Below are 1,153,433 nucleotides of genomic sequence, written 5' to 3' on the forward strand. Positions count from 1 at the left end.
AGGAGCAGATAACCCAGTGTGTTCACTTGACATTACAGAGATGGACTGAATATAGACATGTTCCTCTTATACCTGCTGAGGAACAAAATGCCCACTAGAACTGTTCTGTCTGCCAGAAAGAGAGACAGAGACTACAAATAGATGGTTCTGGGGTATAGTCTCCAGGTAGAAGACCCTATCCCTAACTGATAAGTAGGACTGATGCCACTAGACCTGGGAGAAGCTACATATGAATACTGGCAGAAAGAGATACTCTGTGGAGTGGTTTTGCTTATTTGGGGATAGATGCTAATGTTAGAGTATTATCAAAGAACCAGAAGAGAAAATATTGCACCAATTCAAACAAAGGAAGACCAATATCTAACAATGGCAAAGAGATGTCATATTCTTTAAGGCTGAATAATATTCCATTGTGTATATATACCACAGTTTCTTTATCCATTCATCAATTGAAGGGCATCTAGGTTGGTTCCACAATCTAGCTATTGTGAATTGAGCTGCTATAAACATTGATGTGGCTGCATCACTGTAGTATGCTAATTTTAAGTCCTTTGGGTATAAACTGAGGAGTGGGATAATTGGGTCAAAAGGTGTGTTGTGCCCAGCGGCTCGAGACCCCACAAAGACCACCAGAGACCACGATCAATGCAAGCAACAAAGAATCATTTATTAGCAAGCTCGAGCCTGGTCCTCCACGCACTCGGTAACCAGTGATACTAAGAGGCACCGAGGCCTTATATAGCAGGGTTTTTATAATGAAAGGCAAGCAGTTTTACAGTGTTCTTTTAATTGGTTAACATATAAAATCGTATACAAAGCATGTTAGTTTAAGTTCTGGGTCTCCCTGACCTCCGAGAGGAGGGTTGTCATTATCCTTAAGTTTGCTTTTTGGGTCAGCCACCTGGCCTTTACAGATAAGAGACGAGATGAAAATTCTTTGCGGTTTTTATGAGGGGTTGAGGGCAGTTTGGGAAGAGTCTCGTATTTACACAGGTGCAAGCTTTTTCTATCTTTTCAGGTGGGTCCACTCCAAGTTTTCTGAGGATTCTCCACAGTGCTTTCCAGAGTGTTTGCACCAATTTGCAATCCACCAGCAATGTGAAAAGTGTGCCTTTTTTGAATGGTATGAACCTACATCCTCTACAACCATATAAACAAAATGATGTCCCCCATTTGTGTACATGAATCAAAATGCAGTCTGTAAAAAAAAAAAAGAATAATTTAAAAAAAGAACAAAAAGCAAAAAAATTTTTTTAACCAAATTAATCTTCACATATCTCAATTTCTCAGCTGTAAAATGGACATAATGTTTGCTTTATTGCATTGAAGACAAAGCTTTTTTTTTTTAATGCTATAATCCCAGTGAATAAAACCGTGCTTGGCAAATAGCAGGAACTCAAAAATATTTGTTAACTTTAACAAGTGAATGATTGAATATTTTATCTATTCAATAAAATGAGCTTGTGAAAAAAAAAAAAAAACCCTCTATGTCAGAATTCTTAAGTGCCTGATGGAGATGGGTTGTGCCTTCACCCATATCTTGGTCCATTTTCTGCTGCTGTAATGGAATGCTGAAGATGGACAATTTAAAAAGAAAAGAAATTTATGTTTCATAGTCCTGGAAGTAGGGAAGCATGAAGGTGCCAGGATCTGGGGAGGGCCTTCTTACTGTGTATGAATGATGGAGGATATTATAGGGCAAGAAAGACATGTGAGAGGGTGAGAAACAACAGAACAGACACTTAAGAGAGCTTGCTTTATAACTAAGCCACTCCTTTGATAAAAAAAAATATATATTCATTCATAAGGGCAGAGTCCTCATGACCTAAACACTTCTTAAAGGCCCCACCTCCTATACTTTCACAGTCACAATTAAATTTCAATGTAAGTTTTGGAGGGGACATTCAAACCATAGCATACTGTTTGGCAAAAGTTAACCATGAATGTAGTTACACTGATAATTGGTAGAAATAGCATATTAATTTTGTACTTATGTAATTCCACTCTATATGGAATAGATTGAGGGGGAAGTACTTGCTAGATCACTGTTATTACCTAGAATCTAGAGTGGCACAATGGTCAAATGTACTGTCCCTTTCAAAGATGGAAAAGTTTGGGTATACATGTAAGGAAGGAATAGTAGCCAAAGGTGAAGGAATGAGTAAATTAATTGATGAGAGAATTCCAGGATTACATTACTGCTTCAAAAGAGGCTCAGAGGAACAGATGACATTAACCCTTAGCTCATTTCTATCAGATATCTGAAATGGTTGAAGTCATGTGTTACTGAGACCATTTTTGCTTTTAGAATTTGACACAATCAAATGGAAGCCTACAAATCTAAGTGACTTCATCCTGGGAGATATGTTGAACATTCAAAATGATGGACTGAACTAATTGTTAGAGTCTAGATGGAACTCCTGTAATGTACCAGTATTTTAAAACTTATTTCTTAGGTCACACCTACCATAATGTAATAGCCTATTACCACTGGCCTTGTTGTTAAGATTATAATGCTGATACTGTTAAGTATGTTGGAAAATTACAAATGTTGCTGTTATCTGTTAGGCTCTGATCCTTTTGCTATAAAACATCCTATAGTCAAAGACTAGAGTATTTCTGATCTTCCAGGGAGTGAGATAAGAGGGTTCCTAGCACAGATAATCCAAAATAATTCATGGAATTCCTTGAGTGGTAAAAGTATTTGCTATGCTAATGAAATGACTTTTGAGGAGGGAATCTAGATAATGGTCATATGGAAGCTGGTTGCCAGAGGAAAAAAAAATCAAAAGGTTGGAATTTCAGTTACTAGATCTCTAGGCAGAGGAAGGACCCTGGATACTGAGCTTAGTTGCATGGCCAATGTTTTAATCAATTATGCATATGTAATGAAGAAATCCTAATAAAAAAAAACAAAAAACCCTCAGGACAGGAAGGCTGGGAAAGGGGGCTTCCTGGTTGGTAAACACATTCATGTGCTGGAAAATATGCTGCACCTTGATTCAACAGGGAAGGTATGGAAGTTCCTCTTCCCCTCCATCCAACTTCAAAAGCCCCCTCCTTTTTCTTCAAGTTTGTGTCCTTTTAATAAGACTGTTAAGTAACGTCTTTCAGTAAGTTCTATGAGTCATTCAAATTATCAAATTTGAAGCAAATTATCATTATGGGAACCCCCAAATGTGCAGTCAACTCAGACACAAATCCAGATAACCTAGAAACTTCAGGGTAGGCTGGGGACTTTACTTACAACCGGTGTCTGAAGAAAGGGCAATCTTGTTGAGGAACTTGATGTTTAACTTGTAGGATCTGATGCCAGCCCCAGGTAGTCAGTGTCAGAATTGAATTATAGGATATCAGAGAATTTTTGTTAGAACACAAACCTGTCATTAGTATTTTTTACTTTTTTTATTGTGGTAAAATATACATAACAGAAAATTTATCCTTTAAACTATTTTCTTTTTAAGTTTTTCATTGAAATATAACAACATAGAAAGCATATATAAACTTTTCAGGACAACTTATAAATAAACTGCATAGTCAGATTTCACAAACTTATATCCAGCATCTGGATCAAGAATAGCACATTCCAACATTTCAGAAATGTGTTAAAAAGTAAAGAACATTTTTATAAAAGAAACCTACAGAGTAATTAAAATGGAGGTGAAAGAGGTAATCCCTTTCCCACGTGTATGCACATACACTCTATAATGTATTGTTTCCAAAATATGAGTTTGTGGAAGGTTTTCTAAGGGATATTTGTGTTACTATTAAAAAGCTTTTGAGGTTATAATAATTTGGGGACAGAGTGAGTTAAGGCTAGTCAAATAGGTTTATCATCTAAGGAGAGTTTCACAAATCTTTCAGATTCCTAGGGCCTATAGCCAGAACATTCTCAAGTCAGGAGAGGAATAAGGAAAATATCTCCTGCTCATTCTAGGTATGTTTTTTAAATTATGTTAAACTTACATGATAAAATTTACCATTTTAAGACTAAAATTCAGAGGCATTAATATTAATGAGGTTGTAAGGTCATAACCACTATCCATGTTTTCAGAATTTGTTCATCTCAAACAAAAACTCTATATCCACTAAAACAATAAACTCCACCCCCTCCCTCTGGTCCCTGCTAATCACTATTCCCCTTTCTGTCTCTATGAACTTGCTTATTCTCATCTAAGTAGGATCATAGAATATTTGATCTTTTGTGTCCAGTTTATTTAATTTTGCATAATTTTTCATGTTGTAGCATGTAACAGAATTTAATTCCATGTTTATAGTGAATAATATTTTATTTTACGAGCATACCACACTGGTTTATCAATTATCTGTTGATGGATATTTGAGTTGTTTTCACCTTTTACTATTCAAATAATGCTGCTATGAACTTCGATGTACAAGTATCTACAGTTACACATTTTCAAAAATCCATTCTTATTGATTTTTTTTATAAACTTTTGGAGGTGTTTTATAATATGGAGGTCAAATAGAAATTAATGATAGCATACATTTTAGAGTCCAATGTTCTATTATCAATATTAATATTTGTTGATGCTGAAGATTCAGGGATAAAGTAACGAACAAAAAACTGGAATGTAATCAACAGGTATAGATAAGTATAAAGAAATGGTTAGTTAGAAAAATATAAAAGATGGCATTACATCAATTATCTTGTGCTTAATCTTTCTGAATGTTCTTTTACTAATATGCAGAAAGAGCTTATTATTATTTAAAGTTGATTCATTTTTCTTCAGCAACTAAAACATGCTTATCTTTGTCTAGTCAAAATTAATTTCAAAAGATAACATTTTTAAAAATTAGCATAGCACTTAGTGCTTTAGCCCCATATTCTTGCTGGACAGGCTGCTTGATGATCGCTCTCGTTCCTTAGTAATTTCCATCTCAATTTTGGCTTTGATTTTCTCCCAATCTATTTGAAGCTACAATAGAAGAAAAGAAAACACATGCTCATACAGTATAAGACATTTTTTTAAATCCAAAAGAACCAAGAATAAATATGCTCAAAAAAATGAAGTATATTTAAAAATAAGACCAAATAGAACAATTATATAACAAAAAAGCAGACTCTCATTGTGATCTAAAAGGACAAAATCTAATTGTAGCTATTTATACTGAAAAAGTCACTTGGAGCTTTAGGGTTTCTACACAAGTACTCAGGGACAAGCCAAGGGAGAAGGTGGACTGTTTTCCTCCAAACCAGAGGAAAAAATGGACAGCACTCTGTCCACTAAACCATATTTCCAATAAGCCAGTTCTTCACATCTTCTACATTAAATTTTCCATGAGAAACCTAGTTATGAAGAAAGACAGGGGGACATCAGCTTCCCTTGAACATATTCTACACAAGTAGCTCCTTTGCAACAACTCAGTGATACAAAGATAATGGTAATCATTAAGACAGTAATAAAAATATATTAGAATAAGCAAAGGGAAGGAAAGGCTGGGAGAGACATAAAAAGTATAATTGAAAAGTGATAACACTTTTATTTAACTTCTATCCATGCTGCAGTCTCCCTTCTCCTAGCCCAGACCTACCCCTCTTCTAAGTTCATTAGCTTTGATGTTAGGAAAGGACTCTGTCCCTGAGTTCTATAAGCAATTTCTTTAGGAAAACACATTCTACTGTTTAATAAAATTTGGAATTTATGTCCTCTCTGAAGCAAGACTTGAAAAAAATTGGGTCCCAGATTAAACTAAACAATTTATTATGAAATAAACCCAAGCCCCTGAAACTGAGTCAGAGGTGAATAGGTTTTCACTTCCATGTTAGGGAAGCTGAATTAGTGTTAAAGCAGACTGAGGTACTACTTGCTGCCTGAACAGATCTATTTTAAGTAATTGAAAGATTAATTTAACCATAACAAAACTTCACATCTCTTTTCTGTGTGTGCTGGAAGTTGATGCAATTAAGTATTTCATTCTTTTTTATTTAAATATCCTATATCTAAATTTCCATGAAGAACCTTGTGGATATTTTTTGGTCACCTTCTTAAAAAATAATTCCACATAATTATCTACCATATGGGAAACAGGTAGATTAACAGATTTCCTGTTCCACTAGAAGATAAATATCTGTGAACAAAAACAAAAACAGAAGGCTGTGCTAAGATGCAAGTGACAGCAATAGGTCACAAATACAAAAAAAAAAAAAAAAAAAGATATAATTTATAATTCATTACATCTTATCAGATGGTAATGGAATGAAATTAGAAATCAACACAATAAAACCATACAGAAACTATATAAACACATGAAGATTGAACAACACACCTTTGAATGATGAATGGGTGATAGAAAAAATCAGGGTAGAAATTAAAAAATTCTTAGACTCGAATGAGAACAGTAATACAAAATACCGTTAAGGCAGAACCTCTGGGACACTGTGAAGGCAGTTCTAAGAGGAAACTTTAGAGTTATGAGTGCCTATATAAGCAAATCAGAAAGATCCCAAATAAAACAACCCAAAGATGTATCTCAAGGTCCTTGAAAAAGAGTAAGAAACCAACCCCAATACCAGTAGAAGGAAGAAAATAATTAAGATAAGAATGGGAATCAATGAACTTGAGAATTAAAAAAAAAAAAAATACAAAGAATTGATGAAACAAAGAGTTGGTTCTTTAAAAAGATAAACAAGATTGATAAGCCTTCAGCCAAACCAACCAAAACAAAAGGAGACCTAAATTAATAAAATTAGAGATGAAAAAGGAGAAATCACCACAGACATCACAGAATTCTGGTGGATCACTAGGGACTAGTCTGAAAACTTATACTCTAATAAATTAGAAAACCCAGAAGAAAGGGATACATTCTTAGACACATACAATATGCCAAAATTAAATCAAGAGGACAAGAACACCAAAAGAGACTAATAACTTGTAATGAGATAAAACCCCAGTAATAAAAAAAAGTCTTCAACAAAGAAAAGCCCAGGACCAGATGGATTCTTAGCTCAATTTGACCAGACCTTTTTAATGAAGAACTAATGCCAAAATTCCTCAAATTATTCTATGAAACAGAAAGGGATGGAATATTTCTAATTCATTCTATGAAACAAGTATCACACTCATACCAAAACCAGATAGGCATCAAGGAAAGAGAATTACAGACTACAATCCCTGATGAACTTAGACGTAAAAATACTTACTATCACCAAATTGTGTTCAATGTCATCAAATTGTGTTCAACAACATATCAAGAAGATTGTACCTGATGACCAAGTTATTATTTATTGCAGAGATGCAAGGATGGTTTAACATATGCAAATCAATAAATGTAATGTATCACATAAATAGAATTAAGGACAGAAATCACTTAGTTATCTCAATAGACACAAAGAAGGCCTTCAATAAAATTCAGCACTCAGTCATGATTAAAACACTGAAAAACCTAGGGACAGAAGGAACCTATCTCAACACCATAAAGGATATATATGAAAAAATCCAAAACCAACTTCATAGTAAATGGGGAAAAACTGAAAGCATTTACCTTAAAATCTGGAACAAGGATGTTCACTCTCACCACTAGTATTTAATATAGGATTAGAACTTCTAACGAGAGCAATTAGGCAAAAGAAGGAAATAAAAGGGATAAAAATAGGAAAGGAAGAAGTCAAATTGGCACTGTTTGCAGATGATATGATCCTATTCCTAGAAGATCCAAAAAACTCCTTGAAAAGACTATTGAGCTAATAAATAAATTCAGCAAATATCAGGCTTCAAAATCAACACAAAAATGAATGGCCTTCCTATATACCAATAATGAATGAATCTGCTGAGGAAGAAATCAGAAAAACAATTCCATTCACAATAGCCTCAAAAAAAAAAAAAAAAAAAAAAAAAAAAAAAAAAAAAAAAAAACACCTTAGAAATAAATCTAACTAAGAAGGTGAAAGACCTCTACAATTAAAACTATAGAACACTGAAGAAACAAATTGAAGAAGATCTCAGAATATGGAAAGATCTCCTACATTCATGGATAGGCAAACTAATATTGTTAAAATAGCCATACTACCAAAAGTAATATACAGATGCAATGCAATCTCATTAAAATACCAATGACATTCTTCACAGAACTAAAAAAACCAGTTCTAAAATTCATTTTGGCCTTGAATAGCCAAAACAATTCTAAGCCAAAAAAAAAAGCAATGCTGGAGGCAACACATTACCTAACTTAAAATTATATTATGGAACTATGTTAACAAAAACTGCATGGTACTGGCATAAAAGTAGATACATAGCTCAATGGTACAGAAAAGAACCCAGAGAGAAACCTACACAGACACTGTCATTTGATCCTTGACAAAGGTGCCAATAATATATGCTGGAGAAAAGACCATCTTTTAAACCAATGGTACTGGGAAAACTGATTGACCATATGTAGAAGAATGAAACTAGACCCTTATCTCTCACCCTGCACAAAAGTCAACTCAAAATGGATCAAAGACCTAGGAATTAGACCAGAAACTATATAACTCCTAGAAGAAAATGTGGGGTCAACACTCCAGCACATAGACACAGGCAACAACTTTCTCAACAGAACCCCTAAAGCTCAGGAAATAATGCCAACAGTTATTAAATGGGATGGCATCAAATTAAAAAAGCTTCTGAATGGTAAAGGAAACAACTAGGAATGTGAAGAGAGAACCCACAAAGTGGGAAAAAAATCTCTGCTAGCTACTCTTCTGACAGAGGATTAACATCTAGAATATATAAAGAACTCAAAAACGAAAATAACCCCAAAACGAAATAACCCTATTAATAAATGAGCAAATGAATTAAACATACACTTCTCAAAAGAACAAATACAAATGGACAATCAATACATGCAAAAATGTTCAACATCATTAATAATTAGGGAAATACAAGTCAAAACTACACTGCAATTCATCTTATATCAGTCAGAATGGTAGTCATCAAGAATACAAATAATAGGGCTGGGGAGATAGCTCAGTTGGCAGAGTGCTTGCCTCATAAGCATAAGGCTCTGGGCTCAATCCCTAGCACCACAAAAAAAAAAAAAAAAAAAAAAAGAATACAAATAATAATAAAGCTGAAGAGGACGTGAAGAAAAAGGAATACATTCACATTGTTGGTGGGATTGTAAATTAGTACAACCACTATGGTACCACCCTCTTCCTCAAAAAACTAGCATGGAACCCCCATAAGACCCAGCTATACCACTCCCCGAATTAAAGTTCATCACACTATAGCAATACTTGGCATACCCATGTTTATAGCAACCCAATTCACAATAGCCAAACTATGGGGGGCAGCCTAGATGTTCATCGATGGATGAATGGGTAAAGAAAATGTGGTATATATACACAATGGAGTCTTATTTGGCCATAAAGAAAAATAAAATTATGGCCTTTTCAGGAAAATGGATGGAACTAGACATCATATGTTAAGTTAGATAAGCCAAACTCAGAAGGTCAGGGTTAACTGTTTTCTCTCATATGTGGAAACTATAGAGGAAAAAGGAAAAGGTGGGAGGTTGGGGTTCTCATAAAAAATCAAAAGGAAATCAGTAGAGGAAAGGAGCAGGGGAGGATTCATCAGGTGGAAGGTGTTGGAAGGGGGTAGTGCTAGGAACAATATTGGCCAAATTGTTGTTGAATTGTGTGAATGTACAAAAACGTAACAACAAATCCCATCATTGTGTATAACTACAATACACCAATAAAAAAGGTGGAAAGAGAAAATAAATAAATGAATGGTACAAATAAAAGGGAGAAATTTTTTTTAAAAAAAAGAAAAGCAGAGCAAATGTTAGATTAGTTAAAAGACTTGTTTCACAGTCAGGCCAAAACTTGATATTTTAAAATGGCAAAACACGTTGAACAAAACATTTATAAAGAGGAAGACAAAACTTGAATCTTTTGACCGCATTCCAGCCTTAAACTGACTTACGTGTATTTCTCATATCAATCATGATAAAATGATATATTGCTGATACACTGAACAATTGTTGCTCTGTTGTACCGGAAGTACATCTATAAATCAGCTAGCTGTTATAATGTATATGAGGGTGCAAAATGATAGGATCTTACTGAAAATAAATGTTTCGCTTCCACTTGCCATTCATCCAGTTTTTAAAAAATATTCTACAGATAATTTATTCCTTAGGAAAGAATATTTTTAATAGTAGGCTTCAGAAAAGGATGTTCTTTGGCAGTTGTCAAGTAACTTCTACATTAAAATCCATCCTATTTATTATAGGGAGTACCAATATTATTTGGTATTTTATTTTGCTCCCTAGTCAATTCTTATTCACAGAGAAGCAATTTCAAAATTATATCTAATGGCTCTCCATCCAGTACCCTATCCCTCTTAACTCTCAGCTAAAAATCAGGTTCTTTCTTTATAGAGAATATAGTGGGAATCAGGCATGAATTCACTTAATTTTCTCTTTTATAGTCACAAACTTACTTATACCTATACTCATCCTTATCTCTTTTCCTTCTGTCTAGGGCTATCTCTCCACATATTTCCATGATTCCATGTTCTTTGACTTCCTCTAGAATTCAATGCCTTCAATTATTACTATGCATTCATTTTTCTTCTCTTCACTGGCTCCTTCTCATCTTCCTGTCTCTAATTCTGTACCCCTGCAAGCTACCACCTTCATTCTTCTTATTCCTGACTCTCATTCTCTCCCAAGACTAATGAAATATGACTATGTTCCTGCTTTTCCTCAGAAACATTGTGTGTGTGTGTGTTGCTGGGAATGGAACCCAGGCCTCGTAAAAGCTAGACAAGCACTCTACCACTAAGCTACATCTCCAGCCCCAAAAACTTTTCACTAAAGCCCCATCAACTGTTTTCAGTCCTTATCCTATACATCTTTCTGTATGATTCAGTTACTTATTCAGCAAATATTTAGCACTTAGTGTATACCAAGGATTGTCCTAGGTATAAGACCTCAGCAGTGAACAAAAAGATAAAAAACACTATCTTCATAAAGAGATAATAAAGACAGATACTATGGAATACAGAAAACAAAACAAAATGTCAACAGTGGGTCAGAAGTGTTAAGGGTTTTGAAAATAGGGCAGGCAGACAGTGAGTGCCAGGGGTAGGGTAGGTTGCATTGTTATCAATTTACTTGGTGGATTTCTGGTTTTATATCAAAAACAGTGATCTGAGAAGTTGGTGTTTCTTAAAAGTTAACATTACGAACTGAAAAAGCTGTGTACAGTGGCACCCATCAGTAATCCCAGTCATTCACAAGGCTGAGGCAGGAGGATGAAAAGCTTGAGTCCAGCCTCAGCAACTTCACAAGGACCTACGAGATTTAGCAAGACGCTGTCTTAAAATAAAAATAAAAAGAGCTGGTGATTTACCTCAGTGGCAAAGTGCCCTGGGTTCAATCTCTAGTATCAAGATAGATAGATAGATAGATAGATAGATAGATAGATAGATAGATAGAAAGAAAGAAAGACCTGAAGGAGATGAGTGAACCCACGTGCACATCTGGGGAAGGGCTATCATAGGAAAGAACGAGGCCCTGACATAGGAGCATTCTCTGGACCTTTTTGACAACTAACTACTCTTTGAAAAAGCTCTTTTATCAGACTGCATAGATGCTTCTGGTTTCTGTTCTTTATGAATGCTCTTTCTTTCTCTCTCCTTTGCTGTATATTCCTCCCCTAGACAGTGTCAAGAAGGAAATAACATTTCTGCTCAATTCTCTTAAGTTTTTAGTTAGTATAGAATCTTGTAATAAAAGACAGATAAACAAGAGAAAAACAAGCAATTTATTAACATGGGCAATGTACATCATTCAAGAGAAACCTCAATGAAAGGCAACTCAAAACAGTGACTTAGAACTGTGGTTTATACAGAATCTCTAACAAAGAACAATAGATTTCAGAGAAGTGACAAGACAAAGGAAAGCTGTTTTAGGTTTTCAGAGGCAGAAAACTATGAAGGTAAACAAAAATAAGAATAAACTAAAAGAGCAAGATCTTTAGTGCCATCTCTGAGCTGAAAAAGAGTTGTCTCCAGCAAAGGAGAGAGAATTCATATCCTATTTTTAGATGAAAACAAAGGAGAATAAGAGCTCTTCCTCAATTTGCTACTTCTTAATTGCCTTTCTTTTTAGGTCAAAGAGGTCTATTTTAGGTTACCATATTCTGAATTCCTTCAACAACCTCTTCACTGTCAATAGTCATCAGGGTTCTAACAGAGCTTTCTCATACTTTCCCTAGGAGATCCCAGCTGTTCATATAGTTTCAAGTATACCTAGATGGTCATGAGAAATTTGGTTGTCTGGCTCTGAATTCTCCTTTGACAATAGCTTTTGGTGTTCATGCTTATATTTCCAGTTGGCTACCAGAGATCCTTACCTGGATACCCCAGATATTTCAAACAAACAAACTACACACACACACAAATATATGTATACATATATATCTGTATACATATATGTATATATTTTTGTGTTATTTATACTCAAAGGTTCACAACTTTTATATTCTCAAATATTCTTTATCTAGATTAATGCTGAAGTCATTCTCAAATGCCTTGTCTTACTTTATCATCTCTCTTCCTATCCCCAAATACAACTGTTCTTTTAATTTTATTGCTGAATTCTTTCTTACATTAATTTTGCCCCTTCCATCTTCTGGTGGTACTATTATAGCCAACTTTTCAAATTGGTCTCCTAGTTACTATCCTCACCTCTAACCTACCTTTCATGGCAGGCTCTCAATTTCAAAACCTCCAAGTTTTCTCATTGCCCTTTTTAAGAAGTCTATTTTCTTGTTAGGTTGGTTTTTTGGTGCTAGCAATAGAACTCAGGTTCTTGCACTTCCTAGGCAAAAGCTCTACCATTAAGCCACATTTCCAGCCTATAAAGTCCATTTTCTTAACACAGTATGAAGACCTTTCAATGTCTAGTCATAATCAGTATTCCAATTAGAATTCCTCCCTGTTCTTTCAAGATCCCATATATTTGCTTTCTTATTATCATATTTCTTTAGCTGACTGACAAATCTTAAGAAATCTAGGCTGGGGAGATAGCTCAGTTGGTAGAGTGCTTGCCTCTCAAGCATAAGGCCCTGGGTTCAATCCCCGGCACCACAAAAAAAAAAAAAAAAAGAAAAGAAATCTTAAGACAATTTTGTAGAAAATTTTAATTTTTTTATGTTTCCATTTATTTTTGGGAATCAGGATTTTTTTTTTTTTCTTTTTAGTACTGGGGATTAAACCCAAGGGATCTTTACCACTCATTGCACTACTCTCCAGCCCTTTTTTTTTTTTTTTTTAATTTCGAGACAGGCCCAAGTTGGACCTGATCTTGCAATCTGTCTAGTCAATTTTTTGATAATAGACATTCTAATTAGGGTGAGATGAAATCTTAGGGTAGTTTTGATTTGCATATCTCTTACTACTAGAGATGTTGAATATTTTTTCATGTATCTGTTGACTGCTTGTAGATCTTTTGTGAAGTGTCTGTTCATTTCCTTAGCCCATTTATTGATTGGGTTATTTGTATTCTTGATGTAAAGTTTTCTGAGTTCTTTATAGATTCTGGAGATTAGTGTTCTATCTGAAGTGTGTGTGGCAAAGATTTTCTCCCATTCTATAGGCTCTCTCTTCACATTGCTGATCATTTCCTTTGCTGAGAAAAAACTTTTTAGTTTGAATCAATCCCCCTTATTGATTCCTGCTTTTATTTCTTGTGCTTTGGGAGTCATGTTAAGGAAGTCTGGTCCTAAGTGACATGATGGAGATTTGGACCTACTTTTCTTCTATTAGGTGTAGGATTTCTGGTCTAATTCCTAGGTCCTTGATCCATTTTGAGTTGAGTTTTATGCAGGATGAGAGATAGAGGTTTTGTTTCATTTTGCTGCATATGGATTTCCAGTTATCCCAGCACCATTTGTTGAAGAGACTATCTTTTCTCCATTGTATGTTTTTAGCACCTTTGTCTAGTATGAGTTAACTGTATTTATGCGGGTTTGTCTCTGTGTCCTCTATTCTGTATCATTGATCTACCTGTCTATTTTGGTGCCAATGCCATGCCATTTTTGTTACCATCTCACCCCAATTAGAATGTCTATTACCAAGAACACAAGCAATAATAGGTGTTGGTGAGGATGTGGAGGAAAAGGTACACTCATACACTGCTGGTAGGGTTGCAAATTGGTGCAGCCACTCTGAAAAGCAGTATGGAGATTCCTTAGAAAACTTGGAATGGAACCATCATTTGACCTAGCTATTCCACTTCTCAGTTTATACCCAAAGGACTTAAAATCAGCATACTACAGTGACGTAGCCACATCAATGCTTATAGCAGCTCAGTTCACAATAGCTAGATTGTGGAACCAACCTAGATGTCCTTCAATAAAGAAACTACGGTATATATATACAAATGGAATATTATCAAGCCATAAAGAAGAATAAATTATGGCATTTGCAGGTAAATGGATGCAGCTGGAGAATATCATGCTAAGTGACATAAGCCAATTCCAAAAAACCAAAGGCCGAATGATTTCTCTGATAAGTGGATGATGATACATAACAGAGGGGTGGGGAAAGGGAAGAATGAAAGAAGGATTGTGTAGACGGAAATGAGGGGTGGGGTAGGGGCGGGGGGAGGAAGGAAAGGAAAGATAATAAAATGAAAGACAAACATCATTACCTTATGTACATGTGTGGTGTAACTCTACTTTGTGTACAACCAGAGAAATGATAGTTGTACCCCATTTGTGTACAATGAATCAAAAATAAATAAATAAATACAGTCTATTGTTTTTAATCTCTCTCACTTCAGATCTTTCCCTCTTCCATGTTCGCCTCCCTCAAGACAATTATCAGAATTAAAATTAACAACTATATAACTTGTCACCTACATTTGCATATAAACTTCATGAAACCAGGGCCAGTTTTTGTCATGTTTACTATTTTTATCCCAGGCACCAAAAAGAGAACAAAAACTATCTGTAGCTGGCACTTGATAAATATTAACTGAATAAAAGATAATAATCAGGCAGAAAATGCATAATCACCTAACAACTCCTGTTGTAAAGCTTTAAAACCTGAAAGGCAGCATTGGTAGTATTTAAACCTAAAGTGATTTTTCCTAGTGTTGACTCTTTTAGATTGTCCTCAAAATTCTACACTTTCTCAATTTCTGCTCATGAGTTTGATATTTTTCACTTTCTTTTTCCTAATATAATGTTTTAAGCATTTCCTGGATCTTCTGCTTTTCTTCTTGCAAGGAGTATGTATTAAATATATTGAATGTATTACTTGAGTGGGTTTTATCTGCCAGACCTATTTTGTAAATATTTACACTGAACATCATCAAGGAGCAAGTACAATGAATCTAAATAATAGATTTCTTGGAAAACGGTACACCTTGGATAATCACAGACTTCCATATTTTAAATAGAAATGCCCAAATAACATTTCATGGCTCATAAACATAAATGTATATCAAATTTCTTTTTCTCTAATACTTAGTCATGAATATTCATGTGGCATGCATTGTCAGCCCAAAAGAATTCACCAGATATTTAGAATAAATTTCCCAATAACAATAATGTTAACAATAATTATTATGCTATAAGTAATATTGATATTATAATAAAATATATTATATAAATTAATATATAATTATGTAAAATATATAAATTAATATATAAGTATAAAACATCAGACAATAGATATATTATGAAACAAATATATGTAACATATAATTATTCCTGTAATGAATAGTTAATTGTGATACTTGGGATTGAACCCAGGGGCAATCACTGAGCTACATCCCAGATTCCTTTTTTGCTGAGGCTAGTCTCTAACTTATGATCCTTCTGTGTTAGCCTCCTGAGTTGCTGGGATTACAGATGTGCACCATGCCTGGCTTCTCAATGTCATGATTTTGTTTGTTTTTTTTTTTTTTGAACTAGGGATTAAACCCAAGGCTTTGTGAATGTGAGGCAAACACTATGCCACTGAGCTACATCTGAGCCTTCTCAATATTATTTTTAAATGAACTTGTCTATTCAACTCTTAGTTTAGAAATAAAGAGTTTACATAATTACAAATTTGGCAAAGAATACATAGATGATAGAATATGACTAGATTACAGACCAAAAGGAAACAAAAAGATCAGAAAGTAGTACAAATATCCCCAAAAGCTATTTTCCTACAGTTAAAATTTTATCTTAGTAGTGGATTTTTTTTTTTAAAACTGGGAATTGAGTCCAGGGACATCGAGCCACATCCCCAGTTTGTCTTTGATGTTTATTTGAGACAGTATTGCTAAGTTGCTGAGGTTGACTTTTGACTTTGAGCCTTCTAGGTAGCTGGGATTACAGGCAGGTGCCACCATGCCCCACTCAGCAGTGGGAAATAATTTTCATTTGGAAATACTATTTTATGATTTTTAGTCAACTTCCAAATGATGTTTTATGAAGAAGCAAAGTAGAAAACTGGAACATAATGCCATAGGGATTCAAAGTAGCCTATATAGTTTCAGGAAGAAAAGAAAATAAAATGCTAAGAAAACCATGTTGTTCTGGTTATCCCACATGGGGAATTTGTTACAATTGATTGAAATATTACATTTTGGTAACAGTTGAAGACATACAAAAAAGATAAGGATGTTAAGTTTTTGCTATCTAAAATATTTCAGTGAGGGTAAGGACTATATTTCCTATGCTCTTAAAGTACCTAATGTGAAAAATTACAAAATACTAATGATGATGATGAGAAAAGCAGAGTAGGCATTAATCTGCTTAAAAATTACACAATAAAATAAACTTAAGGTGGGTACTCAGTTTTGTTTTTATTTTTTGGTGTGTGTATGGGGTGGGGAGTTGGGGACAGAACCCTCATGCATGTTAGGTAAGCACTCTACCACTTGAGCTACATCCCAAGCCCAGGTACTCAGTTTTAACATGGACATATTTTTAAAACTGACAAAATGATCAGGTGATTTGGTGATTTTCTGGGCTGCTGAGCAATGTATTAATGGTAGCTGCTGTCATAGTTTATAATTACAGTGTAGCCTTTGAGATCTCAAGGACTCTGAATTTGTCCTAGTAGTAGAGAAGACCCTTACAGCCCAAATGACCAGGATTCACTTCAGTATTAAGCAGATTCCAAGTTAAAAACAAAATGAAACGAAAAAAATTGAGCTATAAAATATGTCCCCTTTCTATCACAAAATCTACAATTTGTAGCTATCCTGGATCCAGATGTTGAAATTTTTCATTTCTAAACAGTAAGAATAGCCCCAAAGGCCTTAACCACCCTGAAAACTGCTCTGAAGTACATAAATGTAGATCACATTTAGTATTCTAAATATGATCAATGAATAATGTTAGCTTTAGTAGAAATCATAGGTGTTGTCTATTTTCTCTCCAAATCCTAAGGCTCCTATTGTACCCAAGGTATTCCCACATATTCTACAAGCTACAGCAAGATAGAGACTGTATCTTATTTAACCCCTAACACAGTGCCTAGCCCAAAGTGAGATCTCTTAAATATTTTTTTTGAACAGTGAATGAATAAAAGGCTAAGGAAACTGATTTAAAGAACTGGAAACAAGGTCAAGACTGCCTGAGAATCATAGTTCCTGGGAATCAAACCTCTTGAATCTACATGCTTAGTGAGAAGAGATCTGTTGTCTGAGCCTTGTAGCATCAGTGGCTGTGGCCAGTAAGGCAAACTCTCTTGTTTTGACTCTTCTTGTGGGTTGATAAATATTGGAATTACTTTTTTTTGTAACTGGAGTAGTAAAATCTGAGATTCTGGTAGGAGCCTGAGGGGCAAAGATTGAACCTTCCTTGGTCCTAGGCAAATGAAGTCTACTTCTATGAGGTCAACCTAACCCATAGGATTCTACAAAGAGAAAGTATGTATTTATTTTCTGGTCAGTGCCCTCTGCTGTGTGGAAAATAAAAGTTCAAAGTTAGCTTTTGTCCTATTTCTATTATCTAAAAATACCAAATAGCTCCTAACCTTAAGACAAATTAACTTGAGTTAATCAAAACATGGCTATAAAAATCCAGAAAAAAATTGAGTGCTATAAGCTATGGTCACAAAATAAGACTGCAATATCATGAGGCAGAAAGTAATTCTTTCAAAAATTACAGTGGAAATCATTCAATTTTTGTCCTGTTAAAAGAATATTTTATAATTTATAAGACATACACATTATCATAAAATACTGTACAATACTTACACCTTCTGCATATTGCAAGTATCGTTTATTAGTTTCCTGTTTACCAAAGGTCTCTAAAAACTTTTGACGGTAAGCAAGAACTGTATCAACATGTGTTTTGTATTTTACAGCCAATTCCAGGGCCCTATAATGAGAAATAAAGCATATATAGAACTGCTTATATCAAACAAAAGTCTTTTGTTGTTTGTCTTAGAAAAAATTAAATATATATTTAATTCTGTAACTCAATCAAGCTTATGCGATTAACTTATTTTTAAAGTAATATGTTATTCAAATAGCAGACGAGAGTAAAGTGGACCACTGAAAACAATGGTATAATACCAAAGACAAAATCTATACATTGATGATAATTTGCAAATATATAAACAGATTAATCCTCGTTTCCAGGCTTTTTTCACATGTAGGTTTTGGCCTACGTCTCTAACCACAGCAACCTGTGCATAATACACATTAATTGAGTCAGGAACAACCCAGCAGAGTAAAGCTCTCCTACATTATTCATTTTCATCTTGTTTTAAAGTATGAACTGTGACAGTTTGACATATTTGACTCCATGGAAATGTTATAGGCCAGGCTATATGGGCAATGACTAAACAGACTCCATTTGTCCTTGAGACTCCATGTTATGTAAGAAATACTTCTCCCATGGGAACACTATGCCTCTATACCCATCAACAGTTGCTTAGCATAACATGTTTGGCAACACAAAATGGCGATTCTTGTACAATGAAAAATTGTTCTCTTTTTGATTCCTATTTTCCTAAACAATGTACCATGTCAACCATGAAGTCAACAGTGAGTGTCTAGATGTTAGTAATTTTTACCTAAAGTAAGGTCATTTTGACCCACTTCCTCCTTCTGCTAATGATTTTAGATCTCATGATGTTAGTTTGTAATTTTAAATCATGGCAACAGACACTTATGATAGATGTACTGACTTATAAAAACCCCTAACCCTATGGTCAGGACTGTTCTCCCAATAGCCATTTTTGGGGCATTATGTGAGACAGTCAGCCAGTCAGCTAATACTCTCAAATTTGGACTTCTCAGTGGTGATCATTCTGTTCTTAAGTTGCACCCCATAACAGAACAACAGTCAGTCAAAAATACACTAATTTTCAAGTTCTCATGCCTTCTCATATGGCCTATGATTCCTAAATAGTACAGTAATGATTAAGCAGAGCCAACTAATATAAATCTCTTATTTAGATGAAAATATTTTTGTGCCCAAGATATTTTATAGAAGATGAAATTTAGAAGTTAGCTTTTATCCTAACCATCTCTATTATTTATCTAAAAATATCAAATAGCATCTAACCTTAAAACAAACTGAATATTATGAAAACAGATAAGTTAATCAAAACGCGGCTGTAAGAATCCAGAAAAAAATTAAGTGCTATAAGAATGTAGTCACAAAATAAGACTGTAGCATCATGAGGTAACGAGAAATTCTTTTAGAAATTATGGTGTGAAATTTTCTGCAACTTGTGCTTCTTTGGTACGAAAATCTAGTTCATTCTTAGTATGCTTTGGTTTGTCCTACTAATAACCAAGCTAGTCATTTTAAGAAGCATTTCAGAAATGCTGAATGTATTGACTGACAATTAATAATTGACAGACATTAAATACTTAATATGAAAAATATAAGACATGTAAAATACAAATGATAATGCCAAATAGCATTTCTTATAGAAACATATTGACATATTGCTACATCTAAAGGTCAGTGTTTGCTATCAATAAAGTTCCCTAATCTCTGTGATTGTCTTTCATGGAAAAAGAGGTTAGGCAGAAAAGAATGTAAATGAACGAGAACAGAGGAATGACAACGAAAGATAAGAGAAAGCAAAAAGCAATTCACAATAGAAGAGAAATGGAAGATGCCTCAATTCTTCTCTCTCATACATCATTCCCGTATTTATTTAGTCATAAGGCTCTGATTTTGTGGTACAGTATAAGTGGAGACTCTGGTGAATCACCCTTTTGGCACATTACTGTCCATGATGGCGAAGGAGATCTTGATGGTGCAAAACTGAAACTATTCTAAGTAAAGATACATAAGAAACCATTCTGTGCTAGGGCTTTTCAAAAATTCCTAGGAGTTAATTTAGTAAGGGAATATCAATATACATCATTATGCAAAAAGAGCAAGATATGATGTCTAATTCTGTGTTTGATCCTAAGTATTATCTATCATTACTATCATTACTATAATGATAAAAAGTATTAATTATCTGATTAAGAAATAGCTAAAGGTAAACATTTAAATAATAAGTGCTATTTAAAATGTCCTCTAAAAGCACACACTGGGTAAAAATGTTTCTTTACCACTTTTAGGAGAGAACTTACTCCAAATTATATAAGGTTTTGGGAACAGTATGTCTCTAGTTTTAAAAATGGTTATTTGGCAACCAAACAACTATGACATTAGATTCTAGGGTTGGAATAAATCCATGTATTTTAAATAGAAGGAAGTTATATAAAAAGATGTTATAACTTTAAAATTTGATCTTTATGCTGGGTGTGGTGGCACTTCTAGTTCCAGCTACTTGGGAAGCTGAGGGGGAGGTTTACTTGCCCAAGTTTAAGACCAGCCTATGAAGCATAAAAAGACATCATCACAAAGCAACAACAACAAAAAAATATGATCTTTTCCATAACTTGATTGAATTACTTTACATAACTGATAGAAGATTAGAAATTATTTTTATTAAAGTATCAATACGGTTACCTGGAGCTTCTAGTTTCTACCTCTCTTAACCTCAATTTTTGGAAGGAGACTACCATCAAATATCTAAAATGGATCTCAAACAGGCGAACTGCTTACCTACAACTCTTTAAGAACTGCTTCTTCACTAAAGAAACTGAAGAAGACTTTAGAAGATGGAAAGATCTCCCATGCTCTTGGATAGGCAGAATTAACATTCTTAAAATGGCCATGCTACCAAAAGCACTACACAGATTTAATGCAATTCCTATTAAAAGTCCAATGACATTCTTCATAGAAATAGAAAAAGCAATTATGAAATTCATTTGGAAAAATAAGAGACCCAGAATAGATCAAGCAATCCTTAGCAAGCAAAGTGAAACAGGAGGCATCACAATACCAGACATTAAATTATACTACATAGCTAATAGTAACAAAAATGGCATAGTATTGGCGCCAAAACAGACACATAGACCAATAGTACAGAATAGAAGACACAAAGACAAACCCACATACAGTTATCTTATGCCAGACAAAGGTGCCATAAACATACATTGGAGAAAAGATAGTCTCTTCAACAAATGGTGCTGGGAAAACTGGAAATCCATATGTAACAAAATGAAATTCAACCCCTGTCTCTCACCCTGCATAAAAGTCAACTCAAAATAGATCAAGGATTTAGACATTAGACCAGAGACCCACAGTCTACTAGAAGAAAATGTAGGCCCAACTCTCTACCATGTTGGCTTAGGAACTGACTTCCTCAACAAGACTCCCAAAGCACAAGAAGTAAAATCAAGAATCAATTAATGGGATGGAATTAAAATAAAAAGCTTCTTCACAGCAAAGGCAACAATCAAGAATGTGAACAGAGAGCCTATAGAATAGAAGAAAATCTTTACCACCAGCACCTCAGATAGTGTTAATCTCCAGGATATACAAAGAACTCAAAAACTTAACACCAAAAAATCAAATAACCCAATCAATAAATGGGATAAGAAACTGAACAAGAACTTCACAGAAGAAGTAAAACGAATGGTCAAAAAAATATGAAAAAAAAATGTTCAACCTCTCTAGCAATTAGAGAAATGCAAATCAAAACTACACTGAGATTTCAACTCACCCCAGTCAGAATGGCAATTATCAAGAACACAAGTAACAATAAATGTTGGCAAGAATGTGGGGAAAGAGGTTCGCTTATACATTGCTGGTGGGACTGCAAATGGGTACAACCACTCTGAAAAGGAGTATGGAGATTCTTTAGAAAATCTGGAATGGGGCTGCCCACCGCCACTGCCCCATCTCTGAACACAGCTGCCCCCATCTCAGGATACCACTGCTGCCACCATCTCAAGATGCAGCAACCTCCAACTTGGAACAACAGCCAAGGCCTGGAAGCCCAATACTGGGGTGCCTGCAGGTTTGGTTGCTCCTGGGGTCCTTCCTGTTGGGTGTTCACCATCTTGCTGAAGAGGTGGGAGAGAGCCAGACTCTTCCCAGCTCTACAAGTCCTGAAGCACATGGGGATGAATGTGGCTGGCTATGGTGGGTCAGATGGTTGGAAGAGGGTGTGAGGGCATCTTGGTCTCTGTTCACCCAGCCAGCTAATTCAGCACCCACTGGGTTCCCAGGGCCCACTTGGGTGGGCACTCGCTGGGCCCAGCATCAGCCCAGTCCCAATTCCTTCCCCAGTCTGGCAACCACTGATCCCCTGGTCCTGACAGATCCAGCATCAGCCTGACAACCAGCAGGGCCCTCCAGCTCCAGCAGTCCCCAGTCTCCCAAATCCTCCCTTCCCACCAACCTGGCCCAGCACTCACAGCTATGTGTCTGGCCTGCAGTTCTCAAAGCCTGGTCCTGATCCTCCTAATACAGAGCAGCTCTTCAACAGGCACACAGGTCCAGTGATCAGCCCTCAGGACTGCCTGGGAAAGAAATGCCTGATGTCTTAATAGGAGCTACTTTGTTTAAGGCTGTATATTGTTTGCATTGGGTGCTCTTAATTTTGATCTCCCTCTTAAAGGTGAGGTACTGAAAACCTTCAGGGATACTATAAATCTACAGGGTAGAAACTGCTAGATGGGAAGACACTCAAACAACATAAAAAAAACAAGGGAACAAAGCTCCCCAAACAAACCAAGATGTTTCATTAATGAATTTATTGACCACACAGTAGAAGAAATGTCAGAGGAGTTCAAACTGTACGTAGTTAAACTGACCCATGTCATAAAAGATGATATAAGGAGTGCAACCAGAAATAAATATCAGGAGGTAAAAGATCACTTCAATAAAGAGATAGAGATTATGAAAACAAATTAAGCAGAAATCCTCAAAATGAAGGAATCAATAAACCAAATTAAAAATTCAATGGAAGGTATCACCAACAGACTAGACCACTTGGAAGACAGAATTTCAGACAACAAAGACAAAATACATAATTTTGAAAATAAAGTTGACCACACAGAGAAGATGGTAATAAACCATAAATAGAGCTTCCAAGAATTATAGGATAACATGAAAAGACCAAATTTAAGATTTATTGGGATAGAGGAAGGCATGGAAATACAAAGGAATGCACAATCTTTTCAATGAAATAAATCAAAAAATTTCCCAAACTTGAAGAATGAAATGAAAAATCAAATACAAGAGGCTAACAGGACCCCAAATATACAAAATGACAACAGACCCACACCAAGGCATATTATAATAAAAATGCCTAGCATACAAAATAAAGGTAGAATTTTAAAGGTTGCAAGACAAAAGTATCAGATTACATTCAAGGGGAAACCAATTTGGATATCAGTTGGTTTCTCAATACAGACCCTCAAAGCTAGGAGGATTCTCAGTTGAGTTCTACAAGATCTTCAAAGAAGAATTAACACCAATACTCCTCAAATAGAAAAAGGAGGGAACCCTTCCAAACTCATTCTATAAGGCTAATATCACCCTTACACAAACCAAAGACACATCAAGGAAAGAAAACTTCAAAGCAACATCCCTGATGAACATAGATGCAAAAATTCTCAATAAAATTTTGGCAAATCGCATACAAAAACATTTAAAAGACAGTGCACCACAATCAAGTGGGGTTTATCTGTGGAATGCAAGGTTGGTTCAACATATGGAAATCAATAAACATAATTTATGACATCAATAGACTTAAAGACAAGAATCATATAATCATCTCAATAAATGCAGAAAAAGCATTTGACAAAATACAGCACCCCTTCATGTTCAAAACACTAAATAAACTAGGGATGGTAGGAACATACCTCAACATTGTAAAAGCTATCTATGCTAAGTCAATGGCCAATATCATTCTAAATGGAAAAAAATAAAATTGGAACAAGACAGGGATGCCTTTTTCACCATTTCTATTCAACATTGTCCTACATTAATATAATTAATGGTAACTTTTTAAGATATGATCATGGTATTGGGATTATATTAAAAAACTTTTAGAGATATATATTAAAATATTTATAGGTAAAATTATATGATGATTGGGTCTATAATAAACAGGGAAGAAAGGATATTATCTATAAATTGGTAATTTTCAAGATGACTCATGGGTACATGGTATTCATTATACTACTCTCTCTTCTTACTATTATACTATTATATATTTTACTATAATAGTATTATGCTAATATACTATGATACTATACTGTACATTATACTAATCTATTTTTGTGTAATTTTTCCATAAAAAAGTTTTTAGAAATTCCATTTTTTGTTTCTTCTTGATCTCTTTTGCTGAAACTTTTTCTTAAGCCAGACAGTTAAATGTTGGTATTCAACAGGTAGGTACCTGCTGATCTCTCTCTTTTTTCATTCTTTAAGTTCTTTTTGTTAATCTTAGTTGTATTCAGGATCCTTTGTACAGCCAAACAATGACAACAAATTTATGTAAATAAAGAACAGAGCCAGGTGTGGTGGCATATGCCTGTAATCCCAGTGGCTTGGGAGGCTGAGGCAGAACAGTGAATTCAAAGTCAGTCTCAGCAAAATTGAGGTGCTAAGCAACTCAGTGAGACCCTGTCTCTAAATAAAATACAAAACAGGGATGGATGTGGCTCAGTAGTCAGTTGCCCCTGAGTTCAATCCCTGGTACCCTCCTCCCCCAAAAAGGAACAGAAATTGGGTGGCTAAATTAAATGAATAGTATAGATAAATAAAGCAATTATAGTGTATCAGTCACAAAATTAACCATCTGCCATTTTATTACTTCTACTTAAGGGAAATATGGAGATAGGCTGTCTATAAAAATTCTAATCTAAGAGTTATAAGGCCTAATGGTTGGGATATATATAGTTTATTTTGTTCACTGGGATATACATCCTAAGAGAATGAGTGGAAGGAATTTAATATATCAAGGCATGATGGGCAAGCCACTTTGTCTCAGAAAGCAATCTGTCCCAAAGCCTAATGGAATGTTGCTTCTGACCACTCCTTTCTTCTTGCTTTAACTACTGTTCATCTGCTGGTGACTTATAATCTAAATATTCAGTTCAAAATTTTCTCATAAGTTTCAGTTCCATTCAATAAAGTACTATCACATATTTCTTCATAAGTATTTCAAATTCTACTTGGCTAAAACTGTACTATCTTCCCTACCAAATCTGCTATCAGTACCACCAACTTTTTAGTATTAATATCAGAAATTTGGGAGATATCCTAGACTCTCTTTTCAACTTCATACCCCAACTTTTAACTAATCACAAATTCAGACACTGTATAAATCTTTAATTGCAAACTACTCACAAAAATAAATATGAATACATTCTTGTGTGGTGTTAGGAAACTATTAATACAATAGAAAAATATAATTTACTAAGTGGTAAACAGAAGAATATATTAAGGTCTGTCAGGTTTTTTAGAATTAATGAAAAGCATTTTTATTACCTTTCCCAGTTATAGAGATTAATATTGATCTGAATTGCTTGATAAACAAGGCCAGCTTGAAGAAGTATTATTTCAGCCTCCTGTATGTTTCCACTAAACATTAGTATGTGAGCCATTTTTGATTCTTTAGATGGAAGATCTTTTATTGAATTGATGTATTGAACTTTATCAATCTGAAACAAAAGAAAAATATTTGAAGTGAAAAATAACAGAAATAGAACAATTTATGGTGAGAAAAAGTACACATTATATATATGTAAACATTATTTACTTACTTCACCAATTGCTGCATAGGCTATTTCTGCAGTAGTCATATCTCGATTAGCAACTGCCATAGCAGCTAGGCAAGCCCACATGGTTTGCTCCTAAAGTAAAATATGAGAATTACCTCAACTACATGGCTAAATTGCCTTAGAACAAACTCCTAGTGAAATAATTAAAACAATTAACTTAAAAATAAAAATTACAGAACATGGCAATGAAAAAACTAATTTAAAAAATTAAATGATGTGAAAATTATATTGTGGTTATTTTGTTTAAAATATGTTAATAACAGAGAACTTTCAAATAAGATTTTATAAATTTTTTGCTAGTGAACAAGGAATTATTTATTCATTTATTTGATTATTTATTTTTGTGATACTGGGGACTAGACCCAGGGCCTTGCGCTGGCAAATGTTCTACCACTGATTTACCCACAGTCCAAGTTGTTTGTTTGTTTGTTTTTTAAATCTAAAATAACTTAAGGTTATAAGCCCTCCTGTCTCTTTAATGAGGGAACAGAAAGTATAAATTACATGGAAGAAGATGAACAGTGATGTACTCAAACAATGTTATCATGGCAGATTGCTACTACTAATTCATTGTAAGGAAGAGCATCTAATGTCATTTTAAAAAGTGTATTCTAAGGGATGTAACTGATATTCAATAAAACAAGTCTACGGTCAAACATCTGGAAAATACTGGATTCAAATTTGAGAAATGCTGATCTAAAGCAGAAATTCTTAACCTTAAGTTATACAAAAGAACCATGTAAGAAAATTAAAAACTATGCCTAGTCCTCAACTGAGACCTAATGAATTAGAATCTCTGTGGGGGTATAATTTAGAAACTTGACTTTTATAAAAAGTTCCACAGAAGATTTTTATATATGCTAGTATGTACAAACTACTGATCTAATTATAGCTTCTTCAAAGAAACGGCTTTTTTTAAAACATGGCAACATCTATTCCTCTGAATTGCTCATATTCATTTATAAAGCAAAAGACATGATCCTATTCACAAATTTTCTACCGCTTAGCTATTATCATTACTCATCATGCTTTTGATGATTGTGTAAACCCATACACAATATATACACAGTTACGGATCTGAAATGTGAAGTACCTTAACAAAGCGACAAAGTCTTACAGCATCCTCCCATTTCGAACTGCTTACATATTCATGGAGAATAGCAGGATATGGTGATATGCTGATGTGTACCAGAGAGCCATCAGCTCTTCTTATAGTTACCTGATTTCCAACAAAACTCACAATATGGGGATTCTTACTAAACTCACTGTTGAAAAAGAATTTAAGGTTACATTCTGAGCAAAATTTTCATATGTAGTAAATCTGGGAAGTAGATTCCTGACAAGCATATGGAGTCTCCAATCTCCAAAATGTACCCCAAAAAATTAACTCCAGGGAGAATATACTCAAATAAACATTTGAATTTAACTTGCTATATGCACATACTTGAAGCAAAATCTACCATCAATCTAAAGTGACAAAAGTTCTTGTGCATTTGAAGCTATTCCTAAAAGCATCTGAAATGAACTTTTGCTAGTTTGGATCTTGTGTTCCCTCAAGGTCCATGTGGTTAAAAGTTTGCTTCCAAGGGTGGTGCTCTTAGAAGGTGATGGAGCCTAGTAGGAGGTCTTTAGGTCATTTGGGAGAATGCTCCTTGAAGGGACACAGTGGGACCCCAGCCCCTTTCTCTTTCTCTATTTCACTTCTGCGACAAGTGAGTAGTTCCGCTTAGCGATATGCTCCCACCAGGGTCTAAAAGCAACAGGGTCAACCAATCATGGACTGAAACCTCTGAAACTAAACCAAAATAAGCCTTTTCTCTTTATAAGTTGATTATATCAGATATACATTCCTGAAGTTCTTAAAGTCAATGATAATCTGTGTTTTGGGTAGTTGTCACAAATTGTGCTTCACTGAAAAATCATAAGAGTACCTATATTAAAATCACTGTATCACATTGAAGGAAACTACCTAAGCTACCATTAAATAATACCATTAAACAATTTCAAGTAAGCTTGAAAATTACATTACTATAAGAGGCAAATAAATAGTTCATATTATATAGTCAATTTGGTTCCATCACTTAAATCTCACTAAGCTAATTTTAGCTGAACAATTTATTTGATTAAAATAAGATACCTTGTAGAATTTAAATCAGAAGCAAACATATGACACTGTATTAGCATTTTATTTACCACAATATAGATTCCTATGTAGTAAAATGTTACCTTGCATCTCTTTCATACAAAGTTTTAGGCAAAATGTCTCTGTCCACATAAACCGTATTGGGATAATACCACACTGTAAATCGAGTATCTTGAAGTCCACAAAGGATATTGCATGTATCACACCATGCCAAAGTATGTACCATTGTTCCTTAATTTAAAAAGAATATTAATGTTCTATTAGTTTTGATATATAAGTATCAAAAATACATCTTTAAAATCAGATGACAAACTAGATCCCATCTAACTTTTGGTAACAACATCTCTACTTTCTGAATGCATAATGGCAAAACATGCAAAAATTCACATAAAAATTAATGAACATATTTGAATGTTCTACTTCAAGCCATTACATTTTTAATTTTTAGGTCTTTTTTTTCAATGTCAATTAGTTGTAGCAGCTAAAGACTTGATATGAAAATGGAATGAATTATCTAAGAAATGTGAGACCAAAACATTTTCAGATTCATTCAAGCAAGGAAATTTGATACATAATAGATAAGAGTAGATTTAGGAAATTGACAATAATTTAAATATAAAATGTATTAAAATTTTACCAAGTTTGATAATTTGTTCTTCCTTCCCAAATCGTTTCACTGAAGTGATGTAGAGATCTCTATTCTTATCAATGAAAGCAATTTTTCGATCATTGGTAAGTCCCTTTTGATCCAGAGCAATTTCTAAGATTTCATTCTAAAATTAAAAAAAAAAATACAAAAGTTAGATTAGTTTCAGTTGCGAGACTTTTGATTATTTAATTATAATATTTATTATTTAAAGATCAATTAAATGTAATTTACCTACTTACAGTGATAAAATATCCCTTTTAAATAATTTTAAATTGCCAATATACTAATAGTTCAAAAGCTACACTAAAGGTTAGTTACTCTGCCCACAATCTAAGGGAAAGATGGCTTTTAAAATATAACAAAATAATGTATATATAGATATGCTGTACGCTGAGAAACACTCTCATCTACCCTGCTGAATTATCTTTAGAGGATAGGGTGAAAAGGGTGAGGCAAGTCTAAGTGTCACATGAGAGGTCTACTTTGATTAACAAGGTCCTCTTACCAAAATGTATTCTAAGTAGACTGCCTTATAATGCCTGTATCTTAAGAATTAGTTAAAAATAAATCTAGGACAAATGTAAAAATATCTTATACTTTCAGAGCCTTAAATTTTATAGATTTTTCATATACTTTGCCTGTGAAATAGGAAACTTGATGTAGGTATTATTATAATACTTTGCAAATCAGACCCATAGTCATTAAGCAATTTTGCTCAGAAAAAGTTGGTAACAAACATATCTAGAACTTACAACTTAGCCTCCTGATTCCAAGACCATTGCTTTTCCTACAATAGGAGTATTTCTGGCATCCAACATTAAGCTACCATATTAGCTAGTAAGATAAATTTTCTTATAGCTTAGAAATGGTTTAGTATGGATTCATTTCAATTCAATTCAATCCAAATGGGATTTCTGGGGGATCAGGGTACGGGGTCTGGCTATGTTACTCAGGCTGGTCTTAAACCCCTGGCCTCAAACAATCCTACTGCCTTAGCCTCCCAAGTAGCTGGAACTATAGGTAAATGCCACAGTGTCCTCAACTCAAACAGGATTTGAAGATTTTGCTAGGAACTGAATTCAACAAGAATCATGATCAAGTCATTGTATCTAAATAACATCATGATCATATCATCAAGTCACTGTATCTAAATAACACCTCTTAAAACAAAATATACAAATTGATAGAGCAGTCATATTCAAATACACTTTTTTTAATTCAAATCTTTTCTGGAATACCACAGTTTATATTTTTAGGAAGTATTTTTTCCATGTATATTAAGACATGCATGAATATACATCTAGGTATTTTCAAACCTTTTAAACCTTTTAAAGAAACTGATCTTTGCCAGGAGTAGTGGCCTCTAATCCTAGCAACTGTGCAGACTAACATAAGAGAATCGCAGCCTCAGCAACTTAGCAAGACCCTCAGCAATTTAGTGAGATCCTATTCTCAAAATAAAAAATAAAATGAACTGGGGCTGTAGCTCAGTAATAAAATACCTAACACTTAGCATATGCAAGGCCCTAGGTTTGATCCCCATCACCAATACACATCAAAATCAAAGATGAACAATGATAATAATACCTGTGTAAAAAGGGGAGAGGATCTACCTTTTCATTCAGCAGGACTTTCCCATTTTCCATTTCTATTTTCTCTATTTCTGTTCTATTCACCCTGGGTCACTCTTCATAGTGGGAGATGACAGTAATTTTGTCTTCATTAGAACCTTCTCCTTTGCCCTATACTAATTAATATTCATTTAATAATACAAAGACTTGAGTTCTAGAATGGGCTCTATTATTATTTGGGAAATTTATTCTTTTTACATACTTATTTCTATTAAAAAGGAAAAATTCTCGTCTTGATTTAAAGTGACTATAAAACAAGCAGTGTACATATTCCTACTGAAAGGTAAATTGATTCACTCTCTTTGGAAGATAACTTGACAACTCTCATTAAAATTACAAACGCTCATATCTTTTGGGCCAGCAACATTTCATGAATTAATGCCAGATATACTAGAACTGTAGCAAGAACTAGAACTGTATGAAGAAGATGTATATGGAAAGTAATTCACCTTGGCAATACTATAAAAGCAAAAAACTAGATGACTTAAATGTTCACCCTCTGGGCACAGATTATATAAATTCAAATACATCCATAAAATGGTACATTATTTGGTAGAAGGAAAAAGGATTGAGAAAGCACATTATGTATAGATATGGAAAAATGTCCAGAAATAGTGTTGTATGAAAACAGCAAGGTGCCAAGTTATATGCTCTTTTTGTGTAAGAGGAGGAAAAAGAACAAATATCAGTTTTGTTTGTACATACACAAAATTTCTCGAAGTATATGTAAGATATTAATAACAGTGGTTACTTATTTGGTGGAAAGGAACTGTTTCACATGAGTAATAAGTATAGTAGGAAAACTTTCTCATGTTTTTTGATATCAGAAATCATACGAATGCATTCGTTATTCAAATTTAAAACCAGCACTTAGAAAAAGAAGAAAGTACAATTTAGAATAACATTTCATTAGAAGTATAAAACAATTGAGATAAAGCATCTTAAGACCCTAAAACATCACTTATTTGGAACAGTAATATAATGTGCTCTTTTAAGATTAAAAAATGAGAAGTCAATAAAATATTTTTGTATTTCTTTATTAAGTAATTTTTTCTTATAACTATAGTCTTAAAGAAAATGATGGTTAAGAACAAGTCAATGAAAAAACTGCAAGAGGTTTAAAATGAAAATAAATAGTGTTGTTGAAAAGCACTAAAAAGCCTGGAATCTAAACATATAAGTCAGATTCTTTTATTCAAATAATTTTAATAATAGCTTCCTATTGCAGATTCTTAGGCAAAATATGTAGAATGCACACTGATTTTAAATATAAGACTAGTTTCTATTTTCCTGCTTAAAATGAAACTATTTTGAAAAGTAAACAAATAGTAGTTATTTACATTAGAAATAGCTAATGTTCATTACCTTATGAGAAAGTAGCTTCCCATCACCTAGTGGTTTTCCAGCTGATGCCTCAAAAAGGAAGATTACTTGAAAAAAGAAATTGACATTACATAGTGTTTTCTATTAGCATTTTTATTGGTAAATTTCAGGAGAATTATCATAATCCTCATGAGAAATTCTTTAACTCTCTGAACCTCTGAGTATCTGTTGGCACAGAAGAATAGCATCAAATTCCTATTTATTAATAGGAGTACATTCTTATGAAAACAGTGAAACTGAATACTTATTCCTAAAACAAACATTTATTTAAAACTGTTATTAAGGGCTGGGGTTGTAGCTCAGTGGTAAAGCACCTGCTAGCATGTGTGAGGCATTGGGTTCAATTCTCAGCACCACATATAAATAAATAAAACAAAGGTCTATCGACAACTAAAAAATAAATTTAAAAAACTGTTATTAATAATCTAAGGCATCAATGCTCCTCTGAAGGCTCAACAACGGAAATTCAAATGTGGATGTAATTCACAATTCTGATAACTCCAATTTAGACCCACACATTATAGAAAATCACATTCTACAAAGAAAAAATGTGTTGAGTGCTTACTATGATGCCAGACAACATGTGCTGCTGTTTATTGTCATCCTGGGTTCCCAGTTGGGAGCTTCAGAAACGGTTAAAATTTCCTGAATGATATAACTTTCTTTGTTATACTAATTAGTGTCTTGGTGGATACCTGGAAAACCTCAGGATAGAGGCTGATAATCAAAAGGATGGAGCATGTGATTTGAAGATTGGGAATTTTTAGGTCTCTGACCTCTGTAGATAGGAAGAGGACTAGAGATTGAGTTATAGCATATTAAGATAGGGGTGAAGGACAGGTAGTCAGTATAGATAATAAATGATCTAGTCGAAAAGATGAGGGCTGGTTATCAAAGAAAAGGAAATGAGTTGCTAACAGCTCCACAGATGCACTTCTGGGACACAAGTAATTATTCCTGTGTTCTTGCTCCTTAAGCTGGGGTTAAAACAGGGATTTTGGAGTCTATAAAAGAGACAAGACCAACCCCTCCCGTGAACACCCAGCTATGGGCCCCCTTCTCTGCTATCTCTGTCCCTGTCTCTTTTTTAAATAAAAGTTGCTTTCTGTGTTTGCCTGTGCACTTTTCTCATGTTTAATCTTCAACACCCAGGGAACGAGCACCTATCCCTGATCTCCAAGACCTATATCAATATGGCCAATGATTTAATTAATTATGCCAAGTAATAAAACCCCATAAAATTCTGGACTGAAAAGTTCAGTGAAGCTTCCTGGTTGGTGAAAACACTGATGTGCTATGAGGTGAGAACACACAAACTCTACGTTCCTTGCCAGGCCTCCTGCTTTGTATATCCTTTATAATAAACTATAACCATAGGTAAAGCTTGAGTTCTTTGAGTTGTTTTAGTGCATTATCAGATTTGGGAAGGTCATGCAAAACCCTGAATTTATACAAAGTTAGGAAAATAGGTGTGAGGACACTCTGAGACTGGTGACTAACATCTAAAGTGAAGGCAGTCTTGTGTTAAAAGCTTTATCCTTAAGCTTTTGGGTTTGTGCTAACTCCAGGTAGCATCAGAAATGAATTATTATACAACCAGTTGAGATAAAAATGGAATAGTTTGGGTCAGGAAATAAAAGCGTTCACTAGAATGACCCAAAAACATTGAAACATTTGATTTGGGAACAGGATAAAGGGGCAGGAGATGAGGAACCTCTGATTCTTCAATGACCACAGGATCATTTAAGGTATGAAACAGTAGCTATGTTGCAATCAGTTATTGGAGGTAAAAATTATTTATGGAATTTAGAGATGATGCATAGAATTTCCAGAGAACTGGCTCACTAAATGCATAAGAAAATGCAATATAATAAGGAAAAAGATATATACAATTCCTTAGTTATTGTTATCTGCAAAAGCTAAAGTCAAAGTATGAAGTGGATCGAACATAAATTCTGACCAGTTTAAATCAAAGCCTCTTGTTTTAGGAACTTTACTAAGGAATGTATTAGGGAAGATTCTGATTCTGGTCAGTTCTAGGTACAGCCATTATAGCTATTTTCAAAGGAAAAAGTTATGCTGAAACAAATGATTAAAAAAGACTAGAATGGTTCCTCAGAGAATGGGGATAGATAAAGGACTCACCAAAGAATGGGGTGGAAAGGATATCTCTAAACAGTTATTAAGAAATGAACTGAATAAAGCAAATGTTGGTAGGATCAAAACACTGAGGTTGGGTAAACTGATGGATCCCTGAAGGTGTTCCAACATTTAAACCAAACTTTGGGCTACATGTAACACTATTTTCTCCTGATCTGCTTTTATGTTGGACCATCCCTCATTCTCTTTGACTAGTTCCTCCTTAATTGGTGACCTTTGTTCCTAAAGTTTTGTTCTTGGTTGCCTTTATTTCATTTATTTATTTTGATTCATTGTACACAAATGGGGTACAACTATTGTTTCTCTGGTTGTACACCAAGTAGAGTCATACCATTTGCATAATCATACATGTACATAGGGTAATGATCTTTTTCTCATTCTGTTATTTTTCCTCTCCCCCTACTTTTTTCCTCTATACGATACATCCTTCCTCCAATCTTGCCTCCTTCTACCCACCCCCCATTATGTATCATCACCCGCTTATCAGAGAGATTATTTGGCCTTTGGCTTTTTAGGATTGGCTTATGTCACTTAGCATAATATTCTCCAACTGCATCCATCTGGCTGCAAATGCCATAATTTTATTCTTCTTTATGGCTAAGTAATATTCCATTGTGTATATATACCACAGTTTCTTTATCCACTCATCAAGTGAAGTGCATTTAGGTTGGTTCTACAATCTAGCTATTGTGAATTGAAAACCTATGAGCACCCTGTGGCTGTGTCACTGTAGTATGCTGATTTTTTTGTAAACAAATGGGATACATGTTATTTCTCCTTGTACATGAAGTAAAGGCATACCATTTGTGTAATCATATATTTACATAGGGTAATGGTGCTTGATTCATTCTGTTATTTTTTCCTCACCCCCAACTCCTCCCACCCCTCTTTTCCCACTATACAGTCCCTCCTTCCTCCATTCTTGCTTCCCTCCCGCCCCCCATTATGTGTCATCATTCACTTATCAGCGAGATCATTTGTCCTTTGGTTTTTTGAGATTGGCTTATCTCACTTAGCATGATATTCTCCAAATTCATCCATTTGCCTGCAAATGCCAGAATTTTATTATTCTTTATGGCTGAGTAATATTCCATTGTATATATATGCCACAGTTTCTTTATCCATTCATCAACTGAAGGACATTTAGGTTGGTTCCATAGTCTGGCTATTGTGAATTGAGCAGCTATGAACATTGATGTGGCTGCATCTCTGTAGTATACTGATTTTAAGTCCTTTGGGTATAGGCCAAGGAGTGGGATAGCTGGGTCCAATGGTGGTTCAATTCCAAGTTTTCTAAGGAATCTCCATACTGCTTTCCAGAGTGGTTGCACCAATTTGAAATTGTACCAACAATGTATGAGTGCACCTTTTTCCCCACATCCTCGCCAACACCTATTGTTGCTTGTATTCTTGATAATCGCCATTCTAATTGGGGTGAGATGGAATCTTCGGGTAGTTGTGATTTGCATTTCTCTTATTACTAGAGATGTTGAACATTTTTTCATATATCTGTTGATTGTTTGTAGATCTTCTGTGAAGTGTCTGTTCATTTCCTTAGCCCATTTATTGACTGGGTTATTTGTATTCTTGGTGTAGAGTTTTTTGAGTTCTTTATAGATTCTGGAGATTAGTGCTCTATCTGTAGTATGTGTGACAAAGATTTTCTCCCACTCTGTAGGTTCTCTTTTCATAAAGGATAGTATCCTTTGTTGAGAAAAAAACTTTTTAGTTTGAATCTATTCCAATTATCGATTCCTGCTTTTATTTCTTATGCTTTGGGAGTCATGTTAAGGAAGTCTGGTCCTAAGCTGACATTATGGTGATTTGAACCTACTTTTTCTTCTATTAGGTACAGGGTCTCTGGTCTAATTCCTAGGCCCTGATCCATTTTGAGTTGAGTTTTGTGCAGGATGAAAGATAGGGGTTTTGTTTCATTGTGCTGCATATGGATTTCCAGTTTTCCCAGCACCATTTGTTGAAGAGGCTATCTTTTCTCCAATGTATGTTTATGGTGCCTTTGTCTGAGAAAACTTATTTATGTGGGTTTGTCTCTGTGTCTTCTATTCTCTACCACTGGTCTATGTGTCTGTTTTTCTCCAAATATCATGCCGTTTTTGTTACATCACTCTGTAGTATAAGATATGGTATCATGATGCCTCCTGTTTCACTTTTCTTAGTAAGGATTGCTTAGGCTAATTTGGGTCTCTTATTTTTCCAAATGAATTTCATGATTGTTTTTTCTATTTCGATAAAGGACATTGGAATGTTAATAGGAATTGCATTTAATGTGTATACTGTTTTTGGTAGTGTGGCCATTTTGACAATATTAATTCTGCCTATCTAAGAACATGGGAGATCTTTTCATTTTCTAAGGTCTTCTTCAATTTATTTCTTTAGTGTTCTGTAGTTTTTATTGCAGAGGTCTTTAACCTCTTTTGTCAGATTGATTCCCATGTATTTTTATATTTTTTTGATGCTATTGTGAATGGGGTAATTTTTCTAATTTCTCTTTCAGTGGATTCATCACTGATGTATAGGAATGCATTTGATTTATGGGAGTTGATTTTATATCCTGCAACTTTGCTGAATTAATTTATTAGTTCTAGAAGTTTTCTGGTGCACTTTTTTGGATCTTCTAAATATAGAATCATGTCATCTGCAAATAGTGATAGTTTAAGTTCTTCTTTTCCTATTTGTATCTCTTTAAGTTCTTTGTTCTGGCTAGTTTCCAGGATGATGTTGAACAGAAGTGATGAAAGAGGGCATCCCTGTCTTGTTCCAGTTTTTAGAGGGAATGCTTTCAATTTTTTTCCATTACAATGACGTCAGCCTTGGGTGTAGCACAGATAGCTTTTACAATGTTGAGGTATGTTCCTACTATCCCTAGTGTTTCTAGTGTTTTGAACATGAAGGGATGCTATATTTTGTCAAATGTTTTTTCTGCATCTACTGGTTTACTCTCCATCTCTGCTTGGATGTCTATGAAGCATTTAAACATACCATGACAAAAACAGAACTCTTGATTTACTGACCCCTTCCAAACATCCTCCTTTTTTTTTTTGTCTTCCATCTCACTTACCTAGGATAAAAACTTGTAAGATAAAAAGGCTTGCCTCTCCTGTTTCCCATATGCTTATATCCTTACCATGTCCAGTGTCTATATATGGTTCTTGCCTCTCTTGTGTCTTCCTCTCTTGCTACTAGTTCATGTTGATCCAATTACATGGTCTTCTGGCAATTCCTTTTAACATGCCAACCACTCCCATCTCAGAATCCTCACTATAGTCATTCCCCTTCCTCATTTCCAGGATGCTCCATTCCCTCATTTAGTTTGCTTCAGAGCATGTATCATTAGTAGACAGTTTATTATATGTTTGTTTATTTTCTAGATTGTTTCTCTTGTTTCCTTTTGTATCTTCAAATTCTAGAAAAGTATTTGGCATATAGTAAGTACTTTATAATATCTGCCAATCTGTAATACAGTGATACCTTAATAAAATGGTTTCATTGTACTATCAAATTCGAAATCACTCGACAAATTATTTATAAATACTAATCTGGTCTAGATTTTTAAATAGGAAATTTATTCATACCTTTCCTCTACTTCATTAACTTATATTTTTTATTTTTGGTGCCACAGAATGAACCCAGAGGTGCTTAACGACTGAGCAACATGGTAAAGACTTTCTTATTTGGAGACAGGGTATTGCTAAATGGTGAGACAGCCCTTGAACTTGGCAATCCTCCTGTCTCAGCCTCCTATGTCACTGTGATCACAGGTGTGGGCCATCATTCCTGGCTTCATTAACTTAATTTTAAAAACATGTAAACAAAATAAATGGTACAATTAAGTACAATATTTACTGTTACCAAATGAAGAAAACAGGAATATTTAAAAAGATGAAAATTAATACACATTTTAGGATCACAATCTTGAATTAAAACTCTACCAATAGCTATTGAATAAAGATTTATTTCTTATCATCAATCTTGGAAGTTGTAACAATATATGTGTTCTATCAATTGGGTATAGTACAACAACTTTAGTTCTTATGTAATTCAAATTTAGAACAAATCAAGGAGCTTATAACTCTCATATAAAGTTAACATTATTAGATAAGAAAATGGAAGTTAATTTATGTAAATTTTATAGCATTAAAAAATTTCATGGAAACTAGTTGTGGAAAATTAAAAGATGTACTTACTTTTTTCATCAGCTTTATCTTTTATTGCTATAGTATCATTACTCAGAGAGACAGTCTGTGCATTCAGAATATCTGTTCTCATTCCAGGAAATTTTGGAGAAGAAATGAAGCGTCCTTCATAGGAATATACATAGATACCACCACCATCTACAAGAAGAAAATGTCTAAAAAATAAAGAATAAAAATATGTTCTCAGATAGAAAGGTACTATATTTTCATTTTATATTAAAGAATAATTTAACCTATCCCAGACACAGTGGCCTACACCTGTAATCCCAGCACCTCACGAGGCTGAGGCAGGAGGATCACAAGTTTAAAGGCCAGGCTCAGCAACTCAGCAAGGCCCTAAGCAACTTAGTGAAACCCTGTCTCAAAAATAAAAATGTAAAGAGGGCTGGGGATGCAGTTCAGTGGTTAAGCACCTCTGAGTTCAATTCCCAGTATCAAAAAAAAAAAAAAAAATTTATTCTTTGCAAAAATCTAAATCCTACAATTAAAATAAGTACATAGATATATAAATAAAGTATTTTAAAAAACAAAAGTCAGTATTTATTGTTTTATGTCAGTTTTTTTTGTTTTGTTTTTTGATGGAGGTGGGGGAGGAAAAATAAAAAAGTCCATAATCACTACCATATGCACTAAAATTGTGACTTCTTTTACATTATACTCTCAATTCTTTTCTTTTCCTAAAGAAAAATGTCACCAATTAGAACAAAGTTTTAAAAGAAAAGAAAAAAGAAAAATCTCTATGCAAAGGCAATTAGAAAATCTGATAATTTATAAATCAGTGATTTAAACGATGGGTGTTTCATGAAACTTTTAACATATTTCATAAATATTAAGTTAAAGATAATGAAATACTGGGGGCCAAGATGGCGGACTAGAGGGCGGCTGCATTTCACGCTGCTCCAGGACGCAAGATTCAAAAGAGGAGATAGTGAGAGACTTGGGACCAACTCAAAGCCGCTGGGTGAGTCTCTCCTGTTGGGGAGGCATCCCGGATGGGGCGGTAGCCCCCGAAAGCAGGGAATTTGTGAAGTGGAGTTGCTCGGCGAGACGCCCCTCCCCCCGCTGGAGCGGTAAACACGGACAACTGGGATCATCGTAGAGGAGGCGGCTCAGCATAGCGCTTGGACTCGAGCAGCCGCTGGGGCTCCGGGCGGCTGCCTGGGGAGGGGCTGCGTGGCGAGCTGTTTGGACCCAGAGTGACCGCTTCCGAACACCAGGGGGTTGCCCGGAGGAGGAGGAGAGGCCCGGCGGGTCGCTTGGGTCTAGGAGTGACTGCATCAGAGCCACGGGCGGTTGCCAGAGGAGGAGCTGCGTGGTGAGCTGTTTGAACTCAGAGTGGGCGCTCCTGAGCGCCAGGGGACTGCCCGGAGGAAGAGGAGGAGCGCGGCGGGACGCTTGGTCTGGGAGTGACTGCATCAGAACCACAGGCGGTTGCCAGAGGAGGAGCTGCGTGGTGAACTGTTTGAACTCAGAGCGAGCGCTCCTGAGTGCCGGGAGGTTGCCCGGAGGAGGAGGAGGAGCGCGGCGTGTTGCTTGACCTGGGAGTGACTGCATCAGAGCTGCGGGGGGTTGCCAAAGGAGGAGCCGCGTGACGAGCTGTTTGAACTCGGAGCAGCTGCTCCAGAACACTGGTGGCCTGCCTGGAGGAGGAGAGCGGTGGGACGCTTAGCCTGGGAGTGACTGCATCAGAACCACAGGCGGTTGCCAGAGGAGGAGGCGAGTGGTGAGCTGATTGGACTAAAAGCAACCGCTCCTGAACACCGGTGGCCTGCCTGGAGGAGGAGCGTGGTGAGTCACCTGGTCTCGGAGCCACCGTTCCTGAACACCTGGGGGGCTACCCCAAGGAGGAGGAGGAGGAACAGGGCGGGTCACTTGGACTTGGAGTGACTGCCTAGGGCTACGGGTGGTTGGCGGGAGGAGGAGACCCGAAGTGAGTTGTTTGGATTCCTAGTGACTGCGTCGGAAACCGGGCGGCTGTCCGGAGGAGGAGGTGTGTGGCGGGTCTCTGTGTCTCGGAGCTATTGTACGGGGCTCCAGGTGGTGGCTCAGGGGAGGGGCTGCATAGCCAGGCGATTGGTGCAGAGCAGGGTCCCAGGAGCTCGGTGGCTTCTTGCTGGAAGAGCCGCACAGAGACACGCCTAGGGGCGGAGCGAAGTTTCCAGGGCGGTAGGCAGATTCTCTGGGAGAGGCAGCCTAAGGAGACTCGCCTGCGAAGGGTGAGGCTCCCAGCCCAGGACGTAGGTCCGGGCCCCTGGGATCGTTGCAGAAGAAGACAGCCCAGCCCAGGTGGTAGTTGTAGATTGAGGGGAACCTCTAGGAGGGCAACTGACCAGCGAGACGTCCCCACCGAGTGACTCTTCCCGGCCGGGGGAGGTCTTCCCACAGGGACGGTAAAGCCAGAGACATAGGCACAAACAGGCCTTGCCTCAGCCCACAGTCTACTTCCCCATTGGATGACCATTGGTCAACAAGTGGAGGCACCTCCGCCCACTAGCAGGGAATATACGCCACCTGAGGGTTACCACACCTAGAGAGGCAGCTTCTTCGTGGAGCTCTGCATTATCAACCTCCTCCAAGACTTCAGGCTACTGAAGGATAAGAGGGGATATACTAGCAATCTTCAGGGACATTATAAGTTGATAGAGGAAATCTGCAATATCTTAATGACCCACTGATCCCTGAACAATATGAGAAAACAAGGGAAGAAAATGCCCCAAACAAATCTAGATGTTATATCAATAAAATCCAACGACAGCATGGCAGAGGAAATGACAGAAAGGGAGTTCAGAATGTACATAATTAAAATGATTAGGGAAGCAAACGATGAGATGAAAGAGCAAATGCAGGCATTGAATGATCGCACCAATCGACAGTTAATAGAGCAAATTCAGGAAGCAAAAGATCATTTCAATAAAGAGTTAGAGATATTGAGAAAAAACCAAACAGAAATCCTTGAAATGAAGGAAACAATAAACCAAATTAAGAACTCCATAGAAAGCATAACCAATAGGACAGAACACCTGGAAGACAGAACTTCAGATATTGAAGACAAAATATTTAACATCGAAAGCAAAGTTGAACAAATAGAGAAGATGGTGAGAAATCATGAACAGAATCTCCAAGAACTATGGGATATCATGAAAAGGCCAAATTTGAGAATTATTGGGATTGAGGAAGGCTTAGAGAAACAAACCAAAGGAATGAACAATCTATTTGAAGAAATAATATCAGAAAATTTCCCGAAATCTGAAGAATGAAATGGAAAATCAAGTCCAAGAGGCTTATAGGACTCCAAATACACAAAATTACAACAGACCCACACCAAGGCACATTATAATGAAAATACCTAACATACAAAATAAAGACAGAATTTTAAAGGGCTGTGAGAGAAAAGAACCAAATTACATTCAGGGGGAAGCCAATACGGATATCAGCAGATTTTTCAATCCAGACCCTAAAAGCTAGAAGGGCCTGGAACAACATTTTTCAAGCTCTGAAAGAAAATGGATGCCAACCAAGAATCTTATACCCAGCAAAACTTACCTTCAAATTGGACGATGAAATAAGATCATTCCATGATAAACAAAAGCTAAAAGAATTTACAAAAAGAAAGCCAGCATTACAGAACATTCTCAGCAAAATATTTCATGAGGAAGAGCTAAAAAACAAAGAAGCAAATCAGCAAAGGGAGGAATTATCCTAAAGGAACTGTCAAATAAAGGAGGAATCAAGATGTGTCAAAAATTTTAAATATGAACCAAATGACTGGGAATACAAATCATATCTCAATAATAACCCTGAATGTTAATGGCCTGAATTCATCAATCAAAAGACATAGACTGGCAGATTGAATTTAAAAGAAAGATCCAACAATATGTTGCCTGCAAGAGACTCACCTCATAGAAAGAGATACCCATAGACTAAAGGTGAAAGGATGGGGAAAAACATACCATGCACATGGGCTCAGCAAAAAAGCTGGAGTATCCATCCTCATTTCAGATAATGTGGACTTCAAGCCAATGTTAGTTAGAAGGGATAAAGAAGGACATTTCATACTGCTTAAGGGAAGCATAAATCAGCAAGATATAACAATCATAAACATCTATGCCCCAAACAGTGGCTCATCCATGTATGTTAAACAAATCCTTCTCAATTTTAGAAACCAAATAGACCATAACACAATAATACTAGGTGATTTTAACACGCCTCTTTCACCACTGGACAGATCTTCCAAACAAAAATTGAACAAAGAAACCATAGATCTCAATAACACAATCAATAATTTAGACTTAACAGACATTTATAGAATATACCATCCAACCAAGAGCGAATACACTTTCTTCTCAGCAGCACATGGATCCTTCTCTAAAATAGACCATATATTATGCCACAAAGCTAATGTCAGCAAATACAAGAAGATAGAGACACTACGTTGTATTCTATCAGATCATAATGGATTGAAGTTACAAATTAATGAAAGAGTAAAAAACAGAAACTACTCCAACACCTGAAGATTAAACAATATGCTACTATATGATGAATGGATAACAGAAGATATTAGGAAGGAAATTAAAAAATTCTTAGAGGTAAACGAGAACAAAGAAACAACATATCAAAATCTCTGGGACACTATGAAAGCGGTACTTAGAGGAAGATTTATTTCATGGAGCACATTTAATAAAAGAAGTAAAACTCAAAAAATAAATGACCTAACACTACAGCTCAAAGCCCTAGAAAAAGAAGAACAGACCAACACCAAAAGTAGTAGAAGACAGGAAATAGTTAAACTGAGAGCTGAAATCAACGAAATTGAAACGAAAGAAACAATACAAAAAATTGACAAAATAAATAGTTGGTTCTTCGAAAAAATAAACAAAATTGATAAACCTTTAGCCACACTAACAAGAGAAGACGAGAGAAAACCCAAATCACTAAAATTCGGAATGAACAAGGAAATATCACAACAGACACGACCGAAATACAAAACATAATTAGAAGCTATTTTGAAAATCTATACTCCAACAAAATAGAAAATTTCGAAGACATCAACAGGTTTCTAGAGACATATGAATTGCCTAAACTGAACGAGGAGGACATACACAATTTAAATAGACCAATTTCAAGTAATGAAATAGAAGAAGTCATCAAAAGCCTTCCAACAAAGAAAAGTCCAGGACCAGATGGGTTCTCAGCCGAGTTCTACAAAACTTTTAAAGAAGAACTCATTCCAATACTTCTCAAAGTATTCCATAAAATAGAAGAGGAGGGAACTCTCCCAAACTCATTCTATGAAGCCAATATTACCCTGATTCCTAAACCAGACAGAGACACATCGAGGAAAGAAAATTTCAGACCAATATCCTTAATGAACATCGATGCAAAAATTCTAAACAAAATTTTAGCAAATCGCATACAAAAACATATTAAAAAGATAGTGCACCATGATCAAGTGGGTTTCATCCCAGGGATGCAAGGTTGGTTCAACATCAGAAAATCAATAAATGTCATTCACCATATCAATAGACTTAAAGTCAAGAATCACATGATTATTTCGATAGATGCAGAAAAAGCATTTGATAAAATACAGCATCCCTTCATGCTCCAAACACTAGAAAAAATAGGGATAGTGGGAACATTCCTTAACATTGTAAAGGCCATCTACGCTAAACCCATGGCTAATATCATTCTAAATGGTGAAAAACTGAAAGCATTCCCTCTAAAAACTGGAACAAGGCAGGGATGCCCTCTTTCACCACTTCTATTCAATATCGTCCTTGAAACTCTAGCCAGAGCAATTAGACAGACCAAAGAAATTAAAGGGATACGAATAGAAAAGAAGAACTCAAACTATCCCTATTTGCTGATGATATGATGGTATACTTAGAGGAACCAGGAAATTCCACCAGAAAACTTTTAGATCTCATAAGTGAATTCAGTAAAGTAGCGGGATATAAGATCAATGCACATAAATCTAAGGCCTTTGTATACATAAGCGATGAATCTTCAGAAAGAGAAATTAGGAAAACTACCCCATTCACAATAGCTTCGAATAAAATAAAGTATTTGGGAATCAATCTCACAAAAGAGGTGAAAGACCTCTACAATGAGAACTACAGAACACTAAAGAAAGAAATTCAAGAAAACCTTAGAAGATGGAAAGATCTCCCATGTTCTTGGATAGGAAGAATTAATATTGTCAAAATGGCCATACTACCAAAAGTGCTATACAGATTCAATGCAATTCCAATTAAAATCCCAATCATGTACCTTACAGAAATAGAGCAAGCAATTATGAAATTCATTTGGAAGAATAAAAAACCCAGAATAGCTAAAGCAATCCTTGGCAGAAAGAGTGAAGCAGGGGGTATCGCAATACCAGATCTTCAACTCTACTACAAAGCAATAGTAACAAAAACGGCATGGTATTGGTACCAAAATAGAAAGGTGGATCAATGGTACAGAATAGAGGACACGGACACAAACCCAAATAAATACAATTTTCTCATACTAGACAAAGGTTCCAACAATATGCAATGGAGAAAAGATAGCCTCTTCAACAAATGGTGCTGGGAGAATTGGAAATCCATATGCAACAGAATGAAACTAAACCCATATCTCTCACCATGCACGAAACTAAACTCAAAATGGATTAAGGATCTCGGAATCAGACCAGAGACCTTGCATCTTATAGAAGAAAAAGTAGGTCCAGAGCTTCAACATGTCGGCTTAGGACCAGACTTCCTCAGCAGGACTCCCATAGCACAAGAAATAAAAGCAAGAATTAATAACTGGGATAGATTCAAACTAAAAAGCTTTCTCTCAGCAAAGGAAACTATCAGCAATGCAAAGAAAGAGCCTACAGAGAGGGAGAAAATCTTTGCCAATCATACTTCAGATAGAGCGCTAATCTCCAGAATCTATAAAGAACTCAAAAAACTCTACACCAAGAATGTAAATAATCCAATCGACAAATGGGCTAAGGAAATGAATAGATACTTCACAGAAGAAGATATACAAGCAATCAACAAACATATGGAAAAATGTTCAACATCTCTAGTAATAAGAGAAATGCAAATCAAAACCACCCTAAGATTCCATCTCACCCCAATTAGAATGGCAATTATCAAGAATACAAGCAACAACAGGTGTTGGCGAGGATGTGGGGAGAAAGGTACACTCTTACATTGCTGGTGGGGCTGCAAATTAGTGCAGCCACTCTGGAAAGCAGTGTGGAGATTCCTTAAAAAACTTGGAATGGAAACACCATTTGACCCAGCTATCCCACTCCTTGGCCTATACCCAAAGGACTTAAAATCAGCATATTACAGAGATACAGCCACATCAATGTTCATAGCTGCTCAGTTCACAATAGCCAGATTGTGGAACCAACCTAGATGTCCTTCAATTGATGAATGGATAAAGAAAATGTGGTATATATATACAATGGAATATTACTCAGCCATAAAGAACGATAAAATTATGGCATTTGCAGGCAAATGGATGAAACTGGAGAATATCATGCTAAGTGAGATAAGCCAATCTCAAAAAACCAAAGGAAGAATGATATCGCTAATAAGTGGATGATGACACAAATGGGGGGTGGGAAGGGTTAGTGTTGGGGTTGGAGTTGGGTTTAGGGAGGGGGGCAGGAATGGAGGAAGGAAGGACTGTATAGATGGAGGGGAAGGGTGGGAGGGGAGGGGGGGAAGGGAAAAAATGGCAGAATGAATCAAACAACATTACCCTATGTAGATTTATGATTACACAAATGGTATGCCTTTACGCCATGTACAGACAGAGAAACAACATGTATCCCATTTGTTTACAATTTTATAATAAAAAAAAAATAGGAAAAAAAAAAGATAATGAAATACTGATAAAGTCTATGACATTTAAAATTATTCAAAAACTAGTATCAGTGCCAACATTTATTAAAGTAAGATGCTTTGGGGCTGGGGATGTAGCTCAACAGTACAGTGCTTGCCTAGCATGTACAAGGCCTTATGTTTGATCCTAGGACTGCAAATAATAATAATAATAAATAAATAAAAATGCTTCTGACTTTAAAATTATATGCTGATCATCAGTATGTACTCACATCTAAAACCTTATACATTTTTTGCATCAGGGTTTCAGATTCGTTTGCTATGTTGCCAGTTAATATTCAAGGCATAGGGCTCTGTGTGGTATTTTATTGGCTCACATAACTACTTTATGGCTACTACCTTTTTCCTTTGAAAAAAGATAAATATTGTAAGAAATAATTCAAACAATACAGACAAAATAAAAGACATCTTATGATCTGACCTCTACAGAGGTAATCATGGCAAAAAAAAGTATGATACATTTCCATAATTACTTCCTTACTAACCCACTTGTGATGGATATTAATTTCAAGTTGTCCACTGTTTTAAAGAGTGTCTATAGTATACATACATCTCTGTATATCTATTCTACTTAATTCCTTAGTACAGCTTCTAGAAGCATAATTACTGGATCAAAGGATATATACTTTTAAAATCTTAATATGTAATTGTTAAACTGCCTTTTGAAAGGTAATATTGATTTATACACATACAACTAAATTGGTGAGGTGGTTTCCTTTGTGCTGATGACATTATTTCTAAAATCTTATGTTCAGGGTCTCAATATCCTTGATTCAGAACTATTTGTTGATTCAGAAATTACTATTCTTTCTTGTTAAGGCAACAAAAAGAAAATAAATTAACAAACACCAAAACTAGTGAAAGTTAAGTACTTTGTGAATACCAAATGTACACACTTCAATTAAATTAATACTTAAGGACTGACAGGTAACTTATTTAATTGAAGTATTTGGTCCTTGCACATCAGTGTATGGTCATACCCATTAGTGTATGAAAACACAGTGTTGATCTTGATAAAGTGACACAATATATTAATATATATTCTTTGTGTTATCACTAAAAATTTTTCTCTTTTAAATAAACAGTAGCTTTTAACTTCTAAGAAAATACCCTGTTTCTATGGGCTAACATATCTAATGGTATAAATAAGACCAGTGGTTGGCAGTAACTGAAATATTCTTTACTTAATTATTTATGCCATTAATATAAGCTTTTATAAAGAGTACATCCAATAAATACACTTATATATAATGTGAAAGTAAATAAATTTATTTGAAACTCTTGAAGTAAAAAAATCATTTCAGAAATAGTGTTTTTAGACAGATGATATCTTAACTTTTAAATGACAAAAATGACTTGTTTTAAAAATTTATGATATAACTAAATGAATCATACATTTCAATTTCATTAGTGGATGTAAAGTTTAAAGTTTTCTTGATCATTCAATATCATCAGTGTACTGATTATATTCTTCAGTAACAAAATGACATCTTGATACTCATGAGAATCTGTTGGTGCTCAGAATAATTATACTCTCAGCTGCACTGATCTGTAATTTTAGTTTTCTCTACATTCCCTTGCCAGGCAGTCACTTTTCTTGCTGGCATTGTGCCAGCCTTTTAACAACTCATCAGCATCATTCTTCTAGTTTTCTATTTATAAAAAGCTGTGGGCTAGAAAATCCGATTTAAAAAAACATTATTAAGAGCTGCGTAGGTGATGAATAAAGGGATAAGGAATATAGTACATGGTATCAATGCAAAGGTATTTTAGGTAAATGTCAATTATGTTTCCATACTTTATTCCAGGTTTTATTGAGTAGCTTTCCTAAGTCTGATATCTGTTTCAGTAGGTTATCACTATACTTGATAGACTGATAGTTTTCACAGAAAAGTGCAGGTTCTGGAATAATATCTATTCCTGGTTTACTCTAGTTAATTGGTTTGAGTTTCTTAGTCATTTACACACTTCAGAGTCTTGGTAGAGAATACTGTTTTTCAAATTTCAGGTCACAGTCCAGCAGTGGATCATGAAATCAATGAATTTCAATCAATACTTCAAAATAAAATTAGGCCTGGGTGTACTTCAGAGGCACAGCATGTGCTTAGCATGAGTAAGGTCCTGGGTTCAATCTTCATCAAGAGGGGAAGGGAGGGAAAGATGGAAAGAGAAAAAAGGGAAGGGAAGCGAAGGAATGAAGGAAGGGAAAGAGAGAATAATAGAGAAAATAAGAGGAAGAAGGAGAGAAGAAACAGAAGAAATAAAGAGAAAACAGGAAAAAAAAGAGAAGAGACTAGGAAATAGAGGAACCATGAGATTCAAACTATTTCATAATTATCTGCCTGATTTTCTCCCATTCTCTCATGTCATTATGTTAATGTTCACGTATAATGAACTTAACATTTAAAATAAATTGATACTTTAAAAATTTGTCAGTTTTAATTATTTTTCATTTTTTCATTAAAGCGTTATAGTTATACACAGAAGTCAGGTTCATTTTGACAATATCATATATCCAAGGAATTTGATTTTAATCCCCATTCCTCCTACTTTTCCTCCCCTTCTCCCTCCCTCTATTCTCCTTCCTCTATTCTACTAAACTTTCTTTTGTTTGTTTCTTTCTTTCTTTATTTTATTTTATTTTTTTGTGGTGCTGGGGATCGAACCCAGGGTCTTGTGCTTACAAGGCAAGCACTCTACCGACTGAGCTATCTCCCCAGCCCTTCTTTCTTTATTTTTGATTGGTATGTTCTACATATACACAAAGTGGAAATTCCCTCTAGTTCATTTATATGTGCATATAACATGATTTGTTAAATCCATTCTATATTTTCCCCTTTCCCATCCTTCCTCCCTCCTTCTTGTTCAGTTTTAATTTTTAATATACTAAATGCTGAAATATAACCTACATATAACCTTCAATTATTTTTTAAGAATGTAAAAAAATGCTGAGACTAAAAAGTTTCAGGACTTCTTATCTAAAAGCTTATTTACTGTTTCTAATTTTGAAACCTATAATATAAACAAACAGATTCCAAATAAGTAGTATACTGTTAAGTAAATGGGATGCTTTAAAGACTACTTTGCCCCTACATGAAATATTTGAACTCTAAATCCAATAGTTAAACATAATAAACAAATTACCTTTCTGCCTGCAGAATTAAACTAACAGTTCCTTCTTTAAGATCAAATATAAGTGGTGTATTCCAGTTCTTCGTACTAAAAGACAAATAAAATGGACATTATTAACATTTAAAATATTCAATTAACATTTAAAACACTCTTTTAAGTAAATAAGTATCCATTTTAAATAGTTATTTTAGTTTCACAGTAACTTTATTTACACTTCTATTAAGTTTTTTGAAATTATTCACTTTCACATCTGTACCCACAACTAGAAAGAAGACTGTCCCCAGCAACTAACCCTAATGCAAAGCAGGCACTCAACAAATACTTACTGCAGGTATTACAGTACATGAAATAAGGAATCCTAAGAATAAGTTACTTAATCACTGTGTCCTTTAGCTCTCATAAATAGGTATATTCAACATTATGTATAAAAACTAACATTAAATATAAAAAATGAGAATTGTTCAATAAATGATATCTATTATTACCTAAAATACGAGTAGGTTTTTTTAATTTAATGAAATGTTTTGGGGATGATAGGTCCAGACACCTCCTCATTTCTACCACTGCTCCCTGGTATTTCATTTTAATAAATATTTTATAACAATAAGTATTTTGACAACAGAGAGGAGACCAGGTTAGTCAGGAAAGAAGAAAAGCAATCTTGTATTTTGAAACATATTAGGTAATATAGGAAAATTATAGTTACAAAGAATAAATAAATAGCAGCTACTAAATTTTTTGGTATTTTACTTTGTTTTGGTGGGGATAAGAAGATAATGCTAGGGATCCAACCTAGGACCTTGCACAGACCAGGCAAGCGCTCTACCACTGAACCATATCTCCATCCAAATTTTGGTATTTTAAAAAGCAGAAAAAAAAAAGCTGGGCATGGTGATACATGTCTATAATCCCAGCAGCTCGGGAGGCTGACACTAGAGGATCTCAAGTTCAAAGCCAGCCTCAGCAAAAGCGAGATGCTAAGCAACTCAGTGAGACCCTGTCTTTAAAATACAAAAAAGAGCTGGAGATGGTGGCTCAGTGGTCGAGTGCCCCTGAGTTCAATCCCTAATACACAACCCTCCAACAAAAAAAGCAAACTCTCCAATGTAAATAAGAAGTAAAAATACCAATCCTACAGATTTGAATTTTATTCTCTTTCCATTATAACAAGTAGAATAAATCCCTTATTTAGGGAAATGGAGATACCTAGTTTTTTTCAAACAGCAAAGAAACTCAAACTAAAAATATCTCTTTTTCTCAACCCAATAAAAAATTATTCAAATAACTGTATTAAGTGAGTATAAGATGTTCCCATGTCCTATAATACTTTCCCTATATTTCAAGTTTTAACATTGTATCTTTTTTACTTTTTCCAAATTATTATTGTTCTTCCCTATCATTTAAGAAAAAAAATTCACATAAAACTAAACTGCCTATTTCTTTATTCACTTTCCTCTGCTTCTCCTATTTCATTATTCGAGACTTGGCTGTTTTTCCTGAGTTGCAGATTCTGATTTGCAGCAGATATACACATAGTAAGTGGGAATTTCTAGAAATATAGCAGTTGTCAATTAAATTAATACCTTTGTTTTGTGTATTACTGAGCTTTAGGATACCAATAAAATATAATACTTTACCTATTTCAATTCATATATTCAGCAAAATATTTTTAAGTATGTACCACATGCTGGGCTCTGATGAGTATGACTCGAAGTCTCTATCCTTGATTTTATATTCAATGATTAAACTATAATCACATAATATTATAAATACAAGCACAATGTTTTTTTAAAATCCTTGAGTATTCACAACCCTTGAAAGTATCATAATGGTAACATGAGTTTTCTGGATAGCTGAGGAGTCAACTGGTACTAAACTACAAATTGTATGAGTTGTTAAATTTTCAAGAATTTTTAAAATCAGCTATTAAATAAAACTGGAATGTAAAATGAAATTTTATACTTACTATTAAGCAAATTATGTTAAAAACAAGGGTAATAAATACTCAAAACATTACTTCTGGGTTATTTTATTATCTTTTACTATTACCTATACACTTGAAATTATTTTTCATCTATATGGTAGTAATACTACATATATAATGGTTTGCTATTCTCCATCTCTTCTCAACTTTGCTAAAATGAAATCACATCGACAGCTTGAAATTGGTCCTCATGGAAGTATTTACATCATGAAAATCATCAAAACCGCAAATCAGGTTGGTTTGTTTGTATATTAATCAGTATGTTCTTTTAAGTTTTAGGTGCAAGTTTCTTGGATGTATTTATTAAATCATTCCCTGCCTTCCAATACAGAATATACTAAATATATTGTCTTTCATTCATCATTTTTGTACAAGTCTGAATCATCAATACAAACATCCATAATTTGTATTACCCTAGCCTATGATAGTAAGCCTTTACCTCGTATCCTTACTAAATAACGTGCAGTCTGTTATCAGGATGCTAGCTGTCCCCTCTTACAGTAAATGGATGGTTCCTTTTTCCATCATTTATTAGCTGCTTCTAAGCTCTAGATTTGAAAAACATATAATAAATTCCTTGGAACTAGGAGTAAACACTATCTCAGAGAAGATATTTCCTATTATAAAAGTGATTATTAACCTTTGATGCATATACTTTAGTAGACATATTTTCATTGTTCATTCATTTCTCACTTTTTCTGACTTCCTGGTTTGAGCTAAGTTCAGAACAGGTGAGGTTTTGAGGAAAAATTAAGCTTTAGCCAAACCATGATGATTTGAAAACTTAAAAATAGATTCCTCATCACAGACATAACTTTGGATTTTTAAGAAATGCAAGATGCTTACGAGAACACATAACATTGAAGAGACGTTGAAACAACTAAGTGTGCATAGTTCAAAGATGCTTTAATGACTCTATCACGGAATTCCAGCAAGTCCACTGCATCATTAAGAACATTACGAACCTAAACAAGGAAAAATAAAACACCAACAAATTAGAAACATCAATTTTGATTAGATGTTAGCAAGGTTTTGAAAACATGGCTTTGAAACACAAAAAATTCAGAGCACTCTTGATTACCTAATCTCATAAAAAGATTTCAACTAGGAATAAGCTGATAAACACTTGGGTATAAAAATCAACCTACAAAGTATAAATACAGAAAATCTCTTAAAAATAAATAGAAAAGACTTACAAAAAATTTTAACCTGCAAGCCTCATTGAATGCTATAGCAATGAAATGATAAAAGTGAAAAATGTTCCAACCAACCCTGAGATACAGTTAAATGAAGATGGCACAGATAAGTTGGAAAGAGACTACATCATTTCTGCCAAAAACAATAAGAATACCTCTTTTTAGATTAGATTTTACTTTAAAATTAGGTTCTAAAAGAGGAGATAAAATTGCTTTAAAAATCAAAAGTCGAGTAGGAGACATTAGTAAAGAAACCAACTGCATAGTGAAGAAATCAAGCTGCACAGAGTGGGGGAAGTATTTCCATATGCAAAACATATAAGAAGGCTAAGCACCAACAAACAAGATTGCTTAAGCTAGTTAAAACTATTATAGAAATTTATAACAGACTAGTTTGTAAGGATTTTGACGTTTGGCAATATCGTCTAAAAATCTTGAGGTTGATAGCCCAACTGCAACAAATCAAGAAGAATGTTGGGTGAGTTAAACTACCAATTATCTGGTCAAACAGAATGGGTAAGACAGTATAAAAAGAAGTTAAAGAAAGAGAGAAAGAAAAAAATAAAAAGGTAATTATACCTACAAGTCAGTATTTCTTTAAATTCTCCTCAAAATGATATTTTTTCTAAAAATAATGTATCAGGTATTACTAAGCAATAAAAAGATATAAAAAGAAAGATAGGAGGATAAGGTCAAACTTCCTATAAGTATTTCTTCAAAGTAATTCATGTCCTTACAAAAGAGGTCGAGAGAGCTGCCTTGCCACTTCCAAGTGAGGATAAGAAGGCACAATCTATAAAAAAAGACAGTGGGCCCTCTTTTAGACATCAAATTTTCTAGCACCTTGATTTTAGACTTCCCAGCCTCCAGAAATGTGAAAAAAAAATTTCTGCTGCTTATAAGCTACCCACAGTTTTTGTTATAGCAGTCTGAGGAGACTAAGACAAGTATATTACTTTTTTTATGATCTATTCCCCAACTCCCAGCCCCATTAATATGCCATCATCATGACAAGAGATTGCAGAATAAAGCATATACTCTAGAATCCTATCCCAAAGATACACAAGCAAAACTATGAAATAACATTGTATAGGTTATTTACTATAGCACTATTTGCAATAGCAAATGACTGCAAATGTCCAAATGTTTATCAATAGATTGAAAAAACTACAGCGTATTCACAAATAATATATAGTAGTAAGATGCAATGAGGAAGTTATATGGAATGATTTACAGGACATAAAGTAAAAATGCAAGATGCAGAACAATATGTATAGTATGATAGTTTTTATCTAAGACAGAAGGATATGAAGATACATAAATTTGCCTCTATTTAAAAAACAACAAGAAATACTAAATAGTATTCAATGGTAGATTGTTAGAATAATTTATATTTTTATTTCAAAACTATATTTTAGTTTAGAACATATATAGCACTATTAATGTGCTTAGGAAAAAAATTTTCTTATAAAACAATAGTCAAGTACAAAGAGTAAAACTCCTTAACTTTAAACACAAGTACATATTCATGATATATTTTTATCTATCAGGAACAAAAACATTTTGTCTAAACGTATTGATCAAATCAATACAAATGAGCCCATACAGCACCCAAATATGGTCTATTAATAACATTTCCCTGGGGAAAAAACCTGCTATTGGATTCCCTCTTCTATTCTTCAATAAATCCTACTTTAAAAAAATATAATAACATTTCCCTCTAATAATTTTCCTGGAAAAAAGGCTGATTCCAAGTCTGATAGGAAATGCACAAAATAAGCCTAGAATATCTTGTTATACCAGAAAGGAAACTAATGAAATAATGTCAAAAGAACATAGGAGCCAATTGGCCAAAGATAAAACAATTTGATCATTAAAAAGAATTGTAACTGCAATGGCTGAAATATACCAAAAATGTTAACATCTACAAGTTATAATGATAAAAACACAAAAGAAATTCACTAGGCCAGGCAGTGTGGTACAAGGCTGCAATCTTAGAAACTCAGGTGGCTGAGGCAAGAGAATCATAAATTCAAGGTCTGTTTGGGCAACTTAGTGAGACCCTGTCTCAAAATAAAAAATAAAAAAGCATGGGGTGCAACTCAGTGGTAGAGTGCCCCTGGGTTTGGGTTCCAATGCTGACAAAAAAAGAAAAAACAAAAAAAAGAAAAAGAAACTAATTGGACATGCTAGGAAATCAACCCATGATTGGAAAACTGGTAAATAAAGGAAAACAATTCAGCTGTTCTCACTTTATAGTAATCAAATGATTGATATATAAGAATTCTAGATGATAAATACAAAAGAAATGATTGATTATAAATTAATTAATTATAATATTACCATACTGCACCCTCCCCAATGAAAGACAAATCTAGACAACTATCAATGGCTGCTAAAAACATTAAGATAAAATGCCTAATAGGAAACTGTATGATAGATGAATCAGGCTTATAATACCTGAACACACTGATCAAAACATTACTGGAATAAAGACAAGCAGACATACGTGCCTCCTGATGTGATGTAATAGGAAACGCACAGCATCACTTACAAATTATTCTTTATATTTCTTAAAATTCTAAAATCATATCAAGGCTCTAAATCTAAAAACCAGTTTATAGGAAATACAGAAGGCTAAATGAAAATGTTAAATATAAATATACCATAAGGATGCAATCAGGTAAATGCAGAATATACAACATTCGACAGAATAAATGACCTGATTTCTTTAATAAATAAATTTTAAATTTCATATAATATATTTATATATTTATACATATGAAGAAGGAAATGTTTCAGACTTGAAAAGACAGGGACAAATTAAATGCAATGTGGTACTGTTTCTGATGTAAACAGAACAATTATAAAAAATATATTTTAACTGAAAAAAATGTGATCTGCTATTGCAGAAAGATACTAGGAGACCACAGGAAAAATGTGCAGGGTCAGTATGGTTATATTTAAAGGAGAATAGTTCCTATCTTTCAGAAATTTTTAAATGCTTTTTAAAAAGATGTCAGTTATGGGCTGGGGATATAGCACCATTGGTAGAGTGCCTGCCTCACATGCACAAGGCCCTGCACCACCAAAAAACACCAAAAACACAAAACAAAAAAAAGATGTCAGCATGCCAATAATGAAGAAAAGGAGTAATATGTTTGTTTACTTCTTCAATGAGTGGGGAGAAATGACTGTAAAGAGAAGAGTACTCTGATGAAAAATGTTTCAAAGGAGATGAAGTTTTTTAGGGAAGAGGAGATTATAGTGGTTTAGAATCAGTGCTGCGGTATAAGAAAGACACGTATCCTACCTAACTCAAGACCCCGTTATGTGGCATATGGAAGAAAGCATACTTGAGAAGGCTGTAGGAGAAACACTAGTCACAATACTAAGGTGATTTTTAATTAGAACAATAAAGTGAGAGTGATTTCAGTGAATTTATGATACCATCTTCACCAGAAGTCTGACTGAGGTCCCAAAGACATTTTTAAATTTCCAAAATAGCATCTTCTCCTAGAAACATGTTAATGATGTAAACGTTTTGAAGCAAAATTGTATGCTTGTTTCTTTAAGGCAACATGTTGTCTCCTAATGTCTTTCTATAGTAGGAGATCACATTTTTCCAGTTATTTTCTACATATATAGTTGGTCTGTTTGCATAGAAAACAAAGTGCTATACTGCATTTGGTTAATATGTTTCTTAAATCTGTTTAATTCTGATACAATTCCTCCTTCAAAAATATACACCTTGTTTAAATTTACAATTTATTTATTAAGGTTCAAAACCAGCCTCAGCAACTTAGCCAGACCCTGTCTAAAAAAAAAAAAAAAAAAAAGACTGGGAATGTTAACCAGTGGTTAAAAATACTAGGGATGTAGCCTTCTCAGTTCAATCCATAGAACCAATGATAAATAGGTAAAATAATTTATTCCTATTATTAACTAGCAAGTTAGGCCTGCCTTAGATTCAGTTCTATTGGTTAAATTTAACTTACTCCTATTTGTCAGAGTTTCTTCCAACCTCCTTCCTTAATTGAATCTATATACTCCATAATGCTTCAAATTTCACTAACCTGTCCTAAATCCATAACCACAATAACTACAGCCATTTCAGTTCTTTTTCAGTGCACGGTTCTTATTGTTATGAAAAATCGACCAACTGATGACACAGTAAAAATGTTTTAAATGTGCCTGAATTTTTATAAACTTTGAGTAAATATAATTAACAAAGATAATTCTACATTATGTATAGTGAACTAATGTGAAAAGAAGCAGGCTTAATCATCCTAAGATCATAATCATACCTGCATGGTCCTTCTTTTAGTTAAAGTTATTTGAAAATTTTTCCACTCCCAACGTTGCTCCACTACATGTGCAAAAACAACATGCCCATTTCCACAGGCTCCAGCAATCTGAGTGCCATCAATTGACCAAGCAATATTAAATATACTGCCAGTGTTGGGTTTTTCTAAAGCATATGACCACTGAAGGAAAAAAAAAAAAAAAGAGTAAAATTGATTGATCAAAAAAAATGTTTTAAGAATTTAAAACTGATCACGTTAACATATTAAGATAATTTTTAAAAGAATGTAACTTTATCTGGAATTTTACAAATGTTTTCTTAATAAAATTCTAGTATGTTGAACAGAAGATACAAATATTTTAAAAGTATACAGTAGAAAAACATAAAACATGACATGAAATCTCTCAAGGACTCAAAAAATTCCTATCATTTCCATTCACATGATTACATTCAAGTAATAATACTGAAAAGGTAAACACAAAGCTTCTGTAGGAAAAAACAAAGTAAGATATCTTAACATTCTCTATAGTCTTACATCTAGAAATTTCTGATCATAATATTTCAGGAATGTCACTAAAAACTGAAACTAAACACAAAATGTTACTCAAACATCTCTGATACATCTCTCTTAGAACATACCTGTTTGATAAAGTTACCTAGAGAAAAGCATCAACTAGGACAAAAGAGATTCTTGTGCATATGTATTAAGACAGCAAGTGAAAAAAAAAACATTTGATAGATGGTACTAGAGGCATTTTCTTACATTTTTCAGATGCAACATACATATTTGCAAGAAGGATGATTAATTTGTTTGACTAAACTTATATGGCATTTTCTCTTTCCTTATAGCCTAGAGTCAAATTAAGTCTTGAATTCTCTGCTTTTGGGTTGTTTGTTTTGTTTTGTTTCACATTATTATTTTTTTAGAAATATATATTATTAGGGGTTGGGGATGTAGCTCAGTGGTAGTGTGTGCTTCTATCCCCAGTACCAAAGGGAAGCAGGGAGGAAACAATCATTATTTAGTTACAGGCTCACTCCAACAATAAAAATGGAGGAAACAAAAAACAGAAAAAGATTCACTAATTTATACTACTATAATATAAAACTTTAAATTCCTAATAAAAGTTCATAGATAAAATACTGAATTACTTTTACCACCCACTAAATTTTTCATCTTCTCCACTCTTTGAACCCCTAAATGCTGCTTAATGGTTTAAGTAAAAGGTCTAATAGTAAAATTATCAAGGAGGAGGTAATGAACAAACCATAAGCTTTGCTTTATCAGCAGTTGAAAATATTAGAAATTTCCTTTTCTGGAATTACAAATATACTTTTTAAAGAAGAACATAAATACTTGAAGCCATCTTTTTATAAAATAAGCAAAGACTGAGAACTTCAAAGATAAAAATAATCTGCTTCTGGAAATAAAAAGAAATAAACCGGGGATGTGGCTCAGTAATAGAGCCCTTGCCTGGCACACATGAGGCCCTGGGTTTGAGTCTCAGCACAACATGTAAAAAAATATATAAATAAAGGCCCATGGACAACTAAAAAAAATTTTTTAAAAAAAGCAATGAACCCATTTATGCCTGACAAACAAGAATTATGAAATACTACAGGACTACTATGTTATATGAAAATTAAAAGTGGTTGATACAGATAAATGAGACTTGATATATTGATATATAGCACTTAATAGTTTGGAGCAGGCTTACACATCTCTTTTTTATTCTCAATTTAGTCAATGCTCATGGTGTAGATGGAACAGAGATCTAAACTTGTATTTTAAAACCATACATTCATATTTTTAAAATATTTATGTTTTTTCGGTTTGCTTAAATCAAAATGCAAATAAGGTACAATCTGCAATTGGTTTGAAAAATCTTTTAGATATATCATCTAAATCCTGTTTTCCACATTATTTTTGCCTTGCAGGTTTTTTTTTTTTTTTTTTTTTTTTTTTTTTTGGTGGTACTGGGGATTGAACTCAGGGTCTTGTGCCTGCAAGGCAAACATTCTACCAATCAAGCTATATCCCCAGCTGCCTTGCAGTTTTTTGCTATTGCAGAAACTGGATCATTTGTTCTATAGTTTCCCATATCTGGATTTTGCCATTTACATTCTCATGGTGTTATTTAACATGTTATTCTATTAGTTTTATTTCATATAAATTGGTAGTTAAATTTAAGAGTTTTGATTAAATTCAGGTTCAATTTTTTGGCAAGAAAACTTCATAGGTGGTGTTGTGTACTGTTGAAATTTAAGTAAGGGTATAAATTAGGGTTGGCATAGTCAGGTATAACATTGGGAAGGACAATCAGAGGAAAGGTGGGGAGATAAGGTTAATTATTCATAGATCCATGAGAAAAGAAAGAAACTCACCTCCCAGTGACAAGCAGAAAGTGTAGGGTACCATTTAGGACTTAGGGCTCAACCGAGCCGGTGAGAAGCAAGAGAAAGGGGAAGAAGTTTTTAATGGGGTCCAGGGCATTACCTAGGTGAGTTTTCTGAGATATAGTGGGATTGGTTAATTTGAAGAAAGTTAAGAGTGGGAATTTAGGAGTTATATTATCAGGTTCACAAGACTTGCAGCAAAAGTAAGGTGGTCAAGGGCTGGGAACATAGCTTAGTTCGTAGAGTGCTTGCCTGTCAAGCACAAGGCTCTGGTTTTAATCCCTAGCACCACATTAAAAAAAAAAAAAAAAGGTAAGGTGGTCAAGAGGCAAGAGGTTGATTCAGGAGGATTCGAAGTTCAAAGCCAGCCTCAGCAAAAGCAAGGTACTAAGTAACACATGATTGGTAAAGCTGGCAATAACTTATCAGAATGTGAATGCTGGAGTTGGGTTTATGAGTTATTTATGAGTAGAAGAAAATATGAGCAAAATATTAAAAGAAGAAGCTGTACCATTTCTCTCTCAAATGGTGGGCAGAGGAAAAACAACACATTACATATAAGGAATCACAGATTGGCACATGTGTACATGTTGCAGGAGCTTTTGCATGATTTCAGCATGTGCACATATAGAAAACACAGACAGAATCACAAGTTCAAGACCAGCCTGGGCAACTTAATGAGTCTCAAAATAAAAAAATTTAAAAAACAAGAGCTGGGGAAATATGAAAGAGAAAGAAAAGAGATATAAAAGAAAAGAAAAGAAGAAAAAAGAGAAAAAACAATTGAAAAGAGTAAAATTCTGTGCTTCTAAACAGACTCAGATTTTTAGGTACTAATACCATAAAAAAGCAAATTCAAATTTGTGTACACTGGTTAAAAAAAAAAAAACAAAAGAAAGAAAAAGAAACAATCTTTAGTCATTAAAAAAAAAAAAGATTAAGTTAACTAATCACAGGAGAAGTTTACTTAAACCAACTTATTCCATAAAAATTAAGCACAGACACTATCTTAATATTTACCATTATTCTACTTCTTCTCTGTTCTCTCATAACAATTATAACCCTTACTATGTTGTTTAATCATCTGTTTACATTTTAGAACTCTAGAGGGTGAGGTGTTACTGAGGACAGATATAGAAGTCATTCTCTAAATAGCCAATGAAGCACAAATGAATATAAGCTGAATGAACAAGTAAGCCTGTGTTCCTAAAGCAAGCCCTCTTTCCAAAAGTTCAACAACCATTTTGTCAAAACCTGACTTTTAAAATTAAAAAATACATAAAAACAAGTAAAAGTCAAGAAATTTAGAAATATAAAAACTAGACTTCTGAAAAATAATCACAAAACTTACTGAATGGATCAATCCCATTAATAAATAGTCAAAATGTTGGACTAATGTAACTCTTTAAAAACTAAAACAACATATTTTCTCTGTATAAAAATTCGCTAAAATGCAACATTTCCAGAATACCCATTACATGTTAGGTGTTGATTTTAAACAAAATAAAAGTAAATTATGTAACAGAAATCTAACTTTGTATTATTAACTAAGTTTCTCAATTCTGGACAACAGAGACTCATAAAGGAAGCAGTTCCCTTACTTTATGGTTTATACTTTATCCTTTAGCAAAGTTGGTTTTATACCAAAAAAGAAAATTTTAACTTTCTCATTATCTTCATTATAAAGTCAGAAATTTACCCATGTACAAAGAAAGTTTCTGAAGATTAAACTGAAAATTTTTGGTAAATTAGACTAAAATGACTGAAACAATAGCAACCTATTGAGTTGGCTGCCTCCCACCTCTTCCTTCATTTAATAAGACCTGGCCGCACCAATGGGTCCTACTGAAGTTTTGACAGCCATTTTCATAGAGCCTATTCCAGCAGGCCTAAACATATCTGATTAGACCAGGTATGTGTTCCTAATCTAGGTTGGGCCAATAATTCCTTCCCTGGAGGTATTTACACCCCATGGGACCAAGGTTTTTGACTCAGTCTTCTCTCTCCAATAGAGATGTACTCATGAGGTCACTTTTCAGCATGTAAGTTGAGAGGAGAAAAAAGGTCAGCCTACAGGGGAAAAAAAAAAAAAAAAAAAGGACCTGGATATGTAGACAGGAGCAAAGGCAAAAGACAAGCACTCTACCTTTTGGTTCCTAAGGTCTACTAGTTATATTATTTTCCCGGTATCTAGAAGTTTTCCTATAACCTTATAACCAATGCCCCTTTTTGCTTCTACTTGTATCAAACTACAATAAAATGTAGAATAAATCTAAAGTCATAAGATCAGTCACATTTCTCCAACGCTGCTTGAGTTTTTCCCATTTCTGTCATGCTATTTTTACATTAAAACACAAAGATACAAACAAAACACCAATACTTATAAAAGAGGAAGTATGCAGTATGCTCAGTGCCTGTGAAAAAGGCATCAGAATTGCAGAGTTAAAAGAAGAGATCATTTAGCCCTAAAATTTATTTTGTAGGTAAATGTTATATTTTGGATCTGGAATATCCCCCAAAAGCTCACATGTTGAAAACTTGGTCCCTAAGGCAGCAATGTCCAGGAGTGGTGCTTCTGGGAAGTCACTGGATCATAAGGGCTCTATATCTCATTGATGGATTAAACCATTTGATGGATTAATAATTTGAATGTACAACTGGGAGGAAGTGAGAATTGTAGGCAGGTGAGGCACAGTACGTCACTAGGGGCATGCGCCTAAGGACGATATCATGTGCCTGGCCCCTTCCTCTCTGTCTGTCTCTCCCTTCCTCCCTCAGCTTTACAACTGCCATGAGCTGAGCAGCTTTCCTCTGCCATGCCCTTTCAACATAATGTTGTCTCAACTCAGGCCCAAAGTAATAGAGCCAGGAAACAATGAACTGAAACCTCTGAAGCCACGAGACAAAATTAAACCTATCCTTCTCCTCCAAGTTGTTTGCATCAGATATTTTGGCCACAGCAATGAAGAGCTGACTAACACAAGGAAGAACCTAAAGGTCCAGAAGAAGCCTTCAACTTTGTAAATTTACCACTGGAGTCAACTCCATAGTTCTATAAACATGGCAATGCTATTCCTACATTAAAATAAAATTAAAAATTAAAACAAAATAATAAAATTTAATTTAAAAATAAAAAAGCAACCATACTGGATATGCACAATGTAAAGAACAAAAATTGAGACCATTTCTATAAAGTATGGACCTATGAACAGATGACATCCCTTTGAGAAAAGAGATCAGGTTTCTTTTCTTCTCTATTTCCTCAAAATTATTTATGCATGCAGATTATTTCCCAAAAAGAAAATAAATATTTAAATTAAAAACAATCACTATAATGATTGCTATATAATGACTCCTTCATGCCATCCTCATTCTTCTTTTTATTACCTTATATAAATAGATTAGTTACATTGAAAGGATTCTCAAAGGCACAATCTTTGGCCAAGTTCGATAAATTTAATTCATAAAATTACATGTTCAGAAATTAAGTTTAAGTCAAAGAGAAAATAGATACATTTCTTTGAGGGTTTCTAATTGATTTTTTCAAGAATATTTTCTCTCATGTAATTAGCAAATTACAGACTGCCTTAAATTATGTTACTGACAATGAAAAGTTATATATGGCAGTTAGACCACTTAACTGCAGACAATGAATTATTGCAATTATTTTAAGTAAATGAATAAATGAATGAACAGAGGTAAGTCATTTTATTATAATGAATGAATATTCAAAGAGAAAATGAGAATAAAGAAGTTATCCCTTACACAAGCAATAGCACCACCTGCTGATAAACAAAAGCAACATTGTCAATTAATTAAAAAGATGTGGGGGTAGGAATGATAGTAGAGTGAAACAGACATTATTACCTCATGTACATATATGACTGCATAACTGATGTGATCCTACAATATGTATAATCAGGAAAATGAGAGATTACACTCCATTTATGTATGAGCTATTAAAATGTATAAACGCATTCTACTTTCAGGTACAAATATTAGAACAAATAAAAAAATTTTTAAAAAGTGACCAAAGGTAATTGTATATTCAGATATTCTTTAATTCTATTAACATAATGTTACTTGTTAATATATTATGGACATTAATTTACATATAACTTAATTTGAACATTTATGTCTTACACATTTGAATAATGCATTTCTTAAAAATCAAAGATAAAAACAAAATTTATTATGGAATTTAAGAAAAAGTATGGTACTATGACTCTAATTTTTATTCTATAGTAATTCATTGTACCATAATTTATTATGCTAACCACCCAGAAATGTACAGTTTGTACATTTGTTTTTATAATCCTTGATTACATCTAAAATTATGTTGTCTCACTTTTCCAGTTTAATTTTTATAGCACTCATGATTTACCAAATTACATGTTCCTTTTATTTTTGTTTATAGTCTTTTATCTATTAAAATAAAATAAGACATTTGTACTTCTTTGCTTGAGAAATATCTGTTTATTTCATTTGCTAATTTATTTGTTTCTTCAGTGCTGAGTTTTTTTCTTTACATACTCTGGATATCCTCTGTCAGAATAGTGTTATGGTTTAGATATGAAGTATTCCCCAAAAGCTCATGTATGAGACAAAGCAAGAAAGTTCTGAGGTGAAATGACTGGGTTATAAGACTTAACCTGATCAATGCATTAATCCCCAAATAGGGAATAATTAGGTGGTAACTGTAGGCAGATAGGGTGTAGCTGAAGGAAGTGGGTCAAGGACATGCCTATGGGGTTGATATTTTGTCCATGGTGAGAAGAGCTCTCTTTCTCTGCTTCCTAGTGCCATGTACTGAACTGTTTTTCTAGACCACATCCTTCTGCCCTGATGGTCTGCCTCACCCTGGGCCCAGAGCAATGGAGTCAGTCATCTATGGACTGAGATCTCTGAAACCATGAGCACCAAAATAAACTTTTCCTCTTCTAATTGTTCTTATCAGGTCTTCTTGTCATAGAAGTCAAAAAGCTGACTAAAAAAAAGAGTTTGCAAAGATTTTCTCCCATTCTGTAGGTTCTCTCTTCACACTATTGTTTCTCTTACTGTGCAGAAGCTTTCTTATTTGATGCCACCCCACTTATTAATTCTTGGTATTGTTTCCTGAGGTTCAGGAGTCCTGTTGAGGAAGCTGTTTCAGCATGTATATGCTGCAGTGTTGATCCTACATTTTCTTTTAACAGTTGCAAAATTTCTATTGTAACTCATAGGGCTTTAATCCAATTTGGGTTGACTTTTGTGCAGGGTGAGAAATGGGGATCTAGTTTCATTCTTCTACATATGGATGTCCAGTTTTCCCAGCACTACTATTAAAAAGGCTATCTTTTCTCCAATATATGTTTTTGGCACCTTTGTCAAGGATCAGATGAATGTATCTGTTTGGGTTTGTTTCTGTGGCTTCTATTTGTTTCATTGGTCTATGTCTGTTTTCACGCCAGTATCATGCAGCTTTTGTTACTATCGACCAGTAGTATAATTTCTCGGAGGGTAATGTGATGCCTCTAGCATTGCTCTTTTTGATCAGAATAACTTTGGCTATTCTGGGGACAAAATCTGGGTATATTCTTTTATTTTTTCCAAATGAATTTTAGGACTGTTTTTTCCTTGAAGTCTATACTCTTTTATATAGCAAACACAGATTTAGTGTAAGAATATCTTTCATGTATCACTTCCCAGTACCATCTCATGCAAAAATCTTAGCCATTTTACAAAAAGCACCATATTCTTATACCATGAAACACAAAAATTTCCTTTTGCCTGCAACTTTCTTCCTCTCAACTTGTCTATTTTGAGCACTACTAAGTCAACAAGCCTCAGTTCTCCAATGTCCTACTGGCAGAGTTAGGCTTTCCCACATCTTCACAGTGCTTAACAAACCTCCTGTATAAACTTACCACACACCAATCATATCATCTGATTCTCTGCCACACTGTAAACAACTTGAGGGCAAATCATTATATTTTATTTTTTTAATATTTCAAGTCCAATTGTCTAGAACACTGGTTGACATGTAGTATGTATTTAATGCCTACTGCATAAAAGAACATTTTTCCAGAATTATTATCATTTAAGAAAAGGTATTGTGCTTAATAAGGTTAATCTTCAATTGTATTGAAATCAATTCGATCCCTCAAGTTTTTAAAATTTAAAAAAAATTAATCAAAAGGCAAATTAAAATTATATTTAAATTCACTTATTAATAAATTATTGAATATTGACTATATTATATAAACAATAAGGAATCTTGAACTTGTGGAATCTTATAAACTACGGAGTCAAAAATAATATATGTAAAACTAAATTGGACAACATAAATACAAAACACATTGTGAAAATGAGACTACATATTCTATAAACAGCATCACTGATTTAAAAAAAAAAAAAACCTGAGGTACACATCTTTAGGTCTAAAAACAAAACAAAAAAAGTTCTTAAGTAATAAGATAATTTAACATCCTGATATAATTGAGGGAAAAACAAAGAGATTTAGGTGAGAGAAGTTAGAAAAATAAACTTCAGATTAACTATAGAAGGCATGAGAAAGTCAAACATGAGATGGGTCTTAAAGAATAAGTGGACAGAACTACACTTAGTACAAAACAAAGGAGAGAGTATACCATAAAAAGAGTAAGGATGTTAGTGAGGGGCAGGTAAGATTCATGAGCCAGTATTCACCCCGATTTGAGCACACATACAAATTAGAGAGTTGAAGGGGGAAAGACTGAATGGATTTAATGGCACCAGATTTCAGAGAGCTTCTAAAGCCAGGTAGAAGGCTATAATTTTACGTGATTAAAAAAAAGTAAACAGAAAACTGATATATCATTTAAAAATCTCTAAAGGTTCTAACTACCTTATTTTGCATGTGAAGAAAATGAGCCATGGAACAATAATGTGATTTCCTCATGTTTAGAAATAATATGAAACAGTCCTACTGCTGTAGTTTGGATCTTAGCTGTTCCTTTAATGGCCCAGGACAGCACTACAGGGAGATCCTGGAAACTTTAAAAGGTAGGGCCTTGTGGTAGGTCCTTAGGTCACTGGGGTCATGTCCCCAGGGGGACTGTGAGACTCCAGCCAGTCCCTTCTCTTTGGCTTCTCTTTGGATGATGAGGTAAGTGATTTTACTCTACCACACATTCCTGCTGCCTCACCACAGGCCCAAAGATATGGAGCCAATTGATCCTGGACTGAAACCTTCCCAACTGAGTCAAGATAAATCTTTTCTCTTCATGATTATCTCAGATATTTTCTTACAGTGATGAAAAGTTGATTAGCAAGCCCAAACTATTTTTGCCACTAATGCTACTGTTTGGGGGGATTCTTCAAGAACAAGAGCTAAATGTTGCTGAGCCTGATTGTTTGCGTAGATTCCAAAGTGTATTTGTATGAGGAAAAGTTCTTCCATGTATTCAGAAGTCAACTTTTTTTTTTTTTTTTGAAGTATTAGGGATTGAACCCAGGGTTTTCTACCACTGAGTTACACCCACGGTCCTTTTTAATTTTTATTTTGAGACAGCATCTCACTGCCCAGGTTAACCTCAAAGTTGTGGTCCTCCTGCCTCAGCCTCCCAAGTCACTAGGATTATAGGCTTGTGCTAATATACCCAGTTCAAATATAAATTCTTAACAAAGAGAACTATGTCCTTTGGTTTTAAAATGATCAGTTTTTAAGTTTACTATTAATTCCATGCAAAAAAATATGACTAAAATTTTAATATGAAACATACCAATAGCAAAAACATTTAAAACTCTATTCTCAGGGCTGGAGTTGTGGCTCAGTGGTAGAGCACTTGCCTGGCATGTGTGAGGTCCTGGGTTCAATACTTAACCCCATATATAAATAAATAAAATAAAAGATCCATTGACAACTAAAAAAAAAAATATATATATATATGTGTGTGTGTGTGTGTGTGTGTGTGTGTATAAACACCTTTCTTAAAAAAACTATTCTTCATATTGAGTGGGCACAAATTTTAATTCTGCACCATCTTTTATAATCATGCTGAAAACAAGTATTTCCAGAAAGACAAATAATAGAGAACATATCCATTCTTTAAAATTACAGTATGGTTTCATAAACCTGGAATTGATTCAATCAGTATACTAAGAAGACAAATCAGAAATTTTCATTTAAATGCATTCACTGAGGGATAGGGGTATAGTTCAGTGTTTAAAAGTATTTGCCTGATGTGAGAGAGATTCTAGGTTCAATCTCTAGCACTGCAGAAAGAAGGAAGGTGTGAAGGGCACTCACTGAAAATGTTTTCTTAAAGACTGAGAACCAGGTGTGCATGACCATATTTATAATAGCACATGTATAACTGCTCACCACTATAACTTACCCCAGTTTTATCACACAAGCGTAAAGTATGAAATGACCCAACAGCGAATAATTCTCCATCTGGGGCCCAGGCAACTGAGGTAATAGGATGCTCATGAGGTTGTGAACTGTACAGGAGGCGGCCATAACTATCCCACACCTACGAAAGCAAAAATTTTTGAAGTCCTTTATAACAATCACCACATTATTACAAACAAGTTTGTCTTTTAATAAGGTACCAAATAAAGTTTAAGAAATTACTACCTTATAATATTAGTAATTGAATGTCTTTACTACTATACAAGAAAGGGGGGGAAGTTGTATTCCTTGAAACCAAAATATCTTGAAAATATTTTAAAAAATTATCATAATTTTCAGATTTCACTAAACCTTGGATTAAACGATAAACCTACCCATTCTAATCCACATGTACTAGAATGAAATTGAAGCCCTATCTCTCATCCCGCACAAAACTCAACTCAAAATGGATCAAGGACTTAGGCATTATATCAGAGATCCTGTGCCCACTAGAAGAAAAAACAGGCCCAACTCTCCATCATGTGGCTTAGGGACCAACTTCCTCAACAAGACTCCTAAAGCGCAAGAAGTAAAATCAAGAATTAATAAATGGGATGGAATCGAACTAAAAAGCTGCTTCTCAGCAAAGGAAACAATCAATAGCATGAAGAGAGAGCCTACAGAGTGGAAGAAATCTTTGCCACTTGCACCTCAGATAAAGCATTAATCTCCAGGATATATAAAGAACTCAAAAGACTTAACAACAACAACAACACCACCAAATAACTCAATCAATAAATGGGCTAAGGAACTGAATATGCACTTCACAGAAGAAATATGATCAGTCAACAAATGTGAAAACATGTTCAACATCTCTAGCAATTAGAGAAATGCAAATTAAAACGACACTGAGATTCCATTTCACTCCAGTCAGAATGGAAACAATCAAAAATATAAGTAAATGTTGGTGAGGATGTGGGGAAAAAGTTTACTCATACATTGCTGGTGGAGCTGCAAATTGGTGCAACCACTCTGGAAAGCAGTATGGAGATTCCTTAGAAAACTTGGAAAGGAACCACCATTTGATCCAGCTATTCCACTTCTCAGTTTATACCAAAGGACTTAAAATCAGCATACTACAGTGACACAGCCACATCAATGTTTATAGCAGTTCAATTCACAATAGCTAAGCTATGGAACCAACCAAGGTGCCCTTCAACAGATGAATGGATTAAGAAAATGTGGTAAATATACACAATGAATGTTACTCAGCCATAAAGAATGAAATGATGGCATTTGCTGGTAAATGGATGGAACTGAAGACTAACATGCTAAGAGAAATAAGCCAATTCCTACAAATCAAAGACTGAATGTTCTCTCTGATATGTGGATGCTAACACATAATAAGGAAGGGGGAGGGGAAAATAGAAGTTCATTGGATTAGACAAAAGGGAATGAGGGGAAGGGAGGGGGGATGAGAATAGTAAAGATTATAGAATGAAACGGACATAGCTTTCTTATATTCACATATGAATACATGACCAATGAAACTCCACAACATTTACAACCTCAAGAATGTAATTAGGGGTTGGGGTTGTAGCTCAGTGGTAGAGCGCTTGCCTAGCATGTGTGAGGCCCTGGGTTTGATTCTCAGCACCGCATATAAATAAATTAATTAAATAAAGGTCTATCGACAACAAGAAAAAAATATTTAAAAAAAAGAATGTAATTAGAATAAGTTATACTCCATGTATGTATAATATATCAAAATACACTCTACTGTTATGTATATCTAAAAAGAAAAATTAAAAATGTTTTCAACATGGAAAAAAAAAAATCCCTTCCCATTTAAAGTTCTTTAAATTTAACAGTAACATTCTGAGATAACTAGTACTTTGTTTGAGCCCAGTAAGGGCTCTATCAAATTTCTCTAAAAGAATTTATTTCAATTAAAGTTCCTCTAAGTTGCTTTAATCTTATTTTAGGGGTTCACCTCAGAGGTAGAATGTTTGTTGTACAAGGCCCTTGGTTCAATCCTCAGCACCACAAAAAAGGAGAAAAAAAGCTTATTCTTCTCCACAAACAATTTTGTTCTAAACTGATTAATGTTTATTAAACCAACAGGGTTGGTTAAATGAGCTGATTTAAAAACTGAACTAAAACTAGGGGTTATATTGATGCTGCTACTTATTAAATCAAATTCCATAGACCATGAGATAGTTTTTATGGTAGAACTTTAAAACACCATTTAAAATTAGAAAATAACTTGATAAATTTTTACAGTTAAAAGTAATAGCTAATATAAAAGAATGAAATAATATTCTTAAACGTGAAAATCATTTCACCTAAATTTGATTCTCTCAAGCAGGTGATAAGTTTAAATATTACATACCTTATATTTACAATCTTCACCAGCAGATAAAATAAGATCATTGACTGAGTTCCAATCAACTTTTAAAATAATGCCATCATGAGCTTTCCACTATGGGGGAGAAAAACAAGATATTATAAGTTTGAAAGTGAAGTCTAGGGACTGGGGTTGTGGCTCAAAGACAGAGTGCTTGTCTAGCATGTGTGAAGCACTGGGTTTGATTCTCAGCGCCACATATAAATAAATAAAATAAAGGTTCATCAACAACTAAAAAATATTTAAAGAATAAAAAGTAAAGTCTATTTCTATAAGAAAAGAATCTTAACTTCTTTTTTTCTTTTTCTTTAAGAGACAGGTCTTGCTATGTCACCTAGGCTGTCTTTGAAGTCCTGGGCTCAAGTGATTCTCCTGCCTCAGTCTCCTATGTAGCTGGAACTATAGGGATACACTATTGTACACAGCTCTTTGCCTCTTTCTAATGATTCTTTTGCCATCTCCTCAGGGATTCTTATCTTACTGTTTCATTTCTAACTTGTATCAATGAAAGCACTTAGCACCATGACATCCACTTTATGGCTTTCATCCCTATAAATCTGCTCAGTTGCCTAGATTCCAGATGGAAAATCACTTGCTGCTGAACTATTTCAAGTTTGATATTTGTGTGATAACACTGGAATAAAAATAGTATCTGCTCCAAAATATCAGTTGTATCCAAATCTTGCTGTCTTCTTTGTGTAGTTGATCTCACTACTGATACTGCCTTTATGTTTGTTTACTAATTCTCTTTTTCTTTTCCTTCTATTTTTTTTTCCTGTTTTGGGAACACAGGGTTTCTCACACATGCTAAGCATCCTCTACCACTAAGTTATAACACCAGGCTAGTTTCTTTCTCTCTCTCTCTCTTTTTTTCTTTTGTTCTTTTGCATGAACATCTTCTTTAGTACCCTCTTCATTCTCTTTCTGTGTATTCCCCTAAGTTGTATTCTCTTCACCTTTGAGTATGGTTCACAATTAGACTACTTATAATCTTTAATTTACTATATAATTTAAAAATGTCTTCCATACATAAATATATTATACATATATAAAATGTGTGTGTGTGTGTGTGTGTGTGTCTGTGTGTGTGTGCACGTGCGTATAGGGAATATACATAGAATACATATATATGGATATGTATAAGTCACCCAGAAATTGGCACTCTAGAAAGTAAACAAGGAAATCTTGGTCTTAAATGTAATTCATGTCCCCATTTAGCTATTATTACATGTCATTAAGTGCTAATGTAGGCCAAATAATATAAGTAAAAAGAATTAACTTTCCTTGAAGACTTCAGGATATATTTTAAATGTCTGAGTCATTTATCTTCATATTAGATTTTAAGGAGTTTCTCTTTGGATCCTTTTCCATTTTTTGTCATTTATACAAACAGAAGAAAATATTAAATTAGGATCAAATAAACTTGAAGAGTAAGCAATAATTTATAGCTTGCTTTATTCAGAATTATAAAAATATACATTTTTAAACACAAATGTTGGAACTGGGGCTGTAGCTCAGTGGCAGAGCACTTGCCTAGCACGTGTGAGGCACTGGGTTCGATCTTTAGCACCACATAACATAAACAAATAAAGGCATTCTGCCCATCTTAAAAAAAAAGGTTTTTCATAATACATGTTTTAATGCAATAGTTCTCACAATTAACTGTGAGAATTAATCTAATATCCTGAAATAAACAGAAAAGATGACATACACACAGATGACCTCGAGATTTTTTTCAAAGTTACAAAATAAATTTTTGCATATTCAGAATTCATGAACGACTACCAAACTGAATACTTGAATGTGTAAATTTGAAGGTAAGTGAATTATATCTCTTTAAAAAGATAAAAAAAAATTATGAACAAAATATGAATTAAATTTTTCTTGTAATTTTCTTATAATTACTAGCTTCTATGTTACATAAACATTTATATATTACATATAATTCATAGATAATTTTCAATTATTTCTCAACTTAGGTATTTTATTAAATCCCTTTGAACAAGAAACTCCTTAAAGGTGGGAACTATGTTCCCTTTCTTTCTTACTTCCTTTCTTTCTAAATAAGTTTAGGACTACCATTTTTCATCTGTCTGCATGTGTGATATTGGGGATTGACCCAGGGTGTCTCATGCATGCTAAGGATACACTCTACTACTGAACTACATTCCAAACCCCTGATATACACTCCACTTTTAATATCTCATATCTAGCACAGTGTCTAATGTATAGCAGGTATACAGTATATTTTTACTGAATAAATAAATAAACACCAATTTTATCACTATAAAACCAAGTTCTAGGTGTCTAGAAGGTCTTCTAAACTACATTCCACAAACAAGAATTAATAAAACATTTCTTTTTGTGCACAATCTAAATTCAAATGTGTTTATGCTCAGGGAAATTGTTTTGGATTTAGTTTCCCAAAAGAAATGGGTAATTTGCTATTTATATTAAATTTCTTTTTCACTATAGCTGAATTTTGATAATGGGTACTATTCTTTCTCTCCACTATCTTCTAGTTCAAAGGTTCCCAAATCCCTAAACTACATTCAAACTGATCAATGATAGAAGAGATTCCTGACAAAAAGTTTGATTTATATAGCCTAACGGCAAATATCTAAATTCATACAACTAGAAACTAAAAGTTTAAGTTATAAACTAAGACATTCAACTTGCCTGTTTTTACTGTATAATTTCATGGCAAATTTTCAGAGTGTAAGTAACTGGTATGAAAGGACTTTGACTAGTCTTTGACTCTTCTTTCAGATTCTTTCTTTGTTCAAATTCTTTACATTAGTTGCATAAGGACAAGGACTTATATCTTCTATTTCATGTTTTTTTAGAAAAAGAGCACTTTCTTAGATTGCTCTACATGCAGTAAAAATGTAAATATATGCTGACTAAATGAAATTTATACAGCAAAATCTATACTGAAGTTATCATATGGAAACTCAAAGTTTTATCTCCTTCCTTACTGATATGTATATCTACTTAACTACTGAACCTAATGCTTCTTAAAACACTTTTATACCCACCATGGTCTGTCAATCTCCATCATTAAATTCCTTGCCCAGGACCTAGTCACTCTACATCATTTTTTTCTGACCTCCCTAGTTGATTAAAGGGTATGAGAGGCATATTAACTCATAAATAACAAAATAACTACTTTTTTTGGGGGGGAGTACTGGAGATTGAACACAGGCCCTTGCATATTCTGGGCATGCCTTTTACCACTTAGCTATATCCTGAGCCCTTTTTTTGAACTTTGAGAATCTTGTTACATTGCCTTGGCTGGCCTTGAACTTGCAATTCTCCTGCCTCAGATTCCCGAGTAGCTGGAATGACAAGGCATATACCACTTTGTCTAGCTACAAATACTCTATATTGAATACTTACTACATGTCAGGCACTGTCCTATGCACTTTGTAATTTCACTCATTTAATCCTCACAATAATCCTAAGTAGATACTGGCATCACCAACTAAGAGAACAAAAAGTTGATGCCAGAGGATATTTCATAACTTGCCTAGGGTCACACACAGGTAAGTAAGTGAAGATTTGAACTCAGGTGACTAACTGGAAAGCTATTCTTATTACCCAAATTATGATATGTCATCATCATCATATGAAAAAAATCATTCTTTTTTTGTTTTCTTTTTTGGTACCACGGATTGAACCCAGAGGCATTTAACCACTGAGTCAGAGTCATATCCCTAGCCCTTTTTATTTTATTTTATTTTTTATTTTGAAACAGTCTCACTAAGTTGCTTTGGACCTTGCAAAGAGATTGGCTTTGAACTTGCGATACTCCTCCCTCAACCTCCCCAGGCACTGGGATTATAGGTGTATGCCATCATGCCCAGCTTCATTCTGCCTTTTAAACACTGGAATCAAATAACATTTTTTTTTTTTTTTCTTTTTTGGTGGTGCTGGGGATTGAACCCAGGGCCCTGTGCATGCAAGGCAAGTACTCTACCAACTGAGCTATATTCTCCAGCCCTCAAATAACAAATCTTGATAAAGGTTTAAAAGCTTTCCATTCATTTGTCTGACTTTGACCTGTCTTAGTTGCTTTTTTTTGTTTTTGTTTTTGTTTTTGTTTTTTTGCTTTTGTATGGTTCTCCACTTGCCCCTTTATCTCTTATTTCTGAACCTTTTTCCTGCTTCCTGGGCTTAGAACAACCTTTCCTCCTCTCCTTTTAAGATTCAGCTACTAACTTAACTCTTCTTTCTGAACACTACAAAAGAAAATGTGAGCTCAACACTTATCCTTAAAATAAATGTTCCCATGTTATTTGAAAAGTTACATACATGTAATTTGCTCTAAGAATTATATTGATGACTCTTCCTCCTCTCTGAAAATACTAAGAACACTAGGCTCTAGGAGAAAATTCAAGTATTTGAACAGATGATAATGATGATAATGATAAAAAACAAAGTCTAGGCAAGCTCTTTTGTATCAAATCTATACATTTGAGGCTGACTGCTAATCTTAAAGATAACCGAGTAGTGCCAAATCATGCAACAATTAAATAACTCAAAACATTTTTATGATATACTGGTATAATGTGAGTTGGAATAACCTTAAATAAACTTTGCTAGAAACATAAACAGATATTCCCTGTTCTATAATAAAGACTGATATGATCACACATTTAAAGTCTTTCGACTAAGAAGACCACCCAGAAGAAAGGGACTACAAGCACCCTCTCCCTTAGCAGACAGGCCAATCCTGATACCAATATTAAAATGTCTAAGTACCTGTAAAATTTTAGCATTTGGTTGAAGAGGTTTAATGATCAGTTGCTTGCCTGCTGTATAAAGAACCTTTTCTGAATCGGGGCCCCATGCTACTGAATACACTGGTGTTCCTGTAAAAAAGAAGAGAAAAAAATGACTTTCACTATTATGCCTTATAAAAAGGGAGACTGTTAAGAGGATCAATAAGGCGATCTGGTATGTTATTTCATCTTTTCCTACTCAATGGCCCTTTCAAATTAGAGAATAGCCTGAGTTAATACTAACCATTAAAAATCTACTGTGAGCTATTGACATATTGCTTTTGTTTTTTAAATTCATTTTTATTGATGCATTACAATTTTAAATAATATTGAGTTTCATTATGCAACATTCATTCATGCACATAATTGGATCAATTTCATTCCCCAGCTCCTTTCCTTTCTCCCTCTTCCTCATTCACTTGCTATATCCTACTGAAAGTCCATTCCATTATTTTTATTACTACTTTAATTAATACATTATATTTATTTAAGCAGTATTTGTTGCAGAATATTCATATAAGGATATAGCATAATTTGGTAGATTTCGTCCTCCAGTATTTCCCATGTCCTCCCCTCTTCCCTCCCTCTGGATTCCTTCCTCTACTCTTCTGATCTTCTAATTTTGTAAAATCCACTTCATTTTATTTTTTTCTTTCCATTTTCTGTATAGGAGAAAACATTCGACACTTGACTTTCTGAGTTTGGCCTATTTCACTTAGCATGATGTTCTCCATTTCCATCCATTCACCAGAAAATGAAAAACTTTCATTCTTCTTTATGGTTGAATAAAACTCCATTGTTTATATATGATATATTATCCTTTTTTTCTTTTCCCACATTTTTATGGATACATTATAGTTGTATGAACTGATGGGATTTTGTTATTATACATTTGTACATGCACACAACACACAATATAACAATATAATTTGCCAATATCATTCCTTAGTACTGTCCCCCTCCCTTCTCACTTCCCACTTCTCTTTTCTCTACCGATCGTCTTTTGATTTTCATGAAATCCACCCTGACCTTTCTTTTCCTTTTTCCTTTCTAGCTTCCACATGAGAGAGCAAACATACAACCTAACGCTAAACTTCTGAGTTTGACTTATTTAGTTTAACATGATGGTCTCTAGTTCCATCCATTTTCCTGTAAATGACATAATTTCATTTTCTTTATGACTGAATAAAACTCCACTGCGTATACATAAACCATTCCAATCCATGGATACACCATATCCATCCATCCAACATACTATATTTTTAACCAATTTGGAGCTTGCTGAGAAAATATGGAGTGCTCAGAAATTTCAGATAGTATGTTAACAAAATATATAAAATACACTTCATTTTTTAAAGATGTCAAAACATATCAGAAAAGTCATGGCTTATCACTGCCCATTAACAGCCATCAGCAGTATTATAATGGATAGAAATCATCTCACCCCAGTACAACCTACCCTTCCAAACTATACGATCTTAAATGGCAAATTAAATATATCAGACTAGGAAAAGTTTTGTTATCTATAGTGTATGGCTTTAGCCTGAAAGCAAAGCTAAGAAAGGCTCACATATGGTATAACCAGGATAAAGTTGACTCACTTCCAGAGGAAAAGCACAAGTTTGATTTACCTACCACATATTAAATTTGATATTGTTTTTAATTTTTGGTAGCAATTTAGAAATTGTATTTTTTAACTCAATTACATTTAAGAATAGTATTTCTTAATTATATTCTTAATTACCTAATTAATATCTTCCAGAAGAGAGCCTAGTTTTTCTTTAAACAGATATGAATACACATCAATTGAAAGCATTGGTTATATGGTAATAAATAATCTGTATTTCACTTTTCACCCAGAGACCTATTCATTAGAAAAGCAAATCAAGGTTATATAATTAATCTATGAAATATCAACCCAGTTATATTTACAAAAGCAAGCTTTTAAAAACCATACATGACTCCTAAGTTAGAATATTACTTTCCTAGGGGTGTATACTAAACTATGACAAACATCTACCCGCAAGGAAGTAATTCAGTAAATACAATTCCTATTGAGTTATACATGATGTAACTTTAGGCCTGCAGCTAAGGTAAAAGGCACAGTTGGGGTATAGGATGAGGAGCTAGGGATGCTTTCATTCTCCTAACATTAACATTTAATTTGTGGCCCCATTCAGTCAGTTGTGTCACCATATCCTCCTTTCTTCAGAATAGTTATCTATCCTGATGGAACAAAGAGAAAATTTATTTCCTGCTAAAATAATAATTTTTAAACAACAATGTTAAACCAACATTTATAATTTAGGATATAAAACCAAAATAAGCTTACAGAGGAAAAGTGAAATAATTCCTTTGTCATACATGTGATTTCTAATCACATTCCTTCCATTGAAATACAAGCAATGGAAACAAATATGAAGTTCTTTATAAGTAAACAGCAATAAATAATATCGACACCTAAGTCGACAGGTGGTTAGTTCAACTCTAACCACTAAAATTTCAAAATTGATATAATATCAAGAACTAAGAGAAGCCTTCACTATACTAATTTCTTACATTTAAATAAAATATTAAGTGTGAAATTACTAAATATGTAAACATTTTCAAAAGGAGATGAACACAGTTAAATAACTTCAATTTGGGTAGTTCTAATGAAAATCATTATTCAAAGTGATTAATTAGCTTCACAAAGAAAATTACAATTTCTATTTGAAATTCCACTAATATTTGAAACAAATCTATAACATTTTAAATGTCGGTACAATCATACCTATTAAAAGCATGAATTATTCCTAGTGCTATATTTCACTTTGCAAAATCAGTATGGATATAATAAATTAAGGCTCCAGATTGAAGTACTTAAAACAAAGAGTTTAGCAAATTATTTAACAAGATGTTATTGCTTTCATTATTAACAAAAATAGGCAAAAACCAAGAAAATAATTTTACAATAGTTAAATAATTTCTTACTTTTTATATTGGGAATTTTTATTTATGCTCCATTTCAGTTGAGACACTCAAAAAGATCTTGTTTTTCTGACTTTGTACACTAAAATCATGTGACCTTTTTGACATTTTTTAAGAAACCACATGCACCTGGGGTTGTGTTAAATGTCAGGTCCTTATCTCTCTGTAAAACAAATTATCTAAATTCTTTCAACCTGTTGAAGGCATTTTAAACCACACAAGAGGAGACAAAAATGTATTTCAATTGTTTTAAGGAAGTACCTGGTCAAATATGTTTTTCACATTCACACTATAAAAGTAACCCCTGACAGTTGTTTTTGTATGTTTTTAAGAAAGCATTTGAAATAAAGGTTCACTATTATAATGAAGCATTGGCTATCTTTGCCTTGAATGTAATATAGGTCTTTAATGAGTGAATTTTTAAGTATAGTACTTAGAATAAAGTCTGGCACTAAATAAGCACTATCTGTTAACCACCACTACTAGAAATGATTTTAAAATGCAATAAGCAACCAGTGGAGTTTATTGTGCTATTCAGGTTAGTAGGTACACAATTTTTTTAAAATATCATTAAGAATTCAAAAGTCAAGAATTATTTTGCTTTCATCCTACATCAGGGAACATGTACTAACTATAATCAAATGAGAGTTAATTAAAAAACAGCAACTGTTTAGTTATGTATGTCACCTGGTCAGTGCAAGAAAAAGCTTAAATATAGGCATTTATTTCTTTAGTTTCTATCCTCAGTCACCCTCTCTTAGGGGTCTCGATTTCCTCTACGGCATCATTTTTCTTCCTTCACCTTTGCATAACTGACTCCCAAGTTAATATTTTAGCCTTTACTTCTGAACTATTAATATTTCCACTTGCCCCAAAGACATCTCCATGTAGAATTTCAAATTCTACAATATTCGAAAACTATCATCTCTCCACACATATTCCCTAATTCTTTCCTCTTTCTGAACTCTTTACTGCTTACAAGATATTAATCCCTTTCAGCCCTCAGAACTGTTCACTTTTTTCAATTACCATTGTCATTACCTTCAAACTTTAAATAGCACTAGCACAGGACCTTTCAGAAACATCCTCACTAGCCACCTCCATTTAACATCTACCTCTTCTAATTTACCCCACACATCACTGCTGAGGTAATCTTCCTAAGTAAATATCTCTTACCCTCCTACTTATTAACATTTTTGTAAGGTTTTGTATGCTTATAGAATACATTCCAAAACCCTTTATTTAGTATCTAAGGCTGTTGGAATCCTGGCCCCTCTGACTGTACTATATTCCTCAGATAACCTACACCCTAGCCCAGATCTACTCCCCCATAGAAATTGCAAATTTTGAGTTATTGTGAATCTGAACTACTAAGAGTTAGAGCTAGATGCTAATTGCTCAAGTAGGAAGGTAAGGCAGGTGGAGTGAGGGACTCTTTCCTAGTGAAGAGAGAAATAAACATGTTTTTTTCTTTTTTACATTTTGTACAGCTTTTTTCCCCCCAGAACAGTCTTTGCTGCTATTATTTTTTAAAAAATTGATCTATTGGTGCATATTAATATACAGAATAGTGTGTTTCACTGAAACATATTTGTACATGCATATAACATAATTTGGTCAACATTGATTCCTAATTTCTCCTCCTACTCTCCCCTTCTTTTTTCCCTTCTTCTGCCCTATTGTTTCTTCTACTTTCATGATATCCCTTTTTTTTCTTTCTTTCCTGCTAGTTTCCACATGAGAAAAAACTTTTGCTACAGAAATACAAAATAACATACACCCAAATTATTGTGAAACTTTGAATTCCATAAACAGTGTTGAAAGATCCTTATGATTTTGTCTTCACATCTATGTTAATTATGCTTCTTTCTTGATGACTAGAAATTAATTCTTGCATTCATTTTTTGACTACTGGGGTTGGATGTTCACCTAGAAAACAGTCACAGTAATAACCTTGTTCTCTAAAATAGAAAGCTTATTAATCCCATTTTTTGGGAGGAAAAATTTAACTTATAAAAATGATTCTTACTGGTATGTATGAAAAGTTATTACTTCTTAATAGGAAAAAAATAATACATAGGTTGGGAATAATTACAATTAGGCCAGTGTGTTACACTGTGTATTTTAATTATGAATTCAAATTGGGATAAAGTAATACTACAAACCATTAAAACATTTCCTTCTATTTTCAAATGAAGGAATGGAATAGTAAAACAAGGAACCTATCTATAATAAATCTAATAAAGATGATGAAATATTAATAACTATAACATAAGGTAGAACATGTTCATTGCTATGTAGTGCCACTGGAGGACAGAGAGGCAGATATAATGCTTTGTATGGAGAGAAGATCCTTGAAATCAGGAAAATGTGTTTGTTGGCATTGGAGTAGAATTAGAAGGAAGTTAGCATGATCAGAAGCACAGAAAAGGAAGAGCAGGAGGCACGGAAGTCAGGTAAGTGGTAGAGTACATACTTAGTATGTATGAGGCCCTTTGTTCAATCACACACATACAAAGAAACACAGTGACAGGCATTGACGAGGATATGGTAAAATTGGAACCTTCAAATATTGTGGTTGGGTACATAAAATGGTCATCTATCTGCCTTAGAAAATAATTTGAGGGAGATTTTTATGAATGATGAAATGGAATTATCTCCAAAATAGGTCATGATTCAAGTGAAAAAAGACAGCAAGTATACTGTAATAGTATGCAACTATTTGTTTATAAAAAATATATATAAATGCATATTTGCTACACAAGAAACTGGTGGCCAGGAACGTAGCTCAGTGGTAGAGTGCTTGCCTAGCATGTATGAGGCCCTGAAGTACTAAAAACAAACTGGCAACACTAGTTGCCTATAGAAAGATGAGTTGGGTAGTCAGAAGACAGGAGCAATATGAGAGACATGGGTAATACTTAAAAAGAAAAAAAGCACATAAAATAAAACTACAAGAGGTAGGCACATAATCTGAGCTACTCAGGAGACTAAAGTGAGAAGATGGAGAGCTTCAGCCCAGCCTAACCAACACAAGACCCTGACTCAAAAAATCAAAATAAAACAAAATAACATTATGTTTTATCTATTAAACAAATTAAGACAAAAATACAATGCTATGCACTAAAAATAAAATTTAAAATCACTTATGTTGTGTTCTATCATGTAACACAAATGAATGAAGCAGGTAGGAGCATAGAGAAATGAGTAGGAAAGATTAAAAATCTAAAACTGAAGCAACTACTACTAAACTCTGATTGTGTCAGATAGCAAGCCCAATACTGCTGTTATCTTACCATTTTTTCAAAAGAAACAGGAAATCTGGACCTGGGTTCAATCCTGGTACCAAAAAAAAAAAAAAAAAAAAAAAAAAAAAAAACCAAAACAGGAAATCTAAATATGTATGTAAAATGAGCTGACTTTATTATAATATTGGGTCTCCACCATGCCCAGGAAAATACATTCATCCCACAGGCCCATTTTTGTAACCTCCAGTATTACATAAAGTCCCTAATTTGTGAACATGTGTTTCTAACTTGTAAGTTTGGGAACTCTGAATGCATTTTCCCAATAAGAGTCAAATAAGTAGCTGGTTTCCAGACCCATTATATGTACAGTTAAACTACAATACTGAACAAATAGTATATTATCACTAACTTCTATGATCAACAATGTTTACATTAACAAAATTATTCTAAGTTTCTATTGTTGACTTTGGAAAGTCTAAAGTGATAGATCCAAGGGTAAATGAGAAAGAGGCAAAGAAAAAAAAGGAAAGAAAGGAGCATTAGGTGGGCTCCTTTTTATTCATCAGAAAATAAGCATAATTACCATAAACATGAAAACAAAACCACAAGGATGCTTTCAGCACTATTTATAGATTTCCAAGTCTTACAATAATTTTAGTTTTCATTTTTATATCAAAATTTACAGTTTCTCTCTTCAAAGGAGGGAGGAGCTCTTCATACCCACCTACTTTGCCTTCTTCTGACTTGAGCTTTTTAGCATCTTGCTCTTAGTAGTTCAGATTTATAATCACCCTCAAAACTCACCAAAGGAAGTTTATGTATATATAAAAAAAAAAAATAAGACTGATGTTGGGGAGGAGCTCATGATAAGAGTGTCTGCCTACCATGCATATAAGGCCCTGAGTTCAGTCCCACACACTACAAAAAAAGAGTAATAATAATAAAAATAATCAGAGACTTTTTCTGATTATGAAGGTAAAGGATCTTGAGAAAGAATTCAAATCTTTGATGGTAGAAACAGGGATAATCTTTCAAAATTTCTCCAGAGATCTGTGCCATTTGTAGGCAAGGAAACTGATTAGGAAAAGAAAGGAAGAAAGAAAGGAAACTGGGTATAGTGGTACATGCCTATAATCCCAGCAACTCAAGAGGCCGAAGCAGGAGAAGAACAAGGTCAAGGCCAGTGACCATGTCTCAAAATAAAAAATAAAGTGGGCTGCAGGTATAATTCAGTGTTAAAGTATCCATGAGTTCAAACACCAGTATGGGAGGGAAGAAAGAGAGGTGGGTGAGAAGGAGGGAAAAAAGGATGCCTCAGCAACAGAAAGAGCTGACACTACTGAAATTTCCTGCAATCCTTTCAAGGGGGCTGGTGATCTGTAGGAGAATTCTGTCAATTACTCATAAATCACTCATCAGAAAGTAGGAATGCCACATAATCTACACAATTAGTCTTACCAGAAAAATCTATAGGGGCTGAGGCTGCAGCTTAGGGGTAAAGCATGTGCCTAGCAATGCACAAAGCCCTGGGTTCAATTCCCAGCACTGAAAAAAAAAAAAAAATGGATAAAGTAGAAAGCAAATTCTCAAGCCCACTAGAAGAATGAAGTAAGATTTATTTTCTAAAGGTACATTTTAACACTTTTTTATTACTAAAGTAATAATAAATTGACTTTTGTAAACTGAAATTCACCCATGACTACTTCTATGAACCCTACATTTTCTACCCATGGATTCTATCAGAAGATTATTTGTAGCAAAGACTCAAACTCAGAAGAGAAATACTACTTAGTACTTCTAGTTATTTTTGTTAACATTTAGTTAATGGACAGCTAACGTTATCCTAAGAGTAAATATGATTTTTTAAAATAAAATGTGAAAATTTTTAGTCATTCACTGATGCTTCAACCTATAATTCTGAAGAATAATCTACAAGTGTTCTGGCAATCTGTCTTCGATGATCAGCTAATATCTGCTCTCAGGTTACCAATAAAACAGCATTACTGTCCTACATAAAACCTAATTAGGAAAATAATTTGCTACATCGAAAAAAAAAGTCACATGTGCTCTAAATTCCAACTCAATTTCAACTTACTGCCTCTATTTTCCATTAATAAGGAACACTGAGAAGTTCCTTTAAATAGTGAGGCTACCAAGTTTCAGTCATCAGTGTGTCTGTTCCCCTCTATTAGGATAGAAATCAAATGTACAACATAATTTTAAAAGGGTGCTAATAATATGAATTTACTGGGACTTTTTAAGTAAGGTGATACTTTTACTGTCTTCTATAACTACGAGTTACTCAACTAGACACCCATCCCTAATCAGTACAGGAAATGCTCCAAAAGCTTCAGAATTACTTCACAAAAATATTTAGCCTATAATTGCTTTTATACAGATTCACTAACATAAAGAAAAGTCCCATTAGTATTTCATGTATTTCTTGGCTTGAATATAATATGGTTACCAAGGTCCACCAGATATCATGGAAAATAAGGAAAAAAAGTGTAAATAGAAAGAAGAGATTCTAGGTTTTAAATTTGACCAAGGTCGGCCTCAACCACTATACTGAATTGATTCTAAAGGAAAACATTAAGGTATTTTTGTATACTACAATTTTCAAAAATAAAATTATCAATTATAAAGCATACCTTGCTGAGCTAAAGTTGATCTAAGCATCCCAGTCTTTGACCAAATTTTAATTTGTCCATCTTCTCCAACTGAAAATAAATTAAACCATTAAATTTGCATATAAAAACAGTATCAATATAATGCATATTTAAAATTTGCATAAAATTTACTCTAAAAGATAGAATGCTTTAGAACTGTAAAAATTAATAGAAATTACTTTAAAACAATTTTGTCAAAACACCCTTCCAAGACAAAAATTGTATTTTTTCCTTCAATCTTAGAAGACTTACTATTATTCATATACTGCTTCCATTGTCACCATAATCACCATTTTAGAATTCTAAGAGAAAGTCAGGTGCAGGCCTATAATCCTAGCAATTTGGGTTGGCTGAGACAGGAGGATTATAAATTTAAAGCCAGCTTGGGAAACCCTGTCTCAAAATAAAATAAGAAGGGCTCAGTGCTGAAGTACCCCAAGGTTCAATCCCCAGTACCACACACACGCGCGCGCACGCGCACACACACACACACACACACACACACACACAAACAACTAAGAAATATTTTCAATGTAGTAAAAATTAATGAAGCCAAATTCTAGTGAGTTAGGGACTGAATGAAATGAAATAATGGACTATTCTATTGAATAGTTTAGCTAAAAAGGAAAAAGAGGAAGTTTTAGCAAGATGGTTATTAAAAAAGGGGATTTTTAATTTATTCTTAATTTTATTTTAGGCAGTGCTAGGGATCAAACTCAGGGCCTTGTGCATACTAGATAAGTGGTCTACCACTGAGCTATGGCCCCAGACTGGAACTTATTTTCCTTCTTAATTTTTAAAATAAGTGACATCAATCATATTTATATGACAAAAAAGAGGCCACTGGAAAAGAAGTTTAAGATACATATGAGATCACTACTTGAAATTTTAGAGTAATTAGGCAAGAGAAGGAAATAAAAGGAAAACAAATAGGAAAGGAAGAAATCAAATTATCAACTTTTTCCAGATGATAAGATCCTATCCTTCAGAAGATTTTAGAAGTTCCACCAGAAGACTTCTAGAGCTGACAAACAAATTTGGCAAAGTAGAAAGACATAAAATCAGCATACAAAACCACCGAGAAAGAAATCAAGAAAACAAGTCTATTTACAACAGCCTAAAACAAAACAAAACAAACAAAAAAACCTGGAAATAAATTTAACCAAAGGCATGAAAGACCTCTACAATGAAAATTTAAAAATACTGAAAAAATAAACTGAAAAGACTCTAGAGGATGGCAAGACCTCCCATGCTCATAAATAGACAGAATTAATATCATTAAAATGGCTATATTACCAAAGTAATCAAAATATTAATGACATTCTTCAAAGATCTAAAAAAGGGCTGGGGTTGTGGCTCAGTAGTAGAGCATTTGCCGAGCACATGTGAGGCACTGGGTTTGATTCACAGCACCACATAAAAATAAAATTTTTACAACTAAAAATTTTAAAAAATATAGAAAAAAATTATAAACTTCATATGGAAGAACAAAAGACCCAAAATAGCAAAAAAAAAAAAAAAAAGAAAAGAACAATCATAATACCCTATTTCAAATTACATTAGAGAGTTATAGTAACTAAAACATCATGGCACTGGCATAAAAATAGGTAGAACAGAAGAATAGAAGACAGACACAAACCCACACTGATCCAGGAAAAACACCAAAAAAATATGTTGGAGGATATATAGCCTTTTAACAAAGGACTGTGGGAAAACTGGATATTCACACATAGAAAAATGAAACTAGATCCCTATCAACCTACACAAAAGTCAACTCAAAATGGATTAGAGAACTATGAATTAGACCAGAAATTGTACAACTGCTAAAAGAAAATGCAAGGTAAACACTCTAACATATAGGCACAGGCCCTGACTTCCTCAATAGGTCTACTAAAGCTCCAGGAAATACCAAGAATTAATTAATAGGATGGCATCAAATTAAAGAGTTTCTACACAACAAAGGAAACAACAGTATATACAGATAGTCTACATAATGGGAGAAGATCTTTGTCAGCTACTCCTCTGACAAATGGATTAATATCCAGAATATATAAAGAACTCAAAAAACTTACCACCAAAAACAACACAATCAAAAAATGGTCAAATGAAACTAAACAGATATTTTTCAAAGGTACAGATGACCAATAAATGAAAAAATGTTCAACGTAGGAAAAAATGTTGCCATCAGGTAAATACAAATCAAAACTACACAGAGATTTCATCTCCACTTAAGAATGGCAATCCAATCCAATCATCAAGAATACAAACAAGCCAAGGCAAAGTGGCGCATGCCTGTAATCCCATCAGCTCAGGAGGCTAAGGCAGGAGGACTGTGAGTTCAAAGCCAGCCTCAGCAAAAACTGAGGCACCAAGCAACTCAGTGAGACCCTGTCTCTAAATAAAATACAAAATAGGGCGGGGATGTGGCTTAGTGGTCGAGAGCCCCTGAGTTCAATCCCCAGAATAAAAAAAAAAAAAAAAAAAAAGGGGCTGGGGAGATAGCTCAGTCAGTAGAGTGCTTGCCTTGTAAGCACAAGGCCCTGGGTTCAATCCCCAGCACCCAAAAAAAAAAAAAAAAAAACAAGGACAAACAATAATAAATGCTGGAGAGATGGGGAGAAAGGCATTATTTTAACTGCTGGTGGAATTATAAATTAGTCTAACTGTAACAGTGGTTCACTTTATGCTTTGAATATAGCCCTTGCTGCTCTGTCACTGCAATTTATTTTTAAAATGCATGTTTCTTTCTCTTCTTCTCTCCCAGCTCCTACCTAATCTCTGTCCATTCCTAATCTCAGGGAAGAGTTATATGTCCTTGAGTACACACCCACTATAGGAACAAAGTAATCCAGACTTTGGAGATGGTACCAAAAGATCCCGAAATGACTATATCCCAAATTAACAAGTGAATCACAACTCCAACAGAGAAATGTGGAATGTCACCTTTGAATCATCTCTTTAAAAGCACCTTGTTCCTGCTGATGGGCAGAATCATAGCCTTTGGGACAGGAGTCCCCTGTATTTCTCCTTTGCTAGCAAAGCAATAATAAACCTTTTTCCTTTTTCTCAAAACCGTGTCCTCAATGAAAAGTTGTACCCCGTTTGTGTACAATGAATCAAAATGCAATCTGTAAAAATTTAAAAAAAATTTAAAAAAAGTGTCCTCGTTATTGGATTGGCATCAGAAACAGGGACTGAGCTTTCCGCAAGGTAACCACTATGCAAATCAGCATGGAGGTTCTTCAAAGGTCTAGGTAGGAATGAAACTTTCATATGACCTAGCTATACCACTCCTCAGTATTTATCCAAAAGAATTTAAGTCAGCATATTGATACATATATATCCATGTTTATCACTCTGCAATTCACAATAGCCCAGTGTGAACCAGCCTAAGTGTCCATCAACAGATGAATGGATGAAAAAAATGTGGTATACATATGTATATAACGAAGATTTATTCAGTAATTAAAAAAAAATGAAATCATTTGCAGGAAGATAAATAGAGCCGGACTCAGAAAGTCAAAGGTCGTATATTTTCTCTCATATATAGAAGCTAGAGAGAAAAAAAGAGGAAAAGGGATCTCACAGAAATGCAACAGGGTAGAGAAAAGCAGGAGGGCAAGGTAAGGAAGAGGGAAATGAAATTGACCAAATTATATGCATGTATGAATATGTCACAATAGATCTGGTAATGTTTTTTATTATGCATCAATAAAATTACAAAAAAAAAATACAGGTTACAAAAGGGACAATTCACTGAAAAAAGCCCTCTGATCAAAAGTCAGGTGACAGCTATGGTAGTTTTAAAACACATCCATAAATTCTCTGTTATTCTACCCTTCAAAAGGTACAGTTTAATTTTCTCTCCTTCAGTGTAGGCTGTACTTAGCGACTTGCTTCTAATGAACTCAGAATACGATGGCTATGATAGCATATGATTTCTAAGAGTAAGTCACAAAAAATATTGTGGATTCCATCTTGTTCTTTTTTTAGATCACCAGTACAAGCAGCTGCCATGTTATAAAAATACTCAAGCAGCCCTGTGAAGATGCTTATATGGCCAGGAAATTAGTCTCCTGCCAAAGCCAGAGAGGAACTAAGGTCTCTCCCCTTACCTATTGAGCCAGGTAAGTAAGTCACCTTGGAAATGGATCCTTCAGCCCTAGTCAAGTCTTATTATGACTGGTCTCATTCAACAACTTGAATGAAACCCATGAGAGACAATGAGTCATAGTCACTCACCTAAACTGCTCCCTGACCCACAGAAACTGTCAAATGCTACACATTTATTATTAAAAGTCATGAACTGTAATCCCAGTGACTGAGGACATATCACCCTGTCAAGTTTCCTAAGAGGAGACACAACAAAACAACATTCTAATATGGTAACTATGCCTCGGGAAGATACGTGGAGAAAAGGTACAAAGATGTTTAATATCCAAGTGTCAGGTGATCATTCTCCACTTTACTGTCAAATATATAAAAATGCATATATTTTTCATTTATATATTTTTCATTTTTTAAGATTAATTTAAGATGCAGAAGGTCTCACTTGATGCTGAGACTGGTTTCAAATTCGTGATCCTCCTGCCTCAGTCTCTTGAGTACTTGGGGTTACAGGCATGTGCCACCACACCTAGCTTATCACTCACCTTTTATAAAGGATACTATAGGTGGAAGTGGTAGCAAAAGTTCAGGGTCAGCTTCAGCAATTTAGCAAGATGCTATCTTAAAATCAGAACATAAAATGATGGGAATACATCTCAATGGTAAAGTAACTCTAGGTTCAAACCCCAGTAACAAAAGAAAGAATATGCTGCCATTTAAAACAACATGGATGAAGCTGGAGGACTTCATGGTAAGTGAAATGATCCAGACACAGAAAGAACTATATTTCATTTCTATTTGTGGAATCTGGAAAAATAAGGTTGAATGTATAGAGAACAGTGGTTACTAGAAGACAACAGTTAATAATACTGCATCGTATACTAGAAATTTCAAAGAGAGTAGAATTTTAGGTGCTCTTACTGCAGAATAAGTATGCAACATGATGGATTTTATTAACACATATCCACTATACATATTAATGAGATTCGGTGTGATATTTTCATACATGCATACACATATACTGGTAATGTCCAACCGCCCTTCTACTCTTAATGCACCAGAACCCTTCCCAGCCAGAGTCAATACTCTATTTTCACACTGATTTTATTTTAGCTGCTATATATAATAGATAGTACATGATACTTTCTTTCTGTGTCTGTTTTATCGCTTAGCATCCAGTTTCATCTATTTTGCTGAAAATTATAGGATCTCATTTGTTTATGGCTAGATAATAATATACCATTGTGAATAAATAACATATTTTCTGATGTGTGTTAAATTGCTTACCCATGCCACTAATTTTTCTCTTTGTATGTATTGCTAAACATACTGTTAACACAACTCCAACTCATATAACAAAAGAAACAAAGAATAAGTAAATTAGGAAAAAAAAGAAAACTAACAATATGAAATTTTGAATTATAACATTATAGCAGTCTAGATTCTGTGCCAATTATTTGCTATCACATGTGAAAGATTTTATTGCTAAATGAAAATACTCTCTGTTTCTTGGGAAATTTTCTTTAAACATACATTTAAAATGTTATTTCGGGGTTGTTATCTCTTAGTGGTAGAACACTTACTTAGCATACACAAAGCAGCTCTAGATTCAATCCCCAGCACCAATTTTTAAAAAGTTATTTTTGTAAATAACTTACCTGTAACTAATGCTGTACCTTCATAATTCCATCTTCCTGCAAGTACTGCTCCACAGTGAGCTTCTACACTTTTCTCAACTCTTCCTAACTTAGAAATCAAATGAAATTTACCTAAAAAAAATTGTATTTGAGAAACATGTTTTATTTACTTATTCAATACACAAATATCTATTGAACATCTACTACTAGCTTCATACTAGGCCTTCTAGGCGTAAGAAGAAACAATATAATTATTCTTAATCTCAAGGAACACATAAATCTATTGAAAACCAGGCATAAAACAGAGTTACAAAACCTAGAAACAAGTGGTATAACTGACGTTTATTAATGCTATAATGGTTCAGAGGGACAGTGAAATTCTGCTATAATATGAGTAAGGTGCACAAAGAAAAATGTCAAGAAACCCCTATATTTAAGCAGAATTTTACATTCTTGATTTTTTTTCAGCTATGGAACAGCTGAAAAAAGTACAAAGAAAAAAAAAAAAAAGCAAAATAGTTATATAAATAATCCCAGGCTTTAAAATATTTGCCTTATATCAGGTCCTAGGACAAAAAGTAGGCCAAGTACTTAGATCTTGTTCTCCAAAAGTTTCTGCATAAACAGGCAAAAAGTTAAAGAGAACTTTAAAAGACATAAGTGAAACTATATCAGATATCAAGGGGGAAAATCAAATATGCGAAAATAAGTGGTACAGGAAGACAAGAAAATATCAATGGGATATTTGAATAATCATTAAACCTAGTAATATGTAGAAAGTAATAAAACAAAAAAATACAGTGAATCTACAAACTTTTCCCAAATATAGTACATATACATATGTATGTGCATACATGTATATGTATGTGTGTACATATAAACATATATATTTGCAATAGAAGAATAATGTAGCTGCTTAATCAAATTTCAACTAAGGATTTATTCTGTTTAAAATAACTTTTAATGTACACCTTTTCGAGATTCTGATTTAATATTAACAATTCATTAAAATATACTTAAGAGCTGGGAATGTATTGTAGAGTGCTTGCCTAGAACACACAATCCAAATATGTATATATATGTGTGTGTGTACCCACATACACACACACACACACACACACACACACACACACACACATGCACATGAACACACATGGCAGATGCTTAAGATAGCTTCAGACATTCAATACCGAGCACCACCTACTCATTTTCACCAAAAAAGTTATTCTCCCTTTTCTACACAAAGGATACTTTACTTATAGCAAATAACAATGAAAAAATTTTGAAAGTCCTACTTTTAATTACAAAAGGCAGGGGACAGAAAGGAAGAGAGATGGAAGGAGGTTAATCAGCAATGAGCTACAGTCCAAAAAGAACAAAAGACCATTTTGTAGTCTTGAATTTATTTTAAAAGCTTTAAAAAAATATTCTATCCTCACCTACTATATGCTACCACATCCCTGGCAGTCTACCTACCTACCTCAAAATCTTCAGTGCTTTGGGTAATCCTGCTCCTCTACTAAATAGCAAATGTAGAGTCAGTGTAAGTAACTTGAAACTTCCCTCACCAAAGTTTCATTATAAAGCACTCTGGTCTTTAGATACAACACACATTTTTCCACCTGCCACCTATGTGCTGCTGGTAGGTAGCTAAAAGAACTTGTCCCAGGACTAGTTCTTTCTTTCTGGTGAGCATCTGAAATGGCTCAATAAATCCTTTTATTCCAGAGATCTCTTGGTCTCAAGAATTTTGACTTAACACCCTGTTAAAGTATTTTTTATTAAGTTTTGATTCCTTTCAGGACCATGGCCATATCTTACATTTTTATTTGCAACAGAACTTTTACATAATCAGTTGGTTAAAGTTAACCCAACTCAGCATCACAAAACATAGTCTACTATGACATTCTTTCTTTCCCATTAATTTAAATGTCTTCTCTCATCATTCATTTTCTAGGACCTCAACAATCTTTCACCTAACAATCCACTAGCAACATGTACTCCCCCAACTTCCTTTTAACTTCATATTTACTGCTGTGTCATTTTTCTAACATAACAATATTACTTTGAATTCAACTGTATGAATTCTTTATAAAAACAACTTAAAATTAATTTGTATATATGTTTTTCATATATTTGTTTACAAACAAAATACAAGAGGAAAAAGTCTCAAGAGGCAACTAAAGATAACATATAGTAAGTAGAAAGCTACTCCTTTATTCATTCAGATGTCTCATTAAATGTTAGCATAATGTCTAGCACATAATAAATAACTACTGCAGATAATATACAAATTCATCAAAGAGATTAACCAAATAACTTAGCCAGAAATGTAGAGTTCAAAACTTATCTTTCAACCTATTCTAATTTTTAAAATTTTATGTATTTACATCACTGATATATCTTACCCTAAAACATCTAATACTGATTTTCTGACAAGTGTTTACATTACCCTTGCTATCCATAACCTCAAAGAAAATATATCCTGAGACAACTGAGGTTTTTAGTTTTTGGATTTTTTTGCAAAGATTTGGCACACAATAAATCTTTGTTCTTTGTATTTCATCTGATTGTTACAAACTGCTTAAAACAGCATACCCAGAATATAAAGCTTAAAGTAGAATTACATAAATCAAATATGTAAAAATCCTTATTTATCCATTTAACTATTTGGGCTCTTCTCTACAACTTTCACAGCTCTCCTGTGACCTTCCTAAAAAAATGGAAAACAGAACTCACTGGTAGAGCATCTGTGTGAAGACTGAGGTTTGGCCCCCAGCACCACAAAAAAAAAAAGGCAGAATTAAAACTAGACATTAATTAATTTCTAACTACTTGTTAGGGGTTGAGTTTGGTTAGAGAATATAACAAGGAAGATTCATTGATTCATTTATTATGTGAACAATGAATGTTTTCAATTTAAAAGATAGATGTTTAAACTTTTGAATAAAATTAATCTCATTCAATAAATTAATCCTAACTTTTTATAGTAACCCAAATAAATTGGCAATGATAAAAAGAAGAGAGGAAGTAGATTTAAAATATATGAAACACATTTTTAAAGATTACAAATGCTTAAGAAATGTCCATGAGAACAACACTTGGAACAGGAAGGCTAAAAAAAGTAACAGATGAATGCTTTCGCATTTAATAGCAGAAATGTTTTGGCAGATGGCAGTAAAAAGCCACAAGGCTTTATTTATTTATTTAATTTATTTATTTATTTATTTATTTTTTGTTTAGTGTTTGTTTTGAATTATTTCTGTGGTACTTGGGGATTGAATCCAGGGATGCTCTACCCCTGACCTACATCGCTGCCCTTTTTACTCTTTAAGAGAGGGTCTCACTAAGTTGTCCTGGCTAGCCTGGAACTTGAAAACATCTTATCTAAGCCTCCCCCGTAGCTGAAATTACAGGTGTGTTCCAACACACCCAGCCACAGAAATTCTAATAGCTAAGTTCTGATACAAAAAAATAAATAAATAAAAATAATTTTTAAAGTGGAATTTTAAAATGGGTATATTAACTAATAAGAGACTATGGGAATTATTTTAATATCTAATACAATGTAAAAAAATATCAATAATCATGAAATACAATTTAAGGAATGTTTAATAGCTTTACAAAAGTTTGTGTTGTTGGGTTTTTTTTTTTTTTGGGGGGGGGGAAGGGGGCTGTTACTAGAGATTGAACTCTGGCACTTGACCCCTGAGCCCTGAGCCACATCCCCCACCCTATTTTTTTGTATTTTATTTAGAGACAGGGTCTCACTGAGTTGCTTAGTGCCTCACTTTTGCTGAAGCTGGCTCTAAACTAGCAATCCTCCTGCCTCAACCTCCCAAACCACTGGGATTACAGGCATGCGCCACCGCTCCCCCCTCTACAAAAGATTTTAATCACCCCAATAAAAGATTTTATACTAGAATTCCTTTACACAGCAGCTCCCTTACTACATTTAAATAATTTGATTCTTTTCAAAACATAACTTTTTAAAATAAATACATACATTTATGGTCAACTGCTTTTTTTTTTGGCAAATAAACACAATAGCTTTAATACCTGCATTTTATTTATTTATTTTTATGTCATGCAGAGAATCAAATCTAGTGCCTCACACGTTCCAGGCAAGCATGCTACCACTGAGCCACCACCCCAGCAAAACAAAATTTTAACACACTATTAAAGAAACATCTCTTCTAAAAAGTAGGAGCCAGCTACATGAAATATTTAAAAATAGGAAAATGTTAAGGAGAAAAATTACTGAGGAGACAAAATACTTGGCAAAAGTTTGCTCTATGTATTTTAAGACCTGCCCCAAATCTCAGGACTTTTTATTTCTTACCCTAAAATACCTAATACAATTTTCTGACAAGTGCTAATACTAGGAATTATTTAAATATATCAGGGGAGCCGCTATTAATAATTAATGTTATCATAAAGAAGAAGAAAAGGATCAGAAAACGGGAACACTGGAAAGAGTGATCAACGAATTTAAAAACTGAAACTTCCTTTTCTGCCAGTCTTAGGGGAGAAAAAAACAAGAGGAGAAAGCTGGAGGAAATTAGAACAAAGAACTTTTTGAGCAATGAAGTAAATCTCGAAGGAATTCTTTTTTCAGGTATTGTGGTTAACATCACACAAGATGAAGAAGTTTCAGAGCTGGGAGTACAACTATGTGCTTCTAATCAATAATATTGTACTGTAAATCTCATGTTTGTGGTTTTTATCAAAATATATTAAAAGTCCTAGATTAAAAAAGACAATGACCTCAGATGTTTATTTGGCAGGAGACCCCTTTATCACCTCCCAATGGCATATGCCTTCCTCCTTGAACACTTCCTTTTTTTTTTTTTTTGATGTTGTTTTCTATCTTATTCTTCTACTTCTTTTTTTTGATCTATTACCTTTTTTCAAAAGGTCCCAGCAATTCTTGGGAGAAAATACCCTACTCTAAGTTATGGTATGCTTTCTTGAATTATATAGGAAGCCTAAAAATAAAATTAAATACTAGGACTTCTCAAGAGTCATAATATATTTTCTTTATTACTCTTATAAATTTATATTTTAAATTACATTTTTTTTACATTGGACTTTTTTCCCTATCAGAAAAAATCCAATAGGAAATAGAGATCCAAGGAATTATTAGTTTATGGTGATTAAGTAATCTGAATAATTCAGTGAAACAGACAACAGAAATTATCAAGACTTTTTTACTGTCTAAATTCACCAGATAAAAGTCAGTCCTCATATACTACTGTTTAAAAAGAAAAATGTAAAGAAAATATATGATAATATATGAGTAATTTTTAAAAGTTGATATGAGAACATATTTTTGCCAAAAGAAACATGAGGACAAACCAGAACCAAAGAGACTGGTTACTTACAGGAAATAAATAGAAACAAGATGTATGGAATTGGGTGGGTAAAAGTAGTAACATTATTCTGACTCTACTTTTTATATAGCTTTGAGTTTGTGAAACCACTCATAATTGTTTACATATATAAAAAATACTCAATACTCAATAAGGATGGGGAGGAGGAGATCTTAGATGAAAAACAAAATTATATATAACTAACTGTATTTCAAATGAATAACATTACACACTTAAGCAGGGGCAAGGCAAGTAACTCCAAAACCTTACAGAACTTTGACTCTATAGCCTCAATCAAAAATAAAGATAAAAACAATGGTAAAAAGATATTGAACTTTAATTTTTACAGTAGTATGGGTTATCAATTCTATAAAATAACAGGTCTGTATTCTTCAAAATTATCAAGATCATACAAGAAAGACTGAGGAGTTATTCCAGATTAAAGGAAGCTAAAGAGACATAACAAAAGTAGTGTGCTACCCTATATTAGAAAAAACAAAATTCTAAAAAAGGTATTGTTAGGACAATTAAAATATGAATGTGAGCTATAGATTATAGTATTGTATCAATGTTAAATTTCCTGATTTTGATCAATGTATTATGGTGAAATAATAGAAAGTCCTTATTCTTAGGAAATTCATTAATGTATTTATGGCTAAAGGGGCAAGTCTGCAAATTACTCTTGAATTTTTCAGAGAAAAAAATGTGTGTATAGACGTGTACAGAGAGAAGAAGTAAAGAATTCTTTATAAATGTAAAGAATATGAGACAAAAAGATAAACTAGTGAATTTGGAATAAAGAAGATGCAGAAATTATTTGTGTAATGTTCACAACTTTTCTGTAAATATGAAATTGTATCAAAATAGAAAATTTTGTTTCAAGTGAACCTTTTACTTTATCATCGGAGGTAAAATTAAAGTCTAGCTATGGTTACCAACTGCTTTCACATATGTATCTCTTTAGTCAAGTTTCAGAAAAATAAGTTAAAAAAGAAAAGACTTTCTGCTAATGAAGTGTAATCTGACACTAGTTCAAGGCATAACATCCCTTCTCTTTCTGAATTACAAAAGCCCTCTTCTCCTTTCCATGTAGTAGTCTGAGGCTTGATGCTCAATTAGCGTCCTATTCCCTTGATTAAAGTGATTGACTCTGACGGGCACATGGTTCAAGCTCATAGGACCCTCTGAAAATTGCCTACGAGAGGTGTTATAGAAGAAGCACTCCTTCTGCTGACATTTCTTTTCCAGAATAAAGAACCTTAGGCTACCAGTCACCATTATGCTCACCACATGAGGGAAGAACGCATGCAAGAGATGGTGAGAACAGAAGCCTGATACAGCTATACTTGAATATCTACCCCTAGATTTAGGTAAACCAGAAAACTCCATTTGTGCATGTTAGTCAAATAAGTTCTGTTACTTACGATGAAGATACCCTAACTAGAGTACCCCTAACTGACATAGTAGGTAAATGTAATACAGATAAGAACAGTTCAAGTATTTCTGAAAAAAAAAAAAAATTAAATTAAATTAAAAGTAGAAAAATCACGCTTTCTATTCACCAGTAACAAAACTATGGTCAAGTTATGGTCAACTCTGTAAGTGGAAATTAACATATGCTAGAAAATGAAGGATATATTTAATAAATTGATTATGTATATCCATACCTTTTTTAGTGTGGTTATCATTTTAAACTTGAAGAAATTACAAACCAAAACGGTGATAACAGTTAAATTCAGCTCATCAGAGCACAGTGAAAATAAAGCCAAAGGCCCATATTCAATTCAATATATGCCACTTTAATTCACTGTCTTCCACAATAATTCTATGACCCAAACTAAATGACTATACAGAAGATAAATATGTGAAGGCATGTAAATTCACAAATGTCAGTTTTGCAAAACAACTGAAAACATGTGTTATACATAACATACAATACTAATTTAAAACTTACCATCAGAACTTGTGAGAACAAAACTTTCTGCTTGTGTCTGTTTCTTTACACCTAAACTTTTTGGAAACCAGTGAAGATCTATAGGGTAAATATCATCAGGAAGCTTTACTATTTGACTTGTTTCACTGGTTAACAAGTTCCACTTCACTATCTGGTGATCATCACTACATGAATATAGTTCTTCAGCAGTAGTCCAGCCCACACAGCTTACTAATTCTTGATGTGATACCATATTAAGGAGGCATAAAAAAACACAAAAGCACGTAAGTCTTAAGTCTTAATAATTCACAGATGCAGATTATGAGAAGGAAGTAAAATATAAAATGGTTAGTTTTCAAGCTTCTAAGTGTTGTTTGTTTGGTGCTGTGGGTTTTTTTTTTTTTTTTTTTGGTTTTTTGTTTGTTTGTTTGTTTGCAGGGGGATTGGTTGTTTGTTTTTGTTTTGGGGTTTTTTTTTTGGTACCAGGGATTGAACCCAGGGGTGCTTAGCCACTGAACCACATCCCAGCCCTTTTTATTTTTTATTTTGAGACAGGGCTTCACCAAGTTGCTGAGGCTGGCTTTGAATTTGTGATCCTCCTGCCTCAGCCTCTAGTGTCACTGGGATCACAGGCATGTGCCACAATTCCCTGCCTATTTTTAATTTTATGACTCTGATTTTTTCCACAAAGAGGAAATTAAAAATCAGTCAAAACAATCATAGGAATGGAAAGCAAGGAAGACAGCCAGATGCCAAAAAGAGGATAAACTGATTTGACAACGTGAGCATTTAAAACTTATATTACATAATAATTCTTTAAACAAGGCCAAAAGAAACTTAATACATCAAAAGGTAGGAAATGATCTACACTAAAGTGTTGAGACCTAGGTAAGAAGAAGGGGAACTACTACTATATACAAGTATAGTGTTCATATACTATACACATATACATGTGGTAGACATATATGTGTATCAATTATTAGAAAGCACATATCACTTTGGTTAAATAAAACAAAAAATCAGAGCTGGGGATATAGCTCAGTTGATAGAGTGCTTTCCTTGCAAGCACATGGCCCTGGGTTCAATCCCCAGAAAAAAAAAGTGGGAAAAAAAAAAGAAAAAAAAAAAAAAAAACAGCAAGTACTTAAAGAAGACTAAAACATAAGCAAAATATTTCCTTAAATTGCAAAGTGTAATTCACCTCAGGAAAAACCCATAGCTTAACGGCCGAAACTAAAACTATTCCAAATGTTTTTTTTTTTTTCCATTTACATTTTGGTCATTTATTTTTGACAATAACAATTTTTTTTTTCTTTTTGCACTGTTAGGGATCAAATTCAGAGCCTCACACTTGGTAGGTAAGTGCTCTACCACTGAGGTACATTCCCATCCCCCAAAAGTTTTGATGAGAACTAATTCAACTGCAATTTACTATATCTATACAAGATGAATAAAATATATCCCCTAAAATTTTTTTTTTTTTTTTTTTTTGGTACTGGGGATTCAATCCAGGTACATTTTTAAACTAAGCTACATCCCCAATTCTTTTTACTTGCGATGGAGGGTCTTGCTAAGTTGCTGAGGTTAGCCTTACTCAAACTTGCAAACTTCCTGCCTCAGACTCCCAAGTCGCTGGGATTACAGAGACCCCCCCTAAAATTCTTCAACCCATTTTTTTAGTCTCTGATTTATTATAAGATTTCTATATACATTGAAATGCTAAAGTCGCTCTTACATCCTCCATCAAGACAAGCTGCTTACCCTAGCAGAATTGTGTACCTAGAAAAGAGTATTTTAGGATGTCATTTACATGCAATGTTTTTTCTTCTATACATTTGAACTGGGGACTTGCTGAGAAAATACAGGTCGTCATGCATTTGAGAAAACATTAATAACTGCTACCTTCCCTTATGAAAAAGTAAGTCTCACTGGTCAGATTTCTCCAGATTTGTCCTTTACTTTATCCAGAGTGCAGAGAAATTAAGCAAAATTCAATGAACACATTAGGAATTATTTGGTTTAAAAAAAAAAAAAGCTTCACTGGAAATGGTGGTGCATATCTGTAATGCCTGCAACTCAGGCAGCTGAGGCAGGAAGACCACAAGTTCAAGGTCAGCCTCAGCAATTCAGCAAGGCCCTAAGCAACTCAATTAAAAAAAAAAAAAAAAATTAGAAGAACTGGAGATGTGGTTCAGTGGTTAAACAGCCATGGGTTGAATCACCAGTACCAAAAAAGTATAAAATTTTAAAAAGCTTCTCTTCAATATCCTACTAAATAAAAACTACTTTTGAAGTACTTAAATACAATGCTTGAATAAGAAAAATGTCATTAAGAATTTGAAAGTAAGATTTAGGGCAAATAATTTGCTTTGGAGAAATACCTATAACACACGATCTCAAATATTTTGAAAACTATTTAGCTAAACTACCATTAAAGGAATAAAAAAAGGTCCATTCTCTATCTAGAATACAAAATAGAAGAAAACCTAATAATTCTATAAGATGATTACAATAAAGTTTTTAAGTATTAAAAGGATATGCTTTGGTTCTTTTAAAAGAGATATCTTCAGTCTCATGTTTCCACTTCCAGCAAATTTTTAAAATACCACTTGGATTGTATTCACTGTAAAAATAAAAGGAGAAAAAATATAATTCAGCATTAAAAACAAACAAGTGCGTACACACACACACAAAACACATCTTTGCATCCCAAGGAACACCACAGTACCTATAATTCTTCTGGCCTCAAATACATGGAAATGAGGAAGAAAACTAGTGGGTATGCCAATCCTGCCAAGAGGTGATATAAAGCCTTGGGCTGAACCACAGGATTTCTCTGTAACTTGCCTGAGAGACTCCTACTAATCCAGAATACCACTAAGTAAATTTGTTGGGTAAAAAAAATTCCAAAGGCTGTCCTGAGGCCAAATCAAAAGATTGTTCAAACTGGGAACTTCTCAACCATAGATGAATTTGATCCCTCTAATGGGTATCAATTAAATTCTTTAGGTCTGATGGAAGGCTAACCTAAACTTCATTTTTAAAGGCCTTAATTCTATACATGGAAATAAGACATTATCAACCTAGTGCCTCAAGTTGAAGTTTAATCTGTTATGAGAAGATACACTGCCCAACAGTTATGGCTACCATAGTGGTAATGTGGAAAACAAGGGAATTACTTAAGAAAAAAGTAATAAATTGTTTATAAGTTATGTAAGGCTGGATGCAGTGGTGCACACCTGTATTGGGAAGCTGAGGCAAGAGGATCACAAGATTGAGGCCAGCCTGGGCAACTTAGCGAAGACCTGCCTCAAAATAAAAAATAAAAAGGGGGGCTGGGGAGATAGCTCAGTCAGTAGAGTGCTTGCCTTGTAAGCACAAGGCCCTGGGTTCAATCCCCAGCACCAAAAAAAAAAAAAAAATGAAAAAAATGAAAAAAAAAAATAAATAAAAAGGGCTTCAGATGTAACTCACTAATAGAGCACTCTGGATTCAATGCCCAGTGCCACCATCAAAATAGAAAAAAAAAAAAAAAAAAGTTGTATAAGCTGAGTGTGGTGGAACACACCTGTAGTCTCAGCTACTTAGGAGGCTGATGCAGGATTATCGCTTTGGCCCAGGAGCCTGAAGTTACACTGGGCAACATAGTGAGAACCCATTCCTCCCCCCAAAAAAAGTTATATAAAAAAAGGTCATAGGGCTGGGGATATAGCTCAGCTGGGTTCAAATCCCCAACACCGTAAAAAAATAAAAAAAATAAAAAAATAGTGTAATTGCCAAAGAAAAACTTGGGAAAAATAAAATTAACACTCTCCAAACAACCACATTATCAAAAGAAACAAGTGAAAAAAAAAAAAAAAAAAAAAAAAGATAAATTACCTGATTACAATCTACATTTACAGAATTCTTAACATTCTTAACATCACTAACCTAAACAGAAAAAAAAAATCAAATTAAAGTTCAATTAAAGAGGGGAAAATCTCTTTAACAAGTCCAAAATTAACTGATAATTCCATCAAAGGAGATGATTACTATAGATGAATAATTCAATAGACCTTCCTTATATAATTTCTCATTCTCCTTAATCCAAGAAAACCTTTTTATATCAGCAAGGTATAAATACAGCCATATTCCAAAGCACTCTTTCACCTCTCTTTCTTGTAGTTTTCTTTGGGGGATTCTCTTGGGCTTAAAAAGTATGAAAGTACTGTAGCACAACCAAAGCTAGAATATAATCAATCCCAGGCATGGTTTCCAGGTTCATTTTTTGGTCCTTGGGAGTTATCCACCTTACTCAAAACTTCTTTTCCACTTCCATCAGACCTCCAAAGAATGATAACATTTTATACAGAGCTGCTCCTTCACAATAATTCAAATTTACTCAGATTACAAGAATTTTAAAAGAATAAAGAGAAAAAAATCATTGCTTCTGGAAATAACAAGCACAACAAACAAAGTAGTACATGTAAAACCTGAATGTAATGTTACTACCAGAAACTTAGATTTGGCAAAGGCATGATGATTTTACATCAGAAAACCTCAAACTTCTGATATCTATAATAATTTCTCTCCAGAAGAAATCATAATACCTTTTACATAGTAAAGGCAGTATGGGGGTTGGGGTTATGGCTCAGTGGTAGCATGCTCACCTAGCATACATGAGGCCCTGGGTTTGAACCTCAGCGCCACATAAACATAAAGGTATTATGTCCACCTACAACTAAAAAAAAAAAAAAAAAAAAAAACCACAGTATGGTTTTTATAAGAAAGGACTAACCAATCAATCAGAAACATGGACGGGGCGATCCAAGATGGCGGCCTAGAGGGAGACTGCACCCCCAGTCGCTCCAGAACCCTGGAGTAAGAAGGGGAGGCATTGAGAGACTCGGACTGAAATAGAGCCACGGGTGAGTCTGCCCACTGGGTAAAGCTCGGTCCGGGTGGCAGGCCCAGATAGAGGTGGCTTATCGGAGCCGGGCAGGGCAGCTAGAGTCATCCACAGGCAGCCCTGTGCGCTGCGGCGGTGGGCCCCGCCCACACAGCCAGCTTCTCCAGGTTCTCGGAACGGAACTGGCCCGCTAGTGAGAGCCTTTCTGACCAGAACAAGCTCCGAGTCCCGGAGCCCCTGCAGCCCAGCGTACTCTGGCAACGAACCAGCGGAGAGCCGCAATCCGCAAACAGCCTCTGGGATTAGGGCAGGGCAGCCAGAGACCTCTTCAGGCGGCTCTGCCCACTCCGGCTGCAGGCTCTCTTCACGGGGCGATCCAAGATGGCGGCCTAGAGGGAGACTGCACCCCCAGTCGCTCCAGAACCCTGGAGTTAAGAAGGGGAGGCATTGGGAGAGACTCGGACTGAAATAGAGCCACGGGTGAGTCTGCCCACTGGGTAAAGCTCGCCCGGGTGGCAGGCCCAGATAGAGGTGGCCTATTGGAGCCGGGCAGGGCAGCTAGAGTCTTCCCAAGGTAGCCTTCCACACTCCGGCAGTGGGCTCCTCCCACACGGCCAGCTGCACGGCGCAGGCCCACAGTGAGAGCATTTCCGCACAGAGCCAGTTCCAAACCGTGGAACCAGTAGGGGGCTAGGGGCAGTTTTCTTCGGATGAGCTGCTTTATCAGATTCCTCCAAGACATCAGGCTACTGAAGGCTGGGAGGTGATACACTGGAAATCTACCGGAACACTATAAGCCAGTAGCGGAAAACTGCAATATCTCAGGGTCCCACTGACAACTGACCAATATGAGAAAACAAGGGAAGAAAATGTCCCAAACAAACCTAGATACTACATCAATAAAACCCAATGACAGCACAGCAGAAGAAATGTCAGAAAGGGAGTTCAGAATGTACATAATTAAAACGATCAGGGAAGCTAATGAGGAGATGAAAGAGCAAATGCAGGCATTAAATGATCGCACCAATCAACAGTTAAAAGACCAAATACGGGAAGCAAGAGGTCATTTCAATAAAGAGTTAGAGATACTGAAAAAAAACCAAACTGAAATACTTGAAATGAAGGAAACAATAAACCAAGTTAAAAACTCCATAGAAAGCATAACCAATAGGATAGAACACCTGGAAGACAGAACCTCAGACATTGAAGACAAATTATTTAATCTTCAAAGCAAAGTTGGCCAAACAGAAAAGATGGTAAGAAATCATGAACAGAATCTACAAGAATTATGGGATATCATGAAAAGGCCAAATTTAAGAATTATTGGGATTGAGGAAGGCTTAGAGAAACAAACCAAAGGAATGAACAATCTATTCAATGAATAATAACAGAAAATTTCCCAAATCTGAAGAATGAAATGGAAAACCAAGTACAAGAGGCTTATAGAACTCCAAACATACAAAATTACAACAGACCCACACCAAGGCACATTATTATGAAAATACCTAACATACAAAATAAAGACAGAATTTTAAAGGCCGCGAGAGAAAAGAATCAAATTACATTCAGAGGAAAACCAATAAGAATATCAGCAGATTTTTCAATCCAGACCCTAAAAGCCAGAAGGGCCTGGAACAACATATACCAAGCCCTGAAAGAAACGGATGCCAACCAAGAATCTTATACCCAGCAAAACTTACCTTCAAATTTGACGATGAAATAAGATCCTTCCATGATAAACAAAAGCTAAAGGAATTTACAAAAAGAAAGCCAGCATTACAGAACATTCTCAGCAAAATATTCCATGAGGAAGAGGTGAAAAACAATGATGCAAATCAGCAACGGGAGGAACTAGCCTAAAGGAATAGCCAAATAAAGGAGAAACCAAATCATGTCAAAAAACAAAAATGAGTCAATTGACTGGGAATACAAATCATATCACAATAATAATCCTGAATGTTAATGGCCTGAAATCATCAATCAAAAGACACAGACTGGCAGATTGGATTAAAAAGAAAAATCCAACAATATGCTGCCTGCAAGAGACTCACCTCATAGAAAGAGACACCCATAGACTAAAGGTGAAAGGATGGGGAAAAACATACCATGCACACGGACACAGCAAAAAAGCTGGAATATCCATCCTCATCTCAGATAATGTGGACTTCAAACCAAAACTAATCAGAAGGGATAAAGAAGGACATTACATGCTGCTTAAGGGAAGCATAAATCAGCAAGACATAACAATCATAAATATCTATGCCCCGAACATTGGCTCATCCACGTACGTCAAACAATCCTTCTCAATTACAGAATTCAAATAGACCACAACACAATAATACCAGGCGATTTTAACACACCTCTCTCACCACTGGATAGATCGTCCAAACAAAAATTGAATAAAGAAACTATAGATCTCAACAACACAATCAGCAATTTAGACTTAACGGACATATAGAGAATATACCATCCAACAAAGAACGAATACACTTTCTTCTCAGCAGCACATGGATCCTTCTCTAAAATAGACCATATTTTATGCCACAAAGCTACTGTTAGCAAATACAAGAAGATAGAGATACTACCTTGTACTCTATCAGATCATAATGGATTGAAATTAGAAATAAATGACAGAATAAAAAACAGAAACTTCTCCAATACCTGGAGACTAAATAATACACTATTATATGATGAATGGATAACAGAAGACATCAGGAGGGAAATAAAAAAATTCTTAGAAGTAAACGAGAACAAAGACACATCATATCAAAATCTCTGGGACACTATGAAAGCAGTACTTAGAGGAAGATTTATTTCATGGGGTGCATTCAAAAAAAGAAGTAGAAATCAACAAATAAACGACTTAACACTACAGCTCAAAGCACTAGAAAAAGAAGAGCAGACCAACAACAAAAGTAGTAGAAGACAGGAAATAGTTAAAATCAGAGCCGAAATCAACGAAATCGAAACAAAAGAAACAATTGGAAAAATTAACAAAATAAATAGTTGGTTCTTTGAAAAAATAAACAAAATTGATAAACCCTTAGCCACACTAACAAAGAGAAAGAGGGAGAAAACTCAAATTACTAAAATTCGGAATGAACAAGGAAACATCACAACAGACACGAGTGAAATACAAAACATAATTAGAAGCTATTTCGAAAATCTATACTCCAACAAAACAGAAAACCTCGAAGACATCAACAAATTTCTAGAGACATATGAACTACCTAAACTGAACGAGGAGGACATACACACCTTAAATAAACCAATTTCAAGCAATGAAATAGAAGAGGTCATCAAAAGCCTACCAACAAAGAAAAGTCCAGGACCAGATGGGTTCTCAGCCGAGTTCTACAAAACCTTTAAAGAAGAGCTCATTCCAATAGTTCTCAAACTATTCCATGAAATAGAAGAGGAGGGAACCCTACCAAACTCATTCTATGAAGCCAATATCACCCTGATACCTAAACCAGACAGAGACACATCGAGGAAAGAAAATTTCAGACCAATATCCTTAATGAATATCGATGCAAAAATTCTCAACAAAATTTTAGCAAATCGCATACAAATATATATTAAAAAGATAGTGCACCACGATCAAGTGGGTTTTATCCCAGGGATGCAAGGTTGGTTCAACATTCGGAAATCGATAAATGTCATTCACCATATCAACAGACTTAAAGTTAAGAATCACATGATTATTTCAATAGATGCAGAAAAAGCATTTGATAAAATACAGCATCCCTTCATGCTCAAAACACTAGAAAAAATTGGGGTAGTGGGAACATTCCTAAACATTATAAAGGCAATCTACGCTAAGCCCATGGCCAATATCATTCTAAATGGTGAAAAACTGAAAGCGTTCCCCCTAAAAACTGGAACAAGGCAGGGATGCCCTCTTTCACCACTTCTATTCAACATCGTCCTTGAGACTCTAGCCAGAGCAATCAGACAAAACAAAGAAATTAAAGGGATACGAATAGGAAAAGAAGAACTCAAACTATCCCTGTTCGCTGATGACATGATTATATATTTAGAGGAACCTGGAAATTCCACCAGAAAACTTTTAGAACTCATAAGTGAATTCAGTAAAGTAGCAGGTTACAAGATCAATGCTCATAAATCCAATGCATTTTTATACATAAGTGATGAATCTTCAGAAAGAGAAATTAGGAAAACTACCCCATTCACAATAGCATCGAAAAAAATAAAATACTTGGGAATCAATCTCACAAAAGAGGTGAAAGACCTCTACAATGAGAACTACAGAACACTAAAGAAAGAAATTCAAGAAAACCTTAGAAGATGAAAGATCTCCCATGTTCCTGGATAGGCAGAATTAATATCGTCAAAATGGCTATACTACCTAAAGTGCTATACAGATTCAATGCAATTCCAATTAAAATCCCAATGATGTACCTTGCAGAAATAGAGCAAGCAATTATGAAATTCATCTGGAAGAATAAAAAACCTAGAATAGCTAAAGCAATCCTCAGTAGCAAGAGCGAAGCAGGGGGTATTGCAATACCAGATCTTCAACTCTACTACAAAGCAACAGTAACAAAAACGGCATGGTATTGGTACCAAAATAGACAGGTAGATCAATGGTACAGAATAGAGGACATGGACACAAACCCAAATAAATACAATTTTCTCATACTAGACAAAGGTTCCAACAATGTGCAATGGAGAAAAGATAGCCTCTTCAACAAATGGTTCTGGGAAAACTGGAAAACCATATGCAATAGAATGAAATTAAACCCCTATCTCTCACCCTACACAAAACTCAACTCAAATGGATCAAGGACCTCGGAATCAGACCAGAGACCCTGCATCTTATAGAAGAAAAAGTAGGTCCAAATCTTCAACTTGTTGGCTCAGGATCAGATTTCCTTAACAGGACTCCCATAGCACAAGAAATAAAAGCAAGAATCAACAACTGGGATAGATTCAAACTTAAAAGCTTTCTCTCAGCAAAGGAAACTATCAGAAATGTGAAGAGAGAGCCTACAGAGTGGGAGAATATCTTTGCCAACCATACCTCAGATAGAGCGCTAATTTCCAGAATCTATAAAGAACTCAAAAAACTCTACACGAAGAATACAAATAATCCAATCAACAAATGGGCTAAGGAAATGAACAGACACTTCACAGAAGAAGATGTACAAGTAATCAACAGATATATGAAAAAATGTTCAACATCCCTAGTAATAAGGGAAATGCAAATCAAAACTACCCTAAGATTTCATCTCACCCCAATTAGAATGGCGATTATCAAGAATACAAGCAACAATAGGTGTTGGAGAGGATGTGGTGAAAAAGGAACACTCATACATTGCTGGTGGGGTTGCAAATTAGTGCAGCCACTCTGGAAAGCAGTGTGGAGATTCCTCAGAAAGCTTGGAATGGAAACACCATTTGACCCAGCTATCCCACTCCTTGGCCTATACCCAAAGGACTTAAAATCAGCATACTACAGAGATACAGCCACATCAATGTTCACTGCTGCTCAATTCACCATAGCCAGATTGTGGAACCAACCTAGATGCCCTTCAGTTGATGAATGGATAAAGAAACTGTGGCATATTTATACAATGGAATATTACTCCGCAATGAAGAATGATAAAATTATGGCATTTGTAGGCAAATGGTCGAAATTGGAGAATATCATGCTAAGTGAGATAAGCCAATCTCAAAAAACTAAAGGACAAATGATCTCGCTGATAAGCGGATGAGGACATATAATGGGGGGTGGAGGGGCTAGCATTAGGTTTAGGGTTAGGTTTAGAGTTAGGCCAAGGACAGCGGCAAGAATGAAGGAAAGAAGGACTGTGTAGAGGGAAAAGAGGGGTGGGAGGGGTGGGGGGAGGAGAAAAATAAAATAAACATCATTACCCTATGTAAAAAAAAAAAAAAAAAAAAAACACTAATTTGCTCTTAAATTGTTTTATTAAGTTTTATTCTTTAGAAAAAAATAGTCCTAAAAATTAGGGTTTTTACAATTATGGTTAAACAAAAACGTTTAGGGTATTGTACCATATTGCAGAGTCTCAATTTTCCTTTAAAAACTAAACTTGGTTAATATTAATATATCAAGATAATTGTTGGATGGCCACTCTTCTTTGTATATTAAATATATTCATATCTTCCAGGAATACAAATCTTTAAAGTAGAAAATTTACCAAGCTACAGTTGTCAAACTAAATTGTCTGTAATGGTAACTTTAAACTTATAAAGAATAAAAAAAAAAAAAAAAAAAAAAAAAAATCAGAAACATGATGCCAAGGAATGAAAGAAAAAGGAAGTTGATACCCTAACACTGGGAAGATTCTCCCTTGTTAGAAATATCTTCCCCACACATTTCATTTAGCTCAGATCATTAGCATGAATAACATGTGCATTCTGATACTGGATTGAATAGAGGAATAAGGGAAAAGCAGTAGTATAGCACAGTCAATTCAAGGAATAACCTAAGCTGTATTGAGGTATTTACACATGCCCAAACGCATTAGACACCTAGGGTCCAACTAAGGAGTGCTACTGGAGCAGTGGAATGGGGCAGATAATAGAAAAATTCCAGGGCATATATAATTTTACAACTTCACATCAGGAGGAACAACTATGCCTATGATACTGAAAATCATTTAGCCAAGTTGTCTTCAGCTCTGTGTAGGTCAACATTTTTTGAGGCTTGACAAGAAAAATATGCCTAGCAAAATCTGACAGTCTATCCAACCACCAAAACTCTCAACACCTCACCACAGTTCAAAGCCACACCCATTCCCTGCCTTAATTATTGCACTAGGTCCAGAAGTGATCTTTCTGTTCCTACACTTAACCACTTCAAATTCTTCTAAATACATCCCAGCAATGCTGTTAAAGCTAAATCAGAACACAAAGCCCAGAAGGGCTAAAACATAGTAAGTTAAGATACTAGCAGGAAATTAGAAAGGAAAAGGGGACACAGATCATGTAGGGTTTTGGAAAGTCACAATAAAATCTTCAGTTTTCCTTCTGCATAAACTTAAGAATCCAGCAGAGAGGTTATGAACAAAGGAGTTATGTGATCATATAAATGTCATTACAGAACAACACACAAGTCAGGCACAGTGGTACACGTTGTAAACCCCAGCTACTGCGGAGGCTAAAACAAGAGGATTGCAAATCCAAGGCCAATCTGGACAACCTAGTGAGATTCTGTCTCAAAATAAAAAATAAAAAGGGTTGGGGATGTAGCTCAGTAGTGGATAGCCCCTGGATTAAATCCTCAATACCACCAAAAAGAAAAATCCAGACTAGTATGCAAAAAACAGACCATCAGAAGAGAAGATAAACAGGACTAGAATAGGGAGAACAACTGGATTTCAATAATCTGGAAGAAAGCTTAAAGTGGCTTGGACCAGAACAAGGAAAGCAGTATTACAAGTGAAATGAAGTGGGCATATTCTGAATATATTTTAAAGGAAAATTCCACAGGATTTGCTGAAAAATTAGGTTAAAAGGAAAGTTAAAAATGACTAATGTTTTAACAGGTAAATGGAGTTGTTATTTCCCGGAAAAAAAGATAACACAAACAGGTTAGGAGTTAACAGAATTAAACATTTTGTTTTGGATATGTTAAGTGCAATCTACTATTAGACATCCTAATAGAGAGGTCAAAGAGAAACTGGATATAAAAGTCTAGAATCTATTAGCTATGAAAGACTTTTAAATTACGTTAGACCTCAGTATATTTAGAGGCAAAGGACAAAGAACCAGTAAACAGGGATAGATTGGCAATACTATAGAAATAGAGAATAACTAGAAAGCATGGTCTCCTTCAAAGTCATTTGATCAGGGCACTGACAATGGGGTACTTCTATTTTTAAAAACTTTCAGTGACAGTTCACAGAAACATAAATACAGATGGTAAAAGGACAATCAAAACATGAAACAATGCCCAGCCTCAATTAAAATTAAAGAAATAAAAATTAAAACAATCAGATAATATTTTTCTATTATCAGAGTGGGGAAATGAAAAATACCCAGAACCTAATACTAGCATATAGAGAAACAAATATTTTTAATACATTATCGAAGGACAGGTAAATTGGTGCTGCCTTTTCTATATTTGGGGAATTCCTTATCTTGTGAGTCCTTCCCATTATAAAAAGCAATTTCCTGCTGAGCTTGGTGGTGCATGCCTATAATCCCAGCGACTCCAGAGACTGAGGCAGGAGGATTGCAAGTTCAAGGCCAACCTCAGCAACCTAGCAAGGCCCTAAAGAACTTGGCGAGACCCTGTTCTCAAAATTAAATATAGAAAGGGCTGGGGATATGGCTCAGTGCTTAAAAGCCCTGGGTTTAATTCCTGGCACTAAGAAAAAAAAAAAAAGCAATTTCCTCTCTAGTCCCTTTATAGTTCAGACAAAGGAAAATAACTTGGGCTCTCATCTCAATAGAACTTTGTCATAGGAATTTACCATAAACATATAAATGAACATCCAGAATATACACAAATTTATTCATTTCAAAATTCTGTAAAGTACAAGCATCTGTAATCTGAAAATCTGATATCCCAAATGCTCCAAAATCCAAAATTTTTTGAGCATCAACATATCACCTCAAGTAAAATATTTACATGATAAGACACAGAATGCAGATGAATAGACAACAGAAATATTGCCTAAAATTATCTTCAGACTATGTGTATAAGATGCCGAAACATCATTTCATGCTTAGACTTCGTCCTGCACACAATTCATTATGTGTATGCACATATTCCAAAATTCGAAAATAATCCAAAATCTGAAGTATTTTTGGTCCCAAGCATTTTGGATAAGGGATACTCAACCTGTACTATCAAAAACTAGAAATGTAAATGTTCATCACAGATTGTATACCTATGTGGATATATGTGTATTTAATGTGGAAGAGAGAACCAATAAAATAGAATTAAGAATTAATGTTAAGAATTAGGCCAAAGTATTATGTGAATTGAAATAGCCAAAAGGACGAATACTATATGGTTCCACTTCATACATGAAATACCTAGTCAAATTCATAGAAATAAAGAGTAGAATGGTCACTGCCAATAGGATGGGGGGAATGGGGAGTCATTGTTTAACGGGTAGAGTTTGAGTTCTGCAGATAGAGTTTTGTGCATGAAGGTGATGGTAGCAAAACGAAGTACTTAATGCCAATGAACTACACAGTTTAAAATGATTATGATGGTGTTAAAGAAGAAAAGAATTCAATTTAAAAAAAAAAACAAAGAGATAAAAACATTAAGGAGAAAGTTTTAGGCGGGAAACAGGGAAGGAATGACTTGTCAACAAGAACACAGCTGGCACAGTGGCCCACGCCTGTAATCCCAGTTGCTCAAGAGGCTGAGGCAGGAGAATCCCAAGTTCAAAGCCAGCCTCGGCAAAAGCAAGGCACTAAACAACTCAGTGAGACCCTCTCTCTAAATAAAATACAAAATAGAGCTGAGGATGTAGCTCAGTGGCTGAGTGCCCTGAGTTCAATCCTCAGGACCCATAAAAAGAAAAAAAAAGGGAAGAGAGAGAGAGAGAGAGAGAGAACCTATAGATAATAAGTGGCTGAAAAAATTCAACTAGTGAACAGGAATGTGAAGAACAGATGATAAGATATACAAGAGCTTGATTATAAACATATTTATACCAAATTCTAACTTAGCTAACCCTACAGTAGTGATATTATTAGAAACAGCTGGCTTAAAAAGTGCATTTTTTTTTTTTTAAATCAAAGCTTCCCTAATTTGATAGCTCTGAAAGGACTGTCATGTCTCTTTTCCAAGAGAGAAATGAGAAAAGCAGATTTTTTCACTCAGATTGGTCCCATTACAGAACCACTTGCAGACTAAGATCTCTTGTGTGGCAGAGGAGAGGGGTAGGTTCCCTACAGCCAGGCACATACTTAGAGACCTAAAAACCAAAGAAAAAAGGCTTATGAATGGCAGAACGGTTCAACTACTAAACACTTTCAACCTTCACCCTACCCCAATTCCTGTATGCATTTGCTAAAGTGTATGTGTAGGATGTAGTATATAAGCTTCCTTGCAATTCTAACTATGAATAGTACCTATACTACAATGTTATTCTTATTGGCTATATTTACAATTCTTTTGTAGATGCCTAAATTCCAACCAATAAAATACGATTCACAAATTTAAAAATATGTTGTCACTTTTAATTTACTTTTAATTCAATTAGCATAAAAGAATTGTGTTGAACCAATATACTAGAAAGTACCACAATTATTGTAAAAAGAGTTATATTTGTTGATATAGAAACATGTCTATGATAAATGACAAAAGTAAGGTATATACCAGTATTTCAATTCCTTTTGTGTAAATAATCAGTGATATATACTTAAGCTGGTGGATACTACAACACTTTTCTAGAAAAATATGTAAGGCACTTAATAATGGACACCTAAACTGGGCACTGTGGGGCATGCCTGTAATCCCAGCTACTCCAGAGGCTGAGCACATGCTGAACAACTCAGCAAGATCCTACTTAAAAAAAAAAAAAAAAAAAAAAAAAAAGACCTTTGTGGTAGAACACCGGAATGAGAAAGGAAGCTTTTAGCTATTCCCCTATTCCCAAGAAGGGAAGCTTTTTAATACTTTTATGTTTCCATGTGTTTGAAGTTTTTAACCACATTAATACTATTTTATTTACCTATCCATTTATTTATTCAATATAGGTTTATGAGTGGTAAGACTATGACCCAATTGTGTTTTATGCATTTCTGCATTTAAAAAAACTTATTATTATTATAAACTTATTTCCAAAAGAGCACCATTCTTTTGAAATCATCTAGCTTATCTTCTGGATATTGCATTTTGTTTTCTTTCTTATGTAAAATGGGCTTAATACCTATATCACAAGTAATTTTGATGATTAAAAAGATAAAGTATGCAGAAGATCCAATAGAGTGCCTGACACACAGTAAGCAGTTACTAATTATGTATTTGCAAAATTACTTTTGTCACCCAGCATGTATTTGCTCTTTTCCAATATAAGAATATTTTATCTGTGGAACAACCACTCCCTTATTCTTATTCTGTGTGGTTTGAGTCAAGCCAGCATGAGGCTCAGAGTTAAGCCAATTAGAGCCTTCCATTCCTTCTGTAACAGGCTATCCAACAGTTAGCCCAAGACTTTTATTCAAATAAATTATGGGAAGAGAAGTCCTCCTTACATTTCATTTTAGCCCCACCCCTTTTCATTTTAGAGGATTTGAGGCTGGAGTTACTGTGGCTATCTTACCACAGCAAGGGGAGATCCTGGAGGTACCAAAGGCCACACATGGAACCTGAAAATAATATCATGGCAATGCAATATAAAGCAAGTTAAAAAAAAATTCTGGTGTTTTGTTTGAACCCTGAATCCAGTAGTTAGAATTATAGTCACCTGATGTTTTCCCCCCATGCTGGAGACTAAGTTCAGAATAAGTTAGGCAAGCACTCTACCACTAAAGTAAACCTTCAGTAGTAGTCGTCACTAAACTTGCTAATTATAGGAGACAATTTTTTTCTCAAAACAATTTGGATTGGGTTTTCTCTCACTTATATTCTAAAAATAGATACTTCCTCAACATCATTGCTAGCTTATAACCTTAAAAAATGTGATTTATTTTTAGTATTCTAACTATTCTTAAAACACTATCCCATCCTATTTGCTCTCCTGAGCTATACTTTCTACTGCTGCTACCAACTGAATATATCTTTCCATAATTCCAAATTCTACCCTCTAGGAATAAAACATACCCATCCTTTGCCAGACACAGGCACAACTGTAATCCAAGCAGCTCAGGAGGCTGAGGCAGGAGGAATCCAAGATCAAGGCCAACCTCAGAAATTTAGTGAGGTCCTAAGCAACTTAGTGAGACCCTGACTCAAAATAAAAAATAAAAGGTTGGGGATGTAGCTCAGCAATAAAGCACCCCTGGGTTCAACCCCCAGTACCAACAAAACAAAAAAATCCCATCCTTCAAAATGCTATTTCCAAAAAGAACAAACTTGTTTTTTTTAAAAATGCTGTTTCCAGAAAACAACTAGCTTCCTAGCTTCCAGAGCTTTTAAATTTTGCTTCATTTGAGGATTTTTGGTGATAAATTAGGTGAGAGTTTCAGTAAGATTAACATACTAGGAGGCTTCTTTTTTTTAAGTGCTGCTTATTGAACCCAGAGCCTCAACCATCCAAGGCAAGCACTCCACCAAGCTACACGCCCTGTCCTAGGGGCTTATATTATCAAGATGGATATTCATTTCTATCTTCACTGTCTCTATCCAACTTATTAATTTTGAACAGTATTCTCTTTATACATTATTTACACAAATTCACATTTATTTATCTAATTTAATTTATCTAATTTATCTAAATATTTAGTTATAATCTATTTAAACATTACTCATAAATCTAATTTCAGAATTTCTGCAACTTTTCAGAAGGCAGAGAAATATATATTATTATAATGATAATAAAACTGTGCACTTAAAAGAAATGCAAATAAGGATTTTAATTTTCATTCTAGTTTTTTTCTTTGAATTTATTATTTCTCCCTGTTGGGTATAATTTTACTTTTCTAAGGTGAAAAATGAGGCTTCCTTTCTCACACTTCCTGAATTTGCAGATAAGGATTGTTGGTAGATTTTAGATTAGAAAGTGAGACATGATCATAATGTCCAAAGTCTGGGTTATGATTGTAACCTAGTCCTTCCCAGGTAGACTAGCTTCTCTTTCTAATTAGACTCAGTTAATTTTTATGAGAAGTATCCAAAGTAATGGCAACAATCAACAAAAGTATTTCTTATAATCTTAATACCTTCTCAAAAATTACACTTACAATCTTCAAAAACATTACACTTATTCTGAATGCCTTATTTTCATCAAATATATTGATCTCCAAATTTAAGGCTACTCTGTAGCTGTTTTTTATTATTTTCTTCATTCTGCAACCTGGTTTAGGCTTGTTTTGACAATGTTTGTTCTGAGTGGGGGGCATGGTTAGATTCAACTAAAACTACATTTCTTTCGCATCAGTCATTGAGAACTTTCATACTCACAGCAATCATCTAAGGCAGTAAAACTAGTGTTTATTTATGACTTATCGTTCTTCCTATTCCCTCTTCACTAATTCAAGGATTCACAAAGAACAGTACTTGACTGACCTTCAGGGTCTGTACTCTTAACCATCAAAATCCATAAAAGCTATAGATTTTTTTCCAAAAATGTCTTCAAATTTTTTTCCTTTCTACTGTGTAGGCACTTTTTTTTTATTATTATGTTGGCTTATTTATTAAGTTATTCTTTATTAAATGGCAATTTATGTTTTTGAGAAAACTCATTTTGTTAAGATGTTCAAAAATAGGATAGCTCACAGTTGTATATGGTATTTTATTTTTTCCATTATTTTGTTGGTACATTATAGTTTTACATAATAGTTGAATTTGTGTTACATATTCATACAAGCACACAATATAATTTGGTGGGCGATTTTCACCTCCCATATAGAGGGCTGTACAGTAACAATCTAACTTAAAGGCATGACGGATCCCCTTTAATACATCCCATAATTACTGTAGTTATTATTCCTATTTTTACCAAGTCATTCCTTGATTCAAAATTTTTCTAATAGCTGTTTCTTCCATCTCATATTTAATATTCTTGATTCAGCTTTCAGGATCCTTCCTAAGCTACCCTTCTTCTAACTTGGAATCCCATTATTCATCTTTAGCACTTACATTAATAAGGTCAATGTCATAAACAATAACATTAAAGGTTTATATGTGCTAGATGAACAATTATAATCAATACTATAAGGTAGCTATTATATGCTAGTTTTATAAATGCCCCCCAAAGAGACTGATAAATTGAGTAAACTGTCCAAGTATATAGCTTTAAAATGATGGCACGGGGGAGTATAACTATTTTCTATTTATGTCTTTCAAATATATTGTGCTTTCTGCTCCTCATAGGACCACCCAATTTGGTCTAGTCTGCTTTTTTCATAGTTGGTATCTCTTTCATTCAAGTTCTGTAGTATTTTACAATCTTTGAAAATGTAAGATTCCAGAGCCTTCAAAGAGAATCTCTATATCCTCTTGGTATGCCTACAAGTCAAAACTTTTTTTCATTCAGCTTTCTTTTCTGTATTTTATTTTGCTTTATAAAAATGTTATTTTTTCACTGCAAATATAAAAATATAATACTGAGTAAATGCTTATTCAAATCACACCAGTCTCCCAACTCACCAAATTCTTACTTGAGTAAAGTATCCTCTCCACCCCTTTCTGAGAATTAACTGAACCTAACTTTATGCTTCTCAGTGCAAGAACCATAATATATTAAGATCAACAAAGTAAATTCATTCATAAAGAAGATTTTTGCTGCCTTAATATGCGAGGCCCAAAGTATGCAAAAGTTAAAAAAAAAAAAAAGGAAAGGATCAACTCAACCTAAGAGTTGTTGAATAAAAAGCTTACTGAAGGGAATCAAATCAACTAATGGTTCTTTAACACTGTAGGGAATTTAGGATCAAATCTGATGAAAACTGTGGAAAAAATAAACTCTCCAGAAAAATTCACAGAGAGAATTTTGTACACGATTTGATGGGGAATTATGAACTCTAAAAACCAATAATCCACCAGCACATCACAGAGTCGGAGTTAAAAAGACACTAACTGCCAGATGCAGTGGCCTATGCAGTGGCCTAGGCCTGTAATCCCAGCAAACTCAGGAGGCTGAGTGAGGCAGGAGGATCACAAGTTGAAGACCAGACTCCCCAAATTAAAGAACCCCCAAGCAATTTTCTGAGACCTGACTCAAAATAAAAAACAAATGGGGCTGAGGGTTGGTTTTTTAGCTCCGTGGTAAACGCCCCTGGATTGCGGGGGCGGGAGGGTGAAATCACCAACAAAACCAAGTTCTCTGGGACCAGGAATTGTCATACAGTGCAACATATACAAAAGTTACTTAAGAAATATTTGATGATTGGTAACTCTCTCATAAATATATGGAGATGACCACGGCAAAACGTTTCTTCCATTAGGAGTCCTTCAGACAAATGATTTTTAGTAGTCCGAAACCCCCTTCACTAAATAACTCGAAAACCAGTATTTTGCTATTCACATGTGGCCTACCTGATTATTCACTAATCCAGGTCTTCTCTTCTAGTTGTCTTCTCTCTACCGTCTTCAAACTTAGGGATTCCTCCTTGGTTTCCAAAAAGTCCTGACAAGAGCGACACAGTCCTCGCCCCTCAGGGAGACAAAATAACTGATGCACCACGAACCACACACCCTCAAGGCGAGGGAAGGCAGGGTCCAGGGACGACTGCGACTTCCAAACCCTTTCTTCAAAACGTCAGGAGGTGAGGAGATTTACCTCAAGATCCAGGAAAGCAGCGGCTACTGCTGCTAGAGCTGGGACCAGTTACAGAGAAGACGCCCGACCTTTCCGTCACCATAGCGACTTCTAAGCGCTAGCTTTTTCTCCTTCTTCCCGCGATACTTCCCAGAGGTGCGTCATCCGAGCGGGCCCGAGACCCCACCCCTAAGCGAGCCCGCCCTCTCGTTAAGGGTCGTTATTGGACAACTGAGCCCCGTCTCTTAACTGTGGGCGGGGCCCTATTTTTTTTCCTCTTTTTTTAAAATTCGCCAGGTTGTGTTTTCAAATGCTGTAGTTTCCGTAACAGTGCTTCTACTATAGACCACAGGGAACACATTTCCTCGCTTTTCCTTTCCACCGAGAAACCGCCCTTACCACTTGGGTCCCATCAAGAGTTCACGCATGCGCATAAAGGAGCAAAAGATGGCGGTGATAATCGCCGCACTGTTTTTTCAAATTAGTAGATCCCAGAAATCATTGCGCGCATTTGTAACGAATTTCCGTTCGAGTTTGTATTTTAGGCGCCATTTTCGAGTGAAGGACCCGGAGCCGAAGCACCGGTAGGCGCAGGGGGGAGGGGGCCTTTACAACTGTTTCCAGCCCTGGTCTGAGTGGACTGTCCCGCAGGTAAAGTACTTCTTTTCCTGATAAGGTTGTCACACTCTTACTTTCTGTCCTGTCCACGGGCGCCTGGAAATTAGAGGCCTTGAACTAAAGCAGCGAAGTCCGGGGTGAGGAGGCTGCTACTGGGAGATTCTCTCGCTGTCACCCCTCCCCCCTCGGCCGCTCCCTGCGGCTGGGGCTCCAGCGCGCTTCTCCCGAGCGCCACTTCTCTGAGCTGCTTACAGCCTCTCTTAGGGAGGCTCAAGCCTCTCGGATCTCTTCTCAGAAATTCTGTTCTCTCTCAGGAAAACGGCGTCTCCTCCAATACCCCCCCTTCGTCTCCCAGGGGACTAGTCACCGGGTCTGACCCTTTACTGTTGGCTTTACTTACTACCACCCAACGGGACCGCCCCGGACCCCAGAGAGACAAATTCCTGTTACACGAGCAAGCCCTGCTGTCGTCCTGTTTGGAAGTGGCTAGTCGTCGGTACCAGCTTCGGCCATACTTGCCGATGGGACGGGGGAAGAGACCTCGAATCCCCAGGGCGCTCTAGATGCCAAGAGCTAGATGGCGGGGAGAGGAAGGCGGGCGGCAAGTCGCCCGTGGGTCTTTACTGTAGAAAGGGTTGATGGCCATTCAAACCTGAAGCTAACACGAACTCCACTGAAAAGTCGGTGCGCTTGCATCCCTAGTCCGAAAAGCGAGGAAAGGTCAACAAATGACCTCTTATAGGAGATGTTTCGTTTATAAATAGGTTAGAGTGCTTTCTTACGCTGGAAGTGGACGGGTGGAAGGCCTTAAAAATTTTTTAAAAACCTTAGCTGTTGCTAGATCCTTGATTTCCAGGCACGTCCAGACTTTCCCACCTACATGGGTCTTAAGAAAACCCATCCGCCTTGTTGCCATTTGGGGCTTTTTTGTGGTCCTCTTCTTGAGGATTCTTCGCCTCTGAGCGGGATTTTAAAGTGCGACTCTCGGAAACAGGTGGGGTGGAAAGTAATCGGGATGGGTTTTGCTGGCTGACTTGCTCCGGCTCTTCCCCGACCCCAGCGACCATGCCGCGTAAAGGCACCCAGCCCTCCACAGCCCGCCGTAAAGAGGAAGGGCCGCCGCTGTCCCCGGACGGCACCAGCAGCGACGCGGAACCCGATCCGCCGACCGGCCGCACCGAGAGCCAAACTGCAGCCCCAGGTGAGGTAGTGACCCGCCGCGACTCTGTAGGAGCGCAAACCGAGGCGCCCGACCGTGTCGGTGCCCAACTCGAGACTTGCTGTGGTTGTGGCACGCGTGCAAAAGACTGGGGTTGACGTCTGAAGATCCAGTCACTCCCTTAGAGCAGTTCTGGAAAGCCTTTCCGCGATTCAGAAATAGGGCTCCCGTGCAATTTCGGTGTAACGGTGCTGGAGGTGATGGGGGTGAGCAGATGGCTTCAGTTGTGAATTTCCGTTTGTGGCATTTTGGAATGGTACTGACATCTTTATATTTCCATTGAAATTGGCATAGTGAGCCAAGAGCTAGTGAGGTTTATTTTCTTTCGCAGACACAGTCATCATGACTGAACATGATTAAAAGTTGCTTGACCCTAACCTCACCTCCGAGGTCTTAGATTGCCTTTAAAGGGAAGATGATGACTTAGAACCTATTGTCACTTTTGGAGTCCAAGATTTGGGTGATATTATGAAACCCCTGTGACTGTGGCGCTGAAGCTAGTGAATTTTTCAGATATTCAAATATACGGAAAGTCTAGAGCCTTAGAGTGTCAACTCCTGTTTAGGGATACAGGGAATCAGTTTTTTGTGGTTTTCCCAGATTTGTTTTATGATGTGGTGTTTTGACTCCTAAGAAGTATATTGTAGTTCTATAGAATTTTAGAACTGGTGGCATTTCTTTCAAGAGTTTTTTTGTGTTTTGTTTTTTAATTAACCCAAGCTAAAGGATTTGATTGATATCCCCAGGAGTTTAGGCTAATACTGTATTTGTGTGGAAAATTTGAGGTCCTAGGTTTCATAAGTAACATTTCTCATTCCGTTTTTTTAAATATCAGCAGGCAGCAGTCCTCCGAACTAATAGTATTAATATAGGCTTTTTTCCTCCCTCTTGCCTTTGGTTCATCAAGAGACTCCAGGTGAGGAACTTGATAACAGAAGTTTAGAAGAGATTTTGAACAGTATTCCTCCACCCCCACCTCCAGCAATGACCAATGAAGCTGGAGCTCCTCGGCTTATGATAACTCATATTGTAAACCAGAACTTCAAGTCTTATGCTGGGGAAAAAATTCTGGGACCTTTCCATAAGGTATTTGCCCATTTCAAATAACTATTGTAAAGGAATATAGGATGTTTCAGTTTTCTAACTATTCTCTGTAATAAACTTGGTTTGTTTCCTTTGATTTTAACAAATGATTGATTTATTTATTATCTTTGGTACCTTTTTAGCTATAAAGATCTCGTGTAAGGAATCCGTGTTGATTGAAGGGGAGTATTTTCCCTTTCTTAGAATGAGTTTTGTAAAAAGTGAAATACAGTTGTAACGTTTTTATTTAAGGTGTTGAAACTTATAGAAAACTCAAGTTGTATATCTTCTAACAATGGAAACTTAAATCCTTTTTTTTAGTGTGAGTTAAAAAAAAGCAAGCAGTTTAAATTAAAATCAGTAGTACTGGTGTGACCTTTTAAACTTTGAAATCTTTTTTTGTTTTGTTTTTTTATGCAGCGTTTTTCCTGTATTATTGGGCCAAATGGCAGTGGTAAATCCAATGTTATTGATTCTATGCTTTTTGTATTTGGCTATCGAGCACAAAAAATAAGATCGAAAAAACTATCAGTACTAATACATAATTCTGATGAACACAAGGATATTCTGAGTTGTACTGTAGAAGTTCATTTTCAAAAGATAATTGATAAGGTAAGGGGTTTTCTCCATAATCATATTTTCTTTTTGGAAAGTGGAGGAGTCTATGAAATATAAATAGAATTTTTAGCCACAGAAGTGAATTATAGATAGCTCATTGTGATCTTACCTTTTTGAAGTAAAACATTGAGCAGTTTTAGGATCCTAGGGTGCGAAATAGGCATTCTGTTACTACAAGTTTTGTTTGTTTTCTAAAGTTGTATTTTTATTGCTTTAAAATAAATTACCTAAACTTGAAAATATAATAGTCGACTGATTCTATCATTGCCATTATTTCAGTGCACGTTAAATTTGTTAGTAGTGGTCCTAAAAGAAATTTTTCTCAATTTTTACTACAGTGATTAAGCCATTTTGAAATCGAAGAAGGGCAAGCTAACATGTTTGTTTTTTAGAAATAGAGATGATTATAGGTAAAGTGGCTATTTAGATTATTTACATAGTTGTGTTGGTATTGTGGGGTCTCCCCTCCTGTCTATTTAATGATTAACCATGGAAAATCATGGTTCAAGAATTACTGAATGGAACATAAAAATAAAGGATTCGAATTACGTAATGAAACAGAAAGCTGACTTAGCTGTTGTTGTTTTAATATAAAGGGATTTAATTACAAACAAGCATCTATTTTAATTTTGCTTGTTAATACATTTTACTGTACAATTTGAATTAGAAAGTAGATTGTCAGGTTTTAGTCATTGCTTATTAATTACATTTGATTCACCTAAATTTGAAAAACCATAGCTTCAATATGACAACTTTTAAGGAAAGTGAGTTTTAATACTAAGGGAGATTTAGTTGTAAATTTTTTACAGTTCTTTTTACCTTCAATTAATGTTACATTCTTTAGCCCCACCTCCAATAAAGTATCACCCCATTACTACCTTTTTTCTTGATTTCTTATAGCTTTTTTAAAATGGATTAGAATTGCAGTCAGTCAGCAGTATGGTTTGGTTTGAATATGGTGGGAATCTACTCTTACCAATTAAATATGTTTTTTCACTTGTTTGGAGCTGGAGTTTTTGTTTGTTTGATTTGGCTTTGGGGTTTTAGAATCTTTGAGAGAGGAATCAAACAATTTGGAAAAGTATCTATCCTTTCCCAAGTGAGGTTATTTTTGAGAACTGTTGCTAATTTCTGTGCAAGTAATCCGTAGAAGTGATTTCAGTATAGAGTGAGTAAAATTTGAAGCAGACCTGTGACTTAATACCAACAGTTGTGTTCTTGTTTTGTTTTTCCTCAAAACAGGAAGGGGATGATTATGAAGTCGTTCCTAACAGTAATTTCTATGTATCCAGAACAGCCTACAGAGATAATACTTCTGTCTATCACATAAGTGGGAAGAAAAAGACATTTAAAGATGTTGGAAACCTCCTTCGAAGTCATGGAATTGACTTGGACCATAATAGGTTTTTAATCTTACAGGTAAATTTATTAAAGACTTAAGAGGTTCTCTTGTTTTGTTTTCCAATAAAGCTGGGAGTCGGGGGTTCCACTCTTGGATGAATCCTGTATATTTGAGGCCTTAAAGTACTGTAGCAGCACATCATGGTTTACATACTACAGTCAAGATGCGAATCATTATTTGCTGCTCTGGAAATTTAAGGAAATTCATTCAAAATATATTTTCATTGTCATGTTTGTTTTATATTTGTATGAACTGACATACTTGTTCCACTCTAGCAGCACGTAAATATTGGCGTAGTAAAATATGTATTAAACACCAATATTATTGTGCTGCTTTAGTGTGGCAAGGACATAGCAACTATTTGTTTATATTTCCTTTTAAGAACATTTTCAGTGAAATTCGTTATCTTTTAATAGTCTGTCCTTTTGTTCTTTTCTAATATAGTGAATAAAGAAAATCTGTACTTGGTGTTTGGCAAAAATCTCCAAGCATCTAATTTAATTTAATCTCCTTAATAGTTATCTGTAAGTTTGCTCAATTTGTTTTCTTTTTTTGAAGAAGTGTCAGAATTAAGTACTTGATATTAAGTTGATATTATTGGAAAGTTTGTAGTTTTTAAGTAAAGGTGTATTCTACCAACATTGCCTGGCAAGAAAAATTCTCTTTTTCTTTCCCATGTCTTATCTTTCAAAAAATAGTTATTTATTTATTTACTTATTTATTTATTTTAGTGTAAGTGTACTGCTTTGGCAGATGTTTTTGAATTCTTATTTGATTTGACAGCATCCTTTTATTCCTGTGTCCTATCCAGAATTACTTAGAGCATAATAAGAAAGGCAAAAAACTGTCCCTTTATGCATAAATAACTACTGATATACTTCAGTGTCTTAAATCGGGAATTTTGATTGAATACCAAGTTTTTCTGGTGACAAACATGAAACGTTAGCACCTATTTCCATTCTAGTCTGTATTTTTCAGTTACTTTCTAAAATACTGCTTTTAGGTATACACAGTATGCAAGGCCAATCAATAACATTTTGGCTTTTAAATCAAAACTTCTGTGGATGTTCATATTTAGGTATCTTGATTTGATTAAGGATAAAACATCCCTTTATAATAATAAATTTAATGATAGCATTTTGCAGGAAATTACACTTGTGTTTATTTTTTGTTCATTTTTCTTCACTGTTGTCACTCTGGGATAATCAAAGTTTTATATTTCTGCAAAGACTGATAAAAATAAAATGGACTGCATTTTAGTTTTCCTAAGACTATCTTTTTTCTCTGTGCAGTTTTTTCCTACATAAAACAGTAATCAGTAATGATATAATAATCTCCCATAGAAGTAAATAAGAATAATTATAAATTCTCTAGTTTATATTAAATGTATTCTTCTAAAGTACCTGGGATAGGTACTTAATCCATATGTTTTAATAATAGTCTCAACCTTTTTTTCCTCTGCTTTTATCAAATTGTTTAGACTGCTTACTAAATATTACCAAAGCAAACCTTCCAAGTTAATACAATTTATAGATAGGAACTTCAGAAAAATGTTTGAAGGAAAGAGCCAGTAGTTTATCTGGTTTATTGTGTGTTTTGCTTTAAGATTAAAAAGCACTAAATTTTAAAAGTCCATGGAGGTTTTTGTATAACAATGTATAGTGTTTATGTAATGGTTTAGTGGATTTTGCAGGGGGTAAGAGAAGGTACTAGGAATTAAACCCAGGGGCACTTAACCATTGAACCACATCCCCAACCCTTTTTATTTTTTTATTTTTGAGACAGGGTCTCACCAAGTTGGTTAGTCCCTGCTAAGTTGCTAAGGCTGACTTTGAACTTGGAATCCTCCTACCTCGGCTTCCCGAGCCTCTGGGATTATAGGCATGCACCACCACACCCAACTGGGTTTAGTGGATTTTTTTCAAGGAAGCATTTTTAATACTCAGATCCATTTAAAATCTCATTAATCATTTAAATGTTCCTCATGAGGCACTATGCTAATATACTATGAGTAATATAAAGATGGTTAAATTCTGTTTCTTGTCCTTAAAGACAGTTATACATGCCCTCAAAAAGAATTAGATTATGATTGATCATTGTATTTTCCATAGAGTAAAGGTACATTTTTCCCTTTTTTTATATTAGAGTGCCTTTGTGGGAGGGGTGGGGGGGGAAGGGAAAAAATAACAAAATGAATCAAACAGCATTACCCTATGTAAATTTATGATTACACAAATGGTATGCCTTTACGCCATGTACAAACAGAGAACATGTATCCCATTTGTTTACAATAAAATAATTTAAAAAAAAAAAAAGATTGCCTTTGTCACATTGTAGTAACTATTGGTCCAAACAAATAGGTTTTATTAGCTCTGTATAATATTTCATAGGTAACTATGACTTATTAACTGGACTTAATTGATTCTGCTCCATTAGTGCATTTGCTTCATTCAAGGTTAAAAGAATGGAAACCTGAATGCTTTTATTATACTCTAAAGTTACATTATGATTGCTCTCTCTGGAATGTTTTCCGTAAACTCCTTTAAAACTACAACTATTAGCATAACTTTAATTTTGTCAGTTTGAAACTTCATGTCTTTTTGTCTTTGTATTACAAATAAAATCTAAGTTATGCCAGTTTAAAACAATAATCAATTTTTTTTGTTTTGGTGATTTTTTTGTTTTTGTTTTGTGTGTATGTGTTTTGTTTTGGTTTTGGGGGGGGTTTGTTTGTATTTTGTTTTGTTGGGTTTTTTGTTTGTTTGCTTTTCTACTTTAGAGATTGGATTAACCTCGAACTGAATTGTTACTTTTCTTTTATTCAGTATACTTTTCCTAAAGTTGGCAGGCATATAAACTTTGGTTCTAGTTTTTAGTCTATAGAAATAATAAAGTTTATGGCTGTAATATCAAAAGAAGCTTTTTTGCCTTATCAAATATGCCATACCTCAGATTTCTAAGGTGATTGAGCAGCACCTCAACTATTAAACATAAGCTACTCCTAAGCAACCAAAACTAATATAAACTTCAAACACTAAAGCATTATCCTATATATAAAACATGGCAATTCGGTTTCTTGGTCTCTGGTAGCTTACAAAGAGCAAATTAGAGTACATTGTACTAGAGTAAAGAACACAATAATTTATAGTGCAGTGAACAATGGAAAAAAAATAAGATTTTTAAGACAATAAAATTTCAAACCAAGGGTAGAAAGGTATATAGAGCTCAGTGGTAAATTGCTTGTGTAGCAGCACATATGAGGCCCTGGGTTCAATCTCTACCCCAAAAAGGTGCAGTATTCCGGGACCATTAATTTTGATAAAAACACCCATATTTATTGTAATCATTTTGGGAACTTATTAAGAAAATGTTTTATACTATTTTATGTAGTTAATGCTTTCTAAAATTTGAATTACATGTTAATCAAAATAAAGGGTATTTTCCCTAATTATTCCTCTTATACTATTATATTTACTCTTTTTTGTGGTGGTTCTGGAATTAAACCCAGGGCCTCATACTTAGTAGGCAAGTACTCTATCTGAGCTATTTGCCCTTTCCCAGACTAAACAACTTAAAATGGGTTTATTTTATTTTTGGGGTGGTGGTAGTGTGTAATTTTGTTGTTTTGTTTTGTTTTTATGTGTCATTGTTGCACCATTATTCAATATGGAGCCTTGATATAAAAGTAACTTAAATTCACGTTGATTTCAAATTACTTCTGAAATTCATTGAGCTTACTGCATTAAATAAAAACTCTATGATTTCACATGGGATAGATAATTTTCTAAAATATAAGTGGTCCTCTAGGCACAGACTGTCAACCCACAGATTTTGCTATAGATTGCACAAATGGGAAAAAGAATTAAAAAGTAAAAGGTAACAAAGTAAAGAAAATCAAGAAACAAGGCCACAAGAAAAATCCTAGATTGTTATGGGAAACCACAGAAGTCCTAATAATCAAAAGATAAGTAAAGGCCTAATTGCTCATACCTTTTTGGTTTAGTAGTGCTAAGCTGGTAATACAATAACTTTTTTTAATGCTGTATAGTATAATGATCTAAAACTAAATGTTACATGAGATTTGCAGTGGAATTGTCTTGATTTAGAAAATGATTTTTTTTAAAACTGGTCAAATTTATTAGATGGGGGGGGAATCAACTGTATATCCTTCATGTTATTTGTGGAGGAAGGAACACATGACCAAAACAAGCAACTACTGAGCTTTACTTACAACTAGCCTTTTTCCTAATAGCTGTACTATATTTCTTCAAGAAGTAATTTGGTCAGGAAATACGTGAGCTAGTAGGAATATTTTTATCTGTAAGATGTTACAATGGATTACAGCTTTTGGTTATTTGAAAAAATTAAATGAATTAAGTAGTTAATTAGAAATCAGGTGTGACATATTATTTATCATTTGAATTTTAAGCACTTAACCCAAAAGATTTAAACTATGATCTTTAGGTCAGTGGTATTCACCTTGGAGTAGTTCTTCACTATCCACCTTTCCCAGGACAACTGGAAACACTTTGGGTTGTTAGAGCTAATAGAAGGCAGACATTACTAACATCTAGTAAATATAGAGCAGAGGTGCTATTGAACATTTTACAATGCCCAGCAAAATTCCTCGTAACAATATCCAACATAGAATATCAGTATTGCCACTTGATAAACCCTACCTAAATAAAAACTGAATAAGACCTGGTGGTAACTAAAATTCATCCTGTTATAATCCAAAACTTTGAGCAGTCTTTCATGCTTAAGTCATGTTCAAAGTTTACACTATACGTTAAACATTTGGGAAGAACCCTAATGGAAAGTACAAAAAAAAAAAAATGGTGCACATAAATAGCTACATGTTTTAGTTTGTACACTGATTCATATGTAATATACTGAAAACTGTGAAGAATAAATAATAAGCATTTTGGGGAAGAATTTCACTTTATACTTGATCATGTAATGCTACTGGATTGTCAAAGTACCGAAAAGTGATTATGATATATAAAGCTATACCTAAAAATGAGATTTTTTTATGTTGTCCTGTATTAACTTTTTTAAAATCTCATATGCTGAAGATTTTGTTTAAATACACTGATTAACAAGTTTTATACCAGATTTTTAAGGTTGAGTCATACACTGAGAAATGGAAATTGCAAAGATATTTAAATGTGATTTTTAAATACAAATGTGTTGCTAATCTAAAATTTTAATTATAGTTCAAAGTTAGATTAATGATTGCAAACAAAAGTTTTCCTATTATGTGTACCAATGTATGTGGTATACATTTTTAATTTTTAAAGAATTTGTGTAAGCAAGTATGAGTACACATTTCTTGTCCCTGATGTAAAGTCTCCTTAAACCACTTGATGAGCTTCATGTAGTTATTTATTACTGTTAATGGTTAATTGACTACCCCAAATTCTTATTTAAGACTGATTTAGCTAAACATATACAATGATTTGAAATATGACTTTTTTTAAAGGGTGAAGTTGAACAAATTGCTATGATGAAACCAAAAGGACAGACTGAACATGATGAGGGTATGCTTGAATATTTAGAAGATATAATTGGTTGTGGACGGCTAAATGAACCTATTAAAATTTTGTGTCGGAGAGTTGAAATATTAAATGAACATAGAGGAGAGAAGGTAAATGCTTACTGTTTTAGATTGGAATTTTTATTTTATATTAGCATTTAAGGTGAACATTTTTTTATGTAATGTTAGAATATTTTTAATTCAGTTGTACATATGAAATATGTATTCAGCCTTTAAATTTTGTAATTTTTGTAGTTAAACAGAGTTAAAATGGTGGAAAAGGAAAAGGATGCCTTAGAAGGAGAGAAAAACATAGCCATTGAATTTCTTACCTTGGAAAACGAAATATTTAGAAAAAAGAATCATGTTTGTCAATATTATATGTAAGTACCTTGACTCATCAATTTGTAAGTTCTAACCATTAAGTCAAACCCCTTTTTTCCTATAGTAGAAAAATGTGAAGACTAAAATGAAAAACTTGTAAAAATTGTTTTAAGTAATGATTTAATTAAAATGCAAGATCATCAACACTGACTTTTTAGTGACCTACCTGGGGATTCACAAGTATTTATTATTCATAGTACTTTTTACATACACGGTAAACCCCTCATATATAAGGGGTGGTAATATTCCAAGATCCCCAGTAGATACCAGAAACCATGGATAGTACCAAACTCTAGTATACTATGTGGTTTCATTTTGTGCCCTGGTGCCTCTTTGTATTATTACTCTTGTACTTTGGGGACATTATAAAGTAATAAGAGTTACTTGCACGCAAGCACTATAATGCTGTGTCAACAGTTGATTCTAATAACCAAGATAGCAAAGTGACTTATGGGGGAGAAGGTAGTGCATACAGTGAGTACACTGAACAAAGGGGAAGATTCACAGGCAGAACATCATGTAATTTAAAACTAGTGAATTGCTTATTTCTGCAATTTGCCATTTAACACTTTCAGATGATAGTTGTCTGCAAGTAACTAAAATCATGGAACACTAAACGGGTAAAGCCACATTTGTTTAAATTCATGTAACGGCAGATCTAATTTTATTTGTTTACAGTGAACCTATCTTGTTCCCGAATTCTAGCCTTGACCTTGGGGGTTTTTTCCTCATCAAGTTGTAAAGTGTAGTTAAGAATACTTCTCGGGGCTGGGGTTGTAGCTCAGTGGTAGAGCACTTGCCTAGCACATGTGAGGCACCGGGTTCGATTCTTAGCACCACATGTAAATAAATGAATGAAATAAAGGTCTATCAACATCTAAAAAAAATATTTAAAAACAAAGAATACTTCCGAACAGTACATGATCAAGAATTAGAATTGTGTAGTTTTAGAAGTAGCATTTTAAGATCTCCAATTTTTTTCCTTTCTCACTAGTTATGATCTGCAGAAACGAATTGCTGAAATGGAAACTCAAAAAGAAAAAATTAATGAAGATATCAAAGAAATTAATGAGAAGAGCAATATACTGTCGAATGAAATGAAAGCTAAGAATAAAGCAGTAAAAGATGTAGAGAAGTAATAATCTTTTGAAAAGTACTAAGAGTATTGAGTGAATTTTATTATGTGTCTACATGAAAACTTATTTTTGGCACATTTTAATAATATATTTGTTAGTATATAAGATGGTCTTTTGGGAAAAAAAGACAGAAAGAAACTTTATAGTTGGATGCAGGGATATGTTTGCACACTTCCTCCAACTCAATGTTACAGGTTGGGTACCCAACTCTGAAGTATTAAAATAGTGGGGGTGCTACCCCTAGTGGCAGAACACAATAATAACGAAACTAAAATTGAATGTTAGACCTGACAGGTTAATCTTTTACTTAAATCCACAAATCTAAATCACAGGTAGAATTTGGGTTGTCTTAGTTGCCAATAATCAGTTAACACCATTATTTCTTATCTGTGCAAGTTTCATTTTGTTTAACTTTTATGGTAAGATTTTATATACATAGACATAATAGTCATGGGAAAACATAGGGTTTCCTTTACAGCTTACAAGAGCAAAGAAATCCTCATAATCTAGAATTCCTAAGAACTTATTTCAACTAAGAGGGAAAATCAGCTTGAAGATGGGAGAACTTTAGGATTCTATCTAATAAAAATTTGGACATATTTATAGAGGAAGTGTCCCAGGAAGGCAAGGTAACATAGCTTTAGAGTAAATTAATATCCAAAATAATGACTGATTTATTTGCTTTGCTAGGAAACTGAATAAAATCACAAAATTTATTGAAGAGAATAAAGAAAAATTTACACAACTGGATTTGGAAGATGTTCAATTTAGGGAAAAACTAAAACATGCCACAAGTAAAGCCAAAAAACTGGAGAAACAACTTCAAAAAGATAAAGAAAAGGTAGGTGTTAAGGAAAAAAAAAAAACTGAAAATTTCATGTCTGAATATTAGATTTAGTTTTTAACTTTTCGCAAATTCTTACCCCTTGTTGCCTAAGAGAATGAATTAGAAATACAGATGTTCAGTGTTTTATTTCCGAATATGTTTTGTCCCTACCAAGGGAAACTTTTCATATATTGACTTGGAGCTTACATTACAGTAATATGTTGTTGGGAGAACATCTACCAAATCACCTGTTCCATTTTGGTGCTAATGATGATTTTCCCTAAAGTAGTGATTACAAAGAAATTTTTTATTTAGGTGTTACAGACCTTTAAAATTTTTACCTCCCTAGGGGCCTCCCCATCACCACCACCACCACCAAAATCAAGCTAACAGGATCAGGACAGGATCCTTGATGAGAAAGCTCATAACTTATCAGGGATTAATCATCTATTTTTAGGTCAAACCAAAAGAAAATGAAGTTTGGACCAGAATATGTAGAAACCTAACTACTCTGGGTAGAACCAGGTTCTAATCAACTAAAGTTTAGGGTTTCTCAAACCATATTCATAGCTGTCTCTATCAGATATTAATAGATATAACACCTAAACTCCAACACCCTAAAAAACCTTTCTTCCATATAGTGATAAGAGTGGTTACAGTGGAGGCTCTGCTTTACTTCATAAAATCATTTACCAAATGTATTCATTGACAAAATACTTGGTGCTCAATAAAGCTAAAAAGGGTTATATAACTCTATTTGATGAACATCATTTTGGGAAATATTGAATTTCTCTGCTATTAGACAAGAGTAAACAAAAATAACAGGGATTTGAGAGTAATCCCAAAATTGAGTAGAATAAGCAAAGTGCATTATAGAAGCATTAGCTTTTAGGCATAAAATGTGGGTATGTGATTATTGCCAGAGGATATTAGTAGGATAAAATATTAGTCCTGCGTACTGTCTCTGGAAAGGTATAGTTATGAAAAAACCTTAGGATTGAAGTGAGAAAATAGAGTAAAAATATTTCTGATATGTTATACCATGAAGGATAGTTAAGAAAACTCTTGTGTGGTCAGGGCATTTTTGTGGCTAAAGAATAATTTTAGCCTAAAATCAGAGATGGGAGATAGACTTAAAGCCCTGCCAGTAGAAGTTTTCTTTCATAAATTAATTGGGAGTTTTTAGAATTGGTTTTACCATTAGACTAAGAGAATACTGAAATGACAATGAATAAATGTCAAAATACCTGGTAAAGCCAGTTAATACAAATCTGATTACAAAAAAGTAGTGACGTCCTAGAGATCTTAGGAAGTGCTTTCCTTTGCTTTGGATTTTTTGGGGGATTGGGTGTTATTTTTTGGATTTTTTTTGGGGGGGGGCAGGGATTACGCACATGTATGTGTGCTCATGTGTAAACAGGGCCTCTGCATGCTAATAAGCCCATCCATGCTCTACCACCACGTTTTACCCCCAGCCCACAAACTGCTTTTTGAATCAAATATTGGTGATATTGGATAGCCCAAAGGAATATGTTCTATAACTTTGTTTTCTAATCTCAGGTTGAAGAATTTAAAAGTATACCTGCCAAGAGTAAAAATGTCATAACTGAGACAACAACTAGAAGTAATTCCCTTGAGAAGGAAAAAGAAAAAGAAGAAAAAAAGTTAAAGGAAGTTATGGATAGCCTTAAACAGGAAACACAAGGACTTCAGAAAGAAAAAGAAGTAAGATTTTTATCAACATTGATTTTGGTGGGGTTTTTTTAACTTGAAGATTGTTTTTGTGATAATACAAAAGCTGAACTTAGAATAAGTTTAACCTTTTAATATCTCACATTCCTGAAACTATTCTGTCTTACTCTCTCCCCTTTTATTTTCCCCATTTTTTATTTTCTCCCATTTTCAAATTTAAGAATTGAGAATTTGTAATGATAAAAAAAATGTAATGTCCAATACTTTGGCATATAGCCACTCTTCAGTCTGTTGAATCATTACAGTTTTTCTTTGATCTCCTGACTTATTTCCTTGGTAACTATAAAGTGTTGGCCACCTTTAAAATTTGTATCCTTACAAAATGCAGATTAACAATATCATCACTCCCCCCCACCCCCCCGCCTTTTTGTAGCTCTGAGGATTGAACCCAGGTGTGCTGTACCACTGAGCTAAACCTGTTACCCTTTTATTTCATATTGAGACAGGTCTTGCTAAATTGCCAAGGATGCCCTTGAACTTGGGATCCATCTGCCTGATCCTCCTGCCTTATCCTCTCACATAGATGTACCACAATGTCCAGCTTCATTTTTGCTTTTATAGCTCTTGAGTAATAGTTAAAAACTGTAGCACTTTTGTTCTTTTTTTTTTTTATTGTAAACAAATGGGATACATGTTGTTTTTCTGTTTGTACATGGCATAAAGGCATACCATTTGTGTAATCATAAATTTATATAGGATAATGTTGTTTGATTCATTCTGTTATTTTTTCCCTTCCCCCCACCCCTCCCACACCTCTTTTCCCTCTATACAGTCCTTCCTTCCTCCATTCTTGCCCCCCTCCCTAACCCTAACTCTAACCCTAACACTAACCCCTCCCACCCCCCATTATGTGTCTTCATCTACTTATTAGTGATATCATTCGTCCTTTGGTTTTTTGAGATTGGCTTATCTCACTTAGCATGATATTCTCCAATTTCATCCATTTGCCTGCAAATCCCATAATTTTATCATTCTTTATGGCTGAGTAATATTCCATTGTATATTACAGTTTCTTTATCCATTCATCAATTGAAGGACATCTAGGTTGGTTCCACAATCTGGCTATTGTGAATTGAGCAGCTATGAACATTGATGTGGCTGTATCTCTGTAGTATGCTGATTTTAAGTCCTTTGGGTATAGGCCAAGGAGTGGGATAGCTGGGTCAAATGGTGGTTCCATTCCAAGTTTTCTGAGGAATCTCCACACTGCTTTCCAGAGTGGCTGCACTAATTTGCAGCCCCACCAGCAATGTATGAGCGTACCTTTCTCCCCACAAGCACTTTTGTTCTTCATTCAGATCTTTACTCTGTCACTTACTATTTCAAATCCTTGCTCCATCACTTACTATCTTTACAGTTTGTCAGTTCTCTAAGTCATCTTCCTCAAAATAAGAAAGAAAAAAATCTGCTTAGGATAAATAAAAAATAAGTATATTTATATAGATACCTAGAAAGTAAGGAATTATTAAATGTCAGCTGTTTATAACTTCATTAATAAAATAAGCATGAGGTTGTCACATTGATGTGTTATCTACTCAACAAAAGGTGAACTTAGCTTTGTTTTTATTTAAAACAGCCTTTTGAAAATTCCAAGCATGTAAAATACATACTTTACTAAATAATGGTAATTGAGTTTACTAAAAAAAAAAAGTCAGGTTTAATAGATTCTGCTTTGAAATATGAACATATTCTAATGTCACACCACAAAACATTTATAAGTAGAATACCTATACCTATGTGATTAAGTGGCAAAATGATAATATAGTAAATTTTAGTAATTTAGTAAATGGAATATTTAATGAATGGTATGTTCGTATGTTTGCTTATTTCTGTGTGTTCAGTACTTCGGTGTACCCTACGTACCTTATACCCTGTATTAATGACAGATCCAGGACTCCAATTTGAATATCTTTATTCTTTGGCATAACGTAAAACATAAATACACTTGAGAAAACTTTCCAAGTAGTTCTTACACTTGGTAATGTGGAAAGATTATGGAAATCTGAACTCTTGGAATTATTCTTTTTTGTTTTAATCCTAAAATGAGTATACTAAGATCTACCTCATGAAGCTCTTATGTCATCACTTGGGAAAAGACTTCATGTACAGTGAACACTGGCAGCTAGGAATGAACTAGTAGTTTGTTCTACTCATAAGAAGTGTTTATTTCTATATACTGTGCTTGTTGAATCGCCTTTCTTAAATTAACTTCAAAATTATGGTTTTCATTTCAGTTTAGGTTTTAAAAAAAACACATTTCAGATTTAATGGACTCATCTTTTAACAGAGTCGAGAGAAAGAACTTATGGGTTTCAACAAATCAGTAAATGAAGCACGTTCAAAGATGGATGTAGCCCAGTCAGAACTCGATATCTATCTCAGTCGTCATAATACTGCAGTGTCTCAGTTAAGTAAAGCAAAAGAAGCTCTAACTGCAGCTTCTGAGACTCTCAAAGAAAGGAAAGCTGCAATTGGAGATATAGAGGCAAAACTTCCTCAAACTGAACAAGAATTAAAGGAGGTAATAAATCTTTGCTTCTATATTTTACCTAAAAATTATGTGTCAACTAGTTTTGTTGATACATATTTTTAATCTCATCAACTAAGTGATCATGGTTACCTTTTTTCATTTAGTCTAATCTCAAAAGAATGGGGTCAGCATTTCATTATCCCATATGAGAAACTAGGACTGGGGAAGGGGAGGAGGAAGGTATTGGGGAATGAGATTGATGAAATTATGTGCATATACAAATATGACAATCCCATTATTATGTGTAATTAAAATGCACCAATTAAGAAAAATTTCTAAAGAAAGGAAACTAAGACTGGGGGTGTAGCTCAGTGGTAGAGGCCTTGCCTAATACGTGTAAGGGCCTGGGATTGATCCCCAGCACCACAAAATAAAAAGAAACTTGTCCCCAGAAGCATGGAACAGCAAGTATCCAGCACCACAATCCCATGCAAATATTTTAAACAAAAGAAAATTTGTGTTTCTCTAAATCTTAAGTATAGACAACCTAAGTATAAATGAAAAACATAATGAATGTGTAAACCTTTTTTTTGTTTGGTACCATGGCACTTAACCACTGAGCCATGTCCTAGCTTAGCTCATTAGTGTACCACAGCCCCAATCCTTCAGTGAATAAGATGGCTGACAAATTTCATAAACTTTCATCTCCAAAACCTTAGTAGGCAAGGTGACAATAAGAAATTCTGTTTGGGCAAGGTGCTGTGTTCCTGTATTCCCAGCTACTTTGGAGACTGAGGCATGAAAATTGATTGAGCCCATGAGTTTGAGGCCAGCCTGAACAACATAGCAAAATGTATTCCCCCCCCCCCCCCGCCCAAAAAAAAAGAAAGAAAAGAAAATGACTGTCTAAGTCTTTTTCATTTCAGTGTATCTGCAGTAATCTGATCATCAGGGGCTTTTGTGACCATGTAAAATTTCAATATATGTTAAATTATATCCAATGATTATTCCACTTTCCCTGGTAATTCACTTTATTTTTTGAAAAATTCTATCTATAACTTGAGCATTTACTTTTTACCTGTATAACAGTTAGTAGAGCTAGTTTAAAGCTAGGAAATGGAGAATACCAGGTAGAAAAGAGGCCTAACTTGGAGATTAAGAAATTGAGAATTTAGTTTGTCTATACTTCCTCTCTTATTGGCAGCTTATCTTTTTCCCCTTTTGCCTTTTTTGTTTGTTTTGTTTCACTCTGTTATTTAACCAGAAAATAAAGCACATCATAACTGTAGTCTTGCCCAGTCAGTCATACCTGGGATCCTGTTCCAAGATCTGCTTTTGATTAGGGGAAAACTTACATAGGACATCCTTAAATATAATATGGTGCCAAACTGGGATTTTCACATTTTCATAGCTATAGCTCTGCTTCATCATGGTGAACTCTTCCTGGAACCATATTATACCTATTTTCTCTTTTATTGACCCAAGTAGTTTACACCTCTTAAAATGAGAGACCCATCCACATTTTTCATAGCCAGACCATTGATTGCTTTATGAAAGCTTAGTTTGGCTTGTGTGTCTATTTTTGGTCTTGTCCTTCATTGTTATTGAAGCATTTCAGTTAAGTCTGTGCTATGATTGGGCACATTTAGACTCAAATGCATCTGAGTTTAATTTTCTTAACTTTTCACTTATAGAAAGAAAAAGAACTTCAAAAACTTGCACAAGAAGAAATAAACCTCAAAAGTTTGGTTCATGGTCTTTTTCAAAAAGTTGAAGAAGCAAAGAGTTCCGTAGCAGTGAATCGAAGTAGGGGGAAGGTCCTTGATGCAATAATTCAAGAAAAAAAATCTGGCAGGATTCCAGGAATATATGGACGATTGGTAAAGTAGATTTGTTCAAGAATGGCTATATTTTCTTAAGAAAACGTTGTAAATTATATTCTTATTGTGACAACTATATAGAGGGTTGCTATACACAAAATAACATTTTTGAAGTAATAACTCATTTTTTAAACACTTTACTATTATAGTCTTTTTTTCATAAAGTTTTAATTATAATTTTTAATATGCCAAGAAGAAAAACTATTGGTGATAAGCAAACTTAACAAAACTACTTTATCCTATTTTTTAAAATGAGAATTTGATATATGCTGGGTTTAATAACATTATACTTAAGGTTTTGGTTATGGTAATTGTGTACTAATTTTTTTATCCCTCTTAATTATCAGGGGGACTTAGGAGCCATTGATGAAAAGTACGACGTTGCTGTTTCATCCTGTTGTCATGCATTAGATTACATTGTTGTTGATTCTATTGACACAGCCCAAGAATGTGTAAACTTCCTTAAAAGACAAAATATTGGAGTTGCAACTTTTATAGGTTTAGACAAGGTAGGTATTCATAATAGGCTACCTATAATTTAACTTTGTGTGTGTATCACCTGTTTTTTGTTGTTTCTTTTTTTTTTTTCCTTCCCTTTCTAGCTTTTCTTTTACCATTATTTAGTGAATGCTGGTAAGTTTTGAGAATTATTTTACATGGTGATGAAAAAAAAAAATCTTGGTATACCTCCTAAAGGAATACGCATTTCAGTGTTGGAATGTCTGGCAGTTTGTATTTCTAACTTTCATCAGTAACTACTTTTTTCTCAACAAAACTAACATAATTCGCACAGTAAAATTCACTACAATAAAATACACAGTTCAGTGGGTTTTAGTATATTTGCAAGGTTGTTCATCCATGAACAGAAAATTTTCATTGCCCCATAGGCGTTAGCAGTTACACCCAATACCACACACACACACAACCAGCGCTAATCTACATTTTTGTCTCTGTGGATTTATTTATTCTGGACATTTTATATAAATGGAATCATGTGGTCTTTTGTGCATAGCTACATTAAGTACAGGTTGTCAGATTTACCTATTTTGTAATATTTTCTCATACTTTATTCCTTTTTGTTGCTGAGTGATAGTCCATTGTATGGATAGTCCATTGTTTCTCCATTTGACAGTGGATGGACACTGGGATTGTTTCCAGGTTTTGGTTCTGAGTTTACACGGTTTTGAAAAAATCTTATATTGGCAATAATGCTGCTAGGTATACAAGATTTTATGTGAATGTGTTTTCAGGGTTTTTTTTAGGTAAATACCTAGGAATGGAATTACTGTGTCACTGTAAATTCTGTGTTTAGCTATTTTAAGGAACCTGTCCGTCTCTTTTCCACAGTGAGTGTACTGTTTCCTACCAGTCTATATAAAGGTTCAAATTTCTTCACATTCTTTACCAGCATTTGTTATTATATGCCTTTTTGATTAAAGTTCATCTTAATGGATGTGAAGTGGTGTGTCATTTTGCTTTTTTTTTTTTTCCCTTAACTTTCAGATGGCAATATGGGCAAAAAAAATGACTAAAATTCAAACTCCTGAAAATACTCCTCGATTATTTGATTTAGTTAAAGTGAAAAACGAGGAAATCCGCCAAGCTTTTTACTTTGCTTTAAGAGATACATTGGTAGCTGACAACTTGGACCAAGCCACAAGAGTAGCATATCAAAAAGATAGAAGATGGAGAGTGGTAACATTACAGGGGCAAATCATAGAACAGTCAGGTAAGAGCAGTTTTTCCCCTGCCATTGAATTTTACTGTTGAGACAACGTTATTGGGTAAGACTTCTAAGAATGACTTCTCTCCCATGTTCCCAGGTACAATGACAGGTGGTGGAAGCAAAGTAATGAAAGGAAGAATGGGTTCATCAGTGGTCATGGAAATCTCTGAAGAAGAGGTCAGCATATGTAAAAGTCTAGTCAGGCTTTGTTTTTTTTTGAACAGGTTTACTGAGGTAAAACCTATATACTATAAAATCTGGCCATTTTTGAATACAGGTTGAATTTTCTATTTAATAATGATGTTTGGGAGTGGGAGTTTTTAATATAAAGCCCTTTAAAGTTCAAAGAATAAAACATGTTAATTAGAAAGTTTATATTAAAGGTCTGGGAATATACCTCAGTGGTAGATCTTTTGCCTAATATGTACAAGGTGCTGGGTTCAATCCTCAGCACCCCACACCCCCAAAAAAAGACACCTAAGTCAAAGTGCAAGCTAAATGTGTGTGTGTATGTGTGTGTGTGTGTGTGTGTGTATACATACATGTTTTCAATTGTTAAATTTTTAGATTATATAGATATTTCATAGTTCAATTAAATGTTCAGTTACTAGTTGATATTTCATGGAATTATTGCTGCATTGCATAATTAGCATTTTCTGTTTCTGAGTAATTCTTTAAGGTGTAACAAAGATGTATGATGCATGTTTCCACATTTTATTTCAGAAGATTTCAAGGCACTGGAGGTAGAGCACTTGCCTACCATGCTCAATGCCCTGGCTTTAATCCCTAGTGCTAAAACGGGGAGCAATTTTTTTTCCTGTACTTATTGTCCCAAAAAAGGTATATGAGAATGTAAAAATAGCCAGTAAAAACTACCGTGTTCAATTATTACCCTCAGGACACTATATAAACTTCTTTCTTAAAAACATGTTTTTCCCCTGACTTTACCCAATATTACTGGCCTCCTTCATGTCTGTGTAATAAAATTTAAAAGTTGATGACCGGTTCTTAGCTGGGAAGGGTATGGTTCAATGGTAGAGTTCATACCCTGGATACCCAACTTTTCCAAAATATTATGCCTTGATTCCCCCCACCCCCCATATTTTGAATTAGTTTATATCCTTCCACTTAAGCATTTGAGTGCTCATCGTTCACTGAAATGATAGGTTGCAACACGATATGGCCATCTCCAAAGCTTCCATTGTTGGGTAATCAGTGTTCCATTGTTTGATGTTCTAGTCATTAAGATCAGCAGTTTGGGGGGTTTTGGGTTCATAAGTTAACTTTGCTGTCAATTTGAAATGACCTACAGAGAAAACTGGACTTTACTCATACTTTTCTTTTTAGATAAATAAAATGGAGTCACAATTGCAAAGGGATTCTAGAAAAGCACTGCAAATCCAAGAACAGAAAGTACAACTGGAAGAAGCAGTGGTTAGATTAAGACATAATGAACGAGAAATGAGGAATACCTTAGAAAAGTTTACTGCAAGCATCCAGGTATTGTGTGTATGACGAGAGAGAAACTTGGAATTCTGTAGCAATTTGGCAGAACCATTTTGATGTTTTCTTCCATTTTAAAATATAAGGGATAATTTTGTTTCCCTTAGTACTAGTGGGTAATACCTGTCAGAGTATTGGCTTCCACCACAGCCATTCCTATTTTCCATTTGTACTCAATAGAAAAAAGAATTCCTATTACCATTTATTTCATTCTCTTTTCAAAGTGGAATGTTGTGTCAATTTTTAAAGCAGTGCATGTATACTGCCTAAAAAAAATTTTCTTTCTTAAAAAATTGTCAAGGGATCTTCAAATTTAAAATGTGTAGTGTATGTGTAATGTGTATATGTATGTGGTGGATGTCTGTCTCTTTTTATATTGTCTGCATATGGTATTTTAATATCACACTAATTTTTCTTTCCTTAATTGTGATTTTTTTTTCCCAACCCAATGCAAACTTCCTTTGTTTTCAAGAGCATCTACTTTGTCATATTTTTGATAAGTGTTTATCTACACATTTAATTATTTAAGATAGATTCCTAAAGTTAAAAGTATTACACAATATATGTACAGTGTTAAAGCATTTGTTGTGTAATCCCAAATTGTCCTCAAAGTGTTCTAATTCATGCACTACTGGTAGCATATGCAAGTAATTATTTTTCCAAGTCTTTGAATACTAGTTTGCTACCTTCTGTACTAAACAATGGCATTTTAACTTGTCTTTATAATGAGTGTACACGTCATCTTGTGTTTGTTGGCAGTTTTCATTTTCTTTTCTATGTTTTGTTTTCTACCCTTTTTCTGTTAGTATTTGTCTTTAAGAAAAGATTGTGCATTTATTAAAAATTCAAAGTGTTGAAAGTAGTGTTACTGAACTAAAATGTTGACCTTAAATGTTAAACATTATATAGCGTTTATCAGAGCAAGAAGAGTATTTGAGTGTCCAAGTTAAGGAACTTGAAGCTAATGTACTTGCTACAGCCCCTGACAAAAAAAAGCAGAAATTGCTAGAAGAAAACATCAGTGCTTTCAAAACAGGTACGTTTAAAGATGGACTATTTGAAATGGCCCAAAACAGATTTTTACAGTTTGTAGTGTTAAGATTTGTAGGATAATAAATTGCAGCTAATTAATTATGTATAAGGCACTATACTGCCTGCTTTATGGTTTTTACTATTTAATTCTTACAAGCCTTTGAAGTAAGTAGCCTCATTTGACAAATAAGGAAACAAAGGCACTGAGGGGTTCATATAATATACATAGGTCTGCAGCATATGGTGGTATGTGTGGTGTGATCTGATTCCAGAGCCCATGTTTTTAGTTTCATATTTGTATACTTAGGTCCTAATACAAGAAAGGTTCAAGATAATAAATTTATTTTGTAGATTTAGAAATCTGAGATTTGGAGGAATCAAATCAATCAAAGTAAAGCACACAGGAAATAAATAATATGCACACAAAGCAAACAATACTTATTTGCAAACTTAGAAAAAAAAATTCTTCTATGACTTTTTTTTTTTTCTCAAGATAGGGTCTTGCTAAGTTGTTTAGGACCTCCCAAAACTCCCTAAATTGCTGCAACTGACCCTGTACTGGCAATCCTTTGCCTCGGCCTCCCAAACCACTGGGGAACAATGTTTTCTTGTACAATATGCATATGTAAATATCCTGCCAAAATAGAATCTTGAAGCAAGAAAGAAAATTCACAGGCAGAATTGGCTCTGTAGCCTTAATTGAAGTACCCTATTTGTGTACTTGAGCACAACCCTGCTTCTGTTTTCATGTTAACTCCAAACAAATAGATGTATACCTTATTGCAAGAGAAGGAAATGGTAGGTTATGCCACAGACCCCTTCTAGGCTTATAGCATCTTAGCTACTGGCCCCAGAAAAACATTATATCCTTAATAGGGATCCATTATGTCCTTATATCCTTTATATCCTTAATAGGATATAAAGTGAGCCTCCATTATATCCTTAATAGGGATCACTGTTACATTTTGGTTCATGAGCCAAGACAAATATTGATTATCCAAAAAAGTTGATGAGGGAGCCAGACATGATGGTGTCCACCCCCAGTGCCTCATTTGGTAGAATCATTTGAGCTCAGGAGTTTAAGACCAGCCTGGGCACCATAGCAAGACCTCATCTCAAAAGAAGAAATTGAGGAAATTGGGAGAAGTATCCATTCTGCTCCAAAAATAAGAAGGGAGTTTTGTCCACAAAGATTCTAAACAGACAGATGTCTAGTGTGCACATCAAGTATTCACCTATAACCATACTTCGTGTTCTTTTTTATGTTAGGGGTTCTTTTAATTTTTGTTTCAATTTGTTGTTGGGTTGTTTTTGTGGCGCTTGGGGATTAAAGCCAGAGCCTTGCAACAAGTTTAGTAGAGCAAGTGCTCTACTACTGAACTGCATCTCCAGCCCTATCTGCATTTTTTAGTATTCAAGCATTTGCTCAGTTAGTATCTGCTACTGGCAACCTTTCCTTTAGGTGCTACAGATAGGGTAGTATACAAAATATCCCTCATTCTAAGGAGCTCACAGTTAAGATGGTGCAGAGATATTTGAGCAGAAGACCCAAACGAAGTGTAAGCATAACCTTGTGGATATTTGGGAGAAAAGCATTCTAAGAACAATGTAAAGAAGTAAAATGCAAAGGCCCCTGAGAAGTATACTGGAGTGTTCAAGGAACACAAGGAAGCTATTATTGCTAAAGGATGGGGAAATCTAGATCTATTGGGACTTTATAGGCCATGATAAAGATTCTAAATGAAATAGCAAGCCATTAAAGAGTGATATATAGATAAGTGGCATTATCTGACAAGTTTGGGGGTTTTTTCCTATTGAATTTATTTTATATCTTCATTCTTACTGACACAATGACTTTACACAGATTCCTTGCCCCATACATAACTATTTGTTGTGGCTGTTTTGATGATACCTAAGGATCAGTTGAAAGGCCAATTTGTTGGTTTTTTGTTTTTTTAAATTTATGTTACTAATAACAGCCCTTTCTTAGGAAAGCTGAAGGAATCTGTTTTATTATAAATTTAAAAAGAATCCTTAACTTTATTAGGTGCTCTATATATCTCCTTTCATAAAAATGCTGGGTATTATCAGTAGATTCCAATATGGAAGACCCATTTCTGCAAGCTTATCATTAAGGTTCAGTAGTTGATTTTGTAGTAACTTGGGTTGTTTAAAAAAAAAAAAAAAAAAGTGGCTAGATAAACCTTTAATATATTCTGTGAGCATCTTATTTTTTAGGTAAGTTGTTAAATACAGAATGGCATCTTCAAAATTACAGACTATGCATGCAGAGTTTTCTACTTGTAATGGACATACTACTATAGATATTTTAAAAAAACAAATGCATGGTGGGTACTTAGAAACAAGATTCCTTCTAAAGAATCTCTTAGAGGCAGATTAGGGATGGAAACCTGGACTGCATACCTGACCCAACCCTCAGTCAATGTAATGGTGGTACTGGCCCCCAAAGCAGCTATGCTCTACCCACAAGTGAGCTGAGCACACAGGTAAGCCTAATGGTATTTTTTTTTTTGGCAGTGGGGAGGGTAACCAGGGATTGAACTCGGGAGCACTTGACCACTGAGCCACATCTATAGCCCTATTTTCTACTTTATTTAGAGAGAGGGTTCTCACTGAGTTACTCAGCACCTTGCTATTGCAGAGGCTGGCTTTGAACTCGTGATCTTTCTGCCTCAGCCTCCACGGTCACTGGGATTACTGCCATATGCCACCCCACCTGGCTCAGCCTAATGGTATTTTAATCACAAAGGTCATCACTGTGAGCAAGGTAATTCCATCAACACAAATGCAATAATTCAAATCTGAAAAAAGCAATTACCAGTATAAGTAATATATAGGATGTATATATAACATCCTTAGGAAAAAAAAAAACCCAAAAGCAGTAGTTTTTTAAGTGCCAAGAATGATCTCAGAAATATAAAAACTAGAGATGTTGAAATTAACTTAGGAGATGGGCTGAAAGGTACAATTTTAAGCATTGTCTAGTAATGTAATGCAAAAAGGTAATGAAATGAGAGCTGTGGATTCTAGCTAGTGGTAGAATGCATGTCTGGTTTGCTCAAAGACCTTGATTTAACTCCTGGCACCACAGAAAAGAAATGGAAAATTAAGAAGTTTTGAAATTCTACCATCTATGTAACAGGAGAAACAAGAAAGGAAGTCTCTCCAATTCTTCTCTCAGCAGATCTACATTCTTTCTATACCCATAGGTGCTTTGTAAGGATCTCTGTCCAACCAGTTAGCTCAGTGTTTCTGATTACCTTCCTAAATGCCAATATTCTTGATATTTTCCAATTCCCAACCTTTTTGCCACTTTTAACCTTCCACACTGTATTCAAAAAGTTTATTGACTTACCACCATAATCTGTTAACTCCCTCACAAAAAAGTCCCCAGACTTCTCTGTGACTGCTTGCCAACAGAAACATTTCCAGTTCATAATTTATGCCTTCCCAGTTACAATCATTGTCGCACGCCTGTAATCCCAGTGGCTCGGGAGGTTAAGGCAGGAAGATTGTTCAAAGCCAGCCTCAGCAATGAGGAGGTGCTAAGCAACCCTGTCTCTAAATAAAATACAAAATACAGCTGGGGATGTGGCTCACTGGCCGAGTACCTCTGAGTTCAATCCTTGTTACCAACTCCCCCCCCCCCCCAGTCAATGGTTGTGTTAACAGCTGAGCAGAGACTTTAAGCTTGTAGTGACATAGTGTTCTGGTACTTTTTCCTAAATGTCTAAAATTGATTATTGTGCATCAGGGTTAGGTCATTAAACAATGTTATATCTAACACGTACTTGTTAGCATAGAAACATGAATTAAGCTCTTTTATTTTTTAATTTCAGAATATGATGATGTGGCTGAGAAAGCTGGCAAAGTAGAAGCTGAGGTTAAACGGTTACACAATATCATTGTAGAAATCAATAACCATAAACTCCAGGCCCAACAAGATAAACTTGACAAAATAAATAAGCAATTAGATGAATGTGCTTCTGTTATTACTAAAGCCCAAGTAGCAATCAAGACTGCTGACAGGTAGAGTATGCATACAACCCCAATCTGTCTTCTTCCCTACCTCCACCTTGGAAAGGGTATTACATTTAAATTTAACATTCTACTAAGTATTTCTCATGCTCTTACCTATTAAACCTATCTGACTTGTTAGTACCTAAAAGGACTTCAGTAATGAGAAATTTAAAATAAATATTTATCATATAGGAAATTTTTAAAAAAGAATAGTAAACAGGTATGCTTTGAGAGGCTAGAGTTATATAACTCTAGTAGTTGTGAAGGGCATTGGACATGAGAGTTTTGTTTCTCTGGACCAGACAATTAGATGTAATTTAAATAGATTTGGGCCTTAAGTAAGTAAGAAGTAAGAATGAGGTCTTCTGGCTACATTGTCTTGGTAAGTGTGTGTGTGTGTGTGTGTGTGTGTGTGCGCGCGCGCGCATGTGTTTGCTGGGGATGGAACCCAGGACTTCACACCGGCTCTGAATGTGTTCTCTTGCTGAGAAACCCCCCAAGTCTAAATTTTTAATTAGAGAATTCCATCATCCTAACTCACAAAAAATAGATCTTTGTCCATTCATGGATTTTGGTTTGAAGTATTGAAATACTTATAAAATAACATTAACTATGTACATAAAATTTTAAAATTAAAACAGCTATTTCATTTATCAGTATTAAAAATTAATTGTATATTGGTTATCTGGTGGTTAATCCAGTGCCATTTGCTCAAAGATTTAAAAAAAAAAAAAAAATTGTTTATCATTAGGAGCAAAAGAATCCTTAAGACAGATACAGTGGTGTATACCTTTAATCCCAGTGACTTGGGAGACTGAGACTGGATGATTGCAAAATTGAAGGCCAGACTCAGCAACTTTGTTAGACCAAGATTCAAAGTCATAAAAATGCCTGGCAGTGTAGCTAAGTGAAAATGCATCCCTGGGTTCAATCCCCAGTACCAAAAAAAAAAAAAAAAGAATGCTTAAGAGATTGAAGAATCTCTAATCTGATTTTTAAAAAATGACAAAAATACTTGATGATCTAATAAATATTTGGAATGGAAATCAAGGTTGGATGATAATAGAAGCTTATATAAAGTAGTTTCATTAATATATAGTGAGAGTGTGGTAAAATAATTCATTCCATGGTACTTGTATGTATAAATGTATAAAAACCAGGAATGATTTAGTAAATCATAAATTTAAAAATCTGATAGAAAATATGTCACTAAAAGTTCTTTGGTAGGGCTGAGGATGTGGCTCAGGGTAGGGTGCTTGCCTGTCACCCACAAGGCCCTGGGTTTGATCCCCAGCACTGCCAAAAAAAAAAAAAAAACTCTGCTATATTTGCAGAAGCAACAGGTTGACCACATTTTTGTTGTGTCATTTTTGCTTCTTTAGAAATCTTAAAAAGGCACAAGACTCTGTTTTTCGCACAGAGAAAGAGATAAAAGATACTGAGAAAGAAGTCAGTGACTTAACAGCAGAGCTAAAAAGTCTGGACGACAAAGCAACAGAGGTCATAAATAATACAAAGGCTGCAGAGGTAAGAAATGGATATAGATGACCTCAGTACCTTATAGTAAGTGCATAGGTTAAAAGTTTTATAACTGTAAACTTATTTATAAAACACAAAAGTATTATAGCTTTTCTATAAATTAAGATGTTTTGTTTAAAATAGAGGAGACATAGTGAGAGAATGCTAACTCCCATCTTTGTAACGTGAAAATATACACCTGTTCTATTTGGAAAGATTATACCTTATACCAGTAATTCTTGGTTTTTAGAATTCCTTACCAGAGATCCAGAAAGAACATCGTAATCTACTTCAAGAACTAAAAGTTATTCAAGAAAATGAACATGCTCTTCAAAAAGATGCACTTAGTATTAAGTTGAAACTCGAACAGATAGATGGTCACATTGCTGAACACAATTCTAAAATAAAATATTGGCAAAAAGAGGTGAGATTGCTACCATTTAAATTTAACTTTTTGCCTATTTTTTAATGAAGAAAGTTTTGGGGGGCTTTGCTTTTTGAGATATTTTGATTCTTCATTCTGTGATTTCACTTATAAGGTTTATAAGGGGTATAATGACCAGTATATAGTAATTATATACAGAGGAATCTATAATGGTTAGTGTATGGCAATTAATTTTTCACCCCAGAGCAATCTGGAGATTTAACAAAAGGTTAAATGAACACTGGTATTATACAACTGTTTTAGTTGTCCTTTGAAAATTACTTGATAAACAAATCACACACCTGTTTTCATGACTATGTATTTTTTTCATGTTCATATCCTTAAAAAAAAAGGCATAGTGGCCTGTGCCCATAATCCCAGCAACTTGGGCTAATGCAGAAGGATTGCAAGTTCAAGGCCAGCTGTGGCAATTTGACAAGACTCTGACTCAAACAAAAATTATTGTGGGGATGTAACTTAGTGGTAGAGCTCCCTTGGGTTCAGTTCCCAGTACCACAAAAAGAAAATAATAAATCATAGAACTGTGCCTTCTTATCTAAATTGAAATTCTAGATTTCAAAAATATCATTACATCCTGTAGAAGATAATCCTGTTGAAGAGGTTTCATTTCTGAGCCGAGAGGATCTTGAAGCAATCAAGAATCCAGATTCTATAACAAATCAGATTGCACTTTTGGAAGCCCAGTGTCATGAAATGAAACCAAACCTCGGTGCCATTGCAGAGTATAAAAAGAAGGTATGAATGAATTGTTTATATGTAATAAGTCAAATTCTTTTAGTCCTTTAAATTAGGACCTTTAATGCTCATTCACATCTCAAATTTGTATCTGAATATATTTTTCTCACAATCTTTTCACAGGAAGAATTATATTTGCAACGGGTAGCAGAATTGGACAGAATTACTTCTGAAAGAGATAGCTTTAGACAGGCATATGAAGATCTTCGAAAACAAAGGCTTAATGAGTTTATGGCAGGTTTTTATATAATAACAAATAAACTAAAAGAAAATTACCAAATGCTTACTTTAGGAGGGGATGCTGAACTGGAGCTTGTAGACAGCTTGGATCCTTTCTCTGAAGGAATCATGTTCAGGTCTGTAAAGTTTAAAATCCTGTAACCTATTTTACATATTCTCCCAATTGATATTTCTTGGGGGTGAGATGGGAAGGTTGGAGCTACACAACTTGTTTAGATATACTAATCTGTTTATATATAATGGCAATTTACAGTATAAATTACATCCAAATAGCAAATATTTCATCTTAATCTTTCTCTGGTTTATACATTTTTAATTCTTAAGCCCTTTCAACATACATGAAAACTGAAAAATTATACTGAATAAGGGGAAAGAACAGCTGGTGTTTAAATGTTTGATAGATGTGTTATCCTTAATATATTTATAAAATAACTGGTGGAGTTCATAGTTGGGAAAAAATTTGTATTAGAAAGGTGGTAGAAATCAGTTATAGAAAACAAATCATGAAGTCTTAATTTCAGCTTTATGAGTAATTTGACTAAAAGATTTTCATAATTATTGCAGTGTTCGACCACCTAAGAAAAGTTGGAAGAAGATCTTCAACCTCTCAGGAGGAGAGAAAACACTTAGCTCATTGGCCTTAGTATTTGCTCTTCACCACTACAAACCCACTCCCCTTTATTTCATGGATGAGATTGATGCAGCCCTTGATTTTAAAAATGTGTCCATTGTTGCATTTTATATATACGTAAGTAATTGTGTAGGATGTGTTTTTTGGTTATTTCTAATTCTGAAAGATTATGGTTTCCATACACATTACATATAGAATTCCTTCAAATTGTTTACCTTTGAGCTTTAAACCCTATCCTCCTAACTCCATGTCCTCTGGTATCAAAGGGAATCAAATAACTTCTTCATTTGAAACAAGTTATTTCCATTTTAAAGAATAAATTGATGGTGCAAATTAGTAGAATTACAGCTAGAATCCCAGGTCTCCTTCTAGATCTTTTCTAGACTTCTAAGCACTTATGCTCCCAGACACACCCAGATTTTCCTCTTAAGCTCAGATACTGGAATATCAATTTTTCCAGCATTCATTACTATAAATGTTAATTGTCTATGTAATGTTGAACTCATTGCCAAAAAATATTTGATAAAGCTTACCTGTTACTATTTAATATTCCTTATTCTTTTTTTCTCTTTAGGAACAAACAAAAAATGCTCAGTTCATAATAATTTCTCTTCGAAATAATATGTTTGAGATTTCAGATCGTCTTATTGGAATTTACAAGACATACAATATTACAAAAAGTGTTGCAGTAAACCCAAAAGAAATTGCATCAAAAGGACTTTGTTGAACTTATGTATACTGAAGAATTCTTCAAAATGAATTGGCAGAGATTCAATGTAATATTGGTTTTTCTATTTTAAAATAATAGAGTTGTATAAATACATATTCCTAAGCTGTATGATAAAACTGGCTTCTATTTTATGCTGTTAGTCACTATATTTTCTCTATATTAGGAGATTATAAGAATGAGTTGTTAAGTGACAGACTGGAGAAAAATATGACTTGCCCCTTAAAGTTCTAAATTCAAGGCTCAGCATACCTTCATGGACTCTTGGCCTACATTGGAAAGGCTAAATTCTTAAGGCATTTCACTTAATTTACTAATTCTGACAATCATTGTTCATATTACCTAAATAGGAACATTTTCTTGCAAATCAGTCAGTCTGAATTTTTTACAGGAAAGTTTTAAAATATACATTCTGCTATACTTGTTCATGAAAACAAAATACATAGGGGTTAAGTTAATTAGTAATAAATGAAAATTAAGCTATCAGATTGTCAGGATTTAACTGTATTGGCTCAAGGATGTTGTACTACTAGAAATAAGATTGGCAAAATACCTAGAAGGAATTTTGGTATTGAATCAAGTCTTTGCCTTAACTCTTCAAAATTTCTATTTATCCTCTGTGGTTAATTGCCTCATTATTCAATGAACCACCATTGGTTAGGTATTAAATACAACATAGTTCACATCATTCAAAAACCAGTGAAAATGTAAACACTAGCAGCATGGACCTAAATAAAGCAAAATCTGAAAATTCAAGCATGGTCATTGTTTTATATCAAGGTTACAAGGGAAAAGTAAGTTAAATCTTGTAATTATGGCAGGATGTGGCTCAGTGTTAAAAGTGCTTACCTAGCATGCATGAGATCCTAGGTTCAATCCCAGCACTGCCCAAAAAAGGTCCTGTAATCCAGTGATGATTTTTTTTTATTGGAGTAGAAGCAAATGAAATTATTAAACAGTTAAAACCAAAAACACCTAGAACCCATATGAAATTTCAAATCTACTACCCTGATTTTGACCATCTTATTAAGCCAATCAACATAAATAAAATACCAAAAGGAGTTTATTAAAGTTGTTTTATACATAAGAAAATTTCAAGATTATGTACTTGAAGTATAGTCTCATCCTGGTAAAATAAAAAGAACAGCATAAGCATATAAGAAGCAGTTACTTAAGTAGTCTTGGCCACTAAAAACTGATGTTCTTTGACCACACAGTGATTATGCTGAGTATAGCCCAATTGTGATCATAATGTAATCAATGATCAATATAATGCCATCATCTGTTTTTACTTAATCTCAGCAGGTAAGACCTTAGGAGTACTTTAGAACTAGTTCCCTGAGCAAAGTTATATAATCTGTAGGGCTTAGAACATTACCTAATCTGACCTGGAAAGTGTCTGAACCAAGTAAGGCTCCCAGAAAGGTGATCCAAGAGCAGCCCTTCTGGGATTTCTGGAAAGCAAATCCCAGAATTTCAGATAATGGGCCAAAAGTCCTCCTGCAAGCATCACAACTACAGCTCAATTAGAGAGTTCTGACTTAGTAGGCTCCCTTAAAAAAAAGTTCAAGAATATAAAATTGCATTGGCATGGGTACATTTAACAAAATTTTATTTTTTAAGATGAATATAGTTTTACATAACAGTATCAAAATCTGTTGGAAATGAAGTATATCATCAACATGACTGTCTAGTAACATGTTTTTACAGTTTTTATCCAAGAACTGGTTTGACTGATAAAACTAAACATTAGAAGTTGTTTTTTGGTAATGCTGGAGATCACATGCTAGGCAAGGGCTCTACTACTGAGCTACAGCCCCGGTTCTTAAACATTTGGTGGGGGGGGGGGGGGGGGGAGTCTTGCTATATTGCCCAGGCTGACCTTGAACTTGAGATTCTCCTGTCTCAGCCACCCAAATAACTAGGACTATAGTTCTATACCACCACACCCAGCTCCCAAATGACAATCTTAAAATCACATAACTATAAAACAAGTATTAGAAGTTGTCATTGTTCTCTAATATTGGTTATCCAAAAGCAGTAGCTTTATTTGGAATGAATAGTGTTAAAACATTTGAGTAGTCTTATCTAGTAGCAGTCCTTTATCACTGACTTTGCTGCTTGTTAATCTTCTACCATCCTTACTCATCCATTCAAAAGCTTCAAGCTTTTGAGAATTTTGCCGTCTATATTAATCTAAAAACTTTATATAGAGAAAAATGCAAAGCCAACCACTGAAGTAAAAGACAACATTGGTATAAGAATGTGTAAATGGTCCTAGCAGCTCTTTCAAGCCAATACAAATTTCCAAATCAATTACTAGATTTTTATTGTTAATTTTCTAATTATGACTAGAATTTTATCTCTGACATCTCTAACAAAAGTATAAGTTTTAACATTTCTATATATTTGTAGCAACTCAAGTTTGGTTTGCTATTAACACTACCTCTATTTCTCCAATTAGCAATGGTTAGCTTCTGCTATATACAATAAGCCCATTTACAATTCTGATTCAAGTTTTCAATAAGAAACTATTTTCCACATGAATTCCTTTAACAAATATAAGGTATGACACAGTATGTTTTTTAAGTCATTAAGATTGTTAGATAAACTTTGGTAAACAGACAGAGAGACTTCAGAAAAACATATTGAAGTGATTTCATTTAAGAAGGTTATAATGTGCTGGTTGAAAAAGAGTATCAACATTAATATCACTGAAATTAATGTAACTATAACAATGTTTAAAATTTTAAAAAATTCAACTTCTTTTTCATCCTTATCTGGCCAGGAACATGGCATTCTTTTTGAAGAAATTTTCATTTCAGGAATGAGAGCTTTCTTAATTTGCCCAATTTCTGTTCTGCTCCATTCTTCTTTTAATACTTTGCTTACTCGAGGATAAATTTCAACAGGCTGGACCTCAGGAAGTGGTCTTTGTTTCAAGATCTGCACACGTTGGCGGACATCATCAATTTTTTCAAGGAATTTAAGAGGAGACTCATCTTGTAAAGACGTTGTCACTGTCATTAATTCAAGTTGTTGCTCTCTCATTTCTTTCATTCTTTCAATTTGTGGAGTATATTCTTGATTAATCAGATTGCCAACATCACAGAGAGCTGTTAGGAAAACTTTTTTTTTCTGTTCCAATGTATCAATAAGCTCCTTAAAATACTGGAGAACAACTTCCTTATCACCTTGGACCATTTTCTCAGAATGAGATTTTTGTTCTTCTAGCTTTTCAATAAGACGAGTAAGATCTGTCCAGTGTGTATCAGTTAACTGTTTAAGCAGTTTTTGAGGTGTGTCCTTTTCTTTCAGATAAGCACTTTGAAGGTCATCTATAGGATGACCATGATGTTGACCTATAGTGAGGCAATGACCACAAACTAATTTTTTATCTAGTAGACAATAAACATTTAATGGCTGCCGATAATGTTCAGGGCAGGTGACAATATCTGGATGGTCTTCTTGCTGGTACTTTTCAATAATAGCCCTTAATGCAAAATTAACAGGTAATGATTCAATACCTGTTGGAGCAATTTCAATAATACTTCTACAATTAGGGCACTTGAGTGGAATTCGTAAAGGTCTCCATATATAAAAGTTACCAGATGCCTGAAGAACATTTTCCAAACAATTTCTACAAAATGTATGAGAGCATGGTAGTACACGAGGATCTTCAAATATACTGTAACAAATGGGACATGTTAACTCGTCCTCAAAATTGTGCATTTCCTGTCAAAAGAAAGAAATTTTTTAAAGTTTTACATATACAACAAATACATTGTACTTACGTAGTTTTGGTCATTAACCTCCACAAATTAATAGACTGCTTTATCACTGAAAAGGACAACTATTAAAATTATGACATTTGTAGTTAATTCAATTCCTAGTAATATTGAATTGATAATCTTCAAGAGCTTATTCCTTTAGTAAAGTCAACCCAAGCAAAATGATTCCAATTAATTTGAAATTTCAAATTAGTCATTTAAACTTGTCTCCATGTAATGAAGACTTACCTTAAATTCAAAGTATTCTGCTGAAATAGCTATAACTACTATATGCAACTTTTTTCCCTGTAAGATGGTAAAATCAAAACTAATGAAATAAACAAGACTATAAACATTTCTATTATATATTACACAAACTTAGCAATATTATATTTTTTTAATTCAAAAGAAAAAACATTCTTCTAGTTGGCTCAATTCATTAATTCAAAAGAGGAAACATTCCCTGTTGGCCCAATCATGTTTTGTTCTTTGCTTTACTGGGGGTTGAATGTGGGGGTGCTCTACCCCTGGCCACATTCCCAGTCTTTTTTTTTTTGAGATAGGATCTCCTCCAACTTGAAATCATGTCTCAGCCTTCCAAATTGCTGGGGATTATAGGTGTGTGCTGCTGCACGCAGCTCAATTATAATTTCTTAAAGCAAGTTATGTATTTCATTTCTCTCAAAGCTTTTACTATAAATTTCTCAAATGCTTAAATTGGAATAGATAAGTTTTAAGCCCAGGATTGCTTTTTTTTTTTGCAGTGCTGAAAACAACACAGCCTTGTACATGCTAAGAAAGCCCTCTATCAATGAGTTACATCCCCAGCCCGGAGTGTAATTTTCTAAAGCAATAATTTTAACTAATATTTAGAAAAGTTTTAATTAATCCTTGAAATAAAAATCAGCTCAAAAGATGAAAAGTTGATTATGATTCTGAAGCACTGACTTTTTAAGTGAAAAACTAAAGTACTAATGGTAAAGAAGATAAAGGACACCATTAGTCATCTTTCCTTCACTAAAAATGGGTACAAGTATTCCCAAGATAGAAAAAGAAATCCATTAATAGTTCAGAAATTGCTCTGACACAAGTAACTTGACTTCTTCAAAAGCTATTAATGTTTTCAACAACAGAAGCCTGACAATTTTGCATCCCACCATCTCTCATGGTTTTTCTGTTCTGTTCTCAATGCAGGCTGCAATTCATAGAACTAACTCTATGATGGGGGGGGGGGTATAACAAAGTTATACCATTGTTAAAAAAAAATCTAAGTGCTACTCATGTAAGATACTACAGAATATCAATATTTAAGACTAGACTTTAAGATTAAAAGTATGTGAAAACAGCCTCTAAAAAGAACTAATTACACTTTTAATAAACACAAAAACTTCTGTAGACTTTAGCTGTTAGCTCTTTTACTATACTAAACTCCTATCCTTCAAGTATCAACAAGAACCTGGCTCTTCACCAGTTTAGGTCTTTTTTTTTTTATTTTTAACTGTATTTTTATCTCATAGCACATAAGAGATTTTATTATAAGAATTTTGTAACATTGTACCAGGCACAGTGGCCCACGCCTATAATCCCAGCAACTTGGGAGGCTAAATAATGCAGGAGGATCACAAGAAGGCTGGTTTTGGCAACTTGCTGAGACCCTTGTCTGGAGAAATAAAGGGCTAGGGATGTAGCTCAGTGGTTAAGCATTCCTACATTTAATTCCCAGTATTAAAAAATAAAGTATATGTTAGAAAGTTCCTATAAGGGCAGGAATTATGTCTCAATTATGGTACGTTTCTACAATCTACACACAGAACTTAATATCATTAAGCATTCATTCCCCATTGGTTGAATGAACAACTACAGATGTTAGTTATTTTAACAGCTAAATTTCTACTTAGGAAAAGTTTAACAGGAAAGTCCAACAGAAAATACTCCATTCAGACTGACAATATTCAGATCCCTAATGAGCCAAGCTGTGTCATATAGAGACTAGAACTGTGAAGCATTCCAGGAAACTAAAGTAATTGGGCAACAGCACAGAAGATAATAGTCACTGCAGATATATTCAAGTGAATGCATGTTGGAAAGCCTTTACAATTTTACCTCGCACCTACAGAGAGCTCTGAAGTCATTCAAAAACCACCAAAGAAAAACAAACATGTTTCTCAAGAATATTTCAGTGATGTCATAATGCACAATGAAGGAATACACAGAACAGCAGGAATAAAATTTAAAGACATTCAACCTGGATTTAATATTAGAGTTATTTAATGTATAAGTAGCAAAACTAGCCCAAAAGAATCTAACTTTTCAGTCCAAATCCCTTTTCTATACTTGTCAAAAGCTAGGGTACAACTTCTCTTGAGAATGCATTCAGAAACCCAAAAGCTTGAAATTCTTTAGAATGAGAATATTCACATTAACAAAAAAAAAAAAATGTCATCTCTAGAGCTTATATAAGATGGAACATAGTGGAATAAAAAATCATACTGCTGCAGTATGTAAAATTTTTATTTGAAATTTAACCAGAAACTTATAGATTAAAGATCAGAGAAATCAAATTTTATTCTGACTACCCTCTTGCAGATTTATTAAAAACCATGGGTATCAAATTATACAGAAATCATAACTGGTTAAAAGAGACAAACCTAACTGAAAAAAATAACACTTTTATAAGGCCAGGAAATTTCTGACTGGTAACTGCCTAAGAACTACAGTATTACAGGTGGCTATCACACTTGGGGGCTAGTTCTTTCAGAAACCAGTATGAAACTTTATGCATCAAAAATCTTCCACAACCTGCCTGGGGGAGGTTGGAGGGGCCGCACGACAATCCTGTATATTTTCAAGAATGAACCTCTTCAATTTAGCAAGCTGCCTGTGAGTTTTCAATGAAAACATCAATAACAACACTGGAAACTAGAAGACAATGAAGCAATGCCTTCGATATTCTCAGAGGGATGGGAGGAGGAGGCTTCCTTAATGGAACCTAAAATCCACTTTGATATTAAATATAACTAGACATGAAAGCTCTCACAAATGAGACCCTGCCAATTGTTCTTAGAAGTTACTGCAAGGAGAAAAGAAAATAATTCTCATGAGGATAATAAGGAAACAAAGTTCCAGGACAACTGTGTAGTCCTAAAGAACAGGTAGATCCAGGTATGTCTTTAGGTAAATAAAAGGAACTTACAAAATTTTTCATGTATTTGAACATATTGAGAGGTCATGAGAAAACTAAATTTAGAAAAAAGGACACAGACATATAAAGAGAAGAAATATATGTCCTAACCGTTTTATTAAGTCATATTACATGTACATACACAACTGATTTTACCAAGTAACAAAAATAATTTAAATTTGTTTTTGTTTTTGTTTTTTGGAGGGGGCAGGGACAGGTTTCTGGGTATTGAAACCCAGGGGCTTTCTACCACTGAGCTACATCCCCAGCCCTTTTGATTTTTTATTTTGAGACAAGGTCCACTAAGTTGTCCAGGCTGGCCTCAAACTCTTGCTGCCTCAGCCTCCAAAGTCACTGGGATTACAAGCATGGGCTACTATGCCCAACAAAAACTAAATCTTCCCTCATAAGAAAGTCATTATACACTTAAAATGGGGGGAATATAAAAAACAGTAAAAGCATATTATTTGAAAATACAGAAGTGAATTCCAAAAGAAAAAGTTAAAAGAGATGATTTTGTTTCTGGACAGTAGGAATCATGATTTTGCTTCTGACAGTAGGAATCATGAACAAGGAAAATGTTGGCAAGGGTCTGCTGCTTTTATTATTACATATGGGTTTCACTTCTAATCATTAATATGCAAATAAAAATATGATGTTAGCCAGTTGTGGTGACTCTAGCCTGAATTCCAGCTACTAGAGAGGCTAAAGTGGGACTGCAATTTTGCTAAACCCCTAATTTTAAAAAAAAATTTATTAAATGTTAAAGATCCATGGAATACCCTACAAGCATACAGGCCAAAAGACAGGATGAAAAAAGCAAAACAAAAATACAATGGTCTCAAATTCTGCTCTGGATGATTCTAATTTTCAAAGAAAACTGGAATGGCCACAATTATCTCACATATGCTTTCTATGATGCGGCTTTTTTTGCTACTCTTCAGTCAGGAGATGAACTCTATTCTCCATGCCAGGAAAATATACAGGCCAAGGGACTGCTCTGACCAAAAGAGTACAGTAGAAGCAATATTTTGAGTTCTAGATATAGCCCTTAAGATGTCTGGCTGGGCTGGGTGTGTTGCCAGTGGTACCGTGCTTGTTTAGCATTCTTGAGGACTGGGTTCAATCCCCAGAACTGTCAATTAAAAAAAAAAAAAAAAGGAAGAAGTCTGGCAACCAGTTGCTATGTAAGAAATCTAGACTACTCTGCTGAAGAGAAGCTAGGTGAAAAAACAATGAAATGTCAGATGTCTTAGTGAGAAAACCTTGGACATACAGCTAGCCAAACCTTCGGATTTTTGTTACACAGTAGATACCAGAATATACATAATGAGGGGAGAAAAATTCTACAGGCAGAACTGAAGCCATACACTTTCATTATCAAAGAAAAAAGAAGGAATATAAAATGATTCCGCTTAAAAAAAATTTGAGCCTAGCATGGAGGTGAATGCCTGAACTCCCAGCTACCTTATAAGCTGAGGGAGGAGAATAACTTGAGCCCACAAGTTCAGTACTAGCCTGGGCAGCACAGCCAGACCCCATTTCTCAAAAAAAAACCTGGGAAAAGCAGAATGAAATTAAAAAAATATTAGAAAAAATAAAATTGGGGTGGCAGAGTGCTAGCATGAATGAGATCCTGGGTTCATCCCCATAACCAACAAGAAAAGAAAGGGGGAAGGGGAAAGAAGGAGAAAAAAAGAGAAAAGAAAAGAAAAGAAAAAGAGAGCGAAACAAAGAAAGAAAAACAAAATTGCAAGAGGGAGGCCAGGAACAGTGACGCATGCCTATTATCACAAGACAAGGATTTCAAGTTCAAAACCAGCCTCAGCAACCTAAGGAGATCCCAAGCAACTTAGTAAAAATTAAGAACTGGGGATTCGGTTCAGTGGTTAAGCACGCTGGGTTCAATCCTCGGTACCAAAAATAAATTGCAAGAGTGATAAACCTTACAAACAAACCCTCTTAAGCTGGGTTTGTTTATTTTAATAAGTAAGCAAGCCTTAACTATCTGTGATAGGCAACCGGTCTCTAAAATGGCCCCCAATGACCTCCACTTCCTGGGTTCTTTTCTAATTCACTCCTCTTGAGTGTGGACTGAACCAAGTGACTCCCTTCTAACACAGAAAATACACAGAGTGAGAGTACCACTTCCAACACTGTAACAGAAGACCACAGCTTCTGCCTCTCTCCCTCTCTTGAAGCACTCTCACTGAGGGAAACAAGCTACCATGTTATAAGCAGACCAAGGCACACTTGGTATGGTGAGGAACTAAGCCCTTAAGTAGAACACCCCACAAGGAACTAAGACTGCACTCTTCCACATAAGTGAGCTTGAAAGCACATACTTCAAGCCCAGTGAAGTCTATGACTCCAATAGCTTCACTGCAAACTTAAGTGACAGTGGACCTCAGGCACCAGCTAAGCCACTCCTAGATTCCTGATCCATAGAAACTGTGTTTTAATATTTGTTGTTTTATAAAAGTTAGGTAGTGATACAATGCTATTACATCATCCACTCAAGAGACTGAAGTAGGAGGTCCCAAGTTCAAGGCCAACCTGAGCTGGACGAAGGTTTTCTCGAATTTTTATTTAAAAAAAGGAAAATGAATGTAGCTCAATGGAAAGTTCTTGCCTAATATGTGCAAGAAATACCTGGGTTCCAAAATACCCTGGGACCAGGACTAGGACCTATAGGGTACCTACTGAGGTGTCAGGTGAGGCAAGCTTCTCTGATTGAGTTCTGTCAGATGTTAAAGAAACAATTCTTGCTCAACTGTACCAGAATATAAATATAAATTGCTTGCAAATTGCAGTATAACACGATTCCAAGATCTAACCGAATACAAACTAATAACAGGTCAATTTCAAAAATGGAAATTGAGCCGGCAGGATAGCCCACACCTGTAACCCCAGAGGTTTGGGAGGCTAAGACAGAGAGGATCACAAGTTCAAAGCCAGCCTCAGCAACTTTGCAAGACCTTGTCTCAAAAAAATTTTAAAAAGGGGTAGAGATGTGGCTCAGTGGCTAAGCACTCCTGGGTTCAATCCCTGGTACCAAAAACAAACAAACAAAAAACCAGATATAAAATCGTAAGCACAATATTAGCAAAAACAACCCAGGAGTACAAAAAGAATACTGTACCATGACTGGGTTTAAGAGTAGTTCAGTGGTAGAGCACATGCTTAGCATGAGTGAGGCCCTGGATTCAATGCCCAGCATGTGCATGCACTCACATGTGCACACACACAAAATACTCTACCACTCTACCAGTACTAAATAACATTCTTTTCAGAAATAGTTAATTCAGTTACAGAAAATCTACTAGTACAATTTATTCAATTATGTCAATGGAAGAAAAAAATGTATTATTCATATTAGATGTGAAAACACAGTATGAAAACCAGCAATTTATTCAATTATATCAATGGAAGAAAAAAAAATGTATTATTCATATTAGATGTGAAAACACAGTATGAAAACCAGCAAGTAATCCACAGAGAAAGGGAAACAGAATGGCAGTTGTAAGGGTCTGAGAGAAGGGAGGCTGTAGTTATTGTTTAATGAATGCAGAACTTCAGTCTAGGAAGATGAAAACATTCTGGAGATAGATGGTGGTGATGGTTACAAAAAAATGAGAATGTATATAATGCCACTGAACTGTACATTTATATACAGTTGAAATGTTAAATTTGTTATGTATTTTAATACAATAAAAAAACCTAAGAAAAGTTTTTAACTGTCATGACTATTATCAAGTCTTTCCTCTGCCAAAATAATCTTAGAATCAGTTTATACTATTTCATGCATTTAAAAAGAAAAAAAGTTGCTGGGTGCAGTGGTGCATGCCTATAATCCCAGCAGCTTGGGAGACTGAGGCAGAAGGATCATAAGTTCCCAGCCAACATCAGCAACTTAATTGAGGCCCTAATGAATTCGGCAAAACCCTCTCTAAATAAAATACAAAAAAGGGCTGGGGATGTGGCTCCACGGTTAAGCACTCCCTGGGTTCAAGCCCTGGTACCAAAAAAAAAAAAAAAGAAAAAAGTAAAATGAAAGAAACCCATGTATTTTCCTCCAGTGAGTACTAAAAGCCTAAGTAAAAAGTAGTACTTAGTTCAAGATTTCCCACTTCTCTTTGAAAGCACCAAGAAATGTAATTTTTTTTTTTTTTTTTTTTTTTTTTTTTGTGGTGCTAGGGATTGAACTTAGGGCCTTGTGCTTGCAAGGCAAGCACTCTACCAACTGAGCTACATCCCCAGCCCTGAATATTTTTTAGATCTCAAAAAGAAAACAAGAAAACTGAGATTAAATTACCTACTTATAAATTATTTCACAAATTTGTGTTTAAATGTCAAAAACATTTCAGAACTTCCAAACTTTTTATGAAGTTTTTCACCAAAAAGGGTTGACTGTGACTCCACAGTATCTAACCAGCATATTAGATAACAGATATGATAATAGATGAAGGAGAATTAAGCAATAGCAAAAATACTATTATCCATTCTCCTCTGTAAACAACTTTTTAGGTTTTAAATTCACTAACGCTTTACTATCTTTCATCTCTAAACAAGAGAATGACTATAAAACATTCATTACATTTTAAAAATCTTGGAAAAGAAATTATATTTACTGTATTACAGAGTTAGATGACTTACCATAGGCCTTCTGGTGAGTCACCTAAGTCTGGGAAAATTCAAGTGGTGCCTAAACCTAATTAAAATTACATTTCATGCAATTCAAGACTTCCTTAAGAAATGTTACCACTGTACCCCCTACATACATACAAGATTTTTGTATGTGGGTGACTGGGGATTGAACCAGAGCCTCAGCATGCTAGAAAAGTGCTATACACCACTTAGCTACATCCTCAGCCCTTTTTAATTTTATTTTGAGTCAGGATCTCACGTAAATTTCCCAAGATAAATTTGAACTTTCAGCCTCCTGCCTCAGCCTCCAGAGTAGCTAGTATAGGTATACATGACCAGCATAAAACAAGATTTTTAGAAATGATTTTGCCATGTATAAAAATATATACAAAAATAATTAAGCATCACCATAACTCACAAACAAAAAAATTCTATGATCAGATATGATTTTAATTCTTTACCCACTCTGTACTATTTTCTTTCATTTTGATATCAACCTGTTTTTCCCCAAAATAAGAAAGTATTAATGTAACTTAACCAAGAAGTGACATGAGAACTTAAGGTTTTGATTGCTTTTTTAATATTTTTCAAAGTGAAAATATAGTGAAAAATACTCAGCAAAATCTTTACTCAGAGGCAATATCAATATTAACATTATCTAAAGTCAAATTTTCTCCTTGCCTGATTAAATTACGGTCGGTACCTTCCTTCAAAAGACAACTAGCTATTGATGCGCTTAAAAAGACTGAGATCAATATGTAAATGCATAATAAAAATTTATCCAAGTAGCAATAAATTCAATTTGCATATCTGAATGTACAAAATAATACAATTTGTGTTTGTGTGTTGAGATGTACACATCTTTGTAAAATTTCTGGAATGGTATGGAAGAGATAACAAGGACTACCTTTAAGGTCAGATGAGGCATTATTTACTTTTCACTTTATGCTCCTTCTATAATAAGGTTAGAATTTTATACTCCAACTACATATATCATTTTTCAAAAGACTTTTAAATTTCACCGTATAGCTTAAATCATACACTGAAATCATACACTAAATGTGAAAATCTCTTTCATATTCCCTTAATCTCCCCAAATTTACCTACCTTGTTGATCTCCTGATTTGGATACTGGATATACTTTATCTTCTCCAACTTTTCCAGATTCTTTGTTATTCTAAAATTAAAATAATTTTATCTTTAATATTCATATTTATTTTCCAAGAAATATATTAAATACAATGTCATGATTGTTAGTTCACTGTCTTCTTGTGTTCCTTTCACAACTAGGCCTCGCTGTGTTTTTAGAAAAGCAGTGACAAATGCCAACAGTTGTTGCAACTGCAAGTAGAAGTATGCTTGCATCTTGAAAACACAATTTTGACACAAAGGAACTTTTTTTGTTTTGTTTTGTTTTGTTTTGATACTGAGGATTGAGCCCAGGGGCACTTAACCACTGAGCCGCATCCCCAGCCCTTTTTATTGTGAGACAGGGTCTCGCTAAATTGCTTTGGGCTGGCTTGGAACCTGTGATCCTCCTACCTCAGCCTACAGAGCCTCTGGGATTACAAGGGTGGGTCACCGCGCGCGGCATACAAAGGAACTCTTTTAAGGGCATCAAGTATCTTTCGACACTATTAACTAACACGGTGATGACGAACCAAATATTTACGGACATTTTGGGTTGCTTAAAATTAACAGGAAGAAAAGAAGCATCCATGGGAGTAAAAGACCTGACCAGCTCAAATCTCTATTGATTTAGGTTGTTCCAATCTCACAGTTCTGGTACAGAAAAGTTGTGGGGCTCTGAATCTGTTCCAATACCTCTCAAAAGTGAAGTTTCAAATCTGTAAAATGGGCATACTAACAACTTCCCCAGTTACGTCTGTGAAAACTTCACACAAAGAAGCGGCTCAAAATGGCAGTACTCTTCCTCCTTCTCGAAGGTTTCTTAGAAACCTCCCAAGGCTCCCTAACACGCCTCCTCCACATCTGCGATCTCCCGCCCCTGCCCCGCAAGGTTGACCCATTCGGCATGGTCCTGCTCACCTCACCTTCACCCTACAGAGCGCCTTCTCCTTCTGAGCCATGCAGTTCCAGACTGGAGGAAAGGAAAAGTGGTTCCCCAAACTGCCCTTGTGGGAAACAAGGGAATGGACGCAACACCCAAGCCCAGCCTCTCCATCACCAAGCCCCCACATTCTCCGCCAAATACACCAGTACAGCAGCCTGTATTCCTGCAAGAGAAAGGGACTCCGAGCCGCCTTCACAGATCGGAAAAGAAAGTCCTCAGACTCACCGCGAGGAGATGGGCGACGAGGCAAGTCCACCAGGAGGACACAGAACTCCGCAGCAGGCGCCAGACAGATGCTGAGAGGTGTCAGGCGTCCCAATCCTCCTACGCCCCAAAGGACTTCAGGTGCCCCAAAGAGGCGGGGCTTCGCGGAGCCTGACGGCGCAGACGCAGTCTCTAAGCAACGTTCAACTGCGCAACATCTGCCAATGGGAAAAAGCGCGGGGCAGCCGTTCGAAAGTAAACGGCCGCTGGCGCCAGCAAAAGCGGGGGCGTGACCAAGAGGGCGCGGCCTGACGCGGGCGCCCAGTTTTCTGCGCCTGCGCGAAAGGTGCAGGCGGCCACTCAAACTCTCCGAGAAGGAAGAGGGGCACTTCTGTTGTGGAGCGCTTGGATGGGTGTGGTGCGCCTCGCGGGCAGGGGTCCAGGCTGAAGAAGCGTCTTGGCCCCTAGGGCTGCGGGAGAGGCGGGGCCGGGAGGGCCTGAGCTTCGCGCGGTCGGCCGACTGACGGTTTCTTGAGGCATCTTGTGGGACTGTTTATTACATGAAGCCACGCTGACACGGTCTGATGCTAGACTTTTAAAGCTCAGGAACTGCCATTGTTACCTCAAGAGTTTCGTGCTCCCCGAAGGCACACGCGCACCGTCCTGTGGGCTGTTACCCTTTGTTTCCACGTTTTGGAGACCAAGACCCACCGGGGTAACAGCATAGAAGGCGCTTTAGAGCTCTCGTCCCCGAGAGAAGTGAGAGAGTTAATAGGAACTTTAGAACTCATTAGGAACCTCTCACCCGCCCTTCTATCCCCTTTTTATCACTTTATGAAATTATTTCCTAGAGATGACAGTTGCACAAGAATTACCAGCTTTGAGACATTGCACAACTTCACCCAACTCCTGCTTCACCTTCTTAGCCTCAAGAGATTAGAAAGCATAGTCCAATAGTCCTTCCCCTTTTTTTCTTGAAAAACTATTCAACCGTTAACTCAATACACTCCTAACACAGCTTCCCTCTCCTAAGATACTTTTAAGTCCTTTTAGTTACTGCTGTGATAAAACTATGGACTTGGTATTGTCAATACATTCAGGTGTTAGACTTTAATCAGTAGATTACAGAAAAATATCAAATGAGAATATAAAGCAGAAATCAAAGCAATTTTAGTGAAACCTTAGTCAATCTCAGATTCTTTACCAATTCACCTGTGACACTACTCTTCCTAAAAGGTTATTTGTGAAATGTGATCGCAGGGATACCCATGTTTCATGCTGTGATATATGTATATCTCCATTTCAACTTTATTGTACTTTTTTATTTAAACATTGTAGTTGAAAGCTTTTTAGCTTCTGGTTAAAAAAAAAAAATGTGTTTTGACTATCTCCCCATGCTTTATCCTCTTATGAAATTATTCTCTCCAAAAACTGTTTTGCCTCTAGGATTAAATTAATATAGCTGAGTCTTAATGTTTTTAGCCATAATTTTCTCAACTTGTTTTCTCCTCACTGCAAAAGTTTTATGCATGTGGCAAGAAAACAGAAGTAGTTCCCCTTACTTACTGGCTTTTGTTTTCCAAAAAGCCTGAACCCATTAGAAAAATAACTTTTGAGGGAAGAAGCAGTTAATGCTGGAAGAAGCAGAAAGAAAAAGTATGATAGCCCCAAAACAGAGATACTGGTAGGGGTAAGTTAAGGATATCACAAAGGAAGGGCTAATTATTCCTCCAGGGAGTCTTTTTTAGAGGCCCATGAGGTTCCCCTCTGTGCCAAAGATTTCTGTAACCCCACATGGGGGATGAGGAAAGATGGTAGAGAACTAACTACAGAAGCCTACAGAAGCAACAGCGGCTTCATTAATGGCAGTCACCATACACTCTACAGAAGGTACTACAGGCTTGGAAAGGTGGAACAGGAAAATTAACGCTCAACTACAGGAGTAAATGCTTATAATCCATAAACCTAAAAACCATATGCTGAGGTACTCAGCCTTCCCCTCCCCTCCAAAAAAAAAAAAAAAGGAAGAGGGAGAAAATTTAGCTGCTTTGGGTCACTGCCTCTATACAAATCTCCTTTTGATAGAATACTGGAAGAAGATAAAACATTTGCAATTATTACCAGGTACAGCAAGGGAGCAAGAAAAAGTGAATTTTATGATGACATTTTGGTTCTCAGGTCTGTCTCCCTCCTTAGATATTTTCTGTCTTAATGACTGAAACAGGAGATCTCAGTAACAGAGAAGTGCCCTGCAAGTGATACACTTTATGATTAGTGGTTTTAATAGCTACAGACTGAATACCCCTCTGTAATTTCCCATCATATTGATCTCAGCAAAATTATAATAAGGAGAACATGTGATTTTTCAAAGTTAGACGGCTCCTGTGGTTTGTTTCTAGGACTTCAAAGAAAACACAGCAGCAACTGGCACCATGATTATAGTGACAATGAACCATGAACACTTGAGTAAGGAGAATCTAACAGTTCATAAAAGGTCATTTTTCCTTTGAAAAAAACACTCAGCTGTGTGATCCAGTGGACCTCATAAATTGAGAGATCTGGACTTGGGAGGGATCTTGAAGTCAATCTAGAAAAACATTTTTCAGAGGAGGAAAACCTTTCAACAATGTTGGTGTTGCCTTAAACTGAGTTTGAACCCAAATTCGCATATTAGTACTTAAAAATATATAAGCTACATAATTTCAAACTCTAAAACATATTACATACAATTTGTTTCCACGTTGAATACAAATTGGAAGATTATAAGGATGTTTCTGTCCAGTTGCAGTTTACCTTCTAACTAATTTCTCTTTCATTTTCTGTCTACCACTAAGAATAATTTTGGGGGCTGGGGATGTAGCTCAGTGATACAGCATTTGCCAAGCATGTTCGAACCCTGGGTTAAATCCCCAGCCTTTCAAAATAATGATGATGATGAAGGAGGAGAAGGAAATGATATAGGCACTTACTCAATTTTCCAGGACATTGTAATTGTTATGCAAGCATCATTTAATTATGAACACATTTTGATTTTTAAGAACTTTTTCTTATAAATCATAGAATTTTCATTTTGATAACACTATTATGTGCTTCTCTAATCCATTTCATCAAAACAATATTTGTTAGTTGCCTGGTAAATATACAGCATTAAAGAGATAAAGAACACTAGAGGTCTTGTACTCAACTTGCTTATCTAAATGGACTAAAATACAAATAAGTAAATACAAATAGATGCCCTTTTAATAAAACTTTAGGGAAATTTGGAGACAGAAGCATATGGTGTGGTTTGACTTGTACCCAGTTTCATTCTTTAGATGATTCTAGCAATATATGAGTAAACACATAAATTTTAGAAATAGCATTGAAAGAAGGAAAGAATTGTTTTCTCATATATGTAATGGTGTCAATTACAATGACTAATATTATTGAGTCCTTACTATGAACTGTTCTAAATTATTATCTTCCTTATTCCTCACAAACACCCTATAATGCAGTCACTATTTTTAAAAATTTTAAATAAAATACAAAAAAAAATGGTCTTATTTTATTCTTATTTTACAAAGGAAAAAACTAAATGTTATCAAAGTCTCAAGGCTACTCAATGTGTTTCTCTCATTCCAAAGCAGATGCTTTTCACTACTTTTATTTTCTTCCTCATATTCTAAGTGAGTTTCATAGGGTTACTATAACAAGTTCCCAAAAACATGGTGTTCTAAAATAGCAGAAATGGTTTTCTCTCATGGTTATGGAGACAAGAGTCCAAACTCAAAGTATGGGGAAGATGGTGTTAACACCCTCTGAAGACAGGAGAATCTGTCCTGGCCTTTTCCAATTTCTAGTGACTCCAGGCATTCCTTGACTTGTGATTACATAATGCCACTCTCTGTCTCTTCCTTTTCATGGACTTCTCCCTCTATCATCTTTTCTGTCTCCCATAAGAACACTTATCGAGAATGGCAACAATAGGTGTTGGCGAGGATGTGGGGGGAAAGGTATACTCATACATGGCTGGTGGGTTTGCAAATTAGTGCAGTCACTCTAGAAAGCAGTGTGGAGATTCCTTAGAAAACTTGGAATGGACCCACCATTTGACCCAGCTATCCCACTCCTTGGCCTATACCCAAAGGACTTAAAATCAACATACTACAGTGATGCAGCCACATCAATGTTCATAGCTGCTCAATTCACAATAGCCAGATTGTGGAACCAACCTAGATGCCCTTCAATTGATGAATGGATAAAGAAACTGTGGTATATATACACAGTGGAATATTACTAAGCCATAAAGAAGAATAAAATTATGACATTTCAGGTAAATAGATGCAGTTGGAGAATATCATGCTAAGTGAGATAAGCCAATCCCAAGAAAACCAAAGGCTGAATGATCTCACTGATAAGCAGATGATGATACATAATGGGGGGGTGGGTGGAAGGCAAGAATGGAAGAAGGATGGATTGTATAGAGGAAAAAGAGGGGTGGGGAGGGGGGAAGGAAAAATAACAGAATGAGACAAACATCATTACTCTATATACATGTATATTTACACATAGTATGACTACTCCGTGTACAACCAGAGAAACAATAGTTGTACCCCATTTGTGTACAATGACTCAAAATAAATAAATAAATAAAAAGAATACTTGTCATTGAAATTAGGAACTACCTGTGCAATTCAGAATGATCTCAACTCAAGATCCTTAATTATATCTGCTAAGGACTATTTTTCCAAATAAGGTCACAGTCACAGGTTCTGGGGGTTAAGAGGTGGACATATCTTTTGGAGAACTGTATTAACATACTATATTGTCCTAATAAGATTCCTGAGGGTTGGAATTGTCACCTATACAGTGTTGAAACTTAGTCTTAGAATAAATGGAGAATGAATCCCAGAGATGATCATCTCATTTTTAGCAAAATGAACTTAATCCCAAAGGAAAGGTACCTTGTTTAAGGTAACAGCAATTTTACAGCAGATGCAAGCCACACTAAAACTTCCTATTCTTGCCAAGAGCCATTTCATACTGTAGGGGAGAGAGAGTTTCCCTGTACTCCCTTCTCAGTTCTGTGAGGCTCTTTGGATATAGGAACACAATTAATGCAAGAGCTGATTAACAAAAGACAAACATATATGTTTTATTAATTTTAGATGTACATGGGAATCTTCATAGGCAAGTAAAGTGAAGAACTTTTGAAAGCATGAAGTTTAATATTTTTTTGGACAAAGAACAATACATTTGTGAAGGAATGACAGGACAAATGGATATCGGAACTAGGTGATAATTTCTAGGGATGTTACTAAGGGTTAATATGGGTGGATATAGAAGCTAGTGGAAGACAAGTTTGTTTATTCAGATTCACTGCAATCCCAGTTACCAGACTTTGGTGATTAAAGCTATTTTCTGGTCTTGCTATGTGAAGAACATCCCTCCCAAAAGAATATATCTTGCTGCATGTAGGAAAATACAAGTTAAATTAACCTTTCTCACTTTACGATTCCTCAAGCAATTTCAAATTGAAACAATCCCTAGGTTACCAAACCCAGGTTCAAAAATTCATCTTATGGAAAAACCAATGTAAAGGAAATGACTACTGGGGAGAAGGGCTCTTTTGGTGGCTAAAAACTGAGAAGTGGAGACCCATGCTAAACAAATCAGCTTCTCAATTCCAAAGGAATTGAGGAATTACAGATATGGGATTGGGATAATGAGGGAGAGAAAGACTAATAAAGAGGAGAATATTCATATGTTTTCTTTGAATTGGTGGAGATCTTCCAGAAATTCAAGGGCCACCTCTTTTCGTTCCTTTCATGGCCTAGTATTTCTGACCATGATGGCTGATAGGTATGTCTTTATTCTTGAAGGAATAGAAGAGAGGTTAGGTCAAGGTAACTCAATTTTAGAACTCCAGACAAAAAAATTTCCCAAATGATCACTGTCTGTATGCAGAGTTGAACTGACCAAAATGATAAGGCAGCAAAGGAGACAGAACCACCAGGATGAAGGCAGAGTAGCCAAGCCTTTTCACCCCATTTACAGTCACCCATCAGATATCTGCAGGCCCAAGAAAAGTCAGTGTTTTTAGTAAAAGTAGGTTTCAAGTCTCTGAGAAGTAACCTAGGCAACTATTATCATCATAACCCACCTGTCAGAATTGTTATCTACAGGAAAGCTAGAGGGAGACTAATACTGCATTTCCCAGTTGTGTGATCTCCAAACTTAGAGATTTACAAGTCAATTAAGAGTAAGAGAAGCTAGAGGGTTTATTCAGTTTTTCCTCAGTAAAAATATGGTGATTTGGTGTATCTTGGAATGGTTCATATTTAACTCCTTCAATACTATCAGAGTATGATTAATATATAGCACATAGTTAATATTTTTCATCTCATACTGTTTTCATCTGTTAAAGAATCGTGGTAAAAATAATTACCAGTATGTCTTAGTGACAAATTTCTCTCAGATCTCTGGCCCACTTTCACTGATGGGTTATTTCATGTGTTAGTCAGCTTTTCTTTGCTGTAACCAAAATACCTGACATAAACAATCTAAAGGACAAAAAGTTTATTTTGGCTCAAGTTTTCAGAGCGCACGGTTAGCTGGCACCATTGCTTTGAACCTAAGGAGAGACAGAACATCATGGCAGAAGGGCATGGTGGAGGAAAGTTCAACTCATGGCAGCTAGAAAGCAAAGCTAATGAGAGAGAAAAAAATCAGGGACAAAATATATTCCCCAAGGGCATGTCCACAACCGATCTACTCCCTCACCCAGGTCTTACCTCCCACAAACTCCATCACCTTCAGTTCAACCATCAATAGATAAATCCACTGATGAGGTAAGAGCCCTTACGATTCAATCACTTCCCCAACGTCCCATCTCTGAACATTGCTGCACTGGGAACCAAGCTCTCAACACATGACTCTTTAGGAAACACCTCACACTGTGACCATAATATTTCACATAGTGATGAAAGTCACAAAATCATAACTCTTTGAAGCCAGCTGTAAGAGATTGGGTCTACATCTTACCAATTCTCTTCTTTCCAGGCCAAATAAATTATTTTTGCTCAAATGGCTTTGTATTAGTTGCAGCTTCAAGATATAAGATATCAAAAGTCAAAGTGAACTGTGAAAAAACCACTCTGGGAATCAGAATATAGGGGTTTGAGAATTGGTGGGGGGAATCTTAAATTCTTGACCTTAAAGAGAATGTGCAAGAGTTGGGAAGAGGATTTATGAGGACTCTCTTGGAAAGGGTTCTACAACTTTCAGTCCTACCTCTTTCAATCCTCTCCCCCAGTGTCTGCCCCTCACCTCAAGCCTAGTGAGAAGGGCTCAGTAAAGTTTACCCTGCATTGGAGAGATTGAATAGACTGGCATTTACCAAATCCTAGGGAAATATAAGAGGTAAGAGATAGCTAACTACCCTGATGGCCACTATGAAGGAGAGTTGTTGCTGAATTCCCAGAGTTGGTAGATGCTGAAGAAGCCTGAGTGTTCCCAAGGATCATATGATCAGGTGTGAGATTGCCTAAGGTCCTGTCCAAATATGCCAACTAGAGGGGCATACAGGCCACAGCAGATAAACACAAAAAGTATCATAGCACTCCTAGGTGCTGCAGAAAGATGCACAATGAGCCTGAGGGGAGCATATTCTCTAGGTCAAGCCAACTGCAGACAAGGAGTCCCCAGTGGTACGCTCCAAAGCACCCAGGAAAGAATTCCGGAGTCTCAAATAACCACAGAAGTGCTCGGTAAGAAAAGAGTCAGCTTTAAACATCACCCAGGTCTAGAGAATATGAACTGGGCTTCCAAAGTAAGAACTCTCCCACTTTACTTCCTTCTTCTCCCTCTGCTCCAATGCAGGAAGGATGAGAAAGAGCAGTAAAGAAACTACAGTTAGTTGCAGGTAAAGGAAGATAGAGGAGATAATTTGGAAAGAAGAATTCAACTCCATACCTTCCCCAGAAGTCAGCAACCCCTTTGGAGATGGCCTTATATGAGGAAGCAGGAGTAACTATAGTTTCAAATGAAGAGTCAAGCTTTGACAGTGGCACTAATTTCTGAAATGAGACTGCATTTTGCAATTTAAAGGGGCCCTCAGAACTTTGAATTACCAAGCAGCATGGGTCTCCTGGTGCTTCTATCCAGAGTCAGGGGAAGGACTTTCCCCATTGAGTAAATTTTAAAGGGGCTGTTGAAGAACAGTATTAAACTTGCTGTGTAATTAATATGTTCTTGTTCAAATTACCAGTTACACTGTGTTGAAACAAATCACAGTTTCAACCATCTGTTGATGAACAATTGGAGATCTATTACTCTTAAACAAAAAGATGTTTGTTATAGTGAGGACAATGTTGGCAGAGATGGGCCCCATCTTGTGATGGCGTCAGCAGACTGCCACTATTCACCACCGGCTGCCATTGCCTCCCTCCATTTCACAGGATCTCTCTTCTAATTGCCCTCTCTCTGGAGCAAAACACAGTATATTTACTTTTCCATAGAGAACAGTTTATTCATTTCTTATTATGTTAACTCCTGACTTCCATTCTCACAGGATCAAACTGTTTTTCCTAAAATAAATGATAATTCCTTCTCTAATAACAATTCTGATGTCAGCTGAAGAGACACTGTTTTTTCCCCCACCATACTTAATGGTAACCAAAAACAAGCTTCCCATTCTGTATACTTTTACAGGTAATCTTTCCTTTTCAGTAAAAATCACATAGCTGTCAAAATCATGAAAGTCCCATGTATAGAGAGACTTTGCCTGGTTATAATTCAGTGTTTCTGGCCCCCAATCATTATTATTAGGGAATTTAAAACTTCACATTCACTCACAGCTTCTGAATTCTTGTTCATAAAGTGTACTTAATTGAATTGTAGGGCTGATGAAAGTATTTGGTGCCAAATTAGTGGCAAGGCTATTGGCAATGATTTGATGACATTTCTAATAGGACAAAAGTCTGAATGTCATAAAACCAGGAGGCTTTCTAGCATTTAAAACTATTCAGCTAAAAAATGTTCTGCTACTAATCAAAGACAAGAAGCAATTGAAAAACTGGTAGAAAATATTTACAACATAAATCAGAAACAAAGAGTTAATATTCCTAAAGTATTAAGAACTCTTAAAAATTGAGGGACAAAATCTGGCACAGTGGCACACACCTGTAAATTCCAGTATTCGGGAGACTGAAACAGTAAGATTGCAAATTCGAGACCAACCTAGCCAATTTAACAAGACCTATTCTTAAAACAAAATAAAATAGGGCTGGGAATGTAGCTTAGTAATGAAACTTCTTGGGTTAAATATCTGATACAACAACAACAAAAATTCAGGGACAAAAAAACAAAACTTGGATATAAAAATGGGGGAAACAAAAATTCACCAAAAATTATACAAAAATGGACCTTAAACATAAAAAGACACTCAAACTCCTACTTAGAGAAATGCAAATTAAAATATAATTTCTCAACTCTAATGTTGATGAAAATTATAAATTAACACTTATGACATCTCCCCAAGCTACTAGGGAGGATAAAGCAGAAGGATCACTTGAGTCAAGGAGTTGGTCAGCTGGTGCAATAAAATCCTGTTTCAAAGTCAACCTCAGTAACTTAGACCTTAAGCAACTTAGCAGAACCCTGTCTCAAAATAAAACATAAAAAGGACTGGGGATGTAGCTCAGTGATTGAGTGCCCTGGTTTCAATCCCTGGTAATAATAAATAAATAAAAATAAATAATAATAATAAATAAATTTGTCTCAAATAAATGCATATGTGTGTATATATATGTTAATATATATTAACACATTTTTGTGGTGATGCACTAGGGTAATAACCAGTCTCATACATTGCTGTTGGGAATGTAAACCTTTTGGAGAAGAATATGGCAATATTTAACAAAACTATGTATATACTTACCTTTTGATCCAGTAATCCTTCTGCGAATTTACCCCAAAGTTATGCCATAAACAATATAAAAATACATAAAATTATTTGCTGCAACATTGTTTGTATTTGCAAAATATTAGAAACAATCTAAATGCATATACATAGAAAAGTAGTTTAATAAATTATGCTATATCCATACAATGGAGTACTATTCTGCTGTAAAAAGGAAGGAGGAAGATCTTTGTGAACTGATCTAGAGTAATTTCCAGGATATAATATGCTATAGTTTGGGTAACTGTCCCAAAGTCCCATGTGTTAATACCAGTCTGAGGTGCTATTGTGAGATGGTGGAATCTTTATGAGGTGGGACCTAGTGGGAGGAAATAAGGCCACTGGGGACATGCCCTTAAGTGGGATATTGTGATCCTAGCCTCTTCCTCCCATCTCTCTGTATTTCCCAGCTTCCATAAGATGAGCATGCCTCCTCCACCATGTTCTCCTGCCATGATATACTGTGCCACCACAGTCCCAAAGCAACAGGGCCAAGCAATCATGGACTGAAGCCTCTGAAACTGTGAACCCAAATAAACTTTTCCTCCTTTTAAGCTCATCTCTCATGTATTTGTTATAGTAATAGAAAGCAGACAAAAATACTATTAAATTAAAAGGAAAAACAAAGTACCAAAGAATATCTATAACACTATCTTTTTTTTTTTTTTTTGCAGTACTGGGCATCAAACCCAGGGCCCTGTGCTTGCAAGGCAAGCACTCTACCAACTGAGCTATATCCCCAGCCCTCACATACTATCTTTTGCATAAGAAAGAAGGGGGTATAAGTGTATATGTATCTTCTCATCAGTCCAAAATGAAACATAGGAAGTATAATCTGAAAACTAATAATTGATTGGCTACTTATTGGAAATAAAGGGGAAAGTGGGAAAAGTATGGGAGGATGGGAGATATATCTTTCAATGTAGTTTTGACTTTTAGAACTAGGTTATATTTCCCCATACTCAAAAAACAAATAAGTGAATTAATTAATAAAAATAAGATGTGAGTAAAACCCAAAATGAAATGCAAAAGTAAAAAGGAATAACATATACATACTAAATGGGGTAAGGAAGAAAACAACTAACCAAAGTAACTTTAGTAAATAATATTTTTACTTACTAATTATAAATCAAGAACTATAAACAAATATCATACAGTCGTTAGTCAAAAAAAGTTTTATCACATATCATAATGATTTTCCTTACTCTTTTTTGTAGCTATAGGTTAACAATCCTGAAACTATTTTAAGTGTATTCTAGGATGGAGCTAATTGTAAATATATTATGAATAATGAAAACCATGTTTCTCATTGTCAGAAAAAGAAGTTATAAATAAGGAGAAGGGAGCCACGGACATGATTATAGTCCCATCATCTGGGAGGCTGAGGCAAGAGAATTGCTTGAGCCTGAGAATTTGAAGCAGCCTAGGTAACAAAAAATGACCCTGTCTCAAAATTAATTTATTAATAAAAAGAGGGAGAGGAACCCTATGGGTGATGGCTTAGAATTAGAATAATCATTGTGAACTCATTATTTTTACAGATAGGCGTGATATTAGTTTTTCATTGCAGTGACCAAAATACCTAAAAAGAACAACTTAGAGTAAGAAAAGTTTATTTTGGCACAAGGTTTCAGAGGTCTCAGTCCATGATTGGTCAACTCCAATCATCATGGCAGTGAAGCAGAACATCATGGCGGAAGGGTGTGATGGAGGAAAACTTCTCAGTTTATGGCAGCCAGGAAGCAGAGATGCAGGATGGGGGTCACAGAAAAGATAAACTCTTCTAGGGTAAATTCTTCTGGAACATTCTAATAGCAGGAAGTAAAGAAGTGATCAAAAATTCTGAGAGCATTCCAAAAGGATTCAACTTGAAGGGCTATCACATTTGGAATAATTTGGCCAATTAAGTTTGAACAACAAAATAAATTGTGATAATAGTAGATTATAACTCAGTAAAATTCATATCCATGAGTCCATACTGATATAAACAATTGAGTACTTAAGTAAATATCAGAGAGGGGACAACTCTTCAGTACAGTAGAATTTTAATCAGCAAATGGAATAGAAATGATGGAAATAGAAAATTATTTGTTAAAGACCACAGTAATAAGTTTTGCAAAAAAAATTCATCAATGTGTGCTAAAAATCATATCAGCACATATGATGAGAAACAGGTTATTTGCACAATCTTAGAATTTTTCCTACAACTAAGTACACCATGGAGGCAGCCTAACAGATACCATTAATCAAGTGACCAAAGTTAACACTACCAGTAGAGAGAGCAGCGTGACGGGTCTCCTGATATGATACACTGAGAAGAATATAACATTACTGTGTTTATCTTGTCAACAAGAAAATACTGGACAAAGTCAAATTGAGGGACAGTTTATACAAGAATTATCTGGGGCTGGGGATATAGCTCAGTTAATAGAGTGCCTGCCTCGCAAGCACAAGGTCCTGGGTTCAATCCCCAGCACTGCAAAAAAAAAAAAAAAAAAAAGAATTATCTATACCCTTCAAAAATAAAGGTCATAAGGGAAAGACTGAGGAACTAACTGTTAGAGAATACAGTTTGAGCACAATGTGTGGTCCTGGATAGAATCCTAGAATAGAAAGAAGATGGCAAGTGGAAAACTGGTAAAATTTTAATTTTAATAAGGTCTTTAGTTAATAGTATTAATATTAATTTCCTCATTCTGACAACTGTTCAGTGGTCACACAAAACGTGTGAATTAGGGGAATAAGTTGGGTGATACTTATATGGAAACTTTTTTGTGGTGCTGGGGATATAACCCCAGGCCTTATACATGCCAGGTAAATGCTCTACCACTGAGCTACATTTACAGTCCTTCTATGAAAACTTTTATAATTATATTTGAAACTTACTAGTAAGTCTAAAATTCATTCAAAAATAAAGAGCTAAAAAAAAGTCAACATCATGAAGAACAAAGACCAAAGAACTGACACTGAGTAAGAAGACAGACTAGTTAAATGTGGTGGTGTTTTCACAGATGTATATGTGTTAAGCTTATCAAACTATATCCTTGATTGTTCATCCTTTATTTTTAGTTTTATATTTTATAATCTTATGAAAGAAATGAGTAAGTATAAAATAACAAGTAAATTCATGAATTGTATATATGTTTTTCCTTCTAATTCAATATAATTGACTAAATTCACATGTACTTGAGGAATAGATAAGTTCACTGGGCTTGCTCAATCCATGTATTCCATCATCTGTCCCTTGGATCATACTAATTAACTCAAGTATAGACCCAACTCAGTGAACAACACCCCAGCCTTTGTCAGTCATAAATTTTACATTGGTTTGATATGAGTCTTGAGGTTCAAGTGGCCCTCTTTGTGCCTCTACTGGAAAGAGTCCTTGAGAATGAAATCATTACAGAGGAAGGAAGGGTAGGGAAATGGGGAAAGAGAATAAATGACATCATTTGGATCTTTGGATGCAGTTGTACCGAAATTGCATCTACGTATGGAAGGTTCAGTGACAAGAAGCTTTTCTATTTTTTATTTTTTACTGAGTGGGCCTGGGTAGAATTTTAGTCACTGCAAGCAAATGAGAACTGATCACAAAACAATTTAAATATCAGTGGAGTAATGAAATCATAAATGGTCTTCATTACCCTTAAATACCATCTTATGCTTAACATAATATCAAAAACCAGAACTGTTCAAAGAAAATGGTTAAGCTATGACTATTATAATGTAATTAATAATTCCACAAGCATTTACTGAGTAGTATTAATTGTTGGTCCTTGAACTATGTACCAATTAATGAATGGAACCCTCAATGCCTGCATTCTTCCAGTCACCCAGAGATGAAGATATATTAGCAACCCTCCTCTAAATCTTGGACAATTTAAAGAGAATTGGAAGTCAAGATCTTATTAGGAAGTGTTTTCCCTTTGTTCGCACTCTAGCACGTTATCCTGGTGATTGGGCCCAAGTCTTATCTTCCTGTCTCTTTCACCCTCCCTGAGGTGCTCGTTTCATAACACACCAGTGTGTAATTCTACAGAGAAGCAGGTGTTTCCTACTCTGCTCATTCCCCTTGATCTTTCACACTGTGGCTGATACCCTGTTACTGAACTCTTCTGGTATCAACTCCTTTCCTGCTCGGATCTGCGTTTATTGTCTATTCTAGTCTCACTTTGCTTACCTTACTGTTGTGATGTCCATATGAGACTCTAAATAAAATAGGAATTGTTATGTTTCAAAGTTAACAGAAAATCCAGTTCACAAGCAAAAATAACAGGAGTTCAACAAATCAGTTTCTTTTTCTCACATAATAAGAGTTCTGTAGGTAAGGGGTTGCCTATGTTGGTTCAGCAGTTCAGTATTGCCAGTACCAGGACCTCTACAATTATCTCAGCACCTCACTGATGGAGGCAAAAAGGTGCCCAGTTCCAGATACAATGTCTGCCTTCTGTTTAGGAAAGGAAGAAAGGATAGTGCCAGTGGTGGCTGTCCCTTTTAACAGAATGAGCTTTTCCAGAAAATCCTTAGCTTTCTTCTATGCATGTCTTAGTCTTAATTGGGTCAAAGGACTGGCATGGGCCCTGGTAGCCCTAACAAAGTTGATTTTTTAAAAATAACTACATGTAAACTATACCTTACAAATGCAAAGGAAGTAAGAGTGATTCTTGAAAAAAAAATGTCATTTACCCTATGAAAAAGACATTGTATGGATTTAGGACAAAGAAACAACATTTAAAAAACAATATGGATACTTAAATCTCACTTTGAGAAGTTAGATTTGAAGGATTCAGAAATGCAAACAGCGAATTCAGCATTAGTTCGATTAACTTTGAACTGGATTTGAGAATTCTAACTGTTCGAAGTTAGAACTATGCAGTATTAATAGTTTTGAATGTTATTCAGATGTTCTCATCTTTGTTAGCAGTCAGTTCTGCCCTGTGTACCAATGAGCCAAAGTCCATATGTGGGCTGTGGAGTGAAACCACCATCATGAAGTGCAGCCTATACACCCACAGACACATTCATCACAAGTTTCTGTTGGGAGTTTGTTAAACCCATTACAAGACAGGTTAGTTCAGTTCAATTTCAAATAAATACTTGCAGGTTACCATCTCTATTTGTTGAGTAGTAACACAGTAAGGTTAAATTTTATTTCTATTTCAACTATTTCAGCTTCTATTTATTTCTATTTTCAGTTTTTATTTCTATTTTATCTCTATTTTCAGCTCTATTTTTGGTTATCATCTCTGTTGAATATTAACAGAGTAAGATTAAATTGTATTTGTATTTTCAGCTTCACTGTAAAGTTGAGATTTTTTTTTCCTTTTCAAGTACAAAAGCAACCTCTAATTTTCAACTGTTTCATAAATCTAAAGGATGCAGTAAAATCTGCCTTAAAATGTTTTCTGATTAAAAAAAATCATGAAATTCCATGTTTAAAAAAATCATCAGTACAAATTTCTAGAGACATATAACCTACCCAAACTAAATCAGAAGGACATACACAATTTAAACAGATCAATTATGAGTAATAAAATAGAAACCACCATCAAAAGCCTACCAACAAAGACCAGATGGATTCTCAACTGAGTTCTACAAGACCTTCAAAGAAGAATTAACACCAATACTCCTCAAAGTATTCCATGAAATAGAAAAGAAGGGAACCCTTCCAAACTCATACTATGAGGCTTATATTACCCTGATACTCAAACCAGACAAAGACACATCAGAGAAAGAAAACTTCAGACCAATATCCCTGATGAACATAGATGCAAAACTTCTCAATAAAAGTCTGGCAAGTCATATATAAAAACATATTAAAAAGATAGTGCACCACAATCAAATGGGGTTTATCTAAGGAATACAAGACTGGTTCAACATACAGAAATCAATAAACGTAATTCATCACATCAACAATCTTAAAACAAGAATCATATGATCATCTCAATAGATGCAGAAAAAGCATTTGACAAAATATAGCACCCCTTCATGTTCAAAAAACTAGAAAAACTAGGGATAGTAGGAACATACTTCAACATCATAAAAGCAATACATGCTAAACCCAAGGCCAACATCATTCTAAATGGAGAAAAACTGAAAAAATTCCCTCTAAAAACTGGAACAAGACAAGGATGCCCTCTTTCACCACTTCTATTCAACATTGTCCTTGAAATTCTAGCCAAAGCAATTAGAAAGAGAAAAATAGTAAAGGGATACGAATAGGAAAAGACCTCAAACTATCACTATTTGCCAGTGACATGATTCTATATTTAGAAGGTTCAAAAAATTCTACCAGAAAACTTCTAAAACTCAGCAATGTAGCAGGTTATAAAATCAACACCCATAAATCAAACACTTTCCTATACGTCAGTGATGAATCTACTGAAAGGGAAATTAGGAAAACTACCCCATTCACAATAGCTTCAAAAAAAATAAGTGAGAATCATTCTAACAAAAGAGGTAAAAGACCTCTACAATGAAAATTACAGAACATTAAAGAAAGAAACTGAAGAAAACCTTAGAAGATGGAAAGACCTCCCAAGCTCCTGGATAAGCAGAATTAATATTGTCAAAATGGTCAAGCTACCAAAGGTGTTATACAAATTTAATGCAATTCCAATTAAAATCCCAACAACATTCTTCATAGAACTAGAAAATGCAATCATGAAATTCATTTGGAAAAATACAAAGCCCAGAATAGCCAAAGAAATCCTTAGCAAGAAGAGTGAAGCAGGAGACATCACAATACCAGACCTGAAACTGTACTACAGAGCCATAGTAACAAAAATGGCATGGTATTAACACCAATACAGATACATAGACCAATGGTACAAAATAGAAGACACAGAGACATACCCACATAAGTACAGTTATTTCATACTAGACAAAGGTGCCAAAAACATTCACTGGAGAAAAGATAGTCTATTCAATAAATGGTGCTGGGAAAATTGGAAGTCCACAAGTAACAAAATGAATTTAAACCCCTATCTCTCACCCTGCACAAAACTCACCTCAAAATGGATCAAAGACTTAGGCACTAGCACAGAGACCCTGTGCCAAATAGAAAAAAGTAGGCCCAAATCTTCACCATGTTGGCTTAGGATCTGACTTCCTTAACAAGACTCCTAAAGTGCAAGAAGTAAAATCAAGAATCAATAAATGGAATGGATTCAAACTAAAAAGCTTCTTCTCAGCAAAGAAAACAATCAGTAATGTGAAGAGAGAGCCTACAGAATGGGAGAAAAATCTTTACCACATGCACTTCAGATAGAACATTAATCTCCAGGATATATAAAGAACTCAAAAAACTTAACAAAAAACCAAATAACACAATCAATAAATGGGCAAAGGAACTGAACAGACACTTCACAGAAGAAATACAATCAACAAATGTAGGATAAAATGTTCAACATCTTTAGCAGTTAGATAAACGCAAATCAAAACTAAGGTTTCATCTTAACCCAGTCAGAATGGCAATTATCAAGAATAAAAACAACAATAAATGTTGGTGAGGATGTGAGGAAAAAGGTACATTCATACGTTGCTGGTGGGAATGCAAATTAGTGCAACCATTATGGAAAGTGGTATGGAGATTCCTCAGAAAACTTGGAATGGAACCACCATTTTGACCCAGCTATCCCACTTCTCAGTTTATCCCCAAAGGACTTAAAATCAGCATATTACAATGATACAGCCACATCAATGTTTATAGCAGCTCAATTCACAATAGCTAAACGGAACCAACCTAGATGCCCTTCAACAGATGAATGGATAAAAAAGATGTGGTACATATACAATGGAATATTACTCAGCCTTGAATAAGAATGAAATCATGGCATTTGCAGGTAAATGGATAGAGTTGGAGAATGTCATGGTAAGCAAAATAAGTCGATCCCAAGAAACCAAAAGCGGAATGTTCTAATATGCGAATGCTAATTCACTGACGATGTCTAGTGGAGTCAATTTGGCTTGGGAGACAAATGAGTAGTGAGGCTCTTGAATTTGGAATGGTTTATTGTTGATTCAGTAAACCTGGGAATTCTGGTGCTTGAGGAGAGCCGGCTTATATCCCCTCCAGGAGGTGAAGGGTAGGGTTGATGACAATTATGCGAAGATTAGGCGAGGAGCTACCTGTCCAATCACGGTAAAGGTCAAAATGAGCAGGCACGATCAGGAGCACTCAGGAACACCTGTGCACGCATTGTGTGCGTGGACTTAATTGAATACGGCCAATGATAAATCACCTGGGTGTGCTTATGTTAATCAACCTCCTCACTGCCAATGTGACCAAAACAACCTCTGGCTGGCTGCCAGGCGCCATCTTGGCATAGTCCACATGGCATAGCCCCCAACAATTCACAACAGGGGAGGGCCTAGGGAAGAAGAGCGTTACTTTAGATTAGGTAGAGGTGAGTGAAGGGAGGGGAGGGGGTGTGGGGATGGGAAGGATAGTATAATGAATCAGACATTATTACACTGTGTACATATATAACTATATGACTGGTGAGATTCTACATCATGTATAGCCAGAAAAATGAGAAATTATACTCCATTATATATGATGTATCAAAGTGCATTCTACTGTCATATATAATTAATTAAAACAAATTAAATTTTTTTTTCAAAAAATCAATACAGAAATCAAGAAAGTGACAAATGTAAACAATTCCACCTTTTAATAGTTTTATGTATGGGAGACTGACTGGGGAGGATCTCTTGAGCCCAGAGTCAAAGGCCAGCCTAGGAAATATAGTAAAGACAAACAGCAACAACAATAAATGTGATGTATATAGAAATTGCCTCTACTTATGAACTTTCCCACCTATGGGGGGAAAACTTCTTTGTCTCTTCCAATCACCAATGAATGAAGTTAGTGGATACTTGACTTAGTGAATACATGGACTTTGTGAATACATGGACTTACTTAAAGCCTTTGAATTCTTTGCTATTCTTAAGTTGAAGAGCTTCTGTCTTCCCTGTTTCCTATGTATTGCTGATAACATTAGACTTTATCACATCTTCCTCAGGAATACATCATGTACAATTGTTCTCTTCCCCTAGAAACTTTCTTTCTCCCCAAAAAGTACTTTTCCCTAGATAATAAGCAATATAGAGGTCAGCTAAGATGCACAAACCTCATCCCTGTCCCTTAATTAAATTTTATTCCTTGAGTTTTAGAGTACAATTCCTTTAAACCACTCCCCACCCTCAATTTCCAACACCTGCAGAAATTTTCAAGTGCTTTTCCAAGATTTATGAAACTTGCTGGGCATGATGTATCATCTCTGTGACTGAGGAAGGAGGATCACAAATTTGAGGTCAGCCTCAGCAATTTAGCAAGGTCCTAAGCAACTTAGTGAGACCCTGTCTCAAAATAAAAAAATAAAAAGGACTGGGGATATGATTTGGTAGTTAAGCACCCCCAGGTTCAATCCCTTGTACCCCCTCCAAAAAGAAAAAAAGATTTCTGAAAATGTCATGGATTTAGTTTTAAGTTCTGCTGGCCCCATGCATATCTATTTCACCCCATGTCATCTCAGAAGGTAGAGCTTAATCCTATTTTCAACTTCCACAAAAAAATCTCTTCACTGCAAGCATGTTATGTTTCAAGTCTTAACCAAAGTTGGAGGTTTGCATCACACTGTACCCAGCGTTCCACAAACCCATTGCCTCCTTCTTTCCTCCTTTCTTCCTGGATCCCCCTTTCCCCAACCTCCAGTTCCCTCCCTCAGTTATTCAGGCAATATTCTCCTTCTTATAAGCCAGTGGTTCTCAAAATGTGGTCTCTAAACTTGTACCATGAGCATACCCGATTGTGTCAGAAATGCAAAGTTTCACCCCTACCTCAGATATACTGAATCAGAAACTCTGGAGGCTTGTGGCCAGCAATCTGTTTTAGCAAGGCCTCCAGAGGTTTGAATGCTTGCTAAAGTTGAAAATTTTCTACACCAACTCCCCTTGTCTACTTCTGAATTAATTTTACAAACAAAGGAGCCCCTTCCCAAAAGAGGAATCTTGGCAGCTGCTTCTAAAAGAATATGTCTCTGTCTCACTCTTTTTCAAATAGCACATTATAATACATTTGCTTCTTGCTTTTCTTGCTATTTCCCTCTGACCAGACACATTCCCTTCCTTGTTTTGAAATACAGAGGTGGAACCAGGGCCTGATCATCCCCTTAACCACAATCTGATCCTCTGGGTTGCCAAGCCACCCTCAGTAACCTGGGTGGGTCCAGTCTGTGGGTACCTGATAGGCAGGGGAATCACCATAGGACAGTTAGGCCTGTGCCTGTAAGAGCATGTGAGCATAAGGTGTGCATGAAATTAACCAGTAAATACCAGACACTAAGATGAGAGTTTGAAAGGTTAATATAAATTAAAGGTGTTCCCATTACACCACAGGTATTATCAACTTGAAGACTTTGAATTTCCTCAGGGGAGCAGAGGAGACACTGGAAGGCAGTGTCCCAAAACCCAACTTCCACCCTGCCCTGGAAGCTCACAGCCCGGGTCTCAGGAAGCAGTCCTACAGAGCCTGATATTTTCCAAGAGTTGGGCGACGAGGCCTGGTTTGCAGGGCTGATGTTCCGTGGAAGCACAGCAGGTTTTTTTTTTTTTTTTTTTTTTTTTTTGCGGTGCTGGGGATTGAACTCAGGGCCTTAGTGTTTGTGAGGCGAGCACTCTACCAACTGAGCTATCTCCCCAGCCCCACAGCAGGTTCTTGATGAATCTTCCCTCCCACTTGTACTTCCCAACCTCTCTCCCCCTGAACTCCTGATTATCTTTGGTCACTGCCATCTCCGATCATTTCACTCTTATTTCTCTGTTCTTTTTTTTCCCCCTGACTTAGTCTTTTACCAAACCTACTCCCTCCTAAATTTCAACTGTTAACTTTGAAACTTCTGTTGCCAGGAAAACAATCTCCCTCAGACACTATACTTTTTCATTAAAAGTTTCCTCTATTTCCAGAAAGTTGGCATTACCCTAAGGAACCTTGTCTCCATCTCTGTTTTCAAAAAATGTTGCTCTTTTTCTCACACCCTGAAGAATCCAGTCTCACCAGGCATTCACACAGATGAGACCACACTTTGTACTTGCTTCCTTTGTTCCTACCAACAGCAAACCCTCAGCCCTAAGTTTCCCCAGTGATGTGCTGTGGCCCCAGAGGGTGACTTACATGTACTCTTGATATTTTCGTTTAATATCTTCAAGATATTAAACGAGAGCACTGCCTCTGCAGGCCATTAGACACTGCCCCAGCTCTGTGGACTCAGCCAGACAGTGGTCCTGGATAGTGACTTGAAGTGAGGCCTCATGAGGCCCTGGTTTCAATTCCCAGAACTACTAGGAAAAAAACCAAAACAAAGCAAAAACAATAAACAGTGAGACTTCTCTCTCCAAACCTCTATCCCCAAGAACCCCAAGTCTCACAAGGTCCCTCATCATCCAGTCCCTATAACATCTACCTAAACTTCCTGGGGTCTCCACTTTCCTTCAACTTTCTTTTTCTCTCCCATATACCAAGGCAACAAGGTCTCATTCCTCTTTAGACAAAAATAGTTAACCCCATCCATGCATATTTTTAATATTGTTAATATGCAAGGATGCTGGGGATTAGGGGTTATTTACAGCCCCACCCCTAACAGGCCTCACAGAATTTTACTCCCTTAACCACTCAATCTTCTAGAAAGTCTCTCATATTGGTTTCCGGAACACCACCTCCTTTGATCTTCCTCCTTCCTTTCTGGTTACATCTTCTCTTTTGGAACTCCATTTTTTTTAATAAGTGGGGAGTGAGTAACTCAGTAGTAGAGCATGTTCTATGTATTCAGCATGTAAGAGGCCCTGGGTTCAATTGCCAGCACCCATGCACATACACATACACAAAGAGAAATGGGATATTGCTATGTTGCCCAGGCCAGCTCAAGAAAGTCTCCCACCTGAGCTTCCCAAGAAGCTGAGATTACATATGCACAACACCATGACCAGTCTGGAACTCCTTTTCTATGCCCAAACCTACATGTTAGTGCTCCTCTGCCAGGCCCCATTTTCCCTTCACTACATACATTTCTGTATGTTGTATCCCAGATCTCCTTCTCTGCTCCAAAGCCACATGCTGATCTGCACACTGAATAACTGAGTCATAGATGTCTTCCAGGTAACTTATCAGTAGCATCCTAACTCATAGTTCTCCCCACAAACAAGCTCTTCCTTTATGTTCCTCATCTTAGTAAATGGCACATCAACTTTCCAGTTGCCCAAGACTAAGATTTTCCTTTTACTGTCCCTTCACCACCTACAGCCAGTAAATTACAATGTCCAGAATCAGGTCCTGATCTCTTGATTCAGGTCAATATGATTCCCACCTGAATTTCCTATCTAACCAGTCTCAGTGGACAGTTTTGCTCTCCTCCAAGGCAGTGCTTTCTAGTCTGTTTCTTGTTATAGTGAAACAGACTGAATTTGGGCCTTCCTCCATCTGAAATTGGGAATGGCTTTCTCCTACTGAGAATGGAAGCTGAGGGACCATGACTACCTACTCTGACAAAAGAAGATGGGAACAGAAATTGTCCATTTAGGCCTTTCAAACACAGGCTGGCTATCACCTGGCTTTTGTTTCTACAAATCGTAAATGTTGTTTAGACAGATAGAGAGAAGCAATCTAGCTACTTCTGGGTTTGGTCAAACTGCATGAAGTTCATTTTTCCTTTTCCCACCTTTTGTTTATTTTTTTCTTTTCTTTTCTTTTTTCCTTTTGTCTATTTCTTATGTGGGTAGGCAGCCAAATCTAACCAGTTGGGATCCAGGAATCCTGGGCAAGACTGACTATTCTGTTTTTTTTTTTTTTTTTTTTTTGGTGGTGCTGGGAATCAAACCCACGGCCTTGTGCTTGCAAGGCAAGCACTTTACTGACTGAGCTATCTCCCCAGCCCACAAGACTGACTATTCTTAAATAGCACACACAATGAAATGACAGTTTTTTTTGTTTTGTTTTGTTTTGCGGTGCGGGGGATCGAACCCAGGGCCTTATGCTTGCAAGGCAAGCACTCTACCAACTGAGTTATCTCCCTAGCCTGAAATGACAGTTTTGAATCGCACACTTGGGTTAACCATTCAAGACTGCTGGAGGAAGCTACCACTAGGTTCTACCTACTGCCCCAGAGGCAATCCTGGACAAAGTCAAACTGGCTTCTTCACCGTTCCACAGACAGATTGGTCTTTTTTTTTCTTCCAGTGCTGGGGACTGAACCCAGTGCCTTGAATGTGATATTCAACCACAACTCCCAATCCACAACCCCCAAACTGGTTTGTCTAAAGTGCAGAACTTACCAGGTTTCTGTTCTGCTTAGAACCCTTCTGTGGCTCTCTACCAACTTGTATGCCTCTTCCAGATCTGACCCCACATCACTCTCTAGCCTTCTCACTCCCTCTTGCCCTCTCCTCACATTCCTTTCTCCATGCTCCAATCACACCAAAATGACTTGCGACTATTATGTACAGAGGCCTGTGAACTCTCACATGTAGACATCCTCACCTGTCCCACAACACCCTGTACCTACCCTGAGGTTGTATTCACTACTATCTTAACATGTGAATTATAATTTACTTGGGGCAGGGATTGTGCCCAAAACTATGCCTGGCTCATAGTGAGGATCCAAATGTTTTTTGAAGAATGAGTGATTGAATAAGTCAGCTTTTGCAATAGAGCATATTAAACCAAGGAAAATAAACTTGCATCCTTTCTCTGCCATTCACATGCTAAAACACTCTGGATACCCCTCTCTGGGTCTCTGCTTCTTCTCACCCACCCAAAGAGAACATCCATCTCTGAATTCCCTTCCAGGCTCTGTGGTTCTCAGAAGTTCTGCAAAGTTATACAATTCTTCGCCTTTGCAAATATATATTTAAATCAGCAGAAATAGAAAAGTAACTAAATGTAAATACTATCTTTTTAAAAATACTTTTAAAAAATTCTGCATTTGGGGAAGACAGCAAATTCTGAATTCCTCCCCTCCCCTACACTTGGCATGAGGGGGTAAAGCATGTGACTGTGGAGGAGAGAGGGTTCCCATCCTGTGCCTCTCCTCTTCCTCCTTCTTTCCCTCGATTCCTTCCTCCACCCCATTCATTTGAATCCAAAAAAGAATAGATAACACTGTTTCAAGGCCGACTATGAAATAAGATCCAAGGGAAGGAAGTGGTGAGGTGGGTAACACAAGGACTGAGAGGCAGGCTCTTCAATCAGTTCTTTCAAGACTGTACTGATCTGCCCAGACCATAGTCACCAAACAAAAAGCTTTAGTCATCATGAGGAAAATGGGGTACGTTAATGCTACACTTTATATTGCATAGTGACTCTAAATGAAAATGATGCCAATAAATGATCCAACCTAAGAAGAAAGAGAAATGTCAATCTTCCCATGGAAAAGAACTTAAGAAACTGAGTCACTGTTAAACACCTTTTATCCTGAAGTTCTATTGGTGTGTTTAAAATTGAAACCAAGCCTCAAACCGAAGTGATTGCTCCTATTAGGGTTCTTGCCAGGTAGAAATTTTACAGTTCAAAGGTCTTGCTAATAGCTGATGATCATAATAATGTTAGTTATCAAATACTGAACCATTAGTTGTTGTATCCTTTATGAACAAAGCAGACTTTAGTATTCTTTTTCCATGTATGTATCCCCACCCTCCACCCCTGCTGAAGATTAAATCCAGGAGTACTCTACCACTGGACTCTAATTACCCTTTTTATTTTTAGTTTTGACACAGGATCTTGCTCAATTGCCCAGACTGACCCTGAACTTGTGGTTCTACTGCCTCAGCCTCTTGAGTAGCTAGAATCACAGGTGTGGGCCTCTAGGCCTCTATGTATTTGGTCTTTAGTTTGAGGGAAAATATCACTTTAGTAAACTTATATACATATTAATACACACCTGCACATATATCTAGTTCCTTTTGTATATAATCTAAATCTATAGAGTCATGATTATTTTTTTTTCTTTTTTCTCCTCCTCCTCCTTCTTCTGTATTAGGGATTGAACCATGGGCCTTATGCATGGTAAGCGAAGTGCTCTACCACTGAGCTATGTCCCCAGTCCTTTCTATTTTATTTTTAAGACAGGATTTCCCAAGTTGCCTAGGCTGGCTTAAACTTGTGATCCTCTTGCCTCAGCCTCCAGAGTAGCTAGAATTATAGGTGTGTGCCATCATACTCTATTCATGATGATTTTTGTTTCTATAGATCTTTTACCTTTGTAGGTATATTTCTTATTGTTATATTTTACCTGCATTCACATTTGCTTCCTTCTGATTTACCCTATACAGTAGCAGACAGGTGTTGAAATTTGGTGGCCTGAGAAATTTAGAAACATGTCAATTATCAGGGAGATAATATGGGAGGTGAGAATGAAGAATGATAGGAAAAAAATAAATGAGAGAGGAAAGTTTCTGTTTCAGCAGCTTATCATTTTTCTGCATATGTCCCCAAACACAAAAGGACTTTTCTTCTGGCTTGACAGCAAGAGATGCCAGGTTTGTCTTGGTAGATGAATCACTGCAAGTACTGCCTCCTTGAGGGTAGCTGGATGGGACCAGATATCTATTTTTCAGGAAGAGAGATCATCAGTCCTCTGGATTTTAATGGTTGAAAAGAAAAAGCTGAGCAACCCAAGAGGGAACAGGGATAGTGGTTTTAGTCTATAAGGTGTGAATCCTGGAACTGACCAGGATACTGACCTCCCAAGCTAGGAAATGACCTGTCAAGGACTCACTAGGATGGCATGGTAGGAGCTAACCCCAAGTGATGACCTTCCTTGGCTAAACCTAGCACTGAGGGAGGGAGTGTCCTGTCTCAAAGGATTACTTCAATTTTGCACCTTTCTGGGTCTGTGATACATCATCACTCAGCGGACAATAGCTGTCCATAATAATGGAGGACCAGCTTTGAAAGATGACATCAAACCCCAGTCAGACACAAAGGCAGCAATGGCTGTCTGGTGATTAGACATGGGTGCTTTCCTACCTTGGGGTACCAGTAAAACATTGCCCCGAATTTCTTTTTGTTTCCCCTCCCCCTTTTTAAGAGGGGAGTATGCCTCGATTATTATAATTTTGTTTGAGGGTAAGTAATTGAAATAGTAATTGTATAGTGATACTTTGAACATCCTTTTAAATGGGTTAGGCTCTGAGACTTTTGGAAAGCTAGGAAAGGAAAGACTGCACTTTAAAAATTCTTTGGTTTCTGTGCAAGCCAATCATAAGGTAGAGATAGGCTATTTAGGGAATCTTTTAGATTTCAGGTGCTTCTTATTATCACATAGCAAACTATCTATTTGAACAGTCAAAACTCTGTAACAAACTTGATGTTGGGTTGAAGGTACAGGTGACACTGTAAAGACCAAGCAGTCTGAAGTCACTCTTTGTACTCAAAGTGAGCTTCAGGTTTTGCATGTTATCACTGGTAAATACCATTTTCTGTTTAAAAGGGGGAAAAAAGGGAGGGGACAAGAATTCCAAAGAGGTCTGAGTCCTCTGTGACCACCTGAACCTGTGTTGGGATGTTGGAGTTGCCAAGAAGACTTTACCTCTCCTTTACCTTCTGTCCCACTGGTGAAATCTCCCTGGAGCCTATGATTAAGTCCCAATGAAACTATTCATTGTAACAAAGACAGACCCAATAAAACAGTATTGTAACTCTTATTGTAACCAGTAAAACATTGCCCTGAATTTCTTTTTGCTTCCTCCTCCTCCCCTTTTTGAATGAGAACCCAATTATTATAATTTCATTTGAGAATAAGTGAAACAATAATTGTTTAGTGACACTTTAAACAATTTTTTAAAAAAAATTTCAAATGCATAGTTGATATTGAAGCTGTTATGTGATTACCCCATGGTAAATTATGTGTATTTATTAGGAAGCACATTAATTCTTTTTATTATTTAATGTATTCAACACCTACTAAGTGCAAGTATTAAAAAAAAAAGACTAAAGGTAGATTAGATAAATAAGAATATGAGTTCCTTGAGTCTAAGGGAAAAAATTATCACTTTCTAAATTGGATATATTTAGAAATATATAATATATATAATATATTTAGAATTGGATATATTTCAGATGTTTGCTTTTAAATTGTTTGGAAATCAAAATGTGTTTTCCCATGGGTGTAGCAAGAACTACAGAAATTAGAAAGGCAAGTACTATTTTTAAAAAGTAGTCTCTAGGTATAAGAACCAATTAGGAGCCAGGTGTGGTGATGCATGCCTGTAACTCCAGCTACTTGGGAGGTTGAGGCAGGAGGATTGTGAGTTTGAGGCCAGCCTGGGCAATTTACGCAGCCCTGCCTCAGATTTAAAAATCTAAAAAGGGGCTGGGAATGTAGCTCAGTGGTAGAGAACTCTAGGGTTCAATATCCAGTATAACACACACACACACACACACAAATTAGGATTAACAACTTCTTGCTACAGAATTTGAGAAAAAGAAACAATGAAAAGGTGGGAGAGCACAGAACAGCCTGATTACTTTCCTGAGTAGTTGCTTTTCATGGGGACTGCATAGCGGCCTACTCCCTGAGATAGTGTATATTTATCTCAGATTTGTGTCCCTTGGTTGTCACTGCATGTACGATCTAAAATCGTCACTCTAATCCAGTGGGGTTAAACTTGATACAGAATCCCTTCTCTTCTCCCATGGGGTGCACATAATCTTTACTTATAAACAGCCTCCCTCATTTATCCATTCTTTTTTTCCTTCAGACAACAGAAGACTCACTCTTATGGAAAGAACCTTTCCAACTCAGGTTACTGGAACATCTCTATCATCATATTTTGACACTATCGAGAGGGAGATAACTTCTATTTCTGTAGATAGAGTTCAGGCAACACTTAAATTTCTTCTAATCTATTTGGCCTCAGAGTGTCCTTGGGAAAACTTGTGGTTTAGTTCTTTTTTTTTTTTTTTTTGCCTTGATGGTGGTGCTGGAAACTTTGCACATGTTAGGCAAATACTCTAACACCAAATTACATCTCCAGCTCTTAGATGATCCATTTGAAATGAGACTGACTTTCAATAAAAAAGAAATTTTTGTGAGTGCATGTGGTACTGGGGATTGAACCCAGGGCCTCATGTTTGCCAAGTAAGTGCTCTACCACTAAGCCATATCTTCATCCCTTTTTAAATTTTTATTTTGAGACAGGGTTTTGCTCAGTGACTAAGAACTTGCCATCCTCCTGCACTGACTTCCTGAGTAGCTGGGATTACAGGTATGTGTCACTGCATGCCTAACTATAGAAGGAATTTTTTAAAACTGAGAACGTTTTTGTTTTATTTTAAATTAATTTTTTTCTAAAATTACTTTTATTTCAAAGACAAGTATTACAAATTGTTTAATGTTTCATGGACTATCATTCATTAGTTACGACTAACATCTAATACTTTAACCAAATACATAGTAGAAGAAATAGATCTAACTTTCATGATCCTTTACAGTTCTCTCTCAATATTACATCTCAACCATGAATGTAGAACAGTTATGACACATTGTAAGAATAACATTAAGAAAAACTAGATAAGCATGGTAGTCTTCACATTAGTTATTTTATGGCAACAAATTTACTTATTTAATAGGTTATGGGTTATTCATATTCCATTACATGAAAGTACATCTTATGTAGAAGCAATGATCTGCTTCCTTATGAAATCAAATCCATGGTTGATTAGGGTGTCATTATATTTAGAATTATTTTTTGGGAAAATCAAACAAATAACCCTATCATTCCTGTCTACACGCTATTCGAGAATATTGAAGAAAGTGTAAGTTAGATAAATGTTTACACTTAGATTTTAATTTTCCTAATGAACAGTTACTGGCTTAATTTTGGAAAAACCATCCCAATCTTTGTTGCTGTTAAAAGACCACAAGACCAGGGGTTTGATATCTACTTGCTGCCTCCTACTCAGAGATGATTTTGTGTTTTCATAGCCACAGTACCCCAAAATTTTTCTCAGAAATATGCCTGTAGTCAAGGGAAGTGAGTGGTAAAAAGCATGAAGATGACTGAGAAAAAACTCCCAGTACACATTATCTTGAATGCATGGTCTTAAGTGTCTCAGCACATGAAGAGCAAATTATTTTGTTCTTTCTATTTATATTGACATCCCATCTCATTTCACAAAAGATTTAAGGCAAACCACTATTTTTAATCCACAATTAAAAACTGATTATTGAGAAATCCACAAGGAATGAAGGAAATTACCAGTGAAAACAATTTAAAAAGTTGAACCATCTAGTGACCCTTATATTCTCCACCTTCCAATGTTCAGGCACTTGTATAAATTCCTCCTCTGATTGTGAGACCTATATCTGACTTGTAGATACAGGTAAGAGTGCATAACTAAGGTGATGGGATGCCACTTCTGTAAGTATGCTATGTTTATGAGATTCCATCTTGCTAGAAATCTTGTTCTTGCCGTACTGGCTTTGAAGAAGCAAACACCCATATTGTGAACTGCCTGTGGAGGGACACACGTGGCAAGGAACTGCAGATAGCTTGTGGGAGCAGTGGCCCTATACCTTCAAGGGACTGAAGTAGGTCAATAATCTGAGTGAAACTTGAAATACTTTGGCAGGGTTGAAAAAATTAATGCATTGGATGTTGAGAAAAAATGTACAGTATTTTAATCTCTAGCTGATTACTTTCTAAATAAAATTACTTTTATTTCAAAGACAAATAATACAAATTGTTATTGTGGTTCCCTGTCTGCTTCTGTGATTGCCCAATAAGCTCCCACTCAGTAGTTCATACATAAACAAAAAGTGAAGATTGGGTGCTTTCCCCCTGGGCAATGCTCTCCAGGGTGCTCCCTGACTGTCCTCTGACTGCTGCCTGCAGACCCCCGAATTTCTGGCATCACTTCTAGTCTTCCTGCCTTTGCTTCCACTGCAAACTTGGGTGAAGGTAAGTTACCTTGCTCTGCTTCACTGGGACTCAGGGCAGACATGATGCTATAATGTAGTCTGAACTGCTTGGGAGATTAGGGTGGATCAAGCAAGCTGAAGATGAGGTCCTCTCTTTCAATTAATATGGCAGTTTCCATGTTGGTATATGGCAGCTTGAGAGGTGGTACTTTCCAAGAGTCTGAACAGAGTTGTATGTCCATCCTCTTCCCCCTTCCCATTTCCTTTCTGTTCCCATTTGAAGGACTTAGGAAAAAAACAGAATAAGATAATTTAGAGTAACTGGGAGATGTTTTGTCCTTGTAGTCCCTACACAGCCTTCAGGCAAACTGCTAGGGAGTAAAGTTAAGGAACCCTAATTAGAGTTTTCAAAATCAAACTCAAGACACCAAAGGACTTGATAGAATAATCTAAATAGTTATTAGAACAATAAGAGCTGCGGGTGTGATGAAAGGCATACAATAAGAAGTTGGAACCTGAAGAGAAGGGAGCAGGTGACTCTGAGGAGATGCTATTCTTCTTAATTATCCCCTTCATATTTATGGAAAATTCATTACAGTAAAAAGGACTATGCTGACTCTGTCCAGTTCTTTCTCAGACTTGTGTGGACTGGTAATTGGCCTGTACTTGAAGTTATAAATATAATGGCCAATGATGTGTCTGTAGTCCTCTGTTATAATTAGCTCTACTATAAACTCCATGAGAGGAGTAACTTTGTCTTAACTTTATTTACTACTGAACACAGCACTCTGTAAATAGAAGGTGCTTAGGAAGCATTTATGACTTGATTAATGATTATTTTATAAATTATGTGCTTGTTGAAATGTTTTTATTCTATCCTGGATATATCTTTCCTATGTTGAAGGCAAAATTCTATAGTGTATTTATTGACTGAAAATTTTCCATACAATAAATTTTGAAACTATACTTTATATATATAACATTTATCACAATGCTAGTTCCACCCATTAAAATATGATTTTACAGGATATTTTGTTTGTTTTTTTGAGGTTATTGGGTATGTATGTGTGGTTTTGTTTTTATTGTTTTAGGGTACTGTAATTGAAACCAGGACCTTGCACATGTTAGGAACGTTCTCTACCACTGAGCTACACCCCCAGGCCTGTTGATTATTTTGCATAGTCAAAAGATGTAATTCTGTAATTATGGCAAAAATATATATGGTAATTTAAAAAATATCAAATGAGGCATTTTTTGAAAAAAAGAAAGTTACTAATATCAGTTTAATATGCTATTAGAGTATTTCAAGGACATTCAATTTATCCAGTATTTATGAAATATCAATTGTGATAACCCAAATATTTGACATTTATAAGACATAAGCCCAGTCTTCTGTTCCTTGGGAGTCATTAAATAGCTAAGTAACAATACAGTGAATATAAGATTAGGATGTTCAAATGTGTCTGGAGATCTAGCCTAATGGTAGAGTGCATAGTTTACATATTTGAGGTCCTGGGTTCAACATACAAAAAGATACTCAAATGAGTGATATCAATGATGAATGCTCAAGAACGAGAAAGGCAAAAGTGAGGTCAAGGTGAACTTTAAGAAACAAAAGAGACTTCAGGAAGAAATCATGTCAGATCTGGATCAGAAATAGCCCCTCACCTAGGAACCAGGCTTACATGCTCAACTCTGGCCTTTCTCCATTCACCCAGCTCAAGAATAATAAGTCTCTGAGGAAATGCACTCCCTCTCTTCTGGACCATGTTTTGTGTACTGGTGTGGGAAGCCATCCTTATCTAGCAGAATCAGACTAGGTTGAGCCTCATGATGCAGAGGTCTCACTTCTTGGAACTGGCAGATAGGAAAGTATGTCCCAGATTGTGGGGGAAGTGTATGTGGCGCTGTGGGAGTAGTTCCCTGTCTGCTTCTGCAATAGTCCCTCTAAGAAAATGGGTCCCCTAACTCCACCTCATCCTGTTCACCACAGAAGCCTCTCCCATTCTGGGCCCCTTTACCTGTGTGACTGTAAAATAAAGGGAGAGTCAGGCTACTCCATGTTGTTAGAGGCCAGAGCTGGTATGGCCAAACTCATCACACCCCCTCTCATTTAAAAGGAATATTGGCTCTTGTATGTTTATTGATTAGATAAGCTTATGGGTAACTGATTGATTGATAGCCAACATCATTCTCTGGCAGTTAACCCTTTTCTCATTCAAGTGGGACGTGGCTAAGAGACCCCCACATACTGGAACTCCCAAATTCTGGCCAAATACCTGAGTCTACTTCTAGGACCAGTACAGGACCTTTTCTGAGGCATCCACAGCCAGGAAAAAGATTGAGTAGAAGTTAGACAAGCAGTAGAGTGAAGGTTGGGTATGGAGATGCATGTCTGGAGTCTCAGCTACTTGGGAGGCCAACGTGGAAGGATCACTTGATCCCAGGAGTTTGAGACCAGCCTGGGCAGCAAAATAGCAAAACCCCAGTTAAAGAAAAACAAAACAGCAGAAGGGTGAAGACTAAGGGTTACCTCTTCCTGTACTACTACATGCTAGCTTGGAGTAATAATTCTAAGTTAGAACTCAGCCATCCAGGTTATTACAAAGATATATTGGTCAAGGTAAGAAAATAGAGCACATCTTCTTTCTAAAAAATTTAGATTAATTGGTAACATTAAAATATTTAGAAATAAGTAATACTGATTCAAATTTGTTCTTTAATTCCATGCCTCACAAATTTTATGGGCAGTCCTGATGAGAAAAAATGGAGGAGGAATAACTGGTATGGAAGGAGAACAGAATATGAAGGAGAAATGATATAAAGTGAGTCCATGCAGGAGGTAAAAGAGGATCTCTTATACTGCTTGGGAAGATGGATGGTAGATGGATTTACCTTTTTAATTAATAAGAAAAGTTCTTACCTGTACTTGTGTGTTTACAATTTACGTTTTTTTTGTGCGTGTGTGAACTTCCTGCTCTCCTTTCAACAAATTCTTTTGTTACTTAAACAAAGTACGGGCATCTTTTTTCTTTTTCTTTTTTTTTTTTTTTTTCTGTTGGTGCTGGACATTGAACCCAGGGCTTCATACATGCAAGGCGACCACTCTACCACGAAGCTACATCCCCAGCACATTATGGGCATATCTTGAAGACATTGTGGGTTGTGTTCCAGACCACTGAAATAAAACGAATATTGCAATAAAGCAAGCCACACAAAGATTTTGGCTTCCCAGTGCATATAAAAATTATGTTTAGACTCACAGTAGTCTATTAAGTGTTCAACATCATATCTAAAAAAGTACAGATCTGAATTTTTAAAACTTTATTGTTAAAAATGCTAATGATCATCTGAACCTTCAATGAGTCATAATCTTTTTGTTGACTGAGTGTCTTGCCTTAATGTTGATAACTGCAAACTGCTCACAGTGATGCTTGCTGAAGGTTGGGGTGGTTGTGATAATTAAAATAAGACAACAGTCTGCCACATTGATAACCTTTTCCTTTCATGAAAGATTTCTTTGTAGCATGTGATATTATTCGACAACATGTAGTCCACAATAGGATTTCTTTGAGAACTGGAATCGATCCTCTCGAGTTGCCAGGCACAGTGGTGTATACCTATAATCCCAGAGACTCAGAAGTCTGAGGCAGGAGGATGGTTAAGGTTGAGGTCACTCTTAGCATCTTAGTAAGACCCTCAGTAACTTAGTGAGCCTGTCCTCAAATAAAAAATAAAAAGGACTGGGATGTAGCTCAGTGGTAAAGTGTGCTTGTGTTTATGTAATATTTCAAATTCTCTGTTGTCATTTCAACAATATCTATATACTCTTTATCAGGAGAGGTTGAGTCTTAAGAAACCACTTTCTCTGTTCATCTCTAAGTAACTCTTCATCCATTCAAGTTTTATCATGACATTACAGCAATTCAATCACATCCACAGGCTTCTCTTCTAATTGTAATACTATTGCTGTTTTTGCCACACCTTTGCAGTTACTTCTGCCAAAGTCTTGAACACCTCACAGTTATCCAATGAGGAGTAAAATCAAGTTCATTCAAACTACTGTTAGCGTTCATATTTTGATCTTCTCCCATGAATCATAAATATTTTTAGTGACATACACTCTAGGCTTTGTTCTTTCATGTATAGAGCACAGGCAGACTAGATTTGATCAATGACTTTGACTTAAAGTCACCATCTACATTATTTCCTAATAAGACAGTAAACCTGCTTTTGAAACTTTGAAGTTAAGCATTGACCTCTGTAGTTATCTGAGATGGCATCTTCTTCCACTAGAGGGTTGCTCCGTCCATGTTGAAAATTTGTTGTTTAATATAGACACTTTCATCAATTATCTTAGCACAATCTTCTGAATGATTTGCTGCTACTTCTATATCAACATTTGCTGCTTCACTTAAAGTGAGCTTTGTTGTTGTTTTGGTACTGGGGATTGAATCTACAACTTCAATAACATGCTAGGCAAACACTGAGCTACATGCCCAATTAGTGAGACACTAATTTTCCCAGGCTTTCCTGGAACTTGCCATCCTCCTGCCTCAGTCTCCCGAGTATCTGGGATTATAAGCACACACTCTTATACTTGGCTTGTGCTTGGATATTAGGAAATGACTTTTTTCTTTAAACCTCATCAACCAAACTTTGCTAGCTTCAGATTTTTCTTCTGCAACTGCCTCACCTCTCACAGCCTTGAATGAATTGAAGAGTCAGGGCATTGCTCTGGATTAATTTTTGGTTTAAGGGAGTGTTGTGGTTGGTTTGAGCATCTATTCAGATAACTAAAACTTCCTCCATATCAGCAGTAAGAATTTTTCACTTTCTTATTATTCATATATTAACTAGATTAGTACTTTTCGTTTCCCCTCAAGAACTTTCCCTTTGCATTCACAACTTGGTTAACTATTTGACACAAGAGTCCTATCTTGGCTTGCTTCTTTCTTTCTTTCTTTCTTTCTTTCTTTCTTTCTTTCTTTCTTTCTTTCTTTCTTTCTTTCTTTCTTTCTTTCTTTCTTAACTTATTTGAGGTACTGGATTGAACAAAAGGGCACTCTACCACTGAGCTACATTCCCAACCCTTTAATTTTATTTTTACTTTTTATTTGGAGACAGGGCCTCATTAAATTGTAGGGACTGACCACAAACCTGCCTCCTGCCTAGCCTTCTGAGTTCCTGGGATTACAGTCATGCACCCCTGCATCTGGCTCTATATTGGCTTTTTAAAAAATTTCTGCTCATTTTTATTTATTTTATTTTTTAGATATTGATAGACCTTTATTTTATTCACTTAAATAAGTGAATAAATAAATATATTTGGTGCTGAGAATTGAACCCAGTGCCTCACACATGCTAGGAAGTGCTCTACCACTGAGCCACAACCCCAGTTCCATCTACATTGGCTTTTGACATGCCTTCCCCACTTAGCTTACTCATTTCTGTGTTTTAGCTTAAAGTGAAAGACATGCAATTCTTTTTCACTTGAGCATTGAGAGACCACTGTAGGATTATTAGTTGGCGTAATTTAATATTGTTGCATCTCGGAATAGGGAAACCCAAGTAGAGATTGAGACAGGAGAATAGCCAGCTGGTGGAGCAGTCAGAACACACACATTTATTAATTAATTCACCGTCTTATATAGGTGTGGTTCATGGTGTACCAAAACAATTACAATAGTAACATCAAACATGACTGATTACAGTTCATTTGTTAGATATAATAATAAAAGAAAACTTTAAAATATTTTGAGAATTCCCAAAATGTGACCCAGAGACATAAGATAGAAATATGTTGGAAAAATGGTACCAATAAACTTGCTTGACACAAGGTTGTCACAAATCTTCAATGTATCTATGTGTGAGTGTGTGTGTGTGTGTGTGTGTGTGTGTGTGTATAAATAATATGTGTGAAGCATAATAAGGCACAATAAAAGTATTCCTGTACATTTCTAAACTGCAATTAGTATAGTTACCACAAATGCACAAGGCGCCAAGGATGATAGATGTGTATAATAACAAATTGAGAGACAAATGAAACTGGGACCAAGCAAAATATCCAACAACAGGACATTTTTAGTAATTAAATTGTGGTAGCAGTAATTATTTCTGTTTAATGGATTATAGACATTTTTATTTTCCTGTACTTCCAAATTTTATACAATGAATATGTTATTACTTTTGTAATCAGAAAATTTAAAAACTGGATTTTGGGGCAAGTCCTGAAAGTGATAGAACAGAGTGAGGTGGTGATTCCCCATCTCCCCACAACACAGAAAGGAAGCAATAAAAGAAAAAACCTATCTGAGAGGTGAATGGAGAAGGCTCTAAGATCAATATTACTAAGTCTGAGACCTGGAGAGACTTGAAGATCAGTTACCAGAGTAGAAAATAAGTGTAGAGTTCCTCAGCCCTTGAATGTGCACCAAAGTGGGGGAAGGAGAAAGGGGCAATAGAGAAAGAGACAAAGGGAATGGAAAAGCAAATAAGGTCATCCCCTTAACAATATTTGGAAAGGCAGAAATTAAAGCCTAATGGAACGGTGATTCCTTGAAGCATATCAAACAGTGTAAAACAAATCCTGAATAGAAAGCCTTGCCAGGCTCTGCAGCCATTTTGCGGAGCCCACAACTGACCGGTCACCGCTCTAAATCAAGACAGCATCTCCTCACCTCCAGACAGCAGCAAAATAAATCAGAGGAAGTAAGACTGTAGTGGGTTCTCAAGAATTCATCCAGAAAGAATTTGTAGAGGGATTGCTAGTAGCCAAAAGTCACTGAAATCCCCTCACCCTCACCGAGAATGAGGGGAACAGGGTGGAGCAACCCACTCAGGAAGTGCTCGCCAAACTCAGAGTTCCACACAGCCACTGCAGAAGCCCGGGCAGAGACAGAGCAGACACACATAATTCAGCGTGATCCAAGTGAGAGCTCAAATGTGAACAGCAAAGCAGTTTTGCACACCCGCTCTTCCCCAAAAGAGGAAAGGGGGCAAAGGAGCCATGGGGAGGCATGGTCAAAAGTTGCATGAGTACTAAGAAGCCTAGAGGAAAAGTCCACTTGATCATGACCACAGTCTACGTGGGCTGAGGAACTCTACACTTCCTTCCCAGACGGAAGCTGCCTGGATATCTAATGGAATAGAGAAATAGTGCCCCAGACTGTGGCAGCAGCTGGCAGAAGGCTATGATGAGAAGTGCCTTGAGTCCCTGGAAGCTTAAAGAAGTACCTGGATCATTACCATAGCCAGCAGGAGGTCAGACTAAAGCAGAAAATTGCCTGAGTCCAAGGCAGTAGAGAGCAATGGCCCCCCAGCCTGACCCAGCTTCCAGTCTGATCTTTGGCCACAACTGTCAAGTGATAGGGCACTGTTTGGATACTGGCAGGACCATGCTTTAGTCCCAGTCAGCAGAGGGAATCGGCCCCACTGTTCACAGCCTGAAGCAATGGAAACTAGAACCCAGGTGAACCAACTGAATCCCTTTAGTCAAGAATAAGGTCCATACTTCATTGAGTTTCATAGGCCAGGGGAAACGATTCCACATCACATATTACCCAAGGAGAATCCACGACCACAGGACCTGTGTTTATAGATGTCCACTTCTACACTACCATGAAAAGGATCCTGTAGAGGGGAGCAGGTACATGTGACCTACAGAAATTACAACCCAAAACCCTGCATCCTGAACTCCTGCACACAAAAGGAACAACCAACAGACACAACAGTACATCCTCCAAGCAGTCAAACACTGACTGAGCTGACACACCAGAACTGGTTGGTGAGGTTCATAGCAACTAAAAAGGGGTGGCTCCTGTGCCACTTTGGATCCATCCTGGAGGGATCCAAAGTCAAATAATGATGAATATCTTCTAAATGTCCCAAATTCTAATGAAATCCAAGCCAGGATTCAACAAGAAATTTCTTCACCTTAGCATGGTTTACAATAAATAACAATTTTGATCATATATGTTACTCTTTATCCTGATTGTTGTTACCCAATAGCAAACATTGTACCCTCAATCTACTTGAATGTATTTCTTCTAATGGTTTTACATACTAATTGGAATAATTCTCCCTATCTTAGTTTTCCTAGTCCTCTTGCTCCTCTTATCCCCTATTACATTATCTTATCCTCTTATCCTCTCTTATATTATCTGCTACTACCTCAAATACTCGCCATATATTTTTCTCCTTTTTACCTTGGTGTGTAATATTCTTTTCTATCTTCTCTTTATTTCTCTCATTTGCCCAATATTTCTTCATCCTACTTGCAGCTCTCATATAATGTTGTAGCAATTTTACTATATTTAATAACTAATTTTTCAACCTGTTCCAGAACTTCACTACAAGTTTATACCTGGATTAAAGGAATAGTGGAAAACAATATCAACAGATTTTCTTTTCTTTCTCTTTTTTTTATATAAGGTTGACTAGCATGCGATTTGGTTCTGAAGTGATTGTAGTAAGTAGGGTTTAGTGACGTCTCTCAAAGTGGTGCTGATACTGGGGTCAGCAGAGTCCACACTTTGATTTAAAGTATTAATACCTGGATATCTGCTCAACCCAGAACTCTTTTGAGAAAGAAGCTCATGAAGTAATCTCTTGCTTAAAAGAAGTAATAACCATCACATAGATGGGAAGACATACAGGCAATATGAAAAAGCAGGGGAACAAACTACCTTGAACAGACCATAACACTTCAATAACTGATTCTATCTACTGACACCACAGTAGAGGAAATGTCAGAGAAAGAATTTATAAAGTCCATAGTTAAAATGTTCAATGAGCTAAAAGAAATAACATGGAATGAAATTAGATGGAAAACACAGAAAGTGAAAGATCACTTCAATAAAGACACATTCAGAAAAAAAAAATCCTGGAAATGAAAGACTCAATAAACCAAATTAAAAATTCAATGGAAAGCATCACCAATAAATAGACTACTTTGAAGACAGATTTTTAGGACTTAAAGACAAACTATATAATCTTGAAAATAAAATGGACCATAAAGAAAAGATGTTGAGAGACTAAGGCCAGAATATTCAAGAAATCTGGGATAACACCAAGAGATCAACTTTAAGAATCACTAGGGTTTATGAAGGCTCCAAAATACAAACTAAAAGGATGCACAATCTTTTCAATGAAACAATATTAGAATTTTTTCTAAATCTTAGGGATGAAATGGAAATTCAAATACAAGAGGCGTATAATTCCAAATAGAATCATAATAGATCCACTTCAAGACACAGTATAATGAAAATGCCTAACATACAAAATAAGGATAGAATTTTTGTTGTTGTTTTCGGTTGTTTTGGTACTGGGGATTGAACTCAGGGATGCTGGACCTCTGAGCCATATCTCCAGCCCTACTTTGTATTTAGAGACAGGGTCTCACTGAGTTGCTTTAGCATCTTGCCGTTGCTGAGGTTGGCTTTGAACTCTTGATCCTCCTGTCTCAGCCTTGGGAATTGCTGGGATTACAGGTGTGTGCCACTGCGCCCCCTGATAAGGGTAGAATTTTCAAAGTGACAAGAAAAATATGACTGGTCACATTTAGAGGTAAATCAATTTGGATTTCAACTGATTTCTCAACCCAAATCCTAAAAGCCAGGAGATCTTGGAATAATACATACCAATTTTTCAAAGAAAATGGTTGCCAACCAAGATTACTATATTCAGCAAAATTATCCTTTGAAGATGAAATAAAAACCTTCCATGAAAAATAGAAACTAAAAGAATTCATAACCACAAAGCCTGCACTAGAAAATGTACTCAATGAAATATTTCATAAAGAAATGAAAAATAAAGATGAAAGCCAGCATAGGGAGGAATTATGTTAGAAGAACAGTCAATTTAAAGGAGAGCCAAGTCTGAATTAAACATCAGAAATAAAGCAAGGGGCTGGGGAGATAGCTCAGTTGGTAGAGTGCTTGCCTCGCAAGTAAAAAGTCCTGGGTTCAATCCCCAGTACCGCAAAAAAAAAAAAAAAAAAAAAAAAAAAAGAAATAAAGCAAAATGAAGGTGGTCGTGGTAGTGCACATCTCTATTCCCCATGACTTGGGAGGCTTAGGCAGAAGGATCATGAATTCAAAGCCAGTCTTAGCAACTTAGCAAGGCCCTAAGTAACTTAGTGAGACCCTATCTCTAAATGAAATATAAAAAGGGCAGGGGATGTGGTTCAGTGGTAAAGCGGCCATTAGATCAATCTGTATTACCGGGAAAAAAAAAAAAAAAAAAAAGGTAGTTGCCTTTGGAAATGGAAGTGGCATGGAGAAAGACTGTGTTGTTTCATTAGGTATATTTTGTACTATTTTATTTCTTACCATGGGCCTATGGTACTTTGATGAAAGCAAAATAAAAACAAAATAGACTATGATTATAAAATTAGGGAAATAAAGGAATGTTTATGTAGATCCCCAAATATGCTTCCACCATGTAACAAATTGTCAAAATATGTTCTTCTCTCAGTGTATAAATGCATTCCACTCTCATGTAAACAAATTAGAACAAATAAAAATACAAATAAATAATGTTCTTCTATAAAGCCTCTAAACACTGCCACCTTGTGGCAGCAAAAAGCAAACCACATGTAAAAATTACATAATTTCTATTATTCATATGATTCAAAATTCTGAAAGTATTTTCTTAATGTCATATGATAAAAGTCTCCCTCAGCAAAGTGGGGTGTAGCTCTTTGGTAGAGTGCTTACATAGCACATACAAGGTTCTTGCTTTGATTCTCAGCATCGCAAAAAATAAAAAAAATACTCTCCTAATCTTTCAGAAATGCAATTTGTTTCTATAGAAAATTTAATGTTATTACTTGAGTATATCCCAACATAGTCAACCAAATGTATTTATATGTATTTATGTAAACTTTTTAATACAAATATTAAAGTATCATGCAAAGTTATATATTTTTGCTTTATTAGTCTTGTAATATTTTGGTAATTTTTTTCTATAACAATACACAAAAAGTCTTCCTTATTTATTTTTTGTGGTGCTGGGGATTGAACCCAGGGCCTCATGCTTGCAAGGCAAGCATTCTACCAGCTGAGCTATATCCCCAACCCCTTCCTTATTTTTAATAAATCTAAAGTAGTTCATTACATGGATGTTGATTATTAACCAGCCCACTATTGATGATTGATTTCACTCTTTTGATTTTCCAAATGATGCTGCAATGATTAAACATGTATGTATGTATGACATTTTGCACATTTTGGGAAGGGTACATGTGTTTATAATATTGATAGCATAATTCACCTCCAGAGTTTGTATCAATGTATACTCCAAACACCAAGGTATGAGAGCACTGTTTTCCCATACAAATGATGTTTTCTTATTCAGACTCTTTTTAAAGGTTTCTTGTAGTTTTAACTTAAATTTCACTCATCCTTGGGGAGACCATATACTTTTGGATGTAGAACCTATATTAGTTTGCTAGGGTTACTATGATAAAATCATGCAAACTTGATGGCTTAAACAACAGAAATTTTTTGTCACAGCTCTGGAGGTTAGAAGTCTGAGATCAATGTATCATAGGGTCAGTTCCTTCTGAGAGTTGTGAGAAAGGACCTTTTCCACACTTCTCCCCTAGCTTCTGATAGGTTGCTGGCAAACATGGCATTCCTTGCCTTGTAGAAGAAATCACTTAGATTTCTGTTTTCATTTTTGTATGGCATTCTCCCTTGTGTATATGTCCCTCAACCCTTTCAAGGACACTAGTCATACTGGATTTGGTCCCACCCTACTGACCTCATTTTCACTTGATTACCTCTCTAAACACCCTAACTCCAAATGAGAACACATCCTGAGGTAATAGGGATTAAGATGTCAACATCTGAATTTTAAAGGAACACATTTCAACCCATAACAAAGTCATTCATATTTTCACAAATGCTGTTCATATAGTTTATATTTTTTCTATTCAACGGCAGGTATAGATCAGTAGTAGAGCACCTGCCTAGTATGTGGGAGGCCCTGGGTTTAAGCCCCAGTACCACACACACAGCTGTTTTTCTTTTTGCTTTGAGAATAAAGATGTTCCTGTACAGATAATTTTATTTTTACAGATAACTTAATTTTTATGTATGTAAATTTATCAATTTGTTTCTAGCACTTGAGATTTTGTATATACCCAGAAAGATTTTCCCCACTTTGTAGTCATATAAAAATTATCCTACGGCTTTCCACTAGTGCATTTATATAGTTTATTTTACTCTTATTTATTTGGATGTTTTTCCTGTTATGAGGTGTGAGGTATGAAGCCAACTTTCTTTCTGGATGTCTACTCCATTTTCCATTATAATTTACTGAATTATTCATCTTTCCTCACTTAGTTGAGATGCTACATTTAAAATGAACTCTGTTCTGCATTGGCGGTGTTGCTAGGTGGTAAATGCTTGCCTAGCATGCCCAAGGCCCTGAGTTCAATCCCCAGGAACACACACTTACACACACACACACACACACACACACACACACACACATTTCCTAAAAGGGTCTGGGTCTCCTTATGAATTTAAAAAAAAAAATTTGGCTCAAAGACTAGGAGTGTAGTTCAATGGTAGAGTGATTCCTACCATGCATAAAGCTCTGGGTTTGATCTCCAGCACTGGAAAAAGGAAAAAAAGGAAAAAGAAAGAAAAAGAAGGCTCCAGTGAACGTTCTCAATGAGCCAGTTCTACACTGTTTGATTTGCAGTGCTGGGGATCAAATCCAGGGCCTCAAATGTGTGCAGAAAGTACTTTACCACTAAGTTATATTCTCCTCCCCTAACAGTAACATTTTTTAAAACTGAGGTATAAATCACATATAGTAATCATCTTCCTTTGTAGTATACAGTTCTATGATTTTTTTTTTTTTTTTTTTTTTGATACAGGGGTTTGAACACAGGGGCACTTAACCACTGAGTCATATCCTCAGCCCTTTTTATATTTTATTTAGAGACAGGATCTCACTAAGTTGTTTAGAGACTTGCTAACTTGCTGACACTGGCTCTGAACTCTAGATCCTCCTGCCTCAGCCTCCCCAGCTGCTGGGATTAGAGGTGTGTACCAACATGCCCGGCAGTTCTATGAATTTTGACGAATGACTATATATAGTTCAGTAACCACCCAATTATCAAAATATAGCATTTCTCCATCACCCCTAAAATTTCCTGCGGGCCCCTCCCTAATATATGTAGCTACTGATCAATGCTATCTTTATAGTTTTTTCTATTCCATAGTAATATAAATGCAATTATACAGCATGAAATGTTTGAATCTCGTTTCTTACAAATATTTGAAATGCATCCATGTTGTTTCTTTTTATTGATAAATAATAATCCATTATATGAATGTAACAGTTTTGTTACCCATCAGTTGGAAGAAATTTGAGTTATTTATAATTTGGGTTGATTACCAGGGCAGCTATAAGCATTCACATACAGGTTTTTGTGTGGATGAAGTTTTCATTTCACTTGAGTAAATGCCTATGAGTGGGATTGCTGGTCCTAGGGCAAAGTGCATGCTTAGTTGTAGGCCAAGTGCTATAGGGTAAACTGCAAAACTGTTTTCTAAAGAGGCTGGACTAGTTTGCATTCCCACCAAGAATGTATGTGAATTCCAGTTGCTCTGCATCATGATCAGCAGTTGGAATTGTTGATCTTTACAATTTTAGTAGTTTGTCAAAATCGGTTTAGTGGCATCTGTTTTTATTCACATTTCTTTTGTGGTTAATAACGCTGAGCATCATATGAAAAATATATTTGCCACCCACATATCTGTTGTAAAATGTGTAAATTTTTGCTTATTTTAAATTGGGTTTCTAATTGAGAGTTTGTGTATTGAGATTACATTGATTTCCTACAGTAGCGTTTAAAAATTTCTCCATACAAATCTGATATCTCTCTTATATTCTTTGGATAAAATTTCTACTATAAATATATTTTCAAATCTTCTGTATGAGCAATATATACAAGCTATGGAAGTAGCTTGTTGAAACTGCTCTGAAGCAGCTGCCATGTTAAAGCATGACATGAAAGTAAAGTAGGAGATGGTCCCTGAGGGTCACTGAGCTCCAGTGGTGAATAAAAACAACTGGAACTCAGAAGTGTTTTCCTATTACAACAGTCCTGTTATGTCATTCCAGAGCTAATGAAAAACTTAAAATTGTGCCAGCTAGAAAGGAAAAATGTTTACATGGTTCAGCTCCAGAGTCACAAAGTAGGACAAAGAAGAGTTGGATTTGGAGTTTTGAGACAAAAACCCGATAATGGACATACCCCTGAATGTTTTTAGGTCATTCCCTCTTCCCTATTGCAACCATGTACTGCTGTATTCACATTCTCTTGTCTTATGCCCAGTTGCTCTAAGAGCTTCCTAACTGGTCTGCCTCTATTCTTATCTCCCTGAAATTAATCAACAAAATTGATGATTTAAATCGAGTCCAAGTTTGACAGTGGTATTTCCCAATTAAAATGTCCTCCTAAATAAAGTATATTATGTCTCGTTTGGACCCTTTCCCACTGTTACCTGCTGAAAACTCTAGACTAAAAATGATTGTTTTTCCCTTCCTGACATGAGGCTCTTGTCCCCATTTCACTTGTCTAACTCCTGAGTCTATCAGAAGGTCTCTATGTCCTTTAAGAAGCTCTTCCTGGACAACTCCTATTCCTCAAGTCTGGGCTAAGAAGTCGACTTCTTTCCTCCCATAAATCGGTATATTCATTGCTTAAATATTTGTAAGGCTGGAGTTATAGCTCCAGGGTAGAGCACTTCTTAGCATGCACAAGGCCTGGGTTACATCCCTAGCACTGAATAAATGAAGTAAAAATAAATCAAAGAATATTTGTGCTCTATGTTCTAGGCAATATTTTACGTTTTGGTGCTAGAGTCCAGTGATGTACGAATTTTAGTTGTAGACTTCAATGTACTCTAAAGCAATGGAATTCTGAGTTATTTGTGGTAATGGGGATGGAACACAAGGCCTTACACATACTAGGTCTGAGTTATACCCCCAGTCCAACATATTCTTGCAGTGTTGGGGTATGAGAACTTTTAAAAGTTTTATAAAAACAGGAGTGGCTGAAATGCACAGCAGTTGAAATAGAAGAGTGGTATGTATGAGAACTGTCTTAAGAAAAGTAGAGGTCAGAAAATGAAAGGTCATGGCCATGTGAGCAATTTTGTCTTAAAGATATTTGAATACTAATTAAATACTTGCATTGAGGAATTTTTTTTGAAGAGGGGATAATAGTACTGTGGTTATGCTAAACCAAGATTAATTTTTATAGAGATATATAAGAAAATGTCTGGAATTTGCTCCAAGATAATCCAAGGGAGACAGGAAATGTGTGCATACAGGATTATTTTATCCTAATTTTTCACATGCACAAAACTTACAATAACTTAATGCCAAGGAAAAACAGACATTGGTTTTTATTCTAAGAGCAATGAGAAGATATGAAGAGTATGACTTTTGCACACTCACATTTGATTTTAGAAAGATTATTCTACCTTCAATGTAGAGATCAGATTGGAAGGTCAGAATGGCTTTGGGAGAACATTTTTTGGCCCTTTACAATGAACCAAGAAGAGATGATGGTCACACTAAGAGGGCAGAAATGGAAATAAGTGAACAGATATGAGTTATTCTGGAGAATATTAAGAGTGAGGGGAGGTGATATTCACTGAGATAAAGTACAATGCAAGAAGACCATGATTGGGGATAGAAGAGGAAGAACAGGGGCTTGGTCTTGGACAAGTTGAGTTGTCTTTCAGACATCTAAGTAAGGATTTAAGGAGGTAGTATGGAATTTTAGAGAAAGCTAATACTTAACTGTGGATCAGTGGCACGTCATAGATAATCATTGAAAATGTGATCATTTATTTTTTAATAAAGGGAGTTTGGTGTGAGTATAGAACTTTGGGATGAGAAAAAACATTTAGTGACCAGGGGAAAAGATGTGCTAGAAAAAAGAAAAAATATTGGGTAAGGATCTGGGAGAAAGAACAGGGGGCAATGATCACAGAAAAGGAAAAACAATGTGGTGTTGTGGAAATCCAGAAGACAATGGTCAAGTGTCTAATGTTCCTAAGGATCAAGATAAAGACAATCATTACCCATTTAGTTTAGTGACATACAGTAAGCACTGGTGATTTTTTTCAAAGAGTTTTATGGATGGGGGCAACAGACAGATTGAAATGAGAAATAAATGGGATATGAGCAATTGAAGACAGCAAGCAAATTTATAAGAACTTTGCATGTCATGGTAATGGGAGGATAGGGGAGGAGCAAGAATGGGAGGATTAAGCTTTCTTAAGAGGAAAAAACACCTGAGCATGTTTAAATATTATAGAAAGGATCCTACTTAAGGGAAATAACTAAATATAAAGGGGTAATGAGCCATCATTCATAGTATGAGATTCCTGAGAAGCAGCAGGAGATAGGATTTAAGACAATGAGCTTGCCTTAGTTATGAGGAAAGATACTTCCTCCCCTTAAGGAATGGATGAGTGCTCTCAGTGGATTTCTAAGATGGAAGTGTGCTAAGAAAGTTTCTCTCTGTCACCTCTTCACAGTGAAATAAGAAAGGTTGCTTACTAAAGGTAAAAGAGAAGGGGAGAGTTGGAAGTTGGGGGAAAAACACTGAAGTCTCAATAGCCAAATAAATGTCTGATTGGAGATAATGAATTGAGAAGTATAAAGTTTAAATTTTTCTGATACAGTCCTAAAGTAGTAAAGTCTAACTTCAGGTATCATGTACATTTATCTTTGCTTTTTATTCACTAGGACTGTTTTTCTCCCAGCAAATATATTTTAGTTGATTTTGCTTCCCTAAACTCCTAGCTTAATGCCTATCCCTATGTGGGTTCTGAAACCTTGTCAAATGTAGAATGAATGAAGCTTCTGCCTTTATTTGCAGCAAGGTATTTTTATTTTGAGACAGGATCTCACAGCCTCAGCCTCCCAATTAACTGGGATTACAGGTGTGTGCCACCTCACCTGGCTATACTTGTAGCAAACTTTAAACAGATTTTACCCTAGAAGTTATATTTATCATCTACCTAGGATTTTCCTATGTACCCTACATGAATTAATCATTGAAGCCATAGAATAACTGACAAAGGTAGGTATTATTACCATTTCCCATTTTTCAGATCAAGAAACTGAAAAACATAGAGATGAAATAAGTTTGCAAGGTATCACAGGACTTAAGCAGCAGAGCCAAGATTAGAAGCCAGATAACCTATCAAAGAGGTTGCTGAACAACCAGTAGTAAAATAATGGATAAACACCATAGTGATTGTCAAAATTACTTAAAATAGGACTAAATAAAATTGAGCATTCCTTGTATTTACTTATAATTATTTCTAGCAAGTAAGTCTGCAATTGCTATGAAACAGAAAAAAGCTTATACAATTTTGTGGTTATCGTAATCAAAGAACACTGTGACATAACATTTTAATACAAACAAACCAAACCAAACCATTCCATTCTAATAACTGCATACTATAAGCTGACTGACCGAAGCAGCAATCATTTATCTTTATGGTTTGAATTCTTTAAAAAAAAAATTATTACTATGTAAAGTTATTTCAATAAACTGATATATTTCAAAAAATGAATTGTGTCAATAGTATAGAGGACATTAGGTTACCTTTGTTTCATAGTTATGTAAAATTGGTATTTGAGAAACACGAGAGCTGGAAATTCCAGCTACTCAGGAGGCTGAAGCAGGTGAATCTTAAGCAAGGCCCAGGCAACCTGGCAAGACCTTGTCTCAAAAAGTAAAAAAAGACCTGGGGATGTAGTTCAGTGCTTCACAGAAGGAAGCATTCATCTGGCAAGGAATACAGCATCTTTCCTTCCTTTGGAAAGTCTTCTAAACCTCAGATGCAACGAGGCAAATGTTTCAACTCCCAATTGAAAAAAGACTTTGAGAGGTAGTCACTTCAATCAGTTCATATGAGAAGTTGCATCTTTATCACAAATGTTTATTGAGTGCCCACAGAACTCAAGGTTCCTTCATGGTGTTTACAGAGTTTTGCTTTTATGCTGACCTTGCCCTTAAGGAGCTTACAATCTATTGAAAAGACAGACGGAGGAACACAGATGTAATGAGTGAACAGATTTCAGAACGAAAAATTACCATAAATCTAAAACATATACTGCAAAATGAGGGCTCATGGGGATGGAAAGGATGGCAAATAGTCCTTGATGTATTCCTGATTTCTTGAAGGAGAGAAATAGCTACAATAATGAAGGGACACAGATTGGAAAAAATCCAGGATGCAAACAAAACTCTCCTGCCCTCTTTCCTTACTCCTTGCAGCTGGGGAGGATACAAAATGAGTATGGGGATGGAGATAATGGGCAAACTTTTTGTACTCTTTCAGCACCTTTATTACAAGCTCAGAGAGAACAGAGCTACTATTTAGGTAATTTAACAGTTGCCTTAGACAATACTAAACCGGTTTAAAAGAGAGGAGAGAAGGTAGAAAATGAGTTTATCTGCACCAGTTCTATGTATGCACATAACAGTTAACCTTAACTAAAAAAATGTTAAGATGACCAAAAGTATTACTAAAGACCACTGAACTGGATATAATACAGATGTACAAGAATTGCTAGTTATATAGTGGGAGTGCACCTTGAACATTAGTAGTGGGAACCATTAGATTTGCAGCAGAATATACTTGTTTATGGAGGCAGCGCATTGCAAGTTCAAACTGAAATGACTGGAGGTAGAAAATACCCACAATAGTTAAGTTTTATGCTGTTGAACCCTTAAGAAACAAGAAGTATGGTGATACTGTAGGAGCGAGAATAAGGTCATGTTGATGCTGCCACAATTGAGTCAAAATATGGTTTCTACTTTTTTGAAAGACAAATACTACTTAGTAGAGCCCTAGAGTTGGATAGTATCACTTACCTAAAGAGTAAAAAGATAGGCTGAGGATGTAGCTCAGAGGCAGAGTGTGTGCTTGGCATGCACAAGATCCTGAGTTTAGCCCCCAGCACCAAAAGAAAAAGATATAACTATGTACACAAGATGAGGGAAGGGTGGCTCACAGGGTTCAAAACTCAGAGAAATAGAAGACTCTGAGGGAATTATCTGGTAGGCAAGCAACTAGAGATTGTATCACAAAAGCCATGTAGATTAATTTTTAAGTTGTTGCAAAGTTAAGAATAAAAACAGGTTGGAGAAAATCTTGGGTAAAATTAGGATAGCCACAGCCCAGTTCATTAGTTATTACTAGGTTTGAGAGTCTTCCAAGGCTCCATGCGTTGATATTTAATACTCATTATGAGGTATTAGGAGGGTGAAGACTTCTCAACTATGGAACCTTTGGGAAATTTTTAGGATTAGACAAGGTGATTACAGTAGAATTGTCATTGAATCCTTGGGGTGTCAGAAGAGGGAAGAGAAGCCAGATAGACACACACATACACACTATGCAATAGTCTTGGTTTGTGCCACTCTAGACCACTCACTACAGAATTCTTCCAGCAAGACCACCATCATCAGATGAGGTCCCCTGAGCTTGGACCAGAACTGTGAGTCAAAATAAAACTATTTTCTTTAAAACTTATTCTGTTTAAGACATTCAACTGTCAACAGAAAAACAGACTATTACAGTTTACATAGAGCAGAAGTAAAATATGATTGGGCAAAGGAGGATTCATGCTTAAAGAATAACAAATGAAAATAAAAGTAGTAAAGATTATAAAAATTTTTTTTCCAAAGAACACTGGAAGAATTGATAGTCTGTAAAGTGAATAAATCTGGAATAGGCAGCACATTTAGATAAAAAAGATGAAAAATGTGAGATTAGGGCACAGAATATAAGTGATAGGGAATGCAGCAGTCCTCTGGTGGGAGGTAGATCTAAAAGAATATGTAGGAACTTTTTTCTTCACACTTAGCTACTCTTATACACAAGGTAATATAGCTGTCAATCAATTTTAGAAACAATACATTTTGATATGGACATTCCAAATCAAACTTCCATCACGTAATGGTCTAGATTTAGGCCCATTAGAAATAAAGGTTATTGCTAGGTTAAATTTTTAGGGAAAGTGTTAATTTTGCCTTACCTGTGACTATTTAATAACACGAGTTGCTTTTAATCACATTGATATACTTCCACAAATCATTTTTTTTTCAACTTCACTAAAAAACTAAGTTATACTAGGGCCTTGCACATGCTTGGTAAGCACTCTACTCCTGAATGACATCCCTAGTCCTTAAAAAAAAAAAAAAAAAAAAGCAAAGAAAACTTTATTAGTGTGCTTATTTAAAAAGTACCCCTCACTGCCCCCCCAAAATGTTCAAAACAATAAATTTGGGAATACTGGATCAGATGTCTGGGCAAACTTTTTTCCCTTCCATCATATTAAATTAGATGACGCATAATGGATTTTTCCAATGAGTAAAATAATCAAAAAACTGAAAATGATGTAAGATACTCAGATAGCTAGGCCTTTAAAATGCCAATAATTCTAATGGAAGTTTTATACATAAAAAGGTAAACTCCAGGTAACTGTCTTTGACTAAAGCTTAGACTGGTTTATGTACAAAACAGGTTAGGAAAACATGCAAAAATATTTTTTTCTTTTTGCTATTGGTTCACAAACTTATGTGAATTGAGATTAGTTGTATATCAATTGGAAGAATCACTGCATACTACGGTAACAGAGATCTGAGCCTCACAGACCTGTATGGTCTGGGCAAATCACAGACTCCTACAGTTCCCTTCCCTAGTAAAACTATATGGAAACTATATCCAGTTTTCCTTAGATTCTCATAGGTGACCTTGATCCAGAAGGCTGCTAAGAAGTGATCACTTCTAAATATCTCCAATTCCAAATACTTATATTCCTTCATGATAGGTAGCACTCTACAAAGGCTGAGGATTCCTTGATATGCACACCTTGTGTAACTCCTTGATCGTGGCAGGATACGTAAATATAATGGATACAACTAACCCCTGTGATAGGACTGGAGTGTAGACAAAGGTGAAGGGTTTTGCAAGTGTAATCAAGGATCTAAGTTAATCAAAAGGGAAATTATCCTGGGGCAGGAGAGGGGCTTGATCTAATCAAGTGAGGCCTTTGAAAGAAGGTTTGGGTCTTCGTCAAGATCAGATATCCTCTTGCTGGACTTGAAGAAGCACGTTGCCATGAACTCTAGAGCTAAAAGGAAATTAATTCTGTCATAAAAGCAAGGAGGAAGATGCCCAGTTTCAGAGGCTGACAGATTGACTGCAGCCTTGTGAGGCCCTAAACAGAGAACCTAGCTAAGCTGTAGCTGGACTAACAAATACATGTCATGTTTTAAGTCCACCAAGTTTGAGGTAATTTGTTACACATCAATTAGTCTTAAGAGTCAACTTAGCCTAATTTCTGTAACTGTTCTTGAGGGAACTAAGGCAACAAAGACCTGGAAAAGGCTGTCCCAAGTTAAATTGAAGTCACAATAAACCCAGGCATTTTATAATGCAGTTTGTTATACCTTTAAACAAACAAGCAGCCTCATCCTATGAATTGCAGCCAAGGAAAGCTCAAACTAATGTTCTACTCAACCAAATTCTTCCACATGCATTTTTAATGATTAGATAGCTTCACTAATAGAAATGTTCTAGGTTTGGCCCAGAGAAATGGGGAAAGTACTAACTCCGCCATACCACACAATTATAAAATCTTTGAACCTTACCATGGCTTCTCATAACCTTAATATAACATCCTTATTTTTGTAGTGCTTGAGAAGGGTTCAGTGCTTAGATAAGGCAGTTTAAGAAGTGAAAAGTCAAAAACATTTAGGTTGTTAGGCTTATTATTCCATTTCCCCCCCTTATCAGATGTTATAGTTTAAAAAAAAAAAAAAAAGAATTCATTTCCTAGAATGCTGGATTATTTAAAAAAGAGGGGGGGGGGTTGTGTTTAAATCTGGTTAACTCTGGTACTCTGTACTGAAAAATTTCAGTACTGAAAAAGCCCACCTTAGAATTTTATTAGAAAATGAATGTCTTATAGTCAGAAATATTTAGAACATCAGGAAGCCCTTGTAATAATTAATTGTAATCATTGTAACATTTTATATTATAAGGGTGAGTATTCCACATAATAATTTAGCCTAATACAAGTTCATTGGCTTTGAACCAGACTACTTCCTAAAAAAACAAGAATTATGCAAAGTATTCTTACGTTTACCTTTCAGTAATAAGTCTTCTGAAAAAAAAAAAAAACAAAAAATGCTTTGTATGCAATTTGTAGCCTTATGTTGAAGTTATGTTAATACTTAAAGTTCAAGTTGTCTATTTGTCTGGGAGAGTGAAGGAAGGCTAAAACCTTAAAAAAAAAAAAAAAAAAAAAAAAAAAAAAAAAAAAAAAAGCATAATTATAGATTTGTCCAGATTGAAATTACATAGCTTATGAAACTTCTTGTTATGTTGGTTCTAGTTAAAAAGCTGAAGAAAGACAAGAAACTAATAGGAGTCATTGAGTTACGCACTTTAACATTAATTTTTTTTAAAAAAATCCACACACCACGCACACACCCCATGTAAAACATTGCTTTAAGTTTTAATGTTTATTTCCCCAAGACAGCCTAGCCTGCACTCTACTTGGATAAATTTTACAAGCTAGTTTTCTGCTGCTTCTAGTTTTAAACTTTTAACCATGTTTCTGATGACAAGGAATGCTGCAAAAATACTCTAGTTCAACAAAGAGTTATGATCACAAAATAATTTTTATCCATTCTACAGTGTTTCAGAATTACCTGTTGATTTTTAAACACAAAGTAGATATAGATGCTAATGGTGGCTAATCTGGTATGTTTCTTATAGCAAACTGTTGTTCATGCAACACTTGTGCTCAAAGGGGAAGGCACAGGATTTCCTACAATGAGCCACCTTATAAAGAGTTCTGTTTGTACAAATTAATTTATGTCACATTTAATTTAGTGTGCATAACCTCAAAACTGAGGCATTATTCCAATTTATAAAAACCACTTGCATAACTTTTATGCAAGTTTTAAAAATACAAAGTTTTCTCCCTAAAGTGGCTCAAAATAGATTGTTCATGGCTGCCTACATCTAAGATAAAAAGATTCTAAAACAATTGAACAGATTAGGCATATTATTAAAGGTGTTCAAACCATTACTTGATTTGTACATCTACTCAAACCTCTTCATCAGTCTTTATTCAGCAGTACATATGCACCAAATTCCATTTTAGAAGTTTCCATATCATTTTCATAGAAAACAAAGTTTGAAAACAAGTAACATTTAAACACAGCACGGTATTCTATCACAACTGAAACTTTTTTCTTCTTCTTCTTTACAGGACTCAACAAAATCTAAAAATGAACTATGCTGTAGATTTACCTCATGCAAAGGTCTTTATGTTATCTCTGAAAATGAAAAGAATGGCCTTTTAAGCACATTACTGTTTTATACTATTATGGCAACTTGTGTACTGCAACACAGTCTATTTTGAGGGAAATTTATGATTTTTTTTTACATGCAAAAATCTACACAAATTAGTTTTGATGATATGGAAAGCTTTTCATAGCATCAAACATTCATCTGGTGCAAATGCACAGGGAAACCCTCCTGAAAAGTTTTCTGACTTGAGAAGCAACTAAAAAAGGCATACTAGGTAAAGTAAATAAAAACTGGAAAAACAAAACAAAACGAAACAAAACAAAACAAAACAAAAAAACCAGGGGTGGGGATATTGGGGCAGAGGGTAGAGGGGAAATAGAAAACACAGGCTGCAGAGTAAACCAATGTCTGCTGCTAAACCGGTCTTTGTTTTCATGTCCAGTGTACATTAACACTTGTGATCTCACTTTGATGATTTACTAGGTTTGTTATCAGCCCCCTGAAGGCAAATCAAGCTTGCATGCGTTCACATACAGCACCACAACCACACTCTCGTACACAGTCACTCTAGGACTAGGAGTCTGCTTCATGAGTGAAGAGCCCTAGATTTGAAAGATGAACTGGCTCTCTACCTCTGAGCCAGATATTCATTCAACACTGTCCATTCACACATTGCTTTATAGCAAGGCCTGGGCTCATTTTCCTTAACTTATATGGGCACTCTATTCTCTTATATGCTTACAAGGCTTGAAGATGACAGTACTGCACTTTCCCCTCAATTGATATAGAGTAATTCAATGTTCCTTCTCAGGCATTGAAGATCTGTGACCTGTAGCCCTTTATACTTTGAACAACCTAAATAAGCATCCACGTAAAGTTTTCATTACATTTTGCCACTCATTCTCACTCGCACCCACTCGCCATCTTGACCTCATTTGGGCATTTCCTGTGATTCCAAATGAAATCTTCACATTTTCTTTCCCGATTTAATGCAGCAGCAGATCCCATGAGCCAAGCTTGATGGATCAAACCTTTTTATATATATGTATATATATATATATATCTGAGTGCTGCATTGTACCTAACTTCCACAACATCATTCTAAAACTGGAACCCTTCTGTTGGTACATTGGCTGATGAATTGAAACCAAATGTTCCACCTTGAATTGCCTCTGGAACAAGGCTAGGATCTTCATCAATCTAGGGGAAAAAAGAAAGTGATTTTTAGTTTTAAAGTATACACAAGTAGCATTATAGAATTTGTTTCACTACCCTTAAAAAAGGTGTAAGAGAGCTAGGTGATGAATGCCAACAATGTACTACTATTCTTTGGAAGTTGAAACACTTTATTAAAAGTCTTTTTCTTCAGGGACACCAAAATGAGAAGAAACTAAAAGAATATGCAAGAAATAAATCTTATAAAAAAATGAAGTAATAGCAATAAACTGGAGATAGTCCCAGGTCTCAAACTAAGAGGGTACACTGGTGCTCACTAGTTAATGACACCACTTTGGAAAGTAAGTGTAATAATTGGTCAATACCCAACCCTTTTGGGTGCTAGAAATTAAACTCAGGGACTTGTACATGTAGCATGTACAACCACTGAGTTACAGTCCTATAGTCCTAGCCCCTAGTTAATCTTTTAATAGAAACTGGAAATATATGGCCTTAGAACAGTAAACAAGAGCTTGCTAATAATAGTAATTATTTTATATGCTTTATACCAAAATGTTCTTATTTGAAATTCCACAAAATTACAAACCTATGGTGTACCTTCTAATTATGTACATCATTTGAATTATTTTCCTCACAACGTAAAAGAATAAGAACTGTATGTTGAGGTGTTAGAAACCACAGGCCTTAACACCTTAATGAAATTAGTCGCCTAACTACAAATTAGGACTTCCTAAAATTCCAACTATAAGATATATAATAAAGTTACCTGTAAGAGTATGCTTTTCCTGGATTTTATTTCTGATATAACTGGGCATCGTTAATCTAAATAGGATTTAGTGTGGACATCTCTAAGTAAATAGTATGTAATTTTTGTTTTTACAAATTTTCTACAACATTGTCAGATTAATGTTCAAACATTAATAGCCTTTTTTTCGGGGAGACGGTGGTACTGGGGATTGAACTCATGGCCTCCCCCATGCTAGGCAAATGCTGTACCACTGAGCTACATCCCCAACTCCCATTATCCTCTTTTAAAGACTTATTCTTTGAAAAGTTGAAAAATCATGCAAGAAATCCACTGTTAGGGGCTGGGGTTATGGTTCAGTGGTAGAACGTTTGCTTAGCATGTGAGAGGCACTGGGTTCGATTCTCAGCCTTGCAAACAAATAAGTAAGTAAGTAAATAAATAAATAAATCCACTGTTGTCTATATTTAACCATTCTAATTTTTTAAAGAGCAACTGCTTTAATTTTAGATTTATTCTTTCATAGAGGCAATACTAAAAATAATTTCTTAATTCCAACTACTATATGGTTACAGTCTGAAGACATTTTTGTATACCATACCTTACACTGTATAGTGCCTATTATTCTCATTTTTTGTGATTTATTATTTTCATTTTATCTATTATCTTCATATTTGGTTTTAATCACCAAATAAAAATATCAATGACAACATATGCAAATGTGGATTAACTAATTGTTATCATAGAGGATATACTAATGACTCACCAGTGTTATTAGACCTGGTAAGTCCTGAAGAAATTTAAAAATACTGAAATATTTGTTAACAAAACAAGTGATATCATAAATATCTATTTTAAATCACTTGCAAAAAGTACATACATGCATTTGCCTCTAGCTTACTATAAACTATTTCATTCAGACTTATGTTTTTACATAAAACTAAGAAAACTACAAAATTATTAAATACATCATCTGAAGAGAAGAACTGATCAATGATCTCATAGGCCAATTTGTAGATGTCTTCATTTTCATGATTTTGAAGTTGTTCAATTTTCTCCAGTCCTGCAATCAAGAAATTTTATGAAGTGAAACAATGGTAATATTAAAAAAAAATAGTGACAGGTTACAATAATCTTGGAATGCATAATCCAATTTTTGTATCACGTAATTTTTGGACTATAAATTTTGGTAATCTATAAGTGCATCTTAAATGTAAAAAGATTTAATACATCAAGATAAGCACATATATTTTAAAAAGATTAACGATCTATGTGTAAACGCATAAGCAAACAACAGGATATCTATTTATAAAGCAGAACAATATGTAACCAATGTTTATAAAGAACAATAACATGTAAAATTGCTTTTGTTTGTTAAAAAGTAAGTGGAATTCCAACTTTCTAACATCTGCCAAGTTTTTCTAGTGGACTAAGAAGAAACTGAAGACACTGGCAATTAAATTTGAGCTATAAGATAGCTGTTAAGCATTATGCAAAAAGAACAAGATCAATCACAGTATTTCAGAGGAAAAGGGATTTTCCCTGTGAATATTAAAAAATTTATTACATCATAGGCAGAAACATTAAAGAGAACAAATATTCTCAACTTATTGATAGGCAAATTGAATCTTATTTTATTTTTATAGAAGCAATAATATCAAGACCTAGGAAATAAAAGTAAAATTGCTCCTTCACATGTGTACTTTCTCTATCTATTTCTTAAGAGGACAAAGTTACCTTGGGCCCATTTCTCACTCTACACACACTACTTCTGGTGATCCTTCCACTAAAAAATTTAGTAATACATATGGATGGAGGACTTGTAATAATCTGTAGCTCCACTTATTTTCAGAGCATAAAATTCAAATGCCTACAAAATTCTACAAGAACATTTCACAGGCTCCTAAATCTCAAACTATCCAGAACAGTTTGTTAACTTTCCTTCCTCATTGAAACTATTCATCCTACAATTCTTAATTGTTGATAATAATAGCTTGAAATTGGAGAATTCCTAAGATTTCCTTTTCCTCAAATTTCAAAAACCTGTTTACCCATTTCTTAAATTCTGTTATCTCCCCTTTGTCTCTGTTATTATTGCCTTCATTTACTGTGGCCTGAACATTATAGGCTTTCCTAATTTGTCTCTCTGCCTCCTGTATCCAAAGGCTCCATTCCTCAACTATGTTTCATCTGAGAGTACCAATCCCCTAGGAAAACTCCTCCAATGGTCTGTCATACCCTATGGCAAAATCCTTTGGGAAGCTTATAAAATACAGATTTCTGTTTCATATCTCCAGTGGAGGCAATATTTGAGAATCTGTATTTTTATTTTTATATATATTATATTATACCTACTGTTCATTCATTTAACTGATTCTTACTCCTAATTAGTTCCTAACATCATTCCCCATTTCCTGTTCCAAACTGGATGGTTATACATTATTTTTGGTTGTTCCATTTGTCATTTTAGTAACTTCAAATATGCTTATTTCTCATTACATTAATTTTCAAGTCTCCTTAGTTGATTCCTCCACTTAGTTGATACGTGTCCTCCCATTCTTCTTGTTACCTCTCCTTTTATTCACTTTTCAGCTTCTATCAGAAATACCTTTGCTTTTATTACTATTCAGGTTGGAAACATTTATTTTTGGCTCCATGACCACATTTGGGACACCCATATTCTGTCTATAAATGAACTCTGAGAGTTGAAACCTAATGTGTTTGTTTACACAGTTTTGGTACACAACCAGATTTGGTAACTACTGCCTTACTGAATAAAGTATCCACTGTGCTACCAAGCTTGTAAGACTTCAAAGGAGTATGGTTACTGGCTACTTCTCCAGCTTCATCTCTTGGCAGTTTCTACCCCATACTTTGTGATTCAGCAACACTGAACTACTTATAATGTGCTGAATGCTATTTCTCACCTCAGACTTTGCTCATGGTGTTATCTCTGCCTGGAACACCTTTCATCCCTTTTTACTTTATTAATCCTTATTCATCTCTCAAACTCCAGCTCAGATGTCACTTCCTGCTTCTTCCAGGATGGATTAGGTATCCCATTTTGTTGTACATTTCTATTAGGGTAATTAGCACATTAAATCAGTTCATATTTATCTTCAAAACTAGACTACATGCCTGAGGGTGAGGACTGTGTTTTGTTTACCACTGTCTTTCCAGTACTTTAGCACAGGACCCGTTCAATATAAGGCAACAATCCAGTTACCTAAGCACATGCAAGAGGCTGAGCAGGATTGTATATATATAATATAGTATTTTATTACTTTATTCTGTTATTTGATTAATCTAAGGCAGAAAACTACAGAAGTGGTGTATTAGTCAGAAAATAAAGGTAGTCACAAAAAGAACATTAGAATGTGGAATAACAGCTTATAAAGAACTTACCTCCACATTCTTCTATAAGATTGGCTATGGTTTCTGCCTCATCTTCAGCCATTTTTAATATATTACTTAATCCATCAAGTACTACTTGCACAACCTGTGCATCTTTTACAGTAAGTAAGTTGCAAAAAGGTGGGATAACATTTTGTTGGATAAGGTAGGCCACCTGAAGAATAAAAAAGGCCATGAAATAATAAAATGTAGGACAAATTTGTATATCAAGATGTTTTGACAGAATGCTTCTCACTTTGCAATTCTGAGAATGGACACACTTCACCTCTAACACATTAACAAAACTTCATTATTAACCTGACATTCCTTTCTTTTTAATGTAGCAAGTTTTTGTTTTTGTTTTTGTTTTTTAGGGGGAAAAATGAAGTGAAAATGAGGGAATCACTTAGCTTGTTATTAAACATTTCTTTGTTATAAGGAGTACTTCCTTTGAAAATCATTTCTTTAAAAGTAAGAAAGTAAGCTGGGCATGGTGTTGCACACCTATAATCCCAGCAATTTGGGAGGCTGAGACAGGAGGATCACAAGTTCAAGTTCAAGACCAGCCTCAGCAACTTAGTAAAACCCTCCCAAAGGGGAAAAAAAAAAAAAGAAAAAAAAAAAAAAAAAAAAAAAAAAAAAAACGGGCTGGGAATGTGACTCAGTAGTAAAATGCCCCTGGGTTAAATCCCCAGTACAAAAAGGGGAATAAAAAAAAAAAAAAGGAAGAAAATATAAAATCAGTTAAGAGGTTGAATATGATTTTTTAAAAAACTATAATGGATGTAATGTTCGACAAGCACCCACTGGCTCTTTGCTGTAACATTTACCCCTCTCAGTTCACTGTTCTACTGGCTTAACAGTATTGTTCAATCATTTAAATTTTAGTTGTGTTATTATTACAAGGAATTATTTTCATTCTGCTCTGTATGTATTTATAAAGTTTACTGCTTACCACCAGTTCACAGCTTTGTGTGACAGTTGTCAATCTATTGTCACTAACCTCCAAATTCACCCTTTTTATCTTCTAGGTGATAGATCTGAGCCCTTTAATACTATTGTTCATTGTTCTTCTCCAATATGAAACAATATTAAGCTTTGCAGAATCCCAAAAGTAAGTGCTTCTTTAAATTGTTAACCTTATGCACCTCATGCTCCTCTTCCTAGTTCCTAGTCCCAGCCATCTAGCAAAGATTAATTACTTGTTCCTAGTTCTAGCCATCTAGTAAAGTTTCTTAGCTCCTGGGGAATTTGTTGTTGCTGATGATTTTTAAAATTTCTGTTCCTATTGGTCATTTGTTAGGAGAATCTGTGAGACAATTTCTTTCTGCCATATTCACCCCAAAAATCTGTTCTTAGTACTGTTAAAAAAAACAATAATAATAATAAAACAACACAACCCTAATTTTAGGTTCCTTTATTTTATTTCAGATTAGAAATTCTTTCAAGGTTCCTGGGAATTGGGAGCAGTGGTAGAGCATTTACCTGGCCTATATAAGACTCTGGGTTCAATTCCTAGCTCCTGGTCAGGTAGGAAGAAAAAAAAAAAAAAATCACCTCTTCCATGAAATATGACTAAAAAAGGTCAAAGGGTGATATTTTATATGACCAAAAAAAAATCACAGAAAAGGGACTGGAAGTATACAGCTCAGCAGTAGAGCAAATTCTTTATGCATATATCTATATAAGGTCCTGGGTTTTATATCCAGCAACATCCCCACACACCCTTCCCCCCAAAATCACAGAACATTAGAAAATTTACCCTGCCATTATTTTAAATTATGGTTTACTTATATCTAAATCATATAATCTATTGTACTGCTTTTTTTTTTTTTAACACCACGTTTAAGAAATAAGTAAAAGTTCAACTTACTTGATCTTTTCTTCCACTAATTGTTAAGTTACTTATGGCCCAAGCAGCTTCTTTCTGAGTGCCAAAATCCCCCTGAAAAAACAAAAGCAAAGCAAAAGGCTACTGTTTGCAATATAAACATAACTAGAGAAAATGTTTTTGGGAATGATCTTTCAAGTGCTTATTTCCCCAGGTTTCCTTCTAGCTTTTTTACACACATATATAATTTTTACTTACTAAGATTAGAGTTGTAACACCCAATCTACCCTGAACAAAGGAATTTTCTTTTTGGGGATTCTCAGATTAAATAAAGATCATAATAAAATGAAATAAAATCAGTAAATACAAATTGAAAAAATATTTTAAAATAACTTAAAAACACGTATATATGAAATCTTAGGGTGGTTTTAATTTGCATTTCTCTAATTACTAGGGATGATGAGCACTTTTCCATATATTTGTTGATCACCTGTATATCTTCTGTGAAGTGTCTGCCCAGTTCCTTAGCCCATTTATTGATTGGGTTCTTTGTATTTGGGGTGTAAAGTTTTTCAAGTTCTTTATAAACTTTGGACATGAGTGCTCTGAGGTGTGTGTGGAAAAGATTTTCTCCCACTATGTAGGCTCTCTTTCCACATTATTGATTCTTGCTTTTAAGGAAGTCTGGTCCTAAGCCAATGTGATGGAGATTTGGGCCTACTTTTTTTTCTTTTATTTGGTGAAGTATCTCGGGCCTAGTTTCTAGATCCTTGATCCATTTTGAGTTGAGTTTTGTACAGTGTGAGAGATAGGAGTTTAATTTCATTTTATTGCATATGGATTTCCAGTTTTGCCAGCACCATTTGTTGAAGAGGCTATCTTAATAACTTAAAAAGGTACACACATATATATATATTTCTGAATGTATATACATATATGTATCTTTTAAAGTTATTTATATAAAGATATGTACATCTTTATAATCTCACCTTTTAGAATTTACCAAGAAAATATGGGCATTGCATAGCCAAAAAATAAAAGCAACTGAAATCTTTACAATAGGGACATAAATGACTAATTACAATCTACTAAATGAGCAATACTAATTGAAGTTGAGAAAATCCAAGTATTTGTCAGTGAAGTTGGTAGGAGAACAAAAGGGCATCATTCTAGTAGAGGGGAAATTGGCACTCTAGCAAAATTTACATATATGTTTATCTATACTTCCAGTAATCCTAAATACAACCTGGGAAAAAGGTAAAAACAAAACAAAACAGAACAAAAAACCTTTACAAGCTAGTTTTGAAAGCACCACTGTTTTCAACTGCAAAACACTAGAAATATCTCAAAGGACATCAATAACTGATTATATATAATGTACTTTCTATGTATCGTACTATATAGGTATAAGGAGAATAAGGAAAAAAACAGGGAACAAAGAAGTTCTCTTTATAATGTCATGGAAGTGATCTCAAGTGTGTGTGTGTACATATTTGTCCACATATGTATCTACGTGCCTACACACAAACACACAAGTAACCTGAGAATATATAGTATGTTATTTTCTGTGTAAGGGTGGAAATAAGCATATACATATCCATTTGCTTATGTTTTAAAAAGAAAGAATGGAAGGATAAACCAAAATGAATACAATGATTATTTAAAGGAAGGAGGGAGGGAGGGCAGAAATGGAAATCAGACCTCTGAATATGTGCCTTGAAAACAAGGCACATATTTTAAGGAGAAATAAAAAACCAAGGTAACACCCCTACTAAAAATAAAAAACAATCTGTGTATCAAGTTGGTGACTTAACCACACAGAAACGTACACATTAAGTATTTCGTTGATGATATACATCTTTTAAAAGTATATTCAATAGTCAACCCTCAGTAGTCATGCTGTTTGTTATACTATAAATAAATTTTATATATTTATATTTGTATCTCTTCTTTAGGCTGAAAATCATTTTTTAATCCCTAAGATATGTGCCATTAATGATGTACCTCAAAATAATGTATGAAATTATTGTACTATATATAGAAGATAAAATTGTAACTATCTTATAGATAGCTTCCTTTCGTGATTCATTTCTTCAGAATTCTCATGTTTAGATGGGCATAGTGGCACATGACTAAATTCCAGTGAGTTGGTGGGCTGACATAGAAGGATTCTAAGTTCAAAGTCAGCCTCAGCCATTTAAAAGACTAAACAACTTAGTAAGATTATCTCAAATTTAAAAAATTAAACAGGCTGGGGATGTGGATCAATGGTGAAGCACCCCTGTGTTCATTCCTCAGCCCTCACTCCCCAAAATGAATTCTCAAGTTCATAATGGAACAGAGACCAACTGAGTAAGTACAGGAAGAGTACTAGAGAGAAGGAGAAGGTAAGGGAAAGAAGAAGTACTAGGAATGATACTAACCAAATTATATCATACGCATGTAGGAATATGTCACAATGAATCCTACTAATATGTATAATTATAATACACTCATCAATCACTGAATAACTAATTTGCTAAAAAAAATTCTCATGTTCATGAACTCATCTGTCACATTCTACAAAAATACCTATCACTTATTTTGTTTACTGAGTCTGACAAAGAATGACAACCTTGTAACAATGCTCATCTTTATATCTGCAGAATCGAGGCATCCCGGAGGAGTAGTTTATTCTAGATGCAGGTCAGAAAATACTAAGATAAGCCTAGGAATCATGTTATATTTAAAAGACAGAAAATACTTAAGACACAGGTCATTAAGAAATTCCAAATGGCGAGGGACAACTTGGGTGTCAAAAGAAGTAACATCTAGGCTGGGGTTGTGGCTCAGTGGTAGAGCGCTCGCCTAGAACACATAGGGCACTGGGTTCGATCCTGAGCAGCACATAAAAATAAAAAAATAAATAAATAAAAATAAAAGGCATTGTGTCCACCTACAACTAAAAATATTTAAAAAAAAAAAAAGGAGTAACATCTTAAAAGGACTAAAACTTACAAAATAACACAATAAGAACTCAATTTCCTAATGATAGTAAAATTTTCACTCTGGTCTCTTTTGAGGTTTTAGGGAACCATGTCGTAGAGTGTAAAAAACAACTGATAGGAGAAATAATCAAGCATTGATTTTGACTTTCCTATATGGAATATATTTTGGAGTAAGCAATATGTAATAAAAGCTCTTTACTACTGAGTAATTATTATTCTTTGACAAGATTAGAAAGCCACCATTTTGGAACTCCTAGTAAAATAGGGGATCCAGGCAATAACTACCTGAAAAACATTAGGAAAAAGACTAATTACACCAGAACACTCATTTTAATTTCATTAGATGTAGGATAAAACAGATAGTATATATCTCCTGATGTGAATCATCAGGAACTATGGAGTAATACATGAAGTATTCTTGCCTGTTAACACTGAACTTCATCAATCTACCAATTTACAGGAAATATGGAGGAACAGAAGACACATACAGATGCATATTTATTTTAATTATAGAATTAACACTGTTTGTTTAGTGTTCAGAAAAAACTCTCATGCTGTTTCTATAATTGTAAATTCTGTTTTCCCCAAAATTAATATGAGCATGAGATGATATAACACACAATATCATACTTACTTGCTATTTGATTCTGGGCAATTTATTTTATACCCTTTTTGGTAAAAATAATATAAAAGGGCCAGGAGTTTCCAAGAAGGAATGAATCTTATGTAGAAAAACTGCTGGATTCAAAAGTTTTAATATTAACATTATTTTTTTTAATTTTTAATTTTTTTTTTTTTGGTACCAGGAATTGAACTCAGAGGCACTCAATCACTGAACCACATCCCTAGTTGTATTTTTAAATTTAGAGACAGGGTCTCACTGAGTTGCTTAGCACCTTGCTTTTGCTGAGGCTGGCTCTGAAATCTCGATCTTCCTGTCTCAACCTCCCAAGCTGCTGGGATTATAGGTGTGCACCACCATGCCCAGTCAAACACTATTTTACTGTAATATTTTTGTCACTTATAGGATCTAATTAAATAAACAAACAAACAAAAGAGTAAATATTCAGGTGTTGGGGACATGTCTTAGTGGTAGAGCACCTGCCTGGTATATTTGAGGTTCCAGTTTGATACCTAGCACCACAAAATAAACAAGTAAAAAATATACATATTTACATTTAAATACCTTTCCCCTTTTATTTAAATACAGACAATATGATCTTCTTACCTTATCCAAAAGGTGTATTATCATTGGTACAAGATTGGCATCAATTACTGCCTGCACCTGCTGTTGATTTCCTGCAGTGATGTTAGAGAGGAACCACACTGCTTCCTGCAGAAGAAGATCCTTTCAATATTTCTCATTAAAACATAAAATCTGTATCTGAACTAAGAAAAAAAGCATTTGCACAGTGTCCAAATGATTTTATTATGAATACGTTCCATAATAAAAATCTTAGGAATTTAAAAACTTCCCCCCTTTCCATATGTTCTTTGACCAAATTGGTAATGGCCCCTAATCCAAATAACAATGAACTAACCCTTTTAAAGAATTCTCAATAATAATGTTCCCAAAGAGTATGACTCCAAAGAAGCCTGGTTGGATAAATACTGAAAACCCAGTAAGCTGTAATACAAATTCAAATATTAAAACTGTTGTAAATGACATTCAATAGCCTTCTCTCATGTAATAAGCTTTATTGTCTATTCTACCCTTAGAGTCCTAACCAAAGAAGGAAAATATCAATTATTCATGACAATGGAGATATCAGAAATAAAATAGTGGGCTGTTTTAGTATATTTATTTATAATACTCATTCATTTGCACCATTTCTCTCAAAAGCTAAAGTGGACCCAGATGCTTGACTACTTTATTGGTGTACCTTAATGATCTTATAATGTTACCTTTTATATTACAATGGTGCTATACTTTTGTCAACATGATGATCATCCCTAGTGTTTTAAAATTTCAAAGATAACAAATGCATTACTAAAGTCATATTAGCATGAAATAAGAAATTATCTACCTATATGCTATGTAGGATAATATCAGAATTTACCTAACTTAAATTTATTAAATTTACCTATTTTTTAAGGGAAACATTTTCTTTTTTCCTACAAATTGTTAAAAACAGTTTTACTCTAAAAAATATTAGCACTGACAAGTGTACAATAGGCTCTTTTGGATCAGATCACAGGACCATGTTTAATGAACCTGTTAGAGATTTTAGGGTGATGGGCTAGTTAGGTGAGCTGCTTTGGGGTTATAATCATTGGCAATGTTGTAAATCAATACCCATGTTATTTGTACAACAGCCTCAGATGCACTCCAATATCAGCATCACCATTCAGTGCCCCCTTTCTATAGCCACTTGCACACGCGCACGTGCGCACACACACACACACACACACACACACACACACACACAAAATTACTCATAAAATACTAATCTAGAATTACTTAATGAATTAAAAAATTTCAGTCATGCAACATTCAACACCCAAATATCTCCATTTCATCATTTCCAAAAGAGCCAAAACACAAAACAAAACAAACAAACAAAAACCAACAAAAAACATGGGTGTAGCTCAGGGGTGAAGCACATGCTTATTAGCATAGGTGAGGGCCTGGGTTCAACACTCAGTATTGAAGAAAAGGAGAACAAAAAAAAGAAAACAAAAATACTTTGCAACTAGTTTGTTTTATATGTGTAAAAATACTAATTTGTGTTTCTAAGTGAAATACTTTCTTGTCAATTAATAATCAACATTACAGATACTTCTGGGACCCTAATAGTATAAATGAAAACTACCAGTTTGTGTGCTATTAATTTAATACTACTTAAAAATACTTACTTTATTAATTTTCTCTTTGGGATGTGTCAGGAGTGCTGGGAAGTGTGAAAGGGCATCACAGTTCAAAACTACTTGTGTTTGTTCATCAGTTCCAGTAACAATGTTGCCCACTGCTCTAAGTGCAGCAGTCTGAAATGTAAAAAGATATGAGATGTTGATCTATGTGAAGTACACCTGATTAAAAGGTATGTTAGGCAGCTTATGAAAGAAATGCACTCATTCATGCATTCTTTCATACCAATTAACCTATTATTTTTTGAGCACTTATAGTTAATAAAAAGGATACAAGTTCCAACTTCTATGTAGTTTAAATTATCATGAAAGAAGAAAGTCAATGTAATCTTAAGATAGTAATTACTGTCATAAGGAAAACAAGATAGTACTTGAAGTTTGTTTTATATTAAAAGCAGGAACCTGATTGACATGAGGTTTAATTATGAATCTGAATTAATTACTCTTCTATATTTACATTGTTATTTTCTATTAAAGTTCTTTGTTCCCTCTAATTTTTCCTTCAAAAAGACAAATGACAAGTTTTTTTTTGTAAAAACTGAGATATATTTAACATAAAATCTACCCTTTCAGAGTGTATAATTCAGTATTCATTAGCATATTCAAAGCTGCACAACAATTATCAGTATCCAACTCGATAACACTTCCATCATTCCAAAAAGAACATGTATATCCATACCCTGAATCCCAGGTTCCTGGCAACCACTGCCTCACGCTCTATGAATGTGGACATTTGATATAAACATAATGAAGTTCATGTTATGGCATGCATCAGTACTTCATTCTTTTTTATGGCAATGATATTCCACAATACGATGAAATTACATTTTATTTAACCATTCATTAGGCAATGGACATTGGATTGTTTCTACTTTTTGGCCATTATGAATAATGCTGTTATAACATCTGTAAATAGTTTTTCTATGGATATGTGTTTCTACTTCTTTTGGATATATATAGAGGAACAGAATTATTGGCTCATTGTTTAACTTTTTGAGATATTATATTCCAAAGCAAGTCCATCATTTTACATTTTGACCACCAGTGTATAAAGATTCTAATTTCTCCTCATCCTTGCCAATATTTGTAATTGTCTTTAATTATAGCCATTCTGGGCAGGATCTCACTGTGACTTTAATTTACACTTCTTTAATGATTAATTATTTTGAGAATTTTTTTATGAGCTTATTAACATTTACATATCTTCTCTGGAGAAGTATCTATTCAAATCATTTGCCCATTTTAAAAGTGGATGGTCTAATTTTAAATTTTAAAAGTTCTTTATGTGTTTTGGATATAAGTTCCTTTTTAGAAAGTCACAAATATTCTCTCCTATTCTGAAGGCTGTCTTTTCATTTCTTGATGATATCCCTAAAAGCACAATTAATTTTGGTGAAGTTCAATTACCAATTTTTCCACCTTTGGTTCTTTTGTGCTTATGATGTCATATTTTAGAAGCTACCACCCAATACAAGATTATGAAGGCTCATGTCTATGCTTTTTGCTAAGAGGTTTATACTACTTTTAGTTCTTATATTTAGGTGTTTGCTCCATTGAGAATTAATTTTTATATATGATATGAGGTTCAACTTTTATATACGGATAGCCAGTAGATAGTTAATTTTATTTCACTGATTTGTATGTGTCTATCCTTCTGGCATAAAGCCTTGTTTACTGTAGTTTTATAGTAAATTTTGAAAATGGGAAGTTCTCAGACTTTCCCCCTCCCCATTTTCCAAGATTGTTTTGGCTATTTCTGGGTCCCTGGTGTTTCTAGAAGGATTTTAAGGTCAGCATGTAAATTTCTATGAAAAAAGACACCAGCAATCTTAATAAAAATTCATTTAATCTGTACTTGGGAAGCACTGTCATCCTAAAAATATTGTCTCCAATCCATAAATATGAGATGTCTTTTCATTTGTTTAGGTTTTCTTTAATATTTTCAACAATGTTTTATAGTAACCCAGCTTCTCTAATAATTTAAATAGGAAAAGAAAAAAGAAAGTTGTGAAGTAAGAGAAACTTTTAAAAGACATTATAATGTGTGTACTTTAAATACTGATTAGCTCAAAAACTGGGAAAAAAATGAAGTATCAAGTAAAATTTAGACACTGGATATTTACCATTAAGATTTATAAAATGCATTAATAATACTGTGGCTATGTTAAAAACAGTCAATTTTTAGTGTTGTAGACTGGATGAAATGATATCTGGAATTAATATTTATCCAAATAATTTTGGGGGAGTAGGGATATAGACTAAACCTACATGGAGATTCAGACTATTTTATTTTACCAAATTATGGCATGAAAGTTGAAAGTTGAAGAAAATCTGTTATCAGGTAAAAATATAGAATATCAAATTTCTTTGAGCACTGGCTAAAGGGAAATTCCAAGTCATAAAATATTTAAGCACTGATGACACATAATGGGGGGGGTGGGAGGGGGGCAAGAATGGAGGAAGGAGGGACTATATAGAGGGAAAAGGGGTGGGGGGGGAGGAAAAATAACAGAATGAATCAAAAACTATTACCCTATGTAAATATATGATTACACAAACAGTAAGCCTCTACTTCATGTACAGAGAAACAAGATGTATCCCATTTGTTTACAATAAAAATAAATTTTAAAAAATATTTAAGCACTACTTCTCAATTCTGACTACACATCAGTATCACCTGAAGAGTTTCTTAAAGCTCATTTATAGGAAACATTATGGTGTAACAATCTGTAGGGATTGAGGAAGGAAAATTAAGATGTTTTTCTTTAAGCTCCACAGTTACTTTTCATGATCAGCCTAGACTGAGAAACAGGGACTTTGGCTACAGTTTTAGAAGAGCTTGCTGCTTCTCCTTTTACCACTGTTATTTGACAATTAGTATTTCAATCACCACACAATATCTGTGTGAAATTTTCATGTTCTTTTGGATTGTTTTAGATGCAAGTTTTTTGTGGTAAATATTATGTGGAAGGATTTAAAGATAATAGAAGAATTTTAAAAATTATAGAAATTTAAATCATTGAGAAGAAATAATTTAGGAAGCACCTAAGCAACACTTTTTAGTACAAAGTCTTTATCTCAGTACCAGTAAAGCTAAGTGTTAATTAACTAGACTTATCAGTTGAGTATAAAGGAGATAGTTGGGGATGGGGAGAAGAGTGGAAGAATAGTAGAAAAATTAAAAGGGTGAATATTTGTTTCAGATGGCACCCAAGATGTAAAATGAATTATGCTGGTCTACATTAGAAATCAGTAATCCCTGTATTTATTTATTTATTTATCTATCTATCTAGGCAGAAAAGGAAGATTCTTATTGAACTGCATTACTCTTACCTCATTTTCTCCATCTGTAAAACAGGGATAAAATAACACTAATTCCATCACAGACATGTTGTTCTAAGAACATACATTGTCTATCTTTGAATGCCATGATTAAAACAACTAGTGGTAAGAAAACATGATTTTATCAAGAACAAACTTACCTGAACTTTAACTTCCTGGTGGCTGAGTAGAGGAACCAAATGAGGAACTATTCCAGAGTCTATTACCATCTGTATCTGTTCATTGCCAGCATCAGTAAGGTAAGAGAGGGCCCAGACCGTATCTACCAATATCTAATAAGTAAAATAAAAATTCCACCAGTCTTTAAGTATTTTCTGAATGGAGTAATTTTTAACCAGACTACTAAGATTGTTCTACTATTTTTTTTTCCTTCTCTTACCTAAATTCATTGGAATCTTTATTGTGTATTATTTAGCCATATTCAGATGTGTAGGTTAATTACGGTTCCAAGTCCACACCGATATCTATTCTTAATTCACCAAGCTATATATGTACTACATAGCACATGAAATAGGAGAAAAAGTCACTTCCTCAAATGCTCAGACTAACGGATAATAGGCCTACAAATATTGAGGCTTATGTGTATATTCAGAAATACTATAGGTATCCAACATGCACATACTATATGGATACACCATGCAGTTATGCCTAAAGACAATATTAGTATTAGTTTATAGTGCTATTAGTTTATAGTAGTTTAATCTTCTCCAATTAGTTTACATTGCCTTATAAAACTGAATAGAAGACTCCAAAGCTGTAGATCAAAACATTAAAGGAAAAAAAATCTTTACAGCAGTTGCTATAAAAAAAAAAAAATGGCGTACAATTTTTTAGCAAATATATTCTTAAGTGCAGCAGGTCAAGGTCACGTTTGATCTTTCTTTGGACATTAAGTCCCAATTAGAAGTTGTGGTCAAAGGGCAATATCACAACTATTTACTGCATACAAACAGAATTATTGATCAAAACAAAACAAAACAAAACAGGAATAATAACTGTGCCTGGAACTTTACTTCCAAAACCTTTCTTGAATATGAACATTGAATCAAAGGATAAGCCACAAGTTTAAAACCTTTAAAATTACAAACAAATGTTATACTTTGAGACAATCAAGGAACCCCTAAAAGAAGACAATAGCACTTTGTCATTACTCCTTCAGAAACTCAAGAAAACTCTTAAGGGTGTGTTTTAATGTAAAAAAAGAAGACATTCATAAAAATAATTCACACAAATATACTGATAGCAATATATGTGAAACAACTACAGTTCAGTTTGCAAATGTAACTATTTCTTTTCCTAGAGTGTCAACAGATTAATAATCTGCAGTTAGGCCTAAAGACATAATAGATTAGAAAATTTGTTGACACAGGAAGAAAATTTCAAGTTACTTGCTCATGACTGCCCATAAAAACTTGGCACCCTTCCCTATTTAAAGGTCCGATGCTAAATAAACATGTCAATGATGTGCTCAGATCCAACTTACAACCCAAATCAAACTAGATCTCTAACACACTTTTTGTATTAAAGTTTATATTCTACAGTAAGTTCTCTAATTTTAATTACAGTGTAATTTCACTGTTTGTGAAAGCAGTTTTCATTTTTATGTTTTTAACTTCTTTGATGGCATAAATTAAGAATTTACTGTTAGAATTTATCTAAGATTTTTAGTAAACAATATTTAGTACACCACGTTATAAGAAGAACAACGCAAACAAATTCCTCAAGATACATCAAAAACAAGAAAAACGTAATTATAACCTCATCTAGCCTGGAGTGAAAAGGCAGAAAGAACACAATTTACTGCTAAATAGTCAAGCAAAACGTCTGGTTTTCCAGTAAAGAAATAAATTTGGAGACTAATCTTCCTTGTAAATCTTTCAAAAACAAAATACTGAAATTTGTAATTTAACCGAAAATCTTTGCTATAAGGAGTCAAAACCAAAAATTGCTTGTATATATTTTTTAAAATCACAGACTATCTGGCGCTTAAAAAACAACCAAACTTTAGAGCAGACATCATACTTACCTAATGAATTTTGTAAATTGTGTCATTGCTTGACATAGTATAACTGTATCTTTAATTTGCTTTTTATGTGCTTTAGAGAAGTATAGCCCTAGAAACTGAGCAGCAGCTTAAACACTGGTCACCATACCAAATGTTTATCTTTTTCTTTTTGTGAGAGAGGGTCTTACTATGTTGCCCAGGCAGGCCTCAAGCTCCAGGATTCTAGTGATCCTCCTACCCTAGTTTGCCTAGTGACTAAAACTACAGACTTACATCACTGAACCCAGCTGCTGAACTTTTTTTTGTGATGGCATTTGAGATTGAACCCAGGGGCACTTACTTTACCACTGAACTACACCCTTAGTTCTTTTTATTTTGAGACAGGGTTTTGATAAGTTCTCAAACTTACGATCCTCCTGTCTCAGCCTCCCATTTCACTGGGATTATAAGCATGCATCACTGTGCCAGGCTCCCAAACTATTTTTAAAGAATTCCTGATTATGGCATTGGGGTTGTAGATCAGTGGCTGAGCGCTTGCCTAGCATGCATGAGGCACTGAGTTCACCTCAGCACCACATAAAAATGAATAAATAAATTGGAGGTTATGTCCATCTACAACTAAAAAAAAATTTTTTTTTTAAATTCTTGATTGTTGCTATATATTTACCTCATGTGCTTTCCTTACCCATTACAGTGTGTGTGTGTGTGTGTGTGTGTGTGTGTGTGTGTGTGTGTGTGTTTTGCTGGGGATTGAAGCTACCACAGAATTACATCCCTAGCACATATTCTTAGTTTAACACCAAAGGCTAGGCTGGCTCTTAAGGCATTTTTCCACTACATTTGTATTCCCTGCATTGCTTTTTCCTTTGTTACTTGTGTTAATAAGGATAAGCAAGATATCTTTGTAATGTTAAAATCTTACTTGTACTATCTTTTTTCCCCTTGTTGTTTGGACAATCAACAGTTGTCTCTACACTAACTAAAGCCAACTGAAGAAACAAAGTAAACACGGAATTAAAGAGCAAATGATTTTCATAGTTTCGTGTGTATATATGAATACAAATTCATGCTTATAAGCCAAGTGCAGTGGTGCACTCCTGTAATTTCAGTGACTCAGGAGACTGAGGCAGGAGAACCTCAAGTTCAAAGCCAGCTTCAACAACTTAGTGAGGCTAAGCAATTTAGCAAGACCCAATCTCAAAATAAAAAAAATTTTAAAAAGTGGGGGTACAGGGAGAGAGGTGCTAGGGATGTGGTTCAGTGGTTAAGTACCCCTGGGTTCAATCCCTGGTACCAAAAAAAAAAAAAAATTCATGTGTATAAGCACCAATGTTTATCTCTCAAAAAACAAAAATACCACCATATGCTCTCTCAATGGCCAGGCTGCCAAAATGAGCTTCCATAAAAAGTGCATACCAATCATAAATATAAAACATGATCTTAGAGTGATTACTAAGTGGCAACTTTATAATAGGCTTTATTTCTTCACTAAAATTGTATTTTGTAACACAGGAAACAGAGTAAATGTAAATATATCAAATATTTATTATAGTTCTTGAAATAGTAAAATCTGATAGAGAATACACTGTCATGATATCTTGGTGTATTTTCTACCCTATGTCACAGGGGGAGCCCTATATATACAACATGCATATGCACACACACACATATATGTGCAAAAATGTACAATGAGAAACATTTACTTACATTTACGTCTGTGTGATGAATCAAAACACAAAGGGCTGGAAGAATCTGAGGAGAGAAATACACAAATTAAAAAAAAATACACATAATGGTATCTATTTTATTTATTTAATTTTAAAATTTATTTACCTCCTGAATGGTTTCCATTGGTGGTGGTGGGTCTTTGTGACGACATAAGTTGACCATAACCCAAGTAACATTTCTTAAGAATGTTATAGGAATAGACGGACTTATGAATGAAAGCAAAGGTTTCACAACTCCAAGACTTATGACATAATCTCTACATTGAGGCCCATCACCTGTAGAAATGATTAATTTAATAATATATATTAATAAGCATCTTCAGAAAACAAAGCACCAGGTACTATATGCTGCTTTGAGTATTTTAGCCAGCATACAATTTGGTTTTATGCCAAAGGTTTAGAAATACAACAACTAATTTCACATTCTAGGTCTCTGAGGCAAGAGAAAGAACTAGGTTGCTAAGGTGTTCTTTTGCACATTATTTGTAACTTCAGCCTTATAAGCTGCTCAGTTATAATATATATTTATGCCACCTGAACTCTGGAAGTCTAAGTCTTTAAAAATAACTCTATGAGTCAAGAACTATTTATTTTTCCAAAAATCAATGGAATGTTTAACACATTTTCACATAATGAAAAAGATATGTAAATAGTTGGGCATGGTGGCACATGCCTATAACCCCTGCTACTCAGGAAACTGAGGCAGGATCACATATTCAAGGACAGGATGGGCCACCTAGCAACATCTTGTCTCAAAATAAAAATAAAAAGGACTGGGGATGTACTTCAGTGGCAGAGTGCTTGCCCAGCATGTGCATGGCCTAGGTTCAATCCCCAGTCCCCTTCCTCCCCAACACACGCACCCACACATCAAAATGCAAATTAAAGAGAAAATATATGTAGAATTCATATTTATCCACTATCAGCATCAAGGGTAGGGACTGTAACTTATACCCTTAGAAATCTATGTCAGAACTGGAGAATATCATGCTAAGTGAGATAAGCCAATCTCAAAAAACCAAAGGACAAATGATATCGCTAATAAGTGGATGATGACACATAATGGGGGGTGGGAGGGGTTAGTGTTAGGGTTAGAGTTAGGGTTAGGGAGGGGGGCAAGAATGGAGGAAGGAAGGACTGTATAGAGGGAAAAGAGGGGTGGGAGGGGTAGGGGGAAGGGAAAAAAATAACAGAATGAATCAAACAACATTACCCTATATAAATTTATGATTACACAAATGGTATGCCTTTACGCCATGTACAAGCAGAGAAACAACACGTATCCCATTTGTTTACAATAAAAAAAAAAAAAAAAAGAAATCTATGTCAGAAAAAAAGGGAAAACTAAATAGTAGTATAGTAGCAATTTCTGAGCTAAAGTCCAGAAATAATAATAATTATAATAATTAAGCAGAAACTCTGTGGGTATAGGATTCTGTCTTTTAACAAGCTCTTCATGTGATTCTGATACCACACTAAAGCTTAGCAACTTTTACTATAGACAACAGTCAAATTTAATTTCTATATCTAGAGTGTCACTATAATTTCTAATATGAAGCCATGATGAAGTATTCCCATAAGTAAAAAGACTTTTCCTTACACTACTATATCTGGAGATAAAAAGCTTGCACTCTTTGCATCCAAGTAATTGAATTAATTCCAAAATGTCACTGGAATCAAAAACCAAAGATCAAGATGCCAGTTTAGTAGTTCCAAATTAAAACCTGGTATGAAAGCAAAGGAGTAAGAAGCCCTGGGATATACAATGTAATTCCTAATGGCAGTATTCCCTATGCTGGGAACATTTTATAGAGAAATCCTCCCATAAAAAAATCACAACCATCCCATTTTCCATGCTGTTCCTGTCAAGGGACAATAAAAAGGTACATCATAACATGAAGACTATTCTACAACCCAAAGACAACATCATACTGAATGAGAAAAACTCAAAGTATTTCCTCTAAAAACAGGAACAAGACCAGGATGCCTACTCTCTACACTACTCTTCAACACAGTTCTTGAAACTCTAGCCAGAGCAATCAGGCAAGAAAAGGAAATAACAAATACAAATAGGGAAAGAAGTCAAATTATCTGTTTGCTGATGACATCATCCTATACTTGGAAGACCCAAAAAACTCCAGAAGACTTTCGGAGCTGATAAGCAAATTCAAGAAAGTAGCATAAAACAACATCAACACACAAAATCAATAACTTTTCTATACTGCAATAATGAATCTGCTGAGAAAGAAATCAGGGAAACAATTCCATTCACAAAAGCCTCATAAAAACAAAAACAAAGAAGAAAACTCCAGAACTCTCCAAACTTGGAAACTCCAAAAACTTGGAAATAAATAAAACCAAGGAGGTACACGAACTCTACAATGAAAATTACAGAACACTGAAGAGAAAAACTGAAGATGATCTCGGAAGATGGAAAGACGTCCACATTCTGGCTAGATAGAATCAATATTGAGAAATTAGTCACACTACCCAAAGTGATGTACAAATTAAATGCAATCCCCATCAAAAACCAATGGCTTTCTTCACAGATCTAGAAAATACAGTACTAAAAAATCACATGGTAGAAAAAAAGACCCAGAACAGTTAAATTATACTGAACAATAACTGATGCTGGTGGCATAACAATGCCTGATCTCAAATTATACTACACAGCTCTAGCATCAAAAACAGCATGGTATTGGCATAAAAACAGACATGAAGACCAATGGAATAAAAGACTTAGAAACAAGCCAACATAAATACAGTCATCTGATCCTCAACAAAGGGGCCAAAAACCCATGTTGAGAAAAAATAGTCCTCCACACTTTTTGGTACAAGGGATTGAACCCAGGGGCACTTAACCATTGAGACATCCCCAGCCCTTTTTAAAAAAAATTTAAAATTTTCAGACAGGGTCTCAATAAGTTGCTGGGGCTTATTTTGAACTTGTGATCCTCATACTTCAACCTCCTGAGTAGCTGGGATTACAGGCATGTGCCACCACACCCAGTTGAAAAGATAGCCTTTAAAAAAAATAAATCGTCTTTAAAAAAAAAATGATGCTGGCAAAACTAGATAACCACATATAGAAGAAATAAAATCATATCCTTATCTCTTACCCTGCACAAAAATCAACTCCCACTGGATCAAAGAACTAAGAATTAGACCAGAATCTCTGCAACTGTTAGACAAAAACAGGATCAATTCTCCAATATATAAGCATGGGCACCATTTTCCTTAATAAGACTTCTCAAGTTCAAGAAATAAAGAATCAATAAATGGGATGGCTTCAAATTAAAGAACTTTTGTACAGCAAAGGAAACAAGAGCATGAAAAGAGGCTACAGAATGGGAGAAAACCTTTGCCAGCTATTCTTCCAACAGAGGATTAATATACATAATATATAAAAACTCAACCTTCCCCAATAACCCAGTTGATAAATGTACAAATGATCTAAACAGGCATTTCTCAAAAGAGAAAATGTCCAATAAATATATGCAAAAACGTCCAACATTTTCAGGAATCAAGGAAGTGTAAACCAAAATCATACTGAGATTTCATCTCACTCCAGTCAAAGGCAATCATCAAGAATACCAACAACAATAACTGCTAACTGCTGGCAAGGATTTGGACAGGGGTTGGGGGAGTACACTAATATACTCTTGGTGAGATGGCAATTTAATACAACCACTTTGTATATGTTCTGCCAAAGCGAGCACAGTACAATCACTTTGGAAAGCAGTATAGACATTTCTTGAAAAGTCTAAGGAGGGAACCATCATATTATTCAGGTATCTCACTCCTTGGTAATACGTAAACAAACTAAAATCAGCATACTATAGTGATACGTATATATACCTGTTTATAACAGCACAATTCACAATTGCCAAATTATGAAACCAGCCTAGGATCCCTGTCAACAGGCAAAAGTATAAAGAAAATGTGGTTTATATATACATAATGGCGTTTTTAGTAAGCCAAAAAGAAGAATGAAATTATGCCATGTGCTAGTAAATGGATGGAAGTGGAGAACACCATGGTAAGTTTAATAAACCAAACTCAGAGAGTCAAGAGTGGATTATTTTTTCTCATTTGTGGAAGAGAAAGTGGGGAGAAGAGAGGACAAAAACTGGGAAAAAAAAGTGTGTACTCTCATGAAAACAGAAGAAGACCAATAAAGTAGAGGAAAGCTGGGGGCGGGCTGTAGGGAAGTACTGGGAAACAAATCTACCAAATTATGCTATGTCGAAGTATGAATATATCACAATAAATCCTGCTTTTATATATAATTATAATATACTAATTAAAATAATAATAGTAAAAGGGAAATCAGTAGAGTAGAACAAATGGATCAGGAGGAGGGAAAGGAAAGGGAAGGTACTAGGGAATGAGATGGAAAAAGTTATGTGTATGTACAAATATGGTATAATGAATCCCACTATTAAGTATAGTTATATCAATAAAAAATTTAAACAAAAAAAGGAACATCAAAGCAATATTAGTTACTTTCACGTAAGAACAGTATAAAATCTGCGGCAAGAATAACTCTCAGAAAACTCCCTTACCAAATTAAACACACCTGTAAGAAAGGTGCTCTCCCTTAATAGCTAGGTCTCTCATCTATATCAGGGACAGTATAATTCAGACCCTAGATTTTTTTCCACTCTCTACTGAAGAGAATTCCTTCAATTTGAGTTTGGATGACCTTAGTTTCTAGTTTTTTTTTTTTTTGGTGGTGCTGGGGATTGAACCAGGGTCTTAGTACATGCAAGGCAAGCACTCTACCAGTTGAGCTATATCCCCAGCCCAGTTTCAAGTTTTTGAAATATTAAAATTATCTTTAATTATCCTTTCTATAATTATCAGAGATCGCCTAAAAGGTATGGTAATTGGGTTGTGCAACATTTAATTAGACTATCAACAAGCTAACAGATACTTCCTATTGATTTATGATAGGGAATAGCATGAATAGACCTTACTAAATTTTAATGACCTAAAGTCTGCAAATGATTAAAAAAAAATTCATTTTAAACTCAGAACTGCCATTTAAGAGGAAAATTACTGCTTTAAGTTTTACCTCCTCCTTTTTTCTTATATTTTCCTTGATGGAGAAAGGTGAGAAATAAAATGGATCCCAAGAAAAAAAAGGACAAGATCTACATCATATTCTTCATGAAATTAAAAGCTGACTATACATAAAAAGTATTTTAAGCAACAAAAATGTTCCTTCTATTTTTTAATGCTTTATACTTACTTAAATTTCTGGAAGCTATCTCACAAAAACTAGTACTGAAAACAAATTGTTTTTCCTTTTCATCTACTAGTAGTAATTTTTATTACTCAGTATATGGCAATAATTGTTGGATTAGCATTAGAAGTTACATACAAACCTATGATATTTCCCAATGCCCACACTGCTTGCTCGCAGACATTCTGATGAGGTGAATGGAGAAGCCTCAGGAAAAGTGGCACAGCATCTGAAGCAAGAAAACATGTTTATACTTAAGACTGAAGACTATAATGTAAACTAAAAATCAATCTTGATTTTTTGCGGAGATCTCAAAAAAAAAAAAAAAAAAAGTATGTACATGTTTGTGTTTGTGTGTGTGTGTGTGTGTGTGTGTATAAAATGAAAACTATTTAAAATATATCCTGATTTTTTTTTTAATTAGAATTGTATTACTGGAAGAATTTTCACTAGCAGTCTCCTTATTCATCATCGAAATGAATTTTAACATATAGACAAATGTCAAATTTAACCCGGAATTAAATTTTATATGTATATATTTATTTGGTATTAGTGAATCAAACTCAGCCTTAACCATGCTCTTAATTCCAAAATAAAGATTAATTCCTTATAAAATAAATATTACCTACAAATAAAACAAAGAGTAATTGTTTAAGGAACTCTGAATAAGTAAATTTAACGAATTAGCTGGTTAACAAAGATGGGAACAACAGACATGTCTGTACCTGAACAGAGTAACAAAATACTGAACAAATGACACTTTTCTTTCCTTCTGATATCACTATGAAGAAAACTATGTAAGTGTATGTAAGTCAATCATGTTTACTCACAACAGAAATTCCTTTATCTATTTTTGGTATATTAAGACAGACTAGCAGTGATAAAACAAATTCTAAGCCTCTCTTTGTACATAAAACAGGAAAAAGCAGAGGTATGAATAAGACATTATCATGAAACCATAAATTCGCCTGATAGCTGACTATACAAAACAAAGCCAAAACACAAAACAAAATATACCTGAACCCAAAATTAAACCAGTTTTAGTAGAATTTAAGGTAATTTTTTTCCTAAATAATATCATAACACACATTAAAATATAAAATGTTTGCATGATTAACAACTCCCCCCACACCTTCAAAATCATTAAGAACTTAGTGTTTATTATTTGTACAAGTTTGTACATGGCTTACATTTAAGGATTCATAAAAGTATCTTCTTTAAAAATGATTATCTCTTTCGTAGAATGCAATAGTCATGAAAAAATATACATAAGTCACTATATCTCATAATTTTCCACTTACATCTCTTGAAACATTAAAAATAATCTTACTACAGCAATCAAAAATTTTTTCAACCATTATGACAGAAATCACATAAAGAGAGGCTAAGACAGTATGGCAATGGGAAAAACTCCTTTAATTCTACTGATGTCCTATAAATGAAGAGAACCATAATAATGCGATCTGCTATTATAATTAAGAAATGTTCTCAGTTTTAGAAGGAATCAAATGAATTTTTTCTAACAAAAAATGTCAGTCACCAGGACAAGATGATTAAAGTAACATACTAAAGTTGGCTATTTCAACAGCCCTACATGCTAATGGGTAGCTATTATTTTATAATGTAAATAGTCATATACTTTACTGACTTTAAAAAAAAATCACAATTTTCTTTGTTAATAAACAACTTACTGGACTGAACCACTGCTTGAGTTTGTTCAGAGGTTCCAGATGCAATATTTGTCAATGCCCATGCAGCTTCAAACTGTAAAGAAGGACTACAAAGCAACAATGATTTTAAACAGATTTTTACACTGACTCAAATATCTACCAATTCTTTTCTACCTCTAGCATTTTAAACATATCAAATATTCTGTTTAAAAAGTACCTATCCATCCAGCATTAAAAAAAAATAAAAATAAAAAAAACCAAAAAAAAAACTACTGTGTATTTTATTTTATTTTTTTTGTGGTGGGGGGGATTTGAACCCAGGGCCTTGTGCTTGCAAGGCAAGCACTCAACCAGCTGAGCTATATCCCCAGCCCCCAACTACTGTTTAAAACATTTTACTTCTATATAAAGGCATATAACCTCTTCCTATGTCCTTATTTTTTGTATCATCTCTTTCAGATACTTGTGCATTACTCCCCTAGTTTTGTCAAGCACCTACTTGACCAAACTTGTTCTTGCTCATTTTCAAACCTTACAAGTTAAATTTATCATTATCAAGTAATCAAGTTATGAATTTACCAAATTAAATTCCTATTTGGCCTTTGCCTGCATCTCCTGACATTAACTCATCTTGCACTGCTTTTCACTTTGACTTTTCAATTCCATCCCATAGCTCTCTTTTCTTTAAAGATCAAACTTAATTGCTAGAAAATCTTGCCTTCTCCAAAGGATATATTCTAAATTTATTAAATAATGTACTTACTTGTCATCTCTTTCAAGACAATGTACTAAAATAGGCAATATTCCGGATTTTATTAAGTCATCAATTGGTGGATTTCGATCACTGGACAAAAGTTTCCTGTAAGATATATACCTCTTTTGTAACTTAATGACACACACAATTACAATATGCTTGATAAACATATTATCAGATCTGAAATACATGGCACAAGTACCCTCTTTGAAAGTTAATTTTAACTAAATGTATATGCTTTACTTTTGGATTTAATTAAATTTTGGACTCAGAGAAAAAAAGTGGACAAACTTTGACCTAGCATTTACTTTGCTAAAGAAGAAATTTAAAGGTTACTGAAATATCCAAATGGATTCATATTAAATCCCGAGAGACAGCTGATACTAGTATTCTTTTATTTTAAACCTTTATTTTGTTTTATTTATTTATTTTTTATGTGTTGCTAAGGATCAAACCCACTATCTCACACGCTAGGCAAGTGCTCTACCACTGATCTACAGTCCTAGCCCCTAGTACTCAATTCTTTATCCTACTCTATACTCTAAATTAAGTCATAAAAGACCAAAAACACTCTCATGTCAGCAACTAAAGACAAATGGAATGAGCACAGCAATACATGTGAAATATCCAAAGAGATGCTGGAGACTGAGATAGACAAGACAGATACATTCCTATTCTCATGGAGTTTACAGGATAAAAACAAAACAAAACTGAGTTAGTACTTATTTTCACATGTGGGAGACTGCAGGTTTAGCTGATTAAACCCTCAATATGACCTAACACAAATCTTTATGTTGGAATCCCATGCATTATTAGTATACAAAGGAAAGACTTAAGAACCAGCAGGGTTGAGGCAGGAGGATTACAAGTTCAAAGCTTCAGCAACTTAGTGAGACCCTGTCTCAAAATGCAAAAACAAAAAATAAAATAAAAAAATAAAAAGGGTTGGGATGTGACTCAGTGGTAAGCTTCCCTGGGTTCAATTCCAGGTACCAAAGAAGGGGGCGGGAAAGGAACCAGCCTGGTGGCACTAATCTCAGGAGGCTAAGGCAGGAGGATTCCAAATTTAAGATCAGCCTCACCTATTTAGCCAGGCCCTAAGCAACTTAGTAAGATCCTGTCTCAAAATAAAAAATTAATAAGGGTGGAGATGTAGCTTGGTGGCAGGGTGCCCCTAGATTTAATTAATTCCCAGTACCAAAAACAAAAAATAAAAACCCTTAAGTAGATCATCCCCCTGTGTGAACTGACAGTTGCTTATTTACTACCTTATGGATATAAAACTCCTTGACCTATCTTTAAACTGCTCTACAAATTGACTCTACTTTACCTAAGTAATCTTATTTTCTGTAACTCAAAATCTCAACAATGGCTCAGTTGTCACACCATCACAATCTCCGTTTTTTTCTTTTGGTACTGTGGATTGAACCCAGAAGTGCTACATCATCCTGCCTCAGCCAACTGAGGTGCTGGGATTCCAGGTGCACATCAGACTTCTATCTCATTTCTAAGCTCTTTCTTCATGTTCTACTCTCCTCTCTGGAATGCCTTAACATCTATCTATTCAAATTTTATCTCTTCCAAGTTCATTTCAAGTTCTATGTTTTACACAACACCATCTATTTATTCTGAGTATTTACACAGTACAGTCCTACATTTGCTATTGAATATCACTATTTTCTATGTAGTTCTGCATTCCCAATTAAATTTTAAACGAGAAAATTACATCACATGGTATTTTTTCACAGTATTTTCTAAAACACAAGGCACAGTAATTAGCACAAGTGGAAATAAAAAAAGGTAATTATTAAAATTGTAACACCCAGTCTTTCTCAGTCAAGGTCACAGAAAATCAAAGGTAAAGATTTAATAAAAATATTTTATGGCTTCACTGAGGACAGAAATGGCTTTTATTCTTTTGATAATAAATACTACAATATCTAGAACATATAAAATTAGTTTGGTGCCCCTGTCCTGATTTGTATTAAGGTTCCAATAGTTTTACCCACAACTTCTTTGTAAAGGTTATTAACATGATGGAAAAAAAAAAAAAGAAAAAAGTCCCTAAAATTCGTTTGCTTTTTCATTCCTGAAATTGTCTCCTATTTCCAGGAATGCACAGACCACACTTTCAGACCTCTTAAGGTACATGGGGTTTTTTCTTGCACAGCTCACTAAAACTAACAATCAACACTAACAGTAGAAAGCACAATTTCTTAATTATTAGCCTTCTGAGATGTGAATAGTTTTGTGATTTTTCTTCCTATATACCTTAGTATTCTCTGAGAAGTTCTTTACCTATAATGTATAGCAATGATGTAATTCTATAATTTCCCTATTTGTTCTAAGTTATTTAAGGTGAATACACAAAAGTAGAAAAGTATAACAAAATATAAAAAGGATTCGTGTATTGGTTAAGATAATGGATGGCCCTGTGAAATTTTTTTCCAGTTTGAAGTTCCATTAACCAAGATCAACTTATCGCATGTCTCTTTCCCACTAATAAACATATTATACAGTGGTATTATTATTATGTTCATAAGTATACAAAGCAACTACCATATTGCATAATGATGCAACCATGTCTTCCCCCAATCTATTTGTTTAAAACAAATGTCTCAGCAATACATTTTTTTCCCCTTAAAATATGGGAGCACAGGATTCACAACAGAAATAGAAGACAACTTGTTATTTCTGGCCTGGAAAGACAATGGGAGTATATGCAGCTGAAGTGTGTTATACACTGATGTAGTATGCTTATAACTTGATTTACTGTTTAATAAAAACAAGGATTATCAGAAAAACTAGCTAGCTGTTAAGGGTCTGAAGAATCTGACTTTTGCAAACGAAAGCCTAAAAATTAGTACCAGATAAAGCGTTATTAAAAATGCTTTTGTACTACTCTGTGGCAGTAATCTGTTAAATCAACTTTTCCCTAGAATTTCTATGTATTATGTCCATGAAAGATTCACTGTATTTAAACTCTTGAGAATTTTAAAATTGTAACCAATGTTAATATTGTAAATCAGAGAACAATTTTGTGGAATAAATCAAATTTTCCTATTAGTGTTCAGTACTGTTTGTCAAAGTGAAATTTGTCTGTAACTCAAAACAGCACCCCTATGTAACTTATAAAATTTAAATCTGTCCTCAAAACTTAACTTACCTAGCAGCTTGTACTGCACTTAATTGAATCCCTTGGTTATCACTTGAAGCATTCTATAAAAAAATAAGACAATTTATGATGGAGAGACACAATAATTGTTGAGTCCAGGAAATACAAAGGGGTAAGGGGAAGCTACTTACTTGAACAATAGCTTCTAGAGAGGTATTTTGCTGGAGAAAAAGAAGAAAAAATAAGTTAGAAAGTCACATTAAAATGCTATATTTACATGAAATCTTTCATAAGTTAAGTTACCAGAAAATCAGTAACTTACCACTCTATAATCACCATCTATATCAGAGTCTTCACAGATATCATCATGTGGTACATTTCTTCTCTTTAAGAGATGTTCATCTCTTTTATTCTTTAAAAAAAGAAGGTCAAAGAATTTCTGTTACACTTTCAAAGGTTAGATTTGCAGGATTCATCCTACAGAAACATGAAGTGACTTTTAAAACTCAAATGCAAAAAAATTAAATAAAATTGTGAACCACACAATTGATACTACTTTGAGTCCCAAACCACAAATATTACATTTTCAATGAAGTGTGAAATACATAAAAACAAACAAAAAGTTGGACTAAAAAGTATAGTGTATAGTTTAAGCCAGAACCGAAACATATATATATTTACTTAAAAGTACTAAACCATTTTACACATCATCTGGGAGCTTCTTTTTATCACCTAAAAGCAAAATCAAAGCAAAAATTGGACAATTCAAAATTAGACAAAAATCAACAATGCCTTACGAAAAAATCAAGGGCCACTCGAATTTCACTAAAAATGTTTGAGGCAAATTTACAGATATATCCTCAACTATAATCTATAATACTTCAAAACTTGATGAAATTTCTAAGTATCAAGTTCTTCTCAAGGCCTACCACCTATTAGAACTATTTAGTATAACTATCTCTATGACTTAATATAAATAAAAATTACAAAAAATTTCGTGTTTATATCTATTTCCGCACAGTGGACAAATCCTATCTTGCCAATTTCAATTGCTTTTCAAACCTAGTCAAAACTTTGTTTAGTCAAAGACAAAGAAATGCTGAGCATCTAAGATTGAAAAAAAGCTTAACTCTACTCAGTTAAAAAAAATAGTTATATAACAGGAAATATATTTTACATAAAAATATATACTTAACATCTTCTATAAACTCTATGATGTTGTTAGAATTATGCCTGGAGGGCTGGGGTTGTGGCTCAGTGGTAGAGCACTTGCCTGGTATGTGTGAGGCACTGGGTTCAATTCTCAGTACCACATGTAAATCAATTAAATAAAGATCCATCAACAACTAAAAATGAAAGTTAAAAAAATATTATGCCTGAAGTCCCAATATAACCAGACTCACCTTCCTTAATTCAACTACAACTTCATTTCGCTGTCTTCTCATAGTCTACAAAAAAATAAAAAAATTTTAAATCACCTCAAATTCCATTACCCAGAGAAAACCACTATTAACAGTTTAATGTACACCCTAATCTTTTCTTCTAGTTAAACATGTATATAGTCATATTTTAATCATATTATCATACTATATAGGTGATTTTCCATCTTTAGTTCACATTTATATCCCAAGATACTAAAATTCCCATATGAAATTACTATGATAATACTTACATAGATTTATTAAAAACACAGATACAAAGAATAAAAGAGCTCATAATTTCACCCCTGTGTTAATTGATAACATTTTAAAAAGTTAATATATGTACGAGGCTAGTAAACTGAACTACTTAAGGAAGGGTGGAAGAGCCTTCCTGCACACTCAGTTTCTTTCTGTAAAAGTAAACATTATTAGATTATTGATTTTAACACATATCTATTTGATTCTTCACCTTATTTTGGTTTACTTTATTTATAGGTCTTAGAGATTTTCTTTGGTGACATATACTGATCTATGTCATTCTTTCCAATAATCATTTAACCATTCTATCACATACTGTGACCACTCTCTTATTTTGCAACATTTTTTCAATTTTAAGTTACCTAATACATGGATACATGTATATTTCCTTCTTTCTAATAACACAAATACCAAGATATATTAAATGAAAATACCAAGTCACAAAGTAATATTTACATGTCTAATAAGTATCTCAAACTTATATCCAAAACTGAATTTTTTTGCAACATACTCTACCATCTCAACAAATACCAAGTCCATCCTTTCTTGCACAGATCCCAATCCTTACAGCCATCCTAGATTGTTTTTCTTCTCATAGTATACACATACTCACACAAAGTCTCACAACATATCACTACCTCCTCCACCACTACTCTGGTTCAACTCACAATTATCCCTCATCAATATTACTACAAAAGTCTTCTAACATGTATCTCTCCTTTTCTTGCCTTCCATTTTCCCAGTCTACTCTTATCATGGCATCCAGAGTAATCTTCACATCGAGTCTTAATTTTTATTTGCTATGAACTCCTTTGGCAGCCTGGTGAAATCAACTGGACATCTTTCAGTGTTTTTAAATACTCATAAAAATTACATGGGATGACCAAGGAAACCAGTTACATCGATATATGGTCATCAAAAACACATGAATATTAAAAACAATTTTAATTGTATGTACTTCTTCATAAGTGCATCAAGTGGAATCTAGATGTGGGTCTAATAACTTACAATTTCAAAGTAATGATGACCTTAAATGCTATGTCAGTATATCTGCAAAAATAATGTGATATTTATTGGCTATGACAAAGTCACAGATAACTTTAGTACTACTCGGGTTTGTTGACTACATTATGTGAAGAAAACACTGTTTCAACTAGAAAGTTAGTGAAAATCCTCTTAAGTGCCCAGGTTCTCCCATAAATTCCATGGGGAAAAGGATACAAGGACTCTTAGTCAAGAACTAATTTCTAAAATGACAAATCCTGTTACTCCCCTTTTCAAAACCATCCAATGGCTCTCCACTTTAGAGTAAAAGCCCAATCTTTACAATGGCTGAAGTTCAGTTGAATCTTCCTATCTTGAGCACTTTCTAATTACCACCACTTAGACTTTAGCTTCTACCATTCTCCATTCATTTTGCTGTACCAGCACCAATCTTGCTATTCCTCCAACACACTGGAAACTCTTGCCTCATGACTAATATACTTTGTAGCATTTCCTAAGAAAATGGACTCCAGAGTCAAACTGCATGGGTCCATTATCTTAACCAAGTACTAGCTCTCTATACTTCCATTTCCTCATTTATAAAATAGGAGCAGTAAAAATATCTACTTCATAGGCTTACTGTAAGGCTTAAATAAATAAATATTTGTTGAGTATACAGTTCCTGGCACACAGCAGTATATGTGTTAATTATACTAATATTTCCTCAGGCTGGAATGGTATTCCCTACTATCTACAATACTGAGACCCTCACTGTTTTGAGGTCTTCCCCCCTTTGATCATCCACTATCTGGGTACTCTCCCTTCCCTGCCCCATTTTTTTCCATATCACTTACCACATTCTAATATAAAATTCTACCGTACACTTTCATTTATACTGGTACCTCTCCCACTCTACATTTTAAGTTCTATATATAAGGAATAACAAAAAATAGTAATTATCTTAAAATGTCTTGATTAATCTAACACGTGCATAAATCTTTCCCTCAATTTTTGACCAGACCATTTTATTAACTTTGCTTAAGCTCTGGTGATCTTCTAAGCTTTGGTACATATATGAATTTTTTTAAAAATTCAATTATAAAAACACAAATGAAAAATAAAACACGATTAAAAACAATTAGTTAAGCACTACTTAACAGAATTCAAGATGGTGGATTATAGAAAGGCTGCCTTTCCAGTTGCTCCATGGTTTAGGGTTCAAGCAGCAGAAGTATTACTTCCCAGCATGGTAGGTGAAAAAAAGAATTCACTGAAATTCAATATCAGAGACTCTTAGAGACCCAGAAACTTAGATACATTAAACAAAGGACAAGAAGGAGCACAATGAAGCCAAGCTGGTGGCGGCAGTGCCAGTATCACCAGTTTGCTGCAAAGGGGAAGGATAAACACAAACAGAGAAATACAATGAAGAAATGTGGCATGGGAAAACCTGTGTAACAGAAAAGCAGTCTCAACTTAGCTGAATGAGATGTTGCTCTGCGAGCTGGTGTCTGAAAAGTGCTTGGTGTTTCTCAATTGGTAAGTAGAGAACTGAGATAGAGAGGATTTCTAGAGGACACAGTTGCAGTTTGCTAATGTGGCAGCCCAGAAGATAATAGCAAACACTGCCATACTGTCCTGGCAAGTGCTTGCTGTATGGTCTAGTGTGTGACTAGCAGAATGTGATTGAAACAAGCACAGAGAAGATTGTATGCAGAGGGATTCAAGTCAGAGATATGGAGGGGCATGGAACTCATCCTTCTTTTGAGTCTGGCAGCTTACATGACCAGCTGAAGAGGGCAGGGAAACTAAACAGGTGGATATGATTACACTCAGGGATTACACTCTGGGACTGAGTCAGGGAAGGCAATATTTATGGGTGGTGAATTATGAGACACTGGTGGAGGGTTGACTTCCCTACCCTATAGACAGAATTCTTGGGAGGCACCTGAGATCCAGACACTCTGTAGAGATATGTATCTGCCTGGCCTAGGAGAGTGCTGATCTAATCTCTCCAGAGCCAAATCCATCTGACCAAGTCCCAAAGACCTGATTAGAGTTAAAATCCATCCAGAGAATGTCCCATTTAGAACTGTGCAGCAGCTCCACATCAATTTGGTCTGTCCAGACAAAATTCCACAGCATCAATTTGGTCTGTCCAGACAAAACTCCAAATGACAGCACTTCTCATTCACCCTACCACATACTGGTGAGAAGGGAAGCTGAAAGCTATTGCAACCAACATCAGTTCCAGACTTCTTCAGCTGGCAGCCTGGTGAGCAACACAAAAAGAGGAAGGGTTTAACAACCCCAACTCCTTGCTCTAAGAAGAAACAAAGCAGGGCTCTCTAGCACAGGAAGTGAGCATACATCCCTGTTTAAAGTTTTGACTATGTCTGTGGAGACAACTTTCATTTTTCAGTAAGAGTTTTTTTATTTTTTAAGTTGTAGATGGACACAATACCTTTATTTTATTTATTTATGTGGTGCTGAAGATCCAACCCAGTGCCCCAACGCATGTGAGGCAAGCGCTCTACTACTGAGCCACAACCCCAGGCCCATCTAGTTTTTTCCTCCCTCAAACCTTTGGTGTTCCTACTGTACTAATTTTGACATATATATACATATACCTGTGTGCATTTTTTCATACCTTTAGCATTGTTTTATGTTCTTTATTTTTTTCTTTGTTTTGTCTTTTTAGGATTAGGGTTTTTTGTTTATGTTGGGTTTGTTTCTCGTTTATTTTTCTTTACCACCTAAGAGCCAAATTTTCATTTTCTCTAAATTTAATTTTTCTCCTACTTCTTTATAGCCATCACTTGCTACATTTCTTCTGCTTTCTGTTTACATTTTGAACATTCCAAACTCTCTTCTACCTTCCTATCACATCTTTTCTCTTAATGAAGTATATTTTTACCATCTTGAAGAACCATTTGGTTTATATAATTCTTGCCTTCACCATTTACCTAGATGAGATTATTAGTACTGTGGATGACATAGTTGATAACTGTTGTTTAATGCCAGATCTAGTACACGGCTATTTATTATTGTTGCTGTTGGCAACTAATGACCAAACCATTCCTGTTTTTGTGGTAATTAGTATTGTAGATGTTGCAGAAGGCATTAGGTATTTATTTTTATGCTGTATATTGTTCACTGCTGTTTATTTACCGTCCCCTGCCCTTTCTGTGAAATGCTGATAATCTACTGGAACACTTCAAGTTCACAGGTAGAAACTGCTACTGAGCTACACCCAAAACCTTGCAGAGACAGCATACCTTGCTCCACACAAACCAATCATGCTCAAACTTCAACAACACTTTAATACAAAGAATAAGGGAGATGAAAACCCCAAATCAATTAACTGGCCCCCAAGGAGGAATAGTTCGGGGAGCAGGGAGAAGTCCTAGGGTCTGATTTGTGGATCCAGGTCTGATCCACTCCTATAGCAAAAACAGAATTAACACTAAGACTGTGGACACAACACCCGTGAGGGGTGTCAATCTAGATTGCTCCCATACTCCTCTAGAATACAGAATGTTTAAGTGATGAAGAGCAATCAGAGGATAAACCTCACATCCCTGCAGCATAAACACACTCACCACATCTTCAAGAACACCACCCTTGTAAGAACTCCAGGGAAAGTGGAATTCTCAAATTTTAACCCAATATACACTGTATCAAAATACATTATATCAAAGAAACTGAACTAAAAAATTCACTGGGAAATATATTGAAAATTTCACAACAACCTGACATCCCAGAACACTTTGCCAAGGGAAGGCTGTGCCACACATTAAGAGTGGAAGAGAAATCCATTCTGACATGTGCACAAACCCAATACAATAAATATGAAAAAGAAAAAGGTAATAATACCTCCTAAGGTTCATAATTCACCAGCAACTGACTCCAAAGATAATAAACTGAATGAAATATCAAATAAAAATTCCACAAAATGATTATAAAAATATCAATTTCAAGAGAACACAAGGAAACAACTGAATTAAGATGTGAATCAGGAATTTAATAAGGAGACAAAGATACTGAAAAAGAACCAAACAGAAATCTTGGAAATTAAAGGTACAATAAATGTTCAGCTGGAAGTCTCTCCAACAGAGTAGGCCATGTAGAAGACAAAATCTCACAGCTGGAAAACAAAGTGGTCATCCTTGAACATTCAGATGTATTAAAGAAAGTAAGTAACCCTGACCAGAATATAAAAGAACCCTAGGACAATATTAAAAGACCAAATTTAAGAATCAAGAGATTCAAGAGAATTGTTAAGATGCGGGCCAACAGCATAGATAACATCGTTAGGTAAAAAACAGAAAACTTTCCAAACCCTGGATATCCAGATACAGAAGTCATTCAGAACCCCAAATAGTCAAGATCAAAAAAGAACTTGTCTATAACACATTATAATTAAAGCGCATAACAGACCGTGATAGGTTTTTTGTTTTTGTTTTGCAGTGCTGGGGGTTAAACCCAGGGCTTTGTGCATGTTAGGCAAGTGTTCTATCACTAAGCCACATCCCCAGCCCCAAAGACAGAATTTTAAAAGCCTTAAGGGCCAGACTTTTCAAAAGGTCACATTAGGAGGCAAGCCAATTAGAACTACTCTTCTGTCATGCATAACTAATTAGGTAAGATGTAAAAAAGAACTACTCTTGATTTCTAAGTACAAACCCAAAAATCCAGGAGGGACTGTAATGATGTGTTCCAAGTCCTGAAAGACAATAACTGTCTAACAAAATTGCTATATTTAGCAAAGCTATCCTTTAGAATTGAGGAATAAAAACTTCCAAGAGACGCAGAAATTAAAAGAATTCATGACTACTATAGAAGTACTACAGAAAATGCTTTTAAATATTATATAAAAAGAAATCCTTGGAATGAACCCACCTTTTGACCCAGTTATCCCACTCCTCGGTTTATACCCAAAGGACTTAAAATTAGCATACTACAGTGATTCAGTCACATCAATGTTTATAGCAGCTCAATTCACAACAGCTAGATTATGGAACCAATCTAGATGCCCTTCAAGAGATGAATGGATAAAGAAACTGTGGTACATATACACAATGGAATATTATTCAGCCATAAAGAATAATAATATTATGGCATTTGCAGATAAAAGTATGGAATTGGAGAATATCATGCTAAGTGAAATAAGTCAATCCCAAAAAACCAAAGGCCAAATGTTTTCCCTGGTAAGTGGATGATGATATATAATGGGGGTGGTGGGTGGGGGGTGAGGGTGAGAGAATAATGGAGGAACTTTAGATTGTAGAGGGAAATGAGAGGGAGGAGGGGCGGGGGTATGAAAAATGGTGGAATGACAGACACCATTACACTATGTTCATGTGTGATTACACGAATGGTATGAATCTACATCATGCACAACCATAGAAAAAAAAGTTGTATACCATTTGTGTACAATGAATCCAAATGTAGTCTGTAAAAATAAAAAAAATAATAATAAAAAGAAATCAACAGGTGTTCACGGCCACCACCACGTGGCCCTCACCTCACCATGGCTAACGCCTGCTCTGCCTCTAGTTTACGGACCTCCAGCCAAAATGAATAAATGAAGTCTTTCTACCATGGTTCTTATAAAGCAGACTGCTCACAAATCGACAGGTGATAAAGTACCCAGGAAACCACTGGCTACAAAAGCTGCTCTCAAGAGTGCGCCCTCTACTGGAGGGGTGAAGAAACCCCATTATTATAGGCCTGGTACTGTGGCACACTGAAATCAGACATTATCATAAGTCCACTGAATTTCTGATTTGCAAGCTCCCCTTTGAGCTTCTGCTGTGAGAAATTGATCAGGAGTTCAAAATAGATCTGTGCTTCCAAAGTGCAGCTATTGGTGCTTTGCAGTTTGAACACACCAAACTGTGCACTATCCATGCAAAATGTAAAAATTATGCCAAAAGACATCCAACTAGCACACCCCATACATGGAGAATGTGCTTAAGAATTCACTGAGATGGGAAACGTTTCATTCTCAAAAAAATTTTTTTTCTCTTCTTCCTATTATTGGTAGTTCTGAATGTTAGATATTTTTTTTCCACAGGGTCAAAAGGTACCTAAGTATATGACTCTGAGTGGAAAAACGGAACAGAAATCAGGTATTGGCTGATTGATTGGTTTTTCCATTTTCATTTGTATGTGATTTTTTAATATAAATGTGGGGATGTAAAGCATTAAAGCAAGTTAAAATGTTTCAGTGAACAAGTTTCAGCTGTTCAACTTTGTAACAATTATAAATAAAACTGTTAAAATTTTCTGAACAACACTGGCATTTGGATATTTTTAAACAGGTAAATTTCTTATTGACAGCAACTAAATGGTGTTTGTAGGATTTTTAATCATACAGTAGATTCCAACCATTCACTATACTTTTCTGAGTTGTCCTACATGCAAGTACATGTTTTTAATGTCTGTCTTCTGTGCTATTCCTGTAAGTTTGCTATTAAAATAAACTAAAACATACAAACAAAAAATCAACAAAATCCCAGAGCTTGCAAATGGACAAATCTCATTTGAAGAATGCCTAAGCAAATAAGTAACAGGACCAAATATACATTAGAAATAAATCAAAAGCAGGAATAAAAATCTATGTGTAAATACTGAGTCAATGGTCTCAGCTCTCTAATTAAAAGACAGGCTGACCAACTGGATTAAAAACAAGACCCAACTATATGTTGTTTGCAAGAGACTCATCTTACAGAAAAGATATCCACTGGACGAAAGTGAAAAGACAGAAACAAGCAAATGAAGCCCCCAAACAAGCAAATGAGTAGCTACTCTCGTATCTGACAAAATATACTTCGAGCCAAAATTAATCAGAAGAGACCATAAAAGGTCACTTTCATACAGGTAAAGGGTCATCCAGACATAATTTCAATAAACACTTCAGACCTAAAACATTCCAAGTCAAATGGACTTAAAGGATATAAAATATTTCATCTAACGACAGTCAAATTCACTTTCTTCTCAGCTGCTCATGGAAACTTCTCCAAAAACTTCTCCAAAAAGACCATATTTTAGGCCACAAGGCAACTCTTAGCAAATACAAAAAAGTCAATATATATTCCTTGTATCTTATCTGATAATAATAGATAAAAATTGGAAATCAACAACCAAAGTTAAAAAACCCACAAAAACTATGTGAATACACTGAGATCAAAACTACACATTTTTAAATAATGAATGGATGATGGAAGAAATCAGAAGAGAAAGTAAAAATATTCTTAAAATCAAACAAAAATAGCAATATAACATACCAGAATCTCTGGAACACTATGAAGGTGGTTCTAAGAGGAAAGCATATAGCTATGAGTGCCCACATAAGAAAAATCAGAAAGATCCCAAATACATAACCTAATGATACATTTTGAGGCCCTTGGAAAACAAGAACCAATTCCAAAACCAGTAGAGGGGAATGAAGATCAGAGCTAAAATTCATGAAACAGAAAACGAAAAAAAAAAGAAACAATCGTTTCTTTGAAAAGGTAAATAAGAATGAGAAACCTTCAACCAAAATAACCAAAAGAAAGAGATTAACTAAAATACAAAGGGGTGGAACACTTTCAAGGATGAAAAAGGAGAAATCACCACAGACATCACAGAAATTCAGAAGATAATTATGGACTATTTTAAAAACTTCTACTCCAAGAAACTAGAAACCTAGAAAAAAGGAAACATTTCTAGGCACATATGACCTGCCAACATTGAATCAAGAGGACATAGAAAACTTAAACCAATAACAAGCAATGAAATAGAAGCAGTAATAAAAAGCCTTCCAATCAATTAAAGTCCAGGACCAGATATATCCTCAAGCTGAATACTATCAGACTCTTATAAAGAACTAATGCCAAAGCTTCTCAAATTATTCCATGAAATTATTCCCTTATTGCAAGGGGTGGAACACTTTCAAATTCATTTATGAAGCCAGTATCACACAAATACCAAAACCAGAGAACACATCAAGGAAAAAAACTACAAAACAATATCCCAGATGAACTTGGATACAAGAATACTTTATATCAGCAAGTCACATTCAATAAGAAGATTTTATAACATGACCAACTTGGTTTCATTCCAGGGCTGCAAGAATGGCTAAATGAATGGCTAAATGTATCCAAATCAATAAATGTAATTCACCACATAAATTGAATTAAGAACAAAAATCACATGACCATCTTGACAGATGCAGAGAAGGCCTTCAACAAAATTCACCCATTTTAGTCAGTCAGCTTTTTCACTAATGTGACCAAATAACCCACAAGAACAACTAGAGGAGGAAAGAGTTTATTTTGGGGCTTATGGTTTCAGAGGTCGCAGTCCATATATGGCCAATTTCATTCCTCAGGGTCTGAGACAAGGAAGAACATCATGGCAGAAGAGTGTAGCAGAGGAAAGCAGCTGGGAACATGGCACTAGGAAGCAGAGTGTTCCTCACAAGGGACAAAATACAAACCCCAAAGGCATACTCCCAATGATCCACCTCCTCCAGCTACAGTCACTATACACAGTTAATCCCTATCAGAAGATTAATGTACTGATTAGGTTAAGGATATCACAACACACTCACTTTACCTCTCAACTTTCTTGCATTATCTCACACATGAGCTTTTGGGGGACACCTAATACTGAAATCATAACATCCTGTCCCTGGTCCCCAAAAGCTCATGCCCATCTTCAAAATGAAAAATACATTTAGTCCATTTCCAAAATTCCCCATAGTATTAATAGTTCAAGCACTGCCCCAAAGTCCAAGTCCAAAGTCTCCTTTGAGACTCAAGGCAAGCTCTATGTGAATTCCCCTAAAAAATCAAAGCAAGTTACATGTATCCAAAATATAAAGACACAGAGTAAACATTTCTACACCATAAGGGAAATATAAGGGCATAGAAAGAAGCGATGGGACCAAAGCAAGACCAGACCACATCGGCACTGTGATATTCTCTCCAAAGGACTTGTGTAGCTTGGCCTTTATGACTTTGCTGGTTTCAGCCCACATGGCCTCTTTATTGATTAGTCTCTTCTTAATTCCTGCAATGTTCCTCAGCAGATGTTCCATGGTACTGGCATTTCTTAATTTCGGGGATCTCCACACATCACACTATTAAGAGCAGCTTGCAGGGACTCCAACTCTGCTGCATTTTGCCTGGTCTCCCAGGTCTTCCTTTGAAATCTCAGTGGAAGACTCCATGACCCCCAAACTCTAGCATCAGTCATTCCTGCAGAACCAGCACCAACATGGTTTACACTAAGGCCTGTCACCATCTCAAGTAGTAGCCAGGAATTCAGGAAACAAGGCTACAGCAGGCTGACTGTCTGTGCAGCCAAGTACAGTGAAACAACTTCCTAGGCCCTCTTGTGCAAGCAGAGTGCCCATGCCCTACTGGTCTCTTTTCAAAAAAATTTTTACTTTTACACCCTTGAGTTTGAGATGGGTGTGGTCTTGCCAGTTTCTGAGATGCCCCCAAGTCATCTTTCATACAGTCTCAGAACAGTCTTTAGCATTTCTTTAGTGGCTCATTCCTTAACCTCAGTTTTACTCACATTTTCGGGTCAAACAGCAAGTTTTTCAAATCTTTTTGCTTTGCTTTCTGCTCCTGATTTTCACAATAAACTTGACTAAAAGCCACCAGCAGCAATATCTATGTGATTGCCAGAATGATATGCTGCCTAGATATTTCTTGCACTGGGTTTTCATCTCATTCCAATTAGAATGACAGCCATCAAGAATACAAACAATAATAAATGCTAGAGAGGATGTGGAGAAAAAGGGGAATACTTGCACTGTTTGTGAGATTAGTATAACCACTATGGAAATCAGTACAAAGGTTTCTGAAAAATTGAGGAATGTCACTACCATATGACCCAGCTACACCATTCCTCAATATATATCCTCCAGTATTAAAGTCAGCATACTCTAGTGAAACAGTCATATCCATGTTTATAGCCACAAAATTCATAATAGCCAAATTATGGAACCAGTATAGCTGTTAATGAACCAATGGGTAAAGAAGTCATAAGAATGGAATTATGTCAATTGTAGAAAACTGGATTGAACTTGAAAGCATTATGTTAAGTGAAACAAAGCTAAACTCAGAAAGTCAAGGGTATATTTTCTCATGTGGAAGTTAAAAGAGAAGGAAAAGAGAGGTAGTAGGGGAATCTCATGAAAATCCAAGTTAAGATGAGGAAAGGGATGGGGGAGGAAGAGAACAAAAGGGGAAATACGGGGGAATGATACTGACCAAATTATATTGTTATGTCACATACATGTATGAGTATGTAACAATGAACCCTATTATCTATAAATGTAATGCACCAATAAAAAAATGGAAAAGGAATTTTAACATCCACTATCTTAATCATTATAGCCTCAAGAAGTAAGAAGATCTTTATTTCTTTTTACAAATAAGCAAACTGAGGTTTAGAGAAATTAAAGGACTTTGCCCAACGCCTGCCAGAATTAGAACCCAAAGTCAACAAAGTCAACTATCAAGCCACAGTCTCCCATGCATATGAAAGACACAATAAGTCAATTTGAGAATACAAGTTGAGCATCATTAATCTGAAAATTCAAAATGCTGCAAATATCGGAAACTTTTTTTGGTGCCCAGGATGGAACCCAAGGGTGCTTAACCATTGAGCTACACCCCCCACTTTTTATTTTGAGACAATCTCACTAAGTTGCAGAGGGTGGCTTTGAACTTGTGATCCTCCTGCCTCAGCCTCATGAGTTGCTGGGATTATTGCTCTACTGCCCTGCAAAAATCCTGAAAGTTTTTGAGTGTTGACATATGCCACAAGTGAAAACCTTCATACCATGAAACTGTTTCATGCACAAAATCATTAAAAATATTATATAAAATTACCTTCAGAATGTGTATAAGAGGTACATGAAATACACATGAATTTTGTGTTCAGACTTGAGTCCCATCCTCAAGATATCTCACTATATATATGCCAATTTGAAAATATGAAAACACTTTGGTCCCAAGCACTTCAGATAAGGGATACTCAACTAATATTACCAAGACAAAAGGGCTTTGTATATAACAGAAAAGCAATAAATTCTAACATTAATTAAAAAAATCTATGTCCTAGGTCTCACACAAGAAGATGTATTACTTAAAAGACTGCTCAATAAAGTTAAAGCAGACTTATGAGGGACAGAGAAATTTCAAGTTTATAAAAAGTTTTTATTAGTAACCCCTCCATCTAAAAAGTAGCAGGATTGAGGTATAATGAGCTCTAACTTCTTTTCATTAAAGCAAAATATTAAATGTTCTTCCCTTATAGTACATTTTATTAAATTTAGAGACTTTGATAATTTAGAATTATTAATGAATTTATAAATCAATTTAAAACTAGTAAGAACATAATATCAAGACTATTACTACTCATATAAACTCTTTGCAATCTTTATTACAGGGCAAGAAAAGCATTCTCTTCTCCAAAGTAAAGGTTATAAATGAATTGATAGAAAACACCTTATGCATTTGACCTGACAACAATTACCCATGTTTTTCACTCCAAAAAACAAATCCCTTAGAAGTGGTATTAGAAATTATACTTGACAAGTCACAACTCCATCTAAAACAAAGGACTTTCATTTCTGAGGTCCTATGAAAGGAATACGTAAGTTTTTTTCCCCTAAGTTTCCCCTTATGTTAGACAGCATGTTTTCCACATTCCCTGTAAATATAACAGTATGTATTCACATGATTTACACTGATCCAGTAAGCAGTACTGCCAATTAGAATCCCCTAAAGCTACCAAACTGGCCAAAAGCTTATTTACAGCTAAAGAGCATTCTCTTTAGCAAAGGACAAAGGCAATAAAGGGGGAAGAAGAAAGGGATTGGAGGCAGAGGATGGGAGGTTGGGAGGTTAAGGTCTAGAAATTAGGTAGTGTAGTTTCTGTAAGAATCATGAAAAAAAGTCAGTTCAAACTCGCAAACAATGAAAAGATATTTTGTGACTCTGGTATAGCTGCTCAGTGTTTTCCTATTTTACACTTTTCTCACCTTAAATTATAACGTAATACCAAAGGATATAGAAATTACTGAGCTTTCAATAGCTAGTGTGAGAAGTACAGAACTATTAAATAAGAAGTGTGCGTGTGTGAGAAAAATCAACAAATGGAGCTGGGCAGGTGGTGCACACTTGAATTCCAACAGCTCAGGAAGCTGAGACAAGAGGATCATGAGTTCAGAGCAAGCCTCAGCAACTTCACTAGACCCTATCTCCAAATAAAATATAAAAAAGGGCTGGGGATGTGGCTCAGTGGTTAAGCGCCCCTGGATTCAATCCCTGGTTCCCAAAACAAACCTCAACAAATGGGAAAAGATACTGGGAAACATTACTGAGGAAGGGCTGGGGATGTGCCTCAGTGATAGAGTGCTTCCCTAGCATGTGAGAGGTCCTGGGTTTGCTGGATTCCCAGAAAAGACAGACAGACTAGACTGACTGATGAACAATAGGATACGAAATGAAATACAACCAAATAAAGTCAGTCGATACAAATCAAACTTTTACACGATTGCTGAAGGAATCTAATTTCTCTGCTGATGTGGTACATTTTCAGATGAGAAAAGTAATTTTTCCTGTTCTGTAAAACAATGTTAAAAATGAAGTATGAACATCAAGAGAGACTAAGGAACACTTACTTCCCTTCCATGTTATAAGAACATAATAAATTTAAATTCCTATTTTTGTTATGGAAATATTTATACAAAGAGCATCACAGGATTCTGTAGCTGGGAAGAAGAGAAATCTATTTAGTCTATTTCATGTTATTTATAGAGAAAGGAACTAAGTCCCAGTGACTACCACAATACCAAGGTTCAGATATTCTGGACCCAGTCTAAATGTTCTTTCTACCACACCACATTAGTTTTTCACTGTAGGTGTGCATCTGTTACATGCCTCTTCAAATAAGATATTTTTCTGTTGCTGTTTTTCTCTCAGTGTTTAAAAATACTAGTTTTTTGCCAGGCACAGTGGCATACACCTGTAATCCCAGCAATGTGGGAGGCCGAGACAGGAGGATCCCAAATTCAAGCCAGTCTCAACAGATTATTGAGGCATTTAGCAACTCAGGGAGACCCTGTACCTAAATAAAATATAAAAAAGGTTGGGGATGTGGCTCAGTGGTTAAGCACACCTGGGTTCAATCCACAGCATCCCCCCCCCCCAAAAAAAAACATAAAAAATTTAAAAATTTTTTTTAAAAACAACAGAAAAATCTTTATTAAAAGGGAAATTAATGAATTATTTTGTTAATGCACTATAGTGGAAGTGCCATTTACTGAGACAGGGCAGACTGATTAGCACATTTGGTGTTTGGTGGGTAATACCATTTTCCAACATGCTAAGTTCAAGATGCTTATAATACATCAAAATGAAATGGTAGGGAGTCAAATGAACCTGAAGTTCAAGAAAGGTTGGGACTAAAAATATCAACTTAGAAAGCTATCAGTTTAGAAAAAATATTTAAAATTGGGTTACCTATGGAGTGAGCATAAACGTAGGCACTGCAAAATAAGAAGTAGAAGATTAAACAATGAACAGTCAGTGAGTAACAATGAAAACCATTAGGAATCTGTGGGAATCCAGAACCAAGTGAAAAAATTATTTTCCATGGGAGCATAATTAATCATGTCAAGTGCTAATGATGGACCAAATGTCAACTGAGGACCACTGAATTACTAAATATATATAAATTTTATGCAGTTAATTATCATCATAGAATCAGATTCTAATACTCCCTTCCCCCATCCACTATGAATCCTGATGTTTCTATTACTATTTATTCCCATATCTGGGCACTCAACAAGCTTAACTGTATTACTCAAGATCTAGTGCTTCTAACCTACATCTTATTTACTTGCTATAGTATTTCACCAGAGCAAGTTACAGAACTAAAACTAAATGCTCGTATTAAGAAAACATTAAAATTTCTCTAAAACAAAACCAAACCAACTACCAAGGCCTTCCTTGTTCTCTCTGAGCCACATTCAAGCAGTTCTACTTCTGAAGAAGTCATGGTATTACTAGGGCAAGCCTTTAACTAAATTTGTGTTAAGGGGCCATAAGGGTTCCATTTATCAATGCAGCCAATGCAGTAGACTACATTTTAACATAAACATTCCCAAGGTAACTGCTTCTCTAAAATTGACCTAAATTTTTAAAAACTTCAATGATGAAATATGTCAAATATACAAAAAGAAAAAATTCACAACACTGATATTTTGTTTTTTTATGTGTTTATCACCAGGGATCAAACCCAGGGCTTTATCCATGCTTGCAAGCACTTACCCACTGAGTTTCAACCGCAGCCCAACACTCATGCTTTAATACAAATCATTATTATTTGTTATTTTTGAAAGAAATGAAAATGTTAAAAGTGTTATAAAGGCTGCTAAAATCTCACTTCACTGGCAACCCTATTCACGCCTTTTTTCCTACCCAGAAGCAACTGAATTTGATTAATTCTCATGGGTGTTTTTGCTGCGTATCACCTATGATAGTTTTATAATTTCAATTTTTTACAAATATGGTATCATGCCATACATATGGCAAAGAGTGGAAAGTACAGATTATTTCTATATACTCTCCACACTCTCCCCTAAAACCTCTTATTAACTTTGTTACCAGAATGGTATATTTGTTACAACTGATGAACCTACATTTACACGTCATTATCCCCCAAAGTGATAGCTTATGTTAAGAATTCACTTTTGGTATACATTCTATGTATTTTTACAAATGTGTAATGATACAACCACCATTATAGTATCAGTATTTTCACTGCCCTAAGAACCCCATGTGTTCTGCCCTAAAGCAAACCCTTCACAATCACTGACTGCAAATTTTAATGGTCTCCATAGTTTTGCCTTTTCCAGATCATCATATAACTGGAATTGTGTCGCATGTAGCCTTTTTGGATTGGCTTCTTTTATTTAGTAATATGAAGTGAAGTTTCCTCCGTGGTTAACATGGCTCAGTAGCTCATTTCTTCTTAGTGCTGGATAATATTCCATTGTCTGGATGTACCACAGTTTATTTATCCATTTACCTACTGAAGAACATCTTGGGAACTTCCAAGTTTTGGCAAATTTAAATAAAATTACCATGTGAGAACATAAAATTTCAAATTGTCTGGGTCTGAGTTACTACCAAGGTATACAACTACTAGATTATATGGTAAGAGTACACTCAGTTTTATAAGAAAACTGCCACAGTGTCTTCTCAAGTGGCCTTTCATTTGGTCTAAGAAACCAGGGAACCAGCAATGAATGAGAATTCCTGATCTTCACCAGCATTTGGAGTTATCAGGGTTTTGTTAAATGTAAAATAAACATAACATAAAATGTATTATCTTTCCCATTTAAAAAATTTTTTTAATTGTAGTAAAAAACACAAAACATAAAACTTTACTATCTTAACAATTTTCAAGTGTATAGTTCAGTAGTATTAAGAACAATCATACTATTGCACATCCAGTCTCCAAAACACTTTTTCATCTGACAAAACTAAAACCATATACCTAAGCAACTACTCCCTACTTCTCCATTTCCCCAGCTCCTGGCAACCATAATTCTACTCTTTGTTTCCATGCATTTGACTATTCTAGATACTTAAGTGAAATCATACTATGTCTTTTTTTAAATTACATAATTATGCAAACACGCATGCATACACACACACACACACAGTTATTTTGTTTATTCATTTATCCATCAAAGGACACTGGGATTGCTTTCATCTTTTGAATGTTGTGAATAATGCTGCTATAAACATAGGGTACACATATCTCTTTGAGTTCCTGCTTTCTATTCATTTGGTTATATACCTGGAAGTGAAATTGCTAGAACATATTATTCTATATTTAGTTTCGGTATAAACATAGGGCCTTGTGCATGTGAGGTAAGTGTTCTACCACTGAATTACATTTCCAACCCTTTTAAAAAATTCTATTTTGAGACAGGGTCTTGCTAAATGACCCAGGCTGGCTTCACACTTGCAATTCTCCTGCCTCAGCATCCCAAATATCTGGGATTACAGACAAGTGCAACCACACCCAGTTCTGTTTATAATTTTCTGAGTAACACCAAATTGTTTTCTATAGTAGATAAACCATTTTACTTTCTCACCAACAGTGCACAAGGATTCTGATTTCTCAGCATCTTCACCAACTATTTTCTGTTTTTACAGTGGTTTTCTAATGGGCCAGAGGTGGTATCTCACTGAGATTTTCATTGGCATCTCCCAAATAATGTCAAGCACCTTTTTCATGTGCTTGTTGGTTATTTGTATATCTTCTTTGGAGAAATGTCTAAAGTTCTTTGCCTAGTTTAAAATAAGGCTGTTTGGGTTTTGCTGTTGTTAAGTTCTTTACATATTCTGGATAATAACCCCTGATCAGATATACCATTTGCCTATATTTTCCCCCATACCACAGGATGTCTCTCCATTCTCTTTTTTTTTTTTTTTTTTTTTGTGGTGCTGGGGATTGAACCCAGGGCCTGCAAGCACTCTACCAACTGAGCTATCTCCCCAGCTCTCTCCATTCTCTTGATGGTTTCCTTTTTATTTTGATGAAGTACCACTTGACTATTTCTATTTTAATAGCCTTTTGTTTTTGAGATGGGGTCTCACTATATTGCCCAGGCTGTCTTATTCCTAGGTGCCAAATGATCCTCCCATCATAGCCTTCCAAGTAACAGACTAGGCACATACCATTGTACACAGCTAATAGTTTTGTTTTTGCTTTTCTATAGAATATTTGTTTTTTCAGAGCCCCCATGAATGGGACGAGAGCATTCTAAAAGAGACGCCAGAAAACTCCCTGGCCTTCTAACCTGTGAGGTTACGATGAGAATACAACCATCCATGATTCAGGAAGTGGGCCTTTACCAGAAACTCAATCTGTGCCTTGATTTTGGACTTCCCAGCCTCCAGATCTATGAGAAATAAATTTATTTATAAGCCCCCCCCAAATAAACAAAAACCACAAAAAATGCTTGCTTTTTATGGCACATCCAAGAAAGCATTACCAAGACCAATGAAAACTCCCCCCATGTTTTCTAGTTTCAGATTTTATGTCTAAGGGTGAATTTTTGTGTATGATATAAGTTCATTCTTTTGCACATGGATATCAAGTTTTCTTCCTACCATTTGTTGAAAAGACAAATGTATAGTCCAAAATATACTTTTCCCCAACAAGTAGTTTTACATCTTGGTCAAAGATCATTTTACTGTCTACGTGGAATGTTTATTTCTAGGTTCTCTATTCTGTTTCACAGGTCTTTATGTATGTCTTTATGAAAATACCATACTGTTTTGATCACTGTAGCTTTGTAATATTTTGTAGTCAAGATGTATGAGACCTCTAGCGTTATTCTTCTTTCTCAAGACTGTTTTGCCTTTTTGGAGTCCTTTTTGGTACCTTATGAATTTCAGGATCACTTTTCTATTTCTGTTAAAAAAAAGTAAATGTTAGTGTGCTTTGAATAGGGATTGTACTGAATCTGTAGGTTGCTTTGGGAAATATGAGTGTTTTAATAATATTAAAGTCTTCCATTCCATCAATATTGGATATTTTTCCATTTATTTGTGTCATCTTTTATTTCTTTCAGCAATGTTTTATACTTTTCGGTGTGTAAATCTTACCTTTTTGGCTGTTTGTTCTGAAGTATTTTATTCTTTTTTGATGCAATTATAAAGGGGATTATTTTAAACTTTCTTTTTAGATGGTTTCTTGTTAGCATACAGAAATACAACTTACATTTTTACTGATGCATTATAATTATACATAATTGAATTTATTATGCCATATTTGCACATGTACATAATCTGATCAATCTCATTCTCCTTTACCTTCCCTTTCTATTTCCTCCTCTCTCCCCTACAACTAGTTTTTGTATGTTGTTTTATATACAGGAACTCTGATTTTTTTTTTTATTAATACTAATAGGTTTTCTTGTGTGTATGAACTGAAGGATTTTCTAAAATCATGTTGCCTGTGAACAGAGATAAATTTTATTTCTATTTCTTTCTCTTGCCTGGTTCTCTAGCTAACACCTCCAATGCTATGTTGAATAGAAGTGGTGAAAGTGGGCATTCTTGCCTTGTTTCTGATGTTACAAGAAAAGCTGTCAGCTAGGCATGGTAGTGCAACCCTGATCAAAAGTAGCAACTTAGTGAGGCCCTAAGTAACTGAGTGAGACCCTGTCTCAAAGAAAAAAAATAAGAAGGGCTAGAGATGTGGCTCTGTTGTTAGGCACTTCTGGGTTCAATCCCCAGTTACCACCCCACCGCCAAAAAAGCTGTCAGTTTTTCACCACTAAATTATGATGGCCTATTTTTCACATGTGACCTTTATTATGTTGAGAAAATTCTATTAGTAATTTGTTGAGTGCTTTTATCACGAAAGGGTCCTGAATTTTGTCAAAGACTATTTTTGCATCAAGTAATATGATCATGTGGATTTTGTCTCTCATTCTGTTAATGTTCTGTATGTATTACATTGGCTGATTTTCATCTGTTAAACAATCTTTGAAACCCAGAGATAAATTCTACTAGGTCACAGTGAGTGATCCTTCTAAAGGGCTATGGAAGTCAGTGAGGAGTTCTATATCTATATTCATCATGTATAGTGGTCTGTGATTTTCTTACATTGTCTTTTTCTGGTTTTGGCAATCTCATAATATGATTTTAGACTAGTTTCTCCTCTTCAAATTTTTGGAAGTCTCAGTAAGACTGGTGTCAGTTCTTATCAAGAATTCTCAAATGTTTGATAGAATTTACCACTGACACTATCAGGTCCTAAGCTTTATTCCATTGGGAAATTTTTAAACTACTGATACAATCTTCCTACTAGTCTGATCAGAGTTTTTTATTTCTTAATGATTTAACCTCGACAGGATGTGTGTTTTAGGAATTAATCCATTTCATTGCCACTTTGTTAGCAAACAAACCATACATCTCCTATTACCACTCTTTTCTCTCTTAAACAAAAACTGACAAATGAAATGACTACCTTACATGGAAAAAATACCAAAATGTGAATACATAAAATAATTAATAATTCAATAAAGAAGTTATCAATATGAATTGTTATGATCAGCAAAAATTTAACCAAGGCCCAGAGGCTTAAGTTCAACCAGAAGGCATAAATAACTAATGAAAAGGTAAATGCTAGACTAGAAGGTATTTCTAGTAGAGACCAAACAAAATTTAAGATAAAACTAAAGCAAAATCAAATGTTAAAGTGTGAAATGGGTTCCCTTGCCTGAAGTGGAAGGAGAATCAGAGATGAAGTTACATGGCTAGAGAGCTATAAACTAAAAAGATTTATTTTAGTGTTCATAGTTTCACTGGCATTTACGTATCATACACTTAAATATCTCCTAAACTGAACTGAGAATTTGAAATTCCTAGTCTACAAAGAAAATTTGACAGCCACTTAAAGAGACAATTGGAAACCACTGAAGGTACCTCAGTTGAAAAATGACAGTGGTATTCTGGGAAGTTTACCTAAGTAACTACATTTTAATAGTCCTCATTTAAGGTGATTTTGCCACTTAGAGGACATTTGGCAAATTTTGGAGACCATTTTATTTGTTGTAACTGAGAGAGGGGGAAGTATGTGCTAGTAGATAAAAGGCCATGAACACTGTCAAACATCCTACAAAGTACTACACACAGCCCCCTCCACCAACAAATTATCTGGCACCAAAAGTTAATAGTACTAAGGTAGAGAAACACTGCTGTGTTCTAATGGTAATTAGTTACTCTCATGAGAACCCAAATTAGTTCAAATATCTTGGGGAAAATATATACAAGAAATGGAAGCATTCCAAAAGATTAATAAGTGAGAATATTTTCATTTTTCTAAAAAAATTTAAATTACCATACATCACTAAAAATCAAGAGAAAAATGAACTTGACTTAAAAATTCTCATTTAATTACTAATTTTAAGCAAAATACTCATGTTCTTCATCCTCTCTTTTAAAAACAAATTTATTTAAGTCCCTCAAATATTTACATAAATGCCAACTATATGCCAGGTATGGTGATGTGCACCTATAGTCCCAGTTACTCAGGAAGCTGAAGCAGGATGGCTTGAGCCCAAGAAAATTTGAGGCCAGCCTGGACAACATAACATAGTAAGACCCCATCTCAAAAAATAAATAAATAAATAAATAAATAAATAAATAAATAAGAAAGAAAAAGAAGAAAAGAGTAGTGTACAAAACAGAAAAGGTTCACAATCTTCAGCAAGCTTGTAGTCTGAAGGGAGAAACATTATGTCATTTTTTTCCCTGCTATAGTACTGGGAATTGAGGAATTGAACCCAAGGCGCTTTACAACAGAGCTACACCTCCAACCCTTTTCATTATTTCTTTTGAGACAGTATCTCATAAGTTGCCAAGATTTTCCTTTGAACTCAGTCTCCTGAGTTGCTGGGATAACAGGTATGCACCACAGCACCCTGTACATAAATTATCCTTAAGGGAAAAGTCAGGTGGGTTTATCTTTCAGTTAGCTTGTTCATAGACCCTATGAGTAAATGACACTGTAGCTGTGATTCAGGGGATGAGAAATAATCTTGGAAGCAGACAAAAGAGGGTGAGGATGAGAGGAATTCTGACAGCATGTATAAAAGGCCAGAAGGAGTGGGCCATTGATGTGTAAGAGTTAGAGGAATTGGAAGATAAATAGTATAGTAATTAAGGAAGACAAGTAAAGCCGAAGAGGTAGGAGTAGTAGACAAGGACCAAATTTGGCAAGACTTTGGAGGTCTCGGTAAGGAGTTCCGAAGTTAAATGTGTTGGGAAGCTACTGAAGCAGAGGAGGGGCATGATTTTACTTTTGTTTTGTTTTTGATGGTGCTGTGGATTGAAATCAGGGCCCTGCTCATGATAAGTAAGTGCTCTACCACTGAGTTACATCCCTAGCCCTAACTTACTTTATTTTTAGAAGAACCACACTGGTTATTTATGAATTGGAAAACAGCAATAGCAGAAACAAGGCAACCGTTTTGGCTACGAGACAAGGAGGTATTAATGACTTACTCCAGATTGTAACAATGAGTAGAAAGTTAACAGAAAAAAATGAATGAAAATGACATTCACTAAATAATGTTACACTTACAAGCTTGTCTAAAACAAAACTCTTTCTAGGGGATGCTCTGAGGAAGCTATGTGACACCGTTCTCCACACCACAGATGACTGGTGCTGGAACGCAGGAAAGTACCTGACCCAGGAAAAGTCAATCCATAAGCAGACCAGCAGCTTAAAGAAAAAAAAAAAAAAAAAAAAAAAAAAAATCAACCAAAAAGCAAACTTGCTTTACCTTAGGCAGAACTTATTTGCTCAGTCAGATTTTCTCTTTTGGTAACAACACAGAATTACATAAAGTCTAAGATAGAAGTAGCTAGGAAAAATAAGCCTTAGTAGCTGACAATACAAAGCCGATCCTATCAGAAATATTTTGTATAATTTCAGAACTGGCCCTTTAACTTTCCTAACATCCTATCTTTGACCTAGTCCGAATAAAGCTATGTTTCTTGTATTACCAAAAGACTAATTCAAAACAAATACCCACTAAGATAGAATTTTAATTTTATAGATGCAGAAATAGAAGTTGAAAAGAATATTAAACTTTCCTAAAGGCATATAGCTAATGAGATACAAGTCTAAGTCTAAAAATCAAGCTTTTCCACAAATCTCAAAGAGTTATCAGACACAAAATATTTAGGATTTCTTTTCTCTTCAATCTTAAAGTATATAATTTAAATTAGAAATAAAAAATAAGTGATCTACTACAACCTATGGTCCCTACAGGGTCTTCAGGCCAGGGATCTGAGAGATCTTGACCTGCTAGAATAGGAACTTAGCCTGTGTATTCAATGCTCTGTCCTTACTGCTTACAACAGAACCTTGGACACAATGCTGAATTATTTGCTGAACAAACGGTTTCAAAACAGGGAAGAGAATAAGGGAAAGTCAGTGAAAAAGACTACCCGGATAAGTCCAAATGTGACCCTCAGGTACCAGAAAGCTGTCACAGCCCCAACTTATTTCTCTTAATTAAACTACTATCACAACAGCATTATGAAATGTAACTTACCATACAGTTAAAGAGTACAACACTAGTTTTTAGTATATTCACAAAGTTGTGCATTGATCACCACTAACTCCAGATAACTCTGATCATCAAAAACAGTCCCATGCTCATTAGCAGTCATTCTTCAATTTCCCTTTGTTCTAACCCTTGGCAACCACTAATTTATTATCTGTCTTTATGGACTTATCTATCCCAGGCATTTAATATTATAATTTGATGAAATATATATTTGACCCTCTGACACATGGCTCCTAGAATCCCTTAGAATATCTTTTTTTTTTTTGGTACCAGGGATTGTACCCAGGGGTGCTTAACCACTGAAACACATCCCCAGTCCTTTTTATATTTTACTTTGCAACAGGGTCTAAGTTGCGTAGGGCCTAAATAATTTGCTGAGATTGGCTTTGAACTTGCAAATCTCCTGCTTCAGCCTCCCGAGCAATGATGTGTACCACCACATCTGGCAACTCTTGGAATTTCTGAAGGGACAAAAAGCATCTTTAAGTATAAGGCCTTGAGTTCAATCCCCAGCACCATAAAAAAATAAATATATACAAGTGTCTTTAGTATGCTTACTTAGATGACTAGTGGTTGAAGGATCCCAGAATGGATCAGTCAACTGAAATACCAAAGTATGATGAGACAGCAGGAACTTTTTCAGCCTTAATTCTCAATCTCTGGGGCAGAAGCAGAAAGGTTAACTGGTAACCAATGGCCAGTGATTAATCAATCATGTCTATGTACTGAAGCTTTATTCGCCCCACCAAAAAAGAAAATACAAAACAAAACAACAACAAAAAAACTTGTTTGTTGTGCTTCCAGCTAGTTGAACATGTGGTGGTACCTAAAGGGTGGCACACTGGGAAAGGGTGTGGAATTTCTGGGTCACTTTCCATATACCTTGCTTATCAGGCGGTTGATCTACATCCTTTTTAATATCTTTAAGTAAACTGTGTCCCTGAGCCCTTACAGCTGCTCTTGCAAATTAACTGAATCAGGAGGGGGTCATGGAAATACTAATTTATAGCAAGTTGGTGAGAAGAAAAGGCCACAACAACCCATGCTTCCAATTAGCGTCTGAAAGTGAAGAACAGTCTTATGGAAATGAGCCCACAACCTGTGATCTGATGCTACCTTTGGGTAAACAGTGTCACAATGTTAGAATTGAATTGGAGGACACCCAGCCAGCACCTTACTAAGGAACTAAACCTTGCTTCATGTGTGAAAAACCTCCCCTAAATATGTGGTGTACAAAGTACTATGTTGAGTGACTGATGAGTGCAGAGTAGGAAAAACAGCTTGGAGATAGGAGGAGCTTTCTCCTCTTTTCACATATGCACAGAATTATAGAATTATAGATCTTTTGTGACTGGCTTCTTACAAGTAGCTTAATGTTTTCAAGGTACATCCATACTGCTGCATGTATCACTACTTCATTTCTTTTTATACCAGGATAATACTCCATTGTATGGCTATTCCACATTTTATTTATCCATTCATCAGTTGATGGATATTTGGGTTGCTTCTTTATCTTGGCTATTATAGATAGAACTGCTATGAACATTCACATATGAGTTTTTCTCACAGAAAAATGTTTTCAATTCTCCTTGATATCTAGGAGTGAAACTATTGGGTTACAAGTTAACAGTTTACTTTCTAAAGAACTGCCAAACTACATTTCAAAGAAGCTGTAGCTTCATTTAATTTTATTTATGGTGCTAGAGATCAAATTCAGCATCCTGGGCATGCCAGGCAAGCACTCTACTACTGATCCAACTCTAGACTGCAGTTACATAATTTTATATTTCCATAACCAAGTGTGAGGATACCATTTTCTCCAGATTCTCAAGGCTTACTGTTTTCCTTTTGTGAATTGTCATCCTAGCGGGCATTAAGTGGTATTTCATGGTTTTGATCTGTATTTCCCTAATTACTAATGATGTCAATTATGTTTCAAAAGTTTCAAATTCATTTATTAGTCTTAAGCTTTTCATCATTTTTAAGATAACACTGTTACTGTTACAAAAGCTAGCAATCAAAAGGGAATTAGGAAAAAGTATTTAAGACATTAAGAGGAAAAATGTAAATAACTATTTTAGGATGTCTGATAAAATAACTGATCAATAATGAACCCAATTCCAGATAGTCTTGTAATATAATGAGCGTTTCCATTAGAGAGATTAGAGACATTAATCTTCATAACTTTTAAATGGAGGAACCAGAGTTCAAATCCAGGTCTAAGTGACTCCATAGTCCATACTCTTTTAATCCCTATCCTATAAAGTCTTTTAAGAGCCTGCATTAATTAAAAGTGATAGTCATCTGTAACAGAAGCAATGTCGATAAAACTAAAACAGTGGTTCTCAAAGTATGGTCCAGGGTCCTTATATAGGGGGGCCCTAGCACATTTTCACAGAGTCAAACTATTTTCCCAAAAATACTAATAATAATTATTCTGTATGTGTGTGAATACACACGTGTTAACACCTGTATTAATGCAAAGAAGGAAAAACTGTTAGTACTTTAGCATGAATTAAGGTAATGCAATAGCACCAAGTTGTAATAGTGTCTATTATTTCAGTTAGAAAAGTTTTAAAAAAATCAGCTCACTTAAGAATGTCCTTAATGAACCAATAAAAATTAACAACTTTTACTAAATACTTGTCTTTTCCTTCCAATTGTAAGATAAACCAGGGATTATACATAAATCTCTTCCGCAACATAACTTCTACAGTTGGATGATTGTCTCAAGGAAAAAGTACTTGTGTGTTTGAGTTGTGAAGTGAACTAGTCACTTTTTTCAGAGACCACTTTTACTTGAAAGAAAGAGAAACTATGGTCATTCAGACTTGGTATCTGGCAGATGTTTCCACAAAAATGAGCAAAGTGATTTAAAGGAAAATCATCTCTAGTATCAGTATTTTCTGCTAATGATAAAATTTGAGCTTTCAAGTGAAAATTTGAATTTTAAAAAACTTGTGTCTACCACTGCAGGTTTGACAGATCTGCAATACTCAATACTTTTCTGAACTGTGAGGTGAATAATTGTGAATTATTTCACTGTATAATGTGTCAGCATTTGGAAGATCTACATAACCAGCTTTTTCTCTTTTGTCAGCGACATAATGTATTCCAAATAACCTAAAAGATATCAAAAAAATCAGGCAGTTAAAAGATTCATTGGAAGTGGATTTTGATGTAACAGTAAGAAAAGTTTATTGATCCACACTGCAACGAATCTTTAGGAAGTTACCATTTGTATACACTAGCATTTGTGTACAATCAAAAATATAATATTGGGGTTGGGGCTGTGGCTCACTGGTAGAGCCCTTGCCTGGCATATGTGAGGCACTGGGTTCAATCCTCAGCACCACATAAAAATGAATAAATAAAATAAAGGTATTGTGTCCACCTACAACTAAAAAATATTTTTAAAAAGTCAATCTCCATAAATATCCTGGAAAGGTGACTTTGTTTTCAAATGCCTATCTGTATGTAGGTGGATATTCTTTATACTTCAACCAAATGGTGTAGCAAAAAAGACTGAATTCAGAACCAGATATGAGAGCCAGGCACATTCGTGCACACCTGTAATCTCAGCAGCTCAGAAGGCTGAGGTATGAGGATCACAAGTTCCAAATGAGCCTCAGCAACTTAGCAAGACCCTAAGCAACTTAGTGAGAACCTGCTTCCAAATAAAAATTTTTAAAAAGCAATAATAGGCTTAAAAATTTTTGATTTTTAAAATGTAAAATATCAATAAAAATCCATGTTTAATAAGTCTTGAGCCCCAAAACCTTTGAAAACTTCTGAACAAAGGCCATTACAATAACATATATTGTCCTTATTTTGTTCGTGTCAATCAAAGATTGTTCTCCTCCTCCAAGCCTGTCTTTTAGCAAATCTAAATAGAAAGCATAGAAAATAGATTGTGTTCTCTAGTATTTAAAGTTCACAAATGATACACAATTTTACAAAAATCTCTAGGGAAAAAAAATACTTAGTGAATATCTCTTATACTCCCACAAACTGTGCTAGGTGCTTTCACATAAAATCTTTTAATAAAATTTGAGATTTGCATTAAGGCTGAGAAAAGTTAAAGGGAAGTAGTACAATATAGCATAAAAAGTATAGACTTTGGCATACCTGAGTTAAAATTATTTCTTTAAATGTTGTGCTATTAAGACAAATGCACGAGAGTTTCTTCTTTAACATGCACTCAATAAAGGCAGTAGCTACTCAGGAAGCTAAGGCAGGAGGCCAGCAAGTTTGAGGCCAGCTTCAGCAACTTAGTGAAACCCTGTCTCTAAATAAAAAAACAAAAAAAAAAAAAAAAAAAAAAAAAAAAAGGAGGGGGGCTGATGAAGTGGCTCAGTGGTTAAGTGCCTCAGGATGCAATCCAGGTACAAAAAAAGGAAAAAAAAAAAAAAGGTAAAAATTAAAAATAAATAAATAAAAAAGGACTGGGGATGTCACTCAGTGGTGAAAGCAGCCCTGGGTTCAATCCCCAGTATCAAACAAACAAAAAACTCAATAATTGCTACTTTTATGACTGAAAGAAATGAGAATACAATTAAAAGCATATGCAGAAGGTGCTCAAAAAATTCCTTTCAACCTCCCTCTGTTCTAAAACTAAACCAGAAAATACCAAAATCAGCAAACAAGGTTAAAATTTGATGACACACTCTCATTTCATCTTTATAGGCCTCAAGTAGTTGAAGGCTGCTCCAGATAACATCTAAAAATATTTTAAGGAGCCACAACCTATAACAGTGATTAGGGATCAGTGTTTAAAAACTACCAATGCTAGGAAGCACAAAGATCTGGGTTCAATCCTCAGCACCACAAAAAAAAAAAAAAAAGCATTTTTTTCCTTCTTTTAAACCTAATTCACTCCTACACTTCTACTTGACATACTAGTAATAGTAACTATGAAAAACAATGACATCTTGATATTACTAAGAAAATTATCAATGAAACAATTCTGAAATTGATCATCTTAGAAATCAGGAAACTAGCAGGAAGCACAAAAATAATTGTTTAATTTTTAACTATATTTCCATCAGATTTCATATCATCACATGCTTGGACTATTATATTAAAAATTAGACAGTAGTTATTTTAAGTACAGTAAATATGTTCCAAGATTTGTGATGAGAAAGGTCAGTCTCTAAAAGTTAACAAGACTTAATAGCTTAACAATGCTTTTCACTCTGTACACTTCAACAAACATCAAGGCTATTTACAAAAAACAAAACAGCTGATTAATTTTATTAAACTCTTGTCAACCAAGCATTTTTTAAAAAAATATTCAAGCTGACTTCATTGTTTATGTTGTGTGGACAATCACAATATGTAGCATTTTAATAATCTTTTATTTCAGAGTACATTCTTTACAAAAGAACTAATTATTTTTCGAACATATGTTTACGCTCAGAACTTTTATAGAAACTTTGCAAGTTTTCTCTACAAAAGAAGTCCCCTCTACTTTAAAAGCATAAGCTGGATGAACTTAGTTTTATCCTGATTAATTTCTTATTGCAAGTTTCATTACTAACCATTTCCTGTGTTGTACTGTTTACCCTATCTAGGGCTGGGGATGCGTACAGATCAGTGGTAAAACACTTATCTAGCAAATACAAGGCCCTGGGTTCAATTCCAAGCACAACAATTGTTCACCCTCTCTATAGTAACTATTCCAAAGCGGTGATCCTCTACCACACTGCAGGGAAGAAAACAAGCACTGGTGGATATTATCTGACAATTCCTGAAAATTATTTCAAATGGATACTCACATATATTTCCTTTGATGCTTTTGTGTTCCAAGAAAGTTAGCATGATCATATTTTGGAGGAGCCAGAATGGTATACTGAAAGGGAGTAACGAATATCAGATTGAAAGCTATGAATCAGTTTCAACTTCTAACACTCAAAAATTATGACTGTAGAAAGGTCACTAATTCCCTGTTGCCCACAGTATTCTTCAATGAGCAATCGCATGCCCCTCTGTTAAAAAGCATTCCCCAGTAACTGTTTAATGTAGCAAAGTTTAGTGCAACTTAAGTTATACATACACACACAGAGAAAAAACAGAGCCAACTGCAAATAAGGTAGAGAATCAATTACATTTAATCCTATTAAGTCCTTTCTCTATCCCAAAAAGAAAAGCTGAAGATGATAAAATGCTCAGAAAATTGCCAGGCCATTTCCCTAACATTAACCTATCAATTTTCAAAACACTCATGAAGCAGATGTCAAGTACCTCTAGTTTTACAGATGAAAAAACCCTAAGGCTATTAAGTCATTTCCTCCATTATCACATAAAAAGTTAAAGATCAGAATAACAAACTCTAGCACTCTGTACTATTCATTAATCAAGAAAATTGTTAGATCAAACCCCAAAATGCTATAATTACCTCATTATATGCTATACCCTCCCTTCTCTATATAAACCTATCTATGTTGTCCAATAAGGTAGCCACTAGCCACATGAAATGCAGCTACTCCAAAAGAGATTTTCCAATACAAATGGAATTCTGAAAACTTAGGATAATATAAAATACTGATTTTTTTTTTTACATAGATCACATGTTATAATGGTATTTTTGGATATACCAAGTTAAAATTCATTGTGCAGCACTGGTTCATGCTTCTTTCCAAAGACTTCCCAATGAAACATGTCATTTTAATACTTAAACCAAAATGCAATTATTTTCAAATTTGTTGCATCCTACATACATTATGTATGTAACCATATTTGGAGGGGGAGAAAATGGGCATAACATGTTTTGAGAGATACAAGAACATATACAATTAACAAATACACAAAATAGATGATCCCAATGTTCACAGAAAGAATTTTAAAAAATGTTTCTATCTCATTACAAGTATATGGGATTTTATAGGTTGTTCTTTGTGTGGTTGAGTATCAATCCTAAGGACTCACGAATGCTAGGCAAGTGCTCTACAATCCCAACTCAGTAGAATTGATTTTGAACAAGACACAGAGAGGAGAAAGTATGACTCTCCATTTCAGTAATACATCATTTTCTCAGGTGAAAAATAAAATATAGTCCTATGCCTAATGTACACGTAGAGATATCAGTCATCAGAGGTTACTCACGAAGAACTTCTCAAAATATCTGCCCAACATGTACCAACAGTGGGACTTTTTTGGTTTGTTTAGTTTTCTTGTGTTTTGAGGTGGGCCTGGTGTGTTGCCCAGCTGGTCTCTAAAGCATGGGTTAAAGCAATCCCTCTACCTTAGCCTCCCAAGTAGCTGGACTATAGGCCTGTACCACATCTGGGTTACAGTTATTTAGAATATAATATTCTAATACATACTCAGCACTTGATCTCATTTGACTAGAGGCAAGAAATATATAGTTAAGAGAAAAGATCAATTTTAAAACCAAGGATAACTTTAGAATATAGTATGACAATCTCATAAAAGGTTAAATATCAAGTTTCCATATAACCAGGAAAATCCACTCCCAGGTTTTATAACCAAGAGAAATTAAAACAGGTCCAAAAACCAAACACTGTGTACATGATTGTTCACAGCAGTATTACATATAATAGCTAAAAAGTGTGAACAATGCAAATGTCCACTGACTGATGAAAAACAATGTGGTATATTCATATGCTAGACTTTTTCCCTTAAAAGAGGGAATGAAGCACTGATACATTGTTATAACATTAATGAACCTTGAAAACATACTACTTTGAAAGATGCCTGTCAGAAAAGATCCCATATTGTATAATTCCACTTATATGAAAAGTCCAGAATAGGCAAATCTATAAAGACAGAAAGTAGTTACTTGGGGTTGGGGTTATTAGAAAACTGCTAATCACTGCTCATGAAGAAGGGTTTCTTTCTAGGGTGGTGAAATGTTCTAAGATTAATTCTGATGATTGTTGTACAACTATGTGAATGCACCAAAAGCCACTTTAAATTGGTGAATTGGATGGTATGTGAATTACATCTCAGTGAACCTGTTAGAAATATGAAGCAGGGGGAAAAAGGATTACAGGGATTCACAAGCTCTTAACTGCTATTTTTCTGGATTTTGTAACTGTGATATTTATCAGTTTTTATTGTTTGGGATTTTTTTCTCATTCTAAATATTCATATTAGTAAAAAATTTTTTCCATCACATTCTTGCACAACCAAGTAAATTTATTTAAAGTTATAAATTGTACTGATTTATGTGGCATGTTAATTATTTCAATAAAGGTTTTTCAATAGAAGGATAACAGCAATCATTCTCATGTTAACCTTAAAACAATTAGAGAATAGCCACACCTCCAGACATACAGTCCCTCAAACTATGAAACCCACTAAAGGAACACAAACTACTTTAAAAACTAAATAGTTTTGTGAAAGCCAAAAAAAGTTACTATCTCAATTAAGCAAATAATCAAGCTTAGACACATACCATGGAGATCTGAAGATCACAGTATAAAAATGTAGAGGGACAACACAAAAATACTATTTTACCACTTTCTCTTAAAATCTAAACTCCTGACTCAGAATGGATTAAGAAATTAGGAACATAAATTCTTAAAGCTGAGGGGAAATGTTTTATCAAAAATCTCAGCTGTGTGTGTGTGCATTTAACACATAACATCTTATGTAGACTGACAATTTCGGAAGCAGCTGTATCTAAGACAATGAAGCTTTTTTTTTTCCTTTTTAAATAATAAAATGTGATGGTGCCATTCCACAGCCCACCCCATCCCCCACTACCACCACCAGCAGGTGGAGGGAAAGGATACTGTAGACTAGAGGATGACAGCTTTGTATAACCCTTTGGACTTTAAATGTAAGAATGCAGCTGGTAGTCTCTCAGGAGGGGCTAAAAGAGATTTGTGGACAAGCTGAAATAAGGGGGATCCTTTGCCTGGAAGAGGGCACACCGTAAGCCACATCTTGAATCAGCTATATCCAGAGTAAAACAGGCCGCTGGAAGGCACTGTTAGCATCACCAGGATGGCCTCTCACGCCGGGGGTGTTTTTTTCAACGGAGAAGTTGACTCCTGTAGTTTGGACATTGAGGGGAGGCAGGGGTAAAGCGGGAGTCGGGAAGACCAGAAAAAATGCCTTTAAGTGGAGACGTCTTGGGCCTCGCTGAGGAAGTTCTGAGCCCCACTAGGTCGCCACACGCTTGCCTCCCCCCAACTCCCTTCTACCCGCGGCGCCAGACGGCGGTGCCCGTGCGAGAGCCGGAATCTCCGCCGCTGCCGGGGAGGGGGACGCGGCCGGGCCCCGGCTGCGCGGGCCACACACACACACACACACACACACACACACACACACACACACACACAAGCCTCCTCCGCACTCGCCGCGCCCGGCCTCCCGCCGCGCGGCCCAGCCCCTCGCACCCGCAGCTGGCCGGCTCCACAGGGCAGGCCTAGGCCGCGCCAGCCGTGCCCCAGCACCTCGTTCCCCGGCGGAGGCGGAGCAGGCCCTACACAAACTTCCCGGCGCGTTAACAGAGGCGTCACCGACGGGCCGGCCCCCAGCGCCATTCCCCCGCGGCCCGGCGGCGGCGCCCGCCCCTACTCCCTCGGAGTCCCGGCGGAGACCGGCCCAAGGCCCAGGGCCCCCACCCTCCGGCGCCCCGGAATTTACCTCCAAGTCACGGCCTTTGTTCTTGAAATTCTTGAGCCGCTGGTTATCTAATTTCTCGTTGTCCGCCATGGCCGGGCCGGTGACTCCTTCCCCCGCCCGGGCCCCGCGGGATCCGCCCCAACCACCGCGCCGCACCGACACTCCCTGGAACCGGGCCGCCGCTTGAGCTGCTGTGCCCTCCGGGCGGCCGCTTCCTTCCTCCTCTCACTTGCCTCCGCCGCGGCCTTCTCCTCCTCTCCCCGCCCGCCCCCCCTCCCCGCCCTAACCCTAGAACGACAGCAGCTCGGGCGAAGACAACTGCGGGGCCGGGCGGCGGCAACGGTGGCGGAATGTGCTGCCGGCTGAGAGGGGGAGGCAGCCTCGATATGAGAGCCCCGGCGCCGCGGCCACGCCCACCGCCACCAACTCAGCTCGCCGATTGGTCAACCAGGCTCCGGTGCGCTTGGCCAATCCGAAGGGGCGATGGAAAGCGAACAGAAAGGGGAAGAGAGCGACTCTGGGAGGAAAGGGCTCGGTGCTGGGAGGGTCTGTATAGGAGGGGAAAAGAGGGGTGCGGTGGGGGCAGAGCTGGGAGGGACCAAGTGCCTCCGGAGAAAGGGTGAGGAAGCGAAAGAAAAGCAGACTTATGAGGAGCGCGAGTAAAGGAAGGAGAGACCGAGAGACTGGGTGGGGACAAGCTGGTTTACTGCGGTTGTCAGGGCAGCCGCAAACGTCTGGGGTCCTGGGTCAAAGCCGAGATAAAGTAACGTTATTTTCTCCTCTTGTGCGCCCTCTCTTCCATGGCATTTCTGGAGCGTTCCCCTTGCTTTTCGAGGAGTACAGAGAGCTTCGCCTTGGCTTCACGCCGGATGGGGCTGTACCTTCTAAGGGCCAAGTTTGGGGCTAAGTACTGGCAGGGGCTACAGGCGTCCCGGAAGTGCAGAGGAAAGAGAGAGGGATGGTGTTGGAAAACGAACGGGATTCATTAGAGGAATTGGATTTTTCTTAAGAGTACCTGCAACGGGTAGGAAATTGAGTAGAGTTGATGGGCCTGTGATAATACCGCTTCCTAGGTGTTTACTTTTTGAAAGTTGAAGAAGTTACTTGGTCACAAAATACAAACTTCTAAGGGGCGGGGTTCGTGGCGCATAGTCATGTAACATTGTAACTTTTGAGAAAAAATGAATTCCAAGGATAGCAGGGGCAAAAATAACGCAAGATACAAAAGAACGTACTCAAATTTTTCAAAAAGAAGATGTATCCAAAAGGTACAGTGTTGCGTGAAATAGAAGTTCGGGTGCGAGCAGGGAACAGAGACACTGAATGTGTTTCCATATGGCAAGGTAGGAGGAAGAGAACCTAATACAAACTCCTTCGGGAACTTTTGACTTTGGGTCCTTTCTGGTGTATTTTGTTTTGGTAGAGCAAGATGCAGAAATAAATGTTTAAAGTGTAAATGTTTCTTAAATACTTTTGAAGTCAAAGGAGGGATTTTTTTTTTTTTTTTAAAGAAAGGCAGTGGGTTTGAACTGTAACGACTGAGTTCTCTGAGGGAGAGGGAATGAAGAGCGCTGGAATACTATTGAAGTCACTTGAAGATGTTATAGAAGGAAAGGTAAAAATTAAATTAGAATAATACCTTAAAAGTCTTTAGTACTTTGTATATTTTGCACTGGGCTATGGCAAACAAGCTGTGCCTGGAAATAATTCACACCAAAGGTTAACTTGACTAAATTAAATGCAGACCTTAAAATACAACTGATGAAATTGTAAATTTTTTTTCCCAAAGACTCATTTAATTGAAATAGCATTGTACTTAAATGCTAGAGCACTGATGTATTTAAAAATTAGTTTAGGAGAAGAAAATTAGGTTGTAAAGCATGTGTGCTTTTTGCCATCATGGATTTGGTCAGAAACGGGATTCAAGAAAAAAATGAACTGATGAATTCTACTCCGTGATTAGAAGTTATCCTGTCAACATGCATGTATAGATGATTACTTTGTACTTCTAGAAATAAACTTTATGATAGTTTTTATGATAAAGTTCATAGGATTATCTACTGTTGTATAGGTCTTCATGTCTCCCAGCTACAACTGGTTATATCTGATAATTAAACAACCCAAAATTCTCTCTGCAGAGTACTCCTTAAATGGGTTTGACCACTGTTACCAACTGGGAGAGATGCAATACAAATAATAATTAAACACATCTTATAATTTTATTTGTCTAATGTCTGGTGAAGTCTGTCTTCCTCCCTAGACAGTAAGCTCTCTGAAATCAAGGACCATATTTATTTTGTACGCTGGGTATATAGCACACAGTAGTATTTGGCACGTAGTATGCACTCAATGACTATTTGTCAGGTGCAAGACCTGAATCTGAACTTCTTTGAATGCATGTCCCTTAAGTTGAAAAACCAGTTAACACTTCTTGATATAAGTGTAGATTGAATTTTTATTGCTTTTAATTTACAGTTTCATCCAAAATTTTTAATTTGATATCCATACTCATTCCAGGATTAAAATTTATGGAATAAGTCAGACACTTTTCAGGGCAAGACACTACACACAAACACACACACACACACACACACACACACATTTAAAAGCAGTTGTGACACACTTTGTTAAGACAATCATCTTTAATTATAATTCATTATAATTCATAAGTAATCTGTTTGCTGGCCTGTTTTTCACTTGAAATTGTTACTACTTGTTTGCCAACAAGATTACATGTTTAGTGTCTGTACTTGCAGTTCTTCTGATATAGAAGATAAATAATTTATCAAAGAAGTTTTTCAGGGAGTTGGTAATAGTTCTAAATGCGATTGGCTACCTAATTGTCAAGACATGGTAGAGCCAACTCTGGTTAGGAGGTTTGGGAAATTTAATTTGTTGAATTAAGGAAGTAGTAAAATGCAGAATTATTAATACCATTTTGGACATTATTTTAGTTTGGGCTGCTATAACAAGTTAAATGTATATTTGGTGGCTTAAAAAACATATTTATTTTCCACAGTTCTGAAGGACATGAAGTCCAATATTGAGGCAGATCTAGTAACTAGTGAGGGCTTTCTTCCTGGCTTGTATTCTCATATGATAAGAGAGCAGCCAAAGAGAGTAAACTCTCTTGTCTCAACTCACATGATTTTATTGCCTTTAGCCTCACTTCTTAATACTGTCACATAGGGGGTCAAAATCTCATCATGAATTTTGGGAGGAATGCAAACATTCAAGTCCATAAAAAATGTGGACTAATTGGGGCTGGGGTTGTGGCTCAGTGGTAGAGCACCTCGCTGGCATGTGAGAGGCCCTGGGTTCAATTTTCAGCACCATGTATAAATAAATAAATAAAATAAAGGTAAAAAAAGTATGCAAAATATTTTTTAAATTATGGACTAATTTAACAAAGAGGCTTTTGGAGTATCTGAAGTATAGTTATTATGACCAAGCACTGTGAAACCTGTATATGAGACCTGTTTCAAATAGTCTATTCAATGTTAGGTAACTTATCACCCTGACATTATTTTTGGTATAGGGAAAGTCTAAAATATTGTGGAGATACTTGCTTTCAGTGTGTCATGAAGTTTTCTTAAATTCCTTGAATAAAGAAGTTTTGTGTTCGGCAACAGATTTGTGAGGGGATTGTGAAACCACACAAGATTTTAGTTGGTAAATAGTCATCTCAAAAGAAATTATAATTTTTAATTATTTCAGCAATTTGAACTATTCATATGTACATTAAGTTGAGGATTGCAGAATCTCTTTAATATAGATCTTATGGTCTCTATATTTGGGGAATACCTTTGATTATGTATGATTTCTTGAACAAAATGTTGAAAAAAGAAGGAAATATATATTTTGCTAGAACAGCTGGGCTAGTTCTTTTTTAGAGAAAAATACTGAACCCTTGGTAATTTCTGTCTTTTGAATGTAGTTTGTTCATATATTGGCAACTTGGTCAGTAGTGTGGTAATGTTGAGAGATTGTGGGACCTTTAAGAAGTGGGCCTTAGGGGCTGTGGTTGAGTGCTCATCTGGCATGTGTGAGGCACTGGGTTCAATTCTCAGCATGATAGGTAGGTAGGTAGGTCGGTAGGTAGGTAGGTAGATAGATAGAAAGAAAGAATAAAAGTCCATTGACACCTAAAAAAAATTTTTTTAAAAAAGAAGTAGGAGTTGATTAGGTGTTAGGGGTCCTTGCCCTGGGAAGGGATTAAGGTAGTTCTCATGTGACCCTGAGTTAGTTCTCAAGACAAGGTTGTTTTGAAAAAAAAAGCAAACCTGGCCTCTCCCCTCCCTTTGGCTACCTGTCACACTGTGTGATCTTTTCCCTCTCTCTCACTTTGTCCATAACACCATCTCCCTTGATGTGATAAAGCCTGGGAAGTCCTTACCAGAGCCATTACTATGCTGTTTGAACTTGCAACTTCCCAAACTGTGAGCTACATAAACCTCTTTTCTTTAGAAAGTACGCAGCTTCAGGTATTTCTTTATAGTAATATAAAATGGACTAATGTAGTAATGTCCTTTTATTTTCTCTGGAAACTAAAATCGACCAGGTATTAGAGGACTTTGCTCATTTCTTTTCACTGCCAGATTTTTCTGACTGGAGAAAATTACATCTTCATTTTGATTGAAGTCCTGAATGAAAAGATGATGATGAGCTAAAATTAACATTAATTTGAGAGAGGTGAATCACATAGTATTTATTTAGCATATTTCTTTAAATACTTAGTTTTGAGTCAGGCATGGTGGCACACACCTATAATCCCAGCGACTTGAGGCAGGAGGATGGCAAGCTCAAGGCCAGCCTCAGCAACCTAGCAAGGCCCTAAGCAACTCAGTTGAATACTTACTTACTGAATACTTCTTATTTCAGACAGCTTTGTAACCCTATTTTTTAAAATGTTTGTTTTTAAGTAATCACAGGAATTGAAAAAAATGTACAAGGTTCCATCTATCCTCTACTGTCTCCCCCAATGGTTCCTATTACCTAACTATAGTATACTATCTAGAAAAGGCAATTAATATTGGTATTGTTAATATTATTGAAGTTATTCAGAGGAGAGGGAAGACATTAGAATATAAACTATATATGAAGGTATCAGGGGTTCCCATATACTGGAAAATCTGCAACCCTGTACTTTATGGGGAAGAATTCTTTAATGACAATAAATAATTATTGTTACCAAATATTGAATATCTACTATATTCTAGGTCAAGTTATTTTATTTACATGAGGTATGTTATTATTATCATTGTATTATTATCATTGTATCATTTATATTTCTATTATAAAAAAGATAACAGTCACTGAGTATTTATGAGGCAGGCAGTCTTCTAAGCAATTCTATAAATTGAAATTCTATAAATTATATATAAACTATATAAATCACACATATATACAAATAAAGTCATTGAATCCTCACAACCCTCTGAAAAGGGTAATTACATTACAAATAAGAAAACTGAAACACAGAGGGATGTAGTCATTTGCCCAAGATCCCATAGTAAGAGGTGGAGCTGACATTTTGAGCAAGGCCTGACACTAGAGCCAACACTCTGACTAACCATGGAGGTACATAAACTTCAGTATTCATAGTAACCTTTCAAAGTAGGTATTATTGTTTCTCTTTTCTTTATGAGGAAGTTAAGTAACTTGCTTAAGATCTTATACAACTAGAGGGTGCTGGAGCTTTAGTTCGATTCTAGCTAAAAAACCTCACTGTTTCTAGTTGACCCTTCTGCCTCCCTTGCCTCTCATACAGATCTCAGCTGAACCTCTATAAAGATCTAGCTCTGAAGACTGACAGTGGTTCTCAAGCCTGAGTTTATCAGAATCACCTGGAGGCTTAAAACCAAATTGGTAGATTCTGTCCCTAGGACTTCTGTTTTAGTAGGTCTGCATAGCCTATGAAGATCTGAGGTTCTAGCAAAAGCTCATGTGATGCTAATGATGTTTTAATTCCTTGACCATCCTTTGAGAATTATTAGTTCTGCTGTTATAGAGCTCATTGTAAGGTGGCAGCCTTAAGGTGAAGACAAAGTTAAAATAAGGGTAATTAGGAATCACAGTAATAGATCTTATGTCATGCAACTGTAATGCAAATGTAAGTCATGGTTATATATCTCTTACTCAAAAATGTACAGAACAGAATTTTCCAGGCCAGTAACATCCAATTGCATATTTTAATAGACTTATGCAGTGTTTTCCTAGATTCCTCTCTGTGTCTAATTTTTCTCTCGAGTGTTCTCAAATACCATTTTATGACATTTTTCACAATAACTGGCTCCATTGGGCCTGTTAAGTCTATTTTGAGTTTCTTGGTGTTAGCTTAAATCTCATATACTCTGCCACTGCCTTTCTAGCTCCTTGAAGACTCATGCTTGTCCCAATTCTTGAGTCAATTCCCAAAGAGGCTAAGTGTGTCTCTATTAACTCTGTTCTTCCTCTACTCTTGAATTTCAGCCCATTTGCCAGGTATGCTGGTTTACTTCTACTAGTGTCCTTCCCAGGCCCTGCCCCTGCAGGCACAGAGGAATGGGGTGTCCTGCCCACATCTGACTGACCTCTTAGAATCATCTCTGATACCAACAAACAAAACAGAAATGCAGATTCAGCATCTCTATTTTTAGTTGTCCTGTTCAGAGATTCCTTCACAATCAAAACAATGGGAAAAAAATCCATTAATACCCATTCACTTCTACTAATGGTGCTACTCAGTTTCTTGACTTGAAACATTAGGTACCTTTGATTCTTCATTCTTTTTTCCTGCATCCCATGTTCAGTAAGTGCCAAATTGTAATGAATACATAGAATATTTTCTTCAAGTGTCTTGAATTTGCCTCCTTTCCATTCCCAGTGCTACCATCCTCCGTCATCCCTGTTTAATATCTATAATTGTTTCATGTTCATGATATATTGGAATTATAAGAAAGCATTAATATTATCTAGTCCAACTCCTATTTTGTGTTTGAGCTCTCACTTCAACATCCCCATCAAGTGAGTTTTTTTTCCTCAGTGTGTATTGTCATAACCCATTCAGTCTCCATAGGATACTGTTAGAAAGTGCTTCTTAATGAACATTTACGTATGTAACATAATCATTTAAAAGAAAAAAATCATTGTAAGACAAAGATAAGTCTACCTTTAGTAGAAATCTAAATCTAAATCTATATTATACCTGGAAATTTGAGAATAGTAGTACTAATCAGATTGGTGAAAATTCTCATGAGTATGACTGGGTTTAATAACTTAAGTGAAGATGGACTGATGCTCTGAAACAGATGACTGCTTTGGATAATCCCATATAAGCACAAGTCTCTGGTGCATTTATTAGTTTTTTTCTCTATTACTGAGCATAGATTATATGTGACATATGGTACCATGTATACACATATAATTCTGGAACAAGAATTTTAAAATAGCACAAAATGAACACTTTCAAGGCACATAAATTAGTCTTGAAATACACACCTCATAGGATTTATCAACTTTCTATTTATAGTTTGTCACCATGTTATACAAAACCCTGAAGTCTCTTGGAGAACTTCTCAAATAGAGTTTCGACAGATTCTCTAGATACTTAAAAAGTCAAAGGTTTATAGCTTTTGATGAACCATGTAGATTTAGTTGTCACTGGTTACCTTATGATGAACTTCAGAAAAATCTTTAACAACAAATCTTTTAATGTTTTCCTCACTCCAGCACACTATTAAATCCTAGAAACCTTTGTCATTTCACCTGTATGCTTATTCTCACATTCTCATGAGGACCCGTTGAAGGTTGCCGATCAAATGACTAATGAGAATGAGAACTTGGTGTTAGGCCATCTTATTTAGAACTCATTAGATATTAGAATGTCTTGTACTCTTGCCTTTTGGCTACAACCCTAAGATCTGCCTAATCAAACCTTGATGTTCTACATGGCAGAACATAAGCTACCATACTGATCCCAAATTAGACTTCCCAGGTTTTTAGTTCTACTTATAAATAGAAGCATCAAAGGAAACATTTAACTTGTGGGAAGATCAGGTCAACTAATGACTAATAATACTACTGTTTGGTTAATTTGTGGATATCATGGAACCATTTAGAGCAGTAGAAAGATATCAATAACCTAGTGACCTAGAAGAGCTATTTAATTTCTTCTAAGGACTGAAAATTCTTAAATTTTATATTTTTATTCTTATTTTTTTATATTTCTACTTTGCACATGAAAAGAGGAAAAAAATCACCCTGCATTTATCTTAATAGTCATTAGTGAATGAAACTCTTTTTTGAAAAATAGTAATTCAGATTAGCCATAGAAATCTTTTAAGAGCCACACATCTCTGTCTATGGTTGGATTGTCAGACCTCTTGGAGACACTCTGGTGGCACATGAGTTGATTCATAGGATACACTGGCAAATTGGCTAATTTTATGCCCTTAATGTACTAGCTCCTTTTATAATAATTTACACCCACTTTGTGTTGCTTACATCACAGTGTATTGCTCTTAAAAAAAATAGGAAAGGGAGGAAAAAGTATATTATCTTATATATTTCTACCTACCTCTCCATATACAACAACTTAATGTATAATACAGTGTAGCATATATCCAAGTGTATAGTCAGGGAAGACTTTATGGACATGTGACCCATATGGTCACAGGGCCCCATGCTTGGCTTAATACTCTGTTGTCACCATGTTGAAATTCTTAGGTTTTAAATATGGAGTTCCACATTTTTATTCTATACTAATCCCTCCCTGCAAGTTTTGTTGTCTGCATAGAGTACATTCTTCTAACTCATTACTTATAATTTTTTGGCATGTATTCTCTTAATGTATTATTAAAAAGGCTTATATAGTATTTTAAACGTAAATAAGCACTAAGTGTAAATAGGATCATACTATATACCATTCTGAAACGTGCTTTTTCATTTAATATATTGAGACATTAATTTATCTCATACTTTTCAGTAGCTGAAGAATATTACTTTATATGGATAAATATTTAATCAATCACATGCTGAGAGACAGATATTGCCTTCTATTATATGTTATGACAGAGTAAACATATTTGAATATACATATTTATGTACCTGCCCCACTATTTCCCTAGGATAAATTTCTAGAAGTGGAGTTGCTGAGTCAAAGGGTAAGAACATTTTAAAATGTGATACATACCACCTGATTGCTCTTCAGAAAGATCATACTAGATTATACCAATCTAAATCCCATCAAGAGTGTACAAACATGGTCATTGCCCCACAAGCTAACTGAGCATAGTAACTCAATTTCATTGTTGCCAATCTGATAGCACCTGCTGTATCTAATGGTCTTAGCTTGCGATATTATCTCACTAGGATACCATTGATTCCACTAATATAAAATGGCAATTTATCAAATTAAGCATTGGCTTACCTATCAAAGTGAGTACCTTTAAGTGGTGATTCTGTATTGGCCTCCTAGCCAAATATGTGAGGTATATAAAAGTCCTCAACTTTTCTTTAAAAATAATAAGATTCTTGCTTTTCATACATAACATTCACAGATACTGTACATGCTCAGAGATTCTAAGGACACTAATCTTACTGTCCTTATGCTCTTAACTCCTCAACTATTGAAACACATAATTTTGATATAATTTCAGTGTTGTAAGAATATAAGGCTATAAGGAAATAATAGTACAAAGAATTCCCATATACCCTTCACAAAGATTCCCTAAATGTTAGTATTTTACCACATTGGCTTTCACATCCTCTCTGTCTGAACTCTGATAGTAAAGTAAATTGCAGGCATGACTTCTTTATGTTCCAAATGCTTTAATTTCATTCTTTTATAATTGTAGAATAATTACCTAAATGAGAAAATTTGATAGAAAATTATTATGTATATACATTATTTACATTTATATTTTCCCAGTAATGCCCTAATTTATAGAAAAGGAAGGGAAAAAATTCTTTTCCAGAATTCAAACCAGGAACATATATTATTTTCAGTTGTCACGAGTCTCTCCTCCACTTTTTTTGTGTCACATTTCCAAGACAAATCCTATACTGGTATAAGGAATAATTTTTTTGGAAACCTGAATTCCAAAAATCTGCTTAGTTAGCTTTTTTTGTTTTTGTATTTGTATGTTCAAAACAGAGAAACATTGCTTAAAAAGGAAAAAATCAGATCTGGCAAGTTAAAGAAATAGTATATTTGACTACAGATAATAGAAATTTGCTACTTCTGATTTACATAAGCTGCAAAAAATGAAAATTTCACAGGGCATGGTGGTTCATGCCTGTAATCCCAGCAAGTAGGGAAGTTGAAGCAAGAAGATTGCAAGTTTGAGGCTGCCTGGACAACTTAGTGAGACCCTGTCTCAAATAAAAAGGACCGGGATGTAGTTCAGTAGTAAAGTGCTCCTGGGTTCAATTCCCAGTACCAGGAAAACAAAATTTCATTTTTTAAAAATGCTCTGGACTTTAAGTTTTCTAAGAACCTTTCTAAAAAGATTGTTTACCACCTTGGCTAAAGGTACCTGGTGTTGAAAAGACACCTATTTGATTATATGCAAATACAGTTACCTCTACATCCCTAAAGAGTCTAGGGAAAGGAAAAATGAAACACACAACAAAAAATACCATTTCCTAATTCAACAGTAGAACCAAAAGGCATTCATGTTCATTTTAGGATGACAGCAGCTTTCCATTCTTGGAATCTTATTAAAAACGAAACAAGCATGAAGTATGTTGATAGGATAAATTGAATCTTTTAACTGTGGTTAGCATAGGAATGGCCCCCTGAAGCACTGGGGTGGGAGCTGAGATCAGCTAACCTGAAAGTATGTACAACTTCAAGGTGAGTTCATAAATAAGGAACAGATGGATATTTTACTTAACAAACATTCAAAAAGTACTCAGTGTTAAGCAATGTTTTAAGCACTTTGAATGAAAACTCATTATCCTTTTTTTCCCCTCTGTTCACTATCATATTTTACAGATGAGTAAGGGGAAACAGAAAGATGGAGCAATTTGTCCAAAGTCATACAGCTAATATGGCAGAAGTAGAAGACTATAAGAATCTCCAGGGAATGCCTATAGGGACCTGAATGGTTTAATTTTATGGACTTTTAAATTGACCCACAACTTTATTTCCAGGTTGGGACCTCACATTGAGGAGAAATGACTGGGAATGCTGGCAAAATTCAGTCAGACAGGGACAGTGGAGAAGGAAAAAGAAATCCAAACTAAAGTGGGATAAGGGAACAGAGCTGGGAACTACTGAAATCAAGCTCCCATGTTTTTAAAAACCAAATTGTTAAGGTTATCTAAATTATGCTTTCTTTTTAAAGTACAGGAAAACTAAGTTCATGTAAAAATGAGCAACAAAAATATCCAGGTTAGATGCCATACAAAGTTGTAATAAGAATAAAGAATAAAACGACATCCATACAGACTAGAGTATGCCAGGAAAATGTACTCAGAAAGCAGTTCACATACTGCATTATTTTAGAATGAGGTAAAAAGTTTTCAGAAAATTATATAAGAAATAAAAGACCAAAATAGAATTCAAAAATGAAGTGACAGAAGTCAGAAAAGAACTAAAAATCTTAGTAGCAGGATTTGGAAACCCACTTTATGACTTGACTACAGGATTCATGTGCTGAGGGCCACAATGGCAGCTGTCTCCAAGGTTGTTAAGGAATGAGCAGAATTTTTTTACTTTATTTGTTTATTTTTTTTTGAATCAGGGATTGAACCCAGGGTCATTTAACCATTGAGTCACATCCCCAGCCCATGCGCCACCGCACCCAACTTAATTTCTTTACTTTTGGAAATGGGGGTCAAGCACACACCTGTAATCCCAGCAGCTCAAGAGGCTAAGGCAGGAGGATCTCGAGTTCAAAGCCAGCCTCAGCAAAAGCAAGGTGCTAAGCAATTTAGTGAGACCCTGTCTATAAAAAAATTAAAAATAGGGCTGGGGATGTGGCTCAGTGGTTGAGTGCCCCTGAGTTCAACCCCTGGGACGCCCCACCCCAACAAAAAAGAAATAAAGAAAATGGGTTTTAAATATTTTTAAACAAGGACCTGGGGTTGTAGCTCAGTGGTAGAGTCCTTGCCTAGCACATGTGAGGCACTGGGTTCGATCCTCAGCACCACATAAAAATAAATAAATAAAATAAAGGTATGTGTCCATCTACAACTAAAAATATTTTTAAACAATAAATGTTGAACAATTTTAGTAAAGGCAATTGCTTTAAATATGAGAAATGTATTTTAGATGTATATTTTAGAATGTTCAGTAGATAATTAAAATTTAAATCTCGAGACCTTTCAATCCAAAGATTGTGACAGCTTACTACATTAACTACAGTTTTGTGAAAAGTGAATAAATTTTTTGGAAGCCAAAGCTATAAAAATGAATTTAGTAAGTAGTAGCAAATGTCACAATATATTATGGAGACATTATACTTACATAGAAACTCACTCCAAATTTATTACAACAGTCTTTTTAATGTCACATATGCATTATTATGAGGTAGAATTTTGCCATTATAAAGGTATGAGAAATATGTCTAAGAAAAGTGTGTTGTTAGAGGAAGAATTGAATGGTAAACTTAGAGCAATCATTCTTTAAGGTAGGAGACCATTTGCAGTTTTAAAAAGCTTATTCAATATGACTTTTGTTTTCCTAACACAAACCAAGAAAATTAAGCTTGATAAAATCTGTTCAATTGATGGTTATGTTTTGTGAGATGGCACTGTAATGGGATAAGATAAAATCTAAAATATAGTGACATAGACTGAGTATGTGTACATGTGTGTGAGTATGTACACTGAAGGTGAAAAGGTATACACTCAGTGAATTCACATCACTGTGGTAGATTTTCCAAACTATAGTACACAGGTCAAGCCCATATGAGCTGAAAACCACATATATGTTCTATTAAGGGCAACTGGAGAGATATTTGAACTGTGTACAGAGATGGTTACATTCTGGTATGATTATCCTGGAAAACTTTCCTTCCCCTAAAATGTTTTATATGAAAGCATTATGTTCAAAAGTTGAAAAGTCTTAAAGAACAAAGGATGGCAGGCTAGGGTTGTGGCTCAGTGGTAGAGCACTTGCTAGCATGTATGAGGCCCTGGGTTTAATTCTCAGCACTACATATAAATAAATACACTAAAGATCCATTGACAACTAAAAAAAATTTTAAAAAAAGAAAAAAGGATGACTTTGTCAGCAAGTTGTTTTAAAACTATAACTTATTCCATTTCTTGAACCAACATAGAGTTCAAGATGAGAAAAAAAATTCAAACCAGATTTTTATGGCTGTATAAGTCCTATATTCTGATTTGGACTTCAAAGCAATTTTTTATCTGGATTTTGGAGCCCTTAAGTAGACAGACATGCCTCATCAAGAAAGGAAATGTAGGTAACGTAGGTCTCTTTGCCCACTCTTATTAATAAGTTAATTTACTAATACAGCTCATCCATGGGTGAACCAAAATAGCATTAGCCAGTTTATCTGAGGTTCTTTTCCAGGTGAATTGGGGCCTTGGATCTGAGGTAGTAAGTTCTGCCTGCTTTGTTTCCTAGCACCTTAACTGTCTGCTGCACACAGATAGTTCTTTCTTAGTGATTTAATCCCTTCAAAACTTACCCAGATTCTCTGATGATTGATTTTAGTGCATTTTTGCTGCTCATGATGCTGTCATTAGAGCTTGGAAGTTATGAAAAAGTAGACAATTTAATTCAATTTAGCCTCTTATTCTTTGTAGCTTTAACAAAAAGTCATGGGGTAGAATCAAAACTTTTGAATAAAAAGATTTGCATTTTGAAGAGTTTAGTTCATTTTTGTTATAATGACCCTGGAACAATGAGAATTAACATGTTCCTATTGCATAAACAGAGTTTCTCCTTTGTTTGTTATATAATAGAGAATTTAATAGTAAGACTATCACTAAGTTCTGTGGAACTTTGGAAAAAGTACTATCTCCAAGGCAGATGCAAAAAACTACTTCAGTAGTTTCATTTCATCATATGACACTTTGTTGTTTTTAAATTGTGATTTGTGATTATTATAGGGTAATACATACATGTGGTAAGAATGAATATATTAAGAAAGTAAAACAATAGAAGGTTAACCAGTGAAAATTTTATCCTGAGATCTGCTCCCAAGTCTTCCAGTTTCCCTCTAAAGAGACTACCAAATTCTATCACGGAGGTTAAATGAGCAGGCAGTGAAGTAATCCTTCTTGCAGCATAGTCTTTAAAGTCTTAAAAAAAACATGTTAGGCTATATGCTGTGGCACTATTGGAAAGGGCCACATGTGTTGCTTACACATAAAGTAGAAATGATCCAAGGTTTATGAATGATTGCACAATAAAAATTAGAATGCCCTGTTATGGATCATTGAATAGGCACTGAGGTTATGGTCTAACCATGCTTTAAAAAAAACAAAAAAACATGGAAGCAAATGATAATAAGCCAAACATGTTGAGAGATTTTAAACAATTGCATTTTAATTTATAGTTTATGGAATATTTCTTTTCCCTTAATGTCATAGAATTTGAATGAATGCTTAATTATTATCTTTAACTGAATAGGATTCTTAAACAAGGTGTATGTATTGCCAGAAAAATCCATTTTGTACTTTAATAACCCTAATTGTAAAAATGTTTATCTTTGTATTTACTGCTGTCTGATTTGTTCATTTGTAGCATAAGAAATTATTTGTGTACATATATGAAAACTTGGAGCAAACTCCACTCTCTAATGGAATGGCTCCATGTACCTTATCAGATCCCCCATATTAGTTACTGGTTACTGCACTCTTGTCAGCCACTTCTCCAAATGCCCAGAGCTCCAGCTGTGTCAGGCATTGGAGCTCTGGAACTTCCCCACCAATATGCAGCCCTGCCCTCTGGCATCAGGTGGACCTCTGATATCACCGTCAAGCCAGTTTCTCCTGAGAACCACTTGTGTAAATGCACACCTCAAACTTTATTTGGACATTAGTTTTCACAGAGGCTGACTTCCATCTTAATTGAGCAATTGAACTTCAACAATTTTGGAACTCGCTCAACTATGTTTTCAATGTCCCTTGTCTGTTGGATATATTCCCTGTGACCTTTGTTCATTTTATTCACCCTTGGCCATTAAGCATAGTGAACCTAAGGAGTTCTTTTTATGTGGCAACAAAATTTATGATTTGTGAACTTCTTTAAAAAAAAGAAATTACTTGCATTTTTGTAGTCAATAGCAGCTTGTATTTGAACATTATTTACGTATATTTCTAAATTCTATCTAAATATAGTCTAAATCTAAATATAGTCTCCCTTTGTAGATCATTGCTACTATCTTAGAACACAAAGTAGACATTTTCTATAAACAAGTTATTTTGTTACATTGTGATAGTTCAGAACCTATTTGATAATGATCTGAATTATCTTCCAATTTCTTTATCTCAATACTTACCTATATTGAAGTCACTTATTGTATTTCTGCATCCTTTTTAACCCTATTGACTTCAACTGTTTTTTTATAATCCACAAAACCGTCATTTCTTTATCCAGTAAACATTCAATGACTACACACTACAGTTGAAAGGTATATAAGACATGGTGCCATTTCTAGCAGCCTCACAGTGACCTGAGATGCCAATCAACATGAAAAAGCAAAACACACTTGTACAAATTAATTTATGGAATCTTAATACAGAAGATACATTTATTATCTGAACACCTCCTGATGGTGAAATAGTACTGTAATGATGTTGGTAGAATAAGCTTTATTCTTGCTTAGAAAAACAATTGCCTGCTCTCCTCAGGTAATTGGACAAGAGTTTAGAAATTCTCTTAATTTCTAAAAGAAATGTTTGGTCATTCATGACTTTAACTTAGTTTAGTTTGGTCCTGGTAAAAGATTACCCTTTTTGATAGCTATTACATTGATAGGGGTAAGATTGATCAACCTTGGTTTGCTTAGTACTAACTTGCTAGAGTCGAGGATGGAGGAACATTGCCAAAATAAGATAGCATCACTGAGAAGTAAATTGTAGGAAAAGTTCAAAGATTGTTCCATAACATCTTGGTCTGCTTCTCTAGAAGATACTCTATTTCCTAATGCACAGTGCTTAAGTGTACTAAAAAGCAAAAGTTGTATGGTTCAATCATTACCTCATTACTACATTCTTTTATCATTGTTATTATTACCATAGGCAAAAGAAGGGAGTATCTCTCATCTTTAACTAAAAAGCCTCTTGAACCCCCCAAATCTAATTACACTTAGTTTGTCCTTTTATTAGTAAATGGTAACTCTCCTCCCAAATTGCTCTCCCAGAAATCTGGTTGTCATCCTTCAAAATTCCATCTCCCTACTAGGGGTTGATATCTCTGGATGACTGAAAACCTTACTCGCTATTCTCTGTCTATACTTGCCCCTTCAGTCTAATTTCCAATAGTTATAAGAGTGTCAATTTATAAGGGAGATGATATTATGTCATTTCTCTGCTTAAAATCTTCCAGTGGCTTCTCATTATTCTTAAAATAAAATTTAAAAATCCTTTACTTGGCTTACCATGTCCTACATGACTGTAATTTTAAGCTGTTGCTTACCATCCTGGAGCCATATTAGCCTCCTAGCTACTACAGTGCACCTTAAATTCCTTTTCCCCTCAGGACCTTCTTATGTGTTTTTTCCTCTGCTGGAAAGTACTCTCTCTAACTCTTGGTGGAACCCCTACCTTCACTACCTCTGCAATCCCGATCCTGCAGGCTGGATTGAATTCTGTTGTTTTTTTTCTCAAAACTCTCTATTCTTATCTTTTATAGCATGCACCATTAATAATTATATGGTTATTTGCCTAATTATTAATTCCTGCATTTTCTCTACAAGTTCTTTGAGAGTTGAGACCTCACCTGTTTTTTGCTCTTACTCTATTCCAAGCACATGGAGCATTCCCTAAAACAATAACTGCAAAAGAAATATTTATCAAGCAAAGGAGAGAAGGTACTCACTAAATTATTATATGATTTAACTTAGTTATGGAAATTTTTTGTGTGTGTTCAGTGTTTCTTTTATTAAAATCTTATTTTTACAAACTGCATTTCGATTCATTGTACACAAATGGGGTACAACTTTTCATTTCTGTGGTTGTATACATTGTAGATTCACACCATTCATGTAATCATAAATATACATAGGGTAATACTGTCTGTTTCATTCTACTATCTTTCCATCCCCCACCTCCTCCCACCCCATTTTCCTCTACACCATCCAAAGTTCCTTCATTCTTCTCTTGCCCCACCACCCACCATCATTATATATTGTCATGCACTTATCAGTGAAAACATTCGACCTTTGGATTTTTGGGCTTGGCCTATTTCACTTAGCGTGATATTTTCCAACTTCATCCATTTACCAGCAAATGCCATAATTTTATTATTATTTATGACTGAGTAATATTCCATTGCGTATATATACCGCAGTTCCTTTATCCATTCATCATTTGAAGGGCATCTCTGTTGGTTCCACAATCTAGCTATTGTGAATTGAGCTGCTATGAATATTGATGTGGCTGCATCACTGTAGTATGCTGATTTTAAGTCCTTTGGGTATAAACCAAGGAGTGGGATAGCTGGGTCAAATGGTGGATCCATTCCAAGTTTTCTAAGGAAAACTTTTCTCCACACTGCTTTCCAGAGTGACTGCACCAATTTGCAACTCCACCAGCAATGTAAGAGTGTGCCTTTTCCCCCACATCCACCCTAGCAGTTATTATTGCTTGTGTTCTTGAGAATAGTCATTCTAATTGGAGTTATATGAAATTTTAGGGTGGTTTTAATTTGCATTTCTCTAATAACTAGGGATGATGAGTGCTTTTTCATATATTTGTTGATCACCTGTATATCATCATCTGTGAAGTGTCTGCCCAGTTCCTTAGCCCATTTATTGATTGGGTTCTTTGTATTTGGGGTGTAAAAGTTTTTAAGTTCTTTATAAACTTTAGAGATGAGTGCTCTGTCTGAAGTGTGTGTGGAAAAGATTTTCTCCCACTCTGTAGGTTCTCTTTTCACATTATTGATTGTTTCCTGTGCTGAGAAAAAGCTTTTTAGTTTGAATCTATCCCATGTATGGATTCTTGCTTTTAATTATTGCGCTATGGAGGTCTTATTAAGGAAGTCTGGTCCTAAACCAACATGATGGAGATTCAGGCCTACTTTTTCTTCTATTTGTTGAAGGGTCTCAGGCCTAATTCCTAGATCCTTGATCCATTTTGAGTTGAGTTTTGTACAGAGTGAGAGATAGCGGTTTAATTTCATTTTACTGCATTTGGATTTCCAGTTTTGCCAGCACCATTTGTTGAACAGGCTATCTTTTCTCCATTGTATGTTTTTGGCACCTTTGTCTAGTATGAGATAACTGTACTTATGTGGATATGTCTCCATGTCTTCTATACTGTACCATTGGTCTACCTGTCTATTTTGGTACCAATACCATGCCATTTTTGTTGCTATTGCTTTATAGTAGAATTTAAATTCTGGTATTACGATACCTCCTGTATCACTCTTCCTGTCTTGGATTGCTTTGGCTATTCTGGGTCTTTTGTTCTTCCAGATGAATTTCATGATTGCTTTTTCTATTTCTATGAGAAATGACATTGGGATTTCAATTGGAATTGCATTAAATCTGTATAGCACCTTTGGAAGTATGGCCATTTTGATAATATTAATTCTGCCTATCCAAGAACATGGAAGATCTTTCCATCTTCTAAGAACTTCTTCAACTTTTTTCTTTAATGTTCTGTAGTTTTCATTGTGGAGATCTTTCACCTCTTTGGTTAGATTGATTCCCAAGTTTTTTTTTTTTTTTTTTTTTTTGAGGCTATTGTGAACGGAGTTGTTTTCCTTATTTCCCTTTCAGATGTTTCATCACTTATGTATAAAAATGCTTTAGATTTATGCATGTTGATTTTATAACCTGCTATTTTGCTGAATTCATTTATGAGGTCTAGAAGTTTTCTGGTGGAGATTTTTGGATCCTCTAAATATAGAATCATGTCTTCAGCAAATAGTGACAACTTGAGTTCCTATTTTCCTATATGTATCCCTTTAATTTCTTTGGTCTGTCTAATTGTTCTGGCTAATATTTCAAGGACGATGTTGAATAGAAGTGGTAAAAGAGGACCCCTGTCTTGTTCCAGTTTTTAAAGGGAATGCTTTCAGTTTTTCTCCATTAAGAATGATGTTGGCCGTGGGCTTAGCATAAATAGCCTTTACAACATAGAGTTATGTTCCTACTATCCCTATTTTTTCTAGTGTTTTGAGCATGAGGGGGTGTTGTATTTTGTTGAACACTTTCTCTGCATCAATTGAAATAATCATATGATTCTTAACCTTAAGTCTATTGACATGATGGATTACATTTATCAATTTCCAGATGTTGAACCAACCTTGCATTCCTGGGATGAACCCCACTTGATCGTGGTGCACTATCTTCTTAATATGTTTTTGGATGTGATTTGCCAGGATTTTGTTAAGGATTTTTGCATCTATATTCATCAGAGATATTGGTCTAAAATTTTCTTTCCTTGATGTGTCTTTGTCTGGCTTGGGTATGAGTGTGATACTAGCTTCATAGAATGAGTTTGGAAGGGTTCCCTCTTTTTCTATTTCTTGGAATACTTTGAGAAGTATTAGAGTGAGTTCTTTGAAGATCTTGTAGAACTCAGCTGAAAATCCGTCTGGTCCTGGACTTTTCTTGGTTGATAGGCTTTTAATAGCTTCTTCTATTTCATTGCTTGAAATTGATCTGTTTAAATTGTGTATGTCCTCCTGGTTCAATTTGGGAGGATCATATATCTCTAGAAATTTGTTGATGTCTTTGATATTTTCTATTTTGTTGGAGTATAGATATTCAAAGTTGCTTCTAATTATGTTATGTATTTCAGTGGTGTCTGTCATGATATTTCCTTTTTCATCATGAATTTTAGTAATTTGAGTTTTCTTTCTCCTTCTCTTTGTTAGTGTAGCTAAGGGTTTGTCTATTTTGTTTACTTTTTCAAAGAACCAACTTTTTGTTTTGTCAATTTTTAAATTGTTTCTTTTGTTTCAATTTCATTGATTTTCACTCTGATTTTAATTATTTCCTGTTTTCTATTACTTTTGGTGTTGTTCTGTTCTTTTTCTAGGGCTTTAAGATGTCATATTAGGTCATTTAGTTTTTGACTTTTTATTCTTTTCTTGAATGTGCTCCACGCAATGAATTTTCCTCTTAGTACCGCTTTCATAGTGTCCCAGAGATTTTGATATATTGTATCACCATTCTCATTTACCTCTAAGAATTTTTTTTATCTCCACCCTGATGTTTTCTGTTATCCATGCTTCATTTGATAGCATATTATTTAGTCTCCAGGTGTTGGAGTAATTTCTGTTTTTTTTATTTTGTCATTGATTTTTAATTTCATTCCACTATGATCTGATAGAACACAAGGTAGTATCTCTATTTTTATTTTTTTTGCATTTACTAAGGGCTGCTTTGTGGCATAAAATAAGGTCTATTTTCCATGTGCTGCTGAGAAGAAAGTGTATTGGCTCATTGATGGATGGTATATTCTATATATGTCTGTTAAGTCTAAGTTAGTGATTGATTGTGTTCTATGGTTTCTTTGTTTAATTTTTGTTTGGAAGATCTATCCAGTGGTGACAGCAGTGTGTTAAAGTCACCCGGAATTATTGTGTTGTGGTGTATTTGATTCCTGGAATTGAGAAGGATTTGTTTGTTGTACATGGATATGCCATTGTTTGGGGCATAAATATTTACAATCATTATGTAACTCAGGAGGCTGATATAGGAAGATCAAAATTTGAGACCAGCCTTAGCAAGACTCAGTCTCATAAATAAATAAATAAATAAATAAATAAATAAATACATCTGGGAATGTGACTTAGTGGTTAAGTGTCCCTAGATTAAATCTCTAGTGTCCCCCCCAAAAAAGGCAATACATTTTTCTCATAATAACAAGCTTATTCCAAGCAGATGCATATGTGCAATTTTTTTAGTGAGAGGTTTATAGTTATACATAGTGGTTGGGTTCATCCTGACAAACTCATACATGCATGGAATTCAATTTCAGTTCATATCCCCACCCTTTTCCCCCTGGCCCTCCTTTTCGTCCCTCTTTCTCCTTCTACTCTACTAAACTTACTTTCGCTGGTCTATTTGTATTTGATTGATTCTTTTTACTTATACATAAAGATAAAATTCCCAGTGACGTATTTAAGTATGCATATAACAAGATTTTTTTAGGATTTCTTTATGCATTGCCTTCCCTTTTCCATTCTGCCACTCTGCCTCTCAGTCTTCTATATTACTGATCTTTATGATATTCTATCCTTCCCTTCCCCTTTTCTTTATTTTATTTTAGCTTCCACATATGAGAGAAAACATTCAACCTTTCATTTTCTGAGTTTGGCTAATTTCACTTAGCATGCTATTCTCCGTTTCCATCTATCTACTTTCTAATACCTTAATATCATTCTTCTTTATGACTAAGTAGAACTTCCTTCTGTTCATATACCACAATTTCTTGATCCATTCATCAATTTACAGGCACCTGAATTGATTCCATAATTTAGTTTTTGTGAACTGTGTTGCTATAAACCTTGAGGTGTTTGTGTCACTATAGTATGCTAATTTTAAAAATACCAAGGAGTAGAGCAGCTAGGTCATATGGTGGTTCCATCCCTAGGTTTTTGAGGAATCTCCTCCATACAGCTTTCCATAGTGGTTATACTGATCTGCTGTTCCACTAACAATGTATAAGTGTACCTGTTTCCCCACAACCTTGCCAGCATTTATTATCGTTTGTGTTCTTAATCATTGTCATTCTATTTGGAGTAAGATGAAATCTTAGTGTGGTTTCGATTTGCATTTCCCTGATTGCTAGCGATATTGAATAGTTTTTCATATATTCGTTGGTCCTTTGTGTTTCTTCTTTTGAGAAGTTTCTGTTTAGTGCTTTTGCCCATTTATTGATTGGGTTATTTGACTTTCTTGGTTTTAAGTTTTTTGAGTTCTTTATATATTCTAGATATTAAACCCCTATTGGAGAAGTAACTGACCAACATTTTCTCCCATGTAGTTTTTTGCTTCGCAATATTTCCCTTCATTGTGCAGAAGCTTTTTAGTTCAGTGGCATCCCACTTATTGATTCTTGGTTTTATTTCTTGCACTTCAGGGATCTTATTAAGAAAGTTGATGCCAGCACTTACATGATGGAGTGTTGACCCTATATTTTACAACAGTTGCAAGATTTCTGATCTAATTCTTAAGTCTTTGATTCATTTTGATTTGAGTTTTGTGATAGGGGTCTAGTTTCATTCTTCTACATGTAGCTATCCAGTTTTCCAAACATAATTCGTTTAAAAGGCTATCTTTTCTCCAAAATATATTGTTGGCACCTTTGACAAGTATAAGATAGCTGTAGATATGTGGATTTCTCTCTGTGTCTTCTGTTCTGTTCCTTTGGTCTTCATGTCTATTTTGATGCCAATACCATGGTGTTTTTGTTACTACAGTTCTGTAAAATTGCAGATCAGGTATTATGATGCCCTCTGCTTTGTTTTTCCTTGCTTAGGAAAAATGTTTTTCCTTCTTTCCTTATTCTGGGTCTCTTATTCTTCCAAATGATTTTAAAATTTGTTTTTTCTAATTATGTGAAGAATGTCATTGGTATTTTGATGGGAATTGCATTGAATCTGAACATTGATTTTGGTAGTTTGATGATTTTGACAATATTAATTCTGCCTATCCTAGAACCTGGAATGTCTTTCCCTCTTCTCTGGTCTTCTTCAATTTCTTTCTTCAGCATTCTATAATTTTCATTGTAGAGCTCATTTACCTCTTTGGCTAGATTAATTCTCAAGGTGGGGTTTTTTTATGTTATTAAGAATAGGCAGGTTTCCCTGAATTCTTTCTCAGCTGAATCACTGTTGGAGTATAAGAAAGCTATTGATTTATGGGTGTTGATCTTATATCCTGCTACGTTGCTGAACTCATAAGTCTTCTGGTGGAATTTTTTGGGGTCTTCTAGATTTAGAATCATGTCATTGGCAAACAGAGAAAATTTGACTTCTTTCCATTTGTATCCCTTTGATTTCCTTTTCTTGCCTGATCACTCTGGCTGATGTTTCAAGGATTATATTCAATAGGAAAGGTGAGAGTGGACATCCTTGTCTTGTTTCTGGTTTTAGAGGAAATGCTTTTAGTTTTTCTCCATTCAATATGATGTTGACTTTGCCTTTATCATAAATGGTCTTTATGATGTTTAAGTAAGTTCCTTCAATCCCTGTCTTCTCTAACATTTTTAACATGAGTGCTATTGGATTTCATCAAAGGCCTTTTCTGCAGCTATTGAGATGATCATGTGATTCTTGTCCTTAATTCTGTTTAAGTGATATTTTAGTTAGCTTTTTGCTACTGTGACTAAAAGACAAGACATGAACAATTTTAGAGGAAGAAAGTTTATTTGGGGGCTCATGATTTCAGAAGCCTCAGTCCACAGAGAGCCATCTCCATTCCTTGGGACTTGAGGGGAGGCAGAACATCAGGGCAGAAGAATGTGACAGAGGGAAGCAGCTCATATGATGATCAGAAAGCACAGAGGGAGACTCCATTTGCCAGATACATAATGTATACCCCAAAGACAGAACCCCAATGACCACCTCCTCCAGTCACACCCTACCGACCTTCAGTTACCACTCAGTAATCCTATCAAGGCATTAATTCAATGATTGGGTTAAGGCTCTCATAACCCAATCATTTGTTCTTTAAACCTTCTTGCACTGTCTCACACAGAGCATTTGGGGGACAAATCACATCCAAACCATAGCAAGTGGTGAATTACATTCATTGATATGTATATGTTGAACCAACCTTGCATACCTGGGATGAAACCCACTTGATCATGGTGTTTATCTTTTTGACAGGTTTTTTAAATATGGTTTGCTAATATTAAGGATTTTTACATCCATGTTCATCAAGGATATGGGTCTGTAGTTTTCGTTTCTTGATGCATCTTTATCTGGTTTTGGTGTTAGACTTCACAGAATGTATTTGAGAATGTTCCCTTCTCTCAATTTTATGGAATAATTTGAGAAAGACTGGTGTTAGCTGTTCTGTAAAGTTCTGGTAGAATTCAGCTAAGAATCCATTCAGTCCTGAGCTTTTCTTTTTTGAAAGACTTTTTATTGCTATTTCAATTTCATTACTTGATATTGGTCTGTTTGGATTTTCTGTATCTTTCTGATTCAATTTGGGCAAGTCATATGTGTTTAGAAATTTGTCACTATCTTCCAGGTTTTCCAGTTTATTGAAGTATAAAATTTTCAAATAGGTTCTGATAATCCTCTGGATTTCAGAAGGATCTGTGGTGATGTCTCCTTTTTCATCTCTGATCATGTTGATTTGGGTCTTCCCACTCTTTCTTTTGGTTACTTTGGCTAAGGGTTTGTCAATTTTATTTATCTTTCAAAAAACCAACTCTTCGTTGCATTGATTCTGTGTTTTGTTTTCTTATTCACAATTTTATTGATTTCAGCACTGATTTTAATTATTTCCTATCTTCTACTGATTTTGAAATTGGTTTGTTCTTTTTTTCTAAGGCCTTGAGGTAAAGCCTATTTATTTGGGAACTCTCTATTTTTTAATGTAGGCACTCATTACTATAAATTTTCTCTTAGAACTCTTTTCACAACTCAAACTGCATCAAAGACTTAGGCATTAGAACAGAGACCCTGCACCTAATAGAAGAAAAATTAGGCCCACAATTTCACCATGTCAGCCTAAGTTCTGACTTCCTTAACAAGTCTGCTAAAGTGCAAGAAGTAAAATCAAGAGTCAATAAATGTGACAAATTCAAACTAAAAAGCTTCTTGTAGGCAAAGGAGACAAGCAATAACATGAAGAGAGAGCCTACAGAATGGGAGAAAACCTTTACCACATGCACTTCAGATAGAGCACTAATCTGCAGAATATATAAATAACTCAAAAAACTTAACACACACACACACACACAAAAAAAAAACTGCAACCCCAATCAATAAATGAGCAAAGTAACTGAATAGACACTACACAGACAAAGAAATACAATCGATCAGCAAATATAGGAAAAAACGTTATACATCTCTAGCAATTAGAGAAATGCAAATTAAAACTACTCTAAGATTTCATCTTCCTCCAGTCAGAATGGCAATTATCAAGAATTCAAGCAACAATAAATGTTGGTGAGGATATGGGGAAAAGGTATACTCATGCATTACTGGTGGGATTGCACATTGGTGCAACCATTATGGAAAGCAGTATGGAGATTCCTAAGAAAACTTGGAATGGAACTACCATTTGACCCAGCTATCCCACTCCTTGGCTTATAACCAAAGGACGTAACATCAACATACTCAGTGAAGCAGCCACATCAATGTTTATAGCGGCTCAACTCACAATAGTTAAACTATGGAGCCCATCAACAGATGAATGGATAAAGAAAATGTGGTATATATATATATACAATGGATTATTACTCAGCCTTAAAGAAGAATGAAATTCTGGCATTTGCAGGTAAATGGATGGAGCTAGAAAATATCATGCTAGGTGAAATAAGCCAATTCCCCAAAACCAAGGCCAAATGCTTTCTCTGATATGTGGATGCTAATTCACAGTGGGGTGGGGGACTAGGGAAGAAGAGAGTTACTTTAGATTAGGTAGAGATGAATGAAGGAAGGGGAGGGGGATGAGGATGGGAAGGATGGTAGAATGAATCAGACATTATTACCCTATGTACATATATACTTCTTGATTTCAATTCTCATTTCTTCTTTGATCCATTCTTCATTTAAGAGAGTACTGTTCAATCTCCATATGTTTATGTGGTTTCTGTTATTTTTCTTGCTGTTGATATATAAGTTATGGTCTGATAGGATACATGGGATCATATCAATTCTTTCATATTTGTTAATATTTGCTTTGTTGCCTAGAATATGGTCTATTTTGGAAAAGTTCTATTTTGGGAAAGTTGCTGAAAAGATGGAGTGATATTCTATAGACGTCTGTTAGGTTCATTTCATTTCTAGTGTTATTTAGGTTGGAGATATTATTGATTTTAGGTTGTGATGACCTATCACTGATAAGAATGTGTTAAAAATCACCCAGTATTATTATGTGGGGGTTTATCTGGGATTTAATGTCCTGGAGTATTTTTTTAATGTAATTGGGTACACTGTTGCCATTTGGGGCATAAATATTTATTATCATTATATCTTCCTGTTAGATTGTTCCCTTTACCAGGTTATAGTGCATTCTTTGTCACTTCTGATTTTTTTTTTTCCTGGAAATCTGCTTTGGTAGATATGAGAATAGCTTTTCCTGCTTGTTTTCAGGGTCCATACGCTTGGAATGTTTTTCCCATCTTTCTACCTTCATCCTGCCTTAGGCTATGAGTCTCTATGTGAAAGTTTTCAAAGGAACATCTCATGGTCTATTTTGTATAGATGAAGATGGTCTGGTGTGGATCTGTATTGATTCTGGGCAGAGCTAAATTAGGTCATGGAAATCACAAGATTTGAAAAGTTGTAACAAGGAGATATGGGTAAGAAGATGGACATATTTTGATTGTACCCAGAGTAGGTGAATAACTGTACCATATAGATAATTGTCAAATTATTCCTTCTACAGAGAAGTTTCTCAATAATCAGGTGAACAAAATGGTCTTACTTCAGAAATATGTTTATGAGTTCATTTTAGAAGTCTCCATAGAGGCAAAGAAGTAGATTATACATAGGTTCAAAATTGACTTCCCACACTGGTGCTGACAGTTACTTCATCTCCTGTGTATTATACTTCAGCAGTGACCGATACTTGAGCCCTGATCCAGCTGCCAGCCCTTCAGTATCAACTAGCCATCAAGTGGCACGTTGATTACATAAGCCCGTTTCCATCGGAAAAAGGACAGCAATTTTTCCTCATTATAACATATATATATTGTAGATACAAGTTTATTTTTCTTGCATGCCAAATTCTTATCTACATGGTTATCTATAGATCTACTAAATACCTGTGTTCTTGGTATCTCCTTAACCATGCTTATGACCTGAGAATTTGTTTATTGGTAAATGAAGTAAAGTATTAAACTGATACCTTTTTTTTGGCACCAGGGATTGAAACCAACAGTTTTTAAACCCTGAGCCACATCCCCAGCACCCCTGCCTTTTTTTTTTTTTTTTTTTTTTTTTTTTTTTGAGACAGGGTATCACTGAGTTGCTTAGAACCTTTCTTTTAGAGCCTCACCAAGTTGCTGAGGCTGACTTTGAACTTGCAATCCTCCTGTGTCAGCTTCCTGAGCCACAGGGATTACAAGCATGTACAACCATGCCCAGCTAAACTGATATCACTGAAATTTACTCATCTTACCCAGAAGTGGATGAGCTTTTAGAAAGTTAGAAGGTCATTTGGGAGACTCAGTTAATATACCAGTTGGGAAACTCTACCTTCTGAGATTGTAATGTATTAGTTAGTATGTTAATATGTATCTTCCATGACCACAATACATGGGTTCAGGAACCAATAGATAAAAAGTATATATGACATTTCTCATTAATAAATCTAATGACCCTGTTATATTTTGAATATGAACTATTCCCCCCAAAACTCCTATGTTAATGCAGGAGGTAAAATTATTAGATTATGAGGGGTATGACCTAATCAATTATTAATTCATTTGATGGATTTATATATATAAATATTTTTATATAAATTTTTATATAAATATTCATATATATATTTTTTGATACTGGGAATTGAACCCAATTATGCTTTACCACTGAGCTGTACACCCAGTCCTTATGTTTTATTTTGAGACAAGTTCTCATTAAGTTGCTAAGGTTCTCACTAAATTACTGAGGCAGTTCTCAAACTTGCAATCCTCTGCTTAAGCCTCCTGAGTAACTGGATTAGTGGCCTGTGCCATCATTCCTGGCATGATTAATAATTTGCATGGACTAACTTGGTGGTTAACTAAATGGGGTGAGGCCAAAAGAAGTAGGTCGCTGGGGGCATGCCTTTCAGGTTTATATTTTGTTCCTATGCCTCATTTGCTCTCTCTGCTTCCTGGCTACCATTAGCAGAGCAGTTTCCTTCTGCTTTGCCCTTCCGTTGTGATGTTCTGCCTTGTCTCCAGCCCAGAATTGATGGAGTTGGAAAACCATGAATTGAACCTCTGAGACTGGGATTAAAACAAACTTTTCCTCTTCTAAGTTGTTCTAGTCAGGTATGTTGGTCACAGCAACAAAAATCTGACTAGCAGACCCACTCCTAAAATTTTTACTTTCTGTCCCTGCAACTTTTAATGCTTTTGTTCTTACAGTCTTATTATCAAGAGAGGAATGAGTTAATCAGGACTCAATTTCCATTGAACTGAGAATTGAGACTTAACACATAATTCTTTTGGATTCTTCATGCTTCATGAACAAAGAAGGAAAAAGATTACATATTTTGACTGGGGTGCTTGATTCTGATTTTAAAGGGGGAAGTAAGGTTTCTATCACACACTGAAGTCAAGCTGGCAAATATTTGGACCCTAAAGTATACTATGCCTTCTACTAATATTGTGCCCAAAGGTAAAAGCAGATGTAAAACCCCAGGGATCTATATATCAGAGTCATAAGCCTCAGACCTTTTGGAAAGAAAGGTTAGGCCCTCTCTTCAAGTAAATTATTCTAACCATTTAAGCTTTTGGCTGAAGGCAAAGGGATTATAGAATAAGTAGTAGAGGAAGGAAGTTATAAATACTATCTATAGATGCATGACCTATAGTAGCTGAACTTATTTTCTTCCTAAGTTTTTCCCCCCTTGTCCTTTTCACTTATGATTAACTTCACAATTTAGTTTATAGATATCAGGATATCAATGCTAAGTTGTGAATTAGAGGAAGAAAAAAACGTTATCTAAAGATAAATGAAGTTACTGGTGAGATTCTGTGTCTTAAAGGGAGAGGATAAATGTGCAAGGAACAGTTGCATTATTTACAAGGAATAGTTGCATAATGAGAGGCAGGAAGATGTTGTAGCAATTTGTAGTTTGAAGTTTTAGTGTGGGAAGAAGGCTGAATGGATGCTGAGCAGCCAAAGGAATGGACAGTGGCAAATATTACTGATTGGCTCATTCTACACCTTTCTGGGTCATTGTAGCTTCCTGGGCTTTAGAAACAGAAAACTAATGACTACCATATTACCAAGACTCCCTTGAAGTGTAGTCATGGTTGTTCATGCTTTCCACCAGAAGATGCACCCCTATTAGAATTGGTAGGCAGAAGTGAGCATCACAAGGCAGAGGCCATGCAGTTCTGGCTGGCACAATTGTAGAGGATTTTGCTTTTTTCTACTGCAGCTATTGGAGAGATACTGACTCAATCTTGGATTCATGGGTATCAAGCATTAGGTGGTCACAGCAGGGACATATCTGCTAGAAATGATATCCTATGGTATGGTTCCTCATTTCTCCTGGCTGTCTTGTCAATAGTTATACAACATCAAAACTTGATTCCTTGGCCCTCCCAAACATGCTATAAGCAATACCCTGTGATAAATTCCTTTCTGCATAGGCAAGTGAGAGTATTCTCTGTTATCTAAAACTAACTCTAATTTATGTTTCTAAATTAGTCAACAACAAGGGGAATAGAAGTTCCCAATTTTGAGGTAGGGGTAGGGTGGGATGAGGTGGATGTTTGAGACTCAGACAGATAACCAGCTGACCTCCTTTCCAGTCCTCAGCCACTAAAATTTGACAAATACATCCTCTGCCTCTGTTCTTGTGAAGGTCACCATGACTTTTCTGATGTAACTTGTTGGCAGCATTTGATCCTGTTGCCCACCTACCACTTAGCTGAAAAATCTCCCCTCTTTTAACTTCTCTCTGTGTTCCTCTTCAGTATTCTTCAAGGATCCCTCTATCTCTGCTGCTAATCCTTTAATGAGTATTCATCATTGTTCTATAGTGAATCTGCTTCTTACGCTATGATTCAGGGGTGATTTTAGATTTTCTGTACTTTCACAGTTTTAATTAATTCCTACAATGCTGAATTCCACATTAATTTCTTATAATCTACATTATTAATCCACATTAATTTCTATAATCATCAACTATAGTCTGAGTATTTCTACCTCAGTGTTCACAGTCAGTTTAAGCACGACATAGATGAAAAAACTCAATAGTTTCCTCCTCTCACTTGCTCAAAATCCCTTAAATTGGCAAACTATTCCTTCATTGTATTCCCTATCATGGTGAATGGCACCACAATTCACAAGTGTTGCTCAAACCAATAAAGATACCACCTTCATTTGCCTGTCTGCGTTGCTTAACCAATCAGCCTTCAAGTCTTTCCATTTTAGCTTCTGAAATATTGCTCACTGTTTTTAATCTCTACTGCCTTAGTTTTATTATTATCATTATTATTATTTGTAGTACTGGAGATTGAACCCAGGGGAACCTGACCCTTGAGCTAGTCACAATCCTTTTTATTTTTTATTTTTTATTTTGAGACAGGGTCTCACTAAGTTGCTGAGACTGACCTTGAATTTGTGTACCTCCTGCCTCAGCTTTTAAAGCCACTGAGATTATAGGCATGCACCATCATGCCATATTCTACTGCCTTAGTCTTATTTTATTATTATTTTTTTCTTTTTTAGATGCTGGATATTAAACCCAAGGTCACTTTATCACTGAGCTGCATCCCCAGCCCCTTTTAAAATTTTTTTCATTTTGACACAGGGTCTCAAGTTGCTGAGGCTGGCCTCAAACTTGTGATCTTCCTACCTCAGCCTCCCAAATTACTGGGATTACAGGTGCGTGCCTCCACTACTACCTTAGTTTTAGATATGATTATTTCCAGTCTACTTTACTGCAGCAGCCTCCCAGCTAGTCTTTCTTCCCTCAGTCTTATCTTCCTTTACGTCATTCTTCTTACTGAAGACAGACTAATATATTTGGAACACATGTGGAGTCAAGTCTTGTCTATGGAAGAACATCCTTCACAGGGCTTACTGGTCTTACTGGATTGATTTCTCTAGCATTGTATATTGCACTCCTTGCGCCCTCTAGCATACTTTATATCCAGCTTTACTGAACTCGTCTCAGGTCCTAGAATATGCCGTGTTCTCTTTGGCTCATGGGACAGTGGGCTATTCCTGCTCTAAAGGTAATGATTTTAACTCAGATATTACTTTCTTCAGCAAGTCTTTCACTTCTGTATTTTTTCTTTTTTTTCACTTTTATTACTGATTTTTTAAAATTTATTTTTATTGTAAACAAATGGGACAAATGTTTCTGTTTGTACATGGAGTAACAGCATACCATTTGCATAATCTACATTTACATAGGGTAATGATGTTTGATTCATTCTGTTATTTTTTCCTTCCCCCCACCCCTTCCACCCCTCTTTTCCCTCTACACAGTCCCTCCTTCCTCCATTCTTGCCCCCCTCCCACCCCCCATTATGTGTCATCTGCTTATCAGTGAGATCATTCATCTTTTGGATTTTTGAGATTGGCTTATCTCACTTAGCATGATATTCTCCAATTTCATCCATTTGCCTGCAAATCCCATAATTTTATTATTCTTTATAGCTGAGTAATATTCCATTGTATATATATATACCACAGTTTCTTTATCCATTCATCAATTGAAGGATATCTAGGTTGGTTCCACAATCTGGCTATTGTGAATTGAGCAGCTATGAACATTGATGTGGCTGTATCTCTGTAGTATGCTGATTTTAAATCCTTTGGGTATAGTCCAAGGAGTGGGATACCTGGGTCAAATGGTGGTTCCATTCCAAGTTTTCTGAGGAATCTCCACACTGCTTTCCAGAGTGGCTGCACTAATTTGCAGCCCCACCAGCAATGTATGACTGTACCTTTTTCCCCACATCCTCGCCAACACCTATTGTTGCTTGTATTCTTGATAATCGCCATTCTAATTGGGGTGAGATGGAATCTTAGTGTAGTTTTGATTTGCATTTCTCTTATTACTAAAGATGGTGAACATTTTTTCATATGTTTATTGATTGCTTGTAGATCTTCTGTGAAGTGTCTGTTCATATCATTAGCCCATTTGTTGATTGGGTTATTTGTATTCTTGGTGTAGAGTTTTTTGAGTTCTTCATATATTCTGGAAATTAGTGCTCTATCTGAAGTATGAGTGGCAAAGATATTCTCCCACTCTGTAGGCTCTCTCTTCGCATTGCTGATAGTTTCCTCTCCTGAGAGAAAGCTATTTAGTTTGAATCTATCCCAGTTATTGATTCTTGCTTTTATTTCTTGTGCTATGGGAGTCCTGTTAAGGAAGTCTGATCCTAAGCCAACAAGTTGAAGATTTGGACCTACTTTTTCTTCTATAAGATGCAGGGTCTCTGGTCTGATTTCGAGGTCCTGATCCATTGTGAGTTGATTTTTGTGCAGGCTGAAAGATAGGGGTTTAGTTTCATTCTCTTGCATATGGATTTCCAATTCTCCCAGCACCATTTGTTGAAGAGGCTATCTTTTCTCCATGCATATATTTGGCACCTTTGTCTAGTATGAGAAAATTGTATTTATTTGGGTTTGTGTCCATGTCCTCTGTTCTGTACCATTGATCTACCTGTCTATTTTGGTGCCAGTACCTTGCCGTTCTTTTACTATTGCTTTATAGTAGAATTGAAGATCTTGTATTGCGAAACCCCCTGTTTCATTCTTCCTGCTAAGGATTGCTTTAGCTATTCTGGGTTTCTTATTCTTCCAGATGAATTTCATGATTGCTTGCTCTATTTCTGTAAGGTACGTGATTGGGATTTTAATTGGAATTGCATTGAATCTGTATAGCACTTTTGGTAGTATGGCCATTTTGACAATATTAATTCTGCCTATCCAAGAACATAGGAGATCTTTCCATCTTCTAAGGTCTTCCTCAATTTCTTTCTTCAATGTTTTGTAGTTTTCATTATAGAGATCTTTTACCTCTTTGGTTAGATTGATTCCCAAGTATTTTTTTTTTTTTGAGGCTATTGAAAATGGAGTTGTTTTCCTCATTTCCCTTTCAGCTGTTTTGTCGCTTGCATATAAAAATGCTTTAGATTTATGCATGTTGATTTTATAGCCTGCTAGTTTGCTGAATTCATTGATGAGGTCTAGAAGTTTTCTGGAGGAGGTTTTTGGATCCTCTAAATATAGAATCATGTCATCAGCAAATAGTGACAGCTTAAGTTCCTCTTTTCCTATTCATATCCCTTTAATTTCTTTGGTCTGCCTAATTGCTCTGGCTAGAGTTTCGAGGACAATGTTGAATAGAAGTGGTGAAAGAGGACATCCTGTCTTATTCCCGTTTTTAAAGGGAATGGTTTCAGTTTTTCTCCATTAAGAATGATGTTGGCCATGGGCTTAGCATAAATAGCCTTTACAATGTTCAGGTATGTTCCTACTATCCCTATTTTTTCTAGTGTTTTGAGCATGAAGGGGTGTTGTATTTTGTCGAACACTTTTTCTGCATCAATTGAAATAGGCATATGATTCTTAACCTTAGGTCTATTGACATGATGGATTACGTTTATTGATTTACGGATGTTAAACCATCCTTGCATTCCAGGGATGAACCCCACTTGATCGTGGTGCACAATTTTCTTAATATGCTTTTGGATACGGTTTGCCAATATTTTGTTAAGGATCTTTTTATCTATATTCATCAAGGATATTGGTCTAAAATTTTCTTTCCTTGATGTGTCTTTTCCTGGTTTGGGTATGAGGGTGATATTAGCTTCATAGAATGAGTTTGGTAGGGTACCCTCCTTTTCTATTTCCTGGAATACTTTGAGAAGTATTGGAATGAGTTCTTCTTTGAAGGTCTTGTAAAACTCGGCTGAGAATCTTTCTGGTCCTGGGCTTTTCTTGGATGGTAGATTTTTAATGGCTTCTTCTATTTCATTGCTTGTTATTGATCTGTTTAAATTGTGTATGTCCTCCTGGTTCAGTTTGGGAGGAGCATATGTCTCTAGAAATTTGTCAATGTCTTTGGTAGTTTCTATTTTGTTGGATACAGATTTTCAAAGTAGCTTCTCACTATGTTCTGTATCTCAGTGGTGTCTGTCATGATATTTCCGTTTTCATCACGAATTTTAGTAATTTGAGTCTTCTCTCTTCTTCTCTTAGTGTGGCTAAAGGTTTGTCTATTTTGTTTACTTTCTCAAAGAACCAACTTTTTGTTTTGTCAATTTTTTGAATTGTTTCTTTTGTTTCAATTTCATTGATTTCAGCTCGGATTTTAATTATTTCCATCTTCTACTACTTTTGCTGTTATTCTGTTCTTCTTTTTCTAGGGCTTTGAGCTGTAATGTTAGGTCATTTAGTTGTTGACTTTTCATTCTTTTCTCGAATACGCTCTATGCAATGAATTTTCCTCTTAGTACCGCTTTCATAGTGTCCCAGAGATTTTGATATGTTGTATCGTCATTCTCATTGACCTCTAAGAATTTTTTTTATCTCCTCCCTGATGTTTTTTGTTATCCATGTTTCATTCAATAGCATATTATTTAGTCTCCAGGTGTTCGAGTAATTTCTGTTTTTTATTTTGTCATTGATTTCTATTCTCAGTCCATTATGATCTGATAGAACACAAGGAAGTATCTCTATTTTTTTGCATTTCCTAAGGGCTGCTTTGTGGCATAACATATGGTCTATTTTCAAGAAGGTTCCATGTGCTGCTGAGAAGAAAGTGAATCCACTCTTTGATGGATGGAATATTCTATATATGTCTACTAAGTCTAGGTTATTGATTGTGTTATTGAGTTCTATGGTTTCTTTGGTTGGTTTTTGTTTGGAAGATCTATTCAGTGGTGACAGCAGTGCATTAAAGTCACCCAGAATTATTGTGTTGTGGTCTATGTGATTCCTGAAATTGAGAAGGATTTGTTTGATGTACAGGGATGCACCATTGTTTGGGGCATAAATATTTATTATCGTTATGTCTTCCTGATTTATGGTTCCCTTAAGCAGTGTGAAATGTCCTTCTTTATCCCTTCTGACTAACTTTGGCTTGCAGTTCACTTTATCTGATATAAGGATGGAAACCCCCGTTTTTTTACTGAGTCCATGTGCGTGGTAGGTTTTTTCCCATCCTTTCACCTTTAGTCTGTGGATGTCTTTTTCTATGAGATGAGTCTCTTGCAGGCAGCATATTGTTGGGTCTTTCTTATTAATCCATTCTGCCAATCTATGTGTTTTGATTGATGAGTTTAGGCCATTAACTTTCAGGGTTAGTATTGAGATATGATTTGTATTCCCAGTCATTTGGCATATTTTTGGTTTTTAAGTTGACTTGGGGGGCTGGGGAGATAGCTCAGCTGGTAGAGTGCTTGCCTCGCAAGCACAAGGCCCTGAGTTCGATCCCCAGTACCGCAAAAAAAAAAAAAAAAAAAAAAAAATTAAGTTGGCTTGGTTTCTCCTTTGAGTGTTTTTTCTCTAAGGTAGTTCCTCCCTTTGCTGACCGCCATTGTTTTTCATTTCCTCCTCATGGAATATTTTGTTGAGAACATTCTGTAGTGCAGGCTTTCTATTTGTAAATTCTTTTAACTTTTGTTTATCATGGAAGGATTTTATTTCATCTTCAAATCTGAAGGTTAGTTTTGCTGGGTATAGGATTCTTGGTTGGCAACCATGTTCTTTCAGAGCTTAAAATACGTTGTTCCAGGCCCTTCTAGCTTTTAGAGTCTGGGTTGAGAAGTCAGCTGCTATCCATATTGGTCTCCCCCTGTATGTAATCTGATGCTTTTCTCTCGTGGCCTTCAAAATCCGATCTTTATTTTGAATGTTAAGCATTTTCATTATAATGTGCCTTGGTGTGGATCTGTTGTGGTTTTGTGCATTTGGTGTTCTGTAAGCCTCTTGTATTTGATTTTCCATTTCATTCTTCGGGTTTGGGAAATTTTCTGATATTATTTCGTTGAATAGGTTGTTCCTTCCTTTGGTTTGTATCTCTGTGCCTTCCTCAATCCCAATAATTCTTAAATTTGGTCTTTTCCTGATGTCCCATAGTTCTTGGAGATTTTGTTCATGATTTCTTACCATCTTCTCTGGGCAACTTTATTTTCAAGATTAAATATTTTGTCTTCATTGTCTGAGGTTCTGTCTTCCAAGTGGTCTAGTCTTTTGGTGATGCTTTCCATTGAGTTTTTTATTTGGTTTATTGTTTCCTTCATTTCAAGGATTTCTGTTTGATTTTTTTTTTTGAGAATCTCTATCTCTTTGTTGAAATGATCTTTTGCTTCCTGCAGGTGCTCTTTCAGCTTATTGGTATTATCATTCATTGCCTGCATTTGCTCTCTTATCTCATCCTTTGCTTCGCAAATCATCTTAATCATGTATAATCTGAAGTCCTTTTCTGACATTTCTTCTAACACACTGTCATTGGATTCTATCAATATAGAATCTAGATTTGTTTGGATCATTTTCTTCCCTTGTTTTTTCATGTTGTTCATGTATCTTCCCCTCTAGAAGTGCAGATCTGGGGTATTACAGATTTCCCCCTATAGGCTTATAGTGGCCCTATAGGTTTCCAAAACCCTTTCTTTAAGGGGAGATCAATATTAGCAGTGCCCAATTCAGATACTATGCAACCCTAGACCAAATAGCCCCTATGAGGACAATAACAAAATTGTCATAATAAACAGAATGAGTTCAAATATTATCTTCAGTAAAACAAACAAATTTGCAATAAGGTCTGCAGTTTCAAATGGAGGACAAAGCGGATACAGAGGGATGTAGAATGTGGCTGTTAATGGGATAAGAAAAGAATATACAGAAGTTCTAGATAATAGAAAGGGTGAGAGTGTAATCAAAAGAAATTGGATGTTAGCATGCAAAAAAGGGAGAAAGAGACTCTGAGGGAACAGGTGAACAAAAGGAAAAGAGAGCAAGAAAAGTAAAGAAATAAAAACTTAAATTTTTTCAATAAGGAGAAAAAAGAAAATCTACAGTATAATAGCCATATAGTAATGAAAACTCTCAGAGTTCAGTAGCCTGATGCATGAGAGGTACCTGACAATGAGCTTCAAGCCTCCAGCAGGTGTCTCAGGATGGGATTTGCCCCACCTAAAGATCAGAGCTCCGGCTTCCAGGATTTTCCAAGATGGCTTCTCTGGCTTCGAAATGTGTTGGCAAATGGGGACTGCAGCTCAGGGTGTGGCCGTGGTCAGCAGGAGGTCCTGGAGGCGGGATGCGGTTGGTCAGGCAGGGGTCCTGGAGGTCGGGTGTGTTTGGTGTGGTTGTGGGATCTTGGAGGCCGGTTGCAATCAGTTGGTCTGGGGTCCCGGTGATAGGGCGCAGTTGGTCCGGGGGTCCTGGTGGCAAGGAGCAGTCAGTCGATGTGAGGGTCCCAGAGGCAGGGAGTGATCAGTCAGGCTGAGGGATCCTAGAGACGGGGCTCAGTCAGTCTGGCCAGGGGTCCCATGGGGCCTGGCTGTTGTCTCAAAATGGTGGCAGCCACGTGTAATCAAAACTGCAGATACTGTAACAGTGAACTTCCAGGCAACAGCAGGCAGCTGGTGCTCTACTGGCCGTCGGCGATCAGTTTGCTGACTGTTGTTGGATGATCGGGAGGTGAACCTTGTGCATTGGGTGATGGATAGGTGTAAGGCAGGCGATGGACAGGCGAGAGGCAGGCAAATGGCGAAAGATAGGTGCCTGACAGTGAGCAATCTGCACTCAAAAATTGCGTCAATATGCTGGCAGATTGCAGGTGATTACAGCAGACAAATGGGGTAAACAGCAGGGGATCAATAAGCAGCAAAACTGCCTTACCAAGAAACAGATATCCTCTGCTTGAAACCAGAGTTATGGAGCGACAAGGAACGCAGCCTCCCTCTGGTCCGCCATCTTGGATCTCTCACTTCTGTATTTTTGCTCCTGCTTTGTTCTTCAACAGCAGGGAAGAACACTGTACTCCCCATATAATATGCTTGTCATATGCAATTGTAAGTATTGATTTACTTTTCTGTATTGCCCAAATAGAACTAGCTCTATGGAGAAAAGAGTTGTGTCTATTTTGTACATTGTTGATAAAGGTCCCATCATCTAACAGAGAACCCAGCACTTAAAATTTGGTGAAATGAGCAAACAGTTAACACAACTAGTAGTAGGGAGGCATATGATAGGGGGTAATAAGGAAATAGTTGTTAGCAGGACTCGGTGGCGCACACCTATAATCCCAGCAACTCAGAAGGAGGATGGTGAGTTCAAAGACAGCCTCAGCAAAAAAGCAAGGCACTAAACAACTCAGTGAGACCCTGTCTCTAAATAAAATACAAAATAGGACTGGGGATGTAGCTCAGTGGTTCAGTTCCCCTGAGTTCAATCCCTGGTATCCAGAAAAAAAGAAAAAAAAAACTGTTTATTAATTACTGCCTAGTAATTATAATTGTAAAGATTTAGGATTAACTAATATTGAACACTTGAATAAATTCCAATCCCTGTCAAGCCTCTTACCTTATGTCAATGTTATCAGCCCTGTGTTTCTTTTTACATTACAAACTTTTTAAAAAAAACTTTATGGGGATTGGAGTTGTGGCTCAGTGGTAGAGCACTTGTCTAGCATGTGTGAGGCACTGGGTTCAATTCTCAGTACCACATACAAATAAATAAATAAAGGTTCATCAACAACTAATAAATTTTTTAAAAAATTGTACAATTTACCATAAAATGTATAAATCTTAAATTTAAACTTGAGTGATTTTTACTTATGTATGTACCTGGGTAGTATCAATATATAGAAAATTTTCAGCACCTCAGAAAGCTCTTTGATCCATTTTCCAATCATTATCCTCCCCAAATAATCACTATTTTGATTTCTCTGTCTTTTTGTCCCAGGGATTGAGCCAAGGGTGCTTAACCACTTAGCCAATTCCCCTGCTCTTTTTTATATTTTGTTTAGAGACTGTCTCACTCAGTTGCTTAGGACCTTGCTGAGTTGCTGAGGCTGGATTTGAAATCACAATCCTCCTGCCTCAGCCTCCCAAGTCACTGGAATTACATGCATGTGTCTCCATGCCTGGCATATTTCGACTTCTATCACCATGAATGTGTTTACTTGATTTCAAACTCCAAATAATGGAACCATAAAGTATGTACTTTTTTGTCCCTGGCTTCTTTTATTCGACATCATGTTGGTAAGATTGATTCTTTTTCATTGCTGTATGTATGTATGTATTCATTCTACTCTTAAAGGACATTTAGATTGTTTCATGTTTGGGATATTATGAATAAAAATATTATGAATGTTCTTAATAATGTCTTTTGGTAGGCATAAGCACTAATGTCTGTTGGGTTTATAGCCAGGAAAGGATTTGGGTCATCATAAGAGATGCACATAATAGCTTGAGGATATATTACCAAACATTTACCAAAGTCATTATCCCAATTTATACTCCCATCAGTAAATATATAAAGGTTCCAACTGTCTGCATCCTTGATGTTATTTCATGTTGTCTTTTGCCAACTTATCAAAATGTACACAATCATCTGAGATGAAATTGAAATTACAAATTGCTGGCACTATAAAAGCATCCAACATTAGCTTCCTGACGTTGGTGAATTTTCAGGGATAAAACAATAAGAATGAATAACATTTATTGGATATGTGCTGCTTGCCAGGCATATTCTAGGCACTTCAGATAGGCTATCTTATTTAATCATCACTACAGTTATGTGAAGTAAGTACTGTTGTCCTCATTTTATGGATGAGGAATTTGAGGCATAGACAGACATAACATTAACTTCAAAGACTTGAAGAGCTGGCTGAAAGTGCTTGTATAGATCAGTTTTTGCAATCTCTCTTTGACCTGACAAAAAAGAGCTACCTCAGAGAGCAGACTGTGTATTAAGAAAGGAAGACTACTCAGTTTGTTGAAGAGAGGTTCTGGATTCAAATCCATATCTCACCTATCCTTAAACCCATCATTGATAATAAATCAATAGTGCACAAATGAGGGCTTGTGGTTCAATGGTAGAGTGCTCACCTGACATGCATGAAGCCCTGGGTTTGATCCTCAGCACCACATAAAAAAAAATAAAGGTATTGTGTCCACCTACAAATAAAAAAATGGTGCTACACAAATGAGAAATATTAAAGTTATCAAAATAAACACATTTTTAAAATGATTCATTTCATTCAGAATTTGGGAATTAGGAGTGATTTGTGGAATAGTTTAATCTGGTTCTAAAATTTTTATTTTATTTTATTTTATTTTATTTTATTTTATTTTATTTGATACTGAGAATTGAGCCCAGAGGCTCTTTACCATTGAGCTATATACCCAAACCTTTTTTTTTTTAGTACTGGGAATTGAACCCACTGAACCACATCCCAGCCTTCTTCATATTTTATATCGAGACAGGTTCTGGCTAATTTGCATAGGGCCTCACTGAGTTTCTGAGGCTGGCTTTGAACTTGAGATCTTCCTGGCACAGCCTCCTGAGTCACTGAGATTATAGGCATGGACCCAGCTCCCCAACCCTTTTATTTCTATTTTTTTTTATTTTGAGAAAGGGTCTTACTAAGCTTCTGAAACTGCCTCAGCCTCCCTAGTTGCTAGGATTATGGGCCTGTGCCACCACACCCTGTTCGAAAAACCATGTGAAAAGTATCAAATCAAGATTAGCTAAGGGGCTGGGGATGTGGTTCAGTGGTAGAGTGCTTACTTCGCAAGTGTGAGGCACTGGGTTCAATTCTCAGCACCACATAAAAAATGAAAATATAAAATAAAGGTATTGTGTCCATCTACAACTAAAAGCATTTAAAAGATAGGTTACATAAGAAAAGGATTTACATTTTGTGGAGTCAAAAGCTAATACAATTTGGGGAAGAAGGTTATTAAGAAAAACATATTAAAATCTTACTTTGTAAATATTACAAAAATATGCCATGTGAACACATTGCTAGAACCTGACAACAGCCAGGTTCCAATTATGAAGATAGTCCCTAACTCATAGTATTTATGTCCTTGTTTAGTTCTTCCTCCTTATTTGTTTTGTATTGGAATTGGTCTATGAGACCAATAGAGTACCGTTGAGTCATAGTATATTGTTTCTGAAGCTAGGTTATAAAAAACGTTATGAATTCCTCCTCTCTCTCTTTTAGACAATTCACTCTGGAGTAACCGAGCTACCATGTTGTAGAAATCCTCAGTCAACCCTGTGGAAAAGCTGACATGGTAAGAAACTGAGACCTTTAGTATATAGTCATGTGAATGAGCCATTTTGGAAGTGGATCTTCCAGACCTGGTCAATCCGTAAGATAACAGCACCTGTGACTGACAGTATGATTACAATCTCATGAGATTCCTCTGTCAGAACCTCTCAAATAAGCCATTCGTAGATTCTTTACTCTCAGAAACAGTATGAGATAAAAAAATCTATTGTTTTAAGCTTGTATATTTAGTTTATTATACAGAAATTGATAATTAATACAGACTCCTCTTAGTGCCTTAGAAGGACTCATGCAAGTAAGAGACTCCAACTTCAAATTTCAGAAGCATTGTGATTAATTGATCTCTGCCTGTGTTAATGACTAAATCTAGAGGTTCCTGTAGCAGAGAACTAATTTTCCAACAAAATTTTTCCTTTCTTCCACTGCAGTTTTAAGTAGGTTATACCTGTTGTGTTAGTTTTCTGTTACTATAACAAATACCTGAGGTAATCAATTTATAAAGAGAAAAGATTTATTTTGGCTCACAGTTTTGACAGTTTTAGTCCATGATTGATTGGCTCCATTGCTTTGGGTGAGTGATAAGGCAAGTACATCAAGGTTGAAGCATCTAATAGCTGGGAAGCAAAAGAGAGATGGAGAGTGGGGTCCCACAATTTCCTGAAAGGATATGCAGCCAATGACGTGAAGACCTCTTAAAGTTTCTACCACCTCCCAAAAGCACCAAGGTGGGGACCAAGCCTTTAACATGTGGGCCTTTGGGGAGCATTCCAGACCCAAACTTTAGCACCTGTCAAAACACAGGCCACACATTGCCCAGCTTCCTTTGCAGCTAAGTGATTCCTGGGACAAAGCTCTTGTTAGTGGAATGTTAACAAAAGTAATTATGTGTCCTCTGAACTGTACTTTCAAGAGCTGAGCATTGTACTACTTTTCTCCTTCTCATGGCCGGGTTGGTGACAACCAAAATGACCTTGGAAGCCACACTGAAGATGGCAGAACATCCATTTAACTGAGTCTCTGAGTGATTTCTTAGAGCATAGCTTCTCTCTCTCTCCAGTCTGGAACACTACCCTGAATCATTCTGTTAGAGAAAAATAAGCTTTTATTGTATTTGAATGTTTTTCTTTTAAGGTCTATGTATTAAGATGGATTAGCCAACTCTAAGAGATTATTGTTATGTTCTCCAAATTTTAAATACTTTTCTTCCCAGAGTCTAGTATTGATTTTACTGTATTTATTTCATCATTCGTTTGTTAATTTATTAACTTTTTAGTCTATAAATTTTCAAATACACAAAAATAAAGGATATTATATCATGAAGCCTCATGTACCCATAATTCAGTCTCACTGTTTATAAGGCCATTCCTAAGCCCTGTGTATTTATGCCATTTCCTACATGTATGTGGTCATTCCTATGTACTGATAGCCATTTCCCCTTCTGGATTACTTTAAAGCAAATGTCAGAATTTTGAACGTCATGGGATTTTGTTGAAGAAGTTTTAAATGTCATAAGAAACCTCCTTCACCTTCCCTGGAATTCGGTGCTCTTTGTAAGACCATGAAAAAGGTCACTTCCCCTTTGCTTGACAACACGAGATGAAGACAGGGAAAGTTGTAATGTTATGCTCACCTGCTGGTGTGAGAGGCACAACCCAGTCCTGCAGTATTTCAGAATCTGCCTTCACTCCATTCAAGCTGGAAGTTTTGAGCCTTTAAAGGAACCAGGAGTATGCAGTGACCACCATGGAAAGCCATGTGGAGCAGTGGGGTAGGGTCAAGAACTGAACGAGATGACCTGAACCATTTGCTTCATTACTCAGGTCTTCACATTTTCTCATTTGTAAAATGGAAATAAAACCTATTGTATCTACCTCATTGGGTTGATATGATAATAGAATCAGTTAATGTTTTTAAAAACTTAAACTTTATATAATTATCAGTTTTTAACATGAAGTAAATGTAAGCTAAGTTTTTAATTCTTGGTTAATATTTGCCTCTACACCAGTGTTTCAAGTCACTGAAGCTATAGGAATCTATTAAAATCAGTGCTAGCAGTGGGAGTAATTAGTTTTTTCCAGTTAGTTTTTGAATATGAATCAGCACCACCATCCATGGAAGGGAAAATGACACTATGTGTAAGTATTTCTAAACATCTTTCATCTGAGAAAACTGGACAGCGCTGTGGTGAGCTCCTGAAGGGGAAAGGTCAAGTAGAAACTTACCTGAATTTTCCCTTGAGTAGCTTAGCTTCTCCTGGCTCACCAATATCCAGATTTGACCCAGACAACTGTAGATAATCTAGGATATGGAGAGGAAGTAGACACCACATTTTTTGACTTTAATGGCTTTCCTCAAACATTAAATGTCTCTTTCTGGATTACTTAGCTCAGTGCCAAGTGCTTCATAGTATTGGGGAAGGTTGGAAATTACAGGGGAAGAGGCTGAGTGAGTTGTTTTCTCCTTGCACTGTGGGTTTCTGAGCTTGCTCTGCCTGTTGAGCAGCTCTGAACTCTCACACTGGCTTTTTTATCCTTCATCCTAATCTTTGACTTTGCTCTTACTCTCTTTTACCTCTTTGTTTTCTTTGTTAATTTACAATATTCCAGTAACATCATTGTAGAATTATTTTAGAAGAAGAAATGTATAATAATTAATGGGAAAAGTAAACCATATGTTTTCTCTTATCTCCTGAATCAGTATGAAATGTTTCTCCTTTTTAGTTTCTAGGATTTAAAAAAATTACATTATAAGCATCCAACAAAATAGAGCCTTTTTGTTTTTTTAAACTTATTATTTTAGAAATAATAATTTATTTAAAAATAAATTATTTTATTTAAACTATTTTAGAATAGTTTTAGACTTACCAGAAAGTTGCAAAGATAATACCAAGAGTTTCTCTATGCCCCCTCAACCAATTTCTGCTATTGTTAACATCAGTATTATCAAGGCACATTTGTTACAACTGAGAAATAAACATTGATACATCCTATTAACTAGCTCTAGACTTTATTTGGCTTTTGCTAGTTTTTCCATTAATGACCTTTTACTGTTTTGGACCCCAACCAGGAGACCACATTACATTTAGAGGTCATGTCTTTTTAACGTGCTCTAGTCTTTAGACAATTTTTCAGGCTTTCCTATCCAAATTAAGAACTGTTTTTTATTTTCTTATTGAAATTTAATTTCATATGAGAAATTAATCATATTCTGTTCATGGCATGTTATCATCCTTGGTCCATGTAATGTACTGCTCACATTTTATTAATTTCTATTACCATTCTCTACTCCCATTACCACTGTCCTTATAGACCATAATCCCAATGCACTTAATGAGCATCATTTCTTTATATATGTTCTCATATAAAATGTATGTTATTGTTTTCTGTGCATGACTTTCTCTCAGTTATAAAAACAGCATTTTAGCTAGGCACCATGTCATGTGCCTGCAGTCCCAAAATCTTGGGAGGCTGAAGCAGGAGGATCCCTTAAGTCCAGGAGTTTTCAGCAAGCCTGGGGTAACATAGAACTATTTTCTTTCTCTTTCTTTCTTTCTTTCTTTCTTTTTTTTTTTTTTTTTTTTTTTTTTTATACCAGGGATTGAACCCAGGGGTACTTAATCCCTGAGCTGCATCCCGTTTCTTTTTCTTTTTTATTTTTTTATTTTGAGACAGGGGTCTCATTAAGTTGCTGAGGTTGGTCTTGAACTTGTGGTCCTCCTGCCTATCCTCCTGAGTCACTGGAATTACAGACATGTGCCACCACATCCAGCGAAATAACTTTCTTAGAATGCAACACACACACACACACACACTCACACACAAGGGAAAGTAATAAAAAAAACAGCGTTTTGTTATGTAACTCATTCTTGGTTTTACTTTGTAAAATTTTTTGATTAACTTTACATTTAGAGCACTTTGGGTTTATAAAAAATTTTTTTAAATCTGTGGGTTTTAACAGATGTATAACAGTTATCATCATAATATCATACAGAATAAGTTCACTGCTCTAAAAATACCCTGTGCTCCACTTATCCATCTCTTTCCCCACCCTCCCTAATCCTTGGCAACCGTATTTTTATTGTCTCCATAGTTTTGCCTTTTCCAGAACATCATATCGTTGGAATTATGGTACATAATTCTTTAGGTAGACTTTTTCCACTTTGTAATATTCATTTTAGGTTCCTGCCTATCTTTACATAGCTTAATACCTCATTTCTTTTTATCACTGAATACATATTGTTAACTGAATATATCATAGTTTGTTTCTTTTATCACAATATCATGTCATTGTATGAATACCACAGTTTGTTTATCCATTTGCTTATTGAAGGACATTTTAGTTTTTTCCAAGTTCTAGCAATTATGAATACAAAACTACTATAAACATTCATGTGCATGATTTTGTTTAAATGTAAGTTTTCAACTCATTTGGCCAAATACCAATAATTCAATTGCAGGATAATGTGGTAAGAGTTATGTTTAGCTTTGGAAGAAATTACCAAACTGTGTTCCAAAGTAGCTGTACCATTTCGCATTACCACCAGCAATGAATGAAAGTTGCTGCTTTTCATCCTCACTAGCATTCAATGTTATTGGTGTTTTGGATTTTTAGCCATCCTAATAGGCATGTAGTGGTATTTCATTATTGTTTTAATTTTTAACTTCCTTAATAATATGGGAGCATGTTTTCATATGCTTATTTGCTGTGTTAGTTTTTCATCACTATGACGAAAGTATCTGATAAGAAAAACTTTGACAAGGAGAAGCTAATTTTGGCTCATGGTTTCAGAGTTTCAGTCCATGGACTCCATTGCTCTGGGTCCAGGATGAGGCAGAATGTCATGGTAGAAGGTCGTGGTGGAAGAAAATGGCAGCAGCTCATGGTAGCAGGGAAGTAGAGAGAAAGGAAGGAGCCAAGGGGACAAGATATAATCCCAAGGGCACACCCCCCCGAGACCTACTTCCTCCAGCCATGCCCTGCCTACAGTTACCATCCAGTGTAGTAGTCCCTTCAAATTATTAAACTATCAAATGGGTTAATCCACTGATTACATTACAGCTCTCATCTAATCATTTCACCTTTAAACATTCCTGCATTGTCTTGCACATGAACTTCTTGAGGAACACTTCATATTCAAACCATAACTTTCGACTTCTGTGTACCTACTTTGTAGAGATGTCAATTCAAATCTTTTGTCTATTTTTCAGTTGCATTTCTTGTTTTCTTATTGTTGAGTTTGAATCCTTTGTGTATTTTGGATACAAGTCTTTTGTCAGATATGTGTTTTGCATATTTTTCCTCCTGCTCTGTGGCTTGTTTCTTCTTTCTTTTAACAGTGTCTTTCACAGAGCAGAAATTTATACACACACACACACACACACACACACACACACACTTGTGTGTACACCTTTTTTTTTTTTTTTGTACTGGGTGTTGGACCTCGGGTATTTTGCCTCTGAGTTATATCCCCAGACTTTTTTTCCTTTTCTTCTCTTTCTTTCTTTTCTTTTCTTTTTTTTTGAAACAGGGCCTCACTAATTTGCTAAGGCTAATTTTCTCAAACTTGGCAATCCTCCTGCCTCAGCACCCTGAGTTCCTGGGATACCAAGTGTGTACCACCACATCTGATGGAAATTCTTATATTTTAATGAAGTCTTACCTATCAATGTTTTCTCTTGTAGATTGTACTTTGGGTGTTACGTTTAAAAGTCATTGCAGCCAGGCATGTGCCTCATACCTGTAATTCCAAGGCCCAGGAGACTGAGGCAGTAGGATCATAAGTTTAAAGTCAGGCTCAGCATCTTAGCAAGGTCCTAAGCAACTCAGTAAGATTCTGTCTCTAAATAAAATATGAAAAAGGGCCGGGGATGTTGCTCAGTGGTTAGGCACCCTTGTGTTCAATCCACACACACAAAAAAAATTTTTTTTCTTTAGATTCGTGATCCCAATTGGGGGAATGGAGTATATTGAATTGACCTTAGTACTAATGAGCTGCTCTTCATCATGGCTACTCTATTCTACACTCCTTCTTACAGCTTCACCTTGCTGCCACATTAGAAAGGATTATCTACTTTTCTAGTTTTTCCCATAGTAATATTTGTAAAATGTCCCACTGTTATTTAAATTTCTATTTCCCTCATAATCATCCATGTAAGACATTTTAAATTCTAAAATATGGCAATGTTAACACTGTAAAATTTATCAATCAGATAATTCCTGGTTATCTCATATTTACTTATTAGAAGTATGAAAATCACTCTATTATTGCAGTGACCTTCAGCTATACCACAAAATTAAAATGACTTGAATTGTCTCTTCGTCACTAAGAAGTACAATGATGAAGGACAAATATCCCAGATTTACTTTATGAATAAACATAAAAGAATTTTCAATTAACATCCTACTTTGAGAAATTTTGGAGCCCAACTTGACCTGATAATTAAAGGAGGCCCATTGATGTGGACTTTCAAAATAATATTTGAATGAGAGGTAACCTTTTAAAACAAATAAATTTGCAGATTCGTATAAAGGTTAGTTGGTTACCTTTTGAACATCACCTGTCTTAGAAATGAAGAATTACACAGTGCTGCATGGTAAGGGAACCTCTCAACTACCAATAAATAGCAGAGCTTTTTAACTGTAAGACTCCAAATTGTATCATACAAGAAGGGGTGGATCACTTATATTTTTCTTTTCCTTCTGATTTGAAAACATTGAAAAGAGAACCAGAAAGAAACCATCAACATCTAGAGACATGTTTGAAATTCTTCTCATGGTGACTTTCATGAGAGAATGGCATAAGGCCCAAAGATATCCATGGTAAAAAGAAGTTTCTATTTCTGTCAGTGAAGTGTGGGAAAACAGGCATCATCTACATTTCTTGGGAGCATGGTTACTACCCCTCTAAGAGGCATTTTGGCAATATTTGTCAAATGATCACATGTACCTACTCTAGATCCACAGAAATTCAGTTTGGACTCAATCTGGACATTATTTCTTCCCCAATAGAACTGAATACAAATCACATTGAAAGCCTCGGTATGGGAGAACACAGAAAGAGTCTGAAATATACAAAGAGCTGTGAGTGTGCCAACTGGTACTGATCCTCAGGAGTTAACAGGTTCAACTCAGGTATTCAAAGAAGGTTAAACCTATGGGCCAGAGTGATGTCTTATTAAAAATCTGAACTTGAACAATTGCCCATCATGCTGCCTTGGTTTGAAATGTATTACTCTCTCCTGTCTAACTAACCAAATGACATCCACTGTCAAGATCCAGTTTATATTTCAATTCCATCATGGTCTTTCTTGATTGCCCTTCTTTGAATTCCTAAAACACAATTGCTAAATTGTATTTTGAGAATTCCTTTAAATTACTCCTAAGGAAACAGTTATTCCAGGGCAAACTGGTGTGACAAAAACAAAGTGTGTTACTAGAAGGAGGACCAGAATAGCCTGAATAAAATAGGAGGCAAAATCTAGTTAAAAACAAATATTTCCTGAGAATTGCCTAAGAATTTCTACCATTTCTTTAGTCAAGAGACATTGGAATATGACACCAGAATACCTCTGCTCCATATCTGTAATGAGTATAATTAGCAGCCTGCTTGGATTTTTTTAAATGCTGTGATTGGGTTCAGTTGCTTATTGGATTGTTTTAAGAAAGCCCTAAGCTAAAGAACCCTCCAGAATTGTTACAGATGGCGATCAGGGTTGTAAGAAACCACATTGACAATTGCAGTCGGTTGCGTGAATGAAGTGACCAGGTGGACTGTGCCTCTGACAGCATAGTGCTTCATTTTTCTGTCTGTTGTGATGCTTGATACAATAGTATTGGACAAGAAGTGATGTTCATCATGATAACTGGCCCCACAAAAAAAGAGGACTTTCTGTTTAGTACATTCTGTTCAGAAAGCAAAAAAGTATGTAATTTATTACAGAAATAATTTTATGTAATGAAGTTTCACTGTGTAGTTGAGTCATTTAGAGTGCTGTTTGAAACACAGATTGCTAGATCCCATTCTAGACTTTCTGATTCAATAGGTCTGGAGTAGGCCCAAGAATTTTCACAGTGAACTTCTCTTATCTAGAACATCCACATGGTAAATTTCTTATTCCTTATGATGCCAGGCACTTAAGATGCATTGCTAAGTGATGTGGAAAGCAGGGTACTCATTACAACCAACCCCACTTCCTTCCCTGCACCAAAGTCTCACTGGACCACTCTACTACATTTTCTCCATTCTTCCAGCAGCACCCACTTCCAAATCAGAATCTACAATGGTTGTGGGGGGCCCTTCTTGACTTTCACTTCTCTCTTTATTAATTTCTTCCTTCTCTTTTATTTCCTGGCATTAATACATGTTAAACAATTGCGAATAATACATGACAGAATATAATTTAGCAATTGTGTTTTAGGAATTCAACGAAGGGCAATCAAGAAAGACCATGATGGAATTGAAATGTAAACTGGACCTTGACAGAGGATGTCATTTGGTTAGTTAGACAGGAAAGAGTAATACATTTCAGACCAAGGCAGAATAATGGGCAAAGGCTGAGAAGCAGGACCGTGGAGAGAAAGGCCTGAAAGAAGGAAGTCAAAGAAAGAAGGTTGAATAGGCAGAGTTCAGAGGTGATTAGTAAGACATGGAAGAGTGTTGAGCGTTTATTGTGATTGAAGTCCTGTTTCCTATTTTAGGCAGATTAGTTAGGCAATGGAGTGTGCAGGATGGCTTGACAGTGGAAGCTACCTAGCAGGCTGTTCTGGAAATTCAAACTTGTACAAACCATCACTATGCTCCTCCTTACCAACATGAGATGTATCTAATCCCACAATTTAAGACATCCCTAGACATTGTTACCTAATGTGTCTGGGCAAGCTTGGCTACCTAATGTTCTGCTCAATTTCTTAAACGTTCTAAAAATCACTTTCACTTATGTGGGAAAGTGTGTGTGTGTGTGTTACTCAAAGCCTTATTATTATTATTATTATTTATTTTGGTACTGGGTATTCAACCCAGGGGTACTTTATCACTGAGCTATATCCCCAGCTCTTTTCACTTTTTTTATTTTGAGACAGGGTCTCACTCAATAGCTTAGGACCCCTAACTTGCTGTGGCTGGTCTGGAACTTGCAATCCTCCTGTCTAAGCCTTCCAGAGTCACTGGGATTATAGGCCGTGCACCACTGCACCTGTCTCTGAAAGTATCATCTTCCTAGCTTGAAACTTTACTCTTTCCATCTCACAATGTTATTGTTTCCAAACTAACCTTTGGTTTCCTTATATCATCTCACTTTTTCATTCCTTCAAGTTCTTTCTTTCCTGCCTCAATAACTTTTCTCCCTATTTGATGATCTAAAGCTAAACTATCTTTATGTTCTCTTCCACCACTTAGTTTAGAGATAATCATTTTCTTTTGCCTGATGATCAGACTCACTGAAATATACAGTGACAGATGGCTTTTTTCCCCAATGTGGCTTCCATTTAATTTATGTCATATATGATTCATAGTTCATCTCAGAATTAAAAACATTTCATCCTCATTTGAAGAAGGCAATATAAAAACTGCCCCCTATTTTATCTGTGTAACCCACATTTCCCTAGGCCATACTGACAAAGCAGCAACATCAACTCAGTCTGCATCAGCAAAATATAGACAGTCAGGCTAGACCCTTCAAAGAACCCTCAGGTGTCTGCTTCAGAGAGTGCCTTCCTCACTCCCTGGAGTACTCCTTTGTCTTCATGATGCCAGCCATATGGTTCCCATTGGCTGACATCTCAACACTGGTGTGTTCAGGGTTTCTCCTTATCTCTATTCTCAATGGCCACCTTGCCAACCTTCTTTCCCAGCTTGCTCTCTTCCTGGGCACAGTTGTACTTTGTGCTCTGTGGTTTACAGGGGCTCTGTTCTTTATTGTTGCCCCTTTCCAAGAACAAAGCTCAAGCCCTGGGGCTGGGCTGAGCAGCAATCACAGGGACACCTCACTGTGCTGCCTCATAGCCATTCTTTCTTTGATCTCTTCCAATGCACTCAGATCAAGCTTGTGCACCCTGACTCTCCTCACAGGGAACAAACAGAATCATGAATTACATTGTGTGATTTATGTAGCTGCTTTCATAAACTCTGGGGCAGTTTTATCAGTTTTTACAACTATAAATCTTTGTGTTTTGGAAATGATGGTGAGGTAGCTTTCCTCAACTCTCTTTTTGTGGTGCTGGAGAGTGAACCCAGGCCTTGTGGGTGTGAAGCACACACTCTACCAACTGAGCCATATTCCCAGCCCAACTCTCCTGTTTTTTATCTTTCTCTTGATGGCTTTAGTGCATCCAAGAATGTTGTTCCTGATGTCCCTCCCAGCCCTTTTTTAAGTACTAAGGATTGAACCCAGGACTGCTTTACCACTGACCTGCATCCCCAGCCTTTATTTTTTTTTATTTTGAGACAGGGTCTCACTAAGTTGCTTAGGGCCTTGCTAAGTTGTTGAGGTTAGCTTTGAACTAGTGATCCTCCTGCCTCAGTCTCCCAAGTCTCTGGGATTACAAGCATGTACCACTACATTGAGTTTCTAATACCCTCATTCAAAACCACCAGCCCTATCAGCACTCAAATACCATCAAAAATCTAGATTTTCAATGTACACAATTGAAGTCCCATTCATTCATTCAGAATACATTTTTTGAGCATATATTGCATGCCAAGCATTGTTCTTAACACTTTGGATTATTACAGTGAACAAGAAGGATTAAATCTCTGCTCTCAGAGAATGTATGTTTTCTTAGAAGAGAGAGTAAATAAACAAGTTCTGAGAGTGATAAATGCTGTGAAGAGAAAAACAGAAAGTAAGATGATAGACAGTGATGGGCACAGTAAGGGTGGACTCTGAAGAAGTGATTAATATAAGACTTCAATGATAAGAGAGAGGAAGCCATAAGAGCCCTAGGTAGAGAGAATTCCTCAAGCAGGAGGACAATTAAGTATAAAAACATGAGTTGAAAGTAACCCTGAATATCACAGAAATGTGATGAGGAATTTGGGAATTGATGTGATATGATATAAGAGAGGCAGCTAGGGGTTATATGTAGGAGCCTGAAGGTAAGGAGATTGGGTTTTATTTGAGTACTACCGGAAACCATTGAAAAGCTTAACCATTTGATGTAAGTCTTTTTCTTATTAACTTTTACAAATCAAGATATAATTCACATAACTTAAACTTCACCATTTTAAAGTATATAGCTCATTGGTTTTTAGCACTTTACATTGTATGCTACCAGCAACACAAATTCCAGTACATTTCCATCACCCTAAAAAGAACCCCTGTTAGCAGTTATTCCCCATTCCCTATTCTCCACAGCCCCTGGCAGCCACTAATTTACTTTTGGTTTCCATGGATTCACCTATCCTGTACATTTCGTATAAACAGATTCATATAGTCTTATTGTGTCTGGTTTATTCATTTGGTATAATCTTTTCAAGATTCATTCATATTGTAGATATAAGAGTACATTCCTTTTGAGGGCAAAATAGTATTCCATTGTATGTATATACTACATTTTATTTATCCATTCTTCTGTTAATGAGCATCTGAGCTTTGACCTTTCAACTATTCTGAAATGAATGTTCTGCCATGAACATTCATATATAAATATTTATATGAATATATGCTTGTCATTTCATTTCTATATAACTAGGAGTGGAATTGCTAGGTTACATAACTCTATGTTTAACTTTTTGAGGGACTGCCAAACTCTTTTCCAAAGTCGCTATGCCATTTTACATCCCCACTAGCAGTGTATAAAGATTCTAGTTTCTTCACATCCTGGATAATACTTGTTATTTTCTGTTTGTGATTATAGCCATCTCTGTGGGTGTAAAGTGGTATCTCATTGTAGATTTTGTGTGTGTGTATGTATCTTTGTGTGTGCACGTATGTGCACACATGCTGGGATGAGCTACATCCCCAGACTTTTTTTTTTTTTTTTTTTGAGATGAGATCTCACTAAGTTGTGAAACTGTCCTCAAACTTGTGATTCTCCTGCCCCAGCATCCTTAGTACTTCTTAGTAGCTGGGATTACAGGCATGAGCCACCATACCTGGCTCAATGTAGTTTTGATTTGCACTTCAGTAATGACTAATGATGTTGAATATCATTTCATGTACTTATAGGCTATTTGTATGTCTTTTCTGAGAAATGTCTACTCAAGTCCTTTTCTCTTCTTTAAATAGCATTGTATATTGGTCAAATTATACTGTTATATTGTGTGCATATATGAATATGTAACAATAAAACCCATCATTATGTACAACTATAATGCACCAATAAAAAAATCTGAAATAAAAAGCAAAATAAAATCCAAAAGGCAAAAGAAAACTAGAGTTGTTTGTCTTTTTACTGTTGAGTTAGAAGAGGTCTTTGTATATTCTGTGTATTTGGTCCTTATCAGACATATAATTTGTGAAAATTTTCTCCTATTCTATGAGTTGTCTTACTTTCTTACTATTGTCCTTTGACCTTATGTAAGTTTTCAAAAATATCAGTCTGGCAGCTATGTAGAAGTTCTGTTGGGGAAGGAATGATGGCTGAAAGAAAAGTTAGAAACTATTGCAGTGACACAAGCAAGAGGTAGAGATGGCTTAGATGGTCAACAGTTTCTGACTTTAAATTCTTATTGCCAGCTATAGGTAAGCAGTGCTATAACTGCTATCTGAAGTTTTATTCCACTTTACATTGCTTTGAGCCCAAGAGAGAAAATTATTTACGCAACTTACCTGTAGACTTAATAATCAGCCCTTCTGCCAGGTGCAGTGGCACACATCTGTAATCTCAAAGGCTTGGGAGGTCGAGGCAGGAAGATTGCAAGTTCATGGCCAGCCTGAGCAACTTAGTGAGACCAGGTTTATTCAAAGCTGGCTTTGAGTAAGCCAGAGGAAAACTTTCTCCATCTTTAGGGATGTGGTTGTGCAGAAAGTTATTGTTGTTGTTGTTGTTGTTTCTCTTTAGATGTTTTAAAAATTTTTTTCTTTTTAGTTATAAATGACAGAATGTATTTTGACATATCTTACATACATGGAGTATAACTTCCCATTCTTCTGGTTGTACATGATGTGGAGTTACAGTGGTTGTGTATTCATATATGAACATAGGAAAGTTATGTCTGATTCATTCTACTGTCTTTCCCATTCCCGTCCCTGCCTCCCGTTCCCCCAATACCCTGACTCCAATTCAGTGAACCTACACCACACTCTTTCCGATGCCTATTTTCAGGCAGCATCTGCATGTCAGAGAGAACATTCATTTGACCTTTGATTCTGGGGGACAGGCTTATTTCACTTAGCATGATAGTCTCCAGTTCCCTTTATTTACCAGCAAATGCCATAATTTCATTTTTCTTTATAGCCAAGTAATATTTCATTGTTTATATGTACCACATTTTCTTTATCCATTCATCTGTTGAAGGGCACCTAGGCTGGTTCCATAGCTTAGCTATGATGACTAGGTGAAAATCTCTACCCTAGATAGATTTTTACAGCTGTAGGCAATTTCATAACAGGAGGCAATGGCAGCACTCTTCATGATTCTAGTCCTGGGAAGTCTGCTCTTGATTATTAATGAGCCTCACACTCGATTCTGCACTAGGGTGTCAGAAATGTGGAGTTCAAAAAAGAAAGAAAGAAAAGAAAAGGAAAGGAAAAAAAGATCACAGAAAATTAAGTTAATAGTTGCAGATGGGCACACATTAAAAAATTCCCTGTGATTTGGGCTGTTACCTGTTCCAAGTTTTAATTTTGCAAGAAGATTGTAATGTCTCAAGTTCTACTTTATTCTCCTTTTTTTTCTTTTTTGCCATCTCCTTTCTTCTTATTTGATACTGGGGATTGAACCCAAGGGTGCTTTTACCTCTGAGCTACATCCCTAGTTCTCTTTTTATTTTATTTTATTTTTTTATTTGAGAGAGAGTCTCGCTCAGCTGCTGAGGCTAGTCTGCAACTTGTGATTCTCCTGCCTTAGCCTCCCAAGCTGCTGGAATTACAGGCATGCATGGCTGCTCCTGGCTCAAATTCTACTATCTTAGAAAGAAGTCTAAGCCCTAGCTCTCCCCACCATCAGATATATTGATACATGATGTCAAAATAACTACTAGATGGGAGATTGATCTAGATTCCGTATAAATTCAGGTTGCAGTTTCCAGAGAACTATTCCAGACTTACTGGCATTATGAAGAGGTTAAACCAAATCATTTTCTTGGTCTGACCTCCATCCATACAGTACCATTATATCACTTCTAGGGTCTTTGGCAAAACTAATTCTGGGTTTTGAAATCATAGAGTCCAGATAACAATATTAATAATAATATTGGCTTGTTTTCTAGAGTTGGTGTTTTACTGGCTAGTGCTGTGATAGTCCTCTGTGTTCTGTTACATCTTGAAGCCTTTAAATATGGGGTATACTGGAGATTAATTCAAATGTCTGTAGTCCTAAAGACCTCCATCCATTCAATTGAAGATAGCCCAGGTTGCATCTGCTCAGCAATACCTAGCCACTAAAACCCTCCTGAGACTAGGTCGAATAAGAGATTGTGGTGAATGAACCAGGTGTGGTAGTGCACACTTGTAACCCCTGATACTCAGGAGGCTGAGGTAGGAGGATCACAGACCAGCCAGGGAAACTCAGTGAGACCCCATCTCAAAATAAAACTTAAAAAAGGTTGGGGACCTGGGGATGTAGCTCAGTTATAGAGCCCTTCCCTAGCATGTGTAAGGTCCAAATTTGAACCCCAGTGCTGCAAAAATTTATTTATTTATTATTATTATTATTTTGGTACCAGCTATTGAACCCGGGGGCACTTAATCACTGAGCAACATCCCTAGCCCTTTTTTTATATTTTATTAGAGACAGTGTCTCACTAAGTTGCTTAGGACCTTGCTAAGTTGCTAAGCCTGGCTTTAAACTTGCAATCCTCCTGCCTCGGCCTCCCAAGCTGCTGGGATTACAGGTGTGTACCACCATGCCCATCCCAGTACTGCAAAAATTTAAAAATTAAAATAAAAAAAATGAAATTGGGAGAGAATAAAGTTTTGACTTCAATTTCTTTGGCTTTTTAACCCCCAAGTACATGAGAATATGATTTTGGACTTTAATTATTTTGACCTCTAAAATGTTTGGATTAATTTGCATGGAGATTTAATTTTTAACTTTAGTTTCCTCCTAGGAATATTCATTTAAAAAGTCAGCTAATATTCAAATCTGGGACTTTGTATGTTGCTGGCATTTTTAATCCTGGAGTAGTTTTATGTTGTTATTTTAATCTCATTGCCAAACCTTTGATGAACTATACTGGATAATGTGACAGAACATAGTTTGGGATGGGAAACAGTACAGAAAGAATTTACAGCTTGGGATGTAGATTTCAGAATTATTTTAATTAACATGCTATTCAGATCTATTTTAGTCTCTTGGAGTTAAAAATAAAACACTGCCCACCAGCATCCCAGGAAAGTAATGGTTGGTGTTGAGGGAATAATCTTTTGAAGGTGGGATCAGGATCGTCTGGGTAGATTTTTAATCTTATCCCCAAAGGAGGGCAGTCATACCACCAGTTAATGATTAAGCCTAGAGGGGTACAAAACAAAAATCTGGAGGATGTTGGAGAAGGGGAATATTCTTTCCTATGACTTGCTGATAACCTTCCTTCCTCTTTACTTATCATTTACTCCTTTCAGAACCTGTCAGACTTAGAGCACAGCAGGCAGTGCTGGATAGGACCAGAATGCTCCCCACCCCTTCCAGCCTCAAGACCTGCCTACCTGCACACAAAAGATACTGAAAATGTGTGTGCTGCCCAATTCCTCCATTCTGTAAGTATTACAGGAGCAGGCACTCTGCCTTGCTCAGGAAGGTCTGTAGAGGTCCATGCTGCAGATGGGAAACCTGTCTACCTGTGGGTTTGCTATTATGATGCTTTCTTACCAGCAGGTAGAAGAATGAACTATCAACATTAACTCTATTAGTGAGTAATATTTTGTAAAGTTAACACTTTGATCTCCATTTATCTGATCTGTGTCTGTCCCAAACCTAGGGTCTTGCTAGGAAGGTGCTTTATAACTGAGCTACATCCCCAGTCCCTGGTTCTTAACTTGGGGTGGGAACATAAGCATCAATTACTGGGTGAACTCTGACTATAAGAATTACCATAAAGCCGGGCATGGTGGCACATGCCTGTAATCCCTGCAATTCAGGAGGCTAAGGCAGGAGGATTACGAGTTCAAAGTCAGGCTCAGAACTTAGTGAGGTCCTAAGGAACTCAGTGAGACCCTGTCTCTGAATGAGATATAAAAAAGGGCTGGGGATGTGACTCGGTGGTTAAGCACCCCTGGGTTCAAACCCTGGCTTAAAAAGAAACAGAATTACTATAAATTTTTGGAGATAAAGCTGATAGGGCTTGCTAATTAATTAGGTATGGAATATCAAAGAAAATGACAAATCAATGATAATCCTAGGTTTAGGACTTGAGTGACTAGGTAAAGAGTGATTTTATTTAATGACAGAGGAACCTTAATTCTGAAATTAGGAGTGTATATGTAGTAAAAATTACCAGCTTGTGTTGGAGGCTATACTTGTGGATGATTTAGTGGGGAGGGTTGTGCATGAAATGAGAATGACTTAGTGGGGGTGGGATGGTCTGGAGCTAGGAAGAGTAAGGAGGAGGCCATTGATACAATTCAGATAGCAGATGAGAGCTGCAAGTAAGGTACTGGGAACAGAGAAGAGGGGGTTAATGTTGGAGATATTGAGGAGGTAGAATTTTTATTAGAACCTGGTGACTAGTTGGTTATAGTTAGAGGGATGAGGAGAGGAAGTCAAGAGAGACTGCAGCGTTTCAAGTTTATGAACTTGTCCACTTAAATCAAACAGAGAGTTACATAAAGATGTTATTTTATAGATTCTGCCATCTCAAATATGATAACTCTAGCCACAATAAAGGCATGCAGGGTACAGGGAAAGAAAAACAGAAAGATAAACGTCTCTAGAGTCTAAGTCTTCTGTTCAAGAGAAAAAACAAAAAGGCATCAATTCAAAACCCTTAAAATCAGCAGCTAAGATAAATTCTTTGGGTTGGTGTAGTCTTGATTTCAGACATAATACACTGTACTGAAGTGGGCAAGGTTTTTCTATAAGGAAACAGTAAATATTGGGCTTTGAGAACCATAAGGTCACTGTCGCAACTACTCAATTTTGCTGTTTTAGAGTAAAAGTAGTTATAGACAATAGGTAAATAAATGGGCATAACCTCGTTCCAATAAAACTATACTTATAAAACAGGTTATGGGCTAGATTTGTCTTACAGGCCATAGTCATGATTTGCTTACCTTTGCACTTTACATGTGTAATGAGGTCGCCTTTTCCTTAAAGCTCAGCAGAGTGCAATGGCTATTCTCGACTATTTAATAAAGAGGAGCCTTGTAATGTTACACAAGGTTGGGAAGAAAGTGATGCTCCTTTGATTGATTAATCATAACAGAAAGGGGAATATGATTTACATGTGAGGACCTGTTTGGAGTTATTGGCAGAGATTCACTCTTGGGGGTGCAAGATGTCTGAATTTTTTAATGGGCTGGCCAAAGCAGATCAGGCAAAAGAAGACAAAGCTCTCCAGCTGCTGTCCTTCAGACTACCTTTCACCTTCAGGATACAAAACTTCCCTCTCACCTAGTTTGTACAAACAGGAGAAATTATGATTTTTAGTCTGTGCCAGGTACTGAGATTTCCAGGTCGTAGGAGGAGGCCCAAGGCTTGCTAATATTGGAGAAGGGCCATTCCTGGAGAGAGAAGGTAGAGATGACAGGTGGGGGAGGGCAGTGAAAGCACAATGATAGGGGGAAAGGGGAAGGTGTGAAGAGAGATGAGGGATCTATAACACTTTTCACTGGCAAGGGCACATCCATAGGGTAATAATACCCTCAAGATCTGGTCAGTTCAAATAAATATTTTTCTTAATTAAAAAAAAAAAGATGCCTGTTCTCCTGGACCATGTTTAGTAGATGAAGCAGTTTGATGAGGAAGGCAGTGGTGAAAATGGTGAACTTCTTTCCACTACCAGGCTCATACAATTTGGATCTGTCTCTGAGAATGCCTGTGAGTTGTTTGACTTCTAAGTGAGTGTGTGTGTGTGTGTGTGTGTGTGTGTGTGTGTTTTCACTTGGCCAGGAGGTCCACAGACCTTCCCCAAAGCCCTACCAGTTAATTACAGACTCCAGAGACACTGAATTATATACATAAAAACAAGAGAAGTGGTATCAAACTAAAAAGCATCTTCACAAGCAAAGGAAACAGTCAAGAACATGAATAGAGAACCTACAGAGTGGGGGAAAATGTTTGCCATCTGCACCTCAGATAGAGCATTAATCTCCATGATATATGTAGAACTCAGAAAACTTAACACCAAAAAAAAAAAAAAAAAAACAAATAACCCAATCAATAAATGGGCAAAGGAACTGAACAAGCACCTCACAGAAGAAGAAATACAAATGGTCAACAAACATATGAAAAAATATTCAACATCATTAGCGATTAGAAAAATGCAAATTAAAACTACATTGAAGCCAGGCACAGTGGCACATGCCTGTAATCCCAGAAGCTGAGGCAGGAGGATCATGAGATCAAAGCCAGTCTTAGCAACTTAGTGAGGCCCTAATAACTCATTGAGACCCGTTCTCTAATAAAATATAAAAAAAAAGGGCTGAGGATATGGCTCAGTGGTTAAATGCCTCTGGGTTCAATCCCTGGCACTAAAATAAATAAATAAATAAACTACACTAGATTCCATCTTACTCCATTCAGAATGGCAATTATCAAGAATACAAGTAACAATAAGTATTGTTGAGGATGTGGGGAAAAAAGGTACACTCATAAATATATGGGACTACAAATTGGTCCAACCACTCTGGAAAGCAGTATGGATATCCTCAGAAAACTTGGAATGGAGCCACCATTGACTCAGTTATCCCACACCTCAGTATATACCAAAAGGACTTAAAATCAGCATTCTAGAGTGACATGACCACATCAATGTTTATAGCAGCTCAATTTACAATAGTTAAACTATGGAACCAATGTAGGTGCCCTTCAACAGATGAATGGAAAAAGAATGTGGTATATTTTTACAATGGGATACTACTGTCATGTATATCTAAAAAGAACAAATTAAAAGAGAGAGAGAGAAGCCAAGATAATTCTGATGTGTATTAGTCTTACAACAAACCACAGAACTAGAAAGGACTATGAAAGACTATTTGACCTATTCTTATGCCTTCAGAAAAGTTAGTCTTTCTAAATGATTTGCCTGGCAAAAGATGAGCATTCATATTCATTCTCTCTCTCTCTCTCTCTCTCTCTCTCTCTCTCTCTCTCTCTCTCTCTCTCTCTCTCTCCCTCTCTCTCTCTCTTTCTTTCTCTCTCTCTCTTGATATTGGGGATTGAATCCAGGGGAGCTCTACCATGGAGTTACATCTCTAGACCTTTTTATTTTTTATTTTGAGACAGGGTCTAAGTTGCTTAGGGCCTCACTAAATTGCTGAGACTGACCTCAAATTTGCAATCCTCCTGCTTCAGCCTCCTGAGTCACTGGGATTACAGATGTGTGCCACCACACCCAGCAGCATTCCCTCTTAATCATCTGTTCCAATATTTTCTCTATTCTGGGAGTCTAGAAATTCTTTATGTCCAATAGAAATTTCTCTTACTTTACTCTCATTTTCTCTTATTTGATCTTCTGTGAAATAGGCAAAACAAAACCAACTCTTTCAAGAGACCCTTTAAGACATAATAGAGTATGATCCATTAAGGCATTTGAACCCTGGGGATATTTATTTGTTTTTGTATTACGGGGGATCAAAGTCAGGGCCTCAGGCATGCTAAGCTGGCACTCTACCACTGAGCTATATGCCCAGCCCACAAGCAACAGAATTGTGATGATTGTTCCCTCTGCCAATCTTGGCTAAAACCCTGGATCACCCTGTGTGAATGGGGTAGTTCCAATTATAACAACACATAGAAGATAATCTTGTCAGTGGCTATTTTAGGAGAAAGAATCTGATACATTTCATACAAAATAAAGTCCATTTACTATTTTTTTGTTTTTGTTTTTGTTTTGTTTTTTAATTTTTGTTTATTTTTATAGACTGCATTTTGATTCATTGTACACAAATGGGGTACGACTTTTCATTTCTATGGTTGTAGACAATGTAGATTCACACCATTCATGTAATCATAAATATACATAGGGTAATACTGTCTGTTTCATTCTACTATCTTTCCATTCCCCACCTTCTCCCACCCCATTTTCCTCTACACCATCCAAAGTTTCTTCATTCTTCTCTTGCCCCGCCACCTGCCATCATTATATATTGTCATGCACTTATCAGTGAAAACATTTGACCTTTGGATTTTTGGGCTTGGCCTATTTCACTTAGCATGATATTTTCCAACTTCATTTACCAGCAAATGCCATAATTTTATTATTCTTTATGGCTGAGTAATATTCCATTGTGTATATAACCACAGTTTCTTTATCCATTCATCATGTGAAGGGTTCCACAATCTAGCTACTGTGAATTGAGCTGCTATGAATATTGATGTGACTGCGTCACTGTAGTATGCTGATTTTTAAGTCCTTTGGGTATAAACCAAGGAGTGGGATAGCTGGGTCAAATGGTGGATCCATTCCAAGTTTTCTTTTTTTTTTTTTTTTTTTATCGTAGTACTGGGGATTGAACCCAGGGCCTTGTTCTTGTAAGGCAAGCACTCTACCAACTGAGCTATATCCCCAGCCCCCATTCCAAGTTTTCTGAGGAAAACTTTTCTCCACACTGCTTTCCAAAGTGACTGCACCAATTTGCAACTCCACCAGCAATGTAAGAGTGTGCCTTTTTCCCCACATTCATGCCAACACTTATTTCTTGTGTTCTTGATAACAGTCATTCTAATAGGAGTTAGATGAAATCTTAGGGTGGTTTTAATTTGCTTTTCTCTAATTACTGGAGATGATGAGCAGTTTTCCATATATTTGTTGATCACCTGTATATATTCTTCTGTGAAGTGTCTGTCCAGTTCCTTAGATCATTTATCCATATACTATTGAGCAGAAAAAAACTACTGTTGTATGGCCAAAATAGACATTTGAAAGGAAAAGTACTGCCAAAGCAAGCAGACATTGATGAACTGTTCTGAGTGCTGCATTCACATCTCCTTTAGTTTTGCCAGAAGTAATTTCAATAAATTCTGTAACCAATTTTCTCAAAATTTTCTCTGTAAGCAAACAACAATTTCACAATGATCAAAAATGATTTACTTTTTTATTATCACATTTTGCTTTTTGAGGAGTTATTTTAAGGAAACTAATAGCATGAATTCTTTTTTTTTAAGTGTGAAAATTGAAAAGCATAATCTGTTTGCATTTTTAACATCATTAATATTTAGGATTTTTCATAATGTACTATTTTTTTGATGTTGCTTTTCAGGTAAATTCAGATTTTTTGCTTAATGTAAAATGAAAACAAAAACTTAATCTATTTTTGATTTGATTATTATTGAATAAAATGTTCTCAAGATATGCAAAGCTTTAAGCTTATACATTTATCTTTGCTTATTAAACATTTTCCACTTTAGGTACTATTGTGTATTAACCAGACTATGATAGATCATGCCATATGGCGAATTAACCTCTAAATCTCAGTGACCTCACATTATATGTTTATTGGATCAGTGGGGATTCTTTTCCACATAATCTCTCAGGGATCTGGGCTGCTGAAGATTTTAACACCTTATAAGTAGCATCAACGGGAACATCAGGCCAGCATGGTTGCTACAGTAGAAAGAGCTACAGAGTCACACATCATCTTTGAAATCCTTTGGTCCAAACTGACAGAATTTACCAAAAGGGCTTTCATTCCACCACAATGTCCTTTTGAAGTTAAGATAAAGTCTCTATCACTTAATCTAAAACTTTATGATTGCCTGATCTTCTCTTATGTCACCCCTCATCCACCTTATCTTAGACAAAATCTACTTTTGTTAGTCTTTTCTATCGACATTTTTATTTGCAGGCAGAAGCTCAACTCTTGCTCGTTTAAAGGGGAAGTAACTTCTTGAAGGAGGTTAGAAAGCTCAGGTACTCACTGGAAAGGTTGGAGGAAGAGCTTCTAGACTGAGCCACTGCCAATCCTAGAACCAAACCATCTTTGTTGCAGTGGTAAAGCTACTATTCCCACTGATGACTCCAGAACCATGATGACATCAAAGTCATCTGGGCCAGCAGAATGACTGTCTGGACCCTACCTGGTTTTTGTGTGTTTTTTTTTTGTTTTTTGTTTTTTGTTTTTTTTTTTGTACTAGGGATTGAAGCCAGGGGCACATAAACACTGAATTATATTCTCAACCTTTTTAAAAATTTTTTATTCGGAGATATGGTCTTGTTAAGTTGCTGAGGGCCTTGCTAAATTGTTGAGACTGGCTTCAAACTTACAATCCTCCTGCCTCAGCCCCCTCCTGAGTGGCTGGGATTACAGGCGTGCACCACTGTACTCAGCTCTTAGCCCTACCTGTTCTTCAGATAATTTCTGACCAGGAGCAACAGAGAGCCAGAAACAGGTATAGGACCTAACCCTTAACTCTAAAAGCTAGAAAGACTAAGAAAGGTTAAGTTTCAGAATTTATTTTGGGAAGATCATATATAGTGTGGAGAACTATAAAAATATGGGTGGTTTTGCAAAAAATTTGGGACTGCCATGAATAACACAGACTCACTATACTTTCTATTATAGAATTCATTTTGCTTGGACTTATAAATATTTTATGAGAGATAAGAAAGAAGTGCTCATATTGCCACTGCCCTAACACAGTTACTGTTATTATTTCGGTATATCCTCTTTTTGCCCTTTTTCTGTGTAGAATTCTTTTATATAAAAGTATATGAAAATAAATACAGATTTCCTAGTGAAGTATTAGAATACCATCTTTCTCTTCGTGTTCTCATATTATCTTCAAAATCATGAATTTTAGTGACTGTGCAATATTGTGACAGTTGGAATGATCCTCCATAAATATAATATTGTGATGCAAGTTGATGGGTATGACTTCTCTGATAAAGGTGTGTTTACTCTTTCATTTATGCTGTAATTAAATCAATATCTTATGGTTTCTTTATTTTCCAGTTTTCCCAGTATGTGTGACCATCCAGAGACACAGTCCAACACCAAATGTATAGAAAAAGGAATAAGAAAATTTCAGGCAATTACTTTTTAAGTACAAAACCAAAATCTTCAAATTCCATTCGTATGAGGTACCCCAAGTAGTCAAATTCATGGAGGCAAAAAGGAGATTGGGCAAGGGAAGAGCAATGAGCAGTTATAATTTAATGGATTCAGTTTCAGTTTGGGAAGACAAAAAAAGTTGGGATACGGATAGTGATTTTTGTAGCACAACAGTATACTTAGTGCTGCTGAACTTAAAATTGTTAAAATGGTAAATTCTATGTTTTGTACAGTTTACCATAATTTTTTAAAATTTAAATTAAAAATGTCATTGGCAAAACATAAACCAATGAAAGACTGAAAAAACACTATGTGAGCCAAGTGTGGTGGCTCATACCTGTAAGCTCAGTGACTCGGAGACTGAGGCAGGAGGATTTCGAGTTCAGAGTCAGCCTCTGCCACTCAGTGGAGAGCTTGTCTCAAAATAAAAAATAAAGAGGGCTTAGGATGTGACTCAGTGGATAAGTGGCCATGGGTTCAATCCTTAATACCAAAAAAAAAAAAAAAAAAAGGCGGGAGGACTTTTAGTATGTACCATCCATGGTACCATTAGTCTTCCTTTATATGATATCAGATAATTTTTTAAAATACCAGATAACTGCCCCATCATTTATTTGTCTATGTAATTATAAACTTACTGCAGTTTCTAAGTATTGTATACAGCAAAAAGCAAAATCTAATTTTACTAAACAACACCAAGAAAAATAAAATTAAATTAAAAAGGAAGAAGAGTCACACACACTATAAATCTGTTTGTTTGAAATATATATTTGGAGTATTCACTGTGTCAAATAACTCTGCTAAGTCCTGTGTCAGAAAAAAGATGTATAACACATGATTCTGCTGTTATTTAAATTCTCTTATCAGAAAAAAGTTTTAAAGCAGCAGTGTGTTAAACTGCAATTTTTTTTTTTAAAGTATCAGGGATTAAATCCAGGGAATATCCCACTTGCTAGGCAAGTACTCTACCACTGCCCTACATCTCTTTTTATTTTTTATTTTGAAACAGAGTCTTGCTAAGTTGCCCTGCTTGTAGGTGTACACCACTGTACTCTACTTTCAATTGCCTTTTTTTTTTATTGTAAACAAATGGGATACATGTTGTTTCTCTGTTTGTACATGGAGTAAAGGCATACCATTTGTGTAATCATAAATTTACATAGGGTAATGTTGGTTGGTTCATTCTGTTATTTTTCCCTTCCCCCCACCCCTCCCACCCCTCTTTACCCTCTATACAGTCCTTCCTTCCCCCATTCTTGCCCCGCTCCCTAACCCTAACTCTAACCCTAAAACTAACCCCTCCCACGCCCCATTATGTGTCATCATCCACTTATCAGCGAGATCATTCTTCCTTTGGTTTTTTGAGATTGGCTTATCTCACTTAGCATGATATTCTCCAATTTCATCCATTTGCCTGCAAATGCCAGAATTTTATCATTCTTTATGGCTGAGTAATATTCCATCGTATATATATGCCACAGTTTCTTTATCCATTCATCAACTGAAGGGCATCTAGGTTAGTTCCACAATTTGGCTATGGTGAATTGAGCAACAATGAACATTGATGTGGCTGTATCTCTGTAGTATGCTGATTTTAATCAATTGCCTTTTAAGTTTTATTTAAAACCACTGAAAGGACGTTGGGTTAGTAACCAGAGATTTAAGTGTTTTTTGTTTTGTTTTTTGTGGTGGTTTTTGTTTTAGTTTTTGTTTTGTTTTGGTTTGGTTTTTTGGTTTTGGTACTGGAGGTGAACACTGAGCCACATCCCCAGCCCTTTTTATTTTTTATTTTGATACAGGATCTCACTAAGTTTCTCTGGGCCTCACTAAGCAGCTAAGGCTGGCTTTAAACTTGCATTCCTCCTGCCTCATCCTCCTGAGTTGCTGGGATTATCAGTCTGCTAGCACAGCCAGTGAGACTTGAATTCTATTCATAATTCTAGTACTGTATGATCTTGGACAAGTTACCCAAATTCTCTGGGCCTGTTTCCTCATCTGTAAGAAGAGCTTATTAGACTAGGTGAGAATTCAGATTTATCATCTTTTATCACTGAACAACACACAGGTTGTTCAGTGGTTCTTTGTCAAAAAAAATGGTAAATAAATGCATATATACAGACATACACACAGACACATAAAAATGATATTTGCTTTGAGGAAGTTAATAAGTATACTGTATAAAATTCATGAAGTATTAATATAACCTTAAAACTATAATGAAAAGAACAATTGTTCCTTAAACTTTAACAATAGTCCTGATCTGCTGAGATTCTTTCAAAGTATATTCATTGGAACCACAGGACAAAATTTTCTTAAATGAGATCATTTAGTCTCATGAAGAAGTACTAGATTCCATTCAATTAGAATAGGTACTTTTTTTAAATGACTAATGAACAACCAGGTTCTGAACAAGGCACTCTTCAAATGTAATTTCATTTACTCCTCACAGCAGCCCAATAAGGGAGGTATTATCTTGATTTACAGGCAAGCAAACTGAGACTCAAGAGTCAAGTCATCTTTCAAAAGCCAGTCAATAGCAGAGCCAGTGTTTCAGCCTAGGTTTCTCAACTCCAGAGTCTAGTGCTTTCCATCACAACCTGTTTTGTAGACCTCTCCATGAATTTAGTTAATATTGATTTTCCTCTTATTATAATAACCATATTTACCTGAGTTAATTTTTCAAATCATGATCTTTACTTTTTTTTCTGTTACTGGGGATTGAACCCAGGGTTGCTTAACCACTGAGCCACATCTCCCAGCCCTTTTTTATATTTTATTTAGAGACAGGGTCTCACTGGGTTGCTTAGGGACTCACTAAATTGCTGAGGCTGCCTTTGAACTCGTGGTCCTTCTTCCTCAGTTTCCCAAGTGACTGGGATTACAGGCATGTGCCACCATGCCCTGACCTGCTCATTTCTTTTAGGTGTGGTAGAACCTAGTAAAATCATATAAAGGAACTGAGGTAATTTTGTACATAATTCAGTTTAAAATATATTTAATTAAATTATTTGGATATTTTAGGCAAAACTACTTTTTTTGGTCTAAACTGCTAGGAAAAATCTAACATTTTTCACAAAAATAATATATATATATATGCATATGGACTGGCATTAGTAAAGAGAATCATTATTTCAGGCATAAATAATTTCCTTTTCTGTTCTTTCACATTTATCTTTCTAGAATGAGATAAAGAAGAGCTCTCTCCACTGAACCCCTAGCTGACCAAAAATATTTGAGTCAAATTTCTTTTTGAGTGTCATTCTGGCATAAATCCCAAGCAGTTTCTTTTGAATGATATCTCATTTTTTATCAGTATTATTTAGCATGCAACTAGTAAGTACATCAGGCTTGCAAAGTCTTTTACTGTTATTATCTAATAAATTTTCCAATATCTTATGGGAGGATCAACATTTTTAAAAAAAGGAAATTGAGATACAGATTAATTTAGTTGGCCAGAGTGACACAATGAATTTCCACACATATAGTCAAGGAAGTGTTGAAGCAGTCTTGACAGAAACTCTGCTCCTTGAATGATAACACTTAACAACTACACCGATCCTCTAATTGCAGAACAGCCTGCTTCACTCTGGAAGTGAACCAGTGATAGGAGTATCTTTCCAGAAATCTAGATTTCCCAATGTGCTACCCAGAATTGATGCATCTGATTTTCCAGTTACCTTTCAACTGTTTGCCCTTAAGTTAATTGATAAAAACTTTGTTTTTATCTTAAATTTTTGAATTCAATTTCAAAGTGTTTTGTTTGCAATAGACTTACTTCTCAGCATTTGGCTTGCACTTTTAAATTATTCTATTAACATGAGGCTTAATGCTAAAAAAGAAGTATGAGAGAGAAGTGCATCTCTTCCCATAAAAGGATGCTCTGTATCTGACTTCCAGCCAGATCCACCTCAACATAGGTCCCTATCATTAAATCAATATTTTCTGATTTGTTTTACTGTTCATTTTGGCAAGAGGAGTTTCCATCTTTTAACCTTTCTGATGATTAAGCTGAATATGTCTTTGGTTGGGGTGAATAATTGTACAGCTAAGAGGAGATAGTAAATCTTCTCTATATGGCTAATAAATAAGACTGTGCTATTTTATATTTGATTTCTTAATACTTTGGATTTAGAGTTAATAAGCAGACTCTCCAGCATCATATTATAAATGAAATGCCAACTTTATTTAAAATTTTATGTTAGGTCATATGATAATTTGACAATAATTTTGAAGAGCTACAAAGGAAATGAAGCACCAGCAGAATCTGTTTAAAAAGCTGTGTCATCCTGTACATTTATAATCAGAAAAATAAAACTTCAGTAACTGAAGCACTAGAATGTCTTATCAGGTAAAATCTGAACAACAGTCTTCAGATTTATTTCTTGGTAATTTTATTGCTGGAATATTTATTAATTTCTCTGAAATATAACATAGATATTTCAGAAGGCAGATAATTTCCTTGCTTGACAAAGATTGGCAGCGCCCCCTTGCAACTGATTTCTCTGAACTGTCCTTTAAAGATATTTTCTTAAAATCATGATGATATTTTGTTTAATTTAATCTTTTGAATTAAATTGCCTCTTTAAAAATATTTTTGTAAGATAAGTTTTCCTGGGAAATACATATTAAGTGGAAACAAACTTCTGTGTGTATATATATATATCTATATCTATCTATATATATATATATATAAATACATGTGTGTGTGCTAAGTTTGTTTGATATCTTTAATATTATATATATTATATATTTTAGTCTTTATAGAATTAATTATGAAAGGAATTGAATTAGTCAAATAATGTTTCTGCCATCAGATTATTCAGTTGACTCATTTCTTGGCAGAGGAAGTGAGGCTGTCCATATGAAGTAGTCACTGGATTGTGGACCTGGAATGACTGGGTCCAAACCCCAGTTCTGTTGATGATGAGTCATTTCATGTCTGTGCATTGAGTCCCCACACCATAAAATGTCATAATGTTATTTTTAAATTTAGGTGGATGGTGAAGAATATTTCATCAAATGCTTATAAAATGTTTCTAAGGTTACAAGCAATTAATGTCATTAGATTACAATATTCATAGAGCATTAAAAGGCTGCTTTCCTTTACGATCATGTTTATATGGATTCCTTAGGATGGGAAACTTACTTAGTGAAATACAGAGACCAGTTGCTGATATTCAAAGAAAAAGCTGCTATATAGAACTCATGGAGCAAAACAATATGTCAATCTATAATGTAGCTTGGATATGGACTTATGTATCCTGTTGATTTACTTGTTTTGGTCCTTTTGTAACAGTGGTCTACCTTATGCTTTGAATCTAGCCCTTGCTCCTCTGCCACTTGTGACTTATTTTTAAAATGCACATGTTTCTTTCTCTTCCTCTCTCCCTCCTCCTCCTCTGTAACAGAGAACACATGGAATGTAGCCTTTGAATCACCTCTTTAAAAGCCCCCTGTTCTGCTGAGCAAGATGGCACATGCCTGTAATACCAGCTCCTCAGGAGACTGAGGCGGGAGTATCATGAGTTCAAAACCAGCCTCAGCAACTTAATTGAGGCCCTAAGCAATTCATGGAGACCCTGTCTCTAAATAAAATATAAAAAGGGCTGGGGATGAGGCTAAGAGGTTAAGTGCCCCCCATGGGTTAAATGGTTAAATCCCTGGTGTGTGTGTATGTGTGTGTGTGTGTGTGTGTATGTGTGTGTGTGTGTATATTACTAATAAAAGCCCCCTGTTCCTGTTAATGGGCAGAATCACAGCCTTCGGAACAGGAGTCCACTGTGTTTCTCCTTTACTAGTAAAGCAATAAACCTTTTTCCTTTCTCTCAAAACTGTGTCCTCATTATTGGATTGGCATCAGGGACAAGGACTGAGCTTTTGGCAACACTTTGGACATTTCACAATTTTATTGACTTTATTTTGGTCCTCTTGTCACAGGAAAGCAGGGAACTGAAATTCCAAACCTCAGTTCTTGTGTTCCAATGAAAGAAAATTTAAAGTCAGATACCAAAAGTCATGTAAGAGAACTTTATTCTAAGTGAAAGTAAAGTGAAAGTGAGATGAAAGCAAAGTGAGGCTTAAGCAGAGAGCACTCTCAAGAGACAGAGTGGGCCATTTCTGAGCAGAGAATGACAAAAGAGACAATGTTGTCTCCAAACTTATTACTGTTTGATGTTTACCAGGAGAGCCAGGGACCACCTTCTCTGTCCTTTGTCAATCAGGTATTCAACTCCTCTTTCAGGTCTCTAGTGGAGGTTTTTTGTTTGTTTGTTTGTTTGGTTTTTTTTATTGTAAACAAATGGGATACATCTTGTTTCTCTGTACATGAAGTAGAGGCATACCATTTGTGTAATCATACATTTACAAAGGGTAATAGTTTTTGATTCATTCTGTTATTTTTTTCTTTCCCCCCACCCCTCCCACAATCAGCATACTACAGAGATACAGCCACATCAGTGTTCATAGTTGCTCAATTCACAATAGCCAGATTGTGGAACCAACCTAGATGCCCTTCAATGATGAATGGATATAGTGGAGTTTTTGACTGTAGTTGGTCCTCTGAGGAACTGTCATGGTGGCCATCCGATTTAGGGGGGGGGCTTCATCTACAAGTCAATCCCAAGTTAACGTGGGCTCTGGGGTCAATAGCTGGTCATAAGTTACCTTAATGTGCCTCTGATATTAAAGGACTCTTCCTTCCTAAATACCTGGAGACATTTATAGCCATAATTCCTAGGTTCACATCAACATGAATGGACCCTGTCAAGAGTTAGTCCCATTAATTCTTTTCTTTTGACATATTTTCCCATTAACTCCTTTGCTTCTGTTTATTTTCTACAAATTAACTACTACCCTTTGCTTTTTTTTCTACTTTTAAAGTAGTTTAAAGAAGAACCTAAAGTAATTTAAACACTTGTGACCTTGCCATGCATTTAACCACTTATTGCTAGCAAGTACCTTACTCTAGAGGTTTCATAATTTTAATTTCAAATTATCCATTTTAACAGTATTTTTGTAACAGTTGTTTACTTTATGCTTTGACTATAGCCCATGTTGTTCTAAAACTCATGTTTTTTTCTTTTCTCAATCTTCTCCTCCCTGGTCTTCTCTTTTATGATCTTCTCCTCCCTAATCTCAGGAAATGGGATTTCTCTGAATCACCTCTTTAACATCCCCTACTCCTCTTGATGGGGAGAATTACAGACTCTGGGACAGGAGTCCCCTGTGTTTCTCCTTTGCTAGCAAAGCCATAAAACTTCTTTTTCCCTTTTCTCAAAACCTTGCCTTCGTTATTGGATTGGTATCAGGAATAAGGACCAAGCTTTTGGTAACATTTTGGTTCCATCCAAGTACATAAGGGCAGAGAGATACTTGCTTGAAGTCAGTCACAGAAACTTAACTGATTCCATTACATATTGGTTTGGCTATGGTTTTTTGTTTTTGTTTTAATTTCCAGTGCTTTGATTATTATGTCATTGAGCTCCAGTTTTTTAACTGACCTGGTTACACTTATTTTGCCATTTTCCCTAACAAATGACAGTTCTGGGAGCAACTTTTCTTCTGTAAATTCCATTACAGGTTACTACACCTTCATTAATGGCCTCTGAGAATCTCTGAAGTAAAACAAACAGAAAAAACACAAAACCTCAAAATCTTTAATATGAACAGGCACATAAAATTATATGATCATTAAGTCTCTTTTAGGTCCCAAATGCTATAATTCTATAATTTTAAAAGAAAAAAAAAAATCCTTCCAGTCAGTTTCTACTTGTCCCTAGCTGATGGATATAGTAAGGAGGATTGGTCTGCTGCGCTGTGTTCCATGAGGATGTGCACTTTGAGGATAGCCCTGGGATAATGATGCACCAAACAAGGTTGTCATAGTAACAGACTATGGGAGGGCCCAGGGACAGGAAGAATGTTTATTTCCAGGTAGAAGAATGCCTCAAGTCCTAGGCTAGGGTGAGGTGACTAAGGCACCTAGGACTTCTACTTTAAGGAGGCTGTCACTCCCCTGGGGAAGCTTGAGAATGAGTGCCCTTTAAATTTTGTACCTTAGAAGTCCCAGCCTCAGGAAAAGGTCACAATAAGGTTTGTGCCAGAGAGAAGACAATCAGCTACAAACTAGGAATTTTGGATCTGTGAGTGTGAGCTGGAAAAATCAATTAAATCACATAAAGAAGGAGAGAAGTTGTTTTTTGTGTGTACTGCCTCTGACCTCAGGACATTAAATTCCAGCAGTTTCCCAACCCAAATGGCTTCCAGCCATCTCTCACTCCCAGAGCATTCACAGAGAGGCAGTGTAAGTGGTCTACTTTATGCTTTGAATCTAGCCCTTGCTCCTCTGCCACTCGTGACTTATTTTTCAAATGGACATGTTTCTCTTCCTCATTCTCTCCTCTTCCCTAGTCTCTCACCTTCTCTGATCTCAGGGGAAACAGGATTATGTGTCTTCCCCATCCTAGGCAAATTTATTTGTCCCTGAGTACACAACCACCTTAGGAACAAAGTAATCCAGACTCTGGGGATGGTACCAGAAGATCTCAGAAATGACTATATCCCAAATTAACGAGTGAATTACAACTGCAACAGAGAACACGTGGAATGTAGCCTTTGAATCACCTCTTTAAAAGCCCCCACCTGCCTGTGTTCCCCTTCATGGGGAGAATCACAGTCTCTGGGACTAGAGTTCCCTGTGCTTCTCTTTTACTAGCAAAGCAATAAAACTTCTTTATCCATTTTCTCAAAACCGTGTCCTTGTGATTGGATTGACACTGAGGACAAGGAGCAAGCTTTTGGTAACAGGAGGAACAATTCTGTACTGTTAACATAGAAACAGAGGAAATAAGGTGAGGGGAGAGTGATGCAAGGTCAGAATGAATTAACTACACAGAGTGGTCAGGGGGCTCCTGCTAGGTCAGCACTCCTTTCCTGTGGTGAGTGTGGCTCCTAGGAGGGATCCTCCCTGCCAGATGGCTTTAAAGCCCAGGTAGCTCTATGTGGGACTCTTTCAAACTCCTGATAGTTGCTGATCCCCTTCTTGTAGATCCAGGGTAGATAGGCCTTATGCCTTCAATTCACAAAACTAAACTTAAAAAATTAGAACTGGACATAAACTTTTCTTTCAAGGTTCCAGTCTGTCTGATAACAGAAATATAGTTCAGTACATTCCTGGTAAACTTTTTCCCCCATCATGTCTGATAAACTTCATGAATTCAGAATTCCGTCTGTCTCCTCAGATGACATCTGAGTTCTGGGGATGTGGAGTGAAGTGTTGGCTTTTTGACCTTCAGGTTGGCATTTGCTGCTGTTGTCCTCATTGCTTTTCTCTCGGGTCATCAGTCCTAGTGCTTGCAGCTCCTTATCCCGACCTGGCTGGTTCTTCCTGAGTCATGCCCTCATCCCTCTTAGGGACATGGGATTTGTTGGAATTCTCCTGTGCCACCCTGGAGCCATGAAGATTTGGAGGTCTATCTTACACATATCTGGCTACCTTTTCTGTTATCCTGGCACCGCCTGAGTAGTGATGCAGGTTCCTTTGCTCTCCCATTCTCAGACTTACCTGAGAATTCTACCATGCCGTGTCTCCTCCCTCAACAGTCCCCAGGGCTTCAGCCATATCTTGCTGCTACCTGCTCTTTCTCTTTTTTGACACTTTCTTTCAGCTTGGAGAAGTATTTAACACTTTCCACTAGTCACAATGTGGCTACTGAGCTCCTGAAATGTGATTAGTCCAACGTGAGATGTACTGAATGTGAAAATGCCCACCAATTTCAAAGATAATATGAAGAATAGACTATAATATATTAATAATTTAATATAACTTACATGTTGAAGTGATAATATTTAGGTAATATTGAATTAAATAAAATATAGTTTTATAATTAATGTACTTATGCCTCTTTCAGGCTTTTTTCTTTCTCTTTCTTTCTTTCCTTTTTTTTTCAGCACCAGGGATTATACTCAAGGGTACTTAGCCACCTAACCCCATCCCAAGCTCTTTTTGAGACAAGGTTTTGCTGAGTTACCTAGAACCTCACTAAGTTGCCACCATACCTGAATGTCTTTTCACTTTTTTGAAAATATGTCTTCTAGAAAAATTTTAATTGCACTGTACTCCTTTTATTTATTTATTAGGAAATAATTTTAATTAATTATACATGACAGTAGAATGCACGTTGATACATCATATATAATGGAGTATAATTTCTCATTCTTCTGGTTATACATGATATAGAATCCCACTGGTTATATAGTTATGTGTACAAGGGAAATAATCTGATTCATTCTACTATCCTTCCTATTCCTATACCCCCTCCCCTCCCTTAAATCCCCTCTACCTAATCTGAAGTAACTCTATATTCTTCCCTACTCCCCCACCCCCACCATTGTGAATTAGCATCCCCATATCAAAGAGAACATTCAGCTTTTGATTATTTGGGATTGATTTATTTTACTGAGCATGATATTCTCCAATCCATTTACCTGCAAGTGCCATAATTTCATTCTTCTTTAAGGCTGAGTAATATTCCATTTTGTATACGTACCACATTTTCTTTATCCATTCATCTATTGAAGGGCATCTAGGTTGATTCCATAGTTTAGCTATTGTGAGTTGAGCTGCTATAGACACTGATGCGACTGCATCACTGTAATATGCTGATTTTAAGACCTTTGGGTATAAACTGAGAAGTGGGATAGCTGGGTCAAATGGTGATTCCATTTCAGGTTTTCTGAGGAGTCTCCATACCACTTTCCATGTACTCCTCTTAGAACTGATTTAACAAAGTTAAAGAAGTCTTATGGACTGAATTGTGTCCCCTTGAATTCATATTTTAAAGTTCTAACTCCCAATGTGACTGTACTTGGATATAGGACCTTTAAGAAGATAATTAAGTTACCTACTGTTGTAAGGGTGGGACCCTAATCCAATAAGACTGATTTTTTTTTTTTAATTAAGAGAGGAAGAGATACCAGGAGCTTGTATACAGAGGAAAGTTCTCTGAGGACACAGTGAGAAAGCATCTCTACCAGGAGGAGAGGCCTCATTAGAAACCAACCCTTTGGATGCCTTGATCTTGAACTCCTAAGGCCTCAGAACTGTGAAAAAATAAATTTCTATGGTTTAAGTCACACAGTCTGGTATTCTGTCATGGCAGCCCTAGTGACTAATACAAAATGGAAAATTCATTCTGATCTTATACATTCTCCTCAGGTAAAGTATTTATGATATTAATTTTAGTTTTTGATCCTCAAAAACTCATTATCTTGGTCCATTTGTAACAGTTCACTTTATGCTTTGAATCTAGTCCTTGCTCCTCTGCCACTTGTGACTTATTTTTAAAATTCACATGTTTCTTTCTCTTCTTCTCTCCCTTCTCCTCCTTAATCTCTCCTTCCCTAATTCCTGGGGCAACAGGCTTATCTTTCTTCCCCATCCTAGGCAGATTTATTTGTCCCTGAGTACACACCCACCAGAGGAACAAAGTAACCCAGACTTTGGGGATGGTACCAGAAGATCAGAAATGACCACCTCCCATATTAACAAGTGAGTCACAACTCCAACAGAGAACACGTGGAATGTAGCCTTTGAATCACCTCCTTAAAAGTCCCCAGTTCCTGCTGATGGGCAGAATCACAGCCTTTGGTACAGGAGTTCCCTGTTTCTCCTTTGCTAGCAAAGCACGTCTTTTTCCTTTTTCTCAAAACTGCATTCTCATTACTGGGTTAGAATTGGGGACCAGGACTGAGCTTTTGGCAACTTTTATTGACTATGCCCAGATTTATTTTTTCAATTTTTTTTAATTGTAAACAAATGGGATACATTTTGATTCTCTGTACATGGAGTAAAGGCATACCATTCGTGTAATCATAAATTTTCACAGGGCAATGTTGTTTGATTCATTCTACCATTTTTCCCCCTTCTGCCCCACCCCACCCACCCCTCTTTTCCCTTCCTCCATTCTTGCCCCCCCAACCCTAAATCTAACCCTAACCCTAACGCTAACCCCTCCCAACCCCCATTATATGTCATCATCCGCTTATCAGCGAGATCATTCATCCTTTGGTTTTTTTGAGATTGGCTTATCTCACTAGCATGATATTCTCTAATTTCATCCATTTGCCTGCAAATGCCATCATTTTATCATTCTTTATGGCAGAGTAATATTCCATTGTATATATATGCCACAGTTTCTTTATCCATTCATCAACTGAAGGACATCTAGGTTGGTTCCACAATCTGGCTGTTGTGAATTGAGCAGTTATGAACATTGATGTGACTGTATCACTGTAGTATGCTGATTTTAAGTCCTTTGGGTATAGGCCAAGGAGTGGGATAGCTGGATCAAATGGTAGTTCCATTCCAAGCTTTCTGAGGAATCTCCATACTGCTTTCCAGAGTGGTTGCACTAATTTGCAACCCCACCAGCAATGTGTGAGTGTACCTTTTTCCCCCACATCCTCGCCAACACCTATTGTTGCTTTGTTCTTGATAATTGCCATTCTAATTGGGGTGAGATGGAATCTTAGGGTAGTTTTGATTTGCATTTCTCTTATTACTAGAGATGTTGAACATTTTTTCATATATCTGTTGATTGCTTGTACAACTTCTGTGAAGTGTCTGTTCATATCCTTAGCCCATTTGTTGATTGGATTATTTGCATTCTTGGTGTAGAGTTTTTTGAGTTCTTTATATATTCTGGAAATTAGCGCTCTATCTGTAGTATGAGTGGCAAAGATTTTCTCCCACTCTGTAGGCTCTCTCTTCACATTACTGATAGTTTCATTTGCTGAGAGAAAGCTTTTTAGTTTGAATCTATCCCAGTTGTTGATTCTTGCTTTTATTTCTTGTGCTATGGGAGTCCTGTTAAGGAAGTCTGATCCTAAGCCGACATGTTGAAGATTTGGATCTTTTTCTTCTATAAGATGCAGGGTCTCTGGTCTGATTTCAAGGTCCTTGATCCATTGTGAGTTGATTTTTGTGCAGGGTAAGAGATAGAGGTTTAATTTCATTCTGTTGCATATGGATTTCCAATTTTCCCAGCACCATTTGTTGAAGAGGCTGTCTTTCCTCCATTGCATATTTTTGGCCCCTTTGTCTAGTATGAGAAAATTGTATTTATTTGGGTTTATGTCCATGTCCTCTATTCTGTACCATTGATCTACCTGTCTATTTTGGTACCAATACCATGCCGTTTTTGTTACTATTGCTTTGTAGTATAGTTGAAGATCTGGTATTGCAATACCCCCTGCTTCGCTCTTTCTGCTAAGGATTGCTTTAGCTATTCTGGGTTTCTTATTCTTCCAAATGAATTTCATAATTGCTTGTTCTATTTCTGTAAGGTGAGTCATTGGGATTTTAATTGGAATTGCATTGAATCTGTATAGCACTTTTGGTAGTATGGCCATTTTGACAATATTAATTCTTCCTATCCAAGAACATGGGAGATCTTTCCATTTTCTAAGGTTTTCTTTAATTTCTTTCTTTAGTGTTCTGTAGTTCTCATTGTAGAGGTCTTTCACCTCTTTTGTGAGGCTATTGTAAATGGGGTAGTTTTCCTAACTTCTCTTTCTGAAGATTCATTACTTAGGTATAAAAATGCATTGGATTTATGAGCATTGATCTTGTAACCTGCTACTTTACTGAATTCACTTATGAGTTCTAAAAGTTTCCTGGTGGAATTTCCAATTTCCTCTAAATATATAATCATGTCATCTGCGAACAGGGATAGTTTGAGTTCTTCTTTTCCTATTTGTATCCCTTTAATTTCTTTGGTTTGTCTAATTGCTCTGGCTAGAGTTTCAAGGATGATGTTGAATAGAAGTGTTGATATGCCCAGACTTTTTAAAAGACTATTTTGAAATTTAAGTTGAGTGAGAATTGACTCTGTTCTCTGCTGTCTATTATGAATTTCTTTCTGCAAGGCCACTGAGTCAGCTACTCTCTGCTGCCCCCAAGTTGAGGAGTCACAGAGCAAAAGGAAATATGCAGAATGAAAAATATACTGCTTAATATCAAAATAGCAAACTGAAATAGCAGTTACATTTTGCTTTTCTTCATTATATCAAAACTCAGGAGGATCTGATTTCATTTATTTTGTCATACATTAGTTTGATTCATGTTTATGGCTTACAGATTGATTTTTTTTTTCTGATGGTGCTGGGGATTGAACCCAGGTCCTTGTGCCTGTGAGGCAAGCACTCTACCAAGTGAGTTGTATCCCCAGCCCCATGAATTGACTTTTGTATGCTTTAGCATCAATACTTTTTAGACAGCATTTGCATTAAAAATTGCAGGTTTTTATTTCATAACTGAAGATATTATTCTCTGTTACAGGAATTTAAAGTATTATAGAAACTGTGAAAGTGGTAGATAGGTGGTTGAATGTATTAACATCCTGCTGTCCATTTCATTATAACTCAGAAAATTTTTTAGCTTTGGGAAGACTTTGTAGCCCATCCTCATCACAGACCCAACTTTGCCAAAAGTCCTATAAATCCTGAGGGAACACATATGGCACACACAGGGTTATTCTTGGCTTCCCACAAAGACAGTGTACATGATGATCACTGAGGAATGGCAGAAGTCCTGATAGTTAAATCTTGTACTTGGAGGGGTGTGGATGGCCCCTTTCATCCTGTATACTTCTCTGATTCAGCAGCTATAACTGGGTCTTATTGCTGATCTAACTGCATTATGAATTTCTGTTTACCTCTCTGTGAACACCCAGAAGGCAGGGCATAATAGCTTTCATCACACAATGCCTAGCATACAGTAGATGCTTGATGAAAGTTTTTCAAATTTTACAAAATGAACATGTGAATCCAACATAATCTGCTCTTTAGATCCTCAAACTTTGTCTTATCTCTGCTCACCTAGAGCAAGCACCCCTTTCTAGCTTCTTTAATCTTCGTTGTTTGTATGTTCTGGTACTAAAGATTGAATCCAAGGGTACTTAACCACTAAGCCACATCCCTCAGCCCTTTTTATTTTTTATTTTGAGGTAGGGTCTTGCTAAGTTGCTTAGGCCCTCACTAAATTGCTGAGGCTGACATCAAACTTGGGATCCTCCTGCCTCAGCCTCCTGAGTTGCTAGGATTATAGGTGTGCATTACTGTGCCTGGCTAACTTCTTTAATTTTAACTAATCTCTTCTTAACCAATCTTTAATTTTAACCAATAATTGAAATTGTTTGGTTATCTAAGTACTACATAAAACTACCCTCATTGTAACTATTGCAGTTTGTGTATGACTTTAGGTGTCCCCCAAAGGTTCATATGCTAGAATCTTGGTCCTCAGTGTGTCAGTGTTAAGGTGGTAGAAGGTGGGGTCTAGTGGAAGGTAATTAGGCATCAGGCACATCACCTTTGGAAGGAATGAAAGAGTGAGTTGACCTCTCCCCTCCCTCTATCCCCTAGCATAATCAAAATTCCTTCATTCGTTCCCTACCCACCCCTGACTATGGATCAGCATCCACTTATCAGAGAAAACATTTGGTCTTTGGTTTATCTCACTTAGCATGGTATTCTCCAGTTCTATCCATTTATCGGCAAAGGACATTTCTTTCTTCTTTAAGGCTAAGTAATATTCCATTGTGTATATGTACATTTTCTTTATCCATTCATCTGTTGAAGGGCATGTAGGTTGGTTCCACAGTTTAGCTATTGTGAATTGAGCTGCTATAAACATTGATGTAACTACCTCACTGTACTATGCTGATTTTAAGTCCTTTGGGTATAGGCCAAGGAGTGGGGATAGCTGGGTCAAATGATGGTTCCATTCTAAGTTTTCTAAGGAATCTCTATACAGCTTTCCATAGTGGTTGCATCAATGTGCAGTCCCACCAGCAATAAATGACCATACCTTTTCCCCACATCCTTGTCAACACTTATTATTGATTGTATTCTTGATAATTGCCATTCTGACTGGAGTGAGATGAAATCTTAGTTTTGATTTGCATTTCTCTAATTGCTAGAGACGATGAACATTTTTTTCATGTTTTTTGATCAATTTTATTTCTTCTTCTGTGAAGTGTCTGTTCAGTTCCTTAGCCCATTTATTGATTGGGTTATTTGCTTTTTTGGTGTTAAGTTTTTTGAGTACTTTCTATATCCTGGAGATTGGTGCTTTATCTGAGGTACATGCAGTAAAGATTTTTTCCCATTCTGTAGGCTCTCTCTTCAAGTTATTGATTGTTTCCTTTGCTGAGAAAAAGCTTTTTAGTTTGAATCCATCCCATTTATTGATTCTTAATTTTACTTCCTGCACTTTAGGAGTCTTGTTAAGGAAGTCAGGTCCTAAGCTGACATGATGAAGATTTGGGCCTACTTATTCTTCTATTAGGCACAGGGTCTCTGTGTTCTAGTGCCTAAGTCTTTGATCCACTTTGAGTTGATTTTTGTGCAGGGTAAGAGATAGAGGTTTAATTTCATTTTGTTACATATGAATTTCCAGTTTTATTTCTCTAATTTCTAATACTTGACTTAGAAGTCCTCTATTTAGGACTTGTTTGGTTTCAAGCAATAGAGACTAAAAATGTGCCTCATTCACATGAGGAATCTAAAGGAAAGCAGTCTGGGATGGTCCTATGGTGTCATCAAACATCCAGCCTTCTCTTGTCTTGTTGCTTAGTCATCTTGTTATGTACCTATTTCTACCTACGGAGGAGAGTTGGAAACCAGATATGGTGTCACATGTCTGAAATCCCAGTAACTCAGGAGGCTGAGGAAGGAGAATCACAAGTTCCAGACCAACCTGGGCAAAAACAAAAGGATGTATAGGCCCACTGCCTACCATGTGGGAGGCACCCAGTACCACAAGAATGAAGAAACAAACAGACAAAGGGAATTAAAGATATGGAGATACAGGGATTTTCTTTTAAAGACATATTGCCTACAACGGCAAACACATTTGTGTGTGCATAACTGTGTGTATGTGTGCACTTGTTTCTCTGAGATTCCTGTAAATATTTTCTTGCAAAAGTTATATGTATGTTTTGACTTGGCAAATATTTATTAAATGGCTGGTGCACATCCCACTTGACTCTGTTTGTTTTTTAGTCCTGGGGATTGAACCTAGGGGTACTGTACCACTAAGTTATATCATCAGTTCTTTTAACTTTTTATTTTGAGATAGGATCTTACAAGTAGCCTAGGCTGTCCTGAAACTTGTGATCCTCCCGCTTCAGCCTCTTGAGTCACTGGGATTACGAGCCTGTGCCACCATACCAAGTGCTCTATTTTTTTTTAATAATTTTTCCATAGCTTTATTGAGGTAAAATTGAAGTATAATAAAATGCACATATTTGAGGCATGCAATTTGATCAGTTTTGACATGTATATAACCAATACAACCAATATAAAAAATATTTCCATTACTTTTTTAAAATTTGAAATCATGTAGACTATGTTTCCTGCATGATTTATTACATTAAAAATCAATCACTTTAAGATATGTAGAACCCCAACCCCACCTGTAAACTATTTCAAAGTTAAATGTTGTACTTATAGATATCAAGAAAGAAAGCACAAGAAAAGTAAATAAAAAATGCTTTGAACTAAGTGACAATAAAGGTTTAAAATATTAGGATCTCTGAAATGAAACAGTACTCAGATGAACATAACAACAAATTATTTTCAATTTATGGAGTAGGAAGAAAAATAAGAGTAGGGCAGAAATATATGAAAGAGAAGAAATAATACAGCTGAAATTTGATAAAAATCAAACAAGTCTAAGGAAGAAAAAAACAAGAACACAAAAGTTAATATCAATGGAAAGGGAGCTATCAAAATAACCCTACAGATGCTACAAATATGTTAAGATAATATTACAATTATATGCCAATATATGTGATAACTGACATAATAGGATCTATATTAGAGAAGGATCTGTGGACTGCTGAGAAGAAAGTGTGTTCTGTCATTGATGGATGAAATATTCTATATATGTCTGTTAACTCTAAATTATCAATTGTATTTTTTACTTCTATAGAATCTTTATTTAGTATTTATTTGGAGGATCTATCCAGTGGTGACAGAGCATGTTAAACTTACCCAGTATTAGTGTGTTGTAGGCTATTTGATTCTTGAAATTGAGAAGGGTTTATTTGATGTATGTAGATGCTTCATTGTTTGTGGTATAAATATTTATGATTGTTATGTCTGTTGATGTATAATTCCCTTAAGCAGTATGAAATGTCCTTCTTTGTCCCTTCTGATTAACGTTGGCTTGAAATCCACTTTATCTGATACGGGGATAGAAACCCATGCTTGTTTTGTGGTCCATGTGAGCAATTTGGTTTTTCCCATCCTTTCACCTTAAGTCTCTGGATATCTTCACCTATGAGGTGAGTCTCTCAGAGATAGCATATTATTGGATCTTATTTTTTAATCTAATCTGCCAGCCTATGTCTTTTGATTGATGAGAGTTTAGGCCATTAATGTTCAAGGTTATTATTGAGATATGATTTGTGTTCCTGGTCATTTTGGTTTATTTCTGGTTTTTAATTTGACTTAGTTTCTCCTTTGACTGACTATTCTTTTAGCATAGTTCCTCTCTTTGCTGGTTTTCACTTATTTTCATTTCATCTTCATGGAATATTTTGTCGAGAATATTCTGAAGTACAGGCTTTCTGGTTGCAAATTCTTCTAATTTTTGTTTATCGTGGAAAGTTTTTATTTCATCTTCAAATCTGAAGCTTAATTTTGCTGGATATAGGATTCTTGGTTAACATCCATTTTCTTTCAAAGCAATATCCCCAGTTCTTTATTTTTTATTTAGAGACAGGGTCTCACTAAGTTGCTTAGGGCCTAGCTAACATACCTCCAAAGCTTAGCAACTGACTTATAATTAAATGTTATACAAATATTTGTTATTAACTGTTTTTAATTAGGCCTCAATTTAACTTAAAGATTTATGAGTGAACTGGCATTTTGACAGTGCTCTCTCTCTTCCTGGAATCAGTTATTTTTAAGATGTAAAGTAAAGATTTATTTTTTTCTTCATGTAGGTCCTGTGCATATATTATTGAGTTTGTTCTCAAATATTTCATATTCTTTGTCACCATTGAGAATGGGATCTTTCTCAATTATTATTGGCTAAGAGTAATGCTACTTATCTTTATATGTTGATCTTATGACAGGCCACAATGTAAGTTCTTAGTTTGTCATCCTATTCCCTAGGTTTTCTAGATAGTTAATCACATCATTTATAAGTTTTCTTGATTTTCCCTCTGACTTGGGACTCTTGGATGACTGTCATATTTTGAGGTCCCCTAGGTGTTTTTTTAAATTAATATTTAATGACATTTTTACACTTAAATTCTACATGTTGTTCTGAATTACAACCAAGAGAATACATTCCTCTTCTTTCCTAAGTGAAAATTATGTCTGTTACTTTAGTAGGCTACGACAGATATTGGGTTATTTAGGAACCTGTAATGATAGAATTCTGGAGGCCATTTGCAAGTGAATGTGAAAGAAAAAAAAATATTTATTTTTTCATTTTTGTACCAGGGATTGAACCCAGGGGCACTTCATCGCTGAGCCACATCCCTGGCCCTTTTTATTTTGAGATAGGTTCTCATTTAGTTGCTTAGAGCCTTACTAAATTGCTGGGGCTGGCCTCAAATTGCAATTCTCCTCCTTCAGCCAACTGAGCCTCTGGGATTACAAGCATGCGCCAATGTGTCCTGTACATGACCCAAGAAATGGAAGATCTTCTAACCAGAGATGAGAACTCTGTAGCTGACACAGAGCAGATATCAAGATTCTCTTTCAGGGTCTTTTCTGCCCAAATTCTTAGAGAAGCAACACTTCACAGGAGGTGGTAATATTCATATTCTCATGGTAAAGCAAGCTGCAGCCTCCATGAAGGGACTCCACAATCTGCTCCAAATAATCCTGGGGAATAATAAATTACCCTTTACCCCTCATCAGCATGACTTAATGGACCTCAGACTCAGCACAAATACAACCTCCCTGGGAAGCTGTAGACCAAGGCTTTCTTAGTAGCTTGCACTCACTTCCCTCCCAGTACCTAGCATTATGCTCGACATGTAGCAATGAACAAATGTTTGTCTAATTGCTGGCATAAAGATATTTTTGGAATGAATGCATTTAATTTCTATCAACCCATGAAATAAAAGAGATTAAAATTTTTTTGAGTACTGGATTTGAGAGAAAATTCCATGATATAATCTTCCTGTGAATTTTAGAACTTCCTTACTTCTAAATATTTATACTTTATACTGAGTTTTTGTAACAATGATCCACTTTGTGCTTTGATTATAGCCCTTGCTACTCTGCCACGGCAACTTATTTTTAAAATGGACATTTATTTTTCTTCCTCTTTCTCTGCTTTTCCCTAATCTCTCCCCCTCCCTAATCTCAGAGGAAACAGGATTACCTTTCTTTCACATCCTAGACAGATTCACCTGTCCTTCAGTACACACCCACCATAGGAATGAAGTAATTCAGACTTTGGGGATGGTACCAGAAGATCTCAGAAATGACTATCTTCCAAACGAACAAGTGAATTACAACTCCTACTGAGAACAGGTGAAATGTACTCTTGGAATAACCTTTTTAAAAGCCCTCTCTTCCTGCTGATGGGCAGAATTCCAGCCTTTGGGACAAGAGTCCACTGTGTTTCTCCTTTGCTAGCAAAGCAATAAACCTTTTTCCTTTTTCTCAAAACTGTGTCCTCGTTATTGAATTGGCATCAGGGACAAGGTTTCAACAACAGTTGGAGTGTCGGGAAAGGAATTCAGCACGACATAATCATCACATTGTTTCTCACCTGGAAAAGGTTAAAATCATCACAGATATTTTTAAATATTAGCTAACACAAAAATTAGGAGGGCAGAAAACATGAGTCAACCAGGAACCACATTCTGTGCTGTCTTTTAGGGTTTATTTTGTCTAATGTAATTGTTGTGGGATTCAGGCAAGAAGTGTCAAATAGCACTCAAAGAATGGAAGAAACCAACTATTTTAGGCTGGTGACCCCAGAGGAGATCAGCACTTCAGATTCTGAGCGCCCCTTACCAGTTTTTCACTTTTATAGGCTATCTAGTGTCATAAGTTTTCTAGTCTAAAATGATACATAGTTGTGCACAAGGTTTCAAAAAACGATACATGATTGTACCGAGTTTTCAAACAGGAGGCGTGTTTACAGAAGCAGAGTTTGATTAGGGGACTGGCTCCTATTACAAAGCCTTGGGTAAATCTCTAGCCTTGGGCCCTTCGAAGGGGTGTCTACACTTCACAGGAAAGTAGTTAGATCCTAGGGAAAGTCCTTTACAATCCAAAAGGAAGGAGTGAATGGTGCTAATTAGGGTCCCTGAAAACAGCTGGCTGGCAAAGGGAGGAGCACTCTCTCCCTTTCCCAGGCACTAATTTTTACAGACAGTGTCCTTACTTTATTTTGTATCCAGGCCTAGGTCAGTTACCCACTACATAAGTATCAGAACTTCCTTGTTTTTATTACTATTCAATACAGCGGGTGCAAGAAGCTAGATTCGAATTCAGATTCAGAGGTCTGCTCATGCAAAAGAAAGAAAAGTTCTACTCATTTGGGGATGTGGGTGAAAGCATGGGTTCTTTCCTTATGAAATGGCACTTAAAGAAAAGCTTCATAAGGTCAGGCACGGTGTCCCAAACCTGTAATCCCAGCAACTCTGGAGGCTGAGGCAGGAGGATTGCAAGTTCAAAGAAAGCCTCAGCTAAAGAGGCTTTATATATATATAAAACTATAATATAATATTATAGTTTTGGTCTTTGTAAGAGTTTACTTAATTACTGATCTCTGTAAGGATAATATTTAAATACTCATTAAATTGTAACATTTCTATGAATTATAGCTCTCTGGAGTGTAATCTTGCAGTTATCTTGAGAAACTGCTGCCTGTGATGAAGGCCATTTCGCGACATCACTTGCAGATGTTTCTCTGCCTTTGATCTGCTTGGGTAAACTCCTTATCTCAAGAATACCCACCACAAACTTCCCGCCCTGTCCTAACTGCTGCTCCAGCTTGAGAAGCACACTACCTGTAATCCCTGGGGTTTGGGAGGCTAAGGCAGGTGGATCACTTTCAAAGCCAGCCTCAGCAATTTAGCAAGGCCCTAACTTCACGTAGACCGTCTCTAAATAAAATACAAAAAAGGACTGGGGATGTGGCTCAGTGGTTAAGTGTCCTTGGATTCACTCTCCAGTACAAAAAAAGAAAAACAAACAAAAAACCCCAATTTCAAACCCACCTGTGAGCAACCAGTACCACCCATGCAACCTGATCTCTTGCACTGCCCTATAAAACCTGTGTAATCCCACTGCTGGGTGCCTAGAATTTCAGAGAGTTCTCCAACCCTTGAAGTGGTGCTTGGTCTCTTGCTGAATGTGAGTTCCACAACACACAGCAACTTAGAGAGTGAGATCTTGTCTCCAAATTTAAAAACACAAAAGGGTTGGGGAATGTGTCTCAGTGGTTAAGTCCCCCTGGTTTTAGTCCCCAGTACCATAAAGAGAGCGGTGGGAAGAGAACAAGACTTAACCTAACCCCAGACAATACTCCAACATCATGCAAAGAAATGCAAACAATACTCACTCTGTCATCATAAGAAAGGAAATTTTTATCAAAGACTGAAATCCTGAAAAAACACCTGGTTCCTTATGGAGGTGACATCACAAGGTTCTTCATCATAAGAAATGAAATTTTTATCACAAGACCGAAATCCTGAAAAACACCTGATTCCTTATGGAGGTGACATCACAAGGACCCTTCCCTGACAACCCCCTAACAACCAGTGCAAAAATCCCCCCTTCCCTCACTCCATTATATTTACCCCAGCCTATAAACTAAAGACAGCTCCATGTCCACTGGGGACCCCTCTGCTGGTCTGTCTCAAATAAACCTGTATTACTGTTGAGTGCCTCTCCTTTCTCTTTACTTCCTTCATTTGGTTCTTCCTTACAGGGAACAGAGTGTATTTCTGAAAACTGGGTATAGAAACACTTGAGTTATAGAATTTTTGCTTGTGACAGATTGGAAAATTAAAGTCTGACCCTAGTGGTAGTTATATGGGTATTTTCAATTCACATTAATATATTGAACTGTACATTTACGAATTTTGCATCTTCCTATATGTAGGTTATAAACCAATTTTCCAAAAGTTTATTTCAAAAAAAGAATTAAAAAGAAAAAAAAAAACAAACAGAATGTTCTAAGTCTGCATAAGTTAAGCAAGTTACATAACCACATCCTGATTCTTTCTTATTTATCTATGAAAAATAATGAACTAAGATACCACTTTCTTTCAAGAGATGTTTTATATTTTCAGTTTGTACAGTACATGGTTGAGCTTCTAATTTAGGACATTTTGCCTCCCCTTTCCAGGGTAAGACGTTTTTTAAAATGTTTCTTTCTTTCCTGTACTTTAAAACAAATTTCCTTTGACACTGTAGAGCCTGCCAGTAACTTTCTCACAAGCCTACCTTTACTTGCGTAATCTTAGAATGATTTACAGAAAGCAAACATCTTTCCTTCTCTCAGGTTTGGCTGGGACAGGTGAATCCCTAAATGTTTTGGGACAATAGGAAAGGATGTTGAAACACTTGTAGAATTCCTTATAGAATTAACATTGAGAAAGAAATGATTTTACTCCCTTTTACAGAAGAAAAAATCATATTTTCATTCAGATAGAATATTCATCTGGAATTTAACCTTTTATTTGTTTGACTATCTAGAAACAAAAGTCTAATTTGTCAGGAGGGAGACAGAGAGTAAAGTCATAATGCATGATTGTGCTCAGTGGAGTTAAAGGATATCCACTACCAACAGTGGACCTCATAAAGAATATGTATTGAGTTTAATTCCAGTAACTTCAGAGGCTGAGTTAGTATCACAGGTATGAGATCAGCTTCAGCAAATTATTCAAACTCTTAGCAATTTAGCAAGACTCTGTCTTAAAAAAAATTACACAAACAAATGTTAAGCATCTTTTTTAAAAGTGGACTATTGAAAATATGGGAGTGGGGAAAAGTTCAGGTGGTAGTGTACTCAGCATCCCTAATTTCACTTTTTTTTTTTTTTTTTTTTGTACCAGGAATTGAACCAAGGGTGCTTTTTCCACTGAGCAACATCCCTAGTCCTTTTTATTTAATTTATTTTTATTTTTAATTTTTGGTGCTGGGGATTGAACCCAGGGCCTTGTGTATGTGAGGCAAGCACTCTACCAACTGAGTTATATCTCCAGTCCTTAATTTTTTATTTTCAGAGAAGGTCCCCCTAAGTTGTTTAGGGCCTTGCTAAGACTGTCCTCGAACCTGTGATCCTCCTGCCTCAGGCACCCATGCTGCTGGGATTACAGGCATGTGGTAATGTGGCATCATATCATGTCCAGTCCTAATTTAATCTTTGGAAGTACAGTCTTATTATATATGAAGGTTATGGAGTTGATACCCCCAAGACAGTGCGTGACATGGGAGGATGGAGGGAAAGAGAAGTCAAAATTTTGGTTCTTCCAATCAGTCATCTCCCAATGACAAAACAAACCCTGGAAAGGAGACAATCATCAATTTGAAGATAACAGCCCCTGGGATGAGGGATCCTTTCCCAAATAAATTTTCTCCCAGTGACAGTGAAACAACACATCAATCTTGTCATTACAATGACCCCAGATGAGCTCAGGACTCTGAACCCTGAACTCTCCATTCCTGCCCTGTAAAAACACTGCTTAATTAAAAACTGTGCCCAGTTTAAAAAAAAAAAAAAAAAAAAAAAAAAAGAAGTTCCAGATACTTGCAACCTTTGGCCCACATCTTTAAGGACTAAGACACACCCCAATGTAACCTACATAAACCCATACCTCCCCTGTAACCAAGACCATTTTCTAACCAGAAAGTGTGCCCATCTGATGCCTGACTCCACTGCTGAATACAAGTTTTGCTGAGGGGCTGGGGTTGTGGCTCAGTGGTAGGGCACTTGCTTAGTACGTATGAGGCACAGAGTTCAATAAATAAATAAAGGTTCATCAACAACTAATACAAATATTTTGAAAAAATTATTTTGCTGAATTTGTGAGGTCTGCATTCATCTCAGTCATTTTTGTACTTATAATATATGTAACCTGAATTATTTCTCTATTACTATGAACTGCAGCCTAAATTGATTACCTTATTTCAATTATATTCTTTTTGACATGGTATTCCAAAAAATTTCAAAACTAGAAAAAAGTTTAAAAGTAAAAAAAAAATAATAGAATAATGAACCTAATAGTACTCACCTAGATCCACCAGTAGTTAAGTATTGCCATGTTTACACACACTCCTCCTCCCATATATAGATAACAATCTGGGTGTGTGGTGTGTTTATTGAATCAATTGAAATTAACTTGCTGCTATTGCCCTTTAAGCATGTATGAAGGACATTCCCTACACAACCACAATACAATCATTGTCCTCATGAAATTCATTGCCTTTTCCCCCCACTCCCGCCTCAGACCTTATCATTGCCTGTGTGTGTGTGTGTGTGTGTGTGTGTGTGTGTGTGTGTTCATGCACGCCAGGGATTGAATCTAGAGGCACTTAAACACTCAGAGGCACTTCCAGACCCCCCTTTTTGGGGGGGGTACCAGGAATTGAATGCAGGGATGTTTACCCACTGAGCCATATACCCAGCCCTTTTATTTTATTTTTAAAAATATTTCTAGTTGTAGATGAACACAATATTTTTATTTATTTATTTTTATGTGGTGCTGAGGATCAAACCCAGTGCCTAACATGTGGTAGGGAAGCCCTTGACCACTGAGCTACAACCCCAACCCCATCCCCAGCCCTTTTTAAATTTTATTTTGAGACAAGTTCTTACTAAATTGCTTAGGGCCTCACTAATTTGCTGAGGCTGGCTTTGAACTCCTGATCCTCCTGCCTCAGCATCCCGAGTCACTGGGATTATAGGCATTATAGGCATGCATCACCACACCTGGCTGCCTTTTAATATATAGCTCATAACCAAAATTCCCCAATAGTCCTAATAATTTCTTTAATTGGTATTTTTAAAAAATAGAACCCAAAAATAGCCCATTGCAATGAGGAATCATGTATCTTAATTTGTAGCATTTCAAAATATAAAGAACTCAAAAAACTTTACACCAAGAATATAAATAATCCAATTAACAAATGGGCTAAGGAAATGGACACTTCACAGAAGATCCACAAGCAATCAACAGATATATGAAAAAATGTTCAACATCCCTAGTAATAAGAGAAATGCAAATCAAAACTACCCTAAGATTCCATCTCACCCCAATTAGAATGGCAATTATCAAGAATACAAGCAACAATATACAAGCAACAGGTGTTAGCGAGGATGTGGGGAAAAAGGTACACTCATACATTGCTGGTGGGGTTGCAAATTAGTGCAGCCACTCTGGAAAGCAGTGTGGAGATTCCTTAGAAAACTTGGAATGGAATCACCATTTGATCCAGCTATCCCACTCCTTGGTCTATACCCAAAGGACTTAAAATCAGCATACTACCGTGATGCAGCCACATCAATGTTCATAGCTGCTCAATTCACAATAGCCAGATTGTGGAACCAACCTAGATGCCCTTCAATTGATGAATGGATAAAGAAACTGTGGTATATATACACAATAGAATATTACTCAGCCATTTGCAGGCAAATGGATGAAATTGAAGAATATCATGCTAAGTGTGATAAGCCAATCTCAAAAAACCAAAGGATGAATGATCTCGCTGATAAGCGGATGATGATACATAATGGGGGTGGGAGGGAGGCAAGAATGGAGGAAGGAGGGACTGTATAGAGGGAAAAGAGGGATGGGAGGGGTGGGGGGAAGGAAAAAGTAACAGAGTGAATCAAACACCATTACCCTATGTAAATGTATGATTACACAAATGGTATGCCTCTACTTCATATACAACCAGAGAAACAAGTTGTACCCCCATTTGTTTACAATAAAATATATTGTGGGATTAAAAAATAAATAAATAAATAAATAAAAATAATTTGTAGCATTTCTTCTCCCTGCTTCCTCACCACCACCACCCCCTCTTTTTCCTTCAGTCTTTTATGACATAGGCATATTTAGAAGAGTTCAGTTCTGTTGTCTTTATTCATGTTTTATAGCCTAGATTTATCTGATGTTTTTTATAATTACACATTTATAGGGAAAAACCACTACATGTGCACAAATTGTTGTTTTTACATATCCATTCCACGTTTCTGATTCTACTCGCATAGACCATCTCTTTAATGAATGCCCTTTCCCCGTAACATCTCCACAAGCTTGGGTCAATGTCTAACCTTCTCCAGGGATATTTCTCTGATGCCCTTCATGCTAAAATAATCTGTGAATTTCCAGAATACCATGAGTTGTTTTTTTGTTTTGGTACCAAGGGTTGAATGCAGTGGCCCTTAACCACTGACCTTCACCCCAGCCCTTTTGTTGTTGTTGTTGTCTTGTTTTGTTTGTTTTTTTGAGATAGGCTCTAGCTAAGTTTCTTAGGGCCTCACTAAATTGCTGAGGCTGGCCTTGAGTTTGCAGTCATCTTGTCTTATCCTGCTGAAATCACTGGGATCACAAACATGTGCCACTGAACACAGTCCAGTATGCATTTTTTTAAACTTTATATTATTGTTTGTTCATGTAACTTTTATCTTGTCCCCAATGAAAGCCACCTAAAGTCAGGTGTAATTGTGTAATTTATTTTTTGTGACCTGGCATCTAGCACATGGTGGTTTTGACAGCAGGGGGGGAAATACATACACACACACACACACACACACACACACACACACACACATATTTTTTTTTCCACCGAATGTATGAATGAATTTAAATGGTACCTTCTGTTGGGCATGGTGGTTCATGCTTGTAATCCCAGCAGTTTAGGAGGCTGAGCCAGAAGGATCTCAAGTTCAAGGCCAGCCTCAGAAATTTAGTGAGACCCTGTCTCAAAATCAAAACAAAAAAAGTTGGGAATGTGCCTCAGTGGTTAAGTAAGTTCAATCCCAAGTACCAAAATAAATAAATAAATAAATCTTCTAAGATACAATGAGTTGTGAATTGGTTAAGAATTTAATTTTGAAAAAGAGTTCATATAATTTCTTCTTAAGTATTTTCTTTTTCTCCTTCTCCTTTCTTCTTCTTCTTCTACTGGGAATTTAATCCAGAGGTACTCATCCTCAGTCGTTTTTATTTTTAAATTTTAGGTAGGGTCTGCTAACTTGCCAGTCTAGCCTCCAACTTGAAATCCTCCTGCCTCAGCCTCCTGAATTGCTGGGATTACAGGTGTGTATAGCTATGTCCAGCCCAAGATAGCTTTTTTTTTTTTTTTTTTTTTTTAAGTAAACAAAGCCTTTATTTTCAGAAGAGACTCCAGAGGACTTCTTTAGGTTTTAGGATGTCAAGTAACAGTGAACTCTGAAAAAAACTAATAGACGAAATTTTTTTGTTGTTGAAAATTACTGCTTTTAAGATTAATAGTTTTCATTGTCATTGCATGAATGTCTTTTGCATTCATAGAAAGTGACCTGAAGTAATGAGATAAAAGAGTAAAAGGTATTGCAATAGCTATCAATATGATAAAAGGGACCTACAAAAAGGACAAATGATTAATAATGCAGAGATGTAATGTGCTGTCTGCTCTTTCAGAATGATGTTATGTAAACAACCGTAGCAGCAATGATAATCAAATGTAATACTACTTAACACTTATGAATAATTATGTGCCAGAACTTCCAAGATAGCTCTTTTAAAAAATGATATTGTTAAGTACTTAGAGTAACCTTTTGGAGAGTTCATCTTTAGCTCTGGAAAATAGTCCTGCATTGTTTCTTTGATAATTTTCTCTCTTGCATATTTTCTGTTCTCTGTAGAATAAGGTCCTATAATTCAGGTGTTGAGATTTCCGAGTTGATCCTTTACATCTCTTATCTTTTCTTACATATTTTCTATATTCTACTTTCTGAAAGAATTCTTCAATATTGCTTTCTAACCTATCATAAAACTTTTAAATTTTTTTAAATTTATGTTTTTAATGTTTAAGAATAAGGTGTTTGTTTTGTCATGGTGGGGATTGAAGCCAGGGGGTTTCTACCACTGAGCTTTATCCCCAGCTTTTTGTACTTTTTGAGTCAGCATCTCACAAATTTGCCCAGGCTGTCCTGAAACTTGGGATCTTCCTTGGGATCTTCTTTAGCCTCCTGAGTCACTGGGATTACAAGCATGGTCCATCAAACCCAGTAGTAAGGTTTTTGTTTTTGATTGTTTTGTTTTGTTTTGTTTTGTTATTAATATCCAATTCTTGTTTTATGGATATATCTTCTCAAATCTCTGCAAAAATATTAACCAAACTTAATGAAAATGTTGTTCCATTCCCCATGCTTAATCTTTCTTAAATGTTCTTATTTTTGTTTTGTTTTCTCTCTCATTCATATTGAAGTCATGCTATGAACTAAATGTAGAAACCTCTGTGCACTGTGAAGATGACTGGGAACTCTATCTTTATACAGAGTTTTGTCAACTGGTAAGGTTTGCCAACTGCCAGAATGACTATAGGTTAATTGAATACTAAGTTATGTATTATGCTGTGGAAACTCCATTTTTTTTAGACTAATATCTTTAGAAAAGAACACTTAGTTCTTTGCTTACAACTAAACACCTTGTTGCTGAATGGTCATTCAGCAGAGGGGTATGTGTGTGTGTGCAAGTGTGTGCTTTCTGTTCCTTATTTAGACCATTAGTTATTTCCCTCTATTTTTAGTTCCTTATTTCACCCCTTCTCTCTTCCATTCCTGGTGCCTCTTGTCTATCCACAGTGCCCTAGCACTCCAAGCCTCAGCTTTATCTTACTATATAAGTTATGGCTCATCTTCCATCTAATTTCCATCTTCCATAGTTTTGTTGAAATACTTCACCCTCAAAAAAAAAAAAAAAAAAAAAAAGAAATACTTCACCCTCTGATGGATTCTCTTGCCCCTCTTGCTACTGGTTTATATATTCTTTTTATTTCTTTGCCATCATTTAGGTGTAGTCTTGGGAAAGAAAGGAGATAAATACATATATTCATTCTTCCATCTTTAACCAGACTACTTAATTCAAAAGTATTTGTGTTAAAAACTTTCCCTTTTAAGTCTACTTTTGTGAGTAGTGTTAATTCTCTGCCTGGAAGACTCAAGAAATGATGCTCTATCTGATTATGGGAAAAAGATTCAGATAACTCTGGGTGGTTTAAAATTTCCTACTGAGTAATCTGGATAAGGAGAAAGTACTTAAGATACTAGGGAGGCAGTAGGAGATAACTCTCTTCATGATTTAAGAAGCCTAGTTACTTATTGGAATAAGAAAAATAGTCAAATATCTATGGTTTTACAAAAAGTTAAACAAAAAAACAACGTTAACTTGAAAGTTAAAAAAGTTGTTTTCTTTTTTTTTTCACTTCTTTTTTTTTTTTTTACTTATTTTTTTTTATTATGGTACACAAATGGGATACATGTTGTTTCTCTATTTGTACATGGCGTAAAGGCATACCATTTGTGTAATCATAAATTTACATAGGGTAATGTTTGATTCATTCTGTTATTTTTTTTCCTTCCCCCCACCCCTCCCACCCCTCTTTTCCCTAAAAAAGTTGTTTTCATTCTGCTTCCAAACCATGTTCCTATGCATGTCTGATCCTTTGAATTTCTCCAAGTTTCTAGCACTTGAAAAAGACAAAAGCTGTAGCATCAGCCTGGCAGGCCACTCCTTATCTTACTCATTCACAAAGAATGTCCCCTTTGAGCTACTATGACATTGGCTGGTTACTCATTCCACAGATACCTCAGGATTGGCTAGGACTGCAACTAAAATACTGTTTACCTATAATCGAGTTGATAAGCTACAATGTAAATGTACGCAAGCTCCTGTTCTTGGCTTATGGTATGAAGAATTTGCTCTCTTATTTCCTCCTAAACAATTTCATGCATGATCCAGAACTCACTGTCTCTGGTCAGAAGAAAAGGTCTTTAAAGAAGAAAAAACCTCAGATGGGTCTGCTGAGTTCTAAGAACCCCAAAATGAAGCAAGCCCATGTTCTTCTTCTGGGACTTGACTCAGCAGGGAAGTCTACTCTCCTTTACAAACTAAAGCTTGCTAAGGACATTACAACCATGCCAACAATAGGTTTCAACGTGGAGATGATCGAGTTGGAAAGCAGCCTTTTGCTCACAGTCTGGGATGTTGGGGGACAGGAAAAAATGAGAACTGTTTGGAGCTATTACTGTGAGAACGCTGATGGGCTGGTGTACGTTGTGGACAGTACAGATCAACAGCGACTCGAAGACTCCCGGAAAGAGTTTGAGCGAATTTTGAAGAATGAACACATTAAAAATGTGCCTGTTGTCCTATTAGCCAACAAACAAGACGTGCCTGGAGCCCTGACTGCGGAGGACATTACCAGAATGTTCAAAGTGAAGAAGCTCTGCAGTGACCGGAACTGGTATGTGCAACCCTGCTGTGCCCTCACAGGCGACGGGCTGACAGAAGGATTCAGGAAATTAACTGGATTCGTGAAAAGTCACATAAAATCACGAGGAGACACTTTAGCATTCTTCAAACAGAAATGAGACAGTGGAAAGGTTGAAGACTGAAAAGAAACATTGTTAAAGTTGAAACGGTAATTCTTTATTTTTCATGTCAAGTGAGAAAAGCGCGTTACTAAGTTGGCCAATGTTTCCTGAGATGTTTTTTTCACGTAAATTCAGTTAAATAACTCTAGAAAATAGTTATTTTTAGCAAGAAACTTTAGCAAACTATATGGTAATGATCACTGAAAATGAATTTGTATTTTGCAAATTTTTAACATGTTGGATGATTCAGAATAATCATTCTTGAATTCAGATGAATTATGATTTTATTAATTTTATATGACTTCTAGAACAAAGCTTAAATAACTTGACTGCTAATCAAGTCAATTTTTTCAGGCATTGAATTTCCACCCTGAGATAGCTGAATGGTATGAACAATGAACTTTGTTGTGGAGAGGAAAAAGTTGGATATTAATATTTTGTATATCCTATTCCCTAAATAAAGCTTCTTTCCTGGATTCCTGCCAAATTTTTGAAACCCATTGCTGGGAACTTCCTCCACTGTGTCTTAAACAATGAACCTCAGGCTAATTACCCAGAAGCTATGTGCTACAGGGAGTAGAAGTGTACAACCTAAAGTTCTGGGCATTATAATAGTACCATAGAGTTTAGGGCAAGATCTATGCTTAGGGCTCAGCTCTAGGCTGCAGCCTTAAGACCTGCTTCAGTGGAATTCAGTGTTAACAGTTACTCATTACCTGCAACATATGTACAGCCTATTGTGCTGATAAGCAGGTAGCAGACCTTTGTTCCCTGGGACCTTCATGGGGGAAACAATATAAAGCTAGTAGCTAGAGTAGGGCGGTAAATAGTGTGTGTTATTGTAGGAGGAATTTTTTTTTTTTTCCCAAGAAATGTTTCATGTAGGAGATGTTGTCTAAGAGGTCCCTAACTTCCAGAAAGGTGCAGGTTAGTCACTGGAAGTTTCATCACTAGGATACTTTCCAGAGGTATTGTGACAAGGGAAGGGAGGAGAAACCAAGATTGAATTGGAATTTCTGTGCCAGGCTCAGAATTCCCAGGGTAGCCCTAGTCCTAACAGACTCTCTCCTCCTACCCTACATCCAATAAGGCTTATTTGGGTTGGAAGCAGGCCTCCAGCCTTCACAGCCTTGGACTCCAAATTCCAAGACCACAGAGGAAAATAAAGCTATGGTAAGTCAAGGGTATGGCCCCTTAAATTTATTTTATGGTTTTCTTCTTTCCTCTTAACCATGACTTATTTCTTGGTGTGCTTCCTTCTGTGTTACATGGTATGGTTCAAATAATGAAGGAGATAAACCCTTAATTCCTGCTGGTTGAACACATGTGTGTGCTAGGCAATAGGCTAAGTGCTTTCATACATCTTCTCATTTAATGTTCATGATAGCCCTGAAACAAAAATGGCATTATCGCAATTTTAACAAAAGTGAGTATTGAGACTAAATAAGGTTAAACTATAAAAGCCACAAAAAACAACTTGGTATTTAACTGAGGAATAGCAGAACCAGGATTCAAATTTAGGTGTGTATGACTCCAAGGCCTGTGTTGTTAATTGCCAAAATATTGTTTTACAGAAAAGGTATGATCTCTGTTTTCAATGAGCTTCTAATACCCAAGAATAAACCAGGGCTGGGGTGTAGCCCAGTGGCAGAGCACTTCTGGCATGTGTGAGGCCCTGATTCAATCCCTCACAACTGGGGGGAGAGGATTCCAGGCCAACATATATTTCTTTTATAATAAGAATGTTCTTAGAAAAATAAGTCAGAGAGAATAAATTGTGATAACAGAGAGGTAAGAAACATGCCAAAAAATTGTTGTAAAAAGATATTCTGATTTTAGGAAAATCTCAGGAGGGTGGCAATGTTAAACATTGCTAGTAGGGTTTTTCCCTGAGTTTCCCAGAATGGTTAAAACCTCAAATACATAACTCCCTTTACAATTTTCTTCAATATTTTTAAAATTGAATCTTTCTAGTAATCTTAAAATTAGGAACCACTAGTTTACTTCTATAGAAAATGTCTGAAGAAAATGTGGATGGGTATAGCGGTGTACACTTGTAATGCCAGAGTTTGGGAGGCTGAGGCAGGAGGATATCAAGTCTGATACCTTGCCTCAAAAAAATAAGGAAGAAGAAGAAGAAGACTTTGATGTAGCTCAGTGGTAAAGCACCCCTGGGTTCAATCCCCAGGATTGCAAAAATAAAAAATAAAATAAGATTAAAAAGTCTCTGGGTGTTCTAAGTATTTTGGTAATCTGAGTTAAGTCAAGCCCCTTATGACCCAGTCATCATGTAAAATTCAAAGAAAACAGTCTGAAAAAATATCAAAAATATTGGAAGTCCCTTGTGTGTGTGTTCTGTGTGGTGGACAGATGAAATGTTTTTCTTTTTTGAACCCAGGGGTGCATAATCTGAACCACATTCCCAGTCCTTTTTATATCTTATGTAGAGACAGGGACTCACTAAGTTGCTGAGGTTGGCTTCAAACTTGTGATCCTCATACCTCAGCCTCCCAAGGTGCTAGGATTACAGGCCTGTGCCATGCACCTGTTTTTTTTTTGTTTGTTTGTTTGTTTTTTCTTTTTCTTTTATGACTTGGGATTGAATGGGGTAGGGGCTCTACCACTGAGTTACAGCACCAGATATTTTTATTTTGAGACAGGGTCTCACTAAATTGCCCAGGATGGCTCTGAACTCAGAATCCTTCTGCCTCAGCCTTCTGAATCACTGAGATTACAGGAATGTGCCACCGTGCCTGCAGATATATTCTTAATGTAGAGGAAAATTTATAAAGTAAGTTTTTCCTGTCATTTCAAACTCTCTCCCAATATAGTAGCTATTCCTCAAGATCTCTGGTAATACCCTCCCAGAAACTTGTATGCTACTTTACTTTTCCATAAGTCACTTGCTTTCTTTTTGATGTTAATTCCACCATTCATTTCTTTCTCTGGCGTTTCCCTCCTGTTCTCCCTAGCACAATCCCTTCTGTTCTGTAACATACATACATATACCTGTAAACCCATTACCCAGATATACAAATAGTGATGATAGGAGACAGACATGAGTGGTGGGAACATGAGGTTAAGGGAATATTTCTATAAAATGGCTCCACTGTGCTGACCCCTATGTGCTTAGTTTTCCAAGAAGCAATTTACCTGCAGCCCTGCCTGGTTTAAGTCAACAGGATAAGTTACATTCCTCAGCAAACTACCTGTTATCTGCAGGAGAATGCGGGCCTGAAATAATGAGGATAAGAACACAAAGTACCCTCAGGCGGGGAGACTTTGGGTGACCCTTACACAGACCAGATCCCAGAATTCAGGGAGATACAGATAATTCCCCCTAACCTTAAAATCTGTAAGAACAGATTCCAATTAGAACCAGCCAGCATGGGCCAGAGTGACCTACAGTTACCGAGGCAGTGGGGACTTAAAGTCTGATGTCATCCTGCTGTCAGTCAAAAGTCAAGAGGTGGACCTGAGTAGGACTCTCTGGAAACTTCTCTGAGATTTCCCAGTAAAACTGGAGTGTAAGAGAGGCATGTTATCTCTCTTTTCTCTGAGAGAATCCACTATCTCCCCTGAGAGTGTCCCCCCTTTTCCCTTTCCCACCCCTTCTAATAACTTGTTGTCTGTTACTGTGAGCCACATGCCTGAAATCTTTCTAACTTGATCAAAAGAATCTGGATTTGAAGGGGGTGGGCTTAGTGCTATCTCAATTTCTTGGATGGCCCCAGCCCTGTAACAGTGACGGAAACTGAAGGAAGGGAAAAAGACAAGCAAGATGGTAGCAAAATATTCTTTAGAAGATGGGAAGAAAGAAACTGTGAATATTTATACTTTGATATTTGTTATTATATATTTTATTTTATTGTGGTACTAGAGATTGAACCCAGGGCCTCACATGTGCTAAACAAGTGCTCGACCACTGAGCTAGACCCCAAGCCCTTTTTTTTACTTTATTTTTGTGCATTCTTTCCAAGCATTTCATCAGCATATTTTTATTTTATTTTAAAATAAATTTTATTGCATATATTTGAGGTTTACAATGGGATGTTATGGGATACATATAGATAATAAAAAGGTTACTATAGTGTAGCGAATTATCATCTTACGTAGTTAAATTTTTCAGTGGGAAGAGAAGCTAAAAATCTACTTATTTAATAAAAATCCCAAATTTCTTAGAATTTTATTCTGTTCCCTATCTGTAACATAGCAAAACTTTTATCAAAAACAGCATACTACTATGGATCTGATAGCAACCAAAAGTACTCCACTTCAGATATGTTTCTGGGTTAAAATTTAAAGAGTAAATCTTAATCTTTGATATAAAGCTAAGTATCACTTAAATATTCTGAAAGTTAAATATCAGTTAAATATTTCTATCTGATTTTCTAAATATTTTATGTGAATAAAATTCCTATAGAACATAAGAAGAATGTTAAATAAAATAGCAGCAGTGGCTGACATATATTAAAGTTAATTTGTCTGTTTCAAAAACTGAACATTACGTGTTCTGACAATGTACAAAGGGAGTTTCATTAAACGAGAGAAGGCCAGTAATTTTAGATGAAGAGCTTGTGTTCCTAGTTCCCTATAAGTGACCCTCAGTCTCAGAGGCTTACTAATCACTGCAGTGTACTGGGTAAGTTGAGAACAGAACTCACTGGGATCTGTTCTGTAGATCTCCAAGTTGGCCAGCTCTTGTTCATAAGAGCTCTTTCTCCAAAGAGAAGCAAAGAGAATGTGAGAGAGAAAGAGAGAGAGAAAGGAAGAGAGAGAAAGGAAGACTTTCTTGGCAGTGCTAATGAGTATTTTAACATAAATACAAGCTAATGTCATAGGTGTTCCAATTTCAGTTCACCAGATTTTTACCATAGTGTTCACTATTAGCAATTAAATTACTTCAAGCATAAGAAAGCATATTTTACCTTGAAAGTGCCACACTCATATAAAAGATGGTTATTAGATGACAATTAAGAGTAGTGTTTTTACAAATACTATCTCATTTTGTTTTCACAAAAATCTTATGAGGGAGCTGGTCCCAGTGGCTCATGCCTATAATCCCAGAAGCTCTGGAGGCTAAGGCAGGAGGTTTAGGGAGACCCTCAACAACTTAGTGAGATCTTGTTTCAAAATAAAAAATAAGGAATGGGTATGTGGCTTAGTGGTTAAGTGCCCTTGGGTTCAATCCCTGGTACCATAAAAAACAACACAAAACAACCACAACAACAACAAAAAACTGTTTCTCCAACCAAATGTGACTATGGGCAAGTGTGCCCAAAATTTACAAAACATCTTCCTTTTTCCTTGATATCTCATATACACCAGCATTGTTGTCAGCTCTCCCTTCAAAGTTCGTTTTCCATCTGACCACTGCTGAATCCTCACCACTGTCAAAAGACTACCAATTCCTGCCTAGGTAACTGCACTTATCATATAAGTCTGCTGAGCTGGTCTTTTAAATATGAAAAACTGATCATATCATCCCCCTGCTTTACCACACCCCCTTGATTTCTTAGTGGATCTGGTGCCCACCTCCTGTTTCTCTTGCCTTCCCCTGCCTCTAGTCCAACTGAGATAGGGATTTAGGATAAAGAGAGAGGAATATTAAATCTTAAAAGAAACACCCACAAGTCATTGAGATGTAGAAAGTATAGTTGTAAATCTTGAGCAACCTGTCCTTGGTCCATGCCCTTGTTAAATGAGAGAGATGTGCAAGGGCAGGGAAAACTGGTGCAGAATTGTGCAGCTCCATCCTGAATCCACTTCCAGTGGGCCCTGATATAGTCCTTCTATAAATAGTGGACCCTGAGCCAAAGTCAGGGCTGCTTCTCACTCTCCAGACAGCCTACATTCTCCCTTAAATGTGTATCTATCTTCCTAAAGAAACCTGTCAGTGCCTTTGTCTGGTTCATGCTGAAATTCTTTTCCATCATGTATGCCAAGAACCCCATTGGTTCTGAGTTGAATTCCTCCTCTCCTCTGGGAACTCTGCAGACCTTTCTCCAGAGACATCTCTTCTCCCATGACAATTCCAGCTCCTCAGGAACCTGAGGCAAGAGGATCCCAACTTCGAGCCCAGCCTAAGCAACTTAGCAAGATGCTGTCTCAAAATCAGAAATTAAAACAAGGGCTGGGGATATGGTTCAGTAACACAGAACTCCTCTACCCCCAGTACCAAAAAAACAAAACAACAATAACAATAACAAAAAGATACTTGTAGAACAAATAAAGGAACTGTTGGAACCCTAAAGTTCAGGGCCCCAGGCTGCCTCTCAATGATGGAATATGGGTCCACTAATGGATAATAAAAAAGTGTAAATTGGGACCTACAATGGTGTCATTCAAATCTCAGGATACCATAAGAAGTCCCTCCATTCCAGGGCAGTAGTGAAATGCACACTAGCTTTGGAATCAGAACTGGAATTCTGATTGTACGTGCTTTGGTTTTTAGGCAGGTTGCTTTACCTCTGAATCAGTGTTCCCAATTAGAACTATGACTTACCTTGTGTTAAGCCATAGAAGATCTGGAAGGCCTTAGAGCCACTGCTGTTAAATTGCCCTAATAAACTAGGATTGTGAAACCCTCCTTTCCCAGTCACCTTGTCCTCACAAACCCCCCCTTTCCTGTCTCCCCATATCCATCCTACCTCCCTCATTTGCCTCACCTTAGAACTGGCAGGGAAAAGGGATTTAATTTTTCCTCAGCTTTTTATTTTGAAAAATTTCAAACCTTCAGAAAAGTTGACAGAGTAAAGTTGACACAGATGTACTTATTTTTGTAGTTATGGTACCGGGGATTGAACTCAGGGGCACTTAACCACTGAGCCACATACCCATTACATTTTTATTTAAAAAAATTTTTTTTTTTAATTTTGAGACAGAGTCTCACCAAGTTGCTTAGAGCCCCGGTAAGTTGCTGAAGCTGACTTTGACTCAAGATCCTCCTGCCTCAGCCTCTGGTGCCACTGGAATTACAGGTGTGCACCTGGCATCCTAGAGTTGATTTTGATGTAATATTGAAATAAATTTCTAACTCTTTTCCTCCAAATATTTAACCACTCATCACATCATTTATCAAATTGTTTATTGAATTGCTAATTTTTGCCACTGTTGCTTTTAAAATAGTATTCAAATCTTATTTTCTATATTTCCAATTTTACTACCCTAGTTTAGATTACTGTCATACTGCCAACTTTCATCTAGATTGCTAGGCAAGTACTCTTTATTGGTCTTCTATCCCTTCCTCTTTTCCTATTTCTACACACACACACACATACACATATAGATGCAGTCATCCTAAATTCTTCATAATTCTTCATGCCTACTTCATCACATATCTCCTTAGAATCAACCTTCTCTTATATAACCATAGTACCATTCTAAACATAAATTTTTCAGCATTATTAAATGTTATTTAATATTTCATAATCAAATTACCTTCATATTATCATTTGTAGAATTTATAGAATTTGTCTGATCCAGAATCTCTTGTACTTGGTTATGTCTCTTTCAATTTTGAACAGTTTCCTTGCCTTTTCTTGATTTTTCTGCTCTCTAGATTTGTTTGTGTGTTTGTTTTGCTCTGGGGATTAAATTTAGGGCCTTGCTTGTGCTAAGCCAAACATTCTAAGGCTGAACTACCTCACCAGCCACCCACTACACCCTACTTTTAAACAGGGTCTGACCAAGTTTAAGGCAGGCTGACTTTGGACTTGCACTCCTCCTTCTTCAGCTCCCTGAGTCACTGGGATTATAAGTGTGCACTACCACACCAAGTTTATGATTATTATACTAAATTTTCTTTTTGAAGTATTGGGGATTGAACCCTGGTACCTTGTACGTGCTAGGCAAGTACTCTCTCACTGAGTTATATCCCCAGTCCTGTTTCTTTTTTCTTTTTTTTGAGATGGAGTCTTGTTTTATTGTTCAGACTAGTCTCCAACTCTTGGGTTTAAGCCATTCTCCATCAGCCTATTGAGTATCTGGGACTACAGGCATATGCCACTATGCCCAGCTCATTGATCCTATTTATTTTTTCTTTGTGGTATTGAGGAGTGAACCCAGGAGCATTCTATCCCTGAATTACATCCCAAGTACTTTTTTATTTTTCATTTTGAGACAGAGTCTTGCTAAATTGCTGAGGCTTGGCCTTGAATTTGTGATCCTTCTGCCTCAGCCTCCCTTTGTTTCTTCATAATTAGATTGTGGTTAAATATTTTGGGCAAGACTATTCTTTTTTTTTATTGTAAACAAATGGGATACATGTTGTTTCTCTGTTTGTACATGGCGTAAAGGCATACCATTTGTGTAATCATAAATTTACATAGGGTAATGTTGTTTGATTCATTCTGTTATTTTTTCCCTTCCCCCCACCCCTCCCACCCCTCTTTTCCCTCTATACAGTCCTTCCTTCCTCCATTCTTGCCCCCCTCCCTAACCCTAACTCTAACACTAACCTCTCCCACACCCCATTATGTGTCTTCATCCACTTATTAGTGATATCATTCGTCCTTTGGCTTTTTGAGATTGGCTTATCTCGCTTAGCATGATATTCTCCAAATTCATCCATTTGCCTGCAAATGCCATCATTTTATCATTCTTTATGGCTGAGTAATATTCCATTGTATATATATATATATATATATATATACCACAGTTTCTTTATCCATTCATCAATTGAAGGACATCTAGGTTGGTTCCACAATCTGGCTATTGTGAATTGAGCAGCTATGAACATTGATGTGGCTGTATCTCTGTAGTATGCTGATTTTAAGTCCTTTGGGTATAGGCCAAGGAGTGGGATAGCTAGGTCAAATGGTGGTTCCATTCCAAGTTTTCTAAGGAGTCTCCACACTGCTTTCCAGAGTGGCTGCACTAATTTGCAGCCCCACCAGCAATGTATGACTGTACCTTTCTCCCCACATCCTCGCCAACACCTGTTGTTGCTTGTATTCTTGATAATCGCCATTCTAATTGGGGTGAGATGGAATCTTAGGGTGGTTTTGATTTGCATTTCTCTTATTACTAGAGATGTTGAACATTTTTCCATATGTTTGTTGACTGCTTATAGATCTTCTTCTGTGAAGTGTCTATTCATTTCCTTAGCCCATTTGTTGATTGGGTTATTTGCATTCTTGGTGTAGAGTTTTTTGAGTTCTTTATAGATTCTGGAGATTAGTGTTCTATCTGAAGTATGACTGGCAAAGATTTTCTCCCATTCTGTAGGCTCTTTCTTCGCATTGCTGATAGTTTCCTTTGCTGAGAGAAAGCTTTTTAGTTTGAATCTATCCCAGTTATTGATTCTTAGGCAAGACTATTCTACAAACAATATTTTACTTCCTGCTGCATCCACCAGGAAGTCACAGTGTCAGTTTGTCCTATTATTGGTAATAACACAAAATTGAATCACTTCTTTTATGATAACGTCCACTAGATTTCCCCAAGGTAAAAAAATATACAATTTCTTCTGTTTTTAATAAATGATAATATGAAACATATTTGATAAGATATATATATTCTGAGACCTTTTGAATATTGTTTCCCCCAAAGTGTTTCTCTTAATAGTTTAGCATCCACCAATGATCCTTACCTGAATCTGTTATTATTCTGGAAACTGTAAAATAGTGATTTTTCTATTATTCCTTGTACATTTTCTAGGTGGCATCCTTCTATAAACTTTCTCTTTTATATCCCATCTCCTTAATCTCTACTCAAACACAGGTCCATGGATCAGCATCAGAAGCACTATCTGGAAGCTTCTTAGAAAGTAAACCCTCCATCCCCACCCAGATTGATTAATCAGGATCTTCAGTGGGAAAGAGGTGTACAGACTTTTGAGTTGTGATCCAACACCTTTATAATCCATTTATGGTATGGGTTTTCTCAAGAGAGGTCCATGCAAGATTCTATTGACAAGTTTCTATGAGTGAGTACTTCCTTGTTTGAGGGGGAACACTGAAGTTGTTTCCCAGGTTTACCTTGTACTAATTTCCCTGTCTGGATATCTTAGGCCTGAAATTATTTCTCCAAGGAGACTTGCTTTTTTTTTTTTTTTTTAAATTGTGGAACCAGATTGTGGAACCAACCTAGATGCCCTTCAATTGATGAATGGATAAAGAAACTGTGGTATATATATATAATGGAATATTACTCAGTCATAAAGAATGATAAAATTATGGCATTTGCAGGCAAATGGATGAATTTGGAGAATATCATGCTAAGCGAGATAAGCCAATCTCAAAAAGCCAAAGGACAAATTATCTCGCTGATAAGTGGATGAAGACACATAATGGGGGGTGGGAGGGGTTAGTGTTAGAGTTAGAGTTAGGGAGGGGGGCAAGAATGGAGGAGGAAGGACTGTATAGAGGGAAAAGAGGGGTGGGAGGGTTGGGGGGAAGGGAAAAAATAACAATGAATCAAACAACATTACCCTGTGTAAATTTATGATTACACAAATGGTATGCCTTTACTCCATGTACAAACAGAGAAACAACATGTATCCCATTTGTTTACAATAAAAGAAAAAAACCCCAAAAAATAAAATAAAATTGGGGAATAGTATTAGAAATCAAATAATAAAGCCAGTGTTGGTGGTGCATGCCTCTCAGTGACTCGAGAGGCTGAGCAGGATTTTAAATTAGAGGCTCTGGGTTCAATCCCCAGTACCACCACCATACAAAAGAGAAAAAGAAAAAGAAATCAAATAATGAATGCTAACTCCATTCAGTATGGCTTACAGGAAATGAGAGGGGGGAGTAGAAAAAGAAAGGAAAAAATATATATATTTAAGACCACGTAAACTGGGAATGCTGACACATGCCTTTAATCCCAGCAACCAGAGAGGCTGAGGCAAAAGAATCTCAAGTTCCAGGCCAGCCTCAGCAACTTAGCAAAATCCTGTCTCAAAATATTAATAATTAATAGGACTCAAATATAGCTCAATGGTAAAGTTACCCTGGGTTAGAAAGAAAAAAGAATATATAGCATTAAATACACACACACACTTTTATTTTAATGAATAACACTGACACCTGCTCAGCCTCTCGAGTCACTGAGAGGCATGCACCACCAACATTGGCTTTATTATTTGATTTCTAATACTATTCCCCAATTTTATTTTATTTTGGGGGGGGGGTTTCTTTTTTTTTTATTGTAAACAATCCACACTATAGGATTTTTCCTTCTCCTTCCCATTCCTTATTTGTAGCCCTTTTCTTCTACAAAGAAACTTGGTTCCAAAAAAGCATCAATATATTTACTCATAAAAAATATTAGTATTTTCAGAATCACTATGCCAACAACACCATCTCTAATAAACCCACTTAGAAAAGTTTAAGATTTTCTTTTCTTTCTGTCCTTATTCAAAGTGTTATGTTCAAAAATGAATTTTTTTGTGCTTTTATGTGTACAAATCGTTCTGTTGATTTTTTGTTATCTATATTTTAAGCTTTGCCACTTCATCTTTTATGCATTAATTTTAAATTTTGAGTTTGTAAAATATTTATATGCCTCAAAGTTAAAATTATATAAAAAGGAATTTTTTTCTTTATTTTATTTTTATTGTAAAAAATGGGATACATGTTGTTTCTGTTTGTACATGGAGTAACAGCATATCATTTGCATAATCATACATCTACATAGGGTAATGATGTTTGATTCATTCTGTTATTTTTTCCTTTCCCTCCACCCATCCCACCCCTCTTTTCCCTCTATACAGTCCCTCCTTCCTCCATTCTTGCCCCCCTTCCACCCCCAATTATGTATCACCATCGGCTTATCAGCGAGATCATTCGTCCTTTGGTTTTTTGAGATTGGCCTATCTCACTTAGCATGATATTCTCCAATTTCATCCATTTGCCTGCAAATGCCATAATTTTATTATTATAAAAAGGAATATTTAGAGAAGTCTTCCTTGCTTCCCTAGCCATTTCACCTATCTCCAACCTTAACCATTTTCACTAGTTTCTTGTTTATCCTTCATTTTCTTGCAAAAATAAGTAAATACATATGATTACATGTTTATTTTCCTTTCTTTTTTTACATAAAAGGCCACTTTTTCTTTTTTCTTTTTTGTACCAGGGATCGAACCCAGGTGTGCTTAACCATTGAGTCACATCCTCAACCCTTTTTAATTTTTGAGACATAATCTCTAAGTTGCTTAAGACACTGCTAAATTGCTGAGGTAGGCCTTGAACTTTTCAGCCTCCTGCCTCAGCCTCCTGAGCTGCTAGGATTAAAAGCATGGCCACCACACCCAGTTTGTAGCCATTTTTATTTTGAGACAGGGTCTGGCTAAACTGCCCATACTAGCCTCAAGTTTGGGATCCTCCTGCCTTAGCCTTTTGAGTAACTAGGAATACAGGTATGGGCCACTATGCCCAGCCCAAGTGACATTATATTTCTAAATCAAGTTGAATTTTCTTTCACTTTAAGGCATTTTTTTCCATTCGAGTCCCACTTATGGACCTTAGTTGCCTACTACAAAGGAACATGAGAGATTCTGGTACATCATCATCTGTTCACCATGAGATAACCCCTATTATCTACAGTTTCATTTCTGCTTTTTTCTTTTTAAAGTAAAAGATACATTTTATATTTATTCTAAAACTTAATCATCTGTTAAAACACCACACTGATCTCAATTTGTAAAAATAAATCCCATATATCTAGACACACATATATGTAAGCTTACACAGAAAATATATGAAATATATAAAATGGGTGGTTGCATTATAGATGAATAGATTTTCTATAATTGTATTTTCTAAATTTTGTATAGTGAGCACATGTTGCTTTTATATTCAGGGATAGAATATGTTATTTTTAAAAGGGCTGTTTAATCCTTCAAGCCTATATAAAACATGAGTGAAAAATATGGCTCTAAAAATATCATTTCAAATGTTGCATTAATTTAAACTAATAAATCCTTTGAAATATCTCAAAATATAGACACATGAGGGCACTGTAACCAAGTTATAATATATAAGAAAAAATAAAACCAAACTCCCAAACAACTTACATTGAGAATTCACTGTTGGTCAGGTTTTGTTCTAAGCATTTATAAAATTATCTCATTTAATTCTCACTTAACTTTATAGGGTAGAACAATTATTATCATCCTTATTTACAGGGAAAAGATATGAGATTCAAACCTATGCAGCGACCTAAAATTGTGAAAAGCATTTCTGTGGTCTTTTGTATAGAATCAAGCTTTTACTATCCATTGTTTGATAAGAATTCTACGCTATAGCACTGTGCAAAGTTTTGATTCTCTCTTAAATCCTGGCATACTTCACAGGAGCAAACACTAGCGATGTACTACTAAGAGTCTAAGAACAGCTAGAAACAAAATGGACATTTAACAAAATCTATTTTACATTAAAAATATAAAAGTATAGAAAGTTTGGAAAATACAACTCTTAGCATTTTGCTGCATTTTCTTGCAGTTTTTATTTTTATGTGTGTATACAGTTAATATATCATTTAAAAACTTTTTTGTAATAAATGACAAATATTTGTTTCAAAATATGCACACATTGTAGAATAACTAAATTGAGTAATAAAACATGCATTTTTTGTGGTGACCAGTTAAAATCTGCACTTATTTATACTTTTTGGTACTGAGGATTGAACAAAGAGGAACTTTATCACTGAGCCACATCCCCAATCCTTGTTCTATTTTTTTTAAGTTTTGAGACAGGGTCTCACTGAGTTGCTTAGGGCCTTGCTAACTTGCGATCCTCCTGCCTCAGCCTCCCTAGCCACTGGTATTATAGGCTTACACCACAGCACTTGGCATACTCTTTAGTTATTTTTAAGTTAGGCTGTTTAAACGATGGTGCAACCAGTGTACAATAGATCTCTTAAACATATTCTTCCCATCATTCCTATGGAGGGAAATTTGACCAAATCTATCAGAGCTATTTTTGCATTTACCTTTTAATCTACCTTTTAATGTGTGGGAATTTTCCCTGAACTGAATGATAGAACTGAAGCAACATATGTGTAAGGTTAGTCAATATGGTATCATTTATAATAGCAAAATTTTGGAAATAACCTAAATGTTCCTCCATAGGAGACTTTTTTTTTTAAAGGTATATTCACCTAATGTGGTGGCACATGCCTGTAATCCCAGTGGCTTGGTTGAGGCAGGAGTATCACAAGTTCAAAGCCAGCCTCAGTAATTTAGTGAGGACCTAAGTAAATTAGCCAGATTATGTCTCAAAATAAAAAAATAAAATGATCTGGGGATCTGGCTCAATGGTTAAGTACCATTGGAACTGGTACCAAAATAAATAAATAATAAATAAAATAAAACATACATACAAAAAGTACATAAGGAACTGGTACCAAAATAAATAAATAATAAATAAAATAAAAAAGGTATATTCCCAGAGTGAAATAATATCCAGTCAAACAAATGATAGAGAGGACATGTCAAAGGGAAACTACAAGGGCTAACGGATAACGGTACCCAACAACAAGTATACCTAAGGCCCAGAACTTTGGTTCTCCACTGAAAGTTTTACATAGTAGCTAGCAAAGAGTAGTGAAATGCATGGCAAGATCACAAGTGTTCTTTAAATTACTTTAGGATTGTCTTTAAACTACTTTCAAAGTGAGAAAGCAGAGGGTGGTAGTTCATTTGTAGAAAAAAAAAAAAAAACAGAAGCAAAGAAGCTAATGGGAAAATATATTAAAAGAAAAGGATTAATGGGACTAATTCTTGACAGGGTCCACTGAGGTTGGTGTGAATTATGGCTATAGGTGTCTCCATTTGTCTGGAAAGGAAGATTCCTTTAGTAGTACAGGCACATTAAGATAACTTCTGATTGGCTACTGACCCCAATGCCCACATTAACATGGGATTGACTTGTAGATGAAGCCCCAATAGGATGGTCACCATGACAGTTCCAGAGAGGAACAACTAAGGTCAAAATCTCCACTACAGACATGAAAGAGGAGTTGAACACCTGACTGGCAAAGAGTACAGGTGGTCCCCAGTTCTTCTGGTAAATTTCAAACTAATAAATTTGGAGACAGCATTGTCTCCTTTGTCATTCTCTGCTTGAGCCTCACTTTGCTTTTTCTTTACTTTCACTTCACTTTTCATTTTACTTTCACTTATAATAAAGTTCTCTTCAGTGGTTTTTGGTGTCTGAATTTAAAATTTTTTCACTGGAACACAAGAACCAAAGTTTGGAGTTTCAGCTTCCTGCTCTCCCATGACAAAAAGAACCAGAGCACCTTGAAGAAATGGCAATTCAGATCTGGGACAGGTAAAGTATAAGATGTGCCTGAGATATTTTTTTGTGTGCTAGAGAACAAAGACTAATGGAGATAGGTTAAAAGGTTTCACGGCAGCTAAAAGGGCTCCCACTAACCAAATGGTAGACAATTAAGCATCCAAAAATAAATATTTTTAATATTCATTAAGAATATAAGAAGCAAAATATACATATATAAAAGAAGCAGTGAAGGAAAGAAAAATTTGGGGGTGGGAGGAAAGGAAAGCTCTTTTCTACAGAAAAAAATGTAGAGGGTCACTATTTTTAAAATTTTTTTATTTGTTCTTTTTAGTTATACATCACAATAGAATGCATTTTCACATATTATACATACATGGAGTATAACTTTCCATTCTTGTGGTTGCACATGATGAGTTACACTAGTCATGTATTCATATATGAACATAAGAAAGTTATGTCTGATTCATTCTACTGTCTTTTACTATTCCTATCCTCCCTCCCTTCCCTTCATTCCCCTTTGTCTAATCCAATGAATTTATATTCTCCCCCTCACTCTCCTAATTGTGTTAGCATCCGCATATCAGAGAGAACATTTGGCCTTTGGTTTTGGGGAATTGACTTATTTCACTTAGTATGGTAGTCTCCAGTTGTATCCATTTACCAGCAAATGACATAGTATCATTTTTGTTTATGGCTGAGTAATATTCCATTGTATAAATATGCCACATTTTCTTTATCCATTCATCTGTTGAAGGGCACCTAGGTTGGTTCCATGTCAGGGTTTCCAGGACCCCCAGCCTTGGGCATGGTCAAGATGGCGCCTGACGCTGAGCCAAAAGCGGCCAACTATACAGTAAACAACCAGCGAATTCCAATGATTGGCTAGTTAACGATGTGACTAGAGCATGCCCCCCTCGTGTACCTATCCTATGCTTGCAGCTGTCCGCGTTTACCTCGTGTACTCTCCCCTGATTGGTTGAAGTGTATATAAGCCTGGTGGGTGGGAGAGTAGAGAGGCAGAAGCGGAAGAAGCGGTGGAGGCGGAGGCTGAAGCTGAGCTGGAAGCTGGGAGTGCGCGGAAGCTGGGAGAAGCTGAGAGAAGAGAAGCTGGGAGTGCGCGGAAGCTAGGAGTAAGGGAAGTGTAGGAGAGGGACTGTACATAATAAACTTCCAAAGCTTCAGACATTTGTCGTGTCTCTCTCTGCGGGCAGAGGGAGCGCGATAACTGGTGCCGAAACCCGGGACATGAAGGGAAGATGAAGGCCTTATAAAAGAAAACAAGGTAAGATATTTGAAAAAAATTTTTTTGTATACAAGTTAAACCGGTTGTAAAAAAGTTAAAGGGTATCAGGATACGCTATCGGCGGTCCTGGGGACACGCGGAGTGCGGTCCGGTTGAAAGGTATTGGGACGCGCCATCAGCGGTCCTGACGCGTAGAACGCGGGTTAAAAGGTATCGGGATCCTGACGCGTAGAATGCGGGTCAAAAGGTATCGGGATACGCCATTAGCGGTCCTGACGCGGGGAACACGGGTTAAAAGGTATCGGGATGCGCCGTCGGCGGTCCTGACACGTGGAACGCGGTCTAATTAAAGTGAAAGTAGAAACACGTTTGAAGCGGTCCAATTAGGGTGTAGGTAGTACGTGAAAAGCTGCTATAAAAATTCTAATGCACACTTGATAGTTTTCCTTTCAGTAATCTCGTTGCTCCTGGCAGCTAGGCCACTGTTTGATTTTGTAACTGCCATAACTAAAGCTATTTAAATTAGTAACAATGGGGTCTGAAACGTCTAAATTCAGAATGCAGCAGCCCCTCAGGGAGTTATTAAAAAACCATGGGACGCCATTAAAGGAAAAAACAGCTAAAGTATTTCTTGATACTGTGGAAAGGATTTCCCCTTGGTTTTTGGATGAGGGCCTTTTGAATACCCTACAGTGGGAACAGCTGGGGAAAGACCTTCGTATAGCGGATAGGCAAAATCCTTTGCCAGTAGGCACTATGGCTATTTGGTCTCTTATTAAATCCTGTCTGCAAGATAAAAACAAAAAACCTTCACTCACCGAGCCTTTAGCTGAGGGAAGACAGGTTTTGGAAGAAATAAAAGAGGAACGCTCATATCTTTCTCAAAATTCAGAAAAAGGAACTAACTCAGATGAGGAACTATCGGAAGGGGAATTATCAGGGGAGGAACTGGAAAAAAGAGTACAAAGATTAAGACTAGATAAAAAGCCCCCTCTAGTGCCCGTGTTGCCTAGTGCACCTCCCATAAATAGGGAACCCCCTCATGAAGCGTCCGGTTTCGGGTTACGCTCAGAATGGAGTTATCTTGGATCTGTAGCGTATCCTGTTTTTGAGGATGCTCAAAATCAAAGATTCCACCAACCCTTAGACTTTAAAATAGTGAAACAGTTAAAAGAAGCAGTTAGCATATATGGTCCTCAGTCAGCTTTTACTATAGCCTTAGTAGATACCTTGACATCATTAAACTTAGTGCCCCAGGACTGGACTAATCTTGCTAGGGCCGCTCTGTCTGGGGGACAGTACCTTATGTGGAAAACATCATGGCAAGAAATATCTACGGATACCGCCCGCCGAAATGCAGCAGCGGGGAATCCCCAAGTCGATAGGGACATGCTTATGGGCGTAGGACCTTATGAAACCCTTCAGGCACAGCTTAATTATCATCCAGCAGTCTATGCGCAAATTGCCGTGGCTGCAACCAAGGCCTGGAAAACATTACAAGGAGCAGATTTGCAGGGCCAGTTGTCAAAGGTAACTCAAGGGAATAGTGAGCCCTATGCGGATTTTGTCGATAGGCTAATTCAAACAGCATCACGCATCTTCGGAGATGCAGAGCAAGCCATGCCCCTAGTAAAACAGTTGGCTTACGAACAAGCTAACAGGTGGTGTAGGGAGGCCATAAGACCATGGAGAAACAAAGACTTGTCCGCCTACTTAAAAGTGTGTAGAGATGTAAATGATACTTCGGCGCAGAGCAGTGCCTTTGTAGCAGCCATAGACAGACAAACCACCTTGTTGTCTGCTGCACTTGCACAAGCCCAGGGGAGGTTCCCTTCAAGAACTAATAAAGAGCCTTTAGGATCATGTTTTGTGTGCGGACAGAAGGGACATCTAAAAGCCACTTGTCCAAACAAAAGGCCACCCTTTGCCCGGGGTGGGAACATCTATACAAAGAATAACCTGGGAACCGGACCTAGGCTATGTCCAAGATGCAGAAGAGGAAGTCATTGGAATAGTGCCTGTCAGCCTATTAGAGATAGGGAGGATAATTTCCTAGGGTTGAATCCTAAACTTCAAAAAAACGGGAGACAGGGCCCTCCCTGGGGCCCGCAACAAATATACGGGGTAATTCAACAAGTTCCCCGACGGTGGTATCCTCCCACAGAGAAGGGGAGCGCAGAGCCACCTCAGGAAGTGCCGGATTGGACATCTGTGCCACCTCCAGACTCGCACTAACCCCAGATATGGGGGTGCAGATGATTGATACTGATTGGCATGAAAAAATCCCACAGAACAGTGTAGGACTATTACTAGGTAGAGGTTCCTCAACACTAAAAGGACTTATAGTACACCCAGGGGTTATTGATCCTGATTTCACTGGACAAATAAAAGCCTTGGTCTCTTCACCAAAAGGAATTACGGTCATCTCTCCAGGGGATCGCATTGCACAAATGCTTATATTGCCCAGTCGACATTCTTTGTGGCCCAGTGAAAATACAAATAAAAGACAAGGAGGTTTTGGATCAACAGGAACCACTTTAATAAACCTTACTATGGATATGGGACAGAGGCCCCTTCTAAAATTAAAAGTGGGAAATATGGAATTTACAGGTTTATTAGATACGGGAGCAGACAAAAGTATTATTAGCGCAATGGTGTGGCCAAAGCACTGGCCATTGATCACAGCAGCTCAGAGCTTGAGAGGCTTAGGAGTAGCAGAAAGCCCCAATCAAAGTGCTTCCTCATTATCGTGGAAAGATACAGAGGGACACACAGGAATATTTCAGCCATATGTCTGTAATGTTCCTATTAGCCTATGGGGACGAGACGTCCTGCAGCAAATGGATATGAAACTCACCACTGATCAGACTTACCAAGGGACTCCTGTAAGAAATATGTTACAAAATATGAACTATGATGATAAAAAAGGATTAGGAAAACATAGTCAAGGATCTACCCAACCACTGCCTTTACTTCCACCAAAAAATGATTCTCATGGATTGGGTTTTTCCTAGGGGCCACTGATAAACCATCAATCCCTATAATATGGAAAGATGATAAGCCTCGCTGGATTCCACAGTGGCCCCTAACAAAAGAGAAGCTAGAGGCAGCTCATAAGTTAGTACAAGAGCAGGTACAAGCAGGTCATTTACAACATTCTACCTCTCCTTGGAATACTCCAATATTCTTAACAAAGAAAAAATCAGGAAAATGGAGGTTATTACATGATTTAAGAGCCATAAACAAACAAATGTACCCCATGGGACCCATCCAATGTGGACTCCCTCTTGTCACTGCACTACCAAAAAATTGGCCTACTATTATTCTGGATTTAAAAGATTGCTTTTTCTCTATACCCTTACACAAAAATGATTGTTGGAGATTTGCTTTTACTGTGCCCTCTCTTAATCACACTCAGCCTGACCAGAGATTCGAATGGACTGTGTTGCTTCAAGGTATGGCTAACAGTCCTACTATATGTCAAATATACGTAGATAAAGCGTTAACAACTACTAGACAAAAGTTTAAGAGATTGTTGATTTATCATTATATGGATGACATACTTATTTGCCATCCAGAAAAAGAAGTTTTGTTAGAAGCATTACAATTTATAACTCAAGCATTAGAAAAGAGAGGACTAACGATAGCTCCTGAAAAATTACAATTAGAGGAGATCCAAGAATATCTGGGTACAAGGCTCACTGCTACTACAGTCAGACCAACAAGGTTGACCATCAGGACAGATCAATTGAATACCTTGAACGATTTTCAGAAACTCTTAGGTGACATTAACTGGATCAGATCCTATTTAAAATTATCCACAGGGGGATTAAAACCTTTATTCGATATATTAAAAGGTAATCCTGACTTGAATTCCCCTAGGAAACTTACTCCGGAAGCACAGATATCCTTACAGCTAGTAGAATAGACTTCAGCAGTGTTACGTTGATCGTTGTGATCCTACTCAACCATTAAGTTTAATCATAATCTCAGAGAAGCATACCCCTTTTGGCATAGTTTGGCAAGGAGGACCTCTGCAAAGTATAAATCTCCCTAGCTCTCCGGCTAAAACATTGCAATCATATCCCCAAGCTATTGCTCAGGTAATATTCAAGGCAATAGAATCTTGCATTACTGTTTTTGGAATCCATCCGTCTATTATTATAACTCCTTATTCCACTCAGCAAATTAAATGGCTAATTAATAATGATGATGATTGGTCAGTATTATATTGTTCCACTTCAGCTCAGTTCGATAACCATTATCCCCAACATCCCTGGATTCAATTCTGTAAAAATACTCCCATAGTTTTTCCAAAAGTGACTAGTGTCCAGCCTCTTAAAGACTGTGTAACCATTTTTACTGATGGCTCCAAAAATGGAGTAGGTGCAGTACTTATCAGTAAACAACTTCACACCATAATAGTTCCACCCAACTCCGCACAGGTTACTGAACTTGCAGCTGTAATATTAGCCCTTAAATTAGCAGATAATCAGCCATTCAATCTTCTATCTGATAGCCTATATATCGTTAACGCTTTACAGGTTCTTGAAACGGTACTTCATATTTCTTCCATGTCCACGGTAGCTTCTTATTTTACTACGCTACAAAACCTTATCCTACAGCGTAAACATCTACTCTATGTAGGACATATTAGAGCTCATTCTAATTTACCAGGACCTTTGGCCAATGCTAATGACTTGGTAGATATGGCCACCAAATCGATCTTTGTTTTTTCCATAGAGGAACAAGCAAAACTCTTTCATGAAAAATTCCATGTAAATTCCACTACTTTGAGCAGAAAATTTCCTATATCTAAATGTATGGCTCGACAAATAGTAAAAAATTGTCAACATTGTGCTCCTTTAATCCCAGTACAATCCTTTGGAGTTAACCCCAGGGGACTGCTGCCTGGTCATATTTGGCAGATGGATGTAACCCATATTTCTGAATTTGGTACTGTTAAGTATGTACATGTGTCAGTAGACACTGCTTCAGGGGTCATTATGGCTTCCGCTCATTCTGGAGAAAAGGTAAAAGATGTCATTCAACACTGCCTACAAGCATTTGCTGGCTGGGGCATACCTAAAGTTATTAAAACAGATAATGGTCCTGCTTATACTTCCAAAAGCTTCCAGTTGTTTTTACAAACATTTAACATCCAATCAGTCACTGGCATCCCCTATAATCCTCAGGGACAGGGCATTGTGGAAAGAGAACATCTTACTTTAAAAAATTGTCTAAATAAATAAAAAGGGGGAATAGGAGCCTCCTACAAGTCTCCTAAAGATAAACTTAATTTAGTTCTTTTCATTCTAAATTTCTTAACTCTGGATAGGGACGGCCATTCTGCAGCTGATCGACATTATAATCCCCATAATACTCCTCAAGTATGGGCAAAATGGAAAGATATCCTGACAGGTTGTTGGAAAGGACCGGATCCAGTCCTTCGTTGGGTCCGAGGGTCTGTTTGTATTTTCCCACAAGATCAACAGACTCCAGTCTGGATTCCAGAAAGGCTAATCAGAGTTTTACAGCATGCAAGTGATGCTGCTCCTCCTCGCAATGGCGAGTCTGAGCCTTCCTCCAATAACAAAAACTCAGACGGAAAGGCAAACCCGGAACCTATGGGCCACTGTTAGCCTGGCCATATTTTTCACTTCTAACTAACACATTTTTTATCCTTCCTTTTCACTAATTCCTCTACAAGCCTGTCAATTCTACTGATGATTTTTCAGGTCGTGCTGTTTTTGGTGACAAGGATATCTCTAGCCTTTCTTTGCTTTAACAGAAGGAATTTCTGCACTTTGCCATTGGAATCATACTACAAATCAGACCCAGAGTAGAGCAACTCGTTCTGCTGACTCTAGCTGTAATATTGCTTTTCCTCCCACGTCAGCTTGTGTATTTCCTCCCTTTTATGTTTCTACCAACTAACATTTCTAATAACACCTCTTAACTGTTCACTAACCGTGTGCTATCTCTCACAATACTGGAATGGTTCTTTTGCCACCCGTGCAATTTGCACATTTCTATCTTCCTACCAGTCCTAGTTTCTGTTGCAGATGTAGAATTGCCAGTGCTATTGTCGAGAAGCAGGAGAGGCTTTGACATTGCAACAGCCGTGATCACTGCCATCACAGTCCTTGCAGTAGCAGCATTGACACAACCATAACAACAATCATTTGGCCAAGAATGCAGCTGCAGCCTTGCAGACCATAGAGACTCTATCAGAGAGTGGACTCATTATAAGAACAAGTGGATACCTTGCAAGAACTTTTGGGACTGGGATGCGTTTATTCCCTGAGAGCTGTTTGTGTTGCCCGTATTGTAACACTTCTGGGATGTATATTGTTTCTGTATTTAATATGGCTATATGGTTTTTCTTCTGTTTATAGATTTGTCAAACAGCGGGCAGGCTTAGGAGCTATGGTGGTACTCCTCTGCCTTGGCCCTCCTTCTCTTCATTCGTTTTGGCATGCATCTACGAGCTAGCCAATAGAGAGATCAAATTATCTTTCATCAGGCCATGACCGCCCTAAAGGCCGACAGCCCCCCATTAGTATGGCTCTTGATGCTGGACCGGTAGTCAAAGACGGGTAATGAAGGAGGTGGCTGTGTACCAACCTAAGACAGGAGCTGCAGCATGCTCTGCAGGCTCTGATGATGGGTAAGGACATATGCTGACCACTCAGCCTAAGACAGACACGGTCCTGAGCCTTAGTTTAATAGTAAAGAAGGGGGATCTGTCGGGGTTTCCAGGACCCCCAGCCTTGGGCATGGTCAAGATGGCGCCTGACGCTGAGCCAAAAGCGGCCAACTATACAGTAAACAACCAGCGAATTCCAATGATTGGCTAGTTAACGATGTGACTAGAGCATGCCCCCCTCGTGTACCTATCCTATGCTTGCAGCTGTCCGCGTTTACCTCGTGTACTCTCCCCTGATTGGTTGAAGTGTATATAAGCCTGGTGGGTGGGAGAGTAGAGAGGCAGAAGCGGAAGAAGCGGCGGAGGGGAAGGCTGAAGCTGAGCTGGAAGCTGGGAGTGCGCGGAAGCTGGGAGTAAGAAGAAGCTGAGAGAAGAGAAGCTGGGAGTGCGCGGAAGCTAGGAGTAAGGGAAGTGTAGGAGAGGGACTGTACATAATAAACTTCCAAAGCTTCAGACGTTTGTCGTGTCTCTCTCTGCGGGCAGAGGGAGCGCGATAGTTCCATAGTTTAGTTATTGTGAATTGAGCTACTATAAATATTGATGAGGCCTCAACACTATAGTATGCTGCTTTTAAGTCCTTTGGATATATATTAAGGAGTGGGATAACTGGGTCTAATGGTGGCTCCATTCCAAGTTTTCTGAGGAATCTCCATACTGCTTTCCATAGTAATAGCACCAATTTGTAGTCCCACCAGTAATGTATGAGTGTACCTTTTTCCCCACATCCTCACCAACATTTATTTTTACTTGTATTCTTGATAATTGCCATCAGGAAAAGTTACCATTTTGCAACTTTAAAGTAATAACTGATTCTGTGGACATTTAATTTGTTAGTATATTGAATCAAAAGGTGATTTCAAGAAATGTCTTTCAGCTTTATCTATGATCTAAGATTAACAGACCTGGAAATGAAACGACCTGATCAGATAAAGGAGAAGCTATGAAATCCTTACTTTGGCATGTTTTCCCTTTCTTCCTAAAGCTGAAAATTTACCATTTACAAGTCCAATATGAGGCAGATCCCTAGATTCCTTTCTGTGAATTCTTTTCATCCTTTGTTACATGACCACAAGGTATATTGGAACTACTTGATAAAGGGAACCTCACCATAAACAAAGTCAAAACTGGGAATTAATATTACATTGTGTAGCACAGATAAAAGTTTAATTTTCCTAATAAATATTTTATTGTTAAAACTAGAGAGAAAAAGATCCTGTTTAATCTATTAAACCAGATAAAATATGGAATCAGTCTAATGCATGGATTTTCTGAGGAAAAAGTAAAGCCTTTCAGCATCTTCTTGATCTCTAAGAGATCAGACTCAAGGGTAGATGTCCTTAATAACATTGGTCCAACTCAATCCTGCCTTGCAGGGGAAGAAAAGGGGATGATTCCTTCGTTGTCATCATAAAGGGTCAGAGCTGACACCTCTATACCAAAAGATAGATTACAAGGGAAGAGCATAACAAATGTATTTGATCACAGTTTGACATGACATGGGAGCCTCCAGATTGAAGACCCAAAGATCCAGGGCGAATCATCCATTTTTATTGGATTTCTACATGGACAGTCATGCAGAAATCTGACTGAATACTACAGACTGAGTGGGGAAACCCAGAAAGGTCTGTCCAGATTTTTAGCCTTTCTGTGCAGCAATCCTTCCTCCTGGGTATGGGGCAAGATGCCTGAGAATGAGGGTAAGTCTTATGATTTACAGTCAGACAATGTAGGTCAGAGAGTTTCTTTATGGCCAGCTCCAAGACAGAAAGGTAAGAGTAATATTTTTAGGCTTTATGTCTTGCTTCAGGGAGAAGGAGTTCTGGTTTCTATGACTCACCTTGGAGAAGAGAAATTTCAGGCTATGGCTTGCATTGAGGGAGAGGGGGAAGAGGGAAACAGGACAGAAGGTGAGAGAGACACTGCTTCTGAGGTTGCTTTTGGAGCTCCAACTTGGGGTATCTCTCCCCTTTCTGCCTTCCTTTCTTCCTTCTTTTCTTTGCAGTACTGGGGACTAAACCCAGAGGCATTCTACCACTAAGCTATATCCTCAGTCCTATTTATGTTTGTATGTATGTATGTTACAGGGTACTGAACCCAGGGGCATTTAACCATTCAGTCACATCCCCAACCCTTTTTATTTTTTATTTTGAGACAGGGTCTTGTTTAGTTGTTTAGGACCTCGAGAAGTTGTTGAGGCCCACTTTGAATTTATGATCCTCCTTCCTCAGCCTCTCTAGTTGCTGGGATTATAGGTATGTACCACCACACACAACTTGGGGTATCATTTTCTGTGCCTCCACAGCTTCCACATGTCATACACCCATTTCATCCTCTGGTATTAGTCCAGTGTACCCACGTTGTCCTGGTGTAAACATTAATAGTATTCCCTTTTACTCTTAAACGTGTCTCAGTTTGGACAAATTACATGGTGGCCTTACTTCTGATGCTTTTTAGGGAAGTCTTCATTTGCTTAATTTTAAGAGGGAGATATCAAGGTAGAGAGAGAAGCAAGGAATGTGGTAGGCAGAATAGCCCCAGTCAAGATATTCATATCCTAACCCCTAGAATGGTAAATACTTCTTACATAGTTTAAAAAAAGGGGGAGATTAAAGATGCTAAAATGGGGAGATTATCCCAGATTTCCAGGTGAGCCCAATCTTATTACACAGATTTTTAAAATCAGAAAAACTTACCTGAGTTCAGAGTTAGAAGATCTGACTATGAAAGAATGCTCAGAAAGGCATTATTGCTGGCTTTGAAATGAAATTTGGGACCCACAAACCAAGAAATGTGAGCAGCCTTCAGCAGCTGGAAACAAATTCTCCCTTAGAACCTCCAGGAAGGGATGCAACCCTGCAAACATCTACAGAATTGCACAATAATACTTTTGTTTTTTTATGTCACCAATTTTGTGGGAAGTTCTCACAGAAGTAATAGGAAATTGATAGATGGAATTGACTGCATTTTTAATGGTCTTCGAAGGTTCAATAAGCCATCATTCATTTAGTAAATACTTAAGTCTTTATATGCCTGACCTAATGGAGAAGATGAACTTAGGAAGTGTATAGCCCTGGAGGAAGAACATACTGAAGCTGTAAGGATCTTTTAGACTGTAAAGATCTAAAAGAGTTAATAGAAAGTGGCATGAGGGATTTAACAAGCACAGGGAAGTAAACCAGGAAATGCAAACCTGGGCAGAAGGCATCCCAGGTCAAATGTTTGGCATGTATGAAGATTAGGAAGGGACTTGAAAACACATGGGCTAAGGCAGTGAACAGTCAATAGGAAGTGTGGCTGGACCAAAAAATGGATTGGGGTTGGAAATAAGAGTCTGAAATATATTTGGAGCTAGGAGGTAAGGGGCTTAGAAATAACAGTTTGAGTTTCAACTTTAAGCTTGGTGTGGTGGTGTATGCCTATAATACTAGGGACTCAGGAGGCAAAGTTTTGATTTTATCCTTCAAATAGTGGGAAGATATTGAAAGTTTTAAAGCAGGGAAGGGGCCATGGTTCGATTCATATTTTATAGCAATTCCTATAATATAATCTCCACTAGGATAGAGATAAAATTTACTTTTGCTCACAACTGTAAGCATGTGTATTGGGCAGAAGCAGCCAGATAATGCCATGGTAACCAACACCTCCAAAGACTTGGTGCTTTAAAACAAAGTTAATCTCCCTCCACCACACATATCCTTCCTGGGTTAATACAGTAACTATTTTCCTAACTATTGAGGTATGCAGGCTGATAAAGCTAACGCCATTTCAAATGTTACCTGTTTCTGGACAGGAGAGAGGGAAAAAGACAGCCTGGGACTCGCTCCTCAAAGTAGCAGCTAAATGTTATCTCTGAAAGTAAGGAGGTAAGTGTGGGGTAAGAGTGGGTCACATCCACTCACCTCATCAGTCAGGGGCCAGGCAGTATATTCCCACCAAGTGCTGGGAAGGGGTAAAATTGGAAAGGTTTGATGAATCAAATAACTAGTAACCACTGACAAATAATTATCATGTATTAGGTGAACAAAAAAATAATTTGAGGGAGTAAGATTCATTTGATGAGGTCTTACCTAGGGAAAATAGAAAATGAGGAAGGAATAGCAGATGAGTCAGTAACCGCTCAGATGAGCAAGGTGTGAGAAAGCAATTTGAGAGCAGATTTTCAGTTGGGATGAGTGTAGGAAGGGTACTGAAACAAAAAAACTTGGTGCAAGTTTGGGTGTAGCCCTGTAACAGTGGCTCAGTGTTTTGAATACAGCCCTTGCTGCTCTGACACTGCAACCTTTTTTTTTTTTTAATACTTTTTTAGTTGTCAATGGCCTATTTATTTATTTATTTATATGCGGTGCTGAGAATTGAACCCAGGGCCTCACACATACCAGGCAAGTGCTCTATCACTGCGCCACAACCCCTTCTGCTACTTACTTTAAAAACGAACATGTTTCTTTCTCTTCCTCTCTTCCTTCCCCTCCCTAGTCTCAGGGGAAACATGATTACCTTCCCCATCCAAGAGAGAGTTATCTGTCCTTAAGCATACACCTACCACAGGAAAGAAGTAATTCAGATTTGGGGGATGGCTCCAGAAGATCATTTCTTAATGACCATCTCCCAAATTAACAAGTGAATTACAACTCTACACAGGGAACACCTAGTGTAGCCTTTGCATCGCCTCTTTAAATGCCCCCTGTTCCCTCTGTTGGGGAGATTCACAGCCTCTGGGACAGGCTACATCCCACGTGTTCTGAGAGTTGTAATTCACTAATTTGGGAGATAATCATTTCTGAGATCTTCTGGTGCCATCCCCAAGTCTGAATTACTACTTTACTGTGGCGCATGTGTACTCAAGGACAGATAACTCTGCCCAGGATGGGAAAAAATGATAATCCTGTTTTCTCTGAGAAGGAAAGAGATTAGGGAAGAAAGAGGAGGAGAAAGAAACATGCCCTTAAAAAAAAAAAAAGTGGCAGAGGCAGAGCAGCAAGGACTACACTGGAAGTATAAAGTGGACCACTGTTACAAAGCCAGCCTCAGCAATTTAGTGAGGCCCTGAGCACCTTAGCGAGACCGTCTCAAAATAATCAATAAATATTGCTCAGCGATTAAGCGCCCCTGGGTTCAACCCTAGTAAAGCAAAAAAAAAAAAAAAAAAAAAAAAAAACAACAACAAAACAAAAACCACTCTCTCCCCCATCCCCCAAAAACAAACAAAAAAAGAATTATTAGATTACCTAGAATCCAGCCCCACTGCATAATTTTGCACGAGTCACCCCGCCTCTCCGAGCTCGTTTTTTCATTTTTTCAGGGGTGGAGCATGCCAGGCATGTACTCTTCCACAGAGCTACCACCTCAGCCCGGTCCTTCCGTTTTAAATGGTGACTACTACCTTCACCGAGAACGGTGAGGACCCAGGGATAGCAGAGGGGCCCGCACTCCCCTCACACCTGCCCCGGACCACGACCAAACAAGGGAGAGGGGGAACCTGGTCCCCGCCGGTCGGGGCAGGGGGGTGACATCGCATCCTCGCCTCCACACCTAAGGCGGCAGGTCACTGCGAGACAGCAATGCCTAGACCCCGCTGGCCTCCGCGCGGCGTACTGCCATCACGTTTTTCCGGCCTGCGCTGCGTGCTGACGTCAAAGGATGCCGGAAATCCGTTTGCTAGAAGGATAGGTCGTTAGGGACAACGATGGGACTTTCAGGAGTCAGGGTGGCCTCAATCTTAGTGACCGATGGCTTTGGCCATCTTAGAGGGGTGCATCTGAATCTCGGGGGGCGCCGTGTCTGGTGGTGGTACTGGGATTATGTGCAGTAGGGGCTGGATGGTTCTCCAGGGCGTTCTAGGTGCGCCCCCCACCCCGGCCGGTTGCCATGGAGTTCGTGACCTTTAATCTAAATTCTTCAAAGAATTGTATGCGACGTGCTACCTCACTTCCCATTCATTCTAGAACTGTTACAGGTTCCTTCTGTAAAAGGCTATATTAGAAAGGTAAAATTACAAATTTTATGTAAATATATAAATATATAAAATGAACGTTTGTCTAAAAGTTTAACTCATTAATGGAGGAACCAGTAAAATGTTAGGGACAATTTTTGTTGTTGTTTTTTGTTTGTGGTGCCAGGGATTGAACTCAAGGGCATTTAACCACTGAGCTATATCCCCAGCACTTTTTATTTTTTTAAATTTTGAGACAGGGTCTAACTAGGTTGCTTACAGCCTCACTAAGTTGCTGAGGCTGGCTTCGAACCTGTGATCTTCCTGCCTCAGCCTCCTGAGCTGGGAGTGCAGGCATAAGCCACGATGCCCAGGCAAGTTCGTTTTAAACATATATATATATATTTGGGTTTTTTTTTTTTTTTGGCAGTACTGGGGATCGAACTCAGGGCCTTGTGCTTGCTAGGCAAGCACTCTACCAGCTGAGCTATCTCCCCAGCCCCTTAAACAATCTTAAGAACCACAAAAATAGGTAGTGTTTTTACTTCTCCTGGGTCAGCAACATCTTTTGACTCACCCTGCATATTGGATTCATCTTTTCTCCATTTTCATAGACACCATCGTAGTCTTACCCTGAAATCATCTGTAGATTCCACTACCGCCTTCCAGTTGACCTTCCTGCCCTACAATTCATTCTCTACAGTTTCCATGGAGATATTTGAAAAAATAAAGAGTACAATATTGAGGTAAAATAACTGCTTTAAAAATACAAGAAAATAGTTTATTCTGAGCCATGGCCCACGTTGAATTCAAGTTACCCTGAATGACATGTTCTTCTGTAGAAGAGGTTGTGAGATTTTATAGTCACGGAACAAAAGAAGTCATGAATCAATGTATTCATCAAACAGGCAGGTGGGGTCATCTGGTAGCTACAGAAGAGCATTGATAGGATTCAAATGTTATAGCAATTTTAGCTTTAGGGTTGATGGAGGCTAGAGGTCTGTCAAGGTTAGTGATACATTCTAAGGGTTTTACTTAAGACGACATTAGATCAGATACAGAGGTTTATAGTAAATGACTACAGAAAGAGACTAAAGAATGTGCAAGATAATTTTGGCTCTTGATTTACAATATTCCATCTTTCCACAATTACAGTGTTCTAGTCATGTAAGTTCAAACACTGCATGTGGCTTTTTCAGAGAACTTTAGCTTGCAAGAATGACAGTAAACTGAATCATGTTGTTCTTAAAATCTAATCTAATGGCTATCCTAATGGCTTCTTTGCTTGGAGATTTAAATTCACATTCTTTATGCTTACTTACAAGGAACAATATACTGTGTTCTGCCTGTGCCTGTATTCCAACCTCATCCACTACTCTACTTCTCCACTGTGCTCCAGAACTTTTGTTTAGTGTCCTTTCCCCTGAATTCTGCACTATTACCTCCTTTTCCATCTTCAGATCTCAGCTCGAATACAGTCATGTACCCCATGACATTTCAAAGAGTAGTCACTATCTAAACTATAATATCATAGCCCTCTTAGTTCGTGTAAGTATATTCTATGATGTTCACACAAGAATGAAATTGCCTACCAATGCATTTGTCATAGTGTGTCCCTCATTAAGTGGACGTGACTGTATTGCCTTTTCAGACATTTTCATGCCATTCTAAATTGGCTTCTTGTTGTGATGTGTGATTTGCTATTAGGATTTTTGTATATCTAAGTAAATTGGTATTTTTTAATTTTAATTTTTTAATTTAATTTTTATTTTTACAGACTGCATTTTGATTCATTGTACACAAATGGGGTACAACTTTTTGTTTCTGTGGTTGTACATGATGTAGATTCACACCATTTGTGTAATCATACATGTACATAGGGTAATGATGTCTGTCTCATTCCACTATCTTTCCTACCCCCACCCATCCCCCTCTCATTTCCCTCTACACAACCCCAAGTCCCTCCATTCTTCTTTTACCCCCCTCCCATTATGTATCATCATTCACTTATCAAAGAAAACATTCTGTCTTTGTTTTTGGCATTGGCTTATTTCACTTAGCATAATATTCTCCAGTTCCATCCATTTACCTGCAAATGCCATAATTTTATTCTTCTTTATGACTGAATAATATTCCATTGTATATATATACCACAGTTTCTTTATCCATTTATCTATTGAAGGGCATCTAGGTTGGTTCCACAATCTAGCTATTGTGAATTGAGCTGCTATAACATTGGTGTGCTGTGTTACTGTAGTATGCTAATTTTAAGTCCTTTGGGTATAAACCAAGGAGTGGGGTAACTGGGTCAAATAGTGGGTCCATGCCAAGTTTGTAAATTGGTATTTTAATTATGATTTATGTGATTATGCTTTGACAACACTAACTCCATTTTGAGTTATCTCTTTAACAAACTAAGTGAGCCAAATGACTGGTTGATAGCCACCTTAACAATTGAGAGTCAATATTCAAACAAGCTGGTTGGCATCCAGGACAAATTGACATCCCTTCAAAATTGACACCTGGAAGTTGAGATAACACACCTTTTTGTAACTATGAATATCAGTGCCTTCAGACTGATGTTGGAGATACATCTGGCTGTGACTCCACCTTTTCTAAGTATTTACTCTGAAATGACACTGACCACCAGAGGCTCTGTCTGAGTGGGCACTTGTCTGCCTCATTACTGACAACATTCCAGGCTGGTTTGAGTATCACCTTGGAAGATCAATCTCCCAGACCTTTTGGAAACTTCTTCTATGGATATACAGTGTGTTGTTCATTACTAGCATTCTGCTCCAATGATTTACTTATTTTTGTCTATATGTATTCGTATTGCTTATTTTTGTTCTGCTTTTGTGTACCTTTCAATAAAATGCTTAATTCAGGAATTATCTTTGTTTCACTTGACTTTTTATTTGATTAGAGAACAGAGAGCCTGACCCTTTTGGAGAAATTAGAATCTTTTAGGTTAAAATTGCTGCTGTTGCTGGGGCACAGTGGCGCACACCTATAATTCCAGCAGTTCAGGGGGCTAAGGCAAGAGGATCAAGAGTTCAAAGCCAGCCTCAGCAAAGTGAGCCACTAAGCAACTCAGTGAGACCCTGTCTCTAAATAAAATACAAAATAGGGCTGGGGTGTGGCTCAGTGGTCGAGTGTCCCTGAGTTCAATCCCCAGTACCTGCCCCCCACCAAATAAACCTAAACTTGCTGCTGTTACTGCAGTCCTAGGCCAGAGGACTGGCTTTGGGCATCTCAATGAGATAGGTTTACAAGGAGAGCACTGAATCTCAAAAGATAAATGCACATAAACCATTAGAATACTGAACAAACAACTCCTGAGCAGCCTAACCTGTGTCAGCCTGTGTCCTTGCATCTGTATCCTTGCCTGCAGCTTGCTGATTGGCTGAAAAAGCAAAAACTGCAAGATAACCACGAGTCATGGTGGTTATCCTTTAGGGAGTATGTACATTAAAGACTTTGGTGGCTGAAAATGACCCTAGCCTCATTATAAGAGAGGGACACCTCCCTTGGAGATGGAGATTTAAGATGCTAACGAGACAAGCGACTGACGCAGGAAATAGCAAGATTAGAACATGTGAGGGGAAGTGCATGGAAAACAGACATGAAATTGCATAATCTCTCCATGACTACCTCTAGCTCAGCCCCATAGCTTCTGTCCCTTTATAAATGCTAAAACCCTGGACCAAATTAAAAAACAAAAACAAAAACCCCAGACCAAGACAATGCAACTCTCTCTCCATGCTCCCATTCTGGAGTATGTACTGTCCCTTCATAATAAATCCCTTGTTCTGTTACTCATACCTAAAATGTCCTTGAGTTATTTTCTGCAATGTGGTCATGAACCTGGAAGGTTCCAGACTCTTGGAGAGCTCCTTGGACTCTTGTGCTATGACACCAAGGAATCGGGTCTGACATTTACCCCTAAAACCAAATGGAAAAAACTAATACTGAAAAGCAGAAAAGGAGCTTTAATCAGTGTAGTTACTCTAGGAAAACACAGGGACCCAAGTTTTTTGCTCTCCTTCAGATGTACTGGCAGGAGCTTCCAGATTATATGGACAAGGGGCCTAGAAACATGGATAGTCAAACAGTTTGGGTCAAACTGTGGTTTGGTTGATCACAATGATAAGAAAGTTGTTGCCTGGGGGGTAATTTCAACACAACACAAGATGTTTCTCAATCAAACCTGTTGTGCTGTACCCAAGGTGACTCAGAGCAAAACAGACAGCCACAAAATGGTGGTAGAGATGCCAATCTCCCCACTCCCCCCAGTATTGGGGACTGAACCAAGGGGTACTCTACCACTGCTAAAACCGAGCTACATAAATTTTTATTTTAAGACAAGGTATCACTAGGTTGCCCAGGCTAATCTGGAATTTCCCAAACTTTTGCCTCAGTCTCTCGAGTCATTGGAATTACAGGTGTGAATCACCATGCACTATCCCAAGACTTACTAATTTTTTATTTTGAGACAGGTTTTCACAAAGTTGCTGAGGTTTTATTTTTTATTTTTTTAATTTTTTGGTACCAGGATTGAACTCAGGAGTGCTTAACCACTGAGCCATATCCTCCTGCCTCAGCCTCCCAAGCCCTGGAATTACAGGGGTGTGCCACCATGTCCAACCATGATCACTTTTATACAAGACTTGCTCATTTGTTTATTTTCATCTCTGTACCCAATTAAAATGAAAGTGTGTAAATTTGGGGAGAAAAGTCCTAACCTATGCTGCTCATCACTGTATCCTCCACTAACAGAACACTTAACAAGTTCCCCATGTTTCCCCCACTATGTTTCAGCCTTCATCTTTTAAATCAAGTGATTAATTGTCATAGCAAAATGTCTAGCTATTTAAAACGAGTGCTTCATGAGATATGTTTCCAAACTATATTGTGTTATTTTATGTGAAAAGTATTTTGGATTAAAGCAAATTGTTGTTGGCCTGGGAGTGTAGCTCAGAGGTAGAGAGCACTTGCCTAGCATGAAAAAGTCCCCAGGTTCAATCCCCAACACAGCAAGCAAAACAAAACAAAACAAAAAAGTGTGGGGGGGGGTGCATATAAAAAATACTTTCTGGCTGAGCATGATGGCACATGACTGTGATCCCAACGACTTGGGAGGCTGAGGTAGGATTGCAAATTAAAGGACAGCCTGAGCAATTTAGCAAGACCAGATCTCAAAATAAGAAATAAAAAGGACTGGAGATATAGTTCACTGGTAAAGTACCTCTGGATTCAGTGCCCAGTACCAAAAAAAACCAAAACAAACAAAAACCCTTTATGTGCTTGATTTCCAAAGATTTTCTTTTCAAGGAAGCTTGCAGGTTTTTTAAAAAATTGTTTTGATCATAGTCTACAAAGATAATTTTAGGCTGATAATCTAATCTAAATTCCTTATAAGGAAACTTTTTAAGACTCATTTATTTAGTAGACAGTTTTTCAATTATCTCTGAGCAGGCTCCATGCTGGGTGCTAGAGGATTCCAAGTAAGACCTGGTGGAAGCAAATTCAAGTTCACTCTTTTGATGTGAGCAAAATGATAATATAAGTAGATGAAAAGAGAGAAACTGGTACTTTAGGCAGATTTGTAAACTCAGGTTGTGTTCAGGAGACAGAATAAAATAAATTAGATTAACTGGAAGAGTGGACTGGAGTCAAATCATAAGGGCCATAAAGTTGAGGAGTTCTTATATGGAAGCTTTTGTTGTTGTTGTTGTTTGTTTCTTTTTTCTTTAGGTACCAGGGAATGAACCCAGGAGCACTTAACCCCTGAACCACATCCCCAGTCCTTTCATTTTTTATTTTGAGACAGGGTCTCTACAAATTGTTTAGTGCCTTACTACTAAGTTGCTGAGACTGGCTGAATTTGCAATCCTCCTTCCTCAGCCTCCTTCTGAGCCCTGGGATTATAGGGGAGCACCACCTTGCACCATGTCCTTGGTTAATCTCTACCCTGACCTAACCTTGCTTTTCTTTGAGGAGAGAAGCCTGAGAGTCAGAATTTATTCTTTATATGGGCTTGCTGAAACCAGTTGGGTATAAGAAGGCTGCCAGAGCAACCACCTAACAACCTCCAACTTCACTATGATTCCCTTTGCCCGCTGAATGACACTTCCCCAGCACCATGACAGTCAACAATTGCCATGATGATCACGAGAAAGAAGAATAAAAGGTGTGAAAAGAGATAGTGCACGGATTCCTGGAAGAATCTCTGGTCATTCCCAGAAAAGACATGAATAGCCTTCCCTTTTGTTAGCCTATCCCTTCCTCTCATTTCTCTTACCTTTTAACTATAACCTCCCAACCCCCAGAGGGACAAAAGCTGATTTGTGAGCTTTTGTCTCTGCATCTCCTATTCTTGGCCAAGAATAAAAACACTGCTCAGTTGGCACTTGGTCTTATTATTGGTTCCACAATTTGGAGGAGAAAAAGACCCTGTTTGGGGGTCAAAATTGGTAACAGTAGTTGGGCAAGGTGGCACATGGCTGTCATCCAATGACTTGGGGACTAAGGAAGTTTAAGGCCAGTCTCCACCACTTAGTGAGATCCTGTCTCAAAATAAGAAATTGAAAAAAGGGACTGGGATGTAGTTCAGTGATACAGCAACCCTGTGTCAATTCCCAGTAACACACAAAAAAAAAAAAAAAAAAAAAAAAAAAATTGATAAAGGTAAACCAAGGGGTACATGCCTGTAATCCCAGCTACTCAGAAAGCTGAAACAAACTGGGTAACTTAGTGATATAGTACCTGAAAGTAAAAATAAAAAGGACTGTAAATGTAGTTCAGTGGCAGAGCACTTGCTTAGCATATGCAAGGCTCTGGGTTCAATGCCCAGTACCAGAGGGAAAAATAACTGGTAACAGTAATGGATAAGATTGTGACTAATTGTGCACAAGCTAAATGATGGATTAAAAATAAACCTCATGCTTAAGATCAGTTGGTGCCAGGAACTTGTAGGTGATTATGAATAAATGGAGTTTCTAGCAGATCTTTGAATTAATTGGGTGTGGTGGCACACACCTATAATCCCAGTGACTCAGGAGGCTGAGGCAGGAGGATTACAAGATCAAGGTCAGCCTCAGCAATTTAGCCAGACCCACAGCAATTTAGTGAAATCCTGTCTCAAATAATAATAAAAAAGGATGAGAATGTAGCACAGTCTTAAAACACCAATACCAGAAAAAGAAAAAGAACTCTACATTAGGTGTAAGTGGAATATTAAGAAAAAATTTCTTCTTTTATTTTCCTGAATTATTTATAGGGCACCAACTAATGAGTAAAGCAACTGGAGGCACCTCCAAACTGTTTTCAGCATGTTCAAAGACCTAACAGGAAATTGTACATTTCCCCTCAATAACGCTGAGTAGGATAATTAAATTTCATCTTATTTACTTTGAGTTGGAATTTATAGGAACTCATTATGAGAACACTATAATCTCAGGCTGATCAGAAGCTCTGATGATATAATATAGGTATCCATTTTCTGAGAAGAGACAATGAGCTGAAATGTAATGTAGTTTGCTAGGTAAAATTATTCAGAATGTGGAAAAGCTGATGAAGTAAAGGGGAAAAGTAATGACATTTGTATCCCACTTTACATACTTTCTTTTACATAAAAGCCAAAACTGCTCCTCTATTTTCTGCATCAGTGGTGGCCCCACAATTCATTCAGCTATGAAGCCCAGAAGCCGGGCATCATTCTTGATTCCCGCTCTCATGCATTTCTCCTCTCTAATCACAAATTAAACTATTGACTCTATCTCTGAAACTTTGTAAGGATTTTACCCTCTTCCTTTTATCACACTGCTTTGACCTTACTGGGGTTATGGGAAACACTCATCTTTCAGTACACCATGTATGACTTTTTCCTTTGTTTTACATAGTGAGAGGAATTAAACTGGTAAGCAAACCAAGATCTGTGTGACCCTGTTTAAAAAGATAAATCTTGCCTACTGCAACAGGGAAGAAAACATGTCATCATTGTCAAATTCTTGTGAGATGTCCTTCTACATTCAGAAGTTATGCCTAGTAGTTTTTACTAGAAAAGAGGAAGGGATGTGTCTTTTAGTGCCCTGAATGAACTACAAAGTTGTGATTGGGTATCATAATTGAAACTGCCTCAAATAACGTAAGCAATGTGTAATTGTATGTCACCCATAGTCTCACCATTCCTGCCTGAGGAAAAGTTATAACTGTTATCAGTACCTTGGTTGTGTGTGTGGGTGGGTGGGGGTACTGGGAATTGAATCCAGGGGCACTCTACCACTGAGACACATTCCCAGTTCCTTTTACCTTTTATTTTGGAATAGGTTCTTGCTAAATTGCCCAGACTGGTCTCTAATTTGCAATCCTCTGTCTTAGCCTCCCTAGTGGCTGGGATTACAGGCATGCACCACTGTGGCTTTTGTTGAGCTCATAAAGGTATAACTACTGCTTAACATTGTCTTGCATAAAATAATAAAAGTAAAACAAACAACTTTGAGCATATTCTGTATCCTTGAAAGTATCACATCTTTCCAAAGAGAAAAAACATGTAAGCTTAGTGAGGTAAAAGTGCAGTCATTTTTCCCTATTTTTGTAGCATTTAACACATACTTATATTAATTTTTTCATTAATCTAAAATTGAGATATAACTGAAAATCCTGTGTTATAACCAACACTCATGTTCTTCAATAGCATATATTGAGATCAAAAAAATTATATTACAGTGATCATTTTTCCTCTGCCAGTTATGAATTTTATAAGCAATGAATTATATACACCTACATACACCTTAAATTAATTCTCTGTTTAATTTGAATAAGTAATAAAAAGTTACACTCACTGGCAGTATCAAATTATCTTTTTAATAAATACAAACTATATATTTTGAAAAAGGAATTAGGTTTCCTGACTTAAAGGACCAAAAAAAATATTGTAGAGGACTTTGGAATCAGAAAAAGAAAAAGAAAATACTGATATGCTGTCTTATACATTCTTCTGGGTTAGGTGCTTTGATTTTTTTTTTTTTTTTTTTTGCCAGTGCTAGGGATCAAACTCAGGACCTCATGCATGCTAGCCAAGTGCTCTACCACTGAGCTATATTTCCACCCTACCACCCCCACCCCAAACTTCTACCTTGATTTTTGGAGCTGTTCACAACTTTGCAAATAGTAGAAAACAGCTGGGTGCCTCAGCAACTTAGCAAGGTCCTAAGCAAATTAACAAGACCCTGTCTCAAAATATAAAAAGGGGTGGGGATGTGGCTAAGTGGTTAAGTACCCTTGGGTTCAATCCCAAGTACCAAAATTAATTAACTAATTAATTATATGGTAGAAAACAGCAATGCAAATGACTCTGATCCGTAAGTGTGCAAATGAATTCTGTCTAGGGAAGAGACAATTGACTTCTTTCCCTACCCTCATGGTAAAAACTAGTTTTACATCTATTTGTAAATTAATCCCAGCATTTCTTATCTATCTACTAATTTATCTTTTTTTGTGTGTGTGCATGTAGCAGTACTGGGGATGGAAACCAGGGTTACTCTACCACTGAGCAACATTCCTAACCCTTCCCTAACTTTAAAGTTTTGAGCCAGGGTCTCACTAAGTTGCCCAGGTTGACCTCGAAGTTTCCATTCTCCTGTTTTGGCCTCACAAACCACTGGGACTGCAGGGGCATGCTACTGTCCCAGCTTTGTCATCTACCAATATCTATTTTTGTATCTACCTATCACTTTGAATTTTCCTTTGAACCAGTTATAATATCCTTCACTGGTTTACTCACTAATGAATTAAATAAAAACTTTCAGACATGTTCTGACAGATGTTTATTTTACATTTGTATGAGAATCATTGATTTTTACCTTTAAAAATACATACATTCTTAGTCAGGTGCAGTGGTGCATGCCTGTAATCCCAGTGACTCAGAAGGCTAAGGCAGGAAGATTGCAAGTTTGAGGCCTACCCTGGGCAACTTTGTGAGGCCCTGAGCAACTTAGTGAGACCCTGTCTCAAAATTTTAAAAAATTTAAAAGGCTGGGGATATGGTTCAGTGGTTAAGTGCCCCTGGGTTCAATCTCTGGTACCAAGATAAATGAATAAATGAATAAATTGAATTAAGTTAAGTCAAAAGAGTTGGTGATGTAGCTCAGTGGTAGAGCACTCCTGGGTCAAACCTCCAGTAGCATAAATAAATACAGTGTTCTGTAGTCATCCTTCTTTATCAACACAAATAGCTGAGAATTTTGATTATATAGGGGCAGCATGACATGATTTTATAAGCCTAGACACTGGACTAGATTGCCTCAGTTCAAAAGCTATTTCCACTAATTTCTAGCTTTGTGAAAGTAAGTTGAATTCCCTGGGCCTTCCTTCATTTTCTCACCTCTGAAGTTAATTTTTTTTTTTTTTTTTTAGGTACCAGGGATTGAACCCAGGGGCACTGAACCACTGAGCCATAGCCCTAGCCCTTTTTTATGTTTTATTTAGAGACTGGGTCTCATTGAGTTGCTTAGTGCCTCGCTTTTACTGAGGCTGTTTTTGAACTCCCAATCCTTCTGCCTTCTGAGTTTCTGAATGGATTTAATGACAGTACTTAAGATTCTTGCAAAACAAAAAATAAATAAATAAATAAATAAAAAGAGAAAGAAAACAAAAAAGAAAAAAAGATTATTGCACAGTTTAAAGGAGTTAATACACAGCTCAATAATACCTGACAAGTATTAGTGATTGCTTTATAGTTCCCTAATAATGCCTAATAATGTCCTAATAATGGACATTTGTGTTGTTTTCTTTCTCTCTAAATTATTATTATTATTATTATTAGTAGTAGTAGTAGTAGTGAAGTAGGACAGAAGAGGTAGGACACTGATGAATTTTCAGGAATCAGGTTTATTGGTTGCAGGGTCCAGAGGGTGGCTATGGCCTAAAACCTTCTCTGGACCAAGAATCTGGAAATTCTTAGAACATTATACCAGTGGGAGGAGGGGCTTGAAGATTTACATTTTTGTTCCATTTTTTCTTTAGATTAGACAGAGGTTTTTACAAGGTTTTTTTTTTTTTTTTTCCCCTGCAAACCTGGTGTTTAGTCAGCTTTTTTGTGCTGCTGTGACTAAAGGACCCAACCAGAACAGTTGTAGAGGAGGAAAAGTTTATATGAGGGCTCATAGTTTCAGAGGTCTCAATCCATAGACAGCAGCCTCCATTCCTCAGGACATGGTGAGGCTGAACATGATTGGTGGAAGTGTGTGGCAAGGGAACCACTTCACATGCCAATCAGACGGGAGGGAGGAATGGAGTGTGTGGGGGAGAGAGAAGAGAGAGACAGAGAGAGAGAGAGAGAGAGAGAGAGAGAGAGAGAGAGAGAGAGAGAGAGAGAGAGAGAGACTCCACTCACCATACAAAATACATATGCCAAAGTCACAAGTCACTCCCCCAATGAACCACTTCCTCCAGCCACATCCCACCTGTCTCCGGTTACCACTCAGTTAATCCCATCAGGAGTCAATCCACTGATTAGGTTAGGACTACAACCTAATCATTTCTTCTCCGAACTTTCTTGCATTGTCTCACAAGTGAGCTTTTGGGGGACACCTAACATCCAAACCATAACACCTGGCATTCACAAAAGAGGAAACTAGCAACCACAATGCCCTTGTGCAGAAGTTTTTGCTGACATCCTATGTAAAAAGCTTTCTGACAAGGCCAAGGGGAATTTATGTTACAAATATGGTGGGGGTTTCTGCTTAATTATGATAAAGGTCTTCTGGGTAGGGGTCACTGACCTGCTTCAGTAATACTGGAGATTGAACCCAGGGGTACTATACCACGGAATTACATTCCAGCCCTTTATTTTAAACTTATTTGTATATTTTTAAGTTTTAGGACTGAGTCCAAGTTGCTGAAGGTTCCTCAAGCTTGCAATCCTCCTGTCCCAGCCTTCTGAGTAGCTGGGATTACAGGCATGTTTCACCACGCATGGCTTCTTTCTTTTTTAATTTACACAGGTTGAGTATCCCTAACCCAAAAATCTGAAATCCAAAATGCTCCAAAATCTGAAGCTTTTTGAGCACTGACATGAAATCACAAGTGTAAAATTTCACATATGACCTCATGTATCAAAGCATATGTACGCTAAAAGTACTGCATAAACTCATCTTCAGGCTATATATAAGGTACATGTAAAACATGAATTTTATGCTTAGACTTGGGTCCCATCCCCAAGATATATCATTATATACAAATATTTCAAAATATGAAAAACATCCCAAAACTGAAACACTTCTCATGCCAAGCATTTTGAGTAAGGGATTCTTAACCAGCATAAACTACTGCAATGAACAGTCTTGGTTCTGCATTCTTATTTTACTGTGACTATTTTCTTAGGAAAATTCCCAGAAGTCATATTTCCAGAGCAAAAGTCTGATTTTTTTTTCCTGAATACCTTTTGTATTTTTCAGAATTTACTTAAATTTCTAGTATGAAAATTGTGTCCTGTTGAACTATGCTTGTAATACAGATGTTTCTTTCCTACCTCTTTATTATTATATAAGAAGTTGAACTTGCAGTAGAGGTAAATTAGAAAACAAGGACTCAGGTTACCATTTGGTGCTTTGTAACTTTTAAATTTCTTCTTATTTTATCCTCTGCATGTTTTGACATGAATACTAAATCTTGACTAGAGTATCATGTTTAGAACAAATAAATGACCACAGTCTTTAGGAAAGTGTTTTTTTTTTTTTTTTTTTTTTGGTACCAGGTGTGATGGGCTGACAGGTCTGGCTCCATGAGAATGTTATAGGTCAAACTATAAGGGAAATGACTAAACAGACTCCATTTTGCTCTGAGACTCCATGTTATGTAGGAAATAAGCTTCTCCCATGGGAACACCCTGCCTCTGTACCCATCATCAGTTACTTAGTGTGACATGTTTAACAATACAAAGTGACAATTCTTATGTAAAAAAAAATTGCTCTCTTTTGATCCCTATTGCTCATAACCAATGTACCATGTAAACGGTAATTGTGTGGTTGTTAGTAACCATTCTTCAGTTTGTACCTAGGTGACCCAATTCCCACTCTGTTGATGATCTCATGATGTTAGTTTATAATTTTGAATCATAGCAACAGACACTTATGCTTGATGTGATTTTTGGTATAAGAACCCCTACAACCCTATGGTCGGGACTGTTCTCCCAACAGCCATTTTTTGGGGGCATTGTGTGAGACAGTCAGTCGGCTGACTCTCAAATTTGGACTTCTCAGTGGTGATTGGTTTGTTCTTTAAGTTGTGCCCCATAACACAGGGATTGAACTCAGGGGCACTTAACCACTGAGGCACATCCCCAGTCTTTTTTGGTATTTTATTTAGAGACAGAGTCTCACTGAGTTGCTTAGCACCTCTCGATAAATTGCTGAGGCTGGCTTTGAACTTGGGATCCTCCTGCCTCAGCTTCCCAAGCCATTGGAATTATAGGTATGCACCACCTCACCCAGCTCTGGAAATTGGTTTATGCATCATGGTGCAGTAACTTAATGGCTAACATCTTAGTCTTGAGGAAAACATTTCATCAGTCCTCTAACTTTGGCATCCAGATGTGGCATGTAGATGCTTCCTCATTCTCCCATCCATGGCTTAATTAATTATCCTCATGGTGATGTTTGCTGACTGGTTTCCTATTCCATGGCTCCTGTCTCTGAGTCTGTGAATTATTGTAGAGTTTCCTACAGGGAAAAGGAGCTTAATTCCTTCCACTCTCTATATTCCATCTGTTTTTTTGCTCCTCTAAAGAGGTCATTTCTACCTCATCTCTGTTCTTTTGTTTTAAAGGTAAATTTTATTCTTTTCCTAACCTAGCTTCTCAGTTCCTCCCTCTAGACTTTATTTTCTCATAACAGTCATAATTTAAGGAGACGCTCATTCGTTCCTTTTCTTTGCATATGTTCTAGTAGATGGCAGTCTGGGGAGGTGGTAAAATCGGGTATTCGACTTGATTCAAAGTGGTCTTATATTTCAAAAGCTGGAAGAAAGAGTTTTGAATGTACTGTAAAGAAATAATAAATATTTAAAGAGATAGATATATGTTATGGTTTGGGAATGAGGTATCCCTGGAAAGCTCAGGTGAGAGATAATGCAGGAATGTTCAAAGTGAAATGATCCAATTATGAAAGCTGTGACCTAATCAGTGGATTAATCCATTTTGATAGATTAATAATTTGAATGGATTAATGGGTAGTGACTGTAGGTGGATAGGACTGAAGGAAGTTGGTCACTGGGGGAATGTCCCTGGGAATTTTATTATTCCTGGCTCCTTGCACTTAAGTTCTTTCTGTTTCCTGGCTATGGTGAACTAAGCAGCTTTCTGTCACCACACCCTTCTGCTATGATGCTCTGCCTCATGGTGGGCGCAAAGCATTGGAGTTGGCCATCATGGATTGAACCACTAAAACCATGAGTCAAAGTAAGATTTTCCTCTTCTAAATTGTTCTTGTCAAAGGGTATTGGTCACAGGAATGGAAAACTGCCTAAAACAGATATGTTTTTGTGTTTTTCAAAATTGTTTTTTAGTTGTAGATGAACACAATACCTTTATTTTATTTATTTATGCGATGCTGAGGATCGAACCCAGTGCCTCACAGGTTCCAGGCAAGCACTCTATTACTGAGTCACAACTCCAGCCCCAGATGTTTAAATTGACTTAAACATTACAAAAATTTCAGCAGCTCAGAAGGCTGAGGAAGGAGTCTCACAGGTTCAAAGCCAGTCTCAGCAATTTAGTGAGGTCCTAAGAACCTTAGCCAGACCCTACCTCAAAACAAATAAAAAAGGGCTGGGGATGTTGCTCAGTGGTTAAGCATCCCTGGATTCAATTACAAAATCTTTACATGTATGGCAACATCGCATGGTACCTTAAATATATATACAATTTTTATGTTATGTATCAGTTTAAAAAATTCTGTTTAAATTTCTTGAATGTGTTCTCTGTTCATGTTTTTATGAATCCATTCTTTTTTTTTTAAGACTGTAAATCAATCTTTTTTTTTTATTGTAAACAAATGGGATACATGTTGTTTCTCTGCCTGTACATGGTGTAAAGACATACCATTTGTGTAATCATAAATTTACATAGGGTAATGTTGTTTGATTCATTCTGCCATTTTTTTCCCTTCTCCCCCACCCCTCCCACCCCTCCCCTCCCTCTATACAGTCCTTCCTTCCTCCATTCTTGCCCCCCTCCCTAAACCCAACTCCAACCCCAACACTAACCCCTCCCACCCCCCATTATGTGTTATCATCCACTTATTAGCGGTATCATTCTTCCTTTGGTTTTTTGAGATTGGCTTATCTCACTTAGCATGATATTCTCCAGTTTCATCCATTTGCCTGCAAATGCCATCATTTTATCATTCTTTATGGCTGAGTAATATTCCATTGTATATATATACCACATTTTCTTTATCCATTCATCAATTAAAGGACATCTATGTTGGTTCCACCATCTGGCTATTGTGAATTGAGCAGCTATGAACATTGATGTGGCTGTATCTCTGTAATATGCTGATTTTAAGTCCTTTGGGTATAGGCCAAGGAGTGGGATAGCTGGGTCAAATGGTGGTTCCATTCCAAGTTTTCTAAGGAGTCTCCATACTGCTTTCCAGAGTGGCTGCACTAATTTGCAGCCCCACCAGCAATGTAAGAGTGTACCTTTCTCCCCACATCCTCGCCAACACCTGTTGTTGCTTGTATTCTTGATAATCGCCATTCTAATTGGGGTGAGATGGAATCTTAGGGTGGTTTTGATTTGCATTTCTCTTATTACTAGAGATGTTGAACATTTTTCCATATGTTTGTTGATTGCTTGTAGATCTTCTTCTGTGAAGTGTCTATTCATTTCCTTAGCCCATTTGTTGATTGGATTATTTGCATTCTTGGTGTAGAGTTTTTTGAGTTCTTTATAGATTCTGGAGATTAGTGCTCTATCTGAAGTATGATTGGCAAAGATTTTCTCCTACTCTGTAGGCTCTTTCTTCGCATTGCTGGTAGTTTCCTTTGCTGAGAGAAAACTTTTTAGTTTGAATCTATCCCAGTTATTAATTCTTGCTTTTATTTCTTGTGCTATGGGAGTCCTGTTGAGGAAGTCTGGTCCTAAGCTGACATGTTGAAGCTCTGGACCTACTTTTTCTTCTATAAGATGCAAGGTCTCTGGTCTGATTCCAAGATCCTTAATCCATTTTGAGTTTAGTTTTGTGCATGGTGAGAGATATGGGTTTAGTTTCATTCTGTTGCATATGGATTTCCAATTCTCCCAGCACCATTTGTTGAAGAGGCTATCTTTTCTCCATTGCATATTTTTGGCCCCTTTGTCTAGTATGAGAAAATTGTGTTTATTTGGGTTTGTGTCCGTGTCCTCTATTCTGTACCATTGATCCACCTTTCTATTTTGGTACCAATACCATGCCGTTTTTGTTACTATTGCTTTGTAGTAGAGTTGAAGATCTGGTATTGCGATACCCCCTGCTTCACTCTTTCTGCCAAGGATTGATTTAGCTATTCTGGGTTTTTTATTCTTCCAGATGAATTTCATAATTGCTTGCTCTATTTCTGTAAGGTACATGATTGGGATTTTAATTGGAATTGCATTGAATCTGTATAGCACTTTTGGTAGTATGGCCATTTTGACAATATTAATTCTTCCTATCCAAGAACATGGGAGATCTTTCCATCTTCTAAGGTTTGAATCCATTCTTTATTCATGTTTCCATTCAAGTTTTCACATGGATATAATTCATTTGCTTGGTAATTATGCAATTATTCTTGCATGAAATAGTAATATATTCTACATACTTGAAATTGGTTTACATACATTTATGTGAACACCAATTCATTAATTCACTCATTCATTCATGTTTTGATTTGTTCAGGTATTGAATTAAGTCTTTTATTTTTATACAATTAATATATCCAATTATTTATTTATTTATTTTATATGAGTGAGGAAAGAGGAAACCAGTGGCACATTCCAATTAAGAAGATTTGAAGGGAAGCTGGATATTGTGACTCACATCAGTAATCCCAGAAACTTTGGAGGCTGAGGCACCCTGGGCAACTTAATGAGACGCTGTCTCAAAAGAAAAAATAGAAAGGGCTAGGCATGTAGCTCAGTGCTTGCCTAGCACACGTGAGGCCCTGGGTTCAACCCTAGGTATCACAAAAAGCAAAAACAACAAATGAACAAAACAAAAACATGATTTAGAGGAATTATCTGCAAGGGGTGAGCCTAATGTAAGAAACCTCAAGGGGAGGGATAAATTGAGTCCTGTTATTGAGGGATGCAGTAAGTCCCAGATGGCCTGGATGAGAAGGAGTTCTACACATGAATACTACAATGAAATTTTTCTTCCTTTTGCAAATATCCTGCCCATGCCTCTTTATCCCCACTATGATCCGAATGGAACTGGAAGTAGTTGTGCAAGGGGTTAGATAGGAGCAGTCCACACTGATCAACCTTCTCAAAAGCAAAGCAGGATAAATGTGGGTAAAGGGTAGATCTAGAGAGGTAAATGAAAGATACTTCACATTCCCTCAGGTCCTGAGGTTTATCAGCTCCATGTGTTCCCTTGTCTTTTCTGATAGTGAGAAAAAAATGAGCAGGAAAATCTTAGGGAACTTTTACAACAGAAAGTCATGGATTCTGCTTGGCTATCTGTGACTCTGGGAAGTCTTGGGTTCCTCCATTACCCCACCCAAGAAGGTGCTCTCTTCTGGATGATATTTTAACGACATATTTTGTCTGGAAGCCTGACTATATACATTGAGAACACAGACTGTGTCTTTCTTGTCTAATGTGCTCAAAACCTAACCAGAGCCTGGTACAGAGTAAATGTTGAAAGAATGAATGAATGCCAAGTTTAGGAATGTTTAGGATCTTGCATTCTTTCACTATTCCACAAGGTGGCAGCATTTACCATGGTTCAATTTTTTTGTGGTTGGCAGGAACTTCTCATTGAAGGTCATATGACTAGAATACGTCTATTTTTAAAATTATTATATCAAAAAAAGAATAAGGCACTGGTGAAAACAGAAAAAATTAAACTGAATGTTTACTATCACCAATACCTAGGTAGATAAAATATAAAGATAGCTATAGTAGATATGATGCTACATATTTTATTTTAAAATTTTATTTATTTATTCATTTATTTATTTTGGTACTGGGGGTTGGACCCAGAAGTGCTTAACTGTTTAGCAACATTCCCAGCCATTGTTATTTTTAAATTTGAGACAGGGTATTTCTAAGTTGTTTAGGTCCTCTTAAAGTCGCTGAAGCTGACCTGGAACTTAAAATCCTCCTGACCCAGCTTCAGTCTCCTGAGACCCTGGAATTATAGGCCTGCACCACCCTCCCTGCCCTATACATTTATTTTTAAAAGCATCTAAGAAATAAATGAAATTTGCCCTCTAGGAAAGTGTTGGACAAATTAATTATATCTGCGTCATGTGGTGCCAATGTTACCTGTTTACCCCAAATCACTTTATTGAGTTCTTCCTCATATATCTGGCTCTATTTCTTTCTTTCTTCCTTGTTTTTTTATTTTTTATTTCTTCCTTTTTTTAAATTTTATTTATTTATTTATTTATTTTTTGTTATCGGGGATTTAACCAGAGTGTTTAGATACAGAGGCAAACCCCTGTATTATTTTCTTTTTTATTTTGAGACAGTGTTTTGTTAAATTCAGTTGCTTAGGGCCTTGCTAAATTGCTGAGACTGACTTTGAACTTGTGATCCTCCTGTCTCAGCCTCCTGAGCTCCTGAGATTAAAGGCATGCACCACCATGCCCACCTTGGCCCTATTTCGACCTTAAAATTAAAAAATTCTACAGGTTCTAGTTTCTCAAGAGACTCGTTTCTTTCCCCCTCTTCCCTCTACCCACTTCCATCCATGCAGTGACCATACATTGTACATGTATTTTTGTTTTTATTTTGTTTGTTTTGAAGATTGAACCCAGGGGCATTTTGGCACTGAACTCTATCCCCAGTCCTTTTTATTTTTTAATTTTTAATTTATTTTTATTTTTTGGACAGATTTTTAATTTTATTTACTTATTTAGTTATTTTAATTAAAACAATTTTTTACAGTCTTCATTTTGATTCATTGTACACAAACGGGGTACAACTTTTCATTTCTATGGTTATACACAATGTTGATTCACACCATTTATGTAATCATACATGTTCATAGTGTAATACTGTCTGTCTCATTCTACTATTTTTCCTTCCCCCAACCCCTCCCACCCCATTTTCCTCTACACCATCCAAATTTCCTTCATTCTTCTGTCTGCTGCCCGCCCCCCATTATGTATCATCATTCACTTATCAGAGAAAACATTCAGCCTTTGGTTTTTTGGACTTGGCCTATTTCACTTAGCATGATATTCTCCAACTTCATCCATTTACCAGCAAATGACATAATTTTATTCTTCTTTAGGGCTGAGTAATAGTCCATTATGTATATATACCACAGTTTCTTTATCCATTCATTTGTTGAAGGTCATCTAGGTTGGTTTCACAATCTAGCTATTGTGAACTGAGCAGCTATAAACATTGATGTGGCTGCATCACTGTAGAAAGCTGATTTTAAGTCCTCTGGTTATAAACTGAGGAGTGGGATATCTGGGTCAAATAGTGGGTCCATTCCAAGTTTCATGAGGAATCTCCATATAGTTTTCCAGAGTGCGCACCAATTTGCAACTCCACCAGCAATCTATGAGTGTGCCTTTTCCCCCACATCCACACCAAAACTTATTATTGTTTGTGTTCTTGATAATAGCCATTCTAATTGGAGTTATATGAAATCTTGGGGTGGTTTTAGTTTGCATTTCTGTAATTACTAGAGATGTTGAACACTTTTTCATATATTTGTTGATCACCTGTATATCTTCTTCTGTGAAGCATCTGCCCATTTCCTTAGCCCACTTATTGATTAGGTTCTTTGTATTTTGGGTGTAAAGTTATTTAAGTTTTTTATAAACTTTGGAGATGAGCGCTCTCTCTGAAGTGTGTGTGGAAAAGATTTTCTCCCACTCTGTAGGTTCTCTTTTCACATTATTGATTATTTCCTGTGCTAAGAAAAAGCTTCTTAGTTTGAATATATCCTATTTATTGATTCTGCTCTTATTTCTCACACTATGGGGGTCTTGTTAAGGAAGTCTGGTCCTAAGCCAACGAGATGGAGATTCGGGCCTACTTTTTCTTCTATTTGGTGAAGGGTCTCAGGTCTAATTCCTAGATCTTGATCCATTTTGAGTTGAGTTTTGTACAGAGTGAGAGGTAGGGGTTTAATTTCATTTTACTGCATTTGGATTTCCAGTTTTGCCAGCACCATTTGTTAAACAGGCTATCTTTTCTCCATTGTAAGTTTTTGGCTCCTTTGTCTAGTATGAGATAACTGTACTTATGTGGTTTTGTCCCTGTGTCTTCTATCCTGTACATTGGTCTACCTATCTATTTTGGTGCCAATACCATGCTGTTTTTGTTACTATTGCTCTATAGTAGAATTTAAGTTCTGGTATTGTAATACCTCCTGCGTCACTCTTCCTGCCCAGGATTGCTTTGGCTATTCTGGGTCTTTTGTTCTTCCAGATGAATTTCATGATTGTTTTCTCTCTTTCTATGAGAAATATCATTGGGATATCAATTGGAATTGCATTATATATGTATGGTGCCTTTGGAAGTATGGACATTTTGATAATATTAATTCTGCCTATCCAAAAACATGGGAGATCTTTCCATTTTCTAAGTTTTCTTCAACTTCTTTCTTTAATGTTTTGTAGTTTTCATTGTAGAGGTCTTTCACCTCTTTTAGATTAATTCCCAAGTTTTTTTTTTTTTTTTTTTTTTTTTTTTTTTTGAGGCTACTGTGAATGGAGTGATTTTCCTAATTTCTCTTTCAGAGGATTCATCACTTATGAATAGAAATGCATTAGATTTACACATATTGATTTTATATCCTGCAATTTTGTTGAATTCATTTATTAGGTCTAGAAGTTTTCTGGTGGAGTTTTTTGGATCCTATAAATATAGAATCCTGTCATTGGCAAATAGTGATAGCTTGAGTTCTTTTTCTGTCATTTCTACTGCCATGATGTCATTGGATTCTATCACCATAGCATCTTGGTTTGTTAGGAACACTTTCTTCCCCTGTTTTTTCATATTGTTTCTATATATTCCCCTCTAGCAGTGAAGATCAGAGATACTGAAGTTCCACCCCCCCCACCCCCGCTTGCAGGCTTATTATGACCCTGCAGTTTTCCACTACCTCTCCTTTGAAGGGGAGATCAATACCAGTAGCACCCAATACAGAGAAAATGTAGCCCTGAACCAGTTAGCCCCTGTAAAGATTTTAACATTATTAAAATAAAATAAAGGATCAGTTCGATTACTATTTACAGTATTTCTAGTCGTGAACAAGAGGATGGGGAAGGGTGTAGGATGTAAGTGAGTAAATAGAGGTACCTGTCAAAGGGCCTCCAGTCTCCTGTAGGTGTCTCAGGAAGGGAGCCACCCTTCCAATGATGATGGCCATGCCCTAGGGAATAATTCAAAATGCCTGCACCAGCCTCCAAAGAAGTTGGGGAGCCCCACAGGGTGCTCTAAGTCAGCACGGAGGCAGGCACAGTGTCCCTCAGCAGTAGAGGGAGAGGCGGGCAGGCTCAGCTACTGGCCTGTCTCCGGTGTGGTGGCGGGCTGGGGGGCTCAGTGCAGGTGTTCAACCTCCTTTATTTCTTTTTTTGAGACAGTCTTACTAAATTGCCCAGGTTGACCTCAAACTCACAGTCCTACTGCCTCAGCCTTCCTCAGCTGATTTACAGGATTGAGCCACTACACCTGGCAGAAAATTGTCACTAAGTGTTCTTTATAAGCTTAAGGATGATGGTGTCCCAGTGAGGTTGACAGTAAGTTGGTTTTCTTGAAAGTACTTATAATTTTTAAGTATCTTAGAAATCAAGAGCATCATTTCTGCATTACATTTTTTTTAACTTGCGGAAATCTTGGTTGAATCTTTTTTTTACTACTTTTGTACTGTTGTAAAGATAGACAAGACTTGTTTTCAAATTTACTAATAATTCTGTATTTAGTATAAATTTTTCCTGTAACTTTAAAAACAAAGCTATATCTAAGGAATTTTTTTTTTTAAAAAAGAAGAAGAATGCTAAGTAAAAAGTGGGTTTTCATAGTCAAGGGGTCACTACAGAAGACAAATAAGAAGCCATGGGGGTGGATGGTTGGACCTTGAATAGATTCCTAATTTAAGAGTGATCTGCCTCACTGGAGGATGTGGTGGTGCATGCCTATAATCACAGTGTTTTGGGAGGCTGAGGCAAGTTGAGGGCCAGCTTCAGCAACTTAGGGAGGCCCTAAGAAATTAGTGAGACCCTGTCTCAAAATAAAAATTAAAAAGGGCTGGGGATGTGACTCAGTGCCTCCGGGTTAAATCCCCACTATTCACTTTATATATATGTACATATATATTTTATATATAAAATATGTACATAAATATTTTATATTTTTGTACATATATATTTAGTACATATATATTTTGTACATATATATTTTATATATAAAATATGTACATAAATATAAAATAAATAAAATGTAAAATAAAATAAATATATAAAATACATAAATGTAATATATAAAATAATAAGTACAAATTAAATAAAATATATAATATATTTATAAAATAATAAATAAAAAGAAATAATATATAAAATTTTATTTATATATATAAATATATATATAAATATATATATTTATATATATATATATATATAAATAGAATGAACATTTCAAAAATGTTCTCAACTCAGCAAATGAAGGAAGAAGCAAGATGGCAAAGTTGGTACCCAAGAGCATTTGAGGGACAGGGGCTTAGGTAGTCCATCAGAAAATAATTTTTTTTTTTAAAAAGGATGTTAATGCCTACAGATAATAAAATTAGAATATTTGACATTTTTTCCTATTGAACAAAAATCTGCAATTACGTAACTTCATAATGGACTCTAACATAATATCAAATAGCAAAGTCAAACTAAAGTACATTCTTCAAAGGAATCAAATAATCCTTGAGGAGGCCCATTAAATAATGACCTTGCATGACTTGTAAGGCCAGGAACTCAACATTCTTATTTTTTTATAATTTCTTATTTAACCTCTAGTCTTTTCCTCTCTGGTTAGAATTTGATGAATCCAGCAGTTGTTTGTGTCTGTTTTTTTCACAACTGTGAAAAACATGGAAACAGTGTGAAAACACTAAGGATATAGTGAATAAATGTCTGTTTAACTGAATTGAACTGAGTTTTGGAAAGACTAATAAATTGCATAAAATCAAATAGTAGGTTAGTAAGATTCCCTGAGGCTTTTTAATAACCTTTCAATAGGGAGGTACATTAGTTTCCTAGGGCTGATATAATAAATTATTGTAAACTAAGTACCTTAAAACAATGGAAATGTTCTCAGAGGATACCATAAGTGCAAAATTAAGGTATTGGTAAGGCTATGCTCCCCTTAAAGGTCTATGAAAGAACCTTTCCTTGCCTCTTCTAGCTTTTGGTGGTTGCCTGCAATGCTTGGCATTCCTTGCCTCACCCCACTTTCTGCCTGTGTATTCACGTGGCCATCTTCCTTTTGTGTCTGTGTCTGTGTATTTCTTCTTATGAGGACACCAGTGATTGGATTTAGGACCCACCTCATTCTAACTTGTATCTTAATTAAATCTGCAAAACCCCTGTTTCCAAGTAAGGTCACATTCACAGATCTGGGGTTAGGACTTGGATTGATCTTTATGGGAGACACAATTCAACCTATCACAGGAGGCTTTGGAGTCAGGAGGTCTTGATTTGAATTCCTTCAAACCATTTAGTCAGATGAGTATCTCTTAGACTTGTCTGCATGCTTTCTGCTTCACCAGGTACTGGGAAAAACTGTTCTTGGCAAAGAGGATAGCCAGGCACTTATCATGGCTATTTTACATCTAGTCACTCTGTTTTGATTTATATCTTCAGTTCAAATTAAAATCCTTTTCATGTTCTCTCAAAGTCCCTTCCTTTTGCCCCATAAGTATGTTCATATCTTTCCCCTACCATGTCTGAGGTTCAAGTGTGTTCTATCCTTCCCCTGCCATGTTTGAGGTTTTGTACCTGCTCAGGGGACCAGTTTTTCTGAGACCTGGTCCATTCCATGCCTTTGCCAGGGTCTAAGTGCCAGGTGAGGAATGTGAGTTGCTGGAGAACAGGGAGGGAGCAGACACCCAACTCTGGTAGGTAAAGAGAAACCTGGCTTGGTGTGACCTGGTTTTGGTGGTTGACCAGGCGTTCATGAGGTATGGACAACAGATTTTTAATCGAGATAGGTGTCAATGATGCAGATATTTCATTAAATTACTAGAGAGACCTTTTGGGGTTTGAGGGAAGCAGCAGTTCTCAGCAGTTAGTGGCTATATATTACAGTTGTCTTCATGTTTTTAGCTTAATTTTCCAAATTAATTTTGAAAAACTATGAATCCCTTCACAAATTTTTTTCATGTAGTTAGTTATTTATTCAATAAAACAGCTTCATTTTTTTCGGAGTGGTAATCAATAACAGAAAAATTATTTTATACAAACTGCATCAGAGACAACTGAAGAGAAAAAAACTACCATCCCCATACATAACTAATTTGTACTGTGCACCAGCAAGAACCTGTCTTAAATTTCCATGCCAATTAACAACCCCTGCCCTGTACCAGGAAATGTTAGTGGCTTATTGAAAAGACCACTAGGACAGGGCTATCTAAAGATACATTCACCTTCACACATTTTTTTAAAACTTTTTTTGTATTAATTTTTTAATTTGTTCTAATTAGTTGTACATGATGTAGAATGCATTTATACATCTTGATAGATCACACATAAATGGAGTGTAATTTCTCATTTTTCTGATTGTATATATTGTAGAATCACATCAATCATGCAGTCATATATGTACATGAGGTACACATATAACTTTTTTTTTAATGATTCTTTTTAGTTATATATAACAGTAGAATCCATTTTGACATTATTATACAAATATGGACTATATCTTATTCTAATTCTGACCCCAGGATCTCTCTTTCTCTTTCCCCTTTCTTTCCCTGACTTCCTCCCCTATATTGATATTTCTGCCATTTACCCTTAGACATTATTATTTTTTAAATTAATTTATTGTGGATGTATATGATGGTGAGATTCACTGTGGTGCATAATTTTTTGACACTTTGTAATCTATTAGCATTTAAAAATAAAACTCTGTCACTTCATGCTTTGAATAGAGCCCTTGTTGTTCTGCAATAAGTAAAAAATAAAACCCTTATCATTCTTTTAAAAAGTGTCCAGTGGAAGCCAGGCATGGTGGCACACACCTTAATTGCAGTAACTTGGGAGGCTGCAACAGGAAGATCTCAACTTTGACACGAGTCTCAGCAAATTAGCAAGACCTTGTCTCAAACTAAACAAAACAAAACAAACAACAACAAAGGAAAAGGGCTGGGGATGTAGCTCAGTGATAGAGGACCCTTGGGTTCCATCTCCAGTATTTTCTTTTTCATCATGGTTAAGTAAGATTCATCTCAGGGAGGCAAGGATGTTCCCACATGCAAATAAGTAAATGTGATACACTATATCAACAGAATTAAGAAAGAAAATCATATGGTCATGTCAATTAGGTGCAGAAAAAGTATTTGATAAAGTTAAATGATCCTACATTTTAAAAATGCTGAACAAGTTAGACATAGAAGGAATGTAACTCAGCATATAAAGATTGTAAATAATAAACCTACATATAACATCATACTGAATGGGGAAAAGCTGAAAGCTTTCTAAGACCTGGAAGAAAACTTTTACCACTTTTATTAAATATGGTACTGGGAGCATTAGCTAGAACAATCAGGCAAAAGGAAGAAATAAAAAGCATCCAAATTGGAAAAAGGAGGTCAAATTATCACTGTTTGCATCATGCAATCTTACGTATAGAAAATCCTAAATAGTTCATCAAAAATTATTAAATTATGGGCTGGGATTGTAGCTCAGTGGTAGAGTGTTTGCCTAGCATGTGTGAGGCACTGGGTTCGATTCTCAGCACCACATATAAATAAATGAAATAAAGGTCTATTAACATTAAAACAAATTTAAAAAAATATTAAATTAATAAATTCAGCAAAGTTGCAGAATACCAAATCAACATACAAAAATCAGTAATGCTCAGTACAGTGGTACATGCCTATAATCCCAGTGACTTGGGAGGCTATGGCAAGAGTATTGCAAGTTCAAGACCAGCTCTGGCAATTTAGTGAGACCCTGTCTCAAAATAAAAAATAAAAAGGTGAATAGCATTGCTATTCACTAATACTGAATTACCTGGAACAGAAATTGAGAAAGCATTCCCATTTAACTACCAAAAAAGTACCTAGGCATAAATTTAACAAAAAGATGTGAAATACCTCTACAATGAAAACTCAAAAACCTTAATGAAAGAAATTGAAGAGGACACACATACAGAAAATGAGAAGACATTCCATCTCTATGGATTGGAAAAATCAGTATTATTTTTTGAGGTGAGTTTTTTGCACAGTATATTAAAAATAACAAGAATCAGAGCACGATTTCTTGTCCAAAGGCTGGACATTAAGATGGGGAAGAACAAGTGCCCATGCTGCATGGTTTGAGTCACCTGACCTCGATCACCTGGCCAATTAGGCTGTCCTTGTTCAGAGTGGCAGACTCTCCCTGGGGAGAAAAAGTCTGGACAAGGACATGCCCTTGCCAATCTTTGGGGAAAACAGGAAGGAGAGAGGGAGGTGCTTCAGAGGAATGAGTTATAGGTACTGTCTATTTGGTTGTGGTACCAATAACAGCAGGGCAGAGGGGGCACAGAAGAATCAATATTATTAAAATGTCCATGCTTCCCAAAGAAAGCTGCAAACTCAATGCAATTCCTATCAAATACCTTTGACTTTCTTCACTGAACTAAAAAAAAAATTCTAAAATTCATGTAAACACACATACACATGCACACACACCCTCACAAACCTCAAATAGACAAAAAAATCTTGATCAAAAAGAACAAAGCTGAAGGCATTACACTACCTAACTTCAAAATATACCACAAAGTTGTAGTAATCAAAACAGCATGGCATTGACATCAACAGACACAGACTACTAGAACAGAATAAAGAGCCGAGAAGTAAACCTATGTTTCTATAGCCAAATGATCTTTGACAGAGTTGCCAAAAACACACATTGGAGAAAGGACAGTCTTTTCAATAAAAGATGCTGGGAAAATTGGATATCTACATACAGAAGCATGAAATTGGATCCTTATCTCTCACCATATATAAAAATCAACTCAAAATGGATTAAAGATTTAAACACAAGACATGAAACTACTAGAAGAAAACACAGGGGAAATGCTTCATGATATTGACCTGACTAGGATTTTTTGAATAAGACATCAAAAGCAAAAATAGACAATTGGGACTGCATCAAACTAAAAAGCTTCTGCAGCCAGGCGTGGTGGCACCTGACTAATCCCAGAAACTCAGGAGGCTGAGGCAGGAGGATTGAAAAGTTTGAGACCAGTCTCAGCAATTTAGTCAGACCCAAGCAATTTAGTGAGGCACTATTTCAAAATAAAAATCAAAAAAGGTTGGGGATGTTGCTCAGTGGTTAAGTACCCCTGGGTTCAATTCCTGGTGCCCCCCCAAACCCCCTAAAAAAGCAAGCTTCTGCATAACAAAGGAAGCAATCAGCAGAGTGAAGAGATAACACAAAATGGAAGAAAATATTTGCAAACTATTCTTCTGATAAGGAGTTTATATCCAGAACGTATAAAGAATTCAAACAACTCAAGAGCAAAAAAGCACATAATCTGACATAAATAGACATTTTTCAGAAGACTATATAAAATAGCCAGGTGGGTTGCTGCATGCTGGCAATCTCAGCTACTCAGGAGGCTGAGGCAGGAGGATTTTAAGTTCAGGGCAAGTCTGGTTAACTTAGTGAAGCCTTGTCTTAAAATAAAAAATAATGCTTGGTGTAGTGGTGCATGCCTGTAATCCTAGTGGCTTGGGAGGCTGAGATAGGAGGATCACAAGTTCAAAGTCAGCCTCGGCAACTTAGTGAGGCCCTAAGCAACTTAGCAAAACCCTGTCTCAAAATAAAAATAAATTAATAAATAAAAAGTCTGGGAATGTTGCTCAGAGGATGAGGACCCTTGGGTTAAATCCTCAGTACTATTACTACTACTACTACTAATAATAATAATAAATAAAAAGGGTTGGACATGTAGTTCATTGGTAGAACATCCCTCAGTTCAATCCTAAATACTGCAACAAATAAACAAAACTATAAAAATAGCCAATAAGTATATGAGAATATGTTCAACATCACTAATCATCGGAGAAATACAAATCGAAAACCACGATAACACCTCACCCTAGTTAGAATAGCTATTATCAATAGTTAGAATGGCTATTATCAAAAAGACAAAAGACAAATAATGGCAAGGATATGGGTAAGCAGGAGCCCTTATAAATTGTGAGAATGTAAATTAGTATAGCCATTATGGAAAATAGCATGAAGTTTCCTCAAAAAACAAAAATCATACCTTTATTGGGCACATAACCAAAGGAAATAAAATCAGTATGTCAAAGAGACATCTGCACAACAGTCTATTGGAGTATTCATAATAGCCAAGAAATGGGATCAATGTAAGTATACATCAATAATCAGGTAAAGAAAATATTAATTAGGCAAACACATGAACACACAGAGTGGAATACTCTTTAGCCAAAGGACAAAATTCTGTCAGGCAACAAAATGTTAAATGAAATAAATGAGGAACACAAAGACAAATACCACAGGATCTCACACATATGTAGAATTTAAACAGTTGGTCTCTTAGAGGTTGAGAGTAGACTAGTGATTGTCAGAAACTGGGGAAAGTATTTGGGAGGGAGAGATTGAGAAAAGTGTTTAAACATGTACTAAGTTACAGTTAAATAGGAGTAAGAAGTTCTGCTGTTCTATTGCACATTAGGGTATCTAGATAACAAGAATGCACTCCTAGAAGAAAGGATATTGTAGTTTTCACCATAAATAAATGATAAGTGTTGGAGAAGATTGGTATGCATACATTGAATTGAACATCAGACAAAAGTATACATGAACTGAGATACCATGTGGTACCCCACAAATATGTACAATTTTTATGCATCAATTAAAAAATAAAAATTAAAAAACTTTCTTTTAGGCTGAATTATTATAACCATTATTAGTATACAATCCAAATAACACAAGTATAAACATTTTGGTAATTAGTATATATGAAATATTGATAATTAGCATATATAAAATATAAAATTTTATTGGAAATCAATTCCTAATGAAATGACTATCACCCCCAATTCATTTTTCTTTAAATAATTATTACTTATTGCTGGAATGAGACATAGTTTTGTGTTAAATCTATTACTCTTTTTTATTTCATAGATAAAGGTGCTAAAAATATTTATATAAATAAGTAGTAAAACTAGAAGGAATTATGCAATAGTTCTTTCTGAATTATGTGCTACAATAATGATAGTTATCTAAACTTTGATGTATTACTTGGCAATGTAACTAGGTTCTCCTTCTAATTAGTGAAAAAAAAAATGAATTTGAAACAATTTGACTTGCAAAATGATTTGCTACCCAGTCAGAAAAAAAAGCATTCAGTTTTTTACATTTCTGGGAAATTCATCAAAGAGGATTTATCAAGACTTAATGCATGATTATTAATTATGCTTACAACTCTTTCACTTTGAGATAATTTGATTGGCTCAATATACTCATAGATAACTAAACAAAGTAAAATACTTTATTTTATTTCTTATGATTTTGCCAATACAATATATCTTTGTCTCATCACATAATTTAAATATATTTTCATCTAAATCTTATAGATAAAAATTTTCTTCATTCAAGAAGTAGATGGAAATTGGTTGGTGGTCGTTGTTAGTCCCATCAGCCCTATCGGACTATCAGAAAAGTCTTAGTTTATTTTTCAAATTAAATATATGTTGTTTATTTCAAAGAATAGTACAAAGACTACTTGAGAAAGATTATACAACACATTTGATAAGACAGATTACTAAAAGCAGTCAAGATTTAAATGATATATTCCAGCATAATTAATTCATTAATATTACAGGTTATAAAAGGATAATAAATCAAAATGCTATTTCTTATTGCCTAATTTGTAAAGATGCAGTGTAATTTGTAGCTTAAAATACTATTTATGAGAAAGAAAGCAACATAAAAGAATGCTCAGATGCTGGTGTTCAGATTTGGGATTAACTAAATAAAAGTCCCATAAAAAATAAGAATTAACTCCATTAATCCTTTTAGACATCATAAAATTTTAAGAATATTCTATGTGCTTCAAGAAAAAATGTAAATAGTACTGCTAAAAATAATCAGTCCATCAGCAAGTATATGTTTATAGAAAAGAAACAAAATACTAAGCTTTTCATAAGGTAAAATTATATCAGGATTGTTATACTGCCAATAAATATTTCACTGTATGATTTGAAAGAATGAATTATAACTCCACATCAATTACAATTGTCTGTAATTGTTATCTCTTATATCTTGAAAAACTTAGTAGTTTGAGAAAACATTTCAGTGACATTAAGGGTCTGGACATTACTAACTGGTAGACAGATCTACAGTGACCCATCCTTGCCACCTGGAGTTTATTTTATGCCTATGTGAATCCCTTTGGCCATAGTTTGGAACTGGAATGTCCTCCAAAAGCCTGCATGTTAAACCTTAGTCCTCAGCTTGGCAGTACTGGCAAGTGGTGGAAACTTTAATGGAGTGTGTGCCAGTGGAAGGAAGTTAGGTCAATAGGGCATGGCCTTGCAAGGAATACTGGGACCCTGGCCTCTCCTCTCTGTCTTTATTTCCTGGCCACTGAGCCAACAGCCTTCTGCCATGCACTCCTGCCACACTGTACCTGTGCTGCCATAGGTTCAAAGTAACAGAGACAAGTAATCATGGACTTAACTCTCTGAAACCATGAGCCAAAATAAACCTCTTTCTCTTTAGGGTTCTCTCAGGTATTTTTTCACAGTGATGGAAAGTTGACTAGCATACCTCCTCTTTTGTTCTAACCAAGATTAGAGCAAAGGTGATGGGAAGTAATTTTGTGATTATGTTATAGGAAATTCTTTCTTGCTTGGGATACTCACTCTAGAGACTCTTCTTTTTGTTTTGATGAAGTATTTGGCCATGTTGAAGAAGTTCATGTGGCACAGAATTGCTGGTAACCTCTAGGAGCTGCCAGTTTCCTCCAGTTACTGGTTGTGATCTAATAGAGTTAAATGATACAGCCAGCAGTCAGTCAGCAAGCAGTCAAGGCCTTTTCTTCAATACCTGCTGGAAAGGAATTCTGCCAATAACCTGAGTGAGACTGGGAGTGATTTCTTCTACAAATATACAGATGAGAATGTAGCCCAATTAACACTTTGATTGCAACTTTGTTAGACCCCAAGCAAAGACTCAGCTAAACCATGCCAGACCCTGACACACAAAAACAGAAATAATAAATGTGTGATGTCTTAAGCTGCTAAGTTCAAGTTCATAGTAATTTTTTGTGCAGCAAGAGATAATTAATATACTAATCTATTTAGTTTTGGCATTTTGAACTGTTTTATTTGTAAATAATTACAAATTCTAGAAATAATATTAAAATATGAACAGCAATATATTAATATTAAAAATAGCGGAAAGTAATTGCTTATGTTTAAATAAATTTCTAAATGTTTATAGCACCGCATTTCTCCCTTCTCTCTTTTTGGTACCAAATTTTTTCCTTTTTTTGTAACCAGAGGTGCTTAACCACTGAGCCACATCCCCAGCCCATTTTTATTTTTTATTTTGAGACAGGGTCTCACTAAGTTTCTTGGGGCCTTGTTAAATTGTTGAGGCTGGCTTTGAACTTGGGATCCTCCTGCCTCTCAGCCTTCCTTCCAAGCTGTTGGGATTACTACAGTCGTGGGTCACACAGCACTTCAGCATTTCGCCCTTAACTGAAGCATGTACCTGAGTAGGGAAGAAAGAAGTTGTAAAGGTTTATTATGTCCTGATTAACTACTAAAAAGGTCAACACCTTTTTTTTTTTTCTTCTTCTTTTTGTCCCCTGGAGGCTTTTGCATTCCAAGAAAAGCTCCATTAAAAGACTGGGGGGGGGGGGGGGCGGCGTTATTTTGAAAAATATAGTGTTGCTGTGAACACAGGCACATTCTCTGGCACATCACATTTGGAAAGAGTTTCTTGGGAAGGTAAGAATCTAGAAATTGATTTCTTTTACATTTTTCTGATGACCTAAGCCTTGGAAAGTTTTAGGACTATATGATTAATCAGACTCAAGTCCAACAATTCAGGGATTACTGAAGCTTAGGGGCCAAGAACCAGGCTTTAGTTTCCAATGAAAGCACATGAAAGCAAATTCAAGAAGAAAAAGAAATTGGAGGGAGCCCTCATGGACCAACGATGCTTTATCAGTACTGGAGGGGCACATATTCGGAGGAAAAATGGCGGGTCTGGGTTTTATGGGGCTTTAGCAGAGCCAGGTCTTGGGAGGAGTTAGTTACTTTTGGCTGGCCTTTGGTGGGCAGAGCCTGGTCATGGGAAGAGTTTTGGTGACGAGATTAATTTAGGGTGGGGCAGAAGAGCAGCTAGGAAAACAGTAAGGGAAGTTTCCTCTTTGGGGCCTATTTTCCAAATCCTTCACCGATGATAAAATTAAATGAAAGAAAGACCCTACCACCTTCTTGACTCTTACATCCTGGTGGAGGGATACATAAAATAGAATCAGTAAGCTATGTACAGTCATGCATTACACACTGCTCTTTCGGTCAATGAGGAACTGCACATATGATGGTAGTCTCATAAGACTGTATTGAAGCTGAAAAATTCTCCTCACCTAATGACATCATAGCATTGTAAAGTGATAGTGCAATACATGATTCATATTTTTGTGTTGATGCTCATGTAAAAAACCTTATGTGCTGTGAAGCATGCTGGCACACACCTGTATTCCCAGTGGCTGGAGAAGCTAAGGCAGGAGGATCACAATTTTAAGATCAGTCTTAGCAATTTAGTGAGGCCCTAGCTTAAAAAAAAAATAAAAAGGACTGAGGATGTGGCTCAGTGGTTAAGCGTTCCTGGCTTCAATACCTGGTACTGATACCGCCGTTTACCGGTGTCGAGTTCTGCTCCTTCTAATGTTGAAGATTGAACACTAGAGAAGCACGCCAAGGCAAGCATATTAAGCAGGTTTTATTTAAAGGTAATAATACAGACTTCTCCCGGGAGGAAGAAGGGGGCCATGGCTGATGTTCTAAAGTCCCAAGAAGTGAGTGCACCCTACATCTTTTATAGGTTAAAGTCTCTTTTGTTCTCCAGTTCTCTCCCCCCTTATCTCTCTCCTTCCTGCCTACGTGACTAGGCCTGGTTTTGCATTACTGAGAAACCATGGGCAGGGGGAGGGCCAAGGTGATTCAGGCAGGTAAGGGCCCAGGGGGTATTAATTAGCAGCTCCTTGCTTGCAGTCCTTGATAAAGGCAGGTAAATTTGGTAATCAATGGGCTCCGGAGATCCTTGACATTCCATTCTTCCAGGGGCAGTCTCCAACTTCCAAAGGCAGATGGCTTCATGGCTTCGTTTCCTCGAATTGACCCGATTTCCTATTTCTACACTAACTACCTGTCCTTAATTCTGGCTTCAGTACCAAAAGAAAACAAACAAAAAACTATATATACTGATAGTAGAATGAATCGGATATTATAATACTATGTGCATATATGAGTACACGACCTGTGTAACTCTACATCATGTACAACCAGAAGAATGAGAAGTTATAGTCCATTTATGTACGATGTGTCAAAATGCATTTTTCTGTCATATATAATTAGAACAAATTTTTAAAAAAAATTTTAAATATGTGCTACCAGTCATTTAAGTATAGAATCTACAATTAAACACAATACTTAATACTTCATAATGGTTATAAATGACTATGTTTCTAGTTTGTGTATTTACTAGACTATACTTTTTATCGTTTCAGAATGTACTTTTTTAAGGTGCTAATAAAAAATATAAAGGACTGGGGATGTGGCTCAGCAGTTAAGTGCTCCTGGGTTCAATCCCCAGTATCAAAAGAAGGAGGAGGATGAGAGTTGGAAAGAAAGGTCCTCATTGAGCAGATTAAATGTAAGCAAAGATTTGAAGAAGGTGAGGACAGGACCCATGTTAATATCTGGGGAAAGTTTTCCTTACAAAGTTTTCGATTCTAGTTGGTATCAAACTTCTCATGGATAGTAACAGGTTCTGGAAAACAATGGAACAATATTTTATAAGATTATAGTTGGGATGGTTGTATCCTTAGAATTATATACCCAGGCAAATAATCTTTCATATATTGAGAGAAGAAAAGGCAATTTTAAATATGTAAGAACTTATGTTCCCTTTAATGTATTTGAATAAGGTATCTCAATCAAATAAATGTGAATTTGAAAAAAAATAATTCGAGGAAAGAAAGAAGAACAGGATCATGATTTACAAGAAAGTGGTAAGCAACCAAACTAGTAAGAATTATAGTGAAATCTAAATAATTGAACTGTGGTTTTAGAGTTTAAGGCAGTCATTAAAAAGAACTTTTTAAAAAATTTAAAACAAAATTTTAAATTTTGAAAGAAAATATTTTTAAGCCAGGAGTGGTAGTGAAACAGGTAGCTGATTATCAAAGAAAAGCAAATGGGTAGGTAGCACTTCCCCATCAAATCAGTTGCTAACAGCCTCCAGGGGAGGGGAAGGATCACACTTTCCAACATAACTGATCACCCCTGGACAGCTCTCTTCCTGTTGCCGTCTGCAGCAACAATCTCGCGGTAATTTATCAGAGGTGGACTGGAACTGAACTACTTCTATTATCTTTATCAGGGCTACTTCCTTTCTTACTTGCTTGTTCTCTAGTTTATAGAGGAAAAGAGGCTTTGAGAGGAAGAAAGGCTTTGCTTATCAGGAAAAGAGACTTTTCTTGGAGGAAGAGAGACTATGCTTAAAGGAAGAGAGACTGCTTAATTTTGGAGGAAAAGAGACTTTGCTTCATTTTAGAAGTGCTACTCTTTCAGAGAGGCTACGCTTATCAAAGAAGCTATTTCTTAGAGTTCTGCTGTTGCTTCTTAGAGGTGCGTCCTGCATCCTGCGTCCTAAAGGTACATGCTAGAGGTGCGTGCTATCAGAGGTGCTTCCTAGTGGTGCATCCTGCGTACTGCGTCCTTCATTCTGCGATCTGCGACCTAGAGTTGTCTGCTTAGTCCTGCGTTCTGCGATCTGCGATTTGCAACCTGCAACCTGCGACCCCCACATTCTGTGATCTGTAACCTGCGTTCTGCCATCTATCAGAGGTGCTGCTTATCCCAGGTGCTTCCTATAGGTGCGTGTCTTATATACCTAAGACAGCCAATCAGCTTAGGATTAAGTAGCACGGTTGGAGCATGCGCCACGGTACCAATTAAGAATGAGGAACATCTGTTGACCACTAGCACAAAGGAGACATCAACTAATCAGGCAAAAGTAGATCACGCCGTGTTAACACTAATTATGTGCCACCTCTTGACCCAGCGCCAGCCGCCATCCTAAGGCTACCCAAACATGTCTCTGCATCTTCCTGCTTTTTGGTCTCCACCTAGGCAAGATAAGAGGAGGAGGGGGCATGAGAAGAAAGGAAATCTAAAATCTGTAAAGGGGCAGTACACCCCCACTGCCAGGGCCACCAACTCTGGGCTTTCTTCTCTCCAGAGGAGTCAGTTGCCCCCTTTGCTTACCCCAGCCCCACAACCTGTTCTGTGTTTTAAATAAAATTTACTTTTTGCTCTTGCCTCAGCATTTCTGTGGTGTTTAATCTTCAACACTGGGGGAATGAGGATCTGATCCTGATTTTCAAGACTGGTATCAGAGGCACAAGCTTGTAATTTCAGCATCTCAGAAGACTGAGGCAGGAGGATCACAAGTTTTAGGCCAGTCTCAGCAACTTGATGAGACCTGCAGCAATTTAGAGAAATCTGTATTAAAATTAAAAAACCAAAGAGCTGAGGATACAACCCACAGATAAAACACCCCTGGGTTCAATCCCAGTGCAAAAAAAAAAAAAAATTAAGTGCTTGTTCACCATGCAGAAAGCTGTGGCTTCAATCCCATGAATTGGGGGTGGGGTGGGTGGGGGGAATAATATAAAAACTTAAAAATAAGAGTTTGTAATTTTAGATTCAGATTTTTAAAAAGAAAACCCAGGAAATGACACATAGATAAGTGGGGAGAGGGATAGTAGAAAATGGGTAAGCAAAAGTATTCCAGAATTTTTATCCTCTTGGAGGAAGACAAAAAACTGTCTCTCTTGACTTTTTGGGGGGGATTGAACACAGGGATGATTAACCACTGAGCTATATCCCCAGTCTTTTTGTGTTTTTGAGACAGGGTCTCACTAAGTTCTTGAGTCTAGCCTCAGATTTGTGATCTTCCTGCCTCACCTCCCGACTTGACATTTTTTTTTTTTAATGTTTAAAACAATATAATCAGAGTAGAAATGGAATATAAAACTTCATCCTTCTAGTGAAGGTCAAAGATAAGTGGCACCAAAGAGTACTGCCTTTTCTTGAAGTTTCATTTTGCAGTATCAGTAACCAGTAGAAGAACAAATAATAACTAAAAGGAAGAATGAAAAAGGGGAGGATGGGAGTGGCTAAATATACATAGAGAATATTGAAATACCACAAGTCCCCGGGTCTTGGATTACAGATTCCTGTGTGAAGTGGTCTGTGAGTCTCCTTGCCTGCAGGGCCATACCTTGCTGTGTGTGTATGAAATGAGTGTGCACATTGCTGAGGGAGGTCCAAGGACCCAGGCAGCAGACTACCACTTTTGCATTAATCTTGGGTGGAAGCAACAGAAGAAATCAGCCAAAAAAGTAGTCAGCTACTCACTGATGACAATGTCCTGGTATTTGGAAGCAGCAGGTCTTATATGTCTGCCTGAGTAAGCCCAGGGTTCCTTGGCCAAAGCAGGAGAGAAAAAGGAAACTCAGGAGGGAGATACTGAGCTTTCTGCTAGGAGGAGCATGTGGGGCTCAAGTGATTAAAGGGAACATATGAGTTGTTACTGTGGTTGTTCCTCAACCTGGTGAAGTGGGTCAGATCTATTGTAGTCATTACTGGTTATTTGACTTAAAAAAAATTTACACTGATCATGTACAATGTTTCTGACATTTTCTGTCACAAAATGAAGAGAATATAGGATTTTCCTTCCATTTTATTAATGAGGTCTCATTAATGTTGCCTGGATTCAAGCATTTTAGGCCTTTTGGCAAATGTTGTAGAATCTGAGAAAGTATCACCAGACCCTGGATTACCTAGACCTAGGGGATATTTCCATCACAAGACAAGGACAGTGGAACTCCATAAATTCTTATCCTTTAGACATATTCCCATGACTCCAATAGAGTTAAACTGGTAATAAATGCTTGGAGTATGCAGTGCTCGGGAGACTTTATTGTTATTGACTCCTGAATTGAGGGATCAGCAGGAATAACATATGCCTGAAGACAGATGTCTCCAAGTTGTGTGATCTCAGATGAGTTCAGAGCTTGTGAAGCTCCCTTGGGAATTTAAGCCAGCCGAGGGGTGAGTGTGGAGCAGAAATGGAACATAGCTACTTTATTTAGTTTTACACATTGGACTTCTGCTCATTCTTTGAAAAAAGGGATTGGAGTTTAAATAAGTTTGAAAACAGTGGCCTCAAAACCTATTATTTGTGGGATAACTAGTTTAGAATTGAAAGAATTAAAGTGTTAGGTGACTGGAACAGATGTTACTGAGTCTGGCAAAAGTACATGTCAAATTTGTGGCTACTCAAAGTTTGATCAAGTAGCAAGGAGCTACCCAGGTGCCAGAGAATTCTCAGCATCACTAGATTCTATATATACATCACTAAAAGTGTAACAAGGTGGGGAAAGTCTATTATGAACACTTCTCGGGGAGATGACTAGGTAGTTTCATTCATTTATTCATTAAAGAGTTTTCTGTATGTCTACTGTTGTTTTAGATGTTGGGATGAGATGTGAGAGCCCTTGTGGAGAATATATACTAGTAGGGGATATAGTTAGTAAACAGTAAATATATAAAATTTCAGGCAGTGGCAAGGGCTAGGAAGAATGAATAAGCAGTTTAAGGGGACAAAGTGATGGGAGAAGGATATTTTAGTCAGTATGGAGAAGGAAGACTTTTGTCTTTAGGTCACTTTGAACAGTAATCTGAAAAGAGTGAGGTACCAATCAAGAAAAGATACTGGGGAATGTGAAGATTAGCAAGAAGGCCAGTGGGCTAGAGTGGAGGAGGTGAGATACGGATGCTTTTATAAAGTGATACGTGGATAATGAGACCTTCAAGGAGGTTTCCTCTAGGAGCAGCAGCAAAACATTGCGGAAATTGTTCTAAGGTGTGTAGCTCTGCATAGTTTGTTTTCTGAGTAGGGGAGGATGCAAATTCTGAACCAGAGCTGAACCTCGCAGTACAGGCAAGCCAGGTTGAGCACTGCTACCTGGTACTGTCCTTCTGGACACTTCTTGTGCACAACTCTCTGTCCCTCCAATAAATGATGAGTCGATACCACAAGAAAAAGAATTGAAGTAATTTGAAATTATTAGCCTGCTTAGGTGCCCACTGCTCTAAAATTGTTTTATCTGCTGATCACATAAAATGAGAAGGGTCTAAAAACTTAGAAAAGGGGAATTTCTGGACTGGGGCACCCTTCCATTCAAAGCCATCAGTGGCTGGACAATCCTTTTTCTCTCTGTGTCTCTTTTGTCTTCCTCTTCCCCATTTAAGGACTCTTGTGATTACACTGGACTCGCCCAGATAATCCAGGGTAATCTCCTTATTCTACGGTTGACAGATTAGCAAATTCAATTCCATTTGTAATCTTAATTCTCTGTTACCACGTAACATAACACATTCATAGGACTACTATGTGGATATAGTTGGGGGTTGAGATATAGTCTTCTTATAGCCTTTGTTTTCTATTTCAGTATATTTATGTTCTTTAGTATAAACTGTCTCAAATCCATATTGAACAAAAGGCAACAAAAAAATGAACCTCTAGAATCATAAAAAGACATTTGGCCTTTGTTCTAATTTCCTGGCAGAGAACTCCTAAAACCCTTAGAATCTATTGAGTGAGAGGAATGACTTTACTTTGCTAATGAGATACTGCAGGATAAAGTTGGGAATCTTTAGCTTTTGGATGGGGACTTGCCTTCAGAAAGACCAAGCCATGATTTGAGGGTTGAAAATTCTAGTCTCACCCCTGAATCTCCAGGAAGGTGAGAAGGACTAGAGATGAACCTAATCACCAAGAGCCAATGATTTAATCATTCATGCTGGTATAAAACATCAAACTATAGGGCTTGGTAAGCTTGCAGGCTGGTAAAAACATCAAAGTGCTGGGAGGGTGGCATGCCCCTACAGCGCTTGGAGGCTCCATACCATCTCCCATTCACTCACTCACCTTATCCTTCATACTTCATACATTTGGGTGCTCTGAAGTTATATCCGTTATAGTAAAATGGTGATAGTATCTAAAGTGACTTTCTGATTTTTGTGAGGTGTTTTAGCAAATTATGGAACCTGAGGAAAAGTTCTGTATCAATCTGTCAATAGTAGAGGCAATCCAAGACTTAAAATTGGTGATTAGCATCTGAAGTTTCCAGTCTGGTGTGACTGAGACATTAACTTAGGGAATCTGACACTAGCTCCAAGTAGTATCAGAATTGAATTGAGTTGTAGGACACCCTGTTGTATCTAGAGTGTTAAAGTATTGTATCATGTGAGGAAAAACCCCATGTGTTTATTTAACAAATACTAATCCTGGATAAGACTATGGTGGTAGAGAAGTCAGACTGTTAGTTGTCACAGTTTCCTGCTCACTTTAACCCACATCCCCACTAAAACAAAGGGAGTATGAGTACTTTAAAATATAAATTGATAATCTTGAATCACTCTCCTTTGTTTCCGAGCTGATGGTCCATTTTCCAAGATTCTTAGCTTCTATGGGGAAAAAAGTAATAAATTGCCACCATACTAGTTATCTCTTTCTGCTTAACAAGTTGCTTCAAAACTTAAAGGCTAAAAACAAAACACCTATTATCTCTATTTTTCTGGGTCAGAAATCTAGATGCAACTCCACTGGACATCTCTGACTCAAGTTACAGTCAGATTGTCATCTAAAGTTCACACTGCAGGAGGATTTAGTTCCAAGTTCATTCATGTGGTTGTTAGAAAGATTCAGTTCTTCATGGGTTGTTGGACTGAGGTGGCTCATTTGGTGGCTAGGGCTGGAGGCTTCCCTCAGCTCCATGTGGGTCTATCCATAGGTTACTCATAACATGAGCTGGCTGCTTTTCCCAAAGTGATAGGGTAAGAGGGAGAGCCTAAAATGGAAACCATAGTGTTTTTGTAACCTAAACTCAGAAGTGACATTTCACCACTTTTGCCATGCTCTATTGTTTAGAAGTGAGTCAGTCAATTCTCAGAGATAAGGTCTTACTCAAACACTTGAATATGAGGAGAATAGAATAACTGGGGGGTTATTTTAATTGTTGCCTATCATGGCTACCTTCTGAAAATTTTTCTAGTTGAAGCATCAACTTATTTTTATTTTGAAGCATCAACTTAAAATGCCATTGAAATAATTTACCTGCAGTCTTGTTGTCTATCCAGCACATATGAACATACAGAAATATGTGTCACTTTATGACCCATGGAAGAGACATAAATGAGGATATGACACTAGAAAATAATGCACTCCAAAACAAAAAAGTTGCAATATATTGCTATTAAACTTTTTATTAACAAATATGAACTGTTATGTCCACTAGCCATAATATAATTGTTATTACTATCTATATAATAATAACAGATGGAATATTTCTATAGTAAACCTATTTTTACCCCTTACAGAGTTTGTAATTGACATTACAACAAAACAATGGAAAAGCAGATGTGTGCTGAAATAACTGAAGTCTAAGAGAATGTTATTAGAAAAGTTAAAATATTAAACCAAAGCCAACTTCTCCTTTACTAGAATTCATTTGGGGGTAGCAGGAAAATGACCATACTAATCAAAACAGAACTGAAGAAAAACCATACATGAGAACATTCTTAGAAACCCACTGAACGTCTTTGATTATTGCTAGAACAATTTAATGTAGAATAAATAATGTATGACAAGTATAATTTCTGTAAGTTCCAGAATGATCTTATGATGTTATTGAAAAGCTCAAAAGAAATGAGTATTATCTTTTGTATTTGGGTGATTTTGGGGGGGGGGGGTGCTGGGGATTGAACTCAGGGCCCTGTGCATGCAAGGCAAGCACTCTGCCAACTGAGTTATATCCCCAGATCTAGGTGACTTTTTAATAGTGACTAGGCACATATAATGTTTAAAAAATTACTTTTACTGCTTTTCTTTCTCCCAGTTCCCTTTTTCTTTAATGTCTTTTCTCTTCGCTAACTTTTTTTCCCTATCATTTCTTAAGTTATTGTTGATTAAACTTTGCTTTTGGTCTTAAAAGAATCAGTAAGTTTTGCATTTATGTATCTAGAATCACAAGTACATGAACCAAATATTTAGTTTCTAACATCTTTTCCTGAACTAAAGGTTTGAGAAGATATTAACTTACACAGCTGATATACCTTGCTTGTACAACAGGTTAATATGAACATTCTCTTCTGTTTAATATATTTGATGTTGAATTCACCCAGGTCCAGGATTTTGTGTTTTAATATTAAAACACTGATCAGGAATGACAGTTATGATACCACCACAAATAATAATGTGACTACTTCAACAGCACTATTGACATATAGTACTTGAACATAAAAGCTTTGATTTTAGTTATACTTTTTTCTTCTCACTATAAGATTGCACATTGAGGTTTTTGTCTGTTTCATTTTGTTTTTGTGATACTGGGGTTTGAACCCAGTTTCTCACATGTTAGGCAAGTGCTCTACCACTGAGCTATACCCCCAGCCATTTTAATTCCTTTTATTTTGAAACAGGGTCTTGCTAAGTTGCCCAGATTGACCATGAACTTGCAATCCTCTTTGCCTCAGCCTCCTAAATTGCTGGGATTACAGATATGTGCCACTTCGCCCAGCCGTCACAGATACTTTGATGATAACCTTGGTGGATATGGTGAACACTGTTATTGCCAATGCAAACTTCTTAAGAATCTTGATTTTGTTCAGATTACAAAGTGGCAATGCATGCAGTGAAGATGGGATCTCTCTTGAATCTCAAACACGAAGTTTGACTTATTCAACCCCATTCATTTTTGCTTTTATGTAGTCAAGTGACCCAGTTCCCGCCAATGAGATAGGAAGCAATGTCTCAAGACACCTTGCCAGCCATCTAGACTAAGCCAACCCACTAAAGATGCAGAATGAAAAAAATGGAAGAATATAGATTTTCAGGGATCCTGTTGAGCTCCTAAATTAACCAAGCAAGTCAGGACTACCTCTGAACCTCCTGGAATATAATATTATAAATAGTCTTAGCAGCAGGAGCCCGTAGCACGCACCTGTAATTCCAGTGGTTTTTGAGGCTCGGCCAGAAGGATCACAAGTTCAAAGCCAGTCTCAAAAACTCAGTGAGGTCCTAGGCAACTTAGTGAGACCCTGTGTCAAAATAAAAAAAAGAAAAAAAGAAAAAAAGCGAAACCACTGGGAAAATTAATTCCAGAGCGAACCAGTCACATCATGGTGGTCCTGTATCTTGTTGTTTAATTCACTTTTAGATAGATAGTCTATTGCTCTATTGCTTGCACCCAGATGCATCAACCTCATAAAATGGGGCAGACAGGGCTTCAATATTAAGAAAACTGCCTCTATGTTTGCACTTTGCAAATGACTATCATTGGAAAATTTTAAATTACAAGTAATAGAAGTCACAACTAGACCTAAAAATAAAAGAAACCAATTGACACACAAAAATGAGAAGTACAGATAATAGGCCGGGATTCAGGTGGTTTGAGCTAGAAGTTTTTTTTATGTCATCAGCAATCACTTCATTATCTCCATGATTTTCTCAATTCCTTCTTACTCCCTATCTTCCTAGGGGTTATAGTTTTCTTTCATAGTAGCAAAATCATTTGCAGTATTTTCAGCCTCATATTTCCACATCTCACCCCTCAAACTGCCAGAAGTTGAAATGCTCTGGTTGGCTTGCCTAAGGCACTTGTGCAATCCCCTACTCCCACCCCAGGAGCACATAGAATCAGGTTTCCTAGAAGCTCATACATACTTAAGTGGGAAGGAGAAATGAAGTGCTGGGATCCACCTGAAGTGTCCTCTCCACAGGGGGATAAGGATTATAATGAAAGTGACTGTAAAACAATGTATTTTGAATTTATTTGTATCTACTTACACTTGAAAGAATGTGAGAGATGTAATAAACAATAATGTAGAACTGAGTGAGGTGACAAATGCCTCTAATCCTAGTGACTTGGGAGGTTGAGACAGGATGATATCAATTTAGAGGTTAGTCTGGGCAATTTATCGAGACTCTATCTCAAAAAACAAAAAGAACTGAGGATGTAGCTTGGTAGTAGAGCACCCCCCGGGATCAAGTCCCAGTACTCACCCCCACCATCATGTTAAGTCCGGAGATTAGTAATAAAGTACAAAATTTACTTAACTATTGGGAATTAAGGCTGGACCTAGTTATCTGAGAACTTTTGTTAAATTATGGTTTGAACATTTGTGAGATAGGACTTCTGTTTATTTTCATAACTAGATGTTAAGGTAATTGATAGTGATTTAAAGCAGCTGCTTTAGGAGAAATGTCAAACTCTTTGCTCTTTAAAAATGTTAATGGGAAATTTCAAAGTCTGTGAACACTTTCAACACCTTTGCTTTTCTAAAATCCAAAATTACTAGTACAAAAAAAGAATGCAATGCAATTCAGTCAAATCCACAGACACTTACTGGCACAGCTGCCATTTGTACCAGAAAATGAAGCAAAATTGGCAGGATACACAACCAGCTATTTGCAGAGGTACTTGAAATCTTCAGCCTATGTTTGCACAGATGCCTGGCACATGGTGTTGGGTGGCAAACAATGGTCATCTGAGAGTCTGGCTGAGGTACTCATCACCCTATAAACCTTAAATTTATTTCACACCTGCTTTTGAAACTTGAAGTAGTGCCAAGTTGTTTTCTCAGATGAATTTGGCAAAAATTTCAGTGCACTGCATAACATTATAATCAGACTAAATGCATTTCTTAAATTCATTAACTATCAGGAGTCAGTTCTTTTTTTTTTTTTTTTTAAAGTGATGTCTACTTAAGAAAGTAATCTGATGCCTTCAGAGGTCCTCATCCCTTTGACCAGAGCAGCACAAAGTAGGAATGGAAAAGTTGCGATCCAGAGTGTATTTGACCTGGATTCTCTCCTCTGAAACATTCTTAGTCAGGTGAGGCTATCCATGCCCAAAGCTATAAAGATTTTGTTAGTTTCTCCCAGAAACCATTCTACAAGCTAATTGCTTTTATTATGGAAATGTATTCCTGAACTGAACTGCAAGGGTGATTTTGAAAATTCAGTGCAGCACAATGTATATATAAAAAGCTGCTTAGGAGGGGAAGAAAGAAGGGAGCCAATGATAATTTCTTACTAATGCTTTAAGACTGTCTCTAGTTTAAGCAATTAACCTTTTATTTTTTCGTTGAATTTTTAGAAAAGACAATTTGGGCACTTTAACCACAGCAGTGCTATGTTCGCACTGTAAGCAGAAAGAGCAAGTAATGGAAAATAACGATATTTCCCCAACTATAAACTCCAGTTTTCTTCTTCCATGTATGAAAAGACTATAGAGGGTAGTTGTTCAGAGCTTGAATCTAGGCCAGACTGCTCAAATCCTGGGGCTGAAATCCTGGCTCTGCCACTTATTAATGGGGTGATCTTTATTAATTCTATGACTTGGATTCTTTTTTTTATTTTTTTATTTATCTTTTAAATTTTTACAGACTGCATTTTGATTCATTGTACACAAATGGGGTACATCATTTTATTTCTATGGTTGTACATGATGTAGATTCATACCATTTGTGTAATCGTACATGTACATAGGGTAATGTCTGTCTCATTCCACCATTTTTCATATCCCCCTCCCTCTCATTTCCTTCTACATAATCTAAAGTTCCCCCATTCTTCTCTCACTCCTTCACCCTCCACCCCCATTATACATCATTCTCCACTTATCAGGGAAAACATTCAGCCTTTGGTTTTTTGGTATTGGCTTATTTCACTTAGCATGATATTCTCCAATTCCATCATTTTATTTGCAAATGCCATAATATTATTCTTCTTTATGGTTGAATAATATTCTATTGTGTATATATACCACAGTTTCTTTATCCATTCATCTGTTGAAGGGCATCCAGGTTGTTTCCACAATCTAGCTATTGTGAACTGAGCTGCTATAAACATTGATGTGGCTGTGTTACTGTAGGATGCTGATTTTAAGTCCTTTGGGTATAAACCGAGGAGTGGGATAACTGGGTCAAAAGGTGGGTCCATTCCAAGTTTTCTGAGGATTCTCCACATTGCTTTCCAGAGTGGCTGCACCAATTTGCAACTCCACCAGCAATGTAAAAGTGTACCTTTTTCCCCACATCCACACCAACATCTATTATTGTTTGTGTTCTTGATAATAGCCATTCTAATTGGAGTAAGATGAAATCTTAGATGAATCTTGTTTTAGTTTACACTTCTCTAATTACTAGAGATGTTGAAAACTTTTTCATATATTTATTAATTGCCTGTATGTCTTCTTCTGTAAAGTGTCTGTCCAGTTCCTTGACCCATTTATTGATTGGGTTCTTTGTATTTTGGGTGTAAAGTTTTGTAATTTCTTTATAAATTTTGGAGATAAGTGCTCTATCTGAAGTGCATGTGGAAAAGATTTTCTCCCACTCTGCAGGCTCTCTCTTCACATTCTTGATTGGATCCTTTGCTGAGAAAAGGCTTTTTAGTTTGAGTCCATCCCATTTATTGATTCTTGCTTTGATTTCTTGTGCTTTGGGAGTCTTGTTGAGGAAGTCTGATCCTAAGCCAACATAATGAAGATTCAGGCCTACTTTGTCTTCTATTAGGTGCAGGGTCTCTGGTCTAATTCCTATGTCCTTGATCCATTTTGAGTTGAGTTTTGTGCAGGGTTATCGCGTTCCCTCTGCCCGCAGAGAGAGACACGACAAATGTCTGAAGCTTTGGAAGTTTATTGTGCACAGTCCCTCTCCTACACTTCTCTTACTCCTAGCTTCCGCGCACTCCCAGCTTCCCTTCTCCCAGCTTCTTCCAGCTTCCACGCTCTCCCAGCTTCCAGCCTCCACCTCCGCCGCTTCTTCCGCTTCTGCCTCTTCTTCCGCCCCCTACTCTCTCACCCACCAGGCTTATATACACTTCAACCAATCAGGGGAGAGTACACGAGGTAAACGCGGACAGCTGCAAGCCTAGGATAGGTACACGAGGGGGGCATGCTCTAATCACATCGTTAACTAGCCAATCATTGGAATTCGCTGGTTGTTTACTGTATAGCTGGCCGCTTTTGGCTCAGCGTCAGGTGCCATCTTGACCATGTCCAAAGGCTGGGGGTCCCGGAAACCCCGACATATCCCCCTTCTTTACTATTAAACTAAGGCTCGGGACCGTGCCTGTCTTAGGCTGAGTGGTCAGCATATGTCCTTACCCGTCATCAGAGCCTGCAGAGCATGCTGCAGCTCCTGTCTTAGGTTGGTACACAGCCACCTCCTTCATTACCCGTCTTTGACTACTGGTCCAGCATCAAGAGCCATACTAATGGGGGGCTGTCGGCCTTTAGGGCGGTCATGGCCTGATGAAAGATAATTTGATCTCTCTATTGGCTAGCTCGTAGATGCATGCCAAAACGAATGAAGAGAAGGAGGCCAAGGCAGAGGAATACCACCATAGTTCCTAAGCTTGCCCGCTGTTTGACAAATCTATAGACAGAAGAAAAACCATATAGCCATATTAAGTACAGAAACAATATACATCCCAATGCAGTTACAATACGGGCAACACAAAACAGCTCTCAGGGAATAAACGCATCCCAGTCCCAAAAGTTCTTGCAAGGTATCCACTTGTTCTTATAATGAGTCCATTCTCTGATAGAGTCTCTATGGTCTGTAAGGCTGCAGCTGTATCTTCGACCAAGTGATCGTTGTTATGGTTGTGTCAATGCTGCTACTGCAAGGACTGTGGTGGCAATGATCACGGCTGTTGCAATGTCAAGGCCTCTTCTGTTTCTTGATAATAGCACTGGCAATTCTATATCTGCAACAGAAACTAGGACTGGTAGGAAGATAGAAATGTGCAAATTGCACGGGTGGCAAAAGAACCATTCCAGTATTGTGAGAGATAGCACACAATTAGTGAACAGTTAAGAGGTGTTATTAGAAATGTTAGTTGGTAGAAACATAAAAGGGAGGAAATACACAAGCTGACGTGGGAGGAAAAGCAATATCACAGCTAGGGTCAGCAGAACGAGTTGCCCTACTCTGGGTCTGATTTGTAGTATGATTCCAATGGCAAAGTGCAGAAATTCCTCCTGTTAAAGCAAAGAGAGACTAGAGATATCCTTGTCACCAAAAACAGCACGACCTGAGAAATCATCAGTAGAATTGACAGGCTTGTAGAGGAATTGGTGAAAAGCAAGAAAAAGAAGGATAAAAAATGTGTTAGTTAGAAGTGAAAAATATGGCCAGGCTAACAATGGCCCATAGGTTCCGGGTTTGCCTTTCCGTCTGAGTTTTTGTTATTGGAGGAAGGCTCAGACTCGCCATTGCAAGGAGGAGCAGCATCACTTGCATGCTGTAAAACTCTGATTAGCCTTTCTGGAATCCAGACTGGAGTCTGTTGATCCTGTGGGAAAATACAAACAGACCCTCGGACCCAACGAAGGACTGGATCCGGTCCTTTCCAACAACCTGTCAGGATATCTTTCCATTTTGCCCATACTTGAGGAGTATTATGGGGATTATAATGTCGATCAGCTGCAGAATGGCCGTCCCTATCCAGAGTTAAGAAATTTAGAATGAAAAGAACTAAATTAAGTTTATCTTTAGGAGACTTGTAGGAGGCTCCTATTCCCTCTTTTTGTTTATTTAGACAATTTTTTAAAGTTAGATGTTCTCTTTCCACAATGCCCTGTCCCTGAGGATTATAGGGGATGCCAGTGACTGATTGGATGTTAAATGTTTGTAAAAACAACTGGAAGCTTTTAGAAGTATAAGCAGGACCATTATCTGTTTTAATAACTTTAGGTATGCCCCAGCCAGCAAATGCTTGTAGGCAGTGTTGAATGACATCTTTTACCTTTTCTCCAGAATGAGCGGAAGCCATAATGACCCCTGAAGCAGTGTCTACTGACACATGTACATACTTAACAGTACCAAATTCAGAAATATGGGTTACATCCATCTGCCAAATATGACCAGGCAGCAGTCCCCTGGGGTTAACTCCAAAGGATTGTACTGGGATTAAAGGAGCACAATGTTGACAATTTTTTACTATTTGTCGAGCCATACATTTAGATATAGGAAATTTTCTGCTCAAAGTAGTGGAATTTACATGGAATTTTTCATGAAAGAGTTTTGCTTGTTCCTCTATGGAAAAAACAAAAATTGATTTGGTGGCCATATCTACCAAGTCATTAGCATTGGCCAAAGGTCCTGGAAAATTAGAATGAGCTCTAATATGTCCTACATAGAGTAGATGTTTATGCTGTAGGATAAGGTTTTGTAGCGTAGTAAAATAAGAGGCTACCATGGACATGGAAGAAATATGAGGTACCATTTCAAGAACCTGTAAAGCATTAACGATATATAAGCTATCGGATAGAAGATTGAATGGCTGATTATCTGCTAATTTAAAGGCTAATATTACAGCTGCAAGTTCAGTAACCTGTGCGGAGTTGGGTGGAACTATTATGGTGTGAAGTTGTTTACTGATAAGTACTGCACCTACTCCATTTTTGGAGCCATCAGTAAAAATGGTTACACAGTCTTTAAGAGGCTGGACACTAGTCACTTTTGGAAAAACTATGGGAGTATTTTTACAGAATTGAATCCAGGGATGTTGGGGATAATGGTTATCGAACTGAGCTGAAGTGGAACAATATAATACTGACCATTCATCATCATTATTAATTAGCCATTTAATTTGCTGAGTGGAATAAGGAGTTATAATAATAGACGGATGGATTCCAAAAACAGTAATGCAAGATTCTATTCCCTTGAATATTACCTGAGCAACAGCTTGGGGATATGATTGCAATGTTTTAGCCGGAGAGCTAGGGAGAATTACACTTTGCAGAGGTCCTCCTTGCCAAACTATACCAAAAGGGGTATGCTTCTCTGAGATTATGATTAAACTTAATGGTTGAGTAGGATCACAACGATCAACGTAACACTGCTGAAGTCTATTCTCTACTAGCTGTAAGGATATCCGTGCTTCAGGAGTAAGTTTCCTAGGGGAATTCAAGTCAGGATTACCTTTTAATATATCGAATAAAGGTTTTAATTCCCCTGTGGATAATTTTAAATAGGATCTGATCCAGTTAATGTCACCTAAGAGTTTCTGAAAATCGTTCAAGGTATTCAAGTGATCTGTCCTGATGGTCAACCTTGTTGGTCTGACTGTAGTAGCAGTGAGCCTTGTACCCAGATATTCTTGGATCTCCTCTAATTGTAATTTTTCAGGAGCTATCATTAGTCCTCTCTTTTCTAATGCTTGAGTTATAAATTGTAATGCTTCTAACAAAACTTCTTTTTCTGGATGGCAAATAAGTATGTCATCCATATAATGATAAATCAACAATCTCTTAAACTTTTGTCTAGTAGTTGTTAACGCTTTATCTACGTATATTTGACATATAGTAGGACTGTTAGCCATACCTTGAGGCAACACGGTCCATTCGAATCTCTGATCAGGCTGAGTGTGATTAAGAGAGGGCAAAGTAAAAGCAAATCTCCAACAATCATTTTTGTGTAAGGGTATAGAGAAAAAGCAATCTTTTAAATCCAGAATAATAGTAGGCCAATTTTTTGGTAGTGCAGTAACAAGAGGGAGTCCACATTGGATGGGTCCCATAGGGTACATTTGTTCGTTTATGGCTCTTAAATCATGTAATAACCTCCATTTTCCTGATTTTTTCTTTGTTAAGAATATTGGAGTATTCCAAGGAGAGGTAGAATGTTGTAAATGACCTGCTTGTACCTGCTCTTGTACCAACTTATGAGCTGCCTCTAGCTTTTCTTTTGTTAGGGGCCACTGTGGAATCCAGCGAGGTTTATCATCTTTCCATATTATAGGGATTGATGGTTTATCAGTGGCCCCTAGGAAAAACCCAATCCATGAGAATCATTTTTTGGTGGAAGTAAAGGCAGTGGTTGGGTAGATCCTTGACTATGTCTTCCTAATCCTTTTTTATCATCATATTTCATATTTTGTAACATATTTCTTACAGGAGTCCCTTGGTAAATCTGATCAGTGGTGAGTTTCATATCCATTTGCTGCAGGACGTCTCGTCCCCATAGGCTAATAGGAACATTACAGACATATGGCTGAAATATTCCTGTGTGTCCCTCTGTATCTTTCCACGATAATGAGGAAGCACTTTGATTGGGGCTTTCTGCTACTCCTAAGCCTCTCAAGCTCTGAGCTGCTGTGATCAATGGCCAGTGCTTTGGCCACACCATTGCGCTAATAATACTTTTGTCTGCTCCCGTATCTAATAAACCTGTAAATTCCATATTTCCCACTTTTAATTTTAGGAGGGGCCTCTGTCCCATATCCATAGTAAGGTTTATTAAAGTGGTTCCTGTTGATCCAAAACCTCCTTGTCTTTTATTTGTATTTTCACTGGGCCACAAAGAATGTCGACTGGGCAATATAAGCATTTGTGCAATGCGATCCCCTGGAGAGATGACCGTAATTCCTTTTGGTGAAGAGACCAAGGCTTTTATTTGTCCAGTGAAATCAGGATCAATAACCCCTGGATGTACTATAAGTCCTTTTAGTGTTGAGGAACCTCTACCTAGTAATAGTCCTACACTGTTCTGTGGGATTTTTTCATGCCAATCAGTATCAATCATCTGCACCCCCATATCTGGGGTTAGTATGAGTCTGGAGGTGGCACAGATGTCCAATCCGGCACTTCCTGAGGTGGCTCTGCGCTCTCCTTCTCTGTGGGAGGATACCACCGTCGGGGAACTTGTTGAATTACCCCGTATATTTGTTGCGGGCCCCGGGGAGGGCCCTGTCTCCCGTTTTTTTGAAGTTCAGGATTCAACCCTAGGAAATTATCCTCCCTATCTCTAATAGGCTGACAGGTACTATTCCAATGACTTCCTCTTCTGCATCTTGGACATAGCCCAGGTCTAGTTCCCAGGTTATTCTTTGTATAGATGTTCCCACCCCGGGCAAAAGGTGGCCTTTTGTTTGGACAAGTGGCTTTTAGATGTCCCTTCTGTCCGCACACAAAACATGATCCTAAAGGCTCTTTATTAGTTCTTGAAGGGAACCTCCCCTGGGCTTACTATAGTTATCTCTTATCTTTTGTTAGGGCATTATCTCCTTGCTGCTGATTTTGTGCATCTATTGAAGCATATTGGCCTTCTCCTATTAACATCTCAACATTTCTATCGGGAAACCTTGCCACTATGTTTCTGCAAGCAGTTTCAACAGCTATTTCTTGCTACTGAGCTTCTCCAATTAGTCATTGTCCTCCAGATAACACTGCTCTGCATAGCTGTCTCCAATATTCTTAACTGCCTCTTTAAAGTTTTTCTAATGGTTGATGGTATCTCCATTTGCTCCTCAAATACGGGCAGGTTCTACAAATTTTGAAGCTCTTTCTATTAGGCTTAGGTTTCTCCTACCTTTTCCCCTTGTTCTTAAGTTTTCACTACCACTTGGTTATTCCTTTCTGGGGTTCTTTGTGTTAGACTTAGTTCCCTTTTTTCCCTTGTTCTTAGATTTCCCGAGCAATTATTTTCTAGGTCACCACCACTCAATTTTTCCTCACTTTATTCTCTTTAAGAGTTCTTTTCTGTTGCTATTAGATCCTGTTCATGAAGATCCCCCTTGTGGCACACTGAGCAGCTTTTCTTCTATAAACCCTGGGCTTATTTCTACTAGGGTTTGAACATATGATCATACAGTGGTTTCCTTATTTTCTAGTCCTTCCCCAGTGTTTCTCCCTGAGGGGTTGCTGCATTCTGAATTTAGACGTTTCAGACCCCATTGTTACTAATTTGAATAGCTTTAGTTATGGTAATTACAATAACAAACAGTGGCCTAGCTGCCAGGAGCAACGAGATTACTGAAAGGAAAACTATCAAGTGCGCATTAGAATTTTTATAGCGGCTTTTCACGTACTACCTAATTGGACCGCTTCAAATGTGTTTCTACTTTCATTTTAATTCGACCGCGTTCCACGCGTCAGGACCGCTGATGGCGTATCCCGATACCCGCGTTCTACGCGTCAGGATCCCGTTACCTTTTAACCCGCGTTCTACGCGTCAGGACCGCTGATGGCGCGTCCCGATACCTTTCAACCCACGTTCTACGCGTCAGGACCGCTGATGGCGCGTCCTGATACCCGTGTTCTACGCGTCAGGATCCCGATACCTTTCAACCGGACCGCATTCCGCTGTCCCCAGGACCGTCAATGGCGCATCCTGACACCCTTTAACTTTTTTATAACCGGTTTAACTTGTATACAAAAAAAAAAATTTTTCAAATATCTTACCTTGTTTTCTTTTATAAGGCCTTCATCTTCCCTTCATGTCCCTGGTTTCGGCACCAGTTATCGCGTTCCCTCTGCCCGCAGAGAGAGACACGACAAATGTCTGAAGCTTTGGAAGTTTATTGTGCACAGTCCCTCTCCTACACTTCTCTTACTCCTAGCTTCCGCGCACTCCCAGCTTCCCTTCTCCCAGCTTCTTCCAGCTTCCGCGCTCTCCCAGCTTCCAGCCTCCACCTCCAACGCTTCTTCCGCTTCTGCCTCTTCTTCTGCCCCTACTCTCTCACCCACCAGGCTTATATACACTTCAACCAATCAGGGGAGAGTACACGAGGTAAACGCGGACAGCTGCAAGCCTAGGATAGGTACACGAGGGGGGCATGCTCTAATCACATCGTTAACTAGCCAATCATTGGAATTCGCTGGTTGTTTACTGTATAGCTGGCCGCTTTTGGCTCAGCGTCAGGCGCCATCTTGACCATGTCCAAAGGCTGGGGGTCCCGGAAACCCCGACACAGGGTGAGAGATAGAGGTTTAATTTCATTTTACTGTATATGGATTTCCAGTTTTGCCAGCACCATTTGTTGAACAGGCTATCTTTTCTCCATTGTAAGTTTTTGGTTCCTTTGTCTAGTATGCGGTAACTGTATTTATGTGGTTTTGCCTCTGTGTCTTCTATTCTGTACCATTGGTTGCCTGTCTATTTTGGTGCCAATACTATGCTGCTTTTGTTACTATTGCTCTGTAGTATAGTTTAATGTCTGGTATTGTGATACCTCCTGTTTCACTTTTTCTACTCAGGATTGTTTTGGCTATTGGAGGTCTCTTATCCTTCCAGATGAATTTCATGATTGCTTTCTCTATTTCTATGAGGAATGTCATTGGGATTTTTATTGTAATTGCATTGAATCTGTATAATGCCTTTGGTAGATTGGCCATTTTGATCATTGTTATTTTAAATTCCACACTGCTATTCCTTAAACACATCAGGCATTGTCACAATTCAGGGTCTTAGTATTTTGTTTGCTTTTCCTGGACACCCTTTCCCTAAAGTATCTGCATGGTAATTAATGATCATTTTGATCATTAATTCTGCCTATCCAAAAGCATGGGAGATCTTTCCATCTTTAAAGGTTTTCTTCAATTTCTTTCTTTAATGTTTTGTAGTTTTCATTGTAGAGGTCTTTCACCTCTTTTGTTAGATTAATTCCCAAGTTTTTTTTTTTTTTTTTTTTTGAGGCTACTGTGAATGGAGTGGTTTTCCTAATTTCTCTTTCAGAGGATTCATCACTTATGAATAGAAATGCATTAGATTTATGCATATTTGGATTCTTTATCTGTAAAATGGGAATAATAATTACTTGTGTCATAGGGTTACTAGAGATTAAATTTAATTAACATACAGCATTTATAGAAGTAAGCACAATTTAGTTGTAATTATGAATTTGCAGACACATTTACTGAAGGACTTTATATTGGAATCCCAAAACAACTAAATCAATATGTGCTTTCAAATATTATTTTTGCAGACAAAAGTATCAGCTTTGAATATTCATTTATCTCTTATAAATTGACAAATAACATACTATTAGTTAAAAGTAATTTAGGATATTGTGGAAGTAGTCTTCATTCTGTACAAACATTCCAAGATGTCTATTATTTGAAGGTTCTACAATTTATTTAACAAATATTTATTGGGCATCTACCATGTATGTGTAGGGCAGCATTCTAGCATGGAGGTTAGTAGTGTGTGTGTATATGTATGCATGTATGTGCAAATTCCTTTCTTACATGTAGTTTATATCCTTTCAGGAGTACACAGAAAATAAATTCACTACCAAATGATGTTAGGGGTGACAAATTCTATGAAAAAATATAAAGCAGAATCAAGGTAGGGAGAGATGGAGAGTAGGTGTATAGGGAAGGTTTCTCTGACAAGGTGGCATGAAAATGGCCTAGACTAAGCAAGGGGAATGAACCATGCAGATACTTTAGGGAAAGGGTGTCCAGGAAAAGCAAACAAAATACTAAGACCCTGAATTGTGACAATGCCTGATGTGTTTAAGGTATAGCAGTGTGGAATTTAAAATAAGGAAATTGACCCCAGAATTTGCAATCCATATTCCTGCATTATCTTCTGTATTTTCCTTTGTAAACTCCCTGTTCCAGACAGGAATATTATATGAAAACATGATAGTCACTGTTAAATATAAATTATACAGTCTTACATTTGTGTGTTATTCTGACTTAGACATGACTTTCAAAGAATCACCATAAACAACAAAGCTGACTCTACACTTCTAAAAGCAGTCCAGGGTAGGAAGCAAAATAAATTAAGAGTAGTAACTAAGATATCCTCAAACAAAATGGAAAAACCCTTAGCTTAGGGTTTTAGTATAAAATTATGTGTAAAATTTTGCAGCCTAAGTCTTTTTCTGGGGCAGATGTTGGGTCCTTGCTTGAAAAGTCTCTGACCCCAGTAAGGGTTACGAATCACCTCATCAGTGAATAGCACTTACACCAGGCATCCACCACTGGGCCTGTCTGAGTTTTTGTTTTTTATTTTGTCAAAATCAAAAATATTTCTAGGTTCTAAAGTGCTATTCACTGATGAGGTGATTCTTAATCCTTACTGGGGTCAGAGACTTTTCAAGCAAGGACCCAGCACCTGCCCCAGAAAACAAGGCTGCAGCTGTTTCTCCCGATTCTGCCCCTTCCCCACACACCATTTTGTAATCTATATTGTTAACTTTGTTTGTCAGTCATTGGTCCAATTAGCCTGTGGGCTTTCACTATTTAAGGGTAATTCCCCTGCTATTTGCTCTTTTCTTTCTCACTTTCACTCTCTCACGCTCTCTTGATCTTTTGCCCTTATGAGCAGACACTCTGCTAATAAAGTTTCTTGTGTGAGTTCTCCCGCCCAGACTGGTTTCTGGGTGCTTTCACCTGAAACCCCAGTCACTTGAGTCTGAGAGGATGATCACAAGTGTAAGGCCAACCAGGACAATCTAGAGAGACCCAGGTGTCAAAATGAAATAAAAAAGGTTTGTATTGAAGTTTGGTGGTAAAGTGCTTGCTTAACATGTATGGAGGCCCCGAATTCAATCCCCAGCACCTCCTCCCCCCAAAAACTCAAATGAGCAAAAATGTAACATAAAAATAAATATGCTATCCTCTTCTTAATTAAAAAAAAAAAAAAGCAGAAACCAAAATTTTTTTTTGGAGGGGGGGGTATTATGGGTATGGCAGAGAATAATTGCTAACTAGCTGGGGACCTAAGTCTGGAAGAGCTTATTTTGAGGGCACATTGTAAAGAGAAAAGATAACTTCATAGAAAAGCAACTGCTTGGCTAAAGGAATATTCTGAGATTATAAGCTTTCTATTTCTGAGGCAGTGCCTAACATTCTAAGTAAAGAGAATCTAAATCAGTGGTTCTTAACTTAGAAAGTGTGTTATTCTGGGTCCTCTGAGAGTCAGCTACCAAAATGGAATTTAATGTGAGAGGATTTTATTAGGGAAAACACCTGTGTGATAGAAAATGGGGAGGAAGGCAGACAGGCTGGGAGAGCCCTCAGATGGTGACACTGTCTGAATGAAGAAGACAGGGAAGGAAGGTGAGGTAGAAATGGCTTAAGCCTCTGTGCAGTCTAAGGAAGGCTTAGCAAGTCCTAGAGTTGAAGTCATGCATCAGAGAAGTCCCATGTCTCCTGGGAGGGGGCCTGTTTTGATACTTAGTGTCTCTGCAGCACTCAGTTAATGGATGGGAGCAACTTGTGGGATGCCTGACCTCAGCACAAACTCAGATGTATTGCAGTGTGGGCCCTCAGCCAATTAAGCTGCAGGTGAAGCTGGAGAGGCACAGTCTTTTGACCTCAGTGGTATCAGAATTACTCAGGAATCTGTTTCTTTGCCTCTTCCACTCACTAGCCCAGCCCCTACACCCCACCTCAAGATGTCATCAGTCTGCTTCCTCAAGGAAAACATGCCCAGGCAGCTAGGAACTGGTAGGGATGTGTCATGTCCTTCATATGTGGTAAAAGGGGGTTACTTTATGAATGCTCAATAAAGGCTATACTATGACTATAGCACAGGGTATTCTACCACATCCATCTCAATCATAGCCCCCTCAGATTTCTGCCCTACCTCCTTATCAAAACCCTCTCCTCTCAGGTTCTTTCAGTGAAAGCACTTTCTACCCACACAGTGCACAAGATGTCTCTTCCTTCAATGTGTGAGCGGACCTAGAGTATAGCACTTGATTAGGTAAAGTTTTCTCCCTCTGAACATGAGCAATCCAGTCCTGAAAATCACATACATGCAACAAAAACTAATGGGCTCCTATTTGCTGTTATTTTATTTTTTGCAGTCAGTACTGGGGGTTGAACCCAAGGGCTCCCTACCACTGAGCTATAGCTCCAATCCTTTTCGAGGCAGGGTCTTACTAAGTTGCTCAGGTTGACCTCAAACTTGCAATCCTCCTATTTAGCTCCTGAGTCACCAGAATTAAACCATGCCCCACCATGCCTGGTTGCTGTTATTTTAAATGGAAAATATGTTATGGTTATTGTTCAGTGCTTAAGCATTTCCTAAAATGCAGTGTAACACAGTTAAAAATGTAAATATAATTAACAAAATGTACATATTATAGTGTAAATTACTCACACTATCACTTTCTGATTACTAAAAGCATTAATATAATTACTACTGCTACTTTGTATGCAGTAATATGCGAAGTTTGCATATCCTTTGTAGCAGACACCAAATTTAGTATAAAATACTCTATCACATTTGAAAACAATCAGAAATTGAAAAATTTTAAAATATGCACAATATTTTCCTCAGGATTAGAGTCGAACAAATGAATTAGCCATGGAAAAGTAATTGCAAAAGCAAAATTATAAAAACTAAATAATTATCATTGGCTAAAGAAATTTTATTTAATATGAAATGGTGCATTTCAATATATTTTATGTGGTCCAAAGTAGGATCTCCTGAAGTTAAGTCCTTGGGAATTATAAAAATTTTAAGGCAGGTATCAGGGAATTCTTTCTGGAGACCATCCAGGAGCCTTGTCTATCCCAAACCAAGATTTGCTTACCCGACTTTGTGCCCAGGCCTACTCACTCTTGGCTGCACAGAGGCAACAGGAATCCTCTGATGGTGGCATTCACTCTCTTGGTTCCAAGTTTGGGCACTAGAAACTGGCCTCGGCTCCCAAGGTAATGAATGTAGTTGTCAGTCTTCAAAAATTCACATAGCTCCCCAGGTATTCCTTAGTGTTCCTCCCCTCTGAAAACTCTCCAACCCACCCCAATTCCAAGCTCTTCCCTTTCCACAGGTGCAGACCTTCCAAATCAAAGTGAGCTGCTGTTCTGGGCAGCCTTGATATTACTGAATAAACTACTAGTGCTCTTTTGGGGCAAAGGGACCCAGATATCTAGACCCCAGAGTATGGAACATCTTTCACAGGGAAAAAGAAGAAAATTATTTTCCATTCTTTTTTCCTGCCAAAGTAAAACATTAAAAAAAAAAATCTCTAAATGGATGGATTTCTTTTTAACTCAAACCGTTACATTTGTATTTCTTTTTAAAAAGAGGTTTAAAATATCCTTTGTGAAATTACATTTCCCTTCTGCCATCCAATTCTCATACACATGCTTTTTTTTTTCTTTTTCTTTTTCTTTCCCCTTCCATGAGAAGATCTGTGTGACTGATGAGGTTTTATTGTTCAATAACTCTTAATCTTTGGGATGAATGCCAAATAAAATGTACACCCCTCTTAAATTCCCAAACCACAGCATATAATTCTGTTGTAAAGTTAAAGATATTTTAAAATTAGATTCAGACATAAAATCATAGCAATCAGGCCTTCTCTTCCACTTTTGGCTGGGTCCCATGCAGCAAGCATATATTCTTAGCCAAAGACATTTTCACTGAGTGGTGTTTACAATTACAACAGAGCGATATTTTATACTTATTTTATGTTCTGTTACAACTTTCTCTTCCTAAAAGTCTAACTATGATTTCAACATCTGTCCTAAATGCAGTCTGGTCATGTTTGGATGCTACAATCTTTGAGACCTATTGTTTCTTAATGTTTTTATAGACATTCTGGTGCTAATTTCCCACTGGTTTGAGCTTGACTTCCACAAAATGTGCTGGCACTATTTTCAGATGTGATCAGCCATTTCCAAGGAAATACTACATAAAAGATGTATCTGACACTATCAATACACGAATGAATGTTGATAAAGTTAACTCTTCTTTCAAAAAGAACCTGAAAGCATTTAATAGTGGGAAATAACTAAAATTGCCAGGAGCAAGATATCATTTTTTTTTAATTGTGGTAAACACATGAAACTTACTGTCTTGACATTTTTAAGTGTATGCTTCCGTTATGTAACATACACTCAAGTTGTGAAACAGTTTCTAGAACTTTTTCATGTTGGAGAACTGAAACTCTATGCTCATTAAAGAACGTCTCATTTCCTTCTCCCACTAGACCCATCATTCTACTTTTTTTTTCCTATAAATTTGGTTAATTTAGATACCTCATATAAGTGAAATCATGCAGCACCTGCATCTTTTATTTTTTACCTTTTTCTGGTACTGGTTATTGAGCCTAGAGCCTCTCAGAGCAAGGTAAGTGCTTTACCATTGAGCTACACTTCCAGTCAGTGTTCTCAAGGTTCATCCATGTTGTACACATGACAGGATTTCCCTTCCTTAAAGACTTAAAGACACATACACTGTATGTGTATGGCACATTTTATTTATCTATTAGTACATTGATAAACATTTGGTTTACTCCCACATCTTGGTTATTATGAATAGAGCTTCTAGAACCTGGGTGTGCAAATCTAAGGTAATGAGCTTTGAGATGTCTTCTTCTATAATAATGATGGACTTGAGTGGGTTTAATCATATTCTCTTAACCATACTTCTGATATGTTTTACCTCTTAAAGATGTCATTCTCCCTATATATCCAGTTATTATGGTTGGGGTATGAGGTATACCTCCAAAGCTCCTGTGTTAATGCAGGAATATTCAGAGCTGTAACTTAATCAGTCCATCCTAATTTGGGTGGTAACTGTAGGCAGGTGGGGTGTGGTTGGAGGAGATGGGTCACTGGGGGGTGTGCCCTGGAAGGTTTCATCTGTCCTAAAGTCCCTTGTCCTTCCTCTCTGTGCTTCCTGGTTACCATGAGGTGAGCAGCTTTCCTCCACCGTGCCCTTCCACCATGATGTTCTGCCTTACCTCAGGCCAAGAGCAATGCAGATGACTATGGATTGAACCTCTGAAACCATGAGCCAAACTAAACTTTTCCTCCTCTAAATTGTTCTTGTGAAGTATTTTGATCACAGTGATGAAAAGTGGACTAACTCCTCTAAGTTTTACCCTTTTAGAGGCACTATGAATCAACAGAATGTCATTTCATCTTTCTGGAAGTCCACCACCCCACCAGCCAAATCTCTTTTCTTCATGTCAAAATCCTCCCATCCCCAAAACCTCCCATCCCTTTCTTCAAGAAGCTTTCTTGATTCCTCCTACCAGATAGGATATCTTTCTCTTAAAAATCCCCAAAGGGTCCTAGCAATACCATGGTCAAAGTGTAAAAGAGTTGCCTGTACTTGTGTTCTATTTATCCCCTCCATCTAATAATACTTCACTTCTATAAGTTGCACAGTATTTGCCAGGCACTATTCTAAGCACTTCATGTATGTTAACTTGTAATTCTTACAATAACCTGTAAAATAGGCATTATAGTAATTATACCATTTTGCAGAAGAGAACTTGAGGTATGGAGACATTACATAATTTGCCTAGGCACCGTGTGTGTGTGTGTGTGTGTGTGTGTGTAAAAAAATTTTTTTTGTTTTTAAATATATATATTTTTTATTTGTAGGTGGATACAATACCTTTATTTTATTTTTATGTGGTGCTGAAGATTGAACCCAGGGCCTCATGCATGCTAAGTGGGTGCTCTTACTACTGAGCCACAACCCCAGCACCAATGAACTGTATTTTTTAGGTTTGCAGCAATGAACTGTAAATTTTAGGTTTGCAGCTTAAATTGAGTGGAAAGAACAGAGATGTCCCATATATCCCCTGCCCTATATACTCACAGCCTCATTCACTATTACAATCCCATATCAGAGTGCTACGTTGGTTACAATCAATGAACCTGCATTGACACATCATTATCACTCAAAGTGACAGATTTACTCTTGGTGTTGTATATTCTATGGGTTTAGAAAATTTTATAATGGCATGTTTCATTTTATAATGGCATTATAGTATCATACAGAATAGTTTCATGCCCTAAAAATTCTCTGTGCTCCACCTATTTATCCTTTCCTTCACACCAACCCCTAATGGCTATTTTCAAAATTTTACTTTTTCCGGAATTTCATATAATTGGAATCATAAGTATATAACCTATTCAGATTGACTTCTTTCACTTACTAACATGTTTTTAGTTTCCTCCGTGTTTTTTCATGGATTGATAGTTTTTTTTTTTTTTTTGATAGTTTTTTTTTTTTTTAAACTGGGAATTGAACCCAGGAACCCTTAACCACTGAGCTACTTCCCCAGCCCTTCTTAAAACTTTAAAAAATATTTACCTAGAGACAGGGTCTCACTGAGATGCTTAGAGCCTTGCTAAGTTTCTATGGTTTTGACTTTGAATTCTCGATCCTCCTTCCTCAGCCTCCCAAGCCAGTGGGATTACTGGCATGTGACACCACACCAGATCTTGTTAGTTTCCAGTTGGGAAATTATGAATAAAACTCCCATAAAGATTCATGTGCTAGTTTTCATGTGGATATGTTTTCAACTAATTTGGGTAAGTACCAAGGAGTGCAGCTGCTGGATTATACAGTAAGACAATGTTTAGTTTTCTAAGAAACTGTCAAACTCCTTCAAAGTGATTGCTTCATTTTGCAGTTTCTCTAGAAATGGGTTCAAATTCCTGTTGCTGCACATCTTCTCCAGCATTTGGGGTTATTTGTGTTTGAATTTTGCCTATTCTAACAGGTATGTTATATGTTTTGAGTGAAGACAGTTTATGAAGACAGTTTAATTTATGCTAAGGTAGACTTACAGGAGAATGACAGGATGGAGGTAATAAACACTGGCACAGGGAGAGCCAACCCAAAAGGCAATTTCTTCCATTACAGAAGAGCTGTCAGCCCTTTTTTTCTGACTTTACAATTCAGCAAGTTGGAACAGTTAATATAGGAATTATGTTCTGCATGCTCATGTTTTTGTTTGTAGTTATATATGCATGAGCAATTATATATTAAAAGTCTACCTTTCTCACTGGGCATGGTGGTACATGCCTGTAATACCAGCAGTTTGGGAGGCTGAGGCGGGAGGATTCCAGTTCAAAGCAAGCCTCAGCAACTTAGCAAGACCCTGTCTCAAAATGAGAAAAAAAAAAAAAAAAAAAAGGTCTGGGGATGTGACTCAGTTGTTCAGTGCCCCTGGGTTCAATCCCTGGAACTGAAAACAAAAATCTATCTTTCTCACTGCAAGCTCCATGATGATAAGGATTTATTTCTTAACATAGTGTCTGACACATATTAGGTACTGAATAAATGATAGATTTGTAAATAGCTGAATTAATGAATGAATGATTTATATTCTGCAGGGTCTCAAGAGTGGTGGGAAAATAGATTAATAGACCCTTGATGCATAAAAGATGCTTAAGTGTATAGAGAAATAAAAAGTCTACTTACATCTTCCAAACATTATAAGAAGCAAATTATAAAGGAAAAGGTAGAATTGACTTATAAAATAAAATATAAACAACAAAAACCAAAATCAAATAAAGCTTCTTATATTTCAAAACATTATAAATAATGGAAAGGTAAACAATAATATGGGAAAAATATTTACGATTTGGCTTATAGACTTAATTCATAAAAAAGGTTTTTGCAATCAGAAAAAAAGACAAATATCTTAATAGAAAAGTACCCATTTTGTAAAGATGTTTGCTCTTGTGAAAAATTACTCTATGTGATGATGTCTTAAGGTAAAGTGAGCAACAATGTAAAAATTAAAAATAAAAAGGTATATATCGTTAAGTTTTCTATCTGCTAGTAAAATCAATTTTCAACTATCTGTAGGTATGTTATTCTTTAACTTTATTGCAATCCATAATTCAAAGTCACGTTGATTATTTTCACTTATTACCAACAATAGTAGAGAAACTTTGAGTGGGGCTAAAATAATGACCATTTTCATTCATTTATTAGCATATATTTATAGTATGCCTATTATGTGTCAGACATTATACTGGTGCTTGGATTATAATGGAGACGAAAATGGGCATACTTCAACCCTCATGGAACGTATATAGTAAGAGTGGGAGAAAATAGTCATTAATTTAAAAGATCACACAAATGTATATTTTTAATTCTAATGAGCATTCTGAAATAAAAGTACATGAGAGGAAGGGGGAGGGGCAAGAGAAGTCATGTAAGGGTTTTAAGCAAGTTTTTTTTTGTTTGTTTGTTTGTTTTGGTATTTGGAATTGACCCAGGGCATTTAACCACTCAGCAACATCTCCAGCCCCCCTTTAAAATTTTTTTTGAGGCAGGGTCTCACTAAGATTTTTTTTCAGGATTGGATTTGTGATTTTAAAAAGAGTCACAAATTGCTAACTTTCTCTTATTTTTATAATATCATATCTATTCCCTCCCGCTGCTAGTATCTTCTGACTGCTATATGTACAGTGAATTGAAAGAGGGTTAGACTGACAATGATACATACATTGGAATGCTATAGTAGTGGTCTAGGTGAGAGGTATGTCTTGGATGAGAGGTATGATTGTAGAGATGGAGAATAGTGTACATGATAGTATTACAGAACAGGATTTGGCAATTTGGATAAGGGGCATGGAGAAGATGGAGGAAAAAGAATAACTCCTAAGTTTCTAGTGCAAATGAACAGGTGATGACATCCAGAGAGAGAGAGAGAGAGAGAGAGAGAGAGAGAGAGAGAGAGAGAGAGAGAAAACCCAGCAGGAGCTGGGATTTAAATGCACTGATTTGAGGTGACTTTAGCACAAATGTTGAGTGAGAAGTGGGAAGCAAAAGCTCATGCAAAGAGGTCTGACTACAAAACTACACTGAGTAGTACATAATGTAAAGATGGTGACTAATGTCTTGGGCTTAGATAGGAACTTCTGGGGTAACAGTACAGGGTGAGAGAAAAGATGAACCAAGTCTTGAGAAAATTCAACACTTAGTAGGGTATATTTTCCCATTCCCTACTTCTTATGTCCTTTTCATTTCTTACTCTAAAATCAAAATTGTTCATTTTTATCCTCATTGTTGAGCTAATTTTCTTCTCTGATTTTCTCTTATTTCTATAATTTAACATTCTCCCTTACTTCCAAGGAGAGAAGTATTTAATATCTAAGGTGAGCTATACTTTAAAAAATTAGGTCATTCAATTTTGGATTATGATAGTTCCATAAATTGCCTTTGGCTCTAACTCATCTGTAGGTTTGATTCCATTGGTTAAAATAAAACAAATCAGTAAATTGAACTGCAAGGTGAGCAAAGATGCAGAATATTTCATTGCCCATCCATAGGCTCCTTTTTTTTTTTGGGTGCTGGGGATCGAACCCAGGGCCTTGTGCTTATAAGGCAAGCACTCTACCGACTGAGCTATCTCCCCAGCCCCTCCATAGGCTTCTTTACATATTGCATTGCTTCAGGGATTTTGCTACTCTCCAAGTAGACATTGGGAGAGATATTGAAGCATGATGAGCCTTCAAAGTGTCTATCATCAGAAAATATAGAGGATAATAACTCAGTGTAACAAATGCATTAATGGGTGTAGAGCACAGAAAGAAAAGAAATGGGAAGACCAGGGGAATAGCTGAAAAAAATGTATAAAGATTTTCATCCATAAGATTATGATATTTTTTAAAACCAGAAGACTTTCTTCAGTAGCAAAAACTATTTTGTGGTTAAGAAAAAAAATGGCAAGGAGATATGCTAAAGTCTTGCTGGATAGAACTGGCAAAACCAAACAACACATAATAAAATACTATATATGACTGGAAGAGAGATCTGAAGGAAAGGATAAAGTCCATGAGGATAAAAAAGATGTTAGTTGAAACAAGTTAAAACTAGATCTATCTCAGAATAATATGTTTCCATTACTTAGTATTCCTCTCCTTTCTGCCTCCCAGACAAACTAAAAACAAAGAGTTCAGAGAGAGAGATTCGGATTAGGTGTAAGGAATATTTTCTGTTAGCAAAAAAGTTTTTAAACAATGTATGTAATAGGTTCATGAAGGAAAATCACCATTCCTTTCTCAAGGTGTCCTTTAAAGAAAAAAGCACTTTTGCTTGTCTTTCTCTGAATATATGGATGTGTTCCAATAGACCAAAAAGACTATGTAAGTTAAAAAGCAAACAAGTGGAAAATGACCTGTTATTCTTTACTGTCAGGTCTCTGATCTTACACAAAAAAGTAATAATAATAAATAATAAAGTCCTTCCTTACTTTTACTTTTCCTTCTTCTTTACTTAACTGAGCATTCATTTCTTTGACTTTTTCTAGTAGATCTATTGAAAAATATAGAGTAGTAATTGATTAATGCCACAGCAAAATCTCAGGATGTAAATGAAAATATAAAGTACTACAAGAGAAAATTTAGAATCAGGAACTATGTAGGCAAACTAACTGGAACTGTACTTGTGGTGCTGGTGATTATTTTGATGATTTCTCCCCCAACTCTCTACCCACCCTTTTTTTTTTTTTTTTTTTTTTTTTTGCTATTTGGGGGTTGATTTCCTTTTGTTATCACATTTAAGAAAAAGCAGATGCCAAGGGTTCAGGGTTCAGTGCAGGAACCAAAACCCCAAAACCAAACAAACAAACAAAAAACCCAAACCCTCCAAAACAAACAAAACCAAAATCGCTTTAGGTACTTCAACCAGAAAGGTATTAAGCACTGTAAAGACCTACAGAGGTCAAATCAGGGACTTTCAGTATGTTGCCATCCAACTTGCACAAAACTGAAAACTAGCAAGAAGAATCTGAGTCAGTCACTCAACTCTCAGTAACCAGGGCCTGACCATCAGTCAGCAGAGTTGTAGGAAAATAATTTCTGCCTCTCTTTTTAATTTCCTTATTTTTCTTCTTATTATACAGCTCTTCTAATACTTTTTTGTGTGAGAGGGTAGGTTACCAGGGATTGAACTCAGGGGCACTAGACCACTGAGTCACATCCCCAGCCCTATTTTGTATTTTATTTAGAGGCAGGGTTTCACTAAGTTGCTTAGTGCCTCACTTTTGCTGCGGTTGACTTTGAATTCATGATCTTCCTGCCTCAGCCTTGGGAACCGCTTGGTCTTCTAATACTTTTAACTGGTGACGTGCTAGTAAATGTTTAACCTTGTGCTCTTCAGGGAGAGAAAGTAAGGACTCAGATATGTGTGTTTGCTAATTTCCATGTTATAAATACTTCCACTATGATTGATTTCAAGAGATACTACTGAACATGATGTTGGAAATAGTTGTTCAGTAGCACAACCTTAGTATTTTCATCGAACAGATGTATTAGATGTAGATAATTTCAAGAACATAGATAATATTGAGATGAAATAATTAGGAAGTGATGAGTTTTGAGTATTACCTTTGTTTATAATTTTAATTGTAAGTTTCTTTAGTTCTTAATAGTGTCCATGTTTAACAACAGACTGGAAGAACTCTTTTCTGCTAGAAGAAAATATGTGTTCTAGATGTTGTCTATTTAACATCAACCTCCATTTCTACCCATTTCTAAATTCCCTTCCTTCCAATCACAGAAATAGATAACTAAAAACTACATTTCCCAGAATTCCTTACTGCTAGAAATTGTAGTTCAAGTTCTACCCATGAGTTGAATTTGTGAGAAACCAGCGTATCTAGGATAGTTCCAGTGATGTTTGTGATAATTGGAAGTCTTTAAAATTATGATATTTAGGAAATACTTGTGAAAGTATAACAGTTTGAGAGGGACGGATGTGTATTTTGAGTAGGTGAAGAGGAATGGGGAGCCTTTTAAGGAGTTCCTCTTGGCACAAGTATGCTAGTGACCAGGGATTGACAAGTTACTTTGCAAGTAATGCAGTGATAAATTAAGAATTATGGATACAAGAGGAATAAAACTAGGCTCTTATCTCTCACTGTGCACAAAAATCAACTCAAAATAGATCAAAACCCTTGGAAATAGACCACAAATTATGCAACTCCTAGAAGAAAATGTAGGGTCAACACTCCAGTTTTTAGGCACAGGCAAAGACTTTCTCAATAGGATCCCTAGGGTTGGTAGAGTACTTGCCTCACAAGCATAAGGCCTTGGGTTCAAATCCCCAGCACCGCAAAAAAAAAGAATCCCTAAAGTTCAGAAAACAATGCCAAGAACTAATAAATGGGATAGCATCAAATTAAAAAGCTTCTGCACAGCAAAAGAAACAATTAGGAATATGATGAGAAAACCCACAAAAAAGGAGAAAATCTTTGCCAGATAGCTAGTGTTTTGACAGAGGATTAATATTAGAATATATAAAGAGCTCAAAACACTTTACACCCAAATATCAAATAATCCAATCAATAAACGGCAAATGAATTACAGTTCTCGAAAAAAAAAAATACAAATGGTCAATAAATACATGAAAAAATGTTCAAAATCATTAGCAATTAGGGATATGCAAATCAAAACTACACTGAAATTTCATCTCATACCAGTCAGAATGGCAATCATCAAGAATACAAGTAATACTAAATGCTAGAGAGGATGAGGACAAAAAGAACACTTTTCAGCTGTTAGTGGAATTGTAAATTAGTACAACTATTATGGAAATCAGTATGGAAGCTTTTCAAAAGACTAGGCATGGAACCACTATATGACCCACCTATACCACTTCTCAGTATTTACCCTGAAGAATTAGTCATCTTATTATAGTGACACATGCATACCCTTGTTTATAGCAACACAATTCACAGTAGCTGAACTATGTATGGAACCAGCCTAGGTGTCCACCAGTGAATGAATGGATACAGAAATTGTGGCATACATACCCAATGAAATTTTACTCAGCCATAAAGAAAAATGAAATTACATCATTTTACAGGAAAAAAGGAGGAAACCAGAGACCAACATGTTAAGCAAAATGTTAGACTCAGAAGGTTAAGGGTTGTATATTTTCTTTCATATGTGGAAGGTAGAGAGGAAAAAGGAAAACAAAGGTTGGCAGGGAAGGAGAGGAGGAGTGATGTAGTTCAAATTATATTGTTATGTTTTGTGCATGAATGAATATGTAACAACAAATCCCAACAATGTGTACAACTAAAATGCACCAATAGAAATGTGGGGGAGAAAGTTACAGCTATTGTGAAAGAAGTTATTAAGGGTAATTTGGGCTTAATAGCAATGAATGAATGTTGGAGGTTACTGAGGCAGCATAAATGGCAGAAATGAGAAACTCATTTGAAAGTGCCATGGAAATAGGACATATGTCCTACCTTTACCTCTGCATCATCTTAAATCACTTGATTTTTTTCTTTAATTTTTTTATCTTTGCATTTGTTCTAATTAGTTATACATGATAGTAGAATGTCTTTTGACACACTGTACACAAATGGTTGTACATAGTTGATTTTTTTTGTCACAAAGATTTTTTTTATTTTTTATTTTATTCTTAGTACAAATCAATTTCATTTGGGAACAGGAAAAATGTGAACATTTCAGAGTAATCTTAGTAATATGTGGTATTGAAAACTTTTTCATTGTCTTTTTTGGCAATTTTTAGAAAATTTTTTTTTCATACATGTATATAGGGTAATAATGTGTGTCTCATTCTACCATCCTTCGCATCCCCACCACCCCACCCCTCCCCTCACTCCTCTCTGCATAATCCAAAATTCCTTTATTCTTCTCTACCCACCCTACTCCCCCCCCACCCCCACCCCCCCACCGCACTGTGTATCAGCATTGCTACTTTTCAGAGAAAACATTTGGCCTTTGGTTTTGGGAGTTTGGCTTATTTCACTTAGCATGATATTCTCTAGTTCCAATCATTTACTTGCAAATGCCATAATTTCATTCTTCTTTAAGGCTGAGTAATATACCATTGTGTATATGTTCCACATTTTCTTTATCCATTCATTTGTCAAAGGACATCTAGGTTGGCTCCATAGTTTAGCTATTGTAAAACTGAGCTGCTATAAACATTGACGTGGTTGCGTCACTGTAGTATGCTGATTTTAAGTTTGGGTATAAACTGAGGACTGGGATAGCTGGGTCAAATGGTACTTCCATTCAAGTGTTCTTAGGAATTTCCATACTGCTTTTCAAAGTGGTTGCACCAATCTTCAGTCCCAACAATGTGTGAGAGCACCTTTTTCCCCACATCCTTGCCAACACTTATTATTGCTTGTATTCTTGATAACTGCCATTCTGACTGGAGTATCACAACATTTACTTGAAATATCATATATAGGAATCGACCCTCAAGTTACACTGTGTGTGACTAAAGATTTTTTAGTAGGCCTATCAAGCATCCTAACAAAAGGAAAAAAATATAAACAGAAACTTTTTGTGAATAATCTTAGTCAGACTCCTAAATTTAGTCTACCAGTGCTCTCAACATAAAATAAATGTTTCATAATGGAAACCATTTGGGGAACATAGGAAAATTAAAGGGAATCCAATTGTTCTTAGTGTAGATAGAGAAGTCTTCAGAAGAATTTGGGTATAATATTGGGATATTAACATTGTAGTCCACTTAGGTACAATACAAATGTACATTAAGCTTGAATTATCTCCAACAGTTCTTAAGGACCCTGTTCTTACTTTTCTGCTGGACTATACCAAACAGAGTTGGTTGTGCTCTTGAGGCTGTTAATTTTTTCCTTTTGAATTACTTTAAAGAAAAAAATATTCTTACCTCTTATAGGGAAAGATACAAAATTTTGTCTTCCACCCACACTGGTTGTCATCATTGGATCCAGTACAAAAACCATTATTCAATTATTTATAATTTTTCTCATTTTAAATTTGTTAGAACATTAGTGTGTTAATGAGGATATGAAAATATAGGAAATACTTAGGTTAACATTAGTATTTAGAAAACTTGAGAATTATCAGAAAGAAATCTAGGGCAATGAAGGATTCTTAGAATAAATATGGTTTATGTAAACAGATTTGTTACAAAGTACGGTTATGTAAATAGATTTTGTAAACAATTTTATTCAGAAGACAAGTATTCTTGATCTATCTCTGTGACTGATATTAAAACTTGTAGAAAACAACAATGCTTTTGGAGTCCAGTGAAATAGAATTGTACCATACCCTAACAATAACTCGTGTCTGTCATATTAGTTCTTCATTTGACAGAACACCTGTGATATTAAAATAAATCCAAATGACATTATTATACTTCATTTCATAGCTGTACTACTAAAGCTTTCTTTGTTTCACTTAAAGCACACTTAAAACTGAAGATTTATTCTAAATTTTATATCTGGAAATGTCATATGAGAAACTATGGTTTAATAGTTGTGGTCATATTCTAAAAGAATCCATATTGAAAATTAACTTTAAGAATTTGTATGGTGGGCTGGGGAGATAGCTCAGTCGGTAGAGTGCTTGCCTTGCAAGCCCAAAGCCCTGGGTTCGATCCCCAGCACCGCAAGAAAAAAATTTTTTTTTGTATGGTCCCTTACTTTAAGGAGCTTTGATTGCATTGTTGGTGGGAGTGTAAATGGGATTAACATAATTTCAAAACTGATTTGACTCTAAATTGTAAAGTTGAATACTTTCATTTTCTACTACTCAGCCATTTCACTCCTAACTTTTGCATACGGACACCAAAAGATAGTGCACAAAGAATTCATGAAATCATTGATCATAATAACAAAAAATTGGATATCTAAGTACTCACAGAAAGAAGATGAATACCTTAATTATGGAAGTCACATAATGGAATATTATACAGCAGTAAAAATGATCAACTACACTACATGTAACAATATGGGAGAATCTAGAAATATAGCAAGTAAACAAAAATAAGTACTAGAGGACTATGTATAGTAAGATACAGTTTAATAAAGTTCAAAAACCAAGCAAAACTAAACATATATTACTTAGGGAGGCAGACACATGTGATGAAGTTGTTTTTTAAAAAGACAAGGGGATGATACACAAGTGGACCAAGGAGGACAGGTGGGGAAATGGTATAGGGAAAGAACTCCTAGGCAGGTACAAAGATGTTGACCATAGTCCAGATTTTTGGTGGGGTGGTAGGTTCATGGGTGTAGTAATCATGGTTGTTGTACTTCCTAACAATAACTGTGTGCACTGTTTTATATGTATAATTTGAAAAGATAGCTGTGTGTTGTGGTGCATGCCTTAATTCAAGAGACTCAGGAGGCTGAGAAAGGAGGATTGCAAGTTCAAGACTAGCCTCAGTGACTCAGCAAGGCTCTAAGCTACTAAGTGAGACCTTGTTTAAAAAAAAAAGGGAGGAGGAGGTAGGGGGTGCTGTGATGTGGCTTGGTGGTAAAGCCCCTGGGTTCAATCCAAAGTACCAAAAAGCAAAACAAAGTTAAAAAGGAAGGTTACACATATTAAGGTGTATATTGATAGAATATTAGTTTTACTCAATGCCCAGTACATATTTCTGTGCAATGAAACGAACTATTTAAGAATACAACTCAAATTGGTGATTGGGAAATTTAAAAGTGTGCAGAGAATTTAAATATGTATAAAAGTTCCATTTGAGATTATTTCAGGGGGTTTAAGTCACATTCATCATCCAGAGGTTCAGCTGATAATCAGATTATATTTGACTATTATAACTTTGTACAAGGTGGCAAAAACAAAAGTAGATGAGGACCTCTTGGAACAACATCATGTTTGAAATAGATTTATTGGTCTTAAAATGATTTTAACATATTTTAGACTTTAAGAGATACAATGCTGAAACTTTTTTCTGAGAATAAATTATTCTTAAAAGATTTTTATGTTCTTCTTATAAGGCTGAGCTGAGTCATTTGACACTAGAAAATGGTTATTACCTAGAAACTATTTTGTCACTATTGTGTCTTATGAAAATCTAGGTTTGCCGTTAGCTCTGTGTTTATTCCCATTACTTATAATAATAAAGCATTTGTATAATATATATTTTATGGTACCTCTTTTTTCTCTGTGAAATTCAAACACTATTTCACCTTAGCAACATATCTTTTGGGAGGGAGATACAGACAAAGGACAGTTTATTTACATCTGACCCACAGGTATCCTCAATGTGTGAACTAAATACTCAAAGGGCAGTGTTTGTCTCAAAGGCTAAAATCAGAATTGCAGAATAAAAATCCATGCATTTTTTTTTGAGATTTCTATAACAGGGATCCAGTGAAATGTATTAGAGAAGTATAAATATTAGACTAATCATTTTGGTGAGCAATCAATGGATGTTAGAGTAGTGAATGAGTTATCAGAAGAATGGAACTTCAGTTTTCAACTTCTCTTTGCTGAATTGTGATATTAATTTAGCATCTTTGTTCCTCACTTTCCCTCATATTTATAAACAGATAAGAACTCTATCTTCCTCAGAGGATTGAGGATACAAGAGTGGAAATAAGTTGCTATATATGAAAACCTCTGTAATCTCAAGAAATATGCAAATGTGGGTTTGTCATAAGTATTTTTTTTTAAATCTCTAATATATTAAAACTTAAAATAAAGTTTAACAAAAAGCTTATTTAAGCATTTAAAAAATTGCCAAGTAAACTACACGAGTTTCTTAATAGGAAAATGCCTAGAGGATCTGCTTGGAAAACTATTTTATTGATTTCCACAAAAATGAACTACTTAGATGTAAATGTCAAAGCATTATCTCCACAGAATCTGCAGGATGTCTAGGTTTACTAATTAATTCATCAAATCAAGCCTTGCTACTTAACCTCCAGAGAGATCAGTATAGGAACCTGTCTTCTCTACATAGTTACAGGGGAAACAGTGTGTCCTACAGCCATCCCTATAGGAATGTTGCTGAAAGGGCCTTGGTGTTTTTGGTTTTACTGATACTTCAGGGCCTCATCTGACTTGTAGTGGTGGAGTCTTTAACAGCTTATCTACAAATTGCTCTTGCCATTGAGAAAGTTTCATATAATAATGCGCTGAAAAGTAAATGGATAATTTACAGTAGGAAATAATGTAAACTTGTCTTCATAATAACCCTAATGTATAATCTTTTTGTTCTTAAAGATTTAGAGTTTATTATCTGATTTGGGAACCTCTAGACTATTAAACAAAATGACCTCATTTATTTTAAACTGTTTTCTCTATCTGGTGGAAAATATTGAAAAGCATAAAGCAGAACAGGAAATCATATCCTAGTTTTCAAAAATAACACTGTTAACAGTTCTTCATATTTCCTTTGTTTCTCTATGCATGTTTGTATTAGTGGGATCATATCCTATGCATCATTTAAATGATTAAGTTTTCTTATTTTTTGTGATGGAAATCTATGCCTTTTGTACAAACTTTGGCAGAGTTGTGGAAAATAGACAAAAATATAAAGCAGAAAATGAAAATCACATATTAATCTACTACTAGAGTTATCATTGTGAATATTTTGGTGTATTTCCTTCAAGTGCTTTAAAAATTTAATTTAAAAAAAGTAATCGGGTACCGCTTCTTGGGATCAGGCAGCTTACTCTCCAGTCCAGGGGACTGGATGAACCAGATCAGCACTCTTCTTCTTGGACAGGGGTAGCCAGAGTGGATATTTTCCTTTAAAGCTCACTTGTTACCATATTCTAAGTTGATATGTACACAGTGCTTTTCTTGTGCAGATTTTCATCTTCAAGGCCCAAATTTCAGGTTATACTTGATGGTTCCTGGAACCTGTACTTTTCTCTGCAGTCCACGTCGCCTTCTCTTGCAATGGTTGAGAGGGGGCAGGAGGCTGCTACTTTAGAGTTTCAAATCCACTTTTAAACCTGAATGGCCGTCAGAGCGCTCGCTCCGTGGTATGATCAGGAGCGCTTCAGGGTCCTATTCCGAAGTTCCGAGTCTCTCTGTAGAAGGTCTGTGACCAGGGAAGGCTTTGGTGGCCTCCCTGCTCCGGGGACAAAGGCCATCTGAGAGAGGCCAGCCTTTTCTCGCCCTCCCGAGGTTATCATCAGTACGTGCTTGCATGTGACTCCAAGTCCCCCATTCTACAGATCTTAAGCGGGAGAAGGTTGCCAGGTCCCACGGCGTGCCCTGCCTCTCGGGAGATCCTGGCAGGTCTTTGTTGCGGATTGTTTAGGCATCTGCAAACGGCCGGTTCCTCTCGGTCTCGCTTCGTGAGCCGGGAGAAATGCGTCCCTTCTCGCTTGCCTTATGCCAGGCGAGGCGAGGAGCGTACTATCTTGCAATCTGCCGGAGGGGGAAACGCTCACGTGCGACTCTCTGATTCCCAAAGAATAGTACTGGCTTCCACGAAACCCAACGCTTAATCTACTAGGGATAGTATTATATTGTTCCGGGAGCCTGCACAAAGATAGGAACGACCATCTGCAAGATCTTAGGCAATGAACGCGCTCCTTCACTTCCCCTTGTTTTGCTTGGATTGGCCGGGACTGCCCGCATTAGTCCGCCGCCCCAAAGCTTCCTCAGCCTCAGACAGCTCGTTGGGGAGAACCTCAGGGTCTCAAATCCTGGGACGGGGCGGGGCGAGCGCGCAAGGGGCGGGGCAAGTGCGAGACTGAGTGCTAGCAGGGAGCGCGCGAGCGAAGCCGAGAAGAGCCGAGCCGAGCCGAGCCGTGAGGTGCCGGGGAGAGGCAGGCAGAGCCTGGCCGGCCGCCTGCGGCTTAGTGCGGATTGTGCGGTGTAGCCGGGCACTCTGTCTACCAGCCTCTGCCCAGGCTCCTGCAAAACTTTTATTCCTTTGGGCCCCCGGGGGTATGTGAAGGCATCGGAACGTTCTGCTGTCTCCGCACCCCCCTGCAGCGGCGACCGAAGGGACCTGCATCCCTCGCCCGCCGGGCTCTCGCGCCCTGAGCCTCCTCACCTACCGATCGCTCCCCGGAGCCGCGAGGGGGCACCCCCGGAGAGACCGCGCGGGCCCGGTCGCCCAGAACTCCCGCCTGCCGCGGCGGATCCGCCCGGCGCAACTTTAACTTGATTCCTCTCGTCCAGCCCGGGCACCGGAGGCTGCCGCCGCCGCTGCCGCCGCCCCCGCCCCCGCCCCCGCCCCCGCCGCCGCTGCTGCTGCTGCTGCCGCGGTTTCACAAAGGGCGCAGGGAGGGGAGGTGGCGCAGGCGGCAGGCACTGGCCTCCGGGCCGCCGAGGCAGCGAGACAAAAGGGAAACTGCCTCTGCTCGCGGTACGGGTTCGGAGCAACCAGCTCCTCCGCCTCCTGCTCCGCTCCGCGCGCCTCCCCCCGCCCTCGGCTGCTGCTCCGCCTCCCTCCGGGCGGGCTGTACCCGCAGTGCTTCGGACCCAGCGAGCCTTCGGGGCGCGCGTCGCTGCTGGTGGTTGGGGCTCTAGTGATAATAAATGATAGAGGATACAATGACTTTGCTGTCTCTGCTGGGTCGCATCATGCGCTACTTCTTGCTTAGACCCGAGACGCTTTTCCTGCTGTGCATCAGCTTAGCGCTGTGGAGTTACTTCTTCCACACCGACGAAGTAAAGACCATCGTCAAGTCCAGCCGGGACGCGGTGAAGATGGTGAAGGGCAAGGTGGCTGAGATTATGCAGAACGATCGACTTGGAGGGCTTGACGTGCTGGAGGCCGAGTTTTCTAAGACCTGGGAGTTCAAGAGCCATAACGTGGCGGTGTATTCCATACAGGGCCGGAGAGACCACATGGAGGACCGCTTCGAAGTTCTTACAGACCTGGTCAACAAAACGCACCCGTCCATCTTTGGGATCTTCGATGGGCACGGCGGCGAGGTAGGAGTTCCCCTGGGTGTTTGTGTTTCTCTCTCTCTCTCTCTCTCTCTCTCTCTCTCTCTCTCTCTCTCTCTCTCTCTCTCCCCCTCTGTGTGTGTGTGTGTGTGTAAACAACAGGATATCGCGTGTGCGACGGGGTAAGGACTTGGGTGAGAGGGGCGTGGTGTTTGGACAGATGTGGCTCAGGTTGCCCATACAATGGGAACCTTGGAGCTGAGCGACCTGTTTAGCAGAGAGTCATTCACCACATACTTCCTGCCGTTTTATTTATTTATTTATTTATTTATTATTATTATTTTTATTTATTAAAATTTATTTTTATTTTTACACACAGCATTTTGATTGATTGTACACAAATGGGGTACAACTTTTCATTTCTGGGGTTGTACTCGTGCCGTTTTAATATGAGGTTTCCAAGACCGTGCTAGGTTTTCGGGAAGAATTTGCGGTATTTCCAGTGAACTTTGGTCCCGGGTCTCAGTACCCCTGTTCTAGGGTTTGAGGCTTCATTACCGCAAAGTAGGAAGACAGTATCTTTGATGCACCCTTAGAGAAAGAGACAAAATCTGCAGGGTAGAGTGAGAGTCGTTGAGGATGAAGGAAGCCGTGACTCTTTCCCTTCGCCTTCGCTCTAGGCAAAAACCCAAGTGTGGCCCTGCACTTCTTCCTAACTCCTTCAACTTTGCAAGTGCAACCGGGCCAGTTTACCAGAGCACCTGGCTGACCCAAGGTTTTTTAGCTGGATTGCCTCGTGGGACCGATATGTCCCTGGCCTATGCAGAGGTAGCCGTGCCCGCAGAACTGGCTGTGTCCCGACCTAACCCCTGCTCCCTAGCCAGTGTGGGGGCGCAGATGTCTTCTTGCTTCTAGACTCCTTTGTTTGGAGGTTCATTTGGGAGCAGGAGATGGGGGCTAAAGGCCGGTTTAGGTCTCTCTAACTTTTCTGCAGTACCTGGGTTGTGTGCTGGGACTTAGTTTCCTGGTAGTGGGGCTAAGGTTGGCTCCTGTCCTTGACCTGGACCTGGGCTAAGACTGGCAAATGTGGGTCCAGTGCCCTGCTCCAAAAAACATCAGGCCAGTCACCCCATCTTTCTTTGGGCAGTTCATAACAAAGTTTCATTGCTGAATGCCCCTCTTTCCTTTGGCATCATACTTTCTTACTCTTCTCTTCCCTTCCTATTTTTCATTACTGTCTCCCCTCCCACCTGATTCCCTTTCTCTGCCCTCTGATGGTTGTGTGGGCTGTTGGGAGCTGTAGGGAATGTCATTCTCTTTCAGGCATTCGCTTGTTCTTTGGCCTTGATTTTGGGTAAACATTGAGAAAGCTTTTAATTGGTTATCTTATCTACATTTTCCACTCACCATCTGCAGATTTGTCAGTTGTTCTGTGTCTACCTGCCCTGTAGAACCCACTTTACCAAGAATGAAAGACAGTTGGAAAACTTATTTGATAGAACTGAAATCAGTTTTTGCAATTTTCCATACACCTTAGTCTTTTTTATTGTCTGTCTTTCCAATGAAAGTTTCTCCCTAGTAGTAATTTTGTAGCCTTTTGTCTGATGTGGGGTTCCCCTTCCCTTGAAAATAGCCTAGATGAAAGATGTGAAGTTAATTGGGAAGACACACTGCATACTTGGGCAAAAACATAGCTGAATGACAAGGTTGTCAGGATAATGACTGATTTGTTTTCTTGAGTCAGAATGTCTGTATTTTCATTTTATGTGCCTAGACTCAGGAGGGGAGAAGGAAACTGTGAGTCTATCATTTGTAAATCACTTAATAAACATAATTTATTACATATATTATATTAAAATTATTGGCTAATGATAATCTGATTCTGATCTTATAAAGCACAATTTTACTTTTAATTAAAAGGTTTTGATGTAATAGTAATGTCATAAAACTTTGGGTTATGGTAGTCTGGATGTGATATATTGGGATGTTTTCAGCCTGCATGTGTAAGTAGATTGGGTGATTATAATTTTTTTCTTCTAAATTGATTTTCTAAAACCTGAAAGTTGAAGACCCAAACTGGTTTCAGGTTGAAATTTTCCAGTACTCTCTTGTAAATATACTATCCAGGAAAAGGGCATGTAAATGCTTTTATTTAGCTAAAAGTATTTTATATTTACTTGGCTTTTTCATTAACATTTTAATATTAAATGAAAAGATGATCATTTTTAGCCAAACCGTGATTTTCATTGTGCCTTACATTGAAATGCATGCTATTTTCAAAATAATTAATGTTATCAGTACCCTTAGAAATAATTGTTCTCTCTATAACCTCTTATCATGTGCAGCCTGTTCGTTTGGCTGTGATTTAGGGTAAAATTGGGAAAGTGCTAAAAAAGGAGTTATTTAGTTGCTCTTGGGAATGTAATAATAACAGACACTATTGGATTATTTCTGTCTTGGTTTTTCTTTTTATATCATTTGAAGATAATCCCACAATAAAATTCTTGTCTTTGTATTGTTTAACTCTTAACATTCACCAGAGGAGGGTGCCACTGTTTGATTTTGGCATAAATGACAGTTATCTCCTTTCAGAAAAGAAGGAGCTTTTATGAATACTGTCACACACACACACACACACACACACACACACACATACACAGTCTCTAGAGTGGTAGAAAGGATAAATGAGGAGCTTAATTTTATTTCTAATAATTCACAAAAATAAAGAAGGTAGGGCCCAACTACAGTGATGATCTAGAAGGGACCTTTGTATATCCTTTTTACTGTAAATCCATTTCATTCCATTTTTTTTTAGATGAGATGTAGGATTGCTGGAGAAATTGTGACCTTCCAAAGACCATGTTGCTAGTTTGAGGCCTTTGGTTTATAGATCTTTATATTAAGCAACTGGACAAATTGGTTTGCACATTTGCCCAGATAGATAGCACTCTGGGAATATAAGGATGATAGAGATGTAGCCCCTGTCCTTAAAAAGTTTCAGTCTAATGAGAGAGACAGACCTTTATACAAAAGATTATAGCTATGGTGTGCTTAAGGTGTTATGGGAACGTAGGGGAGGGACATTTAACTCAGACTGGGAAGTGGGAGGCCTAGGGAAAAACAGTGAAGGCATTATTTATTGCTTTGACTTGAGATCTGGCTTTGAATTTATACTGTACCTTAGACTAGTAGTGTCCTTGGGCAAATTGCTTAAGCCACTTTATCTGGGAGTTTCTTATCTTAAAAATAAGGATAATAATGCATGTAAGGTATACCCTCATCAGTTTTATTATGTCCTTCTAGAGAAGTTCTTAATGGATAGAATGGTATGGAAGAAAGATTAGGGACTGAGAAGTCAGCTGTGTTGTGGCGGTAATATCCAAGGGAAAGAGATGCTACAAATTTGGGAACCACAAATTTGGTCACTAGAAAGATGTATATAAGGCAGGGATAATTCTCTAGGTATCCCTCAAACTCTCTTTATCTCTCTGTTTTAAATTATGGTGAACTTCTGATAACTAATTCAGGATTCTATTTTTATGTATATTAATAAAGCAGCATCCTGGCATCAAGTGTGAATTTTCTGATTAGTGACAAGGAGTATTCTCTATGATTAGTAAATTGGTATTCTAATTGTAACTGAACTCTTTTGAGTTGGGTTAGCATGTATTAATTTCTATTCATCTATGGATTTTTTGACAGAAATATGTCTCTGGACTTGATATTCTGAAAACTAGACTCTGGGTAGCTGTAATTTCATTTAGATGGATGAGATCTTAATGAGTCTTGTCTCCATGGTCCTACAGGCCAACTTTTTTACTTGATCCTCTTGGACACTTGAAGCATCTTAACCTCCATAGTCTAGGTGGATGGATGACTGTGTGTATATGTATCTAAAGCTATGCATTGATTATTTTGTTGTATAATGTAAGATTAAGACAATTAAAAGTAAAAAAATCTCAAATTGTATCAGTTGGTATAGAAGGGTTATTATTTTTAAACTTTGAAGTTCAAAATAATGTTTATCTAAGAAAATGACTATTTTTGTGCTTATCTGTAGTTTTATCCATAGGCAATAGATTTTAAAAAAATACTGTGTAGAAAAAATATCACCAATCTTTTGAGGTTGCTTTGACAATGTTCATAACTGAAACTTATGTAGGGATTGAATTGTTATGTGTTCCATATGTTTAGGGAACCAAAAGATTTTGGACACTTGAAACATCTTAACTACCATAGTCTGGTGGAAGGTCATATATATCTTTTTTTTATTTTAAGTCATATGTATCTAGACAGTTGTCACATGACTTAAAAAAGTTTCACATTTCATATCAGTTTGACATTTAGGTGGAATACTTCCCAAAAGCTCAGAAGAGAAACTACTTATGGATGGTTGCCTGAAGGATACCCATATCTAGCCTAGTTCTTTAGATCAGTGATTCTTAACTCTTCTTGAGTCATGCTTCCTTTTGAGAATGTTATGCAACTATAGGCATAGTTCCCAGAAAAAATGGATATGCACAATTATAAAAAATTTCAAAGGCAAGTGATGCAGGAGGCCTCTCTATATCAGGTTAGTCTGGATAAAATAAAGTCTGTTTCTGGTGAATCTAGACCTGTAAGGAGCCTTCCTCTCCAGCATTTGCATTTATTGCTGTAATGTTGTCTGTGAGGGTTGTTGTAAGAGTGGTCTTCCAAAGCTGTCCGAAAAATCAACTGCAAATCCCTACAGTTGATTAAGACCTATATGCATTAAGGTCTTTGTTACATTATAGCATCCTTTTTATGAAGACCAACGGAGTAAAAGTATTCCAATTCTTTTGTTTTTACCTTAAGGATATTGAATCATGTGACAGATTGAGTCATCCTGTTTTTTGGCTGCTAGACGTGTTAAGAGCCAACCCCTGACCCCTAGCATGTGCAGAATTTTATAGAATACATTTATTTGATACATAAACCTTAGTTCCAGGACAGCTTATCTTTCCTACATTCAACTTTCCTTTGTTAGTTTTCTTAGATGTCATTTTATCTTGTTGTGTCATATGTATTTTCATTGGATCCTTCTGAAATAAGATATAGTTCTGAATAAATAATGAATGGCACAGTGAGTGATCTGCTTTTCACACATTATAACTGAGGTTTGTAAATGTTTGATTTCACATAATGATATAGAAGAGGCCTAGAGATTTAGTGTGGGCAAATGCCTGATGGCTTAAGAGAAAATTCAGATTATTTTGGTTTAAAACGGTATATTAAAATTTCTTTTCATTTTTTTCCCTCCTAATTAAATCACCTCTTGTGTTCCTGACTACTGATTTTCATGCATCTTTCAATAGGGTTGTTAAGAAATTTAGTTCAATGAAGCCAACGTTTTCTGTATAGTCTGCCATAAGTGGAAAACAGTTATCTGTGTGATGTCCAAGGATGAATCAGTGCATTCTCTGCTCTCAGGGAGCTTTCTATCTGTTTGCTTTGATGAGGTTTTTAAAAATAGCAGAGCTGCAAGATGCAACTGTATCTAGAAGAGCTACCAGGTGCATACCACCTGACGTGCAAGCCTGTCTGAGGGAGCTTGGGAGAATCTTGGATAATTTTGAGGAGGAATTGACATTTGATTGTATCGGAACATTTCAGTAGAAAGATTGGGTGAAGGGAGGAGGGCAAGATGACATAACATGTGGAAGAAAAAGTGTGGAAATGGTTTGGAGGAAGTAAATGGGGATGCAGTTGGAACATAGGCAGGTAGCCCATTTGTTTAGAGCAGGCTTTCTCCAAGAGTAGTCATCTAGAAACCCATTTATTATTTTTTCCATATTTGAGTACTATTCGTGTTTTTATATACTTAGTTATTTTTTTATAGATGGGCTGTTTTTGTTAACTACATTTATTTGAAAGTAAATTTCATATCAGCACTGGAGTAGATGACCTATGCAATAAAATTCTTGGTCTTCAACCTGCCATTCATCTTGATGGAGTGGAATGATCTAAAGTAGTTCCTCTCCTAGTCTCTGGTTTCCTCTAGAGTCATTCTGCCCCCCCTCCTTGGTTTTTTTTTTTAGCATCGGAAAAGTGGCTTTTAAAATTTAATTGCCATAATTTGAAGCAAGGCAGGAACTTGCTCCCTTCACAGTGGAGAGTACCCTCAGTGAAGCTACTCTTTTAGGAACCCTAGTTTGGAGTGTTTCTTTCTACTGTGACCTGTGATAGAGATGATTTCATTTATAACACAGCTTCAAAGGGAACCCAGAGTTGTAAGTATTTCCCGATGTTCTGGCATAAATTCCACCCTGCTCTCTTTTTTATGGTGGTGGGAGTTGAACATAGGTGTGAGCCACACTCCCAGTTCCCCACACTAGTTTTTACTTATTTTTCTTTCTTTTCTTTCCTTTTTTTGGCTGGTACTGGTGGTAATTGAAGCCAGGGCCTTGCATATGTTATTAAAGTGCTGTACCACTGAGCCACATCCCCAGCCCTTTTATTTTATTTTGAGACAGTCTCACTAAGTTGCCCAGGCTTACTTTAAATATGGATCCTCCTGCCTCAGCCTCCTGAGTATCTTGGATTATAGGCATATGATACCATGCCCAGTTCACCACCATTTCTAATGCAGGGAAACAAGTAGAATCATAGGACTAAACTGGAATCCTTCCTAGATTTGTTTGCTCTGTTTTTTGAAACAAGATTTTGCTAGTTGCCCAGACTGGCCTCAGCTCATAGCTCAAGTCATCTTCCTGCTTCATCCTTCTGCGTAGCTGTGACTATAGGCACATGCCATTGCATCTAGCTAGTTTAGTTTTAAAAAGTAGGTAATTCACATTTTTTTGGTAATTGAACCATTATTGGTCACAATTGTTTATGACATACTAGCAGTGACAAAATATACCAGTATGTTGGGACTCACAGTTTAGTAGCTTTGTCTGATGGGTTAGCTATATAGGTGAAGAGAATAGGAGATGCTTCTGGAACTATTGTTAGGACTGATATTGAAAACCATCTGAGGAGCTTGTGTTGTGTTCTATAAATATTGGAGAACTGGATATTTTTGAGCAAAGGATGGCATATAATCCATGATTTAGTAATCTGTTCCTGTAATCTACATAAAGGATTTGATTTAAATGAAGAAGATAGAAGTGTGAGGTGGGGGGGTCAGTTGGGAAGTCTGGGCTAAAACATTGGAAATGAAGTCCAGGGGTGTGGGCCACAGCTAAAAGGGAGCCAGAGTGTGAATGGCAGAACTCGTACATGGCAAAGCCACTGTCAGGGTTCCCAGTGTGGAACTATCAACATTAAAAAGAGTGGTTGGATGGACAGAAGAGCATACTTCAGACTATAGTGAGTTTGGCTGTAAATTTGTTTCCTTTCTCCCTTGTCTCCCTTAGACATTTCTGGGTTTCATAAAATGTTCATTGACCATTTAATTTGCTAATTTGTAATACATTATTTCTGTTATACTTTTCTAGATGGACACATTTTAAAATAATGAGAATGTATATTTTATATGGTATCTGACTTATTCAAATGGAAAGATTTTTATTATTTTACTTTGTTACTAGGAATAATGTAGGTTTTGTTATAAAGTGTAGCTTTTATTACAAAGTGTAGCACAGTGTCTTTAGTGCTCTTAAATGATTTCATTATCTTGTTGGTGATTTAAAATATGGATATCATTCAATCTCAGAATTAAGTGATCCCTTCATTAGGGTCTTGGTTTTGAAAAAAGTAATACTTTGAGTTTAATATTGAAAGAATTCGTTTTATTCTTAATTTCTATTTTGATTTTTAACCACTTTAGGGATATATTTTTGTGTATATATTTTAATAAAAGTTACTTTTATTAATGTAGCAAGTAAAACATTTAAAATAAGTTAATTTTAAAATAATAAAAGTAATATAACTATATGACAGATAGTATAAAAAAGAAAGAATAGTCACTCCAAGTCTCATTACCCTTACACATTCATGACTATTATTTTGGCACATTACTTGCTGATCTTTTTTAATGCACATTTTAAATAAATTATACATAGTTGTAAACAATTTTACATCTTGTTTTTTTATTTTGCATAACCCTGTAATTCTTTATATTTAATTTTAATTCTTTATATTTTTATTTCTTACTTTTTTTAGGAATGGAGTAATGTTTATTGAATAGATGGATATTTGATAAATTACTAAACTGCTTCTTGATAGATATTCATTTAGTTTCCTCTGACTTTTTACCATTGTAATTAACACTGATAAATATTTTTGTGCTTCTAGTATGGTATGGATTATTTCTTCAGGGAAGATTGTCAGAATTGGAATTTCTGGGTCAAAGGAGAAATTAATTATTATTAATAGTAATAATAGTAATAATAATAGTGACTGACATTATTTGTAATCCACTAGGCAGAATTTAAGTACATTTATATGTTATCTAATTTTAATTTTCATAAGACTTTGTAAAAATCATTATTATTACATTACTTCTATTTTGTAGATGGAAAAATTGAGGCCCAGAGATATTAAGTAATTGTCCAAGTTCTCTTCAGCTCATAGATGGTAAAACTAAAATATAAAACTAGTATTAAACTTAGAACTATTTGTCTTAGAAGTATTTGTCTCCAGAACTGGTGGTCTGAGTTTCTGATTGAAGTTCTATAAATCTCATAATTTGGGCAGTAAAATGCTGATTGTGTTGTTACATGGACATGCCTGTCTTCTAGTTTTGCTCAGTAGGACTTTGCATATCTTATATGACTGATATTCCTATGAGGTGTGATGGTGTTCTTAAAAGTTCTATGCTGCAAATGTTGGCAGGTGTATCTTATAATTACCTAGCAAAGTCCTGTAATTATGAAAAGATAGGGTCAGAAGGCAGAGCAGGTAATACCTTACATTCAAACACAGTTCTGATCTATCCCACTTTTTTCCTAGCAGAATCTCTTCCACTACAAAGAATCCCTAATGTTCTTGCCTGTTGGCTTATGAAAGGCTTGTCTAGAAATTAGAGTGGCATTAGCATAGCCAGTCACAATGATTAAAATGATTTATGTTTTATTTTACTCTGAAGTACTAAAGCTTGACTTTAGAATAAATACATACTTATGCCTATTTGTGCAGTTTCTCTTGGTACTGAAGCACTAATGGTTTGTTTTTCTTTTTGAGAACTAAAATAATTTCCTAATACATTATACGTTTGTTAGTTTATTATTATTATTTTTTGAGACAGGGTCTTACTAAGTTGTTTAGGGTCTCACTAAGTTGCTCAGGGTCTTGTTACATTGCTGAGGTTGACCTTGAACTTCTGATCCTCTTGCATCAGCATTCCTAGTTGCTGGATTAATGATTGTTAATTTTAAACAGAAACATATCTTTTTCTCATTTGTTTGTAATTCTGAGTTGGATTGTTTAGTTTGAATAGGTGCTGGTTCTGTGTTTCCATTCCAGAAGTTTATTTAATATATTATTCTCTTAGCCAACCTTAACTTAACCTTAACTTTGGTGATAACTAGTTAAAATCTGTTTTTCATATAAATCTTCAAAGGCCAAGTTTAAACAAAGGAAGCCATAATTTTCTACATAGTTAATAGAACTTAATAACTTTTATAGCTTTGTTTTATAATTATAGGCTCTCCTTTGAAAAGTACAAAGCATTTTCAGTAAATATTCATGTACATAAAAATTAGATATACTGATAAACTGATGTACTTTCAATAAAGTTGATGAAATCTATTCTGTGAGAAAGTATGACTTAAGAAGTCAAGATATAATCTTTTTTTTTTTTTTTCTTTCCCAGTACTTGGAATTGAACTTAGGGCCTCATGAATCCTAGGCAAGTGCTCCACCACTGAGCTACATCCCCAGCCCAAGGTACAATACTTCTAAAAAACAAATCTTAAAGACTTGATCACTTCATCTCTATGGAGATATTTCATCTTTTTTTCTTTCTATTTCTTGATAATAGGGCCCAATGGAATGAAAATTTAGCTGCCTCCAAATTTTCTATAATGAAAGAGGGCTATAGCAATTGAGTCTGTTATGAATAAAACTTATTTTTCCTCCAATCCTAGAAGACAAGGGAGTTCTGATTGGTCCTGGGTATGGGACTCCTAAAGGTAAGTTTGGGGCCATTGCATACACGAGTGAAAGATGTACACTGGGTAGGAACACCAAGTAGAGAGATACCATTTTCTTGTGTATACAGAACTGTCTGCTTCCCAAGTTAAGTATCTGTGGGTCTACAATAACTTAAAAATGTTTTTAGTTTGTAGGAATACCGACAGTCTTTTTACCATACCATCCAAGAACCCTTTTTGTTCTGCTCTTGTTTGAGCAGCTGACAGATGATCTTTGTGTCTCAGTTGCTAAATCAAAGACTAGTTTTCAGTTGTATAAGTTAACAGACCTTGTGACTTCCCTGGAGAAATGAACACTTATTTGCATTTGATTTTCAATATTAATATTCCAGATTTTTGTTATTATAAATGTGAGTGGGGGTTTAATGCCCTCAATCAATAGATCTTAATATTTAAAATTGTATTTTTAAAAGGAGAATCTATATTTAGCACTACTCTTAGACAGCAAAATGTTTTTTTTTTAAAAAATTCCCTTAGTTATGAACTTGCCATTGCCCAGAAATTTTATTTTGATAACTATATACTATTTCTAGAGCTTTCTTATATATATATATGTGTATATATACATATATTTCATATATAATTATAACTGAACTATATATATATAAATTGTATGTATATATTTACGGACTGGGGATTGAACCTAGGTCCTTATACTTGCTGAGCTACATCTCCAGACCTTTTTATTTTTAACTTTAAGGCAGGAACTTGGTAAGTTGCCCTGGTTGGTCTTAACTTGTGATCCTCCTGAGTAGCTGGGATTGTAGGTACCTGGCTTTTTAATTAAATAAATTAATTTTCAGTTAAATTAGTCACTGGAATTTTCTAGCCAAATAAATCAGGGATTTATGAAAATTGAGATTTTTTATTATACTGTTCAGCTTTTTTGCCCCCTAAAATAATGAAGTGAACATTCTATACCAACTGGGTTGCATAGATGTATGCTAAATATGACTTTTATAGAGTTTGGGATTAAGAAATTTTTACTTCTCTTATATTTTCACACTTAGATGTTTTTCTAAATTTTTGTTTAAAAAAATGACACTTTTTTTCTATTTAGATAGTTGTGGCAGAGATTTTTGAATTGTCATATAATCTAAATATAGTGTCTAAGCTTTCACAGTTACATGAAATATCTATTTTTAAAAACTTTCATCAAAGAGATTCCACGTTGTCCCTGTAGAATTTTTTTCTATATAATTCTTTAAGGAAATTCATTTTTATATGTGAAGGGCTAGCTAGTTTAAGAGCATTTCTCTTAGACTAGCCTCAACAGAGAGACAGAAATTAAGATTAGGCTGGTTAAGTCGGTAATACTACTCTAATTAAAAATATCCTTCCATCATATTAAATAAAATTACATCAAATTTATGGAAGAGCTCATCTTAAAAACAGAGATACAAAGTACTTTGTATCAAAGAGAGAATAGTTTTCCAGTGATCAATAATAGCTCTTCTTTGTAAAGAACTACTATGGCAATAAAGGAAATGTCATCTTCCAGTTTCAGAGATTGGTTGGTTTTGTCTTTTATGTCCACTTACACCACAATTAGAATAAGTTCTTGCTGTAAATCTAGATGGCGCATTATTTGGAAATTTTTGTTTGCAAGTGTCATTTCATTCAAGTAGAAGTAGCTTAAACAGTTATTATTTCACATAACCAAAGGCCCAAAATGGGAAGTTCTTGGAAATTCCCTTTACTTTTCCCTCATAGTTGCAAGATGTGATGCTTAGAATTGCTGTAACCATCTTTGTGTAACTATAGTCTAGAGACATGAAAGAAATCATCTGTCCTGTGTTCTTTAACCCTGAAAAAACTTTCCTAGAAATTACTCCTCTTATCTCATAGGCAAAAGTTATATTGCCTAAACATGACTTAGTTATGGGAATATGATCGTTGTGATTAACTCTGACCCATCCTAATTCACTTTGGGTCTGGGGAGGAGCCCAAGCCACCTCTGGAGACCATGACAGCCTAGAAAGGTGAGACTAGAGTTTTGTTAGCTAGAAAGAGGGAAAGTGGAAATGGTTATTTGTGTGTGGGGGGGTATCACACAGGTGAGAGGGGTTTCAGAGAAGATGGCCTGGAATATTCCTTGTTTTGCACATTAGCAACCTCATTGGTGAATGTTACTATTAAGTATACTGATGTGGGGAAAAATCAACTTTAGAGCCCTCTAGAAAAGGAGAAACTATCTTATTTTTTATTTGGCTTAGAATGGTTTTACCTGGATACTGAGAGCTAAATTTGCTATTTTTGGATCCCAACAAGTCTTAAAAAACTACTAAGAGGTGGTTTTCTAACACAGGTTTTTTTTTTTCCTCTGTTCTATTTAAAACAACAATAAGAAAAGATCTGAGTGTTTGTAGAACAGTAAGGTAGATTTTTCTCTCTTTAATATATGATTGTCGATTTAGTAGTTTCAGTTAAAGCTACTGATGAATGTGGAAATGTCATCATAGTTCTGCTGTAGGCTGTCCTTTTCTACTTTACTGTCTCCTGTTTTAGACAATGAATTTGTGGGTCAAATACAGTAGGATTTTGGTTCCTTAATTATTAGATATAAAAAAAATTGTTGTTTAAAAAAATTCTAATCTATTCCTGGCCAAATAGGGAATTCCTGGGAGATTCAGATCATTTATACTCATTTTGGAGGGGCATTACTGGCAGTGGTATACACAATGGTGAGAGGGGACTGCTACAGAGGAATGAGGCTTTTGGAAGCGAGGTCTGGAGCCATCTTGCCCTGGCCCATCTGCCAGTTTTGATGAAGAAGGTTGACCTCATTCTATTACATTTTTTTTTTTTTTCTTTTTTCAGTGCTAGGGATCAAACCCAGGGCATTACAGATGCTAGGCAAAGTCTGTATAATTGAGCTATACCCTGACCCTACTGTCCTTATTTTATTTAGGATTTCCTGTGCATAAAATCTTTGCCCTAATTTCTACTACCTGTCCTATAAGGAAACTGTGACTGCTTACAGAAGAGTTATATATTGAGTGAAGTTCAGTCCCAACTTGGTGTAAAAGACAAAATTGTATTTAATCAAAATTTCCCTTGAAAGATCCCTCAAATTGCATGTAAAGAATAGTTTGAGAGTAATATGTAGTTATAAATGAATAATATCTAAAGTAATATATAATGAAGAATAAAGTATATGCACATAAAATATGTAAGTGACATGAGTATCTTGAATTTGTATAGATTTGCAAATGTTACTATTATATAACTTCTGAATGATAATAGAATAAGTAGTTGAAAATTTTGAGATTTTTCATGTAGTGATTGAAATATTTTCTTATAGAGCATAATACATATTTCTGTGTGATCACTTTGAGAAATGTAGTCTCAGAGGTTTATAGATACAAAAGAGAATAAATATGTGACTTTTAGGAGTTAGAAGTAAGATTACTTTATCCTGATTATTTTTAAAGTCAGTTTTAGGAAGATAATACCATATTGAATGTGTTATTTTTAATTGAAGTGCCAGCCTAGCTTTGCAACCAGATGGGAATATAGAGTTGGGCACTCAGCCTGGTAATTTATAATCATAAATACGTAGAAAAAGTTTCTGTTTGCTGTTTCTTTGTTGCTTCTGGCTTGAGACTCTGGAGAATTTTATTCTCTAGTGATTTCAGAAGACAGGCCAGTTGGGCATTCAGTCCTTTCCTCTTCCTGGCAATTCTGAGCCTCTGATATTGTAGGTGCAGGCCTAACCTGTTTTGGTAAACATCTGGTCCTGGGTTTGTCTAAGAGCTGCAGTAAATGATTGTTGGAAATGAAGCTTGTATTTTTAACATCTAATGGATCCAAGTGATGCTGCTAAATACTCCTAGGGCTAAAGACCTGGAGTCCTAACAGTGGCCAAAGTTCTGTACACCTTCATATTAGAGCCACAAGCCACAGCCTCTGGTCTGTGGATCTATATAATCCCCAAAGGATTATGTAACAATGCAAACAAATTTAGATGTGAAAGAGTACAGGCAGGCATATATTTTAGACATACTGCTTAAGAAGGACCTCTCTGATGAAAAACCAGCCAGGTGTTGTTTGTTTTCTTTCTTTCTTTCTTTCTTTCTTTCTTTCTTTCTTTCTTTCTTTCTTTCTTTCTTTCTTTCTTTCTTTCTTTCTTTCTCTCTCTCTCTCTCTCTCTCTCTCTCTCTCTCTCTCTTTCCTCCCTTCCTCCCTCCCTCCCTCCCTTCCTTCCTTCCTTCCTTCCTTCCTTCCTTCTTTCCTTCCTTCCTTCCTTCCTTCCTTCCTTCCTTATTAGGAGAGCAGTGGGAGTGCCTGAATGTTGTTTCCACTTGCCCAGAGAGTAGTCCTCTCCCCTATCCTCCAAGGTAGATTTATGCTTTGGGGATAAGGACTTCCACTTTCTTCATTTAAAAAAAATTAAAATAATATCTTAACACAAGTCCATATTCAGATTTTGCCAATTATCTGAGTTACTCTTTTTAAAAACAGCTTTACTAAGATATGATAAATATACCATAAACTGTACATATTTAGTATATAATTTGATCAGTTTTATATAGACATACAAAACCATCATTGTAATCAAGATAATGAACATAACTGTCACTCAAGTGTTTCTTCATGCTTCTTGGTAATTCCTCTTTTTTTCCTCCTTTTTTTATTCTTCCTCTGATCTCTCAGGTTTTTTTTTTGTTGTTGTTATAGGTTAGGTTTACTTTTGTAAAATTTTATATAAAGGCAATATTTAGTATGCACATTTTTCTGGCTTTTTCCCTCACTCATCACAATCATTTTGAGATCCATATAATTTCATCTATTAATAATTCATTTTAAAAATAATGGTCTATATTATGGTTCATTTGTTTTTATTGCTGAATTGTATTCCACTGTATGGATATGTCAATTTGTTAATCCATTCACTTGTTTGACATTTGTGTTGTTTGAGGTTTGTCTGTGAGCGTTCATCTATAAGTCTCAATATGGGCATGTGCTTCCATTTCTCTTGGGTAAATATCTGGTTGGCTCATCCCAGTAGGTGTGTGCTGACTTTTTGAGAAATGACTAAACTGTTTTCTGAAGTGGTTGTACTATTTTACATTTCCAGCAGAGTGTGAGAATTCCAGTTGTTTTATATTCTTGCTGATCTTTCAAATTCTAACCATTCTAGTAGATGTGAAGTGGTATGTCGATGTAGTTTTAGTTTGTATTTTCCCAATGGCTAAAATGTTGAAGATATTTTCATGTACTTTTTGGAAAATGGCTTCTTTTGAAGACAGAGAGGAACAGTGCATCTTGGTTATCTTGTAAAATCTGACTCTTGTCCATGTCTCTGTGGTATGAGTAAAGAGGAGAGGTGAAAAGGAAAGGAATGATTGGATATAACCCTTTCTAACTGAAAGAAGAGAGACCCAGAAGTGCATCCTAGAGATAAGTTCAGAGAGGTTATGCAGGAAATCAGATGAAACAGGGAGGACAGAGAGAAAGATTAGCATCTGTGATCACCAGAGACAGTTTTTATTATCAGATTCTTTTAATTTCTTAACACTTAGTTTTCCTGTATTCCATGTTAACAATCTGAATAATTCTTCTAGGAAATGCCTTGGGAAGCACAGACTTTAAATTGCTTTTACTTTCTTCCTGCTCAACTTATTTCTTTTTGGCCTCATAATTGCCTGTATGATGGCCTGTTTTCAGCCCCTTTCATTTTTTTGACTGTCTTTTTTTTTCTGACTTTCTTGACCAGAGACTAACAACTAACTTCCTTGGCCTCATTGATACCATTTAGGTTTGCTTGTTTGTTTTCTTTTCCTTCTTTTTTTTTGCTCCTTCTCTGACTTCTTTGGCACTTTGTTTCCTTTGCCAAATATGGGTTTTGTGGAGGGCTCTGCTCTGGATACTGGACTTATTTTGTTTCTTTGCTTCAGAATCTTTGCAGCTCCCATGGATTCAGTCGTCCTTTCTGATCACAGGGCCTCTCTTCTCACCTAGAGCCTATATCTCCATGCAGGACCTGATATTTCTTTCTGGGTATTACATTGTTAACAGTCTATCTGAATCCCAATTTTCCACCTTTGTAGATTAGTTTCTTCTCCAGAACTGTTTCTTCCTTTCATAGTGCTGTCATTCTTTCAGTCTCTCACTCTAAAAACTTCCATGTCATCTTTTACTTTTTCCCTATTCAATGCAAGTCTGTGAGACTTTCTGTATTTCCTTTCATCCCTGTGTCCAATTTTGTAGTCACACTGCTACCATCCTGATTCAGATGTATATCACTTCATGCTGGAATTGTGACATGGTTTCCTGATTACTTTTTTCTGATCTCTCTCTTTCAGGTCACTCAGTAATGTCTGATAGATCAGTCTTCTAAATCCACTGGGTTATACATTGTTTCTGTAAAAAATAATCTCTGATTTCCATGATTTATTTCTCTGAAAAAAATTATTTTGGTTCACATAACAGCATTGCTGGCTACTTTCTCTTACTCTTATCTTCTGTTGATCCCCTACAAAAAACTCTGCTGTAGCAAATTTAGTTTGTGATTGACTGAATCCCTAATGGATACACATGCCCACTGCTGTGATTTATTACCTTTATTACGTCCTTGAGTATGTTCTCAGTCCTCTTTGCCATACTATGTCTTAATCTTATTTCAAGGCTCCTTTCAATTTCCAGCTCTTCCATGGAATCTTGCTTGATCATATTAACTTTTCCTCCTTTAACTGTATGGTTCAACTTACTTGAGTTTCATGTTTCTAAGTCCCTATAGTATATGCTGCACTGTGCCAGGTTCTTGTGCTCTAATGATAATGACATCTGATAATAATTATAAAAATAACAATGCCTAATAAATGAAAAGGAAATGACAAGTTGTGTGACTGCATCTGCTATCACCTCTATCTATTGGCAATCAAAGGACTCTGCTCATTCTGACTGTTAGTGCCCACTCTGTGCCAAGTGCTGTCACTGAATCTTCATGGTTTTTGGAGGCAGCTGTTCTAATCCCCATGTTAAGGTTAGGGAAACTAGAGCTCAGACTACTGTGTGTGTTATGGTTTAGATATGAGGTGTTACCAAAAAACTAATGTGAGATAATACAAGAATGGTCAGAGATGTAATGATTAGATTGAGAACTGCAACCTAATCAGTGGATTAATCCATTGATATGGAATGACTGACTGGTAACTGTAGGCAGGTAGGGTGTCTCTGGAGGAAGTAGTTCACTGGGGTGTGCCTTTGGGGTTTATATTTTGTCCTTGGTGAGCAAGCTTTCTGTTCTTCCTGGTTGCCATGTCCTGAGCTGCTTTACTCTGCCACACCCTTCTGCCTTGATGTTCTGCTTCACCTCTAGCCCAGAGTTATGGAGTCAGCCAATGGAGTCAACAAACTATGGACTGAACCTCTGAAACCATAAACTTCCTCTTCTAAGTTGTTCTTGTCCAGTATTTTAGTCAGAGCAGTGCAAAAGCTGACTAAAACAATGTTTTTAGGATTATACAACTGCAAAGTGGCAGAGCTTGGATGAAAATATTTCTCATGTCTGCCTGATTCTAGAAGACATCCTCTTCCTTACTATGCTGTCTTTTTCTGTGTGCTAACGTGTTTGACAAGGTGCTCATTTGGGGATATTGTCAGCTTATTTTCAAGTATTGTAGATTATCTGTGGAAAATATTTCAAGTTTATGGGAATGGGATTAAGTTGAGGAAATAAGGTAATTCACTTGTACCATTTGTTCATGTTTACTCTTTTGTTTTTCTCATTATTTCTTGCAGTTTTTACAATGCATGTTTCATCCAGAAGTTCTTTAAATAAGGACCCAAGGAAAATACAGATTAATTATGTAAATATCTAAAGGTTGTCCTAGGCAAGTCGTTTTCATCATTTTGCCAGGTAACTCTTTTTGGTGTAAGGCAAAAGTTTTGTGAATTGGGGTTGGCTCCTCTGAAGAAGCTAGGTAACATTCTCAGATTTAACTTGGTCTGCCATTCAAAAGGTGGTTCTATTATTTGGTTAGAAGTGGTATGGTTTACAGTATGTTAGACAAGTATCAATTTCATTTCCTTTCCTCTCCTTCTCCCTCCTTCTCTCCCTACTTCTTTCTCTTTTTTCTTCCTTCCTTCCTTCCTTCCTTCCTTCCTTCCTACCTTCCTTCCTTCCTTCCTTTTGCTGAGTATTGGACTCAGTGGTCTACATCTGCAGCCTATTTTTATTTTTAATTTTGAGACAGGGTCTAAGTTGCTCAGATTGGTCTAAAACTTACAAACCTCTTCCCTTGGCCTCTTTAGTAGCTGGGAACGTGTATCCACGTTCATATGTAAAGTAGAGAACACATCCTAGAATTCAATTGAAAAGAAAGTTCAATATATAGTTTCCCTCTTTAAAGGATCATGCAAAAATAAAGTTATATATAGTATTTAGTGAGTATCAGAGTGGAGAAATGTAAATGAATAATTTCAACTACCTGTGGGCAGAAACAATGATTCAGAGACTTGAGATTTGAAATTCTTGGTTTGTACTCAGAGAATCATCAGATAAATTACACAACAAAGAGAAAATAGTTTATTGATAGTGTGGGAATACGTTTATCATTCATCTCTCTATGTGTGTGTGTGTATGTTTTATATATATGTAATGTATAAAGTGGTATTCCTTTAATTTATATATGTATACATTAATCATTTAGAGTTATAGGAACAGCATTATAGAGTCTGTTCAACACAGGAAATTTGTAGATTTCTCATGTACAAAATGGGCATTATCTACTTTTGGGAGCTTTATGAATCATATCGAAAGCCAGAATAACTCAATTCTTAACAGCTAACACCAGTAACTACCTCTTTATCATCTCCTCCAGTGTGGGAAACAAGTTGCATTGTGTTTTTTTTTTTTCACCCATACAATTATCCAGAGAATGATGGTCTCATAGTTTGAAAATATGATGTTTCTTCAAGGATTAGATTAAACTTCCCTTGTCAGTGTAGAATCTAAGTTGAAAAACAGTTTTGCTTTCCTTAAATTGAAAAGGAGTTGTGGCTATGAATGTTTAGGCTTGCATTATGCTTATGATTTATGGTTTAGTTTGTCTACTTTCAGATACGCAGTACTATCTTGGTACATTGCACAGAGTGGGTGCCATGTAAATGTTTGTTAAATTAGTCTTATGGAATCAGAGATTATTGAAGTGAAAGTCTTTAGTAACCCTTCCATTTCTTCTATGAGGATTTAATCTAAATAATTTTTGATATACTTTCATTAGCAATTTTTAACTGTGGTAAAAATCACATACCAAAATTGACCATTTTAAGTGTACAGTTCAGTAATGTTAAGTATGTTCACATTATTATACAACAGATATTTAGAACTTTTTCTTCTATTAATCAGTTTCTCATTTTTCACCCTCCCCAGCCCCTGATAATCAATCACCATTCTACTTTGTTTCTATGAATTTGACTCCTTTAGATAGTGCATGTAAGTAGACTCATTGAGTATTTGCATTTTTGTGACTGGCTTATTTCAGTTAGCACAATTACTTCCAATTCACGTATGTTGTAGTTTGTGGAAAGATTTCCTTCTAAGACTGAATAATATTCCATTGTACATATTTATCACATTTATTTATCTTTTCATCCTTTGATGGATGTTTGAGTTGCTTCCATTTCTTGGCTGTTGTGAACAGGGCTTCTGTGAATACTAGTGTGGAAAATACCTCTTCAAGATCCTTCTTTCAATTCTTTTGAATATATACCTAGAAATGGGTTTGCTGGATCATATGGTAGTTATATTTAAAAAATTTGAGGAACTGTCTTACTGTTTTCATTAGCAGGTACACCATTTTATAGTGTACAAGAGTTCCAGTTTCTCTGCATGCTTGTTATTTTCTATTTTCATAATAGTAACTATCCTAATGGGTATAAGGTGATGGGTTCTTCTTGGTTTCACTTGCATTTTCCCTAGTGATTAGTACAGTTGAGCATATTTTTCCTCATACTTGTCATTTGCCTATCATCTTTGAAGAAATGTTATTCAAGTTTTTTGCCCATTTTCTTTTTTTCTTTTTCTTTTCTTTTCTTTTTTTTTTTTTTTGGTGCTGGGGATTGAACCCAGGGTCTTGTGCTTGCGAGGCAGGCACTCTACCAACTGAGCCATATCCCCAACCCTGCCCATTTTCTAATTGGGTTATTTGTTTGTTGTTGAGTTATAGGAGGTCTTAATATATTCTAGATGTTAACTTTTAAAAAAAAATTAGTTATATGTGACAGTAGAACTTATTTTGGCAGAACATATACACATAAAGTATAACTTATTCTATTGGGTTCCCACTCTTGTGGTCATACATGATATGGAGTTAACCTGGTCTTGTATACAAATACAAGGCTAGGAAAGTTATGACCAATTAATTCAACTGTCTTTTCTGTTCTCCTCCCCACTCCCTTCACTTTGTTACCCTTTGTCTAGTCCAATCTATTTCTATTATTCCTTTCCTCAATCTCCCTTGTTTTGGGGAAACATCAATAAATCAGAGAACATTCAGTCTGTTTTTTTTTTGGGATTGGCTCATTTCACTTAGCACAATATTCTCTAGTTCTCTCCATTTACTAGTAAATGCCATAATTTTATTCTTCTTTATGTCTGAGTAGCATTCCATTCTATATATATACCACATTTTTTTTATCCATTTATTCGTTGAAGGACATGTAGGTTGGTTCCATAGCTTGGCTATTGTGAGTTGAGTTGCTATAAACATGGGTGTGGCTGTGTCACTATAGTATGCTGATTTTAAGCTCTTTGGGTATAAACTGAGGAGTGGGATAGCTGGGTCAAAGGTGGTTCCATTCCAAGTTTTCTAAAGAATTTTCATACTGTTTTCCAGAGTCGTTGCACCAATATGCAGTCCCACTAACAATGTATAAGAGTTCTTTTCTCCCCACATCCTCACCAATACTTATTGTTACTTGTATTCTTTATAACTGCCATCTGACTGGAGTGAGATGGAATCTCAGTGTAGTTTTGATTTGTGTTTCTCTAATTGCTAGAGATGTTAAACATTTTTTTCATATATGTTTTGACCATTCATGTTTCTTTTGTGAAGTACCTGTTCAGTTCCTTTTCCTATTTATTGATTGGGTTATTTATTTATTTTTGATTGGTGTTAATTTTTTTATGTTCTTTATATATCCTTGAAATTAATGCCTTACCCTGAGGTTCTGGTGGTGAAGATTTTCTCCCAATCTATAGGATCTCTGTACATGTTCTTGATTGTTTCCTTTACTGTGAAGAAGTTTTCCAGTTTGATACCATCCCATTTATTGCTTCTTGATTTTACTTCTTGCACTTCAGGAGTCTTGTTGAGGAATTCAGTTCCCAAGCCGACAAGTTGGAGAGTTGGGTCTACTTTTTCTCCTAGTAAGTGTGGGGTCTCTAGTCTAATGCCTAGGTCTTTGATCTACTTAGAGTTGAGTTTTATACAGGGTGAGATATAGGAGTTCAATTTCATTCTATTACATATGGATTTCTAGTTTTCCCAGCACCATTTTTTGAAGATGCTATCTTTTTCCAATGTAAGTTTGTGACCCCTTTGTCTAGAGTGAGAATGTACTTATGTGTGGGTGTGTCTCTGTGTCTCCTACTTCCTTTCATTAGTCTTCATGTCTGTATTTGGTGCCAATACCATGCTGTTTTTGTTACTGTAGTTCTGTACTATAATTTAAGGTCCAATATTGTGATGACTCCTGCATCACTTTTCGAGATAAGGATTGGTTTGGCTATTCTGGGCCTCCTATTTTTCCAAATGAATTTCATGATTGCCTTTTCTGTTTCTATGAAGAACATCATTAGGCTCTTTATAGGAATCATTAAATCTGTGTAGCATTTTTGGTAGTTTGGCGAATATTAACTCATCAGATATGTGATTGGTAAGTATTCGGTCTTGTATTTCTAATATATGTTTATAACTTTTAGTATCGATAATTTCAAATTTCCAGAAAAGTTTTAAAGACTAATACAGATTGAGAATCCTTTATCCAAGATACTGGGGAAATAAGTGTTTCAGAGTTTTTTTGATTTTTGGAATATTTGCATAGATTTACCAATTGAACATCTCTAAATCTGGAAATCTGAAAATCTGAAACTTTTAAGTATCATATTGGTATTTTTAGGATTTTGGATTTTCAGCTTACGAAAACTTTATCAGAGTTACCCACTTTTTTTCAAAGGGACATCTGAGTTACTCGACATTGTGTTGAGCCAATTCAGTGAATTAATTACTTGTAGCTAGGGGAGAGATAAAAATATAAACACAGTGCTTGTCTGAATATGCAAAATAAATAAGAATGTTTATAAAGTAACTAGTACGGATGAGAATAATTCAGGTAAGAACAAAAGTAAGAGGTTAAAAAGTAAGAATGACATGTGTAATTAGAACTGAAGACCTGTCTCGGTTCTGAATGTGGTGCTATTCCTCTCCCCCATCACCAGGAGATTTTTGGCAGTGTTTGGAGACATTGCCCAACTGTGAGGAGTGTGAGGGTAAGTTGTCCTACTGGTGTCCAGTGGGAAGAGGCTAGGGATGCTGCTAAATATCCTACAGTGCGCAGTATAACCCCATTTGACAAAGAATTATCCAGCCCAAACTTTGACTAGTGCCAAGATTGAGGAACCTTGTTTTATCCCAGGAACCAGACTGCAGAAAACCTGTCTTGAGAACTTTAAAGGCTTTTGGACCCATGTAAAGAGCTTGGGTGAGATAGTGAAGACCATCCTTGGTAAAGAATAAGGTATGAAAAAGTATGTTCTGTCTTGTGCATGAAAGGGCTTAGTTGATCTGCTTCCTGTAAATTTTCACAACAAACCGTCTAAAAATGGTTTTCCTGGTTTTCTTTCATATTAGTCACTTATAGCTAATGTGTTTGACCTGCTCCATTATCCTCTTTGCAACTTTTTGCTTTAATAAAACTTTCTATAAACTCTGTAAAAAGCAGATGCATAATACAAAAGATCTTAACACATAGAGGAAGAAAGAGGTGGTATTGGGAAAATACGACTTAATTGGTTTCCTTTCAATTCTCAGTTTACTGCAGAGAAGCTAGATGTCTGATCTGCTTTGTCACTGATTCCAGTGGGCTGAGAAGAGAAGAGAAACAGCGTGGGCTTTGAAATCCTTGAGACCTAGTTTTGCATCTAGATCATTGGTTACTAAGTTTTGTAACCTTGGGAAAATAACTTACACACTCTGAATTCAGTATCTTCTCTTTCTTGGGGATAAATCTGCTTCACTGAGTGGTGAGGGGCAGTGGAATACAGTAGTTGATGTTGTGGACTTTCACAATTACTTGCGTGGCTTAAATCTTGACTCTACTATCTTCTTGTTGGGTGCCCTTTGGTAAGTTCCTCAACCTTTGTAGTTCTTAGTTTCTTTATCTTAAAAAAGAGAATGCTTATTCTACTAATATTCTAATATTCTACTAATATTCTTAGTATTTACTTCTTAGTCCTATTATAACATTAAATGAGTTAATATATATAAAGTACTTAAAGCAGTACCTTGCACATAGTAGACACTCAGTAAATGGTACCTGTTTTTTAAAATGGTAGCTATTTTAGAAATTTAATTTTAGTTGCAGATAGTTTGTTGTATTATGGTGACTTTATAACAAAATTTCTTTAGCCCTGGAAGTTAAATTGGTGGGGACTGATCTTAAGTTTTCAGGATGCTAAAAGGAAAGTGGTCATTCTTTTGCTTCCTATTTGTACCTGGCAAAGACTCTGTTAGATCCTTGTTCAAAAATGTATTTAAAGAATTACAGGCCTCACCAGAGTTCTGCGGCATAATTAAAAGGTTACTAGAACAGCTACTTGGAGTGGTGGGGGAGGTTTGGAATTGGAATTAGTTGTTCTAGCCCAGTTTTCATGAATGTACCCTTCGGGGAGAGGGAGTGGAGATTAGCAGGAGTTAACACAAAATTTCTTTGGTGTGTGTGTATATATATTATATAATATATATATATATAATATACATATAATATGTATATAATATATATTATATAATATGATATGATATATATATATATATATATATTTATTTTTATTTTTGGTACTGGGGATTGAATCCAGGGGCACTTAACTACTGAGCCACATCCCCAGCCCTTTTATGTTTTGAGACAAGATCTCATTAAGTTACTTAGGGACTCACTAAGTTGCTGAGACTGGCATTGAACTCATGACCCTCTTGCCTCAGCCTCCCTAGCTTCTGGGATTACAGGTGTGCACCACCACGCCTGGCAGTTTGATTCTTTTTAAACTCCATGTTTAATTGTTAGGATATGTAGGTGAAGGGGCTTTTCTTTCCTGCTTGGCAGCATAGGGGGATTTAGACTCAGCCAAAGGCAATACAGTAGAACCAACTATCAGGTTGTGCCAACTCTTGCCAGGGATTGGGTTGTAGACATACATATTTATAGCATACACATAGTTCATTCATTTCTTGAAATATAAGAACATATTATCTTGCTTTAAGATACAGTGTATATAAAGGGCTTGGCACAGTGCCTAGCATCATAGTGCTTTATTGAGTTAGCTAGCATCATCATCATCATCATCATTGCTTTTCAATGTTATGTTTTGTTTTAGTTTAGAAAATAATGAAGGGCTGGGGATATGGCTCAGTTGGTAGAGTGCCTGTCTTGCAAGCACAAGGCCCTGGGTTTAATCCCCAGCACTGCAAAAAAAAAAAAAAAAAAAAAAAAAAAAAAAGAAAGAAAGAAAATAATGAAAAATTTCCTCTTCATTTAGCAACCATTTCCTGTTTATCTACCTTTTTGTTGATGCATATTAATCATACATAATAGTGAGTTTCATTGTGGGCATATTTAGACATGCACACAACATAACTTGATCAATTTCACTCTCCTGTATCTCACCTTACCTGCCTTCCTATTTCCTACCTCAACCCTACTAGTCTCCCTTTTATTTTTATGAGATTTTTTTTTTCTCTCTAGCTTCCACATATGACAGAAAACATACAATTGTCAGAGATTTCTGAGTATGGTTTACTTCACTTAACATGATGCTTAACAATGTTTCCTCAATATTCCTACAAATGACATCTTTATAACTGAATAAATCTGTTGTGTATGTATACCCCATTTAAAAAATTTATTCATCTATTGATGAACCCAGGCTGGTTCCATAACTTGGCTATTGTGCATTGTGCTGCTATAAACATGGGAAAGCATGGTTCTGTAGAGCATGCTGTCTTTAATTCTTTAGGATAAATACTGAGGCATGGTAAAGCTGGATCATGTGGTAGTTCTATTAATTTTTTGAGGAACTTCCATACTGATTTTTATAGTGTCTATACTAATTTATTTTCTCACTAACAGTGTAGAAGCATTCCTTGTTTCTCTGCATCCTCACTGACATTTCCTGTTATTTGTATTATTTTTTCCCATATTTTTATTGGTACATTATAATAATAGCAGAACTTGTTACATATTTGTACATGCACACAATATAACAACATAATCCCAGTATTTCCCCTTTCCTTCCTCTCCTTCCTCCCCCTTGTCCCTTTCCTCTTCTCTAATATTATTTATATTCTTGATGATTGCCATTCTGACTGGAATGAGATGGAATCTCAGTGTAGTTTTGATTTGCATTTCCCTGATGGCTAAAGATGTTGAACATTTTTTCATATAATTGTTTGCCATTTGTATTTCTTATTTTGAGAAGTGTCTGTTAATTCATTTGCCCATTTGTTGAATGGGTTTTTGTTTTTCGGTGTTGAATATTTTTGACTTCTTTACATATTCTGGATATTAATCCCTTGTTGGAAGAGTACCAGACAAAGATTTTCTCTCATTTTGTAGGCTCTCTTTACTCACTCTTAACTTTCTTTTGCTGTGCAGAAGCTTTTAAATTTGATGCCATCCCATTTATTTATTCTTAGTATTATTTCCTGAGCTATTGGACTCCTGTTAAGGATATTGTCTGTGCTTATATGTTGGAGTGTTTCCCTTCTGTTTCTTCTATCAGTTACAGAGTTTCTGGTCTTATTCCTAGGTCTTTGATCCATTTTGAGTGAACTGAGTGTGGGCGAGAGAGAGGGATCTAGTTTTATTCTTCCACATATGGATATCTAGTTTTCTCAGCACCATTTGTTAAAGGCTGTCTTTTCTCCAGTGTATGTTTTTAGCACCTTTATGAAGAATGAGATGGCTGTATAATTGTGGGTTTGTCTCTGTGTCTCCTATCCCATTCCATTAGTCTGTGTGTCTGTTTTTATGTCAGAACCATTGCTGTTTTTGTTATTATACCTCTGAAGAAACTAGGATAGAAGGACGTTACCTCAATATAGTAAAGGCTATATACTTTAAACCCAAAGTCAATTTCATACTCAATGGGGAAAAACTGAAAGCATTTCCTCTAAAATCATGAGCCAGACAAGCACGTCTTCTTTTACCATCCCTATTCAGTATAGTGCTTTAAATATATTACAAGAGCAGTTAGGCAAGAGAAGGAAATGAAAGGGGTAAAAATAAAAAGGAAGAAGTCAAAGCATCCCTATTTGCAGATAGTATGATCCTACACACAGAAAATTCTAATGTCTCCACCAGAAGACTTCTAGATCTGCTAAGCAAATTCAGCCAAGTAGTGGGATACAAAATCAACATACAGAAATCAAAAGCTTTTCTATCCACAAATAATGAACCCGCTCAGAAAGAAATAAAGAAAAAAATTCCATTCACAATAGCTTCAAAATAGAGAAATCCCTAGGAATTATTCTAATGAAAGAGATGAAAAACTTAATTAGACATAGAAGAAGACACAAGAAGATGGAAAGACCTTCCAGGTTCATGGATAGGCAGAACAAATATTGTTAAAATGACCATATTACCAAGAGTGATCCACAGGTTCCACAGGTTCAGTGTGATCCCCTTGAAAATACCAATGTCATTCTTTACAGAACTAGAAAAAAATCCTAAAATTCATATGGAAGAATAAAAGAACCAGAATAGCCAAAAAGAACAATGCTGGAGGTATTATGATACCCAACTTCAAATTATTTTGCTTTTTATGGAAGTACACACATTTAAAGAGTATTCATCACAAGCTGGGCATGGTGGTATTCACCTGTAATGCTAGCTACTAAAGAGGCAGAGACTGGAGGATTGTTTGAGGCCAGCTTGGGTAACTATTTAGACCCTGTATCAAATTAAAAAAACAAAAAAAAGAGTCTGGGGATGTAACTTAGAGGTAAAGAGCTTACTTACCATGTGTTGCGGAGGATGGGGGGGAGTATACATCAGTAAATCAGAATTCTATAGCTTAATGAATTTTTAACAAACTGAATCCACTCATGAAATCAATGCCAATTCAAGAATCAACATTTCCATACTTCAGAATCCCAAATCATGTTCCCTTCTGCTTACTTATTATCCTTTATTTTATAGGAAAAACATCGGTTTTTTCTTTAAGAGACATTCAGAGCTTCTCATGTCTTTTTGTAAGCTCTTAATAGCTATGGCTGAGAAATACAGCCTTAGGGTTGGCCTTATTGTTCACTTTTATTTTCTTTTGCTTTAAAAAGCATATTTCTTAGAAAGAGATTTTAGTCCTGCAGTTGTTAAATTTGAACATGGACAGGCTGAGTGATCTTGTGTATGTTCGTCTCCAAATAGGTAATATCTTCTTCTTTGCTTTTATTTATCAATACTATAGAAGTCAATTGAAACCAAAAAGTTATTCATTGTGGTAAAAGAAAAGGAAAATGGCTCAGCTGTGCCAGCTCTTAGATGTCCTCTCAAAAAAGCATTTCACATTCAAAAGAACTCAGAGCACATGAAAAAAGCTTGTGGTGGAGGAAGGCTGCACAATGCTGAATGCACTCATCTCAGGTAGAACGGATAGAACAAGATGACTAGGCTGAAGGGCTGGCAACTTCTAGAAGTAATGGACTACAGCGTGTTTACCCTGTGGTTGTAGGACAGCTTTAGAAACCAGTGGTAATTTTTTAAATGTGACCTCTCGGAGAAAGAATAAAGATTTGGGGATTGAATTTGAGGCCCTTTATGTATTTTCTTTTTGAATTAAAAGCAAGGACAACAGTAATTCTGAACCATCCCCCTACTCCCCAAACTAGTCTCATCATGTGTGTTTTGTTTAACTAACTGCCTAGTTGTGTCTGTGCATGCATTTCAGAATGTCGTTACTCAGTTTTGGCTAGTAATTTGGCTTGAAATTTATTTAGTTTACAAAAATCTAGATACAATTCATGTACCCTAAAATTCTCCCTTTTATAATTCACTGGTTTTTAGTCTATTCATAAAGTTGCATAACCACCAATATTAGAGCATTTTCTTCACCCTATGAAGAAACTTTGTACCTACCAACACTTTCCTCATTCAGTTTGTTTGGTTTTGACAAATAAATGCTGTCTTATTAGTTCTATTTCACATATGTCTTTCTTCTACAGGGTGTTATGACAGTTGTTTGATCTTTTGCATAGAAGTTTGTCCTATACAACTTATGTCCTAAAGTTAATTTGGGGGTGTGTTTTTCACTGAAACTTACAGGACATAAAAAGATGGTATATTGTTCACAATAACTTATGAAAGTTTCAGTGCACATGGACAAAAGTGTGGCTTGTATAAAACCAGGCATAGTGAAGATGCCTGACTATGTACTTTTATTCGCCTGTACTTTAAAAATTTAATGGATTGAGAAGTCAGTTCTTCTGGTCTACATGGAAAGGTATATATTTGTGTATTCCTTTATCAAACTGGTTTTTGAAAAAATGCACAAAATGTATTTATGTTAACACTTGGCTGATTATGAAGGACTAGAATTGATTGTTTCTACACTAACATTGATTTTCTTAAGAAACATCATTTATATTTTAAAAAGTTTTTGAATCGGTGCTTTTATATTTCAAAGTTATATATACTGGTTGAAAAAATTTCAAACATATAGAGCTTATGAAGGCTGTCAAGTAAAAAAAATTCTTTGTCATCTGAACTCTCTATTTATTTATTTTTAAAAACCTTTATTTTTATTTATTTCTATGTGGTGTTGAGAATTGAACCTGGTACCTCATACATGCTAGGCAAGTGCTCTACTACTGAGCCACTGTCGCAGCCCAGAACTCTCACTTTATAGCTTATGCTTCAGGTGTTTTTACAAAACTTTTTTTTTTGGTGGTGGTACTGGGGATTGAACCTAGGGCCTTTTTCATGCTAGGCAACCACTCTACCAACTGAGCTATATCCCCAGCCAATCCTACAAGCTGCTTAATTTTTACTTGTTTTTAAATATACTCATTTATTCTAGAATTTAAGTGTTTAAAGTTGGTGGACAGCTTTAATTTTTTTTTTTGCTTTTCAAAATGGTGATTATTAATAAAAATTAACAATCTTTCTCAAATATTTTTGAGAAATATTTGGATTCTTCATGGGTCCATGGAACTTTTTTTTGTACTAGGGACTGAACCCAGGGGCACTGAACTACTGAGCCACAATCATAGCCCTGTTTTATTCTTTATTTTGAGATAGGGTCTCCCTAAGTTGCTTAGAGTCTTGATAAGTTGCTGAGGCTGACTTTGAACTTGTGATCTTCCTGTCCCAGCCTCCCAAGCTGCTGGGATTAGAGGGGTGCACCACTCTGCTTGGCTTCAGTGGAACTTTGGAGTAACTAAGGAAATATGCATATTTCAAGATCTGGGTCTGTTTGTCATCAAAGAAGGCCATGTGAGTCTAGAACCCTTAAAAAGACCTCCTCCTCCAGAGCAGTTTCATAGGAATGCTGGGTCCAAATGACTTTCAAATTCATATCTACATCTTTTCAGGCATAAATATTTCATCATGGTAATGCTGTCTGCAGTTCAATTGTATTTGTACTTTAAAAGCAATTCCCAGAAGAGAATGGCATTTATAATATATTATGTATAGAAATCAAATAGTAGAGATATCAAAACTTTATGGATGGAAAAAAAATTTTTGTAGTTGATTAGATTCACTTTAACACCTCCCCCTCTCTAGGTATAAAATGCCTCTCCCTTTTCTCTCTTGAATCCTAGTTTTCTGCATTGACTCATGGAGTTTCCAAAAAGCTTTTTGTAATTTTGTAGGGATTCTTGAGTTTGAACTATGAACTATGTTCTAAGGAATCAGGTACTGAATTGAAGAAATATTTTACAAATAGAAGGTTTTTGACAATATCAAAAAAAAAAAAAAAGAAAGAAAGAAAGAAAGAAAATAGATTTGGAGGAAATCCTAAATTTTAGGTCAGAAGTATTCAGGAAGAATATGAGTTATGTGAACTGCTGCTTAAACAAGGTAGATTCAGGTATCACTTGAATCTAATAATGACTTTAATATCTTTGGAAACATAATAATATTTTCATTCTGCTAGGTTAACTTGCAGTTAACTAGCAAATTAGTAATTTTAGAGCACTTAATGCTATAGTTGCTTCAATTTATATGTATATATGTATGTGTGTGCATATACACAGAAAATTTTTTTGATGTGTGTGTGAGGTTGGAAATTAAACCCAGGGCCTTATGCATGCTAAGTACACACTCTACCTCTGAGTCACATCCCCAGCCTTCCTCTTATTTCTTTAAAGACTTAATACTGTTCTCATCTACATCCAGTATCATTTACTGGGGTTATGTGGTTATTGGAATGTGACTCGATATTGATAATGGATTAAACAAAGTTGTAAAGAGCCAAGAGAACCATCTTCTGCTACATGAATAGTTAATCTGGAATAAGAGTGTCTTGCAGAGAACACAGGAACTTTAATGGATATCACTACTGAAAGAGAAAATGAAAAAAAAGTGCCACACAGTGTAAAATGAGGTCAAGTTATCATAGTCTTTTCTCAGAAAAACAGAAGAATTTGAAGACTCTGAAGCTTACCTTTAAGCAGTCCATAAAAGGTTGAACTTAATAATTATTAAGTGGTTTTTAAAAAAAATATTTTTGTTTTTTTCTTTCCATGCTTTTTTACCCAAAAGCAAATTCCTTTCCTTGTATTATCACCCTGTCAAGCATTAATTCAGAAGTCCTTATTTGTGCTCCTACTATATATGTAGTAAGCACTGAATTTTGTATAGATCAGTAGTCAGTTGGTTAGTTGAAAGTAAATACTTCTTTTATTTGTCCCAGATAAATTTTACTGAAGGGAAGTGGCGTTGAAGAGAGGGTATGCCGGCCTGGGGATATAGATCAGTTTGTAGAGTGCTGCACACCTTGCAAGCACAAGGCCCTGGGTTCAATCCCCAGCACCTCAAAAAAGGAAAAAAAAAAAAAAAAAAAAAAAAAAAAGGAGAGAAGGGTATGCTGATCAAGAAGCTAGGATTGGAGAGACAAAAGTAATGATCCTTTGGGAAGGATCTATCATCCAATAGTCATAGAACAGGGACTTAGAGAGGCTGCCTGCTTTAGTCAGCTTTGTGGCTACTGTGACTAAATGCCCCAACCAGCACAACTGTAGAGGAGGAAAGGTTTATTTGAGGGCTCACAGTTTCAGAGTTCTTAGTCCATAGAAGACTGGCTCCATTCCTCAAGGTGGTGGGAAGCAGCTCACATCATGGTGATCAAGAAGCAGAGAAATAACGGAATGAATCAAACACTATTATCCTATGTAAAAGTATGACTACACAAATGGTATGCCTTTACTTCATGTACAAACAGAGAAACAGTATGTATCCCCTTTGTGTACAATAAAAATAAATTAAAAAAAAAAAGCAGAGAAAGAGACTCTGCTCCCCAGATATAAAATATGTATCTCATAGACACACCTCAATTCCCACCTCCTCCAGCCACACCCTACCACTTCAGTTAAGCCCACCAGGGATTAATTCACTGATTGGGTTAAGACTCTTACAAGCCAATCATTTCTCCTCTGAACCTTCCTGCATTGTCTCACATGTGAGTTTTGGGGGACACCTCACATTCAAACCACAACACTGCCTTTACTAAAAGCAGTGATTCTTTACCTAACCCTGCTGATGTCCCTGGGGTAACTAAAAGAAGAATAAAACTTGGCATCCCTGACTTCATTTTGTGTCTATATCCTTTATTAATTTAAACTTTGTGACTGCTCAGTTCTGTGTATACATGTTAGTCATTTAAGGAGTGTTCATCTAAAACCTAGTAATAAAAGGTTTATTAGCCCTAAATTTACTTAGCCTTATGTATCTCATTCCCACTGAAGACTGAGGCAAAATTTGCAGCACCCTGTTTCAGACCCCTGGAGTGGTGCTTAGAAACTTCTAGTCATTGCTCCCTTCCAGGATCACAGCTCCAGCAGACAAACATCCTGAATGGTAAGTGGAAATTTCCCCCTCAAGTGATAAAGACTTCTCCCGAGCCACCTCACAGAACCAAAACTGAGGGAATGATCAACAATCATACTTTGACCAAGATGCTTTATTCTGCATACCTGTCACTCTTAGCCTCGATTCTTCCTCTGTTTAAATCTAAAGCTCTTGTCAGCACCCTGAAGATAGGGGTAAAATGTTAGATCTGACTTTGTCTTTCCATCATGTCCATATTGATTAAAGTTTCCTTTCTTCCTTTTTACTCTTTTCTGTTTGGTGTTTGGGGTGAATGCCTGGACCTGGTTAGTTGGGGCCCTGGAGTAAGGCTAGGATGCTGGTAATAGCCACTGGAAACTTGGCAAGCATTTGATACAACCAGCAAATTGTTTACCATATTTGAAGACAACATCAAAGAGTATGTTTTGTTTTTTTTAAAACAACCACAGGTTTTCAATACCTAGCATGGTGGTTTAGAGTGCTAGAGTCAATAAACTTATTGAAATGAGATAAAGAAAAAAGGAACTGTGTGAAACAAATGTCCTTATATGAATACACGACCATGAAACTCCACATCATGTGCAACTGCAAGAATAGGATCCTAATTAGAATAATTATATCTATTCCACGTAGGTATAATATGTCAAAATATACTCTACCGTCATGAATATCTAAAAAGAACAAAAAAAATTTACAATTGTGTTTGTAGTCTAAGTATTCACATTTTTTATAGGGAATAATTTTAAAATTTACCTCCTGGAACATTTCTGAATGTTCTATATCATTTTAGGCTTTGTATAAGAAGCAATATAGCATTAATTTATATATTTAAAAAGAAAACTATCATTTTAAAAGAAAGATTTTTAGTGTCATAGGTCTGAAAGAAAAATGAAAAATAAATTACTTTATATAACTTAAATTGGTCAAACTAAATTGGTCAAACTTAATTGGTCAAACTAAAAAATTCAAACAGTGTGAAAATATGCTTAATAAAAAATTAAACTTCTTGGGGCTGGGTTGTGGCTCAGTGGTAGAGTGCTCACCTAGCACTTGTAAGGCCCTGGGTTTGATCCTCAGCACCACATAAAAATAAGATAAAGGTACTGTGTGTGTGTATATATATATATATATATATATATACACACTCTAAACTTCTTTTTATTACAGATCTCTAAACTTCTTCCCAGAAGTAACTATCATTTTGGTTTCTGCATGCATTTTTGAATAATATTTTAAGGATACACAATTTTATCTATGTGATTCTAGCTCCTTATAAAATAGGAGCATACTTATGTAAATCCATCTGCATCTTGCATTTTTTCTCTCAATGTGTTTCAGTGATTATTCAGACAGATCTACTGCATTTTTTTTTTTTTTGGTACTGGGGATCGAACCCAGGGCTTTGTGCTTGCAAGGAAAGCACTCTACCAACTGAGCTATCTCCCCAGCCCGCATTTTTTTTTAAAAACTAGCTAGTCAGTATTCCTTTGTATGAGTGAACTAGTCATTATTTAATCATTCCTCGCTGAACATTTACATTTTCTCTAGGATTTTGCTTTTACAAACTGTGCTATATACATAATATTTTTTACAACTTTTTCCCCCCATATGTATATCTTTAGGATAAGTTCCAAGAAGTGGAAATACTGTGTCAAAGAGTATGTAGTTCTAATTTTGCTAGACATTGCCAAATTATCTTCATGGAAGTTGACCAATTTATACTTCTATTCGTCATATGTAAGAGTCCTAAATTCCCACTTTCTTTCCAGAGCACTGTATTTTTTTTTTTTTTTTTAGAATACAACATAATTTTATTACCATATGTTACTGTGATGGATTTAAGGTGAAATATACTCAATATAGATTCATACAGTAAATAAAATTATGCAAATAAATCTGAATGAATAAACTCATGACAATAAGGAAATGCATTATTTCCAGGAGTGTTTGAAAGAATGAGTTATTCACAGAGCACTGTATTTTAAAACTTTTTGACCTTGCTGCTTGGATAGATGAAGATGTTATCTTTTTTTTGTTTGTTTCTTTCATTATGAATAAAGTTGAACATCTTATGGAGTAAATGTCATTTGTTAGTATATTTATTCTGCAAACATGTTCATGTTTTTTGGCCATTTTTCTATTGCACTGTTCTTTTTCTGATCAAGTTGTAAGAATTCTTTCCATAAAAAAAAATTACCCTTTGTCATATATGCTGCTAATATATATATATTGTGTGTGTGTGTGTGTGTGTGTGTGTGTGTGTGTGTGTGTGTTTTAACTGGTACTGGGCATCAACCACAGGGGCGTCTTGCCACTGAGCTACATCGCTGCCCACCTGCCTTTCCTGTCTTGTCTCCCCCTTTATTGATTGATTGATACAGGGTCTCACAAAGCTGTCCAGGCTGGCCCCAGACTTGCAATCCTCCTGCCTTAGGTCTTAGCCTCCTGAGTTGCTGGGATTGCAGATGAGTAGTTTGTTATTTGTATTTTGACTTTTGACATTTTTTTTCTTTACAGATTAAGAAAAATCTGTGCATCAAATTTAGCAGTTTTATTGTTTTGGGATTTTGTGTCTTATTTAGAAAGCACTTTTACATTTAGAGATGATAAGGAAAATCTATTTTCTGTCACCGCCCGCGGCAACAATTGCGCAGGTATTTATCGGAGGGGCCTGGAAATAAACTATTTTTCCTGTATTCACTAATTCATAGAGGAAGAGAGACCCTGAGAGAAAGATAGGCTTTACTTAGAGGAAGAGAAACTTTGCTTATCAGGAAGAGAGACTTTGCTTAGAGGAAGAGAAACTTTGCTTAGAGAGAAAGTTTTAGAGAAAGAGAGGCTTCTACGCTTATCAGAGATCAATTTCTTCTTAGTTCTGCTTCTTCTTCTTAAAGGTGCATCCTGCATCCTGTGAACTAAGGGTGCGTCTATCTGAGGTACTTTCTATCTGCTTGCCGCTTCTTCTTCCTTTCTGTTAGTGGCTTCTACTCCGTTTCTTTCTGCTAGCTGCTGCTCTAACTCTCGCTGGTGCTTACTGTGGCGCCCCCGCCCACCACACGCTTATATTCCCTCCAGGAGGCGGAGGGCGGGGCCACGCCATTTGCGATCAGGCCCGGAGCCAGCTACCCCATCATGGCAAGGGTTAAAACTAGCAGGCCCAAGCAGGCGTGCTCGGGAACACCTGTGCACGTGTTGTGCCCGTGGACTTAACTGAATAAGGCCAGTGATGAATCACCTGAGTGTACTTATGTCAGTTAACCTCCTCACTGCCGATGTGATCAGGCGCTGTTCTGGCTGGCACAGCCCCCAACAATTTTCTTCTAGTATTTTAATGGATTCATGATTTTTGCTTCTGATCAATCACAAATATGAGAAATTAGATAGAAATTAAGTCTCATATTTTCTAATTTACCAGGATAATCTATCTGTGCCTCCTCTGAAGTGTGTTGTGTTATAAATTCTTTAATATAGGGCCTATTTTTGAACTTCTTTCTATTTCATTGTTTTTCATGAACCTGGTATATGCAAACTGGGTTTTTTTTTCTTTTTTAAGTCAGTTGAAAGAAACAAGATCTTTATTGGTTGTCTCTTTGGTATTACAAATCTTGTTTTCCTCAAAATTTTTGTTAAATATTAACAAAAAATTTTTTTTACCTTGCCACTTCCTCTTTTTTTTTTTTATTGTAAACAAATGGGATACATGTTGTTTCTCTGTTTGTACATGGCGTAAAGGCATTTGTGTAATCATAAATTTACATAGGGTAATGTTGTTTGATTCATTCTGTTATTTTTTCCCTTCCCTCCCACCCCTCCCACCCCTCTTTTCCCTCTATACAGTCCTTCCTTCCTCCATTCTTGCCCCCCTCCCTAACCCTAACTCTAACCCTAACACTAACCCCTCCCACCCCCCATTATGTGTCATCATCCACTTATTAGCTGGGTTTTTTTTGTTGTTGTTTTTTATTTTTTATTTTATTTTTATTTTTTTATTAGGAATTGAACCCAGGGGTGCTTTACCATTGAGCCACATTCCCAGCCCCCCTGCCTTTTTTAATAAATACAAATTTATTATCTTACAGGTTCAAGGTCTTACTGGGCTTAAAAAAATCAAGTTGTTGGTAGAGCTGCGTCCTTTTGGAAAGAGGAAAATCTGTTTCCTTGCCTTTTCCAACTTTTGGAGGTTGACAGCATTCTTGGCTCGTTGCCTTCTTCCTGCATCTTTAAGTTGAGGGTCAGTAGGGTGCAGTAGGGCATGCATCCCCAACCCTTTTTATTTCTTATTTTGAGACAGGGCTTTGAACTTGTAATTTTCCTGCCTCAGCCTCCTGAGTTGCTGGGATTACAGGTGTGTACCAATGTGCCTGGCTATATATTACTATAACTTTATAATATTTTAAAATCTAGAATTTTTCCTGGAATTTTAATTTCATTGCTTTATTTTTATTTAGTATATTTATTTATTCTTTTCTTTAAAAACATACTTTATTTTTTATCTGACATTAAGAATCTGGTTGCAGCTAACCTAGGTGTCCTTCAACAGATAAATGGATAAAGAAACTGTGGTATATAAACACAATGGAATATTACTCAGCCTTAAAGAAGAATGAAATAATGGCATTTGCAGGTAAATGGATAGAACTGGAGAATATTACGTAAGCAAAATAAGCCAATCCCAAAGAACCAAAGCCTGAGTGGTTTCTCTGATATATGGATGCTAATTTACAATAAGGGTGGTGTGAGAATAGTGTTATTTTGGACTAAACAGAGGGGAGTGAAGGGAGGGAAAGGGGAATGGGGGTAGGAATGATAGTACAATGAATTGCATATTATTACCATATGTGCATATATGATTACATGACCTGTATAACTCTACATCATGTACAACCAGAAGAATGAGAACCTATATTCCATGCATTCTACTGTCATGTATAACTAATTAGAACAAATAAAAAAAAGAATATGGTTACAGAGAACAATAATAATATTCTGTTGGTATGCTTATTGATATTACATTACATTTATAATTTAATTTAGATAAATTGATAATTTTATAACACCTAGAAATAGAATGTTTCTTTAATTTTTTTTTTTCCTCTCATTTTCCCGGCAGGGGATTGAAAGGCGAGCGCTCTCCAGATGGAGCCATTTCTTCAGCTCCTCTTTAATTTTTTTTAAAGGTTTTTATTATGACTCTGTTAAAGTCCTAAGGTTTTTCATGTGGCACTTTACATTTATTAATTAAACATAGTCACAGGAATTCTTTTATTTCTTCAATTATTGCTCTTACAAATGAGATCTTTTATCCATCATGTATTTCAACTGTTTTTTAAAAAAATATATATAAGGAAAACTGCTGTACTGAATTTTTTTTACTGTTTATAAGTTTTTCCAATTATTCTCATAGGTTTTTTTGTTATCCAGTCATATTAGTTGTAAATTCTCATGAGTTTGGCTCTTTCTTTTGTGTTTGTATTTCTTATTTTTCTCCCTTCTAATTTCATTGTCTTATACGTCTTATAAAAAATGTAAAGTAGTAGTGGTGGTAATGTATATCCTTGTTTTGTTCCCAAGTTTAATAGCCCTGTTTCTGAAATCCATTGCTAATCATCATATAGGCTTTGCATTTCAAATATATAATGTTTATCATGTTAATGAACTATATATACACTATTTTGTTTAATTAAGAATTTTTAGAATTAAGAATTTATGTTGACTTTTATAAAAAATGTTTTCAAATATGTCAATTTTTTTTTCTCTTATGACTTGCTAACTATATTGATAGATCTAATATTGAACCATCTTTGTCCTACTGGTATAAACTTAACATGATCATGAGTGTAATATTTTTTAAACAATTGATGGATTCTGTTTTGTTATATTTTCATCAGGATTTCTGCATTATTTAGGTGAATATCAACATGAATTACATGATATTCATAAGTGAAATGACTTTTTGTAGGTATTTGTATTGGTGCAATTCTGGCATTACAAAAAGAATTTTAAATCTTTAAACATTTAAAAATCATTATAATTACACATTTCTACAAGGATATGGGAGAATTTACCTGTATAACTTCTGAGTCTGGTGCTTTGTGAGATAGGGCTTTGACCTGTTTTTAGTTACTTAAGCTGTTAGTAACTAGTACCTAAGCTGTTAATCTATTTTGATCAAATTTACACTGATAACTGATGTGGCATTTATATGTTTGATATTTATTTTGTGCATGTGAATTTAGATTATGATTTCTAGCATTTTAAGTTTTGCTAATATTCTCAGTTCCTCTAAGTAGCAACTTAGAACTTAGGCAGGCTTTTTAAACTATTATTTGTAAAAGTATTTTACCAGGGTAAGATTGAGCACAGTTTTCTGCAAATGTGTTATATGTAAATAAATTGGGGAAGGCAAACTGGCATGGCAGAGAAGTAGCTAGTCTAGCAGGCCAAGCAACTTCTTGTGAGCTCTCTGCTAGTGCGGAATGTCACATTTGGGAGCACAGACTTCATAAAGTAGAGGGACATGAGGGAGAGCTTATGGTATAGTGCACATCTTCTGAGGGAAGATGTTTTACTGTCATGAAAACTTGCTGAGAGTTACATTACTCATTAATGCTCCGTGCATTTGGGATTTTATTTTGGAGCTGGGACAGAGTGATAAAAGTCAAGCTGCAGTTAGGATACAAGGATCAAGATACCAGCCCTAACTGGGTTACTTAAGGGTCAGCATTTAGTTTTGTATAGAACAGTTTTCATATTTTCCCATCCATGGTAGTCTCAAAGCATGTATGTTTGGCTTAGGAAATCGTTAAGCATTATGTTAGTTAGGTTTAAGCTAACTAACATCTTTTAGAGTTATTTTCAGGTTGTATATATTATACCATTTATTAGAGTATTCTAGAGGGTTTAAGTCATCTTTCAGTTTCATTAAAACTAAATGCTTTGGGTGGGTAAGGGGCTTCTTAATGGATGTACGAATGAATGCAATGGAACCAGACTTAAAAACTGATATTACAAGACTAAAATGCAAGCTAGTGAGAGAAAGAGGATTGAATTCATTAAGAAACATTTAGGGGGATACTGAAAATTGAACCTTGTAAACATTCTCACTAACTCAGTGTTTTTGTTCATTGTGCCCAGCTCAACTTGGACAACTGTTATCTTCTGGTCTCTTCACTAGTTTTGTCAGTTTAAGATCACAACCACAGTCTTTGTATTTGGCATTGTACTAGACTAATAGTTGTTACGAGACCATATAAAGAGAGTTGTAAAATGAACAATTGAGTTTATATATCAAAGGAGGAATTGAAAGGACACAGTCTTAAGTCTGTCAGATGTTAAGTCATATATATGTGTATTTGTGTGTGTATGGTGGTAATGGTTATAGAACCCAGGGCTTTGCACTTGTTAGGTTGGTGCTCTACCACTGAGTGACATCCCCATCCTTTTTAAAGTTTTTATTTTGAGATAACATTTCATTAAGTTGACTAGGCTAGCCTTGAATTTGCTTGTAATCCTCCTGCCTCACCCTCTCCAGTAGCTAGAATTTCAGGCCTATGTCATCATGCCTAGTAAGTCATGTCACTTTTGCCATTGAACTACCTATTAAATCCCTCCAAACCTCTGTTTCCTCATCTATAAATCATAAATAGGGATTATAATAAATACCTTGCAGAGGTTTTTGAGAATTTAATGAGGTAATATATCCAAATAACTTGGAGTGTAATTATGATAAATTTTTAAATGTCTATTCAATTTTCAGTATCCCCCTACATTTTTCTTAATGAATTCAATCCTCTTTTTCTCAATAAGCTTGCATTTTAGTCTTAGTGTTAGCATGCACTTGAATTATAGTCACTAATATTACTAATAATATATACTACTCTTTAGGGGAGAATGAGCTTGAAAGTCTTATCATTTTTTTTTTTTCCTTTGGTGCTGGGGATTAAACCCAGGGTCTCCTGCATGCTAGGCAAGCACTCTATCACTATTAAGCCCTGAAAGCTTAATATAGTGAAAAATACATAATTACAACCTTTTTTTTTATTGTAAACAAATGGGATACATGTTGTTTCTCTGTCTGTACATGGCGTAAAGGATACCATTTGTGTAATCATAAATTTACATAGGGTAATGTTGTTTGATTCATTCTGCCATTTTTCCCTTCCCCCCCACCCCTCCCACCCCTCCCCTCCCTCTATACAGTCCTTCCTTCCTCCATTCCTGCCCCACTCCCTAAACCCAACTCCAACCCCAACACTAACCCCTCCCACCCCCCATTATGTGTCATCATCCAATTATTAGCGATATCATTCTTCCTTTGGTTTTTTGAGATTGGCTTATCTCACTTAGCATGATATTCTCCAGTTTCATCCATTTGCCTGCAAATGCCATAATTTTATCGTTCTTTATGGCTGAGTAATATTCCATTGTATATATATACCACATTTTCTTTATCCATTCATCAATTGAAGGACATCTATGTTGGTTCCACCATCTGGCTATTGTGAACTGAGCAGCTATGAACGTTGATGTGGCTGTATCTCTGTAATATGCTGATTTTAAGTCCTTGGGTATAGGCCAAGGAGTGGGATAGCGGGTCAAATGGTGGTTCCATTCCAAGTTTTCTAAGGAGTCTCCACACTGCTTTCCAGAGTGGCTGCACTAATTTGCAGCCCCACCAGCAATGTAAGAGTGTACCTTTCTCCCCACATCCTCGCCAACACCTGTTGTTGCTTGTATTCTTGATAATCGCCATTCTAATTGGGGTGAGATGGAATCTTAGGGTGGTTTTGATTTGCATTTCTCTTATTACTAGAGATGTTGAACATTTTTCCATATGTTTGTTGATTGCTTGTAGATCTTCTTCTGTGAAGTGTCTATTCATTTCCTTAGCCCATTTGTTGATTGGATTATTTGCATTCTTGGTGTAGAGTTTTTTGAGTTCTTTATAGATTCTGGAGATTCGTGCTCTATCTGAAGTATGATTGGCAAAGATTTTCTCCCACTCTGTAGGTTCTCTCTTCCCATTGCTGATAGTTTCCTTTGCTGAGAGAAAACTTTTTAGTTTGAATGTATCCCAGTTATTGATTCTTGCTTTTATTTCTTGCGCTATGGGAGTCCTGTTGAGGAAGTCTGGTCTTAAGCCGACATGTTGAAGCTCTGGACCTACTTTTTCTTCTATAAGATGCAAGGTCTCTGGTCTGATTCCAAGATCCTTAATCCATTTTGAGTTTAGTTTTGTGCATGGTGAGAGATATGGGTTTAGTTTCATTCTGTTGCATATGGATTTCCAATTCTCCCAGCACCATTTGTTGAAGAGGCTATCTTTTCTCCATTGCATATTTTTGGCCCCTTTGTCTAGTATGAGAAAATTGTATTTATTTGGGTTTGTGTCCGTGTCCTCTATTCTGTACCATTGATCCACCTTTCTATTTTGGTACCAATACCATGCCGTTTTTGTTACTATTGCTTTGTAGTAGAGTTGAAGATCTGGTATTGCGATACCCCCTGCTTCACTCTTTCTGCCAAGGATTGCTTTAGCTATTCTGGGTTTTTTATTCTTCCAGATGAATTTCATAATTTCTTTCTCTATTTCTGTAAGGTACATGATTGGGATTTTAATTGGAATTGCATTGAATCTGTATAGCACTTTTGGTAGTATGGCCATTTTGACAATATTAATTCTTCCTATCCAAGAACATGGGAGATCTTTCCATCTTCTAAGGTTTTCTTTAATTTCTTTCTTTAGTGTTCTGTGGTTCTCATTGTAGAGGTCTTTCACCTCTTTTGTGAGATTGATTCCCAAATATTTTATTTTTTTCAAAGCTATTGTGAATGGGGTAGTTTTCCTAATTTCTCTTTCTGAAGATTCATCGCTTATGTATAAAAATGCCTTAGATTTATGTGCATTGATCTTATATCCCGCTACTTTACTGAATTCACTTATGAGATCTAAAAGTTTTCTGGTGGAATTTCCTGGTTCCTCTAAGTATACAATCATATCATCAGCAAATAGGGATAGTTTGAGTTCTTCTTTACCTATTTGTATCCCTTTAATTTCTTTGGTCTGTCTAATTGCTCTGGCTAGAGTTTCAAGGACGATATTGAATAGAAGTGGTGAAAGAGGGCATCCCTGCCTTGTTCCAGTTTCTAGAGGGAATGCTTTCAGTTTTTCACCATTTAGAATGATATTAGCCATGGACTTAGCGTAGATGGCCTTTACAATGTTAAGGAATGTTCCCACTATCCCTATTTTTTCTAGTGTTTTGAGCATGAAGGGGTGCTGTATTTTATCAAATGCTTTTTCTGCATCTATCGAAATAATCATGTGATTCTTGACTTTAAGTCTATTGATATGGTGAATACATTTATTGATTTCCTGATGTTGAACCAACCTTGCATCCCTGGGATGAAACCCACTTGATCATGGTGCACTATCTTTTTAATATGTTTTTGTATGCGATTTGCTAAAATTTTGTTTAGAATTTTTGCATCGATGTTCATTAAGGATATTGGTCTGAAATTTTCTTTCCTCGATGTGTCTCTGTCTGGTTTAGGAATCAGGGTAATATTGGCTTCATAGAATGAGTTTGGGAGAGTTCCCTCCTCTTCTATTTTCTGGAATACTTTGAGAAGTATTGGAATGAGCTTTTCTTTAAAGGTTTTGTAGAACTCGGCTGAGAACCCATCTGGTCCTGGACTTTTCTTTGTTGGTAGGCTTTTGATGACTTCTTCTATTTCATTACTTGAAATTGGTCTATTTAAATTGTATATGTCCTCCTCGTTCAGTTTAGGCAGTTCATATGTCTCTAGAAACTGTTGATGTCTTCGAAATTTTCTATTTTGTTGGAGTATAGGTTTTCAAAATAGCTTCTAATTATGTTTTGTATTTCAGTCGTGTCTGTTGTGATATTTCCTTGTTCATTCCGAATTTTAGTAATTTGGGTTTTCTCTTGTCTTCTTCTCTTTGTTAGTGTGGCTAAAGGTTTATCAATTTTGTTTATTTTTTCGAAGAACCAACTATTTATTTTGTCAATTTTTGTATTGTTTCTTTTGTTTCAATTTCGTTGATTTCAGCTCTGAGTTTAACAATATCCTGTCTTCTACTACTTTTGGTGTTGGTGTGTTCTTCTTTTTCTAGGGCTTTGAGCTGTAGTGTTGGGTCATTTATTTTTTGAGTTTTACTTCTTTTATTAAATGCGCTCCATGAAATAAATCTTCCTGTAAGTACTGCTTTCATAGTGTCCCAGAGATTTTGAGATGATGTTTCTTTGTTCTCGTTTACCTCCAAGAATTTTTTAATTTCCTTCCTAATATCTTCTGCTATCCATTCATCATATAGTAGCATATTGTTTAATCTCCAGGTGTTGGAGTAGTTTCTGTTTTTTACTCTTTCATTTATTTCTAACTTCAATTCATTATGATCTGATAGAATACAAGGTAGTGTCTCTATCTTCTTGTATTTGCTGACATTAGCTTTGTGGCATAATATATGGTCTATTTTAGAGAAGGATCCATGTGCTGCTGAGAAGAAAGTGTATTCGCTCTTGGTTGGATGGTATATTCTATAAATGTCTGTTAAGTCTAAATTATTGATTGTGTTATTGAGATCTATGGTTTCTTTGTTCCATTTTTGTTTGGAAGATCTGTCCAGTGGTGAGAGAGGCGTGTTAAAATCACCTAGTATTATTGTGTTATGGTCTATTTGGTTTCTAAAATTGAGAAGGATTTGTTTAACATACATGGATGAGCCACTGTTGGGGCATAGATGTTTATGATTGTTATATCTTGCTGATTTATGCTTCCCTTAAGCAGAATGAAATGTCCTTCTTTATCCCTTCTGACTAACATTGGCTTGAAGTCCACATTATCTGAAATGAGGATGGATACTCCAACTTTTTTGCTGAGTCCATGTGCATGGTATGTTTTTCCCCATCCTTTCACCTTTAGTCTATGGGTATCTCTTTCTATGAGGTGAGTCTCTTGCAGGCAACATATTGTTGGATCTTTCTTTTTAATCCAATCTGCCAGTCTGTGTCTTTTGATTGATGAATTCGGGCCATTAACATTCAGGGTTATATTGAGATATGATTTGTATTCCTGGTCATTGGTTCATATTTAAAATTTTTGACACATCTTGGTTCCTCCTTTATTTGACAGTTCCTTTAGGATAATTCCTCCCTTTGCTGATTTGCTTCTTTGTTTTTTATCTCTTTCTCATGAAATATTTTGCTGAGAATGTTCTGTAATGCTGGCTTTCTTTTGTGAATTCTTTTAGCTTTGTTTATCAGGAATGATCTATTTCATCGTCAAATTTGAGGTAAGTTTTGCTGGGTATAAGATTCTTGGTTGGCATCCATTTTCTTTCAGAGCTTGAAAAATGTTGTTCCAGGCCCTTCTAGCTTTTAGGGTCTGGATTGAAAAATCTGCTGATATCCGTATTGGCTTCCCCCTGAATGTAATTTGGTTCTTTTCTCTCACAGCCTTTAAAATTCTGTCTTTATTTTGTATGTTAGGTATTTTCATTATAATGTGCCTTGGTGTGGGTCTGTTGTAATTTTGTGTATTTGGACTCCTATAAGCCTCTTGGACTTGAGTTTCCATTTCATTCTTCAGATTTGGGAAATTTTCTGATATTATTTTATTGAATAGATTGTTCATTCCTTTGGTTTGTTTCTCTAAGCCTTCCTCAATCCAATAATTCTCAAATTTGGTCTTTTCATGATATCTCATAGTTCTTGGAGATTCGTTCATGATTTCTTACCATCTTCTCTGTTTGTTCAACTTTGTTTCGAGGTTAAATATTTTGTGTTCATATCTGAAGTTCTGTCTTCCAGGTGTTCTATCCTATTGGTTATGCTTTCTATGGAGTTCTTAATTTGGTTTATTGTTTCCTTCATTTCAAGGATTTCTGTTTGGTTTTTTTTTCAATATCTCTAACTCTTTATTGAAATGATCTTTTGCTTCTTGAATTTGCTCTATTAACTGTCGATTGGTGCGATCATTCAATGCCTGCATTTGCTCTTTCATATCATCGTTTGCTTCCCTAATCATTTTAATATGTACATTCTGAACTCCCTTTCTGTCATTTCTTCTGCCATGCTGTCGTTGGATTTTATTGATGTAACATCTAGATTTGTTTGGGGCATTTTCTTCCCTTGTTTTCTCATATTGTTCAGGAATACAGTGGATCATTAAGATATTGCAGATTTCCTCTATCGAATTATAATGTCTCTGAAGATTGCTGGTATATCCCCTCTTATCCTTCAGTAGCCTGAAGTCTGGAGGAAGTTGTAATGCGGAGCTCCACGAAGAAGCTGCCTCTCTAGCGGTGGTGACCCTCAGCTGGCGTATATTCCCTGCTAGTGGGCAGAGGTGCCTCCACTTGTTAACCAATGGTCATCCAGTGGGGAAACTAGACTGCGGGCTGAGGCAAGGCCTGTTTGTGCCTGTGTCTCTGGTTTTACCCGTCCCTGTGGGAAAACCTCCCCTGTCAGGGAAGACTCACTCGGTGGGGACGTCACACTGGTCAGTTGCCCTCCTAGAGGTTTCCCCTCAATCTACAACTACCGCCTGGGCTGGGCTGTCTTCCTCTGCAACGATCCCAGGGGCCCGGACCTACGTCCTGGGCCTGGGAGCCTCACCCTTCGCAGCGAGTCTCCTTAGTCTGCCTCTCCCAGAGAATCTGCCCGCAGCCCTGGAAACTTCGCTCCGCTCCTAGGCGTGTCTCTGTGCGACTCTTCCAGCAAGGAAGCCACCTAGCTCCTGGGACCCTGCTCTGCACCAATCGCCTGGCTATGCAGCCCTCCTCTGAGCCACCACCTGGAACCCCGTACAATAGCTCCGAGACCCAGAGACCAGCCACACACCTCCTCCTCCGGACAGCCGCCCGATTTCCGACACAGTCACTAGGAATTCAAGCAACTCACTTTGCGTCTCCTCCTCCCGCCAACCACCCGCAGCCCTAGGCAGTCACTCCAAGTCCAAGTGACCCGCCCTGTTCCTCCTCCTCTTCCTTGGGGTAGCCCCCCGGGTGTTCAGGAGCGATGGCTCCGAGACCAAGTGACCCACCGCGCTCCTCCTCCAGGCAGGCCACCGGTGTTCTGGAGCAGTCGTTGTGAGTTCAAATAGCTCGCCATGCAGCTCCTTCTCTGGCAACCGCCTGTGGCTCTGATGCAGTCACTCCTAGACCAAGCGACCCGCCGCGCTTCTCCTCTTCCTCAGGGCAACCCCCTGGTGTTCAGAAGCGATCACTCTGAATCTAAACAGCTCACCACGCAGCTCCTCCTCAGGCAGCCGCCCGGAGCCCCAGTGGTTGCTCCAAGTCCAAGCGCTGTGCTGAGCCGCCTCCTCTTCGATGATCCCAGTTGTCCGTGTTTACCACTTCAGCGGGGGGAGGGGCGTCTCGCCGAATCACTCTACTTCACAAAGTTCCCTGTGTTCCGGGGCTACCGCCCCATCCGGGACACCTCCCCAATGGGAGAGACTCACCCGGCGGCTTTGAGTTGGTCCCAAGTCTCTGACTATCTCCTCTTTTGAATCTTGCGTCCTGGAGCAACGTGAAATGCAGCCGCCTTGTAGTCCGCCATCTTCCTTCCCTAATTACGACTTTTAAGTGCATGAATAGTCAAGGTGAGGTCAAATACACATAACTCATCTTTTACATTAGCTAACGAGAGGTATTTAAAGTAATACGCACATATAATTAACTTTAATTATTTTCCTTAGTGCTTTTTAGTTTGTGGTAATTCTCCTTTGGATACTGTGAAATAATATGAAAAGTTATGATCAAATAACAAATTTGTCCTGAACAATACACATATTTAATGGTAGCTTAGAATTAAGATACTTTTTTTTTTTTTTAAATTGTATTGGGGATTGAACTCAGGGGCACTGAGCCACATCCCCAGCCCTGTTTTGTATTTTATTTAGGGACAGGGTCTGAGGTTCTTAGTGCCTTGTTGTTGCTGAGGCTGCTTTGAACTCTTGATCTTCCTGTCTCAGCTCTGTTTTTGGACACAATACCTTTGTATATTTTTTTAATGTGGTGCTGAGAATTGAACCTAGTGCCTCTCACACATGCTAGTCAAGTGCTCTACCACTGAGCCACAGCCCAGACCCTCAGCTCTATTTTTAAAAATAGACTTTTATAGTTACTCAGAAAGCTAAGGCAGGAGGGTCACAAATTTGAGGCCAACCTTGGCAATGTAGTGACATCCTGTCTCAAAATTAAAAAATGAAAAGAACTGGGGAAGGAGCTTAGTGGTAGTGCTCCTGGGTTTAATCTCTGGTATCAACTAACAAAACCAACCAACTAACCAACCAAACCAAAACACCCACAAACTTTAAATTTTAGAATAGTTACACATTTGCAGAGAAGTTGTAAGAATGGTATAAAGAGTTCCCAAAAATCTCACTTGCTGTCGTCACGACCCATGTGATGTTTACTCAGTTTTCCCGAACTAGTGTTGTCAGTCAGATAAGAAATATTAAAGGTATGAGAAATTTAAGAAATAGACAAGACATGGAAGTAAGTAAAGCAGTGGGGTCCGAAGGGGACCAACTCTGATGGAGACTGGATCTAACACAAAATGGAGCTCAGGTGCTTTATTTAAATGGGTGGGAACACCAATGGAATTCAGTGTGAAGACCTTCCTGAGGAAAACAGGAAAAAGATGGCAGCTACTTGGTTGGGGCTTAGCCGGTTATGCCCACCTCTTCTTACTTCAGGGAAGCTGGGATTTGAAGACAGAACTTTTTGAAGACAACTTTTTGTTGTCACGGTGAGTTCCATGACAACAGAACTTGCCATATCAATGGGAATCACTATGCAAATGGGCGTTCCCTGGACACCCTCACACCATAGTCTTCCCAAAAGCAGAGTTTCACTGTCCAAGGTTTCACATTGTTCAAAGTAATGATTTATTAATTGACTACCACACCCAGTTTTCCCTATTTTACTAATATCTTACATTACTATATTTGTCAAAATTAATGAACCATTGTTGTTACATTATTGTTAACTAAAGTCCATATTTGTAATTCTGCCATAAGGTACCTGGTATTAGTGCAGTCTTCACAGGTTGAGGATACAGTCCTTCAAAAGATTCTTATTTCAGACACCAGCTGCAAATTCTGGGGTTCTCAGATGATCTATGTTTCTGATAGGGGTTTCTACTCATCTTTGGTTCATTAATTTGCTATAATAACTCATAGAAAGTAGAAAATGCTGTAGTTATGATTGCAGTTTTATATAAAGGGTACAAATCAGGACTAGTCAATTAAGAACACCATAGAATGAGTCTGGGAAAACCTCATGCAGAGCTTCTGTGTCCTCAGTATGCATTATCCTCCTGACACACTGATAGATGACACTAACTAGGAAAGCTCATTGTAGAATATGTCTCAATTTAGGCTTATTTGATGTTTTTCTCAGGATTAGAATGAAGGTGAGTTATTGTTGAGGATGATCACAGAGTTAAAATGCCATTCTTATCACATCATATCAAGGGTACATAGACAACATGACTGTTGATGTTAATCATCATCTAACTGAGGTGGGTTTGTCAGGTTTCTCTAGTGTAGAGTTATCTCTACTCTCTACTCACTTTCATACTGCATTGTTTAAAATGAAGTGACTATTTGTAATCCATACTTAAGGAGTGGGGGAATTATGTTCTTCCTCCTTGAAGATTTAGTAAGATAGTTATTTTTAATAGGAAGAAAAAGAAATGATTAAAAATTTGTAAGTAAAAATAAAATTTGTAAGTCATTTAGAATCTGTTAGAAAAATGAAATAAAATATTTGAAAGTTTCAAATATGAGAAAAATGGAATCCTAGAGCTAGATGGGACCTTTCTTCATATGAGCAAATTGGAAGGGGTCATACAATTAGAGGTAGGTAGTGTTCACTCTTAGGGAAAAGGACTTTGATAATTAAAGATCTGCATCTGTACTTAGAGAGGTCAGTTGTTATGATCTGTAGCACATGAAGTAAATTATGGTAACCCTCTTGAATAAAAAAACACACTGCCCTCAGGCTTTCTGATATTTTGTGATAGGAAATACAGTGAGACCGGTTCCTTTCTTTGTAAAGTGGTATACATATTTTTAAATTTTAGCTCAGTAAAGTGATATGCATCTTGATTTCCATGAGATTTAATTCTTCCATGGATTGACATTTAGAAGTTGAATTTTAGAGGTTTTGTTATTATCAGGACAGATTCAACTTTTTGGCATATGGGAGGATTGTTTTAGTGTGTGTATATATATATATATATATATATATATACACACACACATATATATTGTATATTTATTGTATATATGTATATATGTATGTATGTATATATTCAGTGTATTCAGGTTCTATGGTCTATATAAGTAATTGTCAAATTGTAGAACTATTTAGAGAAATGATGATCATTATGTTATATCTGACGGTGAGTGGGAAAAAGTGCTTTGTGAGTTGGATTCCCCATTTCCAATAGATCTTCTCATGATTAAAGTCTAACTTCCAGTTATATGCAAATAACATAAAATTTTAGGTCAGAATATTCGCTGAAAAGCAGTTGGTCTGAGGGGAAAAGACATTGTTCACCTTGTAGTTTGATTTGCATCTTTTTATTATTATTCCTTTAAGAGCTCCGAGCAGTAAGCAAGTATCATTTGTAACATCTAAAAACACTTAGCCCCTTTTATCCTGATTATGAGGCATGAAGTTCTTAATGGATTTGCTAATCCAAACAACATCTTCCGAGGGCAAGATTATCTTCACTTTATGGGAGGAAGAAACCCAGGGAGTAATGGTGAAATGATCTGATTCGAGGCAGTGGCTGAACCTGGGAGATTAGTCTGGGTTTGCTTGACTGGGTTCATATCTGCTTGAAGAAAGTGAAAACTTCTTCAGTATTAGCTGGACCTCACCCTCATGTAGGGAATGAAACTTCTAGGGAGGAAGAAATGTTATTTATGAACTGAAAACATCACATGAAAAGGGGAAAGTACCACCTGTAGAGCAGTCTGTATGGGCTTACCTTTTCTTTAAAATTCTGATCCATCAGCAAGTGTTTTTTTTTTTTTCTCAGTAATTTTTTTAACTCTATTATTTTGAAAGGAATGCTTTCCCTTATTTTAAGTAACTCTAGATGATGGTTTCTCAACCTTAACACTACTGGCATTTTGGGTTGGATAATTTTTTTTTTTAATTTTTATTATTATTGTATACAAATGGGATACATGTTGTTTCTCTATTTGTACATGGAGTCAAGGCATACCATTTGTGTAATCATACGTTTACATAGGGCAATGATGTTTGATTCATTATTTTTTTTTCCCTTCCCCCCCACCCCTCCCACCCACCCCTCTTTTCCCTCTATACAGTCCTTCTTTCCTTCATTCTTACCACACTCCTTATCCCTAACCCTAAACCTAACCCTAAACTTAATGCTAACCCCTCCCACCCCCCATTATATGTCCTCATCCGCTTATCAGCGAGATCATTCTTCCTTTGGTTTTTTGAGATTGGCTTATCTCACTTAGCATGATATTCTCCAGTTTCATCCATTTGCCTGCAAATGCCATAATTTTATCATTCTTCATTGCGGAGTAATATTCCATTGTATATATATGCCACAGTTTCTTTATCCATTCATCAACTGAAGGGCATCTAGGTTGGTTCCACAATCTGGCTATGGTGAATTGAGCAGCAATGAACATTGATGTGGCTGTATCTCTGTAGTATGCTGATTTTAAGTCCTTTGGGTATAGGCCAAGGAGTGGGATAGCTGGGTCAAATGGTGTTTCCATTCCAAGCTTTCTGAGGAATCTCCATACTGCTTTCCAGAGTGGCTGCACTAATTTGCAACCCCACCAGCAATGTATGAGTGTTCCTTTTTCACCACATCCTCGCCAACACCTATTATTGTTTGTATTCTTGATAATCGCCATTCTAATTGGGGTGAGATGAAATCTTAGGGTAGTTTTGATTTGCATTTCTCTTATTACTAGGGATGTTGAACATTTTTTCATATATCTGTTGATTGCTTGTAGATCTTCTTCTGTGAAGTGTCTGTTCATTTCCTTAGCCCATTTGTTGATTGGATTATTTGTATTCTTGGTGTAGTGTTTTTTGAGTTCTTCATAGATTCTAGAAATTAGTGCTCTATCTGAATGGATAATTCTTTATTGTTGTGTAGTTGTTCTGTGCATTGTAGGACATTTAACAGCAACCCTGACCTCTACCACTGGATGGTAGTAGCAACTTTACCCCTGTAGGCTGTGGCAAACAAAACTTTCTCCAGACATGGTCAGTTGTCCTATAGAAGGCAAAATTGCCCCTTAGTGAGAACCACTGCTCTAGGTTAGCAAAGCAACCTTCAGACCCCAGTTTTAATTATGCAAGCTGTAACTTGGTATTGCCATTTGTGACCACCAGCCTTATTTTGTCCGTTGGTGAGACAGAGGATGTTATTTGTGCCTTTTAAAAAAATCATGTTTCTAGATCTGGTTTACAATACAAAACGTTAATGAGTAACTTTTACACAGCAAATTTATATTGACTCATTATTAAACAGTCCAAATTGCATTTACAGAATAAATATATTTCCATAGGTGAACTTATCTTCAGTAATGGCTTAGTTTTATTTTTGATTATCTTTTTACTTTTAGGAAACCTGGGAACTTTCCCTCACTTACTATGCGGAGCCTCACAGGACTTCCATAGCAGTCCTATGAGGACTGCAGTTTTGCCTGTAGTTCTTTGATCTTGGAGTGGCTTTGCTAACACAGTGCTGAGTGCTAGTGATTTTAATTAGTAATTTCTCCAGAGAAAGATCGGATATGGCTGATCTCAGGGAAATACAGATTCCCTAAATCTGATTTTAATTCCTTAAGTTTTCAAAGCAGAGAACCAACCAGCAACAAGGGACTTCCTTCACTGAACCTCCTTTCCTTAATTCAAAGCTGGTTTAGGAACACCTTAAGGAATGAATTTATACTACCTTCTCTAAACATTTTACATACACTGTAGACAAAAAAATATGGTGTTTGCTTAAATGCCCTTTTGTGAAAATGAAGGAAAGTGAGAGAACCTGCAAACATCTCCTTTTGGATTTATGAAGGGCAATAGTCTCTTACAGCTGGTATCTTTGGCCATCTCAGAGAAGCAGAGGAGCATGACTAGGTCATGAACTTCAGAGTTGGAAGGACTTGCATTTAAATTTGGTTCTGCCCCTTTTATTATCTCTATGCCTCATCTGTAAAAGAGGTACAATGATACCCAGTTTATACAAGTGTGGATGAAATGAGATAATGTCCTTTATCATGCGTTTAGTAGGAACTCAATAAAATTATAGTTCTTTTCACTCTTCCAGATTTTCTTACCCTTTACCTACTATAGCAAGTTAATTCCAAATACCATGGATGATACAGAATAACAAAGAGACCTCATCTCCTAACACTTCCACATGCTCATTCTGCCTCCTTTCTAATTGTTTCAGGTCTTGCATTTGCTGTTCCTTTTGCTTGGAATGCCCACATGAGGTGCACCCACTCCTTTACTTCCTTTAGGTCTCTGCTTGTATGTCACCTATTAGAGGCTTTCTCTGACCACTGTATTTAAAACAGGACTTGCTCTCTATTTTGGTACTTCCAAATCACCCTCCTGTACTGTATTTTCCTCCATGCCACTCAGCATCTATTGGCCTATTATTTATTTGTGTGTTTTCTGTCTCCGTCCAGTAGTATATGAACCTTATAAAGATAGGGACTCTGTTAATTACCATATCCTCCATTTCTAGGACAGTATTTGGCCTGCATTTGGTACTCAATAAACATTTGCTGAATCATGAGTAAATGAGTATTATATCCTAGTCATGCCACATTTTCCTTAAGTGTTTCAGGAAAAAAATTCATGTGTACTGATTTGAAAAATAAATTGTCTCTTATTTTTATTTTCTCAGGTCATTATTCAATTTAGAAAGGACTACTTTTAGTCTTTAGTATTTTATATTAAAATATGATTTCTTCTGAGGCTTTTTTCCTTTATATAGTTTTAATTTTAGAGAACTTTTAATTGCATCATTAACATTCCTGTCTGCAGGTCACTGTTGTGTGGTGAATTGGGAAAACAGAGAGACCTATGTTCTATTTATATCACTTCTTAGTGACCTTCAGCTAATTGTCAAAATCTTTAGTAATTTTTTTAAAAATGGAGAAGTTGAAAATACATGATAGATTGAGACAAAATTTCTATTTTTTTAAATTTATTCATTAGATATATTATCTTAATTCAAAAATGGTATCAAGAAAGTTTTGTAAGGGGCTGGGGTTGTGGTTCAGTGGTAGAGAGCTTGCCTGGCATGTGTGAGGCACCACATAAATCCTCAGCACCACATAAAAATAAATAAATAAAATAAAGGTATTCTGTCCATCTACAACTAAAAAATATTTAAAAAAAAAAAAAGAATGTTTTCCAGCCAGATGCCAGTTGGTGTGGGGAAAATCTTGTTTTTGTTTTTAATCTCTTTGGTTTCTCTGAAGGAATAGCATGTAGTATTTAAATAACCAGACTTGTGGTCATTTTAGTGATTCTAATCATAATCCTACTTGTCAGCCAGATGATTTGTCATTTGTCTTTAAAACTCTCATCTGAGATGCTGTTTTATTTCTGCCCTATTTGTTTCTTTTTCTTTTTCTTTCTTTCTTTCTTCTTTTTTGGTACTGGGGATTGAACTCAGGGGCAGTAGACCACTGAGCCTCATCCCAGCCCTATTGTGTATTTTGAGACAGGGCTCACTGAGTTGCTTAGCACCTCGCTTTTTCTGAGTCTTGCTTTGAACTCTCGATCCTCCTGCCCCAGCCTCCGGAGATGCTGGGATTACAGGCATGTGCCACTGGGCCAGGTCCCCCTATTTGGTTCTATTTTTTATTCTGCAGCTATATTCCCTTGGAGTTAAAAGTATAAGTCAGGCAAGGTGGCTCCCACCTGAAATCCCAGCAGCTGGAGTGGCTGATACAGGAGGATTGTGAGTTAAAAGCCCGCGTCAGCAACTTAGCAATATCCTGTCTCAGAATTAAAAACAAAACAAAACAAAACAAAAACAAAAATATGGACTGTGGATGTAGCACAGTGGGTAAACCCTTGATACCAAAAAAAAAAAAAAAAAAAAAAGGTACTGGCAAGTCTGGTATCCATGTAATTTTACACCTTTTTTTTTTTTTTTTTTTTTTTTGGTGCTGGGGATTGAACCCAGGGCCTTGTGCTTACAAGGCAAGCACTTTACCGACTGAGCTATCTCCCCAGCCCCAATTTTACACCTTTGACAATTTTTGTATTTTCCTTATGTGAGAAACGATGGTTTGCAGTTTAAACATTTTAAACAAATTTGATAAGATAGGTTTTTTAAAAAAATGAGTCAGTTTACATTATGTGCTTTATTATAGAAGACTGCATAAAGTATTCATTTTATATTTATTACAGTATATAAAATCTGTTCAGATTTTATGTTTTGCTATAGGTAAATTTTCACAATATATTTAAGAAAGCATAGAAATATAAATAGGTCTATTTTCAATTTGAGAATGATGGGATTTACTGATATGTTTACCAGTGAGCATAAGGCAGTTTTTGGGTCCTTTCAGTAATAATGAAAGAAAAAGTGAAAATATTTCCCAGCTTATTTACTAGGTTATCTACTGTCCCTGCTTAAACTATTCCAAACATTGGTGACTTTTAGAGTCAAACTCAACTTTTTTATTAGTTTATTTTAGTTATACATTATCTTAGGGTTCATTTTGACATAATTATATAAGCATGGAATATAATTTGCTGTAATTCAGTCCCTAGTACTTTTCCTTTTCCTTTATCTTTAATGATCTTTCTTCTATTTATTTATAGATTTTGTTAAAAATCAGTACCTTATGGATATTCATGAAGGGGAGATTCACTGTGGTATATTAATATATACACACAGGAAAGTTAGGTCGGATTCATTCCACCCTTCTTCCCTTTTCCTGTCCCTTCTTCTTCCCGCTCAGTCTCTTTCCTTTTCTGCATTGATCTCTCTTTTATTTTCATGAAAGTCCTTCCCCCCTTTTCTTTTTCGTATTTTGGTCTAGCTTCTACACATCAGAGAAAACATTGGATCTTTGACTTTCTGGGTCTAACTTAATTTCACTTAGCATTATCATCTCCTCTTCCATCTAGTTACCAGCATATGCTGTAATTTCATTCTTCTTTATGACTGAGTAATACTCCATAGTGTATGTACAACCACATTTTCTTTATCCAATCATCTGCTGATGGGCACCTAGGTTGGTTCCATAGCTTGGCTATTGTGAATTGTGCTACTATAAACATTGGTGTGCTAGTCTTTTTTTTGTTTTTATTGTTAAGATTTAATCTGTATTTATGTTCTTTTCTCCTTGCCATTATGTCATTATAGCTTCATTTATCTTTGTGACTTATTTTTTCCTTAAGTTAAATTCATTTTTAAATTCATACATAAAAATATAAAATTGTGCATATTATTGGAGTATCATGTAATGTTTCAATACATGTATATATTGTATAATATTTAAATCAGGTTAAACATGTTTAACTCCTCAAACTTTTGTCATTTCTTTATGATGAAAACACTTAACATCTTTTCTTCTAGCTATTTGAAATGTAGAGTTCATTATTATCATCTATGGTCACTCTACTGGCAATAGCACAACTGAAATGATATTTTTATTCCTATCTAATTGTAACTTAGTACCCAGTGATCAACCTTTATCCATCCCTGCCTCCCCTAACCACCATTCTACTCTTGACTTCTTTGAGATCAAATGTTTTACATTTCATGAGTGAGATCTTGCAATACTTACTTTTCTGTGTGTAGCTTATTTCATTTAACATAATGATCTTCAGATCTATTTACACTGTTCCAAATGACAGAATTTAATTTGTATTTATGGTTGTGTATTATTCCTTTGTATATATGTATCATATTTTCTTTATTTATTCCTTGGTTGATGAATGCTTAGGTTGTTTTCAAATGAATTGTACTGCAATGACCATGTTGAGTGCAGTTGTTGCTTCTCATGCTGATTTAATTTCCTTTGTAACGTACCCACCAGTAGGTTAGATGGATCATGTGGTAGTTCTATTTTTAGTTTTTTCAGGGACCTCCATGCCATTTTCCATAATGGCTGTACTAATTTACATTCCCCCAGCTGTACAGGGGTTCCCTTTTTTCCATATCCTCACCTGTACTTGCTGTCTTCAGTCATTTTGATATTAGCCATTCTGACTGGGGTGAGTGAGATAATACCAATTTGTGATTTTGATTTGCATTTCACCAATACTTAGTGATGTTGAACTTTTTTTTTTCCATATGTCTGCTGCCATGTCTATGTCCATTTAGGTCTATGACTGATTTTTAGATTTTGTTGTCTTTTTACTATTGAGTTTTTGCAGTTCCCTGGATATTAACCCTTTGTCAGGTGTATAGCTTGTAAATATTTTCCTTTCACTGTGTAGTTTTATCTTCCTGATCATTTTCTTTCCTGTGCAGAAGGGTTTTAGTTTGATATAATCCCAATTGCCTATTTTTTCTTTTTATTTTGGGCAAAATTCCTTGATTAAAAAAATCCTCATCCAGACCATTGTCCTGAAGTATTTCCCCTGTTTTCTTCTTGTGGTTTCATAGCTTCAGGTCTTACGTTTAAGTGTTTAATATATTTTGTGTTAATTTTTATAACTGGTCTGGTTTCATCCTACTTAACCCAGAACTTTTTATTGAAAAGACTCCAGTGCATATTCTTAGCACCTTTGTCAAAAATCTGTTGCTTGCAGATGCACAGGTTTACTTCTAGGCTCTCTATTCCATTCATTGGATTATGTGTTTATATTTGTCAATACTATTCTGTTTTTTTCCCTCTTTCTTTCTCTTTTTGCACTGGGGATTGAATCTGGGGTGCTTTACCAGTAAGCTGTATCCCCAGACCTCTTTATTTTTTATTTTTATTTTTGAGACAGGGTCTCATTGAGTTGCTAAGGGTCTCACTAAGTTACTGAGGCAGGCCCTGAACTTGGCCATCCTCCTTCATCAGCCTCCCAAGTCACTGGGATTCCAGACATGTACCACCATGCCCAGCATCCTATTTTGATTAGTACGGCTTTGTATTTTGAAGTCAGGCCATGGAATGCCTCCTGCTTTGTTCTTTTTACTCAAGATAGCCTTGGTTGTTTGGCTATTTGGGGCTTTTGGTGGTTCCATACAAATTTTAGAATTGTTTTTCTAGTTCTGTAAAGAATGTCGTTGGTATTTTGATAGAGATTGAATTGAATACATTGCTTTGGATAGTATGGATATTTTAATAATAGTGATCCTTCCAATCCATGAACATGGGATGTCATTCTTTGTGTGTGTGTGTGTGTGTGTGTGTGTGTGTGTGTGAGACCACTTCAATTTCTTTTCTCAATGTTGTTTTGTTTTCATTGTAGATATCTTCCTCATTGGTTAAACTTATTACTGGGTTATTTATTTATTTATTGTAGTTATTATAAATGAGTTTGCTTTCTTGATTTCTAAGTCAGATAATTCACTTTTGATATTTTAAAAAACTACCATTTTATATGTTGATTTTTGTATCCTGCAACTTTGCCAAGTTCATTTATTAATTCTAATAGTTTTGGCGAAGTCTTAGGGGTTTCTATGGATAAGATCATGTCATCTGCAACAGTAATAATTTCACTTCCTCTTTTCCAGTTTGGTGCCCTTATTTTTCTCTTGCTTGATTGTTTTGGTCAGGATATGTAGTACAAAGATGAATAGAAGTCCAAATGGGCATCCTTAGTTTTTTTAGATCTCAGAGAAAAAGGTTTTCAGTTTTCCTCATTCAGTATTATTTAGCTGTTGGCTTAGTATATGTGGCATTTATTACCTTGAGGCATGTTTCTTTGTACTTTGTTCAGTTTTTTATCATGAAGTATGTTGAATTTTAAAAAAGTTTTTTTAGTTGTAGATGGACACAATACCTTATTTATTTATTTAGTTTTATGTGGTGCTGAGGATACAACCCAGTGCCTCATATGTGCGAATCAAGTGGTCTACCACTGAGGCCACAACCCTAATCCCCGAGTATGTTGAACCTTATTAAATGCCTTTTTCTGCATCTGTTTAGATGATCACATGATTTTGCCCATTATTTTATTGTTGTGTTGTTTCCTGATTTGCTTATGTTGAATCATCCCTGCATCCTTTGCATGAATTTCTGAACCATGGTGAATAATATTTCAGTGTGCTATGGATGTGGTTTGTTAGTAGTTTTTTGAGGATTTTTGCGTTTATGTTTATTCTTTTTTTTTTTTTTTTTTGTTATGTCCTTATCTGTTTTGGTATCAGGTTAATACTGGACTTATAGAATATGTTTGGAAGAATTTCTTTCTCTTCTTTTTTTTTTTTAAATAACTAAGGTAATAACTTAAGGAGACTTGATATTAGTTCTTCTCTAAATGCTGGTAGAATTATACACGATGCTTTCTTGACCTGGGCTTTTCTTTGATGGGAGACTTTTCATACTGTTTTAATCTCATTTGTTATTGGTCTTTCAGGGTTTCTGTTTCTTCAGTGATTCAATCTTCATAAGGTATATGTGTCCTGGGAATTTGTCCTTTTCTTATAGGTTATCAAATTTTTGGCATATAGTTATTCATAATAGTCTCTAATGATATTTTCTATTTCTGTGGTATCAGCTGAAATGTCTCCTTTTTCATCTCTGATTTATATGTCTTCTCTTTTTCTTAGTTTGAGAGTTAGTTATGTTTATACTTTAAAGAATTAGGTCTTGTTTTTAAGTCTCTATTTCATTATTTCTGCTCTTATTTTGTTATTTTTTCCTTAGAATAATTTTGAGTATGTTTTGTTTTTGTTTTCGTAGTTCTTTGAGATATAGTGGTAGGTTGTTTGAGATCTGCTTTTTTGATGTAGGTGTTGATTGCTATAAATTCCCTCTTAAGGGAAAAGACACTCTTACATGTTGTTGATGTTAATGAAAATTATACAATTTCTATGGAGGGAATCTTTACTGTTGCTTTATACACAAGATTATATGTGTAATTATATTGTATAACTTATATATATAATTCATACATAATGGGATTCATTGTTAAATATTTGTACATGCACACATTATAACAATGTAATTTTTTCCATTTCTTTATTTAATAAATGAAAAAAATCTAAAAAAAAAATTCCCTCTTAGTACTGCTTTGCTGTATCCCATAGGTTTTGGTATGTTCCATTTCCATTTTTATTCAAGAAAAATTTTAATTTGCTTTTAGATTTATTCCTTGAGTCATTGATTGTTTAAAGTCAGTTGTTTAATTTTTATGTATTTGTCAAACTCAACCTTTTTTGTTTTTGTTGTTGTTTGGTACTGGGGATTGAAACTCAAGGCTGCTTAGCCTCACTGCTGAGGCTGGCTTTGAATTAATGATTCTCCTGCTTCAGCCTCAGAAGCCACTGGGATTACAGCCATGTGCCACCGCATCCGGCAAACTCAAACTTTTTGAATATGAACATAAAACCTTTGCTTTAAGGACATTTTGCACTTGAACCAAGAAGAAAAATTTGTTAAGTAAATGGATCTTTATATGTTTCAGGACTGGAGAAATTGTAATACTTTATTTCTGGCAACCTGGGAGACAGAACTGTCCATTCACAGGATGAATATCTCAAGCCAAATTGTCTTTATTTTCTAAGTTTTTTATGTATATGCAGACGATTGGGTCTGTGTTTGTTCCCTAGTGTCATGGAGTTCTTGTGCAGTGTGATGAACCTTGCCATGGCATCATCATCCAGCAGAGTGGTAGCTGGATGTTTGTGCTGAGGTAACTTGTACTCTCTCAGCTTCACTCAGTGGACTTTTGCAGTTTTGCTTTTTTTTCTCTTCTGCAAACTGTATCTCTTCCTCTATTGCATTTCTCTTTAAATTTTTCTCCTGCTCCAGTGTCTCTGGCTGAGGTAGTTTGTGTAGAGTGCAGGGAGTTTGAGGTTTATGTTATCTACAGATCAGATGTGTTGTATAGGTTGCTCAATCCTGGTAGTCTCAATGTCACACATACTTTGAACTTATATAGTCATTTATAGCTTTCCTCCCAGTTTCTCCTTACTTTCAGCTACAGTCTAATTTGGGCTTAGAGCTATTTGTATCCATTGCCTTGGTCACTGGGAAAGCCAACTCCCACCTCCCCAACCCCCACAGTTCTTAGTTCAGAAATTTCCTGGCATCCTCTGTGAAAAGTCTTGTCCTAGGAATTAACTCTATATAACTTCTCCCTGAACTGCTTCCTTACATTGGAAAGGCTCATCTTAGTCTTTTGGTTGCAGTGTTCAGAAAACTATAGTTTTCTCTCAACTCGACCCTCATGGTTTTATCATACCCTCTCTCACCCCAAGTTCATGCCCTTAACCCCCAAAAAATCAGGTGTCCTGTGGGATCTGTAGCAGTGTCTAGTCATATGATTAGGAGATAGGGATCTGGTCATTATGTGCCTAGGTTGTGGTATGTCATCTGAGCAAGTGGTAGAGATCTATAATCCAGAGTTCTAAACTAAGTTTTCAAGATGTCAGTGTGACTCTACGCAGGTGTTAGAATTTCTTCATTTTTAAAAGGTGAAACAGGATTTCATATGATTGTTAGGAAGGATGTTTATTGAGACCTGTGTCAGGTACTTCATTCTCATTAAGCCCTCAGAGCATTGCTCTTGTAGAGAATGGAGTGGTAGTAGATGCATCTAGAAAAGCATGCATATGGACATGCACTCATTTTTTATACTATAAATTCTAAACATGCCTAGTAAAGTTACTGTAGAAGACACTTGTTTTTGCTTCTTCTCTGTGTGGTGTCATTAATCTAGATTCTCTCCTTGGCAGGCCCATCTCTACTCCAGCATCTGATGATTGCTTAATCAAAATCACATTCTCTTGAATAAGAACTTCAGAAATTAAGAATTTGTCCCATATTTTAGAGAAATTACAGATAATTTTTGTACAAATATTAATGTCTGTATCAAGAAAAAATTACAATCACATGTCAGACAAGATTAGATAAACCTAAGGAAAAATGTTCATAGTTTTGATACATTTTAATATACCTACATGTTTACATGTCACTAACCTGTTTTCTTGCTGAAAAACAACCTCTTCTAATGATATTACTGTTGTTTTTTTCTTTCTTTCTTTTTTTTTTTTTTTTTTTTTGTGGTTTTTTTTTTTGTTTGTTTTTTTGGTTCCAGGGTTTGAACCAGGGGCATTTAACCACTGAGCTATAGCCCCAGCTTTTTTTTTTTTTTTTTTTTTTTTTTTTTTTTGACAGGGTCTTGCTAAAGTGCTTTACTAAGTTGCTAAGTCTGGCCTCAAATTTACGATTCTCCTGCCTTAGCCTCCCAAGTCATAGGGATTATAGGCATGAGCCACCAAATCTGGCTATTGTTATTTCTTGTTCTAGCTATTAATTAATTTAATTATGCTTGAAATAGATAGATGGAGAACAGTTTTTCAAATTAAGCTTTTTAATATTTAAATGTTTTCCTTTCTATGACACTGAGTTTTTTTAGTTTATATAATATTTGATCTTTAAAAAATATTTGAAAGATCCTTAGCATAGAGATTAAATGTAGTTTGACTTTTAAAAAGTCACTTCCCTATCAAAGAACCATTGTTTTTGTTGAATTATGAATGTTTTTGTGTAATTTTCAAGGTTTCAGAGATCCTAGAATCTCAAAGTTCAACAATCCATCTTTGAAAGTCAGAATGCCTGAGAGAATCCCATTTCCATATCTAAAATTAGAAATGACATTCAGAGACTATAGGCATTTTACCAGACATGGTAATTATATGTTTTCTCTTTTTGAGGAAACGTGAAGAAAAAAAATTCTAGCAGCTCTTTATTGAAATAAATGTTCTCTTTTCTTTGAGTATTTCTGTCCATTTATCTGATTTGAAAATCAGTTGTAGCTGTGTATCTATGATGTATTTCTTACCGTTGCTCATTTTTGACGGGATTAATAAATAAGTGGGATTTATTTTTTCCATTTAGGTTTTATTTGTTTTTAATCAGTGTATGAATTTATTCACATATTCTCATTTTCCGATTTTGTTTGTAGATAACTATGTGTAATACACTTTTGCCAAATTTAAGTGAAGTGCCTTTTCTTTTGAGGGGGTGGGGTGGTACCGTGGATTGAACTCACGGGCTCTCAACTACTGAGCCACATCCCCAGCTCTATTTTGTATTTTTTTAGAAACGGTCTCACTGAGTTGCTTAGTGCCTCGCCATTGCTGAAGTTGACTTGGAACTTTTGATTCTTGTGTCTCAGCCTCCATATCTGCTGGGATTATCAAGTGCCTTTTTATAGATATTTTGATGACCCTATACCTTTACCTTGTGACTTTAAACAGATAATACTTTTTAGAGTGTATGAGGTGAATTCACATTTGTAGTTGCTCCCTGCAGTATTTGATAATTAATCATCATGTAAGGGATCACCCTCCTCCCTTACATTTGGAATTTGACGTTGGGGAGGAGATTGAGGCAGGACCCAACTGGAGAAATCCAAGTCCTATTTGGGAACAGGGTGACCTTCTCCTGACACCTGGTTCTCTACCTCCTGCTGTTAGGCTGCCCTGCTTGGGCTGCTGGCTGTGTTCCCAGCAACAGAGGATTCCTGCCCAGGGCCTCGAGCTCTAGCCTTGCTTGGCAGATCATGTGTGAGTTTTGATTACCACTTCTGTATTTCACCAGCATATGTAATTCAGAACCAACTATAATTTATATCACCTTGAAGCCTAATAAGTGTGATCTTTACCTGCATCTTAATATTTGCCAAGCTGTGTTTTTATTTTCTTCCTATAGTTAAAGCATGAAGGTTTTGTATTGAATCTGAAAAATGAAGAAATAGGGGATAAATTTCACAATAGTGGTACCTCTACTAGCATTAAGGAAAGCTTTGTGCTATTGAATCTGTCTAGCAACACTGCAGTTTAATTTCATATTTTAAAATGTGCCTAAATTAGACATTAACTCTTCCCCCTTTAAAATCCTTCAGTAGTTTTCTATAATGTAGTGAAAGGTATAGCCTTTACCTTCAGTTCATAAGGCAGAATCTGGCCTGCAGACTCTGTAATTTGTCGCTCAGTAATTAAACCCCTGCAAATTTCACATACGGACCAGATTCTAAACTTTCCTTGAAAATCTGGAGAATGTGTCAATATTGAGCCCTTATTCTTGCGTTGGCTGGAACTAGAAAAGCAACAGCATTTCCCTCTCCTCCTCCTTTCCCCCTTGGTTTGGGCAGTCTGCCATACCAACTGGTGCCTTACACTCAGCCTACTTGACCCATTTATATTATCAGTCTTGGCCCTCTACACATCCTGGAAAACCTCCCTAGCCCTTTTCCCTCTTACGTTCTTACCCACCTTCTGCCTCACCTGTAAAGAACAACTTGCAGAGCTCCAAGGAAGGGGCCATGCTCTCTAGCCTTTGGACCTTTGCCCATTCCAATCCCTTTTCTTGAAATTCATTTCCCCACTTCCCTCTTAGGCAACTGTCACTTCCACCTCTAAAACCTAACTTGACAGTGGTATTGGGGAAGCCATACATGACACCCCTCCCTCACAGATGAGCCTTAGCAGGGTGCCTTTCACTGCTCTGTGCTCCACAGTTACAGCCCTAGCCCACTGTGTTAATTGTTGAGTCACATGGCTTTCTCCTTCTTAGATCCAGAGCTTTGAGGACAGGGCTGTCCCATGCTTTTGTTTATTCAGGTACTCACAATTCTTGGCATATAGTAAGTTTACTTTATTCATATGTATTAATATTGTGTAAGGCAGTGATTCATTCTCTGCCTTAGTTGCATATAATTACCTGAACAACTTTTAAAAATCTCAATACTTGGGTCCTACTCTAGGCCAGGTACATCAGAATCTCTGAGGGGTAGGGGCAAGAGCCAGTCATTTTTTTTTTTTTTTTAATTTTTTTTTTTATGTTGACAGACCTTTATTTTATTCATTTATTTATATGTGGTGCTGAGAATTGAACCCATTGCCTTACACATGCTAGGCAAGCACTCTACCACTGAGCCACAATCCCAGCCCCCAAGAGTCAGTCATTTTTAAAACTCCTCTGGGGATTCCAATGTGCAGCTACGGTTGAGAGCCACAGACCAAAGGCATTTTAACTAGGGTAATCTAAAGAAAAGCAGTTTACCATGATTTAGTTTGGGATTCAAACATTTGGTGATGATTGTAGGAAAATATACATGAGATGAACAATTTTTACTTATCTTTGGTAGCACATGGGCATTTAGACAAAAAATTTCTCCAAAAAATCAGTTTTCTCCATCAAGTCAGACAATGCTGCATGCTATATTGATGACAGATAATTAATCAGCAATGCTATGTGCAGTACATTAACAGCATTTTATATTATTGGTAGTTTATGTTGTGTATTGCTACATTTTCTGTATTGCTACATTTTAATTTAAATTCCAAGTAGATTTTTTTTTCAGGTACTCTACAAATTAGCTCAGGCATTTATTGAATTCTAACACTAATCACTTCTCTTGTTTGAATTTTCTTCCTTGTTTTATATTGGTAGTGCTAGTTGAAATAAAGACAAACAAAAAACAACATTAACTGTTATCTGGTGTGGAACATACTCTTGGAATAAAAACCATTTTAACTTGGTGAAACCTAAAACCAGCTGCATTGTCTAAAATGATCAGTCCTGAGCTCATGATTTGTTTGGAGAAGATTCAAGAAAAAATATATAGTGAGTGTTGAAGATTCATTTATGAATTGGGATTGTCTTTATTTTGGAGAATAATAGACTGAGTTGAAAAATATTTCTGTATAGTCCCCTCCCCTTTATTGTGGATGGTAATTTAATTTTGTTTCCACTGAGAATGAGGTAGTAAGCATTTCGTTTAAAATTAAGAGTTTAGAGATTTATGTCTTAAGAATCATTTTTTGTTTATAGACTGTCGGATATGGGCTGGGGTTGTGGCTCAATGGTAGAGCGCTTGCCTGGCATGTGTGAGGCACTGGGTTTGATTGTCGGTGCCACACATAAATAGGTGGATAAAATAAAGGTCTGTCAACATCTTTAAAAAAAAAAAAAGACTGTCAGACAGTGGTATTAACTCTGATCTCTTTTCTGGAAGAACTCTATGAAGAGGATTGGTTACTGTCTGGCTCTACAGAACACTTCTTGAGATTTCTTCAGCTCTGTGATTGGAAAATCTCTTCCAATTAATCTTTTGTATTTGAATCAAATGATCTTTCTCACACTGATTATTATGCTTAGAAAGTTGATTTATCTAAATTGAATTCAGCAGTAGTATCTTGGTGTAGCAATTTAGATTTTCTAAGAATTCCCTGTTTATTTAATGTATTTCCCTCTCTAAGCTAACTGAGGCTAGGAGGGAGATATCTGGTAGTTCCAATCCCCCTTGTCAGGATTCTCCTTCTGGTAGGAATCCAGGTTGCTGAGCTTCTGGAGAGCTGGAGGAATCTCATTAACATAGTAGAGCCCTATGAGTGGTTCTTGACCCCAGCTAGCTCATTCCCAGGCTAGCAACAGTGGTGTCACCTGACCATGGAGGAGAAGCAGTCAGCTCCAGACCTTGAGTTCTGCCAGGCCTGGCCTTCATCTTCAGGCACCTGAGGACACGGGGGTATAATTATGTGCCTTGAGACAGTGGTGTTGGTCAGAGCAGAGAAGGGAACTGATTCATCAGTCACCCCAGTGCTCTCAGCTGGATCTCTCTTAACAGCCTAGTGAATCAGGGGTTGAATTTTGAATTCCTGTTCCTCATTTCTCTTATTTGTAGAGTGGTCCTTTCTGGAGGGGAGAGGAAGTCACCAGTGGGGCATTCTACCTTCCTGGATACCTGCTTTTCTGCTCACTGCTCCTGCTGCCAGCTTCCTTCCCTCCCCACTCACATGACCAGGGAACTGGCTTCATACAGTTGATTAGATGACTTGGATAAAGAAGTGGTGGCATGAGCCCATGGAAGGGTGAGAATGCTGGCAGGAAGGAAGGGAGGCATGCCAGCTGCTAATGTCAGTGTGCCTGGCACCAGTGCTCTTCCCAGAATCTGCTTCGGAGGCTGGCCTCTGCCAATATGAAACTGCTGTTTGGAAATATAAAGATTTGGTCAAAATGGCAAAATACTTTTTTTTCTTGAGTTACCTGGATTATTCTTCTGATTTGCTCTGTTCTTTTGATTGTGGAGATCTGGCCTTTTGTGAAGGTCATTAACATTGCCTGATTGTGATTTGGCAGGTTAAGAAATGGAAATGAAAAGTCGATAGTATTTGCCATGGTCCTGAAGTGAAGTTTCCAGTTCCTAGTTTATAACCCACATTGAGTTTCTCACCTGAGGCTGGGTCAACCTTAGTTCCCAGGCCAATCTGGAGTCAAGCCAATTAGCATTTAAATAGCTTCAACCCTTAGCAATGGGTGGTGGTGATGGTATTCCAGATTATCTTTCCAGACAGGTGACCTCCTGGATTCTTGTGTTGCCAACTGAATCTTCCCAGCTCCCGCTTTTTGTGCTTTGTATCCCAGGCATCACACTGATAGTACTGGGCCTTGGGAACTGGATTTAGAAAGAGTCTTGGTGCCAAGTATGACTTTTAAATTTTTATTTTTTAATTTTTAATTTTATTTTTTGGTACCAGGGATTGAACCTGGGGGCACTTAATCACAGAGCCATATCCCAAGACTTGATTTGAAAATATTTTATTTTGAGACAGGGTCTCCCTGAGTTGCTTGGGGCCTCACTAAGTTGCATAGGCTGGCTTTGAACTTGCAATCCTCCTCAGATTCCCCAACTGCTGAAATTGTGGTCATGTGCCACTATGCCCGGCCCAAGTATGACATCATTGGCAGCTGTGTTTCCTGTGTCCTATCTTGCTCTTGCCATCTTCCTCATGAGACAGTAGAGTCTGACCTGAACCTTGAGCCCTTCTGCTTACCAGTACCACTTGCCTTCTGAAGCAAATGATCTTTCTCACACTTCTGAGTGATGTCTGTTCCATGTTGTATTTAGGTACTTTTTTCTTTGGTGGATGAAACCTGATGGAAGGGCAGGTTTGATCTAAAACAGACCAAGTTCAAATGCTAGCCTTGGCATTTATTACTTATGTGAATTTGGGTAAGTTTTAGTCTGGGCCTTAGTTCTTCATCTGTAAAATGGGTTTGCTATTACCTCTTATTCATTTGTAATGATTTGTAGCATACTTCCAAGCCCTGAGGAGGAATTCACGCCTTCCTTCCTTTTCTTTTTATGCTTGGTATCTTGCATCATGAGGGAGGTTGCCATGCCCTTTGTACACAGAAGAGCACTTTCCTTGCTTGACTGCCCCTCTGTAATTAGCTTTTGCAGTTGGTCACTTTTCCCAATATTTCTTGAATGTGTGTTAGTAAGTCTTAGACCCAGGTCTTCTTGGCTGTCCGGGGTTTTCTCAAGAGGGGAGTATAAAATTGGACATGAGGGGCAAACCCAAGCTGCTGTTATTGTTCTTACTCCTGTCCCAGTTTTTAGCTGTTTCTGATTAAAATAAGCCTGTATGTATTTATCTTCATGGCCCATGTGGTTCCACGTGTAGCCTTGTGAAATAAGTTATTGGCCTTTGAAATGGAGAGTTTTCTGGTTTCCAATTTGTTTAGCTCAACAATGAAAATAACATTTGTTGCTGTTAAATTGGCCCCTCGTGGCCATCCTCTTTTTCCATTCTGTAGCTACCAAGCAGCTGGCCATGAATCAGCAGAGTTGAAAATATTTTAACCAGAGACACTTGAACCTGACACTAAAGTTGTACTGCCAAGACCAAGGCAGAGGTCAGCCAGCCAGCTGACAGGGCACATGGCAGCATTTTGCTTATGGATTGCCCATGAGTAAATCCTGGATATAAGTTCTGTATCTAAAGCAGAAATATATAGGAGATCATAAATTGTAGATTACTTTTATCTTGCAGAGCAAAATTGAATGTCACTTAAAATGCAGCTCATTATGCACTTTAAGGTTGATGAACTATATCCAGTTTGCAACATGTGTTAGGTTGACTTCATGGTTATTGCAAGTTACAGGGAGTGTTCAAAATCCTGTTTTACAAGTGTTATGAAGTGAATGGAAAACATTTTCTGTAATTTCAAATAGAACCCCAGAGGCCTTTGATCATATTGAAAGAGCCTGTGGTCCGTTAAATCTCCCCAGGTTTTGTTCATTATGTTATAACCCTTTGAAATACTTTTAATTAGATCACAGAAAGCATTGATTTTCAGTGACAGATTAATGCCTAAATTGGAATATGCAAAGGATAGAAACAGAGAAAGTAAATGAAATAAATGCCTAATAGCTTCTAAAACTACTCTTGGAATATGCAAAGGATGGAAACAGAGAAAGTAAATGAAATAAATGCCTAATAGCTTCTAAAACTACTCTAATGAAGGAGTCAAAATAAGGCCACTCTTCCTTATGCTTTCCTTCATACTCTAGTGACTAGCTGGAATTCTGATCCTCCTCTACTCTTCTCTTTTCTCTCGATCCTAAAGTGAAAAGTACTGTAGTAAATATAGACATTGAATCAGTGCTATAGTCATTGTCAAATCTAAATCAGAGTCTTTCTTGGATCATGTTTTCTGACACAGAAGTCAGCAAATGGTAGCCTGCTGCCAATTTTTGTACAGCATCACAAACGAAGAATGGCTTTTATGTTTTCAAAGAATAAGAGAAATGAGTATTCAACCAAAAACTTACATGGCTTAAAAAAGCCCCAAATATTCATTATCTGGTTCTTTACAGAAAAAGTTTGCCTACTCCTATTTTATTTTTTCAATAATTTATTTATTTTGATTCATTGTAAAAAAAATGGGGTACAATGTCGCTGGCTCTTTGCGGTACCAATCCGCGGATATTTGTCACTGCCTGCAGCAACAATTTGCCCGGATCTTTATTGGAGGTGGACTGGAAACGGAGCTACTTCCATTTCTGGGCTGCTTCCTTGCTTTCTTGTTTATGGAGGATAGAGGAAATGAGGCTTACTTGCTTTGAGAGCAGAGAGAGAAAGAGGCTTTGCTTAAGAGAGAGAGACTACACTTTCAGAGATCTGTATCTCCTTAGTTCTGTTGCTTCTTAAAGGCGTCCTGCATCCTGTGAACTAAGGGTGCGTCTATCTGAGGTGCTTCTTAGTGATGCATTCAGCTTACTGCGATCTGTGATCTGCAACCTAAAGGTGTGTTCTCAATTCTCCGCTCTGTGATCTACCTTCCCCCGCTGCCTGCTGCTTCTTTCTGCTAGCTGCTGCCTTTTGCCTTCTACCTACTGCCCGCTTATATTCCCTCCAGGAGGCGGAGGGCGGAGATCAGGCTAGGAGCCAGCTGCCCAATCACGAGCAGGCGTGAGCAGGAGCACTCGGGAACACCTGTGCACACGTACCTCCAATGTGATCAAAACAGCTTCTGGCTGGCTGCCAGGCGCCATCTTGGCGAGTCCGCATGGCATAGCCCCCAACAGTACAACTTGTTTCTCTGGTTGTACATGAAGTAGAGTCATACCACTTGTGTATACATGTACACAGGGAAATGATGTTTGTCTCATTCTGTTATTTTTTCTTCCCCCACCCCTCCAAACCTTCTTTTTCCTCTGTACAATCCATCCTTCCTCCATTCTTGCCTTCCTCCCACCCCCCATTATGTATCATCATTCGCTTATCAGAGAGATCATTCAGCCTTTGTTTTTTGGGATTGGCTTATCTCATTTAGATGATATTCTCCAAATTAATCCATTTGCCTGCAAATGCCATAATTTTATTCTTCTTTATGGTTGAGTAATCTTCCATTGTGTATCTTATCCATTCCTCAATTGAAGGGCATCTAGGTTGGTTCCACAATCCAGCTATAGTGAATTGAGCAACTACGAACATTGATGTGACTGCATCACTGTAGTATGCTGATTTTAAGTCTATTGGGTATAGGCCAAGGAGTGGGATAGCTGGGTCAAATGGTGGTTCCATTTCAAGTTTTCTAAGGAATCTCCGCACTGCTTTCCAGAGTGGCTGCACTAATTTGCAACCCCACCAGCAATGTATGAGTGTACCTTTTTTCCCCACATCCTCGCCAACACCTATTGTTGCTTGTATTCTTGATAATCATCATTCTAATTGGATGAGATGAAATCTTAGGGTAATTTTGATTTGCATTTCTCTTATTACTAGAGATGGTGAACATTTTTTCATATATCTGTTGATTGCTTGTAGATCTTCTGTGAAGTGTCTGCTCATTTCCTTAGCCCATTTGTTGATTGGGTTATTTGTATTCTTGGTGTAAAGTTTTTTGAGTTCTTTATAGATTCTGGAGATTAGTGCTCTATCTGAAGTATGATTGGCAAAGATTTTCTCCTACTCTGTAGGCTCTTTCTTCGCATTGCTGATAGTTTTCTTTGCTGAGAGAAAGCTTTTTAGTTTGAATCTATCCCAATTATTGATTCCTGCTTTTGTTTCTTGTGCTTTGGGAATCATGTTAAAGAACTCTGATCCTAAGCTGACATGATGAAGATTTGGACCTACTTTTTCTTCTATAAGGTACATGGTCTCTGGTCCTTGATCCATTTTGAGTTGAGTTTTGTGCAGGGTGAGAGATAGGCGTTTAGTTTCATTCTGCTGCGTATGGATTTCCTGTGTTCTCAGCATCATTTGTTGAACAGGCTATCTTTTCTCCATTGTATGTTTTTGGCTCCTTTGTCCACTATGAGAAAACTGTTTATTTGGGTTTGTGTCTGTGCCCTCTATTCTATACCATTGATCTACCTGTCTGTTTTGGTGCCAATACCATGCCATTTTTGTTACAGTTGCTTTGTAGTATAGTTGGAGTTCTGGTATTGTGATACCCCTACTTCATTCTTCCTGCTAAGGATTGCTTTAGCTATTCTGGGTCTCTTATTTTTCCAAATGAGTTTCGTAATTGCTTGCTCTATTTCTATGAGGTACATCATTAGGATTTTAATTGGAATTGCATTGCATTTGTATAGCACTTTTGGTAGTATGGCCATTTTTTTTTTTGAGGTGCTGGGGATTTGAACCCAGGTCCTTGTGCTTGCGAGGCAAGTACGCTACCAACTGAGCTATATTCCCAACCCAGAATGACCATTTTGACAATATTATTTCTGCCTATCCAAGAACATGGGAGAGCTTTCCATCTTCTAAGGTTTTCTTTAATTTCTTTCCTTAGTATTCTGTAGTTCTCAATGTAGAGGTCTTTCACCTCTTTTGTTAGATTGATTCCCAAGTATTTTATTTTTATTTTTTGAGGCTATTGTGAATGAGGTAGTTTTCCTAAATTCTCCTTCAGAGAATTCATCACTTATGAATAAAAATGCATTAGATTTATGAGCATTGATTTTACATCCTTTTACTTTACTGAATTCATTTATGAGTTCTAGAAGTTTTTGGTGGACATGTTCGGCTCCTCTAAATATAGACTCATGTCATCAGCAAACAGGAGTAGTTTGGGTTCTTCTTTTCCTATTCATATCCCTTTAATTTCTTTGGTCTGTCTAATTGCTCTGGCTAGAGTTTCAAGGAAGATGTTGAATAGAAGTGGTAAAACAGGGCATCCCTGCCTTGTTCCAGTTTTTAGTGGGAATGCTTTCAGTTTTTCTCCATTAAGAATGATATTGGCCATGGGCTTAGCATAGATAACCTTTACAATGTTGTTACTCTTCCTTTTTTTTTCTAGTGTTTTGAGCATGAAAGGGGTGCTGTATTTTGTTAAATGCTTTTTCTGCATCTGTTGAAATAATCACGTGATTCTTAACTTTAATTCTGTTGATATGGCAAATTACATTTATTGATTTCTGGACATTGAATCGACCTTGCATCCCTGGGATAAAACCCACTTGATCATGGTGCACTATCATTTTAATATGTTTTGGTATGTGATTTGCTAAAATTTTGTTAAGAATTTTTGCATCTATGTTCATTAGGGATATTGGTCTGAAATTTTCTTTCCTTGATGTGTCCTTGTCTGGTTTTGTTATCGGGGTGATATTAGCTTCATAGAATGAGTTTGGAAGGGTTCCCTCCTCTTCTATTTCATGGAATACTTTGAGGAGTATTGGAATGAGCTCTTCTTTGAAGGTCTTGTAGAACTCGGCTGAGATTCCATCTGGTCCCGGACTTTACTTTGTTGGTAGACTTTTGATGATTTCTTATATTTCATTACTTGAAATTGATCTATTTAAATTGTACATGTCTTCCTGATTCAGTTTGGGTGAATCATATGTCTCTAGCAACCTGTTGATGTCTTTGAGATTTTCTGTTTTGTTGGAGTATAGATTTTCAAAATAGCTTCTAATTATGTTTTGTATTTCAGTTGTGTCTGTCGTGATATTTCCTTTTTCATCCTGAATTTTAGTAATTTGATTTTTCTCTCTCCTTCTCTTTGTTAGTGTGGCTAAGGGTTTATCAATTTTTCTTTTCAAAGAATGAACTTTTTGTCAGTTTTTTCAGTTGTTTCTTTTGTTTCAATTTCTTTGATTTTAGTTTTGGTTTTAACTATTTGCTGTCTTCTACTACTTTTGGTGTTGCTCTGTTCTTTTTCTAGGGCTTTGAACTGTAGTGTTAGGTCATTTATTTGTTGACTTTTTCTTCTTTTAATGAATGCGCTCCATGAAATGAATTTTCCTCTTAGTACTGCTTTCATAGTGTTCCAGAGATTTTGATATGTTGTTTCTTTGTTCTCATTTACCTCTAAGAATTTTTTATTTCCCCCCCTGATGTCTTGTTATCCATGCATCATTCAATAAGCGTTATTATTTAACTCCAGGTGTTGGAGAAGTTTCTGTTTATTTTGTCATTGATTGCTAATTTCATTCCATTATGATTTCATAGAATACAAGGTAGTATCTCTATCTTTTTGTATTTGCTTAGAGTAGCTCTGTGGCATAACAATGGTCTGTTTTAGAGAAGGATCCATGTGCTGCTGCAAAGAAAGTGTATTCGCTCATTGATGGCTGGAACATTCTATATATGTCTGTTAAATGTAAATTATCGATTGTGTTATTGAGATCTGTGGTTTCTTTGTTCTATTTTTGTTTGGAAGTTCTGTCCAGTGGTGAGAGAGGTGTGTTAAAGTCACCTAGTATTATTGTGTTGTAGTCTATTTGGTTCCTGGAATTGAGAAGGATTTGTTTGACGTACATGGATGAGCCATTGTGTGGGGCATAAATATTTATGATTGTTATGTCTTGCTGATTTATGCTCTCCTTAAGCAGTATGAAATGTCCTTCATCCCTTCTGACTAACTTTGACTTGAAGTCCACTTGATCTGTTATGAGGATGGATATTCCGGCTTTTTTTGCTGAGTCTATGTGCATGGTATGTTTTTTCCCATCCTTACACCTTTACTCTGTGGGTATCTTTTTCTATAAGATGAGTCTCTTGAAGGCAGCATTTCGTTGGGTCTTTCTTTTTAATCCAATCTTCCAGTCTGTCTTTTGATTGATGAGTTCAGGCCATTAGTATTCAGGGTTATTATTGAGATATGATTTTTATTCCCGGTCATTTTGGCTTCTTTTTGGTTTTTAACTTGATTTCGTTTCTCCTTTATTTGGTTATTCCTTTAGGTAGTTCCTCCCTTTGCTGAGGTAAGTTTTGCTGGGTATGATTCTTGGTTGGCATCCATTTTCTTTCAGAGCTTGAAAAATGCTGTTCCAGGCCCTTCTAGCTTTTAGGGTCTGGATTGAAAAATCTGCTGATATCCATCATATTGGTTTCCCCCTGAATGTAATTTGATTTTTATCTCTCGCAGCCTTTAAAATTCTGTCTTTATTTTGTATGTTAGGTATTTTCATTATAATATGCCTTGGGTGTGAGTCTATTGTAATTTTGTACATTTGGTGTCCTGTAAGCCTCTTGTATTTGATTTTCCATTTCATTCTTCAGATTTGGGAAATTTTCTGATATTATTTCATTGCATAGATTGTTCATTCCTTTGGTTTGTATCTCTGTGCCTTCCTCAATCCCAATAATTCTTAAATTTGGCCTTTTCATGATATCCCATAATTCTTGGAGATTCTGTTTCTGTTCATGATTTCTTACTATCTTCTCTGTTTTCCCATCTTGTCTTCAAGATTAAATATTTCAACTTCAGTGTCTGAGGTTCTGTATTCCAGGTGTTCTATCCTATTGGTTATGCTTTCTATGGAGATTTTAATCTGGTTTATTGTTTCCTTCATTTCAAGAATTTCTGTTTTTTTTTTTTTTTTTCAGAATCTTCATCTCTTTATTGAAATGATCCTTTGCTTCCTGCATTTGGTCTTTTAACAGTTGATTGGTGTGATCATTCAAAGCCTACATTTGCTCTCTTATCTCATAGTTTGCTTCTCTGATCATTTTAATTATGTACATTCTGAACTCCCTTTCAGACATTTCTTCTGCCATGTTGTCATTGTAATTTATTGATGTAGCATCTAGGTTTGTTTGGGACACTTTCTTCCCTTGTTTTCTCATATTGCTCATGTATCTTTCCCTCTAGGAGTACAAATCTGCGGTATTGCAGTTACCCCCCTGTAGACTTATAGTGTCCCTGCAGGTTTCTAATAACTCACCTCCTAGTCTTCAGTAGCCTGAAGTCTTGGGGGAACTTGTTAATGCAGTGACCCAAAAAGAATGCTGCACCTCTAGGTATGGTGGCCTCCAGGTAGGGTATTTTCCCTGCTAGTGGGCACAGGGGCCTCCATGTGTTGATGGATGGTCATCTGAAGGGACACTAGACTGCGGGCTGGGGCCCGGCTGGTCTGGGCCTGGGTCTCTGAGCCTACCTCCCTGGTGTGGAAGTCTTGCCCGGCAGCTCTACACTGGGCTCATCTCTCTGAGCGTACTTCCCCGGCAGGGTTATCTCACCTGGTGGCACTGCACTGGTCCTGGCTCCACGTACTCCTATTTTAATATATTATGAACAAAATCTCTCTCTATGAGCTTAAATAAAGCAGTCTCATTTGTTTGGTCAGCATAGTGAAAGAGGAGAAAAGGTGTGAGTTTCAGCGCTGGTCAGCACAGCATAGCACAGCACAGCACAGTGGAAGACTGAGTCATGCTATTTTGCCTAGGCTGTCCTTCAACTTGTGGGCTCAAGCAATTCTCCCATCTCAGCCTTCCAAATAACTGGAATTATAGGTATACGCCACCATGCCTGGCCGAATTGATCTTTTTAAAACTGTTCCTTTCTTATGTTTCACTGTGATTTCCAAGTAACTTTAGGTAAGGAATTTAAATTGTTCTTCCTTTTTCTTTCTTCATAAAATGAAATTGATATATTTCTACTTCATAGCAGGAGGACCCAGAAGAACTATATTCTGGGATGAAAATACATGAATACTTTGCAGTGGAGGTTGAAGTCATGGGCATGATTTGAGGAAAAGTCTGCTTTATGCTCGATATTTAAAAATGACTGTAGCTGGGAAGTTCTTTGTGTATTTCATCATGCTGGTGCTTGATTTTTCAAGGAAAAGTTTGATAGAATTATTCTTCTGGAACTCTTGATTCAATCTACAAGATTCTGAGAGGCTTTAACCCAAAAGTCTTTAACCAAGATAGGGTATGCAAAGATCATGCTGTTTTCCCTTTCTCTGGAAGGGTGAGAATGCTTGACAAGTCTAGCATTAGAGGAAGTGTTTAGTCTGTGATCTCAGGAACTGGAACCACTGGTCAGGATTTCTAACACAATGATTATAGGTAGCAAATGTACCCCTAGCACATGGCTGCATTTAGCAGGAAGTGAAGAAATATGAATGTGAGAAAATCCCTGTCAACCATATAGGAAAGTAGATATTTGCACATGTCTTTTACTTATGTACCATTTTTTCTGCTAGGACATAATGTCTGTTAATATGTTACTTAAAAATATGTAAGGATATTCAGTTTGTTCAATTAGGTAGAATGGTTTTTAAAACTTGTTTAAGGGTCAAATGACATTTTCTTTTTTTCTGAACTGTCTTGATAAACTGAAGTTTTCTGTGTGTCATATATCTACTTCATGTAGTTAGTGCCATTTAACATGTAAATGTTAAAAGAATTATATTCCAGCTCCCCCAAATTTTGCAGAGGCAACAGTCAGTTTTACTCAGTAGTAGTTATCTCTTGGTGGTTTCAATTTTCTTCTTTGGACTGTTTGTTTTTTTGGGGGGTGGTACTGGGGATTGAACCCGTTCAAATGATAGTCAAGTTTTCTACTACTGAGCTACATACCCAGCTATATTTTCCAAGTTTTAAAAAATAAATTCTGGCCCCAGTCACTGAGCCACCACCAAGGACACAGCAGCCTCCCCCAAGATCCCCCTCTCTTCCTGATGCTTGGTCCACACACCCGCCCCCGAGGAAAAGGAATCATATGGTATGTCTGCTATCTAGAACCTCCAGTTTTTCGATCCCTTTGCTGATGCATTAAGGATAATGACCTGGTTCCTGCTGGCGCTGAGGATTATATCCATATAAGAGTTCAACAGAGAAACAGCAGGAAGACCCTTACCACTGTCCAAGGGGATCGCTGATGATTACGATAAAAAGAAACTAGTGAAGGCATTTAAGAAGAAATTTGCCTGCAATGGTACTGTAATTGAGCATCCAGAATATGGAGAAGTAATGAAGCTACAGGGTGACCAGCACAAGAATATGTGCTAGTTCCTGGTAGAGATTGGACTGGCAAAAGACGATCAACTCAAAGTTCATGGATTTTAGGTGCTCGTGGCTCACCAAAGCTTAAGTGAGGATTTCCTTGCAGTGAGTAGGATTTCCCTTCTGTCCCTTGTCACAAATTTAAAAGCCTCACCTTTTGTATAATGTAACTTTTGGGGGTTCGCTTTTAACTTGGACTAGTGTAACTCCTTCATGTAATAAACTGAAAAGAGTAAAATAAATAAATAAATAAATATCCATTATTTTTGTAGTTAGATAACATAAAAAAAACTTAGCACTGTTCTGTGAACACAGCAAATAATATTCCCCATCCTTATGCACTTCGACAGCAAATTTAGCTTGTTAATTTAGCATCACATATGCATTTAAGCTACAAATTTTAATTTTCAAATCTTAAACTATTATTCTGTAATAACCCTGGACTCAGAGATTCAGAAGTAAGGGAAGTGAGCTTGATGCAATGGGACAACATTATTTTGAAAAATGAGTTTTTGACAACTCAATTGTGCAGATCAAGTAAAATGAGGCAATAGTATAGCTTACTCATGTAAGAAACTTTGTTTATAAATCTATGGAAAAGTAAATATCATTTATTCTCAAGGGTTTTATCTTTTAAAAACCACATCTGCCAAGATATGCTAACTTGCTTAACTCAAAAGAGAGGTAAAAGAACGAACTATTGGGAGGAGCTCACAGAGCTAGGTCAGTGGCAGAGCAATTATTTAACTGGTATGAAGCAATGGTAAAGAAGAAATAGAGAGAAAATCAATTTTTTGCTAAAAACAGACCAAACATTTTACATTTTGTTTAGGGTAGGGCTCTGAATAAGGGTGCACACATATTTAATCCTGTGGATAGACACTGGGGCAGTGAAGGGTTGTATATGCTTTGGGTTCTTTTTACATAGGAAAGGTAGTGTGTTTTAAGTTAAACACCAGAAACTGAAAGGCAGAGAACTCCTACATGGAAATACTATTCAGATACTGCAGTCATCTTCCTCATACTCCTCTACTTTCTTGCATTCTTATAAATAGAGGCTTTCAGAATGCATATAACCTTCCCTTTTGTTTCAGTGAAGAAAGAGGCAGAGGAAGAGAGTTGTTTTAAAATATCTAGATTTCAATTAAATGAATCTTCTTAAGACTAAAATATGTTGGTGGGCAGGGAGAGAAATGTAGATTTTGTGTATATATGCATATGTCAACAATCAACAATTTCATTTTTTTGGTGGAACCTATTGACCTCCAGTTGAGGTATTATATATTTATGAGAACAGTGAGCATTTTTTGTTATGTTTGAAAAAACAGAACATTTTATGAAATTAAAATTCATTTTCTTCTGAAGATGTAAATATGGACTAAGAAGATGTAATTAAAAATGTGAGATTGAAAGGAAGACAGAGAAACTATCTTTTTTAAGCCTAACTAAGTAAAGGTTCTATAAAGACAGAATATTTTTAGTTTGATGTTAAAAATGTCCTCAAATTCATTAATTTCACATTGAAAACAATGGTCAGTGGAGTTCTTTTCTGTCTGATATTTATCTATGATAGAGGAAAAACAGGGCATTATCTAGTTTCTGTTGAGCTTATAGGGGAAAATATGGAAGACTATAAAGAGAGAAGTTGTGTTCATGCTACTTCTGTATTCCTGAACAAATGGATAGCCAGACATCTTCATCTTTTAATGAGGCCTCCATCATCATATCTGGGAGCTTGTTTGGCTTCCCTTCTGACCCTATTTTGGACTTAAAGTGAGAACTTCGAATTCTAGTTATTCCTCAGTGAAGCTCTCCTTCCTTCTAATTGTTATGTCTGAGTCTTTTTTTTATTGGTAATTATTGATTAGAATAATAACGAATAATCTCTTTGCTTATGAGTTACTAGTGATTATAGATTCTTATTGGTGACATTGCCATAGAGAAGAATATGAAAAAGACCTTAAGTATAGGAAGTGGTAGAAAAGTAATGAAGAGAAAAATAGGAGCAAATGAAGCTTGGATTGATTAGATAACTTTTTAATCTGTGACCTGTGAGGATGTATGTGAAGTGGAAGGACTCCCCAACATCAACTCCAGGAGAAGAATATAAGATTATATGCCACACTGCAGAGTTTGAGGACTCACTGAAGTAAAGGTAAGTGAATGTCATAGTAACGTTTGTTTTAGCAGTAATTGATATGAGAGTTGCTGGGTGAAATGGTTAGAAGAAAGGCAAGTTCTGTTGAGATGCGGGGGAACAAAAGCTTCTATGAGAGGATCAGTGTTGGTGAGTAGAGAGGAAGAGATGTCTGTGAAGACAAAAATAGTTAAGATGTGGTGACAATAATTGCATCTGTGTGATAACCAACATCTGGATTTTTGCATAGCCCCGTTCTTCCTCAATAGTAATATGTGGAAGAACACAATATTTTAATATTCAAATTATTTTTAATTGCTTTAGCGATGGCACTTTTTTCTTGCTTTTGTAGGTCACGTTCTAATTTTGGCTCCATAAGTAAAGATTTGAGTTCTTTAATGGATGGAAGGAGACATAATAAGCAAAGCTAACTGAAGATCTGCCTTAGTAACTGAGAGAGCTGTGGTGCCATTGATAGAATGTAGAGGTGTTGAGACAGAGAGTTGTTGTGATTGGGGCAGGGGTGGTTTGTTGTAGATGAGTTCAGTTTTGGATATATTTAGATGGAGGAGATGGTTGACCAGATAAGTATTTCTTCTTGCCTGTAACCTGGAATGGATAGTAGACATAGGGACTGAAGTGGAGATTTGAGAATCAGTTATGTGGAGCTCTTGGTTAAAGCCATGGAATATAGGCTGTTCATTGAGGACTATAGAATGACCACATTTAGCAGTTAGAAAGAAAAGGAGTATTTAAAGAAAGATGGTATAATAGCATGGGAAATTTATTCTCCAGATTGACTGAATCAAATTACACTCCTGTTGGTGGTAGTGCATTATAGAGTGTTCCTTAATTTTACTGCTGGGAAGAAAGCCTGTATTTTGTGTACTAACTTCTCAACAGGGGCAAGGCCGTAGTGATGTATTGCAATCACCTCCCCATCCAAGCGTAGACCTTTTCTTCTCTGTTCCTTTCCAAGTTTTGCTCCCTTGGTATATATAAGTGTTGTTAGTACTGGAACCTGGGAAATGTAATCATAGAAAGTCTTACTTGGTTAGCCTGACGCGCTCTTTGAGAACTGCCAATTGAGTTGCTAATTGGTTTAATGGCTTATTACTATTCCTAAAGCCCTTCTAACATCTCATTTGCTTTGTTTTGTTGGTTGTTCTGCCTAATCCTAATAATTTGTTTTTAATTTCTGCAGTTTAAAAAAAAAATCAGAATCCTTGACTCCAATGTCATTGTCATGTACTGTCTGAAGCAATGGATTGCATTTTTGTGTATAATCTTAAAATAGCTTCATTGGCATTTTATACAGGGATTCTTTTAACATAACAAAACAACGAAAATAAGTAGGTTTCTCTGAGAAATATTAGTTTCAAACAGTGCAGCTAAGCATCCTAAAATGGATGTGGGATTCAACTTTCTCAGTTTTGCTAGATTAATTATGAGTCATGCATCTGTTTTCTACCTTTCAAAATGTTATTGTTTTCATTATATTTTGTGGATTTCTCTATGTTTAATCCCATTTTATTCTATTAGAATTTTGAAAAAGGACCAAACTGAATGCAGTCAATACACCTTCTTTTAGTAGTTATGGTATTATTATTTATTGAATTCTTACTAGTCAGTTATTGCACTACATGTATTTCCTGTGTAATTTCACTTTATTCTGTGGACAACCTTAGGGGTAAAGAGGTAAAGGTAGGGTCAGAACTGAGGTCTTCTGGTGGCACAGCCCGTATTCCTCCTACTGTACCACGCTGTACTGTTGTGTATTTTTTTTTTTTTTTACCTTTTTATAACACTATTAATTATAAGCTATTTTTAATAAAAAATAAATTACCCAACACAGTAATTGTTCTTTGCAATATTTACCTTTTAGCTTTTTCTAAAAGCTGACTTCTTAGAAAATCATGAACTTAGATATTCTTTGTATGAAGACATTAGTACTCTTTTAATGAAAACATGAGGTAGTTTCAGTATTCTGATTCTAAAGGACTCTAGAACTTCATCATTTGAATAAACCAAATATTTTCTGTTATCCTTGCTCCTTTGGTTATTGCTGTTCCTTACAAGACACTTGCCATAATTAGGGTCCTCAAAGAAAAAAGTTCCCGGGGATATATTATGATATTTTATGTATATTACAATAAAAGCATATATAACAAGAGTGTTTTGGGGTCTTAAGATTTCGATTTGGGCATTGGTGTTTAATGTTATTTTATTATCTATAGGTTATTTAAAAGTTAGCCTTTTAAAAATAGCCTATTTATTCTCTATAAGTAAACTTCCTTCCTAAATTTATTGTGTGCATTTCAAAATGTTGTCTAATAGAAATTACTGTACTTCAAATGGAGTTTTATGTAGTTCCATGAGGGTGAAAATGTGTTAGTAATAATGAAAACGAGCATGTATCCAGATCTAAGAATGTTGCAAATGACTGAGCTGAGCACAGATGCTTTGGTACATTTGTTTAGCAAACAACTGACTGTATGGTCAAGGCACTATCCTAGTCTTTTCTGCTTAAAGTTGAATGCAAAATTCAGAAAAGTTGAATAAAATCTCTAAAAGGACTACATTTAAGGAAAACAAATTGAGATCAAAAAAGGAAAAACATACAAATAAAAACCATGAAACGAAAAGGAATATGAAAAGTAAGTTTTAGAAGACAAAGAAAATTAAAAAAAGTTGCTACTCATGAAAATGAGATCAAATTATCTTCTGTTATCTTAAGTCAAAAAGAAAGCCTGCTTTATATAAATTAGTATGCATAATTTGTGGAGCACTGGATTCCTGGAAGGTTGCCAGAATAGCTTTTGGTGAGATGAATTCTAGGGGAGTTCTTATTTACAGGAAACCAGTTAATGTTGTTTTCTGTTCTTTACTTGTTTGCTTCCGTTGATTTTTCTTAACGTTCTTCTTGATTCCAGATGGCTAGAGTAGTGAGAAAGTTCTCAAAAATAGTTGGTTTGTGAGATATTGATAAGAAGTGTTCAGGTTCTTAATCTGTTGTGCAATGTGTAAATGATTATACTTTAATTGCCAGTGTGATTGTTCTGTGGGAGGTAATTAGGTCATGAGGGTGACACTCACGTGAATGAGATTAGTACCTTTACACAAAGGGGTCAGAGAACTAGTTAGCTTTCTTTCTGCCATGTAAGGATACAATGAGGAACCAGCCATCTGCAGTCTGGAAGAGGACCCAAACAAGAATCTGACCATGCTGGCATCCTCATCTTGGTCTTCTAGTCTCCAGAACTGTGAGGAATAAATTTCTATTATTTATAATCCAGCCAGTCTGTGATATTTTGTTATAGCAGTCCAAACTATGACAGAATGCTTTTTAAAGTAGTGACATGATTGATGATATTTTAAATGCATGTTTTAGCACTGTTAGTGTGTGATGAGGGCAGGGAATTCTTTGATGAGGTAAAGGTCAGGGGCTGGAATCCTATGGGTGTCAGCTTGCTCATTTTATGACAAAAATCTTCTCTTTTAACACTAACTCATCACCTGACACAAGTAGGCCCTTGGGTGTAAGGAGTACCAGATGAGACAATGTGGATGGAATAGTGCACCTCCATCATTAGAATCATGGCCACAAATCAAGCTCTGTCACTGAAAGCCGCATTGGCACTGTTTAGTAATCTATATGGACAGACACAAAACTACTAAACAGAGATGATTCAAGTCTATAATAGTATTATAATACTATTTTTTGTAACAAGATTTAAATGTATTCCTATGTGTGTATTACATATCATTTATATTTATTTTCTTAAATTTTTAGTTTTAACTGATACACACAAATATAAAAGTTGTACATAATAACATGGTACTATGTAATTTTTGCTACATGTATGCATTGTGTAATGTTTAAATCAGGTGAAACTTATCTCCTCAAACTTACATCATTTCTTTATGGTGAAAACTTTCAAAATCCATTCTTTCAGCTGTTTGAAATGTATAGTATATCATTGTTATCTAAAGTTACCATACCATGCAGTAGTACTCCAGAGCTTCTAGCTCCTAGCTGGTATACACCAAGAGTTTATAGGGTTTCTCTTGCTAGCAAATTGATATTTAAATTTAGTCTCTTTGATATTAGCCATTCTTAGTGGGGTGAGGTGATATCTCATTTTAGTTTTAGTTTACATTTACCTGATTATTAGTGGTGTTGAACATTTTTTCATGTACCTGTTTGTATGTCTTCTTTTGAGAAATGCCTATTTACTTCTATTGTCTTTTTTTTTTAGTACCTGGGATGAACCCAGGGGTGCTTAAACACTGAGTCACATCCCCAGCCCCTTTTTTTCATATTTTATTTAGAGACAGGGTCATGCTAAGTTGCTTAGGACCTCCCTAAGTTGCCGAGGCTGACTTTGAACTCGTGGTCCTCCTGCCTCAACCTCCCGAGCTGCTGGGATTGCAGGCATGTGCCAACAGGCCTGGCTGTATTGCCCATTTTAAAATCAGATTATTTATTGTATTGCTATTGAGATCTTATAGTTCCTTATATATTTTGGACATTAGCCCTTTGTCAGGTGTGTACTGTGCAAGTACTTTCTCCCATTTTGTAGGTTGTCTCTGTGTTGTTGATTGTTTTCTTTGCTGTTCAAAAGATTTTTAGTTTAATATAATTCCATTTGTCTATTTTTGCTTTTGTTTCCTGTGCTTTGGGGATTCATGCCTTATGTTTATATTCTCCTTCCTTTTTTGGGCCTTATTTTATTTTCTTTGAGTATAGCTTTTCCTTTTTAAAGTTATTTTTGGGATCCCTAAATATCCACATTTTAATTTAACTTTTCTTAATTTTGAATTCCATTTTATGCTCCAGGGCTAGGACAGTGCTGTAAATATGGAAATAACTCAGTTGGTTAAACAATATATCAAAAAAAATTTCTTTTGCAGTCATTTCATTCATGTGTAATATTCTTGTATCCTGATGTAGAGTAGCTTTCCTTATTCCTGATATATCTTTATAGGAAGATAGATAAATAGACAGCCTCTCATAATGGAGTAATTTCTATTTGTTAGCATTTTCTACTTGAAATCAGCATTTGAAAGCCTATAGTAGGACCTTAAGAGGTCAAAAATCTGTCAATAATAATGCTACTGATAATAGTATTAATAAATTGATGATGATGATGATGATTGGCATAAATTTTAGGTTGAACTACATGAAAATGCCAATATTTGACCATGACCTGTGAAAATGGCATTTTTCTTATAGGTTAGCCTAAAATGATAGTAATGATAGCAGCTCATTTGCGTTGATTGCTTACTATGCCAAATGATTTCCTGCATTATTGGATCCTCCCACCTCTTGAGCAGATATTGTCACTTCCCCCATATTGTAGACAAAGAGGAGAAAGTAACTTCTCTGAAGTCACTTAGAGCAGCATTCTTAATGTTTTACTCTGTTATTTGCCTGGCAGAGTTGATTGAGCCTATAGAATGTGACAAGACAAGAAGGAAGTTAGGAATATTTGGCTGTTAAAAACAGTGTCAGATCTAACACTTTTTTGATCTAATGGTATTGTGAGGTCATTTTATCATCACAAGAGAAATGCACAAAAGCTCCTAGTTTGTTTGTTTGATTTTGGTCTTTGGCTGATATTTGTGAACACTCAATAACAACGCCCAGCAGGTGCTGTAAAATGGAGCAGGTTGTGGCCAGCTTCTACGGTATGAATACGGATTATGATCCTTTTTCCTTTTGGTTGCTTTTGATAACCTTCAACTTTTCTAGGCAAGAGTTTGCCTTTTGGTGTAGACTTTTAACACATAGCTGTGTGTAACTGCCTAGCTGATTTGCATGACTCAGATTGCTTTCTGCCTAGGTGTGTGGCACCTTCCAGACTCTGCTGTAAAGAGCTAGTTTTGCTCCTCTTGGTTAGTCTGACCACCCCTGCTTTGAGATGACTGTCAAGATTCCATTGTTTTGAGACATACCCCCATCATCAGTAAATCAAGTCTGACTTCTGAGATGAGTCAAACTGGAAGCTTCTTGTGGACATTTGAGTTCACTGGCATATGGGTGTTCAAGCTTTAATTGTTAATTGCAGCTTGGACTTTAACATGCAGTTTGGTCCATGGCTCAGAATATGGTTTGGGGTCTTTGTTAGATGCTGGCTCAGTGATGCTATTTGTTTTAATTTTTTTATTATGCTTTTTAACATCTTTAGAGGCCATTGAAACAATTGGTAAATTGAATGTAGTAAATAAAATAAGATGTTTTGTGAAATTATTGAATATGGAATACTAATAGCAACAGAAAGTTGTACTTGAATATTGAGTTATAGATGAATTTCTGTGGTAATTTTGCATATTACTTGCTGAAAATACATCAATACATTTTACATGAATGTACTTACCAGGTACAGATGAATTCCCTCCCTGATAGAATCACTATTCAGTCTACTAGATTTATTCTGTTATTTTGTCCCTTCAAGTTCATTTTTTAATGGTAACATAATCTTAGAATAAGGTGTGAGACAAATTGTGGAAATGTTATTTCCCATACTACTCAGTCTTTTTTTTTTTTTTAATGTAAAAGTACTATCTTTAAAATAAAATATGTACTTGCAACACTCATTGAAACAAGTATATTGGATAATGGCAACAATCCTTGGATGGGAAGGAGTATTACAAAATTTGATTCAGTTTTATCATTCCAAAGAATTACCATTAGAGCTCCAATACAGAATTATTAGCTATAAATAGAGATCAGCTGATTTGATGAAGGAACTGTATGTCTGCAGATAATTGAACAAATATATCATGGTTTAAAAAAAAACACATGTGAGATGATAGTAACTGTGAATAGGGCAGAGGAAAGAAAAGAAGAGGGAAAGAAAAGAAAAAGAAAATATAAAGGAACAATGATTGATTTGTATGCAACAAAATGCAGTTTTAATGCCAGCCTACTTAACTCATTTTCTCACTAGGAGACCATTGTTCTTTCTGAAACTCTTTTTGCTTGGTTGCTTTCCTTCTCTGTTTAGGAGGAGGACAGCCCCCCCCACCCCCTTTCTGGTTCTTTGACCACAGACTAATAGTGTTGCTGAGGTTGTTGGGGAAGTAGTGGAATTTTGCATCTGCAAATGTGGTCAGCCTCTGCAAGGAGGCTTCCATCACAAATGCTGCTGTTATCCCTCTGAGATTCTTTATCTCTGGTTGATTTTTTTAAAAGAGAATTTTAATGTTTAAAGAGACTTCTATAGATTATTATTCTTCCTTTTTCCCTTCTTTTAGGAATGTGCATGCCTTGATTATGCAAAATTTACACTGCAAATTTATTTCAGTATAAGTGGTTACGTTTTGGGGGTGTGTGTTAAATTCTAAAAGTAGTTGCAGAACTGGGAAAATGTGTGCATACTTTAGTATCCAGAAAGACTTCTACTTTTAAAGAAAATAATTGGAAAGATAGGATAGAAAGTATAAAAGTATGTGGCTAAACACAGTGCCTGACAAGGAGATGGCTCTTAGAGTGTGTTTTCACACAGACTTTTGCACACATTGTCCTGCTGACTAATGACTGAAACAGATTAATGTATATAGAAGTCACATGGATCAGTGGGTTTGTACTTCTTGAAACTATGCAAGTATAGGGCTTACATATCTCCCAAAGTAGCAGGTAATAGGTTACTTTACCTACATGTGTGTATTTCATACCTTGCTTGCCCATGTTTGCCAAGTGACAAGTCATGATACATGATGTAAGTAAGGATATGTTTACCAGAATTGTGTGACAGAGTATTTGAAATTGGGACTATGCCCTGAAATTCTTGTATTCAGCATGCATTAAACAAGTTCTTATGGAATGTTTACTAAATGCTGGGCATTATTTTGGGTGTTGGGAATGCAGTGGTGACAAAACAGTAAAAATTACTTATTCTCTAGAGGGAGTAGATAGATAATAAGTAAATATGTATATAAATAAATATATAAGGTATATTAGATAGTGGTGCAGTACTAGGGAAAACCAAAGCATAGAAAGGGACTAGCAAAAGTGAAATAAGTCAAACCTAAAAATCCAAAGGCTGAATTTTTTCTTTAATAAGCCAATGCTGATCCATCATGACCAGGTGTGGGGGGCAGGGGTAGGGAAGAATGAAGGAACTTTGGGCTGGGAAGAGGGGAGTTAGGGGAGGGGAGAGGGTGTGGAGTTGGGAAAGATGGTAGAATGAGATGGACATTATTATCCTTTATACATCCTGTTTATTATCCTATATACATGACCCATGTGACTCTGCACCATGTACAGCTAGAGGAATGAGAAGTTGTGCTCCATCTGTGTACAAAGTGTCAAAATGTATTCTACTGTCATGTATAACTAATTAGAACAAATTAAAAAAAAACAACAACAACAAAAAGAAAGGAACTAGTTTTTCTGGGTATAAGATTCTTGATTGGCATCCATGTTCTTTCAGAGCTTGAAATATATTGTTCCAGGCCCTTCTAGCTTTTAGGGTCTGGACTAAGAAATCTCATTCGCAGGTAAATGAATGGAATTGGAGAATATCATGCTAAGTGAAATAAGACAATCCCCAAAAATGAGAGACCAAATGTTTTCTCTGATAAGTGGGTGATGATACATAATGGGGGTGGGGGTGTGGGGAGTAAGAGAAGAATAGAGGAACTTTGGATTATGTAGAGGGAAATGAGAGGGGAGAGGGGGTGGGGACGTAAAGACGGTGGAATGCAACAGACATCATTACCCTATGTACATGTATGATTACACAGAAGGTGTGAATCTACATCGTGTACAACCATAGAAACAAAAAGTTGTGCCCTATTTGTGTATAATGAATCAAAATGCAGTCTATAAAAATGAATAAGTAATAAATAAAATTTAAAAACAACAAAAAAAGAAAGGGACTAGTAAACATTACTAGGGCAGTAGAAAATGAGATTTTTGTGAGAGAGTGAATGATACTCATTTCTGGGACACATGGTTCTTGTACCACAGCTCTAAGTCTCCTGCATTATTTTCTGAGATGCTATAACTTGCATAGACCTTAAGAGAACTGACATATCAGCATGTAGACCTTAAGAGGACTGACATATCAGCATGTAGAGATACGTTCTACCACTACAAACAAAACAAAACATTCTAAGTGCTTTTTAGTTATTGTAGGTTGCCAAAAATCAACTGAGACAACTAAGTAGCAAATAACCAGAGATCCTGAGAAAAATGCATAATTAAAAAAAAAAAAAACCTGCTTCTAATTCAAATATTTGTGTGTGTACCTCTGTACCTCCAACAGGATTGTCATTCTTCACTTAGTTAAGAACAGTGATTAGAAAGGAGCAGTAATTCCAGGGCAAGGAAGTTTACTTAGTGATCTATCATTTATTGGCCCGAAGAAGTTCAAGCCATGGGAGACTCTAGTCTGTCTCTTCCATCTTCCAAAGCATGTCCTGCACTTGCTGCCTGTTTTTTGCATTTTGGGTTCTCCTACCTGTTGTATGGGTTTCTGCTCTTCTTCCTTGTTTTTGTTTATCAAAACTCTACTCATCTCCTGATGACAGGGACCCATCCTTTTATTTCTGTTTTTGTGGTATCTGGCACAAGTAAATGCCCAACAAATGTGTAATAAATAAGAGTGAATGGAATGAAATAGGGAAGCATGATTGGCATATACCTACTTCATTTTACTGTCCACTAATTTCTGTTACAAGTGGTGTTTCCAGGCTTTGTTCCATCTCTGACTTAGACTCTCCTTCCTTTTATATTCCTCTGATTAAACAAAACACAACACAACAAAACAAAACAAATTGGTTAAGAAGGATGTCAGACGACTTACTCAACCACCAGAGAGGAAGGCTTTCCCTCTCATGTTTCTAAGTGACCATCAGATACAGTTTACTCTTTTCCCACCTCCCTTTTTAAAAAATGGCTGATTTTTCCTTACTGGGGCCTTCTGTTGCCTTCTTGCCTCACTAACTCCCTTCTTATCCTTCACGTAGACAGACTGGAACAGGATTTCATTTGTAGCCTGTCAACTCTTCTGGCAGAGATATAGTTGAGCATTAAGAGAGGCTTGGGAGGTAGAGTTATTAAGGGAACAGTAGCTTTGGTTTATCAGTGGGTGGGAAGTGGGGAATGAGTACACACATATTTTCCAGTTCATTAAAGAGAGCAAAACTCCCAAGGTTTGGTCCCATTTGCGTACCTTTCCTGCCCCATTCTTTAGTGTATTAGCGTGTCTTTCACACATGTTGCACCTCAGCCCGTAAAGGTACAGCTGCTTCTCAGCCCTGAGAAACACAGTGGGTTGGTCTGTCACAAAAACAGGGCTGGAAATCCTTTGAGCAGTTGAAAAAAAAAAGGAGAAATCCCCAAAGCTTGGCATGATGAGCTTTGTGAGCTTGCTTAGTTCACTGATTAGGTAGTTATTTTGCTACAGTGTTTTTGTTTGTTTGTTTGTTCTTAAGCTTAGTTTAAAACAAAGCCTAACAATTTTCTATTATCATCATTCTCATTATCCTTATGGTTATTGTCACAGCTGCTATTAGTGAATGCCAACTGTGATTCATGATCTTTATGCTTTACACAGATTAGTTCATTTAATCCACAAATACTTTTACCAAGGAAGAGTTGATCCTAAACTTTTAACTATAATTTCATACCACATTATAAAGAAAAACTATAAATTTTCTACTGGAGGTATAAGCTTTGAGGTAGGATAAAACCATGAAGGGAAGTCATTTGTAAATAGGAGTATTTTATGTTATTCCCACTTTACCCTAAAAGTTTTTAGTATATAGATTTCTAAATGGATTAGAGAAGTTTGGATTCACACAAAAGAGAAATAAATCAAATCATAATTATGTGCTGTTGGTCTGAAAATTAGAATCTGAGGACTTCTCACTTATTGGTAAATTTTTATCCACATGAGATGATAGGATTGGTTCTGTCTTCAGTTTACAGGTGTGCATGCTGCAGTAGGAAAAATTAAAAGACTTAAAATTGAATTCAAGGCTTATTTTGTTTTATTTTACTTATGAATCTTGATGTTTTTTCACACAATTTAAAGGCTCCTTTAAAAGTTTAAAAATAGCTTTTAAGTCTGCTACTTGTAAAGTAAGCATGCATAAGATTATAGCAGTAGTAGACTTGAGAGTATTTAAGAACTATTTAGAGCAGCTTTCTAATTGCCCACTTTAACACAGATTATAAATCAACAAACATTTTCTAAATTCCTGTTCCATGCCAGGAGTGGGGTTAGCTATTGGGTATGGAATTCAGCTAAACACTACCAATTGCAGCCTGCACCTACCTTGGACAGCACCCAATAGGGTTTAATACGGGATGCATTGAAATGCTCTTGTTTAAACATGTTTCATATGTTGCCAGGGAGAGCCCAGGCTTTTCATTAGTGGCCAAATAATTAAAAATCAATTTATGTTTTGTCTGAATTAACTTTTTAATTAAAGTCAGTTATGGGTTGGGAGAAGGGAATATTAGGTATGGTTTGAATAAGAGTTGATGGCAGCAGAGACTTTGTTCATATGTTTTCCTTTTGTCAGTAATTCTTTGTAATGCTCCAATATCACGGTCTAATTTGAGTGGAATTAAACCTAAACAGCTCAAAATTATATAGTTAATATACCCTTTTTCAAATACTATTTCAAGTTAATGTAAGTCAGCTACCATGATTCTGATCCACAAAGGCTGATAAAAATGGATAGGGGCAGGTGGCAAGGGCCCCTGAATTGATAGGTCATGGGAACTGATGAGATATTTTGATTTTTTTCTTGTAACAATCTTATTAGGCCACCTTCTAGGATTGGACAGGCTGTTTGTTAGAAGACCAGAATCTGTGTGAGGCAATGAGCAGAGATGTAGGAAATCAAGGTTGAATCCCACGTCCCTCCTATTTGTCACCAGTGTTATTTCAGGTTTGTTTTATCATCAGTAAAATAGATATGGTAGACTTTATAGTCTGCTGTGAAGATTTAAATTCAAAGCACCCAGCCCAGTGTCTGACTTGTTCCAGACATTGACTTTATCTCTTCAACTTCTAGTGATCCCCAGCATGGAAATGGTGTTAGAGCATGTACCCTTTATTGTTCTACAGGTAGTATTTATGTAGGTAATGATAGTCACTACTTTTTATATTGATTGCAGTTTGCAATGTAGTATTTTCATTATAAGAAAGGTATAAATTCAGTCGCTCTTACTGAATACCTTTTATGTAGCAGGCTTTATAGAATATATTAGAGATATAAAAATGAATAAAATTCATTTTATTCAAGGAGTTCACAGTTTATTAAGGAAAAGAGATGCAGAGTTAACTGACCAGAGTGGAATGTAGTGAAATGTTTTTTCTGAATTTTCTGAATGGATACACTGCTGTGTATTATTACAAGGTTGGTCAGGACTTTGCCTGCTGGGGTGGTGGAGTCCAGCTGGGCAAGGCTTGTCAAAGATGTCAGTTAATTGGGCTTTAGGATATGATGGACCAAGGGACTGGAGGAGAAATGGTTGTATAAACAGACATTACAGTTAGAAGAGATCCTATGGGTGAGGCATGGAGCTAAAAGGTACCCGTTGTAGTCTTGGAGTCTGGGGAATCCAGTGTGACTAGATTCTAAAATAGTTGAGATTGAACAAGTGAAACTAGAAATATAGTTCAAGGCATACTTTGTTCATGTGCTTATGAGCTCTAAAAAGAATGCATTTCCTAACTTATATTTTAGATTAACAGGAAGTTGCCAGAATAGTGGATAGAAGTCTTCACTCCTTTCTTCTGCCAGTGGTAGCATCCTGAATAACTGTAGTAAAATATTAAACTGAAGAAATAAGCATTGGTACAGTACTATTAACTGTTCTACAGAATTTACGTTTTTTACCTGCTTTCATATGCACTTGTGTGTGTGGGGGTGTGTGTGTGTGTTTTAATCCGCCACAAGGAATATATTCAATCAGCTTCCCATGCCTATCCTGTCCCCTGACAATCACTAATCTTTTATCCATCTTTATAGTTTTTGTCATTTTGAGCATGTTAATGAATAGAATCTTATATAACATTTGTTTTTGTTTTTTTTTTTTTAAACAAAACACAATGCTCTTGAGATCCATCCAGATTTTCTCTTGTATCAGTAATTTGTTTCTTTTTATTTTGAAGTAGTATTCCTTTGTATTGCTTGACCATTCACCCACTGAGGGGCATTTGGGATATTTCCATTGTTGGATTATTTGGAATAATGCTATCATGGACATTCCTGTACAGATTTTTGTGTGAATATAAATTTTCATTTTTCTTGAATGGGGTTTTGAGTGCTTTGGAGGAATCTTGAATTCGGATGTGGATTTGAACCTAGTTCTGAGAGCCTCGAATATGATGGTAAATCCCTTAGCCCATGAGCAAGTTCAGCATCCACATCTCATTGAGCTTTTAGTGTTCTCTGTTGTGACTTTTTTTTTTTTTTTTTTTGGTACTGGGGATTGAACTCAGAGACCACTGAGTCACATCCCCAGCCCTATTTTGTGTTTTATTTAGAGACAGGATTTCATTGAGTTGCTCAGCACCTGACTTTTGCTGAGGTTGCCTTTGAACTCAAGATCCTCCTGCCTCAGCCTCCTAAGCCGCTGGGATTACAGGTGTGCCTCACAGCACCTGACTGTTGTGACTTTTTGTTTATCTACAAGGACTAGTCAGGGTAGTGGTATGGTCAAAGAAATACAGTCCAGAAACCACAAAATACTTTCAGTATAACTCAAAATTTCTACTTGTATTTTAAAAATAGCATCAAGGAGATATATAGCTCACATCAAAATTTCATATAAGTTCCACTTTCTTTTCAATTTTTTCAGCCATCCGCATACTCATAGCTCTTTTATTCTCTTTCTCCAAAATATTCCTTCATCATCCATTCATCTTATCCTTTCTCACCTTTTACCTATTAAACTCTCCAATATTCCTACCTCTCTTTACCGTAGACTCCACCCAAGGATTTTCCCTTCTCATTTTTGCCCTTTTTTAAAAAAAAATCTACTAACCATCTTCCCCATTCCTAACCCCACCACTTGGATGATTAATAAGCATTCCCATTTGCAGACATCACAGAAACTGGTTTAGCAGCACATTATTGTGGATATGAATGTATTTTTATTTTTTTAGGGAATATGATCAGCAGTTATTTTAGTTTCTTTCCAAAAGTATTTTTTAGAGGCAAGTTCTTTCTCTCAGATATTCATCTTGTTCAATCAAAGGCATCTCTGCCTTTACTCTCCTCCCCAGTGTCATTATCTAGAGTCTATGGCAAAAATTTTTAATTTGCTTTTTTTTTTAATTTTTCCTAATCTTTTTTATTGAGTATTTTTAGTTACATGTGACAATACAATTCATTTTGACATGATTATAAAAGCATGGAATGTAGTCTGTTCTAATTCAGTCCCCAGTATTTCAGTATTTTCCCTTCCTTTCCCCTACTCCCTCCTCTGTTCTCTTCCCTCTACTCTGCTGATCTTTCTGCTTTTTACATGTGTATAATATTTATATATATTTATATTAGTGTCTTGTGGATGTACATGATGATGAGAGTCACTGTGGTATATTCATACATGTACATAAGAATGTTAGGTCAGATTCATTTTCTGTCTTACCCTATTTCATCTCTCCTCTCTTCCCTCATTCCTCTTTGTCTACTCTACTGATCTTTCTTTTATTTATTTTTTTTAAGCCTTCCCTCCACCCCTTATAAATTTGTTTTTAAAATATATACTTTGGGTTCTTGTCTTTGTTCTGGCCAAAAATGCATGTGTTCATCTTTTCTAGACCAATCATTATTCTGGGACTTGAATTTCTTTCCAGGTATCTTATTAGTTAGAAATACAGGATTAGCTCTAACTCTGACAGGTGGGAAATATGTTGCTCACGAGCAATCATCCCAAGGAAACAAAATTCTGAAGATTTCTGGATGTATTTTTAAGAACCAGGATGGTTTTGAATTTATTGCTTCTCTCTGGAAAGAAATGGAGACACAGCTCAGCTACATGAATGCTGGGCAGCGGACTCTCGAGCTTTCTGTTCTAGTACTGATCTTGTAACTCTCTAGCAAGAGATGTATACCTCTGAGCAAGTTCTTTTTATCTGATTTTCATCATCTGTAAAATGCAGATTGAGTTTTTTCAAACTCTAAAATTTTGGTACCTGGGGTCCACAGATGTAGAGAATCTAAATGAGTTGCTTAAAATCACATTGTTTACCCATGACAGAACTCACATTCAAACTCATGTGCCTTCCACCCTCCTCCTCCATTTGAGTTCCCATAGCACCAGCTGTGTACGTGGGTAATAGAATGGCCTGAGTGGAGGTTGGATACCTTCTGTACTTTCTGAATCATTTCCTCATTAATCCACCTGCAGGTAACCAAGTGCTCTTTGTTATTACCATTTACATTCTGAGCATTTTTAGGTTCCTTAAACTGGTTTCCTTTTTGACCTTTTGGTAGATTCCCTCTCCCCACCAACCAGTTTCATGTGATAAGGATTATGGAAGCCCTAAACAATATTCTCCAAAACCCCAAAGCAAATTGGTATTTTACTTCTCACAGAGACATTATTCCACAGGAGCACAAAGACATACATGCTTTATTTCACTTAAAAATCAGAAACAGTATTTTCTACATTAAATTACTTGAATTCTGTCTTGACAGTTTTTTCCTCCCTGAGTGCCACTCATTATTTTCTTAATGTTTTTCTTTAAATTGACTTACTTTATTATACTTACATGCATTTAAAAATGTAATAACTGGAGCTGGGGCTGTGGCTCAGTTGCAGAGTGCTTGCCTAGCATGTGTGAGACACTGGGTTCAATCCTTAGCACCGTATAAAAATAAATGACATAAAGGTATTCTGTCCAGCTGTAACAATGACAACCAAATTTTAAAAAAAAATGTAATAACTGAATTGATAAGTTGATTTATTTTATTATATTGTTTCCAATTGACTTTAAATAGAAAAAAGCATCATTGTGCCATCTAAAACCTTCTCATGTGTATGTATTATGCTTTGGAAAATCCTGCTTAAGAGCAACCGTGTCAGTTAATTGGATGCCAGAGAAGAGAAGCATAAAAAAAGATAAGAAACAAAAATGATACTGCTATGAGCCTATAAGTTAAATGAGTAATAAATGAGAATGGAAACATGAGTTGGTAAAGACAGACAAATGAGTTTCCTTGACATCAAGCCCCTGATATTGTGAAGGTGAAGTTATGCATGTAAAGAAGGAAATTGAACAGAATGACATTCTATTCTGGTGCTTAAATACTTGCCCTCCCTTCTTTTTTATGGCTCTTGCTTCATTGAATAGGACTGAGGTCATAAGACCAGTAAATGCTGTGCTATACATCTTGTCAAGAAGGCCTGTCCTGTCAGGGTAAGGAATGCTTGTCCTTGTTGCAGGAAGGTGAAACAGAGTCAGAAGCAAATGAGATCAGATTCAGATTGCCAAGCTAAGGGCAGCACCATTGGAGGCCAGAAAACAGATAACAGGAAAGCTTAATTAAAAGGAAGAGAGTAGGTTGGGCCTGGCTTAATGGGCATGTGACCTGTGTGATTGCACAGATTCTCATCTTAGAAGTGCCATATACTTGGTTTCATGTTTTGCTGTGAATGTGCTGTGAAATTCTTAATTTCTGAATAAGGTGCCCTGCATTTTCATTGTGCTCTGGGCCCTTAAATTATGTAGTCAGCCCTTGGTTTGGGGTAGGGAGATGCTTTTAGAAAATTTTGTGGTTTAAATTCATAGGGTAGAACTGCAAGAGTGGTAATTAGATAAAGAGTTGCAAAAAGGAGGTTTCAGCTACCAGCTGATTGGTGTTGTCTCCTCTGATTGACTTTATTTATTTTTCTTATTCGGGCTTTATAGTTATATATAGTATTGGGTTCATCCTGACAAACTCATACATGCATGGAATTTGATTTCAGATCATGATTGCCTCCTTTTCACTTCCCACTTCTGTCCTTCTGTCCCTCTCCCATTCTCCTTCCTTTTGCTAGTCTATTTATTTATAATTGATTGCTTCTTGCTACCTATGCATAGAGGTGACATTCCCTGTAATATATTTATATATGCACATAATATGATTTTTAAAGAATTCCTTTTGTATCACCTCCCCTTATCCATACCTCCTCCTTCTGTATTACTGATAGTCTCTTTATCTTTACATCATCCTATCCTTCCCTCCCCCTTCCCTTTAATTTACTCTGGCTTCTACCTTTGAGTTTCTGAGTTTGGCTTATTTCACTTAGCATGATTTTCTCCATTTTCATCCATTTACTGGCAAATGCCACAATTTTGTTCTTTTTTATGACTGACTAGAACTCCATTATATATATATATATATATAATGTATATATAAAACACACATACACATCACTTTCTTAATTTATTCATTTATTGACAGCACCTGGGTTGATTCCATAATTTAACTATTGTGAATTGGGCTGCTATAAACATTGAGGTGGATGTATTACAGTAGTATGCCAACTTTAGATCTTTTGGGAAAATACCAAGGAGTAAGATAGCTAGATCATATGATGGTTCCATCCCTGTTTTTTTGAGGAATCTCTATACTGCTTTCCAGAGTGGTTGTACTGGTCTGCAGTCCTATGAACACTGTACTTCTGACTGATTAAGGGATCCCTTCATAGATTAAGGGATTCAACACTGGACTCCAGGATTCAGCTCTTAGGCTGGCTGACTGCCTTCCTGCCTTCCTTCTGTGGTTATAATAAATGGCAGAATACAAGGAGAATTTAGACTATGCAGTGACCTCTAAGAACTTGAAAAAAATCATGTAGTAAGATTGTTTATAGGAGTTAAATTATGAAATCAACCTTAGTGCAGCAAGTAGGGTGTATTGACAGTAGGGAATTGTAGGAGCAGTGATAGTGGTGGTCACTAGAAGAATCATGACCTGTTTAAAAGGAAAACTGCATTCAGAGTCAGCCTTGTTATTGCCAAATTTTATTTTCAGCGGTGCTATTGTCCAGTGTGGCTAAAAACTTTCCAGGTATTTCAGGGGTAACTGAAAACCTGAATTTTTGGGTGACATTTTTCAAATAAGAAGCAGTTCTATAGACTAACTAAAATATGTCTAAGTCAAATATATTTCAATCCTTAAGCAGACTTTTTAAAATAAAAAAGAACTTATTTTCTAGAGATAAACAAGGAAAGTAACCATCCAAATTATTGTTTTAGGGGAGATGGGCATAGCAATGTGAGGCTATCCCTAGTAAGGAGATGGAATTAGGGCAAGGGTTGCCTCTGATGTTGAGAGTTATGATACAGAAAGAACTCTAGCTTTTTTTATGAGAGGAGCTTAGGAGCTAAAAGGGAGACTGGTTTTTGAGACCTTATTTTAGAGCTGTACATAGTGAACCTCACTGCTTTTACTTAGATTATATGACCTAGATCACAAGAAATAAATAAGCTTTCTTATACATTTTCCCCACACCTTAGGTAAGATTGAAAAAAAGTTGCAATTGCTCTTCTTCAGGAATTGGAGTCTTTGGCCTACTAGAGATTAAGACGGAGCAGAAGCTTCTCTCACCCCAGACAAGTCCCTTGCCCACTATTGTCATGGTTTATTGTTAAAACAAGGACATTGATATTATGTAGTGGACATGTCAGTCTTTCTCAGTCTGATGCCATTTAACATGCAGTTCACATGTTTTTTCCTCCTTGATTTACCTTCCAAATATGATTTGGTTTCCTAAGTGGATCTGCCAGAGGGAGGGATTGGGTAGCCCTGCAGTTTAGAATATAGGTGTTTCTGTGACTGTTTATTGTTAATTGTAATTTAATAGATTGATGTTCTGGTATTTTACAGTAGTCTTGATTGTGGTTATTGTGAATCTATTAATGAAATCTGGCATGTCTTTTTTTTTTTTTTTTTTGCGGTGCTGGGGATCGAACCCAGGGCCTTGTGCAGGCAGGGCAAGCACTCTACCAACTGAGCTATCTCCCCAGCCCCTGGCATGTCTTTGGTGTGCGTACACTCAGTTTCAAACTTTCACAGCTCAGGACCAAACCCCTAGACTGGCATATTGGTCAAAGTAATGATGTCACTTTGGGAGGTTCCTTGGGATGCCTTTGTTTAGGTGACATAAAAAAACAAACAAACAAACAAAAATTTTGAGTTTCCTTAGTAATAGAGATGAGATATACGGTTCATAAAATAATGGGGTAGAGAGTTTTGATCACATGGAAATGTTAATAGAATTTTAGATAAGCTTGGAAAAAGTTGGCTTCAGTGAAGATAAACTGATTTCTTTATAAGAGAACTTCCAGACCTGTAGATTCAAATGAATGACCCAGTAGGAACACATGGTAAGTGGTGTTTCTCAACCTCATTTGCTGATGGTACCTTTAAAATGTTTCCTTGGCAATGCCTTTGGAAAATACTGTGAAATACTTGCAAAGCCTGGTCTTAAGAATGCAATGAAATTGAGGTTTTTCTAGAATTGTCTTGTGATAGTAGGAGTGTATCTGATCAATATGGGGAAGTTTTTGTTGAATCCCAGTTTGTACTGAGTTTCACAAGATCTACCCTGAGTGTTCTGGAATCCTTAGGAAAACAAACGGTATGATCATTTTCTTACTGGGCATCTGAATTAATGAGTTCTCTAGAGAGATGGAACCAATAGGAAATATATAACTGTGTATATATATGTATGTATGTGTATATATATATATATATGTATGTATGTATACAGATGAATGGATGGAAGGATGGATGAGAGGAGATTTATTAGAGGAGTTGGCTTATGTGGTTTTGGAGACTAAGAATTACCATACTACATCATCTGCTAAATTGGAGAAACAGGGTATCTGGTAGCTTGGCTCATTCCAAGTCCAAAGTCAACAGAACCAGGGAAGCTAATGGTATAACTCAGTCTGTGTCTGAGGCCTTGGAACAAGGGGAACCAAAGGTTTAACTATGTCCGAGGCTGAAGGCCTGGGAACTGGAAGAGTGCTAACACCCAGTCCTGGAGTCCAGTCCAAAGACAGGAGAGGATGTCCCAGCTTCAGGAGAGAGAGAGAGAGAGAGAGAGAGAGAGAGAGAGAGAGAGAGAGAGAGAGAAAGCAAGCAAGCAAGCATGTATGTGCATGAGAGCGAGAGAGAGACAATGAATATGAGATTGTCCCTTTCTTTGCATTTTTGTTTGATATAGTCTCTTAGCCAGTTGTATGGTTTAAGGAGGATCTTCCTTACTCAGTCTATTGATCCAAATGTCCATTTCTTCCCTAAACATCCTCATAGACATTCCCAGAAATAATACTTTATCAGCTATTTGGGTATCCCTTAATCCAATGAAGTTGGTATCTAAGTTAATCATCATAGTCTAAATCTGGAATTGTTCAAGTATGGGCCTCAGAGAATAAATGAGACTTGGAAAATCTCTTTCTAAGTCTTTAGAGCTACATATTGTGAGCCATCCTGGAATTCCCAAGGACCCAAGAATTCTTTTATCTGTTTATTTCTTCTTCAAATAACTTACTTCTTAAGAGGAAACTAGAGAAGTTGCTTATGAAAACCCATTCCAGAACCTGGCCCTATTCTCACTGATAGAAGGACTCAGTGAACATGGTGATTAAATATCTATATAGCTTTTTTTTCAGAGGATCAAAGATCAGATTATAGAGTAATATGATTTTATGGACACATATTTCCTTTGATTCTAGAATGAGAAAAATGCATGCAGAACTGCATTTTCAAATACGAAATGGTGTTTGCCTGTACAATTCAATTGTGTATTCTCAGTGTGTAATGACAACATTGAGAGGAAAATTGATTAGTATTTTTCCAACAGCAGGAAAATTACTTCTTCCCAAACATTGATTAGTCTTTGAATGGGCTTTCTTAAATCCTTTTCTTTCATAGACTGCAGGGAACAGCACAGTCATATTTTATGTAGAGTCAAGCAGAGAAAACTTGCTGAGATTAAACTTATTGTTGCTTTTTTCAGCAGGTGCAAATAACTTTGTCTTTAGTAGTTACATTTTCCTGGTTTGATAACACATCAGGACTTCTTTTGTTTTATTTTGATTAAAGAAACAGAAGAGACTACCTTCTTATATGAAATGCAGAAAAAATAGACATACTGGAATTTTCCAATGATATATACTCTTTCTTTTGGCTTATGAAAAGCAGTTTGTTTAGTAACCTTGCATGAGTGATTTAAAATCCTATTAGCTGAAGCTCAAGTAACATTAATTTGTCCCTGGTTAGATGTTTTGTAAAATATAGGGATAAAGAAGACTGAACTTCTTGCCCCCAGGGAACTCAACTATTTGAGTGGTGGAAAAGGAAATAAGGTAAATATTAATGTAGAAGAGTTTATGATGTACCCCAAATAGGTAATTGAAAAATTATGTAATCCATGCATGATTTCAGAGGGAGAGAGACCTTTTTATGCATCCTGAGGTAGTTGGGGAGGACTCATGAAAAAGCTGAGTTTGAGCTGGTCCCTGGAGATGGGAAGGACTTAGTGGAGTCCTTTTTATTCTTTGAGACAGACTTACTAAGTCTTGCTAAATTGCTGAGGCAGGCTTCAAACTTGAAATCCTCCTGCCTCAGCCTTCACGAATGCACCATTACACCTTGCTGGACTTGATTCTGTAGACAATGAATTAGCAAGTGGAGGGTCTTTCACAGAGAATAGGTCAAAAATTTAATGATTTTTGAGTTAAGTTAGAATAGAAGTAGCATACAGGTCTTCACCCATGTGCCTTATGATGGAAGACACGAGTGAAAAGCAAACTCTTATCTTCACTTTTGATATGGGGGCTGTAGGTAGGGTGAGCTGCTTAATTTTTACTCTTCCCTTTATTTTTCCTTTCCTCTTCTAATATTGTGTAACACTTTTTAAAAAAGTCTTAAAATGCATTAATTCAAATTTGACCTTTCTTACTCTGTGATAGTTCTAATACCCAAAGCTATTTTCAGTTGTTCCAGATTGTCACAAAATTTTGATTGTCCAAGTGCCAACTGGAGGAGCCAAACCTGGTCTATGGAGGATTGTTTTAAAAATCTGATTCTAAATAAAGCACTTTGGGACAGAAAAATAAGATGTGGCCTAGTTCTAACTCACCATTCAGCTAAAAGTATATATATTTTTTCTTCTTTGCCTAAATATTTGTCTGGCTCTTTTAGAGCCAAGAGATGTACAACCCAGAGCCAAGAATATTTAGATTTCCTCTTCATTTCTTCATTTTTTCCAGAGTAGTTTTTGGCTTCTACTATACTTAAAAAATCATACTTACAAAGAAATTTCTCCAAAAAAGTTTTTTGGTTTTGGTTTGTTTTAAATTCCTGTCCTCCTTGCAAATTTGAAATGGAATTTTATTTGTATTTTGAATTGTGAGCTATTGATAGGATTTACTTCTCAGTATCTAAAATTAAGTTCTAGCCAACAGTGTCAGCAGCAGGAATTGTGGTTATAGGGAAATAGTACATAGTGCAAGCCTTAGAGTCAGAAAAATCTTGGTGACCCGAGTTTCTTACTGTGACACTTGTCATTTTCTTGAGTTTCATGGGTAGAAGAACTTAAAGCAAGTTCTTTTCTCTCTATGTAAGTGGACTTTATCCTAGACTTATAATCACAGAGTGTACATAAGAATACAAATAGACCTTTAAGAATATCCCTTTATCTATAGATTCTGAGCCTGGCTGAGATAGAGAAGAGAAATTAGAGCAAGTCCCTGGAGAAAGGGTGAACTGAGGGTTATGGCTCCTCAGGTTCCAGGCTCCTATCTTCTCTGAGCCTTGCTTCTTCATCTTTAAAATGGAAAATAGTATTTACCTTACAGCGTAGTTATGTAGATAAAAATAGATAATTCAGCACAATGCCAGGCCTATACTATCACTCAGTGAAATGGTAGCTATTACTGGTGAGTGGTAGGATTTGGATGGATTTGTATTTTTCAGCTGTGTTACTTTCTTCCTTGGATTTTATGTCATTTTCTACCACCACAGAGGTTGTAGATATGTTGAGAGCCCAGGATTCTCGAGTTAGTAGAGGAAAAATAATAACAAAAATAAGCCTTGGGATGAAAGCAGTCTTAAAAGTTTCCAGAAAAAATCCAGTGTAACACTCCTAAACACTCCTAACCTGTCGGCTTAACTTAGTCATAATACTGCAGTGGAGGCTGGGATATATGGCTTCCTCTCTGGTGGCTAATATTATGGAAGAGGGGAAGGTCAGATTTTGATGAATAACTGACATTCTCTCTCAAGACATTGAATATACATCTGTGACTTGGACTAGTATCCCCATGGAAACAAAACCTATTATGATGTTTTCTCAAAGATTATATAATCATCTTAGATATTCTCTGTTTCCATTTCATGGATATTCTTAATGTATAATATTTTACCTCAGTTTCTAATCCAATCATAGAGCATTTTGACTTTCCGATTAAAAAGCTTAAGATATTATTTATAGTCATCCAGTCTAGTATTACCGTTATTACTTTTTATATTAGTGTGGTCTTAAAATTCAAGATACAGTCTCACTGAAACCTCAGTTGACATACACTTTTGTGCATCTCTGCTTTGTAGTCACAGATGCCTGCATTGGTCATTACCTCTAAAATTCTTAGGGTTAATAAAACAATTATAGAAAATATATAAATAATTGATCATGAATCTGAAAATACCCTATGTACCTAAACCTGTTGTTGTAAAAACTCTTGACTATATATATTTTTCTATTTGTTTTTAATCATCTATTTGTGTCCTTAAACTGAATTAATTTTTTTTATATTGAGATAATTATAGTTTCACTTGCAGTTGTAAGAAATAATACAGAGATATTCCATGTACTGTTTACATAGTTTTCCCCAATGGTAACATCTTATAGAACTATAATATAACATTATAGCTGGGAAATTGACTTTGATGTAATCCACAGTCCTTATTCAGATTCCACCAGTTTCACATGCACTTGTGGTATGCGTGTGTGTGTGTGTGTGTGTAGTGCAGTTTTATCACATGTACAAATTCATATGACCACCTCCATAGTCAAGATTCAAAATAGTTTCATCAACACAGGCTCCTTTGTGTGCCCCTTTTAGCCACAGTCACCTTTCTCCTTCTTCCTACCCAAGCCCTTGGCAACCAGGGTCCTTACTAAGTTGCTGAGTGTCTCACTAAATTGCTGACACTGGCCTTGAAGCTGTGATCCTCTTGCCTTAGCCTCCCAAGTTGCTGGGATTACAGGCATGCATCCTTTTTCCTTTTTCCTTCTCCTCCCTTTTCTCTTCCCCCTCTCCTGCCTCCTTTTTGTTAAATAACACTGCTGTGAATAGTTGTGTACAATTTTAACATAATGTTTTCTATGTATCCAGTGACCATATGAAAAAAATACAGTATTTGTTCTTTGGAGAAATTTCTGTTTAGATTCTTTGCCCATTTTAAAATTGAGTTTTAATATTTTTATTATTGAGTTGTAAGTTTTTCTAGTATATTCTGGATATATTTTTTTTATCAGATATATTTTTTGCATGTAGTTTTTCCTATTTGAATTGTCTTTTCACATTTTTGATGGTTACTTTTTTTTTGAAGGTAACATTTGTAGCATAAAATTTTTAAATTTCAATGAAGCCAAATTTACCTGTTATTTTTTTGTCTATCATGTGTTTTTGTTGGTGTATCTAAGAATCCATTGCTTATTAGACCACAAATTTACTCCATTGTTTTAAGAATTTTGCTGGCTGAGTGTGTAGCTCAGTGGTAGAGCCATTTCTGAAAACGTATGAGGCCTTCAGTTTGATTCCCAGCACGAGGGGAATGAACAAACAAATAAACAAGTTTTGTACTTTTTACTTTGACATTTGGATGAATAATCCATTTTGCTGTGATTTTTGCATATGATATAAAGATTTCTTATGTTTTCCCTCAAATTTTATATCTTTACATTTTACATCTAGTTCTGTGATCCATTTATTTTTTTGTAAAAGCTGAGTCAATTGTACCAGTACTCTTGAACTTAGATTGAATTTTTAGGTTAGAATTGAAGGACAGTCAGACTTCAAGATAATTTCCTTTGGAGAAAAAAATACATTTGAGAAGGAATCTCCCACCTCTTATTAGCCTTAAAAAGAGAAAAATAAATAGACAATAGGAGTATCAAAAAGAGCAGTGTATAGAGGCACTCAGAATGGTCCAGCATTTGACATACCTTTGTAGACTTTTCTACAATACAACCTCTAAGAAAACTAGGCTATCATGAACCCATGGTAATAGAGTCCCTTTACCTTTACATAAAGAAGTTTGGGAAAGCACCAAAATCTGCTTGTGTGTGCCCAGGCAGACTTCGAGGGATTTGTGCTTTGAGACCCAAAGTCCTTATGAGATTGTCTAAAACTAAAAAGAATGTTAGCAGGACCCCTGTGGTGGTTCCATGTGTGCTAAATATGTCTGTGACAGGATCAAGTGTACTTTCTTATTGAGGAACAGAAAATCGCTGTGAAAATGTTGAAGGCACAAGCATAGAGTCAGAAAGCTAAATAAAAAATGAAGCTTCTTTGAGAAATAAGGAATTAAGAGGAAAAAAAAAAGTATCAAAAAGGTAAGAAATTTGTCTACCACCTTAATTTTTCCAACTACAAAAAGCAGATAATACTTCTAATACTTCTTGCCAACATAAAAATATAAATATTAAAATCAGAAATACTAGGTTCTTGTTGGGGTGTAGCTCAGTGGTGTAGCGTTTACTTAGAATGCTTGAGGCCCTGGGCTTAGTCCCTAGCACCAAAAGAAAAAAGGAGGAGAGAAAGAAATATCAATTTGTTTTTATTTTTTTCAATCTCTTGTTTAAAGGTACTCTATAACACCACTTAAAAGACTTGCAAATGAGATAGTATTTAATAGGAGTACCTTTCAATAAAGAAAATAGAAAGGAAATTAATCCTTGAAGGTAAAAACACATTTTAAAAGTTTTGTAGTCTTCAACCTAAACTAATGAACTATAATTAAAAAAAAACAAAAAGACTAGGTTTTTCTTATTTTAAGTGTTTTTTTTTGTCTGGCTATTTCATTCATGGCTTTTATTAGGTTGTTTATGAACAGTTGTTGGACATGTGGTGAAGTCACACCCTATTAATAGAATGATAATTTTCCATGTGGTTTGGTGTTTTTCGCAGTTATTTTGCTTTACAACAAACTTCTGTTTGATGTTTGGCCTGTCTTGAGAAAGCTCTTCAAATATACCTACATTTGTTTTATATCACACATTGTTCCTTAAATTTTGCGGTTAAACTTTGTACTTCATTGTGTTACTTTAAAAATTTGTACCGTTAGGTTGCTCAGTTTGAAAGATATATTTCAAAAAATAATTATCTCACATGTATCAAAATGCTACATTGTATTGCATTAATAAGTACAATTATTATGTGTCAATTGAAAAAAAGGTAAAAGAAGTATAACAATTCCTGTTATTTTTGAATTTTTTTTTGGGGGGTACTGAGGATTGAATTCAGGGGCACTCAGCCACTGAGTGACATCCCTAGCCCTATTTTATGTATTTTATTTAGAGACAGGGTCTCAGTGAGTCGCTTAGCACCTTGCTTTTTGTAAGACTGGCTTTGAGCTTGCCATCCTCCTGCCTCAGCCTCCCAAACCACTGTAATTACAGGAGTGCATTGCTGCACCCGGCACAATTCTTGTTATTTAGAGTAACTGAATAACTAAGAATTATCACATATATAGATGGGTCTCCAGTTAAATTAGTTGATTAGTTATAAAGTATATTTTGACAATGTGCATATACTTTGTGATGCCCTTTAAGGTATTTTAAGTTGGCATACAATTTTATATTCATGCAATATAAAGTTCACCTTTTAAAGTATACAGCTTAGTAAATTTTTAGTGTGTTCACAGTTGTACAACTATCACCACTAGTTCCATAATATTATAATGTTGATTATTTTTCAATCCCCTTTATGATTTCTGTTTACTAATTTTATGTGTCTAACTTACATCAAAATAGAATTGAGGTGGCTTATAATAAGAGACTTGTTATAACAAGTTAGTATGATATAAGAGATCAAAAACTTAAGTAGAAAGAAAGGAATATATATATATAACAAAAACTCAAACTGAAACTAATGTAGTATTGCTATTAGGTGAAATGCATCAATGTAAAACTCTGAATCTGGCAGATTTTATCTTCTATCACAATGCCAAAACTACTTTTCCTAAAAACTTGTTTTTTCCTAAAAATTAGCCAAACATTGAGCTTCCTTCTTTAAAGCTCCCTCTTCATTCTCATGACCAAAAGTCGTGTTTACAATAGTGTTTGAGACTCATTCAAGGTCATGTATGTTGAAGGGGTGTGTTGGGAGGAAATATGTTCTTGTAGTATCAAATTTACCTAAACATTTTAGAGAAAAACCAACGTTGTATGTTAACTTGAAAACATTGCTTAATATAAGAAATAGACATATGGTAGAATACAGAATTTGTATGAAATACAACATTAGACTTCAAACAAATGTGTTAGATCCCAATTGCTAAGTAGTATGACTTCAGGAATTCTATCTAGTACACATTGTCTTTCTGCCTTAGAAACAACTACGAAGTTTTGGCATAACAAACCAAAGACTTTCAAGACAAAAGAACCCAGCAAACCTCCAAAACGTACTTCCAAATTTTTATATTGATATAAAATCACTTCACAATATGCTAAACTTCTCATGGATCTGGGCCAATATTGGGCCTTTTAGAGATTCTTTCTGCCTGGAATGCACCTCCTATACCTGGCCCAGCTTCTCAGATTTCCCTCCTTCAGGCTCAGCTCTTGTGAAATATTTCTGTACAGGTGTCTCCTACTGCTATGTTCCCCAGATACTTTTTCTTGCTGACATTTTTGTAATTATCATAGTGCATTATTATGTAACAGGACAGTCAGATTAAGTAGAGAGGGAGGTGGTAATGGATGTGTATTTCTCCACTCACTATAGATTCTTCTAAAACAGGACTCATCTTTTACTCTTCTTTATATCCCTTATATTCCTAGTGCTTTATTTTCTTTGTGACACATAGTAGATATTAAAGAAATGTTTTCTTTTCCTTTTTTTGTGTAAATGTTTTTGAGTACTTCTGCAGGGTGCAAAGTGCATCTGGGGAGTAGTGAAATTGACACTGTCCAGGCCAGTGACCTCATTTTGAGTTTCAGGATAGTAATTCAGGGTTTACCAATTATATAGGTATATATCAAACATTAAATATCTGTGTGTATTGATCCTGAAATTTCTAGGACCACTGTTTTTCTCAACCCCATACACACTATTTCTAGATTCATGATTCATCATTTCCCTGCTGGTATGCACTGCCCAAGAATTCTTTGGACTGCCATATACCTAGAAAGACTTGGGTGTTTTCCAGAGCCACATTAGGGAATGCTCCTCAAAATTCCTCTCACACATTCAATCTACCCTGCATCTGAGTAGCAGGCAGAGGACTATGATATGTCTAGGGAGACTGAAATTCTCTTCCCTGTCCCAGAACTAAACATGGGTTGGAATCAACTGTTTCTTTACTTCAGTATTCAGCCTGAACATCCCAACCACTACTTCTCTTCTCTTCTGGCCACAAAAATATGTAGATATTTTTCTCATACCAGTCAATTCTCCAACACCAGCTTAGTGTGTTACAATTTAACTCAATTCTAACACTATGTTCCTGGAGAGAGCATTAGATCCCACAGATTAAGTGCTTAGTCTCACAAGACTACCTCCATTTTAAACAGCAATAGCAAATCCAGGTCATCAGCTGTGCTTCTGATTAACTGGTTATAAATCACAGGTTCAAATGATCCCCTTCTCAGGTTTGATAATTTGTTACAGAATGGTTCACAGAACTCAGGGAAACATTTTACTTATGTTTATTGTTTATTAGAAAGGATGCAACTCAAGAACAGCCTAATGAAAGAGATTCACAGGGCAAGGTATGGGGGGAAGCTTCCAAACCTTTCCAGACACACCACCATATCAGCATCCCAATGTGTCCACTGTGGGTACCCTCCAATCCGGGTTCTTTTAGATTTTTAAGGAGTCCTCATTACATAGGCATGATTGGTTAAATTGTTGACCGTTTGGTGTTCAAGTCAACCTCCAGCCTCCTTTTCCCTCCCTTGTTTTGAAGGCTAGGTTGAAAGTCTCAATTCTCTCATCACATGGTGGGTTCCCCTGACAACCAGCCTCTAGCCACCAGTCATTTCATAATGATGCAAAAAGAAACTTATCACTTTGGTGATTCCAAGAGTTTTAGAAGCTGTATTCTAGGAAACTGGGGCAGAAACCAAATATACATTTCTTTTTATGTCACAGGGACAGTTATCATTTTCTTTTCTGGGTTGGACAGGAAACAGGTCTGCTCATCTGGCTCAAGATTTGTGCTCCAGGTCATGACTGTGCTGCTGATTCCTTGAAAGGAGGGAGCCTGCTTCATTTGAAGGAAGTTGCTTTTTGTCATTATTGTTCTCCCTTGTCCTTTCCCATACTGATTGAGGAATAATTTTCCCTCAATCATTCTTGCAAGGGTTTCTGTGACCGTTTAGTACCTATCTCACTTTAAAAGATATCTTTATGAGTATTCTCATTTTTCACATTTATTTTTACTTTCTTCCTCCTGTCACAAAGAATTTGAGATATTATATAGCTATAAGTCTTAATAGAAGTTAAATTTCACTTATGCTTTAGGCAGGATTTTTTTTTTAAACTGGAGACCAGGGTGATGGAATTGCATTGTTTAGAAAACCAGAAGGGGAGCTTCTACCATCAAAGATGATTAAAAATGGAAGATAGTGCTTGCTTCTGATTAATCTATATTTACTTAAGTGGATGTAATTTTGATCATCTATCATTTAGGATTAAAAAGAAGGTCATGAAAGCAATGATTGCATTCTTTTCTTTGAAAAATTGAAGGCTGTGTCCAAACTTTAGGCCAAATATGGTGAAAATAGGTGATTTAAATGCAATTTTGTTGTTGTTACTTTTAAAAAGCACATCATCTCTGTCGGTACATTCCATGTCTGTTTGGCAGAGGTAATTTGCCGTAGTACAATGCTTTCCAAATTGCGGAGAATTATTCCTTTTAAGAAATTGGATCTTTCTGGAAGAAATAAACATATCATCTTTGAGAAGAATAGCTATTTAAAATAGTATAAGCATTTCATTTGTTGAACATCCAATATGAAACTTTGGTGGGGGAACAAGAGAAATAAATTTTAGATAATAGGACTTTAAACAAAGATACTGTCTTGGGTAAAGTGTCTGTTAGGAACATTAGTTAGCTATGAGTTAGCTGGAGAGAAAGATCCCATACTTGGGCAAAGAGGAAAGGAAAACCAGGAAATAGTAAGAAAGGAGGAAGGTGGCAAGCTACACAAGATAACATTCTGCCTTTAGTCCTTAGAATGAGCCTTGCTGGAGCCTGTGTTATCTGAGCCAAGGCCTTCTATTCACTTTCCTGGTTTTACTCTTCATAGAAAATGAGTTCATTGTTGTATTTGACATCATGTCGATATTTTCCCCTCAAGGGATAGATAATTAGAACTTTCTGATGAAGAAAAGGTCTATGTTCTTTCTTATAGATAATCATTTTATGAACCATCAAATGTAATTCAGCTTCAATCTTCAGGGAAAATGAAGATTAGAATGTATTAAACTTTGTGAATTTGTCGTTTCATAAAGGAGGTTGCCAGCTATTATCCCTCTTCAGAAGGAAATTGTTGATAAGAAACCATTGTGAGAAGTGAGATTTTTGGCACCATCAGGAGCTAGAGAAGCTGGGGCAGCTTTGTGCACATCCAGGAAAATCAAGGGCACTGGGACATCTGAATTTTTCTTGGGTAGTCTTTCGTCTTATAAGAAAATAGCAACAACCCTTCTCCCCCTCCCCCTCATATAGTCCTACTCTAAAAAACAATTAAGGAAGATATTTAATCATTAAAAGCAATACTCTTATTTCAGTGAAGCATGTTAATCCTTGACAGAGATTGTTCAATGAAAAGTGATAACTGTGACAGTTTTCCTCCATTATTATCTGTTTTTCCCCTCAAATAAAATCCTTATATTTGAATGAATCTATTGATTCATGAAAGAGTGTTTTGGTCATTTTATCTTGACCTCATTCATCCAAAGAAGCATATAACCCAAAGGCAAAAAGTCAGATCCATATGCTGAAACAATCAATGCTATCTAAGTCAGTAAAGTTCATGCAGCTCATTCCCTTTAAACAATCTACCTGGAAAGGTCCCAACCTATTCAGTGAATATACAGTGAGTAATTGTGCTTTTAATATTGTACCGAGCAACTGTGCTTTTAATTTTGTACTTTTTGATTTGTATTCTTTGGACAACTACTTATCTATCTGTAAAGGTACTTCGGGTGACTTACTGTAGAATTTATAATATAAAACTATCCAAATTTTATTTCTTTTGGAGTTCACCAAAAGATGTCATTTCTCCAGTGAACTAAAAACAGATACATTTTAGTGTCAACTTTTTTGCTGCTGTGATTAAAGGACATGACTAGTACATTACTACTACAACTAGTAAAGGAGAAAATATTTTTTTGGAGGCTCACTTTCAAAGATCTCAATCCATAGATAGTAGGCCCCATTCCTTGAGGCTTGAGGTGTAAGGCAAGACATCATGGTGGAAGAGTGTGGCAGAGGGAAGTAGCTCACATGATGATACATCCCAAAGCCACGTTCCAGTTCCCACCTCCTCTAGCCACACCCAAGCACTTTAGTCACCACTCAGTTAATCCCTATCAGGGGATTAATTCATGGATTAAGTTAAGTCTATAACCTAAACATTTCTCCTCCAAACCTTCTTGCATTGTCCTACATGTGAGCTTTTGGGGGACAGCATATCTAACCATAGCATTTAGGGTACTATATTAGTTTCCTATGAATGTTACAAATTACCATAAACTTGTGCCTTAAAACAATAGAAATATATTTTTCTCACGGTTCTGGAGGCTAAATGTCTGAATCAAGGTGTTGGCAAGGCCACATTCTTCATGAAAGTGCTAGAGAAGCATGTGTTCCTTGCTTTCTGCAACTTCTGTTTGCTCTGGTGTTCCTTCAGTTATCACTGCTTATCCTAATCTTTGCCTTTGTGGCCACCTTGCTGCTCTGGACCCAGAGTAGATCCCGGTTCTCAACAATCCTTACTTGAATCATACTTTTTCTTTCCTCCTTTATTTTTCTTTTCCTTTCTTTCTTTTTTTTTTTGACTGTATAAGGTAATATTCACAGGTTCTGGAGTATAGGACAGGGACAAATCTTTTTGAAGATCACCATTCACTTTACTGCAAGTACTTTATTTTTATCAGCCCACAAGATTCAGCATGTACAGTCTACGTATTTTGCCTGCATTAAGAATATATCCTTCTAGAAATATGAATGGTCAACAAATATATGAAAAAATGTTCAATATCTCTAGCAATTAGGAAAATGCAAATTAAAACTACACTGCGATTCCATCTCACTCCAGTCAGAATGGCAGTTTTCAAGAATACAGGTAACAATAAATGTTGTCGAAAATGTGGGGGAAAAGATTCACTTATACATTACTGGTGGGACTGCAAATTGCAATGAGAGTTCAACCATTCTGGAAAGCAGAATGGAGATTCCTCTGGAAACTTAGAATGGAACCACCATTTGACCCAGTTATTCCACTCCTCATTATATACCCAAAGAACTTAAAATCGGCATACTATAGCATCTCCATTCATAGTAGCCAAGCTATGGAACCAACCTAGATGCCCTTCAACAGATGAATGGATTAAGAAAATGTGGTATCTATACACAATGGAATATTTTTCAGCCATAGAGAAGAATGAAATTATGGTATTTGCCATTAAATGGATGGAACTTGGGACTATCATGCTAAGTGAAATAAGCCAATCTCAAAAAACCAAAGGCTGAATGTTCTCTCTGATATGTGGATGCTGACACATAATTGGGGGCAGAGAAGGGGGAGAAGAATAGAAGTTCATTGGATTAGACAAAGGGGAAGGAAGGGAGGGGGCATGGGAATAGGAAAGACAGAATGAATTGGACAGAATTTTCTATGTGCATATATGAATACACAACAGTGAAACTCATCACGTATAACCACAAGAATGGGATCCTAATTAGAATAAGTTATACTCCATGTATGTATAATCTGTCAGAATAACTCTTCTGTCATGTATGTCTAAAAAGAACAAATAAAAAAAGAATATATCATTCTAAAATTCTGAATAGAATGAAGTGAAAATATAAGCTTTTGCCTTTATCAATAATCAACCTAAATTTCATTATGTCCAGTTCCCTCAAACAAATGCACAAAATCTGATAATTCCAGTGTCAAATATATTAATATCATTAAAATGTTAAAAATCATTTTTACCATCATTTATATGCTTGGAAAGTATTGAGTGATGGGGCAGACATTAGTGATTATGTTGTATGGATGTTGCAAGTAACTAAAAATCTTTGAAATAGCTGAAAATCATTTATTTGGGATTGAATTATTGTCAATGGAATAATCTATAAGCAGCAGATATTATGAACAAATTAGAAGGAGTATTTTAATACAGTGTGCTTGTGAAACTAAAAATAGTTTGCACTGTATTTGTTTCCAATGTAATTCATTTTTACAGAGGCCAACAAAATGTTTCTCCTTTTCATAGTATTTAGAAAGAAGGGAGCTTATAATGTCAAATTCTAATTAGCCTTTCTCTGTCTATAACTGAACTTCTCTACACAATTGAATATTTATATTATAATCACAAATCTCCTCTACCAGTTGCTGATAGCAGTGTCCAGTGACTGTACTTACCTCTTAAGTTGTCCTGCATTTTTAGGTGGTCTTGATGTGTTAGGCAAGTAGTACTGAGCTATTTAGAGAGATCTCCCTTTCAGATCTTAGATGTTTTTAATCCATGAACCAATGTCTTTGATGTCATGACCTCATTATATGATTTAGTTAGTTTAAAACTGAAGAATGGAACCTGGAGTTACCCTTGTTACCCATTTTTGCCTGAAATTCAGGGAACTCATACTGAGGGAGCCAGAAACAGGGAATATATTCCTGGGAACTGTTCTTAGATTCATGGCAGGGTAGTGTTTTCCCAGTTCTTCTGGAAAGGGGTAAAAGTGGTGAAATGTACGAAGTACGGATATACCTCTTTGGGTGCCACAAAGAGTATAAGTAAGGAAGCATGAAATCTAAGGGGATTCACTGAACTAAATTCATGAAAGGCCTTACCAAGTTTGGATTTTCTTATTTCACTGATCTTCTCCCTCTTATTCAATCTCTTTCTCCCTATTTATTTCATCTTAGATAGCAGTGGATTTACTTAGATTATTTTTGTACTTGATTGTTCAATAGTATTTTCCTTTATAGTTTTTAAAATTTATTTTTATTGGTGCATTATAATTATACATTATAGTGGGATTCATTACTCTATTTGTACATGCACATAAATTGATCAATGTTATTCCCCAGAAAGGTGGCAGATTATATATGTGTACGTGTATGTGTGTGTGTGTCCCAGTACTGGGGATCAAAGCCAGGCCCTCACACATACTAGGCAAATGCTCTGCCACCAAGCTGCATCTCCAGCTTTCTTTATAGTTTCAAAAAAATAACTTTTTTTCCCAAGAGTGTATTTTGTTGTTTGATTCTTAACGAGCCCAAAACAACAAACAAACAACCCAGGTTTTATATTTTAAGTTTCTACCCCTTGAAAAGAAAGAGGTTAATATTCTTGATGTTACACTTCTTTTTAAAAATGCCTTTTGTTTCCAGGCAAAATATGGAAATTTTGTTTCCAAAAAGGTCATAGTTTCTTTCTTCTTTCTAATTACTTACTTTGAAATTCTGACAGTATTGTCCCTGAAAAGTAAACTACCCAAACTCTTAAGTATACTTTTCATAAAATTCAACACATTTCCTCTTTAGCCTGAACAGAATTTTGGACTGAAAGCATTATTTACAAATACTACAGAATTAGAATAAAAAAACAATTCCTGCTTTAGTATACAACTAAAATTGTTTTGGTTGTTTCTAGTTGAATCATTCAGGTCAGACTCTGTGACTAAGAGGTGTAATTAACATAGCTGCTTTAAAATATGATGTAAAGACTAGTCTTCTCTTGTCTTTTTGTCTTGCAACTGGTACCATATTGGTTTCTGAACTTTATGTGTATGATAAAGTTTCTGCATGGACTCCATTTTTATTCTTTTTATTCATTCTTTCATATGGAATATCTTTTCTGTACCAGTCTTGTGAATAAAGAAATGTGAGCAATGGTCCTTGCCCTTAAAAGGTTAAAGGCTTGTGGGAGAGGCAGGCATATAACAAATAATTACAGCCTAAAATAATGAATGCTATTATAGTGGTAAGACAAAGTTCTTCTTGTGGCTTAAACTCTCTAGCCCACATCTGTTATTTTCTGATGTAGATTTTTCTCCTTGTCTGTCAATCTTTTTTTCCCCCCCAGATACTTGCATGCATATATATATATATATATATATATATATATATGTGAAACATTTAGCATGTTTCAGTTGATATATATATAATGCTTGTTTACTTTATTCTGTTTCCAGGTTTCCCCATTTCGGGAGTGACAACATTTTGAAATGACTGTTTTCCTTTCCTGACTCTTTTGGTGACTCTATCAAGTATTCCAGCTTTGCCTTAAATGTTAACAGAGAGAAAAGTAATGTGTCTCATTATATGAGTATGTTAGTCAGCTTTAGGTTGCAGTGATGAGTATGCCTGACAAGAACAACTGAGAAGAGGAAAAGTTTATTTTGACTCACAGTTTCAGAGGTTCAGTTCATAGTTGATGAACTCCATAGCTCTGGACCTGAGGAGAGGCAGAACATCATGGTGGAAGAGCATGGAAGAGTAAAGCTGCTTAGTTTATGATAGCCAGGAGGTAGAGACAGTAAGCTCCACTCTTCAGGGACAAAATATAAACCCCAAAGGCATGCCCACAGTGACCTGCTTCCTCAAGCTACACCCTACCTGCCTATAGTCACCACCCAGTACAGTAGTCCTTTCAAATGAATTAATCCACTGATTAGGTTTTAGGTCTTGTAATGTAATCACATCGCCTCTGAACATTAGTGCATTGCCTCACATATGAGCTTTTGGGGGATACCTCAATATCCAGACTGTAACAATGTCAAACATTTAGCATGTTTCAGTTGATATTTAAAATGGCAGAGCTCACTGTCCTAAAATAAAAAGTATCCATATTATATAAGGTAGCAATTTAGGATATGGAATCAGATGTATGGGTATTTATATATATATATGTAAGAAGGAGAACAATACCTCCATTTTTAGGACAAATAACTTTCAAAGCAGCTTCAAGTATAATCCATCACAGTAGAGTCTTGTCTCCTTATTTGCTTGTTTTTTAGAATGAAAGGAAATATAAGACCCTTGAAAAACGGAGTATTTCTTCTCCTTTTATTCATTATATTTTGAGTAAAAAACACAAGACGTGAGTGTTTACTACAATGAAGCACAAGTAAATAAAATCCAAGATTATCTATGTACATTGCTTTTCTCCTTTTTTAAAAACATTTTTGTACCATACTGGGGATTGAACCCAGGGCCTTGCACATGCTAAGCAAGTATTCTACCACTGAACTATATCCCCAGCCCTCCAAGATTATCTGTGTAGATGACATTTATCTATTTAAACTTTGAGTCATTTATTGACAACTTGAGATATAGTCCTAATTCCTTAACTTTGGGCATTTCAATCCCCACCCTACCCACTGCTTACAAATATTTTTTAGTACTGGGAATTAAACCCAGAGATGTTTTACCACTGAGCAAATGATACAGTCTAGTCTAAATTCATTTGGGTTAGTTAACTTCCACGTTCTTTATAATTAACACATCACATGATTCTGTGCCTTTAGAATGTATGTTAGATTATTTTGACTGAATGAGGTTAGACAAATAATAACTGGACATTCTCAAAAGGAGCAAATTCATCTGGAAATATCAATTGAAGAGTAGTTGTTTTACATTTTGACCTTATTATTGTTTAATAGCATACTGCTATCCTTTCTGTGACTTTCATCTACCTTTGGTCTAGCTGCATTCACTCTTACTCTAGGGACTGTGTTAAAAATAAAAAAAGAAAGAAAGAAACAAGAAATTGTTTGGTACTAGAAATGATAAGCAGAAGTTATTCCTTTCTAAATCACTTCAAAAATGATTCTTTTCTGAGCCGCCCCTAGGTAAATATGTACATTTTGTGAGCAAGAAAATACCTGGGGGGTGTTTGATAAAATCATAAGATATTTTTGAGAGAGTTCACGAGGTAGTGAAGTAGAATGGGAAGAACTTGGATGCAGAATTTCCAGGTGAGAGACTTAGCTCTATTTTTCTTATTTAGCTATAACCTTGATCAAGTCATATGAACTTCCTTCCTCTTTCAAATGGTTGATTTGTTGCTTGGATAATGAGATACAATATGTGTGAAAGCAGTGTATGTATAAATTCTGATGAAGGGCTGAAATAATTTAAGAATGAAATCATTTAGGAATTAATGAGTCTAACTTGTTCAATGAGTTTCATTGATGGGTTTGTAGCAGAAGCAACAAATTAAGATATATCAGGAGGTAAGATTACACATAGTAGATAGTTTCATATTTCAAAGTCTGAACCAAGGAGTTTAAACTTATTTAACAATAAGGAAGTGAGTGTGAGTTGCTTCCAGATGCTTTCCTCCAACTTATTTTTGAAACTTTGCTGCTTTCTATGCATTCCCACAGGCAGTATGAACTCCTTACTTACCTTGTGGATGCCAGTATATTCCTCATCAACATCCTGTTGCCACATATATCATTCTAAAAATAATATACCTTAATTACATGAAAAAGACAAGGTGACTGATAGAACATAGAGAATGAAAGATAGGGAGAGGTCAAAGTATGACCTGGGAACTGGGACAATGGTGGTAGTAGTCACAGAAAGCGGCATATTGGTAAGGGGCCCATAATGATGTGATAAAACACTGAGGCATCTTTGTATAGGAAGTTGCACATTTAGAAATAGCACATGTATAGATTTGACAATTATGATGTCATTGAACTTTATCTTTCAAAGGATCTGGGTCCTAGTGAGTCTGGCTGCTAGGACAAAAGACCACAGACTGGGTGCTTAAACAACTGACATTTATTTATTTCTCAAGTTTTGGAGGTTGGGAAGTCCAAGTTCAAGGTGTTGGCAGACACAGTGTCTAGTGAGGAATATCTTCCTGCTTTGCAGGTAGCTGTCTTTTTGTAGTGTTTATATATGGTGTGTGAGTGTGCCACAACACACACACAAACACACACAAAGAGACTGAAAGAGAGGGATTGAATATAAATTGTAATCATGTTTTTTTTTTTTTTATAAGAGTAGTATTACATTCATGAGGGCTTGAACTTCATAATCTATCTCCCAAAGGCCTCATTTCCAAATACCATGTTATTTGGGATTAGGAATTCAACACATTAATTTTTGGGGAGACAATATTTAGTCTATAACAGATCCTGAAAATACCATTTGACTTTGATATTTGTTTTTTTTTTTTTTTTTTAAGATAAGAGGTTAGAAGGAGAAAAAGCCTTTTCAAATAAGAGGTTGAAAGGTTCAAAGTGGTAGGTAACAGTATATCAGTAATGACACAACTAGGACTGGAATCTTAATTTGCTGACTCCCAGGCCAGTGTTCTTTCTTTTCTGTCATGTAGACCCTCTGTGGCATCAACTCAAAGAATGCAATGGAAATTGTAATGTTAGAGTGGATTATAATGAGGACAAACTATATCCTAGGCAGAACATAGTATAATTTCCTGCTGTTGCCTGCATATTCTAAAGATAATGTTAGCATAGACATGAAAAAGCCAAGATGTTTCAGGTCACATAGGGTAGATGACAATATGGAAAAGCTGACTTATGAAGTACTTGGGCAGATAAAAAGAAATAGTAAATCATTTTTATTCACATGCTGGTTGCTCTTAAAGGCTTGATAGTGTGTTTTTTTTTGAACTTTAAAATTTTCATTTTTCTCTTTAATTAGTATGTAATTATTATATATATTTATGGGGACACAGTGTGATATTTCAATACATGTACACAATGTATAATGACCAGATGAGGGAAATTAGCAGTTTCATCTCCTCATCCTTTCTTTAAGTTTAGAACCTTTAAGTTCCTTTGTTCTAGTAATTGAAAGAATATGTAATAGGTATTGTGAATAATAGTTATCCTACTATAGTGTAGAACACTAGAACTTATTCCTCCATGTTTTGGTACTTGATTTCAACCACCCTCTGTCCCCCCTCCTTCCTGCCTCTCTTAAGTCTCTAGTAATCACTATTTTACTCTCTTTCACTTTGAGATCAAATTTTTTAGCTTCTACAGTGAGAGAGAACATGCAATATTCATTTTTCTGTGTCTGACTTATTTCATTTTCTATAATGTCCTCCATAGAACATGGGTTTTGATGACCAACGACCCTCTGTTTGATTCCTCGTCTCTGTTTCTTTCTCTGTCTGAGACACTTTTGAGCTTTGGTTTCCTAATCTTTGAAGTGGGAACAGTAGCAACTGCCTTTTAGCATTGTTTTATGTGTTCTTGTATCAGTTCCCTACTGCTACTATAATAAATTACAAAAAATTTCTATGACTTAAGGTGACATAGTTTTTATTTTGGTTATGGAGGCCAGATATCTGAAAATGGGGCTTATGGGGCTTAGTATGCTTTCAGCAGGGATGTGTTCCTTTTGGAGACTCCAGGGGAGAAGTCACTCCTTGCCTTTACCAGCTTCTAGAGACCAACTCATTCCTTGGCTCAAATCCCACTTCCAGCAATGGCATCACTCCAACTTCTGCTTCCACTGCCACATCTCCTCTGATTTTGATATGCTTGCCTTTCTCATATAAGGACTCTTGTGCTCACCTACACACATTGGGCCCATTGAGATAGTTCAGGTGAGAACTCTTATCTCAGGATGACTTCATCACATCTGCAAAGTCCTGTCTGCCATGTAAGGAAACATATTCACAAGTGGTAGGGATTAGGAACTAGACATCTTTGGGTGCCATTATTCTGCCTAAACCATGATAATGATGATACTGATAATGAGGAAGAGTAACTACTATTAATATTTTACTTGCTCCCAAAAGTACCTTTAGTATTTGTTTTAGTCAGCTTTTTCGCTGCTGTAACCAAAAGAACTGACAAGAACAAATTTAAGGAGGAAAAGTTTATTTAGGAGGCTCATGGTTTTAGAGGTCTCAGTCCACAGATGACCAACTCCTTTCCTTGGGACCTGAGGTGTGGCAGAACACCAGGGTAAAATTGTGTTGTGGAGGAAAACAGTGGGAATATGGAACCAGTGGCACCACAAAGCAGAAAGACAGAGAAAAAGAGAAAGAGAGAGAGAGAGAGAGAGAGAGAGAGAGAGAGAGAGAGAGAGAGAGAAAGAGATTGCCTTTACCATGGACAAAATGTATGCTCCAAAGGCAGGCTCCAATAACTCACACCCTTTGACCACAGCCTACCTGCCTCTATTTACCACTCAATTCATCCCTGTCAGAGGATTAATGAACTGATTAGGTTAAGGCTCTCATAACTCAATCAATTCACCTCTAAGCTTTCTTGCATCATCTCACACATTAGCTTTTGGGGGACACCTCACATCTAAACCATAACAGTACTTTATCAAAGAAAATAAGTTCTTCTATTCCAAAACATGTAAGTATAGCAAGGCTGACCCAATAAAGGGATTGAACTTCTGATTTGATAAAAACTTCCTCATTCTTTAGTTGACAATGACTTTTTCACAGAACTGTCTGGAAACCCCTGGAATATTTACACTAGTCCCTTTTGATTCAGACATTATGTTTTCTGGAAAGAAATCAACTATCATTGTAGCACAAGTGACTAAAAGGAATATCAGTATGGTACTGAGGGGATGTGAAACATAATAGATTGGTTTTAATTTATAGTGAAATAAAGGAATTATTTGTAATAGAGGGTCAGCATTCATATTAGAAATAGTGAACTATGTGTTTGTCTTGGGTCCTGGTGAGGGCACAGTCTCACATAGAATAACGTACAGAAAATTTTAATATCTGTTCTTGATCCTGTGATACACAGGGAGAATCTAGAAATCTAAAACTGCCAAATCCCCAAATGAATCTTAATTTTTAGGGAAAACAATGGATTAACATGGTCATATTATTGGAAGTAGTAAAAAAATAAGTGAGTGACGTAGCAAAAGAAATAAAATGACAGCTTTTTAAAAACATTAGTGGAAAGAATACCTCTTGCTTTCTTTAATTCTCCTTCAAATTTACTACAAATCATAGGTTCGTTTGGGAAAAAAATAAAGAATAGGCTGTCATTTCCTTTAACTACACAAATCAGACAAATTGTTACACAGCAGGAGATACTCTGCTAATTTTGACGCTGCTCAAGTGTATTCATTTACTAGCTTTCCTGCAGACACAAAACCTGTGTGGCTTTTGTATTTCTAGACTTTCCACTGGCATATTTTCACATATTGTGTGTTTTGTCAATTTATGACAAGTATAAGTTAGTATTCCTTTACCTTAAGTATGATACCACATAGTAAAAATGGTTTTAAACTGAAGTATGTAAAATTTTAAAATTACAAACTTGGAGACCCCATTCAAAACACTTGATAGCAAATAAGAGCTTCTGTTTCTGCCTTAGCTTTCTAATCTTCTTTTTTAGCCCCTGGTATATCATTGCTGTCTAGCAGCTGTCTAAGTTTACTGTCTTCTGTTTAGCACCTACAGATATCTCTTCCCTGATTTTTGTTACTAATTATTGTTTCCTAAAGAAATTTTAACTTCATCCATGACTTTTGCTATCTGGAGAAGTTTTGCTCTTATCACTCAGTGGTGGAACAGGTTGACATTTCTGATTAAAACTCCAGCTTCAGATCTCAGGCTTGATGTATGTCATGTGTGGTTTAAGAAGTGTCCAGGACAAGTATGAAGTGTGACTCTGAAATTATTGCCTATGATGGGGGTCACTTAAGGACTAGATAGCTGTTGAGTGTATTGCTGCAGTGTGCTTTTTAATAATTTGTAATGTATAGTTGGCTCAACAGTCACACAAGTTTCTACATAGAACCAGCCACAAGCCCCCGAACCAACGGAGAGCCTCGATCCGCAAACAGCCTCTGGGATCAGGGCAGGGCAGCCAGACACCTCTTCAGGCGGCTCTGCCCACTCCGGCTGCAGGCTCTCTTCTCGGGGCGATCCAAGATGGCGGCCTAGAGGGAGACTGCACCCCCTGTCGCTCCAGAACCCAGGAGTTAAGAAGGGGAGGCATTGAGAGACTCGGACTGAAATAGAGCCACGGGTGAGTCTGCCCACTGGGTAAAGCTCGGCCCGGGGGGCAGGCCCAGACAGAGGTGGCTTATTGGAGCCGGGCAGGGCAGCTAGAGTCTTCCCAAGGTAGCCTTCCACACTCCGGCAGTGAGCTCCTCCCACACGGCCAGCTGCACGGTGCAGGCCCACAGTGAGAGCATTTCAGCACAGAGCCAGTTCCAAATCGTGGAACCAGTAGGGGGCTAGGGGCAGTTTTCTTCGAATACGCTGCTTTATCAGATTCCTCCAAGACATCAGGCTACTGAAGGCTGGGAGGTGATACACTGGAAATCTACTGGGACACTATAAGCCAATAGCGGAAAACTGCAATTTCTCAGGGTCCCACTGACAACTGACCAATATGAGAAAACAAGGGAAGAAAATGTCCCAAACAAACCTAGATACTACATCAATAAAACCCAATGACAGCACAGCAGAAGAAATGTCAGAAAGGGAGTTCAGAATGTACGTAATTAAAACGATCAGGGAAGCAAATGAGGAGATGAAAGAGCAAATGCAGGCATTGAAGGAGGAGATGAAAGAGCAAATGCAGGCATTAAATGATCGCACCAATCAACAGTTAAAAGACCAAATACAGGAAGCAAGAGATCATTTCAATAAAGAGTTAGAGATACTGAAAAAAAACCAAACTGAAATACTTGAAATGAAGGAAACAATAAACCAAGTTAAAAACTCCATAGAAAGCATAACCAATAGAATGGAGCACCTGGAAGACAGAACCTCAGACATTGAAGACAAATTATTTAATCTCGAAAGCAAAGTTGGCCAAACAGAAAAGATGGTAAGAAATCATGAACAGAATCTACAAGAATTATGGGATATCATGAAAAGGCCAAATTTAAGAATTATTGGGATTGAGGAAGGCTTAGAGAAACAAACCAAAGGAATGAACAATCTATTCAATGAAATAATATCAGAAAATTTCCCAAATCTGAAGAATGAAATGGAAAACCAAATACAAGAGGCTTATAGAACTCCAAACATACAAAATTACAACAGACCCACACCAAGGCACATTATTATGAAAATACCTAACATACAAAATAAAGACAGAATTTTAAAGGCCGCGAGAGAAAAGAATCAAATTACATTCAGAGGGAAACCAATAAGAATATCAGCAGATTTTTCAATCCAGACCCTAAAAGCCAGAAGGGCCTGGAACAACATTTACCAAGCCCTGAAAGAAAACGGATGCCAACCAAGAATCTTATACCCAGCAAAACTTACCTTCAAATTTGACGATGAAATAAGATTCTTCCATGATAAACAAAAGCTAAAGGAATTTACAAAAAGAAAGCCAGCATTACAGAACATTCTCAGCAAAATATTCCATGAGGAAGAGATGACAAACAACGATGCAAATCAGCAACAGGAGGCGCTAGCCTAAAGGAATAGCCAAATAAAGGAGAAACCAAATCATGTCAAAAACAAATATGAGTCAATTGACTGGGAATACAAATCATATCACAATAATAACCCTGAATGTTAATGGCCTGAATTCATCAATCAAAAGACACAGACTGGCAGATTGGATTAAAAAGAAAAATCCAACAATATGCTGCCTGCAAGAGACTCACCTCATAGAAAGAGACACCCATAGACTAAAGGTGAAAGGATGGGGAAAAACATACCATGCACACGGACACAGCAAAAAAGCTGGAGTATCCATCCTCATCTCAGATAATGTGGACTTCCAACCAAAACTAGTCAGAAGGGATAAAGGACATTACATGCTGCTTAAGGGAAGCATAAATCAGCAAGACATAACAATCATAAATATCTATGCCCCGAACATTGGCTCATCCACGTACATCAAACAAATCCTTCTCAATTACAGAATTCAAATAGACCACAACACAATCATACTAGGCGATTTTAACACACCTCTGTCACCACTGGATAGATCGTCCAAACAAAAATTGAATAAAGAAACTATAGATCTCAACAACACAATCAGCAATTTAGACTTAACAGACATATATAGAATATACCATCCAACAAAGAACGAATACACTTTCTTCTCAACAGCACATGGATCCTTCTCTAAAATAGACCATATTTTATGCCACAAAACTACTGTTAGCAAATACAAGAAGATAGAGATACTACCTTGTACTCTATCAGATCATAATGGATTGAAATTAGAAATAAATGACAGAATAAAAAACAGAAACTTCTCCAATACTTGGAGACTAAATAATACACTATTATACGATGAATGGATAACAGAAGACATCAGGAGGGAAATAAAAAAATTCTTAGAAGTAAACGAGAACAAAGACACATCATATCAAAATCTCTGGGACACTATGAAAGCAGTACTTAGAGGAAGATTTATTTCATGGGGTGCATTCAAAAAAAGAAGTAGAAATCAACAAATAAACGACTTAACACTACAGCTCAAAGCGCTAGAAAAAGAAGAGCAGACCAATACCAAAGTAGTAGAAGACAGGAAATAGTTAAAATCAGAGCCGAAATCAACGAAATCGAAACAAAAGAAACAATTGGAAAAATTAACAAAATAAATAGTTGGTTCTTTGAAAAAATAAATAAAATTGATAAACCCTTAGCCACACTAACAAAGAGAAAGAGGGAGAAAACTCAAATTACTAAAATTCGGAATGAACAAGGAAACATCACAACAGATACGAGTGAAATACAAAACATAATTAGAAGCTATTTCGAAAATCTATACTCCAACAAAACAGAAAACCTCGAAGACATCAACAAATTTCTAGAGACATATGAATTACCTAAACTGAACGAGGAGGACATACACAACCTAAATAAACCAATTTCAAGCAATGAAATAGAAGAGGTCATCAAAAGCCTACCAACAAAGAAAAGTCCAGGACCAGATGGGTTCTCAGCCGAGTTCTACAAAACCTTTAAAGAAGAGCTCATTCCAATACTCCTCAAACTATTCCATGAAATAGAAGAGGAGGGAACCCTCCCAAACTCGTTCTATGAAGCCAATATCACCCTGATACCTAAACCAGACAGAGACACATCGAGGAAGGAAAATTTCAGACCAATATCCTTAATGAACATCGATGCAAAAATTCTCAACAAAATTTTAGCAAATCGCATACAAATATATATTAAAAAGATAGTGCACCACGATCAAGTGGGTTTTATCCCAGGGATGCAAGGTTGGTTCAACATTCGGAAATCAATAAATGTCATTCACCATATCAACAGACTTAAAGTTAAGAATCACATGATTATTTCAATAGATGCAGAAAAAGCATTCGATAAAATACAGCATCCCTTCATGCTCAAAACACTAGAAAAAATTGGGGTAGTGGGAACATTCCTAAACATTATAAAGGCAATCTACACTAAGCCCATGGCTAATATCATTCTAAATGGTGAAAAACTGAAAGCGTTCCCCCTAAAAACTGGAACAAGGCAGGGATGCCCTCTTTCACCACTTCTATTCAACATCGTCCTTGAGACTCTAGCCAGAGCAATCAGACAAACCAAAGAAATTAAAGGGATACGAATAGGAAAAGAAGAACTCAAACTATCCCTGTTCGCTGATGACATGATTATACATTTAGAGGAACCTGGAAATTCCACCAGAAAACTTTTAGAACTCATAAGTGAATTCAGTAAAGTAGCAGGTTACAAGATCAATGCTCATAAATCCAATGCATTTTTATACATAAGTGATGAATCTTCAGAAAGAGAAATTAGGAAAACTACCCCATTCACAATAGCATCGAAAAAAATAAAATACTTGGGAATCAATCTCACAAAAGAGGTGAAAGACCTCTACAATGAGAACTACAGAACACTAAAGAAAGAAATTCAAGAAAACCTTAGAAGATGGAAAGATCTCCCATGTTCCTGGATAGGCAGAATTAATATCGTCAAAATGGCTATACTACCTAAAGTGCTATACAGATTCAATGCAATTCCAATTATAATCCCAATGATGTACCTTGCAGAAATAGAGCAAGCAATTATGAAATTCATCTGGAAGAATAAAAAACCTAGAATAGCTAAAGCAATCCTCAGTAGCAAGAGCGAAGCAGGGGGTATTGCAATACCAGATCTTCAACTCTACTACAAAGCAACAGTAACAAAAACGGCATGGTATTGGTACCAAAATAGACAGGTAGATCAATGGTACAGAATAGAGGACATGGACACAAACCCAAATAAATACAATTTTCTCATACTAGAGAAAGGTTCCAACAATATGCAATGGAGAAAAGATAGCCTCTTCAACAAATGGTGCTGGGAAAACTGGAAAACCATATGCAATAGAATGAAATTAAACCCCTATCTCTCACCCTACACAAAACTCAACTCAAAATGGATCAAGGACCTTGGAATCAGACCAGAGACCCTGCATCTTATAGAAGAAAAAGTAGGTACAAATCTTCAACTTGTCGGTTTAGGATCAGACTTCCTTAACAGGACTCCCATAGCACAAGAAATAAAAGCAAGAATCAACAACTGGGATAGATTCAAACTAAAAAGCTTTCTCTCAGCAAAGGAAACTATCAGAAATGTGAAGAGAGAGCCTACAGAGTGGGAGAATATTTTTGCCAACCATACCTCAGATAGAGCGCTAATTTCCAGAATCTATAAAGAACTCAAAAAACTCTACACCAAGAATGCAAATAATCCAATCAACAAATGGGCTAAGGAAATGAACAGACACTTCACAGAAGAAGATGTACAAGTAATCAACAGACATATGAAAAAATGTTCAACATCCCTAGTAATAAGGGAAATGCAAATCAAAACTACCCTAAGATTTCATCTCACCCCAATTAGAATGGCGATTATCAAGAACACAAGCAACAATAGGTGTTGGCGAGGATGTGGTGAAAAAGGAACACTCATACATTGCTGGTGGGGTTGCAAATTAGTGCAGCCACTCTGGAAAGCAGTGTGGAGATTCCTCAGAAAGCTTGGAATGGAAACACCATTTGACCCAGCTATCCCACTCCTTGGTCTATACCCAAAGGACTTAAAATCAGCATACTACAGAGATACAGCCACATCAATGTTCATTGCTGCTCAATTCACCATAGCCAGATTGTGGAACCAACCTAGATGCCCTTCAGTTGATGAATGGATAAAGAAACTGTGGCATATTTATACAATGGAATATTACTCCGCAATGAAGAATGATAAAATTATGGCATTTGTAGGCAAATGGTCGAAATTGGAGAATATCATGCTAAGTGAGATAAGCCAATCTCAAAAAACTAAAGGACGAATGATCTCGCTGATAAGCAGATGAGGACATATAATGGGGGTGGGAGGGGTTAGCATTAGGTTTAGGGTTAGTTTAGAGTTAGGCTAAGGAGAGCGGTAAGAATGAAGGAAAGAAGGACTGTATAAAGGGAAAAGGGTGGGAGGGGTGGGGGGGAAGGGGAAAAAAAAAGAAACATCATTACCCTATGTAAACGTAAAACAATAAATAAAAAAAAAAAAAGAAAAGAAAAAGCTTATATTTTGCAAAAAAAAAAAAACAGTCACACAAATAAGCCTAAATAAACTGTTACTTCTTACTGTTGTCCCAGTCCCACTGTTCTCTTTGAATATTCTTTCGGGTGTGAGGAGTATATTCAAAGTCCCCCATATGCCCTTTATGGACCCAAGAACTTGGGTGAAAATGATCATTCCAAGAGTAAGTTAACTAATACAACTGAAAGTTTGACATGGAAAAACCAGATGGTTGAATGTAGGAACATGAAGGATCTTTGGGTTAGATAAAGAAACTGATTTCAACAGTGTCTGAAAGTCTCCTGAAGGACACCTCAGATCTCTACTTCCCTTTTTTAGAATATTTTATTAGATTTCCTACTACCTATATTGGGCTGTAGGTGTCCAACTGCCTGTTCAAAAAAATCATGTCCCAAAGTGATCTTGTAACCTTTTCCCTGTCTTTTGTTACCACCATCTGCTTTGATCTGAGAACATGTAAAAGAAAATAGAAATGAAAATTAGAATTCCATTATAATCCATTTATCTTCATTTATTCATAGTTCGTTTTACATCTTTATTAATTCTTTCAGCAAAATTTTTTTTGAGCATCTAATATTTGCCCGGTGCCAGATATAAATGGTAAGAGAACCTTTTCATTATGAATAACCACCACCACTGACATGGTGCCTTTTCTCCAACAATCTTCCTGTCCCTAAAGAAGGGACTAAGAGTGCTGCCCGGGAGGTAGGCCATACCAGCCCACAGTTGCTGGGCGAGACTTCTGTGCCAGGGAAGTAGGCCCAGAGAGCTGGGACCAGACCAGCTGGGCCCCAGCCCACAGTCTAGTGCCCCTGCGGCTGACCATCTGTCAACACATGGAGGTGCCTCTGCCCACTAGCCAGGAATATACCCCACCTGGATCCACCATCCCTAGAGGGGCAGCATCCTTTTGGGGTCACTGCATTATCAAGTTTCTCCAAGACTAAAGGCTACTGAAGAATATAAGAGGGGAAGATACATGAGCAATATGCGAAAACAAGGGAAGAAAGTGTCCCAAACAAACCCAGATGCTCCATCAGTAAATTCCAATGACAGCATGGCAGAAGAAATGTCTGAAAGGGAGTTCAGAATGTACGTAATTAAAATGATCAGAGAAGCAAACGATGAGATAAGAGAGCAAATGTAGGCTTTGAATGATCACACCAATCAACAGTTAAAAGACCAAATGCAGGAAGTGAAGGATCATTTCAATAAAGAGATAGAGACTCTGAAAAAAAATTCTTGAAATGAAGGTAACAATAAACCAGATTAAAAACTCCATAGAAAGCATAACCAATAGGATAGAACACAGAAGACAGAACCTCAGACATCGAAGATAAAATATTTAGTTTTGAGGACAAAGTTGACCAAACAGAGAAGATAGTAAGGAATCATGAACAGAATCTCCAAGAATTATGGGATATCATGAAAAGGCCAAATTTAAGAATTATTGGGATTGAGGAAGGCACAGAGATACAAACCAAAGGAATGAACAATCAAATCTGAAGAGTGAAATGGAAAATCAAATACAAGAGGCTTATAGGATACCAAATGTACAAAATTACAATAGACCCACACCAAGGCACGTTATAAAAAAATACCTAACATACAAAATAAGGACAGAATTTTAAAGACTGCAAGAGAAAAAAATCAAATTACATTCAGGGGGAAACCAATATGATGGATATCAGCAGATTTCTCAACCCAGACCATAAAACTAGAAGGACCTGGAATAGCATTTTTCAAGCTCTGAAAGAAAATGGATGCCAACCAAGAATCTTATACCCAGCAAAACTAACCTTAGATTTGACGATGAAATAAAATCCTTCCATGATAAAAAAAAAAATAGCCAGAAGAATTTACAAATAGAAAGCCAGCCCTACAGAACATTCTCAGCAAAATATTCCACGAACAAGAAATGAAAAATAACGATGTAAGTCAGCAAAGGGAGGAACTGCCTAAAGGAATAACCAAATAAAGGAGAAACCAAGTCAAGTTAAAATCCAAAAAGAAGCCAAAATGACCGGGAATACAAATCATATCTCAGTAATAACCCTGAATGTTAATGGCCTGAACTCATCAATCCAAAGACATAGACTGGCAGATTGGATTAAAAAGAAAGATCCAACATATGCTGCCTTCAAGAGACTCATCTCATAGAAGAAGATACGCACAGACTAAAGGTGAAAGGATGGGAAAAAACATACCATGCACATGGACTCAGCCAAAAAGTGGGGGTATCCATCCTCTTCTCAGATAAAGTGGACTTCAAGCCAAAGTTAGTCAGAAGGGATAAAGAAGGATTCTTCATTCATACTGCTTAAGGGAAGCATAAATCAGCAAGACATAACAATCATAAATATTTATGCCCCACACAGTGGCTCATCCATGTATGTCAAACAAATCCTTCTCAATTCCAGGAACCAAATAGACCACAACACAATAATATGAGGTGACTTTAACACACCTCTCTCACCACTGGACAGATCTTCCAAACAAAAATTGAACAAAGAAACCATAGATCTCAGTAACACAATTGATAATGTAGAGTTAACAGACATATATAGAATATACCATCCATCAATGAGCGAATACACTTTCTTTTCAACAGCACATGGATCCTTCTCTAAAATAGACCATATATTATGCCACAAAGCTACTGTTAGCAAATACAAGAAGATAGAGATACAACCTTGTACTCTATCAGATCACAATGGATTGAAATTAGAAATAAATGACAGAATAAAAAACAGAAACTACTCTACCACCTGGAGATTAAATAAAACGCTATTGAATGATGAATCGATAAAAGAAGACATCAGGAGGGAAATTTAAAAATTCTTTGAGGTAAATGAGAACAAAGACACATCATATCAAAATCTCTGGGACACTATGAAAGCAGTACTTAGAGGAAAATTCATTTCCTTGAGTGCTTTCAATAAAAGAAAAAAAATTAACAAATAAACGACCTAACACTACAGCTCAAAGCCCTAGAAAAAGAAGAACAGAATAACACCAAAAGTAGTAGAAGACAAGAAATAATTAAAATCAGAGCAGAAATCAATGAAATTGAAACAAAAGAAACAACTTAAAAAATTGACAAAATAAAAAGTTGGTTCCTTGAAAAACTAAACAAAATTGATAAACCCTTAGCCACACTAACAAAGAGAAGGAGGGAGAAAAATCAAATTAAAAAAATTCGGGATGAAAAAGGAAATATCACGACAGACACAAGTGAAATACAAAACATAATTAGAAGCTATTTGGGAAATCTATACTCCAAAAAAATAGAAAATCTCAAAGACATCAATAGGTTTCTAGAGACATGAATTACCTAAACTGAACCAGGAGGACATACACAATTTAAATAGACCAATTTCAAGTAATGAAATAGAAGAAGTCATCAAAAGCCTACCTGGTCCAGGACCAGATGGGTTCTCAGCCGAGTTCTACAAAACCTTTAAAGAAGAGCTCATTCCAATACTCCTCAAACTATTCCATGAAATAAAAGAGGAGGGAACCCTTCCAAACTCATTCTGTGAAGCCAATATCACCCTGATACCTAAACCAGACAGAGACACATCGAGGAAAGAAAATTTCAGACCAATATCCCTAATGAACATAGATGCAAAAATTCTTAACAAAATTTTAGCAAATCACATACCAAAACATATTAAAATGATAGTGCACCATGATCAAGTGGGTTTTATCCCAGGGATGCAAGGTCGATTCAATGTCCAGAAATCAATAAATGTAATTTGCCATATCAACAGAATTAAAGTTAAGAATCACGTGATTATTTCAACAGATGCAGAAAAAGCATTTAACAAAATACAGCACCCCTTCATGCTCAAAACACTAGAACAAATAGGAATAGTAGGAACATTCCTCAGCATTGTAAAGGCCATCTATGCTAAGCCCATGGCTAATATCATTCTTAATGCAGAAAAACTGAAGCCTTCCTTCTAAAAACTGGAACAAGGCAGGGATGCCCTGTTTTACCATTTCTATTCAACATCTTCCTTGAAACTCTAGCCAGAGCAATTAGACAGACCAAAGAAATTAAAGGGATACGAATAGGAAAAGAAGAACTCAAACTATCCCTGTTTGCTGATGACATGAGTCTATATTTAGAGGAGCCGAACATTTCCACCAAAAACTTCTAGAACTCATAAATGAATTCAGTAAAGTAAAAGGATGTAAAATCAATGCTCATAAATCTAATGCATTTTTATTCATAAGTGATGAATTCTCTGAAGGAGAATTTAGGAAAACTACCTCATTCACAATAGCCTCAAAAAAAAAAATAAAATACTTGGGAATCAATCTAACAAAAGAGGTGAAAGACCTCTACGATGAGAACTACAGAATACTAAGGAAAGAAATTAAAGAAAACCTTAGAAGATGGAAAGCTCTCCCATGTTCTTGGATAGGCAGAATTAATATTGTCAAAATGGCCATTCTGGGTTGGGGATATAGCTCATTTGGTAGAGTGCTTGCCTCATAAGCACAAGGCCCTGGGTTCAAATCCCCAGTACCACACACACACACACACACACACACACACACAGACACACACACAATAAATAAATAAATAAATAAAAGGCTATACTACCAAAAGTGCTATAAAAATTCAATTCAATTCCAATTAAAATCCTAATGACGTACCTCATAGAAATAGAGCAAGCAATCATGAAACTCATTTGGAAAAATAAGAGACCCAGAATAGCTAAAGGAATCCTTAGCAGGAAGAATGAAGCAGGGGTATCACAATACCAGAACTCCAAGTATACTACAAAGCAACCGTAACAAAAATGGCATGGTATTGGCACCAAAACAGACAGGTGGATCAGTGGTATAGAATAGAGGGCACAGACACAAACCCAAATAAACAGAGTTTTCTCATAGTGGACAAAGGTGCCAAAAACATACAATGAAGAAAAGATAGCCTGTTCAACAAATGGTGCTGAGAACACAGGAAATCCATATGCAGCAGAATGAAACTAAACCCTATCCTTTCACCCTGCACAAAACTCAACTCAAAATGGATCAAGGACCTTGGAATCAGACCAGAGACCATGTACCTTATAGAAGAAAAAGTAGGTCCAAATCTTCATCACGTTGGCTTAGGATCAGAGTTCTTTAACATGATTCTCAAAGCACAAGAAATAAATGCAGGAATCAATAATTGGGATAGATTCAAACTAAAAAGCTTTTTCTCAGCAAAGGAAACTGTCAGCTATGTGAAGAGAGAGCCTACAGAGTGGGAGAAAATCTTTGCCACCCATACTTCAGATAGAGCACTAATCTCCAGAATGTATAAGGAACTCAACTTTACACCAAGAATACAAATAACCCAGTCAACAAATGGGCTAAGGAAATGAGCAGACACTTCACAGAAGAAAATCTACAAGCAATCAAAAGATATATGAAAAAATGTTCAACATCTCTAGTAATAAGAGAAATGCAAATCAAAACTACCCTAAGATTTCATCTCACTTCAATGAGAATGGCGATTATCAAGAATACAAGCAACAATAGGTGTTGGCGAGGATGTGGGGGAAAAGGTACACTCATGCATAGCTGGTAGGGTTGCAAATTAGTGCAGCCACTCTGGAAAGCAGTGTGGAGATTCCTTAGAAAACTTGGAATGGAACCACCATTTGACCCAGCTATCCCACTCCTTGGCCTATACCCAAAAGACTTAAAATCAGCATACTACAGAGATACAGCCACATCAATGTTCATAGCTGCTCAGTTCACTCTAACTGGATTGTGGAAGCAACCTAGATGTCCTTCAATTGATGAATGGATAAAGAAAATGTGGTATATATACACCATGGAATATTAGTCAGTTATAAAGAAGAATAAAATTATGGCATTTGCAGGCAAATGGATGAAGTTGGAGAATATGCTAAATGAGATAAGCCAATTCCCAATTCCAAAGATCAAATGATCTCTCTGATAAGTGGATGATGATACATAATGTGGGATGGGAGGGAGAGAATAATGGAGGAAGGGTAGATTCCATAGAGGAAAAAGGGGTGGAAGGTTTGGGTGGAGGGAAATATAGCAGAATGAGACAGACATCATTTCCCTGCGTACTTGTATGATTCCACAAATAGTATGACTCTTCTTCATGTACAACCAGAGAAACAAATTGTACCCCATTTGTTTACAGTGAACCAAAAAAAAAAAAAAAAAAAAAAAAAAGAAAGATAGTATAGGGGCAAGGAGCCTTTGATGCTTAAAAGTAGTTCAGAAGCCTTCCCTCCATTTTACTTCCTGGTTGATATGGTTACATAAATTTCACCATACACACTCAGACAGTTCTGAACAGGATGCTGGTGAAGTGAGTTTTGATTGGCATTTGGAATCACCTTGTTGAAGTGAATTTCCTAGAAAGTATCAATATTAAGTGTTAGCTCAGAGTGTTTGGAACATATGTTCAGTTTATATAAATGAATGCATGTATAGATGGTACATACCCAAGGCTTTCCCATTGGAATGTTACACCTGTTATGCAGCTAGAGATGAGGGATATTTAGAGGACAGATGAAGAGCACAGTATAAGTCCCATGTCACTAGATTCACTGCAATATGAGATTTTGTTTAAGACTTGAGACTGTGATACCAGGGAGAAAGAAAGAAGGAGACAGGAGAATAGGAAACTACAGAAGTCAACCACAGAGTATTTCAATCAAGAGATGCAAGGTCTGGACAAGGGTCTGGACAAGCACAGTGAATGGTGTTGAGGGTACAGATATATTTGGGTAGGTTGGAAAGCAAAGAATGAGTGAACAGACTTATGAATTAATAGCAATATTATTTTTGAGGGCTTACAATCTGGGTAGTGAGACAGAACATATTAAAAAAAATAAGAATGGAGTAAGACTCATTCCTCAGTTATATTAGACTTATTTTTAAAAGGAAAGGAGCCATAGAAGTTTGTAGAAAAAAATTAGCGTATTAACCATGATTTTGCATGAAGTTTATATTGTATGAGTGAACAGGAGAGTTGGTAACAAATTCAGAGTTGCAATTGTAAAGAAATGCATATACTAGAAATTCAATTATATTTATAAAATGATGGGTTTTAAGGTATCCCAACTTGAAGCAAAAGTCCAACTCTTTTATTTCTCAAGTGGTATCTAAAAATGAAGACAACCCATCAGTGAAATATTTATGGATTAATAGAAAATTGGTCAAATGAAGGTTTTTTTTAAACAGTTTTTTAAAATTTATTTTTATTGTAAACAAATGGGATACATGTTGTTTCCGTTTGTACATAAAGTAATGGCATACCATTTGCATAATCATACATTTACATAGGGTAATGGGTGTTTGATTCATTCTGTTATTTTTTCCTTCCCCCCACCCCTCCCACCCCTCTTTTCCCTCTATATGGTTCCTCCTTCCTCCATTCTTACCCCCCTCCCATCCCCCATTATGTGTCATCATCCGCTTATCAGCCAGATCATTCGTCCTTTGGTTTTTTGAGATTGGCTTATCTCACTTAGCATGATATTCTCCAATTTCATCCATTTGCCTGCAAATACCATAATTTTATTATTTTTTATAGCTGAGTAATATTCCATTGTATATATATATACCACAGTTTCTTTATCCATTCATCAATTGAAGGACATCTAGTTTGGTTCCACAATCTGGCTATTGTGAATTGAGCAGCTATGAACATTGATGTGGCTGTATCAAATGAAGGGTTTTTGAAAAACTAATTTTATTTTTTTTTTGTTTATTTATTCATTCATTCATTTATTCATACATACATACATACACATACCAGGGATTGAACCCAGCTGCACTTAACCACTGAACCACATCCCCAGCCCTTTTTATTTTTTATTTTGAGACAGGGTCTTGCTAAGTTGCTTAGGGTCTTGCTAAGTTGCTGAGGTGACTTTGAACTTGTGATCCTCCTGCTTCAGCCTCCTGAACTGCTGGTATTACAGGTATATACCACCATACTCAGTGAAAAACAAATTTTTATAAATTCTCATATCTTTGTCACAACCATAATTTGTTTCTAATGAATGAAGTGTTGATACCAACCATGAGAAAGTAGAGAGCCAGGGTATTCTGTAAGAGTCAATAATTAAGGTTCTAAACTGGTTTCAGTGTAAGGACTAACCAAGAAACCTGACTTTCTAGAAAAAAAAAAAAAGCCTCAAAGTAGACATGACCCATGTTTATGAAATCATCAAGTGTGTGAATAAGGACACTAGAAACTTGTTCATCAAATTCTAGAAAATGTTTTAAAGTTTTGAAAAAGTAGCATTAGTAGATGAAAGGTTACAGGAATTTTGTTTATTGTTGACCTTAAGGGCTGTAGGATTGCCTAATATGAAAACACTTTAAAACAAATATCTTCTACTATTATAGTAATTAGCCTCTTTGGATTAGTTTCAAAATTGTTCTTCCCTTTTTTGAATTTAGTTGTAAGTTCAGTGGATCTTTGTATCAGATTTTCAGATGTAAGGTGGAAGTAGTTTATTTCAGTGATGGGTGTAGACTTGCCAAATTAATGTCTATTAATTCTTTATTTCAGTGAGTGATATAGACTTATTAAGTGAACACTCATTATTACTAGCCACTTAGTAGTGGACAGTAGATTTATGGTGATTGTTAAAGAAGTAGGTAATATTAAATGTATATTTCTTAGCATCATAAGGTAGTAGAGGGCAATTTTTTTTTTCTTGAAATGTGTTTTGGTATTTCTGTTCGAGACCAAATATGAAGTTGATCTTAGAAAGGCATCCCTTGGCTTACTCTGAACTAGAACTGCTGTGCCTGCCCACCCCTCCCCACCCCACCCCTACCTTCCCACTCCAGGAGGTTTTCTCTCTAGAGTCCCCCCACCCTGCCCCCGCCCCACTTTAATGCCCAGAAAGGTACCTGGCTAAAACTCTTATGAATTTCAAGAGAGTAAAGCCTCTTACTTAAAAAATATTTGCTTTGTATTTAGAACTCTGTTTTTAATATTAATGGAGTGGTTTCACTTTATTAGTTTTATAAATTATAAAGGCCATTGGAGTTGTTTGCTAGTTTTTACCATAGGCTCCAGTATTGAGGCCTAGGTCCATGATAAACCTTTATAATCTTATTCTGTTTTGTTGGGAAGATCCTCATGCCATGCATACTTTATAACTTATTTCCTTTGGAGATATTCAACATTTAGTACCTAATTCTTATCACTTTACATGATGAGAATAATAATACTGAGATAATGATATGTATCATCACATAATGTAAGCATGGAATGTCTTTGAATTTTAAGATTTTCTGCTTAGAACCACTTTACTAGATCTATTAAATTGAATGTGATTTCCAAGATACTGTACTGTACTGTAAACCATCTTTATCTAAACAAATAAATCACCCCTTATATTTTAAGCACTTTATCTTTATTCATGTGGTATGTTGAGCAATTAATATGACATCTGATTATCTCTATTTTTCTGATTCATAATCTCTCAGACTAATTTTCAAACTCAAACAAAAGCTTTCTTTCATTGCCTTCTCATACTCTTAGAATCAATTTATCTTGAAAATTTTAAAAGAACTGAGAGGAAAGACAATCAGCAAATAATATGCAGTTACTGGAGATTGCTTTTGAATTTTTAATGAATTCTTAAAAGTACCTGTAACTTTAATTGTTTCAGCAAGAATCTTAAAATCAGATTTCCATTTATTATTTTGGCCTAAAATCAGTTCTATATTCCATTTTTTGCTTTAGGGAATACAGACTTGTTAAATTGTTTTAATTTCTATCATTTTCTTTCAGATTTTAAGGGCCTATGCCTGTGTTCTTTTGGGTTTTCTGTCCCTGCATCCCATACTGTTATGATCTTACTAAAATTTTATTAGTTTCCAAGTAACTTGAATTTCTTTCCTTCACTCTTTTTTCCTTCTATGTTTAAATCCAGAAGAAAGTTTTGTCCTGCATAAAAAAAAATTTTTTTAGTCAGTATTGCAAACAGACCACTGTAAACCTCAAGTCTTTGTTGATGAAGTACTCAAAAATAGGATTCATTTTCTCCTTTGCTATTGTGGTTAGAAAATAGCAGTAATGTTTTGATGAATGGTCGATGAAATGCAGCTGACACAGTGCAGTTGGTAGCATGCTGTTATTCCAAACATTCAGCTGTGTTGGAAAGTGTCATTTTGGTTTAGTTCTTTTAATTTGGAATATTTTAGAGGCTGTTTCATGACAGACTGTAGATGACACTCTACATATTTAACATATTCTCAAAAATTATGGGTATTTAGTCTAAATAACCTGAACCAGTTGACTTTATACTAGATTACATTTTGGTTGTTGTTGAGGGAAAAAAATGCTTTTTAAAAGAGCAGGCTGGTCTGTGAAAAGGACTACAAAGAAATAACAGTCTTTGATGGAAGTTGAGAAGTATGACATGAACCTTAGGCTGATACTGGAGAATGGCTTCTAAGACTGAGGAATTAGAGGCATCCTGTTTTAATCCTCTATAACCCAGCCACATGCGTCAAACTGAGCACTTTGAACACCTGATACTTTTCCAAAGGGTAAGGGACCTGTTTTTTCTGTACAAATATACAAGTGACACCTATTGTCTGCCTTCTCTATTCTCCTTGCCCTGGACTCAGTGAAGGAGGGTTCTGGCATTTTTCACCTAGACATGTAGAGGAATGGCAGCAGATACAACCTTGGTAACCTTTTGGACTATGACTTGTCTTTAAGGCATGCTGCCAAGACTTCAGTGCCAGGGGAGCCAGAGGATTAGGGTCAGATTTCAGGGTATCACCCTGAATTCACTTTATACTGGCCTTTCTTTGCATGTGTTTCAGTCAAAGTGTGGGGGTTTTCACTGGCTTATTTCCATCTAAAATTCCTATTCCTGAGTAATAGGAATATACATATTTTTGATGCAAAGTCATCCGTACTTTAAACCGAGCACAATCTTTGAGTGAAAATATATTTAATATGACAATTAACGTCTCTTTTTTAAAAAGAGAATATTGGAAACCAAGTTATAAGAAATCTCCTGTGCCATTGGTGATTCTGGAAATGTGGTACAAATAATAGTTACAAATAATAGTTTGGTCTTACAAATAATAGTTACTACTTTGAATTTAAAATCCAAAGTCTGGCTCCTTATTCTAAGGGGAGCATCCCTTTTTTTAAAAATATTTTTTAGATGTTGATAGACCTTTATTTTATTCATTTCTTTATATGTGGTGCTGAGAATCGAACCTGGTGCCTCACACATGCTAGGCAAGCGCCCTACCACTGAGCCACAACCCCAGCCCTAAGGGGAGCATCTCTTATGTGAATAGTTTCTAGAATTGTGTTTTGATTAGAAGCTGTAGAAAAGATTTGAACTTGGAATCTGGGCTTTACTATACTTGCTCTGAGATTTTGATGAAATAACTTAGTTTCTCTAGTCTTACTCTCCTCACCTGCACAATGATATCATGCTTACAGTGTTGTTTTAAGCCTTTAACAATCCCATATTTTGTAAAATTTAGGAGTATCATGGTTGGGACAAAGAAAACTCTTTCCTTTATCTCTTTTCTTAAGCCTAAATTAATAACCAGATTTTTAGGAGCAATAAGGTAGAGGTGGAGCTATGAGATTATAATTATGATAATAATAACAACATAACTATATTTAAAAATTTCTGCCTCTGACTTAAGCAAATTCTAAATTGAGCTTTCACAGCAAATGGTCTGAAGAAGCCATTGTCTCCCTAAAGTACCCCAAGATTATAAGAACATGATATGAGTGTTTTTTGGGAGTGAAGAAACCAGAACTATCCAAAGGACTTAAAACAGATTTAAATTTATTATACATTGAAAAAAAAATCCAACCCCTGTATTAAGAGGGCATAGTAATCATTAGTAAGTTATTAGTTAATGATGTCACAGTAATCTAAGACCCACAATACAGACAAGGTGATGGGGAATATAATGGACACTCACAGCAACATTGCTGTGTCTCCAAGATGAATAATGACTGGAGCAGTCCATGGTCATTGCTTTGCTTTAGCAGGTAATAGGGGCTTTAAAACCATTGAATCTAAAGACTTAAAGTTGTAATTAGTTATTCTGAAGATGGTAATTTAACTTACTGAGGCCCTTCCACATAAGACAGGTCTTCACATACAATTTATAAAAACATAGTCATTAACAGGGAATTATTTAGATTTCTCTTTTACAATATTTCACTTAAACAAATGTAGTAGCATAGGTTTAGCTCTTAGCAAATCCTGAAAAAATAATAATAATAAAAAAGTGAGGGTGACTGTGGGAAAGAATAGTTATTTTTAAATCTTGGTAGACAAGTGGGACCTGCCCACTTGTCTATTGAGCACACCTCTGTAATTTCTCAGAAATTAAAGAGCATGACCCTTTGATTGAATCCAAAGCTGGAAATTTAAATAGGTAACTTCAAAGTAATTGGCTTGAAATCCGAGGTTCTATTCTGGGATGCTTAAAAATTTTTTATTCCATTTTCACTCCAGCTTTAATATATGTGTATAAATGTCAAGGTTTCATTTTTGAAGTCTGCTATTATACTTTTCTAACCCCTTTCTTCTAATTGGCACTGTTCAAATCCATTTGGGAATAGGATTTGAACTTGAGTGGGAAGAGAAGATAGTTTGGAAGAATGAAGAAGCACATAACATCAGGATCTAAAAACCAGAAACAAAATGAGGTTAAAGGGACATATCTGATCTATTTCAGAAGAGGAGGAATAGAAAGGTGATATGTTATCAAAAAGGTCTTTGTGCACATGAAGTATTCAATTTTCGACTTTGGGGATTAGCTGTTCTTCATCTCTGCTAAGGGCAAAACTAAAAGAAATGGTTTTAAGACTGAAGTGTGAAGAGATTAAGGTTAGAGAAGGAATCACTTAAAAATACTTGTTGGTTAAATTAAGAACTTAACCTTCAGAGTAAGATTAAGTGTACCAATAATTCTGTCTTGTTAGTCTAATTAGATTGTTGGAATCTTGAAACTTCTCTGAATAGCTTTTAAGTTGATGTTGGGGGCTGTGGTGGTAGCTCAGTGGTGGAGCACTTGCCTAGCACGTATGAGGCACTGGGTTCCATCCTCAGCACTACATAAAAAATAAATAAAATAAAGATAGTGTGTCCATCTACAAGTTCAAAAATGTTTTTAAAATAAATTGATGTGGGATGGTTAGGTAAGTCTCAAAGTTACTTTCAATCCTAAAGTTTAGTGATTTACTTTATTTCAACAGGATCTGTGCCTATTATGTACTTGTAGTCTCCTCCTTTCCTGCCTGCCTTCCTGCCTTCCTTCCTTCTTTCTTCCTTCCCTGGCTCTTGATTTGTCTATATAATGTTGCACAATATTTTACATTTTGGTGTCATTCAAAACATTTATTTTTAAAGTAGCCCTTTTTATTGTGATTCATGTCACATATTCAGATAGTATAACTAGAACATCTTTATTGAGCAGGAAATGTCCACTTTTGTGTTTTAATTAGAACATCCTTTTTTCCTTATTATTTATTTTTTCCAGCAGTCTCTAGACAACAGAGCTCTGTTATATGCAATGCAGATCTTTTCTTATCATATTCAGAGCAATCTTTTCCAGAGAAATAAGTCTTTGCCCAAAGCGAGATACTCCCACAGTGATAAAAGGTGATAAGGGCTTTTAGTGTACATTGAACTAACAGCAATCACTCAGTGGTTTAAAAAGTGTATGATGGCCATTTACTGTCAGTCTTGGGGGGCAAAGAGATGAAACATCTAAATCTTGAAGAAGGATTTAGGGTGATACTTATCCAGTTATATGAAAGAAATTAATGAATAGTCCTTGGATATTGTTGATTCAAATATCTTTTCTAAAATAATCTATTACCATTTTCTTTCTTCTTGCCATTTTTTTATCCTTTCTTTTCCCAACTTTGACAACAATATTTATTGGGATCCTGCCATATGCTTCATACTAAGCATTAGAGGTGTAGCCCTAATAAGACATGCCAGTCTCCTGCTCTTATGATAATTATATTTCCTTTATCATTTTGTACTCACTTTTATGGCAGAGTAAAAAGAAATCAGAATCCGTATTGGAGATGGAGCACATAGTAGAAATTTGGGCTGCAAATTTCTATAATATATAAAAACACTAAATATACTACTAATTTTACACATTTGAGATTTATATAAAGATATTAACAGGTGTTTTGGAAGTTAGTAACTTGTGAGTCAACATATGCATTCAAAAGTTTATGAATAATTTAGATTTTTTAGCTTGCTGTAGATAATGTCTAAGATAATTTTATAAAACTCACTGAATATTTGAATAGTTCCTTCCAAATGAGCAGTAATCTTTAATATCTTTTTTTTTTACTATTACAGATTATTTCCCTTTTTGTGCCTTGGTAAATGCAAGGCAAGCAGAATCTATTGCTAAGGTTAAGGCAAAGATGTTCTAGGTTCTGATGAGACTTGGGTGTCCTTCCCACATACAAAGCATAAGTACTGCTTATATTCTGTGAGTAATATTACTACCTTCATACATTTTTAGACTAATTTAGATGCTTTTGTACTATCTTGGTGATTTAATCATTGTTTGAAAAATTTTCTTCTAAATTCCAAACAGTAGAATGTAGTCACTGAAATATCATCCTTGCTTTGGGTATATGCAAGCTCATTCTTTGTGAAAAGAACAAAACACTTTTATTTGTGGGGTGTTCACTGTTTTAAAATTGGTCCTTGCTCCAGTAAGATTATGATTTTAGCTAATTTAATAAACGTCACTATGAGGACATGAATTTGCAACATGGATTGAGGATTTTGCCATTATTTCAGGTTAAAACCTGGTTACTAACCCAGGCTCTGTTCTTACCTTTTGTTGCCAGAAAATGGTATAATCTTTTGTATCAAAATTAGTCTTCTATATATATCAGACATTTGCTGGGCTTTTGGCCATCCAGCATATGAATCACTATTCTTATTTTGAGGTGAAGTCTTTATTATATTTATTTATTTATTGTATGAGCCTTTGTGGGAGGCAGGATTCCTTCTTTAGAAGGGGTCAGATCTATCCCTGGAAGCTAGCCTCAGATAAGTGACTTTGTATAAGCCAATCAGAATCACTCACTCAGAACCTTGAATTTTGAGGACAAGATTGAAAAATGCAGACATAGCTTATTCTTGTTAACACTGATGGCACTGAGGTCCAAGAACATCATTATCCAGTCATAGCAGTGGTCATGGGAAAGGTATGTTAACTGTATTGTATTGTGGCTGTCTCCTGTTCCCCAGCTTCCCTCAGTCTCTCTCAATTCTGGCTTATTTCCAGCTTTTCCTTTGAGCCTTAGAGTGCTCAATATGCTTTAGATAAAAATTTTCCCCTGTAAGTCTGCCAAAGTTGGCTTCTGTGGCATATAACCAAGAACACTGACTGATACGCTGTGTGAAAACATATCTGAGGCAGATTATATTTTCCAAAAATGATCCCACCCATAAGATATCCTATCTATTCTGTGTAATGTTCTCGCAGTGTGATTTCACACTCCTCCATTGAGAGGCAGGAGACTATATTCCCGCTCTTAAATCTGGATAGATCAATAGAATGTGGTGGAATTGAAAGTGATGTGAGTTCTTAGGCTAGGCCACAAAAGGAGATATAGCTTCCTTCCAACCTACTTTTCTTTTTTCTGACACATGCTTTGGTTTTTATGTCCTCCAGAGGCCTGTGTGTTAAAGGCTTTGTTGCCATCCTGTGGTGCTACTGGGAAGTAATAGAACCTTTGAGAGGTGGGACCTGATGGGAGGAAGTTAGGTCATTGGGGAATAGTGGAACCCTAGCCCCTTCTCCTATTTCTTTGCTTCCTAGCTGCCATAAATTGAACAGCTTCCTCTTCTGCATGTTCCCAACAAATAGTACCACTGACCCAAAAAACAGTGGAACAATTAACCATGGACTGAAACATCAAAAACTGTGAGCCAAAATGAACCTTTTCTCCTTTTAAGTTGATTTGTCTCTGATACTTATTACAGCAACCAAGAGCTAGCTAACACAGGAGCCTTGAGTTCAGGTACTCTGAATCTACCATGTTAAAGAAGTTATACAGAAAGACTATAGTCTTTTTATACAGAAAGAGTTAGAGGGGGATGCCAGAGGAACTCCAACCGTTCCAGGCCCCAGCTGTTTGAATTTTCCTGGTTTAGGCAACAAGACAGGTATGCAAGCAATCAAATTATCAGATAATTTCTTAGCCCCAGCCTTTGAGCTGGTTTACCTGATGCTGAATGGAGCAGAAATAAACTATCTTCCTGAGGCCTTGTGCAAATTGAAGATTCATGAACAAAATAAACATTGCTGTTGTTTTAAACCACTTTGGATTTATTATTAGCATTTTATATCCAGAATGATGACTACTATGAATATTCAAAGTAGAACACCAAAATTGTAATCTCTACATAGAATAATATCTTTGAATTATTAAAAGACAATTATTGATATGAAATAGACTTATTGATCTAGTTTCCCCATTTTTCACTTTGTGATATCATTATATTTGCTTTATTGTATTTTTGCTGGAAATAACATCAGAGACCATTGTTGTTGGAAATACAAAAATCTCAGTCTTTTTTTACATATTGAGATGCTAAAAATATGATTCTTCTGGATATTTATAGCAACATTACAGTTGATTCCATTATGGCCATGCCAAGATGTAGCTTGGTAGTTCTTCTGCAAAATGATTCTAAATGCAGATTCATTCCCTGGATTAAGTCCCTAACATGTCTTTTAAAAAGGAAGCTGAAAATCCTATTTTTCTTTTGAAATGAATATCATACTTAATGGGGATTCAGAGGGAGTTATAAAAATTAAATAAAAAGAACTGAAAGTTACTGAGGATTTACTATGTAGTAGGAATTATACTAAGTGCCTTTAGGTCTTCTCATTTAATTATCATGACAATCTTATGAGGTACATTTTATTACACTTCCTTTTTTTATAGGCTAGGTAACACATTTAGGCTGAGTAAAACTTGCCCAGTTCACATAGTTGGTAGTTGGGATTCGAATCCAAGACTGTGTGCGACTCCAGGGCTAGTGTGTTTGTAACCATCATGTTGTAAATTCATAATGGTTTTGAGTGATGTTTCAGCACTTTCATTCCTGCCTTCTCCTTACTTGTTCTGGATACTCTATGGCTCCTGATAAGCAATACTGCACCCACAATCTATCATTTTTCACACATTCCATTTCAAATCAGGTAAGAAAATACACTTCACATCCTCTCCCATTTGCTATAAGTCCTAGTCTTGAAGTGGTTTTAAGAGAATCCTCTTACTCTGTTAGGAAAAGCGTGAAAACAAGGTTTATGGGGACTTTAATGGTCTTGGTGGCACTTTGTTTCCATTAACTCTTTTGATTGAATTTACTTTTTTTTTTTTTTAACAAAGTATACAAGTTATACATAAAATAGTTTTCATGATGACACCAGTTGTTCAGTGTTTAAAGTAGAAGATTCCTGCCTTTAATTCTTCATATTTAAGTGACTTGTGCAGTAATTCAAGGAGGGAAGAATTTGGAGACCATCATGGTTTGTGTTTGTGCATTTTCTCTGCCATACTTGCTAATATGGAACAATGGCAAACTGTGCTGCCCTAGGGTTGAAGGAAAGAAAACAAGATTATATCAGTGTTGAATGAGATCCTGATTACTTTAGTGTTATATATACATTATGCCTCACTTCATTAGCACAGATGATTTATAGGAGAAAATTGGCAAATAAGATGTTAGAAGAAATTTATTTCTATGCTTCTCATCAGTGCCTTAAGTTTCTTCTCTGAAACTAACAGCAGACATGTGGTTACTATATAACAGCACCACTGAATTTTTTTTATCTAGATGAATTGATTTCCTAGTGAACAGTGGACCCCCTAGAAGCTCAACAATACCATATACTTTGCATCAGGTTGCCAGAGGTCCTTTTAATGCAGAGTTTTTGTGTGGGCACATCTACAATATGGGTACACCATATTGGAAGGGTGTGGCCCCATTTTCCCTAATGACACAGAAAGAAATAAAGAAGGACTTCATGTTGTTTTTGAGTGTGGCACACAGTAGCCTTAGCCTAGTATGTGACAAAGAGCCTTTGTTATTTTTATGTCCTTTGGGAAGAATGACTTCTGTACTGAGGCAACCAGTTATAGTCCGAGAACCCCCAATTACAGAGGAAGAGGATAGTCTTACTATTAGCCACAGAGAAAAGGATATTACTACATTTTAGAGAGTTTAGGTTTGCAGGAATCTAGGGAAAATACAAACTTGACTTTTTTTTTTTTTTTTTTTTTTCCAATCAGTCTAATATTTGCTCTGGTGTTTAACTGCAGAGACCTAGATTTAATCTGAATATTCCTCTGAAGGCTACTTATCATTAGGCATGTGGGTCATGGGTATGGATATATCTTCAAACTCAGGTCTTTAAGAACTATCCAAAATAATTTTTTTTAGATAGTTTAATTTCTATCAGAGATCCTTTACCATTCCCACCAGGTGGGAGAGAAATTTGACCTTTGTCTTCTTTAGAGTTTTTCCATTCTTATATTCAGGGCAAGGTGGGGATGGTATTCATTTCGACTGAGATGACTCTTCTATGTGCACATCCTCTTTAGATCTAGCAGCTCTCTGTTGCTTTCCAATTATACCTGGCTTATAGAAATAAATTTTTTTTTTTTTTTGAAACTGAGCACCAGTTTCCAGCTTACATTTCCTCTGTAAGCCACCACATTTTGGCCTAATGGAACTGCATGTGAATAATTAGATTAATACATGCATTCACACATGCAAACAAAAGCTATTCTTAGGTTTTAATGAGGATTCTAGTAAGAGGGCATACAAGAGAAATTCAGGATTGGGACCTGTATATTGGTTGGGCTTGGGCTACTATTAAAAATACCAAAGACTAGGCAGCTTTAAAAGCAGACATTTATATTTCATCATTCTGGAGACTGGGAAGTCTAACATCAATTTGCTGGCTGATCATATTCCTGGTGTGGTCCTTCTTCCTGGCTTGCAGATGGCCATATTCTTGCTGTGTCCTCACGTGGCAGGGAAAAGGTATGAGAGCAAACTTTCTAGTGTCTCTTCTTAAGGGCATTAAATCCCATAGCAAGGCCTTACCCACATGACTTCATCTAAGCCTAATTACCTTCTAAAGACCTTATTTTCAAATATCATCACATTGGGGATTAGAATTTCCTCATATGAATTTGGGGGTGATGAAGCATTCGGTCCATTCAGACCCCTTGCAGATTGGCTTTTAAAGCTTATAGATATATTAATTGGAGGAGAGGAAGAGCCTATGATATGCCCTATTCTTAAATGTGCATATGTTCTAAAAATAGTCTAGGACTTGGAAGGCATAAGTGATCCTTTCTATCATAACAGAACATTTTTTCACAGTTTAATAGGATTAGTGCTTCTGTTAGTGTAATAGTACACATTTATTTATGCTGGGTCAAATAATGCCCCCGTGGTTAGATCCTCCCCAGAAATCACAACTGAGCCCTCAACATTTATTAAATTCAGAAACTGAATCATTAACAGCTGAACAACTAGTTCCATTTTGCTCAAGGATAGTGAGGACACCCTATGTACAGTCGATATATTTGACTTTGGTACTTTGAATGTTACAAAGAGGAGGAAAACAATGAAACATTTCCTTCCTTCCTTCCTTCATTAAGGGTTGAACCCAGGGATACTCTATCATTGAACTATGGCCCCAGCCCCCACTCGCACTGCTCCCACACCTGTGCAAGGTCTCACTAAGTTGCTCAGGCTGGCTTCTAACTTGGGATCCTCCTATCTCAGCCTCCAGAGTCACTGGGATTACAAGTTTCTAGGCCTGTGCCACCACACCCCCAGTAACAAAATAACACTTTCATATTGAAAGAATTTGAAAGATCACATTTTGCCACAGGGGTAACAAATGAAACTTCCCATTCATACTCTATGACCCCTACTCTGTGCTTCTAAGAAGGAAATAGTTCTTGTCTTGATTCTCTATTTAAGGTCTCCAAACCTTTGGGGGAAATAGTTTGTACAACTTTCAATTTTTTTTTTTTTTTGGTTGGATTACTCAAATTCTGAAGCTGAGAAGTTCTATTCTAGGAATGAATGACTCCTCCCTAGAGACTATAAATTAGAGGATTAACTTCTCGTTATAGATCATAATTAATGGGGAATAAGTCTCAGGTGGATCATATTTTAAAAGGGAAAAATCTTCCCAAGGCTCTCCTCCCCAGTCCCTGTCATTATGAATGAATACTTATGTTTCCTTTTGCTTATTAACTCTACGTAAGGTATTGGGTGGTTAAAGGAAAGGAAAGAAAACAAGGGAAGACAGAAAATGTTTGTTGTCAAGGATCTTAATAATTAGTTGAGGTATATTTACACATGAAAATATTTAGTAACTACTCAGGTGGCATATGATTAAAAGCCAGAATGAAGAAGCAGATAGTAAATTTCTCTAGGACATTGATCAGTCAAATCAAAATTCCATGAAATTCTGGTTAAGACTTAGATTGTTATGTCCCACCCCTACAGTTTCAAATTCTTAAGGTCTAGGATAGAGTACTGTAATTTGGATTTTTAGTAATTTCCTACATAGTACTGATGCTGCCAATAATCTGGGAACTATTGTTTTAGGAGATCAGAGAATAAGAGACAAGATAGCAAAAGTAAGATTGCCATGCATTGAAATGATGCTTTCTGTCATCATTCACCTGCTGTAGTTAGCCCTCATTTCTCTTTTCTGGTCCCCATTTTAAGGAGACAGCTTGTAGCACTCTTTAAAATATCCTCTTTTGATATAAAAGACAAGGAGCATGCTATTTTGTAATTAGGTAATTCTCCACAAGCAGAGGGACTTTGTACCATCTTCTTGGCAACAGCAGGAGGAGAGGAACAATATTCTTGTTTTTGCTTTGACCATTATTACTTTTTTTTTTTTTTTACCATGCTTCTACTTCCAGCTTTCACCCCTACATTCCCAGGTATACATTAGAAAGTAGAAAATATGAGTTTTCAGATTTACAACCAAGTTAGGTAAAATTGGGGAAATGAAGGGAACAATTTAGAAATAATGTAGGGCAAAGAGTTTAGAAAACAAGCTTTTTTGGAAAGGGTATTTGGTGTTTTTGAGAAGAGACTTGCTTATTGAGTGTATATATTTTTGGAAAAGAAATATAACATTAACATTATCCTATCATTTGGATGGGGCTTTTTCATAATGTTTTACTGCAGTGAAGTGGGAGGTTTTATTGCTGTTAAGTTAGTAACTGTGCATACTCCCAAAAGTGTGTTCCTTCCACTTCATATTAGTGGGGAAATAGAAGTCTATGATTTTAAAAAATAAAGGCAAGGAATCCTTACTTAAATTCATGTTATTTAAAGTTTCTATCAAATACCAGTCTGAGCAGAATAAAAACTTTTCCTAAGGAATCACTTCTCTAGATGAAACCAGCTCCTAACCTGCTGATATTTAATGTTGACCTAATTAAGTTATCTTCAGGCATTTTGAACAGTTACCATTATCTCCTATTCCATGCAGATTCCTTCACCTAGATTTTTTCCCTTTTTCTATTCTCTCACAATGATACATACTCAACCTTCTTTCAAATACAGTGACATTAGGATTTAGGGATATAGTGAAACTCTGTTTATTTCATAGGATAGTAGGTTTTTGTTTTATTTTATGGTAATTTATTAAATGCTTGATTGTGTATAATTTTTGATATAGAGAGCAGCTTGTTATTTTCCCCACTTGTTCAGCAGCATTTTTAAAATACAGGTCTCTCAGGTAATATTTTCTGTCTTGAAAATATCAACGCATACTTATAATTAGGCACACTAAGGAGTATGGTACTATTGTGTTCCAAAGATTTTTAACTACCGGGATTGGATAATACTTTTTTGACACAAAGATGAATGTTACCTGATGTGTTACTTTTGTTCTTTTTTCACTTCTAAGAGAGTTGAGGACCTGGTTCCAAGAGTAGGTGCCATTTCTTTTCAATGTTTTCTTCCTTCCTTCCCTCCCTTCCTTCCTTCCTTCCTTCCTTCCTTCCTTCCTTCCTTCCTCTGTCTCTCTCTTTTTTTTTTTTTTTTTTGGTGGGGAAATGACTGAATTATACTGTCAATTTTTGGAAACTTGAGTTATGTATCTGTTCCTTAATTTAACAGAGGAACCAGAGGGTTTGGAGAGAGGAGTTTATTGAGTCAGTTTGTGTACAATACTGTTCCATTGACCATTATCTTTTCAGAGTAATTTTATGATACTCCTCTCTCTCTCTCTCTCTCTCTCTCTCTCTCTCTCTCTCTCTCTCTCTTTCTCTGTCTTTTAAGATGATAGGATTCTCCAGTGTGATTCATTCTTCTCTAGTTTTCATTCTCTTAATACTAGACTTTCAGTGATTTCCAAATCTGCTTCTGCTTTCTATGATTCTCTCTAGCTTTGTTTTGTTTTATTCTTCCTTTTCAGAGTTCCTGATAGAGATTTTATGCCATGGTATGTATCCTGTGACCTTATTTCTTTGTGATTTGTATCTCATCTCCCAAGATGCTCTTTTAACCAGTTAAGTAATAAATATGTGTTCCATATCATTAATCTTTGAATAGAGAGACGGCAAAAAAATCATCTGCCTCATGTACATGGTAGTGTACTACTTAAAAACTCAATCTTAACCATGATTCCCCAAGATTGAAGAATAACACTCTCACTACTGATTGATGGTATCTATTTCCTCTACAGTTATTTATTAGGACATCATCCTAAAGGTTAGGAAGCATCTGATATCTGGATTCTCTAGAGCCTCACCTAGGTATACGTTTGGTATAGAGTAAGCACTTAGTTGAATTTGAATGAATGAAAGAATAAATGAAGGAATAGATAAAGCTTAGAGGAAAAGTATGTATGTTGTAGTCATATGTTCAAGAAGGATATTAAACTATAATATAAAAGAGGAAGAATTTGTCTTTATTTTAATTTGATTAATTTTTGAATAGGTTTTAAAATTTAAAAAGTATTAGTTTCCTAGGGTTGCCATAATTAGGCCCTCAATAATCTACTATGATCTCATCTTCACTTATTTATACCTGCAAAGACCCAGTTTGCAAATAAGGTCACATTGCAGGTATGGAGGATAGGACTTGAATATGTCTCTTTTGGGGAACATAGTTCTATCTACTTTGGATAGAACCGTGTAAATGAAAAGGTTCCTTACTGCTATGCTATCCCCCGGTCACCCAGTTGCCGTCCTCAGAGGTTATTGATGTTATTTTAGTTTAATTTAAATAATGACAACTAGTTTAAGAAGATATGGAGAAGGGAGTGTCATTTTGTGTTCTCATTTATTCCATTCATCAAAACTTTGTGATTTTTAGTCTTCAGATTTATCCCATGTCCTCAGCTGGGTTCAGTATGAGAAAAAAAAAGAAGGTGAAATGTTCAAGTGGGAACTAAATATAGCAAAGTTACATTAATCTTTGAGTAAAACATATTCTACATTCATGTGACGCCCTCATTAAGTGTCAGACATTGTGTGGGTAGCATTTAATCACTCCTGGCTGGCAGAGTAGATTATTGCTAGTTTTAAATCCTAGTAACATTAAATCCTACAGCATTTGGTTGTGATATTTCTTACTTAAAGTCATGTTTTAAAATGGTTTTGAAATGAGTTTGTTGTTATGCATGTATTATATTGTGAAAGTGATACTGTTAAAATAAAATTCTTCTTTATGAGACATACTTCACCTATGTTGAATTAGGTAAAATATATAAAGGATATTTGTCTTTCATAATTCTTAACATTATGTGTTAATATTCTGTGCCTTATAAAGCTACATATAATGCTGCATAGTAGCAAATTAAATGATCTAAGTCCTGTGGTAAGCAGCCAGTATCTGTCTAACTGTTTAGCTTATAGTTTCCCATAAATCTTTTAAAAAGAACAATCATATCCAGATTGTTATTTTCCCCCAGAATTCGCTTTGAGAATGAAGGTCTACAAGTTGAAGGCAGAGTTAAAATTTTGATTAAGAAGACAGGCACTAAGTGAAGGCAGAAAAATAGAACTTTTGTGCTGTCTGCATCCAATAGGTGGTGACTGTTGTTGCAGGAATCCTTGCCTTGCAGTCTCAGAGGCAAGGGGAACAAACATTAGGGGAAGGAAGCAACCTGGGTTTGGAGATTAAGAAGATTTGGTAATGAGTTCCATTACTGTCACTGGTTTATGATCCTAGACAAGTTGCTACATTTTTATAAGCCTAAATATCTTCATATAAATAGGGGAAAGACACACTTCCTGTCCCTAAAGAATTTACTGACTGGAGAATGAAAGATTAAAGGTCAAAATCAAATATAAATTAATAGATCAGTGAAAGGAAGTCAAATAGAGTAAAGGAAGGAGAATGGAAGAGGGGAGGGAGGAGAGGAGGGAAAGGAGGAGGGAAAAGGGGGAATCATGAACTGAAATCATTTCCATATGTATGAGTTTGTCAGGATGAACCCAACTACTATGCGTAACCATAAAGTTCTAATTAAAAAAAAATCAGTGGTTATTGTTTTAAGAGATAAACCAAGTGGTTGGGGATTATAGAGGAAGGGAGAAGCTGACTATGAACAATCAAGAGCGCCTCATGGAGGAGGTGACCTTTGGTGGGTAGGTTTACATAGGTTAGGTAGACTTTGACATTTGGAGGCCAGATAGCAGTGAGAATGTGTTCTACTATATTCCAGGTAGAACAAGGAGCAACCTCAAAGGAATGGAAATTGGACAGGAAAGACATTTAAGGAATAGCAAATAGCCTCATTTCTTCAGAGACAGTTGAGATTAAGTTGCTGTTTAAACTTCGTGTCCTATGTGCTGTGAGGGATCCAATGGTACTGATAGTTTTAGCAGTGCTGATGGTGACTTTAGAATAACTTTAATAATTACTGTGACACTATTCTCCAGTTAACAACCTTGAACTTGAAGAAAGTTTAGCATTTTCTAAATGACCTGAAAAATCTGATCACTGAACTCAGGTGCTAGTACACATAACTTTATTCTGAAGCAAAGCCTTTATACAGTGGAATAGGAGCATTCTCATAAATTTTTCAGGAATTCTAAATTATCTTCCCAAAATAGTGTTGAGGAAAAGCTTAATAGTTGAATGAGATTTTAACACCATTAAATAAGGTAAACTTGATTTCTTTACTCATAATCTTCTCAGAAAGTTTACTGTGCTAATGATTAGTGTAAGTATCATGGAGGGAGATCTAGTGTGTTGCATTTCCTAATTTTCTCTGGACCTCAGAATTCAGAGCTTATATAATGACATCTCTCTGAAAATGTTCTTTTTTCACAATCCAGGTTAGTTTTGTTATTAGCTATGGAGTTTTTTCAAAAGGGAAATGCTGTACTCCTTTTCTTTACCCATTCCCTTTTTAGCACATCACACTCTTGGTGGGGTATGAGTGGGACGGGTACTCTGAGGGTAGGAGTAATACAGGGTACCTGGAAATTCTGATGATAGTTCTGTCAGTTGTGTGAATAGTAATGGCCCACTCTCCTAATCCCTAACCACTAATTTTTTGTAAGAAAAAACTTTTTAAAAGCAGCGAAGAAAAACAAATACAAACATATAAGCAAAAGCAAAATAGATTATAGACCATGTAATTTGGCTTAGAGTTAACAAGGATCTGCTTACATGACTGATATTATGTCTCATTGCATGCTTCTGATTCTCAGATTCATGGAGACCAGAGAGAAGATAAAATTCAAAATTTTACTATATATTATAATCTCTGGGGGTGAGAAAGATTACAGTTAATCATTAGATTCCTGGAACTCATTGATTATAGAATAAATTACTATTTGTTTTGCCATATAGCTATATATACATTTTTTTATTGTAAACAAATGGGATACATGTTGTTTCTCTGTTTGTACATGGCGTAAAGGCATACCACTTGTGTAAACATAAATTTACATAGGGTAATGTTGTTTGATTCATTCTGTTATTTTTTCCCTTCCCCCCCACCCCTCCCACCCCTTTTTTCCCTCTATACAGTCCTTCCTTCCTCCATTCTTGCCCCCCTCCCTAACCCTAACTCTAACCCTAACACTAACCCCTCCCACCCCCATTATGTGTCATCATCCCCTTATTAGCGATATCATTCGTTCTTTGGTTTTTTGAGATTGGCTTACCTCACTTAGCATGATATTCTCCAATTTCATCCATTTGCCTGCAAATGCCATAATTTTATCATTCTTTATGGCTGAATAATATTCCATTGTATATATATACCACAGTTTCTTTATCCATTCATCAATTGAAGGACATCTAGGTTGGTTCCACAATCTGGCTGTTGTGAATTGAGCAGCTATGAACATTGATGTGGCTGTATCTCTGTAGTATGCTGATTTTAAGTCCTTTGGGTATAGGCCAAGGAGTGGGATAGCTGGGTCAAATGGTGGTTCCATTCCAAGTTTTCTAAGGAGTCTCCACACTGCTTTCCAGAGTGGCTGCACTAATTTGCAGCCCCACCAGCAATGTATGAGTGTACCTTTCTCCCCACATCCTCTCCAACACCTGTTGTTGCTTGTATTCTTGATAATCGCCATTCTTTTTTTTTTTTTTTTTTAATTATCAAATGCTTTTGTTTCAGTTATGTAACACTTAGGCTTGCCTCCAAATTTACTGAGATTTTGGTCCTTCTGTACTCAATTATATCTTGTAACAGTTAATACAAATTCACATGATCTCATAAAGTGTCAAGAGCATTCATAATATACATTCCCATGTGATTTTATACTTTACCATTACTTTTCATTTAAATTTATAATTATTTTAAATGCTATTTTTATATAGAAAATATATATTTCTTCCAGGCAGATCAAAACAAAAAATTTCCAATAAAAATATACGGAGAAACAAATAAAAATATTTATACCAAAATACCAAAAATGATTCAACTTTAAAAAATATCCTAGTTTAGTCTAACGAGTAGTTTGCATTAGAACAAGTAACATTTTGTGTTGCTCTTTTGAAAAATAACTAAGACATTCAAACAGAAAGAGAAGTAATTTTAAGTTAAAAAAAATTTAAATGATTGCCCCTGTCTAAATACCACAGTAGGAAATGCAATTTCAACATATGTCATTTCTAAATAAAAATTTTTAAAAAATAATCTTCATATACAATGAATCTGGTACCTCATCAACATGAAGTCAAAATCTACAAAATAAACTTGGTCCTCATGGACAATTAGATCCAAGGATATTGGCATGAAATCAAACACATGAGGTAAAGAACAAAAGACCTCCCTAGTGCTTTCAGATATTTACTTATTATCCCTAAAATGATTAATTATTGGCCTATGGTACAAATCTTATCACTTAGTGACCTATATGCTATTTGGACATTTATCTCAGTTAAATAAAATACTATGGAGGCTATAATGTACGTGTTAAAATCAAATATGAAAGTATACAGACTTGAATGAGACATACTAGTTTAAATATCCATGATATTCCATGATGCAGAAATCTAAGAATGCTACTTGGTCATTTCATTGGATGCTGGCGTATTTTATTTGGTCAAAAACATCAACGTGCCTAAGGGCCTGGGGTCTAGGTGAAGCAGTTTTACTTCAGGCTGGAAGATAAGGAGTACAGGTGTGCCTGACTGCTGCTGCTGGAAAGCTCTCGATCAGAACTGAATCTGAAAGCAAACTTCAGTCATTAAACGTGAGTCTATATGTAGCGATCGACTGCGAATGTAGTAAGTAAATAGCTGTCATACAGTACGTCTGTATCAGGTAGGGTCTTCTGCACTGTCGCCAGTGAGCTGGGAAGCATCTCTGATGGCAGGACTTCTGTGCAGAGTCGGGCACTCCTCTGCGACCTCGCCCGTGCCCGCCTTCTGCACCTACCAGCCTCACGACATGGTGCAGTCCTCTTTGCTCTTGCCCCTCTGACTTACTTCTGCTTCTCCTCCACCCTCTGAGTTGGAGCCCCCGTCTCCCCTGCTGCTGACAACGCACTGCCTTCGAGACTGAGGCCGTCCTCGGCTTTGCTGGCTGCCTGACCTGGGTGGTCAGATGGAAACTGCCTCTTGGCACTTCCTGCCTGAGAGGCACTGGCAGTGTCCCTCGCGGGGCTGTTGTTTCCCAGCAGGGAGCTGCTGCTCCCTTCTTCATTCTCTGGTTCTAGGGGGCTGTTATGAGCAACACTGTCTGCTTTGGCATTATCTCTTGTAACACCTCCATCTAATTCTTTATCACTAGCATCTGGCGACTAAACTGGGTCACCATCACAACTGGCCATGCCTCCAGGAGACGTCCTCCCTGCCCTGGTCTTTACGTCATTGTCCTCTTGGTTAAGCTTTCCATCCAACTCAGTTTCAGGACTCGCTGGACAATCAACATGTTCCCTGCTTCCTGCTGCAATTTTCTGTTCTGGATTTTTGGTCACCTCATTTTGTGTTTCTGCTACTTGTTTCTTGTCAGCAAACTGCACCTGCTCCTCTTCCTTAACCTCACCTACCTCTGCTTCCTGATAGGTTAACTCTTTCTTAACACCTTCAAGGGCTTCTGCAGATGCGGGTGATCTTTTCTTCTTCTTTTTATTTTTCTTGTTCTTACTCCTCTTCTGGGATGACTCTGATGTCTCTGCCTGCTGGTCCTTTTCCTCCTCTGGTTCTTTTGCATCAAGCAGCTCGTTTTCAGCATCTGCCCCCCCTGAGCCTGTTGCTTCCTGATGGCTGCTCTTGTTTGGAGTACCAGGGACGGGCTGGGGTTCTGCCGGGCCTGGCTTCTCGTCCCTTGCCTCTGCACCTCTACCCTCCTCTGCACTGTTCTTCCCACCTACTTCTGTGCTCTGAATCGGGACCTCTCTGAGCTCAGCGACTCCTGGCTAGTGAGCTCCTTCTCTAAGCTCTGCCCTGTGCCCTGTGCCCTCGCCATTCTAATTGGGGTGAGATGGAATCTTAGGGTGGTTTTGATTTGCATTTCTCTTATTACTAGAGATGTTGAACATTTTTCCATATGTTTGTTGATTGCTTGTAGATCTTCTGTGAAGTGTCTATTCATTTCCTTAGCCCATTTGTTGATTGAATTATTTGCATTCTTGGTGTAGAGTTTTTTGAGTTCTTTATAGATTCTGGAGATTCGTGCTCTATCTGAAGTATGATTGGCAAAGATTTTCTCCCACTCTGTAGGTTCTTTCTTCGCATTTCTGATAGTTTCCTTTGCTGAGAGGAAGCTTTTTAGTTTGAATCTATCCCAGTTATTGATTCTTGCTTTTATTTCTTGTGCTATGGGAGTCCTGTTGAGGAAGTCTGATCCTAAGCCAACAAGTTGAAGATTTGGACCTACTTTTTCTTCTATAAGATGCAGGGTCTCTGGTCTGATTCCGAGGTCCTTAATCCATTTTGACTTTAGTTTCGTGCATGGTGAGAGATATGGGTTTAGTTTCATTCTGTTGCATATGGATTTCCAATTCTCCCAGCACCATTTGTTGAAGAGGCTATCTTTTCTCCTTTGCATATTTTTGGCCCCTTTGTCTAGTATGAGAAAATTGTATTTATTTGGGTTTGTGTCCGTGTCCTCTATTCTGTACCATTGATCCACCTTTCTATTTTGGTACCAATACCATGCCGTTTTTGTTACTATTGCTTTGTAGTAGAGTTGAAGATCTGGTATTGCGAAACCCCCTGCTTCACTCTTTCTGCCAAGGATTGCTTTAGCTATTCTGGGTTTTTTATTCTTCCAGATGAATTTCATAATTGCTTGCTCTATTTCTGTAAGGTACATGATTGGGATTTTAATTGGAATTGCATTGAATCTGTATAGCACTTTTGGTAGTATGGCCATTTTGACAATATTAATTCTTCCTATCCAAGAACATGGGAGATCTTTCCATCTTCTAAGGTTTTCTTTAATTTCTTTCTTTAGTGTTCTGTAGTTCTCATTGTAAGAGGTCTTTCACCTCTTTTGTGAGATTGATTCCCAAGTATTTTATTTTTTTCGAGGCTATTGTGAATGGGGTAGTTTTCCTAATTTCTCTTTCTGAAGATTCATCACTTATGTATAAAAATGTATTAGATTTATGTGCATTGCTCTTATATCCCGCTACTTTACTGAATTCACTTATGAGTTCTAAAAGTTTTCTGGTGGAATTTCCTGGTTCCTTTAAGTATCTAATCATATCATCAGCAAATAGGGATAGTTTGAGTTCTTCTTTTCCTATTCGTATCCCTTTAATTTCTTTGGTCTGTCTAATTGCTCTGGCTAGAGTTTCAAGGATGATATTGAATAGAAGTGGTGAAAGAGGGCAACCCTGCCTTGTTCCTGTTTTTAGGGGGAATGCTTTCAGTTTTTCACCATTTAGAATGATATTAGCCATGGGCTTACATTGATGGCCTTTACAATGTTAAGGAATGTTCCTACTATCCCTATTTTTTCTAGTGTTTTGAGCATGAAGTTATGCTGTATTTTATCGAATGCTTTTTCTGCATCTATTGAAATAATCATGTGATTCTTAACTTTAAGTCTGTTGATATGGTGAATGACATTTATTGATTTCCTGATGTTGAACCAACCTTGCATCCCTGGGATGAAACCCACTTGATCATGGTGCACTATCTTTTTAATATGTTTTTGTATGTGATTTGCTAAAATTTTGTTTAGAATTTTTGCGTTGATGTTCATTAAGGATATTGGTCTGAAATTTTCTTTCCTTGACGTATCTCTGTCTGGTTTAAGTATCTGGGTGATATTGGCTTCATAGAATGAGTTTGGGAGGGTTCCCTCCTCTTCTATTTTATGGAATACTTTGAGAAGTATTGGAATGAGCTCTTCTTTAAAGGTTTTGTAGAACTCGGCTGAGAACCCATCTGGTCCTGGACTTTTCTTTGTTGGTAGGCTTTTGATGACTTCTTCTATTTCATTACTTGAAATTGGTCTATTTAAATTTTGTATGTCCAATTCATATGTCTCTAGAAACCTGTTGATGTCTTCGAAACTTTCTATTTTGTTGGAGTATAGATTTTCAAAATAGCTTCAAATTATGTTTTGTATTTCAGTCGTGTCTGTTGTGATATTTCCTTGTTCATTCCGAATTTTAGTGATTTGGGTTTTCTCTTGTCTTCTCTTTGTTAGTGTGGCTAAAGGTTCATCAATTTTGTTTATTTTTTTGATGAACCAACTATTTATTTTGTCAATTTTTTGTATTGTTTCTTTTGTTTCAATTTCATTGATTTCAGCTCTGAGTTTTACTATTTCCTGTCTTCTACTACTTTTGGTGTTGGTCTGTTCTTCTTTTTCTAGGGCTTTGAGCTGTAGTGTTAGGTCGTTTATTTGTTGAGTTTTACTTCTTTTATTGAATGCGCTCCATGAAATAAATTTTCCTCTAAGTACTGCTTTCATAGTGTCCCAGATATTTTGATATGATGTTTCTTTGTTCTCATTTACCTCTAAGAATTTTTTAATTTCCTTCCTAATATCTTCTGTTATCCATTCATCATTTTTCACTCTTTCATTTATTTCTAACTTCAATCCATTATGATCTGATAGAATACAAGGTAGTGTCTCTATCTTCTTGTATTTGCTGACATTAGCTTTGTGGCATAATATATGGTCTATTTTAGAGAAGGATCCATGTGCTGCTGAGAAGAAAGTGTATTCGCTCTTGGTTGGATGGTATATTCTATAAATGTCTGTTAAGTCTAAATTATTGATTGTGTTATTGAGATCTATGGTTTCTTTGTTCAATTTTTGTTTGGAAGATCTGTCCAGTGGTGAGAGAGGCATGTTAAAATCACCTAGTATTATTGTGTTATGGTCTATTTGGTTTCTAAAATTGAGAAGGATTTGTTTGGCATACATGGATGAGCCACTGTTAGGGGCATAGATGTTTATGATTGTTATATCTTGCTGATTTATGCTTTCCTTAAGCAGTATGAAATGTCCTTCTTTATCTCTTCTGACTAACTTTTGCTTGAAGTCCACATTACCTGAAATGAGGATGGATACTCCAGCTTTTTTGCTGAGCCCATGTGCATGGTATGTTTTTCCCCATCCTTTCACCTTTAGTCTATGGGTATCTCTTTCTGTGAGGTGAGTCTCTTGCAGGCAACACATTGTTGGATCTTTCTTTTTAATCCAATCTGCCAGTCTATGTCTTTTGATTGATGAATTCAGGCCATTAACATTCAGGGTTATTATTGAGATATTGTTTGTATTCCCAGTCATTTGGTTCATTTTTTAAATTTTATTTATTTATTTATTTTTTTGACACAACTTGGTTCCTCCTTTATTTGACAGTTCCTTTAGGATAATTCCTCCCTTTGCTGATTTGCTTCTTTGTTTTTTATCTCTTCCTCATGGAATATTTTGCTGAGAATGTTCTGTAATGCTGGCTTTCTTTTTGTAAATTCTTTTAGCTTTTGTTTATCATGGAATGATTTTATTTCATCGTCAAATTTGAAGGTAAGTTTTGATGGGTATAAGATTCTTGGTTGGCATCCATTTTCTTTCAGAGCTTGAAAAATGTTGTTCCAGGCCCTTCTAGTTTTTAGGGTCTGGATTGAAAAATCTGCTGATATCCGTATTGGTTTCCCCCTGAATGTAATTTGGTCTTTTCTCTCACAGCCTTTAAAATTCTGTCTTTATTTTGTATGTTATGTATTTTCATGATAATGTGCCTTGGTGTGGGTCTGTTGTATTTTGTGTATTTGGACTCCTATAAGCCTCTTGAACTTGATTTTCCATTTCATTTTAGATTTGGGAAATTTTCTGATATTATTTCATTGAATAGATTGTTCATTCCTTTGGTTTGTTTCTCTAAGCCTTCCTCAATCCCAATAATTCTCAAATTTGGCCTTTTCATGATATCCCATAGTTCTTGGAGATTCTGTTCATGATTTCTTACCATCTTCTCTGTTTGTTCAACTTTGTTTTCAAGGTTAAATATTTTGTCTTCAATATCTGAGGTTCTGTCTTCCAGGTGTTCTATCCTATTGGTTATGCTTTCTATGGAGTTCTTAATTTGGTTTTTTGTTTCCTTCATTTCAAGGATTTCTGTTTGGTTTTTTTTCAATATCTCTAACTCTTTATTGAAATGATCTTTTGCTTCCTGTATTTGCTCTTTTAACTGTCGATTGGTGCTATCATTCATTGCCTGCATTTGCTCTTTCATCTCATCATTCAATGCCTGCATTTGCTCTTTCATCTCATCGTTTGCTTCCCTGATCATTTTAATTATGTACATTCTGAACTCCTTTTCTGTCATTTCTTCTGCCATGCTGTCGTTGGATTTTATTGATGTAACATCTAGATTTGTTTGGGGCATTTTCTTCCCTTGTTTTCTCATATTGTTCAGGAATCAGTGGATCATTAAGATATTGCAGATTTCCTCTATTGACTTATAATGTCCCTGAAGATTGCTAGTATATCCCCTCTTATCCTTCAGTAGCCTGAAGTCTTGGAGGAAGGTGATAATGCGGTGCTCCACAATAAGGAAGCTGCCTCTCTAGGGTTGGTGACCCTCAGGTGGGGTATATTCCCTGATAGTGGGCAGAGGTGTCTCCACTTGTTGACCAATGGTCATCCAATGGGGAACTAGGCTGCGGGCTGAGGCAAGGCCTGTTTGTGCCTGTGTCTCTGGTTTTACTGTCCTTGTAGGAAAACCTCACCCGGCAGGGAAGACTCACCTGGTGGGGAGGTCTCGCTGGTCAGTTCCCCTCCTAGAGGTTCCCCTCAATCTACAACTACCGCCTGGGCTGGGCTGCCTTCCTCTGCAACGTTCCCAGGGGCCTGGACCTACCTCCTGGGCCTGGGAGCCTCACCCTTCGCAGATGAGTCTCCTTAGGCTGCCTCTCCTCAGAGAATCTGCCCACAGTCCTGGAACCTTCACTCCGCCCCTCAGCTTGTCTCTCTGCGGCTCTTCTACCAAGAAGCCGCCTAGGTCCTGGGACCCTGCTCTGCACCTAATCACCTGGCTGTGCGGTCCCTCCTCTGAGCTGCCACCTGGAGCCCCGTACAATAGCTCCGAGTCCCAGAGACCCGCCACACGCCTCTTCCTCTGGACAGCCGCCCGGTGTTCCGACGCAGTCACTTGGAGTCCAAGCAACTCACTTCGCGTCTCCTCCTCCTGCCAACCGCCCGTAGTCCTAGGCAGTCACTCCAAGTCCAAGAGACCCGCCCTGTTCCTCCTCCTCCTCGGGGTAGCCCCTCGGGTGTTCAGGAGTGGTCGCTCTGAGACCACACGACCCCCCGCACTCCTCCTCCAGGCAGGCCACCAGTGTTCAGGAGCGGTCGGTTTGAGTCCAAACAACTCACCACTCGCCTCCTCCTCTGAGCAGCCACCTGGAGCTCTGATGCAGTCACTCCTAGACCAAGCGACCCGCCACGTTCCTCCTCTTCCTCCGGGCAGCCCCCCGGTGTTCAGAAGCGGTCGCTCTGAGTCTAAACAGCTCGCCATGCAGCTCCTCCTCAGGCAGCCACCCGTAGCCCCAGTGGTTGCTCCGAGTCCAAGCGCTGTGCTGAGCAGCCACCTCTATGATGTTCCCAGTTGTCCGTGTTCACTGCTCCACTGGGGTAAGGGGTGTCTCGCTGGGCAACTCTACTTCACAAAGTTCCCTGCGTTCCGGGACTACCACCCCATCTGGGACGCCTCCCAAATGGGAGAGACTCACCCGGCAGCTTTGAGTTGGTCCCAAGTCTCTCTGTATCTCCTCTTTTGAATCCTGCGTCCTGGAGCAACATGAAATGCAGCCACCCTCTAGTCCGCCATCTTGAAAAACTATATATACATTTTTAATCTAAGAGTTTGGTATTTGAATAAGATCCCCATGTTAATTTTTTCAGTGGTTTCAGTTTTCCAATAAAATAAATATATCTACATATGTGTACATATATGTATGTTTTTATGTGATTGGCATTAGAACAGTGTATTATGCAGTCATTAAGTGTTAAATGTAGTATCATGCAGTACACCAAAAAAGACTGTTTATAGTAATTCTCAGAAGCAGGATATCTTTATTTCCTGACTGAGAACCTCAAAATATATTGAGTTTGCTTTCCATTCATTATCAAAATGTGTATACTTCCTGTTGGAAATTATAACATCTTTCCTCATTTTTGCAGTGGACATTTTCTCTGTATAAAAGATAGGAGATCAATATAGGGAAGTGTTTAAAGGAATGTGTATAAGTTGCCAAAATTTATACCTCCTGAGATATTTCTAAAAGCATCATAAATACCATATTGTGAATGTCTTCCCCCCAGCTGAGCTCTCAAAATAGCTCACTCAGCATTTTTGTTAAGTAATATCCTTGGGACATGAACCAAATAGCATTTCCTGTTCAGTCTCATCTGTCATTTTCCCGATTCCTCCCAATGTCAAACAAAACATGAAGGTGAAAGTGAATGATATTGTTTTTATATCAGAGCTCCCTAACTTAAACAGTCTTGATACCCTGTAGATTGGTCAGTAATCCCAAAGCAAAAACTTGACCCTATGAGTTTTGAACTCATTTTCAACCTCCATTGTAATTTAAAGCAAACAAACAAAATGCTGTAGTTGGACGATATTTTAGACAAGTTACATAATTTGGTTTTTTAAAGTTTACAAATTTTGCCTGAGTAAAATATGATGGACTTTGTATAATCATTGTAGCAAAAACTTCTAGAACCTTTGCAAACACTATATTGAAACTCTGCAACTTTAATATTTCCAGCATTACAATTTAGATTTAGATTCAGTTTAGTTCATTGATTTATATTTCTTTTGCAACCACTTATTTATTATATAAGAAGCTTCAAGTTATAGAGGAAAAATGTAAAAACATACCGTGAAACACCAAAATTGTACTATATAAGTGTTGGTTTTTGTATAGTTTCTTGAGACTTGTCTGTTCTATGTGTATTTTAGGTTTTCAAATGTGCCAAGTTTTATTATGTTCTATTAGGGGAAAATGGGTCATATAGTCTTTTAAATTGTTGATTACACACCCCAAACCTTGGGAATTAATAAAGTCAAATAATTTTTGGACCCATTTATATTACCTAAATGAATTCTTTTTTCAGATCAGAGCTCATGTCCTAAAAAGATGAGGTGCTTTGCTTGAGATCACAAAGCAGGGAGTCAGAGCTGAGATAGGAGCTCTGTAATCCCTGGACCCCCATCTTATTCTTTCTTTAGTTCAGTGATGTGGAATCATATTTAGCAGTATCTTCACAAACATAGAACAAGCAATACATGGTGCCACATGCCTGTAATTCTAGCAGCTAAGGAGGCTGGGGCAGGAGGATTGCAAGTTTTAGGCCAGCCTCAGCAACTTATTGAGGACCTAAGCAATTTATCAAGACCCTGTCTCAAAATAAAAGATAAGAGAGCTGGGATGTGCCTCAGTGGTAAAGTCCCCCTGAGTTCAATCCTTGTTACCAAATACTAACCAAACAAACAAACCCACAACATGTTAGTTTTGCATGTTTTGTTAGTATATGCTTTGGGGTTTTTTAAAAATTTTATTTTGGCCTAAAAATTGTATTCAATAACAAATCTGTCTTTAGTGTTTTTTTGTAATTGAGCATCATGATCAATTTTGAAGTGTGAATCTAATGATTTTACATTCTAGAGTCTTGGGGTATTTCACTTCACTTCATGAGAATTTATTAACTTCTTGTCATTTTAATTCTTTTTTGCTAAATTACATCTCTTCAACTTTTTTTCTCCTATTCCTTTTATTAAGTTGTGTGTTGGGAATCAAAGGATTTTTTTCAGTGGTTTGTGTGTTTGGTTACCATCACATCAAGTTAGATATAACTTGGTACTTTACTGTGATACAGTCTAACTAAATTTTTTCTTCACTTTGGTGAGTTGGCAGGAGAAACTGTTGACTGGTCATTATAAGGTCTAACTGAGTTCTTGAAGTGCCACTGCACTGTTGAAATTTGGGCTGTTCCTAACCCCTCTAAACGGTTTTCTGATAGACACAATGGGAGTAATACTTGCCCATTCTATGTGTTAGAATGTGATGCTCATAGCAACTCTTGAGAAATTTATAAAGGAGAACTTTGTTTTGTATGTAACCCTTCATCCTTTGGGTATGTTTTTTCAGTGGGAATATTAAGACTATTACCCTAATCCCCCAGTATATCTGTTAGTGTAGAAGAAGATGATGATGATGAAAATGTTTTATAAGCTGAAAAATGAAGTAATTAAGGTAGTCAAACATTGTTAGCAGGCACCTTTCAAAAGTTTTTAAATTGGTACCTTGGGACCAAGAGACTGCTTCATTCTATTTGTCCTTTGTTATCTTTCAAAATCTTACCCTTCCCTAAAGACCCCTTACAAATGCTGCTTCCTTAAGCTTTTCTGATTCTCCCTTTCTCCTGACATCGTGTTGAATTTTATAGCTTTTTTTTCTTCCTTTCTTCTTAAAATTTAGTCCAGAACTAGAATGAAAGCAACTTTAGGAACTGCTCTCATGAAACATCTAGGAAAAGGTTCTGCACATTATACTTAGCAATATTTATTAAATTGATTATTGATTTTTGAGGGAAATACATATTTCAGTATAGTTTCTAAATTCCTTCATTATGATTTTACTTGGACTTATTTATTTGAGTTTAAAAGACAGTGTAGTGGGGGAATCTTTTAACTTCAAATGCCTTTTCAGTACATGCTCTTATCTGTCAGCATTTGAGAAATTGAAAAAAGTGATATTTTAGAGAATTGTAATTTATTCATCTTTTTTGAAAAGCTTATTTTAAAAATCTTTCCATTTATATTTTTTTCTCTAAGTAAGTTGTCATAATTAAGTATTCGAAGTTAATTAGTAAGTCTTGAACAAGTAACCTCCCAATTGTATTGAGTTTTTGTAAAAGAGGAAGTTTATTTCTATTTACTCATAGCAAACCAAGTTTTAGGATAAAAATATGTTGTTTTAAAGACTGATGACATGTTCCAGATGGTAACCAGAGCTCTGCTACCCCTTTACAAAGTAAATACAGAAGCCATGTGAGCAATTACACTTCCTATTTCATTTTCCATTACTCTAGAGTGTTTTAAAATGATAATCATTCTTGAAGTATTATAGTCAAAAAGAAAAGGTATTTATTGTTTTAGAGGCTTGTATTTCTGAGAGCTTTTCCTAGTGTTATGATGGAAATTTTGACTGGATCACAACTTAAGTTGACATGAATGGGAATCACTTCATTATGATCTTGTGTAGCCTTATAGTAAGAAGGTTGTCTAAAGTTTTTAGATAATCAGATGGTTCTGTAACCAAGTAAAATAGTGCCTTATTTTTTTATGTTTTAATCTTTGGGTACTCACACTAATTGTAGACTTAGTGTGTGCCCTTCTTTGGACTTTTAACACTTTTTATAGCTATAATGATTACTACTGTAGTCACAGGGAATGACTGACATTTCTATTATTACTGACTTTTGTAAAGATTCATTGCAAGATGATGACAGTACTATTGAAGTCCCTGACTAGGTTGTCCCCCTTTGCTTTTCTGAGTCTTCTGCCATGACCCCTTCCCGACATCTCTATTACAGAATGGTTCATTTATGCTGGTCCTTGTCCTTAAATCTAAGATAAAGGAATAAGAAATGGAGCAAAGAGATCAAGAAAGCTCAATGCCAGTGGTGGCTCTGACAGCCAACTAACTTTAAGACTTTGTGCAAATGACTTCTCCCATTTCATTTTTCTAATTTGTAATATGTACATTGGATTAGATGGTGATCTCCAAGATATTTTTTGACTATAAGATTCTGTAATTCATGAAAATTCATCTGCCTGAATGGCATTATGATAATCAGATAGACTGACAGCTGGATGCAGGGAAATGGCAGAGCTAAAAGCTACATTCTATCCTATCCTTGGTGAACATTCATGTTTGCATATTTAAATAACAATATTCTCTATGTCACATCTCCCACCAGTCGCTTCGCAGATTTTACACATAATTTAATGAACTCCATTAGTACTAATGAAATGGAGTAACAGTGATGTTTTATTATGTAGAATATACCTTTAATATCATTCCTGGTATTGGAGAAATCAAATGAAAAATTTATAGCTTTGACTTTTAAAAAAGAAAAAAATCACCCATCTTTATTTAATGGAGTAAAAGACCTCCAATAAAGAATACTATACCAGAATTGTGATTCACTTCACACCTGCTCCATATTTAGCATGCAGAACCTCACATGTTCTCAAGCATAAAAAATTCAGGGTGACATATTAAATGAAGGGTCATTCTGAAAAATAGAGTAAACAAAATGGTTTACTCTCAAAGATTGTGAAGTAAAAACCAAAATAGTAGCTTATTCTTAGCTAATATTTGGCAGTATTTCTCAAATCCAGAAAAGTTAGAGGGAAATCCAGTAAATGTCAACATTGTTGTTTGGGGAGACTCGCAATATCTCCTCAGCAATTCGATGTATGTTAATGAGATGTGAGACTTGTTTAGGGTTCTCTTAGAGATAACTCTGGTGTCAAATTTTAATGATCTAACTTCATGAAAAGGATTTCTAACCAATTATCTAGCAAGACAATTGTGAGATTTTTTTTGTTTGTTTTAAATTTGAGGCCTCAATTATTCTGACCTTTGGTGAACCAGTTACACATTGGACATTCTTTCCTTACCAAGTTGATAACTTGCTCTCAGTTCTGACCCTTCCGGCAATCAAGTCAGTCCACATGAGATTCTGACAGTAAAGCTATAATCCAATTCAGCAGACATTGATTAGAACCTGTAATGGAGGCAAGGTAGGAGTGATGACAACAGCTTCCATTTATGTGAGCACTTACTATGTTCCCAGTTGTGTCTGTGTTCCCAGTTTCTAATTTTACAACTTTACAGATGTGAAGAGATGATTCAGAGGCATTATGTAACTTGCTATATTACTAAGTACCTGACCAAAATCAGGATCTGATAGATCTGCTAGACTCCAAAATCCATGATTTTCTACTCTTTGGCTAATTCTTAGGTCTTTCTTTTGCTTATCTAACTCCTCACTGTTCATGGTGCCTCCTTTTACCTAGCATCAGCTATGTTCCAGATACTGTGCTTTGTGTTTTATTATATAAACCTACTTATAAATGAAACTAGCCCCACTTATAAATGAGAAGGAAAGCTAGAGGATTTAGCAGTGTGTCCAAGATAACACAGCTAGAAATTGTCTGAGGTAGGATTCAAATCTAGATCTGACCTTCCAAACTGAGCTTTTACTATTAGAGAACAATGACTTGATCAGTGGTGTACCCTGAGTTAGTACAAAGGTACTAAATCATGTATCCTATTTTCTAGTAGCTGGAAGTCCACTGGTTGAGATAGACAAGAACGCAAGTGTCTGTAAAGCCAAGACGAACCATTCAAATGTGAAATGAATTTTAAAAGGTGCTGGGAAATAATAGGGAAGATGAATGCCAAATAGAAGATAGAGAATGCTTCTGCCAACATGGAAGCATTTAATGAATAACCTTTCAAAATACAAAGAATGAAAGGAAATATTTCAAACTGAGGAACTAGTTTCCCCTTAAGTATAGTGTTTTTGTTAATAGTTTCAAATCTTTTGTTACTTTAGCTTTGCAAATTGTCTCATTGACTCATGTCTAATTTAATAGTTACCAGAATCCCAAATTATTAGATCTCTTTTTTATTAAGTTACTTTTTATTTGTACTTCTTTGGGATGGAGAAAATACCTGAACCTTATTTAGTTTCTGAATTTATATGTAGCCTATTAATGATCAATTTTTAGAAATGTCCCATAGATATTGGAAATGAATATTAAAATTTAGATGAATTTTCTAAAGAGTTGAAATTTGTTTAATAGATTCTTCTGATCCTCACGTGCTTTTTCTTTGATGAGCCAACAAATTCTAGGTAAGAATCTCCCACTGGTATTTTGGGTATATAGGATTTTTCTCATATTTCTTAGTTTTTACTTCATGTAATTAATGCAGTTAGTTAATAAGTTTGTGCTTATTACGTTTTCTTGCATTATATCTCTTGCCAGTATAAAAGATCGATCTTTGCTCCATTTGATTTTTTTGTTTTATATTTACTCTTGATACAAACATTACCTTAGCCAAGTATGCTTATATATCGATACATTTTTGTCCATCCTTTTCTGTGTCATTTTGTTTAGTTACTTTTATATTAGATTAATAATTGAATAATTGAATAATAATTGAATAATTGATTATTCAATCAGATGGTCTTTTAAAATGTTTAACCAATTAACATTTTATTTATCTATTTGGTATAAGGGATTGAACCCAGGATGCTTAACTACTGAGCTACATCTGCAGCCTTTTTATAAATGTTTTATTTTGAGACAAGGTGTTGCTAAGTTGCTGAGAGCCTCACTAAATTACTGAGACTGACCTCTAACTTTCAATCCTCCTGTTTCAGCCTCCAGAGTTGCTGGGATTACAGGTGTGCACCACCAGACCCAGCTGGCATTATTTATTTTAATTATTCATATGATTGATCTTATTTCTACCTTTTTGTTTTGTGGTTTTCTTTTATGCTTTTTTTTGTGTTTTATTTTAAACCCCCTTGTCTTTTTTGATTTTATAGATTTTTTAAAAAATGCTTAAAAGTTACATGTTCTTTTTCTTTTCTACTAGTGGTAGCCTTTTAATCAATATATATGTACTTTTTATCAATATAAAAATGAAAATACCTATAACATTTGAATGAATAAGAAAATAACTAAGGTGCTTTAATTTATCCTTTCTTCCTCCCCTTCCTTTAATACTTCAAACATTTTATAGTAATAATCTGAAACTATTTCCATGATTATCCATATATGTATATTTTACCTGTATGTTTTGTTTCTTTAAAAACTGTTTTATGTTAAAAAAAACCTATTTCTAACAATTATGTGAAAATTTACAGCTATAGTATTATAATTGCATATGTTTAACTTTGAGTTTTGATGGGTTCACTTAAATTCATTGCTTACTACCATTTATTTAATGCCTGCTTTAATATTCATTTCTTGTGTTTTAAAATTTGGGTTAATACCTCATTTTACTGGAGTATTTCCTGATGCATCCCCAGTGATTTTCACATTATTATATCTCTCAGTTCTTTGTCTTCATCTTGCCTAAGCTCTCCATAGTAATTGACGGATGATCACTTTCTCTTGTTTTCATTTGACTTCTAAGAATCCGACTTCTTTTGGTTCTTTTAGGTCACTGGACACTATTTCTTTGTTAGTTTTTGTCTCCCCAGTTTCTTTATCATAGGGTTTGTTTCTTTAGCTCATTTTTCTTCTGTTTACTCTTATCCAGGTTCATAACTTTAAATGCCATCTATATTAAAATTCAAAATTTATGTCGTTAGCTTAGGCATCTCCTATGTCACATAGGTATCCCACTGTATACTTGATATTGCCATTTTCATAATTCCCAAACTGGTCCCTTACCAAGACCTGAATTTTCTTAAGTGTTACTCATTAAGTGGGAACTCTAGTATTTAATTTCTTCAAGCCAAAAACTTCAGTTCATCAGGCAAAATAAAATTTTGGAGTTGCCAAATTCTTTGGAAAATTTTATAGATTCTACCTTCTAAAATAGATCCAGAATTAGACCTCTTATCACCTCCCTAGTTACTACCCAAGGTACTATCACCTGTTGCTGTTATTACATAATCTCCCAGCTGGTTTCTCTCCTCCATATTTGGCCCTTAACAGCTCATTATTCAACCTAGAAGCTAGTTAGCATTCATGCCAGTCAACATTCTTTTCACTAACTAAAAGTCAGTTGCATCTAGTCCCCCACTCTAAATTCTCTTGTTCGCCCACTTTTCTTTAGCCACATTGGGCTTCTTGTTCCTTCTTCACAGCAGGTGTTTATTTCAAGACCTTTGCTCCTTCTACCTGAAGGCTTTCCCTATAATTTGGACCTGACTCCCTCCCTCGCTTCCTTCAGTTCTCTGTTCATAGGTCACCTATCTCCAGTGTTTGAAATTGCCACACATGTTAAAGTTTCTCAATATATTTGTTGTTGTCTGTGCATTGTTGTTGTGCCTGGGTATAATATTTTACGTCCTAATCCTTTTTTTTTTAAATTAAAACTTTGATTAGAACAATTATTAAGAATCCTTTGGGAATGACTATCTACTTTTGTATAGTGGAAGGAATCTGTTCTGTGCTTGGTTTGAGTGGCAGGCAACTTTGCATTAATCCATTAGAGCATAAGTTGATCTCATTTGTTCATTCCTTCCAAAAATTATGTAAAATTTAAGATTCAGTTACAGTTTCTTGATGTTTTCAATGCTATCTTTCCCTTTATAATTATTTTTATCATTTCTGTAGGATTTTTAAAAAGGTTCAGGGGAAAATATGTAGGCTCAATTCTTAATCTTTAAAACAAAAATACATAATATGTTTGTATGTAACTGTTCTCAACCATAGCTATCCATTTGAAAAATTAAGTATTTGTATGTGTAAGTGTGTGTGTGTGTTTTAATTTATTAAATCTAATGATAATGCTTAGTGGTACATATGATTTTTCAGACCTCCTTGAACTGATTCCACAGCCCTGGAATTTGGAACCACTGTTAGGAATATAAAGCAGGAACACAGTTGTTAGAAATGGTTGATACTTTAGTAAAGTGTAGAGTAAGTTCATTTTCACCTATAGGAACTCAAGTCTTCTTGTTTTGCATTTGAAAATCATCCCTGGTAGTGTCTCAGAAAATTCAGAGTAAGAAGCACAAGTGCAGGAGAGGAAAAGGGCAGGCAGTTCTACAGAAATGTTTTGAAGATAACATTTTCCTCCACTTTCTGCAAGGCTGCAGAGAAATAGTTGATGGGAGATCTTGAAATCCACTGCTCTAGCACAGAGATGAGCTGTGCTTATTTATGACACCAATTTTACTTTCTCATTTTTATTGTTATTGTTAAAAAAAAAAAAAAAAGGCCAGTGTTCTGCAGTGACTGGATTTCTGGAGTCATTTCCCAATTAAAACAGTTATATGATGCTACTGTCCAAGTGAGGTTTTTTTTTTTTTTTTTTTTTTTTTTTTTGCATGTTTCGTGATCTTTCTGATTGTAGAATTAACATGTTCTAAAAATGAATTTTGAAAGGAGACATCTCCTTCATCATGAAGAATTTTGTTTATTTATTTATTTTTGCTTATTAATTTTACTTTTTTCCTCCAACAGTTTTAGATTTAACCATCAGACTCAAAATGCTTTCATACATCTGTGTGGGTAACTTGAACTATATCTGCTTTGTTAGTTTTGGATGACCCTTCCTCTCGTGTACCCCATATGTTCACCCAATAAGAGGTTTATTTGGCCAGACTAGCTCTGCATCCCAGTCTGCAAAACTAAAAAGACTTTAGTTCACATCTCTGAAAAGCAAGAAAACATGAGACAAACAGCATCGATGCTAGAGTCAGACAAAGTTTGGACAAAGCCCTGCTACCTTGAACTCACTCATGGGACACAGACAAATTAATTAACCTTTGTAAGCTTCACTTACATATTTATAAAAAGATGAATGGTAATACCCACCTTGTTAGATTGTTGTGAAGACCAGAGACAGTGATATGAAATCCATTGCCCGAGGTTAGGTGTGAAAGAGTAGCTCTGTCAGTCAGGGTTTTCCAGGAGAATAGAACCAATAGGATAATAGGATGTGTTTGTGTGTGTTTGGAGTGTGTGTAGAGATTTATTTTAAGGAATAGCATGTGTGATTATGGGAGCTGGCAAGTGTAAAATCTGTAGGGCAGACCAGCAGACTAGAACTGAAGTAGGGTGTGTATATTTATGTGTGTATGTCTATAATTTTTTTTAGCGGTCTTGAGGAAGAATTTCTTCTTTCCTGGGAAAACCCAGTTTTTACCTTTACATTGATTATATGAGGTCTACTCCTAAAATCATCTGTTGATGTTGATCACATCTACAAAATACCTTTACAACACCTTGAATATTGTTTGACTAAATAACTGATTTCTATAGCCTAACCAAGTTGACACATAAAATTTAGCTATCATAGTAGGTATTGAATAAATTGCTGCATTTATTTTTAAACATGGTGTTTTCTATTACTTTGATTATAATATTTTATTCAGCAAACATTTATTCAGGGACTCCCATATACCAGGCATTGGCTATGTATGTGTGTGCTAGGAGAGAGAAAGATAAAGTTGGATATGTCACCTGCTCTCCAGGAGTTTATATTCTTATGAGAGAGACAAGAAGTCAAGAGAAACTATAATATATTAGGATAAATACATGATACTGTTAAAATGTATATGTATGTCTTAGGTATATATTTATATCTATACCTGTATTTATTTATTTTTATAAAATTCTGTCTATCCAACCAAACAACCCTCCATCCATTCATCCATCCATCTGTCCTTCTAATCATTAAAGTCTTGTTTCCATCTTTGTCTCAAGATGAAGGGAAAAGAAAAATTATCTTGGATGATCATACCTTGAATGAGCATTGGTTGATGTCAGTGAGGATATGAATCTCTACTATGATTGTAGTGCTGTACTTTGTAAAAAGGGTATTGCTAAGACCCTCTTCAGAAGCAGTGCATGAGTAAAATAATTTTCCTATATGAACCGAGGCTAAAAGTCTACTCCCCTTCAGGTTTGGGGAATCTATTATAAATATGTTGTTAATAATAATGTTTTGTTAATTATGACTTATCCATATAATAAACTATTATGACCATTAAGTAACTCTAAATGAATATTTGATATTCTTACAACTGTTAGCCAAGGGAAATATGAGTGTAAAATATTAGTATAATCTTTATATGTATTGAAAAAAGACTAGAGGAAAATACATCAAAAATTTCGTAGTAGCTCTTTTTGGGCAGAGGGATTATAGATGATTCTGATTGATTGCTTTGTATGTTACTGTATTAAGTTTTCTAGTGTAAATGTGTGTTACTTTTATATCAGAAAAAATATGTGATTGAAGGGCAGTAGTTAATTTTTTTTAATGTAGCATATGATTAAGCAAAACATACAAGTTTTGATAAAATCATTAGAAACCTACCTGTGTTTACAAAATGCCTTGGTATTGAAGTACTGTAGCACTCGGCATTACTAAATTCAGAAAAGGAAGGTTAGGCGCCATCATATAGATTTTTGTGAGCTTTTTGAATTGAATGAATGAGACAGAGGCTGCCTTTCAAAACTAATCAGCTTCATTAAGAAAGTCACTGCTTAGAGTTTGTAGCAAAGATGGATAATGAAAGGATTCATCTTTCACTTTATAATGAAAGGGTCGCTAGGGTATTAAATATTAATGTTTTTAGTGAATGGAAATAAAGCTAGAGGGGAGGGGGGCTGGATATTAGGTGGATGGGCAAAAATGTGTGATTTTTGTGCTCCAACCTGACTGGTCGGTCTATGAAGACAGTTGGATAGTGGATGTGGCATACTATCCAGCATTTTAAAACACTATTTTCAAACTGTGTTTTTCTGACCAGCTGCACCAGCATTAGCATCACCAGGGAGCTTGTTAGAAAGGTAAATTCCACTTGACAGAGGGGTGGACTTCTGTGTTTAATAGATTCTTCAAGTGAAAAATAAAGTGAGTCTTCTTTAGATAGGGGGTGAAAAATTACCATCCTCCAGGTGTTTGTGATGCATGCTAAAATTCGAAGACCTCTATTCCATAGGAAGGGGTTCTTAGCCTACAGTTTAATATCTGCACTGTTCCTCTCTGTTCTTTGCTGTATTTGAAAGTCTTTCCTATAAGCTTTCTATAGGAGGGAAATACTCCATGTCTTTTTATTCTCTCTGATCCTTGCAACATCTGGGTGAGGTTGCAAAGGATACTGAGGCATAAAGAACTGAGGCATATTCATGGTAAAATGTACGCTACTTTGGGGGGTAGTATCAGAAATAAAATGAGGTCTTCAAGTTCTAGGTTCAGAATTCTGTCCTCAGCAACAATATACACTCAAATTTTCCTGTCATGGAAGATTTTTGTTGTTGTTTTTTTTTTCTTTTGGCTATTAAAAGCCAATTGATGTGTTTGTTGTTTGTATTATTACATATCATTGCTCATTATTTTTAGTTCTAGTACTCTATATTGACAAAACTTTAGGGGACTTCCAGTGAGGCTAGGAAACCAAGACCTCCTAGGAGTTACTTTTTAACTGAACTCTTTCTTGCCTTCAAGAAACTAAGGCAATTTAAAGTAAGTTGGAGATAGTTGTGTGATTTTTGTCTTTATTTTCTTTTGGAATTAGGTTTTGTTTAATAGCTGTGGTGAAGTAAAAGTTAACAAAAAACAAATGAAGTACGTGGTATTTGAAGACAAAAAAGGAAAGCAGTTGAGATTTAGCACTGCACATTATGTGAATTAACAAAATACTGAAATATGTCATTTAGAGCAAATAGGTAAGATAGGAGAGTTCTAGGTGTTGAAATAAATGAAAAACTCAGCTAAAGCAGTTTATCAGCCAAATGTATTCATTTCTTTCATAAAATGAATATAAGAACAAGGTTTTTTTGGAGTTAAGAAAACCCCAAGAACAGGGCTTCAATAACAACACTCATTCCGGTATCATTGTTAATTTTCTAAACTTGAACTGGTTTTATGTTTTGGGACTGAATTGCTTTTTGAAGGATAGAAGCTAACTCAAGAAACAGGGTAATTATGTTTTTCTTATCATAATACCTTTCAAATAATTTATTTTTAATTAAGTGTTATATTGTGTATGAATTCCAGTCCTTAACCTTTCTCTAAGTAGAATTTTAATACTAGACTCCCCCTTCCTTCTCTCCGTTTACTTTTAAATCTACCTTTTAAACTTTAAAAATTTTGATTGGAAGGAGGAATATGATTTTTATAGCAGTTTAATCTCAAATAACCTTCCCTTGATTTTTTCTCATATAACAAAATAATCTCAATTTTAAACTGTTTTTCTATTTATGTGTAATCATAGTCTCCTGTTCATATGTTGGAAATCTGTCCTATACTGTGAATCCCAAAATAGACATGATAAGTTGGATAGGATTGGATTTTGAGAATTTTGTGGATTGGCACAGAGGTTAATGAGGTATTAGATAATCCTAGGAATCATTTGCTTTTTGTTGTTGTTGTTGTTGTTGTTCTGTAGATAAGACCTGAGGCTTGATCCTAACCAGACATTTGATGAATTGTTATGCCTATAACATCAACAACAACATTCATTTAGCATGTAATGTGTTAGATATATTATGTGATTTATATATAATATCTATTATCTTCATGGCAGTCCTTTTGTCAAAGGTTATTATCGTCCTCATTTTAGATTATAAAACAGAAGCTTAGAAAGCTTAGCAACGTGTGCATTGATACAGTTAGAAAATTACAGCTATGGAATTTGAACAGTCTATTAGATTTCAGAGCCCGATCTTTCAAACATTAAACACAAAATTCATTATGGTACTAGAAAAATAAAAAAAGATTTCAAAACATGATGTAGTGGGAAATTGAGACACAATCTAGACTGAAAATTACCTTAGAGATATTTCTATCTAGAATAATATGCTTACATACTTATTTAATTATTTTAAAGTATTTGTTTATTTATTTGTGGTACTGGGAATCAAACACAGGGCCTTGTGCATGCAAGGCAAAAAACTCTACCAGTGAGCCGCATTCCACTCCATGCTTTTATTTTTAAAAAGAGAAAGCCAAGACCTAGAAAGTTAAGAAGTAAGCTCATATTCATACTACTAGTGAGGGTAGAGCCCATCTAGAGCCAGTTTCCTTGACTTTTAAAGCACAGCTGTTTCTATTCTCCTGTCTTTCCTGGCAGGTATTTTATAATCCCAATGTGGAAGGGAAACACATGGTAAGGATGTGACTATGGCCTAAAGCTCAAGGTGTTACTATGACTAGACTTTTTTTCCACCATGTTCAACTGCAGTGGTTATTTATCATGTGCACATTATGTTACAGGAGTGAAGTGGAGACAGGTAGGGAGGGAGGAATGTAAGATGGTGAGACTATCTGATGATTTGAGTAATTCCTTATGCTATTCCTGGAGTGAGCCTGAGGTGTGAGATGTGAACCTGCTATTCCTCAGGCATCCCAGTTACCATGTGCCTGCCTCTCATGTGAGCCCCTTGCCATACTGGGTGTGATTTTGGTGTTGAAAAATATGTGATTTTACACAACATGATCCAACTCCTTCATTTGATTTATGGAAGAAAAATAAAGATCTATTCTAGTGCTGAAGGAAGGACTGGTTGAGTTGTATTCACTGAAAGATATTACAATCTTTGTTTCTATGAATCTTCCTGAGGGATATTAAGGGTAATTTTGACTATGTGATTTCCTAATCTAACCTCATATAAAGTTGTTCTACTGAATTTCTTTTTGCATTTTGTCTGTCAGTTCTAATATATAACAGTGTCTTTCAGAATGAGTGTTCTTCCCATTGTGGCTCTACTTTGATACCATGTTCTAATTATACAGAGCATGTTCTGCCATTTGATCATTCTCAATCTCATTATATTCCAAACTGAATTCTGTTCACCTTTGAGCATTACATTCTTTCAGGTTTCTGTTTAATTGATAAGCTTGGAATATTGACTTTTCACTTATTTAACTAGTTGTTAGGTAACATTCCCCCCATGCTTTATGTTAAGCTTGAACATCAGTAACTTCTAGGACTATCTTCTTTCAAAAGTCATATTCAGAATCATAGCCACAATACATTTATAACTTCTATACATTGTTCGTCCTCTATTTTAAACAATTATAACAAGTGATTTCCAAGAAACTCATGCAATTCCTTTTAGTATCCTAAAAGCAAGTCATGGAAACCTACAGATTGAAGCCTATATAGATTTTTACATTATCCTTCATTAGTTTTTCCCTTCCTTAGTACTTATTTAAAATTTTAGTGTTGATTAATGCTGTTTGCTTTGTGATGGGAAAAGCAGAACTAGAGAAAACATTTTCTAAAATCTTTTTAAAATATCATATTTTCTCCCAAATAGGACAGCTTCTAACATGGCAGTTGATTTTGAAACTCCATAGCAAGCAAGAGGGCAAGTATCTAAGATGGAAGTTATGGTCATTTTGTAACTACAGAATCATCACTGCAACCATGTTCTGTTTGGTAGCAGGAAGTCACTTGGTCTAGCCCTTCTTTAAGGAGTGGAGAGAGGTGGTGATCAATGGCATAAAGACTAGGGACCAGGAATTATTGGGGATCATTTTAGGGACTGCCTATCAGTGTATGTGTTATAGGTACAGAATGTGATATATACTTGGAGCAATCAACAAAAGCAACTTCCTTTGGATATAGAAAGCAGTAAAAATAGAAGTTTGAGATAATATCTGAGGTTGCAACAGTAGAATGGCAGTAGGGCTTTGTAAAAATGTAGACAATGAGAAATAAGTAGTTTGGAATGAAGATGAAAGACGTTCTTTAATCAATCCATATTAATTTTAGTCTGCTTACTTCCTTTTAACTTCCGTTCGTTGAAGATACCTAAATTTTTAAAAATAGTTAAATCACATAAAAAAATAAGAATAAGCAACCTATGGTTCAAGAATTAGTATAACAATTATTTAAAGATAACTTATCTATGTGGATTTTTCTTTCTCAAGATTATATTTTTATTATGAATTTCATTTCTCTTTAATGGCAATGTAACTATCTTGCTGAATTCCTTTTTAATTTGTGTCACTATGTTTAATGAATGACTGTGACTGAATGAATGGATGACTGTCACAGAGTTAAGGAAAATAAAATAGGAATAGTGAAGCATCCCTGGCCTAGCAACAATAGAAGATATCATTAGCCCAAGCCTGAAGGGGCAGAGAGGGAATCATGACTAGAGACCATAAGAACTGAAGGTAGGAGACAGGGATTTCAATGGGAGCAGGAACACAGCCACTGTATCCTGGCAGGGAGAAATCCAAGGGAGTAAGTGTCCCAGCTGCTCTCCTCCTTTCCTGTAATCTCTTGCCTCCCATTGGCCAGACCCAATAAGAAGCCAGAAGGCAAGAGAATCTGATGCAGGTCAGCCTCTTAGCACAGAACACAGTAGAGAATAGAAGGGTAGAAAATGATTTTGGAGGGACAAACAAATAATATTCAGTAAAGAATGAAGTCTTTTAAATTTCCTTATATTGTCTGTTTGGATGTGAATCTATTTGAATGCGCACCTACTGTTATGGTTTGGATCTTAAGCCCCTCATGGTTCTCAAGTTGAACAATTTGACCCTAGTTGATAGAGCTTTTGGGAGGTGGTAGAACCTTTAGGAGGCAGGACTTAGCAGAAGAAATTTATGTAATAGGGGCATCTCTTGAAGGGGATAGTGGGATCCTGGCCCCTTCCTTACTTTCCTTTTCACTTCCCAGATGTCATGAGGTAAGTAGCTTTGCTTTACTATGTGCTCTTCACCCTTCCACAGGTTCAAAAACAACAAAGCCAATTGATCTTTGACTTAAACTTCTGAAAGTGTGAGCCAAGTTGTAAATTTTGAGTGTTTAACAGTCCTTCTGCTTGATTGACTCCATAATGGTTACCATTAGTTCCTCAAGAAATGTGGCTGCAGGTTTTCTTTTTTAAGTATTAGACTATATTTATGTTACATTCTATTTTTTTTTTTGCAGTGCCGGGAATTGAACCCAGGGCCTTGTGCTTGTGAGGCAAGCATTCTACCAACTGAGCTATATCCCCAGCCCCTGTTACATTTTATTGAATGATTAAAACCATGGTGTAAAAGTTGCTTTTTCTGTGGATGTTTGACCTTCAAGTGACTGATGAAGAAGGAATATGGTTTCTCGTTAGATTTGGAATGATATGAAATGAATGCAGTATGGGTTCACTTAAACAATATTTGTTGAATAGCAGTTTATCCATTTTCTTAATTCCTGTTTTATAAATACTCATAGACTGAGGGAAGAAGGTTGCTTGAGAGAAATTTAGGCTGTATGTAACCTGCTTATCTCTACTTTCTTTTTTAAAAAAGTACTTATCTTACATTTAGAAACAAATGATCATGACACTGGAGCAGAGAGAATTGTTGAAATTTATTCACCAAATATTTTATGATGGCCTATCTACTTAGTGTGAATGTAGAGATAAATAGTATAGGCATGATAATTACCAAGACAGAGTCCTTGCTCTGAAGCAGTTCCTATCCAAGTAGGGCAGTTAATGCTTAAACGTCTAACTGTAATGATAGATAGAGTCCCATATATATTCTCTTAGTGGTACAGGCAACAGTATAGGAATGCAAAGAGTGATATCAAAGGGGCTAGTGTTTGAGCTGAAACTTGAGTTTGTTTACAATATTATGGTTAAGGGGAAGAGAATTCATTTTGGGCTCAGGGAATGACATGAACAAGGCACAACTGAATAAAAACTGCAAACATGAAGTCAGGGAGAAGAATTATTAAAAACAGAACCTCGATGAACTCCTACATATACAAGCAATGGCAAGAGTAAAGTGTGCTCAGAAAGATGTGATAGAAGATTAGACTGCTAAGAGAGATAGGACTGAATTGTCAAGGTCCAGATTTCTTTGCTAAGAACTTTATATTTTCTACGTAGCTTATAAATATTTTTTTGAAGGGGAGACAAATAGTGGTAAAGTAAGGAATCAGCTAGAGATATAAAAGAGTACTGCAGAGAAGCTGTTGGCAATAGTGTGGGATGGATGTGGGGGACTTTGCTTGAGGAGGAGGAGGAGGATTGTCCTAAAGTCAGAGCACTGAAATGAAATGGAGACCACAGAGATGAGACATTATAGGTACTGATAACAGATATGGCAGGTTGGGGTGCTTCTTCATTTTTGTTTGGAGTAATTGGCATAAGGAGATGCCATTACCTAACAAGCAATAGGAAAGGAAGATATGACCCTGGGGAAAAGTTTAAAAGTTCATTTTAGACTTGTAGAGTTTAAGATATTAGACCACTCATCGATCTTATAGATGTCCATTTAGACACACAAAAAATTTTAGTCTGGAGACCAGGAATTGCCTGTGTTCAGAATAGAAACCTGGGAACATCAATCTGATTATAATTTTTTTTAAAGACAGGAAGCATTTATTTTGGTGGGTGTGATTAAGGAAGGGGCAACATAGTGAAAGTCCTCATGAATGCAGAGTCCACCACTTGTCCAGGGTAACTGATTATGGATATTTTGACTTCATTGCCATCTGAGATGGACTGCTTATCAGCCATTATGAGTTCAAATTCATCCACATTAAACTTGGCAAAGCCCCTCTTTGAGATGTGGATTTTCTGGAGGCCCAGGTACTTAAACTTGGCCCTGCAAAGGGTTTCAATCACATTATCCTTGTTCTTCACCTTTGTGTGGATAGATGTGATGAGTTGGTCAAATTGAGCACTGCCCACCATGCCCTGGGACTTTACATAGGCACCCCACATACCTGCCTGATGTCTTAATTGGGAGCCACAAGATTAGAAACATGAACATCCATTGGAAAGAGCCATCTCCAAAGTTCCTTAGGGCAGCCCATATAAGGCACAGGCTTTGTGTACTACCAAGGAGGCTGCTATTTGTAGCTGTTGTATACTGGGCCAACGGTAATTTTTAAACCATGAGAATAAATGAACCCTCTCCCCTGGAGGGAGTTCAGTGAAAAGATGACCGAAGAAAGAACCATGTAAGGAGAAGTTGGACAAAAGGCCATAAAGAAGACTGAGAAGGAGAGATCAAAGACCTAAGAGGAAAATAGGGTTGTAGTTGTCGTAGACGCCAAAGGGAAGGAAAGGTTTTATTTTTTAATTTTATTATTAGTTATTTTCAGTTATACATGACTGTAGAGTTCATTTTGATGAAATATGAATGCATGGATTATATCTTATTCCAATTAAGACTCCAGTCTTGTGGATGTACCCAATGGTGGGATTCACTGTGGTGTATTCAATATATGTACATAGGAAAGTTATAGCAGATTCTTTCCACTGTCTTTCCTATTCCTATCCTCTTTTCCTTACCTTCATTCCCTTTTTCTAATCCTCTGAAATTAATTTCTTCTGGTCCCCACCTCGTTATTGTGGGTTAGCTTCCACATATCAGAGAGAACATTCGACCTTTGTTTTTTTGGGATTGACTTATTTCACTTAGTGTGTTAATCTCCAGATCCATCCATTTACTGACAAATGTCATAAAGGCATTCTTCTTTATGGCTGAGTAAAATTCTATTGTGTATATGTACTACAGTTTCTTTATCAATTCATCTGTTGATGGGCATCTAGGTTGGTTCCATAGCTTAGCTATTGTGAATCATTCAATTATAAACATTGATGTGGCTGTATCACTATAGTATGCTGATTTTACATTCTTTGGATATATACTGAGGTGTAAGATAAGTGGTTCAAATGGTGGTTCCATTCCTAGTTTTTTGAGTATCTCCATACTGCTTTCCAGAGTGGTTACACTAATTTGCAGTCCCACCAATGTATGAGTATACCTTTTCCCTCACATTTGTGCCAACATCTGTTGTTACTTGTATTCTGGTTGGAGTGAGATGAAATCTCAGTGTAGTTTTAATTTGCATTTCTCTAATTGCTAGAGATGTTGAACATTTTTTCATATATTTGTTGACTGTATTTATTCTTTTGAGAAAGGTTTGTTAATTTCGTTTGCCCATAAATCCATTTATTCATTGTGTTTTCTTTTGTTGTTGTTGTTAAGATTTTTGAGTTCTTTGTATTTCTGAAAATTAACTCCCTATCTGAGGTATTGGTGGCAAAGATTTTCTCCCATTGTGTAGACTGTCTTTTCATGTCTTTTATGGTTTTCCTTACTGTGAAGAAGCTTTTTAGTTTGGTACCATCCTGTTTATTGATTTTTTATTTTACCTCTTGCACTTTGGGAGTCTTGTTTAGGAAATTGGTCCCTAAGCTGACATGTTAGAGTGTTGGGCCTACATTTTCTTCTAGTAGGTTCAGGGTTTCTGGTCATCTCTAGGTCTTTGATCCACTTTGAGTTGAGTTTTGAGTAGGGTGAGAGATATGGATTAAATTTTATTCTACTACATAGAGAGTTCCAGTTTTTCCAGCATCATTCGTTGAAAAGACTCCTTTCTCCAGTGCATATTTTTGGTGCCTTGTCTAACATGAGATAACTGTGTTTATGTGGGTTTGTCTCTGTGTTTTTTATTCTGTTCCATTGGTCTTCATGCCTCTTTTGGTGCCAATACCATGCTGCTTTTGTTACTATAGATCTGTAGTATAATTTAAGGTCTGGTATTGTGATGCCTCCTGCATCACTTTTCTCACTAAGGATTGCTTTGGCTATTATTTGTCACTTATTTTTCCAAATGAATTTCATGACTGCTTTTTCCATTTCTTTGAAGAATATCATTGGAATTTTAATAGGGATTGGATTGAATCTATCTAGCACTTTTGGTAGTATGTCCATTTTGACAATTTTAATTCTGCTTATCCAAGAACATGGGTGATCTTTCCATCTTCTAAGGTCTTCTTCAGTTTCTTTCTTAAGTGTTCTGTAGTTTTTATTGTAGAGGTCTTTAACTTCTTTTTTTAGATTGATACCCACATTCTTTTGTTAGATTGATTTCCAAGTATTTTATTGTTTTTTGAGACTATTGTGAATGAGATAGGCTTCCTAATTTCTCTTTCAGCTGATTCATCATTGGTATATAGGAACACAATTGGTTTATGGGTGTTAGTTTTTTATCCTGCTTGCTGAATTCATTTGTAAGTTCTGAAAGTTTTCTGGTAGAGTTTTTTGGGTCTTATAAATATAGGATCATGTTGTCAGCAAACAGATAGTTGGAGCTCTTCCTTTTCTAAGGAGAGGTTTTAGAAGTCAACAATGGGACTACATTAAATAATTTAAGAACTATGTTTATAGCAACTTATAAATTTGTCCCCACCCCAGGACCTTTAAATTCTGCCCTTGTATACAGACCTCACTCGGGAGAGTACATTAGTATTGCTTTCTAGTTTGGGCCTTCACAGGGCAGGGATTCTTCAGCATTTGCAGGAGTAACTTTAGATCTCTAAAAATGTGAAGGTGATTCATGTAGGTGAGGCAGTGCTCTGATTTAGTTGGTACCCCTTAATCCTGGAAGGAAGGAAGGCATTATAGCTGAAGAATCAATTTATTGTCATGATAGATCTTGTCATGTTCTGTCAAATCTTAGCAGGGAGAGTACCTGTTTCCCTTTTAAGTCACAAATGAAAGAGGAGCCTGGCTGAAGAGTTAATAAATGGATGGCCTCAAATTTAAAAGCTTCTGTACAACATAGGAAACAATTAGGAATGTGAAGAGAGAACCTACAGAATGGGAGAAAAACCTTTGCTCTTCTGACCGGGGATTAATATCTAGAATATATGAAGAACTCAAAAAATTTAACACCAAAAAAATCAAATAACCCAATTAATAAATGGGCAAATGTATTAAATAGACACTTCTCAAAAGAAGAAATACAAATGGCCAACAAATATATGAAAAAATGTTCAACATCATTAACAATTAGGGAACTCCAAGCAAAACTACATTGAGATTTCATTTCACTGGTCAGAATGACAGTCATCAAGAATACAAATAAATGCTGGAGAGGATGTGGAGATAAAGGAACACTTACATGGTTGGTTGAATTGTAAATTAGTGTAACTACAATGGAAATCAGTATGGAGGTTCCTCAAAAGACTAGGCATGGAAACACCATATGACCTAGCTATACCACTCCTTGGTATTTATCCTAAAGAATTAAAGTCATCATGCAATAGTGATACATGCATACTTGTGTTTATAGCAACACAATTCACAGTAGCCAAACAATGGAACTAGCCTAGGTGACCATCAATGGATGAAGGAATAAAGAAAATGTGGTATATAGACACAATAAAGTTTTATTCAGCCATAAAGAAAAATGAAACTCTGTCATTTGCAGGAAATGGATGGAACCAGAGACCATTATGTTAAATGAAATAAGCAAGCTCAGAAGGTCAAGGGTCTATGTTTTTTTCTCATTCATGGAAACCAGAGAGGAAAAAGGAAAATAAAGATTGGGGGAGAGTCTAATGAAAATCAAAGGGAGATCAATAGAGGAAAGGAAACAGAAGGTGACAAGTAGGGAGGGAGGGGGAACTGCTATAGAGTGATATTGGCCAAATTATATTATTATATTGTGTGCATATACAAATATGTAACAACAAATCCCATCATTATACAGCTGTAGTGCACCAATAGAAAAAGAGAGACAGAGAGAGAGACTGGTTGTTCTGTTAAAACATTGACTATGTAGGAAGAATGGTAATGCTTATCATTGTTGGTTCTCAATATTGAGATACATTCAAAGCTTAAAACTTAATCTTGAGTTTAATGCTATGACTTTTCTTTTTCACAAAAACTCAGTTATTTCCTAAATCTTATGCATTTATTTTGTGTATATGTGTTTACTAGGTTTCTTAACAATTCTTAACAATTACATGTGCTAAATGCATTCTTATGAAGTGCTTGTTTAGTTTTTGTGCTTATGGTTTTCAGAGAAATTGAAATAACTTTAAGTGTGACATCTAGTTTGTAGGGTACATCGGGTTATCAAAATGATTGCACTGTAGTAAGCCACGTCTTTTGGAACTCAAAAGCATTTGACCTGAGGGAAATCTGAACTTATCCTGTGAACTCCATCGACATTATGGTTTTTAAAAATATCCCTTTTGAAGATTAAAGAGCATGATTATACAGGATAGGTTAGCATCCAGTCACCTATAATGAAGAAAAAATTAGTTCTCATGTATGAAGGTTTGAGTATGAGGGACATATGTAGCTTCAGGGACAACTGGGATTTGTGTTGCTATTCTCTTTCCACAGCTGTCCTGTTTTGATATTAATAGCCTCATCTTTTGCATCTGTTAGGTGTGGCAGAATATAAGAAAGAGACTTGACTGAAGATTAATGTTATTGAGTATTCTTGGGACGAGTAAATGTCACTGTCAGAGTGATGAGATTTAGAGTCAGTTTGTATGTTATGTGTCTCTGATGGAGAGTTTGAGGAGTGACTAGGCAATTATAGCCATCTAGCACTCATAGTTTCTGTGATAGACCTTCTTACTGAATGCATATTCTTCATTGTTGCTGGACTCTGCTTAAAGCCCTCTGTGGAAGCCTAACTTTAATGGGCTGTTCTTAACCACTTGTGAGTGGGTATTCCTTTATCCTCTGATCTGTGATTTAGACTGAAAGAAGTCTCTTTGAGTCCCTTTCACTAGGTCTGAACCTTCTAATTTTTATTGTATTTTATTGTCTTGTATTCCTGATATGCCTATGGTATGAGAAAAACAAACACTGCTGGGCGAGAATACATTAGCATTGCTTTCTAGCCTAGGCAGCCTCATCACCCATAGGATGAGACATTTCAAAGGAGGACCAGTAACTTCTATTGCCTCCAGTGGAGGACCGCAAAAGGAGGTATGTAGAGTGGACCTAAGAACTTTTAACCCTTCCACTTCCTGCCATGTTGACCATTTTGCAATGATCCAATAACACTACCAGTTCTTCTGTTTCTCGGAGTGTTGAGTGAGGTATTTTGAACACCTGAGAGTAATTTGCATCTCTGCATTCAAGAGAGGAAGCAGAGAAACTGGTATAAAATTCTTCTCAATTTATGAGATTAATCTGTGTTAAGTCAGGAGCAGTGTTGAAAAGGGACAGTTGGAATTTAAAAGGTTTGGGGAAACCTGAATAATGATGGTAATGGTATATATGAAGCCATAGGAGGAGTGGTTAGATTTTAGTAAGGCTAGAATTACAAACCCTGAAAGCTGAATGGGATTTAGAGATTATCTGGGGTATTCAGTCTAAGCCCCCTCCAACGCCCGGGCCAAAACTTCTCTCAATTTTTCCTAATTTAGTGTTTCAGGCAAATTATTATGCATGGCGGGATCTATCTGTCATTCATGAGCAAATCCACGGTTCCCTACCTCTTACAGGTTAGGATATAAGGCTTTATGTGTTTATAAAGGGCTTCCATTTATATTATCACAATTAGCCTTGCCCACTAATTACAAAGAAAGAAAGAATGCACTCTTTCAGTAGAGCCTTTCTGTCCAGGGTTGGTACTCTTCCTACAAGCACAGAGCTGTCTTCTGTTAAAAGGATTCTGTATTGTGAGAGCAAACCCTTAAAAGTAAGGATAAAAATACCAAGAGACAGCTGTCTGAGGAATTCTGAAGACATTCCCTGTCCTCAACAAAATCCCACCAGTCCAGCATTCACTTCTCTGAGATCTCCTAGGGCTTTCTAATAGAATGTAAATATCCATACCAAGAGACTTATTTGCTCCTACAGGAGTGTGTCATATAGAAATTGATGCAGATGCTGTAATGTAAAGCAGATTGGTTGATGGGTTTATGTACTAATACATTTGAGAAATAGTAAAAATTGTAAAGTTCAGGAAACTGCTGTAGTTGCTGTGAGGGATAAAATGCTGAATAATAAATGTATAATAGAAAAATATAGATTAGAATATTCCTTTTATAATCTTTAACTTTAATAATCTGAAATTTCAATGATGATGCCTATGTCCGTATTTTTCTTTTCTCTGCAATGTACTCACAATTTTTTTTCTTTTACTTTCTTTTTTTTTTATTTAGACAGCTGCCAGTTGAGTGCCAGTTTTAGATTCCAATTTTTTTTTTTCCTGGCAACCCCTTTGAGAAACATATGTTTCTAACTTCAGTTCCTGCTTATTCCTCCATATGCTTCTTGTTCTATTTCTTGGGTTTAATATGTGTATAATTAAGGCCAGGGAGCTTATTGGTAGAGTCAGGCTTTCATACTAGGAAAGAAAAGAGAACCTGACCACTCCCAATTTTAAAGTGACTTTTAAACGCTTGCTTTTCAACTATTTTTTGTGCCATCTTTGTGCATGGTTGCAGGCCAACTCCCATGAGGAAGAATACAGGCACAGGAGCTTGGAGAACAGGTGCTAAGGCTGAGAAGATTAGGATTCTTGAATACTTTTAATGCCATTTGTTTTTGGTCTTCCACAACTTAGGATATCATCAGCTTTCATTGACTTAAGAGTCTCACAAGGTAGTGTAGTGTTTAGTCTAGTGACATTGAGTAAGCCCTTTGCAAAGGAAGTAATGGGGACACATTTGGTTTCACAACCCCATTGTTGCTTAAAGGCATTAAAAGTGTTAAAGAAATCTCCCAATCTACTAGCATTATAAATGGCCCATTCTAGCTTGTGTAGAAACATCTAAAGTGACATTGTTATGTAACCTAAAGAGTGAAAGGTCAGTGAAAATGTTTCCACTTTTAGAAATTGTTGACCTCTCTAGATCTTGCATTTTTTACTTTAATTTTCTTTAGTATAACAAATCAATGGACACTAAGCAAAGTGAACTGTGAATGGCTAAAATAGATCGATAAGGTCCTTTATTATTCTGTCATATTCTTTAAGTGCAGAAAAATTCCTTTAGCCTCACTCAGAGCTTATAGTTCTTATTTTTGGCACCATTTTTGTAAGCCTGTCTGTCCATTTCATGTCCACAGCTATTAAAAGCAAAAGGCAGGTGGAGAGGGACTCTCATGTAGAAACATTAATAGCAGATTACCATATGAAAATGATCTGGGAAGATGATGATGACAAAAAAGATATGATTTCAAAAGAAGGACAATTTGGGACCATTTAATATAGGTGTAGTAAATCCCAGTGGACCTTGATGGCAGCCACATACTAATAATGTGATGGCCCTGAATTATAAAGAAGACGTTAATTTATGATCTATGTTCCTTTTGTTCTTCGTAATAAAATTCTAGATAGATATCAGCCCGAACAATTAAATAAATAGAAGTTTCTATGTATCTGCTGTGTATCAAGATTTAAGTTCTTGACCATTTGCATCATCTGGAAAACTTTACCCTGTTCTTTGTCCTGATGCCTTTGGGTCCTCCTTTTGCCCCTGTGCATGCACACTTTCACACTAACTCTTCTTACCTTGGGGAGGAAGATCACTTTGGAAAAAGCTTAGCTGCCCCTCATTTGGGTGCCCTTTGTTTGTACTGTCATGGCACTCCCAACCCCTTTTGATGATTTTCTCTTTGCTTGCTCATCTTTCCGGTGTAACTCACTGTTATCTATACCTAGCATTTAGTACTGTAGTACTTGGGACATAGTAGAAACAATAGTTGTAAAGTAAACAAATGACTGAGTAAATCCAGAATAACTTCTGGGCAATAGAGATTTGTCTGTATAGCACTTTGGCAAAGCAACATGCCAAAGCTTTTTGAAAATTTATACTCGTTATCTGTTTAGAAATTTATGTTACAAAGCATCACAGAGACTATGAGTTCAGTGTAAGAGTAGAGTTGACTTTAAGATGTGGAAAAAACAGAATCTAAAAAAGTGAAAATTGCATAAATATTCTAATGTAGTAGAGGATTTATGGATTAAATATGCTCTTCCTGAAGAGTTATTTTTTAACATAAAAGTATTTGCAGCAAATTGAAAAATTACGGAGAATATTTTCTGATAATTTAAAAAATTATTTTGGAAAGTGATACTTTAAGAACCATTAATAGTTCACCATTAATTTGACTGAAATAGAAAAATAAGGGGATCCAAGATGGCGGACTAGAGGGAGGCTGCGTTCCTTGTCACTCTGTAACTCCAGTTTCAAGCAGAGGATATCTGTTTCTTGGTGAGGCAGTTTTTGCTGCTTCTCGATCCCCTGCTGTTTACCTCATTTGTCTACTGTGATCACCTGCAGTCTGCCAGCATATCGACACCTTTTCTGAGTACACATTGCTCAACGTCAGGCGCCTATCATCCACCATTTTGCCTGCCTCTTGCCTGTCCATCACCTGCCTTACACCTATCCATGACCCAGTGCACGAGATTCACCTCCCCATTGTCCGACAACAGTCAGCAAACTGATTGCCGACCGCCAGTGGAGCGCCAGCTGCCTGCTGTTGCCTGGAAGTTCACTGTCACAGTACCTGCAGGTCTGGTTACATGTGGCAGCCACCATTTTGAGGCAACAGCCAGGCCCTGTAGGACCCCTGGCCAGACTGACTGAGCCCTGTCTCCAGGATCCCTCAGCCCAACCGATCACTCCCTGCCTCCAGGGCCCTCACATGGACTGACCGCTCCCTGCCGCCAGGACCCCAGACTGACTGATTGCACCCTGCCTCCAAGATCCTGCAACACACCCGACCTACAGGACCCCTGCCTGACCAGCCGCACCCTGCCTCCAAGTCCTCCAGCCGACCATGTCCACACCCTGAGCTGCAGTCCCCATTAGCCAGCATATTTGGAAGCCAGAGTGGCCATCTTGGATAATCCTGGAAGCCGTAGCTCCGATCTTTAGGTGGGGCAAATCCCATCCCGAGACGCCTGCTGGAGACTTGAAGCTCATTGTCAGGTACCTCTCATGCATCAGGCTACTGAACACTGGGAGGTTTCATTACTATATGACTGTTATACTGTAGATTTTCTTTTTTGTCCTTATACAAAAAAATTTAAGTTTTTATTTCTTTACTTTTCTTGCTCTCTTTTCCTTTTGTTTACCTGTTCCCTCAGAGTCTCTTTCTCCCTTTTTTGCATGCTAACATCTAATTTCTTTTGATTACACTCTCACCCTTTCTATTATCTAGAACTTCTGTATAATCTTTTCTTATCCCATTAACAGCCACATTCTACATCCCTCTGCATCTTCTTTGTCCTCCATTAGAAACTGCAGACCTTATTGCAAATCTGTTTGTTTTTTTGAAGAAAATATTTTAACTCATTCTGTTCATTATGACAATTTTGTTATTGTCCTCATAGGGGCTATTTGGTCTATGATTGCATAGTGTCTGAATTGGGCACTGCTAATATTGATCTCCCCTTAAAGAAAGGGTTTTGGAAACCTGTAGGGCCACTATAAGCCTATAGGGGGAAATCTGCAATACCCCAGATCTGCACTGCTAGAGGGGAAGATACATGAACAACAGGAGAAAACAAGGGAAGAAAATGATCCAAACAAATCTAGATTCTATATTAATAGAATCCAATGACAGTATGTTAGAAGAAATGTCAGAAAAGGACTTCCAATTATACATGATTAAGATGATTCGTGAAGCAAAGGATGCGATAAGAGAGCAAATGCAGGTAATGAATGATCATACCAATAAGTAGTTGAAAGAGCAACTGCAGGAAGCAAAAGATCATTTCAACAAAGAGATAGAGATTCTCAAAAAAAAAAAACAAACGGAAATCCTTGAAATGAAGGAAACAATAAACCAAATAAAAAACTCAGTGGAAAGCATCATCAAAAGACTAGACCACTTGGAAGACAGAACCTCAGACAATGAAGACAAAATATTTAATCTTGAAAATAAAGTTGCCCAAACAGAGAAGATGGTAAGAAATCATGAACAGAATCTCCAAGAACTATGGGACATCATGAAAAGACCAAATTTAAGAATTATTGGGATTGAGGAAGGCACAGAAATACAAACCAAAGGAAGGAACAACCTATTCAATGAAATACTATCAGAAAATTACTCAAACCTGAAGAATGAAATGGAAAATCAAATACAAGAGGTTTACAGAACATCAAATGCACAAAACCACAACAGATCCACACCAAGGCACATTATAATGAAAATGCCTAACATTCAAAATAAAGATAGGATTTTGAAGGCCACGAGAGAAAAGCATCAAACTACATATACGGGGAAACCAATATGGATAGCAGCCAACTTCTCAACCCAGACTCTAAAAGCTAGAAGGGTCTGGAACAAATTATTTCAAGCTCTGAAAGAACATGGTTGCCAACCAAGAATTCTATATCCAACAAAACTAACTTTCAGATTTGAAGATGAAATAAAATCCTTCCATGATAAACAAAAGTTAAAAGAATTTAAAAATAGAAAGCCAGTGCTACAGAATGTTATCAAAATATTCCATAAGGAGGAAATGAAAACAACAATGTAGGTCAGCAAAGGAAGGACTACTTAGAGAAAAACCCACTCAAAGGAGAAACCAAGCCCAGTTAAAAACCATGATTGGGCATACAAGTCATATGTCAATAATAACTCTGAATGTTAATGGCCTAAATTCATCAATCAAAAGACCTAGAGTGACAGAATGGATTAAAAAGAAAGACCCAACAATATGCTGCCTGCAAGAGACGCATCTCATAGAAAAAGACATCCGCAGACTAAAGGTGAAAGGATGGAAAGAAACCTGCCATGCACGTGGACTTAGTAAAAAAGTGGTGGTTTCCATCCCTATATCAGATAAAGTGGACTTCAAGCCAAAGTTAGTCAGAAAGGATAAAAAAGGACATTTCATACTGCATAAGGGAACCATAAATCAGGAAGACATAACGATAGTAAATATTTATGCCCCAAACAATGGTGCATCCCTGTACATCAAACAAATCCTTCTCAATTTCAGGAATCAAATAGACCAGAACACAGTAATTCTGAGTGACTTTAACACACCACTGTCACCTCTAGATAGATCTTCCAAACAAAAACCAAACAAAGAAACCATAGAACTCAATAACACAATCAATAACCTAGACTTAATAGACATATATAGAATATTCCATCCATCAACAAGCAAATTCTCTTTCTTCTCAGCAGCACATGGAACCTTCTCGAAAATAGACCATAAGTTATGCCACAAAGCAGCCCTTAAGAAATGCAAAAAAATAGAGATACTGTCTTGTGTTTTATCAGATCATAATGGACTGAGAATAGAAATGAATGACAAAATAAAAAACAGAAATTGCTCCAACACCTGGAGACTAAAAAGTATGCTATTGAATGAAACATGGATAACAGAAAACATCAGGGATGAGATAAAAAAATTCTTAGAGGTCAATGAGAACGATGATACAACATATCAAAATCTCTGGGACATTATGAAAGCGGGACTAAGAGGAAAATTCATTGCTTGGAGTACATTCAAGAAAAGAATGAAAAATCAACAATAAATGACATAACATTACAGCTCAAAGCCCTAGTAAAAGAAGAACAGAATAACAGCAAAAGTAGTAGGAGACAGGAAGTAATTAAAATCAGAGTTGAAAATCAATGAAATTGAAACAAAAGAAACAATTCAAAAAATTGACAAAACAAAAAGTTCGTTCTTTGAAAAAGTAAACAAAATAGACAAACCCTTAGCCACACTAACAAAGAGAAGGAAAGAGAAAACTCAAATTACTAAAATTTATGATGAAAAAGGAAATATCACAACAGACACCACTGAGATACATAACATAATGAGAAGCTACTTCGAAAATCTGTGTTCCAACAAAATAGAAACTACTGAAGACATTGACAAATTTCTAGAGCCATATGCTCCTCCCAAGCTGAACCAGGAGAACATACACAATTTAAACAGATCAATATCAAGCAATGAAATAGAAGAAGCCATTAAAATCCTACCATCCAAGTAAAGCCCAGGACCAGACGATTTCTCAGCCGACAAGACCTTCAAAAAAGAATTCATTCCAGTACTTCTCAAAGTATTCCAGGAAATAGAAAAGGAGGGTACCCTACCGAACTCATTCTATGAAGCTAATATCACCCTCATACCCAAACCAGGAAAAGACACATCAAGGAAAGAAAATTTTACACCAATATCCTTGATGAATATAGATGCAAAGATCCTTAACAAAATATTGGCAAACGGTATCCAAAAACATATTAAGAATATTGTGCACCACGATCAAGTGCGGTTCATCCCTGGAATGCAAGGGTGGTTTAACATTCGTAAATCAATAAACGTAATCCATCATGTCAATAGATTTAAGGATAAGAATCATATGGTTATTTCAATTGATGCAGACAAAGCGTTCAACAAAATACAACACCCCTTCATGCTCAAAACACTAGAAAAAATAGGGATAGAAGGAACATACCTGAACATTGTAAAGGCTATTTATGCTAAACCCATGGCCAACATCATTCTTAATGGAGAAAAACTGAAACCATTCCCTTTAAAAACGGGAACAAGACAGGGATGTCCTCTTTCACTACTTCTATTCAACATTGTCCTCGAAACTCTAGCCAGAGCAATTAGACAGCCTAAAGAAATTAAAGGGATACAAATAGGAAAAGAGGAACTTAAGCTGTTACTATTTGCTGATGACATGATTCTATATTTAGAGGATCCAAAAAACTCCCCCAGAAAACTTCTAGACCTCATAAAAGAATTCAGCAAAATAGCAGGCTATAAAATCAACTCGTATAAATCTAAATCATTTTTATACACAAGCGATGAAACATCTGAAAAGGAAATGAGGAAAACAACTCCATTTGCAATAGCCTCAAAAAAAAAAAAAAAAAACAAAAAAACTTGGAAATCAATCTAACCAAAGAGGTAAAAGATCTCTACAATATAAACTACAAAACATTGAAGAAATTGAGGAAGACCTTAGAAGATGGAAAGATCTCCCATGTTCTTGGATAGGCAGAATTAATATTGTCAAAATGGCCATACTACCAAAAGTGCTATACAGATTCAATGCAATTCCAATTAAAATACCAATGACGTACCTTACAGAAATAGAGCAAGCAATCATGAAATTCATCTGGAAGAATAAGAAACCCAGAATAGCTAAAGCAATCCTTAGCAGGAAGAGTGAAGCAGGAAGTATCAAAATACCAGAACTTGAACTATACTACAAAGCAATAGTAACAAAAATGGCATGGTATTGGTACTGAAATAGACAGGCAGATCAATGGTACAGAATAGAAGACATGGTCACAAACCCAAATAAATACAGTTTTCTCATACTAGACAAAGGGGCCAAAAATATGCAATGGAGAAAAGACAGCCTGTTCAACAAATGGTGCTGGCAAAACTGGAAATCCAAATGCAGCAGAGTGAAGCTAAACCCCTATCTTTCACCCTGCACAAAACTCAACTCACAATGGATCAAGGACCTTGGAGTCAGACTAGAGACCCTTCATCTTATAGAAGAAAAAGTAGGTCCAAATCTTCAACATGTTGGCTTAGGATCAGACTTCCTTAACATGACTCCCATAGCACAAGAAATAAAAGCAAGAATCAATACCTGGGATAGATTCAAACTAAAAAGCTTTCTCTCAGCAAAGGAAACTATCAGTAATGTGAAGAGAGAGCCTACAGAGTGGGAGAAAATCTTTGCCACTCATACTACAGATAGAGCGCTAATTTCCAGAATATATAAAGAACTCAAAAAACTCTACACCAAGAATGCAAATAATCCAATCAACAAATGGGCTAAGGATATGAACAGACACTTCACAGAAGTTGTACAAGCAATCAACAGATATATGAAAAAATGTTCAACATCTCTAGTAATAAGAGAAATGTGAATCAAAACTACCCTAAGATTCCATCTCACCCAATTAGAATGGCGATTATCAAGAATACAAGCAACATTAGGTGTTGGAGAGGATGTGGGGAAAAAGGTACACTCATAGATTGCTGGTGGGGTTGCAAATTAGTGCAGCCACTCTGGGAAGCGGTGTGGAGATTCCTTAGAAAACTTGGAATGGAATCACCATTTGACCCAGCTATCCCACTCCTTGGCCCATACCCAAAGAACTTAAAATCAGCATACTACAGTGATGCAGCCACATCAATGTTCATAGCTGCTCAATTCACAGTAGGCAGATTGTGGAACCAATCTAGATGTCCTTCAATTGATGAATTGATAAAGAAACTGTGACATATATATATATGAATATTACTCAGCAATAAAGAATAATAAAATTATGGCATTTGCAGGCAAATGGATGAAATTGGAGAATATCATGCTAAGTGAGATAAGCCAATCTCAAAAAAACCAAAGGATGAATGATCTGGCTGATAAGTGGATGATGACACATAATGGGGGGGTGGGAGGGGGGCAAAATGGAGGAAGGAGGGACTGTATAGAGGGAAAAGAGGTGTGGGAGGGGTTGGGGAAGGAAAAAATAACAGAATGAATCAAACACCATTACCCTATGATTACACAAATGGAATGCATTTACTTTATGTACAAACAGAAACAACATGTATCCCATTTGTTTATAATAAAAATAAATTTTAAAAAAAGAAAAAAAAATAAAATGTACAAGTTATTACTGACAAGTTTGTTAATGATCAGTAATTAGATGACTATAAATAACTTAGGCAATAGCATTCAATTTTAAAATACCATGTGAAAGTCATTAGACTTGGGAGTACAATGATGTGTACAAATGAAAGGAAGACCAAATTTAAAGATAAGTATGAGGAATAAAATAGATTGTAGAGAAGGATTATTAAACCCTAGAATTGTTAATGAAAAAGATGGTGAAATCTCAGACTAAGATAATTCCTCTAATGCCTTTATTTTGTATGAGTGAGAATCATAACCATCAATACTATTTAGTTGTAGAATAAAATTGGTAAAACCCACTAAATACTGCATGAAGTTGGGTTAGAATATATTTTGGGGACCAACTCTCTGAACCCTTTGATTCAGCAGACTGGGTGCCCTACAAATCTTTTCTAAGGACTTCCTTTTCTTCTTGCTTTTTCCCTCCATTTGGCCTCGGTGTTAACTGTGTTATGCTTTTTCATTTATCTGAGATCATAGTTGGGCCACTTAAGAACTGGGCTTTTTTCCAGAATTGGTTATTTGATTGTAGCCATTTTGACAGTGTTGTCTCAAAGATAAAAAGCACTTTTTTTTTTTTTTTTTTTTTTTAAATAACCTCATCCTCTTGCTGCCCCATAGTACCTTGTAGACTCATGGATGCTGAAGGCTTTTGGAAAGGGAGAGGATGTCTGTTGCACATATTGTATTATTTGTTATACAGAAGCTAAAAATGCAATCGTTTGTTTTTAGACTGACAAAAAAATCCGTCTGTCAAAATATCCTCCTGCATCAAAATATCATGTATCTGCCTTTTCCTGTTTTGCATTAGAAAGTTAACACACACATCACTCTGTGAGGCTTGGGTTGAAGGAAATATTTGTCTTTATTTTTATCACTCAAACCAATTTAAGCCCTTCTCACTAATGAGGAATCTCATGTCAGTCATCAATGGGACTTTCCCCTACCTGTCCACCACTCTGTTTCACACTGTATTGTCCTGGCCTTCAAAGACTTACAAGGGTCCTGGATCCTGCAGAGAAACCTAGGCTTGAACCATCATCATGGTCATTATGGCTTCTTCTGTCCACTTTGGTAAGGCCAAAATGGAACTCTACTCTTTGAGGTGGGCAGCTCTCAAAAGTGCCTACCCTAGAGTGTTTGTCCCTGCAGGTAGGCTTCCCAGTGTCAGCACTGTGCTCTAGATCCAGCCAGTGTCCACATTAATTCAAGGGCACCCTGCCATCTCTGAAAGTGCAGTGGCATAAGGGCCAAGCCCTCAAGACTGAAAGGACCTGCTGCCACCCTTAACCTGCCCCTCCCCTTTTCCAAGTTCCCAAGACCACATTCTCAGCCACCTTTGTGGCTTTTTCTTTCACTGTGGGGTTTAGTGACCCATCTGGAAGCTCTAAGTGGATAGAAAGGAAGGTCCACAGAAACCTGTTTACTTTTCTTTCACATAAGAGAAATATAATTGTTTTTAGGAATGTAGTATACAATCTTCCATCCCACAAGGATGGACTGCACATTTTCTTGAGACAGCCGAACCTAGCAATTGTATTTAAACATTTGATTTCTGTATCTTGTCACATTGAATTCTCAGTCACCTACTTTGTGTGTGTGTGTCTGTGTGTACTCACAAGGTTATCATGACATGCTCTATGACTTAAGAATTAAGGATCCTATATGCCTTGTATGTGTGTGGCTGCCATATAATTTTAACAAAAAAACCTGTTTTTCTTCCTGTTCCCTCTTATACTCTTTCATGCCTCCCCTCCACACTTTGAAGACCTGAGAATATTTGTTGGGACAATCTCTTTTAGCAGTAGAAGAATGTGGTGGTGAGGGAATCACTATCTCAAAATGTTAATATTATAAAATTATTTTACTCATTCCTCAGATTTTCTTCATATACTGGAGACTGACTACACCACGATCCAAATATAGTATGAAAATTTGCTTACGTAGGTCCCCTCTGGCAGCTAAGAAGATAAAGTTAGAAGGCCTTCATTTTAAGATGGCCACACCTAAGAGATAGCAGCACAGCGGGACTATTACAGCATTGCCTAATATTTTTATTCAGTTTTTAGGACTGGAAAAGCCCCTATCTTCTTAGCCTGAATCAGAAATTTACAAAACACTTTTTCTTACTCTAGTTTGCCAAAGACAAATTTGCTTGGTTTCACCCATCAAAACTCATTAAAACTCCTGAAGTTGAGACAATCTGTATTTTTCACTGTGGTATGATTGTAAAATGTCAGAAAACAAAAACAAAAAAATTAATATTTAATCTCCCTTCCTGCATAATTATGGTAGAGCCTGCAATTACCCTTTTAAATCACTAGATGACACTTCTGCACAAAAGCCAGTTGTGGTGACTGGCCAATCAGAAGGCTGAATACTTGGATGAATGACAGAGGCAGTGGGGTTATGAAATTTTTGATGTTCTTAAGGATGATTTGTGTGTGTATGACAAAAAGACTATTCAAATATTTAATTTTAATTTTAAAAACTGACAGAGGTTTTATAATTATAGCCTTCAAAACCCAAGTTCTTCTTTAAGCTCTTTAGAATTCCAGCTTCCAATTGTATTTTCTTCCTTGTTATATATAAGCAGAGAAAGTTTAATATTAATTTTAAAGAGCCTTTGAATAATATTTGATCTCATTTACAAAATTGATTAAACATTTAAACTGTGCTTAAAAACAATGTATATATATGTACATGTATATATACATATTTAAATATTCAAATATATATGCATATATATTTGAATATGTATTTATAGATATTTCTTTTTAAGTATTTGAGTTGTCTGACTTAAAATGTCAGTGTGTGAGAAATGCTTTCAAATCTAATAAATCAAGCCTATAAATATAGTGACCCTCAGGTTTTCTTAAATATTCCAAATACATAAAATGCCAAACATGAATAGATTCCTGAACAGGAAATTATTTTATTTAATAAAAAGAATAAAAAGTCTTTATATACTTGCACAACTTTTTCAGCTTCTGTGATAAAATAACACAACCCTGCTTATGGAAGGCAGTTAACATCTCAGTTAACTAAGGATACTTGTGACCAGGAAGTTCAGTTAGTTTGAGTGTTAGGTTTGCAGGGACCCAGAACATTTCTTATCACCAACTAAGGAAACAACCAAATGCCAAGTAACTCAGGGTTATTTCTCAGTATTTCTCAGTAATATGGAGGTTACTAATGACCACAGATTTTCATCTGCTGCTGACTACATTCCAGAATGCCTGGGGGATGCTCATAAACCCATTTTACAGTTGCTCTTTCAGGGACTTGGAAATGGGCATCTAATTTCTTATGTCCTGCATTTCTGGATTTAGATTATTTTCACATCCTCATTTCCTGATGATTATTCCCAAAGTTTTTATGATCTACTAGGTTCATCATTTGAATCTTTTGGTTCCTAACTTATATAAACTTACTTCCATCTAAGGCTAAAGACTTTGGAGCTAGATGAGATCTTATGTTTTTTCATATTCTTAGGACCATATGATTCTAATAGATATTTAACATGAGATAGATTGAATTTGGGTATCTCAGTATCTACTGTGATGTCACTTCTCATAAAGCCATGATTCCCACAGCAATTGAAAGCAAGGGATTTATGTATTTTGGGTATTTGCAGTAAGCAAAATTATGTAATAGATTTATTCATTCATTCATTCATTCTTTCATTCATTTATTTTGAAAACCATTCATATGTGAGGCACTGAACTAGGCAAAGGAATTCAATCAGTTAAGACATATAAATTCACTCCTCACAAAACATGATAAAGTGAGGTTGACCATATCCTAGTAGTGAAAATTTGGAAATATAAGGTTATACTGGCCATGATTCTGTGAATGAATACCCTACTAATGGTATTAATTTTCCTGTTTTCTAGAGTGAGATTTATACCTATTCAGTTGAAGTTACTGTAGAATTACATTGGAGATTAGTACTGGCAAAGTAACTAGAACTATGTGGCCAGTTACTTTATGAGTGGCCTCATGGAAGGAAGAAAAAAGTTCAGTTCTAAAAGCAATCAATTTACTGTATTCACTGATGAGGTTTGTTTTACATAGAACCATGCCCCCACCCCCCTGTAGCCCTAGGGATTGAACCCAGGGCCTTTCACATGCTAGACAAGTGTTCTACCACTGAGCTACTTCCCCCGCCCCAGGTTCTTCTTAAAATTAAGGTACTCTACTTTTTTAGGACCTAGCAATAGATATCACGTTAAAGTTTGATCATGAAAAGTTGGGCAGTTCCCCTTAAAGCCAGTGAAGAAACTGAAATGAGTCACACTTTTTACAAACCAGTTCCGCTGATTCCTTCCTTATTTCCATTTGAAGATATTTTGTGAATGAATATTTTATCATCTGAAGAACTTCATGAAAACCATATGTTTTATTTCCTGATTCTCAAGTAAAGTCTTTAGAAGTTGTTCTAGTCAGTCAAGATGACTTAGAAAATGTGGCCTCATTTTAGGTCATTGAATAGTTTATGCAATTGGTTTCTTAAATGGATTCAACTTATAATATTCTTTTGGAAATGGTTTTTATTCATCTCTCACCACAGCTCTCAAATCACATCAAAGAATATTGAAATGGATGCTGAAATATTAAACAGAAACATAGTTAGCCATAAGAATATACCAATTTTTTTATTTGTTATTTTTAGATATAGAAAATTTCTATTTATTCTTCAGTCATTCCATGCTTTTAAATGACTATTGAGGCTGGTTGGAAATTCCGACAGTGGAGGATACACCTACATTTGGTATAACCCAAGAATAATTCTCTGCTGAACCAAATAGTCTCTTAACAGAACATGTGGGTTTCATTTAAAGCTTTTAGAGTAATGAAGTCTTCAGATTGTCTCCTCTTTGGACTTCGGGACTGCTGACACCTTAACAAGGTAATATTTATTTTCTTCAGAGAGGAAGCAAATGGAATTAACAACCTCAATCTGTTAACTGCTATTCATAGGCAAGTTAAACCATAATCTGTGTGTCCCCTCTCTGAGAGGATGAGCTATTTTCACAAAAAAAAAAAGGTATAAATTTGTCTGCAAATATCCTGTTAAAAGCCTCTCTTCAGTTAGAATTATATTCACTTGTTTCTATTACTTAGAAAAGAGGTAGTAGTCTTTACCTTCTCTCCCAAATGATGAAAGATGGTATGATTGGCTGCAACCATTAAGTCATAATTTCTGCCACAGGGATAATTATCCTCTTTGAAACCATCAATTGGTTGTTCCCACAGAGCTTGGCAAAACCCAGCTACACCAGTTTGAAGTCTAGAAATTTTGGATACATTGAAGAATCCAATCTGCAGCAGAGTTTAGAAGTAGTGTGGACAATAGCTAAATATTGTATTTAATAGTGATATTAAAATCTTTTCACTGTTATATCCTTACATTCCAAAAATTCCAGAATCAGAAGATGGCCTAACACAGAAGGGATATCATTCCTGATTTTGGCAGGGTCTATAAGAGGAAAGAGGATCTAGTGTAGCCATTCAAATCTAGCCTGGTAGTGAATGGGACAACTTCCAGATGTGGTATTCAATGCCTAGTCCACATTGTCATTTAGGAGAATATAAAATAGCTTAGGAAGTCATAGAGCCATAGAGCTTAAGTGTTAGAAAAGTGCAGCATCCTCAGAATTATTGGTGCTTGGAAAACATTTCAAAACTCCATAAGAGGTACTGGCATATGCCCTCCTCCGTCTAAAAGTAATATATAGATTTCACAACTTATCATAGAGAAAAATCTCTAACACATAGGGAGCTCCTGTGTAATGATTAGGGTAACTTCTCTGTAGGGGATAGAGATAGGTCAGATGTGATACTTTTGCAAGTGAGCCTAAAATTGCAAGCTGCATTCTGACTTTTTTTTTGATAATTCAGTAATTTATTTAAGATTTAAAGGCATGAAAGATATATTAATACGAGAGACATGAGAGAGGGGTGAGGAACAAGGTAGAACAGAAAATAAAGACACTGAGAAAGATGATAGGGAGTGTTGGCTTATCTCACTTAGCATGATATTCTCCAATTTCATTCATTTGACTACAAATGACATAATTTTATTATTCTTTATGGCTGAGTAATATTCCATTGTATATGTGTGTGTGTGTGTGTGTGTTTGTGTGTGTGTGTGTGTGTGTGTATATATATATATATCACAGTTTCTTTATCAATTCATCAATTGAAGGACATCTAGATTGGTTCCACAATCTGGCAATTGGGAATTGAGCAGCTATGAACATTGATGTGGCTGCATCACTGTAGTATGCTGATTTTAAGTTCTTTGGGTATGGGCCAAGGAGTGGGATAGCTGGGTCAAATGGTGATTCCATTCCAAGTTTTCTAAGGAATCTCCACACTGCTTCCCAGAGTGGCTGCACTAATTTGCAACCCCACCAGCAATGTATGAGTGTACCTTGTTCCCCATATCCTCTCCACCTAATGTTGCTTGTATTCTTGATAATCGCCGTTCTAATTGGGTGAGATGGAATCTTAGGGTAGTTTTGATTCACATTTCCCTTATTACTAGAGATGTTGAACATTTTTTCATGTATCAGTTGATTGCTTGTAGATCTTCTGTGGTGTCTGTTCATTTCCTTAGCCCATTTGTGGATTGGATTATTTGTATTCTTGGTGTAGAGTTTTTTGAGTTCTTTATATATTCTGGAAATTAGTGCTCTATCTGAAGTATGAGTGGCAAAAATCTTCTCCCACTCTGTAGGCTCTCTCTGCACATTGCCGATTGTATCCTTTGTTGAGAGAAAGCTTTTTAGTTTGACTCTATCCCAGTTATTGATTATTGTTTTTATTTCTTGTGCTATGGGAGTCATGTTAAGGAAGTCTGATCCTAAGCCAACATGTTGAAGATTTGGACCTACTTTTTCTTCTACAAGATGAAGGGTCTCTAGTCTGACTCCAAGTTCCTTGATCCATTGTGAGTTGAGTTTTGTGCAGGGTGAGAGATAGGGGTTTAGTTTCATTCTGCTGCATATGGATTTCCAGTTTTGCCAGCACCATTTGTTGAACAGGCTGCTTTTCTCCATTGCATATTTTTGGCCCCTTTGTCTAGTATGAGAAAACTGTATTTATTTGGGTGTCTGTGTCCTCTATTCTGTACCATTGATCTGCCTATTTTGGTGCCAATACCATGCCATTTTTGTTACTATTGCTTTGTAGTATAGTTGAAGTTCTGATATTGTGATATCCCATACTTCACTCTTCCTGCTAAGGATTGCTTTAGCTATTCTGGGTTTCTTATTCTTCCAGATGAATTTCATGATTGCTTGCTCTATTTCTGTGAGGTATGTCATTGGTATTTTAATTGGAATTGCATTGAATCTGTATAGCACTTTTGGTAGTATGGCCATTTTGACAATATTAATTCTGCCTATCCAAGAACATGGGAGATCTTTCCATCTTCTAAGGTTTTCTTTAATTTCTTTTTTTAGTGTTCTGTAATTCTCATTGTAGAGGTGTTTCACCTATTTTGTTAGATCGATTTCCAAGTATTTTATTTTATTTTTTTTGAGGCTATTGTGCATGGGGTAGTTTTCCTAACTTCTCTTTCTGAGGATTCATCACTTATGTATAAAAATGCATTAGATTTATGAGCATTGATCTTATATCCTGCTACTTTACTGAATTCACTTATGAATTCTAAAAGAGTTCTGGTGGAATTTCCTGGTTCCTCTAAATATATAATCATGTCATCAGTGAATAGGGATAGTTTGAGTTCTTCTTTTCCTATTTGTATCCATTTAATTTCTTTGGTCTTGTCTAATTGCTCTGGCTAGAGTTTCAAGGACAGTGTTGAATAGAAGCAGTGAAAGAGGGCATCCCTGCCTTGTTCCAGTTTTTAGGGGGAATACTTTCAGTTTTTCACAATTTAGAATGATATTAGCCATGGGCGTAGCATAGATAGCCTTTAAAATTTTAAGGGATATTCCCACTATTCCTATTTTTTTCTAATGTTTTGAGCATGAAGGGATGCTGTATTTTGTCAAATGCTTTTTTTGCATCTATTGAAATAATCATGTGATTCTTAACTTTAATTCTGTTGATATGGTGAATTACATTTATTGATTTTGGACATTGAACCAACCTTGCATCCCTGGGATGAACCCCACTTGATCATGGTGCACTATCATTTTAATACGTTTTTGTATGTGATTTGCTAAAATTTTGTTAAGAATTTTTGCATCTATGTTCATTAGGGATATTGGTCTGAAATTTTCTTTCCTCAGTGTGTCTCTGTCTAGTTTAGGTATCAGGGTGATATTGGCTTCATAGAATGAGTTTGGGAGGGTTCCCTTCTCTTCTGTTTCATGGAATACTTTGAGGAGTATTGGAATGAGCTCTTCTTTAAAGGTTTTGTAGAACTCGGCTGAGAACCCATCTGGTCCTGGACTTTTCTTTGTTGGTAGGCTTTTGATGACTTCTTCTATTTCATTACTTGAAGTTGGTCTATTTAAATTGTGTATGTCCTTCTGGTTCAGTTTAGGTAATTCATATGTCTCTAGAAACCTGTTGATGTCTTTGAGATTTTCTATTTTTTTGGAGTATAGATTTCCCAAATAGCTTCTAATTATGTTTTGTATTTCAGTTGTGTCTGTTGTGATATTTCCTTTTTCATCCCGAATTTTAGTAATTTGATTTTTCTCTCTCCTTCTCTTTGTTAGTGTGGCTAAGGGTTTATCAATTTTGTTTAGTTTTTCAAGGAACCAACTTTTTATTTTGTCCATTTTTTAAGTTGTTTCTTTTGTTTCAATTTCTGCTCTGATTTTAACTATTTCCTGTCTTCTACTACTTTTGGTGTTGATCTGTTCTTCTTTTTCTAGGGCTTTAGCTGTAGTATTAGGTCGTTTATATGTTGATTTTTCTTCTTTTATTGAAAGTGCTCAAGGAAATTAATTTTTCTCTGAGTACTGCTTTCATAGTGTCCCAGAGATTTTGATATGATGTATCTTTGTTCTCATTTACCTCTAAGAATTTTTAAATTTCCCTCCTGATATCTTCTGTTATCCATTCATCATTCAGTAGTGTTTTATTTAATCCCCAGGTGTTAGAGTAGTTTCTGTTTTTCATTCTGTCATTTATTTCTAATTTCAATCCATTATGATCTAATAGAATACAAGGTAGTATCTGTCTTCTTGTATTGCTAACAGTAGCTTTGTGGCATAATATATGGTCTATTTTAGAGAAGGATTCATGTGCTGCTGAGAAGAAAATGTATTTGTTCTTTGTTGGATGGTATATTCTATACATGTGTGTTAAGTCTAAATTATTGATTGTTTTTCTTTGTTCAATTTTTGTTTGGAAGATCTGTCTAGTGATGAGAGAGGTGTGTTGAAGTCACCTAGTATTATTGTGTTGTGGTCTATTTGGTTCCTGGAATTGAGAAGGATTTGTTTGATGTACATGGATGATCCACTGTTTGAGGCATAGATATTTATGATTGTTATGTCTTGCTTATTTATGCTTCTCTTAATCAGTATGAAATGTCCTTCTTTATCCCTTCTGATTAACATTGGCTTGATCATATCTGATATGAGAATGGATACTCCGGCTTTTTTGCTGAGTCCATGTGTATGGTATGTTTTTTCCCGTCCTTTCACCTTTAGTCTGTGCGTATCTTCTTCTATGAGATGAGTCTCTTGCAGGCAGCATATTGTTGGATCTTTCTTTTTAATCCAATATGCCAGTCTATGTCTTTCGATTGATTAGTTCAGGCCATTAACATTCAGGGTTATTACTGAGATATGATTTGTATTCCCGGTCATTTGGCTCATTTTTTTTTTTTTTTTGACACCACTTGGTTTATCCTTTATTTGGCTATTCCTTTAGGGTAGTTCCTCCCTTTGCTGATTTACATCGTTTTTCGTCTCTTTGTCATGGAATATTTTGCTGAGAATGTTCTGTAGTGCTGGCTTTCTTTTTGTATTTTCTTTTAGCTTTTTTTTTTTTATCATGGAAGAATTTTATTTCATCATCAAATCTTTTTTTTTTTTTTTTTTTTTTTGCGGTGCTGGGGATCGAACCCACGGCCTTGTGCTTGCAAGACAAGCACTCTACCAACTGAGCTATCTCCCCAGCCCTCATCATCAAATCTGAAGGTATGTTTTGCTGGGTATAAGAATCTTGGTTGGCATCCATTTTCTTTCAGAGCTTGAAAAATGTTGTTTCAATCCCTTCTAGCTTTTAGGGTCTGGATTGAAAAATCTGCTGATAATCCATATTGGTTTCCCCATGAATGTAATTTGATTCTTTTCTCTAGCAGCCTTTAAAATTCTGTCTTTATTTTGTATGTTAGGTATTTTCATTATAATATGCCTTGGTGTGAGTCTGTTGTAATTTTGTATATTTGGAGTCCTATAAGGCTCTTGTACTTGATTTTACATTTCATTCTTCAGATTTGGGAAATTTTCTGATATTATTTCATTGAATAGATTGTTCATTCCTTTTGTTTGTTTCTTTGTGCCTTCCTCAATCCCAATAATTCTTAAATTTGGTCTTTTCATGATATCCCATAATTTTTGGAGATTCTGTTCATGATTTCTTACCATCTTTTCTGTTTGGTGGTCAACTTTGTTTTCAAGAGTAAATATTTTGTCTTCAATGTCTGAGGTTCTGTCTTCCAGGTGTTCTATCCTTTTGGTTATGCTTTCTATGGAGTTTTTAATTTGGTTTATTGTTTCCTTCATTTCAAGAATTTCTTTTTTTCCTGAATCTTCATCTCTTTATTGAAATGATCCTTTGCTTCCTGCATTTGTTCTTTTAACTGTTGAGTGGTGCAATCATTCAAAGCCTGCATTTTCTCTTTCATCTCATCGTTTGCTTCTCTGATCATTTTAATTATGTACATTCTGAACTCCCTTTCTGACATTTCTTCTGCTCTGCTGTCATTGGATTTTATTGATGTAGCATCTAGGCTTTTTTGGGACACTTTCTTCCTTTGTTTTCTCATATTGCTCAGGTATCTACCCCTGTAGTAGTAAAACTCTGAGATATTGCAGATTTGCTCTATACACTTATACTGTCCCTGTAGATTTCCAATAACTCACCTCCTAGTCTTCAGTAGCCTGAAGTCTTGGAGGTACTTGATAATGCAGTGTTCCACAAGGAAGCTGCCCTTCTAGGGGTGGTGATCTTCAGGTGTGGTATATTCCCTGCTAGTGGGCAGAGGCGCCTCCACTTGTTGACCAATGGTCAGCCAAAGGGGGACTAGGCTGTGGGCTGGGGCATGGCTCATCTGGACCTGTGTCTCTGATTCTGCCGTCCTGGTGGGGAAACTGCCTGGCAGGGAAGACTCAACTGGTGGGGAAGTCTCACTGGGCAGCTCTCCTCCGAGAAGTTCCCTTTGGTCCAGAACTACTGCCTGGGCTGGGCAGCTCTCCCCTCCGACGTTTCCAGGGGTCCGGATCTACCTCCTGGGCCAGCGAGCCTCACCCTGCAAGTGGGTCTCTCGCTGGGCAGCCCTCCTCTGCGACATTCCCTGGGTTCCGAACTACCGCCTGGGCTGGGGAGCCTGGCCCTGTGAGGGACTCTTTAGGAGTCTCGAAGTCTTTTGCTGAGCGGCCCTCCTCTATAATGTTCCCTGTTGTCCGGGTTCACGGCTCCAGTGGGGTAATCTCGCTGGGCAACTCTACTCCACAAAGTTCTCTGCGTTCTGGGACTACTGCCCTGTCCAGGGAGTCTCGCCCAGTGGGAGAGACTCACCCGGCTGCTCTTAGTCCCGAGTCTCTCAGTACCTCCTCTTCTTGAATCCTGAGACCTGTCAAAGGGCCTCCAGTCTCCTGTAGGTGTCTCAGGAAGGGAGCCGCCCTTCCAATGATGATGGCCATTCCCTCAGTAATAATTCAAAATGCCTGTAACAGCCTCCAAAGAAGTTGGGCAGCCCCAGGTGCGTTGATTCAGCACAGAGGCAAGTGCAGTGTCCCTCAGCAGTAAGGGGGGCCTGCAGGCAGACTCAGTGATGGCATCTGACCTCAGTGTGGGGGTCAGATGGGCTCCACGATGACGCCCAACCTCGATGTCCTGACTTATATTTTATGATAGGAAATAATTCACATTTAGATTACCTTTCAGATATGTTATTCTTCTGTCAGCTCTTTACTGACAGAAAGCCTCATTGCAGAAGTGCTACAGGTTCAGTTTTACCTAGCTCAGCAAAAATATGTAAAATGACTATTCACTCCTATTTGTTTTATATTCTTTTTCAGAACAAACTGCATCTTCCCAAACAATATCAATGTGTAAGAAGCAGAAAATCAAGAAGCTATTCCAAATAATTGAAATCAGCTCTTAGAATTCTGAATATGGAAGCTACATGTTATCATTAAATGAGAAGTGGTCATGACCATTTGCAACAACCATTATTCTGCAAATTTTATTTACCAGTCACTAAAACCTCTATTTACAAGTGTCACATTTGTATGCACAAAATTGAACTTCTCATTCTAATTCATACTGCATATGAGTTCTAGAAGCAGGAATTATGAAATTTTTGAGAGCTTTATAAATTTAGTGCTGATGTGTTACTTAGTAAATAGATGGAAATAAAATATTGTTTTATGTAAGTTAGCCATTTGAGTGATCAAGTCCACAATTCAGTCAAGTTTGCCGTATTGTTCTAATTTGATCCTCATTAACAAAATTTGTGGTCTTAAATTTCTACACTAGCTATAAATCGTTTAGCAAGTCCTTGTGTTCTTTAAGAGGTTATTTGTTTTAGTCCAAACTAGTTCACTATGTCAGAAGTAGAATACCAAACTCTCAATTCATTATCTCAAAAAGTTCTCACATCTTTACCATTAATAACAGGGATAAAAATAACTCTACCTTGTATTTTTAGAGAAACTTAAGGTTTTGAACTACCTGTTATTGCATGTAGTTTCCTCAGATGAAATTGGTGATATAAGTAAAGCAAATATTTTGAAGGAGGAAAATGGAGTCTACTGGGTTAGTCAGATTTTTGCTACTGTGACCAAAACATCTGACAAACAACTTAAAGGAGGGAATATTTATTTTTTCCAGATGTAGTCCATGGTCTGCCAACTCCATTGCTTTGGGCCTGAGGTGAGGCAAAACATCATGGTAGTATGGTGTTGTAGAGGAATGCTCTTAAGTTTATATCAGCCAGGAAGCAGAGAGAGAAGGGGGGCAGGGGGAAGGAGAGGGAGAGACATGTGTCTAGTAGGCTCTTGTTTGAAGATGACAGGAGTGACAAGACTGCTGTGTTTAAGATGAAAGAACTAATAAATAGTAGATCTGGAACTAGAACTCCTCATTCAGATTACTTTACACTGCATGATCACTCTCTTATTGTCTCATTTTGATAAACTAGTCTCCACAGCAAGAGTTTAAACTCTTTGAAGACAAAGATCTCTTAGATCTCCCCACAGTAGCTCTGCAGTGTTGAATATATATTAGGGTCACAAAAGTACATAGTGAATTGACTGGGGCCAAAGAATTCTGCTACCTCTGCTGGCTATGGCTCCCTCCCAGTAGAGGGATGTTTATCTCAATTTGAGAAATTCCTATTCTGGGCTCTGCTATGAATGTGCCATGCTATTGGTGGCTGTAAGTGGCGGGTAAGATACTCATGTCACAGGACTGCATTCTGACCTTCATAGATAGTCATTGTGACAGCATTCTTCTAAGCCCTCCTAACTTGCTTATATTATTGGATATGTAGAACATGAATTGATAGAGGAACTTCTTTAAGAGGCAAGGCACTTGTGCTTGTTCTATTTTAAGTATATTCCAAGGAGCTTGTTATAGCCCTATAAATAATCATTGATCCTCCCAGGATGCCTCACAGCACATATTATTTCTGTTTTGCAGAAGAAAGCCAAAGCTGTTAGGTTTTGTACCTAAGGCAAGTGGGTTGACAGTATACAAATAGATGCTCTAAAGGATTACAGGACAGAAGGCCTCTTTTTTCATCCTTTCCTTGGCCAGATGTGTATAAGGAACATTCCATGACTAAAATTAGAGATTAAACAAAAATACAAAACCCTAACCTGTGTTGCTTTAATACACTAACATTAGCAAAGGCCCATAATCAAAGCTGGGCTGTGTTATCTCTTCTAACCAGAAACCCTCTCCAGAAAGTACAGTTGGAAAAGCAAAGTAATTTCCAGTTGTGTCTTTGAAGTTGTCTGGTGTGATATGACGGGCGTTTAATACATGCTGGTAATATTTTTAAAATAGGGAGCAACCACAAATTGATATCATAAAGGAATGGCTACTTTAAGGTCTAAAAAATAACCTACATAAAAATTTATTTTTCCTCTTTTACTTTATAGTTTTGTCTTTATGCTGATAATTTTCCTTTTAAATTAAATGTTGGTAGTGAAACTTTTATCTGTTACGTGATTTTTATACTATGAAATTTCTGGTTTTTCACAAGATGGGTCATTAACATTATATGTGTGTGGTAGTGGTTAGCCTGTCTGTAAGAAAAGCTATTTGCCTCTTTTTCTTCCTGTTCCTGGTTTAATGAAACTGATCACTGAAGGCTAGTTTTAATTGGGAACTCTCTGAATTTATTATACTAATTTTTCCTTTTTTTTTTTTTTTAATCAGGCAGTTGTTATGTGTTTTAGTGAATTTGTTCAGTTTGGGGGCTCCTAGCTGAATAATACTGCAAGAAAATAATGCGTGCCTACTATAATAGGTAGTAGGTACTCAGTAAATATGTATTGAATTAATTAAATAAAAAGAGGGATGAATGACTCCAGACCATAGTTCAAACCTGGTATAATTTTAGAATCATAGAATATTAGAGGTAAAAGTGACATTAAAGGTCACTTAATCTGTTTTCCCATTGGGATATATCAAATAAGTTAGGTCTATTTGATCTAGAAAATCTTAAAAGAGTGATTTGGAGTACTGGAAAGGATATCAGATTTATAGTTAGATGATCCGAGCTCCATGGGCAACTGATTGCTTGCTTTTTGTATGACCTTGGATATGTTACTTAGTTTCTTTTTACTAAAGTAAGGATGAAATGAGATGGTGGATGTAAAATTGTGGGGTTCATATTAAATCTGCCTGACACTATTCTTCCCTTCTACTGGCAGACCACATACCCATTCAAGACCACAGGGCATGAACAGTGATTGGTCCAAGAGGTGGGACTATGATCGAATCAGAGCCAATTAGAGTTATTCTGTGGGATTTTTCAAACCAACCTGACAGGCATTTTCTTTAGGATTTAATTGCTTTAAATATTTGAGCTTTGAGTTTTTAGTAACCAATCCCTACCTTCCTACTCTCACTGTTAGAATAAGATGACATACAAGGTAACAGTGCTATATTCAAATGTTTTGTGTCCCCTTCAAAATTTATGTTGCAACTTAATCCTCAGTTAAGAAGTTCAGGCCTTTAAGACATAATTAAGTCATGAGGAAGGAGCCCTCACAAATAGAACTAGTGAGGCTGGAAAGAACTAACTAAGTCCCTTTTGCCCTTCTGTCAATTCTGCCATGTGAGGGCACCTACATTGTGCTACCTTTGAGGTAGCCTTTATCTTGGAATTCCCCTCCTCTAGACTGTGAGAAAATAAATTTCTCTTCTTTATAAATTACCTGGTCCGTTATATTTTGTTATAGCAATACAAATAGACTAAGACTAGCAGACATAAGGCAGAGATGCAAGACAGATGGGGTCTAAGTTTCTGGTTTCAGTTGGCCCTGAGGCAAACCTAACTTCTTTTATAGCAGGTTTTTTTGTTTGTTTGTTTGTTTTGTTTTGTTTTTGTAACCTCAGAATCTACAGAATTTCTTAAAAGAGAGATTTGGAGTACTGAAAGGATACTGGATTTACAGTTAGATAATATGAGGTCCAAGGCCAGCTAATCACTTGCTTTTTGCATGACCCTGAATATGTTACTCAGTTTCAGTTAATTAAAATTCTTGGGATTTAATAAAAAGCATCTTTATTTTTGTTTTCCCACTGACCAGTTAGAATGTATTCAGTAGAGGAAGTTCTTCCTACTCCAGGATGAAAACTTGAACAATTCCAAGACTTTTCTAATAATTTAAAGTAACATAATTACTTTAGTGACTTAAATTACAAATAGAATAGTCATTTCATGAAATAATCAAAACTTGAAATGTGACTTGAAGTTTTATCTCCTGCTTTACTTCCTCAGCTAAGACCTTTGCCATTTGGAACCCACTGTAAATTTCTCTTTGAAAGCCATAGTTTCTGATCCTGTCATATTCTAAAAGAGAAAGGAAAAGAGAGGGGCAGAAAAGTGCTTACAGATAGTGACAGAATGGTTTCCTGTTGTCAGTGACTCTATCTTCTGATAATGTATGTGAATTTTCAGCCATGCTTGCCTTCTTCATCTTATTTATCTGTAATGTAAGCAATGCAATTTCCTTACTTCCTGGTTTTAGCAGTTTGTTCCAAAAAGACTGCACATGGTAGGGTCCTTTTAGCCCTCTAGGCATCAGACTGATTCTCTCCTCTTTGGTGGCCTGAACCTACCCACGAAGAACTTGAGATCCTTGGACAAACAAGTGCTGGGAGTACAGACCATTCTAGCAAGTCACCTCACCCTTCCCCTTCTCCTTCAGCTCTTGTTCTTTGGTGTTTACCAAGTAGGAGTCAGGCACATGTCTGTTGTGTTTTCCTAACTCTGGGGGCACTTGATAGGTTTCCTGAATTATCCTTTGAAGCTCCTCTCTCCTGACTTACCCTCATTGCCTTCACCCTTCCCTGTTTCACGTGAGGAGGGATACACAACACATTGCTTTCTCAGGAAAACTTCCTCAGACACTCTCCTTTAATTTCCATATTTTTGACTCTTTCAATTTGAATGTGGGTTAGGGCTTTTTAGAATCACATAGTGGATTGCCAAATGTGTCTTTTACGAATTTGCACGTGGGCCTGGAACATCATGTTCCAGGAACCTCAGTTGAAATTTCCAGTTTAACAGAACTTTGAAAAAAGTGCTTTGTAAATATGAAATTCTACACAAATGTAGGAAAGTAAGTCCCTTTGTCCTGAAGAGGTACAAGGACTGAATGAGGCAGAACAGATAATAAAACGTGACTGTACTTCCTGAAGCAGAGAAAGGTTGCAAGAGATTTAAGTAGTCTGGTCTGAGGGACTACTTGAGTCTAGTTAATGCATACTTTATTACTTAGTTAAGGCAGATTTGTTAATAATACACAGCTTCCAATTTATATGGGGAAAAAGGTACATTTGTACATTGCTGGTAGATTTGCAAATTGGTGTAGCCACTCTGGAAAGCAGTGTGGAGATTCCTCAGAAAACTTGGAATGAACCCACCTTTTGACCCAGTTATCCCACTCCTTGTTTTATACCCAAAGGACTTAAAATTAACATACTACAGTAAAGCAGCCACATCAATGTTTATAGCAGCTCAATTCACAATAGCTAGACTGTCAACCAACTTAGATACCCTTCAGTTGATGAATGGATAAAGAAAGTATGATACACACACACACACACACACACACATACTATGGAATATTATTCAGCCATAAAGAAGATTGAAATGATGGCATTTGCAGGTAAATGGATGGAATTGGAGAATATCATGCTAAGTGAAATAAACTAATCCCCAAAAACCAAAGGCCAAATGTTTTCCCTGATAAGTGGATGATGATACATAATGGGGGTGGAGGGTAAAAGAAGAATGGAGGAACTTTAGATTATGTAGAGGGAAATGAGAGGGGGAGAGGGTTATGAAAGATGATGGATTGAGGCAAACATTACCCAACGTACATGTATGATTACGTAAAAGGTGTGAATCTATGTCATGTACAACCATAGAAACAAAAAGTTGTACCCCATTTGTGTACAATGAATCAAAATTCAATCTGTAAAAATAAAAAAAAAAAAATTTCTAAGTGTGTGGAAAAAAAGCAAGAAAGCAAGAAAAGGACATATTTTGAACATATTATGAACATATTCTGAACTATAAAAGTGTGGGTTAAGGAAAAGCCTGTTTTCTACTGTGATATAATACCTGCTTAAAGTGGGGCTACATGGAATGCTTGACACCTGTTCAAGCTATAAACTTAAGTTTTATTTTCATAAAAATTATTACCTGGTTGCTGCATGACATAGGAGAAAGTAGCACTAGAAAGAGCACTAAGAGCTTTAGTTTCTGACCTATCTTTGCCATCAGTGCTCATCCCTGGGTAAGTCATTTTATCCATCTCTGACTCCATTTCCTTAGCTACAAGGTGAAGGTGGTGATAATACTGTCTGTCTACTTCTTAGGATTGTTAGAAGACATAAATAAAATAATCTTACGATGTTAAGACTTAAATGATAAAAGTCTTTACATTTGATAAATTATTATTATTGTCATTGGGTTTGGAGTTTGACTGATCTTAGTCTGTCAAACAATGCTCCCGAAGTTCATTTATCTTTAGTCCAGGATTCATGACATCTTACCTGTGTATCTGGTTAGGTAAAAGTTTTATGACATGGCTGTCACTAATGCACCTATTCCAGGAAGTCCTGTATATTAGAAAAATGTGTTTTTAAGATAGAAGACTAGATTTGAATTTCAGTCCATTATTCACTACTAAATTTATTTATTTTTTTGTTCTTCAGTTTCCTCATCTGTGAAATGGCTGTGAGGATAAAATGATAAAAATTATGAAAGTGATTAATATACCTTTGCTATGGTAGGCTTTTACTAAGTGCTAAGTCTCATCCCCTCTAAAACAGACGGGAATCAGCATTTGCAAAACAGAATACTTTATAAAAGATTCATAAGGGATTATGTTTACACAAATGCAGTTTGTATTCAGATTTTGCTACAGTTGAGAAAGTGAGGTGCATCTGTATTTGTCCGTCCATCTGTCTCTGTTTCTCTCTCTCTTTTTTTCCTTTTTTCCTTCTTTCTTTTCAGGTGCTATTAACCTCTTAGCGACATCTCCAGGTCTTTTTACTTTTTAATTTGAGACAGGGTCTCACCAAGTTGCTCAGGGCCTTGCTATGTTGCTGAGACTGGCTTTGAACTTGCCATCCTCCTGCCTCAGCCTTCTAAGCCACTGGGATTATAGGCATGCACCACTGGTTCCAGCTGTACTTGTTTTCTAATAAAATCATATTTTAAAATATTTCACTCTTTGTACAATGTACCATTTTTTTTAAAACAGAGAACTGAGGACAACTGTTTTTTGATAGATATATCCCAGGAACTAATTTATTATCTTTTTAATTGTAATTTAAAATGCTGTAACTTGGGGCTGAGGTTGTAGCTCCGTGGTAGAGCTCTTGCCTAGCATGTCTGAGACACTGGGTTTGATTCTCAGCACCACATATAAATAAATAAAATAAAGGTCCATTGACAACTAAAAATTTTTTAAAAATAAATAAAATGCTATATCTTGAGTAAATGATATATTTATGTGGGATGTATTTATTTGTTTTAGTTTTACTTTTATGTGGGATTTATATCTACCTATTTATAGAACAGTTTAAGAATTGTTTATAAAATTAAGTCCAATGGAAAACAAGGCAATTGGAAATGAAATAAAAATGAAAGAGATATATCTTCAGACACCTGAGGATAAGTAATGTAAAATACCTCTACAGGAAGAGGGAGAGCAAGAGTTCTTGTTGGCTGTATTTCTTGTAGTCCTATCATTATTTTTCATTCTCTTTCTTTGAGCATCTTCCATCTCCCTCTACCATGCCCGTTCGTTATTTGGAGGAATGGGAGATATGGTGGAAGCGTGGGAGTTTTGTGGGAAATGAGCCATAGCTGACCAAGAATTTGCAGCACACAAATAGGAATCCTGTATCCTTTTAGTTGTCTTGACAGTTTTTTCTGAATTAAAAGCTGCAAACATTGCATGTGCAAAAGTGTTGTCTCTTGCATGAGGCAGTACTTTTTTTTTTCTTTCTCTGAAATATTCCTGAGCCAGGAATGTTGGAACAAATAACTTCAGACAGTCTGATTACATAAAAAGGATTTTGATACATGGCTTTTTGTTTATGAATTTTAAATGATTGAATTTCTCTTTAATAAAAGTGCCTCTTGAGGAATGTGTTTAATGGAGGTTTATGCGATTATGGATTGTTCAGCCTAATAGTGTAATTACCATATGTCATTAATCCTATTCATACAGGGAACTTGTCTTTTTTTTTTTCCTTTTAAAGCTAGAGGGTAAGAAGAGCAAATGTTTTCAACTTTAGCACATTATTCATTTTAAGTGTAAGTTGACAAGTGGAGGATATGAAAAATAAGAAATCTAAATGATCAATTTTTTAAAAAATATAAACTGTTAAGCTATGTTCACAAAGAATGCCTAATGCCTTCCCTCTCCCAGGCTGGTATTTGTGGAAAACAGTTTCTTGATGCATCTCTTATTTTTAGAGTTGGATTCTAACTTTGCCTTGCCCTACTCCTCCCACCTCAGACCTTCCTTCCTTCCTTCCTTTCTTTCTCTCTCCCCCCCACCTCTCTTTTTCAGGACCAGATAGTCTTCAAGGACTATTCAACTCCTTTTAATTATATATAATGACTCCCATGAACTTTATATTGGGGATCATTTAATTCTATCATCCTGCAGGAAGTAGTTTAGATTCTCATCTATTAATCAAATCTCACTCCAGCTCCATCTTCTTTAAAGAATGGTGTAATTTGCAACATCTAGATTAAGCTTTCTGGAAGAGAGGATGTTAAGAGAGTAACTGGGTATATGCACTGTATGTATATGTAAATGCCTCTTTCTTGTGTTTGGTTTAGTATATTCTAAAAGTAGTAATCTATCAATTAGTGTTTGCTGGGCCGGAAATGCTGCAGTGCAGCAGAGACGTTGGGAAAGGCAAAGACAGGCTCAGGCAATACTGATACTGAACTAGTGTTGCATAAATAGTGGATACTGCAGCTCCCCTGTTTGTCTTTCCCAGCTGACTTGTCCTGGGGCCTGAAGCTGTGACTTCAGGAACCAGAGAGGAGACTGAGCTTCAGTGATGGAGTCCTAATTGCACCAAATCAGAGCTCATTGAGTCAGCCAGGTCATTAACTCCTTGATATTTAATTACAAACTGCTCCACTGCTGGAAAATGTCATCAGGCCCTTGTACTAAATCTGCTCCTAAAGAATGCATTTTCCCTCTGAATGGTTCTTGTTTTATTGTACTGCAGAAAAATCAGTAAACCTGACAATCTGGTAAACCTGAAGGTACCAGCTGCAGTGTTCTTAGCCACCACTACTCTGCCAGGTCTGCATCTAATGGACAAACACATTTAAAGATGTGGCAGTAAGCTAGGATTCACCTGAATCAAACCTGTGATAGGACTTTGAAATGAGTCCTTCATCTAAGTGATTTGTCTGTTTGAGTACCTGCCACCCCCATGTCCTCTCTTATAACCAAGAACCTGCATGGGGAATTGGGGGAGAATTTTTAATTGAATTTCTTGACATTATTTTAATGGCCCAAAATTTCATTCAACCCTGGGTATCTAATGACACATGAGCTTATGCAGTATCTTTTCAAAACAACTATGTGAATAGAGTTTCTCAGATGCTTAGTATTTTTTTAATATTCCCAAAGTATGTTGTAAAATATGGTTTCAGCATCATCAGAATTGTTTCTTAGAGTACTAAATATTTTGTTTGTGTAATTATATGAATTAATGGCAGAAACATTATAATGCAAAACTTCCTAAAATATGAAATATTAAAAATAGTTGTGAGATTTGTTTCCCAAAAGGAATTAATAAATTCTACCTGATATTATATTTAAGGAGGGTTTAATACATTTGTCACCAGTATAATTATGTTATTGAGCATGACCATTTAAATTGCTTTCTTATATTTCTCTTCATTTCACAGAGGCAGAGTTGCTTAAGTATTAATAATTATGCAATGTTTGATAGAAAAGCTCTTAAGCAGAATTAATTTCACTTGTGGAAACCAATCTAGTGTAAATTTTGTGCTAGCCAAGTTGATTTCTTTACACTACTAATTTTGATTTGTGATAATACACATATGGTTTTTAGCTTAATGCCTGGTGTAGATTAAATAATGCACAATAAGTGTTAGCACTTTTGAAGATTTTTATCATGTTCACAAAGATATTTCTGTTGATTTATTTTACTTATAGTCATGGCTAGTATGTTTTTGTTTGACATAATTAAGTCTCTTAATATTTACATAGTCTCACAGAATTAAAAGTAAACTCTATGAATAAATTTTAATAAAATGTGTTTCCCATGCTCTACTTAAACAATTTAAATTCATTTCATAGTCAGCTCTGAATTAAAACTTTTCTTATTTATCACCCATTTCATTTAGTGATGAAAGAATATAAAACATGTAAGGGAAGTTTTGCCACAACAGGAACAAAATAGCTATTGTCTAGCTAAAGCATTGTAGTACTTTGTACTATTTTTAAAATTCTGTACTTCCCAAATGTGTTATGCCCCAAAGTGCAGTGAATTAGTATAAAGAGTCACTGAATGCTAGGAACTCTTATGCTACAAGTTCAGGATACTTTGTAGGTGTGTATTTTAATATTTAAATTATTTTTCAATATTATTTTTCATGTGTAAAATTAAGAGTATGTGGTTTAAGTCATTTAAATTTTTAAAGATGATTCAAATATTATCAAATATTAAGTGTTTTAAAATTCTTAAAAATTCCATACAAGAATTTTTTCCTGCTGCATTTTTCTATCATGACTATATATTATTGCTATGCTCATGTAATGTTCAAAATCAGTCATACTAGGTCTCATTTTTGCTGTTTTAGTTAAGGCTCAGCAAAAGAATTGCTGTTATTTAATAAATGGATTTGTTCAATGTCACTAATGTGACAGCAGGAATTTGAAGCTATCTGATGCCTTAGCTGTTTCTGTTAATTCAGTAATGGCTTCACACTGCCAACTGATGGCTGCTAAGTCACTAAAGTTAATGTAGAGGTTTTAGGGAAACTTCTGTTCCAGTGATACATGAAAATATGAGCATATTTTTAACCTTCTGGATGATCAAAATGCCTTCTGTTTGTTAGGCTTATTCAATTTAACTTTGAGAGATTACCACTTAATGTGATAGATACAGAATAGAGAGCTACATTAGGACCTGTGAACTGTTATTTTTCCTCAGCATTAGTCTATCAATATTGTGGTTAATTTTCAGAATTTCAAGGTTATATAGGTTTACAGATTCTTTGTAGCCTTCCTCACACTATTCATTTACCACTTCCAACATTGGGTAATGTGGTAGAGGAAAATAAATAAATATCTACATAAATTTCATAGGATAAAATTTAAAACAAAAGGGATCTTCAGAATCTGTTAGACAAGGGAACTGAAGTCTTCAAGGTTAAGGAATATGTTCAAGTGCACATAGCCATAGAACTAGCTGGTTGCAGTGTGATTGCGAGCCCAGGATTCCTGGTCTTGTTCAGGATTCCTTCTATAAACTGGAATAACAGAGCACTTTATTGCCCCTCAGTTTGCTATAGAGTAGAATGAATTGTCCAAGGAAAGCATGCCTAGCCCTCTTCCAAGATTTTTAAAGCAGGCAGGTCATGGGGAAGAGACTTTATTATTAGAACAGGTCCAGAGCATAGGGACAGAGCAATGATAGGGTTGAAAAATGGATATAAAAATAATATATATTTTAACAGTTATAGTGAGGAATAAATAAGAATCCATATAATGCTTGCCTAGTTTTCAGTGAACATTAGCTATTTTTAATTATTATCATCATAGAATTAAAATTCCTAAGGATCCTTGCATGGTTCCAGCCTGCTGTGTCTCATCTGCCATTTCCTTCACCTTTCCCTCTTCTTCCCACCCTGACCTCCACACTAGACTCCAGCCTCATAACCTTCCCACCCATAGGCCTCAAATGAAGCTTGTTTTTGCTCTCCTCTGTGTCGGTGTGGTCTGTGCTATTGACCTGGATTGCCCATTGTTCTCTCAGCAAGCTTCTTCCATCCCTCCAGATTTGGTTCACATATCCCTTCTGACATGGTGCTTCCATGTCTTCTCAGTTAGACACTTTATACTTGATTCAGGTTATTTACAAGTTATCTGCTTCCTTAAATCACAAGTTCTTTGAGAGCAAGGAGTCTTACCTCTCATGTTCAGCATAATGCTTAGAGTATCAATAAACATTCAATAAATGTTGTAAAGATGAATTATGAGACTTGTTTAGTAATCAAGTTTGGCCAACCCTCTGCTTTTCATAGTTGTGAATTTTGACAGTTGCTGGCTTAATGGACAAGAGGGCAACCATCCCTTATCACATTTATTGCTTCCCTCTTGAATATCATAGATATTAGACATTTCGCTTGATTCATGAATGCCATCTGGTGGAGAAATGGATAACCACTGGTGTGTGCTTAACTGAAATCACATGGAAGTTAAGGTTGTCACTGTTCATTAATATGGAAGTTTCCACTGTTTCTTGGTAGATTCTGGAAGTATACTTGGAAAAATATCCCTGGTAATTGTTACTTCATTCTTGTGGATTGGTTTATTAATATTTTAAGAAGTCGATTAATCTTGAATATTGTTTAAAAACCAATTTAGCTAATAAGATGTAGGTTATTAAATATTGTTTACTTGTAAGTATGATAATTTGTGATTTAAAGCAAATTGATTAAAATTTTGGATATTGAATTTATAAAATGTTTCCATGACACTGTAGTCTTTTTGATTTATTCATTTATCAAGCATTTATTAAGCACCTACTGAATGCTTGACATTTGTACAAAGTACTAAAGAACCAGAGGTGAAAGATATACTATCAGTCTTGTTCCAAATTATTAATATTTAGATAACAAAGCATACAAACTCCATTTAGATTTTCTAAAAATCTCTTATATTTGTCCAATGTGCATTAAAACAGATTCTGCCAGGTGCAGTGGCACACACCTGTAATCCCAGTGACTCAAGAGATTGAGGCAGGAGGATCCTGAGTTCAAAGCCAGCCTCAGCTAAAGTGAGGTGCTAAGCAACTCATTGAGACCCCATCTCTATACAAAATAGGGCTGGGGATGTGGCCCAGTGGTCAAGTACCCTGAATATAATTCCCAGTACTCCCTCCACCAAAAAAAACCCCATAGATTCCAAGTTACCAGTTGTATTCATGCCATTTTAGTGGATTTTCTTAGAGCATGTGAATCTAAAGAGAAATTCCTAATAACTTTTGATAAGCAGGTATGCGTTTCATATTCATATTTCTGTACTTCTTATGCTCCATTTATCTGAATTAATTTTTTATTTTTAATTTATAGTACTGTAATAAACCAAGAATTAAGCCAAAAGACCTGAGAGGAAAACAACAGTCACAAAGTACATATACTTTTCTCTAATAAGAATGTTAAACATTTTCCTGAGTCTAAAGGCTAGCTGCTTGTGCACAAAATAGCTTCTTAGAAGCAAGATTATTTCTTTGGAGGAGAACCCAGAGCTTCTCACAGCAGTCAGGGTGATTTGATGTGGGTACCAAACTCCTGTGTGAGGGACATACTTGTTATAACCTTCCCTTCATGTTCCAGTGATGACCTGAATTTATCAAGAAAATGCTCATTTATTTCTGTACATTCTCTTTGAAAAACTGTGGAAGTTCGTGAAGTAAATCAGATACATTTCCGTCAAAAATTTTTTTTCAAGACAGACTCTTGAACAAGTGGTGCTTGGAAAACTGGATTATCTGCACATGGAAGATTGAAACTAGATCTCGATCTATCGTCCTGTAAAAAAAATCAACTCAAAATACTCAAATAATGTAAGACCTGGAACTTTGAAACTAGTTACTAGAGGAAACACTTCAAGCTACTGGCACAGGCAGTGATTTCCTGAGTAGAACTCCAATAGCTCAGGAAATAAAACAATTGATGAATGGGATTTTGTCAAATTAAAAAGCTTCTGTGGAGCAAAGGAAACAATCAAGTGAAAAGACAACCTACAGAATGGGAGAAAAATCTTTGTCAGCTATTTCGCTGACTGAAGGTTAATGTCCAGAGTATATGAAGAACTCAAATTTAACAACAAAAGAACAAGTAACCCAATCAATAAATGGGCAAATGATATGAGCAAACATTTCTCAAAAGAAGAAGTACAAATGGTCAATAAATGTACAAAGAAATGCTCAACATCTTTAGTGGTCAGGGAAATGCAAATCAAAACTTTGTTGATATTCCATCTCACCCCGGTCATAATAGCTAAATGAAAATGTAAATGCTGGCAAGGAAAAGGTGGGGGAAGAAACCCTTGTACACTTTTGGTGGGAGTGTAAATTAGTATGGCCACTGTGGTAAACAGTATGAAGGTTCCTTAAAAAACTAAAAAAAGAGCTACCATATGATCTAGCTATACCACTCCTAGGTATGTATGTACCTAAAAGAAGTGAAGTCAGCATATGAAACATAACTGCATATCATGCTCATTGCTTCACTATTCATAATAGCCAAGTTATGGAAACAGCCTAGGTGCCTATCAACAAAGGAATGTGTAAAGAAAATTATGCATATATAAAATTATTTTATATAATTATATATAAAATAATATATATAAAATATAAAATTTATACATGTAAATCATGTATGTATAATTATACATACAATTATACATAAAAAATTCATATAATATACATATATATATAAATAATTTTATTTACACATTCTTCCGTTGGTGGGCACGTAGGCTGCTTATATTATATTACAATACTTATATAATAAGTTATATTATTTATATATATATTCTTCTGCCATAAAATCATAAAATGGATAGACTCAGAAGTCATCATATTAAGGGAACTAAGCCAGACACAGAAAGACAAATGTCATATGTTTTCTCCCATGTAGAAACTAATAAAAATAGTTAATCTCAAAGTAGAAAATGGACTTTTAGGGAGAGGTAAGGGAATGGGAGAAAGAGAAGGGCAAGAGAGGGTAGACAGGAGGGTAGACATAATCGAAACACAATATATGCACATATGGAAATATCACAGTGAAACCCATTGAGTAATTAATATGAGTTAATAATAATGAAGCAAAGTATGTCCTTGATAAGAAAAAGCATTGCCATAAATAGAAAAACTTTTTCATCATTTAGAGTTGTACAGTTGAGTTAAATGAAACATTCACTTATGGAACTCTTCATTCCGTGGTAGCAATCATTAAATGAAGTATGCAACTGAATTATCATTTATAGAATTTTCATCTGAAAATTACATAGGATACACACATATGTAGCCAAACTTAATTTTCTCATTAATTAAGGAACTGGAAAGGACCTTAGAAATTTACCTAGTTTTTGGGAGGGAGACCATTAGAGTATTCTATTAAAATATGTTATAATTTTGTTTTGTACTAATCTCAAAGGTAAGATTTCAGACAGAGTTGGCAACTTAATTTATAAATAACTATTCAATGCAGAAATGTCCAGCCACCTGTTTTCTAAAGTTCTGTTAACCTTCTCCATCTAATTGCCTGGATGTGGACATATAATTTGTGTTGGAAAAGAAAACTTTGTTGCATGTGGTTTCATTATTCATGTTGATTTATTTAATGATCTTTTGATTGTAGGGGACTGTAATTCTTCTGTCTGAAGAATCACAGGTACCATACAGTGGGGAATAAAAAGAAATTATTTATAGACGGCAAAGTTTATATTTTTCTAGTCTGACCATTTCCATATGACATTTGGAAATTGTTTGTTGCAACAGCAAATCTTTAGGATATGGAGTATCTGAGTGTAGACATAAAGATTTAGGACATAGTTTCATGGCAGATGTGTTTTTTTTTGTTTTTTTGTTTTTGTTTTTTTTCCATTTCAGAGATACTATCCCTCACTAAAAAATTCATTATTTTCTAGGGTTGGAGCAGCTGTGGATTACTCTAATTATGGATTTATTATGTCCCTGCCAATCTACTGTGAATCCTAATTCAAACTTTACATGTCTCTTTGGAACCTTGTTTATTTTCTCATGATTATGTGGTTCCTGACAAACAACAGTTGGAGAATCTAAAGTTACTTAAGTTTGCTTTTTATGAGACATCACCATTTGCCCATTGGTTTTAGAATGCTTAATAACCTTTTCATTTTTAATCTCAAATAAAGTAAAGCAGCTGTCCCTTATAATGTTTGGTTGTATTTTTAGCCATCCGTTGCCTCTGACAATTGTTATCTGGCTACAATTCCTAAAACTCTCTCTAACTTTTTAGATTGCCTGGCACAGTGGAAAGAAATAGAATACTTAATGAATATCTCTGGGGTATTAGAATTTTTAAGCACTTCGTTGCTTTCACATAGTAAGTGTACATACTTATGTTTCAGAATGGATTGCAGTGTTTTGAAATTTTCTTTTAAAATAATCATCTCTATAGCTATACTGTGAGCTAATTCAAGGTGAGGACTACATGCATCCTATTTTTATATGCTTGGAACAAAATGCAGTACTCCATACATGAAGGCAAATAATAAATGCAAGCTATACAATATCAGTAGTATACATGTATACATGTCTGCTAATTTTACTTTAGTTTAGCCACTCTATACCAGGATTTGGCAAATTTTTTCTGTAGAGATCCATGTAGTAATTATTTTAGGTTTTGTGTACCATGCAGTCTCTGTGTCAACTGCTCAACTCAGCTGTTGTAGTGCAAAAGTAGTCTTAGTCGATATGAACAAATGGACAGCACTGTTTTCCAATAAAACTTTATTTAGAGAAACAGGTACTTGAGCTCTAGTTTGCTACTCTGGATTTAGATCAGTGCTCATAAATAAGACTCATCTCATGTGCTAACTTCGATGGGTGGCTGCCTTGGAACACTGTATTGAGAAGAATTTTTAGGGTGGATCTGGATTCAATGGTAAATAATTATTTGATTGATCAATAATATGCCATAGGCATTGTCTGTCTTCTGCCTATAATTTATTTGGAGGAAGCTGTGACTTGCACAGATGGTTGTTTTTGTTTCTTTGCATTACATGCCAAAAAACTAAGTCAGCTTTGAATTCATCTCTAATAAATAAAAAGAATCTTAAAGTACATATTTTATGTCTGAATTTTACCACTAGCTTCATCTCAATTTTATTATCTTATTTTTCTTAGTCCTGAATTCCTAAGTTTTACATATACACAATATTTATGAGACTATAGGTTAAAAGGATTTCTAGAGGTGTGCAAGGGCACATCTGCAAAACACTGATAATCATACCTACCTTGCAGGTTGTAGTGAGGATTAAATGAAGTAATTTGTCTAAAGTACCAAGCATGGTACCTGCCACATAGGAAGTACTCCATAAATGGTAGCTGTAGAGAACCTGGCCAGCTCACCTGTAAGGACAGATCATATAACTTCTGATTTTTCCAGCCCTTCTCCCGTGGAGATGGGAAAAACCCTGCATATGTAAATGCTCTCTGCAGGGTGGCACATACCTGTAATCTCAGTGACTTAGGAGGCTGAGGCAGGAGAATCACAAACTCAAGGCCAACCTCAGCCATTTAGCAAGACTGTAAGCAACTTAGTGAGACCCTGTCTCAAAAATTTTAAAAAATATGTATAAAAGGGCTGGGGGTGTAATTCAGTGGTAAAGTACCCTACTACAAAAAAAAAAAAAAAAAAAAAAAAAAATTAAAGACTCTGGATTTCCTAGATTGCATCTTTTAGAACTAAATCTCTTCCAGTGGGAAATACTAACCTACAATACATTGGAGTCTTTTTTTTTCCTGCTTCTCTGTTGTGGGGAACTTTCTAAATGGAATAGGACTATATTTTCACACAGGAGGACAGTAAGGTGGGCTTTGATATGAGGAAACCATCGGGCTTATTTCCTATGCAATTAAAAGTGTCTTTTTTCTTGCCATACTGTGGGGAGGGAGATTCCTACACATTTTCTAAAAAAGAAAGCTGATCTTAGTTTCATTCTGCTAACTTTTTGAATAAAAGTTTTAAAACTTAAATTGGTTGATGCTTATCAGTTGATGCTATTTAAGCCCACAGTTTCTTTCATAAGAGAACTTTTGCAACTTTAAAATAAATGAGTAGTGTAAGACACCCAGCTGTGTTATGACTCTACATGTCATCGCAAATAGGTCGCAGTTCTAAATTCCACAATTGAGAGAAATGTGAGAGGAGGGCTAAGGCTCTGCCAGTTGTCTGTACTGAAGTAGAAAGAGAAAACATGACAAATACACAGGTGTTAAATTGGAAGCCAAAAGCTTCTTGAGACCTAACATTGTTCTTAACTTGGATTCTTTATAGTAAACCCATTTTAATGAAAAGAAGTTCAGAAACTATTTTTTTCCTGACAACTAATAGAAAATTATTACTGATTTGATTTGGTTAAGTGTAGTATGTATTCCTCCCTTCCTCAATAGACCCAGTGGCTGATATCCAATACTCAGAGCACAAATCAATCTTGAGGACTTTCCACCTATAAAATTACAAATTGTATTCATACATGGCTTTAATTTATCTATATTTTTTGGAAAATTTTTATCAATACAATATTGTCTTTTTTTTTTTATGGGACCATTTATTTTATTTATTTTATCAAAAATATTTGACACCCAACCCTGGATCAGGCACTACAGACAGAATGATGAAGAAAAAGACACAGTCCCTTACCTTATAAACCTTTCACCCTGCCTGTGAACCTCTAATCATTTTAACATTTTGGCTCAAGCATCTCAGGGAAGCCTCACCTGCTACCCCCACAGCAGGCTGTTAGCTTTTGTGTACTCTCAAAGAATCTTATTACTTAAGTCATCATTTGGTTAATTTCTGTTCCCCGTTAGACTGAGAGCACCACAGTAGCAGGCACATGTCTATTTTTGCCCACTATTTATCCCTACCAGCCAACACAGTGTCTGGCACATAGAAGACATTCAATAAACATTTGCTTAAAGGATATAGTTCTAGCCCATGACTGTGTATCTGATCATCCAGCTGTTGTCTTTTGGAGCTGCAGGAGGAGTTGGGATAAGAAATATATATTTATATATTTGTATGGTTCACGAACTATTTTCCCATTCATATTTTTAAATGTGTCATTTTTATATTTACACAAGCAGGTGTAGCCACTGCTGAATTATAGCTTTTCCATACAATTAGGTATCCTGTTTTTCTCTGGCTAAAATAAGATAGCCTTTAAACCCTGTATGCAAAGTTATGCAACACTCCTGGTAATGCTGATTTCCTTTCCCTTCTGCTACATTTTGCTTCAACTCTCCAAGGTTCAGAATTCCTCCAGCAGTCTCTGGCAGAGGTCAGTTCAGTGTTGTACACATGCCTGGGCATGGACAGAAGGAAATCACTGTGTTATCAAGGTACTTTGCCACAGGTCATTTTGTGGCCTGTTTTGCACAGCTTGCTGAGACTTGCTTGATTGCCCACAAGCTGCTGGGAAAGGGTTCCAGATGCTCCCTCGCATCAGAAGTACTCAAGTTTAGTTAGCTTGCTTCAGGGGAAGGGCTCGTCCTTTCTGAGGCTGAGCAGACTGGCAGTTTTAAGTGATTTTTTTTAAAAAGCCTGTGGCACTGAGGACATGGAGCAATGTCAGGGTTGCATACAATCAAGGTTTTTGCAAGAATTAAAAGTTTTTACTTGCTAAACTGAGTCCTGGGAGAAGCAGGACTATTGTGAAGGAGTTCAACCACAGATATATCAGAATTTGTTGTGCAACTTTGTAAAAATGCATATCTCAACCATATCAATTTAAAATCTCTAAGGGATAGAATCATATTTTACCTTTCAGTGAAACTGTTAAAATGTAGTACAGGTTAAAAAAGCAGATTCTAGAGTTCTACCCTCCTCCAAAAAAAGACCTTGAGGACCCATGAATCTGCATTTTTAAAGAAATCATCTCCTTTTTCTACCCCAGGTGACTCAGAAGCTGTTGGCTGGAATATTGCCTGTGAGGATACACTGCTCAAATCCAGCCACCTAATTTGTGGCTTCTTTGTGACCCTGTTTATGAACTTTATACCCTGATTCCAAAAATAGGACATTAGAGTGGGGGGTGGGCAGAGAAAAGGATCTGTTGCTCACAAAGATTTTTAAGTAAGGTTCAAAATTATACAGAAATTATTAGGAAATATATTCTCAATGTGAGATTCAGTAGACTGGCTGTATCCAAACTGGCAGTCCCTGCACCTAGTATTAAATAAGATGTGGTACTCAGGAAGCTTTAAATAGAATGAGGTCTGGGAATGTGACTCAGTAGTAGAGTGCTTGCCTAGCACGTGCAAGACCCTGGGTTTTTTCCCCAGCATCATACATACCAAAAATGTAAAATAGCTTGACATTTACCTGCTTTATGGCAGAGAAGAAGCAAATGGCAGAGAGTGAAGAAACATTCTGGTCTTAGTTCTTATTATGTCTTTTTGTAGTCATGTAGAATACTAAACCTGGTTTAAAAGCACCCATTCTCCATCCTTTTCTGCTGGAATCCCTACATTGGATTAAGTACTAGGAGAACCCATATATGTGAAAAAGCTTTAATCCTACCTGCCCTTATTCATAAGCCAGTCGGGAGGCAAATAGGTGTCTTCATAGAGACACTATGGAGGGGTCCTTAGAGGTCCAAATGGAGGACAGTGCTGTGATAGTACAGGTGAGGAAGCAGTAGTATTTATTCTGAGACTACTTTTGTAACCTGAAATGATTCCTATATATATAGAAGTTTAAAAACTATTCAGTAGCAGTATATGCTACCAAGTACATTATTTATCCTTGTGAGAGGTACAACATACATTAAATTTGATTTGTTAGATTAACCTCAAACAAACTTTCATATTAAGCCAGGAAGGAGGAACCAGAGATGGAAAAGAGTAACAAACTTTCAAGTAATGTTCATCTTTGTGTTTTCCTCCACACCAAGTTAAATTTCAGAGTAAATGATGTTTGTCTTTCTTGATCTGTATCTCCCCACTTTATACTCTATTCCTAGGAGTTTCCCTAGGTGCCTCTCTGCTGCTCAGTCCACCTTCCTATAGGTAAAAATCTGGTCAATTTTCTGCACTAAGACTGAACATTACGTAGTGTATCACTCCTTAAAATATTTGCCTTTGGATGTGGAAAGAACTAGCATTAACCAAGTATTGAAGCTGTAATGGTAGAATTTCAGGCATCAAATAAAGCTGAAAGGGAAAATGATTTGGGGGTGGGAATCCTCTTTGAATTACTTGCATCACACTAAATAAGGTGATTACAAGCTCCCTGGATAGAAAAAACAACCATGTTCCACACCCAAACTGCACATTTAAGGAACCTAAATCTAATACTGATTTTGAAGTCTTGTCTTTAAGCTAAATCAGGTTGGGGATATCATACCAACTAGCATTGGTCTGGAGCATCCTTGCCACCCTGGCCACTCCTTGTTTCTAGAGGTACAGCCTAAAGAGCTTAACAGGTAGCTATGGGGCAGAAGGCAAGTGAAGCCCAGTAGGACTCCTTTGGCATTGCCCCTATATAAATAGCAATTGTCAACCAAGGAACAGTTTGTCTATGTTTTGGCTACCTCCCTGAGGGGCTGCTCTGCTGTCATAGCTACACAATTCTTTTTGTTTGATTAATAATGCATGTGTATTTTATAATTCATTTATAACAGTCCCATTAGCTTCCTGAATCCGCAAGGGTATTTTCAGTAAGCATTATGCATGGAACTTTCTAGTAATATTTGAATATCACTTATGAAAGTTAATATTTCCTCACACTCTATAGGCAAAGATTCAGAAATGGAAGGGAATTTTATCAGTGATCGTACTTTTCTTTGAAATATGAAATATATTTCTCTCTATAAATATTACTTTGAAATTTTCTTCTATAGAACTCAAGTATTTAGAACATGAAACAGTTTCTTCTTTCTATAATTGTTGAAAAGATAGGAACTTGCCCATCACAAAAATTTAGCCAGACAGCTTTGACTGGGTGCTGCTTGTTTGTTCAACTGATTTATGAAAAAGTCTGCTCGTGGGCTGTTTTTATGCTGCCATCTCTCAGGAAAACTTAGAACTGGGAGATGAAATTGACCAAATTATACTAGGTGCATGTATGAATATACTGCAATGCATTCCAATTTTACATATAACTACAATGCATCAATTAAAAATAAATAAATAGAAGAAAGGAAGATCAATAGAGGAAGGGGATCAGGGGAGGACGGGACGGGAATGAAATGGAGAAAGTGATGTTGTTATGCACTTATAAATATGTCGTAATGAATCCCACTGTTATGTGTAACTATAATGCACTAAAAATTTTAAAAACTTAAATTAGAAAAAAAAATTAAGAGAAGGACCACGGAACTAGTGTAATATTTTATGCCACATCCTTAAACTTTCCCCAGAATCTGTAGGGTAATTGAGGGTCAGAGAATTCATTTATCATCACTTTGGTAGTAGGAAAATAACTTCAACTTTTCTTCAGATTGTAAACAGATACATTTTTAAGTCCTTAGAGTTAGAATATAGATGTTGACAAAAATAATACAAAAAGAGAAGTGGACCACATGACTGAACAATAATTTATACCTTGTCTAATTATATCTTACTACACTTAGTAGGAATCTAGAAAAGGGAGGGAATTTATTTTTTATATATAAAAGCATCCATCTATGACTAGGAAGCTTAGAATCCAAGAGGGATTTGAGTTATATTTTCACACTGTGGCATGTTTGCTTTTACCATGTGAATGTAACCTCTGAATAAATATGAATTAGAATGACTGACAAAGTTATTAAAAGTTTGTCACAAGAGGAATCCCAGGGGAATTGTCCTGAGTAATCTATAATTTAGCAGTTATCACCTTAAAGTTTAATCTAAATTACAGCTTCAGTCTCTGTATTTTGTGTTATATAATTTTAGGTCCTTCACATGTTGAGTGTCATGCCCTCTGTTGTGGCCATCTTGCAACTTGACTGACTAGTATTTGCACACCTGCAGCTTTGGTTCTTCATAACAATCTTAAATCTCTGTAATAGGCATAAGATTTCATTTATATGCTTCTGGTTAATGCCTGGAACTTTTTCCTGGTATCATTTCTTGAAGGAATTAAATTTGTCTTCTGAAGGTAAAATTACGAATTCTGGAATGTGAGATGTTCTCTCAAAGTTACCTTTCTCATATAAATAACCTCTCCAGGTTAGAAGTAGCAAAGACTAAAAATGGCAGAAATGACACTCTTGGCAGGCACAAGAGAGAAATAAGTTCCATGCTTAATGCCCTTGTCCTGGTGGGCAAGGGCATTCACTCTAACTTTATTTTAAAAGTGCCTGGAGCCAAAGAGCAGCTGTCAAAAGTTAATGATATGTTACCATAAGAAAGATGGATTCCAAGGTACACCTAAGTAAATTAACATGTGGTCTGTGTGCCAGCTGCTGCCAAATCAGCACACACACATGCACTTCGTTCAAGGGCAGGAAAACCTTGCCTGCAATGAAATATTGCTCTCTCCTCTCTCCTGTCTTGTGCTGGCACAAATTTTGAAGGATTCTCATGTTATCTCTGCTTTATATTGTGAATACTTAGACTTCATCCCAGAGTTACCATTTCCCAAAATGCTGTCCTTTTCCTCTTCAGTATTTGCAGAATTGATTTCCCGTCTTACCTTCCTGGATGTTTTCCTAATGCCAAAGTCTCCTCACCGAGAAGGTCATTGATCAGATGCCCTTAGAGCCAGCTGTAACATCTGACTGTATGTGAGGGTGATGTTAAATTTGGCCTTAATTTGGTGAAAAGATTAGCTTGTTTTGCTTTATCCCCTCTTGATCCAACTTTAAAAACTTGTGCCCATTCACAATCAACACCTGTATTGGAAGCTGTTCCAAATTAGGGATGTATGTGGTGTAAATACAAACTGAAAGGCACTGCCATCAATCAGTTCTTTGTCCCATTTCAGTGAATGGAGCTTAAGGATTTCTCTCTGAACAAAGTATAATTGTGTGTGTGTGCGCGCGCGTGTGTGTGTGTGTGTTTATGTTAGATGAATTGAAGCGAGGGGGTAAGTTATAAAATCATTGTATTTGAAAGATATTAAAATTCTGAAAATTTTTTTTCTTTGTAAAGAACTCTCTAGACTATCTCTGAAGCAAAAGTAGGTATTTCTTCTTCAGATACCTTTCCCAGATTTTGAAATCTTAAAAAGTCTCATCTGTTGATTTTTCAAAATTACTTCGAAAATTAATCTCTATATCCAGACCAACGTTTACAATACAATCCATTACAAATGTAATGATAAAATCCATTTCCTGGTTTTAAAAATATCTTGTAAGTAATAATTTGTTGAGTATAAGGGAACTTTTTCTCTTTTGAATGCTATGTCTAATACTTTAAGAATTGCTAACTACATACCAAGTCTTAGAATTGATAATAAAATAGAACATTTAATTGAACATGAGGGAGCAACATTATTTAAGTCCCACAACTATGACATATACAATATAAAATTAAAATAATAAGGGGAGACCTATTTTCATAGTTCCACTAATGACATCAAAAGCCTGATTTTTGTTTGTTTGTTTGTTTGTTTTGGGCTTTGTTTTTTGTGGTGCTGTGGATGGAATCCCAGTCTTTGCATATGCTAGGCAAATATTCTACCACTGAGCCACATCCTCAGCCCTCCTCTGTTTTTGTTTTAAATCCACAAAAGATCAAAATGAGTAGTAACTTGAATTTGCAAACTGAGAGAAAAATGCTAAAAGTGATTTGAACATAGTTCTAATTTACTTTTCTAGTGGTGACTGTATTTGAACTTAATTCTGTACCACTTAATATTTTTTCTTAAAAACAGCTTTTGCCTTTCTGGAAACTTGTGATCAAAATCATTGGTCTGATATTTTTCTTCAGAGTTCTATAAAATGAATTTAACACATTTTCCTTGTGGAGGTTTGTTTTGTGGGGGTAACTCCCTAAATTATGGAGCAATGGATAGTTTTCAGGCTTACAATTAAGTGTTCTAAAGTACATTTAATTTATTTTGTCACTGTACTTTATTTTCCTGTTACTCTCAATAGGTCCATTGCTATTTTTAACTTCTAGTTTAGAAAAACTGAAACCAACTTACATATTTTTCTTTCCCATCTGGCACCAATCTCCGTTCATGTGCTCATTTGTTCTTCTCACGTGCTTTCTTCTTTCTAGGGGCTACTTTACCTTGTAACATGATGACCTCAGCAGGCATAGCCTACTTTAAAAAAAAATTAATCTGTTTTCTTTTTTTTTTTAATTTTTTGACTCAAAAACAATTGATGTTTCCTTCTTCACTATTCTCTGCATAACCAAGGGCAAGTTACTTAGCTTCCCTGAATTTGTTCCTTCTTTTGTGAAAAACCTAGTAGGGTTGTTATGAGGATTACATAAGCCAACACATGTACAGCATTCAGTCTAGTGCTTGCACAGAGAAATATTATTTTTTATTTTATTAAATTTGGAAAATGCAGAAAACTACATAAAAGAAAAAATAAATCACCCCAACTCTTGCTACTCTGAGAAAATGATACACATGAATATAATTCAACCAATTTTTTCCCTCATACATGTAGTATACCAACTACTTTGTAATCTGCATTGTGTTGTGAACATTTTCCCATATAATTTCTTTCATAACCTGATTTTTAATAGCTACATTGTATCCTGTTGCATGAATTTTCCATAATTTCATCAACCAGTTTCTAGACAGATTTTTATTACCACAAATAATACTTTGAGAAACAAGTTTGCACACACATCTGTGTGCTCATCTTTAAATTTTCCTTAAATTCCTAGAAAGACATTACTAGGTAAAAATAGTTTTAAAAATTTGTTACCTTTTTTTTCCATTTTAAGTCCAAAAAGATAGTCCAGTTTATTCTCCAGCCACAGCATAGGCCAATCTTTCTATTCTTCAACTTTTACTTGTCTTGCCATCTCATTCTATTTTAGTGCATCTTAAATTCAGCTTCATTTCTTATTATTCCTCCTCATGAATTTGTACTCACTATTCTATACTTTTCTGTCCTCTAGTAAGTACCTATTGCCTCAAAATTGGTGTTTTAACTTCACCTGATCAATTTCCTAATTATTTTTGTGTCCCTTCTCTCTAGAGGTTGCTCAGCATTTAATATGACTCATATTCTAAATAAATATATTAATTTATCTCAAAATTCCTGCCTATTTTTTCATTGCTTTTAAAACATGTTTTCCCCCCATATTTTGTTTGCCCATAGAAATTGCAGGTTCCTTTATAGAAGAGGTTTGTTCTCCCAACAGTGTCATGTTTAATGTGCCTTATTCAGCAGACAGTAATAAGTTAGAGCTGACTACCTGACAAGTTTTCGTTTTAAGATGAATTGTGAAGCATTTAGCAGCTCTTAAAATATACTTTTTCACACCCACCAACCCTTTAATATGTATCAGTTTTTTCTTAAAGAACACACCACTGTAATAGTAAGTAGTTTTTTAACCTAATGACCTATATCATCATTCTACCTCCTAGGTTTCCAGAATTTAGTGTTAGTCATTCTGTTTCTTTTCTTGTATTCTTTTCACCCCCTGAGTTCTTTTTATAGGGTCTATTCTAGCACATTGCTGTCTTCCAGACTAAAGATGGCTCTGGTACTAAAAATGTATGCAAATTCAATGGGGAAGTACATTGCACACATTTTGTGTCCTGCCCCATAAGATTTTGCTCATCTTCTTACTCCAGATGTTGCAGAGGCCATCATCTTCTCAGGTGTAACTAGAAGGAATCTGAGACCTTTCTTGTACTTCTTGCATTGAGGCTTCTCCATCACCACCTAGGATATGTTTGGGAACATACTCAGCAGTTCAGATAAGCATAAAAAAGGAGGTCCAGGGGAAGTTAATTCCCCATGAGACAACCCTTAATTCAGGTGTATAGTTCTGAGGGGCGTTCTATGAACTTCTCAAAGGGTCTCCATAAGAAAGGGGAACATCTTACACAAATGGTATGCCTTTACGCCATGTACAAACAGAGAAACAACATGTATCCCATTTGTTTACAATTAAAAAATTTTTTTTAAATTTTTAAAAAATTTAAAAAAGAAAGGGGAACATCATGGAGGGGAGGGTATTACATAAAACTTTATATATAGCTTTATGTGTGAAGTACATAATTTGCCAATAACACTTTGGGTTTGAGCCATTTACTGTTCTAAAATAATGGCATTAATGATAAAAACCAAGTGTAGTTCCAGTTGCCAGTAGAAAACCAGACTCTTATTCTGTACCTAGAATCCTGAAAGGTAGTTCTGTTTACAGGCAAAGAATTATAAACTGTCACAAAATTTTCTCCAAAGGTTATCTCAAAGTACATAATTCTTGTGTACTGTCAAGGTATTAAGCTTCTACACTATAAATTATTGATCCAAATGCTGGTAGAACGCAATGACGTGTAAGATGCAATACTTACTTCCACAGACTGAGGAGCTAAAATACCTATAACTATATAAATAATTTGAAGGCTTTTGGAATTTCATAGAATTTTCGATGTTCATAGAAGTAAAATCAGGCAGCACTAACAGACTACCCATGTACTATCATTTAAGCCAGACATTGAAGGATATTATTGGCCAAAACCAGTAATTTGTGTACTTTTCATTCAGTTACTATGAAGAGACAAAATTATAAGGACATGAGTTTTTTGAAAAGTACTTCATAAATGCAAGATAATGATGCTTCTGGAATGGTTAGGTTATAAGAAGATGCAATTTACAATTTAAACTCCCAGTAGCACTTATCATTGATTAAAGAATAGGTAAGTTAATACCCTATTTTAATTTTGTTTTTCATTTCATTTGTAGAATCTCAATAACATTTTGAAATTTAAACAGTTCTTTGTATGATCTATTGCTTGTGGACTAATTCTAGTCTGTTCAGAATATATTTTGAACATAAGTCCATACTTGAACATAAGGTTTAACTGCCATTTGAATTTACAGTATCACTTTAGTATAAATGAGATTTTTTGAAATATCTTAACAGAATCTAATATTTTTTCTTGAGTTGTTTTCTTCTGTTCTATTTAGAATCTTTTGCAATAGAAAAAGCTGTATATGTGAAGTTATATTGTTTTAGAAATGAAGTGCCAAAATATAACTCCAGTATAGTAAAAGATACAGGCACCTATATCCTAGACCTATATCACAATTGTAACTAGGGAGGTAAATTTCATTTCAAACACAATCAATGGACACAATTGGAAGGAAATAGGCAGCATGCTTTCAGTAACATAAAATACAGCAGTATATTTTTAAAATATAATAAATTATGGAACTAATTCCTATGCTTTGTGGGTGTCCCAAGGGGAAAAATCATTAAAGACAGATGTTAGTTACACTGAACAGTAAGGTGTAGTGTGAATTTAAAAATAGTTATTCTATAGTGCTAGAATATTGTTTTCCAGTATCAAGAGAAAATTTTATTAAACTCTAGAAGTAAATACGCTATGTCAATATGCTGAGTCCATTTATATTTTATGAGATAACTTTATTCTGCACTACTAGCTGGCAGAGAATTTGAACAATATTTGATGATATTGTGAAGTTGTAATTTCATCAACGTCTGACTTAGGGAATCTAAATATAAATCTGGAAGTAAAAAGTGTTGCATACTATCTTTAGTTACTCTCTAAGGACTAAAATATAACTTTTCTCCACCACTTCCCAGTGTGCCTTTTCTGAGAAGTCGGTTGTCATTTGGTCTGAAAAATTTCATTTCATCCTAAATTGTGCTAACATTCAAAAGGAAAAACAATGAAGGTTACAAAGAAATATATCTTAAAAAGATAGTTGTTTAAAATTACAATAGTAAGAACATGGAAACAATACTGAAGCATAGAAAATAAAAAGTATCTTCTGTAATTGGAGTATGTTCTCTCTCTCTTCCTATGTATGTGATAATACTAAATGCAATAGATACATACATGTATGCTTTGCATTAAAAAAATTTTATCCCTGATATTTTGTAATTTTGTCTGTTTTATTTTAAATTTTTTTTATTATCATCATCACTGTCGTCATCATCTTCATCATTAGTACTATGAACTGAACCCAGGGGCACTCTACCACTGAGCCACATCCCCAACTCTTTTATTTTTTTATTTTGAAACAGGGTCTCACTAAATTGCTGAGGTTGGCTTCAACCTTGTCATCCTCTTGTGTCAACCACCCAAGGAGATGGAATTACAGGCCTGGGTCACTGTGCCCAGCTGCAGCTTTGTTTTTGTAACCTCAACAATACATCATTGATACTCTTCCTGGTCAGTACATATAGTCCAAGCTCATATTTTCTAATAGTTATATACCAAACTATTCTATAAATTAAAAAGAAACTGAACCTTTGTTGATGAGCATATAGTGTATGTGTGTGTGTATGTGTGTAACTCACACATAGTTTATGAATCTTTTAATTGACAGATAACATTGTATAAATTTACCCTGGACAGCATGACAATTTGAAGGATTATGTACGTTGTGGATTGGTGAAATCCATGTTATTGGAAAATGCATTACCTCATGTAGTTACCATTTGATAGCACATGACATCCACTATATTTACATTTTTCATAAATATAATATATTATTATTAACTATAGTCAATAAATATTTGAAGTTGATTCTTACTATCTAATTATAATCATGTAACCTTTAACATCCACCCATCACAACCACCTCAGACTCAGGTAAGCACCATTATACTCTCTACTTCTATGAAACCAACATTAAACATTTTATATCTTTTTAAAAAAATCTTTTTGTGCCTGACTTATTTCACTTAACATAATGTTCTTTGGGTTCATCAGTGTTGTCAAAAATGGCAGAATTTCATTATTTCTTATGACTGAATAGTATTTTACTGTGCATTTTTTCTTTACCCTTTCATCCATTAATGGATTTGACTCCATATCTTAGCTCTTATGAATAGTGTTGCAATAAATATGAGAGTAGAGGTATCTCTTTGATATACTGATTTTACTTCCTATGGATACATACACAGTAGTGAGATTGATCATATGGCAGGTAGTTTCTTTTTCTTTTTCTTTTTCATTTTTTGTTTTTATAGTACGACATGTAGAACCCAGAGGCACTCTGGCTCACCATTGAGTTCACATCCCTAGTCCTTTTTATTATGTTTCTTATTTTGAGACAGAATCTCACTAAATTGCCAAAGCTGGTCTCAAACTTGATATTTTCCTGCCTCAGCCTTCCCAGTAAGGATTGCAGGCATCAGCCACTACATCTGGTAAAATTCTGTTTTTAATTTTTTGAGGAACCTCCATACTATTTTCTGTAATGACTGTACCAATTTACTTTCACAACAATAGTGTATGAAAGTTCTCTTTTCTCTATATCCTTACCAACACCTACTATCTTTTGTCTTTTTGGTAATTGCCTTTCTAACTGGAATTCGGTGGTATCTCATTGTGGTTTTGATTTGCATTTGCCTGAAGATTGGTGATGTTGAGGAGCTTTCCATATGCCTGTTGACCATTTATATGTCTTCTTTTGAGAAATGTATGTTCAGGTTCTTTGCTCATTTTAAATTGGATTATTCATGTGGGTTTTCATTTTGTTTTACCCCCACTATTGAGTTTTTGTATTCCCTGTATATTTTGGATATTAACCCCTTGTCAAATGTATAGTTAACAAATATTTTCTCCCATTCTGTAGGTTGTCTCCTCATGTTGATTGTTTTCTTTGCTATGCGGAGACTTTTTATTTTGATGTAATCCTTTTAATATATTTTTTGCTTTTGTTGCCTCAGCTTTTCAGGTTTTACCCCCAAATCCTTGCCCAGACCAATATCTTGAAGTAATCCCTCCTCTTTTCTTCTGGTAGTTTCATAGTTTCAGTTCTTATAAATATTTAACTCATTTTGAGTTGATTTGTGTGTGTGTGTGTGAGAAAGATAAAAATCTAATTTCACCCTTTTGCGTATAGATATTTAGATTTCCCAGCATCATTTATTGAAGAAAATGTTCTCTTCCTCATTGTGTTCTTGGTGGCTTTGTTGAAAATCAGTTTACTGTAAATGCATTCATTTATTTCTGGGCCTCTATTCTGTTCTGTTTGTTTTGTGTGTTCATTTTTATGCCAATACCATGCTGTTTTGGTCACTATAGCTTTGTAATATATTTTGAAGCCAGGCACTGTGATTACCCTAGCTTTGTTCTCTTTGCTCAGGGTTGCTTTGGCTACTTGAGGGTTTATTTTTTGTGGTTCCATATGAATTTTAGAATTTATTTTTCTATTTTTGTGAAGAATATCATTCACACTTTGATAGGGATAAAGGAATTGCATTGAATCTGTAGATCACTTTGTATAGTATGGGCATTTTAACAATATTAATTCTTCTGATCCATGAATATGAGATATGTTTTCGTTTATTTGTATCTCACACATATTTTAAATTATACAATTAATAGGTGCACAGGACTTTTTTTATTTTTTAATAAAAGTATATAGCTGAGTCTTTGCCTTATTCTAGGTCCATACTCCAGAGGCAATTCTTTTTGCAGCGTATTTCAAATGTTTTTTAGTGGTTATGAACATAATCTTAAACCATATATGTATGCCTTCATTCACTGATTTACCAACTTTAGGCACTGTGCAGGTGAAGCAGGGCTATCCTACAAGGAGATGCCAAACTTCTAATATTCTCGAGGTATATTGTAAGTATTTTAAAATTCCCCTGATTCATACATGCCACTCTTTCATTTAATTTCTCCCATAAATTTGTTTCGCTTTCACAGTGATTCTCAACTGGGAGGGAGAGAATATGCTACCACCCCAGCCCACCAGAAGACTACTTGGAAAGGCCTTTTTCAAAATACGCTTATCTTTCTTCTATCTCCCAAGTGGAGCAGGTTTCCTTGATTGAAAATTGCTGCATATAATTCCAGATGTTACCAGTTGGGAATATTTTGTGCAGGTATAATCTAGAAGCAAACACAACAACTAAGAAAAAAAATAAAAATTAAGAAAAAATATATATACTCATACATATATGTCTCTCTCTCTCTCTCTCTCTCTCTCTACATATATATATGTATATATATATATACATATATATATACAGTTAAAGAACAGTTCTTTCTTTTCAGGTTAAGGGGAGTCTTAGATCTTTTCTTTTTTTATTTATCCTATTATTTCCTTATCAACCCTAGCAGAAGGCTCTCCTTTCTACTCAGTTCACAAAAGCACCTATGTCAGCATTAATGCGTTGAGAACAGGAAAGCAAGTAGGGATGTGGGTGCTATGACAGGGTTGGTCTCACTGCTGAGTTGTGTGACCATCTTCAAGACAAAGTTATTCCAGCAAAATTATTACCATGGGGTCTTTGGAATTTCAGTGGAATAACTGAAATTCTGACTACTAATTCTTGTGACTGTCAAACCAAATCTATCATCTTTTATACCTTTAAACCTGATAAAAATGTCTTAGAGATCTATGAGTCTGTCTATTTGAAAATTCACCTTACTAGGTGCAGTGGAGTCTAAAAATCACATGCTTGTCTGGAGAGTTGATCCACAGTACTTTAAGCTCTCTTTGAAACACCTGAGGGTAAATGAGAAGCCTAAGACTGGAGGTACTAATGGGGTTCTCTGTTTATCTGCAGACTGCAGCTGAATATGTAAAATCTCGACTTCCAGAGGCCCTAAAACAACATCTTCAGGACTACGAGAAAGACAAAGAAAACAGTGTATTGTCTTACCAGACCATCCTTGAACAGCAGATTCTGTCAATTGATCGAGAAATGCTAGAAAAATTGACTGTATCCTATGATGAAGCAGGTATGTTTGTTTTTAGTACAAACACACGTTCATGCACAGTTTTTTTCCTTACAAAATTTATTTATAGTTCTCAGTTAAATTTAACCCTTTCTCTGGGGTAGAATCCAGTTAAGGGCAAACTGGATTCAAAGTTGTATAACATGGATTAATAGTAAGTTTCTTCACAGCAGTTTTAGTATCAAAACTTTTTCAGGAGATTCATAAAAATGGCTCTTAAATAGCAAATCCCTTTAAGCGTTTGCTCTTTTTAAAATGGAATTTTCCTAGTCTTTTATCAATCATGTACTCCTATTGATCTAATCTTTTAAAGTGTCACTTTGATTTTGGATACTAGCTAAAAACTTCATCTGATAATCTAAGAGCTGTTATTTGATTCAAACATTTTTTTTTAATTTCAGAGATTTTTGTTTCTAAAGAGGTTTTTTTTTTTTCCTTTGAAGTTTTAGGCCGAATTTGACTTTCTTTACCATAGCAATTCAAATGAAACCCTAATACCACATCAGAGATTTCAGTTCACTGTGTGCCATAGGCTCATCCCATCCAAGGAAGCGTATTCATGGAATCATGCATAGATGCCCTGGTCTATTAGCTAAAGCCCAATTTTAATGACTCAGGTGCATTATTGCTAGGAATTATTAAAATTATTAATAAAATTAAATATATGCAACAAAAATATCCTGATTAAATTTGACATATTTCTTTCCTTACCAAAAGGCAAAAAAGGGTGGGGCAGTAGGAAAATAGGTTGTTAACGGTCAAATGTTGATAGTTTTAATTCCTATTTTAATATAGGAAATTCTGTTTTTAGTATGCATCTAATTTTCTTTATCACAATGTAAGCAATCTCAATGCTGATATTCTTAGCATTTGATTTCAAGCTTTGATAGTAAACAGAAGTGCAAATTTAAAGGAAAACACAACATTGTGCTACATTTACCTAACTACTAATGCAGTTTTTCTAGTTATTGTGCTATTCCCATTTATATTGTGCCCTCTAATCCCTTCAGATCCCACTCAAGCAGGATTCACATTTCTAGCCTTGCTCAGGACATTTCTACTCTCCCTGGTTCTCCTTTGCTTTATTAATTTTCCAAACATATTGGCTTTCTTCTGCCTTTGGGTGATTAGTCATTTGGTCTCTATATTTGTTTGACTTTTAATATTCTTCCTTTTGAAATCTTATTCATCTCTCTTATCCTTAATGGAACAAAATAGATTGTGATCAGCCCCAATGAAAATAATATTTAAATATTCACAGCCTCTTAGAGATCATGAAACTCACATATTCCACCCACTTCTTGCTCTTATACCCATTTTATGGTGAGAAAACTAAGAGTCACAGATTCACCTGAATTAAGTTCTTTGGTTGTAGGGCTGGAACTCCAATATCCTAATTACTAATCAAGGTGTTCTTTCACCACAATAATGCAGGTTCTCAGTTGCTTAGTAAGCATTTGTTAAATATATAGGCTTGTACTAGGCATTTAGGGGAAAGGGGCAAGAGCATTAAAAGGGAAGAATCTAGGATGTAGAAACAGATAGTGCTTAACATCTAACTGGGGAGCTAAAACACACATATGTGACCTCTAGAAAACAGTCCCCAAGGGATTTGAAACTAAGTACACCTTGTAAACATTCACAAGCTATTAAAGTTAAACCGAGATAAGGAGTCAAGAATAGCAAAAGTGGCTGAAGTTTCCATGGACTTCTTTAGGGGAAGGCATTTGCTTTAAGTGGGAAGGACAAATGCTGAACGTGGATTTGTGGAGAGCAGGGGAATGCATTCAAGTGGATGAAGGAGCACAAGCAAGCACTAGGGTAAAAGTGAATATCAGCCATAACCTCCCACCAACCAATTTTTCCTTCTTCAGGAATAATTTTCCACTCTTCTGAACTTTTGTTGAGCAACTACTTATCTTCAAGAAGTACAGTTGAACTTGTACATGGCCTTTAGGGGCACATACTTTGGTGCAGAATTAATCTATTAATAAACTCTGTAGCATGAAGCAGTTGAAATAAACATAGGATTGATAGTTAAAGAATCTCAAGTTCTAGGCCTTGCCTCTACCTTAATTCCTAATGTAATGTCTAGCAAATTAATGTCTTACGATTTTTGTTTCTTATATAAAATCAGGCTAATAATATTTCAAAGGGTTATTCTAACAATAAAATATGTTGTATTTGGGGAGGGCCTTAGGAATCCTATTTGAAAATACTAACTAATGCCTCTAGTGCTGAATGAGGTCAGATTTGGATCTTGCCTATCTTGCCTCAAATGACTTTAAGATACTGTTAGGGCCTTTTCATGATATGTAGTGTTTAGGAGGCAGAGAGAAAATTTTTAAAATGATATTCAGAAGGGTTGAGAAGTAAAGTATCTATTTGTAAAATCATCTGCTCTGAGCTCAGTTTGTCTTTGGTAGTTCCTGCACAAGGTAGGGTGGGCTGGTAATCTAGGTGGGGGCTGTGCTTATGTATAGAAGAATGAATGTCTTAATGTGTTATGAAATCAAAAGGTCACTACCTTCTCCTTAACCCATCATATTAATAATTTCAATCAAAGTAAGAGGAGAAAATAAAAGTTATTATTATTTCATAGAAAAATATTTCATCATAACTCAAAGGAATTGGAATAGAAAATTGATGAAAGCATCCAATACCATTTCTGAAATATAACCATCCTACACTGACACTTATTTGCTTCAACTTCTTAGTTTCTTTCTATGCTTTCCCAGTTTTTATCTTTTCACATTCTTTTTTTGTTAATATTTTTAAAAATTTGTTCTAATTATTTATTCATGACAGTAGAATGCATTTTGACACATCATACATAAATGGAGTATAACTTCTCATTTGTCTGGTTGTACATGATATAGAATCACACCAGTTGTGTAATCATATATGGACATAGAGTAATAGTGTCTGATTCATTCTACTACCATTCCTACCTCCTCCTTTTCACATTCTTAATTGAGTTCTCTCAGTTTTAGCAAGGAGTTAATTGTTAGTTAGAAAATATCCTGGTCTCAAAAGAGGTTAATTTGTTTTTAATGCTCTTCCACTGATAAATCAACCTAAGTGACTTAGTGACAATTATCACCATCTGTGACTTCTAAACTTTCAAAAACTAATTAACAAAAAAAATCCTTAGACACTTGTCTAAAATCATTGGCTCAGAATCCACCCGCTTTTCTGTTTTCCCTCTTTCTAAACTCGCTCTTCTCCTTTAAATACATATAAACCTTAATGCTTTGCTGTCAACTTTACAGCAACCTGAAATTCAGGAAAGTATGGGAAGTAAGCCAAAACCCTGGGTGTACAACCAGATCACACATTTCATTTGACAGAGGCCTTAGATGCTCACTTAGAGTCCACTTTTATCTTACGTAGTTCTCACTAGTTAGGTTATACTTTCCAATGTGATACTTTCTTTTAAAAAATTCCCTTTCTGACTATAAGCATTATACTCTAATTACAGAAATGAGTAAATGATGTAGAACAGTATAACAAGAGAATAATAATTAGTAGTAATCTTACCACAATAAATGATTCTTTTATAGTTCTCTCACTCAGAATTTCAAAAATGCGGTTGGTATCTTTTCATTTATTTTTAATTTTTTGGTACTAGGGACTAACCTGGGGCATTTAACTACTGAGTCACATCCCCAGCCTTTTTTTATTTTTCATTTTGAGATGGGGGGGCCAAGGTCTTGCTAAGTTGCTGAGGCTGGTTTTGAACTTGTGATCCTCCTGATTCAGCCTCCTGAGTCACCAAGATTACAGGCATGGGCCACCGCTCCTGTTGGTAATTTTATGTTCTGCTTTTTTTCTTGACATTGTTACAAAAGCATGTCCTCGTTTCATTAAAACTTCTTTGTGTGAAGAGAATTTTTTTTTTTTTACAGTGAGTCTAATTATATTTATTGAAAGGCAATATCTTTGCTCCTTTGATACATACAAATAAATTATCCAATTGTTCTGACTTTGGGTTGTTTCATTTTAATAATTACTCTGATTTAGAATCATTTCTGAAAGCCTTAGGTCCTTACTGTTTTCTAGTATGAATCTTTTGATATTTACACTTGATGATTAAATATTTTCTTACATTTATTTAACCTGCAGTTTCTTTGCATATGAACTCCGATGCATATTTTGAACACAGGACTTTCCTTAGTCATTATTACATATGTAGTATATGTGTCCAGGATGAATTTTTTTGATATCAAGCAAAGTTTGAGCATATGTTAAAGGCTTTGCTATAATCTACATTTACAGGGTTTCTCTATGATGTGGAGAAAGGATTGAGCATTGATTAAAGGCTTTACTATATTCTTTATATTTATAGTGTTTTCTCCAAAATGAATTCTTTGACACTGAGTAAGATTTCAGCAAGTTTAAAATACATTACTACATTCTTTACATTTGCAAGTTTCCTGTCTGGTGTGAATTTTCTGATGCATAATAAGATATAGGGATGAGCAAAGGATTTGCCATATGACATACAGTTGTAGGGTTTTATCTTTAGTATAGATTCTCTCATGTTGAGTAAAGTATGAGCACAGATGAAAGGATTTACTACACTCTTTACTTTTCTAAGGTTTGTTTCTGGTGTGCATTATGTCTATGTAGATTTAATGATTTACTAAAGACAGTTCCACATTTGTCATATCTGTATGTAGTTCCTCCAGTACGAATCATCTGATATTAAGTTTTGAGGACTGGTTAAAAGTTTTGTCATTCATTACATTGTTAAATCTTCTCTTGAGTATTGATATTCTGATGGATAAGTTCCTGAACACAGATGAAAAAATTTCCTGCTTTATTTTATCTGTTATTGTTCTATTGTTGAATAATAATAATCTGTTCTTATTCTCTGGAAAACTTTCGTGTTTGCTATAATATCAGTCATGTTTAAAGTATTTCCAAGGTTTTTTATACTTATAAGTTCTCTACTCTGGTAGCCAGGGTGGTGGTGCACATCTGTAATCCAGTAGCTCGGGAGGCTAAGGCACAAAGATCTTGAGTTCAAAGCCAGCCTCAGCAAAAGCGAGGTGCTAAGCAACTTGGTGAGACCCTGTCTCTAAATAAAATACAAAATGGGTCTGGGGATGTGGCTCAGTGTTTGAGTGCCCCTGAGTTGAACCCACAGTACCAAATAAATTAATACATACATACATACATACATACCCTCGTAATTTTTTAGACTTGAGTCCTTACTATTGGCCTTCCTGATTTTATTATGTTTACCCAAATATCTATACCCTTTTATTGATTAAGCAATGGTGGATAGGAAAAGACCTTTCTATACTTATCAGAATTTTGACTTTTGACATAAAGAGAAATTATTTGTTGGTGGTAAAATAATGAAATTTTGGGTAAAGTGTTTATCAAATTGATGGCATTTAGAAATTGTTCCTTCATTTTTAATTCTCATCTTCAAAAATATTTGAATGGGTATTCAATCCTATATTTGAAATGGTTCAAATTCATTGTATTATTCATTATAGTATTGTTCAGGTCACATTTAATACTTTCTAAATTTTATTTCAGAGAAAAATTGTTTCAAAAATGTGTATGAATATTTGTTCAGAGAAGTCAATTTGATTTTTCTACAACCCCGACTAATATCATTTAAGGCTTTTTCTGAGGTGGTTTAAGTTCTTGATCTCCTTTAGCAGTGATGTTTTGTTGCACTTTGGTTATGTCTGTTATAACATCCTTTCTGTGTATCATGCACATCCACATTCTCCTAGTCTTTCATTAAGTGTAAATTATCAAGGCTACAGCTTCCACATCTCACCAGTGCCCCTTTTCAAAATAAGATTTCCATGTCTTGTTTTGGTGAAAGACATTGAGGGTAATTAGAAGACACACCCAGGGAGATCAGGTTTTTGTTGTTCTGTTAACATCACATCCATATACAAATTCCACTGAGCAGGATCCAGGCATTTCCACTGTTCTAAAGAGAATTCTATGGCCATTTTCCAAGTGTCAACATCCCCAAGAATCAGCCATTTTTTCTTCCTCCCTTTCCACCTACTCCTTTTCTGGGGTTCTCTTATTTCTTAGGCAATTATTTATCTGGGAGAGTCATTAGAATGAGACTGCAGATGTCAGATGAGGGCCCAAGAAATAGTTATAGGGAAGAGATGTCATCAGCTCATCTCCCTTAGGCTCACAATTGGCATGTCAGTGGACTCATTGTCATGGAGCAGAGAGAAGATGGAGTCCATGTAAAGGGAATTTTAATGGCTACATAATATCATATTTGAAATTACCACTCATTAAATATTTTCCTGTGTTGGATGTTGGATGTTGATGTTTTTGTTTTGCTGTTATAAATAATAGTGCAAAAAATATGGTGTGCATTTGTCTGTATTTCACATTACTCTAGAGAATAGACTTTAGAAAACAAGAGTTTAGAATTAGAAGGTGGGGAAAGGGGATGATATAGACTAGTGACACTGAGAACAGCCTGGAATGACTGCAAAGCTGTCATCAAATCCCCAGCATTCACAGCTCTATTATAGACTTCACATCATTGATCTTAATAATGGTGACCTTGACACAACAGAAAAAAGGTTGAATAATGTTTGTTATACTGCATACATAAAAACAGGAATTATGTAAGCCTGTGTCATAACCCATTCCAGCTGCTCTAATAAAATACCATAGACTGGGTAGCTAAGACATTTATTTCTTAGAGTCCTGAAAGCTGAGAAGCCCAAGATTAAGGTGCCAGCAGATTCAGTATCTGATAAGGCCTCCTTCTTTGTGCACAGCTGTCTTTTCCCTGTAACCTTACATGGCAGAAGGGCAAAGGATAACTCTGAGGGCTCTTCCTTCATGACCTATCGAGGCCCCACATCCTGATACCATCACTCCGGGAATTGGAATATATTGAAACATATGGATTGACTGGGGGTGGAGGAACACAAACATTTAGACCATAACATCAGTGTAGAAAGATTTTTATCCAAATGGCTCAAGATTTTTGACAATTTTTCAAGATAATTGACAATTATGAGAATAAAGATGTTTTGTGGTATAAATTGAAAAGTGACTTGGAACCTAAATGTTCAGATTGTTTTTCTAGCTCTGCTGCCAACTAGATCCATGACTTTGAGTAAGTCAAACATTCCTAAAGTTCATTTTCCTATAAATTAATGGCATTAACAGGATCTCCTAGATGTCTTCCTGTTCTGAAACTATACTTTTGGTCTCTTGATAATGGAAAACTCAGGTAGCTATAGTTTCTGCAAGGTTGCATATAGCTATGGATTTTCTGTTTGCTCTTGTCTTTCTTCTCTTATGGCCCATGTAATAATATAAGAAGACAGTCACTCAACTTTTATAGCATTTGCACATGAATATGCTCACACATACTTTCGTTAGGGGGATGGGGAATGAGATTGTATAAGTCAAGCAAACTTAAATCTTGAAAAAAAGAGGTTGTGAGCTGTCATTCATGGATCCTCATTAAGATAATTCAGATTCTTTTATTAGCACTTATTAATGCTAAGCAAAATCCATAGTAAGAGGTGTTTTAATTTGATCTGTTAATGTTTTATTTTAACTAAAGTACAAGTCCATATACATTTTAATAAATTGGGCTCAGTGTAGAGAAATTTCCAAGGAAAGTAGAGCTACAATTTGAGAAGTCAAAATAGCATTTCACATTGTCTCAGACAGCAACATTAAAGTAAATATTCATTATTGTCATAGTGGACAAAAGTTGAAGGGTTGAGATACCAGGAGAAGGAATCTTTCTACTTGTTATTTTTAGGCTGGTGTGTTGTCTATGTTTTGGTAAGTAGTCTCAAATTCTGTTTTTAATTAATGTTTTAATGTTTGGTCATGAATAAATAACCTACATATTTTTAAGAGTAAAATGGTTTGGTCGGCAATGCTTTGTGTTGGAGATTAGGGCCATTATTTGAGTGATATTCTCTGTTGCAAACTCTGGAGCCCTAAACCCTGAGGACAAGAGTAAAGAGCTGTGTGCTTTTTTCCCTTAGGGAAAAGTTGAGTATACCTGCAGGGTGCAGACTTGAGATAGTTGCCTAAGTTACAGCTTAGATCTATTTCTCAACAGTTCTTCTCAGTCCAGTGAAGCCTTTATTTCTATTCTTCCAATTTACTAGAATGTTTTATAACTTTCAGCACATGATATAACCATATAGAAAGAGCACTTACAAGTAAAAAGTCAACCAGATAGTGCAGATGAGGAAAGAAGATAACTCAGCAGTTGTTTCTTGGGTTTATTTGGGTCTTAGTTAAATCTGGGGACCTGCACATCCATTTATAAGTATCAGGTAATCATAGCTTTCTCAGAGGAGATGACCAGGAAGGAGTAGAATTAATTTTTCAGTCTTTGCTCTGTGATTCCCTAATACAACTCTATATTAGAAATTCCTGGGAGCTGAACCTAAGCAAAGCTCTCTGCCCTGAAGACACACCAAGAACTGTGATGTACTTTTTGGAGAAACAGCTTTTAAAAAGAACATGGAATATGCTGTTAGCAATTTAGGACATAGCTGGAGGGTTACCACCTATTGAGCATATTTTATTTTTCTTAAAATAGATGCTACCTGAGAGTTACATCCATGTCTTAATTGAGCCATTAGTGTCATAGTAATCAATGATCTCAAAAAGAAAGCCATTTATTGTCATGGGGAAAAAATTGAATGCACATCCAGAAACTAAACCCAGGAAAGAGTACGTGAATTATTTAGGGTCCTTCCAGTTTTTCTAAGAAAAATGCAGTAAAAGACATTTTCTGGAAGTTCTTCATTCTAACAAGTACTAAACTTCTCAATATGTTTCTCAACAGTTCCTAAGGAAAGAGATGACATTAGGTTTCCTTATTTCATATCTTTGATCAGGACCCATTCTGGGCTCAAAAGATACCCTCTTCAGGGACTTGCTGACAGGAATGGGAGGAAGAAAGAGAAAAACAGTTGAAAGAGAAAAACAGTGTTGACTGTACAACCTCTTATATCAGCTTCCAGTTTTCTGTAAAATGTTAGGCCTGTTTTATTTTTCCTTTATAAGAGTAATATAAATACATTTAAATCATTTTCTTAAATGTGGAAAAAAAAAGTGGAATAAAAAAGGTAATCTCTTATCCTACCACCTAAACATAGCTACCATCTTTGGTGTATTTTCTTCTAGTCATTTTTCTCTGCTGGGTTTTAATTATGTATGCCCAATTTTATATCTTTTAAAAAATTTAACACTGAAATCTAGTCATATTTCTTCATGTACTTATAAACTACTCATAAATATAGTATCCTTTGAGTAAATATGCCACAGTTACCATTTCTCTAACTTTTAATGTTTTTGGTTTGGTTCCTTTTATTTACATTTCAATTCTCCTTGCCATATAAAATTCTCTAAATTTGGGCTGAGTGCTTTTTATCTGTGAAAAAAATTGAGAATGTCAATGTGATTAATTTTTTAAAAAATGAGAAGTTTTTAAAAATAAACTCAATAACTGAAAGAGAGGAGGAAAATTGATCATCAAAATTCACTTACAAACCTAGACCATCTTTCTGGCCAGTTATACCAATCTTTTTAATCAACCAGATTTAAATTTGGTTTATAATTCTTTCATTTTTTTTGTATCAAGGATTTAAAAAGGCAGATTTTTTTATGGTGATGGGAAAAAGTAAAAGAACAAATTATTTTTTCCATCTATACAATAGAAAGCTGTCCACCATGGCAGTTCAGAAGTACCCACACATGTGATTCCCAAGCCCTGGGGTAGGCTTGTGTCTGTGGTAGGATATTGTAGCCCTGTGTCTGTTTGTTTGTTTTTAATTGATTTTTATTTTATTTTATTTTTTGGTACCAGGGATTGAACCCAAGGTCACTTAACCACTGAGCCATATCTCCAGCCTTCTATTTAGAGACAGGGTCTTGTTAAGTTGCCAAGGGCCTTGACAAATTGCTGAAGCTGGCTTTGAACTTGCAATCCTCCTCTCAGCTTTGTAAGCTGCTGGGATTACAGGCATGTGTGACCATTCTCAGCTGTGTTTGGTTCTTCAACTGTAAAATAACACCATTAGATTTAGTATTTTCTAAAGACTTTTCCAATTTTAATAATGTGTGATTCTGTGTTCAGTTTATTTATTTATTTTTATTTTTTCACTGTGCTGGGGATTGAATGCAGGGCCTGGCACTTGCTAGGCAAGTGCTGTACCACTGAGCCACATCATAAGTCCTTCAGTACACTTAACATTCATTGGTTTATTCATTTATTTACTCTGTGACAACTGAGTGTGATTGCTAGAGACCCATGAGTTAGACATGGTGACCAACATTGGAAATGTCCAGATGACGTGTGGTCCTTCACACCAGATAAAGAGTATATGCATGAGTGCCTACAGGGTGTGCGTGTGTGTGTGTGTGTTTGAAAGAGATTTGCAGGTACAAATGTGTTTTGTGTGTGCTTATGTATACATGTGGTGGTGGGAAGGCAGGGAAACAGCTAATAGAAACAACTGAATTTGGACAGTGGAATTGGTGCTATAGGAAATAATAGATGGGCAGAGGAAGACAAAATTAGGTTTGGTATTGGGAAAGAATTCTTAAGTAAATCAGAAAATCTTAAGAGAACCCATAAGTCTCTTGAACTTCAATGTCACTTGCATTTTGAAAGGCAGGTTTTGAGTATTACATTTTTCTCTTTGCTTTTGTAACTGTGGTTATGTGCCAGTGCCTTAACAAATCTATTCTTGACCTCCGCCATAGGATCACCTACCACATTCTAAGTGTTACTATCTAGCTAAAATTAATTACTGTACTTTTAATTACCATATGTTAACTTGTTATCAGCATTGCCTGTTTGCTTATGAGAGAGTCACAACATAGAGAAAATGATAATTCAGACTGAATCTTCTAAGTATCTCAATGGGAAGTTATTTTAAAAAAATAAAAGCTCTCATATTTTTTCAATAGAAGTTCTCATATCCACTCTTAAAATATATTGATCCAAAGTTTTACAGTGGGCAAAATAAAATTTCAAAGAACTTTGCTGAGTATACTGGAAACCACAAGCTTACACTGAGATTTAGAATTAGGATGTGCCACTTCTAGTGATTAAAACACTTGAACTAGAGCTGTGTTTATCTTTCTAATCAAGTTGACATTGTTTGCCACAAGGGAAGTATTATTACTACCTGTCTCTAAAGTAGTGTTTGATTACAAGGACTGAAGAAAATGTTTACACTTCAAAAAAAATAATTGTATCAGGTGGTCACAATTTAGAGTGCATTGGCTGGCCAGGGGCAGGATACCAGTGCTCTCCATATCTCTTCCTTTCTGTATCATTGGAATTTTGTGACCAAAATTCTGTAGACCTTGTTATAGTGCTTGTAATAAATTTTAATGAGACCCGAGTTAATAAGATCTTAAGTTCATCAAGAAAAGATCATTTTTTAAGTGCCAGAATTTCTAATGTATTGACTGTCTATACACCTAGCACCTAGCCAGACCTGGTAACTTGTAGTAGTAAGAGGTAAGTAAAATGCATCTTCTGTTTGACTTTCAGTCTCAGAAGATCTGTAATCACAGGGAGCTGGTTTGCTGTTTAACATAATTTGCAAGATGTTAAGTTTATTGCCTCATAAAAGGCATTGTTTTCAAGCCATCTTCTAGTGTGCAGAGGAATTGTTTTTTTTTTGTTTTTTTTTGTTTTTTTTTTTTTGGTTTGTTTGGTTTTTTTTTGTTGTTGTTTTTTTTAAGTTAATGTCCTTGCGTATGGCGTAGGGCATTTCTTTTTTTCTTTTCTTTTTCTTTCTTTCTTTCTTTTTTTTTTTCTTTGTGTGTGTGTGTGGATTGGGGTACTGGGAATTGAACTCAGGGGCACTCAACCACTGAACCACATCCCCAGCTGTATTTTGTATTTTATGTAGAGACAGAATCTCATTGAGTTGCTTAGTGCCTCACCATTGCTGAGCCCAGCTTTGAACTCACAATCCTCCTGCCTCAGCCTCCTAAGCCACTTGGATTACAGGCAGGTACCATGCCTAGCCAGCCTAGACCATTTCTGATGAGGCTGGTTTGATGAAGAGTTTCTATAGTGTATACCCTTGAGAAGCTCTTGAAGGTGCTCTTGTAGTTCTATAATCAATCCAAGGGAACCATAAATTAACTATGGAAAAATTACTGTTCATTCAACACAAACATTTACAGTGTACCAGGTCTGGCTAGGTGCTGAGAGTCTAAGAAATGGAGAAGGATGTTTGAGTTAGAAGTATGCTCCCTTTGAATTTATTACTAGTCTTTGGCTGTTTGTCTCTTTGAGTTCATCTTCTAAGATCTGCTTCTTCCTTATCTGAGTCAGGATTTTTCATTCTCTGCTCAGTTCATTTCATTCAGAGAGAAGTAACATGAAGTATCTTTTCATTATTTATATCCTACTTGTTTCCTAACAGTCAGATTTGCCATGCTTATAACAATTAGTGTTATAATAAAAATAATAAATTATCAAAGCAATAAAAAGAGGAGGCAAGTGTGTCACCCATGAAGAATAATACAGTACCAAGATTAATAGTATTCATTGAACATCTAATTTTCCCCTAAGCTTTCTATGCTAGTCATCTTTACATCACTGTGATCAAAACACCCGACAAGAACAACTTAGAGGAGGAAAGATTTATTTTGGTTCACAGTGTCTGTAGATTTGATCATGGTCGGCTGGCTCATTGCTTTGGGCCTGAAGCAAGGAGAACATCATAGCAAAAGGGTGGCAAAGGAAAGTTGCTCAGCTTATGGTAACCAGAAACAGAGACAGAAAGGGCCAGGAGAAGATAAACCTTTGCAGGGCATGCCTCCAGTGTCTAGCTTCCTCTAACCTTGCCCCACATGCCTGCAGTTTCCAACACCTTCTGGTATTCCACTCAGCTATCAATGGATTAATTCACTGATGAGGTCAGTGCCCTCACAATCCAATCACTTCCCCAAATCCCTACCTCTGAAACAGATGAGACTGGGGGATATTTTAGATCCACTTTCTGATAGACAGGGCAAAACAAGAAAAATAACAGTTTAGAAAGTTCTCTCTGTTTTAATAATACAAAATAAAATAGTTTTTCAAAAGAGATACTTTTCTTTTTGCAATAAATTTTTTGAAGACTTTATCACATGTGTTTGCTTGGAGTCCCCAAAAGCAAAGCCTGAAACAAAAGGCTTGAGTGCAGACAGTTTATTTAGGAATATGAGCCAAGGTGTAAGAGTGAGGGACATTAGGAATGAAGCAGAAAACAAGGGAAAGCTGGCGTGAGGACATGAGCTGGGTACCTCTGACAACTGCTGCTTAAGCCTGGCAGCCTTCTAAGGAAGTTCATACAGAGTATCTCAGAACCATTTAGCTATTAATCCCATCCCCATATTGGTAAAGGGAAACCCCCCATGCTTCCCTATGCTTCTGGTTTTTATATGCTCAAGTGGGATCTGTGGGCACCCCATGCCTTGACATCAGGGAAGGAAGCAAGTGGTAAATGTTGAGGCTAAGGCTACATCTGAACTCAGCTGGTCCCTGCACCAGTGGCTAAGGTAAGAGATGGATCAAGAGAATGTTTCCATCCCTTGGTGCCTACAAGATGTCCCAGACAAACATAATGCATGAAATCTTAAATGAAATCTTATGTTTAAGATTTAACATGAACAAATCCATGTGAAATCATCTTATAGTCATTTCTTGCTTTGGTGGCCATCTCTAAAAGCTATAGATGTGTTATTCATGTTTTTTTGAAACTCCTGTATATTATGGGAATATGTCCAATACAGAGAATGCTCAAATGCATTTATAGAAAATCTTGCATTTAGAAGATGAAAGGAAAAGAGAATTTCTATTTAACAGCTCAAAAGGACCAGCTTCCCAACTCAAACCAAAATAGTTGGTTAATCCTCATTTTCATAATTAATGAATTCAAGTACCTGGCTCTTCAACCTGAATGCTATAGTGAAATGTAGTATAGCTTTCAAATTAGGGTATTATTTTCATTTCAGATAAGAAACTCACAAGAATGGTTACTGTGAGGAGGAGAAACTAGGGAAGGAAACTTACTTTTTTACTGAGTATTCCCACTTTATTGTTTATATTTTTAACTTTGTCCATGTATTTTTTAAAACAAAAATAAGAAAAGCATTCCAAATATGTTGCCCTTAACTTCAATGCTGGCAATGGAATATAAGGCAGAAAACCATTTTCTTTGTTTTCAATGGAGCCTTTCATCCCTAAGTCATGTATATCCTTAGAATTAGTCAAGGAAGGAATTTAGTGACAAGGGCAGCCATCATGGAACTTCAGTGCTAAGGGTGGAGGAGGTCAGTGGTAAGACTGACTCAGTCCTGTGCTAATGTGCTTCAGGGCACCAGGGATCCAGCCATAAAGTGGTTGGTAGCCTTAATACCTTGAACCAGAACTAGTCTCAAAGTCCAGGACTGGCCTAATTGGATGAAACAAGACAAGATAAAGCAAAACGAAACAAAAACACTCATCTGAAAGAAAACAGGATTGATGGGTGGTGAGCTGGGGGAGACTTAACAGTTTCTGATCTTATTTCCTTTGTTTGCCTCCACTTCACCCCGGAGCTTGATCTTGTGTCTGACAAGTTGCCTGACTTGCTGCTTTACTTGGTCTTTTAGTCAGATCCTCTCTCTCCTGAACTACAGCCAAACCTCTACTGCTTTTCAGGCAATGCAGTATAATAAAATGAGCCAGACTTTGAGGTCCAGCTGGCTTCATGATGATTCGTTATATCATAACTTAATAGGCTTTGGACGAGGATTAAAGATAATTTATGGAAAATAATGGACACATGATAAGCATTCTACCAATGATGGTTTTTCTGTTATTTGCTGTTCTGTAACTTAGTATGTTCTTGATTTGGTGTACAGGAATATTTTTTCAATCTTCTTCATGAAAGAAAGGATTACATATATCATGCATGATATAAATTAACTTCCTGCTCAGGGCACAATAAAAACTAGCAAAATACTGGCTCTGTCAGCCTCCTCTTCCTTACTTGCCCTTTCCTATATAGAAAAAATATCTCTCAAGTTAAGTGTATGTGTACTATTTTCATGTTTGTTTATTTTTAGCTTTTTAAAGTATTATTATTAGTTATCTATTGATAATTAGGTATTAGTTAACTATTGCTATATAAGTAATTATTCCAAAACCTTATTTCTGAGGGTCAGGAATCCTGATTAGTTGGGCTGTCAACAGTAAACTTATGAGTGAACTAAGAGAGCTGGGAGTTCTTTCTCCAAGCTCATGTGGCTGTTGTCAGAAAGCTTCAGTTCCTTTCTTCATGTGCCTCTTCACAGGACTACTTGCTACATCACTTCCCTCCATGTGAGTAAACTAAGTGGGGGTGGGGGAGAAACACTAGACCAAATCCACAATCTTTTATGACCTTTCATCAAAAATGGCATAATTTTTGCCATATGCTGTTGGTCTTTGATCACACAGACCAGCCTAATTTGGTGCAGGAGAGAACATAAAGGTATGAATACCAAGAGGTAGGGATCATTAGGGCCTCTTGGAAGCTGGCTACCATAGGCTGAGTTATGAAAAATACCTGCTCTGATTCTACCAACTCCTTCATCTTTTTTTTCTATTATTATTATTATTATTATTATTATTACTTTTTCCTCACATTTTCTAATCACTACCTGCCTCCTACTTTCCTTAAATCCAAAGCTGGTATGGTTACCTTCAATACCAGATGGCTTTAGAATAACAGTCACGTACCACATAAAGATAGTTAGGTCATCCGTGAACCACATATACATTGGTGATCTCATAAGATTGTATTGCTAGTGACATTTTAGGCTAGTTTATATAAATACAAGATAAATGCACTCTGAATTTCATGCAGTGAAAAAAATCTATTGACACATTTCTCAGAAACATCATACCAGTAAGCAATGCATGACTGTATTTAGATCAGCACCTTTTTTAATGATCATAACTCACATTTTATTTGTTCATTGCCAATGTATCAGTTTTTAAATATTTTGAAAGTCACTTCTGACTCCTCTTACTTATGAACATATGTCCTTCTAGAACTTTCTAACACGGTGCCCAGGACCTCTATACTTTTAAAATTGCAGGTTAGTTTTCCATAGCAGCATCCTAAATACTTCAAAATGAAGGAATTACTCTCTGGAGGATGAAGTCTCTGTCCTCTCTTTCCTTCATTACTCCTTCTACTCTTCGTCTGCCTTCCTTCCTTCCTTTCCTGCTTTCTTTCTTCCTTTCCTTTAACTATGTTCTAAAATTTATCACATTTTTATATTCATTCAATAATTGATAACTTGTTCTGCTCTTAGTTTCTAAAATGGATTAGAGAATAACTAGATATATTGTTCTTATAGTTGAATTTCAAAATTTGACCCAGCAGTTTCTCTTAGTAGAAAAGTTTCTTATCCTTTCTTTAATTTTCTTGGCTGCCTTTTCTATTATGTACAAATAAAGGAATGAAAATGAGGATGTCACTGAATATCTTGTCTGTGTCTTCACTTTTTACTATGCCATAATTCCCTTACTCATCTACTTGTGTCAAATCTCCATTTTTCATTCTTTGTTCCTAAAGGAAATAGCGTAAACATTTTAGTCTCATTGTGACTGCATTAGTGAAGGAAGAAGATTATGACTGGCAACCAGCAGGTAATTTCCCCCCCATTTTTGAGGGACTGTTTCATTGTAACTAGATTTAAATCATCAGTTTGAGGAAAACATTATTTTTGAGATAATGTATATATTTTTAACCTATTTCTCTTTTTAATTTGCCTTCTTATGTATAGTAAATTCAATCTGAGACTGAGTTTTAAAGAGCTATAGAAAATAAAAATGCCTTAGAGATGCATCTGATTTTTGCACTAAGACTCAACTTGTGTGAAACATTGGCCCAGAAATAGAAAGAAAGAAACTCAGTGAGGTCTACTTGTGTTTTAAAACTGACTTCAAAATGAATGGGCCTGGTATAATTGCATTTGCAAATAAAATGTAGGAAAGTTTAGGACCCAGAGTAAAATTAGACATGTTAATTTTCTTTTTCTTTTTCTTTTTCTTTTTTTCTTTTTTTTTTTTGGTATACTGTTAGTAACTTCAGGCATCTTCAGTTGACTTCTTATAAACCAGCCCCTGTGGGGGAAAATCAGTATTCCACAGCCACCAAAGAAAATGAGCTTGTCTAAAAATAGTTTCCTGTTGACAAGATTTTAGCAGATTTTTTTTTCCTGATATGAAAGCTTTATAAAATGAAATGAGGTCAAATATGACAGATGTGGTCAAATCTACTTCTAATCTGTAAATCCCTGACTAGCTGCACTCGTGCTAATTTTTAAATGGGTACTTTGAAGCTATACTGAATTTATAACATTTTCAGCATTTGTCTGTATCTCTTAAGTATGGGGTGGTACTTAGTTGCTTTCTGTGGATTAGCAATCAATATATGCATTGTTTGCTAGCACCCACTAGGTCCCACTAACTAGAAACTCAAGTGAGGTTATGTTTTGCCCTGCTTTTGTTAGGTTTTATTTTCTAACCAATAGAAATAATAAAATTAACACACCATAATTTTCTTTTCTTTATACCAGTTGTTCTTTACCAGAGGTGATGTCTACTCCCACCCCATGGCTCATTTGGCAACATCTTGAGGCATTTTGGATTTTTAAAACCTAGGAGGGAGAGTGGGAAGGTGTAGTTTTAAACTACTAAACATTACTGCTAAACATTGTATAACATACAGGACAGCCCCTCACAGCAAAATTTATCAGGTTGAGATCCTACTTTAGAATTATCTTATCAGCTAATGCCCAGGCCACATCCAGACCAGATCAGAATCTCTGAGCTGTGGGACCAGGCATCAATATTTTCTTAATTTCCCCAAGTGGGGCTGGGGATATAGCTCAGTTGGTAGAGTGCTTGCCTTGCAAGCATGAGGCCCTGGGTTCAATCCCCAGCACTGAAAAAAAAAAAAAAAAAAAAAATTTCCCCAAGTGATTCTAGTATACAGCCAAGATGAGATATAATACTACAGCAAAAATTTTTAGAGGGCAAGACTAGTTTAGACATCATCACAAATAGTTTCCTTACTAAAGTATGTGAAAAGACCTCATTAAAATGTGGTATGACCTAACAGGCAATGTCCCATCACAGTCTTATAGTGAAGTTCAAATAAATTTTTAATAACTTTCTGTTCTCTAAAGCCCATATTTAAAACTTGAAAGACTGCTGTTCTCATTGTCTTATCAGAAGTTTGTTTTCACTCGGTTCTACCTAATAAAATATGTGTTTTCTCCCTCCAGCAAGTGGAGATAACAAGTATTTACTGGTACCCTTAGCCAGTAATGTTAACTCAGATAACATTTGGGGTATTTGAAAATTGGTGATTTGTCTTCTTTGAAGGTTTTTAAGGTATATTTTTACTCGATGAATAAATATCATCATTTACTTATTTATCCAAATTGATAATGCTTTGCAAAGAAGCAAAGGTATTCTTACTAAGAATATTTTATTCAAATCTTTGCCCTTTCACTCCTTTCTTAACATTTCCTCTCACCAAAAATTTAATCTTAAAATTCTTGGACAGTCAGTGTAAACTCTAAACAGATAAATATTCTTCAAGTATTTAGTAATATGGGGAATATATAATTTTTTATTTTATTTTAGATGCTAATGTTGATGGCACAGGTTTTCAAGGAAACCAACTTAAACATAAATGTATCTCAAAGCTTTTGAACAGGGTAAATTGAACAACATTTAGTGATGTATTATATAATAAAAACTATTTCATTTATAAAAGCCAGCACATGCCTCCCTAGTATACAATAAAACTGTCTTCTTCCACATCTGTCTCAAAATCTCAGTGGAGATCAGGTGTCAAACTCTAGAAACCTTTAGCATAGCTTCTTAGAAGAAACTGGGTAAGATATTTCTCATGGTGGGCCCTTGGGTATTTGACTCATTAAACCCACTCTTGTTACCAAGGCCCCACAAGCCTATCAGGAGATGATGGAGAGTAACTATTCTGGTTTGAATATGGTTGGTCCACAAAGGTTCTTGTCCTGGAAGCTTGTTTCCCGTTGTGGCTGTGTGGAGGTGGTGGCACCTCTAAGAGGTTGGACCTAGTAAAAGGTAATTAAGTCATTCATCCTCACTTGAATGTCCAATTATTCATAAGAACTTGTTGAGCTATAACAGAGCAGGGCTGTTTCAGGTCAAAGGAAACAAAGTATGATCAGTCCAGGTAACCCATTTGGGTAGAATATTATATACAAATAATGAAAAGTGAACAGCAACAATAGAAAGGTGTAGGGCCAGGTAGGCAATGGGGAAAGAATGTCAGACATTGTTAGATGACTCAGGAGAGACTATCTGTTGTGTCTTTAAGAAGATCCAGGCCATTTAGGGACTGCCAAACATATGAAAGATAGCATTGGGTAACAACCAGACAAATTCTGGTTTGAATACTATCTTTTCCCCCCAACAAGCCTGTGAAATCTTGCCAGCAAGAATTTAACTATATGTAAAAGACATGACAAACTACATAAATAGATTTCATTATACCCAAATTTGATATATCCTTGACTCAGTTCCTTCTTGACTGGATCCCAGCAGGAGGCCAATCTAACAATATTCCAAACATGGGGAAGTATGATTGAAAGGAGATGAGAATGAAAAGAGACAGTGGTCTTACCTGATTATATCTTACTTCTCCAAATATCATCTTCAAAGTTTCCAAAATCACGTGACCAAGTCTTGGGAAGGGCTAGTATAAAGGAGGGACTCTCAAATTTAAGGTTCATTAGTTTCAAATAAGTCTGCCTTTGGGCTCATTCTTTCTCTCCTATATGACTTCAGAGCCACACAGATGAGTTTTAGTGCAATTATTTAAGTAGCTATTGTCATTTCTGAATATAGGGAGGATATAGCTATATAGGGAGGATATTCTCTAATTACATTTGGGCTAGGTCATAAACCTAAGCAAAGAAACATTAAGTGTCTAATTTCAAAACTGGACAGAAGGCAAGCTGCATAGGACAAGCCCAGATATAGTGCCAATGGTCAGCCACCTCCTCTTATCCAAAAGTGAGACTTGATAACAAGCAGAAGTCTAAATGGTACAAGTTCATCCTGATTTAGCAGCAGTTGACCTTGAGGTTTCTAAAAGATAGTAGATTTGCAGGAGTAAAATTTTCATAGCAACTAGGAATCTGGGTGTCAGTGTTTAGTCCTCAATCACTCAGGTGTGGGCCTGTCTTGGAAGCCTGATGTAACTGGACTTGGCCTAGCCAGCCAGTTGGGATATGTTAGAGGAACTCTGGTACTGAAGAGGGAAATAAGGGAGTAGATTCAAAACTGGAACCAGACCTTAGGATTGGGTGCCCATGGGCATATAAGCTGAACTGTAAGACAGATTCTAGGGAAATTTTGAAGCCTTGAAACCAGTGCCAAGTTTCTTTGAATGGGAAGTAGAAACTGTTTACATACCATAGACCTGGGATCCAAACCTGAATTAGGCCTGTGGGTGTGGCCCTCAGTGGGTTCAGCTATGGGAAACAGAAAGTCGGGAAAGGGACTGATAAGTACTTTATAACAGCGATCTTAAAAAACAGTGGTCTTAAAAAAAATGTTGACATATTCTCTAAAAGAATTTTAAAAGTTAGAGACTCTTCTTGTACATTTGTAAATTGTCATATAAAACCTTAAATCATAAGTTTAGTTACAAAGGATATACTATCTGGCATATTTTGTGTAGTATATGGTATTTGAATTTTTTCATCAAAATCTTAGAACCACAAATTGAGATCAAGTTTTATATAAATGGCTATTATTTAGCCTTGTTTTCAAAGTCAGTCCTCACTGTCAACAAAGGAACCAAATTAGACTTACTGTCTATAAGGAAATATCTGTCTTCTTTTTTACCTCACAGTAAGGATATTAAAACAATTCCCTGTAAAATCATCTTATTATCTGATTTCAAAGATAGAGAACTGGATGGATGGATAGATGGATGAATAGGTAGAGGGATAGAAGGAAGGAGGGAAAAAAAGAAGGAAGGCAGGTGGATGGATAGACCACCATCTAATCTAAGTAATACCTTTCCATAAGCATGTCAGCTAAATGAAATATTGTACTTTCAAATGGTCTCTTTGTTTGGCCTCCAGTAAGTTTTTACACCCTAGGCAATGCTGCATAGTAAGATACAGGTATAAGGGATGCTGTTCTTTTGTTATGTGGGAGAAAATCAATTATGAAAGGGAATATAGGAAAGAACCTGCAGAGATGTCAGCTCAAACAGACCCAAGTTACAAAAGAAAGGTCTGGGGAATAGGATCTGAAAACTTATTCCATTAAAACTCTGTATTCACGTGTCTTCTTGGAAGTCTTTGTGTATCCCTAGGGGTAAAGTTAAAGAAGTCTACTCTGTAATAATAGGTTTTTACCTGGCTGAACATCAGTCAGAGGCATATAGGGGAGGATTACCTAGATAAATATATTTCAGTACATTTCTTAATATGGGAAGATATTTGTACAAATCTTGTAGTGGTAACTAGGCTTTCACATCAGAATCAGTCTAGTTAGACTTTTGAAATAAGTATTTCTAACTTATTCCATAAAGTAAGAAATAACTTATGTTATTTCTAACTTAATCTAAACTGCCTTTAAATCCTAGCCCAATTAATTATCAGCCCCATGACTTAAGATAATTATTGAACTTCTCCAGTTCACAGTTTCCTTATCTATAAAATGGGGCTAATAAAGCATGGTGCCTAGAATATATGATTGTTGTGAATAATTGCCATGCATAGTGGTACACGTTGTGATCCCAACCACTTGGGAGCTGAGGCAGTAGGATCTCAAGTTCAAGGCTATCCTTGGCAACTTAGTAAGCCCACTCTCAAAAAATAAAAAAGAGGACGTTACGGATGTAGCTCAGTGAGTTTGATCCCTCAGTACCAGGAGTAAAAAGAAAAAAAAAAAAGATTAAATGATAATGCATGTAAAATAGAATGTAGGAGTAACATACAGGGAATTTTTGTTGTTGTTGTTGTCTTATTTAGTTTTTTATTTTTGACTAAGAGAAAGAGTGGAGTTCCTGATACAGAGAATGAACATACAACTGAAGACAATGGAGAAGATGTGATAATGTTATGCCAAGGATCCCCCTGAGTCACTGCCTGCCATGTCTCAGAATTTAGGACAAGTTTCTCAATGTCACAAAGCATGAGATAGTAATTAGGTTTTATTAGGGAAATGGAGACTTTACAAGGCCAAAGTTAGCAAGAGAAGATCTGGGTTTCCATACTTCGCATCCCACAGAGAGGTGTGTCAATGGCCAGAGCATCATGGTATCTGTATACTGCAGAGAAAGCAGACTTTCATACCCCACATTATTTTTCTTTTTCTTTTCTTTTTTTTATTGTGTTGCTGGGGATTTAACCCAGGGTCTTGGGCATGTGAGGCTCACACTCTAGCAAATGAGCTATATCCCCATCCCCTATTTTCCTTTTTCTTAAGGCAAACATAAAGAGCATCCTTCTGTGAAGAGACACATAAAAGCTTAAGTTTAAACAATATAAATTTAGGTACTCATTTATTACAGTTGTTAGCTTGGAATATAGCTTCCTAGCCCCTAAAGACCTGGGCCCTAGGAGACATGCCCCTCAGTAGAAAACATGGGCCTCTGGAGATGGTGTGCCCTACTGGGTGGAGGAGGAAAGTCCAGACACTATGGGAGCCTGAGTTTGGGTCAGCCCCTTCTACTGAGAGAATCCTTAGTCCTAACTAGCTCACTGTCCACATAATTACATTGAACCCTCCATGTGACTTTTGGATAGTTCCTCTCCTCCAATTAAAGATATCGTTTGTCTCCCACTTAACTCCTAGTCTGGATCTGAGTCCCAGAGGCAGTGGGGATTTGGATGACAAATTCAAAGGAATTTAAAATCTCTCTTTTGTCAGAGACTTTGTGAGACTCTGATCATAGTCAGTGCTGCTTTAGGACTAAGGGTTCTAGGCATTGGTAGAGGAGAGAAGAGGACCAATGTCACATCCTGGGATGGGACTATTCTGACATCCCTAAGGCACTTTGGGAACTGACAGGTTTGGTTGCAACAGGAAACAGTTCCTTTTTCACGGACAGCCTTATGACAAGCATTCCCTCAAAACATGTCTCAGTATAAGGAAGACACTTCAAATTATTTCAAGAAAGAAGGAGGTTTATTAAAAGGACAGAATCTTTAAGAATTTAAGGAAAAGTTTTACAGTCAGAACTTGAGGGTATAACCAGGGCAGCTCTGCAAACTCTTGCAGAAGTATATGAATCTTCATTCTCGGGCAGTGTCATTCATGTGCTTTGGTGTTTTAGTTACTACTGCTGTTTAACAAACAACACCAAATTTTGTAATAAAAAAAATAACCATTTTCTTATGCTCATGGATTCTATGATTAAGGTTTGAAAGGACTGGCTCACCCTTGTTCCTCTGTGTGTGGGCTAATCTGGAAAGACTCAGATGGTTGAGGATGGGAGAGTCTATTCACAAGGTAGCTTCTTCATTCATATTTCTAGCATATTGACAGAAATGGCTAAAAGGTTGGGTTTCATTGAGTCTGTTGGCCAGAGTGCCTACCTATGGGCCTTTTGGCACTGTGACCAATGTTGAATTTTTTATTTGGCAATGCAGTGTTGTGAGAGGGAGTGTCCTAAAAGGTACTGTCCAGATAATGGCCATTCCTAGAGAGTCAGGTGGAGGTTGCACAGTTTTTTTTCTTTTTTTCTTTTTCTTTTTTTTCTTTTGCATGGCCTTTTTTTGACCTAGACTGGAAAGTAACTTCTGTCAAACACTGTGGGTGAAAATAATCAAAGTCCTGCCCAGATTCAAGGAGAGAGAACAAAGACTTCACCTCTTTGATGGAGTCATGTCAAAGCATTCGTAGCCATTGAAAAAAAAGAAGAAGAAAAATTGTCACATGGGCTAACAGCTTCACTTTAGTTTCTTGAAATTCTTGAACTAGGGTATCTGATTGACTTGGCTTATTCTATGGTTTGGTTCCACTGGTCCTATAAGCTGTGGCAAAAGGGGCAGGATCACATATGAAATAGAATTTTTCTTTCTAAACCCTGGAAGAGGCAGATCCTCTAAGGAGAGTTCAGGATTGAGAGGGAAATAATAAGATCTGTAGTGTAGACATTGCCATGCGTGGCAACCATATTACTGACTTCTAAGAGCAATTTGGTGAATAGAGAGAACCTGAACAAGAGAGAAGGAAGAGGGCAGGTGCCATGGGATGATGGAGGCTCACAGGAGGCATTCCTTATCAACTTGTGGAAACACTCAGAGGAGTTTCTATAGGCACAGGTTCTTTCAAGAGTACAATATTTGAATTATTGATGTTTATATGACATCTGAAGGTAGAAGAGGTCTGGAAACACTATGTTTAAGGAGTTAGTGAATGACATCAGAAAATCAACCTTGTTCCTGAAATGAGAACAGATTTGACCTTGAGCAAAATCAAAGAATGAAGAACCACTTCACAGCTGCTATAGATTTCCACCTTTTAGAAACAAATGTTAAATATCAGATTTTTTTCGGCTTTTAGCCTATGTGCTCCAGTCAATAATTAAACACACAGAATAAAATATCTTTCCTCTGAGATCCTCAAGCTGCTTAACTGATAAGCTTAGCTTAGCTGAGCATCCTGGGGTTTCAAACATAGGGAAAACATGCTTCCAATTTTGGTGTGTGCACTACTAGAGCAGGCTTTAAAAAAGAAATGGAATGTTTTCTAATCTTTCTTTCTGCTTGAGGAAACTAACTCATGGGAAAGTTAAGTGACTTTCTCAGGGTCTCAGAGCTACTTTCTAGAACAGAATAGCCTGTCTTTAACTACCAGAGCTTTCCTGGGAGCCACCATTTTTGCTCTACTCTCCTGCCTCCACCGCTCAGATAGAATTTACAGTAGTATTATAGTTAGCCAAAAATGTCTATATGATTCTTTATGCTTCGGGAGAGGCCAGGGAATGTATGTGATTAAGCAAGTTAGGTATATCTCATGAGCTGCAGATTTTAAGGACTGGAACACTTTAGTAAACAGAATCTCAATTGGAAAAACAATTTGCTATAAAGGGGGAAGGGTGTGATTCTTTTATAGAAAGGATCAAACTATAGCCAGCTGATAGAAAATCCAGTATGCTAATTAGAGAAAATGTTGTTACTCGTGTCTCATGTCAATGGAAAGTAAAGAGGAAATAAACTAAAATAAACTGAACAATCCCTTAGGAAAATCTGACAACCTGAGTATAAAGGACTTCAGTTCTTCAGTGCTGAAGTCCCCCTTTTCCTGTTACTACCTGTCCATTTCTCCTTCTTTAATTTTTATAGCTCCAAGTCCTATAAAACCAAACTAGTAATTGCTCTATAATACATTCTCTTGCAGTGAGAAGTCTTAGGGAAAAATAATTTGCTTTTTCTCTATTGATTTTTTTTAATTTAATTAAATAATTTATTTTTTATTTTTAATTTTTTTATTGTAAACAAGTGGGATACATGTTGTTTCTCTGGTTGTACATGAAGTAAAGGCATACCATTTGTGTAATCATACATTTACATAGGGTAATGGTGTTTGATTCATTCTGTTATTTTTTCCTCCCCCCACCCCTCGCACCCCTCTTCTCTATACAGTCCCTCCTTCCTACATTCTTGCCCCTCTCTCACCCCCCATTATGTGTCATCATCCATTTATCAGCGAGATCATTTGTCCTTTGGTTTTTTGAGATGGGCTTATCTCACTTAGCATGATATTCTCCAATTTCATCCATTTGCCTGCAAATGCCATAATTTTATTATTCTTTATGGCTGAATAACATTCTCTATTGATATTTTAAAGTAGTAATTCTCATCCTTGCAAAACCAACACTTTCTTTTTGTAACAAATGTTTTTAGCATTGTTTTTACCATTTGAAATGAAATTCATAGATAATATAATGTACCACTATGAATAATGTTTTTAAAGATCCAATGATATGCCCTAAAAGAGGAAAACAAAAGGCAAGTACTGTATAATGTTATATGTATTTCAATGTGAAAATATTCAAGTACTACTGATACATTAGAAATCATAATGGAGTTGCCAGATTGTTAGACTTAGCTGTGTATGGTAACTCAACAGTTACAAATGCAGACCTGTGGCTGACTAATTCTTGACAATTCAAACACAATGAGTGGTGGTGCTATTGGTGAAGTGACTTTTCCAAAATGGGAATAACTGCAGATTCTAAACAAAACCAAAGTGCAAGCTCCCCTTAATTTATACAGTAGTTACATTCCTGCAAAATTCTCTGTGTAATAAGGCCATTCCAAAAATGCTCTTTGTTTATCTGTAAAAAAGATGGCTCCTGTGATTATCAGCAGATTTTTTACCTCTATTATTTGAAAGTTGAATGGGATTGAGAACTTTGTTGTCTTTTTGAGATAATCTGTCACATTGCAGACTCTCTAGTATCCCTGACCCCTGCCAAATAAATCCTTGTGACAACCAAAGATGCCCCCACAAATATTCAGAATACCCCTATTCAGAACCATTGCTCTAGAGTCTCAAACAAAGATGAAGGATTAATTCAGATAAGAGATGTGAATTGTTTCAAGTCCATTTTGAATACTTTTTATTCAAAATGTTGAGAGCCTCTGTTTCATTTTCAAATACTAGAATCTTATAAGACCCTAAAATTTCTGCATCACCAGGCCATTATATCTCCAATTCATAACTGAATTGTCAATCCAGGTACAATATAAACTGGTGTTATAATGAGGGTTTTTTTCTTTGTTTTGTCTCACATGTGAGGATATAGAATTAGAAGCAGTGCCTGGTATAGGTTAATCATTTAGTAAATTTTAGTGATGGTATTATTATATACTGATAGGTAAATATGTTATTTCTTCTCTTGTCTCAATAATGAATATATAACAGAAAACTGCTACAGTATTTAGTGGTCTTGAGTGGTGCCTGGCCATAATATCCTAAGGCTTGGCAGCAACCACACGCAAACTGTTGTCCATAGACACAGTGTTGTTTATACTCTATATAAACTTTCGAAACAAAGCCCTTAATGGACACCTAGCACAGCTCATAGTTCTTTAGTTCCTTTTTTTCCCATCACAGACAGATATAAAAGGTTGATTCTTCACTCCATCCCTATTTTCTCCCCTTTTTTCTTTTTCTACACATATGAACAAATTTATCCTCCATTTCTGGTCTTTTTTACAAATTTTACTCAAGATTGATTTGGGGGAGAACATTATTTTCTATTGATTTACAAATAAAAAATACTATAGCAATAAATTTTATTTATTCATTAAAAAAATAATTATTAGGTACCTATTATGTGCCAGGCACAGTTCTAGGTTCTGGAAATTTAACTGTGAACAAGCCACACAAGCAAATGCAAGGACCTAGAGGTGGGAATAAGTTGTTTGGCCTGTTCAAGGAATAACAGCAGACAAGGCAGAGGATGTAGGGTATCAAATTGGAGAAATGTTGAGGATGTTTGTGGGACATTGTTTCAAATGCTATATAAATTATGGTGTAAGATGAAAAGCTAAGGTTGACAATTAGATTTGGCAAGATGGAAAATGTCATTGTTCTCAACAAAAGCAACTTCAGTAGCACTGTGAAAACAAAAACTTCTTTGAAGTGAGGTAGAGAAAAATTTTGGAAGATAAGGAAGTGGAAATTTTAGGTAAAGACAATTTTTTTTTCATGCAGTTTGCTATGCAGATGAGCAAAGAAATGCACCAATAGCCAGAGAGTTTGTAGTATCTAGGTAGAGTTATTTTTATTTTCTTTCTTTAAGATAGAAGAGACAATGGCATGTTAATATGATAATGGAATGATTCTCAAGAATGGGAGAAATTGTTGGTGTAAGACAGAGAAGAATTAGAAAATCAATTCTCTTGAGTAGATTAGGAAGGTAGGAGGAGGCAGGGATAGAGAAAGGCAAGAGTGTTTTTGTTCTGTGGGTTAATGAATTTATCTTGGGAAAACACTAACTGTCTCTGATTGCAGCTCTTAGCAAAGTAGATGAGATCATGTATAGAGAGTGACATTGGGGAAGTGGTGTTGGAAGTTTGAGAAAAGAGGGAAATATGTGAAATAATCAACTCAGACTGAGAGGGACTGAATTATCTAGGAAATACAGTAAAAATTCAGAGATGAGTGTCTGCCTGGGGTTAATGGTCATAAATTTAAGGTTAGAACAATGCGAAAGATTATGTTTATGCAGCACAGACATAAAATCAAAATAGAGTTGGGTTTTACCAGAGTTGGAGTTTTTTAAGAAAGGGCGACAGAGAGAAGAACAAATGAGGGCTTTTACTGATGAATAGGGTGGGAGGGATATGAGGACTTAAGGAAGTTGAAGAACTGTGAAAGAGTGATGGGTCTAATGAACCAGAAGCTCTGAAGAGTTATTTGAGTCCTAGTACCAGTAAGAGTGATTTGGAAAGTTAAGAGGAAGTGTAGGACTTAAGGAAGTTGAGGAACTGTGAAAGAGTGATGGGTCTAATGAACCAGAAGCTCTGAAGAGTTATTTGAGTCCTAGTACCAGTAAGAGTGATTTGGAAAGTTAAGAGGAAGTGTATAGAGAATGAGATACTTTGAATAAAGATTTCTTAGAAGATTAAGTAACCCTTCCTCCAGCCACGCCTGACCTACCTGCCATTAACACACAGTCAGCCCATTCAGACTAGGATGAACTGTTTAGTTTATAGCCCTCATAATCTAATTATTTTACCTCTGAATATTCCTGCATTAACACCATATTTACACCATATGGGAAGGTACTGGGGAAGTTGCCTCTAGGGCCTATATATGTGATTGCCATGCCTGGGCCATGGATAGTCATGTTCTGAAAACTCTGTTTTGATCATTGACAGACTGCATGTACAATGGTGATTTCATAAGACTGTATTGCCTAGGGACATTGTAGCCATCTTGGTTTGCACAAGCACACTCTGTGATCCTCACACAATGATGAAATCACCAACCACACCTTAGAGTGTTAAGTGATGCATGAGTGTACCAGTCAAGGGAGCCTAACTAGCCAAGCTACCAAGAAAACTGCCAAGGGAGGCTGTGAAAGGAAGTATGTGGACTATAAAAGTACACAATCTATACACAGAACAAAAGGGGATTAATGGAATAAAGAAAAATCACCTTTAATAACCTAAAAATTCACCCATTAAAGATTAGTTAGAACAACTTTGTGTTAGTCAGCTTTTTGTTACTGTAACCAAAATACCTGACAAAATCAACTTAGAAGAGGAAAAATTTATTTTGTATTCATGTTATCAGAGGTGTCAGTCCATGGTGGGCCAAATCCATTGCTCTGAGCTCTAGAGGAGGCAGAGGGTATGACAGAAGAAAACTGTTCTGCTCATGACAACCCAGAAGCAGAGAGTTAGTTCGAGGCACCATGCACAAAATATAAGACTCAAAGGGACCTACTTCCTCTAGCCACATCCTACCTGCCTATAGTTACCCTTTAACACAATAATCCTGTCAAATTATTAATCCAGCAAATGGATTAATCTACTGATCAGGTTATAGCTCTCAAAATCTAATCCTTTCAGCTCTGAACATTCCTGCATTGTCTCACACATGAGCTTTCAGGGGATATCACATATCCAAACTATAACAAATTTCAAAATAAGAAATTAGCTAAAAAAACGAAATGCCTAACATAATAAGGGTAACGTAAAGATACTTCAACCTTATACATAAAATTGAAATATAAACAAATACACAGGGCAAACAAGTTGTAACATGAATTTTAAAATACTTAAACTAGAAAAGATATCATGAATTCTCTATAATCTCAGATGTTGGTAGATGTTTATGACATACCTATATGTTTCATTTTACATATTACCAAAACAGTGGATGCTTATTTTAGAAAACAGAAGAAACCAAAAGAAAAATTAAATCAATAATTCTATGTAAAGAGGATGACTATTCCACAATGGGATGTATGTTTTCAGAATCTCTTTCCTTTATATACATAAATCATATATTATTATTTTTGAGAAAAATGGAATCATTGTGTACATGATGTTTTATAACTTACCATAATTTTTGTAAGTCACCCACAAATTCTGAATATTTCAGTTTTCCAGCATATTCCTATTATGAGCCTTTAGTTTTGTCTGGCTAATTATTCATTTACCATTAGCCATTAGGTTGCTCTAACTTTTCATTATTGATAGCAATATGAATAATTGGCCAAACATGAATTTGGAATTATATGAGAACAGAAGTAAGTAAGTCAATGTATTTTAAACATTTAAACCTGTTTAGGGGAAGTTCTCTTAACCAGTTTCTATTTAATTGACTTGCACAATCAGATTACCTGGTGGTATCTGATTCCTGGTTCCTGTAAGTTGTGGTGTTTGACACCCATGGGAAATTGAACTTAGATGATAGCTACTCTGGAGTACATATTTAACTGGAATGTCACTTTTGTCAGAACTGGGATTTTTGTTTTGTTTTATGATGTATTGTATTTTAATACAATGCCCTACATTTATTGAATTGGTACTGAATAAATGAATAAGGAAAAATATGTAAACATCTAGAATGCTTCTGTTCACAAATCACTTCTGCATTAGCTGTTAAATGAATTGACATTTTACTTTGTTTTTGTGAAACTGAAACTGGTTATCTGAGATTGGTGGTTCTCAAACTTTAGCAGGTTTCAGAATCACCCAGAGGGTTGGACTCCTCCTTGGAATTTCTGATTCAGTAAATCTAGGGTGGGTTCTGAAAATCTGTATTTCTAATAATATCCCTGGTGGTATTGATTCTATTGGTCCAGGGTACACACTTTGAGAAGCGCTTTATCAGATAATACCTAATGGATGTGGTATATGCAAAAAAACAATCATGAACTTGGGTGTTGGACAAATTACTGGTCTCAGTTGTTCTAAGGGTGTTTCAAACAAATGGTTAATCAGTTATGGAGACAGTATCATTGAATAGTCACAAATAATATTTTGGACTGATTTTTTTCATTGTTTTAGTTGTTCAAAGCAACAGAAACAATTTCTAGCCAGAAATTGGCTAGAAATTTAAGCAGAAAAGGAATTTGTTGGAAGGCAATTAGGTAGATCACAGATTTGCTGGGGAGGCTGAAGAACTAGGTTTGAAAATATGTAGGAATAGAGAAGGCCAAACACCAGATCTGCAGCTAAAATACCATCCCTACACTAGTTCAACAGATACCATTGCTGCCATTGTCTCTCCTGGAAAGTGGCTGATAGAATCATTGCCTGAAAGAATTCTTTTCCATCCCTGCAAAGTTTTACCTTTAGCTCTGGATTCAGAGTTTAGGGTAGGACATTTGAGTTTAGGGTTGGCCATGTGTCATATCCAAGCTGGTCAGGAAGGCTGGCAAGTGAGTATCTGGACTTTTCAGTTTCTGTAGCAGGAGATGGATTCTGTACCTCCTTTCAGTCATTAAAATGATAAAAATATCCCTAAATATACTACACAGTCACTGGAGATGAGTTTTTTTTTTAACTTTGGGTAAAAGGAAGATGATAATGCTACTATCAGAAATATGGATGGCGACATGGGTTAGATTAGAAACCACTTGTTTGATCCTTTTCACCTATTAGTTATGGCTATTTAAGTCTATCATAAGAAATTCTGGAAGTTTAGGCAGTCACATTGTCTGATATCAAATGGGCTGGTTTAATGACTTACTTGTAGTCATCTTAAGACAACCTTAGGATAGGCCTGAGCAAGACTTCAGTTCCAGGTCTTGGTAATTGACTTCATTATGGCTCTAAAATCCTCTTGATGGAAGTGGGTTGGTATGTAGGTGGGGCAGGGGGAGTCAGTTGGACAATGAGGAAGCAAAGAAACAGATATATTTTCCAGTTTCTTTTTCTAGTATTACAGATTGCTTCCTTTCTTTTAACATTACTAACAATCTCAAAATTAAATTTTGTATGTCTAAAGAATTTACCAGGATTTATAACAACTGAGCAGGATCCATGTCTCACACACAAGGAAATAGGTTTGATGAAAAGCCTCATAAAAGTATATCACAGAACGTATTTGGAAAATACAATAGAAGGAAATGAATATGTAACTTAAATTTCCTATTATTCAAATTACTTTGAATACACAAGTAGCTCTTGCAACAAAAACAAATACAAATAAAATTACTGAAAAATTTCTCTCTGTAGGAAGACATTTCCATATTCCAATTTCCACATTAAAAATGACCTAATCAAAGTGTCCAAAATTATACTGAAATGACCACAAATACCATAACAGGATTGATTTTCACCTGGGACTCACTATTCCAGTTGTTCACAGCCAGCATCTGTTTTAATTGTTTAGCATCTGCGCCATGCTGATTATTGATGTTTTTATTATCACCTCTTCTAGAGTATGTATATATTTGCCAAATATCAAAAAGTATATACAAATTAATAGGACAGGAATGGAAAACAAAAAATTATTTAATCTCGTGGTACTTATCATTGTCATTCTTGTATGTCTCTTCCCTTTTGTGCCCTTTTCTCTATTGCAGCAAATCGTAAAGGTGACTTTATCATCACCTTTGTCAGGGTCACAGAATTCAAAAGGACTTTTTTTTTTTTTTTTTTAACCCAGGGCCTTGCAAGGCAAGCACTCTACCAACTGAGCTATATCCCCAGCCCTCAAAAGGATTTTCTTGAGGGAAATTTTTGACAGACATCTTTGAAGAGATGTCTAGGGAGATTTGGGGCCACTGGGAGATATTTTAGGGAACTGAGCAAGAATAAATAAATTTATGGTAGTATTAGAAAGTCTGTTAAAGTCATCTCTTTAGTGCCAATTTTTGTGAAGCAAGAAAAAATATTGACCATTAAATTATATCACTATAATACAATGATCATTTGTTAAGTGATATGATCTTGGTAAGCATAGAACTGTTGGGACTTCCTGAAAATTATTTCATAATTGTTTGTATTAATAGTAAGTTACAAAGATTCATAGCTCTTTAGTAACAAACTTATCTGGTGAGAGTTAAAAGAAAAAGCTGGTTCTGAAAACAACCATGTTTTCTCAGTAAAACCCACTGAAAATTTGACATGGCAAAAAAACAAATAAGATTTTGGTTGAGGATGAGATAAATTGTACAAATACTAATAATAGGCTTCATTTTAACACACATTTACTACTCTTTTGTGCATTCTGCATGCAGTTACTCATCAACTTCTCACAACCATTCTATGAGGAAGGAACATTTAATATGTCCATGTTGACAGATGCAGAGACTGAAGCATGGAAAGGTCAAATAACTTGCCCAAGGTCACACTGCTTGCAAATGGCCAAGCTGGGTTTCTCCTGAAGACAGTCTGTTCCAAAGCCCGTAGTCTAAGAAAATTTAAAATTATATTATGATTGCATTTAGTAAGCCACATTTTCACTACTGTAATCTGCCTATGCCTTATAACATACATTTGTGAATCCAGATAATAACCCAGCCCCTACCTGAGGGAAATAAGAACCTCTTCAACCCAGCCATTGGTTCCTGCAACACAGCTTCACCTGTGCTCAGTGTTTTCTTTCCAGCCTTCTCACCTCCTGCTGCAACTGCTGCCATCTCATCCTCTTAGGAGATTGCCACTGTGACATACATAATCATTTTTTTGGATGCAGCTATCTTAATGTTCCCACTCTGACCTCAGGGAAGACGTGACTTTCTACAATTCCCCAGAGTTCAATTGAAATTAGTTAGTGACTTTCAATAGTTCTACTCGTATGCCATTTACAATGCCAGTATCTCAATCGGAAGCATCTGTAATTTGATTTTGCTGAGTTCATAACATCATCAGGGAAAAAGCAAAAAGTGCTTAACAGTTGGCTCACTAGAAATGTCCTTCTCAGAATCCAGAGAGAATGTAGAGCCCTAATTCTAATTGCTATCTTAAAAGATATAATATACTTACAACTCTTAAAATGATGTTTTCATGGCTTCCTAATCTTGTATTATAAATACTGATTTACAGGTATTTTTTCTGTAGTTAGTCCTAAAATAACTACTGTGTTCACCTTTGTAACCACAGAATCCAGTACATACTAGAGATTCATATGTCTAGATGTGAAGAGATGACTGAATAAAAAGTCACAGAAAGGGGGTTGGGGATATAGCTCAGTTGATAGAGTGCTTGCCTCGAAAGCACAAGGCCCCTGGGTTCAAATCCCCAGCACCGCAAAAAAAAGGAAAGAAAAAAAAAAAAAAAGCCACAGAAAGGAACAGCTCTTTGGTGTAGAATGTTCTGTTTTGAACTTGTTCAGTGTAAGATAATGATGAAACATTCAATACACAAATGTTTCAAGTAACTAGAGGTTAGGAGATGGATATTGGATGTCAGCACTACACATATAGACATTCATATTCCCAATAAAGAATTTCAAGATAGACATTAAAGAGATAAACATTGGAGGGTGGGGAAGCAAAGAGTCAATCTTGAAGAACACACAAAGTATGGGAGAGGAGCATGATCAAGCAAAGGAACTGTGAAGTAGCACTCAAAGAGTTTAAAAGCAATTCAGGAACATGCATATATCAGAAGCTAAGAAGGAAGTAAGTGGCTTCAAAAAGTTACCAGAAAACTACAAACAAAACACATGACCAGTAAACAGGGTCAGAAATATAAGAAAGGTCAAGGAAAATGAAGAAGGTCAATAGATATGAGGGGGAAAAAAGTTACTAGAAATCTGTAAAAACACATTGTAAACGTACTTTATTTCTTTATATTTCTGACTTATTTATATTGATTTTCATAATAAAAATTATTTCTCAATATCTACCTAGCCTTTTATAATTTGTATAAGATAAACTAGAGAAATTTACTAATTAGATGTAAACATTTGAGTTGATCCCAGGTTCACTGGAATCATTTTTAGAAATTTCTCCCCAGTAGCACTGTGTAGACAGTACATTCTTTAACAGGGTATTGAATTCATTTTTTGTAAATACTTTACATAGCTCAAAGGAATGAGCTGTTCACATAGCAAACATTTGCTGAATGTTCTATGGCTACAAGGGTGAACACAACAAAAAATTTCTAATTAATCAATGATGTTGTTAAAGACTGTGCTTGACTTTCTTTTGACAAATGATGAGAACACCAGATATCGAAGAATTAATAAGACCTCCAAAGATTCAGGTGTATTTTTAAACACGTCATAGGAATTTAATTTTAGAAACATAACTTGAGTCTTCTTTGAACTGTTAAAATTTAATATCTTCTATAAATAATTGAAACTTCTGATTAAGTCTATTAATAATTATTGTTTGTTCTGTCAGCTGTTATTCTTCTAAGGCTTACAGACAAATTATTTAGCCAATTTTCAGAGCATCCTGTGGACTAGATTGCAAGAAAACACCCAAAGGAACAAAATGGTTTTAAAGCAAACAAAATGAACTTTCCTCAATGAAAGAACAATATATGAAATAACAACTATTTGTGTATATATCAGGCACAGCTATAAAATGTTTGTATTGTGAACAAATACCCCCAGAGCTTCTTTTTAATAGTCTACAAGCTCTTTCTTCTCTCTCCTGTTAGAATTTAGGATTGGAAAAGAACCTTCTATCACCCATTTCTAACTTAAGTTTAATATAAATCCTCCCTAACATATTTATATTTTAAGCACCTTTCTATTCATTCACCCGGGAAATATATGTTGAGCTATCAGCACAGTACTTGCTTCTGTGAAAAATATAAGGTAAATAGATATTCAGCTATTTTTAAAGTAGCATGAAGTATATGCAATTAACTGTGGCCTAACACTTAAAAAAAAAAAAATGAGTAACATGTCCCATGAGAGGCACAGGTTTTCTGGAGTTTAGGAAAAAGAGGAGCCTCTTCAAGCTCAGATTGGGAAAGTGTTGTGGAAAAAGAGGGACTTGAGAGGGTAGCACAGTATGATGATTAAAAACAGGGGATCTGGAACCAGCCCTGCCTGCTTGTTTAAATTCTGTCATTTACTTAATGATATCAGACAAGTTACCAAGTAAGCTCTCTATGACTCAGTTTCCTCATCTGTGAAATGAAAATAAATAGTGGTGCATACTTTAAGGCTCTCTCATAAGTATTAAATGATTTATAGTTTGGAAAGCACTTAGAATAATGTAGGCTATGGTTTTAAAACAAACATTTTATGGAACTAATCTCCACAAAAATTAGTTATTATTCTTTAGACTTGACCTTGAAAGATAGAATAACTAGGATTGAGACATGCAAAAACAAGTTAGTATGAAATAAATTTCAAAAGGAGCAAAGATTAAAACAAAACCACAGAAGTGCTAGAAGAAATCTAGATAATTTTTATTTATAATTTCACATTGGGGATGGTTTTCTAAGGTATGACTCCATACTTAGAAGTTCTAAATGAAGGGTTGATAAATTTAAACTTTTTAAAAATTGCAATAAAAACACCATAAATAACACTAAAAATTGGGGAGTTGTTTGATGTTGGGGTTTCCAGGACCCCCAGCCTTGGGCATGGTCAAGATGGCGCCTGACGCTGAGCCAAAAGCGGCCAGCTATACAGTAAACAACCAGCGAATTCCAATGATTGGCTAGTTAACGATGTGACTAGAGCATGCCCCCCTCGTGTACCTATCCTATGCTTGCAGCTGTCCGCGTTTACCTCGTGTACTCTCCCCTGATTGGTTGAAGTGTATATAAGCCTGGTGGGTGGGAGAGTGGAGAGGCAGAAGCAGAAGAAGCGGCGGAGGCGGAGGCTGAAGCTGAGCTGGAAGCTGAGAGTGCGCGGAAGCTGGGAGAAGCTGAGAGAAGAGAAGCTGGGAGTGCGTGGAAGCTAGGAGTAAGGGAAGTGTAGGAGAGGGACTGTACATAATAAACTTCCAAAGCTTCAGACGTTTGTCGTGTCTCTCTCTGCGGGCAGAGGGAGCGCGATAACTGGTGCCGAAACCCGGGACATGAAGGGAAGATGAAGGCCTTATAAAAGAAAACAAGGTAAGATATTTGAAAAATTTTTTTGTATACAAGTTGAACCGGTTGTGGAAAAGTTGAAGGGTATCAGGATACGCTATCGGCGGTCCTGGGGACACGCGGAGTGCGGTCCGGTTGAAGGGTATCGGGACGCGCCATCAGCGGTCCTGACGCGTAGAACGCGGGTTAAAAGGTATCGGGATCCTGACGCGTAGAACGCGGGTCAAAAGGTATCAGGATACGCTGTCGGCGGTCCTGACGCGTGGAACACGGTCTAATTAAAGTGAAAGTAGAAACACGTTTGAAGCGGTCCAATTAGGGTGTAGGTAGTACGTGAAAAGCCGCTATAAAAATTCTAATGCACACTTGATAGTTTTCCTTTCAGTAATCTCGTTGCTCCTGGCAGCTAGGCCACTGTTTGTTATTGTAACTGCCATAACTAAAGCTATTTAAATTAGTAACAATGGGGTCTGAAACATCTAAATTCAGAATGCAGCAACCCCTCAGGGAGTTATTAAAAAACCATGGGACGCCATTAAAGGAAAAAACAGCTAAAGTATTTCTTGATACTATGGAAAGGATTTCCCCTTGGTTTTTGGATGAGGGCCTTTTGAATACCCTACAGTGGGAACAGCTGGGGAAAGACCTTCGTGTAGCGGATAGGCGGAATCCTTTGCCAGTAGGCACTATGGCTATTTGGTCTCTTATTAAATCCTGTCTGCAAGATAAAAACAAAAAACCTTCACTCACCGAGCCTTTAGCTGAGGGAAGACAGGTTTTGGAAGAAATAAAAGAGGAACGCTCATATCTTTCTCAAAATTCAGAAAAAGGAACTAACTCAGATGAGGAACTATCGGAAGGGGAATTATCAGGAGAGGAACTGGAAAAAAGAGTACAAAGATTAAGACTAGATAAAAAGCCCCCTCTAGTGCCCGTGTTGCCTAGTGCACCTCCCATAAATAGGGAACCCCCTCATGAAGCGTCCGGTTTCGGGTTACGCTCAGAATGGAGTCATCTTGGATCTGTAGCGTATCCTGTTTTGAGGATGCTCAAAATCAAAGATTCCACCAACCCTTAGACTTTAAAATAGTGAAACAGTTAAAAGAAGCAGTTAGCACATATGGTCCTCAGTCAGCTTTTACTATAGCCTTAGTAGATACCTTGACATCATTAAACTTAGTGCCCCAGGACTGGACTAATCTTGCTAGGGCTGCTCTGTCTGGGGGACAGTACCTTATGTGGAAAACAACATGGCAAGAAATATCTACGGATACCGCCCGCCGAAATGCAGCAGCGGGGAATCCCCAAATCGATAGGGACAGGCTTATGGGCGTAGGACCTTATGAAACCCTTCAGGCACAGCTTAATTATCATCCAGCAGTCTATGCGCAAATTGCCGTGGCTGCACCCAAGGCCTGGAAAACATTACAAGGAGCAGGAGATTTGCAGGGCCAGTTGTCAATGGTGACTCAAGGGAATAGTGAGCCCTATGCGGATTTTGTCGATAGGCTAATTCAAACAGCATCACGCATCTTCGGAGATGCAGAGCAAGCCATGCCCCTAGTAAAAACAATTGGCTTACGAACAAGCTAACAGGTGGTGTAGGGAGGCCATAAGACCATGGAGAAACAAAGACTTGTCCGCCTACTTAAAAGTGTGTAGAGATGTAAATGATACTTCGGCGCAGAGCAGTGCCTTTGTAGCAGCCATAGACAGACAAACCACCTTGTTGTCTGCTGCACTTGCACAAGCCCAGGGGAGGTTCCCTTCAAGAACTAATAAAGAGCCTTTAGGATCATGTTTTGTGTGCGGACAGAAGGGACATCTAAAAGCCACTTGTCCAAACAAAAGGCCACCCTTTGCCCGGGGTGGGAACATCTATACAAGGAATAACCTGGGAACCGGACCTGGGCTATGTCCAAGATGCAGAAGAGGAAGTCATTGGAGTAGTGCCTGTCAGCCTATTAGAGATAGGGAGGATAATTTCCTAGGGTTGAATCCTAAACTTCAAAAAAACGGGAGATAGGGCCCTCCCCGGGGCCCGCAACAAATATACGGGGTAATTCAACAAGATCCCCAACGGTGGTATCCTCCCACAGAGAAGGGGAGCGCAGAGCCACCTCAGGAAGTGCCGGATTGGACATCTGTGCCACCTCCAGACTCATACTAACCCCAGATATGGGGGTGCAGATGATTGATACTGATTGGCATGAAAAAATCCCACAGAACAGTGTAGGACTATTACTAGGTAGAGGTTCCTCAACACTAAAAGGACTTATAGTACACCCAGGGGTTATTGATCCTGATTTCACTGGACAAATAAAAGCCTTGGTCTCTTCACCAAAAGGAATTACGGTCATCTCTCCAGGGGGATCGCATTGCACAAATGCTTATATTGCCCAGTCGGCATTCTTTGTGGCCCAGTAAAAATACAAATAAAAGACAAGGAGGTTTTGGATCAACAGGAACCACTTTAATAAACCTTACTATGGATATGGGACAGAGGCCCCTCCTAAAATTAAAAGTGGGAAATATGGAATTTACAGGTTTATTAGATACGGGAGCAGACAAAAGTATTATTAGCGCAATGGTGTGGCCAAAGCACTGGCCATTGATCACAGCAGCTCAGAGCTTGAGAGGCTTAGGAGTAGCAGAAAGCCCCAATCAAAGTGCTTCCTCATTATCGTGGAAAGATACAGAGGGACACACAGGAATATTTCAGCCATATGTCTGTAATGTTCCTATTAGCCTATGGGGACGAGACGTCCTGCAGCAAATGGATATGAAACTCACCACTGATCAGACTTACCAAGGGACTCCTGTAAGAAATATGTTACAAAATATGAACTATGATGATAGAAAAGGATTAGGAAAACATAGTCAAGGATCTACCCAACCACTGTCTTTACTTCCACCAAAAAATGATTCTCATGGATTGGGTTTTTCCTAGGGGCCACTGATAAACCATCAATCCCTATAATATGGAAAGATGATAAGCCTCGCTGGATTCCACAGCGGCCCCTAACAAAAGAGAAGCTAGAGGCAGCTCATAAGTTAGTACAAGAGCAGGTACAAGCAGGTCATTTACAACATTCTACCTCTCCTTGGAATACTCCAATATTCTTAACAAAGAAAAAATCAGGAAAATGGAGGTTATTACATGATTTAAGAGCCATAAACGAACAAATGTACCCTATGGGACCCATCCAATGTGGACTCCCTCTTGTCACTGCACTACCAAAAAATTGGCCTACTATTATTCTGGATTTAAAAGATTGCTTTTTCTCTATACCCTTACACAAAAATGATTGTTGGAGATTTGCTTTTACTTTGCCCTCTCTTAATCACACTCAGCCTGACCAGAGATTCGAATGGACCGTGTTGCCTCAAGGTATGGCTAACAGTCCTACTATATGTCAAATATACGTAGATAAAGCGTTAACAACTACTAGACAAAGTTTAAGAGATTGTTGATTTATCATTATATGGATGACATACTTATTTGCCATCCAGAAAAAGAAGTTTTGTTAGAAGCATTACAATTTATAACTCAAGCATTAGAAAAGAGAGGACTAACGATAGCTCCTGAAAAATTACAATTAGAGGAGATCCAAGAATATCTGGGTACAAGGCTCACTGCTACTACAGTCAGACCAACAAGGTTGACCATCAGGACAGATCAATTGAATACCTTGAACGATTTTCAGAAACTCTTAGGTGACATTAACTGGATCAGATCCTATTTAAAATTATCCACAGGGGAATTAAAACCTTTATTCGATATGTTAAAAGGTAATCCTGACTTGAATTCCCCTAGGAAACTTACTCCCGACGCACGGATATCCTTACAGCTAGTAGAGAATAGACTTCAGCAGTGTTACGTTGATCGTTGTGATCCTACTCAACCATTAAGTTTAATCATAATCTCAGAGAAGCATACCCCTTTTGGCATAGTTTGGCAAGGAGGACCTCTGCAAAGTATAAATCTCCCTAGCTCTCCGGCTAAAACATTGCAATCATATCCCCAAGCTATTGCTCAGGTAATATTCAAGGGAATAGAATCTTGCATTACTGTTTTGGAATCCATCCGTCTATTATTATAACTCCTTATTCCACTCAGCAAATTCAATGGCTAATTAATAATGATGATGATTGGTCAGTATTATATTGTTCCACTTCAGCTCAGTTCGATAACCATTATCCCCAACATCCCTGGATTCAATTCTGTAAAAATACTCCCATAGTTTTTCCAAAAGTGACTAGTGTCCAGCCTCTTAAAGACTGTGTAACCATTTTTACTGATGGCTCCAAAAATGGAGTAGGTGCAGTACTTATCAGTAAACAACTTCACACCATAATAGTTCCACCCAACTCCGCACAGGTTACTGAACTTGCAGCTGTAATATTAGCCTTTAAATTAGCAGATAATCAGCCATTCAATCTTCTATCTGATAGCTTATATATCGTTAACGCTTTACAGGTTCTTGAAACGGTACCTCATATTTCTTCCATGTCCACGGTAGCTTCTTATTTTACTACGCTACAAAACCTTATCCTACAGGGTAAACATCTATTCTATGTAGGACATATTAGAGCTCATTCTAATTTACCAGGACCTTTGGCCAATGCTAATGACTTGGTAGATATGGCCACCAAATCAATTTTTGTTTTTTCCATAGAGGAACAAGCAAAACTCTTTCATGAAAAATTCCATGTAAATTCCACTACTTTGAGCAGAAAATTTCCTATATCTAAATGTATGGCTCGACAAATAGTAAAAAATTGTCAACATTGTGCTCCTTTAATCCCAGTACAATCCTTTGGAGTTAACCCCAGGGGACTGCTGCTGGTCATATTTGGCAGATGGATGTAACCCATATTTCTGAATTTGGTACTGTTAAGTATGTACATGTGTCAGTAGACACTGCTTCAGGGGTCATTATGGCTTCCGCTCATTCTGGAGAAAAGGTGAAAGATGTCATTCAACACTGCCTACAAGCATTTGCTGGCTGGGGCATACCTAAGTTATTAAAACAGATAATGGTCCTGCTTATACTTCCAAAAGCTTCCGGTTGTTTTTACAAACATTTAACATCCAATCAGTCACTGGCATCCCCTATAATCTCAGGGACAGGGCATTGTGGAAAGAGCACATCTTACTTTAAAAATTGTCTAAATAAACAAAAAGGGGGAATAGGAGCCTCCTACAAGTCTCCTAAAGATAAACTTAATTTAGTTCTTTTCATTCTAAATTTCTTAACTCTGGATAGGGACGGCCATTCTGCAGCTGATCGACATTATAATCCCCATAATACTCCTCAAGTATGGGCAAAATGGAAAGATATCCTGACAGGTTGTTGGAAAGGACCAGATCCAGTCCTTCGTTGGGTCCGAGGGTCTGTTTGTATTTTCCCACAGGATCAACAGACTCCAGTCTGGATTCCAGAAAGGCTAATCAGAGTTTTACAGCATGCAAGTGATGCTGCTCCTCCTCGCAATGGCGAGTCTGAGCCTTCCTCCAATAACAAAAACTCAGACGGAAAGGCAAACCCGGAACCTATGGGCCATTGTTAGCCTGGCCATATTTTTCACTTCTAACTAACACATTTTTTATCCTTTCTTTTCTTGCTTTTCACCAATTCCTCTACAAGCCTGTCAATTCTACTGATGATTTTTCAGGTCGTGCTGTTTTTGGTGACAAGGATATCTCTAGTCTTTCTTTGCTTTAACAGGAGGAATTTCTGCACTTTGCCGTTGGAATCATACTACAAATCAGACCCAGAGTAGAGCAACTCGTTCTGCTGACCCTAGCTGTAATATTGCTTTTCCTCCCACGTCAGCTTGTGTATTTCCTCCCTTTTATGTTTCTACCAACTAACATTTCTAATAACACCTCTTAACTGTTCACTAACCGTGTGCTATCTCTCACAATGCTGGAATGGTTCTTTTGCCACCCGTGCAATTTGCACATTTCTATCTTCCTACCAGTCCTAGTTTCTGTTGCAGATGTAGAATTGCCAGTGCTATTGTTGAGAAGCAGAAGAGGCTTTGACATTGCAACAGCCGTGATCATTGTCATCACAGTCCTTGCAGTAGCAGCATTGACACAACCATAACAACGATCATTTGGCCAAGAATGCAGCTGCAGCCTTGCAGACCATAGAGACTCTATCAGAGAGTGGACTCACTATAAGAACAAGTGGATACCTTGCAAGAACTTTTGGGACTGGGATGCGTTTATTCCCTGAGAGCTGTTTTGTGTTGCCCGTATTGTAACTCTACTGGGATGTATATTGTTTCTGTATTTAATATGGCTATATGGTTTTTCTTCTGTTATAGATTTGTCAAACAGCGGGCAGGCTTAGGAGCTATCGTGGTACTCCTCTGCCTTGGCCTCCTTCTCTTCATTCGTTTGGCATGCATCTACGAGCTAGCCAATAGAGAGATTAAATTATCTTTCATCAGGCCATGACCGCCCTAAAGGCCGACAGCCCCCCATTAGTATGGCTCTTGATGCTGGACCGGTAGTCAAAGAGGGTAATGAAGGAGGTGGCTGTGTACCAACCTAAGACAGGAGCTGCAGCATGCTCTACAGGCTCTGATGACGGGTAAGGACATATGCTGACCACTCAGCCTAAGACAGACACGGTCCCGAGCCTTAGTTTAATAGTAAAGAAGGGGGATCTGTCGGGGTTTCCAGGACCCCCAGCCTTGGGCATGGTCAAATGGCGCCTGACGCTGAGCCAAAAGCGGCCAGCTATACAGTAAACAACCAGCGAATTCCAATGATTGGCTAGTTAACGATGTGACTAGAGCATGCCCCCTCATGTACCTATCCTATGCTTGCAGCTGTCCGCGTTTACCTCGTGTACTCTCCCCTGATTGGTTGAAGTGTATATAAGCCTGGTGGGTGGGAGAGTGGAGAGGCAGAAGCGGAAGAAGCGGCGGAGGCGGAGGCTGAAGCTGAGCTGGAAGCTGAGAGTGCGCGGAAGCTGGGAGAAGCTGAGAGAAGAGAAGCTGGGAGTGCGCGGAAGCTAGGAGTAAGGGAAGTGTAGGAGAGGGACTGTACATAATAAACTTCCAAAGCTTCAGACGTTTGTCGTGTCTCTCTCTCTGCGGGCAGAGGGAGCGCGATAGTTTGATGTGTATTGAGTTTCAGTTTTGCAATATGAAAAAGTTCTAGAGACCTGTTACCCAACAATGTGAATATAGTTAGTACTACTAGATTGTGCACCTAAAATGGTTAAGAGGGAAATTTTTAGACTGTGCCTTTACCACGATTAAAAATATTTTTGAAGTTTTAAGTAAACTGAATAATGTTGAAGGTGAGTGGGAAAATATTTTAAATAATTGACTTTCCTCAGAATCCCATTCTTTCTCCTTCACTTGGGTGTTTAAAGTTTATAAACCAACAAATGCCTCCTCAAAAACTATCCTCCACAACATAACACCTTCCTTTGTGCCATTAGGAGGATGTGCCATTTCTAATTGCTCCTTTTACCATCTTAGTCATTCATTAAATGTTTTTTGAACACATATTATGTGCTAGGTTCTGTTCTAGACAATGGGGACTTAGCAGTGAACAGAACAAAACCCCTACACCCATAGATTTATATTCTGATAGGATAAATAACAAATAAATATATAATGTGCCAGATGGTGTTAAGAGCTTCAGAGACAAAGCAAGGTGACGGGGAAAGGAATGCTGGAACTTAAGTGGAGTAATTACTATTCCACACACTGTATTCAGGGGACGTATCACACAGAAGTTGACATTTGAGCAGACATCTGAAGAAAATGAGGAGCTTGAAGAGTGAGTATCTGTATGTAAGAGAGATTTGGGTTTGGGACCAGGGGCCAGTGTAGCATGAGGAGAGTGATCAGGAAGGAGAGAGAGAGGGGCAGATCAGAGAATTAGTGGGAGGCAAGGAATTGGCTTTGTGGGTCATTATATAGACTGGTTTTTTACTTTGAGGGAGATGGGAGTCACTGGAGGATGCTCAGAAAAGGAGTGACACTAAGTTAGGAACTAGATGGTATCTCTAGTAACTGGGTGAATAATAGACTAGAAGGAAGAAGATGCAAGATGAGCAGGAGAGAGACGGTGGTGGCTGAGACCAACTGTATCAACAAGTTGATATAAGAAGTGGTCAGATTCTAGGTTCATTGTGAAGGCCAGTGGGGATTTCTAATGGATTTCTAATGGATTGAATGGAAAGTGTGGACAAAAGAGAATCAAGAATGACTTAAAGGTTGGAGCCCAGGTGGCTGTCTAGATGTAGTTACTGTGTATACTAAAGCCTATCATACTGCAAAAGGAGCTTTAATTGGATGTGTTATATCTCAGATGGAAAGTAAGGCCAGGCAGATAATTTGATATATGAATCTGTAGCCTAGTGAAAAGATCAAGGGTAGAAATAAAAATGTGAAAATCATCAGCATATAGATAATTTTAAAGTCAGAACTGTATGAGGCCAGCTAAGAAGTAAATGTAATTGAGAAAAAATCTAGAGTTCTGTGGACTGAGCCCTAGGGTGCCTCATTTTAAGGTAGGGATAATAAGGAAGACTTCTAGGAAATATCCTTTTACAAGTGAATTTTTGATTATCAAATGAGTTTGATCAATGCTACTCTTTCTATGGAATTTTTCAGTTGCCAGAATGATCTTTAATCCTGATTGCTTTTAAATGATAAGATCAGTGTACTAGGTATTTGCCCACAGTGTTTTCTTCATAGATCTAAAATATTTTCTTTCCTTTTTGAATGGATCACCAGCTGTTATGTAAGTTACATATGGCAAGTGAAAAATATGATGTTTATCCAAAAATATGTGATGTATTACACATATCATTTAGAGATGCAGTATTTGTTTGTTAATAGGATGCAAGTCAACTTTCTACATCATAATCATCACAATGAAAATAATGTTTAAGAATCTCAGTTCTACTAAATTGTTACCTAACCCCTCTTTTCATTCATCGCTCACCCTCAGTAGTCAAGAACAGCCTTTCTGCAGCTCCTCTTAAAATGCAGTGAACTGATTGATTTCACTTGTTACTGCATCGCTCTCCTTTGCCTTTGGCCACAAATTAGTCTGAGTCAGAAAAGGTGGTGAGATAATAAGGCTATATATAGGCTGTCCTTTTCTATTCCTTCTAAGAAACTTTTAAAAAAATATAACTAGAAGATGATAAAAACTTGTAGAACCTGCTACACGCTATATGCCTTATTGAAATCCTTTGTTCTTTAAAACCTAATATTTGGTTTACCATAACCTGTTAGTTAAGCACAGGAAGCAGTGTTAACCATGATTTAGGTTTTCCTAAAAGTATATTACAGAGGATGTTCAAATTCATTGTGCCATTTAACAATTATTTCTAACATCAGCTCTCAAATGTAAGATATTGTTTTTATGTTTCTATTCTCTAAGGAACAAATTGACACTGTGGGCTCATTAAGCCAAATAACACTGCTTTCCTTTTCAAGTCAGGATTTGTAGTAGCAGTACAAACTAGTAAAAGGACTTAACTCTTGTCATATCTCTGGTCTGGTCTTAATCTTTTGGTTCAGGATGTTTGAGGGTTTATATTGGACTTCGTATAAGCAACTGAATTCTAACACTCATGGAACAAAATCAATATGTCTAGTTCCTCTGGTACTATGCACAGACAATGACACTTCCATGTATAGGAGCTGGCAAAAAAGAGAGCTACTAAGTTCAGTTGTAAATCAGGAAGCAGTAAGTCTTCTAGGTGTGTGTGGAGGGCAGTTGGTGGAAGTATAAGAGGAAGTGGATTGGAACATTTTTTAATGAATTCTATAACACCACATATGCCCCCACACACACTAAAAGCATCATAATATACATTTTTATTTGGTCATACTCTTTTTTAATTAATGATTATGGATTCTATTGGAGTTGCTTCAAAGGTTTTAGCAGTCTAACTACTACCCTGTTGGCAGAGCCCATTTCATTTGTAAGGTAATGCGGGTGATCCTTCTTTCACTTCAGAGCCCCAGACTAACTGGAAAGCCGGGGTAGTTATTGATAGGACACCTCTGTGAAGTTAGCAGTGGACTGAAATATGAATGTGCCTCTGATGTGTGCAAGTTCAAATCTCATTGCCAGGGCCTAGAGATAATCCAGTGTAGTAAAAACAGTTTGTCAAATGTGATCTGAAATCCTAAAGGGGATTTTCCAGCAGATGAATTCTGTTAATACTAGTGCTAACCCAGTTGATCTGAAGATGCCAGCCACATCTCTAAACTGGTCATTGCTTATATGCTTCAGCTGCATTCACTAATTAAATCCCCTGAGTTATCTCAGGACACCTACCACCTGGGACCCATCTCCAGACAAAGGCTTTCTTGTGGCACACAGCTGCGCCAGGTCTGAGCCCTTCTGTTTTATGTCAGAATAATATTTTAGGTCTGAGACTTTTTGTCCAAATTGCATTTGGTGGTTCTCTTGTTTGAATTGCTTTAACTGTTCAGCACAAATCAGTTTACAAGCTAGCTGATGTTTGGACTAGCTAATTAAAACCTGCTCAGTGTACAGGCATATCCAAGCTAAATACTGCCCTACACAGAACTTGTTTTTATTCATTAGAACAGATATCCTTTGTGAGTTATTCCAGCTAATCTGACCCTTACTTTTTAATTGCATGTGTTTGGGAAAGTGTAACCTAGCTTTGAGAAGTGAGGAGTGCCCAGAATTCCCAGTTTGGGGTAACTCCTATGGAAAGGAGAGTTGTGACCTGAGTGTTTCTAAAAATAGTCTGCTGTCACCTTCATTAGTGGCAGGTCACCAAAAGATGCAGTTATATCACATAGGACCATTTGGTCTCAGGAGATACATGGAGAGTCACTATTGATGCTATTTTTTAAAATCAAGATTTCATATAAGTGAATAATTAATTATAGACACTTTGCCAACATTGCCAAAGGAATTTGGGAGCACATTAGCTGGCCAATTAAAAAATAAAACGGTATTATCTCTGGTAGTTAAGTGCATTAAATTGTGATCCCTATCAACATCAAACATGTACCCACTTATGTGGCATTGCATGGTATTGTTTCTAGGAGAGGCCTGTTTTATTTCCCTAAGGAACTCACAGTCTTGTGGATAAAATAGATTTTTAACAAATAATCCCACTAGAACATGCTAAGTTGTCTCAGATTTCTAAATTAGGTAGTGGGTGGATGATGATGCTTCAACCAATATACAGAACCTGAGGAAGGAACAGGTTGAAGGATAGGGAGAGATGGAGGTGTTAAATTAGGTTCAGATGCTCACAGGCATCCATGTTGAAGTGTCTAATGGCATTTCCAAATAGAGCTTAAAAGATAGATGAGGAACTGCATTTGCAGAAAAATATTTAATCATGTTCCCTATTATAGGGCAAGGCATAATACAAATAGGCTTTGATAGGAGAGAAGGATAAACAAAAATGTTGGGAGTGGAGGCCAGCATGGTAGGGAACCAGATTGGGGGAAAGTTAATTTTTCATGGCAACTTTACTAATTCCCTATTTTATTTAGGGCTCTCAATTTAATAGTATGTCCATGGTTTAGAAACTTTCTCAGAGACTGGACCAGTGAATGAGTCTTTAAGAGAACAGCACTTCCTCATGGATTTTTATTAACTTAAGGGATAAGACTCTTTTTTTCAGGTTCTTAGAAGAGATATTTGGAGTGTTTTCCAAACCTAAACACTAGTCACTTTTTTATTTTTCTTGTTTATGCTCATCTTGCCAGATCATGAAAGAGCCAATTTAAAATATTAAATTGATATTTCTAGCTGCAAATGATTGGGTTTGTGAACTGTCCCATTATTTATAAAGTAGAACTGTAGATAGAGGTGATTTCCTGTTTTTTATTTTTGCATGTGGACTTCTTATAAAGGAAATTAAAGTGTGTATCTATTTATCTTAAGAGTGAAATTCTCTCCCAAATGATTCCAAGTTAAAGAACATTTTAAAACTGGTGCCATGGGAAATTTGAGGGAATAGAATGTCACAAAATGCAATAAACAGCAAATGAGCAGACCACCAAGGAATTTGAGGGAGATTAGATTATAAAGAAGTGTCACATTTTCATTTAGACCAATTTTGGAATCTGAGTATCTTGACTCAACTAATTATGCTGATTGATTCTTCAGTAGCATTTTTATTTCCTTGCCACATTTCCTATTCTTCAAAGACCTCTAGATTTTTAGTACTGAGTTGAAATGAACTACTTACTGAAGGTCCACAGTGTTCCATCCCTGGAAGTAAATGCCAGTCTCAGAAGTAAGTGCCTCTTATGCCTGTTGCATTTTACTAAGCCCAGATTTGTCATAGAAGATTGAAAACATTTCAGAGGTCAAAGGAAGGGCAGTTTGCTCATTTAAATCCTTCTCATATCACCATTTTGTCCTTGGTGAAAAGTTGCCAGCCTGTCTTTATAAGAATAAATGGCATGCATCCATTTGCCAGACCTGGAGCAGATATTGTCAGCTGCAAAGGTTTTTCCCATTACAGATGCAAGAAAAAAGTGTCTTCCTGCAACCTGTCTGTCTGATGTGGTAGCAAGATTGAATGGGAGAACACAGGGGAGAAACATGGAGAAAAAACTTTTGCAAATCAGAAATAACCTTGGACATAGGCTTTCAAGAGTTGGGATGTTTTAGCTATAATTGCAAATACTGTGGTATTTAAGCAACTAAGAGAATAGCAAAATGATTACATTTGTATTTTTTGAACTCACAATATTTTCTTGATAATTTCTGGATTGATGCAGTGATGCTTTGTTCCTTTCGTAATTATAAATGAAACACGTTTTTCAGTGTTTTCTAAACTTAAAATCTACTTGGTGAAATCAAGTGGTTGGAACACTGTTTTGACTTATATCTCAAGCACACTGTTAATCGAATGTTTCATTGAGGAAGCTTTCAATCAACTTGATATGCTTGATTCTGTAATGAGCACAGCACCTAATGTTTTGACTTGCTCTGATGTGAGGACCTGTACTCAAGATAGATTTTGTTTTCGAGCAGTACTCCAGTAGATTGGTAATGTTTGTTGGCTTGAGGTTTGATTTTTATTTTGTTTTTAAAACATTTTTTTTCTTTCCCCTAATAGTCTTAAGACTTCTAATGTTGAAAACTTGCACAAATTTGTGTGGAACAAAGCCTAGAGAAATGAAAACTGTAGATGAATAGAATCTATCCTAGTGTGATAGAAGAGAGAAAATTTTGGTTCCATCATTCCTCTCTTCATTGGTGTTGGACTTAAATCAGTTGAAACGTATTTCTGTAACACAATTTAAGCTTCATAAAAGTGTGCTTACTTAAAAAAGAAAGAAAGAAAAGAAATAACCTTGGAACAGTGAAGAACCTGTTGCAAAGCCTCCTCTAAGGGAAAACCTAAAATTGAGTTTATAAGAAGTCTGAAAATTTTCCCTACTACCCTCACCTGGTGAAGCTTCAAATGAATGAAAAGCAAGCCATGGACTCTTCAAAAAACAACAAATGGGCATACAGTCTGGCCTTATTTAATTCAGCTATCAATCTTAAAAGAAACTGGACATATAATAAGGCAGATTAAATTTGCATTCTGACTATGTGTCATTGTGTTAACCTCCTCAGAGATTACCCTGTTCTGTGAAGAGGATCCTCAGCAAGAACCTTCTGTATAGAAGAATTCTCCATGGCAGGTCACAAATACAAGATGTTCATTTACACATAAAAGACCATAACACATCAATTTTTAAAAAAGCTCTTTTTATTTTACAAACTAATTGACTCTAAGAACATTTCAGATAGAAATCTTCAAGTATATTTCATTTAGTCAACAGTAATAATATCAAATGGTTTTCATATCTTGTCATCTTTTTTTATTTTTAATTTTTTAATATTTTATGAATAGAATTCCAGAATTATTGCCTTGGGATTTTTTTTTAATTGGGTTTAAGATACCATATTATGTAAAATGTTAAACTACATTTGATGACAAGGAACATTTAATTAGTACTTAGCATTTCAGTAAAGTTGAATCATATTTTTTTAAAAGGAATTTTGCTGTTGTAAGATTGTGAATATTTTTATTGTAGAATGCATTTATTTTACATTGTCCAATTATTATAAAACTGATAAAATTAATCCAAGAATAGTATTTCTTAACAATATGACCTTAATCAGAAAAAAATAAGCAAACAAAGAATTTTGTTGCTGTAAGAAGCTGATGATAAGAGAAATAGCAGAGATGCACTTTTTCCAACATATGTCTTGGCACCTAGGCATTCCAAATACTCTGGGGGAAAACATTTGGTATACCACAGTCTCCTGGGAATCCACCATTGACAAATACATTAGATGCTTTGCAAAGACTGATAGTTTAACTGTTTAACTTCAACCAGTTGGTATTCCCAAACATGAACCCATTACGTCCACTGAATTGGTACTCCATGGAAACTAATTTGGGAAACCATTGAAGTAGAAAATAGATGTTTGAGTCTGGCAATTGGTTATCAATTTTAGATAGTATTATAGGTGATACCCAAAATCTCAATAAAAATTTAGATATCTTTGATAATTTTATTCTTAAACTACTAAGATAAATTCTAGACAGTTTTTGAGTAGGTTTGTGTTATCTGCAACTAACATGCCATCAGTCAATCATTTCACATTTACTGAGCATCTATTACATGATCTAAGTGTGATAGGATCGCAGTAGCATATCAACAAGATGATGTGTTACATAACAAGTTGGCCATAATCTCTAAAATTGTTATAGTTAGCCAAGCTAATTATAAAATGTTGTGATAAACCTAGGTAAAAGCAAGCTATCTCATAACTCAGTTGTGTATGCTAATGTAATTCAGCACTTCAAAATATTTAGGTCCTGTAGTCAAATTTTTTCACTATTTCCCTTTGAGCAGGATATCTACAATAATACCCCATTTTCCTCTTAATTTATAAGTGATTGAGAAATAAGAGGAGAATAACAGTTTTATTTCTGATAAAGCTGATTGAGGACCCTGACTTTTTATAACATTAGCAGGCATTTCAGAGAAGAGGAAATACGAAGTCCATTAAGAAGATGCTGAACCTTATCAATTAATCAGGGAAATGCAAATTAAAACCACCATGAGTTATTTAGTCCACATCAGATTAACAAAAATTTAAAAGTCAGCAATATAAAGGGTCACTGAGGATCTGGAGCAATAATAACTGCAGTTGAGCCTATGATTTGGTAGAGTAAGTTCTGAAAACAATCTGACATTATCTCATAAAGTTGAAACTGCATATGCCATACCCCAGCATATCCATCCTTACTTACATTTCACAGAGAAATTTATATATTTGCATCAGAAAATATGTACAAAAACATACTTGGTCACTTGTTTGTAATTAAAAAAAACTGAAAACAAAAATATTCATCAGCAGGAAAATGGATAGATAAAATACAGTATATGCAAAGAATAGAATACTATAATTAATGAAAATGAATGAGTTATAGCTACATATATCAACATGGATAAATCTCAAGAATGTCATATTAAATGAAAAAACAAGTTGAATACATAACTTCTGCTCCTGTGATGTTAAAACATGATAAAATTAAGTATAATGCTTAGAGAGCTGATCGTGTGCATGTATGATTAAACCATAAAGAAAAGCAAGAGAAGGATAAACAACTTTAGCAGGAAAAGGTCAGAGCAGGGCACACCTAAGGCTCCCCAGTCCTCTACCATGCATTCTTGGTGGTGACTGGCACACCATGCTGGTTTCATATGGTATTTAAGTTGCCTTTTGTAGCTTCAAGGCTGTAAAATTGATGTTTTTGTTAGATCTTAGTACCTATGATAGGAAGAAAAAAACAGAATTTTCTTTTGTCTGGGTACAGAGGAGTTTCATGTCCCACAGTCTCAGAGCAACTAACTACCCAACATTTTATTGCTTTTGTTTCTCATTTACCTAGAGTTTTCCCATAAATGAATGTTCCTATTTCTAAACTATACTCAGAGAAACTATATTGTAATGATTAATAACAATTTGGAACAACCACAAGAGAAAAATCTATGTACTTTTCTATTAAAGTGACTAATTAGTCAGCCCCTTTTAGCACTTGCCAAAATCTGCTGTGGTAGCTAGAACTCTTTAAGATGACCCTGAAGGGTCCAGTCCCCTAGTATATATCCCTGTATACCAGGGGTGGGGTTGGGGGCTGGTAATACATTGGGCTGATGGATCTCTTGATTAGATTGTGTTTTATGAGCAAGATGATGAGAGGCAGTCATCCAGTGAAGGTGTTGTATTATATAAATCTCCTGCTGGTTTTAAAGCTGCCATATTATAAGATGGCTAGGAAAGGTGGAGGGTTGAGATGATCCCTCTACCCAAAGCTAGCAAGCAAATGGGGATCTACTACTTCAAGGAAGTAAATTTTACCAACAACCTGAATGAACTTGGAAGAGGACCTCAAATTCCAGATGAGCCATAGTTCTGCTGATACCTTTATTGCACTCTTGGAAGACTTGGCAGAGGATCCAGCAAAACTGTGTCCAGACTCCTGGGACCCATGGAAATACTGTGGTAATAATATGGGTTGTTTGAAGCTAGTAAGTTTGCTGTAAGTTATCACATGGCAGTAGAAAATGTATATGCTCCCTAATATGTCTCACTGAGAAGCAGCTTTGGCTGCCAGCCTGGTTTAGGCCCTTTCTTTCTTCCCTTTTTTTCACATTTCCACAGGGTTATCAGTTTCTAGGTGTGGGCTGGAGTTATTATTCTCTTTCACCATGGGGGGAAAAAAAGAAGCTCTTGACAGTTTACACCTGCACTCTAGACTGTCCTCCCTCCCTATCTGGCCAAGAAAAATCCTCATTGAGTACCAGAGATGGGTTGCTGAGACTATGACAGCAGTTACTAAGAAAGACAAGAATCTGTCCTTCCTTCCCAAATATTTATTGAGGCTAGACTATGCTATATTCTGTGCCTACAGGGATAAAAAGCCGTCTTTTTCTTTGAGGAACTCACTACTTAATAGTGAGACAAATTACCAGATGGTAATTACTCTGTTCTTGGACAGGCAGCTAAAAGGTGGGAGGGAGAAGAAGGTAATTATGCTGAAATCTCTTCCTTTCCCTGTATCTACACACCCACTCTCCATTCTCTCATTCGCACTCATCAACATCCATAGATAAATAATACCTTTGGTTTCAGTAGAGGTTGAGCCTATGTTTAAATCATTAAATTGCCATTCAGAAATGACAAGCATCTTTTTAAGTGGTTTGTGAATCATTACTTAGAAGGAAAGAAGTAGTAGAGGAAGCTGCTTTGGTCTTTAGGTCTGCATTTTCCTATAAGTTGGAGCCAGGCCATGGATGATTTCTTTTGTGTTTTATTTTCCAAGTGCAGCATTTGTTTGTCCTAATAGTTGGTTGATTATAATGTCAGAAACACCATCCTGAAACATTAAAAGTGCCAGGAGTACAAAACAACCATTTGTCACTAATGCCTGCAGCTGTTTTGGTGGCTGATGCTTCCTGTGTTTTATAATTAAAGCATTTTACGCTTGCACCACTGCTCATGTCTAGAAATGGCTGTGTTAAACACAATGTTGATAATCTGCTTTTAGCATCGGCACACCTGGACAGTTTTAACCAGGGACAAGATTAGATGAATATAATGAAAATAAGTTGTAACCATCAGAAGGAATTTGTTTACAGTGTTTAGATTTTCAAGTAAAAATAGTCCTATAAAAATCTGTGGGTCACAGCTAAAGAAAAGCAGGTAGAGAGCTAAGCAAATGCAAACATTTCTTCTACTCTTCTAACCTATATTTAATCACTTATGGGTGGCATTTAAAAAACTTTAGAAAATGTGTGTATGCCCTTTACCAATGTGTATAGCTGTCCTTATGCCATTGTTCAGAAATGAATCACTTAATACCTTTATGGGATAAACATTCAGAAGACAAAGAGTGTGCCCCACAGGCATCTTGCTTAGGAATTAACTTTCCTAACTGCACTTAAGATTTCACGTAAAAGTTCTCTAATTCTTATAATAAATCTTTTATTTCATTTCACAATGATCATTTTGCCATCCAAACAAGACACTCTTGTTACTGATCTTCCAATCCTGTACTGCTCTTCTCCATTCAACTTAAATTGAATAAATATGGTCATGCTCTACTAGACATGCAGAGACTAGAACAAAGGTGAGAGAGAGGAACAGTCCAGTTTAAGGGTGACCACTGGAATGGTCATTGTGAACAGCTACAAAAAGAATGAGGTAAAGAAAGCAAACTCACACAGATGCACAGCTGGAGTGCTTAGCTTCTAATTTACAAGATCATTACTCCTGCCAGATTTAGTTTTCTAAAAGAACAAATTGTGGATGTCTGACTTTTGCTTCTTGGAAAGAATTATTTAGGGTCTTAGGAGATACTGGAGAAATTTGAAATATACATGCTTGTGTATTCACATATATAAATAGTTATAAATAGATAAAACAATTTTTTTAAATATATAAATTACCAAAAATTCATGCCTCTAATGTGTGCATTTAGTGGTTTGTGAAAAATTCACAAAGTTATACAACTATTTTAGAATATTTTCATCACTCCCCAAAGAAACCCTGTATCCTTTAGCCATCACTCCTCATTTTCCCAGTCATGGTAACAATTGCTTTCATTTCTTTCTGTATAGATTTGCCTGCACTGGACATTATTTTCATATTAGTGAAATCATACAATATGTAATCTCTTATAACTGATTTCTTTCATTTGGAATGTTTTCAAGGTCCATCCATGTTGTAGTATATATCAATACTCCATTTCTTACAGCCACATAGTATTCTATTGTATGGGTATACCCAATTTGTTTATCTGATGGACATTTGAGTTGTTTTCATTTGGGGGCCATTGTGATGAATATGAAACATTGCCAAATGTACATGTTTTTGTGTGGACATATACTTTTATTTCTTGTGGATATATATCTTAGATGATAATTGCTTAATTTCAACGATAACTAACTTTCTGAAGAACCACTAAACTTTTTTTCAGCATGATTGCATCATTTTACATTCCCACCAGCAAAATATGAGGATTCCAATTTCTCTACATCTTTACCAACACGTTTTTTTTAGTTGTTGTAATGGTTCCTCATTGTGAATCCATGTTTCCCTAGTGACTAATGATGTTGAGCACCTGTGTATGTTTATTGGCCACTTGTGCATCTTCTTTGGACAAATGTGTATTCAAATTCTTTGCCCACTTTTAAATTGGGCTGTCTTTTTACTGTTAAGTAGTAAGAGTTTTTTTATTATTCTAGATACAAATCCCTCATCAGATAAATGACTTGCAAATATTTTCTCCCATGTTGTAGGTTATGTTTTCCTTGTTAATGGTGTCCCCTGAGGCACCAAATTTTAAAATTTTGAAGTCCAATTTATCTCTCTCTTGTGCTTTTGGTGTTATATCTAAGAACCAGTGCTTAATACAGATTCACAAAGATTTACACCTGTGTTTTTTCTTAGGAGTTTTATAATTTTATAAAAGTTCTTAGGGCTGGGGAGATAGCTCAGTTGGTAGAGTGCTTGCCTTGCAAGCACAAGGCCCTGGGTTCGATCACCAGCACCACAAAAAAAAAAAAAGTTCTTAAATTTAGGTCTGTGATCCATTTTGAATTAATTTTTGTATATACCTGAGGTAGGGATCCATATGGAACCACCCCTTTTGCATATAGTTACATAGTTACACCAGTACCATTTTTTTTCCTTAGTTAAATTTTCTTGGCACCACTGTTAAAAATCAGTTGACTATATAAAGTAAACATTTTTTGTTTTGTTTTCAAAATTTATTTCTTGGTTGAAATACTATTTGTATATATTTCTGAGGTACAGTGTGATGTTTTGATTTGCATATACATTTGTTAGCAATATTCAGGTTCATTTGCATATCTGTCACCTTAAATCCTATCATTTCTTCATTTATTATATTTTGCTTCATGCATTAAAATTATATGAGCTAGGCTGGGGTTGTAGCTCAGTGGTTGAGTGCTTGCCTAGCACATGTGAGGCCTTGGGTTCAATCTTCAGCACCACATAAAAATAAATAAATAAAATTAAAGTATTGTGTCTATCTACAACTAAAAAAATTTTTTTTAAATTTTATGAGCATTTATTTTTGAACTCTCAATTCTGTTCCATTGGTTCATATGTCTATACCAGTATCACACTGCTTTGATTACTATAACTTTTGTAATAAGATTTGAAAATGGGAAGGTTGAGCCCTTCAACTCTGGGCCCTTGTAATTACTATATAGATTTTAGGAGCAGCTTATCAGTATCTGCATAAAAAGCACTTGGTTTTTGACAGAAATTTGGTTGAATGTGTAAATCTTGATAATACTAAGTGCCATCTTGATAATATTGTCTTCCAGTCCATGAATATGGAATGTCTTTCCATTTATTTAGGTCTTTTTCACTTTCTTTCAGCAATGTTTTATAGTTTTCAGTGTATAAACCTTATTCTTTTTTGTTAAATATGTTCCTAAGTATTTTAGACTTTTGATGATTATATATGGAAATGTTTTCTTAATTTCATTTTCAGGTTGTCCATTGCTAGGGTCATTTTTTTTTTTTTTTTGTAGATGGATGCAATATCTTTATTTATTTATTTACTATTATGTGGTGCTGAGGATTAAACCCAGTGTTTCACACATGCTAGGCAAGTGCTTTACCACAGAGCCACAACCCCAGCCCCATTGCTTGTGTCTTAATGTATTGATCTTGGCCCCAGCAGCCTTGTTCAAATCATTTATTAGTTCTAATTGTGTGTGTGTTCCTTTGAATTTTCTATGTATAAGATCATGTATCTCTGAAGTCTTTTCCAGTCTAGATGCCTTTTATTTCACTTATTGCCTAATTGCCCGGGCTAGAATCTCAGGCATAATGTAGAATAAATAGAAGTGTCAAGAGTGGGCATCCTTGTCTCGGGGAGCATTCAGTCTTTCATCATTAAATATGATATTGGCTCTGTGTTGGTTGTAGATATTCTTTACCTGCTTATGAAAGTTCTCTTCTGTTCCTACTTGGTTAAATGTCTTTCTCATGAAAGGATGTTGGATTTTGTCAAGTGATTTTATTCAGACTCCATTTAATGATCATGTGATTTTTCATCTTCTATTCTGTTTATATGGCACATTGCATTGTTTGATTTTCATATGTTGTGCTGATATGATGAAATCTTGATCACAGTATATAATCTATTTTATATACTGCTAGATTTGGCTTGCAGGTTGTTTTTTTTTTTTTTTTAAGATTTTTACCCTTTTAACAAGGAATTCTAGTCTGTGATTTTCTTTTCCTGTAATGTCTTTGAATAATACTATCCTCATAAAATTAATTAGAAGCATTGCTTCCTTTTCTATTTTTGGAAGGAGTTTGTGAAGGATTGCTATTAATTCTTATTTGCATGTTTGGCAGAATTTGCTGGTAAATCAACCTCAAGACCTAGACTTTATCTTTGTGGGAAGTGTTTTGATTACTAATTCAATCTCTGTTCTATAGGTCTATTCAGATTTTCCATTTCATCTTCAGTCAGTTTCATTATTATACTATCTTTTTAGGCATAGATCAATTCCATCTAGGTTATCTAATATAATTGTTCATAGTATTCCCTTATAGTCATTTTTTATTTCTATAAGATCAATAGTAACTTCCCTTTTTTATTCATTATCTTAGAAATTTGAGTGTTTTGTTTGCTTCATCAACCTAGCTAAAGCTTTGTCCATTTTGGTGATCTTTCCAAAGAGACAATTTTTGTTTTTGTAATTTGTCTATTGTTTTTCTGTACTCCACTTATTTTTGTTTTAATCTTTATTATTTCCTTCCATCTGCAGGGCTTAGTTTGTTCTTCTCTTTCTCGTTTCTTAGGTGGGAGCTTGAGGTTTTTCATTTGAATTTTCTTCTTTTTTCAACATGGCTTTGTTTTTGGGTTTTCTAGAGGAACAGAATCAACAGGAAGTATGATTATAAAAAGGGGATTTATTAGGTTGGCTTACTTGACCAGAAGCTGGATAGTCCACAATGGCCGTCTGGAGGCTGGAGAGCTGGATGAACTAGTGACTGCACAGTCCAAGAGGCTGAAGCCCCAGAACAAGAGAGATCAGTGGTGCTACTCTAGTCTGAGACTGAAAGCTTCTGGAAACTCCCTGGAGAATCACTGGCAGAGTCCCCTTTGGAGGAGTGAAGAAGGGGATGTCCAACATCCTCAGCAGCATTCAAGAACCCGTTCAAGAAGAATAGAGCTTGCATCTGCTGATGTTTCCTTGTTGTTCTAACTTTTATTCCATCCAAGCCACCATCCTATTGGACAGTGCTGCCCACACTTAGGGCGGGGTTCCACTTCAGTTAGCTATCCCACCTGCCAGTCATTCCTAGACACACCCTCAATGACATACCCAGAAGCCTCCAACCAGCATCTCTTAATTCAATCAATTTGATAATTCAAATTAACAATTACAATAGCTATGAAAGACTTCAGTTATGTCACCTAAGTTTTGGTTGTTGTATTTCATTTTCATTGATCTCAAAGTATTTCCTAATTTCCCATGTGATTTTATCTTTAGTACATCAGTTATTTGGAATTTTGTTTATTACTTTTTGCATATTGTTCAATTTTCCAAACTTGTACCTGTGATTCTTTTCTTTTCTTTTTTTTTTTAACTTTTGGGTTTTTTGTTTTGTTTTGTTTTTGTTTTTGTTTTTGTTTTTGTATTAGGGATTGAATCCAAGGACCCTTTACCACTGAACTATTGGCTATTTTTGTTTTTTATTCCGAAACAGGGTAGCACTGCATTGCTTAGGTTGGTCTCAAACTTGCAATCCTCCTTCCTCAGCCTCCCAAGTACCTGAGATTACAGGCATGTGCAAGAACAGCAGTTCTGTTATTGATTTCTTGATTTTTCTATTGAAAACAAACTATATAACTTTTTTTTTTTTATTGGAGTTTGTTGGAGTTTGAACCCAGTGGCATTTAACCACTGAGTCACATCCCCAGCCCTTTTTATTTTTTATTTTGAGGCAGCAACTTTCACTAAGTTGCTGAAGCTGGCTTTGAATTTGTGATCCTTCTACCTCAGTCTCCCTAGCTGTTGGATTACAGGCATGCCACCACCACTGTACCCAGCTTTGTTTTATGGTTTAACATGTAGTTTGTCACTGAGAACGTCCTGTGTAAAATGTATAAGAATTTATATTCTGCTGTTGTTGAATGGAATTTCTATAGATATCTGTGGTGTATAGTCTTGTTCAACTCGCCTATTTCCTTCTGGCTAGTGGTTCTAAATATTATTGAAAGTACAATTTTGAAGTCATCATCTATTACTGTTTAATTGCTTATTCTCTCTTCATTTCTGTCCATTTTTGCTTCATATGCTTTAGAGCTGTTATATGTGTATATATTTATAATTGTTTTATCTCCCTGATTGATTCACCCTTTTATCACTTTTAAATATTTTTGTCTCTAGTAACAATTTTTATCTGAGTGTTTTGTCTAATATTATTACAGTAATGCTAGTTCTCTTTTGACTATTAAATTTTAAGTGTATTAGACTTTTTCTTTCAATCTATTTGTGCCTTTGAATCTAAAGTATTTTCTAAACAGCCCATAGTTGGATCCATTTTAAGAATCCATTCTGCTAATATCTCCTTTATGATTAGATGTTTTAATTCATTTATGTGTAATGATGAGGTAGAATTTGTGTTTATCATTTTGATCTTTGTTTTCTGTATGTCTTAATTTTTTGTTTCTCTTCATGTTTGCACTGACTATACAGTTCCTGCTTTAATTCCATTGTTGTTTCTTTTACTATATTTTTGTTTTACTTTCTTAATGGTTGCCTTAGAGATTGCCATTTGTATCTTTTTTTTAAAAAATTTTTTTGAGTTGTAGATAGACAGCATGCCTTTTTTTTAATATGTTTATTTTTATATGCAGTGCTATGGATCAAACCCAGTGCCTCACATGTGCAAGGCAAGCTCTTTTACACTGAGCCCCAGCCCCAGCCCCTGCAATTTGTATCTTAACTTGAAAATATGTAGTTTATATTAATTCCAACAAACTTTTAATTTTATACAAAAACATTGCCTTAATATCATTGCATTGGTGAGCATGGTGGCACATGCCTGTAATCCCAGTGACACGGGAGGCTGAGGCAGGAGGATTGTGTATGAGGCCAGTTTCAGCAACTACATGAGGCTCTAAACAACTTAGTGAGACCCTGTCTCAAAATGAAAAATAAAAAGGGGTGATGTGGCTCAGTGGTAATTCACTCCTGGGTTCAATTCCCAGTACCAAAAATATAAATAATAAATAAATAAATATGGGAATATTTATATATATCACTCCATTTTCTCTCCCATCATTCTCTGTGCTATTATTGCTTTATTCATTTGTCTTTCAATTTATATAGGACAAAAATGTTTTAAAAAATCTATTTTTAATCATATATAGTTAGTTACACTTATACATTTACATAATAGATGGTTTCCATCTATTGATGTGGATTCAGATTACTGTTTAGTGTCTTTTTGTTTCAGCCTAAATGATTCCCTTAAATTTTTTGTTTGTTCAGGGCTTTAAATGACAAATGTTCTTTTATTCTTTTTTTTAAATCAGGAAATATCTTAATTTATTCTTAATTTTTGAAGGATAGTTTTGATGGATGAATTCTTAGTTGGCATTCTTCCTTTCAGCACATTAACTATATTGTCCCACTGATTATTGACTCCCATGATTAGCAGCAAGTAAGCTGTTAATATCTTTGAGGATTCCCTTATACATAATAAATTGGTTTTCTCTTACTGCTCTGAGAATTCTCATTAACAGTTTGAGGATTGTCTATATAACAGTTGATTGTGATATGCCTTAGTGTGAATCTCTTTAACTTCATACTACTTGGAGTTTATTGAACTTCTATAATGTACAGATTCATTCTTTTTTCTTTCTGTTCCTCAGGCTGGATAATCTCAACCATCCTATCTTCAAGTCTTCTGATTCTTTCTTTCGCTTCCTCTTATCTGCTCTTGCAATCTTATATAAAAGGAGGGCCTTAAATTCACAATTGGTGGGGAGAAGCTGGTAAGAGTTCAGGGGAGGTAACATTTCAGCCAAGTTTATGAAGGATGAATAGAGTTGGCAAAGAGGTAGTGGTGTACTTGCCAAACCAGTTTGTAGTGGCTGGAACTCAGGAACAAGGTTGTGAGTGGTAGAGAGAAACCTTGAGGGTTATACAGGTCAGGCTGAGAACTGGTTTTAAATCTGGAGGCTGTGTTTCTATTTGAAAGATTTTAAGGTGGGAAATGACAGGGGTAAAATAGCAGTGGATGTGGTGCCTAATATCCTGGGGGCAGCAGAGCTAAGGACTAGAATCTTGTTACAAATTATGACTCTAAAATGTACTACCATTGTGACCTTGGGAAGTTATTTACACTCTGTTTCAGATTCCTCATCTATAAAATAGAGATAATATTATCTACCCCAGAGCTATTCTCAGATTTAAATAAGTAAATTTATGTTAAGCATTTAGAGCTATCTCAACCACATAGTAAGTGCTAGCAATTACTTGGAAATTCAAGCAATTTTAATGTGAAGATTGAATAATGTTTTAAAAAGATGGTTTTGATAGCACTGTGAAGAAGGGATGGAATCGGGGTAGGGAAATTATAGGCCAAGGAACTTGAGGTTGTTCATGCAGTTAAGGTATAGGCCTAAGAGCTGTAGTCAGTAGGAACTTACTAGAAATGCAGATTTTTTGGAATGGGGGTCTAACAATGTAGGGTTCAGGAAAATTTGCAAAATCTAGTTGAGCTGAAAATAAATGAGAAACAGAATAAATCGTGACTATGTGGAGGGCTCCCATGGACCAGGTACCAAAGATTAATTGATTTAAACAACAAATTATGTTATTTCTATTTTACAGATGGAAAACTGAGGCTTAGAAGGTCTGAAGTCCTTGCTCAGCTATACAGCTGTAAGAATGTGACCCAAAGCCTATGCTTTTAACCACTGTGCTCATATCAAAATTGGAAAACAACCAAGAGAAAGGAGAATTTCAGAGATCACAAAGTGATAGAATTAACAACACTTACTGGGTAATTATCTATGGGAATAGACTCTCTATTATAGGCCAAGGAACTTGAGGTTGTTCATGCAGTTAAGGTATAGGCCTAAGAGCTGTAGTCAGTAGGAACTTACTAGAAATGCAGATTTTTTGGAATGGGGGTCTAACAATGTAGGGTTCAGGAAAATTTGCAAAATCTAGTTGAGCTGAAAATAAATGAGAAACAGAATAAATAAACAGAATAAATCGTGGGTGTCAATGTTAACTCCCAGGTCTCTTAGTTTGGATAAATTATGTCATTTTTAGATGCAGGCTATATGAATAAAAAAACAAGTCTAGAGCAAATATTTTTTTCTGACATAAAGAGTTGGAAGTCCCTGTAGGCAAATGGAATGCAGAGGTCATGTAGGTTGGACACTAAGGTTGCAAATACAGATTTGGTAGGTAGGCATAAGTACCCAGGTGAATGTGGCTGTAGATGTGGACACGAGTGAGACTATCCCAGGCAAGTATATGTAGGAGTTCAGAAAGGGAACCAAGGACAGAACCCTGGGGCACAAGTGGAGGAATAAGCTTCTGCAGAGTAAACAGTAATAAGACATTGAGCAGAAAGAGATAAAAGAGAAAAGGAAATAGAGGGCCCATAAATCACGGAGAAAATTGACTCAAACTCAGCTCAAAAAGTAGCTGGGCCAGTATCAACTGTTGTGGAAAATCTCAGCCATACTGCAAGTCAGAATTTCATTACCTTCCCTTTTACTACCCTCCTTTCCATACGAATGAACAGGGATCCTTGACACCAAAGGTAAAAAGCCTCTCCCAGACGGCAGAATGTTAGAAAAGGGGACCCCAGGTCTTCTGTAGTCATTAATAAAAGCTTATCAGGATGCTGACAGGATGCCAGTGTGCGTGCCCTATGAAATTTTAATTAGTAAAATTGTACTCCTTAACATGCAACTCAGTGTAAAAGAAGTAATCTTGATGAACTTTGGTCAGTGTGGATTCAGGAAGGTTATCTTACTACTAGAAGTCTAATTCATCATATTTAATGCACTTGTGGTTTTACACCCCCCAAGTGCCTTTAAGTATTTATAATGATTATGATACTTATTGTTGCCTCACCTCAATTCTTATGTCAGAGCTAGCATATATGCAATCCAAAATCCTAACTGTGCAGTCTGATGGCAGCTCATATGTAAAAGGGCAGATGTGGATTTGAATCCTGACATATAAGAAAAGAGCTTTTTTGAGTGCTCATTGTGATCAACATTTTGCATTTGTTGTTTCATTTTATCCTGTCAAGCACCCTCTGATGTACTTATAAGAGTCAGATTTAGTGAACAAATGAGGAAGTTGAGTTTCACAGGGCTAATAACTTTCCAAGGTCCTACAGCTAGTAAGTGTGCAGCTAAGATGTGAAACCCCTGCCCATCTCATCTCACTCCAAAACCCATATTATTTCCATTAATGATACCAGAATAGAATTAGATTAATATAAGGATGTCATAAAATTCAAATAAGTAAAGCTAAATGAAAGCACTTTAAAATTTTGAGAAGAAAAAAGCTATATGCAGGCAGGCTACTTTTTATTTTTACTATTAATATCAGAAATTATGTCTGAAAATTCTTGGGCTGGTGGTGTAGCTAAGTGGTAGAGCACTTGCCTAGCATGTATTAGGACCTGGATTTGATTCCTCGCACTGAAAAATAAAATAAAATCGCATGCTCAGTAACAGCTTCTCAGAAGAAACCTTTAATATACTACATTTTTTGTTTATAAATGCCTCTACAGGCTCATATTTATATACTTACTACTTTATAGAACTATCTTCCCTAGACCATTACTCGTAATATGTATACACAACACACACACACACACACACACACACACACACACACCACATTTCTCCCTTCTTTGGTACTCTTCTGCTGGGATATAGAGCAGTTCTGACAGAGAAACTAAAAAAGAGCAAACCTTTAACTGCTCTGCCTAATTTTTTTGTAAAACAATGTGACTTGGTTATATTCCTTGTATCAGATAACCCCACCATCCACCGTCCTATGACCTTCTTAAAGCTCTGGGAAACCATTGAGAAAAGAATGAACTTAAGCTGGTCCATGGAAACTTGGGAAACTTTCTTGACCTCATACCTGCCATAGGAGCAGACTCTGAACGGTTTCATGCCAATTTCAGACTAATCTTTGCAGGCTCTCTTTTCCATTTTACAATAACTTCTCCCATCCTTTCCCAATCAGCAACTACTATAGTCTGAATGTATCCCCTCAAAATTCTTATGTTGAAACTTAACCACCAGTGTGGTATAGTACTAAGTGGTGGGACCTTTAGGAAATGATTTAGAATGGGATTAGTAACTTTAGAAAGGAGGTTGGAGAAAGTGCGCTAGTGCCTTTTGCCCTTCTATCTCTTCTGTGTGGGAACACAGGTTGGTACCTCTACACACACACTAATTTTTTTTTTTTCATCATTCTGTCTTTTCTACCATGTGAGGATACCATAAGAAAACACTGCTCAGAACTGTGAAAAATGAATTTCTGTTCTTTTAAGTTAACTAGTCTAAGACATTTTGTTACAGCACCACACATGGACTAAGTAGCCTCTGTCCCCATTATATCCATGTCTGTTATTCAAGAGATACAGATGTGAGAATTTGAGTGTTTTGTCAATTAGAGAACCATCAGTAAAATCAGACTCGTGGGTGAGCCCAAGCTCCCAATATGCATGCTTCCAAATGTGTTTTTCTAAGCTTTCCCCATCTTTAGCATCCAAATATCAAAATCTTACATTATGTGAAATAAAGAAAGATGTCCTTAATGTACCTACTATAGCCTAATCACAACAGAGATTATAGGTACAATCTCCCTTGAGCAAAAAGGAAGGTTTCACAAGTTCTTTCTGTAATGAATTCCTTGAATATAATCCACCAAACCTTGGGAAAGAAATGGGATGTCAGAGGTAACTTCTAAGCAGTAAGGGGAAGAAATTTTAGGCAAGTGGGTCCTGATCCCAAAGTATACTTCCCACCCTCCTTCCTGAAAGGGGTCCCACTATGGTTCACCATCATTCTGTTTTTTAATACATTCAGAATGGCTACCGATGACTAATAAGTTCCTTTCCTGCAGAAATTCAGACAGGTCAGATAACTATATTTCTGATAAGTGCCAAGGTTTGGAAGAATCAAGATGTCCTTTGTCTGATAAGGCAAGAGGTCAGATACAATTAAAGCAGAAAGTTCAGAAAGATACTACAGGTGCATGCTGATAGTAGAGGTTATGGTGGCCTTGTAAATTCCAGTGACTTGGAAAGAAAACCACAAAAAACGATCATTGACAAATGATTATGTGCTTTAATATATATTACTGAAACAAATTGAGGGTACATCATTTGTCTGAAGGAATTTAGCTAGAATTACAACTTCTCTCTCTCTTTTATGTTGTTGATGTAGAAATACTTGCTGAAAGAGTATATAAAGCCAGGCCTAGTGGTACACTTGTGGATTCCCAATGACATGGGAGGCTGAGACAGGATGATCAAAGTTCAAGACCAGTCTCCACGTTTTAGCATGGCCCTAAGCAACTTGATGAGACGCTGTCTCAAAATAAAAATAAAAAGGGTTAGGAATGTAACTCGTGGTAGAGCGCCTCTGAGTTCAATCCCCAATATTAATAGATGCAGATTTAAAATTACATGAACATGATAGGAAGTACAAGGTTAAAACTTAACTCATGTGAGAATGATTGGTTTATTTGCAAACTAAAGTCAGGTCATGTGTGATTGTAATGACAATCCTTGCCAGGAACACCAGTTAAAATGATTTTAAGGCTGTTCTGATTTTACTGGTTCCTAGACATTCCTAATAAGTGATTTTACTATCCTTAGGACATTCTTGTGGTTTAAGTACATTATGTCCTTTTTGTAGTGCTTTTCAATTTATGGCCAAACATACTCAGAAAGGGTCATGTTTAGTTCAATCCACTGATTTCAACATTTTTGGTTGCCTGCACTTAATAAGCTGTGTATCTGATGTCTTCTTTTATTTTCATTACCAGAAACCACAGAAATAAAGGGAAAATAATATAACAGTAATTCCAAATCAATCTCTGACATAGCTTCCTAAGAAAAAGATCAGACTCTGCTTTGACCTATTCTATCTTAAATTTTAAAAATCACATTTGAGGCAGTGTTAATTATGCAAATTGGTGTGCAGAAATCTCAGATCTTCCCTGTCTTCTTCATATAATATACTTACATATTGACATATTTATATTGATATACTGTTCATTTCTGAAGAAATGGCTCATTATAAGTGTGTATGTATATATATGTGTGTGTGTGTGTGTGTGTGTGTGTGTGTATATATATATATATATATATAATATATATATATATATATATGATATTAACATAGGAAAAAGAACCTAAAGGAAATCTGGTCCTGCAGAATTAGTAATATAGACCTTGGAGCTAGAGTGACTGGACTCATATCCCATCTTCTGTCCTTTCTACCTTTGTGACCTTGGGCAAATTATTTAGCTTCTTTGTGTCTTAGTTCCTTTATACGTGAGATGGTAATACTGAGAATATTATTTAGAATTGGTATGAGGATTATGTGAGGGGGTATTTGTAAAGCGCTTTGAACAATGCTTGGTACAAAACAGATGCTCAGTGAATAGCTCACAGTAAATGTGAACTGCTGTACTTGTCCTTCAGTAAATGGTAAATTTTACATTTATAGTTGTACAGTTTAGTTCTTAAGTCAAGCCAGCTGCCATTCAAGACATCACAGAGCTATGAAGTTTTTCCTGAGTGCATGTTCCTTCATGTTTATCTGGGATTCTCCTGCCCTCCTTTTTAATGTTACCTTCAGTCCCCTTATGAGGTCATTAAAAACCTGTGGTCACCAGTCAGTCACTTGCTCCCCACTTGCTGGGGATTGATCCACTTGCATTTAATGATGCAAATTCAAGGTCACTTTCAGAGCAGAGAGCCGTGATTTTAAGAGATTTCCATTGAGGCTTTAAAAATATATACTTTTTTTCCTGCCAAGAGTCTAAGTGGCTTCCATGAAATTCCATGTGATTGCATTTCTTGATCTGATGAGGATTAATGTTGTAGGAAGCTCCTCATTTTTAAATCCTAAAAAAGGTCAGTATTCCTTTTTAAAAATCCTTGTGAGCCCAGATTTTTATTATCTGGTTTTATGGTAACCATCAGCTTGGTTTTAAAGTTATGTTCACAGATTCTTGGGTACTTCTCCCCTTAATTCATCTCCCCTTGAGTGTCACTGGACTGAGTCATTCCCTTGTAGTGAATGAATATGGTGAAAGTGATAGGATGATACTTTTTTTTATTAATTTTGTAAATTCTAGTTAGTTGCACATGACAGTAGAATGCATTTTTATGTTTTGATAGATCATACATAAATGGAGGGATACTTCTGATATTAGGTTATAAAAACACTGGGGCTTCTGACCTACATGTGCTCTCTTGCTCTTCTTTGTCTGGAATCACTCGTTCTGGGGGAATTCAGTTGCTATGTTATAAGGACACTTAGGAAGCCAATGGAGCGACCCATATGGTGAGGAAGTGAGGTCTGCCAAAAGTCATATGAATGAGCTTGGAAGCATACTCTCCCCTAGTAGCTTTGAAATGACTGTCAGCTTAACTACAACTTCACAAGAGACCATAAGACACAAACACCCAGCTAAGCTACTCAGGATTCTTGACCCTCAGAACTATGTGAGATAATAAACATTGGTTATGTCAAGCATCATTTATGAAAAATAAATCTATGTGTCCATTTCTTCAGCAAGACCAAGTAACATTGCCACACACAGATTTACAATAGAGGGATGGTTACATGTTGTATATCATAGTAAGTGTAGTAAGAGTTTTATTTTTCTTTAGTAAAGCAAAAGTGACCCCATCCTGATATCTTTTTCATTCTTTATTGTTGGCACATCTCCTTGATATGAAAGGAGCCTAGTCTCCTTTCTCTAGTAATTGTATGAAAATCATTTGTAAATCCTTCCATTTTCTTCAGTGGTTCTGCCTCTGAAGAAATCAACAAATTGAAGACTCTCCTTATGAAAAAATTAAGGTTCTTGGTGTTTTGCCTTATTAAAAAATAGAGTGGCTGAATGTGGAAGCAATAAGAAGGTGGCATATATTTTTTCATCTGAAGCTATTCTAGTACTGAAACCACCAAGACTCAGTTTGTCTTAGAATTTTATGAAGCTTATACCTCATCATATTTTAAATTATAATAAATAACTTCTGCTATTTGGCAGTTTTAGGTAGAAAGCATTGAATGAAACTGCTTTTCATCTATTGATAAAACTGGAGTCTGAATCAAATAAACTTCAATATAAATGCTACAATCTGATTTCTGCAAGTCTTTGAATATTTAAAAACTCTCTTCTAAAGCTGGTCCTGGATCTCAGGCAACAGCTACCTCCTTTGGAAATTAGATGTAAATCTATTATGTTTAGGTCAGAGATAATTTTGTGTGCCTTCTCTAAGGCCTTGCGAATTTGCCACAGTCCATGATCATAGTTTGGAAAGCATTATCTGGTCAATTGCTAATACTTAGTGAAATGCATTCTTTTATCTCCAGATAACTTCACTTTTTTCTTTGCATTAAGACATTTCATTCAAGAAATGACTCTTGATAATTTTTTAATTAAAAATTTTAAGTACAATACATAGTTTGGTAATCATTCCCAAATTATTGCTTAGAGATTTAATTCTTAAGTAGTGCTAAGACACTCCCTCACCTTTTTAAATGCTCCTCAGCTGGATGTTATTCAGCCATCATATCAAGTGACTGATATAACATGTGTTCTTAATTTAAGATCCTTATGGCTTGGAATTTTCTGTTGCACATTAGTTTAAATTTGCAAGCAAGTAAGAGTAACATATTTCCTGATTCTCCATAAGGTTAAACATGTGAACTGAAAATAGAATAAGAGAAAATCAAGTATGGTAATTTACTTTCTGTAGTACTATAATTGGGCACTAGAGCATATGGTCAAAATCTTCACTATTAATTAAGTAATCACAGAAAATTCCATATGGATGATTTGTGAATGTTCCAAATTCAGACTGAGAATTTGCTTCTTTTTCATGTTTTCTTCCTAAACACCATTTTCTTAAATGGTATATAGATCTCTGTTAATATTTGCAACTCGGTAATGTTTAAGAGCTTTGACATTTCTTAATGTCAGTAATTTACATATTGAGATTTGACATATATTTGGACTCATGTTAAGTCAACTGTTATAGTCATCATCATTTAAAAAAATTAGAATAGCCTCTCTCAAGTATGAAAGGAAAAAAGTAATTCCTTCTCATTCGTTTATTTTTTCAGATTCCCACCCTATCAAACATACATGCATATACTAATACCTACACATAATGGAAGCTTTCCTTCTCACTTTGTTTGACTTACTCCTATTCAACAGTCAAAACTCAACTCAGATACTTCCTCCTCCTCCTCCTACCATTGCAGATTGATTTCTGTACTTGCCTTTGCCAACTTCAACCACAATGGAATTGTTTTTTTATTCCAATCCCCTATTCCATTAAACCATGACTTCTTCACCTTGGGACTGCATTTTTTGTTTCTGAGTCCCCAGTACCTATGCCTGGCATAGCCCAAAGTACTAGTGAAGTGCCTCAACAAATAACTTCACCCTCCAGGCTAGCTAGAAGATGAGTTTAGATGCTATTGTGAACAGCTTTTTTCTGCTATAACTAAAAGTCCTGAAAAGAATAATTTTAGGGGAGAAAAAGTTTATTTCAAGGCTCATAGTTTCAGAGGTCTCGATCAAGAGAAGACTGACTCCAGGTAGAAACATCATGGTGGAAGACTATGGCAGAGGGAAGCAGCTCACATGATGATCAGAAAACAGAGAGAGACTGTACTTACCAGACACAAAATACCTCAAAGTCACACCCCTAGAGACCCATCTCCTGTAGCCTTACCCTACCCGTCTTCAGTTGCCACTCAGTTAAACCCATCAAGGGATTAATTCACTGATTGGGTTAAGGCTCTCCTAACCCAATAATTTCTCCTCTAAACCTTCTTGCATTGTCTCACACATGAGCTTTGAAGGAGCACCTCACATCCAAACCATAACAGAGGCTGTTTTATATCATTCATTAAATCAGCAAGAGTCTCATTGCAGCCAGAATTGCAGAAACCCAGCAAATCAGGAACAATGCTACTCTGAGGCTTATAACTCCTCCAGGGAGTTATACAAGCCCGCATACAAACTGGGGAAACCACAAGCTCAGGCATCCTCCCTCCCCAAATCCTTGCTGCCTAACAGTTTTGTGCTATCCGTGGGCCTCGACCAACTCCATGTAAGGGAACCCTCCAAAACTTTTTGATTAGAAGAACTACAAAAAGCAAAATATGTAGACAAATCTCTAAACAAAATTCAATTACATGAATCATGCTTAGTGGTTAAAAACATTACTTTTTTACTCAAGTGAGAGGTTGGCTACATTTACCTGGAAAATAGAGTAGTGACAAGTACAAAAAATACCTCCGAAGTCAGTTCAACAGAGTGGGTCCAGAAGAGCAGTGTGCAGTGGGTCTGTGAGAAGCTTCTCTTCTCAGCTGTCAACCAGAAGGAGGACTTTCTAGAGATCCTGGGGGTAGGGTTTAAATAAATGGAGGTTGTGCCCCTTGAAGTACTCTTACTTTTTAGTCCAAAAGATGCCATCCCTATGCATAGCAGTTGAGGTCAAAAGAATATTTAGATACACTTAGAGCATAGTCTTCCCTGTTTAATTATAGAATCTCCTTGTTCTTAACTGGCCTGGCTAGCTCCTCTATCAGTTATGTTCATGTAGCTCATGCCTTAAGGGTCCATTTAAACTCTTGGGACTGTGTTGCTGCCCACGGCAATTTGTTACTGCCTGCAGCAACAATTGCACGGGTATTTATCGGAGGTGGACTGGAAACTGAGCTACTTTTATTATCTTTCTCTTTAGTGCGCTGCTTTCTTGCTTGTTCACTTGTTCCCTAGCTTATAGAGGAAGAAAGGCTTTGAGAGGAGAGAGAGAGAGACTACACTTTCAGAGATTTATATCTTCTTAAAGTCCTGCATCCTGCAAACTAAAGGTGCGTGCTATCACTGCGTGCTAAAGGCGTGTCTATGGTGCATCCCGCATACTGTGATCTGTGATCTATGATCTGCCATCTGCCTTCTGCCTTCTGCGATCTGCGATCTATCAGAGGCACTGCTTCTCCGTGTTTATCACGGTGCTTCCTATAGGTGCGTGTCTTATATGCCTAAGGCAGTCAATCAGCTTAGGATTAGCACGATTGAGGCACGCCCCTCGGTACCAATCAAGAAAGAATGAGGAATATCTGTTGACCATTAGTGCAGAGGAGACATTAACTAATCAGGCAAAAGTAGATCACACCGTGTTAACACTAACTATGCGCCACCTCTTGGCTCAACGCCAGCCGCCATCTTAGGGTTACCCAAACATGTCTTCTGCAGGACTGTAACTCATAAGACTTTCTTTTCTTCCTTGGAAAATATAAGCCTTTTCATTTTATTCATCAGAGGCTCAAACTAGCAAAGTGGACTATACTCCAGTTTGTGCCCAGAGTTTTGGACTGAGCAGTTGATATGCAGCTTAAGTTCAGGTTCCATGGCAAACCAGACACTATTCTTAAATTGGGTTTTCAATTCCTGAGCCTTTTTCCTAATTTGATAAATGAAAATTAGTAATATTTGCTCAGGGTCCTTGGCAGAAGTATTTGGTATCACTTTACAAATTAAAAACTGTCCAACACCCTCTCTGGTGCACTGGAAACATGGCATTCTAAATACCCTGAGCCCTTTAGGCAATGATAGTCTCATGAAACTAGGAGAATATTTGTCTGATAGTATGTTTCTCAACTAGGCAGCAACTCTCTCCTTCACTTATCTCTTAGGCTTTTCACTTCCTTATTGTAGTTGGTCTCCAGGGAAATCACATGCTTTTTCTCCTGTTCAGCCATGTTTTTTCCATTTTTTTAAATTTATTTTTCTATTTGTTCTAATTAATTATACATGACAGTAGAATGCATTTTGACACATCATACATAAATGGAGTATAACTTCTCATTTGTCTGGTTGTACATGATGCAGAGTTACACAGGTCATGTAATCATATAAATGGGATGGAATCAAAATAAAAAGCTGGAGGAGCTTAACCAGTGAGCAGGCGAGGAAGGGGCGGGTGCTGGAGTCCCAGAACCTTCTAGAGAATGAGCTAAAGGAGAAGGCAACAAGGCCTGAGTGCTGGAAACATGGACGACAACACACGGAAGTGCTACTCTGAAGCAATTAAGTTAGATCCCCAGAACACATGCTCTATGGCACTCGATCTGCAACCTGTGCCAAGAAAGGAGACTACCAAAAGACTTATGAGGATGGCTGCAAAACTGTTGACCTGAAGTCTGACTGGGGCAAGGGCTATTCACAAAAAGCAGCAGCATTTGAATTCTTAAACCAATTTGAAGAAGTCAAGCAAACCTATGAGTAGGGTTTTAAAACATGAAGCAAATAACCCTCAGCTCAAAGAGGATTTATAAATATGGAGGCCTGGTTGGCAGAGAGGAAATTCATGAATCCTTTCACATGCCTGATCTTTATCAGAAGTTGGAGGGTGATCCCAGGTACGAGGGCACTGCTTAGCCATCCTACCTACCCAGAACTGATAGAGCAACTACGAAACAAACCGTCAGACTTGGCCACGAACCACAAGATCCCCGGATCATAATCACTCTCAGTGTCCTCATTGGGGTTGATCTAGGCAGTGTGGATGAGGAAGAAGAGCCTGCAACACCCCCACCACTACCTCCCCCCAAAAAGGGAAACCAAGCCGAGCTGATGGAAGATCTCTGAGAGAATAGGAAGCAGCCACTGAAAGAAAAAGAGCTGGGGAATGACGCCTACAAGAAGGAAGACTTTAACACAGCCGTGAAGCATTACAACAGAGCCAAGGAGCTGGACCCCACCACATGACTTATGTTATGAATCAAGCAGCGGTACACTTTGAAAGGGAAACTACAATAAATGCTGGGAGCTTTTGGAGAAGGCCATCAAGTGGGAAGAGAGAACTGAGAAGACTATCGACAGATTGCCAAACTTATGCTTGAATTGATAACTCCTACTTCACAGATGAAAAGTACAAGGATGCCATCCATCCATTTCTACAAGTCACTGGTGCAGCGCCAAACCCCAGAACCCAGATATGCTCAAGAAGTGCCAGCAGGCACAGAAATCCTGAAGGAGCAAGAGTGACTGGCCTACATCAACCCGGACCTGACATTGGAGGAGAAGAAACAAGGCAATGAGTGTTTTCAGAAAGAGGATACCCCAGGCCATGAAGCACTATACAGAAGCCATTAGTGGAATCCACGAGATGCCAACTGTACAGCAATTGATGTGCCTGCTACATCATACTCCTGAAGTTTCAACTTGCACTCAGGATTGCAAGGAATGTACCAGCTGGAGCCAACTTTTATCAAGGATTACACACAGAAAGCAGTTGCCCTGGAAGCCATGAAGACTACACAAAAACCATGGATGTGTACCATAAGGCATTGGACCTGGACTCCAGTGGTAGGAGGCAGCAGATGGTTACCAGCACTGCATAACAGCGCAGTACAACCAACATGACATTCCTGAGGATGTGAAGTGACAGGCCACGGCTGACCCTGAGATGTAGCAGATAATGAGTGACCCAGCCATGTGGTTCATCCTGAAACAGATGCAAAAGGACCCCCAAGCACTCAGCAAACACTTAAAGAATCCTGTAATAGTGCAGAAGATCCAGAAGCTCATGGATATGGGTCTGATCGCAATTCGGTGATGACTTGTTCATCTCTTCCCTTCACCCTCTTGGAAAGATGAGCTGGGATGGCGGCAAGCAGCCTGGTGCAGGGAGAGAGGGAGAAAGAGCAACCTGTCTCTATATTTATACTTGCCTATATGAAAGACTCATACAGCTGCTGCCTTGGTCCCTCTGAGCACTTGCATGGTCTCTCACTGCTGCCCTTGGGTTCCATGTCTCCTTCCGTGCTCCCTCAGTCGCTATCTCTGCTACTCCCCAAAGTTAGTTATTTTTTTATTTGGGGCAGAGGGCATATGTGGGGGGGGATGTTCTTTCCAACCTGGGGTCCCAGCCATCTTCACATTGTTAAATCCACGCCTTCTCCAATAAAATAAGCCAATCAGGTGTGGTAACAAAAAATAAAAAAACAACCTAAAAAGCTTCTTCACAGCAAAACAAACAATAATGTAAACAGAGCCAACAGAATGGGAAAAGTCTTTACCACATACACCTCAGATAGAGTATTAATCTCCAGGATACACAAAGAACTTAAAAAACTTTAAACACTAAAAAATCAAATAACTCAATCAATAAATGGGCTAAGGAACTGAAAAGACACTTCACAGAAGAAGAAATACAATCCATCAACAAACATATGAAAAAATGTTCAACACCTCTAGCAATTAGAGAAATGCATATTAAAACTACACTGAGATTCTCAGTTCAGTCAGAATGGCAATCATCAAGATACAAGCAACAATTAATGTTGGTGAGGATGTGGGGAAGAAGATACACTCATACATTGCTGGTGGGACTGCAATTGGTGTGACTACTATGGAAAGCAGTATGGAGATTCCTAGGAAACTTGGAATGGAACCACTGTTTGACCCAGTCATCCCACTCCTAGGTTTGTACCCAAAGGACTTAAAAATCAGCATGCTACAGTGATGCAACCACATCAAAAGCAACTTTTCAAAAGTACTTTATGCAGCATTTGTATACTATACCAGAAAGATTTCTTTGACCATCTAGTTTGTATACTTACCCCTATGATATTTAGTGCCATAAGCAAACATAAACTTTAAGAATCCTTAAATAAATTTTTTTGCTGCCAAAACTATCTTCTCTCCATGCTCTTAATACAGTTTGGTATCATGCAGTTTAGAGTATCAAACTTGGATTCAAAATCTCGCTTTTCTGCTCAAAAACTGTGTGATCTTGATTAACTTCTTGTTTCTGTGGAATGGGGGATGAGGAGTAATGATAATAATCATATGTACTTTGTTGAATTTTAGTGAAACTGAATGAGGTCAGGTATGTGTGAGCAGCAAGAGGAGGGCCTGGCTCATTGGGAGCTGTTTAGTTAACATCATTTTATTGTGACTTGACATCTGGTTTGAGATTTTGGCACCCTGTAATTCCACACTACCACTCCCGCACCCCATGAACCTATAACATGACATCCACTCAGCAATTATCCATGGCAGGAATACACTCAAGCGCTGCTGCCTTCAGGAATTGGCTCTCCCTGGTCAAGGCTCCCTGTGTAGCATGCTTCATAATTAATTATTCCTGCAGTCCTCTGCCTTCCATAGTCATCTTCTGCCCCTTTCTGAACAGCAGCACCCAATCATGTAGTGTAGTGCTGTCACAGAAGTGCAGTGTCAGCAAACCAGAGCTTTCTAAGCCTTTCATCATGAGTCTAGGGCCTGCTATGCCCTGCTTCCAACACTGGGCCTTCTTTCCTTGAAACTGTTACCCAAGGAGTTCCCTGAGAGGGAGACCTTGATTCAAAAGGGAAGTCCTTAAAGTACATGAAGGTAAAGAATTTCAGTTGGTAGTCAGTAGAGGCACAGAGATTTATTTAGGAAATAAGGGATACACATTCAAGAGAAAATGCAGGTCATGGGGATGGGAGAAGAGAGAGAAAGGTACATAGGTTCCTGGCCCACTTATTTTATTTTATTACTTATTCATTCATTTATTTTGGGGGATTAAAGTACTGGGGATTAAACCCAGGGGACCTCTGCCATGGAGCTAGATCCCCAGTTTCTTTTTTTTTTTTATTTTGAGACAAGTTCTCCCTAAGTTGCTTAGGGCCTCACTAAGTTGCTAAGGTTGACCTCAAACTTGCTATCCTCCCACTTTAGCCTCCTGAGTTGCTGGGATTATAGACATGTGCCACTGTGCCCAGCTCCTGACTTCTCTTTTAAAGGAAACTTGGTCCAGAGTGGGCATAGAAGGTATGTGAGGACATTAGTGTGGTTGTTCTCAGGATCCTTAGGTTGACATGATCTCCAATATCTGATAAGTAGATAATCTTGGAAGTCCCCTAAATTACAAGTTTCTTAAATGTTTTTTACTTAATCTGTTTATTGGTGGGCTGATTAACAGTTCACAGGTAACTTTTCGTAAGTGGGTGAATTTATGGTTAACTTTAAGATTAACAGATTTCCCAGAAATTTGGGCATGAAAAAATAATCTGAGAGAGAAACTGGATTAGAGAGTCACAGGCCTAGAAAGATATATAGAAACTCAGATAAAATTATATTTTCTTGTCCTTTCTTATTTTTCCTTTTTATTTTTATTTTTTAAAAATTTCTCTGTCCTTCTTCAGAATTACATTGGCCTAAATGTGGAGGAAGCAGTACAGTTTATAAATAATTCATTTGCAAGGCTGCAGCTTTAAGTACTAAATGACAGGTTGATGCAATGAGGAAAATCAAACAAATAAACAAAATTCTAGTTTTGTCCAATTCTATTGTAAGACCATGGCAAAAGACCCCTAGGTAGGAAGGAGGAGACACCTAAAATCAAGGAATGCAAAACTAAAAAGTCTTAAGTTTAGCAAAGCAAAGTTTCTGTAAATGAGTCACATTATATGATAAAATTTGAAAAAATATTTTGAAATGTTTTAAAATTAAGGTAATATCCAATATTATCTTTTTGTTTCCTTCTAATATTTTGGCATATATTTATACACATATTTATTCAAGTAAATGTAATAGAAATAATTTATGTGTAATCTTTTTGAGTAAAATTTTTAATATATTTTTAAATAAGTACAGTTTTTATTTTATTATTGATAAAACATATCATGAGCACTTTCCCATGGTAATAATACCTGTTCTTCAGAAACGTATTATATACTATCCTTAAAGCTTCATATTTGGGTATTTCATAATGCATTTATCATCCTATTTCTCCTCATTTTAGCTAATTTCATTGTTTTTCTGTTTTCAATAATTCTGTGAGATCAATACTGCTATATAAAACTCTGTTCACATCTCTGATTATTTCTTTAGGATAAAATTCAAGAATTGGCATTATTGGGTCAAATATTGGCCCTATGTTATTATTAGACACAGGAGCTAAAGGTCAGAGAGAGAAAGAAAGATGGTCATTTCATGGAGTATCATGGTCGTATTTTTCTCTATTATAGATGTTTAGATGGGATATTGCTTTGTTGTCTGTGTACAGAGAGGCCAGATGGAATTAAATTCAGGATTTTATCAGGTCATTGGAGTGCCAGCCTTCCTGGAGGAAAAACTTTAGAGTCACTTTTTAGTCTACTGAACCTAAACAAGCTGGATAGTTAATAATTATTGGGTCAAATTGGATGCAAATTTATTTAAGATTTATCTATCTTAAATGCACATAATTGCACAATCTTTATTTTGTTCCTTTAAATGGGGATATAAGTGTCTATGTTCTGTTTGATAGAAAGGATCATCTGGAAATAATTTGTGTGAAACTACAGAACACGCCCATGGCATGCTTCACAAGGGCACACACAGCTCTGGAAACAATTTTGCCTTCCAGATGGACTTCTCTAATAACGGTTTAGTGCTAACAAATTCAGTGGTCAAGGAACTCACGTTTGGTTGTGTGACATTTTTGGTATTTGTTATAGCATTTTTAAAATTGGATTTCAGAATTTCTAGGCCAGGAAAATTCAAGATATCCAAAGTGCAGTAGAAACCCATACATGCATTACACAGCTACAAAATAAATGTGTGCAAATGTAACTTGATTTATCCCTCTAGAACTGAACATAACTTAGCTATTCAGTCCACAGTGGATCCCATACTAAAATTTTGTTCCATTCATTTCAATGTATATTCCATAATCTCCTGGTTTTTTCAGTTTCTTTTGTGAAATACCAGATCAAGTTCATATTTTATCATCCTCTTTCCCCGGGAATGACCTAAGTATCAGGATGTTGTTACTGTCCTGGCATCTACTGTGATGATCAGGGTTTCCATGACCTGCGGTTGAAAGATCCACTCATTCGATCTCTGAAGCTCCCAATGTTACAGAGCTGGGGGCCTGCCGGGTTGAGCTAGGGCAGCCACCACAGTCCTTGGGTGCCAGTTCTTGTGACTTTGCCAGAAAGATTTTGAGTGAAACAGCAAAAAGTTTAATGGAGAGAGTGAGAAATGAGGGTTACCTACAGTATGGGGAGGAGAATGACATTGTGCTCACAGGGCTGGAGTTTTTAAAGAAATTGAGTCCTTCGTTCTGTCCCCTCTTAAGTGATTTATCACCCTTTGGATAGCCCTCAGTAAACTTCCTTTGTGAGGTCTGACAGGGTGGTTGTGACACAATTTTGCTATATGGGAGGATTGGTTGCAAGAGATGGTGATGGCATTTTATCAGGAAATCATAATGAACTTATCTGTTTTAATTAAGGTATCTGGATTTTTAAATAATGATTCCCTCAAGGGATTATAGTTCTCTACAGCTTGGGGAAGGTTAGACCTTCTGGATGTCATTTCCAAATGCTGGCCTGTTTAGATAAGCTGCTTGCTTTCAGTTTTGTGGCTCCTGGATTTTTCTGGGTGCCTAGGCCTGATGTCTGTCTTTCACTGTCCTTTCCATGGCTAACTAACCTACCTAACATCAAGAGTTACCATTCCTGCCTTGGGAAGCAGCTGTTCTCGGCAATTGTCGCTCACACTGACTGTCCAAATTAGCATCTCATTCACCCATTTCTTTTATACTGGTGGAGGTTATGATTTCTCAGGCTATATCTTGGGAAGTATAGTCCATCTTCTCTTCCTTCAGCTCCACATAATTCTTGGAGATCCACAAATCAAAGATTCCCTCTTCTTTTTCTTCATCTCCCTTTCATCTCCCACTACTATCACCCTGCCATCTGGCAAGCTTTACTGGTCATGGAGAGTAGGAAGAGAAGACTTATGGGCAGGAAAACTTGATGTTTGCTCCAGTTTCATATGCCTATGAACTAAAGAGTTCAGAACTTTGGCTGATAAATACTCAAAAAAATTTTTCCCTTGAGAATATTGTCTCTTTGTGAGTTTCCATGATCTCCTTGAAACTCAAAAACTAAATATAACTATTTATTTCTCTTTACATTTCAGCCATAGCAATCCTAATCTACCTTGTGGTAATAAGTGCCTCAAACTGAACTGAGGAAGGTCATGTAAATGAAAAGGAGCAGAAACTTCAATTAATATCTCCAAATATCATCCCATGAATACCTATATGTGTACATAGAATTATAGCTCTATGTAAAAAAGTTAAATAAGTATAACTCAGTAACCTCAAAGACCAGGTTTGTTCGTAGTTGAAACTGTAGGGAAGAGGGTAGATTCTACACTAAAAGAAAAAAGGTCAAAGAATGTGTCTTGTTTATAGCTTTTTTCTCTCCTTTTCCTCTGTCTTCTTTCTCTTCTCTGCCTTGTATTAAAAGGCAAATGCCCCCTTTAAAAAAAAAAAAAAAAAAAAACCTCCATTTTGGAATTGCCTGTTATACTCCCACTCCGATGACATTTATAAAAAAGCACAGTCAATACTTGTAATTTGCTGGGAACCCTAAAAAGCAGTGAGACTTCACACTGAAGATAATGCTCAAATAACATGAAGATTTAAAAAATATATAGCCAGTGCTTCTCTGGCTTAGGGAGAAAGAATCAAAGCAACCATGAAATTAATTTTATTTATTATTAACAGATACTACACTTAGAGTTCAGGTTGTGGTTATGTAATAATAAATTAATTTCAGAAGCTTGTCATAATTGGAACTAAATGTCAGAGATAGTTATGAGCAGTATGTTAATGAGTATTACAAAAACTTGTCTGCTTGCTTGTACCTCCAAAGAGTCATGCCCAGAGGGTATATATGAAGGTTTCTGCAGCAAAAGGACCTACTTTGGCTTGCAGAGACTCCCCAGTTCATGTGAATAGTTTAATAGGAAGCTCTCTTAAACATGTTCATACTTAACTGAAAAGGAAGGACCAGTGCCCACAGGCTGCACCCAAGTGTGAAATAAACATTACTGTTATAGCAGTTGAAATGTGAAGTTAAACATTTCAGATTCAAAATAGTGTTCATAAAAATCAGATGACAATCTATACTTAACTCTGATGAATGTGAAAATTAAATGAATACTCCATCTGATTCTGAAACTTGAATATGACTGTCCCTTCCCACTAATTTTTTTGTCTTGTTTATGTACTTAAGGTGGCACACCTCATTTGTGGAAAAGATCTTTCTGTACTCATACACTGGTTCTCATTTCTTCTGGTCATCTTATTGATTACTATGTTTGCTGGGAAAGAGCCCCAGAACAACTAAATCAGGAATTAAATGATATAACAGTAGAGTTTTAAATAATAGAATTGTCATCCAGCTATTGTCAAACTCAATGGTTGATATTTTTGCTTATGCAGAAATCTCAAAGAGGAAAAGAAAATTCTCATTTGTAGTAGATTCTTACAAATGTTATTCTCAGCCTGTGGTGAGAGAAAGCATCTTTGATTGCAAAGGAAGACCCAAGGAAGCACCATGTGGGGGACCTTGGTCTGTGCCTAGTTCATAAGCCTCCTTGCTAATACTGGGTATGTCCCATTACTGCTTTGTGGAAGCCCACAAATATGATTTGCCGCCTCCTTGCTAATACTGGGTATGTCCCATTACTGCTTTGTGGAAGCCCACAAATATGATTTGCCGCCTCCTTGCTAATACTGGGTATGTCCCATTACTGCTTTGTGGAAGCCCACAAATATGATTTGCCATCCTGGTACCTCAGGTCTTGATGAAAAAACCTTAATTTGTTCTTAGTAATACCCTCTGGCCTCAGATGTGTTGTTAATGTTCTGTTGGAATTCCTCACAGACCAACCCTATCCTGTGGTATTTTTGTTCCTTGAATCAGTGGGGGCAGAATACAACTACAGGTAGTATTGTCCATATCTTTGTGTATGTTTGGACTACATAGCAGTAAAAGGCACCGTTCATACTGATCATTGTCAATATGAGTATGCATTATGGCCATTTAGGGAGATATATTTTTTCTGGTTTACAAAACATTAAATATGAGCTAGCAATAGTTGGAAGCAACACCCTGGCAACAGAGTGGTCAGATTCTCCTTCTCACTAGCTGTGTGACCTTGAGCTAATCACATAATCTCAATCTTACCACCTGTAAAGTGGAGATAATAATGGTAACTCATTGGCTGTTACCAAAATTAAATAAATTATATATTCCAAGAACTCGGTATATAGCCTGACACATAGTCTTCAATTGGCCCATACACATCCTTGTCATTCTAGTCACTTTCCATCACCTTCTTTTAACATAAATTAATTTTCAGACTTATAACTATGAGACGCGTTACAGTGGTGCTCTCAGTTTGTGGTATGAATCATTAATTAGTATTAATTTAATAATTTCATGCACAGAGCCAGATTAACGTGTCAGGTGATTATCTTGACTGAGCCATACACATTGATATGACTCTGAAGAGGGCCTGCTTCTGAGAGAATTTGGAGCAAGGGTTGCAAGAACTTAGTCAATAGAGGAGAGAAAAAGAGTGAAGAAGAAGATTAGAGCTTACCGTTTCATGTTTCAAACCAGATATCCTCCCTGACAAGTCTGTCTGTGCCATGGCATTAATTTTATTAGAGGAAAGACTGGCGAAAAGCTCTAAGCAGGTGGAGCTTTGTGGAGGGCTGAAAGATTATGCAGACAGGGATGGGGAGCCAGGGGTCTTATCTGAGAGCCACCTGGTGCTTTATCTGTGTTGCAGGACAGAGCTGACCACGGTGTTGGCTGTGGGGTTGGGGCTGCAAACTTCTGCTGACAGTGAGCTTATCATTCCTACATGATACTTTCATGAGTAACTGGCTTCAACCACTCTTTTTTCAATATGTTGTGCGCCAGTATAATTTCTGTCAGCTATCAGGCCTTGATGCACCCAGGTCTTGAAATTATGTTATTGAACTAACATTCATTGTCAAATCTTTACCAGATAAACCTATTTTATTTCTCCCAACCCTATAAACGTGGATTCTCCTATATTGCATATAATGAATGGTCCTTTGTCCTGTAACACCTTCACTGAAATCCTTGAAATAAGTGTGTGTGTGTGTATCTGTCTGTCTCTCACCCTCCACACTTTTTTCTCTTTCTTAAGAAAGAAAAACATCAATTTTCCTTAATCTCATATAAGAGATAGGAATCACTATTAGAATGAGCAGTCTGGCATTGTGTGGGTGAGTGTCCACGTGCATTATTAAGCAAGGCTTATTTGGTGTGATATTTCCACACAGCTTTCTTCACTTTATCTAGCTTCCTACCCCCACACCACCAACAATGAAATATGACATCACCCACAGTAATGGTTAATTGGAATTGTGGCTGATTGAATTAAGAGATGTGGATGATTGATTAAGAGGCCTCTGGTGTGTCCATGAGGGCGTGTCTAGGAAAGATGATTGGAATGTGGGATAGTGAACTGAAGTGGAGCCCCTCCCTATGTGTGGGCAGCACCACCCAAAACGATGGAATAAAGCTGGAAGAACAAGGAAGGAGATGCACATGCAAGCTCAGCTCTTCTTCAATAGGTTCTTAATCGCTGCTTCCATCATCTGAGGATATTGGACTCTCGCTTCTTCCTTCTTCCAGAGCGAACTCTGCCAGTAATTCTCCAGGTAGTTTCTAGAAGCCTTGGTCTCGGACTAGGGTAGCTTTGTTGTTTTTTCTTGTTCTAGGGCTTCTGTGTCTTAGACTGCACAGCTGCTGGTACTTCCAGCTCTCCAGCTGCAGACGGCCATTGTGGACTATCTAGTTTCTGGTCGTGTAAGCCAGTCTAATAAATCCCCTTTTATAATCATACTTTCTGTTGATCCTGTTCCTCTAGAGGACCCTGATTAATACACCCACTTAAGAAAATATTGCTGCAAGGTAGACATTTATAAAATAAAAGTTCTTATTACTTAATTTTTAAATTATAGTTGTTTGCCTAAAGAAAGGGTGGAATGGGGTATGTAAGAAAGTGAGGGTAAAGTGTCTTGATTGGCACCCAGGGCAGACTGTTCCTTTGGAGTAGAAGAATTGAGCAGCACTGCTCAGAGATGTAGCATAGCCATGCAGAGGGAGCCTAAAGACAGCTAAGGCTCATTTGTCTGTCATGAAGATACTGATGGATAGTCACTGATGGTTGAATGTGAACCTGAACTTGAATTACTGAAAGTGCTGCTGACATCATTGTCACCACTATTCCTCTTGACTTTTTCTGTCTGTACCATCTTATTCTCAGTAGCCTAAATTGTTAGTTCTCTTTTCTTCTGTTTTATATCTTGTATACTTTGCTTTATGCAGTAAATATGCTCCTGAAACATTATGAATAAATTGTGGTTTTAAATAGCATATAATATTAACCTTGGCCTTGGGGATGTAGTTCAGTGGTATAGCATTTGCCTCGCGTGCATAAGGCCCTGAGTTCAATCCCGAGCACTGGAAAAACATATTTATCCTAATAATAGAAAAGTATAAAGAAGTCAACAAAAAGGCCCCCACTCCCTTTATCTAGATAACTTAACATCTTAAAGTAAAAATGTAGCTATTTCATGATTAGAATATATAATACACATGTTATATTTAGGTAGTATCAAGGTACAAATTTAATATCACTCCCATTTTTCCTCACCTTCTTTCCAATCCTCAGCCCTGAGCCTGGCATTATGAGTCTGTGCATTGTACAAAGCACTATTATAAGAATACAGCAATGAATAAGGCATCATTCTGATCCTAAAAGGGACTTTCAATATAATGGTCAAAGAATAATAAACAACACGTTATGTGATATGCAGTTATGTGACATGCAGTCATTTGGGTGTTATGCAGCCATAAGATATGATGCAAAACAAACATTGCCCTTAGCTGTGGAACCCAGGTAACTGTCATCTCCTCTCCCTTCCACTAATCATGTGATCTTAAACAAATACCTAAGATCTCCTTTTCCCAGCTTGTGCATTTATAAGTTTTGGGTGGGGGGGAGTGCTGGGAAGTGATCTTGGCCAAATTATATTGTTATGTTGTATCCATGTACAAACATGTAATAACAAATCCCATCATTATGTACAACTCTGATGCACCAATTAAAAAAATGTGGAAAGAGAAAAAAAGTTATGTGTGATCATTTCAGTCTGATAAATTTTGAGAATTGAGCAGGTAAGAAAGCACTTCATAACCTGTAAAGCAGACCAGAAGTATGAGATTTCATTGTCATCACTACTGTTAGGCACAGGTACACTATGGAGAATCATTTTTTAGGAAGCTGAAGAGTACAGGATCACAAACTGCTAGCCCAAAGTTGACCCACAGTTGCCTTTTGTTTGGCTTGCACTATTTTTTTTTTTAATAAAACTTGTCAACATTTAAAAATCAGAATAGTTTTCATAGAAATGGCTTCCTCTGAAAAATCCAAGACACAGTTCACACAGGCCTGCATTCCTACATGGCAGCCATCTTCATTGCTAAGGAGCTGCAGTCCCTCTCCAGTTTGCCTTACTCCCAACCACTCCCACCACTCCCAAACACTGAAGTATGATGTCAGTTGCCACTTACCATCATGTTTGCCCTTAGAATAGAAAGATGTTTTAGAATCCCCATTTCTTTCAAAAGTAGTAGGGAACATTATTCCTAGAAAGTCATGAGATTCTTATCTACATCTAACCCACTTTCTTAAAGACATTGGAGTTTGCAGTTTCAGTTCAATACACAAATATTCAAGTTGAAAGAGGCCAGCAGTTTAACCTAACCAAGCCTCTTGTTTCCAGAGAAGTTATATAATGTAAATAAAATGTTTAACATTATAATAAATGCTTAAGCAGCAGGCAACCTCTATCATTGTTACTATTGCTAGGGTAATAATTCTGGATTCCTAGAATAAGTCCAGAATAGGTTTTCTTGTATATCCCTATGTTCTGTGTTTCTCACAAGTTAAATCAGAAGAAAGAATGCTAGTTTAAAAGAATAGACTGATGAATAATTGACATTGATTGACATTGATGAGTTTTCCCTATATAAAATAAGAATTACCAAGATAACACAAAAAGTGCCTATTTTGCTGGACTGCAAATTGAAGTGCAAAGCAGAGACAGATTTTTTACATAAAGACCACCATGATACACTTTTATTGTTCACAAGGTGCCATGGCTTTGGAAGGTGTGGTGAGGATGAAAGCTTTACCATCTTTCCTTTGCACTGGATCAGGATCCTATACTAGAGAAAAGAGCTTGGGATACAGCTGGGCTGAAAGTCTTCTCCTTGTACAAGCAGTGTGCATAGAAGCATGTGTTGTACTTGTACAGGAGGTCATGTTTCATCCAATATATCAAATGTATTTTGCTACAACAGAATAACTACCCATATGGCACTGTGTGGAGATGGTGTTCAGTGTACTATTGAACTGGGTGACCTATCAGAGCAAGGCATCAGGAGATTAGCATAGTGTTAAGTCAGGACATTATGTGTGATTGCTTATTCATTCATCTCTTAATTTATTCAACAAATATTGAGTGCCTTTAATATTCTAGACATCAGCATTAGAGTAGGGAAAACAAGCAAGAAACCCCCCTACTTTGTGAAGTTTATGTTCTGTGGGGAAAGAATAACACTAAAGAAATATTTTAAATAAACAAGGTGTCTACATAAATGTGTAATGAGGGCAATAAAGGAAATGAATAGGAGACAAGATCCTTGTTAGAGAAGCCCTCTCTGAAGATGTCATACTTGAACTAAGATAACACCAAATATGTAAGTCAACCAATGTCAAGGACAGGGTAAATACCAAGCAAAGGGAATACCACATACAAAGACCCAAAGATGACAAAAGACTTACCACATTTGAGCAACAGAAGGGAGGCCTCGAGCAAGAGAAAGAGTGCATTGGTCCATTTGGTGGGTGCCAAGCCACACAGGACCTACCACCATTGTTTCCCACCTGGACTACTGAATTAACCCACTGGTTGAAATTTCAGTGACCTGGACTAGAGTCATGCAGTGAGAGCAAGAGACTGGAAGAGTGTAGGATACATTGTGCCGGTTAGAATGATAGAGCTTAATGACCATGTCAGAAATGAGGAAAAGAGAAAAACCAAGGACACCTCCTAGGTTTCTGGCTTGAGCAACTGAGGAGATTATGGTGCCATTTTTCTGAGCCTTCCAAAGCCGAATAGCTTAGACCTCACTTAGCCAGACCTCACTTAGCTAAGAACCTGAATTCTAATCTATATGAACTCACTTTTTAGAATTCTTTTTTAAATCTCTGAGGTGGCAGGTGTGGCTACACCTATAAGCCTAGCAACTCGGGAGACTGAGGCAGAAGGATCACAAGATCAAGGCCAGCCTCAGCAACTTAGTAAGACCTCGTCTCAAAATGAAAATTTAAAAGGGTGAGATGTGGGGCTGGGGAGATAGCTGTCGGTAGATGCTTGCCTTGCAAGCACAAGGCCCTGTGTTCGATCCCCAGCACCCAGAAAAAAGGAAAAAAAAAAAAAAAGGGTGAGATGTGACTCAGTAAAGCACCTCTGGGTTCAATCAGGTTTGGTACCAAACAGAAAAATATAAAAAAATCTATGAGACGAGGTTATAAAGTTAAATTTCCAAGGTCTTTTCCAGAGTCACAAATAAATTCTCATCTAGATTAAATTGTTAATATGGAAATATTCTGAGGTTCAAAATTAAGCAATACTGGCAGACCTGTTTTGGCTGTTGTTTTTTTTAGGTTTGGTTCCCAGCCCCAATCCTGTAAAGAAACAGTACTATAATGGACTGAGTCATTTACCTCAAAACAATAGTCAGAATACTGGGGATGTTTTTACTCAGCATACAAAAAAAGTGGTTTTCTGAATTTTTTTCAACCTAATCCTTTTGTGGAGTTTCTCAGCAACAGAGCAGCTTATAAGAAAGATTAGATTATAAATTATGTCTTATAAATCTAGACTAAGACTGCAAAGTTCAAATAATAAGGTGCTTGAATAAAGCATCCTGGTTTGTTTCTGATTATTCTTGGTTCTCCCCACCTCTGTGGCTTTGCACAGATTATTTCTCCAGACTTACAAAGGCCCCACCCGGGAAATGGACAGGATTTTTCTGCAGAGAGAAAATGGAGACATTTTGGGTGTACAGAACACTGCCTGTAACCATTTCTGCCATTTGGACTCAACCATTGTGGTCAGGTCGAAGACTTACTAACATAGGCAGTCCATTACTAAAATCAGCATCATGAAATAGATCTTAACTGACCCATAGAAACAATGGAATTGTATTCTTAACAAAAGCAGGTCATAAATCTTAAGTATGTCCAACAGCATGTGAATACAGCAAAGCAGCCACACTCTAAATCTCTCATCAATAAGCCCCTTATAAGACTCTGCCCCTGAATCAATTAGAGTATATAACAAACCAACAACAAATCCAACTCAGAAAACCTCTCATAGAAAAGGCACTTATTGTCTCACAGAACAAAGAAAATGGTTCCAGGCTGGTTCTGCACTTCCCTGATGTCCTTAGGGACTCAGGTGGCTCTTTACCTCTTTGCTTTACCAACCCTTGCTCTTCGCCATGCCTCTGAAGCACATCCCCTCACAGTGGCAGGAAAAGAGAAAGCCTTTTCTAGAAACCCCTCGTAGACAACCCCTTGAGTCCTTGTCCATGGAGCATCCAGTTTCCCTCAGTTAGATCCAACAGCATTATTCTCAACTTTTCCTCTTCTCTCTTATTTCCCTCATTCTCTATGACCTATCTATTCTCGTTTAAAAATCTTCCTCCTGTGTTTACTACATTAATTCAGATCCTCATTACCTGCTTTCATGACTTCCAGTTTATCTGTCTTCTACATTGCCACTGGAATGGTCTTTCAAAACACAAATGTTATTATGTTACTATCCTGCTTAAAAACCTTCAGTGATTCTTAATCACATATAGGATTAAATTTCAAAATTTTTTTTCTAGCTGCAGTAATGACTCCTCTTCCCCACCTTTAAAAATAAGAAAAAAAAATCTTAAATGATGACTCAATGTAGAGCTACCATGATTAAAAAGTGGGTAGGGAAGGGACCCATACCTCAGCCAGGTAGATCCCTTTTCTTCTCTTACGTGGAGGCCCCAGAGCCTTTCCTTCAAACAACAGGTAGAAAGAAATGCCTAACAAGACATATGGGCATGGACCTCAGGAGTGTCAGCCAGGTTAACATAGCAAATGGTGTGGAATCTGAAGTCAGGATCGTGCTCACCCAGAGAACACAGAGAAGGATAGAGGGCCCTAGACAGCTTCAGGAGTAATATTGATACAATACTCATAAGCCATGTAACACCCAATTGTATCAGACAAGTTTACCCAATCAGATACTTAAGAATAAAGTAAGGATGGTTACAGACCAAAATGCAACCAGTATCAAAACCTGAGATTAACAATTTCTAGTTGTTTGATTTGCGGTGGCCTTTTGGTTTTGGCACTGGATATTGAACCTAGGGCTTCACGCATGCTGGGCAAGAGTTGTAATACTGAGCTACATCACAGCCTTCCTATTTGTTTGAAATGTGCTTGTGTTTACATTTTTGTTCGTATAGCTATTTTTTTTTTTTAAAAAGAAGTACAAAATTGCTATGGTAACCACTGAGAATAGTCTGTCTGTCCTCTATTTTCACAAGGTTGTTCATATTAGAAATTCTGAGTTAACCAACATTTCATGTCTTTCCATTTCTGATCAAGATAGTTTTTAGTGAATTTTTTTTTTTTTTTTTTTTTTTTTTTTTTTGGTGCTGGGGATCGAACCCAGGGCCTTGTACTTACAAGGCAAGCACTCTACCAACTGAGCTATCTCCCCAGCCTCAAGGTAGTTTTGTGTTCAGTAGGCTTAAGAATAAAATATCAAACAAATATGATAACCACATATATTAGTTACCTTAACTATTCTCCCTACTCCTGAGATCAACCCAAATCTATTCTTTATGTTTATTTAAGGACTCAGTAATTTTTGTTTTGTGAAGACTGAACAGTTATTTAGATGCAATTTACATTCTTGTTATGGAATATAACCTTCTTAATGAAGAGGGAAATGTTAATGAAGACTAATTAATGAATAATTTTAACAAGTAAAGGAGTTGTCAATTTGAAGCAAGAGATGAATGATTGTGCATTTTACAACTTACTGACAGTTGATATCATCAGAATGGGAGGGAGGGTGGAAAAAGAAGGGAGTTGGTCATGACAGGTTCCCACCAGGCCAGACTAACTACTTGCTTTCATTCATTCCAGTTGATATCATCAGAATGGGAGTGGAAAAAGAAGGGAGTTGGTCATGACAGGTTCCCACCAGGCCAGACTAACTACTTGCTTTCATTCATTCCAGTTGATATCATCAGAATGGGAGGGAGGGTGGAAAAAGAAGGGAGTTGGTCATGACATGTTCCCACCAGGCCAGACTAACTACTTGCTTTCATTCATTCATTCTCAATTCAAAGAAGATTGAGGAAAGCTTGTTCTTAAGTATCTTGTGTGGGCCCCAGACTCTGACCACCTTCAGCTCTACCTCCTGTCCACCTAAGCCTCATTCCTTCCATCACCATAGGCTTTTCTGTTTCTACCTTTATAGCCTGCCCCATCACACCTGGAGTTGACCTGTTTCTTGCCACCATTCTTTTGCTGTCAGATTTTGCATAGTCAGGCTCAACCTTTCCTGACAACAGCAGCTCCACTGAGGCATCACAAGGTACATCTGCCATTTCCCATCTTTTCCTGCAACTCCACCTGAGGAGCCCACCCTACCCGCAACTTTCTCACATTTGTCTGGGACTTCTCAGAAACTGAGCACCAATCAGAAGCTGAAAATATGTACCAATTGTCTGGGGCTTCCAACTGATTTTGATTTTCTCCAAATCCTTTTAAACATGATGTTTTTAAATTAAGAATAACAGAGACAAATGATTTAGGAAAATGATAATGTTATCCTAGCATATTTCAGTGCCACTCTAACATCGTTAAGAATATTGACTGTCAGATTTGATCCATGTTGTTGAAATGAACCGTGATCATTCCCAGAGTAGAGTAAAATTCTCACCCAGCAGGAGCAGTTTTAATGACTGAAGAATAGTAACCAAGAGAAGCAACTGAACCTCAATGCATTGCTGACCTCCTACCCTGCCTCTCTTCTATTTTTCAGGCACAACATGTTTGATTGCTCTACTATCAGATAAAGACCTCACTGTGGCCAACGTGGGTGACTCACGAGGAGTCCTGTGTGACAAAGATGGCAATGCCATTCCCTTGTCTCATGATCACAAGCCTTACCAACTGAAGGAAAGAAAGAGGATAAAGAGAGCTGGTGAGCTGTGACCACCTCCAGAGAATGTCTGCCATCTTGTTTGGTGGACAAAGTACTTGCTTGGAGAGCTCCTGGACTGTAAAATATTCAGTTACCTAGAAATTAGTGGGTCACTAAAGAGGCCGCTACTGAGGTAGCTGTGACTTTGTAATGTTTCCTGTCAAATAAATGGCCTCTGAATTTGCCACTCTTCATGACCAAAGATTCTAAAAGGAAGCCTTTTTCCAGGTTAATAAGATCTTTGGGCCCCGGCTTCCTGCCTTGTTCTCATTTTTTACCATACCCTGCTTCTCTTCAGCCATGCCAAATTGCTAGCCATTTCCCAAAATGAACCTTGTTTCTGATACCTCTCTGCCTTTGCAAGTGCTATTTCCACTCTCTAGCAGGTGACAGTTACTTGACCCTTGAAATTCAGATTCAGAATGTCCTTTTGGAAGCCTTCCATGTCACTGTGGCAAAGGCTCCCACAGTCTGGATTAGGTATACCTTCTGTCTTTCCACAGCATCCTAAGTGGACCTCTTGGATCACCTGTCACAATGTATACACATACACATGTCTGTCTCATGTTCCTGACTGAGCTCTTCGAAAGCAAGAACTTGGTCTTGTTCATCTCCACCACCTAGCTCAGTGACTGATAAATAAATAAATAAATATTTCAGAACATGTAGAAAGGTCCCTTATTATTCAGCATACCCCCTACCCAAAGAAATCTCTTATGGAGTTCACATTCTGAAATTGGCCTAGGGGTGGGGAATGGATTAAGTAGACATTAACAAAAAATAAATTAGTAAAAGTAACCAAGTTATATAGAATATTACAACGTGATAACTGCTATGGAGAGACATAAAGCTGGTAAGGGAATGGGGAGTATCAGGGAGTCCATATAGGCTTCACTGAATTGACATTTGGATAAAGATTCCAAGGAGGATTATCAGTTGATTATTCTATTTTCATAATTAGATTTGGGAAATTCTGCAGAAGAAAAGAATTCTTTTGCTGCCCAGACTGACAACTTCATGATGTACCAGGCAGCAGACCAGCTGCTGGAGGGGAATGCAATGCTCAGGCACACTAGTCTCTAACCAGCATGGGCCCCTGCTATCTGCAGTTTGACTCTCAATCTCTGCAGGTCAGCTTCTGCCCAATGAGTAAATGAAGTGAACCTAATGCACATTTGAATTTTCACAGTAGGAAGCTGTACTATGGAGTCAAAAAGTGTTGAATTTTATTACAACCCCTTGCTTCAGTGACTGCTTGAGATGCAGAATAATTTTGAATGAAAGCTTTGGTCAGATTTCTGTTGATGAGATGGAACAAACAATGATTTCAGAGCATCTATCAAGCCTTGAGGAGCTCCAGGCAGTATGAGCATAATACTCTGACTTCCTTAAGTGTGAAGGCAGAGCATCTCCCCATGGGGGCCTGCTGTGAGCCTGGATTTAAGATCCAGGTGGCCCACTCTTGCAGAAGCACAGACAAGGATGTGTGCATGGTACATCTGGAGCTGTCACCTTTGTATCCAGTACTCTCTTTTGAAATGTCAGTGCCAAGTCATCCTCTCTCCTCTTCCTTGTCACACCCAACACCTTCACCTACAGTGATTCACCTACAGTGATTCTACATAGAAGTAAATTTGGACACCACCTTCAAGGAGATTAATCTTACCTGCCCTGTTTTTTTATGTAATTTGGTCAAGGGTATATTTCATAGGGTCCTTAAAGAACAAGGATTAGTTTTGTAATTTATGTGTGTCTTCCCAGAGCAGTGTTCCCCCTCCTGCTTAGCATGACAATAAGCTCCAACCAGTCTGGGCCAAAAACTGTACATAATGGTTTTTCTCCATTCCTTATGCTGTTTCCAGTAATAACGTCAACATCAGCTGCCACTCATTTGTGCTCATTCTGTGCTAGTATCCAAGCCTAGAGCTTTATAGACTTTCTCTTTAACTATCTATGAGGATGATAATCATGTCACAGCCAACAAACTTACACCTAAGAGAAGCTTACGTGTTCAAGGACTCACAGCTAGTGAATGGGAGGACCAGAACTGAAATGAAAACTGTTTGACTCCATAGCCCATGCTCCTGCCTATTAGACCATGCTTCCTGGAACATTATCCTGCATTACTGCCCATAGAAATCCTATCTATCATTCAAGCCCAGTTTTAACACCCATTCCTCCATGCTCATCACACCCAGAAATCATCTCTCTGTCCCCTCTGCTTACAGTGTTTAACAGATACTGTTCTCTCCTGAAAGAATACTACTTTGTGCTTACAGCATTTAATGTGTGTCTTATCTCTCCTGCCAGACTATTTCTTTAGAGAAAGGTCTGGATCTTATATAATTTCATATCCTGCAAATTGCCTTCCATGGAGTAGGTATTTAATAAATACCTGAAAAATATGTGAATGAACAGATTTTAGCTCCTGTAAAGAAAAATAATAGATGACATTATTAAGAGCTTATATTGTTCAGGCACAGTGCTAAATGATTTATATGGAATAATGCCTTTATTTTTCACAAAAATACAATAGAGTAAATACTGTCCCTATTTTGCAGTTAGACCAAGGATCAGAGAGAGAAAATTTCATCCAAAGTCACACATAACTACAAGTGACAGGGTCAGGAATCAAATCCAAGCAGTCTGACATGAACCTTCAATGTGTATACAAAAATGTGCTTTTCCTTAATCCCAGTCCTTTTTTGGGGGTAGGGGGAACAATGAGCTTTTTCACCACTGTGACCCAAAAGACCTGACAAGAACAATTAGAGGAGGAAAAGTTTATCTGGGGTCTCAGTTCATAGATGGCTTGTTCTATTTGCTCTAGGCCCAAGGTGAAGCAGAAGAGTGGTGGAGGAAAGCAGCTCAGGACATGGCACCAGGAAGCAGAGAGAGAGAGAGAGAGAGCTTTTCTCACCACAAACAAAATATATACCCCAAAGCCAAACCCCCAATGACCCACCTCCTCCAGCCATACCTTACCTGGCTGCAGTTATCACCCTGTTAATCCCTATCAGGAAATTAATGCACTGATTAGTTTAAGATTTCACAGCAATCATTTCATCTCCAAACTTGCTTGCACATGTGCTTTTGGGAGGCACCTCATATCCAAACCAAAACTGCTGTTTTTAAATGTTTATAGGGGCAACCAAGGGCAGCCATAGGCTAAGTGATCATTCCAGTGATGTCTCTGGTGTCTGTCTACCTGCCTTTCAGCACTCCCTTGCCACTCTCCTCCAGTCCCCATCCTGTGCTCTCTACTGCAGTCACTGAGCTGCCACAGTGTTGTTAAAACCCATTCCTCTCCTTTGTGTGTACCCTATTCTTAAATACTTTTAATCGATATACTCCTGAAGGCCTTAGAGGTGTAAGGATGAGGGTATGAGGATCTCCTGAAAGGGCATCAAACTCCAAGCCATGCAGCAGGATGCTACTTGGTGAGGGGAAGTATTGTGGCCCAGCTTACACATAGTAGGGCAGCCTGTTGTATATTCTCACAGATTGTGATAGGTGTGAGAGATATCAGCTGGGCAAACTAATGGGCTTCTTCTATCTTTCCAGGCGGTTTCATCAGTTTCAATGGCTCCTGGAGGGTTCAGGGAATCCTGGCCATGTCTCGCTCCCTGGGTGATTATCCGCTGAAAAACCTCAATGTGGTCATCCCAGACCCAGACATCCTGACCTTTGACCTGGACAAGCTCCAGCCCGAGTTCATGATCTTGGCATCAGATGGCCTGTGGGATGCCTTCAGCAATGAAGAAGCAGTTCGATTCATCAAGGAGCGCTTGGATGAACCTCACTTTGGAGCCAAGAGCATAGTCTTACAGTCATTTTACAGGGGCTGCCCTGACAATATTACTGTCATGGTGGTGAAATTCAGGAATAGCAGCAAAACAGAAGAGCAGTGAACCCTTTAGGGGTCTCAGCTGCCTTAGACTAAAGGACTTTTGACACACTGGTCTCTTTTAATGTAGTGAAAGGTGTGGGAATTGTAATTAGGATCATCCATCCCAGACACTGAATCCCTGCCCCGCTTTCAGTGATGAACAGAGGATACCCCTGGCCAATGTAGTTGAGAGACTGAAAAATGGTTTCTTTGTGTTTCCCCAACTCTTAATGTCCAAAGCATATAAATAGGTAGCTATAGATCCCCATGTATGAAGTAAATGGCAGATGTGCCATATATTCTCCTTCTTAGGATTCTTTTCAAGATCCCTTTCAGGGTCCTCCAGGCATTAGCCATTATGTCTCCTCTGGAAATATGAGTGGGACAAGCCTCCCTTGCTATGGGGGACAGGCCACTGTGACCTGTAAGTTAGGGGCTGATGTTCAGCCAGAGGACAGAGTGGTCCTAGAATGTATGGTCCTCCTGAGTCCATGTTTTTTGCTCAGCAGCAGCCTGGAAGCAGATTTGGAACTGTTTATGATTCGTGGGCTGCTTTTGGAGAATGAGGAAAGCTGGGAGGATGGGTGATTAGTGGCAGCACCTGTACAACAGAAATAACCCTTTTCTCTTACTCCTTTTATTAGTTAAATAGATTTGTTGTACCGCCTGACCAGCCGATGTATGTTTCTCCTAATCATGCATGACCTTACCTTTTGCTTACACCTTCCTGTATGTAATAGGCAGCTGTTAACTGCACCACCAGACACCATTATTTTTTTGTCTTAGTTTACCAAGAAATCATACTAGGGGAAATGAAAACAGCAAATCACAATGCCATCATCCCCTTCCATCTTTAAGAACAGGTTGAAGAAAACTATTGAATAAGTCACAGTGCCCCTTGGAAAGCTGGCAGTTTGCACTGGGAGTGAAAGGAGTGAGCAGTGAGATTACCACCCTGAAGTGAGCTCCAGATGCCAGTTTTTGTGCAGTTTTTCCCCACCTCTAGCTGAATAGCTTTCAAGTATCTTTCAAGCAGTGTTTGGAGAAACAACAACTCAGAATTGCTTGTGTTCATTGAAACCAGAAACATGTTCCCAAACTTTGGAATTCTGTGGTGAACTACTGGGGCATGCTTCTTTTCGCCAATGAAAAGGATGAAGCTTGTCACATTTGTTTGCAAAACTTTGTCCACACTGGGTAGCCTTCCCTCCTCAGGCAAAGGCAAAGTGCCCCATTTAGCCTGAAGGAACTCATGGGGGACCTGTATGCAGTGGCAGCAAAGCTGGATGAGAATTCAGACAAGAACCCACATTGATAAGTGGCCCAGAGTTATTTGGGGGCCTGGCTTTGCTGTTCTGTTTCCTATCACCAAAGTCACATTTTTTCCAGCTTCAGCATTTTATAAGTTAATTTATAGAAAATGCTGGTCATCCTCTTTGCCTGAAGGCGGCAGTTCTAACAACTAAGCAAGACTTCTGTTGCATCCCCACCCCCAGGCATACCTGGTTTTGTTCTTTCTGAGTGGACATTTGTCCTTAAATTGCCTGTTCACTGGCCTTTCCAACCCATGGTGCCCTACCCTCTCTTCCCCTTCAGCTGCAGAGCTTTTCTGAAGCAATTTCCAAGAAACAACTCAGGAGAATGAAAAGATTAACTTGTGCTGCCAAGAATTGCAGTTTGTCTGGATACTTCCAAGAACTTACCTATCTTTGACTGCAATGAGAATTAATAAGGTTTCCCAAGAGTTTGCTTACTTTTGTATTCTGTATTTTCCAACATTAATGTTAGAATTTTGGTTACTGTTTTTTAGCCATAGAATGTTTTGGTACAAAATATCTGCTCCAATTTTAGATTTAAGCAGTTGTCCCTTGAGAGACACTGAACATTTGGATGTGTGTATTCAGGGCAGAGGTGGGAACAGAAATGTGGGAAACAAATTATTGTAATCAGTGACAGGCAGGCAGACCAGATGGCTGCGTTTGCTTGGATATCTAGGATGTTCTGACTCTGGAGTCAGACCATCTAACTGAAGGTCCAACATTGTACAATCATAGTAACTTCTTTCCTTTTTTATATTTTTGCTTAACACAAAATGCATAATAACAAGGGAAATATATTCTAGTGTCTAAAATGAAAATAGTAATGCTTTGGTGAAGATAAAAAAAACTACCAAATTAGTAACTCAGTACTTAATTATCAAGCTAAATTTTTTAACAAATAGTGCTGAGTGCACAAGGTACATGCCTTTTTCTTTAAATTGAGTTCACCGGCATCTTCTAAATTTTGCTTTGTAGAATTAATTCATTTCTGATTTTAACCAAATAGAGTGTAAATCTCACACTCCTTTTCTGCCTCTCCCCCCCCACTATGGTTTGTAATTTTCTAAATGTAGACGTTATAGGCAAAATAGTGTTTTGATTAATTGTTATGTGTAAAATCATAGTACTCTGTTCCCTTCCCCCATCCTCCTTGAGCACTCTTTCCCTGATCCTTTTCCAGTTGTCAGGGGTCTGCAGACAGCACACCTGGGCTGCCCTGTGGTGCACTGACTGCCCCCGCTTCTCTAGAAGTTCAGGAAGGTTGAATCTAGCCTATAGGGAAATTGAAAATTTTGCATGTAAAGCTTCCCTAAACAGCACTGCCAAAGCTTTGGAATTGTCATCTGACACTGCCAGACTCCCTAGCTAACCTGAGTTCGAATTGCCAATAATCCCCATGGTGCCAAATTTTGGGATGGTTCTACAGTCTTTTGGAAATGAAGCTGGGCATGCCCATGTGCTCCTGAGCCCCCAGCAAGATGCCAAGCCCAGATCCTCATTAATGCACTGCTCTGCCGCTGCTCCCCTGGCAATTTGTACTCATTAAATGGGTTAGAAGTGGGGTGAGGGGAAATTTTTAAAATTCAGTGTATTTGCAATTCTTTAATCATAGGAATAAACTCTACTTATATAGAAAGCTCAACAATAGTCCCCCAAGACCTGAATTTTTTTTAATGTGACCAACCTGTGCAAGGCAATTAACTCTGAGTCACTGTTCTAATGCAACATGACTATATGCATACATACTCATTACTGGCAATGAATGGCTACATTCTAATCCTTGTTGTGGATTGAAGATATTGGCCTCTTGGGTCTTGCATATGTGGTGTGTTACACAGAGTATTAGGAGCATATGCAAACTGGATAATTTAAAACACACCTTATTTCATACAAGTGTAATGACTTTGACATTTTGCACAAATGGCAAACAGGGCTGCATGACACCATTATTTCAGTCCTCTCTGACTCTCTGAAGTGGTTCCAGGAAACTGATTACGCTATTGGAGTGGGTCACTGTGGTATCTGGAAATGCATGAGGGATTGATAAAAAAAGGATCACTTTTTTCCTTTGCTAGGTATACCTTGATTTTCCTTTTCTTTTTTTTTTTTTTTTTTTTTTTTTTTTGTGGTGCTGGGGATTGAACTCAGCACCTTGTGCATGTGAGGCAAACACCAGCTGAGCTTTATCCCCAACCCCTTGATCTTCCTTTTTTTTTTTTTCTTTCCTGTGTGAATTGTTGGCAGACATAACTCTCTTGCAACTTTCATTGTAAGGCTTATATTGAGACAGACAAAATTTCATTGTACATTTGAAAGTATAGGGAAATACACTTGGTAGAAAACTTTTTTTCCCAATGATTTCAGAAATTATTTTTCCCTTCTTTCAACCCATCATTAGACTGATCTTCCCTTAATGGTCCCCCAGAATTGCCTTTGCATGTTATACCAATATTCCCAGTCCAGCTCTGGAAAAAGGAAATGACTGATAGCTACTAGGCTGGGGCCTGTTTAATTGCATCTGGATTAAATCATTATCTGAATTTTTGAGCTTGTTAGCTGCACACTGCAAAAATAGTAGAATCCAGTGTTCCCCAAAGTGTGTTCCAAAGAATCAAGTTCCAAAGATGCTTTTCCAAATATGGGGCTTCAGAGTGAAAAAAGTTTGGGAAACAATGTTCTTAGAAAGTGCACATAAGGTCATTGAAGCCTTTAATTTAAATATTCTGCAGTGGAAGGGAAAACATACCACATATGTAATTTCTGTTAACTCAATCTTTCCCAGATTAATTTGACCATAAAATAACAACCTAGTAACATTCCAAGGAACACACTTTGGAAAATTCTGGTATATTGAAATATTGTTTCTCATTCACCATGATTCTTCATAGTAGCAGTGCAGTTTGCACTTGAGTAGCACTAATCCTTTCATGTAAGAGGCTGATTAAATAGAAGCAGTTTAAAAGTAGTCTTATTTAATGTGACCACCAGCAGCCTCACATTGATAGCAGAAGTTTAACAAGTTTTCCCTCATGTGAATAACAAGAACTATGCCATAGCCAGGCTGTTCTCAAATTCATTCCAAGAGCTTTCAGTTGCTTTTTTGCAGTTATATTTGCTCTCCAGGTCGAATAAAATGTTTTTATGTTTCATCACCATGTGATAGTTAAAAATACAGAGAAAATAATAGAACAGGAAAAAGTGCATATTTTAATTTACTTTTGAAGTTTAACTCGTTTTAAAATTAACTATATTGAATAATATTGGAAGCATAAACTTAACATGTTTACTCTTTTCTCTGTTCTCTCCAGATTCAATGAAATAACTGAAAATCAGCTAGAGCACCTGTGTCCTAAAATTTCTGTCCTGTTACCCTACCTTTCATATTTTGTGAATATATTAAGTTTAGCAAGTTATCTCTTGGCTAACATGTAAGGCTTTATCATAGTTCTATAATAGCCACTCTCAGTCTGGGCAGTGTGTTTGGGAAGCTATGGCAGATAACCCCCAAATAATGGATGAAACATGGTACAGAGTGAATTTAGGGTAAAATTATACCCAATATTTAGGAATCTGCCCATCCTCTGGACTTATCTAAAATAATAAAAATCAAAAGGTCAGATCCCTTATCCTAGGTGGCACATTGCAAAGGGCAAGGGACAGTCAGTACCTTGAAGCTTTCATTGTTTCTGAATATGTTTATGAATATGTAAATTTTTGCTGATTCTAGTAATCTTAATGCTCTATTATTCTTTTTACAACTGTTAAGCTACAAACTACTACACTGCGGGTTGATTATGATAATTTTTACATGTTTAGTAACAGCCACACCATCATATGTACAATCACTTTAATAAATCCAAGTTAAGGACTTTGAGGAGAACACGTAACTGTTCATCTTGAAAAATCATCACATAGTAAGTGTTCATTTGAAAAATCATCATAGGCATTTTCACTGTCGAAAACTTCAACAAAAAACAAGCATGAAGCAGAGGAATAGGTTATATTTAAAGATGTACACAGCTTAATTTATTCTAGGAATTTTATAATCTGGTATTGTTTAACCATAAAATCCTGCCTGCCATTTGCCAATTTGTGTGTGTGTGTGTGTGTGTGTGTGTGTGTGGTTACTGGGAATTGAACCCAGGGCCTCGCACATGCTAGGTAAGTACCATTGAGTTACACCCTCAGCCCTTTTTATTTTATTTTCAGACATAGTCTCACTAAGTTGCACAGGCTGGTCTTGAATTTGGACTTCTGCCACAGCCTCTCCAGAAGCTGGGATTACAGGCATGCACCACTGTACCCAGCCACATTAATTTTAAAACCTCCAGCCAGTAAGGACCACCATCCCTAGCTCTGAGCACAAGCAGAATCTTATAAAAGCTCCAGTGGCTGATTGTGGGGTGGGAGTTGGGGGTTGAGGAGAAACAGGAAAATCTGCCTGGGTCACTTGCTACTTCTACAGAAGCAGAACTGAATCAGCTACACATTCTCTCATCACCTTCTAACATGAGTCAGTCCAGAAATTAAATGTGATCGATTACCTCAAAATATTTGTATTTCAATTAGACAAATTATTGTTTAAAATTTGTTCATGGAGAAGCAAAGGTAGAAGTAATGGTCAAGGAATTGGAAGAGGGCAGCCTTTGGGATACCCAGACATGAAAAATATAAAAGTAGGTTATCAGAGATATAAATTTCCAGGGTTTTCCCATATAAAAGTTGTGTTCAATAGTGAACACCGCACATAGATCAGTAGGAGGCAGTTGTACTTTTCAAAGCATTCATCAATACTCTAAAAAAAGGGAAGTCAGTGTTTTTTCAGTAGTGTAAAGTAGTAAAATTATATTCCCTGTTGCATTTTCCCCCCAATGAAAACAGATGTGGTCTCACTTTGCTGTCCTAAACACTTTTACTGTCCTAGGCTCTATTCACTTTCCAAATCTTGGACATGGTTTTACCCTGAATTCTTAAAACATCTGCATTTTCAAAAAGGAAGTACTCCTTTCTAAAATTTTAAAAGACACTAAAATACACTAAATGGTTGACCTTTCATTTTAGAGTGCCTGAATAAAAATGAAATCAGATAAACACAGTCACAGTCACAATTGAGAGTGTTTTAGCATACTGGTAATTTTCCAAATGCCAACAAAAATACTAGTGAGTACTCAATTTGTAACAGTTTCACAAAATGAACCACATGATAATTTAATGTTCTTGCTTTGTATAATGAAAAGGATCATGTTGCTCATATAATTTTTTTAAAAGTAACCCTGCATAAATGGTGCATTAGACATCTCTAATTCAAGAGAATTGTGTCTCTTGTATACGTTATAAATTCCCTTCATCATAGTGTATGAAAGAAAAACTGGTGACTGCTGAGTATAATTGTGAAAAGATAAATTGTACTACATGGGGAAAATCTAGAATCTACCTTGGGACATTAAGCAAGAATATTTTTCTTATTTAGCCTCCAAAGGCTATAACCAAAAAGGCTTTATGTATTTATCATCTTGATTATCCTTTTATCTCAGGCATATGTTCAGAAAGTGGAATAATAGATGCAACAATGGAAAAACCCATAACTTTGGCTTCTATTCTAAAAAGCAGTGTTTGCCCTTTTTCATTTATCTGAAATAGTTTCACATTGAAACATTAACATCTACCATATCATTTTTCAATTTAATCTTCAATTACTAAATTTTTACTTGTAGTGCTTACACAACTTCAATTCATATCATGAAGTTGAAATCTATTTAGTGACATCTCAACATTCTTTTGGGCAACCAGAAAAAAGAATAAAAACAAAAAGAAATTTTAATGACTTCAGAAAATGATTGCTCTCACAAACCTGGAAAATAGTCATTAAACAGTTAATTCCAGAAGACTCCAAATTTCACTGGGAAAGTCACTATTTTTAACTATAAGCAAGTCTGCTTATATATTTTATTCTTTCCTTTGTTATTTTTTTTTTTTCTGAGCACATACGATGAGCCAGACTATGACTAAGTGAATGTATGCTGTGGTGACCGCTCAAGTGTCCTCACTGCCTTCTTGTGGTTTGCAGTCTAGTGGGGACCCTTACAGATTTGAAAACACTTAGCATCGGCTGACTGGGGCGAAAGTTAGCATATTTCATGATTTTCCAATGAGCTGAGATTCGTAAGGATAGGACAGAATTAGAATAATTCTATCGTACACGTAATAGTAAATTGTAAGAGATTGGGAATATCTTGCTCACAGCCAAGCACACTGTGTTAGATAATTATTTTATATTACTAGATCATCTACTTTCCCAAGGATGGAGTGGGGACCAGGACAGAGGGTAGGACTGTCCCAGTGTAGGGACAATATAACCTATGTGTGGTAATTTCTGATAACCTATTTTTCATTTTTAATGTCTGGGTATCCTAAATGTCCCCCTCCCCAATTCTTTGACTATTACTTCTACTTTGCTTCTGGATGAATACATTTTAAATTATGAATTATCTGATTAAAATAGAAATTTTTTGAGATAATTCATGATAGCACATTTAACTTCTGAGCTGCCTTATGACAGAAGGTGATGAGAGAATGTGTGTCCCCAGAATCCTTCACCCAAATGGGACAGCAGCTATGCATGGGCTCCACAGGTCTGGACAAATAGGCTGTCTGTCCCTCTGGAAAAGAATGGGAGAATGGAACATCTCTTCATGGCCTATTTTTATTTTTGTTCCCAAGAGACTATAAAGTGTACCACTCTCATGCCTCAGAAGAGAACCCAGAACTGAAAGTATTATCAGTATTCCAGAGTATAAAAATTGGTGAATTTATTATATAGAAAATTAACATACTTCAGGAGTAGCATTATTTCTCAACTTCAAATGCAAACAGAAGACTAAAGCCAGATTTTTTAAATCATAAATTTGGTATTCACAGTTACTTTACACATTCCAAGATCTAGGCATGGAATTTTAATTTTATATTTTGCACAAAAATAGCGACATCTATTTTCTGTATGGAGAAAAACTAAAATCCTAAATATAAGATTTTTATTTTTTAAACACAAAAGTTATGACCTCTTTCTAAATTCTTGGCCTGCTAGTCATCTTCCCTAGACCACGAGTATTCTATTGAAATAGAATACTTTTTTCCCTAAAAATAGTGCATAGTAAGAAATGAGACTATATCATGGTGATCAAAATTTGACTTTTTGTTGTTGTTTTGTTTTTAATCATGATAATTTGTAAAAGAAAATTCAAATTAATACAAACCAACTGATTTGGTAAGATTAAAACTATAGGTGGAGCCGGGTATGGTGGTGTACACCTGTAATCCCAGTGGCTGACCTCTGGAGGCTGACGCAGAATGATCACAAGTTCAGGGCCAGCCTCAGCAACTCAGCAAAGCCCTAAACAACTTAGTAACTTATGACACCCTGTCGCAAAAAAATAAAGAATAAAAAAATAAAATAAGCGGAGTTCAGTTATTAAGAAAGGAAAGGAAGAAGAAAGGAAAGGGTTGGGAGAGAACGGGAAAAGGGAAAGAAAAAAATGCCATAACTGAATTGTATTTTTTCATGAATGGTAGCTTGAAAGTTCTGATCTCTTATTCCGTTGAATTTAAATATAGTAACTTTATGTAAGCTCTTATTTATACCCATTTTGACATTAAAATTTTTTTTTCGGTGCTGGGGATCAAAATTGAATTTTTTTTCATCAGCATTTTCTTGCTACTTTAAAAATTGCAAGGGCTTGTTTGTTTATAAAAAGTTACCAGGATTACAATTTATTAGCAATATTTTCTTTTAGGAATCTTCAAATTACACTTAATAATTAAATCACAAGTTTAAATCTCAGGTCAAATGACTGCTCACATCAATCAGGCTTTCTGATTAGTTCCTCTTAAAGTGCATTCATGATAAATATAACAGAATCTTGACAAAACTTCATTACTCTTGGCACTCTTCTGTTTTTATTGGTACTATTTTGCACTTGTCTCTTAGAATCATTTGCAACAAAGTTGCAACGTTGGTTTGATGGAGCATTATTGGCAGTTGAGCTCAGAGTGTGTGGCTTCCATGGTCACTCGATGCATGGCACGTCATTCAGGTCCCTTTGATGTGTGGTGGGGTACAGTTAGCATTGTAAAGACTAAAGTGTTCATGAGATCACTAATTCTATGTTGTATACAAAATGAACAGCTAAAAATTCACCCTTGACAATAAGATTAAAGCAAAAATAAACACATTAAAGTTATTAAACTTTACACACTGGACTGTTGATACTTTTTTCCTTTGATTAAACTTACCCTTTTACATTCTAATGTCTCCTGGAATTTTACACTTTGAGTTGAAGTAACTGTTGGGTTCAGGTTCTATGTAGAAAACAGAAAACCAATTCATGGGCAGAGGACAAGACTAAAATATAATAGAAACAGGAGACAGGAAATACTAAGACTTTGGTGCTTTCATTTGGAACAGAAAAGTCTCACTGCTTCAAAACAAGGTAATTTTTTTAATGCATACAAATGTATGCAACAAATGTTATTAGCATAGAACAACTTTTGCACAGTTTTTAAATCAGTATTAGGGGTTAGATTAGCTATACATGTATGTAGACTCCAGTAGCATGACCTGCCATACCTTTGAGAAAAGTATTCAAAATTGAATATCACCTGCAAAGGTTTTCCCAAGATGCAGGAAATAGCACTGTGAAATTTGAATGCTGACTGAAATAAAAGGTGTACACAGGCACACATGTAATCCTATTTTTAGTATTCCAAAGATGAAATGCTCAAATATGAACAGGGTCTGGGATCTTGCTGAAGAATAATAAAAGTCAATTATCAGACTGCTGAATTTGGAATTGGGTATAACAATGCAGGAAAAAATGTGGCCTTTGATTCTTTGTTTCATTTTCATTAAAAATAGTATTTCATATCCCTTTAGTTTCTTTGGTTTGTCTAATTGCTCTGGCTAGAGTTTCAAGGATGATGTTGAATAGAAGTGGTGAAAAGAGGGCATCCTTGCCTTGTTCCAGTTTTTAGGTGGAATTCTTTCAGTTTTTCACCATTTAGAATGATACTGGCCATGGGCTTAGTGTAGATGGCCTTTACAATGTTAAGGAATGTTCCCACTATCCCAATTTTTTCTAGTGTTTTGAGCATGAAGGGATGCTGTATTTTATTGAATGCTTTTTCTGCATCTATCAAAAAAATCATGTGATTCTTGACTTTAAGTCTGTTTATATGGTGAATGACATTTATTGATTTCCGGATGTTGAACCAACCTTGCAACCTTGCATCCCTGGGTGGTGCACTATCTTTTTAATATATTTTTGTATGCAATTTGCTAAAATTTTGTTTAGAATTTTTGTGTCGATGTTCATTAAGGATGTTGGTCTGAAATTTTCTTTCCTCGATGTGTCTCTGTCTGGTTTAGGTATCAGGATAATATTGGCTTCATAGAATGAGATTGGGAGGGTTCCCTCCTCTTCTATTTCATGGAATACTTTGAGGAGTATTGGAGTGAGCTCTTCTTTAAAGGTTTTGTAGAACTCAGCTGAGAACCCATCTGGTCCCGGACTTTTCTTTGTTGGCTTTTGATGACCTCTTCTATTTCATTGCTTGAAATTGATTTATTTAAGTTGTGTATGTCCTCCTGGTTCTGTTTAGGTAATTCATATGTCTCTAGAAACTTGTTGATGTCTTCGAGGTTTTCTGTTTTTTTGCAGTATAGATTTTCAAAATAGCTTCTAACATTGCCCTATGTAAATTTATGATTACACAAATGGTATGCCTTTACTCCATGTACAGAGAAACAACATGTATCCCATTTGTTTACAATAAAAAAAATAGTATTTGATACCCAGAATGGAAACTATATCCCTCTAAACCTGAGCTTTCACCTTTCTCTTGGTAGAAATTTTCTAATATAGAAATGAAGAGTGTGATTAGAGATTTTTGTCATTCAGTTAGAATAAAGATTATGGACTCCAATACCAGCCACAGAGTCCATCCCCTGGGGGGGAAAAAAAGGAATTAAGAGTCATATTCTACCTTCATTTATAATTTATAGTCATAGGTTACTCATATTCTCTCTCTCTCTCTCTCTCTCTCTCTCTCTCTCTCTCTCTGTCCTTATATCTTTCCCTCCCTCTTTCCCATCCTCCCTTTGCTTTACTTTGGAAATATAGGAGTGATAATTTACCTTTTATTTTTTTCTTTTTTCTTTTCTTTGTGTGTGTGTGTGTGGGGGGGGTAATACAATAGGAATTTGGGGATAAAAAAGGTTTTCTCTTCCAGCTGTGATGGATTGGCTGCTATTGTGTTAGGCCAAACACTGTGAGCAACTGTAAAGTGACAAAATGTATTAGCTAACTGCTTTGGGTGGTGCGAGTGGTGTGAGACAGCAATCCTTGAGAGAAGAGATCATAAGTTGTCCCATGGTCACCTTGGCTGTCTGTGTAGGGACAACTTCCTGGTGTGGCAAACTGAAGTCCACGCAGAGCTGGACTGACCTGAGGACATAGAAATCAGAGCCAGGGGCAAGTGAAACAACTAGAATCTGTGGAGAGATATATAGAGGGGGAATCTCAAAAGTTCATGTATGGGTTCCTCATGAGTCCTTAGCTGAGGGCTTTACTCTCTGTGCTCAGGGTCAAACTACCCAAGGCTTAGCAGAAAGTGGCTGCTATGAGATTGAGAAAAGAGTAGAAATACTAAAGGTTGAGCATTGCTAGGGAATAACGGGTTCTGACCCAAGCAGAGTGGAGGGACTTCACAAACACATTTGTTAACAACCTAGTGTCACTAAGACACTTTGAGAAAGGCTGTGCCTTAGCAGTAAGGACCACTGTCAGGAATAAGGCCTACTACAGAACTACCCCAACTGAGCCTAAAACCAAGTACTGACAAGACCCTCAGGGGAGGAAGAATTGTGAAGTTGGGTGTGGTGATGCAGGCCTCTAATCCCAGCCATTCCGGAGGCTGAGGCAGGAGGATCACAAGTTCAAAGCCAGCTTCAGCAATTTATTGAGGCCCTAAACAAAATAGTGAGACCCTGTCTCAAAGAGGGCTTGGGGAAACTCCTTAGGCTTTCACTGCCTAGGTTGAACAAACTAACCTCCCTGGATCCCAACACCCCAAAACCCAAGGTCACAATGGTAGCTAATACCTGAACTTCATAGAACAAAAATCAAACTTTTCAGAGAAAGATACTAGAATCCAGAATATTTATATATTTGCAACAGATTACTCCCATTGCCCAGGATAATATACCATTAAGAAATTAACTGACAAGCTGACTTGCTGGCACATGCTTGTAATTCCAGAGACTCTGGAGGCTGAGACAGAAGCAATACAAGTTCAAGGTCAATCTGGACAACTTTAGTGAAGCCCTTGTCTCAAAATAAAAAATAAGGCTAGGGATGTAGCTCAGTGGTAAGGCACTCTAGGTTTCATCCCTCCCTAGTAACACAAACACACACACACACACACACACACACACACACAGAAAAAGAAAGAAATTATCAGACATGAAAAGAAACAGGAAAATGTGGTTAATAATTAAGAAAAAACATGAGTTCCCTCAGAGTCCTACAAATTGAAAATTGTAGACTTTATGACAGCCCCAATAAGCATGTTCAAAAAGGTAAAGGCAACTATAGTCTTACAAAACAGATAAAGCATCTCAGCAGAGAAATGGAAAACTAAAAATGAAAGTTCAGGAACATAAAAACAACCGAAATGAAAAATTCACTGAATGGGTTTAAAAGAACTTAGAAATGCAAAAATAGGGGTCAGCAAACTTGATCAATATAAATTACCCATCTTTCTGAAGAAAAGAGAAAAAAAGAATGAAGGAAAATTAACAGAATGTCAGGGACTTGTAGGATACCATAAAATAAGACACTTGTCCAAATGTCAGAAAAAGAGTAAGAATAGGGCAGAAAAATATTTAAAGAAATAATGACCATACATTTCTCAAATTGTATGAAACACAACATATGGAACCAGGAAAATCAGCAAGTCACAGGGAAGTGAAATACAAAGAAAGCACATCCTGCAAATAATAATTTTGGCCCAAAATGTCAGCCACATAGATTGAGAAATCCTGCCCTAAAGCAATCAGATGATGATGAAGATGATGATGATGATGATGATGATAATGAGATAGCAAGAGAGGAAATTAAATGAAAAACTAATGAATAATTAACTCAAAAGAAGACAGGAAAGAACCATAAATATTAAAAATGGAAATTATTAACAGGTGATTCACTTAAACTCAATCATATTAATAATTACATTAGATATAAATGGAGTAAACACTCCTCAATGGGGAAAATCTTTTTTAAAAATGTTGCTGGGGCAACTGGGTACTTGTGTGGAGAAAATGAATATCAAACTCCTTCTCAATCAGAATAAAAATTTAAATTTCAGATGAATCATAGACCTAAATGTAAAAACTAAAATTATAGAGCTTCTAGAAGAAAATACAGGAGATCTTCCAGATCTTAGAGTAGGTAAAGATTTCTAGGCTGGGCACAAAAAGAATGAACCATAAAAGAAAAATGATATGGGGATGTATAATGGTACAAACTTTGAGAACTGTTTGACGTTTTGTAATACAGTTAAATACACATTTACCCAGCACAGTAATTCCATTCCTAGGTATTTACACAGGGAAATAACATAAATGCAAAAAACAACTGGAACAAAGACTTTCATGGCAATTTCATTCATAATACTCTTGAATTAGAAACAGCTCAAACAGATTAATGAAGTGCTTACTCATAAAATGAAATGATAGCCAACAATAAAAAAGTAAATGTCTGATGTAAAAACAAATAAATTATATTAGATCAGAAAAGAAAGACTTAAAATAATACATAGCGAATGAATACATTGGCATAAAATCTCAAAGAGACAAAACCATAGTGGTTGTTCTGCAGTGGGGTGAAGTTGAGTTAGGGATTGATTGGAAAGCAGTATTTGGAAATTTTCTGGGGTGAAAAAATGTTCTGGCAGCCAGGAAACAGGGCGGGGGGGAGAGCGAGCTACCTTAATTATAAAATACCATTTATAATAGCCTCAGAAATGTAAAACACTTCGGGATTATTCAAATGAAAAATGTGCAAGACAGTTATATTGAAATCTTTTGAATATTGCTGAAAGATATTAAAGAAGACCTGAATAAATAGACCACATTCATCAACAGGAGGAGTCAATATTTTTAAAAATCCTTTCCTCAAGTTTTTACTCTAATGCAATCCCAAACAAAAGCCTAGAAGACTCTTTTATAGAAATTTAAAAGCTGATTGCAAACTTTACACTAACTTGTAACATTTAAATCAACTTTGCAAAAAAGAACAAAAATAGAGGACCTGACTTCAAGATTTACTAGAAAGTCAAAGTGATCAAGACAACTTGGCACTGATATAAAGATAGACTTAAAGAGTTATGGAACAGAATTAGAAAATTTAGGAAAACATTAAAATATGTATAGTCCATTTATTTTTTCCCTCATGTTCTTCTGCTTAGAATGTACTACCTGCTTCCAACCTCTGTGTTCCTGACTTCTGGTGGACTTTCCAGACTCTGGTCCAGGAAGCATCAGCAAAGTCCTCTTCATCATGTCCTCCACTCTATTTCTAATCATCCCTTAGAACTAAGTGATGAACTCGTGACATTCCCAATTGCTGGGCACCTACTGCCTGCTGGCTCCTTCTGCCTGCTGGCTCCTTTATGTTTACCACTTCAGTGAAGTCTCACAAAAAGTACTACACTCCTACTACCTCCTTGCCACTTCTAAATGAGGCTTAGAGAGAAGAGTAACCTAGCTAGTGAGAGGTAGAGATAGAATTTGAACTCAGATCTGAAGACTCCAAAGCTGATGCAACTATTTCTCTTAGAGCTAGAGTTTCCAAGTCCAAACCATTTAACTCTCAACTCCTGAACCTCTTTACCAAAGGACTCCAGCTTCTACACTTTCCTTTAGGATTAGGAATTTATTGTTTCCTGAAGCGAAAATCTCTCTCTGATTTTCTCTGTTCCTTTGCTAAAATCTCTCTCCCAGCTACTCCTTCCACTGCTCTTTGTTCTGCTTTCTAGGTCTTTCTAGTTAGGACTGCTTTCTCTTCCCTGGGCACTCCTCTTCTCCAGGCTAATAGCCCCAACACCTTTAAATATCATTTCACTTTTAGAAGAGAGTGACAATTACTTTCCTTCTTTATAGATGAGAAAATGGAGATCCAGGATGGAGAAGGCTGGTAAGCTAGTTATGGAGCCCTGGGTTTGCAAACACAAGTCTCTTGAAGATTCTGGGTCTTTCATCAAACTTTGGAATTCTAGATATAAAGGCAACCCTGTCCTTTATCCTTCTGGTCCATACCTGGTCCACCTGGTTAGGAGGTCACACTAGGGTTGGCATTTGTGAGAATCCTTGCTCTCACATGCAGAGGGGTCATTCTGAACATGGGCATCTTCTCTGTTTCTATGGGTAAAACTGTACTTCTATGAACCCAAGACTCTGAAGATTTCTCCAGTTTCAGTCTCCACTGAAAGTTTGAAGAAGGCCCCAGTCACCAACCTAATGCCATCTTGATTCCATCCTGCCTCAGACTAATTTTGTCATTGAGGGAGTTCCTGGAGAGGAGAAACCCAATTCAGGACAAGTGGGATCCTTGGCATGTATTTCAGCATGTGCCAGTCAGAGACACAGATTTATTTAGAAGAGCAGATATACATTCAAGGACAGGCTATCTCAAGGGAGAAACATCTTTGGAGGTAAACATTAGAAATACACACTTCAAGGGAAAATGGAGCTCATCTTGAGTGAGAAACTTTGGGGATAGATCAAAGAATTCAGGGAGAATGTGGGCCATCCCCTGAAGTAGAGAGAGTGCCCTTTGGCATGGGGTGCTAATATGCACAGAGAGACAGTAGTTAGGGGCTAGACTACCGTGGACCCAGGGAGGGGTAATGGCAATTTCAATCCAGTTTTCCCTAGGCTTGCACACTGCCTTCAAGTTCCTTTTTGCAGGCAAGTTCATGGGCCAAGGGCAGGGGCTAAGGACAAGTGCTGGGTTGCTCATCAATGTTTTATACTTCGAAGGTTCATAGGAGTTTCCTGCATTCCAATGGCTCAGAGGTGCTTTTGAGACATTCTTTTTCTGTATCCTCATCTTCCTAATTCAGTTTTATTTATTTTTTCCTCCTAAGTTCTCCTAAGCTATTTCCTTCTGTAATCACCTTGGATTTCAGGAATAAGGGGGTCTGGCGGAGAAACAACTTGTAACAAGTTAACACTATGCTTAAGGCAACAGTAACTTTCTTATGCCAAGAAGGTCCTGCCTAATCAGTCCTGAGAGAATGATGAACCAGATCACACTTGAGCAAGATCACCTGGTGTGGCAAATGTGAAAAAGCATCCAGCTATGCCAACCCCCAACTCTTGGCTCTTATTCCCTTTTCTATGAAACCTCAAAGTCATTGTCAGCCCCTAGAAGACAGAGTTAAGGACATGGATTCCCTTGTGTACCTGATGTTGCTACACTTATTAAGGTTCCTTTCTTATTTTTCACCATTGGTTTTTGAGGGCCAAGTGGCCAGACATGATGTGCTGGATCCCTGGAGTCAGGCCTCCGGCCAGGGGCTCTGATAGCAAGTTCACCAAGAGTCAACTCTGGACTCTGAATGATAATGTGTTGGTGTGGTTTTGTCAGGTATAATATCTGTTCTGCTCTGGTGCAGGATGTTGATAAGGAGAGAGGGTGTGCTTATGTGGGGGAAGGGGCTTATGGGACATTTGCATATATTCTGCTTGATTTTTATGTGAACCCTAGAACTATCATTTAAAAAGCATATTTAATAAAATAGCTAATACCACACAGTGGTAAATGCCTACCATCCCAGTGACTTGGGAAGATGAAGCAGGAGGATAGCAAGTTTGAGGCTAACCTTGGCAATTTAGTGAGACCCTGGTTCAAAAGAAAAAATAGAAAGGTTGGAGATGTGTAGCTCAGTGGTAGAGTGGCCCTGGGTTCTGTCCCCAGTATTATAAAAAACGACTGGGGATGTAGCTCTGTGGTAGAGTGCTTACCAAGTCACACACACACACACACACACACACACACACACACACACACTTACCATAATACCAAAATTTCCCATTTGAGAGACTGCCTGGACTTAGTTTGGGTCGCTTAGTTCTAATTCTAAATTGAGATGGACTGTGTCTACCCAGGGAGTCAGGTGGGCCAGGGCACTGTCTCCAGGGCTCTGGGGATCCTGGGAGAGGAAAGGGGAAAGTCTAGGTGACTCGGGCCACACTGTGCTAACATGGCAACTGTATTAAACATGTAGACGGAGTCAGCAGTTGAGACAATTCTCAGATGTTGATGTTTCTAGAAAATGAGGTTGTTCAGCAGACAAAACCAATAACTGTCTACTCTACCTGCTTTCAATTTAAGGTTGAAAAATATAAAATTTTATTTCTACCTAAAAAAGTCTCTTATTTTTTAATCCGTGCATTGTAGTTGTACATATTAATGGGATTTATTGTTACATTTTCATACATGCACACTAAAATGCTCTTTTAAAATATGTTGTGTTCATAAGTTAAGGTTCACTAAAGAAGAAAAACAATGTGCAAAAACTTTGAAGGTACACATATGAAAAGAAGTCCAATAATGAAAGTGAAGTAGTTCTCATCCTACTATTCACTGAGCTGTAAGACAGAATTGATTTTCACTCAAACTTTGAATGTCAAATTAACCTCTATTTACAGTTTTTAAACTACTCTTGTTTTGAAACCCTGAAAAACTTCACTTTGAATAAACTGATTATGGTAACGTGGAGGACATGAAGCACTTCAAGATCCGTAACCACAGCCCTAGTCATTGCATTGTGAATTGCCCGTAGACCCTCTTCAGCGTCGCCTTTATGAAGGCTGAGTGAATACTGTTACTATCTGGCCTGAAACCTTTGCTGATGGTATTCAGTGAGTAAGCTGTGGAAGGCAAGCAAATGGCCTCTGGCCTCTCCTCTTGTCCCAAATGGGAAAACCTGGCTTGGTTACTGAGCAATGTGTCCTCGGTTCTTGTCTTGAAAGATTTCAGCCAGGAGATACAGAATAAGCATAAAGGGTTTATTTAGCCAAGGGAAAGTACTCTCCAGAGAACACAGAGCAGGCTGTACCAAAAGAGGAGGCAGGCTGGGGTTTTCCACCTGGTGGGTCTAGAACCCTCCCTCCTGGTGTATTATGTATTTGGGGCAGTAACTGTAGTTCTCTCCTGTGTGCAGGTGCTGATTTCACCCCATTGGAAAATTTCCCATCACTACCTAAGCAAAACGCAAGGGTGGGATGGTCAAAACTACAAGGTGAATGGTATTACAATGAACCTGGGGTCACCCAGAGAACTGTGCCTTGGTGCTCTGGGAAGGTCCCATAGTTGGAAAGTTCTTTTGAGGTTCCCTCCCACGGACACCACACTGGGGATTGAACCCAGGGTTGCTCTACCACCCAGCTACATCTCCAACCTATTTTTTATTTTTATTGCTTTGACACAGGGTCTTACCAAGTTGCCCCAGTTAGTCTTGAAATTGGGTTCACCCTCTGAGGTAACTGGGATCACAGGAATGTACCACTGTGCCTGGTAAGCTCTTTTTAGTTTTAAGAAGGTAGTACCTGGCTGCAGAGGAGGCAGTTTATGGGCATGTTCTCCACCTTGAGGTGAAGTGATCTTTCTTCACTGAAGATGGAGAGAACACTATTCTCCCTCCCCCAACCCTGCCCCTCTGCTTGTGTCTGCCTATCTTCCAGCTCTAACCGCTCCCCACTGTGGCGGCTTCACTGGCTAGAGCTAAGCAAACTCTTCAGGGCTACAGCCTACAACCCATGTCTTGTGCTTCTTCCTCCTGCTCTCAGTGGATGTAACTGTAGACCTTGCTGCCTAAAATGGAAGGCAATCACTTGTGGAAGAGTGAGAGGATCCATTTCTGATTTCTTCTATTTCCAGTTCATGGGGCAGGGAGACTGCTCACTATGACTGGGGGTTCCATCTTCCTACAGTATCTACTCAGACCTTTAGAGATTGCAGATCAAAAATCAGTTGCTTTCTCTCTGCCACACAGAAAATTGGGTTTGATTTATCTCTTATCACATTGGTTCACTCACCACCACTGGAACAGTCCCCCTGGGAAGAGAAACTGTTCCTTATGTCCCTACGATAAGGATGTTCTACACTGTGGAGTAACAGATGACTGTAATCCCAGCACACCTGTAATCCCAGTGAGGAGGCTGAGCCAGGAGGATTACAAATTCAAGGCCAGCCTCAACAACTTACAGCTTGTCTCAAGATTAAAAATTTAAAAAGGGCTGAGGATGTGGTTCTGTGGGTTTAATTCTCAGTACCAAAGTGGGGGGAAAACAAATAAAAAACAAGCAAACACATCACTGGGCTTACCAGAATGATTGCTTTTTATACTCAGGGTCTGGAAGTATGTGGGTTCAAGTCCGTCATCAAGGACTAGACTTTAGTTCTCTTTATGGATTCCTGCAAAATTTGGAATGCAGACATCACATCTGGCCAAAGGAAATGTTTTTCTCCTTTGTCTTTTTTCTTAGGGAGGAGAACTCCAGAAGCTCACCAGCAGACATCCCTGAGTCTCGCGAGCTGCACTGTTCACATGCCTAACTGCTATGGGAGGCAGCCCCCTGACAACACAGCATGCTGGGCTGTGGCTCAGTGGCAAGCACAGTCTCTGACCCATCCTGGCCCCAAACTCTCCATGAAATTCTCTGACCCTGCTTTTTTTCTTTTTACCTTACCTAAATATGTCAAAACATTTATCTTATAGAAATAATTTATCTTTATTGTTGAGAATGAAGCAATAAAATATACTTTAAAAATAAAAAAAAAAAAACCTTCAAAAGGCAATTCCTATTAACACTGCAGTGTTTTCATCTTGTCTGTTTCTGTACAGGTTCTGCATATGTAGCAAGACAAGTGACATTTAAAATGTCCTGGCCTGGCAGATTCTGCAACCTTTTAAGAGAATGGCAACATTTATCTTTAGACATGTAACTTTTTATCTGGGAAATGCCTTGAATGGGCTTCTTTCAGAGAGAATGTAACTACCATTCACCTCCAACTGCCTCCCACTGGTATGAAAGGCAAGAATGAAACAAACGGGGTTCAATTGAGACCTTTTAGAAATTCCTCATGGGCAGCACAGAACAGAGGTAGGATACATGAGTAGAGATGTGTCAGATGTGAGGAGAAAAGGCTTGGCTCTAGGCACAAAACATTTCCTTGACCAGAAATATTTTCATTTTCTATGCATATCAAACCACCCCCAAAATTGGTGTCATAAAGCAAAATTTATGATTTCTTAATTTTGTGAGTTAACAAGGATCCACTGGGAGGTCCTCAATTGGGGACTCATGCAAACTTGTCTGGACTTGTCTGAAGACTCCAGAAAGAGTTCTTCACTCCACGTCTGGTACATCAGCTGCCTCAGTGGGAGCACTGGGGAGCTGGCTGGGCTTCTCCCTCACACACAGTCTCCCCATGTGGCTGACCTGGGCGTCCTTGCAGCACAGCGTTTCAGGGCAGTTAGACTTCTTTTGGAAACATGCACTCCAAAAGGACAAGCTATCAGCTGCAAGATTCTTTTGCCCTTCTCTTGGGAGTTACACAGTGTCTTTTGTCTGAAAGTTTCAGTTGATTACAAGGGGATTGCTCTGAGTCAGCATGGGTGGGATCTATGTAAAGAAGCACATCAATATGTTCACTGGAGGTCTTACCTTTCAAGACCATTACAAGAAATAACTGGCAAGTTCCTAGAAGCAGCAATGTCAGATCTTGAATTTCCCTGGTAGTAATTATTCTTTATGACTTTCAAACTATGTTAAATGCTAAAATTCACAGCAATCTTGTATTAGTGAGGCTTTGGGAGGGAAATAAAGGTAGGTGGGGTGAAGCTGAGGATCTCTGATGAAGAAAAACTCATCTGTATTATAGATTCTGCAGACTGATTGACCTCAGCTGAATAGAATTATCCTGACAGTGGAGAGATGGACTGCTGTAGATCAAGGGCCAAAATTATCTTTGGCTATCCTAGTCCCTTTAATAAAAGTCATTTGCTTTCAGCCTCTGTATCTAACCTAAAATCTTCCTATTCAGTAAAACTCTCAGAATGTCTGAGCTTAGCAGACCTGTAGCTTCCGCCAACCCTAAAGCTAAGAATGCTGTAATATCTAAAATCTACAGAAAAGATTTCTCCTCTTTGCTGTAGCCTGTCTGCCTAAGGCTTCCACCAATGTGTATGGTCAGTACTTTTGTTCTGTGGTTATGAAAGTTCACGTTTTCCATCCGAACACATCATTCAGGGTTCGTTGAATCAATGTTCCTGAGCAGTGGTCATTCATATTTGTCTCAGAATAAACTATTTCCTTTAGTTATTTGATATGGACAATATCATCATCTAAGAGAAGTAGGGGACGAGGTAACAGAGACACAGGATACAAGGGCCACAGCTAGAAAGGGTGATGGTAAAGAGGCAGGCTGTGGCAAGGACTAACAAGAATCATAAGCCACTTCCTTACTCTTCTTTCTTTGTGGCTTGTGTAGTACATGGGACTGAAAACTATTCTATTAGGTATTGAGAGAGGAAGGATCAAGGATTTCGTTATACGTAAGGGCACACTGAGCTCAGATCACATTACACATTTACCTCTCAACTTTATATTTTAAATAAACTTGGGGTCATAACAAAAAATCCTATAACTTAATAAACACCAGAATTTGCCACCTATTTTGATGGACTCCCCATATTAACCACACATAGGAAAATCTGAGCAAGGGAGCGTGAAAGAGTCCCAATGAGAGTTGGTCTTTTGCTCACAAAAAAATCCACAGTTGGTTTAATGTAAAGGATATGAATTCTTAGTGGATTATAGGATACGTGAGCCCCAAAGATGGCAGGATGGGCTTGCCACATTCTCCATATTCAGCTTCCTATCGCCTGCTCTCCATCCTGTCTACCAGACCTCAAGAAAAGTAACTGCATCCCGCCTCAGGCTCAGAAGTATTTTTGTTATAAGCAGTTTGGCATCTGGGGAGTTCATGGAAACACATAATGCCAAGACCATTTAGGGTAAAACTAAGGAAAGATTAAGGAGGGTTAAAAGCGAGCTCTCAGAGAAGAGTAAATTCCCAAAGCACCAATTCCAAGTGGGCCAGAAAAACTTCTACTTGACCCAGCTCAAAATCTGTTAATTTTCTATTGCTTTGACAAAATACCTGAGATAATTAACTTAAAAGGAGGAAAAGTTTATTCTAGCTGACAGTTTCAGTTCATGGTCACTTGGTTACATTGCTTTTGAGTCTGCAGCAAGGCAGAATATCATGACAGAAATATGGAGCAGAGAAGCACTGTTCACTTCATGGTGGCCAGAAGCAGAGAGAGAGGGGTAGATCCCTATATCCGCTTCAAAGTCATGCTCCCAACGACATAACTTCCTTCCATAAGACCTTGCCTTCTAAAGACTCCACCACCTCCCAACAGTACCACAGGCTGGTGACCAAGCCTTTAGGATATAGGCGTTTCAGGGACATTTAAGATCCAAACCCTAACAGAACCACCCTCTCTCCTTTTCTCACAGTAGGTGTAGATTACAATGGTGCACCTGATTCATCACCCATGACTGTAGTTACTTCCCGTGAGAATAATACACTTCTCCATCCCTGTCACTGGGCTTAGAACTGGATTTGTTTTGGCAAGTTGATGTATATGCCACTGTATTTCACCAGCTGCTTTTTTCCTTTCCTCTCTAAGAATGGTGTGTTCCAGACAGGGGCTGCCCTTCAGCCTGTACCCTGGAATGAGAAGACACAGGGACCAGGGCCTCCGTCAATCACGGGCAACCAGTGGCAGGCAATGTGGGTCTAAAGAAAACATGATGGTCCTCACCTCCGAGACCTGGGAGTTCCTGCAGCATAATCTAACAAAAGCTAACTAATATGCTAGGGGTCACAGAATCAATGCACACAGGCAAAGTAAGTAAGTGAAGCAGACAGTGTGTAAGACCATGGGGTGGCCAGGTTGTGGTAGCTGGGATGCAAGCACAGCATAGGGGTAGATTCCAGTATTAAACTAAGTTATATGAGTTGAAATTTAAAAAGTTGTTGATTTGGTTAGCTACCACAGGGTTACATTTACTACTTGAAAGGTTAAGAAACATACTGGTAAAAATGAAAAATATAATGACCCAACTGTTTTTCAAAATTGTTTTAGAGATCTTCTAAAACAGTTCAGAAGGGACAATCCTTTAAATTTTGGGTCAGCCACCCAGGGTCTTAGAATGAAAGGAAATTATTTTTTATTTTAAAAGTTCTAAAACTCCTGACTTAGCTTCTCAAGCATCAATGTAGTCTGCAACACTGAACAAATCTAATCATCAGTCTTAAAGAACGTGACTTCCACATAGTTGGGGATTAGCAAGGGTACAGACTAATTCCACAAAGCATTTCATTTAACTGATTTTATCATAACTGAATCAGGTCTAATCCCAGGGAAAAAGAAATAGCCTCGTTATAGAGAACCACGCATTATAGCAGCTTTAATTCAGGTTAGATTTTTCACATTGGTGAATTATAAATATCTCCGTATTACAAGAGCTGACTACATACTTTCAAACTTTTATTTCCTGCCAAAGGGTTTGATCTTTGCTCTCTTATAATTAAAAAGAAAGGAATTACTTGTCCTAAATCAACTCTAATAGAAAACTGTATAATCCCAGGAATATAGGGACAAGAACTCCTTTTTGACCAACTAGTAGCATTTCCAACAAAGGGCACATCACTGTTTCTACAAAAGCACATGGGATTTAAATCAGACTAGACTTCAGACTAGACATGGGGCCCTTCATCTCGATTACAAACACTAACAGCAGCAGCTTTTCTTTTTTTTTCCTTTATTCACAAATTGATTGTTAATGAGAAAACACATGGGGTAGATTAACATTGCAACTTGAATCTTCAGTCTTGTTTTTCCAACCCAAATACTGATAAATGACACTCTTCTTATAACATTCTGTCCATCAAGTCCTCTCCCTCATTTTGTGCCTTCCGAGTCCTTTCTAAAAGGAAATATACTGCCTGGCATCCTATATAATTCCTAGATTCCAGGGCGGGGAAATGAAACAGCTGAAGTGATATCTAAAAACACTGGGAACTATATTTTTAAAAACAAGACAATAACTCATGTTTTCTTGCTGTAATTATTCTTTACATTACCACAGTAAAATATAAAATGAAGTCCAAGAGATTACTCATACTCAATAAATGACTTATGACTTCACATTAATGGGGCTATCAATAATAAACTGATCAATGAAGTAACCAGAACAAAGCTCAAATATAAGAACTGATTCAATATTCTATTATACGGTATTGAAACCACCATAACATTTAAACACCCAGAAAGTTTGAAGTAACATTAAATAATAACTGGTAACTCCAAAATATTGCAACATCTTTAAATGTCTTCTGAATGACCAAAAACAGATATAATTTTGTTCAGTACAACATCAGTGAAGTATTTTTTACACAGAACTATATATTTTTTAAAAGTTGGTAATCCATGTAAAATACATCCTAAACCCTTAAGTGACTAGACCATTCAATAAACAGAACTCCACGTTGTTTTGTTTTTATGAACTAATGAGCTTATAAATCAGGAAACCCTTTTAAGAAATTCTAATCTATAGAACAACATGTTCAATGTTTGGCCCTATTAATTTTACAGACAAAAACCTCTGATTACTTTACATTTAATTCCTCTGAATACCACTTTTAAAGGACCCAACTTGAATTTTGTCAAAATAAATCACTAGTAATGTTTGGCCCTCCAGTCTCTAGTCCATGGGTTCTCCATGACTTCAGTTCAGTGTGAGCCAGCACACTGACTTTTCTGAGTTTTCCACAACACCAACTTTAAGACTTTCCATGAAGTACCCTGCCCTTCTCCAGATTTTTGGTAGAGTGTAAAGTTAATAATGGCATGTGGTGTTCCTTAGCATAACCTGCCAAAAGGTGATGATTTCCTTGGAAGAAAAGCCATGGGCTGCAATCACACGTCTGAGTTGGCAGACATCTAAATGGATTCTATATAAAAAGAAAAGGTTTGTGTCTTCTGGAATATGAATGTCCACTTTTAACAAATTCAAACAGATCCCAACATAAACATCTTCAAACTTGATGGGTTTTACATGACCCATCATTTCATAGATTCTTGGCACCAAATCTCTGGACATTATATAACCCAACCCACTACAGTAGGGAGGGAACACCTTGAAAGGATACTCCTGGTACGAAATATGGTTTTTCTGGTAAAATCCTCTATAGGAATAATTGTCAATTAGAGGATAACCTGTGAAAAACTTCTCTGAGTGATTTAAATTTAAAAGATACTTCACTAAATTGCCAGTATTAATGAAAACATCAGTGTCTGTCTTCATGATGTACTTGGCATTGGGGCAAAACTCAGTTACCCACCTGAATGCCATAATGGTTTTCAAGGTCAGGTTATTATATGTGTCTAAAAAATCTTGTCGTATTATGTCACCATAAAGAAGGTGCTCGTCCTCTAAGGACAATGCTAACATTTTATCTTCCCTTTCAGTTTGCTGGCCTAATAAGAAAAATGTAAGAACCTCATATCCCCACCAAGACTTTTTTTCACCCCAAGTAACCCTAATGGCCTGCCTGGCTTTCACATCTGAGGGGTGCGAGGTCACCAGGATGACCAGAAATGGGTTTTGATGAGAACAGTTTGAGTGCTCTCGAAGTGTAAAGCGAAAGTCTTGTCTGTAAATTGGCTCATACTCGTAGAAGTACATCCAGTTCACACGCTCTATCACGTTGTAGTGAGGAAGGCTGAGGTACCACATCACGAGGAAACTCAGGAGCGACAGCAACAAGAGGCTCCATTTGAGGGATCTCAGTGACATCCTACTAGGAAGGGCAGTCAAAAGAGTCAGGGCCATCCACAGCAGCTGGGGAGCACGTAAGGCACAGGTTCTGGAAGATTTATCAAAAATCAGGTTAGCACTCCATCATTCAAAACATATTTTCAATTGGTATCTGAAAACAAAGGCTGTAAAGCAAAACACCAAATCCTGACTTGAATGACTCTACTTAATGTCATTTAACCATAAGCAAATGGATACCAACAAACCAAAAGTCAGCTTTTACATCAAGACCAAGGTTAAAACACATCTTTTAATTACTTTGAAATGAATACTTTTTATTCTATACAAATAACTATCTTCTCTGAAATATGATATTTTTCTTAGATGCCTGGAAGGACAGAAAGAGATGAGTAATGATAAGTTTAAAAATTAATCTACAGGGGTTGGGGATATAGCTCAGTTGGTAGAGTGCTTGGGTTCAATGCCCACCACTGCCCCCCTCCCCCCAAAAAAACTACAATAAAAACAAACAAAATTGTGTTTCTTCATTTTTTGCCATTATAGAAAAGAAAACAAAGTAAAGGATTTAATGCAAGGATGTATTACTAGCAACATGTCCAAGTGAACCAAGGATCTTTCTCATCTGTGTGATCTTATTCTACCAAATTTGGAGTAAGAAAACCCAATAGCAATAATTATTTTATTTACTTAATTTGTTCTTTTGGCAATAATTATTATGGTGGCCACTGATATGGGGGATCAGATAAAGGTGGAAACTTCACCTGAAGGTGAGTCCGTCAGACACACAAATAGGATAACATTTTTCTTTCTTTCTTTTTTTTTTCTTTCTTAGACTAGGAAACAGCTTTTACTTGCCCAAAACACCACCCCAGCCCCCACTTTACCTCACTGGCTAAACTCAATGCTCAGTCTAGAAGCAAGTGTGTAAATAAAAGTCTATCTTTATTCCTCCATGTGTCCCCTCTTTGTCGGGTCTCACTTTTCTGTGCCTTCTGCATGTTGGGAAAGGGTCTAGGTGTCACTGCTACTCATGCTTAGAAACCACTGAAAGCCCCCAATGAAGCAGCCAGTGGGGGAAAAAAAAGTCTGTCTTTGGTACTGAGTTTTCACATTTCCCATTCCAATCTATTCAGACACCACACACCAGATCAGAATTGTGCAAGGGGCCTTCTAGAATACTTGCTTTTACCAAAACCTCCAGTTGAGACAAGGGAACAGAGCTATGTGACTCAGCACCTTCAGACTGGGGATGACAGGCTTCAGCTCTGTTCCAGACCCCACAGGCCTTTGTGTGCCGAAGGACAGTCCAAGGTCAAGAGTGCCTAAGTGTTCACTGGACATGGTCTATATCAACAGACTGCACCATTCCACTTCCAAAGGAAGTAAAAGAGAGGAAGAAAAGAAAATCCCAAGGCAACAGTTCCATATGGTAAGAGTGTGCAGTACAGACTGCTTACATCAAAAGCTAAGGAATTTCAGAGTAAGGGGCAGAATGATAACATGAGGAGAAGACTGAGGAGGCTTCTGATAGCTGTCCCTTCACCAACAATTATCTGGGCAATGGCTCTTGGGAATTCACAATTTGCTGTATAAGATGAACATTAACGTCAAGGGTTCTACCTTGGAATGACCTTGGGGTGTGTGAACACACAGCTCTTCTGCCTCTTTATACAGATCTCAAGATTCCTTTCCTTCTGGATCTGGCCATACTCACTTGCCTGATTATTCTGGACATGAAAATCTTTTCTATTTCTAGTGCTTTCTCCATCTGAAGTTACATACATGTAATGGAATGTTTCGGCAAACCGTCCCCAGTTTGGTTGTCTTGCTTCCTGACTTACATTCTATTGACTTTGTTGGCAAAAATAATTTTTCTCAAGAGTCAACGTGCAAGGCAGAAGAAGGCCCGCAGGAGTGCAGTGGCACTGACATACTATTTGCATTTGAATAAGAACACTATGGTAGGTCTGTCCATGCAACTCCCACCCTCCCCTAATCCCTTAATAGCCATAAATAGTCCCTGAAAGAAACATGATATATGATAGTTCTAGAACGAAAATTTTAGATGTAATTAACACTATGTTTACACGTTTTTTTCCCTCACTTGGCTACTGGTCATTGCAAAACCCTTAGGGGCAACATTTACATTTCATCCACTGACAACTTGTAAATTTATTAGAATAGTTGTCAGACGCCAGTCTTATGTCTCAGCCTAACAAATCAGCATATTATAACAAACATCATACAGACAAGAGGAAAGTGTACTAAGGTGTACTGTTTATAACTGCGCATGGGCGATGGAGACCCTGCTACTCTTCAATAATGGGAAGAACTTAAATAGCAAATCTTAATATAAAAAGTTATTTTTATATATTCTATAAGCCATGGTTTCTAAATGTGAAAATGTTATGATGGTTATGATGTTAACAGATGTATGGGCCCAAGAAGAAAATAAAACAGCAGAAAAAGAGGAGAAACTATCCAACTCAAAAGTGGGGGAAGGTCTGTAATGCACTGGCCAGAACAGACTTTCAGTCACTAACAACACAGGTGGCCTGAAGGCAGAAAGACCAGAGTCCACACTCCAGCTCCGTCCTTTACCAACCAGGGCAGTGGGGTGTGTTATGAACCTCTCGGAGCCTTGGTTTCCTGTCCCTCTGCTGGAGTCATTAGAACAGTGCAAATGAGGGATAAAACACGCAGGGCCTCTGGGCTGTGTTAGGTGTTCTTCAACAGAGACTTACCATCTATGCCGTCCTATCTGTGTTCTATACATTGATTTTTATGTCAAAAGGGATTATCCTAAAGAAATAATGTTTGAAAATTTTTTATTACTTGAATGATAGTACATTTAAAAGCCACAAATACATTTCCATTTCTTACCTTCTTGATGGACCTTCAGTTTCACCCAGTGAACATTCAGCAGAATGTAGCAGTCAAGAATAATGCTTGAAATTTCTATAAGATATGTAAAAAGCCAGCATTCACCTATAAATCAGGAGATTAAGAGTCAAAGAGCAGGGCTGGGGTTGTGGCTCAGTGGTAGAGTGCTTGTCTAGCATGTGTGAGACACTGGAATCAAGCCTCAGCACCACATAAAAATAAACACAACTAAACCTTAAAAAAAAAAAAAAAAGAGTCAAAGAGGAGAAGGAAAAGATTCTGCACTCCACATTCCTTTCTGAACAAAGAACATTCCTTGAAACAAAATTAAAAAAAAAAAAATACTGCTTTTTACAGAATTCAAAGTCAATGGTATCTCCATGGCAAAATGACACATGGTATTCAAAACCAGCACAGATTCAAGACTTGAATACATATGTAGGGGTTGGGGATTTGCTCAGAGGTAGGCTGCATTGCATGAGGCCCTGGGTTTTATCCCTAGCACTGAGGAAAAAAAAGTTCTCTCATCCTCTGATATCTTCTGTCACCCTACCGCTGCCCCACTTCTTTGATAAAGAACCGAGGTCATTACAAGAAGTAGAATAGGCCAACTACTGAGAGACACTCCACTTGTGTCTTCTCTTTCTCTGTTCCATAATCAAATTCAGAGAAGGCAGCCCTGAGCAAATGCCAATTACCCCTCCACAGTGCACTTCTGCCCCTTCAACCTCCTCCCCACTCATGAAAACTCAAGACACATTAATAAATGAACAGGCAATGAGGCACAATTAATCCACAATTAAGTCTGCTCGGATCTTTTTTTTTCTTTTTTCCTACTGATCAAGTTTAAAAACCAGAGGTGGATATGAGGAATGGGGAGGCACTGACATATATCACTTCTTATACCAAAAAAATACTCCACAAGCACTAAGAGTCAAAGATGAGAGAAAGAAAAACCTGTGGAAACACCAAAAGAAAACATGGAATTCTCATCAATTAAGAAAAAGATAAAAACTAAACGAGAAGAAATGGCCAATGGCAATGCTCAAAAGACTACAAAGGTTACTAAAGTAAGAAAAGATGTTTGTGACAGTTTGGATACTGAATGTGTCCCAAAGGTCCGTGTGTTAAAGGCCTGGTCCCCAAACTTTAGTAGGTGGGACCTATTAGAAGGAAGTCGGGGGCATGCCCTGGAAGGAGACACTGCAACCCTGCCCTTCCTGTCTCTCTGTTGGCTTCCTAGTCGCCATGAGGTAAACAGGCCTCCTCTGTCATGTGCTCCTGCCATGATGTGCTGCCTCACCAACAGTTCAAATCAACAGTCAAATGACCATGAACTAAAACCTCTGTAACTGTGAGCCACAGTAAACCCCCCACCCTCATTTTTGGTACAAGAGATTGAGCCCACGAGTACTTCACCACTGAGCCAGACTTTTTAAAAAAATTTTTATTTTGAGACAGGGCCTCCCAAAGTTGCTGAGGCTGGCTTTGAACTTACACTTCTCCTGACTCAGCCTCCCAAGTTGCTGGAATTACAGGCAGGTGCCACACTCCTGGCAAACTTTCCCTCCTTAAGTTAATTATTGCAGGTATTCTGTTAGTGATGGAAAGATAACACAATGTTCAAATGCAATGAGAAGAAATATTCTAACAAAAAAATCTCAAAGTAGCAAATTAAAAAAAAAGATACTAAATAGTATGCATGAGGGGAAAAGAAATTCATGTGGGCATTCTTATATACTTTCTAGAGGGGAATTTAAAAACATTTATTAAAACTTTAAAATTCTTCATTTTTTGTGGATGTATTTGTATTTGTTTATGGTGTACAGTGTTGTAATTCAATACATCGATACTACATGTAATGATCAGATCAGGGTTAAAGGCAGTTTCTACCTCTTCAAATATTATCATTTCTATGGGCTGGGAACCTTCAAATTCTTCTCATTTATCTTGAAATACATAATTAATTGTTATACTATACTTATTCCACTATGCTATAAGGCATCAGGATTATTTGCCTTCTCCAAATATACTTTGGCACTTATTCACCTTTCTATCCTCCTCCCTCCTATTCTTCCCTTCCTCTAGTGATCTCTCTTCTACTTTCTACTTTTTAAGTGACCAACTTTTTTAACTTCCACTCATGAGTAAGAACATGCAGTATTTGCACTATGCCTGGCTTCTTTCACTTAACATAATGCCCTCTAGTTCCATGCATGTTGCCTCAAATGACAGGGCTAAATCCTTTTTATGGCTGAATAACATTACACTGTGTACATGTACTACATTATTTTTATCTATTCATCCATTGATGAACTTCTTGGTTTGTTCCAGGACTAATGTAAATAGTGATATAGTAAATAGGCAGGTATCTCTTTTCCTCTGGATATACTGAGAGGTAGGATAGCTGAATCATGTCTAAATAAAAACAAAGCCCCAAACCTAGATATAATACCTACATGACTCAAAGTGCCACTTAATGGTAGTGACCTTAAGTAGGAGTTAGGATCCTGACTTTTATCTTGTCCTAGTTTTCCCACAAAACTCTGATCACATATAATTCATAACATTTTATTAGTTATATTCTCTATTATTTCAGTACAGGAATTATTTTTAAAAAACCCACTCAAAACAGTATAATCTAACAGTGTGTCTCTTACACACACACACACACACACACACACACACACACACACATGAACAGGTATAACAGTTTATAAAATGTTAAATTTATTTTCCCCCCAATAATCCTGTGTGGTAGGTGAGATAGTTTTATTATACTTATTTTGTAGATGAATTTTAGAGAATCAGATGAAATAAGGAGATTTCAAAAAGATTAGGACTTATAAAACCCTCATGTTCTTGCTCAAAGAAGTCCTAAAGAATGTATTTTAATATGAAGAAAAATAAACTTGGGGAAGAAATGGAATGCAAGAACATTATTAAAAATTTATAAATTATTTTTAAAAATACTGAAAACTAATAACCATAGAAAACAAGGAAGAATAAAGAACAAAAATAAATTTTTGTCCACATGGTTAAAAAAAAAGTGAAATCAAAATTAAAAAAATGATACAGTGCCTGCAAACGATGTTTCAGAGGAAAACCAAAATATGCTGACTGGCTGATTCAGGAGGAATAAGGATACTGATAAGCCTTAACATTTTGCTAAAAAATTCATTTACGAATGTGTATTAAGCTGGGTCTGGTGCTGTACACCTATAATCCCGGCAATTCAGGAGGCTGAGGCAGGAGGATTGTAAGTTCAAGGCCAACCTCAGGAACTCAGCAGGACCCTGACTCAAAAGAAAAGGAGCAGGGGCAGTGGGGGAGCATGACGGCAGGTTCAATCTCCAGTACCACAGGGGAAAAAATGCATATTAACCTTCAGATTGAATACTGAATGAATGAATTTGGAACATATACCTTCTAACCTGAGAAAAGAAATAAAGCAAGTTAACTATTAAATGGAAGGCAGGAAAAAAGGAAAAAACCCAGAGAAAATGCATGGCCAATGGAAAACAAAAGATGACAGGAGTAAATTTAAACATATTGTTAACTAAGGTAAATAACTCATCTACTGAAAAAGAGACTTCACAGACTGGCTTAAAATTCTGCCATACCATTTGCAGGCAAATGGATGCAATTGGAGAATATCATGCTAAGTGAGATAAGACAATCTCAAAAAACCAAAGGACGAATGATCTCACTGATAAGTGGATGATGACACATATAGGGGGTGGGAAGGGGGCAAGAATGGAGGAAGGAGGGGCTCTATAGAGGGATAAGAGGGGTGGGAGGGGTGGGGGGAAGAAAAAAAATAACAGAATGAATCAAAAACTATTACCCTAGTATGTATGATTACACAAATGGTATACCTCTACTTCATGTACAGAGAAACAAGATGTATCCCATTTGTTTACAATAAAATGAATTTTTAAAAATTCTGTCATACACTGCTAATAAGACACATGCCTAAAACAAAACAACACAAAATGTTTAAATATTAGGAAAAAGAAAAGTATAATATCAGCCAAAAATGCCAACCAAGAGAAAGCTGCTATAGTTAACTTTAAACATCACATATTTTTACAAATTTTTAATTTGTTCTTTTTAGTTATATGTAACAGTAGAATACACTTTGGCATATCAGACATACACGGAGTATAACTTCCCATTTTCGTGGTTGTTCATGATTAACATCACATATTTTAACTGAAGAGCAACAAAGGGAATTATGTTACTAACAGAAGGAAACATCCAACAAGATAATTTACCAATCAAGAAGCTATATAACCATAAAAATAGCACCAAAATATAAAGGAAAACCTGAAAAGTATTGTATAAATGAAAAAAATCTATAATCCTGATGGAAGATTTTTAACATAAAAGTGTTATGAATTGAATATGGTTTGTTTCCAACAAAAATCATGTTGAGCCAAGTGCAATGGCACATGCCTGTATTCCCAGCTACTCAGGAGGCTGAAGCAGGAGGATGAGAGTTTGAGGCCAGTTCTCCTTCTCTTTCCTTCCTGGCTATCATGATGTGAGCAGTTTTCCTCTGCCACGCCCTTTGGCCATGATGTCTACTTCACCTTGGGCCTAGAGCAAATCTGCAGTTCATGGATTGATCCCATGAAATCATAAGCACAAATTAACTTTTCCTGATTAAAAAAAAAAGGAAAATAAAGTTTGAAGCCAGGCTGCCCCTGGGTTCTAGAACCACCACCAAAAAAAAAAAAAAAAAAAGGGAGTGGGAAGAGTTGGTTACTAACATAGCAGTGTTTCTAGGCTGGATATGGTGGTTTACACCAGTAATCCCAGTGACTTGGGAGGCTGAAACAGGAGAATTACCAAGTTTGAGGCCAGTAATGGGCAATTTAGCAAGAAGACCCTGCCTCAAAATAAATATAAAAAGGGTTGGGGATATAGCTCAGTGGTAGAGCACCCCTGGGTTCAATCCCCAGTGTTAGGTAGACTGGGGGGCTGGTAATTAGGTCAGGGGCTCTACTCTCATGAAGGCATTAACATAGTTCCCGAGAGTGGGAGAACAAACTGTTACTCCTCAGTCCCTTACATATATGCTCCTCCCGTAAATGTCCATTTCCACTCCCACTTTCCTACTACACATGGATCAACGTATGGCCCTCCCTAGAAGCCAAGCAGATGCTGGCATCATGCTCTTGGACTTCCAGAACTATGAGCTAAATACATATTTTCCTTTAAGTGTTATCCAGTCTCTCAGAAAATGGCCTAAGACCCTAAGTAATTGATATATCAAGCAAAGAAAAAATTAAGAATATGTTTCAAATATTATTATTAATAATCTTGATCTAACAGAAGTATTTAGCACCTTTCTTTCAATAAAAAGAAAATACAGTAGGCCATCCACATCCATGGATTCCACATACATACAACTAACTGCAAACAGAAAATATTAGAAAAAATGTGTCTGTGCCAAACACGTACAGACTTACTTATTCTTTTTGTCATTACTCCCTAAACAGTCTAACAACTATTTGCACTGCATTAGGAATATAATTTACAAATTATTTTAGGTATACAGGAGGATGTGTATAAGTTATACAGAAACACTATATAACTATATGTAATATATACTATATAATTATATAGTATAGAAATACTATACTATCTTATATATGGGACTTGAGCACCAGAGGACTTTGGCATCCACAGGGGTTCTGCAACCAGTCCCTCACAGATACTGAGGGACTACTGTATTTGTTTCAAAGACTGTATGAAACATTTATTTATTTTTACTTTTTTTTACATTTATCAAAAAACTGGTATTAGATCACACAGACCACTCAACAGTTCTAAAAACGCAAGTGAATATAGGCTACATTCTCTAACCACAATATAATTGAAATCAACAAGAAAAATGTATGAAAAACATTTAAAAATTTGTTTAGGGGAGGGGATGTAGCTCAGAGGTAAAGTACTTGCCTAGCATTCATGAAGCCTTGGGTTCAATCCTTACCACTATAGAGAAACAGCTTGGGTTAGAAACTTAAAATCACATACACATAATTCTGGCTTAGTCCACAAATTTAAAGAAAATATCACACTGTAAATTTTTTCAAAAATCTGCAACTGAACGGCGACAATGCAGTATATCTCAATGAAGCAGGTATTACACCAACCCTTAATCTGAAAATTATTGGTGAGGTGGGGAGACAAGTATTTTTTTTTCTGTTTTAAAGAATGATCTACAGAGGAATAGTCAAAGGGAAATGAAAGGAAAGGAGTGGGGAAGGGATAGGGAAAGTCAGAATAAACCCAACCTAACTTTCCTTTGTATATATATGAATATCTGCAGTGAATCTTACCATCAGGTACATCCACAAGACACTAATTTTAAAAAATCTATAAGTAAATAGCAGAAAGATTAGTAGAATAGAGGGAAGAGAGCAGGGGTGGGAGGATGGGAGGGGAAGGAAGTACTGGGGACTGAATTAGAACAAATTATAGTCCATGCTTTTATAATTATATAATAGTATGTTCTACAGTCATGTATAACTAAAAAAAAAACAAAACAAAAAACAGTAAAAAAGAATCATCTAATGGGCACAGGGGTGCACACCTGTAATCCTAGCTACTCAGGAGGCTGAAGCAGGAGGACTGCAAGTTCAAGGCCAAAAGCTCAGTAAGACCCTATCTCAAAATAAAAATTAAAGGACTGGGATGGTACTGGCACCAAAATAAACAGGTAGACCAATGGTATGGAGCAGAAGACACAGACAAACCCACATAAATACAGTTATCTCATACTAGACAAAGGTGCCAAAAACATACAATGGAGAAAAGATAGCCTCTTTAACAATTGGTGTTGGGAAAATTGGAAATCCATATGCAGTAAAATGAAATTAAACCCCATTTCTCACCCTGCACAAAACTCATATCAAAATGGATTAAGGATCTAGGAATTAGACCTGAGACCCTTCACCAAACAGAAGAAAAAGTAGGTCCAAATCTTCATCACATTGGCTTAGGACCAGACTTCCTTAACAAGACCTCCAGAGTGCAAGAAATAAAAGCAAGAATCAATAAATGGTATGGATTCAAACTAAAAAGCTTTATCTCAGCAAAGAAAACAATCAATAATGTGAAAAGAGAACATACAAAGTGGGAGAAAATCTTTTCCACACACACTTCAGACAGAGCACTAATCTCCAAAATTTATAAAGAACTTGAAGACTTTACACCAAAAATACAAAGAACCCAATCAATAAATGGGCCAAGGAACTGGACAGACACTTTACAGAAGATCTACAGGTGATCAACAAATATATGAAAAAGTGCTCATCATATCTAGTAATTAGAGAAATGCAAATCAAAACCACCCTAAGATTTCATCTAACTCCAATTAGAATGGCTATTATCAAGAACACAAGCAATAGTAAGTGTTGGTGTGGATGTGGGAGAAAAGGCACACTCATACATTGCTGGTAGAGCTGCAAATTGGTGCAGCCACTCTGGAAAGCAGTCTGGAGATTTCTCAGGAAACTTCGAATGAACCCACCATTTGACCCAGTTATCCCACTCCTTGGTTTATACCCAAAAGACTTAAAAGCAGCATACTACAGTTCACAGTCACATCAGTGTTTATAGCAGCTCAATTCACAATTGTTAGATGTCCTTCAATTGATGAATGAATAACAAAACTGTGGTATATATACACAATGGAATACTACTCAGTCATAAAGAATATAATTATGTCATTTGCTGGTAACTGGATGGAGTTGGAGAATATTATGCTAAGTTAAATAAGCCAAGCCCAAAACACCAAAGGCTAAATGTTTTCTCTGATAAGTGGGTGATGATACATAATGGGGGTGGGAGATTGGTTGGGGGGTAAGAGAAGAATGGAGGAACTTTTGATTGTTTAGAGGGAAATGGGGCAGGAAGGGATGGGAAGGAAAGATAGTGGACTGAGACAGACAGACATTATTACCCTATGTACATGTATGATTACATGAATGGTGTGAATCTATATTGTGTATAACCTAGAAATGAAAAGTTGTACACCATTTGTGTACAATGAATCAAAATGCAGTCTGTAAAAATAAAAAAAAAAGAAATAAAACACTGCAAGTAAAAAAATATTAAAGGGCTGGGGATGTAGCTCAGTGGTAGAGCACCCCTAGGTTCAATTCTTAGTACTACAAAAATAATCATCATCATCATTATTTGTAGTTCAAGGGAAGCAAATAGCTTTGGTTGAAAAACAATTACAAATGTAGTTGGAATGACAATAACAAAAACTGTCTCATTTTGCAACATCTCATGAAATTAGTGATTCAGTGCTGATTATTCATCAGTTTTTTGATCATCAAATTCAAGGCTGATGAAAAAATGAACATCTGTGTGGTACCAAAGGAATACCACAAAGATTATGTTTTTTTAGATGCAAGAACTGAAAAGATATAAACTTTACATTGTAGGATGAGGGTGTCACAACTCTAACCCAATGATCAATCTTAACATTATCAATGGTGGAACAATACATATTATGTGTCTCCTAATGAGATAAATTGTACAATATTACTTGTGATGCATTCTAGTTGAAAATATCTGATTGGAACTTAATCAAGTTTTACAAGAAATACAAAAGACAGAAAGACAGGCTAAGAAATACCACAAGAAAGCAATCAAGGGAATCCAGGAGGTAGGCTTTTATGAGACCACGAGCTCCTTTCTTCTGTTGGTAGTGCCATGAGAAAAAGGAATGGCTCTAGATTAAAAGAGATCCAGGGACAGATACAAGTGCAATGCATGGCCCTGGCCTGGATCCTGCGGAAGCTGAAGACAATCTAGACATTAGGTGATGCAAGGAGAATTATTTTGTTAAGTGGGATAATGTCAACTGGCTACAAAAGATAATGTTCTTGAATAAAGATGATGGGATACTACTCACCTGTAAGAAGCAGTGTTCTAGTACATCCCACAACAAATATCAGTTTTAGAGTTCTTAAATGCATGAGTCTCAAAAACCAAGTTAAAAAGTTTAAAAAGTTTAAAAAGTTAGACACCCCACAACATATATTGTATGACTCACTTTAAATATTCAGGAAGGAAAAAATTGGGCGGGGGGATACTAGGGATTGATCCCAAGGGCATCTACCATTGACATACATATCCAGAACTTTTATAAAAAAATTTTGTTTAATTTGTTTTGATATATCATATATAATGGAGTATAATATCTCATTTTTCTGGCTATATATAATGTAGAATTCCACCAGTCATACAATTATATATGTACCTAAGGTTAATAACATCTGATTCATTCTACTATCCTTCCCATCCCCATACCCCAACCCTCCCTTCACTCACCTCTACCTAACCCACAGTAACTCTACTCTTCCCTAGCACCCATTCTTGTGAATGAGCATCTGTATATCAGAGAAGAAGATTACTCATCCCCAGAACTTTTTATTTTTCATTTTGAGACAGGATCTTTCTAACCTTAAACTTGTAATCCTCCTGCCTAACCTTAAACTTGTAATCCTCCTGCCTCAGCCTCCCGAGCTGCTGGGATTACAGGTGTGCACCACAGTGCCTGGGCAAGACAGAAAAGCTGTCAACACGAGGTCAATAGTTGCTTGGTATGGGACTAGGGTGACTGCAAATGGGCATGTGGGATGATGACATTTTAAAATTGAATTGTGGCAATGACTGAGCATATTGAAATTCAGTGACCATTACTGAACTGTTCACTTAAAATGAAATAATTTTATGGTTATGTCCATTACACATCAAGAAAGCTGTTAAAAACTATTTTAAGTTTACTATTTTTTGAGTCAAACACTGATGGGTTTAGGACCAGGATTTCAAGAAATCTGTATCTACTTTAAAATAATTCAGAAATAATAAAAGAATAATTAAGAAAAGATAAAAATTCCTTTTCACAGTTCTGTTGGCACATAAAAAGTACAAACCTTCTATGGAGGACAATGGAAATACTCGAATGATAACACATTCATCCTTTTATTAGTAATTCTGACCCAGGAATTTATTTCAGACACAACCACATATGTCCAAAATGATGTATGTGTATGAGATTATTCACTGCAATGCTGCTATAGCAAATAATGAAACCCCAGAGCACCACTCATAAGGATTTCTTACACCAGCTATGACACAGACATCCTCACAACTGTGGAGCTGTTTTAAAGAAAAAAACAAGAATGAAGACTGATATGGGAAGGTTTCTAGAATATACTAAGGGAAGTGAGATTTGGAACAATGTTTATAATGTGCTAGTTTTTATGTTAGAAAGGAAGAGGAAATAATAAGTATATGCGCATGAGAAAAACGACAGAAAAACACACATGGTGGGCAGGGAGGAATGGGGTGGATTAGAAAAGGGACAAGGGCAAGACCCTTTAATGTAACAGCTTTTTATATTATTTTGACCCTGAAACTATTTTTAAAAGTGCTACATATAAAAACACACTGGACATAATTTAATCAGTCCTTCTAGAAAATTAATAACCTTCTAAAAACAAAGTAGTTCTTAAAAAAAGGAATTACTTCTTATTTTACATTTTTTTGCATATTTATTGGTACATAATTCTACATACAGTAAAATTTACCCTTTTTATCATGGTGTGTTGTAAGTTTTCAGTCACATAACCAGCAGCACAAGAAGACAGAAACAGTTTCATCACAAAATTCTACTTGTGGTCTCTTGTAAGAAAGTCCCAGGAAACCACTAATCTATTTTGGTTTTTGCTGCTACAGCTCTGCCTTTACCAGAATGTCACATCAATGGAACTATACAGTATCCAGTATGTAGATTTCTAAGTCTGGCTTCTTTCATTACCAAAATAAGAATAATATACTTTAAAAAAGATATATTGAAAATAAATGAGTTAAATATTTAGCTCAAGAAGTTAAAAATTACAATGTTATTTCAAAGGAAATAAAATGAATAACAAAGAGAAAATAATGAAATAAAAACAATAAAGATGATTTATCACATAACAAGCAAACATTAGAAGGGAAGTTCCAAAACCTGTTAAAGAAATCATAGTAATCACAACAATCAGACTTTAGAGATATCTGCATTATGACCAGGAAAAAGACAAGGATGCCCAATACCACCCCTACTCTTCAGTGTACTCAGAGACCCCCACTATCCATTAAAACAAGAAAGAAAATGAGACCAAAAAAACTGTTTAAAAGGGGAAAACACCTCATTACTTTCATGTAACATAATCATCTACACAGAACACTCAAGGGAGGAAAAGATAATATAGAGAGATGAGTAGGTTTACCAATAGGCTTAGAGACAATATACCTCAATATACAGGTCACAAACATGAAAAAAATAAAACTTAATAGAAAAAAATCACAAAGGCAACAAAAACTAAAGTGTCAAATTAAGTTAACAAAAATGTGCATGACCTGAGGTAGAAAACTAAAAACTAAGAAACTTTTCTGAAAAATGTAAAAAAGAAAAATGTGAATAAAATGTGAATTCTGTAGAAGGTATAAAAGAAACTGAATAGAGATAAAATGTTTGGGGATAAGAAAACTCCAAAGTAAAGATTCTACTTCCCCAAATTAATCAATAAAATCACAGGATTTTGGTAGAAAATTGACAAACAGAGCCCAAAATACTCAGGACCATAATTATCCAAGAATAATCAAGACAATTTTGAAAATGAAGAATGAGGTTGGAGTTGGAAGGGGATTATAAAATCATATCAGAGCTACAGTAAATAAAACAAAGAAGAGAGATTAAATAATCAAATAGCAAGACCAGAGGCAGAGCCACACATGCATGGGGATTTGACAAATGTGGAGATGACATCGCAAACACTAGGACAGGACTCAGTACCTGATATAAGGCTAAACACGGAGAAGTAAACTATTACTACAAAGTACATCAGAGTATATTTGTGACCTCTGTAAGGAAAGCCTTCACAGATAAATCACAAAAAGCCTGTCTTAGAAAACAGAGGGAAAATACACAGTACCATGTTAAACTAACTATGTAACTACTATCAAAGGACAAGACACCATAAACACAGTTAAACTATGAGCTACAGACTTAGGATATTTACAATAAAGAAAACAAGGACTGGTATCCAGAATCTCTTTACGAGATTTTTTATATGGAACACATCTGTAAAAATCTGTGAATATTGTTTAATAGGTTTCTATAAAGTTTGTAGAAAATTTACAAGTTAAAAAGAAAATGGGTGACCTGTAAGAAGTTCACAGAAAAGGAAATCAGAATGGCCAACAAACATGAAAAGAGACTCAATCTCACCAGTAATGAAAGAAAATCAGGTAGAGATACTAAAATTTTAACCTGTCAGACTGAAAAATATCAAAAAGCTTAAAATTAATCAGGTACTGGGGTAAATGCTACCTGTCATACAGTGGGGCAAACCACAGTCATTCCTTTTCTCAACAGTGCACCCTAGAAAACTTGTACACGTGTATCCTGGAGACAGGTACAGGCATGCTGATTACCAGATCACAAAAGTCAAAAACTCAAGGTTAACTAAATGTGTTATCTGTAAGAACAGACAAATGAAACTTGGTATGTCTTCTAATGGAATCATTTATGGTAGCTGGAAACACACACACACACACACACACACACACACACACACACAGGAATTGTACATTGTACTTCAACTTGAATAGATCTCAAAAATAAAATGCTGCGTAAAGACCATAACACAAACCATATGTGTGTGTGTGTGTGTGTGTGTGTATGTCAAATGGCATTTATAAAATAAATTTAAAAACCACATATGAGAAATGATGGACTTTTAGAAGTAGCTATATATGTTACCAGAGTCCCAGGCCAGAGCCTGACTGGGGATTCAACAAAACAGGCCTGGCTACTAGCACCAAAAATCAAACATAAAAGGTAAGGGTGAAAAGCCTGAAAGGAACTTTAATCAGTGTAACTGCATCAAGACAAGAGGACACATGTGTCCTTGGCCCTGTCTAATAACTTTGAGATTTTACAGATAGGAAATAAGGGTAAAGTTTGGGGCTTTGCACAGCTGCAGGCACGGCACAGCTGCCAAGGCAGGTGATCTTGATCAGGTGTTATCTGGTCTATCTCAGGATTGGTCAAGAGGGGACTTGGCCTAAGAAACTTTCTTTGACCCATCACAAGATGTTTACCCAACGAACCTGCTGCTGGACTCCAAGGTGATTCAGAGCAAAGGAGGCAGATGCAAATAGAAGCAGAGATGCCACATCTTCAATCCTGCTTTTAGCCAACTATCAGATGTTTGCAGGCAAAAGTGAGGAGTCAAAATACTTCTTACAATTGCAACCTTGTCTTTTGTCCATTCCTCAATCTGAGGGATTTAGGGTGTCAGCCAGTCTGGCTTTGCAGGTTTCTTGGCCTAGTGGTAAACTAACATTTAATGTCTGAAGCCTATAAGCAATAAGGGTCAGATGCTTAAGCCTAAAAGTAGAAATATCATAATAAATTACAGAAGGGAGACAAAGTCAGAACACATCAAACTAAATAAATCATGTAGGGGATTCTTCCTCCTTTTAAATACCTCCATGACTATGGACTTCTAAAAAATACATATATCTGGGATAAGGAAAAAAAATCGTCATTTTATTGTTTTTATCTAAACTGAGGGCCCTTGTCTGAGCTATGTGGTCCACCTTTCGTGTGGAGGTGCCTGGTGGAAGGGCTTTAGTGTCGGACAAACTTGCACTAGAACCCCAAGTTACATTTAAAAGGGCCACTGTCTTTCCTTTTAATTGTCCGTGAATGACTGTTCTTTGACTTTTCTTCCATCCTCACACTAGTACATTTGTCTTTGATTATATTTCCCTGATGAATGTTTGAGTCCAAGCCAAAAATTAATCTCTTTCCTTTTAATGCTAAGTTCTGGAGATACTCCTCATGGGTTACTTTTAGGAATTTGTGAGGACTCTCTTGGCACCTACCAGCTATACCATCTGCCAGGATGGGTCAGGGTCTTGACCAACACATGTGACTTCCTTTGAAGCACTGGGGAGAGTTCCCCCCTCCAATGACTCTCCTCCTCTTTGCAGAATACACACTGACATCCCGTTCTCTAGGGCCCTCACACTCCCCTTGATTAGGAAGTCAGGCAACTAACTCAGAGTTGCAGGACCTTTAGAGGGGTCCCACCTTTCCCTGGGTCCTAGCTGACCTTGAAGGGCAACGGGTAAAAATATTAACTATTATTTTTTCTCAGCCCTTTTATTTTCCTTGACTTTGTTCTCAGAGTCTCAGTTGCTGAACACCCAGAGGGTCAGTTCTACCAGTGATGAAGTAGGAATAGTCAGTCCTAATTTTAACTTTTGTAATTTTACAGTTACTCCTTCCATTTAATTGGGGTTCAGCATTAGTATGAAGAGTCAATGTTACATGCTGTCTGTCCTGTAGATGACGGCTTATTATTTCAAATTGTTAGGTTATTCTGTTAGAAGTCGTACCTCTACAAAAATTAACAGGTGACATTTATAAAGTTTTACAAGAGACACCCACAACAAAATTAACAGCAAAAACATATTTAGAATGTATGATAGCTCTGAACCAAGAAACATACTTTTTATAACACTAATACACCTTTGTTATCTCGTTATCCTCTATAAAAACCAATAAAAAACTTATCAGCTCATTCATGTGTGATATCTTTTCCAACTCCTCTATCTTTTTAAGACCTTTCTGACCCCTATCAGAACTTCACATTGGGGGTTATCCTAACAAGAAGCAGTGAAAGAGGCAGAGTCTTAGCCCAGGTGAAGCTGGTCTTTTGACAAGTGTTAGCTGAAATTTTTTACATTTTAAGCTAATATTCTTGTCCCCACTCTTTAAATATCATTCTATTTAGAAGTAAAAGAAAACAGCTCTCATGTATTGAATCTATTTGAGGATGAGTTAACATAATATAATCACATTTGAAACCTGGATCCAGTGGAAAGGTTAACAAAGTTCTTAATTTCCCTTTTTGCGTGGAAAAACTGTCTAAAGGCAACCTTAAAAATCAGTCAGGTTCTCCTTACTGTCATTCCAAATATACGTTTAAATTCCCACCCTCGTGTAACGAGGAACACAATTCTCCCCATATAAATTATCAGGAACAGGTAACTTTTAGCCAATTACAAAGTATTAAGTGACATAAATGAATCCCCATTTAATTCTATCTCAAGAATAAATGAAAAGTTTTAAAAAATAAAATAGAATGTCCTTATTTACTGATGTACTTCTTAGATGACCAATGTCCAATTCTTTTTAATTATCAGAGTAGCACAGTTTGGATGCCAAGTGTTTGTGAATATCTAACTATATTTGCTCAAAGAGAACATTCATAATAAAAACAAGAGCACACAAACATGTACCTGAAAAAAAAGGCTGTCCCAACAACTTTAGTTTGGAGGACACCAGTTTGATAAGGTGTTTTCCCTAACTTTGCATTTTAGAATACAAATATACTTGGAGAACATAAATGCATTTAACATACAAAGAAGCCAGGAATAATTAGCATCACACCAACACAGAAGTTCCCCCCCCCCACCCATGCACATGTTTATATGGCTAAACTTCATAGTTTAGTAAAGTAACTCTAATATTGTAGTTTTGCCATGAGTTGTGCACTGTAAAGAGCACTTCACAGTGTGTATCAAACCGACATAACTTTAACTTTACAAATTCATGTATAACATTTAGACAAAGCAAGTTTAGCTTTCAGATTAAAAGACTCCCTCTGAAACTAAGGGTAACTTCCTGATTGCTTTCTGCACGATATGAAACAGCCCCTTTTGAAAATAAAGTTCCAAATTGTTTTAACTTCTAAACTTCCTAATACTGGGAATAAAAACTTCCTCCTGCTTAGGACAGACCCCATGGAAGCTGAGATAGACAGGTTCTCTGGGTAACTAAATCTGCCTACATCTCTTGCCTTTTGTCCCACTTAGCCTCCTCTTCTCTTCCAAATGCTTTCCTCATGTTAAGCTCCCTTAAGATGATTATTTCAGACAAAAAGTCTCTTCCTATCTTCCTTAGAAGTTGGCTTTGAATGAACCTATTTTCCTGACAATTTGGCCCCAGAGTATTTGTGGAGCACAATGAACAGCAAAGCCTAACCTCTTGCCCCTGCTCAAAACAAGATGCATACAAGTCTCTAGTCACAGACACACAGGTGTCAAATATGTCATAATAACCTAACATTGTTACTTAATTAGTTATAAAGTGAAAAGATTTTACAATAGAAAGGTACTTAAACCCCAATTCTTTTAAGATTTAGTTTCCTCAAGTAATGAAAACCTAATTAACACAAGAAATTATCTTGAAAAAATACAAAATTTTTGTTCTTAAGTCAGTTTCCTTTAAATGTCACTAAGAGTCGATCAATGTTCTAAGAAAATCTTATTGTTTTAAACATAGAGAATCAGATTCTGGTTTTATAACAAAAAAAATTAAATTTTGACCTCAGAAAACCCCTTACATAACCTTATCTAATTACATTAATTATAGCCTTAATTACACAAATTTCCTATATCTTCCACAAACCTTTTGCAACTTCCTTAGACACTCTATATAACTTGTTCACATCCTTAGTTTTGTCCTCTCTTTTACCCATCGTGGACTTCAGTACAAAAATCTTACTTTACTATACAAAAGCCTTTCTCATCCAAAATATTCCCCCAAAATATGTCCTCATAATCTTCTTTCTTTCTTTTACTCGATTATTTTCTGCCTTTTTTCTTCCTTCCTTAAGTTTACAATTTAAAACAATCCTTAAAAATTTCTGAGTTTAAGGAAACTAACCTTTTATCAATGACATAAAATACTTCATGCTTTTTTTTTGTCAAAACAGAAGTTTTTTTGTGTTCTTTGCATACAGAATTACATGTTTTGTGACTTTGTTTTTTAGTGAAGAGCAGAAACAAAGCAATCAAACTATTTTTTTCAAATACCAATAATTCATAAAACTACAATTAACAGACCCAACATATATGTATTCTTATGGGATTTAAGTCAAGAGTACTTGAACTTATACTTAGCAATTAATGTTTCAATATTTTAACTTATACTCAGATGTTTTCTCTAACACATACATTTAAAAATGTTTATTCCATTTACAGCTATCTAATTTACCCACTTCAACAGCTATTTTTAATTACCCAAGAAAACCAAGATATCAGTCAATATTTTAAATTATTATTATTAGTAATAGTATTTGCCAAAGAAAAACCCTAAAAGCAATAGATATTGTATTTTAGACATCTTAACAGAGGCAAATACAGTCCTGATTGGCTAGCAACCTAAGTAAAAAAAAAACTGTGTGTTCATTATTCTAAAGACATCTTTACTTTTATCTTACTAACAAATTTAAATTATTTTTAAGAACTTACAAAAAGCTATGTGAACTCAAAGTTATACATATTTATGTCCTTTTAAATTTATGAGTGCTTATTTATGTGTAAGCTAATTTGGTACCATGTAGGCACAATGTACAATACACACATGTACACAAACATATATAAAAATGTTATACTAGGTAGACGATGTGAGCGGGGGGTTGGGAGAAGGAAGAATAGGGCTCATTGCATCTTGAGTGACAAGATCACTCCACTTTGTGTGATGGAAAACCCCACCCATAAAACACCACTGTCACAGATACTTTTTTTTTTTTCCCCCAGTATTAGGGATGGAAACCAGGGCCTCATGCACACTAGGTAAGTGTTCTACCACTGAACTACATCCTCAGCCCTAGACACTACTTCCTTAAAACTAAAAAGAAACAGGACTTTCTTACTTATGAGTATGCACAGAGCCATTAGGCACTAAGTCGTAGCAGGAAGCCAAGTTAACTTCCTGGAGTGGGAGGATCCCGAGTAGACCATAAAATCCCACAGTGCAGAAGACATAAGGCCACTTCCTTTCTTGGAATGATTGCTTCATGTTCTCCCTGGGATGTTAGCATTTGGGTTTTTTCTCCAGCCACTCCATTATGTAAATTAGTCTTTTTGCTTTTCGACTTTCTCCTGATCTTTGCAGTCTTGCCCCTTTTGGTCCAAATAAACGTTCACCAGTTAGCTCAAAAGGTTGTAATTTTGAAGGGGCACCTCCATTAAAATGGGGAACAAATTCAAGGAAGGAGAAAGTGGAGAAAAACCCCATCTGGCACTCCAGTTGGTTTCATGTTTGATGATTATGGTGCCTCAACTTGCAAGTCCTTAAAAAAAAAAAGGGAAACATTTGCTATTTCTAATTTGATTTTCTCAAGTGCTGATCTTGAGTCCTTAGGCTAAGAAAAACATACAAAAGAGTTTATAATAGTACACTATTTGGGACAGACCCAACAATGGAAACAGCGCAAATATCCACCCCACAGTAGAATAGAAGAGATAAATATGCCATATTATCCATAATGAACAAACTACCATCTTGCATGGTATCATAGAGAACCTCAACCATGTTGAGTGAAAGAAGACAGACATATAAAGAATAGATACCCTAATTCCATTTATACAAAGTTCAAAAGCAGGAAAACTATAATGTTAGAATTCAAGCCATGGGTATCCTCTAGGGAGAGGGAGGAAATATAACTGACAGAGGATAAGGGGGCTTTCTGGGGCTCTGGCCATGCTCTATTTCTTGACTTAGATGGGGCTACAGGGTGTTCACTCTGATAATTCCTCTTAAAACTTGTGTACTTTTCTTTGGGTAAGTCATACTGTACTGAAGATGTAAAACAAGTTGGGCAGTCCAGCTGACCAATCTGCACTCTTTATTGCTACAGTCAGTGTGGGCAGGTGTTGACACCCAGGGTGAGTATGTGGTGAGATCAACAGTAATTGCTCTCAGGCACCAGTTCATGTACTCTTCGTGAGTACCCCACAAACTGAGGTGCTTTTACAATATATATCTCCATTCAACAGGTGAGGAAACTAAGGCTTAGGGAGAGCAATAACTTGCCCAATGTCCCAGAATGGCTGATGGGTGGAGGAAAACTCAAACAGGACTCCAAAGCTCATGTTCTTGGTCACCAGATCAGAGGGAGTCTGCTGCATGGCCACTGTGCTCCCAATCTAGGGAGACATTATAAACACAGCTGCTTTGAGATTTGGCTTTAATTTATTGCAGCCAGTGAGCCTGATATAAACAGCATCAAAACTTGACTGTCTTTGCACTGAAAGACTAAAAAGATTTCCTCTCAAAACCTGATATATAAGGAATTATTAACAAGAATTATAACTAGGAACCTGTCATTCATGCAGATGTATACCTTTTTATTTTGCATCAAAAATATGCTGACACAAGAAAATACACAGAGGCAGGGAATGAGAAACAAACAATGGTACAATTATTTAAGCCAAAATAACCTGAAATTCTTTCCTGGGGTGCAAAAATGCTGGCCATTTTCTGCAAAAGAAAATCAAATTTACTTCTTTGACAAATATATAAAACTTTTACTTTTTTAAAAATTTTAGTACTGTAAATTTAACCCAAAAGCTCTACCACTGAGTTATATACCCAATGATGCCCCTTCTTTTTTTATTTTTATTTTTTTAAATTTTGAGACAGGGTCTTGCTAAATTGCCTAGACTGGTCTTCAAATTCCAATCCTCTGCCTCAGTCTCCCAAGTGGCTGGGATTACAGGTGTGCAGCACTGTGCCCAGCTACTTAAAATTTTTCTCAATGCAAATGTAGTACATGTTCATTGGAGAAAAGTTAGTGAATGCAAAAAAGAAAGAAAGAAAGAAGCACGAAGATAATGAAAGCTGTAAAGACAACAATGTTTACATTTTTGAAGATCTTCCAAGTGTCTCACTCAGGAACACACAAGCCCTCATTTCATCTGCTACCCCTTCCCAATCCTATTCTTTTCCTTCCTTGAGGAATCTGCCACTTGCTCTTCCACTAATGAGTTCCTGAAAGGTTGGCTTCTCAAACTTTAGACATCTGCAAAATGTCACTTAGGAGACTCCTTACCTGACCCCTTATCTCAATAAGTTCCCCCAACCCTTGTTTTCTTTTTTAATTTTTTAAAAATTTTGTTTTAACTAGTTGTACATGACAGCAGAATGCATTTACATATTCTGATAAATCAGGTATAAATGAAGTGTAATCTCTCATTTTTCTGATTATACACATATTGCAGGATCACATCGGTCATGCAGTCATTCACGTACATGAGGTAATAATGTCTGTTTCACTCTACTATCATTCCTTCCCCTATACCCCTTCCCCTCCCTTCACTCCCCTCTACCTAATATAAAGTAACTCTATTCTTCTGTATCCCTCTCCTCCTTATTGTGAATTAGTATCAGCATATCAGAGAAAACATTCTGCCTTTGATTTTTTGGGTTTGGTTTATTTCACTTAGCATGATATTCTCTAACTCCATCCATTTACCAGCAAATGCCAGAATTTCATTATTCTTTAAAGCTAAGTAATATTCCACTGTATGGAAAAAGGTACACTCATACATTGCTGGTGGGAATGTAAACTGGTGCAAATCAAAACTACTCTAAGATTTCATTTCACTCAAATCAGAATGGCAATTATTGAGAATATAAGCAACAATAACTGTTGCCAAGGATATCAGGAAAAAAGTACAGAACCACCATTTGACCCAGTTATCCCACTCCTTGGTTTATGCCCAAAGGACTTAAAATCAACATAGCACAGTGACACAGCCACGTCAATGTTTATAGCAGCTGAAGTCACAATAGCTAAACTATGGAACCAACCTACATGCCATTCAATAGATGAGTGGATAAAGAAAATGTGATATATATATATATTACACATACACACACACACACACACACACACACACACACACTAGAATATTACCCAGCCCTTGTTTTCTATCACATTCTTCTTATTTCCTTTTAAGCACTTAACCCTATCTGGATTTTCTTAAAAAAAAAAAAAAAAAGTGTTGATTATCTATTCCCTTCAAGAGAATGTGAGGTTGGTTGGGAAAAGACCTGACCAATCCTGTTCCCTGCCATAGCCCCATTGTCTAGCACGTGGTAGATGCTTGGTGGATACTGGCATATAGTGCAAATAGTTTGGTAATGAACTTTTTTTTTTTTTTTTTTTGACTGGGGACTGAACCCAGGGATGCTCTACCACTGAGTTCCAACCCTAGTCCTTTCATTTTTTTACTTTGAGACAGGGTCTCTCTACGTTACTCAGGGTCTCACTAAATTTCTGAGCTTGGTTTTGAACTTGTGAGCCTCCCAAGCTGCTGTAATTACAGATGTTGCACCACTGTGCCTTGCCCTTTTGAATTTTTTGAGACAGGCTCTTGCTAAATTGCTTAGGCTAGCCTCAAAGTTGGGATCCTTCTGCCTCAGCCTCCTGAGTTATTGGGACTACAGGCATGTACCACTGTGTAGGCTGGTAGTGGACTTTTCATCCATTTAATAAATATTCTCAAGAATGAACTGAATCCAAAAGTACACTCCTGAATTTGTTAGATTATGTTTACTTTTCTCCAGGTATCTTCTGATAACAAAGCATTATTCTAACAGGCATCCCTGATTCTGATCACATGCATTTCAAAAGGGCCAGACAGGAAAAAAAAAAATTAAATTTAAGCCCAAGCATGCTAGATTGGGGTCATTCCAAGAAAACACGTGTAAACTAAACCAGTGACAGTTGTGCAACATTCCAACTTTTCTTCTACATAAAAGAAACAATGCTACAAAGGGGATGGAAATCCTAATTGCCTAATAAAGATCCTGTGAGTATTATAAAGGAGGGGAAAAAACCCCACATATCAATATATATCCTTGAGGGAAATTTCCTTAGTAGTACCCTCTCAAACTAAACACATTAATTCATAAACAAAACAATATGATACTCTATTATTCATTAGACTCAGTTAAACACTTAATTTTCTTCACACCCCACCTCTGCTTTGTGCTTGATGACTTCTGATTACATTAGAAATGAAGCCAATGACAGTTGGCCACTACTTTTTCACTCCTCTTGAACCCAGAGGTACTCGCTTTGCCACATACATATTATAACCTTCTGGAGACCATGAAAAACACTGAAAACTGCACACCCCAAACCACTGAACCAGTTTCCGAGTTTGGTGGGGCTCAGGTGACGTTATTTTTAAAGCTCCCAATGTGCTGCCCTAGCCCCTCACCACTCTAAAGTGCAGTACATGGATACCAGCGGGGGCATGCTAGGAATGCAGACCTTCAGCCACCTGCCCCTAACCCTGACTTCATAAATCGGGAGTCTTTTAAACAAGATTTCCAGGTGGTCTGTTGACGTACTGGAAGTGTGAGAATCATCAAATACCCACTTGGGAAAATTAACCTTTTAAAGCTTCAGTTACCTCATCTGTAAAACAGCAGCAATAATACCTTCCTCATGGGCTTACTTGTGAGGACTAAATGAAATAATACATGATAAACATAGAGGATAGGGCTGGCACAGAGATAGAATTGCTGTTATTAAAGTCCATACTCTGCTTCCTCTAATTCATTCTTACTTGCCTACATTGGGTCCACAGCTAGTTCTCAAGTGTGTACTATAATACTGTTAAATATACAAATAAACCCTAGCGGATCTAGCTTCTCCTTCCAATCAATAATCTCCTAGAGTTCAAGGATTCTGGTTCCTTTAGGCTGTCAAATACCTGATGTCGTTTCCCTGCAGATATAAGTTCCTAGGCACTACTGACAAGAGGTCCACCCTGCTGAAGGTAGACTTTCTGGTTTCTTCTCTCATATGCTCTCCTCTGCCATAATCCTTCTATCTGCCCCATAGTCTTCCTGCAACTGAACTTTTATTTTCTAGGTATGACTTGTACTGTCCAAAGTCCTATAGTAGGCACTTATAGCAACTAGTAGAGAGCTACAAAATACATGAAGCTTTTCCAACTGAAGCTTGAGATATTAGTGTCTCATCAGGTTACTTTATTTGAGGGCTATTCGTATTTGATAAGTTTTACATTTTTCTCCTCATTTTGGCACATGAACAGACACACATAGGGAAATTAAATTCTATTTACCAAATGAACAGAAACTGGTATGTTTGCAAAATTTAATAATTCTTGAAAATGCAATATGCTCTATTCTTGTTGGGTCAAGGAAAGGCATAATATTAAAAAGAAGTTGCTTTCAATTTCTTCTGGCAAACTGCATACTAAAACATATTAAAAAGATAGTGCAACCAGGATCAAGTGGGGTTTATCCCAGGGATGCAAAGTTGGTTCAATATCCAGAAATCAATAAATGTAATTTATCACATCAATAGATCAATAAATGTAATTTATCACATGAGTATTTCAATAGATGTAGAAAAAGTGTTTGATAAAATACAGCACCCCTTCATGCTTAAAACACTAGAAAACTAGGGATAATAGGAACATATCTCAACATTGTAAAGGCTACCTATGCTAAGCCCATGGCCAACATCATTCTAAAAGGGAGAAAAACTGAAAGCATTTCCTCTAAAAACTGGAACAAGAGAGGGACGCCCTCTTTTACCACTTCCATTCAACATCGTCCTTGAAACACTAGTCAGCGCAATTAGACAGACCAAAGAAATTAAAGGAATACAAACAGGAAAAGAAGAACTCAAGCTGTTGCTATTTGCTGATGACATGATTCTATATTTAGAGAAACTGAAAAATTCCACCAGAAAACTTCTACAACTAATAAATTAATTCAGCAAAGTAGCAGGATATAAAATCAATATGCATAAATCTAATGCATTTCTATTCATAAGTGCTAAATCCTCTGAAAGAGAAATTAGGAAAGCCACTCCATTCACAATAGCCTCAAAAACAACAAAATACTTGGGAATCAATGTAACAAAAGAGGTGAAAGACCTCTACAATGAACACTACAGAACACTAAAGAAAGAAATTGAAGAAAACCTTAGACGATGGAAAGATCTCCCATGTCCTTAGACAGGCAAAATTAATATTATCAAAATGGTTATTCTCCCAAAGGTGCTATACAAATTCAATGCAATTCCAATTAAAATCCCAATGACATTCCTCATAGAAATAGAGAAAGCAATCATGAACTTCATCTGGAAGAACAAGAGACCTTGAATAGCTAAAACAATCCTGAGCAGAAAAAGCAAAGCAGGAGGTTATCACAATACCAGACCTTAAACTATACTACAGAGCAACAGTAACAAAAATGGCATGGTATTGGCACCAAAACAGGCAGACCAATGGTACAGAATAGAAGACACAGAGACAAACCCACGTATTAAACAAAGGAGCCAAAAACATATAATGGAGAAAAGATAGCCTGTTCAACAAATGGTGCTGGGAAATCCATATGCAGTGAAATGAAATTAAACCTCTATCTCTCCACCCTGCACAAAACTCAACTCAAGAACTTAGGAATTAGATCAGGACCCTGCAGCAAATAGAAGAAAAAGTAGGCTTGAATCTCCATCACATTGGCTTAGGATCAGACTTCCTTAACAAGACACCTATAGCACAAGAAATAAAAGCAGAATCGATAAATGGGATAGATTCAAACTTTTAAAACTTTTTTTCAGCAAAGGATACAATCAATAATGTGAAAAGAGAGCCTACAGAGTGTGAGAAAATCTTTCCCACACACACACTTCAGATAGAGCACTTATCTCCAAAATTTATAAAGAACTTACAAAACTACACCAAAAATACAAATACCCCAATCGATAAATGGGCCAAGGAACCGGACAGACACACTACTCTTAATATGGTCTTTCCACCATAATAAGTTTTTCATATTTCCATTTTGAGATGATTAAAACAACTTTTTAAAGCAGCCACTACTATAACATTTCTCCTCCAGCTAAGGAGCTTGAGATTTGATGATGTGCTCCTTTGGATCTAGAGCCCACAGAGCACCATTGGGTACCCAGCCAGACTCAAGCTCCACATGGAGTCTGTAGCCACTGCAATACAATGTTTCCCTCCTAAACTGTTTTTTCCCCCTGGCCTGGCATCATCATACTTTCTTCCAAATAGGATAGACACCTTTGTTCTTCCTTAGGGATAAAGGGTTCTCAAAGCTGACTCAGATTCTTCAAACAAAGGGAAATAGTGAATACAGACACCATTCAATCTCCATGGACGTCATGCTTAGCATGACGAATTCTCACCCAATTTTCAACAAGCTTCCCTTACAAGGTCACTTTTCTTTTTTTCTTTTTCTTTCTTTTTTTTTTTTTTGGTAGTGATAAAAACATTTATTAAGAAAAAGTCTACAATACTAGTTATGTGGATTATTCTATAGGCTCCATGAATGCCCTGTTCTCTGTGCGTCATAGATGATTTTGATAGTATCTTTCAAAGAAAGGCTTGCTGTAGACAGATGAGAAATCCTGAAGAGGCAGAGTTCCACTGGGGGATCATACGGCTGATCAAGGAGCCCTTTCAACATCCTAAGACAAGGGCATCCTTGAGACAGGCATAAATTATTGAACCCCTCATATATTTATATCCTATTCATGAAAGAGCCATGGAATTTATATGATACTCTTAAGTCAGTTAACGTAAGGAATATTACCCATTTCAAAATGTCTCATAATAATTGCATTTCTACCAATTATTTCATGTTATTCCAGCTTAATGTTATATATTTGGAAGCTTGGTTCTTTGAACAAGGTCACTTTTCAACAATGGAGAAATTGCTAAATGGAATAATGTTAATGAATTTATATCCCAAATAACCCTAAGTAAGTTACTGGGCTTCTGTAAACATTTTTAGTAAACAGACACAAAAGTAGTGCCATCAGGAATTAGAAGAGACTAAGAACCTCCTCCTCAGACTAAATTCATCCCCATTTTCAACAGGGTTCCTTCACCAGAAAGTCAAGGGAAGCCTTAAATAACACTCGAGAATTAGCTTCTGGAACTGGGCACTGAGACCAAATAGAAAGTCTACTGACAGTGAGTCTAATGACAAAGGCTAGTTGGTTTCAAAACTGGCCAATTCATTATAGCCAGGTTTCATTTTTGCATAAATTTATAAAAACTGTTCAACTTCTATGAGTGAATCTGAGGAAGTCATCACAGGTCCTGAATGGTCGCCAGCTGCAGTACCCAAAGCCATGATGCCACAAGGTGGGACCAGACCTCACACCAGCTTCTGTGCAGTAGAAGCCACTCACCTTCCCCACTCCTAACCACAAGCCAGCCTCAGGTCCATCAAATCTTTCATCACCATGAAGATTTATTTTTGTGCCATTTCAGAGTCCTCCACAGCTTTCAGATATGAAGGAATGCTTATATATCAAGAAGAAACAATAGGGACACTGCTGAAATAAGCTGAATAGGTTCCACATTGACCTTAAAACAAGCAGATTTCTTCAGCATTGTTTTTATCCTTTGAAGGAAGTGAAAGGGTACTTCTGATCAGAAATAATTCTTCTGTTTACTCAGTTCTAAAGAGCCGGGACCAGTATAGAGCCAGCGGGCAGAGACTTTCATGCTGCGAGGTAAGACCAGAGGGCCAGGCCCAGACCAGCCAGGCCCAGACCAGCCAGTCCCCAGCAGTGCCCCTGCAGTTCACCGTCTGTCAACACATGGAAGCGCCTCTGCCCACTAGCAGGGAACATACCCCACCCGGAGGCCACCATACCTAGAGGGGCAGCATTCTTTTTGGGTCACGGCATTAACAAGTTCCTCCAAGACTTCAGGCTACTGAAGACCAAGAGATGAGTTATTAGAAACCTGCAGAGACACTCTACGACTATGGCGGGAAACTGTAATACCACAGATTTGCACTCCTAGAGGGGAAGATACATGAGCAATATGAGAAAACAAGGGAAGAAAGTGTCCCAAACAAACCTAGATGCTACATCAATAAAATCCAATGACAGCATGGCAGAAGAAATGTCTGAAAGGGAGTTCAGAATGTACATAATTAAAATTATCAGAGAAGCAAATGATGAGATAAGACAGCAAATGCACGCATTGAATGATCGCACCAATCAACTGTTAAAAGACCAAATGCAGGAAGCAAAGCATCATTTCAATAAACAGAGATTCTGAAAAACAACAAATTCTTGAAATGAAGGGAACTATAAACCAAATTAAAAACTCCATAGAAAGCATAACAAATAGGATAGAACACCTGGAAGACAGAACCTCAGACATCGAAGACAAAATATTTACTCTTGAAATCAAAGTTGACCAAACAGAGAAGATGGTAAGAAATCATGAACAGAATCTCCCAAGAATTATGGGATATCATGAAAAGACCAAATTTAAGAATTATTGGTATTGAAGAAGGTACAGAGATACAAACCAAATGAATGAACAATCTATTCAAAGAAATAATACCAGAAAATTTCCCAAATCTGAAGAATGAAATGGAAAATCAAATACAAGAGGCTTATAGGACACCAAATGTGCAAAATTACAATAGACCCACACCAAGGCACATTACAATGAAAATATCTAACATACAAAATAAAGACAGAATTTTAAAGGCTGTAAGAGAAAAAAAAATCAAATTATATTCAGGGGGAAACCAATATGGTGAATATCAGCAGATTTCTCAACCCAGACCCTACAAGCTAGAAGGGCCTGGAACAGCATTTTTCAAGCTCTGAGAGAAAATGGATGCCAACTAAGAATCTTATACCCAGCAAAACTTACCTTCAGATTTGACAACAAAATAAAATCCTTTCATGATAAACAAAAGCTAAAAGAATTTACAAATAGAAAGTCAGCACTACAGAACATTCTCAGCAAAATATTCCATGAGGAAGAAAGGAAAAACAACAATGGAAGTCAGCAAAGGGAGGAACTATCCTATAGGAATAGCCAAATAAAGGAGAAATCAAGTCAAGTTAAAAACCAAAAATAAGCCAAAATGACCAGGAATACAAACCATATCACAGTAATAACCCTGAATATTAGTGGCCTGAACTCATCAATCAAAAGACACAGACTGGAATACTGGATTAAAAAGAAAGACCCAACAATATGCTGCCTTCAAGAGACTCAGCTCATAGAAAAAGATACCCTCAGACTAAAGGTGAAAGGATAGGAAAAAACATACCATGCACATGGACTCACCAAAAAGCAGGGGCATCCATCCTCATATCAGATAAAGTGGACTTCAAGCCAAAGTAGTAAGAAGGATAAAGAAGGACATTTAATACTGCTTAAGGGAAGTATAAATCACCACAACATAATAATCATAAATATTTATGCCCCAAACAATGGCTCATCCATGTATGTCAAACAAATCCTTCTCAATTCCAAGAACCAAATAGACCACAGCACAATAATACTAGGCAATTTTAACACACCTCTCTCACCACTGGACAGATCTTCCAAACAAAAATTGAACGAAGAAACCACAGACCTCAATAACACAATCGATAATTTAGACTTAACAGACATGTATAGAATATTCCATCCATCAATGAGTGAACACACTTTCTTCTCAGCAGCACATGGATCCTTCTCTAAAACAGACCATATGTTATGCCACAAAGCTACTCTAAGCAAATACAAAAGATAGAGATACTACCTTGTATTCTATCAAATCATAATGAAATGAAATTATAAATCAATGACAAAATAAAAAACAGAAACTTTCTTCAACACCTAAAGTTAGTTAATACGCTACTGAATGATGCACAGATAACAGAAGACATAAGGGGGGAAATAAAAAAATTCTTAGAGGTAAAGGAGAACAAAGATACAACATATCAAAATCTCTGGAACACTATGAAAGCAGTACTAAGAGGAAAATTCATTTCATGAAGCGCATTCAATAAAAGAAGAAAAAGTCAACAAATAAACGACCTAACACTACAGTTCAAAGCCCTAGAAAAAGAACAGATCAACACCAAAAAGTAGCAGAAGACAGGAAACAGTTAAAATCAGAGCTGAAATCAATGAAATTGAAACAAAAGAAACAACTGAAAAAATGGACAAAATAAAAAGTTGGTTCTTTAAAAAAAATAAACAAAATTGATATACCCTTAGCCACACTAACAAAGAGAAGGAGAGAGAAAACTCAAATTACTAAAATTTGGGATGAAAAAGGAAATATCACGACAGACACTATTGAAATACAAAACATGATTAGAAGCTATTTTGAAAATCTATACTCCAACAAAATAGAAAATCTTGAAGACATCAACAGGTTTCTAGAGACATATGATCCACCCAAACTGAATCAGAAGGACATACACAATTTAAATAGATCAATTTCAAGCAATGAAATAGAAGTCATCAAAAGCCTACCAAGAAAGGAAAGTCTGGGACCAGATGGATTCTCAGCTGAGATCTACAAGACCTTCAAAGAAGAACTCACTCCAATACTCCTCAAAGTAGTCCATGAAATAGAAGAGGATGAAACTCTTCCAAACACATTCTATGAAGCCAAAATCACCATGATACCAAAACCAGAGAGAGACATCGAGGAAAAAAAATTTCAGTCCAATATCCCTAATGCACATAGATGCAAAAATTCTCAACAAAATTTTAGCAAATTACATACAAAAACATATTTAAAAGGTAGTACACCATGATCAAGTGGGGTTCATCCCAGGGATGCAAGGTTGGTTCAACATCTGGAAATCAATAAATGTAATTCACCATATCAACAGAATTAAAGTTAAGAATCACATGATTATTTCGATAGATGCAGAAAAAGCATTTGATAAAACACAGCACCCCTTCATGCTCAAAACACTAGAAAAAATAGGGATAGTAGGAACATTCCTCAACATTGTAAAGGCTATCTATGCTAAGCTCACAGCCAATATCATTCTAAATGGAGAAAAACTAAAAGCATTCCCTCTAAAAATGGGAACAAGGCAGGGATGCCCTCTTTCACCACTTCTATTCAACATCATCCTTGAAACTCTAGCCAGAGCAATTAGACAGACCAAAGAAATTGGGATATTAATAGGAAAAGAAGAACTCAAACTATCCCTATCTGCTGATGACATGATTCTATATTTAGAGAAGCTGAAAAATTCCACCAGAAAACTTCTACAACTAATAATTTAATTCAGCAAAGTAGCAGGATATAAAATCAATATGCATAAATCTAATGCATTTCTATTCATAAGTGGTAAGTCCTCTGAAAGAGAATTTAGGAAAACTACCCCATTCACAATAGCCTCAAAAACAATAAAATACTTGGGAATCAATGTAACAAAAAAGGTGAAAGATTTCTACAATGAGAACTACAGAACACTAAAGAAACTGAAGAAAACCTTAGAAGACTGAAAGATCTTATGTGTTCTTGGATAGGCAGAATTAATATTGTCAAAATGGCCATACTACCAAAAGTGCTATACAAATTCAATGCACTTCCAATTAAAATCCCAATGATGTACCTCACAGAAATAGAGCAAGCAATCATTCCAAATGCAAGCAAGCATTTGGAATAATAAGAGACCCAGAATAACTAAAGCAATCATTAGCAGGAAGAGTGAAGCACAGACTAGCAGAATACCAGAACTTCAACTACATTACAGAGCAATAGTAACAAAAATGGCATGGTATTGGCACCAAAACAGACAGGTGGATCAATGGTACAGAACAGAGGACACAGACACAAACCCAAACAAATACAGTTTTCTCATATTAGACAAAGGTGCCAAAAACATGCAATGGAGAAAAGATAGCCTCTTCAACAAATGGTGCTGGGAAAACTGGAAATCTATATGCAGCAGAATTAAACCCCTGTCTCTCATCCTGCACAAAACTCAACTCAAAATGGATCCAAGGACCTTGAAATCAGACCAGAGAACCTACACCAAATAGAAGAAAAAGTAGGTCCAAATCTTCATCCTGTCAGCTTAGGATCAGACTTCATTAACATGACTCCCAAAGCACAAGAAATAAAAGCAGGAAACAATAATTGGGATAGATTCAAACTAAAAAGTTTTTTCTCAGCAAAGGAAACTATCAGCAAAGTGAAGAGAGAGCCTACAGAGTGGGAGAAACTCTTTGCTACACACATTTCAGATACAGCACTAATCTCCAGAATCTATAAAGAACTCAAAAACTTTATACCAAGAATACAAATAACCCAATCAACAAATGGGCTAAGGAAATGAGCAAACATGTCACAGAAGATCTACAAGCAATCAACAGATATATGAAAAAATGTTTAACATCTCTAGTAATAAGAGAAATGCAAATCAAAACTACACTAAGATTCCATTTCACCCCAACTAGAATGGCGATTATCAAGAATCAAGCAACAATAGGTGTTGGCTAGGACGTGGGGAAAAAGGTACACTCATACATTGTTGGTGGGGTTGCAAATTAGTGCAGTCACTCTGGAAAGCAGTGTGGAGATTCCTTAGAAAACTTGGAATGGAACCACCATTTGACCCAGCTATCCCACTCCTTGGCCTATACCCAAAGGACTTAAAATCAGTATACTACAGTGATGCAGCCACATCAATGTTTATAGCTGCTCAATTCACAATAGCTAGACTGTCAACCAACTTAGATACCTTTCAGTTGATGAATGGATAAAGAAACTATGGTATATATATATATATATATATATACACACACACACACACACACACACAATGGAATATTACTCAGTCATAAAGAAGAATAAAATTATGGCATTTGCAGGCAAATGGATGAAGTTGGAGAATATCATGCTAAGTGAGATAAGCCAATTCCAAAAAGCCAAAGGCCAAATGATCTCTCTGATAAGCGGATAATGATACATAATGGGGGGTAGAAGGGAGGCAAGAATGGAAGAAGGATGGATTGTATAGAGGAAAAAGAGGGGTGGGGAAGGGGGAAGGAAAAATAACAGAATGAGACAAACATCATTACCCTATGTACATATATGATTACACACATGGTGTGACTCTACTTCATGTACAACCAGAGAAACAAGTTGTACCCCATTTGTTTACAATGAATCAAAATAAATAAATAATTAAAAAAATGAATGTGAGGTACTGAGTTTAAGGAGGAAAAAAACTCACATTGAGTACCACTCTCTGTGGTTCTTACACATTTTCAGTAGATAGTGAATATAAATTACCTTCAATCCATTGCCATTTCCCAATTTTTCCCTTGAAATTCCCGCTGGCTGCAGCAGTACCACTCTCAGATGAATTCTGAGATGTATGAAAGAATGTCTTGCGTTCAAGCCTCAGGGAAAGGGAAGACTGCTGCCTTGATATGCTGAGGTAGAAGACACCTGGGTTTTTAAAGAAACGTTTAAAAAATATATTATATACTGTTTACAAACAGAGTACTACTTTCTTGTGGTAGAATGGTCCCTATGTATGAGAATCTTTTATAGATTTGGGGGTTGTGGCATGCACATTCATTGGCCTGAGAAAAATGAGGAACAACCAAAAGCAAGCAGAAGAAGGAAAATTCAGTTGCAATTTTCTATTTGCTTCTGCACTATCTGCCCTTGCATCCAACAGCAACAAAAAGCCAACTGTTAATAGTATACAATAAATTGGAGTTTTGTGCAAGAGGTTCATTCCTTCATTCTTTCTTCCTTTCTCTCCTTCCTTCCTTCAAAACAAAGTATGCTGCTGAGCACTACAGAAATGCTACAGAGCCCTTCTATAGCAATTTATAAAGTCCAGTTTTCAACACCAAACAATGGGTATTAGTACAATCCTATTTTTCAGAAGCTTTGTACAGTCAATCAACAGGTAGACCCAGAACCCAAACTCAAGCCCCTTCAACTCCAAATGCAGTACTCCTGTTAGAGCACAGTGTTTGCATGGGAACCCAAACTCACACCTGATCCCACAGCCATGAGATTCCTTGGAGGGCAGAGAGAGAAGTGTGGAGCAAAAGCAGACACACCTCTGCACTCAGGGGTGGACAGTCTGAGAATACCATGTGACCGGGTAGCCAGTGGGAAAGCAATGATTGGATGATGGAGTCAGGGAAGCTAGGAAAACTGAAGCAAACAGCATACAAATCAGATAGAACAGCAGCAATATTGACCCAAAAGCTGGCCTTTCTGTCCCTGTTTTGTTATAAACAGCTTTACCCACTGGAAGAAGATGTCAGAGGAACCTGCACTAGTAAACATTTCATTCCCTCACTGCCCTGAACTGGGAATGTTACAGATCTTTATCACTCTGTCAGGCTGAATCATTAACTCCTGTCCCCTTAGTTATTTCACTTATTCATTCATTCCCTTGAGATCTGTGTGAGAGGCTAAGCAGCAGTGAGGATGACAAGTCCTGCCCTCAAGTTAAACTGAACTGCATGAATGAAGCACACCTGAAGATGGTGCAGGGGTGATCACCCAGCTCAAATGCCTCCAAATTAGTGACCAGAGTCCTGGGCAGGGAACTGAGTATGCACTCCCAGAATGTGCTGATGTCTAATAAACAGGATAAAGGAACTATTTAATACTGTAAAGAGTCAGTGATACATCTTCAAAAGCAAAATCCATAACCAAAATACCAAATACAGTTCTACATAAAAGACATAGTTTGAGTCCTTGCTGTCACACTGAGGGTAAGTGACTGCAGAACTATGAAAGGTTTTAACAGGAATGGTGCTTCTTTACACTGGAAGAGTCTGTTCAAAATGTGTAGGTTGGGCATGTTGCAGAGATCAATGTTTTAGCCCAAGGTGGGCAAACTCTGTTTTCAATAAAAGCCTAGATAGTAAGTACTTTCTTTGTAGGCCATATATCCTTCATCTTAGCTATTCCACTTCTGTCTTTGTATAGAAAATACAGTCATAGAAAATATTAAACAAATGGGTGCAGCTGTTCCCTGTAGATACTAAAATCCATGGATGCTCAAGTCACTCACAAAATAGCATAGAATTTGCATATAACTTCTGCATATCCTCCCTCACACCTTAAGTCATCACTAGATTACTTATAATACCGAATGCAATATAAATACTATGTAAATGGTTGTTATAATGTATTGTTTAGGAAATAATGACAAGAAAAAGAGTCTACACATGTTTAGCACAATTTTTCCCCAATATTTTAAGTTCATGGTTGGCTGAATTTACAGATATGGAACTTATGGACCCAATGGGATGACTATACTTACACAATAGGCACTAGTCTGCAAATGTTTGTTCCTGTCCTAAGAAATGGAATACCTTGCAGCAACAAAAAATTCTCCCCAAATCTGTCTTTCCTTTGTTTTCTATAACTCCAAAGGGCCATGCTACTGAAAGGGAGATCCTAGTCAAGCTGGTAACATGTTCCCTTATGAAATGGTTCCTGGAGAGTGGGCATGGCTGGTATTGCCTGGGTTGTGGATGCAACAGAAAGGCAAAATTTCCTTGGCTTCCTAGTTTTTACTACCTGTGTTAGGGGTCAGAAACACATGGGATGGGAAACTTAAAATCTGCTCTATCTTTCCAGTTTTTATTCTTTAATGTCTCAGAGCTTTAGGGAGCATGAATCTTTCATTTGTCAGTCTTTCAGGGCCCTGCCCTAGAGATGTTCTGCAACTTCATCTTCCTCCCATACGACCCCTACAAATCACCATCCCTTCATCTTCCCTTCTCTAATTCACAATGTGCCATTAACCCCAGTAACAAAAGCAGATCAATATTTATTATATAATTTTTAATAAAATAATTGTTCATAATCCCAGAAGAGATGTCTGACAAAGAGCCTACAAAACTGCAACTTTTTTTTTTTTTTTAATGTGGTACTGGGGATTGAACCCAGGGTACTCTACCACTGAACTACATCCCCAACCCATTTTTATTTTTTATTTTGAGACAGGATTTTGTTATGGTTTGGATATGAGATGTCCCCCAAAAGCTCATGTGTGGGACAATGCAAGAAGGTTCAGAGGAAAAATGACTGGGTTGTAAGAGTTTTAAGCCAATCAGTGATTTAATCCTCTGACAGGGATTAACTGAGTGATAATTGAAGTGATAGGGTGTGGCTCGAGGAAGTGGGAACTGGGACATGGCTTTGAAACTGATAAGTAAAGACTCTCTCTGCTTCCAATCTCATGTGAGCTGCTTCCCTCTGCCACACACTCCAACATAATGTTCACCCTCACCTCAAGTCCCAAAGAATGGAAACAGCCTTCTCTGGACTAAGACCTCTGAAACTGTGAGCCCTCAAATAAACTTTTCCTCCTTTACAATTGTCCTGGTCGGGATCTTTAAGTCACAGCAGGGAAATATAACTGACTAAAACAGTCTTCTTAAGTGATCCTCCTGAATCAGCCTCCCAAATTGCTGGGATTACAGATATGCACCACTATACACAGTCTGCAACTTTTGAATGCATCTGTTACACAAGGCCATGTAAGAGTACCCTGTTTGATCCCACATATTGACCTCAGCCATGACTCTTTACCATATAGTGGGACCTACTATACACCAAGCAACAATGACCAACAACACATGCAAAAGATGTAACAGAAAAGTGTTCTGGCCTGGACATTATATAGTGGTGAAAAGGAGAAAGGTATTTCCTAAAAGGAAGTTCTACCTGAATCATCCAATGGTGGACAGAACAAAGATAGAGGTTGGGCACAGGGAAAAGGCAAATCATTCATCAGAAGGGAAAGAAAAAAGTATTGAGTGCATCATTTTCTAAGAGATAAAGAGAATTTAGTCTGAACTTAAGTTGAATACAACCCACCAAATTAAACAGAGCTTAAATCTTGTACTTCTTCAAATCTTCTGGGGAAACATGCAAGAATATACTATAACAAAGGATGCAGCTGCATCAGTGACATCTAAAATCCAGTAAAAGACACTATAATAGGCACTTTTCATCAACTAAGATAATTTTAAATTTTAAAAATAAGATAAACTTACCTGTAGAATTTCAGATGAGATTAAATCAATAGTTGAAGTTTTTTGTGGTATTCTGTATTCCATTCTTTAATTAAACATTCAGATTTGCTGTGAACTACTTAACAGAAAAAAATAAAAAGATTATATTGTGACAACACTGGCACTATGACATCTAAAATCAATGCTCTAGACCTGGCAAACTGCTATAGTAGCAAGTAATTATGTATTAACACTTTTTTCATTTTTGGAGAAGCACTGATCCCTTTTTCTGCCTCCTGGCTCTCAAATCACCTTATGCTCTAATATAAAATGATATCTGGTCACTGATAATACACAATTTTTAGGGTTAGAGTTACACAATTGACATTCATTTTGAATGAGGCTTTTAGTCTAAGAGAAAAAAAACAGAATCTTATTTATTAAATAATTCCGTTTCTTCAATAATTTGTGTTTTTATCAGTCATCAACACATTCCTAGAGCAGGAGCTCAGCTCCCTGCTTGAGCCCAAGACACCTGGGGAGCTAGGGAGAGGAAAACAAACAAACAAACTTGTTTCTGGTTGAAGGCTGACAACTGAAATCTTCCTTACTTCTCTGAAAAGGAAAAAAGGACATGGTTTGGCAAATTTTTTTTCCCTAACAAAGCAGTCACCTCCTAAAGGTTGGCACAGTCGAAAAAGACCAGTTCTGCTCTACAAAAAAATCTCTTGCCTAGTTCAGAAGTGAAAAGAATAAACACTGAATGCATGAACTACCCATGCTCGCTGTTGGCATCATTCCTTACTGCTTGGAAAAGTGAGACTCCATTGCACCTCCAAGATTTCTTTTAAAATGACTGTATACTCGTTGAGAACGCCTCTTAAGAATCATGCAGCCCCAGTCCTTCAGGGTTTCCTTTTCTCCTTTTTTCTCTTTCTCTCTTTCTCTCTCTCTGCCCAATTCCCCCACTTCCTTCCTTGAGTGCAGATTCTTTCCCCAGTCCTCCCCATGAAGTGCCCTCCTACAATCCGGCCCACCGCCTCGGAAATGCGTTCGCCCCGGGCCTACTGGAGATCCACCAGTACCATTAACACCGTCCGGTCTTCTCCCACGCCGCAGAGACAAACACCCTCCCTGGTGGCTGGAGCAGCACCGGACGACCAAAAGGCAGGGATTGCGCCGTGGGGCAGGGTAGGGTGAACAACCTGCGGCTGCGGCCTGGGCCCGCCACGCGCACCAGCGTCTCTCCGTGTTGTCCACCGCCCCCCAGACCCCTTCTCCCGCGCACACAGCAGCCAGGAATTGCCGCCAACGAGGCCCAAGACCCCAGGGCGTGGCGGCTCGAGGCGCAAACAGAGCAGCGGTTTGTAGAGGGCCGGAAAAAGTGGGCGGCGCCTCCGGGCCTCACCGCCTGGATTTCGGCTTTCCCAAAAGGGTACGTCCCGGGACCACGCCCGCCAGCCAGCCTAGGTCTCAACCGCCTCCGGGTGGATACAGGGCCCCTGCCTCATACTCACCTCCCGCGCGTAGCGCCCACTCAGCTCCAACGCGGGCGGCGTTCCAATCCTGCGCGCACACAGAACCTCCCGCAGCCGCACGCACGCTCGGGCGCGCGCAAGCCTCGCGTTGGGGCTGCGGCGGAGCTCCCCCAGCTCGCACCCGCTCCTAGCTCCACGCGCGGGTCTGGGCTGCTCACATCCTTGCGCACTCCCCTTGGCACGCTCTCTTCCAAACACTGTGGTGTTACGAATGCTTTTGGTTGTTGTGACTGGCGGAGGTTAGGCAACTGAGTGACAGACTTCAGGCTAGGATTTCTGTTTAAGACCTGCTCCTCTGTCTCCGTTGTCATTTTTCCAAGCTGCATAAATGCACAGGAGGTCCTGGAGGAATTTTCTTGTTGAACTCTACACAAAGCTCCAAAAGAAGAAACCCTGGGGGGAATTCTTTGTTTTCTAAGAATGTGCATTGTCCTTTCAGAACTGATGGGGAATAAGAGGTAGGTCACCATCATATTACAGTGATCTGTGTGAACTGGAGTCCCACGGAGTCCTGTGCTCTCCGAGATGTCTCTTGAAACCCACAGTCTTTGACCTGGACAGTTCACGGAAGGTTGACTCCACCCTGGGTGGTACCACTCAAGGCTCCCTGGAGTACTGAAGGGAATTTTCAGGCAGGAGAGCTGGGTGTTGGTATAGGGATTCTGGTCATGCCAGTCTTTGGGCGTAGTTGGTTGAATTAATAATAAAAAAATAACAATAATACGTCTCTTAGGCCGCAGGACCCCTGGAATAGGGCCATCTGAAAACAATTCCTCATTCCAGTCCTTTGGCTAGAGGACTGTGCAATAGCTTGGCCTCAATATCACCACAAGAAAAGCTGAAAGAATAGTTCAATGAACACCCATATATACATGTGTCCAAGATTCAACAACCATTTACAATTTACTATAACTGCTTTCCCCCTCTCTCCTAAATACTTCAGCTTGCATTTCCCGAGACTAAGGCTTCTTCTACACAACCACAATAAATCATCACATTTAAGAAACAACTTGATAGTATCATCTAATAGCTAGACCATGTTCAAATTTCCCCAGTTGTCAAAAAGGTCATATATATTGGTTTTGTAGAAAGATGATCCAATAAAGATTCATGCATTGCATTTGTTATGTTTGTCTCTTTTTATGGAGAACAGCACTCACCCTTTTTTGTTTTCATGGCATTAATTTTTTGAAGTTTATCAATTTGTCTTTTTTTGCTTTCTTAGTGTTATTTAACTTTTCTTTAGTGCCAGAATTTCCTGTAACCTGGAAGAAGGTGTAGTAGCTTGATTTGACAATGAGAATCCTTCATAGGTTACATGATAATCTTCATATATGTTCCCATCAGGGAGAATATAACATTAAATATTAAGCACATAATATCAGTTGTCCTGATACCAATGATAACTTGGGTAAGGAGGTATTTTCCAGATTTCTTTATTATAAAGAATTATGAAAAATGTTTCTTTTTTGTAGTTAACAGGTGCTATATGTTAGGTTGAGGCTTTGAAACTCTTTGGGGAAGAAAGTTTAAATTCCTACAAGAACAGGGGTTATATAAGATCACATTCCCAAGAGTATCCCAAGTTGTCACTCACAGGAAAATGTCTTGTTAATGGGCTAATATGACCAGCCTTGGGCATGAAAACCAGTCTTAGCATATCTTTAATTCACTCAACTATACAAGGCAACAGGGACATATTATGGAATAGGACAGACAGAGACCCTTTAAAATTTATTTTCTTAGAGGGAGATAAACAAGTAGACAAGATCATTTTTGAGGTTCTTATGTGTCAGGAAGTTGGTAGGATAGAGGGATAGGATGAAGATGGTGCTACAAGCAAACCACAGTGTTGATGTCACTGAAGAACCACTAACATTGTTAAGAAAAAAAATTACTTGTCAGCTTCAGTCAGTTGTCATTTACCTGGGCAGACATGGTCTAATCTCCTACATCAATTTTAATAACAGAAATAAATCAAGAATATATAATTTAGCATGTGATCCTTGTCTTTGGTCATCTGGTATCTAAAATATCATAAATATCTATAGGTGGAAGTTTATCCACTTAAGCTTGTAAGCTCTGCTAGGCAGGAGATCTGTCCAGTTTTTTCTATATAACAATGACCATCCTACTTCCAACAAGAGTTCTCAAAGGACATCATCTATTCCACAGACAAATGTAGTGTCGTAAACAGCCTATGTCCCTTCTCAAAAGAGGACAGTTGTAAGAGGACCTTGTAAGTCCAAGTCAATGGATCATATTGAGGTTTTCATTTGCATCAGCAAATTAGCTTCTACTCTGACCCCTGCTAGTTGATCTGAACTTTATCAGACCCAGTATTCTGAGTCCAAGACAGAAGCTGTGACACAAAAGCTAGCCTCAAAGACCTACAGCCTCAGGACTGTTCAAGATCCAAAAGAAGGGGACTGGGGCAAGGTGGTAATCTTCAGGAGGTGAGGCTGAGGGGTAGGGCAGCTTTGTAAAACAGCTACCACACTGCTCTAGGTCAAATACAAGTTTGGATGTGAAGAATTGTTTATACTGGCCTTTTGCCTAAAAGCATGTAGGTCTGAGCATGTATTTAACTACTACCCAAGCCTAGCCATGACCACCATCCCAAGTTGTGACCCACACATTTGTGTCAAGACTATAAACATGGCCCATTTCTTTTTGTTTATAGACTCTTGGTTCAACTGCTTCTTCCTTATCAAAGCCTTTTTTTGTGACAAAGGGGAAAAGAATAGGGGAATGAAATATACATTTTTAAATCACTTACAATGATTTGAAGGTTCTCTGAAAATAATAGGGATAAATATATTCAATATGTGCATACAACAAAACTAAGTTTGGATAGGAACAGTGTACGTCCAGGACTTAGTTGGCACTGTGTAAATATTCAGATCTAAATCATGATCATCATTCTTTTCCTGGTTCCTGGTAGGTAGCTGTGCCCTTTGTAGATGGTAAAGTGATAGCTACTCTGCTGGATTCTTTTATCACAGCATATGTGAAAGCTCACCTCACTAAGTAAAGGAGGTCTATTAATAACAAAACTAGGTAGATTACATTGCAAATGGATTCATGTATTAAAAAAACAGACCTCTGTATTTGGAAGGATGTTTCAGGACATCAATAGTCTATTTTACAAATACTGTTTTTTTTTTTTTTTTTTTTTTGCAGGTATATATCACTACCTGATTCTAAATGTGATTCTTAAAAACTAACACACATATGAATTCAGAACTTCCAAAACCTCCCTAGAATGCAAAACAGACCAAAGAACACAGTTTGAAGGTAAAAACTTCTCCCAAATGAAATAGGTGAGAAGAAAATCTCCAAAAGCTTTAAGAGACTATTTTCTTCGAGGCAGTCTCCTTTTACTTTGTATAGCATTTATTGGCTTGTGATTCAGCTATCTATTGCTACAGAACAAGCCACCCCCAAATTTAGTTACTTGCAAATATATGAATTTAATATTTCTTACCATTTTGAGGATTGGTTGGATGGTTCCTCTTTGGTTTAGTCTGAATTCACTCACAAGGTTACATTCAGTTATAGCAATGGTTGAAATTTTTTCTGTAAAGTAAATACTTTAGAATTAGCCTCTGCTGTAGTTTGGATCTGGAATGTCTCCAAAAGGCCCATGTTAGAGGCCTGGTCCCCAGCCTATAACACTATTGGAAGGTGATGGAACCTGTAAGAGTAGAACCTAGTGAACAGCTCTAGGTCATTGGAGGCATGCTCTAAAAGGGGATTGTGGAAACTTAGTCTCTTCCTCTCTCCTCTCTCTCTCTCTCTCTCTCTCTCTCTCTCTCTCTCTCTCTCTCTCTCTGTCTCTGTCTCTCTTTCTTATTTCCCAACCATAAAGTGAACGGTTTGGCTCCTCTGTATATCCCCACCATGATTTGATACCTCAGCACAGGCCCCAAAGCAACAGGACCAACTAATCATGAAAACCTCCAAACCTACAAGTCAAAATAAAACTTTTCTTTTTATAAGCTTATTTATCTCAGGTATTTGTTAATGTAATGGTCTGAATATGAAGTTTTCCTGAAAACTTGTATATTGAAGCCTGGGTCCCAATGCAGCAGTGTTCAGAGGTGGGGTTTTGGGGAAATGATTGGATTATGAGGGCTCTGACCTCATCAGTAGTGGAAACAGAAAACTAACACAATTTCTATTGCATATTCTTGTTATTTATTTTATTTTGTAAACCATTAAAACTCCAAAACTATTCTTAGTTCAAGGGTCCTACAGAAACATGGCCATGACCCACAAGTTATAGTTTGTTGATCCCTGAGCTGGAGAGTCAACTGAGTTGAAGGTCCCAAGTGGCCTCACTCACATATCTGCTGTGGACTCCATGTAGTCTCTTATCCTTCAGTGGCCTCTGTTTTTGGTTTGTGGGTCACACCCAGTAGAGATAGAAGCTGTAAAACATCTTAAGCCATAGCCTTGGAAGTCAGACAAGATCAGATAACCCGCATTCTGTAAACCAAAGCAAATTACAAGGTCACTCCAGATTCAAGAACAGGCAAATACACTTTGCCTTTCAAAGGGAAGAGATGCATATATTGTGGTCACTGCAGCTGAACTAAGGGAAAGATTTCAACTATGTGCTCTATTAGAAATTTAAGTTGTTGCTGACCTCAATGTTAGATTGAGACCTTATCTCAGAGCTTTATTCAAGTAACTTCAAACTGAATCATAAAACTTCAAATTACTATCTGTAAAGACAGCTATTGTTCTTACTCTCTTTTCCCCATATTGTCTCTTATCCCCAGCCTGTTTATAATTCTAGAAGCATTCACTCACTTCCCTCAGTATTTGTTTACAGGTATCTCTGCCATAGGATTTCAAGCTCCCTTAGGGAAGAGACCAGGGCCCTACCATTCTAAAATGCTGTGCTATATCTTCCATAGATATGTATGGAATTTAGTGGAATAGCCTTACTGAAGTATGAAATCAGGTTCTTTTCTAAGTTCACAAAAGCAAAACAAATTTAAGAATCCAGCACTACTTACAAATTCTGGAAGAAAAGTTCGTCTGTCAAAGGGTTAAATTTCACTCCCACATACTGTCTGATCAATCAATGGTTAAACTTCCTAGCAGTTTTCCAAACATATAATCAACTGCATCTTAATGATAAATTTGAACTAGCAATCACCTTTTAGGAAATATTATATTTTAACCATAAATTTGTCCGTAGATGAAAGTCAAATGTAATAGAAGTTTGTAATATAGGCAGTATATGTTCTAAAGCAGAAGTGTTTCCAGAGAGGGTTTCTCATCTATAATGAATGCTGCTGCTAATTGCTCAGTTGAATTTTTCAATATGTGTTCTCTCCAAAATTTCATTGTAACTGCCTTCTTCCACTTGATGGAAAACTTTGACCATTTGTTATGTTTAGAAGCAGCTGGGGTGTGTTTCTAATTGATGATTTGTTATCTTACATTTCTTCCTTGACTATTCACATCTTTCATTCTCGTCAGCATTTTTCTCCAATACCTCCTGTCTTACTGAACTTGATGGATGGGGCTGCTCTTGTGCAAATTCAGGCAGTATCGTCAGTCTCTCCTCTGCCTCCTTCCTTTGGGTTACAAATGCATACAGGAGTAAAAACAGATAACAGGTATATGGAACTTACACATTGACAAAGCATACTCACATACATGACATCTGTTGATTATTAATACACCAGTCTCATGGGATAAATACTATCATTACCATCATTTGTCAGATAGGGAAGCTAGTGAATGAATGAATATTCCAGCAATACCTCAAACTTAACATGTTCAAACCAACCTCAGTACCTTCTCAGGAAATCCACTACTTCTCCTACTTTTCTGATTTGGTTCAAGCAGCCACATTTGTCAGTCATCCAAGTTTGATTCGTGATTCTTCCTTTCCTTACTCCTGTACATTCAGTTAGTTGCCAACACCCTTGAATTCTCCCCCTTTCCCCTCTCTCAGACCCCTGCTCCTGAGAAGTATCATTTCATTTGACTTTGTGTCACAACCTTCTATCTGCTCCCTTAACTTCACATTACCACTATGAAGGCCTTCTTCAAACCCAAACCCTAATTTTCTTTTTAAGTACTGGGGATTGAATCCATGGGTACTGTACTACTGAACTACATCCCTACTCCTTTATATTTTTTATTTTGAGAGAAGGCCTCACTAGTTTTCAAATCTGGTCTTAAACTTGCAATCCTCCTGCCTCAGCCTCCTGAGTTAATAAAATTACAGATGTGAACCAGCCCACCTGGCTCAAACCAACATATTTTCATGCACTCCTGTTTTACACTGGTGAGTAGCACCCCACAGGTCACAATCCAAAGAGCCAAAGAACTTGCCATAATGATCTGCCACAACCTGCAAACTTCTGCTGTTCTGGCTTTTGCTATGTGTGCATTTTCATGCACTATACTTTTGTGTCTCCTTCAGAATACAATTTAACTCTCTGATGATCTCTGTCCTAAAGCCACATATCTGATTGTCTCAAGTCCCTAGATTTGCTTCTCAAATCTAAACCTACATGAAAATCACTGGGGGATGTTGTTAAAAGGGAATTCTACTTAGTAAGTCCTGAATAGGGTTTGAAACTCTGCACTTTAACAAACCAATTGTGGATAGGATATTGCTGGTTGTTGAACTACATTTTAAATTACTATTTTATATTTTTGCAGTTCTAGGGATTAAACCCAGGGCCTTGCACATTCTGGGCAAGGACTCTGCCACTGAGCTACATCCCCAGCTCTTGAACTACATTTTGAGTAGCAATAGTCTATAACTGCATTGTCCAACAGGACTTTCTAGAATGATAACATGCTATGTTTTCCAGTATGGTGGGCACTAATCACAGCTAGCTATTGAGCAGTTGAAATAAAGTAGCTAATGAGACTAAGGGACTGAACTTTAAATTTACTTAATTAAAATTTCAGTAGTCATGTATGGCTAAGTGGCTACCCATGGATTAATATACAGAATATATAAACTGCTAAAACTCAACAATTAAAAAGCAAACAACCCAATTCAATATGGGCAAAGGACTTGAAAAGGCATTTCTCCACAGAAGGCAATACATATGACCGATTAAGCATGTGAAAATATGTCCAGTAATCATTAGGGAAATGCAGATCTAAAACCACAATAAAATACCACTTCAAACTCATTCAAATGATTACTAAAAAAACAAAACAGAAAACAAGTGTTAGCATGGATGTGTATATATTGGATCCCTTGTTCATTGCTGGTGAGAATGTAAAATATATCAGGCAGTCACTATGGAAAACACTGTTGGTGGCTCCTTAGAAATAATTAAAAATAAGATTGCCATATAATTTTAAAATTTTGCTGCTGGCACATACACAAAAGAGTTAAAAGAAGGAAGTTGAACAGATATTTGTACACTGATGTTCATAAAAGAATTATTTGCAATAACCAAAAGATGAAACAACCCCAATATCTATCTATGGATAAATGGGCAAATAAAAAGATATACACATGTAATAGAATATTATTTACTTTAAAAAGGAATGAAATCCTTTCATCAAAATAAAAATAAAGGAAATTTCAGTAGACAAAGGGAATTAAGGAGGAAGAGGAAGGGTTGGGAAGAGGGAAGAATAGTAGAAAGAATCTGACCAAACTTTCATATGTGCATGCATATGTGAAACATAGGGGTTATCCATGAGACGCTAATTTAAAAAAAAAAATAGAAAGTAAACTGTAAATGGATTGAAGAGAGATCAGTGGAGTGAAGGAAAGAGGTAGAGGGGATAGTGCTGGGGATTGAAGTGGAGCAGGTTGAGTTCCATGCTTTTGTGATGATGTCAGGGTGTTGTACATAACTGAAAAGAATAAATTTAAAAAGCAATGAAATTCTAATGCAGGCTACAATAGGGATGAATCTTGAACATATGATGTTAAGTGAGATTAAAGAGACACAAAAGACAATTATTTTATGATTCCACTTATATGAGGTACCTAGAACAGTCACAGAAAGTAGAACAGTGGTTACCAGGAGCTGGGAGAGTGGAACTTATTGTTTAATGGGTAAAGTTTCAGTTTAGGTTGGTGAAACATTTCTGGAGATGGCCATTGACTGATCCTCTGAATGTACTTAATGCGACTTAAAATGGTAAGTCTTATGAATATTTTACCACAATAATACTTTAAAAATTAAAAAAAAATGGAAAAGAAAGAAAAGCCGAAGTTTGACTTTGCAAGGTTGTGGAGAAATAGGCCCTGCTCATTGCTAGAATTTGGCAAAAATCTAAAAATGTCAAATGAATAGATACCCTTTGACCTAATAACACCATTTCTAAGAAATCTATTAAACATATTATACTTGAGAAAAAAAATGAAATTACAGGCATAAAACTATTCATGATGATATTATTTGCACAAAATTAAACAGAACTAGCCTCAGTTCTGGATGCTGGCTTCTCTAGGGTACTAGAACCCAATTCTGAGATTGAACCCTGGGCAGCCAAGTGCTCCAAACAGCAACAGATGGAAATAAACTCAATTTGTTTTGTCATTACTTCCTGTCCTGCTGGTCAGGCAGTCTGCTTGTGTTCGTGAGGCCAAAGATTGGCCTTTGGTAAGGAACATCTCATTTCTCATGGGCAAGGACAAAAACAAGGAACTTGGAACAGAACTCTGGTTGAGTTTCAGCTTAATCAATTTCTGTGGTGTGACCTTGAGGCACTTACCACACCTCTCTTTGTCTCAGTATCCTTGTGAGAAATATGTGGTTGTTATAGTGCCTTTTCCACGGAGGAATTAAATATAAAGCTCTTAGCACAGAGCCTGGCACATATTAAGTATCTAAAAAGTGTTATATAGATTTATTGTTTTTTGTTTTATATCACAAATAACCCATTTTCTTTCCAAAGGTTCACTAGGCCTATCAATAAAAAATTATATTCCATCTCAGAAGTATGCAAAAAAATCTTTCTCAAAAATCCAAAAATTGCTCAAAAATTGTATTCACAGGAAGGCTTTCTGTGTAACTCTTGGCCTTTGACTTCCTGGTTTCCATTGACAACCAAGTAGATACTTTCAGCTGTATCTGAGCAAAAAAAAAAAAAAACAATTAAAAACTACTACTAGATATACATTAACCCAAAAATAATTGGTTCCAAACTAAAAGAATTCTACTGCTGTATTTTACCATCACTTGTAGCTTATAATTTAAACTATGCATAGTTTTAAGAATCTTCTTTCGTGCCTTTAGAGTCTGTCATTCCTGCCATCCAACTTCTCTCCCACGCTTGGGAGTCCCAGATTGCCCTGCTGTGCAGTTGCTAAAGATCCCTAGGGAGCAGGTCTGGCTCCTAGTGCCAGGAAATGTTTTTCAAGCTGAGAAGGGCAACCTGACTAGGTCTACAAAAAGAAGAAGGAAATGACAGCCCCAAACTATTACTCTTGTGCACAATACATACCTCAAGAAAAAAATGGAAAGAAAAGGAATTGGGAATTGACAGCCAACACATATTATAGATAATTTTTGACAATAAATAATTTCTTAATCTTCCATTAAGAAGCTTTTTCCTTTTTTAAAAATACTTTTGTGTGCTAAATGGTCCATGGACATGTGTGTGTGTGTGTGTGCATAGATAGAAAGAAAGAAAGAAAGAAAGATAGATAGATAGATAGATAGACAGATAGATAGATGATAGATAGGTAGATAGGTATTTGTCTCACTCATTTCTAGCACTTTATTTTCTTGATTCTGTTTTTTGAGGACTAGGGAATAAAAATTATTTCTCAATAAAAACATTGAATGTAAATGGTCTGAACTCATAAATCAAAAGACATAGTCTGGCAGATGGGATTAAAAAACAAGACCTAACAATATACTGTCTCCAAGAGACTTACCTCATAAGCAAAGACATCCTTAGACTGGAGGTAAAAGGATTCATAGAGATCACCTAAACAAGCAAGGGTTTCTATCCTTCTATCAGATAATGTGGACTTTGAGTCAAAGTTAATTAGAAGGGACAAAAAAGAATATTTCATACTGCTTAAGGGAATTATAATAAAATAATGATCATAAATATTTATGCCCCCTAACAATAGAGCACTTACGTATATCAAACAAACCCATTGATCTATTGATCTATTTGATCAATTTCAAAGGTTAAATAGAACACAACACAACAATAGTGGGTGACTTTAACACACTTCTCTCATCACTGGATAGATTGTCCAAACAAAAACTAAACAAAGAAGCTTTAGAACTAAAAAATACAATTAATAATTTAGACTTAACAGACATATATAGAATATTTCATCTGTCAATGACTGAATATACTTCTTCTCAGCAGCACATGGATCATTCTCTACAATAGATCACATCTTAGGTCACAAAGTAATGCTTAGCAAATACAAAAAAAAATAGAGATGATACCTTAATATTTATCAGATCATAATGGAATGAAATTAGAAATCAATGATATAATAAAAAATAGAAGCTACTCTAACACCTTGAGACTAAATAATATGCTACCAAATGATCAGTGGAGAGCAGAAGAAATCAGGGATGAAATAAAAATTACTTAGAGGGCTGGGATTGTGGCTTAGTGGTAGAGCACTTGCCTAGCATGTATGAGGCACTGGGTTTGATTCTCAGCACTGCATGTAAATAAATGAATAAAATAATGTATATATATATGTATCTATATATACTTAGAGGTAAATGATAGCAATACAACATATCAAAATCTCTGGGACACTATAAAGGCAGTCCTAAGAGGAAATTTCATAGCACTGAGCACATTCATTAAAAGACTAGAAAGTTATCAAATAAATAACCTAACATTACATCTCAAGGATCTTCTTTCAATAACAGAAGGTTTTAGTGATAAAGAAATTTCGATTCCTTTAAAAATAGTTTTTGATATAACAATTGAGAATATTTTATTGAATCTACTTAAGTTTTTCCTGAATTTTTATTTATGCATTTTCAATTACGCCTGCACTACTCAAATACATTGTAATAGAACAATTCAAATAATGCACATAAAATGAAAATGTGAAGGTCCTTCTTAACACCATTCCTTCCCTGTGTTCCCCACCCCACTTGGCCTCCCCCCGAATTCCACTGCTTTCTGAAGGAACCACTACTATGAGTTTGCTGTGTAGCTTTCAAGGTCCTTTCCATGTCAGCCACAGATAATTGTATTTCTACATAAATGATTGAGGGTTACACTTAATAACTCTTCCAACCCACACAATGAGGCAAAAATGATGGAATGTTACTTCCAAGATTGGGTTACAGAAGAACTCTGGATTTTGTCTTGGTCTCTCTTTCTTACTATCTTTCTCTCTGAGCTTTTTACTCTAGGAGACACAAGCTATTGCTTTGTGAGTAACCCATGGAGAAGGACAGCAAGGAAGAGTTCCGTTTGGCCAACAGTCAGTTAGGACCTGAGAATAGTCACAAGAGTGATGAGCTGGAAGCTGATCCCCTCCCTCTGGAGCCTTGGTGACTGGCTATGGCCACCACAAACAGACTCCTAACAGACTCTAAGGTGCACCTGCTTTCTGGGCCCCAGCTGGGACACGATAAATGTTTGTTTCCTTACGTTGCTAGGTTTGGGTATACTTTGCTATGAATTACCAGATAGCTAATATACTCTTCTCACAAAGTACTTTGCCAGGGAGAGCCTTACCTGTCATGTGTATATCAACCTCATTCCTCGTAACTGCTACATAATATCCCTAGCTCCCTGGTATATCTAGTCATTTCATTTTTTGACCAACCTGTAAGCTGTTTCTACTTCTGCAATAGATTCTGAAGATTGCTGAGTCAGCTCTGGCCATTTACTTTCACACACATGAGAGGAACAAGTTGATGTCTTCCACAGTGAGAATTTGTTTGTCCTGTACCACAGATCTCAAGACAGTAGCTTCCATTCTTGTGCCTTTATAAGCTTATTTTGCCAAGAAAGGACATTGTTAAAAAGGCAAAAGAAAAGAAAAGAAAGCAAAATCAGAAAACTTTTATCCATTACCATAAAAATTCCACAAAATAAGGGCTATTTTAAAGACAACCTCAGAATAATGAATGGTCAAATTGAGTAAATTCAACTCCATTCAAAATTCACTGCATTGCCTTTTTGGTCAGCAAGTGCAAGCCTTTGCTCCCCATTTTAGTTTCCAATTGCTTTAGGAGCAAATACCCTAATATCCTCTGAGTTCTAAATTAACAAGAATGGGGAGGTTACCTGCTGGCAAATGGGAGTTTAAGGGTGCTTCCTTGGATTCTGATTCAGGAAATCGTTGTAGGATGAACTGGAAAGAATTCATACCTTGGTTCTTGAGACACCATCAAAAAGGGACCTGGGACAGAAAGATGAGCATACTCTGTGCATAGGGTTGATAGAGAAAGTTGAGCTGCATAATAGAAACCAAAGAGAACCCTAAAACAATTATAGGAACCAGGACTATCTATTCGGAAAATAATATCTGAACCTATTAAATCATCTTGGCTTTGACACATTTCTGTTTTCTAGCATTAAAATGGTGAGAAACAAAATTTATGTGATAAGGAAAAAATGGAGATTGTTTTTTAAATAAAAGAACCACTTATTGATTGAAGCAGTGATTCTGTTTTCAAACACAGGCAAAGAAGAGGGAGAAAAGCTAGTTCAGCTGAAAATTGGGTGTGAGGGATAAAAGAATGTAGAAGCACTTTCTGTGGTTAGAGAAGCCCCTGGAACATCTTAAGCTGGATCATCAGCTCAGTCAGGCTGCTTCTCCCCACTGTACCCATACTCAACAGGTCGAGACCCCAGCCCAGGAGGCTGAAGACCTGTCACTGAGTGAATTCTGCCACTATCAGTGGACCCGTTTGGCCTTACAGAGCCTTGGTACATTGTAGAAAATTATAGTAACAAGATTATTTTGTGATAAGAGATAAGATAAAAAAAAAAACCTCTGAAAATTATAATTTGCTATGCAAAAAAATCATAATTAACAAAACCCCAAGGATAAAAGGTGGGGAGTTAGTTGTATGATAACGATGTAAATCAGAAAAAAGCTGGCCCTTTAGTGGACAATCCTGCACGAAGCCTCACAGTGGGGTTAGTGGAACCAGGGCTGAATTTCAGCCCTAATTTGTCCCCTCAGGTTCATGCCCATGTGCAGTGAACCATTTGTAAAACTGAGCATGTGGCAGATATGGAGGTCAGGATTGTTTGTTCTGGGACTCAAGGTCAAGGGAGCCTCAAATTCTGACTTTCATTCATTAGAAATATATGCAAGAAATTAGGATGAAATTGACCACAAATAATGTTCTAAATGATATTCATGTAGCTAAATCCAAGGGGTAAGGGGCTTCATATCCTAAGGCTGCTTGGACTTCTTAGACTCTTTTAGAGTCCAATTATTTCATTTACTTTGAAACATAAGATGATATTTAGTTTTAGTAAAACTCATTGGTTAAGTAGCTCCCATGGCAATTTTTATTTCTATTTTTAATTTTTTAAAATATTTTTATTAGTTGTTGGATCTTTTTTTTGTACTTATTTATATGTGGTGCTGAGAATTGAACCCATTGCCTCACACATGCTAGGCAACTGCTCTATCACTAAGCCACAACCGCAACCCAGCAAGTTTTAGATGTAGAATAAATAAGAACATACACATATCCAATATGTGGTGTCTTCCCTTGGATGGTGTCTCATTTTGCCATTTGCCACCAGTATCAAAAATGGACTGAGCATTTTGTTTCATTTGGCTCCTCTTTTCCTCAAGTGCTTGCTCATTTTATCCCAGTCCTTGGTTAGACACACCAAATGTAGTACCTTGGGATATTTACACTTTCTGTTCCCCCTGCCTCGAAGGCTTTTCTCATTAATTTTTGCATAGCTCAGTTCTTTCTAATATTCAAGTTCCAGCTCTCATATAAACTCTTCTTTAGAGACACATCTGAAATGAGGTTTCTTCTAAGCTATACATTTATTTTCTTTTTTCAGCCTCTCTGAACCTGAGATGCATTTAACAATCACTTGTGTTTTAAGATCGTGACTAACCAGGCACCAGTCATGAAGCAATTTTCATTGCATGCGCAGATGCAAAACTGGATATTATTCTCTGTGGACCTGCTGGACACTTGCTCTCCTTTAACAGTTGTCAACAAACCAGGAACACCATGGACTGACTATAAAAGAGAAGAATCAAGGTGTTTTTTTCTGCCCTAAATCTACACCTGCTTCAGAAAGACTTTTTGTTCCTAAGAATGGTGAAGCAAATGACAACTTTCCTCAGCAAAAATGAGAAAGTACAAGTCATTCTCTGGAGGAATTCTCCTATGATAGAAATCCTATCTCAGATATAATTGTAAAATTGTATTATTTTTAGCCATGTAAATTCATATTTGTATTGTATTTATTTTAAATCTCATACTTGTTTAACTTTTTCATGTATAACAGGTATTTGCATGAATAAATAATATGGATATTCTCCAGGAAGATTTTATTAAGAATGTTGAGGTTTTTATTTTCACATAATTCAGATTTCAAAGCCTAAGCAGATTATTGTTGTTCATCTTAAAAATGAAAAAGTAGTAAAACAATAAATAAAAAAATCTCAGTGACAACTAACAGAATGTTGATTGCAGGATCTGAAACTTATATTCCTCTGAAAATAGGTCTTTTGGGGATTCAAACTTTTTGGGGATTGCTGCGAGTAATGTTGTCACTGACCAAAGGTATATCAAAGAGCTAATCTTTCTAAAGTGGAGACAATAACTTAACTCTGTAAAGTATTTGCTTCCAAAGTGTGCATTTTGCCTGTTCTATTTTGCTTTTATGAAATTCAGTAGCTAACCTCTCTGTATTCATTTACACAAAATATTTCAAAAGCTCAAATGATGAATGACTATCACATCTCCAGTTTACTGGAGAGCCTAAATTTTCTTCTGAAAAAGTAACAAAACAACTCTCAGCAGCATATCCTTCTTAAAGTTCAACATTGGCTCTGATTTGTTCTATTTTATTTTGTTGCTACTCACCCCCCAGGCAGCAATTTTATGTCATAGCCCTGATTTTATCATAGAAAATAAGGCAAGAGATGGAGAGGAATTGATCTCTTAGTTCTTACTTATTCTTACTCAGTCATTGAACCAGATTTTCTCACTCCTGAGTGTATGGACATATCATGTAAACGAGATGGTGATGAAAATGGGAATCTGGATTTCATACTTGTTTTGCTCTTTGGTTCCCTCTTTTCCAGCAACTGACCCTTCTCTCCACTTGCCCTGTTCCTCCCTGCTTTATCCTGCAATGAACCGAGTGTTTCTTTTCTACTGAAATTCATATGTTGAAATCCTATCTCCTGATGTGATGGTATTAAGAGATGGGCCCTTTGAGAAGGTGTACATTGACATTGATGGAGGTGAAGCCCTTATGAATGGGATTAGTGTCATTATAAAAGCAATCCAGAAGAGCTCTTTTGCCTTCTTTTTACCATGTGAGAATATGACCAGAAGTAGTCAGTCTACAACCCAAAAGACGGTCTGTACCATAACCAGACCATGCTGGGCTCGAATGTTCAACTTTCAGAATGGTGAGAAATAGATTTTTGTCATATATATTCCACCAAATCCATAGTACTTGATTTTAGTAGCCGAAACCCACTTTCCCACACTCAATGCCAAATCATCCACTTGATCACAGTAAGTGCCTCTGCTCTTGGCCATAGTGCTACACTCAAAGTGCTTGAATCAAAACTGGAACCAATCAGAATCCTTCTGCAGGCATTTGGAATGTAGACTAAGAAATTCTGAGCTTTTTCTGCCTAGTTTTTGGAAAAGAGGAGATGGAAATTCTGAATATATCAGTGAATATTTTCTACCTTGTGAACCAGGAAGTAAGCAAGCCAGTGTTCTGTAAGAAAAGAAGAAAAAGCCAATTCAGAGGGAGGAGCAGGGTTGAAAGCTGGGTTTGCAAGACTCCCTGACCTGGCTGCTCCTTGCTCTTGGGCAATTTGAATCACCTTTGCTTTCTTTTGATAAATCCTTCCCTTTCCTGTTTCAGTCAGTTGGAGAGAGATTCCAATGCCTATAAGAAAAATGTTAGCTGATACAGTGCTTTCTGCATGAACTTTTTGAATGGTTTCTCCTATTTGCTGAATTGTTTTTGTCAGTTTTAATAACGACCAGAAAAGAACTCTTCTCAGAGAAATTTTCTTCCATTTTTTTCCATCCCAGATTTACATATTTAGTACATCTTCCTTTCCTTTTTTCTTTGCTTTTTAAATTTTTAAAAAAATTTTTACAGACTGCGTTTTGATTCATGGTACACAAATGGGGTGCAATTTTTCATTTCTATGGTTGTACATGATGTAGATTCACACCATTCATGTAATCATACATGTACATAGGGTAATAATGTCTGTCTCAGTCCACTTTCTTTCCCCCAAACCCTCCCTCTCCATTCCCTCTACACAATCCAAAGTTCCTCCATTCTCTCTTACCTGCTCCCACTCCCCGCCGTTATATATCATCATCCACTTATCAGAGAAAACATTCAGCCTTTGGTGTTTAGGGATTGGTTTATTTCACTTAGCATGATATTCTCCAACTCCATTCATTTACCAGCAAATGCCATAATTATATTCTTCTTTATAGCTGAGTAGTATTCCATTGTGTATATATAAAACAGTTTCTTTATCCATCCATCAATTAAAGGGCATCTAGGTTGGTTCCACAATCTAGCTATTGTGACTTGAGCTGCTATAAACATTGATGTGGCTCTGTACTGTGGTATGCTGCTTTTAAGTCTTTGAATATAAACAAAGGAGTGGGATAGCTGAGTCAAATGGTGGATCCATTCCAAGTTTCCTGAGGAATCTCCATACCACTTTTCAGAGTGGCTGCAACTCCACCAGCAATGTATAAGTGTGCCTTTTCTCCCACATCCACATCAATGCTTATTATTGCTTATGTTCTTGATAATAGCCATTCTAATTGGAGTTAAACAATATCTTAGGGTCGTTTTGATTTGCATTTCTCTAATTACTGGAGATGATGAGCACTTTTTCATATGTTTGTTGATCACCTGTTTAATCTTCTTCTATGAAGTATCTGCCCAGCTCCTTAGCCCACTTATTGATTGGGTTCTTTTTATTTTTGATGTAAAGTCTTTTAAGTTCTTTATAAAGTTTGAGATTAGTGCTCTGTCTGACGTGTGTGTGGAAAAGATTTTCTCCCACTCTGTAGGCACTCTCTTCATGTTATTGATTGTTTTCTTTGCTGAGAAAAAAACTTTTTAGTTTGAATCCATCCCATTTATTGATTCTCACTTTTATTTCTTGCACTCTGGGAGTCTTGTTAAGGAAGTCTGCTCCAACATGATGATGTTTTGGGCCTACTTTTTCTTCTATTTGGTGAAGGGTCTCAGGTCTAATTCCTAGATCCTTGATCCATTTTGAGTTGAGTTTTGTGCAGAGTGAGAGACAGGGGTTTAATTTCATTTTACTGCATATGGATTTCCAGTTTTCCCAGCACCATTTGGTGAAGAGACTATCTTTTCTCCATTGTATGTTTTTGGCTCTTTGGTGTAGTATTAGGTAACTGTATTTATGTGAGTTTGTCTCTGTGTCTTCTATTCTGTACCATTGGTCTACCTGTCTGTTTTGGTACCAATACCATGCTGTTTTTGTTACTATTGCTCTGTAGTATAGTTGAAGGTCTGGTATTTTGTTACATCTTGCTTCACTCTTCCTGCCCAGGATTGCTTTGGCTATTCTGGGTCTCTTATTATTCCAGATGAATTTCATGATTGTTTTCTCTATCTCTCTTTTTTTAAAAATTACATGCCATCTTTTTAAATTCTAATATTGTTGTACATTTAGAGTTGGAAAGTTAGAGATGTCAAAGGAAAAGTCACCCCAGGCAAAACAGTTCAAGTCAAACTGCAAAATGCCAGGTCACGTACAGAATCTCAGAGTAAAAGGATTCTCCTTCTCATCACCCTCCGAAGGCACTCTGGACCTTCACTAAGTCCCCTTTCTGGACACTTCTTCTCCTTGGCCCTCTGCTTCTTTTGGAACTTTGCTGCTTGTTGCCACTGTCTCTAGCATGGCTTTTCTCCTGCAAGTCTGGTCATACATTTTCCCACATCTTTTCCCTAGGATAAATGTTCATTGATGGCTCAGTTGGGAGCAGTTGTGGTGGTGGCTTCCAGTTTCTTTCGTGCTTCTCTCTTCTCAGCTCTGTGGAAATAGAGTAAGCAGAAAATAAGCTGGTTTGACCCTGTTGAGAGGAATTGTCTGGTTCTGGTCTCTAATTAAAACAAACAGGGCTGAGGATGTAGCTCAGTAGCAGCACTTACCCGCCATGTACAAGAACCCTGGGTGTTCCTGCTTTCTCTATTTCTATGAGGAACATCATTGGGATTTTAATTGGAATTGCCTTGAATCTGTATAGCACTTTAGGTAGTATGGCCATTTTGACAATATTAATTCTGCCTATTCAAGAACATGGGAGATCTTTCCATCTTCTAAGGTTTTCTTTAATTTTTTTCTTTAGTGTTCTATAGTTTTAATTGTAGAGGTTTTTCACTTCTTTTGTTAGGTTTATTCTCAAGTATTTTATTTTTTTAAGGCTATTGTGAATGGAGTAATTTTCCTAATTTCTCTTTCAGAGGATTCATCACTTATGAATAGAAATGCATTAGATTTATGAGTGTTGATTTTATATCCTGCTACTTTCTTGAATTCATTTATCAGTTCTAGAAGTTTTCTGTTAGAATTCTTTGGCCCCTCTAAATATAGAATCATGTCATTGGCAAATAGTGATAGTTCGAGTTCTTCTTTCCTGTTTGTATTCCTTTAATTTCTTTGGTCTGTCTAATTGCGCTGACTAGTGTTTCAAAGATGATGTTGAATAGAAGTGGTGAAAGAGGCCACCCCTCTCTTTTTCCAGTTTTTAGAGGAAATGCTTTCAGTTTTTCTCCATTAGGAATGATGTTGGTAGCTGCTAAATTCACAATAGCCAGATTGTGGAACCAACCTAGATGCCCCTCAGTTGATGAATGGATAATTAAACTGTGGTATATATATACCATGGAATATTACTCAACCATAAAGAATAATAAATTTATGGCATTTGCAGGCAAATGGATGCAGTTGGAGAATATCATGCTAAGTGAGATAAGCCAATCTCAATAAACCAAAGGAAGAATGATCTCACTTATAAGTGGATGATGACACATATAGGGGATGGAAGGGAACAAGAATGGAGGAAGGAGGGACTCTATGGAGGGATAAGGGGGGGAGAGGTGATGGGGAGAAAAAAATAACAGAATGAATCAAAAACTATTACCCTAGGTAAATGTATAATTACACAAACAGTATGCCTCTTCTTCATGTACAAACAGAGAAACAAGATGTATCCCATTTGTTTACAATAAAAATGAATTTAAAAAAAGGAAAAAAAAAAAGAAAGATGTTGGCCATGGGCTTAGCATAGATAACCTTTACAATGTTGAGGGAATGTTCCTACTATCCCTGGTTTTTCTATTGTTTTGAGCATGAAGGGGTGTTGTATTTTATCAAACGCTTTTTCTGCATCTATTGAAATAATCATATGATTCTTAATCTTAAGTCTATTGATGTGATAAATTACATTTATTGATTTTTGGATGTTGAACCAACCTTGCATCCCTGGGATGAACCCCACTTGATCATGGTGTACTATCTTTTTAATATGTTTTTGTATGTGATTTGCCAGAATTCTGTTAAGGATTTTTGCATCTATGTTCATCAGAGCTATTGGTCTAAAATTTTCTTTCCTTGATGCATCTTTGTCTGATTTTGGTATCAGGGTGATACTAGTTTCATAAAATAAGTTTGGAAGGGTTCCCTCCTTCTCTATTTCATGCAATACTTTGCTGAGTATTGGTATAAGTTCTTCTTTTTCCTTTTCTTTTTTCTTGCTAGTGTCAGAATTACATATCTTTCTATAAGTGGTGAACAATCTGCAGCAAATTCTGAAAAAGTTGGAATGCTCTGTATCATATACATCTTCTAAATAAAACTCCTCAAAAAGGAGAAATTTCTGGGGTAGAATTCACATTAAGCAGCATACAGAGAGCAAAAATCTGAGAAAAGGAACATCCTGATGAAATGTGGGGTGAAAATGGAAAGGAATAAAGAGTAAGGATGTCTCAAAATGTAAGCTGCGGGCTGGGGAGATAGCTCAGCTGGTAGAGTGCTTGCCTTGTAAGCACAAGGCCCTGAGTTCAATCTTCAGTATCGAAAAAAAAAAAAAAAAAAAAAAGTAAGCTGCTATATTCTTGAATACTTTGAAAAAACATCCAAATAGAGAGTTGTAGAAGTACGATTTGAATTGAAAATTATCAAAGTTTGGATAGAAAGTTAAACTTTAAGAAATTATCCAAAACAAGCCAGGTGCAGTGGTATATTTCTGTAAACCAGCTACTTGGGAGGCTGAGACAGAAGAATCATAAGTTTGAGGCCAGCCTTCACAATTTAGCAAGATTCTGTCTCAAAAAATTTAAAAATATTTAGAAAAGGGCTAGAGATGTGGCTTAGTGGTAGAGAGTTCAATCCCAGTGTCACAAAAATTATCCAAAGCCACATCTACCTCCTAAAAACTGAGAATAACTATTGTGACATAAGCAGTGAGCAATAGAAAAGATGGAGATCAAATTCCAACAAAGTTATAAGGAGAGAGTGAATAACAAACATTCAAACAGAAAATGAAAACAAGTCAAAAAGATGTTCTTGTAAAGGAGATGAGAGCTACACTCTAATATTTCAAAACAAGCTAGTAGACAATGATATAAGAAGTAAAAGAATAAATAAATCAGAATTTATTTGAGGTGATAAAACCCAGGAAAGAATCAAAAGAAAATTATTTTAAAATGTAATAGTGAAGTTAGGGAAAAAAATAACAATACTTTGAGAGAAATGGGAGCTGAAAAGAACAAAAAATTTTAATAATCCCAAAGGAGAGATATGAAAAGCATTCAAGGGTGGAAAGAGAGAGAGAGAGAGAGAGAGAGAGAGAGAGAGAGAGAGAGAGAGAGAAATGACAAAGAAAATGCAACATTTATATAGTAAGAATACCTGAAGAAAATATTGGCAAATAAAGAAAATGTAAAAATTTATAATTTGAGAAGCTGACATAAAATGAGACTCAAAATTAAATACTGGAGAGGGCACTTGATTTATTTGATGAAATTGATCCAGAATGACTATTACTGAGATATTGTTTAGCAAAGTTATTGCACTTTAAAGGAAAGGATATAAAAATTCCCTAGGTACCCAAGGAAAAATACCAAATCACTTATATAGGGAAGAAAGTCATATCACCTTCAAACTTTTCAACATTGACATTTTATGTTTTAAGAAAACTGAGTAATGTGTATAGGATACCCAAAGTAAGAATGAGGCAAGAATTTTATATCAATACAAGTTGTCATTAACATGAAGAATGCAGAATATTATTTTTAATGATTCAGACATATCAGATATATTTAAATCCATGATTTCATCCTGATACAAAAATTGAACTGGTCATTGTGATGGTTTGTTTTATGTGTTAATCTGACTGGAATATCAAGAGAGTTGGTAAAACGTTGTTTCCAGGTGTGTCTGTGAGGTTACTTCTGGTAGAGATTAGTATTTCAATCAGTAGACGGAGTAAAGAAGATCTGGCCTCATTACTGTGGGTTGACACCATCCAATCTGCTGGGGACTTGGAGAGAACAAAAAGGCAAAGGAAGGGTGAATTTATTCTTTATTCTTGAAGTGAGACATTCATCTTCTCCTGCCTGTGGACACTGAAGTTCTGATTCTGGGTTTTGGACTCTGGGACTTATGTCAGTGTCCCTCCTTTCATGTTTTAGGAGTTTTGGACCCAGACTGAATTATACCACAGCTTCTCTGGCTCTCCAGCCTGCAAATATTATCAAGGGATCTTTCAGTCTCCATGATCCTGTGAGCCAATTTCCATAATAAAGCCTTTAAAAAATATCTCTATCTCTATCTCTATCTCTATCTCTATTTCTCCTTTGGTATTTTAAAGGAAAGGAAATTAAAAATCCTTTAGGTACCCAGGGAAAAATATCAAATCACTAGAGTAACCTCATCATCCATGAAGGATATTAGGAACCAACTTTTTATTTTTGAAAACTCATAAATAAAATAATCAAACATTTATCATTTATTCTGCCTTTCCTATGTAAAGTGTACCACGAGGTAAACAAATAGTAGATGAGGTGAACCTTTTCTTCGTGGAAGTATTCCATCAAATAACTAATGAAGAAATAATAGGATTTGAATATTGACTTTTTTTATAGTCCTAAGTAAATTATTAAATCTAAACATTGAGTGTCAGTGAATGCAAGCATCACAAAAATACAGAAAAACAGACACTTTATACTTGGAAAATAACTATGAAGTAGTCTTGCCAAAAATCATCATCATCATTCTCATCATCAAACCTGAGTGTGATTCAGCCTGGAAACCCAGTAACGTGCTCTCTGTTACAGCATGAGATTCAAGTTACTGAGCATTCTTTTGGAACCTGAAAAAGCCAACTGTTTCTATTTTCCAGACTGAAGAAGGTTTAAGTATTTGGTAAAACAGCAGAGTTTCCAAAGAATGTGTCCCAATTGGATACATTCCCTAAGAGTGTTCAACTAGAAAATGGGAGCAAACTCACTAGAAAGAATAGAATTGAGAGTGTTATCTTTCAGATGGTCTAAATTAGCAATGGGTGATGGAGATGCAGAATGGAGAGGCCAGTAAGTAAACACTAGGTGTATATGTGAAAAATTATGTGTGGCTTTAGTAAGTTTTTTGTCCAGAGTGCTGGAGGATGCAGCCCCTCATCCAACAACCGATGCCCCTCTAGGTACCTCCCCATGTCCCACCAGGAAGTGCTTTTGCCCCAGTGATTCTTTCTAGAATCTGCAGCCTCCCCAAAACCATGGAAGGTATGCCCTCCTCACACCATGTCTACATATATATATTTTAATAATGGAAAGCAACATTTAAAAAAATATATATCTATAGAAAGTCTTTGGCTATGGTTCTCAAAGTAGACAAAAGTCCACTACACTTTTGACTAGCCACAATACTGAAACATTTCTAAATTATTAAGCATAACAGTTTATAAATTTCAACCCTTAAAATTCCCAGGCTCCAAATTCCCAGCAGGAAGTGAACCACAATAGTTGTGTCCCCTCAGAAAAGACATCTTCCCATATTACTACTTGAATGCAATCCTGGAAGAAACAGGCCAGGAAAAGCAACCCTCCTGGCATAATTTATGAATTTTTTTCATTGAGATGTTTGATCTATCTTAAATTTATTTTGGTAAAGGGAATGACATTATTTCAACTCACTCTTTTCTGCACTATTCTTTTTTCTTTTTCTTTCCTCTCTCTCTTTTTCCAGTACTGGTGATTGAACAGAGGTGTTCTACCACTGAACTACATCTCTAACCCTATTCATTCATTCATTCATTTATTTAGAGACAGGGTCTCACTAAGTTGCCAAGCCTGGTCTTGAACCGTGATCCTCCTGCCTCAGTCTTCCAATTCATGGGGATTATAGGCATGCACCAACATGTCAAGCTCTCACAACTAATTTTTTTTTTAACTGTAGATGGAATAATAGCTTTATTTATTTATTTATTTATTTATTTATTTATTTATATGTGGTGCTGAGGATCAAACCCAGTGCCTTATGTGTGCTAGGCAAGTGCTCTACCACTGAGATACAACCCCAGCCCCTCTCCATTAATTTTCAAAATACCACCTTTATAATGTTAAATTCTTCCATGTATTTTAGTCTATTTCTGAACTCCATTCTGTTTAAATGACCTATTTGTTAATGTGACACTACCAAATCTTTACAAATGGTACTCTGAGGCTGTACTATTGAATGAAATAGAAGAACTACTAAAAACACATCTGCAATGTCAGAAACCAGGAGGCTTTAAGGAATAAGAAATCTTTCTGGAATTCTGCCACAAAGGTGACACAGTTCTAACACCTCGTGTTCTGGGTGACTTTTAGTCCATTTCAAATTCTTTGGAAGGTAATTGCCTTATCTGACGTTGCCTATCAAACCCACAAAAATAATATGTTCTTAGAGTGGTCATGGGACAAATTGATATGGTATTGATGTGACCGCAGTGAGTCCAATGTTTTTAGAAAAACATAAAGCATTGTGAGCTGAACACTACTCCAATGGTTGCCCACTTTACTGTGCCACCTTTTCTGCCTCAATCTCATGAATCTCTGGCATGATAGGCATGAGCCACCATGCCCAGCTTGCACCACCCTTGGTGTACATCTGAAGCTTCTCTGTCCTATGTGGTTCAGTTCTCCTACTAGAATTGCAGTCACCCCTTTCCAGTAAGAGAGGGTCCAAACTCTAGTCCTTATATTGTTCCAGAGGCCATGTCATAAGAACCATTCAGCTCTAAACCAAGATTTCCTAGAGCATGTGTACTTCAGTCATTTCAAAACTTTATATAGTCTGCAGCCCATGAAACAGTCAGAAAACTTAATCATCATTAAGATGTTTTAAATAACAGTGGTTTTCACACCAAAGTGTAAGTACATTTAAGGGATGCCTAAAAATATTCTAAGGGGTACTTCAACATTGAAAATTTCAAGAGAATCAAGGTCTATAACCTTGGTTTAATATGGAGTTCCTTCCTTCCTTCCTTCCTTCCTTCCTTCCTTCCTTCCCTCCCTTTCTCTCTTTAATTGATCTGTCTGAGATGTATTTGAGTTAGAGGACTCTTGCCTCCCTGCTTCCATATTTCCTCTTTCAAAGCAGACTTCCTTACTTTCCAGGCATATCTTTATCCCATTCTGGATCCTAACTATGGTGCTTTTCCAAGGTAAAAAACTCAGGAAGGACAAACACGCTATTTTAGGCCATTAGAGTTTGGGAAACTTACTTCAATTAAGATACCATAAGTCCTTTGGAAAACTCAGCATCCTTTGCTATTTCAATTGAGGGTGAAACATGACATTAAAAATGATGAAAAACCAAAGGAAGAATGATCTCGCTGATAAGTGGATGATCACACATAATGGGGGGTGGAAGGAGTTAGTTTTAGGGTTAGAGTTAGGGTTAGGGAGGGGGGCAAGAATGGAGGAATGAAGGACTGTATAGAGGGAAAAGAGGGGTGGGAGGGGTGGGGGGAAGGGGAAAATAACAGAATGAATCAAACAACATTGCCCTATGTAAATTTATGATTACACAAATGGTATGCCTTGACTCCATGTACAAACAGAGAAACAACATGGATCCCATTTGTTTACAATTAAAAAAAAAGATGCAGTCTGAATATAGCTACATTAGGAAATAGAGAAACAGAAGAAATGACAGTTTTTTCTCCAAGACTCTTCCATTCTTCCTTCTGTGGGAGGGTCCCTTGAAAGCAAAACAAAGATCATTGTAAGATATGGAAGCTCTGGCACCTCTCTCACTCAGGTGACAAACTAATGACAAAGTTCTTTGCCTTGTCTATGTTGAATATTCAGGATGTGAACCCATAAAATTGGAAATTATCCATTGACTAAGAAGGAAACTCTCTGCACGAACACCACTCTTGGTTAGGTGAGTGGTTCTCAGGCACTTGTGTCTTGATGTGTGTCTGTGTTGCATGCTTTTCAAAATTTCAAGAAAAAGGAGGCAAAGAAGTTTCACATTTACTTTGGAGAGATCAATGTTATATCTTAGAAGAAAAGGAACAATGGTGAGTAGATGCTAGTGTTTTAACCATTAACTTAGGCTGGTTGAAGAAGCATTCTCACTAACTTTTAACAAAAAATTATTGCTTACTCCAAATCTCCATTTATTTTTACTTAAAACCAAGTCTATTGCTGGATATTCCTCATTAAACAATTCTCTGTTCATTTATTTATCTCTAATATGGACTAATTAGATCTTCTTTACAGATAGGAATACGTTTCAAATTTTACAGAAGTAATGCATTTAATGGAAGCAACTGAAGTAACTCAACACCTTCTCTTATTTTGTTGTTAATTTGTACAAAATAGAACTTGTCATTAATTTGCACAAAATTAAACTGTAGTCTTTGAAATCATAGTTTAAGCAAATATTCCTCAAATGCAACCAGGATATAACGTCCTCAAATAAATGTTTCATTCTATTAATTATTTATTTACCAAATGATGAGTTGCTATTCTAATTTTATTAAGTGCACAATTATAAACAATTGTTTGCAGTCATTAGATTGAATTGCATATAGAAGGACAGTTAAAGATCTATATATAGATATTTCTCAAAATCCATTTCCTTTTTAAGGTACTTATGAGTATTTCTTTTTTTTTAATTTATTTTTATTGGAAACAAATGGGATACATGTTTCTGTTTGTACATGGAGTAACAGCATACCATTTGCGTAATCATACATTTACATAGGGTAATGATGTTTGAATCTTATGAGTATTTCTACAGTCAGTAGTAAAAAAAAATGTGAAATTTCCAATTTAATGAGACCATTTTCAGACAATATTTACACAATTTTAGCTTGAAAGATGCTATAGTTTGGATCTGAAATGTCCCCCAAGGCCCATGGGTTAAAGGCTTAGTAACCGTCATGGTGCTATTGGGAGGTGATAGAAACCTAAAGCGGTGGAATCTAGTCAGATGTTTCCTGGTCAGGCAGGGTGTGCCCTCAAAGATAGCACACCCTGACTGCTTTCTGTTATAGTTTGGATCTTGAATGTCTTCCAAAGGTCCATATGTTGAAGGCCTGGTCTTCAACTTACGACGTTATTAGGAGGTAGTAGAAACTTTAAGAGGTGGGACCCAGTGAAAGTGAAAGGAAGTATTTTAAAAGTTCCATTTAGTCCAATAAGAGAAGAATATTCAATAATTTTTTCTTTGTTATTTTTTAATCAAAAAATTTATTCACACAAATGTGGATTAATTCAATCCAGAGACATTTTCTAACCTGAAAGTCTTATGTCTGCTTAGAGTTCATTTTTTACTTTTTTGGGGTGGTGGGGTTTGGACCCAGAGCCTCACACATGCTGGGCAAGTGCTCTACCACTGAGCTACACTCCCAGCCTGCAGAGAGTTTTAAAAGTTAATCTTTATCAACTATTAATCTATCACAGTATGTGAAAAATGATCAATAAAAGACACTCAAGCATAAAAATATATTATGATAAAGTTCTGTGGAGGGAGTGGAATGGAAATAAGAGTTCAAAGAGAAAGAAGTTACATAAAACTTATGTCTGTTAAAGAAGATCTTATTCATATTTTTAGAAGGATGCTGGTAACTTTCAAATTGCTATAGTGTCAAGTGTCTTTTTTCTTTTTCATGATGGTACTGGAAATTGAACCCCGGTGTACTCTATCATTGAGCTACATCTTCCATGCTTCTTATTTTTTATTTTGATATATGGTCTCACTAAGTTGCCAGTGCTGCCTTGAACTTGCAATGCCCTTGCCACAGTCTTCTAAGTAGATGTTAAATGACGATTGAATTCACTTAAAATAATGATGTATTTTATTTAAAAATCTCAGTATTTATAACATAGTACAAATTATAACAATTTAAACTTACTCTGAAGAAAAATTGTTAACTTCAAATTGTACAATAGGGTTTTTAAAGTTATTTTTGGAAATTACAGACAAAGAAATTTGAAGACTTCAGCCATAAACAACAGGTTAAAAAGAAGAAATAGGTCGGGTGGGGTGGTACATACCAATAATCCCAGCAGCTCAGGAGATGAGGCAAGAGGATTGATCAAAGCCAACCACAGCAAAAGCAAGGTACTAAGCAACTCAGTGAGACCCTGTCTATATATAAAATACAAAATAGGGCTGGGGATGTGGCTCAGTGTTTGAGAGCCCCTGAGTTAAATCCCTGGTTAAAAAAAAAAAAGAATAAAGATTTTTATTTCCATGATATGAACTATTAAAAAGAATGGAGAGAGAGGACAATTAACTATCTCTGGAGTCATACTCACATGCCAGGTGGAAGTTTGAGGTATAAGGAAAAGAGGGCAAAGCTAGCCACCTTCACTTTAGAGGCACTACCCAGACATTGAGTCCATCACTTCTATTTTCTGTTCTTTCAATTTAGTATTGAGCCATAGATACCTTTAAAGGAAAATGGAAAATATAACTCTCATTCTGACAGGTGACTAACCAAGAAAATAAAGTAGAGGGCTTGTTCTCATTTCTACAACTGGTCATACAACTTTAGTTTGGACTTAATGATTTCTCTCTTCCTCTACCCATTCTGTTGTTCTGTTCCAAAACCAAGATACGTGATAAGGCTGGAAGGAGCATTATACCACTATTTCACATGTTTTTCTATTAAATAAGTTTCTCTTTGGAGGCAATATGAACTAAGCATAGTGGCAGGTAGGATATAAAGTAAGTATGATGTTGATGCTGGCAGAAGCATGATGGGTACAGGAAGCCTATTCAGATGTAGAATTAAGTATGCATTCCTGCTATGGTCTCCTATATGACAAAAGGAACCTAATTAAAATCACCTGGCAATAGATAGTTATTAGCATCCTAGATGTGTGGTATTATTCTGGTGCAAAGGTTTGCAACTCATTGTGAGAAAATCTCTTGTCAAGTTCATACATATGCCATCTCCACAAGCAAAATTATTGGTACTTTGTTTATTAGGTAATTGAAGACATACCCACTAGGTCGAGGAAGAAACAACATTGATTTCCATAGAAACAGGTTTCTTGTATATGTGGTTATTAAGAGCCATTTTCTAGTTGGATGTGGTGGTGCACACCTGTAATCCCAGGTACTTGGGAGGCTGAGGCAAGTTTGCAAGTTCAAGGCCAAACTGGGCAATCTTGAGAGATCCTGTCTCAAAATAAAATAAATGGTCTGGGTATGTTACTCAGAAGTAGAGTGCTTGTCTAGCATGTGTAAAGCCCTGGGTTCAACTCCCAGTACAGAATTATAAAAAGAAAAAAAATCTTTCACCCCCAAAAAGTTCATGTGATGAGTTACACGGGGTATGTATCCCATTTAGTTAATATGTTTGCTCTGCAGTAAGATCAAAATTAGCAGTGCTAATGATAGAAATTTAGTTTTTCCATTAATAGTCTAGGATTAATTAGGTTAATGGATCCCTAGAATATTGCTTGCATGCTTATGGTAGAAAAGACTTAGCACTAGGTCTATTTGCCAGGTAGAAGTCTGAAGTCTTGAAGAAAGGAAAATAAAAGTTATTTGCCTTTTCTTGAGAGGTATGACCTGGAAGTTGAATCCATAATTTCTGCCTACTTTATATCCCACAAACCTTAGTATATAGCTGTAATAGCTACAAGAGAGGCTGGAAAGTGTAAATATCATTCCAATGACTAGACATCCAACTAAGATTTGAAAGTTCTATTGTTAAAGGAAAAAGGAAAATGGATATTTAAGGACAAAAAGCAGTCTCTCCTTAAGAAACAAACATGTACAGCTTTGACCCCATTCTGAGTTCACTTAAACTTCAGACAGATTTTGCTCTAATTCTCAATTTATTTTTTCAATTAAAAATTTTAATCATCTTACAATTAAATTATCAACTTGTTCCACATTTATTTCAAGGTGATATTTTAACTTACTCTGCAAAACCTCGAAAACTAAAGCAAAAGTGAAAATCTATAAATTTGGAGAAGCAATGGAAGTAACAATAGAAATCCTGGGATGTAAAGAAGTTTCTAGCTGGTATTATTTTTACCATCTTTGGTACTGGTATTCCAAATGTTATGGTTTGGATATGAGGTGTCCCCTAAAAGTTTACATGTAAGAAAATGCAAGAAGGTTTAGAGGAGAAATGATTTGGGTTGTAAAAGTCTTAACCCAATGGTGATTTAATCCCCTAATAAGGATTAACTGAGTGGTAACTGAAGTGGTAGGGTGTGCTGGCAGAGGTGGGAATTGGGGTGTGACTTGGGGGTATATATTTTGTATCTGGAGAGTGGAGTCTCTCTCTGTCTGCTTTCTGACCACCAAATGAGCTGCTTCCCTCTGCCATACTCTTCCCCCATGATGTTCTGCCTCATCTTGAGCCCGAATGAATGGAGTTGACCTTCTATGGACAAAGACTTCTGAAATTGTGAGCTCTCAAATACACTTTTCCTCCTTTAAATTGTTCTGGTCAGATCCTTTAGTCACAGCAGTTAAAAAGCTGACTAAAACACCAACTTTCCAGATAGGGAAACCATAGCATAGAGAAATTTAGTGATAGGTTTATTGTAGTCACAATTTGGGGGGGACAAAGCTAAATTATTATGGATCTTGGAACTCTTCCTAGGGTTTACAAACTGAAATGTCTGCAGGGCTCAAACTGGCAACATAAATACATGACATATGTCCTATATAATGCAATAGTAAATGATGGGGACCTTGGTCAACTTGAATAATTATACTCTAAACTGAGCATGTGGCACATGCTTATAATCCCACGTACTTGGGGGACTGAGGCAGAAGGATCACAAGTGAGTTGAAGGACAACTTAAGCAACTCAGTCATACCCTGTCTCAAAATAAAAAATAAAAAGGGCTGGGGATATAGCTTGATGGTAGAGTGCTTACCTAACACGTGTGGGCCTTGAGTTCAATCTCCCATACAAAATTCAACAAAAAAAAAAACCTCTAAAGAGTTTGTCCAGAGAATAGTCTCCAAATACCATCTCCTACTCCCATAAAGAAGTAAGGATCTTTGGGGAAATAGTAAATTCCAGGTCTGGGGCAGAAAATGTTTGAAATATCTTATGTAGCCAGAAAGTCAGGAAGCACTAAAAGAGTGACAGAGTCTGTTTTAGTTAGCATTTTGTCACTATGACCAAAATAACCTGACAAGAACAACTTAGAGGAGGGAACGTTTATTTGTAGTTCATGGTTTCAGAGGTCTCAGTCCACAGACTACCCACTCTGTTTCTCTGGGCCCAACCTAGATGAGGCAGTACATCATGGGTGAAGGGTCCAGTGGAAGAAAGCTGCTCAGCTGTTGACAGGGTGAGGAAGTCCAGGGGGGAAGGGACCACAGGGAAGAACCGTCCTTCAAGCGCACAACTCCAGTGACACACTTCCTTCAGTCATGTTTACCACCCAGTTCATTCAAACTAGGAAGAACAGATTAGTTTACAACTTCATGATCTAATCATTTTCCCTCTGAATATTCCTGCATTAACAGGAGTTTTGGGGAGCAACTCATATCCAACAGTCATTTTTAATGCCATTTTATAATTTTTTAAAAAACAGTATAGAAGAACCAATTAGAGGGAGCTTGCCAAAGATAGGTTGAATGTGACTATTGTCAAATACATCAAATATATAAAAATCCACTTGTTTTGACTAAAAGAAATCCAAGAATAACTCCCCAGTAACCATTAGAAATTGATAGGGCATCAACTCACTACTATGAAAATTAAGGGAAAGAATCAAGCATATATTCTTCATAAAAGAATTCCAGGTACTGAATACAGGATTAAAAGATATATAAAATTAACATTTTGAAAACTTTAAGGAAATAATGGCTAATCACAACGAGAAAGATTGATGGAGATTTTAAACAGTATTATCATGCGGGCACCACCTGGTCCACTGATCAGTCTTTGTAGCACCAAAGGGGGGACAATCACACATTATGTGCCACATAGCAGGCTGCAATAGGGAACACACAATTTACCCTGAAGGAGTCCCACCTTAAAAAAAAAATTAATCCTAAATATAATCAAATATCTATCTCCAACATTGTAGCCATTAGGCACATATGACTAAAATTTAAACATTTAAAATACATTTAGATTCAGTTCCATACTAGTCATTACTCTGTTGGACAGCACAGATATACAAAATTTCATTCCTTTGCAGGAAGTGACATTGAAGAGGGAATATTACTTTATAGCTTTAGTCTTTGTAACAGTGTTACTTAATTTCTGGTCTCTGTAAGAATGTTGTTTAAATACGTTTTTAAATTGTAACTTTTCTAAGCTAGGTTTTTTTTATATATAATTTTTAGAGATATAAGCTTAGAGTTATTTTGAGGAACTACTGCTTGTGGTGAAGGTCACTTGGTCATGTCACTCGCAGGTCTGCCTTTGTTCTTCATCTGTGAATTGCTTATCACAAGAATTCTTGTGCATGGTCTTTGTTTGTGTACACCAAGTATTCAAACCCAACAATGTTGTAATGGTGAAGAAACAATGTCAAATTTCATGTAAAAGCCCCAGGTAACCTCAGCTCGGGATCCAGAATTTCAGAGCACTACCTCATCTGGGTCCACTGGCATAATAAGCCTGAGTTCTCCAACACTTCAGCTTGGTCTCTTGCTGAATGTGATTTCTACAACAAAACAGCACTGCTTTGAATCAAACTACAGGTTTATATGATGTAAGGAACGAGATGAATAAATCAATAAAACCAGGAGGAAACAATAGGCCAAATTTTGAATCTGGGTCATTCTATAGAATAAATGACCCAGATTTTTTGTTTCAACAATTAAATGGTATGACAAGGGGAGTTGAAAAGGTTTAACAACCAAACATGATAAGTAATTCTGAATCATGATTTGAGCAGATCACCTATAAAGACTATTTTGAGAACATCAGAAATATATGAATATAGACTGTTTATTAAATGATATTAAGGAATTATTGCTAATTTTTACAGGCACAATAATTGCATAGTGGTTACATAAAATAAAACCATTTTTCAATTACAAAGGTATACTAGAATGTCTGGGATATGCTTGAAAACATGCTTTTGGAGATAAGGCACTTAAAACTCCCCAAATTGGAGAGATAGATGAAATGAGATGGACAAAATATTAATAATTGTTGAAATATGTGAGACACATGAATTTATTGCATATTTATAATAAAAATTAGGAGAAACAAGATAAAGATGTTAGCTGCAAATAATTACAAACTGATTGTTGCTACTCAGTTACAAAACCTCAAGTTCCGGGATGGCCCCATTTTTTTTCAAGGGAAGCCAAAACTCTACATTAAAAAAAAAAAAAGAATTCTCTTGATTTTGAGTTCATAAAACAAAAACAACGTGGCCAAACAAAACACATCTGTGGGCTGGAATTTGTCCTCAGGCCATCTGTTTCTTGTCTAGGAAAATTTTGTTTTATTAATGAGATATCTTTCCCCATAGTTACAGTGTGTTCAAAATTTCAAAGAACTTTTTGAAACCAGTGGTGATTGATCAGTATCTGGAGACACAGAGATGAGTGATACACAGCAGGGGGCTGAACAAGCTGCATCTGGCATGGGGAGGGCATGGAACCAGGAGCTTTGAACATAACACGCGTGTGTGCAGGAGGTACAGGAGAGACGCATATTAGTCCAGTCACGGTGTTATGGGCTGAATTGTGTTCCCCCAAATTTCTTATGTTGAAGCCCTAACCCCTGGTACCTCAGAATGTGAATATTTGGATATAAGGCCCTTAAAGATGTAATTGAATTACAATGAACTTTTTAGGGTGGAACTTGTTTCTTTACAAGATGAGATTAGGACACAATTAGAGACACCTGATGCATACATGTGGCGAGACATCCATGTGAAGAAACACCGAGAAGGTGGTCATTTGTACATCAAGGAAGGAGCTCTCAGAAGAAACCAAACCTACTGACATCTTGGTTCGACTTCCAGCCTCCAGAACTTTGAGAAAATAAATTGTTATGGCAGTTCTAGCAAACAATACACACAGGAAGCCTTTATTTTGCTTAGGGAAGCCTTTGAATGTGCTACACTTGTATGCAATAAAAGTGCTGATATCATTGTGTCACTTTGAGGAAATTCTTAGGTTCAAGGCACAGTGTTTGAATCTTTCCAGGCACTATCATCTCTCCCATACCTTTAATTGCTTCCTATGTGTTTATGACTTTAAATTTTGTCTTTCAATCTTCATTTTTTAAAAATTAAAACTTATAGTTCCTTTTATTTTAGAATATAAACTGGACTCAACATCTACCTATGTAAAACAAGATCTCCTGTTTGGAGGATTATAATGAGATATATCATCTTTTAAAAAATTTATTTTTATTGTGAACAAATGGGATACATGTTGTTTCTGTTTGTACATGGAGTAACAGCATACCATTTGCATAATCATACATTTACATAGGGTAATGATGTTTGATTCATTCTGTTATTTTTTCCTCCCCCCACCCCTCCCACACCTCTTTTCCCTCTATACAGTCCCTCCTTCCTCCATTCTTGCCCCCCTCCCACCCCCCATTATGTGTCATCATCCGCTTATCAGCGAGATCATTCGTCCTTTGGTTTTTGAGATTGGCTTATCTCACTTAGCATGATATTCTCCAATTCCATCCATTTACCTGCAAATGCCCTAATTGTATTATTCTTTATAGCTGAGTAATATTCCATTGTATATTATACATACCACAGTTTCTTTATCCATTCATCAATTGAAGGACATCTAGGTTGGTTCCACAATCTGGCTATTGTGAACTGAGCAGCTATGAACATTGATGTGGCTGTATCTCTGTAGTATGCTGATTTTAAGTCCTTTGGGTATAGTCTAAGGAGTGGGATAGCTGGGTCAAATGGTGGTTCCATTTCAAGTTTTCTAAGGAGTCTACACTGCTTTTCAGAGTTTCTGCACTAGTTTGCAGCCCCACCAGCAATGTATGAGTTTACCTTTCTCCCCACATCCTCACCAACACCTGTTGTTGCTTGTATTCTTGATAATCACCATTCTAATTGGGGTGAGGTGGAATCTTAGGGTGGTTTTGATTTGCATTTCTCTTATTACTAAAGATGTTGAACATTTTTTCATATGTTTGTTGATTGTAGATCTTCTTCTGTGAAATGTCTGCTCATATTCTTAGCCCATTTGTTGATTGGGTTTGTATTCTTGGCGTAGAGTTTTTTGAGTTCTTTATATATTCTGGAAATTAGTGCTCTATCTGAAGTATGAGTGGCAAAGATTTTCTCCCACTCTGTAGGTTCTCTCTTCACATTACTGATAGTTTCCTTTGCTGAGAGAAAGCTTTTTAGTTTGAATCTATCCCAGTTATTGGTTCTTGCTTTTATTTCTTGTGCTATGGTAGTCCTGTTAAGAAAGTCTGATCCTAAGCCAACAAATTGAAGATTTGGACCTACTTTTTCTTCTGTAAGATGCAAGGTCTCTAATCTGATTCCAAGGTCCTTGATCCATTTTGAGTTGAGTTTTGTACAGGGTGAGAGATAGGGGTTTAGTTTCATTCTGTTGCATATGGATTTCCAGTTTTCCCAGCACCATTTGTTGAAGAGGCTATCTTTTCTCCATTGCATGTTTTTGGCACCTTTGTCTAGTATGAGAAAATTGTATTTGTGTTTGTGTCTGTGTCCTCTATTCTGTACCATTGATCTACCCATCTATTTTGGTGCCAATACCATGCTGTTTTTGTTACTATTGCTTTGTAGTATAGTTGAAGTTCTGGTATTGCAATACCCCTGTTTCATTCTTCCTGCTAAGGATTGCTTTAGCTATTCTGGGTTTCTTATTCTTCCAGATGAATTTCATGATTGCTTGCTCTATTTCTGTAAGGTACATCATTGGGATTTTAATTGGAATTGCATTGAATCTGTATAGCACTTTTGGTAGTATGGCCATTTTGACAATATTAATTCTTCCTATCCAAGAACATGGGCGATCTTTCCATCTTCTAAGGCCTTCCTCAATTTCTTTCTTCAATGTTTTGTAGTTTTCTTTGTAGAGATCTTTTACCTCTTTGGTTAGATTGATTCCCAAATTTTTTCCCTCATTTCCCTTTCAGATGTTTCATCGCTTGTGTATAAAAATGCTTTAGATTTATGCATGTTGATTTTATAGCCTGCTATTTTGCTGAATTCATTAGTGAGGTCTAGAAGTTTTCTGGAGGAGGTTTTTGGATCCTCTAAATATAGAATCATGTGATCAGCAAATAGTGACAGCTTAAGTTCCTCTTTTCCTGTTCGTATCCCTTTAATTTCTTTAGTCTGCCTAATTGCTCTGACTAGAGTTTTGAAGACAATGTTAAATAGAAGTGGTGAAAGATGACATCCCTGTCTTGTTCCCGTTTTTAAAGGTAATGGTTTCAGTTTTTCTCCATTAAGAATGATGTTGGCCATGGGCTTAGCATAAATAGCCTTTACAATGTTCAGGTATGTTCCTACTATCCCTATTTTTTCTAGTGTTTTGAGCATGAGGGGGTGTTGTATTTTGTCAAACGCTTTTTCTGCGTCAATTGAAATAACCATATGGTTCTTATCCTTAAGTCTATTGACATGATGGATTATGTTTATTGATTTGCGGATGTTAAACCATCCTTGCATTCCAGGGATGAACCCCACTTGATTGTGGTGCACGATTTTCTTAATATGTTTTTGGATACCGTTTGCCAATATTTTGTTAAGGATCTTTGCATCTATATTCATTAAGGATATTGGTGTAAAATTTTCTTTCCTTGATGTGTCTTTTCCTGGTTTGGGTATGAGGGTGATATTAGCTTCATAGAATGAGTTTGGTAGGATACCCTCCTTTTCTATTTCCTGGAATACTTTGAGAAGTATTGGAATGAGTTCTTTGAAGGTCTTGTAGAACTCGGCTGAGAATCCGTCTGGTCCTGGGCTTTTCTTGGATGATAGGTTTTTAATGGCTTTGTCTATTTCATTACTTGATATTGATCTGTTTACATTGTGTATGTCCTCCTGGTTCAGTTTGGGAGGAGCATATGTCTCTAGAAATTTGTCAATGTCTTCAGTAGTTTCTATTTTGTTGGAAAACAGATTTTCGAAGTAGCTTCTCATTACGTTCTGTATCTCAGTGATGTCTGTCATGATATTTCCTTTTTCATCACAAATTTTAGTAATTTGAGTTTTCTCTCTTCTTCTCTTTGATAGTGTGGCTAAGGGTTTGTCTATTTTGTTTACTTTTTCAAAGAACCAACTCTTTTTGTTTTGTCAATTTTTTGAATTGTTTCTTTTGTTTCAATTTCATTGATTTCAGCTCTGATTTTAATTATTTCCTGTCTTCTACTACTTTTGCTGTTATTCTGTTCTTCTTTTTCAAGGGCTTTGAACTGTAATGTTAGGTCATTTAGTTGTTGACTTTTCATTCTTTTCTGGAATGCGCTCCATTCTGGCAATGAATTTTCCTCTTAGTACCACTTTCATAGTGTCCCAGAGATTTTGATATGTTGTGTCATCATTCTCATTGACTTCTAAGAATTTTTTTATCTCCTCCCTGATGTTTTCTGTTATCCATGTTTCATTCAATAGCATATTATTTAGTTTCCATGTGTTGGAGTAATTTCTGTTTTTTATTTTGTCATTGATTTCTATTCGTAGTCCATTATGATCTGATAGAACACAAGGCAGTATCTCAATGTTTTTGCATTTCTTAAGGGCTGCTTTGTGGCATAACATATGGTCTATTTTCAAGAAGGTTCCATGTGCTGCTGAGTTAATCTGCTCGTTGATGGATGGAATATTCTGTATATGTCTATTAAGTCTAGGTTATTGATTGTGCTATTGAATTTTATGGTATCTTTGGTTGGTTTTTGTTTCGAAGGTCTATCTAGTGGTGACAGCGGTGCATTAAAGTCACCCAGAATTATTGTGTTCTGGTCTATTTGATTCCTGAAATTGAGAAGGATTTGTTTGATGTAGAGGGACGCACCATTGTTTGGGGCATAAATATTTACTATCGTTATGTCTTCCTGATTTATGTTTCCCTCAAGCAGTATGAAATGTCCTACTTTATCTCCTCTGACTAACTTTGGCTTGAAGTCCACTTTATCTGATATAAGAATGGAAACCCCCACTTTTTACTGAGTCCATGTGTGTGGTATGTTTTTTCCCATCCTTTCACCTTTAGTCTGTGGATGTCTTTTTTTATGAGACGCATCTCTTGCAGGCAGCATATTGTTGGGTCTTTCTTTTTAATCCATTCTGCCAGTCTATGTCTTTTGATTGATGAGTTTAGGCCATTAACGTTCAGGGTTATTATTGAGATATGATTTGCATTCCCAGTCATTTGGGCTTATTTTTGGTTTTTAATTTGGCTTGGTTTCTCCTTTGAGTAGTTTTTCTCTAAGGTAGTTCCTCCCTTTGCTGACCTCCATTGTTATTTTTCCTTTCCTCCTCATGGAATATTTTGTTCAGAACATTCTGTAGTGCAGGTTTTCTATTTGTAAATTCTTTCAACTTTTGTTTATCATGGAAGGATTTTATTTTATCTTCAAATCTGAAGGTTAGTTTTGCTGGGTATAGGATTCTTGGTTGGCAACCAGGTTGTTTCAGGGCTTGAAAAAAGTTGTTCCAGGTCCTTCTAGCTTTTAGAGTCTGGGTTGAGAAGTCAACTGCTGTCCGTATTGGTCTCCCCCTATATGTAATCTGATGCTTTTCTCTTGCGGTCTTCAAAATCTTATCTTTATTTTGAATGTTAGGCATTTTCATTATAGTGTGCCTTGGTGTGGATCTGTTGTGATTTTGTGCATTTGGTGTTCTGTAAGCCTCTTATATTTGATTTTCCATTTCATTCTTCAGATTTGGGAAATTTTCTGGTATTATTTCATTGAATAGGTGTTCCTTCCTTTGGTTTGTATCTCTGTGCCTTCCTCAATCCCAATAATTCTTAAATTTGGTCTTTTCATGATGTCCCATAGTTCTTGGAGATTCTGTTGTTGATTTCTTACCATCTTCTCTGTTTGGGTAACTTTATTTTCAAGATTAAATACTTTGTCTTCATTGTCTGAGGATCTGTCTTCCAAGTGGTCTAGTCTTTTGGTGATGCTTTCCATTGAATTTTTTATTTGGTTTATTATTTCCTTCATTTCAAGGATTTCCATTTGGGTTTTTTTGAGAATCTCTATCTCTTTGTTAAAATGATCTTTTGCTTCCTGCAGTTACTCTTTCAGCTTATTGGTATTATCATTCATTGCCTGCATTTGCTCTCTTATCTCATCCTTTGCTTTGTGAATCATCTTAATCATGTATAATTTAAAGTCCTTTTCTGACATTTCTTCTAACATACTGTCATTGGATTCTATTAATATAGAATCTAGATTTGTTTGGATCATTTTCTTCTCTTGTTTTTTCATGTTGTTCATGTATCTTCCCCTCTAGCAGTGCAGATCTGGGGTATTGCAGATTTCCCCCTGTAGGCTTATGGTGGCCCTATAGGTTTCCAAACCCCTTTCTTTAAGGGGATATCAATATTAGCAGTGCCCAATTCAGACACTATGCAATCCTAGACCGAATAGCCCCTCTGAGGACAATAACAATAATGTCATAATAAACAGAATGAGTTCAAATATTATCTTCAGTAAAACTAACAGATTTGCAATAAGGTCTGCAGTTTCTAATGGAGGACAAAGTGGATGCAGAGGGATGTAGAATGTAGCTGTTAATGGGATAAGAAAAGAATATACAGAAGTTCTAGATTAAAGAAAGGGTGAGAGTGTAATCAAAAGAAATTGGATGTTAGTATGCAAAAAAGGGAAAAAGATACTCTGAAGGAACAGTTAAACAAAAGGAAAAGAGAGCAAGAAAAGTAAAGAAATAAAAACTTAAAAATTTTCAATAAGGAGAGAAAAGAAAATCTACAGTATAACAGTCATATAGTAATGAAACCTCTCAGTGCTCAGTAGCATGATGCATGAGAGGTACCTGACAATGAGCTTCAAGCCTTCAGCAGGTGTCTCAGGATGGGATTTGCCCCACCTAAAGATCAGAGCTATGGCTTCCAGGATTATCCAAGATGGCCGCTCTGACTTCCAAATGTGTTGGCAAATGGGGACTGCAGCTCAGGGTGTGGACGTGGTCAGTTGGAGGACCTGGAGGCGGGGTGCGGCTGGTCAGGCAGGGGTCCTGGAGGTGGGGTGTGTTTGATGTGGTTGCAGGATCCTGGAGGCTAGGTGCAATCAGACGGTCTGGGTTCCTGGTGATAGGGCGCAGTCAGTTGGTCTGGGGGTCCTGGAGGCAGGGAGCAGTCAGTCGATGTGAGGGCCCCAGATTCAGGGAGTGATCGGTTGGGTTGAGGGCTCCTGGAGACGGGGCTCAGTCAGTTTGGCCAGGGGTCCTATGGGGCCTAGCTTTTGTCTCAAAATGGCGGCAGCCACATGTAATCAAACCTGCAGGTACTGTAACAGTGAACTTCCAGGCAACAGCAGGCAGCTGGTGCTCCACTGGCGGTTGGCGATCAGTTTGCTGACTGCTGTCAGTCGATCGGGAGGTGAACCTCGTGCAGTGGGTGGTGGATAGGTGTAAGGCAGGAGTTGGACAGGCGAGAGGCAGGCAAAGGGCGGATGATAGGCGCCTGACAGTGAGCAATCTGCACTCAAAAAAGGTGTCGATATGCTGGCAGACTGCAGGTGATCACAGCAGACAAATGGGGTAAACAGCAGGGGATCGATAAGCAGCAAAAACTGCCGCACCAAGAAACAGATATCCTCTACTAGAAACCAGAGTTACGGAGCGACAAGGAACGCAGCCTCCCTCTAGTCCGCCATCTTGAATCTCCCCTTCATATTTTCTTCTAGACTTTATACCCGACCATTCTACTGACCAAGCTCACCCAGATGTCTCTAAATGAAAATACTGTATCTTCTTCTTCCACTCACTCCTCAAACATTTTCCTTTTTTTTTTTGCCTTCTAACTATTCATCTGTTGTTAAACAGAGAAATCTGGAAGCCAGCCTGGACACTCTTTTATCTCTGCATATTGCCAGTTCCTAGTTTCATCTCCCCCTACCTCCTAACCCTCACCGTCACAAGCCCCACCTCTGTTCCCTGCCCTGGTCATTTCCTCCCTAGATCCTTTTTTGATCTCTTTGATTGCTCTTCTCTCTGTATCTCCATTTCACCTAAGGATTATCTTCTCAAAGTACAAACCACGTAGTTATTTCTCTGTTTAAAATTCACTGATCATATCTTTTCACTTATAAAATTAAAGACCGTACACTAGGCAGGAGATCTTTACAATAAGATCCCTGACCACTTTGCTGGTCTTGTCTGCCTACTTCTCCAAGTATACATATCACCATGTCCAAAAACTTGGAGTTGTTCTAACACACCATTATTTCACATTTCTTTCATCTATCAGTGCCCTTCTCTGTTAATGCAGGGAGCTCCTGTATGTTGATGAAGACTACATAATCATCCCCTTCATGGAGCCTTCCTCCCCTCCACCTTCCCAGGCACACATTATTCTTTTTTTTTTTTTTTTAATATAGAACATTTCTTTTTAACTGTTGAGTTTGGAAGATATTATATCTAGTCTTCTAGAAGGTTTCTACACTTCCATATTCCAGGAAAAGAAGAATATACAACAAATACAAAAATAAGACCATGGCTGATGGGCTTACATCTGGTGATACTTCAAATAAGGCACATTCCTGCAAAATATCTGTACATTTGAATTTTAAAAAACGTAAAATCCCTCATCTAGTACTATTTTTTTTTATTGTAAACAAATGGGATACATGTTGTTTCTCTGTTTGTACATGGAGTCAAGGCATACCATTTGTGTAATCATAAATTCACATAGGGTAATGTTGTTTGATTCATTCTGTTATTTTTTCCCTTTCCCCCCACCCCTCTTACCCTCTTTTCCCTCTATACAGTCCTTCCCTCCTCCATTCTTACCACCCTCCTTATCCCTAACCCTAAACCTAACCCTAACCCTAACCCCTCCCACCCCCATTATATGTCCTCATCCGCTTATCAGCAAGATCATTCGTCCTTTAGTTTTTTGAGATTGGCTTATCTCACATAGCATGATATTCTCCAATTTCATCCATTTGCCTGCAAATGCCATAATTTTAACATTCTTCATTGCGGAGTAATATTCCATTGTATATATATGCCACAGTTTCTTTATCCATTCATCAACTGAAGGGCATCTAGGTTGGTTCCACAATCTGGCTATGGTGAACTGAGCAGCAATGAACATTGATGTGGCTGTATCTCTGTAGTATGCTGATTTTAAGTCCTTTGGGTATAGGCCAAGGAGTGGGATACCTGGGTCAAATGGTGGTTCCATTCCAAGCTTTCTGAGGAATCTCCATACTGCTTTCCAGAGTGGCTGCACTAATTTGCAATCCCACCAGCAATGTATGAGTGTATCTTTTTCCCCACATCCTCGCCAACATCTATTGTTGCTTGTGTTTTTGATAATCGCCATTCTAATTGGGGTGAGGTGGAATCTTAGGGTAGTTTTGATTTGCATTTGTCTTATTACTAGAGATGTTGAACATTTTTTCATATATCTGTTGATTGCTTGTAGATCTTCTTCTGTGAAGTGTCTATTCATTTCCTTAGCCCATTTGTGATTGGATTATTTGTATTCTTGGTGTAGAGTTTTTTGAGTTCTTTATATATTCTGGAAATTAGCGCTCTATCTGAAGTATGATTGGCAAAGATTTTCTCCCACTCTGTAGGCTCTCTCTTCACATTGCTGATAGTTTCCTTTGCTGAGAGAAAGCTCTTTAGTTTGAATCTATCCCAGTTATTGGTTCTTGCTTTTATTTCTTGTGCTATGGGAATCCTGTTAAGAAAGTCTGATTCTAAGCCAACAAGTTGAAGATTTGGACCTATTTTTCTTCTATAAGATGCAGGGTCTCTGGTCTGATTCAGAGGTCCTTGATCCATTTTGAGTTGAGTTTTGTACAAGGTGAGAGATAGGGGTTTAATTTCATTCTGTTGCATATGGTTTTCCAGTTTTCCCAGCACCATTTGTTGAAGAGGCTATCTTTTCTCCATTGCATATTTTTGGCACCTTTGTCTAGTATGAGAAAATTGTATTTATTTGTGTTTGTGTCTGTGTCCTCTATTATGTACCATTGATCTATCTGTCTATTTTGGTGCCAATACCATTCCATTTTTGTTACTATTGCTTTGTAATAGAGTTGAAGATCTGGTATTGTAATACCCCCTGCTTCGCTCTTGCTACTGAGGATTGCTTTAGCTATTCTGGGTTTTTTATTCTTCCAGATGAATTTCATGATTGCTTGCTCTATTTCTGCAAGGTACATCATTGGGATTTTAATTGGAATTGCATTGAATCTGTATAGCACTTTTGGTAGTATGGCCATGTTGACAATATTAATTCTGCCTATCCAAGAACATGGGAGATCTTTCCATCTTCTAAGGTTTTCTTTAGTTTCTTTCTTTAGTTTCTTTCTTTAGTGTTCTGTAGTTCTCATTGTCTTTCACCTCTTTTGTGAGATTGATTCCCAAGTATTTTATTTTTTTCGAGGCTATTGTGAATGGGGTAGATTTCCTAATTTCTCTTTCTGAAGATTCATCACTTATGTATAAAAATGCATTGGATTTATGACCATTGATCTTGTAACCTGCTACTTTACTGAATTCACTTATGAGTTCTAAAAGTTTTCTGGTGGAATTTCCAGGTTCCTCTAAATATATAATCATGTCATCAGTGAACAGGGATAGTTTGAGTTCTTCTTTTCCAATTCGTATCCCTTTAATTTCTTTGGTTTGTCTAATTGCTCTGACTGGAGTCTCAAGGATGATGTTGAACAGAAGTGGTGAAAGAGGGCATCCCTGCCTTGTTCCAGTTTTTAGGGGGAATGCTTTCAGTTTTTCACCATTTAGAATGATATTGGCCATGGACTTAGCGTAGATTGCCTTTACAATGTTAAGGAATGTTCTCATTACTCCAATTTTTTCTAGTGTTTTGAGCATGAAGGGGTGCTGTATTTTATCAAATACTTTTTCTGCATCTATTGAAATAATCATGTGATTCTGAACTTTAAGTATGTTGATATGGTGAATGACATGATTTCTGGGTGTTGAACCAACCTTGTATCCCTGGGATAAAACCCACTTGATTGTGGTGCACTATCTTTTTAATATATTTTTGTATGCGATTTGCTAAAATTTTGTTGAGAATTTTTGTGTCGATGTTCATTAAGGATATTGATCTGAAATTTTCTTTCCTCGATGTGTCTCTGTCTGGTTTAGGTATCAGGGTGATATTGGCTTCATAGAATGAGTTTGGGAGGGTTTCCTTCTCTTCTGCTTCATGGAATACTTTGAGGAGTATTGGAATGAGCTCTTCTTTAAAGGTTTTGTAGAACTCGGCTGAGAACCCATCTGGTCCTGGACTTTTCTTTGTTGGTAGGCTTTTGATGACCTCTTCTATTTCATTGCTTGAAATTGATTTATTTAAGTTGTGTATGTCCTCCTGGTTCAGTTTAGGTAATTCATATGTCTCTAGAAACTTGTTGATGTCTTTGAGGTTTTCTGTTTTGTTGGAGTATAGATTTTCAAAATAGCTTCTAATCATGTTTTGTATTTCATTCGTGTCTGTTGTGATATTTCCTTGTTCATTCCGAATTTTAGTAATTTGAGTTTTCTCCCTTTTTCTCTTTGTTAATGTGGCTAAGGGTTTATCAATTTTGTTTATTTTTTCATAGAACCAACTATTTATTTTGTTAATTTTTCCGATTGTTTCTTTTGTTTCAATTTTGTTGGGTTCGGCTCTGATTTTAACTATTTCCTGTCTTGTACTACTTTTGGTGTTGGTCTGTTCTTTTTCTAGGGTTTTGAGCTGTAGTGTTAAGTCGTTTATTTGTTGATTTCTACTTCTTTTGTTGAATGCACCCCAGAGATTTTGATATGATGTGTCTTTGTTCTCGTTTACTTCTAAGAATTTTTTAATTTCCCTCCTGATGTCTTCTGTTATCCATTCACCATATAATAGTGTATTATTTAATCTCCAGGTATTGGAGAAGTTTGTTTTTTATTCTGTCATTTATTTCTATTTTTAATCTGTTATGATCTGATAGGTACAAGGTAGTATCTCTATCTTCTTGTATTTGTTAACAGTAGCTTTGTGGCATACAATATGGTCTATTTTAGAGAAGGATCCATGTGCTGCTGAGAAGAAAGTATATTCGTTCTTTCTTGGATGGTATATTCTATATATGTTGGTTAAGTCTAAATTGTTGATTGTGTTATTGAGATCTATGGTTTCTTTATTCAATTTTTGTTTGGAAGATCTATCCAGTAGTGAGAGAGGTGTGTTAAAATCGCCTAGTATTATTGTGTTGTGGTCTATTTGATTTCTGGAATTGAGAAGGATTTGTTTGACATACATGGATGAGCCAATGTTCGGGGCATAGATATTTATGATTGTTATGACTTGCTGAATTATGCTTCCCTTAAGCAGTATTTATCCCTTCTGACTAGTTTTGGCTTGAAGTCCACATTATCTGAACTGAGGATGGATACTCCAGCTTTTTTCTGTGTCCGTGTGCATGGTATGTTTTTCCCCATCCTTTCACCTTTAATCTATGGGTATCTCTTTCTATGAGATGAGTCTCTTGCAGGCAGTATATTGTTGGATTTTTCTTTTTAATGCAATCTGCCAGTCTATGCCTTTTGATTGATGAGTTCAGGCCATTAACATTCAGGGTTATTATTGTGATATGATTTGTATTCCCAGTCATTTGACTCATATTTGTTTTTTGACATGATTTGGTTTCTCCTTTATTTGGCTATTCCTTTAGGCTAGTTTCTCCCGTTGCTGATTTGCATCATTGTTTTTCATCTCTTCGTCATGGAATATTTTGCTGAGAATGTTCTGTAATGCTGGCTTTCTTTTTGTAAATTCCTTTAGCTTTTGTTTGTCATGGAAGGATCTTATTTCATCATCAAATCTGAAAGTAAGTTTTGCTGGGTATAAGATTCTTGGTTGGCATCCGTTTTCTTTCAGGGCTTGGTAAATGTTGTTCCAGGCCCTTCTAGCTTTTGGGGTCTGGTTTGAAAAATCTCCTGATATTCTTATTGGTTTCCCCCTGAATGTAATTTGATTCTTTTCTCTCGTGACCTTTAAAATTCTGTCTTTATTTTGTATGTTAGGTATTTTCATTATAATGTGCCTTGGTGTGGGCCTGTTGTAATTTTGTATATTTGGAGTCCTTCAAACCTCTCGTACTTGGTTTTTCATTTCATTCTTCAAATTTGGGAAATTTCTGATATTATTTCATTGAATAGATTGTTCATTCCTTTGGTTTGTTTCTTTAAGCCTTCCTCAATCCCAATAATTCTTAAATTTGGCCTTTTCATGATATCCCATGATTCTTGTAGATTCTGTTTATGATTTCTTACCATCTTCTCTGGTTAACTTTGTTTTCAAGATTAAATATTTTTCCTTCAATGTCTGAGGTTCTGTCTTCCAGGTGTTCTATCCTATTGGTTATGCTTTCTATGGAGTTTTTAACTTGGCTTATTTTTTCCTTCATTTCAAGGATTTCAGTTTGGTTTTTTTTTTCAGTATCTCTAACTCTTTATTGAAATGATCTCTTGCTTCCCATATTTGGTCTTTTAACTGTTGATTGGTGTGATCATTTAATGCCTGCATTTGCTCCTTCATCTCCTCCTTCAACGACTGCATTTGCTCTTTCATTTCCTCATTTGCTTCTCTGATGGTTTTAATTATGTACATTCTGAACTCCCTTTCTGACATTTTTTCTGCTCTGCTGTCATTGGTTTTTATTGATATAGTATCTAGGTTTGTTTGGGACCTTTTCTTCCCTCGTTTTCTCATATTGGTCAGATGTCATTGGGAACCTGAGATATTGCAGATTTCCTCTATTGACTTATAGTGTCCCTGTAGATTTCCAGTGTATCACCTCCCAGCCTTCAGTAACCTGAAGTCTTGGAGGAACTTGATAATGTAGTGCTTCTGAAGAAAGCTGCCCCTAGCCCCTACTGGTTCCAGGGCTTGGAGCTGGCTCTGTGCAGAAAGGCTCTCACTGGGGGGCCTGCTCCGAGAAGCTGGCTGTGTGGCAGGAGCCCACAGCCAGAGTGAGCAGAGCTACCTGGGGAAGACTCTAGCTGCCCTGCCCTGCTCTGATAAGCTGCCCCTATCTGGGCCTGCCGCCCAGGCTGAGCTTCACCTGGTGGGGGAGACTCACCCCGTGGCTCTATTTTAGTCCAAGTCTCTCAATGCCTCCCCTTCTTGAATCCTGGGTTCTGGAGCAACAGGAGATGCAGTCACCCTCTAGTCTGCCATCTTCGATCGCCCTGTGGAAAGAGCCTGTGGCCGGAGGGGGCAGGGCCACCTGGAGAAGTCTGGCTGCCCTGCCCTGGCCCCAGAGGCTGCCTGCGGGTTGGAGCTCTCCGCTGGCTCGGGGACTTGTGGCTGGCTCTGTGTAGAAAGGCTCTCACTGGGCAGTCTGCTCCGAGAAGCTAGCCTTGAAAGGTGCCTCCCGCCAGAGGGAGCCGGGCTGCTTGGGGAAGTCCCTGGCTGTCCCGTCCTGGTCCCTGAAGCTGCCTGTGGGCCAGAGCTTGCCGCACTGGCTCCAGGACTTGGAGCTGGTGCTGTGCAGAAAGGCTCTCACTCCACACATTATTCTTAAAGGCAGTTGATGAAACCATCTAAGACAGGCAGCAGATGGATGCCTGCAAATAGCCTGCCTAACTGTGCTCTAAAGTCACCACAGGTGCCCTTGTTGGGGTGTTGACTTCTAGCAGGATGGGGGTTATATGTCTCTACTAGAAGAACTGGCAAGCCAGTATTCTGACAAGTAGACAGGTCATCCTGCTGATTCAAACTCTTCGCATGGTCTGTGAGTGCTTTTGATGCCTCTCCATTTGATATGACACCCTCAGGCACTTGAGACCAGGTCTTTGGGACCCTATCTCTAGACCACCCTAGCCATGATGCTGTCTTATTATTATTACTATTATTATTATTATTATTATTTGGTGCTGGGGATTGAACCCAGGGCCTAATGCTTGCAAGGCAAGCACTCTACCCACTGAGCTATATCCCCAGCCCCCAATGCTGTCTTACTGATGTTAAGTGAGCATGATCACTAGAATGGGCCTGCCTGTTCCACACTTGGATCCCCACTCTCCTGGACCAGCTGCTGTGACTGATCAAGGAAGTCATTTGTTCCTCAGATATCAAAGCTACCTGGTCTCTGACCATGGCCTCTAACTTGTTGCTCTACCTCTGGGAGGTGTGGCTTCACATCCTCCATGTCATTGCTATTTGTTGATACTTATTGCTCACAGACAAAGTGGGAAAGGATTCTAGAGTTGAGTGTCTCCAGAACAACACCTGTGGAATAATATGCCACTGGAGAAGTTTAATAGCCAACACTAGGTCAATGTTTACATTTGGTTCTCTATGATGGATGTGAAGGGGACTTGATGTATCTTTTGGGCCCAGCAGGAAGGAGAAAAAGTCTTTGGAATCAAGATCTCATTGTTTGATGATGTTTTGGTTTCCTGCATCATGTGGTTTGAATGTGTCCCTAAAGAATTCATGTATTGGACACTTAATTCCCAAATTCACATACATCTGGAGGCAGATTCTTTTGGAGGCAGTAAGGATTAGATGAGCTTATAAGTGTGGAACCCCCATGATGAATTATATGACATTAGTGACTTTAGAAGAAGAGGAGGAGACCTAGCTAACACACTTTCTCTGTCTTGCTATGTGATGCCCTCCACCCTGTTATAATCTAACAATACTTACCAGATTCTGAGCAGATGCTGGTGCCATGCTTTTGGACTTCCAAGCCTCTAAAACCATGTGCCAAATAAACTTATATTCTTTATAAATTATCCCAATCTAAGGTATTTTCTTATTTAAATATGAAATATAAAATAAGACTTTGCATAATCATTTCCTTTTGGTTCTTTTATTAGTTTGCAAAGCATTTTTAGACATGCTGACTTATTATAGCAAAGCTAAGTGGACAATACATAGAAACTGAAATCAATTCTAAGTCTATGCTTCAAGGAACATAAACCTAAACTGGGTTAAACAACATAGGAACATTAATAGTTCTTAACTGAAAAAATCTGGAGGCAGGGCTAGATTTCAGGGAAGGCTTGACCTAACTGCTTGTCTGTGTTTTTTGCTAAAATCTGTCTGCAAGGGAGATCACTGTCCTGACTGAGCCAAGGAGAGCAGATCACACTACCACCAACTACAGACTTTAGCAGGCAGCAGCAGCAAGGTGGTATATGGTGTCCCATAGGGAGTTGGTCCAGTGAATAGCAAAGACTAACCACTCCATCTTAGATAATTAGAATAGGGAGGACACATGTCCTGGTCATGAGGTCATAAAAGCCTCATATCTCATTGACCAACCCATGGACCATTTTGGAAAGAACCTAGAAATGGGTGTGAAGCCCTGAAAAGAAGTAGTTTCCTGGATCATTGAATACAGTTTAATATTTGGGTTGGGTTATGTTCGTGAGATTGGAACAAAATTTAGTTTTTTTCTTTTACCCATTGGGTTGGTGACTTATTTTAAAAATCAGATCAGTCATGGAGAAAACTTTAAAAGCCTTATTTTTGTTGTATATTTTATAAAATAAGTAAATGTGTTAGTACATTTTTTTCCCAGTAGTAAATGTGTTATCATTAAGAAGTTACAAAACTTAAAAATAGAGGGAAAATATCACTTCCTAGAGGCAACCAAACACAATGCCTATATTTTTATATTTATTTCCTTCCAGTCTTTCTTCTATGAGATTTTCATTAGTCAACATCATATTATGAACATAGGATTTTACTTCTTTTTTATTTAATATTATATCAAAACACTTTCTCTCTGTACATATAAGCTAAATAAATGAATATTATTCCATTAAAATTCCATTGCATAACCCAGAGTTCACTTAACTGACCTTTTAATGCTGTTTCATATTCCTTTAAGAGGAAATAGTAGGGGATGGGGTTGTGGCTCAGAGGTAGAGTGCTAGCCTAGCACATGTGAGGTAGTGGGTTCAAAACTCAGTATCACAAACAAATAAAATAAAGGTGTTCACCTACAACTAAAATAAGTAAATAGAAAATAAAAAAGAGGAAATAGTAAACTATATGTCTGTGGTAAAATATATACATAAAAATGACAGAATAATTTCAGTTACTTATTATTCCATACAGATTCTTTCACTGAATGATATTGAATTTATAATGAACCAAGTTGAAATATTGATCCAAAACACCTAACAAGCTCTAAAAATGACAATTGTCACATCCTTCAGTAATGCAGAACATACCTATCTAACAAGTTTTGACAAAACCAGTACAAATGGGCAAGGAAAGAATTGACTGGTAACTATGGACAGAGTCAGGATTCAGCTTATACTGCCTCAGATCGTTCCACTAATTCTTGGACTTAAGACTTTGTGAACTAGTGGACTAAATAAGTATTTGATCTGCTAAATGTGTCAGAGTTGTATTATAACCTTTCAGACTGACAAACTGAGAGAAAGGGTTTGAAAACACTGGTAAGTGCTAGAACACTGTTGATTTATTTTTTTTTCTTTTTCATTTTAAAATTCATACATACTACCCAGATTGCTTTCCATGAATAAATTCTGCATATACATACACCCAATATGTGTACACACACACACACACACACACACACACACACAAAATCTCCATATGGACAATTAACTATCATTTCTTTATTCCCACTCAACAAGTCTTTGCACTAGCACCAAATTTCTTAACCAACTCATCTTCCCCACTAGAGGTGAAGTGGAGAAAAGAGCTAATATTTTTCATTTCTTTGTCCTAAATAACCTGAAGTCTATATTACTGTTCTCTCACATGAATGTGAATATTTAAAATATTGAAAGAAGAAAGAATGGAAGTATAGAAAACACTATCTTTCTCTTTATTTAATGAAGCAATCACACTATTCTCTAAGTATTTCTCTTTGTGGTAGAGAGCTTACATCATTGTATAGGTATTGTGTTACATTTCAGTCGTGTACATTTAATGATATACAATAAAGGTACCACATATATTCTTAAAATTGCTTTGAGTAATATAGCCTCTGTGTTATACACAAAATAAATTTCATTCTTAAATTATTTCTTGTTTTAGCACTGATTAGACTATATTTATTCCAATTCAGGAAAGGGTTTCAAAATGGAAATATCTAAATTATGGTCAAACTTTTATGTAAGTCAATTCCAATCTGGTATGCAGGGTCCAATTATACTGGACCCTGTTAATAAATTCAGTAAAGATAGAATTCTATACATCTTAATCAAATCTCCTGTGACTAATTCAGTTCATAGGTTTGTGCTTGTAAATATTTTATATGCAGGCTTCCAGTGCTCATTCTATCAATCCATATCAAGCTACCCCCAAGATTACTGAAAATCTGGAATCATATATAAAATATTGAATCTTTCATTTTTAATAGCACAGATAATAAATGTATATTGCTCTTGGGAAATGATTCTTGATTTTTTAATGTAAAATTTATGAGACATTTCAGAATAGTGGGCAAAGTTGTGTTCTCCCTCCTCCATATTGAAGGATCAGCTCAGTGGGAACAACTAGCAGCCATCACACAGGGGATGTTAGTATTTGTATTCCAGAGGTTCAGTCTCAGTTTGACGCAAGGAAATTCTATTCAATAAGATATTGTTCAACTGTCCAACTTAACATTTACTGAGCAAATAACAATGCTAGGCTGTATTAATAAGAGATTCCTTAGGTGCAGGGAACTCAGATCTGCTTATGTGAAGGCAATGAAATAGAGAAGTCTTATGGAACCCATGGCAGGAAGACAGGACTTGTTGGAGCTGGATAACTGTCAGTCAGACATCTTCTTTCCTTCCCCCTTATCCACACACCCTCTTCTTCTGTTTCTGTTTTCTCTCTGCATGGAGTTCTATCTCTGCCATATTTCTGCTTCATTCTGCTTTCTGTAAGTGTCCCTATCTGCTCTCTTACCTGTTTACACATGACCCCTCAGGGTTCTGTTCCCAAATGGTAGTGTTCAACCCTAAGTCTATATGACCTTCCTACTAGATTTGTGTATGTGTGTGTGTGCATACGTGCATGAGCACATGCATGTTTGTGTGTTCCATTTCCACATTCAGAAGGAGAGAATCTGATTCACTTAGCTTAGGTCAAGTATACACCCCTGCTCCAATCAGTTATAACCACAGGTAGAAGGACTAAAAGGTCATGTATAATTAGAGATGCTCTTTTTATTCTCTGGACCAGGCATGCAAATTATCCAAGAAGTGAGGGTGGCAGGAGAGTGGGGAGGATGAATGAAACATCAATTCTGGACTATACATTTCGATGTTATGGGGGAAATTATATATATATATATATATATATATATATATATATATATATATATAATATTCCCATCTCTTTCCATATCTATCTATCATGCACTGAAGATCAAAAGATTGTGATAAGAAGTACAAAAAAACTCCTCTTTGAATATGGAGGAAGGATCAATTGAGACAAGAGTCTATAAAACTTTAGGTTAGAGAAGGAAGACACAATGTATTAGATTACCTTAAATGTCACACCAGAGGTAGGGAGTATGGCATGTAGGTCAAGGTTTTCTGGTGGTTGAGGAGTAGACATGTCATGGAGGTGGACATTCCTTGAGAGTTAGCTGGTATGTATTCTTCTGCAATGGGAAATTCTTGAAGCTTTTTGATCAGGCTAGTCATATGATCAAATCAATGCTTTTTGATGGTGTCTGAGGGTATGGCAGTTATTGGAACTGGATGTAGTTTTGTGGTTTAGAGGTAGAGCTCCTGTGCTCCTTCAGGAAGTAGCAGATCAGTGAATTACCGTACAGTTCATTGATGGTTTGGATTAGGAGAAAGGAGAAGACATGAATAATCACTTTTTAAAACAAAGATTGTGAACTGTACCAGTGCTTATTCATTCCATTGCTGTGAGATGAATGAATAATAATTGGAGTTTGAAATGCAGACAAACTGTTAAGTATTTGTGGTAAACTCTCCATGGTTTACAATTAGTTAATTTTTAAGTAGAAGAAGGAAGGAGAATATAAGGACAGGGAAGTAGGTTGTTTTTAGTTTTGTTTTTTTTAAAGGCTTCCAGTCAGTTCTGGTTAGGATTGATTCCCCTGCCCATTTCAAGCTTGTGTGCTGGGGCACCATAGCTGCTGTCTCAGACTGAGGCAAGGAATAGCACAGTAATGGAGGAGGTGGTGTGAGGAGAAGAGGTGCGGTGCCAATACCAATGCAGGACAAAGCTTAAATCCTACGTGAAAATGTTAAAAAGAAAAGAGGTCCTAAGGACACTGGTTTGGAGATTTCCATAAAATAATGGAATTCCAATTCGCTCAGTGATAAAAAAAAAAGAGTTCAGACTCAGGGAATGATAGAAAGGGATTATGGTCCAGAGAAAGCCAGGCCCATAAATCTGAAAGTTGCCCTATGTAACAGTGATCAGACTGTGGCATTAACCCCATCGCAGTCATGGAATGTATTCTCAATGAGCACTTCCTAATTGTAAAGCACTGCCTCAGACACCAAGGGCCTACCATGCCAGTTGGGCAGAAGGGACTAATATTTTTGAGGACCTACTATATTCAATGTACATTGCTGGAGAATGTGCAAATGCTATTTATTTAATGAATTTTTAATAAACTCACAATAATTTTAAAAACTTCATCACAATTAGTAGTATTTTTTTCTCTGTCCTGTCACTGTACTGGTTCCTTTGATATTTTGTCGCATACTTGTGAATTGATTACTTTTTTTCAGACATAAAAAGGAAACTACTTTCCTCCAGAAGACAATAGTTAAGATGAGGAATTTGCTGTGTTCCTCAACTCCTCAAATCTCACCTTACAGAGGTTTCTAACTCACTCTTCACCCGGTATGCCTCCTCATCCAGTCTGTTCTTGGCTCCGACCCAAGTCCCAGGCTGCTGAGCATCACCCTAAGCTGCTGCTGCTTCTCCTCAGGAAGATTTCTTCAATCAAAGCCTACGATCTGTTTGGTGAGATTGGCCTTCCAAAAGTTCCCCTTTCAATGCATGGGAAGTACTCTTCACTCAAAAGACAATAATAAAAAAGACAAAAACAAAAACAGAAATACTATTGCTTACTCTTAAGCACAGCAGAATTTTGGAGGAAAAAAACACTGAAAGAACACATTGCACTATGTATTTTCTCATACCTCACTGCCTTATACCTCATCTCTTTGTTTACTCAAATATAAAAAATATTTGCATTAATTACCCTCTGTAATAATTGGTTTCCAGCTTACAAAGTAGAAAGTCACTTGAGCCTGCAAATAGGTAAAAATATATAGAAGACTAGGGACTGAAAGGAGGGAAGTCTTTTCAAATTAAAAATAGTTGTGGAGTAATTATGGGTTTGCTGTTTTCAATCTTTGCTTTAATGTTATTTGTTTAAATTGCAAGTAAATGGGATTTTTAAATAAAGGAATTTGAGAATAAAGTATTACTATGGGTTGTTTTTCACTTATACCAGTACAGAATTCTCTCCAACTAGTTATTAATCTAACTGTGAGTGAATGTCATAAATACCATCCACCCATTTTTCCTACATGAAGAGTTGTCTGAGTTTTAGTCCATAGCTTATTCTTAACATTACATCTTGGACATTGTGAATTAGGTTCCATAGAAAATTTATTATAATGCTTTAGATCATTTCAGCAATTAATCTTGTATAAGAATCTTGCAAAAATTTTAAGTATTACATATTTGTAACATTAACAACATTGTGGTTTATTAGATTAATTCCAATTAAAGATGTAGAAATTGATTTATTTATCCTTATGAATTTAAGTAGAGATTTTACTAAGTTTATATATAATATTAGAATATTTAATAGACCTCAAGGTTTGCCATATTTTAAGATTAATTATTTTAATTAATGACATTATTTTTTGGGAAGGTTTGTCATTCCGAAAATGGAAAGACTAAAAAAAAAGGCAATGTATTAAATTTATAAGCCCAGTTTAAAACACTTAAAAAGGTTTAATTGACTGAATTTGAAAATGTAACTGGCTATTAATTGAAGTCCATTAAAAATGACATTTTAAACTTGCAAAGTTTATAAATGAAATACTGAGATTTGTAAGCTGAACTTTAATGCTTATGGAATAATTAAATAAGAATCTTTGAGTTAATAAATTTTAAAAATCAAAGGAATCTCTAAACTGTCTTTCTGTGACCACAAAGAAATTCACATATATGCAGGAAGAAAAAAATAAAACCAAAGTGAAACTTAAAAAGAATTGTTGACTTTGGATAAATTCTTTACCATGAAGTCATATTGTGTCTTAGATTGTCTTAGATGTCCTGAGGCTAAAACAAAAGATTATAAAAACCACTGTTTGGAATCATTATGTTGTTATTGTTGTTTTAAATTATAATTTAATTTTAGCACTGAATACTGCTATGAAAGATAATAGGTTTAACCCTGGATAGTAGGGTGATCAATGATCCCAGTTTGCCTGGGACTGATGGGTTGCCTAGGACTCAGGACTTTAAGCACTAAAACCAGTACTTAAAGATGCTTCTTGGTGGAAGGCATTTTGGAAATAGATTCTAATATCTATGCTCAAGGCATTGCCCTACAACTTACTACATTTGCATCATAGGCAAATTTCTTATCTTTAAAAATTTTTTTTGTTCTAATTAGTTATGTGTTATAGTAGAATACATTTTGACACATCATACATAAATGGAGTATAACTTCTCATTATTCTGGTTGTATGTGATGTAGAGATACACAGGTCATGTAATCATATGTGCACATAGGGTAATAATGTCTGATTCTTTCTACTATCTTTCTTCCCCCCATACCCTCTTCCAAGATCCTTGATCCATTTTGAGTTGAGTTTTGTGCAGGGAGAGAGATAGGGGTTTAATTTTATTTTGTTACATATGGACTTCCAGTTTTCCCAGTACCATTTGTTGAAGAGGCTATCTTTTCTCTGATGTATGTTTTTGGTGCCTTTGCCTTATATAAAATAATTGTCTTTATGTGAGTTCCTGTGTCTTCCTTTATGTCTATGTATCTGTGTTGGTGCCAATATCATGCCATTTTTGTTAATATGGTTCTGTAGTATAATATAAGGTCTGGCTTCACTTTTCTTGCTAAAGATTGTTTTGGCTATTCTGGGTCTCTTATTTTTTCAAATGAATTTCATGATTGCTTTTTATAGTTCTATGAAGAATGTTATTGGGATTTTAATAAGAATTGCATTAAATCTGTATAACACTTTTGGTAGTATGGCCATTTTGACAATGTTAATTCTGCCTATCCAAGAGCATGGGAAGTCTTTCCATCATCTAAGGTCCTCTTTATTTTCTTTCTTCAGTGTTCTGAAGTTTTCATTGTAGTGGTCTTTCACTTCCTTTGTTAGATTGATTCCCCCCAATTTTTTTTTTTGAGGCTATTGTGAATGGGGTAGTTTTCCTAATTTCTCTTTCGGCAAATTCATCACCGATGTATGGGAACAAATTTGATTTATGGTTTTTAATTTTATATCTTGCTATTTTGATGAATTCATTTATTAGTTCTAGAAGTTTTCTGGTAGAATTTTTTTGGATCTTCTATAGAATCATGTTATTGTCATCAGCAAATAGTGACAGTTTGATTTCTTCTTTTCCTATTCATATTCCTTTAATTTCTTTGTCTAATTGCTCTGGCTAGAGTTTCAAGGACTATGTTGAATAGAAGTGGTAAAATAGGGCATACCTGTCTTGTTCTAGTTTTTAGAGGGAATACTTTCAATTTTTCTCCATCTAGAATGATCTTGGCCTTGGGTTTAGCATATGTAGCTTTTACAATGTTGAGATACATTCTTACAATCCGTAGTTTTTCTACTGTTTTGAACGTGAATGGATGCTGTGTTTTGTCAAATGCTTTTTCTACATCTATTGAGATAATTATGTGAGTCTTATCTTTAAGTCTGTTGATTTGATGAATTACATTTATTGATTTTCAATATGTTGAACTAACCTTGCATTCCTGGGATGAACCCCACTTGATTGTTGTGCACTATCTAAAAAGATTCATTTTTGTATGCAATTTTTCAGAGTTTTATTGAGAATTTTTGCATCTATGTTCATGAGGGATCTCGTTCTGAAGTTTTCTTTCCTTGATGTGTCTTTGTCTGGTTTTGGTGTCAGGGTGATACGAGTTTCATAGAAAGAATTTGGAAGGGTTCCCTCCTTTTCTATTTCATGGAATAATTTGAGGAGATTGGTGTTAATTCTTTTTTGAAAGTCTTGTAGAACTTGGCTGAGAATCTGTCTGGTCCTGGGCTTTTCTTAATCAGATGGTGCCATCTATTTCATTGCTTGAAATTGATCTGTTTAAATTGTGTATGTCCTCCTGATTCAGTCTGGGTAGGTTATATGTCTCTAGAAATTTGTTAATGTCTTCAAGATTTTCTATTTTATTGGAGTATAAATTTTCAAAATAGTTTCTGATTATCTTCTGTATTTCAATAGTGCCTGTCGTGATATTTCCTTTTTCATCATGGATTTTAGTAATTTGAGTTTTCTCCCCTTCTCTTTATTAACCTGGCTAAGGGTTTATCAATTTTATTTATTTTTTTCTAAGAACCAACTTTTTGTTTCATCAATTTTTTTTCAATTGTTTCTTTTGTTTCAATTTCATTGATTTCAGCTCTGCTTTTAATTATTTCCTATCTTCTACTGCTTTGGGTGTTGATTTGTTCTTCTTTTTCTAGGGCTTTGAGATGTAATGTTAGGTCATTTATTCATTGACTTTCTATTATTTTCATTAATGAGCACAATGTAATGAACTTTCCTCTGAGCACTGCCTTCATAGTTTCCCAGAGATTTTGATATGTTCTATCAGTACTCTCATTTACCTCTAAGTATTTTTAAAATTTCACCCCTGATTTCTTCTGCTATCCATTCATCATTCAATAGTGTATTATTTAGTCTCCAGGTATTCGAGTGGCTTCTATTTTTATTCTATTGTTGATTTCTAATTTCATTCCATTATGATTTGATAGAATGCAAGGTATTATCTCTTTTTTTTTTATATTCGCTAAGAGTTCATTTGTGGCATAACAGATGGTCTATTTTAGAGAAGGATCCATGTGCTACTGAGAAGAAAGTGTATTCAGTCATTGATGGATACATTCTATATATGTCTGTTAAGTCTAAATTATAGATTGTGTTATTTATTTCTGTAGTATCTTTGTTTAGTTTTTGTTTGGAGGACTCATCCAATAGTGAGAGAGGTGAGTTAAAGTCACCCAGTATTATTATGCTGTGGTCTTTTTGATTCTTGAAATTGAGAAGGGTTTGTTTGATGTATGTAGATGCTCCATTGTTTGGGGCATAACTTTTTATGATTGTTATGTCTTGTTGATGTATAATTCACTTAAGCAGTATGAAATGTCCTTCTTTGTCCCTTCTGATTAACTTTGGCTTGAAGTCCACTTTATCTGATATGAGGATAGAAATTCCTGCTTGTTTGTGGGATCCATGTGAGTAGTATGTTTTTTCCCATCCTTTCACCTTTAGTCTGTGAATGTCTTTGCTTATGAGATGAGTCTCTTGGAGATAACATATTGTTGGCTCTTGTTTTTTAATCCAATATGCCAGTCTATGTCTTTTGATTGATGTGTTTACCTTGCAAGCACAGGACCCTGGGTTCAATCCCCAGCACCACAAAAAAAAAAAAAAAAAAAAAAAAAAAAAGATTGATGAGTTTAGGTCATTAACATTCAAGGTTATTATTGATATGATATGTATTCCCAGTCATTTTGTTTTATTTCTGGTTTTTTATATTCTTTTTTATTTTTGTGGTGCTGAGGATTGAACCCAGGGCCTTGTGCATGTGAGGCAAGCACACTACCAACTGAGCTATGTCCCCAGTCCTGTTTCTGGTTTTTAATTTGAATTAGTTTCTCCTTTGATTGACTATTCCTTTAGTGTATTTCCTCCTTTCATTGATTTTCACTTTTTTTTCCCATTTCATCCTCATGGAATATTTTGTTAAGCATATTCTATAGTGTAGTCTTTCTAGTTGCTAATTCTTTTAGCTTTTGTTTATCATGGGAGGTTTTTATTTCATGTTCAAATCAGAAGCTTAATTTTGATGGATATAGAATTCTCGGTTGGCATCCATTTTCTTCCAGAGCTTGGTATATGTTCTTCCAGGACCTCCTAGCTTTGAGAGTCTGCATTGAAAAATCAACTGAGATTCAAATTGGTTTCCCTTTTATGTAATCTGATATTTTTCTCTCATAGCCTTTAAAATTCTATCCTTATTCTGTATGCTAGGCATTTTCATTATAATGTGCCCTTGATGTGAGTCTGTTGTACAAATTACTTATCTTTATGCCTTTATTTTATCCTTTGTAAAATGGGGATAAAATGGTGACTAACTGGAGTTCCTGCTGTGACTGGTCTCCCTGACACGTCTGATTGTCCTCCTCCTGGAGGGCTGGGTGTGGGCGGACAGTCGGCCCTAACTTTCCCGGTCTGACCTTGTTGGGGAATGCTCCCTTCCCTTGTCGCTGGTCGAGAAGAGCAAGGAGGATTAAGACCCTGACATCTGGTACCCAACGTGGGGCCCCTCAAGGCTGATCCGCAGCCAAAGTGAAGAGGCAGCTTCGAAACGGAAAGTACTGGCAGTTCGGGCCAAGTGAGTTCCGAGGTAAGGGCATCCCTGAAAAGTTGGGGCAAACACACATCCCACATGGTGACCCTGCGCTCTCAGCTCCTAGACTCATGCTGAAGAGTAGGGGCCTTGAGTGGTCTGATACACAGGCAGAAATAGCCTGGGACACCTTTACTCAGGTGGCCCCTTGACTTCCTGCTGCTAATCTTTTTGACTGGTCCACATGGGATCGTGTAAAACAACTTGTTAGGAAGAGGGAAATCAATTTAGGGGAGGGTCCCCCATTGGGAGTCTACCCTACATTATCCGCACTTAAGTCCTGCTTCTCTCCAGAACCTCCCAAAGAGGGCTCCAAGTTTCTCCCCAAAGAGCCACTGCCTAAAGATGATACTGGGAGAGAACTCACTGACTCTAACCTCCCCGCTCCCTGTATGGCCTTCCCAGTAAATGCTAAAATTTAGTTTGGGAAGGAATAACTACCAATCACAAATTAACCTGTACAGGGATGAAAGATCGCTCCATGGGAAGGTGGATTGTGGCTACCAAAGATATTGGCACACAGCTTCCGCAAGTGAGCAGGCAGATGGAAAGGGCTTCCTTATCTTCAAGTCTCTTCTTTCTTGAGCTTCTACGCTCTTCATGAAAACTCAAACACTTCCTTCTTCTCCCCCTCTTAATCCCTCCTCCTCCTCCAACTTCGACTCAGCTGTTTCTGCTTCCATTCCCCGGCCCAGCCCATTAGTCCTCCTGCCACGAGGTCCCATATACACTGGTGTGGAGGGAGTAACCAGCCCAACCATCAGTGGCATGTCCTAGTAAGGAGTATGATATAGTAGCCCCATTCCCCACAAGGAGTGGGAGATAATTGTTTCACAATTTTCTGCATCCAAACCTGAATTGAACCAGGAAAAAGGGTTAAAATGGCCTAGGCACCAAGTTTCTGCTAGAACATTTTAGCCCCTTTCAGATCCAGATCTCAGTCAAGGCTTACATTGAAATGTAAATAGAGAAAGCCTGAAGGCTCAGTAGGAGACCGGTCTCAAACCCAAGGAAGAAAAAAAGGTAAAGAATCTTACCTAAACTCCAGCAAAAGTAAATTTTATGGTGCTTTACTAAAGTAATTAACGGCCATGTCATTTTTCCAGGACTCTTGTTTTTTTTGAATTCTATATATTTTTTGAGCTCATAACTTTTTTGATCAGTTCTATTTTTTTATTCAACTAGAGTTTTTGAATATCTGTTACATTGCAATGGAGATTCACCTATAGTTACAAGGCCTTTGATTTTGTGTTATCTGTATGTCATGCTGTCTGATGTCATGTTTTGTCTGTATCAAAACTGAGCGCTCCTGAAATTAAAATTTACAAATGGATCCAAATACTTTTTTTTTTTTTTTGGTGTTTAATTCATTTGCTTTCTTTTCCTTTCTTTTTTTTTTATTGTAAACAAATGGGATACATGTTGTTTCCCTGTTTGTACATGGTGTAAAGACATACCATTTGTGTATTCATAAATTTACATAGGGTAATGATGTTTGATTCATTCTGTTATTTTCCCCTTCCCCCCACCCCTCCCACCCCTCTTTTCCCTCTATACAGTCCTTCCTTCCTCCATTCTTGCCCCCCTCCCTAACCCTAACTCTAACCGTAACACTAACCCCTCCCATCCCCATTATGTGTCATCATCCACTTATTATCAATATCATTCTTCCTTTGGTTTTTTGAGATTGGCTTATCTCACTTAGCATGATATTCTCCAATTTCATCCATTTGCCTGCAAATGCCATAAAATTATCATTCTTTATGGCTGAGTAATATTCCATTGTATATATATATACCACAGTTTCTTTATCCATTCATCAATTGAAGGACATCTAGGTTGGTTCCACAATCTGGCTATTGTGAACTGAGCAGCTATGAACATTGATGTGGCTGTATCTCTGTAGTATGCTGATTTTAAGTCCTTTGGGTATAGGCCAAGGAGTGGGATAGCTGGGTCAAATGGTGGTTCCATTCCAAGTTTTCTAAGGAGTCTCCACACTGCTTTCCAGAGTAGCTGCACTAATTTGCAGCCCCACCAGCAATGTATGAGTGTACCTTTTTCCCCACATCCTCGCCAACACCCGTTGTTGCTTGTATTCTTGATAATCACCATTTTAATTGGGGTGAGATGGAATCTTAGGGTGGTTTTGATTTGCATTTCTCTTATTCCTAGAGATGTTGAACATTTTTCCATATGTTTGTTGATTGCTTGTAGATCTTCTTCTGTGAAGTGTCTATTCATTTCCTTAGCCCATTTGTCGATTGGATTATTTACATTCTTGGTGTAGAGTTTTTTGAGTTCTTTATAGATTCTGGAGATTAGTGCTCTATCTGAAGTATGATTGGCAAAGATTTTCTCCCACTCTGTAGGCTCTTTCTTCGCATTGCTGATAGTTTCCTTTGCTGAGAGAAAGCTTTTTAGTTTGAATCTATCCAAGTTATTGATTCTTGTTTTTATTTCTTGTGCTATGGGAGTCCTGTTGAGGAAGTCTGGTCCTGAGCCGACATGTTGAAGCTCTGGACCTACTTTTTCTTCTATAAGATGCAAGGTCTCTGGTCTGATTCTGAGGTCCTTAATCCATTTTGAGTTTAGTTTCGTGCATGGTGAGAGATATGGGTTTAGTTTCATTCTGTTGCACATGGATTTCCAATTCTCCCAGCACCATTTGTTGAAGAGGCTATCTTTTCTCCATTGCATATTTTTGGCCCCTTCGTCTAGTATGAGAAAATTGTATTTATTTGAGTTTGTGTCCCTGTCCTCTATTCGGTACCATTGATCCACCTTTCTATTTTGGTACCAATACCATGCCGTTTTTGTTACTATTGCTTTGTAGTAGAGTTGAAGATCTGGTATTGCGATACCCCCTGCTTCACTCTTTCTGCCAAGGATTGCTTTAGCTATTCTGGGTTTTTCATTCTTCCAGATGAATTTCATAATTGCTTACTCTATTTCTGTAATGTACATCATTGGGATTTTAGTTGGAACTGCATTGGATCTGTATAGCACTTTTAGTAGTATGGCCATTTTGACAATATTAATTCTCCCTATCCAGGAACATGGGAGATCTTTCCATCTTCTAAGGTTTTCTTTAATTTCTTTCTTTAGTGTTGTGTAGTTCTTATTGTAGAGGTCTTTCACCTCTTTTGTGAGATTGATTCCCAAGTATTTTATTTTTTTCGATGCTATTGTGAATGGGGTAGTTTTCCTAATTTCTCTTTCTGAAGATTCATCACTTATGTTTAAAAATGCATTAGATTTATGTGCATTGATCTTATATCCCGCTACTTTACTGAATTCACTTATGAGTTCTAAAAGTATTCTCGTGGAATTTCCTGGTTCCTCTAAGTATATAATCATATCATCAGCAAATAGGGATAGTTTGAGTCCTTCTTTTCCTATTTGTATCCCTTTAATTTCTTTGGTCTAATTGCTCTGTCTAGAGTTTTAAGGACGATATTGAATAGAAGTGGTGAAAGGGGGCATCCCTGCCTTGTTCCAGTTTTTAGGGGGAATGCTTTCAGTTTTTCACCATTTAGAATGATATTAGCCATGGGCTTAGCATAGATGGCCTTTACAATGTTAAGGAATGTTCCTACTATCCCTATTTTTTCTAGTGTTTTGAGCATGAAGGGATGCTGTATTTTATCAAAAGCTTTTTCTGCATCTATTGAAATAATCATGTGATTCTTGACTTTAAGTCTATTGATATGGTGAATTACATTTATTGATTTCCTGATGTTGAACCAACCTTGGATCCCTGGGATAAAACCCACTTGATCATGGTACACTATCTTTTTAATATGTTTTTGTATGCAATTTGCTAAAATTTTGTTGAGAATTTTTGCATCAATGTTCATTAAGGATATTGGTCTGAAATTTTCTTTCTTCTATGTGTCTCTGTCTGGTTTAGGTATCAGGTTAATATTGGCTTCATAGAATGAGTTTGGGAGAGTTCCCTCCTCTTCTATTTTATGGAATACTTTGAGAAGTATTGGAATGAGCTCTTCTTTAAAGGTTGTGTAAAACTCGGCTGAGAACCCATCTGGTCCTGGACTTTTCTTTGTTGGTAGGCTTTTGATGACTTCTTCTATTTCATTACTTGAAATTGGTCTCTTAAATTGTTTATGTCCTCCTCATTCAGTTTAGGCAATTCATATGTCTCTAGAAACCTCTTGATGTCTTCGAAATTTTCTATTTTGTTGGAGTATAGATTTTCAAAGTAGGTTCTAATTATGTTTTGTATTTCAGTCGTGTCTGTTGTGATATTTCCTTGTTCATTCCGAATTTTAGTGATTTGGGTTTTCTCTCGTCTTCTCTTTGTTAGTGTAGTTAAAGGTTTATTAATTTTGTTTATTTTTTCGAAGAACCAACTATTTATTTTGTCAATTTTTTGTATTGTTTCTTTTGTTTCAATTTTGTTGATTACAGCTCTGAGTTTAACTATTTCCTGTCTTCTACTACTTGTGGTGTTGGTCTGTTCTTCTTTTTCTAGGGCTTTGAGCTGTAGTGTTAGGTCGTTGATTTGTTGAGTTTTACTTCTTTTATTAAATGCGCTCCATGAAATAAATTTTCCTCTAAGTACTGCTTTTATAGTGTCCCAGAGATTTTGATATGATGTTTCTTTGTTCTCATTTAACTCTAAGAATTTTTTAATTTCCTTCCTAATATCTTCTGTTATCTATTCATCATATAATAGCATATTGTTCAATCTCCAGGTGTTGGAGTAATTTGTTTTTTACTCATTCATTTATTTCTAACTTCAATCCATTATGATCTGATAGAATACAAGGTAGTGTCTCTATCTTCTTGTATTTGCTAACAGTAGCTTTGTGGCATAATATATGTTCTATTTTAGAGAAGGATCCATGTGCTGCTGAAAAGAAAGTGTATTCGCTCTTGGTTGGATGGTATATTCTATAAATGTCTGTTAAGTCTAAATTATTGATTGTGTTATTGAGATCTATGGTTTCTTTGTTCAATTTTTGTTTGGAAGATCTGTCCAGTGGTGAGAGAAGTGTGTTAAAATCACCTAGTATTATTGTGTTATGGTCTATTTGGTTTCTAAAATTGAGAAGGATTTGTTTAACATACATGGATGAGCCACTGTTTGGGGCATAGATGTTTATGATTGTTATATCTTGCTGATTTATGCTTCCCTTAAGAACTATGAAATGTCCTTCTTTATCCCTTCTGACTAACTTTGGCTTGAAGTCCACATTATCTGAAATGAGGATGGATACTCCAGTTTTTTTGCTGAGTCCATGCGCATGGTATGTTTTTCCCCATCCTTTCACCTTTAGTCTATGGGTATCTCTTTCTATGCGGTGAGTCTCTTGCAGGCAACATATTGTTGGATCTTTCTTTTTATTCCAATCTGCCAGTCTATGTCTTTTGATTGATGAATTCAGGCCATTAACATTCAGGGTTATTACTGAGATATGATTTGTATTCCTGGTCATTGGTTCATTTTTTAAATTTTATTTATTTATTTATTTTTTTGACACAACTTGGTTCCTCCTTTATTTGACAGTTCCTTTAGGATAATTCCTCCCTTTGCTAATTTGCTTCTTTGTTTTTTATCTCTTTCTCATGGAATATTTTGCTGAGAATGTTCTGTAATGCTGGCTTTCTTTTTGTAAATTCTTTTAGCTTTTGTTTATCATGGAAGGATTTTATTTCATTGTCAAATTTGAAGGTAAGTTTTGCTGGGTATAAGATTCTTGGTTGGCATCCATTTTCTTTCAGGGCTTGAAAAATGTTGTTCCAGGCCCTTCTAGCTTTTAGGGTCTGGATTGAAAAATCTGCTGATATCCATATTGGTTTCCCCCTAAATGTAATTTGATTGTTTTTTCTCGCAGCCTTTAAAATTCTGTCTTTATTTTGTATGTTAGGTATTTTCATTATAATGTGCCTTAGTGTGGTCTGTTGTAATTTTGTGTATTTGGAGTCCTATAAGCCTCTTGAACTTGATTTTCCATTTCATTCTTCAGATTTGGGAAATTTTCTGATATTATTTCATTGAATGGATTGTTCATTCCTTTGGTTTGTTTCTCTAAGCCTTCCTCAATCCCAATAATTCTCAAATTTGGCCTTTTCATGATATCCCATAGTTCTTGGAGATTCTGTTCATGATTTCTTACCATCTTCTCTGTTTGTTAAACTTTGTTTTCGAGGTTAAATATTTTGTCTTCAATATCTGAGGTTCTGTCTTACAGGTGTTCTATCCTATTGGTTATGCTTTCTATGGAGTTCTTAATTCGGTTTATTTTTTCCTTCATTTCAAGGATTTCTGTTTGGTTTTTTATCAATATCTCTAACTCTTTATTGAAATGTCTTTTGCTTCCTGTATTTGCTCTTTTAACTGTCGATTGGTGCTATCATTCAATGCCTGCATTTGCTCTTTCATCTCATCATTCAATGCCTGCATTTGCTCTTTCATCTCATCATCAATGCCTGCATTTGCTCTTTCATCTCATCATTTGCTTCCCTGATCATTTTAATTCTGTACATTATGAATTCCCTTTCTGTCATTTCTTCTGCCATGCTGTCGTTGGATTTTATTGTTGTAACATCTAGATTTGTTTGGGGCATTTTCTTCCCTTGTTTTCTCATATTGTTCAGGAATCAGTGGGTCATTAAGATATTGCAGATTTCCTCTATTGACTTATAATGTCCCTGAAGATTGCTAGTATATCCCCTCTTATCCTTCAGTATCCTGAAGTCTTGGAGGAAGTTGATAATACGGAGCTCCACAAAGAAGCTGCCTCTCTAGGGGTGATGACCCTCAGGTGGGGTATATTCCCTGATAGTGGGCAGAGGTGCTTCCACTTGTTGACCAATGGTCATCCAAAGGGAAACTAGGCTGCGGGCTGAGGCAAGGCCTTTTTGTGCCTGTGTCTCTGGTTTTACCGTCCTTGTGGGAAAACCTCACTCGGCAAGGAAGACTCAACCAGTGGGGAGGTCTCGCTGGTCAGTTCCCCTCCTAGAGGTTCCCCTCAATCTACAACTACCGCCTGGGCTGGGCTGCCTTCCTCTGCAATGTTCCCAGGGGCCCAGACCTACATCCTGGGCCTGGGAGCCTCATCCTTCACAGATGAGTTTCCTTAGGCTGCCTCTCCTCAAGAATCTGCCCGCAGTCCTGGAAACTTCGCTCCGCCCTAAGCGTGTCTCTGTGTGGCTCTTCCACCAAGAAGCCGCCTAGGTCCTGGGAGCCTGCTCTGCACCTAATCACCTGGCTATGCGGCCCCTCCTCTGAGCCGCCACCTGGAGCCCCGTACAGTTGCTCCGAGACCCTGCGACCCGCCACACGCCTCTTCCTCTGGACAGCCGCTCGGTGTTCCGACACAGTCACTTGGAGTCCAAGCAACTCACTTGGCATCTCCTCCTCCCGCGAGTCCAAGTGACCTGCCCTGTTCCTCCTCCTCCTCGGGGTAGCCCCCCGGGTGTTCAGGAGCGGTCGCTCTGAGACCAAGCAACCCACTGCGCTCCTCCTCCAGGCAGGCCCCAGGTGTTCAGGAGTGGTCGCTTTGAGTCCAAACAACTCACCACTTGCCTCCTCCTCTGAGCAGACACCCGGAGCTCTGTTGCAGTCACTCCTAGACCAAGCAACCCGCTGCTCTCCTCCTCTTCCTCCGGGCAGCCCCCCGGTGTTCAGAAGCGGTTGCTCTGAGTCCAAACAGCTCGCCGTGCAGCTCCTCCTCTGGCAACTGCCTGTAGCTCTGATGCAGTCACTCCTAGACCAAGCGACCCGCCACGTTCCTCCTCTTCCTCCAGGCAGCCCCCCAGTGTTCAGAAGCGGTTGCTCTGAGTCCAAACACCTCGCCACACAGCTCCTCCTCAGGCAGCTGCCCGGAGCCCCAGTGGTTGTTCCGAGTCCAAGCGCTGTGCTGAGCAGCCATCTCTATGATGTTCCCAGTTATCCATGTTTACCGCTCCAGCGGGGGGAGGGGTGTCTCGCCGGGAAACTCTACTTCACAAAGTTCCCTGCTTTCCGGGAATACTGCCCCATCCAGGACACCTCCCCAAGGAGAGAGACTCACCCAGAGGCTTTGAGTTGGTCCCAAGTCTCTCACTATGTCCTCTTTTGAATCCTGCGTCCTGGAGCAACATGAAATGCAGCCACCCTCTAGTCCGCCATCTTGAAATCCCCCGGATCCAAATACTTTTAATTCACATGGTTTAAAAAGGTTCAAGTCAAATTGGGTAAACTAATAAAAGTAAAATGTCTTTAAAAATAACTCACAAGTCTCTAGATGGTCAAACTAATAAAATGTTGATGTTAATAAAATGTCTAACATCAATTTTTCTAGGACTTTCCTTCAACAAGAAAAGATGGCAAATACTGTTCAGGACACTTGTGTATGTCCTAACAGGTACAATTCTATATACGAAGGGTTCCAAAAGTTTCAACTGTGTTTCAATTAGAGTACTATAAATAACAAAATATTTAATCTTATTAAAATGGAGTAATTTATATAAATTAAGAAATTTCTTAAGAGTTGTTTCAGAATGTGAACAAAAAGGTCAACACATAGGAAAGAAAAAATAAAAGGTTCTAGATATGGAAATATATTTAGTGAAGAACAAAATGTTTCTGGGTAAGAAAGTACTTATGTGAAAAAAAACATGAGGGTCTAAATAAGTGCTATGAAAGTTTGTAAAGGGCAAGTTTCAATAAGTTTGCATGTAACTATGTTGGTCGTATGTATGTGACACAGTTAAAGCTATTTAAAGTTTTTCCTAAGGTGAAATGCTGGTGTTCTGTTATAAACCAAGGTTTGGTCTATATGGTAAAATGATGGGGATTTCTTGGAAACACTAATTCGCTCTTAACTTTGTGTCTATTAAGTTTTATTCTTTAGAACAATTAATCTTAAAAATTGGGGTTTATACAATTATGGTTAACCAACTGTTAGAGTATTGTACTACGTTACAGAGTCTAAATTTTTCTTTAAAAACTAAATTTGGTAATATAAAAGGTAATTGTGAAATGGTCACTCTTTGTATATTAAATGTGTTCATATTTTCTAGGTATACAAGTTTTTAAAACAGGAAATTTATCAAGCTGCTATTCTCCAAACTAAACTTACCTGTAATGGTAATTTTAAACTTATAAAGAGTAAATTTTATTGGGGATTCATTTCTATTATTTAATATTCTATTACAGGACCTGTTATCAATAGGGTATATGTAAAATTTGTTACTTTTTACACTGAGATAAAAATTTTAAATGTAAATGTATTTCTAAAGGTTAGAGCCTGATTTGTTTAAACATGAAAACATTTTGCCACTTTGCCACACAAAAGGAAAGTTAAAAGCTCTCTCAGCCTTTCTTTAATTCATGTTTAGATATAATGCTAAATTGTGTTAACTAATGTTCATATAGACCCAGGAGTCAATATATGTAAACTGCTTAAAATGACATTTAAGAAAGAGTGTAATGCACAGTAACTAAAATGGGACAACAGTGATTGAGATTGGGGTTTCTGACCTCATGACTTTGGACAGTGGACTTCCTTGAGAGCTACACAGAGCTCTTTGTTAGGAACATTGCACTTTGCAGCTCTACCATCTTAGATCTACAGGCTCAACTTGATTCCTTGGCTGTTGTCCTACAAAATCAGCGTGTTTTGGATCTGCTAATGGCAAAGAAGGAAGGCTTTGCCTGTTTCTTGGTGAAGAGTGCTGTCTCTACGCCAACCCCTCTGGCATTGTACAAGATAAAATCAAAAACCTACAAGAAGATCTGGAACATCATAGGAGTGAGCTCCACTCTAATTCTCTCTGGACTGTTCCTGCTTATGGGTCCACTAATCACCATTATCCTTGTGTTCACCTTTGGGCCTTGCATAATCAATAAGCTTATCCATTTCCTGAAAAAAAAAAAATAGTGACTAACTATCCCAAAGGGTTACTGTGAAAACTAAATGAAGAACATGTAGAATAGCACCTAGAATGTAGTAAGCAGGAAACACATGCCAATTGCCATTTCTGAGTCCTAGTCCCTTTCCCTGATTGAATTGCTTATATTCTTTTTACTACTTCAATTATTGATGCTTCATTTTAGATTTATGTAAGAGTCAATGCTTACTTCTTGCCATTTTACCAAGGCTTTTTTCAATCCTAAGTTCCAAAATCTTGCTTTGTTTCTTGTTTGGCCAACTAGGTTTCAAGTGGATTTTTTACAACAGGGTTACAGGTTTTTCTATTAGCCTGATAGCTACCATAAATATATAAGTACACAAATAGAAGACTAGGCAGTTTAAAAAACAGAAAGTTTATTTTCTCACAGTCCTGGAGGCCAAAACCCAACGTTAAGTCATTAGGGTTAGGTTTCTGGTGAGGGTTTGAATTCTAGCTCTCAGATGGTCACCTCCTTTCTATGTCCCCATGTGGTCTTTCCTCTATGCCTATACAGACAGCAAGCTCTATGATCTTTTCCTCTTTTTATAAGGATACTAATCCTATTGGATTAGACTTTCTCCCCTGATCTCATTTAACCTTAATTACCCCCTAAAATGTTCTATCTCCAAATATAGACGTTAGGGGTTAGGATTTTAACATAGGAATTTTTTGTGTGGGGGGACACAGTTTAGTCCATAACTGTGCTATATTTTCTCAGTCCTTTGGTCTTTGAAGATGTCTCTTGCTTATTTTGAGACTGGGTGATAGCTCAGTTGGATATAATATTCTTGGATTCTCCTTTCTTTCATTATTTGATGGTGCTCCATTCCTTTTTGTCATTAAAGTTTACTGTGACTGTGACAAAGTGTGAGGCAAGTTTGACTTTTTTTCTCTTATAAATGGCTTGTTTTAAGTCTTGAATAGTTCTTAAAAAATTCTTGAACTTCCATAACTTAAGATTACATTGTGATCAATACCATTTTTCTTATATACTGTATGCCCAACTGAACTGAAATGCAGATGCTGAAATTTTACTTTTTTTTTTTGTTTTTGTTGTATGTTTCCTGTTCTGTTTCTTGAGATTAACTTCAAGGACATCAAGTATTTTAATGTTGGGTCATCTTTGTTCTTCATTTGATCTCTAAAATTACTTTAATATCTTTGCCTTTTTCCTCTGCATTTATTATCATATCCTTATCTTTCATCTCCGCTAGCAGACCAGTGTAGTTGACTACCTGTTAAGAATTTCTCTCTTCTTTCTTACTAAATGGGACTTCCTTTTGCTTTTAATGGCAATGAATATAGCTTAGAACTTTGATTTCCTGGTTTCTCTTTCAGTTAGGGGTGAGCATATACAGTTGTAGTCAAGGAGAGATTAGTCTACCATGTGGAATGCTTAGGAAAGCTCTCTAAAAGAGATTCAGCTAAGTTGGCACATATCTTTTGCCTTTCTTCCTTTTCACTCTGCCTTTCTGTAATACAGAAGCAAATGGAAGGAGGAGAAACTATCTGATTTCATGGGATGTTCATAAGGAGGAAAATTACACACTAATGATGTTAATGCAGAAAGATACTTGAATCTTTAATAGCTTCTTTGAAAAATCAAGAAAAATAGCTACAAAAATTTGTTTAAAGCATTGTTTAGTTAGTTTTCCTGTTACATACAATAAAAATTATTTCTACTAACATATACCATTTCTCTGATTTTTGACAACGTAAAGTGTGGAATAATTTGGTAATTTCCATGTCATATTGGGTTGGGGTGATGCTAATCCAGCCTTTGAGATTTGCTCTATCTTTGATTTATGTGCTAACAGGGGGAGCAGGACAGTTTTTTCTTTAATAGTGAAAAACAATTCAAAAGGAAGAAAGGTCACCAAGATCAATCAAATATTGTCATCCGGGTGCTAATTACAAAAGTCAATAGGAAGAACCATAGGAAGGAAGGGAGTGGCTGGCAATAAGTATTTTTCAGAAGTAACAAGAATTTGGCATTGCATTTTGCCTATTTCTGTCAGATTTTCATATTTTTGATAATACTTAAAAATTATTTTGTTTTCTTCTCTTTAATAGGGAGTGTAGAATCCCAGAATTCAAAAATGAGATTGAAATTACCTTGATAATGTATGTGCATATTGAAGTAATAAATTTGAAATGAGGTAATTAAAGCAAGAAATCATGAAACCGTTTAACCCAGTAAAAGGATGTGACCAAGATTGGCTTGAAATTTAGAACAAATCTGTACCTTTTGTTGTTATTACTGAATTAGTGTTGCCTGATGGCTCTATCCAGCTGTTAATTAAGCACCAAGGAAGCCAGTCATTAACTCCTTTAGGTCCCCAGGATACTATTTAGTTATTGCTTCAATTTACTGTACTAAGCTCACTAATAGGCAATGCCTTAAAAATACTAAGAATATCTAGCTCATAATATATTTAGTATTCTATATGATTAGATGGAAAAGCAATTCTAATTTAGTTTCTCATTCATTTTAATTTGGGTTAGCAGATGTTCTATGTGTACTGCAGTCAACTATTTAATTTGCATTATGGAAGAGCCTATAATAGCAATTTATCTTTTTTTTATTATACTGTGGTTTTAATTTCATCTGGAATGTTACTATAAAAATAGGATACATTTTATTTCCTAATCATGAAGAGTATCCCCCAAACACAAGTAGGCTCATAAAATTCAAGTTTTATTTTTTCTTTTTTTTTTTTCAAGTTTTATTTTCAAATTAGTTTTTTTAATAGGGAATGAGAAAAAAAGAGAAAGAGAAGTAATACAAGAGAAAGAAAGTAGGCAAACTGAACAACGAATTTCTTAGCTTGTTAAAGATCCACATCCACTATAAGCACAGGTGGTGATGAATGGAAAAAGTCATTCATAGGAAAAATGTCCTTATTTCCAGCATAATGTTGCTATTCATATCTTACATAGGCTACATTTTTCATTAGCATACATATGGATATATATGAATACATATATATGTATGGTTTTATACAAAGCATCATTTGGATAAATGACAGGCAATGTATATGTCAGCATTTAAATTATATAAGCACATAGATTTTCCTGATCTTATTTGTTAATTAGATAATGTGTTCATTGTTCTAAGCTGCTGAATTTGGGGGTAATTTTTTAAGCATTAACGGAAAACTAAAATACAATCTATATCACAGAGTTGTTCTGATGATTAAATGAAAGCAAAGTGATAAATAAATGTAATCTTTATGGGTCTACCAGAATATTGGGTCAGAAACTATTTAGATTACACCTATTCTGTTGTTGGGGTCAATTTTTGATGTTTTGATAATATTTAGTTCTTGTTTTCGGTTTCTCCAAATTCTGCCATTTGGGGATTACAGACATTTCTACTTTTTACTTCATGCTAGAAATGTACGATTGGCAAAAATAGTCAATTCCCAAATCTTATAATAAAAAGAAAAAAGTAAGTTAAGTTGAAAAGTGAACAACTACTCTCTAAAGATATGCTGAATACCAAAAAAAAAAAAAAAAAAAAAAAAAAAAAAAAAAAGTTTTCAGTTGTTATGCTGAAAAGTTTACTTTAGCAAAAGCATACACATTCTTTATAACGGTTTGATTACAGGGTGGTTGTTTCTATAATATCCTATATTTGAGCCTGATTCTCAGAGACCATTAGGCCATATTTATAACAACTTTACCTTTACATATATTTGGTGAAGAAAGTTCATGAGATTGTATTTTCATCATATAAGACCTACATTTCCAACTCAATGCCCTCAGGACTGGTCAGGTAGGGAAAAAGGATGAACTGAGCTGGGTGGGAGTAAAGATATATTAGGAGAAGCAGACACTCAGCAAAACCCAATGTTCTCATGCAGGAATATGAGTCCTGAATTGACAAGGTCCCAAAATATTTCAGAAAAGATGAAACTATGAGTTTTTATTTAGGCATTTTAAAACTTTAGAGAAAACTGTCCATATTTTAAGACATCATTTCAATGTTTTTGAACAACTCCAGATCAAAAACAGTACATGAGTGGGCTACAGCTGTTTCCCAGGTTCCAAGAGGTGAGAGAGAATTTGGATGTATGACTGGAAGTTATTATTTGGTTGACAAAGCCTGTATTGACTAGAAGAAAATTTCAAAGTTTTCTGGTTTGCTCATTTCCAAGTGTTGGATAATCAATGCATGATTTCTATATAAAGGTATGCACTGACACTTGCCTTGTTTGTTCAATAAAATATAGTTTTTGTTCAATAAAAATTACAGGAGTCTTTTGGACTAAGCTCTGCACTAGGTTGCAAAATCAAAATGGAGTCACTCATTCTAAAGTTGTTTATCACCAAGATGAAACTAAGTTGTTTACCTGACCTTCCTAGAAATCTGGACTAGATAAACAGCAGTCACATTTCCAGGACAAGCAATTCAATTGGCATGATAATCAAATTCCTTCTGCCTTACTCCTTTCATTAAAAAGGCTGCACTAGCGCATGCCTGTAATTCCAGCGACTCAGGAGGCTGAGACAGGATAATCACGAGTTCAAAGCCAGGCTCAGCAACTCAGTGAATCCCTAAGCAACTCAGTGAGACCCTGTCTCTGAAATTGAAAAACTACAAAAAAGGGCTGAGGATGTAGCTCAGTGGCTAAGTGCTCTTGGATTCAATCCCCAGTATCAAAAATAAACAAACAAGGAGTTGGGTTGTGGCTCAGTGGTAGAGCACTCGTCTAGCATGTGGAAGGCACTGGATTCAATTCTTAGCACCACATAAAAAGTGAGTAAATAAAATAAAGGTATTGTGCCCACCTAAAACTAAAGAAAGAAATTTTAAAAATAAACAAAAAAATAAAAACAACACTATAGTACCTGATAATAACCAATCAACTATTTTCTATTGTTCCATCTCCCTATCCTTTCAAGGAAAGTATCTTTAAAGTGACTGATCTGTTTTTTGTTTTGTTTTTCTCATCTAAAGACCAAGTTCCTCTGCTCAGCTCATTGGAACACTTATTTTATATAAAATGCAATTCCCTAAAGGAACGAATTATTGTTTGATTCCAGAACTGAAAATAAAGTCAATTAAGATCTTTAAACTAAAATATAATTTGGGCCTTAGAATAGTTTAATCAAGGGTTCTCATGTACACAAATGAAAACTACATAGTTGAAATTTCCAAAACAGACATTTCCCTCTGTCTATAATCACTTTTCTGTGGAAACAGAGTGGCCTATATTATGGTTTGTTAGAACCCATTCAATAACATATAGGCCAGCAAAGCTGGGGATCTGTCATTGTCACCTCAGCTAGGTCAGCAACTACAGGATTCAAAATCAATATGCTCTATATTTAAACTTTGCGTCTTTTACTTTCAAAGGATTTCTTTATTCAACATGGCTGTTCATGTGAATTGTGAGTTTATTGCCCTTGAACCACAATCTCAGAAATGTCATAAATGCGGAAATAACATTGTAGGAATTGCTTGCTGTATTACTAGAAAATGAGAGAAGATGACATACTTAGCTTCAGGCTGGTTGGCTTTCTGCTCTTTCCACCATATGCCTTGTTCTTACAGCTACTATTTTGGATCCTATTAATTCCTGGCTATTGAAAAAAGTACAATAGAATACTTTGTTATTCTGATAGGTCTGCTGAGTAAGATTTATTGCATCCTAAATTTTGACCTGGAAAATAAACTTTTCCAATTAAAACAGCAAAAAGATTAGTTTCATTAGTTATATACATTACTCATTATATAAGATTTATTTTAAAGTTTACCAAATGGTCACAGTTTTTCAAATTGCTATTCATTAAAAAAATATTGAACAAGATTATAAAATAGTTAAGTCAGGGCTAGGCATGTGGCTCAGTGGTAGAGGGCTTGTCTAGCATACATGCGGTCCTGGGTTCAATTCCCTGCATGGGAAGAAAAATGAGTCAAGCAAATTCAATGGGGAAACAACTAATCAAAAACAGTATTTCCTCATATATAAGAAAAATTAATATTTTCTCTGTTTTAGATAAATGACAATGGACATTTTTACTAGCTTATTAAAAGTGAATAATTTCGCTGGGTTCAAGGAATGTAATCCAAGCTACTTGGGAGACTGAAGGAGGAGGATCACAAGTTTACAGCCAGTCTATGCAATTTAATGAGACCCTGTCTCAAAATAAAAAATGAAAAGGGCTCAGTGGTAGAGTGCCTCTGAGTTCAATTTTTAGTACTACAAACAGTAAAATAAAATAGAGCAATACATTTTACATTAGCAATGATTCAAAGAAACAAACTGGGCTATTTTGTAAAAGAAATATTAATCAGCTTTTATATATATTTTGATGACTTCATTTATATGTCTGGCAGTTGACTTGGGGCCTCAGTTCTCCTCCACGTAGCCTCTTATTCTTCGCAGGTTGCATTGGGCCTCTTACATGTCAGTCTCAGGGCAGGGCTCCAAGAGGATGAGAATAGAAGCTGCAAAATTTCAAGAGGTTGGCAAAGAAGTCACACTGCATCGCTTCTACCATATTCTGTTATTCAAAGCAAGCTAAAGACTAGTCGAGATTTAAAAAATGAAACTGCTTCTCTCAAGAAGCTTTGAAGGCCTCAGGTGTCAGAGATACCAGGGGTTAGGCATGGTACTGAAAAAAAAGTGGGATTTACTGAAGTCAGCGTACAGAGGACAGAGCCTTAGTTCCCCTCCTGTGTCCTCATGACTATCTCCAGGCAGGAATTATAAGCATATTTCTGGAGAAACTGAACCAGAGGAGCACGCCACATGTGATAGAGGGTAGATATGAAATAAAAGGTTGAGACATGGAGAGTAGGTGACTATCCAGATCCTGGATTTGGGGATCCTAAAATTTGTTTCTCCAACCTTACCAGGACACCAACAGTCTGTTATGTGTGCCCCGGGAAAAAAACGAAAAATAAGCAAAACAACAACAACAAAATAATACTGAAAGGGCATGATGGGGGTATAACTCAGTGGTACAGTGCTTGCTTTGCCTGTGCAAATCCCTGGGTTCTATGCCCAGAACTATAAAAAGGATGTGAGCAAACATCCTTTTTTTATTTGGAGTTGTAACTCAGTTGGGAGTGGGATAAATTGGAGAAAAGAAGAATAGTCATTTAGTTATCATTTTTCCTACAGAACACACCTAAAGTTCAGTTTATTTAATTAAAAAATAGCTTTTATCATTATAAAATCAATATATTACAAAAAATTCATCATAGAATTTATCAGTTCATTATTGAAAATTTGGAACATAGAAAAGAGTTTAAGTAGAAAACCTGTGATAGTCTGTCAGCATGATAGGACCATTGGGTACCCAGATACTTGGCTAAATATATTTCTGGATGTGTCTGTGAGGGTGTTTCCATATAAGATTAGCATTTTGATTAATAGAGTGAGTGTGGTAGATTTTCATCACTGTGACCAAAATACCTTAGAAGAACAACTTAGAGTAGGAAAGATTTGGCTTGTGGTTTTCTAGGATTCATTTGATGGTTGACTGGCTCCAAGATGGAAACATTTTGGTGGGAGTATGTGGCAGGGGAAAGCTGCTCTGTTCATGGCAATCAGGAAGCAGAAAGATGGGGGAAGGAAGTAAGAAGGAGGGGCTGGAGAGAAGATAACCCTTCCAGGGTGTGCCCCCAATGACTTACTTCATCCAAGTAGGTCCCAACTCCCAGTAGTTAATCCAGCAATCACTGGATTCATCAGAACCTTATAGCATTGGGAACCATACTTTCCACATATGACTTTGGGGACATTCCAAAAACAAACCATAGCAATGAGTATCGCGCTCCCTCTGCCCGCAGAGAGAGACACGACAAACGTCTGAAGCTTTGGAAGTTTATTGCGTACAGTCTTCCTTTCTCTCCTTCTTATCTATCCCTTTCTCTCGCTCTCTTTCCCTCTCCTGCACTTCACTCTTCTCCTGCTCGGCTCTCGCCTGCTCCGGCCGCTTCGTTTCTCCCGCTCGGCTCACGCCCGCTTGCACGCCTCTATTCCCAGCTTCTACTCCTACTCTCAGTTTCTTCTCTCTTTTCTTTCTCTTGCTCTCTTTCCCTTCGCTTAACTCTCGCCTGCGCCGGTCGTTCCGCTTCTCCGCTTCTACCCCTACTCTCAGCCTCTTCTCTCGGCTTCTGCCCTCGGCTTCTGCCCTCGGCTTCTGCTCTCGGCTTCTGCCCTCAGCTTCTGCTCTCAGCTTCTGCTCCTACTCCCAGCTTCTTCTTCTCTCAGCTTCTTCTCACTCCCAGCTTCCGCGCCCTCCCAGCTTCAGCTTCTGCCTCTTACTCCCCCACCCACCAAGCTTATATACACTTCAACCAATCAGGGGAGAGTACACGAGGTGAACGCGCGGACAGCTGCAGGTTTAGAATAGGTACACGAGGGGGGCATGCTCTAATCACATCGTTAACTAGCCAATCATTGGAATTCGCTGGTTGTTTACTGTATAGCTGGCCGCTTTTGGCTCAGTGCCAGGCGCCATCTTGACCGTGCTCAAGGCTGGGGGTCCCGGAAACCTCGACAAATGAGTAAAGCAGATTGACCTTCTCAACATTCCTGGGTATCATCCAATCCATTGAGGACCTGACTAGAATAATTAGTTAGAGGAAAAGAGAATTTTCTCCCTCTGCCTGATGGTTTGAGCTGGAACATTGGTCTTCTCCAACTCTCAGAGTGGGACTTTATACCATCAGCACTTCTGGCTCTCAGGCCTTTGGACTCAGACTTAATCATGTTACTTGTTTTCCTGGATCTCCAGCTTGCAGATGGAAGACTGTGGGACCTCTTAACCTGTATAATCTTCTGATTATAATTCCTAATAGCATCTTTCTTAATAGATAGAGTCCTAGTCTATTTTCTGTTGCTATAACTAAATGCCACATATTGGATCACTTATATAGAATAAAGTTTTATTTAGCCAGTTCTCGAGGTGTAGGGGTCTAAGGTTGATGGGCTGTATCTGGTGAGGACCTTGTTGCTAGTGGGCAATCTCCATTGGCTTCAACTAGTACAGGGCATCAGATGACAAGAGGCATATGTACAAAAGTCAGAACCAAGGGCAGGAGGTGTAGCTCAGTGGCAGAGAGCTTACCTAGTACATGTGAAGCACTGGTGTTGATCCCTAGCACCATGAATAAAAGTAAAGAAAAAGAAAAAGAGTCAAATAGATTTTTATGTAATAAATTCACTCTTGCAATAATCCATTAACCTATTAATCATTAATCCACTAATCCATGAATCCATGAATGAACTGATCCATTTACAAGCACAGAGCTCTCATGATCCTGTCGCCTCTTAAAAGCCCCACTTGATTCCACCTCTTAATATATCACCATGGGGGCTAAATTTCAACATTAATTTGGTGGTGGCATTCAAACCATAATAAATAGATGATAGATAGATAGCTATTTTACTGGTTCTATTTCTCTGGAGAACACTGCCTATACAAAATCCTACCGCCATGCCTAACAGCTTTTATATTATTTACATTTTGGTGCATTTTTCCTCCAGGTTTATATAAACCATTTTCCCTAGATTCTATGATGTCATCAAATATAAGATTCCACATTAAGTTAATTATAACTCTTTAGGGTGAAGAGATAGTTTATTACACATTTCTTTCCTATTAACTTTTTTTTTTCAATTTAACAAAGATTTATTTTGGTGCAACAAGGAACAAAGTAAAGATGTCTGCCCTTATGAAATACATGTTCTACAACTTTTCACATTTTATGTTTTTTAATGATGATCTTTTTGCCCAAAATAATTTGAGCTCTTCTAAGGCAAAAGCCAGGCTGCCATTCACTTGACAAAAGTTTATGTGCTAGGAACCACATATTTATACACATTTCATTAACCCTATTAGTATCAGAGTTCCTAGTACAGTAAATATTCAAAATCTATAATAAGGGGCTGGAGTTGTAGCTCAGTAGTAGAGCGCTTGCCTAGCATGTATGAGGCACTGGGTTTGATCATCAGGACCACATAAAAATAAATAAAACAGAGAAAATTTTTTAAAAGTTTCAGGAGGTAGAGGATGAACTCTGAGAGTTGCAGAGGAGGGGCTGGGAAGGTAGCTCAGTGGTAAAGTTACCTAGATTTGTCCAACCTGTGCTGGGTCCTAGAATGGGTCATTCCATTGCCAGCATTGCTGAAAAAAATTAAAAGAAAATAGTCTGTGTGAAAAAAATTGATGATCAAACAAATTACTACATGAATAAATCACTGCAACTGATTTGTAGGTATTACTCATATCACTGGTAATCCTATTATCTTTTAATACATGCATATTATAAGCTGAAATTTCCCTTGAATTTCATATATTGAAATTCCTAAGCCCTAGTACCTAAAAATAAGATTTTATTTGTAGACACAGACTTTAAAGAGGTTACTTCACTTAAAGTTAAATAAAGTCATTAGAGTAGGTCATAATACAATATGACAGTTCTTAGAAGAGGATAGATAGAAAGGGAGAGAGAGAGAGAGAGAGAGAGAGAGAGAGAGAGAGAGAGAGAAAGGAAAGGCCATATAAAGATACAGTGAGAAGGTGATGATCTATAAGCCAAGGAGAGAAGTCTGAGGAGAAACTAAACTTGATGACAACTAGATCTTGGACTTGCAGCCTTCAGAACTGTGAGAAAATAAATTTTTGTTGTTTAAGCCACTCAGCTTGTGGTATTTTGTTATGGCATCCTTAGCAAATTAATGCAATGTATTTACACAATTAACTCTGAATTTTCAGTATAGAAATTGAAATTCGAATCCAGAACTTTTGCATATGCTAAATGTTCCCCACTGTATATCATCATGGAGACAAGGTGAGGTTCAGAATGTGTGTTCTCAATTGCATGTGCTCCTAATTGTGATTTCTTTAGCAATTTTTATGGTTTAGATAGGGTTCGGGAGCTGAAATCTTGGTCCTCAGTATAGTGGTGTTGAGATGGTGGAAACTATAAGATGTGGGGCCTAGTGGAAGGTAGTTAAGTTATGGGGGAGTCACCCTCAAAAGGGATTGATGCTGGACTTGTGGAAGTGAGTTAGTTCTCACAAAAGTTGTTAGAAAGTGAAGCTACCCCTGTTTCCTTTCCCCTTCTCTGCCATGTTGTGCTGCAGACAGGAGACCATCACTATTATCCCGATACCATTCTCTTGGACCTTCAGAATGGTGAACTACCTAAACCCTCTTTCTTTATGAAGTACCCAACCTCAGGTATTTTGGTAAAGTGACACAAAACTAAGACAGCAATGGTCAGACAGGCAGTTTTACTTTGAAGCTTACCCAGGAAATTTAGGGTTTTGACTATATTTCCTATTTGGTTAAACTCATAGCTTCTATTGCATTCCTAAACTGAATTCCATTTTGAAGGAAGAAAATAGCTTCCCCTAAAGTCAGCAAGAAGCTTTTGACAGATTAATGGTCAACATCTAGTGATGGTCTTTCATGAACCGAGAATGAGTCACACCAACTTCCCCTAGCCTTGAAAATTCTATGATGTATTCCAAAAGATCTGATAATTCTTGCAGTCTTTGACAGCACTTTCTGGTATATGACAGGCAGTCATTTTGTACTTATATTAATGACAATAAGAAAGACAGCTTTATCTATATGTTGTTATTCCTTTAGGGCTAATATTTATTTCACACCCAAGACTTACTTTCTGTAGCTCTATCTCTGTGCTCCTTGGGTACACGATTTTTTAAGACAACTTATGAAATTTACAACACCAAATGTAGGTTAAATTTGAACTTTGAATGTGGTTACCAATGCTGACTTACTATTCAGCTAGATGTTGACAATATATTTTTAATTTCTCTGGTTATATAAAACCATAAATCTTTGTTAAATTAATTAACTAATTAATTTAGGTACTGGGAATTGAACCCAGGGGTACTCCACCCCTAAGCTGCATCCAGAGCACTTTTTTTCTGTTGTTTTAGACGGGGTCTCACTAAGCTTCGAACTTGAACTTCTGATCCTTAAGTCTCAGCCTCCTGAATAGTTGGGATTACAGGCATATGCCATTGTGTGCTGTTAATTTCTCATGTAACAGTGGTATCTCAGCAAATATAAGATGAATCTTAACTTTTAGATAATGTTTCAGTCAGCTTTTTGACTGCTGTGACCAAATGACCCAACCAGCACAACTGTAAATGAGGAGAGGTTTATTTGAGGGCTCACAGTTTCAGAGGTCTTAGTCCAGAGAAGTCCAGCTCCATTCTTCAGGGCTCAAGGTGAGGCTGAACTTCGTGGTAGGACAGGGTGGTGGAGGGAAGCAGCTTATATCACAGTGATCAGGAAGCAGAGAGAGAGAGAGGGAGGGAGAGAGAGGGGAAGAGAGAGAGAGAGGGAGAGAGAGAGAGAAAGTTAGCTTGAAGGTAACTCAGATAAGATTTTTTTCTGCATCTACTGTAACTCAAATGTTTTAAGTTCGAAGTAATCTTTATATCGGTGGGTCGTGTGAAAGGGAGCTTTCTTTCTAGCTCCGGAAGATTTAATGTTCTGAGTGTATGAAACAAACTGCCAAAGATAGATTAACAGGAGAAAAAGCATACAAATTTATTAATTTGTAACTGCTAGGAATCACAAAATATGAAACTCAGAGAAGGCTCACATGGTTGAAGCTTAAATACCCTTTTCATAGGGGAGAGGGAAGTGAGGACTGTAGGCAATTCTAGAGGAAGAGTAAATGATTTTTAGGTGAGATGAATGGATCTGAATAACAGACAACAGTCTGGGTCAAAGTTTAGTTTGTAAGTGTGGTGTCAACCCGAATCTATCTTTCTGCAAGTCAATCTTCTGGAGGATCTAGCCTTTAAGTAGATAGAGGAACTTCAGAGAAATTCTCTTCCTTTGTTTGGGGAGGGAATACTGAAGAGAGGCAAGGGGAGAAGGTCGGAGAAAACTTGGTTCTCCTTTAGTTCAAAGTATTTGAAATGCCAAAGAATTATACCTTGTGGCATCATTTTCTGATTTGTTAATCCCTTCTACTCTCTCTGTCTATGTATATCTACAGCGAGAAAAAGAATATACATCTTTTCCTGTTTTTTTCCTACCATATTTCCCCCCAATTTTTCAGTCTGCATTTATTAAAAACAAAGTTATATCTCATATAAACAGTACAGTTATCAACTTTAGTAGACTTAATATTGGTACAATTCTTTATCCTAATATATCATCCCTTTCCAATTTTCTCAATTGACCCAATAATGTATTTTATAGTATAGTATAGTATAGTATAGTAATGTATTTTATAATTTTTTCTGCTCCAGCATATGACCCAGTCTAGGATAGGTATTATGCTGTACTTAGTTGTCAGATCTCTTCAGTTTCCTCCAACATGGCTTTTAATGAAAAAGCCATGGCTTATAATATCATAAAGTCCATTATGACATTAACTTTTTTGAAAAGTAGGTGAGCTCTTCAAAAACAACAAACAATTTGTTACCTGGATTTCCTCCAGAATTTTCCCATGATTAGTGTCAGATTATGCATCCTGGCCAGAATAGTACATAAGTGATGTTGTGTCCTCAGGAGAGCATGCCCAGAGGCACACAATCTGCGTGCCATCTGTCCCACATTTGTGACATTAATTTTGATCTCCTGATCAAGGTGTTGCTGAATTGTTCACATTATAGTTAAGTAGATTTTTATCTTGTTACTAATAAGCAATCTGTGGGACAACACCATATGACCATGCAAATATCTTGCTCCTCATGAAAAATTTCTTCTAGATTTAGCATCTATTGATGATTTAAAGATTTTCTGATTCAAGTACTGGTTTTACATTTATAAGTCAGTGCTTGGAATTCTTCTGTAAGCAAGAGCTCTTCTTTATATATGTATCTGCTTACTGTCAGCACAGACTCATGAAATGCCATGTTTTCAATGGTTAGTGCTCACACTGTCCCATACTTGACAAGAGGGAGTCCCTTCAAGCTGGCTCTTGTTCCCGCGACATGCCCTTATCATTTTTTTTTAACAGTTCCTTACTTATTGATATAACAAGATGCTCCAAGCTCACCTTGTATCTCTCTCCGTTCATCCATTTTTTGGCAAAGAATCCTGGGTCTTTCTAGTAGGAAATGGTATTAGAAATCAGCATTTGAGATGTCCTAAAAAAGTTTTTTAAGAATTGACTCTACATAAGGAAAGATAGTGCATAAGAGATGCCTTCTTTCTCCATGCTCAAAATTATTATTTTCCCCTAACTTCATAGGTTAAAAAATATACCATAACTTTTTTTCCTAGGTTATTAATAAGGTTGATTAAATGATTACCTTTCCCATTAAATTATTATTAAATTTCCCATTAAATTATTGGACCTACTTTTTTTTTGTTTGATGTTTTTATATCTGCATGAAGTGTTCTCATAATGAAAACAATGATTTTTCTATTTTTTCTATTATTATTATTCATATTTTAATTTTGCTTTTACTTTATATTCAAATATGTGATTTTTAAAATTGGATCAAAAATCTTTGTTTTTTTCCCAATTGCTATAATGCTTACAGACTATTTTTATAGAGTAAATAATAAATATTTTAGTTTTGATTATATTTATGCTGTTCAACTTGAAAACTGAAGGGGGCTTTCTTTTGTGGAAAAGAGGGACTAAGAAAGAATATTGATTACATCCAAGAATTTTGTAATAATTACAGTTATTAATGCTGGAATTGTTAATGAAAAAAACTTTGTGTGTGTATATAAGTGTGCTTCTATTAAGAGGTTTCCTAACATCTGGATCATTCCTCAAATTTCTCTGTAGGATCAGGTGTACTTAAAAGGCAAAATGACATTAAGAAAAAGAGTATTTGTTTTTACAAAAGACCAAATGGGGTAAAGATGCCCTCTAGTGGAAGATTATGTACTCTCTACAATTAGAGTGAAAGGATAGAAAATCTACAACATCATAAAATGCTCCACACATTCAATTGTGATGTGAGGCTTTTTCTTTTGTTCTTTTTTTTTTATTGTAAAAAATGGGGTACAACTTGTTTCTCTGTACATGAAGTAGAGGTATACCATTTGTGTAATCATACATTTATATAGGGTAATGGTGTTTGATTCATTCTGTTATTTTTTCCTTCCCCCACCCCTCCCACCCCTCTTTTCCCTCTATACAGTCCCTCCTTCCTCCATTCTTGCCCCCTCCCACCCTCCCACCCTCCCATTATGTGTCATCATCTGCTTATCAGCGAGATCATTCATCCTTTGATTTTTTTGGAATTGGCTTATCTCACTTGGCATGATATTCTCCAACTGCAAATGTCATAATTTTATTATTCTTTATGGCTGAGTAATATTCCATTGTTTATATATGCCACAGTTTCTTTATCCATTCATCAAATGAGGGTTATCTAGGTTGGTTCCACAATCTGGCTATTGTGAATTGAGCAGCTATGAACATTGATGTGACTGTATCACTGTAGTATGCTGATTTTAAGTCCTTTGGGTATAAGCCAAGGAATGGGATAGGTGGGTCAAATGGTGGTTCCATTCCAAGTTTTCTAAGGAATCTTCACACTGCTTTCCATAACGGCTTCACTAATTTGCAACCCCACCAGCAATGTACGAGTGTACCTTTTTCCCCACATCCTCACCAACACCTATTGGTATTGCTTGTATTCTTGATAATCACCATTCTAGTTGTGGTGAGATGGAATCTTAGTGTAGTTTTGATTTGCATTTCTCTTATTACTAGAGATGTTGAACACTTTTTCATATATCTGTTGATCACTTGTAGATCTTCTTCTGTGAAAGTGTCTGTTCATTTCCTTAGCCCATTTATTGATTGGGTTATTTGTATTCTTGGTGTAAAGTTTTTTGAGTTCTTTATATATATTCTGGAAATTAGTGCTCTATCTGAAGTATGAGTGGCAAAGATTTTCTCCCACTCTGTAGTCTCTCTATTCTAATTGTTGATAGTTTTCTTTGCTGAGAGAAAGCTTTTTAGTTTGGATCTATCCCAATTATTGATTCTTCCTTTTATTTCTTGTGCTATGGGAGTCCTGTTGAGGAAGTCTGATCCTAAGCCGACATGATGAAGATTTGGACCTAGTGTTTCTTCCATAAGATGCAGGGTCTCTGGTCTGATTCCATGGTCCTTAATCCATTTTGAGTTGAGTTTTGTGCAGGGTGAGAAATAGGGGTTTATTTTCATTCTGCTGCATATGGATTTCCAGTTTCCGCAGCACCATTTTGTTGAAGAGGCTATCTTTTCTCCATTGCATGTTTTGGCACCTTTATCTAGTATGAAAAAACTGTATTTATTTGGGTTTGTGTCCATGTCCTCTATTCTGTACCATTAATCTACCTGTCTATTTTGGTGCCAATACCATGCCATTTTTGTTCTGTTGCTTTATAGTATAGTTGAAGTTCTGGTATTGTGATACCCCTGCTTCATTCTTCCTGCTAAGGATTGTTTCAGCTATTCTGGGTTTCTTATTCTTCCAGATGAATTTCATGATTGCTTGCTCTATTTCTGTAAGGTACGTCATTGGGATTTTAATTGGAATTGCATTGAATCTGTATAGCACTTTTGGTAGTATGGCCATTTTGACAATATTAGTTTTGCCTATCCAAGAACATGGGAGATCTTTCCATCTTCTAAGGTTTTCTTTAATTTCTTTCTTTAGTGTTCTGTAGTTCTCATTGTAGAGGTGTTTCACCCCTTTTGTTAGATTGATTCCCAAGTATTTTATTTTTTTCTGAGGCTATTGCGAATGGGGTAGTTTTCCTAACTTCTCTTTCTGAAGATTCATCACTTATGTATAAAAATGCATTGAATTTATGAGCATTGATCTTATATCCTGCTACTTTACTAAATTCACTTATGAGTTCTAAAAGTTTTCTGTTGGAATTTCCCGGTTCCTCTAAATATAAAATCATGTCATCAGCAAATAGGGATAGTTTGAGTCCTTCTTTTCCTATTTGTATCCCTTTAATTTCTTTGGTCTGTCTAATTGCTCTGGCTAGAGTTTCAAGGACAATGTTGAATGGAAGTGGTGAAAGAGGGCATCCCTGCCTTGTTCCAGTTTTTAGGGGGAATGCTTTCAGTTTTTCACCATTTAGAATGATATTAGCCGTGATATTAGCATAGATAGCCTTTACAATGTTAAGGAATGTTCCCACTATCCCTATTTTTTCTAGTGTTTTGAGCATGAAGGGGTGCTGTATTTTATCAAATGCTTTTTCTGCATCTATCAAAAATGCATTTTGTTCTTAATGACAGAATCAATAGCATAGTTAAGGAATTAATTCCCTCATAGTTATATGTTATTCTTGAAAAGACTTTATTATTTGGGTTCCTTCCAAGATACATTATCCTGAAAATAGGAACAATCAAATTGTCATAGTCACCAATGTCTATTGCTCTTTCTGTTAAAAAAAAGTACCAATCTCTCAATCTACTCTTTCTGGTAAACTTATATACAAGCAAATATTGACTTGTTCAATAGATCATCTGCATTATCAGAGTCTTAACACATGACACATTTTCTTTATACACACACACACACACACACACTTACACACAATGGAATATTACTTGGCCATAAAGAAGAATAAAATTATGGCATTTGCAGGTAAATGGATGGAGTTGGAGAATATCATGCTAAGTGAGATAAGCTAATCCCCCAAAACCAAAAGTCAAATGTTTTCTCTGGTAAGTGGATGCTGATAATGGGGAAGGGGAAGGAAAGAGTGGTAGAACTTCAAATTATGTAGACGAAAATGAGGGTAGGGGCAGGGGGTAGGAAAGATGGTGGAATGAGACAGACATCATTACCCTATGTACATGTATGATTATACAAATGGTGTGATTTTACATCATGTACAACCAGAGAAATGAAAAGTTGTACTCCTTTTGTGTACAATAAATCAAAATGCATTCTGTTCTCATGTGTAACAGATAGAACAAACAATAAAAAATGTTTCAACCCTCCCCCTTCATAACTTCCCAAATCCAATTTTGTTTGGGCCTAACAAGAACAATTTCATCTTGAAACATCAGCTTTCACAAAGGTAAAATAGCAAGCTTCTTGAAGAAAATATAAAGACACTTCGAGGGTAGCAAATATTTCTCAAACAGGATGCAAAAAATCACTAAAAATAACAGAAAAGATTGACATACCGGACTAATTGAAAATTAAGAAACTTTCTAGTCAGGCACTGTGGCACATGCCTGTAATCCCAGTGACTCTTGAGGTTGAGTCAGGGGGACTGCAAGTTTGAGGTCAGCTTTAGCAATTTAGCAAGGCCCTAAGCAACTTAAGTGAGACCCTGTTTCAAAAAAAAGGGGGGGGGGGGCAGTGGAGAAGTAGTTTAGTGGTACAGTGCTCCTGGGTTCAATCCCCAGTACAAAAAAAAAAAAAAAAAAAGCACCAATGAAAGAGCAAGGAGGCAGCTCACCTGCTGAGAGAAGACATTTGCAATACATTCAATACATAAAGAACTCTTATTGAGAATATGTAAAGAATACTAAAAATCATCATCATTATCAACAACAACAACAACAAAACAGTAAAAAGGACTTACTAGGGACTTCATACACAAAATAAGATATTTTGGCGACAATAAACTTAAGAAAATGCATTCAACTTCCTAGTCATCAGGGAAATAAATTCACATTGTGACAGCAGTACAATTGGAGACTTGTTGGTAAATGTTTAACAACAGGTTTTTGAAAGGAAGAAAAAGTGTGAGTATGTGAGTAGCACAAAATAAATATATGTACACGTACTCTTTAATGTAAATTCCACGGAACTCATTGATTCTTACAGAATGCTTTTGTGGATTTTTGTTCACATTCACATCTGAGGCTGCAATTCAACCATGCTTTGAAAATTTTCTGTGCTAATCCAACATAGCTATAAACATGACACCTTTGAGTTTAATCTGCCTTGTTAGTGTTTTCTACATCACTTTCTCGAGTCTGTATTACCCAAAAAAGCAGTAAGTTGAGCCCTGATTAGAAGCATTCCCCATTCTCCATGTGTGAATCTTCCTCTGTGGCCATTTCACAATACCTACATGACGCCGCTGAAGAGTTGCACGTCACTTCATGATGTTTCTATCATTCAGACACAATTGGTATAAGATGATAGTCAAATACAGTAAGACGGCAATGAACTTCAAATGCTTATTACCTTCGTTTTAATATAATTTAATTTAATTTTTAATAATGTTTGTGTTTAACAACCAGCTCACAAAATTCCTAAAAAACTTAACAATTTGCTTTTGAGAGTTAGTATGAACCAATTCGAGCACACCACTGAACCTACCAGAATGCAAAGATAACCAATACCAAGTGAACCCCCATGACCTGACAACTCAATTCCTAGATATATGCCCAACAGAAACATGCACACATATTCACCAAAGACATATGTAAGAATGTTCATGGCAGCACTATTTGTAGTAGCCCTGAAATGCTGGTAACCCAAAAGTTCATCAATAATAGAAGGGACAAAAAATTAAAATATATTCAACAGCAACAATGAATAAATGATTGTTACATATACCACTGTGGATGAATCTCATTAATAAAATGTTGAATAAAAGAAATCAGGTCTGAAGATTTACAGCTGTATGTTTCCATTTATATAGAGTTCAAAATAGGCAAAAGTAATCTACAATATGAAATTCAGAATTAGGAAGAGTGGTTACTTCTTGGACTTAGTCATTTTTTCTGGTCATTTTTTGTTTTGTTTTGTTTTGTTTTGGCCTGGATGTTGCAATTTACAGGCATGCTTATTTTGTGAAAATTTATCCACCTGTTTAACTTAAGGTCTGTGAACTTTTCTATGGGTGTTTCATTTTAGTAAAGAGTTTACTTTACAACACTTTAAAAAATCAATCCCTAGATTTAAAAAAAGCAAAATTAATTCAAATGATAATTTCAAAATGGAAGTAGGTTGGGTAGTTTAATTATATCTGAAAGAATTTTGGAGTAGGAACCAGTAGGTTAGTAATAGAGTCCCATTTTCTAGCTATGGGACCCTGTGCAGGGAATTTTATTCTTTTTGTGATGCATTCCTTTTTACACAACATAGAAGTATTATTGTGTGCTACACAAACTAGAAAATAGTTGAAAAAAACCTTACAAATATTTAATTAATTTTAAAAATAGCTAAAACTTTCATGAAACTAAATTATATCAAAAGTAATATATCCAAAAAATTCCACATTTTCCTTTATCATTTGACTTTAATGATAAGAACAAAATAGTCTTTTTAAAAGTTTCAAAGACATAATAACCTTGTTCATTTTTTCCCTTTGGCTTAGAGCCATAGAGAGAAAACATCTGCAAGCTAATAAAATTGTAAGGAAAGGAGTGTTTCCTAGTAAAAGATATGGGTAAATGGTTAAATGAATGGTGGAAATGGAGTGAGGGATCTATAAGCCATAAATGCAGTGGATGGCAAAGAGCAGCTTCCTGCTTGGTTGGAATTAATTTAACATTATATACTCAGGTAAAAAATATTTTCCAGAGATTATTAATCACCATAGATCTATACTTAGATCTTCAAATTTGTATCAAATTGGTTTTGAAGGATTTCTCTTTCCATATATAGCATGTCCAAATATTATACACAGAGGGCACTGGAGGCTGTGGTTACACAATGATCTCCCCTTCTGGAAGCTTTATTGCCGTATCACATTTCACATTTCATAAATTTTTATGCCTGTTTTGCCCTAGACTTTCCTTTCTAGTGAGTTCCTTAGCCGCACTTAGTGTAAGAATATGGAAATGTCTAAATGAGAATCATTTTAGATGGATGTGAGAGAAAGAGAGTCATCCTTGAAGGTTCCTGTGAGCTTACATTTCGTTCAAGAATGAGAATCATCATTGGGCATCAGTTTGGCGATAAATCTATCCATCTCCTTTGAAAGGAGTGCTTTAATCAATAATCAGTTATGGAATTTTTATAGACATTTGACTCTGCATAACCACCACTTAGACAAATGCAAATAACAGGCTCAGATTGACTGAGCAGCCAAACAAAGCTTTCACTTGGATAAATCAAACAAAGTTTATATATCCAAGGGTGCAGAGAAGCTAGGGTATGTAGTAGAGATCAGCTCTCATTCCTATTACAGACAAAAGTGCTCACACTGGAAGATCCCTGAGATGGCCACAACAGCAGGTACATAGTTGATGATGATAAATTGAAACAAGTGAGCTTTTTCAAAGCTTAACAACTAGTTAAGTTTTAATGACATTGTCTTGTAAAAAATGATGACAAAGCTGTTGAGGACATGGCCTTGCTTGGATATAGACTGGAGACAACTGTACCTTGCAAGGTGTATATATGCTATATATGTGTACCTATGCTATATGTGTGCATATATATGCTAAATATGTTTGCAGGAGCACAGCATGTGATACTCATGTGTCTAAATAAACTTGTTGTTTATTACTCGAAACTTGTTTATTATTATTTGAAATCTCTCTGAGCTAAAACAGCTTGGGTCAATTTAATCCTGAATTCTAGGCTGTGGAGCTAGAGCAAGGATCTGTTACCTAGATGGCCCTGGGGAGCATAGTATTGCACCCTTGAACCAGTTCTAAGGCCTAATATTCAGGTTAAGACTTATATATTGTTATAGCATAACTTAGTCTCAGGGTGTAAGAACTGATTGCAAGGTGCTATGAAACCATAGAAAGAGGCAGAAAGATCTAAGACTGCAGAATGCAGTTTATTGAGGAAAATTTATACAGAGGTGCAGCAGTAAGACAAATGGATTCCCACAATTAAAATAACAAGGAGGGGTTTCTATAGTGGTTTTATTTCATCCACACCAGTTTACCAGGTTTATCTCAAGTTAATATGAAGAGTCAGGTGTATTTCTTATTCTGATGTACCAGGATTTGAGTCTAACCATCTTTCAAAATTTGGGGCACCCTTTTATTAGGTGAAAGTCCTATTTGCTTTGGATACACTCATTCTTTCAATCAGAGTTGAATGATAAGATGCCAAATTGCAGTGGCTCAGTGAAATCTAAACACTTTTGTCCTATTATTGTCTTAATTCATAGTATTTGGCACTGTATAATAATGCTAGAAGTTACACATTTCTACCCAAAGCTTAGTCTACCTAACTTCTCTTTCACGTTGGAACTCCTAGTGATCCTGAATTACTCTGCTGGAGCAAGAGCTGATTTGAATCAGAAGCTGGGCTCCAACTCTGGTTTAATACCTTCTAACTTTGTGATTTCTGGCAGGGCCTATTGACCTTGAGTTTTGTTTTTCTTGTTAGTAAAATGGAATTAAATCTATCTGATGGGTTTGTAGTGAGAGTAAGGAAAGTGTCTGTAACATTGTAAAGACAGTTAAGATATATTTGTAACTAATTATAACAACTAAGATAATGTTTATAAATTTGCCTAGAACAGGACTTGATACGTAGTCTATTTCAAATTGAGTTTAAATTGTATTTAAATTGAGTTTAAATCGACAAATTTAGTCTTTTGGAATGTATCAAGTGCAAAATTTTTCTATTGTCTGTAACTTTTACTGCCATTGATGGGTTTTTACTTTTAAAAACTTCTGCATTTCAGAGATAAATTAATTGCTAGAATTTTAAAGGATGGATTCAATATGTCCTGAATACACATACAAATTCTTGCAGTTAAAAACATTTCCTTGTATGTGAAATTAAGGCTACATGCCAAGCAATTCACAAATAAATATCAAATTCTGGGCTGACACTTACCCTCTTGGAAGCTTTCTGAGGAAATTAATGAATTTATCCAAGAATTGGTTGAACTTAAGTAAATTTTCACTGAGTTGTTTGTTCACTCTGTTAGGTGGATTATAGGTTATTGGAGAGGGACCATAGTTGGCACTGCAGCTGATGGACTAAGAAACAGTGAGCCTGAACAATAATGCAGGGAAGGAAAATCATTCTACATAGGGATTAAGATTTTAATTGGTTTCTCGAGGCACTTGCAGACTCTATTCAGGAACTAATTCTGAATTTCAAAGAAAGGCTGGATGAATGCAGTCATGGCCACTTAGGGTTTTCTATTTTACATTTATAAATATTAATTGGGCACATTACCTCTGTCTAAAAATGGTCTAAGAAATATTTACCAAGAACAGACAGCTATTAGACTTCTTAACATAGTGCTTCCAACTGTGTTAATTTTGGCAATGAACGTGCAACTTATCACAGCTTCTAAACTTGAAAGAGGCAAAAGTGGAGGAGCAGGAGGAAGTTATTTGAAAATTAGCAAGAAAGGGACTGATCAGTAGGAAGCGGTGGCTCAACAATCCCTCCATTCTAGTTACTGTGCAGTCTCATCTGCTTACGTGATGTGGGCCCTGCTGAGGAGATGTGCCTGCCCTGAACTTATGGGATAATGATGCAGAGAAGCAGGGACTGTGGGCAACCATTTGATGGCCCCACAGTTGAGTGCATAGTGGAGCAGGGGCTGCAGTACTAGCAGCAACAGTGTGTATTCCACAAGGGTGAGATCTGCGTGGTCTTGACTGGGTAAGTTGGCTCTGCCTTGTGATTTTGGGTGGTGTTCCTAGCTGCAGTATCCTGAGTCTAGTCCTCTACCTCTTCTTTGGATTCTGGGAGCTATCAAAACCATAGTCACAAATAAGTCAGATAATTTCTCTTGCTTGCACATAAGATCATTATGTGATAGAGCAATCCATTCAGGTTTCAAAAAGTCAATGTTAGCCTTAACAATAGTTCCCATGGCATGGAACTGTTGTGTGGTGCACCAGCTTGAGACCTCCCTGAGAGATTATGAGCCCTTAATAAATGGAAGTGGGAGGAGACAAAATATGAAGAGTTAATTGGAGTTAACTCTATTTTTTTCTCCCTCAGTTATCAAGGTAATATGTCATCTTGTCTTTTAATGGCATTTTAAATGAAGGAATAATGTCAAATAATTATTTAAAAAAGTGTTATGGTTTCAGGGAAAAGGCGCAGGTCAGGGGTAGAATGACTAGTCCAGAGTGCAGATTTAGTTTGAGCCCTTGAAAAACCATACACTGTGATGCCTGTGATTAACTGACTGGAAAATTCATATTCCATAATACCCAGAATAATAATGTATCCCAGGGAGAAAGAGTAATGTCTGAAGGAAGAAAAAAGAAACTTTTCCTTTGTTAACACTCACACCAATCAGTGAATGTTTCCATTGAGCAAAACATTGTACTAACAATCTGGAGAAACTCAAAGAAGTATGAATCATTTGATTACCCTTAAATGGAAAATCATGTAGTTTTCATTTTTTTACTAGACCCTTTAGATTCAAAGATGTACTGTAAGGTATAGTCCTTATCTTCTGGGGCTTATAGTAAACAGTTAAAATAATTCACAATTCACTTGACTAAAGACCAGTGTGAACTCATGCCACATAGAATACATATTTTTTAAATTAGGTTATTTATTACTAATTTCCATAACCTATAAAATTGGCATTTACTTTATTATCTTGAGTCCACAAATATAAGCAATACATAACTGGAAAGTTATGAACTTGATTATAAAGATGTGTTTCCAAAGGTGACACATATAGGTACATTAAAAATATGCACCTAAAATTGTGACCAAACTGTTTTTAAAATAAAGATTGCAAAATTAGACCTTTTAAAGTAAAGATAGTATTTATATACTTCAAAAATAAAATATGATACTGGTTGAAGAGAACAGAAGTTCTGAAAAAAAATTGTCATTAAAAATACATTAATTATAGGAGTGCAAAAACAGTCTAGCAAAAATTTAGGGGAAAAATGTCTAAAGTCAACTACCCTAATATTTTTCTTATTATCTGAACAATGAGGAAAACTATATTTTAATCACCAATCTGGTAATAAGGAAGTTCTGCAAAAACTGTAATACAACTGGAAGCATTCAAGTTCCAAATTAAAAAAAACTATTAGACTCAGATTAAAATTTGAAAAGTTTCAGATAAAAATAATAAAGATGCAATTGATTTATTGAGTGGAATTGAAAGTTATTTGACATTTCTTGGAGCTTAGAAATGCTACTTTTTGTTTTTCTTAATACTTATTGTTTCTTATGGTACAAATTATCTCAAATAGCTTACAAAGTTATTGTCTACAAAGTGCTTCTATTTTTTACTATTTGGACAGAATGAAAAATGTCCTGTGTTAATGATATTTGTATTTTTTCTAACATTTAACATGACAGGTATCTTAATTGTTTTTCCACTAAAACAAACCAATACAATTTTTTTTTTCTAAAAGTACTGCATTTAAAAAATATTAACAGGGTTGAGGTGCATATCAGTAGTAGAGTGCTTGCGTAACATGTAGGAGGCTCTGGGTTTGAGCCCCAGCATCTCTCTCTCTCTCTCTCTCTCTCTTTCACACACGTATGCGCGCACACACAAGGCATTAAAAACAAAGAACCATGACCTTATTTTACTATTGGATGTATTTTAAATCTCTCATAAAAGAAAAAGTCTAGGAACAAAATCCAAAATTTCTTGAAGTTTAAAGGTGGAAGAACCCCCCAAAGCAAAATCCTTATGATTTAGCTATGTGTGAAGCGAGACTTCAATATCTTAAGAACTGAGTCAGAATCTACACTTCCCCTCTTCTAGTATCTTACCTTTGCTAGGTAACAGTTCTGTGAGCTTCAGGTCTTTCACCTGTCAAGTAGGGATTAATACCCTTCTGAGATTGTTGTGAAAAATGAAATTAAATTGTGTGTGTAAGGTCCCTAGTGTGTAGTAGGCAACTCAACAAATATTTATTCCTTATCTTTTTTTTCCACTAGGAGTTTAAGATCTGGTTGGGTAGATAAACTGTAAACTCAGGAAGAGGTGAAGAAAAATCCAAGAGTTAAGCCACAATTCACATGCATTGAGGTACTTGGAGAAGATGATCTCTAAAGTTCCTTCCAGTGGTAAACATTGATTATTCCATGACAGCTGTATGAGAAGTGTCGTGGGCCAGTGCATGATGAATTGGCAATTGGGAGGTGCAGACAGTAAGTGCCAGAGGTCGAAGAGGGGAGCGGCTGCCTTGGGCTGGAATGGTTTACAAAGACCATTAAAAAATTCTGAATCGTTTGAGCTGCAACAAAAGCCCAATTCAATTAGGAGAGTGACTGGCAAGAGTCTGATTATAATACAAATTCAGACCAACCTGAGGAGAATAAGAAACACAAAATGCTGGTGAGAAAGACTAAGGAAAAGGCAGTATCAGCAATTTGGTTTCTGGAACACACAAGGAATATTAAGCAGCTCTTATGTTTTTCATCCTCCTGACAGTCTCATAATGTAGGCAAAGAATATTAGTCCTGCTAAGAATCTCCTGGGTGTCAGGGTCTGTTAGACATGTGTTTGGCAACAAATAAGAGAAAATCTGGCCAACAATGACATAAACAAATAAAGTCTTTTTTTTTTTTTTTTCGTACACAGAAGAAATCTAAATCTGGATAGTTCAGGACTGGCGCCTCTGCATAATAATCTTGTCAAGATGCAGGCTCTCTCTAGCTTTCTGTCTGTCTGCCTTAGAATGGTGGCATTTGCCCTCATCGCTTGTTGCCTTATGGTCTTTTGATGGCTCTGCACCTCTGGGGATCACATTTGTATTCCAGACGCAAAAGAGTTGGAAGGTCGACAGAGCAGAGGGAGGGCAAAATGACATATTCATGGAATCTGAGCCTTTTTATTGAGAGAGCTAAGGCTTTCCTGGAAGTTTGCCCAAAAGATTTTCTCTTCTTGTTCTCTCCTGGCTAACATTTCCTTATGGTTGCTCCTTGTTGGAGAAGGGGGAAGTGGATGGGATTAACCAGTCAGCCCAAAGTGAAGACAAAAGCGTTAGACTTGTCAGAATCCCTTGTGTGAGCATGTGTGTGTGGGCGTGTAACTATAATGCACTAATTAAAGTAATAATAATAGAGGGGAGATCAGTAGAGTAAGTGGATTGGGTGAGGGAGTAAGGGAGAGAAAGGGAAGATACTGGGGATAAGATTGATCAAATTATGTTATATGCAACTTTGAAGATGGCATAATGAATCCCACTATTATATTTAATTAAAATGCACCAAGAAAAAATTTTAAAAAGCTAATTTCTACAAATGATAAAACCAGAGATGATTTGTTTTCTTAACCAGAAATTTTCACTTCAAAAAAAAAAAAAAAAAAAAACTTTTAACGGGGTGCAGAGGCACATACCTGTAATCCCAGTGGCTCTGGAGGCTGAGGTAGGAGGATCAAGATTTCAAAATCAGCCTCAGCAACTTACCAAGGTACTTAGCAACTCAGTGAGACCCTTACTCTAAATAAAATACAAAAAGGACAGGGGATGTGGCTCAGTGGTTAAGGATCCCTGGGTTCAATCCCTGGTACCAAAAAATAAATGAGCTTTTAAAAATGTTAAGATAATTGTGATACCGCCGTTTACCGGTGACGAGTTCTGCTTCTTCTAATGTTGAAGATTAAGCACTAGAGAAGCACGCCAAGGCAAGCATATTAAGCAGGTTTATTTAAAGGGAATAATACAGACTTCTCCCGGCAGGGAGAAGGGGGCCATGGCTGATGTTCTAAAGTCCCAAGAAGTGAGCACACCCTGCATCTTTTATAGGTTAAAGTCTCTTTTGTTCTCCAGTTCTCTCCGCCTTATCTCTCCCTTCCTGTCTACATGACTAGGCCCGGTTTTGCATAAGTGAGAAGCCAAGGGCAGGGGGAGGGCCAAGGTGATTCAGGCGGGTAAGGGCCAGGGGCATTAATTAGCATCTCCTTGCTTGCAGTCCTTGATAAAGGCAGGTAAATTTGGTAATCAATGGGCTCCTCCGGAGATCCTTGATATTCCATTCTTCCAGGGGCCGTCTCCAACTTCCAAAGGCAGATGGCTTCATGGCTTCATTTCCTCGAATTGACCCGATTTTCTATTTCTACACTAACTACCTGTCCTTAATTCTGGCTTCAATTGTAGATTCAAATGCAGTTGTGGAAATGATACAGAGATCCCCTTAATACTTTAGCCAGTTTCCCCCAGTGGTAACATCTTGTAAAACTATGGTACAATGTCACAACTAAATATTGACACTGATACAGCTAAAATACAGACTATTTCCAACACAATAAGGATTGCTTAATTTGCCCACTTGTAGTTATAGTTTTTCACCCTCTGCCCCTTCTTGATCCATTTCCCTTTTCTATAATTTTGTCATTTCAAAAATGCTATATAAGTGCATTCATATACAACCTATGGCATTTGTTTAACTCAGTATAATTTTCTGAAGTTTCATCTAGTTTGTTGCTTGTATCAACAATTTGCTCATTTTGATTGTTGAACAGTATTCCATGGCAGGGATGTATCACATAGTTTAACCATTTACCCAATGAAAGATAACTGAGTTGTTTCCAGGTTTTGACTATTATGAACAAAACTACTTATAGGCATTCATGCACAGGTTTTATGTGTAAGTTTTCATTTTTATTGGAATGGATGCCTCAGAGTATAATTACTAGGTCATATGGTAGTTACATGTTTTGTTTTTTAAGAAAATGTCAGATTATTTTCCAGAATGGCTATGTCCTTTTACATTTCCACCACTTCTTTGCATCATTGCCAGCATTTGGTGTTATCACCAGTTTTTATTTTAGCTATTCTGATAAATTTGCAGTGACATATTGATACCGCCGTTTACCGGTGACGAGTTCTGCTTCTTCTAATGTTGAAGATTAAGCACTAGAGAAGCAGCCAAGGCAAGCATATTAAGCAGGTTTATTTAAAGGGAATAATACAGACTTCTCCCGGCAGGGAGAAGGGGGCCATGGCTGATGTTCTAAAGTCCCAAGAAGTGAGCACACCCTGCATCTTTTATAGGTTAAAGTCTCTTTTGTTCTCCAGTTCTTTCCCCCCCTTATCTCTCCTTCCTGCCTTCGTGACTAGGCCCGGTTTTGCATAAGTGAGAAGGCAAGGGCAGGGGGAGGGCCAAGGTGATTCAGGCGGGTAAGGGCCAGGGGGCATTAATTAGCAGCTCCTTGTTTGCAGTCCTTGATAAAGGCAGGTAAATTTGGTAATCAATGGGCTCCGGAGATCTTTGATATTCCATTCTTCCAGGGGCAGTCTCCAACTTCCAAAGGCAGATGGCTTCATGGCTTCATTTCCTTGAATTGACCCGATTTTCTATTTCTACACTAACTACCTGTCCTTAATTCTGGCTTCAATATCAGTGTGCTTTTAATTTATATATCTCTAATGACCAATGCAGTTAATCATGTTTATTTGACATCTGTATGCATTCTTCAGTGGAAAAATCTCTTCATGTATACTGCTCATTTTCTACTCGGATTGTTTGATTTCTTACTGTTAAGTTTTGAGAGTTCTTAATTGATTCTGGATACTAGTCCTATGTTATAGATATGGCATGCACATATATTTTCCTGTTCTGTGACTTTTAGAATTTATTTTTAATTTTTTATATTTTTTGTATCAGCAATCAAATCTGGGGGCACTTAGCCACTAAGTCACATCTCCAGCCCTTTTATTTTAAGTTACTTAGGACCTCACTAAGTTGATAAGACTGCTTTGAACTAGAGATTCTCCTGGTTCAACCTCCAGAGCTGCTGGGGTTACAGGCATGTGCCACCAGCCCCAGGTTCTGTAGTATTTTCTTAAAAAATCCTTTTATCAGCACATTCAGCAGAGTAAAAAATGTTAATTTATAAAGTTCAGTCTGTTAATTTTCTTTTTGTTGATCATGTGTTTAAAGTCAAGTATAAAAAATTCTTGTATAGTTCTAGATGGCAAAGATTTTCTCCTATGTTTTGTTCAAAAACTTTTGTAGTTTTCCATTTTACCTTTAATCTAGGATACACTGGAGTTTATTTTCTATAAGCTGTGAGATAATTATCATTTTGTCTATAAATATTCATTTATTTCAGTACCAATTATAGAAAGGACTATCTTTCCTCCATTAAATTGCTTTTGCATTTCTGTTAAAAAAATTTTGGAGAAAAAAACCATTTGGACATATTTATGCAGGGTCTATTTCTGATTTTTTTATTATCCTCCATTAATCTGTATGTTTAATCTTTTTTTACTTGTTCTAATTAGTTACACATGACAGTAGAAAGGATTTTAACATATCATACATAAATGGAGTATAACTGCTCATTCGTCTGGTTGTACATGATGTAGAGTTACACAGGTTGTGTGATCATATATGCACATAGGGTAATAATGTCCGATTTATTCTACTATCCCCATGCCCCCTCCCCTCCCTTCACTTCCCTTTGTCTAATCCAAAGTATGTATGCTTAATTTTGAGTCAATATCACACGATCTTGATTACTTTTGTTCCATAATAAGTCTTGAAATCAGGTGGACTGATATTTTTTCCTACTTTTTTCCCCCCAAAATTATTTTAGTTACTCTGGTTCCTTTGTTTTTCCAAACTAATTTTAGAATAATCTTGTCTACACTTACAAAAACAAACAAACAACAACAACAACAAAACATCTTTCGGGAATGTTAATAGGAATTGTATTAAACCTCTTTCAATTTTAGAAGAATTGACTGTTATGTCATTCAATCCATGAACAGGGAATGTCTCTCCATTTGTTTATGCTTCCTTTAATTCCTTTCATCAGCTTTTTGTAGTTTTTAGCATAGAAGTCCTATGCATGTTTTGCTAGATTTACCTGAGTATATCTTTTTTTGAGCAATTGTAAATTGTATTTTGAAATTCAGTGTCTACATGTTTATTACTAGTGTATAAAATAGAATTGATTTTTGTAGGTTTTTCTTGTATATTGTACTTGTTGAGCTCACTTACTAGTTTTATTTTCTGGTTTTTTTTTTTTTTTTCCTTTTTCTTTTCTTTTTTTTTTTTCCTGTGTATGTGTGTGGATTGCTTGGGATTTCCCATGTAAATAATTATCTGCATTTTTTTTCAGGGCAGTTTTGTTTTTTCTTTTCTTATATAGATGCCTTTTATTTCTTTTTCTTGCCTTATTATACTGGTTAGAAGTTCTAGCACTAAGTTGAATAAGACTGGTGAAAGTGAATGTTTTTGCCTTGTTCCCAATCTTAAAGGGAATGTATTCACTCTTTTACCATGAATCATGATTCTGGTCAAGAACATGGACTTTAAGTTTGTAAAAGTATATTAAAACATAGATTTGAATAAGTTCAAATATTCTAAGTGCAAAGACTATGGAACACAAAGACAGGGAACACTTTTTTTTTCAGGTATGATTTGAAAATTAAACAATAAGTGCAAAGTGAGGTTTTGAAGGGGATAATTTGCTGACATTATCCTCACACTGAGACTAATTACAGCAAGTTCATCCTACACTTGTGGCAGAGATAATTAAAATCAAGCACTTAATTCTGACATCTGGAAATCTTAGTAGTAGGGATTGGGAGATGGAAGAAAAGAAAGAGATGCTTTCTGTTGCATGTCATTTTAAAATATATACAATCTTTAATTGACACATAATAGTTGTACATATTTATGGAACTGCATGAATATTTCATTTACCAAAAGTCCATGGATAGGAATAGATGACCTGAGCCTTAAAAGGCAGGCTGTGGGGTGAGGGTATGGGTAAGGAGAACTGTAGTTCAGGTGCCAGTTCTCTCAGTTTTTGCTATAAATCTTTAAGCACATTATCTACTCTTGTGGAATGTTAGCCTCATCTTAAATATGAGCACCATGAGGGCAGACATCATATCTGTGCTTAACAAGTCTGGCAATGTGATACCACATTCCAAATCAAATAAACGTTGAAGGAATGTGTAAGGAACAGAAAAGCAGCCCTTGACATTTAGAAGTTGGCCTGGTGACCAGAGCTAGGCCACATTTTTCTATTAGATATAAACAATTTACACAAGGTTATTCTGTAACCATGTTGAGACAAAGCAAGACCATTTCATAATCTCATCTAAGCATAGATTATAAACAAGTCTGCTATACTACCCACAAAATACCCAACATTCACTTTCTTTGTCAAAATGACTGCTACTTCTTTGCTAATTACCACTTTATCCTCCTGCCTCACTTCCAATGAATAAGATTTATTGAGATGTACAGTCAGAAAATTGCCCTTACTTTCTTACAGCATACAATCTAGAGCAAATCCCTTTTTCCTTAGACCTTCCAAATCACCCAGCCAAAGCCCCAATCCTAAAATAGGCTTGTTCATATACCCTGGCTTAGTCTGTTTTCTGTTGCTATAAAATAATTCCTGAGACCAGATAATTTGTTAAAAATAAATGTTTTGTGGGTCATGGTTCTGGAGGCTGAAAGAGTAGTTAGATGTGATAAAAGAGTTTCATGCTGTGTCATAACATGGTGTAAAAGCAAAAGTGGAAGTGGATACATGCAAAAGAGCCAAAACATAGGGGTGGCACCATTTAAAACAAACTGTTCTGGCTGTAACTAATCGGGTCTCAGGACAGTGAGAACTTTTTAAAAAGAATTAACCTGTAAAAGCAGCATTAATACCTTTGTGAGGGCAGAGCCCTCATGACCCAAACTCCTGGCAAAATTCCTACCACCTCTCAACACTCTGACATTAGGAAACAAATTTCAAAATGAGTTTTGGAGGGGAAAAACTATATCCAAAGCATATCATACTCTCTTATGGAAACATATGACTTCTCATGATGTGTGTCTGTGTTTCAAAGAGTAGGAAACACAACCCATCTAGCTGTATTTCTAGGAACGTTTGGTTGAAGGTATAGTGTGAATAGGAAAACTGGGGAGAAAAACAGTTTCTTCAGAGTTGCTGTGAGTTTCAAACAGATAATTTAATTTGCGAACAAATATCAATGATCCGTTTTGTGCCATGCACTCCACTAAATGCAGGGCACATTTAAAAGAACAAGTCCCAAATTGTTTTCAAGTAATTTGAAATCGCAGAACATGCAGAGCAGAAAATTTATTGTCCAATTCAAAGCATTAGTAGGTAGGCATACACCTCCCATAAAATGCGTTACAATAGAACCACATGTAAAGGAGCATCTAATTCCTCTGGTCCTTAGGGAAAGAGGGAATCAAGAGAGGGGATGTGCAGTGAACAGAATAATAGTTCACCAAAGATGTCAGGTCTCATTTCCTGAAACCTGTGACTGTATTGCCTTACATGGTAAAAAGGTCTTTGCAGATATCATTAAATGAAGGATCTTAAAATAGGGTGATTATTCTGGATTATCTGGTTAGAAGGCAGAAGGCTAAGAGAAAGAGATGGAAGAGCAAAATGACTTGGGGTCACAAGTTGGGGGCATGTGGGCAACCTCTTGAAGCTGGAAAAGGCAAGGGAATGGCTTCATTCCTAGATCCTCTGGAAGGAATGCAGGTTCGCCAATTTATTTTAGACTTGTGATCACCAGCACTGTGAGATATTAAATTTGTGTATCTTAAGCTAACTAAATTTGTGGTAATCTCTTGAAATAGTAACAGGAAACTAGTACTGGTTTAATGTTCAAGGCAGTGTGTTCCAGGCATAGGCAAAGGTGGACTATTTCCCATGAGGACCTGCCAGGTGTCTGTGTACTTAGGTGTGTGACATGATATTTGGAGATCAGATCTTGAAGGATCTTCTTTCTGTGCAAAGAAATTGGAAATAATCCTGCAGGTAATCAGTGACCTATTAAAGGTTAAAAGCAGGGGAGTGTGGCAAAATTAGAATTGCTTTTTGGAAGGATGGGTCAGAGTCTCTAAGTAGGGATAACAGACAGGAGATAACTTAAATATCCTGGCCAAGAAATGATTAAGAAGCATTCTTTGATCACTGTCCCTAAAGTGACCTTGCTTATTCCTTTAAATTTGGGATGAGAAGACCTTTGGAAAAAATAGTTGTGCTCTTAAAATATTTGAAGTGCTATCATGAGAAAGAGCAACTAGGCATGGCATAAGCTGATTTAAGATCAAGGGATAAAGTCTTAAGGAAATATTAATACACTATCAGGAAGCACATTCTAATAATTAGTGTAAAAATAGAGTTCACAGATAATTATGTCTTACATTTCGTTCTTTCAACCATTCAACAAATAATCATTTGAACGGATAGGATGTGGCAGGCATTAGGCATAGGATAGTGAATAAAACAAAAACACTGCTCTAATGGTGTTTTACTTTCCTTGTGTAATGTTGCACTGCTTACAAATAACCTTTATATAAATCAAGAAGCAAGCTCCCAGTCGAGATATCGGAAAAGAGATTGATACACGGGCGAGGTTGACTCGGAATGAACTCTGGCCATGGAAAATCGGGAAGATAACTCAAAAGCAAGAACTCGAGACTAAGAAAGGCCACAGATCTCTCCCAGCAACTCCGCCCCTCTCCCCGCCCCTCCCCCTCCGCCCCTTCCCCCCCCGTCCCTCCCTCCGCCCCTTCCCCCCCCGTCCCTCCCTCCGCCCCTTCCCCCCCGTCCCTCCCTCCGCCCCTTCCCCTCCGCCCCTCCTCCTTCCTTTCATCAGTGCCATTTCTCCTCCCCGTTGCTCCTTTAGCACTTGTCTCTCAGCTCGCGGGATTTGGAGACCTCTCGCGAGATTTCGCCCCAACCAGTCCGGCTGTGGTGGCAACTGACAGTGAGACGAGGGTTGGTTTTGTTGCTGATTTTCCATAAATTTAGGCCGATCCTGTAGGCATTAACTAGGTCCCAGGGACCGAGACCTGGGGTGCTGGCGCCAGCAGGGTTCCTGAGGAGGGAGCGGGGGCCAGCGCCGGGTTCGGGCCGGCTCAGGCCGCGTGCGTGCAGCGTGTTCGCCGCCGGCCGGGTTCCAGTCCGGGCTGGAGTTGGGGTCCAGGTGGGTGATGGCAGGCGCCGTGACGCCGCCTGGGGACTCCTCTAGCTCGGGTCCGAGGGCGGGCGCTGTGTGCGGGTAGGGGCCCTGTGTAGTGGGCAGAGCTCCGGCGTCCGCTGACCGCGCAGACCTCGGCGTGGGTCCGCCCAGGTTGGCGCCCAGGCCAGGCCTGAGGTCCTCTGCAGAGCTCGGATAGGAATAGCACGGAAAGGAATAGATGGCCTGAGCCTTGAAAGGCAGCCTGTGGGGTGAAGGTATGGGGTATGGAGAACTGCAGTTCAGGTGCCAGTTCTCTCACTTTTTGCTATAAATCTTTAAGCACATTATCTACTCTTATGGACTCTTAGTCTCATCTTAAAATGTGAGCACCATGAGGGCAGATGGGAGACTCCAGAAATGGAGCAAGTCTTAAGTCAAGAAAAGTTGCTTCTGAAGTTACCTTTTGGAGGTGGTTTTCCTTTTTTCCTGCCTCGTACGAAACTCCGTTGCTTATTCAGAGAGCCAGAAAGAATAAAGAGGAGGTTAGGCGAATGATTTACATTCCCCAATTATTTTTTTAAATTAAGGTATACAAAACAATGGAGTATATGACAGAATCCACCGACCGCAGCCCTGGACACATGTGAGTTGTGACACTAATCCCTCTACAATTTTAAGATCTTACAGTGAGTTCATGAAACGTACTGCCATAATAGTGGAAAACTTTTGGTGGTGATGGTGAGAGGGTTTCTTAAAATGGGAAAAATGAAAGTCTATTTCTGCGGAAAATCAAACTCATATTTAGTTATAACATTTGTTCCAGTAAATACATGCTTAAGAAGGTTAAACTATTTCCTTTGCATCTTGTAGATAACACTGTCCAGTATGTAGTCACTAACCATACGTCTATTTAAATTTAAATTTAATTAGAATAAAGTTGAAAGCTCAACTGCTCTATCATACTAGCTACATTTCAGATGATCAGTAGCCAGCATTGGAAGAGTATCAAATTTTTGGAGAATATTGATCTGTAGCAATGATTCCGAAACTTTCTGCTCCCAATGTACTTAGAATTATGATAATCCCATCACTTGAAATGGATCATTAGACATTGATACACTTCTTATCCTGTTTTAAAAAAAGTTCTCTTTTGGGTAAATATTTGTGTGCGTGTGTGTGTGTGTGTGTGTGTGTGTGTGTGTGAAAATTACCTTTGGAGTATATTGCTAATGGCTAGTAGAAATGATTTAGATATCACTTTCCACGGTATATCCTGAGGTCATACATTTTCCCTCAAACCTTTTTTTTTTTTTTTTTTGGGTGTGTGATATGCGCAAAAAAGCTGTGAGGTCTTTTGTAGGCTCTACTATTGCATTCGCAATTGCGCGATTTATTGTTAAGTCTTTTTATTAGTAAAAATTAATATGCATATTTGTGTCTTTATAGAATATGTCTGGAAGGGCATATGTAAATGGTTAATTGTTTGTTAATCTCTGTGGGTGGTCTTGGTTGAGTGTGGTAAAGAGAACTTTAACCTTTCTTTGCATTTTAATATTTAAGTATTTGAAATTGAGATTAGTACAAGTTTTGTATTTTCTATCAGTATGTCTCCATTCACTTTAATGAAGCATATTAACATTTTTTTTCATAGAAAATGTTTATTCATATCTTTTCTGGTTATTTAAATGTGAATGTAAATTAAAAGAATTTAGTTCCTAGTGATTGCACTAGTCACTGCAGCTGACCCACTGGCCATGTGTAGCTAATGGCTACCTTATTGAACTGAGCAGAAATAGAATATTTCTATCATTATATGAAGTTCTGTTGGACAGTGTTGACTCTCTAGACCACTTACAACATCTGCCTTATTTTAAGCATTTTCAAAACTGTAGCCATCAGATTTTTTCGATGTTTGCTCCAAGGTTGTTCTTTACTGTATCTTTGAAGATTGCTGTTTCTATGTAATGTTTTTTTAAAAAGGCAGAAATATGGCCTAACTTGAAGTCTTTTGTTTGGTAACTTTTTATATAACTAGTACGTTAAAAAGTAAATTGGAAAATTTTATCTTTTATTTTTTTCAAGCTTGTGCTGTGAGTGTGGTGTCCCAATTAGTCCAAATCCTGCCAATATTTGTGTGGCCTGTTTGCGAAGTAAAGTAGACATCAGCCAAGGTATTCCCAAACAAGTCTCGATTTCTTTCTGCAAACAATGTCAAAGGTATAGTGCGTTACTATTTTACCCTAAAGTTGGGATTTATATAGAGATCCATTGAGATATGCTGAGATATACCAAGATGCACAGAATAAAGCACATGCAATTTAGATTTAATTTTTACTTGGTGTTGCCAAAGACTTTAGAATTTGTGTTTTAAAATATAATTTTTAGTTTGCTCTATTAATCTGGTAAAGAAAGTGTAAAGGTATTCGAATCTGTTTTTTTTCTGTTGAAGAATTTAATAGATTTGATGCATATAATTGATAGATAAGAGTTGATGTCTATAAGGGTAAGAGCAGAAAGAGCAGATTATTAAGGATATATTACCTTTATGTCCATGAAGTTGTTTCATTAGGAGCTTTGTATGATAAAAACAAACAAAAAAACCCACCTTATGTTTTAAGTAATTTAGCAATTTTTAAAAAAACTCTTAATATTCACATGTAATTAAAATGACTATAGTATAGAGGTGGTTCAAGGATTTCTGGAAAATTTGAAAACTGACTTCCCAGAAAATGTTCCATATACATAGATATACAGACTTTTAGTGATTTAACAGTGTACAAGCCTGGCAAGTGTGATAATTTATTATAAACATTTGCTATTCTTAAAAGCATGGTAGAATTTTAAAAGTAGTAGACAAAGAATCAAGAGGCCTAGTTTGTTTTGGATTTCTTACAAAGTAGTTTTTTTAAACTCTTGGTAACTCATCATCTCTGTTTTCTCACCATAGTGAAGAAATTTTATTAGATGATTCGGGAAACCTTTTCTATCTCCAAAAGTATACTTATAAGCAAAGGGGAATCTGTGTAATGTTTTTGATAGAACCTTGAAAAGTGAAAATCTCAATGTTCAACTCTTGAAGGAATAAGACCATTTTAATAGTCTATTTCAGTTTGGCTTTCTCAGTCAGAATTTTGGTTTTTTAGTTCTGGAACTGTTTGGGTTAATGCTTCAGAGCAACTTTGGGTGTTATTATTTCCTGGTTAATAATCATTATTACATCTGACTATTTACATGAAAAGTTTTGGTTTTCCTTGATATGTTGAATTTCAGTGTCTTATCTTCTTAGATATTTTCAGCCACCAGGAACTTGGGTACAGTGTGCTTTAGAATCCAGGGAACTTCTTGCTTTGTGTTTGAAAAAAATCAAAACTCCTCTGAGTAAGGTATGTTAAACAGCTAATATTAGTGTTTACAGGTACCCTTTGATTAAAACTCTCTTTGTCAGAAAGTCGGGCAGTGGGTTTTTTAAAAGTATTAAATGCCACTGTTGTTACCAATATTACCCCACTACAAATGTTTTAATTTAAAAGTGTTTTATTCTTGTACACACACAGATACACACACACACATACATACTCTTATGGAAAATGAAATTATCTTTTTGTTTTGAAAGACTTACAGAATCAACTCTTCTCATTATTGAAAACCTTTTTTGTGTAATATTAATTTTTCTGAAAATCTTTATATATAAAACTATCACTATACATAATCAAGTAGATTATAATATTGGGACTGTGCTATTTGGTTATTTTTTGTTTTCATTGTTGGTCTGGAAAGAAAATTGCCTATTATTTTAAGTCAATGCATAAATGTCTCCAAAAAGAAAAAAAAAAAATCCAAATACAATTTGTTTGTAGAGTCCTAATTATTTAACGTACACTTTCACTTTTCTTCTTTAAAACTTTATGGCTCACTTCTACCATATATGTTTTTAATTGAAATGGAGTCTTTCAGTTGAAGACTTTTTTGATTCCTTAAACTCTTATACAATTTCATGTAATAATTCTTTGAAATTCATCCCTTTATTTCTTCTGTACTCTGTAATTTTTGTTGTTACATGTTGGTCTTCGTGGCTTAAAACCCTTCATATTTTAAAATAACTTTATTTTTAAGTTCTGGAATCTTTCGTTCTTGATGCATTTTTGTCTTTGAATCTTTCAAAGGAGTTTGAACAGGTTGAGTATTCCTTATCCAAAATGTTTGGAACAAGAATTGTTTCAAATTTCTGAGTTTTTAAGATTTTTTATTATTTATATGTACAGTACTGAGTTAACACAAACTAAACACAAAATTCATTTATTCATATATGCCTTATATACATAGCCTGGAGGTAATTCAATATAATATTTTAAGTAATCTGTGTTTCATGGTGTGGAATTTTCCACTTGTGGCATTATGCCAGCACTCTCAATGTTTTGAATCTTGACACACTTCAATTTTTGATTTTCAGATTGTGGAATGCTTAACCTGTGGTAGGATATTTTTAAAACTTAACTTCTGTTCCCTGATTTTTCCATTTTTGTGCATCTTAGATTTTCACTTTTATACTTCATATTTTGTCCCATGTCTTGTGAATCTTAATAATTTGTAAATTCTTTCAAAAGATATTTAACAAGTAACAGCTGTGTGTCAAAACTGCTTTTTGATATTGGGAACATGTAGTGATTAAGAGAAAATAATCCTTGTGTCAGCTTCTTTTTTAGTTTGGGGGAGGGAGTAGTGTGTAGAATAAGCAGTGATTAAAATAGGTATGTTATATGACCTATTAAAAAGTATGAATTTTGTGCAAAAAAAAAAAAAAACTAGGAAGGAAATCATTATTAGTGGAAGAGTTGCAATTTAAAATAGGGTATCTGGGGAGACCTCACTGCGAAGGTGACCTTTAAATAAACATTAAAGATGGGAAGAAAGGGAGTTGTGTAGAAATCTGATGGTTAAAGCAAAGCAAGAAATGTAGAGACCAGAGGTGAGAGCACATCTGTGTGGTTAGAGTGGAGTGGTGGAGAGGAAAAGTAGTTGAGGATGAAGTCAAAGAAATTATGGAAGATAAGAGTATACCTTTCCTTATAGGCCTTTTTGAGGATTGGTTTTTACTCCAAGTGTAGTAGATGTAAAGGATCTTAAGAAGACAGAGTACTGAGATAATATGGTTTATTTGTTAGTTCTCTAGCTGCTGGTTTAGAATAGAAGTGGAGTGTGCATAAGGCAGTAGTAAAGGTAGGTGCATAGGCCTTAGGAAGTGATTGTAGTAATACTGAGAACTGATGGTTTGGAATCAGAAATGGAGATGGTGGGAAGTGGACAGATTGTGGATCTATTTTGAAGCTGGTCAGTTACATTTACTGGTGTAGCTGGATGGGTGTGTAAGAGGCAGAAGAGTTAAGGATAACTTCCACTTTTGTCAATCTGAGCAGCCTGAAGGAGGGAGTTGTCATTAGTGGGGTAAGAAAGGCTTCAAGAGAAATAGGTCAGAGTGGGGGAGATAACAGCTCATCTGTAATTGATAATTGTCTGTCTACCAGACATTTAAGTAGCAATATTGAGTGGGCAGCTAGATAAATGAGGATAGTAGTCCACACTAGAGATAATGAATTTGGGATATGGTACTATTTAAAGCCATGCCTTGAATAAGATTACCTAGGAAGTTTAGATTGAGAAGGGAAGAAACTGGAGGACTGAATCCTGGAGTCCTTTAATGATAAAAGGAGTAACCAGCACAGGGGACTAAAAGGAACTGTTAGGAAGGCAGGAAAATTAGTGAGTATGATATCCTAGAAGGCAAGGGGTAGTGTTTTATTTATTTATTTATTTTTTATTTTTTATTTTTTTTTGCGGTGCTGGGAATTGAACCCAGGGCCTTGTGCTTGCAAGGCAAGCACTTTACCGACTGAGCTATCTCCCCAGCCCATGGGGTAGTGTTTTAAGAAGAAGGGAGTTGCTGGCTATGTGCTTTGCAGTGGTGAGTTCTATAGACTTAGCAATGTGGATGTTATTAGTTAACTCTGGAAACAATTCTGTTTAGTGGTGATGTTAAAGATGTGCTTTGAGTGGAAGTGAAACAATGACAGAGGGAATTGGAGGCAGTAGATATAGACAGTTCTTTTGAGATTTGCCGCAAAAGGACTCAGAAATGGAGCAACGATTAGGAGATTGGGGAAGAGGAAGGGATTGGGGAAGATAGAAGATGTAAGAGATTTAACAGTGTATTTGTAAGCTCTGTAAATGATAATATACAAAGGAAAATTTTTGTTAAACTGCAAGGAGACAATAATTGGCTGGAGGTATCCTTTTAGGGTAGAAAGAAAAAAAATATAGCAGATAGTGGAAGAATACATTTGTTTGTTCTTTCATTTATCCAGTACTTACTTTCTGACAGGTACAGTTTTGGAAGCCTGAAATATCTATTGGGACATTCTAGAAATTGATGTTAGGAATACAGGCAGTTCATCTGTGGTAACAGGAAGGTTGTTGATAAGTGGGAGCTCCTGGAAATTCTAAGAAAACAGATGCAAGGGAAGTAGCCATGAGGGAAGAGCTATTAGATGTTTGAAGACAGATTTAAAATAGTCCTAGGAGAGAAGAAGAGGGAATATACTAGAATAGTGTTAAATAGGTGCTGGGCAGTGCTGACAGTTACTGTTAGAGATTTAAAGACCAGTCACATGATGTGTGTTTCTCTGATCCCTTTAGCTGTATAGATCATGCATATAGAGCAGGCAAAGTGTTGAATTGAACTAAATTATGATTTAGCCTGGTTACTACAGTGAAGTGAAAGAGGGACCAAGGAAATTGAGAGTGTATACATGGGAATAATTTTGGTGTTTGGTTTGGAAATTAACTAGGATAGGGTGGAAATGAGTAGATGAAGGATGATGAGAGCTAGTGAAAAGTATGAATGGATTTTCTGTTGTTGAATTGAAGGATTTTTGGTACCTAGGAATAGAGGTAATGAGCTAGAGAGAGAGGTGGTAGTCAGTGAATAGGATGTTTGGAATTAAGATCTTAGAGAAGTTGTCGTTGTTGGTAATAAAGGGAAATGAATACTAGCAATAGGAAGGGGGGAAAAACACTGGGGGAATAGAACTCAAATAATGGAGGGGTTAGGGTATGTTATTATAGAAATTGCTAAATATTAATGTTGGAAAGACTGACAGTGAGTGAGCCAGGAGCTAAAATCCTTAAGAAATGAGAGCAAGCAGTACAAGGATAACTATACCAAATAGGTGGGTAGAGTCTGATGACTTTAGATTCAGTCTCAGTATAATGAATGAGGCTGCAGGGAGAATGGTCTAGCATTAGCAATGAAGAACAAAGAAGACATTTGTCTGGCTCCTGGTCTAGTGATAGAAAGAAAATGAGTAAAAAAATTAGTCAACATTTTCATTAGCTATTAGGGAGCAGTATAATCAGGGGATCTAGAAGATGAATGTTCAGCAAAATGGTTGAGGACTTAGGAGGTTTTGTTAGCAAGTATTGGGTTCTAGAGAGCCCAATAAAAGGGTTACAGGATTTGAGAGAAAATGTTAGATGAAGACATAATAGGATGTGTGTGGAACCATATGAAAATTGGAGTGTGGAAAATGAGGGATGACTGAGGTATCTGGGTCTGTGGTAAAGAAGATAAAAGGCCCAATAAGATTGATGAGTTGTGGTGGTTTAAGGACAGTTAGTGTGGTAATACTGGTTTGGGAATGTTGAGGTGACTGACAAAGACCCTATCTCCGTTCTGTAGATGGAGACAGGAATAGGAAGCTGCGTGTTACTCGGTACTTGGCAGCTTGTTAACTACTAGGTTTTGCATTAGGGGAACCAGTTATATAAGGAAGTTTTTACTCTGGAGTGCTGCATCTATGCTAGCTAGACAAATTTTCATCAAACGTACTTGAATAAAATTATAATCTGCTTTCTCCTACCTCCCAGATCTGTTATCTACAGCACAGATTTTTCCATAGATCCATAGATCAATATGTATCATACCATCCATTGAACAAATCCACTTGGATATCTCAGATATGCCATAAATTTAAATGTCTGAAACTAAATGCAACATTTCTCCCAATTAAGTCTGTTTTCATGTCAGAAAAACTGTATTACCTATGCCCAAGTTGGATACTTAATAATCATGCTAGAGTTTGTTTTCTTTCTCTTTGTCAAATTCATTTATTAAATTCTACAGATTTCATCACCTGAGTAGCTCTTGGATTTTCTTGTTATTTCCGATTCTTAGTTCAGGTTACCTACAACTTCTGCTCAAATTATTGCAACATCCTACATTCTTGTTTTCCCATTCCTCTTGTCCTAAAACCTGCATTCTAGTTATATCCAGTCTCTCACATATAGTGAATTGTTTTTGGCTTCTGTAAGTACTGCAGATTTGGCAGTGAGTTATGATTGGGAAGTGAGTTCCAATTGTGGATTCAGTATTCAATGCACTAAACTTCCTCTAATGAATGTCCATTCAAAAAAAAAAAGCCACAGATCTTAGACTTTATGAGAGAATAATCCAAGTGGAAATTTTGTTCATGAGGTTTCTTGTAAGTAATGAGGTCACCAATTCTTTGCTTTCTATAACAAAAAAAAAATGTAACTTCCATTCAAAGTTCAATACAGTTAAGAAAAAATGATTTTTCCTATGCATATACTTACTTTCTTGAATTGTATCAATTGTATTAATACAGCCATTAGTTTGTCCTTTTATTTGCTGCTATCATTTCCATACCCCTGATGATGAAACTTTTTTTTATAGTGATGCTACACTAAATACTAAATAGTTATTATTTACAACCCCCCCCCCCTCCTTCAGGTAGGAACTTATGTTTCTTTTCGTTTATGTTTCATCGAAGGTACGCCTTGTAGATGCGGGCTTTGTTTGGACTGAGCCCCATTCTAAGAGACTTAAAGTTAAACTGACTATTCAAAAAGAGGTAAGCTATACATTATTTTCTAAATATGGTTAAAGTGTAGGAAATGACAATGAGGGCCTAGAGGCAAGTTATTTTATACCTTAAATAGCTTAAAAGGAAAAGTGTACTCTTAATTTTAGTCTTTTGTTTTCCTCTGATCATCTGTAAAAATGCGTCGTCAGTGGTAAGAGCAGCTGTTGCTCTTCATTAGTGGGTTAAGTAATTTGTCAAAAGGACTAAAGTAAAATCATGGGCTAAGGTAATGATTCTCAAACTTGCCCCATCACCATAATGACTCACAGTAACTAAATCAGAATCTCTGGATGTGAGGATCTGGAATCTAATATAGTCTTTCTTTCTTTCTTTCTTCTTTTTTTTTTTACTGTGGTGCTGGGATTGGACCCAGGGTTTTGTGCATGCTACCACTGAGCTATATCCTCAACCCATCTGTATGTTGAAAAGGCTCAGGTGATTTTTGATTGGTCATGTTGGGGAGCTGTTAAATTTATACCTGTCTTAAAATAATATAACTTACTTTTGTCTTTAAACTCAACATATTAATATCCCCCAAAACATCTGTAGGAAAAGATTTTAAAAATGGTAGAATGAGACAGACATCATTACCCTATGTACATGTATTACACAAATGGTATGACTCTACGTCTTGCACAATCACAGAAATGAAAAGATGTACCCCATTTGTGTACAATGAATCAAAATGCAGTCTGTAAAAATAAAAAATTAAAAATTAAAAAAAAGAAAGTAAAAAAAATAAAAAGATTTTAAATTATTAAAGCATTATTTCAAAAAAGGTATTTATCATGAAACAATTGTAAGGATGAAGAAATGTTACTGTTTTCTTTCCCAGGTGATGAATGGTGCTATCCTTCAGCAAGTGTTTGTGGTGGATTATGTTGTTCAGTCCCAAATGTGTGGAGATTGCCACAGAGTAGAAGCCAAGGATTTCTGGAAGGCCGTGATTCAAGTCAGGCAAAAGGTAATGAGAAAAAGATGAGTAAATTCTACATTGTATTTAATCTTTGTCTGTTATAAACAGTTAGTAAAAAACCTTTTCCATTTCTTTCCAAGTCCGTTAAGCACCAGGGATTCTAGATCCCTGGAGCATTCAGCTTTGGAAATAGATAATTATTTTACATTTTACGTAATCTTTAAATGTTGTTTTTATTTGAAAAATCAGTGTGCTATACCTATAGATGGTACATTTGTAGTATATTTATAAATGACTTATTTTGGTGTTCAATTTATTGATCCAGTAATGCTTTTATATTTAGACTTTACACAAAAAAACATTCTACTATCTGGAACAGTTGATTCTGAAATATGGAATGCATCAGAATACACTTCGTATCAAAGAGATTCATGGTAAGTTAAAATTTAAAATAACTGGAATTTTATTTCAACTTACTTATCTTTCCTGATAACATTTGGATTAGTACTATTCAAAAAAACTTTGTTAGGAAGAAAACAATTTTAGTTTTATATCTGTACTGTTCAATATGAAGTTACTAGCTACATGAGTATTTGAAATATATTGAGTATTTGAAAGATGGCTGGTACAACTGAGGAACTGAGTTTGGAATTTTCTTCTATTTTAATTTAAAATTACATTAAATTTATGTTTTGGGGTATAAGAAATCAATTTTATTCCACATTTTTTTAAACTAGAACATTTTAATTGATATTGTATTTGGGTTCATTTTGACAAAATTGTAAATACAAGGAATATGATTTCAATCCCCATCCCCTTCATTTCCTCCCTCCCCCTTTTCCTCCTCCTCTACTGATCTTCCTTTCTCTTATTTATTTTTGGTACTGGGGATTGAACTCAGGGGTGCTTTCCTCCTGAGCCACCTCACAGCCCTTATTTATTTATTTTTGATTGGTACTTTCTACATACACATAAAGGTGAGATTCCCTTCAGTACATTTGTATATGTATATAACATGATTTTGGTAAATTCATTCCATTTCCCTTCTCCCTTCTTCCCTCTCTCTCTCTCTCTCTCTCACATCTCTCGTTCTCCTTTTATTCCACTGATCTTCCCTAAATCCTTATGATATACGATTCTCTCCCCCACTGCCCTCTTTCCCTTGTTTTGATCTACCTTCTCCATATATAACATTCAACTCTTTGAGTCTGCCTTATTAAATTTACATTTTAATTACATTTAATTTAATTTATATTAAATTTACATGTGGTTAGTGTCTTCTTTGTTGGATATCACATATCTAGAAATATAAATTTTTTTTCCCTTGATGTTCTCCTTCTTTCCAGTTCAAGACATTTATCAAGTATCTGGATTGTGATAGATGCCATTTGGGGTTCTTAGAACATAATTAATTTCTGCCCTCAGTAGGCTGCTCATCTTGCTACTAGAAGAGTAAATCAGTGTTTACATTAATGTAGTGTAAAGTGCTGTGATAGAAAATTCATTAAAAACCTGTTTTATATAATGGAAAGATCAGTTCTGATTGGAAGAACCTTATTTTTGAGATGTTTAAGTTCTTTTGTTGTGTTTTCATGTTTTCATATGTTGAGAGCTACTTGTGATGGATATGTTAATTCAGAAGTCTAAACTCAGTAATAATAAAATTATATACAAATAGCAGAATTCTTTTTAAAAAAATTTTTATTAAAACATTCTTTTTTTTTAATCTTCATTTTATTTTATTTTTTATTTTTATGTGGTGCTCAGGATTGGACCCAGTGCCTCACATGTGCTAGGCTGCTCTACCACTGAGTCACAACCCCCAACCCCACATATAGTAGAATTCTTGATGGAATTTTAAAATTTTTGCATATTTTCATAGTGGTTCCTTAGATCATGTTCTGTCTAGGCACTTCCTGCTTTTTTTTGTTTTGTGGTGCAAGGCTTTGAGCCCAGGCCCTTGCACATGGTATGCAAGTGGTCTGCCACTGTTTATACCCATAGCCTGCAGCACTTACTGTTTTGATGTAGTATAATTACTCATATTTGGTAGTGAATACATATTTCTAAAATTTGTAACATAAAACATAAACATCTTTATGATTTTATAAAGATTTATTTAAAAAGTGGTAAAAATATTTGTGTTTTATATTATCAATTTCAGAAATCCCACAAAAACTATGTTTTTGGATGGCACTTGCTATTGCTAGATGTGAATTGTTTTTGTAGTCTCTTTCGAAAATACAGGTTTAATGACCAAATTCTTAAATTGTATTCTTTATTTTAAAACCATGAGTTCCATTGTTATTGATCTGTTATTTATTTGTCTTGTAAATGTTAAGAAAAGTATGTCAAAGTGTGATTCTTTGTCCTTAAATAGGGAAAATACTAGTTTTTTTCTCCTGGAGAACATTTTTAAGCTTTCTCTCAGAATTGAGTGTATTATTAGTAGACTCAGGATTGACCGTCTAACTTTGTGAAATGGGTTTAGTTAATACTTATGTGGATAAGGTCCCTTATTGACTAGTTACCAGACAGAGATAACACTGTTGTTCTGTTTAACTTCGTTCTGATAATTCTTTGGGGGATAGAGAGACTCAAATTGTCTAAGGATGCAAAATCCTATTATTATAGTTTACTGCCATGGTAGGTAGACACATTCTCACACAGAATTTTTTTGGTAGGAAAAGAATTGGATACATTTTGTAATTATTTTCAAAACCAAAAGTGCCATAGGTTTAAGAACTCGTCTTTTATAATCTAGAGCAATTTTTTTTTTTCCTGTTTGTTCTTGGTTTGATAATAATCTCTGGCTTGTTTTCTTATTTATAACTTCATTTATAAAATAACTCTCAAAAATTTAAAAATGGAAGTATATATAAATGAAGGATTTTCACTTCATTTTTATCTATCTGGCATTCTTATATATAGTATAACTCCTTAAAATAAGATATTCTTTGTAAATTGATAATAATGATTTCCTCTCAAGTGGGATTATTTTGTAGTGTTCTGTGACTTGCTGTTCTATTTAAGATATTTGGAAACTTTGCACAACATTGTCTGTAGTTTTGTTCATTACTTTTCATTACTGTGTGGTATTCATTAATCAGTGTGTATTTTAATTATTTCTTCATTAATGGGCTTACCAGTTAGTCCATTTTTTTTGCTGCTGCAAGCCGCACTGTAATAGCCTTATATGTTTTTCTTTGTACATATGTAAGTGGGTTTTCTTTGGGATTGATTTAAAGAAGTGGAATTACTGGACAAAATGCAAATGTTAAATTTTATTACATACTGATAGATTGTCTTCCAAAATAGTCCTTTTTTTTTTTTTTTTTTTTTTTTTTTGTTACTAGGTATTGAACCCAGGGGTGCCTACACTGAGCCACATCCCCAGCTCTTTTTATTTTGAGACAGGGTCTCACTAAGCTGCTTAGGGCCTCAATGAGTTGCTGAGGCTGGTTTTTAATTTTTGATGCTCCTGCCTCAGCCTCCTAAGTCACTGGGATTAGTCATGCACCACTGTGCTGGGCTCATTTTCTTAATGGTGTCCTTTGAATCGTTTTTGAGTCCTTTGAAAGTTTTGAATCTTGATGAAGTCCAGTTTATCAGGTTTTGTTTCTTGTAAGTCATGCTTTTGGTGTTGTGCTTAAGAACTGTTTGTCTAATCAAGGTCACAGAAATTTTCTCCTAGGTTTTCTTTCACTAGTTTTAGCTTTTATATTAAGGTCTTAATTCTTTTGAGTTAGTTTTTGTGCAGGATGTGAAGTTAAGTGTGTAAATTCATCTTTCTGTATAGATATTCTTTGTCCCAATTAAAAGACTATCCTTTCCCTAATGAATATCTTGGATTCTTTGTCAGATATCTGTTGACTAAATATATGTTTTGTTTCTGGGATATCATGTGTTCCATTGATTTATATATCTGTCCTTATGCCAGTACCAAACTGTCTTGATTACTGTGAGTCCTATGAATTTGTTCAGTTTCTTCAAATTTGTTTTGGCAATTATGGATAATTTTAGTTTCCCATGTAGTTATTTACAAAAATGTCTCTAAATATTTCTTAGTGGGTTTGCTTTTAGCTTTTCGTTTGTTGACAGTTTTTAATGTTATTGCATTGTGAACAGATAATATGATTTTAGCTGTCTGGGGTTTATTGAAGCTATATTGCAAATATATACTTTCTTTTGCATTTCAAATCTCAGATGGATTCCAGTTATGTTTTTGGTAGATTTTATTACATAAATGTTTGTTAAATTCATTACATAAAATATTTCTCTTCTTTTTTTGTGCTAGGGATTGAACCTAAGGCCTTGTGTATATTAAGCAAGTACTGTACCACTGAGTTACATCCCCAACCCTTTTTCTTTTCTTTTTTGGGTACTGGGGATTGAACTCAAAGGTGCTTTACCACAGAGCTACATTCTCAGCCATTTTTATTCTGTATTTTGAGACAGGGTCTTGCTAAGTTGCTAAGGGCTTTTCTAAATTGCTGATGCTGTCCTCAAACTTGGACCCTTCTGCCCCTGCCCCCCAAATCACTGGGATTTCCAGTATGTGCCACTGCACCCAGCTATTTCATATTTTTAAATTTTGGGGTAGGCTCTCACTAAGTTTCTCAGGCTGTCCTCAGACTTGCCGTCTTCCAGCCTTAGCTTCCCAAGTAGCTGGGCTTAATTGCATGCACTATCACACTGAAATATTCTTTTTTCCTTCCCCCTACAACCAGCCTTTTTTTCCCTCTAGAATTAAAATTATTCATGTTGTTTTCATTTGTTAGCATTTGTCTTATTTAGTCTGTTCTTTTGCCAAACAAATTTAAGTGACATTCCTAATATTTTAAATATTTTCTAATAATTTGATTTTGTTTAATATGAATTTGCAAGATAGTCATATTAGTAGAGGAATATCTTGTTCTGCAGAATTATTTTTATGAAGTTTTTTTTTTTTTTTTTTTTTTTTTTTTTAAGATGGTCTGGATTTCTATTATTCCTCAAAACAACATGCTCAGAAGATGGTAGAATTTCTTCAGTGTACGGTTCCCTGTAGGTATGTTGTGAACCCAAATGCAACTAAGTTCAAGGACCTGGAAAATGGGTATAGGTCACATCTATTCTTCAAGAGATACATTAGCTAACGTGTATGTAAGAATTTCCTTTGGAGAGCTAGACCTAACTCTAGAGTGCTAAACCTTTGATGACTGTATTTAAATGGTAAGAGAAAGGAAAGATGGGTTAAGAGGGCTTTGAGTACAAGAGTTATAGAGGAGGTAGTACTTAACACTCCAAAGATGGGGAAATTTTTCATAGGCGGAATTTATATCAAAAGGTGAATTTACCGTGAACAAAGACTTATGATGGGCATTAGCATGACTTTTAATGGATGCTATGTAAAGTAGATGGTCTGAGCCATTGGTATATTTTGGAGGACTTAAGTAGGTCTTAAGGTTGTAGTCATACTGATGAAAGTTTTGAGATACAAGTGGATGAATTTAGCCCTTACTGTAGCAGGCACCAGGAAACTGTTTAAGACCTTAGACGATAATTTGATTTGATAAAAATTGATATTCTTGAGTCTATATAAGTAAAGACCTTTGCCTTTCTATTACTATTAACTTTTTTTCTTAATAGATACAAAGCTTCACAAAGACTGATCTCTCAGGATATTCATAGTAACACATACAATTACAAAAGCACTTTTTCTGTGGAAATTGTTCCAATATGCAAGGTATATTTTTTTCATTTAATTCATATTTTAAAGAGTACACCTGTTGGTTGATAGGTGATTTAAATCTTCTGGTTTCCTTTAGAGGTGGTTAACAATTTAGACTTTCTTAAATGATTTCTGACACATTCAGCCTTGTTAAAAAAAAGATAAAAATAATCATGCTTTTAATTATGAATTGGCATGTCTCTCATTTTGATGTATTAAGATGAAAGACCTGGTTGTGGTTTTATAAGTACCTATTCCTTAAAATTTGTGATCCTAGTGAACATATGACAGTTATTGAAACTTTGAATTGAAAGAAATGACGTTTAAAAGAAAAAAAACAAGTGAGCCAGTTTGTGGGACATGTGCAAACAATTGGTAAGATTAAATAATATTGTGGAAATTAGATCATAGAATTATTTTTATTTGAAAACATAATCTGAATAAAACATTTGGAATGTAGATTATTTCATTTAGTTGTAAGAAAATGAAACCTTGCTTCAAAAATATAAATGAATTAAAATTAAACAGTTATTGATCATCTTAGGCTATATAAGGATAATGTAGTTAGAGGTCTTTACCATGTAGAAACTTACATGTCGATATTAAATTACATGTAATACTAACTGCCATGATTTTTTGGGTAACTATTCTACAGAAAGTTGTTATATAGGTACTGTGATATTTTCACTTCTTCATGTGTCAATAACTGAAGTAAGCTCTATCATTTGAAAATGAGGAAACTGAAGCTTGGTGAGGTTAGATGACTTTCTCAAAGTTATATAACTACAAAACAATAAGACCAGTATTTACACCCAGATCTGTAACTTTAAAGCTTTTACCAGGAATGAAATGATATCCTAAAACAGCATTGACAGACTTTCTGTAAAGGACCGTTTAGTAAATATTTTACGTAGCAGTAGCCATGAATAACATAAAAGTGAATGGCCAGGGCTGTGTCTAGCAAGGCTTTCCAAAAAATGAGCAGTGGGCCAAATCTGTCCTGAATAGCATCTTTTACCAACCCCTGATTTAAAACTGAACCTGAAACCAGGAAAATAGGAATTAGGTACGAGAACATATTTACCCCTGTGTATTAACTGCTTTGAGTGACTCATACAAGTATCTAAGGGAATGCGTAGTGTGAAATACAGTCATATTTTGTATCTATAGGAGATTGATTCTGAATAAAATTTTTGGTACCCCTGCAGGTCCCAAAATCTGAGGATGCTTAAGTCCCTTATGTAAAATGGTATAGTATTTGAATATAACCTATTCACATCCTCCTTTATGCTTCAGACCACTTCTAGATTACTTATACCTAATACAATGTAAATGCTGTGTAAATGTTGTACTGTATTGTTTAGGAAATGATGACAAGAAAAAAGTACATGCACATTCATTACAAATGCAGGTTTTTAAAAAAATATTTTTGATTCTATGTTCGTTGAATCCTCATATGTGGAACATGTGATATGGAGGGCTAACTGTATGTTCCTTCATTTCTTTGGAAGACTCTTGAGTTGACCACAATTTTTTTTTTTTTTTTTTGGTACTGGGGACTGAACCCAGGGCCTTGTGCTTGCAAGGCAAGTACTCTACCAACTGAGCTATATTCCCAACCCTAAAACTCTTGAGTTGAAAACCAAGGCTTAAAGAGGAACTAGTATGCACATAGTGTTCCTTTAGTGGAGGAGTCTATGGATGTGAATAGATAGAGCTTAAAATATAACCCAGATCCTTGTTATATTTTAATGTTGTTTAAAAACATAATTATATTACTAGTTACTACAGTATATCCCAATATACATGTAGACATGTGTGACCTTTTTGGGGCAGTTAAATCATTGATTAACATATTGGTACATGTAACCATTTAAGACAAATGTTATTCCTTAGAAATTTTTATGGATATTAAAATAATTCACAAGTAGATATACAAAATCATTCTACTACTGATGTTACACTTTACTTAGGAAGTACACAATACTAACATTTAGAGTGATAAGCAAGCATTTGAACTGCAATAAAATTGAAGTAATCTTAACAACTTGGAGATTAGGTCCTAAAAGACTTTTTTTTTTTAAAAGCATTTTAATTAAGGCAGATATGCCTGCCTTAAGAAGGTATAACTTATTTTCAATTTAAGGTTTGATTCTTTTCTTTAGGTTCTTTGTTGGTACTAAGTAAAAACTAAAATTTTGGTTGGGGAATTACAGTTGGATTGGGTTTACTAATAAGTGTTTTTTGGTGACTTATTTAGGATTTATATCATTTAAAATGTTATTCTTATGTCTAGGATAATGTTGTCTGTTTGTCTCCAAAACTGGCACAAAGTCTGGGAAATATGAACCAGATCTGTGTATGTATTCGCGTAACCAGTGCCATCCACCTCATAGATCCAAACACCCTACAAGGTAACTGTGAAAACTAAATTTACCTTGACAGTTTTGTCCTGTACAATGGGCAATAATAATTTATAATATTAATTTTGTTCTCAATAATGTTACGTTGGGACAGTTAATATTTGTACTGTTGAATACTTATGAAATGAAAGTATTTGAATTAGTTACCCTTATATATTTTTTATTTAAAGAAACAATTCTGTGAATTTTATTAGATTTCCTAGTTTTATGTCATGAATTTTTACTAAAATTGACTTATTTGCCTCATTTAAGTTTTGTGACTAATTACGTATGTTTATTGCTGAATTTCAGTATTTGACAGATATTTTAAATTTTGAAACATGTGACTTTTTGTGACCTGGTGGAACATTTAGTTTGCATGTGAACTTTCACCAATTTTATCATTATCATATTTTTTTGTAAAAAAAAAAAAATTTTTTTTTTTTTTTTTTTTTTTTTGTAAAGGCCTCATTGATAGGTGTCTCAGTATTTGGCTGTATCTCATACTTAATCTTTTTAATAAGTTTCCTGCGAGTTTTCTATTATAAAACTTGAGTATATTTTGATATTTTCCAAAAGTCATTCATATCCTTATCAATTAAAGTTCATCAGTTAAAGGTCTGTTTGTAGTAATAGTGTAGACATTGTCAGTGGAGCTAGACCTTATTTCCTATAAACAAAGCAACTAAAATGTTTCTAAAATAAAATGATAGCACGTGAAATAAGTATACAACTGGTTGAATCTGATCTTATTTAAAAGCTACTTAGCTCTTTAGCATTCTGATTATAAAAACAACATCAGCTATGTTTTGACACCTGATTTTCTCTTATGCTATGGGTTTGGGGCTGAGTTGGCATTGTAGCTCCTGTTGACCTGATACTTCCCAGTTAGTATATACTATCTCCTCCCTAGTTAACACATTTAATGACTCTTTGAAATACATGAGTTCTTTTGTCTTTTAGTTTTCTGTGCTTATTTTTAGTTGCAGATATTGATGGGAGCACTTTCTGGAGTCATCCTTTCAATAGTTTATGCCATCCCAAACAGTTAGAGGAGTTTATTGTGATGGAATGCAGCATCATTAGAAATGTAAAACGCAATGCAGGTGCTGGAATGATATCAAAAAAGGTAAGCGGTATCCTATCCCCCACCTTTTTTTTTTTCATCTTACTATTGTTTCAGTCTTTCTTTTTTAACTTCAAAATGTGGAGTCCAAATGAAGGTAGCACCACATTAGATTAAAAGTGCATTGTTTTTGTTTTTGTTTCTTTTGGTCATAATACTAATTTGCTTAGACAAATAGAACATTTATTTTGTAGAGTACTCCACCCTTCTAGAACTATATCTTACTGTTTTCTCATGATGTCATTTAACTTGCTCTAATCTCTTGTATTTCCTCTAAATGGAAAACTGGATATAAAGGATTGGTTAAATTTAAGTTAAATATTTTTTGCTAGACTCTGAGAAGTGATGCTGTATACTTTTTATGGTATTATATCGAGACAAGTAATGTCTATTTTACTGACTAAAATGGTGATAGCCAGCTCCCTCCATTTTGTTAGGATGTTTTTTTCACTTTGTAACCAGCAAGTAATCTGTGAATTGATACTGTCGTATTATGCACATATCAAGTTCTTATTATCTATGTGTGTATGTGTGTGTGTTTTGTCTTTAGCATTCTTGCCTAAATTAATTATTTTATTTAGTATTAAGTGGTGACCTTTCTATTATTTCTTATACATTTATTAGCCAACATTCTTTATTAAGGAAGAGCTGTCCATTATCACATAGGGCTATTTGGTTTCCCTGACATGTTTTTCTTCTGCACTAATTCTTAATTCTTTCTCTTTTGACATTTTCAGAATAAGGAGTTGGTCTGGTTTATCTTTCAGTGGTGAAAAAAATCTGTTTAGACTTATTTTTGTGTTTGACAGTGATTATCATCTGTGATTATCATCATGAGCTTATGAAGTTATATGTATTTACTATATTTTCTTCCTCCTCCACCCCTCACAGATCTATTCTTTTTCTTTTAAAATATTTAGATTGCCCTAAATTTGGGCAGTGAGAGCCCCTTCAGAATGGTTCCTATGTTTTTTTTGAGATGTCTTTCTTAGTCTAAAAGCATGCTTGCTTTCTGTGAAAGCCCAAAACAGCATTCTGGTGTCCTAAAATTCACATTGCATGATACTTAACCCCTATCTGAAATCAGATAGTTTTTCAAGGATAGAAGTTGGGATTCTTTTAGTGTGATATAGTATTTAGAGACCTCCAATCTGGGTTCTAAGTATGCTCATTTTCTTTGAGTTAATACTGCTTTTTGAGACAAAAATAACATCTGATAATTTGGGGAAAAAAAATCACTGAAAATGGAAGACATCACTTTCTATATATTTATTTAAAAAGTAATATAGTGAAGAGCTAACTTTTCATTTATAATAAATATAGAAAAACCAGATAGTATGTTTTCTTGGTTTTCAAAAAATACATTTAACTAGAACAAATTCTTAAGTCTTTTATAGTTAGGAGCAATATAAGAACTGGAAAGTAAATCCTGTTAAATACTACTTAGTTTCTCTGGTAATTTTTTTTGTCCTTTCTAAACCTGAGAGTTTTCTTCTTTAAACTTTCAAATTCAGGATGATGTTTCTGCAGCAATACTTTTTTAAAAATTATACTATGAACTAGTAGTACCCCAAAATTAATTTGATGAAGGTCTGGATTCTGTAGTGGTGTACTATTGGGATTCCAAGATTGTTTTGTCTGAACACATTTTTTTTAACCTCTTGTGTCAAATAAATATTTGTTTAGAATATTTTCGTGTTTTAAGATTCTTCTACCTTTTCAGCTATTTTCCCAGTCCGTATGCCCAATCTCCCTGTGAAAAACACTTCTTTCAAAAAGTCTTTATGTATTTTTCAGAGGACATTGTTAATGTTTTATAAGAGCCTTGAATAAACTTAACAAACATCAATTATTCATTTTTATGATTTCCTTCTGAGTCTTTTTTCATACCCATGATTCAGTAATTTATTAATTTTGACTGTGTTTCAGAACTATGGAAAATAAAAGAAAAAATTCTTGTTAAAATGAAAACTAGAAAACTGAAAGTCAATATTGTATTTAATTTTTCTATGAGATGTTTCTTGAGTTATGTTCAGATTATTGAAAAACACATTTTCTTTCCTGTTAAGCATACCCTCGGGGAAGTCTGGGTACAAAAAACATCTGAAATGAATACAGATAAACAGTACTTTTGTCGCACTCATTTGGGACACCTTCTAAATCCTGGAGACCTGGTATTGGGGTTTGTATTATTTTACAGTATTTTAAACTGCCAATTAGCATTAAAGATTTTCTTTGGGTGCCAACAAAGCTACCTAAAATACTAAAGTTGCTCATTCCAAAAATATTTTAAGAGTTTTTTTGGAGTCTTACAGCTTTTTAAAAATATTAATATCTAAATTAAACTCTGACTTGGAGAGAAGCTTGTAGTTGTTCTGGTTTGGCCATCATCTAAGAGTCATTTGGTCTAAGATTTTGGTAATTGACTTCTGAATGTATATAGTTAGATCCATATTTGCAGCTTTTTCTTGGGAGTGGGTAGTTTTTTATTGTGCATATGCTCCTCCTCAAATATTTCACTTTTAAGAAATGGTAGCCATATATGCAATATCTTTATAATGTCATGGAACAATCCTTTCTCAATCAAAGCTAATCAGTGTACTTTAAACATTACCTTGACGGTTTCATTTCCTTTTGCTGGAGAATGGGAAGTGTTTTTATTTTGTTTTGTTCATTTCCACGAAATGAGTTAGATGGATGTATGTCTGTGTTCCTTCTTTAACAAAAGCATATAGTAAGATAGACAGCATATAATAAGGTAGACAGTAATGGATAATGTGTAAAACTTGAGTATCGTCTTTTCTTTTCTGGAATGTACAGAGCCGTGTTCACTGTATAGTAAATTGCAAAACTTTAAAGTGAAAAACATTAAATGTTTGACTTAAGAGAAAGTTTTAGGTAATATCCCTAAAATAAAAAATTACACACGGAGGGAAATAGCAAATTTTTCCTTGTTTGTATTTCAGATTTGATTTGGCTAACTGTAACTTAAATGATGAGCATGTCAACAAAATGAACTCAGATAGAGTTCCAGATGTGGTAAGGCTTTCGATTTTTTTTTTTTTTTTTCCTGTTGAGGAGGATTCTTGTAATTCTTATGAGACAGATGCACGAGTTCACACTTTAGAAAATAACAAATCAACTTAGAGATTTCTTTGAAAATATAGTTAAGGCATAATAGCAGGAATATTCATTTTAAATCATTTTTCTTGGGGTAAATTCAAGGTTTGAATTTTTTTGTTGTTCTGCTCTTTAAAATTTTATTCTCTGTCAAAATACTTGGTACTTATCTATAGAGCAAAAATAAGTTTGTTGCTAGAAATGGTGACTTTTAGAGTTTACTCATGTTTACGCTGATCTACGTTCAGCATATTTCATGTTTATTGTCCAGCTAAGAAGATATTTAGAGTTAAGACCATTGTTCAAGGGTAAATATAATTGCAGTTGAAAATAATCTTCACATTATCAAGTCTTGAGTAAAGACTGTTACTTGTGAAAATCTGTTAAGTTCAAACATGATTAAGTATCATGAACAATAGTGAATGAAATCAGTGTGAAAGATCCTATGTCCTAATTGCTTAATTTTTTAAAATTAACATTGATTTCTTTAGCTATGGCCAAAATAAAAGACACCTCCTTCCCACACCTACCATCATCACCTAGTTGTGTTTTAATTAACTGATGAAATTAGGAAATAGAAGGATGATTTGGTTGTAAGTCAAAGTAGATATTTCTAACAAGGTCATAAGAGGAACTCATGAAGATGTTACAAGATTTTGTATTTTGTAAAATTATTTTCACCTGTTCCACAGTTATTAAGGTGTTCTAAGATATACTGTTGTGAAAGTTGTAAATAGTTCTGTAAGTGCTTATTAGTGGGAATAAAAAAGGAAAAAATGCCTATGATATTTTGAAATAGTTCATATTAATGGTAGCTGAAAATAGAAGTTCGAGTTAAAAAAAAAGCTGCAGAGTTTTGGTATTAAAAATTTGATATTCATTCATTGGAAAATTTTATAGTAATTTTAAGTTATACAAATAGTGCCCAAATGCATTCTCACATAAATACATGGAGAAAAAGTTATAAAAGTTTCCTTGACAATGCTTCTTGGTCTCTGTACCTTTCTCTTGTGGTGTAACCACTGCCATCAGTTTCAAGACTTTTCTGGTATTCCTATAACTTTTCATTTTTTTAAACTTAATTGGATTTTGTGGTCCGACTGTAGTTCTTGTGTTTTATAACTTTGCAGATATTTCTGTTACAGGTACTAATCAAGAAGAGCTATGACCGCACCAAACGCCAGCGTCGTAGAAACTGGAAACTGAAAGAACTTGCAAGAGATAGAGAAAACATGGATACAGATGATGAAAGGTCCCACTTTGCTTTTAACCTTATATGTTGTGTCAGAGAAAATCTTTAGGATAAATTGATTTTATGTTGTAAAGAAATAGGCATCACACAGTTGATCCTTGCACTCAGTATTAATTTTGGATTCCTGTCTAGGTTTTGATGGAATAAATTTAAGAGAATATAATGGATTTAATAATTATATCCTGGGTTATTACCTTATAATTACACTGTCATGTAAATAATTCAGTTGAAAAGTTAAAATATAATAAATAGAAAGGATATAATAAATAATAAGGATATCACAAATAGCAGATGAATACTTATGATTTGAGATAAAAAGAAAACAGCTTTTTGAAATCAAATGTTATTTTTGAAACAACCAGAAGCAAGATAATGTGTTCTAAAAAAGATTTTTGAATGACTCAAAAGTGCTCTTAGTGATGGTGTACCACTGATTTTGGGAAAAAATGGAGAATTTATAATAAAACTGTTTTATGAAATTTGAAATAGGAAAACAGTAGTATTTCTAAAATATAACCTTACAGTTAAGATATACATAAATTTACAACATGTTAATTAAGTTCTCTAAGTATGATTTCTCTGCTTCATCTGTAAAATGAAAGTGTATTTCAACTTGGTCATAAGACTTTTTGGTGGAGGAGTATCTTCTCATTGTCTTATATTTAACCTCACCTTTATTTTCAACTGTTTTGTTTTCATGTAGTTTTGAAAGAAAAGTTGTTTTCAGCCTATCAATATTTAATTGGCATCCATATTTGACTTTTTTTAATGCTTAGAGCACATTTAACTTGCAGTGCTGAAAATGAAGAGAACTTCATACTTTCTTGGTGAAGGTGAAATATGTAAATGTTTCTTTATCCTATAGGCAGTATCAAGATTTCCTTGAAGATCTTGAAGAAGATGAGGCAATTAGAAAAAATATCAACATCTATAGAGGTTGGTGTTTGAGGAGTGTTTAAGTCATATATTATACCAGGGAGAGTATTTTGGTATCTTAAACTTTGATTCCTGTACTTTACTTCTTTATTTTTTAAACTACTGTAGTTAAACTTTTACTAATAAATTCGTTATAGAATAGTAAAAATTAACTACATTGTTTCTTATACCACATTCTATATCAATTTTTTTCCTATCATGATAGCTCCTTTACTGGTAGAAATTTATTTATACATTTATTCAGTCCATTCATTCAGTGAATTTTTGAGTGCCAGCCCTAGGTAAAATACAAGAATTTCTAATACCATATAGTTAGATAATGCTAGTAGTGGTAGGGGCTGATATTTGTATAATTTCATATTTGTATTTATTTGAAATCCTTCTTTTGATTCTTAGATTCAACTATACCTGTGGAAAGTGACACAGATGATGAAGGAGCACCTCGAATTAGTTTGGCTGAGATGCTTGAAGATCTTCATATTTCCCAAGATGCCACTGGTGAAGAAGGTGCATCAATGATGACATAATGAGATCATGTTATAGACTGTACTATCTGTGGCTCAGGAAGTTGGAACAAAATGATCTTTACTGTGTATTGCTTCTATGCTTCCATATTTCAGGAGGAGAAATTTAGTTTTAAATGTGAATAAATAAAACTCTTTTGATTGTTTAAGCATTAAAAAGATTTGATAGTTTTGAAGTTCTAGATAATAAAAGATTAGGGAGAATATAATTGTTGCTGATATTTGGGCCATTTTTATGTGTGCAGTTTTATCACTGCTTTTTTTTTATGTACTGTAGTATTTTTACATACTGTAGTACTGGATTTAAAAACTCAAATGTAGTGATTCTTTGGCTGTTAACTAAATATTCAAGTATAAAACAAGCTTTTACATTCTTTTTATGTTGATCATTTTATGAGCATATGGAAGGTCATTTTTAATATGAACTTTTTAAGCATTTTGATCCACTTTAGATCATTTTTATGTCCTTAGTGAAGGGAAATTGGGGTTCAATTTATCACTGGACATTCAAGAGGGAAGTTAATCTTTTTTTATTTCATCATAAAATTAACATTTTCAGAAGGTTTTTATTTCTTTTTTTGTGTGGCTCTGGGAATCAAACCCACAGCTTGGCATTTGCTTGCTATATAACTCTTACTGAGTTGTATTCCCAGTCTTGCAAAAGTTTTTAAACATTTAACTTCTACTGTAGTACAAAGAAATATATATAAAATGTTTACATATTTGTAGCTCATATGGAGTTGTTATTTAAAGGTTAAATAGCAATTTCTTCTTTTGTTAGTTTTGCCTGGACCAGCAGCTTAGGGCAGTAGTCTGTGTCATAAAAATATCTTCCTATCACTTAAAAGATTTTGCTTTTAAAATTTTGCTTTACAGATTGAGAAGAAATAAATTTTCTCTGTAAGTTTCATCATTTGAACACATCTCCATCAAAAAGAATATTAGATTCCAGCATGTAGTTGGTAAAATAATAAAATTGAAGTACATGCTTTAAAAACCATGAATCGGGTTTGAATATAGAATCCTTCCACATTTTTAAGAAAGAGACTTGGCTTGAATTGTAGTGTCCTGAGAGTGAAGTATTACAATTCTATTTCTGTAGCAGCAAGATCTTACTAACTATACCAAACTAACTGCTACTTCATTAATTATATGCCTTCCACTAAATAGATTGAGCAAGTGCTGAATAGAATGTTTACTTTTTTTGAGATTGAACTCCCCAATTTTGAAGTTATGAATGAAATCCTGAATTTTCCAATTGATTCCTTTTTTGTCTGCATATTTAGTTAAAGTTGAATGTAAAAGGCATATGCTATTCTTGGTGATAGCTCGTCTTAGTTCTTCATAGGTGAGCATGGCCTCAACAAGTTCTTTCTCTCTTCTATGTCAAGATATTAAAAAGCATGAAAATAAAATTAGCCTTCCCTATTTTGTGTCCTTGAAATGGTCATTGTCATTTACATGAGAGTATCTCATTCAGTTTTCCAAAGTGGAATTGTTAATGTTATTCATGTATTTGTCATGATTTTCCCTGAAAAATTTAGTATCTAACTTTATTTAGTCTTATTTATTTATTTGCAGCGCTGAAGAATGAATGCAGGTCCTCACGTGCTAGGCAAGTGCTCTACCACTGAACTATAGCCTCCCTACTTTAAAAAATTTTATTCTGTAAAAAGATTCTGCTGAGTTGCTCAGACTGGCTTTGAACTTGTAATCCTTCTCCCTCAACCTGAGTAGCTAGAATTATAGGCATGTGCCACACCTAGTGGTCTTATTTATTTGTTTTGGTACTGAGGTTGAACTCAGGGGTGTTCTACCATTGAGCTACACCTTAGCCCTTTTTTATTTTTAATTTTGAGCCAGAATCTCACTAACTTGCCCAGGCGGGCCTCAAAGTTGTAATCCTCATGCCTCAACCTCCTGAGTCTCTGAGATTATAGGTGTGTACCACCAAGCCTAGCCAGTCTTTTTTATTTTTGATGTTTTATCTTTATGAGTATTGAAACCTGCTAGTTGGAAGAAGACTGTGACAAGGCAAGAGAATACGAATAAAGGTATCATTTAAGAGCTTGCACAGAGTTAAGCAACCTGATAAATCTCCATTTTAGAGAGGTCTGTGGTTCCCCAACACTTTCAGAAATAGCCCAGAATTGATATGGGTTGAGAAGGCTATTATTAATCAAATGTACAAGAGGCTGCCTTATGACAGATTTATAAATATGACTAATGTAGAAGTCAGTATAATCATTATCTTAATCTAGTCAGACCTGTACTTGAAGCTGTGTTATAGTCAAAAGTAATTTTTAAGCAAGGAAAGAGATTGAAGCCAAGAGTTGGTTGCCTGTGTAATTGAGACTTTTAACAGCGTCAGACTGATTCCTTGCCACAACAGAACCCAGGAACTCAGGAAGTCCAGACTCCACGGGACATGCCTCCCTGATCAGTACTGAGTCAATGCCAGAAATTATCACTAGAATCTTAAATGTTAGTAAACGTGTTTATATTGATTAGATTACTTGATATGTTATTTCTAGCTTGCTTGGCCTGTTACTTCTAGCCCAATGAACATTTATTTTTTGAAATAACTTTTTTCCATAATTTCACACTTAGAAAAAGTTACAAAAATACTACAAAGAATTCTTTAATTCCCTTTTACCCAAATTAGCTAAATGTAAACATTTTAACCTCGTTTACTTTCTTTTTCCTTCTTACTAATTATTTTTTAGTCAGCCATTTAGAGTAAGATACAGGTTGGGTGTAGCTCAAAGTTAGAACCCCACCTAGCATGCACAAGGCCCTGAGTTCAGTTCCCTGCATCATGAAGAACAAAAGGTAAGATACAGACATGCTTCCTTATCCTCTTAAGTATTTCAGTGCTTATCTTCCCTAAAAACAAGGATTCCTGTATTCATAATGCAATGTTCAGGATCAGAATATTAACATTGACTCAATACTGTTATCTAATCTGTAAACTGTATGGAGGTTTTGTCCCAATAAAGTATTTACAGAAAAAATAAATTTGAGATTGTACATTGTATTAGATTTGCACACCTCTTTTATCTTTAATCTGAACCAGTTCCTAAGTATGTTTTATGTAATCGACATTTTTTAAAGAGTCCACACCAGTTTCATAGAATGGCCTCAATTTGGCTTTGTCTCATGTTTTCTCCTGATTAAATTTGGGTTATACCCTTTGGTAGAATCCAGAAGTCATGCCAGATTCTCAATGCATTATATTAGGGGACAGTGCTTTCAATTAGTTCAGACATCCCCAAATCTCCCTGGATTAGTAGCTGGATTTCTTCTGTAAGGAAGAGCTTCATATGAGTATGGACTCTAGGATTTTAATCCCATAAGGTTCAATTGCTTGTAATTGTTAATTTTCACTTGATTTTTTTAAAATAAAATTCATTTCACTTTACAGACACTGAAGTTTGCTCTTTGATGTACAGGTCTGAATTTAAAACATAGATTATGTAATCAATCAAAATGGAGAACAATTCTATCACCGTTATCCCCCTTCACCACCGGGTCCACAGATTCCCTCATGCTACCCCCTATGAGTTTTCTTGGCAACTTCTCATGTTAAAGTTTACTTCTTCCAAGATAAATAAATGAAACCATACAGTATGTTGCTTTCTGAATTTTTTATTTTTTTATTTAGCACTTGAGATTCATCAAAAGTGTTGTATAAATGAAGAGTTGGCTTTTTATTTCTGAGTTATGTTGAATTGTATAGATGTATCACAGTTTATTGAGGCATATTTGACGTGTCTAATTTTTGATTATTCGTGGTAACTGCTAAGAACTTTACAGATTTTTATTTTACTTCAGTAAATAACTAGGTATGTGATTGTTATAGTAAGTGTGTTTAACTTGATAAAAGTTAGCCAAACTGTTTTCCAAAGTAGCTTGTGCCACTGTGCTTTCCCAGCAGCAGTGTATGAGAGCTTTGGTGACTACGCCTTTACCAGCACTTTGTTTTATCAGATTTGTTTTTAAGGCTGATCTAACAGGTGAATGCTCATATCTTTTTGTGATTTTTATATGCATTTCTCTAACGACTAATAATACTGAGCATCTTTTTATGTACCTAATTGTTATCTGTATATCTTTGGAAAAATGGCTGTTCAAATCTTTTGTCTATTTTAAAAAATTGTTTTGTGTCTTAGTTTCAGTTACTACAACAGTACCATAGACTGTGTAGTTTGAACAACAGAAACTTAAGTTTTCATAGCGCTAGAGGCTAGAAAGTCCAAGATGAGGGTATCAGCATGGTCAGGTTCTGGGTGGGAGCCTCTTCTGGGTTTTCATATGACAGAATGGAGAGGAAGCAGGCTATCTCTGATTTTCCTCTTAAGTGCACTAATTACCTCATAAGATTCCACCCTTATAAACTACCACTCCCAAAGTGCTCACCTACTACCACTTTAGCATCAAGGTTTCAAATATGAATTGGGGGAAACATAAATATTCAGTTAATAACAGGTTGTTTATTCTCTTGTGATGTTTATTTATTAATATTTGGTGCTGGAACTTGAACCCAGGAGCAGTCTACCTCTGAGCTACATCCCCAGCCCTTTATTTTATTTTGAGACAGAATCTTGCCAAATTGTCCAGGCTGGGCTTGAACTTGAAATCCTCCTGCCTCAACCCCCTGTGTAGCTAGGATTTATAGTCATGCAACATTACACCCAGCCGTGACTTGATTTTTCATTTTTACATTCACATCCCAGAATTGACCAATGAGTATACCTTCAAAATAGGTCTTGTGTCTTTTGGAAAGATGTTTCAATGTCTTTGATCTTTTCTTGGATGCTGATATAAGGTAACTCTTTGGGTAGGTTTTGGATTTCTCTACGTGGGCCCTACCTGCAATATGCTTGGCTTATTTTGCTTTACAAGGACCAGTGTACTTAGAAATAGGGCTACCTCAGTCCTGTGTGATTTAAGAAATCCTGAAATGGTTTCATGAAAAGCAACAGGTGTAAAAGCTATTAATTCTCAGCTTACCAATTGTTGACGAGTGCAGTTGTGAGCTGTGATGAAAGGAAGAAATCAGACTAGATACCTCTTTAAAGTAGTATGATCAGAAAATTCAATTTAGTTCTTTAACTTCATATATTTTGAAAGAATTACCTTATTGCCTAAGGGGAAGATGATTCCAAATATCTTTGGACAAAACAAGATTTGTAGTTATTTGGAGTGTCTTGAGCAGTTACTGTGTTTCTTGTGCTGCTTTCACTGCTGTCTATATTGTTTCATCTGATGGATGCTCTTTGTTGTTTTGTTTTTTTCCCCAAGTTAAAGTACAGTGGTGCTTGTCATAAATTGTCCTTCTGACAGTTTCACATAAATACAGGTCTTTATAACCTACACCTTCACAACTACAATATTGTTGTGAAGTACTTTAAGATGATGTATGTATTAATACAATTTTATGAAGTGCTAAACAAGCATTTCCAGAAAGTCTGTATGATAAGGACATAAAAACATGTTTTGGAGTCTTGTTACCTGCCACTTTCTGGCTATGTGACTTAAGCTTTCTAAACATTTGTTTCCTCATTTTTAAAAAAAGAATAATAGTGTTCAATACACAGAGTATTGCTAAAAACTTTAGTAAGTCTGTGATCAAATGTAATTGTTCAACAAATAGTATTTGCTTTTAAGTTTACAATGATAGCTTTAGTGTTTAGTATTTAAATAGATTGAGAAAAAAAATTATCCATGTACTTCTTAGCAGCATAGAGCTTGTTCTAGAAGCTCTATGGGGACTATAAAGACAAAAGAATTATCTATAATCCCACCACAGGAGACTGGTTAACATTTTGATATATTTCTTTTTCAGTAGACCTTATTTTTTTTAACAGTTTCAGGTTTATAGAAAAATCATCACAGTATAGTATTCTGTTTTATTCCATTTCCCCTGTTAACATCAGTATAATACTTCTGTTGAATTTATCAACCAATATTGATGTTATTATTAACTAAACTCCATAGTTTAGAGTTCTGTAGTTCTAACCTAATGGTTAGAACTTTTTTTCTTTTCAAGAGTCTTATCCAGGGTACCATATTGAATTCCACTGTCATACTTTCTTATGGTTCTCTTGATGACAGTTTTTCTTTGTGGTGACCTTGTGATTTTGAGGAGTATTGGTCAGATAATTTATTCCCCACTGTTGGAATATGTCTAATGCTTTTAATCATGATAACAATGAGGTTATGGGTTACTAGGAAGAAGATCATAGAGGCAAAGTGTCATTTTCGTGATGTAATCAAGGGAACATAGAGCAACAAGATTTATCATAGTTGATGTTGGCCTTGATCAGTTGACTGAGTTAGTATTTGTCAGGCTTTGCTAGTGAAAAGATATTCTTGTTTCCTCCTTTCCTTACTGTGTACTTTGGAAGGAAGTCACTGTGTGCAGCCCATATAACTAAGAGATAGTGAGTTATGCTATGGGAAATTTTCATAAATTTTATTTGAAATTCTTCTTGGAAGATTTGTCCTTTATTTATTCAGTCACTTATAGCAGTATGGACTTATGGATACTTATTTTATATTTTGAGTTATAATCTGATATTACTTTATTTGGTTGTTTGAATCATTGTAGTTTTGGCCATTGGGAACTCAAAAAGTTCTGTGCTGTTATGATATTCTCCAACTGGAAAATGTTGTAGTGTGTGTGTGTACACATGCATGTGTGTACATAAGCATTTCCTTATATTCTATTGCTACACACTACTGCAGTCTCATCTTGTGTATTTACTTCCCTAGGATCATCCATTTTCCAAGGTCTGGTTTCACTTCCTAGAGAGTGGTTTAAGAGACTATTATCTAGGCACTAGGTATACTGTCTGCTCCTAAGTATCATTTCATTTCAGTTCTTCTCAACTGACAGAGCAAATTGATGCCTATTCACTAACCTGTATATTTACATATATTTATAAACACTTCTATATGTAACCAATTGGAATCTACATGAAAAAGCTGAGTTCATACTGATGTCTGCAAGTCAAAGTAATTACCAGATGGATCAGTCTAGCTTTCTCCCCTTGTTTAACTCCCATTTCAATAGTAAAAAAACCTGGTTCCCATATGTCATCCTTTTACTTAATTGTTTAGTTTCACTACAGAAGTATAACAGCATCAGAATTAACATATGAAAAAACTTTATTAACTTTATTAAGTGAATGCTTATATGCAGTTCTTTTTGCCTTAAGCCTAACAGACTATTCATTTCCAGAGTTATTTAGGTCATCATCTTTCCCCATCTCCTTCAGCAAGTTTGTTTGGTACATTTGTAATACAATTAGTCATGTCATTCTGAATTCTTTTCCTGGAATCACCTGACCTTTTTATTTTTTATTTTTTTTTGAGACAGAGTCTCATACATTCAGTATGATCTCACCACTGTGTATTATGTGTAAGTAAATTCCAGATATATTTCATATACTGCAAATAAGTATATGAAAAAATGCTCATCATTTGTCATAAGAGAGTGCAAATTAAAACAGCATCAGATAACAACCACACACCTATTAGATTCATTAAAATTAAAAGAAAAACTGACAAAACCAAATGCTGGTAAGAATATAGCAACAGGAACTGTCTTTCATTGCAATGGGAATTCAAGGTGGCATAGCCACTTTGTAAGACAGTTTGGCAGTCTCTTTCAAAGCTAAACATAGTCTTACCATAAGACCCAGAAATCATGTTAGATATTTACCCAACTGATTTAAAAAGAATGTTTATAGAAAAACCTACCCATGAATGTTCATTGCAGCTTTATTCATAATCACCCAAAGCTGGAAGTAACCAGTGTCTTTAGTTGAATGGATAAACATAAATGGATAAACTGTGGAATTTATTTAGAAGAATTCCATGAAAGGACCCATTTAAAAAGACTGTTATTGTTGATGTTAGCAGAAGGGAGGAGGAGGATATTAGGTATGGGAAAAGAGAGCCCTTATCTTTCATGAGGTTATTAGATGGCAGTAAAGGACTAGCATTTTTCAATTTTGGCAATCTAGAAGACTTTGGTGTTATGAAATAAAAAGTTAACATTCACAATAATGCACTCCTTAGCAATTATATACTTGGGAATAAGCTGAAACTTGTAAGAATTAAGTGCAGACCTAGCGGTTTGAGGAATAAAATCTTCCAGCAGTCTGGTTCTTGACTCTAATCCAATTCAGTGATGGTAACATTACCAATGTCCTATACTTTTCCCCATGGTAGTATAATTTGAGAATTTCCAGTATAAGCAAGGATAAGAGAAATGCTTTTTTATTTTTTAAAAAATTTTAAGGTGGTGTTATGGCTGATCTTCTTAGTTCTTTTAATATTTCAAAATGCTTAATGATGAGAGACTAACATGGGCAATAGGTCAGGTAATATCTTCACCTGGTCTGGCATTCCCCTCTAATTAAATCACGAAAGTTTAGCAGCATATCTGTGGGTGTGACATAAGAAACCTTATTCAATTTTTCCCTGAGTAAATGAATGAATTATCAAGAAAGAAAAGAGACTGGTCATGTCACTTGATTTTATAACCATTGTTTTACATTTTTCTTTTCCTACGAAATGAGGATATAAATAACCAAATTTCCTTAGAAAACAAAATCCCACAAACATTATTTAGTTATCTTTACCACACTGTCATGTTTCTTCAACATGCACAATGTAGAAATGTAATTTTACTCACGTGTGAAAGGAAGTTTAAAATAGTCAAGTGCATAGACTCAGGAACCAGATGTCTTGGGTTCAAATCCTAACTCCTGTTTAATAGCTGTTACCCTCAGGAAAGTGCTTCCCTTCTCTGTGACTCAATCATGTTCGGAACGTGGAAGTTCCATTGTTTAAAATTGAGGGGTCCAATTATTGTGAGATTAATAAAAAAGCTCTATTTTTCAGATGGTCTGACAAAAAAGGAAGACCAGAGGGGCTGGAGCTGTTAAAAAGGAAGATGTAACATTGCTACCCAGAGATCAGAAGCTGCACATCCTTTGAATCAACTTAACTACTGTGCTATTAACGGCACTGTTAGAATCAGGCCTGGACTTGCTGAGGATTTGTCATTTAGTCAAAGGGTGCTGCCTCTGTCCCAGATGCTCCATTCCCATAGCAACAGGAGTATCTGCCACCAACTCACACACTGGGAGCTAGGAACCTTTCTTTTTTAGCCTTCTCAATTCCTTTAACACCTAACAGGAAGCTACCTGCCAAAAGAACCTGAAAATGTAGTTTGATTTCTTCCAGCTCCAGCGGTTCAGAATAGAGTATAGGAGGGTAGGTAGGCTGAAAAGCCACAGATAAATAGCCTGTGCAAAGATTTCATACACATGCATATACTTTTTTTTTTTTTTTTATAATTTGTAGCTATCTCTAGGAAGAAGAACTTAGACTGGTACAGCAGTGGGGAAGGTGGGAGATGTAGTTTTTACTCCTTGTCTTTTGGGGTTTGTTTTTAAGTTCTTTAGGTCACAGAATTGTACTCGTTTCAAGGCACACTGATTTTAGTCCATGTAAGTTATCATGCCCATTTCTTTCCCCTATTCTCACCCATGTCATGAATGTCTTTCTCCCATATTTTATCTTATTGAAATTCTTAAAAGATATATAATGTTGTTCATGGGTTGAATTTAAATGCTGTCATGCTAAAACTTTTATTTCTTTCACTGAACATTAGTGTTTCCGATGAATCCATGATTCTATTTATAAATTCCGGTATTTTTCACTGCCTAGTATTCTGCTGTATGCATATAACCACATTTTCTCTATTTTTCTATTGTCAGATATCTAAGTTGCCTGTACCTATCTTGCACATAAGCTACAATGAACAGTCTCAGCCTTGTTTTGTGGATCTATCCAGAGTCTTCAGAATGTATACACTCAGTATGGTAGGCAGCCTCTAAAACAGCTCTCATGGTTCCCACTTCCTGATATTCATGCTCTTGTTTAATCTTCCTTTTGTTGTGGGCTGGATCTAGTTATTCTCTTCTAACAGATTGAATATGCAAGCATGATGATATGTCACTTACAAAATTAGTTTATAGGAACATTATGACTTCTGTCTTGCTTGCTATTTCTCATTCTCTTTTTTGAGAGCCCTTGCTCTGGTGGAAACAAGCTGCCCTGTTGTGAACTGCCGTATGAAGGGGTTCATGTGGCAAGTAACTGATGTCTGTAACCTGTAGCCATCAAGTCCCTAAGACCTGCCAGCAGCCAAGAAGCAAGCTTGGAAATGATCTTCTGAGGCCTGTAAAAAGGCTTATTAACCCTTGAAATGACTATAGCCCCAGTCAACCCTTAATTGCAGTCTTGTGGTCCTTGATTGCAGTCTTCTGATACACAGACATTCAGGTAAGCCACATCTGGATTCCTGACCCACAGAAACATTGCAATAATGTTTTTATCCACTTAATCCTGGGGTACTCTGATACATAGAAATAAATAATACCCTGATGAATGTGATAGCTGTTAGTAAGATATGTGTATATTGAACTAAGGACTACCAGATACCTTTCTTACCATCAGTATGTGGGGATTTTCCATTTCCTTACTCTTTCACTAATGCCAAAGCTTTTCCCCCCTCATTTTTGCCAACTTGGTATGTGTAAAGTGAGGTATAAAGCATACTTTATGTTTATTTGGTTATATGCTGAGTGTCCTTTCATATCTCTTGCTAGTTATTTGGAATTTCCTTTCTGATCAGTGTTTATTATTTGATCTTTCTTTGATTTTCCTGTCTTTCTTGTTAATTTGAAGAAATTTCTTACATAAATAGCCCTTGTTGGGTTAAGATATTGAAAATATTCCATTGATAAATCTGTATATTATGTATTCTGTTAAACAGAAATATTTCATTGTGATGGTTTTAACCATAAATTCTTCTTCCTTGAGGTTTGTGCTTCTCTAAGTCTTGTTAGGCAGGACCACTGACACCCACAATTGAGATTTTTCAAATAAGTAAAGTTCTTTGCATTAAAAACTGTTGAATGAATTGATATGTATTTAAAAATATGGAAAAATCAATTATCTATTATTTCCCATATCACTTGAATATTTTTGCAATACCAAATCAAGTACATCTTTTTCAAATAATGTGGTAGCTTAACACATTCACAAGTCTAGATAAAATGAGGTGTGGAAGCAGAAGAATCTAATAAAAGTGAATTGATACTTCACTTCTCAAAATTCCAGAAATGGCAATAATAACAAAGCATGTTGCAAAATGATAAAAAATGTGTTTTTCTACCTTTTTTTCCCCAAGTTCTTTTAAGAATTTTAATTCAAGTGGCCACCAGATGGCACCAATGCCTGAAAAGTGCTTATGAAAATCAGAAGTATCATTTTCACATTTATCTTAAAATCTGGTAAAGTATAAATGTATTGACAATGTAATTAAGGACATAATACTGCCCTTCCACTGTAAATTAACCTTTAAGAAATTCCTTATGAGGTTCCAGACTGGGTGAAGTGTCTTTGTGGTTCTGTAGTGAATAGTACTTACTGATTACTCTGTAATTATTTACTCATGATTATTTCTTTCATTTGAAGTGGAGATCAGGACATTTTCAGTTGTATTAAGCCCTGAATAGTGTGGCCTTTATATATTTTTTTTCTAGTGATCAGTGGGTTATGACTTAAAGTCAGATTTGGGAGAAGTAATATCTAAAATGTAAACTTGCCAATTTAAACATGCCTTTCAATGTTTATAACACCGATAGATTTGGGGAAATAGTGGAAACAAACATTTTAGTGCTTTATTTCATATATTGAATTGATAATGGAAAAAATAGCCAAATTGTCTATCTCATTTACTGAATTGAACTACAAATCCCATTCCTTTTTGGGAAAGGGTCACAGAGACACTTAGGGCTCTTAAAAGGTTAATTTATTTATGAATTAATATGTCCAAGGACCATAAAACTGACTTCAGAACAACCACCTGAACTACAAATACGAGATTTTTTTAAAAAAAAAACATGTATCCTAAATGGCACTAATGAATCTCAGGCTCTGACTGTGATATTTGATTGTCCTCAAAAGGTTTCCATCAGCTCCCTCTCTCTCATCTTCTTTGAAGTGACATCTTCTAAGTGTTACTGGAGCATTGAGAGGCATAGCCCAGTATTAGGCTTTCCCTCCTTGGAAAACATATCTCCAGAACCTACTGTTCACTTGTAACTATAACTTGGCATGATTTTACTATTGAATATACATTTTTTTTTCCAGTACTGGGGATAGAACCCAGAGGTCCTCTACCACTGAGCTACACGTTCCCAGGCCTATTTATTTATTTATTTTAATTTTTAAGTTTTTTTTGGGTATCAGGGATTGAACCAGGGGTGCTTAACCACTGAACCACATCCCCAGCCCTTTTTATATTTTATTTAGAGACAAGGTCTCACAAAGTTATGCAGGGCTTTGTTAAGGTCTTGAGGCTGACTTTGAACTCAAAATCCTCCTGCCTCAGCCTCTCTAGTCTCTGGGATTATAGGCATATTCCACTGTGCCAGGTCCCTTTTCATTTTTAAAAATTTTGAGACCAGGTCTCACTAAATTTCTCAGGCCCAGGCTGGCTTCAAACTTATGAGCTTCCTGCCTCCTCCTTCCAAGTTGCTAGGAATGTAGGCATGCACCACCACACCTGGATTAAATACACTTTTTAAAATAATCAATACCCACATTTCCCTAAATGTGATAAGTGAAGCCATAGCCCTTCAAGAAAGTACTTGGAGAAAAAAAGTGTTCTGTCCTTGTTTTTTCTTCTCAGCTCACATTATCATATTAAAGACTCTCTGAAGCCCTGTAGTGGTGGTTTCCAATGGAGTGGTACTACTCCCCAGGGGATGTTTTGTAAATTGGTAGGAGTGTTTTTGTTGGCCCTGGAACTGTGGGTAGACACTACAGTCCCATGAAATGAAGAGTCATCCTTCCTCACCCTCTGGGACTTTTGCTTGTCATGGCAGTCTTATGGCTGTAAATAATTAAGACTCTTACCTAACTCTGTTTACATATAAACACAAAGTAGTTGAAATTTTATAACAGATACTGAATGATTTAGGAATACAATGATCATGTAAACCAAGAAAAGACTGTATTTTGTTTTGCTTTGGACTTTACCAAGAATTATTCACTATTTTAAAAGGGTACAGCACCAGCAATTTTCACTGGTTGTGCTGGAGTTACTGACAGCACAACCAGGTGGCCTGTGTTTGCAGTTGTCAAATTGGTGATGATTCTTTATATAGAAAGAAATATCTGACCACTCTTCTCTTTTGGTTTAGTTACACCCAAACATTTACATATTAAGCTACATGTTATGTTGTTGTGGGCTTTTCTGGAATTATATTTATAAAGGACAGACTTACAAATTTTGTTTCAGGAAGATGAAGGAGATGTTACAAAGATACATGTTTATTGAAAGGATATTTTGGGTCAGTTAGGTCTGGGAACTACTATCCTAAGTAAAGAAATATGGAGAATTTTCTTATTCCAGCTAAATTTATTTGAAAATAGAATATTTTTGTTTGATGCCTGTTACCAAGTTTCCTTAAGTGATTTGCTGAGGTTTTCATTTGTCCTTCAGATTTTAGTGTAAATTTGTTACTCATCCATCATATGGGCCTATATGTATTTTCAAACTTTTACTAATTAAGAGAGACCAGAGATGGAACTCAGACAAGGCAAAGCCTCAAGAGGAGTTCAGAGTGGAGAAGGGTGGCCCATATTGTATCTGGAGGCCATGGTGAACACGTGGGTGAACAGAAGTGAGGTGCAGTAAGACCAGCCTGCAGATGCTGGAGACCATGATAATGGAGATAAGATCATACCTCTTGTATGCTTGCATGAGAGGATTTCAAGGAAAATACGAGACTTAGTAAAAGTATAGCAACGTTTATTAGAAGGAGAAGAAGGGGGGAAAACACTGTCAAAGAAGGGAGAGATAACTTACTTTTTTGTGAGTTCAGTTTTATTGGGATAAGAGGGAAGGTTTCTGAAGAATCCCACCTAAGCATGTCCTCTGAACTTTTGACTATAGGATTGTATCAGTTTTAAGTCCCTACTGTGCATGTTTCTACCTAAAGGCAACACTCATTTTGGTTTCAAAGGTCACAAAGGCCCTCTTTCATCTGGGTCCTGCATGGATCAGGGTAACTTGTGAGGTTTTTTTGTTTTGTTTTGTTTTGTTTTGTTTTGTTATTTTAATCAGGGGAGGAGGAGTTTTTGGACATGTACTGCTCAATGTTGAGAGGGAAGAATAACCCTGGAAATCAGAAGTTTTCGTTAAGGATTCTAATATACTATTATCTTTTTAAACCAAAACTTAGTCAGAATACCTATGTGAACTGCTTCAAAGAAAGACAACTGAAAGCAGGTGGGTTCAGAATTAACCCTTTAACTTCATGTTCCCACCACTCATGACTTCTAGTGTGCAAACAGAGGGAGGCTCTTTGCTCAGGTGTGGGCCCTGGGCACTCTCCATACAAACAGATTAAGGACTTCACTTGTATCTTTCCTGATTCTTTAAAGGAATATCTGGAATTTTTAAAAGTTTCTGTTGTGATGAATTGTTCCTCATTTGCGATGAATTGTTCCTGTGGTCATCCATATTGTGATTTTGGACACTTAGAAGTCTGATAGAAAGATAGTTTGCTTTATATTCCTCTCACCACATGCAAAAGATACGCTTTATATTCCTCTTACCACATGCAAAAGATACATGCATCATAAAGAAAAAAGAATGGTTTGTTTTAAACCTTACATATAACATTTTCATAAAGGATATAGTAGGCATTAAGAGGTTAAATGTTTTGAGGGTTAAACTGTCCACTACAGGAATTCATCACAAAAGAAACTCAGAGAGAAGCACTTGACAGATTATATATGGAGATGGCTAAATAAAATTAGTGTAAAAATTAATAAAATTTTTCCTGTTGATAACACTTGACCAGGATTAGGAAATGACAAGGTTGGGAATCAGCTTTCTTGGACTTGGCTCCTACTTTGCTTTGAAACCTGGGAATGTAGTTAACCTCTCTGTTGATGTCTTGCATACCTCACTTTAATGAACATCATATACAATGACAAATGGGGAAGTATCTTAAAGATGGAAGTTTGTGTACCATCTGTGTCACAGTCTTCTCCCATGCCAGAAACCACAGGTAAATCTGTGCTCAGGTCACAATTGAATAAAAGTAACAAGGTCTATAGAAAGCTCAGAGGAATGAAGCTTTAGCCTTCTGAATACCTAATTTAAGAATCCTTGGACTAGGGTGTAGCTCAATGATAGAGCACTTGCCTAGCATGTACTGGGCCTGGGTTTTATCCCTGGTATGGAGGGAAAATACTCATTTATCATGGAAATATCCCTGGTTCTCATACTTGAGCATGGGAAAGTGCAAAATTCTTCAAACCCTATTATTTGGCAAAGGAGTGGTATACAAAAACAGGTGTTGTAGCTGCAAGGGGGCATTTCAGCACTTTTGGAATGACACAGGTGAATTGGCGTTGGGACTGGGTGAGTTTCCCAGTCCCAAGTCTTGACTCACCCTGTCTGCCTGCAACTCCCTATCTGTGGCATGTTTTCTGTTCTGCTAGATTGCCTCTCACTGGTTGAAAAGATGACGTCTCACTTCTGAGACCTGGGTAGACTTGCACCTTGGCTTACTAAATGGAAGCTCTGCCTATTCTGGGGTCTTTTCCCACAACATGCACCTTCGAGTTGAATGCATTTCACACTGATGCTTGAAGTAAGCATGAAGGCATGAAGTAAGTCAAGAGTCAATAACTGGCTTTCTTGTCTTTGTTTTGCTACAGGAGAGAGCTGGAAAATAAAACCTTTGTTTTATTTGGATTGTCTGCATTCAAAATTAAAAGTACCTTATTAGTATGTACAATTACTATGTTTTTAATCTATCTGTTTAAAATTATTTTAAAAAGAGGTGACAGGATGATTTGATTCCTGAAATGCTTTATGCTGCATTTTGACTATTCCTTCTAACTGTGCCCCTACAGCAGTGACTGTTAATCACTAATTCTAAACTCACATGAAGAGTATCAAATAATACCTGTCACCAGAAATCTCAATGGAATTGCCTTTGTCACCACTTAAGACTTTCAGTCTTTTCTGAATTGTTACCATAGGGTTGAAATGTCCAGAAAATTTATTGGTTCATCTTTTGAATTACTGACTTACCCTTACAAGGTATTCTGAGGACACCCTATAGTTGGCTGTAAAGTGGTAAGTTTGTTGATTGTATTCATTCCACATGTTTACTAGGTGTCTACTTTGTCATGATCTATCTTAGCTGTTGGAGACAGAGCAGTGAATAAAACAGAAAATTTCTCTAATTTAACCAAGGAAAATAGTTAAAAATGAAACAGAGCAACTGGTTATTTGAGCATCAGAAGTATGATGCAAAAAATTAAGTCAAGGCAGAGAATGTAGGCTGCTACTTTGGGAAGGCAAGTAGGAAAACATCTTAATTACACATATTATGTATGGGAAGAACATACTGAGAAAGTGGCATGAGAGTAAAGGTTTGATGGAAGGGAAGGAGTGAGCGTTATATATCATGAAGAGCGTGATGCAGAGGGAGCAGTAGATACAGAGGCCCTGAGGAAGGAGGTGCCTAGTGTGTTGAAAATATGTAGTGCAGCACTTCCTACATGACAGATACTGCCATAAAACCTTAACCTCCATTAGCTCATTTATTCCTCCATGCATTCTTCATTCCCCATTCATAGATGAGGAATTAAGGACCAGACCAGTTGCATAACTTGTAGAACCCAAGCAGCCTGACTCGAGTCTCCTTAACCTCTCTACTCTGCTGCCTGCGTTTAATCCCTTGGAGATTGTTAAGGGCATTTTTCATCTTATTGCACTGTAACACTTTACCTTCAGGAGGAAATATTTTTCTGATTTTCACATTATTAGTTGTGCTTGTCTTGAGTAGCTGGTTTACTTTCAATCTTATAAACACTGTGATCTGTGACAATGATCGCTGATCATGGTTTTTTGTTAGCCATTGAATATTTGAAGGCCCATTCATTTTGTTTTCTTTCCTACTTCCTGTTTTTGTGTTTTATATATTGTTATAACCACCTTAGATCATTTTAGAAATAGTGAGTGATGAATAAATAGAAATACATTTAAAAGGTAAGTACTGAGTACTTAGCAGTTTAAGGCTAGGAAGCAAGGTACCCTGGCTCTGGGAAAAACAACCCTCTAGCCAGCCTAGCAGGACAAGGATTCTCATTTCTCCATTCCCTCAGCCACAGCTCTTCTTTCTTGCTTATACTCACATTTCCCTCTGGAGCTAAGGGAAGAGGAGAGAAGTAAGCTTCCTCTTGAAACCCCAGCCCTGATAACTGTAAGTCCACATGGCCATGTAGCATGGTGTTAGAATGTGGACTAAGATCCAACAAACTTTTCATGCCATGAACAGCATAGCCCAACTGGGGTCCAAGTCCTCAGCTGCTGCTTCTGTAAAATGAAGATCAAAAGTAATATGTACCTCTTAGAGTTGTGAAGATTAAGTAGGACAACATTCACATATAAAGTGAAGCACGTAGCTGATGCATATAAACACTATGGAGATCTTATTTGTTGTTATTATTTTTCATTCTTTACTTAAAAACAAACACTGGACTTGGAGAAGATTTGCCCAGTCAGGTGCCTTATGGGGCCTTTCTGTGTTACTGACCCCTCACACTTTGGTTCTCTATGTGGATACGGCCTACTGCAAACAAAACCAAACCACTATTAATAGTGAATAAAACCAACAGCCAAGGAGAGTCTCCAAATTTCTAAAATCTTCTGAATGGTCATTGAGGCAGCTTCTCAGATACATCCTAGAAGAGAACAGTGAGGAGGGAGCTTCTTCAGGCTCTACTTCTGCTTTGTCAGCTGATCCCCCTCCCCATAATGCTTTGCTTTTCAGTTGCTTGAGAATAACTACTCAGGAGATGAGCATTTCTTTCTTTTTTCTTTCTTTTAGGATTGCGTCAAGTTATGCAAGAAGAAAATGATCCAGTTAAAGAGGCTCGAAAGAGAAGCTCTTTCAGGTAGTCTACAAGTTAGATAACTTTTATTTTTTTACTCTATAAACATGGTGAGTCACTGACCTGCATGGAGAGAGGTGGTGCTGGGAACCATGTGGAGCCCTGGTTAGCAGCTGGATGGTTCCAAGCTGGTGGAACATTATTTAAGGCCAAGACTCTCATCTGCCAAATGGGGCTAATACTTTCCTCACAGGGAGGATTGAGGAGCATGATGCATGATGTGTGTAGCTTTCAGTGATGTTAATCTGATTCTTGGAAGCCTTTTCTTCAGTTATTTTACTTTCTGCCACATCATTAGAATTGCCGAATTATTCAGGATTTTTATAACTAGTTTATAGATTATCAAAGCCCTTTGCTAATGGCTCTCTCCTGCTGACTTTTTAAAAATTGCAATAAAACTGCATATCAGCCTGTCAGTTATGAAAAGTAGCAGATGATTCAACATCAATATTGCTGAATGCTTTGGTAAAATGGTTTTATAAAAATGACTTTGAAACTACATTTGAAGCTTTATTTATGTTTATCTATGGACAGATTACATAAGCTGATAATTTTCTCATTTTTAAGTTTGACTTTTGGTGATTATGAAATTATCACAAAAATGTGATTACTAGAATAAAATCTTTCATAATCCTATTACCCAGAAATAATCATTAGTATCTTTTAATTTATTCCCTTTTGATATGTATAGTTATTTATGACTTTTTCTGCCTAAAATTGTGTTGTAAATATTCACTCATATTACGTTTAAATTCTTTTCATAATGGAATCTACATAATCATTATGTACTGGAATCTATATAATCATTTTCCTAATTTAGACATTAAGATTCTCCTAAATCTCCACAAGAAATGTTTTTATAAGCCTTTGTCTGCATTTCTGATCAGTGCCTGAGGATAAATTCCTAAAAGTTAAATTATTGGATCAATTTCATGTATTCATTGCTGTGTAACAAACCACTTTAAAACTGACTCTCATCAATATTAAATATTGGAAGTTTTAGAAACCTCTATTTACTAATAAGTAAAATATGGAATCTCATTGTTATACTATGAATTTGCTTATTAGTGAACTTCCATATGCTTGATAAGAATTTGTATTTCTTTGTGAATTATCTGTTTATTTTGGGGGCCAATTGGTTTGTGTTAAACAACCTTATACAATCACATGAGTATTTATGCATTACTTTAAGAATGTGCCATATTTGTTATAAACATTCCTTTCATTTTTTTCTCCTTTCTTTTCATTCATTTTGTGTGTGCATACATGCTGGGGATTTGAACTCAGGGTCTTGATCATACTAAGCATGTCTCTTCATTTTTCTTAATTAAAAATACAAAACCTTTCCTCTGGAGAAAAAAATTGACCAAAGTAGTTCCTTTTAAATTCACATGATTTTCATGAGAGAGTTGACTGCCATACATTGGTTCAAAATGATAATATACATTATATTATATATTTTAATAAAACATTGAGTAGATTTTCAGTTTTACTCATCTAACATGTCAGCAGAAATCCAGGAAATAATATGCTTTATTAATTACCTTCATTTTGCAGGGACTGAACACAAAAGAGTTCAGGTAATTTATCAGAACAGAAGTATGGGAACAAAATGGTATCATCATCTTCCATTTTCTCTTTGTACCTTAGCTGTCTGTTGTGTAAGTCTCAACCTTTCTGAGCCTCAACCTTCTTAACTGTAATGAAGTAAACCAGTGGGAGGCTGAGGCAGGAGCACCACAAGTTCAAAGCCAGCCTCAGCAACTTAGGACTGGGGATGTGGCTTAGTGGTTAAGCACCTCTGGGTTCAATCCCTGGTACCAAAAATAAAATAAAATGAAGCAAAGGCTGGGATGCCATGGGGCTTAGAGAAGGTATTTGTGAGGGGCCCAGCATGTATTGGTATGAAGTAGGCAACTAAGTTCTAGTGAATCTAGGAAGTCCTTATTTCCAGACCATGAGAGTATGTTCAAGGAATGGCCTTCCAGGAAGACCTTTGGGCTGTGTGGGTGCTGTCATCCAGCTCACCTCATAGTGTCCCTTGCACACAGGTAGTTGTTTCCACATGATGTAACACAATGTATTGCATAGTGGAGCAAACTGGGTACCATTGTTCAGGGACACACTGCCATTGACAGGTCATAGCTGGAGCAAATATCTGTGGGCTGTATGATACACTTCTTGAGAATCACCCCAGGGAGCTTCTCAGAGCAATCTGGTGTCCAATCTTAATATTCTGAGAGTTTCTTGCAAGAATTTTGACTGATATGGCAGTGGACAGTTTTCACAGGACTTTCATGTGTTTTGTCTCCTTTATCTTCATAGCCACCCTGGAAGACCAGCAGTTTGGATACTATTTCCCTCTTCCACCTGAGGAAAGCCAAGGTTTGAGTGGTTAAGACTTGCCCAAAGTTCCCAAACTAGTAAGTGCCAGGCCCAGCACCACCACTGGCTCCTAAAGGCCATCCAGAATTTTTCTGTAGGATTGTATGCTCCCTAAATTTCCATGAAGGGTGTTGCAACAGATGGCCCGATGAAAAGGAGACATGCAAGATCTTTTGTTTCCTGTCGTGCATTAAAAAGGGTAAGTGAACATAGTAGTCACTGTGGACTCTGGAGTCATCTGGAGTGATTGTCTCCATTTGAATTCTGTCTCATCACTTGTGAGCAGTATGCCCTTGAGTGAGTTCCTTATCCTCTCTGTCCCAGTTTCTCATCTATACAATAAGATAATACTAGTAGCTAACTCTTAGGAATGTTGGGTAATTAAATGAGATCATCTGTGTAAAGCACTAGCACAAGGCCTGACACCCCAAAGACTAAACTACTGTTTAGCCTGTGTCCCTACTTGGTGTGTTCTGAGATACTGAAAAGCTTACCTACCTGCCTTCAAAATGTCTACACTGATGACCTTTCACTGGGTGGTACTTTCGACACTGGTTTCAGAAGGGCTTTGTCATTAGAGAATGAATGGTCTTGCATGAGAAAGGCCACCTTCTCTGGAGTATCTACTAACACATTCCAGTTTATCAGATTGGACAGAGCACAAGGCAAGTATTGATAGCTTTGAGATTAAAAAGAAAAATCACCCACTAACCAGTTGTAACATTGTGGTGTCTATCTTATATAACCTTTAAAAATTAGAATCATATTGTATAAAGGCTTTTTGTTGTTTGCTTTCTTTTCCTTACATTTGTATTGTCTTTGCATCTTTTTAGTAATTCTAAAGCACCTGCTTTCATGGTTGCATTAGATTCTATAGGAACTGTTATTTTTTACCAATTTGGTATGTGGGATAGTTTTATTCCTGTTATAAATAACACTACAGTAAACATGGTGTCATGCAATCTTTAAGATTTTGTTGATTTTAGCCTTAGAATAAGTCCTAGAGGTGGAATTACTAAATTAAGGAGGAATATACATTTGAAAATTATTGCTAAACTGCCTCCTAGAACTTTTTGTCAATTTATTACTCCCTCCAATAGTATATCAGTGATTAAATCATTCATAGCCTTCCACATTTTCTCCTAAGCAAAAATTTCCTTCTACCCTTCACTCTAAATATTGTTAGATCAGCCTTACTCAGTTTCATCCACATTGTTTCCTAAATGTCCTCCATGGATACCATCTCTAAAACTTGTCATTATCTCTGAGAATGGCCTCCTCCTCATTTTTCATCTGAGTCATATGTTATTAATTCAAGTCCCAACTCATTTGCTTGTCTTTCCTGACTGTCTGGTACACTACCCCACCCCTGAAATCCCTCATCACTATGCTTCCTCTGTCAGTCATGTGACTGTCATTATATGCTGCCTTATTTGTGAATTGTCTTTTTATGTATGCCTATGTAGTTTCCTGAAGGACTTGTATAATACAGAATTATGCTTAAACTATTTGTGTTATCCACGATATGCATAAACATGGCTTTTGTATGTAACTGTATTATAATACATATATTCATGTGTAATGTATATAATAAAACTCCAGTGAGTGATCACAATGAGAACTTAAATTACCTTTTGAGTAACTAGTCCTTCAGTTCAAACCCTCTGCATTGTTCCAGTCACTGGTTAAAAACAGGTATCCTTTTCAGACTGCTCCCAAACATCCAAGACTTCAATCTCTGCACTTAAACCTCCAGTGTATTATGCTTATCTAAGAAATGATAGGGATTCTTTCCCACACAGCACTTAAAGAATAGCTGAATTCAATTTTAAATCATAAAAGTGTTAAAAGAATAATCTGATGAGTTTCTAGAACCCAGGAATCAAGTGAACATGACAAAGGATGTATGTACAGTGAAATAACAAAAGTAAATATCAGTTTTTAAAAATATTCAACCTGAATGATGCAGGAAATCTAGATATTGTTAGTGATCAGAAATGATAGTTCTTCCCAGAAATGCGGTTGCTGAGCAAATGTTCAATAAGCCACATTATAAAAATAATAAGTAACTATATGGTGTAAATATACCACATGAGCTAAAAATTCTGTAATTTCATTTTGTGTTTACATATAACACTTGCTTCTTCTTCATTGGTTTTAAATGATCTAATTAATACTCCTGGGAAACTTAGAAGACCAAGTACATGAGGAATGTAGTTTAAAATAACCTTTATAATATTTTAGAGTTTATAGAACACAGATTACAGAATTCATCATCCCACTAGAGTATCAAGACTGTGCATTCAGATAAGCATTAAATGAATAAATAAATGATTGGAGACTCAGCAAGATGAAAAACTGGGTTAAAGCTACACAATCAGGAAGTAAGAATCTGGAGTCTCACAACCTGTTCTGTCCCTCTCATCCTCTGACACTCAGCTGCATCCCAAGCTTCTACTGCAGAGTAGGAGGAGGTTTCAAGTTTGGAAGCCTCGCCCTGCCCTGCTGCAGGGGATTTTATGCTTGCTATTCTCTCTAGCTGGATTGTTCCTCTTGTTCTTTTCTCACTCCCTCACTTTACTTCTCTACTCAATTATTGCTTTGTTTGTGCGTTCTTCCCTGACTAGTACAATACTAATAACCACCGCCTCACACACACCCAAGAATTTCCTCAGTTTGTTTAATTTTCCTTCCTCTTTTTATTTTCCTCAAAGCACTTATTACCATCTGATATTCGTTTTCTCATTAACACTAGCATACAAGCTCCACAAAGACAGGAAATTTTGTTGTGATCCTGCTGTATTCCATACTTAGAACAGTGGGTGGTACCTAGTAGGCTCTCAATAAATATTTATAGAGTATATATAAGTCATGAACAAATCCATGTACTTTTGAGTTTGAATTTGTAGCAATTCAACTGGTTTCTATGGCAGTGTAGTCTAAACTGCCTGATTTTGAGCTCTGAATTCTTTATTCATTCATTAACTTATTCATTCATGCATTCATTCATTCATTCACCCTGCCTTGTTTTTCTTCATTGTGTGTGTGTGTGTATGTGTGTGTTTGTGTGTGTGTGTGTCTGTGTATACACATTTACTTATTTATTGTCTGTTTCCCTCTTTCTAATATAAGCCCCAAGAAGGCAGGGACTTTGTCTATAAAGTGCTCTGTCATATTAAGAACAGTGCTGCCTGGCTTAAAATAAGAGCTTATGAAATATAACTTCTAAAATAATGAATTAATAAGTATAGTAATTTTTTAAAAAGTTGAATACTTGCTATATACCTGGCACAATCTTTGTCTTTAGTCTCACTAGGAAAATAAAAAAATCAACAGAAAATTGCTACACAGATAAGATTTGCCTTGTGGGGGGTCGGGGGGAATAAAGAACACTGCTATAGGAACTCCTAACCCAGCTGTGAGGGGTCAAGGAGAACTTTGCAGGTGGGATTATCTGATCCTAGCTTGAAGCATGACAGCATATGCAAAGGCACTGGGCTGAGCAAGAACAGGTCCAAGTGTTGAAAGGACAAACATCTAGATACGGTGGGAAACTGGGACACAGGACTGGAGGAAAGGGGCCAGTGGAAGCTGGAAAGCCAAAGAGCTCAAATGATGTGCTGGGCTGTTGGATTTGTTCTGAGGCCAGTGGAGGATTCTTAGCAGGAATTTGACATGAGCAGATTCACTTTATGATCCCAGGATCATTGTTTGAGAGAAAGGATAAGGCAGCAAAACTCAGCCCTCATATCAGATAAACAAAGTCAGCAAGTTTTAGGTTGATACAACTAAGTTCTTCAGTTGGTTAAGCACAGGCATGAGATGAGGCTGTACTCCCCAGTTAACCTGCAGTCTGTATGGTGAAGAAATCCAATTATAGGCCCAGTCTGCAATAATGGGAAGACTGAAATGTCCCACGACTTCATGGAGCCAGTTCTTGGTGAAGGTTGATTGAAATGCTTTCTCCCTATATAAAAACAAAGTAAGTGAAGCTGTGAGAATCTACATCTTCATAAGATGACGATCCTCACTTTAACTGTAGAAAGTAAATAGGAAGATTGAAAACTCTCCTTTTACTGTTCCAGACATGCATACAAATTTAAATAATATAAATATTAATATTTCATAGTTGGAGGAGATATTTTTAAAATAATAAAATATGTAAACAGAAAACAAAAGTAATAAGAGGAATTGACTTTGACCAAATCTTCAGTTTCTTGAGATCCTGTGCTAATTATGTCAGTACAGTCAACCTCCGTGAGTAGAATAGGGAGAGAAACAATATGGGGCATGTGAAGGTATGTGAAGCAGGAGGATCTGTGCCTCTGAGATAAAACTCCCAGCACAGTGAGAGAAAGCTCCCTGAGGAGCATGTGTCCATTTATTCACTCTACATACAAAAAGCACAAGGTTAACTCTGTAACTACCAAAATCAAGGTTGTGTAGTATTAAGTAGATTCACACTAATATAGCCAAGTAATTTTTTAATTGAAGTGAAATTCACATAAAATTAACCATTTTAAAGTGAACAAATCAGTCACACTTAGTACATTCACAGTGTTGTACAATTACCATTTCTATTCAGTTCCAAACACTTTCATCACCCCAAGAAGAAATTCTACCTGTTCAACAGTTGCTTCCCATTCCTCCCTTTCCCCTGTCCCTGCTAACCATCAATCTTTGTTCTGTCACTATGGATTTACCTATTCTGGATATTCATATAAATGAAATAATACATTATGTCACTTTTGTGTCTGAATTCTTTCACTCAGTATGGTGTTTTTTAGGTTCATCTACCTTTTAGCATATAGCAATGCTTTTTTCCATATTATGGTCAAATAATATTGCATGGTATACATATTCTACAATTTATTTATCCATTCATCTGTCAATGAACATCTGGGCTGTTTCTACCTTTTTGTGGTTGTGAATAGTGTTATAGATATGTCTAACTATTTTTTTGTATCTGTGTTCAATTATTGTTAGTATAGACTGTCCATCTAATTTTTTAAAAAATATTTTTATAGTTGTCAATGGACTTTTATTTTTATTTATATGTGGTCATGAGAATCGAACTCAGTGCCTCATGCATGCTAAGCGAGCACACTACCACTGAGCCACAACCTCAGCCCTGTTCATCTAATTTTTTGACAAAGAAGCAAAGCAGTTCAATGGAAGGAAGATAGTCTTTCAACAAATGGTGCTGGAGCAATGCAGCACCCCCACTCAGTAAAATAAATCATCACTTAGGCCTGATACCTTATAACGAAATGAATAAAAAAAATAGATCATAGATTCAAATGTAAAATGTAAAACTATAAAATCTTCCAGAAGAAAACATGGGGGGAAATCATTTAGAGACAGGGCTAGGTGAAGAAATCTTAGATACAACATCAAAATCACCATCCATAAAAGGAGAAGTTGATAGATTGGTATTCTTCAAAATTAAAAACTTTGGGGCTACAAAAGATCCTGTTAAAAGCATGAAAAGACAAGCAAAAGACTAAGAAAAAGCATTTGTAAACCACATATTTGACAAAAATCTTGTAGCTAGAATATACAAAGAACTCTCAAATTCAAAGTAAAACAACCAAACAGTTCGATTTGGAAAATGGGTAAAACACTTTAACAGATATTTCACAAAAGAGGAAATACAGATGGCCAATAAGTATGTGAAAAGTTGTTCAGCATCATTAGCCATTAGAAAAATGCTAATTAAAAATACAGATCACTATTCACCTATCAGATGAGCTATAATTGTGATAATTCCAAATTCTCTCCAAAGGCTGGAGAGAATGCAGAGAAAGTGGATCTCTCATGTCACTGGGAATGTCAAATGGCCCAGCCACTCTGGAAAGATCTTTTGGCAATTTCTTATAAAACTAATTATGTACTCACCATAGTGATCCAACAATTATACTTTTGGACGTTTATCCCAGAGAAGTGAAAATTTATGTTCACACAAACATGCATGTATAAATGAATGTTTATAGCAACTTTATTTGTAATAGCTAAAAACTAGAAATAGCCAAACTATACAAACACCATTCAGTAAAGAAGAAGAATGGACTATTGATATATGCAACAACCTGGATGAATCTCAATGTCATTATGTGCAGTGAAAAAAAGCCAGGCTCAAAAGGTTATATATTGTATAATTCCATTATATAACATTCTCAAAATGACAATACTATAGAGACAGAATAGTGATTGCAAGAAGGTAGAAGCCGGACATGGTGTCATATACCTGTAATCCCATCTAACAGGGAGGCTAAGACAGGAGGATTTCAAGTTTGAGGCCAACCTGGGCAACTTAGCAAGACCCTGTCTCAAAGATAAATTTGAAAAAGGGTTGGGGATGTAGATCAATAGTGGAGCATTTGCCTGGCACATACATGGCCCTGGGCTTAATCCCCAGTACTACACCCACATCCACACGCACAATAAATAAATAAATAAAGACAGACAGGCATGGGAAGTGGGTGTGAACATAAGGAGGTTTCTTTATGGTAATAGAAGAGTACTAAAGAGTACTGAATCTTGATTTTAGTGATAGCTACATAAATATATATATGTACATGATACTATGGTTTGGATCTTAAATGTTTCCCAAAGGCTTAAAGGTTTAGTTCTCCGATTGGTGCTATTGAGAGGTGATAAGAATTGGGGTCTAGTGGGAGGTCTTCTGGTCATTGGGGGATGATCTTTAAGGGGATTGAGGGACCCCTGTTTCTTCCTTGCCCTTCTTTTTTCACTTCCCAACCATGAAGTGAGCAGCTTTGATCTACCATGTTCTCCCCACCATGATGTGCTGCTTTGCCACAGGCCCAAAAGCAGTGTGGCCAACCACCTATGGACTGAAAAAATAAACAAAAATAAACTTTCTCTTTTTATAAGTTGATTATCTCAGTTTTTTTTGTTTTTTTGTTTTTTTTTCTCCAGTGCTGGGGTTTGAACTTGTGCTTCAAGACAAGCACTCTACCAACTGAGCTAATATCCCCAGCCCTTGGGTATTTTGTTATAGCAACATACATGGGATAAATCTGCATAGAACATGGGATAAATCTGCATAGAACTATACATACACACACAAATGAGGGCATGTAGAAACTGGTGAAAATTGAACAGAGTCTTTTGGAAAAGCATTATGTTGATATTAGTTTCCTGTTTTCATATTGTAGTAAAATATTGCCACTAGGGGAAGCTGGGCAAAGGATATCATAACTTTATAATACTATTTTGCAATTTCCTGCAAATCTATATTTCAAAATAAAAAAAAATTAAAAGTGAGTGGTGAGTAAAAATGCTCAAGAAAATACATCTGACTTTTATCAATAATTTGAATAAATGCAATAATGACTTTGAAAAAATGTGTGATATTAGGCCTTGTTGAGTGTTGTAATGAGTGAGAAGCAACTCTTGTCCTTTGGGTGGGTGTTTCAGGGTGGTGGGGAAGATAGTTTAATAAATGGAATCAACCACCTTTAATTACTAAGTTGAATAGACAAGCAATTTCATGTAAAGTGCATAGAAATTTAGAGGAAGGAGATTTTAAAGTGACATTAATAACTGGGGAAAAATTTCTTGGAGGAGGTAACTTCTGAAGTGAACTTTGAAAGATGGATTTGATTCTAAAAGTACAGAAGAGAGTTTAAGGAAAATTTCCATGAAACTTCATAGAATGTTTCCATGAAACATTTTAGAATTTTTTTAGTTAGCATTTCCTTAATCAAACTTCTGCTTTTCCCTAAAGATTATTCTTTCATGCTTTAGCCTCTGAAGTTGGCTGTGTTTATATGGTAAAATAGACCATGGGAATGGCTTGAAATGTGCTTGTTTTGAAGCTAAAAGAAAGTTTAGAGTCACTTCACAATTCTTCAAAGGGAAGTTCTCAGTGAGATATAGGAGAGTTTTACTTAAAGTCCTGGGTCCTATTGTCATTTTCAGGAGGGTACTAAGCTGAAACCATCATATTTGAGAATTCTGCAAAAACGAAAATATCTCTTCTCAGTTTTTTTTTTTTTTCAGGAAGAAATTGAAAAATGAATTGACAATTCATTGCTGACAATAAAGAATATTACCTCAGGTAGGCAAACAACAAACCATTTGCAGTTAATGGAGTCTTTATTCTGAATTTTCTTGCATTTACTTATTGGGTCCCCAACCCAGAGGAACCAAATCAAAGGAAAACTAAGTGTAAAATATAAGTAGATCCCTAACACATGCAATTTATTCCCAACATTTGTTGCAGTGAGGGACTTATATTTTGCTTGGTCCTGTCTTACTTTATCAGCAACTGTTAACCATATTATTAACTAATGACATTTTACTTTATCTTACAGATACCAGTTGATACTTTAGGAGAAGTCTGAAATAGCCCATAACTATCCGGAGAAAAGATGTCCTTAGTGAGCCAACATTAGAGTGCAAAATTTTAGAAGGAAATCCCAGACATTTAGCCTAAAGGATCTCTGAAGATTGCCTTATTCAACAGTCCCATTTCACAGGTGAGGAAACAGACCAGAAGAAAATGCTCCTTCACAGAATAAGTGGCTTTCAAGATGTTCATTTATTCATTCACTCATTTATTTGTCTGTCCATTCCTTTGTGAGCCAAACATTATTCTGAGTTCTAGGGATATAGAGACTGCTCCCAGGGAACTTACATAGGGGCATGTGAGGAGGAGGGACCAGAAAATCAAAAGGAAACAGATTTATTGGCAATTTCATCATAGTGGTAAGTGCTGTAAAGAAAAGACCAAGGAGGGGAACTCTTTGAGAGGAAGGGAGGTTCAGGGAAGGCTTAATTCAAGGAGAAAATATTTAAGCTAAGGCCTACATGATAAAAAGGAACCATCTATGTTAAGATTCTGGGGGAGATTGTCACAGGGAGAGGAAAAAATCAAAGCCCTGAGGCAGGAGGAGACTGATGGGGTCAGGGTGGAAAACAGCCTCCTGTATAGGGAGGGAGGTGTGCTGTTAGGTGTAGCTCTCAGTCGGGCTGGGATCCTGCTGGCCTCCAGTGCTGAAGTGAAGACTTTTTGGGCCATTGAAGATTTAAACAGAGAAGATGAAAGATCTGATTTGTATTTTAAAAAAATATTTTTCTTAGTGTGACATGGAATGGTGTGTTGAGAGGCAAAAGTAAAAGCAGGGAGGTTAGTTATGGGGGTCACTGTATTCAGGCCATGCAAGAAGTAATTGACATGGAATAGGGCAAAAGTAAGCAAGAAAAGGGAATGGATTCAGGATGTAATTTGGAGACAGAACTGTCAGAACTGTGTTTGGATTGGATGAGGGGTAAAGGCAAATGAGAGCATGATCAGAAGGACTGATGCTTATCATTGTTCTTTAGGTCAGACCTTTTCCTGAGATGGGGAAGTCTTGAGAGGAGTAAGTTAGGGAGATCAGAACAAACAAGAGAAGACCCGTTATGACAGGGCCATAAATGAAGACCTCCCTCAGAAAATGACAGTTAAAGTGAGATAATTTCAGATAGAGGAAATCACAGGTGCAAATACTAAAGGGAAGAATAGCTTGGCAAGTCAGAGGGAATTGAATGGAGCCATTGTGGCTGCAGTTCAGGGAGTGAGGTCATCCAAGAGTGGTTTCCATTTTTTATACTATAACTTCAATCTACATAAATAAATACTGTTTTATATATATGACCTGATTTTTCTAATGGGAGATGTGAGAAAAAAGGAACCAGGTCTTTATACCTGCCAGTTAATTCATCATGTCCACATGACTCTATCTCCTTTGCATCTATCTGGAATGTTCTTCCCTGGCTCTTCACACCTTTCAGACCTCAACATAAATGTCAACTCAACTCATGAGTGAAGCCTCTGTTTATGGCTCTATTGAAAAGACTCTTTTTCCTGATCTCAAAGTATCATTTCTAATAAATGATTCTTTACCCTATCTATACTCTGCCGAAATCATTTCTCTCCAGACTTCCCCATTTCAGGAAATGGTACTACCAAGATACCTAGGTTCCTTTCCTTGTTCTTTTCTCTAGATTACATTCCGATTTTGTCAAAGACTCATCTCTCTCTGAGCCATGGCCATTAATTCAGGGAAACAAACTGGATGAGGGGCAATGGGAAGTGAAGAAAAGGCAAACAGACACACATAGGGAGTAAAAGGTGGGACCAGGTGGCTCAGCCAAACTCTAATGGAGATTGACTTATCCAGAACTAGCTCAGCATATTTATTATATAGGTTTCATCAAAAGGTTATTTGTTGAAAGTTTCAGCAAAGCAGGCAATCTGAAGGATGCAAGACTGGTGAGACATTAGCAACACTGGCGAGACATTAGGGTCATCTTGTTTTGCTCAGAATCCTCTATCCCTGGGAATTGGTGTCTGAACTCAAGGCCTCATCTGATAACTGCTGTGTGCCTTTGCATGTAGCCTCCTCAGGCGGGCTTCACCATAGCAACTGGGCCATCTTGACCTGCACCTTCATACAGGCAGTTTCCAGCACAACACAGCCATGAAAGAGGAAGAGGCCATGATTCAAATCACCACTCTCTGCAAGATTTTATTTTTTCAACTTCTTTTCTCCTCAATGGTATTTGGAGGCTCACATGACCTCAGGGTGGCAGGAAAGAGAGCGGCCCAGTTGTTGGACTGCTCTCTGGCTCTGTGGTGATTCTCCTCATTAGTCTAGTCAGGAGTTGGGTTCAATGCACTTTGCTGTCCTGATTCTGGAACTCTGTATGTTCTCTGAATTCAGTTGGTCTGTAGGTTGGAATTATCCCCTCCTCAGTTTCCTCTGGTGCCACTGTCTGGGAGCCCTTGTAACTCTCACTTAAGGTTCTTCAGGGCTACCTCACTAATGCTGTGTGGAGTCTTTGCCATAGAAATATTATTTTATTACAACATTCATTAGGCAGGCAAGAACCCCTAGGCCCCTTCCACATCACTTGAGAACCAAGGAAGCTCTGGGTAACTAGACCCTCTTACTACCTACCTGTACTGTGCTGCTCATTTTTATTTTGCTGTGGTTACTCACTATTTCTGCCCACAGGGATCCAGCTTGACAACCATCTTTGTCATAACTTCCCTCTTGCCCACTGGGTGACTCTGACAAGCATTCCAAACCCTGTGTGATTAACAAAGACATGAAGATAGTCAGCTGAGTCTTTCATGTCCAGGCCACTGATACCTGAACAGTTTCTTAACAGGTATTTGACATATTAATAGTTTCTGAGAAAGCCCAGGTATGTTCTGGTGGGCCATGGCCCAACTTTGACTAGCTTAGCATATAAATCCCTTCCCTCCTGTCTTGGGATGTGGGAATCTACTTGTCTTTCTGCTATATAAGACATGTGTCTGTCAGCTCCTAATTAGTTGTACTTAGTGCAATCCTGAATTTTATTTTGGCACCTGCCTTTGGCAGTTGGTTCTCCTATATAGTGTCTTTCTGAAACTATACCCTACATGATGATATCATCCCAGAAAGTAAATTACAAGTGGCAACATTTCCTTTCCTCTTGACCCTTGTCCAGCCTGACACCAGCCCCTCTGATCTTATGAGTCTAAGGAGGTGTGGCAGTAATCTGTAACACACAGACATCTGACAACTTGCTTTCTTTCCCTCTTCTCTTTCTGGAAAACTCATGGAACTGAGAGGGGTAGGCACCCCTCTTCCTCCTTTTGGTGGTTCTGAAGCAAAGTCTACAAATTATCTGATACTCTTTCCAATGACAGGTGCAGTCTATGTCACTTCCCATGACCCTAGGTGGGCCTCTGTGACTCCTTCATAAAAAAAAATATGGCAGAAGCAATGCTTTATAAGGTGAGGCTAGACTCAGAAAGGCTGGATCACGTCTGCTGGTTCCTCTTATGTCTGGGAGCATTAGACCACCACATGAGGAGTCACTTGGAGAGAGTGGAACAGAGATTTGAAAAGCTTATGTCATTCAGATGTGCCCATCCCAGGTGCTAACATGAGCTTAGAAGCCTTCAAGATGATTCCAGTTATGGTTGAGACTGTCTGACTACAACCTCAAGAGACACTCAGAGCCTCCCAGCTAAGCCATTCAGCACCCAGACTTATGAGCAAAATAAATGCTTGCTCTTGTTTTAAGTCAGTGTTTTAGGGTGATTTGTTAATAAATGACTTGAATATACATTCCTCTTACATTCTTACCATTCCGTCTCATGTCTTCAATAAGTAGGGTGACCAACACCCTGATTTGCCTGGGAGTTCTTGGAATATGGGACTTTCAATGATAAAACTGGGACAGTCTTGGGAAAATTGAGATAAATTGTTCACCTACCGCCAAGAAAGGTAATTGAAAGAATTCAGAGATTTTAGAATTATTACTTCACTAGGAAGTTTAAAAAAAGGCATCCTTGAACAAGGAGGCCGGCTCTTTATTTTAGGTGATATCATCCCTCCTAAAGGAATGAATACTGTGGTCTGTGAATGGGCTACCATAAGGCAAAGACAATTATAGGATATTAAAATATTACAAAACTATTTCATAACATAGAGATGGGGAAATTGGATCCAGACAGAGTCACTGACTTGCCCAAGAACAATTGGTAATGAGGCCAGGATTTGGGATGCAGATATTAGAACTTCCATCCAGGACTCCTACCTCCCTATATATCATTTCCAATCTTTACCATATTTATCATGTGCATGTAGACCTGGGGGGACATCTTTGCTAATGGATAGCTTATCATCTTCCCCTCTAGGCATCACAGGTTATGATTAAAATCTAATCTCAACTATGAGTGGGCAAGACAAGGAAATACATCTCACTTAAACTACAACTCCAAAACCAAATGCAGGTCTATTTTGAAATGGAAAGTTTTCAATTTTGGTATAAATACAGTGCACAATGGTAGGTTCTGGTGTTATGTCCTAGAAGCCCACTTAACTTTGGGTCTAGATTTTAGGGCTCTTCATAGAACTAAAGAATGAGGAGGCTTTAATGGGCAGCAGGGCTGGTATAACTTGGTATGTACAAATGAGTCTTCCTGGGTGTATCTCCTGGCAAAGAACCGCCCCCTGCCCCCAAGGCTTTGGCTAATGAATAGGAGGTTGGGAACTGGGTGAGTGGAAGGGATGGTGGAGAAGGGGAAATTTACTATGAAGTCTGATTTGGCAGGAAACTCTACTACCTGCTTGTCTTACCTCTGTTCAGGAAGTGGATGTGGTATGTTTGAATGTGGGCTATGTGTACCTAAAACTAAAATAGAGCATTTATCAAAGAAGGCAAACTGCTCACTGATATAACTTCAGTGCCCTGGCTATCCAAGAACTCGGCCCATCCTTTCCAAGGAAGCCAAAAGGAAACTGACCAAGACAGCCAATATGGTGATGGGGCCATTAGTCACAAACTGATTAGATTCAGCTGACATGTGAGCAGTTCTCAAGTTGCATTTTCTGTTGTGATTACAAGAAGGAGCCCTATAATTTTGCATGACAGTAAGACTCATCCATGCAAAACTTTTCAAATGAAAGGTAAAAAATATATAATAATAATGATCTAAAGCTTTGTGGGGTGGCATAATATTGTGACACTTGTAAATTTGGCTTCTGTTTCCTCCTTTCCTTCCATTTGAGCAGATAGTTTATTTTTTACTTCCAAGTGGAAATATGATTGGGAGAAAGGCAGACTATTTCCTGGTTTGGGGAGCAAAGGTGGGGAGGGTGTGGTCCAGGAAGTACACAAACAAATTGGCCAAAAATCCAAAAGCAAAAAGATTTCTCTGAGAAAAGAGAAAGATTTCGCAGGGCTAGAAGGAGGGAACATGAGAACAGAGTTCCAACGTCTCAGAGCTGAGAAACGTGCCCTGAATCTTTCAACACTCATTCAACTCCTTCGACACCAGGTACTGTTCTAAGAGTAATGAACAAATAGATAAAAATCTTTGCCTTTGTGGATCTTACATTTTTTATGAGTCTCAAAACATATGAGATTTTTATATGCAGACACAATTCTAAATTCTTGACATCTATTTTCTTTTCATAACAGTTTCTTGAGTAAATATATGTTTCCAGCTTAAAAATAAGGTAAGTATAGCATAGTTTACATATTTTTCTGATCTCACAGTTAGTAAGCAGCAGAACCAGAATCTGAACCCAGATACACTGACTGCATTTCTCTTAATTTCTACGGTACACTGTTGCTTAATTCCCAGGCAGGGCTTGGGAAGGAGGCAAGACACTCCCCAGATAGATGAGGGTAGCAGAGGAAAGACCCTGAAGTTCTAGAGGCCTCCACCTGGGATAATGGCTATCTCAGGGCTGTCTACACGTGATGCTTTACACTGCCTGAGGTTCTGAAACCGTGGGCTCAAGCAGAGAGAGAGAGAGGACCCAGAGGTCCTCGGCTGTGTTTCCTCCCTGCCCAGCAGGATAAAAGCTTATAATAGAAATTAAGCTGTTAAAAGAATATACATCATAACATTAAGAGAATTTTAAAATAATGAAGAGACAAAATATTTTTTTGCAGCTCTAAGTTTGGGGATAAAATCCAGCTGCACACTCTGGGAAGAATGAGACTAAAGAGTGCTATATATGACTGTCAGAGGAGTTAAAAATCCTATTCTCCATCTTACATGTCTCCCTGTAGTGTTAGATCATTGGAAAAGGAGAACCTAGGATTTTGAGGCTGATACAGATAAAAGCCAAATCATGCCAGAATGGTCATACATTTTTGCAAATCATTGAGTTATTAGAATTCTATGTGGTCAACTCTGTGTGACTACCAACATTCTATTTAAAAAATAAGTGCAAAATATGCAAATATAATGACTCTATAATTAGTTCAAAGAGATTATGTGGTTTCCTCACTGAACACACCAAAATTGATAGTAGAGTGTAAATTCTGTACCCAGAGTTGGTGCCCTCAATTACCTTCTCTGGGAGATTTTCAAATCTGCCCTACTTGTTATAATATAATAATGAGACTTAGAAGTTGCATAACAAGGTCCCATCCACACAGGTGAAGGCTTGTTCAATTTCTTTCTGTTAAAAAAAAATTAGAAGTCACTACTAATGCAGTGATTTTTAAAGCCAGCTTTTCTAAGGTGCAAGTCAGTTTCCCTTGAGTCACTTTTGGAAATTCATCCAGGTGCTCTAAACTCTATGTTTTTTATCAAGTTGAATTACCACAAATAACATATTCTGAGTCAGTTTGTTTTAATCTTTTAAAATTGCTCTCTCTTGACTGTGGTTAAGTAGCATGGTCTCCTTTTTTTAAGTCTTGAGAACAACTCTATAAAACTGCTCTATGAAGACATTAATTGTTATGATTTCTTCCTTACTATGAGAATCTAAGTATTTTATTTCTCTTAGAATTTATGGGTAGTCAGATTGGTTTCTTTAAAGACAAACAGTGTGAACCTATGTCCACCCTCATTACTGCTCATCCACTGGAAACTGAAGCCCTGGAAACTAGGCTTTCTGCTCTCAGCACTCATGTCACCCTGGATCAGTGATTTTCAATTTCTTTATTTCCTGTTCACCTTTTATCACAAGTCCTGCTTTTCCTCACATGTGCCTACACAGAAACCCACACTTGCTGCCTCATCCCTTCCCCACCCACTGAATGAGCCCAAGAGGGAGAACAAAGAACTCATATTAGTCCCTCATTGCTGCTATAATAAATTTCTACACCCTTAGTAATTTAACACCTTACAAACTTATCCTTTCTGGTTCTGAAAGTCAGAAGTCCAAAATCAGTTTCATTGGAATAAAGTCAAAGTATTATCAAGGCTGATTTCTTTCTGAAGCCTCTGAGAGGAGAATACATTTCCTCACCTCTTTAATTTTATAGTGGCTGCTTGTATTTATTGACTAATGGCCACTTCCTTCATCTTGAAAGCACATCATTCCAATCTCTGCTTCTGACTACGTTGTCTCTAACTCCGAGACTTCTGCCTCCCTCTTATAAGGACCAATGAGAGCACATTGTGCCCATCTGGATAAGCTAGAATCATCCCCAGCTCAAGATCCTTGACTTCATCATATCTACAAAGTTCTTTTTGCCATATAAGGAAACATAGTCACAGGTCCTGGGATTTTGAGGTGGATAGATTTGGGTAATTATGAAAGTTAAGAGTGAGCCTGGAAAACTAGGCCTGGAAAATCCCTTTGCACATCCAAGGCAGTTTGAGCTGTTCTAATAAAATACCTTGAACTGAGTAACCTATAAACAACAGAAATGCATTGTTCACAAGTCTGGAGACTGGAAAATGGAAGATCAAGATGCCAGCAGATGTGCTATCTGGTGAGAGTCTTTTCCTCTTAGTGCCATTGTACTGTGTCCTCACATGGTAGAAGAGACCTTTTCTTTACAAGGGCATTAATCCTGTTCTTAAGGGCAAGAGCCCTCATTATCTAATCACTTCTCCAAAGCCCAGCTTCTTAACATGAAAACATTAGGGATTCAGTAGCAAAAGGTGTATTTTGGAGAAACACAAACATTCAGAACACAGGGCTGGGGATGTTCAACAGGCCTTGCCCAATGAAAACACTAATCAGTGTTCTGCAACTTCAGCAGCTCTCAGGTCCATGGTTAAGCAATGACAGCTCAACTTCACCTGACCTTCTTGGCTTCCCTTCAGAATTTGGCAATGTGGCTCCCAGCTGTTTTCTCAGTGTAGGTTCACATTCACCCTTCCCAAGGGAAAGGCTGTGGCTGGAAGGGTTTGTCACCATCCATCATGAAGGACCCTCACAGGGCATTGCTGAGTTCTTTTGATCAAATGCCCCCATGAGGCAAATTGATTCAAATGTCACTTAGTGATACAATCTTTAAACAGCAGGTTGTGTCAATTACTCTCGAATAAAATAGCATGGCCTGTTTTATATTTTATATCACCCAGAATATGTTTTTATTTTGGACATAGATCCAGTCACTTTAAATTTAATGAATTTTGACACTTGAAATACCCCCAATATAATATTATTCCCTAAAAAGGAAACAAAGTTTTATACAAATTGAGGGTGTTTTGTTGTTTTCACCTTAATGAATCCCCAAGTGTTCTGAGCACGTGATGTGGTCTAGGTTGAACATCTGGTACATGGAGATTCCTGACTCCAGTAGGGGTTCCTGTTCCTGTGTAGGTTGCCATCACTGAACTTAATTAGTACCATGATCATCATTTATACGTCAGTCTATCCCACCAAGTGAAGCATTCTTTAGGTCATTTTATAGCTTATTGTCTGAGGCCTTGCAAATCCTTTGCAAATATTTGTTAAATAGATTCAATTTTTTGAAGGAGGAATTCACATGGTTTATTTGATCACATGATGAGAATTTTGTGCTAGTTTTTGTTTTCTTTTCCCTAGTGAACCAGAAAATTTCAGGCCAAATTTTATGCCCTGTAACAATAACTATCTTATCCCAATTCTAAAAGATTTTTGACCTCTGTTTTATTTTCTTTTCATTAACCCAACTCTATTTTCATTATAAATGATCTCAAATGCTTTTTGGAACTACAAATGATATAAATTATAAATAAATATACTTGGCAAATTTTGAGTCATCTCCGATTTATGTTGAAGGAAGATCCAATCAAACCTTTTATCATAGTGCACCTAATCACCATGCTGGTAGTATTAAGAAAAACAAAGGAGCAATAGCAATCAGGTAAACATGGGGTTGTGGTACACATTATGCTTCTGAATACAAAAGGCAAATAGGGTTTAGTCAAAGAGTTGACTGCAGGTTTCTAAACTGCAAACAGATAATGTTTATATGGGAACAATTACTGAAGTTGACTAGGCACTGGTATTAAGAACCATGTGTTGTGTTGGAAAAATTCATTTTACTCTTTGTTATATATTGCCTTTTCTTTTTTTTGAGACTTCAGAGAAAGAGAAAAATACATTGAAAATCCAAAGGATTTCTCAAAGGAAAAAGTATCGCGTCCCCTCTGACCGCAGAGAGAGACACGACAAATGTCTGAAGCTTTGGAAGTTTATTGTGCACAGTCCCTCTCCTACGCTTCTCTTACTCCTAGCTTCTGCGCACTCCCAGCTTCCCTTCTCCCAGCTTCTTCCAGCTTCCGCGTACTCCCAGCTTCCAGCTTGGCTTCAGCCTCCGCCTTCGCCGCTTCTTCCGCTTCTCCCTCTTCTTCAGCCCCCGCCGCTTCTGCCTCTTCCTCAGCTTCTCCCCCCTACTCTCCCACCCACCAGGCTTATATACACTTCAACCAATCAGGGGAGAGTACACGAGATAAACGCGGACAGCTGCAAGCATAGGATGGGTACACGAGGGGGGCATGCTCTAGTCACATCGTTAACTAGCCAATCATTGGAATTTGCTGGTTGTTTACTGTATAGCTGGCCGCTTTTGGCTCAGCGTCAGGCGCCATCTTGACCATGCCTAAGGCTGGGGGTCTCAGAAACCCCGACAAAAAAGAATATTATAAACTAGTGAGAAAGCTACACAGTGGTCCAATTATGAGGAAGGCAGATGTAAGATATAGTAGCAGGGTCAGAAAGCAGAGTCTGAAGGGCATGCTTCTATCACCATGAGAAAAACAGTATTAGATTTGAGATTGGGAATGGTTGCCTTGGATAGTTACAGGGACATAAATCATCAGGAATATTATTTTGTGAAGTGAGGAGGATATTCTCTGTCAAATTACTCTTGCTTTTGCTTTAGGCTTACTAAAGGCTGAAGACTAGAATGAAAGGGAAAACAGGAAACAACAGGAAAGAAAAGAAAAATCAAACTTCCTGATGATGAGGCAGAGCTTCATTTATTGAGGTTTTACTTTGGAATATTTGAGAAAATATGAATTGCAGCATTTTCTTGAGTTGAAAAAGACCACAAGTACTTAGAAAGCATATAGCACTTCCTCCATGAAAACAAGCAAATGAAAGAATGAACAAAAGTCATGACGATGTCACACTGAGTCAATAATTGACCTTTATGGTAACCAGAAACACCCTGGTTTGTTATTCATTCTCATGGTATAAACTTCAGTGACAAAGATTATTTAACATTTAATAAAAAATTGGAAAAAACTTCAAAATGGTCAGAGAAGTTTACTCTTAGAAAAGAAATCCCATGTTAGAGTGAAAAATGTCATCATTTAACAATTTTTTTGTCATAGTTGAGGGAAGTATCTTGTTGATGGAAAGTGGAAAGAAACATTCTGGGGAAATGCTGTGATTTGCCATGGGGGAGGAGGCTGAGGGGCAGGGGCTGGGTGGGCCTGTGGTAAGGACATTCATCTTTGACAGCTGCTCTTGGACCTCACAAAAAATTTAGCCTTCCCACATTCTAAACCTCCCAAGTTCATTATTAAGATTTAATTGTGAGATTTCATGTAAAGTCCCCATTCCTGATTTTTCTTAAAAAATTGATATTGTATGGTAGCAACTATCAATAGGAATTGAATAGAAGCTACTCATTTGGGGCGCTTGGGTAAAACTAATTCACCATTGTTCTGCCCTTACTTCACACGCTCGTTTTCTTCAGACATAGAAACTAAGGACTGATTGCCATCCATCAATGTGATCACAAAGTGGTTTGTCTTGTTAATCAGATATTGGAATAATTTGCACATCACTTTTTGTCTCTAGTAAACGTGTATTAAAGATACTTGAAGATGCCATGTGGCTCAAAAGCAGTGGGAGAAGATAAACTGTGGAAGTGAAGAGTATTCTAGGGATTAATATGCACATAAGACACATCTGTACTGAAATTACCTGCTTTACTCATTTACATCTTGTAGCAAGTTTAAGCTTTCCAGTTTATTTTTCGTATCTGTCATCTCAAAATTGGGCACAGATCATCCTTGGGGTTGAAATAATATTTCCTACCCTAAGAGATAGATCTATTTTCTTTTCAGAGAAACTCTGAGCTTTTTAAGGTGGCAATGTGCCCAGATCCAGGTCTGTGCCAAAAATTTTAAGCATATTCCCTTATTTCTCAGCTTCCCTTATTTCTGGCCATGTAGCCCAGTTTTGACCAATGAGATGTAGGCAGACCGTGCTGATGACTAGAGGAATTTTAAAATTTTGTCAAAGAAGGAGGCATGTAGCTCATTTGGCCCTTGACCATTTCCCTTTCCATGCCTCAGAGTGGACAAGTTATCTAGAAAAGCCATTTTGTACCCATGAGAAGAGAGCAACAAGGGCAAAAGTCAACTTGTGAAGGATGCTGAACAGAAATACAGCAAGAGTCTGGACCCTTAGGTGCATTCGTGTATCTTGACCAATTGCCAGTAACAATCTAGCTTTGGTTATATGAGAAAAATAAACCCTTTTTTGTTTAAGTCATGGTCTATCAGCTTTCCCGTGCTTCTAGCTAAAAGCCTCCCCAGTGAGTTCCTCTTCCCTTCCCTCCACTCACAAACATGCAAGGCTTCCATCTATTTCTGTACTCACAACTGCAAATTATGCCAAGACTCTAATTCAGGTCATGTTGGACAATATGTGCAAGGCATTGTGCAAAGAGTGGGGTGGCTGGGGGTCCTACAAACATGAGTGAGGCCAACTTTTTTGTCTTTAAGTTGCTTGTTAAGGAGATGGAAGAATCAGCTTCATATGCGTATAATCACAATGTAAAGCAGAATAAAGACAATGATGTGGAGGAAGTGCAGATTGTCATGGGGCCTTCTAAGGGTGGTGATAAAAGTGCCATTTTGCCTACTTCTTGGCTGGAGTCCTCAGGAGAGATTTCCTGGAGAGGTTGAAACTTGAGATGAGTTTTGAATGCTAGAAAGAGGGCCTGGCAGAAGGAAAGACTTAGAGGAAGAAATGTGTAGGGGCGCATGAGTTCTTCAACTCCCTGCTCTGGTGCTCCAGACCCACTGGCCTCTCATTCTTCTAGCGAGCCAAGCCCATCCCAGCCTGTGCACCTTTCCACAAGCTATTCCGGCAGCAGTGAGTGAGTCTCTCCCCTTCTCCAGGCTGACAGCCATCCTGGGAATACCGTTTCCTTAGAGAGGATGTCTTGCCAGCTCAAGTCAGTTCCACCTGTGGTTGCCTGACTCCCACTGGATTCTTTGTCTTCAAAAAATTCAGATGCTCACAAATATTCAGCAACTGTAGACACCTACTGAACACCTGCTGTTGTGTGTTCTAGGCACTGGGCTAGCACAGGAGCTAAGTGGTGAATAAAAAAGTCAAGGGCCTTTCCTGTATAACCAGATGTGGGGACAGATGATAAACAAGTAAAGTTGTTTCCCAGTGTGTTGAATAGTTGGAAGGAAATAAGGGTAATCATACAGAGAACACATGGGGATAAGAAGGAGAGGAAAAACTGTTTATAATAATACCTACATCAAGACTTCCTCAACAGAACTCCCATAGCACAAGAAATAAAAGCAAGAATCAATAACTGGGATAGATTCAAACTAAAAAGCTTTCTCTCAGCAAAGGAAACTATCAGCAATGCGAAGAAAGAGCCTACAGAGTGGGAGAAAATCTTTGCCAATCATACTTCAGATAGAGCACTAATCTCCGGAATATATAAAGAACTCAAAAAACTCTACACCAAGAATACAAATAACCCAATCGACAAATGGGCTAAGGAAATGAGCAGTCACTTCACAGAAGAAGATCTACAAGCAATCAACAGATATATGAAAAAATGTTCAACATCTCTAGTAATAAGAGAAATGCAAATCAAAACCATCCTAAGATTCCATGTCACCCCAATTAGAATGGCGATTATCAAGAATACAAGCAACAACAGGTGTTGGCGAGGATTTGGGGAGAAAGGTACACTCATACATTGCTGGTGGGGCTGCAAATTAGTGCAGCCACTCTGGAAAGCAGTGTGGAGATTCCTTAGAAAACTTGGAATGGAAACACCATTTGACCCAGCTATCCCACTCCTTGACCTATACCCAAAGGACTTAAAATCAGCATACTACAGAGATGCAGCCACATCAATGTTCATAGCTGCTCAATTCACAATAGCCAGACTGTGGAACCAACCTAGATGCCCTTCAATTGATGAATGGATAAAGAAACTGTGGTATATATATACAATGGAATATTACTCAGCCATAAAGAATGATAAAATTATGGCATTTGCAGGCAAATGGATGAAATTGGAGAATATCATGCTAAGTGAGATAAGCCAATCTCAAAAAAACAAAGGACGAATGATCTCTCTGATAAGCGGATGATGACACATAATGGGGACTGGGAGGGGTTAGTGTTAGGGTTAGGGTTAGGGAGGGGGGCAAGAATGGAGGAAGGAAGGACTGTATAGAGGGAAAAGAGGAGTGGGAGGGGTGGGGGGAAGGGAAAAAATAACAGAATGAATCAAACAACATTACAATATGTAAATTTATGATTACACAAATGGTATGCCTTGACTCCATGTACAGAGAAACAACATGTATCCCCTTTGTTTACAATAATAAAAAAAAATACCTACATCAGAGGGCTTTGTGAAAAGAAGACCAACAATATATGGAAAGAGCTAAATAGAGGGAACAACATATACTTAGCACTCAAAATTAGTAATTATAAATTTGTGAGTGTTTCTAAGTAAACTTTTATTGAAATACAGATACAGGAAAGAGTACAAATCAAAGGTGTATGGCTTGATGATTGTGTGTGTGTGTGTGTGTGTGTGTGTGTGTATGTGTGTGTGTTTTGTGTGTGCATGTGTTGTGTGTGCATGCATGTATGGATGGTACAGGGAGTCAAACCCAGGGCCCCAGCTCTACCCCAGCCCTTGAGGAATTTTTATATAAGAAATATTCATATGTAACCAACACCCAGAACAAGAACATAATATGACTAGGACCCTCAAATCTCTATCCTGCTTTCTACTCTCAGGAGAAACTATTATTTTGACTTCTAACAGCACAGAATAACTTTGCTCATGTTTTGAGCATCACAGAAAAGAAATCATAAGGTGTATACCCCTTTGCACTTGAGATTTTTTTTTCTCTCTTGAAAAACAATGTACTTAGTATAGAAATTTTAGATGTGTAGATTTATTGAAAATACTGATATTTGAAGAAATGGTTTTGTATCTGTTGTAAACACTTAGATTTTATCAATTAACTGAAATATGAAGTGTTGATTTTATTATTATAAGCTTTAATTCTTTTAAGTTCTAACAGATTTAATTTCTTCATAAATGATTGTTTAACTGGACAAAGAATCAAATATAAACAGTAGTGTAGCAAGAAAACAAATAGGCACACATAAGTATTTAATCTGTGGCAATAATCCAGACTATTTTTAAAGATTTTGAATACACAAAGAATGAAAAAATGTTGTTGGAAGATTTTGCAAAATTCAAGGGCATTTGATCCTAATTGGTCACTATTAATATTCCTTTCTTTATTAGTAGTGTGGACCCTTGTTATTTCCCACCTGTTCATTAGGTTTATTATGTGAACCATATTGCAGGACCATGTGGTCATGGAATACCAACATCTGTCATAGATTGCTTTAGGGAGACAGAGACAGAGGACTTCAATGTTTATTTCATTTACTACTTTAGGCATTTCCTTTTTTAAAATTTGAAGATGGATCAAACTTTCCTTCTGTTGTTTTTTATTTCAGGAAAAATGGATGAGCTACAAGGTAGAAAGAGTGCACATGGTTCCTTAGAAAGGCACTAACCAAGGAAAGGCCATGGGAGCCTCTGACACTGTGCTTCCAGGCCCTGAGTGCTTAGGATCCTCAGGCTGCACCTTCCCCTATACCCCTATGGGGACACTGCTGCCTCTGCACCTGCATTTGAGTCTCCATCTTAGCCAGCTGGGGTTGTGCTATTGCCTGTGTTTGTGATTTGTTCACTTTCATTGCTGTATTTCATTCCATTGTGCAAACTTGCCATGATTTACTTACCCATTTTTACTGTTGATGGATTCCCTTTTAACTGTCTGTCTTTTCACTAAACTGTGGCATCACAAGGCGTTTGTGTTATTTTTGTTGGATGAATGGTTACTGAGTAGGTGATGTAAAGGTGTGATGATGGAGGATAGTGTTGGGAAAATGACAGTGTACATATTGTGGAGAAAAACAAAAACCTGGCAAGATGTGAGCGCTTATTAGGCAATAAGGCTTCAGAGTGAACTAAGGAGCCAGACTCTGGTTTCACTGCTAGTTCTACCATTTGCTAGCTATGTGACCTGGCAAAATTTACCTAAATATTTCTGTGCTTCAGTTTATTTATCTCAAAAATGGATATCATTGGGGATAGTGGTGATTAGATGAGTTAATATTTTTAAATTTCTTAGACCAGTACCCTGCACATAGTAAGCTCTATAGCAGTGACTGTTGAATAAAATGGGTATCCACTATAGGATTTTGAACAGGAGAGTGGCATTTTTAGGGGCGAGTGAGGGGTTGTAATAAAGGCAGGACCAGCTGTCCAGCTGGAGCTACTGTTGGAGGGCTATCCTCAATGACCCAAGGAGCATTTCTTGTAGTAACTAGTGAGCAACTCATGGACATCAGAACATTATATTTTCAAAGATTTCCTTTGCAGACAAGTTCTTGGTGACCAATTTGGAATTATAACCTGTGATTAGAAAACTTTCATCTTTTATTACCATCAGTGAATGAACTACAGTTATCACTGTGTTGGAATTTTAGTCCAGCAGGAGACTCCCTTCATCTCTCTGAAATGGCACAAGTTAACATTCTCCCTATATTGCCAAAGCAGAAGACTGGTCTATTGAGTGATTCAGGAATTTCCACTGGAGGTTTCCTGTAGTGAAGTTGCCTATAGAGTTGGGTTATCTCACTGGAGTCATCCTATGGAACAGTGAGCCATAGGAGTCTGGGAAGAAACAGATGCTACATTCCAACTGGGTAATCTGAAGAGCTTAAGGAAAGGACCATTAACTGAGTAAGGAAAAGCAACAAAGTGTTGTTTTGTTGTTTTTGAAGGTAGCAACCTGGGGAGGCCATATCACATCACAATTAACAGGATGACAGGAGGGAGGGCTTTCCAGAACCCAGGGAGGGCTGAGAACCAAAGCTGTGGGCTTTAGAAAAAGGTCATCCAAACAATGTTCCTTAGCCACGAGGATGAATACCTCTCTTTACTTTCACACCATCTTCCAATCTCCCTCCTACTAGCTCACCCAATGGTAAAACCTGTCTGGAAGATAGGAGACACAGAAGTACATTGATACAGTTCATAAGGGTGAGTCTACCCAAGTAACAGCATGTGGAGAAGGGGCAGGTGTGAATCTGAGTGGAAAATGGCAATTTGTAGCAAACGGGGAACTATGACATAGGCAGCCCATTGGCTATTTCCACAGTAAATCAAATCTCATAAAACTGCTGTAATTAATAGTAATATCACTCCTATCTTTTAGATGGAAAACTAAGACTTGGAGAAGTGATTTCTTTGCTCAAGGTCTCACACATACTCATAAGAAGCACCAGAATCAGTATAGTTTGTTTCCAGAGGTCTGTCCTTTTTGCCACTTGAGGAATCTACTGATTCTTAAAATTTATGTGATTACTTTTTACTCAATTAGATTAATATATTTGCATAAATCTGCAAACATTACAGAAATTATGGAGTAAAAAGTTTGATTCAACCCTTTCTACTCCTGCCCCCCAAACTACTTCCTTCCTCAGGAGTTACCATTGTTAAGGGTGGGGTGAGTCTCTTTGCAGACCCTTCTCCTCCTTTGCATCTGCAAACTTACACATACATAAGCACATATATCGCTATTCTTGCAGAAAAGAAAAATCAAGACTTGGAAAAGTTGAGACTTGCTCAAGATTTTCTCCAGGACAGCCACCACAGTGTTGTTGTGCTGGACTTGCCCACCCAGCCCAGCTCAGATAAGCAGCTGCAAGAGGCAGCCAGAGCCAAAAGTAGTTGCCAGGACCCCGAGGCAGATGTTGGGTCCTGGAGGCTGCTGGTTCTTTACAGACTTACAAGGAAGGATTTGGAGACAGTTGAATTGAGTGACAAGCAATGAATTTGGGAAAATAAGAGAGATAATAGTGTACAGTACGGACTGTGGAGTGGCCTGGATCTCCTGCAGAGCAGGAGTTTTTAAGGGGCTTGAAGCTAGCAGAATTTGGAACCTCTCAACCTCCCTTCTGCAGGTGCACCCCAGTCCTGAAATCGGGGAACTGCAGATATTGGCTCTCTTTGGATGTGCTAAGGATTGCTTCCAGGACTGGGAAGGGCCAGACCTGTGATATCTTGTCTTTTTGAATTCTGGAATCTTTGTCAGTATAAAGGTCATGCATTTCTCCTGCAGATAATAGGTTGCTGGCTGAGAATATATCATATCCTATTTACTTAAGACAAGACAGGGCTGAAGATAAAAGATTTTTAAAGGAAACCCCAGGGGGTCAGCACATGTAGACCCAGACAGTAGAATTAGCCCTTTAACCTCCTTTTCCCACCACTCAGGTCTCTTTACCTATCAATGGGGTCATTTTGTGTATTCTTTTCTTTAACTTTTCACTTTGGACCTTTCTTTTTCACTTTGGACCCCTCCCTCCTCTAGTAACTTAAATTGTTTTATTATACTTTGGCTTAAATACATATAGGTATATAATTAGGTATAAAACTTCCTTGTGTTTTTAGGTGCTATACAACCATAAAAACAAATTAAGGACCACAAAATTATAAAATTATAATTATTAAATTAAAATTGCAGTGTTAATGCAATTTAGCTTAATGAAAAAGTTGAAATAAAATCACCAATGGATGGGTTTAACAATAGGAAGACATTTGATTTTTTACTTGTTGACTTGATCCTTTTGTTTTTGAATATGACAGAACATCTTTAAATCAATATCAGTATTCATTTTTTCTTCTTTTTCTTTGTTTTTGGTACTGGGGATCAAAGGTCATTTAACCACTGAGCCACATCCTCAGTCCTTTTTATTCTTTATTTTGAGACAGGGTCTCACTAAGTTGCTTAGGTCCTTGCTAAATTGCTCAGGCTGGCCTTGTACTTTTGATTCTCCTTCCTCAGCCACCTCTGTTGCTGGGATTACAGGCGTGTGCCACCACACCTGGCTGTTTTTTTTCTTTTAAAGTAATAAACCACATCACATACTCTCTCTTAAATCTATGATTCATCAATATAATAATAGTAAATGCATAAATAGGACTGAAAAGTTTTAAAAAGACCATTTAGTAAAAGTATTTCCATGTTTCTCTACAATTATATGTTCTGGTAATGAACTTTTTCATGCTGATTAGAACAAGAGGTGGATATACACAATGTTCCCCATGTTTCCTGGATGGTACTGACAGGTCACTATATCTGAATTACTATGTATAGTATGATGACTCAAATATTTCACAAATTTCCCCCTCTCCCAAGTATTGTTAAGCTTTTGTTTAGCATGAGATAAATTAATTTGGCTTCCACATAACCTTGGTGCTCATTCCTATACTAGGTTTGCCTCTACTCTTTTCTCTTTGGCCTGTTCCAGCTGAGTGTATTACACATGCTGCCATTTTCATGACACCATGTTTAAACCTCTCACTTTATTCAGTAACTCAAGAAACTAGTTGTAGACCATGAAAATGTCTTTCATTCTAACACTGCAAATCTCAATATCTGTCATTTATAACTGGTTAAAATAAATCACTTAAATACAATAGTACATATGGAATGTTGTCATATGGCTTTGAGAGTATGTGGACTGAAGTGCATCTGTCAGCACACAGAAGTCAAATATTGTCCCTTTAAATGATCAGTTAATTATAATGTGATTACTAACAGCAGTGCAAAAATGTAGGCACAGGAATTAGTGACTATTCATCAGTATTATCCAGATTGACCAAGAATATGTCTGTTGCTTCTTTTAAAAATTATCAATCATGTGAGAATGAAATATTAAGATAATCGCTCAAGATTTCCAAGGTATTTGTGATCATACTTCCTTCTCTGACACACACCTGTCATACACATCTCTGGATAAGAGCGCTTTTCCCAGTTTGAGGACCATTGTGTTCTAGCTATGTCATATTTTCTGCACAGGGAAAAATGGCAACCTGGATTGGGACCAGGTGGAGAAGACATCCCTATCATCAACCTGTTGATGGGGTTTTCATCTACTGCTGGCAAGGAATTTGGTGTTAAGTGTAGTATACATGGTATGTATGTGTTCAGACCTCTTCATCAACCAGATGTTTCTCCCTTCTGCTGAGAGGCTTAAAATAAATTCTTTTTTGGGCTCTCCGGTCTCTACTAGACTGATGCCAACCTTCCAGATTACCTTTCCCCTAGTTCATACTGTGGCTTTAGGTCCTTTTTTTCCTGTTGCAAGATAAATCTTGCTGTAAAAGATAAGTGAAACAGCCATAAAGGTGATTGTATTGGGCATATAACAACCTCATAAATGTATTTCCCTGCTGTGTTACTCACCTAGGTGGCAGAAGTGCCAGAAATGTGTTTATTTCTAGATATTTCCTTGAGATTTGGTATTAGTATATTGAAGGAAAGTATCCCCTTAAAATACTATTTGTTTTCCAACTAATAGTTAGGAAAATATACACAAAGTTAATTTTTCCTTCCTTACCTCTCCCTCTTTTCTTCTTTTTCTCCTTCTCCTTCTTCTCGTGTATATTTTCAGCTACCTCTTTGACTTGAGAGTATAATACAGATATATCCTTCCACTGGTGAACACTGGTTAGGGGCAGAAATGTGACTATAAAATTTTAATGGATAAAATTAGTGGGTGAAAGTTTGAGGAGCAACAGGAGGTTAGCATAGTCTCAAAGTGTCTCTCTAAAGGTAATCATCAATTGTAAAGGGAAGAACAATAACATTGCAAGGCAGAAACCCAGCAGATCCCACTGTAACCCCTGGTACTGGGACACATCAACAGTAGGATATGGTGCCTGAGAAGGACACAACATCACTTTTACTTTTTTTTTTTTTTTTTTTTTTTGTCAAGGAGATATAAAGCTTCTATTTAATCATGAGAAAACTTCAGATAAATCCAAATAGAAGTACAACTTAAAAAATACCAATCACTCGTTAAAAGTGTCAAAATCATGAAAGACAAGAAAAGATCAAGAACTGTCACAGATTGGAGAAGAATGAGGAGACAACTTTAATGTGGGAACCTGGAACAGAAAAAACTGGAGAAACACAAGTAAGATTTGTAGTTCAGTCAATAATGCTCCAATATCAATTTCCTGGTTTTGATAATTGTTCTGTGGTTATACAGCATGTTGATATTGGGAAAAGCTGGGTATATGGAAATTCTTTATACTGTTTTTGCAATTCATTGTCAAGTCTAAAATTATTCAAAATTAAAATGTAAAAAAAAAATGTAAGAGATACACTCAGGACAGATTTTCTCCTCTTAAGAAGAGAGGAAACGTTTAAAATCTTTAGGACCATCTTTGAAGGATCAGCTACATCCTCAGGATAAAACTTTTTGAGAATATGAAGATATTATATTTTGTGTGAGAAATTATATTGGTTTTATTTTGCTCTCCCTTTCCCATTCTCCACCAAAATATTTTGCTTTTCCTTGACAAGTATACTTTGAAAATTGTGTCTTAAGGGTTTTTGTTATAAAAATCGGAACATACACTATTTCCTTTAGGGAACTCATTTCCAACTTTGTAAGAAGATAAAAGGAATCTCAATTCCTACCAGTTTTCTGTGTAGTCTGCTTTCAGGGACTGCATCTTATCTTTGGAATGAGTGATAGTTATGCAAATTGACCAATCAGCAAGTATCTACTTACTGCTTGCTGAAGTCTCAAAACATAGCTGTTGTCTCCATAAACACATAATCTCTTTGGAGAAACAGGTGAACATAGAGAAATCAGGGCAAAATTCTAAGCCCTGAATGAAATCACGGTGCAGAATTTAAGTGCTAAGGGAAGAGAGGGAGTTGGGAAGCTGGCATAGTTACAGTAATTTAAGAAATTATTTAATGTCAGTCTTGAATTATGGGCAGAATTCCACAGAAGATGAGGAAGGAAAGATTCCAGACAGGGAGTAAGCAAGCCAGTACTTGAGTGGTCAATGACATGAAGAACCTGCATTGAGTGGACATTGGGTGTGGACCTGAGGTTGAATGGATAGATGGGAAAGAGGGAAGATGGGATTATGGAGACTTCCAGCAATTAGCTAAAGAATCTTAGATATAAACTTTCAGCAGATAAGAGAGAATCTTTGCAAGTTTGAGAATAGGGAAGCTCTTGTGATACTCCAGGTAGGACCTGAACCCTTGCTAGGTTTGTGCACTGAAATGCAATATGATAGGGAAAGTTCAAGATTTGATTAATATGAGGGAAATGGAGAGAAGTCAAAGGGGACTTGAAGTTTTTAAGCTCAAGTGGGTGGATTCTGATATCATCAACTGCAGAAGATTTAGGAGGCAAAGGAATTTTGGGGAAAAATGCATCATTTTGATCTAAATTTTAAAATGCTGCAAGTGATTCAAATGAAAAGGCCTACTAATAGTTTCATAGACTCATTCATTCAACAAGCATTTATTCCTGCTTTATGCTGGAACTTGTGCAGGCAGATCTTCTCTTGGGGAGGCTGGTAGGAGAAGAACCATGTCTGGAGGGTTGCAGATGGCATGTGATTGGAAGAGGATACAAAGCTTTGAGAGCACAAAAGAGGAAAGTTTCCCAGGTGTTAAGAATATGGGACCACAGATCAGGAAAAAACAGAAGATCTGAAAATTTAGGAGTCATCAGCAAAAGTAGCAGTGGAAGCCTTGTGCAGCTAAACCCAAAAAAGGAAAAAGGCAGAAGTTCAAGGTGAGAGGATAAGAGGGAGTGTGTGACTGAAAAGAAGACCACAGCAGGAAAATATGTAGTGATGATGTCACAGACACTGCAGAGGAGTGAAATTTGCAAACAACTGTTTGCATTGTGAAACAGTGTCAAGCGGACTGGTTCAGTGGAGTGCAAAGGGCAGGGAACTAGAGAGGAAATAAGAGCATTGAGCTTCTATTTGGAAAGTATGGTCATGAAAGATGTCAAAAAGTCAAAAGTAACTGGAGGGGGCACCAGAAGTGAGTGAGGTAGAATCTTCTCCACTCACCTACTCACTCACTGGATTCAACACACACTGATTCAGTCGTCCTGCATTGTGATGGGTGCTGCACACAGGTTTTCTCAGTGCTCATAATTTCCTGTGTTTTTTAGCAAACATTTATGCGGAGCCTACTTGGTACCAAATAGTGTTGCAGGCGAGGACCATATAATAGGCAAAAATAAACAATCCCTGCCCTCTTAGTTCTTATTGTCTAAAGGAAGAATTGACAGTAATCAAATTATGTCACATATCATGTAGAATTGCAAGAGGAAGAAAGTGTACTGTTAGGGTATTTGTGATCATTGAAATAGGCTTGTGTTCAAGTCACCTTTGTCCTGTGGAAAAAAATGTTTGATAAACAAATTAATCAAGGAAAGTTCATGACATTTTATTCAGAGTATTCCCATTTGCAAAGAAGTGTGTAAACAGGTGTGCATGCTGGGTGTGCTATAACCTCTAGGGCCACTCTGATTGTGGGCACCAACTGTACATGACTTCACTTTGCTCTGCAGCTCCCCTTCAAAGTCCAGAATGATGCCAGGAGCCTGCTCTGAAAATGGGGGAGCTGGTGTTTAGCACCGAACCTGAGGAGCTGGCTTAGGTTGCCCCAAAGTCCCCTCCATCCTAACTTCCCAGGGACAGCTGAGAATTTGGGATCTGTAGACACTTCTCACCAGGGGTAGAAACCATAGAGTTTCCAGGTGACATTCCCCTTCAGCCTCTGGACTTTCCCACTTGGTCTTGACACCCTGTTTCTGTTCACTGGAACTTATTTTCTTTTTTGCTCAGCCCCTGCTCTTTGTTTTCAACCCAGACAGATTTGAAATCACCTCTGCTTGTTTCTAAGATTGTTTCTAAGAAGGTTAAGAGTCTTATCATCCTAATAAATTTCATTTTTTTCTCTGCCCATCATCCAGAAAGCAGGTAACTTGCAATTTCCAGGGTATTATGGATTGTCTTTAAAGCAGATTGACCTTTAAGCTTAGTTTGAGTGACCTGTTATGGTAATTAGCTCAGAGCCATCCTGGGGCGCCTCTGAAGAAATGAGAAGTGCTCCTGTCCTCTCTGACATTTCTTCTCTGAGTGTCTCAGTGTTTTCAAGCCTCACAGGCAAATGTGTTTTATAAGGCTCGTATCTTTGCATGTCTGCAGAATAAAATAAGCATCACAGTCAGGGTAAAAAATTATTTATTGTAATAAATTTGAAAAATGCGACAAATAAAAAGCAAGATCAAACAAAAACAAATAAAAGTAGTATTCCAATATAGCCCTCTTTAATTCTCTCTGTGCTTTTCTGTTTGAATGATCCCAATATTAGGTCCCAGAGTGTAGAAGTAGAGGGTTTTTATTTGTTGAACTCACCAAGATGTAGCATCTTTCTCCTCATGTCTTCATGAAGTTATCAGCTCATTACCTTTGATTTATAGGAGAGTCTTCACTATGAAGCTCTTCACTGTGAGAGGAAACTATTACCCTCACTCTCTTTTGTCCTGAAATATTTCCTTCTTTCCTAATGGGGAATTTCTAAACTGGAGGTGTAGCTCAGTGGTAGAGAGTATGTGCATAACATTTGTGAGACCCTGGATTCAATCCCTTGCATGCACTGTTTTTTTTTAAATTTTTTCTTCTCTCCATTAAATTTTTCTCCCCCTTTCTTTAACAACCCAAGAACATCGCTGGAAGTGACAGTTGAAGACTTGCATAAGACAAACAACTTACCCTAATTATAGTAGTACTGAAATTTATTTGTGCTGGTAATTTAAAGTTTTGTTTTGTTTTTTCAATTTGGGGAAGGATGGTTAACTCTATTTACACACACATACACACATATATATATATTGGGGTCCAAGTAGGATAGCCAATTGCCAAGGGGAGCAAACTGATTTTATGTTTGAGAGCAAACTGATTTTAATGGCTGATTTTAAGGTGCTAATAGATATTCGTTCTCTGATATGTAACGCCGGCATCATTTCATGTAGGAAGACATCTCTGAATTTCTCCACCTTCACCCCCATGGAAAGGCAAACTAGGTGGGCAAACCAGGAGTGTGGACATTCTATATAGTGGTCTGACTAAATCTCAAAGGGCTTACCACATTGATTGATCTCCTATAATCATATAAACTCAGTGCGTGATAGACTATGAAAGAAGAAAAAAATGTGGAACAGGGGATAGTTGATATGGATGTTCAGGAGAAGGTATGAATTCCTCTAGTGGCTAAACAGTTTGTATCAGGAGCAGACAGCCTCAGAGTAAACCTCAGCTCTCTTACTGCTGTGTAACCTTCAGCAAGTCACTTTATATTCTGTGTCTTGGCTTTCTCATCTGTTAAATGGGGATAAAAATGGTTGTGAGGATTAAATGAATTACATATGCAAAATGCCTAGAACTGTGCCTGACATATACTATGTGACATATAAATAGTATTTATTGCTTTGACATGTGACTGTCCTGGTAGAAGAGAGAATTAAGAGTTAAGGATAAGTGTAACCGGTTAGAGCCAAGCTGAGAGTATGTGTGCCCACATTTTATATGGCTGTAATGATTAGCAGTTAAGGTGTTGCAAACAACATTTTCATTTTCTTTCTATTGATCTCCAGTCACTGCAATGGGTGGGGAAGTAAGTCTATGGTCTGTGATCAAGCGGAACTTAAATTTCACTTCCCTTCTCCTCACTTTATGATAGGCACTGATGTGATGAAAATGGAATGAGCAGATGAAACCTTAGAATTCTTCATCACTTGACCCTCTCGGGTGGCTCTGTCAGTGCTAGGAGAACCAATAAGAGAGAAACACAGACACCATCCCCAGGTGAGTCCTTCAATTCACAGCAGAGAAGTTAAGAGTCCAGAGAAGTGAAGAGGCTGGTCCAGGGTCACACAGTTAGTCAGAGCAAGAAGTAGAACTTGGGTCACTCCACTCACTGAATGGGAATCAACTTTCCAATCAAATTCATCACTTGGTTATCTTAGTTTTAAATTAGAATGGTATAGCCTTAGATAGTTAAAAAATGTATACATATGTGTATATTTTTGCATTTTTATATTGCATTATATATGTGTCCATGTATATTATATGTATGTATCTATACACATATGGATATACACACATTACATTAAAGACATGGCTGCAAGATTAAAACAAAATGAAGCAAGGTACAATTATTCATCTGTGAGATGCTCCACAACATCATTGTGAAATGCATAGTTTCCCATGTTCTGTAGCAGCTGATGACTCTATCTATCAGGCTTAACCAAATTATTGTGACATGATCTTGTACTCAGGTTGCAAATGAAAAAGCTCCACTAAGCTCATCAGCAGCAGACTGAGTGTACTTTAGCACTTCATGCCTGTAAGCATAAATTGTGATATTTTACTGCTTTTAAATGATGCATGATGAAATGATTGAAGACATCATTATGTGGAACAAAATCCAGCAGGGAGTGTGATGTTAACTATTTAGCATTTCAAGCTCTTATGGGATTGTTAAGTACTTTTCCTGAAGAACTGTAGGGAAGTGGTATTTACTATGATTAAGGCTACCCAGAGAAACCGTGGTGCCTTGACCTTATCATAGACATGGTGAGAAAACCCTGCAAGTGGGAGAGAGGAAGTGGAGGATCCAGCTCCCTGCTTTCAGTGAATTAAACAGCATTCACTGACTCTGATAAGTGGTTCATAATCCTGGCCAAATCCTAAAGTCACCTGGCAAACTTTTTTTTTTTAACTTTTAATTTTTTTTCACATTTTTATTGGTGCATCATAGTTGTACACAATGGTGGGACTTCTTGTTACACATTCATACCTGCACACACTATAACAATGTAATTTGGCCAAGGTCATTCCCACCTGGGGAGCTTTTTAAAATACCATGTTCGGAATCTCTTATTAAAGGTTTCACTTAATTTTTCTGGATGGGGTCAGGCAGTGACACTGGTAGTGTTTAAAGGTTCCAGATGATTCTAATGTAGTCAGAGCTGAGAACCAGTGGTTCAGCACCTGAGCAGCAAAATAATCACAAATCTCTACAAATGCATCAATTAATCTTTTTCTTTTTTTTAAAGTTCCTTTCCTTTTAAATAACGTTAAGGGGGTTGATGTGAGAGAAGGAACATCAGTAGGAGAATACAAAGAAGGGATAGCAGTCTCTCAAAATCTTTACCTATCTCTTCAGATGCTTAAAAATTCTTTTTTGTAAGTGAGACACCCAATACAAATTCTAGTGATAAATAATGTCTAGAATATGACTCAATGTTTCTTACCTGGAAGTGTGAAAAAATACTTCATTAATTCATCAACCCATCCATTTGATGAGCTTTAAGAAGAATACATAGTGCAACTAAACATGGCCCATGTTTATCAGTAGCAACACCTGGGTAGCTGGGGCAGTTAACACCCCACCCAAGAAGCATAGAGGATGTGTCTGAGGGCCATGAGCTTTTCCTTTTTCTTCTACCCCTTTGGAGTGCAGCACTCTCAGGGCTCAAGTAAATCTAACTCAGGGCTGGGTATTGCACTTGCAGAGTAAGGTGGGAGAGATAGCTACCAGATTACATTTTGACAACTGAGTCTTTGGATACTTTACTAACTGACTACATCGGACATGAACTCCTCCCTTATTTTCTTCTACTCAGAGCCACCCCTCTCTATCCCTCCTCTGACGTGCCCCTGCCTGCTGAAGCTGCAGAGAAACATGATAAACCCTTCTGAGGCTGCATATAGGCATAGACAGGGTGATGGCCATGAGCGTAGGGGAACGAGAGAAAGGGTGCAGGGTGGGGACACCTCCTGTAAAACAGGCTAAAGCCCCAGGAGCATCTTCCATGGATTCAGTGCCTTTTGAATTTCTCACCTGACTCTCACATTAAGAACTGATTGATTGCTCTTTGGAATTTGGTGTACTTATTTATTTTTTATTTTATTTATGATTACTTTATATTTTTTGCAGGGAGGGGTTACTGGGGATTGAACTCAGGGTCACTCAACCACTGAGTCACATCCTCAGCTCTATTTTGTATTTTATTTAGAGACAGGGTCTCACTGAGTTGCTTAGCACCTTGCTTTTGCTGAGACTGACTTTGAACTCTCCATCCTCCTGCCTCAGCCTCATGAGCTTCTGGGACTACAGGCATGCACCGTTGCACTCAGCATGACTATTTTGCCTCTCTCCCCTGAATGATAGTTATTTCAGAGAAGGGTCAAGTTCCTATCAATAGCCAGAAAAAGCTTCAGAAAGTTGAAATGTTGGGAACACTAAGATTTCATAGAATAGCAATTTTTTTTAATTGAAAGAAACTCTAGAGCAACTTAACTCCACTCCCCATTTTCCTAGATAAGGTTTTTGAGCTTCCAGAAGCAGGGGTAGAATGGAGTTGGGGAAAAGGTGAGGCAGAGGGGAACTTACAGGCTATGGAGAAGAACAAAAGACATACTGGAGGATGGAGACACCAAATGCCTAGTTATTCAGAAGATGAATTTTAATCTTGGGGAAAATTGAATTGTTTTAACAAAAGAAACTGAAATATTAATATGAACAAAGGTGTAAAACATTTAGATATCTCTAGCAGTTAGAGAAATGCAAATCAAAATTCTAAGATTTTATCTCACTCCAATCAGAATGGCAATTATCAAGAATACAAGCAACAATAAATGTTGGTGAGGATGTGGGGGGAAAGGTACGTTCATACATTGCTGGTGGGACTGCAAATTGGTGCAACCATTGTGGAAAGCAGTATGGAGATTTCTCAGAAAACTTGGAATGAAATCACTATTTGACCCAGCTATCCCACTCCTCCATTTATACCCAAAGGACTTAAAATCAACATACTACATGACTCAGCCACATCAATGTTTACAGCAGCTCAATTCACCATATCTAAAATATGGAAACAACATAGATGCCCTTCAACAGATGAATGGATAAAGAAAATGGATAAAGAACATATATATATATATATATATATATGCACACACACACACACACACACACACACTGGAATATTATTCAGCTTTAAAGAAGAATGAAATTATGTCATTTGTTGGTAAATGGATGGAGTTAGAGAATATCATGCTAAGTGAAATAAGCCAAACCCAACAAACCAAAGGCTGAATGTTTTCTGTGATATGTAGATGCTAATTCACAATAAGTGGCGGAGGGATTGGGAAGAATAGAGTTACTTTATATATTAGGTAGAGGGGAGTGAAGGGAGGGGAGCGGAAAGGGTATGGGGGAAGGAATGATAGTAGAGTGAAACACATTATTACCTCATGTACATGTATGACTGCATGACCAATGTGATCCTGCAATATGTATAATCAGAAAATAAGAGATTGCACTCCATGTATGTATGATCTATCAAAATGTATAAATGCATTCTACTGTCATATACAACAAATTAGAACAAATAAAAAAATTTTAAAAAAACAAAAAAAGGTAAAAAAAATAGAATGTTTCATTTTAGGAAAGATATGTGAGATTAAGGAAGTTCCTTGATAAATGTGGCCAGAGAAGGATTACAAGTTACTTGGGTTAAATAAAGTTCATGGGAGCCCATTGTTTTTGATTAAACAGCTTTAGGTCTTAACAGACCAGACCAAACCAGAATGCAGTCACTCACGCTAGGTGCCACTGAATCAAACTAAACATTGGAATGGTCCAATTAAAAAACAAAAATGAAAAGAAGATCAACAGGCAACTCATAGCAATCATACAAAGGCCAGTTTACCTGAACTAGCATGATAAAGAAGTCCTTTCTGTTTGACTCTGTAAGGAAAGTAATTTTGAAACAACTGATCTGCTTTGTGTTCTTATACCCGTTTTGTTCAACCCTCTTGGACCTCTCTGCTCAGCTTATTGGAACACCTATTCTATTTTATAGAATGAGGTGTTGCTCAATTCTAGAATCCACTAATAGGAGTCAATTTGATTTTTAAACTAATTGTTTTGTTATTTTGTCTTTGGATGCTTGTGAGACCTTCTCACTTTAAATTTAGAAAACAAAAGTTCCTTCCCATTTCCTTCACCCTTCTTTCTTCGTTTTCTTTCTCCCTTCCTCTTCTTGAAGTTCTCTCTCCTCTCCTTCCCTTCCTCTGCTCTCCCTTTATCCACCCACCGTCCCTTCCTCGGTCTCATTACAATCCAAGCATGGATGCTTCTGAGCTCAATGACACGGAGCTGTCCTCAGTGGTGGCATCCCTAGACACCAGGACAGTCATCCAGGAAATTCACCTGCTTCATGTGTGGGTGTGGTTCCAGGAAGAGGCCTTGTGAATGGGACATGAGGTACTCATCCCTCTATTTTGCAGTCTGTGGAGATCCCCGCTCCAATCCCTCCAATCAGACAATCTGGGTCAAGTGCTACCTCAATTAGTCCTATCTGATAGAAAGAAGCCAAAATGTAATAATAAAAATGAGCAATTAGAATGCTGAATATCCCATGTAAGTGATTAGAAGTGTGAATATTGTCAATGGGATACATCCTAATTGCTCACAAAGGCGTACTAAAAAGCTACAGAAATTAACTTTGTCATTATAGTAAAGGCAACTGTAATTTTATACTAGAACTCCTTTTGCCTCCCATTTCCTTAGAATTTTTAAGCGATAATTAAAATGAAAAGTTGGTCAGCCCTGTCCCACAACTTTACCATTAAATCATCCTAATGTCATTACTTTCATTATTATCAACATCATAATTCAGGAATGAATCTAGGAGAGCCCAAAACCTGATGTTTGCTCTCAGAGTCCTTTAAAACTCTAGAATAATTTAATCCCATAGAACAACCATGCTATGGATATTTTGGTTAGTCAGTTTTGATGAAGCAAAGTACCTAGAGAATTACATTCTGTTTCATGATGGAAAAATCAGTGTCCTTCCTTCCAATCATATGTCTAAGGATTCTCAATGAGTTACAGCAAAGTTTTAAAAACTAGAAAAGTAGGAATGAATGAAGTTTTTTTCCTTCAACCTCTAAAAAAGATTCTATCCTCTCTCACAGGCCGCAGAGTCAGCTCTGGAAACAACTTTTCCAGAATGACAAGAAAGTTCCTTTGGGTAGATTAGATATATTTTTTTAAAGTGTATTTAATGGGATTACACTCTTTGAACTCATTCATTCATAAAACCTGTTGATTTTCTAGCTCCAAAAAGTATGTCAGCTCAGACCTTCCACCTCTCTCTGACTCCCAGGCTACCACCTTAGTCCAAATTTTGTCTGCAAAAGCTGCACTGGGTCTCCTTGTCCCTACTGATGCCCCTGTCCCATCTGCTCCTACACAACAGCCAGTGCCATCTCTTTACAGAGTGAGTGATGTCACAACTCTCTCACCTTGTTCTGTCCTGACTGGAAGTCCTGCAATGGGGGAAGTTTGGATTTTATTCTAACACAGCCAGGAGAGATATAGAGCCTTTGCCCCAAGTGCTCCACTGTTCCAACCACCGGCATGCTGCTGTTCTTTCATGATATGTTACCAAAGTTCATAAATATCTTAAATATTGTGTTTGCTTTTTGCTTTGTTGTTATTATCTTGCCTAACAGGTCATATGATTCATAAATTCAAAGATTTTGTTTTCTGTCTGTTTCTGATTCATTTTTGTTTCCCAATATGAAGCTCAATGACCATCATACTGACAGACTTTATTCTTTACTTTTTTTCTGAGGATAGAAACAATTTAGTTCTCAATGCCATATAATGAGGATTATCCTCTTAGGGGGAAAAAATGGGCAAAACAAAAATCCAAGTGAACTTGACAGGAATGAAAATGATTTGATCAAAACTGAGGACATTATTTTAGAATGAACAGCAGTTTGTGACAAATAAAATAACACTGGTATGTATAAATATTTCCATTTCAGTGAACTTTGTTCAATTCCATTTTCTCAGTCTTCTAACCTTGAAATTCATTTGGGGCACAGGGGTATGAATACAGGTTGTTTATGGAATACTGAGTTTTGTCTGGGGAACTGAGGATGTAGATTTGGAGAAGAGGAAAATAATTCTATATTGGTAGGGTTCAGGGCAAATGGTACCTTAAATAAAGACATTATTTTTTTAAGAAGGCATGACATGGTGAAAATATCATTCAAGAAAGATTAATTAGGCAACCCTGTGGAGGGTAAATTTAATAGGTCTATGGAGGCAGGACCGAAGAGCTAAAGGAAAGATTTAGGAAAAGAAGAATCACAAGTTAGGTTTCAACCTGCAGATTCTGAAGTGTTAGCCAGTAAAATGAAAAGGGAAATAACTGGATCCTTAGAAAAGATCTGACAGTTAAATTAGATAGTGTACGTCAGAAAGTTTTAAGCCATTACAACTTCAGAACTTTCTAAGTACTATCAGAAAGGCATATTCCTACTAATACCAGTCAGGATTACAAACATAAAGACTTTGTTTGGAGTTCTATTGTATAGCATAATGATTATAATAATAATGTGTCATGTATTTCCAAATGGCTAAGAGAGTAAATTTCAAATGTCTCACCAAAAAAATTGAGGTGACCAATATGTTAATTAGATTGTTTTAATCAGTTTGCATTGCATACATATATCAAAACAAAAGACCCAGAATAGCCAAAGCAAACCTGGGCAGGAAGAATGATGCAGGAGGTATCACAATACCAGACCTTAAACTCTACTACAGAGCAATAGTAACAAAAATGGCATGGTATTGGCACCAAAATAGACAGGTAGACCAATGGTACAGGATAGAAGACACAGAGACATACCCACATAAGTACAGTTATCTCATACTAGACAAAGTTGCCAAAAACCTACAATGGAGGAAAGAGAGCCTCTTCAACAAATGGTCCTAGCAAAACTGGAAATCCATATGCAGTAAAATGAAATTAAACCCCTATCTCTCACCCTGTACAAAACACAACTCAAAATGGACAAAGGATCTAGGAATTAGACCTGAGATCCTTCAACAAATAGAAGAAAAAGTAGGCCCGAATCTCTATCACGTTGACTTAGGGCCAGACTTCCTTAACAAGACTCGCATAGAGCAAGAAATAAAAGCAAGAATCAATAAATGGGATAGATTCAAACTAAAAAACTTTTTCTCAGCAAAGGAAACAATCAATAATGTGAAAAGGGAGTCTACAGAGTGGGAGAAATTCTTTCCCTCACACACATCAGATAGAGCACTAATCTCCAAAGTTTATGAAGAACTTAAAAAACTTTACACCAAAAATACAAAGAACCCAATCAATAAGTAGGCTAAGGAACTGGGCAGACACTTCACAGACAAAGATCTACAGGTGATCAACAAATATATGAAAAAGTGCTCATAATCCCTAGTAATTAGAGAAATGCAAATTAAAACCACCCTAAGAGTTCATCTAACTCCAATTAGAATGGCTATTTTCAAGAACACAAGCAATAATAAGTGTTGGCGAGGATGTGGGGGAAAAGGCACACTCATACATTGCTTGGTGGGGTTGCAAATTGGTGCAGCCACTCTGGAAAGCTATATGGAGATTGCTCAGAAAACTTGGAATGGACCCACCATTTGACCCAGCTATCCTATATTCCTCAGTTTATACCCAAAGGACTTAAAATCAGCATACTACAGTGATGCAGCCACATCAATGTACATAGCAGCTCAATTCATAATAGCTAGATTGTGGAACCAACTGAGATGCCCTTCAACAGATGAATGGATAAAGAAACTGGTATATATACACAATGGAATATTACTCAGCCATAGAGAAGAATAAAATTATGGCATTTGCTGGTAAATGGATGAAGTTGGAAAATATCATGCTAAGTTAAATAGGCCAAGTCCAGAAAATCGAAGGCTGAAGGCTGAATGTTTTCTCTGATAAGTGGATGATGATACATAATGAGGGGGGGTGGCGGTGGGAGAAAGAGAAGAATGAAGGAACTTTGGATGGTGTAGAGGAAAATGGGGCAGGAGGGGGCGGGAGAAGGAAAGATAGTAGAATGAGACAGACAGTATTATCCTATGTATATGTATGATTACATGAATGGTATAAATCTTCATTGTGTACAATCATAGAGATGAAAAGTTGTACCCCATTTATGTACAATGAATCAAAATACAGTCTGTAAAAATAAAAAAAATTAAAAATTAAAAAATAAAAGAAAAAAATAAAAAATAAAGTTGTATTCAAAAGAAAAAACATCACATTGTACCTCATACATATAATTATTATTTGTCAATTTAAAATAATAATAAAATTATGACTTCAGTTTGTAAAGTAGAAATGGGAACGTTCTTCGATTTTACAAATAGGGTCTAGGAGAATGTGTGTGTCTAGAGAAGAAATCCTGAAACCGTTTATTCCAAATAAACTATGAAGTCATGCAGTATGAGTTTCAAATCACTTTTTATAACAAGGCAGAGTAATTCATTACCATCCTGGGCTATGGAAAGAGACGTAATGTCCAAAGATGACTTCAAAGGGCACCTGATCTAGCTTCTCCTGGTAAATCTATCTAGACTCCTATTCCAATCCAGGCTGTGAACTTGACCCAGCTTACATTGAGAAAGAACATACAGACTGGTGCAGGTACACTAAACGCCACGTTTCAGTGACTATCCTATTCAGGAAGGAAAACACATCCCACCCTTCCAATATGGAGTGCAACCTTGCAGCAGCCCCTTGTGGTAACTCTATAGTTCCACAGAAAGCTCCTATAAAAGAAGCAACATAATCAGAATCCTTAAAGAGCTAAGGAGGTCTAGAGAGACAACTCAGCTAAGCATAGATCTGAGTCATCTTAGGATACCGAACCCCCTCCCTGTTTATCTTCTGAAATTGAGAAAGTGTCCAACAGTCTTAAAATGGTCCAAAGTCTTTTCAAATTCTTCTGACCAGAAGTCTCTTTTCTTTTGAATAAAAATCCTCAAATTTAATGTTCATTGGAATCATGTAAGAACCTTTCAATAATTTAAGATTCCTGAGCCCTCCTCTAAAACATTTCTGTTTGGATGACCCTGGCATAGCCTAAGCCACTGTTTCTGAGAACCTACTATTGATATTTTTTTTAAATAAAAATTTTGAATGTACCAAGAGAATTTTTACAAACAATACCTGAATACCTATCACTTAGTTTCTGATATACTTTTCTTCACATATTTATTCATTTTTCTGTCTTTCTATCTATCCATCCATACTTGGTTGACATTTAATACATTGAATGAGTGAATGGGTGTTACTGTTTTAGGCAGAAGTGGTCCATTCTGAGGTTGCCCTAATACATATATTGAGCTTCCTTGTTTTTGTGTCGGCCCAGGATATGGGCAGCTATATAATGTTCCCTAAGGTGTATCTCTGCTAAGCTCTGTATGAACCACTGGACCAGATGCTAGAGATTCAGAAATAAGGACAAATCTCTGTCTTCCAAAAGTATACCAGTGACAGAATCTGAATATATTAGTGATGGGAAAAGAAAAAAGTAGAAAAAGTGGACTAGTAATTGCTTTTTTTCATAAATAATAAAGACTGATCAGTGATATCATTATGTTAAAATTACCTGATTTCTTGGATTTTATGTTTTTAGTTGCATGAGTAGATAAAATAAATTGATGCTTTTTGCCAATAGTAGGAAAAGAGTATTTTATGATTCCTTGTTCAATCAGTGACAATTGCAAGCTCACTGAAACCAAGGATGCTTTGGCTTTTTAAAAAGTTCTATACATACCATTGAGATATTCAAGTAATAGAAGCAAAGAAATAGCACATAAAAAGTGTTTCTAATCTAGCCTAACTGCGGTCAAGTTTAAGAACATCTCTGCCTACTCTAGAAAAATCAGCAGAGCAGACTGGCCAGGTAGAGCTTTCTTTTCTTCCTCACTGTGTGCCGATAGGTTCCCCTGCTCACCTATATTTGATTATATTTTTTGTGCCCTGTATTTATTATTTTTGATTGTTCTGAGGTGATGTTTGCCTTCAAAGTGACATCCTGGGGCAGTGCTTTGCCATGATCCTTTATTAAGCTTAACTTGCATCTATTCATGTTCATTTTAACTCTCTTATTTTTGGAAGGAGTATTTGGAGAAGGTCACTGCAGTGTCTTTGTGATTGAATTCTAAAAGTAGTTAGCAGGGGTCCACGTATATAAGGGTGTTGGATCATCGTGAACTGGGAATGCATTCAAGTTCATGCTTAACTGAGAATCCTCTGTTAAATATTTAAAAGTGAAAACAGTCTTTCAAAGTAGGCATGTGGGCCTGGGAAGCATAAAAATGGGTGAACACAGCACCCAGGTATAGCAGCAAAGGTAGCAATTGGGACCAGGCTTCTTCTCTTCCTGTCTTGACTGTCTCTTTATGCTCTTACCCTTCTTACTTGGTGGAATTCTGCTTTCTGACATGTTGGTGAACCCTGTCCCTTCAACTTTCTTGTTGTTCTCCCATGGGCTTTTATGTGGTAAATATTGGCACAGCCCAGTGTGGGCCTGACCTGGATTTGCCTCCTTGCTCTCATGCTAGAAACTAACTGACCTTGAATAAGAAATGTAACTTTTCTAAGCTCCAGTCTCCTTATCTGTAGGAGGGAGAAGTTGATGCCTACCTTTACATGTAAAAGGAATCCAGCATGGGAAGTCCTTTGGTAATGGTAATTTACAGTTTTAAGATCAGTTGCCATGTTGGATTAGCAAGAAATAAGTCAAGGAGATATCAGTGTCCAACTTAGTGCAATTTGAGGAAAAAAACAAATCTGCAGTGGACATTTTACTTATAAAATTAAACTTAATTTTATTTTGCAAAAGACAAGAAATGCATATTCAGATCTGGTTGCTCTTTAAAACATGTGTTTGCTTTTTTACTAACAAACATGCAAGTTAATTTGGCATGCTGAATGTCTTTCTTTTCAGCCTTCCTTAGAATTTTTTTCTTTCCCAACACAAACAAGGGTGCAAATATTGTCCAAAATCTATTTACATTTTTACCTTCCAGAATTACTAACATTAATATTTATTGGGAGGAAAGAAAAGCAGCAAGGCTAGGTCTTTGGCATTCACATTTGATTCAGCAATATAATTAAAAACTTATATTTGCTTTTAAAATAAACATTTTGAAGGAAATTTAATAAATCTTGTTTCTGCTCTACAAAGGAGCCACTACATCAAAGCATTTAACTGGAGCTGTCGAGTTCCTGCTGGTGGAATATTACTTCCAGCCTATTTATTAGCTTTTCTTCCTGTAGCCCCATACATGCCTTTTTTTTTTCCTCCAGTGAGTGAAAGCACAGAAAGAAAAATAATTTCTTTTCTCTTTTACCCTCAGCATCATGCCAGGCAAGGAAACATCAAAAGTCTCAATATCTGAATTATCTGAATTTACTTTGATTATATTTTGTTTCTTATACTTAAAATGATTATGCATTATAATACTTACTTGTTTATCTAAAATTAACATTGCTGATTTTAAACTGACTTTTAGAGGCATTTGAAACAATTCATGAACCATGTCTGAAAGAAAATAATTGCCTCCAGTCTATTCTTTTGAATTCGAAATAAAAGAATTTCAGGTATTAGCAGTTTACTAGAAAATAAGATTTTAGGGAGTTCATATAATTTATTCACATCTTTTTATACATTGTAAACAAGAATAGGATACTTTTGACAGTAGCCTATGAAGATTTTTTTTCTTGTAATATATCCTTCGGTGTAGGATAGGTATTAAGGGAGCATTTAAAATATGATTATGGAAAAATCTCTTATGAACCCATTTTCCAGGAAAATTTTATATGAAATTGTCCTGATTTAGAAACAAATTCCAAAGTCATAGATTTGCATTGAGGGAACATGGTATGTGAGGTAAAGGCATCATATTTTCTATGGTCTAATGAACAATGTAGCATGTATAAAAGAAACTAGAGACATCCATCTCAAACTCCAGGCAGGACATAAAAGTGCATAGAGAAGAGCGCTTTTCAGGTCAGAGAGTGAAAGATGACACAGTAGTCACTAAATCAATATGTTGTAAGCAACATAAATGTGCAATGCCATTTCACAGAATTCAAATGAGATCAGTTAGAAATTGTACTGTGATAGCCACATATTTTTGAGAAAAATTCCCAAGCCAGGCGAATGTGGATCGGGATGAAGACATAGGCAGTGTATACCACCATAGCAAAAATGGTTAGTAGGATGGTATTGAACATAGATCGCTCCCAGGGTTCCAAAACAGCACAGCAGCTAATGATTTGGTATTGATAGTAGAGCCAGGAGAAATACTCCTTCACACGCCTGAAATCCATGGTCGGCTCCTTCAAGCTGCACAAAGTCTGTCCTGTTAAAGAAGATAACAGAGTAGAAGAAAAATGAAATAAGGAAAAAAAAACCCAGACTGTCCTTAAATTTTCATAATCTTGGCAGGTTAAAATATTTCAAAGACTGTTAAAGATCATTGAATGGATTATTAATATAGAGATTACATAGAAATAATATATAATACATTAATAATAAAAATAATTATTACTATCAATACTTGTTACTAAAAATATTAGTAATATCTAAAAATGATAATTATTAGTAATAACTGTCATGATAACCATCTCTGAAAATTAAGGTTAACCACATTTTCTTTAACTATGTACAGAAAGAGAGATAAATGCGAACTTTTCTGTTTCCAACAACACATATTCTGGCAGAAGACTTAAGGAATGGTGTGCAGAAAAGTTAATACGGCTAACCCGAGACTGCTGTCTTCAGAAGGGCCTGCATACAAGTTTGGCCCTTGGCTGGCATCTGAGAACTTGGCTTTTGGAATGTTCTTCCTATTCCCTAAAATACAAGAGTTTATAAACCATGTAATTTGTAGTGAATACCCACTGTATTCTGGTAATCTGAAATTTTGAAAATTTCCAGGTACAGGATGATCACATTGCCAGCCCCAATATAAACCTTGGGCAAAGACATGGAACATACAGATGCTTTTCAAGCAGTGGGGTTATATCACAATAAACATATCGTAAATTGAAAGTATGGTAAATAAAAAATGCATTTAACATATGTAATCTATTGACCATCAAAGCTTAGCAACATAGTACATGATTGAGTATGGTTGTCCACATTCCTGATCATGTGACTGACCAGGAGCTGTGGCTCACTGCTACAGCCCAGCCTCACCAGGGTGTATATTGTACCATAGATTAATGGCCCAGGAAAAGAACAAAATACAAAATTGTATGTATATTTTCTACGGAAGTTCTATTGCTTTTGCATCATCTTTTTGTTTTAAATCTTTTAGTTGTTGAAGGACCTTTATTTTTATTTACTTAAATGTGGTGCTAAGAATCAAACCCAGTTCCTCACACATGCTAGGCAAGCGCTCTACCACTGAGCCACAATCCCAGCACTGCTTTTGCATCATCTTAACCATTGAAAAATCCTAAGTGGAACCACAGTAGGTTAGAGATGATTGATATATTACCACACTTTTTTTGCTGGTAGAAAAGGGAACACACCCATGGGAGCATCAAGCATCAGACGCCTACACATGGATTTCTTCAGAATCCACCTGTGTCTTCTTTTCCTGGGGATCCTGTGTTCATAGTTTTGCTGTGTGTAGTTAGATCTTGGATTTTGGTACAAATACATGTTGAGTTTCATGAGTCCTTAGAGTGAATTGCTGAATGGTAGTCTGGGGAACACCCAAAACGAATGCAAAGCCTAAGGGGTCCTTTGGATGATCATTTAGTTTGAAGCACAGAACTTATCAAAACTATTGATGTGTTTTGTTGGCTTTTAGATAGCACCACAGTTATAACCACATGTAAAACTTTCCAGGAAGAAGGCCTCCTCTCATTTCTTAGAAAGACTCCTTGGATGATTTTACAAACCTGGAATACAGGCTCACTTCTGTGACTCTTCTGCTTATTCCTAAGAATGTGATGGTGCTTGAAAATTATCAAGTCTGCTTGATAATTTTACTATCCCACTCACAGGTAAAAAGAAACCTTTTTGAGGATGAATTCTATCTTTTTGACCTGAAAATCTTCCTTCCTTCCTTCCTTCCTTCCTTCCTTCCTTCCTTCCTTCCTTCCTTCCTTCCTTCCTTCCTTCCTTCCTTTCTTTCTTTCTTTCTTTTCTTTCTTTCCTTCTTTCTTTTCTTTCTTTCTTTCTTTCTTTCTTTCTTTTCTCTCTCTTTCTCTCTCTCTCTCTCTCTCTCTCTCTCTCTCTCTCTTTCTTTCTTTCTTCCTTTTTCTTTTCTTTTTCTTTCTTTCTTTCCCTTTCCCCCCTTTTGGTACTGGGATTGAACCCAGGGGTCCTTAACCACTGAGCAACATTCCCAGCCCCCCCCCCCCTTTTTTTTTCCACTTTTTATCTTGAGACAGATTCTCCCTAAGTTGCTTAGGGCTTATTAAGTTGCTGAGGCTGGCCTTGAACGTGTGATCCTCCTACCTCAACATCCCCAGTTTCTGGGATTTCAGGCATGCACCACCATGCCCAATGTTTTTTCTTTTTCCTGCTTCTCTAACCCTCTTTTGAGTAAAAGCAAGATGCTTTTGCTAATACTGTGAACTTCTTAGGCTATAGGGAGATACTGATCCTTGTACACTGGATCCTAGGACAATTCCTGCCATAAAGAGGTCATCAGTAAATATTTCCTGACTGAATGAGAAAATAGGGAATGAGAAGTAATCAATTAAAAAATAACCATACAACACCCCTTGTCCTAATGTAAGCGGGATATAGTTAGTTATTACTGATTTTAATATGGTTTGGCTTTGATAAGAAGTAACATATTTGACAAGGATCATTTCCACAAAAACTTAAAATGGAAAGTCCATGTGTGACAAGGTCATAGTTATCTGTAATAATGGCCAAAACTCTTCAGATAAATGGATAATTTTTTACTTTTCTTTGAAAAGTCAAACTCCCCTGGTTCTTAGAAATCAAGGGTGAGAACTAAACAATTAGATTTAAATACTTGGTTTTGGCAGGTGATCTTGGGAGGATATTAATGCCCATTTTCTTTTTTTCCTCCCAGTTCTGACTGCAGAGAAGCAGCAAAGGTGAATAGGGTTAGGCCTGGAAGAAAATGAATGACAGAAGGAGGTGTCTTATTCTGTTTGTGCTGATTTAACAGAATATCTTGAGACTGGCTAATTCATAAATAATAGAAATTTATTTCTCACAGTCTACAGGGTTGGTAGCCCAAGATGAAGGTACTAGCAGGTTTGGTGTCTGGTGAGGGTCCTGTATCTGCTTCCAGGATGGTGCCTTGAAGTCCATGTTCTTGCATGGAGGAGAGGATGGAGGGGCAAAAGCTGAATGCTGTGTGAAGCTTTTTTTTTTTTTTTTTTTTTTTTTTTTTTTTTTTTTTAAATAAGAGCCTATATTCTGTTCACAAAGGAGGACCCTTCATGATGTAATCACCATTTCAATGCTGCTGCATTGGAGATCAAACTTTTAACACGGATTTCAAACTGTACCAGAGTGGATATTTCAATAGGTGGCATTATCCCAGCGACTGGATTTCCCACAGTATAGGCTGAAACAGTGAAAATTAAGTTATCACTATTTGAGCCTTTAGGTTGTCTTATTAGACAACTTCAAAAAATCTTATTCGTGATAGCCCATATTGGCTTCCTTCTAATTATTCAGAGTTCGTGGACTCAGGAAACTGGAGTCCAGTTTGTTTATTAGGTATCCAGTGCCAGGATGTGCTAGAGGAAGGTGAGATAATAATGGCTTAGACAGATGCCATTCCTTCCCTTAGGAAGTATGGACCAATTAGGGAGACAGGTAATAATAAGATAATACATGTAAATATATCATTATTGACTAGGTTAAGTACACTGAAGTAAAAGTGTATGGTAAGAGGGACTTTGGGAAACCCGATCCAGTCTAAGCAGCTATCTAAGGAAGAGATATTTGAGATAAGATCCAAGGGTAAAGCCTGTAGATACAATGGCTAGCCAGTGGGGAGAATGGCCAAGACAACTTGTGCAAAGGTTAGAGGGGGGAAGGAGTCAGAGAATGGAGCACAGGGAGCAGGGAATGTGGTAAAACTGAAGAGGTAGAAATGGCCAGTGTGAGACCAGAGGGGTAAGGCCAGACTGGATAGGCTATGTTATTTTTAGCAGATATGTTAGGGGTCCCAGAGGTTATTATTAAGGGGAGACCGTGGCGGGTTGTAGAGGAAGAGACCATAAGCTCATACAGCACATTGCATTCTAAAGCTAAGCTGAAATAATTTTGGAAACTAATCATTTCAGAAAATTTATGCCTGTGCTCTTCCCATGGGCATTACTCAGAGTCAACTGTATACTGAGAATCTGTTTAAAATATTGTTGATACCCTTTTCAATTTTATAATGAGATAATATTGCTCATTTAGAAATATCATTTATCTTTTCTCTTTATATTATAGTTTTTAAAAGTGCACTAATTAATCTCCTGGCAATTGCTTTCTCTTTTAAAGTTAATTCCTTGCTTGGGCAGTGTTGGTGGTTATTGATTACAGTCTTGTGAGAGATCCTGAGTCAAAGACACCCAGTTACTGTATCCAGATTCCTGAGCCATTAAAAACTATTTATTTGTAAATTCTGGAAGTTAATCAATCAAACACTCAAAGAAATAACCAACAAAAAGCATACAAACATATATTACACCAAAGAAGAATACATAATAAGACCTTGGTCACAAATACCCCAATTCTGAAGTGATTTGAAAACTGGCCATTTCAAATACATTTTCATACTGCTAACAACTTAAGGAGTTAAGATTTTAAAAATTTCTTTTGAATATTTCCACAATCTGTCATTTCTTAGCTCTCTGAGCAGTCAGCTCTGACATGGGGAAAATGCTTTTATTGTCAACTCTCACTTCAATCTCATGAAGTCTTAAAGTCATTCCACAAAAAGCACTGATTGTGCCCCTTTCTTTAATTCTGTTTCCCCCTATTGATTATAAGCAATTTTAAAGATTGTTTATTCATTGTTTCTTATGATGAAAAGGTGAGAAGATGGAGAGAGTTCGTTATTATGGTAAGCCATCTGGTACAATCTATTGTTAGAATGTGCCCTATTTTTAGATTCTACATTTGCTTAGGTAATATAATTCTCCTTCCTTGTGAGTCCATTTTATTATCTCCTATGGGACTACATGCATGATTTTAAAAAGCTGCTTTAGACAATGTGATAAGTAACACAGGTAGGAGAATTCATTTATTCATTGACCAAACATCATTTTGATACAACTATGTGGCTTCTGCATGGTAATGGTCCCAGAAGGACTCTGTTCCAAAAAGCATTGCAGGCAGGAAATGCTGTTCTGGGCCACATAACAAGCAGGGAATGAGGGGCCAGGAATGAGCACTAAATGGAGGCAAAGAAAATGGACAATGCTAAGAAGGAAGTTGGGAAAAGAGACTGAATTTGGGCAAATAACTTGATTAAATGTAGGCAACCTAAAATCAGATGACAGCAAACATCTTGGTCTGGAGTTTTCACAATGAAATGTTAAATTTGCTTACCTACTTCTTTAAAGACCTAATGCCATATCCCTGCAAAGGACTAGAAATATTTACTTTATTCAAGCACACCATGAATCTCCTTGTTTTTAGCTATGCAATTTTAAAGAAATGACTTACCATGTTTGGAAATATTCTTTAAACGATTTCCTCTAAACTGGATGACTTTGGAAACCCACTTAGACCTTTAATGAGGTTGTGCATTCAAAAGCGGCACTGACTAAGCAAGTTGTAGCATATCTTCATGGGTGCAGTACCCTGGATGTCACTCTAATATGGTTCTGACTCTGACATGCTGAATTATTTGATGATACCTGCTTTAGACTGAATTGTTTGTTTTCCCCCAAGTACTATCTTGAAATCCTAACCTGCAAAGTGATAGTACTAGGAGGTGGGGCCTCTGGAAAGCGATTAGGTCATGAAGGTAGAGCCCTCATGAATGGAATTAGTGCCCTTATTAAAGAGACTTCAGAGAGCTCCCTTGTTCCATCTGTCTTGTGAGAACACAGGAAGAATACAGCTGTATTTGGACTAGGAAGACGCCCTCACCAGACACTGAATTTGTGGGAGCCTTAGTCTTGGACTTCCCAGCCTCAAGAGCTGTGAAAAGTGAATTCCTGTTGTTGATGAACCATCTAGAATACGGTATTGTTATAGCTGCCAGAACAGACTTAAGCAACATTCTCTGGAAAAGGGGAGGGCAGAAGATTTTAAAAGGGGTTGTCATACTGCCACCTGTACGTCTCAGGAGGCCCTTTTGAAACTCAAAACAGCTGGAGCTCCCTGTAAGAAATGGGGGAGTCAGGCAAAGTCATCATTGCTACCTGGAGGAACAGACTGTTAAGCAGCAAGAAAAGCCCTCTCTGAGCCATTGTTTTAAAATCCTGAGAAAGTCTCCTTCAGACAGGACTAGAGCAATACATATTCCAACGTTGCCTAGAGGCTTCGATTGATCAGAATCTCTCTAATTAATATCAAAACAGTTTATACTTTCATCGAATTACTTGTAGTTTAGAAAGCACTTCTATTTTACTTGCAAAGCCCAGAGTATGTATTTGAGAATAAAGATAGTGGTTCAAATCCTGACTCCTCTACTTACTGGCTATGTGACCTTGGGCCAGTTACTTAATTGTCCTTGGCCTAGATTTCCTCACCAGTAAAATGGAGATAATCCTTTTGTTTTGGGCTGCTGTGAAGAACAGCAATAATGCAAATACAGCATCAATCCCAGGGACTTGCATGTGGAAGAAGTGCTTAGATAGGAAGACAGAATCTAACTCTAGGAAGACTTTCCTCTCTCCTCTACTTCTATTTATCCATTAAAACAATTATCAGCATGCTGGAAGTTGCTTTCAGAATATTCCCTGAATATTTTAAGGAAATCGCACTGAATATTCCAGTGAACAAGACAGGCATAGCCATTGCCCTCAAAGATGATAATTCAACTCAGTATATTCCACCAATATATAGTTTAAACGATACTCAGCTCTTGTATCAGGTAGCTAAAATGGAATCTTGGAGTGCTAGCAGACTGTAGAGATCCCCTAAGGTGAATCACTCATTTTAAAGGAAAGGACCTAGCTTGGAGTTTAGTATTAAACTGATATTAAATTGTTTGGCATTAGTTTGTCAAACCAAGTTCAAGTTATTGATTTATGTGGGATTGGCATGGATTTATATCCCATAAATTAAAATTGGAATAAGAAGCAGAAATTCCAGTTGAGGATTTTCTGTGTTCTTCTGAGGTAGTGGTCACCTCAAAGCCAAGCAAGGACAAGGGAACTGGGTGTGAAGGATATTTGGGAGGCCTCAGTCCCATCCTCTCTCAGTTTCCCCAGACTCTATCCCCTTCTTACATAAGACTTTTTTTCTGACACTGAGTAGTTCAGATTCTGGCCTAGCAATTAAGGGTTTGAATGACCACTAATTGCAAATGCAATTGGGAACTGGTAAAACCTAAGGTTCTTATTAGTAATGTACACGTGAGCAAGGATGAAAGAACCGGAGCAGAATTTTGGCAGGTTAGAGGAGAGAGAGGGAGGAGGATTATTAAGAATCAGAGGGAGGGACTAGATCCTAGAAAGAATTCACTGAATGAATAGGGACACTGGAAAATATGAAGGACTTTGAAATCCCCCAAGAGACTATTTCATAATTAAATGGAGAGCTAGTTGCTTCTTTTTTAAATTTGTAATATCACTACTTTTTGACCAACAGGTGAAGATTTTTTTCTCACTACATTTATGTGCAGTGGGGAAGGAGATTAAATTTCATCTTTCTCCCAGACTGACAGTGAGAAGACATGGAACTCACATTATTTGGGGTCAGGACTCGATTCTGGCTGAATGGATAAGAAAATAAACAAGTGTGACAATTATAAAAATCCAGGTGCTAACGTGAACTGTGAAGGGAGCTTGCAGGAGAAGTGGTGCCTGGGTTTGTTTGGGAAGTTTTTTGTTATCTTCTGTTCTGGGGAATAAGAGTGGTAGGAAGGTAGGTAATTGTGATGCAAGATGAGCTGCAAGTAACCGGGGATGACGGCATCTACCTTGGGAATATTGCAGAAGTGATCTTGCAGCCCCTCCTTGGCCTAAAAAAAGAGTACTCCACATTATTGGATTTTTTTCAGTCAGGGGTTTCCCTTTCTAAAAATCAACTTTCCTCTGGGTTAAAAAAAAAGGCAGGGGGTTAACACATTTTGGGTGACATTTACTTATACAACCTCAGGATCAGGGACTGAAAAGTGAGAAGGACCAGCAATTGATTTGTGGCTAACTCTTTCCCAACTCATCTTGCAGTTCTAGATCAATCACCCAGCTGTTTTTATGCTTCATATTCAGTAGTTGAAATCTAAGAAGTGAGTGATAAAAGTGTCCTGTTTATTGAGGAGAGAGATGCTCTATCTAAAAAGCGACCATGCTTGTATTCACAGTCCTTCCTTTAGTTAAGTAATTCATTTATTAAAAAGGAAAAAAAAAAAAAAAAAAAAAAAAAAGGAGGGCAGTGATTTCCTTACAAAGAGTACAGTACAGAAAAGGAGGATAAAGAAGAGTAAGTTTACAATGGAGATGATTAAGCATTGCTCAGTTGATCAAAGTCAACCTCAGTAGTGATTGCTCATATTGATAGTATGCAACCATGAAATAATGTCATGAAAATGGCTTCCTACCTCTGTAGTCTTCCTCTTGATAACCCACAGGCCTAATCATTAAAAAATAAATAAATAAATAAATTCCAGTAGAAGGATGTCCTACAAGATATATGACCAGCATTCCTCAAAATTCTCAAAGTCATCAAAAACAAACACACACACACAAAACAAACAAACAAACAAAAAAAGCAAGAAAAGTATGAAAAATGGTCAAAGCCCAGAGGCACTCAAGGAAATGTAATGACTAATTATAATGCGGTACCCCAGATGAAGTCCTGGATCAGAAAAAGGACATTAGGCAAAAACTAAGGATATCTGAGTAAAGTAAGGAATTTAGTTAATAATGGTATATCAATATGTCTCATCAATTGTAACAAGTATGTCTTACTGAGGTAAGATTTGAATAGGGGAAATTGGGTTCAGGGTATGTGGGAACTCTCTGTGCCATATTCTTGATTTTTCTGAAAATCTAGAATTGTTCTAAAAAATTGTCCATTTTAAAATTTCAAAAGAAAAAAAAATTAGGAAGTTCTTGAAAGGTCCAGAGTTATCTTTGTTCTAAATTCTAGTGAACTTTGCTTATGTTAGCTATTCTTGCCTTATGAAAATCTTTTCCCAATAACACTTGTATGTAGGTAAATAATACATCCTACAGGGGACTGGTTTTAAACATTTTAAAACACAATAGGAAACAAAATACAGTTTGCATTGTGATCCAATGTACACACAGATACCTGATCATGCAACTGAAGCAAATATCTCTCCAAATAATACTATCTTTAAGGCACATGCTATTTTATATTCTACTCTCTTCTATTTTATTATTATAGTCTATTCTACCCTATTCTGTTATTCTCTCTTTTCATTAAAAATATTCCAGTTGTGATTTCTTAGCCCACCAATTGCATTGTGCAATTAGAAAACTATTTTAGGGGCTTAACTCAAGTGCTAGCTTCTCTAAGCTATCTCTGTACTGTCCAATAGAGCAGCCACTAGGCACATGTGGAAATTTAAATTTCAAGTGCTCAATAGTCACATGTGACAGGTGGCTACCATACTGAACAGCATTTATGTAGAATATCTCCATTACTGCAGAAAGTTTTATTGCACTCTACTGCAGAATCTCTCCATCTCTTGGACTAATGAAACAGCTTACCAACTTGTCTCCCTTTGAGATTACAATCTTCCATGCTGCTGTTATAATTGACTTTCTAAACATAGAGTTTCATTTCTCTGCTTGAAAACCTCCAATGGTTCTCCATTCTTATGAAATGAAACATTCGTTTAAGGCCCTGCACAGTTTGATTTCTTCACCTCTCCAGCTTCATCTCTCAACTTTTGTGCTAAACACTATTGATTCTAAAGCTTCCATGTTTTAGTTCATACTCTTTTTCTTTCCTAGAAATTCTCTTATGCCCCTTCTCTGCCAGATAAAATCCTATTTATTTTCAAGGCCCAGTTCTTTTATCCTCTCCACTGTGAAAGATTCTCTGAAGACCTTCCCTACCTGCCAAGGAAAATATATTGCTTTCTATGTGTTACCACTGTAGCAACGTTTCTACACTATGCTGTATTAAAATTAGCATGTACAACAGATTTCCCCACTATACTGTGAGGTCTTTGAACATGGGTATTATGTAGCATTTATCTCTTTATCTGAAATGCCTAGCAGGAAAGTTGGTTGCTTGATTGACTGGCTGACTGACTAAACAAAAATTGTAAGGTTATTGAGGGCAAGAACCACACTTGGATTTATTTAATATTTATCCAGCATGATGTGGGACCCATACAAGTTGCTTATGAATTCATATTGCCTGCTTTCAGGCAATGAGTTTAGACAGATTGTTTTCTGCAAATTCAGTACCATCTGTCTTTTTGAAGGATGGATGAGAGCAAGTGCTATTTTTTAAAAAATATATGACAAATGCTTTTTTAGTTCTCATAATGTTAAAAGTTCATGGGCTCTGTGGAGAATAAGAAACATATGTGAAGTGGATTTAAATCCCTCTACATTGGTTTTTACAAGTGCTTATCCTAAGTGAGTAATAATTTAAGATTAGCAGGCAGAAAGTGGTTCTAAAGGAAATAATCCCAGGCTGGAGCACTAGGAGACCTGAACACATTTCAGCTTTCTCTCCTTTCCTCTTCTCTTCCCTCTTGCTCTTTTTCTATTTATTTATTTTACTTTGTATTCTTGGGCACTTTGTGAAATCTTTCTGTGTCACAGTTTCTTCACATGTAAAATGATCTCAGTGATGCAGTAAGGAGTGTGGGGATGGGTTTGGGCTCTAGAAGTGATAAGAAGAGTAATAGCAACAGCAGTGTCTTTTGTTGTTGCTTGAAGGTTGGTCAACCTTAAATTATTTAGAAGATATTGCTAAATTATAGACTCAAAGAATTTTTGTAGACTCTTCTATAATGATTACTTCAACATGGAGTGGTTTACCTATTCTAGAGGAAAAAACACCCCAGTCCTTGTGTTTGCTAATTGAATTGCCCAGTGCATTAAAAATAAATAAATAAGTCAATGCATGTATGCAGCCATTACTGCAAACCACTACTTAAAAGGCACTGCAATCTCTAAAGAAATTTTCATAAGTGTCTTGGGCAGGGCCACTACATTCTGTTGTGTGGGCTGTGCACTGAACAACCTTATGTGATGGTTCTTGTCTAGGGGAGTCTAATCAGGAGCTGGTTCTTTCTGTGAGCACAAAAAGATCCATGTGATGGGCTGACAGATCTGGCTCCATGAGAATGTTATAGGCCAAACTATAAGGGAAATGACTAAACAGACTCCATTTTGCTCTGAGACTCCATGTTATGTAGGAAATAAGCTTCTCCCATGGGAACACCCTGCAACTGTGCCCATCATCAGTTACTTGGTGTGACATGTTTAATAATATACGATGGCATATCCTATGTAGTGAAGAATTGCTCTCTTTTGATTCCTATTACTCCTAAACAATGTACCATGTGAACAGTGATTGTGTGGATGTTAGCAACCATTCTTTAGTTTGTACCTAGGTAAGGGTCAGTTTGACCCACTTCCCCCTCTGTCTATCTCATGATATTAGTTTGTAATTTTGAATCATAGCAATAGACACTTATGATTGATGTGATTTTTGGTATAAGAATCCCTACAACCCTGTGGTTAGTGCTATTCTCCCAATTGCCATTTTTTGGGGCATTGTGTGAGACAGTCAGCTGGCCAGCTTAATAAAGACTCTCAAATTTGTACTTCTCAGTGGTGATCTGTCTGTTCTTAAGTTGCGCCCCATAACAATCCACAGAGATAAAGATAAATACTTTCTTTCCCTCTTCTTTCCTAGTAGGGATTGAACCTAGGGCTTCATACATGCTAGGCACGTGCTTTATCACGGAGCTAAATCCCTAGCCCAAGACTCAATTTCTTATCAGACACACAAATGTGGTTTATATCTGTATGATTTGTGGCAGAATCTCATAATGTATCTTTGTAAGAATTAGGTATAACAGGAGCTTGTTGGCTTTACAGTGTCTGTATATCTGGTTCTAATTTTTCTGTGGGTGACCCCAATGTTTTTGATGCCCTACAGAAAGTTCCATCTTCCATCATTTCTATCTATCTGGAATTTCCTTTCAATGTTAGGATACTCTCCAGTCTTCCTTTGGCAACTAATTCTTCATGTTAACAGAAGAAGGAATACTCGAAGTCAGACTAGAAGTGAGGTTAGAAGTCCAAGTCTTTATAGGGAACTAAAAAAAAAAAAAACCCAAAGTTTGTGATGAATCAAAGCCAAGAAAGAAAATTAAACAACCATAGGGCAATTAAGGGATTTTCTTTACACATTCATGAGGAGTGGGATAATTCTATAGACTCCCCAGAGAGGAATAAACCATTTTAAGTCAAAGGTGTGTATTGCTCTTAGGCAAGTAAGTTACTCTAATTAAATTTTGCAACCTTGTACTTAAAAGCAAGTCATTATTATTAGAAGTGAGTTCATTATTAGTGAAATAATGTATTAAAAGGAAAAATTTTACCAACAACATAGCCAAGTTGGTACAGAGTGTTTTGTAGCTATGTGAACCAAACTTATTGCCTCTAATTTTCATTAACACTAACAAAAACAGAATAGAAAACACGTTTTTCCAGTTTGTCAAGAGATGCCACTGTGTGATAAGACCTGTGTCAAATACTTGTGATTTCAAAGTAGACTTTGTTTTTTGACATATTCTGGCAGACTCCAGAGGAATTTATGAATGAAGGACTTCTGGCTAGGAAAGAAAATTTGGAATTTGATTTTAATGAAAAGTTTCATAATAATTTAGGACTTACTAAATTCAATTGGTTCAGTTTCAATGCTACATTGTTTTCAAAAAGAAGGTTTATTTTGAAACTAAAATGAGTAGTAAGTATATAAAGACTGAGATGTTATGAATGGGAAGAGAATTTTTGTAATGGGGTGGAGGACAACAGAGTTTGTCTTGTTTGAGTCCTTTCATGTACTGACATAGAAAGAGGGCAATGTCCTTATTTACTTCTGAAAGTACCAGGCCCAGGGTGGGCATCTGGCCAAGATTTAGCTACAGTGTGTTTCTTAAGACAAGCTTCTTTATTACAATTAAAAAAAAAAAAAAAAAAAACCTGTTATCCTATAAAGAAGAAAAGAGGAAAGTGTATAACTCCCGAGTGGCTTTTCATTTATGAAGATTTCATGCTCAGAGGTTGCCAATTGCTTCTAGAGGTAAAAAAATGAACAAAACTACAATGCTAACATGACTTTAAGTCACTAGAAGTTATTTTTGAAAAGTCATTGAATTTATATCCATATTCATAGCAGCATAATTGTAGTAGTCAAAAAGTTGGGAGCAACCCAAATATCTGCCATCAAATGAATCAATAAATAAAAGATTATGGAGTTTCAAGATGGCGGACTAGAGGGCGGCTGCATTTCATGTTGCTCCAGGACGCAGGACTCAAAAGAGGAGATAGTGAGAGACTTGGGACCAACTCAAAGCCGGCGGGTGAGTCTCTCCCACTGGGGAGGCGTCCCAGATGGGGCGGTAGCCCCGGAACACAGGGAACTTTGTGAAGTAGAATGGTTCGGCGAGACGCCTCTCCCCCCACTGGAGCGGTAAACACGGACAACTGGGATCATCGTAGAGGAGGCGGCTCAGCACAGCGCTTGGACTCGGAGCAACCACTGGGGCTCTGGGCGGCTGCCTGAGGAGGAGCTGCATGGCGAGCTGTTTAGACTCAGAGCGATCGCTTCTGAACACCGGGGGGCTGCCCAGAGGAAGAGGAGAAGCGCGGCGGGTCACTTGCTCTAGGAGTGACTGCATCAGAGCCACAGGCGGTTGCCAGAGGAGGAGGTGAGTGGTGAGTTGTTTGGACTCAAAGCGACCACTCCTGAACACTGGTGGCCTGCCTGGAGGAGGAGTGCGGTGGGTCCCTTGGTCTCTGAGCGACCGCTCCTGAATGCCCAGGGGGCTACCCCGAGGAGGAGGAGGAACAGGGTGGGTCACTTGGACTCGGAGTGACTGCTTAGGGCTATGGGCGGTTGGCGGGAGGAGGAGACGCGAAGTGAGTTGCTTGGACTCCTAGTGACTGCGTCAGAAACTGGGCAGCTGTACGGAGGAGGAGGTGTGTGGTGGGTCTCTGGGTCTCGGAGCTATTGTACGGGGCTCCAGGTGGCGGCTCAGAGGAGGGGTCGCAGAGCCAGGCGATTAGGTGCAGAGCAGGGTCCCAGGACCGGCTTCTTGGTGGAAGAGCCGCACAGAGACACGCCTAGGGGCGGAGTGAAGTTTCCAGGACTGCGGGCAGATTCTTGAGGAGAGGCAGCCTAAGGAGACTCGTCTGTGAAGGGTGAGGCTCCCAGGCCCAGGAGGTAGGTCTGGGCCCCTGGGAACGTTGCAGAGGAAGACAGCCCAGCCCAGGCGGTAGTTGTAGATTGAGGGGAACCTCTAGGAGGGGAACTGACCAGAGAGACCTCCCCACCGGGTGAGTCTTCCCCGCCGGGTGAGGTTTTCCCACAAGGTCGGTAAAACCAGAGACACAGGAACAAACAGGCCATGCCTCAGCCCGCAGCCTAGTTCCCCTTTGGATGACCATTGGTCAACAAGTGGAGGCACCTCTGCCCACTATCAGGGAATATACCCCACCTGAGGGTCACCAACCCTAGAGAGGCAGCTTCCTTGTGGAGCACGGCATTATCAACTTCCTCCAAGACTGCAGGCTACTGAAGAATAAGAGGGGATATACTAGCAATCTTCAGGGACATTATAAGTCAATAGAGGAAATCTGCAATATCTTAATGACCCACTGATTCCTGAACAATATGAGAAAACAAGGGAAGAAAATGCCCCAAACAAATCTAGATGTTACATCAATAAAATCCAACGACAGCATGGCAGAAGAAATGACAGAAAAGGAGTTCAGAATGTACATAATTAAAATGATCAGGGAAGCAAACGATGAGATGAAAGAGCAAATGCAGGCATTGAATGATGAGATGAAAGAGCAAATGCAGGCATTGAATGATAGCACCAATCGACAGTTAAAAGAGCAAATACAGGAAGCAAAAGATCATTTCAATAAAGAGTTAGAGATATTGAAAAAAAAAACAAACAGAAATCCTTGAAATGAAGGAAACAATAAACCAAATTAAGAACTCCATAGAAAGCATAACCAATAGGATAGAACACTTGGAAGACAGAACCTCAGATATTGAAGACAAAATATTTAACCTTGAAAACAAAGTTGAACAAACAGAGAAGATGGTAAGAAATCATGAACAGAATCTGCAAGAACTATGGGATATCATGAAAAGGCCAAATTTGAGAATTATTGGGATTGAGGAAGGCTTAGAGAAACAAACCAAAGGAATGAACAATCTATTCAATGAAATAATATCAGAAAATTTCCCAAAACTGAAGAATGAAATGGAAAATCAAGTTCAAGAGGCTTATAGGACTCCAAATACACAAAATTACAACAGACCCACACCAAGACACATTATAATGAAACACCTAACATACAAAATAAAGACAGAATTTTAAAGTCTGTGAGAGAAAAGAACCAAATTACATTCAGGGGGAAGCCAATACGGATATCAGCAGATTTTTCAATCCAGACCCTAAAAGCTAGAAGGGCCTGGAACAACATTTTTCAAGCTCTGAAAGAAAATGGATGCCAACCAAGAATCTTATACCCAGCAAAACTTACCTTCAAATTTGACGATGAAATAAAATCATTCCATGATAAACAAAAGCTAAAAGAATTTACAAAAAGAAAACCAGCATTACAGAACATTCTCAGCAAAATATTCCATGAGGAAGAGATGAAAAACAAAGAAGCAAATCAGCAAAGGGAGGAATTATCCTAAAGGAACTGTCAAATAAAGGAGAAACCAAGTTGTGTCAAAAAAATAAATAAATAAATAATATTTAAAATGTGAACCAAATGACCGGGAATACAAATCATATCCCAATAATACCCTGAATGTTAATGGCCTGAATTCATCAATCAAAAGACATAGACTGGCAGATTGGATTAAAAAGAAAGATCCAACAATATGTTGCCTGCAAGAGACTCACCTCACAGAAAGAGATACCCATAGACTAAAGGTGAAAGGATGGGGAAAAACATACCATGCGCATGGACTCAGCAAAAAAACTGGAGTATCCATCCTCATTTCAGATAATGTGGACTTCAAGCCAAAGTTAGTCAGAAGGGATAAAGAAGGACATTTCATACTGCTTAAGGGAAGCATAAATCAGCAAGATATAACAATCATAAACATCTATGCCCCAAACAGTGGCTCATCCATGTATGTCAAACAAATCCTTCTCAATTTTAGAAACCAAATAGACCATAACACAATAATACTAGGTGATTTTAACACACTTCTCTCACCACTGGACAGATCTTCCAAACAAAAATTGAACAAAGAAACCATAGATCTCAATAACACAATCAATAATTTAGACTTAACAGACATTTATAGAATATACCATCCAACCAAGAGCGAATACACTTTCTTTTCAGCAGCACATGGATCCTTCTCTAAAATAGAACCTATATTATGCCACAAAGCTAATGTTAGCAAATACAAGAAGATAGAGACACTACCTTGTATTCTATCAGATCATAATGGATTGAAGTTAGAAATAAATGAAAGAGTAAAAAACAGAAACTATTCCAACACCTGGAGATTAAACAATATGCTATAATATGATGAATGGATAACAGAAGATATTAGGAAGGAAATTAAAAAATTCTTAGAGTTAAATGAGAACAAAGAAACATCATATCAAAATCTCTGGGACACTATGAAAGCAGTACTTAGAGGAAAATTTATTTCATGGAGCACATTTAATAAAGAAGTAAAACTCAACAAATAAACGACCTAACACTACAGCTCAAAGCCCTAGAAAAAGAAGAACAGACCAACACCAAAAGTAGTAGAAGACAGGAAATAGTTAAACTCAGAGCTGAAATCAATGAAATTGAAACAAAAGAAACAATACAAAAAATTGACAAAATAAATAGTTGGTTCTTCGAAAAAATAAACAAAATTGATAAACCTTTAGTCATACTAACAAAGAGAAGACGAGAGAAAACCCAAATCACTAAAATTCGGAATGAACAAGAAAATATCACAACAGACACGACTGAAATACAAAACATAATTAGAAGCTATTTTGAAAACCTATACTCCAACAAAATAGAAAATTTCAAAGACATCAACAGGTTTCTAGAGACATATGAATTGCCTAAACTGAATGAGGAGGACATACACAATTTAAATAGACCAATTTCAAGTAATGAAATAGAAGAAGTCATCAAAAGCCTACCAACAAAGAAAAGTCCAGGACCAGATGGGTTTTCAGCCGAGTTCTACAAAACCTTTAAAGAAGAGCTCATTCCAATACTTCTCAAAGTATTCCATAAAATAGAAGAGGAGGGAACCCTCCCAAACTCATTCTATGAAACCAATATCACCCTGACACCTAAACCAGACAGAGACACATCTAGGAAAGAAAATTTCAGACCAATATCCTTAATGAACATCGACGCAAAAATTCTCAACAAAATTTTAGCAAATCGCATACAAAAACATATTAAAAAGATAGTGCACCATGATCAAGTGGGTTTCATCCCAGGGATGCAAGGTTGGTTCAACATCAGGAAATCAATAAATGTCATTCTCCATATCAATAGAATTAAAGTCAAGAATCACATGATTATTTCGATAGATGCAGAAAAAGCATTTGATAAAATACAGCACCCCTTCATGCTCAAAACACTAGAAAAAATAGGGATAGTGGGAACATTTCTTAACATTGTAAAGGCCATCTATGCTAAGCCCATGGCTAATATCATTCTAAATGGGGAAAAACTGAAAGCATTCCCCCTTAAAACTGGAACAAGGCAGGGATGCCCTCTTTCACCACTTCTTTTCAATATCGTCCTTGAAACTCTAGACAGAGCAATTAGACAGACCAAAGAAATTAAAGGGATATGAATAGGAAAGAAGAACTCAAACTATCCCTATTTGCTGATGATATGATTATATACTTAGAGGAACCAGGAAATTCCACCAGAAAACTTATAGATCTCATAAGTGAATTCAGTAAAGTAGCGGGATATAAGATCAATGCACATAAATCTAAGGCATTTTATACATAAGTGATGAATCTTCAGAAAGAGAAATTAGGAAAACTACCCCATTCACAATAGCATCGAAAAAAATAAAATACTTGGGAATCAATCTCACAAAAGAGGTGAAAGACCTCTACAGTGAGAACTACAGAACACTAAAGAAAGAAATTAAAGAAAACCTCAGAAGATGGAAAGATCTCCCATGTTCTTGGATAGGAAGAATTAATATTGTCAAAATGGCCATACTACCAAAAGTGCTATACAGATTCAATGCAATTCCAATGAAAATCCCAATGATGTACCTTAACAGAAATAGAAGAAATTATGAAATTCATCTGGAAGAATAAAAAACCCAGAATAGCTAAAGCAATCTCAGTAGAAAGAGTGAAGCAGGGGGTATCGCAATACCAGATCTTCAACTGTACTACAAAGCAATAGTAACAAAAACGGCATGGTATTGGTACCAAAATAGAAAGGTGGATCAATGGTACAGAATAGAGGACACGGACACAAACCCAAATAAATACAATTTTCTCATACTAGACAAAGGGGCCAAAAGTATGCAATGGAGAAAAGATAGCCTCTTCAACAAATGGTGCTGGGAGAATTGGAAATCCATATGCAACAGAATGAAACTAAACCCATATCTCTCACCATGCACGAAAATAAACTCAAAATGGATCAAAGACCTCGGAATCAAACCAGAGACTGTGCATCTTATAGAAGAAAAAGTAGGTCCAGAGCTTCAACATGTCGGCTTAGGACCAGACTTCCTCAACAGGACTCCAATAGCAGAAGAAATAAAAGCAAGAATCAATAATTGGATAGATTCAAACTAAAAAGCTTTCTCTCAGCAAAGGAAACTATCAGCAATGCGAAGAAAGAGCCTACAGAGTGGGAGAAAATCTTTGCCAATCATACTTCAGATAGAGCACTAATCTCCAGAATCTATAAAGAACTCAAAAAACTCTACACCAAGAATGCAAATAATCCAATCGACAAATGGGCTAAGGAAATGAATAGACACTTCACAGAAGAAGATCTACAAACAAACAACAAACATATGGAAAAATGTTCAACATCTCTAGTAATAAGAGAAATGCAAATCAAAACCGCCCTAAGATTCCATCTCACCCCAATTAGAATGGTGATTATCAAGAATACAAGCAACAACAGGTGTTGGCGAGGATGTGGGGAGAAAGGTACACTCATACATTGCTGGTGGGGCTGCAAATTAGTGCAGCCACTCTGGAAAGCAGTGTGGAGATTCCTTAGAAAACTTGGAATGGAACCACCATTTGACCCAGCTATCCCACTCCTTGGCCTATACCCAAAGGACTTAAAATCAGCATACTACAGAGATACAGCCACATCAATGTTCATAGCTGTTCAGTTCACCATAGCCAGATTGTGGAACCAACCTAGAAGCCCTTTAATTGATGAATGGATAAAGAAACTGTGGTATATATATACAATGGAATATTACTCAGCCATAAAGAATGATAAAATTTTGGCATTTGCAGGCAAATGGATGAAATTGGAGAACATCATGCTAAGTGAGATAAGCCAATCTCAAAAAAACAAAGGACGAATGATCTCTCTGATAAGCAGATGATGACACATAATGGGGACTGGGAGGGGTTAGTGTTAGGGTTAGGGTTAGGGAGGGGGGCAAGAATGGAGGAAGGAAGGACTGTATAGAGGGAAAAGAGGGGTGGAAGGGGTGGGGGGAAGGGGAAAAATAACAGAATGAATCAAACAGCATTACCCTATGTAAATTTATGATTACACAAATGGTATGCCTTTACGCCATGTACAAACAGAGAAACAACATGTATCCCATTTGTTTACAATAAAATAAAAAAAAAAGATTATATACACATACACTGGAATATTATTCATCCTTGGAAAAAAAAGGAAATTCCATCACATGCTACATCATGAATGAATCTTGTTGAAGTGAAATAAACTATTCACAAAAGAAAAATGCTTGCGATTTTACTTTCATGAGTTATCAAGAGTAGCAGGGGTTGTGGGTTGGGGGAAATATGGAGTTGTCATTCGATGGGTATGGAATTTGGGTTCTGTGAGATGATAAAGTTCTAGAAATTGGTTGCATAGCAATGTGAATATACTTAACACTGCTGGACTGTACACCTGAAGATGGTTAAGATGGCAAATTTTATGCCACAAGTTTTTTAAAACCACAATTAAAAATTTGAAAACGTCAGTGAATAATTCTAACATAACAAAAGCCTGAAATTTAAAAATAAACTTTAAAATTGTCTCAGCAACATTTTTTTAAAAAGAGTAATAAAAAGTCATTGAGAGTCTCAAGTTGGAGTGGGGCATTCTAGTTTAAATCACGTGGATATGCCATCTACAGCTGAACAAACACCCACAAAGTCTTCAAATAATAGTTGTCAGGTCCCAATTGCGGTTCCCTTCTTGGCTATCAGAATGTGAGGAAAATTCAAAACTGTAAAACTCCACAGAACCTTCTGGGAAGAGTTGATGTGTTCACGTTTATTTTTGGCATCAGTGAAATTTTAGTAGCTTTATCTCCTACAATACTTGTGGGAATTATACATCCTAAAATAGGCTTATCTGCTTTTGAAAGGAGGGTCCGTGAGAGCCCAACACCTAGAGCACTTAATCTTTCAGTTCAAACTATTGTCGGTCCTACTGTTGTCACAAATCCCTCATCAGCTGAGTGTCAGGACACTTCTGTCCTTTTCTTCTCTTCCTCAGCTTTTCCAAAGCCATCAAACCCACACTTAGGTCAAGAAACCATTACTGTTTGTTTCCAAGGACTCTGTCTGTCTCAGTAACTAGAAACTTAACCATGAAAAATAAAGCCTTGACCCCATTCTTACCAATCATGATTATATTTGAGGACTCTTCAGAAGCTGAACGCTTATCCAAGGAACAATTTGAAAATGAAGGTACATTATTGCAATATCGATTTGTCAAGAGTATACCTACTCAATACTAGCTCCAAGAGTTCTGCCAAAGGGAATCTGGTTGTGTAGGTAGCTGGTCAGCTAAGACCTTTCCAATAAGATTTTCCATACTAATAGTGTATTTTCTTTGCACATTTTTTGGCAGGGGTAACACTGAACAGGTGTGCTTATAAAACATTTTTTATTTTTGCTTTCTGGTCTCTACCCCCTCCTCCCCCTCTTCCCCTGCTTCTTCTTTTGGCTTCTTTATTTCTTATTACACTGTCTGGAAAACTTTTGGGAATGAGTTCAATGATTTTCTTAGGTGGCCAGCCACATTGAATTTTCATAGATGTGATTTTTGTGCCAATAATAATACAGTCTGCTGCCCTTACACTGCCCTTGGTGACCTGAGTCTGCATCTCGGTTATTACTGCTTTTTAGAAAGTAGAGTAATAAATGGAAAGCCAGGTTGACTCCAAAGGTCATGACAATAGACACAGTGCTATTGAGGTGCTCTCTCAGTCAATCCCCAGATCAAGGGACAGTTCTGACCACATTGGTGACACTGCTGTGCTCCAGGTTAGATGGTTTCAGGGATGGGGTGTGGGGTGAGGGAGAGATGGTAAAAAGGCAAAAATTTATAGATTAGGCCAAACATGTTGCTGCTTTTAGAAAACAGAATTATTCTAATCAGATTTTTATAGTCTTGCACTGAGAAGCGAGTTACTAAAAAGGTGCACCAAGAGAAAAAAGGAAGAAAATCTCATGGACAATTTAGGCAAGTATCTTTCTCCCTTTCCTGGGGAGAGCAGTGTGGACATATCCTTGTAGCTTCACCTTCCTCCTTGAGTTTCCCAGAGGGTGCAGCTTACATTTTCCTAGTGAAAAGGGGAGGGCTAGTGAGCTCAAGTTTTTTCTTCTTTAAAATAGGTAACAGTTATTTGTTTCCTAAGAACTTTGTTGATTCTCAGAGAAATGTGATGAAGGCCAAGGGCAACTGGGCATTTAAAAAATATATGTATTTTCAATGAACAGATTTTTGTAGGCACTTTAACTATAGGCCTACTCTGTGTAAGATGAAGCATTCTAGTCTCTCTTTGAAAACATGTGGGCTTGAGATCAGGAAGAATACCAGAAGAATCTCTCCCAGACATAAACATATTTGGATTAAAGATATTATAGTAGGTTGGATGGTGACTACCAAAGAGATATGTCCATGTCCTGAAACCAGTCAATGTGACTTTATGTGACTTTTTTTGACAGAGAGCATCCTGGATTACCCAGGTTAGCTTTAAATCTAATGATGACTCTCCTAGAAAGACACAGAGAGGGGGCCATGTGAAGACAGGGGCAGAGTTGGAGTCATGCCACCACAAGCCAAGGAACTCATGACGGCGCCAGAAACTGGCAAGGAAGAATTCTCCCAAGGGCCCTTGGAGGAAGCACGGCCCTGCCAACACCTTGATTTCAGACTTCTACTTCCTGAACTGTCAGAGGACAAATTTGTGTCATTTTCAGCCACCAGAATGGTAATAATTTGTTCCAGTGACCCTGGGAAACAAATACTGATATCCTTGAAGGGACTGGAACCATGTAACACAGGACTCCCTTCAGAGAGCATCTTGGAGTCCAGTGTGACAGGCTATGCCTAGATTCTTAAATAATTCCTATTTTAATGGTGAAGGAATCACATCCAAGGTCTTGTGGTGGTCATGTGGGAGCTGGGAGAGAATCCTGCTGAGGGTTGGAGTGGTGGGGTGGTCCCTTCTGGGGTTGAATCCCATACTCTGTCTTTACAAACTGTGTGATCCTCACTATGGTACCCAACCACTTTTAACCTCAATTTCCTCAAATGGAAAATAGGAATGGTAATAGAACTTTACATATCCTTGCTGAGAAGATTAGAGAGTATAAAACATTTAGACTGGGCATGCCAAAAATCTCAGCTACTTGGGAGACTGAGGTAAGAGGATTGTCAAGTTTGAGGCCAGCCTGGGCAATTTAGTAAGACCCTGTCTCAAAAATAAATAAATAAATAAAGAAAGAAAGAAAGAAAGAAAGAAAGAAAGACTGAGTTGAAGAGTTCAATCCCTATTACAAAAAAAAAAAAAAAAAGAGGGGAAAAAAAAAGAAAAAAGTATTGATACATATACATAAGAAAGGTTAAATTAATATTAGCTATTATGATTACCACCACCCTATACTAATATACCATTGCTAGATTAGGAAGACCAGACAAAAAATAAAAAAAGAATGGGATCGTTTTCTAAGGCATAGCATGTGACCTTTATCACTTATTAAATAAAAGTCAGGTTAGAAAGATAATTCTTGAGAATGTACAATTTGGGCATGGCTGCCAGAAGGGAGAACAAAGGCCTCAGCTATCTCAATAACATCCGCTCCTTGCTGAGCACCTCACAGGCGCTACCAACTGTTCTAAGCACTTTCAATGAACTACTTTGTTTCAAAGAAAAGTATTTTCCGAAGTCAAGTTGGAAACCACATTGGGATGCTGTATAGGATTCTCTTGCTCCAAAGTGTTCCTCCTGTCACATCAACTACTGCCAACAAATGCTAGCATCCAACAAGTATTTTTCTGAATTTGCAAAATCAAGCTTCATCAATACCTTTAAAGTAATACTGGAGATTCCTCACAACATTCTGAAATAAGGACATGGACACTTCAGACCCATAAATCCCCTGAAACATTATAGCAAAAAGGAAAGGTTTAGGGAATAACCAGTCAAAAGATGAACATATTTCTCTTTGTCCACACCTTCTACCCCTTTTTCACTGGCTGAGAGGGTGCTCTTACTATAGATGGAATAAGAGTGGGCAGGTAGCTGCCAGGTATTGTGGTGCACCCCTGTAATCTCAGTGACTAAGGAGCCTAAGGCAGGAGGAGTACAAAATCGAGGCTTGCCTTGGCAATTTAGTGAGAACCTGTCTCAAAATAAAAAATAAATAAAAAGAACTGGGATGTAGCTCTGTGGTAGAGCACTTCTGGGTTCAATCCCCAGTATCACATCAAAACAAAACAAAACAAAAAAAAGTGGGCAGGCAGCTGGTTGAGCTAGTGGTAGTCTAGGTTTCTTATCATTATACTTCCTTTTCTTTCTTAAGAATTAGAATAAACAAAACAAAACAAAACAAAACAAAAAAACTAGAAAAAAAATGAATTTCCTGTTATGACCACTGACCACTCTTTTTTTTGTTAACATTTTTGCAAGACAATGTCTTCCTTTTACTGTACTTTTCTCTCAAATTGTCCTACTTGGTTAATTAAATGCTTATTTAAACATATATTCTTCTCTGGTACCAAAGATCTTCCAGGATAAGAAACTGCTCCATTTAAATAAAAGATGAAGGATGTTGAAACAGAAGCAGTTTTTAAAAGCAGACCCATAAATAAGGCAGTAGCTGGTGCTATGTGATTCTCACCTTGGCATTTGTACTGCGACTGCCTGGTAGGTCAAGGTGTTCTCACCCAGAGACCAAGGACTTGGGCTGGGAGAGGGTGACATGTATGAAACCCTTGCAATTTAGGCAAAGTTCGCATAGATGAACGTTTTCTGCATGTTTTAAAGAACTCTCATGTCGGTAAGCTGAGAACCACTACTTTGAAGCCTTGAACTAAAACTGATTGCCACATTTTGCTCCTTTTTTGTCATCTTAAATGCCAATATAATGCCCAGTATATTATACATGCTTGCTGGTAGCTTACAAGAGAACTAGAAGCTTCATCTTGTTAAAGATGTCATTTCATAGTCAAAAGGGTCAAAAGTTTTCTAAAAATGAGATTCCATGATACAATCAGAGGAGTTTACCTTCTGGGAGTGGCCAGGTCTGGTCCTCAGCTTTTTTCCTCCTTGGAATGATCCTGTGAAGGTTACTCTCCTCTCTGGGTTACTGTTTCTTCATCTGTGAAAGGAAGATTTGAATTAAATAAACCCAAAGGTTTAAAACAATTTCAACTTTAAAACGATTCTGTCCCATGTAAAATGTCGTTAAACCATTGGGCCAGATAATCTCCCACAAGAGTCTAGAATGTATTATAAAAACTAGGGATAAGCTGGCCTTACTTTTAAAATTATTTTTAGAGAAGTCACAGTATAAGGACATGGCATTGGCTGTGGATTTCCCAGTTGCAGTCTGAGGACTATAAGGTGCCACAGGTTCCAGGGTTGAAGGGAGGTCCAAGGTAGGTCAAAGAAGGAGTCTATGAACACCCCCTCCCTACTTCTGTCCAAGCAGCCTGCTCTTAATCTGCATTGTGTATTGTGTTTCTGGGTTTATTTGTAGAAAATGTTTCTTGATTTTAATTGTCTTTATTAATATCATGGGACAAAAGAAGGAAAAAGAGGGCTGGGTGTGATGGTGCACACCTGTAATCCCAGAGGCTTGGGAGGCTGAGGCAGGAGGGCTGCAAGTTCAAAGTCAGCCTCAGCAATTTAGCAAGGCCCCAAACAGCTTAGATAGACCCTGTCTCAAAATAAAAAAATAAAGGACTGGGGATATAGCTCAGTTGGTAGAGTGCTTGCCTCACAAGCACAAGGCCCTGGGTTCAATCCTCAGCACTGCAAAAAAATAAAAATAAAATAAATAAAAAGATAAAAATAAGTAAAAAATAAAAAGGGTTGGGGATGTGGCTCAGTGGTTAAGCACCCCTGGGTTCATCCCCAGTACCCTCCCCCCCCCCAAAAAAAAATAACAACAACAAAAACAAAAAGGAAAAGAGATTAGGTAAATCTTTGTATTTAAAAATCTATCTTTGGGGACTGGGGACATAACTCAGTGGTAGTATATGTGCAAAGGTCCTGGGTTCAGTCCCCAGCATCAAAACTAAATAAGAAAAAATTAATAAAAATTTCTTTGAAACTCACTTGAAACAGAAGCCCTAAGTCTTGTTTCCTATCTTGTCATTTATTAGCTCTTTCACATCAGGCAGGTCATATAGTTTTTTTTTCAGGTTTTCTCCTCACATAATTATAGTAGTGTTTTTTGCATGGGTAACTGTGAGAATTAAAAGAGATAATTTTTTTTTTTTTTTTTTTTTGTGGGTGCTGGGGATCGAACTCAGGGCCTTGTGCTTGCAAGGCAAGCACAAAAGAGATAATATTTGGGAAAGTGTTTTGTAGTTGACCAATCATCATAAAGATGGTTAATGATTCTTCAATATTGTGCTCAGGGTTTGTCATTTTTCTTAACCATTATAGCAAATTTTTTCCCATTTGAGTTAAGTCATAGAGAATATGGATGATCAAATTTGCAGATGACTTCAAGTTGTAGGAAAGAAGTATCAGAGGCAGAAGACTACAGTGTTCAAGAATATCTGAGGGTAAAACTTTGAGGAAAATAAAAGGTCTTATTCTTTAGTTCAAAAAATTAATTGCCCAAGATTAAGATAGGGGGAAATTTGGCTTCAGCAGTTGAAGTAAAAAAGACTAAGGAATTTTTCTGAAATTCAAGTTTATTATGAGGCAACAGTGTTGTGATATGATTGATAAGTAAATAAATAAGTGATTCAATATGCTTGGAGAAGGACTGATGTCTCATATGGGAAGCTTTGAGATGATTTCAGGAAAGGAACCTGTCAGAGAGGACTTAAAAGACCTAAATGTTCTCAAATGAAGTTATAGGCTTTCATGGTGGCGAAGGTTTAGAGTTGGTTTGTTGTCTTCAGAGGTGAATCTCAGAAAAAATTGGAAAATAATTGTTGCCTACAGAAGAATCAGGAGTGTAGCTCAGTGGTAGTGGCTCTGGGCTCAATCCTCAGTCCCACTAAATAAATAAATAATAAAGGAATGGGCTTTTTGGAGAGATACTGAGAGTTTCATTAGGAAAAATAGTTCAAGTAGAGACTAGACAAGGCTTTCTGCAGGTTGCCATGAATCAGGAGGAAGCCTTTAAAACGAGATTACTACAATTTCACCAACTCCAAGATCATATTTCTACAGTAAAATTAAGTATGTCATGGGAAGGATAGTTTACCTTGTTAAAAACTTTTTTTTTTTGTTTTGCCTTAGTAAAAGAGTGTGGATTTTGAAATTGGCAAACTGGAACTTGCTCTTGTGTGATTTTCAGGATGCTATCTTACCTTTCTGAACATCAGATAATGTCATCAGTAACACAGAGATGACTCATTATCTCTGAACTGTTGTAAAGATGAAACCACACAACGTTGGCAAAGGATGTTTAATTGTGCCTGATCTAAGTAAGGACTCAAAGGTAGAAACTTTTTATCCCAAATATTTTTTTCCTATTTTCTTCATGCATTTTATTTTCTTCCCTCTCCTCCCCCAAGAGATTCCTTTCAGGTGACTATTAAACCCCTCAGAGACATATGATGTGAGTAAAGTGGTGACTTTCATGAGTCTGGGAGGAGTAGTTTACCTGGAGGATGTTAGTAGGTCAAATAGTATAGTATCTTGTTTCATGTCTGTACCATGTTTGTTTCCTCCTAAATGGAGGGAACCTGTAGAACAACTTTTTTGTTGTTTTGTTCTGAATTATAAACTGAATTTCCTGCCCATCAAAACCAGAACTGGGCCAACCTGATTGATTTTTTTCCTTAGTTCAAAATTTTAGGCAGTAAAATACCCTATTAAAATGTTAAAGCCCAATTTCACTATTGGGGAGTAGATGTGGTATCTGTAACCTTAAAGAGTGAGAAGGATTGGTAATTGGAGTACTGGGATCAGTAATGTCTTCTTTCTAGGCCTACTTTCTCTGGCCCTAAGTTAATTATGATTCTTCAATGATGAGTTAATAAAGGAGGAGCAGTTTGCTAATTTTAGGAGATGATCAAACACATGGGATCCTGTTCTCCCAAGCATTCTGCCAAATATTAAGTGAGACTCTCCCACCCTAGGATGCACTGACTATGTGAAAGAGTTAGTGTGCAGTCTCCCCACTGACCCCTTGACAATCCTTTAGTAAGAAGTTTTTATCAAATATCATAAGTTTTTCACTTTGTCCCTTAACTACTTTGTTTTTTCTGGAAAACAAATTTGTACTTCATACCATTAACTATTCTAAATGAAGACTCTTCCCCCAAATCCATACATATTAGAATTTTTAAATAATTCTAAAATCAAGAAACAAAGCAGAATCCATAGCTAATCAAAATTGATAAATGTTAGAGTGGGGATGACCATCCCACAGATTGTTAACTCTTAAGAGTTGCCTTATTTATGATCAAACTAGATGAATAGGTTCCGAGACTGGTTGGGAAATAATAAGCATTATAAGAGAAATTGGGGCTACTTAACATATTTTATTACAAAGTCCACGAAAATTGAGTAAGTATTTTTCATAGCATTTAGTGTTGAGTAGTGATATTATGTGTGATTATTGAATGTAGAAATTGGGTCATATTTATAAGGAGTTCTTGAATTTTCTATTATATTGTATGGTACTAATAGTAATATGTGCAAATATTTTCCTGTCAGTATTATTTACATATATATAAATAAACATATATATGTATATGTAGTACATATATATGTACTAAGGTGGTATATAAAATTTTTATTTTAAAGTAATAGAAATAATTTATTTTATACTTTTAAAATAAGAAATCAGTCATGTATGTTTCTTGGAGTTTATAGTTGCTAAATACAAGATAAGAAGGTTTTTATTTATTTCTAAATTTTTGTGTTCATTATAGTTGTAGGCAATATGTTTAGCTTAAAAGCTTTTAGAAGAGAACAAATGTGATATTTTTAGGAAAAAAAATTCTTTTATCATTTAACCTCACTAAAGAGAGATAGGTCTTCATTATGTGACAAATAATACTCCTTCCTCAATAATAATACTTAAAAAAATTACTCTAGAGATAGTCCAGTTAATCAGTTTCATGACTGACAAATATCAATTTTTATATATTAATTCAATATTAGTGAAGGTAGATGAAATAAAGCTAGTAATTAAGTTGGAAGAGTTTGGTGACAACTTTAAGAGAAATATTGTTGCTATGCAAATAGTCTTTGGTTTTAAGCAAAAGGAAGAACTTCCTTGTTTATTTGATTTTAACTATTGTTGAAACCTTACTTGCTATTATGAAAATAAAATATCCCCCTGAAATGTCCCAATAAAAATTTATAAAATAATATAAAAAATAAACACCCATGATTTTACCATCTTAAAAAAATGTGTATATATGAGAGGTACCTAACAGTATTACCCTATGTACATGTATGATTACAAGAATGGTGTGAAGATACATTGTGTACAACCATAGAAATGAAAAGTTGTACCCCATTTATGTACAATGAATCAAAATGCAGTTTGTAAAACTAAAAAAGATTTTAATAATAAAAAAAGTGTATGTACAGTTGGCATTTTGAATTTTTTTCCTCTGCATTTTTAAACATTTGATTATAATCACACTCTATTTAATTCTGTATTTTGATTTTTTAAAAATTAATTTTACTCAAAGGGATTTTTTCTATATTATTATACAGTATTTCAAAATCACCTTTCTAATGATTGAATTAGGCTAATTTTGTTATCTCAAGATATATTCAATGCACAAATATTTGTTGAGCTGCAAATATTAGCTGAGCACCATGCTAGGCACTAACAAACACCTATGCAGACTATGGGAGAATGGCAGAGGATGTAAAGGTAGTGTATAAAAAAAAAAACCTTGAAATCTTGGTACAATTACTACCCTAGTATTAAGTACTTACTTGGGTTGTTCATTTGGTTGCTAATTATCAACCAAGGCAGGTAAGGGAATATGTGGGTATATTTGTGTAGGTACTGTGCCAGGTTTAAATCTATTAAAGTTAAAAAAAAAACTTTTTTTTTTTTTTTTTAAATATTCTCTCTCCAAACAATGTATAGTGATCATGTTCTAGTGCTAACAACAGAAAATTTTGAGACAAAAGGAAGTTTCTGTCTAGTCAATCAGTGGAGCTTCCATTTATTGTGGACCTGGGTGTGTGTGCCAGGTTCCACTGTGGATAGTGACACACTTTCTGTCAGGTGTGATTGTTGCCAACTTGAGCTCCCAGGGCCATCAGAGGCTCCATTCTGAGTAATTAAAAACAAAAACAAAGCAAAACAAACAAACAAAAAAACCCACTTGTTTTTTTAAGTAAGACATTCCTTAAAGAACACCTTTAATTGGGGAGGAGCCCAAGGGTATTCTCTCTAACAGAAGTAGAGGGAAGTATTAAAGGTACCGAATTTTCATAGGTTGACCATGGGTTAGCTCTGTATAAGGAGGCACATGATAATTCTGACTAAAGGTCTTACACAGAAAAGAAGATTTTTATATTTTCAAAAGAAACAAAAAGGCAATTTAATACCCTTAGTTTTGGATAAGTATCAATTTCAATTAGGATTTATTTTCCCTTTACTTTCTTCTACATCAGTGAACATTCACTGATGCTTATTGGGCATGACATTCTGTAAGGCACAGTGAGTATGTTCCAGAACATAAGCACAAATTGGTACTTTGCATATCCATGGCTGGGAAGCAGGGGTTAGGTGTGAGAGTAATAGGGGTTTTATTGCCCCAGAAAAGTTGCTTTGGACATACCATCTTGAGTTTTTTCCCTTCCTTTTTCTAGTCCTTTTAATTTTCCTGTTCAATATGCTGCTTTTATTTATTCCCCACATTTCTTTTAATCTTGTCATAGATCTTGAACTCGGTATGATAACTTTAGCTTAGAATTACTAACTGACATCCTTTGATCTTATAATGGAGCTGAAAGAGCTGAGATGCAATACCTGAATAACAAATTGTCACCCTGGAAGTTATTATTCTATACTTGATAATAGTATAGATATTTATTGAACAAATTATGTTCTAGAACTTTGCTAGGCACGTTGTAGGTATTTTCTCATGCAGTTCACTTAATAGAAGCATCATTTCCATGCCTAATTTTACCAATAAAGAAACTGAGGCATTGGGATATTTTTAAATTGCCCCCAATGTTTCATAATAAATGAAGAGCACACATTGTTAACCAATCTGCCAGGCTGCCTTTCTCTGCAAAGAATTCTGACCAAAACCTGGCAAATTGTCCATCTGTCTGTCCATCTGTTTATCTTTTCATCTCTCCATTCATCTGTCCATCCATCCATCCAGATACCTGGACATCTAAATATTCAATCAAGTATTTAGCAAGGATGATGGAGGGATATAAATTTCAGTAGAAGAATAGATGCAGTCACTGTCCTCAGGTCACTCTCTAGAGGAGGAAGAACAATTAGGCCAGCATACCCATATAGTTAGTGCCATGACAGGGAATTGCTGGGTACTCTGGGGCATAGAAGGAGGCTTATAGAAGAAGGAGGTGTCAGGACTATGATAGCAGGTTAGAAGTTCTTAGCCTTATCCCTATGTTCTTCAGCTATTTTGTAGCAAAGGCATATTATGTAACCTTTAAAAAGAAAAGTCTTTGAAACATGGTCTTCTTTTGTCTTGCTCTGCCAGTGTCTGGCACATAGCTGCTTATTTAAAAATTGTTAAATAAATGAATGAGAATCCGAATGCTTCACTGTAACAGTGAGTCTTTTATGTATTTCTATTTTTTGCTCTGAGCATGCTCAAATACTTCTCCTTTAGACTTGAAATGAACGCTCCCTTTTGACTTACAAAATCTAGTCCCTACTTCTTTTAAGCCATTATCTTAAAAAACTGTATTCCAGGAAAGCTGCTGCACCCAGTATATTTATTAGAACAAGGTCTCCTAGGGTACCTTTAAAATCAGGTGCCAAAGTAGAAACTCTGGGGCCACCTGGGGAAGTGGAGAGTCTCTGGTTGCTTTTCTCCCCCATCCCCCAGTCCATCTGTGAGATCTGATGTATTGCTCTCTCTGTAGTTCTGAAAGATTGGTTCTCCTTTCACCTATCCAGGATGGCTCTGATATTTTTCTTTTCAATTTCACTCTCATTCTCGCTCTTCAAAAGATGTTAGCTTTGGAGAACCAGATTTTAATTGTTTACACACAATCCCCTGAAAGATCCCAAGAATCCATGGAAAAGCTAGAGAAAAAGACCAGAAGAAAACTGAAAACCTAGACTCATTTCCCTGAGTGAGAATATCTGTTATCATGAGGTAGTCTTATATTTAGGTTGTAATTCTTTAGAGCAGTTGTTAGGTTAGGTCTTCCTTGTGTCTGCTTGGAATGTTTTGGAGGTAACATATTTTCCTTACTGAAACAATGGAATATCTAGGGAGAATAATAATGTTGGCAGTGGAAGCCAATGGGAAGGGGTAACTGAAGCTCTCAAGGGGAAGAGAGAAGTTCACTGGGTGGTAGCAATCCTTGTGGCCTGAGACACAGAGGCCAGGTTTGTGTATGATCTTTACATTACATAATTCTAGAGTCTTATTTCCTAGCCTGATCGCACAGTTTAAAATTGTACCTTACTCTCTTCTCTTTTTTACTGTTTCCAGAATTCTTATTTCTTTCTCATATAATTATGTTCACTTAGTATTATTATTGTTATTAATGTCTGAAGCTCCTGCTCTAATTTAAGCTCCTTGAAGTGAGGAGCTTTTGTCTGTTATGTTTATTACTTACCCAGGGCCTAAAACTATCCAGGTACAGTGTAGATATGCAATAAAAATTTGTTAAATAAATAAATAATTAATCATGAGGAAGGCAATATTTAAAAATAATAATGATAATCAAGTTTACCTACATGGATTTAATTTATAGACAAATGGTTGGACATTCAAAATTATCCTATAGAAATCTAATTGGACAAAATATGAACTTTACAAAATCTGTGATACCATCAGCAAGGCATACTCTTCAGGGCATGGATACATAAGGATAAGCCTGTGCTGGTGAGAATGGAAAACACTTGAAGTTTCCTGAAGCAGGTAGACCGAGTCCCTAAAGCTAAGGGCACAGTTTGGTTCAGTTTACTCATAACTATTCTGGAAACATGCTTACCACTCCTATGAGACTCTGAGACACACTGATTTTATACTACCATTTCTGAACAAAGTTTTATCATCCAATTCTAGGATTTTTAATATAGAATGGGGAAGCTTGTGGAAACTCAAAACATAGGGGATGTGATAGAGGAATAAATTAATTATTTAGGAGTTTGCCCTGCATTTGAGATTATCATGATCATGGCAGATACTTTCCAGCAAAGACATGTCTGTATGCTGTGAGAAGAGTGGATGCTCCCTGGCTCTTCTGACTCTAGCTTTCTGGATCAATCTAGTGTGTAAGCAAAACTGGGCTCACTCACATAAGAGATAAGTCCACTTTTTGCTGAGATTAAGGTACCTCCCTCTCTCTTTCACCCAATGTGGGCCATAACAAACTCAACAATTGACATGAAGAACTGATAAAGGATTAGACTTTTCTAAAAGCAGGAGGAACAACTGGTCTCACAGGTCCTGGATTAATAAAATGAATGGGTGAGACCAAAAAGATATGACATTGCAAGCAAATTCTCTATAGGAATGAATTAATGACATATGACTTATTTCCAAATAGAATAAAGTTTGGGCAGGTGTGTAAACATATGCAAATCATATGTCTATCTAATATCCATGCTACTTTTAATTATTTCATATATTATAAAGTGGTCCTTTGGGGGGAAAAACAACCTCAAGTAAACTATTGGTCTAGTTGTATATGGAGATTTATGAACTTCAAGTTATAAATTTATTTGTTCTTTTAATACCTTGGATAATTTTAAAAACTGCTTTATTGAGATATAATTCACATACTATATAATTTACCTAACTTCAAATAAATAATTTGTGTTTTTTAGTAGTATGGCATTCAGTTACACAACTATCACCAGAGTTGATTTTACATTATTTGCATCATCCCTATAAGACACCCTGTACTACTTAGTAGTCACTTCCCATTCTCCCCAAACCTACCTCCCACTCCAGCCCACAGGAATAAGTAATAAGTATCTCTATAGATTTACTGAGTTTGAATATGTTGTGTAAATTAAATATACAATGTGTGGTTTTCTTTTACTTAGCATAATATTTTCACTGTTCATCCATACTGCAGCATGTTATATCTGCATATATATTTTTATCTATAATAAAAGTTATATCCTTTTTATTGCTGAGTAGTATTCCATTATTCCATTCCATACCACATTTCATTTATCTATTCATCACTCAATGGATGCTAGGGGTGTTTCCACTTTCTGGTCTACTACAAACAATGCTACTGTGAACATTTGTATAGTAGTAGTTCTTGTATAGACACAACTTTTCAGTTCTCTTGCATTTATGCCTGGGAAAGGAATTGCAGTGTTATTTGGTAACTATGTGCAAATTTTTGAGGAACTACTGAACTCTCTTCCACAGAAACTGCATCATTTTACATTCCCACCAGCAATATATGACAGTTCCATTTTCTCTGTGTCCCCCCACCCCTGTACTCGGGGTTGAATCCATGGCCCTATGCATACTGGGCTAGCCTAGCCCCAATCTCTCCACATTTTCTCCTCCACCTGCTTTTACACATGTCTTTTTGATTATAACCATTCTGCTTAGTGTGAAGTTGTATTTCATTGTGGTTTTGATTTTTCATTTCCCTAACAACTAATGATTGTAAGTGCCTTTTCATAAACTTATTGGCCATTTGTACATCTTGTTTGGGGAAATGTTGATTTCAATCCTTTGCCCATTTCAAAATGGGTTATTTGCCTAATTGTTGTTGAGTTCTTTGTCTTCTGCTTTAAGAGTGGGGTGGGTGGTTGAAGGAATAAAGTCTCAGACTTCTTAGTTGGTCTTGCCTGAAATAAAGTTTCTGCTAATGAGAATGCATATGGACTGCTTCTCCTTGGAATATACTGCAGCATTAGACTTGAATCTAGGTTGTGAGAGAGTCCTGAGTTTTTGATATCTACCCAGAGTAAAGTACCAATCAGACAGAGTGGAGCACCATCAAACCCAGTTGGAGGAGGGTGGGGAAATGGACTGGAAATGGGCTCTATTTCAGATGCTACAAACTCATGTCTTACTGTAATGCTATAGATTGTCTTGAATGGCTATTTCTTTATTTGCTGTTTTCCCTCAGGGTAATGAGGAAACAATTTTTATCAGTTATTTTATTAGGAATGGGTTCACACAGCTTTTCACACCACTATTCTGGAGATCAGGTCTCATTTGGATACTTTTAAATGATTCTGCTTCTTGTATACTTGATGATAAACTGATATAGTAGAGACAAATTTTGCCATAGAATGATAAAGGACAGTTTTTTTTTAAATAAAATATTTGCAAATTTATAAACAGTGGATTAATTAGGAAAAGCAACCAGTTAAGGACTGGTTGACTTTCAGCTTCATATTCACTAAAATTCTAAACTGTCTATGCATTTGGCTTGACAAACCATTCTTAATTTGTGGTTATTAAATAGTTTTATAGCAATGTTTGAATAATGAGACCATAGTGCATTTCATACTAAAGTTTGTTGTTGGCGGTCTAATGAGCTATATACAAAGTCATCACGGCTGTTGAAAGTTGTGAACATAAAGGTTATCTTCAGAAGCACAGGAAAAATTCAGATGTGTAAATCAAGTTATTAAAACTTCAAGTTTTATGTATAAATTTTAAAGGTTTACTAGCAAAAATTCTATGCATTTCTTAATTTTTGTTCAATTCAAAATAACTATTGCACCACAGTCATTTAGAAAAACAACCTTCCTCACTTCCTGATGCATTTATATGGACTTTGAGGACTAAATGTAAATATTACATTTAATAATTCCTCAAATTCCTTCTCTGAGCATGGACTGGGCTCATCAATGAATTGACAACCAGTTGAATGCCATTTTAGTCGAAATGAGTCTAGAAACTTGCTCATATTTAAAACCCTTCACTATCTAGTCTCATCCCTTTTCCCACCCTCAGGCAAAGTTAACTATTTCTTTCTTCCTGGGCTTTAAAGTTTGTTTACTTATGAATGCTTACTTAAGCATCTTCGAGACAATACATACTGCTTGAAAATTATGATAAAATGTTAAAATGCATTCCTTCTTGGATATTCTTCAGCTTTTGACAGTTGACTTGTTTGTGCTATTGCCTAAAGTAGCTCACTGGCAAAAAAAAAAAAAAAAAAAAAAAAAAAAAGTACTGATTAAGAGCATGAAACTAGGCAGATGAATATTTAAGAAGGAAACCACAGATCCCAAAGATATTTCTCTGAATTGTTATTAAAATGAACTCGGCAAAGATAAATAATGAAAATAAATTTATTTCGGTTGGGAAAGTTTTAATATTAAAGTTTAGCTTCTGTTGAATGACAGACACATCTTAGTTGCCAACATAGTAAAAAGCAAGTGGAAAAACCCACTCAATTCTTAAAACTGTAGTGCAGTTAAATAATAAACTGATAAACTGCATTAAAACTCAGTATTACGCTCCCCCACCCCCACAATAAGGACAGAGATTCTGTTCTACTAAGGCTACTTTCCAGTTCAAGTAGATATATTGGAAGATGCTTACCTCCCAGCTGGGTGTACCTCCCTGCGGCTTTAGGTGAGCTCGGATGCTTTGGCTCCTCCCCAGCTGCTGCGAGCTTCCCACTGCGCGGGGCGCCAGGGAGGCTCCAGGAGTTAGGTGTTCAGCCCCGCCCTCTGCACTATTGCTAAAACTCCAATTCTGCCAGACTGATTCCGGTGATTAATTATTGACAAAAAGAAAACACTCTTACGCAAACTTGTGTCCAACCGCACTGCTCCCAGCGACTCCTTCCAGAAGAGAATGCCGGCTGCACCACTCCCCTCCCCCCTTGCTCTACGGTCCCAACTTCCCATACGCTGCCACTCTGTCCTGGGAGATTAGGCTCGTCCTCGGAGGAATACAACCCAGCGACTTCTACATTTTAAAATTTGACTTTCTGTAGGTCGTTCGCACTTCTCCCGGGACTAGCCTCTCAGGAGGGGGTGCTTTCCCAATGCAGGGGAAACCGGGGCTCCGGAGCAACAGAGGAGGCAAAGGCGTCGCTGTCACCTCCGGCTGCTGCAGTAAAACCCCGAGCCGAGGCAGGGATGGGGAGGAGGGGATTGGGAGGCGCCCTCCCCCTCACTCGGTCTGGGAGCCCCGACACTACCAAAGGGGCACGTCCTTCGGTGGTGTTGGGGTGGTGATTGTGGTGATGGTGGTGGAGAAAGGTGGGAAGACGTGGGCATGGGGAGGAGGAAGATTAACGGGAGGTGCAAAAGTGAGAGCTCTGGGGCTTTAACCTAAGCCAACGTTAAAACGCTCAGAGAAAAGCCTGCGCCCCGCATCCAGCCGTCCGCAGACTTCTACAAGAGGGCAAAGAACCCTGGGTATAGGTTCAGCAGGACTGTGGTTTGAAACTCAGCATCAGGCTGTGAAGTGAGCCCAGGACTTGGGCCGGGGCAGCAGTAGGCATCCCATTGCATCCGTTTGTCAAAACAGAAGAAAGAGAACCCTTTTAGAATTGGCAGCTAATTTTGGTGCCTTTGAACTGGCCCCAAAATGTCTCTCCCCGCTCCACTCCCTCCACCCTGCCTCCTTCCCCCAGGTGGCTGGGAGGTTAATGGTTGAAAAGCTCCCCACTCTAACCTCCCCGGGGAAATGGAAGGATCGTGCCTGGGGAACTTGTGCGTGCTCACTCGCAAGGGCAGAGAATTAATTTGGGCCTGACTGCGGCAGGAGGGCAAATTGGAAAAAAGGGCCCGGAGCCGCGGGGTGGTGCAGAGAAGCTCGGCGCCAGTACCCGCGGTTCCTGGGGCTGGCGTGCTCTGAGCTTATCTGGGCGCTCAATTATCTTCCCAAGGGGACGCGAAACCTGGAGGAGCATCTTCCCTGGAAGCCCGCATCCAGAACACCATCGATTTCTTCTCTACCGAGGGCAATGCTTAAATTTGACCCTCGCGGCGGCTTCCTATGGGCGCAGAGGACCTGGAGGCTCCTCATCCAGTATTTCCGTGACCGAGATTCTTTCTGCCCAAGGCCTAGGGGCGTCCGGGGGCGAAAGCCTCCTTTGATTAATGAGCATTTGGGCAGCATCTGCCATTCAGCCTCCACTGCCGAAGGAGGAGGCATTGCACATGCTCCGCCGGGGCTGATTGTGATGAAGCGCGAATTTGAGCTGCTGGCAGGTTTTGCTCGTTCTCAGAATACACTTTCATCAGGTTCCAAGCTGCCAGTGCTACGAAGAGGAGGGAGGCTCACGTTATTGGTGTCTCCATGCAGGAGGGAGGGTGTCCCCAAAGGGAGCTGAAGGTGGTTGGGGCAGGGAAGGGAACCAATAGAAACAGCACCTGCTTGGAGCCTGGGTTAGCCATTTTACATAGTTATCATTTTCTTCAGCTCCTATGTATGTTAGCAACCACTGCTCGTTTTTTTTTTTTTTTTTTTTTTTTATAATTTCTTTATCACTTTATGTTGGTTACATTCCTTATCTCTTGGCTTCCCCGACACACCTTGGAATGTTGGCAGAGCAGATATGACCACTCAGGGCATTTGATAGAGGAGGAAATAGAAACACTGAAAAACGACTTGCCTACGGTCACCAAGCCCATTTGTGGTAAGGCCAATACTATTTATACTAGTTTCTAGATCTTATTATTCATTATCTAGTTTCTCCACTGGATTATGACATATACCCCTCCAAACTGTGACTGTACATTTGTGGAATGTACAAATCAGAAGTAGATCTTCCTGCCAAAGGTTTGTGAAATGGATAGGTTTTGCAATTACTCCAGCTGGAGGTTGGGAGAAACTGTATTCAGACCATTCGACATAATCTTAAGTGACATATATGAGACTTAAGCACACATAGGCATACTTTATGTATATATTTGCACCCCCAAATGGAGAATAGATGCTATTTGTTTTTCATACATAAAACTAAGTCACAAATAAAGGTCAACATAACTTAAAAGGCAGAATTATACAGACTACATCATTCATCAAAATATAATGATAAAATTAACAACAGAATTTCCCCTCATTGCAATACAGTTTGAAATTTAAAGATGCTTTAAATATGGAGTAAAGGGAAGTACAGCCAGGTGGGTTGGTACATACCTATAATCCCCGTGCCTTGGGAAGCTGAGGCAAGAGGATCACAAGTTTGAGGTCAGCTTTGGCAAGTTAGAAAAATCCTGACTCAAAAATAAAAAGGACTGAGATGTAGCTCAGTGGTAGAGTATCTCTGGATTCAATCTGCACTACAGGCAAAACAAACAAACAAACAAACAAACAAACCCCACAAATGGGAAATTACAAATACTTTTAAAAATATTATTTTAATTTTACAAATTTATGGGGTACCATGTGATAATTTGATACATGTATAGTGTGTAAAAATAAAATCAGGGTGGTTAACATTTCTATAACTTTAAACCTTAAAAAAAACCCTTTGATTAACATGTAATAATTGTACATATTTATGGGAGATTGGAATACACACTCTTTAGAAAAAGAAGAAAAGCAAAATTCCTACATGACAAAATTGTGCAAATGAACAGTGCAGAAAAACTGAATCCATAAAATCTTATATTTATTTATAATGTGTTTATTGTAAAACAATGAACAAAGCAAGAGACTTTGGAAAGATTGCAAAAGAATTATGTTAATAAGTAAGGATAAAAGCAGAAATTAACCAAATAGGAAAATTCATGAACCCAGGAAACTTGATAAATTAAAAACCAAAAAACACAACTTTACTCTCTGAAGAGACCAAGAAACCGATCAAGAAAAATCAAGAAACAGAGAAGACACATACATTAGAAAGGAAAGATGACCTAAAGCCACAGATAAGAAGGATATTTAAAAATTGATAACCCTCAACTGATATTTTTTTTTGCTCACAAAAAATTCTCCCTTGGTTCTGGTTACTAGAACTTGTGAGATATCCAATGATCAATACCATGGCTTATGCAAAGGGGAATGAGATTTGAACTGTTGGTATCATTTAGAATATAATAGTATAAGAATATAAAGTAATGATAGTCACATCAACTGAACATTTTGAGCCAAGTCTTTCATCATCACCATAAAGCAGATGTTGAATAATAACTAAAGGGCACATGCTACTGGAGTAGGAGACTTTTAAAAGTAATTACTAGAGTGTTATTCCCTCAGGTAATCTGAACTTTGGGGACAGATATTACAGGAAAGGGTAGGAGAAAGCTATTTTAGGACCCAGGGAGATTGTTTGGAATGCCTTTGGAGCTTAGAATTCCAGGAAGGGGAAAGGAGTTGATGTGAAAATCTACTCGAAATGACCTAAGATCATTAACCAGTCTTGTAATCTTCTGCTAAGGATGGTCTTACTCCTAGGGGACCAAGGTTCAAGCATACAATGTGAGTTTTCCTCAAGCTTCCAGACTGGTCAACGGTGGTCCCAAAGAATGTAGACTTTGGGGTCATCTACCTTTGGATTCAAATCTCAATTCTGCCTCCTGTACTTGGTTTTCTCAATTATAAAGAAGGGAAAATATTAACTTCATAAGGTTCATTTAAAGATGAAACACCATTTACTATGTATATGTAGTGTTTTCTCTCCTTCACTCTCTCTTCCTCATTCTGTCTTCCCTAAATACCAACTTTTGAAGGAACTTTTGCCCATTCACATTTCTCCTATTTTGTCAATAGAACTCCAACCTCCTTCCCTTCCTTTAAAGTCACCTACCACCTACCCTGCCACTCTTCAATAATCAGAGAAATCCAAGCTTTAAAACTGAATACCTGGGCTGGGGTTGTAACTTAGTGGTAGAGCACTTACCTAGCTAGTATGCATGGAGGCACTGCATATAAATAAATAAAAATAAAGGAAAAAAAAAACCCTGAGTACTCCTGGGATGCTTTGGAAAGATCCCCCCTTCTACATTATATAGTATAATTCAGTCCCCGAATGATGGCAAAATCAGGTCTATCTTTTCCTCCTTCCCTTCTCCCCCATCACGGACATCTCTTCCTTCCTCCCTCCTTCCTGCCTTCTTTACCTAACACATATTTTTAGTTCCTATGAGGCTATTCATGAGTAACTTTTCTCCAACACTTTGATTCCAATTTCAAAGATATGCATTTATTTAGGATGAAGTCTTTCATTGGATATAAGCCCTAACCCTTAAACATTCTAAAATTTAATATTAGAATAAAGATCATACTAATAATGAGAGTAGTAGTTTATCCTAAAATTGGAAAAGCAGCATTCCATTAAGAGACTAATGTGACTGTCTCTATCAATCATTAACAATCATAAGAGATTATCATAATAGCACAATTCTTACCCTTAAAAGACTACTCCCATTTTAGCAAAAGACCCTAGGAGCAGCAAAAAGATCAGTGTAACAAGAGAGTTCTTGCAACATAAATTATCAGGCAACCTCTAAAACTATCTTTACATACAGCATCAATTTTTGAGTAACCATGTCTACGTAGACAAGATAAGGAAGACAGTGGAAAGTCAACAAAATAAGAAAAAAGAATGAGGCACCTCTTAACTATATCAGCAACACCTCCCCTTACTCCTTAACTCTTATTCTCTTTTATTGTCTTGTTACCAGAAGAAAAAGAAAGTGAGTAATAAGTGTGGACATTTAATAGTAAGAACAAAATTTTGAGGCAACTTTTATTCTTTCTGGTTTGTCTTCTTGATGTGGAGATTAACTCTTCCTTTTTTCCTTTAAAAATCTTGCTATATCTGTACCATTTATTTTTGTGATGGCTTAGGATATCATTACTGTTTCAGAGTAGAATTTTAAAGGTATTTGAAGGGACTGTAATATGTTAAAGAAACTTCTAATCTTCTTAGAGTCACCAACTGTTTATGCACCACTGATGCAACCAGCTAACTTCTCTAAGTTTTTGGTTTTTGGTGATTGCACTGGTTTCTGACTTTTTGTAATCCCCCTGTTACCATACCTACTCAAGATTCTTTATAACATATGTAGTCATGTCCATATTCCTGCCAGTCAATCTAAAATCACCTGTAGTATACACGTGCTATAAAAGAGTATCCAAAGCTGCCAGATAAATATTATACCTCTTGTTGGACTCTCAATCTTGTTATATGATTTGGAGGTTAATACCCAAATTACTTCACATTTGAATTATGTAAAACATTATGTATATACTGAGCGACTATATTTATATTATGAAGCATTCATTCATTTATAATGATTACCATGACTTTTGTGATTAAAAACTTAGAAAATAAAAGAATTTTGACCTGGAGAAGGCTGCTTCCAAATTCTTTTGAAATCACTTGGTTAAGTCAATGAAAATGTCAAAGGTAGAGTGGAAGAACATATATTTTACATTGCAGCATGGAAATTCTCATTTAAATCCACGTTCTGAATATGTTTGACCTTGCAATTGATTTTAAGTTATATCTTTAGTTTTCACTTTGTTTTATTCATCCCTCAGTGCTTGACTGATAAAATCCATCTTTTCCAGTCATTGACAAAAAAGGGCTTATTGGTAACAGTAACCAGAATAAGAGACTGAGGTGTTAGAAATGTGATTGTCTGAAAGGTCTCTTGATTAGATCTATATGGTTGAATTGTTGAAACTTGAAAATAAATACAGCATAGAACATTTTCTCAGTAATTTGGAATTTCATACTCAGAGTTGACTTCCTGAACAACAGTAGAGTAAAATACCCATCTTGACATCAAAAAATGTTCAAACCACATTTTACTCTTAAATTATATTTTTTCTTTTTTGGAACAGATAGTTCTATGACTCTATTGTCAATGTGATTTAAATAGATAAATTATTTTTGATTATTAAAATAACATAGTAAATTTGAAAACAATAGAAATATTTTAAAAGAAAATGACTGAGTTATAACTTTACCATCCAGACAGAACCATTGGTAATTTTTACATAAAGAAGATCATGTTTTACGTAAAGTTTTATGTCTTACCTTGTTATTTCAGCATCATTTGAATGATTGTATAGGATCCTATTAAAGTGTTATGATAATGTATCTACTCATTCCCATATGGTTGCAAATATTTAAAATATTTATTTCTACTATAAATTAGGCAACATTAATTTTTCTTAAAATTTAAAAATTTTGATAGTAATGCTTTGTCAAATTATTTACACTCATGTTGCACTTTTTGTGTGATGTCATTTTTTTTTATTGTGGTACAATGCACATTATTTAAAATTGACCATCTTGTCCATTTCAAAATATAAGTTCAATGGTATTAAATATATTTATAATGTACAACTATCACTACTATCATTTCTATAATTCTTTTCATTTGTAAAACTAAAACTCTGTACCTATTAAAGAATAAATCCCTCTTCCTACCTCCCTGTAGCAACCACCATCCTACTTTTTGTTTCTTCGATTTTGACAACACTGCCCCATACTAGTGTAATTACACACTAATTTTGGGCTGTCTTAATTCATTGAGCAAAATATCCTCTAAGTTCATCCAAGTTGTAGCATATCCTAAGGCTGAATAATATTCCATTATATGTGCATACCTCATTTTGCTTATCCATTCATCTGTTGATGAACATCATGATACACTTTTCTGTCCAATAATGTGTCAGTAAATGTGCTGGTTACCTGGGGTTAGAAGTTGTTCCAGATATCTGCAAAACTGAAGTATATCATGGTTACCCAGGATCTTGAATAAATTACTGGGATACATCTATCATATAAAGGAACTCATCTCAATTAATCTTATATTTATTTTGCTTTCTCAGAATAAGTGAACCATTGGTTTCTGTAAAATGGAAAACATATCCCCCCTCATTGTGCTTTCTGTGAACCAATTTTTAGGAAAATCATTGTTCTAGACCAAGAAAAAAAAAACCTCTTTATTTGAGTATTACATGTTGAGAAGTAGAACATTGTACTTTCTCTTTAAAAGACTTTTACTAAAGCAAAAGTTGATTAAAAAAACAAAACTAAACAAGAATCTTGAGGTTTTTAAAGTAGAAATTAGCTTAAAGAAAAAGAAATTCCTATTTAGGGAGAGAGAATGAGAGAAAGAGACAGACTCTAGAAGAGATTAATGATAATGACATCAATGATAATAACAGCCCTCTCAAAATCTGATATATAGATTTGGTCTAAAGTGCTCAAAATTTTGAATAATCCAACCATTTTACTTTAGATTTTGGCATGTAATCTGTTCTCTACCCAGAACAATCCTAGTTCACCTGTGATTTGCTAAGTGACTTATTGCTTCTTTGAAGGCTTTTGATTTAGTAACCAACTTCCCTGACTAGTTTTCTTATCCTTCATCAGTTGGTTTAAGGCTCTTCCACTGTAATGAATGGCTGTGAAACAAGAAAGGAGGGAACCCAGCCGTGCTGTCTCCCACTTCCACTGAAAGAGTTGTCACTCATCTTCAACAAAACATCTTTCCCTGGCTCTCACGTACTATGAAAATTCATAGCTAGTCTAGTGTCATGACATTTTTCAGTGGAGAATTTGGCATTTATTGTAAAGGCATTATTTTAATTCCTGTCAAATTAAACTTTCAGATCAGGGTTGCTATTAAGGATGAAAAGAGCAAAACACAGAGTGAAAATAAGAAATAGCAAAACAAGGCAACAAGGCAATTTAGATGTCAAGATTAAACAACAGAAAAAGAAGTTCATGGAAACACATTGGCAATGGGAAGTATAGCCATGATCCTTTTCGGGTAGCTCTGTCTCAGTCTTCAATTTCTGATCTAATGACCTATGTTTTAAATTGACTTAATAGGTGTGTGGGAGGCATCAGGGAAATTTGGTGCAGCATCTTACAGACACATGATAATTACCTGAGAAGCTCTTCCCAGCAGGACTAGACTTCTAAAAATCAGACAGGTCACAACATGCCCTTACCTGTGTAAACTAAAACAAAACCTCATCACAACCAGCAACCAAGAGTCAATATTAATCTTCATTTTGCAATTTTATAAGTGGCTGTCATATGCTTTTAAAAGCGTTATTGACATATAACTAAAATATACAATTCACTCTTTTATAAGGTAAAGTTTAATGGTTTTGAGCAAGTTCTCAGAACTGCTATCATCACTACTTAATTCCAGAATATTTTCACAACCCAAAGGAAAGCCATGTTTGTTAGTAGTCATGTCCCATTCCTCTACACCCACTCCTGACCCTAGGCAACCATGAATCTTTTTCTTTGTCTGTAAGGATTTGTGTATTCTGGACATTTCATGTAAGTTGAAGCATTCAATATGTGACCTTTTGTGAATGATTTCTTTCACTTAACATTTGTGAGGTTCATTCACATCATAGTGTGTATCCAAACTTCCTTCTTTTATGTTACTGAATAATATTCTACTATGTGGCTATGTATAAATATCTTATTTATCCATTTCATCAGTTGATGAGCATTTGGATTGTTTCTATTTGGGAGCTATTAAGAATAATGCTGCTATGAACATGTATGTACGAGTTTTTGTGTGGACATGTTTTCATTTCATACCTAGGAATGAATTGTTGGGTCATATGATAAATCTCTAATATTTTGAGGTACTCCCAATTTTCCAAGATGGTTGCACTATTTTACATTCTCACAAATAATATAAGAAATTTTAATTTCTTCACATCCTGGCTAACACTTGTTATTGTTTGTCTTTGTGATTTTAGCCATTCTGATGAGTATGAAGTGGTGTCTGATTATGGTTTTGGGTTGTTTTTTCCTAATGCATAATTATATTGAACATCTTTTTATGTGTTTATTGGCCATTTGTACATGTTTGGAGAAATGTCTATTCAAATTATTTGCCCATTTTTAAATTGGGTTATTTGTCTTTTTGTTGTTGACTTGTAAGAACTCTTTACATATTCTGAGTATTCTGGATACAAGTTCCTTGTCAGACATACTTTGTAAAGATTTTTCCCATCTTGTGGGCTGTCAGATCACTTTTTTGATAGTATCATTTGAAACACACAAGTTGTTATTTTTTTTCTTTTTTTTTTTTTTTTTTTGAGTACTGGGGATTGAACCCAGGGGTGCTTTACCACTAAGCTATACCCCACCTCTTTTTTACTTTTTAATTTTAAGACAGAGTCTTGCTAAGTTGCCCAGAATGTCCTCAGACTTGTAATCTTCCTGCCTTGGCCTCCTGTGCAGCTGTGATTACAGAAGGGTGTTTCACCACTGCAAGTTGCTAAATTTGATGAAGTCTACTTTATCTCTTTTTTCTTTGGTCTCTTATGCATTTGGTGTTGTATGTAAGAAACCATCGCCTAACCCAAGTTTGTAAAGATTTACTTCTATCTTTTCTTCTAGGAGTTTTAGACATTTAATTCTTATGTTTAGGAGTATGATCCATTTTAAGTTAATTTTTGTATGTATCTAAATTTATTCTTTTGCAAATTGTTCAAACACCATTTCTTCCTCTGTTGAATTGTCTTAGTACCTTTACCAAATCTGTTGACCATAAATATAAGGGGTTATTTCTGTACATTCAGTTCTATTCAGTTGGTCTACAGACCTTGCTTTATGCCAGTGTTTCCTGTTTACTTTTTTCCACACTTTTAATTGGTGCATTATAGTTGTACATAATGATGGGATTTGTTGTTACATATTCGTATGTGCACACAATATAACGATGTAATTTGGCCAATATCACTCCTCAGCACTTTTTCTCTTCCTCACCACCTTCTACCCCTTGGTCCTTTTTCTCTACTGATCTCCATTTGACTTTTAGGAGAGCCACCCCAACCTCTGCTTTCCCTCTCTAGTTTCCTCATATTAGAGAAAGCATAACCCTTTGATCCTTCTAAGTTTGACTCATTTCACCTAGCATGATTGTCTCTAATTCCATCCATTTTCCTGCAAATTCCACAATTTCATTACGTTTATGGCTGAATAAACTCCATTATTTATATATAGCACATTTTCTTCACCTGTTCATTTATTGATAGACACCTAGACTGGTTCCATAGTTCCACTTTTTTAAATTGTGCTGATGTAAACATGGTGCCATACTGTTTTAATTATTGTAACTCTAATGTGATGCATTTTGGAATTGGGAAGAGTTGGTCCTCCGATTTTGATCTTGTCATTTAGGATTGCTTTAGCTATTCTTGATCCTTGGCATTTTCGTGTAAATTTTACAATTGGTTTTTCAGTTTTTGTGAAAAAGGCAGTTGGAATCTTGATGAGTTCTGGTATCCTTTTCTACAGATTGAATCTGTAGATTAATTTGGGGAGTACACCATCTAAACAATATGAGCTATTCTGATCCTTGAACATTTTTTTAAGTTTTTTTTTAAAACAGAATTTTGCAGTTTTAGTGTAAAAATCTTGAACTTATTTTGTTAAACTTTTGTTTTAAGCCCCAAATGTGAACAAAGTTTAGCAATATCCGGGAACTATGTCCTGGTCAACCCTGCATCCCTCCTATCTACAAGGCTACAAGAGTGTCCACCTTGTGAAAGTCAAGGTCTGACTCCCAGAGATGAAGTTAAAGAGGTAGCTTCCATTGCAGACTCTCTTTTCCATTTGCATTTCAAAAGTAGGATTTTGTTTAATAAGTTTACACCTACTAGAATGTTGTCTCTGCTCAGGCTTTAGAACTGAGAGTCCAGCTAAGCATCTGACTGAGTATTTGATAGAAAATCTAAGGAGAGGATGAAACAGATATAATTACCCTAATTGACAGGAAAGCAAGGTGTCAGTGTCTAGCATTGAGTGAAAACACTTACTAACCAGAAAGGCATTGACAAGGTGGGGCAACAAGGTGGACCAAGAGGAGAGTTTCACTCTGTCTAAATATTACTGATTATACACATGACTCTCATTAATAAGGGGAATGGAGGTCTACTGAGAATTTCTTGATGAAGGAAACAGGAGGAGCAGTAAGAGAGATGCATGGTATAAAGGGAATTAGCCATTGTGGTCTAGAGAGAACCACTGTGGCTAATGCCTTTCAGGTCTGCACTGGGTGAATCATGATAGTTACCTAGACCTAAGAAGGAGAAAGTTTTCAAATAGAAATGATTACAAATAAATAATCTTATACTCCAGAAAGTATTGCCCAAGAAAACCAAGTTAAAACCTGTGACTTTTTGTGTGTGTGTGTATTGGGGCCTGAGCCCAGGAGTGCTCTTTTGCTGAGATATGTTCCCAGTCCTTTTTATATTTTTATTCTGAGACAGGAATCTCACTAAGTTGCACAGGCTGGCCTTAAACTTGCCATCATCCTGCCTCAGCCTGCCAAGTAGCTGGGATTACAGATAATAGTTTCTACTCTGTAGGAAAAAGCAGTAGAGGGACAGGATTTCTGAAAGAGGACACAGGATTTCTGAAATAAAAGAACTTGCAGATGAAGATGGGAGTTGAAGTGCTCTTTGCCACATATTCATTGTGTTATCAATTGAGAGTGGACTTCATCATTAAGTAATGAGGGCCATGAAACAGTCCCTTGGCTCATGTGGATGTAACTAACATTTGCGGTTCTTCTATATTCAAAGCATTCTAGAAGTCCACGAAATTTTTAAGTTTGCAGGAGTACAAGTTTGAATTCTGAATTTGAGGTTGGAATGATCAAGTTGCTTAGTTAGGAAGTCACCTAGCTAATGAGTGGTAATCATATGTTGTGTATTTGTTTTGATTTTGCTTTTTAATTTGCCAGCAGCACTGGTAAAGTTAGGAGGTAACATGGACAATTGAAGTAAAATATTTGACTCACTTAGGTTTTATTTCACATTGTCCTTGTCTCCCACGAACACTGATAATTGAATTTACTTGGATAAGATAGAGTAGTTCCAATTTCTATTTAGAAGTTTCTTGTAGAAGTGGCAAACACTAGGAAGAACAACTCTTGTTATGAAGCTGCGTTTCCAAAGTAGGTATCCAAATTTAATTCAGGAGAAAATTAAATAGAAATGAGAAGGGATTATGTTTTCAACTTAGTTTCAAGTAGGCTCATAGCTTCTTAGAAAGAAAAACAGATTATTGTCTTTGCTAAGGAAAGTCAAGATAAATTTGAGTCATAGGCTGCCTAGGCATTTTCCTCAAACTATTGTGAATAATAGATGAACAATTCCAGGTTATAGCTTTCAATTTTGGAGGGCAAGAACTATCTTTCTGCAGTGACTATTTGAATACAACACATTTTGTGGAGGGCATACTTAGAATTCTCTGTGAGAGGACTTTGAAGAGACAGAATGAAAACTCAAACTTAAGTCCTTTTGAGGACAAAGGATTTTTCAAGTCCCAGGAGAATAGAGCCAGAATGAGCCTTAGTGGGTTTAGCAATGAAGGACCTGATTTTGAGACCCAAATAACCAAATCCTGAATTTGGACCCACGATAGGTCCTAATATTGGCTCTGAGGCTGTGAGGAATCTTGGAGCACAATTTTTGTTCTTTGATATTTATAAGCAGGACAAGTACTTTCACTCAGCAGTTTATCAGTATTTGTGTCCTCCCTTCAGAGACATTTGGCTCCCTGAGGCTTTCTCTAAGTTTAGAAGCTGCAGAGGCAAGAGAATACCTATCCTTTTCCTCTCTCTGAGCCTCAACTCCCTGCAGGCATTTGAGGGACAAACGAAGGAAGAAATGGTGAGCTCTCCTTCTGATTTTGAAATCAATAATAACAAAGGAAGGAGCAATTAAGAGGAAGATCAATACTTGAACCGAAATGAACGCTAGGGATAAAATTTCTCTTTACCTTTGAAAAAATGTCCTTATATTAAGATAAATTGTGTTTTTTTCTTTAAAATGCTTTTGTTGTTGTTGTTGTTCTGCTTCAGTTTTGCATTCTCTATCCTGAGACAGTATAATTAGGAACGATATATAATATAATACGATATGATATATCTCAGTGATAGTACAGTGGAATTTTTAAATTATGTCTTTTTTAAAATTAAATGATTGACTTTACAGGTGGATTTTCATTTTTAGGTACATACTCTTTTGTAATGTGTATTCTTTCTCCAGGGCTGAAAAAAATCATGCTTTTCATGAGTCCATCTTAAAATTACCTTTTGTGAAGTCTTACGATATGTTTTATTAGACATAGCAGATTTCAAGGCAATTTTATTAATTATAAAACCTAGAAGTTTTAATTTTTATCTATCTGTATCATCTATTATCTATCTACTTATTTAGTAGTATTGGGGATCAAATCCAGGGATGCTGTACCACCGAGCTACATCCCCAGTCCTTTTTTTATTTTTTACTTTGAGATAGGGTCTGGCTAAGTTGTGCAGGCTGACCTCAAACTTGATTCCTCCTGCCTCAGACTCCAGAGTCACTAGGATTACAGGCATTTGCCACCATGCTTGGCAAAACCGTGAAGTTTTAAGTAGAACTGAAGCACATAGGAAAAGGTAAGGCATTCTTAAGGGAGAACCATTAAATTTTTCAACAAGAGCTGTAAAATTGAGGACTTAATTTCTATATTTTGATCACTAGGGAAGAAAGAGGGAGGAAAAAGGAAAGAAATGAGGATGGGAACATAGAAAAGACAGGGAGAGAGAAAAACCAAACATTTCCCCTCCAAAATGAAAAGGGGAATAAAATGTGGCTCAGTTAGGGAGAGATACAGCATAGAAAAAGAGAGGCTGGAGAGAGGATTTAATGGCAAGTTCGATAAGGTGGCACTTGTTTTTCAGTTATTCTGGTAAACATTGTATTTGTATTTGAGCCCTCTTATACTCTGAGAAGTTTAGGACTTCCTGACCTCTTGCAAAGAATGGAATGATAATCCTTAGCCTCTTTGAGGTCTTCAAACCATTACTTGCCATCTTTTAGTTGACATTCATTGATGAGGAAATAATTCATGTCCAGTGCCCTAGCTACATCACATGATATTCCTATCTAGACTGGGAATTATCCTTCTTACTCTCATCTACTAAAGTCAATGTTCATTTTTTCCACTTCCTGCCATTTAACAAATGTAGGGAGCCTTGTGCTAGGTGTTAGAAGGTTATTTTTTAACTTTATAACTGTTGTGTTTCTTAATTTAAATTTAACACTGAAGTTATCTGGTTGGTCAAGTGTGCTGGTGCATGCCTATAATCCCAGCTACTTAGGAGGTCGAGGCAGGAAAACCACAAATTTGAGGCTAGACTGAGAAATTTAGGGAAACCATGTCTCAAAATAATAAATAAAAAGAACTGGTGATATAGCTCAGTAGTAGAGTGCCCTGAGGTTCACATCCTCTTAAAAAAAATTAAGTTACCTGATTGGGTTATTTTTTAAAATAATATCCATGTGGATTACCTGGATATAGCATCTACTGATGCCATGATTCAGGTGATATTTATAGAAGTCTTTCCTAATGCCTTGTACAGAGTAGGTGCTCAGTGGTTTTTAGGTTTTTTCCTTAATAGTAAAGATGATAATGATTTGTTTTAAAAAAGTGGTAAAATGACAATCTAGGCTTAAATTGTTTAATTAAGGTTCCAATTTTCTTTTTGAGTAGGTTTCATATTCATATAAAGAGAGATTTTGGAGGTTGTGGGGGTGTAGTTTAGTGGTAGAGTGCTTGTGTACAAGACCCTGGGTTCAATCTCCACACCACTCAAGCACCACAGAAATAAATAAATAATAAATAAAAATAAAACAGCTTCGCTAAGATCGAACTAAAATTAAAAAATTCAAAAAAATTTATGACACCGATAGTGTTACATATTTGCATCTACCATTTAACAAACTTTCTCTAGTTTGAAGTGTTCCTTTGGCGTCACTAGCAAGCATTTTAGGTATAAAACACTGTTCCTTTTGGTTTCAAGGTAAAATTTGTGTCTTTGCAACCTCATGGGACTCTCAGCAATAGAACCCAACATTTAGGATAAATTCTAAATATATTATTACAGCTGTGAATACCCATGGTGGCCTGATGATTCTTAGCCAAGAAGCATTTATTGAGTACTCATGTCCAGCTGTGCCTGCTCTGACATACGGTGGCAACAAACACAGGTTAATTTCTCTCTTTTTTTGGTGGTAGTCAGTTATTTAGTTGAACTTTCTTAACTCCTTCCAAGGTTTGTTGTAGTTACCATAGTTTTAAAGAATTTATTTGAAACAATAATCACGTCCCATAAGGAGTAGATCAGAGAGCCAAGTAAGGTTTTTTCCACAGGGAAGTCCTGAAGATCTCTGTCTTCGTTTCCATTTTGAAGACTGTCATATTTACATCTCCTAAAATGTTGTAGAAAAGAGTCCAGCATGGCGGTGCAAACCTGTAGTCCCAGCTACTTGAGAGACTGAGGTGGAGGATCATTGGAGCCCTCATGAAACAGAGCCCCTTTGAAATTAAAAACTCTGAATAGTTTAGTTCCTGAACTTTCTCATGCTGAGAATGGAAACTATAAAACTACTCACTGGCCTCTACAAACACCAAGGAAACTGACACTAATGTGTTCTCTGGCTGGTACAGTCTGGCTAAATTACATATGTGTATATCCTGGTTTTGTTTCCTTCTCAGGACCTGCAGAGAAACAATCTAACTGCATCTCACAAGTTGGATCAAACTGTATTAATTCATTTTTCCCTTTTTACACAGTTCATTTATTTCTTATGCAGAGATCCAGGGAGGCACCCTATCTTTACTGTCAATAACATATAAGTTTGAGACTGAGACCAGTCTAGCCAACATGGTGGGACTCCATTTCAAAACAAAACAAAAAATATAAAGGAAAGATTCTTTCAAAATAGGTTGATGGGAAGTTAAACCATGAGATTCCTAAGGCCTTTTTCACATGTAGATTTTGGTAGTTTTTCTAACCGATGGAGGGGAGGATCTCTAAAAACAACACCAGAAAAACACAAAAAGCCCCTAAAAAGTGCCACTTGGCTTCTGTAACTGCAGGGAGCTCTAATGAACAGGTAGGCATGGGCTATGTCTACCACACTATTGACCCCTGCTCATCCTTAATCACTTGTGCAAAGAAAGTCTGGAGACTAACAGAAAAGCATTATGGAGCTTTTATTGATCTCTGCTCTGACTGTGAACTGGAGCTAGAGACTTGTTAAGCTAAATGAGCTCAACTGAGACTCAGGCTGTCAACATTTATGCAGAACCTGCACATTTGCTCTGGGTCTGCAGGGGTTTTCTTCTGTCAAGGCATAAACATTGTACATGGACAGTTTTGAACTGAGCTTTCTGGTAGTCAAATTTAAAAAAAAGAACCTGCCTTTTTGATTTTAGTGAAATATAACTATTTCTGTTGTTTTAATTTTATAAGTAACATGTTTAGAATTTATCATTAAAAAGTGTTTTTATACTTGACATTGGTAGCATTTCCTCATTGTCAGTAAATGAAATAGTAGCTTCCTGCTTGGTTTAGTATAATGTTAATTCTACTTCATTGTCCCTTGTGGTTGGAGGTATTTAAGTAGGGGCCTGGAAGGAATTAATATTATAGGGTGGTGGTTCTCAGTATGTGGACTCCAGCCAATAGCGTTAGCCTCACTTGGGAACTTGATAGAAATCTCACTGCTCCAGATGATTCTGTCACGTACAAAAGTTTGAAATATGAGTCATAGATTGGTAATTTCTCTAGGAGGAAGAAGAGGATGGGTTTCTTTTTCAAGCTTAGTCTTTCTTTTCTCTCCTATGTTCCTCCTTCTACTCCATTACTGCACATTACACCCTCACCTTGGGAATCTGACACATCCTTTGGAGGTGTTGGTGTGAACCATTGGACTAGATGAATGAAATTTTAAAGAGATGATCCATTACTAAGGATCATCTGACCTTGTGACCTTTCTAGATACTTGTTAATAAAACATTGTAAATTTCTGTTATTGTTATATATACTATAGTTATAGTGAGAAGTAAAAGAAGATGTGGGGTTTCTTTTCTTTTTTTCCAGTACTGGGATAGAATCCTGAAGTACTTTACCATTGAGCCACATCCCCAATCTTTTTATTTAATTATTTATTTTTTAAAAATTTGAGACAGGGTCTTGCTATGTTGTTGAAGCTGGTTTTAAATTTGTAATCCTCCTGCTTTAGCCACTCAAGTCACTGGGATTGCAGTTGTTTGCCACTGGGCCCAGAAGATATGTGTCGTTTTACAGTCTGGACCAGCCTCTGTTACAGAGCTTTCCTAGGAAATCTTAGAATGTTTCTACTCTTTTCTGGAAAAAGATTTTAATCCTGTTGTATGATGCTTTGCATTTTGGGTTTCTCAGAGGTAAGCTACATAGTGCAGTACAACTGAGGTAGGATAGAAGAAAGCAGGATGGATAGAAAGGAGACAACTGGAAGGAAAGAGGGACTTACCTTTAAATCTAAAAACTCCGTGAATGCCCTCACCTTCACTACCCCGAGGCCTGTTTTCCTCCAGGCCTAAATTCTTGAAAGGTCCAATAAATCTTATAGTACTGCGAATCCAGTTAATTCATACCTGTATACCTGTTTGCTTCCAAAATGTATTTTTAGACTAATTTTAAAAAAACCTAGAGAGAGAGAGCGTGCATGTTCAAGACCCATGATATGGGTTCAGGTAAGAGCTGCCCATTAGCTAGAAAACATCAACCTGAAGATTCTGAGAAGCACCAAACCACTGTGGCCTACTGTGTGCTCTGTGATCAAAAGGCTTGCTCTCACTCAACTGATGCCATCCAGTGCTTCTTCATGTCCACCATTTACATAATTTCCTTTGAAAGAAAAGAGACCTCCAAAGCACAGTTCACTCACTTTCCAGGACCCAGGCTCCCTCTCCCTTTGAGTGCCCTATTCTATTGTTCGCTTTTCTGAATAAATCTCTACTTGTGCCTTTTTAATGCATCCTGATATTTCTCTCTGTGCTGTAAGTCAAGAACATGACAGGGTTGAGCTGAAGTCCCTTCTCTCTTCTGGGAACCTCCTCAGACTCCATTCAGTGACACAATGATTGTAATGGTTGTTTAGCCTTCAAATCCAGGCTGCCTAAGCATAAATCCAGGCTCTGCTGGGTGATGTGTATGACCTTGGGAAAGTTTCTTTATATCTCTTCATTTATAAAATCAGGCTAGCGATAATGTCTACCTCTTAATGCATGTTAAGTGACAGTTGATAAGGGCTCAATAAATGTTAGATATTACTATTAATAATTATTGTGTAATGAGATTAAATTATATACTACTGTGTAGGTAACTAATTGGAACACTAATTGGGTAATTTTACCCAAAGTCACATACACACAGTTTTGAATTCCTGGTATGTATCTTACTACAAGTAACTTAGCCTCTCCTGAGCCTTGTTTTTCTTATCTTTGGAATGGAGACAGTCCTGTCTGCTTTATAGGGGTGTTGTGAGCAGAAAGAAGAATATTTGGAAGAGTCTGGTGTACCCAATACAAATGGCTATTATTCTTTTTATTGCTACTTACTTTTCTTGAACTAAATTTTAAATAGCAACTTCCCTTTCCTTTGGAAATCGAGGGAGTCTGATTTAGAGGAAGTGTATATGCTGTGGAATGGTCCATATGCCACTTTGCTATTAGAATATGACTCATTATTTCTAAACTTAGTATTGCTTTATTTGTGTGCTCTTTGCTTTTCTCAGAAATCCCTATATTCAGATCCAACCATAAGCTCTGTAATAAAAGGCAGCAACTACAATTACGTGCATCTTTCTGAGCCACCACAAGTCACTCGTTTGAGGTTTTCTGACCAACCAGTGTTGTAAACAGGACTAATATTTCAGGAAGCAACTGTGGCGTTTTACAGTTGTGTAGAGCTCTTCTATTTACAAAAGTTTTCAAATTTCAATATCTTCTTCTATTGAGGTACAATTTACATATGGTGAAATATATAGAGTTTAGTTATAATTCCTTTAGTCTAGATAAATATGCACACTTCTATCAAGACCAAAGAATCACCCCAGAAAGTTTCCTCATGCCCTTTCTCAATCAACTCCTTACTCCCATCTCACGAAACCCATTATCCGGATTTCTATCACCACAGGTTTGATTTTTCTTGCTGTAGAACTTCATGTAGATGGAGTTCTGCAGTCTTCATTGGTCCTGTTTTCCTTAGTATAATGTTTTTGAGATTCTTCTGTCTAGTCTCATGTATCAATAATTTGTTCCTTTCGGTTTCTGAGTAACATTCTATTGTACAGATATGTCATACTTTGTTTATTCACTTTTCTGTTGAGAATCACTTGGGCTGTTTCCATTGTTTCTCTTCATCATTATGATAATGCTGTTGGAAAGTCAGAAATTTCAACTATTGTTATTGGCAGTCCAGCCAGGGAACCTGGCTGATTGAATTCGGCCATCTAGCTACATTGGAAAAAGACAAACTATGTCCTTTTTCTAGCCAGTTTGGATCCAGGCAGTTTCCCTTGCTTGGTTGGTGCTAACAGAATGGTTCCTTCCTTCTCCCCAGTTTGATCAGACCGCTTAAAATTCATTTCTGCCTTTTTGTGTGGGTGGGTGATTGAACGTGGCCACACGGGATCCAGGCAGTTTCCCTGACTTGGCTGCTGGCAATGCTATCTCCATTTTTCAGATTAAGAAGCTGGGACTCAGGAAATGAGGCAACTCAACATTCCTAGCAAATGAGGTACTTGGGAGCAGTACTTGGTCTTCTGGCTCCAGATCCTCTGCTTCCCTCACTTCCCATTTTCTGAGACCAGTTTGCTTTTGTTCCTGACTAGGAGTTCTACCTTGTTTTTTATCAAGGTTTGATCTGACTCGGCTCATCCTTGATGGAGAAAGATCTAGAATCACAGAAGTCAGAAATCTGGCCCCACTCTGGAATAAAACTTGGTATGCCTTAGTTTCTCAGGAGAAGTAGATGGTTTTCTGAGGCTGGCCTAAGGGTTGAATAGGAGGAGAGAGGATCTGGTCGACATTGGGTTAGAGTGTAGAACATTTGAAGAGATGTCTGAAGAGATTATAGAACTTCTGGAGAGAAGTTTTGCTTATTCTACTGACAAAGGGCAAATAGGATGGACAATGAATAGATGAGACTGTCAATTCAGCGCTGCCACACATCAGCTGTGTGAGCTTAGGCATCCTAACCTTTTTGAGTCTATTTCTCCATCTGTAAAAGAGGGTGTGTGGTGCTTCCCTCCCAGGTCTTGGAAGTTCATGACCGAAACTGTCCTTCCTGTGCTCTGTCAAGGGTGGGCTTAAGGGAGCATCACCATATGATATTGCATTGACCTTTCTGTGGGATTTCTATCATATGGAAAATTCAAATCCTCCTCTTTGTTTTTGAAAACAATAATTTATTATTTATAGAGTCTAAATAAGATAGTAAAATTCTCATAAAAATTAAGCAAGGGAGGTGCACAGAGGGGTACTTTAAGACAACTGAGAGAATGGACATAGGTAAATAGGTAAATATGTCCTTTAAAGACTCTCTTTTTTGGGGGGCGGTACTGGGGATTGAACTTAAGGGCACTCAACCACTGAGTCATATCCCCAGTCAGTCCTATTTTGTATTTTATTTTATTTAGAGATAGGGTGTCACTGAGTTGCTTAGCATCTCACTGTTGCTGAGTCTGGCTTTGAACTCGTGATCTGCCTGTCTCAGCCTACTGAGCTGCTGGGATTATAGGCATGCACCACCGTGTTGGGCTCTAAAGACTCTTCCTTCTCAAGAACAAGGCAGACATACTCAAGAAGACACCTCTTATTTTGAATGCTAATGCTGATTAGACTGCGTGGTTAAATAAGGTGTGTAGGAAAACCAAAAAGAGCAAGAGTCTTATTCAGCTTTCATTACCCCATTCCTGTCCTGTTATGAATTTAGTAATGGTCTCTGTTTCTTTGTCTATAACCCAGAAATAGCACTCTTTGATATGTACTTTAGTAATTGATGTGAAATTTGACAAGTTCATTTTTTTCAATAATGTATGTGAGTGCAAAGATTAATTTAAAAAAGTATTTTACGTGTATACTATGTAATGTGAGGTAAACTATGCCATTCACAAAAATCTTCTTCTTCTTTTTTTTTTTTTTTTTGCAGTGCTGGGGATCGAACCCAGGACCTTGTGCTTGCAAGGCAAGCACTCTACTGACTGAGCTATCTCCCCAGCCCACAAAAACCTTCTAATGTAAGAAGATTGCTATGGAAATGATTTAATAGTAGAATTTATTAAAGTCTGGTCACACAAGAATTAGGAGGAATCTTAGAAAAACCTAGGGCGGGATAATGAGCTCAATCTCTGAGACCTTCTACAGGCAATTTCAGAGTTCATGACATCACTGACTTTTCTCAACCAAGATTGAAAAAAAGTGGATAGCAAATGACTCAACGTGTATTTACTGCTCCGCAAAACAACTTTGCTCGCTATCATTGCCTTTAATGTTTCCCAAGGAAACAACATACTTCTAAACACTCGATGCCTGTACCCAGAGAGGAGAAACAATCCCCACAGTCTGGAAATCAGAGGGCTTGAAAAGCATTTCATTTACACCTTTCCATAACTGCTCTTTGAGCACTTGCAGGGTCCTGGTTTGGGTTTCAGTCCAACACATCCTTTGTATGCAGGAGGAGGGAAGAACAAATGTGCCTTTGAGTGTGGAGTGTCCTCTTTGAATGAAGAATACTTGAGAGGAAAGAGATGACCCATGGGCAAAGACAAAAGAAGTTAAAAGGAGTAACAGAAGATAGAGAAAAATACATCTTATGCAGTTGATATTTATGTGACAATTGCTTGTTTGGGACCTTTTGTTGGGAAACATTTTCTTTTGGAACTCATTTTATATATCACTCTAAGTGTATTGCATATTTTCTTATTTTTCTTTATATGTCTGTCTTATTTTTCTTTATATGTCCCAGCATAAAGAAAGATACTTTGAATTTCAGGTGACAATAAAGCATATGATTTTAAGCACTCATTCTAAAGTTAACATTTATGGAATGTTTTTCTACAAGTCAGGCTCTGTAATCTTCACTTTTACATAGATTACTTTGATTCTCATAACAGCCAAATAAGAATATTATGAGTTTTGTTCTTATCTTCATGTGACAAATGAGGAAACTGAAGGCAAGAAGTTAAGTTGACAAGTTTGGATAATTGGTAAGTAGCACATGCCAAGGACAGTGGTAGATAGCAAAGTTACTGCTTTATACTATGATATTGAGCTTCTTGATGGCGGAGGTCCTGTTAAATCCATCTTCAGTACTCAGCTTGTAATATAGTCTCTGACTCATTCATAGAAACTAAACATTTTAAAGGAACTTTTGCAAAATGGCTGCTATCCTCACATCTCCCCGCCTCTTCGTGTGCATATCATCAAGATATAGAAATGATTAAGGGAAAATTTGGTATTCCCTTTTGGACATATTACCTTTGACACCTAAATGTAGATGTTGGTTAAACAATTATATTTATGGGGCCATAGCTCAGGGGAGAAATCAGGGTTGGAAATAAAAGTATGGTTTTCAGCAGTGAATAGGTAACATTTAAAATCATGTCCCAGCATAGAGCTATGGTGGGATGGAGCATGGGTGTGAGGGGAGCTGGCGAACAGAGTTGAAGACATAGTCATGGACTTCAATAATTAGCAGTTGGATATGGAAGAAATAAAGTGAGTTGGGATTGGAAAACTAGGAATGAGGAGTCAGATGCTGAGAGGGAAAGTGATTTGGGGAATGAGTGTGGGCAACTGGGTCAAAATGGAGCAAGAGAGCAGGTGGGAGGAGGATGAAGTTTTGACCATCAGCTTTGGTGTGGTTGAAAATCCTCGGTAGGGGTTGTAACATGGGTGTGATAGATGTTAGAGGTTAGTGTGGGTTGGAGACGGGATGGAGGGAACCTAGAATGGGACAAAAGCTGAATGGGGACAGAGCGCCAAGGGAAGAGGTTTTTTGGGCAGTACTGGGGATTGAATTCATGTTGAGTTTATCACTGAGTTACACCCCCAGCCCTTTTTATTTTTTCATTTTGAGACAGGGTCTTGCTACGTTACCTAGGCTGGCCTCAAATTGGAAACCCTCCTGCCTCAGCCTCCTGAATCTCTGGCATTACAGGCTTGTGCCACTGCGCCCAGCTGTTGTTTTTAATAGATGATATTAGTTCATATTTTGTACTTAAGGGAATGATCCAGTAGTGAGGGAGAAAATGAAGACGCAGGAGAGAGAGGGGAGAATACTAGAATGTTCCAGAGAAGGGAGGGGAGCAGCACTGCAGTGGGAGAGGAGGGACATTCCCTCCATATTCAGGAGAGAAGGCAGGATATGTGGCACCCTGAAAATATTCCTCCTTTCCCTTCATATTCTTACACTCTCAGAACTGATGGATTTTGCAGATGTCAAATGACACCAATTTATTCTTCTGGACAAATACATACAGAAAATAGTTAATCAAAAGTTCTTGAAAGAATAATGTAAAATTTAATAGCCAAAGGATCACATCAACATTTAAGGTTGAACTTTCAACTGTTTGCTATTTCCATAACTGCTAACATTAAAGAAAGAATTTATCAGAAAAATAAATGCAACAAAATCTTTTGTTTTTGGTTTTGTTTTGGTACTGGGGTTGAACCCAGAAGTGCTTTATTACTGAGCTATATCTCCAGACTTTTGTTTTTTATTTTTTAGACAGGATCTTGATAAGTTGCCAAAACTGGGCTTGAATATGATCCTCCTGCTTCAGCCTCACAAATAGCTGGGATTACAGGGGTGCAATACCACATCCAGCTTCAAAGTCTTTAATAAAATGGTAAACCCTTTCCCCACACACCGTTTTGTAATCTAGATTGTTAACTTTCTTGTCAATCACTGGTCTAATTAGCCTGTGGGCTTTCACTATTCAAGGGCAATTCCCCTGCTATTTGCTCTTCTTTTCTCTCTCTCACTTTCACTCTCACCCTCACTCACTCACTCTCTCACTATTCCTTTTCTCTTTCTCTTGCCCTTAAGGGCAGACACTGTTTGCCTGCTTATTAAAGTCTCTTGGTGTGAGTTCCCGTGTCCGAAGTGGTTTCTGGGTGCTTTCATTGGTGCCGTGACTTGGTGCGCTCTTCTACTGCCACTTAGGTGAGTGGAAGCCTATCTGACTCCCCAGACCCCTGGATGCTGGTCTCAATTTCCATTACCCCAGACACTCGGTTGCACATCCACCACTGGCCTTCAGATTGGTGAGTTTTCCCCAAGTCGACTGAATCATTCTGCTGACTTGAGATGTGACTGTTCATCATCTGGCACCTTTAAGGCAGTTGAGGAGTGGGGGTTCCCCCAGTTATGACTTTTATAGTTACTACTGGCCCCCTTAGTTGACCTTATCTGATGGGTGGGTCCCCAAACTTTATGGTGGAGATCCTCTCTCATGGTTGAGGCTTCTCTTCACTTTCTCTCTTGAAAATCCTGGTACCAGGTCCTCGACTTTCTTGGCAGTTGCCTGGAACACAGTGACGGGGGTGACGACTCCCATCATTGTGCTGCCTTCTCATCTCCAGCCAATTAGTCTGTGACCTTGGGACGCCTTGGACACTGACTTGGCGGTTTCTCTGTCTCTACCGTGGGATCTAGGGCTTCCATTCTGGCAGACTCACCCTTGGGATGTTTAATAGAAAATCTTAAGCCCCTTCACCTGATCCCTGACCTACAACCATCAATACTTATTTACTTGTGCAATAATATTTGGCCACAGTATCCTTTGGATAATCAGTCTAGGTGACTGGGTAATGGCACTTTGGATATTACTGTTTTGAGGGATTCGTACAACTTCTGTGAACAAGCAGGCAAGTGAAAAGAAATTCTTTATCTTCAACCTTTCTCTTTCTTGCGAACTAAACTTGAATTTTGCTCTTCCTGCAAACCCAAACACCTCCTTTTGGCTTCTCTTCCTTCTAATCCCTCTTCCTTCTCTGACTTTGACTTGGCTAATGAATCATCCCCATACTGGTCTCCTGCAGCAGAGGCCTTTCCAGACCCTTCTCCTTCATCTTCTTTGCCCTGCTCTGTTTCTGCCCCACCCGCCCCCGCCGGCCTGCCTAGTCCTACCATCACGCTGCCCTGTGCACCTGTTTTAGCCGCCCTATGGCAGGTGGCCGGTGTGGAGGGAGTGATCAGAGTCCATGTTCCTTTTTTACTTATTTCACCAATCAACCCCAACCCATCCCATTGGGGCTGAAGCAGTACCAGACAGGGAGCCCCAATGGGACTATAACATGGGGATTGGGCATCTGTGGCAGGAGGAGTTTCAAACCTGCATCCTTGTAGGTCTCTGTAAGGCAGTCATTCAACTATTAACTATGATAAACTTTAGGAAGTAATACAGGACAAGACTGAAAATCCATCTGCCTTTCTGAGTCACCTCACAGAGGCCATGCTCAAGTATACTAACCAGGATCCTGAAACTCCAGAGGGACAACAGTTACTTGTGACTTTTTTTTTTCTGAAAGTTACCTGGACATAAAGGCTAAATTGAGGTGATTGGATAGGGGCCCCTCACCCCACAGTCAGAGGTTATAGCAGTGGCATTCAAAGTGTATTACAGAAGGGAAGAAAAAAAACCACAGATTAAAATAACTAATGCTAGCCCAAGCCTTTCAACCAGCTAGACCTGCCTAGCTGACCACTACTCGGGGCACCCTAGCTCCCAGAAGATCTCTAGGCCCATGTCTCAAGTGTGGAAAAGAGGGCTATTGGGCACAAGTCTGCCCCAATCCCGAGCAGCCCCTAGGTCCTTGTCCAAAATGCCATCAACCAGGACATTGGGCAGTGGATTGCCCTGGTGCTTAGAGAGGTGCCAGGTCACCCTTGCCCCCTTCCCCCAGTGACTTACTGGGATTGTCAATGGATGACTAAAGGGGCCTGAGACTTTTACATCCAATGACCTTAACCATTCAGGAGCCCTGGGAGACCCTTATGGTGGCAGACAGGCAGTTCCCTTTCCTTATAGACACTAGAGCCACCTTTTCAGTGCTGCGGGAGTTTTGGGGACCCACTTCCCCTTCCAGATCCTCTATTGTCAGGATAGAGGGAAAACCATACCACCCCCTACAAACCCCTTCATTAAGTTGCCATATGGGACAAATTTGCCTCACTCACTCCTTTTTGATATTTCCTATGTGTTCCATTTCCCTCCTGGGAAGGAACATCCTAACCAAACTGGGTGCCTCTATTTCCTTCTCATTCACCATGCACTTCCACTACTATTCCTCTTCTCATGACCTTGTAGGAACATACAACTCAACCTGAGTCTTCATATCCCCTTCCTCCATCCCTTGTTGACCCAAGGTTTGAGCCACCCACACATCCTCTGTGACCACATGCTTGCCTATACTCATTTTCCTGAAGGATCCAACATCCTACCCAGTTCAGACCCAATATCCCCTTCCCCAAAGGAGCCTCTTAGGGCTTCAACTAGTCATCCAGGATTTAAGGCAGAAAGACTTTCTGCTCCTTGCCAACTCACCTTATAACACTCCTACCCTGGCTGGTAAAAAGTCTAATGGATCTTACCATTTGGTGCAGGATCTCTGCATCATCACCTCAGCAGTTGTCCCCATCTTCTGCATTGCACCCAATCCCTACACTTTGCTTTCCTCTATCCCCTCCTCCACCACATACTTCTCTGTGTTGGATTTGAAGGATGCCTTTTTCACTGTCCCTCTTCATCCTGACTCGCAGGATTTCTTTGCTTTCACTGGACTGACCCTCTCACCCAAGTTTCTTCTCAGCTGAAGTGGAGAGTTCTCCCACAGGGATTTTAGGACAGCTCTCACCTCTTTGGCCAAACACTGTCTCATGATCTTGATTCTCTTACTTTCATTTCCTTCTCTTTCTTACAGTATGTTGATGATCATTTATGTAGTCCCTCTCTTGAGGACTCTCAAGGAGACACAAATAAGCTTCTAAATTTTCTGACTGACAGGGTAGAGGATCTCTCCAGCAAAGGTACAGCTTTACCAAGCTCAGGTTATTTATTTAGGAGTCAGTCTTTCATCTGTAGAGAAAAAAGCATTTTTGCAGAACATGCCCACTCCATCAACCAAGGAAGAAGTCCTTTCCTTTTTAGGGCTAGCAGGATATTTATGATCCTGGATCCCAAATTTTTCCATCCTGACAGTCCCTTTGTATGAGGCTTCAAAGGGCATTCCCACTGACCTCTTTTCAACCTGGTAGAGGACCCTTTCCAGACCCTAACGAAAGTCCTTCAAGTCCCAGCCCTACCCTCCCTGACATCACCAGATTATTCTGCCTGTTTGTCTCTGAGAAAAGTGGGTTCGCTTTGGGGGTCTTAGGACACATGTTTGGTCCTACCTTTGGCTTAGGGGCATACCTATCAAAAAGGCTAGACCCCGCTGTAAGAGGCTGGGTACTACGTCTTAGCATATTGGTCACAGCATTTGTCTTAATCAAAATACTTTCCTTTGGGGCTCTCACTGAAGTCCTTTCACCTCATCATCTGTCTGAACTTCTTATTTATAAGGGTCTGCAAACTCTACTGCCGCTTTGTAAACTGCTCTTATTGAGGATTCTTCCATTTCCTTTAAGACATGCATTTCATTAAATCCTGCCATCCTCTTACCCCCACCTTCCAATATTCATGCTTCAATAACCCATAGTTGCCTTGAGATTCTAGAAGTGTTCCTTCCCTGCCCCTCCAAGGAGGGGATCTTACACATCCCTACTTTCATATGGTTCACTGATGAGAGCTCTTTTGTCCATGAAGGGATCCGATGAGCTGGATATATCATTGTCTCCCTGGAAAAGGTTTTAGAGTCAGGACCACTACCTAATACCACCACCAACCAATAGGTGGAACTAATCACCCTCACTCGCAAATTCACCCTCACAAAGGGAGAATCCCTCACAATCTACACTGACTCTAAATATGCTTTCCATATTATCCTTTCTCATGCCACTATTTGGAAAGAGAGGGGCCTTCTTACCACAAAAGGGAACTCCATCAACAATTCAAGCAACATCCCAAACCTCCTTGAGGCTCTTCACCTCCCAGCAACCATAGGCCTTGTACATTGCCAAGCTCATCAGGCAGATCAATCATTCATCTCTTCAGGCAACAACAAGGCAGATGAAGAGGCTAGAAGAACAGCCCTGTCATTCACACCAGTCCCTATTATGACTCTTCATGATCCCTTACCTCCACCGCCTCCCAACAGGAAGATACTTTCCTACCTCCATTGTCTATTACACCCCAACCTTTCTTCACTCTCACCATTTGCTGAGACTCATTTGCAACTGTTCATTTGCAACATTTCATTTCTGAAATGTCACATGTAAAGTTTGTCTACGAACCAATTCTATGACCATCAGATCCCCTACTTTTCTGACTCACCAGTCCTATGACACCATTCCAGGGGTAAACTGGCAACTTCATTTCACTCATATGCCCACAGTAAGAAAATCTAAATACTTTTGGTTATGGTAGACACCTTCTGGGGATGGGTTGAAGCCATCCCCACCTCCAACAAAAGGGCACTAACTGTCTCTACCTTCATCCTTCATGAAATCATTCTTTGCTTTGGAGTGCCTACCTCCTTCCAGTCAGATAATAGGCCTGAATTCATTTTCCAAGTTCCCCAACCACTTGCCAAGGCTCTTGGAGTCCCTTGGCATTTGCATATTCCCTACAAGGTCATTGGGTAAAGTAGAACGAACAAACTGAACTTTTAAAAATATTCTAACCATGGACTAGGGATATAGCTCAGTTGGTAGAGTGCTTGCCTAGCATGTGCAAGGCCCTGGGTTCAATCCCCAGCACCACCAAAAGAAAAAAAAATATTTTAACCAAACCATTCTTTAGAACTTCACCTTGATTGTGTTAAACTCCTGCCTCTTGCTCTTCTGAGTCTTTGCTTGCTCCCAAAGAAAGCTACCAATATTTCCCCTTTTGAGCGGTCCCATCCTTCCCTCTGGGATAATGCCCCTTCCTTCCCCTCTTTCTTCTCATATATTTAATCCTCTCCTAAACCACATTCGGGTATTCCTATGGGGTTACGCTGATTCCTCCCTGCCTAGAGCCTTGTCTGGCCTCCTGGTCCAACCTCTTCAAATAAGAGACCAAGTTCTTATCTCTCCTCCTAAGGGACCCCATGTGGTTATTCTGGCTACCAACGACTGTTAAGGTGCGAGGTTTACCGGAATGGCTACACATTTCTCGGGTTAAGCTCTACTCTCAATCCACAAGCTTCTTTCCAGCTTCTAACCCTCAGACTTCTTCCAACCAATACTCAGCAACCCCAGTGGGACCTCTCCACCTCAGGCTGCAGGCCATCAAACCCTCTACCCTTCTCGTTCTGGAGGCCAAGGACTAGAACACCAAGGCACTAAACAACTACAACCAGGCATGAGAACTGGACTGCCAGCTACATACTTGCCTTCCTTGCCATTCACCCTGTCTGCTATTTTTCTAACTATTAGATTTTTTCCTAAAAGATCTGTCTAGTTTGTGTTCCACGACTATCAGGACCTTATAAAGGATGAATCGGAGTCTGGCTACAAGTGCGCTCCCTAGGGGAACTATCCAGTCCCCAAACCCTGCCTACTGCAGTGACATTGCCTTCCCCTGAATCAGTTCTACAGCATGTCCAGCAGGAAGCAGTCATTGAAGATGGATCTTTGCCCATATGCCCAAAAGGGATCTTCTTATAAAAACAAAAATGGGGGGATGTAAGGAACAAGTCTGCAGCTATTTCTCCCCTGATTCTGCCCCTTCCCCATACACCACTTTGTAATCTAGATTGTTAACTTTCTTGTCAGTCATCAATCCAATTAGCCATGGGCTTTCACTATTTAAGGGCAATTCCCCTGCTATTTGCTTTCTTCTCTCTCTCTCACATTCACTGTCACTCACTCTCTCACTCTCTTGCTCTTTCTTTCTCTTTCACCCTTAAGGGAAGACACTCTGTTCGTCTTCTAATAAAATCTCTTGTGTGAGTTCCTGCATACGGAGTGGTTTCCTGGGTGCTTTCACTTAACATATTTTCATTACTTTTCAAATGTTTGTGTTAGTTTTTGGAACAAAACAAAATGGTTTTATTACAACTTGACAAGTATTTTGCCACTGATGTTCTGCAAAGTTTAATAATTTGCTCAAGGTTGCCCAGCTGGTTTAAATTAAAGCTCATTCTGAATTCAGAGTTGCTTTTCATTTTCTTTTCCTTTCTTCTCTTTTCTCTTCTCTCCTCTTTCTCTTCACCTTCTTTCTTCCCCTGCAGTAGTCAGCATTGAACCCAGGGGCATTCTACCAGCACACCACGCCCCCAGTCCTTTTTATTTTAAGACAGAGTTTTGATAGATTGCTGAGACTGACTTCAAACTTATGATCCTCCTACCTCAGCCTCTGGAATATCCACAAAATGGGATTATGGGTGTGTGTCACCACTGAGTTGCTTTTCTTATACCTGTTTTGGTAGGTAAATGTTTTGATGTAAATAATATTTTTATTTAACTTGGGGAAAACTTTTGACTCAAAAATTTGTTGCTCATATAACTATAGAAATTGTATTTATTTAAACAAGCTATAGTATTTTTCTTCTGGTTTAATATGTAAACATGGCAACCAGGAAGGAAGGAACAGAGAGGAAAGGCATGAAAGGAAGGAAGGGAGTAGGTAGGTCAGAAATAACTAATCTAATGTTGTCTTATTTATAACGTTAGCAAAGTCAATGACTAAGTGTCTTTTCACTCAGCATCATATATGCAAGAGATACCATGTATTTCCTATTTTGATTCTGACTTGAGTTTAAACAGTCTTTGTTCTTGTGGTTTTGTAACATTTGTGGAATCTTTGTTGTAAAATTGTGGTTAAAACACACACATTCCCTATGTTCTGTCAACTGGTAAGATAGGTGTGTGTTGAGCCCATTCCTGCCTCTTTGCCTCAGAGTCTGAGTACTTTCCATCCTACTGCTTTGGTCATAAATGGTCAACTTCCTCAGCTGCTTATTGATAGCTGCAAGCTCCATCACAGCTCACTCACTCCTTGCAGAAGTCTTCAGTCTGGGCTCCCTCTCCCATGCCTGTCACCTGCTAGATGCCCACCATGTTTTCTGGCTCATCGGCACTCTTCGAACTTCCTGGCTACATTTGGAGACTTTTCACTCTCTGAGTATCACATTTCCAGGAGAGAATGCAGAAAACGTTCTTTTCAGCTTCCTTTATAACTTTTACTCACTTACTTGACAGATTCAGAAGTGAGCAATTGGTAGAGGGTAGAGTCAAGTGCAGTTCATTTTGCTGGCAAGGGTTGTGACCCAGACTTCCAGTTTTGGGGGGCAGCAATGGTTTCAAGGTAAGGCTTCTGGTACAGAAGGAACTTCAATGGGGTGGTGGGGCAAGAGTTGATTCCTCATCAGACCAGGTCTGTGGGTTAGTTTTGGGCATTTTTCTTAGAAATTTAGACTTGAAACTGCTTCTGCTTCTGTAGCCCTTCTAATGATTCTTTGGGCACCAAACATAGTTCTGAAAAACCTTTGCTTCCAAATAATATCCTCAACAGATGTATGTCCTCCAGTTTATCTTCTAAAATAAAACCAGTGCTACCTTCTAGGAGCATAAGTCTGCTCTTATGACCTTTTGCAATCATTAGTCATTGTTTTTCCATTGTTAGAGTACTACATTGTATAGGACAGGGCCTTACATCTTTTGAAGGGCTCACATTGTTTTATGGACCACCAGTTTTATCAGTTTCCTGGCTAATCTTGCTTCATCTACTTTGTTTCATCTCCCCACCTCCTGTCCCTTGTCACTAGATATTTTGAAGCAAATCCCAGATATCATATCAGGTGATCCATTAATATTTCCATGTACATTTCTAAAAGATAAAAAATATTTTTAAAAAATGACTTTAGCCAGGTATGGTGGTGCACACATGTAATTCCAGTGGCTTGTGAGGCTGAGGCAGTGAGATCTTGAGTTCAAAGCTGGCCTCAGCAAAATCAAGGTAGTAAGCAACTCAGTGAGACCCTGCCTCTAAATAAAATACAAAATAGGGCTGGGGATGTAGCTCAGTGGTTGAGTGCCCCTGAGTTCAATCCCTGGTAACCCCCCAGGGAAAGCTTAACCTAAAATGTTGTTATATATGTATGATATATATTATCTATATGATAATAGAATATGATAATGTAATTTTCCAGCATTACTCCTCAGCACTTCCTTCCTCCCTCTTCACCTCCCCACTCCCTCTGCACCTCCCTCCCTTAGTACCTTTCCTTTGTTGATCTCCAGTTGATTTCCATGAGATATGACCCCACCTTTCTTTTCTTTTTTCCTGTCTTCCACATATGAAGGAAAACATACTTCCCTTAACCTTCTGAGTTTGACTTATTTTGCTTAACATAATGATCTTTAGTTCCATCCATTTTCTGCAAGTGACATAATTTAATTTTTCTTTGTCTGAATACCACATTTTCTTTATCTACTTATCCTTTGATAGACACCAAGGCTGGTCCCACAGTTTGTCTATTGTGAATTGTGCTGCTATAAACATGATGGTTGTACATGTATCACTGTAGTTTGATGACTGTAATTCTTCAAGATAAATAACAAGGAGTTATATAGCTGGGTAATATGGTGGTTCTGTGCCTAGTCTTTTGAGGGCCTCCATACTGATTTCCATAGTGTTTGTACTAATTTACAGTCCCACCAACAAAGTATAAGTGTTCCTTTTTCTCCACATTCTCTTCAGCATTTATTTGTATTCTTGATGACTGCCATTTTGACTGGTGTGAGATAAAATCTCAGTGTAGTTTTGATTTGCATTTCCCTAATTACTAATGATGTTGAACATTTTTTAATGTATTTGTTGGCCATTTGTATTTCTTCTTTTGAGAAGTGTCTGTTTAATTCATTTGCCTTTTATTAATTGGGTTATTTGATTTTTTTTGGTGTAAACATTTTTGAGCCCTTTATATATTCTAGATATTAATCCTCTGTCAGATGAGTAGCTAGCAAAGATTTTCTCCCTTTCTGTGGGTTCTCTCATCACACTCCTAATTGTTTCTTTTACTGTGCAGACATTTTAAAATTTTATGCCGTCCCATTTATTAACTCTTGGCATTATTCCCTGAACTTTAGGGGTCCTGTTGAGAAAATGGTTGCCTATGCCTAAAAACTGGAGTATTGACTGTATGTTTTCTTATAGGAGTTTCATAATTTCTAGTCTAATTCTGAGGTCTTTGCTCCATTATGAGTTGATTTTTGCTCAAGATGAGAGATAAGGGTCTAGTTTCATTCTACTACATATGGATAACCAGTTGTCCCAGCACCATTTGTTAAAAAGACTATCATTTATCCAATGTATGTTTTTGGCACTTTTGTCAAGGATCAGAAGACTGGAGATATATGGGTTTCTCTCTGTGTTTCTATTTTGTCCCACTGGTCTATGTGTCTCTTTTTAGGCCAGTATCATGCAATTTTTGTTACTATAGCTATGTAGAATAATTTGAAGTCGGCTAAATCTCTAGATTAGAGAAAGGTAAAATAACTATTGATTTAAATGATACTATGTTTATTCTTTTGAATCCATCATCTTTATGGATGCTTCCAGTATTGCTTGTTTGGCTTAGAATTGCTTTTGCTATTCTGAGTCTTTTATTCTTCCAAAAGAATTTTAGGACTTTCCCCCCTAATTCTGTAAAGAATGTCATTGGTATTTTGATGGAGATTACATTTAATCTATATATTGCTTTTGGTAGTATGGGCATTTTAACAATATTAATTCTGCCTCTCCATGAGTATGAGAGGTCTTTCCGTCTTCTGAGCTTTTCTTCAATTTCTTTCTTCAATGTTCTGCAGTTTTCATTGTAGAGGTCTTTCACCTCCTTGGTTAGATTTATTCCTGGGTTTGCTTTTTTTTTCTTTTTTCTTTTTTTTTTTTTTTTTGGCTACTGTGAATATCCTTGTTTTCCTGATTTCTTTCTCGGCAGATTCATTGTTAGTATATAGGATAACTATTGATTTTAGAACCTGCTACTTTGCTGAATTTTTACAAATTAGATCTAGCAGTCTTATGGTAGAGTTCTTTGGATCTTCTAACTATAGCTAACTCATTCCTTCTTTATTTTGTTTATTTTTATGTGGTGCTAAGGCTTGAACCTAGTGCCTCACACATGCTAGGCAAGTACTCAGCCCCAGCCCTCATTCCTTCTTGATGAAATCTGGCCCACAAAAATGTCATCAATTAGAAGTGATCGCCTGACTGTTCTTCACTTCCTGCACAATCTCATGTAAAGATGTCTTTCTCTCTGAGTGTTTATGTTGCATATTTCCTGTAATTCTGGTTAAACCTGTCAAGTCATTGGAGATCTAGATGCTTAGTATATAGTTGATATCACCAATTCTTATTGAAAGAAATTGTGGGAACAAGCTCACATTTATATTGACAACTGGAAATTCACTTTTTTTGGCAAGGGTTGGGTCTACTGTCTGTGTAGGCAGCCACTTTATGTAAGAGTGAGGAGGAAATGCCTTTTGCTAGCACTTACTCTGGTATTGAAAGTTCAGTGCTATTGAAGTTACAGGAGTAAGAGCTAAATTATAAGAAGTAGAAACAACACAAATGAAGGTGATAAGAAGCAATAAAATTTAGTTAGGAGGTGAATTATTTAATGAAAAGCTCCTTTCTGTAATTCATAACAGTGGTGGCTCACCAGGTTGTTTCTTGAAGTCTGTCTCAAGATATAAATTTTAAAGGAGCTGTCATAATGAAAGGTAGAGAATGGATAATGTATGTTAACATTCAGTATTATTTTGAATGTCTTATTATCTATTTTAGTAATTAGATACTCATGTTGGAAATAAAAATTCTGAATTATTTTCTTAAAATTAATTATGTAGAGGGAAATGAGATGGGGAAGGAGCCAGGTGTAGGAAAGAGGGTGGACTGAGGCAGACATCATTACCTTATGTACATGTATGATTACACAAATGATATGAATCTACATCATGTACAACCATAGAAATAAAAAGTTGTGCCCCATTTGTGTACAATGAATCAAAATGCAGTCCGGAAAAAATAAATAAGTAAATAAAAAATAGATAAATTAGGATCTTGGGTTTTTTTAATAAGTAAAGGAAGAAACCAAATATAAAACTTTCTGTTCATATTCCAAGATCTTTGAGGAATAACAAAATTTTTCCTTCCAGTTTTACTTTCATAGTCATCAAGATACCCCACACCCAGGTGAAGACTTCATATGATATATGAGGTTTGATTATAATCATTTTCTATGCTAAAATATCTTGGAAAATCTTTAGATAGTAAAAACCTTTTTCATCAAGGTTAAACTGATTGATTTGTAAATTGGAATATGAGAAATTGGGGTGGGAATGGGGAAAGTAGGAGCTGGAAGTGCAATGATAAGAAAATGTCGGCAGCACTTGAAAAATAGTTGGCGCCATGCTGTGGGTTGTTGTAAACCATTCTCAAGTCTTTATCCAAAATAAGAATCTGACAACAAGATAATCTTTCAGGAATATTGCAGAAAGGCCAAAGCTAAATCACTGGATTGGAGAAAAGTAAGATAACTACTGATTTGAATACTATTATGGTTATTCTTTTGAATCCATCACCTTTATCAGCGAAAAGTCATACGGTTTGAACTAGATTTTCTAATTTCATTTTAAGAGATCCAAGCTACTCTTATGTCTAGATTTACCTATGGTTACTATGGAAATGACTTACTTTGTGTGAAGATTTTCATAGACATTCCAGAAGGGGGAAAAAAAAAAAAAGATGTGCTATTGAGTTCTTTAAAGGCCTCATGAGGTGAAGGGAGACCTAAGGCTCCTGACATTTTGGTTGAGATGGGGCTGTGATGCCAATAGTGAAGGGGAGGGTTTGCCATGTCTGCGTGTGATGACACTCCTCTGCACAGTTGTTTTAACCTTGCACATATCAGTGTCAGCTGCTGGGCAGTCATTCCATTTTCATGGTTCTTTCTTTGATTTTCAAGAGCTATTGCATTTATAACCTGTATCTAATAGGCTCAGAATTCTAAAGCACATTTAAGCTCCACTAAAAGTAAATGTAGGTTGGTTCCACAATCTAGTTGTTGTGAATTGAGCTTCTATAAACGTTGATGTGGCTGCATTACTGTAGTATGCTAATTTTAAGTCCTTTGGGTATAAACTGAGGAGTGGGATAACTGGGTCAAGAGGTGGGTCCATTCTCATTTTCTGAGAATTCTCCATACTGCTTTCCAGAGTGACTGCACCAATTTGCAACTCCATCAGCAAAGTAAAAGTGTGCCTTTTTCCCCACAAGTATATATGCACAATGGAATATTATTCAGCCATAAGGAAGAATAATATTATGCATTTGCAGATAAATGAATGGAATTGGAGAATATCATGCTAAGTGAAATAAGCCAATCCCAAAAAACCAAAGTCCGAATGTTTTCCCTGACAAGTGGATGATTTATAATGGGAGTGGGGAGGTGGGGGGTGAGAGAAGAATGGAGGAACTTTAGATTACGTAGAGGGAAATGAGAGGAAGTGGGGGTATGAAAAATGGTGGAATGAGAAAGACATCATTACCCTATGTACTCGTATGATGATACGAATGGTATGAATGTACATTGTGAACAACCAT

The 1,153,433-nt window shown here is 36.5% G+C and overlaps 9 protein-coding genes, 2 non-coding genes and 2 pseudogenes across 34 annotated transcripts; 6 read left to right on the forward strand and 7 right to left on the reverse strand.

The window, feature by feature from the left end:
* Positions 1-1,506: 1,506 nt before the first annotated feature.
* Ift80 (intraflagellar transport 80) lies at positions 1,507-117,074 on the reverse strand. Of its 5 annotated transcripts, XM_047564612.1 has the most exons (20): positions 116,725-117,074; positions 99,222-99,305; positions 96,704-96,925; positions 89,399-89,509; positions 83,616-83,684; positions 74,727-74,836; positions 69,948-70,037; positions 67,560-67,697; positions 56,807-56,986; positions 52,150-52,268; positions 49,332-49,406; positions 38,293-38,456; positions 31,910-31,974; positions 28,902-29,037; positions 28,348-28,495; positions 27,215-27,386; positions 26,104-26,193; positions 25,829-26,001; positions 18,217-18,340; positions 1,511-4,937 (listed from the first exon to the last, which is right to left on the reverse strand). In XM_047564612.1, the coding sequence occupies exons 2-20, from the start codon at positions 99,256-99,258 to the stop codon at positions 4,827-4,829; spliced, it is 2,334 nt and encodes a 777-aa protein (XP_047420568.1). In that variant the 5' UTR covers positions 99,259-99,305; positions 116,725-117,074; the 3' UTR covers positions 1,511-4,826. The 5 variants fall into 5 exon arrangements, with proteins under 5 accessions (XP_047420572.1, XP_047420569.1, XP_047420570.1 ...); XM_047564616.1 differs by lacking the exon at positions 18,217-18,340 and having other exon boundaries at positions 1,507-4,937; XM_047564613.1 differs by lacking the exon at positions 83,616-83,684 and having other exon boundaries at positions 1,509-4,937.
* A 367-nt stretch (positions 117,075-117,441) lies between these two features.
* Positions 117,442-149,225, forward strand: Smc4 (structural maintenance of chromosomes 4). Of its 4 annotated transcripts, none has more exons than XM_047564361.1 (24): positions 117,442-117,598; positions 118,626-118,766; positions 119,692-119,870; positions 120,288-120,479; positions 121,728-121,904; positions 127,370-127,534; positions 127,679-127,806; positions 128,802-128,942; positions 129,634-129,784; positions 131,330-131,494; positions 133,809-134,042; positions 135,686-135,871; positions 136,219-136,380; positions 137,375-137,600; positions 137,695-137,774; positions 138,945-139,097; positions 140,010-140,136; positions 143,993-144,182; positions 145,556-145,700; positions 145,942-146,115; positions 146,689-146,871; positions 146,995-147,227; positions 147,676-147,859; positions 148,317-149,225. In XM_047564361.1, exons 2-24 carry the CDS (start codon positions 118,631-118,633, stop codon positions 148,467-148,469), a joined length of 3,864 nt encoding a protein of 1,287 aa, XP_047420317.1. In that variant the 5' UTR covers positions 117,442-117,598; positions 118,626-118,630; the 3' UTR covers positions 148,470-149,225. The 4 variants fall into 4 exon arrangements, with proteins under 4 accessions (XP_047420317.1, XP_047420321.1, XP_047420318.1 ...); XM_047564362.1 differs by having other exon boundaries at positions 117,493-117,598; positions 118,560-118,766; XM_047564364.1 differs by having other exon boundaries at positions 117,508-117,531.
* A 150-nt stretch (positions 149,226-149,375) lies between these two features.
* Positions 149,376-162,516, reverse strand: Trim59 (tripartite motif containing 59). The gene is made up of 3 exons (XM_047564366.1): positions 162,367-162,516; positions 161,175-161,244; positions 149,376-152,204 (listed from the first exon to the last, which is right to left on the reverse strand). The coding sequence occupies exon 3, from the start codon at positions 152,199-152,201 to the stop codon at positions 150,990-150,992; it is 1,212 nt and encodes a 403-aa protein (XP_047420322.1). The 5' UTR covers positions 152,202-152,204; positions 161,175-161,244; positions 162,367-162,516; the 3' UTR covers positions 149,376-150,989.
* Positions 162,517-214,759: 52,243 nt separating this feature from the next.
* Positions 214,760-281,173, reverse strand: Kpna4 (karyopherin subunit alpha 4). Of its 3 annotated transcripts, XM_047564953.1 has the most exons (19): positions 280,917-281,173; positions 277,076-277,149; positions 270,305-270,445; positions 247,853-247,897; positions 246,772-246,861; positions 246,641-246,670; positions 246,501-246,553; positions 243,344-243,439; positions 242,602-242,687; positions 241,053-241,139; positions 235,769-235,938; positions 235,643-235,687; positions 232,071-232,202; positions 228,577-228,705; positions 226,949-227,053; positions 222,776-222,847; positions 220,915-221,077; positions 218,478-218,572; positions 214,760-216,788 (listed from the first exon to the last, which is right to left on the reverse strand). In XM_047564953.1, the coding sequence occupies exons 4-19, from the start codon at positions 247,892-247,894 to the stop codon at positions 216,690-216,692; spliced, it is 1,494 nt and encodes a 497-aa protein (XP_047420909.1). In that variant the 5' UTR covers positions 247,895-247,897; positions 270,305-270,445; positions 277,076-277,149; positions 280,917-281,173; the 3' UTR covers positions 214,760-216,689. The 3 variants fall into 3 exon arrangements, with proteins under 3 accessions (XP_047420909.1, XP_047420908.1, XP_047420907.1); XM_047564952.1 differs by lacking the exon at positions 270,305-270,445 and having other exon boundaries at positions 280,917-281,172; XM_047564951.1 differs by lacking the exons at positions 270,305-270,445; positions 277,076-277,149 and having other exon boundaries at positions 280,917-281,172.
* LOC124993866 (small Cajal body-specific RNA 7) lies at positions 227,903-228,248 on the reverse strand. Its single transcript, XR_007110380.1, has one exon. It is a non-coding gene; the product is annotated as a small Cajal body-specific RNA 7 (non-coding RNA).
* A 206-nt stretch (positions 281,174-281,379) lies between the features above and the next one.
* Positions 281,380-377,547, forward strand: Arl14 (ADP ribosylation factor like GTPase 14). Of its 4 annotated transcripts, XR_007110113.1 has the most exons (7): positions 282,112-282,238; positions 282,407-282,510; positions 318,782-318,923; positions 322,085-322,157; positions 323,608-324,288; positions 337,873-338,007; positions 356,420-356,519. XR_007110113.1 is itself a non-coding variant. In XM_047563109.1 (6 exons), the coding sequence occupies exons 4-6, from the start codon at positions 324,265-324,267 to the stop codon at positions 377,087-377,089; spliced, it is 948 nt and encodes a 315-aa protein (XP_047419065.1). In that variant the 5' UTR covers positions 281,380-281,441; positions 282,407-282,510; positions 322,085-322,157; positions 323,608-324,264; the 3' UTR covers positions 377,090-377,547. The 4 variants fall into 4 exon arrangements, 3 of the variants coding, with proteins under 3 accessions (XP_047419065.1, XP_047419064.1, XP_047419066.1); XM_047563109.1 differs by lacking the exons at positions 282,112-282,238; positions 318,782-318,923; positions 356,420-356,519 and adding exons at positions 281,380-281,441; positions 376,301-377,547; XM_047563108.1 differs by lacking the exons at positions 282,112-282,238; positions 318,782-318,923; positions 356,420-356,519 and adding exons at positions 281,509-281,919; positions 376,301-377,547.
* Positions 322,115-821,257, forward strand: Ppm1l (protein phosphatase, Mg2+/Mn2+ dependent 1L). Of its 3 annotated transcripts, none has more exons than XM_047563105.1 (5): positions 322,115-322,157; positions 482,081-482,182; positions 722,137-722,311; positions 813,810-813,971; positions 817,536-821,257. In XM_047563105.1, exons 1-5 carry the CDS (start codon positions 322,155-322,157, stop codon positions 817,880-817,882), a joined length of 789 nt encoding a protein of 262 aa, XP_047419061.1. In that variant the 5' UTR covers positions 322,115-322,154; the 3' UTR covers positions 817,883-821,257. The 3 variants fall into 3 exon arrangements, with proteins under 3 accessions (XP_047419061.1, XP_047419060.1, XP_047419063.1); XM_047563107.1 differs by lacking the exon at positions 322,115-322,157 and adding an exon at positions 480,977-481,610; XM_047563104.1 differs by lacking the exon at positions 322,115-322,157 and having other exon boundaries at positions 480,976-482,182.
* LOC124992382 (eukaryotic translation initiation factor 1-like) lies at positions 558,990-559,331 on the forward strand (annotated as a pseudogene).
* Positions 662,896-663,028, reverse strand: LOC124993837 (small nucleolar RNA SNORA70). The gene has a single exon (XR_007110356.1). It is a non-coding gene; the product is annotated as a small nucleolar RNA SNORA70 (small nucleolar RNA).
* Positions 775,799-797,372, forward strand: LOC124992760 (stress-induced-phosphoprotein 1-like; annotated as a pseudogene).
* Positions 821,258-841,776: 20,519 nt separating the features above from the next.
* B3galnt1 (beta-1,3-N-acetylgalactosaminyltransferase 1 (globoside blood group)) lies at positions 841,777-884,552 on the reverse strand. 8 transcript variants are annotated; one of them, XM_047565287.1, is made up of 5 exons: positions 884,310-884,552; positions 882,835-882,928; positions 879,083-879,241; positions 847,042-847,146; positions 841,778-844,246 (listed from the first exon to the last, which is right to left on the reverse strand). In XM_047565287.1, exon 5 carries the CDS (start codon positions 844,210-844,212, stop codon positions 843,217-843,219), a length of 996 nt encoding a protein of 331 aa, XP_047421243.1. In that variant the 5' UTR covers positions 844,213-844,246; positions 847,042-847,146; positions 879,083-879,241; positions 882,835-882,928; positions 884,310-884,552; the 3' UTR covers positions 841,778-843,216. The 8 variants fall into 8 exon arrangements, with proteins under 8 accessions (XP_047421248.1, XP_047421243.1, XP_047421245.1 ...); XM_047565289.1 differs by having other exon boundaries at positions 882,835-882,931; XM_047565290.1 differs by lacking the exon at positions 884,310-884,552 and adding an exon at positions 883,998-884,192.
* Positions 884,553-988,205: 103,653 nt separating this feature from the next.
* Positions 988,206-1,014,834, forward strand: Nmd3 (NMD3 ribosome export adaptor). 2 transcript variants are annotated; one of them, XM_047564993.1, is made up of 16 exons: positions 988,206-988,297; positions 989,069-989,124; positions 990,564-990,698; positions 991,768-991,864; positions 997,325-997,405; positions 998,253-998,381; positions 998,677-998,767; positions 1,003,305-1,003,383; positions 1,003,965-1,004,061; positions 1,006,343-1,006,460; positions 1,007,432-1,007,577; positions 1,009,644-1,009,756; positions 1,010,541-1,010,613; positions 1,011,840-1,011,946; positions 1,012,812-1,012,882; positions 1,013,279-1,014,834. In XM_047564993.1, exons 2-16 carry the CDS (start codon positions 989,081-989,083, stop codon positions 1,013,407-1,013,409), a joined length of 1,512 nt encoding a protein of 503 aa, XP_047420949.1. In that variant the 5' UTR covers positions 988,206-988,297; positions 989,069-989,080; the 3' UTR covers positions 1,013,410-1,014,834. The 2 variants fall into 2 exon arrangements, with proteins under 2 accessions (XP_047420949.1, XP_047420948.1); XM_047564992.1 differs by lacking the exon at positions 988,206-988,297 and adding an exon at positions 988,304-988,505.
* A 64,127-nt stretch (positions 1,014,835-1,078,961) lies between these two features.
* Positions 1,078,962-1,117,924, reverse strand: Sptssb (serine palmitoyltransferase small subunit B). 2 transcript variants are annotated; one of them, XM_047563152.1, is made up of 3 exons: positions 1,116,700-1,117,924; positions 1,104,856-1,104,949; positions 1,078,962-1,080,100 (listed from the first exon to the last, which is right to left on the reverse strand). In XM_047563152.1, the coding sequence occupies exon 3, from the start codon at positions 1,080,066-1,080,068 to the stop codon at positions 1,079,838-1,079,840; it is 231 nt and encodes a 76-aa protein (XP_047419108.1). In that variant the 5' UTR covers positions 1,080,069-1,080,100; positions 1,104,856-1,104,949; positions 1,116,700-1,117,924; the 3' UTR covers positions 1,078,962-1,079,837. The 2 variants fall into 2 exon arrangements, with proteins under 2 accessions (XP_047419108.1, XP_047419107.1); XM_047563151.1 differs by lacking the exon at positions 1,116,700-1,117,924 and adding an exon at positions 1,116,492-1,116,693.
* Between the last annotated feature and the right edge of the window lie 35,509 nt (positions 1,117,925-1,153,433).

This window comes from Sciurus carolinensis, chromosome 9 (genome assembly GCF_902686445.1).
Source record: "Sciurus carolinensis chromosome 9, mSciCar1.2, whole genome shotgun sequence".
NCBI classification, from domain to species: domain Eukaryota; kingdom Metazoa; phylum Chordata; class Mammalia; order Rodentia; family Sciuridae; genus Sciurus; species Sciurus carolinensis.

What these genes read in the sequence shown, in the direction of transcription:
- Ift80 (XM_047564612.1), bottom strand. Translation starts at nt 99,258, where the DNA reads ATGAGACTGAAGATATCTCTTTTAAAAGAACCAAAGC. An exon ending in TGTTCTCACAAGTTCTGATG is followed by an intron (nt 89,510 to 96,703) that starts GTAAGTTTTAAA and finishes AATTTTTTTTAG; the next exon opens with GTAAATTTCATTTGATTTCT. An exon ending in TTGTATGAAAGAGATGCAAG is followed by an intron (nt 27,387 to 28,347) that starts GTAACATTTTAC and finishes CTTTTTCAACAG; the next exon opens with TGAGTTTAGTAAGAATCCCC.
- Sptssb (XM_047563152.1), bottom strand. Translation starts at nt 1,080,068, where the DNA reads ATGGATTTCAGGCGTGTGAAGGAGTATTTCTCCTGGCTCTACTATCAA.
- Nmd3 (XM_047564993.1), top strand. Translation starts at nt 989,081, where the DNA reads ATGGAGTATATGACAGAATCCACCGACCGCAGCCCTGGACACAT. An exon ending in AACTGACTATTCAAAAAGAG is followed by an intron (nt 997,406 to 998,252) that starts GTAAGCTATACA and finishes TTTCTTTCCCAG; the next exon opens with GTGATGAATGGTGCTATCCT. An exon ending in CCTGGAGACCTGGTATTGGG is followed by an intron (nt 1,009,757 to 1,010,540) that starts GTTTGTATTATT and finishes TTTGTATTTCAG; the next exon opens with ATTTGATTTGGCTAACTGTA.
- Arl14 (XM_047563109.1), top strand. Translation starts at nt 324,265, where the DNA reads ATGGAAGGGAAAATGACACTATGT. An exon ending in AAGGGAAAATGACACTATGT is followed by an intron (nt 324,289 to 337,872) that starts GTAAGTATTTCT and finishes TACTCCTTTCAG; the next exon opens with AACCTGTCAGACTTAGAGCA. An exon ending in CTGCCCAATTCCTCCATTCT is followed by an intron (nt 338,008 to 376,300) that starts GTAAGTATTACA and finishes CTCATTCCACAG; the next exon opens with ATACCTCAGGATTGGCTAGG.
- Smc4 (XM_047564361.1), top strand. Translation starts at nt 118,631, where the DNA reads ATGCCGCGTAAAGGCACCCAGCCCTCCACAGCCCGCCGTAAAGAGGAA. An exon ending in CAGGAATATATGGACGATTG is followed by an intron (nt 135,872 to 136,218) that starts GTAAAGTAGATT and finishes CTTAATTATCAG; the next exon opens with GGGGACTTAGGAGCCATTGA. An exon ending in TAAAATATTGGCAAAAAGAG is followed by an intron (nt 146,116 to 146,688) that starts GTGAGATTGCTA and finishes TTGAAATTCTAG; the next exon opens with ATTTCAAAAATATCATTACA.
- Kpna4 (XM_047564951.1), bottom strand. Translation starts at nt 280,985, where the DNA reads ATGGCGGACAACGAGAAATTAGATAACCAGCGGCTCAAGAATTTCAAG. An exon ending in AGTGCAGTACAAGCTGCTAG is followed by an intron (nt 243,440 to 246,500) that starts GTAAGTTAAGTT and finishes TATATCTTACAG; the next exon opens with GAAACTTTTGTCCAGTGATC. An exon ending in TTCATCACACAGACGTAAAT is followed by an intron (nt 232,203 to 235,642) that starts GTAAGTAAATGT and finishes TTTACTTATTAG; the next exon opens with ATATTGGTAGATACGGTCTG.
- Ppm1l (XM_047563104.1), top strand. Translation starts at nt 481,784, where the DNA reads ATGATAGAGGATACAATGACTTTGCTGTCTCTGCTGGGTCGCATCATG. An exon ending in TCGATGGGCACGGCGGCGAG is followed by an intron (nt 482,183 to 722,136) that starts GTAGGAGTTCCC and finishes GTTTATCTGCAG; the next exon opens with ACTGCAGCTGAATATGTAAA. An exon ending in TGTATCCTATGATGAAGCAG is followed by an intron (nt 722,312 to 813,809) that starts GTATGTTTGTTT and finishes TCTATTTTTCAG; the next exon opens with GCACAACATGTTTGATTGCT.
- Trim59 (XM_047564366.1), bottom strand. Translation starts at nt 152,201, where the DNA reads ATGCACAATTTTGAGGACGAGTTAACATGTCCCATTTGTTACAGTATA.
- B3galnt1 (XM_047565292.1), bottom strand. Translation starts at nt 844,212, where the DNA reads ATGGCCCTGACTCTTTTGACTGCCCTTCCTAGTAGGATGTCACTGAGA.